General features: G+C 41.9%; 1 protein-coding gene across 1 annotated transcript; it reads right to left on the reverse strand.

Annotated features, from left to right (window-relative positions):
• Positions 1-307,464: 307,464 nt before the first annotated feature.
• On the reverse strand, positions 307,465-972,752 carry LOC136872119 (uncharacterized). Its single transcript, XM_068227340.1, has 17 exons — positions 972,628-972,752; positions 621,880-622,041; positions 555,599-555,782; positions 533,585-533,728; positions 502,842-502,957; positions 471,950-472,124; positions 445,305-445,433; positions 409,950-410,077; positions 389,696-389,882; positions 389,490-389,606; positions 383,580-383,704; positions 356,071-356,252; positions 353,116-353,280; positions 349,447-349,606; positions 331,458-331,589; positions 319,193-319,337; positions 307,465-307,642 (listed from the first exon to the last, which is right to left on the reverse strand). Exons 1-17 carry the CDS (start codon positions 972,728-972,730, stop codon positions 307,465-307,467), a joined length of 2,532 nt encoding a protein of 843 aa, XP_068083441.1. The 5' UTR covers positions 972,731-972,752.
• Between the last annotated feature and the right edge of the window lie 162,772 nt (positions 972,753-1,135,524).

Genomic DNA, 1,135,524 nt, shown 5'->3' on the forward strand with positions numbered 1-1,135,524 from the left:
GGCAATGAGCCCGTGCATCATCAAACCATCTCTTTGCTGGAAACCCTAGTTTCGGACAGCAACAATTACAACAATAACAAATTAAAATTAAACTTGTGATACCAACAACTATCCACACAATATATCTGTATACATTAATATGCTGATAGACCATTTGTCTTTGCAGTTCTTCTTCTTTTTGTCTCACCATATCTTCCACTTCTTGTGTCTTATGGGTAGCCCATTGTAAATCGTTAATGTGATTTAGCAAATTATTTAAGGACAACTTATTCATTTCGGGTATCTGTTCTAACTTGATTTCACTACCTATTTGTTCACAACAGTCATAATCAAGTGTGACTTCTGGTACAAAGTCTTTACTTTGTGTAGTGTTCACTTCACCTACACCTTGTATTTTACTATGTGGCCCATATACTGTGCAACCTGCACATAAAACAAGAATACCAGTGCCTGTTAACCTGATATCACTGGTGGTATCGTTACACATACATGTTACTTTAACTTCTTCTGGGGATACGTATATATATCTGTTAGCTCTGATAGGTATCCACATGAGCTGTTGAACGGGAAGTATTCTTTTATCACAATAATCTGGAATCTGACTAACTCCTAAGATAAGCTGGACTGCACAACTCTTTTGAGTGTACACTGTATTAATAGGGAATTTAACATGACATAGTTTCCAACTGGGTGTTACTACCTTACATTGATTTACCTGATCTTTATCTAACTGAACATAAGTTTGTTTCTCTTTGTCCATAAGGATATAGTCCTTGGTCTCTTGAAGATAAACAAAATGGTGTGGATTACTCTTCATATACGTGGGGAATGGAATCATGTGAAACACTGTATAAGTTACCCTATCTGTAAGGGGTGTCTTGATGACGTACACTAGATAATTTTTGTTGGCGAACACTTCCACTGTGTCAAAAATTGCTTTCACAGCCGCAGATCTTAAAATCACAGCAATAGAACCCGCTTTTGGGTGGTTAGGCCGTGTGCATTATGCAGAGTTTCGTCCAGACGTGCCATTTGGACTCCTCAGCTGGAATGGCACGCCCCTCCAGGACTCTGCTTAGCAGTAGCAGACCAAACTGCGTGGCCTCGCTGTGTTAGCAAATCAAGTTTGCTAACCTGCTAAAGGAGAAATCATTTCTCCGTTCAAAAAATGCTCCCCCATTGGAGATACAATGTCAAAAATTGCTTTCAATTTGCTTTCAAGCCTTTAGCAGGTTAGCAAACTTGATTTGCTAACACAGCGAGGCCACGCAGTTTGGTCTGCTAAGCAGAGTCCTGGAGGGGCGTGCCATTCCAGCTGAGGAGTCCAAATGGCACGTCTGGACGAAACTCTGCATAATGCACACGGCCTAACCACCCAAAGCGGGTTCTATTGCTGTGATTTTAACTTCCACTGTGGCTACTTTGTAAATCAAGTAGCCGTAAGCTGATTTTAAGTCAAATGGCAAAGACAATCCTTTAGGGAAATCTCCCTGAGCTTTCTTATAACCTTTAATAATATCATCTGGTGAAATTATTTGCACCTGAATGACTCCTACCTGAGCATTCATTATACCTGATAATACAACACTGTAATGCTCATACAGTTGTATGAGAAGGCCTTCAATCTCAATTAAATGCCTATTCACTGAGTTTTCTAATTCTACTTGCTTAAGTGCTTCTGTAATCTGAAGCGTGCTATTGACAAGATAAGATCTAATTTCTGCAATGTTTTGAGTTAATCTCTGCTCATTGGCTGTGACATCGTAAATGGTGCTGTTCATAGATTGCAATGTTGATTTTACTACTATCATCTGGTCTTTTGCAATTTTCATAATTGAAAGCTGTTCCTGCTCTAACTCACTAATTTTTGACTCATATTTATCGGCATCCTCTTGACTTAATGTTCCAAATAATGCCTTTGCGATGGAACCTACTGCATTAATTAGGCCTCGTTTTCGCCTAGTGTTATCCGTTTCCCCTATTGGTTTAGTAATCCTCGTAATTAATTCCTTCGATTCCTTAATTCTATCTAATTGTGCACTTAGCATTTTAACATCCTGTTGACATGTTAGGTTAGTACTTCTTTCTAAATGTGTACATATTAATTGAGTCCAGTGTATGTGTCTCTTGACATTTGAAAATACATCACTTAATTTATTCAGGTTTACATAGGTAACTAGTGTCCATTCCGTATGGTATAACTGTATCTCACCCTGATTGTCGAAGTATGCCCCTGGAGTACTCTCATATGGTGTCACCTTGACATCCAGTACTTCTCCGGCTATTCTGTAGCGGTGTGACGTCACGACTATCACTGCTACTACGATGGTCAACAATTCTAGCATTTGCGCCATATCTGCTGTCTACCTGCAAGGTAAAGACAGGATGTGTGTTACCATTCGCTTCCCAGTTCTCGTTTCTACAAGTACAATTTCAAACGATTCTTATGTACCTTAACCTTTTTCCCTTCTTGTTCATCTGTAGGGTGCAATTCACCCCTGAAACGTCTACTATCTCGTAAGGACCTTCGAATGGTGGGCTTAGCTTTCTGGATTTTCCTCTTCGCAATGCGTCATTGCGCAAGAGAACCCTATCACCTACCTGAAAGGTGACCTCATTTTGCTTTTTGTCGTAGTGTTCTTTCTCTAATTCCTTTCGCTCTATTAAGGTCTTTCTGGCGGCCTCGTGATTTCGCCTAAGCTGTGCCGTCAGTTCCTCCACCACGTTCTGGTGTTCATTGTAATTCATTTCAGGTGGCTTTTGCAGCACACCTGGGATATTTGCCTTCCTTCCAAAAATTAATTCGTAGGGTGTGAACCCTGTACTTGTGCTCTTTGTGGTATTATACACAAAGCTAGCTGTAGGCAAATACTTGTCCCAGTCATTCTGCTCCCCTGAGCAGACATAATGCCTTAGGTACTCCGTGAGCACCTTATGGGATCTTTCTATGCTACCGTTCGATTGTGGCCTGAAGGCCGTAGTGTGTGTTTTCCGAATGCGCAGCGTTTTACACAGCGTCTTAAACACATCACTCATGAAATTACTACCCTGGTCAGTGAGAATCTGCTCTGGTATCCCGTAGATACTTATTACGTTATTGATTAGCGTCCGTGCCACGGTTTCTGCCTCCTGATTAGGCATGGCACTCGCTATTATGTACTTTGACAGCTGATCTTGGCATGTCAGTATGTACCTGTTTCCTGCCTCTGTCAATGGAAGAGGTCCAACTACGTCTAGGGATATTTTCTCAAAGACTGTGTTCGGGGTATCCGTGATTCTCATGGGAGCCCTGACGTCTGGTCTGGTCCCTTTATTCTTTTGGCAGGAGGGACATGTGCGTACATAGCGCTCAATGTCCCCTTTCATGCCCTTCCACTGAATTCGTTCACGTACCCTGGCGTACGTGCGCGCTATTCCTTGGTGGCCTCCCACCAAAGAATCATGACATTCTTTCAAAATGGCTAGCTTTTCAGCTTCGCCTAATTCGTTCTCTTCCTCAGATAAACTACCTTCGGGCGAAATCTCCTCTGCGTTAGCGTCCTCAGAAACCTCGCTACCGTCCGCTTCAATTCCCTCTGCCGTAGCGTCCTCGCGTTTTGAAGACAGTACCTCCTCCCTATTCTCGTCTGAGGCCTGAGTTTCTACTGTTGTCTCTGGGTGAGACCTGTGCTGAGCCGAGTTAACCACTCGCGCTTGGCACTTGGGTTCAGTGGGATTCCTACTCAGGGCATCTGCATTGCAGTTCTGTTTGCCCTGCTTATATACGACGTCGAAGTCGTATTCCGCTAGCTTCAGCCTGAACTTTAGCAGGCGTGAAGACGGATCTTGCACGTTGAAGACCCACTTCAACGGCTTATGGTCTGTCACAACAGTGAATTTTCTACCAAACAAATATGGTCTGAAATACTTTACTGCCCACACTATTGCCAACAATTCTTTCTCAGTTACGCTGTAATTCATTTCTGCTTTGTTAAGCGTTCTACTTGCATAGGCAATTGGAAGGTCTTTCCCGATAGGTCCTTGTGACAATACTGCCCCAACCGCTTCGTTGCTCGCATCAGTGGTAACAACGAATGGTTTTTCAAAATCCGGATACTGCAATATAGGTTCCTCAATTAGCTTTTGCTTTAGTATCTGGAACGCTTGTTCCTGATCGTCTCCCCATACAAAGGGAACGTCCTTCTTCACTAACTGATACAGCGGTTTCGCGATTTTGCTGTAGTTAGGTATGAACTTCCTATAGTACCCACTCAGTCCGCAGAACTGCTTGATCTGGCGGCTAGTGGTCGGCCTCGGAAAGTCCTTAACGGCCTGTACCTTACGTGGGTCTGGTAAGACACCTTCGTCAGTAATTACATGTCCTAGGAACGCTACTTCGGTTCTTAGGAATTCACACTTATCTGGCTGGAGTTTCAGCGTGTTCTCTCTCAGCCTTTGAAATACGTCTCTTAGCTTCGCATTGTGCTCCTGGATTGAACTCCCGTACACAATGACGTCATCCAGGTAACACAGACATTTTATACCTGTTAACCCTGTGAGCACATTGTTCATCAGCCTCGTAAACGTGGCTGGCGCGGCCATCAAACCCATGGGCATTTTCCTAAATTCGTACTTGCGTCCTAGCGCAGAGAATGCTGTCTTTGGCCTGTCTTCAGGCTTCAACAACACCTGGTGATAGCCACTCGCGAGATCTAAGGTCGAAAAATATCTCGCCTTGCCAGGGGGGTCTAACAGTTCTGAAATTAATGGCAGGGGATAACTGGTTCCTATCGTTATCTCGTTTAATTTTCGAAAGTCGATCACGACCCTCCATTTTTGTTTCCCTGAAGCGTCTAATTTCTTCGGAATTAAAAGTAATGGCGCATTCCAGGCTGATGTGCTAGGTGTGATAATTTCATCACTCAGCATCTTATCTATCTGAGCTTGTATTTCCCCTTTCTGTGCTTCGGGAAGTCTATACGGTCGTACATTAACTGGAGGTTGATTTTGGGGTGTAGGGATCTCATGCTGTAGTACATCAGTGTGAGTTAGTTTGTCTCCCTCAAGATGGAAGATATCATTGTACTCAGCACAGATGGCGTATATCCCTTCCTTATCTACCTGCGTGAGGTGATCAACTCGCAAACAGTCTATCACCCGCTGTGATCGGGGCTTCTGAGTGGCCGGTTCTCCGTTTGCCACTCTACTGTTCTGCTCTACCTTTCGCACTTGTGCTAGGCAGGTCTTATCTACCTCCTGTATGTGCACTCGTGGACTGTGTAAAGTCACCGCCTTTTCAGTGGTATTCATCATGCTAACCACTGCTTCATGGTGCTCTGATTTGGTTAGGCACCCTGCGAGGTACACCCCTGGTATCACCTCTTGCTTCTCAATAATTCCTAAGGGTAGATTCCGATCTACTTCTATAACAACGACCTTCTGGGTCCTTGGTTCGAGACGGATCACCTTCGTCTCTCGTGCCCCCATAGGGTATTGTCGCCCTCTTATGGTGACATGACCTTCCCTATAGTCAATCACGCTATCTGTCAGGAGGTCTCGCGCAAATATACCATCCTGTGTTAATTGGAAGTCACTCCCTACCACATGAAATGTGTGACTTGTGTTTCCAATGGCAAAACGTACAGTACCCTGGGTGTAAATTATTCCCTTACTTACACCCGCTAATTCAATTGATTTGCTCCCATCAATCAGGCATTCCTTGGGTACCGATTGCCTCTTAACTAGGCTGACATCGGACCCAGTATCTATCAAAAATCTCAACGGTCTTCCTTGGTTTGCGACCTGGATCAGCACCGTGCCTTCTACGTCAGAATTCTTGGGACCTTCTGGTGTGCGGGCCTCCGTAACTGTCCCCTTGCTACGGGCCCGTTCTAGTTTGCCGCCTGAGCCACGGAGGTTTTCGTGGCGTGCGTACTGCCACCCTTCTTTTTGAACCAACAGTCTTGGGTTCGGTGTGACCATCTATCACAATGTTCGCATTGGGCTCGGTATCTTACGGCCTTGCCCCCTATACGATCACCTTGAGTTTGGCCTTTCATGGCCCTGTTGCCCGTGGACTTGCCTTGGGCTTTTCGACAATTTCTCTGAATGTGGCCCTGTTGGCCACACGAGTAGCACCTACGGCTATCCTTACGCATCACCGGAGTGTGTGCACCTTGAGTGCGTGAACCTTGTGTGTGTGCACCTTGAGTGTGTGCACCTTGTGTGCGTGCACCTTGTGTGCGTGCACCTTGTCGACAATTCACCTGTATGTGCCCTTTTTGGCCGCAACGATAACAAATTCTGTTTTCCCTTGTCATTGTGTTTGGTTGTGTACGTACTATGCGCACCGTGTCTCGTACCTCTGTTTCCTTATCCCTTTGTTTCTTTCTACAGTCACGTTCAATGTGTCCTGTTTTCCCACAATAGCGACATTTTAATTTACTGAATGTGCCCCCTATAGCTGTATTGGAACTAGCGGTCTGTGTGGTGTTAGCCCCTTGCGTTCCTGTGTTCTTACAGTTCCTTGCTATGTGGCCTTCCTTGCTACAATTGTAGCAGACCACCCTAACACTAGCATGTGTTGGCTTAGTATGCCACTGTGGTGCTGCACTGCGCTCCCTAGCATGTGTTGGCTTAGTATGCCACTTTGGTGCTGCACTGCGCTCCTGTTCTGGTCTGCGCTTGCTAAACCCTGAACTATGTTTGTGTTGTAGGCCTTCTCGTGCCTTCTTTGACATTATTACGGTTTCCTCCTGTTGAGCAAGTGCAACTGCCTTTTCGAAAGTAATGCCCTTTTCTGACTGAACCTTAGCTTGTATTCGAGGGTTGGCTAACCCTTGTATGAAACTAGCAACACATATTTTTCTCGTTATTTTCAACTGCGCGCCACGATCCTCCTCTAATTCATCCTCAAGTATTGCCTATCTAAAAGAAGCTGACAATGTTTCTATTTTGTGCGCCCAAAGTGCGACTGATTCTCGCGGGTCCTGCGCTGTTTGGAACATTTGACAAATGTACAAATCTAACGTGCCTTGCTGGCCATAATATTCTACCAATGCCCGCTTGGCTTTCTCCCAGTTATGTATATCACGTCTGTACAACAACTTATCTCGGGCTCTGCCCGTAACCTTAGTTAAAATGTACTTGAAAAACAACTCTTGGTCCTCATCCTTAATCATACGAACAGCAGCATCTACGTTAGCTATGAACTCATGCAGTCTATCTGGTTGACTGCCATCAAACTCTCGTCCAATGAGGCGATGTCCTTCTACTACTGTAACAAAAGGCCCACTCATACTTACTGATTCCACCTCGTCAAGCATCTCAGTGCCTTGGTCTGCTGGTACTGAACTGTTCTGTCGTGCCATTTGAAATAAATATTCAGCTTACCTTAATCTGCAATGCTGCTTCACTGCTGGGCTGGATGAGTAGTCGGCTGTATTGCTGCGTCTCCACCGGATGGCGTTGTCTGCTACTGGACTGCTACCCCTCTGCTGGGCTGGCTTAGTAGGCTGCGGTAGTGATGCTCCTCTTCTGCGATGCGCGGCACACGAACGAAACTACGCGGTAGCGCGGTTCGGACAATCTTCTGCGAAGTCGCGATTTTCTCACACGGAAATCTTCTGCGAAGTCGCGGTTCTCTTACGGACAATCTTCTACGAAGTCGCGATTCTCTCACGTTATTTCGGTGAGTTGACACTGTTCGAGGATCGAACTCGGGACCCTGCACTACCTGACACCAAATTTTTATACGTGCCTGTCGTGACCTACCTGTCCTGTGAGACGATCTCGTAGGTTGGTCACCAGGCCGTTGGATGTTGAAGTATTACCTGTCCTGCCGAGCGGATTGTAGGGAGGTAATTTGTAGGTATGACACGTCCCGCAACTCCCGAAATAAAAGATGAAATTATTTACCTGTCCTTTATTACTGAGGACAACTAAACTACTATGTACAGTATATTTACAAGTCTGAATGTAATGATCTGTAGAGAGAGCGAGCTTGTTCCACGCGCCTACTTTCCTACTACGCGTATCTCTGAATCTTGCCCCTGCGGCACTTGGGCTATGCCCTAACAGAATCTCGTTCTGACAAGTACGAACTACTGGCTGGAAGAAGGCCCCGCGCCATCTTGGCCAGGGGTTATATCTCCGCTCCTGAACTCAAAGTTCTATCCCTACCTCCTTGGGTCTTACGGGCATTGCTAAACTGATCATCCAGTCACTAGCGCCCTCAAGTGGCTATTCTCAATAGTTGTCACAGTAAGTGCTGCTACCTAGGCACTACTGTCTTCTGTCGTCTTCATCTTTCCTTGTTTTCCTAAAGCGCATCTGTAATGGCCTTGACTGGCCGTGTACTCAGTTTTGTCTCTTTGTCGGGCTTCGGCGGCCCGCTGCCATACTAGCTCTGTTTGTCGATACACAGTAAATACCTTGTTGTGATCAACAAGTCTCCGCTCTTAGTCAACAACTTTTGTAAGCGAGCGCGTTTCGCAAACTGCTCTCCAATACTTAGCTGAAGGCTTCCTTCTGCTTTCCAATTATTAAATCTAACTATAATTATTATACTTATTATACAGTACTACAAGTACTACAAGGTGTCTCATGTCGATGACTATCATTATTCTAACACTAATTAATCTCCTCTGACACCTTGAGCTCTAGACTCGGCTGCGAATCCCGGCTGCCTTCCACCTGGCAGTCCACCGGTTCGAGTCCGTGGGAGGTCGGTACACGACAGACAGTCCAAGTCGCCCCCCACGACAGGCAGAGACCACCCGTGAATGCAATCAACCCCTGCCATCCACAGGAGGTCCAACACACCACATCAAACCGCAATCCACGTCCGTGCCTAGGTCGCCCCTTTTAGTCGACTCATACGACAGGCAGGGGTTAGCGCGGGTATTTTATTTCCCTCAAGTCCGCCGGCAAGCAGTAGCACCCCCTATCCCCCACCTGGGACGCGCCACGTGGGAGTATCACTCTCCCCCTGCTACGCCAGCGTAGTAGGTTCGTGGCTTAATCATTCACCTGGTCATAGCAGGTACTGGCTGGGGTCCGATGTTGGACGATGCCTAATACGGGATGACTGAGGCAGTGAGCACTAGGACTCCCTTCCTCCAGTCACCCGCACCCCACTTCAGGTCTTATTTTGAACTGTAGGTTTCTCTTCAAAGCTGGGTAAAGTGAAGTCATTTGACTTAGATGAATTATAGAGCTTGCCATAAAACAAGTGCACTATTTTACCGTCTTATATAATTGGTTTAGATGCACTGTAGGAGTTTTCAGCAAGTGATTGAAAATATTTATTTGAACTATCAGACTGTTAAAGGAAGTGTGAATTAATGTTATGTTTAATAATCTTAGAAAAACTTTAGGTTCGCATCACAAGTGATGGACTTAATTTATATGCAATCTAGAAATTTGGTAAATCAACAAGTGGTTAAATTAAGTTCTATGTTGAAAGTATTATTTTGAATTTGAGTCTATATAAGAGATCCTAGATGAATTGTAGGGTGTTTGAAATCTCAGAAAATTGGTATTCATATTGGACATTATTAACATCAAGTGGATGTCTCAGAATATAACAGCGTATATATTTCATTTTTGCTTTCTGAAATGATGGATTGAAAATTTAGTTTTGATAAATCAACAGCAGGGTGATTTACTTGGGAATATCAATAAATATCGTCAAAAATTTTGGTTACCATCTATTATTCGCCCTGCGAAATTATCGTTCTCTGTACCTGCTCTAATAGTAACCGCATACAACCTGAGATCCTTCCCATGCTCTGGCCCATAATCATTTCCCGGTACAGTATGCATCTCGTCAGTTTTTCTTCTTGTTTTCATCTTGTGTCATTCACTTCAAATCCAAATTCGAATAGTAGTCTTCTTTTCACATCCAGTATTGCTTGTGCTTTCCTCTTATTTACTTCGGGTATGTTAGATTTCTCGAGAATAAATGTGCAAAGTTGACTATGATTCACCCCCTTTGGATGGAGGTGCAGAGGAAGAATACACCCACGCTATCCCCTGCCTATCGTAGGTTGGGATCGGGTGAATTCCATACCAGCCCAATTGCTCACTCAATCTGATGTGCCACCTCAACACTCGAGGCGTCAAGAAACATTTTTCTATGCTGCTAATTTGCGACAGATGCCACTTAACTCAAGATGCCTGCGTATTCCATGCTGGTAAACGTCCGCTGTACCCTGTTTATCCAGACGCAACGCATTCGGTTAGTATGAGCTTGGTTAGCTCTTTGAGATAGTTTGGTGCAAGGTAGTTAGAGTAAGAGGTAGGGATCACGCGCAGGTCTCCCCACCACGCTTGGCCGTCGATGACGTCAACATGAACCCTCAGCGCCTTGTCTTCTGCATGATGTAGGCTAATACACTACTGTAAGCTATTCTGTTTTAGCCACAAGAGAACTTCATTGATATCTTAACATCACCTAAGAAAATGCATTACACTTCACTATTACAGTAGAGTACTAATAGGAGATCAAATACAGTGAGAATCCAGCTGCGTTTCTGAAGTATTTCGATCTGTATAAAAGGTTTTAACAATGCTAAGACTGTGATCGCAGTGGAATGACCATTCCATATGTTCATGTTCTCGACACCTATGATAACAATACCAAGGGGCTCTAATTGTTACAGACTCGAACAATAAAGCTTGATGGCTGCAATAAATATGTCCGTTGTTACAAGCAATATTGGGAAACTATATACACTGTCAACAACACAAACAGCAAATGTTAGGAAACTGTCCACAACACAAACAGTACAGTAAATGTTCTCCTCCAAGTACCAGGAAATGACAAATTCCACGTTAACATTAGATAGGCCATATTAATGAGCCTGTATGTTAACATTCTTAGCACTGGTTTCATATACAACGTAATAAACTGCCTTTCATAAAAAACAGGTATGTTATACACAAAGAATAATGTTGATATTAAAAAAAATATATCAAACACACTTATCCATAGCATCAGTGGAATATCTTTGCTTTTCTTCTTTCTTTATCGGTGTTGCATTAACTGAAATCCGGTCTCTTCAATGTCTTACTTTTGTTTAAAGCGTCCATTCGAATAAAAGAACGGCTTCTCACGAAGCAACTTGCAAGTTCATAAATTTCGGGGAATTTCTTTTTCAGGATATCCGTAAGGTTTGTGATGATGTTAAAACCCTCTTTCAGTTCTTTCCCGTGGTAAAATTGAAACCACCGAGCTCGATAGCTGTAGTCGCTTAAGTGCGGCCAGTATCCAGTATTCGGGAGATTGGGTTCGAACCCCACTGTCGGCAGCCCTGAAGATGGTTTTCCGTGGTTTCCCATTTTCACACCACACAAATGCACGGGCTGAACCCTAATTAAGGCCGCGGACGCTTCCTTCCCATCCTAGCCCTTTCCTGTCCCATCGTCGCCGTAAGACTTATCTGTGTCGGTGCGACGTAAAGCAACTTGAAAAAAAAATTGGGACTCTTTTTTTGCAATTTAATTTCCACCCCTTGTATTTTGACCTGTTTTCTCTCCGTAATTACTTTCTATATCGAGGTTCTTCTTCTTTATCCTAAAAGCTATACAGCCAGTGAAGTCTTCAAGCAGCTCCTTGGTTTCACGACTGTCCTCGAGCTGTTTTACTAGATCTTCAAGGGTTTTAACGAACCCTTGCTCATCCTCCGATAAAAAATAGGATGTTGTGGGCTCAACGCTGGCCTTAGACTGGCACACGATATCCGAGTTCTGATCGAGTTCATCAGTACATATTTGGGCGTAATATTTCATAACCTTCCGGAGAACAGTTGGAATTTCTTATCGTCTCGGAAGTATTGAGGCTAGAAGCAATGATTTCATCTTTCGCGACACAGCTGTCGGAAGAGGATCATCATAAAGCCTTCCGAACCCTAGAAGCTGAGAAAGATAGCTTTCGATAATGTCTTGATTACTTCTGTCACCATTCATTTAGGTCAATGGCTTTAGGGAATACATGAAAATGTATGTTTCGTTCCTTCGCGTGCCTGCTATGATTTGTGCAGCCTGCAATGGCATGACAAAGCATACTGAAAAGTGTAAACTGTTACTGTTTTTTACGTTTTATCTCATAAAATAAACACACACGGTTTCTTATACACCACAGATATGTTTCTACCGGTGTATTGTTAGCACCTAGCTTCTGCGTGCACAGCGATTCTTATTCGAACTACCTCTACCTCATTCAGGCAGATTCAACGCGAGGGTCCTGCGTGACGTCACAACTCTGCTCTGCCACTGCGCAGCTCTCTCGTGATCCCTACCTTGAATTATACGTACCTTGGTTTGGTGTACCTTCAGTTCGTTGTCGTGTCGTACTAAGTACGGTACCTCCGAGGTCAATACAATAACCTGAAATCAAAAGTGAACATGGACCCATCCATACATCGGAAGCCTTTCGTGTCCGTTGTTAACCGGTATCGAGGTTCCGTAGGGATGGTTCGAGGCGGGAAAGGAATGTAGTCTCTGCGTTCGTTGTTGATAACAGCAAATTGATTTTCCTGTACCGAAAACCGAAGCGTGTGCAACGATTTATGCTATGCTTGAAGCTCTGTGGTACGCGCTGTCCAATGAGGATCGGTGCTTTCTGCTGAGCCATATTTGAACATTACGAGGCATACACAGGACCGTCAATGCAAGTTATATTCAACCAAAATACACCATTCTTGGATATCAGGTCCCTATGGTGTAGCTTAAGAGGAGCTATTGGCATAGGCCTCCTTGATATCCTCCGTCCTGCAGCCACATTCACACATTCACTCCAGTGGCACTCCGTAGATCCTGGAGGAACGAGGTGGTGGCACTACCTTTGGGCTACGATCCTCGCTGTGGGTTGTTTTACTTGGGCGTGCGCTCCGATGTCGATCAGCAACAATTTGTGTCTCCCTAAATGTTTTTCATACTCTGGAAGTACCCTTCTGACTCCAACACTAGCGGCGACATCGATTTGCTGCCATCCAACTAGTTACAATGTCACAATTCGAATGCTGGGGTTGTACCTTAATTAAGGCTAGAGTCGCTCCCTTCCCAATTCGAGTTCTTCCCCATAACATCGTCCCCGCAAGAACATGTATTTATAAACGAGAAAAGAAGCGCATGCGGTCAGAAGTAGAAATGCGAACTTTCACCAAGTTTACCTCAGCCCTACAAGTGTTGTCCGTACACCACCGCCTTCGAGCAGGCCTGGTTCAGGTCTTTGGAGCTCACAGCGTATGGGCGACCTGCGCGTCTGTGATGAATTCTAGTGAAGAAGGCGGCACACACACCCAGTCCCCGAGCCATGTGAATTAACCAATGAAGGTTAAAATCCCCGATCCGGCCGGGAGCCATGGAGCTGGACTGACCCTACAAGTGAGGATGTTAAACTGAACAACACGACAAATGCCACTTATTGGAGAAATATCGAACATGATCTGTGTTCACCGTCACTGCATGTCCTAGACACAGGCCTACAGTGCATACGATAGACATGTGATTATGATGATGACGACGTTTGTTGTTCAAAGAGGCCTAACAACTAGGTCATCGGCCCATCATGGTACGAGGTGCAACGAAATGCAACGATAATTAAAACTTAAGAATATATCCACTGACTAAAATATAAAACGAATGATGATGAAGAAATGACCGTGAATCCAAAACAGTCGGTGGATCCAGTTCATTTCTGAGATGATGATCGTTATAAAAAGGGGTTTAAAATCCAGGTAACCGGCCTCTCAGAACCATGGTGTTCCTCCCATAGTGTTCCTTGCATGGAGGTACTAATTGCAAGTAATGCAGACCAATTGTACGTCATACCACTCGCAGGAAACATGGTGGGTCTAATGAAGGGTGCTGGAATTCATGTCGTGTTCCTCACATATTGGAACAAATCACAGGCTACGTCCACTCTTGGTGCCGCTTACCTAGTGGTACTAATTATTGCCAATGCAAACCCACAGCGTATCACACGTTATGGTACCAGCCATAGGCAACAAAGACACATAATGGTACTAATCTCAGGCAACGCAGACACATCGCGTTCCTCACGCAGTGTTACTAATCACGGGAAACACACAAACACGTGATGTCCCTCACATAGTAGTACTAATTAGAGGCAACGTAGACCTGCGGTGTTCTTCATATAGTGGTACTGCTCATAGGTGTCCGAATCCATGACTAAATGGTTAGTGTGCTCGCCTTTGGTCACAGAGGAATTTTAACCATCATTGGTTAATTTCGCTGGCATGGAGGCTGAGTGTATGTGTCGCTTTCATCATTATTTCATCGTCATCCCGACAAGCAGGTCGCCTACGGACGTCAAATCGAAAGACCTGCACTTAGCGAGCCGAACTTGTCCTCGGACACTCCCTGCATCAAACGCGATACGCCATTTCGTTTTCACTACTCGTAGGTAACGCAGATGCATTCAGAATACAGAGCAACCAACACATTCCAGGGCAGCGTACGGCACCCTTTATCTCATGGATATTAGTCTGCGCAGCCGAGTGCTGCCCCCGCCCCCCTCGTCAAGGTGTGATACACACGTTGGTACTAACCACAGGCAACGCCCAGAACCGTGGTGTTCCTCACATAATGGTACTGATCACAAGTAGTGTCATGGTTCTAATTTCATCCCTTTTGGTCTTCTCTTAAGAGGGGTAGGGGATACCGCGGATGTATTCTTCGTCCGCGTCCCCCACCCAGAGGGGATTTGCAAAGATATGATGTACTGTGATATAAACAGTGTGAAATCGTATTATGTGGAACTTTTTCTTCAGCAATGTATTTACACACTGGACAGTAGGTAAGTGGTGTTGCTGATGCTGATTATTCTTTTAAGAGGAAGTACAACAGAATAACTATCCTGTAAAAGGCAGTGGGCAACTTTTAATGCATCACATAAATTGGAATATCATGGGCTTATGCCCTCTAAGATCGATACCTGAAGATCTTGGTAATCATTGTAATAAGGTGAATTTAAAAGGTGAAGGAAGGCACACTAAACGTATGTCCTACACGACGTGTGGACTATTGTTCACTTTTACGCTCGGGCTACTACTTTTTTTTTTTTTTTTTTTTTTTTACCTGAGAGTCGAATGAGTGCGCACTAACTGGATGTTTTCAACATGGTCAACCATCAATAGCGGTTGATTTAATTTAGCTCTACGTTCAGTGCACGTGACGCTAAACAGGTCGTGTCTGACATGTTGTGTTACTAACGGTGCGATAGGTGAAATTGCTCAACGAATGAGTCTATAACCAGTGGAAAGTCAGGAATAACTAAACATAATGTGCATATTAAAGCGTAAAATGTGATTCACTCCACCCCACATGTCAATTAATATTATACTGAATACAGCAATTAATCCGTTCTTTGTGAATAAATGATGAATTATTTTATTTAGCGTATGACTTACATAAAACACAAACAATGGAGAATAAACAAAGGAAAATGTTCACGATTGTCACTTTACAGCGGCCCTTATAAATTACAGTACAGGCTCTTGTCCCATTCAACTAAATCGGGTGTCGCATCAATAAAAGTTTGTCTCTCGCATGGTTAATACACTATAGGACAATCAAAGGCGATGTGGTAGACTGTCTGACTGTGATTCCCACAGTCGCAGACAGCTGATGGTTTCCAACCTCAACTACATGCCCAGGCAGCTCAGCGTCCATGATTAGTTCATATCCGGTTTAATCGGACCCGTAACTGATGGAGTAGCTGCAATCCCGGAGGCCTTTTATTATGCTGTTTGACTCTTTGCCATCGTGGACCAATCTTCATTCCATTTCTTGTAGCCTGGAGTTGTATATCGAGTGAGTCAATCCTGCTGATATTGGTGGGTTTCTTGAAGCTATTCGGTGGTGTAATATCGTATGACCTGAACTATCAGCATTGATTGCTAACTGAGGGTTGTACAAATGTTTAAATATATTCTCGAATGAAGCTGTTCTGTCTCTGTAGATGTGGATGAGCAGTATCACAAAGAGTTGATATGTGCGAGCCGTCAGTGAAGAGTTGGCGTGGAATGACATTAGTAGACAAATACGTTTGAGTGGTGTTCTTTTTAAGTAGGAAATATCACAATATGAAGATAAAGTTGGAATTCAAGAGGACAAATTGGGGCAAATATTCGTTTATAGGAAGGGGAGAAAGGGATTGGAATAACTTACCAAGGTAGATGTTCAGTTAATATTCAATTTCTTGAAATCATTTAAGAAAGGCTAGGAAAACAACAGGTAGGGAATCAGCCACCTGGGCGACTGCCCTAAAAGCAGATCAGTAGTGATTGATTGATTATCAGTGAACTGGGGTGGAATTAATATTCCGTGATATCACTCTCATGGTTTGGTTTAACTGGACGTCAGTCTTCTTAACATGGCCGCTGTTGAACCAAGCTGACGTGAGTCGTCCGGCGTTCATTCGCTGGAGCACCCCATGAAGTGGCCGTCAGTTTACACCGAATGTTGTTTCTTGCTATTAATTTAACTGGTCTGAAAAAGGGGTGTTGACGGTAGGTCAAGGATCTTCCAAGATATTTAGGGTGTTTATTGTGGTGAAGCTGTTCGCCATTAAAGACAACAGGTAGTTCCCTTGATACTCAGATGGAAGGAACTTACTTCAGATTACGTCAAATAAGGTCAGAGTCCCCATTTTTTAAACAGTCAGCGAATATGTCCTGAGCATTCATCAAGGTTTCTTCATTCACAATAAAGGATCCATTTTGTGTGAATCCATGAATGCACTAATCTTCCCTTCCAATTACGGATACGGTTTCTCCTTCCTCTGCACGAACCCTGTACCGTAGTTCAGTGCTCAAGTAATACAGTAGTACCTCGATATCTCCAATCACCTGTCGAGTTATCAATATTTTGAGATATAGAGAATGAGTATTATTGAATCATGTGTATCTACGGCCTTATACTGCATACATTTTTAGCAGTATTTAAAAATATACAAACAAACTCTACTCTACGGCATTACTTTATTAATAAGCCTTATTATAGTAACTTTTAGAAGACAGGGTACATTACACACACAGCAGTGAAACAAGAAACATAACTCCGTTAACATCTTTGCAAAACATCCGTTAGTATCTTCTGTTTGTTACTGTAAAACTTTTCTCTCTTGAAACTTCTCGTCAGTACCACGCTGCCGAGATTCGTAAATGGAGCTTGTCATCCGCGACTTCAGGGATTGCTTTCGTAATTTATTCACACCCGAGAAACAGAGACGCTTCACCGATTTTTCGATCATCAGAAGTTTTAGTTTTTCAGGTCCCGTCATCACTGTAACCCTTCCTTAACTTGTTAACTGTTCCTCACGAACCATAAATGCCGCATTGCACAGTTAATGTTCAACAAAATTCAAGTTACAGAGTATTTCTTGCTTCAAGGATGGAAATGTTCGCCTCCAGAAATCGAGAAATTCGTGTAACCGAGTTTCGAATAATAGAGAAATAAATGCACGTGAAGAATAGGACAAAGTTACTTCGAGATACTTCGACTAACAGAGGTTCGACTCTACATAGGCCCCAAATATGTCGTCAGAATTCGTAAATAATGAACGGCATAAGCGGAGATGTAGCGCCAACTTACGTTCCACCATTGATAAACAATCGGATATTTTCTAGTTTCTGTGGGTGTTGGTAACAGAGTATAAATTGCCGCAATGTCAGTTTTAGCGTATGTCAGCACTGTTCCACCCTCAGCACAGTAGCTTGTTACCACACTTCAACCGCTCTCCATACAGCAGCTGGATCTGCGGCTTACCCATGGCTTTTTACATGAACAGTTCACAATGAATATAAAGCCAAAATTAGAAAATGAAGGCGAATCCTTGTTAGAGACGAAATTAAACATTATATTTAGAACATTTGAGAGCATTTACCGGGTGTATTACATAGTTCGCTATGGTCCGTTTTTTGTTGTCGATTATCGATATCGATTAAAGTTTGAAAACCAGGGTGATATGATTTGCACAGTGGCTGAGTTGCGGGCTTTCCTCGCAGAAGTCCGAGGCTCAAATTGCTAGCGATACTGAGTCGAGATTTTCATGTAAAAAGTAACGTGTCTTCAGGATGGCATCCTGTGGGTGAGATAAGGTTAAGAATATTTTACATCATCAGTCATCAATGCTCTGTACTTAGGACGGTCGCCCAGGTGTCAGACTCCCTATCAATTGTTCACCTCATAATTATTTTTATTTATAATTGTTTACCTCGCTTTTTCTTAAATATTTTCAACGAACTTAGAAGTTTATCGAACATTTTGCTTATTCCAATCCCTTCCACCTCGTCTTTCCAACTTTGAAAAGCTCCACACCAACTTTCCATTGACAGCTCGAAACGTACCACGTAGTCGAGCATCTCATCTCCTTACTGCCCAGTCTTCACAGCCGAATGTTTGCAACATTTTAGTAACACTACTCCTTTGTCGGAAATCACCCAGAACAAATTAATTTTAATGGCGGTATGAGAAACCTAACTTCACCGCCTTTAATGTCATAAGTCTTCGAGGAAGGAAATCATAGATGAGCTTTTAAAATCACAGTAAATACAGTACATAATAAAACCATGATTGAATATATCTCAAAATCTGGTTATCATTTTTAAAGTTGGAATAAAAAATTTTACATGCGCACGGGCGGATTTTGCCGTGGGCAGGTATCGCAAATGCATTTTGGCAGCATTGAAAGAGGTTTCTGTGCATTAGTGAGAATAACCTACAAACGGTCATTGTTGATATAATAATAGTAATTATTAGCTGTTTGTCATTAGTTTCATTGTAAGAAATCCTAAAATGACTTTAAAAGAGACAGACATTATTAAGTAAATGTTTGTAGATGAATGATGAGTGATTTTATGTCGAATCACGCAGAAGCTGGTGATGATTTAAATTCAAATGAAGAAGAAACGGAGGACTATTATGAAGAAACAAATCACGCAAGTAATGCGCCAAATAAATGTGACGAACGCTAATAGAGTGTACCTTACAGAAGCTTGGTGACAATGTAAAATGGATATTCCAAACAAAGTCCGTGAACCTCAGGGCGTAACCACTGCTGGGAAAGTGACCTATATATGTAAATAATTCAAGAAATACTTTTGAAAAATTATTGACGAATCAACAGGTAAACCCTGCCTGCCGTAGAAGGTGTCTAAAAGGGTCATGTGGCCATCGAGCCATTCTGTTTTTTTTTTTTTTTTTTTTTTTGTATTTTTTTTTTTTTTTAGAGGGTTGGTCTTAAATCGAATCAAAATTTGATGTGCGTGCTGCTTGGGGTGGGGCATTACGCTCGAAATCCCAAACGGTATCCCCAAGCATATTATTATTATTATTATTATTATTATTATTATTAAAGCGTCTTTATTGTGGCGTAGTTAGGGCTCCCGGCCCTTTCTTACACTTAACAACTTCATATATATACAATATAATTTTTACATAAAATTTAAACATATGAAATCTTTACAACCTAAAGTATTATTAAAGCAACTAAAGTATCAATAACTAAACTAACTAAAGTGAGTAGACTATAACTAAAGTATAAACAAGAACACATTACAATCAACAACCATATTCACTCTTATTCATGCATCCCATGCTGGCAAAGGATTTTAAATTTTGTCTTAGATTTAGCTTCCCTGATGTCATTGGGGAGTTCATTCCACCAGCTCGTGGCGGTGATCGTGAACGATCTGTTGTAGGTTGCGGTTTGATGCACATGAATTTCTAGCGTACAGTCTGACCGGTTACTGAACAGGTATCTGGTGGATAGGTAAGGAGAAGTGTTTTCAGAAAGCACTTGATACACCAAAGTAGTAACCAAGTCTATAGTCTATAGTATGGGGATACGTGGGCATTTGGTTGTATGTCAAATGCATACCTGATGCATGCATTTTCGGCACGTTGCAGTCTCATGCCTTGCTCGTTATTGATATCAATAAAAACTGTATCACAGTATTCGAGAATTGGAAACAAAAGTGATTGAATGAGCTTTATTTTCAGGGACCAAGGAAATATACTTTTAAACCGCTTCAGGGGATGCAGGCTTTGATATATCTTTTGGCACACTTTCGTCACATGTTGCGACCAGTTCAATGTTTCACTTATAGCTACACCAAAATTCATAACTGTTTCACAATATGGAATAATGGTATTGTTTAGTGCTACAGGAGGAATTTCGTATCGTTTTAAGACGTGTAAGTTTTTCGAAGTACCAATGATTATTGCTTGCGTTTTAAGAGGATTAATTTTGAGCTTGTTACTCAATGCAAATTACTTATGAGACTTAAATCTGCGTTAACTTGTTGTACAGCACTTTGGATTTTATCAGTTCTTGAGTGGTAGTAGATCTGCAGATCATCAGCATAAAGATGATACTTGCAATGTGTAATCGATTTGGGAACATCGTGTAAGTAAATTGCAAACAGCAATGGTCCAAGTACAGACCCTTGGGGAACACCGAGGGGTTTGTTAAGACACTCAGATCTGCTATTATTTACATTACATTAGATTATATTACAGTATCAATATAAATTATATTGGCCTCACCATAGTCAAGAAGCCGTATAATTAAATTACGTGTCTGTAGGGCATGGGCAATCTTTTAAAGGGTACGCACGCTGCTTGCAGCTCTCAGCTGTAGTCAACAATTCAAAATAGCGCAACTGATAGTTAAGGCTGTTTGTATTTTGCATTATTTGATTATAGATGAGCCCTTAGACTACGAAGACGTACTTCCAAGAGCTACCCCGTCGAGGAGATAGAACGCAGCTCCAGCTGAAGCTTTTGAAGTGCGGAATAAATTCAGAGATTATTTTAGCGAGTGAGTCGCAGTTCTGTTGGCGAGTGTATCTTACAATAATTTGGTGTACTGAATGTGAAATAAAACGTGTACAATTACTCGCCCGGATTTTTCAGTGCATTTGTTGATTGAAGACTGAAGCTACAAACGTTTCATTTCGTAATTTAATAGTGTACTTTTGAATAATGTAAAATAAGGGGTTATGGGGTATCCACTGATCGCTATACGTGGATCGCTGATGGCAGCTCTCCGCTGCGGGGGAAACTACGCCTTGTTGAGCGCGCAGTCCGACATGTTGGTGTACTCATCATAGAGATCTCCTTATGGGGGAGCAATGATAATGTGATCAATTTTAAATCGCAATTAATGGCTCATTGGAATAATTAAAAATATAGGGGCATGTTCACACACAGCATAAGGACATTGGGAACACTGACACGTCACTCCGAGCTGAGTAAATCTCCGGGATAGCAATAAAAATGAGTGTATAATAACGGCCGACAAATATTAACTTAGGTGCAGAATACATGCAATTAGCGATCGGTAACACAATGCGAATGAAAGACAGTTTCTGGAAACATTGCTGTAAATTGTATACATGTATGCCACGAAATTATGCATTCTTAAGAATGCTCTGTGTTTCTTTTAATTCATACAAAAATAGCCCAATTCTTCCTCTTTCAGAAAATGTCTTTATTTTAGTCATTCCGGCTTGTTTAAAGATTGTAGAAGCCATGTAATATGAACCCGCAGGACATTTAAAAGCGCAGAACCACACCCAATTCTCCTGTAATGGCATAATGATAGTTTACTGTGTGTTTATCGCTGGATATGCAAGTATTTCACGGCGTATTTGCCGTAGAAATACACCTGGACATGCTGACAGTCACTTGTTTACTACGTAATCAATACAATTACGTGATGTTAGGAAATATTTTAATTTGAACTGGCGGATAGAACGTTGTACCTCTTCCAAATAGTACTCAATTTATATCTGCCACACATGTATACTTTGATATTTTAACTATATTATGTACCGTATTTGTATTGTTTACATTTGGGAATTCATATTTGTGTTAATCGTAGTAATACAAGCATGGCTCCCTTGTTTCTTTATATTTTACTAACATGCAGAAGTAACACGTGTAGAGATGGCAAACGAATATCGATATATCGAAAAATATCGATATTTTGAGATGAAAATATCGATACATCAACATCGATATTTTGATGTCCGATATATTGTCGATATCGATATTTTGTGGCCAATATATCGATATCTCTGTCTAATTTAATACTTTTGGCTACGATGTCATTCTTTTTCAGGCCCTTTCAATATTTGCCGATATTTGCATGCTACAGTTACGAAATTAGAATTTTTATTTCTCAATTAATTTCGGTCAATAGAGTGATAAAATCACAACTCATCCATCGTGCATGTTGTAAGTCAGTGAAGCCGCCAGCCGCAGCATGCTCAGGCATTGTTGTCGGTGAAGTACAGGAAAGTTGTGGAATATTGTTGGTGGTTAGTGCTCTTCGTACTTCACAGTGTTGCTTTAACTGATTCATACGGTTACTGTATATAGTTTTCAACAAGTAGTTTCATAAATGGCTCCAAATAAAAGTGATGTGTGGAGATATTTCACAAAAATCAATAAAACTGAAGTGAAGTGTATACGTGTGCCAAAATTTTGAAACGTTCCGGCAATACCACAAATATGAAGCCTCGTTTGAAGATACATACATTAAAACACCAAATGCTATATACGTCGCCTATTAAAGGAACTTTCTTTTTGCTACTTACTTTACGTTGCATCGACACAGATAGGTCTTATGGCGACGATGGGACAGGGAAGGGCTAGGAGTGGAAGGAAGCGGCCGTGGTCTTAATTAAGGTACAGCCCCAGCATTTGCCTGGTGTGAAAATGGGAAACCACGGAAAACCATCTTCAGGGCTGCCGACAGTGGGATTCGAACCAACTATCTCCCGAATACTGGATACTGGCCGCACTTAACCGACTGCAGCTATCGAGCTCGGTTTAAAGGAACTTCAACCATGAACTAAATGCCTAACTCAGTGGTAGGGAGCAGTAAATGGTTCTTTAAAATCTGGCGGGGCTGAAGCCCATCCTACAACATCCTTAGCAGCGTCTGCGTCTGTATCATCACCGGGAACTGCTACTGGGGGGTTCACTGCATCCACGACATCGGTAACCAACGCTGAGTTCGTCTACAGCTATCCAGCCATCTATCAGGCAATCGTTAGGGGACATTAAGAAGTTTTCAGATTATTTTACTGAACACTTTGGCCCTTTATTGTAGCTAGGCAACTTGGATTTAATTTTTAACCATTTACGAGATTACAGTGTTTTATAAATAATTAATGTATTTTAGAGCTATTAAGCAGAAAATAGGCCTATTTTTAAAGAGCCATTAGTTTTCTATCACCCGTTTATTTCATTGAAGAGTCTTCAGTCTTACAATAATGGATAATAGCACCAATATTTTAAAACCGATATATCGGCGATATATCGATATTTTGAAGGCCGATATATCAATGGCATCGATATTTTAATACCGATGTATCGAAAATCCTATATATCGATATTATGAAAAGTTTTGCCATCACTAAACACGTGGTTTCAATTCAGCGAGTGAAATATCTAAACTAGTGATTTTTCATTGATGTGTTTCATCTTAATTCCTTTTTAAATGTGTGATTTATAGCGTAGAGTTTACAGTGCGTCGTTTTAGTGTATAGAAATGTAGTAATTATAGTGTTATTATTTATTAGAAGGTTATTTCATTCCTACCCTATGGGTAGCTATACAAAGTAGCTCTTAGGCCGTGTACAATAAAAAGAAAATCGAATGTTTAGTGGTATGTATAGACATACGTAAGGGAAAAGTAGGGGGATAACAAATTAGGATACACAGTTATACAGATAGGTACAGAATAGGATAATAAAATTATGAATATACAACGAAGAGAACATGTTTGCATCGTAGCGTAGTGGAGCAAGAGTTCATAGAGTCCATTGGGCGTCAATGCACTGCCAACATAAGCACTGCACTAGTCAAGTTCACAACATACCGAGTAGGAAATGAATATAACGTGCACTGACAATTGTTACAAATAACAGACGAAATTGCAGAAATAAAGGAAAGACAACACTGAATATAACGAATATGGAAGAAAAGTCGGTTGAATAACGTTCAAGAACACCAATTGCTAGCTTAAGCAAGTCCACATAACGTAAATAAAGAACGTGCCGCAGGTAGAATGTCAATCGGCACGAATAAATACACTGAGAAAAACAAACAGAAATTAGAAGCACACGCATTACCTTATGGCACTGCAGAAAAACGAAACGGAAACACTGTCACATAATACAATTCGTCCTCACTTCGGACGAGTCCGTTTGCTTGTGCCAGAGTAGAAACAGAGAAAAGATTGTGATGATCAAAATAATAACGATAATAGTAACAAATAAAAGAATCAATAATAAAACAATAGACGGACACTGGTCGTGCTGCAGAAATATAGGCTGCACCACTGTGCGCAGGAGCATCATAGAATTGAAAAACACAGTTTTAGCTTGTAACAGGACAGTGCTGGAGAGCGAGTGGGGGGGGGGGGGGAAGCTATGTGATGGGGGGAGGAAAGAGATGAGAAGTCTGGAGTGTGCGACGGTCGTTAAGAATGGCATCAGCTAAAGGGGATAAGGACAGGGCTTCGGTGATGATAGGATTGTTATTACTGGTACCTTTGGTGAGATAGTGGAGGCGTAGAGAGTGAAGGTGACCAAGGATAGTGGGGAAAGAATAAAGTGTTTGAAAGTTAGCAGAGGGAGTGTCAAGGGGGAGGCGATGTGCGATTCGTAGAGCATGTCTGTCAAGTTTCAAGATCTGAATATACTGTCGAACATGAGCAGTCAACCAAGTCAGGGAGGCATAGGTGACGACAGGGCGGATAAAGGATGTGTATATATGGATAATATGGGAGGGTCGAAGACTCCAGGTATGCCCAGAGAGCGAACGAAGGGCACGGAAGCTAGAAAATGCCTTTTTATAGATATTATCAAGATGATGGTTCCATTGGAGGTTATTTTGAAAGGTAATGCCTAAATATTTTAATAGATTAAGTAGTATAACAAGCGGGTTCGGCGGCCACCGCCCCCGCAGGCTCCCAGAGGCCGCCTCCACCACCACCACAGCCAGAGGCCTCCCAGATGCCTCCTCCACCACCACCACAGCCAGAGGCCTCCCAGAGGTCTCCTCCACCACCCGCGGGAAATTTGAATTTGTAAACAAAGCCACGTGCTTTTTGACAGCTATCATCGACAACAACGCATCGCTAACCACAGTACTGCCAACCTGACGGGCCTAAACCTCAGTAGTACCAACTTAACCTCACAAGCGCGAGATTTGAATTTGTAAACAAATCCACGTGTTTTTTGACAGCCACGTGCTTTTTGACAGACAACAACGCATCGCCAACCTCAGTACTGCCATCTTGACGGGCCTAAACCTCAGTAGTACCAACTTAACCTCACAAGCGCGAGATTTGAATAGGTAAACAAATCCACGTGCTTTTTTGACAGCTGTCATCCGCCATCTTTAAACCACAGAGCACTGTGCTGCCCTCTTTATCGCAGTAGCTGCAAATTCGTCACCCGTCATCCTAAACCTTTGTGCTACAAACTTAACCTAACTAGCGCGAGGTAAACAAAGCCACGTGTTTTTAGACAGCTGTCATCCGCCATCTTTAATCTATAGAGCACAGTGCTGCCCTCTTTAGCTACTTACCTTTGAAATGTGGTGGCGGATAATTTGAAAAATGCTCTTTGACAGCAGCCATCTTTAATCTAGAGAGCACCGTGCTGTCCTCTTTAGCTAGATACCTTTGAAATGTGGTGGCAGGCAATTCCACATGACAGCAGCCATCTTTAATCAAGAGAGCACCGTGCTGCCCTCTATGTGGTGGCGGCAAATTCTACATGCTCTTGTTTGGAAACAAACTCACGCGCTTTTTTGACAGCCGTCATCTGCCATCTTTAATCAACAGAGCACAGTGCTGCCCTCTTTAGCTAGATACCTTTGAAATGTGGTGGCGGCAAATTCCACGTGCTCTTGTTTGGAAACAAAGCCATGTGCTTTTTTGACAGCTGTCATCCGCCATCTTTACTCAACAGAGCACCGTGCTGCTATCATGCGGGCAATCAACAGAGCACAGTGCAGCCCTCTTTAGCTAGATACCTTTGAAATGTGGTGGCGGCAAATTCCACGTGCTCTTGTTTGGAAACAAAGCCATGTGCTTTTCTGACAGCTGTCATCCGCCATCTTTAATCCACAGAACACCGTGCTGCCCTCTTTATTGCTACTACCTTAAGCACGTAGTAGCGGGCAATTTGAAAAGTTCTGTTAGCTATCATCCGCCATCTTTAATCAAGAGAGCACCGTGCTGCCATCTTTAGCTAGATACCTTTGAAATGTGGTGGCGGCAAATTGAAAAATTTCACGAGCTCTTGTTTGGAAACAAACTCACGTGCTTTTTTGACAGCTACCATCCGCCATCTTTAATCAACAGAGCATAGCGCTGCCCTCTGCAGTTGAAATGTGGTGGCGGCAAATTCCACGTGCTCTTGTTTGGAAACAAAGCCATGTGCTTTTTTGACAGCTGTCATCCGCCATCTTTAATCAACAGAGCACCGTGCTGCTATCATGCGGGCAATCAACAGCACAGCGCTGCCCTCTTTAGCTAGATACCTTTGAAATGTGGTGGCGGCAAATTCCACGTGCTCTTGTTTGGAAACAAAGCCATGTGCTTTTCTGACAGCTGTCATCCGCCATCTTTAATCCACAGAACACCGTGCTGCCCTCTTTATGGCTACTACCTTAAGCACGTAGTAGCGGGCAATTTGAAAAGTTCTGTTAGCTATCATACGCCATCTTTAATCAAGAGAGCACCGTGCTGCCATCTTTAGCTAGATACCTTTGAAATGTGGTGGCGGCAAATTGAAAAATTTCACGTGCTCTTGTTTGGAAACAAACTCACGTGCTTTTTTGACAGCTACCATCCGCCATCTTTAATCAACAGAGCATAGTGCTGCCTTCTGCAGTTGAAATGTGGTGGCGGCAAATTCCACGTGGTCTTGTTTGGAAACAAAGCCATGTGCTTTTTTGAGAGGTGTCATCTGCCATCTTTAATCAACAGAGCACCGTGCTGCTATCATGCGGGTAATTTCGTCAGCTGTCATACGCCATCTTTAATCTACAGAGAACAGTGCTGCACTCTATGTGGTGGTGGTAAATTCCACGTACTCTTCTTTGGAAACAAATTATATGTGCTCTTCAGCTGTCATCCACCATCTTTAATCAAGAGAGCACCATGCTGCCCTCTTTGTGGTGGCGGATAATTTGAAAAATTCTTTTATGACAAGCAGCCATCTTTAATCCAGAGAGAACAGTGCTGCCCTCTTTAGCTACTTACCTTTGAGGCGGTTAATTATATTTGACAAGCTGCCATCTTTAATGAAAAGAGCATCGTGCTGCTATCTTGCGGGTAATTTTTTACGTCACAGCTGTCATCCACCATCTTGCATTGCTAACCTTAGTGCTGCCCTCTTTAGCTACTTACCTTTGAAAAAAATCTATTTGACAAGCTGTCACCCGCCATCTTGCATCGCAAACCTCAGTGCTGCACTCTTTAGTTGAAATGTGGTGGCGGATAATTTGAAAACATCTTTATGACAAGCAGCCATCTTTAATCCAGAGAGAACAGTGCTGCCATCTTTAGCTACTGCCATCTTACATCGCTTACCTCGATGCTGCACTCTTTAGTTGAAATGTGGTGGCGGTAAATTCGAACAAGTTTAATCACGCATCGGGAAAGCTAGAGTAAGCACGTGCTGCTGTGATGACGTCATCATGCATGTTTAGACTTGTCCGTTTTCTTAAGAGTAAGTCGGTGTAAAGGAATGTGGTAGCGGTAAATTCGAACAAGTTTAAACATGCATCGGGAAAGCTAGTGTAAGCACGTGCTGCAGTGATGACGTCATTGTGCATGTTTAGACCTGATCGTTTTTCTTAAGAGTAAGTCGGAGTAAAGCAATGCAATAAGTACAACATTTTTGAATGCGATCAAATATTTATTTACAAATGTACTACAACAGTGTTCGTTTTTGCTGCTGACAAGGTTGGTGTGCTTCTTAACAACGTATGCTTCTGAAATGCCTCCTGCAACATTCAAATTAAACAAAACATTTAGAAATATATTATACTAAGTATGTTATGCTTTACAGAGAAGATCATATACTTCTTACCTTGTTGTTATTCCTTTTCGGAATCATCATCATCATGAGGTACTAGAGAAAGTTCATTCATACACTGTGTACAGTGTTGGATCCTCGGATTTGGTCCATCCCAATCATCATCACCATTTTCTCCTCGATGCTTGTAATGTCGTTCACAAGTTCTGCATAAAGCTACTTCGATCGACATCTTACTGTGTAGAGGAAGGATGTCCCAAAAATTATGTACGTAAGAGGCAGCGTACGTATATAAAAATCCTGGTGGTAAGTATTGAATAAGATTTTTCGGCATCGATGATCTATGTTTAAAGAACATCTTAATAGCCTCACTCACTCGTGTAAGATAAATAAGATGTTGCGTATCAGCATGCAAACAGCATGCACATTTACAGTTTTGTTCCATAGCGTACGATGTCGAAGCACACACTAATAAAAATGATAAAGATCTATTCTTATTTATAGTCTCGTAACAATATTCGTTAGCGGATGGTAAGTAACATCACTCATATGAATAATAAGACAATAGGCCGCTGTGTTAGCGGGAATGTTTTCAGATGTTTCAAATTCTAAACGAATATCAACTGGAGATTCTTTTATAGATTCTTCATGATAAAGGCAGTCTATAACTACAATCGGTGCTTTATTTTTAAATTCTTGAGGTGTAAATAGCGGACGATCTTCTTTCTGATAATACGATAATTGAAATTTACAAAACATGTCATAGAGCATCCCAAACTTATTTTTCTGAAAGTTAATGTCTATGTTTTCGTAGGGATACGTAATTCCGTTGAGATATAGTCTAACGTGTCTTAATTTACAGTGATCAAACAGTGAGCTATCTTTTTCGTGATTGAATTTACGATTAGTTTGAAATCCAAAAATAATGTACAAGGGCTTCTCAGTAAAACGTGATGTTTTAACAGCCCAGCTATGCTTGTTTGTAGGTGGTAACACAGGATATTCATGCAGCTCCCAACTTCTAAAACGTATAGGTAATGGTGTATCATTTTCTACAATCTTGAGCAATCGAAGTTTTTCACGATCAGATAAGGTTACACGTGGAATCCGCCACAGTATACGATGCAGTGTTATTTTCAATTCTACTGTTGTTTCTACCGCTTTAAGAGAATTGTAATCACTTCGAACACGGATTACAATAAGCTCTTGTTTTGCGTTGATTATAATACGTGTAAAGTCTTCTGCGAATCCAAAAATATGTTTCAGTGATAACATACCCGTAAAAGTTCCATCCTCATTAATCATCCAGTTGTTAGTAGCTTTTGGACACCATCCAGCCATCCGCAAAAGATTACTTTCTTCATCACAGAAAGAAGGGTAGAGTTTCATTGCACTTGTAATACCAATATTCTTCGTTCGATCTATTTCAACATTATTTACTTCATATAGCACTTCAGAAAAGAGAAAAGCTAGAGCATGGTTGTTTAGTTGTGAAGTGCTTGGTCCACTTCCATCAGAGTTTTCTAGTCGTCCTTCAATATAGAGGTAGCTTTCGTGTGGTAAGGTGTAAACATCTTGCTGATTAATAATAAAATGAATTTCATCATTGTTATTTAATCCAAACGTAAAAGGTTGATAGGAATGAAGCTCACTTCGTACTACACCTTCACGACTTTCTACTGTATTCGTAATGTCTAGCATTTCTTCCATTCTGTTGTAGTAGTGTATATCCTAAATCTTGGAGTATCTGTTTATGGGTACCTGTTAACTCGATGAGTCTCTGCACACATGTAGTATGTCTTCGGAATGTACACCGTGTTTTATAGATGGTTTTCATACTGGTTTAAGATGTAGTTTGTAAGCTACGTACGCGTGCTGATCTAAATGAATAAACTGATTATGTTTATTTACAAGTCTAAGAGTAATGTTGCTAATGTGTTTTACAGACACAGGATGATAAAGAACTACTGCTGGTTTCTCACAAATAGTATATCCACGTTCCTCTGTAACAATAAAGTCGTGCAGGACGTGCGAAGGTTGTAGATTACTATTCAAGTCTGTAATAATATTACAAGTAATGTTCACATTATAATCATCGAAGAGTTTTATAGGTTGATCAGACTCGTAACGTACGTTCGGTAGGAGCTCCCTCGATGAAAATCCAAGCAGTGGTCCAATCGAATCAGGTTGTGATTTGAAGTCAATCTTAAATGACGATTCAATAACACATTTATGTGTAATGTTGCTTATAGTGATTGAGAACTTGTAATTATGATTACTAAAACTATCTTCCCCAAACTGATCAATTAACGTACTTTCAATATAGTCGTGAATATCGTCTACTGTATAACTACCTGAGGGTAGTGTTAGCACATACTCATCGTAATAGAACTTGTTTAAACCATCACGCACATTATAAATTTTATTGTAGCTTTCAAACGATACTAGTCCAAGACTATGCGGCTGATAACCAAGTTCGATTGGTGGATTAAAATAGACGGTTGTTTCAGGTCCGTCTCCACGTACAGCAAACGTTCTTTCACTGTTCGTCATCACGTAGACACTAATGCACTTTCTCTACTGTCTGGGTTTGATATAAGAACATAAGACATAATCGTCCGCACATACGTGTATTAAAGTTTTGCACACGGTTTTTATTGTAAACAATGTCTGCACTGCTTCCGAAATAACGTATGAGCTCAAAAGGAGGAGGTATATCTCCATAGCTATCAAAATACCATACTTTAGATTTACGTTTTACATAAGCAACGTAATGAGTTCCAGGTCCACGACTGTCGTCCAAGTTAATTACGGCACTTTCACGTTCACGTGGGCGCGCTGGTAGTTGATCGCGCATATACACTCCTCGAAAATAATGAATTCCTAGTTGTTTAGCAAACGTAAAAACTTCATCATGCGTTAGATCTCGATATGGCAATGCATTCAGTAGACGTTTTTTGGAGAAATGTAGATACCAAGCCCTTTCTTGTATGGCGCTAGCTTCATGTTCACACCTTTGCCTCGTAACGCAATTGCCTCCATCGTCTTGTTATGACGTTCACTCTCTTTCTACTGTTGTTTCGCTTCTTCTACAGCTTTGACAGTTCTCGCTACAGCACTAGCACCACCTAGCAATGACCCTAAAGCTGCTAAGCCAGCAAACAGCGCAGGAAGAAATCCTCCTCGTTTTGGTACAGGAATAATTCGTGCACGTTTACTAAATATTGCTCTGCACTTTGGAGAAATTCTCGCTCTTGCTGCGCGTAACGCCTTAGTAATAGCTACACGAGGATTGTATTCCCCTCGAATAGCTTTTTGCGTAGCCTTTATAACATCTTTCCATCCAACAGTTTTTACTTTCTTCTTCTTCTTCATGTCGTTTGGATATCGTTGTTTCACCATGCTGGACACGACTTTACTAGTCAAGAGCAAATCATAAACTAACCGTTGCCTCTTGTTTCGTTTAATATATATATTACTATTACGTACTTTATGATTCAGTTATCATGAAGATTATAAAGCAGCAAGACACGCTACCTGTTACCGACATTGTACCACATCTCTTACCTAGTTCTAGTACAACTACAGGAAAACGTCATGGAACGTTGTTTCCTTTTACTGTTCGATGTATTATATCAGGCCCGTCGGGATGCGGGAAAACAAATCTTTTACTCACACTTATTACTTCTGTAAATGGTATACGCTTCGAGAATATTTACGTTTTCGCGAAGTCACTCTATCAGCCGCTATATACTATTCTACAAACTGTAATGCACGATCTAGTTAAAGATGGAATAAGATATTTTAAATTTAATTCGCATGAGCAAGTACCATCACCAGACGATGTGCTTCCTAATTCTCTTATGATCTTGGATGATGTCGCAACAGAACAGCAAAACGTTATTCGTGCATTCTTTAGTATGGGTCGGCATAAATATGTTGATTGCATCTATTTGTGCCAAACCTATTCTCGTGTGCCTAAGCAGTTGATACGCGACAACGCAAATGTTATTGTGCTTTTTCGGCAAGATGAGCGCAACATGCGACATGTGTATAACGATCATGTTAACACTGATATGACATTCGATGACTTTAAACGTATGTGTGCTAAATGTTGGTCATTACACCGTTACAGCTTTTTAGTTATTGATAAAGAAAGTGATGTACAGCATGGACGATATCGCATGGGTTTCGATCATTTTATATGCATTAACACAGAATTACAGTAACTACTTGATTAAAAACCATCATCATGTTAACATCTAGCAAGGAGATCACAAAACATATCATCCAAGCTCGAAACAATATTCGACGGAAATTTAAGGAGCTTAAACGTATTCAAGCAGACACGGATTTATTTTTAAAAACACAACTAAGTACACCACTCAAAGAAATTTTGAATTCTACTTCATTACCGCAGTCTACTTCAAGTTTTGCTTCTATGCAAACATCATATCATAAAGAGAAGCATGAAAGAGATAAGGAAGAGAAGAAGCAGGATGTAGATCAGGAAGAGGAAGATAAGGAAGAAGAAGAAGAAGAAGAAGAACTTAATGATACATCACCATCTAAGCGTGTTGAGTTTTTAACTACAGATGTTATTGCTGAAACACCTACTACATCGACGCAAAATCTACCATCTTTGTCTGAGGTTATGATTACACCAGAGTATCGCAATCAGTTTAGAACTTTTATTCAAAATACCTATGGATCTCTCTTTGCACCTTATATAGAAAAACTTTTTACAGGACAAACTGACACTACCTACGGTATTCGCTACGAAGATGACTGTTTCCGGATAGGAAATTCAAATGTTAAGATTAATAACAACAAACTCATTGTAAAAGGTGTTACCTATAAACCTACGAAAGGACTCTTAGAACTTCTTTTCTCACGAATACCTGACAAGGATATAATTTTACAAGATGATCTTAAAAATATAAAGCAATACTTTTTGCTACTGATGCAACACGACGTAATTACAAAAGAACAGAAGCTGTAAATGCGAATAAGAGTAACAAGTATCGTGAGTTTATTTCTAAGCTGTTTCCGACTGCACGTAGTCTAGATGTTATCTACAAGCCTTTGTTGCCGTATGTGGATGTAAGATACTGGAATGACCCAAACTTACTCGTTGAACGATTACAACTTTTAAAGGCATCGCAAGAGGCTGGTCACACTTGGTCACGGATCAGAAATTCTAGAAATAGAAAGAGAACTACGTTATGCCGGTATTATTTTGTAATGGCTCGTCAAGAGAAGATCTCACCTGTAAAGGTAAACATCGCACATGAGTTACATAAACCAGCACGTCGCACCTACTATCGCAGACGCGTTGTTACACGAGGAAAAGATGATCTCTGGCAAGCAGACTTAGTAGAAATGATTCCATATGCCTCTAGTAATAAGGGGTATAAGTATCTACTTACTGTTATCGATGTGTACTCGAAGTTTGCTTTTGCACAACCCGTGCGTTCTAAAACAGCAGCTCAAGTTAAAGAAGCATTTAAACATATTGTTGAAGAATCGAAACGCTGCCCAAGGCTTCTTCAAACTGATCAAGGTAAAGAGTTTTACAACAAGGATTTTTCTTCTTACCTCAAGTTACTTGGCATTCAACACTACTCTACGTTCAGCAATCTCAAGGCAAGTGTTGTAGAACGCTTTAATCGTACACTCAAAACAATGATGTGGCGAGAATTTACAGCGCAAGGTTCATATCGTTGGATTGATCTGCTACCTAGACTTTTATCTACCTACAACGATACACCTCATCGCACTATCGGAACAAAGCCACGTCTTGTTACAAAGAATACACCTCGTATAAATGCTATTCATCTTGTAATTAAAACAGCTGATCCACGTCGCCATCGCTTTAAAGAAGGTGATTTTGTTCGCATCAGCAAACACAAGTCTATCTTTGCAAAAGGATACAAACCTAACTGGAGCACTGAAATTTTTCAAATCAGAAGTGTTAAGCTTACTAATCCAGTTACGTATTTACTTCGCGATCTCAGAGGACAGCCTATTGAAGGAGGATTCTACGTCGAAGAACTGCAGAAAACAGAATATCCTGATCACTATTTAGTTGAACGTGTTATTCGACGTCGTGGCAATAAACTGTATGTTAAATGGCTTGGTTTTAATAACAGCTTTAATTCATGGATTAATAAAGAGGATGTACTTTAAATCTTATGTGTGTTTTCTTTTAATCCTCTGCGTTTCCTTTCTTCTAAGTCACTAGGACATGCTGTAGGATTAAACAACACCTGTAATATGTTTTGACAATTCATATTTATTTTAGAATATATATATATATATACATTTTTATCCTTTGTTTATTTTACAGTATTTGTCACTCAGTTTTCGTTTTATTGCACCAACAACGACAAGTGCTGCTATATTCTTCTGAGCAGCTAAAGCACTAGGTAATAGCACACACACACAGCACAACTTAACGAAGCAGATTTTAACAGCTACACGACATACTCTATGCAGGCAGCATGTAACTACGTGTCAGGCGAACGTGTTCTAGGACCGCAGCGGAGATGAAGCACGAAGAAAAGAAGATCAATCACTCTATTGATGAGTCCACGCCCAACATGCTTCCTCATCTTTCTCCCAGCACGTTTCTTCACATTTTCCTTGTTTACTCTCTCCACAGCCATGATAAGTGTTTATAAGCGAAGACAACTCGTTAGTTTTAGGTCCGTGATACAGTTTAATTAGTTGACATGTACGGCACTGTCTCACAGAAGGTCTTCTACCTAAACTCACGTGTTCATGATGTAAACTACACGTTTGAAGCTCTGACAAAACAGGAGTTTGAGTCCACTCACGAGGCACCTTATCCCAAATCTTCTTTACAGCATTCGCAGCCACATTAACCGAAAATGCCTTTGGTAATGCATTTAACTCTTCTTCAGTAAAAGTGTTTAGTTTCTTTTTGCATGCATAAAACTTTACGATCGCCTTTTCAACTGCGTTACACTTAGTATCTGTTAGAAATTACATGATGTCTTTAATCTACAAATGTTTCTTTTACACTAAGGTTATTTCGACATTGCAGTTTACATATGTTGTTCACTTCCCGGCATGCACTGCAACACAACCAATCAAAGAGCATGCATGCATGTTGTAAAGACTGTTTACTTGTTTCTCTACTATGCTCTTTCGGAAAAGTTTTAAATGATGGGCACCCCAATTCATGCATGTCGATAACTTCACACGATGATGGTAGAAAATCACGCAAAAATTCTTTCTTTTCACAACCCTTTAAAAGAACAAGATCTGCTCTTGACAAATGTGCATTCATCATTAAAGCTAGAAAACGATAAGGTATTCCTTTTTCTTCCCACTTCAAACCTAAATTGTTTTCAATCCACTGAGTCTGCTTTTAATCTTCATCTGTTTGCAAACAGTAAGGGAACGGTGGATTAAATACTAAACTAACAAGTTTTGGTGCCCACAACAGACTGCAATCTAACACAGCCACCTCTTTAAACACAAATTTGTTTCCGTTTACTTTAAAGTCTTGCACATCAACTATTAATGTTTTCGTCATGTTTGCACTCCACTCTCTATCACTGTTTCTCGAATACTAAAGCTTTTAGTCAACGAACGGGTTTAAACATGCATGATGACGTCATCACTGCAGCACGTGCTTACTCTAGCTTTCCCGATGCGTGATTAAACTTGTTCGAATTTACCGCCACCACATTTCAACTAAAGAGTGCAGCATCGATGTAAGCGATGTAAGATGGCAGTAGCTAAAGATGGCAGCACTGTTCTCTCTGGATTAAAGATGGCTGCTTGTCATAAAGATTTTTTCAAATTATCCGCCACCACATTTCAACTAAAGAGTGCAGCACTGAGGTTTGCGATGCAAGATGGCGGGTGACAGATTGTCAAATAGATTTTTTTTCAAAGGTAAGTAGCTAAAGATGGCAGCACTAAGGTTAGCAATGCAAGATGGTGGATAACAGCTGTGACGTAAAAAATTACCCGCAAGATAGCAGCACGATGCTCTTTTCATTAAAGATGGCAGCTTGTCAAATAGAATTTTTCAAATTAACCGCTTCAAAGGTAAGTAGCTAAAGAGGGCAGCACTGTCCTCTCTGGATTAAGGATGGCTGCTTGTCAAAAAATAATTGTTCAAATTATCCGCCACTACAAAGAGGGCAGCATGGTGCTCTCTTGATTAAAGAATGGTGGATGATAGCTGAAGAGCACATAGAATTTGTTTCCAAAGAAGAGTACGTGGAATTTACCACCACCACATAGAGTGCAGCACTGTTCTCTGTAGATTAAAGATGGCGTATGACAGCTGACGAAATTACCCGCATGATAGCAGCACGGTGCTCTGTTGATTAAAGATGGCAGATGACACCTGTCAAAAAAAGCACATGGCTTTGTTTCCAAACAAGAGCACGTGGAATTTGCCGCCACCACATTTCAACTGCAGAGGGCAGCACTATGCTCTGTTGATTAAAGATGGCGGATGGTAGCTGTCAAAAAAGCACGTGAGTTTGTTTCCAAACAAGAGCTCGTGAAATTTTTCAATTTGCCGCCACCACATTTCAAAGGTATCTAGCTAAAGATGGCAGCACGGTGCTCTCTTGATTAAAGATGGCGGATGATAGCTAACAGAACTTTTCAAATTGCCCGCTACTACGTGCTTAAGGTAGTAGCCATAAAGAGGGCAGCACGGTGTTCTGTGGATTAAAGATGGCGGATGACAGCTGACGAAATTGCCCGCATGATAGCAGCACGGTGCTCTGTTGATTAAAGATGGCGGATGACAGCTGTCAAAAAAGCACATGGCTTTGTTTCCAAACAAGAGCACGTGGAATTTGCCGCACCACATTTCAAAGGTATCTAGCTAAAGAGGGCAGCACTGTGCTCTGTTGATTAAAGATGGCGGATGACGGCTGTCAAAAAAGCGCGTGAGTTGGTTTCCAAACAAGAGCATGTAGAATTTGCCGCCACCACATAGAGGGCAGCACGGTGCTCTCTTGATTAAAGATGGCTGCTGTCATGTGGAATTGCCTGCCACCACATTTCAAAGGTATCTAGCTAAAGAGGGCAGCACGGTGCTCTCTAGATTAAAGATGGCTGCTGGCAAAAAGCATTTTTCAAATTATCCGCCACCACATTTCAAAGGTAAGTAGCTAAAGAGGGCAGCACTGTGCTCTATAGATTAAAGATGGCGGATGACAGCTGTCAAAAAACACGTGGCTTTGTTTACCTCGCGCTAGTTAGGTTAAGTTTGTAGCACTAAGGTTTAGGCCCGTCAAGATGGCAGCACTGCGGATGACAGGTGACGAATTTGCAGCTACTGCGATAAAGAGGGCAGCACAGTGCTCTGTGGTTTAAAGATGGCGGGTGACAGCTGTCAAAAAAGCACGTGGATTTGTTTACCTATTCAAATCTCGCGCTTGTGAGGTTAAGTTGGTACTACTGAGGTTTAGGCCCGTCAAGATGGCAGTACTGAGGTTGGCGATGCGTCGTTGTCGATTATAGCTGTCAAAAAGCACGTGGCTTTGTTTACAAATTCAAATTTCCCGCGGGTGGTGGAGGAGACCTCTGGGAGGCCTCTGGCTGTGGTGGTGGTGGTGGTGGAGGCATCTGGGAGGCCTCTGGCTGTGGTGGTGGTGGAGGTGGCCTCTGGGAGCCTGCGGTGGCGGTGGCCGCCGAACCCGCTTATTATACTACTAGATTAGTCTCCGCAAGGGGTGTATTGTACATAGTTAATAGAACTCTATGACGGGGGCGGCCAAGACGGGAATTTTTACGGAAAACTATAAACTGAGTTTTAACAGGATTAACGGACAAATGCCAGGATTGAAGCCAGGTTTCGAGGGTAGTGAGGTAGGCTTGGAGTTGAGTAGTTAATGTATTAGTCGTGGTGGAAAGGGCAAGAATAGCTGGATCATCTGCACATTGATACAGGCGGAGGGGAGGATCAGGATGGGGAATATCATGAGTGAAAAGGGTATACAGCAGAGGTGAAAGTGGAGAACCTTGTTGAACTCCGGAAGTCATAGGGAAAATATAAGAGGAGGTGCCATGAATTAAGATACGAGCTGTACGGGAGCGAAGATAGTGATAAATAAAACGAATAAGAGGAAGAGGAAGCGGTAAATGGCGCAATTTAAACAGTAAGCCGGAGTGCCACACAGTATCAAAAGCTCTATGGACATCAAGACACACCAGTGCAGCAGTTTTCTGGGGGCGTAGAAATGAATTTAGGGATGACGTAATATGAAATAAATGATCCTGGGTTGAGAAATTTGAGCGGAATCCGGCTTGGGAGATGGGGAGGACGTTGAGGGAAGTAAGATAACGAGATATGCGACGTGATACGAGAGCTTCTAGAATCTTAGATAAGACGGGTAAAAGATTAATAGGCCTATAGGAAGAAATATCGGAAGGAGGTTTGCCAGGCTTGAGGAAGAGAAGTACGTTAGCTCGACCCCAGTGAGAAAGATAAATACCAGTATAGAGCATAGTAGTATAGACTGAACTAAGGAGATCGAAGAGAATGGGTGGCGCTTCACGGATGTGACGGTATGTTATGGAATCAGATCCGGGGGCAGTATTTTTCCGATGTTTAAGGAAAGTGCGGATTTCATGAGGCGTAATAGGGGAATTGAGTGGGTGAGTATAATCAATATTAGGATAATGATGAAAGGAGGGTTGAAGTTCAGGACGACCTGGATGACTATAATGGTTAATTATGGGCTCATCAGGATGGTAGAGTGTAGGGGAGAAGGAGGGAGAGAAGACTTTGGAAAAATGGTCAGCAAACAAATCAGCTTTTTCCTTATCAGTAGTACGGGGGTGCGGAAGATGATGAATGGGGTAGGTGGGGTGGGATTTTGTGTGCTGTGTCAAACGTTTGAACGTCTGTCAAAAACGTCGAGAGTTCTGTTCATCGGAGAGTTCAGTACAAGCTGTAGTCCAGTGCTTTCGCTTAATAGCTTTGATATAGGAACGGGCATGTCGTAAGGTTCGGCGATGTTGAGTAAAAGTGGTAGGGTCACGAGTTCGAAGGTAGTGATGATACAGGTCATGTGCTAAATGCAGTAACTGTAGTCCTTTTTGAGGAATAGGGGGCTTGTTAGGATGATAGGAACGGCGAGTGATCAGCTGTAGTTAGTGCATGTTCTAGAAGCGTTATGAGAGAGAGAAGCTTCTGGGAGGAAGTAGGGGAGGGGGAGTTCTGAAGAAGGTCTGTAAAAGTTTGTCGATATGCTGTCCAGTTAGTCTGATTGTAGCGTCTAGTAGGAGGGGGCGGGGTGGGGGAGGACACCGGGAATGGTAATGAGGGCAGGTGTATGAACAGTACCGATTTCTAAACATTTAGCAATAATCGGAGATAGAGAAAAAGAAGGAGATAGGATAAGAACGTCTGGTGTGGTGTTGGATCGTGGTAGGGTAGGGAAAGGAATGCGATTATCCCAGATATTCGCGCAAAGAGTATTAAAGTTAGTAAGAGCCGTAAGGGTATATGAGGTGATATTAATATCACAGACTATAATATAATCGCGGAAATGATTATCAATATACCGAATAAAATCAGAAGGAGGAGGGTTGCCGGCAGTTAAATAAGTAGTAGCGACAACAAAAGTGCGAGTAGACGAAAAAATTTCAGTAATCAGATATTCATGGAGAGTAATAGAGGGAGGAAGAAGGTGACGTTTAGTAGTGAGATCCCGCCTGACACCACGAGCTTTACGTGGCCGGTCAGCGCGAGACAAAAAGTTAGGTCGTTGGCGCTGTGTCAGGAAGGTCTCGTTAAGCACAAAAATATCCGGGGTATAAATGGAAAGGGAAGAGGTGAACAGGGCACGGTTAGGCCGAAGTGATCTTATGTTATCATAATAAACCTTCAAAGAACTATCGAATGGGGACGGTATTTAGGGGAAAATCTGCAAAATGCATTTTATTCCCCGTATAACCAACATCGACATGCGTATTCAGAACTAACCGTGCCGCTAATTGGATCTGGGTTAGGATGTGGGGACGCAGGAAAGGAAGGGTGTTTTGGAGGACCATCGTCATAAAGCGGACGATGTTCTCCACACTAGGGGAGGGGAGGGAGCGGAAGAGGCGGGGATTGGTAGATCCTGGGAAATGACGGGTACAACAGACTCGGGGTGAGAAGGTTCAGGAGCGGGTTTAACTTTACATTTATAACTATAGGGAGGGTGAGGTTCGTTACAATTAATGCACTTCGGGTTCTGACGATTAGGGCAAGAAAATGTAGGATGACCCTGCGCACATGTGGCACATACCTGATCTTGTTTGCAGGGTTCACTTGGCAGGTGGTCGTACCGCTGACAGCGGTCACAGCGAATTCTCCTGGGGGGCGATGACCGGGATGGCTCGACGCGGTGGCGGCGGATGTAGATCATGGCACCATCGCGGGGCAGGCAGTCAAGGGTGTTAACATCCCGGGAGAGACTGCGTACCAGAGTAGTTGGTCCCTCGGCGTTCCTGATGCGGAGGACGCGATATATTTGGTGGTCGTCTTGTTGGAGCTGGGCCGCCACTTCATCCTCCGTGTAGTCCCGTTCGACCCCATAAGCAACGACTGATAAGACGGGGGCGGGACGAGAGGGAGCCTCAGGTCGACGGGCTGGTTGCTGCTGAGTAAGGTTACTCGTCCGGGCGTGTTTTTCCAGTTGGTGGGCTCCAATCGCCGAAGTGAAATGCGAGTAGAAGGGCTTAGATGTTTTCAGGTTGAAGCCTTCTCTTGTACGTTGAATCTCCAGATCGTATTGAGAGATGTTGGGGGTAAACCTGGAGATACGCTGGTGGGTATTGGCCAGATGTGGTTCAATATTAATCAGTTTGATGACGTAAAAAGTCGGTGGAAGCTGTGATGTGGGAGAAATGATACTGCGCTGTCGGATATTAAAAGGAAGAGCCGGATTTTTCGCAACCGTAGCATAGCTACGAATATTTGGAGGCATATATAGAAGAGGTGCGGGAGCTTGATACTGAGGTGGCGAAGGTGGTAATTGTTGGATGCCCGGAACCGAGGACGGCGTGCCCGCTCGTTCGGACTGGGAACTGGCTGGAGTATATGTAGAACCAGTGGAACTAGAAGCTAGACTGGTCTCATCACGGCGGTCAGGGCTAGAGTGGTGGTCATCGTCACTATCCAATGGTCGGGCTGATTTAATAGATTCGTCGTCCAATACGCGGGGTCCAGGATGTTCGTGATCCGTGTCCTGGAGCTCCGACATGACACCGGGCGCTGGACTTCCTGGAGACTTGACTTCAGTAGAACGAAGAGTATGTAGGAGTGGCTGAGGAGGATTTTAGCCTGGATCAGAAGAATGAAGAGCTGTACTGTGCTATTAGAGGAATATGCAAGTCCAGGGGTGAAACCCCACGAAACCACTCGGTCCACCTGTCCAATACACTTGTTTAAGCGTCGATAAGACGTCGTGCTGGATTACGGTGTACGGGCTCTCCAGACTTGACACGTACAACGTGATTTGAGAATACACTACCAGGTGCGACTGTTGTCGTATAGTGTTAACCACGTAAGGCCTAATAACGCCACCGTAACGCTTAACTGATATGTAAACACATCCACATATTACACATATATAGTTATAATTAACACTTTTCATACAAAAGGAAATATTCTAAGGGAATAGCATTTGTCACCATCTTGAATAGTTTAATTCAATTAATCATAAGGAGCACGCTTAAATCAGGATTTAAAAACACTCCGTAATGCTCTTCTCATGGAAGACCGCCTTGTTTTGCCCTACATCAGCTGATCGCTCAGTGCTTGAGGTTGGTGCCATGCTTGGCCAGTAGAAACATAGGGAGCGACCTCTCTATCTATTTGTATGCTCGAAGGAACTAAGCATAAACAAAGCAAGCGCGCTCCTCGTGGTCTACTGCACCGTGCGCTCGCTGCCATCTTCTTCGCAAGTTATCTTCTATTCGGCTTACTGCTGCCCAATACAGTAGATAGAATGCGCGACACTTCCGGATTTAGCTTTGTTAAAATGGGAGACAATTCGCAAGTGGTGCTCCTAGTGGCGTGACCTGAAAATTCACGCTAAATCATATATCAATGGAATTGTATATACGGAAATGGATAAATAAATTACGTCTAGAAAGAAAGTGTTGCTAAACTATTAACTTCAAAGTTGCTAAAGTAATTCTGGATACATGAATGAAGAATTATTTAACAGGTTATTATTTAAAGACTGAAATTAGGCATATAATCAAGATGTGAAATGGACTGCTGTGAAACGGCTTGATCATTCTTTTATGAATTACTTTTTTAGCTTTAGCATACCTGCCTGGACTTTCACGGCTAGATTTGTCTTTTTTTTTCTCATTTAAAGGCATTGTACATCACATTAGGACACTTGTCATTAAAAATACCGGCACATTCCTTACACACATGATTCAAAGAATTTACATTTAAGAGCTGGACAATTTTCCTTTTAACTTGAAGCTACTAACAGAAAGAAAATCTGTAAATTTACCCACAAAATCATTCAAAATTTCCCTATAAACAATACTTGCCATTACATTAGGGTAAAGCAAATTTGCATCATCATCACATTTCTTAAATCAAACATATTTTCTTCAGTGCTTGACAACGCATTACGGTATTCCATATGGGGTAACTTGGAACACAACCAGCCACACACATATGCATATGCATTTTCCTGAATGAAATAAAAACCCACAGATCACACCTACAACAACACATCGGTACTGAAGGTTAACTGCTGCACTAATACAATAAAATAAGATAATTATATTTGAAGCCAGTTGAATAAGGTTCGCGCAGGTTAGAAATTTAGGAAGTAGGCCTTCTATAAAAACATCTTTGTAACTGGAAGAATATATATGCAAACACAGTATTTACTTCCATTTTCTTGTCACGAGGGAAACGGAAGAAAGACCGCGAATCCTTTTGCACTTCATAGTTATTGCAGCCAAACGCAGCACATATCTTTCCATTCCTACTGATAGGAGATATAAAGGAATGACACACGCTACTATTTACTTATGTCAGCTTAATGCAAACGCATAAATAACCCCAAAAACATCACAAACAAATACACGTGCTCTTATGACAGAATCAGTGACTCTCAGGTCACTCCGCTAGACAGAGCTCCAGTCGCTGTCGCTCGATATCTCGCAGAGTGTGGCGTATTGTCTCTACTGTATTTGCTGCTACCCAAACTACCATCCATCCATGGATAGAGATCAGTGGGAGTATCTCATTTTGACTTTAGTTATGTCTCCTAAACAAAATATATTTACAGTTTGAAAAAATAACTGTCGAACTTTCCATGCGAGGTACTTCATATAAATCACCTGCTTGTAATGATAGAGGTCCCCTAAATAGCAAGAATAAAATAACAAAATGTAAGTAATCGTTCCGCATTCTTTTGCCACTTCTTTCCATAGTTTGATGATTATGATGATGATGCTTCTTGTTTAAAGTGGGCTAACATCTAGGTCATCGGCCCCTGATGGTACGAGATGAGACCAAAAGGATAAAAGTTATGATTAACCCACTGACTAGCATTAGAAAAATGATAATGTAGAGGAAAATTATTATGAATTTAAAATAAGTAGTCTAACTAATTCGCAACGCCTTATTTTCGTCTAAAATTAAAAAGAGCAAAACGTAATAAGATTGAACTGGGCACTGACATAGAAGTAAATAAATAGATAAACACATAGTCAATAGAATAAAACAGACTTTTTTACTATTTGTTTTACGTCGCACCGACACAGATAGGTCTTATGGCGACTATGGGAGAGGAAAGGCCTAGGAGTAGGAAGGAATCGGCCGTGGCCTTAATTAAGATACAGCCTGGTGTGAAAATGGGGAACTACGGAAAACCATTTTCAGGGCCGCAGACACTGTCTCCCCGATGCAAGCTCATAGCTGCGCGCTCCTAACCGCATAGCCAACTCGCCCGGTAGAATAAAATAATAGTTAACAATAAAACAATTAAAAACAAACAAATACTTCACTTTTAAACACGATAAAACAGGCTACTCTCCCTCATAAAACGGAGAACGAGATCTACTGGACGCTCGTCACTTCTTTTATCCCATATTAACCTCTTATGATGATTCGCATGCCGCAGGTTCCAAATCGCATTGCGTTCGAAGACAGGTTCAGATAGCAAGTGAGCAAGTAATCACTGAACGTGTGCATACAGTGCGAAGAGGGGAAAAGTGGGATAGCGGGTGAACTTGAAAGAACCAATCACAGTCCAAGTTACAGCATAGCCGGCGATGTGGCAGGCTCGAAAATCAAACGTGTTTGAGAACATAGATGTGGCGAGGATAGCAGCCAGCAGCGCAGCTATGAGCCGAGGTCCAGAGTAAAAGCACCGTTTGAGATCCATTGGTTTGTTTCATTATCGCCTAACATCGCGCAGTGAGGCTTAACGATGTGCCAGCAGTGAAGCTGCAGGATAAACGTACCCTAAGGCGCATGGAGCGCTTATCATATACCGTGTGGGCAATATATGCGTGTAATGGACGGTAAAGCGTACTCTGATGCCCTCTATCCGCGAAACTGTGTAACTAGTATTGTGTACAGCACGGCCGACTTGATGCGTCGCTCTTGCTAGCTCCAGCGCAGCGAGGGATCCAGTCGGCCGTGGTGTACCGACTCTTCTCCAGAGCACACAGCGATAGCCAGACATTACCGCTTCACGCGGGCTACTTCCGCTGTTAAGACTGAGGGAGAACGGACGCTGGAAGCCATGCATTCCCTCTCATCTTGCAAGATAAGCTTCTATTCAACGGCAATTGGTAGAACCTATGTTGAGTATCCCAGTTATTAATTAATATTAAATATTAATATTAATTAATATTTTATATAAGTATCTGTTTTTCAAAAACAACATTATAATATATAAGATAGCGTAGTGTAGATTTTATTTGGTGACGGTGGTTACGGGCGCATGGGTAAACATGGCAAGATGCTATCGTATATCTCTTCACGACTGTAAGTACCTTATTTTATTATTTGTTTGTGGGGTCATATTATTCTTTATTTATGCCATTGTGATTTTTGCTGTGGGAAGTATTGTAAGATTTGAATTATGTTCTACTCATATTGTTGTTGCCGTTTAAAAGATATGCACCGAGCTCGATGGCTGCAGTCGCTTAAGTGCAGCCAGTATCCAGCATTCGGGAGATAGTGGATTCGAACCCCTCTGTCGGCAGCCCTGAAGATGGTTTTCTGTGGTTTCCCACTTTCACATCAGGCAAATGCTGGGGCTGTACCTAAATTAAGGCCACGGCCGCTTCCTTCCCACTCCTATCTTTTCCCTGTCCCATCGTCATCATAAAACCTATCTGTTTCGGTGCGACGTAAAACCAATAGCAGAAAAGAGAGATATGCTATTGTTTGACCGGTAGCTTTGTAATGTGCTTTGGCTTGTCTAAATATTATTTTTCCTCTCTGATATATTTTATTCTCCTCGTTTTGAGTGTGTTTCATGGTATTGTTCCCTTAATGCGTGTGTTGTGGATATTTAATAATCATTGCAGGTAATTCTTGCCCGTGTTGGTGCTAATTTTCATTTTGTCATTCCGTTCTGGATTAATTGATCTTCATTTCATTGGTTTCAACTCCGTAATGACCGTGTATGCGCTTCGTAATCACCATTTATCACCTTAATTTTTTCTTCTTCTTAGTTATATACTAATTGTAATATTATTATTAATAATAAATAATTTTAGCAAAGTAAAGTTTGTCTCCCTAGTATATTAATACCTTTCATTTAATTAGAACTTCATATTAAATAACAGATTTATGTTCCTTTACGTATAGACGTAAATTCTGGGACGTACAAAATTGTAAGCTGGTTTTATTTCAAGTTGTAATTTAAAATGTAATATTCTCAAGAAATTGTTCATTTAACATATATTCTTTGGTGGGTTTTAGGCAATTCCCACGTGGGGGTTTTTTAACGTTCGGTGTCGTTATCTTTACTTCAGACTGTTTTATCTTATCTCTGCCTTGACCTATTACGTAACTGTGTCGTTGTTGTCTTATCTTGGGATTTCTTCTTGTTCTTGCGTGGCGTTGTTAATGTGATTATTGTTTTTGATATCGGTGTGAGATCGTGTTTGGGTATTCGTGTGTGTTGACGCCTTGGGTTACTGGATCTCCCTTGTTCTCTACTTACTGACTATGGGTTTTAAATTTGTTGATCTTCTTGTCCGTTGGATTTAATTTGGGATTTTAGTTTTAATTATTTGTGTCTGGTCTTTGTTTTTATAATATTGGGCTGGTTGTGTGTTAAATATTTTAGTACGTTAATTGGGTGTGATAATTTATGGAACTATGTTTCCGAACATATTTCTGGTGTGTGTTTCCTCCACAAGGGATTGTCCTAAGCCACTCACGGTTACTCAACTTACTATTCGTCCCTCATTTTATGTTTCCAAAAATCTGATTTAATGTTTTAAAAAAGTGTTTTGAATGGGTAAAGGTTTAAGTAAATTTAAGGAGCTCCTTACATAGTTTGATTAGTAAACAAAAGTATTTATTTTTAAAACTACTATATTTTATTTAAACGTCATTGATTTACTGGGTCATTTTACAAAGATTTTATTATATCGCTACAGATCTGTTTACTTATATTTAAAAATGGTTTTACAATGAATTTGAAAGATTTTCAAATTTCCATTTATTTGCCAGAATAGATTGATTTCAAAATTTTCATTTAACGTAATATTTTATCTTAATTATAACTTCATTTCTTTGAAAATTGGTGTTAATTTTTTATATCTGTCGCAGCATTTCCCGGGGATCTTAGACCTTTTTAATGGGTTGGGCTTGCAGCGCTGGTTATCGCTTCCACTTACTCTTGGTAAGTTATTCACCTGAAGTACTGTTCTGTATTTTTGTTTTGTCCTTCCATCATTATCGTGCACGTTACCCTATGGCGTGATCAGCGTAAGGTCATGTCATGTCATGTCGGGGTTGCGTTGCGCCGTAGAAGGCGTCTAAAAGGGTCATGTGGCCATCGAACCATTCGGGATTTTTTGTTTCTTTGAGGGTTGGTTGTGATGTTTGGGACATCAGTGCATGTTTTCAATTATTGAACTACATAATTAATTGATAAGATGTATATATTTTGTACCGGGCGGTACACCTCCGCGCCACTAATTCAAACTTTGCGCCAGTTGAAACTTCTCTACTGGAGGAAGCCTGAACTTTAACTACAGTGCTAATTCTCTGTAAATTTTGAAGTGTTCTGAACTGTGTCGTTTTCGATGTATTTTTGTTTTGCCTGTAGTAAGAAGTGTGAACATTCTCTTCTAGATGGCACTACTGAAGGACTACAATGGTGCACCCTAGTGCGAAGTGAAAGAACTGTTTTTTTTTTTTTTGGAGAAATTTTGTGTTCAAAAGTTTGTTCTTTGTTAAATTTCTTTCAGTCTTTGTTTAGGTTGGCTGTATAACCCTGCTCTTTCCCCTTGTTTTGAATTTACCAATCCCGAATTTCTCTAATTAATTTTCCACCAATAATGTGTTTCTTCTTCATCTGGTGTAGGGGTTTTCGTTGTTAGCCAATAAAATGATTGTGGGCGGGTGTTATCATTCCTGAAAGGTCTCGAATGTTCCGCGAGGGTATATAAACTGCTGATTTTCGGGTCTCTGCGCCATTTCAGTAACACCGATCGTTGTGTAAATTATGTAGCAGGGGGCGGGAAGAGCCTCTTTCTTCGGGCAGCAGTTCAACCACCAGGTAATGGCCGTCTTATAACTTATTTTCTTGCCAGCTCAGCAGTTTAACCCTCGGGGCGGGTTCGAAACCTTCTACCATGTAACTTTCCTCTAAAATGTAAAAGACTCTTGATTTAAATTCTGCCTCTGTAACTACAAATTGGGATAGAGTGTGCCTACCCCTCTCGAGCTCCCTTTCATATTGTTTTTGAGGTGACTACGTTTTCTCAACCATTTTTCTTCGTTTCGTAATGTAATAGTTTTCCTATCGTGTCACCTCTTTAGTATGGGATTAGCCCTTGCATAAGCGGCCTAAGGCCAAATTAGGTTTTAATTAAGTATATTCGGAGTGCCAGTTACGCCTCCACTCAAGTTTGTATTTTGGGGCCTTGTAATTTTCCTGTTTATTTACTAAATCGGCCTCAGTAGGTTGGGTAATTTTACCCCTGTGTTTATGTCCTTAGAGGACAGCTTGAAGGTGGAATTTGGTGTGGCCTTTGATAGGCTGGAACTTTGAGAGCGGGTTGCTCTTCCAAAAGAAATTGTTTCTGTGTGCCTCGAGGAGGCTTTTACTATGTCATTGGGAGCAAGTGCTCTTGAGCATGATTGGGGTCTTCTGCCCCTTGGTTGAATCTTGTATACGAGTAATGTTGGGCTAATTGCTCAAGAATTGTGTGTCTGGTTCTCGGAGCCCAAATCCTGTAACACTGTAATTGTACATTCTCGATTTGTTGCTAGGCTACTGAGTACCTGTTATATTTGTTATTTCTTGATCTTGAAAAGAAAATATAACCTTGTTAAATTTTAAATTAACTTTAATTTCGTAGATTGAGACCTATTCATCCCAGCACCTTCTTTCACCTCTAACTACCACGGATAACTCCGTAACATATTTAATCACTAATAGGTCAATTTTAAATTTATATATATAGGGCTTTATCATCCATTTCAATCATAATTTCATTTCTTTGTATCGCGGCTATAACGTATTCTAAACGAACAAATAATTGGGTAAAGTATTTCAACATCATTCATATTAATAACTTGCAGTAAATTTTCCAATAGCCGTTGTGAGGTGACCAAAGTCAGCAGGCTAATTTCAGCCCATTTCCAGAAAAAGAACGTCATCAAGGTTACGAGAGATCTTACCCTCCCCACCTTAAGAAGAGACAGTTGAAACATTATAAACGCCCACTTGTCGAACTTCGCTACCTGACGCGTTATTTCAGCGGGAAAGTTCAGCCTATGTGAATGAACGTAATGAAGCAACGTGATGGATTCACAGCAATATATAGGAGAAGGGATGAGACCTCGAATCTTACTGGACCATGTGATATGGCTGATGGAAGGAGACTTTTGAACCGATATACTTCGAAGACAAGAGCTGGGGAGAGCATTCTTATTCTTACTCGTAAGCGGATTGTCACTCGTATTAGGACATTCTTATTCTTACTCGTAAGCAGATTGTCACTCGTATTCGGGCATTCTCATTCTCACTCTTATACAGTGAGGCACTCTTGGAAGACACTCTTACTACGATTGTACGTCTGCACATCGGAGAAGATTTTAACTTATTTCACTTCGCATCTGTGTATATACTACTCAAAAGTTACTCTCATTGGGACTTGTTATCTCAGTGACGAGAGGTAGTCAACGGGAGACCGGTTTTGACTAGTATAGGGGAGGAGAGCTTTTATTATGAGTTTAGCTACGCTACTGTTCCGTAATACGGAAGAATACAAGTGTATTCTCTCCATGAACATAACCCATGGTGGTTTTGCACTTAAAATTAGGACTCATTACGACTTTATGTAAGGAGTAAAGTAGGAAGTGTTAAAGGCAGGAAAAGCATAAGTAGGACTGGAATCCAACAACAGATGAAGCAGCCGGTACGAGAGATCCACCCATCATCAGCTTCAAGATAACAGAGTCTACATATGGTGAGATTATGACTTAAGTTACTGCAAGTCTTTGCGCAACAGTTTATTTTCTTAGAGTTTATTTCATTCAATTTTTGTTTTGCTTCCGTAAGTTCAGATTTCGTTAATACGCCGTTACGTCACGTTTTTCATCCTAATAAATAGCTGTTTTAATTTGTATGTTCTGAAACTATTATTAATGATCCTTAAATTCCAAGTTAGTGTACTTAATGATTTGTGTCCCGTCACCCTACCCCTGGGAGTTTTTTGAGTCTCATTACGTATTATTATTATTATTATTATTATTATTATTATTATTATTATTATTAATTATCAACTTTCGTTTTCAATCCATAAGCTTGAAGGCTGGCGCCCATGGGATATTGTTTATGGAGAAAAAATGAGATATCATTTATTTATTTTAATATTAAAGTGACCCGCCACGTTATAATTTTGTCAAACATCTGTGGGCCGAGTGGGTACGTCACATGGTCTTAAATCGAATAAAATTTGAAGAGCGTGCTGCTTGGATGGGGTATTACGTGTGCGACTACGCTCAAAATCCCAGACGGTATCCCCAACACGTCGGGTGGGATTTCCATGTATTCAGCAGTAACATCCGCTTGAAAACGCAGATCCCGCACAGTCGAATACTAGAGGGACGTCATTAATTATTTTTAATTTTTAAATCTACATTTTTCACTCTGTAAACGCTACAGAGTACTCATGCTCATTGCTCCAGTCAGTATATATTAACATCGAAACCCAGGTAATACCTGCTACATCCAGGTAGGTTCAGCTACAGGAGCCCCTTATCGGAGTGGGACGAGCGCTTAGGAGCGAGCAGCTGTGAGCTTGCATTCGGCCACACTGTCGGCAGTCTTGAAGATGGTTTTCCGTGGTTTCCCATGTCCACAATAGGAAAATTCTTGGGCTGTACCTTAATTAAGGCCGCGGCCGCTTAATTTCCTCTCCTAGGCCTTTTCTATCCCATCATCGCCATACGACCTATCAGTGTCGGTGCGACATAAAGCAAATAGTGAAAATAAATGTCGGAGTTTGTGGCATTCGGGGAGAAAGCTTTCGGACATGACTTCGAAACGACCTAAACCTGTCCAGGATGGTCCGCCACTCAAATCTTTATATTTCGATTCCCGCAGGGGGTGGGGGGCGAGGGAGTCATTCACGTTGGGAAAAGCGCAGTGTGACGGTATGGGATCCAGCTTCCTCAGGTTTCTGGTAGCTACCAGAACCGACGGACAAGGTTTTAAGCTGGTGAAGTATTTATTAACATCGAAACCGAGGTAAAACCTGGGTATAGCCTTGGTTCGGCTACAGATCGGAGTGGGACCGGGCGAGTTGGACGTCCGGTTCATCTTATTCAGTAGAAACACTGAAGAGCAAAAGCCCCTGAATCTGGTTCGCGGAGTTATCTCCCAACGCGACCTCATTTCGAACGCTGACGATGAGTTGATGAAAGACATGAAGAACCTTAGAGTGACACACGTACGGCGCATTATGCGCGAAGTAAACGGCGAGGAGATTGCCACTGGTGCCTTTACAGCCTGTGAGCACGAAACGTCAAGGTCGTTTGCGATGTGAGGCCGGCCGTGCTGTATAAATGTCCAAATGTTGCTATCTCTTGTTCAAATCCGTCTCTGTGCGGTACAAGTAGAAGAGAAGCTCACGACGCGAAATAGTCCACACCTCCGAACAAGCGCACTAACTGCTCTGGTCTTCATTCCCCTCGAGATAGGAACTGTCTGGTATGTCTCAGTGAGAAGAAGATACAGAGTAGAATGACCATGTATGGCTACTCCTTATCGGAAGTGCCGTAATTTCAATTCTGTGAATTCACCTCCCAAGCCACTAGACCTCAGCGTGATAGTACGGAGTCTACCAGGTACGGCGTTTGCTTCAACAACACCTGTAAAGATCATTACGCCCATGTTGGCAGTTTTTCCTGCGAGAAGACAAAGTCGCCCCCAACTCCCAAGAGGTTGGCAAAAGCCTCCCCAAGCCGGCGAAGGCAGCATCGTCGATCGGGAATGGAAATCCATTCCCCAGCCCATGTAAACAAGGAAAAGAGGCGGAGAAAATAGTCGCACATACCAGGCGCTCCCGAACCCATCTGCAAATGGGGAACGATTCCCTCCATCCAGAGGGTCCATGTGAACGCCAGCAAATCCACCTGATGGAGAACCATTGCGTTCCCCTCGTAGGAGGAAGCCCCGCTCCCAAAGAGCATCTAAAAACTCCCGGCGTAAATCACTTCGTTCGGTGACGTATAGTAGCTCTCTCCATCCGAAAATGTTGTACTGTAGGTTAGAAAGCATCTTGCCGCTTACAACCTAAAATTTCTCGAGAAGTCCACACGTCACCGTTACAGTGGAACTGTAAGGGTTATGACAAGCATAAAACTAACCTGCACCTGCTAATCAGTCAGTTTGTGGCGAGTATAGAGTGTGTATTCAAGAAACTAATCACAGACTAGGTCATCATACGGTCCTGAGAAATTACAGACTATAGTCGACGGAACGGGATGATGCCAACCAAGCTTCCTGTGGCGTTAAAATTTTCACTCACTCTGATTTCTACGCCGAAGTGATTACATTCAGAACCCAGGTGTAGCGATCCGTGTAGCCTCGCCTGTCGAAATACGGCTTGCAGTGTTTATTCCCGCCAGACAAGCCGCTCAATATCGTTAGTGTAATTGATCTTATAGATCAGGCTCCCACTTCAATTTCTATTATGGGTAATTTTTATGCCCATCGCCAATTATGGGACTCTGAAATGCCTTTCTCCAGAGGAAGGGAGTTGGAAAAGTAAAGAGAAGAGCTGGATTTTTATATTTTGAATACAGGGGAACCAGGAAAATCCAACCTGGCATGGTACTTTCTCTGTGCAGCCGTGCGCTCGCTCCCCTGCTTCGTTGGATGTACAAGATGACCTCTGTGACAGTGTCAGTCTTCCCATTATCCTTACTTTACAGAAATCCATCGAGGTTCCCAGTCGATCGATACTTAAACGTGCTGATTGGCCAAAGTTCACGTATGCAGCTGTCTTTAACGATGGGAATAGCCGTAGCGTAGACGACGAAATATTATACAAGTTATACTGCTGATTGGGAGTCCATTCCGTCTTTGCCTGGACCTCCTCGACGAAAACTCGTTCCTTGGTGCAACGAAGAAATTGCAGTAGCTATAAAAGAACGCCGTCGCGCTCATAAACTCTATTCTAGGCAACCTAATGTGGTCAAATTAGTTACATTTAAAAACCTCCGCGCTATGGCACAAGTTCTGATTCACGTAAGTAAGAAAGAAAGCTTCGTGGGAGGGATATGTGCCACCCGTGACGTCACATACACCATCACGTAAAGTGTGGCTGTACAAGAACCATCTTCTGTAGCGGGAGTTTCCATTGCAGGTGGGATCATCACTGTTCCACCCCACAGTTGCAGATGTATCTGGCTCCGGGAATTACCATCGTGATTTCCTCTCTCTGAAGCGGGAGCAGAACGTCATGACCTTACTTTTGCCACTCAAGCATCAGAGGACTACAACGTGCCCTTTACGCAGTGGGAACTTCGCAGCGCCTTGGCGCTTTGCAAGGACACGTTTCCTGGACGAGACAACATCCATAACCATATGTTGAAACACCTTAGTGACGATAGTCTATTATATCTCCTTTCTGTTTTCAACCGAATCTGGATAGACGGTGAGTTTCCGTCTCAGTGGCATAAAAATTAATATTATATCGTAGGGATGCATAAACTGGCGAATATAACAATTACCTCTCGTGTGCACAATGTTGCAGATTATAGGTTCTTATGTGGCTGAAGGAACCAAAATTAAACCACAAGTTGAATAACATTGATATACTTGTGTCGTAGGTTTTATGTTCCAGTAAGTAATTTTAGGGTTTTCGGAGACGGTGAGGTGCCGGAATTTTCTCCCACTTTAGTTATCTCATTTTCCGGTAAATTTTACCGACACGGGGATAAGGTATTCGAGCACATTATAATATCACAGGGCATCGAACACGCAAATAACAGAATACACCCAGTCGTTTTTTAAATATTTATTTGTGCTGTGATTTTATGTCAATATCCTACTTTACAGGCAGCTTTAGGACCAGAAATCGGTAGCAGAATCTTGACTCGAATTGTATTCGATGTAATTATTTAAGTAATTGCTATGGGCGTCTGATTCTTCCGCGAATACGCTAGGATAAGTTTTCCAATTCATTTACTCTGACAACTTGAAAAAGTTCCAGTAAGATATAAACGAATGTTGTAGTCTTTGGAAAGCAAAACTTTTCGGAGTTGATTGAAGCGTGAAGAGAACCATGTAACCAAAAACTCAACATTATATCTGTCTTGTTAACTTCACACTTAGTAAGAACGTAATAAAATGGAACTAATTTGAGTAAGGTGACGCTTCCGCCTCGCCTCCAAAGTAAACTATGAACACTGCCATTTTATTCGAAAATGGGACGGGCTATCGGCTGTGAAAATTGTACGTGAATATTGAGGGCTCGTTAGAATTCTAACAATTCCGTCTTCAGCTGTCTTATGAGATACCCAGCATCACTGAAGAGGTGTCGTAGGGAAGTTGCGGGAGATTTAATTTCTCAATGGGTGATAGTATGTTCGAATACCACTGCCGGCTGGCCTCAAGTTCTTTTTCGGCGCTTTTCACCGAACTAGAAGATAGTTCCTCGTATCAATATGCTACATCCATCGAGATGCACACAACTCTGAAAATACGTACACACCACTGATTATCGCCAACATTGTCCAAGCGAAAAGTGCGATATGGACATACGCTATTGCGGTCCATACCAGAAGATATAGAGATCTCTAAATACTGTATATCACCAGATGGGCATGCTAGATAGTAATATTAATAATAAGAATAGTAATAATAATAATTGTACCGGAGGTACACATTCTCCGTGCATTTTAACTGAGCGCCTTTTAGAAAGCTATCTGTGATGTAAACTATAATGTCTGTACAGTCGACGTAAGTTCCCCGTCTGGTGGGAGGACAATTAATTTTCATAAGAAAAGTGTATTTTCTAAGTTGGTAAAACTGAAGTGTCTGTAGATTGTTTTTTGTGTGCTAAGTTTACTAGCACTTTTATCATTTCTTTCTTTCTGAAATTTTTAGCCAATCGGAAATTTTGGTATATATTTTGGTAACCAATCAAAATTGGGGGTGTCTACAGGCCAACGGCCTAGAGTGTTCTGGAACTTTCCCCTCCGCTATAAAAGCTGGGAGCTTTTGGGCCATGTTGTCTTCTTCATCACTCCAGTCTAGAGTACATACGTTAGTTGAGGCCGGGCAAGGCCCACCAGCTCAAGATAACTGCAGACATGCAGGAAGCTAACCCGAGGAAAAGATTTGTAAATTCACTCGTTATGAAAATTTCTAAAGTTTAACATCAACGTCTAAATGTAATTTGCAACCAACTGTTCAAAACCCGCTGGGAAAGATGTAAATTAGGGCATAAGGAGTGTGCACCCTTCAACTGTAGTTCAAATGGAGTGCAAGTGTTTTGCCTCCTGGCATTTTGTTTACGGCCGATATCTTAAACGTTTTCTTTTGACCACTAAGGCCGTTTAGAATGGTCACTAATTGCCTCTGTTTAAAGTGTCATTAATTATTATGGGTGAGTGTCGAGCAGAAATGACAGTGAACTCTGTTTTCAAGGTTTATCCAGTGTGTGGTGCCTTTGAGAGCCTAGATTGTAGTCTCCTACAGTGGAAACTGAGTGGAGTAAAGGTGCTCTTGGAAACTTCGAGTTACAAGGTCATTTTGTAAATTATTGTAACTAAAGTTTGACTTTGATTCAATGTTGTGATCAGAGCTGATGAGCTCAACATTCAACTGTTATTTGTTGTTGTTCAGAAAAAAAAAAAGGAAATGGAATAAAATTTAAAATTATAGTGTTTTAAATTATTCTCCCATCTTTTCTCTGTACACCCATTCAAGCCGGCAGCCACTGCAACCTAATAAAGCACAGTAGTATTAATATTAATAATAATAATAATAATAATAATAATAATAATAATAATAATAATAATAATAATAATAATAATAATAATAATAAACCGGAATGCTTATATGCAAGTGAATGCCTGCTACTAAACAATATATTAGATAAACTTGAGGCACTAGAAAGGAGAATCATGAGAAAAATCTTAGGCCCTGTGAAAACAGCAGAAGTTTGGAAATTAAGATCTAATGATGAAATATACAGGAACATAGAAAATATAACAGAAAACATAAGAAAAAGGATATTGCAGTTTTTCGGACATATTTACAGAATGGATGATTTCAGATAAATAAATAGGATTTTCAAGTATCTTTGGGACAAAAAGGGCAACAACTACCTGGATTCAAGAAGTAAAGAAAGATTTAGAAAGAAATACAAGACAAGAACAAACTATGGACAGATACATTTTTAGAAAGAGGGTAGTAAGTATGCTAGGATTCCACGGAAGATTGAACAAGAATCCTGGTGCGAAGTGGTCCGAGGACAGAAGGAAACAGCATAGAGAAAGATGAAAGAATATTGTAAGGAGCGGAAGAGAAAACAAAGTATGAAGAACTGAATTGAAATTGGCACGTGTCCTTAGGAGGCCTCATCGGAAATAATAATAATAATAATAATAATAATAATAATAATAATAATAATAATAATAATAATAATAATAATAATAATAATAATAATAATAATAATAATTGCGTGTTGTGGAAGATTATCCGTTAATGGGATAATAACTGAACAAGAAAGGATTACTGAACCAAGTATTGGAGGTTCAAAGAACGGTGTCAAGATCAACTGTCTAGCTTTTGCTGATGATTTAGCGGTCCTTTCTAGAAACAGCTTTTGAAACAACAACCTAAAAAGGCTGGAGTTAGGATCTCCTTTAAAATAAACCAAGAACTTGACTAATATCACCACAGTGACCAACAGCTAGAGAGAGGGTGTGGTACTACTGAAACAGTTAACAGCTTCAAATATGTCGGTGAGATTGTGCAGATGGGATTTAATGAAAGAGAAGCTAACAACAACAGGGGAGATAGGATGGCAGAACACACGACCTGTACAAGAAAAAGGCAATTTGAATGCAAGCTAAACTCAAACATTACGACACGGTGATTAAACCCGAAGGTCTCTATGGAAGTGAACGCCCCCGAGTTACTGGAAAGTCTGGTCTGAGGGAAGCTGAGAAGTTCGAGAGGAATTCCATGGAAAGATAATGGGCCTAAAGTCGTAGCTGGACAATAGAGATTGCGAGTACGGGAGGAACTTTACCAAAAAACCGAACGAATGGTGAAATCCATCAACAAGCGTTGACTCAAGTTCTATGGCCATATATTTAGAATGGAAGACAAGCGGTTGACCAACAAAATTTTTACCATACTCGATAGTAGACCTACCACATGCGATAAGTGGTTCAGATAGGACAGGAAGGATCTGAAAAAAAATTGGACTAAATAGTGAAGACATTGTTAACAGAACCACGTACCGACACCAGATCAATAACTTGAAGGGTTTTCGTGAAGAAGAACAGAAGAAAGGAGACAGGCTGCCAGAGAGAGATGCAACAATAGTGGGCTGCAAAGAAAGCTTCTAAAATGTGTAAATGTTGCTTATTGTGGTCTCTAATCTATAATCCAACCCTTGTCCCGTTTCTCTACGGTTACGGGTATGAGGTGAGATGAATCTGTCGTGGCGACTTTCTATGACCGGATGCCCTTCCTGACGTCAACCTCATCGGAGGAGTTAATGATATATGATAGTAGGAAGGGAGAGGGTGAAACCCGGTTCCGGCACATTCCTGTCGAATAGCACCAAGGGGTTTACTCAAGGCTTAATGTCCCCATCCGACGGACAAATCGCCATCAACAACTTCGTATGTCTCACTTCATATGAGCACTGCCTTAACGATCATGGTCAGCAGCTTCGCTAATACTAATAATAATAATAACATGATATGGACTACTGGGCTTATGCCGTGTCAAGGAAGCAAGGTGAACATGTGCCCAATGGTTATGCTCCCTCCTCCCTCTGACATTTATCATTCTCCAAATACTTTCTTTCCATTCTTCAGCTCTGTTCTATTCTACCCCGGTGTCTTCCCTTACATTTTATTTTATTAGTTTCCGTTTATTGCTGTATTTCTACTACATCCGTCCGTTGTCCTCTCTGTTACTTCTCACACAAACACTGTGTGATGAACATCTTAATTGGAGCTTAATGTTATCGTCAGCTCCCACTTGGAGCGCTGTGCCAGCATACAGCGAGCCATCTGGTGACAAACGAGCGTACCACTACAGCTCGAACCACGGCCTACTAGATACCTCGCTGCGCTCCTTATACCGGCCTTGACAATCGCTTGTGAAGCCCAGCATAAAGCTGTAATTGGAAAGTTTCACCGTAATGCCGCTGGAGCGCTGGCCTACTACCCACTGACAGGTAGTTGTATACCGCAAATTGCCGCATTTCCAGTTTTATTTTTTAGTTTTGCTGTCGTAAATGTTGGCAATGTGCTCGCAATGAGGTGCTTGTTGGCTTGATAATGAGATCTGATAGTTATGCGCTGGTGAGTTTATTTTTTATTGTGTAGTGTGGTGATTATATTTTTTAAATTGTGTTTACAAATCTTGGAATTTGAGACATTCTTGTGCACCTTTTCGTACTTCGAGGAGAAATTTTATGGAAACAAGAACAAAGTGATTTCTTGCTGTAACTTCGTCCTGAACAAGGATTTTAATTTATGTGCTAATTAGTTTTTTAATGTGTGTTGATTTGCTTTTCTTTAACTGTGTTAGGAAATATTCGAATATATATTGCTGTGTGCCTTTTTTGTATTCCGAACAGGAAAAAAGGCAAATGGACACTATCATTTCACGAATTCTCTGTAGACCAGGACAAAACTACGGAGTGGCTAAAAGCAGGTAACACTCTCGTCTTAGTTTTCCGTTTCTATGTCGGGTATTTACCTTCGTTCTTTCTTTTTTCTTACTCTGTTTACCCCTCCAGCGTTGGCTTTTCTCTCGGACTCAGTGAGGGATCCCATCTCTACCACCTCAAGGGTAGTATCCTGGAGCGTGAGACTGCGGGTCGGGAGATACAACTAGGAAGGATGACCAGTAGCTCGCCCAGGCGGCTGCAACTTCTATGCTGAACAGGGGCCTTGTGTTGGGGATGGGAAGATTGGAAGGCATAGCCAAGGAAGAGGGAAGGAAGCAGCCGTGGCCTTAAGTTAGTTACCATCCCGGTATTTGCTTGGAGGAGAAGTGGGAAACTATGGAAAACCACTTCGAGGATGTCTGAGGTGGGAATCGATACCACCCTCCACACAGTTGACCTCCCAAGGCTGAGTGGATCCCGTTCCAGCCTTCGTACCACTTTTGAAATTTCGTGGCAGGGCCAGGAATCGAACCCGGGCCTCCGCAAGTGGCCGCTAATCACGCTAATCAGGTATTTTTACCCATGAATTTTTTTCATAGAATAATCCTTTAGGCGGTGTCGTATTTGCATATGACAGCAACACAACACAATTTTGTTCAAGATAATCTGAACTTTAACATTTAAACATTGACAAGTAAGAATCACTACTGCTATGACGGTAAGGCCAACGTATGAAATGTTGTTACCTGAGCAATGGGGCCGATGACCTAGATGTTAGGCCCATTTAGACAACAAGCATCATCATCATCGAGCAGAGAACAGTTTACAATTTATTTACTCAAAATACAAACTCTCATTGAATTTTTATTTAAAATTCTTCTTCTTCTTCCGCTATTTGTTTTACGTCGCACCGACACAGATAGGTCTTATAACGCCGGTGGAATAGGAAAGGGCTAGCAGTGGGAAGGAATAGGCCGTGGCCTTAATTGAGGTACAGCCTGATGTGAAAATGGGAAACCACGGAAAACCATCTCCAGAACTGCCGACAGTGGGGTTCGAACCCACTATCTTCCGGATGCAAGCTCACAGCTCACAGCTGCACGCCGCGCGGCCAACTTGTTCCACCCTACTGCATTTCAAGTAAAATTCATTGTCTGAATTTAGCATGGCCAGCTTGTCCGATATTTAATATTCGAGTGAAAGGTATGAATGAAATGTAATCTGAAACTATATATATTGAAATTAACATTTAAAGATGTTTGAGTCAAAATATTTATGTTCTGCATACAACGAATATGGAAAAAGTAAGACTCTTATGTCTTGTCCAGCCCCCTTCCTGAGAGCAGCGCTTGAAGAATTTTAAAACTCTAATTGAACAATGACTATTAATCTCAATATTAATATCAGAAGACAAAAGCATTGTGGTAAGTTCTGCTATGAATCTAAATGCCAAGATATTAAAAATGATTACTATTATTCCTCACAATTAAGGAACGACTGTTGGACTACTCCATCCTCCGCAGTTTCATTTCACGACGTTGTTTTTGGCACATATCAATGAAAGTAGCCTTTAGGATTAATCATTTTAACAATATTAGTCAATGTAACATACTATTTTATTCCCTAAATTAAGATACATCGGCAATCAGAGTCAATATCAGAACGTCAGCTGGACTAAGTAATCTCCCCACAGTTTCATTTCACGACATCATTTTGGCAAATATCAACGAAAGTAACCTTTAAGATTAATCATTTTAACAGTATTAACCCATGTTACATTCTCCATAACTCTAAATTACGATAAATCAGCAACCAAAGTCAATAAATTATCCATAAAGAAGTATGCATTTCTACCGCAAATAGTTAGGCCGCCAGCGCCACGTGTCGAGCTGTGTAACTACTCCGATTACAGTGCGTGGGCCCGATTGTCAAGGCCGGTAAGGAGCTAGCTAGAGCGACGCATCAAGTCGGCCGTGGCTCGAACATTCTTAAATTCAAACCTTGATTATTGTAGAAGCCTTCCTCGTGAACAGCCAAGATTTTCTACTGAAGACGCGGAGCAACATAAAGAGTTTCCCTTGTTTTCTTTACACGACAAGTATGGGTCGTGACAGCATCAATAATAATAATAATAATAATAATAATAATAATAATAATAATAATAATAATAATATGGCATTTAATGAGATGTCACCAATCTGATACTCATGCCATGCTTAACGGTGCTCTATCAGAGGCCTCTAACTACATATCGCGGTGAAAAAGTGGGTACTACATTCGTGGTGGTGTTGCCTGCAATACCTGCGATGTCAGTGACGAGATTTTTGTGTCTTTCTTCTTTTCACACCCGTTAAGTGCCTTTTCCGAAACAAAAAGAAAATACCGGTACATGATTCTATATTTTTAAAGGACTTTCCAAATACCAAATACCATGTCTATAACATGTTAACTTTTTGCTATATACTGTAGATATACAAGTACTCACTTTAAAAATTCACCCGCTTTTCCAATTCTTTTCAGACCCTTGAGTGGATTTTTCGAAAACAAGAAGTAGGCCTACATGTTTCTTTATTTTTAATGGAAATTCCAAATACCAGTTTTCACGTCTGTAACATCTTTAGTTGTTCAGATATAAGTAACTTCATAAAAAGAATTCAACTTCTTCACGTCTTTTCAACCCCGTCCCCATTTAAGTAAACTTTTCGAAAACAAAAGTATGTGCTTCTTTATTTTAAAGGAGATTCAAAATACCAAATTTCACGTCTGTAATTTCTTCAGCTTTTTATATATAAGCTTTGGGACCATACGCCATATTACTATAACGTATGGGACCTTTTTTGGTCAAGAGTCAAATCCCACCTCACATGAAAAAACAAAAATGTATTTAATTCCAGACTGCTGGGTGAACAAATGCACTTCAGACCGTGCGAAGTTTGACCGCACAACCCTCCGTTCCTGTAGCTACAACATCCGGCTGCACGGAGACGTGCGTTCACGGCAAAAAGGATTTTTTTTTTTTTTTGCTAGTTGCTTTACGTCGCACCGACAGAGATAGGTCTTATGGCAACAATTGGATATGAAAGGCCTAGGAGTTGGAAGGAAGCGGCCGTGGCCTTAATTAAGGTACAGCCCCAGCATCTGCCTAGTGTGAAAATGGAAAACCACGGAAAACCATCTTCAGGGCTGCCGATAGTGGGATTCGAACCTACTATCTCCCGGATGAAAGCTCACAGCCGCGTGCCCCTGACCGCACGACCAACTCGCCCGGTGATGAAATTGTAATAGAAACTGATAGGCATGTCAGAAAGGCACGGGGAGAGAATAAGGATGCTATCAAGACTACGACAAATGAGAATAGCAGAAAACGTATAATTTTGAACATGTATTAGGCCTATATGAATGTATCTCCAAAATTCCATTCCTTTATATCCAGTAGTTTTGGCTCGGCGATGATGAGTCAGTCGGTCACTCAGTCAGGACAAGTTATTTTATATATAGATAATATGAACATATTAACAGAAATTAAAACACTGATTACTCTTAAACTATCACTGATTTATGAAAACTAAAAGCATATTTGAATTCAGCGTTAGTATGTTTACACGAATCACATATTTTTCTTCCAGAATTATATTTTTTGTAGAACAGATCAGTAAGGTGGCTGCAAACTTGGTCGTAGGTCTCGTGGCGATGGTAAAGGGCTTCAGAAACAGGCGCTACCGGGGAGCTGGTGCTTGATACTGCGGACACCTGACGGGCCACAGCGGACAATGACATAACTGCTGTTACCCAACATCAACATGTCAGCACCACCGAAACATCTTTGCAAAATTCTTCTGCAATCACTACGCCGCCCGCAGGGCAAACCCATAACCCCACGTAAGGTGGAAACCCACAAGGTATGAAGGTTGGTAGCGTGCTAGTTCTTGAAGGGAGTTAAGGCTAGTACGAGTGAGGTACCCAAAAAAGCAAGGGAAAAGCACAAACAACACATAGCAACAATAATAGAATGGGTAAAAAACAATACACTTACCTTGGGAAGCGCGAGCAATAACATCAAAGGCCGAAGTCGAAATTAAGAAAAATAAAAGTGACAGTGGTGAATCGATTCAAATAAATGAAAATAAACGGTCATTAGGTATCCAAAACTTTAATTCTTAAGTGAGGATTAGTTTAAGGTAGTTAAGAACAAATAAAAATGTTGACCAGTTTAAGATAGTCGAAAACAAAATAAAATGTTGACCTCCGTAAACAAAAATGTAAAAATAAGGACTTGAAAATCAGAGATAATTAAAACTTACAGTTGTGACCGGTCGCCTAGCTTAAAATGCATTAAATAAGGCCTTTATTCTTAATCTAAATTAATTACAAAGTTCATCCGGCGGTGTGAGTCTTCTTTAAGTTCCTTTAAAATTGTGTGTGATTTAACACCCATTTCCCAACAACGGGTCGACGCAAGGATGATAAATTAATTAGCAGACAAGAAAACAAATAGCCCAAAATAAAAACACAGAAGATTAATAGACGGCGAAAATGAAAAAGTTGAACCACAACACGGTCAGTACACACTGAAATCATATAATTATCCACCGTATCGAAGGCAAAAATCAAGCATGACGGGCCCAGTCAATCCCAAACTTCACAACAATGATATCAACAATCCGTTGCTAGGGTGACCGAACGAGAAACAACGCGTCCGCCAATACAAAATAGAAACGGAACCAGCACAAAATTAAATGGGCAATAATTCATAAAACAGGACAGAATTACACAAAAAACAAGAACATAAACACGACGAGAAATTTAAAAAAAGATATGAGTTAGGCGAGATTAAGGGAAAACCTTGCGGTGACCTCTTTGATTCACAAAGAAAATATTACATTCGGTGTGCGTTTTATGTCTAAAAATAACAATAAACATTTAAAATTAAACTTTGAAGAACCATCGACATATTGTGTTTTCCACACATCAAAATGAAGTTTAGTTGATCGAATCATATATACCAAACACAGATATTATTTTTATTATTATTATTATTATTATTATTATTATTATTATTATTATTATTATTATTATTATTCTTTCGAATGGGCCACCAGAGGACCACGTGCCAATTTCAATTCCTTCTCCTTTTTTCTTTCCTTTTCTTCCAGTACGCTTTCATCTGTTCACTATGTTTCTTCTTTCTGTCTTCAGACCACTTTGAACCAGTCTTTTTTACTTTCCTACCTTGGAATCCTTCTATTTTCAATACTTTTTCCCGAAAGCCTTCTCTATTATTTATTTCTTCTGTTGTTATATTGTTTTTTTCTAAATCCTTTCTTACTTCATTGACCCAGCTCGTCGTTGATTTCTTATCCCACAAATATCTGAAAATCTTACTGGTTAATCTACTATCTTGCATTCGACGTAAATGTCCAAAAAACATAGGTCTCCTTTTCCTCATCACATCTGATATATTTTCTATTTTTTGATATATTTCAGCATTACTTCGTAATTTCCAACCTTCTGCTGTGTTTTGTGGGCCTAATATTTTCCTCATGATTCGCCTTTCTAGTATTTCTAGCTTATCTAAGTTATAGTTTATTATTATTATTATTATTATTATTATTATTATTATTATTATTATTATTATTATTATTATTATTATTTTAAGCTTGATGTTTAAAGTTCAATTTTGAGACGCGCTGTTTTATAATTCCTTTTTTCTTCTTCTAAAAACACTTTATTCAGGTTTAATCCATTTGTAGAGAAAATCTCCAACAGAAGAAATGTAGCTGAATCACTTACAGTTTTGATCCATTACCAACGATATTACACAGGCCACAGGATGTTACCTTCCACACGATGGAAAACCAGATGAAAATGTCGATGTTTCACACAAGTTAAAAAAATTAAAAGGAGGACAACTTAATGGGCTCCAATGCCCGTAGAAAGTGAGTTTCCCGCAGGGTCTATCCCACTGTGGATCCATATTAAACGTCGGTCCTCCATCGTGGCTCAACTCGGAACCAATCGCGTCAACACGTTCCCTAGACAGCATACCAGTCGAGCGTTGATTGGCTGAGGAAAACGCGGTGCACAGCCACCGGAAATTCAAGCGCTAATCACTAGGTAGCAGAACCGTCCAGACTTGGTACTCCTCTACACATAAGTAGATACAAATGTGGGAAGATAGTCCACTTAAAATTGAATAAGGGCAGAGTTCATTGGCAAGAAGCCGAGAGATGCTAATTTCAAAGTTCACATGTTAGTCCAAAAGGTATAGGTAGGAGAATTGGCGAACAGAGTGTAACTACCGTCATACCACCAAGACTCGCTGCATAGACAACGCTTGGCGAGGGCTCGAGTAATGAACGCAGACGCCATGCGTTCTTTACTCAACACAACGAACATGGAAAGAAACATTACTGGATAGAGATCAGTCGTTCACTTGAATATAATTGAACAGCGAACAAGTGATCAACGCAAACAATATGATGATGATGATGATGATGATGCTTGTTGTTTAAAGGGGCCTAATATCGAGGTCATCGTCCCTTATGGTACGAAATGAAATGTCAACAAAAAGTTCAAAATAATCCACTGACCAAGATAACAAAAAAGTGTCATGAAGAATGAATTGATGGACATGAACCAAAAAACAAAACAAAAAACGAACAAAAACAGTGGATCCAACTCAAAAAAAGGTCATAAATAATAGTATTACTGACCAAGGGGCCACTTATAAAGCACAATCCTGAATCGAGGATGCTTGATGTCTAAAAGGGTCCAAAATCCAGGTCTAAGGTCCCTCAGAATGCTATATGTCGCGAGTAAAGTAGAACCATGGTATTTGTCATGTTGGGGTACTAATCAAAAATAGCGTGTTCCACACAAGATGGTACTACTCAAAAGTATTGTACTTCGTACAGGTAACGCAGACCTATGGTGTTTCTCACACAAGGGCACCACACATAGCCAACACAAACCGATGAATGAATATTGAATTTTCACGACCGCATTGTAATCGAAACAGACTTTCAACGTTTTAGGTCGTGTTACGTACATGTAGTACGTGTTGAAGAGATTTTAAGTACAGAACAAAAATGGCCAGCCAGACACCAGTGGGATCCGAACCCACAACCTCCCGATTTCGCGTCGGTTGCTCTACCAATTGAGCTATGGTGGCCTAGGCCATCTTTGTTCTGTTCGGGAGGTTGTGGGTTCGGATCCCACTGGTGTCCGGCTGGCCATTTTTGTTCTGTACTTAAAATCTCTTCAACACGTACTACTTGTACGTAACACGACCTAAAACGTTGAAAGTCTGTTTCGATTACAAACCGATGAGGTTCCTCACCTAGGTGTACTAGTCACGGGTGCCGGTATTCCCGTGGTGTTCCTCACATAGTGGGCACTAATCACCGGCAACGCAGACCCACAGAGTCGCTCATATAGTGGTACGACTCACAGGCTACGCCCAGACCCGCGGTGTTGCTCACATGGGTACGACGCACGGGTACTGGAAACGCACAGGAGAACCCATTCTTTGCTGCTACTAATCACAAACTTATTTCGTACCTAATTTAGTGGTACTGCTCGCAAGTACAGGCAACCCATGGTGTTCTCCACGTGATGGTACGAATCAAAAGTAGTTTCAGGGTTCTAAGACAATCATCCCTTGGTCGCCCCTTTTAGTCGCCTCTCACGGCAGACAGAGGATACCGTGGGTGCATTATTCGTCTGTGTCCCCCGCCCACAGGGGGTAGAGAGAGAGAAAAAAGAAGAAAGAAGCGATCCGTCACTTCGAAAAAAGGAAGTAACGGACGAAAAAAGGCAAGGGCCATGAAGGGCGTGAAAATGAAAACCTCCCTAGGCCTCAAATGCTCTAATACCGTCGGGGTCGGAAAAGAACAAGAGTTGACCAAGGGAGGTCGGATAGGATAGACGAAAGTGAAGAGCCTGGCACGAGTAAGTGGAAGGAATGCTAAGACTCAGCCAAGGGTCCCGTGGTCGCCAATCCACACTCCCAAGTTGAGAGCCCCTTGGGCCCCTTTTAGTCGCCTCTTATGACAGGCAGGGGATACCACGGGTGTATTCTACATGTGCGTTCCCTACCCGCAGGGGGTAGTGTGTTTGGTCCGCGAGAGATATTTTATTTCCCTCAAGTCCGCCGGAAAGCCGGTTAGGACCTCCCTATCCGCCACCTGGGACGCGCCACGTGGGAGTATCACCTCTCTCCCTGCTACGCCAGCGCAGTAGGTTCGTGGACGGAAACAATAACGCGAAGCAGCCTTCTAATGGACGTTGAAATACGGAAATCAACCCGGAATTCCTCAGCGAACTACAACCAGAGCAGGGGAATAATGAATATCTTCAAACAATGAATATACTGTGGATACAGCACTAAATCAAGGAATAACAGATAGTAATTAATCCACACAAACTTAAAACAACAAGAACACACCAGTGAAACACAGAAAAGTAATAGACATTCTGCCGACAGGATCTTTGAAATGCGGGGACAATGATCTAAATTCTAGGACCTGTATCCCTAAGCAGTTATCACATCACAAAACTAAGCAGACTATTCAAAATGTTAATCAATATTTACCACCATTTCTCGATACGGCAAACCCCCTCTGGGTGGGAGACGCAGGTGATTAATACACACACGGTATTCCTTGCCTTTCATAAGATGCGACTAAAAGGGACCCCAGGATATCTCAACAAGGGAGCGTGCGTTGGCGACCACGGGGTCCTTAGCTGAGTATGTCATTCCTTCCAATTACTTGTGCCAGGCTCCTCACTTTCATCTATCCTGTCCGATCTCCCTTGGTCAACCCTTGTTCTTTTCCGACCCCGACGGTATTAGTGCTTTCGAGATCTAGCTAGTCTTTCTTTTTTCACGCCCTTTGTGGCCCTTGTCTTTCTTTGTCTGGTACTTCATTTTTCGAAGTGTCGGATCCCTTCTTTCTACCTTTTCCTTTCTCTCTCCACCCGGTGGGTGGGGGACGCAGACAAAGAACACAGCCACGGTATCACCTGCTTGTCGTAAGAGGCGACTAAAAGGGGTGACCAACGAATGATTGAATTAGAACCATGACACTACTCGTGATTAGTACCATCTCGCGAGGAACAACATGGGTCGCCTTTACTTGCGAGTAGTACCACTATGTTACGTAATCAATACCTTTGTGATTAGTAGCAGCAGTGAGTGGTTCACTGTGTGTTTTGCAGTCGCCATGATTAGTACCACCATATGCCGAACATCACAGGCTTAGGTTATTGGTTCATTCTTCCCACTACGCCGTCCCCATTCACATCAGCATTCTAAGTGCTGATTCTCCATCTCCGACTTTCCTGTTGCGATAAGAAATAGCCATTCATAAGCAATATCCAGTAACGAAGAGTGATCCAGACATATGTGACACACCAAATGTGCAACACTTAAATCCAAATCAACTAGTAAGGCCACCTGCGGTATCCAACACGCTCGATTCATGACAGTATGTTACGAAACGGCAGAACAGCGCCCGTACAAAACAGAGTAGGGCAAGTGTCTTTATATATCCACTTCCAGTTCAAATTAGTTTCAGTTTTCCGAACAATCTGTAGTAACAATTCCACTAGATGTTGCTTCATTTGGAGAGAATACGAACTATTACGGCTTGAACTGTTCTGTTCCACCCCTTTTCACAAAGTTTTTAATATTCTCCGTTTGTAACTTGTTGCCTCACGCAAGTTCATATAATACTTCCTGCTTCATCGACAATGTTCTAAAATAACTGAAATTAATTACATAGAAGTGTACAAAGAATAAATTGTTGTGTATTTATCTCTTGCTTTTAGAAGCTCCATCCGTGGCAGCATGATAAACTTTTTCTGTAAGAATGATAAGGTAGGATTCACTGACAAAGTGTCCACTATCTTACACACAAGGAAATGTAATACAAGATTTTGTGGAATTTAGAGCAATGTGAAGCATAAGCCTAGAAGACAGATTACAGGTTGCACTTGTTACTTATTAGAAACGGAGGAATAATAGTGTGCAGATTAAAATATCCCTCCAAAGATTAAGTTAATACCATTAGACAGGAATGTAATGGAAAGTCACCATTAGAAAGGGCATCTTAACATTCCAGCAAAATAGACTAACACAAGTCCCCAAAATTCAAATATTAAATGCCATCGACCAGTACCGTGTTTTGATTCTGCGGCCTTTAACTAAAACGTGACGTCAGTACTAATATACAGGTAGAGTCGTCTATCGAAAGAAGATGTTAACTGAAATATATTTTTGGATTGTTTGAGTGGAATTTGAATTATAATTCTTTTAATTTTACTCCATCACAAAAAGGAAACAAGAAGTATTTCTGACCTTATAACCAGAGGTTTCTTCCTTTCCTTCCTCGACCTTCCCTAGTAATTTCAAGTCGGTACTAATGTGAATTAACCCCAGTTTTACGGATGGATGGCCTTCCTGACGCCACCTTCTGCGGAGAAATGAATTCAGTATTGTATACTACTGTAGTAGTGTAGTTCGTAGTATGATGTGTTGAATGTAAATGAGGATGCGTATCAAAATGATCACAAACATCCAGTCCCCGAACCAAAGGAGTTCATGTAGTTAAAATCCTCAGTCCTGCCGGGAAACGAACCCAGAGCACTCTGAACGGAAGGCCAGTGTGCTGACAATTCTGCCAAAGAGCCGGGCGTAAGAAATCAGAGGTTGAGGTTATAACATAATGGAGGATGAATAAAACACGGACATCTAAAGCCAAAGGAAAAACTCTCCAACAATATGTGTCGTATGTCTGACCGAGCGAGTTGGCCGTGCAGTTAGGGGCGCGCAGCTGTGAGCTTGCATCCGGGAGATAGTGAGTTCGAATCCCACTGTCGGCAGCCCTGAAGATGGTTTTCCGTGGTTTCCCATTTTCACAGCAGGCAAATGCTGGGGCAGTACCTTAAGGCCACGGCCGCTTCCTTCCAACTCCTAGCCGTTTTCTACCCCATCGTCGCCATAAGACCTATCTGTGACGGTGCGTCGTGAAGCCAATAGCAAGAAAAGTGGTAGGGGCCTAAGTCTGACAGAATAGATAATAATAATAATAATAATAATAATAATAGGTATAATATAATATGTTGTGCGATAAAAGGAACTACGAAGAGATGGAAGACTTTTCTTCCCCATCCTGCGAGATGACGAGCAGTCAGCAGACCTCGTCATCCGTTTTATGAGGAATAGTGGCCTTTAATCGTGATTAAGTGTGTGTGTTCTACTCGCCTTTCTTTAATTTTTAACTACGTTTTATTCTATTGATTCTGATTTAGTTTGTTTTTGTGTATTTTAATGTGTTATTTTAACTTTTAACTTGAATTATATAAATATCTCAGTTAATATAAAGAAATAAATAAACTGGATTAAAGCCACTATATATATTTAATAATAAAGCCAAGCTTTCAGCCAAATTGCATTGGCCTTCATCAGGGCATGTAAAGTTTTGCCTCCGACAGTGAGCAAAGAAATTCGCCGAAGGAACGTGGAAGTCATGCCCGTACTATCCACGGCCTACCCCACTAACTGGACTCCAGGATCGTAGCGCTGTGCTGTGGTGGTTTGGAGGGAAGTTACTTATTCACCACCCTCTGTCGACTAGTGTTGGCTACTGAATGCATGATTCGAAGCAGTGTATCGATTCATTCAAGTGTCCGAGTGAATCGATTCACAGGAACGGCGAGCTCACGGCACACGATTCAGCTTACTCCCAGCGGACAGTGCTGAGTGGCGCACTCACCGGACGTCGACGGGGAGCCGAGCTTCCGCTGGAGCGAGACAGTGAATCATGGCACATCGAAAGAATCGTGAACGAGCGCGGCTCAGTGAGACACATGATACACACGGCTCCTTATCTGCTCACTGGTCAGTTGGACACTGGCGGAGAGCCGAGCTTCCGCTGCAGCGAGACATACAGTGAGCTATGGTACAGTACACTGAAAGAATCGTATGCTATAATGGATTCTCGAGCTCAGCTCATTTGAAAATAATACTCATTTGCATTCACTGTCCTCTTCTTACAGGGAGGTTTAAATAATATATGGTGTTATTTGCAGTGTTAAAAAGGTAGTCAAAACATAATTCTGAAATAGCTAGTAAGTAGGTTGGCTATTAGGTCATACTATTTATTAGTTTAATGAATCTTAGTATTATAACTTAGTTGACATTTGACAATTAAACTCTTCTCTAGCCTGCCCTATGACTATGAGTCATGCTCATGACCATTGAAAAGTACCTGTTTTATACTAGGAAGAACGGCTCAGTATTCTCTCAGTTCATATGTCACATCGTTGCACAAGACTTCAATCATATGTGGACAGACGCAATAACAGTATGTTGAATCAGAAAACTAGCGGGCTACTATACATCTCGGGTAGCCTATACAAAATATGACGATTTAAAAAAATCCTCAGCTGATAGAAAAATACATATTTTCAAAAACGACTGAGCGAGTTGTCGTGCGGTTAGTATCGCGTAGCTATGCGCTTGTATTCGGGGGATGGTGGGTTCGAATCCCACCGTCGGCAGCCGTTAAGATGGTTTTACGTAGTTTCCCCATTTTCAAACCAAGAAATGTTGCGACTGTACCTTAATTCACACCATGGCTGCTACCTTCCTAATCCTAGACCTTTACCATCCTGCGTCTCGGAAACCTTCGATGTATTAGAGTGACTAGCATTCTTTTCTAAGAAAGGAGTTCATAGTATGAAGACCAGATGGCAGCTGCGAGCACTGAATGCTGTTGCTGCTGTCTTACCAGCACATACTACACAGATGCAGTAGGAGCGGTGACTAATGTGCCGTGAATCGGATCACAGTATCGATTCAGTAACGTGAACGGAATGAAATGAATCGATTCAGTAAAATGAATCGAATGTCCCATCACTACTGTCGACCACAGCACAGCGCTACGATCCTGGAGTCCAGTTAGTGGGGTAGGCCGTGGATAGTAATGGGCATGACTTCCACGTTCCTTCGGCGAATTTTCTTGCTCACTGTCGGAGGCAAAACTTCACATGCCCTGATGAAGGCCAATGCAATTTGGCTGAAAGCTTGGCTTTATTATTAAATATATATAATCCAGTTCATTTATTTCTTTATGTTAATACAATGAGCCACGAAAACCTACGTTCATTAAATATTTCAGTTCTCCAAGGCAATGCCTTATTCTACGGTAATCTATATTTTCTCGAATTTTGTCATAAAGTGTGGTATTACGAATTAAATCCACTGAGTATTTTAAATTCATAATCATTTGTCATCATTCATTTTAATTTCCAGACAGTGGATACATTTTAACATTTTAATTATAATTTCATTTCGTTCCAACTTGTACCATTAGGGGCCGATGACCTAGATGTTAGGCCCCTTTAAACAACAAACACCACCAGCATACTGCGTGTGGGCATCTTGAACTGATATCTGTTGCGTGTAAATTTCTACATCCTAATTTTCTCTACCAGATGACAAAATAATTGCAACTCTCTAGGGGCCAATTGCTGAGTTTTAATTAATTTTAACGAATAAAGACCGAATGCTTCACCAAAGATCTTTTACAGTACATTCCGACATCGTATGACTTGGAACAGCGAATGGACATTTCCCCCTCCCTTCAAAGGTCTAGCTATCTCCGCCGAGGTTTGAACCCACGATCTTGATATGCAAAGGCTCACACACTCTCTCTGTTCCCGAGAGGGAGCTCATAAGGTAAATGGAAGTGAGGTGCTCACAGACGTGCTAGCTCGACCGGGGATACTAGCAATCTACTTAGAAGGAGATTAAATCTCCACCAGGATACGTCAGATAGAATAACCTTAAGCTTTTAATGTTATATAATATTTCAATTCTTCAAACTCTTAGTATACACTGTAAATTAGTTACATAATTAACGGATTCAAAATATCTTCGTGATAGCGTGACTTCGTAAGTACTGTACATATATCCATTTAGAGCTCTCTTGCCTAGATGGCGTGACTGGCACGAAGAGTATTTTACTTCCACTTAATTTAAGTTTTCCCAAGACTTGCAGCGTGATTGATGGCCTTCCGTCGGATGATGTCCTCCATTAGTCTACTGTGGCCCTTGAGATCTTCTTAGTTATCGTCTCATCTCTATTATTTGTGTCAACTCAGAACTTGCACTTGAAAATTTGTGCACGCGAGCACAAAGTCCAAACCAGTTCTGAGGAATTATGCGAATTGTAAGTTGCGTAAATTATTATTATTATTATTATTATTATTATTATTATTATTATTATTAAACCAATGCATTTAATTACGAGATATTCCGGAGGCAACATCGATATCAAATATAAATCTTAATTACATAATATTCACTGACAACAAATATTACAGTAAGAAATTGTATGAAAACATTCATACCTCCATCTTCGTTATAGAATGTTATGGCTTCCAGCGTTCCAGTCTGCAAGCCTCTGTGAATTTACTAATCGCCACCGAAATCCTCTATTTGCAACTAGTTCTGTGCCCACATTTAGTTCTACATCTCCTATCTTTAAATCATTGGAAATTAAGTCTAACCATCGTCGTCTTGGTCTCACTCTAACCCTCTTACCCTCCATAACATAGTCCATTATTCTCCTAGGTAACGTATCCTCCTCCTTTCGCCTAACCTGACCCCACCACTGAAGTCGGTGTATGTGTAGAGCGTCATCCAGTTAATTCCTAACATAGCATTTATGTCCTCATTCCGAATATCCTCCTGCCATTGTTCTCACCTGATTTTACCGGCAATTTTTCTCGCTACTTTCATGTCTGTTACTTCTAGCTTATGAATAAGATATCCTGAGTACATCCAGCCTTCGCTCCCGTAAAGCAAAGTTGGTCTAAAACAGACCGATGTAAAGATAATTTCGTCCGAAAATTGACTTCCTTAATACAGAATACTGTAGATCGCAACTGCGAGCTCACTGAAATAGCTTTACAGTACCTCACAACCTAAGTTGACAGTAGACACATCTGTTGAAAAATGTCCAAATTTCTTGTACTAGTAGTTTCAAAATTTATGTTGCAGATGGCATTTTTTTATGTTGCAGATTATCCAAGGCGCTAGTTTTGAACGTACGGAGTGGGTATACGTCCGGTACAGACCTCCATCCACTGAAGTCTTTGACTTTGTGACACAGGTTTTAAATTTTACATTTTAGAAAAATTTGAAGCTGAAGTTTATAGTCAGAAAATTTCTTAATGAAAGTTCATTTGTAAGTAATTATGCCGAAAATAAATCTTGTCTTCCCGAAGCGGTAGAATTCCGGGAGGTACAGTGAAAGTTTGACGGCAAGAGTGGCCGCCACTGCCGATACCCGGATGGGGTCCCACTGACACCACAAATACCCTCAGATAAATCTCTCCCGCTACCCTGAGAGGGTAGCCATGGTGATAGCCCCCGTCATGAAGGAGACTGGGCCAGAGAGTGGTGGGCCCTTACCCTACGCCGGCATCACTCACCAGATGTTTTAACTCGGCCGCAGATGACAATTAGGACACTGAAACAATAATTTACTGGACGACAGTGATTATTTATATGGAGAGAGGGATTCTTAATACTTCAGTATTGTGGTGCAGACAAGGCGGATGGCATCGAGGATGAGTGTATGAATTGCAGGCTCGGCTTTGGAGTCGGGAAAAGTGTAATCGCAGCTGGGCAACGGCGGAAAGGCAATCTTTCTCTAGAGGAGAAGGCTTTTACGGGATGATACATCAACAAGGTAACACCATAGATGAATATACGCGGGGAAGAAGGCCTCCTCATACCACTTAGCAAAAATAATTAATTTCAAGATTCTAAGCTGTTAAGGAAAGAAATGAAACTACTTTCTCACTGTCATAACTTAGTGGCCTATACTGCAAAACAAGACATTTCATACTGGTTTTACTTGCGATGAATGCACCCTAAATATTATTTCAGTGGCTGGATTGCTCACCAATAGATTGACCGGTGGTAAGAAATCCAAGATAATACACGACCCATGAAATCTCGGGGCAAGCTTGCCTGCCGGCACAAATTCTTAACCATGACCTGATCTCCGACTTTTTAATTCGTGGGCCTCCGTCCACGATCATATCTCTCCTTAACCTTTTTCATGAGAGGCCTTAAGGGTACTTTTAGCTTTCTCCCACAGGTCCCTAATATTTGTCGGGATCTATTGTCTCTGGCAATATCTCATTCATGGACCAAGGATTAGAAAACGGCGTGTTGGGAACAAACCTAAACATGAGAGAGGCAGGAGTAAACTTGTGTGTCTCATGAACAGCCGAATTTAGGGCAAAAGATAACCAATTCAGAGAAGTATCCCACCTAGAATGATCTCCATGATGAAAAGCTTTCAAGGCAGATCGAAGATTACGTTTAACACCCTCAGCCAGAGATGGATGCGGATAATAAGCGGAGGTAGTGACATGGGACATGGACAAAACAGAACAGAATTTTCGGAATAAGGTAGATGTGAAAGCCTTTGCATTGTCGGAAACTATATATTGACAAGGACCAAAAGAAGCAAAGATAGTATTAGGGCAAGAAATGGTAGACTAAGCGGTAGCCAGCTTAGTCGAAAATAACCATGAAAATCTAGTGAAGCCATCTGCACATCCAAGGATGAATTTATTCCCGTTCCCCTTTCATTTAGAGAAGGGTCCAACGTAGCCTATATACAAAAACTCCGTAGGGCGAGAGGCTTGATGTGATGACAATAGCTCGAGCTTAGTAGACAAGGTGGGCTTGCTAAGCAAGCAAGATTTACAAGCTTTAACCATTTCTCTGATTTCGCCGTCCATACTCTTCCACAAGAACATTTCTCTGATTTTCTCTCTGGTTTTCGAAGATGCCTAAACGTCCCCATAATGAGGTCTCATGAAAGTACTTAAAGATCATGGGCACAAGAACAGCTGGAACCACTACCTTCATCTTCTGATCGTGCCTCGGTGGGCAGCACAGAACCCCATTCCTCAGCACATCAGGGACAACATGTTCCCCGGAAGAAATAGTTTCCATTATAGGAGCCAGCATTGGATCTTCCCGTTGATCTTTCTGGATGTCACGAAATAACATAGGGGCATCAGTCAAAATAGCACCAAATAGAAGGAAATAGAAATGGAAATAGAAGGAGAAGAACATTCCCCTTGTTCAATGGACTTGACGTCACCAGAAAACATACGGCTTTACTCATCTGCGACCACATTCTCAGATCCTCTAATGTGTCGCACGTCGAATTGAAAAGCCGAGATACAGATAGCCCAAAGGGCGATACGTCCTGTACGACGAGGCCTAGTTAAAACCCAACTTGCTTTCTAGAATCGTCGATATAACACATTCCAGATAAAGGCGGAACTTCTCCAAGGTAAACAGGATTGCATGTCCTTCTAATTCGTAGGTATAGTACTTGGTTTCTTGAGCCGATAAGGTCCTAGACGCATAGGCAATAGGCCGCCTTCCGAGTTCAGTTTCTTGAAGAAGGACATTCGCAACAGTAAATGAAGGGGCATCGTTTTTAACTATTAATTTATTGCATAAATATGGCATTGCTAATACTGGGGCGTTAGAGAGAGATAACTTGCTGCGATGTCCCCCATTCGAACTTGACAACTTTCCTACGAAGTAGGTTCAGGGGCGCCGCCCTATTAGCGAAGTTGGGAATCAATTTCCTGAAGAATTTCACCCTACCTATGAACCTGGAGATTTCTTTGACGCCCTTAGGTGACTTGAAGTCAAGTATAGCATTGATTTCTGGAATGGTCGATAGAAACACGATCGGGCGACACAATGTGCACTAAGAATGACACAGGAGGCTTAGCAACAACTACTTTGGATAACTTAATTGTCAACCCAGCCTTACGAAGGAGATTTAGAACTACTTTAAGATGATGTAAGTGTTCTTTAAGGGTCTCAGAAAACACCACGACATTGTCAAGATAATGATCAAGATATTCAAATTTGATGTCGGAGAAGACCCTATCCAGCAGTTTGGTTAGAACAGCCACTCCCGTGAGGCAATTGAAAGGCTCGCGGCTGTATTCATACAAACTCCAATCAGTGGCGAAAGCCGTAAGATGTTTGGATTCTTCCACCAAAGGAATCTGATTATACGCTTGGTTAAGATCTAAGATGTTAAAAAACTTAGCCTTACGAAACCATTGAGAACAAGAATGAAGATCAGGAAGGGGCACTGATTGTAATACAACCTTACGGTTTAAAGCTGTGTTCTCGATGACAGGCCTGAAACCACCTTGGGGTTTCGGTACAAGAAAAATGGGCGATGAATACGCTGACTTTGAAGGTCGAATAATACTTGATTGCTCACCAATAGATTGACCGGTGGTAAGTAATCTAAAATAATACACGATCCATGAAATCTGCAGGAAAGCTTGCCTGCCGGTATAAATTCTTAACTATGACCTGATCCCCGACTTTTACATTGGAGGTCCATCGTCCACGATCATATCTCTCCTTATCTTTTTTCATGAGAGGCTTTAAGGGTACTTTTAGCTTTCTTCCACAGGTCTCTAACATTGTCCGGATCTATTGTCTCTGGCAATATCTCATTGATGGACCAAACATTAGAAAATGGCGTGTTGGAAACAAACTTAAACATTAGAGAGGCAGGAGTAAACTTGTGTGTCTCATGAACAGCTGAATGTAGGGCAAAAGATAACCTATTCAGAGAATTATCCCACCTAGAACAATCTTCACGATGAGAAGTTTTCAAAGCAGATCAAAGATTACGGTTGACACGACCAGCCAGAGGTGGATACGGATAATAAGCTCAGGTAGTGACATGGGACATGGACAAAACAAAACAGAATTTTAGGAATTAGATGGGAAAGCCTTTGCATTGTCGGAAACTATAATCTTCGCTGTTTTCATATAATATCAGGGTTGTTCGAAGAACAAATACATTTAAAGCTGCCATGTGGGTGTTCTTCTGTGGCTACAACAGCGAAATTCCTTATTACTGTTAGACATCGAAGCATTTAATTCATAAAATATCACTGAAATTTACGAAATAGTCAAAGCTTAAACTGTATTCGTTTATAAGCTAGTCGCATCATTTACTTAACAAACATCTCAGTGATCATTTAATGAATTGTGAATGTTTATTTCATGGTGTTTAAAAATAAGATATACGAGATGTTCCCAGACACGGCATGGGAAGTAGTAGGTAAGGCTATTAAAGGCGCGGCTACACAGAGCGCTACGTACCCGATGGTCGCTATGCGAACAGAAAAATAACTTCCTTTGTTGACTATTTGAAAGACCACTCACAGTTCCGTAAGCTATGTTGGGGACACCCTCTGGGTGGGAGACTACACCCACGCTATCCCCTGAATGTCGTCAAAGGCGACTAAAAGGGGCGACCAAGGGATGATGAAATTAAAAACATAAGAATACTTGTGATCAGTACCATTACGGCTGAACACCATGGGTCGACGTTATTTGTGACTAGTACCACCATGCAAGGAAAACCATGGGTACGCGTTACATAGGAGCGGTGCCATTAAGCGAGAAACAGTACGGGTCTGGGCGTTGTGTATTCCTGTGTATTCCACCCGTCCGTTCCACTGTGTTCGTACTGGGTCTGTGTTACCTATGAGTAGTACTATTATGTGAGTAAAAACCATGGGTTTGTTTCTGTTGCCTGTGGGCGTTGTCATAACGTGTGATACACCGTGGGTCTTCATTACCTATGATTAGTACAATTATGTGAGCAACACCATGAGTATATGTTGCCTGTTCTACCATATGAGGAACAGCGTGGGTCTGCGTTGCTTGTGAATAGTACCACTATACGAGGAACACCATGCGTGTGTAGTACCTGCGAGGGGTGCCATACCTGTGATCAGTACCACTATACGAGGAACACCATGCGTGTGTAGTACCTGCGAGGGAGCCATACCTGTGATCAGTACCACTATACGAGGAACACCATGGTTCAGCTTTACGAGTGATTAGTGACCTGGACGTTGGACCCCTTTAGATAATTAATATCATTCCAGTAATGAAGGCATTGTGAACTGGATCCAATGATTGTTTTGTTTCAAGATCATTTTCTTCATCATCATCCGTTTTAGATTCTAGTCAGTGGATATACACTGAAGTTTTAATTTTCGTTTCATTTCGTTACACCTCGTATCATTAGGGGCATATGACCTAGCTGTTCGGTCCTTGAAACAATAAACATCATCATGATCGCTACGTTCGGAGTGTGTGACGCTCGGCTGTATTCGTAAAACGTCACGCTGGACTACATGGCCGCGAGGTGTCATAACGCGCCCATTCGTCGTCAGTCATTTTCCACTCTACTTAAAGCTCTCTCATTCAACGCAGTATTCACTTACTTTAAAATAACTCTTTAACTGATTCTTTAAATTTAACTACATCATTATGTAACTGCCATGCTGCACCCTTGCAGAGCTCCTTCGGTGTTGACTGGATTCCACTGTTGCCTCGGCTGCCCTAAAAAAATACTTACCGAAGGTGGTGAGATCCTCTTCTCAGGCGCGATCAGTCCCCGTCGTCGAATCAGGATGCATAGGGATAGTGCGTTTGGTAACTATTTACTACAATGATTTATGACTCAGACTGATTTAAATTTAAATATGTGTATAAAATTTTATTGATAAAATCAAAGGAAAGAAAAGTGTAGATAAATATTATAAAATGTAAAATAAGATTTTGTTAATGTTACATTATTACCTTATGAGACTGTACAACAAGAATTCTCATCATGACACACAGGACCACCTCGTTTATCCATAAAGAAAATATTTATAATTTATCAGTAAATTTTATATCAAATGATATTTCCCATATTTGTTCATCCAATTACATGATGCCTGTGTAACTGTACACATTTACCAGGATAATATTGTTTATATACCAGGTGGATCAATTGAATAACAATAATAATAATAAGAATATTTAGTGATAATAATAATAATAGTAATAATAATAATAATAATATTGATGTGAATAAATTTTTATGTAGCCAACTCAAGTTATTCATCGAAATACTACTTGCCATCAGTCAAAATAATTACAATAGATATTTTAGGATATTAAAAATAAATAAATATTGATATTAATTAATTAATAAAATTATTTTGATATCACTGAATTGCATTGTGAACTATTTAAAAGAATACAGGAATGTCTTCACAGTGCATCCTAAATGCATATATAAAGTTTGGAAAACCAACCTGAAAATGTAATGCAATAATAATAGTAATAATAATAATTGTACCGGGCGGTACACCTCCACACCGTTTATTTAAAAGTTGCGCCAGTTGAAACTCCTCTTCTGGAGGAAGTCTGAACTTTATCTACGGTCTTAATTTCCAAATTTCTCAGAAGATGTCACTACCTGGAAATTTTTGAGTTTGTGAACTGTGTCATTTTCGACGTACTTTTGTCTTGCTTGTATTAAGAAGTGTGAACTTTCTCTTCTAGAGGACACTACTGAAGATCAACAATAGTGCACCCTAGTGCGGAGTCAAAGAACTATTTTGTTGGAGAAAATTTAATTTCAGGAGTTTGTTCTTTGTTAAATTTCTTTCTGTCATTGTTTAAGTTGGCAATATTTACCCCTTTCTTCCCCTTGTTTTGAATGTATCCAATCACGAATTTTTTCAATTAATTTCTGACCAATCTGGTGTATCTTTCCCCAACTTGAATCTGTTGCGGGGTCCTACCCAATAAAATCTTTGTGGGAGGGTGTTTTCTTTCCCCTAACGCCTAGAACTTTCTGCGAGAGTATTTAAACTGCTGATTTTAGGGTCTCCGGGCCACTTCTGTTCCATCTTTCAGTGTATTAAGTACATAGCAGGAGGCGGGAAGCGCCTCTTTCCTCGGCAGCGGTCAACAATAAGGTAATGGCCGATTAATAAATTTTTTTCTTTGCCAGCTCAGCAGTTTAACTTTCGGGGCAGGTTCTAAGCGTTCCCCTATAATGTAACTTCTCTTTTCTTCTATTCTCTTGTAAAGCGACATACTGGGATAGAGAGTGTTAACCCTCTCGAGCTCCCACTCACATTGTTTGAGGTGAACTTATTTTTCGCAACCTATTCTTCAGTAATGTAAGTTAGTAGTTTCTTAAGTCACCTCTGTAGTATGGGATTAGCCCTTGCATCAGTGGCCTTAGAGCCAAAATAGGTCTTAAAGACAAAGTGTATTAGGAGTGCAAGTTCGCCTCCTCTCAAATTGTGATTTTAGAGGTCATGTATTAACTTTCTTGTCATTTAACAGACCTCAGTAGATTGGGTATTTTGCTCCTGTGTATATGTCCTTTTAGGACGGCTTAAAGGTGGAGTTCGGAGTGGCCTATGATAGGCTTGTATTTTAAGGGGAAGTTGCCCTTTTTGAAAATTGTGTTTCTGCCTCAAGGAGGCTTTTGGATGTAATTGGAAGCCGGTGTTTCTGGCATGTTTGGGGGTTTTCGGCCCCTTTGTTGTATGGTGTTCATTGTAAGGTTGGGCTCATGGCTCAAGAATTATGTTTCTGACTTTTTGAAGCCCCAAATGGGGTACCTATGTAAATGTAATTGTCAATCGTGTTTCGGCTACTAAGTACCTGTTCAATTTGTTGTTACCTAATTTTGAAAAGAAAATATAACCTTGTTAAATTTTAAAATTAATTTCACTTTAGTAGCTTGAGACCCCTTCACCACCCAGCACCTTCTTTCATGCATAACTACCACCAAAACACGGTAACAAGTGGTAGCAGAGCGTGGTTGAATGGGTCTCAATTTAGCCCCTTTTGACGGCTAAACTCTGTTTTGATCCGAACTCTAACCATTTTCTCAGTTGCTGGAAATTTTTTATTGAGGTTTTTCAAAATTTTTCTGTTATCATGCCCGGCCCTCGCGATGTTCTCCTCCTTAACTACTTGCGCAAAGAGGAGTTGATCTACGAATTAACTATTAGAAACGTGCAATCTGGAGGCACGGTTGCTATCGATACTAACAAGCTTAGAGACTCCCTTGATTTGCCCATTTCCATCCCCAATTTGGGAGAGAAAGAAATTGATGACTCTCTTTCCACGATCGTCGAGAACATTACTGGGCTAGCATCGGTCGTTAGTTTTTTTGATGAAAATGATCCTTCTCCTAATCAAATTAAGCGTGTGCAAGGCAGGCTATATCATTTTTCAAATAGAGTTAATGATCTGTTGTCTCTAAAGGTGAATGACGTTCAGAGGAAGGAAGCTAATACGCTCCTTGAAACTATTTCTGAATTGTCTAGTAAAGTCACTCAATTGTTAACTGGGGAAATTCCTCCCAAATCTGATCAACCCACCATAGTGAATGTAGGTAGCGAGGAAGAGTCTCCTAAGGGAGAAGTAAATAGGAAAACCCCCACTGCTCAAACTATCTCTGCCCCATTGGACAACGAGCCTGAACGCCGTGCATCGTTGAGTAACATCCGTTCTGAATTAACTTCTTTGCCCCTGAAACCTCTACCTACTATGTCACCCGGGTTTAGCAGCTTGCCTCATCCATTGGCAATGTTGCTAAGAGGTATCTCTAAGTTTTCTGTCAACACCACCAGTGAAGTTATTTCATTTTTAAGATTTTTAGTTGAATTTCAGGATCACGCCCTTGTGTTTTCTCTTTCCCCTTGTCAAATTTTACAAATAATCTATCCTTATGCTATTGGTGTTCTCTCAGATAAGATAGTAAGAGCTATTGCTGAACAGTCATCTATTGAAGATTTTCACGCACACTTGCTTGCAAATTTCATTCCTGCCCGCGCGAGGTCATCTCTGATTCAGAAATACTATTATCGGGTACAGCGCTTGGATGAAAACTTGGCTGATTTCATACAGGACATTAAGTTTTATACTAGGGTGTTTGCCCTTCATTTTCCTGAAGATCAGATTGTGCAGGCTATTGTAGAGGGAATTTCACCTCCCTATAGGTCATATTTGTGTTTCGCGGCGTGCCCGCAAACCTTCTCGGAACTTGAAGCGTTGGCCGTCTCGGCGGAAGGAGTTAGATACGCCGATTCTTTGCGTGTCGCGAAAGAACCCCCGCCTTCCTTTAGTAACACTCGGCCTCCACCTCGCCGACCAGTCAATCCCCGTAAATGTTATGCGTGCGGGGCGCCTGACCATCTGCGCAATAAGTGTCCTCTGATCAAGTCTAGTAGGGCAAATAATGAAGCTGGTTCATCACAAGGCTGTTTTAAATGTGGGGCTTTCTCACATATCGCCAAGAATTGTCCCAATTCGAATAGCACCCCCTCCTGCTCAACTTCTGGGGTAACTTCCAACAACAATCAAAAGTGACTAGTGGCTTCGGCTGAGTCAACTAATTCATCTTCCCGAGGCTCAGCCCCTGGTAAGCAGATCGAAAATTCTGGGAACGTTCAATCTGCTAATCTGTCCTTTGAATGCCCCAAAGAGTGTCTTAAGATTGCGGCGGATACCCCCGCACCTGTTCCTTTCCTTAAGATTGAGGTAAATAACGAACCTATAACAGCTCTATTAGATTCAGGCAGTGTTTGTTCCATTATTTCGGCTGAATGGTACTCGAAATTGAAGTCTGTTTGTAACCTACCTGTCTATGACTCTTCTCCTGTGAAATGTGTTTCTGCTAATACATCTCCATTAGAAATTCTAGGTTCCTTACTGGTCAAAATTCGTATTTTTAAATTTACATGGAAAATTAAATTGTTTGTGGCCAAGCAATTGTCTTGCCCCATTATATTGGGAGCTGACTTTATTTCTCACACTGGTCTTGTGCTCGATCTCCAGTCTAGGTCGTGCACACTCAAATTTGCTTCTAGTTGTAAAATTCCACTATTAAAGTGTAATTCTGTGTCATGTTCTTCTATTTCGCCTACCCAGGATGAGATGTTGTTAGACCTTAGACATCTACCTGAGGAGCAGGCTGATAGTATTCGCAAACTGTGTCAGTCGTTTCCCGAGGTATTCTCTGATACTCTTGGCGTTACTGACCTGATCGAATACAAAATTGAGGTCACGGATTCGATTCCTGTCCGTTTTCCACCGTATAGGCTATCTCCACCTAAAATGAAGGCTCTGAAAGAAATCATCGATCAGATGTTGAAGGATGGTATTATTAGGCCCTCTAAGTCAGCGTATTCTTCGCCTATTTTTCTAGTCCCGAAACCCCAAGGGGGCTTCAGTCCTGTAATTGACTACAGGGCTCTCAATCGGAAGGTGGTGTTACAATCTGTGCCCCTTCCCGACCTTCATTCTTGCTTTTCATGGTTTCGTAAGGCCAAGTTCTTTACTATCTTGGACTTGAATCAGGCCTATAATCAAATTCCCCTTGCTGAAGAGTCTAAACACCTTACAGCGTTTGCCACGGACTGGAATTTATACGAATACAACCGCGTGCCTTTCGGGCTCCCCACGGGGGCAGCTGTGCTCACTAGGCTACTAGATAGGGTCTTCTCCGACATCAAATTCGAGTACTTATATCACTACTTGGATGATGTCGTCGTGTTTTCGAAGACCTTCGAAGAGCATCTAGATCATCTGCGAGAAGTTCTGAATCGCCTTCGTAAGGCTGGGTTAACTGTCAAGTTGTCCAAGGTCGCTTTTGCTAAGCCCTCTATGTCATTCCTAGGGCATATTGTGTCACCTGATGGTGTAGCAGTCGATCATTCTAGAACACAGGCCATCCGTGATTTTAAACCTCCCAAGGACATTAAAGGTATCGCCAGGTTCATTGGTATGGTGAATTTCTTCAGAAAGTTCATTCCTAACTTTGCTAATAGAGCGGCGCCATTGAACCTTCTTCGTAGGAAAGGCATCAAATTCGAGTGGGGACCTTCTCAACAAGCCGCTTTTGAAGATCTGAAATTAGCTCTCTGTAATGCCCCTATCCTTGCTATGCCTGATTTCTCAAAGAAATTCATCGTCCAAACGGACGCGTCGTCGTCGGCGGTAGCGGCAGTCCTTCTTCAAGAGACTGAACTAGGGAGGCGACCCATCGCCTATGCATCTAGGACTCTATCGGCTCAAGAAGCCAAGTATTCCATCTATGAGCTCGAAGGGTTGGCAGTCTTATTTGCCTTAGAAAAGTTCCGTCTCTATCTGGAACATGTCAAATTCGACCTGGAGACAGATAATCAAGCATTAAGCTGGGTCTTAGGTAGGCCGCGTCGTACTGGTCGTATAGCCCGTTGGGCCATCCGTATTTCTGCCTTCCAATTCAATGTCAGGCATATCCGAGGTACCGAAAATGTTGTCGCTGATGGACTCAGCCGTATGTTTTCAGGCGACGTTGAGAACCATGAACAGGTCGACAGTCCATCACCTCCCGAGTCCATGCTATCTGAGGTTAATGCCATCCTAACAGATGTTCCCATGCTGTTTAGGGATATCGAGAAATACCAACGTGAAGATCCGACGCTGGCTCCGATAATGGAAACCCTTTCTTCTGGGGAACATGTTGTCCCTTATGTTCTGAGGAATGGAGTTCTATGTTGCCCTTCGAGGCATGATAAGATGATGAAAGTTGTTGTTCCAGCGGTTCTTGTACCTATGATCTTCAAGTATTATCATGAGACCCCATTAGGAGGGCATCTTGGTATCTTTAAAACTCGTGAAAAGATTCGTGATATGTTCATCTGGAAGGGTATGGACGGTGAAATCCGTGAATTAGTAAAGGCATGTAAATCCTGTTTGCTTAGTAAACCGACCATGTCCACTAAGGTAGGTCTTTTGTCTTCTCATCAAGCGTCGCGCCCCATGGAGCGCCTGTATATTGATTATGTGGGACCCTTCCCCCAGTCAAAGGGGAATGCCAACAAGTTCATCTTTGTATGTGTAGATGGTTTTACTAGATTTTCCTGGTTATTTCCGACTAAGCTGGCTACCGCTCAGTCCACCATTTCTTGTCTTAATACTATCTTTGCTTCTTTTGGTCCTTGTCAATACATAGTTTCCGATAATGCTAAGGCTTTTACATCTAATTTATTTCGTAAATTCTGTTTTGACTTATCCATCTCTCATGTAACTACTTCTGCTTATTACCCTCAACCATCTCTGGCTGAACGGGTTAACCGTAATCTCAGGTCCGCACTCATTGCCTATCATCATGAAGATCCTTCCAGGTGGGACACGTCCCTGCATTGGATAGCTTTTGCTTTGAATTCAGCGGTTCATGAATCTCACAAGTTCACTCCAGCTTCTTTAATGTTCAAGTTTGTTCCCAACTCGCCGCTCTCTAACCTCTGGTCTCTGAATAACATTCTACCCGAGATAATAGATCCGGACAACATTAAAGATCTTTGGAAGAAGGCTAAAGCCAATCTTAAAGTGTCTCATGAAAAGGTTAGGGAAAGGTATGATCGTGGACGGAGACCCACCCCTTTGAAGGTAGGTGACCAGGTTATGGTCAAAAATTTTGTTCCCGCGGGCAAGCTTGCCCCCAGATTTCATGGGCCTTGTATCATTCTCGATTTTCTTACGCCGGTTACCTTATTGTTAAGTAATCCAGCCACCGAGAGGATATTTAGGGTTCACCTGTCCCAGGTGAAACCGGTGTAATTTTGTGTTAACTTGCTTCATATTATTTTGAAAGGATATGAAGGTTATATTTTTTTTTGAGTTTCACTTTTATGGCATTCTGCCCCTTCTATAATATTTTGGTTTTAGATGTAAGCCTTTTGTAAAACCCGCCCCGATCCGTTAAACTGCCATCCTGTTCTTGCCACGGCCATTACCACGCTCCCGTCTCCTGCTCCACCTTACACTGTGGCTTAATAAGATTAAATGCCACGGATATCTACACGCCGCTGGCCCCTCAACCTCTCCATAATGCCTGTGCCTTCAAAAGACGATGGTCCAACACAATTCTGCCGCCTAGCCTTAATGTTTCAGTGCCCCCGCAGCCGCGCAGCGCCGTGCAGCAACTGGGGAGGGGGATGGGCCCCCTCCTCTCCAGCGAGGACGACATGTGCACGGCGAGCCGGAGCTCTCCTCCCGGCCAAGGCTGATGTGCGGCGCACGACCTGCTACTGGCCCGCAGCCTGTATATGTTCACCGCGGGCGCGGCGTGTTTCAACACTCTGCTCCCCTCATAGTGCGGGCGAGCGGTATCTCAGGGTACTTAAGGGGTCCGAGCGGCCTCCTTTTGGACGCAAGCTGCAACGGCCGGTCCGGCCATCCAACTTCATCAACATCAACTACATGGACAGTTACTATAAGAGATAACTACATTTGGGAATTCAACCGCAATATCTGATGGACATTGCAAATTTTTCCTTCACTTTTAAGTAGTAAAAGCTTATCTTCAGAAATTCAACTTCTATAAACCTAAAGACTTCACCTCCAACAACAAAATTTTGGAACCGAATTAAGAAATTTCTCAAATACTTCTGCAAGTTATCTTAATATCAACATCAAAACTTGGAACTTATTTTCAAACTAAAGTTTATGTTCTTCTGTGTTACCCCGTGGAGGAACTTTTGGGGGGGGGGAGGTCTGTACCGGGCGGTACACCTCCACACCGTTTATTTAAAAGTTGCGCCAGTTGAAACTCCTCTTCTGGAGGAAGTCTGAACTTTATCTACGGTCTTAATTTCCAAATTTCTCAGAAGATGTCACTACCTGGAAATTTTTGAGTTTGTGAACTGTGTCATTTTCGACGTACTTTTGTCTTGCTTGTATTAAGAAGTGTGAACTTTCTCTTCTAGAGGACACTACTGAAGATCAACAATAGTGCACCCTAGTGCGGAGTCAAAGAACTATTTTGTTGGAGAAAATTTAATTTCAGGAGTTTGTTCTTTGTTAAATTTCTTTCTGTCATTGTTTAAGTTGGCAATATTTACCCCTTTCTTCCCCTTGTTTTGAATGTATCCAATCACGAATTTTTTCAATTAATTTCTGACCAATCTGGTGTATCTTTCCCCAACTTGAATCTGTTGCGGGGTCCTACCCAATAAAATCTTTGTGGGAGGGTGTTTTCTTTCCCCTAACGCCTAGAACTTTCTGCGAGAGTATTTAAACTGCTGATTTTAGGGTCTCCGGGCCACTTCTGTTCCATCTTTCAGTGTATTAAGTACATAGCAGGAGGCGGGAAGCGCCTCTTTCCTCGGCAGCGGTCAACAATAAGGTAATGGCCGATTAATAAATTTTTTTCTTTGCCAGCTCAGCAGTTTAACTTTCGGGGCAGGTTCTAAGCGTTCCCCTATAATGTAACTTCTCTTTTCTTCTATTCTCTTGTAAAGCGACATACTGGGATAGAGAGTGTTAACCCTCTCGAGCTCCCACTCACATTGTTTGAGGTGAACTTATTTTTCGCAACCTATTCTTCAGTAATGTAAGTTAGTAGTTTCTTAAGTCACCTCTGTAGTATGGGATTAGCCCTTGCATCAGTGGCCTTAGAGCCAAAATAGGTCTTAAAGACAAAGTGTATTAGGAGTGCAAGTTCGCCTCCTCTCAAATTGTGATTTTAGAGGTCATGTATTAACTTTCTTGTCATTTAACAGACCTCAGTAGATTGGGTATTTTGCTCCTGTGTATATGTCCTTTGAGGACGGCTTAAAGGTGGAGTTCGGAGTGGCCTATGATAGGCTTGTATTTTAAGGGGAAGTTGCCCTTTTTGAAAATTGTGTTTCTGCCTCAAGGAGGCTTTTGGATGTAATTGGAAGCCGGTGTTTCTGGCATGTTTGGGGGTTTTCGGCCCCTTTGTTGTATGGTGTTCATTGTAAGGTTGGGCTCATGGCTCAAGAATTATGTTTCTGACTTTTGAAGCCCCAAATGGGGTACCTATGTAAATGTAATTGTCAATCGTGTTTCGGCTACTAAGTACCTGTTCAATTTGCTGTTACCTAATTTTGAAAAGAAAATATAACCTTGTTAAATTTTAAAATTAATTTCACTTTAGTAGCTTGAGACCCCTTCACCACCCAGCACCTTCTTTCATGCATAACTACCACCAAAACACGGTAACAAATACTATTACTAAATTGGATATCATTACTAAATCCTTAAGAATTACTATCCGCCTACCAAAATCCAATACTGTTGATAACCAAATCGTAGATAAATTGGATATACAAAAAAAATATAAATGTTAATATTTAATTAATTAATAAATCCACAATTGACTGACACAAGTGATTAATATTGTATTCGTCAGGACTCCCTAATAGCCTGTGAATTGCATTGGTAAAATGTTAAATAATAAGATCCAATAATAATAATCATAATAATAATAATAATAATAATAATAATAATAATAATAATAATAATAATAATAATAATAATAATAATATTTTAACCTGACCTGTAAGTACGGTACTATTGATCCACCGTCCTGATGAACTATAACGTGTTTGTGTCTATTATCTTAGAACATTCATTTACCATAAATAACACCTTGGGAATAGAATCTTTCTTAACAGTGCTTATTGAGTTTTCTTTATCTATAAAACCATATTTGCCAGGATAAATTATAATTTGATGAAATACCAGACTCACTGTGTAAAGGCGTAACCATAAAATTCTCATAATGGATTTTACCGTTATTAATCATAATAACATTTCTCTGATCAAAACTGTTACTGAGTTCCTATAATTTCAATATCCTCCTTCCAGGTGCAATAAACAATAATTTTTAACCTGAGAATTCAGTAACTTTTAACTCACATAATGGACCTTGGTTGTTGTTATATACGAATCTAAAGCTTTGCTTTCATATATATGCGAGTGACCCTTACTTAGATACTGTAAATCAACCTGGAGAAAACAAACTCTCCTACTTAAAATAAAACTCACTATAACTTATTCTAATATGTACACCAAGCGAGATAACGCAGCCAGAAATCCTAACCTAATGCCTAAATGTTTCACCAATATATACATAGATGAACCTTGTCAAATGCTCATGCCACATTTTTGGCCTATTTCAGCGTCCCAATATATTATAATTCGCTGAAACATAACCATGACCCAGTGCAAATGTTACTGTGGTTTCCTCCCAATAAAATACACAGACAATGCATAGACAATAAAAGAATGTACCTAAATGATGGCTAATACGAGGCAAAAAAATATGAATATATATATATATATATATAATGATAATAATAATAATAGTCATCTGTTAAAACCAACAAAGTAGTTGCTACTGGCAAGCATCCACACCAGCTCAGTTGGGTGACCCATGTTACCAACCTAACTTTATAATGTCACTCAAATGCGTACTATAACTTTTCTCTGAATAAAACGATGTTGTGTCACGGCTAAACCATTATACGTATCATTTGGTCCTTCTAACTCGTGCACCATCTTCGACTGGCCTATATTCTTTCTTACATTATTCATTTTACGACGTCATTATCATTTTTATTCTGCATAATTCTATCACCTCTCAGCCATCACGCTGAATACCAATATTTCCAGTCTTTATTGAGAATATGTTCACCATACTCTTTGTTCTACATACTTTTCTTCAGGTAAATAACATCATATATTACCATATACTCTTAACTACGGACCTTCAAACATCTCAAACAAAATACCGTCACTCAATATCGTTCTTACTTTGACAACACTTTGATTTTACCTGCCAAATATCCCTTTATTTAGCACTGTTCACCCAACTGTCTGACCACGTTACTTGCCATAGCAGCAAAAATATATGGATGTATCAGTGTTACTGTCGTCCAAACAGAATTCTCGACAGTAACTACTGAATATATATATGTTTATTATCGTTAATTGACTTCATCAATCATCCACCACGGTGCCTATGCTTGCGTCAAACAAAATAAAATTCTGCCTAAATGAAATACTGACAATGCTACTAATAATAATAATAATAGTGCAGGTATACTACGCAAACTGTTCATTATAATTGCCTCAAAAAATATAATTTGTTCGATACTGACAGATCAAGTTAGTACACACACGACTAATAATAATAATAATAATAATAATATTTACACTACTCATAAGCAGAATTATCCTAATTTTCTGGCTGTGTACTCGGGTTTTATAATTATACAATCGTCACTCGCATACCTACTTACATCAAGATACCATTATCAAAGGAAAGCTTTAGATTCTAATTTAAACATGAGGTTTTGTACTCACATTGATGGCATTTCGGGGTCACCAGGACTAAACGCAGCCATGTTGTCTTACAGATTCATGACAAACATGTTAATATCATCGATCATTCTTGCTGTATCCGGCATTGGCTTATATTACTAATTTCCACTCTTGCTTGACACTTTACACACGATTATTTCCTACTCATAATATTAAACACGACAACTTGTTTTAACACTTGACATTATACTATAATATATATATACAACACACGCAGTACTCAGCTATCTTGGAACTTAGGCCTGATTTCACGTACCATGCTCTAACACACAGCTGCTTCTAATGTAGCGAAGTCTTTCGTGAGCTCAGCCGCTCCCTTTGTATACACCACGCTGCTGGAGAAAGCGTCCACCCTCACTTGACCTAAATATCTTATAGAGAGTAAAAGTATTTTTCTCCGCTCAACGTTTCAAACAGAACTAACAGCTCATCTGTTGCAAGCAAATATTTTCCACTCTTACGGCTTACCAATATATTAAACTGTCTGCGTTGCTCTGTGGGCTACATATTGAAATTGCGTCACATAAGATGCAACTACTGCATAAGTCAAAGTTTCATTTTTACCCTGCGTGGATTGGACACTTGTAAATCTGTTAATTAGTTAATCCACTCACTAACGTGGTTTCAAACACTTTACCAACTCAATTCCTGTTCATAAAGCTTATTTCCATCTCCAATGCAGCAATAAATACACTCAATTCTGTACATTTATACTTGAATACGGAGCAAAGTTAAGACACGTCTGACCGCCACAAGACTCTGGATGATGACTGACTCGTGAGAAGCTACTGCTCGGGGATGTTGGTGCACTAATCGGCGTAGGAACACTAATTCTTGCCACCAAAAATCCCAGTTAAAGTAGTGCTGGGTAGCTCCAAAACAAAGTTACTAAAAACATGAAATGCCTTGTACACACAGATTGCATAAATTCTTGTTACTGCCATGATGCACCGTGACTCTTGAATTGTTCGTAATTACTCTTACAATGTAGTAGGCGTTAGTTGGACTATATCTTCTGCCGCGCTGGTGAACCACTCTCCACGCTGGCAAGGGGTTCCCACTGCTGTTGATATCAAACACCTGGGTACACAATATTCCAATCCATTTCCCACAAACCAGTAAGTTAGTCCAGAATTATTACAATAATTACTGACATCTCCTCTTGATATAATCTTCCTTAAATACTGACAGGGATTAATTACAAGCCACATATCATTTGGTCGCGCTAATTTTGAAATTATTTAAATGCAGCAATCTGATTGGAGCGCATACTCCGATGTTCATCTACATGGACGGGTCCATTTCAAAACAAGGGGATTCGGGTATCTAGGACCACGATTCTCCATCTCAGTCACTCCTGCCAGTACTTTTCCACTCCTATTACGCAGTTTCAAAAGATGATGCAATAACAGGTGTCCCAGAGACATTAATTTATTTTTAGCAGAGAAAGAAGCGTGGGTTCCTAGCAAGGCTTCTTTCTCACGCGCTGGCTACCAGCATTTTCTACTGCTGTCCTATGCTTTAACCCGCCGGACTATTACTATTTATTTATCAAATACAATTATTAAAATTTTGCCAATCAGACTCATCTGATGGGTGCAATGCATCCACTTCCTTTTACGCTTAGGCTCGGAGAGTAACAACAATAGCTTATTGTCGGAGTCATCACACACTATCAGCCAACATCTCGGCCAAAACTGAGCAGTCTCATACAAAACGTAGCTTTCTTTTTACCCAAGTGGAATAGCGTGCGTAGCGTTCCGTGTGCCCTCAGGTTTACCAATATTTACCGTACAAATTTGGGAAGTCTGTAACTAGTAAACGATCGGTTGTGTGGCATATAGGCCCTATAGGCCCTACTTTCGTGTTCTTTAGGGGTGTACTCTCGACTCCTACCGTGATTACTTCCCACAGGTTTGGGAACGCTCTCTACAGTCTTATATTAATATCCTAAAAGTTTAAACGAGGATAGGGGGCGATGGTGGTGATTATTGTTTTAAGAAGAAGTACAATTAGGCAACCGTCCTGTATTAACAAGTTAGGGGCCCTCGCTGAGGAGTAGAGTACAAGACAGGCTTACAACCACTGCTGATGTCTATCTTCTAACTTCCCGGTAACCCTAACACCTGCATACCTCCAAGCTTTGAGCGGCTATTTCTCCTCAAGAGCCCTAGTGCAGCTCTACCCGGGTTAGTCCCATAAGAGCCCCTGCGCTAGACTGATGTTAGGAAGGGCATCCGGTTAGGAGGATGAAACCCCCGTATTAGTCCAATACGCGAAAAGCCCTAGCACAGCTCTCCCCAAGTTAGTGCCATAAAAGCCCATGTATCATCACTAGCTCCTGTGCTATACTAAAGTTTTGAAGGGTAGCTGGTTAGTCTAATATAACCAATGTACAGCAGCTATCTTGCCTAGTAGCCCCTGCCTCCGTTTCCAAAAGTTAGGCGATAAAACTAATGGGCCATAAGTTACAAGTTGTAAGCCCCTGAGGTAGTTCTCTAGAGTTCAGTGCATGAGAATGCAGTATAGCAGCAACCTTGCATAGTAGCCTTTGCCTCATATCCCAGAAAGTGAGGCTGCTAAAGCTAATAGGTCGTAAGTTACAAGTTGTGAGCCCCTGTGGTAGCTCTGTAGAGTTAGGCTTATTCCAGACTCAGCTATAGACCCCTTTGTGCTAACAGATGCAGAGTTGTGTTCAAAGTCGAAGAATCGAAGCCTGCTCAGGTCAGATATTTCATTCATGTCAATTTGTTTTTTTTTTTTTGCTAGGGGCTTTACGTCGCACCGACACAGATAGGTCTTATGGCGACGATGGGATAGGAAAGGCCTACGACTTGGAAGGAAGCGGCCGTGGCCTTATTAAGGTACAGCCCCAGCATTTGCCTGGTGTGAAAATGGGAAACCACGGAAAACCATCTTCAAGGCTGCCGATAGTGGGATTCGAACCTACTATCTCCCGGATGCAAGCTCACAGCCGCGCGCCTCTACGCGCACGGCCAACTCGCCCGGTCATGCCAATTTGTAACCGCATGCAATCTCCCTCTTCAGACTGTTATACCGACAACTGTGTTCAAGGATATTGCTTACATAGCATGACCAGGTACAACATCAGCAGATTCCCGAAGCCTCGTGGCTATGAGTAGAAGATTGTTCTCGAGTCAGAAGGGTTCTAATCTACCACCCAGCTAAACCCTCGATTCCCTATGCAGAGAAAGTTAAACAACTAATATTAATACCAGACTCAGCTCGAAGTCCTCTAACCACTAAACCACGCTCGGAAGTTAAGAACCCCTGGTACCCCTTTAAGTCGTTTCTTGCAGCAGTATTACATCACCCTCCGACCTACGTTACTTCACTCCACCGAGAGCCGAAAGTTAGGAAGTGCATCCGGTTAGGAAGATAGAACCTCGAAATAGGCTAATCCGCAAACAGCCCTATCACGGTCCACGTCGGGTTAGTGCCATAAGAGCGCCTGTGCCGAGACTGAAGTTAGGAAGGGCATCTGGTTAGGAAGATAGAACCTCGAAATAGGCTAATACGCGAACAGCCCTATCACGGTCAACGTCGGGTTAGTGCCATAAGAGCGCCTGTGCCGAGACTTAAGTTAGGAAGGGCATCCGGTTAGGAAGATAGAACCTCGAAATAGGCTAATACGCGAACAGCCCTAGCACGGTCAACGTCGGGTTAGTGCCATAAGAGCGCCTGTGCCGAGACTGAAGTTAGGAAGGGCATCCGGTTAGGAAGACAGAACCTCGGAATAGGCTAATACGCGAACAGCCCTAGCACGATCCACGTCGGGTTAGTGCCACAAGAGCGCCTGTGCTGAGACTGAAGTTAGGAAGGGCATCCGGTTAGAAAGATAGAACCTCCAAATAGGCTAATACGCGAAAAACCGTAGCACAGCCGACGTAGGGTTAGTGCCATAAGAACCCATGTATACTGTGACCGTATGCTTCTTGTCAAGTGGTCGAATGAAGGGTAGTGTGTCAAGAGTCTGGTTCTTTGTCGGCATCGCACGTGCTTGTCCCTGAGCCAGGCGGCGAGCGGTATCAAACATGAAGGGGAGAGAGCTAGCTGGATCAGAAAATAAAAATAGAAATAAATGAGGAAGAGAGAATAAAATAGCTGGAATATGTTCGCGTGCAGTTGTATTTGATAAAAGTAAAGAAAATGTTATTAATAACATTGACGGTGTGATATGTGTACGTACGAATGTAATAAAAGTGAAATTAGACTGAACAGTGTTAATGGTATCCCGTGTGAACTACAATAATTATAAATTGAATTTATATTTAATTTGAATGGTGTATTACCAGAAGGTAATATGAATGTAATTAATGGTGCTGGCAAGAATTTAGTACTTGAAGTGACTCGTACTTCCTACGATGTGTGGAGTACTGCATTACTTACAGCGAGTCATACACGCGCTCATTCTCACTTCAGCTCACTTCGTTGCATTAATCTTCAGCTACGCTTGGTACATTGGTCTACGAGAACGTCAGTTGAGATCCAGTCATCACCAGGGATAGTGGACGCATTTTCAGCGTTAAGCCCATATACGACCACAATTAGTGTATTCAACCAACAGACGTCGAATGGAGACAGATAAATAATTAAAGTACGTGTTTTTCAGTAATAACTTGCAGGATAGTGTCTAGGACTTTTTCTAATTTATTCTGTACAAGTTTTAGCAAAATCATCGGGAAGTGTACAGACGAAGAGGACCTCGACAATATTCACAGCAAAAAAGATGAGAGTTCGTACCGGATTCTACACATATTTCATCATGAACTGCTAAATCAACGGACCGTCGCCTACAATGGAGAGATGCAAGGATTTCAACGCTAGAATGTTCGATTGAGGACGCCAGGAGCTCAACATGAAGCCTTCAGTATAAGTTAAGGCGACAACGTCTTATTTATATCTGTTCCACGTAACAATTTATTTATTTCCTATTCTGTTGGTGTCGTCTTGTAGTCTGTAGTTGATTTTTTTCTCACGTTATTTCATTAATTGTTCCCTAATGTTCGAGTTAGGACATATTCCAAACCACGTGTTACAGAGTTCTGAAATGACAGATCAGCGGAAGTTATCCATGTGTTATCGTAACCATCCTTTCTTATTTAACGAATTTTATTGCATTAGTGAGTTTATCTGTGTCGTAGGAATTTATTGAGATAATAATTTCCTAATATTTTCGATATTTTCGTGATATTTGCACTTACATTCGTACCTCGTGGTAATTGATTGATGATTGATGTTTAAAGTGACCTTATGTTGCGGTCATCGGCCCCTAATGGTACGAAATGAGACGAAATGAAATGACAACTTAAAATTCCAAAATCCTCTTCTGACCAGAATTCAAAACATGAAAATGAATGGATGGACGGATATGAATTTAAAACAATCAGTGGAAATTACCCACAGTGCCTCACATGCACAGAAGCTGGCACAAAACAATAGTATTACTGACCAAGGGACTGCTTCTATAGCACGATACTGAATCGATAATGCGTATTGTCAAAACGGGTCCAAACTCCAGGTCATCAGCCCTTCATAATGGTATTTATCCATAGGAAAGTAGAACCATGCTATGTGTAATGTTGCGGTACTAATGAAAAGTAGCGGAGGCTCGCGGTATTCCACACATTATGGTACTATTCACAGGTAGTGTAATGCTCACATGTAACCCAGACCTGTAGTGTCTCGCAGCGGCACCACTTACAGGCAACGCAAACCTATAAAGGCAACGCAAACCCATGGCGTTCCGCACATAAGTGGACTAACCACAGGGACTCGTACTATCCAATGGAATTCCTTACATAGTGGCAACTGATCATAGGTAAGGCAGAACCATGGTGTCTCTAATCCCATGGTGTCGCTCATATAGGGGTAAGAATCACAGGTACTGTAGGCCCCTCCTCCTGATTCCTGATCACAAACCTATTGCGTACCTAACATAGTGGTACTACGTGCAAGTAAATACAACCCATGGTCTTCCCTGCGTGATGGTACTAATTAGAAGTAGTTTCATGGTTCTAATTTGATCATCCCTTGGTCGCCCCTTTTAGTCGCCTCTTACGACAGGCAGAGGATACCGTGAGTTTATTCTTCATCTGCGTCCCCCACCCACAGAGGGTAGTGTGTTTGGTCCGCGACAGGTATTTTATTTCCCTCAAGTCCGCCGGCAAGCCGGTTAGGACCCCCCTATCCGCCACCTGGGACGCGCCACGTGGGAGTATCACCTCTCCCCTGCTACGCCAGCGTAGTAGGTTCGTGGCCTCGTGGTAACTGTAGTATGCCATCAGCAAGTTGATTCCGGAATGAGATCAAGGATTTCTTAGGAGTACGTGAGTTGACAAATGGGAGTGAAATGCGTCGTTGCAATCAATCTAGCAACAATAACATAAGGACTGAACCATGCTTCCTTAGCATGTTTCTTTAATTCAAATGATTTGTGTCACTAATGCAATGGTTTGATATGCAAATGAGTTCCGTCTACCTCTATTCAAATGACTTATCTACCTCCATGGCTGCACTAGAGAGCGCAGCACTGCTCATAATATGTGTACAAGAGATCGTTCCTTTTACGAGACAACTAGTTTAATCTTCTTAGAATCTTATCTTTGCTTTGTTTACATGAGACTGATTAACAATGCAGCCCATACGGACCGGAATTGCATTCCTGTGTTTCAAATGGATATTTGACATTCTTAAAAATAAGTTCTTACTGCTTTCTTTTGGTAAGATAAGTATGAATATTAAAGGTATGTTGGTCTTAGGTTTTAACTTTGATTTTACGAATGTTTGTAATACATTTTTCACGGTCATCGATAACTGATCGATGTGCTTCTTTCTGCTTCGCTGCGTGAAACGATCTGTGTGAGTGCGTATGCTCGCTATTATGATCATGATATCTTGGTCACTTTTGTCTCCGGCTGGTTACATATTTCATGCACTACGTTTATTACACTTCGCCATCAATGATTGTACGCCCTTCGAGTCGACTAGAAGCTTCCATTTGGGTCGTTCTAAGCGCGGACCTGATGGGTTTTTGGTAAGTGATTCTCTCTGATTTTCCGGTGTGAAATGTTTGTGCGGTGTTCACGCTACTACTTGATATATGTGAGACCTAACTGTGTGACAAGGTGAGTCATTTTATTGGAATTGGTGTTTGACTTTTAACTCGAGCGGCCGCTCGCATAATTACTTCCCGATACTGACATAGTGGGAATGTTAGAATGGGTGTTGGTGATGGGGCGAAGTGAAAAGGTGACCATTCGATTAGTTTTATTTTATTTTTATCTTTGTTCTGTACCTTATATTTGTTCGCGGTACAACATTATTTTTGGGCAGGTCTTTAACTTGGATTTTTCCTGCCCGTGTGGCGGCCATGTTTATCTTCTTATATTTTTATTACGCGCATGCCCGTGATCCCCTTTGTTTATTATTATTATCTCCGTGGTCGAGAGATCTTCCTCTCTGCTCCATGTTCATACCTTCTTTAATTTCTTGCCTGCCCTTTTTTTGGGTTCTCCCTGGACTGGTGGGCTTTGATTGAGTGTAACAGAGAGCTATTGTTGTGTGGATAGCGGTGCGAATAGAAATATGAGATGAATGAAGTTATTCTCGTAAAAAGATCGAGCTTAATTCTGCAGTGTCCATGATGTAACGAGATCATTAAAAAAACTGTGAGCTTGTTATAATACTTCTTGGGTGTTAGACAATGGAAATGTTGAGCTCACACCATGACTTTAAGTTGATCATTCGTGAAGGTACGTTATGTTATAATCCGTTATTTTGGTTTGATTACTGGTTTTCAGTTATTTTATGTTTCATATCTACTTATTCAATAAACCTTCATTTTAACTTTAAATGATGGTCATTCAGAGTAGTGATTGGTATATTTCCTTGTTCTTTAATAACGAGGGACATCTCCAGTTCGGGGTTGTTTTCAGCCTTTCCTGTTCGATGTCCACGCCTCGAATCTCCCGACTTGCGTGTTGTTCTGGGTCAATTACCAACGGTAAGGGGGGGGGGTACAGTACAGGATTCGGCAAGTTTGAGTTCTCTAGCCTCTCTCACTTCAACTCCAAGCACATAACCTACAAGAGGTGCCCCTGTTAAGCCGAGCAATCAAGTGGAAGGTTTGGGCACCCAAACCCAGCGGGAAACTGGTTTGGCGAGCCGATCAGTGCGGGAGGATCACCAATCCGTCATTGAAGCAGGCGTTGTGATTAAGCTTCACGCCATTTAAGTCAAATGATGAATGACATTAAGGCTAATAAATTCTCCGGAGGTAAAATATTCCCACAATCGGATCTCCGGGTAGGAGCAGCTTTGATGTCTCAGAAAGAAAGATCTATCACAAAGAAACCTCAGGTATTCAATGTCTGTACCTATAACTGTCGCTCATTGCTAGGTTATGGCAGACCTGAAGAGATTGAAGAAGAACTTGGGAAGATCAACTGGAGTGTTGTTGGTCTAAGTGAAATACGTCTCCTCTTAAAATCTGGAAATTTGTTTTATTTCTGTGGCGAGCCAGAAGGAAAACTGAATGGAGTTGGGTTTCTAGTTTCTAGTTATAAGTTATGTCTTGTGTGTTTCAGATGTATATGTTGTGTTAATAGAGGGAAATCTGTGATATTTTAGTTACATTTAATTTAAACATTTCGACAGCATTCCATCGTCGTTAAATTATTTTGATTTAATAATTTGTGAGGATTAATAATTTCGATTCCTTATATATGACCACGTAATGATAACGTAAGATTTTAGTTCTCACGAGGAGATAAGTGAGAATAACTTTGAGCAGATATACTCGACGTCTCGAGTTAATTTTTTACTTCATTGCAAAGCACTTTCAAGATACATTTAATGATAATGAATATCTAAAGAACGTAACTTCACTAACATTTTGATATGAGAAGAAATAGACTTTGTAAATTTTGAATATTTTATCATTCATACCCCCCTCCCAACCCCATGGCACTACAGCCCTTGAAGGGCCTTGGCCTACCAAGCGACCGCTGCTCAGCCCGAAGGCCTGCAGATTACGAGGTGTCGTGTGGTCAGCACAACGAACCCTCTCGGCCGTTATTCTTGGCTTTCTAGACCGGGACCGCCATCTCACCGTCAGATAGCTCCTCAATTCTAATCACGTAGGCTGAGTGGACCTCGAACCAGCCCTCAGGTCCAGGTAAAAATCCCTGACCAGGCCGGGAATCGAACCCGGGGCCTCCGGGTAAGAGGCAGGCACGCTACCCCTACACCACGGGGCCGGCTTATCATTCATACACTCCATTAAAATTTGATGTGTTTTTCAGATATTTCGAGGAATTTGATACATCGTCCTCATTTTTCAGGGTTCAAAAATTGAATATTATTAAATTATACGATTTACAAATGATGCATGTAATTACAGAATACAACTCTGTTAGAATTGCAGGGCAAATGAGTCACGTATACCATCCAATTTGTTTGAATTATTTTTATGCCACGTCAAGAATCATCAGTAATTTAACTTAAAGTAGCGATCAGTTCCCATAATCATAGGTAATCACGATGGCAAAAGTTTTTATTTTATTTTGAATAAACAATGTTATATTATTGATTGAATCTCGAATATTCTTATTTCCGAACCTAATGTTTAATCCTGCCATTTGTATTCATTCCGTCAGTAATTTCATGTCGAACTGAGCACCCCCGACGTGTCTCTTGTTCTCCGACTAGATTACGCGGGCGCAATACGCAAGAGCTCCCTGCAGCGGCCATCTTGCCTCGGGGGCCCTAGCACTAGAAAGTTGCACACGGCCGCCATCTTGTGCATCTAGACCATCTCCTTAAGTCATATGTATACCGCCTATCCTACCCTGAGTAAGCATTCGCCATAAGAGCCTACATTATGAAACTAATAGGTCATAAGTTACAAGTTGTGAGCCCCTGAGGCAGCCCTGTAATTATGGTCTACAGGAATAGAGTATAGCAGCCGTCTTGCATGGTAGCCCTTGCCTCAGTTAGCAAAAGTTAGGCTGGTAAAACAAATAGGTCGTAAGTTACAAGTTGTGAGCCCCTGAGGCAGCTCTGTAGAGTTAGGCCTATAAGAACAATGTATCACCATTAGCTCCTACTCCATCTCCTTGAAGTTAGTCTCGTGTAACCAATGCATAGCGTCCATCTTGGGTCGAGGGCCCTAGCACTAGGAAGTTGCACACGACCGCCATTTTGCGCATTAGTCCCTAGGCCATCTCCGTAAGTCCTATGTATACTGCCTGTCCTAACCCGGACCAGCTTTCTCCATAAGGGCCCGTGTATAGCCACCATCTTGCGCATTAGTCCCTGTGCCAGCTCCCAGGATTTAGTCCCATAAGAGCTCGTGTATAGCCGCCATCTTGCGCATTAATCCCTGTGCCAGCTCCCAGGATTTAGTCCCATAAGAGCTCGTGTATAGCCGCCATCTTGCGCATTAGTCCCTGTGCCAGCTCCCAGGATTTAGTCCCATAAGAGCACGTGTTTAGCCGCCACCTTGCGCATTAGTCCCTGTGCCAGCTCCCAGGATTTAGTCCCATAAGAGCTCGTGTATAGCCGCCATCTTGCGCATTAGTCCCCGTGCCAGCTCCCAGGATTTAGTCCCATAAGAGCACGTGTTTAGCGGCCACCTTGCGCATTAACCCCTGTGCCAGCTCCCAGGATTTAGTCCCATAAGAGCACGTGTTTAGCCGCCACCTTGCGCATTAGTCCCCGTGCCAGTTCCCAGAATTTAGTCCCATAAGAGCACGTGTTTAGCCGCCACCTTGCGCATTAGTCCCCGTGCCAGCTCCCAGGATTTAGTCCCATAAGAGCACGTGTTTAGCGGCCACCTTGCGCATTAGTCCCTGTGCCAGCTCCCAGGATTTAGTCCCATAAGAGCACGTGTTTAGCCGCCACCTTGCGCATTAGTCCCCGTGCCAGCTCCCAGGATTTAGTCCCATAAGAGCATGTGTTTAGCGGCCACCTTGCGCATTAATCCCTGTGCCAGCTCCCAGGATTTAGTCCCATAAGAGCTCGTGTATAGCCGCCATCTTGCGCATTAGTCCCTGTGCCAGCTCGCAGGATTTAGTCCCATAAGAGCTCGTGTATAGCCGCCATCTTGCGCATTAGTCCCTGTGCCAGCTCCCAGGATTTAGTCCCATAAGAGCTCGTGTTTAGCGGCCACCTTGCGCATTAATCCCTGTGCCAGCTCCCAGGATTTAGTCCCATAAGAGCTCGTGTATAGCCGCCATCTTGCGCATTAGTCCCTGTGCCAGCTCCCAGGATTTAGTCCCATAAGAGCTCGTGTTTAGCGGCCACCTTGCGCATTAATCCCTGTGCCAGCTCCCAGGATTTAGTCCCATAAGAGCTCGTGTATAGCCGCCATCTTGCGCATTAGTCCCTGTGCCAGCTCGCAGGATTTAGTCCCATAAGAGCTCGTGTATAGCCGCCATCTTGCGCATTAGTCCCTGTGCCAGCTCCCAGGATTTAGTCCCATAAGAGCTCGTGTTTAGCGGCCACCTTGCGCATTAATCCCTGTGCCAGCTCCCAGGATTTAGTCCCATAAGAGCTCATGTATAGTCGCCATCTTGCGCATTAGTCTCTCTGCCAGCTCCCAGGATTTAGTCCCATAAGAGCTCGTGTATAGCCGCCATCTTGCGCATTAGTCCCTCTGCCAGCTCCCAGGATTTTGTCCCATTAGAGCACGTGTTTAGCCGCCATCTTGCGCATTAGCCCCTGATCAGCTCTCTCTTTTTCCCTACTTATGCGGTGCAGTTACCTCCTTACAGTTCACAGTTCTGACTCACAGCCCATCGAGCGCCCAGTATGGTTCTGCGGAGGTGACATGATGTCCGTTCACTCAACACCTGTAGTCTTCCCGTGCGGCAGTTTACACGGGTGGTAACATTCTCCCTGCGATATTGAAGATCCACCCTCGACACTGATGACTTGGAAACCCGAATTTACGTCCAATCTCCCATGCGTCGTGCACCGATGGTCATCCCACATTCAAAGTCGGTTAACTTGCGACACTGGTGTCTGTGACAGACTCAGCTACGCCGCAGATAGTTGAATCGCTGAAGGGTCATACATGGCACATACTCTAACAGTACAACCCTTACCGTGACCCGTGGCCACTCAGCGTATAATGATCGTGTTTGACGTTTGTTCTGACAGTTTACGAAACACATAATCTCTTGTTGTTCGGCTCCATGGTTGAGTATTCAGTGTCTTAAGTTTCGGTCCTCGAGGCCGTGGTGTCGATTCACGGCGGGTCGAGGAAATTTCTTAAGTGGTTAAATCCTTTGGCTCGCAGACTAAGTGCTTGTGTTGTTCTCAACATTTCTGCAACTCGCATTACACACACAACACCATCCTCCATCACAGTAACAATCGAGTTTCCATAAATGGCAAATGCAGCTTGCCCTGGTCGTGGGGTCTGATCAGTACGGACAGATAGGCCTATAGCTAAGCACTTATTATTATTATTATTATTATTATTATTATTATTATTATTATTATTATTATTATTATTATTATTATTATTATTAAATCTACCCCTAAAGTTGGCCACCCGGTTTCAGTCACCTTTGTGTGTACTTGATTTCGGTAAATACTGGATTCCAACCTCAGTGTCGGTAGACTGAAAATGATTTTACGTAGTTCTGCATTTTCACACCAGGCAAATGCTCACTGGGACAGTACCTTGAACAATGCCACGGTCGATTACTTCCAACTCCTACCCCTGCCCTATCCCATATCAACCTGTCCCTGTCGGTGGGATGTGAAGAAAATACCGAAATGTATAAGACTACCTGTTACTCCCCCTATATGGAACAACTGAATGGGTCAAGATTGAGAAAGGTGTATGTCAAGGCTGCATATTGTCACCTTACTTATTCAACTTATATGCAGAGTATGTGATGAGGAATGCCAAATTAGATAAAACAGAAACTGGAGCTAAAATTGGTGGGATACATATAAATAACCTTAGATATGCTGATGACACAACCCTGTTGGCAGAAAGTGAAGAACAACTTAAGTATCTACTAATGAAGGTGAAAGAAGAAAGTGCAAAAGTTGGACTAAGGTTGAATGTCAAGAAAACAAAGATCATGGCAAGTAAACCTATCACCTCCTGGCATATAAATGGTGAAACAATGGAGGTTGTTCCTAGTTTCATCTACTTGGGCTCCAAAATAACTGCTGATGGCGATTGCAGCCATGAAATTAAGAGACGCTTGCTCCTTGGGAGGAAGGCAATGGCCAACCTTCATAACGTTTTCAAGAGTAGAGACGTAACTTTAAGAACGAAGATTCGTATAGTGAAGGCTATGGTCTTCCCAGTAGCAATGTACGGAAGCGAAACCTGGACAGTAAGAAAGGCTGAGCGCCGAAGAATAGATGCATTTGAACTATGGTGTTGGAGAAAACTCCTTAGAGTTCCGTGGACTGCGAAGAGATCTAATAAGTCCATATTACAGGAAATCAACCCAGGCTGTTCACTGGAAGGTCAAATACTCAGGCAAAAACTAAAGTACTTCGGTCATATTATGAGAAAACATGATTCACTTGAAATGACCTTAATGCTGGGGAAGACTGATGGTAACAGGAGAAGAAGGCGACAACGGATGAGGTGGATTGATGACATCAAGGAAGCCACGGCGCTCAATTTAGAAAGACTTCGAAAAATAGTATACGACAGGAAGAAATGGCGCACTTTGGTCTATGGGGTCACGGAGAGTCGAAAGCGACTAAACGACTAACAACAACAACTACTCACGGCTTGGCTCGCGAGGATTTGGCAAGTTGATAAAAATTAATTGTTCCTCGGTACTGCACTAAGATATTACCTGAAAACCCCTAAAGTATAAAAACTCGCCGAAAAATTGCATTTCATTTACCCCGAACCTCTTTGTAAAACACGTTTGTGGCATTGCCTTTTGGGGCTAAGATGACCAAGCTACTGGCAGAGCTAAATCTGGAACATGCGACATGGAACTCTACATGTGAGAAACAGTCCTCTTTTAAGTAGAAAAAAAAGGGGTTTCCAGCTGTAAAACAGGGTTAACTCCACATGTGCGACACAGTTCGCATCCGCGACCCTACAGGTGTGGGAAAAGCGGTAGAAAAAGAAGATAGTCATTTTAAACATTCACCCGCTTTTTTAATATTTTCCAAAAAAGTGTGTGTTCATTTATTTTTAAAGGAGATTCCAAATACCAGTTTTCATGTCTGTAACATGTTTGTTTTTTGTGATATATTGTAGATAATCTCGCTTCTGCAGAATCTTGGAGCTGATGTTGCAATGGTTACGGCAGTTCATTTATTTATCCGATTCCTTGAGCACGGGTAGTGTGGTGGCAATATCACTACAACGGTTGGTTTTAGGGCCTTAAAACAGGGTTTTCGGGCCCGTAAGGCTTACCGAGTTTTGTTTTTTGCGTCAAGGGGCTTAAATTGAGCTTTGTCTCGTCCTTGTGCCACAAATTTGTTATTTCGCCTATAATAGCTTATCATATTTGTATCTCCCCGTGCCCCCACCCCACCCTCGAATTCGTTTGAAAATAAAAGACAGCCCATGTCCATCAGTGAAAATGAATATTTGCATTAGTAAAATAATTTTTAGAATCGGGCCAGTAGTTCCTGAGAGTAGTCATTATATAGACACTTTACCTCTGTATATAATAGTATAGATTGAGATGTTGATGTTCGTTGTTAAAAGGGGCCTAAATAGCTAGGTCATTGGCCCCTAATGGTACAACGTGAACTAAATGCAAATTAAAAGTTCATAATGTATCCACTAACTAGAATGTGAAACGAAGGATGGCGAGAAAATTATCGTGAAACAAAAGTATTCAATCAGCGAATCCAATTAAAAATGCGTTAATTACTGGGATGGTGCTTATGGTGTTTCTCGCATGGTGGTACTATTCATAGGTATGTCAAACACAATGGCATGACTCACAGGTAACACAAGCGCAAGGTTTTTCTCACAAATGGGTACTACACAAAAGCAACGTAGACTCATAGAGTGGTACTGCTCCTAGGTAACGCAAGCGCATTCTGAACACAGTGGAATACACACGATGACACTTATCACAAACAACGCCCATACTCGTTCCTCAAATAATGGTAATCTTCCTATGTAACGTATACCCATAGTTTTCGTCGCAAGGTGGTACTAGTCGCAAGTAATGTCGACCCATGGTGTTGCGCACGTAATGGTTCTAATGTAATCAACCCTTGGTCGCCCCTTTTAGTCGCCTATTACCGCAGGCAGGGAATAGTAGGTGCATACTTCTTCTGCGTCGCCCAGCCACAGGGGAAAATATATATGTTCTCTCCCCTGCTAAAGTATATGTATGCAACAGTATTTGGAATGAGTAAACTAAATGCGATATTTATTCAAGGGAAAGGGTAATATTTTTACTATGATAAAGTTGAGAGCCTCCGTGGTTCAGAAGGCAGCGCGCCGGCCTGTTACCACTGAGTTCCGTGGTTCAAATCCCGGTCACTCCATGTGAGATTTTTGCTGGACAAAGCGGACGTGGGACAGGCTTTTCTCCGGTTACTCCGGTTTTCCCCGCCATATTTCATTCCAGCGACACTCTCCAATATAATTTCATTTCATCTGTCATTCATAAATCATTTCCCCAGAGGAGTGCAACAGGCTACGGCAGCCGCTAGATGGGGGCTTCATTCATTCCATTCCTGATCCGGTCGAATGACCGGAAACAGGCTGTGGATTTTCATTTTCAATTAATGTTAAGGACACTGAACGTGGGTAATAGAAACGATATAAAGGAGAACCATTTCCGAGGATGGAGTCATACCTCGTAAAGTAGCATTTATTGTTAAAGTTGTCCGTCTTATATGGTAAAAATGTGATCTAGATTTCCCTAAGAGACTGTCTTTAAAATACAACATTAAAGTCCTAGACGTATCAACTTTGTAAATTGTACTTTCAGGAGTGAATCCTTGTCTACGACGTTCAGCAAGGAACTTGGTTTATCTAGCGAGAGATTTACGGCTGGCTTGTAAAGTGATACACTTGAAGCAATGAAACTGGTTACCGCCCGTCCACAGCACTAAAATAAGCTATTATGTTGTAGAATAATTTTAATTAATCTTATAGGTGCACAAAGAATCCTTTAAGTATCCCGGTAATTACACCATTACTCATCTGATAAGAGAAGTTGCAGTTGAAGGTAAATGAGTACACAAAACAATGGGGGAGTAAAGGTGTATTATTTCTCCTAATACACGGAGTAGTCCATATGATGGCCACAAGCGCGGGTTTTCCTCAAGATTCAGCCCGAAAACTACAAACCTTGAGGAATTCCGCAACATGTGTGGTGGCGTCCTTGAGGCCACGCTGGGTGAGGAGAGATCCAAAAATTCCGAACAAAAGTCCCTTCTCTTTCGGTCTTGAGGCTTGACTTCTTTGTTTTGATAGTGGCTTTACGTCGCAGCGCACCGACACAGATAGGTCTTATGGCGACGATGTGATAGGAAAGGGCGAGGAGTGGAAAGGAATCGGCCGTGGCCTTAATTAAGGTACAGCCCCAGCATTTGCCTGATGTGAAAATGGGAAACCACGGAAACCATCTTCAGGGCTGCCGACAGTGGAATTCGAACGTACTATCTCCCGGATGCAATCGCCCAGCCGCGCGCCCCTAACCGCGCGGCCAACTAGCTCGGTGAGGCTTGACTTGTCCATACTCTTGCTGCGTGTATGAAGCCAAGCATTTGAATATTGCAATGAGCCATTGATGGTGGGGGGCAATGGCTGGCCTCATTTCATAACCGAGTATTCCTTAACGATAAAGGGGGGTGACCAACGAAAGAAGTACTCCATCCTCGAGTACTTGTCGAAATGATAATGATGATGTTCGTTGTTTAAAGGGGCCTAACGTCCAGGTCATCCGCCCCTAATGGGACGAAATGAGACGAAATGAGATGACAATTTGAAACTCCAATATCCTCCACTGACCAGAATGAAAAACGCGAGGATGAAGAGTGGTGTATGGATCCGATCCGCAATGCCCCACATTCCCAGAAACTAGCGTTAAACACTAGTCATCGGCACTGCATAATAGTACTTATGGCTATGAAAGTAGAATCATGCTATTTGCAATGTTGCGGTACTAATAAATAGTACCATAGACTCGCGGTATTCCATATTCCACACATTATGGTACTACTCACGGGTAATGTAATGTCCACATGTAATACAGACCTATGGTGTTCCTCACATTGCGGCGCCATTTACAGGCAACGCAAATCTATGGTGCTCCTCACATAAGTGTACTAACCACAGGGACTCGTACTTTCCCGTGGTGTTCCTCACATTGCGGGTACTAATCATAGGGAATGCAGATCCATGGTGTCGCTCATATAGCGGTACTAATCACAGGTATTGTAAAACCCAGCCGGAAGCACACACTGTCGCTACTAATCACAAACCTATTGGGTGCCTAACACAGTGTTACTACGCGCAAGTAAAAAAAACCCATGATGTTCCCTGCGTGATCGTACTAATTACAAGTACTAAGTCGACCATCCCTTGGTCGCCCCTTGTAGTCGCCTTTTACGGCAGGCAGGGCATCAGTACCGTGGGTGTATTCTTCGTCTGCGTCCTCCACCCACAGGGGGCTGTGTGTTTGGTCCGCGAGAGCTATTTTATTTCACTGAAGTCCGCCGGCAAGCCGGTTAGGACCCCCTATTCGCCATCTGGGACGCGCCACGTCCGAATATGACGTCTCCCCCCGCTATGCCAGCGCAGTAGGTTGAGGGACTTTTGGAAATCTTTCCGGAATACCTCCAGGTCAATAATTAGATTTTTATGGAATACACGCTTCTCCTCAAAAGCCACTCCTTGCACCATACACCTCTCCACGAACCTACTACGCTGGCATAGCAGGGGGAGACGTATTCGGACGTGGCGCGTTCCAGGTTGTGGTAGGGGCGTCTTAACCGGCTTGTCGGTGGACTTGAGCGAAATAAAATAGCTCTCGCGGACCAAGCAAACAACCCCCTGTGGGTGGGGGACGCAAACGAAAAATACAGCCACGGTATCCCCTGCCAGTCGTAGGAGGCGATTAAAAGGTGCGACCAAGGGATGATTTATTAGAACCTTCAGACTACCTGCAATTACCGTGGGTCGCCCTTACTTGCGAGTAGTATCACTATGTAGCAACAGAGGGTGAATCAGTATGAGTTTACAGCACTTGTGATTAGTACAATTTTAAAAAACGCCACAGGTCTGCGTATTATATTAACTGCGAGTAGTACCATAATGTGTGGAACACCGTTATGATTAGTACAGCAACACGACAAATACTTTCCTCGCGATAAGTACCATTATCAGGGGATTTTGGACACCTTTAAAAAATATCATACCAGTAAGGCATTGTGAATTGGACCCACTGATATTTTTTTGTTTCACGATCATCATTCGTTTTAGACCTAGTCGCTGGATATACATTTACGTTGACATTTTCATTTTGTTGAATCTGGTAGTCTAATATTAGGGACCGGTGACCTACCTGTTAGGCCAATTTAAGCAGCAAACATCATTATCTTCTCACACAAGTATATGATGCTTACATGAGAATATTCAGTATAACCGACTAACCGAACGAATGGAAAGCAACTAATTATTAAGAAAAATGATGACATTCTTACAAGAAATGCTGCACCTAGAAATATAAAAAGAAAATTCATAACACTAATATATACAGAGCAACAGAAGTTACGGATAATTTCTTGTTACTGCCAGCATTCACATCACTTCGGACTGGACTGTAGAATGAAGTCTAGACTTTGTATCCATTGCACTGTTTCAGGCGTTGCTGAATGAAGATGTTCAGGGAAGGCACGAAGCGCACATTCTAGCACGATGTGTTTTATTGTTTGCTGGACTTAACCGCAGGCACAGAAAGAGGATGTTGACCATCCTCGTCTGTATAGATTAGTGGCAGTTTCTCCCACTCCACATCTTAAACGGTCAAAACTATACCAAGTATGGTGAGGTACATTGAATCCTACAGTTTTAAGGCGGGGTTATTAATTTCCACTATGCCACGAGGTGATGATGATGTCTCCTGTAGGTGGGGGGAAACAGACGAATAATACACACAAGTTATCACCTGCCTGTCGTAAGAAGCGACTAAAAGGGGCCCCAGAGGCTCTCAACTTAGAAGTGTTGGTTGACCACGACGGGGCCCTCAGCTGAGTGATGAGATTGCTTGCACTTGCTTGCGCCATACTTCTCACTTTGATCTACCCTGTCCGACCTCGCTTTTTCAACTCTTGTTCTTTTCCTACTCCGACGGTATTAGAGCATTCGAGGCCTAGGGATTCTTCATTTGCACGCCCTTCGTGGCCCTTGCCTTTCCTTGTCGGTACTTCATTATTCAAAGTGTCGGATCCCTCCGTATTTTCTCTTTCTCACTCCCTGTGGTGGGGGGACACATGAAAAATACACCCTGCCTGCCGTAAGAGGCGACTAAAAGGGGCGACAAAGGATGATTGAATTAGAACCATGAGACTGCTTATGATTAGTACTATCACGCGATAAACACCATGGATGGCATTTACTTGCCAGTAGTACCACTATGTTAGGCAAACAATAGGTTTGTGATTAGTAGCAACAATGAGTGGATCACTGTGCGTTTACAGTACCCGAGATTAGTACCACTACATGCGCAACACCAAGGGCTTACATTGCCTCTGATTAGAAAGATTATGTGAGAAACACGACGGGTCTGAGGGTTGATGTGATTTGTACCACTATATGAGGAACACCATGGATTTGCTTTGCCTATGAATGGCGCCATTATGTGACAAAACACCACAGGATTGCGTTACCTGTGCTTATTATATTACCTGTGAGTAGTACTACAATGTGTTGAACACCGTAAGTCTCCGTCACTTATGATCAGACCGAGCTCGATAGCTGCAGTCGCTTAAGTGCGGCCAGTATCCAGTATTCGGGAGATAGTAGGTTCGAATCCCACTGTCAGCAACCCTGAAGATTGTTTTCCGTGGTTCCCATTTTCAAACCAGGCAAATGCTGGGGCTGTACCTTAATTAAGGCCATGGCCGCTCCCTTCCCAGTCCTAGCCCTTTCCTGTCCTATCGTCGCCATAAGACATACCTCTGTCGGTGCGACGTAAAGCCAATAGCAAAAAAAGAATCTTATGATTACTACCGCTACATCACAAATACCATGTTTCTTACTTTCCTAGCGATAAATACCTTTATGAGGGACTGTTCACCTGAATTTTGGTCCCCTTTAGACAACAAGCATCATCGATTCAGGAATGTGCTTTGGAAGCAGCCTCTTGGTCTGTATATCATCATCATCATCATCTGTATCTGTTTACCCTCCAGGGTCGGCTTTTCCCTCGGACACAGCGAGGGATCCCACCTCTACCGCCTCAAGGGCAGTGTCCTGGAGCTTCAGACTCTTGGTCGGGGATACAACTGGGGAGAATGACCAGTACCTCGCCCAGGCGGCCTCACCTGCTATGCTGAACAGGGGCCTTGTGGAGGGATGGGAAGATTGGAAGGGATAGGCAAGGAAGAGGGAAGGAAGCGGCCGTGGCCTTACGTTAGGTACCATCCCGGCATTCGCCTGGAGAAGTGGGAAACCACGGAAAACCACTTCCAGGATGGCTGAGGTGGGAATCGAACCCACCTCTACTCAGTTGACCTCCCGAGGCTGAGTGGACCCCGTTCCAGCCCTCATACCACTTTTCAAATTTCGTGGCAGAGCCGGGAATCGAACCCGGGCCTCCGGGGATGGCAGCTAATTACGCTAACCACTACACCACAGAGGCGGGCTGGTCTGTATATACTGCTGTTTTAAGAGAGTTTGCGGGTCGGATCCAATGATTGTCTTAAGTTCATAATCATTGTTCATCGTCGTATTTTTGAATTCTAGTCAGTGGATCGATTTTGGAATTATTTTTAACTTTGAATGTTGTGAGTTGGATCCACCGATTATTTTAAATTCTTATCCATCCATTCATTCTTCTTTCTCACCTTTCGAATTCAGTTTAATGGATGAATTTTGGATTTTTAAATTGTCATTACACTTCATCTTTCGTACCATTAGAGGCCAATGACCAAGACGTTAGTCCCCTTTAAAGAGCAAACTTTCCATCATCATCTTCATCATCATAATCACCGAGCTCGATAGCTGCAGTCGCTTATGTGCGGCCAGTATCCAGTAATCGGGAGATAGTGGGTTCGAATCCCACTGTCGGCAGTCCTGAAGATGGTTTTCCGTGGTTTCTCATTTTCACACCAGGCAAATGCTGGGGCTGTACCTTAATTAAGGCCACGGCCGCTTCCTTCCCATTCCTAGGTCTTTCCCATCCCTTCGTCGCCATAAGACATATCTGTGTCAGGGCGACGTAAAGCAAATTGCAATAAAATGCATCATCATAATCATCATAGTAAGTAACGCTCAGTCATGATCCACACATGGTAAATAATGGATAAGCCCTGAGAACCCACTGCAACTTGAACTAGACTTTAGCTTGCCCATCCATGTCTTGAGCTTATACGATGTGCGCTGGTCAAGTGAAGTAATACATTTCGCTTCTCTCTCGCACAAGTCCAGTTGAACGAGCACTGTGTGACCACATATTTCTCCTGTGCAACTCCTGCACATGTATTATGAAGGATTCTTGCTGCTTGCGAGTCCCAGCGCTACAATTCAGAACGCTTTGCTTCTTACAGTGAATTCTAGTGTAGAAGATGTTGAACATCTGCATAATGTACCAACTGAAATACCGCGTATTCTGCTGTTGAGATTCTACGGTGATCCAAATGCGCCTTTCTTGAAAGATAAAGTCTCATCTTTACTGTCCTTACTAATGAGATCATAAATTACCGGTGCAATTACCTTACTGCTGCATAGCTCTGTGTCGTTTTGATTTTCACAGTCTATTTGGTAAATTCTCACAAACTTCGACAATATTTTTTACAGTGTTATAGTCATGTGGAGCAGTCCAAAAGCCAAGATCAGTTGACACAAATCTAACGAATATGTACAATTTTAAAGATTCCTTCTAAGGAATTGTAGCTCTGATATGCAGTGTAAACACGTCTATTTTAGTCTTGAAGTTTCGATTATTCTACGCAGAAGAGCCGGTTAATTTAATCGTTCCAGCAAGGAGCGAACGAATGTGGGTCATCCGATACCCGTAATCACCAAAAGGAGGAGGATTATATTAATTTCGAACGGACTTAGTGAGTGATTTTGTATTCGTGATAGGTCTGATGATGTTAATAGTTTAAGGGGCCTAACAGCCAGATCATCGGCCCCTAATGGTACGATGTCCAATGAAATGAAAATTAAAACTGCGCAATTATCCATAGACTAGAACCGGTAACGAATGGTAACGAAAGGATCACCGTGAAACAGAAACAATCAGTGGATCAAATTCGCAATGTTGCTTATTATATGAAGAGGTCCAAAATCCAGGTAGCCGGCCCCTCACAATGGTACTAATCGCTCGTAAAACAGAGCCATGGCGTTCCTGCTATAGTGGTAGTGGTATGTCACACACAATGCCACCACTCACAGGTAACACAAACCGCACATAAGGGTACTAATCACAAGCAAAGCAGACCCTTGGTATTCCTCACATAGTCATTACGGGCGTGAATTAACAGGTCTAGTCGCTGTAACAAGAAGAGGAAGGACATTCGGAAGGAGAGGTGGTGGTGGTGATTGTTCTAAGAGGAAGTACAAGAAGGCAGCCATCGTCTATTAACACCAATCAGAAGGAAACCCGAGAGGACAGCGGCACAATAAGAGAGGCCTTACCTGTTCCTTTACGCGGCCAAGAACATCCTTCAAATATTCTCTCTATGGTGCAAGATATGCAGTAAAGACATAGCACAATGGTTTATTAGTTGTTACTGTGTTTTTGTGGATCACAGAGGTGAGAGAAGGTGCGGGCATGAATGGGTCATGAAAGGGCAATCAGAAGATTGATACAAAGCTATAAATTATGGTTATATTTCTTTCTAAGGTCTCTTTTTCTGTTTCAAAAATAAGTCTTTAAAATTCAGGTACAAAAGATCATAAGATTTGATAACAATTTCAGAAATTCGAACAACAATTAATTAAACAATTGATTAACAACGTTGAGCTTGACGCTGTCCATGAGCAATGAGGCTCATTTCAATGAACAGTCAAAGAGACGAACCTCCCAATTTTCTTTACGTTGTTTCAAGGGCACCTTTTGCTCCACACAATTATCTAGGAGTCTCGAACATTCCACCATTACAGCCTTCCATAGGCTTACCTTAAATTTACATATTCAACAAAATGTCCAGGCCTATCAAAGGCACTACCTACATTTCACTGTTCCAACTTAGACACTCAACAGTCTATCCTCTTAACATAAAAGAATGAAAATGAATTTCACGGGGTATCGAATACCCATTCTACCTGGCTTTTGTGGGAAACGAAACACAGATTAAAGTTATTGGCCCAAAAGTCAAAATGATGCGGAGACGGACACTTGCACTAAAAAGATTGGGCTTCAGTTGCGAAGTTACAGAAGCTAAGCCTATACTATTAAGGTGGCTATATGGAGCAAATTTAAGTTACAAAACTACAGGCAGAAAACGGTTACAAAGTCATAGTCACCTAAAATTCAAGTTGGTATCACACTCTCTATTCCCGAATTACGGCTGAGTTCCTTAGGCTATCTTTGAAATTTAGATTAGAAAATGAAATGTACATTATTGGAAGTAGGAAATTTAAGGTTAAGTTATTAAATATTGGAAACCTTCCCCACGAGCTAGCTTTCAGAAGCTATCACATAGTTATAAAATGGCTGCCATTACCTTAATCAGCTGGAAACTCGATGATGGGCGAGACGCTCCCGCCTCTACTATTAACACACACGCAGCAGACTGGAAGATCAGTAAGACAACCTGGTCGAAAAATGTGCCAGCATTTATAACCGAGAGGAGGGTTCTAGAGAGCTCTATGCTAAGGCCCGACACGCCTCCAAATTTTATTGGACAATTAAATATATGGAATATGAATATTATGGGTGGAAAAATACAGATACCGTACCAAATTTCCTATTGGTCAATTTTGAAGTTGGCGGAAAGAGATCGAAGTATTGACAAATTTAACACACCGTAAAACAAAGAACAATCAACTCAATATTCTTCTTCTTCTTCATGTGCCATGTCCTCGCAGAACGTTGGCGATCAGTAGCATGATCTGTTGTTTGTTCATAGCTGTTATGAACAGAGTAAGCTTTGTCACCCCAAACCACTGGCTCAAGTTGCCGAGCCATGATGTCCTACTTCTCCCCGGACCACGTTTTCCATTAATTTTCCCATGGAGTATTACTTGCAGAAGGTGGTATTTAGAGTTCCGCATCATATGACCAAAGTATTCTAGCTTCCTTCTCTTGATGGTAGTGAGAATTTCTTGTTCTTTGTTCATACGGTGCAAAACGTCTATATTGGTCATTTTAGCTGTCCAAGGTATCTTCAGTATCCTTCGGTACGTCCACATTTCAAATGCTTGCAATCTCTTGCACATGGTCTAAGTTAGTGTCCATGTCTCAACGCCGTATAACAGAATGCTGAAAACGTAGCACCGGAGTAGTCGTGTCCGTAGTGAAATGGAAAGGTCACGGCTTGTCAAAAGTTTTCTAAGTCTCTGAAAAGAAGTTCTGGCCTGCTCAATTCTGCATCGGATCTCGTGAGTAAGGTCCCAGTCATCATTAATGTGACATCCCAGGTATTTAATTGTTGCCACTCTCACGATCTGTTCCTTCGCTGTTGTGAGATTACCTCGAATTCCATCTTCTTTCCTACTTGTAACCATCCACTTGGTCTTCTTTACATTAAGCTTCAAGCCCATTGCGCTGCTGGCTTCAGTGACAGCATTAAGTAGTTCCTGTAGATCCTGGAGATTGGTTGCAAGTAGCACAGTGTCATCGGCGTACCTGATGTTATTTATGATGAAACCATTAACCACAATTCCTTGAGTTTTTCCGTAAAGAGATTCTCGAATAATCTTTTCTGAATAGATGTTAAAAAGCATGGGGGAAAGAATAGAGCCTTGGCGAACTTCTTTCATAATTGAGACTTCTTCCGAGACACGACCATCAACTCTTATGCCAGTACACTGGTTCCCTTAGAGATTACCAATAATACGAATGTCCCGTCCATCAAGACCTAATTATCGAAGAATGTTCATAAGTTCATCATGGCGGACTATATCGAAGGCCTTTTCGTAATCGATGAAACAAGCAAAAACATCGACATTGACATCTCGGCACCGTTGGACTAATACCTGCAGACTGAATAATGCCTCTCTAGTACCAAAACCATGTCTGAAGCCAAACTGCGAGGTTCCGATATTCTCCTCACATTTATGATAAATTCTCGCTTGCAAGACTTTTAGGAATACTTTCAGAACATGGCTCATCAAACTAATTGTTCTATATTCATTGCAGAATTTTGCATTAGCTCTCTTAGGCAATATTACGAAAGTCGATTTGAGCCAGTCTCGAGGAATGGTTCCACTGCGGTGAATACTGTTGAATAGGTCAACTAATAATGAAAGGGATTTTTCTTTATCAAGGAGTTTCAGTATCTCAGCATACATCTCATTAGGCCCTGGATCCTTCCCATTCTTCGCTGTTCTTATGGCATATTCTACTTCTGCACGTGTGATATCCACACCATCGTCTGCCCAAGCACCATGATCCATATTTCTGCTATCCAAGAAGAGATTTTGAACATATTCCATCCATTCCTTCAGTTTCTCTTCTTTGCTCGCTAAGATGTCACCATTCTTATTAAGGAGGACTCCACTACCCTTCCTGTTATATGCACCAGTTACTCGTTTCACTTTCTTATACATGTTGAAAAAATCATGTTTTGAATTAATTAATTCTACTTCGTTGCATTCCTCAGAGAGTTGTTGTTCTTTTGCATTCCTTATTCTTTGTCGTATTAAATTCTGCAAACTTTTGTACTTTACGGGATCTTTGTTTTTAAAAGACCTTCTCTGGTCCATCAGCTTCAGGATTTCTTCTGTCATCCACGGCTTGTTTTTCCTTCTTCCAGCATTCATTAATTTTTCTTGACTTACGTCGTTAATTGCGCATTTGATGTGATTCCAAGTGTCTTAAACATCATTTATATTAACGCTGTTTTGAACTTCCGCAAGTTTTACACGTAGGGCTGACTGAACGTCATCCTTCAGTGCTTGATCTTTAAGCTTCTGAATCTCAATCCGACTAAAATTCCCCTTTGAATGGCATTTCTTCAGCCTGAGATTCATGGAAACAAACAGTAGGCTATGGTCTGAGTTGATATCAGCACCTGGGTATGTTTTCACACATTTGATGGAATTTCTGAACCGCTTGTTAATATTGTGATGTAATCAGTCTGGTTCCTAATACTGTTGTCAGCATTAGAGATCCACGTATAGAGGCGACGTAAAGGTAGGTAGCTGGAAATAAGTGTTTGCTATAATAAGGCTCTCCTCCTGGCACATCTGGACCAGTCGATCACCTCGAGTATTGCTTGTTCCTGATCCGTAGTCAACGACTACATAAGCCCGTCGACCATGGCCGACTTTAGCATTGAAATCGCCCATCACAATGTTTATCTCAGATGGTTTGGTATATGACAGGGCTGCTTCGATTTTCGTGTAAAAATCTTCGACATCAACGTCTGACGCATCACATGTTGGAGCATATACTTGGATGATATTCATTAAAATTGGTCGTGCATAAAGCTGTAATAAACATACCCTATCTGATACTGGTATAAAATTTTTCACAGACTTACTGATATCTCGATGTACAATGAAACCCACACTATTAAGATGGCGAGGATCGTCATTACCTGAATAGCATACTTGATAACCACTGACCACACTCTTTCCTGAATGACGCCAACGCATTTCGCTAATGCCAAGAACGTCGATCTTGAGTCTCTCCATGTATCTGATGGCGTTATGAGTCTTTCCACTTTGAAACAAGCTGCGAACATTGCACGTTGCTATCCTTCTCATGACTGGCCCGGAGATTCTTAGCACCCCCTGCCCACTGAAGGTCTGCTGGGGACTGGGGGCCTTGGTTTCATGTTTTTCCAGTCATACTAAAGATTTTCCTGGGGATTAAATACGAGGTGGTTTCCCGTTGCCTTCCTCGCGCAGTTTTGAGACCGCTTACACCACTATGGTTACGCTCCCAAATGTGTGTCACATCACCGTATCAGCCGGTACCTCGGCTGACGCCAACGTGCACTTATGGCGAAGCTGCTGCCCTCCGTCATTATGGATTCCAGTGGCATTTCCTCCACTGAGGGCCATATCCCTCCCTTAAAATAAAATAAAATAAAATAAAAATACTGTAGGATTTTAATAGCTCCTCTTCACAATATAGGGGATAACACATGCTTTTTTGGTAGAGACATCTGTGAGGAAAAGTCCAAACTTCTTGCAAACGTTGTTGCAAACTTCGTATATTAGATGACATTCTTAAGGGCACTACATCTGAATGAACGGGGCAGGTGTACCTCGCGGTACATTAGCGAATAAAGGAAGCGGTGAACTCTGATGGTTCATCAATACTTTACTTCCTCATACACACATATGTAATATCTTCCCTATCTTATTTGATCTCTTCATCATCTCTGTTCCTAAATCCTAATTCTTGAGGCACTTAAGATATCGTTTTCCTTTTACATATATTTAATATTTGTATTCACCAATAAAATTAACCCCATTCGTAGAATACAGTAACTTAGATAGTCTATTAGAAAACACCCCTGTGGGTGGGGGATGCAGACGAAGGGTTATTCTCTGCCTGTCGTAAGAGGCAACTGAACGGTGTGACCAAGGAATGATGGATTTGGAACCATAAGATAATGTGTAATTCGTACCATTGCGCGAGGAACACCATGGGTCGACTTCTCTCGCGATTAGCACCACTATGTGAGGAACACCATCGGTCTGTGATTTGTATCATTCGTGGTGGAGCGTTATAGGTTTACGTTACCTATGATTAGTACCACTATCTGAGGAACACTATTGGTCTACATTTCCTGTGATTAGTAGAGATCCGAATTCATCATCATTATCTAAAGGCTTCGCCTTGTCGCTGCAACCATTGATCTCTTCTCTCTGCGATCCTTTTCATCCCTCCATAACCTTGGAATCCCATCATCTCAATTACCTCTTCAATGATCTTCTTCCGTGGTTTCCCTCTGCCTTTCTTTCCCATCACCATGCCTTCTAACAAGTTCTTTATGAAGTTATTATGCTGGAGAATGTGACCGAAAACTGACGCTTTTCTCCTTTTTATCGTTGTTATGAAATGTCTCTGGGTGTTTATTTCTCTAAGCACTGCTTCATTAGTTTTCTTCTCAACCAAGCTAGTTCTTGTCATCTTCCTCCATAGCCATATTTCCACTGCCTCCAGTCGTTTCACATCCTCCTTCAAGAGAGTCCATCCTCCAAATTAACGTTTTGATAAATAATTTCTTTTGTTCAGTATTTAAGGAGTTATTAGTTAAGAGCTGCTTCTTCTCCTCAAAGGTTTTCTTACAAAGGGAAATCCTTCTTTTTATTTCCACAGTGCATCTGTTGTCATCGGTAATAACTGATCCTAAGTAGCAGAACTTGTGCACCTGCTTTATTGAAATATTTCCAATTCTGAGCTGTGCCTCTGGCCTCATTTTAGATTTGCTCAACAAATTAACATCCATCCGATAATTCACGTTTTGGTTCATGGAGTAAACAGATATTGAGAATCGAGAAGATAATTCTGTCGACCGCACCAGCATCGATATAATGCACTGGAAGAAAACAGACGTCTTTAAATTACAGTCAAAAGGCATCAAAAAGGCAATTATAGTTCAAACAGGCACAGAACCCTGAAATAGGCATTTATAGGCACAATAAAACCAACGAAATCTAGCTACAAAGACCCTAAAATGGATTTATATATCAAAAGCCTACGTTTCTGAACACAGGAATAAAATAGGCAAATAGGAAAATTCCCATCTCTAGTGATTAGTATCACTATGTGAGGAACATCACGTGTCTGGACGTTGCGGGAGATTAGTACCAATATGTGCGGAACATAATATGTATAAATTTTCTGTGATTAGTAACACTGTGTGAGGAACATCATGAGTCTGCATCACCTATACGATGATAATGATGATGCTCGTTGTTTAAAGGGGCCTAACAGGAAGATCATCGATCCCTAAGGTACATGATGCAACGAAATGGTAATAAAAACTTCAGAATGTATCCACTGACTAGAATCTAAAATTAATGATGATGAAAGAACGATGGCACAAAAAAAAGCGAACAGTGGATCCAATTCACACTGTCTAAATTACAGGGATGATAGTTATTATCTAAAGCTATCAAAATCCAGGTCACTGGTCCCTTGTAATCACAAGTACAGCTGAACCATGGCATTCTTCCGATAGTGGTACTAAGCACAGGTAAGGTAGACTGCTGGTGCGTCTCGAATGGCAGTATTAATCATAGGTAATGTAGACCCATGCAATGTCAAACACTATGGCACCGCTCAGAGGTAACACGAATCCATGGTGTTTCGCACATAAGGGTAGTACTCAGATGCAACTCAGACCCATGGTGTTCCTCACATAGTGGGACTAATCACGGGCACCGGTATTCCCGTGGTGTTCCTCACTTAATTGAATTAACTACAGGCCACGTGTACTCGTAGTGTTGCTCACATAGTAGTACTAATCATGGGAAAAATATACCCATGGTGTATGGCACATTGTGGTAACGCCCACAGGTACGAAATCCCGTGGTGTTCATCACATACTGGAACTACTCTTAGGTAACGCAGGCCCATGGTTTTCTTCACATAGTGATTCTAATCACAAGCGCGAGCGAAACCCGTGGTGTTTCTAACACAGTGTTACTAATCACAGGCGACGTAGGCCCATGGAGTGTAGCCTACTCATAGGTAGCGCATACCCATTCTAAACACAGGGGGGAACCGACGTATTCCAGCACAGGGTTACGGCACATGAACATTCGTTCACCCGCGGTTGAATGCCCGCTCCCCCCTCCCACTGCCATCTCGGCTGACGCCCAGACCCGTGGTGTTCCGCACATGAGGGTACTAATCACAGGTAGATTCATGGTTCTAAAATCAATATCCCTTGGTCGCCCCTTTTAGTCGCCTCTTACGGCACAGGGGATGTGTGTTTGCTCCGCGAGGGCTATTTTATTTCACTTAAGTCCGCCGGCAGACCGGTTAGGACCTCCGTATCCGCCACCTGAGACGCGCTATATGGAAGCATCACCTCTCCCCTTGTTACGTCAGCGTAGCAGGTTCGTGGTATATGTGAGTACCACCGCGAGTCTATTTTACTGGTGATTAGTACCATTATTTAGGGACTGCGACCTTGCTTTTTGACCCCTTTAGACAACAAGCATCATCGCTATATAAGATTTTGCCTTGGAAGCAGTCCCTTTTTCCGTTTATACTATTGTTTTAACTTATTTTATGGGAAGGTGGGGCATTGCGGGTCCAATCCACTGATGGTTTAAGTTTATAATCATATTTCATCGTCGTCCGTTTTGAATTATAGTCATTGGATGTTTTTTGTAATCTTAATTTATACTATTGCGCTCCATGACGTACCATTAGGGCCAATGACCTAGATTTTACGCCCATTTAACAACAACCATCATTATCATCCTGCAGGACGTATTATGTCACGTACTTTCCTTCCATGCACTCTCAGGTGCTCTCATTCATCAACACCGGGGAGCGCACTGCTCCGATGTTCCGCTCTGAGTTGACACTAGCTTGCCCTAGCATAAATGTAATAGGACAATATGCAAATCTATTAATTTTGAATTGGGATACATAGTTTTTTAATATAGTTGACCGTTTACTCGTAGTATAACAGAATGTGGGTGAAATGGGATTTGAAGTACAGTTACTCTATCGCAAAGTCTACTTTTATTTCTCTTTGCTTCAATCTCATGTTGACACAAGTAGAGACGGAACAAGTTACATGTCAGTTTGCGGAGTGGAGGAGATGCTGGAGTCTTGAAATCTGAGCTAAATCACGCCATTGCTTCATATTGAAACGGGAATGCCCTGCGAGCATTCGCGTTCATGTATTTCTTGAGGAGAACTCGCTAACACCCGGCTGTATGGATTCAAAACCAGCGCCGAGCGCGCAGGCATTGTGGGGGACAGCATGCAAGCAAACGCTGCTACAGAGTGCCAGCCAAGGCCAAGTGACGTCACGCCGAAAGTTCTGTTCGATATTATGGCATTTCATCACGAATGGAAGGTTAAATCGTAATTTCGAGAACGTCACCTTGCAGGCCTAGTCAAGAAATGCTACTACCCAAAATTTTATTAAAATATGGCCCAGATATGAATTTTTTAAGATGCTCACATTTTCAGTCTCGCCATCCGACGTTGGGCAATAAAAGGAGGTCGCCAGCCTGGAGTGTGTCAGTGTGTCACTGAATGTGTCAGTGTGTGTGCGAGCGAGCGCATCGTCGTGAACCAGTCGCCTCGCCATGTGACACGGTTTGTTACTCTGTCCGGCTTAGGACCGGGGTTCGAAAGTACGTAATACTAGTGTTGAAAGCCTTCTCCGTGGACTTTAACTTTGCGAGTAAGCGAAAGTTTATTCAATGATTATATCGCTCTGTCGAGCCGTGTAACATCATTTCGTTTTGTGAATTGTGTAATTGAAGGGACTGTACATTTTGAAGCTGTGCTTTAAGGACTTAGGGCATAAAGATTGTGCTTTAGTTGTTGCCTCTACAAGAGACTGTGTTAGGCTATTTCGTATAATTGTGCCGTAGTGAAAGAACATTTCTTTTATGGACAGTGTCACTTTGTTTCGTAAAGGACAGTGCCTACTTTTCTTTCAAAGACTGTGTCAATCACTCCGTGAGAAAAACAGTGTCGACATTTTCTTTTCATAAAGCTGTGCCAACCTTCATTTTAAAAGACTGTGTCAATCCATTTGACAGAACTGTGCTAACATTTACTTCCATAAGACTGTGCCGATATTCCCTTTCAAGGACAGTGAGGATTCGTGGAACACGGTACCTTTATTTCTTTTCAAGGGACTATGTCAATTCCCCTCGCAAAGACTGTGTCTAAATTTGCGTGTAATGTTGTGCCTCAGTGAAAATTGTACCTCTGAGATATTACGTGATTTTTGTTAAGACTGAGTCGTAACAGAACTTGGTTCTCTTTCACAAGACTGTGTCATAAACTGTTTCCTTCTGTCTTCGCAGAAACTTTAATTTATTTCTACGAGTGTGTGTGCTAGAACATTACATGTGCTCATTACAAACAGTGCAGAGACTGTGTCCGAAGGACTTAATTTATTTTCTTTTGCACTGAGATTAAGTGAAGTGGTAAAGAAAGTTCCAAATTATTTTCATTGCTTATCACTTCAAGTTCGATAGTGGCTATTGCACGAACAATATTAATTATTCTCACAGAACTGTGACTTTGAATTCATCTTTCTTTTTCTCAAATAAGCCTCCAGTTCGGCCAGTAAACAGTGTTTCGCCTTAATTTGCTGTGCAGTGCGGTACAGAAGTGTCGTATCAGATTCCATTGACATTTTATGCGAAAGTTTTACATTTCTCTCCTCCCTTAGTGGGACTTAGTGGAATACAAGAATCAACAACTATTCCACGTTGCACCATCATCAGACGACCGCCCCAGGTTCGAGTCTCCTTCAACATCAAGGGCTGACAACAACCGTGGGTCGACACCGACAACGTGGGACGACTTCGCCGACGTGGGACGACGCCGGCGCCGACGACGGGAGATGACGCCGACGCCGCAGAACAACGCCTTCTCCACATCTTCAAGGACATTCAAACTATTCGTCTGTAAAAGGTGATATAATTTCTATGCATTTTCTTTGAATAAACTGCAAGTCCCACTTTAAATATGAACTCATTTCACTAACCTTCTCTCGTACTCTCTAAAGCATGAACCGTACACGCCTTGGCGTTATCCATGCTCTCCACAAAACTGAAGTACGGGCGTTCCTGTTTCAATATCTTACTCGAAATCTCCCGATAAAACTATCCTCGCCTGGAAGAGAAACGTACCCTACCTTGCTCTACAAGGACGGTATAAAGGAAGTCGAATAGAATGCTCTTTCCCGTTGATTTTCAGCAGAATACTGTGAGGGGTGTGCCATGTAACGTTGTAAGTTTACAGTCCTCCTTACACAAAGGAACTAAACACTCGAAGATGAAAACGTTAGTTAGGTTTTAAGTGATCCTCGGAATCCTGCAGATCAGCACTAGGTCGGTGCTGTATCCAAGCCGTCCCCATATGTTTATTGTCGAAAAATCAGGGGTCCGTTATGGCTGCTGGAGTGTGATGCAGTCATTCCATACACACATGTAACATGTGCGGGCGAAGTTCCTTAATGCTATATGATGTGATCAGCGTGTAGCGAGAACATTGTTGAACGTGACCGTCACGAGTGCCTCTGACCAGAGAATCTTCAGTTGCTTGGGAAATATAATCAGTGAAAAACGTTCATGTCTTGATACACAGAGGCCTCATAGTAATACATACAAACGGTAATTTGTTAATGTGTTCAATATTAGGATGGACTTTTCACGAGAGAATTCCAAACTTAAGAGAGCAAGTCGGAAAATTACGGTTCTAAAATATGTGCTTATGTTTATAATATGTTTTGTGGGGAAAAGCTTACCAAATTATTGAATATATTTTTAAAATTTCACCATAAAATCAATCCTTTCCATAAAACAATAAATTCATGGACATAGTTACATCAATTGTAACTATGTTTATTTAAATATTGATATACTGTATTTTGGTCAATGAGTCTGGTTTCATTAAGGAATCTATTTTTTCAGAGTATCCTTTGATAATCTATATATATATAAAATAAGAGTTTTGTCTGTACATTGCTCAGAAATTGAAAAGAATGGTATTTATGTATCGGTCATGTCCACAGTAACAAGGAAATGCATTTTTTACTTTTCAGTAATTTCTGTCTGTCTGTCTGTCTGTCTGCCTGCCTGTCTGTCTGTCTGTCTGTTTGTCTGTCTGTCTGTACACGCATCACTAAAAAACGGCTGAAGAGAATTTAATGAAAATCGGTAGGGCCTATACAAAGTCAGGGAATAAGTCGTTACAATCTAGGCTATAAATAAATTTATTCACGCTGATAGAAATGGTAGTTTAGGGGAAGGCCTGAAACTTAACTTTCAAATATTTATATTATTAGTGGTCCGATTTTAATGAAAATTGGTATGCGAAGTCGGAGAATAAGTCGCTACTATCTAGACTATAAATAATTTTATTCACGCTGAGTGAAATGGTAGATTAGGCGAAGGCCAAAAATTTAATTCTTAAATATTTGCATTATTAGTGGCCCTATTTCAATGAGAATTGACATGCATAGTCGGAGAATGATCCTCTACAATCTAAGCTATAAATCATTTTATTCACCCTGAGTGAAATGGTGGTTTCGGGGAAGGCCTGTAATTTAATTCTCAAATATTTATATTATTAATGGTCGTATCGATAAATACTACATAACCAAAGTTATACAGAATTAAATTTCCGACCATTTATGCCTTTTACATTTTTACCGTACTGGCTCTGATAACACAGATATTCATTAATTTGTAATTTTGTTGCTTAGTCCATATCAACGCCGAGCCATGAGAAAATGGGTTAAGAGAATTTAATGAAAATCAGTATATAGAACCGGGAATAAGAAACAAAAGTCTAAAGTATAAACAAATTTATTTACCGTGAATTGAATTATAGTTTAGGGGAAGGCGCCTAAAACGTAATTTTTAAACACCTATGTTATTGGTCCTATCGAAAAGTACTACATAACAAAAGTTATAGAGAATATATTTTAAGTTTTTTTTCCTATTTGTTTTACGTCGCACCGACACAGATAGGTCTTATGGTGACGATGGGACAGGAAAGGCCTAGGAGTGGGAAGGAAGCGGCCGTGGCTCCAGCATTTGCCCGGTGTGAAAATGGGAAACCACGGAAAACCATCTTCAGGGCTACCAACAGTAGGGTTCGAACCCACTTTCTCCCGGATGCAATCTCACAGCTGCGCGACCCTAACCGCACGGCCAACTCGCCCGGTTTATTCAGTTTTACCGTACCGACTATGTTACGAGTGGCATTTCAGAGTCGGAAGAAAACTAAATGTGAAGGCCTACAATATCGAAAGCGCATAACATTGATCAACAATAACATTACATTGACCATTGTTTGTTGTAATGTTCTTTGTCTCTTACGCTCCCTCTCAACTGCGATAGATGGTATTACTGTTGCGTACCGAGTATAACAGTCTGACTGAATACTGGCGGGAAATAGCTGGGGAGTTAAAAAACTTTCTTCTTTAGCATGCCATTCCTCTGGTTCATACTGATATTGCTGGTACGTAACACACTGGTTCATCGTAGTATTCCTGCTATTCGATCCCTACTCTGGCGCGCTGTTTTGAATGAGCAGTGTGCATACTTAGCAGCAGCAGCAGCAGCAGTAGTAGTAGTAGTAGTAGTATGGCCTGGTCTATGATAAAAATGTAGGCCTATTATAGCACCACTCAAAATTCAGCCCTGAGAAGAGCGCTTACTAAGAAAAGCTTCTTCCTCTTCACTTTTATTCTATTCTGCATTTATTTTATTCCAAATTCTCTTCTGGCTTGGAAGAAAAATTTGCCTCCAATTCAGATAGATTTTTCCGCCGCTAGTGTAGTGAATTTAGGTTTTCCGACTCATCGGGTACTCCTAGGAAACAGATTAGTAAATGGGCATAGTTTTTGCCCTGGGAGTCTCCACTAATCGACGCCCTCCCCGCCGAAAAAAGACAAAGTGTGTTCACGAATCACGGCTGTCTGCGGCTTTGATCATTCCAGCTCTGGAACTTTAGACTGTTAGACCGGCAGCGTACTACTGTTCGTTAAAAGTGAGAAAATGTGTGCTTTTTCATTTGATCGGTATTTCATATGAAAGCATTGCATTTAATCGCGGAATTCCTACTGACGTCATTGTAATGACCTTATTTCATTTCAGTTGGGAAAACCACTAAGACAGTCTTTCTGAGAATGTAAAAGTGCAGGTGGAGAGTGAGTGTCTACTACTGTATTATAATGAAAACTCCCCAACCTGATTGTGACTGATGATAGGCAAGCGGGCTTACAATTACAATGAAAATTCCCTAACTCAGTCTTCATATGAGAAAAGACGTTTGGTGACTTCCCCGGCGCGTTTCCAGGGTAACGTTAAGAGCCATGCAATTTAATACGTCCTTGCTCACAACACGTACACTATCTAACCCAGAAATCTGTATACAATGTAAAATTCCGTTGCGAACCACGGGTCATCAGCTAGTAGTAGTACTAATCACAGGCAACGTCCAGGCTCGTGGTGTTCCTCAAATCGCAGACCCATGATGTGCACAACCAGAAGCTGAAACACACCAGCGATTATAGCCTCTTTTTGCTTACTTGGGGTGTTCGAACCGATACTATACAGGGTACTGTGAACCCATAGTGATCCACCCACAGACCCATGGTATTCCTCACATAGCGGTATTGATCGCAAGAAAAGTTCTACGCATGATGCTACTAACCACAGGTGATCTCATAGTTCAAAATTCAGCATTCTTTGGTCGCCCCTTTTAGTCGCCTGTAACGAGAGGCAAGTGATACCGTGGGCGTATTCTTCGTCTGCATCCCTAACCCACAGGTTTTGTATGTTTGGTCCGCGAGAACTATTTTATTTCGCTCAAGCCCGCCGCCAAGCCGGGTAGACACCCACTATCCGCCACCTTTAACGCGTCACGTGGGAGTATCACCTCTCCCTCAGCTTCGACAGCGTAGTAGGTCCTTGGTATTTGTTAAAGCCTAAAACAATTTATGAAAGCCGTACATTTCTGAACGTGTAGAAACAATATTGATGTAACTTACAGAGATATCACAATTCTTTAGACGTTAATTGTACCGTAATGAAAATGGTTATTCACGACAGTTTATTGTTGTGGGCCAGTAACTTATTATTGAGATGGATGTAGGTTGAGTCCTCAGCCCGAAGGCTGTTCAGAACCTCAACAGATGCAATTTTTCAGTAGTAGCCTAAGTGTCAATGATTGGGCGTGCAATGAAAATGATGCGAAAAGTATTTTTGAGGTCAGTCTTTTTTTTCTATTTCTGCTGAAATCAGCACGAACTAACTAAACACTCACTGCCTTGCAATCATCATTCAGAGCCATTATAATGAGGTGTTCATAATCAGCTCAAGAGCAACGTGTTCAAACTAGTGATATCAATCATTTGTAGTGTATAGTTTTAGAAACGAACACTCACGAGTATTTTATTTCTCTGTGACAGAATGAGCTCACTGTAACACACACTCTGGATATTGCGAGGTATTTTTGAAATAACAATTCACATTCGTACTCACCTGTTAGCGTCGTGTTTTAAATGTTCGTAATATAGTAATTCTGAATTCCTGCAGTGTAACTAATTGATATTGCAGAATATCACATCATACAATAATATTTCCAAATTGGTAAAACATCACCCCTATAACGGTGAGTTATGAAATGTTCAACATTTTTCCACTTCGTATGAATTCAGTGCGTATTCTACATTTCCACGTTATTATGAAACACATCACTGCACATTAAATTACGTATATGATTGCACAATTCACTCCAATACATAACCTCCGTCAGGAAATATCCGTTATATCAACAAAAATTATTTTGTACCCTACCGGTAAAACGGTATTTTAGGAATTTTACCACTGAAATCTGTCAAAATCAAGTAAATATCACAGGAACAAAAAGAAACAAAACAGTAATCTATCTGAGCAATCTGGCTACGTGGCACGCATCGCTTAACTTCATTTAATACGAAGTGGGTTATAACACCAGAAAAAAGGGTTCTATGTAATTTTTCATTCCACATTACGTAAATGCCGGACTTGTACATTAACTGAAAGTTCTGTGCTAGGGTCAATATTATTATAAATATTACCCAAGTGGGTGGGGGACGCAGACGAAGAATGCACCCAGGCCTCCCGTGAGAGATGACTAAAAGGAACAACCTGGGCGCGGATATGAATTGTGATTGTGGGATCGTAAATTGTACCGAATGTCGATGGAACGGTTTGATCACTTCCCCAGGACATCTCAGCCTGCCGTGGAAGGTGATTAGGAGGGTCATGTGGCCAACGGTCCCCTCTATTCTTCTTTCTTTCTAATGAAGTTTGGTCTAAATTTCTTCCCCGAACCTACTGGGGAGGGGTAATACCCCCACATGGGCGTCTCAGGTGGCAGATAGGGAGTCGTAACCGGCTTGCCGGTGGACTAGAGCGAAATAAAATAGCTCTCGTGGACCAAACACACAACCGCCTGTGGGTGGGGGACCAGACGAAGAATATGCCCACCGTATCTCCTACCTGTCGTCATAGACCACTAAAAGGGGTCACAAGGGCTTTCAACTTGCGAGCATTACTGGGCGACCACAAGGCCCCTAGCTGAGTCCTGGCATTGCTACCACTTACTTGTGCCAGGTTCCTCACTTTCGTCTATCCTGTCCGACCTCCCTTGGTCAACACTTGTTCTTTTCCAACCGTGACGGTATTATAGCATGCTAGGGCTAGGGAGTCTTTCATTTTCACGCCCTTCGTGGCCCCTGCGTTTTGTTGCCCGGTACATCATATTTTGAAGTGTCGGATTCCTTTTCCTAACCCCTGTGGGTGGGGGACGCAGTTAAAACTACAGCCACGGTATCCCCTGGCTGTCGTAAGAGGCGAATAGGAGAGGGGACCAAGGGATGATACTTTTGGATCCATGAGACAATCTTTGATTAGAATCACTACTTGATGAACACCACAGGTCGACGTTACTTGCCATTAGTACTGCATGTGCTTGCTTGTGCTCCCTCTTAGAGCAATAATCACTACTACCTGAGGAAGTCGTACCGCTACAGCCACCAACTGGATTGTGATTAGTATCAAGAGGGAGTATTACTAATGACACGGTACCATTATATTAAGAACCCCATTGATCTCTGGTGCCTTAATGTGTAATACACCGTACGTCTACATTGCCTGTGATGAGTACCATTATGTGAGGAACACCGCGGATCTAGCCGGCGCCAATGACGAGGACCTCTTTGTGGGGAACCTCATGGGTCTGCGTTGCACGTGAGTGATGATGATGAAGATTTGATGAAGATTATCATCATCATGCTTCTTGTTCACAGGAGCCTAATTGTTAGGTCATCGGCACGTAATGGTATGACATTCAACAAAATAAAACGATAATTAAAACTTGTTATAGAAAGGGGTCCAAATTCCAGGTCACTGGTCGCTTATAATAATACTGGTCACTGGTAAAGCTGAACCATGGTGTTCGTACTAATCAAAGGTAATGCAGCCCCATGGTACATAATGGCACCACTCGCAGGCAACACAAACCCACGGTGTTTCTCACTAGCAAGCAACGCAGACCCATGTGGTTCCTCACATAGTGGCGCTAATCACGGGCCACGTATACTCTTGGTGTCGCTCACCTGGTGGTACTAGTGATAGACAATGAAAACCCACGATGTATCACACATTATTGTACGACCCACATGCGACACAGACCTATGGTGTTCTTCACATAAGGGTACTACTTCTAGATAACGTAGATCCATGGTGTTCCTCACATCATGGTACTATTCGTAAGTAACGTCGACCTATGGTTTTGTTCTCACGTAATGTGTAGTAGTCTCATGGTTCTAATTTCATCATCCCTTTCAGTCGCATCTTACGGCACGCAAGGGATACCGTGGATATATTATTCGTCTGCGCCCCCACCCGCAGTGGATTGTGTGTTTGGTCCGCGAGAGCTATTCTATTTCGCTCAATTCCGCCGGCAAGCCGGTTAAGACCCCATTATCCGCTACCTGGGACGCGCTGTTAGTAGGTTCTTGGAGTATGTGAGTAGTGTGACATACCTGTGATTAGTACTGCTGTAAGAGAAACCTCATCGTCCTGCTTTACCAGTGATTGGTACAATTATGAGGGGCCGGTGACCTGAATTCTCGACCCCTTTGAAGTCCAAGAATCATCCTAGAAAATAAGGCATTGTGAATCGGTCCATTGAATTCGATTCATGGTCAGTTTTCATCATCACTTGTTTTAGATTCTAGACAGTAAGTTATTGTATAATTTCGTTACACCCCGATCATTAGGCTCGATGAAGTCGCTGTTAGAAACCTTTAAACAACAAACATCTCCTTCATTGTCGATTTGCACTTCCGATCACTATCATTGTGCGTGCTTCCCGACCTGCAAGTTGGAATGCTTTATCCTTTTCAACTCATTATGTTGGTTGACGAAGAAATATTTTGTATGAAGACTCAAGTGCTGTTTAACTGTTAAAAGTATGTCATGATCCTCTACTCGTCAAATGTCCACAACTGCCCTCGCTCTGACGTTTAGGAAAATCTATGAAATATCCTAGGGAATATTCCCTGTATCCCTCCAAGCCGGCTCTATCGATGGCTATACCTTTAATATGTTTTCAGACGAACATGCGCATATCGGAACTTATCGGTGATATATATCGACGATATAAACACACCATTAATTTTACAAAGTACATGACACGTGGGAAAATGATTGGGTAAACAAAACATATCCGCTCAAGCACTTTCAGGCCTGCACACCCACAGACACCTACAGAGTTTTATTTTATTTCATGCTCTATGTTTGTAGAGAGGGCTCTTTAGTTAAGTAGCAACCGATAAAACTCGCCTGGCGTTGTAACGGGTTCAGTTCGGATTACTTTGACTACCAACATGCAGAACACTGAGGGAATTTTATTTTATTTTCCCATTGAGATTGGGATAATATATCACTGAAGAGGATCAGACTCAAACCGCGAAATAGGATCGTTACTGTACAGGCTGATGAAAATTGTGATAAGAGAAGCGGTCTTATTTCAGGTGTTATTTTAGAATAGAATCTAGAAACGGTGAAACATGACACTGACTACTTAATGTCCGGGTCCATGGCTAAATGGTTAGCCTGCTGGCCTTTGATCCAGACGGTCGCGGCTTCGATTCCCGGCCGGCTTGGTGATTTTAACCGTCATTGGTTAATTCCAGTGGCTCGGGGGCTGGGTGTTTTTGCTGCCCCCAACATCCCTGGAACCCACACATCACACACAACACTATCCTACACCACAATAACACACAGTTACCTACACATAGCAGATGCTGCCCACCCTCATCGGAGGGTGTGCCTTAGAAGGGCTGCACACGGATAGAAATATCCACATGAAATTATTAGTTTTATTATTACTACAAAATAACATATAATGTTGATTTGAAATATACTTTTTTGATGCTATTTGCTTTACGTCGCACCGACACAGATAGGTCTTATGGCGACGATGGGGCAAGAAAGGCCTAGGAATGGGAAGGAAACGGCCATGGCCTTAATTAAGGTACAGCCCCATCATTTGCTTGGTGTGAAAATGGGAAACCATGGAAATCCATCTTCAGGGCTGCCGACAGTGGGGTTCGAACCCACTATCTCCCGGATGCGAGCTTTGAAATATACTTGTATGAACCCAACTGGTTCATGTCATTAGCATATGAATACAATAAAATGGCAATGGTAATATTAAATGAAGTAGACTTCACATTTGAAGCAGGATGCATGTTGCAATCCGACCTGCTGAAGTATATTTTTAACGGTACACGTGTAACGGAACAGCGGATGTTGCGTCAGACAGCTGGCGATAGAACTTTCCACTATAAAGAGTGAGAAACGTAAGAACAGAGTGAGATAGAGATATTGAATTAGGTTGCCAGAACTTTTGGGTCAACAAATTACAAACAATGTAATAGACCTGTAAATTAAGTTGAAATCCAGATGAAGCGATTAACTAAAATAAATAAAACTCTCAGGTATTAATAAAAATGCAATTAAAATATCCTGGCAAACTTCTGCGATTTAGTATGCGAGACGGGATGTGATGTAATCTGACCGGGGGAGCCCTGAAACGTCTGATTACAGCTAAGCTTGCTGGATGACGCCAAGCGCGGAGGAGAACTGTTCGCTTCGGGATTGGATGGTTCGGACGTGTTTGAAATCGTCGCCGTCAAAACGTGTACTGAGCATTTCTGGAGATAAGAAGCGTAACTTTCGTTAAAAGCTTGGACTTATTCCGCTGGGATTTTCCCATAAGCGATTTTAATATGAAATCGACTTAGAGTGTAATATAACGGTGCCAATAAACTTGTTCATCAAGCGGTATCAGAGTTAGTGATGATATGGGAATAGATATAGGAAGCAGATTAGACTGTCATGTGTCGGGAGTGTTTCTTTGATTTTTGTGCTCAGTGAACCTCGGGATCGTGCGGATACAAATGTGCCGTCGATAATATTGTGTCGAGACATGAACTGCGCGAGGCGAAGGATGGAGAAGAGACCTAAAGACGGTAATATGTTCGTCATGATGGAGTGAACACCGACCCGATGGCTGCACCATAAAACGGACCGGACAACGATGAGCACATCTGATTTTATTTAAATTCATAACGCATAACTAGCTGACTGTGACATTTGTAAATAAAAATAACTTTCATGTAATGATTAAGATTTGTTTCATTGAAATATGTAGGAAGGGTCAGCTAGATTTATCTAGTTAATTTTGTGGTACTAATGCCTTGGGGGTATGCATTTATGTAGATAATCTTTGTGTGATAGTATTAAGTTTGATCTTCTGAGATAATATCAACGTGGGTGAAATAATCTTCTGGAATAATATATCAGCGTGTGAAATGTAATACTTATAAGATTAGGTGGCATTTGGTACAATTTGAAGTAGCTCGTGGGACATGTTAGTAGTAGAGCATGTGCATGGTTATTTTCGCTCCACGAGAAAACGTTCATCTATATTGTGCAACGGATTTGAACCAGTGGACCATCGGTGAAAATTACAGCTTTTATTTAGAGTTTTTGTTCATGGATAAGTGATTTGATTTTTGGTAGCTTAACGATATTTGCTATGAGTTAGTTCGAGTTTTCTATATCTCGTTATTAAGTTAATTTTGTGCCCTTACTTGAGAACGCTAGTGTGAGGGAGGGAACCAGTGATCATGTGAAATAAAATTGACGAAGTTAAGAACTGAATGCAAAAGATTGAGCATTTCGAGAGATTAACTGTGAATCCTGGTGAGGTTTAAACCAGTGGATATGATAACTGAAGGCAAGATATTGTGCACTCAGGTATGTAGATTGCGACGAATATTTTGTTACAAGCCCCGTAGAGGCTGGATTGTATGGTAGTTGGGAGAGACTGATGGCCAGTTTATGGTACACCACAGTTATCTGTGAGTTACCTGAACGCGCTTGTAGCTTTAACTGCGCTGTTAACTTTAATGAGTTTCTCGAAACCTAAAATCCAGCTTTATAAGCCCTGGCTATAAACAGTACAGGTATCGTCATGTTCTGTATCCCTCGTTCTCCAACGCAAATGTTTCTAGTGCATTTTTGGTAATATCTAGTTACTTTTACTAGCAGAAGTTTCCTATAATGAAAATTGATTGTCAAACATGTACACAGTGATCTCAGTCGCAATAAGAAGTCAGTGAATGACAGTAGCTATTTGGTGCGGCACAATACGGAAATGCCGGATAAATGTCAGTCCTTTCGAGAGGAATTTGTTAATAGACCTCATTCTTCAAAGAAAAGAAGTGATTGAGAATAAGAAGACTGATGAGCAACAATAGCTCAGAAAAAAAAAGTTCCTGGGAGGACTTATGTAAAGTCTTCAATGCATCCTGCCAGACAAGGGGACGGACTGCAAAACAGTTAAAGGAACTGTATTTTGTTATGAATAGGAAAGCAATAAAGCACAATAACGAGGGCAGGGTAAGTGCTGATATATCCTCTAACTGGTAACGTGAGGTCTCTGAGACTTCTGACAAATAGAGTTCAATGGGAAACATTCGTTCTTATACAAGTACTACTATTTTTATCGGATTCAGCATGTAATAATCTCTCATAATACGTACGTCGAGTCATAAGCCATGGCAACTATTTTTTCTCGCGAACAGGAGACAACACGGAAAATTTAAGATATGCATTTGGAAAAGTACGGTATATACTTGCGTATGATGCCTCCAGATGGTGTAAGTAAACAACAGTGCGGGTCTAAGCATGCCCCCAAGGAGGAGATGTGTCATTTACATACATACAAACATAAAACATTCATTTTTAAATATATAGATTTAATGAGTGAAAGTCAAATAAAATTGAAACGAGATTATTTATAAAAATCGCTGACTGGAATGTTGAATACAATGTAACATAAATGATTTATGGGTTTCAGTTGACCTGGTGAGATTTGAGTTGTAATTTTGATATATTTTTTTAACGTGTTATCATTTATTTCCATTATGCCAAAGTTTAGTTGAAGTAAATGTTGTTTTTGCAAGAAGGTTCTCATTCATAATCTTTTCATTATTATTTTCCTCTTTTGACCACTGCTGCCATAGATATCTGTAGATATCTGTCGGCCAACACGTGCAGCAAGGCCTCTCAAACGACGACAGATGTTGATAGCGTGCTCATGTCTGTCGTCGAGGCATGTTTGACGGGGAACACTTCACTGCACAGACTGCAAGTCAACTACGGTACACCAGAGTCCGTTTACTGGAGTTGATTCCTCCGCGACCAATTACGTGGGGAGACCTGTAGCAACAATCCAATGAGTCTGAAACTTTGATCGTTTACATACCTACATGGTATCGCTCCACATCTTGAAAATCAACACAAACGACCAATGCCTTCATGGTGTTGCAATTTCCATTTCCATAAGTGTATTTATACGAAGAAGTGTTGCTGTTTTGAAAATGTCGAGAACATTTATTATCAGACAAAGTTCTCATACTATGTAAAACGTAAAACTAAGCAATTTCCTGTTGTGCCGAAGGTAAACGGCCCCTCAATTTCGGTACTAAAATAGAACCATGGTATTTTTCATGTTGCGTTACTACTCAAAAGTAGCGTAGACTCACGGCGTTCCACACATTATGGTACTAATCACATATCTATTGTGTACCTAACCTAGTAGTGCTACTCGTAAGTAGAGGCGACTCACGGTGTTCCCCGTGTGATGGTCGTCCCTTTTAATCACTTCTTACGACAAGCAGCGGATACCGTGGGTGTACTTTTCGTCTCCGTCCCACACCTAAACGTGGTAGAGTTAGAGAGAGGGAGAAGTGAAAAAAGAAGTGATAAATCACTTTGAAAATTTAAGTACCACACAAAGAAAAGTGAGGGCCACGAAGGGCGTGAAAATGAAATGCTCTAATACCATCCGGGTCAGAAAAGAACAAGAGTTCACCAAGGGAGGTCGGAGAGAATAGATGAAAGGGAAAAGCATGGCACAGGTAACTGGAAGCAATGCCAGAACTCAGATAAGGGCCCCGTGGTCGCCAACCGACGCTCCCAAGTTGTGAACCACTGGGGCCCCTTTTAATCGCCTTTTACGACAAGCAGGGGATACTGTGTGTGTATTCTTCACGTGCGTTCCCCACCCACAGGGGGTTCTCCTCCTATACGCACACAAGTTTTTACGATTCTTGGAACAATAATTAAAAATAAAAGAGATCCTACGTCATTAATAAAGTTATACCTTTGACCTTAGTTTATGCGTCATTTTCATTTAGAGAAATCATCCGATATGTAACTTGATTATGTTTTGTCGTAACCGCTGCACAACATTTTTGAAATCAATCTGTCTCAGGAATTCATCACACTTTTGGAATAAGCAATCATCAATTCTGGCACAACAGTATTTTAAAGGAGCCAATTATAGGTTGTTTCTTTCATCTTGGTCAATCTATATACTGGAAAATTTAAAACCCAGCGTTACAAGAGGATTAAAATAATGTCAACGATCGTTAATTTATTTGAAAATCCTGGCGCACATGCTGTTAACTCTCGCTCTATTGCCGGTTTTGGGGACAAAGTACTTGATCAATTGATTCTAACCATGGAATACCGGGACTTCGAAATATTTTACATAACTGGCCATGCAGCAAGAGGAAGACGAAGGGCTGTTCCATCCAGAAATCCTGTGGAAAATTGGTAGGCCTACAATAGGAGGCCAGACTGAATGGTCTCATCGGACAAACAATGTGTTCCCTCTATGGGTGAGCTGGTAGTGTACCTATCGTAAGAGGCGATAGATGGAGTGCCCCGAGGTCTCTCAACTTGGGAGCGTGAATAGAGCCTGGCAACGGTCCCATGTACTTGTACCAGACGAAGAATAGACATGAGGTATCTCCCACCCGTCTAGCAGGGGAAAAACCGAGCGACCGAGACGCGGAATTGTGTTGTGTTATGTTTGGTACCATGAATTGAACATCCAGTAGATGGAAGAGCCTGAATATATTCACAGGTAATCCCTACCGTAGAAAGGGACTAAAAGGGACATGTGGCCATCGGTCTCCTCTTTATTTTCTATTCAGGGTTGTTTGTGCGTGTTGATTGGGGAATGTCAACTTAAGTGTGCGACTGCACTCGAAAGGCGAGACGGTATCGCATACCCGTTGGTTGGGAGTGCGATGCACTCAGGAGTAGAATCCACCTGACAACAAAAGTCCTCGCAAAGCCGAATGCCAGGAGTATGTATTACTATTTATTTATTTATTTATTTATTTATTTATTTATTTATTTATTTTACAATGTGTATTTATCATTCTGTATATACTATGCGGTACGTTCTACTATGGATATATATGAGGAAGGGAACCTTGGAGCCAATTGCCTCAGTCAGTTCAACATCGAAATCCGGGCAACACCTGTTGTGACTTTGTGGGTATTGCCTTGGCTGCTGAATTAGGATACATGGCACCCTGATCGTAGTGTGTGGCATTCCAAGAGGAAGATTTCGGGCATGGCTTCGAAACGACTGAAACCTCTCCAGGGTGATCTCCCATCCAAGTCTCCAACTTTCATTTCCCTAAGGGGTCAACCTTATGGGGAAAAGGGGGACGTGAAAATATTTGATCCAGCCTCCCAAGGGTCCTGGTTGCCACAAGAACCGATGGGTATCATTTCAAGCTGGTGAGTTCTATCTTTTTCAGTAGACACGTTGACAGTGTCTACAGTGTCTAGGGCAAACTTGAGGACCTCAAGAAAATCCGCAACGGTAGTTTACTTTTAAGGACGCGAACAGCAGTTCAAGCTGATCAGTTAAGTGCGACCACTTTGGCGAGATGTTCGCCAAAGTGGAAGAGCACAACTTCTTGTAAATGCTGGGGCTGTTCCTTAATTTGGCCATGGCCGCTTCCTTCCCATTGATAGGCCTTTCGTATCCCATCGTCGCCATAAGACCTATCTGAGTCGGTGCGACGTAACACAAATAGCAACTTCTTGTATCTGGTGCGCGGAGTCATCTTCCACCGCGACCTCATTTTGAACACTGACGATGAGTTTACGGAAGACATGGCACACGTCCGGCGCATTCGCGGATATTCACCGGGGAAGACGGTGCCACTGGTGTATTCATTGTCTCCTCAAAGTTGTCAGTGTTACCAGAAAGAGTCAAGGTATCAACCTATCGTTATGATGTGAGGCCGTACGTCCCGTCTCCAATGTAGTGCAATCAGTGCGAAAGATTCGGTCACATGGTACTCGTTGTTCGAATACGTCTCTGTGTGGTACATGTGGAAGAGGATCTCTCTGTGTGGTACATGTGGAAGAGAATCTCATTGCGCGGAATAGTGCACATCTCCAAACAAGGGTACTAACTACCCTGGGCATCATTCTCCTCGAGAGAAAAGCTGTCCATTCTACATCAATGCACAAAAAAAAGGAGAACTTGACCATGGATGGCCTTTCCTATCAGGAACTCTGCCGTAATATAAATTCTATGAGTGCACATGACGAGGCACTGTACTTCAGCATGAAAATAAAGGGCCTACGAAGTAAGTATATGTTTCAGCGAAATCTGAGGAGATCGCTGCAACCACGGGCTCTGAACAACGCCAGAAAGACCACAAATAAGCCTGTGCCTGCTAGAAATCCCAATCCGAAACAGCAGGGTGGAAAGGTATATTCGTCCAGTGGGGCTGAAAATCAGTCCTCTAGCCGGTCTAAACTAGGAATGAAGTCGGAGAAAGGGGACGTCCTCAACCCTTCTGCAAATGGGGAACTTGCCCTCCACACGTAAGGAGAATCTCTGCTCCCGGTAAGCGTTCGGTGACGAGCTATTCACTTCGATCATCTATCGGATGGTAACATTGGTGTAGCTTGAAAGGCACCTCCCGCTTATGACCCAAAACTCCTCGGAAAGTCCACACTATGCCACAGTTATACTGCTATTTTAACGGTTATGACAAGCACCTTACTGAGCTGCGCCAGCTATTCAGTCAGTTCGCGGCCAGTACAGTCTTTATTGAAGTAACTAATCAGAGAGCAGATAGTCAAAAGTTCCTGAGAAATGTTCGACTATAATCGACGAAACCGCATTATGCCATACGGGCTTCCGGTGCCGTTGGTATTTTAACTCGTTCTGACGTCTACAGCGAAGCGGCTTCATTAAGAACCCAGCTTGAAGCAGTGCGGTACGTGTCTTGTTGCCTACCGCACCTACAGCGTGCAGGTTTATTTTCCACCAGGCTGACCCCTTCATACCAATGATGTAATTGATCTTATAGAGCAGCTCCCACCTCCTTCCCTATTCGCCCGTCACCCATTATGGGGCTCTGTAATGCCTAGCCCCAGAGAAAGGAGTTGCCACAATTAATAAGATAGCTGGATTTATGCATTTTGAATACAGGAGAACAATCACATTTCAGATTAGCCCACGGCACCTTCTCTCGCAATGACATTATGCAGTAGTTCGATCATTCCCCTGCTTTAGTGGGATGTACAAGATGACATGTGTGACAGTGGCATTTTCCTCATTATTTTTACTTTGCTGAAACCAAAAATTCTTCGAGGCTCCTCCTAGATGGATTCATAAAAGTTCCGATCGGCCGAAGTACCGTCACTAACTCTCTATAACGAAGGAGAAAGCCGGAGCGTAGGCGATGATATAACTTATATCATACAAGTTATTCTTGCTGCTGTTGTTGAGTCCATTTAAATTTTTCTCGTGACTGCTCGACGAAAACTCGTTCCTTGGTACGAGGTCGCGTTCATAAAATCTGTCATAGGCAGACTACTGTGGGCAACTTGGTAAAATTACAAACAAACTTCTCCTCTAAGGAGTGAGATCATATTCGACAGAGTAGGGAAAACAAGTGATGTAGATGACGTCATATGCACCGTCAGGAGCAGTGTGGACTAAACACGAAATCATTTAGGGTTTACAAGGAACGACCTCCGTACAGGGAACTTCCATTACAGGCTGTACATTCACTGATTCTTCCACGGTTGCAAACCATGTAGCAAGATATTTCACAGAAGTGTTGGTTCCGCGAATTGCCTTCGTGATTTCCAGGCCACGAAGTGGAATGCAGAACATCATTATCTTAGTTTTGCCACTCAAGCTTCAGTGGTCTATAAAGTGCGCTTTACGCAGAGGGAAGTCCGCAGCGCCTTGATGTGGCTTCCGGACCAGACAATGTCCATAACCAGATGTTGAAACACCTCAGCGAGGATAGCCTCGTATATCGCCTTGAGGGTTTCAACCGAGTCTGTATTGACGGCGAGTTTTCGTCACAGTGGCAAGAGGGACTTGTGATTCCTCTTCTCAAGCCTGACAAAATTCATAAGTATGCAGGAAGTTATGGACATTTTTGTGTAGATAAGTGCGTGTTTAAACTGACATGGAGATGTCATTACTTTACTCCTCCTACCCCAACGTTTTCGTTGTGGCCTAAACGGCATGGAAAGTTTTGACATATTAAAACTCTATCTTCGTAGCATTATTTTCTATTCTGATTCTTACTTCTTCAAGTTTTATTTATAACTTGTACTTTGAGCATTGCGCTTTATACCCTTCATTGAAACTAAGGGAAGTATGGACCTTACATGTGCTGATATCTACTCAGAAACTTTGTACTATGATGCTCCGCCCACTAACCAATGCGAGCTCCCTTGCTCTGCAAGCTCTTTGTTGCTTAGAGAGAGTGGCCATTATTCTGTGGTGAATTGGAGAAGATGCAACGTGTGTGCGCTTGGTGTCTAGTGCTCGAGCACTTTCCAAGCTACGAGATGGAGAACGGCTGAATATTACATGTGAGAGGGCTCTCCTTCTAGCCCTCAACATTTGTTGGTATTTATTTCATCATGAGAACGTCCACAGACAGTATGTATTATTTATTTTAGTCAATTTGTCTGCATTTGAAATCTGAGTACAAAATGGCGAAGTGGCGTCGTTTCAAGCTTCTGTTCTACTTTTGATATTAGCGAACCAAGGGAAAAACTGTACGGATGGTGTGATGTGTCTAAAACCTTATTGCGTTTGAACTGGTCACTTTCGGCTAAATTTTAATGATCTCTTTTCAAAAAAACCTTTTGTATAAGATGTTATTGAAGTGCACGTTGGTTTAATCACGTGCTATAATTGTCATTGAAACCTTCTAATATTGTTCTGGAGGTTTGGTAAATTACGATCTAAATTGTTTAATAGGAAAAAGGAATATGATAGTGTACTAATTCTTACGTTGGTGTTAAGCTCACCACAATCAGGTCAGGTTTTGAACTACTTAGCTCTAACCAAGGGGCGGTTGGTTTATTTAATTTTTCTTTTCTTTGGGGGTCTTGTTTTATTCTTCCTTTACCTTCTTGGTCCTTTCGACTTAAATATATGTTTTTTTTCTTGTTTCGGGCTTCTGTTACCGTCGCTATCTTTGATTTTGCGTTGTTTTTGGCGTGTGTTGGTTGCTATGCCAACGGATGTTGTGTTGTGATTGTTTAAAAAATATTATCCGTGGGTGGATGATTTTGGTTCCCAGTTTCCCCTTCTGTGCTTGATATCTTGTGTTACGTTTCTATTTTATTCTTGGTTCCCTCCTTTCCCTTCTTCTTGAACCTCGGTTTTGAATTATCCTAATTTATTTTCTATTTTTAATTTATCCCTGCCTGTTGTGTTATGGTGATTTTCCTCACTGGTCTCCCTATAAGGCCGGCCCTTGGATAGAACTAAGTGGTTTATGTGGTTATTGTGTTTTTTTAAAAGGAGATTAATTATTTTAAACAGATACTATTTTCATTATCTCATTACTTCTATTATCATGGGGCCCCCAAAAACTTTAATTTAATATATGATTAGTTTATTTTACTTGGTGATAATTTGATTTAAACATATTTTACAACGTGGGCATTTTCTGATTACCATTTGCAATCTTTACATTTATCTAACAAATATTATTTTCCTTAACATGAAAAACACTGGTGTTCTTCTTCTAAGTAGTTAAACATTTGATTCCAGGTTCTTGATTTTCCACGGTTCGATGCGTCACCCTACTACTTCTTGTGGTAAGTTATGTACTGTTTCTTGTTAATGTTCTTGTGGGTGCCTGATTACTCTTCCTGCTCTTCCTTTTTTTTTTTCCTGACTCATTTATGTACTGGCTGTTACTTGTTTGTTTAATATTTTTGCTGCCCTTATCGTAGTGTACTGGGTTTGGCTACGTAACGGGACAAAACTATTCGGGGGATCGTGAATTGCCGAGTACCAACGTGGTTTACGAGCCGCGAGCTCGACCACTGGCTACTTGGTACCCCTGGAGAGTTCTATCCAGGACGCTTTCCTCCAAAAGCAGCATTTGATGACTGTTTTCTTCGATTTAGAACAGGCCTACGACACCATTATGGCCACATAGTATCCCATCAGTCCATCACCAGTGGAAATTCTGAGGTAAATTGCCAGATTTACCGCGAATTTCTTGCCGTCCGTCTATTCCGTGTTCGAGTAGGGAGGGCATATTCGCAGTACCACGATCAGGAAAATGGAATCCTACAGAGATCGGTCCTCAGTATCAATTTGTTCGCAATTTGCATAAACGGCATTTTCGCTGCTGCTGGCTCAGAAGTAATACAAGGCTGTACGTGGACACTTCTTCTGTGCATTATAGTTCACAAAGTATGGCAGTCGCAGAGCGTCAACTACAACAATCTGTTTGGTGGGTGGAACAGTGGACCCTAAAATGTGTCTTTTGGTTTTCAACCGCATTGACATCTGTTGTTTATTTTTTGCTGGAAGCGCATTCTTCACCTCATCCTGAGCTCTTCCTGCGGTTGAAACATACGGATTTCTTGGACTCCTTGTCCATAGTAAACTACGACGGGAGCCTCATGTAGGCAGTTCATATTTAAATACGTTAGAAAACTGGATATTTTGCGGCACTAACTGGGAGCTAACCGCAGGGTGCTCCTATTATATGGCACATATTTTATCTAGGTTAGACTACGGCAGTGCAACATGTGGACCAGCAAAACGAAACGTCCTTGTGAAACTGAATAGCATCCACCGCAGCGGAGTTAGGCCCATTCTAAGCCTGCTCATTGAGTCTGGTGTGCAGCCTTTACACCTGAGGTGCCAAGAAATGGTAAGCTCGTGTCGGTGTATTTGTGGCAGAAGCCACGTTCTCCCTGTGTATTCCACGACATAACCCGTCGACTCGACGCCGCTTATCCATGAGCAACGCAGCGGGCACGTATGCGGTACGATAGCAGTAAGGGATTGTTTCATTTACCTTCAATTCCTTGTCTGTTTAGACGACCAAGTAAGGTACCTCCGTCGTTAATACGACAATCGGAAATCATCCTTGATCTGCACACCGGCCCAAAGTGAACACGGTTCTCTCCGTATATATCGGAGGCCGATATCCAGATTCAACAGTTCTTTACACGGTTGTTTTGAGAGCAGAAGCGAAAGTAGGCTGTACATTCGTTGTTGATAATACGAGGTTCTTTTTTCCTCTACTGCAAACCTGCAATCTGTACAAAGCAGAGCTCCACGCTATCCTGTGCAGCTCTTCGGTACGCGTTGTCCAATGAGCGTTGGTACTTTCTGCTGTGTACCCACTCATTAAACTCGTTACAATCCACTAATGCATGATTCCTTCGGCACTATCTGGTGAAGCGGAGTATTGCTTATTAAAACCACCACCACCATTTACATCCAGGCCATGCTGGCCGTGTGTTGGCATGCAAAGACCAGTTTCTCGGCTCTTTATTGCTGTCTATGCAGTTGGGTAGAGCGGAAAACAATTTATCTGATAATGCTGCCAAGGAGGTTGTTGCATTGCCTCCGTTCTAGCCAGTGATATCCGTTCTCAGCTGAGACATTTCGGTACTGCTCCTATGTAACGTAGACCCATGGTTTTCCTCGCAAGGTGGTACAAATCGGCAGAACTTCGACTCGTGGTGTTCCTGGTGTAATCGTACTAATCACAAGTAGTCTCATCCTCACTTGACTACCGCTCTTAGTCACCTCTTACGACAGGCAGGGGATACCGAGGGTGTATTCTTCGTCTGCGTCCCCCGCCCAAAGAAGGCGGCTAGGATCGCGCAGCTGTGAGCATGCATTTGTGTCATGGTGGTCGAATCGCACCGTGGCTAGCCCAGAATGTGGTTTTACGTTGTTTCCCATATTCACAACAGGAAAATGCTACGGCTGTACCTTCATTAAAGCCAGAGCCGCTTCTTTTCCAGTCCTAACCCTTTCCTTAAAATCTTCGATGTGTTAGTGCGCGTTAAATCACCAGAACAAAATCGCTATAACTTCGATCGTGCTATTTGTGGATCCAACAAACAGCGCGCCTGGCGGCCATGATAGTTGTGACGTCAGGTATATACGGTCTGACGCCGTGGTTAGCTGGTTAGAGTCCTATTGGTCGAATAAATTCCATTATCAGAAAGTTGGACGGCAGGGTAGGAGAGGTGACGGTATACGATTACAAATCACCAGATTGCGAGCCAAAAGGAGTGGTGGCACATGACACTGTTGATGGTGATTCGTCCATCGGATGAGGACATTGTGCCTTAGTCTTAAGTAGCCTATGTGGCAGCACCGAGTTTCCTCTCTCCCTTCTTACTACCATATTTCATTGATGATGAACGTAATTGTTTTTAAAGGGGCCTAACATCTACGTCATCAGGCCGTAATGGTATGAAATGAAACGAAATGTAATGACAATTTAAAATTCCAAAATACACGAACTGACCAAAATTCACAACTAGATGATGAAGAATGAATGGATATGAATTTAAAATAATCAGCGGATCCAACTCACAATATTCAAAGTTAAAAATAATTCCAGAATCAATTCACTGACTAGAATTCTGAAAGACGAATATCAACAATAATCATGAACTTAAAATCGTCAGTTGATCCGACCCGCAACGCCACACCTACACAGAAACTAACTTAAAACAATGCTATGTACTGACCAAGGGGCTGCTTCACAATTCTTAATCGACGAGGCTTGTTGTCTAAAGGGGTTCAAAATCAAGGTCAACGGCTCCTCATAATGGTACTTATCGCTATTAAAATAGAACCATCTTATTTCTCATGTAGCGGTACTAGTAACATGGCTTCACGGTATTCCATACACAGGTAATGAACAATGCATATCTAACAGAGACCAATGGTGTTCCTCACATAATGGCGCCACTTATAGGCAATGCAAACCTATGGTGTTCCTTACATATTGGTACTAATCGCAAGAAATGTCGACTCATGGTGTTCCTCGCGTGATGGTACTTTGTACTAACCACAGGTAACATCATGGTTCAAAATTCAGCATCATTTGACCGCCCATTTTAATCACCTCTTACGACAGTCAGGGGATACCGTGGGTGTATTCTTTCGTCTACGTCCCCCACCCACAATCGGTTGTGTGTTTGATCCGCTATAGCTTTTAAATTTCGCTCAAGTCCGCCGGCGAACGGTGGTAGTATCACCTCTACCCCCCGCTATGCCAGCGTAGTAGGTTCGTGATACCATATGTCACATCAAAAACTCCTCTGATGAGGTTGACTACAGGCAGGGCATCCGATAGTAAAACTCCCACTTCATACCCGACCGCGTAGAGAAACGAGATAAAGGTTTGACATACATACATCGGGTAATGCAACCAGCCAGCGGGCTGAAGGCTTAACTAGTCGACATGGGTGGCATTCGATCCCTCACAGAAGATGTTAACGATAATAAACTTATATAATTCTTGGTTCTATAAAGGTATTTAGTGAAGGTATAAGACTACCACATTTATAAATTTTAACATACGAGACCTTTTCATATACTCGGGTACTAACGCAACGATCATGGAACAGCGCCAGAGCTAAACAAACAAACCAATAAATAAATAAATAAATAAATAAATAAATAAATAAATAAATAAATAAATAAATAAATAAATAAATATATAAATAAATAAATAAATAAATAAATAAATAAATAAATAAATAAATAAATAAATAAATAAATGTATAAATAAATAAATAAATAAATGTATAAATAAATACGATACATCCACTAGCGTATTTCTTCAGATGACAATTCCCACAGTAATACCTCGTCAGATTATAAAACCGTGTAAATATCAGATCAAATAACACAACTGCATGGCCTGTTCACAACATGTTCAAGCATGCCAACAGTATAAATGTGGGCTGTGGTATTATGTTATTGTGTCTGTAATACGGGAGTGTTTATGTTTAAATGCTATGGCACTGTTAGTACATGGAGGAAACGAAGTATGATATAGTAATGTTTAGGCGGTGAAATTCATATTTGCCACTCAAACAGGCATCCAACTATTATTAAAAAGTAGATAATTTAACAGGCCGAAACATGTGAGTTCAGCAATGCCTGACCTCAAGGGTCAGTTCTAGCTCCTGTATTGCACATTCACTTCTGAAATACAGTAATTGCATCAATTTATTAAGAGAGGATACATTGAACAATTTGTTAGCCAGGAATAATAATAATAATAATAATAATAATAATAATAATAATAATAATAATAATAATAATTTTAAGGGGTTTATTGTCTGTGCGAAATCTCAACAGTCTTAAAAGACACCAGGTCTTACCCCTGTGGGTGGGGGACGCAGATGATGAATACACCCACGATATCCCCTGCCTGGATAAGATTTCACTAAAAGGGGCGGCGAAAGGTAACGGAACGGGAGCAATGAGCTTAGCTTTGATTAGTACCATTACGCGAGGAACAACATTACCTGTGATTAGTACCACTATAGGAGGAACACCATGGTTTTGCTTTACCAGTGATTAGTGCTATTATGAGGGGCTGGTGAACTGGATTTTGGTCACCTTTGGACAAGCAACATCTCAGGAAATTCGGCATTGTCGATTGGATCCACCGATTATTTTGGATTTATGGTCATTTTTTCTTCATAATTCGTTTTATAATTTAGTCATACGATATATTATGAAGTTTTAGTTAGTGTTTCATTTTGTTGTACCCCGTAGCATTAGGGGCCGATGACCTACATATTTAGGCTCCTTTAAATAACAAACATCGTAATATCAAAGGTGTAGCAATCCAACTGATGAGTCCACTGCTACACTGGGGCGAAACGCTGGTAATTTCACGATCGATAAAGCATAAAGAATTTAAATGATTTTAAACATTATTTCACCAGGTCTTTGGAATTTCGTCCCGCTGGTGTTCTTTAATGGTCTTTAAATTCCATCCACGTCATTTTATAAGAAAATACGACATAGCGAATTAGATCCACTGATTATTTTAAATTCATAATCATTTTTCATTCACCACCTTTTTTAAAAATTCTAGTAAATTGATATATTTTTACACTTTAATTATCACTACATTTCTTCCACCTTGGACCATTAGGGGGCCGATGATATGCCACTTTATACTACGCGCATCGTCAGCATCATCATCGTCATAGTCAATTTTAATGCATTGTAATATATGTTAAAATCATTTTATAAGAAACGATAAGATCCGCTGATTATTTAAAATCTGTATAAATAAAGATGTAGGTGTACGATGTCTGGAATTTCGTAGCAGTTTCTCAGATATTGATCCGTTTAAGGTCCAGTCAAGACCGTATCAGTGGTTTTTAGCTTTTGTGTCGCTTTTCCTGTTTGTTTGTTTGTTTGTTTGTTTGTTTGTTTGTTCCAGCATAGCGGTGGAACGGCTCGGGGATCTCAACCGAACTTCCCATCCAGAAGCATATGATCACTGAATAGTCTGGAGTTTATAGGAAGACCAAATTCGTCTCGAGGCGCTACAGGGAAATCTCCATTATTGATTGCCTCATCAATTTTTCATTATCATCTGTTCGTTAATTATAACGACATTGTCATCCACGATCAACACACATGTGTGGATCTGCTTCAGATAGCGCACTCTCCTTTCATAAGGCGGTGAATAGCTACAATCAAAGCCTGTGAGTAGCACATCCGCCATCCCTGTCAGTCCGTTTTTCCGGTCTTCCTAGGCTTGCTCATCTCCTGCGCCATTTCCGTCTTCAGCTGTCTCTCCACCCTCCACTACTCCGCTCCACACGAACGCAACGTGACCGGCAGATGATCCTTGGCTACAGACTTTGCCTTAGAACACGCGATATATCGACCAGGATGATCTTCAAAAACAAATATCATTTTTATACATTTAATATTCCACCCCGAAAAAAAGACAGAAGAAAGGACAAAAAAATCAAGCCGAATTTTTATTATGAGGATCCTTCTAAGAGTACATTATGTCGGGGTTGTTTTCTACTCTTAGGGAACTGAAAGTGTAATTCTCGATCTAGTTAAGCACCAAATGTATGTCTACGAATGTACAAGGGCGAATCAAAAAGTAAGTAACACTTCCAAGCTATGCCTATTTATGAAACCACCTACACATAAACAACACTGCTTTGACAACCTACAATCGCCGGCTTATCTACAGCAAGATTACTTTTCAAGAAGCAAGAAAACTGACAAGTTTCGTATTGATTTGTGTATAACTGGTTATTTGAAAATCACTGATTTTTATATATCAACAACATATTCCCAAATAATGCTATTCTGTGGTATCAAATTTCTTTAATGACCTATGACAGAGATACGCTACTTTCGCTCTAACAATTTTTCAGTTGAAACTATTTTACACTAGCGTATGCAATATAAAAACAAGTTAATTGCAGAAGAAGATAAAATGCTATTTATTCGGGGCATCTACTTTGCACCATATGTTGTGAATCTGTGTGTATTTGGAAATGGCGGAAGTGTCAAGTGTTGAATGTGAGGAAAAGAACATTAAGGACAACACAAACCCCCAGTCCCCAGGCCAGGGATATTAACCATTACAATTTAAAACCCCTGAGCCGGCCGCGAATCGAACCCGGATCCGCCGAGTGACCGGAGGATGCGTTGCCCCCTACACCGCGGGGCCGGACGAATTCAGTGCAAGTGTATTATAAATCATTTTATAACCTCAAAGTATCATTTAACATTATCTGTTAAAAATGCAAATATAAGAGGTACCATGTCAACAATGCATCATGAAATTAACTACAATGCTGATCGCAAATGTATTGTTTTGTCTTATTATTTTCCAAGGGCAATAATTAAAACAGATATTATTATTGTTACTTGTAAGATATTATTATGCCAATGTAAACTGATTTATTCACCAGCATCACTTTTGCAGTCAGTAATAGCGCAGTTATTGCTCTGAAAAATGCTTGGCAAACTAGCATCCAAATGTTATCTTTAATCAAGCGGTGAAAGAGTTTATTTTGCCTTCTCTATTTTCCTAACACCTCAGTAGTCCTCGGTGTACCTTTTGGTTTCACATCAACTACACACATGATGCACATACGTTGGTTATGCACATATGAGAATATTTTTTTCTACTTTCTTCATCAAAGTTACTTTGTAGGGCAACTCGAGCAGTTTCAGAATGTTCCCATCACTTTTATAGGGCTTTCCACTTTGTCTGTTTATTTTTCTTTGTTCTTCTTCCACTCAGTTGGTTGAGCGATTTTATTTTTGTCATGAATTTCTGGATTAATTGTCTGTTCCTTAATCACACGTATATTTCCGTGAGTGCCAATTGTATCACAACTCCTGCCGGCCAATGCAATACCAGTACTGATTTTTCTTTTCATCTTAATAGTGTGGTTTCCATATGATAAATTTCATCATCTGTTGTAACACCATCAGAGGATGATGGCACAAAAAACTTCCTCTGAAGTTTCTGACATCGCATCATCACTTTGTCACCCGAATCAATGCTAATCCCTTCTTCAGCGGTGACTTCCCTTCTTTTACGGCATTCTTGTAACTGACCTGGTAATGTATTGTATTTTGTTGCACTTACTGTAGACCTAACCATAACACACAAATTTCGTAGCACATCTTCAGTAGGGTGATTTCTTTTACCGAAAACATTGTTGAGTTCAGCCAAAGTTTTCTCCTGCTCGGAATTGTTCTAATTCTGGAGGCAAGGAAATCGCTGAAGGCGGCTCTAGAAAACATATACCGACATTGTTTTTAGTATAGTCATAGCCTATTGAAATAGCAGACGTTTTATAATTTAGTAATAGCATTCATGAAGATCCAAGATTACTGATTTCACCTTCCTTCATCTCGATTATGCAATTATCTAGTTCCAGAGAACAGGTATTTTCTTACCTGGCAGATTCAATACAGCCATAATCCTCTGATCACGGCTTAAATACATCGCAATTATTTAAACTGGACACAGTAATGAGCGAACACACTAACAACAGAGAGAGACTTAATGCCGTTCCTAGCGCTCCAGTATCATAATTCTCTTGCCAAAGCGGTTTTTTCACGCGCGGTCATTAGAAGCGTGTTGACGGAAATATTGCAGAGTATAGTGAACCACGGTGCATTACCAATTACCACGATTCAGCAAGCTGTCAGCATCTTGTTGATAGTCTTACCTGTTTGCATCTCCGGTTAGATATTATTTATAATCGAGGTCTTCTCATGTGATGGCATGCCAGATGCGACCGTGCCGCAAGCGACCCGTGCCACTAGCGACCGCATAGTCTGTAACCGTGCCGGAAGCGACCGGCGTTGACAAGCAAATTGTCATTCAATAAGCTTTGTCATCACCCAAGATAAGGTAAGCTAAATCAGAACCAGGAAAAGTTAGAGAAAAAGCCACAAATTGAGAACAGTGCTTACGGGGTTGGGAATGAAATTGTCTTTGTTCTGTTGAACTACTAAACCGCAAACTGTGCACAACATTAATGCACACTGAATTAGTCATCGAGAAATACAACCTATACGGCTCTTTAAGGAGAACAATTCGAACGATTGCATGAAAGGCTCACAAATAATAATGAATGAGTACATTTTTATGAAAGTTTAAATAAAACATATATTACTTCACACACACACACACACACACACACAAACACACAATTCAAGAACTCGTTGAAATATGTCAGTGTAATGTATAATTTGGAATGCCATAAGCCGAGGTATTCCTTCCCCAAAGAAAGCATAGATGGGTCGTAAATAGGCATAACGCAAGAAATATTTCAAGGACAAAATCCTAAAATATTGGGGGAAATGTACAACCAGGTAATTTTCTGCTGAATACTAGAACAACACAAGTTCGGTTATATTTTAACAAGGATTATTTGTTTTACAGTTAACTGATCTGTAACATAATTATTATTTCGTCCAACGGCACTTGAACCGACTAACCATGGCATCAGAACTTTATTTTACAAAATACTAAGTTAGTAACAGATAAGCAATCTGCCACTTGGTGACAGCCCTAAATGCAGATCAATTGTATGTGATTGATGGGTCGCATGCGGCGCGATGCTTAACCAGTCGGTCGCTTCTGGCACGTAACCCCTCATGTCGTCCGCTTATCGCGGAGAAGTGTCGCAATGTTTGAAAGAATGCGAAATTGGAGTACGTTAGAAATTAGTGGAGATAGTATTTATATACTATTTCGGCTCCGTGGTGTAGGGGTAGAATATCTGCCTCTTACGTGGAGGCCACGGGTTCGATTCCCGACCAGGTTAGGGATTTTTACCTGGATACGAGGGCTGGTTCGAGGTCCATTCATTGTACATGATTATAAATGAGGAGCTATCTGACGGTGAGATAGAGGCCCCGGTCTAGAAAGCCAAGAATAACGGTCGAGAGGATTTCGTCGTACTGACCACATGACACCTCGTAATGTGCAGGCCTTTGGGCTGAGTAGAGGTCGCTTGGTAGGCCAATGCCCCTTAAGGGCATTAGCGCAATGGGGTTAGTTACGGTTAGTTACTATTTACTATGTAGAGGTTCAGGATAATATTATGTTGAAGGCAGAAATATTGCGTGAAGACCGAGGGACAGAGCTGCAGAGAAATGTTACTGATAATATCGCAATTATCTTTCTAATGAACTGGAAGTATGACAAAACAATTATGTTTCAAATCATGATTTATTTTCTGGGACTTCAAAATATGTTGTTTTTTTCAAGTACTTGTGGGATGAGAATTTTATGTGCTTGAACTCGTAGTGATTCAGACGAATATTCACAAAGAAGAACCGGCAATGTTGATACTACCTGGCAAAAAATACGCTGAAGGTATAAGGGCGGGCAATGGTATAGCATACTTCGGCAATATTTAGATTCAAAATTAGAGTGAGTACAAAATAATATATAACGACCCATCATTTAGAAACGAAACGAAAATAAAAAACAATTATGTCTTTCTTCATTTGACTACAGTGTTGTTTTCTTAAAGGGTGACATTTACAAAGCTACATCTGTTGTGATTTTTATGCCCCTGTCAGAGTAAACGCCAGTTCCGGCCGGGCAGCTATCCGCAAGTGGGGAATGGCAAAGGGTTGACACTACAGCATTATTGTAGTAAGGAAAAAGGTGGCAAGCATAATAACCATTTAGTGCGCGCCAATAATTCAGTTAGAACCAAAGTAACGTATCTGCACTTACGCTAATACTGCTCTACAATATCCCTGAGCAGCAAAGAGACGGCTTTTAGGCCTCAACAATATATTGCGCAAGTTAATTACGCTAGTACCTTCTTTCGAAAAATATTAAAATTACACTTTCGCTGTTTTGGCAGTAAATATGTTTCATTCTAAATAAGAAAACCCATTAAAAACGCCTTTTCGGCTATTTTTGTAGATACGCTATTTTGGTCCAGCCGGCGCAAATTAAGTTCACTTTCTCCATAGTCCCCAAGAGATGGTAAACATTCCTCGCAACCAACTTTTCGATTCCGGATGCGTAGAAATCCCCTCCAGCGCTGTGTAGCCACGTGGAGAGAGCTGCTTTCACCTCATCGTTTTGGGATCCTGTTGCTGGATTGTATGAATGATGTTGCCATTCGCTGCAGCAGTTCGGACGTTTGGCGGGCCGTGTGAAGTCTCCAGACTTAGCGCCATGCGATTATCCTGTGTTCGGTAAGCTGAGAAAGCTCGCACGCCAGGATGGTACTAATTATAGGCAACGCCTAATCTCGTGGTGCTCCTCACATTATGGTACTGCTCCTAGGTTATTTACACTCATGTTCTTTATCACATGGTGGTACTAATCGCACCAGTCTCATGGATCTAAATCAATCATCCCTTGGTCGCCCCTTTTAGTCACCTCTTACGACGGGCAGGTAATATTGGGGATTACTCTTCATCTGCGTCCCCGAACGAAAAGAGATGTCACCCCTTTTAGTCGCCTCTTGCGACAGGCAGGTGATACCGTGGGTGTATTCTTCGTCTGCGTCCCCAACCCTTAGGCGTTAAAATATTTGCTAACCAAAGTGAAAATAAGATCCAGACTTTAACTATACCACACGTAGTTTTTATTTTTGTAGCACCATACGTATTTGTTATGTGAAAATACGAGTATATTAATAAGGTAGGTTGTAGGTTAGTTGGGTTCCGTGAAGAGTTGATGGTCATCTGAAAATTTTGATTCCCGCAGGGACAGAAGTAATCATAGTGACTGAATTGAAATAAGCCTGTGTATCTATTTCCTTTTATACGGTAAATGGCTGTTATGTACGTGCAATAGGGGAGACCCTAACTTCCAATATGTGCAGGTTGTGTCACATTAATTACACTATGGTAAAAGTAAAAATATGGTTCTCGAGGGTACAAGTTCAAGAGCTACAAGTTGAAAATACGTACGTCAACATCTTCGACACTATTACTTTGTCAAATGGAAAAAATACGACCACACTGCAAATCAAAGTACCGTACCATACTACTCATTTGAGCAATATAATTTGAATAAGTCGTCGTATGTTTCATTGCCGGAGGAGACCTCGGGAAACAAGGAAGAGATGTCAAACCTCAGCAAGAGCACTGTTAAGGGAAGATAGTAGGGGATGTATGTCTAATATGAGGCTGCAAAGGAGTATTCACATGAACCCGGTGTGAATGTATCTCTCTTGCTGTCCTACAAGGCCAGTAAAGTATCCCTCTAATTGCTGTACAAAGTTAATTAAAAAATAAGGCATTCCCAGTGAGATCCAATGATTATTCTAAATTCATTTTCATCATGTTTTAAATTCTAGTCCGTGAATAATTTTTACATTTTTAATTATCGTTACGTTTCGTTTCATCTCGTACCATTAGGGGGAGTTAACCTAGATGTTAGGCTCCTCTAGCATCATAAGATCGTCGTCGTCTTCGGATCGGCAACGCACTCCTATTATTGAAGGATCCCCTGTGGGTGGATAACGCAGACGAAAAGTGCACCCGCGGTATCCCCAGCCCGTCGTAAGAGGCGACTAAAAGGGGTGACCAAGGGATGCTTGAAATAAAATAACAGTAGTAATATTCTGCTTTTGAAAGAGCCCCTCAGTCAGTATATACTATCGTTTTAAGTTAGTTTATGGGAAGGTGGTGCTTTGCGGGTCCAATCCGCTGATTGTTTTAAGATCATAAATAGTGTTCGTCGTCTCTTTTGTGTATTACAGTTAGTGGGTAGATTTTGAAATTTGTTTACGTCCAATATTGCGAGTTGGATCCGTTGATTATTGTAAATTCGTATTCGTCCATCCATTGTTCATCACGTTTTGAATTCTGGTCAGTTGATTAGCCTTGGACTTTTATATTATCCTTACATTTCGTCTCATTTTGTAACATCAGATGCCAATGACTTACACATGTCGTCGTTGTTGTTTGAGTCATCAGCCCATAGACTGGTTTGATGCAGCTCTCCATGCCACCCTATCCTGTGCTAACCTTTTCAATTCTGCGTAACTACTGCATCCTACATCTGCTCTAATCTGCCTGTCATATTCAAACCTTGGCCTACCCCTACCGTTCTTACCACCTACACTTCCTTCAAAAACCAACTGCACAAGTCCTGGGTGTCTTAAGATGTGTCCTATCATTCTATCTCTTCTTCTTGTCAAATTTAGCCAAATCGATCTCCTCTCACCAATTCGATTCAGTATCTCTTCATTCGTGATTCGATCTATCCATCTCACCTTCAGCATTCTTCTGTAACACCATATTTCAAAAGCTTCTATTCTCTTTCTTTCTGAGCTAGTTATAGTCCATGTTTCACTTCCATACAATGCCACGCTCCACACGAAAGTCTTCAAAAACAACTTTCTAATTCCTATACCAATGTTTGAAGTCAGCAAATTTCTTTTCTTAAGAAAGCTCTTCCTTGCTTGTGCTAGTCTGCATTTTATGTCCTCCTTACTTCTTCCAACGTTTGTTATTTTACTACCCAAGTAACAATATTCATCTAATTCCTTTAAGACTTCATTTCCTAATCTAATATTTCCTACATTACCTGCCTTCGTTCGACTGCACTCCATTACTTTTGTTTTGGACTTATTTATTCTCATTTTGTACTCTCCTTACCCAAGACTTCGTCCATACCATTCAGCAGCTTCTCGAGATCTTCTGCAGTCTCAGATAAAATAACAATATCATCAGCAAATCTCAAGGTTTTGATTTCCTCTCCTTTGGTTGTGATTCCCTTTCCAAATTCCTCTTTGATTTCCTTTACTGCCTCTCCTATGTAAACATTGAAGAGGAGGGGGGACAAACGGCAGCCTTGCCTCACTCCTTTATGGATTCCTGCTGCTTTTTCAAAGCCCTCGATTCTTATCACTGCAGACTGATTTTTATACAGATTGTAGATAATTCTTCGTTCTCGGTATCTGATCCCAATCACCTTCAGAATCGTAAATAGCTTGGTCCAATCAACATTATCGAATGACTTTTCTAGATATACGAATGCAATGTACGTGGGCGTGTCCTTCTTGATTCGATCCTCTAAGATCAGACGCAAAGTCAGGATTGCTTCACGTGTTCCTACATTTCTTCTGAATCCAAATTGATCTCCTCCCAACTCAGCTTCAACTTGTTTTTCCATTCTTCTGTAAATAATACGTGTTAAAATTTTGCAGGCATGAGATACTAAACTAATGGTGCGGTAGTTTTCACACCTGTCAGCACCGGCTTTCTTTGGAATAGGTATAACAACATTCTGCTGAAAATCGGATGGGACTTCTCTAGTCTCATACATCTTACACACTAAATGGAATAATCTGGCCATGCTGCATTCTCCTAAGGCAGTCAGTAATTCAGAAGGAATGCCATCAATTCCAGGTGCCTTGTTCCTATTTAGGTCTCTCACAGCTCTGTCAAACTCTGACCTCAAAATTGGGTCTCCCATTTCATCAGCATCAACAGCCTCTTCTTGTTCCAGAACCAAATTATCTACATCTTTACCTTGATACAACTGTTGGATATGTTCTTGCCATCTTTCTGCTTTGTCTCCTTTCCCTAGAAGTGGCTTTCCATCTGAGCTCTTAATATTCATACACCTAGATTTCCTTTCTCCAATGGTTTCTTGATTTTCCTGTATGCAGCATCTACCTTTCTTAGGACCATACAACCTTCGACATCCTTGCACTTCTCCTTCAGCCATTCTTCCTTAGCTACCTTGCACATTCTATCCACTTGATTCTTTAATCGCCTGTATTCTTTTCTGCCCTCTTCATTTCTAACATTCTTGTATTTTCGTCGTTCATCAATCAGGTCTAGTATCTCCTGAGTTATCCACTGATTCTTAGTTGATCTTTTCTTCCTTCCTAACATCTCTTCAGCAGCCCTACTGACTTCATTTTTCATGACTATCCACTCTTCCTCTATTGTGTTTCCTTCAGCCTTTTCATTTAGCCCTTGTGTCACATGTTCCTTGAAACAATCCCTCACACTCTTTTCTTTCAACTTGTCTAGATCCCATTTTTTTTTGCATTCTTTCCTTTCTTCAATTTTTTCAACTTCAGATGGCATTTCATGACCAACAAGTTGTGGTCAGAGTCCACGTCTGCTCCTGGGAAAGTTTTGCAATCCTACAACACCTGGTTTCTGAATCTCTGCCTAATCATAATGAAGTCTATTTGATACCTTCCAGTGTCTCCAGGTCTCATCCACGTACACAGCCGTCGTTTGTGGTGTTTGAACCAAGTATTGGCAAGGACTAAATTATGATCAGTGCAGAATTCAATCAGCCGAGCTCCTCTTTCGTTCCTTTGTACCTATCCGAATTCTCCTACTGTATTACCTTCTCCTCCTTGGCCTATCACTGCATTCCAGTCTCCCATCACAATTAAATTCTCATCACATTTTACATATTGTATTAAAACTTCTATCCCTTCATATATTCTTTCGATATCCTCGTCATCTGCTGAACTAGTAGGCATATAGACCTGCACTATTGTGGTGGGCACTGGTGTGGTGTCTATCTTGACAACAATAATTGTTTCACTATGCTGGTCTTAGTAGATTACCCGCTGCCCTATTTTCTTATTCATAATTAAACCAACTCTTGCATTTCCCTTCTTTGATTTCGTGTTGATAATTCGGTAGTCGCCTGATCAAAAATCCTGTTCTTCCTGCCAACGTACTTCACTTATACCAACTACATCTAGCTTTAGTCTATCCATCTCCCTTTTCAGATTTCCTAGCCTACCACAACGATTAAAACTTCTAACATTCCACGCTCCGACTCGCAGAATGTCAGTATCCATCTTGCTGATGATCGCCCCCTCTCGTATAGTCCCCACCCGGAGATCCGAATGGGGGACTAGTTTACCTCCGGAATATTTTACCCGGGAGGAAGCCATCATCAGTACATCATTCATACAGAGAGAGCTGCATGTCCTCGGGAGGTAGTTACGGCTGTAGTTTCCCGTTGTTTTCACCCGTGTAACGGTATCAACACAGCTAAGCCCTGTTGAGTATTATTACAAGGCCATATCAGTCAATCATCCAGACTGCCGCCCTTGCAACTTCCGAAAGGCTGCTACCCCCTTTCGATGAACCATTCGTTAGTCTGGTCTCTCAACAGATATCCATCCGATATGGTTGCACCTGCGGCTCGGCTATCTGCGTCATTGGGACACGCAAGCCTCCCCACCGCGGCAAGGTCACATGGTTCATAGAGGAGGGACCTACACGTTAGGCCCCTTTAAAGAACAAGCATCATCACCGTCTCATTTGAGTCAGCAAAGTAGTGTCCGCATGAACCCGGTGGGTTTGTGTCACTTCTGCTGCCCTACAAGTAAAGTATCTCTCTAACTCGAGTACTGCGTTTATTTCAATAATTAGTCTTGTCAATGAGATTCACTGATTATTGTAAATTCATATTCATTTCTCATCATCATTTTTTAATTCTAGTTGCTGAATAAATTTTACAAATTTAATTATCATTATATTTCTTTTCATCTCATGCCATTAGGGGGCGATGACCTAGATGTCAGGCTCCTTTAAACTATAAACTTCATCATCGTCTTCGGATCGGTTATGGTACAGCAAAGCACTCGTACTTACTGAAGGGAGAAACCTCCTCACGGAGTGCGTGGACCTGCACCGATCTGCACCGTAGTCCCATCCTGCGAGACGACGAGCAGTCAGCAGACATTGACATACAGGGATAGAGGACTGTTTTGTCGTATTTAAAAGTCATTCTTAAACACTTGCTTTATTGTTAACTGTTTTTTAATTTTGAATGTGCTTTTTAACTTTTTGTTTTGTATGACATGTATTTCTTATGCCGTTCTAATACACTGTGATCTACTTTAAAATCATTTTAAGGAAATAAATAATTTCGAATTAGATTGAATTAAATCACCTGCATTTTAACATTCATAATGATTTTCTCCACCATTTTTTTCATGTCGTACCATTAGAGGCCAATGACCTGAATATTAGGCTCCTTTAAACATATGTCATTATCATCCCCTAGTGGGTACTTTTCTCAGTCACCTCATACGACAGGCAGTATTCATCCTACCACTTTCAATCCTCAAGGGGAGAGATATATCTCTTTTATGTTATTTAAGATCTCTTGAGGGAAAAGGAAAGTAAGTTTAAGTAATTTCACCAATGCAGTAAACATGGCAACGTCTTCCTTTTCGTTCATGTGTATCCATGGCAACGGTGCTTGTCGCCAAGGTAGTGGCAGGGAACGTAACTTAATTAGGTGTCTTCTCCCTCGAGGGCAAAGGTTTAGAAACAACAAAGCATTGATAAAACATTCCTTCCAACTGACAATGTAATTCTCATTATTTGTCATCCAGTCCTCGCATCAAGTTCGCATGCAGATAATCTAATTAACTCGATGAGGCCAAGTGCCTTAGTAATATCCGTAAATAAAATTTTTATTTTTATTTCTCAATTCCTCTTAATTGGCAATTCACTCAGATATAGAGACAATGCACAATCAAAATCAGAATGCAACACGCCAGTCATTGTGTTATTATTGTAACTAGCGCTTTGCCCACGGCTTCGCTCGCGTCATCAGTGAGTTATATCCCATTATATTCTTTTATTTCCTATTTTGAATGGTTCCTTTTGGAACGCGGTAACGTTGTGAACTCTTAGATAATTTTGTGGAACAAAATATGCTCTTGGAAGATTGTACGTTGTAACTGAAACTGGGACACCTGTCTCTTTGAGTATTGAGTGGACGGAGCAGTAGTCGACTTTCGTCAGAAATGTAAGACGTGAACTGTGTTTTCCCGTCCCGGCTTTGGCCCCGGAAGTGAAATGTTTCACCTGTTATGTAACACTTGTAACATAAGGTGATCATTCCGAGTTTGCTGATAAATGAAATTTAAAATTCCCTGTGTTCTCGAAATATAAATACAGTATATTAATACTTTACATTACTTCTTGTGTAACAATTTCTTTGCCCGCTTTATGAATGGAATGAAATAATAATAATAAAATATTAAACATGTGAATGAGCTCAATTAAATCGTCTTAATCTTAAAAATGAACTTTTAATTACGAAGTCAAAATACAGAGTTCAAATACAAATATTTGCTATCGAAATCTATATATATATAAAATAGCTTGTCCTGACTGACTGACTGATTCATCATCGCCGAGCCAAAACTACTGGACATAAAGAAATGAAATTTTGGGGTTACATTCATATTAATATGTAAGTGCTCGCTAAGAGAGGATTTTTGGATATTCCGTGGCTAAGGGGGTGAAAAAGGGGGTTAATTTTTAAAATGAGAATATCTGTATCTCAAAAACTTAAAGGTTTAGAGTAATAAAAATTGGCATTTAGAATCTTCTTTAAAAATAAGGAAATACGTATTTTTTTGTTTTCAGAAAATCCTAATAGGAGGGGTGAAAACGGTGAAAAAGGGGTTGAATGCCTTTAATCAGGATACCGGTAATTATATCTCAGAAACTAAAGATATTACAGACCTGAAAATTGGTACACTTGATCTCTTTTGAAAATAAAGAAACACGTATTTTTTTGTTTCAGGAAAATCCAATTAATGGGAGGGGAAAAGGGGGGGTGAATTATTGAAATGAGTGTATCAATATCTCAAAACTTTTAAAGTTTACAGATGTAAAAATTAGTATTTAGAATTTGCATTATAAATAAAGAAACACGTATTTTTTTGTTTTCGGAAAATCCCAATAGGAGGGGTGAAAAGGGGTGAAAAATGGGTTGAATGCCTTTAATGACGATACTTATATCTCAGAAACTGAAAATATGACAGACCTGAAAATTGGTGTTTGGGATATTCTTTAAAAATAAAGAAACACGTATTCTTTTGTTTTTGGAAAATCCAATTAATGGGGGGTGTGAAAAGGGGGTGAATTTTGAAAATGAGTGTATCTATATCTCAAAACTTTTGAAGTTTATAGATGTAAAAATTAGTATTTAGAATCTCCTTTAAAAATAAAGAAACACGTCATTTTTTGTTTTCGGAAAATCCCAATAGGAAGGGTGGAAAAGGGTGAAAATGGGTTGAATGCCTTTAATGAGGTTACTTATATTTCAGAAAATGATATTACAGACCTAAAAATTGGTATTTGGGATCCACTTTAAAAATAAGGAAACAGGTATTTTTTCGTTTTTGGAAAATCCAAATAATGGGGGGGGGGTGAATTCTTAAAATGAGTGTGTCTACATCTTAAAACTTTAAAAGTTTACAGATGTATAAATTGGTATTTAGAATGTCCTTTAAAAATAAATAAACATGTATTTTTTTGTTTTCGGAAAATCCTAATAGGAGGGGTGAAAAGGGGTTGAATGCCTTTAATGAAGATACTTATATCTCAGAAACTGAAGATATTACAGTCCTGAAAAAAGGTATTTGGGATCTCCTTTAAATATAAAGAAACATGTACTTTTTGTTTTTGGAAAATCCAAATAGTGGAGGGTTGAAAGGGGGGTGAATTTTTAAAATGAGTGTATCTGTATCTCAAAACTTTCAAAGTTTACAGATGTAAAAATTAGTAGTTATAATCTACTTTCAAAATAAAGGAACACGTATTTCTTTGTTTTCCGAAAATCCAAATAGGAGGGGTGAAAAGGGGTGAAAAATAGTTTAATACCTTTAATAAGGATAATTTCACAGAAACTGAAGATGTTACAGACCTGAAAATCGGTATTTGGGATCTCCTTTATAAATAAAGAAACGTGTATTTTTTGTTTTTAGAAAATCCAAATAGTGGGAGGGGGGGGGGTGAAAGGAACGAGTATTTTAAAAATGAGTGTATCTATATCTCAAAACCTCAAAAGTTTGCACATGTAAAAATTGATATTTAGAATCTCCTTTAAAAATAAAAGAACACGTTTTTTTTTTCGGAAATCCCAATAGGAGGGGTGAAAAGTGTGAATAAGGGGTTGAATGTCTTTAATGAGGATACTTATATCTCAGAAACTGAAGATATTACAGGCCAGACAGTTAGTATATGGAATCTCCTTTAAAAATACAGAAACATTTATTTGTTTTGTTTTTGGAAAATCTAATTAATGGGGGTTAAACAGGAGTGACAAATTGGGGTGAATTTTTAGAAAGACTATATCTACAGTATATCTCAGAAATGTAAAATGTTGCAGACGTAAAAATTGTTATTTGGAATCTCCTGTTAAACTAAAGAATCAGGTATTCTCGGAAAATCCAATGAAGGTTGGGGGGGGGTGAAAAATTGAAATATTTATTGAATTAATTGTATGAGGATACTTACATCTAATAAAAACTAAAGTTGTTACAGACGTGAAAATTGGTATTTATATATTCCTTAAAAATAAAACGACGAGTTTGGGGGGGGCGGGGGGAAAATCATTTTTGGGGGCGAGTGTGAAAAGGAGTTGAATTCGTTTCATGAGGACACCTATATCAAAAACTGAAGATAATCGGTATTTAGAAGATCCTTTACTATTAAAGAAACAAGTATTTTTTGCCGGAAAATTCACTTAAGGGGGGCGGGGAGTGTGAAAGTAAGTGAAAAAAGTGAATTATTTTTATGGGAATACTTATATCTCAAAACTGAAGGTAACACACGTGAACATTGGTATTTGTAATCTCCTTTAAACATAAAGGAACACGTTTTCTTTTCTTTTTTTTTGGGTGGGGGGAGGTAAATCAACTTAAGCGCGGTGGGGTGAAAACGGAGGTGAGACCAATTGATTTTACTGTTCCTAATGTACTTATAAGGAGCCTCCGTGGCTCAGGCGGCAGCGCGCTGGCTTCTCACCGCTGGGTTTCGTGGTTCAAATCCCGGTCACTCCATGTGAGATTTGTGCTGGACAAAGCGGAGGCGGGACAGGTTTTTCTCCGGGTACTCCGGTTTTCCCCGTCATCATTCATTCCAGCAACACTCTCCAATATCATTTCATTTCATTTGTCATTCATTTAATCATTGCCCCAGTGGAGTGCGACAGGCTTCGGCAGGGCTTATTCATTCCATTCCTGACCCGGTTGAATGACTGGAAACAGGCTGTGGATTTTCAATGTACTTATTCTGATCATAAACCGATCATTTTTAATATCTCCTGGGTTCGTTTTCAAGAGCCATCTTTTCCTTTGGAGAACCTTCTTAGATTACAGTGGATTCTTCTGGCATATAAACAAAAATTTAAACACATTTGAAATAAACGATAGATATATGATTGACCGTGCAATTGTTCACCTCTGTAATAAGGTCAATAATGCACGGAAGTATGTCATTCGTATCGCCAGAAGTCCTGCGCACTTGCCTAGGGGCGACAATGGTGCTGGTCATACTGTCATCAATGACAACGGCAGCAGATGTAATTTACCGCCAAGTAGAGGTTCAGTACCGCCAAGGCATCCAAGACGACACCACGCCGGATCTCCTCAAGGATTTGATCCACATTAAAAATGCTTATAGGAAAAGATGGCAAAGATTTAGGGACCCAACTGACAGGGTGGAATACCTGGACCTATCCCGGGAAGTACGAAATCGATTGCTGGAGAAAAGATTGAAAAATGGGAGGAACGTTGCCGCAATCTCTCAGCAAACGAGTCAGATCGCAAATTTTGGCGGAATCTCTCAGAAAACGAGTCAGATCGCGAATATCGGTGGGTTATATATAAAACGATAAGCATTCAATTATAAATTTCAGTATAATACCGTAGCGAAGCACGAGTATCTTGCTAGTCTATATATATATAAAGTAGCTTGTCCTGACTGACTGATTCATCATCGCCGAGCTTAAACTACTGAACATAAAGAGATGAAATTTTGGGGATATATTCATATTATCACGTAGGTGCTCGCTAAGAGAGGATTTTTGGATATTCCTTCGCTAAGGGGGTGAAAACGGGGGTGAAATTTTAAAATGAGTTGCTCTATATCTCAAGACTTTAAAAGTTTACAGATGTAAAAATTGGTATTTAGAATCTTCTTTAAAAATAAGGAAACACGTATTTTTTTGTTTTCAGAAAATCCCAATAGGAGGGGTGAAAAAGGGTGAAAATGGGGAAAAATGGGTTGAATGCCTTTAATCAGGATACCGGTACCTATATCTCAGAAACTGAAGATATTACAGACCTGAAAATTGGTACTTTTGACCTCTTTTAAAAATAAAGAAACACGTATTTTTTTGTTTTTGGAAAATCCAATTAATGGGAGGGTGAAAAGGGGGTGAATTTTTAAAATGAGTGAATCTATATCTCCAAACCTTTAAAGTTTGGAGATGTAAAAATTGGTATTTAGAACCTTCATTAAAAATAAAGGAACACGTATTTTTTTGTTTTCGGAAAATCGCAATAGGAGGAGTGAAAAGGGGCTAAAAAGTGGTTGAATGCCTTTAATGAGGCTACTTATATATCAGAAACTGAAGATATTACAGACCTGAAAATTGGTGTTTGGGATCTCCGTTAAAAATAAAGAAACACGTATTTTTTTGTTTCTGGAAAATCCAATTTCGGGGGGGGTGAAAAGGGAGTAATATTTTAAAATGTGTGTATCTATCTCAAAATGTTTAAAGGTTATATATGTGAAAATTGGTATTTAGAATCTCCTTTAAAAATAAATAAACACACGTATTTTTTCGTTTTTGGAAAATCCAAATATTGGGGGGTAAAAAGGGGGAGGGTAAATTTTTTAAAATGAGTGTGTATACATCTTAAAACTTTAAAATTTACAGATGGAAAAATTGGTAGTTAGAATGTCCTCTAAAAATAAAGGAAAACGTATTTTTTGTTTCCTGTAAATCCCAATAGGAGGGGTGTAAAAGGGTGAAAAATGGGTTGAATGCCTTTAATGAGGATACATATATCTCAGAAACGAAAGATATTACAGAACTGAAAATTTGTATATGGGATCTCCTTTAAAAATAAAGAAACACGTATTTTTTAGTTTTGGAAAATCCAATTAATGGCGGTTAAACAGGAGTGACAAATTGGGTGAATTTTTGAAAGACTATATCTACAGAATATCTTGGAAACGTAAAATGTTACAGACGTAAAAAGTGGGTGTTTGTAATCTCCTGTAAATCTAAAGAAACATAGGTGATTTGTGTTTGGAAACTCCACTTAAGGGGAACTCAAAAGGGGTGAAATTTTAAAATGAGAATTTTTACAGTTTATCTCAAAAAACTTAACATGTTACAGAAGTGAAAAATGGTTTTTTTTATCTCTTATAAACATAAAGAAACGTGTATTTTTAGCTTTCGGAAATACCACTTGGGTGGAGGGGGGGGGGGGTAAAAGTGACTGAAAATGGTGTTGAATTCTTTTAATTAGGCTACTGATATCTCAAAAATGAAGATGTTACAGACGTGAAATTTGATATTTGCAATCTGCTTTAAAAATAAAGAAACACGTATTCTCGGAAAATCCAATGAAGGGGGGGGGGGGGTGAAAGAATTCAAAAAATTAATTGAATTAATTGAATGAGAATACATACATCTAATAAAAACTAAAGTTGTTACAGACGTGAAAATTCGTATTTGGATCTCCTTTAAAAACAAAGAAAAACGCGTTTTGGGGGGAAACCGTCTTGGAGGGCGGGAGTGTAAAGGAGTTGAATTCCTTTCATGAGGACACATAAATCAAAAACTGAAGAAGTTAGAGTCGTGAAAATTGGTATTTAGAAGATCCTTTACTATTAAAGAAACAAGTATTTTTTGCGGGAAAATTCAGGGGGGGTGGGGGGAGTAGTGTGAAATGAAGTGAAAAAAGTAAATTTTATTTATGGGGATACTTATATCTCAAAACTGAAGGTAATAGACGTGAACATTGGTGTTTGAAATCTTCTTTAAACATAAGAAACAAGCCTTCTTTTAATTTTTTTGGTGGGGGGGGGTTTGCCGGTAAATAAACTTAACGGCGGTGGGGTGTAGAAGGAGGTGAGACCAATTGATTTTACTGTTCTTAATGTACTTATAAGGATCCTCGGCAGCGCGCCGGTCTCTCACAGCTGGGTTCCGTGGATCAAATCCCGTTCACTCCATGTGACATTCGTGCTGGACAAAACGGAGGCGGGACAGGTTTTTCTCCGGATACTCCGGTTTTCCTGTCATCATCCATTCCAGCAACACATAATAATAAGAATAATAATAATAATAATAATAATAATGTTCCGGACCGTCGTCAAATGTGCGGACCGCGCTGGAAACGGCTCCTGGACGGGTAATGACTAAGAATGCAGTCCGGCCGCGGGTTCAGTGCCTTCTAGGCACCCAATATGACACCACGCCGGATCTCCTGAAGGATTTTATCCATATTAAAAATGATTATAGGAAAAGATGGCAAAGATTTACGGACCCAACTGACCGGGAGGAATACCTGAGCCTAGCCCGTGAAGTACGAAATCGATTGCTGGAAAAGAAGATTGAAAAATGGGAGGAAACATGCCGTAATCTAATAGAAAACGAGTCAGATCGGGAATTTTGGTGGGTTCTCGCAGAAAACGAGTCAGACCGCGAATTTCGGCGGATTATATATCTAAAACAATAAGCATTCAATTATAAATTTCAGTATAATACCGTAGCGAAGCACGGGTATCTTGCTAGTATATATATAAAGTAGCTTGTCCTGACTGACTGACTGATTCATCATCGCCGAGCCAAAACTACTGGACATAAAGAAATGAAAGTTTGGGGATATATTCATATTAAGATGTAGGTGCTCGCTAAGAGAGGATTTTTGGATATTCCGTCGCTAAGGGGGTGAAAAGGGGGGTGAAATTTTAAAATGAGTGTGTCTATATCTCAAAACTTTAAAAGTTTACAGATGTGAAAATTGGTATTTAGAATCTTCTTTAAAAATAAGGAAACACGTATTTTTTTGTTTTCAGACAATCCCAATAGGAGGGGTGAAAAAGGGTGAAAAATGGGTTGAATGCCTAATCAGGATACCGGTGCTTATATCTCAGAAACTGAAGATATTACAAACCTGAAAATTGGTACTTTTGATCTCTTTTAAAAATAAAGAAACACGTATTTTTTTGTTTTTGGAAAATCCAATTAATGGGAGGGTGAAAAGGGGGTGAATTTTAAAAATGAGTGAATCTATATCTCCAAACTTTTAAAGTTTGCAGATGTAAAAATTGGTATTTAGAATCTTCATTAAAAATAAAGAAACACGCATTTTTTTGTTTCCGGAAAATCGCAATAGGAATCGTGAAACGGGTGAAATAGGGGTTGAATGCCTTTAATGAGGCTACTTATATCTCAGAACCTGAAGATATTACAGACCTGAAAATTGGTGTTTGGGATCTCTTTTAAAAATAAAGAAACACGTATTTTTTTGTTTTTGGAAAATCCAATTAACGGGGGGGGGGTGAAAAGGGGGTGATTTTTTAAAATGAGTGTATCTATATCTCAAAACTTTTAAAGTGTAATTGATATAAAAATTGGTATTTAGAATCTCCTTTAAATATAAAGAAACACGTATTCTTTTGTTTTCGGAAAATCCCAATAGGAAGGGTGTAAAAGGGTGAATAATGGGTTGAATGCCTTTAATGAGGCTACTTATATTTCAGAAGCTGAAGATATTACAGACCTGAAAATTGGTATTTGGGATCTACTTTAAAAGTAAAGAAACACGTATTTTTTCGTTTTTGGAAAATTCAAATATTGGGGGGTGAAAAGGGGGGTGACTTTTTAAAAATGAGAGTGTCTACATCTTAAAACTTTAAAATTTACAGATGTAAAATTTGGTAGTTAGAAGCTCCTCTAAAAATAAAGGAACACGTATTTTTTTGTTTCCTGTAAATCCCAATAGGAGTGTAAAAGGGTGAAAAATGGGTTGAATGCCTTTAATGAGGATACTTATATTTCAGAACCTTAAGATAATACAGAACTGAAAATTTGTATATGTGACCTCCTTTAAAAATAAAGAAACACGTATTTTTTAGTTTTTGGAAAATCCAATTAATGGCGGTTAAACAGGAGTGACAAATTGGGGTGAATTTTTTGAAAGGCTATATCTACAGAATATCTTGGAAGCGTAAAATGTTACAGACGTAAAAAGTGGGTGTTTGGAATCTCCTGTAAATGTAAAGAAACATAGGTGATTTGTTTTTGGAAACTCCTCTTAAGGGGAACTCAAAAGAGGTGAAATTTTAAAATGAGAATTTTTACAGTATATCTAAAAAAACTTAACATGTTACAGAAGTGAAAGTGGTATTTTTTATCTCTATTATACATAACGAATCGTGTATTTTTAGTTTTCGGAAATACCACTTGGGTGGTGGGGATGGGTAAAAGTGACTGAAAATGGTGTTGAATTCTTTTAATTATTCTACTGATATCTCAAGAATGAAGATGTTACAGACGTGAAATTTGATATTTGCAATCTGCTTTAAAAGTAAAGAAAGACGTATTCTCGGAAAATCCAATGAAGGAGGGGGTGGGGGGGGTGAAAGAATTGAAAATTTAATTGACTTAATTGTATGAGAATGCATACATCTAATAAAAACTAAAGTTGTTACTGACGTGAAAATTCGTATTTAGATCTCCTTTAAAAACAAAGATAAACGCGTTTCGGTGGGGAAACCATCTTGGAGGGTGGGAGTGTAAAGGAATTGAATTTCTTTCATGGGGACACATAAATCAAAAACTGAAGAAGTTAGAGTCGTGATAATTGGTATTTAGAAGATCTTTTACTATTAAAGAAACAAGTATTTCTTGCGGGAAAATTCACTTGGGGGGGGGGGGGGAAGAGTAATGTGAAATGAAGTGAAAAAAATAAATTATTTTTATGGGGATACTTATATCTCAAAACTGAAGGCGATAGACGTGAACATTGGTGTTTGGAATCTCCTTTAAACATAAAGAAACAAGCCTTCTTTTAATTTTTTTTGGGGGGGGGGCGGGGGTGGCGGTAAATAAACTTAACGGCGGTAGGGTGTAGAAGGAGGTGAGACCAATTGATTTTACTGTTCTTAATGTACTTATAAGTATCCTCCGTTGCTCAGGCGGCAGCGCGCCGGCCTCTCACAGCTGGGTTCCGTGGTTCAAATCCCGGTCACTCCATGTGACATTCGTGCTGGAAAAAACGGAGGCGGGACAGGTTTTTCTCCGGATACTCCGGTTTTCCCTGTCATCAGCCATTCCAGCAACACATAATAGTAATAATAATAATAATAATAATAATAATAATAATAATAATAATAATAATAATAATAATAATAATAATAATAATGTTCCGGACCGTCGTCAAATGTGCGGACTCCGCTGGAAAAGGCTCCTGGACGGGTAATGACTAAGAATGCAGTCCGGCTGCGGGTTCAGTGCCGCCAAAGCACCCAATATGACACCACGCCGGATCTCCTGAAGGAATTTATACATATTAAAATGATTATAGGAAAAGATGGCAAAGATTTACGGACCCAACTGACCGGGAGGAATACCTGAGACTAGACCGGGAAGTACGAAATCGATTGCTGGAAAGGAAGATTGAAAAATGGGAGGAAACGTGCCGTAATCTAATAGAAAACGACTCAGATCGGGAATTTTGGTGGGTTCTCGCAGAAGACGAGTCAGATCGCGAATTTCGGCGGATTATATATCTAAAACAATAAGCATTCAATTATAAATTTCAGTATAATACCGTAGCGAAGCACGGGTATCTTGCTAGTAAATTATAATTTTAAAGATTTAAAGAAACGCATTATAAATAACTATACCTAAAATCTAACCATCAAATAACTTAAATATCTTTAGAAAACATGAACTTTAATATACTTAATTAAATGAATAAGTAACGTAAAAGTGTACGTGTCACATAAGAAGTAATAAAAGAAGAATTGTAAATATAATTATTCAGATTAGAACTTAATTATATACAATATTGGCAGTTCTTCCTTCTGGTGACAAAATGATTAAGCTACCTGGAGAACATACTATAGAACAGGCTACATAAAATTGTCCGTTCAAAAAACAGCCTTCGTGTAGGTCGTTTCCTGCAATTGTTAAACTCTGGCCTTGGGATTTATTAATTGTCATAGCAAAGCTTACTCTAATTAGAAATTGCAGTCTTTTAAACTCAAACGGAGAATCTGATGGTGTAAGTGGTATTCGTGGAATGAACATTGATTCTCCTTGAGCACACCCTGTAATAACACAGTAGCTTCTATCACTGCCTTCGCAATACATAGGCCGTACTTTAGAAAGCGCGCCAATCCCATCAGCTGATCACCTGAGGCGAGCTAAGCGAATGTTACAAATTGTACTTGTGAATGTAAATCATAAGGATTGGGAGCATTCTTTGGATAACTGCGACTGTTGAAAGACAGAACTTTATATTTAAGTGTACTGCATGTTTGTTCTTTAAATTTATCACATCAGGATTTACCTTGACAGCTGTTATTATGATAATGAGACCTCATAGTGTACGTTAGGTATGCTATCTTCTCGTGGGAGTAAGCTAAATTCAAGGGACGTAATACTTCTCGTGGAAATTATTCATTCAATTGTTGTCGTATAACCCGATTTTATGGAAATATAATGTGTTCCAAATGTAAATGCATTATGTGAAATTTCGCAGTTGGCACAATGCTAAGAACTTAAGCGTACCACGGTGAAAATAAAACTATACAAATAAATATACGTTAATAATTTCATTTCATTCGAATGAGGGTAGGTTACCTATGAAAAACGGAAAGGGCGTCTCCGAAGACTGTAAAAGCAGTTAGTAGGACGTAAAGCAAATAACATTATCATTATAAAAACGAAAATTCCAAGCGAAAATTTACCTGTTACGAAGAATAAAGGAGTACGTTTCATTAATTTTCCCGAGCTGATGATGAGTTCTGCTTTTGACTTTCTTGTTACACAGCTTTACAGCAGGGCGTTTTGTTGTTGATAAATAACAAGCATAAAAGTAGACAGTAACCAATCGAACCTACATAGGGTTAATTCTTGGGTTGGTAATGTTGAGTATGCGCTGCCTTTTCTTCCCAATATTAATACGATTAAAAACAGTTCCTTGGCAATTTCCGTGAATGTGGGAAGTAACTAACAGACCTTGCTGGTCAGTGAATTAATATTTTGTAAAATATGGGTTATTCTTTAACAAAAGTGATACAAATGTTTGTGTGGAAAAAGGATGTCAAGAAATTCTTCGAAGAATAGTGCCAGAAGTGTCAAGGAAAACAAACAAGAAAGCTACTGTATTTATGGCCATCTAGAGGTATGAAGGTAAAGCCTATTATTATTGTTACGGGGATACTGTGGTGGACAGAGGTGAAGGAAGATGCGGGCATGAATGGGTCTACATGAGGCATTCAGAAGATTAATTTAAAAATTTTAAATCACAGCTGTATTTTTTCTGCATGTGCTTTCTTCTTTTGCTCAGATGCTAAATTTTAACAAACAAGTCGCTCAGCGACAGAACAAGATTTCATGTACAGAACTAGCTAGTTAGCTTAGATACAAGGTTGGAGAACTCCGAGGAATCAACAAAAATGTCCATTAACAATATGAGCTTAAAACTTTGAATTTTACAAAAGTTACTTGAGCACTACTGCTCCGTCCACTCAATACTCAAACAGACAGGTGTCCCAATTTCATTTACAACGTACAGTCTTCCAAGAGATCTTTTGTTCCACAAAATTATCTAAGAGACCACAACGTTACCCCCTTCCAAAAGGCGCCATTCAATATTTACACAAACACCTCTACAAGCATAGAAAGAGCATCTATGCTCTATGAATTTATGTAGGAGACTGCGCTCCGAACCTTATACCCTTAACATAAATTATTGAATTTTACAGGAGTATCGAATATCCGTTCTACCGGGCCTTTGTGGAAAAAAAAAACAACACGGGCTAAGTTAGTGGACCAAAAATCGAAATGATGCGGAGGCGAACATTTGAAATCCTTAGAATTTGCCCCAAAAAGATTAAAACCCTGTTTGGGCTTCAGGCCCGATGTTATAGAGGCTAAGCCTATACTACTGAGGTGACAAGATGGAGAAAATTTAAGTTATGAAAGCTACAGAAAAAACAGTTACAAGGTCTTAGTAACCTCAAAGTCAAGCTTATAGGGAAAACGAGAGGGTGTCACACTCTATATTCCCAAATTTCGGCTAAGTTTCTTAGGCTAGTTTTCAGATTTACATTAGAAGATGAAATTTACATTATTGAAGATTGGAAATTTAAGGTTACATTATTCAAGACTGGAAACCTTCCACTCGCGCTAGCTTTCAGAGACTATAACATAGTTATTAAATGGTTGCCATTACCTTAATCAGCTGGAATACTCGATGATGCGCAAGACGCCCCCGCCTCCTCTACTAACACACACTCAGTAGACTAGACGATCAATAAGACAAAGTCGCTCGGAAAGGTGCCAGCTTTTATACCCGAGAGGAAGATTCTAGAGAGCTCTAGACTAAGGCCCGACACACCTCCAATTTGTATTGGATAATCAAAAAGGATACAAGTTGGTTCCTACTGGCTATAAAGTAAATATATAACATTTTCTATTGGTCAATACTTGAAGTTGGCGGACAGAGATAGAAGTGTGGCAAACTGTAAAACACCAAAAGCAAAGAATAATCAACACAGTTTAGGAAATCTCAAAATAAATAAAAAATACTTTAGAATTTTAATAGTTCCTCTTCATACTAGAGGGCATAACATCAGTTGTTTTTGGTAGGGACATCTGTAGAGAAAAGTCCAAACTTCTTGCGCTAGTTGTTGCGACCTTCATATATTAGATGGCATACTTCAAGCGTTTCGTTTGAATGAACGGGGCGGGTGTTCCTCGTGGTACAGGCCTCCCCACCCCCTAAAGTCTCTCCTCAAAGCTTGAAACTTTGCTTGTTAGGAAAAAAGTTGTATTTTACAGACTGAAATTTTCTTGAAAAGGATCATTTTTAAGAAATTACGTCGAAAACAAGTCTTGAAGTCTTCTTTCAGCCGTATCAGTACAATATATACAGTTCAGGTTTTGACGGCAAGAGCAGCCGCCGCACCCGAATTCCTGGTGGGGACGCCCAGAACCCCTAAGTACCCTCAGATACATCTCTCCCGCTACCTTGAGAGGGGTAGCCATAATGATGGTCGCCACAGACCAGATATAGAGATACTGCGCGTAGACGTGTAGGCGGTTCAGTTACCGCATCACAGCCCTCGCCGGAAAGGAGGTGTTCCAATACACCGTTATATAGGAGCAGTGTGGGCCCTTATCCCACGCCGGCATCCCTCGCCAGATGTTGAGACACAGCCATAGATGACAGAGAGGGCACTGAAAGAGTCAATTACTTGGCAAAAGAAATTGTTTTTATGGAGAGCGAGAGTTGTTTATTTTTCTAAGCTGCAGGTTCAGATGAGGCGGGCTGCATTGAGGATGAGTGTGTAAATTGCAGGCTTGGTTTTGCAGGCGGGGGATAAGGTAACGACAACCAGGTAACGGGATAAAATAAACCTTACTAGAGGGGAAGGTTGTACAGAATTAAGTACATGCACAAGATACGACCCTTGGATAGATATGGGCGGGGCAGAATGCCTTACAAACTAATTAAAAAAATTAAATTACTGAACTGAAACCGAAAAAGATATAACTTGTTTCCTACTGCCATGATTCAGTGACCTATACTGAAAAACAAAGGATTATACCGGTTTAATCTGCGAAAGTTGGACTATAAATATACTCTCAGTGGCTGGGTTGCTGACCAAAGGAGTGACAGGTGTTAGGAAGTCAAAAATAATTCAAGGCCCATGATATCTGGTGGCAAGCTTGCCTGCAGGTACGAAATTCTTAACCATAACCTGATTTCCAACCTTTAAATTAGTGGGCCTTCGTCCACGATTATATCTCCCTATAACCTTTCTATGAGAAGCCTTAAGGTTAGTTCTAGCCTTCTTCTATAGGTCTCTGATATTATCAGGATCTATTGTCTCTGGTAATATGTCATTGAGTGATCACAGATTAGAAAGCGGCGTGTTGGGAACAAACTTGAACATGAGAGAGGCAGGGGTGAACTTGTGGGACTCATGACCGGCTGAATTTAGAGCAAACGATAACCAATGCAGAGAAGTATCCCGCCTGGAATGATCTTCATGATGAAAAGCTATCAACGCAGATCGAATGTTACGACTGACCCGCTCAGCCAGAGATGATTGAGGGTAATACGCGGAAGTTGTTGCATGGGATTTGGATATATCGAAACGAAATTTTCGAAATAAATTGGATGTGAAAGCTTTTGCATTATCAGAAACAATATATTGACAGGGACTAAAAGAAGCAAAGATGGTATTAAGATAAGAAATTGTAGTCAGATCGGTAGCCAGCTTAGTCGGAAATAGCCATGAAAATCTAGTGAAGCCGTCTACACATAAATGAATAAATATATTCCCTTTCCCCTTTGATTGGAGGAAGGGTCCGACGTAGTCTATGTACAAACGCTCCATGGGGCGAGTTGCCTGATTCGAAGACAATAGCCCTAGCCTAGTAGACAAGGTGGCCTTACTACGCAAGCAAGATTTTCAAGGTTTAACCATTTCTCTGATTTCGCCGTCCATACACTTCCAAATAAACATCTCTCTGATTTTTCCCTTGTTTAGAAGAAGCCTAAATGCCCCCCTAATGGGGTCTCATGGTGTTATTTGAAGATCATGGGCACAAGAACAGCTGGAACTACAACTTTCATCTTCTGATCATGCCTCGAAGGGCAACACATAAGGGACAACATGTTCCCCAGAAGACAGAGTGTCCATTATCGGAGCCAGCACTGGATCTTCTCGTTGATATTTCTCAATGTCAAGAAATAGCATAGGGGCATCCGTCAAAATAGCATTAATACTAGAAGGAATGGGCGTGGAAAGAGAATGATCTTCCTGTTCACTGGTCTCGATCTCATTAGAAAACATGCGGCTTAGTCCATATGCGGCTTCATTTTCTGATCCTTTAATATGTCGTACATCAAATTGGAATGCTGAGATCCTGATAGCCCAACGGGCGATACGTCCATTACGACGAGGCTAGCTAATACCCAACTTAAGGCTTGGTTATCTGTCTCTAATTCAAATTTGACTTGTTCGAGATAAAGGCGGAACTTTTCCAGCGCAAACAAGACTGCCAAACCCTCTAATTCGTAGATGGAGTACTTGGCTTCTTGCGCCGATGAAGCCCTAGACGAATAGGCGATGGGTCGCCTTCCGAGTTCTGTTTCTTTCAGAAGGACGGCAGCAACAGCAGATGAAGAGGCATCTGTTTGGACTATGAATTTCTTAGAGAAATCGGGCATGGTTAATACCGGGGCGTTACAAACAGCTAATTTAAGGTCTTGAAAAGCGGCTTGCTGCGACGGCACCCATTCGAATGTGACGCCTTACCTACGCAGCAGGTTCAGGGGCGCCGCTCTATTAGCGAAGTTAGGAATAAATTTATTGAAGAAATTCACCATGCCTATGAATCTAGCAATTCCTTTGATGTCCTTAGGAGGCTCGAAATCGCGAATAGCCTGTGGTCTGGAATGATCTATAGACACACCATCGGGCGACACAATATGCCCTAAGAACGCCATAGAAGGCTTAGCAAAAGCTACCTTAGATAATTTGACAGTCAACCCAGCTTCACGAAGTCGATTGAGGACTTCCTTCAGGTGATCTAAGTGCTCTTCGAAGGTCTTCGAAAAAACAACGACATCATCAAGGGAATGATACAGATATTCAAAACTGATGTCAGAGAAGACCCTGTTCAACAGTCTAGTAAGGACAGCCGCGCCCATGGGGAGGACGAAAGGCAAGCGGTTATATTCATACAGATCCCAATCCGTGGCAAAAGCCGTTAGATGTTTGGATTCTTCTGCCAGAGGTATTTGATTGTATGCCTGGATAAGACCTAAGATGGTAAATAACTTAGCCTTACGAAACAATGAAAAACAAGAGTGAAGATCAGGAAGGGGCATGGATTGTAATATAACCACATGGTTCAAAGCCCTGTAATCAATCACATGCCTGAAACCACCTTGGCGTTTCGTAAAACAAAAATTGGCGATGAATACGCCGACTTGGAAGGTAGAATAATACCATCCTTCAACATCTGCTCAATGATTTCCTTAAGAGCCTTCCTTTTAGTTGGGGATAGCCTATAAGGAGGAAACTTAACGGGATTAGAATCTGTTAGTTCAATATTGTACTAAATAAGGTCAGTGACGCTAAGGGTATCTGAAGATACGTCAGGAAAAGACTGACGCTCTGATGAACTAACAATCTGTTTATCGGTTTCAAATCTATTTAATAAACATAATCTAACTTTCATTAAATTCCATTCATGTGAGACTGCCTAAACATAAATAACTCTCCACCATAATACTATACGGCAGGCAACTGCAGGACGGACTATATTAACGGTTAATTTCTTAAAATATTATTAATCATATAGAATATTCTCTCCCTTCAGATTTGAAAAATGCTGGAGTATTGCCGAAAAGCACTGGTTTAGCTTCGGAGTGTGCATTAAAGTAAGGCAATAGTGTTACGTGATATCGGGTTCAGCTACAGGACTTCCAGTTTTAGCAGTGAACTTCATAGACATGCCCTATATTTTCATAAATCTTATATTCTGGCCATGTTTCCAACGGCAGTCGCTTTAGTGAAGAGCCAGTGATCTCCCCGAATGTGTTTGACGTGGATCAGTTTCCTAATACCAGTAGACTAAGCCGAAGTTCGATACTGCAATCCTAATTGTTATAGCAGTACGCAACGTAGCCGGACACTATTCTCCAACAAACACAGATTATATTTGGTATATGAGTAATTCAGTCATGGAATATTTCTAAGAAATTATGGTATAAACTACACTAAGAGGAAAACTTCACTGCCTACGATTTCGGATTGATGTAGGTCATCGCACATCGGCCCCTAATAGTACGAGATGTGGCAAAATGTAATGACAATCTAAAATTCATTCACTGACCAGAATTCTAAACATGATGATGAAGGAAGAATGGATGAATATGAATTTAAAATAATCAGCACATTGAATTCACAATGCTAAAATTTGAAATAATTCCATAATCCATCCACTGACTGGAATTAAATAAAACGACGATGAGAACATAAAACAAAGGTTGGATTCGAACCGCAATGACCCACCTTCCCAGAAACTTCAAAAAATAGTACATACTGACCAAGGAGCTGCTTCCAAAGCACAATCCTGAATCGATGATGCTTGTAATCTAAAGAGGTCCCTCATAGAGGTACTAAGTACAGTAGAACCGTACTATTCCTCAGATATCGCACTGGCATGTTTTAAATATTCTCTTCGCCTCTTTCTCTTATCATCTTTCGCAATTTTTTCCAGCGTGACGACACCGTCCCTTGGAATTTCGCCCGATGCACTTAGTGTTTTCGAACTAGGGAGGTGCGTCCCTGTAAGTAAATGAATCTGGGGGTCCCATGCCTATGATCACTGTGTTCCCTGTCCCGTAAAATGCAAGGGTCTTCCTTAAATATGTTTTAATTTAAGACAGAGGAACTACTGCCAGTAGATTCATCCCTCCAATAGTTCTTCCTGTTTTAAGATGTGAGAACAGGGAAGGTTGTTGGAAGCACTAACCTATGTACCAATACAGACATATGGTAAGTTATCTTCGAATGTTTCTGTTCTTCTTGTGCTCCGATTTTAAGGGAATGCCAACATCATCATCTTCATCATCATCACCTATATGACTTCGTTGTAATTACGTTACGCTATACGTAAAGGAATATTTTACATTTCATTTTTATTGTGCTTCCTTTTATTCTTCCCTTTTTAATACTTTTGTTATTGTAATGTCTTGTTTAGATACCATTGCTTGAAGTATTTCGTTGTCATGGAACTCTGTTTTATTTTTGATGGTTTGTTTCTTGCAATGTATTTGTTTTAATTTCACTTCCTTATCGTACTACTGTACGTAGCATTGCCATTGGTGTATCTCTCCATTGTAACGTTTTGTAATAATAATAGTAATAACAATCCTTAATTTTGTTGTTAATGAATGATAATTGTAAATGTTTGTTTCGTTATTATTACAATGAAGGCTATCCTTTTGCTGGCCAACTTGCAGGTTATATTCCTTCCGAGAGTAAAGACGGTTATAGAGAGGAATGTATGAAGAGAAACATAGATGGGAAGGTAAGCGAGAAGCAGTGAGGCCCTAGTCACGTGGAATAATCCTGACCACGCGGATCAAGCAGAATGATATACTCTTGGTACTGTTGACCTGGTGTACTAATTATAGGCAATGCAAACCCACGGCGAATGACAAATTATGATACCATCCACAGGCAACATAGACCCATGGTGTTCCTGATATTGGTACTATTCTCAGGCAACACAGACCGACGGAGTTCCTCATATAGTAGAAAGAATCACGGGCAACAGCCAATCTTGAGGTTTTTCTCACATAATGATACTGATCAGAGGCAACGTAGACCCGTGGCGTTCCTCACACAGTGGTAGGAATCACAGGTAACAGCCAAACCCGTGGTTTTCCTCACATGGTGGTATTTATAATAGGCAACGTAGATCCGTTGTGTTTCTCACCTGGTGGTACTAATAGCAAGTAGTCTCATGTTCCAATTCCTTCATCCCTTGGTTGTCCCTTTTAGTCGCATGTTTCGATAGGCAGGAGTGTATTGTTCGTCTACGTCCCCAAGTCATTTAGAGATGCTTCCAAGGTTTGTCCAAATATTCCATTACAATTAGTGCACGACAGTAATAGTCACAAAGAAATTCACACACAGCTTGACCATATGCAATGTCGTATTTAACATTTTAAATACAATTCGTGATCATATTACATACTCTCAAGGCACATGAGCTTTATTTCCTTTTCAAGTCACACATGGTAACAAACTTCCTTTGAATAAGTATCCCAGTAAAATACAAGTCCTGTAAAAGAAACCACTTAAAAGGTAGGCCTATTCACTTTCCATCCACGAGCTCTTCATTAATTAACTCCTAATTACAACCTCCCTTTTAACTGTGGCACATGCTTGTTAGTGACTAATTTATTTAGTTGAAATGTAACTAATATCTCCCAGAAAAGAAATGATAATGGAATTCTCCTCATGAAATAACTCACCAATTAAAGATAGAATGCACGAAGGGATGCCAGTAACACAACATACGGATCTACTGCCATCCGAATGCTTCAGAGGTGTGAATTGAAAGGTACAATTACCTGAATTAAAAGTATGCCTGTGTGTTTTTATTGTTTACAGTCATGGCTTATCGTGTGGGCTGAAGTAGGCAAAGGGGGAAGCAGTTGTCGTCGAATGAAGCCACTAGTGCAATTACACTGCTAACACAAGGCTACTGCCCCTCGTGGGTGGGGGACGCATACAAAGAATACACCCACGGTATACCTTGCTTGTCGTAAGAGGCGACTAAAAGGGGCGACCAAGGGATGATAAATTTTGAACCATGTGATTAGTCCCATCACACGGAGTACTCCATGGGTCGACTTTTATTGCGATTGGTACCACTATATAAGGAATACCATGAGTCTCTAGATGGATGGCTATGAGTTTACAGCATCCATGTATAGTATCCGCCATTATGACGGAGGCTCGCCTCTGTCCAGGTTCGGTTGAAACACCCCAAGGAGATAAAAAGGTGCTATCCTCACTGGAGTGTTTCAGCATCAGGTTGTGGATATCATTAACACCACGAGTCTGGGCGTTGTCTGTTATTAGTACCACTATATGAGAAACAGCCCCGCATAATACGAGTCTCCGTGACTACTACACCTATGTGAGGAACACCATGGGTTTGCGTTGCCTCTGAGTGGCATCATTATGTGATAAACACCATAGGTCTGCGTTACCTGGGCGTAGATCATTACTTGTGAGTAGTACCACGATGTGTGGAACATTGTGAGGCTGCGTTACTCGTGATTTTTACCGCTAAATGAGAAACATGGTTCTAGCGATAAGTACCATTACGAGGGGCCGTTGACCTGGATTATGGGCCCCTTTAGACAAGAAGCATCATCGATTCAGGATTGTGCTTTGGAAGGAGCCCCTTGGTCAGTATATACCATTGTCTTAAGTTAGCTTCGGAACAGTTGGGGCATTGATCGTCGGATCCACTGATTGTTTTACTGATGATGATGCTTGTTGTTTTAAGGGGCCTAACATCGAGGTCATCGGCCCGAACTGTTCATATTCATTGTTCATCGTCGTCTTTTAGAATTCTACTCAGCTATTATTTTTAACTTTTAATATTTCGAGTTGGATCCGTTGATTATTGTTCATACATATTCTTCCATTCTTTCTTTATAATGAAGTTTTGAATTTTGGAATATTAGAATTTTAAATTGTCATTACATTTCGTACCATTATGTGCCGATGACCTAGATGTTAGGCCCTATCAAACAGCAAGCATCAACATCAGCAAGCAGACTAATTGCAGTGGTACGTTTCCAGAATGGTATGGGTTCAACAGGACTCTACTTGGTATCAGTGGAAGGGTTTCTAGAAGACTGGAAGTGTAGCCAGGCGCCCTGCCACTGGCCAAAGGAAGGTAACTCCGTTGCAAGATTGTTTCCGGCTTGTAAAACCTCGGCAGAACCTCCATCTTACAGAATGAGTATTACAGAGAGATCCACAGCCGCCTTCTGGAGTACGTGTTAGTGACAAAACAGTCAAAAATATTCTTCGAGAGTCTGATTTATGGTCCCGACGACCAGCTCAAGTACGTGAACTGAACGGATGACATCGTGGTAGGAGACTGCAGTTTGATGTCCTGTGCTGTTCTCAAGTGAATCCCGTTTCGCATAACGTTCTTCAGAAGTTAGGAGGAGAAGAAGTAAGGAGTGATTTTATCCGACAACAGTACGATCTACGTTAATTATGGAGGTGGATCTGTTATGCTTTTTGCAGTCATAAATCTTGAAACGATGTGATGTTTTGAACATCACTGCATGTACATAAAGTCTTGAAACTGTGTAATCAAATTGAAATGTAATTTGTGGTAGGTCATTTTTGATTATTAGTTTTTAGTCATTTATTTCGCATTGTCATCTCGTTCCTTTTTATTACGGTCAGTGAACGAAGACTGAACGAATTGTGTCCTGCATAAAGTATTTCATCATTACTCTTAATACAGCTTGCACTAATTTCCAGTAGCATGAGGTCAGTCGACAGGATACACGTGATGCTATTTTTATCTTATTACACCAAGAAGGATATCAGAAATACAGATTTACCCTATCCCTACCAATTTCGAGCGAAGCCGTTGGAATTGGTCAACGCTTATTTTTTTGAAGATTGCTCCTTGACGCTTACGAAGACCGAGAACTGTGAACCCTTGTGAATGATAGTTACAGAACCAGATGATGGATGTACGATGATAGAAAGAAGAAGGGGTGAAAATCGAATCTTATTGCACCATGTGTATTTTGGACTGGAGAGAGATGTGAGAGCCTATATACTTCAGCGACAAGAGCTCGAGAGCGTCATTACGATACAGGAACAAGATCTTTTTTGTCGTCTGGTCACTTAGTCATTCATTTCGTTCTCCGAGGGTTTGCCGCCATTCAATAAGCAGGGAATGTTCATCAGAACCTGGAAGCCAGGAGGAGATCACCACATGGTGTTCTTACAGAAAGGTTACTATAACACATCGTATTTGAGTACAGTACTATACGTAGTATTTCTCATTGAGAACTGGTTGTCTCATTGAAGACATATAAAGTCTTCGAGACTGTAGACCAGATGTTCAAGTGACGTGTCTCGGAGAGGAGGTATTTTGTTTAGTTATGCAACATTTCAGAAATACGGAAGAATACGAGTTTATTCTCTCCATGAACGCAATCCAAGGTGGTTTTGATATTGAAACTAGTGCTCATTACCATATTACGGAATGAGTAATATAGGTCAGGTAAGTCGTTGTCCAATTAGTGGGCAGTGCATGAATCAGAGGTAGGACTGGTACCTTGCTACAAGAGATGACAAAGGCAGTACGAGCGAAGCCAGAACTGCACCTATTACGTCGAAGGAGTCCAGATGCCAGAATCTACAAACGATAAGCTAATGGAATAAATGACTGCAAATCTCTGCGTTACAGTTCCAATTCATTTACATTTCCTTTCATTCAGTTTTTCTATTTCTTACTCGTGTTCAGTTCTCGTTGATAAGCCGTCACGTTCTTCACTCAAATAAAACGTCATATTGACTGCACTTTTCATAAGTTCGTATTAATTATCCTCAGTTCCCTGGCTAGTGTCTACTTGGTGGTTAGTGTCCCGTTCACCCCACACCTATCAATTATTTTCCGTAAGCCATTTGCTTGAAGGCTTGAGGCAAGATATGTTCTTTATGGAGCATGAGTTAAGTGAATAATAATTAATATTCAATTTAGGTTACCCTGTACGTCACAATGAAGGTGGTGATTATTGTTTTAAATGGAAGTAAAACTCGGCAACCATCCTCTATACAAACAATAATCAGAGAAAAAACGGAACGGATCCGACACTTCGAAAAATCAAGGCATCGGTGGAAGAAAGACAAGGGCCACGAAGGGGGTGAAAATTAAAGACTCCCTAAGCCGCCATCCCTAACACCTTCGGGTTGGAAAGAGCAAGAGTTCACCAAGGAAGGTCGGATGGATATATAATTGTGAGGAGCCTCCCACAAATAAGTGGAATCAAAGCCAGGACTCAGCTAAGGGCCGCGTGTTCGCCAATCCACGCTCAAAATTCAGAGACACTGGGGCCCCTTTTAGTCACCTCTTAGGACATGTATGGGATATCGTGTGTGTCATACTACCACCCCCAGCCACAGCGGTTAGACTGGTCTCGTGATCATTCTCAATTGATGTTTAACTGGTCAATGGTACGTTGACGAGTTATTAGTGTCACATGTGAGGCGAATTGCAGAAATAAAAATAAACATGCATGATATTGACAGAGAACAGGATGCCAACATTGTTGTGGAATTACTGCAAGCACACCAAGTAGTCATCCGGGAGTTCAGACTTGAATCCGATCGATGAAGTGTAGGACCAACTGGAGCTACGCATCCACCATTCCAAAACACGTCAACCCCTCGAAGACGCAGACGGCCTTGCGGACGTCCCCTTCGACTAAACGTATAGTGCTTAGTAAGAATATGATCGGGCGCTGCGAAGTTGTTACGCATGCGGTGGGCAGCAAACTCCTTATCAGACGCTTTGATTTCCAAGTAGGCATGTTGGAGTATGATTAGGGAATACTTTGTTTATGACACGTTGTGCAATAATGTCGTGTATTCAGTGTTCAAGAAACGCCTTTTATTTCAATTCTTAGTTGCTGTAAACAGAAAAATTTGTTTCCATAGAGTGACAGTTTTCATTTCAATATGGGTGTTATGGAGGTAGGAACATACAAAATTTCCCAAATGCATTTTTGTAGCTCTGTCCTATATTGGATATATTATTTGTGACAGTGAGCAGTATATCATTAAATATATATTTGGCTCCAGAAAGATCGACTTTCAAATAAGAATATATTTAATAAAATAAATCCGTCAGAAATGAGCTTATCAGAATCTCAGATCGCGTCCCATGTTCCGAGAATCCTGTTACGACACCTAAAATCGTGGATTTGAGAGTAGGTATATTAACTTGTTACTACGGAAATAGGATGATGATATTGATGATGTTTGTTGTTTAAAGGGGCCTAACAGCTAGGTCATCGGCCCCTAATGGTACGAGATGTAATGAAACGTTATGATAATTAACATTTTAAAGTACATCCACTGACTAGAATTTAAAATGAATAATGATGAAAAACGACCATGGGATTAAAACAACCAGCGGATCTAATTCGCAATGCCTTAGTTTCTAATCAAATTATTGATATACAGAGATATATATCATTCAAATTAAAAGTTAAAATAACAAATTAAAATGCGGAAACATGAACTAAAATAGAGTCAATGGGATAAAAGCGTACTTAAAAATGCATTAATAAAAATACATTATACTATACCACGATAAAAGGCCACTATCCCTCATAAAACGGATGATGAGGTCTGCTGACTCCTCGTTATCTCGGAAGATGAGGCAGATGGTACTCGGGAGTTGTAGACTACGGCGCAGATTGACCAGGTCCACGCACTCCGTAAGGATGTGCACCAAGGTTAGATGACCGCTGCAAGTACACACCGGGGTGTAATACGACATGATACCACTGCTTCACTCCCAGAAGCCCGAAGCGAAGTCTTCCATACCTTCGTAGTTCATTTAATCTCTCTCAGCTTATTTGGAAGAGTGTTAGCCTGTCACTGCATCTCTCAATGGGACATAACCAAATGTCTCTGCGGAGAGCGAATGTCACTGGCAGGAACCCTGTAAGGCAACGAGGGCAAGGTAACAGCCTCCTTGGAAGCCTTACCAGCCAACTCGTTTCCTCTATACCCATGTGGCAGGGGAGCCATATAAATGTAATACCGATGCCGGCATCGGAACATTTTGACGGGCCGGTGACCTTTATATAATAAGCATCATCCCAGTAATTAAGACATTGTGAATTGGATTCACTGATGGTTTTCGTTTCACGATCATTTTCTCATCACCATTCGTTTTAGATTCTAGTGGTAACCTACAACGATAACAAAACTTTTACTGTCACTGTCATGAAATTCAGTTATTGTGTAAAAAAATGTAGATTTTTTAAAAGCAAATGATGCCTATAGATTTATTTTCATATTCAATTTTCATGGAATAACCCTGTTCCATTGCCTATGATATGAAAGTTGATGGGATCTCAGCAGTGTTATTTCAAAATACATGTCTACCTAAAATCGTAAAATGCTTAAATGAGACTTGAATTTTCAAAAAAAGAAAAAACTGAATTAAAATAAACTGTAAGTTTGATAACATAAAATAATAAGAAAATTTAACTCATCATCTGGACGAGACTCTCTTATTTCCCTCATGATTTAGTCTTCAGGAAAGTGGTTGATACACACAACTGTGTGATGATTAAATATTAACTTCTCCTTAGGAATAGCCTTCTTCGATAACCTAGCTCTTTCTTCATCAGTAGGAAACACAAATACTGGAATGTACTCTCCTCGTTTATAATATGGCTTTGCAGCCAGGCACACAGCAACTCTTAGCATGGTGATTTCTCTCACTGACAACCTTAATTCAATTATATGCATATCGTAGTTGATAATACAACGCTGAATGCAATGACTCAATTCATTTTACACTGTGGATATAACATCACACAAATAAACTACAAAATTAAAACACTGCAGAGCGATACTCTTAACCTATAGCCAAACATGAATATACACTCACACAAAGCTTTTTCACTTACTGAGGACTTTTCACTTAATAATGCAGTCGATAACGACTCACTCTGAGTAAACATGCGGCCAATGTTAAACATTTCAATAAAACAGCGAAAAATTCGCATGTAACTCAACTAACTCACGTGTTAAACTTCCCCCCTAAGCATCAGCTGATTGCTTTCCCGCGTTTGCTACAGTACGGCCTGCACTTCACGAACGCAGTGGCACAGGAGAATGAAAAATCAGGGAAAACGATGTTGGCAATGATGATGATATAAAAATGATGAAAATTTGCAATGTATACTCGTGTCCGGCCCCGCGGTGTAGGGGGCAACGCGTCCGCCTGTCACCCGGTGGCCTCGGGTTCAATTCCCGGCCGGGTAAGGAGTTTTTAATTGTAATGATTAGTATCCCTGGCCTGGGGACTGGGTGTTTTGTGACGTCCTTAATCTTACTTTCCTCACACACAACATTCCACACTACCACCATTTCAATTACACGCAGGTTCATACAATATGGTGCCAGTAGGGGCATAAGATCCACATGGGTCGACGCCCCGAACAAATAGCAAAAAAAGATATATATATATATATATATATATATCGTGCTGAGGAATTGAGGGATAGCCTGATATCTAGCGGCATTACTTGATCTGCTGATCGTCTGTCAATTTAGTACTTGATAAAATCGCGTATGAAGAGGCCTTTCCTTATCTCGTAGACAACGTCCCGGTTCACAACAAAATACACTGCACCAGGGCGCTCTCTACATTACGTGCCACAACTAAAGCTCCCTGACCGAAGTATTCCGAAGTGCTCCGATTATTTTCTTACAGAGCTATGTGGCAAAACACGAAACTATTGCTTCCTCAAGACTCTTGTCAGATTATCTAGTTCGGCAAATGAAGCTTAACTAATTCATTATAAGCGTAATTTCCACACCAATTCCCCAGTGATGGAATCCTTTAAAATGTCATCATTGTATATCCAAATGGCAAAAACAGCTGATAAGGGCAGCCTTAAGAACTCAATTTGCTCTTCTCTTTTCTGTGAAAGTTGTCAAGAAAGAGGTGTGGCAAAAGTACTGTGGACACCACTGCCTCCCCTCGCTCTCATTTTAGCACGTTATGCAAGACGTCATTCAGGATCAAGCTGCTTTTGACACGTGGCTCAAAGCACAGGAATTCTACAGGTATGGCAACGAACTCCTTCCTCAATTTTAGCTGATGGTTATTGGCAATGGAGGCGCGTGCATCTGATAAGGTGAGGTTTGTGGAGTAAATCAAGATACTGTGCTTGCTTTATTTATTACCGTAGTATTGCCAACATATTATAACCTTCCAATGGCCTTCAGATTAGTTATAGATCCATTGAAGGTTATGTTTAAGAAGAGGTCAACGAAAGTTACACGGAAAAATACGTCCAGTTGTTATATGTACAACTGTATCTGTCAGCCGAGTTAACTCGCTCATTTGAATAAGAAATTGGATGGAAATAGAATAATGACGTAAATTTATAAGCTCAAAACCCCATGGTCATCGGATAATTATATTTAGAAATAGCATTTAATGTATAAGCGGAAACTCGTAAATAAATTTACTTGTCAGCGGTAGAAATAAGCAAGTCTAACATATGACATTGAGGTCCAGCAATAACATGCAGCGGAGGCCGTGGTTTGAACGATGCAAGTTCAGTGATCAAGAAGGCGTTGATGAGACAATTGATTGTATACGTCAAGAAGATATGAATGAATGGTGAAATGCTCCTTTGCATAACTTTCTAATTAGAAGAGTGACATTATCATAGAGTATATTCCTCAAATGTCACAAACATATGTCAAGGAAATTATAAACCAATGATCAATGACATAAATTAAGAAATGCGAACCAATATTATTGTCATAGTTATAATAGGATTTTGTTTTAAACAATGATATTATTGATTAAGATTGGAGGTCGAGAAAAGAACTGGTAGACACAGTCTAAGAAAGAGCTAGTTGAAATTGTGAGACTTGAAAGTAATTGAGAGAGAAATATATTGAAAGAAATAATGCTAATAATAAGAAGAAGTTCTGGGAAGAGAAAAGAAGAAAGCTGGCCAGAAAGCATTAATTTTCACGCGGTCCACAGTTGGCCAAATTCGGAAGCAAGAAGAAGAATAAGATCGGGTTACTCATTATAAGAAATAAGGCGAGTGTTTTTGGTTAATATCGGGATACTGTGTGATATAAATATCGCTGTACTAATTGAACTGTACTAGTTTCAGGTTCAAATGCGCACGATGGTTGAAGATTGTTTCTGTAATGTCATGATCAGATCCATTATGAGGGCTCGAGCGGGATTAGTGTCCTGACAGGCCTGGATCCATGGTGAAATGAAATAACAACTGAAATCCAACCGAGTAAGAGGATGGAGAATAACTTCAGAAATCGTCAACGATAAGTACCAAGATATTGTCTTTCTTCTATTCTATCACATAGAGTGCTTAGCAGTAGTGTAGATTTCCCTTTTATTTGTCATGAGGTGACGTAACCAAGACAAGTTGAGTAACGTAACGTGGCCATCGCGAACATTCTGTGATATAGGATATTGGGGTTAAGGTTCAATAAGGAGATATTGGTCCCGTGCAATATTCAACTTGTAAAGCACGAACTTCGTCGTCAATATTAGTGATTTCTTGATGATTATTCGTCAATATACAGTAAGTAATGTTTCCTTCATTATTGAAATGGTATACCAGCTACTGCGTAGATAATCTTTGTGAGGTAATGCGATTTAAATGTCGATTTTAAGGTCTTCTCATATGATAATTTTTGTACACGCGTTCGTTGTGCAGGTGCGAGTATTTCGTCAGATTAACATCAGGATGATTATAACATGTTTTTGATAATGAGATGGTTCTTCGGATAAAAATGCTTGTATATTTTTGGGATAGAAAACTATGAATAGGCATAGTGCGCATGTAAGGTGTTATGAATTGTAAATGATAGGATACGGCCACTGCCCTGCTGAAAGTTACAGACGACATGAGACGCGCTATGGACGAAAGGCAGGTGAAGTTACTTACACTTCTTGATTTTAGCAGTGCTTTTGACACAGTAAATACAGACGTACTGGTTGCTAAATTGAAATCGCTTCACCTTGGACAGACAGCTCTAGAATTCTTTCTCTCATATCTTACGGAACGAAAACAACGCGTAATTATTCAAAATAGGTCATCCGAATCTGTAATGAAATTTTCAGGAGTACCACAAGGCTCTGTACTTGGACCACTTCTCTTTGTTATCTATATTAACGATATATCGACACGGCTAAGGCACTGTAAATACCACTTGTATGCTGACGATCTACAGATCTATTATCATTCCAAAATTTCAGACATCAATCAAGCAATAGGTTATATGAACTCTGACTTAAATAATATCTGTGCATACGCTCATGAAAACTGTATTTTAATTAATCCATCAAAATCTAAAGCTATTATTGTTGGGCAGACGAAACAAATCATTGCGGCAAAAACAAAAACACTCCTCCACTAACTTTATCTGGTAAAATTATTCCGTACGAAAACTCGGTAAGAAATCTTGGTGTAATTATACACGAGAATCTTAACTGGGGAGAGCACATTACAAATATCTGTAGAAAAGTGTACGCGTCCCTTCACCCACTAAAATATCATCAAAATATGCAGCCACTAAACATGAGAATTAGACTTATAAATACTCTTATCCTCCCTATATTTTCCTACTGTGACGTAGTCTAATTGATGCCACGAGAGAACAACTAAACCGATTACAAAGTGCTATGAACTCGTGTATTAGATTTATCTTTTCCTTACGCTATGATGTTCATGTTACCCCTTATTATCGACAACTTTCCCTTCTAAAATTTGAACAATACAGAAACCTCCACGTGGCAGTATTAATCTTTCGAGTATTGAAAAAGAATATCCCATACTACTTATCTTCACAACTCAATTTCCTATCCTCTTTCCACCAGCATAACACACGCTCTGGCAGTACACTTGCTATCCCTCTCAGCAGGTCAGCAGCATTTAGCCGTTCCTTTGTTGCAAATGGAGCTAGAATATGGAATTCTCTCCCCCACAACATTAGAGCCATAAAATCCTTAAATTCCTTCAAGTTGTCTTGCCGTGAGCATCTCCTCGATGTGTGCCGCCAGGCTGAATGAATCTGATAGAGTGAATGTGTGTATGAATGTACGTTTACTGTGCTTATGGTATTTAGTGTCAATCAACTTTTAATTTGTAACGATAGTTTTAAGACATGACTAAGAATATTTTTAGAGTTTATGTTATTTTGTTTCATATTTTGTTTCTAGTTTGTAATGGTAGTTTTAAGATAAGATTATGAATATTGCTCTCAGATGTACAATGTTAATGAAGTGTGGTTAAGTGTAAGAGAGGACCATTTGCCACTACAAATAAAGGCAAATATAATAATAATAATATAATAAATATTTATATGATAAAATGAGGTTGCAGTAATATGTGGTTTGTTGAAAACAAGCATTACGGTAGTGTGATGTAGTTTCAACAAATTTTGAGGTTAAGAATGGTTGATTTAAAATGTTCATCATGCGAAAGTGAAATGGAACCAGAGATAGACAAGTAATAAGGTTTGATGTTGATGTTTTCACATAATTTCCCGAAGATTGTAAGCATTGAAAGGTGTATACGGTCATCAAAAGATTAATTTATGGCACAACAAGATGCGAATATAAATATTAATTTATGGCACAACAAGATGCGAATATTAAACACTTAAACGGACGGTTATTGATGGAGGATCTTCGACAGCAAATGACATTGATATGAATGCAGTGAAGAGTATTGTACTTAAGCGAGGTTGTTGTCATCTGAAGCAGTGCATATCTTGTATTCATTTGAGTAAATTCTTTATAGTGTGGATTTTTATAGGTAATAGTAGTTCTTCACGATTTTCAGAAAAATAATTCGACGAAGCCACATGCCGATGGATCATGTCCAGATCTTCTTTTTTATTAATGATGGTATCAGCTAGATATTGTATATTTTAGGTGCAGCAGTTATGTTTCCGGGAGGTGTTCCTGCTCTGATTGACTTTTATATGTCAGACCTAGTTGCAATGTCTTGAATAACATATGATTACTCATGCAAGAAATGGCAGCGTTGCACATAGGTTATTAGGAAACTCAAGTTGATAAATAGTTAGTTAATTCATGTGAAAAGCGATAATATTGATGGAATATAAAAAGAGAGAGTCTTGGGCCAGTAAGTAATAAACCTGAGTGAAGTAACTGAACATTTCTCATTTTCATTTATATGATTGGTGGACAATTAAAAGACGATAGAATAATTTAATGGATTGCGATATTAAGCCTTCAGCAAGTTCCATGTTGGATTTTATTTCAAGTCAACTTGAATTTAAAAATTAATTTATTACCAACGTGTGATTGATGATATTATAGCATGAACCAACAAAGCATTCAATATCGAATTCATTATTATATTTCCAATCATGTTGTGATGTGAATACTATTGTTATTTATTTCTACTTACTTTTAAACAATTAAACTCGAAAAATCCTTCCAAGAAACTAAATTCTCGATATTTTTCTGTATTAAATTAGAGATTACATTAACCTTACATACAGTAACCCCCTGTGGGTAGGGGCAGTAGAATAACACCCACGGCATCCCCTGCCGGTCGTGAGAGGCGACTAAAAGGGGCCTCAGGGGATCTGAACTTTGGAGCGTGGGTTGGCGACCACGGGGCCCTTAGCTGAGTCTTGGCATTGCTTCTACTTACTTGTGCCAGGCTCCTCACTTTATTCTATCCTATCCGACCTCCCTTGGCCAACTCTTGTTCTTTTCCGACCCCGACGCTATTAGGTTTGCGAGGGCTTGGGAGTCTTTCATTTTCACGCCCTTAGTGGCCCTTGTCTTACTTTGGTCGATATCTTCATTTTTCGAAGTGTCGGACCCCTTACATTTTTTCTCTCTGATTAGTGTTATATAGAGGATGGTTGCCTAGTTGTACTTGCTCATAAAACAATAATTACCACCACTTACATACAGTAATTAGTTGAGTGAAGTATTGCCTTAATAATAGGAGCCTAATATGAAGTATAATATGATATACAGAGTGTCCCACCTAACTCTGCGACCCCAAATATCTCCGAAATGAAACAAAATATGAAAATTCCAATTGGCCAGGAACGTACCCATGTCAGGGTCTCACACAATGAGAAGGCACGCACAATCCTCAAAGGCAAAGAAATAACAACTCCAACACCAAGTTGCGCTTTTTTAAATGGAACATGTATGTTTATTCTAGCAAAATGACAACTAGAGCTACAACTAGTGATAACACTCTTCGTTCCGCTTTTCTAAACACATTTGCTAGTGGCCTATAGCCCTCAGAAACTTCATTGTTGTGCCGTACATCTGGCATGGAAAATGCACCCACAAATAGCCAGTAGCGTCTAGTCCGATGAAACAGTGTCACTTTAACAGATGTTCGAAGTGCCTTCCGTTTGCATCAATGCACTTTTGGAATCTGGTAACAAGAGAGTGTTGCACGGATTGCAGTGTTTCTACAGATATTGCCACACACGCCACAGTAATACGATGCTGCATATCCTCTACTGTCGTTGGCGGTTCTTGATACACTCTATATTTCACTGTTCCCCAGAGAATGAAGTCTAATGGCGTCAAGTCTGGGGACCGAGGTGGCCATCGCACGGGACCTCCCCGTCCTATCCACCTATTTGAAAACATAGCAACCACAAAGTCTCTGGAAACTCGAGCAGAATGTGCGGGGCATCCATCATGCTGGAACCACATTGATAGACGCGTTTCCAATCCCACATCCTCCTTGAGGAGGGGTAGAGTGTGTTGAAGAAATGATGAATATTGCTGTCCGTTTAATGTTCCCTGATAAAAATAGAGACCTAAAATACGGTTACCAATGATACCGCACCAAACATTGACACTCCACTGTCGTTGATGAGCAACTTGGCGAATCCAGTGGGGATTTTGCTCGGACCAGTAGTGCATTTTCCGCAGATTCACATGACCATGATTTGTAAATGAAGCTTCGTCCGTAAACAACGTATTACGTAGGAATGCTGGATTACCTTGCAACAGCTAAAGTGCAAAACGACAGAAAACAATGCGGGATTCAAAGTCCGTCCCGTACAGTTCCTGGTACAGTGAGATATGGAACGGATGAAACCGATACCTTTGCAAAATTCTGTTCATTCCAGAACCTCGTGCAATCTGTCGGACACCCACCTGAGGATTGTGCGCTACAGCAGTCAGTCGTTTCCAGTGCCAGTCGTTGTCTTTGTACGTCGTCGCTTTGTGGGTGCCCAGCTTCCTGTTTCCTTGAGTTTCGTGCAGATGTTGGCAATGGTACGAGGCAAAGGACACCGTCGATCTAGGTAGCCTTCAGCGTACAATGCCACAGCTGCGGTTTCATTTCTGCGACATTCGCCGTAAATTAAAATTGTATCCATGTATTCTTCGTTACTGAAGGCCAGCATATCGACTAGATGACGGCAATTGTTACACGCCATATAAAAACACGGTTGAATGTGTCAATATGGAAAGCAATATCCGAAACGTAGGTGAATTACGGTACAGTATGACAGCAGACCAGATCAGGAGACACTAGTACACTGAAGCTAGAACGTGCCGAGCTGATATCGGTTTGTTTACAGCAGGCTACAGGCCAGTGCAAGCAACCCCTGCTCTGAGCACAGAAGTACATGCGTTGCATAACGTCAGAAACGGTGGCGCCATTGCCATCCTCTAACAGCCACGTATTTCAGAACCGTATCAGGTTTAGAAACGTGAAACCAAGTGTGTTATCACCAATTGCAGCTCTAGTTTTTCATTTTGCTAGAACAAGCATATATGTCCCATTTAAAAAACGCAACTTGGCTTTGGAAGTGCTACTTGTTCACCTTTATGGACTGTGCATACCTTCTCATTGTGTGAGCCCCTGACATGGGTACGTTCCTGGCCAATTGGAATTTTCATATTCTGTTTCATTTCGGAGATATTTTGGGGTCGCATAGTTGGGTGGGACACCCTGTATAACCGCTGCTCGTCGAATGTCCATGTCATGTGTAGAGACTCGTGTAATTCCGCTGACACCAGTCGAGGCGTACTCACTCCATCTTCGAACCCCTAAATGAAACGACCCACGGACGGTTATCCTATGCGAATAAAGATACGTTGATGTACAAAACGCTACGAAAATGTTTACCATACGAAAAGGCCAAGTACTTCGAAAGTAAGCACCCCGGGAAAGCCCGTTTGACGACTGTCTATGAAAATATTGCAAATGTCAATCAATACCGGTATCATGGTGAATGGACTCACCCCAACGGTAGAGATGGAACCTCCATCTTGTACCAAACTGAACTCAACAATACCTAATGTCGCAAAACCGTTCGAGCAAGAAGTGCTTTTCGAAACATGCCATTACAAAACTGTTGCCAGATCGCTGTGGAGATCTTACTGATGAACAGGAAAGTCGCCATGGACGATCAGGAAAAGGTCGAAAGACGAATCCTCCGGAAAATTCATCGGCGATGAATGTTCCCAGCGGAACCTTCCTTCTGAAAGCGAACTCTGAACTGTACCAACAGTTGAAAATGCCTAAGACTGGCACGCGACGTACTGGAAGTACGTGGCTAAATGAAGTAAAAGAAGGTCTTAACTTCCGCTGATGACTCAGACCGCCCCAGATTTTGTGAAACGGTAAATTCGTGGTCTCCCCTACCAAAGGTTGTTAAATCTCGCAATCCTCCTTCACAGGAAAGAAAGGGACAACTAAGAGCAGGGCTCGAGAGGTGTTGGGAACAAAAGCGAGCATCCATAAAACTAGTCTTAAGTGGATTTAAATCATTAATAATTATTATTATCGTCGTTTAGAAGATACTTGTCAAACTTGATTATTCACTAAAGGCCGTCTCACCAACCGCATATTAAGCCCGACCACCGCCCTCCCCACACTCACCCATACACAAAGTATTTTTCTACTGAAATAAGTTGCCCAATATATGCCTCCAGATGCATAACAAAGTGTGAATAGAGGCATTCAGTCGAGGAGTCCTTTAGGGATCCGCCGAGAGAGACAAGTGTCGATAATATTTCTCTCTTGACTTAGTGTCTACCAAGGGTGGCGACATGTGCATTTATCATTTCCGTTGGCTGACCTCTCCTTGGCAGCATCCACAGCACTCAACACTGCCGCCAACTGCTGTGTGAAAACATTCGAACTGCACGCTAGCAGCCTAACATAATGTTTTAGTACTGTCCATAAGGCACAACTTTTGTATTTAATTCATAAAACAAAGAAATGGATTTCCTTTGATGAAATTAGTACTGTCCGTTCTGTTTTTCTAACTTTACCACTTCAGTTTCTCTCTGTGAGAAACTCTTGCCAAACTGGGATATACAGTATTGCTATGACGTTGTCATTCTATTACTCATGCCAACAATTTAACAGTGGCTATGATATCAATAGCTATGTAAAACTAAAAACTAGCTTCCTTGTTTCATCTTGTTCCTTAGACGGCGTGATAGCTGAGGCAGCCACTGTTTGATTATTGAAATGAATTGTCACGAATGTGTAGAATGGATTCCACGTTAAACTAATGGTCGTGCATTACGAACTGCAAGCATCAGTTACCGAAAATACTTGCAACTATCTCATGAATCTCGATGATGATTTTGCTCGTTGTTTAAAGGGACCTAGCATCTAGGTCATCAGCCCCTGATGGTACGAAATGAGACAAAATGCAATGACAATTTAAAAGTCCAAAATTCATCAACTGACTAGAATATATAACGTAATGATAAAGAATGAAAGGAAAATATGAATTAAAAATAATCATCGGAGTCAACTGACAATGCTGAAACTTACAAATAATTCCTAAATTGATCCACTGACTAGAATTCAAAATGGTGATGACGAAAAATGTTTGTGAACCTAAGACAATCGGTGCCTACCTTCCCAGAAACTATATGGAATGTTTCGTATTACTGACCAAGGGACTGCTTACAAAGCACAATTCTGAATCGATGATTCCTGTTGTCCAAAGGGGTCCAAAATCCAGGTCAACGCCCCGCTAGTAAAGTACAACCACGGTACTATTCAAGAGTAACGTAGACACGTGGTGTTCCAAACGTTATGGTACTACTCCAAAGTATTTGTCATCGCACAGGTAACGCAAACCCATGAAGATCCTCATATAAGTGTACTAATCATAGGGACTCGTACTATCCCATGTTGTTCCTCACATAACGGGTACTAATCACGGACAACGCAGACCCACAGTGTTGTTCCTCACATAGCGGGTACTAATCCGGAGTACTGTAAATCCATAGCGAGCCAACCAATATTGCCACTAATCACAACCCATGGTTATTCACGCGCAATGGTAGTAGTTTCATGGTTCTGATACAATCATCCCTTGGTCGCCCCATTTAGTCGCCTCTTGCGACAGACAGGGATACCGTGGGTGTATTTTACACCTGCGTCCCCCACCCACACGGGGGAAGAAAGAGAGAAAAAGACGAAAAGGAAGGGATGCGTCACTTCGGAACTGATGTACCAGACAAAGAAAGACAAGGGCAACGAAGGGCGTGAAAATGATGATGATGATGATAATGATGATGCTTGTTATTTAAAGGGGCCTAACATCGGGGTCATCGGCCCTTAATGGTAAAAAATGAGACGAAATGCAATGACAATATAAAATTACGAAATTTATCCACTGACCAGAATCCAAAACGTAACGATGAGGCATGAATGGATGAATATGAATTCAAAACAGTCAGTGGATGAGACCCCCCCATGCCACACCTTCTCAGAAACAAGACTGCTTCCAAAGTACAATCCTGAATAGATGATGTTCGTTGTCTAAAGGGGTTCAATATCCACCTCACATAGGATGATGATGATTATGCTTGCCGTTTAAAGGGGCCTAACATCGAGGTCATCGGCCCCTAATGGTACGAAATGAAAGAACAAAAGGTTCAAATTCATCCACTGACCAAAATAAAATAAAAAATGTCATGAAGAATGAATGGATGGACATGAACCCAACAAAAAACAAGAAAAACAGTAGATCTGACTCAAAAGAGATCGGAAATAATAGTATTACTGACCAAGAGACCACTTATAAAGCACAATGATGCTTGAAGTCTAAAGGGGTGCAAAATCCACGTCTAAGGCCCCATAGAATGGTACATGTCGCGAGTAAAGTAGAACCATAGTATTTGTCATGTTGGGGTACTATTCAAAAGAAGCGAAGGCTCACGGTGTTCCACACAAGATGGTACTACTCACAAGTATTGCACTTCGTACAGGGAACGCAGACCTATGGTGTTTCTCACACAATGGCGCCACTCATAGCCAACGCAAACCGACAAGGTTCCTCACCTAGGTGTACTAACCACAGCGACTCGCACTATCCCGTGGTGTTCCTAACATTGTGGGTACTAATCACAGGCAACGCAGACCCACGGTGTCGCTCATATAGTGGTACAACTCACAGGCTACGCCCAGACCCGCGGTGTTGTTCACATGCGTACGACGCACGGTACTGGAAACCCCCAGGGCAGCCTCTTTACTGCTACTAATCACAAACCTATTTCGTACCTAATTTAGTGGTACTACTCGCAAGTACATGCAACCCATGGTGTTCCCCGCATGATGGTACGAATCAAAAGTAGTTTCATGATTCTAATTCAATCATTCCTCGGTCGCCCCCTTTTAGTCGCCTCTCACGACAGGCAGGGGATACCGTGGCTGTATTATTCGCCTGCGTCCCCCACTCACAGGGGGTAAATAGAGAGAAAAAGAGAAAGAAGGGATCCGTCACTTCGAAAAATGAAGTAACGGACGAAGAAAGGCAAGGGCCACGAAGGGCTTGAAAATGAAAGACTCGCTAGGCCTCCAATGCTCTAATACCGCCGGGGTCGGAAAAGAACAAGCGTTGACCAAGGGAGGTCGGATAGGATTGATCAAAGTGAGGAGCCTCGCACAAGTAAGTGGAAGCAATGCCAAGACTCAGCTAAGGGCTCAGTGGTCGCCAATCTACATTCCATGTTGAGAGGCCCTTGGGCCACTTTTAGTCGCCTCTTACGACAGGCAGGGGATACCACGGGTGTATTCTACATGTGCGTCCCCCACCCACAGGGGTAGTGTGTTTGGTCCGCAAGAGGTATTTTATTTCCCTGAAGTCCGCCGGCAAGCCGGTTAGGAACCCCCTATCCGCCACCTGGGATGCGCCACGTGGGAGTATCACCTCTCGCCCTGCTACGCCAGCGTAGTAGTTTCGTGGCCTCACACAGGTGTACTAATTACATGAACTCGTACTATCAGTAGAAATGACTGGCAACGTAAACCCGTGATGTTCCACATATAGTTGTACTAATGACAGGTACCGGAAACCCACAGTGAACCACGCTCTGCTGCTACTAATCACAAACCTGTTGTGTACCTAAGTAGTACCACGCGCAAGTAAGGGGACCCATGGCTTTCCCCGCGTGAAGGTACAAATCACAAGTATTACATGTATCACATATATCACATGTTTTATTTTAAGGGCTGGTATGTGAACGTTATTTTGGTAGATGGGGTTCCAATGGTCGTACAGCATACCTTGATACCTAAGCTAATCAGTGTATATCAAATTGAAGTTATACTCCAACCGTGGGCGTAGCCATGCATTAAACTGCCAGGTGACCACTCAAAACAGTGAATAGCGGTGCGTCATTGTGTCATTGTGAGGTACACAGTCTACTACGGTCATTTGAGCACGTTGTACGTAAACTAGCACATCCCATGAGACATTTTAATGAGGTTCACATCGCAAGGGCCGTCACTTTGATCCAGGAAGCATGGACTTCCCATCGTTTTGCTGTGGATCTCAATGTTTCTCTGTCAGTTATTCACCGCTTGTGGAATCGCTACACTGAGGCAGGCGAGTTCACAAGGAGCGTTGGACAAGGTCGTGGACACATGACGACCCCACAGGATGACCGACATCTGACAGTCTGTGCGTTGCGGCGTCGTTCAGCAACTGCCAGAGAACTGCAAAAGAGACCTCAGGAGCGTCACTAGAGTCACAGTGTCTGACCAGACAGTAAGGAACAGGTTGAGAGAAGTGTCCTTACGACCCAGGCGTCCTATTCGAGTGCCCCGTTTAACGCAGCAACATCGCGTAGCTCGCCTTCTGTTTGCCCGTACACACGTCAACTGGCAACTTCGCCAATGGAGACCTGTGTAGTTCACAGACGAGTCTAGATTTCCTCTGACACAGCGTGATGGACGTCAACGTGTATGGAGACGCCGTGGTGAGCGGTATATGCCAAATGTTGTCCAGGAAGGCGACCGATTCGGTCAAGGTTCTGTGATGGTGTGGGGTGGCATCAGTATTGATGGCCGTACGGATCTTGTCGTCATTCATAGTAATCTTACCGCTGCGGCGTACATCTAGGAGATACTGCTACCGCATGTGTTGATTGCTGTATACGGTGTTGGCCCTCAATTCATACTCATGCACGACAATGCCAGGGGCTCATGTAGCGCGCATTATCAGAGCTGGCTTGCGAGAACTGGACATTCAAGAAATGGAATGGCCAGCAGTGAGTCCCGACATTAATCTCATCGAGCATGTCTGGGATAGGCTTGACAGAATTCTTCGTGGGCGTCCTGTTCCACCACACATTCTCCACGACCTCGAACAGTCTCTCATTGAAGAATGGGACCTGATACCGCAACGTGACCTCCGTCGATTTATACGGAGCATGCCACGTAGGTGGCAAGCTGTGATAAATGCCCGTGGAGGGCATACACCATACTGAAGCTCTCCGACTGTGGTAATAGTCCACCTTGGAGGACTGTTATCACTTTGTTTTCGCCTCTGTTTTCCGTTTCTGTTCTGACAATGAGCACGAATCCATCGATGTCCTTCAGTTGGTAATATACCTAGGTGTGAGGTATTGTTTTGTGGAGCATGGTATACGTTCAAAAACTTGTTCCCCCTTTTTTTAACTGTGCAGTTTGATAATTATAATTCGATCATCCCTTGGTCGCCCTTTTTCGTCACCTCTTACGACACGCAGGTGTACCTTAAGTGTATTCTTCATCTGCGTCCACCACCGACAGTGGATCCCATGAATCTCACTCATTCTCTATAAGAACCTGAATTAGATTATGATGATGTTTGTTGTTTAAATGGGACAAACATCTAGATCATCGGATCCTAATGGAACGTGATGAAGCGCAATAATATTATCAGCATTGAAAATCCGCCCACTGAATAGAATTCAAAAAAAAAAAAAAGACGACGATGAAACACTGATTATGAATTCAAAACAATCAGTGGATTCGACTCGCATTAACAATACTTCCCACAAAACAGCTTAAAACAATGTTACAAACCGAGCAACAATTCTTGTTGTGCAAAGGGTCCAGCCCCTTATAATAGTACTAATCACCCGTAACGGAGACCGAAGTTGTTCCTCACATAGTGGAAGTAATCACAGGTAATCTCATACTTCCATTAAAAACATCCCTTTGTCGCCCCTTTTAGTCACCTATTACGATCGTATGGCCTCAGCTACAAACAGTTTGATTTTAACATCATCTAGGCTGCCTGCGTATCAATTTTGACATCTCTGCCGCTTTCAATTAATTTTCTCGAATGAATACCAAGTGTGTCACGAGTGATCTTTTAGATCGCGGCGTCGTACATTGGCATGCAGAATTGACTTTTACCATCCTTGAAAAAACTGAATTTCCTGCCCGGTTAAAACCCGCGTTCTTGTGATCCGGATGGCGCCACTCTAACGTTTATCCACAAAGGGAGCTTGAACAGCGATGCAAGTTAAAATCCTTCCAGCACACACTGCTAATTCCCCTATTCACACACCTTCATCTACATTCTGTTTTGTGAGATTAAAATTTCCTATTTAAATGCATGAAGAGTTTCATATTAAAGCGCTTCCTGGCAGTAACTTTCAAGTGCTGGCGAGGAAAGGTGCTGTAAAGAATTAAAATTGTGATTTAAAACACATTATTCGGTAGCGAGTAAACTAATATTGAAACTTCCTTGTTGAAGTAATTCAACGATGAGCCCTTACTTTATGACCCCCAAACTAATATGGTGTGGGGGTACGTCTATCCTACCACTCGCTGAGACACAGATTCACTGAGGAGGAGGGTGTCGCGTACCAGCGGGTCTTCCAACTAATGCATATTGCGGGGGTGATGGAGCAGCTTCAAGTCGAAACAGAAATGTTGAACTGAGTTCATATCCGGATAATTTAGGGTTCATGATGATGATGATGATGATGATGATGATGATGATGATGATTGTTGCTTAAAGGGGCCCAGCATCTACGTCATCAGCCACTAATGGTACGAAATTTAATGACAATTTAAAAGTCCAAAATCATCCACTGACCACAACTCAAAACATGATGAAGAAGAATGAATGTAGAACAATCAGCTGATCCAGCTCACAAAATTGAAAGTCAAAAATAATTCCAAAATTAATCCATTGATTAGGATTCAAAATCAGAGACGATGTACAATGACTATGAACATAAACAATCGGTGGATTCGACCCGCTATGACCCACCTTCCCAGAAACTACCATAAAACAATACCTACCAAGGCGCTGCTTCCAAAGCACAATCCTGAATCGAAGATGCTTGCTGTGTTAAAGGGGTTCAAAATCCAAATCAACAGCACCTCATGGTGGTACTTATCGCTAGGAATATAAGACAAAGTCACCTCCGTACAGGCCATGAAGGCCCTTGGAGGAGTGGAAGGTAAAGGCTTCCCATTGTTAACCGCGGCACGTGACGCGGTAAAGTGGTTATCTCTACGCCCGGCCACCATTGCCTCCAGGAATTAACCTGGTACTTATTTTTGGCGTAGGCTGAGTTAACCTCAGGGCCATATGCACCTCCGGAAGTGGAAATCTCGTTTCTTAAATTTTACGACTTCCTGGCGGGGATTCGAACCCACTTCCTTCCGGGCGAACCGAGCACGCCTTTACCGCTTCTTCCAGGCAGCCCCTAGGAATATAAGAACCATAGTAATTCTCATATAGCGGTACTTACGGTGTTCCAAATGTTGTGGTGCTATTCACAGGTAACGTAATACGCACAGGTAACGAAAACCTATGGTGTTTCTCACATAGATGTCCTAATCACAGGGACTAGTACTAATCCGTGGTGTTCCTCTCATAGTGTGTACTGATCACAGGCAACGCAGACCCCAGGTGTCGCTCATATAGTGGTACAATTCACAGGCAGCGCCCAGACCCGTGGTGTTTCTCAAAATGGAACCGATCACAGGCAACGTAATCCCGTGGTGTTCCGCATATAGTGGTACTAAGATGGGTACTGTAAAACGGACGAGCAGGATATACCGTGGGTGTATTCTTTGTCTGCGTTCCCCACCCACAGGGGTTTGTGTGTCTGGTCCGCGAGAGCTCTTTTATTTCGCTCAAGTCCGCCGGCAAGCCTCTTAGGACCCCCCTATCCACCACTTGGGAGTATCACCTCTCCCTCTGCTACGCCAGCGTAGTAGGCTCGTAGAGACCTGTGAATTGCAAATATTTTTTTGAATATTAGTGTCAACGTCAGGAACGGTTAAAAAAGATTCAGTCCTGTGAGAAATACCCACGGGATATGGGCTCAAAGGTGTAAGTATTTGCGATGTGTGTAATGTTTGTTTGTTTCTTACGTAAATATTGCTATTTGACAACACAAACTTGAACTAATAATGTTTCATTCCGGATTCGACAGTCCAAAGAGCCTATTGATCAATCCTGTTGATCATTCCTCATTTTGGGGATTCAGAATATGGTAACCCTAATTTCAAGTTCACTCGTGACTTTTCACTTCGTACTCACAAACGTCGCTTCGAATTCCTGCTCTCTAAAATGGCGTTTCTCGACGCCGCGTCATTCCCAGAATAGTCCAGTTCACAACTGGTTACACTTCGCTTTAATGAAGACCATGTTACACCTCGCTGATGCATACTGTCTTACATTTGTAGTGTCGTCCTTTACAAAGAACAGCGGGAGATTCTGGGGGAAGTATCTCGCAGTTTCTGCTACCAGATCATCCCTATTACTGACCACTCCTGGCATCTTCTACGTAGCTCCTCAATCGCGAGCCGCAACAGCTCACCGGGGCTCGCCGCAAGCCCTAACCACATCGCCGCCCCCTTTACTCTCGGCCTTCGTCGTCACAACATGGACAAATAACCTTTGTCTTATCGTTTACATGATATATTTTATTCCATTCTCAATTTCCTTTCTACATTCTGACGGAAGCTGATTTCCTAACATGAACAAAGAAATCTACATGCAAGTGAAGATGTTCAAAATGTGTGTGAGTGCAATTATTTATATGTAAAGTGATCATAATTTTGATATTCCCGTCGGGCTCTGAATAATAAAGAAAAATGTAGCTAAATTCCCCTCGTGAATATAAATACTGATTAATCGACGTCACATGTTCCCTTATTGTTCAAGAAACCACACGAACCTACTACGCAGGTGTATCAGGGGGAGAGGTGACACTCCCACGCCGCGTGTCCCAGGTCGCGGATAGGGGGTTCTAACCGGCTTGCCGGCGGAATAAAATAGTTCTTGCGGAGAAAACACACAAACCCCCGGTGGGTGGGGGACGCAGACGAAGAATACATCCATGGTATCCCCTGTCTGTCGTAAGACGCGACTAAAAGGGGCGACCAATGGATGATGGAATTAGAAGCATGAGACTTCTTGTAATTAGTACCACAACGCGAGTAACACCACTGGTCGCCTGTACTTGCGAGTAGTACCACTAAGTTAGGTACACAGTAGGTTTGTGATTAGTAGCAACGATATGCATAACACCACGGGCTTACGTTCCTTCTGATTAGTACCAATGGGAGAAACGCCATGGCCTGGGCGTTGCCTGCGATTAACACCCACTATGAGAGGAACACCACCCGATAGTACGAGTCCCTGTGATTAGGACACCTATGTGAGGTATGAGTGGCGCCGTAATGCGAGAAAGTTCATAGGTCTACCTTAACTGTGTGTATTACATTTGCTGTGAGTAGTACCGCAATGTGTGGAACACAGTAAGTCTACGTTGCTGATGATTAGTAGCGCTACATGTGAAATTCCATGGTTCTACTTTTCTAAGTACCATTATGAGGGGCCGTTGACGTGGATTTTGGACCCCTTTAGACAAGTATCATCGATTCAAGATTGTAGTTTGGAAGCAGCACATTGGTTAGTATATATCAATATTTTAAGCTATTTTCTGGGAAAGAGGCTGATTGCTGGTCGGGTCCACTGATTGTTATAAGTTCATAATCATTCTTCATCGTTTCCCTTTTTTAAATTCTATTCAGTGGATTAATTTTGGAAATATTTGTAACTTCAGTGTTGTGAGTTGGATCCGCTGATTATTTTAAATTCATATTCATCCATTCATTCTTCATCATCACGTTTTGAATTCGGGTTACAGGATGGGTATTGAACTTTTAAATTGTCATTACATTTCGTGTCATTTTGTACATTAGGAAGCGATGACCTTGATGTTAGACCCCTTTAAACAACAAGAAACATTATCATCATTATCAAATTCAGGAAATACTGTATTCACTAAGCTGGATGAGAATGAACCCGGAATTTGCCAGTGCAGGCTCGCTCCTCTAAATCGCATTTAATATACTTAAAAATAAAAATTAAGTTCAAGGATGATCAGTTCAAATTTAAATATAAGGTGGTAATTGTCGTGACACATCTAAGTGAGTTCCTTTTGGTATCCCTTTCATACATGGACTTATCTCAACCAGGGGCGTAGTCAAGGGGGTTAGAACCCCAGCCCATGGAATGTTTACAAAATAAAATAAAAAATAAACAGAAACTGACAGGAAACACGTGAAAGTCGACTAATGGCTGGGCTATTTTGAACATTCACAGAGACATCGTTATAAAACCAACAGATCTCTTAAATCTATATTATGAACCCTCAAAAGTTGGGTTTTAGACTCTAATGCAAACATACCATTCGCTGTTCTGTTCTTGTTCTGTATCGGTATATCAATCTGAATATCAACGTATTTTATTGTATCTGTGTCATAATGACACTCATTCATGAGCGCTCCACATACGCACAAGCAACTTCGGTAGGTTATATCATCATTTGGAAAACATACCCCCCTCCTACTACCCGATCACGGGTACGCTGCTGATCTCAGCCTTATCATTAGAGAAGAACTGTTTGATCATTCACAATGATTGCAACGTGAATATTAATTTTATTATCAGCTTATGTGAGCCTCGTCATATACTACCTTACAAATGGATAGTCCTAATCTAAAACGAACAAGAGGAGAATCATCCGAAGCATTCACAATCAGAAAATCACTCTAAGACAAGGTGATGTATTATCACCAGTTTTATTTAATTGTACTCTGGAATACTTGATGTGAGAATGGTATAAAGAGAATAAGAAAAATATTATAACTGAATACGCTCAAGTTGAAATCAGCCTAAATTACTTAGGATTTGCAGATGATTTGGCACTACAAGCTAATAAACTTAATGAAGCTCGGAATCAAATCACAAGTCTCCAAACTATTGCTGTAGAAATAAGAAAAACTAAAATAATGGCAATAGATCCCCTTTTAATAAGCAGTGTTCTGATATGTGGGAATGAAATAGAAATTGTAAAACAATGTAAATACCTTGGAGAAAGTGTAACATACAATTTATATGAACATTTTCTTGGACAGAGAGAACGAATAAATTATTCAGAGCCCAAAAAGTAACCAGAAATACATACAACAAGAAATGTTTGTAAATAAATACAAAATTGAAACATTACAAGACGGTAGTAAAAACTGAAGTAACTTATAGAAGTGAAACATTATTTAAACTAAGCCAAAAGAATAGCATATACAAAATTTTAAAAAATAGAAAGAAAATAGTAGGAAGAAAAATTAATAAGAAGTTCCAAAAAGAAAGAGAACGGCGTATCATCCCGAATGCATCAATATATCAGGAAATAGGACCTGTAATAGATTTCATAAGAAAGAAGAGAATAACATTCTTCGGTCATCTGCTCAGAATACCTCAAGACAGGTTAATACGGACAATTTTCGAGAAGCTTTGGAAATAAAAACAACAACTTGTCTGGATAAAAGAAATAAAAGAGACATGAAAGAATTGGGCATAAACTGGAAGATTTAGAGAATAAATCAATCAAAGTAAATACCTCGAAGAATAGCAAAATTAGATACCTACCAAAAAATTAATTAAAGATAAACAACTAAAAGGGTATTTTCAGAAGAAGAACGATAACGAAGGTCAGAGAGAAAGTAAAGAAAACATTAAACAGCATTGAAGACCGGACAGAAATTGACTACAGTGATCCAATTCGGCCGTAAAAACGCAATAATAATACCATATAAGTAAACAATGATAACAATTATTTTGGCTTTACGTGTCGCTATCTGCAATTGTCGCTTTTCGGAGACGCCGAGATGCAGGAATTTTTTCCTGCAGGAGTTCTAATAGGTGCCAGGAAAATTACCGACAGAAGTCTGACTTATATGAGCATCTTCAAACACCACCTACTGAGCTAGGATCGAGCGTGCCAAGTCGGGGTCGAAGGCCAGCGCTCAATCGCCTGATTCGTATGTACGGTAATGGTAATCGATCAGTTATGATTAGCGAACGAAGGCGTGAATGGACAGTTTGAAGGTATATATGAACAGTTTCGGGAAGTTAACACTATGAGCCCGGACGTTTCAAGATGGCGTCCCTACCCTGTGCCGGCGTAATTTACACTCTCAGAAAAATTATCACAGTTCTGTCAGTTTTCGCGTTATAAATTAACAAATTTATATACGTATTGTACAAAGAGTGGGCTATCCCACAAAATCAAATAATCCTTTCCGGCCCTTAGCGCCCGAACGCGCTCGACTGTTCATTTAGCCTTCCGGTCCTTAGCGCCCGAAAGCGCCCGGCTGCATTATCTGCATTCGTCTGTGATCTGTGCGATAGTTTTCTATTTTTCTCATCAGTGAAGTGTTTATAAGGCATTTATGAACACGCAGTGCAGTCTACAAGTCTTAGAAAATAAAGGAAGAGAGATCATCTGTCTTGACGTTGCCTAGGCAACGGTCTTGAACTTCCGCGAGCGCGGGTCAGCTGTTTCGTTCGTAAACATGGCGGGATTGAGTATCGCGTATATTGAAACTGAGCTGAATATGGACGAAGAAAGTGACACAGAATCCTTGAGTAGGGGTGCAGGTGAATTTTTAATGAGTGAATAATATATCAACGAATATAATTTTAGTAATAACAGTGATATGAATGAAAACGAATATCGATAAATCGGACCTGATGGCGATGCCACGGCAATTCAGGTAACACAAATATTACGATTCGTTACTCCGAATGATTAAAAGTATGATGTTGAACCTGCGCATAATTCGGAAAGAGTATTAGGCGAAAGAGATTGTTTTTTACGTATGTTAGGGAGGAGAAAAATTATTCAGTGACATAGCCTATTGCGCATATAACAATACAGCCTTCAAACAGTCGCATTCCGGTAAGATAAAAACAGAATGGGAAGACACTTGCCCAGATGAAATAAGGTCTTATATACATGGGCATCATTCCACTTCCAAAATCACGTGGTTATTGGTTTTGAGGGATTCAGACAACATGGGAATGTGACAAATGCAGACTGTCCCTGTGTCGAGTATCACGATGATGGGGGGGGGGGGGGGGTGAAAAACACATTATGACTCAATAAACAGAGAAATGGATGTGATGGTACATTTTCTAATGTTATTGAAAATTTGAATTCATTGTGATCAATAGTTTTTACTGTATTTAACTTTTTCTGAAACAATACGGTCTGTTTCAGTTTTTGCTAAATAATAGGTTGAAACCTGGGGATAAGCTGAGTGAAAATGCGGGCGGGAAAGGGATAAAAAATGCTTTCCTTCAGCATTGGAAAGAAACTTAGGCTACAATATTGGTCAATTCTGTTATCCTTGTTCACGCACTTGAATTTCTAACTCACTAGAAAAGTTCGATAGTTTTTAGTCACTGAATAACAGAATTACACATTGTTATTCCCAATACTTAGCTTTGGTATGGTAACACTCAAAACATTCTCCTATGCAAAGACCTACGTCACATTTACGACAATATATGGTTGTCATTTTCTTCACAGCACGACCGGTGTTATGTTTGGACATGTCGTAACAAACCTTGTACGTACGCTGCGCGTATCCTTCCTTCTCCCCCCCCCCCCCCTACTGCAGGTATTCTGTGTGGAAAATGATCTCTACCTACTAGCCTTCCCGAAGTTGATGCTCGTGATTCTTCAGTAATTTCAGCCCCAACACTACTCACCAAATCATCCACTAAACGTTCACAAAATTTTGAAAGGGGAAGTTTTTGTGAAGAAGCCTTACGGTACAATATATAGGCAATCACTATTGCAAGATCAAGCAGATGGAAGAATAATTTTTTCCACCACTTGATCGATTTCCTTGTGAATACATAATATGCCAACAATTGGTCGGACTTATCAACACCAATATTGGATTTGTTATAGTCTACTACTGCTGATGGTTTGGATTTCTCGTGGCTCCCTCTTGCTGCAGGTACTTCAATCATGTCATAATGTACAGTGCTCAGCATATAGGCCACTTTATTGCTAGAAGGTGTTCTTTATGCAATGACAATTTTTCACCCTTTTTCAGTTTTTCGCGAACTCTGATTTTGGCACTCCTTTCCGATTTGGCATCACGGTGCTTTAGTCTGACAGTCCCACAGATGATCATAATTATACAGTATAAATCGACTACTTGAGAGATGATTGCAGACTGTTGCCTCACTACACTTTCATTCTAAATCTTTGAAGTCATATTATAACCTATCATTAGAACACACGCACATAAATTTGAGCTTATCTAACCGGAGCGCGCGAGGAGTACGTATGTCAGCAATTACGTAAGATCTAACTGAGCGCACGTGGCTACGAAACATCGTCCCTAAGTTGCACCACCAATCACAATTGATCGACAACACCACCTCACGATAGTAAAGGAAATCGACAACATGTCAAAGCAAAAACTAATTCGATATCTTGAATAGCTTTCGTGTGGCTGAATTTCAAAGATCGTGGTATAGTAGTATTACTAACAGCGGCACTCAGGTGCACGCCGCGTAGTAGTAATATTACTACCGGTGGGCGCATAGTGTTAAGGGAGGTGTAAATGAACAATTTCAAGGTGTAAACTAACAATTGCGGAGTGTTAAGCAAGAAACGAAAGAGCACTTCGGACAGGTCATTACACAAAATAACGAACTGTGTCTAGAATTTACGGATCAGATGGACAATATTAAAGAACAACTGTCAACGGAAAAAACCATAGTTAGGAAAGGTTGTGACAGAAATGCTCAGACATTAGAGAAACAGATAGGGGAAGTACGAGTTTAAGCTACAACTCGCAGTGACAAGTTGGCAGAAAAATAGCCCAAGTTGCCATGACAGTAGCGCAAGTTGATACCAGGTTAACTGATAAAGTATTTCAGGTAGAAGCTAAAGTAGAGGACCAACAAAAAATCGTTGATACTGCCAGGGATAAGAAAATCCATATGGAGGAAGTCATTATTTTAACGGATGCCAAAGTCACGAAGTTACAAAAGGAAACGCAGGAATCTTTCGCACAGACTGCCAATGAATTTAGTGATCGGCTAATGCAGTCAAGGGGTAATGTTCATGGAGACGTTAATAATATGGAAGATCGGGTTAATGAATTAATAACAGAATATAGGAAGGAAAAACTGGAAGAACTATATGAGATTCAGGCGGATCTTATAGCTGAAGGAAACGAAGTGACAAGACAGGTGAATGAATTGGCACACACATGCCATATGTCTCAGGCGAAAGTGGACATCCATGAAGCTCTAATGAAGGAGATGAAGGAAGAAATGGGACAGTTAAAAAGGGATAAAGGAATATGTAGAAATCTTGAAATTACAGGAGACAAAATGTGAACTGTTGATGAGGTCAATGTTGAATAAACAAAATGTTATGCAGCATGCAGAGAGTCGTTCTAGCAGTGTACGAATGGGAAACGGAGTGGATCATACCCGTCTACCAGAAACCACAAATCAGCCATTTGGAGAATGTACTTCGAAACCAGAAGTCATGGGACCAATACTATATTTCGAATTTATGAGGTTATCGGAAGGAAAGCCAAGATAGTTCACAGGTGGGCCCTAGATAAAACCCAGAAGTTTTTTCAAACATATACATTCAAGACCACAGAATTCACCCGGATAGGCAACTGAGAACAGTGAAACGTTTCTTTGATGGGCAGCCATTAATTTTGTTTAAAGCATTTTAAAATGTTTTGATGATTATGAGGGGTTCATGCGAGCATTCTTACAGAAATACTGGGGACAAGAAGTTCAACAGAGCCTTCGTCGTGCGTTCTGTTTACGTAAATACAGAGCACAGTACCCACAAGGTACGCAGATTTCTTCAGTGGTCATTTGTTGAAACTGGACAGTCCGCCTCCGGAAGAATAGCTGATAGCGTCCACTAAAACACAACTGACAGCAGATGTTCAAAGGACACTTACAAATGCTAACGTCAAGACAGCTGTGGAATCAGGGGCATTGTAGAGGCAACTAGATAAGACATCGAACATATGCCATCAAATGCGTAGGAATATCGAGGTATTACATACAGTTGACTTAACGAAGGATGACCGTATGTCCGAACGGAAGGCTCAGGGAACTAATACCTATGATAATAGAGACCACAAGATTCAGAACAGAGAGTACGTTGGGGGACACCAAAGCAAGAATTGCAGACGACATTCATTCAGGAGAGGAAGATCGAATGATAGAGGTCGTGAACCTACCTATAATCCGAGCTATGGAGGAAATAGAAGACAAGGATATAGGTTCGGAAGATTCGGAAACATGAAACGAACTTCCCCGCAATATAATAGACAAGGTGATGGATGGGGCAGACCGAGAAGGTAGAAGACGATGGAACAGGCATCCAAGCACGGAGAAATGAATCGAGAATATACATTGAAGATTTAGCCACGAAAGGAGTATCGTCGGACCAATGGAATTATGCGATTCAGCAAGGGAGTAGAGAGAGGAATCACGGAGCTGAAAATTATGAATATCAGGCTCATAGACAGAGAGAGGAATCCGGGGGTTTAAATGTAAACGCTCCGAGGTTTCCGACAGAAGGAAATGGAGTTAAAGGAAGAGCTCAGATATAGGACGATTCTGAGAAGCATCAAGGAGAAGAAGATGTAGAAGATGAAATAGAAGATGGTGAAGAGGAAGTAGAAGATGTCGTTTTCAACTATGATGCTGTAGACGAGACATTCGTACCTGGACGAGACGATAAAGAAGTTTCAGATGGTGAATGTGAATGTGACAATTTAATACAGTTGAGAGATATGTTAAAGAAAGTATCCGTTAAGCTGGCAAGAGACAATGTAAAGTTGAGAGATGTAACGTGCTCCCGATATATGTGTTTTCTTACCTCGTGCATATTCATCGCTAGTGACATTGGACTGCTACGTTTACCACCCATCTGTTGCCTTGTCTGCCTCACGACTGCGTGTGTGTGTGCTTGCTTTCCTCTCCCCGCCACCCCCTGACGTCATCATTGTTCCCGCACATTCCACGCCTGGCTCTCCGGCCTATATAAACTTGCCGTTTCGCCTTGATCGGCGATCAGGTGTGTGCGTTATGCTATTGTAAGCAGTGGGAGTTTTATATCGTCCGCGGCTGGTCCGTGCTGACTTATTTATCCTGTGTGGAAACCTTCTACGTCTCGCTGGGTGAGCAGACTCATGTATTATTTTACATATCCAGGTGGATATTCTTTCTAGCTCCTCACAGACTTTGTTACAAATATCAAGCTTTTAAAATTTCGGTCCCTTTTGGACTTTACTTACCCTATGGAGCACTTCCTTCATTTCTGTGAACATAGACAACTGTGATTGGGGAGTTTTCCTTGGCGGACCAATAAGCGAGCTCGAACCTTACATCGTGTGTTGATATGAACTTAACCTTCAACGGGGTTTTGCAGCCTGATCCCTGCCTGTTCCCTTAATGCCCTTACCTGTGTTTTGTTTTTTCTTTATCCATTTTCCCTACCTCTCCTTCTACCGGTGTATGCCCTTGTTGCTTCCTATTCTTCTTCTTCTATGAGAAATTAATAATGCACTAAAAGATTAGTAATGATCTGCGAATATTCATAACTGTTCTTCTATTTAATGGTTTTAAAATTAATGTCAACTTGTTCTTCTAGTTAAATGAAATTCGTTTTCGGGGGATTAAATATTGCGAAATATCGATGTGGTGATTTCTTCGCATTGCTATCCCAATGTTTACTGAATGTATCATTCCTCTAGTAATATTTTTTTGAAGTGTATTCAGGGTACGTCCTTGCTACGATATTGATACCATTGTAACTATCTGAATCTTGTCATCTTATGAATATGTCGTATAAGGACGAGACAAAGCTCAATTTAATCCTCTTGACGCAAAGAACAAAACTCGGTAAGCCGAAAACCATGTTTTAAGGCCCTAAAACCAACCGTTACGGAGATATTGGCACCACACTACCCCTGCTCTAGGAATCGGAAAAAGAAATGAACTACCGTAACCATGGCAACGTCAGCTCCAGGATTCTAGAGCAGTGAGATTATGCATGTACGTTTGGGCATAGCTGCCAACCAAAATTGGTACAAATAAGACTTAATATCTGGAAAAAAAATATACTGTTGTGTAAGGCACTCATAGGACTCCTTTGGGCGGGAATGGAAAGGGGGTGAAGTACGAGTGTAAAAATCTTACTATATATAGAAATGGAAGTGTGTGTGTAAATGACACATCTCCAACTAAACCACTGGAGCAATTTCAACCAAACTTGGTACACGTATCACTTACTATCGGGAGACGAGCACTGTGGGGGTTAAGCCATCCCTAGCGCCCTTAAGGGAGAGGGTCAGGGGGGGGGTAGTTACAATAATAATCGAGAATAGTGTCGAATTCATAGTTTTCGGGGTCGCTGAGTTGAAAAGTAATACTCTAGAATTTTTTAAAGTCCAGCCCCCTTTTAGGTGGTAAGCAAAGGGTGGGGGGTGGGGGTGAGATATAGAAATAATTAAAAACAGTTTCGAATCCATAGATTTCAGGGTCTCTGAGACGAATAGTATTACTCCGGATTTTTTTGCAAATCCAAGTGGGGAGCGAAGGGGGTAAGATATAAAATTAATCGAAAAACTACATATAAAAATGTTATCTTCTTCTTCTTACTATATATAAAAATTGATGTATGTGTGTGCGTGGGTGTGTATATGACACATCTCCTCCTAAACCACTGGAGCAATTTCACCAAACGTGGTACACTTATCAATTAGTATCAGGAGACGAACCGCGTGAGGGTAAGACACCCCTAGCACCCTTATGGGCAGGGGGCGAGGGGGGGTGGTATAAAAATAATCTTATAAATAAAGTTGTTCGTTTCCGTTTGTTTGTTTGTTTGTTTGTTTGTTTGTTTGTTTGGCTTAAGCGCGGCCAGTATCCAGTATTCGGGAGATAGTAGGTTCGAACCCCACTGTCGGCAGCCCTGAAAATGGTTTTCCGTGGTTTCCCATTTTCACACCAGGCAAATGCTGGGGCTGTACCTTAATTAAGGCCACGGCCAATTCCTTCCAACTCCTATCCCTTCCCTTTCCCATCGTCGCCATAAGACCTATCTGTGTCGGTGCGACGTAAAGCAACTAGCAAAATAAAAAAATAAAAATGTTTGTTTGTTCCACCATCACGTCGAAAGGGCTGAATAGATCTCAACCAAACTTCATATTTAGAGTATACTCACCCCGGGGAAGGTTTCGATATGCATATCATTTTAAAATCTTTGAAAATACGGGGGTTTTATAGGAAAACCACAACGGTTTTCCTCCATTTTCTCTTATACTATTGATTTTCTGCAAACTCTGTGGACCGTATGAGAATGGTCTCTTCATTATAAACAACTTTCGTTATGTTCATAATTTACCTTACTCTTCAAATGACGGAGAAATTTACTATTTTCTGCCGATACCATGCTCGGCATTGAGTGACCGACAGAGCGATAACGTCTCTGACTGCTTGCCAGCAGGGAAGTAACGTATTGCCATTTTCCTCATCATTCCTTTAAATTCGTGGTTGTTCCTTGGGTAGAAAGCAAGAGAGTCGACAATCGGCCATTCTGCGGGATATTGGCGGAATATCATTGGAGGATATAACCGTCCTCGAATAGCTTAAGTAATAACACAAATATTCGTCTTCTTATCTGATTACCTAGGAATCCCTGCACCTAAATTTCTCTCCGATTACCGCTTTCTTATATCCATAACTCACACCGGCATAATTTATTGAGGAGCATTTGATTTTCCAATACATTCACTTGGTATGTATGTATTTGTCGTCATGCGGATGTCCTCAGTTATAATCCATTTTCTATTAATTTCAACTTACTAAACTGTATTATTTTCTTTCTTAATTACCACGTATGTATGCGAGTGCTAATCCCGAATGCTGTACACTCTTTCCTTTGAGGAAATATTCTAAGCTATGCAAATGTATAACTTTTGGCCCAGGAAAATTCCGAAATATGGATGCAATTTTAACGGCGGTGCAGACCTTCGTTTCGGGGTAATTGGTGGCTAATCAGTAAGTCGTATCACAAGTCACAAAGCAAATGGCTTTTCATTTTGGAGAGATCTACAACTTTTGTCCTATGACTTTTCGTCGTATTTCTATCCCTAATACATTAAATACAAGTTGATTTTGTACTTTTACACGTATATGTTATCATTTGGCACACTTATAGGACAGGTAGAATCATGACATTCGGCACGCACATTGACATGACCATTGGCAATGTTATAGCCAAATTTTATGATTCTAGCTGTCACACGAGAATCAAAAATATAAAGTAGCATCCAAAAACTGTACAAGATTTCACCCCATTCAATGACTCTAACTCAATCTAACCCATGAATATAGGAGATACGAGAAGATGTCATAGGACCAACCATGTAGAGCACTGAAAGGGGCGTCTGATGGTGAAGTCCGTTTATAGATACGTCGTACAGTTACAAAGCAGTAACTATCGAAATAAAGGTCTGCACTTCTAGAGTGTGTCTGTACATTGACAATTTTGGCGAAATTTTCGTAGGCTACAGTTATCCGTTTCAGGTGTAATAATGTCCATCTGCATATATTCAGTTTTGGTGTCTGTTTGTTTGTTTGTTTTGTCTGTTTGTCTATAACTTGGAAACTACTGGATATATTTCCACCAAATTTGATATTTAGAATCCACCTGTCCTTTGGTAGGTTTTCGGGCAAATATTGTTTCTAAATCCCTGAATTGACTGGGGGATTATATGAAACCGAAACCGTCATTTTGCATTCTTACAAAATATAGACAACCAAACTTAATGTAAATTTACCTGCCTTAATGGAAATTCATTTCTAAGCCTTTTTACTCATGTGCATCATTTCAATACGAGGATTAATAAGGGAAATATCATTAACGGACCGTTTTCCGGTACAAGTCCCACCGGACTTAACTCAAGAGCGGGTGCGTGTAAAGCGTATGTTTTACAACTTGAAAACTACTGAAGATATTTGAGTCAAACTTTACATTAACATCCACCTGTCAAACGCTAGATGTTAATCGTCAATAACATTTCATGTTCCCGGAATGGACTGGCGGTTTATAGGGAACCGAAGTGGTGATTTTACTCTTACACAATATATACAGTACAAGACCAACCTGCCTGGAAATCGACCAAACGTGATGGAATTCCATCTCTAAAACTTTTTTCATGTGCATTTTTTCGACAGGAGGATTAATAAGGGAGATATCATAAACGGTCCGTTTTTCCGGTTAAGTCCAGCGGATATAGCCCAAAAGGTGTGGTACGTGGAGCAGGTTCCTTATTTATCTATGTAAATAAAATCGTAACTACTGTGTGCCTGTACATTGACTATTTTGTCGAAATTTTCGTACAGCTACACGCTTAAGGGGTAATAATGATCATCTGCATATTTTTTTGGTTTAGTTTCTTGAAAGTCCTACTTTTTACACTTCTCACCGAAAACCCAGATTACGGCATAATCTGCCAGTCGAGGAAGAAAACTGAAATTTGGCAAAATTTTACGTTTTAGCCTATAACGGGCGGAAAACTTCCAAGAGCTTTAAATTTTTCCCTTTCTATCCCGAAGAATATCGAAATATGGAGGCAATTTTAATTATGGTGCAGACCTTCGGGAAGTATTATCACATAACGGATGGCACAATCCCCGTTCAATTTGGAGTGATCTGCAACCTTGGTCTTACGACTTTTTGTCGTATTTATATCCATTTTACGTTTGATTTTTCTCTATTTCTCGATGTTAAGTAAAGTTGTACTTTTCACATACATAATTCATACCTTCCATCACTTAGAGGAAAGATAGAATCATCATACTCTACACGAAAATTGGTCCACCCAGTAGCCATATGTGAGCCAAATGCTATGTATGTAGCTGTCACTTAATTATCCGAAAAGCAATGCAATGTGAGATAATCTGACACAAATTTTACCCTATTCGAAGTTTCTAACTCAATCTGACCCATGAGTAGATGAGATATCATAAGACTAGCAATTTAGGCCGCTAAATTCGGCGTCTTATGGTACAATCCTTTCTCGATATGATGTACCGTTTAGAAGCAGTTAATCTGTAAATGAAGGTCTGCAATATTGTAAACAAGCACATACTTTCGTATGTCGAACTATGTATATTCACTGATGTCGATTTCGTAGCGATCGAGAAAGGGTGTGTCTGCTATTGTAATCAGTACTCCGCACACCGACTATGACTGGCAGTAGGAATGGAGTCCTTCTCCAATTCCTGTGTAACTGGCATTAATGAGGCAGGCCTACCATTGTAATGAATAATTAACTTCTCGATTTGACTTTCAGAAGGCAAGGGAGCATGCAGCATACAGTCTTTGGCTGTAGGCAAGCGTTCTCGCAGTTATAAACAGATGTACCCATCTAAAATATGACTGGCATTAGGCATACTGGCCTGCTATTTTGATGGAAACTCATCAACTTGGTGTGACTGGCAGGAAGCTGGCTGGCAGTTGGAAAAGGGGCCTATCATTATAATGATAACTGCACAACTCAATTTTGACTGGTTGTAGGGAAGTTTCCTGCCATTATAATAAAAACTCCTCAATTTGTAATATGTCTGGAAATAGGAAAGGGGGCTGCCATTGTAACGGAAACTCCCCAAATCGATTGTGACCGCGCAGTAGGCAATGGGGCCTGCAATTATAATGTAAACTTCCCAACTCGATTGTGAATGGCAGTAGGCAAGTGAGCCTGTCGTTATCATCGCAAATCCGTAACAAGCACTTTACACTGGAAACAACGTATGGGGATCTCTCCATATTGTTTCTCGGATAACGCTAAGAGACATGCTATTTTAAAACAATCTTATTTAGTGCTTGCACAGTATTTACTTCAATATTCGTTTACAATGCAGAATACCGTAGCGAAGCACGGGTACATTTGCTAGTCTGTTTATAATTCTCACAAAGCACTTATACATACGCCTTATTTTCTTAACTTAATCTCCTAACATGTCTACTATTCCAGTACCTGACCTATACCAATGATTATGAGTTTTAATTTGCTGTGTATCGTCTTTATGAGCTTTCTTTCGATGTTGTTACAATATATGTCATGATTCTTAACACCTGATCCCTTGGGCTTATTATTTGTTTGGTATCCCCTTTACATTCCTATGCTCCTACTACGGAATACCTCTGGGGAATGACCTTGATTTGTGTTCTGCGCGACTAACTGCGCACTGCCTCGTGCACGTTTCTAGTTACTCTGCTTGGCCTGACACGTAAACATTGTGCTCTGTCATATGATTGAGGGAGATTCCCCTCTCCTTTTTTATTGTTTTTTTTCGAGAATACTTGTTTTAGAACTGATCTATGCTAAAGACATAAAATCGTAACATATGGTAGCAGACTACTTTCTGTTTTAGTGTCTTCATTTTCTATCTCCTTGATTGTCTTTGTATTCTTTATCATGGCCTGTTTTTCGGATAACTTCCCTTTAGGGGAAGATTCATCTTTATTATCTTCTCCGATACCCCATAATTTATCGTTACCTAATCCTCCTGTACGAGATTTAATTTCCTTTTCTTCTTCTCCTTCTCCTTCTATATACCATTCTTCAACTAACTATACACCTGATTTTTTTCTGACAATATAAAACCTTCCTTTCCACAATACCCTATGACTCCCCCTCCCCCTGCCAACTCTCATCCTCCTGTACCTTCTACTACTTCGGTTGACAGCTACCTAAATGTACAAATTATTAAACAGTCACTACTTCAAGTTCCACAACTACTAGCGACAGATCCTCGTAGCCTCATTATTTGGTTGTTTTCAGTTCGAAAATTTTTAAACATAAGGGTTGCTTCCTTTCCGCAATTAATCGGACTTCTTTCTACAAAGACTACGGTTTTTTTCTACCTTTTGGCTTGACAACATGTCTAATTTTTCTAACTGGTATGAATTAAGGCACGCTATACATAATTATTTCCTACCACTTGAAGTTCGGTATAAATTAAGTACTGAATTCATCAGACGTCACCAGTTACCGAATGAACCTGCCCATGATTATTTAGATTCCATTATTACGTCTTGAATATGTCCTATAATACTTCTGAATTGATCTCCATTATACAGTTTTATGCTGCTCCATCATTTCGTATGCTTTTCAATGTACTCGCTCCCCAAGTTTCTCTCTTTCAACTCTATAACTTAGCCCATCAACATACTATTAATTCCTTAGGTGACCGTTCATATTATGCATCCGTTCCTCCACCAACCATTTCTTCCACTCTGTCACATCCCTCTTTGCCTTCGGTTTTCGCCCCCACTGTTCGCCCTTCTGTAATTTGTTACCGTTGTAAATTACCTGGCCATATTGCTCGCCAATGTACTACTCAGCCTTCGGGAAACGCCTTCCACCCGCGTCCTTAGGCAGTAAACGTTTATTTGGGGAAAATCTGCCTCGCGTTACTCAGCCTACCTCTTTGACACCATCTTCCCAATTCACTACTGAGCAGAAGCGAAGTTTCATGACTGTGCTTACAGTTACCGGATAAAAGTGAAAGGAAATGAACATGTGAAAGAAGTCTCCGTTTGCTGTAAGTTCGTTATAGCAGTTCACGGAATAAGTAAAGGTAAATTGGAATATTTGCAAAAGTCGTTGAAGGAAACTGGACATTGACCAAAAGACAAGCTTGCTGGAGTAAACTATAGGATATTAAGCCTGAGTACCAGTAACATTATTCATAACCACATTAACTCTTTTAAAGCCATACAGAGTCACTACAGCAGAAAAGATAACCACAGTAGAGTGTACCTTTCCGAAGAACTAAACATTAAGAGAATGTTCAACATGTTCCTAGAGAAGTACCCAAGCGAGAAAGTGTCTTACCAAACATACAAGGATATATTCGGTAGAGATTTGAACATCAGTTTTGGATATCCCCGTAGCGATACTTGCAGCCAGTGTGATGAATTTACAGCAAAGCTGAAAGTTGCTGAACATGTAGGCAATGAAGCTGAAATTACAGTTCTTAACAGAGACAAGGAACTTTACCTGCATAAGGCTGAAATTTTTTACAGAAGAAAGACAAGCGAACGTAAGAAAGCCCGAACATCCACGGATTTTGAAGCCATTACCTTAGACTACGGGAAAAACCATGTCTCTACCTAACATTACAACTAATGACGTCTACTATCGTAGGCAGTTGTCAATGTATACATTGAACATTAACTTGTTGTCAAATGGTAATTCCTAATTTTATACTTATCCAGAGTATATCGCTAAAAAGGGCTCCGATGAAGTTTGTTCTTTTATGTTTGACTTTATTGTTCATTTTCTCCCGAGAAATGTACAAAACTTGCATATTTTTTGTGACGGTGCGGGTGGCCAGAACAAGAATTATACACTTGTTCGTTTAATACATTACGTGGTTAATGTAGTCAGAATTTTGAAAACAGTGGAGGTAACTTTTCCAGTGCGTGGGCACTCCTTCTTAGAATGCGACAAAGACATGGAACTTACCGACACAAGAACGCGAATGGAAGTTCCCAAGGACTGGGAAGGAAACATTACCTCTGCTCGTTGTAAACCTCAACCATTTACTGTAATCTCTGTGCAACAGCAACATGTGAAGCAATGGACAGAATTCTTCAAACATAAGTATGTAAGAGCTTGTCCGTTTCCAATGCAAAAAATGAAGGGAATTATGAGCACTGATGATCACCCACGACTTTAACTACAACGGGGAAACGAACAGTCACACCAGCAAAAAGCACATCTGCGGAAGGAAACTCACATTTTTTACATATTCGCCATGCATTTGAACTGCCTCTTCAATCTTACTTTGAATTGCTCCCAATCAGTGATGAAAAGTACAAAGATGTTCAATTCTTGTCCAAGTTTTGCTTGGTTGAAGCCAATAAGATGTTCTACCTTGACCTACCTCATGCTGCATCCAACAAGACTGCTGCTGGAAAGAGTGGAATATTCAGACGGAATCTTCCGAAGGAATAGTTTATGCAGTATTACATTGACTAACATTAAACGTGTGATGTCAGTGATCCTTCGTTATAATTGACTTTGGACATTCCTTGTTTTCAACCAACACATTTGTATGTTATGTTAGTTTTCTTAAACATTATCACCTTTATGTAATACACTCTAGTACTCTTCATGTATTACTACATTGCTTTTGGGAAAATATTGTAGTCTGCACTTAATCCACACAGATTAGAAACGGCAGACTTGTGAATCTTAAATTTATCATTTCTCAAACATGCATTCGTTGGACATTCCTTGTTTTCCTTTTCAATAAACATTTTTTAAAACCAGTCTAAGCATACATTTACATACATAAGCGAACAAATCGCTAAAATTTCATGTCTCTAACTTAAAGTTCCCCTGAATGGGCAAATTAAAACTTTATTAACAGGGAATAGGAAAATACACTCATATTTCTATCGATTTAACATTAAAGGGAGTCCTCTATGTACATGTGGAAAAGAGGATCAAACGGTTGATGATTTATTATTTAGGTGGGAAAATATGAAAGAAAAAGGCAATTATTAAAGAGTAACATGATAAATAAGCATGGAAAATGGACATTTGACAAAGTTAAATGATGTACTGTACGAAAACATGTGTTTTCTACTTAAATCGATTGATTAAGACGGTAGTAGATCGGAATATTAAATGTTAGTGTATGTAAATAATAGATTCAGACACTTTCTAGAGTACTGTAGCAGAATTTGTTAATTAACGCGAATATAATTAAGTATGCATGATAATTATGGAATTAACAGATCGCCATAGATTGATAATTATATTTGTGTAAGTTTAACTATGCAAACAATATTTTTAGTTTCATACAGAGCATGTAGTGTTACTTCTGATCAATTAAAAAGAGTCTGTAACTTCAAGCTGAACGTTTTGAGTGAATTAATTAGTCATTCAGGACATCTTTCTTTATAGGTTAGTAAAAGACTAACATTCGCGATTAATCCTTTTGTTAATTGATACGTGGAAATGGAAAATTTTCGTCGAAACAATGTTGAGTAATGTAGGATAATACAACAACATAAATATTTTCTTCATTTACATGCTCATTTTTTATAAAAAAATAAAGTATTCTACGAACGATGTTTTCATGTTAACTGTTTAGAAACACTTAAATAGCTGAATTTACTTTCATATCGATTGGCTGGGGTGTGAGGATCTAGATGTTTTCTAAAACTACACTTATCGCATTTCACCTGTCTATTAAGTGTCTATTCCACGACTCATCTTAATACTATGAACACCCAGAATAGAAAGAGATTTTACCTGTTGAAAGATTTGATATGACAAAATTGAGTTACCACTAATTCCCAAATCACTTAAAGTTGTCCCACTTGGAAGGCAAGTTGTCGACTACCTAGGTGCTCAGTGCTAATGAAGCCTCTTTAGTCTCTGATGTTACCGACACCCCGTGGCGGTCTGCAAGTACGAGATCAAAGGGGCCAGCCAAGTTACGTTAATTCATCAAGTTTATAGGTTCAGACTGTACCAGAAGTGACGTCGCTGGACGATTCAGGCAAAAGAACGCAAGTTTGAGCGGAGTTAGCAGTACTGAAACCCAGGGACTCTCATCTCCGCTGTGTGTTACTTTCCACAGAGAAGTACCACACCTCCAATAAACTCCTGTGTTGAATTAGGATTTAGGAAAATTTATGACTGAATTTTTGATGAGATTATGATGTTTGCTGTTTGAAGGGACGTAACAGCTAGGTAATACATCCCTAATTATATGAGGTGCAATGAAATGAAAATTAAAATTTCTACATACTGTATATCCACTGACTAGAGTGAAAATCGAATGATGATGAAAAATAATCGTGAAACCAAACCAAACAGTGGATCCAATCCACAATGCCTTAATTACTGGGATGATGCTTATTATCTAAAGGGGTAAAAATCGAGGTCACCGGGCCCTTATAATGATACAAATTACTGGTAAAACTGACAAATGTGTTCCTCCTCTAGTGTTACGAATCACAAGTAACGTAGACTCATGGTGTTTCTCGCATGGTGATATTAGTCACTGGTGATGCAAATCAATAGTATCATAAGTTATGAATTTCATTATGGCCCGTATTGACAATTGATCACTATCAAAGGCTAGGAAGGGTCCACCTATTCAATAATATTAGTTTGTATATTGGAGGCGATGACCTCGATGTTAGGCATCATCATCAACTAGTTTGTATATTGTCTATAAAACTGTCTATAAAACAATACAATCCACTCTTTTTATATTAAAAACATGTATAAAAATAACCATGTATATAAGAGACAACAATTTAAGAAAATATAGTAAATCATCCATACAAGTGATTCAGGAATTTATGTCCATTCTGAAAATGGTTCTAAATAACACCTACTTCAGTTTTAATATAATTTATCAACCGAATAATATGGCCATGGGATCGCCAGTTTCAGGGATATTGGCAGATTTTTTTAGATAATTTAGAATACACAAATATCTTAAACAAACACGTATTAAAAATTATCTGCTACTGGGCTCGCTATGTGGACAATATTCTGTCTATATTAAATCAAGACCTTGGAAATGCGGCCAATACCCTGTCCCGTTTAAACGCCCTAGACCCGCGTATTAATTTTTTACTGGAATCTGAATCCCAACAGAATCTAAATTATTTAGATTTGAGTATTACTAGACATCCCAACCGACTATCTTATCGTATCTTTCGAAAACCAACTCAGACAGTTAGTACAATCCAAAATGATTCTCTCCATCCCCAATCCTATAAAAGAGCAGCATACTATAGTATGGTAAATAGAGCATTCATCATCCCCCTATCTAAAAGAGACCTTCAAAATGAGCTAAATGTTATACGATCAATAGCTAAATCAAACGGTTATAATTCGCACAATATATCAATAAAATCATCAACACCACTGAAAGACGTCAAATTTCCACTTTAAACAGAGAATCAGTATGCAAAAAAACATATTCCTCCTTCACGTTCAATAATATAAACATATACCAAATTACTGATATTTTCAAGAATCATAACCGACAAATAGCTTTTGAAACAAATAATAGCAATTTAACCAGTTTCTTTAACACACGTACTGTCAATCAAACTAAGTTTTCTCTATCAGATCTCTACAAATTGCAATGTAATAGCTGTGAAAGTACGCATATTGGGCAAACAGGTCGTAATTTTTAAGTAAGATACATGGAACATGTCAATGCTTCAAGATACGATAGTTTCTCTGCCATGGCACAACACATGACAGACTAAAAACATAATGTTACATCAATTGACCAAGATATAAGTATTTTAAAAGTAGATAAGAAGTGCACCATGCTCAACATATTGGATAATTGTTACAATACTTTAACCGTAACCATAATATTAATGAAATTAATGAAAAATCTAATATTTCATTCGATATTCTCATTCCTACATACACAAAGTATAAACGGAAAAAGACACGTTAAAACCACCAATCAGTTCAAATATACCTACTCGCGCCCTACACATCCCTCCTCTAATCCCAGCCATCATAAGATATACTCCTACTCTCTCTCAAAAATCAGTCTGGTGTTGGTATCCGTACCAAATGCACGTAACTTCCGAACAACATAGGGGTGCGTCCCATATAGGTCTACATACTTATCTTGATCTTATCTTACGTTATATTCTCAGTTATTCACTTCAAATTATTTTCTTTTCAGACATTCACTTATAAATAAATTAAACAATAGATTACTACATTGATAATAAGGAAAAACCTATTCAAAGTACGAATGTTCCGCTTAAAGCTTCATAAGTCTTGACCGAACACTATTGAACAAACATAAATATCAATCAAGTTGCTCGTCTACACAGAAAAAGATACCAACTCCCAGATCAACTCAAAAACAATATCTGCTGTAGAAACGACAAAATAGTTCGCCATCAACCACAGAATTTTTGATGTGTTATTTAGTTTAAAGTGTAGATATGTTATTCAGACTTCATCAATGGTTATAATTATGACTATATAATTGTGGCATATCAGTGTTTATATCATTATTGGTTATATGTGTGCTTATATCTTCCAATTGGAGCGTGGCTGAAGATGATTCACAATATATGGGTTCGAAACTAGTCATAGTTTATAGACAATATTACAAACTAATAGTATTGAATAGGTGTACCCTTCCTACCCTTTGATAGTGATCAATAGTATGCCATATATAATGGCACCACACACAGGTAAGACAAACCTATGGTGTTTCACACCTAAGCGTACTACTCACAAGCAACTCAGACCCATGGTGCTCATTCGCACCATATCATTTTATGGTACGTTTGCCTGTTCTGATGTCTTCACATTGCTAGCGACCTCTTGTATCTATGAACTATTACTCTTTCCCATCATGTATTGTAACCACTATGTAATCTTTTCTTATTCCAGTAGATGGTATCTCATACGTTAGAATAGGTCAAAGCATTTTTTTCTGCTCCGTCTTGTTGGGTTATCTTTCTGGTTGGTGGTGTGTGGAGATGTTTGACTTGCGATGATGGAAGGATTGGATTTCCAAGTCGCCTTTGCGGCATATAAAATATATTTTAACTGATTCAAGATGTCTGTACATATCTCGGCCTTTCGAGAATGTTAATTGCTTATGTAATCAAGGTATTTATTTTTCTTTAATCTTCTATTGGTTTTATTATTGCTTCGTTCTGTGCTCACCATGGTTTGGTTAGAAAGGTTTCCCTCATTACATGTGTTTCTAATTTATTTGTGTGTTAACTTTACTTTTACACGCTTCTTCCGGTATTTTCATTTACCGATCCACTATGTTTATTTTGAGAAAGAAGGTGACACGGATTCATGTGTGTGTGTATGAGATTGTTTGCTGTGTGTGGCCGAGACATTTTACTCATGTCGCTTCATTAACATTCCGCTTGAGCTCATGTTGTATTATTTTATCGCCTGTTCTGTATAATTCATGTCCACTTCATGTACCTGGTATGAATTCACACTAACTACGTGATTTGCCTGCCTCTGTGTGTTTTGGTTTTGGAGACACTCCGTCTCTTTAAGATGGACCACTTTCTGGTTCATACTGTCTGAGCTCGAGAGCGGTTGTTTATTTTGTTATGTGCTGTGTGTTGACGTTCTTATACGTCCCTCTATTCGGCGACCTAACCTCTCAGTCCATGTGTGAGCGTGGGTGGTTCTGATGTTTGAGTCCTTGAAACATTTTATGTCTAATTTATTTATTGTTCGTTTCACATTGCCGTCATTGGCTTTCTTTACCTGTTTTCTACTTTAATTTGTTTTATTCTTTGCTGAGCGCCTTCTGTGTTATTTTAGTTGTTTTGTGTGAAACCATGGTAACCGCCCCTTTTCCCTTTTTCTCTCTGCTTGAATTTTATGAGCTCCGTGCACCCTTCCCTCTTCTCCCATTGTAAGCTCTTTTACTTAATGATATTGTATTCTCGGGGGACGTGATTTTTATTGTTGAGAGTGTTTATGTCTTATCTGGGGAATTGTAAGGGAGAATGTTATGATTGGGTGCTGTTACTCCCTAAACTTATGACTGTTTTAACCCGATGTGCTACAAAGAAATGTTTTGTACCCACCTGAATTCATATTCTTCAATTAATTAATATAAATGCCAAGTCCTTATTCCAAACTTTTCGTCACGTCTTTTATGAAGGTAAGCGTGTGTGAAGGTGCTGTAATCAATGAGTCTGACGTATTTGGTTATGGAGCACATATTATTAATATTAATTTGATTTTTGGCCCCCTTGTTTTACCTATGCAATCTTTTTTTTATTTCCTCTCCATAATAAATTTAATTTCTTGCCCTTAGTGGAAATAATCACGCGTGCCGATATTCCCGCTGTATTCCTTACTTAGTAGAACTAATCGTTGCTCACGTATATACTCATGGTGTTGCTTACATATTAGTACTAATTTTAGGCAATGTAGACTCACGTTATGGTGACAACTACAGGTAATACAAACCCATGGTGTTCGTCACATAATGGAACTACTCTCAGGTAACGTACACTCACAGTTTTCCTCACAGAGTGGTACTAAGCACTGGCGACAACCAAACTCATGGTGTTTGCCACATAGTTGTACTATTCATAAGTAGCGCAGCCTCATTCTGAACACAGGGGAACCACACATTCCAACGCGTCGTACGGCAGCCGAAAGCCCGCCCCGCCCCCTCTCACCTACACTCCGGTGGAATACACAAGATTGTGCTAACCACATACCCATGGTGTTCCTCATATAAAGGTACTCACTCCTAGGTAACGTACATCAATGGTGTTCTTCACGTAACGGTACTAATCCTAAGAAGTCTCATGTTTCTAAAATCATCATCCCCCGGTCGGCACTTTTAGTCGCCTCTTACGACACGCAGGGGATACTTGGGGTATATTCTTTGCCTGTGTCCCCTGCCCACAGAGGGTATGACAGAATTTCAGATTCTGAATAATTTTGCACGTACAGCCACGTAAGAGAAGTTGGGATAATTCAGGAAGTAATGATTAGTTTCCCTTGTTCCCTTGCCTAAGATGATACTGAAGGTGATGACTTTATTATTACAGTTGTTATGGGGATACCGTGGTGTACAGAGGTGAAAGAAGTTGAGGGCATGAATGGGTGGATGTACACAAATTAAAATATTGATTAAAATCTTTAAAATTTGGCAGTTTTTTCTTTCCTCTTTTCAGATGTTAACCTTTAACAAAAACATTTCGCTTAGCGAATAACAAAATCTCAGGTACAACAATGATCTCGAGAAGTAATATTGTGAATTCATAGAACAATTAAACAACATTAATAAACAATACGAAATTGGAAGTCCAACCTTGCAAATGTGACAAGAGCGACCATTGCTCCATTCAATAATAATTCTTACAAGAGCACCTTTGCTCCACAAAATTATCTAGGAGACTAATCTCCAAATGCTATGCTATTCCAGCGGCGTGGAAACTTTTATTATTTGTCACAGGTGTGGTTTAGCAGGAGACGGGAGCGTGGTAATGGCCATATTGACGGGACAGCAGAGCAACTCTGGAGAGGGTTTTACAAAATAGTACAAGGTAGACGGACAGACATAGTTCAGAAGGCCATAAAAATAAAATCAAAAAATATAACCTTTGGGGTTCATACTAGATGTTAAAGATCCAATGAGCAATTAATTTACACCGGTTTCACCTGAGACAGGTGAAAGCTAAATATTCTCTCGGTGGCTGGGTTGCTCACTAACAATGTCACCGGCGTAAGGAAATCGAGAATGACACACGGCCCATGAAATCTGGGGGCAAGCTTGCCCGCGGGAATAAAATTATTGACCATAACGTGGTCTCCTACTTTTAAGTTGGTGGGCCTCCGTCCACGATCATACCTTTCCCTAACCTTTTCATGAGAAATTTTCAGATTGGCCTTGGCCTTCTTCCAAAGATCTCTAATATTATCTGGATCTATTGCCTCTGGTAGAATATCACTAAGAGACCAAAGGTTAGCGAGCGGCATGTTGGGTACGAACTTGAACATCAAAGAAGCTGGAGAAAACGTATGAGATTCATGAACCGCCAAATTCAAAGCAAAAGCTAACCAATGCAGGGACGTGTCCCACCTAGAATGATCTTCATGATGATAGACAATAAGAGCCGACCTCAAATTACGATTGACCCGTTCAGCTAGAGATGGTTGAGGATAGTAAGCAGAAGTAGTCACATGAGAGATGGACAGATCAAAACAGAATTTACGAAAGAGATTGCATGTGAAAACTTTAGCGTTATCTGAAACAATATATTGACACGGACCAAAAGAAGCAAAAATAGAATTTAAACAAGAAATAGTGGACTGAGCGGTAGCCAGCTTAGTCGGAAATAACCAAGAAAATCTTGTGAAGCCATCTACACACACAAGGATGAACTTGTTGGCATTCCCCTTTGACTGGGGGAAGGGTCCTACGTAGTCGATGTAAAGACGTTCCATGGGGCGCGACGCTTGATGAGAAGACAAGAGCCTTTGCTTAGTGGACATGGTGGGTTTACTAAGCCAACAAGATTTACAAGCCTTTACCAATTCACGGATTTCTCCGTCCATACCCTTCCAGATGAACATTTCACGAATCTTTTCTCTAGTTTTGAAGATACCTAAATCCCCCCCCCCAATGGGGTCTCATGATAGTACCTGAAGATCATGGGCACGAGAACAGCAGCAACCACAACTTTCATCGTCTTATCATGCCTCGACGGGCAACATAAAACACCATTCCTCAGAACATAAGGGACGACGTGTTCCCCAGAAGAAAGGGTTTCCATTATCGGAGCCAGCGTCGGATCTTCACGTTGATATTTTTCAATATCCCTAAAGAGCATGCGAGCATCAGTTAGAATGGCATTAACCTCAGGTAGTATGGACTCGGGAGGTGAAGATCTATCAACCTGTTCAGGGGTCTCTACCTCATTAGAAAACATACGGCTTCGTCTGTCTGCCACAACATTTTCAGTACCTCTTTTATGCCTAACATCAAATTGGAAGGCAGAAATTCGGATGGCCCACCGGGCTATACGACCAGTACGACGCGGCCTACTTAAGACCCAACATAAGGCTTGGTTGTCTGTCTCCAAGTCGAACTTGACATGTTCCAGATAGAGACGGAACTTTTCTAGCGCAAACAAGACAGCCAAACCCTCAAGTTCATAGATGGAATACTTGAATTCTTGGGCCGATAATGTCCTAGGGGCATATGCAATGGGTCGCCTCCCTAGATCAGTTTCTTGAAGAAGGACTGCAGCTACCGCCGACGACGACGCGTCGGTTTGGACGATGAATTTCTTAGAGAAATCAGGCATGGCAAGAACAGGGGCATTATACAGAACTAATTTGAGATCTTCAAAAGCGACTTGTTGAGAATGTCCCCACTCAAATTTGACGCCTTTCCTACGAAGAAAGTTCAAGGGCGCCGCTCTATTGGCGAAATTTGGAATAAATTTCCTGAAGAAATTCACCATACCAATAAACCCTTTGATGTCCTTGGGAGGTTTGAAATCAGAATGATCTAGAATGATCTACAGCGACACCATCGGGCGACACAATATGCCCTAGAAATGACAGAGAAGGCTTAGCAAAAGCGACTTTGGACAACTTAACTGTTAACCCTGCCTTACGAAGACGATTACGGACCTCTTTCAGATGATCAAGGTGTTCTTCAAAGGTCTCAGAAAATACAACGACATCATCCAGGTAATGATACAAGTACTCAAATTTGATGTCGGAGAAGACCCTGTCCAGCAGTCTCGTAAGCACGGCTGCCCACGTGGGGAGCCCGAAAGGCACGCGGTTGTACTCATACAAATTCCAATCTGTGGCGAAAGCAGTCAGGTGTTTAGATTCCTCTACTAACGGTATCTGATTATAAGCCTGATTAAGATCTAAGATGGTGAAGAATATAGCCTTTCGAAACCATGGAAAACAAGAATGAAGGTCTGGAAGGGGCACGGATTGTAGCACCACCTTCCGATTGAGAGCCCTATAATCAATCACAGGCCTGAAGCCACCTTGGGGCTTCGGGACTAGAAAAATAGGCGAAGAATACGGCCGACTTAGAGGGCCGAATAATATCATCCTTCAACATCTGATCTATGATTTCCTTCAAAGCTTTCATTTTAGGTGGAGACACCCTATAAGGCGGAAACCGGACTGGGATCGAATCCGTAACCTCAATCTTGTATTCGATAAGGTCAGTAACACCAAGTGTATCAGAGAACACCTCTGGAAACGACTGACACAACTTACGAATACTATCAGCCTGATTCTCAGGTAGATGTCTAAGATCTAACAACATCTCATCCTGGGTAGGCGAAATAGATGAACATGACACAGAACTACATTTTAGCAAAGGGATTTTGGAATTACTATCAAATTTGAAAGTGCACGACTTGCTCTGAAGGTCGAGCACTAGACCGGTGTGAGACATGAAATCAGCTCCCAATATAATGGGGCAAGACAAGTGCTTGGCCACAAACAGTTTAAATTTCCAAGTAAATTTAGATATACGAATTTTGGCATACAGAAAACCTAAAATATCGAATGGGGATGAGTTTGCCGAAACATAACGAACCGAAGTCGAACAAAAATCAGGAAGTTTAAAAACAGTTTTCAATTTGGAATACCATTCAGCCGAAATAATGGAACAAACACTGCCTGAATCTAAAAGAGCAGTCACAGACTCATTATTCAATTCAATTTTGAGAAATGGTACAGGAGCGGAGGTGTCCGCCGCAATCCTAAGACATTCATTGGGACATTCAAATGGTAATGTAGAACAGTTCTGCATTTTTCCTGCATTTTTCCTGCATTTCCGTCGGATTTAATTTGTGTTGAGCCTTGAAAGGATGAATCTAACGACTCAGCCGGAGCCACTAGTCACTTTTGATTGTTGGTGGAAGTTGCACCCGAAGTTGAGCAGGAGGGAGTGCTGTTAGCATTAGGGCAGTTCTTGGTAATATGTGAAAACGCGCCGGATTTAAAACAGCCTTGGGATGACCCTGCTCCATTCCTTGTCCCACTAGATTTAATTAATGGACACTTGTTCCGAAGATGGTCAGGCGACCCACAAGCATAACATTTACGGGCAGTAAAAGTTCGGCGAGGTGGGGGCCGAAAATTACTAGAGGATGGAGTGGGTTCTTTCGCGATACGCAAGGTATCGGCGTATCTAACTCCTTCCGCTGAGACAGCCATAGCCTCTAACTCGGCAAATTTTTGCGGACGCGACGCAAAGCACAAGTATGACCTGTATGATGGAGAAATGCCTTCCACAATAGCCTGTACAATCTGATCTTCAGGGAAGTGAAGAGCAAACACCCTGGTATAGAATTTAATATCTTGGATGAAGTCTGCCAAGTTTTTATACAACCGTTGTACTCGGTAGTAGTACGTTTGAATGAGCGATGACCTAGCTCGAGCTGGGATAAAATTTGCCAACAGATGGGCATGGAAGTCTTCTATGGAGGATTGTTCAGCAATTGCCCTAACTATCTTGTCTGAGAGAACACCAACGGAATAGGGATAAATAATTTGCAGAATTTGACACGGCGAAAGAGAAAAAACAAGAGCATGATCCTGAAACTCAACAAAAAACCTTTAGAATGAAATAACATCACTGGTAGAGTTAACAGAAAACTTAGAAATCCCTTTGAGCAACATAGCTAAAGGGTGGGGCAAACTGCTAAAACCAGGTGACGTGGTAGGAAGGGACCTAAGTGGGGGAGAAGCAGCTTCAGAAAGTGCATTATTCAACACAAAGGGTGGAATGGATGTGCGACGAACGGAGTCAGTTTCTAATGGAACAGAAGTTTGTCGGGCTCTACAGATTTTGTAATTTCTTCCCCCGCGGGAGAATGCTCCTCGCTGACAACGTTTACCAGAGTGGGTTGGTCGGTTTTGGGGGGCTTCCCCAGTTAACAATCGGCTAACCTTACTGGACAAATCAGAAAGGTTTTCAAGAACAACACTAGCTTCCTTCCTTTGAATGTCATTCAACTTAAGAGAAAATAGATCAGTGACCCTATTGTAAAAATGAAACAATCTACCTTGCACCCGTTTAAGTTGATTAGGTGATGGATCATTTTCTTCAAAAAAACTAACTACAGTGCTAGCTCAGTAGTATTGTCAGTGATCGTGGAGAGAGCGTCGTCAATCTCTTTCTCTCCCAAAGTGGGGATGGAAATAGGCAAATCAAGTGACTCTCTAAGCTTGTTAGTATCAACTGCAACCGTGCCTCCAGATTGCACATTTCTAATTGTTAATTCATAGATCAGTTCCTCCTTGCGCAAATAGCCGAAATGGAGGACGCCGCGAGGGCCGGACATGTCGACAGAAAAAGTTTAGGAAAAAAAATTCCAGCAACTGAGAAAATTGTTAGAGTTCGAATCGGAAACAATGTTTAGCCATCAAAAGGGGCTAAATCGAGACCCATTCAACCACGCTCTGCTACCACTTGTTACGGAGATATCCGTGGTAGTTAGAGGTGAAAGAAGGTGCGAGCTGGAATAGGTCTCAACTTCAAAATTAAGGTTAATTTAAAACTTTAAAAAGGTTATATTTTCTTTTCAAAATCAACAAATAACAAAGTATAACAGGTACTGTCCCCTTCAAAAGTGGAAATAATTTATTAAGGGAGAATTATTTATTTCATCGGTGAGTTGAAACATTATTTCGATCGCCAGGAGGGTGAGATTTTACACTCCCGTGCTAGCATGAACAAGCCGCCTGCGAACTGGTTTTCCCAACCTACCAAGGGAACGAGGAAGCAGGGTGAAATTCCTGTTAGGTGTCCTTCAGACACATGTGTGTCTGCCACGTGATCAGGCGGACAGCGTGATTGTAATCGATCAATAATGGCAAGGTCGTGTGACGTGAAACTAGGGCAGCCAAAAAAATTACAACCTTCACAGGAATGCAACAGATCCACCAATCAGATATAATCAAGAGGCACACCTCCGTGTTAAGACAGTGAATTTATGGTAATTCCAAAGGAAACTTTATAGAGGGTTTTTACTTCTGAACACTTGATTTGAGCGTTACTCTGAATGCAGCTACGGTCGAGAATGGACGTCGTTTGCTTTACTGGGAGACTTTGCATTAAAGAAGGCACTGAGGACTGAATAAACTGCAATTCAGGCATTTTAAAAACTTCTCTACGATTTATTTATGACTGTCATAAGTTTAAGTGTCCATCTCCAAATTATTGAACATCGCGTGTGTATCGTGGACTATTCCTAAGACTTTTATTAGTTTCAGCTTTTCTACGAGAACTCAGAAGAAAGAAGGTCGTTGGTTCGAGCGCGCTTCAAGATGGCTATCCCTTTCCGAGATGAATCCTACTGTTTCCGGTGCACCTTCATCTCCTCCATGAGTCACTAATTATGTAAGGTGTCGGACATGGGCAAGACTTTGTTCGATGGAAGGTGATATGACCACGTACTAGGTCATCAGCCAGAATCCAGTTAACGCCAGCGACATGAGTATTCTTTAAAAATTCATCTTTCTATCTTTTTGTAAAATGTCTGTAAATCGTAGCCTTACCTGATTCATTTAGATTTTCTATTAGTTTAGCAGTAGTTTGACTTTACATTCTTCTTTCCTCGGTGGGAGGTAGTTTGTGCTCTGGAATGAATGTGTATTCGGTTCTATTAGTTAGAGATAAGAGTGAATGTCATCGAGAGAGACATCAACTGTCCTAAAAATTTAAGACGGCAGGAGAAATAAAAGTAAATGACCTCCACGTTAATCTTGAATGATTTTGAAATAGTTTGAAAATTAATTGAGACAGATTAGGACAGTGTTCTAGTGTTTTTCTGAGTGTCATATTTCATTCTAGGATTATACGACATTTCTGTGGACTTGAGTTCGTTTAGAGTCATCTGAATAATTTCGTATAGATGCGAGCTGATGAGAAGACTAGCGGGACGTGAGGTGGGACACGGGGGAGCAGCTTTCTCTCCCTGTCGTCTCGGCTATGGCTCTTCCTAAAAGTATCGTCAGCCAGCCAGCCAGCAGCCAGTCTCCCTTTGATGATACAAATGGCCAGTTGAACAGTTCGGTAGTGTTGATCTTGTCTGTGTGTTGTAAGTGTTGAAGAGCGATTTATATCTTGAGACTTACACAACTGTGTTATAAAATATTTTATGTTATTATAGTGCTACTTTGTATTACAATTATGGAACCCTGCCGGAAGAAAGGAAAGACTATCCACAGCGAAGCTAGGGAGGTTATCCGACATGTTATCCAAGAATGTGATGAAGAGGCACGAGAAGGGAAACTGTTTTGTGTGTCACCAAGAAAAGTCACACAGAGACACAAGGATTGATGAAGCTAATTTAGGCCTACAGACTATTGTTTTAATGTTATTTTATTTCATAGTGTTGTCTATGAAGAAAAGTGACATAGGGACACAAGGATTGATTAAGCTAATTTAGGCCTACAGACTATTGTTTTAAATGTTATTTCATTTTTATTCAGTTTTGTGTGTCACCACGAAAAGTTATATAGGGACACAAGGATTGATGGAGATAATTTAGGCCTACAGACTATTGTTTTAAATGTTATTATATTTCATAGTTTTGTGTGTCACCAAGAAAAGTGACATAGGGACACAAGGATTGATCAAGATAATTTAGGCCTACAGACTATTGTTTCAAATGTTATTTCCTAGTTTTGCCTATCAAGTGAAGTGACATAGAGACACAAGGATTGATGAAGATGATTTAGGCCTACAGACTATCGTTTCAAATCTTATTTTATTTCATAGTTTTGCCTATCAAGAAAAGTGACATAGGGACACAAGGATTGATTAAGCTAATTTAGGCCTATAGACTATTGTTTTAAATTTTATTTTATTTCATAGTTTTGCCTATCAAGAAAAGTGACATAGGGACACAAGGATTGATGAAGATAATTTAGGCCTACAGACTATTGATTTAAATGTTATTTTATTTCATAGTTTTGTGTGTCACCAAGAAAAGTGACATAGGGACACAAGGATTGATGAAGCTAATTTAGGCCTACAGACTATTGTTTTAATGTTATTTTATTTTATAGTGTTTTCTATGAAGAAAAGTGACATAGGGACACAAGGATTGATTAAGCTAATTTAGGCCTACAGACTATTGTTTTAAATGTTATTTCATTTTTATTCAGTTTTGTGTGTCACCACGAAAAGTTATATAGGGACACAAGGATTGATGGAGATAATTTAGGCCTACAGACTATTGTTTTAAATGTTATTATATTTCATAGTTTTGTGTGTCACCAAGAAAAGTGACATTGGGACACAAGGATTGATTAAGCTAATTTAGGCCTACAGACTATTGTTTCAAATGTTATTTCCTAGTTTTGCCTATCAAGTGAAGTGACATAGAGACACAAGGATTGATGAAGATGATTTAGGCCTACAGACTATCGTTTCAAATCTTATTTTATTTCATAGTTTTGCCTATCAAGGAAAGTGACATAGGGACACAAGGATTGATTAAGCTAATTTAGGCCTATAGACTATTGTTTTAAATTTTATTTTATTTCATAGTTTTGCCTATCAAGAAAAGTGACATAGGGACACAAGGATTGATGAAGATAATTTAGGCCTACAGACTATTGATTTAAATGTTATTTTGTTTCATAGTTTTGTGTGTCACCAAGAAAAGTGACATAGGGACACAAGGATTGATGAAGCTAATTTAGGCCTACAGACTATTGTTTTAATGTTATTTTATTTTATAGTGTTTTCTATGAAGAAAAGTGACATAGGGACACAAGGATTGATTAAGCTAATTTAGGCCTACAGACTATTGTTTTAAATGTTATTTCATTTTTATTCAGTTTTGTGTGTCACCACGAAAAGTTATATAGGGACACAAGGATTGATGGAGATAATTTAGGCCTACAGACTATTGTTTTAAATGTTATTATATTTCATAGTTTTGTGTGTCACCAAGAAAAGTGACATTGGGACACAAGGATTGATTAAGCTAATTTAGGCCTACAGACTATTGTTTCAAATGTTATTTCCTAGTTTTGCCTATCAAGTGAAGTGACATAGAGACACAAGGATTGATGAAGATGATTTAGGCCTACAGACTATCGTTTCAAATCTTATTTTATTTCATAGTTTTGCCTATCAAGAAAAGTGACATAGGGACACAAGGATTGATGAAGATAATTTAGGCCTATAGACTATTGTTTTAAATTTTATTTTATTTCATAGTTTTGCCTATCAAGAAAAGTGACATAGGGACACAAGGATTGATGAAGATAATTTAGGCCTACAGACTATTGATTTAAATGTTATTTTATTTCATAGTTTTGTGTGTCACCAAGAAAAGTGACATAGGGACACAAGGATTGATGAAAATAATTTAGGCCTACAGACTATCGTTTCAAATCTTATTTTATTTCATAGTTTTGCCTATCAAGAAAAGTGACATAGGGACACAAGGATTGATTAAGCTAATTTAGGCCTATAGACTATTGTTTTAAATTTTATTTTATTTCATAGTTCTGCCTATCAAGAAAAGTGACATAGGGACACAAGGATTGATCAAGATAATTTAGGCATACAGTCTATTGTTTTAAATGTTATTTTATTTCATAGTTTTGTGTGTCACCAAGAAAAGTGACATAGAGACACAAGGATTGACTAAGCTAATTTAGGCCTACAGTCTATTGTTTCAAATGTTATTTTATTTCATAGTTTTGCCTATAAAGAAAAGTGATATAGCAACTCAAGGATTGATTAAGCTAATTTAGGCCTACAGTCTATTGTTTTATTTTATTTCATAGTTTTGCCTATCATGAAAAGTGACATAGAGACACAAGGATTGATTAAGCTAATTTAAGCCTACAGTCTATTGTTTTAAATGTTATTTTATTTCATAGTTTTGCCTATCAAGAAAAGTGACATAGGGACACAAGGATTGATTAAGCTGATTTAGGCCTACAGTCTATTGTTTTAAATTTTATTTTATTTCATAGTTTTGCCTATCAAGAAAAGTGACATAGGGACACAAGGATTGATGAAGATAATTTAGGCCTATTTTGTGATTAAATAAAATTCTATAAAAGTGCGTTCGTCAGTAAACTAACTCGTCGAATACTGAGTAAATTCCCTCCTCTCTCACCCATTTCAGATGGTACAGCACTGGCTTTCTGAGCGTACAATATGTCTGTGGGTTCGACCTCTGCTAAGTGCAATGGTATCTGAAGGTGCTGAACTACGTCAGCGTCGTGTCGACAGCTTTATCGACACGTAAAATATCCCTTGCGGCACAGAATTCGTGACGCACAAGCGAGACCATTGTTATACGAATAGTAGAATAGAATAATCCCATCCCCTAGTTCCGGATCTCCTGGAACTGGGGACAGGGTAATCATTTATTGCTATTTTTTATATGAATGCTCTTCTTATATATATTACTACATTAAACATCATAATTACTTCTAATCACTATTTAGCCTACACCCAATCTCTAAATTGTAGTTTTTTAATTGTATTTCTTTTTGACCTAGACATTAACAGGACAACACGTATCTAACCGGTACTCCTATTATTAATTAGTGTAATTTGTTTTTAAGAGTACGAACATATTTCTCCTTAGCTTACAATAGACATTATATATTAACTGAATGGCTGAATGAGTGAATGACTGACTGCATGTCTGGATGAGTTGAATGATTGGATCGTAATCATAGAATTGTTATACGCGCAAATATTCAATCTGGGTCATTATTATTATTACTATTATTATTATTATTATTATTATTATTATTATTATTATTTTCTTCACGTAACGAACACGCCGGGACATGTGTTTGAGATAGAATGCATTCGTAACTCGGCACACTGACGAACGAAATTGACCTGCCTTTAGTTCACTTCATGAAACTTACTACATTTGAAATACAGGATATAAATATCGTCTTCTAGTAATGTAACCGTCATCGGACGTTGGTGATCATTTTGTAAAAATATGTAAAAAATATTATAATTAATGCAGTATATATACATATATATATATTAAAATAAAAAATAATAGCAGAAGCTCTTTCGATTTGCACCTTGAGGATGGACTCTGCCCGTGATAACATCTAATTCTGAAGATGGCATAAATTCCCAGTGTCAGTGGAAAATAACCTGGATTACTATTAGTTGGAAACTGCCTTGTCTTAATATTCCGCTGGTCAGATGTAGTCTATAAATAGACGAATAATTTTGCCCACCTGCGGTATACAAAAATACATCGAGTGCCTTGCAGGACACTGCGACTGCGAGGGCGAACGTTTTCAGAAACGCAAGTACATACACCAGCTTGGTGACGATAAGCCAGGGACGAGGGGAGAAGCGAGGGCTTACGCATTCCCGGCCACATTCCTAGCGAAACTCTTCTCTTGAGCTCCCATCTATACCATAGCTTCGCAAGTGTGATTAGGCACGGTCAATAAATAATAATAATAATGAATAAAAATAATTAAACCTAATTACGGGCTAAAATTTGAATAAGGTCATGGGTTTAATGTTGGTTGGTTCTTGGAAAGAATTAACGTGTGCTCACTTTATGTAAAATAGGCCTGGAACATGGCATCCTCCGGACGGAGTAATGATGAATTATACGTATATATTTTACTGTGCTATTAATTTGATTATGACTTGCAGATGGATATTATATTTTGTGTGATAATTTATGCATCCATTAGAGTCATTTTTGGAAGAAATGTGTCACTGGACATGATTTCTTCGAGCTTGAGCGCAGATTAATCGAGAGCCACGATATAGTAGGAGAATAAGAATAGATGCCGCAACTCATACACCACAAGCGCGTATTCTAATATTTTGACCTGTGCTGTAGGTATTTTACTTGCTTATTTTGGATGATTTTCGTTTAAAAGATTCCCTTGAATATCGTTGTGTAATTAATATCTGCATAAAAGTGATAACCTCAACTCTATCACGTCCTAGATCGACACCTGGAATGTACAGGATATTGTCATCTAGAGAATGATTTCCCTAATTTGGAATAAATCCAAAAATTAATAATAATGGGTTAGTGTCCGTGTAAATAATATTGTAATATTGTCGTGTACCTGTGTGTGAATGTGTGATGTGTGATTTGATTATATTCTGTGTTTTGTGATTTTTCTTGAATGGTTTTATGATGATGTTCTCCACTGCGCGCGTCAAATTTTGACCGATTTACGTTATTTTCGCGTATCCGTGATTTGATGAATTATGAATCTTTGGAAGATTTTATGGGATTTAAGGCAGGCGGTTAACACATTCACCAGAACTAACTACCTCAAAACTACCCACACTTCAGAAGATTATCCCATCAACTATCCGCTCAAATGCTTCTGTTTGAGGTTTTCTTTTCATGGAATTACTAAGCTTCATTTGCCCGTGAGATGCCATGCAGTGTTTTATTTTTATTTTGTATTAAGGCAGGGAACTTCTGATAGTAGCAACAAAAATGAAAATACTGTTACTCGGGCATTATTATTATTATTATTATTATTATTATTATTATTATTATTATTATTATTATTATTATTATTATTATTATTATTATTATTATTATTATTATTATTATTAGCGTATTCTCCCAATAATGGAAGACGTTAAGCAAACAACTCAATCAAGCTTTCTTTGGGTTCTTCTTGTTCTTCCAATAGGCTTTCATTCTCTCTGAGAAGGCTTGTTTACGTTCTTCCGACCATTTCGGTCTGCACTGTTTTTGCTTTGGTTGCTCTGATGTAACTTCCCACTTGTTGACTTTGTGTCTGAAGGTGTCTCTTTCTAAAATGTCTGTTGCACATATGTTTGCGTTTTTGAGGTCCTTTCGAAGTTCATCCAGCCAAGGTGTTGAATTCTTAAGTGAGCTAACATAATTTAATATTCTTTTTGACAGTCGATTTTCTGGTAATCTTGTGAGGTGTCCAAAGAATTTCATTCGTCTTTTCTTAATGTCAATTTCAATGTTTGAAACTTTTTCTGTTGTTTTGATAGATTGTAGCCTGTAACCATCTTGGGTATATCTTGCTCCTAGGATTTTCCTGATGATCTTCCTCTCTTGCTTTTTTATTTCTTCTAATTCTTGTTTACTGTTAAGTGACAATGTTTCACTTGCGTAAAGGACTGTTGGTTTTATGACTGTGTTGTAATGCCGAATTTTTGTCTGTCTTGACATGCATTTTTTGTTGTAGATGTCTTGAACTAACCCTAATGCCTTCTTGACTTTTTGGAGACGGTTTTGCTGTGAGATCTTCTCAAGGCCTGTCGGTTCGATGAATTCTCCGAGGTATTTAAAGTACGAGACCCGGTCGATTTTACCGTATTTTGTTCTCAGGCTCGTGATATCTGTCTTTGAACAGAAGAATTTAGTTTTCTCAAATGAAATCTGTAGTCCCACTTTTTCTGCAGATTCCTTAAGTATCTCAAGCTGCTTGATGGCAGTCTCCTCATCCTCTGTTAAAATCGCCAGATCATCCGCAAATGCAAGGTATGGTACGTAGAGGTTGTTTTTGGGAAAGCCCAATCGGATCGGTTTCCAAGATTCATGTTTCTTGAGTTCCTTCTCCCATTCTTCCATAACCTTGTCTAGGACGACGTTGAACAGAATTGGAGAGAGTCCATCACCTTGTCTCACACCTGTCTGAATGTCGAAGGGTTCTGAAATTTCTCCCATAAATTTCACTTTAGATTTTGTGCCCGTTAGTGTTTGTCTTATGAGTTCTAGGGTTTTGGGATCTAGTCCTCTCTCTTCTAGAATTTGGAATAGGGAGGGTCTGTCTATCGAATCATATGCCTTTTTGAAATCTACAAATGTGCATACTGTCGGCTTTTGTCTGAGGGCTCGTAGTTTAAGTATGGTTTTGAGGTTGAAAATTTGTTCTGGGCATGACCTGTTTGGTCTGAATCCTGCTTGATATTCTGATAATTTGGGTTCTAATTGTTGTTGTGTTCTATGCAAGAGACAGGCTGATAGTATTTTGTATGTGACTGATACAAGTGAGATTCCTCTGTAATTGTTTACGTCTAACTTGCTGCCTTTTTTATGTAGTGGATGGATTAGAGCAATCTTCCAGTCATCCGGGAGCTTTTCGGTTTGCCAAATGTTTTGGATTATTTGTGTAATTTCTCTGAGTGAATTTGGGCCTAAATTTTTCAGAAGTTCAGCTACAATTCCGTCTTCCCCTGATGCTTTGTTGTCTTTAAGTTTCTTGATATGTGAATAAATTTCTTCTTGAGTTGGTGGTGACGAATTTTCCGGTATGATTTCTGGCTGTACTTTCGGGAATCTCTTTTTGGGTTCTGGACAATTTAAAAGCTGTGAAAAATATGTAGCTAATTCTTGGCAGTTTTCCTTATTTGTCAGGGCTAGTTTACCATCGTGCTTCCGAAAGCAAAGGTTCTGTGGGGAATATCCTTTAATTTGGTTCGCAAAGGTCTTGTAGAAATCGTGTGTGTTGTAATTTTTGAAGTTGTCTTCAATTGACTTCAGTTGGACATTGACGTATTTCCGTTTATTTTGTCTTAAAATCTTGGATACATGCTTGCGAACTTCGAAGAATTTCTTCTGTGTTTCTTCTGATTTGTTACAATTGTAGTTTTGAAATGCCTTTTTCCTTTCTTCTAGTGCGGTCTCACATTCTTGATTCCACCAAGGATGTTTTGGTTTCTTGCGAAGAGGGATTAGGTCCTTCGCCGTTTCGATGATTTTAGTCTGGAAATTCTCCCAGCTATCTGCAGGTTGTTTTTCCCATTCTTCTGAAATTTTGGAGTCCTTGATTTTGTGCAGATCAAATTTTGGAATCACCGATGTTTTCCTGTTGAATTTCCCTTTGGGTGTGAATTTAATTTTGATTCTGCTTAAATAATGATCCGAATCGATGTTAGCACCTCTGCGCACTTGCACATCATGAATTTCCTTTTGGTAATCATATGATATTGCCACATGATCAATCTGAAATTCTCCTAAATGATGGATGGGTGATCGCCAAGTTTTTGCTTTTTGGGATTCTTCCGGAGTGATGTTGACATAATTTTGAGGTTATTTTGTTGGCATAACTCAATGAGGCGTGTGCCATTTTTATTGGTGAATCTGTGGGCTGGATAGTCTCCCACTGTCCTCCTGTATTTGTATTCCCTGCCAAGCTGTGCATTGAAATCACCGAGTAGAATTTTCACATCATTTTTAGGGATTTTGGCCATTTCTGTTTCAAGTTCTTCCCAGAATCTTTCTGTTTTTTCAGGCTCCTTTTTATTGTCTCCATTTGTTGGCGCATGCACATTAATAAAGGTGTATTTTTTGTTTGTATGCCTGATTCTTAAGGTCATAAGCCTATTGTTGATGGGTTTCACCTCTATTACTGAATCCAAAACTTTTTTGTCTACACAGAAGGCCATTCCTAACAATGCTGCTCCTTTACCAATTTTCTTGTTTGTTCCACTTTTGAAGATCCTATAATTATTGTAATCCATCGTTTCTGAATCGGTGAAGCGTGTTTCTTGCAGGGCCAGAATTTGGATTTTCTGCTTTGTAAGTTCTGTTGTGAGATTGTGCAGTTTTCCTGTTTGAATCAGTGTCTGAATGTTGAATGTGCCAATGAAAGTGTGAGTCTTTCGTGGAAGTTTATCAGAGCACTCCGATTTGCTCTCTCGTATTCGCCCAAGCTCCCCAGAATCCGAATGCTTGGTTGCCACTTTAGAGTGGGTGGATTGTCCACCTGGGGTAATTTTGTCTTTACTTGTACGAGTCATGTCTGCTTGTAAGCAATCTTCTAGCTTTCGCTAGTGGTGTAGAACCAGGGATTGTTAGTTCCTGGAGCATATTTACAGCCGCACCTCTGGTGATCAGACGCTGACCACTTGCCGCTTGCTACAAGTCAGACGCAAAGTGGATTTGATTCGGTTCTTCCGCCCTCTCTGCCATTGGGATATGTCCTCTTCTGCCGTCGAGGCCGTTGACCATTTCTCTGTTTACCTCAGTTGATCCGCGGGTGCTTATTTGGCTAAGCCTTATTCACACCTCTCCTGCATATCTACAGGAGCTTCCCCTATCAGCCATATGGGACGCGCCGTGTCGGGGTTGAGGGCCCCCTCCCCAGTGTCTTACGCAGGGTTATGCCTAGCTCCTACTCATTTCAGAACCAGACCCCCACGTAAGCTGACCGGGCACGGTTATTATTATTATTATTATTATTATTATTATTATTATTATTATTATTATTATTATTATTATTATTATTATTATTACATTATAACATGCCTGTGAAACACACTATCAATCAACGAATAAGAATCACACTGTCAAACAAAGAATGACACGTTTCGTTCCTAAAATAACACCAGTCACACTCAATATTGAGAAATATTTGTGTTTATTTCTGTCAAATATCAAGGAATTTGAAATCAGAAACTTGGCTTAATGAAGTCCTGCTTTTGCCACCACTCCAGCGTGCACTGCGAGTAGTTTGAAAAACTGTTGCTCTTACACTCGCTCGAATCCAACCGGCTGCCAACTCGCTGCACTACCCCTTCATGTGTTTTAGCCATACTGTTCCCTTGTACGTCTATGTCAGGTATTCAGCCCGAAGGCTGGTTGGATCCTGAACAGGTTCACCCTTAGCTGTCATAGATGGCCTAGGTGTCACTGAAGAGGCGTACTAGGGAAATGAGGAGTGAGGTAGTTTCCCGTTGCTTTCCTCACTGAGCCAGAAGTTGCCATTGCACATCAGTCTGCCAAGTCCACTGAAATGCGTGCACCAACTGACCCTATGAGCGACATTTTCACACTATTCATAGCAGGGACTGGCTGCATAAGGAATGGCATTACTAGCGTCACTCATACCTCAGCCACTTTCATATTGTCAAAGCCAAGAATAAGACTGAGACAGATCAATGAAAGTAACAAAATTGCTCTAGCCTATACCAGAAGACAAAGCGCACTGTAAACACTACATCTTGCCAGAAAAGGCATAGTGTTCCGTTAATATAATAAAATTTCAAATGTACTGTTTAGGGTTCTTTTAGTTTGATTCGACTGGACTAATCTCCACAGGCAGCGTGACAGTTTCAGTAAGTGGCGAAAGAATTGTCCGGCTCCATGATCTTCTGGCTTTGGTTCAAGGGGCTTCGAGTTCGATTCCTGGCTGGGTCGGGAATTTGAACCTTAATTGGTTATTTCTGTTGGCTCGAGGACTAGGAGTTGTGGGACGTTAAACAGCAAATAAAGAAAATCAAGGAAAGAAGGAGAAAAATAAAAAAAAAAATCAGTCATTTTAAAAAGAATTAAAAATTAAAAAGAGAACCTAGAATACGATACTCTCTGGTAGACAGTATTATACAAAAGTAAGCCACCCCTCTCTACTGCCGCCATATCTCTAGCTATGTTGTAAGATACCTGGCAGGTGTCTGGAGATGATTAGCCAATGACCACTCCATAGGCTAGCAAAACCATAGAAGAAATTTTAGAGTAGATATTTCTACAGGTGGGTAGCGACTACGGTTATCGCCTACAATAAACTTATAGAGACCCCCTGTGGCCCTGTGGGTTGGGGACGCAGACAAAGAATACCCCCACGGTATCCTCTGCCCGCCGTAAGAGGCGACTAAAAGGGTCGACCAACGGATGACGACTTTAGGACCATGAGACTACATGTGATTAACAATTACATGCGGAACACCATGCGACTAGTACCACCTTGCGAGGAAAACCATGGGTCTGCCGTACATAGCAGCAGTACCATTATGCGAGGAATATACGGGGTCTGGGCCTTTTTTAGTGATGTCATCGTGTGCATTCTGTTCGTCGGTTCAACTGAGTTCAAAATGGGCCTGCGTTACCTGCGAGTAGTACCACTTTATGAGAAGCACCATGGATCTACGTTGCATGTGATTAGTGTCACTATGTGAAAAAACCACCGGTTTGGCTGGCACCCGTGTTTCGTACCACTATGTGAGTAAAACCATGGGTCTGCGTTGCCTGAGGGTAGTACATTTATGTGATGTACACCACAGGTCTGCCTTGTCTGTGAGTGTAGCCATATGGGTCTATGTAGCCTATGATTAGTACCACCATGTGAGCGTCACCATGGGTCTGCATTACCTGTGATTAGTACTGCTAATCGAGAAACACCAATGAGCCGACGTTACCTGTAATTAGTACCACTATAGCATTAACACCATTGTTCTGCTTTACCAATGATTAATACCATTATGAGGGGCCGGAGACCTGCGCTTTAGATAACAAGCTTCATCCCAGTAATTAAGATATTTTGAACAGGATCCAGCGATTGCTTTTGTTTTACGATCATTTTTTCATCATCATTGGTTTTAGATTCTTGCCAGTGGATATATATTGAAGTTTTAATTTTCTTTTCGTTACACTTGGTACCATTAAGGGCCGATGTCCTAGCTGTTAATCCTCATTAAAGAACAAATATCATCATCACCAAACTTATAACGTGAGTAAATGTTCCATCATTTCACTCACATTTCAAAGCATGCATATAGTTACTCTATTGATGAACTGAAGTAAACTTCAAACAAAGCCCCCTCCCCCGCTTGTTCTACAGCACAGAAGGTTATACTTAAATAACCACAGGCCGCAGATTTTAATTTCTTCTACCACTTTTTCAATATAAATCTATGAATTCATGCTCGAAAATTCAAAGGTTTACTAATTAGGGCAGTTGAAAAGGTGTGTAGCGAGCTGCTGTTTTACTAGAAGGAAACGTTTTTCACATCGGCGCGTAGGAGCATCTTGTAGAACAAGAGGATATCTATGTGATGGCAGTGAAAGAGCTTAGCGTGGGACAGGAGGGCCGTCTAAAATATCATTGACAATAGCCTACAGCTTCACCTCCTCTTACATCAGCAGAAACCAGACTCTACTCTGATGGACTTGTAATGCAGTCTTTGTAATCAGAGGAAACAATAGGCGAGCATTAAGCCAGCTTTACCCGCATCACTTGATAACACGTCTTTGTTGCCACCGTCAGATACTAAACTGTCAACAGCGCTGTCTAGTCAGCTCTTAACAGAACGGAACACTCTTCTTGTTTCCTATCCTGAGCGTCATTGCTTGAGTCCTGATGACACGGAAGGTAACTACAGTAAATGTTCAGCCTGTAACACAAGTCTCATGATGGCGGGAAATATGATGATGATGGTTGTTCTTTAAACGGCCCTATAATCTGGGTCATAATGGTACGATATGAGACCAAATGTAATGTCACTTAAAATTCCAAGAATTATCCCCTGACAAATATTCAAAAATATGATAATAAAAATGAGAGAATGAATCTAATTCACAATATTGTAAGTTAACTAATTCTAAAAACCATCCACTGACGAACTCAAAAGACGAAGATGAACAGTGGACCGGACACACAATACCACAACATCCCATGAAATAACTGAACACGGAACTACTCCCAACGTAAAATCCTAAATCGACGATGCTTCGTGTCTACAGGGGTCAAAATTCCAGGTCACCGACCCCTTGTAATGGCACTAATCGTTGGTAAAGTTGAACCATGGTATTTCTCACATAGTGGGTAATTATCAAGGCAAAGCAGACTACGGTGTCGCTCATTATAATGGTACTATAACGCCGTCAGCGAGAAAAGCAGTCAAGCTGTAAACATTAGCGCGCGTTCATTGGTTGACGCTACCGCACAATGCCTACGTGGAGACATGTCATAGCATAATGAAGTACTACGTGCACAATGTCCAAAATAGTATTTCTCATGTCATTTCAGTCGGAATAATATGCACGAACCGATTTATGGTCATGAATATAAGCAACTAATTCAATCTGAAGAATGCCGGGCCCCATGCTCTCATGCTTGACTCGCCATGTATATATTTTTATATACGTACTTAACTTCCCGCAACCGTGACAAATTCTGGACCTTCAAAACATTCTCCACTCTACTTTGGCGTTCGACCGCAGCGCATGACCTTGAATGTGCCGCGCTGATCACCAGGAGCTGGCGGCTTTCTACTACAAATCTATTCGTCTGCGACTTCAAGTTATTTTTGATCTTCGTATATTAGTTGATAGTGTTGTGACTTTGTGCATGACAGAATGTGGTGTCGTGTCTTTGTGCCTATCAGAGTGTGAAACTGACCTCCAATATTCATAAACATTGCACATGTTTTTACGGCTGATGATGACCTGGACTAAGGTCAAAACCGGTCCCATTTAAATAGGAATGTGATTACTGCATTTCTTTCTTTTAAGTATTGAATAGGTTGAACCTCCTTTTCAATTATTTAATTTTTAACATCAATAATTTCAATACGGAACAATGAAATTTTTATCTTTAAATACAATGACATCATCCGTTTGCGAAAGCTCGACGGAAACTTTACCTCCATTCATCTCCAGAGAGTTGGTGAGGAGCGTGGTAAACGGACACGTTACGTGTAAGAGACTCTGGTGAATGTAACAGCTGTACTGTGGCGTGCCTTTTAACACGTGGTGACGGAAGTATTGGCCCCGTACTAGGTCTGCCGGTGAACAAGAGACACCCCAGGGGTGCTCAGTTCGACAGGACTACTGACTTAATAAATGCAAGTGGCAGGATTGACTTAAGGTTCGGAAAATAAGAATGTTTTAAATATAGAGAACAAATCACACTTTTATTTAAGTAAAATAAAATATTTGCCATCCTGGCATCTATGATGATGAAAATGATCGCTACGTTACGTTAATTTACTACTGATCTTGATGTGACAAACAAAAATACTAACAAATGGGATGGTACACGTAACTTAGTTTTCCCTACTATTCTAACAGAGTGTTGAATATAAGATTATATTCTTTCTGTTTGAAAATATTCATTTAGTAATTTAAAATTTAATATTTTTGAAAAATGAGTCCTTGAGTAGAATTCCTCGAACAATCTGGAAAATGCATTAAATTTTAATGAAGTGTATAATAGAAAATATTCAAGATTAGTAAGTTTACTACTTTGACAAAGTATTAGTGAAATTCTGTTCATCAAAACTTTATTAACATCTAAATGAAATTTTGAATTGCCTTTGTTTTCTGAAAGTTAATTCGAGACGTCGAGTATATCTGTTCACGTCTTCCCACTTATCTCCTCGTGAGAAATAACAACAAAACTTATTATCGCTTGGTCATTATATGAACAAAAGTAAACAACATGACTCCTCGGAAAAATCAATAAAGAGAAAAAATATATTTCCTCCACGTGGAAATCCTGTCCACACAACAAATTAACACCATCAAAGTGTCACACATCACCACAACACAAATGCACAGAAAATAAATGTCTTAGCACTAGAAAATCTACTAAATCTACGACTAGCTACACGAAAATGCCAAAGAAAGAAACATCTACAATATCTACACGTCACATTCGGGTATTAATCAATATCACCACTCTCCTATTAGCTCGTTTCAACATATCAAAAGGTAAAGTCTTCACGTGAGTACGACATATGACATCGAAAAGTGAGCTCGGCCGGTCCGAACTGTAACCTTATTAAGATATTCAATTGAGGATCTATTTTCCAGACCTAAGGTCCTCCGGTAAGATTGACACGTACCTTAAACTTAGAATTACTAACTTTCATGAGCATTATTAGGATATTATCCTGAATTATGGAGTACATCGATCAACATGGACATATCATCAGAAGACACTACTACATTAACTACACCTCGTATAACCTCGAAGATTCAGTATTTCCATTATACCGTGATCAACATCATGTATAAAAACATCAACACGTGAAATTTCAATATCACAAAGACTCATATCACACGTACCAATTCCACATAAATTACACGTACAGTACATCATAATAACGACAATAACTCATCGTAACCACTTATCACGCAATGTGTAGTCAGGAAAATTATAAGAACCTCTTTTCGTCCCAAAACAAGTCTTATTCTCATTAAATTTGTCTCGATGATTAAATAATCCATTTGTCATCATATACCACAACGCATGTACTCACAATAAATCCATACACTTAATTTGGAATTGATATCCTGATGACATTCTATCGTTACCACGAGGTACGAGTAAAAGTCCAATTTATCCTGAAAATGTTAAAAATATTGGGAAAATATCACCTCGATAAATTCATCTGACACAGATTAACTCACTATCATAATGAAATTCGTACTATGAGAAAGGATAGTTCTGATAACACGTGGATAACTTCAACTGATCCATCATCTTCGAACTGAACAACACGTGGTCATGAATAAAGCAAGTATGCAAATTAAACTACAAGTCCTATCTCACACTTACGAAATAACCAGTGAAACACCATGAAAAATAAATCAACTAGATATTATAGACCAAACGTAAAGAAAGATTAAGAGTAGAAATAAAGAGCTACATAGAACAGATATAGATAAGGCGTTGTCGACTTAACTTACTTTGTTGTCTTCATGTCGAAGTTCTGGGGTCCTCAATCACACATCCTAAGGCTGATGTCTTTGCATTTCCCCGCTGCCGACGCTGGTCGATGGGCTTAGAATCTCATGATGGAATGTGTGGAGTCTCTGGCGATGATAATGTAGAGGTCCTCTTCCACGTTTACACTCTCGGAAGGTTGCTGACACTTGTACCAAATGAATTAAGAGGAATCCTGAGCACACAGACAATTTATGATGAAAAGAAAACGCACGTTTAAGATTTATCTGCTATTTCGACGTCTGTTTGTTACACTAATTCAGGTCGTAGATTTGCACAATCCGAAGAAAGCGTCGAACACAGGAATGAGTCCAATATCCCTGGTGATAGTATCCCCGCTTACGTTCTGCGTTCAAATCCAGCTAGCGAAGTGAAAGAAGTAACTGCAGTGAGTAAACCATGAATATGTGAGAGCTTGTACTCTTATGACTTGCCTTAAATATCGTCGCGTAGCACTCGTTGTAGGAAGTGAAGTCAAACCAAGTACTGAACTCTTATGGGGTTTGATTAAATAATTTAACCTTAATTTCTGCCGAAATATCATTGAAATTAAGTAAAGTTTCAATTATTAATTTTTATAATTCACACGTGACATTATTAATACAGTCCAGTCAAATATCATTCATGTGTACCTTCTTAATTATGCATATCACGCCACCAAAGATATTATAAATATTTCCTTTATTATAAATCGATGTGGCTGCAGACGAACATATTCTGGCTATTTTCATCTCTCGCCCGCTTTTATTTTTGTTTTTCTATTTCCAGTCAGCCAGCTACCCTTCAATCAGAAACAGGTTATCATCTGGCCAAGGACACGCGCGCCACGCCGACAAAGCTAGCCCAGTAACACACTGATCCATATTCATTCAGCCGAGACCTGTATACGGTCACAGTATTGAGGTTCTGGGAATCGGACGATCTGTGTCATATGATTGTCGATCGTCTTGTCATTAATCCGAATGATACGATCAAGTTACAGAGAGAGAGAGAGAGAGAGAGAGAGAGAGAGAGAGAGAGAGAGGGATCCGAATATCAGATTATAATTAGGTAAACTATTTTTTTACCGGGCGAGTTGGCAGTGGGGTTAGGAGCGCGCAGCTGTGAGCTCGTATCCATGAGATAGTGGGTTCGAACCCGACTCTCGGCAGCCCTGAAGATGTTTTTACGTGGTTTCCCATTTTCTCACCAGGCAAATTCTGGGGCTGTACTTTAATTAAGGCCACGGCCGCTTCCTTCCCATTCATAGGCCTTTCCTGTCCCATCGCCGCCATAAGACCCATCTGTGTTGGTGCGACGTAAAGCAACTAGCAAAAAACTTTTTAAAACGGTCTTTCATATTGCCTTTTGAAAACTATATTCCCTTCTAGAATGTAATTTAAATCAAATATTAAATATCAAAAGTGTGAATTTTTCCTTATATGTGCTTCTGTGAAGGACAACACGGAAAATCTAAGACATGCATTTGGAAACGTACGCTATGTACTTGCGTATGATGCCACTAACAGTGTCGCTCTAAGCATGACCCCCAAATCCAGTGTATAAGTGAGAGCGTAACAAAATGGAAGTCAAGAAGCAGGAGCAACGATCGTATATTAAAATAGCAGTTCTTCGCGGCAGTGCGTGAGGGGCACACTGCCAATGCAGTTTATTACAAATCCTTTTTGTTGTACCAATTGCGCCGTGCAGTGCGAACCAAACGTCCAGCTCTTTTGCACAACACCATAATCCTACACGATAACGCTACAGCTCACACAACAGCCATCGTTCAGCGTCGCTTACAACGATGGGGACGGGAGGTTCTTACACACCCGCCTTATTTGCCTGAACTGAACCCATGTGACTAAGATCTAATTCCCAAAGTCAAGAAGCCATTACGTGGACAACGGTTTGCTAACAAAGAGGACATCGTAGCAGCATTTCGGTGAGAGGTGTCACACGTTAGCGATACACATGCAGTGAATGGTATTCAGCGCCTGCCCCACCGCTGGCAACGCACACTGGAAATCTTGCGTGATTATTTCGAAGGTCTGTAACCTGTGGACACCTGTCCTTTGTATGTAGTATTGTGTATTTGCTGTCCATACTCCAATAAAGCAATGTTTATCAATGACCTGTGTTCTGTCACTTTCCTACGGGAATCTCCTGCAGTCAGAATTTGTCTTCCGGCACTGTGCATAAGTACATGCCCTATATATCCAAATGCATATCTGATAATTTCCGCGTTGTCTCCTGTTCGCTATAAAAAAATAGTGGCCATGACTTGTGACTTGACCCTCGCATTACGTAATCAATATCTTGGGCATAACCTCAAATCCATCAACCCTCCGTAATTTATTTCAGTTTTGAGATGTTCAGATTCCCTATGGGAATCAACATCTATATCATCCAGAAGTGATGTAATTCGCTTGTAGTTTATTCCTCGCGGACAGTGAATATAATTTGCTTCGTATCCATATCATCATTGCATTTCATCTACACGTTGACATTAGTGACACCCAGCAACAGTCTGAGGCGAGGTAATGACGTGGCTCCCGCCATGTGCTCGGAGGTAGCCCGGCCATTCTACAATCAACGTGACGACCGCGGGTGGGTACATGAAGTTCTGTTTACATCAGTTTCGTTCCTCTCGCTGACGGCAGAATAATCACAGGCAACGCCCAGACGCGTGATGTTTCTCACATAAGTGTACCAATCACACACAACGCAACCAATGGTGTTACACAGTGATACTAATCAATCAAAATCAATATAATCAAATCAATCAATGCGATCTGCATTTAGGGCAGTCGCCCAGGTGGCAGATTCAGTATCTGTTGCTTCCTTGCCTTTTCTTAAATGATATCAAAGAAATTGGGAATTTATTGAACATCTCCCTTGGTAAGTTTTTCCAATCCCTAACTCCCGTCCCTATAAATGAATATTTGCCCTCATTTGTCCTCTTGAATTCCAACTTTATTTTCATACTGTAATCCTTCCTACTTTTAAAGACGCCACTCAAATTTAATCGTCTACTAATATCATTCCACGCAATCTCTCCGCTGACAGCTCGGAACATACCACTTAGTCGAGCAGCTCGTCTTCTTTGATGAAGATGATGCTTGATATTTAACCGGGCCTAATATCTAATTCATCAGCTCCTAATGGTTCTAAATCAGAAGAAATGAAATGACAAATTAAAAGCCAGAAACATCCACTGACCACAATTCAAAACGTGAGGACGAAGAATGGATGGATGGATGGATGGATGGATGGATGGATGGATGGATGGATGGATGGATGGATGGATGGATGGATGGATGGATGGATGGATGGATGGATATGAATTTAAAACGATCAGTGGAACCGACCCACAGTGCCTCATATGCACAGAAGCTGGCGTAGAACAATAGTATTAGTGACCAAGCGACTGCTGCTATAGCGGAATCGATGATACTTGTAGTCAAAAGGGATCCAAAATCCAAGTCAGCGGCCCCTCACAATGGTACTTATCGCTAGGAAAGTAGAACCATGGTATTTGTCATGCTGCGGTACTGATCAAGAGCAGCGTAGACTCGCGGTATTCCACACATTATGGTACTACTCAAAGGTAACGCAATTCGCACACCTATTACAGACCTACGCTGTTTCGCACATTGCGGCGCCATTTTCAGGCGACGCAAACCTATGGTGTTCATCACATAGTGGTTACTAATCATAGGCAAATCAGAACCATGGGTTACCTCATCCCATGGTGTCGCTCATATAGTGCTACTAATCACAGGTACTGTAAAAGCCGTCGCGCTCTCATTTTCTGCTAATCACAAACCTATTTGTTACCTAGTACTACGCGCAAGTAAAAGCCACCCATAGTGTTCCCCGCGTGGTGGTACTAGTCACAAGTAGTATCATGGTTCAAATTTGATCATCCCTATGTAGCCCCTTTTAGTAGCCTCTTACGACAGGCAGAGAATACCGTGGGTGAATTCTTCGTCTGCGTCCCCCACCCACAGAGGGATGTGTGTTTGGTCCGCGAGAGGCATTTTATTTATCTCAAGTCCGCCTGCAAGCCGGTTAGGACGCCCCCTATCCGCCACCTGGGACGCGCAACGTGGGAGTATCACTTCTCCCCCTGCTACGCCAGCGTAATAGGTTCGTGGTCTCGTCTTCTTTCTCCCAATTCCTTCGAGCCCAAACCTTGTAACATTTTTGTAACGCTACTCTTTTTTCGGAAATCACCCCGAACAAACCAAGATGCTTTTCTTTGGATTTTTCCACTTCTTGAATCAGGTAATCCTGGTGAGGGTCCCATACATTGGAACCATACTCTAGTTGGGGTCTTACCCTCTCCTTTACATCCTTACTACAACCCCTAAACACTCTCATAACCATGTGGAGAGATCTGTACCCTTTATTAAAAATCCCATTTATGTGATTACCCCAATGAGTACCTTTTCTTATATTAACACCTATATACGTACAATGATTCCCAAAAGGAACTTTAACGCAATCAACGCAGTAATTAAAACTGAGAGGACTTTTCCTATTTGTGAAACTCACAACCAATCCACAGAGACGCAAACCACGATGCTACTAATCACAAACCTCTGGTGTGACACAGATGGTGGCACTAATCGCAATCAAAGATGACGGATGGTGTTCCACGCGTGTTAGTAGTAATCACAACTTGTCTCATGGTTCTAATTCAATCATCCCATGGTCGCCCCTTTAGGCGCTTCTTCCGATAGGCAGGGGATATCGTGGGTTGTATTTATCGTGTGCTTTGGAAGAGATCCGATACTTCGAAAAGTGAAGTACCCGATATAGTAGGACAAGAGCCACGAAGGGCGCGAAAATGAGACTCCCTAGGCTTCGAATGCCCTCATACCGTCGGGGTTGGAAAAGAACAAGAGTTAACTAAGGGAGGTCAGATAGTATGGATGAAATTGACGAGCCTGGCTCAAGTTAAGTGAAAGCAGTGCCAGGGCTCAGCTAAGGGCCCCGTGGTCACCCACCCACAATCCCAAGTTGAGAGCTCCTGAGACCGCTCTTAGTCGCCTCTTACGACAGGCAAGGTGTGTTCTTCATCTGGGTCCCCCACCCACAAGGGGTGGTGTGCTCTATTTTATTACATTATAATTTATGTTTTAATCTGCTTATTGAAAAATGCATTGCTAATTAGATCCCTTAACTGTTTCAAATTCATAATCATATTCTTCATTACCATTATTTAAATCTGAATCAGTGAATACATTTTAAATATTAGGCTACCATTTCATTTAGCATCATATTTTGCCTTTAGAGGCTGATGACCTAGATGTTCAGCCTGTTTAAATAACAGTCACCATCATCAACAATGTGAAAATTGAAACACTATGCTCATATAAATTCCCTCAGTTCAAACTGCCATACATTTAAGCTATATAATTCAAGAATTGAGCCGTGCGCGAACGAACGTCTGTGTTACGTTCCCTATATATTTAGAAAAACGGCAATAAAGATGATTGTTGACCGCGGGACATGAAACACAATGTTACATAGACTTTTGTTCCAGTATTTTTCAAGTGAATTGTTCTTCACAATTTCGGAATATTATAGCCATGTGTTGAGATATGCTCAAACTACCTGCAAATACAGATCCAGAACACATCATAGATGTTTGTTCCGTGAATATCTCAAATGCCAGAAAATTGTAATATAGACGTTTGTTCGCGCATTTATCATTCGACAATTAGACTATATAGAATCGCCCGCATGTCACAATGCAGCCATCTCGTAAAGATCTCCGTAACTATTTCCGGTACATCAAAAGAGTTATGTAATGATTTCTGTTGACAGAAGTTGAGCGCCGTAAGTAACTAGAGCAAAGTAAAGTAAAGCTGAACTTTCAATATAATGTCGCAAGTAGACATACAGAATTCGAAACAGCAGAAATCAAACAAATCTCCGATATGTTTTAGAATTATTTCAGATGAATATTTTACGTTACTGAGCTTGTAAGTGCTGTGAGCGTGGTGGAAATGACCGTCCTCGCCTCTTCTCTGCCGCACATTTATTATACACTGCGGGATCAGGTCTCCATTCGTCTTCCTCCAGTTCTCTGGGTGACCGGTATTGGACAGCCAACCCTCCCTGCAGGTAGTGCGACACGCCGATATATCTTCGTTCCTCGATCCAGGGTGGATTTTCACTTCATCCCCACTTGTTCTGACAAAAATATTCCCGCTTTCGTGCCATTCCCTTTTCGACGTATTAGTCAGCATATGAATAATATAATTCCATTAAGTGCGCTGAGTTGCATTATCGATCCTTTCAATACGAAATAGGTTAACAAGGAATGCTTTCACGCAGTCCAACCAAAGGGGACCAGTTCAATCCATCATCAGTCACTAATGATCTGCATTTAGGGCAGTCGCCCAGGTGGCAGATTCCCTATGTGTTGTTTTCCTAGCATTTTCCTAACCCTCGAGGGGTCACGTGCCGAGTGTACCGTCAGAAGTCGCGTACGGTGCTTTCGTCGGGAAATCAATAAAACACCAGACGCTTAGTTAATAGGCTATTAATTTTTACAATAATATAAGATAATACTATTTAAACACAAACAAACATTTTTTAACATAATAATTATAATGAGATTTCCTTTTGCTGATGAAATTGAAAATAAAAATTCAAGTTCTGTTTATGGAAAATGCTTTTAAAATGATGTTTAACTTCATTTAACACACATCTAGACAATGCTCCTGCTCCCTCTACTCAACAATTAATGATAACAGTGTAGTTTCCGCATTATAAATAAGTCTACGTCATGAGAACGGAGACAGGTAACGTGAGGAGTCGCGTGCGAACGAAACGACCGGATAGCCAGCTTGTAACTCACTGAAAAAGTGGAGAGGGATAACAGTGGTCTGATAGAAGTGTGCGCGAGTCCATTGAGGGGAGTGAAGTATAATAAACAGTGTTCTCGGAAGGATTGATCAAAATAAACGGAAATGGTTGAAACGAACGGACGCGACCCCTCACGGGTGAAATGATTTCGAAGAAATTGGTAATTTATTGAACACCTTCCTGGGTAAGTTATCCCAATTCCTAACTCCCCTTCCTATAAACGAATATTTGCCTCGATTTTTCCATTTGAATTCCAACTTTTTCTTCATACTGTGATCTTTCCTACTTTTAAAGACACCACTAAAACTTCCGTTCATGAATAGCATGCCACAAATAAATGTCTTGGCCAGATCACTTCTTACGATAGGGGACGTAACTTTTTATAATTATTTATTCAAAATATAACAAGATCATCTGTAAATTAATGCCTTCTAAGAATACAAATTACCTCCTTTTACATATCAACCAAAATTGTCTATGTTTTCAGAACAGACCACACAGTGTCGCATAGGACTGAAATGTGAGTCACAATCATCACCGCCTGCTACGTACTGTTCAGCGAACAGCGTTAATGCTTGGATTCGTTATATTGGAGCAAGCAACAATGGGAGATCTTAGAGTTGAGCAAGTATAGAACACGATTATTTATTTTTTGCTAGGGACTTTACGTCGCACCGACAGAGATAGGTCTTATGGCGACGATGGGGTAGGAAAGGACAAGGAGTTGGAAGGAAGCGTCCGTGGCCTTAATTAAGGTACAGCCCCAGCATTTGCCTGGTGTAAAAATGGGAAACCACGGAAAACCATTTTCAGGGCTGCCGATAGTGGGATTCGAACCTACTATCTCCCGGATCCAAGCTCACAGCCGCGCGCCTCTACGCGCACGGCCAACTCGCCCGGTAGAACACGATTAAGAATGAATTATGTTGTGCTTGTGACGTTCTGGGATTTATAAATACTTAAAGTTTTTCAGAATTTACAATTGAGAATCACAGACCCAAGTGGCCGTATCAACATCAGTAAGCGTTATTCAACCTGACCAAGGGGTTGAAAACCAGTGAAAATATTTAAAATAATGTGATTAGGGGCACGCGGAGGATTGGGTGATTGTTATAAAAAAGGTGAGACAGCTCCCTCGAAAGAGAAGAAACAGGTAACATCAAAGCGCAAACAACATCACAATATAAATGTTAAAAATGACTTTTAAAGTAATTGTGTGTCTCTAAAACACAATTTAAAGACTTTACGATTCCAGACCATGAACTTTCCTACTAAAATGTGCATGTTTTTTTTTTGCCAATACCCCATGGTACTGAACGCCCTTGAAAGTGCTCTGGCCTGTCCAGCGACCGCTGCTTGGCCCGAAGGCCTGCACATTACGAGGGGCTATGTGGTCAGCACGACGCATCCTCTCGGCCGTTATTCTGGGCTTTCGAGACCGGGGTCGCTATCTCACCGTCAAATAGCTCCTAAATTCTAATTACGTACCGTATGTTGAGTGGAGCTCGAGCCAAGCCTCAAGTCGAGAGAAAAATCCCTGACCTGGCTGGGAATCGAACACGGAGCCTCCGGGCGACAGGCAGGCACGCTACCCCTACACCACGGGGCCGGCATTTTTTGGCAATAGTTCATCAAATGCTCTCATAAAAGGAATTAATGGCCCGACAGGAGACATTTAAGAAAAATAACTCTTCGAACCATTATAATAAATGGTAACATGGACGATTGCATGAGAGACTGGAACGTTATCAGAATAGGTAATTAATAATGCAAAATTAAATGTCTGGCCAGGTTCTCCTGCCATGGTAACGGAGTAGACCATGCAGCCAGCGACTCCATGTCAGGCGGCGGTTAATTAACCTGGCTCCCCTGGGGGTGTCGCCGGCTGCCTCCCAGGGAGGGTAATGGCCCTCAGTGGAGGAAATGCCACTGGAACCCATCTTGTTGGAGGGCTGCAGCTTCAACAGAACTGACTTGAGGGCAAAGAGGACTTCACGCGCCAAAAGGGCTCAAGATCAGCTGGAACAGCGATACGGATGTGATACTGTGATGCGGAAGGCAACGGAAAACCACCGCATTATGAATTATTCCTAGTACAATCAACATGGCTGAAAACACAAGAAACACGGCCCTCAGTCCCCGGCAGACCTTAGATTGTCAGAAAGCGCTTAGAATCTCCGGGTCAGCTATCAAGATTGCGACATGGAATGCACGAAGTATGTTTGAAATAGGAGAGATTGGTAATATCATCCACGAAATGAAGAGGATGCACTTAGCCATCCTGGGAATCAGTGAGATGCGTTGGCCAGGTTCAGAACAGTGTACTATAGGCAAATACACTGTATACTATGCTGGAAATCACGACACCAATCACCGTAAAGGGACGGCTGTTATTGGTCGCAAGCTGTAAACCGTGACGTGTGAAACTTTATACCATACTCAGACAGAATAGCCCTACTGCAGCTCCAGGCCAGTCTAGTCAATGTCAACATCATACAAGTATACGCACCCACAGCTGACAAAGACAATGTTGAGGTGGAGGAATTCTACAGTCAGGTCAAATGTGTGTTGGACATCACAAAAATCATGAGATGAACATCATTCTCGGAGACGTCAATGCGAAGATCGGAAAAGGCAGAGTTAGTAACACGGTCGGACCATTTGGTCTGGGCTTTAGGAACGAGAGGGGCAGTCGGCTAGTGCAGTTCAGCCAGGAAGAACATCTTGTCCTGCTTAATACTTGGTTCAATCTACCAGCCAGGCGACTATACACCTGGAAGTCACCTCAAGATACCGCAGCACACATCGTCCGAAACCAGATTGATTTCATTCTGGTGAACCAACGCTTCTGCAACAGTTTCAAATCGGTTAACACCTACCCTGGATCAGACCATAACCCTGTGGTGGCATGCATCCAACTGCGCTTCAAGACAGTTCGGAAGACCATGAGACCTGCGAGGATAGACATCAGCAAGATGAAGAACGAAGAGATTCGTAAGAGGATTCAGCATGACCTCTCTAAAGGTTTCGATAAAATGAATGTTGATACAGGTATATAAGTCTTGTGGACAGAAATGAAACAGTTTATAACAGGCACGGGGAAACAACATTTAACGCGTGATAAAAACATCAAGAACCAACCATGGATGACCGATGAGATACTGGAACTCATGGATGAGCGGCGGAAATGGAAAAACCGCGAGATAAATAAATACAACCAAGTGCACAAAGAAATTAAGAGGAAGATTTTGGCTGCAAAAGAACAGTGGATGACAGAAAGATGTCAAGAGGTAGAAATAGTGCAGCAAAGAATGACACTTTCAATCTACACACAAAAAAATAAAATAAAGGAGTGCCTTGGGTTATATCGTAATAGAGGGCATCATGTTCTGGTGGATAAGAACAACCGCATTGTGACTGACATCACTGACAAACTCAGGCTCTGGAAGTCATATATAGAAGAACTGTTCAGCGATGATAGACCTAACGAACGTGGTGTGAACGAGGCGAACACAGGCCCTGCCATTTTGAAGGACGAAGTGAGGCGTGTCATCTGCCAAACGACTAATGGGAAGGCCCCTTGATCTGATGAAGTACATGCAGAACTCCTCACACTCCTAGACGACAACGGTATCAGTATTCTGACAGAGCTATTCAACAAAATCTACTCAACTGGAATAATTCCAGAAGACTGGCTTAGGTCCACTTTTAACACTCTCCCCAAAAAAGCAAATGCCAGGCGATGCTAAGAGAACAGAACCATCAATTTGATGAGCCATATCCTAAAGATGTTCTTAAAGATCATTCATTGAAGAATCCGTGCCAAGTGTGAAGAAGTGATAACTGAAACACAGTCCGGATTCAGGAATGGTCTTGGGACTAGAGATGCACTTTTCTGTATTCAAGTACTTGTCCAGCGTTGCTTGAAATGAGCAAGGATGTCTATGCATGTTTCATAGACTACGAAAAGGCATTTGATAAAGTACAGCACGGGAAGTTGATGGAAATTCTGCAGAACATCGGACTTGACGACCGAGATATTCGTATTATTGCCAACTTGTACTGGGGTCAGAAAGCAGCAGTCAAGATTGAGGAAGAAAGACTGCGTATTATCGCCTCTACTCTTCAACATTTACTCCTACGAGCGCTCGCTTCGTCACATTGTACGTACTGCTTTAACCACCGCGTGCATGGACAGAATAGTGCTATATTTGTGTGGATATTTATTACCTAACTAGCAATTACCCGTGGCTTCGCTCGCGTGGATTTCGTAATTTGATCAAAGTAATCGTTCCTCGGCATTGTACTAAGACATTATCTGAAAATTACTAAAGAATAAAAACTCACCCAAAAATTAAGTTTCATTTACCCCAGAAATTCTTTGTAAACCATGTCTGTGGTATTACCTTTTGGGGCTAAGACGACCATGCGACAGAGAACTGTACAGGTGAGGAACAGTCTTCTCTCAAGTCGAAAAAATAAATATATGTTTCTTTATTTTGAAGGAGACTCCAAATACCTATTCCCACATCTGTAACATCTTCAGTTTTAGATATATACATAAGTATCCCCATAAAGAGAATTCAAGCCCTTGATCAGTCCTTACCCCACCCCTATCCCCATCTAATTGTATTTTCCGAAAACAAAAATACATGTTTTTAAGGCAGTTTCCAACTATTTTTCACTTCTTTTCACTCCCCGTTAAGTGCCTTCTCCGAAAACAAAAAGGTACATGTTCATGTATCTTTAAAGGACTTTCCAAACACCAAGTTTCTTGTTTCTAACATGTTAAGTTTTTGACATATAATGTAGATATACCGGTACTCATTTTAAAAATTCACCCGCTTTTCCATTTCTTTTCAGCCCCTTAACTGGATTTTTCGAAAACAAAAAATACGTGTTTCATTATTTTTTAAGGAGATTCCAAATATCAGTTTTCTCGTCTGTACGTCTGTAACCCCTTCAGTTTCTGAGATAAATGTATACTCATAAGAATAATTCAACATCTTCTTCTTCTTGACTTCTTTCCAACCTTCTCCCGCCTTAAGTGGACTTTCCGAGAAAAAAGTGTTTCTTTATTTTGAAACGAAATTCAAAATACCAACAGCTTCAGTTTCAAGGATAAAGTATTCTAATAAACATATTTCAACTCCTCATTTACTGAATTTCAACCCTACACCCGTTACGTCGATTTTCCGAAATAAACAATGCGTGTTTATTTTTAAAGGAGATTCCAAATACTAATTTTTCCAGTCTGTAGCATCTTCAGTTATGGGGTTATACGTATTCTCATAAAAGTACTTCCACCCATTTTCCACCCCCATTCTCCACCCGTTAAATTGATTCCCCCTCTCCAAATGTGCGTGTTTCTTTATTTTTAAAGGAGATTCCTAATACAAATTTTCATGTCTTTTACATCTTTAGCTTTTGAAATACATGTATCCTCATGCTAAGAATTCAAGAAATTTTTCAATTCATTCACCCCCCCCCCCAGTAAGTGGATTTTCCGAAGGCTAAAGAACACGTGTTTCTTTACTTTGAAAGAGATTCCAAATACCAAAATTCACGTCTGCAACATGTTAAGTTTTTGAGGTATACTGTAGATACGCTAATTTTAAAATGTCATCCCCCTTTTCAGTTCCCCTTACGTGGATTTTTAGAAAAATTTTTTATGTTTCTTTACTTTTACAGGAATTTCCAAATACCAGTTTTCAAATCTGTAATATGTTACGTGTCTGAGATAATTTTCATATACAATTTTTTCAAAAATTCACCCCGTTTGTCACTCCTGTTCACCCCCTATTCATCGGATTATCCAAAAATACAAAAATATGTGTTTCTTTATTTTCAAAGGAGATTCCAAATTTCAACTTTCATGTCTGTAACATCTTCAGTTTTTCAGATATAAGTTTCTTCATAAAAGTTGTTTAACCCCTTTTCCCACCTTTTTCTCCCCCTTAATGGGATTTTCCGGAAACAAAAAATACGTGTTTCTTTGTTTTTAAAGGGGATTCCAAACACTAACTTTTACGTCTGTAAACTTTCAAGTTTTTGAGATATAGATATTCTTATTTTAAAAATTCATCCCCTTTTTCGCCCCCTTGGCGACGGAATATCCAAAAATGCTTCCTTAGCGAGCACCTACATGTTAATATGAATTTTTCTCCAAAATTGCATTTCTTTATGTTCAGTAGTTTTGGCTCGGCGATGATGAATCAGTCAGTCAGTCAGTCAGTCAGTCAGTCAGTCAGTCAGTCAGTCAGTCAGTCAGTCAGTCAGTCAGTCAGTCAGTCAGGACAAGTTATCTATACTAATATTATGAAGAGGAAAAACTTGTTTGTTTGTAACGGATAGACTCAAAAACTATTGAACCAATTTTAAAAATTTCTTCACCTATAGACAGCTACATTGCCAGTGAGTAACATGGGCTGTATTTTATTTTCAAAACAATTCGAAAGGAGGGCGACGGGGGGAAGTATAAAAATATAAAAATAATAGGCTAATATAGGCGAAAACGAATTTGTCGTACAAGGACGAGACAAAGCTCATGCTAAGACCCTTGACGCAAAGAACAAAACTCAGTAAGCCCTACGGGCCAGAAAACGATATTTTAAGGCCTTAAGATCAACCGTTATGGAGATATTGGCCCCACACTACCCCTGCTCTAGGAATCGGATAAAGATAGGAATTGCCGTAACCATGGCAACGTCAGCTCCAGTATTCTTACAGCAGCGAGATTATCTACAATATACCACAAAAACATAACATCTAACAGACATGAAATTTGGTATTTGGAATCTCCTTTAAAATAAAAGAACACAAATTTTGGTTTTCATAAAATACACTTAAGATGTGAGGGGGGCGGGGCTGAAAAGAAGGGAGGTAGGAGTTGAATTCTTTATATGAGGATACATATATCCCAGAAACTGAAGAAGTTACTTACGTTAAAATTGGTAGGTCCTACTTGGAATCTCTCTTAAAAAATGAACACAGTTTTTTGGAAAATCCACTTAAGGGGGTGGAAAGAATAAAAAAGCGCGTGAATTTTTAAAATGAGTATCTTTTTCTTCCTCCAGCGATTTTCCCACACCTGTAGGGTCGCGGGTGCGAACTGTGTCGCACATGTGCATTTAACTCTGTTTAACGGCTGGATGCCCTCCCTGACGCCAACCCTATGTGTAGGATGTAATTACTATTGCGTATTCTGTTGTTGTTGGTAATGTGGTGTGTTGAGTGAATATGAAGAGGAGAGTGTTGGGACAAACACAAACAACCTGTCCTCGAGCCAGAAGAATTAATCACACATAAAATCCCCGACCCAGCCCGGAATCGAAACCTGAACCCTGTGAACCAAAAGCCTCAACGCTAAACACTCAGCCAATGAGTGGGGAAGTTTTAAAATGAGTATACCTACCGTATATGTCATAAAATTGCCATTTACAGGCGTGAAAATTGGTAGTTGTAATCTTCTTTAAAATAAAGAAACACCTACTTTTTTTCGGAAGAAAACTTAAGCCGGAGATCGAAAATAAGTTTAGGAGGAGTTGAATTCTCTTTATGAGGATACTTATATCTCAAAAACTAAGATGTTACAGACGTGGAAATTGGTATTTGGAATCTCCTTTAGAAATACAGAAAACCCTTTTTTTTTTCGACTTAAACGAGGACTGTTTCTCACATGTAGAATTCCATGGCGCATGTTCCAGATTTAGCTCTGCCAGTACCCGGGTCAACTTAGCCGCAAATGTCAAATGCCACAAACGTGGTTTGCTAAGAGGTTCTGGGGTAAGTTAAATACAATTTTTCGGCGAGTTTTTATACTTTAGGGATTTTCAGATAATGTATTAGGGCAAAATTCATTTTTATAAAATTACGAAATTCTCGCGAGCGAAGCCGTGGGAAACAGCTAGTTTTATATATATAGACTAGCAGTTAGCCGCGGCTTCTCTCGCGTGGATTTCCTAAAATAATAAATGCAATCGTTCCTTGGTACTGTACTAAGACATTAACTGAAAATCCCTAAAGTATTAACGTTCACCTACAAATTGCGATTCATTTACCCTGGGAACTCTTTGTAAACCACGTTTGTGTTATTGCGTTTTGGAGATAAGATGACCATGAAACATAGAACTGTACACATGAGAAACAGTCTTCTCTGAAATCGAAAAAAATGTTTATTTTTAAAGGAGATTCCAAATATCTATCTCCACGTGGTAACATTTTCAGTTTTTGAGATAGACTATAAGAACCCCCCAAAAAAGAATTCATCCCCTTTATCAGTCCTTGCCATTTTCCGAAAATACATGTTCCTTTAATTTTAAAGGCGATTCCTAATACTAATTTTCGCTTCTGTAACATCTTCAGTTTGTGAGATATAAGCATCCTCATTAAAAGTTATTTACTTCCTTTTTCACTTCATCCCCCCCCCCCCCCGTTAAGTGACTTTTCCGAAATCAAAAAGTAAGAGTTCCTGTATTTTTAAAGGAGATTCCAAATACCAATTTTCATGTCTGTAACATCTTCAAAATTTAACCCTTTTTTCAACGCCTTAATGGGATTTTGCGAAAACAAAAAAACAAAAAACACGTGTTTCCTTATTTTTAAAGGAGATTACAAAAACCAATTTTTACAACTGTTTTACGTCTCATTTAATATTTCAATCCCCCCGTTTTCAGCCCCTTAACAACAAAAAATACGTGTTTATTTTTAAATTAGATTCTTAATACCAAATTTTACACCTGTAAACGTTTAATGTTTTGAGATAGAGATTCACTAGTTTTAAACATTTCTAAAAATTCACTCAGTTTTTCACTCCTGTTTTACCCCCATCAATTGGATTTTCCAAAAACAAAAAAAATACGGGTTTCTCTATTTTTAAAGGAGATTCAAAATGCCAATTTTCAGGTCTGTAATATCATGAGTTTCTGATATATAAGTATCCTCATTAAAGGCATTCAACCCATGTTTCACCCTTTTTCACCCCTCCTATTGGAATTTTCTGAAAACAAAGAAACGTGTTCCTTCAGTTTTAATGGAGATTCTAAATACCTATTTTTACATCTGTAAACTTTTAATGTTTCGAGATATAGATATACTCATTTTAAAATTCCACCCCCCTTTTCCACTCTTTAGCGACTGAATATCCAAAAATCTTCCCCTAGCGAGCACCTACATTGTAATATAAATGTATCCTCAAAATTTCATTCCTTTATGTCCAGTAGTTTTGCCTCGGCGATGATGAATCAGTCAGTCAGTCAGGACAAGTTATTATATATATATATACACTGACTGACAGAGCAAATGCAACACCAAGGAGGAGTGGTTCGAAAGGGATGAAAGTTGGGGAAAAAAACAGAGACGGCACGGACGAATAATTGATGTTTATTTCAAACCGATATGCAGGTTATACAATGCGCACGGCATCGACTCAGTAGGATGTAGGACCACCGCGAGCGGCGATGCACGCAGAAACACGTCGAGGTACAGAGTCAATAAGAGTGCGGATGGTGTCCTGAGGGATGGTTCTCCATTCTCTGTCAACCATTTGCCACAGTTGGTCGTCCGTACGAGGCTGGGGCAGAGTTTGCAAACGGCGTCCAATGAGATCCCACACGTGTTCGATTGGTGAGAGATCCGGAGAGAACGCTGGCCACGGAAGCATCTGTACACCTCGTAGAGCCTGTTGGGAGATGCGAGCAGTGTGTGGGCGGGCATTATCCTGCTGAAACAGAGCATTGGGCAGCCCCTGAAGGTACGGGAGTGCCACCGGCCGCAGCACATGCTGCACGTAGCGGTGGGCATTTAACGTGCCTTGAATACGCACTAGAGGTGACGTGGAATCATACGCAATAGCGCCCCAAACCATGATGCCGTGTTGTCTAGCGGTAGGGCGCTCCACAGTTACTGCCGGATTTGACCTTTCTCCACGCCGACGCCACACTCGTCTGCGGTGACTATCACTGACAGAACAGAAGCGTGACTCATCGGAGAACACGACGTTCCGCCATTCCCTCATCCAAGTCGCTCTAGCCCGGCACCATGCCAGGCGTGCACGTCTATGCTGTGGAGTCAATGGTAGTCTTCTGAGCGGGCGCCGGGAGTGCAGGCCTCCTTTAACCAATCGACGGGAAATTGTTCTGGTCGATATTGGAACAGCCAGGGTGTCTTGCACATGCTGAAGAATGGCGGTTGACGTGGCGTGCGGGGCTGCCACCGCTTGGCGGCGGATGCGCCGATCCTCGCGTGCTGACGTCACTCGGGCTGCGCCTGGACCCCTCGCACGTGCCACATGTCCCTGCGCCAACCATCTTCGCCACAGGCGCTGCACCGTGGACACATCCCTATGGGTATCGGCTGCGATTTGACGAAGCGACCAACCTGCCCTTCTCAGCCCAATCACTATACCCCTCGTAAAGTCGTCTGTCTGCTGGAAATGCCTCCGTTGACAGGCGGCCTGGCATTCTTAGCTATACACGTGTCCTGTGGCACACGACAACACGTTCTAGAATGACTGTCGGCTGAGAAATCACGGTACGAAGTGGGCCATTCGCCAACGCCGTGTCCCATTTTTCGTTCGCTACGTGCGCAGCACAGCGGCGCATTTCACATCATGAGCATACCTCAGTGACGTCCGTCTACCCTGCAATTGGCATAAAGTTCTGACCACTCCTTCTTGGTGTTGCATTTCCTCTGTCAGTCAGTGTATATACATCGATGGTGGGTTGTTCTGCACCTAATTGTAGTAGGCCTAATGTCTCTACTGCTGGATACAGGTTGTTTACATTCCCTTCTGATCTGCATTATGCCTCTACTGCCTCTGCTACACCTACTTCAACTGCTGACTTAAACCTGCATCCAGCTTCAACTGACATTGCTACACCCCTTAATTCAGTGACATGGATCATTCGATATTCACTTCTGCCCCCAAAGTCCGGCAAATTGATTTCAACATCCAAACACCACAGTTACAATATTTGTCAAAACTAACTTCATATGACAGAAATAATTTGTTTAACATTGGTGGTAGAACAAATGCAGTATTGAAAACCAAGATCTGTGGTAGGCCTATATGCAGACAGGTTTTAAACTATGAGCTTTCTAACTGAAGCTCTGAAACATTCGTTTCTTAATGTGGGTGGTCTAAAGAAACCAAATTGTGAATTTATGAAATTAATTTGTAACTGTGAGGTCTTCTATAGGGACTATACGTATTATAATGCAGTATACGAGTTATGCAAAACGGTGAAAAAATCGTAATGGAGAAAATTTTGAATAATACGTAAATAATAATACGTAAATGTACCAGTCCATGTTCTCCAATTTAAAAGAAAAGTTTGTTAGATACTTGTTCAAAATTCGATCCTATGCTGTTGTGAACTTTAAGAAGAATGTACGGAAACGAGGTAAAATGCATGGGACTGCTTCGGAAAAGAAGAGAAAAATGTAAACAAGGAATGGAATATTATTGTTTTGTAAATACTGTAATAAAAGGAGGCAGTGAATTTGTAAAATATTAGGAGTACTTAAGTATAATATTTTTTAAAAATGTGCTGCCTGAGCATGCTAATCAATGTTGCAACCCTTTGAAGTTTAACAAGGTGAGTCGTGTTGAGAAATCATACTACTTCTCCTCAAACCACAGGAATCTCTGTAAAAAAAAGAAGAAAAAAAGTACTGTTAACTTTGCCAAGGTCAGCTAGTGGGTCAATCCCCTTACAAGTTACAGTTAACTGATTATCAGTGGAATATTTCAGGTTGGGAGAGAAGATTCAACTATAAACGTAGGTACTCCATTCCTATTTTCTTCTTGAATGCAATTTATAATAACATAACGTTTGTCTAATAAAAGTTCGGTTGAATAAACTAAAATCCTCTGTTCATTACAACTGCATAAGCTGATGAGATTCGTAACACTCACACAAAATTAAGTTTATTTTGCACATATAATATCCTTTTTTTTAAACTGGTAAATAAAAGGGAATACATTTTAGAAGAAATAAATAAACTTAAACAATCCCAGTTCCTTGGGTGTGTTCGTCTTCGTACATCACATTTCAGTGTTATTTTCTTTTTCGAAGAATATTTTTCTTAATATTTCCACAACATTGAAAATAGCGCTGAATGAATTTCACGCAAGTATGAAATACCGGTCCGCCTCTGTGGTGTATTGGTTAGCGTGATTAGCTGCCACCCCCGGAGGCCCGGGTTCGATTCTCGGCTCTGCCACGAAATTTTAAAAGTGGTATGAGGGCTGGAACGGGGTACACTCAGCCTCGGGAGGTCAGCTGAGTAGAGGTGGGTTCGATTCCCACCTCAGCCATCCTGGAAGTGGTTTTCCGTGGTTTCCCACTTCTCCTCCAGGCGAATGCCGGGATGGTACCTAACATAAGGCCACGGCCGCTTTCTTCCCTCTTCCTTTCCTATCCCTTCCAATCTCCCCGTCCCTCCACAAGGCCCCTGTTCAGCATAGCAGGTGAGCCCGCCTGGGCGAGGTACTGGTCATTCTCCCCAGTTGTGTCCCCGACCAAGAGTCTGAAGCTCCAGGACACTGCCCTTGAGGCGGTAGAGGTGGGATCCCTCGCTGTGTCCGAGGGAAAAGCCGACCCTGGAGGGTAAACAGATGATGATGATGATGATGATGATGATGATGATGATGATGATGAAATACCGACTGAGATCATATGGTATCAAAATCTTCTATCACAATGTATATATCTTCGACAAAGTCCGATTACCAGGTCTTATTTCACGATTTAAGAATGACAATAGCATATATCAATACCACGGTGTCCCTCATTTCATTTGACGATACCGCGGCGCACAGCTTACGAGCAACCTATTCTATTTAACAATAGTAGACTAAACTATTTTTTCTAATATTTTTCCAGTGATAGTACATGCCTAGTTGATTTATTTGTTAAAAGGCAAATTATCAACGATTTTGCTTTTAAAATCACTGTTGCGGCTTTTGTGTTGGTACTCGTCTGCCGCATTTCATTTTGTAACAGTTGGCAGTGTGCTGCTGCGTTATTGTTTTATAGACAGACACTGAACATGGCGACCGGCAGCAGTACACGTGTTTTGGTGTACCTCCGAATTTGTTGTACATAATGTGTAAATATGCAGTGTTTTATTCATATGTAATAAATGTTTGAATCACCTTGTGAGTGATGTGTTTGTGTCTGCTCGTTTGGGGCAGTCTGGTCCTCCATTTGATTTGTTTCAAAATTGTATTTGTGCGCCTATGGAACTGAACTTTGTTATGTGCGGCCGATATGTTGTTTCGTCGTTCGCAACAATCACCGTCTCGAGTAAAAATTACACAATAACGTACGAAATATACTATTATTCATATTGAGTAACCGTTTTAATAATACTGAGAATGACTATTTTTACAGTATGTTATTTAAGCATTATATTCTAGCATGGAGAACAGTAAAAACGAGGGATATACAAGGCTCGGGCGGCGAACTGCCTTACCAACGTAGTGCAGGAATGAAACATAATGGCGGGCGAACACACCTAGTCTTTAAAGAGCCCTAGTTCTAGCCACAGCACGCAGGCCGTTGTTGTACATATCACTTAACAGCTGAATCAGACTTCGTACTTCAGAGTTGAATCTGTGTGCTGTCACATAACTGTTCTCGTGTGCTGAAGGTTGGAAGTCCGGGAGATGGCATTTGACTGTGGAGGTGGGGGAACGAATCTTTCTCCAAACTTAAGAGTCTGACTTAAATATCGAGAATGAGGAGGAAGTATATACGGCACGGATAATATCATTGGAAAATCAAAGTGCCAGAACGAGTAAATATACCAACGCCACCGGAAGCCCGGATAGCATAACCACTTTCTGCCGAGTATAGTCTAAAATTTCTCAATACTGTATGATCACCTGGTCTGAGGTTTGTCTCTTCCCGTGAAATGACTGATTAGCTGGCACAGCTCAGCAATATGGCTGTCATAACGGTTACAGTCATAGTGTGGACCTTTTCGAAGAGTTGTAGGTTTTGAGAGGCTAGATGCTACTTAACTTCCACTCACATCCCCATCCGCAGATGGAGATACATCCTTGACGTGCATTATCTTGTCACCAGAGGGCGACGATGGGACAGGAAAGGCCTAGGAATGCGAAGGAATCGGCCGTGGCCTTAATTAAGGTACAGCCCCAACATTTGTCTGGTGTGAAAATGGGAAACCACGGAAAACCATTTTCAGGGCTGCCGACAGTGGGGTTCGAACCCACTGTCTCCCGGATGCGAGCTCATAGCTGCACGCTCCAAACCACACGACCAACTCGTCCGGTTCTACGGTAGGCAGAGTTATCTGTGGATGTCTTCAAACCTTCCCATCGCCAGGGTATATAATTCATGGTTGAAAATCCACAATCCAGTTCCGCGCTTGGGTCACCCCTTTTAGGCACCTCTTACGACAAACAGTCTGGATAGTCTGGATTTCGCATCCACAGTGGATGGTAATGTGCTGTGTTTTGTGTGTTCATGAAGAGCACTATGTCGAGACAAGCACTTGCCATCTAGCCTCCGAGTCCGAAGAATGAACTAGACGTGACTATAATCTTCGAACCGACCGGGAATTGAACTTGGGACCCTCGGTGCTTACTGTGTACCCACAGCGTGACAACTAGACACAAAGAAGAGCGTTTCGTGGTTTGAGACATCTTGGGTACTGCTTTCAGGACTTTACGTTACTTGCCTCATTTGAATCCAGATTAAAATTTAGTGTTGTACGGTTGGTCCTATCCTCATTTAATTGCTCCAGTCCTCTTTATCACGGCTCGTTATTATTGGACGGCGTCGTTCCTTCTTCTGTTATGCTACTAAAGATACCACGATAACGGACTCCACAACAGATCCACTCTCAATGTGCACGGAGGTAATAAAACAAGTACGCTAAGTTCACGGAATTGACAATGAACAACAAGTGTTCCTTAAGTGACAGTTTACTGCAAACGCAAATTAATTATTCATTTCCCTATGTTCCCTAATGCGTTCTGCTGGACTATCACAGCTCGCTAACAAACGTTCGCCATTTCCAGTATATTGGCAATAACCATTTAGGTCGTAGAAAGATAAGGCAATTATGCCATACGCTTTTATGACTTGTAATAGCAGTATTCTTGTTAGCTCCAGTGGAATTGCTCCCGTTCTTGGTGCAGGTAGTGAGCAAATATTTGTTGTACTTGCATCGTTAAATGCTCGTTTCGATTATTGATGTGAAGTTGCGCGTGCAGAAGTCCCAGATAGATTGTGCATTAGTTATGTAAAGATAGCGGTGGTGGCTATACTTCTAACAGTAAGTACAACTAGGTAACTGTCGCCGGTAAGATAACAACCACGGTATCCCCAGCCCGTCGTAAGAGGCGACTAAAACGGGCCCCAGGGGCTCCGAAGTTGTGAACCTGGGTTGGCAACCACGAAGTCCTTACCTGAGTCCTGGCATTGCTTCCACTTACTTGTGCCAGGCTCCTCACTTTCATCTATTCTATCTGACCTCCCTTGATCAACACTAGTTTCTTCTCCGACCCTGACGGTATTATATGTCGAGGCCTAGTTTCCACACACCTCGAGGCCCTTGTCTTGCTTTGGCTGATACCTTCATCGTACCCCTTCAATTTTTTCCACTCTGATTAGTGTTAATAGAGGGCGGTTGCCCTATTGTACTTCCTCTTAAAACAATAATCATCACTACTATCTTAACACTAATAAGAGGAGTTGGTGGTGATTATTGTTTTAAGTAGAAGTACAACTGGATAACTGTCCTCTTTTAACACTAATGTAAAGAGGAAATGTTGGATCCTTCGTAAACTGAATGTATCGATAATATAAAAGGAAAGGCCATGAAGGGCGCAAGTGAAGCTAAAATCGTCTGGGTCGGAGGGGAACAATGAGAGACAAGGAGGCTGGCACAAGTGATTTCAATGCGAGAACGAGCCATGGCTACTAACACACCCTCACAAGTTAATGTCCCCTGGACGTTCCTCTTTCACTTACAGCTTCGGCTGTGGATCGGGATCTTCTCTTCCTAAACACACCCCTTGGAAGCTCTCGCGGGTGTTGTCATTTAATAGAAATACAAGGTGTAAATCCTGTTGGTATGTCACACCATCTTAGCCTAAAGATCACTAATGACCATACATGAATTCGAACAGCCATCTAGAACGATGGGCCAAAATAGCAATACGAAATATCAAACATATCGAACAGTTCGGACAAAACGTATCATAAATCGCAAGAAATGAAAACTGACAACTTGAAGGAGACAATGAACGCACCGTGGACTTTGTGCGCAATGTGCCGGACGTGTATCACGCCACGGTTCTGCAAGTCTTCCATCGGTGCTTAAGATGAGACCACGGTGAAAGGTTACTCCACGACCCAGATTCAAGAATTTGTGCTCTTCCACGTTGACGGGGATTTCGGCAGAGTAATCCCACTTAAGCAACTGATCAGCCTGAACTGCAGTGGGTGTCTTCAATAAGAAACTACCGTTGCGCATTTTTCTTTAAGTCTTTAAGTTCCGTGAAGACATCGTCTATGTGTCTAATGAAAAATATATACTCCATTAGCTTAAAATATCTCCCTTCGGTTCTGGTTGACACCAGAAACCTAAGGAAACTTGATCCCATGCATTCACGCTGCGATTCTTCCCAGGAGGGGTTTCCCCGCCCCCTGGGGGGAATCGAAAGTTAGGGTAAACCTTCGCCTGCAATTACTGATAATTCAATGATCTGATTTTGCGATTACTCCAAGTAAGTTGGGACCTATCAATGTCGCATGATTCGCCGACAGGTAATTCCGGAGTGATTAAAACAAAAATGAAGCAAATTGGTCCCGTAGAACGGACGGACGGGTTTGCCAAAGCCATTTTTGTAAACTATTTTAATATTAAACCCTTTTGGAGGGAGCAATTAGCATGAGATCTGCCTCTAGGGTCGTTAACGGGTTCTTCGTCACTTGGGTGCTAATCATACTTTAAAGGAGTGTAGTTCAGGAAATTGTCGAATCTGCAATAATAGACATCATACTCTGTTGCAGGAGGAGCAGAGTACATCCTACAATGCTTCTACTACATCAGAAACCAACCAGACTCAGCAGCAAACCTAGTGTGCTGTGAAGAGCAACTATACTCATGTAGAAGTTCTATTGTCAACAGCTCTCGTAGTGGTCACAGACAAACGTGGGAATGCACATCAGTGCCGAGCTCAACTTGATAGTGCGTCTCAAATGTATTTCATGTCCAGGCGTTTGGCAGATCGCTTAGGGATTGAATTGAGTCGGCACTCAATGCCTATAAGTGATACTAAGGCAACTGAATCATCACATATTTGTCAAATCCAAGTTACATCCAGGGTCACAGACTACACTATCCCTGTTGTTTGTTCTGTAATTCCTCGCACAACAGGTCAGCTCCCTACAGTACATCTTGACACGTATGACTGGCAGCTACCACAGGACATTCCCTTGGAGGATCCTCAGTTTAGTACACCAGGTGAAGTTGATTTACTACTGGGGGCGTCTGTGTTTTTTGACATACTGCGTCGTGGTCAACTCACGAGAGAAAATCATCCCGAACTACAGGACATTGAATTTGGCTGGATCTTATCAGGTAAGATACCACCACACACTCTAAAGTCTACCAGCAAGAAAGTAATGTCTTGTCTTGTGTGCAGCAATGAACTGCACATACAGGACGAACGGGTTTGGCAACAAGAGGAAGTAAAGATGTCTCCCCCGCATTCTAAGGAAGAAAGTCAATGCGAAGAACACTTTGTGAACAACAGTACTAGAGATAGCACCGGAAGATATGTTGTAAGACTGCCTATTAAACCACACCATGAAGAACTTGGGGATTCATTTAAATGCGCCACTCGTTGTCTCAGTCAAATTGAACACCGGTTACATCGCCAACCAGACTTGCAGAAAAAAAATGTTGAGTTCATGACAGAATACGCTGATCTTCATCACATGGAACTTGTTAAAACGCAAACCAATAAGCCAACATATTACCTGCCGCATCATGCTGCAATTAAGCAGTCCAGCACTACCACTAAGGTCAGAGTCGTCTTCAGCGCCTCTGCTAAAACTACTAGTAACTACTCACTGAACGATATTTTGATGGTTGGACCTACGGTGCACGAAGACTTGTATTCTATCATCTTGAGATTTAGAACACGTAAGTATGCCTTCACTGTCGATGTTAAAAAATGTACAGGCAAATCCTAATTCATCCTGATGACCAAGATCTGCAACGCATTGTATGGCGTTCATCTCCGAATGAACCTATCCAGATTTATCGACTTTCCACTGTAACTTATGGTACCTCAGCAGCGCCTTTTTTAGCCACGAGATGTCTGGTACAATTTGCCAACGATGGTGCACTGCAATACCCAAGAGCGTCGGAGATATTACGAAAGACTTCTATGTTGATGATGTTCTGAGTGGAGCAGATACCATTGGAGATGCACTCAGTCTGCAACAAGAGCTGATCGAACTCCTCAGTAGCGCAGGATTTCCTGTTCGTAAATGGTGTGCTAACCATCCCACTCTTTTAGAGCACATACCTCTTGAGCACCAAGAATCACAACCGCCCTGGAGTCTGGATGACAAGGAAGAGGGTACCATTAAGGCTTTGGGACTACTGTGGCATCCTCTAAAGAACATCTTCCAGGTTGTAGCTACCATTCTCACCCAGGATAACACAACCTGGACAAAATGTAGTGTGTTATCCTGTATTTCGCCTATTTTCGATTCTTTCGGTCTCTTAGGTCCAGTAATAATAAAATGTTAAATTTTCTTGCAACACTTACGGCAAACGAAAGTGGACTGGGATCAGAGTTTGCCTCCTGAGCTATTAACTAATTGGGAACAGTTTCACGCACGTTTGCCATCACTCAACGACATTCGCATCCCTCGAAGAGTGACGGGAGACGGAGAAATTGAACGATATGAGTTACACGGATTCTCTGATGCTTGAGAAATGGCCTTTGGAGCATCTGTTTACCTACGGAGTGTAGATGTCAAGGATAATGTATCAGTAGTGCTGTTAAGCTCCAAATCCAGAGTAGCTCCACTGAAACAGATTTCGCTCCCTAAACTTGAACTATGTGGTGCATTACTCCTTGTAAAATTAATGGATAAGGTTAGAACTGTACTTAACATAAAAATTGAACAAAACTACTATTGGACAGAACCTACTGTAGTACTAGCTTGGCTTACAGGAGAGCCCGCATCGTGGAAAACGTTTGTTGGAATAGAATGTCTGAGATACAACTTTCATCTGTAGAACAATGGAACCACGTGACGTCACAGGACAATCCAGCTGACATCATTTCGAGGGGGATTGAACCACATCTTCTTGAAGACGACCTGTTATGGTGGGCGGGACCATCCTGGCTCTACCAGCCGCCGTCAGCCTGGCCTGTCAGCGACATGAAGAAAACTCCCGAACTCACTGCTGTACCAGAGCAGCGGAAACCTGCTGTTTGCTTACTTGTTTTCAGTTATTTCCTTGAAGACTTAGTCCAATGCTTTTCTTCTTGGTCATGGCTGGTGAGAGTCATGGCCTTCATACTGAGATACATAAACAACCTCAGGCTTGCTGCTTCAAGGAGACAGGTGGAAAGTCTGACTGTAGTAGAACTTCAAGAGGCATCGCACAGGATCATTCGTACTGCCCAAGAACGAGAATATGGTAAGGAGCTTCAAGATCTGCGACTTGGCAGACCGATCGCAAAGGAAAGCAAGTTGAAGTCTGTTCATCCCTTTGTAGATGCAAACCAGATGCTTAGGGTGGGCGGCAGATTGGAACAATCTCAAGCTCCGTACAGCCAGAAACATTCCATCATCCTACCACCTAATCATCATGTGACCAGGTTGTTAAAAATGTGCGAGCACGTGCGACTAACTGCATGCTGGACCCCAACTTTTGCTTGCAACCATTAGACAACGATATTGGATACCCAATGGCAAGTCTGTCCTTAGGCACATAACACACAAGTGTCTTCCTTGCTACAGGTTGAAGGCAAGTACATCAACTTTGAACTGCGGAGTTGAGTATGAGGGTCCACTTGACATTAAGCAAACGACACCTAAGAGCAAAACAAAGGTAAAATGTTATATTGCTCTATTCATCTGCATGGCTACCAAGGCAATACATCTTGAACTTGTCTCTGACCTGTCTACTGATGCGTTCCTAGCTGCTCTGCGTAGATTTACATTGCGTCGGATTATCTGCCAGAATATCTACAGCGAAAATGGAAGTACATTCGTGAGAGCAAGAAACGAGCTACGGGAGCTTCACACCCTCTTCCGATCTCAAGCACATCAGAGGAAAGTGGATACTTCGCATCTCAATGTGGAATACAGTGGCATTTTATTCCACCGCATGCCCCTCATTTTGATGGGCTGTGGTAGGCTGGCATAAAGACTACTAAGTCCCATTTGAAGAAGGTTACAGGAAATCTTGTACTGACTTTCGAATAAATGTCCACGTTCTTAGTGTAGATTGAAGCATGCCTGAATTCGAGGCCAATTACTAAATTATCTGATAGTCCTGATGACTATTCATTCCCGACTCCCGGCCACTTCCAAATTGGAGAACCTGTCACAAAAATCCCAGAGCCAGATTTACTTGCAGTTTCAGGTTCTCGTCTGTCCAGGTGGCAACAACTTCAGCTCTGCAGGCAATGCATCTGGAAGCGGTGGTCAAGGGACTATTTATGTCAGCTCCAGCAGCGGACTAACTGCTCAGCAGGAAGAGTCAAACTTCGACCCGGAACTCTGGTTCATCTCAAGGAAGGCAACTTGCCACCTCTCGTGTGGCAGACAGGGATCGTGGTAGATACGCACGCAGGTGCTGACGGCTTGGTGCGAATTATCACTATTCGCACTCCCAAGGGGACCTTCAAACGCCCAGTTGCAAAACTTTGTCTCTTCCCAGAAGAGGTTGATATTGTACATAGTGAAAAAGTGTAATTAGTGAAAATGTGTAATCATTCATGTGCTAAGTCTTTCGTTTTTACAGTGTATTATTGGCCAGCATCCGCCGCCCACGAAAATATGACCTTTTGTTACTGACCATCTACCATACACGGTCCCGCAATTTCCACATTTGCTAGTGCTAGTGGCTTTACGTCGCACCGACGCAGATAGGTCTTATGGCGACTATGGGAGAGGAAAGGCCGAGGAGTTGGAAGGAAGCGTCCGTGGCCTTAATTAAGGTACATTTCCAGCATTTGCCTGGTGTGAAAATGGGAAATCACGGAAAACCATCGCCGACAGTGGGATTCGAACCCAATATCTCCCGGATGCAAGCTCACAGCCGCGTGCCCCTGACCGCATGGCAACTCGCCCGGTTTTCCACATTTGAAACCTCTTTATCCCTATCTTCATCACGTAACCTGCGCCGCTCACGGTTTACATAATGTTTGTGACGCAGTCAGACCTGAATAGCAGACAGCAAGTTCCTTGATATTCGAAGACGCTTATTAAGCCCCCCAACAAAATACACTGTTACAGACCCATGTTTGCATGTTATAAATCTCATTCCGTATTGACGGTTATCAGTTTACAAAAAAAAATATTTTTATGATCCTCCTTTTCAATACAAAACAACCATCTATATTACATGTGACGATATCTATGCATGTTTCGGCCTAATCTGAAGGCCATCCTCAGTAGAGGTTCGATTATTGCATTGTACAAACATAATTAAATATATGTTAGTTGGAATTAAAATACAATGATCATGATCGACAAAGTAAAACATGCTGAGTTGAGAAACCTATCGTCTGTTAGCTCGTTTGATTGACATAAAACTTGCTGATTCATTTCAAAAGTGAGACACTCAGTCCCGTCATAAACGCGATTAATAAGTGTGCATCACCTGTAATGGTAAAAAGAGAATGAACGGATGAAACAAAAAAATCGCGTGAAGAGAAAATGCTCAATCAACTTACTTGTCGTCTCAAGTGATACGCCCTTGTCGGTCCCATGCCACATTGACAGTAAGCTCGAGTATTGCTTACAGCGTGTCTGTGCTGATGTGATGGGGTGGGAAAGACGGAGGGGTAGGGTAAGGTAGGGGAGTGGGATATTGAGGGAAAGCGGGTCTACTTCTAGAACGTCGGTAGTGAAACTCATTTTTATTAATAAATTGTTGACAGATGAGTGGGACAAAGGTTTCCAATACTACATTTTTCTCTTCGTTGATTTCATTTACGTTATGTGAGGAATAGTTGTATTGGTCAATATCGATATAACTATTCTCCAGTCTATAGAGAAAGGCACATTCCTTTACATAATATCGGTCTTTAAGTCCTGGGCAATGGTTGTGTATTGTTCCTTACAATGTTCGCTCATGGCTGAGTAGCGGTTGTACTTCAAGTCGTTAAGATGTCCGGTGTATCTTATATTAAAACAGCGGCCTGTTTGTCCTAAGTTCGTTGAAAAACAAGACTGTCACTTTAATTTATATACCCCAGAGTTCGTAAATTTCCTGTTGCCATTGACGGCATGGGAATTAAAGACCCTTTTAGCATTGGTGTGAGTGATCTTGAAAGCTATTTTTAACTTGAGAAAATTGATATATGTTATTATTGTTAATGGTAAATGTGGTGATCTTCTCTTTATGGGGAGGTTGTTTTTCAAGTGGTCTTGGGTTTACTCCTAATTTTTTTTAGAATTTTGCTCACGAAAGCTTCATTGAAACTATTAAGTTCAGCTATTGTATAAACGGTGTTGACCTCTTTCTTAAGATTCTTCCGCGATAAACGAAGAGTAAGTGCTCTGAAAATCATACTATTAAATTCTGCCTTCTTCTGCATATCCAGGTGTAGAGAAGTCTTGTGAATTATGTTAACTGTGTGAGTGAGCTTCCTGTAAATATCAAGGAAAGAGTTTTATTATGATTGCGAGTGACAGTTAGATCGAGGCAAGTAAGGGAATTGTTGTTTTCGGATTCTATTGAGAACTTTATATGAGGGTTAAAGCTATTAAGAAATTCAGGTACTGTATTGATATCTATATTATAGGAATCTAGGATAATAAAAGTGTCATCAACGTAGCGTGTCCAGTGTTTGATACCGTTAATTGTGCCTATGATACGAGTGTGTTCAAGAAAATCAACGTAAATGTCGGCGAGCATTCCCGAGGCCGGTGACCCCAATAGGAAGACACTTCTGTTGGTATACAGTATTATTAAAACTGAAGAAATTATTATTTAATATATAATTTGAAGATCTGAATAAACTCGTCTCTCTCACTTACTGTCAATTTACTGAATTTGGAAAGATTAACTTTTACTATTTTAATGGTTTATATTCGCGTATATGTTAACAATGTCAAAGGAGTGAAGGGTGTAATGTTTTGGTAAAGTAAGCTCTTTAATTCTATTACAAAGTTCTAGGGAATTTTCAACTGACTTAATAGCTTGTAAAAAATGTGTTTTGAGAAAATTGTGAATGCACTGAGATATTTAGTACGTCGGACTATTTCTGAAATTAATAACGGGACTTATAAGGGCTTAGGCCTTGCGAATCTTCGGTAACGCTTTCGCCATAGGTAACTTTGTATTCATGACAAACAATTTGGATTTCTCAAGGTCATTAAATAAAAATAAGAGGTTCCTATTTAAAGATATCAGTTCTCTTTGAATTCTGATTATGGGATATTTTTGACTACATAATATTATTGTTAGTATAAAGGAGTATGTTTTGTTTTACGTAGTCACTACAGTGGCGTCGTCTTTGTTAATATTAAATCATTATCTTAAATTCTCTTCTTAAGATTGCGTACATTCGTGACCTGTTCCTTATTGGGTTTACTAGTATGTTTCTGATTGAAAGGGGAAAGTAACTTCTGTTTTAGTTCATATCTAACCTCATCTTGAATGTCTGTATGCAACGTATTAACAGCTAATTCGGACTCAGCCAACGTAATGATTAAATAGTCGTGATTGGAGGAAATACCTCAGTTGTGTTTTGGTTCCTTTTTCAATATCAAGAGGTCATTAAGATCAAGGTCAACTCGACTAAGATTCACTACCGGTGGGTGAAAAACATTCGATTCTACGTCACTGGACAAATTTGAGGCACATCAGATGAAAATTCCCTAGAACGTTGTAATAGAATTAAAGAGCTTACTTTACCAAAACATTACACCCTTCACTCCTTTGACATTGTTAACATATACGCGAATATAAACCATTAAAATAGTAAAAGTTAATCTTTCCAAATTCAGTAAATTGACTGTAAGCGAGGGAGACGAGTTTATTCAGATCTTCAAATTTATATTAACTAATAATTTCTTCAGTTTTAATAATACTGTATACCAACAGAAGTGTCTTCCTATTGGGGTCACCGGCCTCGGGAATGCTCGCCGACATTTACGTTGATTTTCTTGAACACACTCGTATCATAGGCACAATTAACGGTATCAAACACTGGACACGCTACGTTGATGACACTTTTATTATCCTAGATTCCCATGATATAGATAGCAATACAGTACTTGAATTACTCAATAGCTTTGACCCTCATATAAAGTTCACGATAGAATCCAAAAACAACAATTCCCTTACTTGCCTCGATCTAACTGTCACTCGCAATCATAATAAAACTCTTTCCTTGATATTTACAGGAAACCACTCACATAGTTAACACAATTCACAAGACTTCTCTACACCTGGATATGCAAAAGAAGGCAGAATTTAATAGTATGATTTTCAGAGCACTTACTCTTCGTTTATCGCGGAAGAATCTTAAGAAAGAGGTCAACACCATTTATACAATAGCTGAACTTAATAGTTTCAATGAAGCTTTCGTGAGCAAAATTCTAAAAAAAATTAGGAGTAAACCCAAGACCACTTGAAAAACAACCTCCCCATAAAGAGATCACCACATTTACCATTAACAGTAATAACATATATCAATTTTCTCAAGTTAAAAATAGCTTTCAAGATCACTCACACCAATGCTAAAAAAGTTTTTAATTCCCATTCCGTCAATGGCAACAGGAAATTTACGAACTCTGGGGTATATAAATTAAAGTGACAGTCTTGTTTTTCAAAGAACTTAGGACAAACAGGCCGCTGTTTTAATATAAGATACACCGGAGATCTTAACGACTTGAAGTACAACCGCTACTCAGCCATGAGCGAACATTGTAAGGAACAATACACAACCATTGCCCAGGACTTAAAGACCGATATTATGTAAAGGAATGTGCCTTTCTCTATAGACTGGAGAATAGTTATATCGATATTGACCAATACAACTATTCCTCACACAACGTAAATGAAATCAACGACGAGAAAAATGTAGTATTGGAAACCTTTGTCCCACTCATCTGTCAACAATCTATATATATAAAATAACTTGTCCTGACTGACTGACTGACTGACTGACTGATTCATCATCGCCGAGCCAAAACTACTGGACATAAAGAAATGAAATTTTGGGGATACATTCATGTTAAGATATAGGTGCTCGCTAAGAGAGGATTTTTGGATATTCCGGCGCTAAGGGGGTGAAAAGGGGGGTGAAATTTTAAAATGAGTGTATCTATATCTCAAAACTTTAAAAGTTTACAGATGTAAAAATTGGTATTTAGAATCTTCATTAAAAATAAGGAAACACGTATTTTTTTGTTTTCAGAAAATCGCAATAGGAGGGGTGAAGGGGGTGAAAATGGGGAAAAATGGGTAGAATGCCTTTTTCAGGATACCCGTACTTATATCTCAGAAACTGAAGATATTACAGACCTGAAAATTGGTACTTTTGATCTCTTTTAAAAATAAAGAAACACGTATTTTTTTGTTTTTGGAAAATCCAATTAATGGAAGGGTGAAAAAGGGGTGAATTTTTTAAATGAGTGAATCTATATCTCCAAACTTTTAAAGTTTGCAGATGTGAAAATTGGTATTTAGAATCTTCATTAAAAATAAAGAAACACGTCTTTTTTGTTTCCGGAAAATCGCAATAGGGGGAGTGAAAAGGGGTGAAAAAGGGGTTGAATGCCTTTAATGAGGCTACTTATATCTCAGAAACTGAAGATATTACAGACCTGAAAATTGGTGCTTGGGATCTCCTTTAAAAATAAAGAAACACGTGTTTTTTGTTTCTGGAAAATCCAATTAAGGGGGGGTGAAAAGGGGGTAATATTTTAAAATGAGTGTATCTATATCTCAAAACTTTTAAAGGTTATAGATGTGAAAATTGGTATTTAGAATCTCCTTTAAAAATAAAGAAACGCGTGTATTTTGTTTTCGGAAAATCCTAAGAGGAAGGGTGGAAAAGGTTGAAAAAGGGGTTGAATGCCTTTAATGAGTCTACTTATATTTTAGAACCTGAAGATATTACAGACCTGAAAATTGGTGTTTGGGATCTCCTTTAAAAATAAAGAAACACGTATTTTTTGTTTTTGGAAAATCTAATTAATGGGGGTGAAAAGGGGGTGATTTTTTAACATGAAAGTAACTATATCTCAAAACTTTTAAAGTATATAGATGTTAAAATTGGTATTTAGAATCTCCTTTAAAAGTAAAGAAACACGTATTTTTTCGTTTTTGGAAAATGCAAATATTGGGGGGTGAAAAGGATGGGGGTGAATTTTTTTAAAATGAGTGTGTCTACATCTTAAAACTTTAAAATTTACAGATGTAAAAATTGGTAGTTATAATCTCCTCTAAAAATAAAGGAACAAGTATTTTTTTGTTTCCTCTAAATACCAATGGTAATGTAAAAGGGTGAAAAATTTGTTGAATGCCTTTAATGAGGATACATATATCTCAGAAACGAAAGATATTAGAGAACTGAAAATTTGTATATGGGATCTCCTTTAAAAATGAAGAAACATGTATATTTTAGTTTTTGGAAAATCCAATTAATGGCGGTTAAACAGGAGTGACAAATTGGGTGAATTTTTTGAAAGACTATATCTACAGAATATCTTGGAAACGTAAAATGTTACAGACATAAAAAGTGGGTGTTTGGAATCTCCTGTAAATGTAAAGAAACATTGGTGATTTGTTTTTGGAAACTCCACTTACGGGGAACTCAAAAGGGGTGAAATTTTAAAATGAGAATTTTGACAGTATATCTAAAAAACTTAACATGTTACAGAAGTGAAAAATGGTATCTTTATCTCTATTGAACATAAAGAAACGTGTATTTTTAGTTTTCGCAAATACCACTTTGGTGGTGGTGGTGGGGTAAAAGTGACTGAAACTGGTGTTGAATTCTTTTAATTAGGCTACTGATATCTCAAAAATGAAGATGTTACAGACGTGAAATTTGATATTTGCAATCTGCTTTAAAAGTAAAGAAACACGTATTCTCGGAAAATCCAATGAAGGTGTGGGGGGGGGGGGGGGTGTGAAAGAATTGAAAAATTGACTTAATTGTATGAGAATACATACATCTAATAAAAACTAAAGTTGTTACAGACGTGAAAATTCGTATTTGGATCTCCTTTAAAAACAAAAAGACGCGTTTTGGGGGGAACCCATCTTTGAGGGCGGGAGTGTAAAGGAGTTGAATTCCTTTCATGAGGACATATAAATCAAAAATTGAAGAAGTTAGAGTCGTGATAATTAGTATTTAGAAGACCCTTTACTATTAAAGAAACAAGTATTTTTTGCGGGAAAATTCACTTGGGGGGGGGGTAGTGTGAAATGAAGTGAAAAAAGTAAATTATTTTTATGGGGATACTTATATCTCAAAACTGAAGGTAATAGACGTGAACATTGGTGTTTGGAATCTCCCTTAAACATAAAGAAACAAGCCTTCTTTTAATATTTTTTGGGGTAGGGTGGCGGTAAATAAACTTAACGGCGGTGGGGGGTAGAAGGAGGTGAGACCAACTGATTTTACTGTTCTTAATGGTTTGATAAGGATCCTCCGTTGCTCAGGTGGCAGCGCGCTGGCCTCTCACAGCTGGGTTCCGTGGTTCAAATCCCGGTCACTCCATGTGACATTCGTGCTGGACAAAACGGAGGCGGGACAGGTTTTTCTTCGGATACTCCGGATTTCCCTGTCATGAGCCATTCCAACAACACATAATAATAATAATAATAATAATAATAATAATAATAATAATAATAATGTTCCGGACCGTCGTCAAATGTGCGGACCGCGCTGGAAACGGCTCCTGGACGGGTAATGACTAAGAATGCAGTCCGGCCGCGGATTCAGTGCCGCCAAGGCACCCAATATGACACCACGCCGGATCTCCTGAAGGATTTCATCCATATTTAAAAAGTTATAGGAAAAGATGGCAAAGATTTACGGACCCAACTGACCGGGAGGAATACCTGAGCCTAGCCCGGGAAGTACAAAATCGATTGCTGGAAAGGAAGATTGAAGAATGGGAGGAAACGTGCCGTAATCTAATAGAAAACCAGTCAGATCGGGAATTTTGGTGGATTCTCGCAGAAAACGAGTCAGATCGCGAATTTCGGCGGATTATATATCTAAGACAATAAGCATTCAATTATAAATTTCAGTATAATACCGTAGCGAAGCACGGGTATCTTGCTAGTTTATTAATAAAAACGAGTTTCACTACCGACGTTCTAGAAGTAGACCCGCCTTCCCTCAATATCCCACTCCCCTACCTTACCTTACCCCTCCGTCTTTCCCACCCCATCACATCAGCACAGAGACACTGTAAGCTATACTGGAGCTTAGTGTCAACGTGGCATGTGATGGACAAGGTCGTATCACTTGAGACGACATGTAATATAGATGGTTCTTTTTTTGTATTGAAAAGGAGGATCATATAAATACCTCTTATTTGTAAAGAGACCTATGTTTCTTATCATAAACAGGTATGCATTTTCTTTTCACGCGATTTTTTTGGTTCATCCATTCATTCTCTTTTTACCAATACATGTGGTGCACACTTATTAATCGCGTTAATGACGGGATAGAGTGTCTCACTTTTTAAATGGATCAGAAAGTTTTATGTCAATCAAACGAGCTAACAGACGAGAAGAGTTTTAACTCAACATGTTTTTACTTTGTCGATCATGATCATTGTATTTTAATTCCAATTAACCTATATTTAATTATGTTTCTATAATGCAATAATCGAACTTCTACTGAGGATGGCCTTCAGATTAGGCCGAAACACGTATAGAGATCGTCACATGTAATATAGATGGTTGTTTTGTATTGAAAAGGAGGATCATATAAATACATCTTATTTGTAAAGAGACCTATGTTTCTCATTATAAACAGGCATGAAACATGGATTTCATGTGTTGTTTTTTTAAGTGAGGATTTCTACGATATTTAAATAGATAGATAACGAAGATTCGGCAATAAATTGAGAAGACCAAATTTGGAAAATAAACTGAATGCTGTGCAGTTTTTTTTAATTTCTGCCAGGTGCCATCGCGAAGCATGAAGCTGAGGTACTGTCCAAGAAGACCCAGTGGAGTGTGATTGAGGAAGTGTTGGGTGGATTTCCTAAAGGCAAACTTAAGCAAAATATTTCAAAGAATCCAGACATTATAAAACGAATAGTGTGTACCAATTTAGAGTTCAGGGTAAAAACCAACTTTCACCGCTGGCTTAAGGGATGCTGAACGGTCATTTTTTGTTTATAAATATATATTCTCTATTCTTTAATGTTTGTTTTACAATTGGCTTTACGTCGCACCAAAACAGATTGGTTTTATGGGAACGGTGGGGTAGGAATGGCCTAGGAGTGGGAGGAAGCGGCCGTGGCCTTAATTAAGGTACAGCCCCAGCATTTGCCTGGTGTGAAAATGGGAAACTGATGAAAACCATCTTCAATACTGCCTACAGTGGGGTTCTAACTCACTATCCTCCGAATAAAAGCTCACAGCTGCGCGCCCCTAACCGCACGGCCAAATCTTTCGGTGACCCTGTGTTCAAAGACGTGGAATCTGACTTTTAAACATATTGAAATAGAGAGTGTGATTGAATAAAACACTTTCTTTTGTGCCGTGAAGTGATAAAATGTAAGAGTGTGTGTGCCCTTGTGTAACCATGAATGTGCTGAAATGAGTTTCCAAATAAAATATCAGTTGTGAGGGAGTAACCAGTCATTCTTCAAGGCATTTTTGTTTTAGCCCTATGATTTTCTCTTTCTTTCCTTTTTTGATTAAAAGTTTCCCCTTAAAATTCGGTCTATGTAATGCATTTGTGTTCAAACAACACTTATATGCCCAGAAAAGGAATTAATAGCGAAACATTTCACAGTTCATCTTGCCTAGTACAATTCATATTGTCTGCGCCAGTGGTTTTTGCAGTTTCTCTGTAACCTTTTATTGCTATTTGAAAACCCAAACTATTCCGGATAGATGATATATTACTCCCTGTGGGTGAGGGACACAGACGGAGAATACACCCACGGTAAGGCGACAAGCGATGATGATATTGGAACCATGACATCACTTATGATTAGTACCATTACGTGTGGAACACCATCGGTCGACATTACTTGCGACTAGTACCACCTCGCGAGAAAAACCACAAAGGAGCAGTACTACGGGTCTTGGCATTGCTTGTGGTATCATCGTGTACATTCTACCGGCCGGTTCCACTGTGTTCAGAATGGGTCTGTCTTACCTATGATTAATACTACACACTTTTGGTCTGCGTTGCTTGTGAGTTGTACCCTCGTTGCGAAACGTCATATGTTTATGTTACCTGTGAGTGGTGCCATGGGTCTACATTATGTGAGAAACGCGAGTATTCTACGATACCTTTAATTAATACCACGATAGGAGGAACACCATGGTTCTGTTTTACCGGTAATAAGTATCATTCCAATAATTAAGGCATTGTGAATTGGATCCACTGATGGTTTCGCGATAATTTTTCATCGTCATTCTTTATAGATTCTAGTCAGTGGATATGTTTTGAAGTTTTAATTTTCATTTCGTTCACCTCATACCATTAGTGGTCGATGCCTAGGTGTTAAGCCCCTTTAACAACGAACATAATAATCATCATCATCATCATCATCACCAGATGATGATGATATATTTTCATTACTTTGCATATTTGTGGAACATTCATTCAGTACAATAATCTTTCGTTTAAATTTATACCCGGATATTCATTTTTATTATCACTGGGAAAGTTCTTTTTGACCAGTATCTCATTACACCTTAAGTTTTATCAGCTCCATAAGCATGTACAGCAGTGTACGGATTTTTAATAAACACGATAATTTATGAACGAAGGGCAAATTATAACAACCTGATTTTTGAACGCAAGGGAGTGTGATAGGCTAGACGACTCACGACGTGATCGATAGGCAGGAGCGATCTCAGTTGAAGTTTCCAAAGTGTGTCGTTGTTCGGTAACTCCAAGCTGCTAGTCCTGTTACTCTTCACTGATCCACTTATAACTTAATGAATATTAAGCATGTTAATAGCTACCTCTGGTACCGTGGGTACTTCTCAGAGAGAGAGAGAGGTAAGCGTTAGAGACTGAAGTGCAAATTGGGAAACAAAACTTTTGGGGAAGGTGCTGTTAGCAAAATACTCTGTAACGCATTATTAAAATTCTTCAAATAATACTGGAACTTTGACAGCCAGACAACTTTTCAGATTCCACTATAAAAAACAAATTAAAAAGCAATCTTGTAGTTTCAGTGTCAGTTGATATCGCGAACATAACAGCGGGACCTCCAAATTTCACAGAATCTAAACCAATGGGGCTTTTTCTTTCAACCTCACGGGGGTTGGCCTAGATAAGACCTCTGGCCGCCTTCTTGAGATGGCAATCACGCAAATCACGCACGTGATTTACCAAATTCTTCTACATGAAAATGTATACTCTTTGACTTGAAAAATATTTGATATCTGTGCCATTCTTAACCAGCTTGGTACTGTTGGTAGTTACTTGCATGATTTGCTGTAGACCCGATACATTTTGTTACTCACACTCTCCCAGCCTTGGTTTTGGCAGCATGGAAGTGAGTGAGATACGGTCGACGACAGAGCAACCATATTAAGAAAATATAAAATTTAAATATGGTTTTTATGTAGACGAGACACAGAACACAGGACAAGGCACAAGCAAAAACAAATAAATATCACTTACCTGAAATTACCAACTCGCTATAAGAATGAGTTCATTACAGAACTCAGTGTAACGGGCGAGTAGAGGACAAGATGCGAAGTTAACTTAAATACGGAAAAAATATCGATATGAAAGAAATGAGTCTGCCGAAAATTATAACTCATGTTTAAATTTACTATTACTATTTTAATTAGAGGACAAGGGATAATGTGAAATACCAACAAGAGGACAGAGGCGTAAGCACTGGTCAGTAAAGTGGTATGTTAAGTTTGAACCCAAGTAAGACAGCGTTACTACTGTATGTGTAATTTAACAGGTTAAGGAAACAATGTTCGATATCTGGTAATGAAGTTGTACATGGCAAGGACCATAGGGGAAGTCTGAAACACATTTGAATTTACCCTCACCGAACAACTGAGTGCGTGATTTGGTTCACGCCGCTATCAGTTTTTTTCTTTTCTACTATATGCTTTACGTCGCACCGACACAGGCAGGTCTTATGGCGACGATAGGACACGCTAGGGCTAGAAGTGGAAAGGAAGCGGCCATCTTAAGGGCTGCCGCCAGTGGGGTTCGAACCCACTATCTCCCGAATACTGGATACTGGCCGTATTTAAGTGACTGCAGCTATCAGACTGCATTCGTGAGATACAGTCCAACCTCTCTTCTGCGGACACTGTCGGTTTCGTGGACAAATATCCGTAGCGAGAGGTGTCCGTTGAAATAGGTTATAAAAATTAACCGGACATATTAACGGCAAAGAACAACCACCTTAAATATAACCATACATCTTTATTTTGATTGTTCTAAATTATGTATAACTAAATAATTTTCTGGGAGATATTACAAGTGATTGTACACCCTTTACCTTCATCACAGCTTCAGGAAGCAATCATTCAGCTGGGTGAACAAATAGAGCAACACGTCCTAGCGTGACGTACACAGTCCTTATTAAATTAACCTCAGCTTTCAGGTTATTTGCGAATTCTCGAGCTTTTTATTGTAACACCCACTCACAATTTATTTGCTCGAACAATTCGAATAACGCAATGTTCACTTCTACGATAACTCACTCCTACTTTCTCTTCATTCCTCGTTTGCTATTTTCCATCCACTCAGAAAATAATTTTTCTTTACAATTGTGTTTTCCCTTGGGTTCATTTTTAAGGGAACTTGTGTCACTGAAAGTCTGTCCCACTATATTTTTCTTGTCTCGACATCTAAACGCGCTCATCCCTCTTCATGTTTACTGGGCGATTGAAATGCTATGGTATTTCTGCCTTCACATTCAGATATGAAAGTGTCTTCCTTGTCAGGTTTAACTCAGCTACCGGATCTCGACAATATGAGTTATGAATAGAATGATTCAAGATATGCTGGAAAATTCCTTGGTAACTCGTCAGTAAACAGTTACTGGTAGCATTCCCGGGCAACTACAATTCTCAAAATTTGCTAAAGACGGCCCTAACGAAAGGTTTGGGAGGAGCCCAGTACAGAACACTTACCTTTCTTTCTGTTTTCCTCGGACAAAAAGATAGAACAAAGCAATGATTTTAGAATAAGGTAAAGACTGGCGTTGCCCTGAGGAAAATAGTGTCCGCTTAAGATAAGTGGACAAGATTAATGGCGATATCCTCTGTCCGTAATTAGAAGTGCCCACTTAAATAAGGCTTATTTAACACGTGTCTTGTGTAAAATAACATCGATTCCTTAGAAAAATGTCGATATGTGGTGGTGTTTGCTGAATAAAGGTGCCCTGTAGTTGGTTCAACCTCATTGTCGACAGCCCTGAAGGTGGTGGTTTACCGTTTTCACACCAGCAAATTCTTGGGCTGTGCCACGGTCGCGTCCTTCCCACTCGTAGCACTACTCTATCCCATCGTCGTCATAAGACTTGTCTGTGTCGGTGCGACGTAAAACATATTGTAAAAACGAAACCACCCTCAAAGGCATCACATAACCCTAAAGATCACTTCATCAGATTTTACAGCGAACATGAAATGTAAACGCACCAATATAAGAAAAATAGAATGGGAAAGGAATTAGGAAGTCAGGAGGAAAAACGTTGGTTGACCGAACAAACATAATGGCGCCTAGACATAAGGAATCCCTACACGATCAGTGAAAACATAAGCAGCCAGAGACAAGCCACAATTATAACACATGATATATACACCCGAGGAAAGTCAGCTGATGATGGAAACAAAAGAAATAACATAAAATGTGATGAAGAGGAAGAAATCTTTGTAATTACTTGATTTACAGGACTCTAGCTTTATCTTAAGTAACCTTTAATATCTCCAAAGGCGATTAACTAAAAAGAGAGACTTGAATGAAACTTAGCAAGCAATCGATCTTTCAATCAGGGCATATTGCATTAAGCTACACATATATTAACCCAAAAACTAAGCAATTAAAGGATTATTGAAGTACCTCGTCCCACACCACACTCAGATAAAAATATTATAAAACGCGGAAATTATGTATAATACTCCACGATCAACATGGGAAAATTTGTACACGTTTCTCAGTTAGTTCCCCAAAATAAAATAATTAATATTACATCGCGTAAATGGATATTCCGCTACAAGGTAAAGTAGGAAATAAACAAAGAGAAAAGTTAGCATCACGAACGGCTGAAGTAATAGCGAGGTGAACGCCAGAATTAAACAACATAAATATGAAACTGTACAAGTATTTTAATTACACACGCGTACTAGTATCTAGAGAAGGGCATATAAATTATGATGGTATGCAAAATAGAGAAACTACAAGTTGATCAGGAGTAGAATGTAGTAAGATAATTAGGATAAATCGAGGATAACTCCACTGGATGCTTTACGTGTCTCCACGACGCCATATTACCTTCGTTCACCAAAACTAATTTAGGACTGTTTGAATATCAATAAATTTCCAATTTCAAGTATTTTAGAATACCACGATGCACGAAGTAAAGGTTTAATGAACACTCTGGGAGACATCGGCTAACGCACGCAATACACAAAGATGTGTACCACGGTAAGATGTATACATCAGTGAGACGTCTCCCTTCAGTAAGCAAGAGAGCTTTGCTACACTGTGGCCATCCTAAGACAACGTAATACCACTTGCTTCTCTCCGAGAAATCCAAAAGGACGTCTTCCAACTTTTGCACCAAGCTTATTTGGAAGAGGGGTGGCCTTCCATTCCAGCTCCCAGTGATACATAACAAAATGCTTCAGCTGAGAAGAAATATCACTTTCTGGAACCTTGTACGACAAAGCTTGCGGTAACGGTGTATGTCACGTGATAGACGATACATATCTTTATCATGAAGTTTTCCTAAAGTGTCGAATAAGAATTCGCACATTTTATATATTACCGAGCTGGGTAGAGTAAGCTGCTTACTATAGCATTTATGGTCGTGACGTCGTTTTTTTATAGATGCTACAATTTATTCGTTCCACAAAGAACGCATTTTCGTCGAGGAGTCCGAGGAAATGGTGGAATGGACTCCTCAGCAGCGCCAAGAAGTACTCGTCTACGCTCCGGGTATTTACGTCGATAAGGACAGCTATTGAAGACAAATTAGGCATGTCACCATCTTCAAGAGTCCATCCTGGTGGTGTCCCGATGATTAACTTCTTTGACCAAAAATGAATAATGGGAAATTGTTTACTGACACGAGGTCATCGTGTACATCCCACAGAAGCAGAAGAACGAACGCCCGACTACACGGACGAGCGTCATTGCAGGAGAAGGTGCCGTGCGCTACGCTGAAATGCGTTATGGTTTAATACCCTGTACTTAAAACGCACAAATTCAGCTCCCTTATTAACTGCTCCACCTCCCTTCTCGATGATGATGATGATGATGATGATGATGATGATGATGATGATGATGATGATGATGATGCTTGTTGTATAAAGGGGCCTAACATCGAAGGTCATCGGCCCCTAATGAAACGAGATGGGCGACATGATATGATATGATAATTAAAATTTTAAAATGTATCCACTGACTGGAGTTGAAAAATTAGTGGTAAAAATGGTTATGAGATTAAAACAATCAGTGGATCTAATTCGCAATGCTTTATTTCAAATGAAATACTTCCCTTCCTATGCGGCAGGGCATTTGAGAGACACATAATGAGTGATGGGCGTTAAAATCACTCAATAAGTGGAAGGACATGGCAGCTGACCAGGCAGATCAATTACATAATATTAAGAGGCTGGCCTGCTGGGAATTGAACATTATAAACCGTTGTAATGGCAGGCGAGGAAACAAATACCGCTACTGCGGTCAGCTGAGTTCTTAGAGGAATCGCTTCACAGTACGCATCAGAACGAAAAACATACCAACTCCACCGGAGGCCCGGTTAGCATAAAACCGTATCCATCGAGTACAATGTAAAATTCCTAATAACCCCCATAATGACCTGGTCTGAGGTCTGTTTATTGATTACAGACTACACTCGGCGACAACTGACTAATTAGCTGGCCCATCTCCGTAAGATGCCTGTCATAAAATTTACGATTCCCTTTTAACAGCGCCATAGCGTCGACGTTTGAAGAGTATTTAGGTTCTAAGTGGCGGGTCACTTTTTAACCTAAGCACCAACATCATTGATTAACACCCAAGTGCTTCTTCGACACTTTTCGGTAGTGGGATCTCTTCCTACGAGTGTAGTGCTTAGGATTTAAGGCAGTCGTACGTGCTGGCCTGAAATGAACCCTCCAAAATGTAGGGTAAGTTTCCGCATTTGTAAGAGGGCTGGCGGAGCGCCTGCTAAGGGCGTACCTTTTCGCCACCTTCATTTCTTGTTTAGACGGGCCACGATCCGCAGGTTTGTGTGCGGCTTCCCCTGCTGTGTCGGCCTTTGTTTCACAGCCGGCAGAGACTTCGTTGTGGTCCATTGCTGGCTGGTCCCTACCTTCGAGTTTGCGTGCAGCGATCTTCATAGTTGCTGGTGAAATAAACGACGTGCCTGGAAGACTCTGTGCTATCATGCTGAAGTCTAGTGTCTTGATTCCTCAGATCACCTCACTGAGGTAGACCGTATAGTTTCTCACTCGAGGGGAATGAAGACCAGAGCAGTTAGTGCATCTGTTTGAAGGAGTGTGTCGTTCCGCGCTATGAGCTGCTCTTTCGCATGCAGCTCTCACAGACTGATCCGAACAACGAGATACCGTATATCCGAACGTTTGATATTGATAGCACCCATGGGACGGCCTCACATCGCAGTGATAGGTTGTTACTTTGATTTCTTTTGGGAACACTGACAGCGTCAATGAGACAATGAAGGCACCGCTGGACACGTCTTCACCGTGACGTGTCTCACGCCACGGATCTCCATGACTTCCATCAGCTCATAGTCTATTTTCAAAATGAGGTCGCGGTGGAAGATGACTGAGCGAACCATATTGCAGGATTTGGGCTCTTCCACTTTGATGGGAATTTCACCAAAGTTGTTGTACTAAAGCAACTAATCAGCCTGAAATGCAGTACGCGTTTTCAATAACAATCCACCGTTGCGCATTTTTTAAAGATTTCTTGTTCGCCGTAGACATCTTTGATATGATTACTGAACAAGTCACCATTTTGAAATATTGTCGATCGGTTCTGGTAGCGGCAAGGAACCTAGGGAAGCCGGATCTATGCTTTCACGCTGCCCTTGTTGCCAGGAGATTGCACTTCTCAGGGAATCTAAGCATAAGCACTTGGGTGGTGGATCACGCTGGGCAAACTGTAGAGGTTTGGTTCCAGGCGTGCCCTGAAACATCCTGACCGCATGCCACCAATTCAGATCAGAGACCTCTGTTACCGAACCAAACAACTAGGGCAATCCCTCTTGGTCGTAGCGGGTATTGCCCTGGTTCCGTTGATGGACGATGCCTAATACGGGTAGCACTAGGATTCCCTTGCTCAAATCACCCGCAAGAACATCTGCCAATTAGTGTATACAGAGTAATAAGTATAGAATAAAAAACATAAAAACTAACGATCACTATTATGTTCTTCTAACATTCGGTTTTGGGGGGACTTACCTTGTCAGACGGATACTACTGCTCCAGTCTGACGGGCTGGGGGTATCGTCTGGGCTTTCCGGCGTAGTTGAACACGTGAAACGCCCTACCCCAAACAGCACGCACATCAAATTTTGATTCGGTCTACAACCAACATTCAGTACAAAAAAGGAAGACACAGAGGGGACCGTTTAATCGGCTTCTAAGACAGGCAGCGATTACCTGTGAGTGTATTCAGACCCTCGCATATACAGGGGTCCCATACAGACAGTCTACATCGTGCCTAGATCACCTTTTTCAGTTGCCCCTTGCATCGGGCAAGGGATACAGTGGATGTATTGTTCCTCTGCATCCCCTACCCACAGGGCGTAACAGGGTTGACTGAAGCACTGAGGATCCCTTCCTCAAATCAATCATAATAGCATATACCCCATATTGCAAACAGTATACGGTAATAATGATAAAGAAATTAATTGATAAAGTAATATGTTCTGGTATTCGGCTGTGAGGGGAACTGTGTTGTCAGGCGGATGTTACTGCCGTGCACATGGTGTTCCCAGCCGACGGGTTGTGGATGCCGTCAGGGTTTTCGGACGTAGTCGCACACGTTAGAGGTACTTGCACAAGCAGCAATCACACTCAAGTTTTGTTAAGTCTCTAACAAACCATTGGCCGCAGGATCCTTTTAGACTCCTTTTACGAAAATGCAAGAATTACCTGTGGAATTATTCTGGGCCTTCCATCCACAGATGTATAATTCATGGTTCCAAAGCTATAATCCATTTACGCGCTTAGGTTGCCCCTTTGAACCACCTCCTTTGACAGGTAGGGCTTACCGTGGGTGCATTCTTCGTCTTCCTCCCGAACCGAACAGGAGTCCTGGACCATATACTCCATCCGTGGTTCTCACTGGCGCCTCATACCATTCTTCCCTTCCTCCTGCTTGGCGCGGGCAGTAGAAGCTCTCGTCTTTTGGAGAACAGTTTCGATCGTGGCTCAGCTCCGAAAAACTATAAAAGTAAAACCTTTATTATTATTATTATTATTATTATTATTATTATTATTATTATTATTATTATTATTATTATTATTATTATTATTATTGGAGCAATTGTAATACGTCTCTTTGGCAACACCTTACACATCTGAGTATGGTGAATTCTTGCACTGACAAGTTGAACTTCCTGAACACTATGTAATTTTGAAGCCTTTTAACATATATCACTAATTTGGCTTCGGATGCCACGTAGGAAATTGGAACGAACTCTATCAAGCGGAGAATTATAACAGTTAGGGATTGGCAATCTCTGTGTTGTTACTTCTGTTCTTGAGTACTTTCATATTTTAAACAACAAATCACAGCCCAGCTCACCACTATAAATCAGATGGATTTTGGCCACTTAATATTTACCTTGATTGGCAAGGATCTCCCTCACTTAAGGCGATCCAAACTTACTTGCGTGTAGCGACGGGAAGATACCCCCCGGTTATGTGACAGTGCCGCGTATACTTTATTTTAATGTAGAGTTTTCTATCTTACCTTAGTTTTATAACATGTAGCTTTCTAGGTGCCCTTTGCTAAGAGCGGGGTGTCAGGTCATAGAGAAGCATGAGTGCGGACCCTCGTTTCCCTTTTTTAATTTTTTACCTCTTGTGACGAAGTGTTTTGAAAAATGTAATTTTCTCCTTCGCTTTCTCATTTATTAATTTCCCTTTGCTTAGTCACAATGTAGAATGGATTATTCACTGCGTCACTGAGCCTTCTGTCCCATTGGGTTTCATTGCGATCGTGTCATGGGATTGCTCGAGTGGATTCAGGATGCCCTTTTCTTATGTTTGACCACTTTTCCACTGAACTCTATTTTTTCATTTTCTTTAGGCCTTGTAGTTTGAGCTTCTGCTCCTGTTTCTTCTGCAATTTTCTTGATCAAAGTTTTGATTTGTTGCTTATGTTACTATTTGATTCAAAAAGTCGCTAAATGAATGGATTAGTCGGTGTGATAATTTTCATACAACTCTTTATTATAATCGCACAATCCTCGTTAACGACCGGCAGGCGTTTTAAAAGCAGCGAATGATAACGGAGCGTGGTTCTCCTCACCTTCATTTGTCTGATTGTCCAGTAGCAGTGATGCATGTCTACTCCACTGGCGTGCAGTGTTTGGTCGTAGATCGCGCTATGCAACAAACTTTGAGGTCACAAACACTTTTTTCGAAAATGTAGGCTTTCTTTATGTATTTCGACCTCCTGAATTCGATGATGATGATGATGATGTTGGTTGTTTAAAGGGGCGTAACATCGAGGTCATCGGCGCCTAATGGTACGAAATGAAATAACAATAAAAAGTTCAAAATCATCCACTGACCAAAATAAAAATATATGTCATGAAGAATGAATGGATGGACATGAACCCCCCAAAAAAACAAGAAACAAGCAAACAAAAAACAGTGGATTCGACTCAAAAAGATCATAAATAATAGTATTACTGACCAAGGGACCACTTATAAAGCACAACTCTGAATCGAGGATGCTTGATGTCTAAAGGGGTCCAAAATACAGGTCTAGGGCCCCTCAGAATGGTACATGTCGCGAGTAAAGTACAACCATGGTATTTGTCATGTTGGGGAACTAATCAAAAGTAGCGAAGACTCACGGCGTTCCACAGAAGATGGTGCTACTCACACGTATTGCACTTCGTACAGGTAACGCAGACCTATGGTGTTTCTCACTCAGTGGCGCCACTCATAGCCAACGCAAACCGATGAGGTTCCTCACCTACGTGTACTAACCACAGGGAGTCGTACTATCCCGTGGTGTTCCTCACATGTGTGTTAGGTCAACAGCCCAGAGGCTGGTTGAATCCTCAAATAGCACCACCAAAGGTTATGCAGTTATAACGAAACCCCAAAAACCAATGGCAGCACAAAATGAGGCGTACTAGGCAAGATGAGGAGTGAGGTAGTTTGCCATTGCTTTCCTCTAATAGTGGGTACTAATCACAGGCAACGCAGACACACGCTGTCGCTCATATAGTAGTACAAGTCACAGGCTACGCCCAGACCCGCGGTGTTGCTCACATGGGTACGACTCACGGGTACTGGAAAACCCATACTTATTAACCCCCCTGTTGCTACTAAACACAAACTTATTTCGTACCTAATATAGTGGTACATCTCGCAAGTAAAAGCGACTCATGGTGTTCCCCGCGTGATGGTAATAATCAAAAGTAGTTTCATGGTTCTAATTCAATCGTCCCTTGGTCGCCTCTCACGACAGGCAGGGGTTACCATGGGTCCTGAATTCGAAAATGATACTGAAAACATCGTATCACCCACAGTTTTTTCACAAATCGAATACATTTTGTAATTAATGGTAATAGAATGTAATGATATTATGAGCTTCATGTGGGGTTTTGCTGTTTATTATAATAGACATGAAAACACCATATGAAGCTTTCAACTGTTCAACACTTGCACCCCTAGTGGCACGTTGCTAATGACGCTTCCCGTTACTGTGTTGTGTTTGTGGAAGGAAGTACGTGTTAGTCTTAGTGTAGAATGTCTACCCGATATTGTGTAAACTCTCCTAATTCTTTTGTTATATATGTGGTGAACTTGTGGTGAAAGGACCGAAGAAACATCACTACTTTCGTGAAATAGGTCTACCATGCATATTTCGGAGTGGAACTCGGCGACATCTAAAAACCATGGGCTTCACAGGTCGTGTACATTGTGTGTGTAGAAAATTTACGAGGGTGGGTGGCAGGAAAGAAGAAGTCATTACGATTTGGCATCCCTATGGTCTGGCGAGAGCAACAGGATCCTACTGACGACTGCTACTTCTGCTCTTGTAAGGTAACTGGTTGCAACAAGAAAAACAAGAAGATTATTGAGTACCCGGACGACATTTGCTCAGCTATTCGTCCTATTCCACATGGCCCGGATTTACCTATACCACAGTCTCCGCCGACATTAGATACGAATAACAGTGATGACATGGATGCTGTGCAGGAGACGGATGATACTGACTTTGAAGTACGCACAGATGAGGCCCCTCTTCTGTTCACTCAGCCAGATCTAAATGATTTAGTCCCTGATCTGGGACTGTCAAAGGATAAAACGGAGCTCCTAGGGTCAAGACTGCGTGAAAGACATTTCTTAGCACCCGGAACGTCCGTTATATTTTATGGAAGAAGGGACTTGATATTCACGCAATATTTTTCTCAAAATGACGTGCTGTGTACTGCAGTGATGTAGAAGGTTTGATGGGTCAGTTCAACATTCTGTACGCACCTGGTTACTGGAGACTGTTCATTGATTCATCTACAAGAAGCCTGAAGGCAGTTCTGCTGCACAATGGTAACATGCATGCCTCAATACCTGTCGGCTGTTCTGTGCACCTGAAGGAAACATACGACTACATGAAGGTGCTTCTTACAACCATTCATTATGAGAATCACAATTGGATGGTGTGTGGCGATTTGAAAGTGTTGGGTATGCTGCTAGGACAACAGGCCTGATATACCAAGTTTCCTTGTTTCACCTGTGAATGGGACAGTCGTGCTTGTGACAAACATTGGGAGCAAAAGCAGTGGCCTCGAAGGTTGGAATTGGTTGCAGGGGATCAAAATATCAAGTGCGACCCTCTAGTCGAAAGAGACAGAATACTCTTGCCACCTCTGCACCTCAAACTTGGCATAATGAAGTAGTTTGTCAAAGTATTACCTAGGTGTGGCAACTGTTTAAAATATCTATGTAAAAGGTTCCCCAACCTGTCAGATGCTAAGCTGAAGGAGGGTGTGTTCAATGGTCCCGATATTCGGAAAGTAATGGTAGATGGAGATTTCCTTAATTCAATGAATGCCGTGGAGCAAGAAGCCTGGACTGCCTTTAAGAGTGTGGTTCAAAACTTCCTGGGAAACAATCGCAGCCCAGAGTATGTCGACATAGTGGAAGACATGCTGACGAAGTTCAAAATGCTGGGATGTTCAATGAGTTTGAAGTTACACTTTTTACATTCTCACCTTGACTGTTTTCCTCCAAACTTGGGTACTGTAAGTGAAACGTTCCATCAGGATATAAAGGACATGGATCGACGATACCAGGGAACTTGGGATGTTCGGATGATGGGCGACTACTGCTGGATGCTTCACCGTGAGCACACAGAAATGGCCCATAAGAGGAAAAGCATGGGCCACGCCATGACAACTAAGAAAGCACGGAATGAATTACGTTAGTGAATGTTTTTACCACATTCTCTGAGTCCATCTGTTCACTGTGTGCATATTTCACTGTGTTGTTGGTTTAATCTTGCATTCTAGTTCAGCATGATTCGTGTGCCATATATATATATGTACTACTTCAATATGTGATATCATTATTAAAAAAATATACGTTTTGTGCCAAAACTGTGGGTGATACGATATTTTCAGTGCCATTTTGGAATTCAGCAGGCAGAAGCACATAAAGTACACCTACTTTTGTGAAAAAAGTTTTTTCCCTGTTGCCGTAATCAACCTACCGAGCGATTTGGTCGTGTGGTTAGGGGCGCGCAGCTGTGAGTTCGCATCCGGGAGAAAGAGGGTTTGAATCCCACTGTCGGCAGCCCTGAAGATGGTTTTCCCTGGTTGTCCTTTTTCACACCAGGCAAATGCTGGGGATGGACCTTAACGCCACGGCCACTTCCTTCCCATTCCTATGCCTTTCCTGCCCCATCGTCGCCGTAAGACCTATCAGTGTCGGTGTGACGTAAAGCAAATAGGAAGAAAAGCGTAATCAACCACATGTATGGCTTTCTCGTGCGCCACTCAGTAGAATGAATGAAAGCATTGAATTGAATAACGCCAAATATATCTGTAATACAGGTTATGTGATCATAGACAACACCTCACGATTCATTTTTGTGCTGAAGGGGTGTGTAAGCTAGGATAAGAAGGCGTTATGGTAATCAGTTGGTATCACTATCCATCGATAATATTCCCAGTTCGTAACAGAGCTCACAAACGCCATGCGAAGCGTACAGATTTCCAGCAGTTTATCTCTTCCTTATTTCTAACTAGCTGATGTACCCGTGCTTCGCTACGGGATTCTCAGAAAGACTGACTTGGTGGTTTTCCTAACTGAAGTCAACATAGGTCATTACAAAAACTTCAGTAGGAATGTAGCGATTGAAAGCAATGTTTTCATATAAAATACTCGATCAAATGAAAAACCGCACAGTTTCTCACTTTCAACGAACAGTACTACGGTGCCGATCTAACAGTCCAAAGTTCCAGAGCTGGAATAACCAGGTCGCAGACTGCCGTGAACACTCCTCTGTCATTCCATTAAATATACACACTATCATTCCAATCAGTGCCTCAGAATAGGGAGTGAATAGCTCGAATGCTATGATGAACCAGTGTGTAACGTACTAGATATATCAGAAATGTATAAACCAGAGGAATGGCATGCAAAAGAAGAAAGTTATCTTACTCCCTAGCTACTTCCCGCCAATATACAGGAAGGCTGTTACAGTTGGTACGACCAGGCGAGTTGCCCGTGTGGTTAGGGGCGCGCAGCTGTGAGCTTGCATCCGGGAGATAGTGGATTCGAACCCCAATGCCGGCAACACTGAAGATGGTATTATGTGGTTTCCCATTTTCACACCAGTCCACCAGGCTGTACCTTAAGCCAAAGCCGCTTCCTTCACACCACTATTCATTTCCTATCCCATCGTCGCCATAAGACCTACCTGTGTCGGTGCGACGTCAAGATAATTAAAAAAACCTCGGTACGCTGCAGTAATCCTATCTATCAGGGATGAGAGGAAACAGAAGACAAAAAGCACATCACAACAAAAAATGGTCAATGTAATGTTAATGTTGATAAAGTTTATGAGCTTTCTATATTGCAGGCCTTCACATTAGTTTTCTTTCGACTCTGTGATATTAGGGTGTCTTGCAAAATTATTTATATCGTAGACTGTAGTTCCTTATTCTCAGAATTTACATACCGATTTTCACTAAATTCTGTTTACCCATTTTCTCGTGACTTGGCGCTGATATGGACTTAGTAACAAACATCCAAATTCATGAATATCTCTGATTACATGCGGTACGATAACAATGTATAAGACATAAGTGATCGGAAATTTAATAACTTCTTACATTACTACTACTAACTTACGACATAACTTAAGTTATGTTTAATATGTAGTATTTATCGATACGACCACTAATAACATAAATAACTTATTTGAAAATTACATTTCAGGCCTTCCCCTAAACTACCATTTCACTCAACGTGAATAAAATAATTTGTAGCCTAGATTGCAGTGGTTCATCACCCGACATTACATACCAATTTTCATTAAATTCCCTTCAGCCGTTTTCTATTGATGCGTGTACAGACAGACCGACAGACAGACAGAAATTACGGAAAGGTAAAAACGCATTTCCTTGTTACTGTGGACATGTCAGATACAGAAATATCATTCATTTCAAATTCTCAGAAATGCAGAGGCAAAACACTTATTTTATATGTAGATTACATTTCAGTCCTTCCCCTAAACTACCATTTCACTCAGTGCGAATAACATTACTGATAGCCTAGATTATAGGGACCTATTCCCCGACTTTGCATACCAATTTTCGTGAAGATACGACCACAAATAAAATAAATATTTAACAATTAAATTTTAGGCCTTCCCCTAAACTACCATTTCTCTCAGCGTGTATAGCCTATATTGTAGCGAATTATTTCCCATCTTTGTCTAGTGATTTTCATTAAGACACGACCACTAATAACATAAATATTTGAGAATAACATTTCAGGCCTTCCCCTAAACTATCATTTCACTCAGCGTGATTAAAGTAATTTATAGCCGGGATTGTAGCGGTCCATCACCCGACTTTACATTCCGATTTTCATTAAATTCTCTTCAGCCGTTTTCTCGTGATGCGTGTACATACAGACAGACAGACAGACAGACAGACAGACAGACAGACAGACATTACGGAAAAGTAAAAAATGCATTTTCTTGTTACTGTGGACATGACCGATATAGAAATACCATTCTTTTCAAATTCTGAGCAATGTACAGACAAAACTCTTATTTTATATATATAGATAACAATATAAGACGTCCGACTCGTTGGCTGAATGGTCAGCGTACTGGCCTTCGGTTCAGAGGGTCCCGGGTTCGATTCCCGGCAGGGTCGGGGATTTTAACCTTAATTGGTTAATTCCAATGGCCCGGGGGCTGGGTGTTTGTGCTGTCCCCAACATTCCTGCAACTCACACATCACACTTAACACTATCCTCCACCACAATCACACGCAGTTACCTACACATGACAGATGCCGCCCACCCTCACCGGAGGGTCTGCCTTACAAGGGCTGCACTCGGCTAGAAATAGCCACACGAAATTATTATTATTACAATATAAGACAGGACTTTTACCAGAGGAAATAGGGAAGATAAATTCAAATGAAGTTACAAAGAGTTTATTTACAAATAACGTCTTTGGCTTCTTTATTAAAACTATTAATATACAATGACAAGTGTAATCATACCTAGTGCTGAAGTCCTCTTACAGTGCAGTTCCATTCTAACTGGAGGGTTACCACAGGAGGGCTTCGGAAGGATAACATACTACAGTGAAACCTGCAATACCTTACAAGCCAAACCTAAATTGGTATGGTAACTCAAAATGATTAACTTCATAGCAGATTATAGAAAAGAATGTTCAAACGCAAGCGTTCCCAATTTCTTCCAAGTAATGCAAGACGAACTAACTTACACCCATATCCTTCGAAACAATTCATTTATTGATGACACATTTATGAATCAATTACCTTTTCCGTTATCTTGAAATGTTGATTTTTATAACAGCTGTTCTTACATCTTTTCCTGGAGATCGGAAGCAATCCTCCATAAGGAAAAAAATGTGTATCGTCTGGATGTAAACGTAAGTACTACTCAATTTATGTATCTTCGCAGATTAATTATATTTAAATCGCTTTTTAATTTTTAAACAACAATAAGTCTGTAATTTACTATTCGAATCTTCTGGTACGTTTCTTCCTGAGCAGTGGATGGAAACTTTACTGCTTCACTCTTTGATTTGCGTCTGAAATGTTAAAATATTGCCGCTGATTATTAAGGATAAGTGGAACTTCTACAGCAGCAGGACGTCGTTTGTTGGCAGGGTATGAAAACGTGAACCGGATATGTGAGGGTTGGTCATACTGATACATAATTGGAAATAATTGATTAAATATTTCGCGCCGTTATCATTTTACCAGCTGCTGAAGTTAGCCAATCGGATCGCTTGGCGGACTGCTAAATCTTCACACGTGGCTTACGACCGGATTGAGGGCGCCAATAGAAACTTGTTGAGAGGAGGGACCTGCCCATAGCAAGCACGCTACGGTGGCATTGGCTGAAATCCACAGTGTGTTTGTGCTTGATGGTGCAGATGTAGCAACACCACCTCGTTTCAATTCGCCCGCGAAGTGATATGATTGGCTAATTTGATAAAATGATACCGGCGCTAAATTACTTATCAGTATGACCACGGCATATACTCGCTTCACGTTTTTTCCTGTGTACTGAAGTCTCTAAATGAATTGTTTGAAGTTGTCTTCTTCGTCCCTTTTCTCTCGAAAGTTAACAGGAAATCTGCGTATCTGCGTTCCAACCACACTTGACCTAAATAGCAAATCACACTGTCCGTTCTAAACAATCAGAATGAATAAAATCTTCAATGGTATTCGAAATAATGCAGATTTACATAAAGACAAAGAGAATTTCAAATGACTCGCCATTGCTTATTCCATAACACAGGAATAATATTATAGAGTTTAACGTTGCAGTATAACACTGTAATTGTCAGTTGCATTAGTTATATCATTAGGTAACAGTTTTCAATTTCTGCATGAACTTTCCTGAGAAATATTTTAGATTGATGGACTCTTTTATTGCTTGCCCTGGGCTGCTCACTAAATCTGTGTCATTTTAAAAATCTTCTACATCACTTAATCACTTGAATTTCACTAGGTTAACGTCTCCCGATAGGCACACAACAGCATTCACTAGAGGATTCTCACAAGTTATCAACAACAAATGATTTGTGCTTGGCACTCGTAGTTACAGCATTCTTTCCTTGTCTTTAGGAGTGTCATGGAATATTTAGTAACAAGTCATAGGCACCATTCAGTACACTCCGGCTGAAACTTCATTCAAGTGTTTTCCTTACAGTAATCTGTCATAAATTTACGAGTGCTGTCTAATTGTTTGTCAGTTTAGATTACAAATTCCTGTAGTACAATATTTCGTGGATTTGACTATAGAGGATAACTTCTCTGAAAGAAAACTTATTTCATGGGCAAGAAATGAATTGGTGAACATTTTGGCTGGTTGCAACCAACATTCATCTTGGTTGCTGTGCTATTGGATTCCTCCTGGTTGTTCTACTGAAGTAACCACCCCTCTAAATTATAATTTGGACCTTTTATATCGTGTGTATACGACAGTGTTTAAATATATTGCCAGGGAGAACAAAAGTGACGAAGGTGACTAAAAATAAAAAGAGAAGAGAAATAAAACTTATTCCAAAGCCAAGCTAGTTGAAGGAGAAGAAGTGTAATAACACAAGGAAGCCATGTTTTATTATTATACAGGGTGTCTAAGAATAAGTTACAGAAAATTTAAGGGAATAATAATATAAGAGAGGGTCCGTCATCCGTTTTTCCTAAGCCTTTTGCTTAATCGCCAGGGACTGCGATGTAGTGCACTGAACTCGCAACGGAACGTTACCAGTGAAGAGTATTAACATCAAAATTCAAAATTACCAAGGGGAATGCATGGGTCCGCAAAAACAAAAAAATGATCAGAATCTCTTCTAGTGAACAGAGTACAGACATGAGAGTATGACTAATGAACACACGGTGTCAGCTGCGCAGCTGGCAAGCAGTACAGTAGCGAGCATTGCGTGACTGAACACATATTGGGGAGAGGAGTGGACAAGCGGGTGCAGCCCGCGAGCAGTACAGTAGCGAGCATTGCGTGACTGAACACGTATGGGGGAGGGGAGTGGACAAGCGGGTACAGCCCGCGAGCAGTACAGTAGTGTGCATTGCGTGACTGAACACATATGGGGGAGAGGAGTGGACAAGCGGGTGCAGCTCGCGAGCAGTACAGTAGCGAGCATTGCGTGACTGAACACATATGGGGGAGGGGAGTGGACAAGCGGGTACAGCCCGCGAGCAGTACAGTAGTGTGCATTGCGTGACTGAACACATATGGGGGAGAGGAGTGGACAAGCGGGTGCAGCTCGCGAGCAGTACAGTAGCGAGCATTGCGTGACTGAACACATATGGGGGAGGGGAGTGGACAAGCGGGTACAGCCCGCGAGCAGTACAGTAGTGTGCATTGCGTGACTGAACACATATGGGGGAGAGGAGTGGACAAGCGGGTGCAGCCCGCGAGCAGTACAGTAGTGAGCATTGCGTGACTGAACACATGTGGGGGAGGGGAGTGGACAAGCGGGTACAGCTCGCGAGCAGTACAGTAGTGAGCATTGCGTGACTGAACACATGTGGGGGAGGGGAGTGGACAAGCGGGTGCAGCTCGCGAGCAGTACAGTAGCGAGCATTGCGTGACTGAACACATGTGGGGGAGGGGAGTGGACAAGCGGGTGCAGCTCGCGGGCAGTACAGTAGTGTGCATTGCGTGACTGAACACATGTGGGGGAGGGGAGTGGACAAGCGGGGCATAGGGAAAGATAAATTGAAAGCATAATTTCTTGTAACCTTTTGCGTTTGTGCCCTGCGCTGCATGAAACACATTAGAAAATGAAATAAAAGGTATCAAATGTTCATCATATGTACGATACATAAACAATTAACAGAATTCAGTTACCACTAAACATATCTGCTCAATGGCCTAAGGACTCTAAAGTCGAGCAGGGAAGGCCCGGCCTGTTACTCAAAAATATAGATAATGTTAAGAAGAGATTTGGCATTAATAGCGGTGTACATTTCTGATTCACCTATCAAAAGACAATAACAATAATGTACGGATCTACTTCCGATTTATTTTTATTAGCCTGCATCGTAAACCCTACAGTATTCCGTTCTAAACAGACTGTCAATAAAATGTTTACTTTCATTGCATGAGTTATGTTACATGGGTATGTCATTTCAGTGATTACTGTGATAACCGACATGCTGTATAAAACCAGTGCACGTTGCTCATGCGAAACCGGCAGGAGTTTTACTATTAGTAATCCAGTTTTGTAACCCAGTCGGTTCAGGATACCTTAGCGCACGTTAATAGTAAAGAGAATATGGATGATCCTGGCATGATGATCAGATGTCGCTCAGGGATACGCCGCCAGTACTACCAAGGTAGCATGTGAGCGAGCGACACGTCAGTATACTACGATGGCGCACCGCCCGACGTTTTCAAGCAAGAGAGCTTGGCCGGCTACACGCTGCATAGGCTGACACAGAAGTTGCTCACGCCTGAACTTACATTTCTTTGTCGATTTTCCGGTGAGCTTTCACTAGGAGGAAATAAAAAAATTCGAAGTTGGATTTTTGTTTCAGAACACTATGTCCTCTAACAATTTCCGTAACTTTACTTCAGACACCCCGAATATCCTACACTGCTATTGAAATTATTCGCGTATATGAGCATATCTAGCATCACTTAAATGATTCATAATAAGTGTTGGGTAAGAAAATTTCTCCAGTGAAGGGCATTTTCCCGTCTGGAGATCGAGGTCTTAAGCGCTCATCTCCATAGATGAAGATGGAAGACCTAATTTGTTTTCCATTTTCACGCACTTTCCTTCATTTTACTTCCCCCGAGAAATTATAACACAGGAGGGTTGCCCAGTTGTACTTCCCTTTCAAAACTAATAGTCACCACCATCACCTCTTAAGGCGTCAGCGGTTTTGGTATATGCCTTCCTAGAGACGATTGTTTTAAGATATATTTTCCTCTAAAGTCATTTCCACGTGTCACACTCGCTTGTTGAATGTAAGGAGGATCTCTGATGTAACTTCCCAAATTTAAAATTGTAATTGGGCAACACTGGGAATTTGACTTGAAAACGCCTCCAGTTCCAAACTTGTACATCATAACTTAAACTGTACTCCAGTGTGCTCTTAACTATGTACACAGCCCTTTTGCACTTCAGATGTTTTCCAGTTGTGTTGGCGTAGCGCTAACGTTGAGTTCTACGTGCTCATCAGCGTGCTGCAAATCAGCAAGACGACCGCTCCCATCCACGGAAGCGCCGTGAGACTGCTCCCAGCTCGAGGAGCTAGAGTGGGGGACACCCTGGTGTTGGCTCGAACTATCTGCGAGTGCCACCGAATGACATACTCAGGAGCTGTTCGGGTCATGGCACGTAACCTGGAATAGGAAACATTGTGTTAATATTGAATACAAATTGTGTATAAAGGTATTATACACTGACTGACAGAGCAAATGCAACACCAAGAAGGAGTGGTCAGAACTTTATGCCAATTGCAGGGTAGACTGACGTCACTGAGGTATGCTCATGATGTGAAATGCGCCGCTGTGCTGCGCACGTAGCGAACGATAAATTGGACACGGCGTTGGCGAATGGCCCACTTCGTGCCGTGATTTCTCAGCCGACAGTCATTGTAGACCGTGTTGTCGTGTGCCACAGGACACGTGTATAGCTAAGAATGCCAGGCCGCCGTCAACGGAGGCATTTCCAGCAGACAGACGACTTTACGAGGGGTATGGTGATCGGGCTGAGAAGGGCAGGTTGGTCGCTTCGTCAAATCGCAGCCGATACCCATAGGGATGTGTCCACGGTGCAGCGCCTGTGGCGAAGATGGTTGGCGCAGGGACATGTGGCACGTGCGAGGGGTCCAGGCGCAGCCCGAGTGACGTCAGCACGCGAGGATCGGCGCATCCGCCGAAAAGCGGTGGAAGCCCCGCACGCCACGTCAACCGCCATTCTTCAGCATGTGCAAGACACCCTGGCTGTTCCAATATCGACCAGAACAATTTCCCGTCGATTGGCTGAAGGAGGCCTGCACTCCCGGCTTCCGCTCAGAAGACTACCATTGACTCCACAGCATAGACGTGCACGCCTGGCATGGTGCCGGGCTAGAGCGACTTGGATGAGGGAATGGCGGAACGTCGTGTTCTCCGATGAGTCACGCTTCTGTTCTGTCAGTGATAGTCACCGCAGACGAGTGTGGCGTCGGCGTGGAGAAAGGTCAAATCCGGCAGTAACTGTGGAGCGCCCTACCGCTAGACAACGCGGCATCATGGTTTGGGGCGCTATTGCGTATGATTCCACGCCACCTCTAGTGCGTATTCACGGCACGTTGAAAGCCCACCGCTACGTGCAGCATGTGCTGCGGCCGGTGGCACTCCCGTACCTTCAGGGGCTGCCCAATGCTCTGTTTCAGCAGGATAATGCCCGCCCACACACTGCTCGCATCTCCTAACAGGCTCTATGAGGTGTACAGATGCTTCCGTGGCCAGCGTACTCTCCGGATCTCTCACCAATCGAACACGTGTGGGATCTCATTGGACGCCGTTTGCAAACTCTGCCCCAGCCTCGTACGGACGACCAACTGTGGCAAATGGTTGACAGAGAATGGAGAACCATCCCTCAGGACACCATCCGCACTCTTATTGACTCTGTACCTCGACGTGTTTCTGCGTGCATCGCCGCTCGCGGTGGTCCTACATCCTACTGAGTCGATGCCGTGCGCATTGTGTAACCTGCATATCGGTTTGAAATAAACATCAATTATTCGTCCGTGCCGTCTCTGTTTTGTCCCCAACTTTCATCCCTTTCGAACCACTCCTTCTTGGTGTTGCATTTGCTCTGTCAGTCAGTGTATTTGGAAAGAATCGTATACACTGGTCAAAATATATTGGAGAAGCAACGTCTGAACCGAACGTAATTTGCAACACCCAATGGCTGAGTGTAGAAGGCATAGCAATATTAATTTGATGATGACGTTTGTTGTTTAAAGGGTCTAACAGATAGATAATAGGCCCCTAAAATCTGAGTTTGAAACTCACAATATACGGGAACTATCCATGGCCACGTACCGGAATCCTTTTATCGAAGGTCGTCTGACAAAATGACCAGCATTGAGGCACTCATCGCACCGAGCACCAGTTTGAAGATCCCCGTGTGGTAAAACACCGTGTCCTGCTGCGTGAAGAAGTCCCTAATTGCCCGCTGCTGACCATCGTTGGCGTCTTCGACGTAACCGAAGACGTTATAACAGCATGGGGCGAGGGTGGGAGTTCGAGTGCCTCCTACATGAGTTGGCGTACCTTCAGCGGGACGACCTGTGCATCGCGGAACTTGGTGCACCATCCACAACGGTTCTTTTCGACAGACATGCTGCCCTACACACAGTATTCATTCTCTGATGAATGTTCACCGCTGTTTGTCCTTTGGCAGCCAAGAACAGAATAACAGCACGTTGGTCCTGTTTGGACGTATTTGGTGATAAATCCGCCATAGTTCACGTGGTTGCATTTAACGCACGCGCCTCCAAACGACACCACTGCCACACTAATCCCTTTGTTTACATGTTCGTGTATATATATACCCGCATCAGAGTCGCGCTACGTTGCATGTCTACTGCAGCGACACCCTTAAAGAGGAACTTTTTGATCACGCCTTGTATTACTTGAGTCTAGAACTAGGGAAATCCAAAAGAAAGCAGCACGATTTGGTTTGAGATAAGCTGCAGGAATCAGCGGCATGTTCCGGGCTGTCAGGTGGAATGACAGTAGTAGACCAGTAATCTTGAGTGAAGTTTGTTAAAGTAAAAATATCAAAATCTCTCTATATAAAAGGCTATCTCCGACTGGCTGTGATCAACACCCAGCCAAAACTACGCGACATAGAGAAATAAAACTTTTGGGGGTACATTAATATTACAGTGTAGGTGCACTCCGTCGCTAAGGGGGTTAAAAATGAGTACATCTATATCTCAAACCCTTAACAGTTTACAGACGTAAAAATTGGCATTTCGAATCTACTTTAAAAGTAAAAAAACCTGTATAGCTTTGTTTTCGTAAAATTCAATTAAGGGGACAGGGGTTGAAAATGGCGAAAAAGTGGTTAAATACCTTTTATGAGGATACTTATATCTCAGAAACTGAAGATATTACAGACATGAGAATCGAAATTTTGAATATCCTTTAAAATAAATAAAGCCGTATTTTTTCGGACAATCCACTTAACGGGGACGGGGGTGAACAAGTGTGAAGGTTAGGTGAATTTTAAAAGTGAGTGTACCAAGAGTATATCCAAAAAATGTAACATATTGCAATCGTGAAAAATGGTATTTGGAATCTCCTTTATAAGTAAAGGAACACGTATATTTTTGTTTTCGGTAAAACCCCTTAAGGTGGAGGGGGCTAAAAGACTTGAAAAAGAGATAGAATTTTTTAGGATACTGCTATCTCAAATACAGACTGTCACAGGCGCGAAAATTGGTATTTGGAATCGTCTGTAAAGGTAAAGAAACACGCATAATTGTTTTTAGAAAAATACGCTGAAGGGGATGTGAAAAAGGGGGTGAATTTTTAAAATGAGCATTTCTTACAGCATATATAAAACATTTCACAGACGTGAAAACTGGTATTGTTATCCTCTTTAAAAAATTAAGAGACACGTATTTATTGCTGGAAAACCACTTAAAGGGGGTATAAAGGATTGAAAATCCGTTTGAATTATATTAATTAGGATATGATATCTCAAAAGAGTAGATCGACCAGGTCCATACGCTTCGTAAGGATGTGTACGACGGTAAGATGTTCGCCGCAGGTACACACGGGAGGGGGTTATCCTTTCAAAGGATGCGAGTGACTCAGGATACCGTGGCCGATCCGAAGACGACATAATACCAAAGCTTCCCTCCGCGAAGCCCGAAGGGAAGTCCTCCATACCTTCGTTGTTCCTTTTATCACTCTCAGCTTATTTGGAAGTGAAATGAACTGCCACTCCATCTCCCAATAGGACATAATCAGATGTCCCAGCTGAGTGCGAATATCACTTGCTGGAACCTCGAAAGGCAACGGGGGCAGTTACACTGCCCCCTTGCCAGCCTGATCTGCTAATTCATTTCCCTCTACACCCATGTGGCTTGGGAGCCACATAAACGTGATTCTGGTGCCCGCATTCGAACACCTTCCAGCAGGTCCTGAACCCGCTGCACCAGAAGGTGCCGAGGGAAACAAGTATTAATAGACTGGAGTGAACTCAAGGAGTCAGTACACAGAAGAAAGTGCCAGCGTTCAATGTACAGAGCGTACCGCAGAGCTTCACAGATTCCATAGAGCTGTGCTTTGTACACACTACAGGTTTCCGGTAGAGCAAATAGAAACCTATCATTGTACACAACGAACGCACAACCCACCGTCGTTTCTGTCAGTGAACCATCCGTGTAGATGACGACTGAACCTGGATATCGGCCAACAACGGACAGGAAGAGCCTCCCATAAATCGAAGGGTCGGTGTTTTCCTTCGGGCCAGTGTGTAGGTCCAGGATTATTTCAGGTCGCCGTACTACACACGGAGGTACCCCACTTGGTTGTCTGACAAGGCAAGGAACCGATGGTACGTGAAAGAAACGGTGACTGCTATCCAATCGTATTCCAACCGGCTGCGTAGCTCGAGGACAAGCAGCGTTCAGCAAACGGTTGCCATTGTTGAACACGCAAGGATTGCTTGGATGAAGTGGCATCTGTCGCAAATATGCAGTATAAGAAAGAAGCATTTGCTGGCGCCTCAGGTTTAAAGGCGGCACACCAAACTCAACGAATAGGCTAGCTATGGGGCTTGTACGAAAGGCTCGCGTCGCCAACCTAACTCCGCTGTGGTGGATCCTGTTAAGCTTCGCAAGACCGTTTGGTCTTGCTGAGCCATATGCGCACTGCCGTAGTCTAACCTGGATAAAGTGTGTGCCCTGTAAAATCGTAGGAGCATAGTGCTGCTAAGGAACTTCAAGCTCTTAGCTCCCGCACGTGTGGCTACCACAATAATTTACTGTCAAAAAGAGCTCAAGAAATCGATAGTGTCAACTACGGGAAGAGCGACATTTCCTAGAGAAAGTTCAGGATGGGGGTGAAGGGTACGTTGAAGACAAAAGTGGAGAACAAAGGTCTTTGCGGTAGAAAACCGAAAGCCATGTTCTATGATCCACTGCTCCACCCTCCTAATAGCTTGCTGTAATTGTCGCTCTGCGACTGCCATACAGCGCGAGCTATAGTGCAGAGCAAAATCGTCCCCATAAAGCGACAATATTGCTGCTGAACCAGCAGCAGCGACATACCGTTTATGGCAATCACGAACAGAGTGACACTAAAAGCCGATCCCTGTGCGACTCCATTTTCTTGAACGAGGTATTGCTAATATGTCCTCCCTATCAGGACACGAAATAGACGGAGGGACAAAAATTTCGCAAAAAATACCGGCAAGTCACCTCGGAATCTCCATTGATGCACTACTGAAAGGATACCATATCGCCATGTGGTGTTGTAGGCCTTCTGTAAGTCAAAGAAAACAGCTACCAAATGCTGCTTGCGGAGAAATGCATCCTGGATAGAGCTCTCCAGGCGTACCAAGTGGTCAGTGGTGGAACAAGTGGGTCGAAAACCGCACTGGTACTCGGACAACAGTCCATGTTTCTCCAGACACCACACAAGTCGGCGATATACCATCTCAAATAGCTTACACCAGCAGTTTGTAAGACAAATTGGTCTGTAACTTCCTGCATACTTAGAATCTTTGTCAGACTTGAAGACAGGAATGACGATGCCCTCTCGCCACTGAGACGGAAAATCACCCTCCATCCAGATTCGGTTGAACACATGAAGGAGGTATAGAAGACTGTCCTCACTAAGGTGTTTCAGCATCTGGTTATGGATGTTGTCTGGATCAGGAGACGTGTCCTTGCAAAGCGCTAATGCGCTGCGGAGTTCCCACTCCGCAAAGGGCACGTTATAGTCCTCTGAAGATTGAGTGGCAAAACTGAGGTGATGACGTTCTGCCTCCTGCTTCAAAGCAAGGAAATCACGATGGTACTTCCCGGAGCCAGACACATCCGCAAAATGGCTAGCTAGATGGTTAGTAATCGAGAGTGGATCAGTGACGATGTTGCCTGCAATGGAAATTCCCGGTACAGAAGATGACCCTTGGATACCCGAAATACGTCAAAGTTTAGTCCACACTTGAGATGATGGAGTTTTTGACGTCATAGGTAACACATATCCTCCCACGAAGCTTTCTTACTTAGGCGAATAAGGACTCGCGCCTTAGCGCGGAGTTGTTTAAATGTTACCAAGTAGGCCACAGTAGGCTGTCTACGGTAACGTTTATGAGCTCGACGGCGTTCTTTGATAGCTGCTGCTATTGCTCCGTTCCCCCAAGGAACGAGTTTTCTACAAGGAGGACCCGAGAAGGACGGACTAGACTCCTCAGCAGCAGCAAGATTAACTTGGGTGATGCAAGTAAATTCCTCGCCGACGGTCCGAATTATATCATCGTTAAAGACAGCTAGCGATGTGTGTACTTTGGCTAATCAGCATGTTTAAGAATTCATCGAGGGGGAGCCTCTACGATTTATGTTTCAAGAAAGTAAGGATGATGGGAAAATGGTCACTGTCACAGAGATCGTCGTGTGTATTCCATAGAAACAGCGGAACCAACGTTCGGCTGCATAGACTTACGTATATGGGAGAATATGTGCCGTAATGTATACTAAAGGGAGTTGGTTCCCCTGGGTTCAAAATACATAAAACCAGCTCTGTAAATAACCTTTCCAGCTCTCGTCCCATGGGGCAAGACGTCCCAGAGCCCCATATTGGGTGATGGGATTCTCTTTCCCGCGGATTGCGTAGTAAAGCGTACTGGAGTCGCACATTGTCTCCCGCGGGTTGCGTAGTAAAGCGTACTCGACTTTCAAACTGACTTCCTCTGCCATCTGTCTGATAAACATATAACTTTTTGGAACCAGTGAATTCCCTGCGCTTCCTAGATACCACTGGCATGCACGGAATCCTATAATAAAGTGCTCTTTTATACGTTTTCTTAGATAGAACAGACAGCTGACTGAATGTAAACACATTGCAGCAACATGGCTGCTCATAACGAGTTGAATGCGGAGGATATTTGTTACAAATTAGATCAATATGTTGACAAATGCAATGGTAGTGAGTTTGAAGTTGTAGGTATGATAATAAAAATGGTATGGGAAGCATTTGGGACAGGATATGAATCTGAGAGAAATCGAAATATGGCTCAGAACAGGAAATGTTCATTCAGGTGTCTCCGTTTAAAATATTAGGCCTACTTGTAAAAACATAATTATCAGTTTTAATTCTTCAGTTAATTCTGTTTCGGACTTTGAGCCTCTACTTAATTACATAATATCCTATTCCAACTAATGTCAATTTATCTTCCAATCCCATTCAGTCAAAAATTGTTTATAGTTTGTATGTCCGAGAGGAAGCACGATTTGCTATCTAAATATCTTCATCCGACTGATCCTGAAAATGAAATAAATTGGGAGATTCAGGGTGAATTCCTGCGTTCTCTGCATTATCAAGAAAATACAAGCCCCATAATGTCCAGTAATTTAGACTGACTTCAAGAACAAGCAATTTAACATTATGCACAATATTGGATGCTTCCTGATGTACCATTCTGAACTGGGGGGGGGGTTGCGTGTGATTAGGTTATCTCATTGTATCATTTTAGAATAATTATAGTGTATTTTACATTGTTACAAAATTTGAAACTGATATCTTAAGTGGTTTTTACAGAATAAATTATTTAGTGAAGGTACTCCACAACAATACCTGACAAGCAAATTATTACTCTAGGTTTTGCCCGACAGTGAGTCAAAGATATTCCGTGGGAAAGGGTTAAAATATCCCAACAAGATGAAGGGAGGTGGAAGCTGATCTATCAGATCAGTTACATCATTTATGTTAAGAGGCTGGCCTGGTGGAAAATAAACGTTGCACACTGTTGCTATGACAGGCAGAGGTACCCGCACCGCAATTGCTTCCAATGGGGTCCTTAGAGGAACCTCTTCACTGTAAGTATCAGAACGGACAAAAATGCCCACGCCACCAGACGCCTGGTGGGCATAATATCGTTCTGTCGAGTATAGTCTGAAATTTCTCAAGACCGTATGATGAGCAGGTCTGAAGTTTGTCTCCTGAATACAGACTATACTCGCTCCGTACTCAAAATGAGCTAACTTAGCTCAGAAAGATGCCTTTCATAACCGTTACAATTCCACTGTAACAGTGCCATAGTGTGGACTATAAAAGGACTGGTAGGTTGCGAGTGACAAGATGCTCGTAAGACTAAACACTATCAAGATCTACATCCGTCGATGTAGATGACAGCGCGACGTGCATCCCGTCATCGACAGAAGGCGGGGATGACGTCCAGATCTTCGACGCTTTCCGGGGACGGGAAATTTCCCTACGAGGAGAGCGCGCAGGTATTGGAGCAGGAGTAACTTCTGGCGCAGACTATTACCCTCCAGCTGGAGGGCATGATTTCTCCTTTGCAGGGGAAGTTCTAGAACGCCCGGCAAGGGCGCTCTTCTTCGAAGCCTTCTTTTCGGGTTTAGATGGGCTGGGAGTTGATTTCCCAGCCCTGGTCGACGATGCCTCCGCCGGCTCTTAGGGGGTTATATGCATCTCTCGCCTTGTTCAAGATCTCCCAGTAGTAACCAGCATTGATTGTGCATCGCAATGCAAAAAGTCAATGAGCAAAATGCTTCAGCAGTCGGAAAAACCGCTTGTAAGAACCTTGCCAGCTGACAGTCGAGTCTTGGCTTTCGCTGGGACTGCCTCCCCTTTCATCCGCCACTACGTTTGGCTTGTTAGGACTCGGGAATGTAGTGACGCGCCAGCGTTTCGTCGCAGGTGACGAACCAACTCAAAACTGCATCAACATCTTTCCCAAACCTTGCTGTAAGCCTCTGACAGACCACCAAACGTCTCAACTTCGATTTTCGGTCAAAAAGTGACGTGCCAATCTGGAACGCACCTTACGGAACTATACGTCGTTGGTGATGACCACTTAACAGCTTCTGACCTGTTTTGCAATTTCTGATACATTCGCCCGTCGATTGTCATTTCCGTCCGTAATGCTGGTCCGAGGACGGCGATTCCTTGAATTCTTTATGTCAGGCAAACACACGCGTCCTTGACAATGTTTGATCACCTCTCTCTGGAACATTTCCGTGGCTTGAACTCCTTCACGAGCAAGACATTGTATAATTTTGCGTTGCACAGTGGAAGGGTGCACCTGTTGCTCCGATATCGTGAGCGTCACTGATGAAGTGGTTGGAAGTTCGTAACGGCAGGTTCTCCCCACTCCTAACGGCCCTACTCAAGCGCACTAGGAGCGCGGGTCCGGTCCTACCAGCTGGTGATGCTCAGGAACAAAAATCCCGTTTATATTTCATTGACCTGCGTATATTCCAGTTGCTTCCACTAATCCTTATAGAGGTTCCTACTGCTTCTCCAAGCCTGCCAATTCTTCTCGGAATTTTTTATTTCCCGACTTTTCGTTTTAGTGGTGGCGACTATCGTGTTACGAGGATGTTCGTCTGGGGAACAGTTCCTATATCCAGACTCAACCGGGTAGGGGAGTTTTGAAGAAAATTGGGTGCCCCCTTGCCTTCCGCCACTCAAATCGGGAAGGGAATTATTCATTACAATGACAGGCCTTTCTTATTAATGCCCCACGAACCTACTACGCTGGCGTACAAGGGGAAGAGGTGATACACCCACGTGGCGCATACCAGGTGGCGGATAGCGGTGTCCTAACTGGCTTGCCGGCAGGATTGAGGGAAATAAAATACCTCTCGCGGACCAAACACACTACCAGGTGCGGTTGGGGGACGCACATGTAGAATACACCCGCTGTATCCCCTGCCTGTCGTAAGAGGCGACTGAAAGGGGCGACTTGGCGCGGACATGGATTACGGTTTGGTGTAATGTGTTAGACCTCCTGTGGATGGGAGCGGTTGAATACATTCACAGGTAATCCCTGCCTGTCGTAGAAGGGTTATGTGGCCATGGTCCCCTCTTTATTGTTTTATTGTGATTTTGAGGGTCAGTTGTAGACCATTTCAAATTTCTTATGTGCATGCTGCTCGGAGATGGGTCTCTTACGTGTGCGGATACGCCCAAAAGCCCGCAATGGACCACCCAGGAACCTTGCGGGTGAGAGCGCCATGTACCCGGGCAGTAGTATCCGCCTGACAATACAGCCGAATGCCAGAATCGTCAAATATCGGACCCCGGGCAGTACCTGCTATGAGCAGGTGGGTATTGCCTTGGTTGCTTGGTTCGGCTACAGAGACCCCTGATCGGAGTGGGTGGCATTCGGGGAGGATGGTTTTTGGCATGGCTTATAACGAATTTGTCCACCCCAAGGTGGTCCCCCCACCGAAGTCTTTAACCTTTGCTTCCCTGAGAGGTTCAACGCCCTGGGAATATGCGCAGCGTGAACGAATGGGGTCCAGCCTCCCTAGGTTTCTGGTTGTTACCAGAACCGATGGGCATTATTTTAAGCTGGTGAAATCGATCCTTTTTAGTAGACACATTGAAGGCGTCTACGGCGAACTTGAGGATCTTAAGAAAATGCGCAACGGTAGTTTACTTTTGAAGACGCGCACAGCACTGCAAGCCGATCAGTTGCTTAAGTGCGACCACTTTGGCGAAATCCCCGTCAAAGTGAAGGAGCACAAATCCTTGAATGTGGTTCGCGGAGTCATTATTCAGCGCGACCTTATTTTGAACGCTGACGACGAGTTGATGAAAGACATGAAGAACCGTGGCGTGACACACGTCCGGCGCATTACGCGCAAGGTCAACGGTGAAGACGTTCACTGGTGCCTTCATTGTATCTTTCAAGTTGTCAGTGTTACCAGATAAAATCAAGGTAACAACTTACCGTTGCGATGTGAGGCCGTACATCCTAACTCCAATGCCATGCAATCAACGCCAGAGAATCGCACATATGATATTTCGCTGTTCGAATCAGTCTGTATGTGGTACATGTGGACGAGTAGCTCACGGCGCGGAGGAGTGCACAACTCCGTACAAGTGCACTAACTGCTCTGGTATTCATCCCCCTCGGGATCGGAACTGTCCGACGTATCTGAGTGAGAAGAAGATCCAGAAGATCAAGACCCTGGATGGTCTTTGCTACCAGAAAGCGCGCCGTAAGTTTAATTCCACGAATACACCTGCCCGTACACTCCATTATAGCGTGATAGGTCCGAGTCTCCCAGGTTCGTCCTACACGACATCGTTACATGCGCCTAAGGCAACTGTTTCTCCACCGCGCAACGTCGCAAAAAGTAAAAGCTCGAAGGGGGAGGTCAACCCCATCTATTCAACCTATTCAACAAGTGATCCTCCAGCAAGACAATACCAGGCCATATACTGCAGCTCTATCGGTCTCAAAACTACAGGAAATACACTGGAATCAACTCGATCATCCTCCTTACAGCACGAACTTATCGCCATGAGATTTCCGTTTACTTGGACCGCTTAGAGAAGCTCTAGGAAGGCAACGATCTGAAGATGACGAGGGCGTGGAGGTATTCGTGCGCAGACGGCTCCCGACTCAACCAGTTTCATTCTACGATGCTGCTATAACAAGCCTTCCTTCTCGCTGGGAAAAATGTATTTCCAAAGCGCGAAACTAAGTGGAAATATAAATTGTAATTGTCTTCTGTTTTTCAATATATGATTTAAAAAATAAAATCCAGTTTATATTTCATTCGCCCTTAGAAATGACAAAAGATACTAAAAGAAAACAAACCTCGATTAAATCATCTATTATACAGCAAATCTTTCCTAGACACAGCAACACAAAAATGGAGCCAGTGCCATTACAACTCCTACCTGAGCAGCACGGTGTCCAGTTTCCACGGAAGCGAGACCTCTTTGATGCGATCTCTTGGACAGAAGGTGTGCAGCAGCTCGCCAAAACCGTCGCTGGAGTTCTCATCGTATCTGTAGACACTCACGTTCCAGGCTGTACATGGCCCTGTAATACTGACATCACTTAGAATTTTGCCTCGATGAGAAATACAATTTCTAAAATGGTAAAAGAGATGAACAGATGTATATATATTTCTATTTGTTCCACGTCACAGCGAGACGGATATGCCTTATGGCGACGATGGGATAGGAAAGAGCTATGAGTGGGAAAAAGCGACCGTGGCATTAAGGTACAGCTCCAACATTCGCCTGATCTGAAAATGGGAAACCACGGAATACCATCTTCAGGGCTGTCGACAGCGGGGTTGCAAACAACTACCTCCCGAATGGAAGCTCACATCTGAGCTCCTGTAACTTCATGGCCAACTCGCTCGCTAGATTTATAATAATAATAATAATAATAATAATAATAATAATAATAATAATAATAATAATAATAATAATAATAATAATAATAATAATAATAATAATAATCCCGTGGGGTTTTTTGCCTGTTCCCCTATCGGGCGCGTCCCAGGTGGCGGATCAGGGGGCTCGCCGGACTTGTCCGGAGGGCTTGAGGGAAATAAAATACCTCTCGCGGACCAAAAACAGGCACAGCCAGAAAACATCTTGAGGCAACCTCTGAGGCTCAATACCTTAGTTGTAACTATGAGAGAGACAAAGATCAATCTCCCCATTATCTTCAACTTACTAGCATGATGGCAACGTCAGTTGATGATACTACTACCCCAGCCCCTAGCATTCATACTAGGTTCTCTCGGTCATCGGATTCTGGGGGACCGAGAACATCATGCGGGAATGTATCGGAGCTTTCCAAATCTCTTCGCCCAAAGGAAAAAACATTTTATTGGCACTTTAAACATCAACACGCTTCGCAAAATTGGAAAGTTGAAGCACTTAACAGACACATTAGACCAACTCAACATCCAAATTCTGGCACTCCAAGAAACTAGGTACAGCGACGAAAATCATTTTGAATCAGGAAACTATAGAATTTATAAAGGTAAACCAGCTACCCTCCTCCGTAACAAAATATTACAATTTGGCGCTGGTTTTGCAGTGAGAAAAAATATCACAAATTCGGTATTATACTTTACATCTCCTTCTGAAAAAATTTCGCTAATGACAATCTAATCAGGAAACAAAGCTTATACACTAATCAATTCACATGCACCTACAAACAATCACAATCAAAAAGACCCACATAAGGTAGATGACTTCTAGGAATTACTAGAAGAAACTACAGCCAAAATTCCAAAACATCATGTCAAAATTCTGCTGGAGGACTTCAGTGCACAAATTGGCAAAGAGAAGAAATTTAGGACCACTGTAGGACTTTACCCTGCTCACAAAAGAACAAATAAAAATGGAGAACGTTTAATTGGCTTCTGCGATAATTTCGATCTAAAATCGATGTCAACCCATTTACTGGCACTACCACAAAAAAAATGACATGGAGATCCCCGAACATGCATTTAAGAGAATTTCAACTAGACCATGTGGCTATTTCCAAGAAAAACCAAAAAGAAATTATGAACTTTAAAGTCAAAACGGGAATTATTGACTCCGACCACCACCTATCTCTCGTTAAAGTAAAGTTTAAACCCAGCAGTAAGAAAACCAAAACAATCAGAAACCCAAGAATCGACCCTGAATTTCTGAGACAGAACTCAGACAATTTCCTTGCGAATATCTCCAACGATGCTCCTTCAAACTGGCTAGAACTCAAGGACACACCCTTGACAGCTTCACAAAACATCAGCAAACCCCCAAGGAAACGCAAACACAGGTGGTGGAATGACACCTGTGACAAGGCCATAGAAGTCAGAATTAGGTCCTGGTTAAACTGAAGTCCCCATAAAACAGATCAAAATCGTGATGAATTCTTCAAAACACAGAAACAAACCTCAAAAATCATCAGATATGAAAAACAAAAATATGATAAAAACAGACTGGCGGAAATCAAAGAAGATTTCAAGAAAAACAATACACGGAACTTCTACAGAACATTCAGAAAAGAATTATCCAATTACCAGGCACCTAGTCTCTGTTTCAAACGTACAGATGAGACTTTGGGAACAAGTAATAAGGGAAATTGTGAACTCCTAGCAAACCATTTCATGGACCTTTTAAACTGTGAATCTCCGAAAGAACAATTCACCTATGAAGAACCAACACCTAATCCTGATTCAGAACCCCCCACATTACAAGAATTCAAACAAATAATCAGAGATTTAAAACAAAGCACCAGGAGAAGATGGAATAATCGCTGAAATGTTGAAAATTGGTGGTGACAAACTGGCCCAGAGTATTCAAAAAATCTTACAGGACATCTGGTTTTCTGAAGAAATTCCGGAGGATTGGAAATGTGCATTGATTCACGCACTTCACAAGAAAGGAGACCAATCAGATATTAATAACTACAGAGGAATTTCTCTCCTCTCACTCGTATATAAAATCTTCTCTAAAGCTCTACTTAATAGATTAGAGAAACAAACAGACCACCTGATCGAAGATTATCAGGCTGGATTCCGAAAAGGGAGATCCTGCGCAGAACAAATCATAAACCTAAAAACCATACTACAGATTCGCGAAACCAAACAAACAGTAATCACCTTTGTTGACTTCAAAAAGGCGTATGATTCCATAGATCGGCAGACCCTGTTCAACATACTAGAGGAATTTTAAGTCGACAGGAAAACGAGGGAATTGATTAAACAAACTCTGACCAGCACAACATCAAAAGTTAAGTTCTTGGGAGAAATTTCTGAACCGTTCGAAATCAGAACTGGTGTCCGACAGGGAGATGGACTCTCCCCACTACAATTCAATTTAGTTTTGGAAAAAGTGATTCGTGAATGGAGAAAAGAAACTAAAGGTATAAACATTGGCAGACTTCTTAAAGACAAAAATTCACCTTGATTGCTTAGCTTTCGCAGATGACCTTGCGATCCTTTCGAACAACAGACAAAAAGCAATCCATTCCATAGAAAAATTGCATGAAATAGCCGCAAAAACCGGACTTCAAATTTCATTTGAAAAGACGCAGTTTATGGAAGGAACTAAATCAAGATTCGACAATCAACCATTAATCACCAAATGTGGAATCATTTCCCAAGTAGACAACTTCAAGTATCTAGGTGAAAGTATTCCGCCAGCAAGGTTAAATCAGGAAGCTAACAAAGAAAGAACTGCTAAACTGCAAAGGGCTTACAAAATCACATGGAACAGATACAACAAAAGATGTATATCAAAAAATGCAAAATTACGACACTACAATACAGTCATCAAACCAGAGGCAATTTATGCATCTGAAACACTGATCAATGGCGGCAGGTCACAAATGGAAAGCATTGAGAAACAGGAGAGGAAAATTCTCAGAAAAATCCTAGGACCAAAGTTCGAAAATGGAATTTTGATGAAAAAGAAACCACACGAAATTTTTCAATTCACAGAAAAAATCCCAGATACCATCAGACAGAGACGACTAAAATTCTACGGGAACCTAAACAGAATGGATAACAACAGGCTGACAAGAAAATTCTGAATCTAGCTCTAACCCTGAAAAACCGCAACAATTGGTTAGCAGAAGATCTACAAGAAATAGGTATTGAGGACGAATCCATTCAAGATAGAATGAAATTTAGAAGCTTAGTAAACAAACATAAATTTGCAGGGAAACCAACAAGAAAAAAATACAGGCTGGACAGAAACACGCAGAAAGGAACACAGTGAAAAAATGAAGAGATATTGGGAAGAAAAGAGAAGAAACATTGTGCAAAATAAGTTCAAACGCGCTCCACAGTTGGGCACAACGAATCAATAACAATAATAATAATAATAATAATAATAATAATAATAATAATAATAATAATAATAATAATAATAATAATAATAATAATAATAATAATAGCAGGCGAGTTTAGGGGTGCGCAGACGTGAGCTTGCACGCGGGAGTAATGAGTTGGAACCCCACTGTCGGCAGCTCTGAAGGTGGTTTTCCGTGGTTTCCCATGTTCACACCAGCAAATACTCGGGCTGTACGACGTCCTTCTCACTCCTAGGCCTTTTCCATCCCATCATCACCATAAAACCTATCTGTGTCGGTGTGACGTAAAACAAACTGTAAATAATAATAATAATAATAATAATAATAATAATAATAATAATAATAATAATAATGCTAATCAGTCCAAGGTTATGGGGAGATCGGTGATGATGATGTTATTGGTTTTACGTCCCACTAACTACTTTTACGGTTTTCGGAGACGTTGAGGTGCCGGAATTTTGTCCGCAGGAGTTCTTTTACGTGCCAGTAAATCTACCGACACGAGGCTGACGTATTTGAGCACCTTCACATACCACCGCACTGAACCAGGATCGAACCTGCCAAGTTGGGGTCAGATGGCCGGCGCCTCAACCGTCTGAGCCAGTCAACCCGGGTATGGGGAGATCAACCGTAGTTAATCTCAAAAGTTTAAAGTGCGAAAATTGAGTTTGTATGGAAAAAGGAATCACATTAAATCTATCAGGTTACAGAAAAAATCACAGACACAATCAGGAAACTACGATTACAATTTTATGGTCACTTGTATAGAATGGATAATAACAGACTCACAAAGAAAATTTTAAACTTAAGATTATCAATGAAAAATTACAATAATTGTCTAAATACAGAATTGAACACAGCGAGAAGATGAAGAGAAGTAAAAGCGCCAATAAATTCAAACGCTCTCCTTAGTTGGACATAATCACCGTACAGAGAAGGTTATACGTACATTACGCTAAACTGGTCACTGATCGTCACCTAGGCCAAGGGACCACTAATCAAACATTCCGAGTCGCTTGCATTAGTGTGGCCAGTGCCACTTTGCTCCTCCTCTAGTAAACAGTCACGTCGGCTCCCTCATTTTTATTATCATCATCATCATTATTATTAGTGTAGTTCAAATGGCCTAACATCTAGGACATACTGCCCCTGATTGTCGGCTACCCATTCAAGCAGTTACCTCACCCAGTCTAACTTCGGCTCAATTTCAGGGATCAAACAGATCTAGGAGTTTCAATGTGGTGATGACATTGAAAGTAATATTGTTAGTAATTATGACAGCATCGAGGTCGCAGGAGTAAGACGATCAGCTGTTCGTCCACAAGTAGGAACAGATGAGAATATCCGCCCAATGTATGAACATGCTTCTTACGAACTTACAATCCCTCCTCAAAAGTCCGACGTTGGATACAGACTGACTGAGGCAATGAGCACTCAGACTCCCTCAAATCTTCCACAATACCACTTACCACAAAGCCTATACAGAGTAATAAATACAGATTTAAGAATAATTAATAAATTGATAATAATATGTTCTTCTGGTATTCGGCTGTGCGTGGTCAGACGGATACTATTGCCGAGTACACGGCGCTCTCACCCGACTAGCAGCACTCACATCGAATTTTATATCGGTCTATAACTAACACCCAAAACAAAAATAGAAACAAAGAAGGGGCCCTTCTGCGACAGGCAGGGGTTACCAGACCCCGCCATCCACAGAGGGTACAACTCTTAGTACCCACATCCGTGTGTAGGTCGCCCCCTCTTAGTCGCATCTTACGACAGGCCACTGAAAGAGGAAGTCCCAGAGTCCCTAACTTGTGAACGTTAGTAGGACAGAGCCTCCTCACTAGTGACGGGATAATCGAACAATAAGTATTCGTTATTCGATTATTTCATTTGAATGAATGAAGCAGTAGAATAGTGAACATTGAAATGAAATGGCGTATGGCTTTTAGGCCGGGAGTGTCCAAGGACAAGTTCGGCTCGCCGGTTGCAGGTCCTGTAGGCAAGCTGTGCGTCGTGATGAAGATGAAATGATGGTCCTCCGTGCCAGCGAACTTAACTATTTAAGGTTAAATTTCCCGACCCTGCCGGAATCGAACGCGGGACCCCTTTGACCATAGGCCAGCACGCTAACCATTTAGCCATGGAGCCGGACATAGTGAATATTTTTTCCATCCCATTATTTTTTCGATTATTCATTCGGAACTCCATTCGAATGAATGAGGCATCGAATAGTGAATATTTTTTCCATTCGAATATTTTTTTAATTTTTTATTGTCCGTCCTAGACTCCATTAAAATCAATGAGGTATTCGAACAAGGAGTGATGTTACTGAGACAGTTAATTCACTCATGTATTTTCAAACACTTGGAGATACGTTTGGCAAAAGTCGTATTTCTGTTTATCATAAGAGTTTATATTGTACCATTCTATTTAATAGCGAGAATGGATATTTAACGCAGTAAAAATATTGCGCAATAGGACGCCGCTTGTGAGGGCGTGATGCTATACAGAGCGCTGGAATCGAGAAGGTAATTCCCCAGGCAGAGTATGGTTGTGTACGAGTGAGAAAGAGTATATGTGGAAGAGAGAAAGAGAGATAAGATTTTGTTATGGGAAGTCCCAGCGCCAACCTAACAGAATTTGAAGCGAGAGCAGACAGGGTCACCACACTACGGGAATCGAACCCTAATTTGTATAATTGGAGGTTTCTCAGGAAAATAAAAAGATAGAAATGATTGCCAGAATTTTACGAAGCCATACATACCTCAAGGTTTATTAATATATAATTAGATCAATAAACACGCCACAAGCAGAACCACCGTGGGAAGATCTGGGGTGGCCGCATTCCAGACTCAAGATGTTTCTCGGTGGATTCCCGGGCGTCCTTTGGTATGTTGCCTCCTATAAGAGCTGAGAGTTATGGAAAGGGGCATCCAGTCGACGATCATATTGCTGCCAGTACGCGTCGCGCGTCTGCCTAGATTGCGCCAGAAACCTTTTGTTCAGAACAAAGACAGTCAGTAGTTATTGCAGTGCGGTAACTTTGATCCAGTGGGTCGGTGATCCACAGAGTTACGGGTGGTAGATTCATAGCTGTGACAATGTTCAGATACCTATCAGTGAGGTCGCATGTGGCTAATTGTATAGGCAACAAAGGAACGCCGTACTTATAGACTCCGATGAATAGCGGTAGGGGCGAAGCTCCCGAGGTGCCGAGGAAGTGTGGACAATAGGCTAAGGAGGTCTGTATCCATCCTCGGATAGGCTTGTGAATCCGAATTATGCGGGCATGAAAACACAATAACTGAGTAGATAGTTTCCTAGGGCTGAAAATAGTTTATGGCATAGTGCACAAGTTAGTGAGTATTCGGTTATACAAGGATTGAGGACAAGGAGTTGTGATATTGCAAAGTGTTAGAGCTGTATGCTAACTCAACATAAAGGAAAGTCCAGAATGATGCGTTGTGTTTAAAGTGAACATTCCATTGTAGTAAGAGGTCGAGACGTATTCCGAGAGAAGTGAGGTGCAAGAACTTCAGAACGTGGCTTCGAAGACGCTACCTTGAACGAGGCATCCCTCAAGAAGAAGACAGCACCATGGACCAGCGGGACGGGGAGACCGGACTCCAAGAATCGACCCTGGACGAGACCTCTACCATGATGGGCTAAATCACTATAGCCTACCCGGAGGGGGAGAAGAGAAGGTCATCGTAACGAGATAAGTGGACCATGATTTTCTAGACATGTAACAGAATTAGGGAGTCACGCAGAGATAGTAGAGTTAAACTTGTAAATATTAATATAGGATTTGATTGTGGCCCATCAGGCTGCATATTAAGATTGTTTGATATATCTAAAGGGTAAGGGTAGATAGATTGGTTTTTTCCTCTTTATGTAAAGCAGACAATTAGGTAATCTTGATAACACGGCAAGATGTAATGTGCCATGCGGATATAAGTTGCTTGAGTGTGGTAGACGGGATATGTCTTTGTGTCGGTCGTTGGATACGTTTTTCTTTCTCTTGTGTGATTAGGGTACTTGGATAATCATCCTTTCATCTTATGGGGAAGGGCAGACATATCTGCGTGATGTTAGGTGCGCATGCTGATTGTATTTTGATCACGTGCTTGGCTCTATTTATGTAACTTAGATGAACGTGATCTGTAACGCAGGTGGAGACATTAATGTTATTTGACTCTGTGCGACTCTGCCAAACATGGGCTCGAACCTCTGACCCCAAGGTCACTGTGAACCCGTCGTATATATTGACGGTAATGATTTCATGGGATAGTATGGTAGAACACTTTATAAGATATATTGCGGCTCGTGTGGCCTGTTAATAAAGCCTGATACGTTGAGGGAGATTTATTTCCTCCACTCATTTTGTGGCCATTTGCTGCGCTATGCGAAGAAGCATAATAGCCCTTTGTAAAGGGAGCTGTGAGAGCGCAAGATGCAGGGTACGATGTCTGGCAGTAGTTTGTTTACATTTTTTTTTGTGGTATGGGCAAGGCTCTTGCCGAGACAGTAGAGGTTAACGTCCGGTCTGCTCACTGCGAGGGGGTTGGCACAGCCATCTTTGTATTGCCCGGGGGAAGGTCGTCTTTTCCTTTGGCAGAGAAGCTTTTTGGGGACACTGTTGCTTCATTCATTTGAACGTTTACCTCCCTTTCTTTCTTTTTTTTTTGCATTCTTATGGTTGCGTATTACACTTAATGTAATCTTGCACGATGCAATTGTAATGTTGAGTCCATCTGTTGACACAAAGTTCTGCTTGGTGGTCGTGGGTTCACGTCCAGGTAAATATGTAATATAGGGCGGTAGAGTAGGTTATCTGAGGTTACTTTTATACTTATTGCGCTGCTATTTTTGTGTATATAAATATCCCGATATGGGAGGAAACTTTCATAATAGCGCTAATTTCTGCGGATATCCTGAATTCTACCATCATGTCATTTTTATGCCGTAGGCATAGTGATGCTGTTTCCATGTGGGGGACACATCCGTTCTTTCTTGGTTCACAGATCGACAAACCTCAGCAGAACGTCATCATCCAGATTGTATTTGCTTTGTTTTCTTTTTAAATTGTAGATGTGAGCCTTTGGGGCATTTATTTGGGCACTCCGGGTGCAATCATTGTAAATAATTTGAGATGTGAATACAAACTTATGCTCAGATATTCTGGTCGCAGCGAAAGTGTTCCTTATTTCGTAGTTTAATGTTATTATATGAGTTCCCCATGATCCACTCGTCATAAGAACCCATTTGTCGACCATTTCTGCCGACTGCAGCTGAGCTGGTGCCCGTATGCAAGAACAGGTGAGCAGGTAGGTATGATCCTGCAGTGTTGATGTGCCCTGTAGGGTACAATATATTCGCTTGTTTCAATCGATTTTCCATCCGACACAAAGGAAATGACACATACGAATATTCTATGCGATACAACTGAATGATTGAAACAAATTCGATTGTTTTATTCGACTATTTAAATAATCGGATGGATGTTATTCGATTATCCAATCACTACTCCTCATTATCCGACCTTCCTTTGCCAACACTTGTTCTCCTGACATCCCGACGGTATAGCGCATGCGAGTCCTTCATCTTCACGCCCTTCTCGGCCCCTTCATTTCTGATGATGATGCTTGTTATTTAAAAGGACCTAACATCTAGGTCAACGCCCTCTAATGGTTCTAGATTAAACTAACTGCAATTATGATTAAAATTTTGGAAATGTAAGCACTGATTAGTATTAAAAATAAAAGACGGTGAAAAAACTAAAATAATCAGTGTTTCTAACTCGCAATACCTTATTTTCTTGTAAAATTACATATAACTAAAGTAAAGTAAGGCTTTGCCTTGAAGTGAAACCTTATTTATATCATTCAAATTGAAAGTAAAAAAACGCATTAACATACACGAACGCTAAATAAAACTGTTAATAGAATAAAACACAAACAATAAAATATGCCGGCCCCGTGGTGTAGGGGTAGCGTTCCTACCTCTTACCTGGAGGCCCCGGGTTCGACTCCGGGCCAGATCAATGATTTTTACGTGGACCCGAGGGCTGGTTGGAGGTCCACTCAACCTACGTGATTAGAATTGAGGAGCTATCTGGCGGTGAGATAGCGGCACCGGTATAGAAAGCCAAGAATAAAGGCCGAGAGGATTCGTCGTGCTGACCACACGACACCTCGTAATCTGCAGGCTTTCGGGCTGAGCAGCGGTCGCTTGGTAGGACAAGGTCCTTCAAGGGCTGTAGTGCCATGGGGTTTGGGTTTTATAAACAATAAAATAAAAATTTAGAACAAATATAAAGTACACTTAGATACACGATAGGAAAGGTCACTGTCCCTCATCAAATATATCACGAGGTCTGCTGACTGCTCGCAGGATGAAGGAGATGGTACTTGCAAGGTTTCGACAAAGGCACAGATCCGCCAAGTCCACGCACTCCGTAAGGAGGATGGGAGAAACTTCTCGCTTCAGTAAGTAGGAGTGCGTAGATATACCATGGACGATCCGGGGAGGACATAATACTACTTCATCTCTCCGAGAAACCCAAAGAGAATTCGTCCATACCTTCGCTCTTTTCATCATTCTCAGCTTAAATGGGAGGGGGATGGCCTGCCACTCCATCTCCAAATGGAACATAACCAAATGTCTTAGCTGAGAGCGAATTTCGCTGGCTGGAACCTTATAAGGCAACGGGGGCAGTGTAACTGCCTCCTTGGCAGCCTTATCTGCTAACTCGTTTTACTCTACGCTCATATGGCTTTGGAGCGACATAAACGTGATTCTGGTGCTGGCATCCAAACTCCACCCAGCAAGTCGTGGATCCGCTGCAGCAGAGGGTGCCGAGGAAAACAGGTATCAATAGACCATAGCGAGCTCAAGGAGTCGGTACATATAATAAAGTGCAGGCGTTCATTGAATAGCGCGTACCACAGAGTTTCTCTGCTGTGTACACACTACAGGCTTCCGGGAGAGGAATAAGGGACCTCTTATTAAGGACAACGCACACACATCCTACTTTCGGTTCTGTCCTTCAACCATTCAGCTACTGAATCTCGATACCGGCCAACAGAAATAGCGCCGATAAAGGCACGGGCCCGTGTTTTCTTTTGGGCCGGTTTGCAGATCCAGGATTATTACAGATCATTGCATTAACAACGGACGTATATTTCTTTGTAGTCTGACAAGACAAGGAACTGAAGGTAATCAAACAATCTGTGACTGCTATTCAAGCGTATTTCAACCGGCTGCGTTGCTCGAGGACAAGCAGCGTACAGCCGACGGTTTCTATAGTGGATAGCTGGAGTGAAGTGGCATCTGTCGCAAATTTGCAGCATAAGAAAGAAGCATTTGCTGGCTTCTCAGGTGTAAAGGCGGCACACCAGAATCAGCAAGCAAGCTTGTACGGAGTTCTCCCGTTGTCAACTTAACCCCGCTGTGGTGGATGATTTTCATTTTCAGAATAACAGTTTGCTATGCTTATCCATATGCTGCAATGCCGTAGTCTAACCCGGAAAAGAAATATGCCCTATAAAATCATAGGAGCGCAGTGCACTCTTTCCCCCAAGTAGTGTCGCTAAGAAACATCAAGTTAGTTTCTTAGTGCATTTCACTATTAACTGCCACACGTGTTGCTCCCGCAATAATTTTCTTTCGAAAAGGAGCCGAAGAAATCGGTGTGAACTACAGGAAGAGTGACATTCCCTAGATAAAGCTCAGGATGGGGGTGAAGAGTGCGCTTTCGGCTGAAGTGAACATCTAATGTTTTTGCAGTAGAAAACCGAAATACATGTTGTAAGGTTCACTGTTTCAGTCTCCTAACAGCTCACTCTAGTGGTCGTACTGCCATATTTTACGATCTATAATGCAGTGAAAAATCGTCTCTCTTCATTTCTTATGCCGATACTTTCGTTCATCGAAGTATCGGTGTAAAGATTGGATGGTTGCAAAGTTGTACTTCCCCTTTATACTGTAATCACCAATGTTACTCTCATATATTTGCGTCTTTTTCCTTTTACCAGTCGTTCCAGCTAGGAGACAGTTCAAACATTTTCATCATAAATTAAAATTATTCTCTTATTCCCACACAGATCAATTACACATGGATGTAAGAAGAATAACACATAAAATCCGTCTAGTAAGTAATAGGAGCTCAAGCCTCAATTATAGCGCCGTAAAATACGACGTCGAGGACAACAACAGACTCATTTAGTGCTGAATTAGCAGATTTTGTTTTTTAAATACTGCCTAAAGAGACTTGAACTATGCTGACTCAGTGTAACTGTGTTTTAGAATGAAGCGTATACTTACTGTTTTGACTTGTGGAGAGTTGAACATTCAATTGACGCTCTGTTTTCGAATCCAAGAGCCACGTGCAGTCCTGGTGATAGTGGTGATTAAGTTTTATACCTGATGTTGAGACATTTCGGGAGATGATTTCACCTGGAACATTCGTATATAAATTGCACTAATTAGTAGTACACTGAATGTGGAAAGTAATGTAAGATCTATATCTTTACGTTGCGAAGAAAATGAACAGATTTTGAGGTTCTGGGTTTAAAGTTGAAGAATTCAGGCCTGTTCCTTTTATGGTTAAAACAATGAGTAATTTGAAGCCATCCAGATATGTGACCAACATCTGCAGAAAAATTGAACACAAATAAAATACTTTTTTCCAACCCTTGTAAGTCTTCTACGAAGACCAGAAAGCGACCTTTTGAGGAGAGATACTGTACATATTTCGCTAGCTATAATTCAGTAAAATCTACACCGCAAATTATCAAGTGCAAAAGGTACGGTACGTAAACACATTCAAAAGACTCTTATTCATGTAATTACTAGCTATACTGTTCAGATTTTTTGAAATCATATTCATATTTTTTTTAATATTTAAAAATCAAATTTGCATATTACACCTAAATGCGGTTTGCTCAGACGATAGAGACACTGATATTCTGTGCCCAAGTTATCGGGATCGGTACCAGCTCAGTCAGGCGGTCTCTGAAATATGTCGCCCTTGTGTCCAGATTTCCCACAGTGTGAAAGAAGTCCTGAGGGATAATATTCTGGCACCTTGGCAGCCCTAATGAACGTTTAGATAGTGGGACGTAAAACGAATAACATTATTTATTCATATCATTTTTGCCCTAATGGACAGTGTCTGAACTCGAATATCTCATGATGACACAATTTTCACCTCTTTGCCTTCTTCCTCTTCTTTTCCCAAAAATCTCTTCATCATATGGCTGTGCTCCTGTTTCCTTTGTTCTGTCCACAATGTTCCTTACTTCCTCTTCTCATTTACTATAAATTTTGTGTTCCTAATTTTGATTCTGAATTATTTTCTATCTCCTATTGTTTGCCTGTTGATCCCCGCCTCCCTTAAGTCTTCCTCTATTTCATAATACTAATTTGTTTTCTTGCTTGAACTTTTTACTACATCAAAGATTTTCTTTGTAAGTCTGTTTTTGTCCATTGTCTGTATGTGCCCATAGAAAGTTAGTCTGCGTTTCCTGATCATGTCTGTGAGTCTGTCAGTGTGCTGGTACAGCTCTTCGGTAGGTCGTTTCATCCATATGCCATCTCTGTGTATTGGTCAAAATATATTTCTGAGAATTTTACGTTCTATTTTTCTGTCTCTATGATGCCTGATGCTCCAATTGTGGTCGTTTCTGATGCATACAATGCTTCCGGTATTACGACTGTGTTGTCGTGTCTAAGTTTGGCCTGTCTTGATATGCTTTTCTTCTTATAATGTGACCATGTGATTTTGTATGCTTTCTGGAGTTTTTCCGTTCGTTCTATGTTAGACGCCTTGTTTGATCCTCCTATTTGTATGCATTCTCCTTAATATTTAAAATTTTCGACCTCAATTCTAGGTAGTTAGCCCCCAATGGTACTAGGTGAAACCACATGGAATTATAATTAAAAATTAGCTATTGACGAGGATCTTAAAAGGTGATGATGAAAAATGTATAATGATTTTACAATAATCAGTACATATTCTTCCCATTAAAATTGAATTTAAATGTAATACAATTAAAGAAATCATTTTCTATAAAGTTAGCTCATGTATTTCATTCAAATTAAATTTAAAAACAATTAAATTTACATAAAGATAGGTAAATATAGAATCAATGAAATAAAAAACGTAGTTAGAAATAGGATTCAACACAAATAGAAACTTCACTATTAAACATGGTAAAACAGCCCTCATTAGCCGGATGATGAGGTCTACTGACTGCGCGTAATCTCGTCGGATCACGGAGATGGTACTTGGGAGTTTTAGACTAAGGCGCAGATCGGTCAGGTCCACGCACTCCGGAAGTATCTACCACGGTAAGATGACTGCCGCAAGTACACCCCGGGGAGAGTTTCTCTAGGACTGTGTTATTATTATATGGCCAATCCGCAGACGACGAACACCACTGAGGCTTTCTGAGAATTCTTCCATACCTTTCTAGTTCCTTTTATCGTTCTAAGCTTGTTTGGAAGAGGTGTAGCCTGTCACGGGGACATTAACCGATGTCTCAGCTGAGAACGAATATCACTGGCTGGAACCTTCCGAAGCAACAGCGGCAATGAGATCGCCCTCATGGCAAAAATAACAATATTGATTTTACGTGCTGTCCCCATTTCTACCATCAAGGTTATTTGCCCCAGACTAGTCAGCCACTCCCAGGCGTGCTCAGTTCGAAATATGAAAAATCATACCTTAAAAATATTTACAACCTGGATTTTGATGGGAAACATATAAAAAATATGTACGCGGCGAGGTCAACTAAAACCTATAAATAATACAAGGAGAAGCATGACGTCAGTTTAGAGGGGAAATATGTTTTTTAAATATAAACAAGAAAATACGAAAGAAATAGCAAAAATCAAAGTGATCAAATATACATGACTCAGATCATTCTCTCCGCTTCATAGAGTTCATCTTGAGAAGAAAAACAGTTTAACAAGCGTATGCCGACACACATACTAAACTTTACAAGGAAATAATTATTGAATTTCATTACTTTAGCACTTTGGCTCGCACCACGCTCCCGTTATTTAATTTCAGTAGGTTTAACTGTTGTTTGCAAGGGTTACGTCCTATTCCAGTAAACGTCAGGAAGCTTGTAAATGTAAATAACTGTAACAAGTTAGACGAGGCCACAGCTTGCCTTTTCATTTTATTCAGATTGTGTAGCTGAGCTGTTAACGTGATTTCTCTTTATAAATCAGTTCCTTGCTTTAGCCTCGTATAGTTTGATTTGTTTTCCTGTGACGCACGGTACGTCTCGGGGATTAAAGGTAAATATAAAAAGCATTTAAATGAAAGTCAGGAAGGACTAAATTAAATTGTTTTTGGGAGTTCGAAGTGTGCGAAACATGCCGTCACGTTCCTTGGATTTATTGCATGAAGTGTGAACGAGAATGTGTGAGAAGGTGGAATTTCGATCAACGACATTTGGTAGGGTAATATTCATGATTATTTGAATATAAAGATGAGTGTAAATTAGTGGTTGATTCACGAGTTTCTCGAACGCAGTTTCGTATTCCTAATTCCGAATATTAGAATCAGTTTCCTCCAATTAATTATTATTATTGTTATTATTATTATTATTAAGGCGACTTTCTTATGCTGTAAAGATAAAATATTTCACTAATTTTCAGATTTTCAGACATGTTCTATTGTCTGTGTGGTGATTTCTATTTCCCTAGTTATTGTGTTGTTAGAGAGTTGGCCATTTTAAAATTCAAGTTTAACTTTACAAGCGCGAGTGATTTGATTTGTGAACAGCGCAGTTTTGTTTTCTTTTCTTGAGAGCGAATGTTAGACGTCGTCTTTTATATTTGTATCAGTTTTGGCAACTCTAGGACATGTAATTATTTTATGTGATATTTGAGTAAGTGGACGCGTTCCTCATTTGAAAGGCCTGCATTTTCATGTTTGAGTAACTTACCTCGGGTAGACTTCTGAGCAGCGCATGTTAGGGGTTAGACCCCGGATGATTTTGATTTTTGCTGCATTGTTTTGGGAGACTGAATCTCCATTTTCAGTCATTCCGCCGTGTGGTTGACGAGGATGATATGTGTGTCTACCGAGGAGAGTTTACTTCTTTCGAATGGGCCTACTTTGGACCACGCTTGTTCAACTTTTGGGTTTTGATCTTTTCCCAGTATTGTCGCATCTTCTGCTGGTGTAATGCTTTTCTCTCTCCTGTCCGGGGTTACCATTCCTTCGGAGTTTTCCCTGAAATCCACGGATTTCCTTCAGCGTGCGTCTCACAGACTGTCTGTTTTGAAGATCTGTTATTCCTCGTTCTTTACTATCCTTCTCGGTTTCTGTCAACCAAGTGGTACGAACCTTCTTGTTTTGCCAGAAGGTGAACAGGTGGATGATCAGTCGTTTTGGAGGCAATCTTGCAACATGGAGAGTTTTATTTTAGCGGCCAATATTTGCGTGTTGATTTTATTGGTTTTTGTCCAACTCACGACGGTTGTTCCAGCAGACGAGATTTTTTATATCGCGACATTTAGTTTTAATTTTCTTTTATGATTTAACCACCCTTAGGAATATTTGTGTCATGTAATCTGTTTCAGAGACCAACATTGAATTTTGTGTTGAAAGTTAAAGCCTACTCTGTTCTTTTCATGAATTTGTGTCATGAAATTTATTTCGGGATTCCACGTTGATTTGTGTGTGCCGTTGTAAAGTCCGCCAATTGATTAGTTTTGTGTCATGTATTTTATTCGAAGAACCTACATTCAATAGGAAGTGATTGCTCAAAGTGTAAATTTATTTCCTTATATTTTCCATCGAGACTGTGAGTGAGAGTTGCGTAAATGCAGCATGCTTTTTCTTGGTGGGGCTTGGAAATTATGACAACATGTTTTTGTTCTATGATTGTGTATATGGGCCATTAGTGTGATTATATTGTGTGTGGTTTCGATCCACAGTGTTTTGTTGTGCTCATGAGGTTACTCATGACTGAGATGTATATATTAGTGGGATGTTTTACCACGCAGCGTGTTTTATGTTGTACAGTTAGATGAGTCATTGTCACCCCTACGCGCATTAAAACACAACTTTTCTTAAGGTTAGGGACCCCCACTACAATGTCAAGTGTGCAGGAGAAGAGAAATATACTCATCTACAGCTGAAAGAATTAACAATAACGAAGACAGGAGCATGGTGTGAGCACGCAATGTCCAAGGTCTTAAAGTAATAAAATTCAGAAATTTTCCTGTCATTGTTAAGTATGTGCGCCGGCATACGCTTGTTAATTTGTATTATACTTTGATTATCAAGATTAACTCTATTAGCTAAGAGAATAATCTGAGACATGTTATTTTGATCCATTTGCTATTTTTGCTATTTTCTTATTTTCTTGTTTATTTTTAATAAACATATTTTTCCTCAAAACTGACGTCATGATTCGCCTTGCTTTATTTATAGGTTTTAGTTGATCTTACCGTGTCCATTTTAGTTATATGTTTCCCGTCAAATCCATGCTGTTAGTATTTCTAAGGTATTATTTTTCGTAGTTCGATCTGAGCACCCCTGGGAGCGGCTGACTAGTCTGGGACAAGTTACCCTTATGGTAAAAACGGGGATAGTACCACTAGCTACTTTCACAGTTTTCGGAGACGCCGAGGTGCCGAAAATGTGTTCCGAAGGAGTTCTTAACGTAAATCAACCGACACGAATCTGACGTATTTGGGCATCAAGAAATACCACCGGACTGAGCCGGGATATAACCTGCCAAGTTGGGCTCAGAAGGCCGATGCTCTACTGTCTGAGTTATTTAGCCAGGCGCACTATTTCGGCAGCCTTATCACCTAACTTGTTTCCCGCTACATCTACATGGCTTGCGAGCAAAACACACGTAATTCTGGGACACTAATCCCCCAACACCAGGCCATTAGGTCGCGATAGAAGATAACTCCGCGAACCAGATTCAAGGTTTTGCGCTCTTCCACTTTAATTTCGCCGGAATGGTCACACTTGAGCAACACGTCAGCTTGCACGGCAGTGCATGCTTTAACAACAAACTACTGTTGCGCAATTTCTTAAGGGCTTCCAGCACACCATAGACTACTTCTATCTGTCTACTGAATAAAATAGACTTCAACAGCTTGAAGTTATTCACATCGGTTCTGTAAGCAAGCAGGAAGCTAAGGAATCTGGATCCCATATCCTTACGCTGCACTTGTTCCTAGGGAGTTGCTCCCCCTCCCCCTCCCCCCAGGTAATGGAAAGTTCATGACTTGTGTGTGTGGTGCTACACCCTAGAGAGCCTTCAGACGCTTCCAAGCCATGTCAAAAGCATCGTCACGGAATGCCACCCACTCTGATCAGTGGCCTCTGTAGCCGAACTAACTAATTAAGTTGAATGGTGCCTAATATGGGCTGACTGAGGCAAGGGATACCAGGGCTCCCTTCCCGATATCATCCATAATATCATGTACCCCATAGCGTATACAGTGTGCGATCAGAATGAGAAAACATATACAACTACGCTGATATATACTCAGGCATTCGTCTGTGCTGGACCTATCTTACCAGGATACAGCTGCTGAGTGCATGGCGCTTGCACCGTACGGGCTTTCGAGCATAGTCGCCCACGTATGAGGCATTTCCCCAAATACCACGCACATAAATATCGATCGGTCTACAACAAACCCTTGAGAGGTGATCGATGGCCACATGACCCTTTTGGTCGCCTTATACGACACGCAGGGATTACCGTGGGTGTATTGGTCACCACCCACACAGTGGTTATTTGTTTTTCGTATATTTGGTTTAGTGCACTTTTTATTTCGCTGTGTGTACACATAGTCGCTCAACATTACAATGGTGATGATGATGCTTGTTGTTTAAAGGGGTCTAACATCTAGGTCATCGGCCCCTAATGGTACGGAATGAAATGACAAATTAAAAGTTCAAAATCATCCATTGACCAAAGTAAAAATGTCATGAAGAATGAATGGATGGATATGAATTTAAAACAATCAGTGGATCCGACCCATAAACTATCATAAAAGAAGTATTACTGACGAAGGGACAACTTTTAAAGCACAATCCTGATGATGACGATGATGCTTGTTGTCTGAAGGTGTACAAAATCCAGGTCAACGGCCCCTCGTAATGGTACATGTCGTTAGTAAAGTAGAACCATGGTATTTCCAATGTTGGGGGTACTAATCAAAAGTAGCGTAAACTCACGGTGTTCCACACATGATGGTACAACTCACAAGTATTGCACGTCGCACAGGTAACGCAGACCGATGGTGTTCCTCACTTACGTGTACTAATCACGGGCGCAGGTATTCCCGCGGTGTTCCACACATAGTGGGTACTACTCACAGGCAACGCAGACCCACGGTGTTGCTCATATGGTGGTACTAATCACAGGCAACCCCCAGACCGGTGGTGCTTTCCACAATGGTACTAATCACGGGTACTGGAAACCCACCCTGAACCACTCTCTTCTGCTATTAATCACAAACCTCTGGTTTACCTAATATAGTGGTACTACTCGCAAGTAAAGGCGACCCATGGTGTTCCCCGCGTGCTGGTACTAATCAAAAGTAGTTTCATGGTTCTCATACAATCATCCCTTGGTCGCCCCTTTTAGTCGCCTTTCACGACAGGCAGGGGATACCGTGGGTGTATTCTTCGTCTGCATCCCCCACCCACAGGGGGTAGACAGAGAGAGAAAGAGAAAAAAGAAGGGATCCGTCACTTCGAAAAATGAAGTAACGGACGATGAAAGACAAGGGCCACGAAGGGCGTGGAAATGAAAGACTCCCTAGGCCTCGAATGATCTAATACCGTCTGGGTCAGAAAAGAACAAGAGTTGACCAAGGGAGGTCGGATAGGATAGACGAAAGTTAGGAGCCTGGCACAAGTAAGTGTAAGCAATGCCAGGACTCATCTAAGGGCCCCGTGGTCGGCAATCCACACTCCCAAGTTGAAAGCCCCTTGGGCCCCCTTTAGTCGCCTCTTACGGAAGGCAGATGATACCGTGAGTATATTCTTCATCTGCGTCCCCCACTCATAGGGGGTTACATTACAATGAAAACATAATATCGTTCGATCATCGGATTTAATGTTTTTCGGCCTTGATTTCAATTGTTTTCAAAACATAAATCATCTTCGATAGAAAAACGAACCCTCTAAGTATTCAAACTAAATATTACGGCTATATTATTTGTTTCATAGAAAGGTGTACCTGCGAGGGACTTAAGATATACAATACCATCCGCTAATATTTAGCCATTCACTGAAGCTGATATACAACAGCGGAAAAAGAAAGTCTGTTACGAAGGAAGGTGACGCTGAGTATGAATAGTGTGTATTTAAGTATGTCTAAGGCCAAGAGGTGACCGACTGATCTGCTTTCAGGTTGCTTGCAGAATATCAAAATACCCTATTATAATTTGTGCTTTTGTTCCGTGCCTGTTACTTTTACATAGCAGATTTCAAGATGTTTTTCTCTGTATAAACCCCTCGTAATGTTAGATTAACCTACAGCTGATGCGCTAATGAATTGTTCCCGCCAGTTCACGCAATGCACGTTCAACAGAGTTCATGTCCACAGAATGCACATACACGGTGTAATGCGTTTCAAGAAACTGATTGATCACTCTGTCTTGATGGGGACGATCGATATCTTCCACTAGTGTCCTACAGGATGGAGGATATTGTCTCTGCATACCAGGCCAGTCACGCACCCTGGATAGGAATTAAAGCCGTTCGTCGCCCAAACATAATTCCACTTTAGAATATGATGGCGCTCCACGATTAAGGGTTTGTTCCATCTCTCAACGGGTGTTCCTCGCCACACACAAGCTGCCCTATGGTGGCCCCTGTCATCGATCCTCCGTCGTGCATCCGATTTCCCATTCTCTGATCTGACACATTCACCCCAGTGCGATGATGATGATGATGATGATGTTTGTTGCTTAAAGGACATAACATCTATGTCATCGGCCCTTAATGGTACGAAATATAATGACACATTAAAAGTCCAAAGTGTAACCACTGACCAGAATTAAAAACGTGATGTTCATAAAAATGAACGGATGAATGTGAAGGTAAAATAATCAGCGGACCCAACTCCCAATATTAAACGTTTAAATTCAATCCAATGACTAGAATTCAAAAATACTACGATGAACAATGATAATGTTTTTAAAACAATCAGTGGGTCTAACCCGGAATGTCCCGCCTTGACAGATACTACTTTAAAATAATAGTATATACTGACCAAGGGGCTGCTTCCAAAGCATAATCCCGAATCGATTATGCTTATTGTCTAAAGGGGTCTAAATTCCAGGTCAACGGCCCCTCATAGTGGTACTTATCGCTAGTAAAGTAGAACCGTCGTATTTCTCTTGGAGCGGTACTAATCACAAGTAACGTGGACTCCCGATGTTTACACATTGAGGTACTACTCACAGGCCCAGAACGTCGCTCATATAGTGGTACTAACCACAGGCCACGCCCAGACTTGTGGTGTTCCTCGAAACGCAGACCCGTGATGTCCACCACCAGATGCTGAACACCCCAGCGATTATAGCCTCTTTTTCTTATCTGCTTGGTGTTTTCCAACTGAACCTGGAAAGAAGGGAGTCTCCGTCATAGTGGCGGATACTGTACAAGGGTACCGTGATCCACCAACAGACCCATAGTATTCCTCACATAGTGTTACTAATCGCAAGAAAAGTCGGCTCATGGTCTTCCTCGCGTGATGTTACTAATCACACGTAATCTCGTGATTCTAAATCCAACAACACTTGTCCACCCCTTTTAGTCGCCTTTTATGACAGGCAGGGATACGTGGGTGAATTGTTCGACTGCGTCTCCCACCCACACGGGGTTGTGTGTTTTGTCTGCGAGAGCTCGCAAGCTGGTTGGAACCCCCCTATCCGCCACCTGGGCCACACCACGTGAGAGTATCATCTCTCCCCCTGCTACGACAATGTAGTAGGTTCGTGGACGCCCCAGTGTTCAGGTGGGACGTGGTGGTAGAAGCAGCAACACATGCCTGCAAGTTATTTTGTGTGACGTGCAGCCCGCTGTCTATCGGCAAACCGTTTGCGTTTCCCTGAACTTGATCCACAGCTTCTAAACATCAGTGTGACTTTCTTTGAGACGAGTGGCGGTATCCTCACTTCACCGTCTATGTCGCTACACAAATTCTGTCAGTTGAAGAAATAACGGCAAAAGAATAATATAAATGCCGCGTGGCGTCTGGTGAGGCCTGGTGGAGGTCTTTTGATTTGACTCCCGTAGGCGACCTACGCGTCCTGATCAGGATGAAATGATGATGAAGACGACGCATACACCCAGTTTTCGCGCCAGTCCCGACCCTGCCGGGAGTCGAACTCGGGACCGCTGTGACCAAAGTCCAGCACGCTAAGCATTTAGCCATGGATACGGATAGAAATAACGGTCATAATTACCGAAGTCCTACATGTACTGTCTAAACACCACTGAACTTACAAGTGATGACGTGAAATGCCTGTTATCGGATATATATGGAAACTGATCTGGGTTTAGCGTCACTTTGGCGAACAGAGCACACTGTAAATGAATCAATTATTTCAGAAACCACATATGTGGCATTTTTGTCTTTTTTTAGAAAACAAAAAAAGGAGTTTATTCCACAACTAATTGTTTTGAAGATCTGAAAAACATGTGTTGTTTCTGCATAAAACAATTTTTTCAGAAACTGATGTACACCTTTTAAAATTTTATACACATGAATATGATAAATAGGCGCAACTATTTCACTCACGGGCCGAGCTGAGTGAAGCGCTGGCCTTGGCAGGTTCGACCCTGGCTCAGTCCGGTGGTATTTGAAGGTGCTCACATACGTCAGCCTCGTGTGGGTAGACTTAATGGCACGTAAAAGAACTCCTGCGAGACTAAATTCCGGCACCGCCGCGTCTCCGAAAATCGTAAAAAGTACTTAGTGGGACGTAAAACAAATAACATTATTATTATTATTATTATTATTATTATTATTATTATTATTATTATTATTATTATTATTATTATTATTATTATTATTATTATTATTATTATTTCACTCGCTACAGGTCTGCTACAGTGACGTGAAAATCAGAAAAGTTCCATAACACTATTCTAGTCTTCTTCGTCTTCTGGGGCATGCTTTTTTTACTAGGAAGAGAAGGACACTATCTGATTTAGAAAAGCTATAGGTATTTTGTCACAGTCCATTAATGAATGCAATGAACTGCAAGAAAATTCCTTGAATGCAGAGATCTTGAAAGGGACTCTATTTTCCTTGGGCACTCCTCGTCTACAACCGGATCCCGTGAGATCTCCGAAGTTAAGCAACATTGGGCGTGGTCAGGAGTTGGATGGGTTGCCACGCGTTGTTGGTGTGGGTAAGGGAATGGAGGAGCGGAAAGAAACTGGCCACCCTACCGCACGTAAACTCCGGCTCAGGAACACCTCTGCGGAGGTTCGGACCTGCCTTCGGGCAGAATAACCCTTACCTACCTCGTCTACACGACTCATCTGAGGTTGTAGACTGCCACCAGTCACTGAATGACAGAATATCGTTGGTCACTGCTTCAATAACGCTCGCTCGTTTAATTAGTTCACCATACAGTTCGAATAACTCGTTTGATGCTGCCAAAGTCGGTAATTTTCTACGTATTCCGATAAGAAGTTGCACACTTCATCAGGAGATTTATGAGCGTGTCCCTCATGGTATGCATCAAATGTTACTGTATTATTTTTTTCAAGTTTTGAATACAAGGTATGTTGACCACAGTTGGCGGAGGTAAAACACTTGTTGTACAGGGGTCAGTAGAAGAGGTTGATTTTGCTTATAATCGAACGCTAGGGCGGCAATATCATCCTCATCATTTTGAGATGCTGCTTTCAATGTAGTGCAGAACTTCTTTGCACGTCTACGACGAATAATTATTTCTGCAGTCACATTCCTTTTGGCATTGTACTTAGAGTAAGATCTAACATCTTTACTTTAAAAATTTCATATTTGCTACACACGTCTACTTGCGGTCAGGCAAATGTGTAATCTAAGTTTTCTAGGAAGTACTTTCTGTAGAAACTTTATTTAACTTATTTACATCTTCGGGGTGATCATTTAGGAACATCTCATGCATAATCTTCACATTGAGTCTAGCAGCTAAATAATACTTCGGTCTCCCACCATAGTGACACTATTTAACTTCAAATTTGGAAATGTGATTTTTATTCACTATCAAATCTCACCAGAAATAGCATTACCACTTCAGTTCGTTCCTCTGTTCCCAGCAACATGTATATTACAAAGTCTGCGAACACTATTTGCAGTAATGCCATGCAATTGTATAGAAGTCGTTTTAAATGCCTCTTGGATTTTCCCATCTATCTTCATATGGTAAGTAAGGAAGTGGCTCTTCATCTTATGTCCAAAATCCGGAATAGCTTTGGTAGATCTGCTTCACCTTCCTCTTCTGTTTCTCGAGGTTTTGGCATCTTATGCCTCCAATTACATTCCCTCTTCTCAATCAGGCACTGTAAATATGATTTTTGTACAATGTTACTTTCCATGGTATAAAAGTAAATATACAAATCACTCTTAGTTTCTCCTCTGACTCTGGAATAACATTTGCTGGCACATTTGCACCAACGACATGAAAGGTACAGACTGTTAAACATACTCGTTACAGCGCCCCTAGTTGAAGCACAGCGAACTAACGTTTGCCTGTAACTGGCATGGTGACTGCCACTTCTTGGCCTTGATAGTTAGCTCTGTTATCAGTTCAATGAGTTGATGAGATTATGTATTATTGCAAATTAAAAATGTATTTTAAAATAAACACGACATTTTCAAACACTCTTAATGTTGCGTTAATGTTATAATGAAATGAAGTGAATATGGCAGGTATTTGCTTGATTATAAGTAGAATTACTTATGTAGAAGGATGGATAATTCGGCATCATACACTAGGCCTAACAATAAAGCCATTCACTACATAAAGATATGTTATACGTACAGCAGTTCATTGAGGAATTCACACGCGTAGAGAAAGATTCCGCTGCCTTCTCATGTCATAACTTCAGGGTCAGTGCCTGGTATATTTTTTTAATTATGCTTCTTGGTCTGGTTTGATAGGTTTTATGCTTTTTTCTACTTATGGCCACCTTCTAAGAACTGCTGTACAACAAGCATCACACGCCGTTTAGTGGCCCCTTACGACAGGCAGAGGATGGCGTAGAGAAATTCTACGCCGCAACCAACGGACATATGCCAATCAATCAATCAATCAATCAATCAATCAATCAATCAATCAATCAATCAATCAATCAATCAATCAATCAATCAATCAATCAATCAATCAATCAATCAATCAATCAATCAATCAATCAATCAATACTGATCTGCATTTAGGACATCTGTCACATGGGCGACTGCCCTAAATGCAGATCACTAGTGATTGATTGATTGACATATGTCCGTTGGTTGCGGCGTAGAATTTCTTTACGCCATCCTCTGCCTGTCGTAAGGAGCCACTAAACGGCGTAATCCCAGATTCTAAACTTGAGACCACCGGACCCCTGGCTGCGTGTAGGATTCCTTCCACATACGGTATCCTACCAGTTTCACCACCTTAATATTTCTATCGGACCTCTCTTGGTCAACCCTCGCCTGACTTCATTCTACTAAATTCATAGCGTACATTTATTTATTTATTTATTTATTTATTTATTTATTTATTTATTTATTTATTTATTTAGTTAATTTAACCTTGCACGCCTTCTCAAAGAGCGCACTCCATCACACAACAAATTCTCCAGATCCTTGCTAGGCTATGTCAGATTCAGAGGAAATAAGCATATGTTTTGCCTTCAAGTGTCATGGCTGCCAGTGGTTCAAGTAGATTCAAAGATGGCCATCAGATTAGCAGTCTATATTTTTAATGTCGTTGATTTGCACACATATGAATCTTGAACCGTTCCAGGAATATCTTTGCATTTATATGACTTGTAGCAATACTTTTCACCCTTTCATTTCAAATTATGTTTCTCTGATATTTACATTCATTTACTACAACCTTTGGTTTTCTTTAAGTATAACTTCTAAATCAGAATCACTAAAGCAAGACATCATTAATTTTAACACTCCCTACAACTAAACCCAAGTAATTTTAATTAACTACTCAAGTTAATAATGAAACATGCTAATAATGCTTGCTGTTACCTTCAACAATGAATTATGAAGTGAGGATAGCAATTGTTGGTCACAGAGCAGGGTAGCCAATGATGACAAACAATTCCCATTTACTGCAGAAATAATATATGCGCTACACATGTGTTGTTGCTGCAGTAACCAGAAAATTCAAAACTAATAAAATTATGTTTAGAGATGGAACACATGCATGATTTGTATACCAAATGATGTATCCTGGTGCACTCTATATGGATACAAGTCTAACTGAAAACCTTCAGAAATGTCACATGTGTAGTTTCTGAAATAACCAATTCAAATATGCTTGAAGTATCGTCAAAAATACTGTGTGAAATCGTGAATCCATGACTTCTTTTGAACTTTGAACTGTCAGTCCCAATGTTTACGTACAGGCTGGTTCGAGAATTACATTCTAACTTCTAAAGCGATAGAGCGTGTGCATCACAAGATGCCCATTGACAGCAGTGCTCATTAAAACTTACACTACTTGAGGCTGCCTAAATGTGGTTTCGGAAAAGAAGTACAAAATAAGTTGGATGGATAAAAAATGGCACTGCTTTATAGAACGTAAAAACCGATCGATGTTTATTAAATACGATAAAGAAGTGGAAAACAAAGATCCTTGGACACGAAGTGAGACAGGACTCTCTTCTCCAACACATCATTGACCAAGGATGTCAAACGTCAGGAACTGGCACGCGGTTCATATAGCTACAGCGACCAGACATTGCTTTTAGTAGATGATGATGATGAAAATTCGTTTAATTTATACAGGTTTTTAATAAAATACTACTGACATGTTTCAAACAGGAATTTCTTCTGCTAAATTACTAGTGCGAACTATCGTGAGTGTGGATGAAACTGCTGAAACAAGTTAATATGGAGTCGGCGTGCCAAATATATATAGCTTCTATTTACAAAAATATAAAGGCCATTCAAAAAGAAACATGCCGTAGTTTATAAAATGCAAACCTCTGCGGTTATTTCAAAAGCATTGCTCAGCACTATTGAGTCACTTGTCCCACTACAACACAAGGCCGCGTTGTGAACCAGTTCCGAACGTATTGCTTGATGTCACCGTCCGAGGTAGGTACATCGTTTGCCTCTCACAAAGGAACATCGGCAATGGTCAAGTCGCCGATCGCGATGAAACTTGGAAAACACATTGAGGAACACGTAGAAATGATGTTGGCATCAATTTTGGGTGCCAACATTCATTAGGACGTTAACTACGGGGCCTAAAAGTTGCGACTTTTCAAATTCCGGGCGATCAGCGATGAATACCCGCTGGCCAATGCTAAGCTGGCACACTGCGTATCTGGAGACACGCCTCTGCACCTTCTCCCCTCCCCGCTCCAATTGGTTCACCATCGGCACGTTCCCCTTCTCCCCGCGCTTGCCGGCCGCTTAGCTGTTCAACGGGACCGACTGCTTCTTTTCGTACTGTAATTATTGGAATCCTTTAAATTACGTTCCGTTTCACACATAATGATAATAAATAACCTACATTAATATACCCATATTTTATTCAAATGTTATATTTTCATTCCTGCTAATTCCGGTGAGTTGTCACATTCGTGGGTACAACTCCGAGTTAAGTACCACCGGGCGAGGTCAAACGTGGAATGGGGTACCACGTCCTACCTACGCTTAAATTATTATTTACTTCTAAAACGCCTTAAAGCTGTTGATAGTGTCCTTTGGAGTGGACATACATATGGAATTAATTAAATTAAATCACCCACCATTAAATAAATCTCCCACCTTTAAACAGCGTTAAATACCTTTTTATGTACAGAAATTACGTGCCCGGGTAGAGGATCTCAATGAATGTAATGAGATTCAGTACCTCGGGATATCAAAACCTGGTTATAGGTCCAGATCTTCTTTTTATGACCCCTTCCCCCCACCCATTTTGTGTACGGTACCAGTTGTGTCATAACGAAACATCGCGGACGACAACAACAATTATAAACTCCGAGTTTGAAACTACTGGTATTTTCCGTATTGCGTACTCTGGTATAATGAATAGGACTATAGGTAGAATGCTTTTATTTGTGCTTGTACTGAACGATTTATTTATGTTTTGCAGTGACAGGCACAACACATTTCAATTGCAGCAATGGTTGTCGAACATAAATTAATTTAATGCATAGGCAACTTCGATATGAGTATGACATGGAATGTAGTAAAGTTTGACGTAATAAGAAAAGCCTTGAAACATAAAAAAGATGTGCATTTATATATGCAATAGATATACAGTAATCACAGGCAGATCTGTAGTCTTACTGTACCGGTACTTTTGCGTTATGGCTAACGAAGGTCTATGTATTCAACAAGTACCGATATTAAAGTATCACACTGCAGTATTCTGGGTATAATGGCAGTTACATACGCAAACAGTTAAATGCCTATTGCACGAACTGGTACAACAACAAACAATTACAAGGCAACACAATAAATGACTCCGTATATATTACATCGGGCAAACTCCCCGTCAATAACTGATAGTAAACAAAAACAATCTTTGGTCTATTCGAAACATTAAAAAATAGTGAAAAGGAAACCGAAACAAATCACAATTAACAACAGGCACCGTTTTTTTGCTAACTGCTTTACGTCGCACGGACACAGATAGTTCTTATGGCGACGATGGGATAGGAAAGGCCTAGGAGTTGGAAGGAAGCGGCCGTGGCCTTAATTAAGGTACAACCCCAGCATTTGCCTGGTGTAAAAATGGGAAACCACGGAAAACCATCTACAGGGCTGCGGACAGTGGAATTCGAACCCACTATCCCCCGGATGCAAGCTCACAGCCGCGCGCCTCTAACCGCAAGGCCAACTCGCCCGGTGCAAACGTTTCCATAAACATTTCAGAAGACGTAAACTGACTAATACAACGTGGAAATTACAAAGGAGAGATATGAGGTAGGCTGATAGAGTACGCAAAGTGTAGCAGCGGTTCTCTTCGACAGCTAAGCGGCCGGCAAGCGCGGGGTGAAGGGGAACGTGCGGCGGCGAACCAATTGGAGCGGAAGGGGAGGAGCTGCAGAGGCGTGTCTCCAGACACATAGTGTGCCAGCTTAGCATTGGCCAGCAGGTATTCACCGCTGATCGCGCGGAATTTGAAATGTCGCAACATTTAGGCCCCGTAGTTAACGCCCTAATGAATGTTGGCACCCAAAATTGATGCCGACATCGTTTTTACGTGTACCTCAATGTGTTTTCCAAGTTTCATCGCGATCGGCGACTTACCCATTGCCGATGTTCCCTTGTCAGAGCCTTCCTTAGCTCACATTGATTTTTTCAGGTGGCGATGTTCTTGCCTGCTTCCACTAGGGACTTTGTCGTTTTGACTGGGATTCGAAGTGATGACACCATGTCTCGTTTCCAGGGACCACTCGTGATAGGAACTCATTTCCTTCCTTGGCACAGCGCAGCAGATGTTCAAGAGAAAGTTTCATTCAACATGCTGTCTGTGCTGGTTGAAAACTGTGAGACACGCATTGGCCGCACTTTTAGCAACATTTCAGTGTCCTTTAATGATGGCGTGAACACTGCTGATGCTCATTCCAACCTCCACGACAATGGCTGCTAACGTAACTCGGCCATCTTACATAATGAGGGCCTCCACCTGCTGGACAATGGCATCGGCAATACGGTGTCGCGTTCCAGATCGTGGATCATCGGCCAACGACATGCGTCTTTCCCTAAATTGCTTGCGCCATACCTTGACTCAACGGACATGCAGTGTCCTCCGCACATTCAGCGCTGTTATAGGCACCGCAGGCAATTGCGTCACGATCCGTTCAGCAGTTTTCATTTTATAGCCTTTCTTTTTGAATTGCCCTTATATTTAAGGCCATTCCTGATAGGATCATCAGTTACCTCTCGAAGTGTGATTTTGTTTGTATTAGTCGGTAAGGATGCGGCAACCTCGCGTAGTCGCGGTGTTCTGTGAAGACGTTCTAAGGATACATACACTGATACACATACGTCTTTCTTCCTACATTCGATTGATCACTAACACACTTTACTGAAATGAGAAAAGTGAAAATAGATCATTATTTTACCTGATGGCTCCAGTATTCTCAGATATCCGCAAACAGCGTCGGTGATAAAGTTATATTGAGCAGAAAAGGCAAAACCTTTCATCGTCCAGCTGTAATGCGCCACGGTGTAAATAATCCGCAGCGGTGACCAGCTGCGTAAACTTACAGGAAGCCATTCTTGCTGAAATAAGAAATTTAACGATACATTCAAATATAATTAAGAGTCATAACATTTGGATATCTCAAATGATGTTATTCATCTGTATTAAAATATGAATACTTATTGGTATCTAAGGACTACACAATTCTTTGGTAATGCTGATGATGATTATAATAATTGTTTAAAGGCACGTAATGGCTAGATCATCGGCCCTTAATGGTACAAGGTGGAGCGAAATGAAAGGATAATTACAACTTCAAAATATATCGACTGTCTAATATCTAAAACGAATGATGATGAAAAAATGATTATGAATCCAATGACTGTGGATCCAGTTCACAATGCGTCATAGTATGAGATGATATTATCTACAAGGTCAAAACTGCAGGTCACCGGCACCTCATAATAGTACTAATCACAAATAATGTAGATGCATGATCCGTCACACATAATGGCACCAGTCACAGGTAACGCAGACCCATGGTGTTCCTCACGTTGGTCTACTAATCACGGGGTGTTCCACACGTATTGAACGTAATCACAGGCCCCGTATACTGATCCTGTTGCTCACATACTGGTACTAACCTTGGCCAATATAGTCCCACGGTGCATTACAAATTATGGTATGTAATACTGATCCATGGTTTTCCTTACATAAAGGCACCAATCACAGGCAATGCACACCCATGGTGCCCTTCATATAGTACCGGTACTACTACTCGTAGGTAACGCAGACCCCTTCTGAATACATGGGAATCAACACAATTCAGCAAGACGCACGGCGGCTCCTCCCGCACTGACGCCTGTTCGTGGTGCCGAGCGCCCGTTCCCCGGCCTCGGTGGAAAGTACACGGTGCTACCACTCACAGACAACGCCCAGACCCATTGCGTTCCTAACGTAATGGTACTAATCACAAGTAATATCATGCTTCCAATTCCATATTGCCTTGGTCACACCCTTCAGTTGCCTCTTACAACAGGCAGGGGATACCGTGGGTGTATTCTTCATCTGCGTCCCCCACTCACAGGGGTTCGATCCCTTTTCTTTACATTATGAAGTCCAGCGTTTAGTTTTTGTTTGACAGTCTATGATTTTATGAATTGGTTCGTGACTAAAAGTAGTGTATGATTGGTACTGACGTTAACCTCCAACACCAGGTATGAGGTACTTCTCTAGGATTTTCCTGAAAAGGATATCGAAGGAAAAACCGAGCGTGTACACGGAGAATCGGTTCCAGAAGTCTCTGTAACAGGAAATAACGCCAAGAAAATAGTGACTGAAGATTGGGGGTCGGGGAATGATGTGTGTGTGAATAGGCCTATATCCACGTTATCCCCTGTTTACCACAACAGGTGAATGAAAGAGAGGAAACTCTGCGACTTTAAACTTAGGAGCGTGGGACCCCAAGCTTCCAGTTGTGTTAGACTCCTCACATATACCTCTTTGCTATATGACCTCTCTTGGCCAATTCTTATTCTCTTCCGACCCTATTGTATTACATTTTCAAGGCCTATGAGAGATATTCACACCCTTCGAGTACTTTCCATTTCTTTTTTCGAAGCCCCATTTTTCTAAGACGGTACGTCGCTGGCCTTCTGACACCAACTTGGCAGGTTCGATCCTGGCTCAGTCCGGTGATATTTGAATGTGCTCAAATACGTCAGACTCGGGTCGGTAGATTTACTGGCACGTACGAAACTCATGCGGGAATAAATTCCGGCACATCAGAGTTTCGATAAACCGTCAAAAGTAGCTAATGTGTCTTAAAAAGAAAGAACATCATTATTTGTCCAAATGTTGAGTTGGAAGCAGGGTTATGAATTCATTTTAGTTTCTCTGACATCATTTCTTCTTCTTCTTCTTCTTCTTCTTCTTCTTCTTCTTCTTCTTCACCTGCGGGGTCACATGTGAGGATTTGACCACGTGTTACAGCCGGCGGTATGTTATCACTATTACGTGTTTCAGTGTTGTGTAATGGCTGATTACGAAGATGAGAGGGTTGGGGCAAACACTAACACCCAGTAATCTACATTTTTACTCATTCTGAAAGAAAACAAGGCATTGGGAACTAGATTCACTGATTAATTTCAATTCGTAATCACTTTTTCATCATCATTCGTTTTAAATCATAGTCAGTGGATGCATTCTAAATTTTTTAATCATTTAATTTAATTCCGCCTCGTAACATTAAGCCAATGACCTAGATATTAGACCCTTTAAACAACGAGCATCAGCATCACTCTACCAAGAAGAATTAACTATACGAAATTAAAACATCTGACCCGGCCTGAATTCGAACTCGAGACCCTCAGAATCAACGGCCTCAACGCTGATAATTAAGCGAAAACATCACTAAGTTGGTGAAATCAAAGAAATGTCAGGTGTCATCGTAAATGGGCGGGGGGGAAATGTGCAGTTTAATTTTGTCGTATTACTTGTAAAAGCAATTTCTTTCTTTTTACTGACTGAGTTCTTTCTGTATCGTAAGTTATGATCTTCATTTCCGTGTTGACGTTTAACCAATAATGTAGAGTTTGAGGGATGTTCCACCATTCATTCCACCATTCCCCCGCTCCACCATGGTGGAACATCCCTCAAACTCTACATTATGAGTTCTTTCTGTGTCATTAAGTGTGCTGCCATTTGTAATGGCCTGGTGTACGAAATCGCATCTCTTTCTAACATGACGAGGTGTAGCAACTTGATTCGTAATAGCCGTCTTTGGCGGAGATTGGCTCAGTGCAGCCTAATTCCAAGAGTTACCTCGCATCCAAAGACAACCATAAAATCGTTATCCTACATGGTATCGTTGGTTCGGCGTTCTTCCCAGCACAACGTCGTAAATTATCGTAATCGGATGTAGTTGCACATGCCACGTAAGTATTTTTTTTTTTTTTGCTTTACGTCGCACCGACACAGATAGGTATTATGGCGACGATGGGACAGGGAAGGTCTAGGAATGGGAAGGAAGCGGCCGTGGCCTTAATTAAGGTACAGCCCCAGCATTTGCCTGGTGTGAAAATGGGAAAGCACGGAAAACCATTTTCAGGGCTGCCAACAGTGGGGTTCGAACCTACTATCTCCCGAATACTGGATACTGGCCGCACTTAAGCGACTGCAGCTATCGAGCTCGGTACCCGGGTAAGTTCTCAAAATGACTTCTATTCGTGTAACTATTGCATACTTTAAGAGAAGGACGACTTCAATCGCAAAATTGGAAAATCAGGATTTCAGCGACAAAATAGGAGACTTGAGTTCTCCAATATTTTATAACATAGGTTCTTGTAGTGAGAAGAATTAACTAAAGATAACTGAACAGGAAAAATACTGAAGTATCGAATTCTGTTAGAGCATTTGAACGGAGGAGAACACCTTGCATTCGCTAACGTGTTAGCTTTCAGTATGTTCTAATATCCTATTGCATTGTGGTGTATGCGTATAGGAGGGTGAATGACATGTTGTACTGTCGTATACTACATATGTTGATGTTGATGACACACATGGTGACATTGGTGTAGGCAGCACATACCTGAAATCCTCCGCATAAGCAGGAAACAGTTTCTCCATGATCTGTCATGATCAGCAGATGATCCATCTGAGATAAAGGCAATAGCTTCGTGACACAGTGACAGCCGCCATCCCCACACATGGTGTGACAGTGAGGATCAGATGTTAGCCTGGCAAGAGAAGTCACCTGAAAATAGAAGACGTGTAGCTTTTTCAAACCGGTTTGGAGTAACAGGTATGATCATGAACTAGAATTGTAAAACACTACATCCTATGTATTATTTACCTAGCAATTAGTCTACAACCACGATTTTTATTGAAATATTCTCCTGTAAATAATGTAGTATAGAAGTCCCAAACCCTTAGAGCTCGGATTTTCGAGTGATCAGCCAAAGAAATAGAACATAAATGATTTGTTCAAACACGTAACTAGGACTTTCAAACATGATACCTTGTAGGTTTGAAAAGGACAAGGAGGATCAGATATCAATTATGAAATACGGAACGTTGACGCCAGTCAGTGAAGGCATGTCAGATAAAATTCATGACATTAGATTCGAGGCTTTGTACGTTTAGCCGCTCTGAATAGCTTTGACCCTCTGAGTTCAAGTTTTTTTTCTTTTTTTGCTAGTTGCTTTACTTCGCACCGACACAGATAGGTCTTATGGCGACGATGGGACAGGGAAGGGCTAGGAGTGGGAAGGAAGCGGCCATGGCCTTAATTAAGGTACAGCCCCAGCATTTACCTGGTGTGAAAATGGGAAACCACGGAGAACCATCTTCAGGGCTGCCGACAGTGGGGTTCGAACCTACTATCTCCCGAATACTAGATACTGGCCGCACTTAAACGACTGCAGCTATCGAGCTCGGTGAGTTCAAGTTTAAGATCCTGGCTCCATCCGGTGGTATTTCAAGGTACTTGGACACACCAGCCTCTTGCCGGTTGATTTTGTAGTATGTGGCACCTCAGTATCTCCAGAAACCGGTAAAAAGTACTTACAGAACGTAAAATCATTTACATTTTTATTACGTTGCCTAGTTCTAGGTATCCAAGCCACCTCCATGCAGGCTATAAGAACCAAAGAGGTCCACCACCTGTGAAGGTGTTTTCTTTATCTCCATCCAACTTGTTCCGCGGGAATTATTAATCCCTGACTTACATTGACAGAAACCACTTTAGATGTGGAAATTCCATTTCATATTTTCTGGAATTCCTAACGATAAATCTGTCTCGTTCTTCCTACTCTATATTGGGAAATACTCGTATATTATGACCTAGGATGTAAAATTAACATGTACTGCTATCAAATTATAATAATTAAAGAACCACCTTTCCAATACACAAAATCCTTATATTTAGGATGAAATCGTTTAATCACAAATTGGACATGTTTCACTCAACTTTGTGAGCATCATCAGCAACAGTTAACATAAATCATTCGTGGGTCAGGGCCCTGATCCGGTGTATATCACAAAATAATGTCTAATAGACATTGATAAAATATATAAATTTAACACTTTAAAATAATCAGTAAGATTATTTATGTCTATTAAAACAAAACATTTTATCATTAAAATTGTTTAAAATGTGAAACGGAATGCATGGCTTAAAAGTTAAAAATAGTATATGGTAATTAGATGTTCTTAAAAATCGTTGTTCAATATATCTACGCTCGATTGCATTAAACTGTTTATGATAAAATCAGTTTTTCATATCCAGAAGAGTTGTTGAGTACCGGGGTTCGAAATCCGACCTTCCCGTGGACTGCTGAGACCGTAGTAGTCCACATCACAGAGCGTGTCTGGGCGGAGGGTGCCGTCTACCTGCTCTGTAACACCAATGTAACGAGCAAATATGTTTCATATTATATTTTTCATATCATAACTGATTTTATCATAAACAGTTTAATGCAATCGAGCGTAGATATATTGAACAACGATTTTTAAGAACATCTAATTACCATATACTATTTTTAACTTTTAAGCCATGCATTCCGTTTCACATTTTAAACAATTTTAATGATATTTTTGTTTTGTTTTAATAGACATAAATAATCTTATTGATTATTTTAAAGTGTTAAATTTATATATTTTATCAATGTCTATTAGACATTCTTTTGTGATATACACCAGGATCAGGGCCCTGACCCACCAATGATTTATGTTAACTATTGCTGATGATGGTCACAAAGTTGAGTGAAACATGTCCAATTAGTGATTAAACGATTTCATCCTAAATATAAGGATTTTGTGTATTGGAAAGGTGGTTCTTTAATTATTATAATTTGATACTCTGAACTCCAATACGGTTGAAAAAATGAGATTTATAAATTGTAATGTACTGCTATGTTTTATTAGTGTATCAATATTTATGTCTACTGTAGATATAACTCTGGGAGACGCGCGGTCTAGGGATAACGAGTCTGCCTAGTACCGGAAGGCCTAGGCTTCGATTCCATGCCAAGTTCGAGGTCCACACGGCCTATGTCAGAACAACTAAGGAGCCATCCGAGGTGAGATAGCAACTCGGGATTACAAAACCAAGGATAACGCCTGAGGGTATTCGTTACGCTGACCATATGTCACCGGCGCACCTTCGTGTTTGTTCGTGTTTGGCCCAGAGCACCGTGGTTTTTTACATCGTTTTATATAGATATAATTTTAAAAATGCTAATCAATTTATTTTCCAAGTGTTTTATCTGTCATGACAATTAAGACCTTTCAATTTTTTCAAATTTGCTTCACGTCGCGCCGACACAGATAGGTCTTACGACGACAGTGCTACACCAAAGGCCCATGAGTGCCAAAGAAGTGATCGTGACCCTAATTAAGATACAGCCTGGTGTGAAAATGGGAAACAACGGAAAACCATCTTCAGGGCTGCCAACAGTGGGGTTCGAACCCACTATTACCCAAATGCTGCGCGGCTCAACTATAGGCTACAAATCGAACTACAAATCAGTTTACAGGTACTTACTGTGATGGTGACACTCTGGTTTGCCGCAGGAATGAATCTCTGCGAACAACGAAGAGCGCCTTCAATATTCCAGAAGAGTTGTTGAGTACCGGGGTTCGAAATCCGACCTTCCCGTGGACTGCTGAGACCGTAGTAGTCCACATCACAGAGCGTGTCTGGGCGGAGAGTGCCGTCTACCTGCTCTGTAACACCAATGTAACGAGCAAATGTCTTGCATATTACTGTTATTTATCGCAAATAATAATAATAATATGAACACTAATATTGACAAGCGAGTAATAATTTTATTTATCGATTTTACTTTCACTTCAATTATTTCACTGTTTAGATAATTCATAAATTAATGACATAAAGAACAAGATGAAGAATACGAATAAGAAGTAGAAGATAACTGCTTCTTCTAGACCGTGGTGGAGTAGCGGATGTGAATTGTGTCGCTCATATCACCTTCTACCTGTTTTACGGTAAGATGCCCTTCCTGGCATCTACCCCAAAGTGAATTTCTGCGCCGGTTTGTCATCTGTTGTGATAGAAATAAGTAGTATAAGTGCACAGTTCGGCGGCCGCCACCGCCGCATGCCCACCACAGAAGCCACCACCGCTACACGCTCTCGGGAGAAGTCTTTTCCTCACGTTGGCTAAGAGCACGACCCTAACCTACATTCGCTATCTTGGAGGGCCTTAACCTAACTTTTTATGCGTAAGAGAGCTAGCCTAACCTCATAGAGGGCCTAAACTCAGTTTCACGGCCGGCTGCCTTCCTGACGCCTAAGAGAGTGAGCTTAACCTTACATCTGCTATCTTGGAGGGGCTTAACCTAACTGTTGACGCACAAGACAGCAAGCCTAACCTCATGGAGGAATTTAACCTTATTTTCACATCCGGATGCCCTTCCCGACGTCAATTGCACAGGATGGCGTATATACATGACTCCTTATGAGACGCCTTAAGGGTGCTTGCGCAAGATGGTGGCTGCAAGATAGCTGCTATATATAGGCTCTTATGAGACTCCCTTGGGATGCTTGCGCAAGATGGCGGCTATACATGGCTCCTTATGAGACGCCTTAAGGGCGCTTGCGCAATATGGCGGCTGCTCTTATGAGACGGCTTAAGGGTGCTTGCACAAGATTGCTTGAGACACCCTAAGGATGCTTGCGCAAGATGGCGGATACAAGATGGCGACTATACACAGCTCCTCATGAGACGCATTAAGGGTGCTTGCACAAGATGGCTTGAGACACCCTAAGGATGCTTGCGCAATATGGCGGACACAAGATGGCGGCTATACACGGCTCCTTTCGAGACACCATAAAAGTGCTTGCGCAAGTTGACTGCTGCTCTTATCAAGAAAGCTAGCTTAGAGGCTAACGTACCGTGCTGGTTAGATTCATTAAATTTGGGGCTTAAATGCAAAGTGTAAAATATTTCGAAAATTGTGCGTCGTAGAGCAAAATGGACGAAATTTTACTGCCTATTGCGTGGGTTCGCAGTACCAGGAAAATGATAGTAAAAGAAAAAAGTAGTCTAATGATGAAATCAACGGTTCGGTTCCTACTTAGGCCCTTTGGCATTGACAGCTATCTAATTCTACAAGATGACGGCTATACACGGCTCCTTATGAGACACCTTAAGGGTGCTTGCACAAGATGGCTGCTGCTTATATGAGACGCCCTAGGGATGCTTGCGCAAGATGGCGGACACAAAATGGCGGCTATACATAGCTTCTTATGAGACTGCGTAAGGGTGCTTGCAGAAGATGACTGCTGCTCTGATGAGACGCCCTAGGGATGCTTGCGCAAGATGGCAGCGACAAGATGGCGGCTATACACAGCTCCTTAGGAGACGGCCTAGGGGTGCTCGCACAAGATGGCGGCGCTTCTTATTAAGAAAGCTAGCTTAGAGGCTAATGCGCAAGATGGCGGCTGATATTATGCATGCGGTAGAGGGCAATTTGAAATTCCACGTGCTCTTCAAAGCTACGTTCTTTTTGACAAGCTGTCATCTTTAATCAACAGAGCACCGTGCTGCTATCTTTATCGTAGTAGTGGGCAATTTCCACATGACAGCTGTCATCCGCCATCTTGCATCGCTAACCTTAGTGGTGCCCTCTTTAGCTACTTACCTTTGAAATGTGGTGGTGGACAATTTGAAAAATTCCACATGCTTTTTGACAGCAACCATCGTTAATCAACAGAGCATCGTTCTGCCATCCTTTTCGTAGTAGCGGGCAATTTAAAAAATTCTAAAAAGCTGTCATCCGCCATCTTTAATTAACAGAGCACCATGCTGCCATCTTTAGCTACATACCTATGATATATGGTGGCGGGTAATTTGAAAAAAATCCGTTCGCTATCATCAACTTTAATGCATACGTGAACCTAACCTCTCATCTACCATCTTGAAGGAGACTATCCTTAGTTTACGACAAGATGCTCTTCCCGACACTGATTAGCACTTAGAGGGTACTACACAAGATGGTGGCTGCTGTTATGACCTTCTCCTCTGTTAAGGTACAAGTTCAAACATGCATCGCGAAGGCTAGAGTAAGCACGTACTGCGGTGATGACGTTATCGTACATGTTTAGAATTGATCGTTTTTTCAAGACTAAGGAGGCAAAGGCATGCAATAAGTATGCATCATGAGAGCAAGAGTGTGCATATGCTGCAGCGATGATGTCATCATAGTTGTGCTCGTTTAGATTTGAAATAGGGTTTTCCATGACGTACATTTATCTTCTGCTAACAGGTTCTTCTTTAAATCTGCTAGACACTTGTTACTCGCAACTTCGATGATGCGAATAGCTTAGCGATTAAGAGTAAACTAACACAAAAGCGTATAACCAAGGTAACAACAGTGAGGTTTAACCCCGTCAGGAAGGCAGCAGTGAGGTTAGCGATGTTCTGTTCTTGGATATTAAGTTCCACGCTACGACATGCATAAGGTGGCAGCCTTGAGGTTTAGCGCCGTAAAGATGGCAGCAGTGAGGTTAGCGATGCTCTATTGTCCTTAAAAGTGAGGTTAGGATCCGTCAAGATGACAGCCGTCAAAAAGCACGTGGCTTTGTTTACCAACAAGAGCACGTGGTCGTGACGTTACGGTCACGTAATATGCTACGTCAGCTTGCGAAGTTCGACATCCACGCCTATGTAGTTAATACTCTGTTATGTTCACAAGATTTTTACAGATAGTTATTCTTTATGCTTGAAGTTTGTGCACATACGTTATGTTAAGATAGCAGCACACATACCCTATTTCTCTGTACATTTGCAAAGAGTGTGGAAAAGCATTTTCCAGAAGCTATCACAAGAGACGTCATGAGATATCATGTAGGACAATGTTTCAATGCATACATTGTAGAAGAGAGTTCAAGAACGCATACAACGCAAAACGTCATGAAGCCGCGTGTAATGTAGCTTCATCAGGAACAAAATACAAAGAGCTCAACCGCATTCAATCGAGCATTGATTTATTTTTAAAAAGTACACCTCTGCGAAAGATTTTTAATTCTCCCTTGTTGTCTAGGCCTGCTACAAGTTCTGTTACTAAGCACAAACTTCAAGATAAAGAGAGGCAAGATCATGATTATGATAATAAGGATAATGATGTTGATCAAAACAGTAGTAAAGGGAAAGTAGTAGAAGAAGAAGATCTCAATGTTTTATTGCCATTAGAGCTTGATGATTTTACTTCATTTCCTAAGCCTACTACACGTTCTGTCGCAGTGCAAACATTTCAAGAAGAGATGGAAGGTAAGGAAGAAGAAAATTTCAACGCTTCATTGCTATCGAAACAAGTTAAGTTTGTACCTAGAAACGCTATTGCTGAAGCACGTATTACATCGAAACAAGTCCCTACACATCAACTGTCTGCATATAGACTCAACGTTCACAACAAGCCTCTGTTACCCTATGTAGATATAAGCTACTGTAAAGACCCCAAAGTACTGGTAAAACGTTTACAACTGCTAAGAGCCTATCATGATGCTGGTTACACACAGTACAAAGCAGATATTTTTGAAATAGAGCATGAATTACGTAGTGTAGGTATTATTAAGTAATAGCTCCCTCTCTCGACAGTACAACAGCTTAAACACCTTCCTACAATTCCAGCGCTTACTCTCAGTTAAGTCATCCATCTGTAGTATATAGTCGATCGAGTAGCTATATTCGTAAATATTATTTTCCAACATTCTCCCTTCCTTAGGGTGTTAACTCCGCCTCTAGATGTAGAGCCGGTCTCAATCCCGGATAAAGAGAGGAGAAACACCCCAGCCCTTTAGCCCCTTAGCCATTTTTCCCGTTAGCCCTATAGCCTATTAGCCTATTAGCCCTTTAGTCCTACAAGGAATGTGCGGCAATCTGATCTTCTTAGAACAAAGGTATCCCTGACATGTTCTAAACACATTTTGTGTCGAGTGCAGTGTTCAATTCTAGTCTTGTTATTACTTATTTAGTGATCTGAACACATCAAACAATGTTCTAAACGCATGTTGAAATTAACGACATCGAGTACAGTGTTCGATTCTAGTTTTGTTATGTTTCATTAACTTCGTTTATAATCAGCACATCTAAACCAGCACAACTATGATGACATCATCGCTGCAGCACATGCACACTCTTGCTCTCATGATGCATACTTATTGCATTCCTTTGCCTCCTTACTCTTGAGAAAACGATCAATTCTAAACATGTACGATAACGTCATCACCGCAGCACGTGCTTACTCTAGCCTTCGCGATGCACGTTTGAACTTGTACCTTAACAGAGGAGAAGGTCATAACAGCAGCCACCAACTTGTGTAGTACCCTCTAAGTGCTAATCAGCGTCGGGAAGGGCATCTTGTCGTAAACTAAGGATAGTCTCCTTCAAGATGGTAGATGAGAGGTTAGGTTCACGTATGCATTAAAGTTGATGATAGCGAACGGATTTTTTTCAAATCGGCGCCACAACATTTCTAAGGTAGTAGCTAAAGATGGCAGCACGGTGCTGTGTTGATTAAAGATGGTTGCTGTCAAAAAGCATGTGGAATTTTTCAAATTGTCCACCACCACATTTCAAAGGTAAGTAGCTAAAGAGGGTAGCACTAAGGTTAGCGATGCAAAATGGCGGATGACAGCTGTCATGTGGAAATTGCCCACTACTACGATAAAGATAGCAGCACGGTGCTCTGTTGATTAAATATGACAGCTTGTCAGAAAGAACGTAGCTTTGAAGAGCACGTAGAATTTCAAATTGTCCTCTACCGCATGCATAACATCAGCCGCCATCTTGCGCAGTAGCCTCTAAGCTAGCTTTCTTCATAAGACCGGTCGCCATCTTGTGCGAGCACCCCTAGGCCGTCTCCTAAGGAGCTGTGCATAGCCGCCATCTTGTCGCTGCCATCTTGCGCAAGCATCCCTAGGGAGTCTCATAAAAGCAGCAGCCGTCTTGTGCAAGCACCCTTAAGGTATCTCATAAGCAGCCGTTTATAGCCGTCATCTTGTAGAAGATAGCTGTCAATGCCAAAGGGTGTAAGCAGGAACCGAACCGTTGATCTCATCATCAGACTACGTTTTTCTTTTACTATCATGTTCCTGATACTGCGAACCTACGCAATAGGCAGCAAAATGTCGTCCGTTTTGTTCTACGACGCACCGTTGTCGAGATATTTAACATTTTGCATTTAAGGCCGAAATTTAATGAATCTAACCAGCACGGTACGTTATCCTCTAAGCTAGCTTTCTTGATAAGAGCAGCAGTCAACTTGCGCAAGCACCCTTATGGTGTCTCAAAAGGAGCCGTGTATAGCCGCCATCTTGTGTCCGCCGTCTTGCGCAAGCATCCCTAGGATGTCTCAAGACATCTTGTGCAAGCACCCTTAAGCCGTCTCATAAGAGCAGCCGCCGTCTTGCGCAAGCATCCCAAGGGATTCTCATAAGAGCCTGTGTATAGCAGCCAACTTGCAGCCACCATCTTGCGCAGCACACATAAGGCGTCTCATAAGGAGTCATGTATATACGCCATCCTGTGCAATTGACGTCGGGAAGGGCATCCGGCTGTAAAACTGAGGTTAAGCTCCTCCATGAGGTTAGGCTTGCTGTCTTGTGCGTTAAAAGTTAGGTTAAGCCCCTCTAAGATAGCGGATGTGAGGTTAGGCGGTGTCTCATAAGGAGCCATGTATAGCCGCGATATTGTGCAGTTGGCGTCGGGAAGGGCATCCAGCCGTAAAACTGAGGTTAGGCCCTTCCATGAGGTTAGGCTTGCTGTTTTGTGCGTCAAAAGTTAGGTTAAGACCCTCCAAGATAGCAGATGTAAGGTTAAGCTCACTCTCTTAGGCGACTGGAAGGACATCCGGCTGTATAACTGAGGTTAGTCCCTTCCATGAGGTTAGGATAGCTCTCTTGCGTATAAAATGTTAGGTTAGGCCTCTCTAAGATGGCGGATGTGAGGTTAGAGTCGTGCTCTTAGCCAGCGTGAGGAGGAGGCCTCTCCCGAGAGCGTGTGGCGGTGGTGGCGGTGGAGGCATCTGCGTCGGGCATGCGGCGGTGGCGGCCGCCGAACTGTCCACTTATACTACTGAAGTACTTGAAGAGGCTTATGAATAATCCACAGCCTGTTTTCAGTCATTCGACCGGGTCAGGAATGGAATGATTGAAGCCACCATCTAGCGGCGAGGATATGAATTGTACCGGCTGAGGAAGCTTGTCGCACTCACCTGGGGCAATGATTAATGACTATCATATGAAATGAAATTATATTGGCGAGTGTTTCTGGAATGAAATATGACAGGGAAAACTGGAGTACCCGGAGAAAAACCTGTCCCACCTCCGCATTTTCTAGCACAAGTCTCACATGGAGTGACCGCGATTTGAAGCACTTTCATCTTGTTAGCTGTACGAAGCACATCTTTACAGACTCTAAAATTACTGCCGGCGTCTTGATTGGGCCTAACCGCACTGTTGCCATCTTAACGACGTAGAGGGCGCGGAATTTAAACAACAGTTAAGATAACAGCGGCTATCTTGTCAGCACATTACTCGGCCGCTTCCTTCCCTCTTCCTTGACTATCTCTTCTAATCTTCATACTAACCTGCATAAGATTTATAAGATAGGTTAAACGCTTTTGTATTAGTTTACTACATTTTTGTCTTACTCGTTAGTTTACTGTTAATCGTTAAGCTGTTCACATCGTAGAAGTAGAGAGTATCAAGTGTCTAGTAGATATAACTTGTATCTTTCAAAGGAGAATCTGTTATCAGAAGATGAAGTCCGTCATGGAAAAACCAATTTCTACCTATATACCTATGCAAAGAGCGTGGAAAAACAGTTTCCCGAGGCTATCACAAGAGACGTCATGAGATATCCTGTAGAACCCTTTTTCAATGCAAACATTGTAGAAGAGAGTTCAAGAACGCATACAACGCTCAATGTCACGAAGCTGCGTGTAATGTAGCTTCTTCGAGAAGAAAATACAAAGAGCTCAACCATAGTCAAGCAAACACTCATTTATTTTTTTATAAATACACCTCTGCGAGACTTTTTTTAATTCTCCCTTGTTGTCTAGGCCTACTACATGTTCTACTAAGCACACATCTATCTATCTATATATATATATATATATATATATATATATATAAAAGCAAGTCGGTCGGGAGCGATGTATATATAAATATTTAAGAATGAAAAAAAGACGTGAATTAATGAGGCACTTCCAGAAATCTCAGAAATTTGAAACTTGGTACGGGAGAAGCTGATGACCTCAGGATCCCTACAAACATCGAAAATTCTCAAAATTCCCTCAAGGGCGCTCGTTGGGGGGCCTCGAATTTTGGGCTCAGCATAAGAATGCAGTCGTATAATTTATCCAAAACGGGCTTAAACATTTTCGGGAATTTCGTCATTTTTATCCCCGTACCCCCAAATCAAGATGGCGCACAACCTGCCAGACGAGATAGAAAATTAAAATTTGGTGAAATTATAGCATTTCATACGAGCACCTATTTATATCGCTAAATGTGGCCTGAAAGTGCGTCTTATCGTACAATCCTTTTTTCGATTTGATGTACTGTTTAGCGGCAGTTATTCTGTAAATGAAGGTAAACATCCATATATTTCCGTATGACGACTATATTCTTTCATTGACGTCGATTTATAGCGATCTTGAAAGGGTTTGTCTGCCATTGTTATTAAATACTTTGCAAATCGATAGTGACTGTCAGAAGGAGGGCGTCTGCTATTGTATTCACTCCTCCCCACATCGAATTTGACAAGCAGTAAGAATGGGGTCGTCCTCCATCTCCTGTGCACTATTTTAATGCATAATTCGCTTCTCGGTTCGATTAGCAGAAGACAAGGGAGCGTGAATTTTTTCAAATCTATTTTACCCGATCCTGTTTGTCAGTACGTAAGGGTGTCTTCCATTATAAGCAAATTTACCCATCTAAAATGTGACTGACGTTAGCCATAGGGCCTGCTATTATAATGGAAACTCACCAACTCGGTGTGACTGGCAGTAAGCTGACTGGCATTAGAAAATGCGTCTGCCATTATAATGATAAGAACGCAACTCACTTTTGACTGGCAGTAAGGAAGGTCCTTGCAAATATAATAAAAGTTCCTCAACTGTAATCTATCTGAAAGTAGGAAATGGGATCTGCCATTGTAATGAAACCTCCCCAAATTGATTTTTTCCTCGCACTAGGCAATGGAGCCTGGCGTTAAATTAATATTACCAACTTCTTTGTGAATTGCAGTAGACAAGTGGGCTTGCCATTATCATTACAATTCCGCAAATCACACTTTCATTGGAAACAGCGTCTGTGGATTTCACAATGCTGTTTCGCGGATAAAGCCAAGACACACCCAATTTAAAAATCTATTCACTTCATGTGCAGTAATTTACTTCGATATCCGTATACGTTGTAGAGTACCGTAGCGAAGCACGGGTACATTTGCTAGTTTCGAGATAAAGAGAGGCAAGATGATGATGATGATGATGATGATGATGATAATCAGGATGCTGAAAATAATAGTAATAACAAAGGAAAAAGCGAAGAACAACAAGAAGAAGAAGAAGAAGATCTCAGTATTTCTTTGCCATTAGAGATTTATGATTTTATTTCATTTTTTAAGCGTACTACACGTTCTATCGCCGCGCAAACATCTTATGAAGAGATGCAAGATGAAGTAGAAGAAAATTTCAACGCTTCATTGCTACCGAAACAAGTTAAGATTGAACCTGGAAACGCTACTGCTGACGCACGTATTACATCAAAACAAGTCCCTACACATCAACTGTCTGCATATAGCCTTAAAGTTCACAACAAGCGCCCGTTACCCTATGTAGACCCCAACGTACTCGTAAAACGTTTGCAACTGCTAAGAGCCTATCGAGATGCAGGTTACACAGAGTATAAAGCAGATATTTTTGAAATAGAGCAAGAATTACGTAGTGTGGGTATTATTGAGTGATAGCTCTTCAAAGTGAAGCTCTCTTTCTCTCGACAGTACAACAGCCTAAACTCGTCCCTACATTCCCAGCCCTCACCTTCACCTAAGTCATCCTTCTGTTCTGTAGTTTATAGCGGATCGAGTAGCTATATTGGTACAGATTATTTTCCAACATTCTCCCTTCCATTGGCTGTTTTCTTCGCCTCTAGATATACAGCCGGTCTCAAGCCCGGATAAACAGAAGAGAGGCACCGTAAATACTACAAAAATGTAAGCCTTATTGGCCTTTAGCGCTTTTAAACATTAGCCCTTTAGCCCATTTGCCCGTTATCCATTTATCCCTTTAACCCATTGGCCTTTTGGATCTTTAGCCCATTAGCCCCTTAGCCCTTTAGCCCATTATCCATTTATCCCAACGAGGAGGGCGCGTGAGGAGGAGGAAGAGTCCTTTCGTCCTTTCGTCCTTTTGCCCTTCTGACAAGATGTGACCGCTGGGTTCCACTCCCTATCATGTGCGTGTAGCACGAATGTTTTTCACTCAATGCTTCATAAAACTTGTCAACTTCCACCTCATCTGCACCTTCACATGGTGAATACACTGAGGAAATTCTCGTCCTAATTCCTCCAACTGCTAAATCTACCCACATCATTCGCTCATTTACGTGCCTAACAGAAATTATATTGCGTACAGTGGTATTCCTGATAAACATCTCTACCCCATACTCTAACACCCGTCAAGTACACTTTATAATCCACTATGTCTTCCTCGTCATCTCCCCTTACCCGAATATCACCTACAACTAGCACATCCAGATGCATCCTCTTTGCTGACTCAGCCAGTTCCACATTCTTTCTTCCATAAGCCACATTACAAAGGTAATTATTTGAACGTAGATAATTAACTGATTTTATAGTAATATTATCTCCAAATGAAACAAAAAGATTGTTTTCGTTATTTATTTTAAAATAAATCCAGTGAGTGCCAACATGATCAGAAGAATCTAAGTTAACAATTCCTGATTCAAATCTTTTTGGTTTAGATGGTAATTCATCAACCACAAAAACATTTCTAAAATATGTTATCTTTAATTCATTAACTATTCTTCTAAATTAAAATTACTCAAAATTATCTTTTCAATTTCTTTTACAAGTTTGTCTTCTGACTCCACTAACTTTCGTTTCTATTTCCATATTATGCCTTCTTTGATCAGCTAGTTCAGCGTCATTTTTGTTTATTATGAACAGAAGTTGCAATTCCTGCTGCTCCACCAGCTAATGCTCCAAGAGTACCTAATGCAGCAATTAAAATTGGTAAAAATCCTCCTTCGTGTTTTATTAATCCAGAAGCTCCTTTTTTAGATAATCGTATATTTGTTTTACAATTAGAATAGCCAATTTACAATTAGAATAGCCAATGTTAATAACAAACTTCCACCTTTTAAAATATTTTGTTGATTTCTGGTTCTTTTGTGTATTAGTTAAGTATGTATCTAAAAATATTCTTTTTTAAACCTCCGTTTGAGAGTTTTATTTTAACAGCTTTTGGTTTTTCATCCCCTTTTGGACAAATATTATAATTAATACTAAATCTTTTCATTTATTAAAGGAAAATATTAATATATAAAGGCACCAAATTTTTTTATCTGTTTCAATACCCATTCCTAATTTTCATTTCCGAACATAATTCCAGTTACAGCTGTTGCTGCTAATCTTTCTTTAAAATCTGCATCTTTACTAAATATTTTTCCTTTAGCAGCTCCTTGCAATGTTTTATCAGTTTCATATCTATGTTCTAAATGTTTGTAATCTCAGTAAGCAATATCATGTTGTTTACAAACTTCATCTAATTGATTTATTCCTTTAGCTCTTCTAACTAATCTTTCATCACATTTAGTAAATGGAACGCAGTACGAATATCCTGGCAAATGCATTTCAGGCATAGGTAAGTTATTTAAAGCCGAATTAACTAATCATTTTCCATGTTTTCTGATTTCCGGAAAGTATGAGGAATGGTATTTAAAAATTTAATTAGGATTCTTTAGGATTATTAATAATAAAATAATTAAATTTACTCATCTTCATCTTTGTTATTCCACCTTTCTCTTTATGATACGACTCATTTCCGGCATTTTTTCACCGTGAAGTCTCTAACAATATTCATCCAAACATATCCAACTGGTGCTTCTGAATATCTTTTAACAAAACCAAATCCAGATTTATGAGGAGTGGATAGAAGTGCAGATCTTTGCATTCCATTTGTTTATCCTGAGCGCCATATATCACTTATCAAGTAATTATAATTTTTACCCACACTACTTTTAGGTTTGGCATTATTCGGATCATCATGTTGATGCATTGCGTTTGTAATTTTTAAAGTTGTTTCATATGCAGTTTTGTCTTCATTAGTCATCACCGTTTGGTACATCATATGATGTTAAAAGTAACATTAAGCCTTTTGTGGCTTTAAAATTATTACCTTTAATTATAATATCATCATTTGAAATTCAACTTTTGAACCGCCTATAAAATAATTATGGAAATCCTCATCATGTATTAACTCAAACTTAGGATCACTCATTAAAGTGTTTATTTTAAAATTATTGGTCCTAAGTGTGTAGTAGAATAATCAGTTATTTCTTTTTGAAGTTCTGATTCTGATTTTCTTCTGACTTTCCTTGTTGATTTTAAAGTTTCCTTTTTTCTTATTACTAACATCCGATCCATCTATAAGAACGAAATCGTCAGAACTAGAAGGAAAATCGTCTTCATACTCATTTCTATACGGAATTAATTGTTTTTCAACTTCCCTGTTTTCTTCTATAGCTTTAATAACATTTTCACCAATATTCTTCTTAAGGCGCCTTCTCCTAGTAGAGGTTGGGGGTCCACATAGCCAGCTCCGAACGTGATGTAGCAGCATGGAAAGCATCTTCTGAAGTGTAGTTGTTTACGTATGTCCTTCAATTCGAACTTTGTTGTCGTAAATCTTTTCCAAAACTGCCGGGCTTTCTAGTCATATCAGTTTTCAAAGCATTTCCCCCCCCACCCGGTGTTCCGAATGGGGGAATATTATGAAACTTATTTCTTAAAACATTAACAGCATCAATAACAGGCTGATCTTCATTTATTATATTTCTCATATCCTGTTATAGATTGCTTCTTCCATTTTCGACATTGTTCTTTTATTTATAAAAATTCTTCCTACATTGTTTCGCTTTCTTAGCAGCCTCAGCATCACAATGAGCAAACATTCTTTATTAACAAAAATTATGTTTAAGTTAGCGTTTTTATATGTGTAGAAATGTGGAATAATTTTACTTCTGTATCTGCCATCATTAGTTTTGCCATTCATATCAATAGTAATATGGCTACTGGGTGGGCCAATTTTCGTGAAGAGTTTGATGATTCTGTATTTGATATAAGTAATTGAAAGTATGAATTATGCATCTGAAAATTCCAAATTGACTTAACATCGATTAATAGAGAAAAATCAAACATGAAAGGGATACAGATACGGCAAAAGTCATAAGACCAAGGTTGTAGATCATTCCAAATTGAACGGAGATTGTGCAAGCCGTTGTGATAGGAATTTCCGAAGGTCTGCACCATCATTAAAATTGCCTGCATATTTCGATATTCTTCGCGGATAAAAAGTCAAAAATTTAATGATCTTGGATGTTTTCCGTTCGTTACACGCTAAAACGTATAATTTTGTCAAATTTCAATTATCTTCTTTTCCTTTTGGCAGATTATGCCGCAATCTGGATTTTGTGCGAGGCGGGTAAAAATTAGGACTTTCAGGAAACTAAACCAAAAATTATGGAGATGGTCATTATTACCCCTTAAAAGGAAATCTGTACGAAAATTTCGCCAAAATAGTCAGTGTAGAGGCACACAGTAGTTACGATTTGATTTATATAGATAAGGAATCTGCTCCATGTAAAACACCTTTTGGGCTATGTCCGCTAGACTTAACCTGCAAAACTGACCATTCATGATATCTCCCTTATTAATCCTGCTGACGAAAAAATGCACATGAAAAAAAGGTTTAGAGGTGGAATTCCATCACGTTTGGTCGATTTCCAGTAAGGTTGGTCTTGTTCTGTATATATTGTGGAAGAGTAAAATCACCATTTCGGTTCCCTATAAACCGACAGTCCATTCCGGAACATGAAATGTTATTTACGTTTAAAACCTACCTTTGGACAGGTGGATGCTAAATATAAATTTTGGTGCAAATGTCTTCAGTAGTTTTCGAGTTGTAAGGAATACGCTTTACACGCAACCGCTCGTGAGTGAAGTCTCCCTTATTAATCCTCGTATCGAAATGATGCATATGAGAAAAATTAATTTCTACCAAGGTAGGTAGATTTCCAGTAAGTTTAGTTGTGTATATTTTGTGGAAGTGCAAAATCACTGTTTCGGTTTCGTATAAACCCCCAGTCAGTTCAGGGCTTTAGAAACAATATTTGCCCTAAAACCTATCAAGGACAGGTGTATTCTAAATATGAGTCTTGGTGGAAATACATCTAGTAGTTTGTAGCACTCGCGTACATACGGCGTAATTAAGAAAAAAATAATACAGTTAAGAAAGTTGAAAGTAATAGAAAATGGATTATAACTGAGGACAGCCGGATAACGACAAATATGTAAAGGCCAAGTGAATGTATTGGAAAATCAAATGCCCCTCAATAAATTATGCTAGTGTGAGTTATGGATATAATAAAGCGGTAACAGAGGAGAAATTTAGGTCCAGTGATTCTTAGGTAAACAAATAATAAGAAGATGACTAATGGTGTTATTACTTAATCTATTCGAGGGCGGTTATAACATCCAACGATATTCCGCCAGTATCCCGCAGATAGGCCGATTGACGCTTCTCTTGCCTTCTACCCAAGGAACAACCACGCATTTAAAAGCATGATGAGGAAAATGGCAATACGTTACTTCCCTGCTGGCATGCAGTCAGAGACGTTGCCATGGTAACCTGTAAGTTCGTTGTCGGTCTGTCGGTCACTCAATGCAGAGCATGATACCAGCGGATAATTGTAAATTTCTCCGTCATGTCAAGAGTAAGGTAAATTATGAACATAACGAAAGTTGTTTATAATGAAGAGACGTTTCACGTACGTCAAACGAAGTTTACAGAAAATCAATAGTATAAGAGAAAATGGAGGAAATCCATTCTGGTTTTCCTATAAACACCCCGTCTATTCAAAGATTTTAAAATTTTATTCATATGGAAACCTTCCCCGGGATGAGTGGACTCTAAATATGAAGTTTGGTTGAGATCTATCCAGCCGTTTCGACGTGATGGTGGAAAAAACATTCTGGTTTTCCTACAAACCCCCGGTCTGTTCAAAGATTTTAAAATAATATGCATATCGAAACCTTCCCCGGGATGAGTGTACTCTAAATATGAAGTTTGGTTGATATCTATAAAGCCCTTTCGACGTGATAGTGGAAAAGCCATTCAGGTTTTCCTATAAACTCCCCGTCTAGTCAAGGATTTTAAAATGATATGCATATCGAAACGTTCCCCGGGATGAGTATACTCTAAATATGAAGTTTGGTTGAGATCTATCCAGCCGTTTCGACGTGATGGTGGAAAAACCATTCTGGTTTTTCTATAAGCCCCCCGAGTATTCAAAGATTTTAAAATGATATTCATATAGAAACCTTCCCCGGGATGAGTATACTGTAAATATGAAGTTTGGTTGAGATCTATCCAGCCGTTTCGACGTGATGGTGGAACAGACAAACAGACAAACAGACAAACAGACACGAAACGTAAAAACCACCGATTCGGTCTTGAGTTGACCTAAAACGGATAAATATCTGAAAAATTGGCAAAACAAAAGAAATTACAGACAGCGGACCCCCTACAATTTTATTTATATAGATAAATGTATAGAATTTTCGAATTAAGCGGCACATCATCTGATTTAGAAAAAGATGAAATGTTCCATTGCGAGATGAATTTAAAAAAGTTGGATTAATTCTATTCTATTCCACTTTCTTAACTTTAAATATTACAACAAAAATAATAATACACACTATGAAAAAGTACCAGGTACGATAAATGAAATGCTTACTTCACCAGGAAAATAAAATGTAGAAAACTTACAAAAACTATTCAAAGTAATGAACATTAGGTAAGTATTGATGATGATGATGATGATGATGATGATGATGATGATGATGCTTGTTGTTTAAAGGGGTCTAACATCGAGGTCATCGGCGCCTAATTGTACCAAATGAAATAACAAAAAGTTAAAATTCATCTACTGACCAAAATAAAATAAAAAATGTCATGAAGAATGAATGGATGGACATGAACCCAACAAAAAACAGAAACGAAGACAGTGGATCAGACTCAAAAAAGATCGTAAATAGTAGTATTACGGAACAAGAGACCACTTATAAAGCACAATGATGCTTGATGTCTATAGAGGTACAAAATCCACGTCTAAGGCCCCACAGAATGGTACATGTCGCGAGTAAAGTAGAACCATAGTATTTGTCATGTTGGGATACTAATCAAAAGAAGCGAAGGCTCACGGTGTTTCACACATGATGGTACTACTCACAAGTATTGCACTTCGCACAGGGAACGCAGACCTATGGTGTTTCTCACACAATGGCGCCACTCATAGCCAACGCAAACCAATGAGGTTCCTCACCTAGGTGTACTAACCACAGGGACTCGCACTATCCCGTGGTGTTTCTCACATAGTGGGTACTAATCACAGGCAACGCCCAGACCCGCGGTGTTGCTCACATGGGTCCGACGCACGGGTACTGGAAACCCACAGAAGAACCCACTCTTTGCTGCTACTAATCACAAACCTCCTTCGTACCTACTACTCGCAAGTAAAGGCGACCCATGGTATTCTCCGCGTGATGGTACTAATCAAAAGTAGTTTCATGGTTCTAATTCAATCATCCCTTGGTCGCCCCTTTTAGTTGCCTCTCGCGACTGGCAGGAGATACCATGGGTGTATTATTCGTCTGCGTTCCCCACCCACAGGGGAAAAAGAGAGAGAATAAAGAAGAAAGGCAAGGGCCACGAAGCGCGTGAAAATGAAAGACTCCCTAGGCCCCGAATGCTCTAATACCGTCGGGGTCGGAAAAGAACAAGAGTTGACCAAGGGAGGTAGCATAGGATAGGATAGACGAAAGTGAGGAGCCTGGCACAAGTAAGTGGAAGCAATTCCAAGACTCAGCTAAGGGCCCCGTGGTCGCCAATCCACCCTCCCAAGTTGAGAGACCATTTGGCCCCTGTTAGTCACCTTTTACGACAGGCAGGGGATACCGCGGGTGTATTCTACATGTGCGTCCCCCACCCGCAAAGGGTTTAGATAAGTATTGAACAAAATAAAATTCTAAACAGATTGGAAACAATTAGTGATGATAGAATATATTTTGATAAAGAAAAATGTATTCGTTCAGTTTTAGGTTTTTAATAACCATATTGTAGAACCAAAAACCCAACCACTTGCTCTCCACTTACCTAAAATAATTCCTTTCGAAATGATTAAATTCCATTTTAGCTCTGTTGATGGTATGTTTATAAATTATTCTGTGCATTTTCACCGTGAAGCAAATATTATTGTTTCTTTGGATCCTAATTTAATATTTGGTACACCAATATCTAATGCAGTATCCAGTATTTGGGAGATAGTAGGTTCGAACCCTACTGCCGGCAGCCCTGAAAATGGTTTTCTGTGGTTGCCCATTTTCACACCAGGCAAATGCTGGGTCTGTACCTTAATTAAGACCGCGGCCGCTTCCTTCCCACTCCTAGCCCTTCCTTGTCCCATCGTCGCCGTAAGACCTATCTGTGTTGGTGCGACGTAAAGCGACTATATATATATATATATATTATGAACCGAAATAACCAATACTTTGTTCAGTTTTCGACATAATTCAAAACTTAAAAGTAACTATAACCAATTAACAAGAAGAATTAATAGATCTTAATGGCGCAAGAATAACAGTGATTTTGGAAATTGAAATGATTTATCTTTCTTTTTATTTACAATAAATGGATACAGTAGGAAGTTGCCAGTGGTAGTCATTTCCTGTCATGAAAACACTAAAAATAATTTAAATTTGCCTAACGAGGTTGTAGAAATATATATTAAAGTTGGAGATAGTTGGATTTATAATAATGCCTATCTGTACCTTACTTTCGATGTAACTCATTCTGATGGGAGTGATTATTATATTTATGAAGGAAAATGAAATCTGAAACTAATTGGTAATTTTCCGACTCAATTATGGCAACCGTAACTATAAAAAAGCGAGGATATATTGATTATCCAAATATTTCTTCAGCAGTCCTTTATCGCCTAACTTCCACTGAAAATAATAATAATTATAATGTATAAAGTTTATTAATAATAGTAAACTGCAGAAAAAATCAAATGAGGTCTTATATCCCTTAAGATATTTAGGTGGATTTTTTAAAGATTATATAGAAGTAATGTGGGAAGGCGATTTAACTGTTACTTTTACTGTGGGGCAAAATGCCAAAGATGCTTTATATTGACGGTTCACTAAGCATGCCGGAGGAGCTGACGTCGCTGGAAGTCGGCCTGACAAAGGAAAAGTTACTGTAAATAAGATCAAAATAAAAATACCCATTGTTAAGTACGAACCAGCTTATGACCAAGAAAAAAGTCAAAATTCCGAAGTGAACCATAAATACCTATATCATTCTATGTCTACAGAATCAACAAATTTCCGGCGTTAGTGGAAAATGGAACTTCGAAATAGATATTACAAACGCCGTAATTTATTTCTGTTTCGTGTTTCAAACTAACAGAAAAGGTAATCAAGATCTAGATTCTTCTAAGTTTGACCATGTTCAACTTCAAATTATTTACGTGGAGAATGGAAGAAACGAGGTATTTCCAGAAGAAATGTGGAATATAAATCCTTCTAATAGTTATCTCAAAGTCTATAATGAATTTTTAGAATTTAAGCACGTAACTGCTTTAAAGTCGGTTCCTTCTATTAATCCTCGGGTGTTCATTAATTATTACCCGATTTATGTTATAAATATGATTAGGCGAATAAAAGTGATAACTGTTCAGAAAACTACTACGAAGCTCTGTGCGATATTTAATGCTAATATTCCTGATAACACACTTGGTTATATAATTATATGGTGTGAAAAATTTAACCTATGATATTAAATACAGTATCGTAATTGAAAATTTTTAAAATTAAATTTCTTGAGTTAATTACTGTTAGTTTTCATTTCTTAAATAATATCTTAGATATAATAATAATTTTTATTAATCTCTAATATAATGCGATTATTAATATAAAGTTCAATGAACTATGTTTCATTAAAATAGGCCCATGCCGCGGATATAGGGATGTACGTAAGTGATCATAAAAAATCTATTTTGAGGTGACAGTTTGCGATCAGCAAACTTCCTCGATTGTAATTACCTGATACGCGAGCGCAGCAGATAACGCAGATAACGCGGCTGTAAGGACAAAATTTGCAAAACTCCGATTCCGCTGAGAAATCCCCTAAGGTCTTTTCCGAATTCGGCGCCAATTTTCTAATTCACTTCCCTGTCCCATCGTCGCCATAAGACCTATCCGTGGTGTCGGTGCGACATAAAGCAAAAAAATAAAATAAAAAATTTCGACTTACTTCATCACCAATTTTCCGTAATGAAGGTGCCATATTTAGTCACGCACTGTACTAAATATGTATATAATAAATCAATATAACACAAAACACTGGTGGTGAGCCTAAGAATTACAAGTTAACCAGACATAACCAAGATAATATACTCAATACATAATAATAATAATAATAATAATAATAATAATAATAATAATAATAATAATAATAATAATAATAATAATACTCGTGTGGCCTCAGCTACAGTGTGTAGACATTTCAATATGACGCCATCTGGCTGTCAAATTGTCAATTTCGACGTTCCTTTTTACTCTAGTCCTACTAGATGGCAGAGAGAATAAACCGGATCACTCTTCGGCGTCTATGGCTGAGATTTAATGAATTGTGTCGGGTAAACACCAAATGTGTCACCAGAGATCATTTACATTTCGACATCGTACGACACGGACTGTCGAATGGACTTTTCTCACCCTCCAAAACTACGACTACCTCTGTCGGGTTTGAACCCGCTATCTCTGGATCCGAAGGCCGATACTCTACCACTCATCCACAGAAGCAGCTATGATGATGGTTGTTGTGTAACATCTAGGTCATCGGTCGCCAAACGGTACGAGGTGTAATGGTAATTCAAATGTATCCACTGATTAGAATAAAACAATATATCGGAAAGTTTGTTAAAAAATTGGCAAGTCCGTTTGACTGGATGGATTTGCTTCATTTCTGTTTTACTCTCTCCAGAATTACCTGCCGGTGAATCGCAAGACATCGATAGGCCTTCAGCCAACTTTAAGTAATCCTAAAATCAAATCACTAAATGACCACTTCAGTAACTGCAGGCGAAGGCTTAACCTATCCAGCAATACATTGCGTACCTAGCGGGTTGCGCACACTTAAGAAGCAATATACAGTAGTGGTGACGACTACAGGCAAACCTGGATTTCAACCAAACTTCGCGGGAGAGACATGAAAAACCTGTATTAGTGCTGAACCCATGCTTTGTGCGGTCGCTGAGGTGAATGGTGACACTCCGGATGCCACCTTCGCCATGGAGGATGGCAAGGAGTGAGAAAGGAGACTTCCAGAATTACTGAGATTATGAATGTATGTTCTGGCATAGCTCTGAACAAAACTTGGTACAGATATGACATTATCTGGAGCGAAATGCTGTGGGGGTAGGACACCCCTGCCACCCCTATGGTTGGGGCGGACTGTCAGGTAAAAATCATCAGAAACGACCAAAATTACCGTCGAATCCATATATTTCGGGGTCGCGCAGATGAAATGTAACACTCTGTGTGCCATTTAAATCCATATCCAGTCTACATAGACATGGGAAGAGGTGTCAAAAAGGTAAAGGAAACTACCCAAAAAGTTCGAGATTGGTGTTGAATCCACGGTTTTCGGGTTCGCTAGCCTGATAGGCTTCAGTCGCAATAAGAGTTGGAATCATGAACATCATATCTGTAGGGTGACGCGTAAATAGGTATATACAGTTATAACGTTATTTAAATATTTATTTGAAGGGATCAGCTACTTTCTAAGAATATATGATGTACAACGAAGACAAACCTGGAGGTGAAAATACTTTTAATAAAACACACAGCAATAACTCTAAAGCAACAAAATAGTTTGTAAGATATTGAACCCTTTTGGTCCATATTGAGGGATACCTACCTTTCTTACCCATCAGCAAAGTTCATGAGATCTGTCTCTTGGGTCGTGTCGGGTTCTTCGTCACTTGCTGAGGTAATGGTAGAGTTCAGTAATTCTAATCTATCTACTGGAATGAAAGGTCTATTTAAAAGATTCCTATTTATTCAGGAAATTTCTGAAGCATCATGGTATGTCAACAGTATCAGAGAAGTCAATTGTGTCCACTGGACACCACAATCACTTTTACATAAACGTCAGAACACTGGTGTGAGACTTTAACGTAACTGCCTGATGGGCATTCTTACTAGAAACCATTGTCTCAATTATTAATCATTTAAGAAAGGAAAGTCTGGAAATCCTTAAATTCGGCTTCCATGTGAGACCCCATGTACCATCATAGTGATTCGTTATGGTCCAGCTCTCGTCACACGAACTCTGGACTCTGGTTATAATTAAGGCCGTCCAATCGGTGTGTGCCACACAGTGGTTCTACGGCATGGACCCTTAATTGAATCGATGTGACCTGCGTCTATGTCATGGACCGACATCTACTCTTCTAAGTTACTTTAAAGTCATTGTGGATGATGACCGCAAGGAAATGATGCTACAATGGCATATGGCCCTAATCTAAGTCACTGAGGTTGATGACCCCCTGACCATCCAAGTTTCTAGGCTGAAGGCTAAACACAATTAAGTTACATCGGTTGATGACCAAAGTTCCACTTTACTATCCCCAGCATATTCACTGCTCAATCAATCAAAGTTCAATAATTACAACAATAGCAATGCTCACAAACTTTGTGGCAGTAAAATCCATTTCCTTCGGATATGTCCCCTTAATCGTTACTTTACATGTTAACATTCCCCAGAAAACAAACTAAAATTTCCAGAATGCATCTCCAAGTTATTCGCTTGATTAAAGTTATTTCAAATGCGGTTTCACTGAATTTAATAATTAAATAAATTTAAATGATTTAACGAAATATTAACAAACAACAAATTTTATCTCCGCGGACTCTGGTTTCTTCACAAATTTCTACGCAGCTGTGATGTGAGTTCAATATTGCGATGTTTATCTGGCTAGAAAAGAATTTTACATAATTCATGTCCAGCTATATATATATCCTGTGTCATGATATCACGCTTAAAAATCTAATCTAGTCCTAACCGTTATTAACACTTGGATATCCTAATAATCTACGTACAAACCAAACAACTCGCCATATAATTACGATGTCATATCTCGTCATTACCATTATGAATTTTGCACACCCCTCACAGACAAACCGATCATCACGACCATCGCTCTATATTTTGGACAACCCTGAAATTGGGTTACTCTGTTCCTTATACTCAAAGTTCGTGATTTCAAATGTTCATTACGTCCCCAATTACAGTATTTCACAATACTTAGATCATTACCGGCTATGAATTTCAACTAAATCCAGCATTTTAACGTTTCCCCTGGCCGAGAATTACAGTACAATCTCAACTCCACTCTTTTCCCGTTACATCCCCGCTCAGCCGAGGCCTCTCACCCCCAGTTCGCTTGGCAGTTACATGAAACACCTGTTTGTTCCAGTTGACTGGCTTCTCAAAATGCTCACCTTTAAACTCTGCCGACATAATTAAACAAATACGATATTCTAACCAACAAAATGCACAGATTATGCTTCAAGATGCCCACACTAATTATACGCGTCGCCAATTATTACCGCTATGGATTTCTATGAATTTCTTTCCATTCTCAACATTATAAAATATTCCTCGGGCTATCATGTCCCGGCTTCAAATGACAGGACTCTAACCTGATTCGCACATCTCATCTCAACTCATATAAAACATTCCTCGGGCTTCCGTGTCCCGGCTTCAATGACAGGTCCAACCTGATTCACAAAACTAACCTCTGTTTCCCAGCTCCACAATTATCATCGACAAAGAACTGGGATAAAATCCTCACTAGAAATCCCGACGTCTAATATCGCACAATGCATTAATCATGAATAACTTCGCATAAATGATATCGTATTTAATAACTTGATTTTTACGAGAAATGACTGAAACATTCTACTAGATCTTCTATTGTCAGTCAGACACAGTTTAAAATGGGCATTAAAAAAACGTTTCTCTCCGTGACCAAATTCATCACCCTGGGTTCTCACCCGACAGCGCGCTTCCGCTCAATTGAAAATGAGTGACCATGGATTATTATTATTAACGTCAAATTGCAGACAGAAGTATTTTACGTCGAATGAACATCTTAATTTGACATCACAAAATATAGGCAGTACACTCACACGGATGACGATCTACATTGGACGTGATATCACTTCGGAACCCTATTCAATAACTTTTTTACAACATTATACGGCACTCGCAAGACTTCAAACTTTTATCCAAGTGGAAAATAAAACAAATGACTCTTTTAGTCGTACTCTCACATTTACAAAACTTAGTGGGGTGACCACTGCGTCGTATATCCCCATTCAAATACAAGAAATCACGAGACAAGATATAAGAGGTAGTAAGATGGAAAGTCACCTACCTCATGTCACGCCAGTATTCGTCTTAGGGCTCACCTGCGACCCTGGCATTTTATTTAGCCATTTTTACATTCATGGCTTCACAATCCATTGTTAATTTTCTTCAGGTTTCCTGGAATAAAGCATAAAAAAAAGAAAATACCCTTCACTTGTTTGTTGAGTGCACACGATGGACTATAGTTATTTACGCACACGAATTACTTAATCACATTAGAATTTATTCAGTACTTTGACCGTCCTATCTGGTATAATTATTTCACTCAAGAAAACTATCTCCTCATGGAGTCAAGACTTAGCCACAATGGCTAAAATCTGCAGTTGAACTCAGTCTACTTTCGTTGGTTTGATTTCGCAGAGCAGCTCAACAATTCTTCGTCCGCTTTGTATCACAAATGCCGGAGGAGGAAGCTTCGTCATGGCGTCCCTTCATATTTATAGCAGTTACCCCCTCTCTTCGGATCTCTCCCTTTGCCGCCAAGAAAATTTCTATAAATTTTCTGACTTACCTAAACTGCAATTTCAAGAGTTTTGAAAGTGACTACATGCTTGCTACATTTCTGGCGGTAGTGTTCATGGACATTAAAAATTTTTACGGGTTCGATTTGTGAGATGATTGACCTCCTTTGATAGGCACTATATTTTTTTGACTTGGCGTGGTCACGCCATGTACACGCGCTTTGAAATAGTTCATAAAAATGACTTGAGATTCTTCCGCCGTCGACACGTGTGGTTGACGTCACGTACCCCAGAGCGTGGGACCGAAGGTAATCACCCCCTCGTCACGTGTCAAATCCATGCTATCAAGAATCCAACTTTTAGTTTAATTGTTACATTATGCATAATGTTCTTAGGGCACAAAGGTCATGGGTTCAATATAAATGAACATCACAAGAAAAATCTGCAAAATTTCACTGGACGCATAATTAAGAGGTTACAAAAATCCTAAAAGTAGACAATCAAAATGTACCCGGGTGGCGGTTGACGTAATTTCATTCCAAGACGAGTCATCTCACCTATTTATAAGGACTGGTGCTGAGCAGCACGCGGCATCTAGTATGAATTTAAAATAATCAGTTGATCAAATTCGCAATGCCTTATTTTCTGATGGAATGATATAAAAACACATTGAATTATGATAAGGCATTGCCTTTGAAGCAATATCATACATATACATAATTCCAATTAAAAGTTAGAATGATACACTAAAGTGTACAAAGACTAATTAAATCAGAGTTAAGAGAACAAAACGTAGTTAACAAAATAAGAATTAAAAACGACTGATGATGATGATGATGATGACGCTTGTTGTTCAAAGAGGCCTAACATCAAGGTCATCGGCCCCTAATGGTACAAAATGAAATAACAACAAAAAGTTCTAAATCATCCACTGATCAAAATAAAAAAATGTCATGAAGAATGAATGGATGGACATGAACCCAAGAAAAAAGAAACAAGAAACAAGCAAACAAAAAACAGTGGATTCGACTCGAAAAAGATCATAAATGACGGTAGTACTGACCAAGGGACCACTTATAAAGCACAACACTCAATCGAGGATGCTTGATGTCTAAAGGGGTCCAAAATCCAGGTCTAGGGAACCTCAGAATGGTACATGTCGCGAGTAAAGTTGAACCATGGTATTTGTCATGTTGGGGAACTAATCAAAAGTAGCAAAGACTCACGGTGTTCCACACAAGATGGTACTACCAACAAGTATTGTTCTTCGTACAGGTAACGCACACCTATAGAGTTTCTCACACAATGGCGCCACTCACAGCCAACGCAAACCGATGAGGTTCTTCAACTAGGTGTATAAACCACAGGGACAAGTACTATCCCGTGGTGTTACTCACATAGTGGGTACTAATCACAGGCAACGCAGACCCACGGTGTCGCTCGTATAGTGGTACAACTCACAGGCAAGGCCCAGACCCGCGGTGTTGGTCACATGGGTACGACTCACGGGTACTGGAAAACCCATACTGATTCACCCCCCTATTGCTACTAATCACAAACCTATTTCGTACATAATATAGTGGTACAACTCGCAAGTAAAGACGACTCATGGTGTTCCCTGCGTGATGGTAACAATCAAAAGTAGTTTCATGGTTCTAAGAAAATCATCCCTTGGTCGCCCCTTTTAGTCGCCTCTCACTACAGGCAGGGGATACCGTGGGTGTATTTTTCGTCTGCGTCCCCCACCCACAGGGGAGTAGCGAGAGAAAAAAGAAGAAGAAAGAAGGGATCCGTCACTTCGATAAATGAAGTAACGGACGAAGAAAGGCAAGGGTCACGAAGTGCGTGGAAGTGAAAGACTCCCTAGGCCTCGAATGCTATAATACCGTCGGGGTCGTAAAAGAACAAGTGTTGACCAAGGGAGGTCGGACAGGATAGACGAAAGTGAGGAGCCTGGCACAAGTAAGTGGAAGCAATGCCAAGACTCAGCTAAGGGCTCCGTGGTCGCCAATCCACACTCCCAAGTTGAAAACCCCTTGGGTCCCTTTTAGTCGCCTCTTGCGACAGGCAGGGCATACCACGGGTGTACTCTGCATGTGCGTCCCCCACCCGCAGGGTTTGTGTTTGGTCCGCGAGAGGTATTTTATATCCCTCAAGTCCGCCTGCAAACCGGTTAGGACCCCCCTATCCACCGCCTGGGATGCGCCTAGTGGGAGTATCACCTCTCCCCCTGCTAAGCCAGCTTAGTAGGTTCGTGGTAAAAACGACTGGAAGATACACTTACATGCACGATGGAACAGGCCACTATTCCTCATAAAAGTGATAACGAGGTCTGCTGACTGCTCGTCATCTCGCAGGATGACGGCGCAGGTCGACCAGGTCCGCGCACTCCGTAAGAATGTGTACTACGGTAAGGTGATCGCCGCGACGAGGAGGCTGGAGACTTCTCAGACGCAATACCCAGCACATCCGGGATTCAGTGCGATAGCTGCCTGTTGTATGTATCAACTCCAACGGAGAGCATTTCAAACATTTCTTGTGGTATGCTGGTAAGTTCTGTTCGTTGTGTGTTTCTATGATTAAAATATAGGCGGATCAACAAAGACGGAGAGAGATTTGTTTCTGTAGCATCCGTGATAATTTCCTATCTGTAACATAAATGTTTGAAAAGGGAGGGTTTTTATGTATAATGTCCTTAGGCGGCAGCACTCTCGTTTCGGTAGGTTGGTAGTAATGCTCTATTGAATAGACGCTACGTGCATTTCGCATTCGAGACAATGGAGTTTACCAGCATGCAGTTCCCCCCTCACGCTACTGTTACTACACGTCAGTGTTGGCTACACTGAGGAAGCGCATCGCAAAGAAACGAGCAGAGATTTCTCGGACTGGCTGGCGACTTTATCATGACAATGCACGGCCTCACGTCACAAATTAAGTCATGCAGTTTGTGGCACGATTCAACATTACCTGTGTACCGCATCCACCTGAGAGTCCTTTTGTTATTTTGTTATTCACATCACTAAAGGCAAAGTTTAGGGGCATTCGATTTGAGAACTCTGAAGCAGCGCTCAAGAAAAGTGAGGCGATTCTCCAGGACCTGACAAAGAATGGTCTGCAGCACGTGTTCGAGGACTTGCAGAGACGCTATAAAAAGTGCATTGAAGTGGGAGGGGACCACTTTGGAAAAGATCAAGCAAATATTGAAATGGAGTAAAAAATATCTATGAAAAAATCAGTCTCAGTCTTTGTTGATCAGCCCTGGTGTATTGTGCACAGTTGTAGAAAATTACTTCTAACATGGAAATAAAGCGTTTCTTAACTTACAGAATTGTCCTGCTCTACGTGTGAAGAATGTGCCTTGGAAGTTGGGCCGCACCTTACTGCCACACCCTCTATTTAAACGCGTGGAGGTGTTTTTCATACGACACGTTCCCGAATATCGCTTCCTTTTCAAAACGTTATGTAATCGTTCCTCCTCGTAAGAACGCAAAATGTGTCGTAAGAATACACATGCACCCTAAATTCAATACATAAATGTTTTGGTACACACAGATGATACAAACATTTCTTTACAATTTAGGAATACATTTACTTAACTATTTTACAATCCATAAGGACTGAGTTAGAGACTTATTCTCTCGACCTGTCTGTTGAGACCTTCTACCTAGAAATATTAATATTTCACTTTCTGTAGACCGTTGCACAAATATATTATTCCCTTATCTTATTTACTGAACAGATACTAAGAGAATACTGACCGTCGTGGAAGAGGAACGCCCCATCCATGAACTCCTTTTCATTTGATGAAAACGAATGTGACGGACGGCGCAGAACTAAGGTCATTAAGTTGTCCGACGAAACAAAGGTCTGTTGGTCCAAGAACCTGTAGACAAACAAAAATACGTGTGAATGACAATTGTAAGTCCATTGCATTACTTCACATCTCTGTAAGTACACTGAGTGGCCAAGAGACATGGGATGTTAACGAGTTGCTCCTCTAAACGCCGCGGCATCGACTCTGCAAGGGGTTGGGATCTGGGCCCTCGCATCTTGCAATCCTACCAGCAATTTTTCTTGTATCGTAGATGCGGGGTTCATGCAGATTACACCAGCATCGACAACATTCATAAATGCTCGACTGGTTTAAGATCGGGTGATCTGGAGGGCCAATCCATGGTCGTAGCTTTACTGAACTCCAATTTAAAGAACGTGCGTGCCACCACAGAGCGGTGACATGGTGCATTGCCATCTCCATCAAGGCCAGAAATGGATGAAGATGGTTTGAAAGAATGTGCACATTACGTGCACCTGTCAGCGCTCCTTCCAGCTGGGAGGCCTAATTGCGACCAGGAGGACCCTACTCAGACCAGATATGATCCTACTCCCGCCTGGACACAACGTAGTTGACACGCAGGATCCAGAGTTTCATGGGGCATACACCATACTCTCACGCGCCCATCAGCTCGATACAATATGAACCGGCATTCATCGGACCATACCACACGCCACCATTGTTCCATGTTCACGGGCCCATGCTCGTCGTAGAATTGTGTCGAGGTGCCAGCAAAGGGACACGAGTTGGTGAAGCCTATGTGGTGCAGCTGCCTCCGTACAGTCCTGGCTCCCAACATTCAATTGGGCGGTGAGCTGACTAAGAGTATGATTCTGCGAGGCGACGTGATATCCGTTCATTGAATACCTGTGGCTTTGGCGTGCGGTGGTTTATCCGGGTTGTAACATTATCTCTGCCGCATTGAAGGCCCACCCTCGACACTGTTCACCTCGGAAAACTGAATTCGCGTGTAAACTCCTAAATGCTATGACCCCCCATTCAAAGTTGATTAACTCGCGACGTGTTGCCATCTTCAGGGCACTGGTGTCTGTGACAGAATGCTCAGCTACGCCGCAGCTAGCCACAACGCTCTACGATCATACACGGCATATTTTCTAATTGGACACCCCTTCCCGTGATTTTTGGCCACTCGGTGTATATTGCGATCTGCATAAATTACTATGCGATTAATAGATCTAGAAGAAATTCGCTCTATTATTTGAAATACGTTTGTCGTCCTGCATTTCCTGCAACCATATTTTTTCCTTTCCTTTCCTGTGATTTTTTTTAAACCTTGAATATAGGATTGATTATAACAACATGGTGATGATTGTTGTTTAAAAGGGCCTAAAATCTACGTCACCGGCCCTTTCTTAGAACAGAATCAACTGCTACAGTATGGCATAGGGTCGTATATTAACTTGTTTTAATTTGGCTTAAGGAAGCAATTGGAAATGTGTGCAACATCAAAACACCCATCGTGTTAGGTTGATGGTTAATAATAATAATAATAATAATAATAATAATAATAATAATAATAATAATAATAATAATAATAATAATAATAATGTTTTTGTTTGAGTTTATGCAGCTCTCCATGCCACCCTATCCTGTGCTAACATTTTCATTTCTACGTAACTGTTGTATCCAACTTCTGCTCTGATCTGCTCTGCTTGTCATATTCATACCTTGGTGTACCGCTACTGTTCTTACCCTCTACACTTCCATCAGAAACCAACAGAACAAGTCCTGGCTGCCGTAACATGTGTCGTATCATTCTATCTCTTCTTCTGGTCAAATTTAGACAAAACGATCTCATCTGACCAATTCGTTTCAGTATCTGCTCATCGCGACTTGATCTATCCATCTAGCCTTCGGTATTCTTCTGTAAGACCACATTTCACAAGCTTCTATTCTCTTCCTCTATGAACTAGTTATCATCCATGTTTCACTTCCATGCGATGCCACACTCCAGTCGAAAGTCTTCAAAAATATATTTCTAAATTCTACCGTATATCAGTGTTCGAAGTGAGCAAATTTATTTTCTTAAGAAAGCTCTTCCTTGCTTGTGCTGGTCTGCATTTTATATCCTCTTTACTTCTGCCATCGTTAGTTATTTTACTACCCAAGTAACAATATCTTGATACCGAGCAAGTTGCCGTCCGGTTAGGGTCGCGCAGCTGTGAGCTTGCATTCGGGAGATAGTGGGTTCGACAGCACTGTCGGCAGCCCTGAAGATGTGTTAGTGCGACGTTAAACAATTAGCAAAACAAATTCATCTACTTCATTCAAGATTTGACTTCCTAATCTAATATTACCTGCATCGCCTGACTTCGACTGCACTCCATTACTTTTGTTTTGGACTTGCAAATCTCAGGGTTTTGACCTCCTCTCCTTCGATTGTGAATCCCTTTCCAAATTCTTCCTTGCTTTCCTATACTGAGGAGGAGGGACACATTCCAGCCTCGCCTCACTTTGTTCTGGGTTGCTGTTTCTCCTGCAAAGTCCTCGATATTCTTATCACTGCAGACTGATTTTGAGCCGGCTCCGCGGTGAAGGGGTACCATGACCGCCTCTTACCCGGACGCCCCGGGTTCGATTCCCGACCAGTTCAGGGATTTTTACCTGCATCTGAGTGCTGGTTCGAGGTCCACTCAGCCTACGTGATTACAATTGAGGAACTATCTGACGGTGACATGGGGGTCCCGGTCTACCAATCCAAGAATAACGGCCGATAGGATTCGTCGTGCTGACCACATGACACCTCGTAATCTGCAGGCCTTCGGAATGATCAGCGGTCGCTTGTTAGGCCATAGTCTTTCGGGACTCTTGCGTCATGGGGTTGGTTGTTTTGTTTCATAGACTGATTTTTATATTGATTTTGTTAAGCAAGATGGTTCAGTCTTGTCCGTATTCACTTACGTTCAATTTCTATGAAACACTTGTCAATACTTTACATGTTATTATAATTATCAACCGTAAATGTTTCGAGAGCTCAACTCCTCAGCGGTGCAAAAACATCCTTGGACTTTACACAATACAGTACTTTACAGTATTTTAACTTATAATGTTAAGCTAGTAGTAAGCTCAATCTAAAGTAGTCTAAGCCATAGTGTAAGCACTGGAAATAATTAAAACCGAGCTCGATAGCTGCAGTCGCTTAAGTGGGGGCGGGATTCCAGTATTCGGGAGACAGTAGGTTCGAACCCCACTGTCGGCAGCCCTGAAAATGGTTTTCCGTGGTTTCCATTTTCACACCAGGCAAATGCTGGGGCTGTACCTTAATTGAGGCCGTGGCCGCTACCATCCCACTCCTAGTATTTCCCTACCCCATCGTCGCTATAAGACCTATCTGTGTCGGTGTGACGTAAAGCAACTAGCAAAAAAAAAAAAAAAAAAAAAAAAAAAAAAGTTGTGTATGAAAATGTATATGATGCCGCTGGATTTAGAAAGTTAAACTAGTAGTAATTCTTGTAATATTTTCTTTCCATGGAATTGTTTGTTGTACTCTTGTTGTGTGTTTGTTTGTTTGTTGTTGTTGGGTACTTGTGTTAACTTTACCGTATTAATACACTACTGTAGGTAACCATTGCCACCGGGATGTTTCGCATTTGCGATGTATTCCTTAAGAATAATACATCAACCATGCTAGCCATTTTAACCGTCAAGTTCTTCAGTTTCAGCTGGTACCAAATTTGTCAGCATTAAAACAAAATTACACTTTTGTGAACCAAACAAACATGTCCTTGCTCCTTGTACGAGCTGCTCGCCGTCGTCGTCAAATTTGATACCTGATACTGACTCTGCTTGTATGCGATTGCACGTCTCAGACCCCCCTTCTCCCCTGATCCTGCTTGACGCTGACAGAGATCCAGAAGAACCTTAGAAAAGACCGTCGAGGAAGAAGAACTCCGCTAGGTAGGTGAGGTATTATTTGTGTGCCCAAGTGTCACACATTGTCCTCGTCACATATACTCGGCCCACACATAAAATTGGGCACAGCATATATATATATATATGCATAGCTTATTGTACGTGATATTGATATAGGTTTGTAGAGCCTGGAATTCTGTTCATCTTGTCAAAACCACATTTTCGTGTATTAATTGTTCTTAAATTTCAAAAGAGAACTGTTGGTTTATTTCTACGATGTATAAGCAAGGTCATTCTCTGACAACATCAGCCACCTAGCTTCACTTTAGTAGTTAATTATATAACACTACCGTTGATATTACATACAATTATTATTACCATCAGATTCAGGACATGATCCATCATCCACCCGACCCTGTCCAGTACAACCCAAACACCTCCTTTATCAGAATTTAGACAACTGATCTATAGCAGTAATATATAGACCTACTTCGTAGTTATCCTTGGCCGTTGTTTATGTATTCAAGTACGAAATAGTGAGGGTGATGTGAAATATCCCCAATACCGTAGACCAATCACCATCCGGATGAAATAATGAAAACAAGTCTGAGTTTAAAGCATGTGCTGTGCTAATATGGAGTGACAGTGAGTCTGAAAGCTGAATGACTAGAATGCTATATTCAAGCAGTGTGGTCTCCAGATAAGCAAGTCCAAAACGACAGTGTTGCCTGTTAGTCGCACTAACATCACTCTAGATGGATCCATGTTGGAACAAGTCTATCAGTTCCGTTATCTTGGCTGTGTAGTACCAACAGATGTCCGACCATCTGCAGAAATCACTAGTAGACTACAGAATGGAGCAAAGTGAGAAAACTTCTTTGGGATAAGCAAGTTCCATTAAGATCAAAATTACTACTCTGCAGGAGCTTTCTTGTACCAGTTAGCACAAAAAGTCTGAAAACCTGCATCCAATCCAACAGAAATATATCAGCCAACTACAAGAAGTGGAAATGATTCAGAAAACGAGCTGGTACAAAATAAGAAACGACGAGCTACGCCATCTTGTGCAAGAGAATAAAAATCCCTTAGTGAGGCTGAAATGTTTTGGTCATCTAAAATGTATTGGCCCACAAAGAACAGCTATAGTGTGGTCTGGGAAGGAAATCGAAGGCAAAAGATCAAGAAGTCGGTCAAGGAAGAGACGGATCCATCAAATTAGAAATGATCTGGATGGATGAAGTCTGGATTTGCAGCTGATTTTGGAAGAAGATACCTTCACGGAGAGAAGTAAATTGGGAGCGCTTATTCAACACACCCGGGAAACTGGAGATGGTTATGATGAAGAAAAGGACATCCGGAATGAGGTGTTTTAGCTTTAATTAATCCTTGTAAATAGTTCCTCTTCCAATGTTAACATAGTGACAGTATTAAATACTTAATGCGTGCGTCAAATTCCGTCGCTGATAAACGGTAACTTACTTTGGCCCTGTTTATTCAATCTCAGTTGGTAGGACACTAACGCACTGTTTGTTATCACAGAGTTAACATTATAGCACCATGTTAAGATTCCTGCGTTTATCCGAACATTTCTCGGGAACTGTTGGCTAACACGGTGTTAACTCTTACAAGAGTCACGTCAGTGAGAATGTAGAAGGCAGTGGCAGAACCATACAGTGTTTGGGTGCCCTCCGATGCACTTTGGTTTGAATACAGCTGCAAACCAAGGCGCTTAAAGACGATATTTATTAGAATCTTTCGTCTTGACTGTGAATTTTTTGTTCTTCCGAGAAGTGAATGCGTGGTTAAAATGTTTCTTCTTTGGGAAATTATTCAGAAGTTCTGCATCCAATGCACCTGCCATATTTTGAGCCAACAGGGAATTTAACTGATTGAACCTGGACATTCAAGTTCACTGGTGAATTATTTGAACATGCAGTTAAATATTGACTGAGGCTGACTGCACCTTCCACTGGGATCCTGTGCATGCTTGATTATGGGACTGCACAGCCGTCTCCTAGGCTTCACGTTATCCTCAGCTGGCCCATCGTAGACCTCTACCACTGACTGACATGAAGGTGCTCTGCAAAGAAGATAGACTCTTTCACTTTCTGTAAACATTTTGTGTTAATCTATTCATGAAAATTCTGCGTGAGAAAATGTAAAGCTCACCTAAGTCTGTAGTTGAAGAGAGACACGTGAACGACATCCGTCGGCCTTCCAATGAAGAGAATGCTACACGACGGACTCCAGGATGCTCCTCTCGTATCAAAGTGTCCTGAACGTGTTTCATTTCCAGAGAATACGACGTCGCACTCAGGTCTAGATGTAACCAGTCGTGGTGCACTGGTGCCATCCACTGAAACCAATGGAATTATTGAAATGATTAATAAATATTAATAATGATGAAGATTATGCAGATAATGACGATATTTGGCCTTTTTGGTGTTGAACCATTCTGTTCAAGGTCGAAGAACATTGATATACTGATAATTATGGCGATCATGCAAGACCAAAAAGAATGGACGTTATATGACATTTTATTGTGCAATCGTATCTAACATTGCGCGCTTTTCCAGAGAACGTAGCGTCAGAAGCGAGCTGAAGTTCGCAAGATGCTTATTAAAATTTATTATCCCAAGTGAACCTCTTGACTTACAGCGTGGGACGCGAACAACTCCGTAAAAATCCACAGGGAAGTTTATATTGGAGGGAAATGAGGTATATAGAGCATTGCAATGAGCATATTTTTCTGGAAATTTTGATATGCTACATGACACTAGTTGTAATCACAATGAAGGAATGAAAAATTACTCTGCGTACCATGGGAGAATTTTCTCTTCGCAGGCACGCTCGTGAGGGCCCACACACGACGAGCTCGGTAGCGTGCGTGCACGATCGTTAATATATTCGGCCGCCGAGTGCGCGAGCACCATTTACTGTGTGTATCGCTGTCAGGAAGGTCTCTGTTACGCAGCGACTCAGCGAAGGGAAGATCGCCTTTGTCTACGAGCATCGCACTTAGATTCTACCTTGTCCTCGGGACTTGTAAGTAACAACTATTTGTGATATAGGTAAGAACTTTGTAAAGTCGCATAGTATGATCAGATGCTAATATTCCTCTAAACTAATGTTACATGCTAGTGTAGGCTCGGAAAGGTGATGTTAATTCAATTCGGTCAGTATAAATATCAGTCAAGAACAAAGTAAATTTCTCCTCAGAATTGTAGGACTGTTTTAGAAAGAAAGTGCTAAGAATGAGTCCTGATAGTACGGGATTAAATAAGAGGCTAGAGGGGAGACCTAGGTATCGAAGTAAGAACACATTGTAGTATGGTTTTCCTTACAGTTTCTCTTACGTCTCGTGTGTACTGTACGCTGCTCATCCATCGCGATGAGGCAGTAATTTGGAGCAGAACAACAGAACATCCCTCACGGCATCGAGGTACGAACGTGGACCATCAACGACGTCCAGTCAGCACACCGACCACATCGAGGAGGCGGCGATCGAGTCAGCTGAACGAGTTGTAGTTGAATGTCACAGCAGACCAGAACGTCACCCGTCATCAAACTACGATTGCTGTCGCCTGCCTACAACGTTAACATGATGGCTTAAATTAGCAATGTCCACAGGAGAACTGTTCAGATGATATCTCTAGACACAGGTCAGATCATTCCATTTCTTAGCATGCAACAGGTAGCAAAATGATAGGTCCGCCAATATGTAAATAAGTAGGTGTCTGAGGGCATTGTAACTGTTCGACCCTAAGCTTCTCACTAGAGGAGACGAAAGTTAATACCTTGCGACACATGTATATCAAATAAACTATATGTGGCTTGCCCGCAAATTGCCACGCAAATAGAAACAATTAACTTTCCATGGTTTCCCATTTCTCTATGTGATGTATGGGCGCCAGAGTTACAGTTTTAAACAAAACTGTAAAGCAAAATTTATATTTACTAGCATAGAGACTTATACTCAAATCACAGGGGTAGGATTTTAAATAATTAACCATTAAGTATCGTTTGAGAAAGAAAATTAACGCAATATAAAATACAAATGAATTTATTATACAAAAAAATGAGATGAATCGGAAAAGTTCCTTAAAGCGTGGAGGGATTTAGAATTTACGTTACTCAAATTACTATTGCTTGCTTTATCTAATTGAAGCTCACCAATTGCAGTTTCCGTTGAAGTCATCTGGTTTCCATGGTTATTCGTTCTCTTCCTCTCGATGTAGAATTGACTCCATGGACATCCTTCCTTCTCTGATGTGGTACGGGCTATCTGGACTAGCACTCCCAAATTGCCTTGTCTTTAAATTAGAAATTGGCCCTATATTTGTAAAAACTGATCAGCGTTGATCGCATGAGGAGAAAATTCAGAGTTATGAATTTTTCCATGTTAGTAGAAATCTCAATCCAACTGAGCTATACTATTTATACGGCACAGACTTGTACCAAATTCCATGGTCATGAACTAAACATAGTTCTTCGTCCAGAAGATTTACTGAATATAACACAAGCCGTAAGCTAGTTTCGTCTCACGCAGATACGATAACATAACCGGAGCTAAGTACTGTATCGAAGCGACAACACACTGTACAAACATAACTATGTCTCGGAGGGACCACACACTGTCTCAAAATCAATAACGTCGTTCAAAGTAGATTTTCACAGTAGAAGTAGCGACGTGAGTGAGTATCCGAGACTCCGTAAGTCCGTGACTGCGTATTGTATCTCGAGAGTTGCTCCGCACTTGATAATATACCCGGGCTCTCCCCATTCTTGGTAACAGCTTAATCTCAGATCTCTATATAACGAAGCATCTGATTCGTAGATCGCATTATCATCTCCCTCTTCTTTCTTCTTGACAAGACCAGTAGGCGTGGCGATGATGTAGCCTTCCGCATGGCAAGCCTCGCGCGCGGGTCGCTGTTTACCACTTTATGCTCATGAGTTTAACGCAATGACTCATGTAATTTTCCCCCGCTATAAGAATAACCTTTTCTGTATACACAAGTATGAGATGAAATGACAACAATTATGTCTCAATATATTGACCATAATTACAATACATAATGAATTCCTATCCTACCTAATATAATAATTTAAATAATAAATGATGTTATAATTATATAATATGATTGCAAAAGCCTTATTTACAAATGCTTGACGTCGAATAAATATGATATTACGAATAATTGCCAATGGCGGATAAACTTGATATCGCGTGATATCGCGTAAAATGATAGTATATTAAATTAGTAGAGCTGGAGAAGCCTGGACGGTTACATACGCCCTCCTGTTATTTACAGATATAACATATATAAAAATAACACACTACACCAATACGGCTGATATATACAACATTACATCTTACAAACACTTAATAAAACATACATAACCAAATCTTGTATCTCACTGTAGAGTGTCTGTTTCAATGATACCACATAACATTAGTAATAATTCCCGTCGATTTTCTTCCGAAAGTTTGTCTGAGACACTCGTAATATTTACAACAACAGGTAAATAACACTATCTTTGCACTTCACCATCAAAGTGTTCTGCAGTTCCGGGTTATTATAATATATATACACCACACATACACGTCATCACACGTGGCTTACCTCTGTTAGATGGCCGCAAGCAATTTCTTGTTTTCATAGCAAAAAACATTACTACTTAGAAAATTATTGCATTAATTTCCTTCTGCAGTTTCAAAAAAAATCCCAAGTTACTCTTGGCTTCTACAATAGTGTCAGGTTTTAGGTTCACAACCTATATATGTATTCGCGTTTTCTAACTCAAGTACATTTAATGTTATCAAAACAACACCTGGGAGACATTACACTTAATTCGCCGAAATATATCGTCTCAGAGAACGAATATTATAAGTGCCCAACATGACACGATTACCATCTTTCAATCTGTATGCACAATGACCAACCCGACAATGAATCTGGAATGGACCCTGATACAACAAAAAGAATTTCTTCGTCACCTTCTCTTCACTGGACGAGAGCAAGGGAACACGTAACAGAACAGAATCTCCTACCTGAAATTCGTCTAACACCTGACGATTCTGCTGTATGCTACGCTTCTCAGACGCTTTAATCAAATTCTCTCTCGCTAATCTGACATATATCTGAGAGTCCCGCTGAAGTTCCTGAGTAATACCTAGTACTTTTGTCACCTCATTCCTTGGATTGCTGCCAAAATGAACCTCTAATGGAATGAATTTCGTACTATCATGCTGAACCATGTTAAACCATTTCTCAATCAACGCTAAAGAACCAACCCACGCAGTGTGCTTGTCATGAACTAAAGATCTAAACATCCTACCTAACTCCTTCATCGTGCGTTCACACATATTCCCTTGTGGGTTCCTAACTGAGGAAAAACATGTGTGATACCAAACTGTCATCACAGCCTTCCACTTCTTCGATGTAAATTGAGATCCGCTATCCGATAATAACCTCTTAGGCGTACCTAATTCCTGAACATACTTGTCACTAATAATCTTACTACAACTAAGACCTGACGCTTTTTTCATCGGATGCAATCTGACTAACTTGGAAAAAGCGTCAATCACCACAAAAACGTATTGAAAGCCATATTTACCACGAACTACGGGTCCAAATAAGTCAATACAAAAAAGATCACCGGTTTTCTCAGTAATGACCGCTTGTCTAGGTCCTTCGAGGTACCTTTTGGGAGCTTTACTTCGTTGGCATAAATCATAAGAGGAAATAGTTTTCCTAATTTCCCTTTTCATCTTATCCCACACAAAACTTCTCTGAATCTCATACAACACTTTACTTGCACCAAAATGTCCCAACTCCTTATGGATGAACCAAATTAATTCAGTTCTCAATGACTTAGGTACACATATACGCCAACGATAGTCACCACAATTCTTCGTTAAAAATTGATCAACCATCCTCTAAGTGTGCCGACCTTTCTTCACACTTTCCTGATCTCCGTTCTCAAGTTCTCTTATCACATCTTTACATTCAATATCCTGAGATTGTTCAAAACGCATATTTTTTAATCTATTAAAATCTTCCTTATTGTCTTTATGAAGACATGCACAGATTAAAATGCCTTCCTGAGTCTTAATGACACTACCTTCATTACACAAATCTCGGTCTCTGGATAGCAAATCGGCTAACACATTGTTCTTGCCTTTAATGTGTACCACTTTAAAATCGTACTCCTGTATTGCTAAAATCTATCTACTGACCCTGTTAGATGACAATTTGCAAGTAGAAATAAAAGATAGCGCATGATGGTCGGTCCAGATCTCAAATTTTGTACCCAACACGTACATCCTGAACTTACTTATAGAATATATAATCGCTAAGAACTCTAATTCAGTAATAGTATAGCGTTTCTCAGCAGCATTAAGCCCTCTCGACGCCAAAGAAATAATCCCGAAGTTGTTCTCACCATCCTCTTGACATAGAACTCCAGCAATGCCACAATGTGATGCATCAGTCATCATAACATACTTCTTATCTCCTCTAGGATATTTCAGAATCACAGCTTTCCTAAAACCATCTTTTAGCTCTTCAAATGCCTTCTCATGGTATTCTGCCCACTTCCACTTATTGCCAGCTTTCAGCAAATCTCTAAACGGCTCTAATAAGTAGGAAAATCTTAAAACAAACCTTCTAAAAAAATTACATACTCCAATGTATGATTTCAATTCTTTTATATTCCTGGGCCTTTTTTCATTCAATATTTTCTCTATTCTCGTGCTTTCTGGAGTCACACCTACTGCAGATACACGGTGTCCTAAAAATATGACTTCGGGCTGACAAAATATGCATTTCTCCAGTTTAAGAGTGAAACCTGCCTGTTCTAACTTGGTACAATCCTTGTCGAGATGTTCTATGTGCTCTTCAAGACTGTTAGACGAAATTACTAAATCATCAAGATAAATAGTGCATAGTGGTCGGCTTCGTTCCCCAGAACAATATTCAAAGCACGAATTAAAGCAGATGAACTAGTATGAGTACCATATGGGACACGACAAAATTGATACAGATTACTCTTGTGAGTGAAAGCTGTTAAAGGTCTATCTTCCTCCCTTAACGGAATCTGACAGAATGTACTACGTAAATCTACAGTAGAAAACCAAACTTTCCCTTGAAAATCCTGTATCAGCTCCTCTACAGTTAACGATTTCAAATGATCAGCAGCAATACGTCTATTCATCTCCCTCGCATCAATACATAAACGGACAGAACCGTCGTTCTTAGGCACAACTAATAAAGGATTGACACAATGATTACTCGAAACGTCAATAATACCATCCTCTAACATGGCTTATATTTGATTGTCTACTGCATTAGCATACTTATGTGGTATCGGATATCTCGGTCCAGCGAATATACTTTGATCCAGCACTGAAAATGAGTGTTCATACACATGTGTTTTACCAGGTTTCAATGAAAATACTTCCTGTGTTTTCTCAACACATATAACAATCGGTCCCTCTGACCTTCTTTCAACTTGCTACTATCTACCGCTTCTCTCAAAGCATCATCTTGGTTCTCCTCTAACCACACTTCACACAACTTAAAATCCGCTCTCTCTTCTTCATCTTTTGAAACCTCATTAACACACCACATGTTACAAACCTCCACTTTCGTCTGAACTTCGGCATCCCACGTGACTTTAACATCCTCATTATCCCACCTTAAATATACTATCGCCTCATTGTAATCTAACAGAGCTGAGTATAAAGTTAGCCAGTCAGATCCCAAGATAACATCAAATATAAGATTCGGAATAACAAGACATATCTTAATTTTCGACTTCCCGTTGATACAAATAGATATAGCAACTTGTTTACATATTTGCTTGGATCGTTTACCTACAACAGTGACGATATATGTGGATTTCACAGGCATTTCTTCAATCTCCATATTCTCCTTTTTTCTGTCCTCAGACCACTTAAAACTTACACATGATCTTTGACTGCCTGAATCCAATAAAGCCTGATACTGCGCCCTCCATATAACGATCGTAACAACGGGGTTATAACTTTTACTAGCAACTACGACTTGATCCACTTCCACCTCCCTTAATAACTCATCTCTGACATCGAGATCATAATGCATGTGCGTCATTACACAAATTCTCGCAACATGTACTGAAGACTGATAATCTGATCTCTCATTACCGTCTACTATCAGTTTAAATTACTTTGTCTTCTTGTATCCTGATTTCGGCTTGTGCCTTCCTCAACATTACGTTCCCTCTGAATATTCCTATTTTGCTGGAGTGACTGATTACCTATAGGATGTTGTCTCAGTTGAAACTGACCACGGTGATTGTGTTCTTGTCTTCAGGGTGGTGTCTGATAGTTTGTGTGCTCTCGTGTACTATTACTACTTCCTAACGCATCGAAACTTGCTAGCAAACTTTCCATTCCCTGAATAGACTCTATATGTTGCATACAGCTAGCTTCACGGACTTTGTTGGGAAAATGTCTGAGTAAATAACTTCACAATATCTCTCTCCGCTTGCATCCCATCTACGTTTTTACAAATCATAACGTGGGCCAAAAAGTATTCTGTCATAGAAACTCCTTCGTGTGGCCTAAATTTCCCAAAGACAATGCGTTATCTTTCCCTGCTTTGTATAGCTTCACTCCAAAATTTCTCCGTGAAATATTTCTGGAATTCCACCATACTTGTCATGCTGCTCTTATACACCGCAAACCATGATTTTGTTTCCCCAATAAAAGCTTTACCAATTATTTCTAACGCTTCTTCCCATTCAATGATTCCTTCTTCTAGTCGCTTTTCAAACCGTTTCTTAACAGTGTTTAAAAATCTAAAGGGTTTGCCTGCCTCCCATTAAATTTAGGTAGTTCTGCTTCATATATGAAATTTGTACCATGGCACTGACTTCCTATATTACCCTGTTTTCTCTGATTTCTTTACGTATTAGTGCCTCCGACCGATCAATACGTTCATTTATTCTTTTCTCTCTAGTTTCTACGTCACTCGCAAACGTTTCATTACATATTTTGGCATTAATATCTATCTTACCACACAGATCATTGTATTGTTGTTGTCCTTGTTCTCCAACTTTACTAACTTCTCCTACTTGTTCCTGAATTTTACAATTAATTCCTGTGATCTGCTGGTCTACTTCGCTCCTAACTATACAATATTCTTTCTCTATCAGTTCCAAGACTTCGCTTCTATGTTCAGTTAACTTTCTGTCTACCACTTTCTCATGTTGGCTACGTCTCATCTCCTGTTCCGCTAACGGATTCTCAAAAAGTTTCTGCTGCTCTAGTGCTTCATCTAATCTATGATCTAAAGCATCCATTCTAGCATTCACTTCTCTGCTAATTTCGGTTTTAGTCTGTTCTATTTCTCTGCTAATTTTGGTTTTCGTTCTCTCTACTTTCTTCCTGATTTCATTCGTTTCCTTCCTAATTTCATTCGTTTCTTTACAAATTTCGTTCGTTTCCTCTAATATCCCTTGCATCATCACAAACAGTTGTTGAATATTCTTATCACTATTCGTATTACTTTCTTTCTCGCCCTCCATCCTAGCTACCTCAGATTCTGTTCTAGTTTCCATGCTCCCAACACTCTACCATTTTATCTACTTCAATGCTTTCATCTACAACATTCCTAGAATTCAGCGTCTCGCCTCCATTTACTAAGTTCCCGCTACGTAATTTCATGTCCTTTTCACCTTGTGCAGCCATGATTCCCCCAAAATCACACATATAAATTATACGGACACTCACTTAACCCCCACAAACACAGACTCTATTTTACTGCTTTCTTTCCACGAATACTTAATGGTTTTCGAGCTCCACGTTGGTGCGACAAATATAACTGTTCGCTCTCCTCATCAAAACACTTGGGGAGATGAAAGTTATTACCTTGGGACACATGAATATCAAATAAACTATATGTGGCTTGCCCGCAAATTGCCACCCAGATAGAAAAAATTAACATTGCATGGTTTCATATTTCTCTATGTGATGTATGGGCGCCAGTGTTACAGTTTTAAACAAAACAAAACAAAACAAAACTGTAAAGCAAAATTTATATTTACTAGCATAGAGACTTATACATAAATCACCAAGGTAGGATTTTAAATAATTAACCATTAAGTATCGTTTGAGAAAGAAAATTAACGCTATATAAAATACAATTAATTTATTATACAAAATGAGATGAATCCGGAAAGTTCCTTAAAGCGTGGAGGGGTTTAGAATTTACGTTACTCAAATTACTATTGCTTGCTTTATCTAATTGAAGCTCACCAATTGCAGTTTCCGTTGAAGTCATCTGGTTTCCGTGGTTACTCGTTCTCTTCTTCTCGATGTAGAATTGACTCCATGGACATCCTTCCTTCTCTGATGTGGTACGGGCTATCTGGACTAGCACTCCCAAACTGCCTAGTCTTTAAATTAGACATTGGCCCTATACTTGTAAAAACTGATCAGCGTTGATCGTATGAGGAGAAAATTCAGTGATATGAATTTTTCCATGTTGGTAGAAATCTCAATCCAACTGAGTTATACTATTTATACGGTACAGACTTGTACCAAATTCCATGGTCTTGAACTAAACATAGTTCTTCGTCCAGAAGATTTACTGAATATAACACAAGCCGTAAGCTTGTTTCGTCTCACGCAGATTCGATAACACAACCGCAGCTAAGTATTGTATCGAAGCGACAATACACTGTACAAAAATAACTATGTCTCGGAGGGACCACACACTGTCTCAAAATCAATAACGTCGTTCAAAGTAGATGTTCACAGTAGAAGTAGCGATGTGAGCGAGTATCCGAGACTCCGTAAGTCCGTGACTCCGTATTGTATCTCGAGGGTTGCTCCGCACTTGATAATATACCCGGGCTCTCCCCACTCTTGGTAACAGCTTAATCTCAGATCTCTATATAACGAAGCATCTGATTCGTAGATCGCATTATCATCTTCCTCTTCTTTCTTCTTCACAAGACCAGTAGGCGTGGCGATGATGTAGCTTTCCGCATAGCAAGCCTCGCGCGCGGGTCGCTGTTTACCACTTTATGCTCATGAGTTTAACGCAATGACTCATGTAATTTTTCCCCGCTATAAGAATAACCTTTTCCGTATACACAAGTATGAGATGAAATGACAACAACTATGTCTCAATATATTGACCATATTTACAATACTTAATGAATTCCTATCCTACCTAATATAATAATTTAAATAATAAATGATGTTATAATTATATAATATGGTTGCAAAAGCCTTATTTACAAATGCTTGACGTTGAATAAATATGATATTACGAATAATTGCCGATGGCGGATAAACTTGATATCGCGTGATATCGCGTAAAATGATAGTATATTAAATTAGTAGGGCTGGAGAAGCCTGGACGGTTACAACATGTAAATAGTATTTATGCCCGGGACTCAAGCTTAGGTGGACAGTTAATGTCTGCATGTTGTTGTCCTCATTTTATTTCGTTAGTGTCATAATTGAATAGACATAATGTTTCAATCTAAGGAAGTTAAAATCATGTACTTTCATTTATCTAAGGCTTACGCTGTCTCAGATGAGTATAGCCAGGACAAGCTGTTTAGGGAATAGCTAAATGCATGAAGCATGGTAGACTGTAGTGTTTTATTTGTGAGACGGAGAAGGGCATAAGATCTTCTATATTTCTTTAATGCACTCGGACGAGCGTATTAAATTGAGCGGGTCATGAACTAAGAAGCCCATAAGAAATGAGAAATATGTTTGTTAGGCCCAGAGTATAGAGATAAGACCCATAAATACCCTGATGAATAAAGGCCTAAGTGGTAATTTGATAATTTGTGTGCCAGTAAGAGCGCCAAGCTGTATTTGAATGAATGTGCCAGTAGGAGCACCAATGTGAAGTTAATAAACGGGCCAGTTGTGTTTGAGTCATAACTGGAATAGAGTGTTGAATTTTGAACTCTAAGGAATAGATTGGCATGTAGTAATTACATGGGAATTACATAATAAGAGGGCCCGAGAAGGGTAGCTCAATGGGCAAGAACGGGGGTGAGACTCGTCACGTGGCTCTATTTACGAGTTGTCAACCGAGGGAGAGATTTATGGTGTAGAAAAATGGCCGCTCGGTTTATACAAAAGCCGAGACGTGTTGAAGGACAAAAAGTAGGTCGTTCTGACGTCACAACACGAAAGTCTGCAGTTGGGGAACAATACGGTTTCTGTCAAGGGGAAAGGAGAGCAGTGACCTTTTAATACAGCTGTTTGGAAGATAAAATTTTATACCCGATTACGTAGGTCATTTATAGGTGTATGTAACTATTCGTAATGTGTCTGCACGGTGTAAATGGTGTGTTTCTTATCATACTCTAAATCATGTTGTCGTAAGAGCTGGAATAGTCTGGTGTTCGATTCCCAGACGGTAGAGTGTGTATCGCATGCTTAGTTTAGGGCATAGATTCACTTTACGAATATGTTATGTTCTTTGTAAATATGATTTGGTTATTAGCAGACTTATGATTCAATTCATTTTCTTTTGACGGAGCCATTACGCTGGCTGTTGCAGTATCAGGTGTTTTCCGCGATGCTAGAAATCTCCTACACCGAGCCATGAAATCGCGGCGAGATGCCTCTTTATTTCAAGAATTACTTTTTTATATTACACCATTGTCCATTATGTAAATTTCACAGATTATTTTGGTTTATAACATAAATTTATATATTATTGTAATAAATTAGATCCTTTCAGAGAACGCTCAGCTCAGTTTTAGCCCATTTCTTTGGCTTGAGTTAGTTCACATCCTGCTCATTTTATTCCTCTTCATTTATTTCACTTGTCACGTTGACCTCTTCTGTTCCCGTGATCCCTTATTACTGCTGTTGCTGCCGGAGCTGATGAAGAGGATAGTCGTACAAGGTAAGCTATGTGCCAAAAGGATTCACTTGGTGGTGAGCGTATTGTTCACTATAATGTACTTGGTCAGATCTCAGCATTTGCTTGACGTTGACAAAGGCATTATAGGGCACAGTATCAATCTTATTTTTCAGTTGTACTTCTAAAGACGGAGATAATGATGATATTTGGCCTTATTGGTATCAATCTTATGTTTCAGTTCTACTTATAAAGACAACAGAATATCATCACACTTTTGAAGGAAGAATGCTTCTGTCTCTAGGGCTCCACTTTATAAAATGTCAACTTATTTCCAAAGTTAGGTATTAATAATATGAACTAAAAGTGCATCAATAAATTACAGATAATGAATAAATATGTGTTTAGGTGTTTAGTTCAGTATGCGTTACATACATTCTTTTTCAGAGGATGTTTGAAGAAGTTCTCCCCATAGCTCTTACTTATTTCTACCTGTTAAAGAATGTATAACCACAGACATATTCCTCTCTCAATTCGTAAAATGTATCCGACTAACTCAGTGTCTTACCAGCTGGCATTACACCGAGATGACACAGGTTCGATTCCCAGGGGAACCAGGGTAGAATATTTCGCCTATGTCACGAGGCATTTGGTAGCCTTAAACCAACGGACAAAACTCAGGATGAGCAACGGTGTCTCGAGCAGTCGCACAAGTAACTGATATTAAGTTGATGAAATGAAAAGCTTACTCATGCAAAATCATGGTCATGATGATTTTCTAAAGGAAGCATGAAACACATGACTATGGATCATTCCATGTTAAGAAAACAGTACTCCCCTTATGGACCTACAAGGAGTAAACGCACCCCCTTTTAGGCACCTATAACTCCATACACTCATGTTCATAAGAAACAGAACACCTTGAAAGACCAGAGATAGGAAGTTCATATCCACAGGACACGTACATTAACATTTTCTTCAGTAACGATTAGCATTTCAGTCACCTAAGTTCAGCATGTGACCTATTGCCTAGGAGGCACTGGGTCCTCCGTCGGCACTGTTAACTTGTTCCATGCGTGATGGCATCGACGCGTACAAGGCGCGAATGTTGCCCTGAGGTATAGCCATCCATGCTGCATTCACCTGGTTCCACAGTTCACCTTTGGTGGTTGGCATTGGGTCACAGCGCTGCACCCGTCGTTATCCTACACATTTTCGATTGATGACAAGTCCGGTGATCGGGCGGGCTAGGGAAATAGTCTGAGATCCTGTGACAACAAGAAGGCACGTGTTCGTGCAGCAACATTTGGTCGCGCATTGTCCTGCTGAAATATGGCCTATGGGGTGTCGTGCAGGAAACGTATTGCTACGGGTCGCAGGATGTCATTCACGTAGGTCAAACTGGTCGCAGTGGCCTGGACACGCAGCAACTGTCATTTGTGGCAATAATACCGCACACCATAAGGCCTTGAGTTGGCGGTGTGTGTCTTGTGCGAATGCAGTCAATGTGATACCTCTCCTCCTGTCAGCGGTGAACCAAAATGCGGCCATAATTTTCAAACAAACAGAACCAGGATTCACCCGAAAATACTATCTGCTGCCATTCCTGTCCCCAGTGACGTCGTTCCGTACACCATTGCAGTCTAGCATGTTCATGCACATTAGTCAAAGGTAGGCGTTGAAGTGGACGACGTGCCGGTAACCCAGACAGTAATAAACGGCGACGGACTGTCACTCCTGTTAGTGTACTACGTATGTGTTACTCTGTTCCACTGTTGCGCCAACGCCGGGGAGGACACAGATCTGTCCTGCAATACAATTCGGGTGAGGTGTCGGTCTTCTCGCGGATGGTCTGGGTAGTGCGACCAGACCCATCTCGCCGTGTTCAACGGCCTTCTGTGAACCATTCTGTACACACCCGTTGCACAGCTGACACACATCGTCCCACACGAGTAGCAATTTCCCGGAGGGATGCATCGCGTCCTCTTATGCCAATAATGCACCATCTTTCAAACTCACTCATTTGATGAGGAATCCTGCACGTCTGCTCAAGTCACACTGATCCATTACCTTCGGTTTATAGCAACAACGAGAGCCGGGGGCACATTTTTAGAGTCGGTGGATGTGCGCAGAGATATCGATGTGGACCTAGAACCTGAAGGCCGACATGTTTCAAATGCTAATCCTTTCTTCAGAACATACTAATGCACATTTCCTGTGAACATGAACTTCCTGCCTCTATTCATTCAAGGTGTTATGGTTTCTATGAACATGAGTGTAACTAACTAACATTCAACACTTTATAAAACATTTTCAGGGAGGAAGCGCAATGGCGTAAACAGCCTTCCTTCATTTTCCTTCTTAGTCGCTCTGGTACATATAACGCATAATCCGTTACTCCATGATTCACCGTCAGCTTATCACTGTTGAAGAGAAGTGTGTGTGCTGCAATGTTCTTGTACTCTACAGCACTTGTTACTGAAGCCTCGCCATAGTCAAAACTTCAAGTACTGTCTCCTTCATTCTACAAAGTAGCCAGTAGAGATTGTGAGGGACAGTGGCCTGTTTCTAAAAGTCAATATTCTATTTTTAAATTGTTATTTCATTATTAAATCAATGGGTGTGAAGCTGATTCCTGCCCCTGGTGCCCCTGCTAAGGTAGTTGGAATTTAATCTCCATTACCAAACCGAACGTCAGTATCCCAGAAGTACTAGATGGCAACTACTTTTCAACGGCCCTTTCCAAGGCAGAAATTAACTATATTATACCATAACGTAGAAGGTCTATCACCACCTAAAGAGGCGCTATTGAGTCAACACTGTCAAACTAATAACTGTGACGTGCTTTGTATTCAGGAAACGCACAGAAGTGACCATCAACGACGTCTCAAAATTGCTGATTTACGACTTGTGGCTGAAAGACTGTATAGTCAGTACGGAAGTGCAATATTTGTGCATCCTGAAATTCAACAAGGTATGGGAAATGGCGAAATTTCCTAGCGAATGGAGAAAAGGAGTATTGTGCCCTATATACAAGAATAAAGGGAGTCGAAGTGATGCAAACAATTATAGAGGAATAACACTCCTTGACTCGCTGTCGAAGGTATATACAGGAATTCTAGCCAATATGATTAGAAGTTGAGCGGAGAAGTATGGAAAGATATCGGAGTATATATGGGTTTAGAAAAGAGAGAAATACGGTGCATAATGTATGTATTTTGGTTACCTTAATTACGAAGTATGTCAAGATAGCAGGGAAGAGATTATATGTAGCAGCAATAGATTTAGAGAAAGCCTTCGATGCAGTGAATAGGGAGGCGTTATTTACTAGATTAAGGGAAATTTGGTTATCGAAGAAAATTAGGATGGCAATAAAAGGAATATATGAGGAAGTAATGGTGATGATTAAATTACAGGGGGTGAATTGAGTAAGTGTACTGAATCGAAGAGGTGTGTGAGACAAGGGTGTAAGCTGTCACCGATATTATTTTTATTGTTTATGAATAATATATTAAACAGACATGGAGGCGAGGGCTGGCAATATCCTTGGATACGGAAACGGGAGATACCGGGACTGCTGTTTGAGGACGATTTATTGATCTTGGCATTAACAGCAAGTGGATTAAAAAAGGGCTAGAAGAGGTTGTGGAATTCACTAGAAGATGGGCACTTAGAATAAATGTACAGAACACGCAGATAATGGTATGTAGGAAAAGGAAAGGCAAGAAAGAAAATAAATTTTGGATAGTAGAACAGGAAGAAATCAGACCAGAGAAAAAAAATTGAGTATTAAGGAGTAATAATTAGTAGTAACGGAACCTGGAAGGATCAGATCAGAAGAGCCAAACTTAAGGGGAGGGGAGCACTTGCAGTAGTGGGGGTATTAGAAAATAAATTCCCGGATATTAAGTACAAAATTCAGAAAATGGTTAAAGGAAAAATGTTATATGGGGTAGAAGTGTGGGGATTGGAGGTGAATAGAAATTGAATTAAACCGGGTGGTGGCAAAATTTAGTAAGATTATTATGGGGGTTCCAGACTGTACTGCTAATGTGGGGACTATATTAGTATGTACAGAATCGATAGATATTACTATAGCAAAGAGGGTGATGAAGTATTGATGAGATTGGAAGAAGGGAAGGGAGGAGATTTATTACAAAAGGTGTATAGGTTCCAGAAACGTATGGAGAACGAAGAGTACTGGGTGAATAAGTGCAAAAATAAATTACGAAAGCTAGGGTTAGGAGATCAAGAGTGTGAGAGATGGGGAGAGAGGGAAGAATGGGTATGGAGAAGGGTGAAAAAGAGAGTGGCTGATATAGAAAGACAGAGTTTAATAATGGAATGTAGAGAAAGAGAATCACTATCAGTATTAAACAAATAGGTGGAAACTACGAACCCGAGAACCGAATTTGACGGTAGGAGGGGTAAAAGAGGTTTATACTGGTGGGTTATGGGAGTTGCAAAAAATAGAGGATGGATAGGTCGAGAAAATAAGGATAGATGTATTTTATGTGGAGAGGGATGGTCGGACCTGCATATATTTACTAAATGTAGTGAGTTAGAGGAGATGAAAAAGAAAGTGTTGAATAAGAAAGAGAAAGAAAAAGTAGAAAATGGTTATAAGATGACGTCATGGCTGTGCAGAGAATGGGATAGAGGAACAAATATATCAAAATATTTTAATTGGGTTAGAGCTAGATTTTAAAGAAATTAAGGGAATAATAGGTAGAAGTGTGGGAGGAAACATGTAGGCGAAACTGTTAGATTATATATAATGTAAAAAATAAGAGGAGATCTGAATATACTGGAAAAGGTTGTATTAAAAAATTGTAGGTACTGAAAGAAGATTTTATTACGTTGTCGAATGTGTTATGTTTCAGTTAATGTAGTGAAAAAGAAGGGATTGTAGATATTAGTATTAAGAAGAGAGTTGAAATAGTTAGATAGGGACGAGGATGAGTTGAAAACAGTGTTAAATGATAGATAATCTAAACATAATAGAAGATGCCTGTAAATATGAGTAAAAGATTCTAATAAGTGATGAGTAAGTAATTGCTAGATAAGGTGAGGTAGGAAATCCTTGTGATAAAGAAATTAGATAGACGAAGGTAAGTTGGTAAGGTAAGTTGAGAGAGAACCTGTAAAGAGATGGTATAATAATTGAATTGGTAATGTAAGGAAATGTGCAATTAGTGAGTGGTTTTCTAGACTAAGAGACGTAAATAAGATAAAAGAACTGTGAGGAGTAAGGGAAATGTAGAACTGTTAGCAAGTACGGTGTTGTTAAAAATGTTTAAAAGATTAACTCTAGGACATAGTGGATGAAAGTGTGTAAAGTGTGAAAAGTGTGTAAAGTGTGAAAGTGTGTAAACGACAGTGGATAAGTTACAATAAGGTATATGAACAGGTATATAGAAGTGAGTAATGTAAGGAAATGTGGAATTAGTTAGTGGTAGTTTAGACTAAAAACGTAAATAAGATGATAAAATATTAAGTCATAGTGTTGAAATAAGCAGGCATTGTGTAAACAATAGTGGATAAGTTACTATGAGGTAAATGAACAGGTGTAAGTGAGGAAGGGAGATGGAAAGATTTGGAGAAGGGAGGGTGGGATAAATGGTGGAAGGAGGGGGTGTGACATACCTATCCCAAGGTGAAAAGAACAAGCATGTCCTCACATAGAGATACTGGAGAGTCAAAGATGGGAGCAGGCAAAGTGTATGTAAGACGACTCGGATTAGTGGGCGGGACAGTATATAAGAGCGTGACGGGTCGCGGACGGTCTGGTATCCGCCTCTGCGATTCGTCACGCAAAGAATGGGAGGGAAGCACATTGCCAACGAGGTTTAGGTGGGGATGACATCTGACCCACGGGTGTGGCTGATAGTGGTATCATGGGTGGAAGGGGCTCCCTCTTTACCAGGGGATACCGCGAACAGCCAGTTGTCTCTTTTTTCCTTTTCGTTAGTTAGTTGTAGTTAGTAGAATAATAGTTTTAGTGAAGGGTGGCGCAGCTCATGGTCTGGTGTTCCGCCTGTGCGGCGCCACCAAATTTGTTTGAGTAGGTATTTAAGTAGTTTTAAGAGATATATAGTTCTTATCATTTCTTACGTAGTTTTGTAGTTATTCCTTAAATAGTCAAAGGAAATACAACTCAAGCAGCAGATTCCTTCACCCGCTATGGGTGGGGATGCAGATGAACAATACACCCACGGTATCCCCTGCCTAATTTAAGAGGGGACTAGAAGGGGGACATTGGGATGATGAAACTAGAACCCTGAGACTACTTGCGATTAGTACCATTACGTGACGAACACCGCAGATCTACGTTACCCTCATGTGTGGAACACCAAGGATCTGGGCGTTTCCAGTGGTTAGTACCATCATGAGTACCGATGCGGTAGGAGGGCACTCGGCTACACGCACTAATATGCATACAAGAAAAGGTGACGTTCGCTGCACTGGAATGTGTCGGTTCCCCTGTGTTCAGAATTTGTCTGCGTTACCTATGAGCAGTACCACTACATGAAGAAAACCATGAGTTTTCCTGTTGCCCGTGATTAGTACCACTACAAGGAGGAACAGCATGGTCGTGTTTCACCAGTTATTAGTGGAATTATGAGGGGCCAGTGACATGATTTTGGACACCCTTATCAAAGAAGCATCATCTTAGAAAAGAAGGCATTGAGAATTGGATCCACTGATTGTTTTGGATTCATGATCTTTTTTTCATTATAATTCGTTTTATGTTTTATTTTAGTCAGTGGATTATTTTTGATGTTTTAATTATCATTTCATTTAGTTGCATTTTGTACCATCAGGGGCAGATGACCTAGCTGTTTGGCCCCTTTAAACAGGAAACATCATCATCATCCCAGATTCTCTCTAGATGTGTTCTAGAGCTCTCTTTATATTATTACCATAGATGATTTTCTAAAATAAATTAGCTTCTTTCATGTCTGTGTATAAATGTAGTTTAGTACTCGAAGTAAATTACCAGCATATAACATGCAACATATTTGACAAAATAACTACTAAATTTTCTTGCCAACCCTGTACGTGGCACGTCAATTATAGCCAGTGCTCTGAGCGCTATGAGACACACGCTGAGCTGGCTTATGTAAAGCTATATCCAGTGACATTTTCCTTACACTTGGTACAGTTATTTTACTAAATAAACGCACCGTAGGTTTAAATTTAAGCTACGTCTTAAACGTCATCCAAATGATATTAAGTTATGCATTGGTACTGAAATCCCTGGAAATATTGATTCACTCAAAGTTGATAACTGAAAAGTAATTGTCTGATCCTTACTATTGTAAAATATGTACTGTATTCCATGTAATGAAGTTCTAAATCATCACGTTATCATGCTTTGATAGTCTCGTGAGATTATATCACAGATTCATAATTAGGGCTCGAAAGTTGAGGTAAAATCGTTGTTTTCTTTCTCGACTGCCCGAAGATGAGGCTCAACGTATTATTCGATACGTTCATTCTGGTTCAATGTAGACCAGAAAATGGAAGGTTTTATTGATCCTTTTTTGCCTTTTTAGGTTTTTATTGTCTTCACCTTCCTCCAACTGCCCATTCTCAATTCGAATCATCATTAGTTCACCCGTCTCTTCGTAAAAATGGTTTCTGTAGTAAGAGAGGAAATTTAAATGAAAATATGAAAATAAGAAACTAATGCTTCTAGTGAATATCAAACTGTGTGCAACATAAGTGAAATACTGAAAGTAGAACATTTCGATGCGAGTATTTTTGAAGAGGAAGATCTCGCTTGTTTCAAGTATTAATCCTTAGCATCAAGTGCTGAGGAGAGAAGTTTCGCAACGTGCTGTCTGAAGACCGACGATGGTTTACAGCTAAGAACCTGGAGATGATCGTTGTGATCTAGTGCAAAACCAACTGAGGTAAGGTTTCCCGTTTGCAATTTCTGTTACCCAAGTGTGGTTAAGCCAAATACGATTCCTGTTATACTAAATTAAATTTATTATTTCAGGTTGTCCATTGCGGATTCACTGAATTCATTGTAGATGCAAAAATTATCATTCTAAATTCTGAAAGTAGCTTTTAAACAAGCATGGAATTCCTTTTTTAAATTATGTTAATGTAAACACAGAAGAAGTATTTCACCCATTTACTTTTATACTGTGTGTTAAATACCAACAGAATTTTGCATTTCATAACATAATATTCCTCCATTAATTATTTAATTTAAACAAAAATATTAATGAATTTGGATGTATTTTAGTCCTTTTTGTCGCTGTTTAGGCCCTTTTTAAGGATATGCTTATGTCTTTTTACAGGTCAATTTTAGACAATTTATACGTGTTCAACTTTCGAGCCCTGATCATAATCAATCATAACAAATCGTTCTACAATGTGCGAGAATTTAATTGTGAGTAAGAAAATCATAGTATTGTTGACTAATATAATTTTTACTTACATATTATGAATTAACCTAATGTTATCGCCACTATGAGGCACTTTCAAGAAGTTAAAGAAGTTAATCTTACTTGACTTACTCATTACACCAGGTTCTGTCATTCTCATCGGTAACCCCACCGAGGGCTCAGTGCTCCAAGACTTTTCAGTGAACTCCAGAGTGACTAGGAACCCATTGTAGTCATAGGGAGGCACCGGTGGACCAGAACTGAAAAGAAACATTCTTTTAGGTTAAGCTCTCTGATACAGTTTAGTTTTACAGGTTGTAATATGTGATATTCATAAACTGTATAAATATCTCGGAGAATGGATTAGTTGGAATGATGTGGAATGCAAAGCAAGGGAATCCAGTAAAAATAAACATGAACTGGCCTTCCACTAATACAAAACAACAATACGTCCTTTCACGGAGGTCCAAATTTAAACATCATTAAAACAGTGGTTAACGCAGCAAAGATGCTAAACATGAATTTCTAATAACAGATGCAGAAACTGAAGCTAAAAGAAATGTAAATTTTAAGAAAGAACACGGGGCCAAAATTGCACGAAAATACGATAATATACATGAAGAATGAAACACTCTAAAAGAAAATTGGAAATATCTGAGATACTACACGAAGAAGAGCGATAAAATTTAACTGTCATCTTTTCAGAATAAACTCTAACAGATTAACCAAAACATTTCCGTGAACGCAAAACAAAACCCAACTGGTTTAAGGAAACTGAAAAAACGTATTAGAATTAAAAAGGATAACGAATTAATTACTCGATCGAACAACTACAGTAACAACTAAAGACGAAACTATAAGTTTCCAATAAATATCTACATTAAAAGCCAAAGCTATTATCTCGAAAGACGAGAGGAGACGAAGATCAGATAGAATGAAGAAATACTGGGCAATAAGAAAAGAACAACACACAGAGAAATAATTGATTCAACGTAACCAAAAAAGAGGGTGAAACTAAAGAATAATAATAATAGATCTGCCCTTTTCGGTACGCAAGTGATAGTCCTGCGTTGCTTGAACATGGGACGTCCATGCGTTTTTCATATACTATGAAAAGGTATTCGACAATGTCCACCATGTGAAGATGAGGAAGATTCTATATGACGTCGGACTTGATACCCAAGACATGCGGATCATTACCACCTTCTACTGGGATCAGAAAGGGACAGTCAAGATTGAGTAAGACCTGTTACAATGACACCGCTTTGTCATATTTATTTCTTCTTCCCCTCCTCCAAACATTTCGGTTGTGGGCTAATCGCTGCTGAACTTTGTGTCAAATTATCTTCATTCCTTTTCTTTCCCACTTCTGTTTAATTAAATACACATGTACTCTGAGCATAGGAATCATTATCTTCATTGAACCTACGGGAAGTAAGGTCCTTGTATGTGCTGACCTCTACACGGAGTGTTCCTACTGCGATACTCCGCCCCCTAAACAATTAGAGCTCTCTGCTGGAAAAGCTCTTCCTCGTTCATCCTTGCTAAGTGTGAGAGCGGCCATTATAGTGTTGTAAGTAATAGGAGATGGACCTGTGTTCCGTGTGTCTCCTGTGCGAGAGGATTTTGGCGTGTATCATGGACTGCGGCTGAAGAAAATTGTGAGAGGGCTCCTTCTCTAGCCCTCAGTATGTTTTAATGTATTTTCCATCGTCGTAAGATCGTCACCAGACTGTAGGTTTTTAATTGTCCTTACGGCTTTATCATCAACTATGTGAGAAATAAAACGGCGCTATGGCGTCATTTCAATTCTGGATTTCCTTCCGTCCCTTCGTGAAATGGAACTTCTTTTAGTATAGATCTACCTTGAAAAATTACTGAGTTATGTGGCGTGTGGGACTCTAAGTTGCTTTTCGTTGTCATGATCTTGGCCTTTAGAAAACAGGCAATGTAACATTTCGTTTTGTTAAAAATATTTCACATATAGATCTGGGGTGAAGCTGAATGATCAAATTAATCATGTAGAAATTTTTTGAAGATCTTGTAATATTTAAATTTTCATCTCTATCAAATCACCCCAACTAGGTTGAATTTTGAACCATTTGAGTTCTAACCAAGAGAACGGAAGTTTTATTTAATTTTTCTCTGTCTTGTTTTTAATTTTCTTGATTCATTCTCGGTTCTTTTCATGTACAATTATGCTTTTCTCCTTCCTTGTTCGGGCTACAGTTTCCGTGGTAACCTTTGGTTATGCTTTGGTACATGGCGTTCGTGCGTAGCTATGACGACGGGTGATTATTGGTATTGTTGATTAAAACTTAAGTGAAGGAGTATGATGTTCTCTGCTTCCTCGGGGACTAGATATATTGTGTGACGATTCTATTTTATTGTATGATTTCCCCTTATTTTTATAAAATTTTGAGCTCGCATTGGAGTTATTTTATTTTTTTAAATCTGTTTTAATTGCTACCTGTGTGATGAGTCGTTGTGATAAATCTATCTGGACTGCCGGTACCCTTTATCTTGGTGAGAACTCCGTGGTTACGAAAGTAATTTTAAAGAATAATAATAAACAAATATTATTATTTTTCCCCCTTTTCCCTGGTATGTTGAGGTATAGCTTAACTTATGACTAGTACATTTTTCCTTTTCTTTAAGCGTTGGTCGACCACGATTTGTCATGTTAGACTTTTCCTTGATATGTTAACTTAACTTAATTTTGACTGTTTCTTTTTTAATTTTCCTGCGTTGACGCTCTCCCTGTTACTATTTCAATTTATTTCATTTATTAAATAAATCCTATTTATTTCCTTTTCAAAAAGATATGTTGTTCTTCTTTTAAATAGTTGGCAGTTTGATACCAGGTACCTTTATTATTTTCCACGAGTTTTGATGAGGCACTTTTCCATCAGTTAAGGTAAGCCTCTTTCTGGTTTGTATTGGTGATGTTTGAGGTTGTCTGATTACGCTTCCTGTTTTGCCTTTTGAACTAGCTCATTTGTGTACCAGATTGTTTGTTTTCATTTATTTTACTGCCGTTATCGTAGTGGTTGTGTGTTTGTCTACGTAACGGGACAGTAAAGTGGTAGACAGAGCTGTGTGGTTACTTGATTCGTGTACCATTTGCTCGTATCTAGCGGTAGGTTGATTGTATCCTCTCTTGATCTTTTGTTTACTGTCTGGTATCGGGTGCTAACTGATTGATGCTCCTGTAAACGAAGTGCAACTACCTTATCTCATCTTTGCATTGATCTTGTTTCATATCTCTTTCGTGAAGGCCCAACCGGTAATCCATCCTCATCATCTTCGCAAGTCTGAGTTGCTTTACGAACTCGGAGTTCGCGGATTAGAACCTGTGGGAACTGTTTCTGAGTTTGCCGCTTTCTACTCATCTTCAAGTGCCAATTAATTTATCTAGCATTGACGACTCGAGGATTGGTGAGTCCTTGAATCTAATTAATAATTCTTTAAGTGAAATTAAGATTATTAAGAAAGAGTTTATTGAACAGCCACCTACTAAGTCTCAAATCAATCGTCTCAAGGCTAGGGTGTACCAACTTTCTGGGCGCATCCAGGATCTCCTCGCCTTGAAACCTAACGCAGAATTTGTTAGTGAGTGTACTAGACTTTTGACTCTGGCTTCCAGTATGTCAGCTGATCTTGATTTGATTATTGCAAGTAGGGAAATGGAGAACCTGTCAGTTACTGATAGGACAACTGTCCGCAATACTAATGTAAATGATAGTGTAAATCAAATTTTGTCTCCTCCATCTCATCAAGGTGCATGTTGTGTAGCTACCCCTGTATTAGAAACTATTTAATGCCGATTAAATGGGTCATCTCATCATTCTTTGAAAGAGCTGTTTCATGGTGTGAAAAATTTCTCTGTTAACTTAGATTTTTGAGATTCCTTGTGGAAATGACGGAGTCTGCTAACGTATATTCTGACGATGATTTAGGCATGTTTCGAGCCTTGTTCTCTCACTCTGAGGGAGTTTTGAAAAAGGAGATTTCTGAAGCTATTTCTCAAAATCTCAATGTTAGTCAATTTCATGGGTTAGTTCTTGAAAAATGTATTCCTTCTTTAGCCCTTCAGAGCCTTATGCCACAAAATTGCTTTAGCCCTCAGTACCTGCATGCAAACTTACTAGCCTACATTCTATACTTGAAATACTTTTGTAAAGTATTCAGGATTTCGGTCCCTGAAAAAGAAATGGTGGCTCGGATCTTAAAAGCAATATCTCCTTCATACAGATCCTATCTTTCCCTTACGAAGTACCCCACTATTTTATTGAATTAGAGGTTGCGTGTTGTTTCGCAGAGGATGTGAAGCATGGAGACCAATCCAGATCTGTGCACCTTCCTCCTCCCTCTACCAATCCTAATTGTTCTCGTTATGCTAAAGCGCCCTGTAGTGTGAACTTAAAAGAATGTTATGTGTGTGGTTCTGCTGAGCACCTTAAGAATTGATGCCCATCCAAAGGTCGTAAACCTGATATTTGTTGTTATCTATGTGGTTCCAAGCAGCATGCTAAAAATGTCTGCCCTAATTCATTTCGAAGGTGTAGTAAATGACCAAAAACTAATTACAGGTCTTGTAAATTTCAAAATTCTGGGCATGTAGGTAATTTGGATGAAGTTATTTGCCCTCTTAACTGCAACAAAATATGTGGTAATGTTGTTTCTCAAGGTACCTTCACTAGTGTTGAAGTAAACAATGAACCATTAATTGCATTAATAGATTCTGGAAGTGATGTGAACTTGATCAATTCTGCATGGTATTCTAAACTGAAGAGTACTTGTACATTACCTGCATTACAACCTGTTGGGGTAAAATGTGTCACTGCTAATGGTATTAATATGGTAGCTCTTGGGGCTGCGGAGGTGAGATTGAGGATAGGAAATTTTACCTGCAAAATCTCGTGCCTTGTAGTAATATGATTTTAGCAACTGAGTTCTTGTCAAAGACTGGATAAGTTCTTGACTTCAGGACAAAATAATGTTCTTTAAATTTTCTCCCAACTGTAAATTTAATTGATTGATGCCCCTAGGGGAACTTTTAATATCTCTTGCGTATCTGGGTCTGTACTAGATGAAATTAATAGTATTGAGGACTTAAAACTTGATCATTTGCGTAAAGAAAAAGCTGAGGAAATCCGTGCCCTCTGTAGTGAATTTCCGGAAGTATTCACCAGTAAGTTCGGTGTGACAGATGTCCTTGAGTATGATATTGAACTAACAGATATCCAACCTGTCAGATCTCCTCCGTATCGAGTCTCTCCTCCGCGTATGCTTGAACTTAAAAAAGATTATGGAGAAAATCCTCGAAGAAGGTGTCATCCGACCTTCTACCTCACCATACGCCTCTCTAGTGTTCCTGGCACCCAAGCCCTCTGATGGCTTCCGTGCTGTTGTGGATTGTCATGCCTTGAATCGTAAGGTGGTCCTTCAGTCTATCCTGACTTACAATTTGTTTTGGGTGGTTTTCAGGGTCAACATTTTTTACTATATTGCACCTTAACCAGTCTTACGGCCAAATTCCTCTATCTAAGCGATCCATACCGCTTACAGCTTTCATTATGGATTGGAATCTGTATGAATTTATTCGGTTACCTTTTGGTTTGAGCTCTGGTGCGGGGGTTCTAACTCGTTTACTTGATTCTATCCTCTCAGATGTTAAATTTAAATCAGTTTTTAACTACCTTGACGACCTGGTGATTTTTTCGGAAAACTTTGAGGAACATGTGATCCATGTACGGCAAGTTCTTGAACACCTGATAAAAGCTGGTCTTACCGTTAAGCTATCTAAGGTACGAGTAGCCTTCGCCCAACCAAGTATGTCCTTTCTAGGACATGTTGTGTCTTCAAATGGAGTTTCCATTGATCAGTCTAGGACACAGGCCATTCGTGAGTTTCAGCCCCCTAAATATGTCAAAGGCATTGCCCGTTTTGTGCGAATGGTTAACTTTTTCCGGAAATGTATTCCTAATTTCGCTGAGGTAGCTGCTCCTCTCAATTATTTGAGGCGGAAAGATGTGAAGTTCTTCTGGGGTTCTTCCCAACAAGAAGCTTTCTAGAAACTGAAGCTCGCTCTGTCGAATGCCCCTCTTTTGGCCATGCCCGATTTTAGTAAACGTTTTTTTGTTCAGACAGATGCTTCCGAAAAGCCTATCGCTGGTGTACTATTGCAAGAGTACGAGGATGGACGCAAACCGGTTGCCTATGTATCGAGAATCCTAACTGACCTTGAGAACAAATACTCTATTTACAAGTTTGAATGCCTTGCTGTCCTGTTCGCCCTCGAAAAGTTTCGGCCCTTTGTTGAGCATCTGAATTTTGACCTTTAGACGGATAATCAGGCTCTCTCGTGGGTGTTGAACCGATCCAAAAGAACTGGAAGGATTACTCGATGGGCACTTCGGATTTCTGCCTTTAATTTTCAGGTTCAGCATATCACAGGATCGGAGAATGTCATCGCCGATAGTCTAAGCAGAATGTTTGATGGGGAACCTTGTCCTAATGTAAAATCTAATGTTGAAAATTTTGATGAAGTTAATGTTGTTGGAGTTAGTGCCATCCTCTCTGATCTGCCTTTACTTTACCATGAATTCGAAGATCGTCAGAAATCTGACCCTGAATTAAATGAGATCATCAACAAAATTAATGATGGGATTCTAGTAAAGCCTTACTTCATAGTCAAGGGTGCCCTGTGTTGAAAAGGTCGCGGAGACCATTGTTTCAAAATTGTTCTTCCTAAGGTACTAGTACCAATTATCTTCAAGTATTATCACTACTGTCCAATTGGGAGTCATTAGGGATGTTTAAAACTAGGCAGAAAATTAAGCAGTTTTTCATTTGGAAAAGGATGGACAATGATATTCGAAACATGGTTAAATCTTGCAAAATTTGTGCCATCAGTAAACCTAGTCTGAACAACCCTGTTGGTTTGTTATCATGTTCACAAGCCTCTCGCCCATGGAGCGAATATTCATCGACTACGTGGGACCAATGGTTCGATCCTTTCTGGGGAACACCCACATTTTTGTGCGTGTTGACGCGTTCTCGCGGTTTCCCTGGATTATTCCCACTAGGTCTACCACTTCTCGGACTACTGTTAATTGTCTAAATTCTATCTTTGCATCATTTGGACCTCCAATGTTTCTAGTTTCTGATAATGCCAGTGCGTTCACTAGTCATCTGTTTAAGAAATAACTATTTGAGTTGTGCATCTCGCATGTTACAACCACCCCATTTTATCCAAATCCATCTTATGCCGAGAGAGTGAATAGAAATTTGAAGTCTGCATTCATAGCCTATCATCACAATAATGTCCGACTCGTTGGGTGAACGGTCAGCGTACTGGCCTTCGGTTCAGAGGGTACCGGGTTCGATTTCCGGCCGGGTCGTGGATTTTAACCTTAACTGGTTAATTCCAATGTCACGGGGGCTGGGTGTATGTGTTCTTTTCATCACAATTTCATCCTCATCACGACGCGCAGGTCGCCTACGAGCCGAACCCGTCCTGTGATATCCCGGCACTAAAAGCCATATTACATTACATTTCATCACAATAATGTCTAAGTGGGACTCCTGTCTACATTGGTTAGCTCATGCATTCAACTCTGCTATCCATGTATTCATGGTAAAACGCCCGTGTCTCTTATGTTTTCTTATACTCCATATTCCCCAATGTCAAATGTGCTTGGTATTGATGATATTTTGCCCGATCTGTCTAAACCTTATGTTGTTCGAAGGGTCTGGAATGAAGCAAAGAAGAATCTGTCCGTCGCATATGAGAAAGCTAAGAAAAGGTATAATGTTGGTAAGAAACCAACAAGGTTGAAAGTTGGAGATACAGTCTTCATTAAATGTTACTCCATCAGTAAAACTGTTAAAAAATTTCTGCCAAACTAGCGCCTAGGTATCAAGGCCCTTGCACCGTATTGCAATTCCTGTCCTCGGTATCTATGTTAGTGAGTGATCCGGTTGCTAAAATAATTAGGCGAGTCCATCCGTTCCGGATTAAGCCTAGTTAATGTGCAGTACAATCCCCCACTTCCCTTCCTTAATGATACTGCTTGGTGAAGCACTTGGGTGTTGGTATCGACATGCGACTGAGAACTGCATTTCAGTGAGCTAATTTAATTTTATTCCCTTACTGTTTAATGTAATTGTACCTGGGGTTTTTTATTTTGTTAAATGTTTCTATGATTATTGAACCTCGGTTTCATGTGTTTCTATCGGTTCCTTGAACTGTTATGGTTTCTGGAGCGAGCATTATGGTTCTGTGGTGTGTGAAGTTTACCTTGCGGCTGTTACTTAGCTGTTTGTTACTACCGAATAATATATCTGACCTGTACACCTTATGTTCTCCTTTACTGAGTTTTGATATTTATTTCTCATGCCAAGTCTGGCTTGGTTGTGAGTTGGACTATGTACTGAGTATTGCGAGTCTGCCATCCGTCATTTACCTGCTGATGCTACGGTATTTCAAATATGTTATGACTAGCAAGATACCCGTGCTTCGCTACGGTATTATACTGAAATTTATAATTGAATGCTTATTGTTTTAGATATATAATCCGCCGAAATTCGCGGTCTGACTCGTTTTCTGCGAGAACCCACCAAAATTCCCGATCTGACTCGTTTTCTATTAGATTACGGCATGTTTCCTCCCATTTTTCAATCTTCTTTTCCAGCAATCGATTTCGTACTTCACGGGCTAGGCTCAGGTATTCCTCCCGGTCAGTTGGGTCCGTAAATCTTTGCCATCTTTTCCTATAATCATTTTTAATATGGATAAAATCCTTCAGGAGATCCGGCGTGGTGTCATATTGGGTGCCTAGAAGGCACTGAACCCGCGGCCGGACTGCATTCTTAGTCATTACCCGTCCAGGAGCCGTTTCCAGCGCGGTCCGCACATTTGACGACGGTCCGGAACATTATTATTATTATTATTATTATTATTCTTATTATTATGTGTTGCTGGAATGGATGATGACAGGAAAACCGGAGTATCCGGAGAAAAACCTGTCCCGCCTCCGTTTTGTCCAGCACGAATGTCACATGGAGTGAACGGGATTTGATCCACGGAACCCAGCTGTGAGAGACCGGCGCGCTGCCGAGGATCCTTATAAGTACATTAAGAACAGTAAAATCAATTGGTCTCACCTCCTTCTACACCCCACCGCCGTTAAGTTTATTTACCGGCAAACCCCCCCCCACCAAAAAAATTAAAAGAAGGCTTGTTTCTTATGTTTAAAGAAGATTTCAAACACCAATGTTCACGTCTATTACCTTCAGTTTTGAGATATAAGTATCCCCATAAATAAAATTTACTTTTTTCACTTCATTTCACACTACTCCCCCCACCCCCCCTGAATTTTCCCGCAAAAAATACTTGTTTCTTTAATAGTAAAGGATCTTCTAAATACCAATTTTCACGACTCTAACTTCTTCAGTTTTTGATTTATGTGTCCTCATGAAAGGAATTCAACTCCTTTACACTCCCGCCCTCCAAGACGGTTTCCCCCCAAAACGCGTTTTTCTTTGTTTTTAAAGGAGATCCAAATACGAATTTTCACGTCTGTAACAACTTTAGTTTTTATTAGATGTATGTATTCTCATTCAATTAATTCAATTAATTTTTTGAATTCTTTCACCCCCCCCCCCCCCCCTTCATTGGATTTTCCGAGAATACGTGTTTCTTTATTTTTAAAGCAGATTGCAAATATCAAATTTCACGTCTGTAACATCTTCATTTTTGAGATATCAGTAGCCTAATTAAAAGAATTCAACACCATTTTCAGTCACTTTTACCCCCCCCCCCCTCCACCCAAGTGGTATTTCCGAAAGCTAAAAATACACGTTTCTTTATGTTTATAAGAGATAAAAAAAACCATTTTTCACTTCTGTAACATGTTAAGTTTTTTGAGATAAACTGTAAAAATTCTCATTTTAAAATTTCACCCCTTTTGAGTTCCCCTTAAGTGGAGTTTCCAAACACAAATCACCTATGTTTCTTTAGATTTACAGGAGATTACAAACACCCACTTTTTACGTCTGTAACATTTTACGTTTCCAAGATATTCTGTAGATATAGTCTTTCAAAAATTCACCCAATTTGTCACTCCTGTTTAACCGCCATTAATTGGATTTTCCAAAACTAAAAAATACGTGTTTCTTTATTTTTAAAGGAGATCCCATATACAAATTTTCAGTTCTGTAATATCTTTCGTTTCTGAGATATATGTATCCTCATTAAAGGCATTCAACCCATTTTTCACCCTTTTACACCCCTCCTATTGGGATTTACAGGAAACAAAAAATACGTTTTCCTTTATTTTTAGAGGACATTCTAACTACCAATTTTTCCATCTGTAAATTTTAAAGTTTTAAGATGTATACACACTCATTTTAAAAAATTTACCCTCCCCCTTTTTACCCCCCAATATTTGGATTTTCCAAAAACGAAAAAATACGTGTGTTTATTTATTTTTAAAGGAGATTCTAAATACCAATTTTCACATATATAACCTTTAAACATTTTGAGATAGATACACACATTTTAAAATATTACTCCCTTTTCACCCCCCCCGAAATTGGATTTTCCAGAAACAAAAAAATACGTGTTTCTTTATTTTTAACGGAGATCCCAAACACCAATTTTCAGGTCTGTAATATCTTCAGTTTCTGATATATAAGTAGCCTCATTAAAGGCATTCAACCACTTTTTAGCCCCTTTTCACTCCTCCTATTGCGATTTTCCGAAAACAAAAAAATACGTGTTCCTTTATTTTTAATGAAGGTTCTAAATACCAATTTTTACATCTCCAAACTTTAAAGGTTTGGAGATATAGATTCACTCATTTTAAAAATTCACCCCCTTTTCACCCTCCCATTAATTGGATTTTCCAAAAACAAAAAAATACGTGTTTCTTTATTTTTAAAAGAGGTCAAAAGTACCAATTTTCAGGTCTGTAATATCTTCAGTTTCTGAGATATAGGTACCGGTATCCTGATTAAAGGCATTCAACCCATTTTTCCCCATTTTCACCCTTTTTCACCCCTCCTATTGGGATTTTCTGAAAACAAAAAAATACGTGTTTCCTTATTTTTAAAGAAGATTCTAAATACCAATTTTTACATCTGTAAACTTTTAAAGTCTTGAGATATAGAGCAACTCATTTTAAAATTTCACCCCCGTTTTCACCCCCTTAGCGAAGGAATATCCAAAAATCCTCTCTTAGCGAGCACCTACGTGATAATATGAATATATCCCCAAAATTTCATCTCTTTATGTTCAGTAGTTTAAGCTCGGCGATGATGAATCAGTCAGTCAGGACAAGCTACTTTATATATATATAGATTATGTGTAGTAGATATATATTTTGCCTCTTGTATGGGGTATCTATCTTCTTGTAGTCACCTGGACTATTGCTTGACTGATTTTAATTTCTTCAACTGAGTGATTGTTTCTAAAATTATTTTTTAAAAATGGTTTCCGAGTATTTGCCTAACAGGGTGGTTGATTTAAACATGGATTTTTATCAGTTCATATCTTTGGCCTGCTACTGGTTTTGTAAACTTAATCCTTATTTATCTCTTGAAAATTATTCTTGCTCTGTTTCTTAATTCACACCTTGTAGCGAAAATTTGTTTGACGTTGTGTTTAATATCTACTTCTGTATATTATTTTGGGCCTTTTATCGGTCTTCGATATTTTACTCTATTTCCATGTACCTTGCATATTTGGTTTAACGCTTTGAAATTCATCTCTACTAATGGTTGCTGATCAGTCGCTGCAGTTCTATGCTCTAGGTTAAACCTTTAGGGCGGTTGTTAGTTATTGGGGAGGTCTGTTAATTTGTGTTGGAGTTGGTAGCCTGTTTGCTTCGTGCAGGGACCCTGGGTCTTTACGGTTTTCCCTCCTCTGACTATTGGTTACCGGACCCCTTCATTTCTAATAGTCGTGTAGCCCTCTTCGTAATTATCCTGGCGACTGACGGTGGTACATCTATCCTGATGTCGAAACTGGTAATCCATTTCATTTTGAAATTTTAATTTGTTAAAAACTACTCTTCGGCTATTGGTTATATTAATGTTATCCTTTAAGATACTCATCGATCTTATGGTATTTCGTTTCACACACTTCTTTTATCACTATGTAGCTAAAATGTTTTCTTGAAATTTGCAATCTATTTGTGTATCATATCGTTCTGAGCGAGTTGTAGATTGTATGTGGGTGTGTTGCCAGTGATCATCTTCCATTTGTCGGTATTATGTTAAGTGGTGTAGTACAAGCACGGATTAATAGATTAATAACATGAGAAGTTTATCTTCTTTTGCTTTAGTGCTTGGTTTAGTAGTCCTAGGTTAGGTGATGGTGAGTTATTGTACCATGGATTTTTTAAGTTGATGAGTAGCTGTTGTTGTTTATAGACTTTTGGTGTGTTAACATTTCTTCTGTGGGGTTCCTATGAGTCTATATTCGTTGTGTTATAGCACTCTGGTGGGTGGTTAGGCACCTTTGTTGAACCATTGTGTCTTAGTGAAGATGGAAATTAATAATGTAGTATGTATCTGCAACTTGTGTAGTATGGTATGATCTTGGTGAGTGTAAATTGTGTTTACCTGCATAACCTGTTGCTCCGATGTCATCCTTGTTTCCATTAAAGATATTGTAAAGCTCTAATAAGTTAAACCTACCTCCTATGGTGTTATTCCTCTGTGGAATTTTCTAAAATTCGACGATATTGTTGTCTTATCTGCTTATCGTTCTGCGTTATGGTTGGATGTGCATGTGATTTTCTACCTATGTGCTATCGCTACTGGAGTCAGGCTACTAATTGATTTTGGGATCTCTTAGTTGAGTTGCCTCATTCTTCTACATGTTATGGAGGGAAATCTAGCCACCAGCATCATTACCTACTACGAATATTTTATTTTCCCGCTCTCATGTTTGATGGGAAGTGGTCCTGTTTAGCTTCTGTGCAACAGTGTGTATCTGCGGATGTCACTTATTTTTGAACCGCGCTGTGGCGAGGTCCTTATGGACAGTCGGTAGTGTATGATGTTGGGTTATTGCTCCATCACGTTCCCAGTACTCATCTAATTGAGGTATTTCATTACCTTTCTTGAATTAATTGGGTGTACTATTGTAGAAGGTATGTTTTAGTTTTGTCCTTACAGTGTCGGTTGGTAACCTGACTCCGGAATTAAGCATACTCCCGAAGCTTTATTCTATCTATTTCTATTTGGTACTTCCCTTCGTGTTAATGGTACTACCTTCCATCCTTGAGTTTTCCTTTGCTTTGCGTACCTCCGTGGAATGATTGTCGATGACAAACTGTGGCGCTCCCTACACCTGATAGTACTAGAGGTCTCCAACTCATTTTGCATAGGGTATCCTTAGCTTCTTAATGCTTGTCCTCTGGCCTGTAAATGATCTAATTGGAGTGTCTATATTTAAAAGTCTCTCTTCGCGGGGTTATACGAGGTCAGTTATCAGTGATTTCGAATCTGCCTTCCTTAAAGGTTTAATTAACAATTTTGGTTGAATTATGGTACGCTTTTAATAAAAGGAATCATTGGCTCACTGGTTTGTGGATCTCAGTCTATCAGCTTCTGAATTTGTTCATACTTACCTTGGCCATCTTGTTCCTGTTTATGTAAAACGTTTTGATTGGGGAATTGTATCTTAGTCTACTGTTTTGGGTTATTGTATTTACCTTGTGGTGAGGAAATTGCTCACTGTTGGAGCATAATAATTAGTAATCTTCCTTGTGGCTCCCTGTATTTTTGGGAAACCTTGTCGGACGTTACGTCCATACTTCTCATTCTTCTCTATCGTTTTAAAAATGGTGAACAGTTTATTAAATATATTGAAGTAAGTAATGTGACCTTGATATTTGTGTTCTACCTTTGGTGTATGGTGGGTTAACCTTACCTTTTTTTCCTGTGCTGAACTATTATGTATTGTAATCTAGTGAATTTCTGTGCTGTTGTTGTGTGCTGGGAAACGGATTATCGGGGCTAGAATAGTTAGCCTATTTTTTCCCAGCGTTATTTAGGTTGGTGGTATGCTCTAGACCTGAGTCTATTGACAATATCTCTAAATTATGTTTGAATTATGAGATTGATTATTTGAGTTTGGTTATTTTAAATATGCTTTCACCAATCTTGGGCTTCCTTCCCCCTTTTTATTCTTCCCCGGTTTTTGCCCTTGTGTTCTTGTATTGTCGGGCGTTTTGTTTGATTATCGAAAGGATGTAAGATGCTGCATTTCTTGAAACTAGAAACCCGAAAACTAGTACTTCTAAAGAAATTCTAATGTTAAAGCTTGATGTTGAATTTACAGACGAGATAAATGGCTAGGTGGAATTAATTGGAGGAAAGAACAACTGTGGATGCGTTGTGTATAATACTTCATGAATTCTAAGGTAGAAATAATCTTCGGGGAGTAAACATCACCGTGTATATTATTACAAACAAATACAAAGCAAAATTCGGAATCAGCTAAGTTTGAAGATGTGATTTAAATTAGACTATGTACTATGAACTTCTTCGAAACTAGAGTGTTTTGTGAAGCTCCATTTGCTATAAAGTACTGTGGTGTGTAATCCATGAATAGATGTTTAGTGGAAGCTGAAAATGTGGTGAAAATTGGCGAACTCTGTGTTTACTATAAATAATGTTGTTGGACATGATCTAAATATTGTACTAGATTTTATACTACCACCTTATATCGAACTACCTTACATGCTGGATACTTTGGTGGTTGGACTTAGTACTTGTGGTCGCTTTGATTTCTACAATGCTGGAAATTTAGTTTACTTCAGACCACTGTGCCGTGGATATGTATATGGATAAGCTGAGCTTCGGGGAGGGAGACTGACACCGAGGTGTCATATGTATTCGTCTTCCCCTCCTCCAAACGTTTTCGTTGTGGGCTAATCGCCGCTGAAGTTTGTGTCAAACTATCTTCATTCCTTTTCTTTCCCACTTCCGTTTAATTAAATACACATGTATTCTGAGCATCGCAATCATTATCTTCATTGAACCTACGGGAAGTAAAGGTCCTTGTATGTGCGGACCTCTACACGAAGTGTTCGTACTGCGATGCTCCACCCCCTAACCAATTAGAGCTCTCTGCTGGAAAAGCTCTTCCTCGTTCATCCTTGCTAAGTGTGAGAGCGGCCATTATAGTGTTGTGAGTAGTAGGAGATGGACCTGTGTTCCGTGTGTCTCATGTGCGAGAGGATTTCGGCGTGTATCATGGACTGCGGCTGAAGAAAATTGTGAGAGGGCTCCTTCTCTAGACCTCAATATGTTTTTAATGTATTTTCCATCGTCGTAAGAGCGTCACCAGACTGTGTGCTTTTTTAATTGTCGTTATGGTTTTATCATCAACTATGTGAGTATTAAAATGGCGATATGGCGGCATCTCATTCTGGATTTCCTTCCGTCACTTCGTGAAATGGAACTTCTTTTAGTATGGATCTACCTTGAAAAGTTTACTGGATTATGTGGCGTGTGGGACTCTAAGTTTATTTCCGTTGTAATGATCTCGTCCTTTAGAAAACTGAATTACTAACAGGCAATGTAACATTTCGTTTTGTTAGAAAATCTGGGGTGAAGCTGAATGATCAAATTAATCATGTAGAAATTTTTTGAAGATCTTGTAATATTTAAATTTTCATCTCTATTAAATCACCCCAACTAGGTTGAGTTTTGAACCATCTGAGTTCTAATCAAGAGGACGGAAGTTTTATTTAATTTTTCTCTGTCTTGTTTTTAATTTTCTTGATTCATTCTTGGTTCTTTCCATTTACAATTATGATTTTTTTCTTCCCTGTTCGGGCTACAGTTTCAGTGGTAACCTTTGGTTATGCCTTGGTACATGGCGTTCATGCGTTGCTATGACGACGGGTGATTATTGGTATTGTTGATTAAAAATTAAGTGAAGGAGGATGATGTTCTCTGCTTCCTCGGGGACTAGCTATCTTGTGTGACGATTCTATTTTATTGTATGATTTCTCCTTACTTTTATAAAATATTGAGTTCGCATTGGAGCTATTTTATTTTTAAAAATCTGTTTTAATTGCTACCTGTGTGATGAGTCGTTGTGATAAATCTATCTGTACTGCCGGTACCCTTCCTCTTGGTGAGAACTCCGTGCTTACGAAAGTAATTTTAAAGAATAATAATGAACAAATATTATTATTTTATTTCCCCTTTTCTCTGGTATGTTGAAGCCTAGAATAACTTATGACTAGCTCATTTTTCCTTTTCTTTAAGCGTTGGTCGACCACGACTTGTCATGTTAAACTTTTCCTTGGTATGGTAACTTAATTTTGACTGTTTCTTTTCTAATTTTCCTATGTTGACGCTCTCCCTGTTACTATTTAAATTTATTTTATTTATAAAATAAATCCAATTTATTTTCTTTTCAAAAAGAAATGTTGTTTTTCTTTTAAATAGTTGGCAGTTTGATACCAGGTACCTTTATTATTTTCCACGGGTTTTGATGAGACACTCTTCCATCAGTTCAGGTAAGTCTCTTTCTGGTTTGTTTTGGTGATGTTTGAGGGAGTCTGCTTACGCTTCCACCGAGCTCGATAGCTGCAGTCGCTTAAGTACGGCCAGTATCCAGTAATCGGGAGATAGTGGGTTCGAGCCCCAATGTCGGCAGCCCTGAAGATGGTTTTCCGTGGTTTCCCATTTTCGCACTACGCAAATGCCGGGGCTGTACCTTAATTAAGGCCACGGCCGCTTCCTTCCAATTTCTAATCCTTCCCTATCCCATCGTCGCCATAAGACCTGTCTGTGTCGATGCGACGTAAAGCAAATAACCTGATTACGCTTCCTGTTTTGCCTTTTGAACTAGCTCATTTGTGTACCAGCTTGTTTGTTTTCATTTATTTTACTGCCGTTATCGTAATGGTTGAGTGTTTGTCTACGTAATGGGACAGTAAAGAAATAGTTATACGTCTCGACGCTGACAAGACTGTGTACTACTCACAGGCTATCCTCGCAGAAGCGTACGTTACGCGGACAACACAGTGTTAGGTGATAACGAAGATGACATTCAAGCTTTAAAAACTGATGATGATGATGATGATGATGATGATGATGATGATGATGCTTGTTGTTTAAATGGGCCTAACATCGAGGTCATCGGCGCCTAATGGTACGAAATGTGATGTCAACAAAATAAAAAATGTCATGAAGAATGAATGAATGGACATGAACACACAAAAAAACAGTGGATCCGACTCAAAAGACATAAATAATAGTATTACTGACCAAGGGACCACTTATAAAGCACAATCTTGAAACGAGGATGCTTGATGTCTAAAGGGGCCGAAAATCCAGGTCAGAGGCCCTTCAATGGTACTTATCGCTAGTAACGAAGAACCATGGTATTTGTCATGTTCGAGTACTAATCAAACGTAGCGTAGACTCACGGTGTTCCACACATGATGGTACTACTCACAAGTATTGCACTTCGTACAGGTAACGCAGACCTATGGTGTTTCTCACACAATGGCGCCACTCATAGCCAACGCAAACCGATGAGTTTGCTCACCTAGGTGTATTAGTCACGGGTGCCTGTATTCCCGTGGTGTTCCTCACATAGTGGGTACTAATCACAGGCTACCCCCAGACCCGCGGTGTTGCTCACAAGGGTACGACTCACGGGTATTGGAAACCCACAGGGGAACCAACTTTCTGCTTTTACTAATCACAAACCTATTTCGTACGTAATATAGTGGTACTACTCGCAAGTATAGGCGACCCATGGTGTTCCCCGCGTGATGGTACTAATCAAAAGTAGTTTCATGGTTCTAAGACAATCATACCTTGGTCGCCCCTTTTAGTCGCCTCTCACGGCGTGCAGGGGATACCCTGGGTGTATTTTTCGTCTGCGTCCCCCACCCACAAGAGGGAGAGAGAGAGAAAGGAGAATAAGAAAGAAGGGATTCGTCACTTCGAAAACTGAAGTAACGGACGACGGAAGGCAAGGGCCACGAAGGGCGTGAAAATGAAAGACTTCCTAGGCCTCGAATGCTCTAATACCGTCGGGGTCGGAAAAGAACAAGAGTAAGTGGCACAAGTAAGTGGAAGCAATGCCAAGACTCAGCTAAGGACACCTGGTCGCCAATCCACACTCCCAAGTTGCGAGCCCCTTGGGCTCCTGTTAGTCGCCTCTTACGACAGGCAGGGGATACCGCGGGTGTATTCTTCATCTTTGTCCCCTGCCCGCAAGGGGTAGTGTTTTTGGTCCCCGAGAGGTATTTTATTTCCCTCAAGTCCGCCGGCAAGCCGGTTAGGACCCCCCTATCCGCCACCTGGGACGCGCCACTTGGGAGTATCACCACTCCCCCTGCTACGCCAGCGTAGCAGGTTCGTGGCATTATAGACTAAGAGAACGGGACTTGCAGCCGCAGTGGGTTGATGATAAACATCAAGAAAAACAGTTCTTGGTTACCAGTAGGCTTTTTGGCTAGTTTCTTCACACAGATAGTTCTTATGTCGACGTTGTGCTAGGAAAGGCCTAGGAGTTGGAAGGAAGCGGCCGTGGCCTTAATTGAGGTACAGCCCCAGCACTCACCCGGTGTGAAAATGGGAAACCACGGAGGTTCCCAGTAGGGAACGCGTTTCTGTGAAAACTCATATTTTTTCCTTAACATTATTATCATGTAGTCTTATATTTTCAACAGGTTTCCGTGTGATAATCAACATTAAACAGGTTTATTTGGCATATGAATGCATATCTAAGCCTTTTTAATTTTGTTGCATATGTTGGAAAAATCGCATTATAACGACAAAATTTCTTTAACTTCATTTTAATTTCCTTTTATAAAATTCAGAGTCTGTCTGTCTGTTAGGTCATCAGCCCAGAGGCTGGTTGGATCCTCAAATAGCACCATCAAGCGTTATGCGGTTATAAGGAAACCCCAAAAACCAATAGTAGCACCAATATGAGGGGTTCTAGGCAAGATGAGGAGTGAGGTAGTTTGCCATTGCTTTCCTCACTAGGTCAGAAAGTACTACTGCAGCACGACTGACCCTATGAGCAACACCTTTCATAACACTCAGATGCACTCGTCATGCTCTGAATGTCAGTACTCAGCACTACTCATACCCCAGCAGCTTCCATATTGTCACAGCCATGGATGTTGACTGGGACTTCAGTGGAAGGTACACTTTGCTCTGGTCTGTGCCAAGAGATGGATGCAAAAGTACTGTATCCATCAAGAAATGACAGCAGGCAGGAAAATTCAGAGTAAGCTCTAGAATTTGTTTTTCAGGGTAAACGGGAACAAACTTCTACTGGAGAACAATTGAAAAGTAGTGTACGGAATGTTCCCAGCTGCTAGCAGCTATTGCTTACTGGTTGAGTCAATTGCTGGGAACCGGGGTAGTATTTGCACGGAAGCTAAGGCAATTCTGCACTTATTTGACATTGTTCATATCTATCTCCTTCGCCTCTCCCTCTCCCTCTTCCTCTTTCAAAACACCGAATGACCTTGGTTATTGAAGGAGCTTTAGTCCTTCAGTTGCTTTCAGCATGCATAAAACGAAAGTCTCAATTAGTGATAAGTTGTGAAGTTTCTTTCGCGAGTTCCGTGAAAACGTAATTCAGTATGGATGGGGTGATATTATTCTGTAAATTGTGCGAGCATTCCAAATGATTAGTAGCATGTAGGGTGTGTAAAATGTTAAAAAAAATATACTGGAACAGTGTAGGGAGAGGTTTTTACCTGCTTAGAATAAGTGAAAGCCTTTCTGGAAACCTTCATCTGCAAGTTTCCTCCACCAGCTTTCACTCTACTCAAGTACGTTCCCGTTACATCATGTGATGTCGGAATAAGATTTTCTCGCTGCAAGACGATACTCAGCGACGCCACGAGAGCATTCCCATTCAACAATCTTAAGATGCACGTGATAATATGATGACGATAATGATGATGAAGCTTGTTTAATGGGGCCTAACATCTAGGTTATCGGCCCCTAATGATACGAAATGAGACGACATGTAATGACAATTTAAAGGTACAAAATTAATCCACTGAGCAGAATTCCAAACATGATGATGTATGAATATGAATTTAAAACAATCAGTGTATCCGACCCGCAATGCCTCACCAATCTAGAAACTATATGAATGACCAACGGACTGCTCGTTGTTCGCCTTTGATATGGATTTAACAAGAAAAGTCGAAATTCACGAATTTCTCAGTACGGTAAAAAATGTGTAATAAATGATTGGAAATGTAATTCTATATATATATAGACTAGTTGACTACCCGGCGTAGCCTGGTTGATTTAGGATTTTTTACCTTTAAGATTATGATACAGCAAATGACTGTTACGAATAATACTCTTATACATAGATTATTATTATTACTATTATTATTACTTTCATTATTATTATTACTATGTTTCTCTTTTTTAGTTTTACTCTATTGATTTCGCTTCTTTTTCTTTTTTTGGTGAACTGAGTGGTTTATTATTATTATTATTATTATTATTATTATTATTATTATTATTATTATTATTATTATTATTATTATTATTATTATTATTATTATGGTATTTATTTGTGGAGGCTGGTGTCTGGTATGAGTATTTAATTTTTGGAGCTGGAGAGAGATGAGTTTACTATCATTTTGTAAATTTCGGTTTGTTTGTATGGAGAGGAGGAAGAAATATGAGGTTGGAGAGGTGTTGGTATATGCGTGATTGGTATTTGTTATTCATTGCCGAAACTGTTGGGAGATGGAGAAGTAAATTTTATTATGGAGTGTTATGGCGGAATGAAATGAAAGGAAGCAATGTTAACGTGGATTGGTAAAAGCTGTGGTATGATGGATTGGAATGCAATGACGGAATATGGCTGGTTTGGAATGCAATCTGGTAATGTTGCTGTTGTAGCTTATTCTGGAGTAGGTCAGGGAACAATAGAGGTGATGAAAATGCTGAAGCAAGAAGGTTGCGTAAGTGTGAGTGATAAGGTTTGCGTGATGAGTGGGTACGTGTGAATGATAACAAGCAGAGAGTTGCAACACCAGCAATAGAATGTAAATATAGGTCCGGCTGAGGAGGTCTGGTCTATAACTGTAGCGTTAGGTCTTTTTGTTTTATTGTTCATTTTATTTTGTATATGGTGGAGAGGGGTGGCTTAGGTTGGACTACGTTTATTAATTTTATTAGTTATTGATGTTTTAAGTGTGAATTTAGAATTAGACAGGGGAGTAGCTGGACGTGGCATGAAGAGACGGAGGATGACTACCGTGGTGACCTAACTTTTGAGGTCACGTTTCCGGAGTATCTGACAGGCTTCATGGCACGGCCAAGGTGTACAGTAGCAGTATTTAGTATTTATTTATTTATTATTATTGTGAACATGTACTCGGGGCTGAACGCCTGTTTTGTTCATTAATAAGCACATACTTTTAAGATTAGTATCACCAGTTAGTTATGTTAAAGTGAATTTTTATAGAATTTCTTTCTGCGATATGGATTTTTACCACCTATTATGTAGTTTTATGTTATTAAATGCGTTTGATTTCAAGTTTTAAATGATTTTATTTTCGAGTAAAATTTTATCCTTATGCAAGCTTGAATTGATTTGGAAGTATTTGATCCTTTCAAAAAGATAATAAGTGACAACTTCATGTATTAATCAGTCACGGTATAGATATGATCTACACGATTTCAACTGTCATTGAGACTCTCACCAATCAGCCTTGAGACCCCAAACGCAGTGGATTCAACACTAATCTCGGTCATTTTATACTATTCACTACAAAACCCCTTTCAGTGTCCCGTCCCAAAGGAGGCTGAACGTCGACTTAAACGATATTCAGATAACAATGAATTCGACATTACTATCGGTTATTTTCTATTATCTTTAAATAATGTAAAATATCGTGCCCTCCCATTCCCCAACCCCAGCGGGGATTGGTGTTTCATCTCCATAGATTTTTTTTTTTCAAATGGGAAGTCATATATGTACCAAGTTTTGTTTAGAGCTATTTTGGAATATACCCACATACACCAATATATCACTTTTATTTTTACACTAGCTGTAGTACCCGGCGTTGCCGGGATAGTTTTCGAATCTTTACCTTTAAAATTTGTGTTACCAGTTAGTTATGTGTGAAGTGAATATAGAATTCGTTTTTGAAAGGTTGATTTTACGATCTATTATGCAGATTTAGAGTTATTTAGATGTGTTTTATTTCAAGTTTTAGATTATTTAATTTTCGTGTAAAACTTTGTGCTTGTGGGAGCTGGAATTGACTCGGAAGTATTTAATCTTTCAGAAAAATATGTATTTACCCGTCGCACTATAAATAATTATGATGTACACGATTTCAACTGTCATTTGGATTATCACCAACCAGCCTTGCAACACCCAAAGCAGTGGATTAAAGACTAATCTCGGTTATTTTAGACTATTTACTTTTAAGCCTCTCTCAGCCCCCGTCTCAATGGAGGCTAAACGTGGACTTAGACGGTACCCAGCGCTTCACAATTCGTCTGAGCGATACATAAGCAATGGTGTCGACATTAATATTTTCCATTATTTCTACATGTCGTCCCCTCCCATTCCCCACCCACAGCGCGGGTTGGGATGTTTCATCTCAATATTATTTTTCTCCACATGGTAAGTCATATAACTACCAAGTTTTGCTGAAAGCTGTTCTGGAACATACCCACATACATCCATAACCTCGATTATTTTTACATTTATTTTCACCCCTTCTCAACCTTCATACTGATTGCGGCTGAAGTATGATTTGACCATCGAGAGAGTCAGTTCAACTCAGCGACCTCGTAAAGAATATATTGGACATTAATATCAGTCATTTTCATTTACCCTTATATTTTACCACCTCCCCAAGGAATGCTAGTGGTGTTTTAGCCCAACAGTATTTTTGCAGATGGTAAGTCATTTGAGTACCAATTTTGTATGAGTGGTATGCTGGAATAAATACAAATACATCTGTAATTTCGGTCATTTGGGACTTTTTCTTTTCCACATTGTATACGTATTTGTACGTAATGAACTTCACACGTTGTAAGAGTTAAATGGCTCTTAGCGTTTCCCCAGGAACACCACGGGGTTGGCCCCAAACGTCATTTCTCATCTATAAATCCGTGTTGCGGAGATTTCACAATAATGGCAGGCCACCTTGCCTAATCCCTGTCACAATCGAACTGCAGAGTTCTCATTGAAAAGGCATACAGCTCTTCGTAATGCCTATCACCATCCAGTAGGGGAATTTTCATTGTAATGACAGGCCCTTGCCTACGTGCAGTCACAGCGGAGTTGGGGAGTTTTGATTAAAATGGCAGGCTCCCTTGCCTACTGCCAGTATCAATCAAGCTGGGGAGGTTTCATTATAATGTCAGACCCCCGTTCATAGTGCCAGTCACAGTCGAGTTGGGGAGTGTTGATTCTAATGACATGCTCCCCCTTCCTTACTGCCGGTCTCAATTAATTTGGAGAGTGTTCACTATAACGCCAGGCCCTTTGGCCCTCTACCAGTCAAAATCGGGTTGATAGTTTTCATTATAAAGTCAAATTCTTTTTCGTAGTGCCAGTCACAGTCGAATTGGGGAGTTGTTATTCAAATGGCAGGCCCGCTTGCTTACTGCAGGTCTAAATCGATTTGGGGAGTTTTCATTATAATGGCAGGCACCTTTGCCTACTACCGGTCATAATAGATGTTTTGATTATAATGTCAGATCCTCTTTCCCTGTGCCAGTCAGAGTCGAGTTTGAGAGTTCTGATCATAATAGGAGGGCCCCTTCCTTACTGCCATGACCATCAAGTTGGGGAGTTTTCATTGTAATGGCAGGTCCCGTTGCCTACTGCCACCCAATATCAAGTTGGGAGTTTTCTTTATAATGACAGGCCCCTTGCTTCGAGTTCGAGAGTTTTCAAATCTAATTGCATACATCCTGCCAGTCATCGTCGATTGAGGAGTTTTCATTTCAATGGCAGGATCACATCTAGTTGAGATGTTTTCGTTATAATGGCGGCCTGTATTGTCCACTACCAGTCAAAATCAAAATTGAGTTGGAGAGTATTCATTGTAATGACAGCCTCATTAACCTCGAGTCACTACGGTATGGTGTATTTTAATTATACTGGCAGGTCCACCTTTCTTACTGCCAGTCGCAATCGATCTGGGGAGTTCTCATTATAGTGGCAGCCCCCCTTGCCTGCTGCCAGTCACAATAGATTTGAGAAGTTTGCATCATAATGTCAGACCCTCTTTCGTAGTGCCAGTCACAGTCGAGTAGGGCAGTTTTAATCCTAACGGCAGACTCCTTGCTTACTGCTGGTCTCAGTCGATTTGGGGAGTTTTCATTATAATGGCAGGCCCCCTTGCCTACTGCCAGTCACATTCGAGCTGGTGGGTTTTCATTACAATGACAGATCCTCTTTCGTATTGCCAGGCACAGTCGAGTTGGGGAGTTTTGATTCTAAACGCAGGTCCCCTTGGTTACTGCCAGTCACAATAGTTTGGGGGAGTTTTCATTATAAAGGCAGGCCCCCTTGCCTACTGCCCGTCACAATCGTATTGCGGTTGTTTCCGTTATAAAAATGGTCCCCTTGGCTACTGACTATCACAGCCAATTTTGTGAGTTCTCTTTATATGTCAGATCCTCTTTCCTAGTGGCAGTCACGGTTGAGTTGGGGAGTTTTCATTATAATGGCAGGCGCCCTTATCTACTGCAAGTCACAATCGATTTGGGGAGTTTTCGTTATAACGGTAGTCCCCCTTGTCTACTGCCAGTCCAAATTTTGTTATTGAGTTTTCATTGCAATTGCAGACCCCTTGCTTACTACCACTCGCAATCTAGCCGGGGAGTTTTTATTATTATGGCAGGCCCCCTTGCCTACTGCCAGTCACAATCGAGCTGGAGAGTTTTCCTTATAATGGCAGACCCCCTTGCCTACTGCCAGTCAAAATCGATTTGCTTTCAAACTGCAATACAACTCAGTTCAAGTCTGCAATGGCTTAGACTATTCCAGTGCTTGCTTATAAACAAAATTTTTTGTCTTTCCTCTTGGAGCACGGATAAAGAGGTGCTTGGGTGAGCCAACTCTGGAACATGCTACATAAAGCTGACTGTGGGAAAAACAGGGGGATTCTAGGTTAACTCCACACCACTTGACCGATTGTCCTTGGGCCTTGTTAATTGTGATGGCGAAAGCAAGTCTAACAGGAAATTGTAAGCGCTTGAAACCGAATGGTAAGTCGGTTGGGATTAATGGTATCCGAGGAGTGAAAACGTCCTGACCCTTCTCTTTTCCTGTTAATATTGTAGCTTCTATGATGTTAGCTGCCAGTCTTCTCACACTGAGCCTGGTACAATTGCAAAGTTTTGGTGGATCTAAATTACGTAACAGCATAATGACGGAACCGATTTTAAGCTGGAGATGATGCGGTGGCATACCAGGAGGGTCTAGTGAGTTCAAGAATTCAATGGGAAAATTCACTGCATCACCATTGTCGACTGCTGTATCAATAGATCTATACTCAGTGATGGGGCCTGGTATCATATCTTTAATTCGGCTGTTCAAGTCGTGCACAGCTTCGTTTTTGGCTGCAAGAATGGCTCTCCCACATAACCACTCGTGATTCTTGTAATTTTCGACTATGCCTGGATATATATTGTTGATCAGTTCTTCAACCGTTTCTACCTGAGTGCAAAAGTCATCCGGAAAGATAATGTCACCGTTTGATTCAGATGGAAATGTGCCTTCACCGATTTGTTGAAGTGTATATGCAAAAGTATTGGCAGTCTCATCTCCAAAGAGCCGAACCCTCGTATTTGTTTTTAATGTGAATCTTTTAACAAACTTCCATAGTGGTGGCATTTTAAGGCAAGCATTAATCTCATCCGCCGGGGTCGATTTTGGTATAACTGGGAGAGTTTGTCGGAAGTCACCAGCAAGTATCAGCAGAGAGCCTCCTAGCAACTGATCATTCTTTCTTAGGTCCCGCAGTGTCCTGTCAAGGGCCTCCAAAGATTTCTTATGAGCCATTGTGCATTCATCCCACACGATAATTTTACACGTTTGTAGAACTTTTGCCTGCCCACTTGTTTTGCTAATATTGCAAATGGGAAATTCTACCTCATTTAATTTCAGAGGCAATTTTAGTGCCGAATGCGCGGTCCGTCCACCATCCATGAGAGTAGCCGCTATGCCAGAGGAAGCCATCGCAAGTGCTATATTATTTTTTGATCGAATTTCGGCTAGTATCAAATTGATTAGAAAAGTTTTTCCAGTTCCTCCTGGAGCGTCTAAAAAAACGAAACCCCCTTTCTCTTTGTGCACGCATTCCATGATGTGGTCATAAGCCTCATACTTTCACGGAATTTATCCCACAAAGTACTGGGATTGGATGGATTACAGCTAGTCAGTATAATTGCAAACAAATTTCGTATTTGATGAGGAGCTGATGTCAACGTTGCTTCGGACATTGTTTTGTCCCAGTGTTCATCATCCTCCAGCAAACCAAGTTTTTGATCGGCTTCCCTGAAGGTGTTACATACGTTACCATTTACAGTCTTAATCATTTCGTAAGAAGTTGGTCCTTTAATTGTATGAAGCAGCATTCTTAGGAAAAAGCATTCGGCATTATTTGGATGAACAGTGTAAACACGTCCTAAAGCCTCACTCGCTACAACATCACTGCCTAAAACAGTTACTCTTTTTCTTCTTTTAGAAAAAGCTTTCCTTCCTGAATCCCAGGAATAGTAGCGAGGAACTTCCGAATACAGCAATGTCCTTGCAAATGGATCATGTTGACATAACTGAAAGGAGGCTGTCAAGGTTGTCTTTGGCGGCTCAGCGGCAACTGCTTGTGCATTTTCCTTCGTGAAATAGACTCTTTGGCCGTTCTCTAAGTGCACGCTAAGATGAACGACGGTAGGATGCCTCTCATGAATGGGGAAACTTAGTACTCGCCAAACTGCCTCGTTACTGCTTATGTATCGTCCCAACTGATAATATGATACCTCATCATGCATATTTGCCTTCGTTAAACCAAAAGTATCCATATCACTGCCCTTGTTAATATATTTGCATACGTACTTTATGGATTTGAATGAATTGCAGTATTCGACATTTATATGAGCCTGGAACATTTTACAAAGGAGAGGGTTGTACGGAACAACCCATTTGTTGTCGATCTCGATTTCCTCACCTCGAATACTTAATTTTACTGTGTATCCACCATCTTCTGGACTCCTCCTCCTATACTTGGGGTACCCATCATCCCCAGTTTGAGTCTCCTTAATCAGTTGTATAGGGTATTTCTTGCTACATCTGCCGTCCTTCAGGCAAGGTGCATTCAGGTTAATGTTTCCACATGGTCCATGTATCATGTTTCTTTTCACTATATCCGTAAGAACTTCGTCCACATTTGGATTTGGTAACTCTGCAGATATAACATCATCTATTTTGTTGGGATGGATTTTTTCTTTCAATCAAATTAAGTTATGAGAATGTGGAAGACCCCTCTTCTGCCATTCAATAGAATACATCCAACATCCGGTTTCCCCAAATATGTGAGTCTTGGTCAACATATTCATTAACTTTGTTGTTTTTGTCGAAAAACTCTGGCTAATAAGTCATGACGATCAATAGACGTCTGCCCATGAGTTAGTTCTTCCTTTACTTCTGACCATGCTGGATTACATGTAAATGTAATGAATAGGTCAGGACGTCCGTATGATCTGACGTAGGTCATGGCATCTTGTGCGTACTCATGCATTTGCCTGGGACTCCCTGTGAAAGTGGCGGGCAATATCACCATTTTTCCAATATCGTCGACATTCCTCTCACTGGCAACGGCATCCCTTAAATGAATGTATTCTTCAGTTCGAAGTTTATTTTGATTAAGTCTGATATAAAGAAGGCGCTGCGCTTCAATTTTACCGTAAACGTCAACAATTAACTGATGAAACAGCCGCCGAGCCATTAAAATGTAATTAGTTGAGTTGTTTCGAATGATTATTCTGTATGCATAGAAGTTCATCATTGAAACTTTCTTGTTAACTGTCGACTCTGTATTGGGGTTATACTGCATGATGTTAAAATGATATCCGTCGGCACCCTGCCAAAATATAATGGGATACTGGAGAGCATCATAAGTGCGGTGCGTTTCTGAAATGCGTTGCAGCGGACCACCTCGTTTTTTAATAACTATGTCCCTTCTGTCACAGTCATTATCTGCTACGATGATTGCCACTTCATTTATTTGGGGTCTGTTGAAACGTCCCTCATGCTCGCCAGCTGGCCTTTTATCGGCACGGATAACTACTTTACACTCATCCGAAGGCTTGTTTTCCAAAGCTGTCTTAAATATTTTAATAAGCTGGTTATGTTCTTGAAACATTCGTTGAATATTCAACACAGTATCACGTCTCACTCCTGCTATATTGTCACATCGTTGATCCACTTCCAGTTCTTCGTCTCCGATGAAATAAACTTGTAAAAACTTTGCATGTTCTCTTTCAAGAGGGAGGAGAGAGCCCGCTTTATGGTATATTTGACCCTGAACTCTGAACGTGGTTTCGAAAGCACTTTGTTGAACAGCGCATGAGGTCCCAAAAGAAGTCATTTGAAAACATGAATTGTATCTTCTGACATTCTTGAGGAAATGTTTCGATTCTGAAGTAGTCCCTGACATGTAAGAGAGTAATGGCTCAGGTGGCGTTTCGAGTTCTGGTAGACGGACTTTCCCGTTACAACAGCACATGCCTGGAGGTTCGCCTTTATATTTCTTGGCAAAACAGTACTTACATATTTGGTCCATTCCTCCAATTAACACGCTGTTATGTTTGCTGTAGCCTTTCCAAGGATCGTAATGAAAACCTTCGAGAAATACGCTGGAATGCCAGTTAGCCACCCGCGAAGTGGTAGCTTGTGTCCGCATTTTTTGTAGACGATATTCACGTTGGAGTTGAGATTCAGCTGCCCGCGAGGTGGTTGGTTGTGTCTGCAATTCTTGAAGACGACGTTCACGTTGGTCTTCAGATTCAGTGGCTCGCGATGTGCTAGCTTGGTTCCGCTTAGCTTGAAGACGACGTTCACGTTGGTCTTCAGATTCCATGACTCGCGATTTTCTAGCTTGGTTCCGCTTAGCTTGAAGACGACGTTCACGTTGGTCTTCAGATTCAGTCGCACGTGATGTGCTAGCTTGGTTCCGCTTAGCTTGAAGACGACGTTCACGTTGGTCTTCAGATTCAGTCGCTCGCGATGTTCTGGCACGTTCCCCCTGAAGCCGCTTCTGTTCTTGATCATTAGTTTCATCAGCTCGCAAAAGCTTTAACTTCTTCGTATTCGGTTGAATTTGTCCTATTGTCTTAGATTTCCTTTTAGGCATTGTTAAATCAGAACGCTATTTATACACTTCTGAACGATAGTATTGTCCGAACGTTCAGTATGCACTATTATCTGAATTCACTCGCTGTGAGGAAAATGAGTTTTATACCTCCAACTTCGATCTTAACATGCAATTTTAACTGAATTTTAAACCTCGTAGTTCGATCTTGCTTGCTCCTCTGTACGTGAATGAGCTGCCATGTTTGTTTACGTACTTTGATTAATGCTTTGTTAGATGTACTACGACGAAAAACATAACAATAACGGACAAGGACAGGCAGATCTGGTACTGAAAGCATGTATAGAATTATTTTTTGGGTTAATCAACGATAGTTTCACGGCCGACACGATACGTCGCTCTAGCAAGCTGGAGCGCAGCGTAGATCTATTTGGCCGTGATATGTTACATAGTTCCAATGCAAGCGGTAGATGGCACAATCCTGATAAGTTTAACATAGTCACAATGCAACCGGTAGATGGCAGACGAACCTGCTCAACTACGTATTGTCACAAGAGCGACTGCAGAAATAATGAACAAAGACGTGAAAATTTGGTACTAAAAGAAGGCCCAGAGAGTATTTTTGACGAAGAAAGATAAGTTCATGGCCGACTCAATGCGCGCTGGAGCGTAGTGTAGATCTAACTGGCCGTGCTAACTTACATAGTTCCAATGAGAAAGGTAGATGGCAGATGCGTGATACGTTTGACATAGTTAAAAACCTAGCGGCAGATGGCAGACGAACCTGCGCAACTACAGTACGCATTTATACATGAGCAGCAACACTAATAACGAACAAAGACGGGAACATTTGGTACTAAAAGAAGGCTGAGGAAGAGTTCATTACGCCGAATCAACAATAAGTTAGACTTGGTTTTTCAACGAACTATTTAGTAGTAAAAGTATTATTATTATTATTATTATTATTATTATTATTATTATTATTATTATTATTATTATTATTATTATTATTATTATTATTATTATTATTATTATGTGTTTAACTTTCAGTCTCCGTTTTAAATCTGTATCGTCTGCAAAGTTTTGCATGTCTTCCCTCCTCCTAGACTTGCTGGAGTTGCCCTACCCGTACAGTATATTTTCTCTTGATTGTTAGTCGTAAGTAATGTGTACCAAGTTTCGTTGAGAGATATGCTAGGACATACAGACATCTCGGCCATTTTGCTCATTTTCTTTTACACACCTTCTTACCCCCGAAGCCGATGGTGGATTTACTTGGATACTAATATCAGTCGTTTCGAGTATTTTTACTTGTACCCCCCGCCCCGATAAGGTGCTATAGTGGTCGCTTTTACTTATATTTCACCCCCTGCCTTGGAGGTTCTAGGGATGTCTTGCCCCAACCGCATTTTTCTCAGATAGTAAGTAATATTTTTACCAAATTTAGCTGATATCTATAATGGAGAACTTACATATACATCCGTAAACTTTGTCATTTTGGTCATTTTAGTTTTCTAACACTTTCTCACCTCGTATGCCAAAGGGGGGGGGGCTGAACATGAACGTTCAAAAGTCCGGAGTGTCACTATTCATCGCAGCGACCTCGAAAACTATTGAATGGACACTATATTTGACCGAAATGTCACTATTCATCTCAGCAACCCCAAAAAGTATGACTTCGATCCCATTTTCGATTATTTTTATATCTCACCCCACCCCTTTCCCCAGCCCCAAAGGTGGCTGAACTTTGACTTCAATTTTTTAAAATCCGGATTGTCAATATCCATCTTAGCCACACTGAAAACTGTGGATTCGGCACTATTTTCGATTATTTTTATATTTCACTCTCCCCTCGCCCTCCAACTACCCCTCGCCCTCACCCTAAAGGGTGCTGAACTTGGACTTTTAAAAAATCCGAATTTTCACTATTCATCTCAGCGACGCCGAAGAGTACTCGATACTTTTTTTTCGATTATTTTATATATCACTCCCCCTTTGCCCTCACCAAAACGGGGGTTGAACATGGACTTAAAAAAAAAGGAGTGTCACTATTCATCTCAGCGACCCCGAAAAATTGGATTCGACACTATTTTCGATTATTTAATATCTCAATGTCCCCTTGCCCCCGCCCCAAATGGGGCTGAACTTGGACTTTAAAAATTCTGGAGTGTCACTATACATCTCAGCAATCCCGAAAAGTATGGATTTGACAGTATTTCCGATTATTTTTGTATCTGACCCCCGCCCCCCCACGCCCATAATTGTTCCTGGGGTGTCTTACTCCCACGTGGATTGTCTCTTGATACTAAAAATCCGAAGTGTACAATTCACCTCGGTGACCCCGAAAACTATGTATTCGACACAATTTTCGATCAGTTTTATATATCACTCTCCCCTCGCCCCCCACCCCAAAGGGGGAGGAACTTGTACTTATAAAATATCCGGAGTCTCACTATTCATCTCAGTGACTCCGACAATTAATAAAATATCCGGTGTCTCACTATTCATCTCAGTGACTCCGACAATTAATAAAATATCCGGTGTCTCACTATTCATCTCAGCGACCCCGACAACTATGGATTCGACACTATTTTCGAATTTTTTTTTATCACTCTCCCATCGCCCCTCTCCCCACGCTGAAGGTGGCTGAACTTGGACCTTTAAAAATTTCGGAGTGTCACTATTCATCTCAGCGACCCCGAAAAGTATGGTTTCGACACTACTTTCGATGATTTCTCTATCTCATCCCCCTCGCCCCCCGATCCGCCCCCTAAGGGTTCCTGGGGTGTCTTACCCCCACGTGGTTTGTCTCCTGATACTAAAAATCTGGAGTGTCGCTATTCACCTTGGCGACCGCGAAAACTATGTATTCGACACTATTTTCGATTAATTGTATATATATCACTCCCTTTCGCCCCCCACCCCCAAAGGGGGCTGAACATGGACTTTAAAAATATTGGAGTGTCACTATTCATCTCAGTGACCCCGAAAAGTATGTATTCGGCACTATTTTCATTAATTTTTATATATGACCCCTCGCCCCCCGCTCCTAAGGGTTCCTGGGGTATCTCACCCCACCGTGGTTTGTCTCCTGATACTAAATATCCGGAGTGCCGCTATTTACATTGGTGACCCAGAAAATTTCGACACTATTTTCGATTATTTGCATATACCACTCCCCCTCGACCCCCACCTCAAAGGGGGCTGAACTTGGACTTTAAACAAATTGGAGTGTCACTATTCATCTCAGTGACCCCGAAAAGTATGGATTCGACACTATTTTCATTTATTTTTATATATGACTCCCCTCACCCCCCGGCCCTATGGGTGTTTGGGGTGTCTTACCCCCACGCGGTTTGTCTCCTGATACTAAGTTATAAGTGTATCAAATTTGGTTGAATTTGCTCCAATGGTTTGGGAGGAGATGTGGTACAAACTCACCCACCCACCCACATACATACAATGACTTATATATATATAGATTCATTTTCACTCCTTCTCAACCTCCATACCAATTGCGGTGAAGTGTGACTTATCCATCCAGAGTGTCACAGTTCAACTCAGCGAACTCTTAAACATTAATATCAGTCATTTTCGTTTATTTGTATATTTCACCATCTCCAGGAGGAGTGCTACTGGTGTTTTACCCAATAGTATTTTTTTCAGATAGTAAGTCATATGTGTACCAATTTTGTTTGAGGGCTATGTTGGAAAAAACACATACACACCGACGTCCGGAGTATCAATATTTGCCTCACTGTTCCACAATATTTTCGATTATTTTTACATCTCAGCCCTTCCCACTCCACCCCTAGGCGTGCTGGATCTACCATGCCTCCTCGCAGTTTGTCTCATGATAGTAAGTCATAAGTGTACTATGTTTGGCTGAAATCTCTCTCGTAGTCCAGAAAATTATGGATTCAACACTAATATTGGTGGTTTTTAGTTATAATTATATTTCTCCCCCTTCCCTAGGGCTTCTAGTGGTGTCTTTCCCCGCCGTATCTTTTTTTTTTACAGATAGTAGATAATATTTGTACCAACTTTAATTGACACCTATACTGGAACATACATACATACAAACACCCAAAATATCGCTCATTTGCACATTTTATTTTCTTCACCTCTTCTTACAAGCCTGCCGATTGGGGCTAAAGTTGGATTTAAACGACATCCGGAGTGTCACTATTCATTTCAGCGATCTCGAAAAGTATGGATTCGACACTATTTTCGATTAATTTTATGTATCACTGCCCCCCCCCCCCAAAGGTTGCTGAACTCACGTCAATAGGGAACACTACGAAAACCTTATCTCTGAATGCTGAACATGAATGGACTTTTACAAAATACGGAGTGTCACTATACATCTCAGCGACCTCGAAAACTATAGATTTGTCACTATTTCCGATCAATTTTATATTTCATTCCCCCTCGCCCCCCACGCCAAAGGGCCTGAACATTGAATTTAACAAATTCCGGAGTGTCACTATTCATCTCAGCGACCCCGAAAACTATGGATTCGACTTCTATTTTCTATTATTATGTCTCACTCCCGCCACGCCCTCCCCCCTAAGGGTGCTGAATATGGGCATTAAAATATCCGGAGTGTCACTATTTTTCTCAGCGACACCGAAAACTATGGATTCGACATTATTTCCGATTATTTTTATATCTCATATATATATTCATCCTATATGCAGCAAATATTATCCTCATCATGACGCGCAGGTCGCCTACCGGAGCCGAACATGTCCTCGGCACTCCCGGCACTAAAAGCCATACGCCATTTCATTTAGCGGACTATCATGGTATAGCGTAAGCTGCTGTCGCCTAGCGACAACCTGCCCATCAAGTCGATCCAGTCTTGGTGCGGCTTTGCAGTTTAATAAAATTACATAAAATTACTCATAATAATAAAACTACCTTACCGATTTCGTTCAAACCACTTCATAATCCCTTTCAGATGTAATAAGAAGAAACTGTGAAAATTTCAGCGAAATCGGTCTAGTAGTTTTTGAGTTTATTAACGTCAAATATACCAACATCCAATTTTATATATATATATATATATATATATATATATATATATATATATATATATATATATATATATATATATATGTAGTATTTATCGATATGACCACTATTAACATGGATAATTGAGAATAACATTTTAGGCTTTCCCCCAAAACCATAATTTCAGTCAGCGTGAATAAATATATTTTTATAGCCTAGATTGCAGTGACTCATTCCCCGACTTTACATACTGATTTCATTACATTCTCTCAGCCATTCGCTTCGCGGTGTCCGCACATACAGACAGCCAGACATAAAGACAGACAGAGATAACAGAAAATTAAAAAGTGCATTTCCTTGTTGCTGTAGACACGACTGATACAGAAATGCCATACTTTATAAATTCGGAGCAATGTGCAGACAAAGCTCTTATTTTATATATATATATAGGATGTATCCGTGATGATGTTACACATTTGCAGCGATGATGGAGAATGGCAAGTGGATCAATTTGAGGTAAAGAACTGTTGTCCGGAAACGTTCCAATCACTGCCCGTTGTTAACAGACACCGGAGTGTTGGAATTTCGTGAACCAGCAGTAGTTCTCTAACGTACAGGAAAGCAACGACATGGGGTTGTCACATTTAAACACCCTTAAAAGTCACTGGCCTTAGTCAGGTTTGAACACGTTAACTTGGGATCAGTAAACCAACGCCGCGTCGTATCCACTACACCACTGAGGCCGGCAGTCAAACGTTAACTTGATTTCTTCTTGTGGAAAGCCTTGTGTACGAGAAACCTGTCGAGACCTGAAGAGGATTTCTTGGCAAGCATTTTCGCTGCCAGTGACGATCATCAAACGGCACCGGGAATATTCGAACTGGTTCGGCAGAACTTTGTCCGACGTTGCCGTGTGAAACTTGTGCGGATAAACGGACTTAAACGAGTAGAATTTTGCTTAAATTTCACCCGATCGTTTTATAGGAATATAGTTTCTTATTTCAAATTGATCCTCTTGATGGCCTCCATCAAGTTTGTAACATCATCTCGGATACACGTGTAGTTACAGGAGACGAAAGCTCACCTGAATTCCAAAAGGAGTTTGGGACCAGTGTATTGTAATTGTGCCCGTCTGTTGGAACACAGAGTGGTGAGCAGTGGGCTGGACGGTGTTGAGCCTTGGTATATGGCGATGTAGTCAGTGGCACAGTGGCTGTAAAACAAAGAGAAATAAGAAATAACACAAATATTCCTCTAAGAAAATACCATTTATACTTATGACAATAATAATGAATTACATCACTGAATTACTTTCAACTGATTTAGGAAATGCCGTCGTCAACGGAATTCATTCAACTCATAGCAAGAGTTGAAAGTAAATGACGTAATTCGTAGATTCGTAGAAGTTCAATGAGACGTTTTCCCATTCGAAGCAAACAAACCAACTGACAGGCAAAAGTTGGTATTGGCCAGTCATCACAGAATGACTTACAACGCGTAGGAACTGTAGTCTGCTTACTGTAGACGATCATGAAAACTAATTTCTTGAGCCTTAACGCTTAAAAATGTTGTTAAATGTTGCCTATGGGCGTTGCCGTAATGTGTGATACACCGTGGGTCTACATTGCCTATGATTAGTAGCAATATATTGGCAACACCATGAATATACATGATCTGTTATTAGTTCCACTATGTGAGGCTGCGTTACTTGTGAGCAGTACGCTTATGTGCGAAACAACGTGGGTTTGTGTTACCTGTGAGTGGTGCCATTATGTGCGAAACAACGTGGGTTTGTGTTACCAGTGAGTAGTGCCATTATGTGCGAAACAACGTGGGTTTGTGTTACCTGTGAGTAGTGCCATTGTGTGTGACATACCATGGGTCTACATTACCTGTGATCAGTAGTATTAGTACCACTATGCGAGAGAAACCATATAATAATAATTTCGTGTGGCTATTTCTAGCCGAGTGCTGCCCTTGTAAGGCAGACCCTCCGATGAGGGTGGGCGGCATCTGCCATGAGTAGGTAACTGCGTGTTGTTGTGGTGGAGAATAGTGTTATGTGTGGTGCGTGAGTTGCAGAGATGTTGCGGACAGCACAAACACCCAGCCCCCGAGCCACTGGAATTAACCAATGAAGGTTAAAATCCCCGACCCAGTCAGGAATCGAACCCGGGACCCTCTGAACCGAAGGCCAGTACGCTGACCGTTCAGCCAACGAGTCGGACAGAGAAACCATGAGTCTACGTCATCTGTGATTAGTACCGCTGTAGGAGGAACACCATTCTTCTGCTTTACTAGTAATTAGTACCATTATGAGAGGCCAGTGACCTGGATGTTGGACCCCTTTAGATAATGAGTAACTTACCAATAATGACGGCATTCTGAATTGGATACACTGATTGTTTCTTTTCAGGATCATTTTTCATCATCATTCGTTTTAGATTCTAGTCAGTGGATACATTTTTAAGTTTTAATTTTCGTTCCGTTCACCTCGTACCATCACGGGGTGATGACCTAGCTTTAAACCCCTTTAAACAACAAACCACATCATCATCATCATCATAATCAACACTATTACTGATGCCAACTATTTGTGGGGGGAGGGGTGTATTTACCATTACGTGCTTCTTTCGTGCTTCTCAGGACCTACAACTGTCCTGCAGTTTCTCTTCCCATAAATCCACAAGGAACAATAATGTGGGATCGAATCAGGCGAATGAGGTGGCCACGAAACAGAATCACCTCTTAATATTCACTTTTCCGGGAACGTTTGACTAAAGTGTTCTAGAGTAACATGAGGGTTAGTGCCGCATCATGTTGAGCCCACATGCGTGGACACACCTGCAAATAACTCAAAACCGCGTTGGCGTATAAGAAGATACTCAGGCGTTCCCTATCTCAGACTGATACGTGTTTCTGTAGTGACTGCTGGTGTAGGTTGTTGCATACACATGAAGGCAAGTGTTCGTCGTGAATCAACACAGGGCTCGCTAAAGTGAAGGTCTGCAAGCTGACCATTCAGCCAGTGTGCCCGACTACAAACTAAACGATTATCAAACACATAACACCAAAATAAAGGGTCCATATTATTATTATTATTATTATTATTATTATTATTATTATTATTATTATTTTGGCGTACAGGCTACAAAACCCATTATGTTCCTCATATAATCGTACTACTACACTCAGATAACGCACACCCATTCTGAACATAGTGGAACCGACTGGTGCAATATACACGGTGGCTATTATCATAACAATGCCAAGACCCGTAGTGTTTCTCGCAAAATCGTGCCGCTCCTATGTAAAGGTAGACCCACGGTTTTCTTCGCAATGTAGTACTAGTCGCGAGTGACGGCGAAAAGTTCGGTAGTTCCGCGCCCCATTGCCCGCTACTCTCCACTGGCACGGTGGCCAGTCGTCTTCTGCTAGCGTCCTGATGCAAGGTCTATAGTGTAAGAAACACTGCAATGGCATTATTGTAATTGGTAATTACTTCCAGCAGCGTATTTCATTCATACTGATACTGTAATTGGAAGTCGAAGTGTAGCGATATATTTACGTATGTTACTGCACTTCTGGTGTCTTTGAAATTTAAAACTTGGTACTGGAAAACCATATACTTCCCTGATCTTGAAGTGTGTTGGAGGAACACTATGAAAAGGATGAAAGATATTCAGGCACAGGAGGTGACTGCAGGAAAAGAGCGACCTTAACCATCTTTAATAGAATTAATTAAGAGTAGGTGATGATGATGATGATGCTTGTTGTTTAAAGGGGCATACCGTCTAGGTTTTTCCGTGTGGCTATTTCTAGTCGAGAGAAGCCCTTGTAAAGCAGACCCTCCTATGAGGGTGTGCGGTATCTGTCATGTGTTACGTGTTGTTGTGGTGGAGTATAGTGTTGTATGTGGTGTGTGACTTGTAGGGATGTTGCGGACAGCACAAACACCCAGCCCCGGGGCCATTAGAATTAACCAATGAAGGTTAAAATCACCCACCTGGCCGGGAATCGAACCCGAGACCCTCTGAACCGAAGGCCAGTACGCTGACCAATCAGCCAACGAGTTGCACAACATCTAGGTCATCGGCCATAATCCCTCATCCTCCATTGACCAGAATTCAAAACGTGAGGACGAAGATAATGAATGGATGGACATGCAATTGAAACAGTCAGTGGATCCGGCCCCCCAATGCCCCACATTCCCAGAAACTAGCGTTAAACAATATTATTACTGAGTATTGCTTCTATAGCAAAACCCTGAATCGATGATGCATGCAATCTAAAACAGGTCCAAAATCCAAGTCATCGGCCCCTCATAATGGCAATTATCTCTAGGAATATAGAACTATGCCCGCCTCTGTGGTGTAGTGGTTAGTGTGATTAGCTGCCACCCCCGGAGGCTAGGGTTCGATTCCCGGCTCTGCCACGAAATTTGAAAAGTGGTACGAGGGCTGGAACGAAATCCACTCAGCCTCGGGAGGTCAAATGAGTAGAGGTGGGTTCGATTTCCACCTCAGCCATCCTGGAAGTGGTTTTCCGTGGTTTCCCACTTCTCCTCCAGGCAAATGCCGTGATGGTACCTAACTTAAGGCCATGGCCACTTCCTTCCCTCTTCCTTGTCTATCCCTTCCAGTCTTCCCATAACCCCTCAAGACCCCTTTTCAGCATAGCAGGTGAGGCCGCCTGGGGGAGGTACTGGTCATCCTCCCCAGTTGTATCCCCCGATCCAAAGTCTGAGGTTCCAGGATACTGCCCTTGAGGCGGTAGGGGTGGGATCCCTCGCCGAGTCCGAGGGAAAACAAACCCTGGAGGATAAGCAGATTAACAAAGAAAGAAGAAAATAGAACCATGCTTTTTGTCATGTTGCGGAACTAATCAAACGTAGCGTAGACTCGCGGTATTCCACACATTATGGTACTACTCACAGTTAATGTAATGCGCACATGTAACCCAGGCCTATGGTGTTTCGTACACTGCGGTGCTATTTACAGGCAACGCAAACCTATGTTGTTCATCACATAAGTGGACTAACCACAGGGACTCGCACTAATCACAGGCATATCAGAACCATGATGTCGTTCACCCATGATGTCGCTCATATGGTGGTACGAATCACAAGTACTATAAAATGCATCCTGAGCACACACTGTCTCTGCTAATCACAAACCTATTGTGTATCTAACATAGTGGTACTACGCGCAAGTAAAAGCGTCCCATAGTGTTCCCTGCGTGGTGGTACTAATTACAAGTAGTATCGTGGTTCTAAGTTGATCATTCCTTGGTCGCCCCTTGTAGTCACCTCTTAAGACAGGCAGGGGATACCGTGGGTGTATTCTTCGTCTGCTTCCCCACCCACAGGGGGTTGTGTGTTTGGTCCGCGAGAGGTATTTTATTTCCCTCAAGTCCGCCGGCAAGCCGTTAGGACCCCACTATCCGCCACCTGGGTCACGTCACTTGGGAGCCCTGCTACGCCAGTGTAGTAGGTGTTATAAGGGTAAGAAGTGTGAATAGGATAGAGAGAAGAGGCCTAATTTGGTGAATGACCCGTATATATAAGGATAGGGGATGAACAAGAATGAAATACACTTCGATATGTAAATTGTGTGTAGAAACAAGAGAAGATTTTCTCTTGTTGAAATTGTGCAAGGAAACTCGAATGGAGAGATTGAAATACATGAGAGAGGAACAGGAACTAGCCAGGTAACGAACAGATGATCATAGAATGGGTGGTGAAAGAATGGAAAAACACCGGGAACATAAGAGTTTTAGATAACGATGTATAACATTTTAAAGGAAGTGGAATTTAATAGTAATGTAGTTTTTCTTTTTCGTAGTTTCTTGTTGCAAATAGGAAGTAAACATGGAGAGGTACGCAGATCAGCAGCACCCGCAATGTTGCTTAGCCGAGTGGGGAGGTGGGAGAGGGTGGGTGTTTGACTCAACGGAATAGACGATTGGTCTGGTGGAGAAACAGTGGGAGTGAGTGAAGAGGAGTGGGGGCCTGAGTAGCACATGTTGGTCACGTACGGAAGTACGATGGAATAAAAGCAGTTGGAGGTCATCCGCGACGGGGGGTAGGAGGAAACACCCACCCCGACACATGCCTAGATTAAGTAGACATTTTGGTTTATCTTTTATTGGTATTTTATTACATTTGCCTGCTGCCATTTCTTGATGGATACAGTACTTTTGTATCCATCTCTTGGCACAGGCCAGAGTAAAGTGTAGCTTCCACCGAAGTCCCAGTCTCATCCATGGCTGTGACAATATGGAAGCTGCTGGGGTATGGGTGGTGCTGAGTAATGGCATTCAGAGCACGACTAGTGCATCTGAGTGTTATGAAAGGTGTTCCTCATAGGGTCAGTCGTGCTGCAATAGCACTTTCTGACCCAGTGAGGAAAGCAATGGCAAACTACCTCACTCCTCGTCTTGCCTAGTACGCCTCATTTTGGTGCTGCCATTGGTTTTTGCGGTTTCCTGATAACCGCATAGCCTTTGGTGGTGCTTTTTGAGGATCCAACCAGCCTCTGGGCTGATGACCTAACAGACAGACACACTTTTATCCGTATTTTATGCAAATAGATCCATTAGTTTTTATCTGTACAGATCTGGAAAAAAAGTTTATGTATGTATATTTGTACTTCCCAGGTCTGGCTCCATGGCTAAATGGTTAGCGTGCTGGCCTTTGGTCACAGGGGTCCCGGGTTCGATTCCCGGCAGGGTCGGGAATTTTAACCACCATTGGTTAATTTCACTGGCACGGGGGCTGGGTGTACGTGCCGTCTTCATCATCATTTCATCCTCATCACGACGCGCAGGTCACCAACGGGTGTCAAATCAAAAGACCTGCACCTGGCGAGCCAAACATGTCCTCGGACACTACCGGCACTAAAGCCATACGCCATTTCATTTTTTTGGTACTTCCCAGATCTCAAGGAAAAGTGAAATACCTATGACTGCCTGTGAGGGCCGAGTTGATTTGTTCGAAATGAGGGTTCAGATTCAACACAGTAAAGCAAGATTTAGTGGTTTTAATTTTTTCGATTTCAAACAACATTTGGCAAATAAATGACCATTAGTTTTCGTAGGCTAAAACAGTTTCCTTAAAGGGGAAATAACCCCGAGAACGTGTTGCGAAAAATCAAGTAGATTCAGAATATAACATGGAATTCCCAATGAAGAGATCGCGTTGGTTGCCGGAAGGAAGGGGGCATGGTACAGTAGAACATCATTAATCTGGATTAGCTGAGAGTCGGAGGAATAAATGTGAGGATTAATTAAAATAATGGTGTAAGAGATCACCTGCAAGGGAACAGAACCTGAGTGTTAACACTTCAAGTAATGCATATGATAAATAATTCCAAAGGAACGAAATAATACGGATGCCTACTGTATGTATAACTTACTGGATATTTTCTGGCATTTTGACCTGGTTAAATTTATTAAAATTATGACGAAACCTGTTCCATTCCTTTTATCATTGAACTTTTTGCTTAAAGCTCATTGCAATTTCGTACGTGCAGTGAAGCGTACGGTTACCACTCGTGTAATATTAAAACGAGAACGAACTCGAGAAAGAGTCCTAGAAGTATTAAGTTCATAACATCTAGGAGAACTGTGCAGTTTGATGTAGCCTTTGTTAAAATGAAATCTCTCTATTTGGGGACAACCCAAATACATTTTCTTTGGAAGTAACACGTGACAGGGCTACAGGGCTTACCATGAGAAAAACATTCAACGCTCAGGTAACGTTTATAGTTTGGCCCTGTGCTTTATTAATGGTTACAATAAAACATAGTTTTTCTGGAAACTGGACCCTTTTAAACTAAAATGGTTGGTCGGTAGTTATCATTGGTATTCGAGGGATCGAAACAGTTCACAGGCTCCACACACAGTGCGGATCGTGCACTCAAGCAGATTTTTTAACGATTTGATTAGGAGTTTTGTTCCATTGCATAATTTTGCAGTGTTTAGGTTGCAGAGCAATAATATAGGGTAACCTACTTTGAAATCAGTTTGTGGTGAGTAGTTCCAGGAGAACTCAAGAAATTAAAAATTCGGTTGGATAATGTACCGCCTCTTCTATTTCCAGGACAGTATCAACTGAACGGTTAGAATGTTTAGCAATGAATTACTATTCTACCATAGATTACCAAATTACTAGAATTGCGTGTCCTAATCACAATATGATATTGTTGTGCATGCCTGGTGCGATCTGTGTTCTCTGTCAACATACGTTTCTCTACCTCTATATATGCCTTTCACAATGTACAGAAAATCTTTTCGTTTCAAAGAAGTTTCCCCATTTCTCTGCGAAAACTGGTTTGCCTTTTTAGTGTCCAAACGGTCTTCTCTCTCATCATAAATTTCATTACTGCGTAGTACACATTTACCGTGTTGGGTCCTATATTAGCACGTCGTCGAGGCATGAAGAAATCGCAAAGGAAACAAAACCAACGTGTTACGTACATTCAGTACGTGTTGGAGAGATGTTAAATACAGAACAAAACTGGGCAACTAGACACCAGTGGGTTGCGAACCCACTACCTCCCGATTTCGCGTCGGTTGCTCTACCACTTGAGCTGTGGTAGCCTACTGTCAGACTTTTTACTATGGACACTCGACTTTAGACTTTAATTACAAAGAAACTGATGTAAAGTGAGTCATACCAATATTTTCCTTGTTTAGTGCTGCATTAGGGTATATAACACACATTGTTTTTGAAGTGCATTATGTATTGTTTATTTGCTGTTTGTTATATTGTCTGCGTTTTTGGCTTCTTCTCCAGGAAACGCTCACTTAGGAATATATACAGGGAAATCTACTTATCTGATGGTAATGAAGTATTCATATCTTATAACCATATGCATTTTTAGTGTAATACTCCAGTTACAATTTTTTTCATCCACCCCAAAAGAGTTATAATTTTCCTAAAGCAACTATTTCTCATCCCAGGATAAACTTACAGCAGGAAACTTGGGCTGGTTTGGAAGCACTTACTCATGGTTATTAGAAACCATGACCACTGTAACCGTATAGTGTGGTACTGAATTTCTGAAGAGTAACAATTAAGGGAGGTTTTGTGCACGCCGGACCGTGCGATTAACAGCAGACGGGGTGGGAAAAGCGAGTGCAGTGTTGCCACACACTCGCCCCGGGCAGTTGTGAAACAGTATGCCCGTCACCTTGGTTTATCCGCAAGCTCTTTTCAGACGCCCTATGTGACCACGTCACTTGAAGATGCCTCCGAGACCGCCGTTACCAGAGGGTGAACTTGCAATGATTCCGAGTGCTATTTGTTTCTTTCGAAGTGAGGGGTAAAAACTAGGGGGCAGGAGGTTCCCTGTGTACCAGAAAGTGGCAGATTGTCTTGGATTATCGCTGTCATCCGTGAGGAGAGTAAGGGCCGCTACAAAGGAAAATGATGGAAACACGTCATCCAGATCAAGAAAGAAGCAGTGTGTGAGACCGGGACGTCCGGAAATCCAACTCGATGATTGTAATTTGGGCACAGTACGAAGAAATACACAACATTTTATATGAATACGGTATTCCCACAATATGAAAAGCTTCCGCCTGAAACTGTTAGAAAATTAGGCGGATTTTCTAGATTTGTCAATTTATACGCTATTGAAGGGGACACAGAATCGGATTTTTATTCAAATTTTCAAAAAAAGTATTAATAATATTTATTCCCTGAAGCCTCCCCTTTAAAACGGTATATTGAACATTGCTCTATCACAATTCTAACTATGTTAAATTTAGATATTTCTCAGAAGTGGCGAGGAATCATTTTGTTCGATATCTGGCGTGGATGGCTATCGTTCACAGTTTTATGTATGTTGACAATGCGTATGGCTTTTTGAATAACCTTCCACTAGCCATTGGCATTTTAACTACAAACTGAACAGTGATACAACTTACACGTGATGCATGTACACAGCAATATCTCTCTCACTACTACCAATATATCTCACACTGCATACAGTCACATTGGAAAGCGAAATATTTTAAAACGTACATACTACACTACCAACCACCACAAAAACACGCAATAGTGATTAGTTCACTCCATATAGGGTTAGCGTCAGGAAGGGCATCCGCTCATAAAACAAGGCCAAATCCACATGTGATAATTTTGACAACTACTTAGTTAAAAAAGCAAGACAGACCATTAGAGGTGCCTAAAGAAGACTGCAGGATGCTTTCAGATGTGGAGCAGGAAGGTTTTAACTTTAAACTCAATTTCCTGAAAATTTATTTTTTTGCATTCAGGGAACATTTTCTCAGCTTCTGCTCAACCAGAAACAAAGTAACTTTCAGGATATGTTCACTTAAATGTTTGACATACATGGAAACAATTTTATGTAGCTCTGTAGTTCCTTCAAAAATTTATTGAAAAACAGTGATGAAACATTTCTTACGTTAAAAATATTCCTGTTTAAAACATATTATCGCTTCAGTATACATAGAATAGCTGTTACAATTCAGAGTAAAGATTTTGGTTATGGTTCCCAAGAAAATGTTCCTATTAACATTGTGAAGATAGGCGATTCCATATCCCCTGAAAGTAGTTAAAAGCTTGGGATTCCGATTCAAGAAACTGAGCAGAAATCCACTGCCAATGGAATCTCTGAGAGATGCTGCATCCCGACATACCTACCTTAGTCGAATTAGAGATTTAAGAGCACAGGACTACATCGTAAACTTTACCGAGGAGAACTGGTGCGGACAGAACCATACGATGAAATATGGGTGGCAAGAAAACGTGGTTGATGCTTTAGAAAACCATTTTGACAAAAATAATCAGATGATGCTTGCTGATGATGCTTATTACTTAAAGCGGCCTAACATCGAGATCATCGGCCCCTAATGGTACGAAATCTAATGACAAATTAAAAATTCAAAATCATCCACTGACCAAAATAAAACATGTCATGAAGAATCAATGGGTGGAAATGAATTTAAAACAATCAGTGGATCCGACCAAAAAACTAACATAAAAATTGTATTATTAACCAAGGCACAACTTCTAATGCACAATCCTGAATAGAGGATGCATGTTGGCTATAGGGGTCCAAAATCCAGGTCAATGACCCCTCATAATGGTACTTATCGCTAGTAAAGTAGAACCATTGTATTTGTCATGTTGGGGCACTAATCAAAAGAAGCGAAGACTCACGGTGTTCCACACATGATGGTACTACTCACAAGTATTGTACGTCGTACAGGTAACGCAGACCTATGGTGTTTCTCACACATTTGCGCCACTCATAGCCAACGCGAACCGATGGGCTTCCTCACCCAGGTGTATTAATCATGGGCGCCGGTATTCCCGTGGTGTTCCTCACATAGTGAGTACTAATCACAGGCAACGCAGACCCACGGTGTCGCTCATATAGTGGTACTAATCACAGGCAACGCCCAGACCCGTGGTGTTGCTCACATGGGTACGACTCACGGGTACAGGAAACCCACAGTGCTGTTACTAAGCACAAACCTATTGTGTACATAATTCAGTGGTACTACTCGCAAGTAAAGGCGACCCATGGTGTTCCCCGCGTGATGGTACTAATCAAAAGTAGTTTCATGGTTCTAAGACTATCATCCCTTGATCGTCCCTTTTAGTCGCTTCTCACGATAGGCAGGGGATACCGTGGGTGTATTTTCCGTCTGCGTCCCCCACCCACAGGGGGTAGGGAGAGAGAAAATAAGAAGGAAGAAGGGATCCGTCACTTCGAAAAATAAAGGAACGGACGAAGAAAGGTAAGGGGCCACGAAGAGCGTGAAAGACTCCCTAGGCCTCTAATGTTCTAATACCGTCGGGGTCGGAAAAGAACAAGAGTTGACCAAGGGAGGTCGGACAATATAGACGAAAGTGAGGAGCCTGGTACAAGTAAGTGGAAGCAATGCCAGGACTCAGCTAAGGGCCCCGTGGTCGTCAATCCACACTCTCATGTTGAGAGCCCCTTGGTTTCCTTCTAGTCGCCTCTTACGACAGGCAGGGGATACCGCGGGTGTATTCTACATTTGCGTCCCCCACCCGCAGGTGGTAGTGTGTTTGGTCCGCTAGAGGTATTTTATTTCCCTCAAGCCCGCCGGCAAGCCGGTTACGACCCCCCTATCCGCCACTTGGGACGCGCCACGTGGGAGTATCACCTCTCCCCGTTCTACGTCAGTGCAGTAGGTTCGTTGAACTATAATCAGTACCGAGGGTACATACCGAAAATTTATGAATGGCGTGGGTGGTTCAAAACACCGTCTGGAGATGGGAAAAATATCATAATTTTACACATCGAAAGTCAAGAAAGATTTCTTGATGGTGCAGAACTTCGTTTTATTGGCAGCATTGTAGTGGTGATTACCATAATTAGGTGAACTCGACTCATTACGAGGAATCGTTCATGAAAGTCCTGAGTTATTGACTCAAAGGTCGGCTGTCGTTATGTATCAAGCTCCGTATCATAGGATAGTCGATCCTTCAACTAAAGACCTGAACATGTCATGGCTGAAACGTGAAATTATATCTTGGTTAACATCAAAAAATATTTCATTGTCACGTGGAGTTAACGATTATAACAAATTAACTAAATCAGAGGTGATTGTCCTTGTCACGCTTTATTTTCAAACACCGGTAAAGAAGCTGGAATACCTGACTAAACGACTTCAATCAGATGTACAGCTTGCTAGGTTACCAGTGGCCACTGCGAGCTTAAACCAGTCGAGATCATTTGGGCTTACGCACAAGGGAAAGTAGCAAAACAAATATGGCTAACACATTAGGAAATGGCAGAGGTACGGGTGCAATTAACGCTTTAAGCCGAGGAGCCTTTCGTACCGTAACCCCTGAACTCTGCGAACAACGTATCAAACACGCTAAGAAAATTGAAGTGTCTAAAAATGTCCCTTACTTCGAGCCAGTCATTATCAACATGAATGACAGCAGTGCCGATTCATCGGAACATATTGATTTTTCAGACGGAAAAAATTGCCAGAATTAAACGTTGTAAATATATGTAAATAATTATGCAAATATACGTTGTAACAAGTGTGCAGGTGATATTTCTAAATCCAATATCATTTGGGCTTATGCAAAAAGGAAAAATAAAAGGAAAAAAAAAACTGTCATTGAAGGTCCAAAGCTCTTATCAGGCAAGGTGATGGGAAGTGGAATTTATAAGATGAAATGAAATTAAAGCTTGAAAGTATACGAAAGGCTGTGTTCGTTGCGCGCGTAATTACTCCCGAACGCGGCAACACTGCGCCCTATTTCACCACCCGGCCTGCTGTTAATCGCACGGACCGGTGTACACAAAACCTCCTTTCAATATTACTCTTCATCAATTCAGTAACACAGTATATGGTTACAGTGGTTGTAGTTTCAGATAACCATGACTGAGCGCTTGAAAACAAGCCCTTGTATCCTGCTGTTCGTTTATCATGGGCTGATGAAGAGTTCCTTTAGAAAATGATTATAACTTCTTCTGCGAGGTTAAAAATTGTAACGTGGGTATTACACTACAAATGCATGTAGTTAAAACATACAAAAATTTCGCTATCATCAGAGTAGTAGTTTTCCCTGCATATATTCCTAAGTGAGCGCTTCATAGCGAAGAAGAAGAACTTAAAAAAACAATTTGTCATATACACCCTAATGCAGAATTAAGCAAGGTAAATATTGTTATCACTCACTTAGCAATAGAACTACCGGTTCGTTTGTAATTAAAGCCTAAATTTGAGTGTCCATAATAAAAAATCCGATACTAGGTCATTTTGTTCTGTTGCATGGTGGCATCGGGAAGAATGAACTCGCCCCACATGCAAAACGCACCCCTGTGCACGATGCAACATTGCATTGGGGTTTATATCTGCTTGAACGAGCGTCATTCGGCGGCGTCGAGTGCCTATGAGCATGAGCATCACGTCTCGTTGGTATAATCGATGTATCTCATATGCAAAGGTATACTAAAACGTATGTGGTGTCTGTGTAAATAAACCTGGTGTCCATGGGGGATATTTATGTACGGAAACGATGTGGAGCCGCCTAAAACCAAGTCTCCATAAATGGTGACCTCGAGTATGGAGAACACACTCATACCATAACCTATCTTTGACCACGTGCTTCACCGCAGATCACGACATGTTACCACACTCTATTTTAAAGACGCATTAGACCAGGCCTTTCCAACTCGAGCACTTAGTGCTGGGGCGCACCAGCGCTGCACTCAGCAGCACCGTTCCCCTCCTTCCCCACCTGCCCCGCGCAATGGTCGGTGCATGTGTGCGTAAGAGACAGTACATTCATTCTCATTCTCTCTCTCTCTCTCTCTCTCTCTCTCTCTGTGTGTGTGTGTGTGTGTGTGTGTGTGTGTCATTCTCAGTGGACTCTATTCGATAGAACAGACAGTGGAGCAGTTGGTTTCACCTTCGTTAAAATTGTCGTTTAATCCTTCATGGGTGGATTCATATTTTGTTCTCACTACCGAAGGGAAAGCTCACTGTTTAGTTTGTCATGTCATTTTAAGTCCGCCTCTGTGGTGTAGTGGTTAGCGTGATTAGCTGCCACCCCCGGAGGTCCGCGTTCGATTCCCGGCTCTGCCACGAAATTTGAAACGTGGTACGAGGGCTGGAACGGGGTCCACTCAGCCTCGGGAGGTCAACTAAGTAGAGGTGGGTTCGATTCCCACCTCAGCCATCCTGGAAGTGGTTTTCCGTGGTTTCCCACTTCTCCTCCAGGCAAATGCCGGGATGGTACCTAACTTAAGGCCACGGCCACTTCCTTCCCACTTCCTTGTCTATCGCTTCCAATCTTCCCCATCCCCCGCAAGGCCCCTGTTCAGCATAGCAGGTGAGGCCGCCTGGGCGAGGTACTGGTCATTCTCCCCAGTTGTATCCCCCGACCAAGAGTCTGAAGCTCCAGGACACTGCCCTTGAGGCGGTAGAGGTGGTATCCCTCGCTGAGTCCGAGGGAAAAACCGAACCTGGACGGTAAACAGATGATGATGATGATGATGATGATGATGATGATGTCATTTTAAGCGTAAAGTCTTCAACCATTGACGACACTACGACAATAAACATGTTTCCACCTATGATGACATTGTTGGCGCAGCAAGAACCGAACAAATTGCTAAGTTAAAATCGGAATTGCTAAGTTTTCGGAGATACGTAATACCTTACTTATTAAGAATTGTTTTACATGCAATTTAGGAGTTTTTCGTTTTTGATTTTGTATTATTAAGAACTGTTTAGAATTAGACTTTGATGTGCTGCTAAGAAAAAACACCGGGCGAGTTGGCGGCGCGGTTAGGGGCGCTCAGGTGTAAGCTTGCATCCGGGAGATGTTGGGTTCGAACCCGACTGTCGGCAGCGCTGAAGATGGTTTTCCGTGGTATCCCATTTCAAACCAAGAAAATGCTGGGGCTGTTCCTTAATTAAGGCCACGGCCGCTTCCTTCCCATTCATAGCCTTTTCCTATCCCATCATCACCATAAGACCTATTGCAAAAAAGAACCCACAAAGATAATTATTTTAATTATTTTATCTCCCTGTCCCACAGATATTTGAATCCAATACTTTAGAAGGTGCAGTTCGAGTACGTTATGGGCTATTGTTGCTCTGAAAATTGCAGAAAAAACAGATGTTTCAATTCTGAATTTAAATTAATGGGGAACTAGGACTTCTCTGTCTGATGCGGACTTAGAGGCTGTACTTACAATTTCTACTGCCAAATCGATTGTACCCATTATTGGTAAATTAGTTGCCGCAAAACGATGTCAGCAATCGACTTAAACGCTAAATGTGCATTAAGGCAAACGCAAAGTACATACAGAATAAATTGTGTGATTATGTGTTCACAGAACTGTCATAAATAATATTGTTTTCATAAGCTGCGCGCTGATTTGACGACCTGTGGTTCTGCCTCTGTCACTTCCCCTTCTTCCCCCACCACCTCAACAGTGCTATAGCACAGCACCGAGGCTGCTGACGGGGCCGGCCGGGGCCGTGGGAGCACCTCAGTTGGAATCGCTTGCATTAGACTGTTTACTTCATTGGAACTACCACGTCTTCCGAGTATGAAACCAATTCGACAAACGACAAAAACATTCACCAGAATCTTAACGGTCGTCGCTGATACTCATCGCTTCAGTCCGCACGCGGCAACTGCTACTCTTCGGGAACGCAACATTTCATCTAAAAACTTGTATGTATATAATCTACGTTATACTTGTTCCGGAATACTGCAAAATTATGCACAACATAAATTCGTTGTGAAGGTGTACGAACATTACAAACAAATCTATACAATGGACAGTACCTAGATTTCTGATGATGATGATGATGATGATGATGACGCTGTTGTTTAAAGGGGCCTAACATCTAGGTCATCGACCCCTAATGGTTCGAAATGTAAAGACAAATTAAAAGGTCAAAATCATCCACTGACTAAAATAAAAAATGTCATGAAGAATGAATGGAGGGATATGAATTTAAAACAATCAGTGGAACCGACCAAAAAACTAACATAAAAAATAGTATTATTAACCAAGGCACAACTTCGAATGCACAATCCTGAATCGAGGATGCTTGTTGGCTACAGGGGTTCAAAATCCAGGTCAACGACCCCTCATAATGGTACTTATCGCTAGTAAAGTAGAACCATGGTATTTGTCATGTTGGGGTACTAATCAAAAGTAGCGAAGACTCACGGTGTTCCACACATGATGATACTACTCACAAGTATTGTACTTCGTACAGGTAACGCAGACCTATGGTGTTTCTCACATAATGGCGCAACTCATAGCCAACGCAAACAGATGGTGTTCCTCACCTAGGTGTACTAATCACGGGTGCCGGTATTCCCGTGGTGTTCCTCGCATAGTGGGTACTAATCACAGGCAACGCTGACCCACGGTGCCGCTCATTTAGTGGCACTAATCACAGGCAACGCCCAGACCCGTGGTGTTGCTCACATGGGTACGACTCACGGGTACCGGAAACCCACAGTGACCCACTCTCTGTTGCTACTAATCACAAACCTATTTCGTACGTAATATAGTGATACTACCCGCAAGTACAGGCAACCCATGGTGTTCCCGCGAGCTGGTTGTAATCAAAAGTAGTTTCATGGTTCTAATTCAATCATCCCTTGGTCGCCCCTTTTAGTCGCCCCTCACGACAGGCAGCGGATACCGTGGGTGAATTCTTCGTTTGCCTGCCCCACCCACAGGGGGTAGACAGAGAGAAAAAGAAGAAAAAGAAAGAATCCGTCACTGCGAAAAAATTTAGTAACGGACAAACAATGGCAAGGGCTACGAAGGGCGTAAAAATGAAAGACTCCTTAAGCCTCGAATGCTCTAATACCGTCGGGGTCGGAAAGGAACAAGGGTTGACCAAAGGAGGTCGGACAGGATATACGAAAGTGAGGAGCCTGGCACAAGTAAGTGGAAGCAATGCCAGGACTCAGCTAAGGGCCCCGTGTTCGCCAACCCCCACTCCCAAGTTGAGAGCCCCTTGGGCCTCTTTTATTCGCCTCTTACGAAGGCAGGAGATACTGTGGGTGTATTCTTCATCTGCGTCCCCCACCCACAGGGGTTACCTAGTTTTCTAACCACAATTACAATCTTGGTGTTAAATTGAAGTATGTAATCCAGCAACCTTTTGTGCAATTTTCTTTCCTTTCTCTTTTTTCTAATTAAGGCCCAAGATATAGACTACTCCACAATATAGGCCTACCTTATTTTCTGTTCTAACAAGTAAAATTACTTAAGAATGGCCTACTTCTCATGCATCACAAATGATTGAATTGTCGTACTTATACAGGGTGAAGCGAAATTCGCGCACTCGACCGTCCCAATGCGACTCCTCACATACCAACAATTTAAAAAATGTCTCTCATAAAAGTTGGTCCTGCGAGTATATCAGGCAGAAAAAGGACGTTGAAGAGTGGCAATTTGGCAACACTGTAACCACATGTACGGTAAGTATCTCTTTCAGCAAATACTCTTCGTACTGTACAGTTGGTGCAGTGGATAGAGTTTTGGGTTAGCATGCAGGAGGTCGAGGGTTCGATCCTGGGTTGAAGCGAATTTTTTATTTGCTAATTTCCATCGGACATTACATACACCGTACCTTAGGTCACATGTATCCTACATTTACAACATTTTGTAACGCTGAACACAACAAATACTTTGCTGGGCCTACTGGTAACGTAAGACCCTAACGAAATGTAATGGACCTGAAAGAGGCCAGAATAATAGTTGGTACTAATTAGACAATTGGAGGAGGGTACAAAGAGATCAGGTTTCGCATCTAGTATATGAAGTGGTGCGAATGAATTCACGCCCACGACGTGGAAAGGGTGTCTTTCAAAGCTGACCAATGGAAACTATTGTTCGTCCATTTCAAGGATCGGAGTATCTACGTGCAAGTGGTGTCTAGAGGATCCGCTGCAATCGCTATTGACGATTAAGATGCCAGATACCATACCACCTTGACTACATTTACGTGAAAATTATACTCTTCAACCCAGGATCGACCCCTCGACCTCCTGCATGCTAACCCCAAACTCTATCCACTGCACTAAGTGCACAGCACGACTAGTACGTGCTGACAGAGGTAGTTACCCCACATGTGGTTACAGTGTTGCCAAATTGCCACTCTTCAACGTCCGTTTCCTGCCTGATATACTCGCAGGACCAACTTTTGTAAGATACTTTTTTTAATTGCTGGCATGTGAGGAGTCCAGCTGCGATCCCCGAGTGCGCGAATTTCGCTTCATTCTGTGTATATGTATATATAAATTGTAATCGTGCCTTTTAGTGGTTTCTAAGTTGTTACATTACAGGTATAACATACAATTGCATTATATGTACATTCCTGCAGACTTAAAATGAACATTGGAACCCATGGTTTATGCTTAACATCTTCATATATAACGAAAATCAAGGTATAATCTCTGCAAGATTATTATGTTAACTTATCATAGTTTATATGTGAATCTCTTATCATATGCTAGGCCTACCTGCGTAATATTTAGTTTCCAGCTAACCTATAAGATTGTTTCAAGCTATTTGTAAATTTGTGCTTGTGTTGCTCATCCTCATACATCTTCATTCACTTACAAACTTACAAATTTACAAACGTCGTACCTCTGATTACTCCTTTGTAATCTTGTCCGGTATTTTCAGAATTCTTTTTCTCCTTGCCCCTGTGTTGTGTATCCATCTTTATTATGGCGGAGGATCGATTAAAAGCTTTAGAGAAACAATATAAGAACTTACAGAACCAACTCCAACAACTTATTGCTTTGACGAAACTTTGCAAGAGCAGAACGAAGCATTACTAGCGCGGCTTCAGGAGCATGAGTCCGCTGGTACCGTTGTTACGTCTAGCACCGTTGGCCAAGTTGCCAAAATCTCTGCCAAGTTACCACCGTTTTGGCATGACAGACCAAATGTTTGGTTCGCCCAAGTTGAGACTCAATTCAGCCTCGCAGGCATTACGGCCGACCAGACTAAATTGGATAATGTAATTTCACATCTAGACACCAAGGTCATAGCGGAGGTAGAAGACATTGTCATTAACCTTCCTGCCACAGGACGTTAAGAAAAACTAAAATCTGATCTAGTCCGTTGCATTTCCGTATCCGAAGAGCAGCGAGTTCACCAACTTCTTGGTGACGAAGAACTCGGTGAAAGGAAACCATCGCAGTTTTTACGTCACTTAAGGTCATTAGCCGGTAGCTCACTTCATGACGAAATTATATTAAAACAACTATTCATGCGTCGACTTGCATGCTATATACGCGGCCCAGTTAATGCCTCTAGCTGATATAGCAGGACTCGCAGACAAGACCTTGGAACTTTCACCTACTGTCACACCACCATATAGTCACTTGGTCGTACATGCTACAGCTGCGCCGAACACTATAGCTGCCCAGGTGGAGGAATTGACACGTAAAGTTGATGCCCCGGCCCGTAAACAGCCCCGAGGCAGGAGTCACAGTAAGCGACCGTTCACTTACGCCACAGGGCCGGCCTTGTTGATTGATTGATTGATTGATTGATTGATTGATTGATTGATTGATTGATTGATTGATTGATTGATTGATTGATTGATTGATTGATTGATTGATTGATGTTCAAAGGGGCCTAACATCGAGGTTATCGGCCCCTAATGGCACGAAATGAGACGAAATGAAATGACAACTTAAAAGTCCAAAATCCTCCACTGACGCTAGAATTCAAAGCGTGAAGACGAAGAATGAAAGGATGGACGGATATGAATTTAAAACGATCAGTGGATCCGAACCCACAGTGCCTCACATGCACAGAAGCTGGCACAAAACACTAGTATTACTGACCAAGGGACTGCTTCTATAGCATGATGCTGAATCGATTATGCTTATAGTCGAAACGGGTCCAAAATCCAGGTCATCAGCCCCTCATACTGGTATTTATCGCTAGGAAAGTAGAACCATGCTATATGCAATGTTGCAGTACTAATCAAAATTAGCGGAGACTCGTGGTTTTCCACACATTATGGTACAATTCACAGGTAGCGTAATGCGCACATGTAACACAGACCTATGGTGTTTCGCACATTACGGCGCTATTTGCAGGCAACGCAAACCTATAAAGGCAACGCAAACCTATGGCGTTCCTCACATAAGTGGAGTAACCACAGGGACTTGTACTATCCCGTGGAATTCCTCACATAGAGGGAACTGAGCGTAGGTAAGGCAGAACCATGATGTGGCTAATCCCATGGCGTCGCTCATATAGGGGTACTGTAGGACCCACCTCCTGATCACAAACCTATTGTGTACCTAACATAGTGGTACTACGCGCAAGTAAATGCGACCCACGGTGTTCCCTGCGCCATGGTACTAATTACAAGTATTTTCATGGTTCTAATTGATCATCCCTTGGTCGCCCCTTTTGGTCGCCTCTTACGACAGGCAGTGGATACCGTGGGTGAATTCTTCGTCTGCCTCCCCACCCACAGGGGGTGTGTGTTTGGTCCGCGACAGGTATTTTATTTCGCACAAGTCCGCCGGCAAGCCGGTTAGGACCCCCCTATCCGCCACCTGGAACGCGCCACGTAGGAGTATCACCTCTCCCCCTGCTACGCCAGCGTAGTAGGTTCGTGGGGCCTTGTTAGTACCACAAAAAGTTCCAAGATAAAGCTGTAAAATGTACTAGTCCTTGTTCCTGACAGGCGGAACACTGAATGAACAGCCATTGAAGACGGCAACTGTCTGTTCTACATCGGGCCGCCGTCTGCTTATTTTAGATCAGAATACCAAAGCAAAATTTCTGATTGACACTGGATCTGACCTTTTCTGTTTCCCGCGTAACCTTCTGGGAAGCACTTGCAAACCTTGTGGGTATGGGCTGAGCGCTGCAAACGGTAGTACACTCAGGACTTATGGTAGCCTTCCCATGAACATTAACCTTCGTTTACGTCGTGACTTTCGCTGGCAATTTTTCATTGCTGATGTTAGCACAGCCATAATTGATTCTGATTTTCTGGCTTACTATAACTTACTCCCAGACTGCCGTAAATGATGCCTCCTCGACCGTACCACCGGCCTACACGTTAAGGCATCTGTAGCCTCTATCAAACAGGCCAGCGTAAAGACCGCTGCAGTATCCACCGACTCGCTGACTTTCACTCTATTACTCGCCCACCTGGGATCCAAAGTGATATTAAACACAATACTCTATATCACATTAGGACAACCGAAGGCTCAACGGCCTCTTGTCGACCTCATCGTCTAGGACCTCAAAAATTGCAGATAGCGAAGAAAGAATTCGAGGACATGGTAAGGTGCGGTACAGCGAGACCTTCTAATAGTCCCTGGTCCTCACCCTTGCACCTGTCCGCCTCCGTAGCGTAACGGTTAGTGTTATTAGCTGCCGTCCTCGCGGGCCCGGGTTCGATTCCCGGTACTGCCAGGAATTTAAGAATGGCAGGAGGGCTGGTATGTGGTTGGAATGGTACATGCAGCTCACCTCCAATGGGGGTGTGCCTGAAAAGAGCTGCACCACCTCGGGATGAGGACACGAGTTTACTTTAAGTCCGACTCGTTGGCTGAATGGTCAGCGCACTGGCCTTCGGTTCAGAGGGTCCCTGGTTCGATTCCCGGCCGGGTCGGGGATTTTAACCTTCATTGGTTAATTCCAGTGGCCCGGGGCCTGGGTGTTTGTGATGTCCCCAACATCCCTGCAACTCACACACCACACATAACACTATCCTCCACCACAATAACACGCAGTTACCTACAAATGGCAGATGCCGCCCACCCTCATCGGAGGGTCTGCCTTACAAGGGCTGCACTCGGCTAGAAATAGTCACACGAAATGATTATACCCTTGCACCTTGCACTCAAGCGGGACAACTCATGGCGTCCATGTGGCGATTACCGGGCATTAAACGCAAGGACATTACCTTACCGCTACCCGGTACGACACATAGGAGATTTTGGCCACGACAATGCTGGATCAACCATTTTCAGTACGTTTGACCTTATCAAGGCCTATCAACAGATCTCGATTCACCCCAGTGACATTTGCGAAACAACCATAACGTCACTTTTCGGGCTGTTTGCATTTCCCTGTATGTCATTTTGGTTACGAAATGCTGGACAAACTGTCCAGCATTTTATGGATGACTTCACTAGGGATTTAAACTTCTGTTTCCCGTATATTGACGATATTCTGGTGATTTCACGGGACGCTGAAGAGCATATGCACCATCTCCGCGTACTTTTCCAGAGATTATCTGATTACGGTGTAGTCATAAATCCATCCAAGTGCGTATTAGGTGCAAGTGAGGTGACCTTCTTGGGCTATCGGCTCTCAAAGGACGGTACAAATCCTCCACCAGAGAGAATCCAGTCTCTCCTGGAATATCCTCTACCGAAGACTGTCCAGGGCCTCCGTCGGTTCTTGGGCATGGTCAAAGTCTACAGACGTTTCCTACCACATGCGGCTGAATTACAGGCGCCGCTTATGAACGTCCGAGCCAATTCTAAGCTTAAGGGTTCTAAACATGTCCCCTGGACTCCAGAATATTTCAACGTGCTTTCCACGAATGCAAAGAAAGCCTAGCGCAAACCACTCAACTTGCTCATCCGTTGCCAGATGCGCCTCTAGGTCTCTTTACGATGCATCAAATACTCAAGTTGGAACAAGATTGCAACAGAAAGTTGGACACCATTGGCAGCCCCTAGCATTTTTCAGCAAGAAGCTTTCAGCGTGTCAGATAACATGGCCGGCCTATTACAGGGAACTGTTAGCTGTGTACGAGGCTGTCCAGCATTTCCGTTAAATACTGGAAGCACAACACTGCACCGTATATCCGGACCACAAGCCTCTGCTTTATGCATTTTCTCAACGCTCAGCTGTCCTTCATATACCAGTTCACAACTGATGTTCAGCATATAAAGGGAGCAGATAACGTTGTCGCCGATTCGATGTCTCGTGTTGAAGTCATCTCACTAGAAGATGACTGCGCTGCACTGGCTCGACCCCAAGCAGACGATGACGAACTCAAAGCCTTATTGCGTGGTGGTACGTCGTTGACATTAGAAAAAGTTACCCTGACGGGCACCACGACTAGCATTATATGCGACACATCAACTGGAAAACCCCGTCCGTTCCTGACACTTCCTTTTCGACGCAAGTTCTTTGACAAGCTTCATATCTTAAGCCACCCGGGTATTCGAGCCACATCTCGTCTAGTCTCACATATATATTCATAAAGACACTCGTGCCTGGACTCCCGCTTGTTTGTTGGTGTCAACGCAATACCCTGGAGCGTCTTCATAGAGAGTTAAAAGCTTCACTGATGTGTCACAGAGCAACGTGGATTAACGCCTTGGCATGCGTGCGGTTCTAAGGGAAGATCTGACAGCTTCCCTCGACGAACTAGTTTTTGGGGAGCCTCTACGCCTCCCTGGAGTAATGGTTTCTTGTTCGCCCAGTTCTTCTACTCCAGTCGACCCTTCTGATTTTGCAAATCATCTGAGAAAGGTAATGATCGAACTCAGACCTGTTCCTGCCTCCCGCCATAGTCAAAGTATTCGTCTTGAAAGACTTGGCAACTACCTCCCATGTGTTCCCGAGAGCCGACCATGTGAAGCCTCCTTTGCGACGCCCATACTCTGGTCCTTACCCTGTAGTAAGCCGTAATGAGAAAACATTGACACTAATGATAGGAAGCAACGAAGTAGTAGTGAGTATTGACCGTGTGAAACCTGCATACATAGAAACAAACCTTGCTATTCCTACCTGCACCAACACACCTGACACATCTGCTACCCCCATTTCATCGAGTCAACCTAGCACTTCTCTTACACCTGACTTACTTGATGCGTCATCACCACCCAGAAAGTACACAACACGATCAGTACGAAGAGTTCGCTTTGCCCGTCCATTCGATTTGTGAACTTTCCTTCTCCGTGGGTGTGTGATGTGGCGGTATCGGGAAGAATGAACTCGCCCCACTAACAGAACGCACCCTCGTGCACGATGCAACATTTCATCAGGGTGTATAGCTGCTTGAACGAGCGTCAGTCGGCGGCGTCGAGAGCGTATGAGCATGAGTATCACGTCTCTTTGTGTCTCGTAGGTATAATCAATGTATCTCATATACAAAGGTGGTGACTGTGTAAATAAACCTGTTATTCATTAGGGCTGATTTATTTATGGAAACGATGTGAATCTGCCTACAACCCAGACTCCATAACAGGATCTAAGCTACAGGTTTGTCACTACTGCCATCACACTGTAGAGTGCGTGCAAGTCGCCCGTTGTGCGTTCAGCGCAAGATACCAAACTCATATGATGCGATCTCGTCCTATACTCAGCGCCAGCGGGCAAATTCTAAACTATACGACCTGCTTGTTTGCCATAAACCGTGGATTCAGTCTTACAGGCAGCGCCTGGGGTCAATACAGGCAACGCCATGCAAAAGAAGCACATTGCCCGTCTCAAAGGTGGCTGACAGTAAGGGCAACTGAGGCAACGCTGTGAATAGAAAGTCGAGTGCACATCATCTTCGTGGCTTCTATGGTAGTGATGGCAAACGAACTGCGCGACCATATTAATTAATTAATAAATACATATTTCCAGACATGATATAGGCTTTTAGGTTTACGCCGTGTCAAGAAAATAAGGTGAAATTCTTTACGGTTCGCAGAGAACTTTGCTCTGCGTCTTTGGAATAAAACCTCGACTGTCCACGAGAAAGACTTCTCAAACAATGAGGTTTGAATTTAGACGTTATAATAGAAGTGGACATTTTTTTTGTTACTTGTTTAACGGCGCACTAACATATCGAAGGTTTTCGGTGACGGAAGCGTGGGAGATCGGGAAGGTAGCTGCCGTGGCCTTCATTAAGGTACAGCCCCAGCATTTGCCTGGTGTGAAAATGGGAAACCACGTAAAACCATCTTCAGGGCTGCCGACAGTGGGGTTCGAATCCACTATTTCCCGAATGCAAGCTCACAGCTGCGCGACCCTCTCCGCCCGGCCACTTGCTCGGTAGAAGTAGAAATGGTACGTTCATTTGTCACCAGATTGCTCCCTACGAAACGTAAAGATTTTCACCTTATTTGCTTGACACGGCACAAGCCGTCTATAAGTACGAGCAGCGAAAACATTAATGGCACAATATATTTTCGTTGAGTTTTCAAGAAATGCTAGATTTTTCCTGTACTATTGAGACGATTTGGAAGATTTTGGTAGAAACCGCACCTTTAACTCCCTCTGGTTTAAGTGCTTGAGTTTTATGAAACGTACACGTTAGCTTTTAATTATAAATATATAAAAATAACAACAACAACAACAACAATAATAATAATAATAATAATAACAATAATAATAATAATAATTGTACCGGTTGGTACACCTATACGCCGCACATTTGAATTTTCCGCCATAAAGTACTCCTCTACAGCTGAAACTCTGAACTTTAAAACAAAATTAATTCAACCGTTTATCAGAAGATGTCATTGTGTTAATTTCGAATTATTTTTGTTTACTAATTATCAAGAAGTGTGGACATTCTCTCACAGATGTCTCTACCAAAAACTATGATCATGTACCCTGGTGCGAAGTGAAGGAACTATTCTTGAAGATATTTTGTATTCATAAGTTTGTTCTTTATTAAATGTTGTTCTTTCATTTGTGGATTGGCAATATTAATCTTCCTTTCCGCCAGTTTTGAAATTAGCCAATCGTAAATTTCTGTCATTAATTTTCAGCCAATGGCGTCTTTCTTCCCCAATGTTGATGTGTAACTGTAAGCTACCCAATAAACGACTGTGGGTGTGTCTTGTTCTTTCATGAAAGGTCTCGAATCTTCTCCGAGAGTATAAAAACTGCGGATTATCCTGGCTCTCCGCCACTCGTACAACATCTAGCTTAGTGTATGGAAGTTTAGCAGGAGGCGGGAAGCGCCTCTCTCATCCGCCAGCAGCTCTTCTACAAGGTAATGGCCTTTTAACATCTTTATTTCTTGCTAGCTCAGCAGTTTAACCCTCGGGGAAGGTCCGAATCCTTTTCAATGTAACCTACCTTTCTAAAAATGTAACTTAGTGTCGGCTTATGTAAAAGTTTCTTATTACTCTACCTGTAATTCGGGGATAGAGAGTGTCTTACCCTCTCGAGCTCCCCTTCATTTTGAGTTTAGGTGACTACGTTTTCACAACCGATTTTCTGCTCTTAATGTATTAAAATTTTCTCATACGAGTCACCTCCCTAGTTTGGGAATAGCCCCTGTGTCAGCGGCCTAGTGCCCCTTAGGTTTTACAAGGTTTCATGTAGGAGCGCTAGCTACGCCTCCATTCATATTGGTAGCTTGGGCCATTTAATTAACCTATTATTTTAATTTTAAGGCCCTGTAGGCTGGGTACAAGATACCCCTGTTTAATTCTTGTAAGTTGCGCCTCGATGGCAAGTGATTGTAAAGCATTGTATTGGCTTTAACAGGCTTGAAAGATTGAGAGCGGGTCAGCTCTTTATGGTGTTTTGAAAGGTGCCTCTAGGAGGCTTGACAGTTACTAGGTGGAAGCAAGTGCTCCATGTAATGAGGGGTTTTCTGCCCTTTGGTAATTTGTGGTTGTGAGCTGAGGGCTCACGAATTATAAACTTGGGGCTCGAAGCCCAGAATTTGTAAAGATCCCTTAACTTGTGCTTTCGTTTGTAAAGTTATAATTGTACCTGATTTTTCATTGTTATTTCACCTAGTAAAAATTTGTTAATCTTGGTGTCTATTGAAAATATAACCTTTATTGAAATTTTAATTCATCTTTCGGACTTGTAGTTAGACCCATTCCAGCCCGCACCTTCTTTCACCTCTGCAATCCACGGATAACTCCGTAACAATAATAATAATAATAATTATTATTATTATTATTATTATAATGATACCTCTATGAAAGACATGATCGTTTATGATGATAATGATGCTTGTTGCTTAAATGGGCCTAATGGTACAAAATGTAATTACTATTTAAAAGTTCATCCACTGATGAGAATTCAAAACGTCACGATGAAGAATGTGTGGATTAATATGAATTTAAAATAAAATCAGCGGATCCAACTCATAATACAGTCGTGATCTTTGTTTCTGCAATCAGTAACATGCGATATATGCTGAGCCTAAATGTAATTGATATAAATATCTATTAATACAGGAACCACTTACTTGTGTGGCAAAAGCAAGGCAGTGAAGCTGATGTGCACCTGAGTCTGGATGGAGCTGGTGGTGATGTGGTATTTGCACAGACGGTTTGGAGGATACAGGCCGGGGTAGCCGGGACTTGCCATCACACAGGACCCAGAATCCCGACACAGGAAGTCCTGATACAGCCAGTCACATTCTGAACACACATTATTATTTGCTACAAGTTTATAATATCTAGAAAACAATGAGAGATACAAAAATATAATTTTTACAAGACAAATAATACATTTTTCTAATAAAATAGTAATAATGGAATGCTAAATTTCAGGGAAATTTTAACAGGTACCGTCGATAACTCTTACTAAAATCACAAAAACTTGGAATTAATGATTGTAACACGAAGTGAAATACAGCACACATAACTTGTGAGCTCCAAGACTCTCAAGAAGGATCATCCTAGACTCCAAGAAGATAGAAAGAGAAAAGAAAACAACGAAAGTAGCAAAATACTTCAAGAGAATTAAGAATGCAGTGCATTTTGAGTTCATAAAGTCAGAAGAACAATTTTCATATTTACTTCTCTGTTTCCTTTGGTAATGTATCAGTGCTTCAGAATCCATACATATTGAGTTGTATACTTTCATGGAGGTCTGGTTTTCTTGAGATGCACATATAACCATTGCTTTAGCAGCATTTAGGTATGACTGAGAAACAGGCGTGTGAAAATCGAATGAAAATCCGCAGCGGAAAAACTAACAAATTGTGTTTCAGTAATAAAAAAAAAAGGAATGAGGGATTACGAACATTTGGAGTGGGGGTGGGTGGGCGAGGAGGAGTGTTGCTGAATTGATAGTTGCAAGTACTTGGGTGTTGCTGTTAGAAAGACTTAAAATGATCAGAGCAAGTGGGAAATGTAGTTAAGAAATCCTGGAGATTGTTACATGTTATTATGCGGAATCTCAAGAAAGCTAATTCATGTGTCAAATGTAAAGCTTATAAATGTTTGGTAAGACCAATTCTCGAATTTGGATCTGCATGCTGGGATCCGTACGGTAAGGTAAAGTAAGGGTTATTATGCCCGAAGGCAGGTCCGAACCTCCGCAGAGGTGTTCCTGAGCCGGAGTTTACGTGCGGTAGGGTGGCCAGTTCCTTTCCGCTCCTCCATTCCCTTACCCCCCACCAACAGCGCATGGAAACCCATTCAGCTCCTGACCACGCCCAGTGTTGCTTAACTTCGGAGATCTCACGGGATCCGGTGTTTCAACACGGCTACGGCCGTTGGTGGGATCCGTACAGGGTAGGTTTAATAAATTCCCTAGAGAAAGTTCAAAGAACAGCGGTGCGTTTGGTAAACGGGAATAGGAGTAATAACATTAATTTTTGAAAGTCTTCAATCTAGAAGATCTAGAGCTCGCCGGTGAGGGCTGCCTGGAGTAGTATTAGGAATAGGATAGAACCTCCCTCAAACTTAGCGAGAAATGATCACAAGCAGCATACGGACGTGGGCAAGTTTTACCTCGTGAACAGGACCATTACCTGCAGCAATCATTGATAGGTACCTTTCTGGTATCAAGTCATTTAAGATGATGATTAAGCCTAGTGATAGTGTGAAGTGAAAAGTAAAATTTATAAATGACGGACATTGAATTTGTAACTTTCCGCTGGGTCAAACTAGTAGCATTTCTTTAATATATTATTTCGATGGAATTGCTTGTTGAACTCTTGTTGTTGTTGGTTAGTTATGTTTTAATTTAACTTATTATTACACGACTGTAAGTGATCATTAACACCGGGATACTTCTCAATTGCGATGTATTTCTTAATAATGATAATAATTTAATGTAAAAATATAAGCCCCTGGGAGACCCGAAAATTATTATGAAATGTTCGGTGGTGGATTTTTACACACAAAACATTCCACTTTTTACTCGCAAAATTTTCATCAGTCTGCGTAAGTTATATCATCAGTATCAAAATCAATACCTTGATCTTCGGAATTATCAAACATTTCTATCTTATCTGCTTCTATCACTCTTCTTCTTCCTGTTCTGCCAGATCAGCTACTTTTACATTTTCACTCTTACCCTGTATCATATGGATCACTTGCACAACATGCTCCTCATCGCGCAGGTTAAATATTGTATGTTTTGACGTGTTTATATTTCGCGGTAGAACACAGACCTAATTCAGGGCCTGAAAGGAAGATAAATTCCAGCAACGATCGATGTGGCATACTGAAAATATATACCAAGAAGAATGGACTAAAAAGCATGGCGTCAAGTATTTTGTTCTACACAAACTGCCAATAGGAGTAGAAAAACACCGACATGATTAAAATTAAAAATGAAAATTAAGCATTACGGAAAAACCAGCACAATAAGCCTGACATGATAAAGAAATCGCGCCTGTAAACGACTTCCATGCTCGACTCGTGAGGGAAGCCATAGAGATAGAGGTGCGGTCAAATAACTTAAACTGGGAAGAAGGCTTCAAGTTAGCAAATACACAGGACCTGTACTCCAGAAATAAACGCATAACAGCACAGCACAGCACAGCGTGACACACTCAAGAAACTGTCGACACAGGGCGGGGAATCAGTAACTTCCCTCCCAAACATCACAGCACACCGCGACGGTCCCTGAGTAGAGTTAGTGACATCCACGCTCCTTTGCTCGCTGTCGGAGGCACATGCCCTTAGCGGAAATCTCGGCTTTGTAATATATATATGGGCCTAAGTGGCTTTTATCCAGTTGGCATAATTATATCTGTATTTTTAATCTGGTAATAATTTATATTTGCTAGTGTTTCTCTGTCTCACCATCTCAGTTCTTTTGGCAACGATGTGATAGGGTAAGGCTGGGCCTGGTAAGGAAGCGCCCACGGCCTGCAGCACCAGCATTTTCCTGCTGTGCAAATGGGAAACCACGGAAAAACATTTTCCAGGTTGAGGACGGTGGGGATTGAACCATCTGTCTACCGAATGCAAGCTCACAGCTACGTGAGCCGAACCGCGCAGCCAACTCGCTCGGTGACGACGACAACACGTTATCTTCATACACATACATGAAAATAATGAAGACTTGCTTTGGGGTCTTCACTGCCTTCACTTGGCAGTCTTAAAGTTAACGGTGATTAACTCGATTCGTGCTCTTAAGATACTATTTGAGAATTAAATCTGAGGTAAAAGCAATGACTTATCATTAGCACAAAAATCCAAACCCCACGGCACTTTTCGCCCTTGAAACGGCCTTGGCCTGCCTAGTGACCCCTGCTCAGCCCGAAGGCCTGCAGATTACGAGGGGTCGTGTGGTCAGCACGACGCATCCTCTTCACCGTTATTCTGGGCTTTCGAGACCGGGGCTGCCATTTCACCGTGAGATAACTCCTCAATTCTAATCACGTAGGCTGAGTGGACCTCGAACCAGCCCTCAGGCCAAGAGAAATATCCCTGACCTGGCCGGGAATCGAACCCGGGGCCTCCGAGCGAGAGGAAGGCATGCTATCCCTACACCACGGGGCGGGCTATTATTAGCACAGCACATTCAATTAACAGCCAGATATGAATAACCCTAGATAGCTTCCACAAGGAGTAGGCCTATACAAAATTTTCAAAATACAATGAGAGAATGTGGAGATTTGTCAGTAGCTTATGGAATTGTTTTAATGTAGGTGGAGCCACCACAAGAGCTGGGATATTTATGACTTTCTTTAATTTTGCTCCTATCAGTGGCGCACTTAATATCATTTTAGTTTGTATTTAATTTAATTTAATTTTGCCATAATACCCTAACAGTTTTGCCGTTGTAAATATGTGAGCCGTTACTGACGTAATGCCATGGCCATTGGATCTCCGGAAAGGAGTGTGCATGGCCATTTATCAACATTTGTGGTTTATATCATTTTAGTTTAAATCTGCCTGTAGGTTGTACAATGTTATTTTTCTCATTTATCAGATCAAAAGGGTATTGTTTACTGTAGATCTCGAGAAAAATAATAAACAAATAATAATACGTATGATGTGCACACATAGATTATATAAATAAGTATACAATATATACACAATATATACAAGCAAAAGCCTATAGTTCCAAATCAAGTCCATTGATCCATTTTAAGGCCTCCTCAGTTGCGTTGTGTATGTCCTCCAAAGGACCTTGAAATGCTCTCCGTGGACACTCGGCAATTACGTGGTGGATGGTCTGTGAGGTAGCTTCACAATCACACCCAGAAGACTTCTGCCAGCCCCATTTATAGAGAGTATAGCCGCATCTTCCTTGATTGACTCTTATCCTGTTTAGAGTCCTCCATTGACGTCTGGGTAGATGGAATCCGGGAGGTTGAACATGAGGTAGAGTCACAAGATGTTGATTGGGAACAGAAGACTGCTGCCATTGGTGTAACCAGGCGTTCGTGATAGAGAACCCAGATTCTTCCAGTGTAAGTGCAGTGCGCCAGGGTGGAGATCTAGACTTAAGTCGAGGAGGGGCAGGTTGAGTAATATCCTGGTGAGCGGGGAGGTTGGAGTCCTGGCTGGTCTTCTTCCACAGTTTTAGAAGAGCTTCAGACCTTCTTAAGCAAGGCGGTGGAATATTACTGAGTGTAGGCAGCCAGGCCACGTCTGTAGAGCGAATACAACCAGTTATAATGCGCATTGCTTGACTTAGTTGATAATAATAATATTTATGACCTATAGCAAAAGATCTATATCTCTGAATGCAAAAATCAAACACTATTGCACTGTTATCCAGCCAGAGGCTCTATATGCAACGGAATGTCTCGCCATGAACAAAAAAGGCATGATGGAGAAATTGGAGGCCAAGGAAAGAAAGATTTTGAGAAAAATCTTAGGTCCAGTCAAAGACAACGGCAAGTTTAGGAGAGGGCACAACCAGGAGTTGTACTCGCATGTGGAGGAAATAACTGATGTGATGCGAAAAAGGAGGATTACTTTTTGTGGACACATGGCCCGAATGACGTCAACATGGTTAACCAACAGCATTTTCACTTTCCTCCAAGAGAAAAAGGCAAAGGGGGCATGGTTCAGTGAGGTACAGTAAGATCTGTAGGAGATTGGGATCTCATTTGAAGATATCCAGGAGCGTGTTCCACTTAAGAAAAAACTCCAAGAACATTAGAGTTTCCTACCAAAGCCGAAGATGAAAACTGGAAAGGCATGGACGAAAGAGCGAAAGGAGCAGCACCGAATACTGGACCAACATTAAAGCTCAAAGGAAACAGTTGAAATGACGTGGTCCTTAGTTGGCCGAAACGAAACAAGAATATTTATGACTTTGAATCTTCTATAGGTAATCCCAATTGTAAATCAATTGTAGATAAATCTGTTTCAGAGTAAAAGCGATCCACATTTGTTCCATAATTTTATTTGATTTTTTGCTCATTTGTGGCATACACACGGCCTTATTGCATTTTGAAATAAACTTCTGTGAGTCTGATTGCATATTTATGCATATTTGAGTATATCTTAGGAATTTGTTTTGTGTTTTCATAAGCAAAGGAACATATTTGATATTTATATTTCATTTCTTAGCACTGTAAGTTACTTTGCTTGGTTCATAACTGTACTAAAATTAAAATTACACTTTGGATCCAGGAAACTAAATTGAGCACAGATTACTTTCCTCCCGTTCTGTGATCCGACAATGAACTAGCCCAAACAGTTACCAGTTCTAAGAAACCCATTCACAAGTAACAGGTAAATGCATTCCTTGGTAGATGGACCATAAGCTTTTACCAGCTCATTATGTTTGATGATGATAATGGTTGTTGTTTAAAGGGGCCTAACAATTTGGTCATCGTCCTGAATGATATGAAATCAGACGAAATGTAATGACAATTTAAAAGTACACAATTAAGCCATTGACCACAATTAAAAACGTGATGAAATGAAATGAAATGGCGTATGGCTTTTAGTGCCGGGAGTGTCCAAGGACAAGTTCGGCTCGCCAGATGCAGGTCTTTTGATGTAACTCCCGTAGGCGACCTGCGCGTCGTGACGAGGATGAAATGATGATGAAGACGAATCACACACCCAGCCTCCGTGCGAGAGAAATTAACCAATTAAGGTTAAAATTCCCGACCCTGCCGGGAATCGAACCCGGGACCCCTGTTACCAAAGGCCAGCACGCTAACCATTTAGCCATGGAGCCAGACATCACAGGTGCTGTAAACCCACAATGAACCCACTCTCTGCTGCTACTAATCATAAACCTATTGTGTACCTAACATAGCGGTACTACTCGCAAGTAAAGGTCCTCGCGTGATGGTGCTAATTACAAGTAGTCGCATGGTTCTAATTCAATCATCCCTAGGTCGCCTTTGTGCTCTTCTTAGGTTTTCACTTTTCTTTTGAAGAACTCTGTGAAACGTTCATTTGTGCAAATATCCCATTAAATAAAGTGAACACTCCGAAGTTACGCGTGTTTCTAGAGAAGTATACTGGAAAGCCTAAACCAGGTTCTTCAATTACATGAGTAGATGCTACCAAAACAAGCCTGCGTGGCTCAGGCGGCCGCCGCCCTCTCCCCGGTGCGTTCCGGTGAGATTTGTGCTGGACAAAGCGGAGGCGCCCACCTTTCATTCTAGCAACACACTGCAATATCATTTCATTTCATCTGTCAGTCATTAATCATCGGCCCAGAGGAGTGGGACAGGCTGCGGTAGCCTGCACAATTCCTATCCTCGCCGCTAGATGAGGGCTTCAGTCATTCTCTTCCCGACCCGGTGGAATGACTGGATTTTATCGTGTTACATAAGAACAATGGAGGAAATTAGGCAAAAAGTGTCAGGGAGAATGTCTGGGTATGTGCGAATTTTTCAGGCCATTATGTAGCAAATGTTGTGGCTGACGTAGTAGAAGGTGGTGGTTCAGGAGGACAATTCGTAATCAATTGTGAATAGCCGGAGAAAGTAAAATTAACAAGTGTTTAATATACCACAGTGGCATTCAACATGACATTTTAGTGTTGTTGTTCATTGACAGTGCGGTAGAGGCTGCTAATTCTCCCCAAGCTCTTTACTCGGACATGGTGCATGTGATGTCACGGAGTCATTTTCCCGAATAGGATGCACGCTGAAGGCACCTTCTCGAGTTGCAACATTCAAGTCCGGGGCCGCTAAGTTCCACAGCCTCCTTTCCCCCGTTGTAACCAGATGTGTAATCTACTGTGAACTTTCAGGTAAACGTTTGTACGTAAGGTCAAATTTTGGATACCTACCTGCGTAAAGACATCTGGAGTTATTAGTGGAGCACAGCGACTTAGTGGAAAAATTGGCAAGTGATTTAGATATTATGAATAGGAATGTGGAAAAGTATATAGCGAGGAAGCATGGCTCATTTCGAAAAAAAGTATTTAAAAAAATAAATGCAGGTGTTCTGTCGGGTGAGAAATTTTCTCTTCGAGGACTACCAGAAGACTTGGAAGCAAATGACGTAGTTAACTATAAGTATGGTTCTCTTTTTATACAATTGGCTTTACGTCGCACCGACACCGACAGGTCTTATGGCAACGATGGAACAGGAAGGGGCTAGGAGTGGGAGGGAAGCGACCGTGGTTTTAATTACGGTACAGCCCTAGAATTTGGCTGGTGTGAAAATGGGAAACCACGGAAAAACACCTCCAGGGCTGCCGAAACTGAGTTTTGAACCTTCTATCTCGCGAATACTGGATACTGGCGCATGTAAGTGACTGCAGCTATCAAGCTCGTTAGCATGCTTCTCCAGTATCAGTACAAGACGTGCAAGGGAGCTTCTGAATGTACAAGCCTGTGTTGACAGATAATCTGTAGTCATTTTCCTTTCAAAATCTATAAATAGTGTTTATTATTCCCTGCGTATTCCACAATGGAAACCGTCGGCTGGACGCTGCTTATCCTCGAGCAACGTGGCCGGTTGGAATACACTGGGATAATAGTCACGGTTTGTGATGATGCTGATGATGCTTGCTGTTGAAAGGGGCCTAACATCGAGGTCATCGGCCCCTGATGGTACGAAATGAAATGACAACAAAATGTTCAAAATCATCCACTGACCAAAACAAAAAAATGTCATGAAGAATGAATGGATGGATATGAATCCAAAGAAAGAAATACAGTGGATCCAACTCAAAAAGGTCATAAATAATAGTATTACTGACCAAGGGACGACTTATAAAAAACAATCCTGAATCGAGGATGCTTGATGTCTAAAGGGCTCCAAAATCCAGGTCTAAGGCCCCTCAGAATGGTACATGTCCCGAGTAAAGTAGAAGCATGGCATTTGTCATGTTGGGGTACTAATCGAAGACTCACGGTGTTCCACAGAAGATGGTACTACTCACACGTATTGTACTTGGTACAGGTAACACAGACCTATGGTGTTTCGCACACAATGGCGCCACTCATAGCCAACGCAAACCGATGAGGCTCCTCACCTAGGTGTACTGGTCACGGGTGCCGGTATTCCCGTATTGTTCCTCACATAGTGGGTACTAATCACAGGCAACGCAGACACACGGTGTCGCTCATATAGTGGTACAACTCACAGGCAACGCCCAGACCCGCAGTGTTGCTCACATCTGTACGACGCAGGGGTACTGGAAACCCACAGGAGAACCTACCCTTTGCTGCTAATAATCATAAACCTATTTTGTACCTAATATAGTGGTACTACTCGCAAGTACAGGAAATCTATGGTGTTCCCCGCGTGATGGTACGAATCAAAAGTAGTTTCATGGTTCTAATTCAATCATCCCTTGGTCGCCCCTTTTAGTCGCCTCTCACGACAGGCAGGGGATACCGTGGGTGTATTATTCGTCTGCGTCCCCCACCCGCAGGGGGTAGTGTGTTTGGTCCGCGAGAGGTACTTTTATTTCCCTCAAGTCCGCCGGCAAGCCAGTTAGGACCCCCCTATCCGCCACCTGGGGACGCGCCACGTGGGAGTATCACCTCTCCCCCTGCTACGCCAGCGTAGCGTAGTCGTGAATCCACACTCCCAAGTTGAGAGCCCCTTGGGACCCTGTTAGTCGCCTCTTACGACAGGCAGGAGATACCACGGGTGTATTCTACATGAGTCACAGATTGTTTGATAAACATTCAGTTCTCTGTCTTGGCAGACGGATCTAACATAATACCTCCATGGATAATACAATAACATGTAATAATTCTACATCCACACATGGGCCCAAGGGAGAACACGTACCGTTTCATTTATCGGAGCATCTTCCTATCCGTTTTTGGCCGGTATCCAGGTTTAGTCGTTGTGTTCACGGATGGATCGAGGGCAGAAGCGACAGTAGACTGTGCGTTTATTGTCGACAATAACAGGTATCTTCTCCCTCTACCTAAAGACTGCAGTAATGCTAGCACGCTGTCCGATGAGCGCCGGCACTTTCTGTTGTGTACGGACTCCTTGAGCTCGCTACAGTCTATTGGTGTATATTTCCCTCGGCACTCTCTGATGTAGCGGAACCAGGACCTGCTGGCCGGGTCTTGGGATGCTGGCACCAAAATCACGTTCTTGTGGATCCCAAATAACACGTGCGTAGAGGGAAACCAGTTAGCAGATAAGGCAGCCAAGGAGGCTATTACTTTGCTCCCGAAGCCATACAAGGTTTCAGCCAGTAAAATTCGCTCTCAGCAGAGACATTTGGATATGTAGCATTGGGAGATGGAATGGTGGGATGATGATGCTTGTTGTTTAAAGGGGCCTAACATCTAGGTCATCGGTCCCTAATGGTACGAAATGAGACGAAATGCAATGACAACCTAAAGTACAAAATTCGTCCACTGACCATAATTCAGAACGTGATGATGTAGAATGAATGGACGAATATGGAATAAAAATTATCAGTGAATCCGACCCGAAATGCTTTACTTCCCAGAAACAATATTATTGGCCAAGGGACTGCTTCCAAAGCACAATCATGAATCGATTATGCCCTTTGTCTAAAGGGGTTCAATATCCAAGTAAATGGTCCTTCATAACAATAATTATCTCTAGTAAAGTAGAACTATGGTATTTCTCAAGTCGCGATATTAATGAAAGGTAACGTAAACTCACAGTATTCCACACATGAGGGTACTACTCGCAAGTATTGTACATCGTGCAGGTAACAGAGACCTACGGTGTATCTCACATAATGGCGCCACTCGTAGGCAACCCAAACCCATGGTGCACCTCGCATAGGTGTACTAACCACAAGGACTCGTACTATCCGATGGTGTTCGATGATGATGATGATGATGATGATGATGATGATGATGATGATGATAATGATGATGATGCTTGTTGTTTAAAGGTTCCTGACATCGAGGTCATCGGCCCCTAATCGTTCGAAATGAAATGACAACAAAAAGTTCAAAATCACACACTGACCAAAATAAAAAAAATGTCATGAAGAATGAATGGATGGTCATGAACCCCAAAAAAAACCAGTTGATCCAACTCAAAAATAACAGAAATAATAGTACTACTGACTGAGGGACAACTTATAAAGCACAATCCTGAATCGAGAATGCTTGGTGTCTAAATGGGTCCAAAATCCACGTCTAAGGCCCCTCAGAATGGTACATGTCCCGAGTAAAGTAGAACTATGGTATTTGTCATGTTGGGGTACTAATCAAAAGTAGCGAAGACTCACGGTGTTCCACACAAGACGGTACTACTCACAAGTATTGTACTTGGTACAGGTAACGCAGACCTATGGTGTTTCTCACAAAATGGCGCCATTTAGCCAACGCAAACCGATGAAGTTCCTCACCTAGGTGTACTAGTCACGGGTACCAGTATTCCCGTGGTGTTCCTCACATAGTGGGTACTAATCACAGGCAACGCAGACCCACGGTGTCGCTCATATAGAGGTACAACTCACAGACAACGCCCAGACCCGCGGTGTTGCTCACATGGGTACGACGCGCGGGTACTAGAAACCTACAGCAGAACCCACACTTTCTGCTACTAATCACCTAATATAGTGGTACTACTCGCAAGTACAGACAACCCATTGGTGTTACCCCCGTGATGGTACGAATCAAAAATAGTTTCATGGTTCTAATTCAATCATCCCTTGGTCGCCCCTTTTAGTCGCCTCTCGCGACAGGCAGGGGATACCATGGGTGTATTTTTCGTCTGCGTCCCCCACCCACAGGGTGTAGAGAGAGAGAGAGAGAGAGAGAGAGAGAGAGAGAGAGAGAGAAAAGAAGAAGAAGTGATCCTTCACTTCGAATAATGATGTAACGGACGATGAAAGGCAAGGGCCACGAAGGGTGTGAAAATGTAATACTCCATAGGCATCTAATGCTCTAATACTGTCGGGGTCAGAAAAGAACAAGAGTTGACCAAGGGAGGTCGGACAGGATAGACGAAAGTGAGGAGCCTGGCACAAGTAATGCCAAGACACAGCTAAGGGCCCCGTGTTCGCCAGTCCACACTCCCAGGTTGAGAGCCCCTGGGGGCCCCTGTAGTCGCCTCTTACGACTGGCAGGGGATACTGCGGGTGTATTCTACATGTGCGTCCCCCACCCGCAGGGGTTACTGTGTTTGGTCCGCGAGAGGTATTTTATATTCCTCAAGTCCGCCGGCAAGCCGGTTAGGATCCCCCCTCCCACATATCCGCCACCCGGGACGCGCCACGTGGGAGTATCACATCTCCCCCTGCTACGCCAGCGTAGTAGGTTTGTGGTGATATTCCCCATATAGTGGTACAAATCACAGGTACTGGAAACCCACGGTGAACCGTTCTCTGCTACTACTAATCACAAACCTATTGTGAACCTAACATAGTTGTACTACTCGCAAGTGAAGCGACCCATGCCTTTCCCCGCTTGATGGTACTCATCACAACTAGTTTCATGGTTCTATCGTCCATTGGTCGCCCCTTTTAGTCGCTTCTTACGACTGGCAGGGAATAACGTGGGTGTATTTTTCGTCTGCGTCCCCCACCCACAGGGGGAAACCTATCTGCCAAACAAGCTGAGAGCGATAAAAGGAACTACGAAGGTACCAAACACTTCTCTCTGAGCTTCTCGGAGAGGAACAGTTATATTACGTCGTCTTCAGATCGGTCATGGCAAAGCAACGCACTCCTACGTAATGAAGAGTGAAAGCCGTGGTACACATTCTTACGGAGCGTGTGGACGTGGTCGAGTCTGCAACACCCGAATGCCATTTCCCTCATCGTACGTGGTGACGAGCAGTTAGCAGACTTCGTCATCTGTTTCATGAGGAACAGTAAGCTGTTTTGTCGTGTTTAAAAGAATAATTAATATTGTTTTTTTTAACTACGCTTTTATTCAGTTGGCTCTATTTTAATTCTTTTTTTGTATTTTAACGTGTTGTTTTTCTTCTCACTTGAATGATATATACCCAAAAAGAGTGGTTTAAAGTGAATGAAAGTACAATGATGAATGACCATGTGCCTTCATTGAACTGATTACAATATGAGATGAAAGGGACAAGGGCGTTGGCAGTTACAGGTGGAATGTTGGCGCCAAGTCAGTAGAGTGTCGCACCCCCAAACCTGGACGCAATGCATGCATGGCCTTATGCGGTTCGGAATGGTGTCAAACAACATTCGGATCCTCTCCTGAGGCAGGTTCGTCCACAGTTGTTGCAGCTGTACCTCCAGAGCCTGCAGGTTGGGACTGGGACGGAGTCCCCTTCCGATGTCATCCCAAACGTGTTCAATGGGTGGAGGGGTCCCGGGATCTTGCTGGTCACGGGAGGACCTGAACATGCTGTACGCAATCCATAGACGCACGTGCTGTGTGGGGACGTGTGTTGTCTTGTTGGAACACTGTCCCAGGCTACAGGTAGGACGTGCGGACGGTGCCGTCAAATTCTGTCGAAGTACTATTAGGGGTGACCTGAACGCATATACACCATGATGCCGGGAATTACGCCTGTGTGTCTTTTCACAATATTAAAAGATTCTGTTATCTGCCCTCGACGCCTTCAAACACGCACACGATGGTCATCGGAGGCTATAGATATGATGTAACTTTGAATATGCTTTAGAAACCAATGTTACAGGGTAAAATACAGTTTTGAGGTATTTTATATATTGTATACGGATTGTTTTAGATTTATAGGCCATAATTAAATTTCTATCGTGCATTTTTTAGTATTTTACAGGGTATTGAAATCCTAGCCGTAGTGCTCATCACAGTCATTCCACGTGTATCGTGCGGACACTGGATCACAGGATCCTGTGTGCGAACCCGAAAGAGGTTGTCGGATTTTTGAAGGGGAGAATCAAGTTCATTCACCGCTCCATGGCTTGCGTGTAAACGATCGCCGGTAACACATTTGGTGTTTATCCAACAAAATTAAATAATAACTCAGCCATAGGTCGCGTCAGAAATTCGTGTTACTTTGGCAACTTTTTGTACTGCTTTACCTACACCCGTGAACTGTGTCGCTCATGTGGATGAGACCCTGATTTACAGGCGGATGTCTTCCGTGGTAATGATGTCATCAGCCCCAAATGGGGTGAGGTGCAACGAAATGAAACGATTATTATAACTTCAAAATGTATCCAATGAAAAAAATATAAAACGAATTATTTATTTATTTATTTATTTATTTGTCGTATGATGAATAATGACAACCTATAAACTATTTACACAACCAGTGAAAGATGAGTACAAAGTAAATACAAATTATCATATCTTTACTGAACCCTTGAACTTACCATTCCATCGTTGGTCGGCCACGGCTGCTACAGTAGAACAATCTAGAACTCTTAAATCATGGGTCGTTGCGGGAATAAATTCGGTCACGATCTTAACCAAACGATGGGGTTCAGAAGAGAGCCTAACTACTTGAAATGAGGAGCAAAAATGTGCTTACTAACTTTTATTAAATAGAAAATAGCACGATAACATTATTAATTTAATAGGCATTCTTGAAATTAAAAAATTATAAATTATTGATTTTTGAATATTTCAAACACAGTCACATTACATAACGTTGATTTGTTTCTTACAATATCGAAGAATTGCTTCGGAGAAGTTACTATATTAGTGGACAGCGAAACTGAAAAATTGAAAAAGGGAAGACCTGAAAACCGGGCACCTATTATTCCAAACGAGAACTGAGAGTTAATCCACACGATCCGTGGAAAATCTGACTTTCAACAAGTAGAACGCCTGATTTTCTCTCAATTAAGGTTATCCACCAGTCGAATACCCTTCACGGATACGGAACACCCGCCGAATGGACCCTTAATCGAACCAAACTGACTATCAGTTGCTTTGGATAGGTTGCGAAATATTATGTGAAAGCATGGTGTTCACTACGAATTAACAGCATCATTTACAATTGAAATAAAATTCCACCATGTATTTGTCATTCATGACACCCTTAAGTGATAAGGTAATCCCGATGCTAAATGTGCATCACCCAAAACAGCTGTTCGGAAGGAACCAACAACAACATGATCCGTGAGGATCTTACGTTATGTCGTTCTAAAGGAACAAAACTGCGAAATGCAGGAAACACTTACTAATCATGCATTTAGAAGAAATGCCAAACACTGAAGTTAATTAAAAAGTGGAAAGTCACTTGAAAAGTATTATTATCGAACCGATTTTCAGGTTAGAAATGGGTTTGTTATGCTTAATAAAATTACCAGTCCACGCTAAAATTTACTACAACTTTAAGGAATTCTTTCCCTTGAAAAACAATGCTACCCGTACAGATCTATCTATTTACTGTCTGTCCCAACACACTACTTGTAAAGTGATTACTTAATTAAATCTAACGATGAATAAAATGAAAATACAACAAGGGTTGAAAATAAAATAGTGTTACTGGCTGACGAATCGAAACCGCATTCGCAACTCAAGTCTCACACTAATACGCTGAGTGTCAATATGCACACTATCAAACGAAACGGACGTCAAAACGAGAAAACAATTAAGTCCGTAAAAATAAATTAACATCTCGAAGTCATTACAGCTCAACGCGCGCGGAGAATCACAGTAAAAATATTAAATCTCCATCAGGTAGAGGTCCAAGATTTGGGCAACCCTCATTCACTGATAGCGGTCCCGTTATCTCAAGGATACGCACAGACCCTCTTCATAATTTATATTTTACTGTAGATGCCACCTTCGTCCAGGCCACTTCAACAAAAAAACAAAAGAAACATCTAAACTGAGACTTGAGTGTGTACAGCTGCCATCCCAGACCTATTGTCGGGCTCACTTGAAATCTGTACATCCTAACGCTAATCACTATGTACATGATACCTTCCAAATTCTATCGTCGGGCGTGAACTAGGACGTCTCATCATCAGTGACACCAAGGATAACATGTGACGTCCTAAATCTATCGTCGGGCGTCAAAATGGGTCGTACCACGCATCCCTTAACATATCAGGCGAACTAGCAATTTCAAACAACTCCGACATTTAATACTAAATCTGGTCAGACAAATAACGCACGACGGAACCAACGTCTCTTACTATCAAATGAATGCAAGTCGAAAAATACAGTAAGTCTCTACCTCATTGCAATACGTGAACTCAAAATTATATATACGTGACGAACGATTCTCCACCTCGAACACAATCTCAGCCTGTGCATTGAAGTTTTAGGGAAGCAAATGAAAATTCCCAACACACGTCTACCATTTAGTGGATGTCTACAAAATAATAATCATCACTACCGCATTCGAAACTCACAAATCGCCTATCGTCACTTCCACCTATTTATATCAATGACATATCCAGTGAACAAATTCAATACAACACCAACCGTGTGTCCAAAGTGCTCTTTTATCCTTGAGGTCGCATCATTTTAATATTCATACAGGCTTTACGTAACAAAATCACTGGACGTTTACTACCAAGATTTTAACCTTTTACTAGAGTCGTTTTCACTTGGGATCTTTCTATAAATTTACGGTGCTTCACACAGTAGTCGTCTCAAATTCGGATTGATTGCGGAAAACACTACAGCCTGCCTCAACACAGCCTGTTTCCTAAATACTTCCTCTGCAAAAATATAGCTTGTCTCAAACTCCTTCTCCTCGCTTTATTCCAACGGTATCACTTAAAATCCAAGCTTCATTTCATCCAGCTCTCTCATCTCCACATACATATAAATTCGTCGCTCTCAATCCCTTTCTCTTATATTTCCAAGACCCTTTTTCATAATTCAATCCGCTGGTGAAAACAACCATTATTAAATACATCTCTTACTTTACTATTATTACGACTTTCAGACCTCGAGAATCCAAGAGCACACAGCGACTTTTCGTATCATTGATATACACGATGTCTCAAAATTTCCTTCCCATTAATGACTGTAACTCTATCAAATTTTACTGAAATTATCTAAATATGCCTACGATCCTTGTAAAAAATAAATATACTGGTTAAATGCAATTTTAACATAGGAAAATTTCCTTATCCCGCGGAAGACATTATTATTATTATTATTATTATTATTATTATTATTATTATTATTATTATTATTATTATTATTATCGACAAACATTTTTGAATTCAACTGATATTTGAAATTTAGATATTCGCCACGACTAATTTACACTTATAACTTTCCAAAATTCCACGCTTTGGACACTATCTCCTCGAACATTTAACACCAAAATTTAAACGTCGCATTTTACCGTTCTTGACGTGAAATTTACACACTGAAATTTTCACACGCTGACCCAAAATTACAACACCTTTCGCCTGATAATTACGAATATCAACCCGACAATCATCTTGAAAAATTTGTTGGGACAGAACAATTTAAACTAACTACAACATAATATAAATATAGACAGACCTGCACATGGTACCATTCCCAGCATTCTGGTCACGTCGTCACCAGCAGGCCTCGTGCTTAGCCGTACATTTTCACAGATAACATTTTCATTTCCAAAATCTCACTCATACAAACACTACCCTTCTCACACACGATATTAAAATTACCACATAAATCAGACACTTTCTCTGTAATTTGCACCACGACTTCCCTCGTTCTGCAGTCGACTACAACTGTCTGACTCGTTCCCAGAGTCTCTCTCCGTTACTCCAATAAAACAGGTGTTCAACAGATAAAGGGAGCAGAACTACTCTGAATAGCTTCCCCAAACCCTCTTCACTTTCAAGCGTACATGAGATGATATAAATAAAACCTGCTGTGTATATTTCAACCAGCCTACACTTTCCGAGTTCGTCGGCAAACGTTCAGAACCTTTCCAATCACTTTCTCTTCTTACCCGAGTATGTGGACCTTAGCCACGGACATGTATTTAATTATTTGTCGATCAATCTGGCGCGAATTTCCAATGACGACGGGCACTAGCTCCCGCGGCTTCAAGTTCCAGATCGACACTGAAAATTTACGGTGGGGGGTTTCTTTTATAATCTCAGGAGGGACGCTATCCCCACTATGAGGCTTGATTGTGTTATCTACTAATTTTGCGTCTAATAGGCCGATTTTGATGAGACTTGTCCCAGAACTCCGGACAGGCTTGCACTTATTTTAGATGTTAGTCTTATAATTTTACTACACTCACAACAGGGGAAATAAATTATTTCTGCCCGTGCGTTTCGCGCGTTTTCTTCATCCCCTGACCTTGGCACGTGTAGCTGGTTCACTGATCTGATGCTAACATGTACTTAGGCTTAACTGCATTTATGTTTTTCCCTGGGGGCTCTGTCTTCACGTAGGGTTTACGAATAATTTTACTTATTTATTTCTTTATTTACTGTGTTGCCAAAATCCCTCGTTGTATAGAATTCCATGAATTTAAAGAATTGTCGGGCACTCGAGTTCCACCGAGGTGTCCCGGTATTTCACGAGCTTGCCGTGAGATCCTTCCCACGCGACATCGGGGCTCTTAGGAGCGCAACATGGCTGCCCTCAAACATAAAAGTAGTTTCTTGATATCAAATAAATATTGAGAAAAAAATATTTTTCTCACCGTAGAATTATGGGTTCAATACAGTCAAAGAAAGCAATTTACAAAGTTTGAAAGTACAAGAAGGAAACACAATATATTTACATCGCTATCCACCTATCAACTCTGACAGTTCATATATACACACTGAGTGCGAGTGATGTACATGTCACTAAATGTGAATGTCCAAACCCGCCACACACTTCACTGCTTCGGGTGTTGCTGAGTTGAGGTCTTCCATGGTGCCAGTGAAAGCACGGAGTGGACATTTCTGCACTACATGTTTCATTGTTTGTCGAACCTCCTCACAATCACAGTATGGAGAAACTGACCAGCCCCAGGTGTGTAAAGTAGATGCTGTTCTACCTACTCCACATCTCATGCGGTTTAGTCTACTCCAGGCGCAACGTGGCAGATCAAAGCCTGCCAGCTTTGTGGATGAATTATTAATATCCACTATTGCCCGAGGTGGGGATAAATACCACTCTGTTAACCATTTAGAGGTGGGGTTGAATTCGCTAGATGTTATCTTCACGGCTGTCTTCCAAGCAGGCTGGCGAGAATTCAGGCGTATGCATTTCTGTCTGATATCCTCATGAACAGGTAGACGTTCATTCTTTATAAAACGAATGATGATGTAAAAATGACCATGATTACAAAACAATCAGTTGATCCAATTCACAATACCTTCTTTTCTGAGATGATGCTTCTTAACGAAGGGTCCAAAATCCAGGTTACCGGCCGCTCATAATTCTATTAATCACTGGTAAAATAGAACCATGGTGTTCATCCTATAGTAGCACTAATCAGAGGTAACGTGTTCAAGTAGCATGGCGGTACCAATCACAGGTAATGGAGACGCGTGGTATGTCACACACAATGGCACCATTCGCAGGCAAGACAGACCGAGGGTGTCCCTCACATTAGGCCACCACTAGCCAGCAACGTAGAGCCATAGTGTTCCTCACGGGGCGCCGTTTTTCCCGTGGTGTTCCTCACATAGTGGAACTACTCACAGGGCACATCTGCTCCTCGTGCCGCTCTCCTGGTGGCAGTAATCGTAGGTAATGCAAACCCACGGCGTATCACACATTATGGTACCACCCATAGATAACACAAACCCACGGCGTATCACACATTATGGTACCACCCATAGATAACACAAACCCACGGCGTATCACACATTATGGTACCACCCATAGATAACACAAGCCCACGGCGTATCACACATTATGGTACCAACCATAGATAACACAAACCCACGGGGTATCACACATTATGGTACCACCCACAGATAACACAAACCCACGGCGTATCACACATTATGGTACCACCCATAGATAACACAAGCCCACGGCGTATCACACATTATGGTACCATCCACAGACAACACAAACCCACGGGGTATCACACATTATGGTACCACCCACAGATAACACAAACCCACGGCGTATCACACATTATGGTACCACCCACAGATAACACAAACCCACGGCGTATCACACATTATGGTGCCATCCACAGACAACACAAACCCACGGGGTATCACACATTATGGTACCACCCACAGATAACACAAACCCACGGCGTATCACACATTATGGTACCACCCACAGATAACACAAACCCACGGCGTATCACACATTATGGTGCCATCCACAGATAACACAAGCCCACGGCGTATCACACATTATGGTACCATCCACAGACAACACAAACCCACGGGGTATCACACATTATGGTACCACCCACAGATAACACAAACCCACGGCGTATCACACATTATGGTACCACCCACAGATAACACAAACCCACGGCGTATCACACATTATGGTGCCATCCACAGACAACACAAACCCACGGGGTATCACACATTATGGTACCACCCACAGATAACACAAACCCACGGCGTATCACACATTATGGTGCCATCCACAGATAACACAAACCCACGGCGTATCACACATTATGGTACCACCCACAGACAACACAAACCCATGGTGTTCCTCACATAATGCTACCACGATGTCGTTCCTGACACCAAACCTATGTACAGGATTTTACACGTGTGGTTTGTAATGTGGTGTATTTTCGGAATATGAAGAGGAATGTTTTGGGATGTACACGAAGATCGTGTCTTGGTATCCGAGGAATTAACCGTATGCGATTAATTTCCCGACCCGGCTGGGAATCAAATCCCGTGACCCAGTGAACCCGAGACCTCAATGCTAACCGTTCAACCAAGGAGCTGACTATTACTCTGCCGTCTGGTAGAGTAAAATTGAACGTTGAAATTGACGAGGAAACATCCTAGAAGGCGACAAATAAATAGTCACCCTAGTGCGCACGCACAGATGGCGCAGGGAACGAGTACGGTGCTCAACCGCACGCGCACTGCCTCAGCGTGAGCACAAGCCAGGAGTGCGCGGTGAGACAGGATGTGAGAGAGTGGCCGTACGGTGGGTGAACTTTCTGCATTTGTTGATGTTTCGCAGTGGACTGTTCAACGTGTCTACACGTGGCCATGAAACATGACGTCAGATTTGTGGTCGGAAAAAGATCCTGACGGAGAGGAATCAAAATCACTTGCAAACCCGACACGAATTTCTGCAGTCAGTGAATGTTAGCGAGAGAACATTGCGTCTAGAGTGGGTCACCTCGCAAGTGGCACATAGAGCTGTGTGTCATCGAACATGGGAAGTAGTTCACTGGCGGAGAGTAATGTGCTCTGACCACTCACCTTGTTGCCAGTGTTTCAATGGCGCACGTCGTCGTGTCCAGCGAAGGCCAACTGAAGAATTTCATCCTGGATGTCACATTCAAGCCAGAGGAGGGTCTGTAACATTTTAAGTTTTTTTCGTATCATGGATTGGACCCGCTCACCGAGGTGACAACTATGTGAACTAGCATGTTTATTCAAACAGTATGGATGATTAGGTGTTGCCTTTCTGTCAACATACGCTTTGACACCCGGATTTTTCAAAATGACAACAGCAAAGCTGGACGCATATGTAACTGATTTTACAAACAGTCCCCCACTCTATTAGATCTCGATTGGCCTGAAAAGATACCTAACTTGAACCCCACTGAAAGTCTGTGGAACATGTTTGAACATCGGGTTAAACGCCGACTTCAGCATCCCCGCAATTTAGTGGAACTGCGTGATCAAATTCCGAGCGAGTGTCTTAACCTAGATGTGACGTACTTGCACAGACTTGTGGAGTCATTAGCTAACCGAATCCAGGCCGTTATCAAGTCCAGCGGCGGAGTTACACGGTATTTCTCCAGGGCAGACAAATTTCTGCACATGGTAGTTGAGGTATTATTATTCCTGTGTTATACTAATTATCAACCATCACCCTACACGACGCGTTCATTCGGAAGCAAAACACAGTCACAGATGGAAATACATTTCTCAAAGAATAAAGAACAAGTTTCCACGATATTGTACAGAAATAGAGACCACTGAGAGGTCTCCTGGAGCCTAGCATAGAACTCCAGCAGATAGCCCCTGTGGGTATAATTTTGTTTTCCTTCGTGACAGTGCATGTGAAAGCAATTATACGATGTGACTCAAAGACCGGGAAAGTTTGAGACATTTGTCAGACCCGAGATGTTGGTAGCACTGAATGAGGCATAAAAAGCTGTTCACCACTTAACACGGAACAGTGGAGGGGAGACGTGTTTCAAATCAGTAAAACAATCTCCACGTACATTGACGACACGAATCTACACTAACGGACATTCAAACTGGATACATCCCACATGCAGTTTATCTTTAGCACACGATGCCAAGGACTGAAAAGTTTGAAACTTTACTGCTTGGGAAGAAGACAGTTTCCGTACAGCGACTCCAGGAAACTTTGTTTACAAGCAAATATACATTAAGCAACATAAGAAACTTGATTCTACTAAAATTACACTAGTTTCTATTCTTATTTTACACATACTTTCAACACTAAATTGTTTTATCGTTTTCGTTCATTATAACGCGAATGAAACGGGATTTCTAGTAGATGCCCTTTCTTATTCACTTCAACATGAACAACTCACGTGGAGGAAGACGGAATCCCTCAGGTCTTCTTGCAGGGACTTTAACCAGGTTAGCATTATGTGAAAAGTTTTCATCCCATCTCTCTCTCTCCATTTGGAACTGAGACAACGTTTCGGAATATTGTAAATCAACGCATGGTCCAGTTTTTGTGTAATTCAGACTTTTTACCAGGGGGGCCTTTTTTATCTTCCTTTCAATGTTAGGAAGTACAATATGTATGACAGGACGAATAGCTACTGGATGGGAGTTCACCGGTGATAGTATTAATAATCTTATTGAGCTGCTAATTTGCCTTACCTCTGTCGGCGCTTCATTCTCTATACTGAGCAGAGTACACAAGAGCTAGAGGAGCATCATCTGCATCGCGGTTGCTCCCACTTGTGTGCTGAAGAAGGCGGACTATGAAGCTCAGTGCTGTTTGATCAAGAGCGAATCCTAGGTATTGCGTATTGGGAGAGCCTACACCACCACTAAAGAATATTTGCAGCTTTATCATTCAAGTGGAATATAGATACCTCAGCTTTATCTCAAATGGTGAGATCTCCATTTTTAAAATTAGTAGCTGAAGTAGATAGAGACACTTGAACAGCACATCTTGAGAATACTGAAGAACTTTTTTTCTCAAAAACTAATGCTAAGTAATGTGGATACTTGGCTTTTTGATGATGATGATGTCTGTTGATTAAATGGGCCTAACAGCTAGGTCATCGGCCCTTAATGTTACTATATGCAACGAAATGAAACGAAAATTACAACTTCAATATATATATATATTCACTCACTAGAATAAAAACGAAGGATGATGACAAAAACACCATGAATCAAAAAAAACCCCGTTGGATCCAATTCAAAATGTCTTATTTTCTGAGATAATGCTTGTTGTCTAAAGGGGTCCAAACTCCAGGTCACCGGCCCTTCACAATGCTCCTAATCACAAGCAACGTAGACTTATAATGTTTCTCATATTACGGTACTAATCACAGTTAATGCAGGCCCATGCTATGTCAAACATAATGGCACCACTCGCAGATAACACCTACCCGTGGTGTTCCTCACATAGTAGTACTAATCACACGTACTCCCATGGCTCTAATTCCATCTTCGCCTGGTCGCCCCATTTAGTCGCTTCTTACGACAAGCATGGGATTCAGTGGGTGTATTCTTCGTCTGCGTCCCCCACCCACGGCGATGGTGTCTGGCATATGACTGATGTGTGTTTTAAGCAGAAAAGGAGCAAATATTGATTCGCGCGGTATTGCATTAAGGAGCGGTCTCACCTGCTCGCCTTTACACTCAGGAAAATAGTCGAATAAAGAGCTTGTTGTTTGTAAGGGACCAGCATCTAAACCATCGACCCCTAATTGTACAAGTTGAAGCGAAATATAATAATAATCATTCTTCTTCTTTCTTAATGCATTTTCCGTCCAGGGTTGATATTTCTCTTGGACTCTGCGAGGGACCCCACCTCTATCGCCTAAATGGCAATGTCCTGGAGAGTGACACTTTGGGTTGGTGTTTACAACTGAGGAGGAGGACCAATACATCGCCCAGGCGGCTTCATCTGCTATGCTGAACAGGGACCTTGTGGAGGGATGGAAATTCGGAAAATGTAGACAAGGTAGAAGGAGGCCTTAAGTTAGGTACCATCCCGGCATTTGCCGGGAGGAGAAGTGGGAAACCATGGAAATATACTTCGAGGAAGGCTGAGGTGGGAATCGAACTCAGCTGTACTCAGTTGACCTCCCGCGACTGAGTGGACCCCATTCCAGCCCTCGTATCACTTTTCAAATTTGTGGCAGAGCCCGAAAACGAACCCTAGCCTCATATTTTAATATGTATTTATGAAGAAAATGATTATGAAGTTAGTATTATCAGTGGATCTAATTCGCAATGCGTTATTTTCATATGAGATGGTTTAAAATTAGATTAAAATGTATTGAAATGTAATAAGTAATTGCCTTTCAAATTAAACCATATATTTCATTCAAATTAAGAGTAAAATGTAAATTAACATACACATAGACTAAAAGAGAACTAATAGAATTAAAAGCGTTCAACAAAACAAACATAAAATACATTTTTATACACGATGAAGCAGAGCACTATCCCTCATAAGACGGATGAAGATATCTGCTGATTACTCGTCATCGCGCAGGATGAGGGAGATGTTAGACTACGGCGTAGATCGGCCAGGTCCACGCACTGCGGTAAGATGATAACCGCAAGTACACACCGGAGGGCCTTCGCCCTTCAGTAAGTGGTCGATGCGAAGACAACAAAATACCGGGTTCACTAATGGAAGAAGAAAACTGCGCCCCGAGCTGATAGGATCGCTAGAATTGTACGGGCTGAAACGGACGGTATGGTTGTGTTTGATGCTGATTTCTCTGAAGTCACGTACGTCGCCCCAAAAAGCTCATTAGAATTAGAATTCGCCCGCGAACTAATCTGATTGGCTAACTTGAGCAGCTGATAAAATGACAACGGTTTGAGTTATCGATTTATGTTTATCAGTGTGACCAACCTTCTAGCGCTCATATACCCGTCCCAACCACCTCCTGGCGGAGGTTGGTGGTCCACGTGATGTTGCAGCATGGAAAGCATCTTCTGAAGTGCAGTTGTGCCATCTTCGGATGTCCTTCAGCCATGAATTCCTCCTCCTGCCAACAGACCTCTTCCCCTGTATTTTACCTTCAATGATGAGTTGTAATAGCTGGTATTGCTCGTCTCTAATAACGTGCCCTAGATACTGGGTTTTTCTTTTTTTCACAGTAAGTAATAGTTATTTTTGTTTATTCATGCGATGAAGGACTTCGTCATTTGACATTTTCAGCACCCAAGGTATTTCAAAAGAGTCAATTCTTTTTTCTAGATTTTGGTCAAGGGTCCACCTTTCACATCCAAAGAGAAAAATGGAGAATACATAGCACCGAACCATTCGCATTCTTAATTGCAAACTTAGATCCGATTTTGTAAATAGCCGTTTCATGCTAAAAAATTTGCTCCTGGCTTGTTGTATTCTAGATTTTATCTCGTTCTTTGAATCACATTCCTCATCTAGCACAGTACCCAAGTATTTGAAGAAGGATACTTGTTCAATCTTACTGCCTTTTATTGACGGGGTTGTTTTGAACTTTTCTTTTAGAGAAGACTACAACTTTGTTCTTGGAAGCGTTGACAAACAGGCCAAACTCCTCACTGCGCTGGACTAATTTGTCTATCATGCATTGGAGGACAGGTGATTCATTTGCATGACAACAGTATCATATGCGTACCTGATATTATTAATTGCCTGTCCATTTATAACTATCCCGCTGTTTTCCTCCAGCAATACCTCCCTAAATATTACCTCAGAATAAATGCTGAATAAGAGAGGTGACAGCACACAACCCTGACGAACACCTTTTCTGATTGTAGTCGCTTCTGATGTTCTTTGGTAGATTTTGACATCTGCGGTTGGATTCCAGTACAGTGCGCTGATAATGCGTAAATCGCATTGGTCAATACCAGTCGATCTTAATGTCTCAACCATCTTTTCATGTTTCACACAGCCGAAGGCATTTTTGTAGTCAATGAATCAAATACATCGACATTCATGTCCCTGCACCTCTGTACTAGTACATTTAAGCAGAAGAGTGCTTCACGTGTGCCGACCCTATTTCGGAAACCAAACTGGGTCTGATCCATATGAGATTCACATTTCTTGTAAATCCGGGTGTGTATGATTCGCAGAAATATTTTGAGGACATGGGACATCAAACTAATCATACGGTAATATGATTACATGTGAGAAATACTTTCGTTTCAATTACTATACACTGAGTCTCCGAATACATGCTTGGCTCACCTGTAGGTCATTAATTAATACAATTATTTTTGACAACACAGTCAGAATACAAGAAGTGCATTATTTAGGTACTTCAGAACAAGCATTGATCTTTTCAGTTACATCGTTAATCTTCGTGTAATGAGCTAAGAATATGAAACTCATTCGAATACAGTCTATATCGTAGCTTGAGAACCGGTGTGATATAAAAACAAGATTCAAATTTTACACCAGAAGGGAAGAAATATATAAACACAGTGAACATAATTCGCAAGACCTAAGAATTCATTCATTAGTTGTTTTGCTCATTACTAAGCGTCGAGACCTGGGAACTGTATCATTATTTTCTGCGTTGCAGATTGTCAGCCTCCGGATCCCAATATAGCGGGTTAAAACCCAGCTGAGGAAATCAGACTTTTAAAAGACAGAAATGGTCCATTCGACACTCCATGTCGTACGATGTCGGCATATAAAAGATCTCCGGTGTCACATTTGGTGTTTATCCGACAAAATTCATTAAATTTCAGCAAGAGACTCCCAAGAGAGTTTGGGTTTACTCTGCTGCAATCTAGTAGGCCTAGAGTAAAATAGACCGTCGAAATTGACGAGCAGACAGCCAGATGGCGTTGAAGTAAAATGTCTGCACACGGTAGCTGAGGCCATAAGATTTTTATTATTATTGCAGCCTTGATGAGATGCCTTCATCCACAGCGGTTACTATGATCTGAAGAGGTAGGCCAGTGATCTTCTTTGCCCGATCTCTCCCATCTACTTGCTGTTCTTCCTCGTGGTATAGTGCCTTCAACTTTGCCTGGCAAAATGTTCTTTTCCGAGTTCTCTTCTCCTCTTCCGAAAATGTGCTCAAGGAACTGGAGGCAACATTCACTCGAAGGCGAAGATAGACGTTTCATGATGCTCAGTTCGTTCATAAAGGAAACACTGGTTCTTCTCCCCGAACACCACATCCAAAATGCATCAATTAGATTTGTATCTCTAGCATTCATGGTCCATTTTTAACATCCGTGTTGAAAGACTGAGAACACTGGTGATTCCACCAAGCGCATCTTCGTAGCTTTGATGATGATGATGTTTGTTTTTAAAAGGACCTAACATCGAGGTCATCGGCCCCTAGTGTTACGAAATGAAATGGCAACAAAAAGTTCAAAATCATCCACTGACCAAAATAAAAAAAGTCATGAATAATGAATGGATGGACATGAACCCAAAAAAACAAAAAGCAGTGGATCGGACTCAAAAAAGATCATAAATAATAGTATTACTGACCAAGGGACCACTTAGAAAGCATAATCCTGAATCGAGGATGCTTGATGTCTAAAGGGGTCCAAAATCCAGGTCTAAGGCCCTTCAGAATGGTATATCTCGCGAGTAAAGTAGAACCATGGTATTTGTCGTGTTGGGGTACTAATCAAAAGTAGCGAAGACTCACGGTGTTCCACACAAGATGGTACTACTCACAAGTATTGTGCTTCGTACAAGTAACGCAGACCTATGGTGTTTCTCACGCAATTGCGCCACTCATAGCCAACGCAAACTGATGAGGTTCCTCACCTAGGTGTACTAGTCACGGGTGCCGGTATTCCCGTGGTGTTCCTCACATAGTGGGTACAACTCACAGGCAACGCCCAGACCCGCGGTGTTGCTCACATGGGTACGACGCACGGTTACTGGAAACCCACAGGAGAACTTACTTTTTTGCCGCTACTAATCACAAACCTATTTCGTACCTAATATAGTGGTACTACTCGCAAGTACAGGCAATCCATGGTGTTCACCGCGTGATGGGACTAATCAAAAGAAATTTCATGTTTCTAATTCAATCATCCCTTGGTCGCCCCTTTTAGTCGCCTCTCACGACAGGCAGGGGATACCGTGGATGTATTATTCGTCTGCGTGCCCCACCCACAGGGGATGAAGAAAGAGAAAAAAGAAGAAGAAAGAAGGGGTCCGTCACTTCGAAAAATGAAGTAACGGACGAAGAAAGGCAAGGGCCACGAAGGGCGTGAAAATGTAAGACTCCCTAGACCCCGAATGCTCTAATACCGTCGGGGTCGGGAAAGAACAAGAGTTGACCAAGCGAGGTTGGACAGAATAGGCGAAAGTGAGGAGCCTAGCACAAGTAAGTTCTTCGTACCTTTGGGTACTGCCCGGTTCTGCCAAATTTTGAGTTTAACCATTGTAGCACGATTAATAATCTCGACCATAGTGGCCGGTATTTGATCCGTATTGACTTGATCACAACAAATATGTAGCTGGATGGTCCGGCTAGTCAATACTAAATATTATTATTTATATTTATTTACATAAGTCTAGTACATGTTTCGGGAATCTATGTACATTCCCTTCATCAGCTATGCAAATTAAAATTGAAATTCCTGTACATAAAAAGACCTAATAAATTGGGGCCCCCATTAAGCAATCCAAAACTATTGCCTATACAATTTAACATTTTTATTAGGTCTTTTTATGTACCGGAATTTTAATTTTAATTTGAATAGCTGATGAAGGGAATGTATATAGATTCCCGAAACATGTACTAGACTTATGTAAATAAATATAAATAATTAATATTTAGTATTGACTAGACGGACCATCCACCTACATATTTGTTTGTGGTAGTACGACCTAGAGCAATCCGTCTTTTGATCTCTGTTTCACAGCTTCCTGTGTCACTGATGACAGACCTAAGCTAAATAAATTCCTTTACTACCTCCAGGCCCTTTAGACATCCTGTAAGTTGGATTTGACCTTGGAGATCAACTACCATTAGTTTGGTTTTTCATGTTTATCTCCAGACCATAGTGAAGAATAATATTCTTCACTCTTGTAAACAGGTCAGTAAGCTACTCTTCCCTTCCAGCTATAAGAAAACCGTCATCTGCAAAGCGCATCTTGTTTATTTTTCTGCCGACAATCGCGATTACGCCATTCCAGCCATCGAGAGCTCTCTTGAAGACACACTTTGCATAAATGCTGTAGAGTTGAGGTGATAATTGTACAACATAAGGATATATCCCTTATAATGAAATAGCTCAACTAACATTTAACCGCTGTATTTTGTTGTGTTGTGTTAGCTAAACGGTGTTGTTCCTTAAGCGGTGGTGTTCTCAGGGGCAGGATTGGTTCGCTACGAAATGCTTCGCCGAGTACAACGTTCGCATTGTGTTCGCTGACCAGTCGAACTTGAAGCAAGCCTACACCAGACGAATCGGCGTGACCTGGGAAGCTTACGAGAGACTGAGCTACAGGTGCAGAGGCGCATGCATTTTACGTGTCGCCATATATGAGCTTCAGACTGTTAAGAGGCTTTCACCTTGAACTCTACAAACAGCCTCCGAGTCTATTGGAGAGCTCTATGCTAGGTATCAGCCCAAGAGAGCTGCTCAAAACGCGATCAGGGCTCGTTTCTCCGACGTGGTAGCAAAATGAAGTTGATGCGAGTAACTCTCATAGCGAGGAGACCTAAAAGTGGACCAAGAAATCGAGAAATCGAGAAAGAGTGTCGACATGCCACCAGCTGTCAGATGGAATAATGGCTTTCAACGCCATGCAGCAAGGAGTTTGATTCTTATTGCCAGCAGAGATTGATATGGAAGGGGAAGGACAAGGCCTGTGATCAGGAGTGGACTTCTAGAGCTGAAGACGAGAAATAATAATAATAATAATATTAATAATAATAATAATAAGAAGTTACATTTAAGTAATTGTTTAACGTTACGCAATCTAGTGGTTGTTATGGACAGTAACGAGCTACTGCGTATAATGTCCGTATTACTTACATTTAGCTTAATGCATACACTGAGGGGCCAAAAGTCACGGGAAGGGTGTCCCACTAGAAAATGCTCCGTGTATGCCCCTTGAACGTTACGGCTAGCTGCGGCGTATCTGAGCAGTCTGTCGCAGACACCAGTGTCGTGAAGATGGCAACGTGTCCCGAGTTAACCGATTTTGAACGTGGGATTGTAATCACTGCACGGCGCATGGGTCATAGCGCGAGTTCAGGTTTCCGAGGTCAACAGTGTTGAGGGTTGACCTTCAATCTCGCAGAGAGAATGTTACCACCCGAATAAACCGTCGCATGGGAAGACCACAGGTTTAAAGGAACGGACATCACGTCGCCTCCGCAGAACCATACAGGTCGCTCGACGTGCTAGTGTGAGTCAGACCACCGCCCAATTGAATGTTGGGAGTCAGGAATCCATTTCTACCAGGACTGTAAGGAGGCAACTGCAGCGCACAGGGGCTTCACCAGCCCAGGCCAACTCGTGTCCCTTTGCTGACACCTCGACACAGAGTTCAACGACGTGTATGGGCCCGCGAACATCGACAATGGACCATGGAACAGTAGCGACGTGTGGTATGGTCTGATGAATCTCGGTTCCAGATGTATCGAGCTGATGGGCGCGCGAGAGTGTGGTGTATGCCCGATGAAGCTATGGATTCTGAGTGTCAACAACGCTGGGTCCGGGCGGGAGGTGGCTTAGTTCTGGTCTGTGGGGGGGAGTTCTCATGTTCGCAAGAAGGCCCCGGCTGCAGGGAGCGTTGACAGGTGCAAGTTATGTGGACAATCTTTCAGACCATCTTCATACATTTCTGACCCTAGAGTACCCTGAAAGAGATGCCATGATTCAACAAGACAATGCTTCATATTACCGCTCTGTGGTGGAACGCAGGTGTTTGGAGGAGCACTCCAGTGAAGTTACGGCTATGGATTGGCCTTCCAGATCTCCCAGTCTTAATCCATTCGAGCATTTATGGGATGCTGTCGATACTGGTGTACGTTCCATGAAAGCCGCACCAACTACACAAGACCAGTTGGGGGTAGCAGTGCAAGATGCATAGGTTCAGATCCCTCCAGAACGATTGCAACACCGTGTACAGTCGATGCTTCGCCGTATTGATGCCATTTTGAGGGCTCGCGGAAGAGCAACTTGTTATTAACTTCACATTCAGTGTCTTCCCGTGACTTTTGGCCACTAAGTGTATATTAATCTATTACAGAACTAACTGAAAAATGTGATATATTATCAAGGGCTGCTATTTTGAAGCGTTCTCCTGTGACAAAACATTAGAATACCAAATAATAAAGTCTTCCTACCTGTGTGTTCTATCCTTCGTCCCCCTCGAGGTTGAAAGCCCGCACCTTGAATACTGTTGGATGGAGTGAAGCTGAAGAACGCGAGGAACTGTGACCGTAACGTGGGCTCTCCCACTCTGGAAAGAGAAAACGAATTCATCTTAAATGTAGGAAATAAAGTCATAAATACAAACAAAAATATCATTATCACTAGGCCGGGATTGAAGCTGTTAACTTCGTCTCAGACCGTCACACTGGTCTTGATGTTTAGGCAGGACAGTCCAAGAGACGAAGAACTTCTACTGTGGATCGATCATGATACTGATGCTTGTTTTCCAAGGTGTTCTAACATCTAGGTCATCGGCCCGTAATGTTACGAGGTGAAACGGAATTACATTTTTAAAGTATATCCAGTGACTAAACTTTAAAACGAATAATGATGACAAATTATACTACTGTGGATCAAATTTTGGATTCAAAACGTGAATTTGAATTTCATTCTCATGAAGATGATTACAAAATAAATGTATATCCTTAACAGCAACGTTCAATAGATATCTAACAATGTAATATACCAATGTAATATGACACCTAAAGAGTTCACGCAGTTGTTGGTGTGTGTGTGGCTGAGTTCGTGAAGGAGAGAAATGAAAAGTGCGAGGAATGCTGATGTTTTTCTTCACGCAACATCTTCTTTCAGCTACAGCGAGAGCTGAGACGGAAATTCATAAACTGCAAGAAAAGAAAGGAGCTTATTAAATCTCAGAGACTCATCAGGCACCACTACACGTGATTTCACGGAAATGAGGTCTAGACTGAAACATGATTGTCTAATAAATGTCGTCCGTAGCCAAGATATGGACTCATTTTTGCGAGCACGCTTCACTCTTTTCTTGTCTGATTAAAACCGATGGATAGACTAATATAAAGTCCAAAATATCAGATTTGTTATTTGATCCGAAAGAAGACGACAACTAAAGAGCGATACGAAATTGTTACACATTGTTCTCAAAACTGGGCCACATAAACAGTTTATTCTCCTGAGAATATTTGTAATATATTACTAGATAGTTTCTCCACGAAAAATGTTCGTACCTTAGCATGGGATGAGAATTGTTTATGAATACACTAGTACGTAAGCCTGTCTTTGACAATCGAAATTATCTGTAAAGTGATTGGAAATTCTGAATGGACTATTAATATATCTTACGTACACATGTTAGAGTATCCAGATTCTGTACGGCACCTGAATGGGATAGTAATAATAATAATAATTGTTACGGGGTTACCCGTGGACGCAGAGGTGAAAGAAGGTGCTCCGGTGAATGGGTCTAACTACAAAGTCAAGAATGGAATTTAAAACTTTAACCAAGATTATATTTTTTCATTTTTAGAATTTCAAACTTAACAATCTTTCACTGAGTGAACACAATAATATATCAGGTACAATGACAAACTAGAAACAAGGCAAGAAAAATCCCAATTTTAGTGATTTTTACACTTTTGGGCTACAAGCCCCTAGTTTTACAACTTTGAGCTCTTAGCTCAATTTTACCAAAGCACAAATTTAAATGCAAGGGCAGAAAATCCCCAATACATGGAGCACTAGCTCCAAAAATGACAATTTCAGGCCTCCCAGAGGCACTACTACAACACTTGAAAAAGAGCTAACCTGCTCTCAGTTCACAAGCCTACACAAGGCAATTTCAACAGTATTTTATACCTTTTGGCCTTCCATGGCCAAACTTACAACTGAAACAGTGGTATCTCGTACCCAACCTACTGGGCCTTCATGGAACACGAATAATGGTTAAGTAAATGGCCAGAAACACCAAATAGAATGGAGGCGTGAATTTGCACTTCTAAACAGGCATTCTTAAAACCTAAAAGGCACTGGGGAAATAGGGGCTATTCCCAAACTATGGACGTGACCCGTATTAGAAAGAAATTTAAAACATTAAGGAAGAGTCACCTCAAACCAAAATGAAGGGGAACTCGAGAGAGTGCATCACTCTCTATCCCCGAATTACGGTTACAGATATTATGAAGTTTTTACATAAGCCGCAGAAAATTACATTTTTAGAAAAGTAGGTTACATGGTAAACGTTTCAGGCTTTCCCGTTGGTTAAACTGCTGAGCTAGCAAGAAATAAAGATGTTAACCGGCCATTACCTTCCTGAAAACCTGCTGCCTGATGAAAGAGACACCTTCCACCTTCTGCTTCACATATACACACTTGGTTAGATGTTGATCAAATGGCCAAGAGTCGTGAAAATCTGCAGTTTATAAACCCTCGGGGAAAGTTCGAGACCTTTCATGAATAATCAAGACACACCCACAGAATTTTATTGAGGATACAAAGTTTACACTCAAAATCGAAGAAGAAATACATGATTGGTTAGAAATTAATTACAAAAATTTTTGATGGGTTAAATTCAAAACAGGCGGAAAGAAAGGATAAATATTGCCAACCCAAAAGTGAATGAACGAAATTTAGTAAAGGAAAAACTTATGAATACAAAATTATTCAAAAAAAGTTCCTTCACTTCGCACCAGTGTGCATGATCATAGTTTTTGGTAGTGACCTCTCTGAGATAATGTCCACATTTCTTGATGAACGGAAAACAAAAACAAGTTGAAATTCACGCAGTACTGGCAACTTCATAATCACAAAGTTACGGTAGTGACATCTTCAGAGGAAACGTTTAAGTAGGTCTAGTTCCAAGTTCAGTGTTTCTCCTGTAGAGGAATTTTAATTGGCGCAAGATTTAAACGTGCGGCGTAGAGGTGTACCCCCCGGTACAATAATAATAATAGCTTTACTTCCCACTAACTACTTTGACGGTTTTCAGAGACGACGAAGTGCCGGAATTTAGTTTCGCAGGAGTTACTTACATGCCAGTAAATCTACCGAAAAGAGGCTGACCTATTTGAGTACCTTCAAATACCACCGGGCTGAACCAGGATCGAACCTGCCAACTTGGGTTCAGAAGGCTTCAGCCACTCATCCCGGCACTGAGTGAAATCGAAACAGGTATTATAGTATTGCATTGATCGCCGTACTAAGTGCAGTTGTAGCTTGGAGTTGTACTTCGAAGTATCTGCATTGTTGAAAAAGCAACGTACAACTGTCCAGAACACTGGGTGCAGATACTCATCCCAGCTTCAAAGTTTGTCCTGGTGGCTTATTCATGGTGACAGAGAATACTAAATTTACCTCCATTTAAGAACAAATGGTATTCCGGCATTCACAGGTGCTAAATCTATTCTTGAAAAAAAAAAAAAAAAACACTTTCCTTCAGAAGCCGAACCCGTATGAACTTCTGCATGAACGATATTTTTGTCTAGCTTCCGTAGATTCAATTTGAAACTGAGGTTTCGTATTAGTCTCCTCTCCACCTACGTTTTGGGATAGTCGTTTACGGCATAGAAATCCGTGTCTATTCTTCTATAGCTTAAACTGTGTTTTCACAATTACTTGTGGTGTTTTATTCTGCGAGCGCGTGTAAGCTCTGATTGTTTCTGCCACCTAGCGGGAGAGTGGGAACTATCTGCTGCCTCCCGGCCTTGGTCTTGCTCCGGCCAGTCAGCGCTTTGTGTCGGTCATTTTGGAATAGACTCTGACTTCAGAGAGCAAGGGAAGTGGAGCCTTGCATTCGCTGTGGTCCCATCATGGAGAGAAGACATTCGTGTTTCTGCTTCCACGTTATGTATTGGAGTAGCGGCATGGACTACGGATAATTGAAATAAGGTGGAGGGTTGTGTCCTAAACCCTCAAAACTTCTACTTTTTTCATCCTATTGAAGAAGATTTGCGTTTTTCCTTCTATTTTTGGTGATCTTGATCTGGTAAGGTCTCGGGCATGTCTGAAACTTCTCTACTGCTGGAGCAACTAAAATGTAAGTCCACATCTTTAAAATTACCTCCGTACTTCTCACCCGGAGTGAACTACTTCAGTGATTTCTTCGAAGAGAGCCTGTTATTGGAGGTGTGCGGCGGAAAATTATGATAAAACCTTCTTTTAAAAATGTTCACCAAAAACTGTGATTTTTTACATCGGGTTGAAAATGTATTAGTTATCTTATTTATGTCCCTAGGGTGTTTAACCTTCATGATAAGCAATTTCATTTGTTTCTTGAGCAAAATTGTAAAGAAAAGTAAGAAATGGGGAATTTCAATTATTATTATTATCATCAACTTTTGGATGTTACTTCTGTTTCAAATATCTTAGTTTTAAAACTGGGTTAATGCATGGGAGATCCAGTAAGGATTATCAGAGAGGGATTCCTTTCGTATTAAGTTTTGTTTCTTGTTCCTTTGTTTATTTTGTTGATTTCCTTTTGGGGTTTACGTGTTTTGGGGGATGGTTTATGGCTTTCCGGCCTCCATTTTTCCTACAATTGTTGTCCTACCCGGGATTGGTCCTTACCATGTATGACAATGAGCGATTGTATCCTTGGTGATGATAATTGTTTTTTGTAAAGATGATGATGATTTTGATTTAAAATATGGAGGACTGTCCCTTGTGACATTGCTCTGTGGTTTGATGTAACTCGTGTTGGGTGTGTTTGATTTTATCTTTGGAGCTCATTTTCGGCCTTTCTTTTCGTCTCCCCTGCTTGTGATCTTGGAATTTTTCCTTTCCCTTTGGGTATTTTACTAAAAGTTTCAGATATCCTGTGCTGGACCTCCCAGTATGACTGGTCTCTCTGTTAAGAAAGAAAAAGGAGAGTTTCAAGAAAATAAGAAAATATCTCTCAAGGTGTAATTGGAAAGGTTGTAATTTTAAACCCCTACCTAAGACATTGGGTAATTTTAAAGGTATATTTTCTCCGTCTAGAAGTGATTGTGGTTGTTGCGAAAGTAACGTAAAGTTTCTGTTGGTACCTTTTCATTTATTTAATTCCTTTCTTATCAACCGACCGTTTTTGATTTGATTTCCTTTTTTGAAGGTGTTTAGTTTAACTTGATTTCCATTGGAATTTTACTGTGGTTTCAAACAAGTCAGTTTAATTAAATTTAACCTGTTGTTGTTTCATGATAATTTGATTCATATTCCATTTCAAACTAATTTAACTTGAATTCAGGTAACTTATTTTTTAAAGTTATATCTTCGAGGATGATCTGTAATTTATTTTACTTGTTAATTTCTCTTTGAAGTTATGAAATATTTTTTAAAGGAAAGATTTGTCTTGTTTCTGCTCTATAATTATTTGACACACTGACAGTTGGTAGCTTGATTCACTGGTTTGTTGTTGTTTTCTATTTTCTTTTCATTTTGTTCCCGGTGTGTAGTGTGTGTGACGCTTCTCTTGAACTGGACCTTTGGTCCTGAGTTGTGCATTTTCACTGCCGATCAGCTAGGTTGGTATGGGTTAGCTAACTGGTGGGACAAATTAGTTTCATTGCACAAACGAGCTTTATTAACCTCAAAAACATCGATTTTTGTTATTGTTGTTGTTTGCTGTTTTGAGGGGCTTAACAGCTAGGTCATCGGTCCTAAGGGTACGAAGTGATCGAAGCAATATTCAAACTTAAAAATGTATCCACTTACCGGAATGTAAATGGAATGAACAGAAAATGTTGGTGAAACAAAAACAATCAGTTGATCCAATTCACAATCCTTTCATTACTCATTAACGCCATCGCCCACACTATGGAGTCAGTGATAATGCACGTCATTTACTCATTTTTAAACTATTCCGGAACTTTTCGTTGATGATGTTAAAAAATGGAGAAAATGCTACTTCGGAAATTACTAGAGTCTCACTTGGATGAAAACAGGAACCAAGTGAATCCCTTAGAATTTTTTTTTGAGATCCTGTTTTCTTGAATCCCGATTTGACCTAGTTCTCCGGGGTACCGACTAACAACGGACAGGAAGAGCCTTCGATAAATGGAGGTGTTCAGTTTTGAGCCAGCCTGCAGATTCAGGATGATTAACAACGGAGTATAGCTTTGGTCTTCTATCAAGACAAGGACTGAAGGTGCATCGCTCCCACACGACGGGCTGAGGATACCGTAGTAGTAGGGCTAAGTGCGTCCTAGCCCCGAGCCAATCAGACGCCGCGGAGCGTGTCACGTGACTGCTGACTTCAGCAGCGCGGGAAATTTGAATTCTGCGGGAGGTCATTGCCCCTAGTGTTGTGCCTATGCCGATTCCAACTCCGCGGCCATTAATCCGTGGTCATTGAACCCTAGTACAGTAGTAGGGCTGGGCCGAATTGTGGATTTTGCATAAGAGAGCGAGCCTAACTTCACACCCGCAATCTTGAAGGGGGCTATCCTTAGTTTTAAGGCAAGATGCCCTTCCCCACGCTAATTGCACAAGATGATGACTATCCACAGCTTCTTATGAGACGGCCTAGGGACGCTTGAGCAAGATGGCGGCTATCTAATTACACAAGATGGCGACTATACACAGCTTCTTATGACATGGCATAGGGGCGATTCCGCAAGATGGCGGCTGCTCTTTTGAGACAGCCTAGGGGCGCTTGCGTAAGATGGCGGCTATACATTGGCTCTTATGGAGAACGATGTCGGCTATGCGCGATTGCGCAAGATAGCGGCTATACATAGGCTCTTATAGAGAAAGATGCCGGCCATGGGCAATTGCACAAGATGGTGGCTATACATGGGCGCTTATTGAGAAAGATGCCCACGATAGGCGATTGCACAAGATGGCGGCTATACATAGGCACCTATGGAGAAAGCTAGCTTAGTGAATACTGCGCAAGATGGCGGCTATACATAGGCTCTTATCGAGAAAGATGACAGCCATGGGCGCTTGCGCAAGATGGCGGTTATACATAAGCTCTTATGAGACAGCTTAAGGGCGCTAGCGCACGATGGCAGCTGTACACAGGCTCTTATGCGATTAACTCCTAGAACTTGGGTCAAGGTTACTGTGCAGGATGGCTGCTACACATATGCTCTTAGGAGACGGCTAAGGGCGCTTGCGCAAAATGGCGGCTATACATAGGCTCTTATCGAGAAAGATGACCGCCATGAGCGCTTGCGCGAAATAGCGGCCATACACGGGCCCTAATGAGACTAACTCCTAGAACCTGGGTCAGAGGTTACTGTGCAATATGGCGGCTATACATAAGCTCTTATGAGACGGCTTAACGGTGCTTGCGTGAGATAGCGGCTATACAAATGCCCTTATGGAGAAAGCTAGCCCAGGAACTACTGCAGAAGATGGCGGCTGTACATAGTCTCTTATAGCCTTTTCCCTCCTCTGAAAGGACACGGCCGCTCTCCTCGTCCTCCTCCTCCACATCCGTATAGCAAAAGGGCAAAGGCACCTCCTCCTAGCAAAAGGGCTAATGAGAAAAAAGGACACCTCTTCCTCATCTATAGGACAAAAGGGCTCCTCCCTATCCGTTTGACAAAAGGGCACCTCCTCCTAGGAACAGGTCAAAAGGACTTCTCTTTCGGTCAAAAAGGCTCCCCTTTATATGTATGACAAAAGAGCTTAAGGGCAAAAGGGCATAAGGGCTCCTCTTCCTCGAAAAAGGGTTCGTCTTCCTTGCAAAGGGCTCTTCGTGGTAAAAGGGCAAAAGAACTCCTACTTACCGTTATTGAGGTTAGCTCGATCCCTCCTCTCACAGAGAGATGCTTTCCTGAATTGAACGCTACATTACAAACAGACTAATTATGTTGCGTTGTCCTCGTCACATAAGTTTTTCGATTGAGGAGGAAGCGGTAGGAGGAGTCGGCGGTAAGGAGAAAGTAATACTTTTTTAGCATGCAAAAATGTAGTAGGATAAGCAAGTGCTGCGTAAGACAAGAGAAAACAGGTTCAATCTAGTTAAGAAATTCAGTTCCAAAAATATAAAATTAACATGCTATATGTCTTCATCCGACAAGACAAAACATGTTGACTATTAAACAGAAAAATTTTATCGCTACTGTGGTGTATGTTTCTATTCCTCAAGACAAGATACAATTAGCACACACTAGAACTGATTGTAGAACAAGACAAAACATGTTGGCTATTAGTGTTCAGAACAGAAAAACGTATAACGCAAAACATTATAAGATTAATCTCTCTGTTGATACTATTGCACTCCTATGCAACTAACGGGCACATATAAAATTGCAAATGTTGTATATCTCTATCAGACATACTTATTCTTAATCACTGCTGAGGATACTTTTGTCCTAAGGAGGTGGATTCTGCCGGATTCGAACACATGCAACAGAAAAAGTCTGTTTAGTTACCGAAACAGAATAAATAATTAAACTACTGTGCAGATAAAATAATGTTACTACTTAGCAGGGGATACTTTTGTCCTACATCATATTGTGTTAAGGAGAAAAATGATTGATCAAACCCTGTTTTAACACCAGAATGAAAAATCATAGCATTGAAAATTTGTTTACAAGGGAGAGGAATAGAAGTGTACTTCCTCTTAAATCAATGATCACTACTATTATGCAGATAAAATGAGCTGTAAGAGGGATCGGAAAGGTATATTGTTAACTTACCTTGATTCTAGGGACGACTACTTACGCGATACTCTTTATAAGTCGACAGGTGTTTTGAATTGATATAATCTCGAGAGATTTACTTCTACGTATCGAACTCTCAGTCTCATAAACTACGACGTAGTAGGGCAGAATGCTGACACTTACAACAGGTGTTTTTGTGTTTAGAACACTACTAGTCTGACTGACACATTTTATGAAAAATAGATTTAAACACTAGAGTTATTTTATGGTCTACTGTAATGTTTACAAGACTAGAAAAGGGAAAAAGGACGAAAGGACTCTTTCTCCTCCTTATCGCGACTTCTTCCTATCGAAAAGGGGCTAATAGGCTAGGGTGCCTCTCTTCTCTTTATCCGGGCTTGAGACCGGCTGTACATCTAGAGGCGGAGTTAACACCCTACGGAAGAGAGAATGTTGGAAAATAATCTATACCAATATAGCTACTCTATTGACTATACACTACAGAAGGATGACTTAAGTGAGGGTAAGCGCTGGGAATGTAGGAAGGTGTTTAGGCTGTTTTACTGCCGAGAGACAACTATTACTCAGCAATACCTACAGATCATATTTCTTGCTCTAATTCGAAAAAATCTGCTTTTTATTCTGTGTAACCACCAACTTTATAGGCTCTTAGCAGTTGCAAACGTTTTACGAGTACATTGGGGTCTTTACCGTATCTGACGTCTACATAGGGTAAAAGAGGCTTGTTGTGAGCCTTGAGCCTATATGCAGACAGTTGATGTGTAGGGACTTGTTTTGATGTAATACATGCTTCAGCTGTAGCGTTTCCAGTTACAAACTTGACTTGTTTCGATAGCAATGATGTTGATGATGCTTGTTGTTTTAGGGGCCTAATATCGACGGCCATCCGCCCCAAATGGAACGACGTGAACGACATGAGATATGAAGTTAAAATTTTAAAACTTATCCATTGACTAGAGTTAAAAAAAGTGGTGATGAAGAAAACTGAGTATGAGATTAAAATAATCAGTGGATCTATTTCGCAATGCCTTATTTTCTAATAAAATAAGAGAAAATATAGGAGACAAAGGAATAAGGCATTGCCTGGTAGTACAAATGTATATACATAATTTACGTTAGACGTTAAAATAACACATTAAAATACGCAACACAAACTAAAATGAAGTCAGTAGGATAAAAGCACAATTGACACAAATACACTAGCACAAAAGACATCATTACACACGATAAAACAGACCACTATCCCTCATAAAGCGGATGACGTCACGGAGGAAAAGGGAGATTGTACTCGGGAGGTTAAGACTACGGCGAAGATCGACCAGGTTCACACACTCCGTAAGGATGTGCACCACGGTAAGATGTGTCACCGCAACTGCACACCGGAGTGGGTCCTCCTTTCAATAGATGGGAGTGTGTCAGGATACCGTGGCCCATCCGAAGACGACATAATACCACAGCTTCCCTCCGCGAAACCCGAAGGGAAGTCCTCCATACGTTCGTTGTACCTTTTATCGCTCTCAGCTTATTTGCAAGAGGAGTGGCCCATCTTCCATTGGGACATAACCAGATGTCACATTTGAGAGCGAATATCACTTGCTGGAACCTTGAAAGGCAACGGGGGCAGTATAACTGCCTCCTTGGCAGCCCTATCTACTAATTCAATTCCCTCTACACGCATGTGGCTTGGGAGTCACATAAAAGTAATTCTGGTGCCGGCATCCGAATACCCGGCCAGCAGGTCCTGGATCCGCTGCACCAGAGGGTGTCGAGGGAAAAAGTATCAATAGACTGTAGCGATCTCAAGGAGTAAGTACACAGAAGAAAGTGTCGGCGTCCATTGGACTGTGCGTACCGCAGAGATTCACAGATAGCATAGAGCTCTGCTGTGTTCACACTACAGGTTGCCGGGAGAGCAAAAAGAAACCTCTCATTGTCGACAACGAACGCACAGGCCACCTTCGTTTCTGTCCTTGATCCATCCGTGTAGACGACGACTGAACCTGAATAGCGGCCAACAACGGACAGGAAGAGCCTCTGATAAATCGAAGGGACCTTGGTTCCTTTCGGGCCAGTGTGCAAATCCAGGATTATTTTAGGTCGTCGTACTACCCACGGAGGTATCCCACTCGGTTGTCTGACAAGGCAAGGAACCTATGGTACGTCAGACAATTCGTAACTGGTATCTAAGCGAATCCCAACCGGCCACGTCGCTCGAGGACAAGCAGCGTACAGCAAAAGGTTGCGATTGTTGAACACGCAAGGATAGCTTGGATGAAGTGGCATATGTTGAAAATTTGCAGCGTGCGTAAGTAGGAGTTGCTGGGGCCTAAGTTGTAAAGGCGGCACACCAGACTCAGCGAGCAGGCTGACAATGAGGCTTGTACGAAAAGCTCCCGTCGCCAGACTAACCCCGCCGTGGTGGATGCTGTTCAGCTTCGCAAGAACGCTTGGTCTTGCTGAGCCATATGCTGCACAGGCGTAGTCTAGCCGAGATAAAATATGTGCCCTATAGAATCGTAGGAGCACAGTGCGGCCAGCCCCCAAAAGTGCTCCTAAGAAACTTCATGATATTCAACTTCCTAGTGTATTGCACTTTTAACTGCCGCACATGTGGCTCCCACGATAATTTACTGTCAAAAAGGAGCCCATGAAATCGGTAAGTGTCAACTACAGGAATAGCTACATTTCGTTAATAAAGTTCAGGAGGAGGGTGAATGGAACGTTGCCGAGAAAAGTGGACAACACAGGTCTTTTTGGTGGAAAAACGAAAGCCATATTCGAAGGTCCACTGCTCCACTCTCCTAACAGCTTGCTGTAATTGTCGCTCTGCGACTGCCATATTACGCGAGGAATAGTGCAGCGCAAATTCGTCCACATAAAGCGACGGAATGACTGCTGTATCAGCAGCAGCAACAATACCGTTTATAGCAATCGCGAACAGCGTGACACTAAGGACCGATCCCTGTGGGACTCCATTTTCTTGAACGTGGTATTGCGAACATATCCTCCCTACTCGGACACGGAATAGACGGAGGGACAAAAAATTCGCAATGAATACCGCAAGTTACCTCGGAATCTCCATTGATGCAGGACTGAAAGGATATCATATCGCCATGCGGTGTCGTAGGCCTTCTCCAAGTCCAAGAAATCAGCTACAAAGTGTTGTTTGTGGAGAAACACATCTGGATAGAACTCTTCAGGCATATCAAATGGTCAGTGGTCGAGCGAGCGGCTCAAAAACCACATTGGTACTCGGAAATGATTCCTTGTTTCTCCAGACACCCCACAAGTCGTCGATTGACCATCCTCTCAAATAGCTCACACTGGCAGCTGTAAGTCAAATGGGTCTGTAACTTCCTGCATACTTAGCATCCTTGTCATTCTTGAGGACAGGAAAAACTATGCCCTCTCGCCACAGAGACGAAAAAATCACCATCTATCCAGATTCGGTTGAACACACGATGGCGATATAGTAGACTCTCATCACTAAGGTGTTTCAACATCTGGTTATGGATGTTGTCTTCTCCAGGAGACGTGTCCTTGCAAAGCGCTAAGGCGCAGGGGAGTTCCCACTCCGTAAAAGGCACGTTGCAGTCCTCTGTAACTTGAGTGGGAAAACTAAGATTATTACGTTCTGCCTCCCGCTTCAGAGCGAGGAAGTCACGATGGTAATTCCCGGAGCAGATACATCCGCAAAATGACTAGCTAGATGTTTAGCAATCGTGAGATTGTCAGTGACGATATTGCCTGCAATGGAGATTCCCGGTACAGGAGATGATCCTAGGATACCCGAAATACGTCGGAGTTTATTCCACACTTGAGATGATGGAGTATATGACGTCATAGACGTCACATATCTTTCCCACGAAGCCTTCTTACTTTGCCGAATAGAAGCTTGCGCCTACACGCGGAGTTTCTTAAATGTTACCAAGTTGGCCACAGTAGGCTGTCTACGGTAACGTTTATGAGCGCGACGGCGTTCCTTGATGTCTGCTGTTATTTCATCGTTCCAGCAAGGAACGGATTTTTCGGCGAGGAGTTCCCGAGAAGAATGGAATGGACTCCTCAGGAGCAGCAGCAAGAATAACTTGGGTGACGTAAGTTATTTTCTCGCCGACTGTCCGCCTGATATCGTCAATAAAGACAGCTAGTGATGTGTACTTTTGCCAATCAGCATGTTTAAGAATCTATCGAGGGGGAGCCTCGACGGATTCATGTTTCAACAAAGTAAGGATGATGGGAAAGTCGTCACTGTCACAGAGATCATCGCGTGTATTACACCGAAACAGCGGAACAAACGTTCGGCTGCATAGACTTACGTCTATGCGAGGATATGTGCCGTAACGTACACTAAAGTGAGTTGGTTCCCTGTGCTCAAAATGCATAAATCCAGCTCTGTGACTAATATTTCCGGCTCTCTTCCCCGGGGGCAAGGCATCTCAGAGCCCCATATGGGGTGATGGGTGTTAAAAGCGTCCAATAATAGGAAGGGAGGTGGAAGCTGACCTATAAGATTAGTGACATCATTTATGTTAAGAGCCTGGCCTCGTGGAAAATAAACATAATACACTGTTGCTATGACAGGCAGAGGTACCTGCACCGCAATTGCTTCGAGTGGGGTCCTTAGAGGAACCACTTTGCTATAAGTATCAGAACGGTACAAAATGCCCACGCCACCAGACGCCCGGTGGGCATAATATCGTCTGAAATATCTCAAGACCGTTTAATGTCAAGGTCGGAAGTTGGTCTCCTGAATGCAGATTATACGCGCTGCATTACTCACTAATGAGCTGACGTAACTCACCAGGATGCCTGTCATAACCGTTACAATTCCACTGTAACAGTGCCATAGTGTGGACTATAAAAGGAGTTTTAGTTTATGAGCGAAAAAATGCTCGTAAGCCTAAATACTATCAACATTTACATCCGTAGATTAGAGGACAGCGCGACATCCATCCCGTCTTCAACAGACGGCGGGGATGCTGACCAGAACTTCGACGTTTTTCGGGGGCGAGCAGATCCCCTACGAGGAGAGCGCGCAGGTTTGGCAGCAGGAGTACCTGCTGGCGCAGTCTCATACCCTCCAGATGGGGGACAATAATTCTCCTTCGCAGGGGAAATGCGATGCGCTCAGCAAGGGCGCTCTTCTTCGCCGCCTTCTTCTTTTCTGGTTTAGACGGGCTGGGAGATGGTTTCCCAGCCCTGGTCGACGATGCCGCCTCCGCCGGCTGGGGCACGGCTTTCGCCGACCTCTTAGGGAGGGGAGACCTAGCCTTCCCCTCTTGCTGAGCTGGCTGCGATCTGTCAGCCGGCCCAGACTTCTGGTTGATCGAAGGTGGGTTGGTTCCCCGTTTCGAGCTCTTACTCTTTGCGACATTGCTGGGAGCAGCAACAGTCGCCTTGATCGCAGCGATCAGCACAGGTGACGATGTTGTAAATGACGAACCTGGAAGACTCTGAGCTATCATGTTATAGTCGAGTACACGGGGAGGTGCATTCGTAGAATTAAACTTACTGCGCTCTTCATGTTAGGAAAGACCATCCATCTTCTTCTCACTCAGATACGTTGGACAGTTCCGATCCCGAGGAGAATGAAAACCGGAGCAATTAGTTCACTTGCACGGGGTTGTGCACTCCTCCGCGCCGTGAGCTACTCGTCCACATGTACAACATACAGACTGATTCGAACAGTGAGACACCATATGTCCGAATCGCTGACATTGATAGCATCGCATAGGAGGCGGGATGTACGGCCTCACATCGCAACGATAAGTTGTTACCTTGACTTTCTCTGGTAACACTGACAACTTGAAAGAGACTATGAAGACACCAGTGGTAACGTCTTCACCATTGATCTTGCGCGTCACGCCACGGTTCTTCATGTCTTCAATCAACTCGTTGTCGGTGTTCAAAATAAGTTCGCGGTGAAAGCTGACTCCGCGAACCAGATTCAAGGACTTATGCTCCTCCACTTTGACGGGGATTTCGCCAAAGTGGTCGCACTTAAGCAACTGATCAGCTTGCAGTGCTGTACGAGTCTTCATAAGCAAACTACCGTTGCGCATTTTCTTGAGGTCCTCAAGTCCGCCGTAGGGGCCTTCAATGTGTCTACTAAACAGGATCGACTTTACCAGCTTAAAATCATGCCCATCGGTTCTGATAGCGACCAGAAACCTAGGGAAACTGGATCCCATTCCTTCACGCTGCGCATGTTCCCAGGGATTTGAACCTCTCAGATAAGCAAAAGTTAAAGCCATGCCCGAAAACTTCCTCCCGGAATGCCACCCACTCCGATCAGGGGTCTCTGTAGCCGAACCAAGCAGCCAAGGCAAAAACTACCTGGTCATAAGAGTACTGCCCGGGGTCCGATGTTGGACGATGCCTAATAGGGATGACTGAGGCAATGCGCACTAGGATCCCCTTCCTCCAGTCACCCGCAATAGCATGTAACCCATAGCATGTATAGAGCACTAAATATGGAGAAAAAATAAGAAATAATTAATAATAATATGTCCTTCTGGCATTCGGCTGTGCGGGGACCTGTGTTGTCAGGCGGATACTACTGCCAAGGTACATAGCGCTCCCACCCGCAATATTCCTGGGTGGGCAATTGCGGGTTTTCGGGCGTAATCGCATACGCAATAGGCCTATCTCCGGGCAGCACGCACATCAAAATTTGGAAATGGTCTAACCCTCGGAGAAACATTAAAAAATAAAGAGGGGACCATGGCCACATGACCCTTTTAGTCGCCTTATACGACAGGCACGGATTACCTTTGAATTTATTCAGCCTCTTCCACCCACAGGACGTCCCACACATTATACCAATCCGCAATCCATGTCCGCGCCTAGGTCGCCCCCTTTTTTGTCGCCTCTTAGGACAAGCAGGGGATGCCGCGGGTGTACTCTACATGTGCGTCCCCCACCCGCAGGGGGTAGTGTGTTTGGTCCGCGAGAGTTATTTTATTTCCCTCAAGTCCGTCGGAAAGCCGGTTAGGACCTCCCTATCCGTCACCTGGGACGCGCCACGTGGGAGCATCACCTCTCCCCCTGCTACATGTCAGTATTAATGATGTTGACACTCGGGTCTTGATTCAAACACCTCGTTGAAAGGTTCATAAATTATTACTTGAGATTAAGACAACTAAACTGAATATCTGACCACATGTTGGATGTCAGCTGAATTAATACTTGGGAAAATCATGTACAATTTTTAATGTCTAGTTCACGACGTAAGTCCGCTGGCATTGGTATGGCAGGCTGAAGTGTTCCATTAAAACACCAATCTTTATCATCAAAGTTCCTAACTTACTGACTTCGTCTATTTATAATCGGAACGCAATATTGAGCGCAATATTCACAGTTCATACAAGTTCAGGACACATTAGCACGCTCGTAACAAATTAATCAAATTTAACGGCACCCGGATATGTCCTGTTCCGTCTACAAACAAGAATAACGTGTGCTTGAAGACTGTTCAGCAATGTCATTAAATGATCATTAAAGTTAAACTGTGCTTGGAAAGAGTCTGACACTGTGAAAAAATGACAATAAAGTAGAATTTTTAAGTTTAGATATGGCACTGAAAAATCCTATGTTCTCTCGGAACTTCACGAGAGGGAGACACAAATTCAGGTATGACATGGATACTCTACGTTTCCACAGTCTGTTACAAGTTTAAATACAAGTTCAAATGTGGCACTCATACATATTCTATGTTCCCGTACAAGTCCGAACGTAATACTCGGAAATACTCTAAGTTTCCACAGTTCGTCACGAAACACATGTTCAGTGTGGTACTTGGGAAATTGCAACACTCATGAGAAAAGTTCTATGTTCCCACAACTTGTCGCGAAACACAAGTTCAAATATGACACTCGGAAATATTCTATGTTCTCAAAATCTGTTTACGAAACACAAGTTCAAATGTAGAGTTACAACCCTCACGAGAAAAACTGTATGTTCCTTCAGTTTGTCACTAAAACACACTTGAAACGACACTTGAAGAAAATTATAAAGTTCCGCCTCCGCTGGAACCGAGCACTCGAGATGCGAAGTTACGTACGACCATAGGTTCGGTCTGCCGCACTTGCAGAGCTCCACCCGTCACCCGTATCGCAGAGACGGTAGAGTGTTACTCAATCTGTAGCCTGGATCGCCCCGCTTTTATACCTGGATGTGACGAAGCATCTCGAAACGTGGATATTATCCACCTCTATAACTCCCAAAGTACATGGTAGATTTTCTCGAGAATTTGATAGATGGCATCTGTTACGATGGTCTCTACGTTGGCAGTGTCAAAAGAACAACATCTTAAATCCAAGTAGACATTTACACATGGGTCGGAACATTGCCAAATGGTCAAGCCTGGCTGCGTGGAGTTAGTTCGAAGCGGCTACGGCATGGCTGTGCTCGTCAAGCGAGTTCGGCGGGCTGCCTATTTTCCACCTCGCGCGAAGTTTAACACACATACTTCGAACTTGTTTTCACGTAGCGGTGTTTCCGGTACGGGAAATGATCAGGGATCTGGGCATGAGAATCTACACGTAAGGAGGGTGGACGGTTCTTATGGAGTAGGTACAGAGAGGCATATGCAGAGCGAAATAATAGCCGAGCTTAAAATTCAATTTATTCATTACTATTAATTTCCCATGTAATGCTTCCTGTTATTCCTGCTTGAAATATTTGTATCGTAGATAAATTATTAAAGCAAAATATTTCATGATATGATTGTCTTTCATCCTAATGTTTGAAAACACTTCATCATAAATTAATGGAAATGAATATCTTTCGTTTAAAATAGGAAATGCAAAGTAGCAGAGTTATTTCCTACAGTCATTCTAAATAACTTTAACATAAATATGATTTTCACTTCAAAATAAATGTTTCTTCACTTCCAAAATTTATGAAGTTCTTTCCTACAGTCTTTTTAGGTATTGAAATTGGTCACTTTTTAAATAACGAAAAATCAGTCTGGTTTCCAGTGAGCATTATATTAACTGTCTGTATAACTGCCAACATAATCACTGACTTTATCATTCCACTTAAAATAGAGTTAGTCTGATTGAATTTTACGCACATGTTGTGAAAAATTGTTTTAAATGCACATCATATCATCTGCATTCACTGGAACTCAGGACCGGAATGTAGATAGTTGCTGGCAGCCGATGTCGTGAAGTCGTCCCCATGGTACCACGTCCCATATCCCTCGTAGACACGTCTCACGTCGACTCCAGATAGCAGCAGGTATATATTATGATTTTAAATAAATAGCCACTTGTCAGGATTTCACGCGTTACCGTGTGGTATAGCGAACACGCAAAAGTTCAACGGACTAGAATTGCTTGGTAGTGTCCTATTCAGAATAATTCGTATTTGCATATCATAAAATGGGCAGGGCATTTGTTCACAGATCTTAATACTGGCAGCAAAATTACAAAAGGTCATGTAATTGGAACGACTGTTCGTATGGAAAACACAGTTCTAACCTAATTACAAACGAAGAATAAGATGTATTCACTATAGAAAAGTGTTGATCCGTGAATGTTCCAATGCTTAGAATGTTATGGAACATAAAATGCGACATTGTCTTATTCACTCGCGATGAGTGTTTTAATCTTATTTAAAGTTAAATGAACTTTAAATGGAATATGTGTCTTCAAGAACTTTTATGTAGTTATTTCTTTTAATAAACTGAATATTTATGTAGCTCACTACAAAATTGAGTTAATGTGCATACGCTTCACGAATGTTCGAAGTTAAACTAACTCTGATGTGAGTACAAGCTCTAACCATTCCTTCCGATCGATTTGAAGTTCAAATTATTATTTCACCATATAAGTTAATGTCACACGTCCTCAAAGTACTCTTAGTATTACGAGAAGACTAAGTTCGTATTTGAATGGTTGAAAAGTTTCTAAGTCTGTTAATTATAATTACGGTAGAGTTCCCTCTTACGAACTTCATCGCGACGACTAATTTCGAGCCTCGGCGGAGACACGCACGTACGACAGCATGTTCTTCCTTCTGCTGTGAGTTGTGAACTGTCTTTACTTGGCCAACCCTTGTCCTTTTATACGATTCTGCCAGGTCTGACTCAACTTCCTCGTGGGAGAATTGATTTATTTTAAGGTGGAATTACTTGCAAATCCCTAGGCCAATTTATTTGAAATGTGAATATCGTGGCCTTCAAATGACTGGTTACAATATGACATATTTCGTTATTCGATATCTTATCTGGATCAAAATATATTCAAATATGTTTTAGTCGTTTCCAGGCTATCATGCGCTGTATACATGATCGGTGCGTCATAGCAGGTCAGCTCCCTTGCGTAGAGCTCGTGACGTAGTCACCTCGCTTGCTGCACGCGAGTCCTGGCCGTGACGTGACAATGCTTCGCACTGAGTTAAATTACGTTCCAGACCGCTGACGGTTCCTGGTACAATATACCAGGTGGCTCTCGAACGCCGTACTTTCTAATTATAAATACCCCGCATGCACAAATTATGAATGGGATATCTACCAACTGATTTTCACAGGGGAACCACTGCCAGCTGGCAGCTTACGTCAGAAAATGAAGAAGTAAGAAACGGAGTGTCTCTCGCAGCATGTAACTCAGCGCTGCCGGTCGAATGCACCCCTTGCATTAGTAAACATTGTTTTCGACCGCATAGTTCTAGGCTGGTGTATGGTACAGCCGCACTATATTTGCTGTCTGCATATCAGCAATGGGTAGTGTGATCAGCAGCGACGAATACACAGACATTATTTTAATCTTGACAATCTGGTCGGAATGCAACAGAAGCTCCAAACAGACGTATGCCTTCTACACACGTACTTCACCGAACAATATTAGTTTCTGTTTCATACAAGCAACTCTTCCATCGAGTGGAATATCTACACGTCTATAAATTAATAAGTTATTAGATTTCCTTTTCTGCATCTTTGGCGTGTCTATAAACAGTAGCGGCGATTAGGGGGTGGGGTGAGGATGGACAGTCGACCCCCCCCCTATTTTGTGGGGTAAACATTACATTTTCATTCTACTTTAGCCAGCTGGAACTAGGAATTATTTTAAAAAGCTGTTTGTACAAACCTTGTTATCTTATCTGCTAATTCCTTCGTTTATTTTCTTTAATTATTAACAATTATTGACGGAAATACGCACAAAATGCTGTTCGTCGCCGCTAACCAATTTGTATAGCACTACGGCAAGTAATGGAGACTTTGCGGGGGGTAGTAGGGGTATATATTTTTTCCGAGGTCGTGGCCACTGAGTTATAATTCACCCACTTGCCGCGCGCGTGCATCAGTCTGGCAGTCTCTTTAGTGTCTGTTAGTTTCTTAGTGAGTATTCAAATACTAAATGATTTTTAATTGCATAATCATGTCGTAATTCTATGTAATTATACCTGGCGAGGTGGCGGTGGGGTTACGGGTGCGCAGCTCTGAGTTTGCACTCGGGAGATAGCAGTTTCGAATCCCACTGTCAGCAGCCCTGAAGATGGTTTTCCGTGGTTTGCCATTTTCACACCAGGCAAGTGCTGGGGATGTACCTTATTTAAGGCCATGGTCGCTTCCTTTCTACGCGTAGCCCTTTCCTGTCTCATCGTCGCCGTAAATCCTATCTATGTCGGTGCGACGTACAGCCAATTGTAAAAAAAAGTACTCAGTTGTAATCGTATTTCAACAGGAACTAATACAACGTTCCTAAATTATTTCTTTGTGTTATGTTATTTATTAAGTAAATGACCCGTAGTATGTTTGTGAGACCTGGTGAAAATTTTATTATACAGCATTGAATCAAAATCTAAAAAAATCTATTATTACGAATAGGCCTAATCCACGGGGCAGATTAATTACATTTATATATAATAATAATAACAATAATAATAATAATAATAATAATAATAATAATAATAATAATAATAATAATAATAATAATAATAATGGCGTGTGGCATCCGGAGAGACCTGGTGTAGGTCTTTATCTAGTAGACGGCCTATTAGGCGACCTGCATGTCTGTGAAGATGAGGGCCCTAAGTAATATGATTTCTAATGCTGAATACGCCACACACACCCAGTCCCCGAGCCATTGGAATTAACCAATTAAGGTTAAAATCCCCGACCCGGCCGGGAATCGAACCCGGGACCCTTTGAACCGAAGGCCAGTACGCTGACCATTCAGCCAGCGAGTCGGACACATTTACATATCAAATAACATAATTCAAACGAAATAATTTAGTCCGGTGAAAGTAAAGTTGGTATTCTCTCGCGTTGAAATTACAATTACAATTAAATATATCTTTTTTTACAATTGACTTTACGTCGCACCGACACAGATAGAACTTATGGGAAGGAAGCGGCCGTGGCCTTCATTAAGATACAGCCTCAGCATTTGCCTGGTATGAAAATGGGATACCACGGAAAACCAAATTCAGTGCTGTCGACAATGGGACTCGAAACCACTATCTCCCGAGTGCAAGATCACAGCTGCGCGCCCGTAACCCCACGTGGGCCCAGATCGCCCTGCACAATTACATAGATGTACGGCATGATTATGATATTAATAATCATTTAGTATTTGAATACACACTAAGAAACTAACAGACAGTAAAGAGACTGCCAGAATGACGAATGCGCGCGGCAAGCGGGTGAATCATAACTCAGTGGCCACGACCTCGGCAAAAAAATATGTACCCCTACTACCCTCCCTCACAGCACATGCAAAGTCTCCACTACTTTCCGTAGCGCTATACAATAAAGGAAGGATTTAGCATATAAGACAACAAGGCTTGTACAAGTAGCTTTTTAAATATTATTCCTAGTTCCATCTGGCTAAAGTTGAATAAAATGTCATATTTACTCTACAAAGTGGGGGTGGGAGCGACTGTCCCACCTCGCCCCACCGCCTTACCGCCGCTAATGTTTGTAGACACGCCAAATATGCAGTAAATGTAATCTAACAACTTATTAATTCAGACACGTGTAGACATTCAACTCGATAAGAGAGTTGATTGTATTGGACAAAAACGAATACTGTTCGGCGAAATATGTGTGTAGAAGGCGTACGTCTGTTTGGAACTCCTGTTGCACTCCGACCAGGTTGTCCAGCTTAAAATAATGTCTACGTATTCACCGCTGCTGATCACACTAGCCATTGCCGATATGCAGACAGCAAATATAGTGCGGCTGTACCATACACCAGCATAGAACTATGCGGTCGAAAATGATGTTTACTAATGCAATGGGTGCATTCGACCGGCAGCGCTGAGTAACATGCTGCGAGCGACACTCTGTTTCTTAGCTCTTCATATTCTGACGTAACATGCCCGCTGGCAGTAGTTCACCTGTGAAAATCAGTTGGTAGACATCCCATTCATCATTTGTGCATGCGGGGCATTTATAGTAGAAAGTACGGCGTTCGTGAGCCACTTGGTATATTACATAAGAGTGTTCTAATTGGTAAGTTGTTACCTTGCTGCTTAAGTTATTGGGTATAAAAACGCTGTATTACAACTACAGAACCTATAATAAGCTGCAATTAATATGTCGGAATATAAGACTCCTAGCGGCTTTGTATGTACTCAGCTAGATAATACAAAGATGTTCCGCCTACGTTTTGACAGAATCCTTTTAAAATGTTACTGTATTAATAACGTGGATGCAGTCTGAAGCCAGCAACGCCTCCGTGTGTCTGGCTGGCACAGAATGAAATCAAAACACGATGACAGTGATAAATGGCAGCAGGTAGATCGAAACTAGTCCATTAAGAGGACGTACGAGCATTAACTGCCGAACACGTAATCTCGTTCCTTCAGCGGGCTGCTCGCGCCAAGTGATACCGTAATTACCTGTAATTACCTGTGCATCAAATCGCCCACGCCAGGAAGGGTTTTAAAAGTGCAACCCAATTCATATGGGACCATTTTCTAGAGACAATACATATAACCTACTCTCCGAAGAGTTTTTTTGTAAAGAACTAAAGAGTCCATAGCTTTGTTCGCCCAAATTTGTAGCCGAGAAATGAACAATTCAAATAACTCCCTTGCTGATCGAGAGTTCCCAATGGTTCTTTGGATAACCCCGTACTCGAAATTTGTAAGCACTTATCGGAATTTAAACATCACTCTGATAACCCTAGGTCCCTCGACATCATCGTGCACACTCACACCAATGATGATGATGAACATATGCAGATCATCGAGCCCGAATGAAATGAGATGATAATATAAAATTTACCCACTGAATACCATGAATATGTGTATCTTTTTCCTGTGCCTTACGTCCCACCGACACAGATAGGCTTATGGCGACGTTGGTATCGGTAAGGAAGCGACCGTGGGCTTACTTAAGGTATAACTCACCATTTGCCTGGTGTGAAAATGAGAAACCACGGAAAACCATCTTCAGGATAGCCGACGGTAAAACCCACTTTCTCACAGCTGGGTGACCCTAACTACACGGCCATTTGGCTCGGTATAATGATCATGGTTACTGTGCTACTGATTACGAGTCACTCGCCAAGTAAAATACACAGCAGTAAAGTGTGATTACTTGCCACTCGCGAGGTCCGAGATCGATTCCCGGCTCTGCCACGAATTTGAAAAGTGGAACGGGAGGTCAATTGATTAGAGAGGGTTCTATTCCCACCTCAGCCATCCTGGAAGTGATTTTCTGTGGTTCTCCACTTCTCCTCCAGGGAAATGCCAGAAAGGCCACGGCCGCTTCCCTCTCAATTCCTTGTCTATCCCTTCCGATCTTCCCATCCTCACCTGTTCAGCATAGCAGATCCACTGACCAGAATTGCAAACGACGATGGACAATGATTATGAACTTGAAAACAATCAGTGGATTCGACCCGCAATGCCTCACCATCTCATGTATGTACCGACTCGTTGGTTGAATGGTCAGCGTACTAGCCTACGGTTCAGAGGGTCCCGGGTTCGATTCCCGGCCGGGTCGGGGATTTTAACCTTCATTGGTTAATACCAAGGGCTTGGGGGCTGAGTGTTTGTGCTGTACTCAACATCCCTGCAACTCTCACAACACACACAAAACACTATCCTCAACCACCTCGCCCAGCCTGGTCAGAGGGTCTGCCTTACAAGGGCTGTATCGGGCTAGAAATAGCCACACGAAATTATTATAATAGTATATGCTGACCAAGGGGCTGCTGAATCGATCATGCTTGTCTAAAGGAGTCCAAATCCAAGTCAACGGTCCCTCTGAATGGTACTTACCGCTAGTAAAGTAGAACCATGGTGTTTCTCACATAGTGGTACTAATCATGGGTACTCTAAAATTCATACAGATTCACCCAATGTTGCTACTAATCACAAAGTAGCAAGTGGTACTACTTGCAAGTAAGGGCAACCCACGGCGATCCTCGCCTGATGGTACTATTTACAGTAGTCTCATGGTTCTAATTCAATCATAACTTGCACGGCTCATTTAGTCGCTTCTTACGACAGCCAGGGAGTACCGTGGGTGTATTCTTTGTCTGGGTCCCCCACCCACAGTTGGGATGTGTTAACATTACGAAATGACCAATTTGACTCTCGTAGTCTGTGGCTTACGAAATCGGATGATTACACGTACGCGAATGAAATTATCTCGTTCAATCACATTATTCAGTTACTAACAACTTTTCCTACTCTGCTCATTTTAAGCACTGGTTGTACTCTTCTATGTATTCAGTGGTTTCTCCTGTTTCACGCGTTTATTACATCACTCTACATTATAATATTTTTTTTTTTTTTGCTAATGGCTTTACGTCGCACCGACACAGATTGGTCTTATGGCGACGAAATTAGAATAGAATAGAATAGAATAGAACATCTCTTTATTGCCCACCCTAGTATACACCATCGGCCTACAGGCAATAAAGACAGCGAAACACACAGAAAAAATAAACAAACAATATCTACTATGCCTGTGTCTGTTAAGTCATCAGCCCAGAGGCTGGTTTGATCCTCAAATAGCACCACCAAAGGTTACGCGGTTATAAGGAAACCCCAAAAACCAATGGCAGCACCAAAATGAGGCGTACTAAGCAAGATGAGGAGTGAGGTACTATGTATCACTTAAAACTACTTAACTACATCAACTCTAATGTGCTAATTCTTATTCTACTACCTACAACTAACTAACAGGAAAGGAAAAAAGAGACAACTGGCTGTTCGCGGTATCCCCTGGTAAGGAGAGAGCCCCTTCCGCCCATGACACCACTATCAGCCACATACATGGGTCAGATGTGGCAATGTGCTTCCCTCCCATTCTTTGCGTGACGAATCACAGAAGCGGAAACCAGTCTATCATGCGACCCGTCACGCTCTTATCTACTGTCCCGCCTGCTAATCCGAGTCGTCTTACATATACATTGCCTGCTCCCATCTTTGTCTCTCCAGTATCTCCATGTGCGGACATGCTTATTCTTTTCACCTTGGGATGGGTCTGTCACACCCCATCCTTCAACCTCTTATACCCTCCTCCCATTTCCAAATCTTTCCATCTCTCTTTCTCACTTACACCTGTTCATCTACCTTATTGTAACTTATCCACTATAGTTTACACGCCGCTTGCTTATTTTCAACACTATGTCCCAGAGCTAATATTTTAAACACCTTTTAACAACACTGAACTTGTCAACAGTTCTACAGTTTTCTTATTCCTCACCGATCTTTCATCTTATTTACGTCTCATAGTCTTAAAACAACTAACTAATTGCACATTTCTTTACATTACCAATTTCAATACACCTGTGCATCTACCTTATTGTAACTTACCCACTGTAGTTTACACACTGCTTGCTTATTTTCATCCACTGTGCCCTAGAGTTAATCTTTTACACATTTTTAACAACACCAAACTTGCCAACAGTTCTACAGTTCCCTTACTCCTCACAGTTCTTTCATCTTATTTACGTCTCTAAGTCTAAAAAACCACTCACTAATTGCAAATTTCTTTACATTACCAATTCAATTATTATACCATCTTATTTACAGGTCCTCTACCTTCGTCTATCTAATTTCTTTATCACAAGGTTTTCCTTCCTCAATTTATCTAGCAATTACCTACTCATCACTTATTAGAATCGTTTACTCATATTTACAGTCTTCTTCTATTACGTTTAGATTATCTATCCTATAACACATTTATCAACTCATCCTCGTCCCTACAATCCCTTCTTTTTCTCAGTACATTAACTGAAACATAACACATACGACAACGTAATACAATCTTCCTTCAATATCTACAATTTTCTTTTTATAATACATTCTTTTCCAGTATATTCAGATCTCCTCTTATTATATTTACATTATATATAATCTAACAGTTTCGTCTACATGTTTCCTCCCATTCCTCTGAAACACCATTCTACCTATTATTCCCTTAATTTCTTTAAAAATCTAGCTCTAACCAAATTTAAATATTTTGATACATTTGTTACTCTTTCCCATTCTCTGCACAGACATGACGTCACCTTATAACCCTTTTCTACTTTTTTTGTCTCTTTCTTATTCAACACTTTCTTTATCATCTCCTCTAGCGCACTACATTGAGTAAATATATGCTGGTCCGACCATCCCCCCCACATAAAATACATCTATCCTTATTTTCTCAACCTATCCATCCCCTATTTTTTGGAACTCCCATAACCCACCAGTATAAACCTCTTTTACCCCTCCTACCCTCAAATTCGGTTCTCGGATTCGTAGTTTCCACCAATTTGTTTAATAGTGATATGGCGACGACATTATAATATTATTATTATTATGCTAGGGGCTTTACGTCGCACCGACACAGATAGGTCTTATGGCGACGATGGGATGGGAAAGGCCTAGGAGTTGGAAGGAAGCGGCCGTGGCCTTAATTAAGGTACAGCCCCAGCATTTGCCTGGTGTGAAAATGGGAAACCACGGAAAACCATCTTCAGGGCTGCCGATAGTGGGATTCGAACCTACTATCTCCCGGATGCAAGCTCACAGCCGCGCGCCTCTGCGCGCACGGCCAACTCGCCCGGTCATTATAATATTAAAACCTCTTCTATTGTATCAGAGTTTTATGCTAAGACTACCTTTTCTGCCCCTTTGTAAAAGTGAAGAACATTGAAAAAAAATCGATAAAAATGCGTTTTATAATGACATGGTGGTGTTGGAACCTGTTGGTTGCCGTTCAATTGTTGATCGAAGTTGAATATTTTCAGAAAGAAGAGAGTAGACGTGTATAGAAATTATCAACCAATAAAAATCGCTGAATGTGGTTACGTAACACCATAATCAGCAAGAAACTCTAGTACTGGCGCCTTTAAGTGGTACACCATTAAAAGTGAGATCTCAGAACTACGTGTATGATGCGAGAACAAGGTGTTTGTTGGCTCAGAATTCCACTCAGTTCCTAACTCATTGTTCGCCTCTCTCTGTCAGTGAAGAGATATTCTCGAGGTTAAAATATGTTTTCTCAGTTACTCATTAACGGGTTGTTATAAAACAAAGTGTAGGGGTATTCTGGATGTCTCTAACAATAGAGGAATGGGTTCGCTGGTCTGAGTGGCTTAGACGGTTGAGGCGCTGGCCTTCTGATCCTAACTTGGCAGGCTCGAACCTGGCTCACTCCGGTGTTATCTGAAGGTGTTCGAGTACGTCAGCCTCGTGCCGGTAGGTTTGATGATGATGATGTTTGTTTTTTAAAGGGGCCTAGGAGCTAGGTCATCGGCCCCTAATGGTACGTGATGGAACAACCGGACAAGATCATTCAAATTTCAAATTATATCCACCGACTACAATTTGAAATAAATTATGATGAAAGATGCTTATGAGATTAACCCTCTTGGAGCCAAGAGCCGATCTGGTCGGCCGCTCCCCATCAGCTGGAAGAGGCCAGAGCTCCCTCTCCACTCTACTACTGTAAAGTGCCAGGCCGTTTTCAGTGGAAATACATGTATTTTAAAATTCGCGTATATCTACCGGTGTATAGCGAATACCGACATGAAATTTTCTACATATCGACTACGTAGAATACGAAACTGGTTTCGAGTGATATAAAGAGTCAGAAACGTTTTATTATTGATTTATAGTTGTCGATAACGTTTATTTTTAGGAAGAAAAAAATATTTTCGCAATTTCTCTCTCAATATCTATTTTGAAAAGTAATTTACGATACAAAAGCATATACGTAATTATGTATAATGTATTTATAAATATAATTCTATAGAATAACTAATTTGAACGAGAAAAATAAAAACGTAAAAAATAAAAAATTCAAACATATGTCACTAGTAAAAACAAGACAATTTTACTCAGCGATAAAATTCGCGTGTATGTATCGATGTTTGGCAAATACTGACAACAAATTTTCTACGTGCGGACAACACAGCATAAAAATAATTCTGAATTGTTAAATAAGTGAAAAATAATAGTTGATATTACAGTTTTTCAGAAAAAAATATTTTCTCGTTTTCGTTTGTAGTATATATTAGAAAAATAATTTTACAATACAATAGAATTTACGAAATTAAGAAATGTATGGCACTAAAGCCGTGATTTGCTTTGACCTACTAAGCGACCGCTGCTCAGTTCGGTACCTGCAGTTTAAGAGGTGAATAATGGTCAGTGAGACGGGTCCTCTCAGTAATTATTCTTGGTTGTCCAGACCGGGGTCGCCCTCTCACCCTCAGATATCTTCTCAAGTGCAATCACTTAGGGTCACTTAGATTGAGTGAACCTCGAACCAACCCTCAGGACCAGGCGAAAATTCTTGACCTGGGGGGGGGGTAATCGAACCCATGACCTCCGGGTGAGAGGCAGACACGCTACACTTGGCCCGCGGAGACCGGCATTTAGGTAATGATAGAGGACTAAATGTGACTATAAGGTTTTGCAGAGTGTAAGTGAAAAGTAAATTCAATTATGATATGGGCGGTGAAACAGACGGCAGGGCATGTTTAGGTCCAAGAACTTCGTTGAAATAGACAGGAGGTTGAGGAATGTTATCGGGTTAATTGGGACAAATTTCCACAAAATGTTCTCCAGAGACATCATCATCATATTCGTTTACACTAGTTTCATCTACCACCATATTCATTTAGTGCCGTTAGAAGCAATGAAACGTCTCTTATTTAGCTGCGGTGATTCCGCTGACGTGTCCGGTATAATTTCGTCGCTACTCTCTAAACTAAATTCCCTATCGCTATCCGATAAATCATCCGCGCTACCTTCGCATTGTTCCAAATACTGCATTAATTTATTGTCATCAATACCTGCTGAAAAAATATCACGTGAAAAACATGCTATTTTCCAGTCACAAATCCACTCACTGCAAGGAGCAATCGCTTACTGACCGGTTAGCGGTATTTGTAAACACAGGAAACGACTCTTGTGAAAGGTATAATGCCCTCTTAGAACTGCCAAAGCAAGGCCAGGCACACAATAACGTGTAGCCCGTTTGCTACAAGTTGTAACAAAAGTATGCACGTCACTATAGGTTGCCTCAAAATTATGTATATCACAGAATTTTAAGCCGGCCGATGTAATCAGCTCTGGCAACTTCCGACTGGATTTTTAAAGGCCGACCAGATCGGCTCTGGCAATTTAAAGGGCGGCTGCTCGTACTACCGCCTGGCACCAAGAGAGTTAAAACAATCAGAGGATCTAAGTAGCAATGCCTTATATTTCAATAAAATTATAGGAAATATAGGTTACAATGGAATAAAGCATAGCCTTGAAGTACAGAGATATATATGATTCAAGTTAGAAGTTAAAATAACATATTAAAATACGCAAACACGAACTAAAATAGAGTCAATGAGATAAAAGCGTAGGTAACATAAATACACTAATACAATGGACATTACTACACACGATAAAAAAGACCACTGTCCCTCATATAACGGATGAAGAGGCATGTTGACTGCTATCGAAAAAGAGCCCAAGAAATCGGTAAGTGTCGACTACGAGAAGAGCGACATTCGCTAAATAACGCTGAAGGTGAGAATGAAGTGTACGCATCTGACAAATGTGCACAACAGAGGTCTTTGCGGTTGGAAACCGAACGCCATTCCCTAAGGTCCACTTTTGCACTCTCCTAATTGCTTACGGTACCATAAATGCAGGGCACTTTATGCAGTCTTGGCTGAATTTATCCAGTCCTTTGGAGTGCGACTTGACCTAAGGGAGGCAGGGGCGTGCTCTGCGCGAGGAAGATCCAGCGGCACAAGGTAATGGCAGAATTTACCTAGACTCCTGAGGGTAGTTTGAGGAGAAGGTTTTAACCTCTTTTCTTCTAATGTAATTTTGTGAACTGATGGTGTCAATGTAGAAATGTTGGCAAGTTTGAGGACTCTGGTTTTATTCCCTACTGTGAAATATGTAATGTAAGGGAACAGAGAGTCATGGCCCTCTGTTGTTTCCCTTTCAACCTTGCATGGGTGTGTAAGGTTTTTAAAACTTCAACATTTCGTAAATCTTGTCTCGGCCTAAAATATTCTCCTTTATTCACACTTCATAGTATAGGATTAGGCTCTAGGCCCACTCAGGGTTTTAACAATTTCTATAAGCAGTGCAGGTGTTTCGCTTCTTTGCATTTTGTCTATGACTGGTTGTGTGCAACCATTTTCTTTTTCCATTAAGGCCATGTAGTATGGGCAATTACGCCCCGTGTAAATTATGTAACTGTTTCTGCGTCTTGGTTCCCTTTAGGTTTGTAATTGTGGAGTAACTGATGAATACTCTAAAGTGAGGTCGTCCAATGTGTTTCCTAGCATACATTTCTGTGTCCTTTGACTACCTCTGCGAGGCTAGAATATGGAATTTCGGAGCTCAGATTCCTTAGTAGTGAACCGTCCTGGTGAAAATCGTGTTCTTGTAAAATATTGTACCGATCAAGAGCAATAATGCTCTTTTCTATGCAAATTAACTGCCTGGTAATTATCTCAAGATTTTGTTCTTGATTTTCGGACTTTTAAGTCCCTGATATTGTTTTCGCTGACGAGCTAATTCATAACCTGCTTAATTTGTTTCTTATTTATTCAGATTTTCTGTCTTTCGATTTTAACAAAAGGAAAGAAATTAAATTTCCAAATTTCTTGTATTAAGTTCTGTTCTAGTTAATTCCATGTGCAGCCATTGAACCCAGGCACTTGTTATCACTTTGTGAACCACGGAAATCCCGTATCAATTATTATTATGGATAAAATAACGAAAGGAATAGAACAGAGCTTAAAAGTATTTTACGAAAGGGTATGACATGAAATCTTTTCAGAGCAGTGTAATTCTGTGATACTCACTGAAAGAGCAAATTTGCAGAACCTCTGTCAGCAAAGAGCACTACAGGTGGGGCGTATCTCTCGTTACTACCGCATATCTGGGAGCCAGTGGGTCGTGGAGTGGGCTCCAGGCCGTCCACCAGCTGCAGGAAGCCACCTTCACAACTGAAACAAACACAAATGTGTAAATGACGCTAAATTTAAAACAAAATATAAAGTATCCTGCCAACGACATCTTATAAGCACTTCCAGTCTAAAATGAGTGTGAATAGGATGCATGAATTAGAGTTGCAAAGATTGCAAACATGCCATAGATTGTAGACATGGCAATTTATACCATAATTTCTGAATTGTTTTTATAGACATATCATTTAAACATTTTTATAATTCTACTCGTCCCGCGCTTCTCCGTAGCATTCATTATAAATAGGTCAGATAATTCGTCCTGAAATGGTTGTTGTAGTCATATTGTTTGGCCTGCCCTTTCCATCTAATACCGATACATAATAACTGATTCATTCCTTCCATACAATATTCACTGAGCTTCGAACATCGGTGCATATCAAACGCCTTGCCTGAGATAGTGGTTCGAGTAAGTAGACACTTATTCAAGAGTTTGTCGCTGCGCTTTATTAATGGCCATATAGAAAGCGTACGTCAACTGTTTTACCATGGCAGCATCTAACTTGTTATTATTAGGAACGATTGTTGATTATATTTAAAAACTGGCGACGATCCGAGAACCCCTCTCTGGCTTGACAGGCAGCAGTCAAACATGGCTGCACGCAATCGAATTACTAAGAATGAAAATCGCATATAACAGATTTAATGAAAGTGTTCGTCACTCAGCGACCGGCTAAGTACAGAATGTATTGCGGGCTAGGGTAAGCCTTCTCCTGCGATTATTGGAACGGTCATTTAGTGATTTCATTTTATTTCATCTTGAAATCTATCTATTTATATAAAATTGTATGTTGGTATATTTAACGTTAATAGACTCAAAAACTACTGGACCGATTTCGCTGAAATTTTCACAATTTGTCCTTATTACATCTGAAAGGGATTATGAGATGGTTTTAACGAAATCGGTAAGGCAGTTTTATTATTATGAGTAATTTTATGTAATTTTATTAAATTGCAAAGCCGCACCAAGATTGGATCGACTTGATGGACAGATTGTCGCTAGGCGACAGCAGCTTACGCTATACCATGATAGTCCGCTAAATGAAATAGCGTTTGGATTTAAGTGCCGGGAGTGCCCGAGGACATGTTCGGCTCGCCACGTGCAGGTCTTGTGATTTGACTCCCGTAGGCAACCTGCGCGTCGTGATGAGGATAATATTTGCTGTATATAGGAGGATGAAAACACGCCGCATTGACTTACAAAGTACCTTTCTTGATATGAGGCGCATTCTTATGCCTATTATTTTGAAATAGCAACCCTACATGCCGTGATAGAGATGTACTGTCATGTCATAGTACCAACATTGATAGGTCTGCCCATTTTGAAGAATGTAGCTGTGTATTAGACGTGTCAAATATTTAAGAAACTGTTAAAAATGAAGAATATCAACAAAGGAATAACAAGAGTTATCACCCCCCTCCTAACGAAGAGCAACTGGGGGTTCCCAACGAGCAAAGGCGAGTATATATAATCTATAGGTCTATAGGTGGGTATGTAGGTATGTATGTATTGCATCTCCTCCTATACCACTCGAGCGATTTCAACCAAACTTGGTACACTTATGACTTAGTATCAGGGAAAAAACCTCGTGTGGGGAAAGACACCACAAGCACCTTTAAAGGGGGGGCCTTGGAGACGAGTTAAAAAATAATAAAAAATAGTGTTGAATTCATAGTTTTCGTGTTCGCAGAGATAAATAGTGACACTCCGGATTTTAAAGTCCAATTTCAGTCCCCTTCGGGGAGGGAGCGAGAGGGAGTGAGAAGTAATAATAATAATAATAAGAAGAAGAAGAAGGACAGGAAATAGAGCCCAATTCATCAATTTCAGGGTGGCTGAAGATGAATAGTTATACTCCGTAATTTGTCGAAGTCCAAGTTCATCACCCTTTGGGGAGGTAGGGACGAGGGGGGAATGATATATAAAAATAATCGGAAATAGTGTCGAATCCATAGTTTAAGGGGTCTCTGAGATGGATAGTGACACTCGGGATTTTTTAAAGTCCATATTCAGCACCCTTAGCTGGAGGGGCAAGGGGGAGTGAGATATAAACATATTAATAATAGAAAATAGAAGTTGAATCCATAGTTTGTGGTCGCTGAGATGAATAGTGACACTCCGGAATTTTTGAAAGTCCAAGTGCATCACCCTTTGGGGTGGGGGCGTGGGGGTAATGAGATATAAAAATAATCGGTAATAGTGCCAAATCCACAATTTTCGGGGTCCCTGAAATGTATAGTGACGCTCCGAAATTTTTAAAGTCCAAGTTCACCACCCTTTGGGGTGAGGGACAAGGTGAGAGAGATATAAAAATAGTCGGAAAAGTATCGAATCCATAGTTATCGGGGTCGCTGAGATGAATAGTGACACTCCGGATTTTTTAAAGATCATATTCAGCACCCTTAGTGGGGGGGGGGGCGAGGCGGGAGTGAGATATAATAATTATAGTAATAGAAAATATAAGTCGAATCCATACTTTTCGGGATAGCTGAAATGAATAGTGACACTCCGGATGTCGTTTAAGTCCAAGTTGAGCCCCAGTAAGCAGGGTTGTGAGAAGGGGTGAAGAAAAGAAAATGTGCGAATGACGGAGATTTTGGGTGTTTGTATGCATGTTCCAGCATAGGTGTCAACTAAACTTGGTACATATATCATCTACTACCTGTGAAATATACTGCGGGGGCAAGACACCCCTAGAAGCCCTAGGGAAGGGGGCGAAATAATTATAACTAAAAACGACCGATATTGGTGTTGAATCCATAGTTTTGTGGACAACGGGAGAGATTTCAGCCAAATTTGGTATCCTTATGACTTACTATCGTGAGACAAACTGCGAGGAGGTGCGGGAGAGCTAGCACGCTAGGGGTGGAGTGGGAAGGGCTGAGATGTAAACATAATCGAAAATAGTGTGGAGTAGTGAGACGAATAATGATACTCCGGGCGTCGTTCTGTGTATGTTTCTTCCAACATAGCCCTCATACAAAATTGGTACACATACGACTTACTATCTGAAAAAAATACTATTGGGTAAAACACCAGTAGCACTCCTCGTGGAGGTGGTGAAATATAAAAATAAACTAAAATGACTGATATTAATGTTTACGAGTTCGCTGAGTTGAACTGTGACGGTCTGGATGGATAAGTCATAATTCACCGCAATTGGTATGGAGATTGAGAAGGGGTGAAAATGAATGTAAAAATAACCGTCAAAAATTTAAAAATAATAGAAAAAGCTCCCTGAATATCGTTTAAGTCGACGTTCAGCCTCAATTGGGACGTTACACTGAAAGGGGTTTCGTAGTGAATAGTATAAAGTGACCGAGATTAGTGTTGAATCCACGGGGTCTCAAGGCTGATTGGTGAGAGTCTCAATGACAGTTGAAATCGTGTAGATCATATCTATACCGTGACTGATAAATACATGAAGTTATCACTTACACTATTATCGTTTTGAAAGGATCAAATACTTCCCAATCAATTCGAACTTCCACAAGGATAAAATTTTACTCAAAAATGAAATCATTTAAAACTTGAAATCAAACACATTTAATAACATAAAACTATATAATAGATGGTAAAAATCCATATCCCAGAAAGGAATTCTATAAAAATTCACTTTAACATAACTAACTGGTGATACTAATCTTAAAAGTAAACATCCTCTACCAACCGGGCTACGCCGGGTAGTACAGCTGGTATATATATAAAATAAGAGTTTTGTCTGTACATTGCTCAGAATTTGAAAAGAATGGTATTTCTGTATCGGTCATGTCCACAGTAACAAGGAAATGCAATTTTTACTTTTCCGTAATTTCTGTCTGTCTGTCTGTCTGTCTGTCTGTCTGTCTGTCTGTCTGTCTGTCTGTCTGTCTGTCTGTCTGTCTGTCTGTCTGTCTGTACACGCATCACTAGAAAACGGCTGGAGAGAATTTAATAGAAATCGGTATGCAAAGTCGAGGAATAAGTCGCTACAATCTTGGCTATAAATAATTGTATTCACACTGAGTGAAATGGTAGTTTAGGGGAAGGCCAAAATTGTATTCTTAAATATTCAAGTTATTAGTGGTCCTATGTCATTGAAAATTTGTATGCAAAGTCGGAGAATGAGCCACTAAAATCTAGGCTATACATTTTATTCACACTGCTTGAAATGGTACTTTGGTGGAAGGCCTAAAATTTAATTCTCAAATATTTATATTATTATTAGTGGTCGTATCGATAAACACTACATAACGAAAGTCATATAGAATTAAATTTCCGACCATTGATGTCTTATCCAGTTTACCGTGCCGGCTATGATAACACAGATATTCATGAATTAGTATTTTTGTTGCTAAGACCATATCAACGCCGAGCTACGAGTAAATGGGTTAACAGAATTTAATGAAAATCGGTATATAGAGACGGCGAATAAGAAACTGTAGTCTAAGCTATAAACAATTTTATTCAAACTGGATTACATTGTAGTTTAGGAAGGGCGCCTAAAATTTAATTTTTAAATACCCATGTTATTGGTCCTATTGCAAATGTTACAGAGAATACAAATTCCGACCATGTATATTTTATTCAGTTTTACTACTGACTATGATACGAGTGGTATTTCAGAGTCGGAAGAAAACTAAATGTGAAGGCCTTCAATATCGAAAGCGCATAACATTGATGACCAATAACATTACATTGACCATTGTTAGTGGCGGTGTTCTTTATCTCTTATGCTGCCTCTCAACTCCAATAGATGGGATTACTACTGCGTACCGAGTATAATAGCCTGAGTGAATACTGGCGGAAAATAGCCGGTGAGTTAGAAAAATTTCTTCTTTAGCATGCCATGTTTCTGGTTCATATATTTTCTGATACAGCTGGTACGTAACACACCGGCTCACCATAGTATTCCAGCTGTTCGACCCCTACTCTGACGCGCTGCGTTGAATGAGCAGTGTTCCTACTTAAGGCAGAGGCTCACTTAGTAGTAGTAGTAGTAGTAGTATGGCCTGGTCTAGAATAACTATTTAGGCCTATTCCAAATTACAGCACCACAATTCACTAAATGACTCAAAATTCAACCCTGTAAAGAGCCGTTTCTTAAGCTTCTTCCTCCTCACTTTTAGCAGTGAAGAAGGCTTGGAGGAGAAATTTGCCTCCAAGTCAGATAGATTTTTCCGCCGCTAGTGTAGTGAATTGATATTTACCGACTCATCGTGTACTACTAGGAAATAGATTAGTAAAAGGGCATGATTTTTGCCCTAGGAGTCTCCACTATTCGACCTCCTCCCCATCGAAAAAAATACGAAAAGTGTTCACGGATCACGGCTGTCTGCGGCTTGGTCATCCCAGCTCTGAAACTTTGGACTGTAATATCGGTAGCTTAGACCTGTTCGTTAAAATTGAGAAAATGTGTGGTTTGTGATTGATCGAGTATTTCATATGAAGGCATTGCTTTTAATTGTGCCATTCCTACTGACGTCACTGTAATGTTTGTTCATTTCAGTTGGGAAAACCAGTAAGACAGTCTTTCTGAAGACTTATTGTGACTGATGGCATGCAAGCGTGTCTACCATTACAGTGAAAATTCCCTAACTCAGTCTTCAGATGAGAAAAGATGTTTGGTGACATCGCCATCGCGTTTCTAGGGTAACGTTAAGAGCTCAATCTTGCTCACAACGTGTACACTACCTGACCTAGAATTCTGTATACAATGTAGAATTCCGTAGCGAAGCACGGGTACATCAGCTCCATGTTCCTGTACTAATGAGATGATTTGGAAGGTTTTTGTTAAAACCGTTCCTTTTAACTGCCTCTGGTACAAGAGTATGAGTTTTTAGCGTTATATAGCCCACCTGGCGGCCATGATCGTTAAGGCGCTGAAGTCTAAACGGTCTGACACCGAGGTTAGCCGATTGGAGTCAGGTTGGTCGAAAAAATTTTCACCATCAGAATATTGGCCTGCAGCGTAGGGGAGGTGGTGGTATACAATTTCTAATCACTACATTGCGTTCCAAAAGCCTGGATTACATTCCAAACCTCTAGGCATATGACGCTGTTGGTGGTGATTCGTCCGTCGGATGGGGACGTTAAGCCTTGTTGATACTTGTTGTTGATGATGATGCTTGTTGTTTAGAAGGGCCTAGCATTGAGGTCATCGGCCCCTAATGGTACGAAATGGATTGACAAATTAAAAGTCCAATATTCTCCACTGACCAGAGTTCAAAACGTGAGGACGGAGAATGAATGGATGGACATGAATTTAAAACAATCAGTGGATGCGACCCGCAATGCCTTACATTCAGAGAAACTGACGTAAAACAATAGGATTACCGATCAAGCGACTGCTGCTATAGCACGATATGAATCGATGATGCTTGCAGTCTAAAGGGGTCAAAAATCCAAGTTATCGGCCCCTCATAACGGTACTTATCACTAGGAAAGTAGAGCCAAGGTATTTGTCATATTGTGGTACTAATCAAAAGTAGCACAGACTCGCGGTATTCCACACAATACTGTATGGTACTACTCACAGGTTATGAAATTCGACATACAATACAGACCTATGGTGTTTCTCACATTGCGGCGCCATTTACAGGTAACGCAAACCTATGGTGTTCACCACATAAGTGTACTAACGACAGGTGTTTCTCATATAGTGGGTACTAATCAAGGGCAAGGCAGAACCATGGTAGCTATCATTCCATGGTCCTGCTCATATGGTGGTACTAACCACAGGTACTGCAAAAGCCGGCCGCACGGTGCTCCTGTGTGCTACAATCACAAACCTATTTGGTACCTAATAAGGTAATACTACGCGCAAGTAAAAGCGACCCATGATGTTCTCCGCATGGTGGTACTAATCACAAGTAGTTTCATGGTTCCAAGACAATCATCCCTTGGTCGCCCCTTTTAGTCGCCTCTTACGACAGGCACGGGATACCGTGGGAGTATTCTTCGTCTGCGTACCCCACCTACAGGGGGTTGTGTGTTTGGTCCGCGAGAGATGTTATTTTATTTCCCTCAAGTCCGCCGGCAAGCCGGTTAGGACCCCTCTATCCGCCACGTGGGACGCGCCACGTGGGACGCGCCACGTGGGACGCGCCACGTGGGACGCGCCACGTGGGAGTATCACCTCTCCCCCTGCTACGCCAGCGTAGTAAGTTCGTAGCGTTAAGTCTTGAGCAGACCCCTTGGTGCTATTCGACAGGAGTAGGCTATGTGCCGGCACCGGGTTTCACCCTCTCCCCACTATCATATATCACGTCATTCATTTCCTCTCATTAACTCCTCTGATGGGGTTGACGTCAGGAAGGGCATCCGGTCATAAAAACCCGCCACGACAGATTCACCTCACCTCACACCCGAGCCCGTAGCGAAATGGGACAAGGGTTTCATTTTAAAATTGTAACTTGGTCGTACGTTGCAGATATTTATCGGTGGTTCTAAACTAATTTATACTGAGTGGCTGAGACGCACCCCAACTTGGCAGGTTCGATCCTGACTGTACGTTAATGAAAGCCACGGTCGTTTCCTTCTCACTCCTACCCCTTTCCTGTCCCATCGTCGCCATAAAATCTATCTGTTTCAGTGCAACGTAAATGAACTTGCGAAAAAATCTTGTATTTGTCATGCTTTCATTAAAAGTAGTTTGAGAAATGTCGAAATTCTGCATACATCTACCAAGTTAAAATTTATGATCATTATCCTATAATAGTAAACCTCAATATTGAAAATGACCCGGTCCCTAGTAATATACCAAATTTTAGACGTAACTCTTTTGAAACATATCACATTTACATCAAAGAGTATTTAAGTCAAACAAATTAGGGGGATACCTTAACTAATGACTTAGTTATTAAGCTTGATAAATTCGTGAGCACTGAAATCAAAGGAAGGCTAAAAGAACGGAACGTATTAAGGTTTGGTGAAGTCTGTTCACACAAGAGTCGGATTGTTTCAACAATATTTAAAACAGAGAAAGACACATTGGAAGTGAAAGAACAGTAAGGAAATATAGGAAAAGCTATGTGATCTAACCGTGTAAACGAAAACGGAGTACTACAGAAATTTGATCAGTCACAATGCAGATAATCTGAGTAAGGTATCGGTATAGTGAATGAAATAACACAAAGGTCAGTTTGAAAAGAAGACATCTAATAAATCAAGTATAAATAATCCCAAGTGCCACGGAATGTCTTGTGCTCTTCCACACTGATGTAGTGGTGCCACTTCAGCAAATGGTCAGCTTGGTGTGTAGTGTCGGTCTTGAGCAGTTAACTACCACTGGGCAATTTTTGAAGATCGTCAAGTTCGCCGTAGACACCTTCAATATGTTTACTGAATAGGATCGATTTTACCACCTTGAAGTCTTGTCCATCGATTGTGGTAGCAACCCGAACTTTCACGTTGCGCTCGTTTCCATGATGCTGCCGCCCCCCCCCCCCCCAGCCGACCTACTCACCGACGAAAGGAATCAAGTGATATTGACGACTTGGGTGTCGGACGAACCTGGACAGGCTTTTGACGTTTAGATGATGATGCTTGTTCTTTAAAGGGGCCTAACATTGAGGTCATCGGCCCCTATGGTATCAAATGAGACGAAATGCAATTTAAAAGTGCCAAATTCATCCACTGACCAGAATTCAAAACGTGATGATGAAGAATGAATTGATGAATATGAATTTGAAACAATCAGTGGATAAGACGCGCAATGCGTCACAATCCCAGAAACAATATCACTGACCAAGGGACTCCTTCCAAAGCACAATCCTGAATCGATGATGCTTGTCTAAAGGTGTTCAATATATTTTGTATGTCATCGGTCCCTCTAATGGCACTTATCCAAGGCCGCACTAGATAGACAGGCCACAAGGCTCGAACCGTGACGTCACGCGAGTGGCTGGCGTTCAGCATGGTAGTATACGGTCCGCTCTCACTGTCTCCATGATATTATTAATTTATTGAACCTTAACGATATAAATGAACACGCCTTCATTTGTGGTTTTATTTAGGCTTGTGCACTACACGAGTTTTATGCGGGGGAAAACTAGCGGAACAGTTTATGTACATTTATTTACGTAAAATTAAGCTGACATCTGTCATTTGTAACGGAACCCTTTTTTTATGCAAAAGATTAAAACCCGTAATACATATAAAAATAGTTTTAATGTTACTATGCCAATACATGATAGCAATTCACAACAATAGTCTGGAACCTTTCTTAGAAACTAGGCTTCAACTTAAAACTTATCTAACAATTCTTAAGGTTTCGGTTTATCAATTTTCCTTTTCTTTGCCGATTTATGGCTATCCTTACTTGAGGATTTCTTCTTCTTAGCCACAAGTTTGTCTGCGATAACTTTTCTATAGTTATTCAATAATATATTACAAAAGACGTATATACATTTTGTCAACGTAATCTTTAAAACTACTTCTACAATCACTGCATGTTTCAAACATGACGTTTTCATTTTCCAGAACTTTGTTGACAAGCAAAATCAGAATGTTTCTTTGAGAATTACCATGTAAAAACCTCGATTCAAATTTAACTTTTATAAGTACACTAAATAATTTAAACTGTGTCATCAAAATGTTAACAATAAAATCTTATCGATATTTCAAAGCTCCCCTGTCAATTATATTGAAATAAAAATTGTCCTCCGGCTTTAACACATCTGACGTTACATTATCATTATTTAACAATAAAACATCTTGCAATACATATACAATTTTTCGTATTTATTTTACAAATATATCCACCAATATAAACTAGACCTAACAAAATGTTTTCAGATACAATAACATCATTTAACTCAACTACCACAGTTTCAAAATGTGAAATGTCTGTTGGTTTGAAGCTTTTACAATCTGAGCTCTTGCAATCCACATACTTATTTAATGAAATATCACTAATAGGGATGGCTGCATGTTTAGCAGAGTATGCATTTATTGCCGTCAGGGCTTTCAATTTTCGTTCTGACTCAAGGATTTGCCTCACTGAAATATGGTAGCAGGTACCACTCATTTCCCTGTACTGCCCAAATCTTGCTTCCAATTCGTCAGTTTGAAATTTCCCTAACAATACATACTTGAATCCTAAACTTGTTTTCAAGAAATTTACTAACTCCAAAATAGTTTTTGTAGTGTGAACTAAGGCTGTTTGAGTTTCATTAGTAAGTTTTCCATGACGACTCTCTGTTTATTGTGTAATCTCCCCTTGAACAGACAGATTATCCCACCTAATTAACCATACTAAAAACTTGCGCAGAAATAAAAGATTGTTGTCATGAATTGAAAATATTGCGTTACAATGAGGGTCGTTCAATCTGTCGCCTTTGAAAGCATGCTTAACATTAACAATCTTCCACCACTGAAGAATTATTTCTAAGAATACAGCTGTGCTTTTAAAACCATCTCCATTTTTTATTTTATCAAAGTGTTTTAAAGCGGCGACATTTTTCTCATCGAGGAGCTTAGAACAAAGGTTTACATTTTGTCGCACTAAAGAAGTTGGGTACAACACTTTTTGGTTCAGGGCAGGAGCAAGCTTAACTACATCATTCTCTTCTCCTCTGTGGAGCTGTTTAAGGTGACCAACACTAGCAAAACATTTTTTGTCTGACTCAGGGTTGTCAAAGTCAGGAAACACGAAAGTTTGTAAGTTATCGGCTTGATTAAGCCAGTTATTTCTTAAGCTTTTAAATAAATGAACAGTATCGAACATTACAAAAATCTTTTGTGTTTCGTCAAATGGATTTTGAAAAGTGATTTGCAAATTGCTTTTGCACAGCTTTTCAAACATTAACACAGTTATTATCAGAAATTATGCATACTACCTTATAACCTATATCTGTTAATACTTTAAGGACTTGCAAAGTTAGTTCTTCTAGGAAATGTGACGTTAGGTTCTTACATGGAAACAAACCAACAACGTCTTTATATTTTTTAAGAATGGATGACAACATAAAGGTTTGTACAGTTGTAGCTAATGTTGCGTTATTTTCTCCACTTTTACTACTAAAAGCAACTCCCTCTACCTTTCCCCCTTTATAGTTAAGCTCAGGTTTTACATAGACTTCATCCAACAACAAGTTAAAAATCGTTCGTGTCCATTTAACAATTTTACTTTCTTTTTCAAGTTATTCCAATGTGCATCACCTATACCCGAATTTCCCGTGCCTAGTTTTGAGGTAAAAGACTACAAATACACAGGGTGAAGCATTATAAGGAACGTTGACTGTCTTATCTTCTTATACGCCCCAGGAAATGCGAAAAATATTGAAGCGAACCATGTTATTAGTATACAGGAGTAAGACACATTCTTTGCAAAGGCTAAATTTAACTTTTCCTTGCAAAATTCTAATTTATCAGTAATGATACAGTCATCAACTTCACTTTCAATTTCATCGATTATTTTGTTCACAGTTCCTATTTTGTCGTGGACAGTCACATTTGAGTCACAAGCAAGACTAAACAGGAAGTTTCAGATCCGTTCTAAATTTGACCATTTTAATATCTTGCCCCCGTTACCTAATGCACGTATATCAGGGTTTTCATTCATGAAAATACCATGTTTTATGGCTTTAAAATCAAGAGCCTCGTTTAATGTTAAAGAAGTACCAATTTTCGGAATATTTTCCTCAGTCATATATGTTTTGAAAATACATAGACTTTGGCCGTCGAAATTGACAAAAACTTTGTCAAAATCTAATTTGCATTTAGTAACGTCATCAAAGTCCTTGATCCTGTCATCTTCTTCCTCAGCTTTCTTTCTTTCTTCTTCCCGCTTTTCAATTTCTTCATGTCTTTCAATAGGAGTTTCCTCGGCCTTGAAAGATTTTTAGACAGATAGGCAGGCACATTTTCAAGCTTAGTATGAATAGCGTCGTTTGAGAGTTTTAAATGGTTACGTTTTACTGTTAAAATAGACCCATCAGGTCTTTTAACAGAATCCTCCCTAATTACGAAACGTTCGTCGAAGTGTTTTATGCACAAAACTGAGCTTGCTGAAGGGACAAATTCTGTTCGATGAATGGCTAAGATCCACTTTTGTTTCCGAACCAAGTCAGCAGGAAATTTAAACACTGAAATATTGGGCTCTTTTGAACTATAGTTCCTTCTACAACCAGGTACACAACACGACGTGGGCTTCATTCACAATGTTCACACAAGTTTAAGTCATTCAACACCACTGATAGCCTTACTGCTGCGAGGTTCATATCAGCCTAGAAGTCACTGGCGAAAAATGAAGCGGATGGCTATTCGTGTGACGTAGCGCCGGAAGTGGAGGGGGAGCCTTATGGCCTGTATATCTAGTTGGCCTTGACCTATCGCTGGCAAAGCAGAACCACAGTATCTCTCAAGTTGCGGTACTAATCAAACGTAGCGTAAACTGACGGTGTTCCAAACATTATGGTACTACTGACAAGTATTGTACGTCGTACAGGTAACGCAGACCTCTGGTGTTTCTCACATAATGTCGCCATTCGTAGGCAACGCAAACCCATAGTGTTCCCCACCTAGGTGTACTAATCACGGGCTCCGGTATTCCCGTGGTGTACCTCACACAGTGGGTAATAAACATAGGCAACGAAGACCCACGGTGTCGCTCATACCACAGGCAACGCCCAGACCCGTGGTGTACCGCATTTAGTGGTAGTAATCACAGGTACTGGAAACCCACAGTGAACACTGCTACGACTCACAAAACTATTGAGCACCTAACTCGCAAGTACAGGCGACCTATGGTGTTCCCCGCGTGATGGTACTAATCACAAGTCGTTTCATGGTTCTGATCCAACCATCCCTTGGACGCCCCTTTTAGTCTCCTCTTACGATAAGCAGAGGATACCGTGGGTGTATTCTTCGTCTGTGTCCCCCCACCCACAGGGGGTAGACAAAGAGAAAAAACAAGGAAAAGAAGGGATCCGTCACTTCGAAAAATGAAGTAACGGACGAAGAAAGGCAAGGGCCACGAAGGGCGTGAAAATTAAAGACTCCCTAGGCCTCGAATGCTCTAATACCGTCGGGGTCGGAAAATAACAAGAGTTGACCAAGGGAGGTCGGGCAGGATAGATGAAAGTGAGGAGCCTGGCAGAAGTAAGTGGAAGAAATGCTACGACTCAGCTAAGGGCCCCGTGGTCGCCAACCCACACTCCCAAGTAGAGAGTCCTTGGGGCCCGTTTTAGTCGCCTCTTACGACGGACAGGGGATACCGCGGGTGTGTTATACATGTGCGTCCCCTCACCCGCAGGGGGTGTGTGTTTGATCCGCGAGAAGTTTTTTTTTCCTTCAAGTCCGCCGGCAAACCGGTTAGGAAACCCCTATTCGCCACCCGGGACGCGCCACGTGGGAGTATCACTTTTTTTTTTTTTTGACGTTTACTTCCAGGCATGTCCGGAAACATCCTAACAGGGGCCTGTGTAGCCGAACCAAGCAGCCACTCACCTGTTCGTAAAAGGAATTATCCGTGGTCCGAATTTCGACATGCCCAATAGCGAGCACTAGGACTCACTTCCTCAAACTGCACGCAATAACATGTACCCCAAAGCGTACAGAGGGTGTGGTTGTCAGGCGGACTACATGGCGCTGCGGATATCTTCTGGGCTTACAGTCGTAGTCGCCCACGTAAGAGCACATGTATCAAATATTGAATCGGTCTTCAAAAACAAAAACTCATGAAAATAAGTGGAAAACAGGTGATCGATGGCCACAGGACCCTTTTAGTCACCTTCTACGACAGGCACGTATTACCTGTGGATGTATTCAGACTCTCCCATTCACAAGGTATACAATTATTGGTACCAAAGCCGCAATCAATTTTAGCGGCTAGGTCGCCCCTTTTACTCGCTTCTTACGACAGACAGGGGAAACCGTGGGTGTATTTTTCGTCCGGGTTCCCCACGCACAGGTGTTCCGTGTTTGATAGAACGGCTTGAAATCGTCCTGGATCTGCACACCGGTCCAAATGTAAACACTGATTCCTCCATTTATTGGAGGCTCTTCTTCCGGTTTCGAGGTTCAGTAGTTACACGGATGGGTCGAGGGCAGGAGAGAAAGTACACTGTGCGCTCATTGTCGATGATACGAGGTTTCTTTTCCTCTGCCGGAAATCTCTACGCTGTACACATCACAGCTCTATGCTATCTGCGCTTTCCAGTGAACGTTGGCATTTCCTGCTGTGTACTGACTCCTTGAGCTCGCTTGAGTCTATTCAAAAATGTAGTGTATATACTCAGATCATGTGCCTGCCCCCGATTTACGTCTAGCGTGCTTGCCTCTTTCTCGGAGGACCCAGGTTCGATTCTCAGCCAGGTCAGGGATTTTTACCTGGATCTGAGGGCTGGTTCGAGGTACACTCAGCCTGCGTGATTACAATTGTGAAGCTATCTGACTCTGAGATGGCGGCCCCGGTCTAGAAAGCCAAGAATAACGGCCGAGAGGATTCTTCGTGCCGACACATAGGCCTTCGGGCTGGGCAGCGGCCGCTTGGCAGTCCATGGCCCTTTGCGCCAGAGGGTTTGGTTTCGGTTTTTATATACTCAGATCATACTTTTTATAAGCATCTTAGAGAAGACTTCAGTGTGGGGAGGGTCACTGTACGGAAATAAATGGCTAATGCACAAATAAGTAGATTACGGGATGTGTATGTATGTTTAGTCCTCAGCCCGAAGGCTGGTTGGATCCTCAACAGTTCCACCATCAGCTGTCATAGATGGCCTAGGCATCACTGAAGAGGCGTACTAGGGAAATGAGGAGTGAGGTAGTTTCCCGTTGCTTTGCTCACCGAACCAGAAGTTGCTATTACACATCAGTCTGCCAAGCCCACTGAAATGCATGCACCAACTGACCCTATGAGCAATATTTTCACACCATTCATAGCAGGGACTGGCTACAGAAGGAATGGCATTACTAGCATTACTCATACCTCAGTCACTTTCATTTTGTCAAAGCTAAGAATAAAGCTGAGACAGATCAATGAAAGTAACAAAATTGCTCTAGCCCATACCAGAAGACATAGTGCACTGTAAACACTAGGTCCTGCCAGCAAAGGCACAGATTACGGGATATATTTGCATATTATAAAGGTGGGATTGTAGATTCGGTTAATACTTGACTTATTTGATCAAGGGAAAGTTTCAGGGGGAAAGGTGACAAGAAGTGATACAATTATAGGACACTTTTTGAGACACTAGGTATTGTTCAGTTGGAAGTTTAAATGGTAGTAATGGTCGTTAGACACCAAGACGTGAAATCTACGAATGGATTAGTGTCAATGGGAGACAGAATAGTTACTCAAAGGTATTTTTATGTAGGATATGGCAGCATGACAAGCTGCATAAAACTTACCTAGGGAATGATAGACCAAATACCGACAACTACAACTATCCACACTCTAGTGTGAAGGATGAAGGTCATTGCCTCCATCCAACCTTCTATCCTGCCTAATTATCGCGTACATTATCCCGGCTTGTACGAGGCTGCCCGAGGTTAGCGAGATCTCTGAAGTGATTGATAGATTGGACGACTAGCTGACTGACATGTATCGGGGATTAAGAACATTTTAACAGCTCTGCCCTGTCGTGATAATCTTGCCTTCAATCGCTCAAACGAAGGAGTATTTGTCGATACTCATTTAAAGTGGCTTATCGGGATCTAATCTCCTGTGATTGATGCTACACAGCCACGAGTTAGCTAACAAAGTTCCAAAGAAAGATTCCTAAGTAGAGCTAAGAAAAGCTTAGCATGTTTCATGCTTTCAGCAACTCCTAAATAGACGTCTAGGCGGCAGCACCAGTATTATTCTCATTTTTAAACAGTAAGTAGTCTTTTTATTTGTAAAGTTTGAACCACTGCTCTATATTTTATTTCAACCAAGAATTTAGCAAAATAAATTGTGACAGAACAACTTCAGTTGATATTTTTCCTATTTGTCACTGCTTCACGTTACAGCACGTCAACTTACGGAATACAGTATTTGCGGTGATGGGATGAAGGATTCGAACTTTATAGTGAGTCAGAGAATTAATTCTTATATATCTCTGTTAATACTATTCCAGCAAGGACAGTATCAGACTAGCAGACTGAATTAAAAATTAACCCATTTGTACGTTCCTTATTCTTAAACGATTAAAGGGAAATGTAAGAAAAATGGAAGTTTTTGAACAAAATTAGAAAAATGCCAAGCTGGGTGGCTCAAACGGTAGAGCAGTGGCCTTCTCCAAATTTGCAAATTCGATCCAGGATCAGCCCGTTGGTATTATAAGGCACTAAAATACGACAGCCTCGCGTCTTTATATTTACCGGCACATAAAAGATCTACTGTGAGACAAAATTCCTGCACCTCTGGGTCTTCGGAAACCATAAAAATAGTTAGTAGGACATTATACCAGTCACATTATTATTATTATTATTATTATTATTATTATTATTATTATTATTATTATTATTATTATTATTATTATTCTTATTATTATTATTATTATTATTATTATTATTATTATTATATGTTTATTCGTTATGCCCATTCAAATAGCACGTTTGAATTTTTTCGTTGCCCTGGTGGTTTTTGCCTTCTTATCTTCCAAAAATCTCGTCATGAATTCACTGTGTTGCATCTCGGGTTCTGTGGACCACTACCTGCCAGTTTTCATCTTAGGTTTCTCTGCGTATTTGTGCTTGACTGCCAGTGTACTAAAGGCTCCACCATCTTTTATGATGACCACGTTGTTGATTTCTTGGAGGTCCGCCTTAGTTTCTTCAAGCCACTTTATTTTGACTTTCAAGTTCATTACTTTTAATAATCTTTTGGCGAGTCTGTCGCTGTCCGTTATATAGATATTGTCATGGAATTTCAGACGTCTCTTGCGCACGGCGTCAGTGAACCTGTCAGTTAATGAGTAGAGGTCCGCTGTTCTCCTCTTGATCTACATACCAATTTGTTTCGTGGGACCATAAATTTTCAGGAGAATTTTCCTTTCTTGCTTTTCATTTTCTATAATTGTTGAGACACCTGAAGCGTATAAGGCATCCAGTAAAACAACTGCCTCGCTTGTTCTTGTAATTCCACGTTAGTCTGTACGCCTTATGGAGTTTAGTGGCTCTTTCTCTATTGTCTAGCCCCGATGGTAATAGGATTTCTCCAAGGTATTTGAAGGAGTGCACCTCCACTCTAGCGGAGTTTCCTTGCAACGTTGATGTAGATTGTCCACGTACCTGTTTTTATGGAACGATATCTGGAGACCTGCCTTTGTAATCTCTGCACGGCGTGTGTGGTTTCATCTCTGGTCTCAGCAATGATTGCTAGATCATCAGCAAAGTCTAAACATTTCATCTTGACTTTGCTTCCCAGATTTCCGATGCTCATACTTTTGATGTCCCTTTCCAGTTCTCTAATAACTTCGTCTAGTTCTAAGAATTAGAGGGATGCTGCCACCATGACGAACCCCCGTACATATATACAAAATCTCAGAAATTTATCCTAGGAATTTCGCTTTATTAGACGTATTGATGAAAGTTTGCCAGATCAGTTGTATGGTCTTTCCTGTCCATTATTATTATTATTATTATTATTATTATTATTATTATTATTATTATTATTATTATTATTAGTATTATTATTGACAGGCTTAAAAAGGCTCAGTGAAATAAAAAAAATACTTGGCTTCCACTGATACTGATTTATCAGACGACCGAAAATTTCGTAAAATGGTCTCCTCCATCTCCTCATAATCTCCATTATGATAGTGACACGACGAAAGCTGATAAGCCACGAACCTACTGCACTGGCGTAGCAGGGGGAGAGGTGATACTCTCAGGCCGCGCGTCCCAGGTGGCGGACAGGGGGGTCTTAACCGGCTTGCCGGCGGACTTGAACGATATAAAATAGCTCTCGCGGACCAAACACATAACCCCCTTTGGTGGTATTATTTGGTGATCCAAGCAACCTCTCGGCTGATGACTTGTTCATATAGTTCACTTCAATGCCCTACACTGGTGACCTCATCGAATAGAGCTAGACTACAATTTGCTTAACGTCGCACCGACACAGATAAGTATTACGGTGACGATGAGAGTCGGAAGGAAGCGGCCGTGGCCTTGATTATGGTACAGCCTCAGCATTTGCCTGATATCAAAATGGGAAACCACGTATAATCATCTTCAGGTTTGCCGACAGTGGAGTTCGAACAGAGAGCTAGAATACAGTAATATAACAAACCAGTATATCGGGTGATTTAAACTGAAGTAGCTCATGCACTGGTTGAAGTACGGGAGCTTTCGAATATAGTATGTACCGTATGCATGCAGATGCGTTCTGAGACTAAGGAAAGAATTGTTAGGAAAGTGGAGCAGTGGACCTCAGCACTGCAATAGACAGGTTTAAAGATCAGTAGCATGGAAACAGAACATATGCGTCTTCATATCGGAGAAGGAGATGCCCGAGGAAACCTGCAGCATAAAGGTAGTCAGCTACTTCGGATTACTGGGGTCAGACTTGGCTGGACCTCACTAGCAGAATAAAGGCAGACTGGAAGGAGTATTCCATGATAGAAGGGTACCTGGTAGTTTTAAAGGAGATGTGTACAGGAAAGTGGTGAGGCCAGCAGTGATGTAAGACATAGAAGACTTGCCTCTAAATAAGTGAAAAATGAAAAAGTGGGAGTGTCAGAAATTACGATGTTAAGGTTGATTCATGTGCGTCCTAAATGAACATATGAGAGGGACAGTGAACGTTGCAGAAACAGCGGGAAAAATTCAACAGCCTGAATTTCGATGGTTTAGCTGTGCCATGGGATACTAATGGTCAGCATTGAGGCCTTCAGATCAGAGGGTACAGGGTTCGATTCCCGGCCGGTTCGGGGATATTAATCGCATCTGGCTCGGTGACTGGGTATTTGTACCAACACTTCCCTCTTCACATTCAGAAAACACACTACACTACCAAGCACCATAGAAACAAGCAACAGAGATTACATCCCACCGGGCGAGTTGGCCGTGCGCCTAGAGGCGCGTGGCTGTGAGCTTGCATCCGGGAGATAGTAGGTTCGAATCCCACTATCGGCAGCCCTGAAGATGGTTTTCCGTGGTTTCCCATTTTCACACCAGTCAAATGCTGGGGCTGTACCTTAATAAAGGCCACGGTCGCTTCCTTCCAACTCCTAGGCGTTTCCTATCCCATCGTTGCCATAAGACCTATCTGTGTCGGTGCGACGTAAAGCCCCTAGCAAAAAAAAAAAAAAAAAAGAAAAAGATTACAACCCTTCATAGGGTTGGCGTCAGGTAGAGTATACTGCCATAAAACAGGACAAAATCTACTTGTGGTACACATTTCGCACCCACGACCCGACACGTGTGGTTAAAAGCGGGGGCAGCGGGCTATGAAGTTGGAGACTGAGGGTTAGTGAAAAAGAGGGAGACCAGAGGAAGACCCTATAAAGAGAAGGAAACCAGGAAGAAGGAGAGGAAGAATTCTTGGACTGAATGCTGCGTCAGAGAAAGTATGTGAATGACATAATGGACAAATTTATTATATTTCGGAACATTGTAGAACTGATAATAAAGAATATTATAGTAATGTGTGAACACAGCGGCAGGGTTCACTACGCCCGCACTGACAGTTCGAACACGACCATCACTTCGCTCAAAGTCACTTCTAGATTCTCTACGGATGCAGAACATTTTGGAAAAGGAAATAAAGTAAGTTGTCCATTACGTGGTTCTAGGATTTTTCTGACGCGGGGTTGAGCCCCAGACTGTACGTTCCCATTCATACATTGGGCCCTCGGTCGGCTACTTAAGATCCGGTGCAACCATTTAAACACACCCCATGAGAACTTCGATGATGATGATGATGATGATAATGATGATGATAATGATGATGAAAATTGTTGGTGAAACAAAACAATCATTGGATCCTATTCACAGTATCTTCATTACTCGGAAGAGCGGTCCACAATCCAGATCACCGACCCCTCAAAATGGGACTAATCACTGGTAAAGCAAGACCATGGTGTTCCTCCTATAGTGGTACTAATCACAGTAGACCTGTGGTATGTCACACACAGTGGCACTACTCAGAGGTAACACAAGCCTATGGTGTCCCTCACATAGGGGGACAAATCACAGGCGCCGGTATTCCCGCGGTGTTTCTCACTTTAGTGGAACTGATCACAGGCCACGTATACCCATGGTGTTGCTCACATAATGGAACTGATCACAGGCCACGTATACCCATGGTGTTTCTCACTTTAGTGGAACTGATCACAGGCCACGTATACCCATGGTGTTGCTCACATAATGGAACTGATCACAGGCCACGTATACCCATGGTGTTTCTCACTTTAGTGGAACTGATCACAGGCCACGTATACCCATGGTGTTGCTCACATAATGGAACTGATCACAGGCCACGTATACCCATGGTGTTGCTCACATACTGGAACTGATCACAGGCCACGTATACCCATGGTGTTGCTCACATACTGGAACTGATCACAGGCCACGTATACCCATGGTGTTGCTCACATACTGGAACTGATCACAGGCCACGTATACCCATGGTGTTGCTCACATACCGGAACTGATCACAGGCCACGTATACCCATGGTGTTGCTCACATACCGGAACTGATCACAGGCCACGTATACCCATGGTGTTGCTCACATACTGGAACTGATCACAGGCCACGTATACCCATGGTGTTGCTCACATACTGGAACTGATCACAGGCCACGTATACACATGGTGTTGCTCACATACTGGAACTGATCACAGGCCACGTATACCCATGGTGTTGCTCACATACTGGAACTGATCACAGGCCACGTATACCCATGGTGTTGCTCACATACCGGAACTGATCACAGGCCACGTATACCCATGGTGTTGCTCACATACTGGAACTGATCACAGGCCACGTATACCCATGGTGTTGCTCACATACTGGAACTGATCACAGGCCACGTATACCCATGGTGTTGCTCACATACTGGAACTGATCACAGGCCACGTATACCCATGGTGTTGCTCACATACTGGAACTGATCACAGGCCACGTATACCCATGGTGTTGCTCACATACTGGAGCTAATCATAGGCAACGTAGACCCATGGTGTTCATTAAGTGGTGCTACTCATAGGTAATGCGCACACGTTCTGAACACAGTGAAACCGACACGATAATCATTATCACAAACAACACCCAGACCCGTAGGGTTCCTCACATAATGGTACCGCTCCTATGTATACCCATGGTTTTCCTCGCAATGTGGTAGTAGTCGCAAGTAATACCAACCCATGGTGTTCCGCACGTCATGGTATTAATCACAACTATTATCATGGTTCTAATGTCATCATCCCGTGGTCACCAGTTTTAATCGCCCCTTTCGACAGGGAGGGTGTACAGTGAGTGTGTTCCTTGTCTGCGTCCCCCACCCACAGGGGTTGAGAACTTCGGAAGTCTACTCTTCTCTCATGATGCCCTACATATCAATGCTAAAGCGGAATCTAAATCCACAACACCAAATGAGTAATGGATACATCTGTGAATAAGAGCAGACATTATTGTGTTCCAGCAAAGGGAACTGATTACCTCAAAGTCTCTCGAAATGTGATGAAAGAACTAACAAAACTACACTTGTAGCCTTTTCATCCAGATAAATTTTTCCAATACTTGACCGAAAAAATCAGTCTACCATCTGGCATAAATAGCGTGCATGGAGCTGAAATTCAATTATACATCTATCTTAAGAAACGAGGCAATACATCATTATCGTAAGTCTTAGACTGGAAATTATTTATACATTTCTGAACTCTTATCTTTGCCGGATAATGTCTCCTACGAAAGAAGTGTTTTTCTCTTTACTCACCTAGTACCATTGAAACGCCCCACACTCACTAGCCGGTACACTTGAATTTCCACGCGTTGCCCTGTGTCGGGTTGTAGCAGGTACCAGCAGAATCCAGGACCCTCTATCGACGGCGATTTGATCTGGCCGAACGACTTTCCTGATCGTGCTGTCAGGTACCGCGAGTCGATCGTGATGTTACACACTGCAGACACACACACGAATATATTCTATTACAACATACTTACAGTACAATATAATATTTCTAGGTTATATCCAAGGAAAATATAACTCATGCTGAAAATATTGAGCAGATCGCGTGAAAAATTCGGTATAAAAATTAACAGAAAAGAGCTAAGGCAATGATATGATCATAAGTAGGAAGGAGGACGTAACAGCAAAGATAGTTCTCTCACGTGTGAAAAACAGAACAAGTACCTGCATTCAGATATTTAGGAAGCACATTCAGCAGCGGTGCAGCTTGCTTGATGATGTTTGTTGGTCAAAGGGGCCTAACAGCTAGGTCATCGGTACAAGGATCAAGGAAATGCGAATTGATAATTAAAAGTATGTCCACTGACTAGAATCTAAAACGAATGGCGACTAAAAATGATCGTGAAACAAAAGTCTTCCATACGTTCGTAGTTCCTTGAATAGTTCTCAGCTTATTTGAAAGATTAGAATGTTCACCCATTTCGTTTTCTAATCCTTTTACGACACAGTGCAGTAAACAAATGATATATAGCCTAGTGTTCCCCCTACATATTCCTGAACATAATATCCGAGTTTCAAGAAATTCTGCCAAGACTTTTCCCGTGATACTACAGATAGAGAGACAGACAAAATTGAATTGAGCACATTATCGACTTTTGATTATATAATCCTAGGTAAAAAGTGAAGTAATAGGCAAAGATTTTAAATGTAAAGGCAAAATTTTCATTTCTTTTAAAAAAATACTTGCTGAAAGCAAAGCAGGGATTTGAGTTTTAGAACGGTAGTATTCATCAATAGATGTTTGAGAGGCAGAGTGCACGGTGACACATTTCAATTCCACGTACAGTATATACAATTTATGCTAACTAATGTTTTAGAGGCGGTATAATGACATGTTATTTTCGAACACAGAAATGGCTTCAAACCAAACTAAAAGCACACAAACTCCACAGGCAAATTGTGTAGCTTGCTGTGTGGAAAGCCAGAATAAAGTATGTCACTATTTTAGACTAGAGAAAGAGAGAATGTTCACTAATTGGGCAACTTCCTCGCTGCAGCTGGTTACAGGATAAACAAAATGAGTGCATGCAAATACTGCATTAAACTCTTTTCAGAGTTCTCTAGTGTGCTACGTTTCGTCTGATTACAGTTCCCTCCGGGAGAACAGAGGAAGATCCTTCAATGGCTATACGTTTCACAACCAATCCAATAATCATTCCGATTACTACACTGACACGATGAATAATCACAATACATTCCATCGTTAATGTCGCCTCTAATAGCGACACCACAATCTTTCTGTGAAAGAAGAGAACTCGAATTGTTTTTAAAACTGACTCTTTTCAGTTAGTCGCTCGATACGTCCGTTACCTGTCCTCGACGGGGAGGGTTGTATCAAGTGCATATCAATGAAAAGTCATTTTGATGGTGATCGAGGTCATCAGCCCCAAATAGTACAAGGTGTAAAGAATTGAACTTTAAAAACTTCAAAATATATCCACTGACTAGAATCTAAATTGAATGATTATGAAAAAATGATCGTGAAACGAAAAAATCAATGGATCAAATTCACAATTCCTTAATTACTGGGATGATGCTTATTATTTAAAGAGGCCCAAATTCAGGTCACAGGCCCCCTTTTATTTCAAAATGACGGCAAGTGAGATGTTCGAATAAAGTTGCTCTTGCTACACCCTGCGTAAAGTAGCAGAAAGTGCTGATCCGTGTGATCCTTAAAAAGTAAATACAATGTGTCTGAAGGAAGTAGCTAAGAAGATATCGGCTTTCGAAGATTCCATGAAAGACTTTCAAGATCGCCTAGACTCAGCAGTCAGTGCCGCCAACCCACCGAACGTGCTCCAAGCGCTTGGCGGTGAGTTCCAGGCATTCAAGAAACAGGCCAACGAAGACATCTTCTAAGCTTAAAGAGGAGTTGAAGGCCCTGGAAAATGGGCTTCAGAAACAAGACGACTTTTTGGATGAGGCCGAACAGTACAGTCGCCGGAACTGCCGTCCGAGGAGGTTTACATCAAAATGCTAGAGACACTAAAATATAAACTCTCAATAGAACTTTCAATTCTGGATGTGGATCGCTGCCACAGGCTGGGCCGCCGTAATCGAACGTCTGCTGTGGTGGTCTCACATGGAAATCGACCGATGATTATCAAGTTCCTTCGATACCATGATCGTGATCGAGTGTGGCGCGCGAAGCGAGCTTTGAAGGGCATGCTAACTGAGTCTCTCACAAGTGTGAGAAAAAATATCCTTAATAAGGCAAGGTATTTGTGGGGAATGCAGAAATGCTGGACTCAAGATGGACGCATTTGTGTTTTACGGGAAGATGGAAGTAAAATTCAAGTATGCACGATGGCTCAATTAATAAACATTGCAGGGAGTATGTTGAACATATGAACTTAGTGAAAGAAATTATGTGTTTACTAATTAGTTTTTATTTGTGTGTGTTGTGTGTGTGTGTGTGTGCTTGGGAAAGTCAGTGGATCTACTCGCCAGGCTGCTCGGGTAAGCACATTTTACTTCTTGCTTAATTGTATGTCCGACTGCTTAGTTTCAAATGTTCGTTGACCAGTACAACGGTAATACCATTGCCTTGCATTCTTCTCCACAGCCCTCATCCACCGTTTCTCTTTTGTCCCCACCACCTTCAATAGGCCTTGTGTTGCAAGAGCAGCTCAGAAGCCACCCACGATTGTTGCCACCTAAATGGCCAGTCATTATTAGCCCATATGGAAGAGGCGCAGGCTATTTTTGAAGTGAACAATGTACATATTATTGGAATCAGTGAAGCTGGATGCGTACAGACATGCCGTCATCGGCAGCTAACCTTGACGGATACTCAATACTCATGACCGCACTGACAAAATAGGTGGTGGACTTCTACTTTATTACAGAAATGACCTGAAATGTAAGATAATTTCCACTTCTGACCCAAGACTTACACTGCGACCTGAATTTATGTTTGTAGAATTAGACTGCCATAAAAAGATATTAATAGGGATTGTATACAAGCCACCTAAAATAAGACAGACTGATAATTTTGAAGAGGCATTAGCAAATCGTATCTCGGCATATGATGACATTATAATCATAGGTGATTTTAACACTAACCTTTTAAAGCAGACCAGTGAAGCGAATAACCTACTGAATTTATTTCTCGCCACAAACATGACTATTTTACCCCTCAACGCTACTAATCACGTTCATTTCTCTGACCGCACAAGGTATACCTTAATTGATCTTCTTGTGACAAATCAACCTCAGGTGGTAATTAAGCACGGACGGATCCCTGCTCCTGGCATCTCTTCACATGACCTATTGTACATGTGTTACTCTACGCGAGTACCCAAGTACAAACCACGCTAAAATTACAACACGAGACTTACGACATATGGACCGGAATAAAAACTTGCCTTGGGACAGTATACGTAATTTTCAGTACATGAACTCTAAGGTAAACAAATTAAATTCAATGGTACTGGAAATATTTGACAAGCACGCACCAAAGAAGCAGGTAAGAATCACTCGCCATTCATCCGCGTGGCTAACGGCCGAGATAAGATCTGCTATGGCCAGTCGTGACAAACTGCACAGACAATACAAACTGACGCATGACACAGATGATTTTGAGTGGTACAGGATTCTGAGAAACAGAACCAAGGAACTAATTAGGAAATCTTTCAGGAACTGATGAACACTAACAGCCCGAGACAAAAATGGAGTAAATTACGTACGTTAGGTATAGGTAAGACAGTAGAACAACATGTACCAAGCATATCACTAGAGGCTTTAAATGACTATTTCGCACGGCCAAAAATAGCCTCTAACTCCTTCCCTAAAAGTTCACTACCCTTGTTTCAACAGCAGTCTGTGCATGAACAATTCTCATTTAGAAATATCTCTTCGAATGAAGTTAAAGGTGTGATATACGCTATAACATCTAATGCCACAGGTAATGATGACATTCCTATATCGCTGATTAAAGATATCTTGGGAGCTGTTCTGCCAATACTAACACATATATTTAAGTACAGCCTGACAAACGGAGTATTCCCAGCTGTTTGGAAAGATGGACTAATTAGACCCATCCCGAAGAGCTCCAAGTTATATTCTCCTTCAGATTATCGTCCAGTATCCTATCCCAGGTACTTGAACGCTTAGTTCACACACAAGTTACTGAATACCTTACCAAGCATTCCCTCCTGAATCCCTTCCAATCCGGCTTCAGGAAAGGACATAGCACCACGACAGCTTTACTACGAGTGACAGATGATATTAGACGTGCAATGGACCAACGGGATGTGACTATACTGACATTATTAGATCTCAGTAGTGCCTTCGACACAGTCAACCCTCAGTTACTACTGCACAAACTTCGAGAACTAAATTTGAATAGTGTGTCGCTTTGGTTCTTTCCTCTTACCTCGAAAATCGCCAGCAACGTGTGACAGTGGGAAATGTGACTTCAGGGTGGCAAATTAAGACCCTCGGTGACCCTCAGGGGTCGGTCCTGGGACCACTGTTATTTATCATCCACATTAATGATATATCAAAAGCTCTTAAATTCTGCAAATTGCAAGTGTACGCAGATGATGTACAAATTTACTGTCATTCAAAACCGAGTGATATTGATACTGCAATTGCTAAAATGAATACCGACCTAAAATATCTTAGTGACTATGCAAATAAAAACAGTTTACTAATAAACCCGAATAAAACTCAAGTTATTATTATCGGTAGCAGTAAAAACCTATATTCCCTCAAGCAACGGGACATCTCTCCAATAATTTTAAACAATAAAATCATACCCTACTCTACTTCAGTGACTAACTTAGGAATTATTATGACTGAGGCCCTAAATTGGACTCAGCAGGTGATAAGCACATGTAATAAAGTACATAAATGCTTATATCCTCTGAAGTGATTCTGTAATGCATTCTCGGTTCGACTTAAAGTGCAACTCACTCTCTTATACTACCTATAGTTGACTATTGTGACACTGTTGAGTGAAATTACCTGCGACAGTAACAAGAAACTGGACCGGAGCCTCAATAGCTGCGTAAGATATATATTTAATCTGCGATATGATGCTCATATATCACCATATTATAAGGAACTGTCGTGGCTTCGAGTGCACCAGCTCCGTGAATTTCACATGTTATCACTACTGCACAAAATACTTTCTACTAATACTCCCAACTATCTTTCTTCACCTTTTTCTTACCTCTCGTCATATCATGACCAGAATACGAGATCTGGCTCCTCTCTTACCATACCTGTAAACCGCACTGCTGCTTACAACCGTTCCTTTATAATCTCTGCGTCCAGGGCATGGAATTTGCTACCTGAGAACATTAGGGACAATCCCTCTCATCGCAAGTTTAAAGTGGCGTGCCGCGAGTATTTGCTGACTTGCTGGATAACTGTTGAGTGAATGAAAGAATGAACGGATTATTGCAGTGTATTTTACTTTGTGTATTTTAAAATTACGTATTCTTTTATTGTCTTTCTTAATATTATTACTCTTGATTTGCTATTAATATTATTTGTGTTATTTTTATTTGTAAGTACTGTATAAGTTATGTACATGTATACTCTTCTAGTGGTTAAGTGTAAGAGAGGGCCTTGAGCCCTGACTTCGCCACCAATAAAGGCACTATCTAACTATCTATCTATGCTTACAATGGTACTAATCACAGGTAATGTAGGCTCATGGTGTTTCTCGCATAGTGGTACTAATCACAGGTAATGTAGACACATGGTATGTCAAACACAATGGAATCATTCACAGGTAACAAAAACCCTTGGTGTTTCGCACATGATGGTAATATTCTCAGACAAAGCAGACCAGTGGTTTTCTTCTCATTGTGGTGCCAATCACGGGCACCAGAGCGGTACTAATCACAGACAACGGAGACCCATGATGTTTCTCATAATGTGCTACTACTCATACGTAACGCAGGGAAACCGTCCATTGGTCACTCCTTTAATTCGCCTCTTACGACAGGCAGGGGATACCGTTCATGTATTCTTCGTCTGCGTCCCCCACCCACAGGGGTTATTTCGGGATTGAACTGAGCAATTATCCTACAATATGCTTTACGTCGCACCGACACAGAGAGGTCTTATTGGCGACGATGGGACAAGAATCGTCTAGGAGTGGGAAGGAAGTGGTCGTGGCTTCATTAAGGTACAAGACCAGCATTTTCCTGGATTGAAAATGATAAAACAAGGAATACCATATGGGAGGATGTCGACAGTAGTGTTCGAATCCACCATCTCCCGAATGCAAGCTCACAGAACAGAGCATTCTGTTTGTTTAAGAAATGTAGCATTACCTATAATAAATAATACAGTTATGCCATATAGTTCTATGGTAATAAACCCGGAGCAAACATAAAGAAAGCATTACCCTGAGTACAAAAAGCAAATATAGTGGAAAGGTGGACAAGAATATGCACTCAGTAGTTTATTGCCCTAAACAAAATTATACTTTTGTAGATATTCGGAATTTTATTGTGTCATGTTTTCCCACATATATTTAGAAACTATGCACTGTCATAAATAATTTCCACACACATTACATGCAAGAAACAATAATCAAATCAAAAGGAAACGTTAATGCGCACTTTTGGACGACAGTACGCGCAGTGTGCGGCATAGAGTGATCACACACAAGTGAGCCAATGACACTACGTCGACATTCGCGCTTCGTCTCTGTGAGCTGCAGTTTCTTTTCACTGCAGCATAACGTTAGGTTCTCAAACGTTGGTGACTCTGTACTCCGTCGAACCTTACCTAACAAGTAATGAAAGGACTGTCCAATAACCCATAGCTGTCCACTCTGTGGATGCTTTATTTGCCGCTAGAGCCGCTGCAATCCAACCTCACATGAACACCTCGGTTGGCGGTATTTCTACACGTTGTATGCTTATGGGTGACACCGTATTGTTAAAATACATCAATTATATTACGCTGGTGTACTGTTGCGTACAGTTCTGTAAACAAGAAATAAACTTCCAGGAACTAATTTCCATGAATTCCCTTGCCAGGAGCCAACTAGGAAATTATGGATTAAAGCAATAATCAGACAAGGTGTGGTACAATAAATACGCAGACCATGTCGCAGCAAAAAATTGGTTGCTTATTATTATTATTATTTTTCTATTTGTTTTACGTCGCACCGACACAGATATGTCTTATGGCGACGATAGGATAGGAAAGGCCTAGGATTGGGAAGGAAGCGGCCGTGGCCTTAATTAAGGTACAGCCCCAGCATTTGCCTGGTGTGAAAATGGGAAACCACGGAAAACCATCTTCAGGGCTGCCGACAGTGGGGTTCGAACCCACAATCTCCCGATTACTGGACAGTGGCCGCACTTAAGCGACTGCAGCTATCGAGCTCGGTGCTTATTATTATTATTATTGCTCATGTTCTGATTATAATAATTTCCTTATTCAGTTGTGTAGGTGGTACCAAGGATAAGCTATGGAACCCTAGTGACTGCTTCGTCGTGTACAGTAATCACTTTATGGAATGTGACTTCAAACCTGAACTAAAACTAAAGCAGTTAAACCCTGATGCGATGCTCGGCGTCTTTAGTGGTGGTGAAAGTTCGGCGAGGTGAAGGCCGAAACTAAAGATGGAGAGGGCTCCTTAGCGACTCTTAAAGTATCGGCATACCTAACTCCTTCTACTGAGACAGCCATAGCCTCTAATTCAGCAAAAGTTTGAGAACGCGGCGCGAAACACAGATATGACCTGTAGGGTGGGGAAATGCCTTCCATAATGGTCTGCACGATTTGATCTTCTGGGAAATGAAGGGCAAATACCCTTGTGTAAAACCTAATATCCTGAATGAATTCGGCGAGATTTTCGTCCAGTCGCTGTACTCTGTAATAGTACCTTTGAATTAATGATGACATTGCTCGAGCCGGAATTAAATTCGCCAGAAGGTGTGCATGGAAGTCTTCTATAGAAGATTGCTCAGCTATGGCTCTGACTGTTTTGTCCGAGAGGACACCTATGGAGTAAGGGTAAATAATTTGAAGAATTTGAGAAGGAGAGAGAGTAAACACTAGAGCGTGATCTTGGAATTCAACTAAAAAACTAAAAAATGCAATTACATCATTAGTAGAATTAATAGAAAACTTAGAAATTCCCCTAAGCAACATAGCCAAAAGGTGAGGCAAACTACTAAACCCAGGTGATATAGTAGGTAAGGGCCTAGGGGGTGAAGAAGCTTCAGAGAGAGCATTATTTAAAAAAGAATGGTGGAATGGATGTTCGGCGATCAGTCTCGGTTTCCAATGGGGCAGACGGTTGTTGAGTAACTACCGATTTCCTGCTTTCTACATTCTTGGACGAGTCTTCCTCACCTACGATGTTTACAACAGTTGCTTGGTCGGTTTTGGGGGTAGCTGCCCCAGTCAGCAATTGAAGAACTTTATTTGACATTTCAGAAAGGCGTTCAACAAGGTTGCTAGCCTCCTTAGCATGGTCATCTTTTGGTTTAAGAGACAATAGGTCTCTTACTCTATTGTAAAAATGGTACAGCCTAGCCTGTACTCTTTTAATTTGATTAGGAGATGGATCAGTTCCTTCAAAAAACTACCTACGGATGCTAGCTCAGTGGTGTTCTCAGTGATAGTGGAGAGAGCCTCATCAATTTCCTTCTCTCCCAAGGTTGGGATACAAATTGGTAACTCTAATGATTCTTTAAGCTTGGCGGTATCAGCCGCAACCGTGCCTCCAGACCGAACATTCCCAACAAGCAATTCGTAAATGAATTCCTCCTTGCGCAAGTAGCCGGGATAGAGGACTTCGCGAGGGACGGACATGATGAAAAAAGTTTACAAATTCAGAAAATAGGAAAACAAATTCCAGCGACTGTAAAAATCCTTAGAGTTCGATCCGAATGCTATGTTTAGCCGTCAAAAGGGGCTTAATTGAGACCCATTCAACCACGCTCTGCTACCACATGTTACGGGGTTACCCGTGGAACGCAGAGGTGAAAGAAGGTGCCGGGGTGAATGAGTCTAACTACAATGTCAAGAAAAGAATTTAAAAAGTTAACTGAAGGTTATATTTTTGAAAAACAACAAATTTAATAACTTTTCATAACAATGAAACGTCAGATACGATGACAAATTTTAGACAAGACAAGAAAATCCAAAATTTAGCGGCCTTAAAAATCTGGTCTTCAAGCCCGTCGCTTTTACAATTCTTGACCTCCTGGCTCAAATTTACAAAAGAGCACAAATTTGTACAAAGGGCAGAAATCTCCTAATACATGGAGCACTTGTTTCCTCGATTTCAATATAGGCTCCAAGAGGCACTTTTACAACACTTGAAAAGAGCTAACGTGCTCTCAGTTTTCCCAAGCCTACACAAGGCAACATCACATGAAAATGTACTAATCACAGGCCTTACAAGGCACTATTTACAAATTTGAAACAGGGGTATCTTGTACCCACCCTATTGGGCCGTTGTAGAAAGAAACAGGTTAAGTAAATGTCCCGAAACACAAATTGAATGGAGGCGTGTACTTGCACTCCTAGATATGAATACTTCAAACCTAAAGGGCACCAGGCCGATGAAACAGAGGCTATTCCCAAACTACTGAGGTTGCACGCATGAAAATAACTTTAACACATTGCAGAAACGAAAGCGTGGCACCTCAAACCAAGATAAAGTGGAGCTCGAGAGGGTCTATCGCATCTCTATCCCCAATTTACAGTTAAAGATTTTATGAATTAATTACATAAACCGGCAGAGAATTACATTTTTAGAAAATAAGGTTACATAGTTAATGATTCGGACCTTTCCCTAGGGTTAAACTGCGGAGCTAGCAAGAAATAAAGATGTTATGGGGCCATTACCTGTTCGAAGGACTGCTGCCTCGTGAAAGAGGCCTCCCACCTCCTGCTTGGCACACACACACTTAATAAGCTGACGATGAATTGGCCAAGAGAAGAGAAAATCCGCAGTTTATAAACCCTCGGGGAAAGTTCGAGACCTTCATGAATAAACCAGCCATACCCTCTCACTTTATTGGTCATTTTGAAAGGTTATACTCCAAATCGAAGAAGAAGGTTGTGATAGGTTGAAAATTAATTACAGAAATTCGTGATTGGCTAAATTCAAAACTGGAGGAAAGAAAAGATAAATATTGCCAACCCAAAAGTAAAGGAACATCAATTAGTTAAAAAACGTAATTAATACAAAAATTCCTTAAATCAAAAGTTCATTCACTTCGCACCAGGGTGCATGGTCATAGTTTTTGTAGTGACATCTATGGAAGAATATCCAAACTTCTTGATGAAGGGCAAACAAAACAAGTAGAAGTACAGTCAGTTCAGAAAACGTCAAAATAACAAAATTTCATAAGATTTCTGAAGTGACATCTTCTGAGTAAAGGTTTAAGTAGGTCTAGTTTGAAGTTCACGGTTCCTCCAGCAGAGGAGTTCTTTTAGGCGCAAGATTTAAATGTGCGGCGTAGAGGTGTACCTCGCGGTACACCATATATTGAAAAAGTTAAGAATTGCATTACTAGACGTGAAGACGCACTTGGTTAAGGATGGTAAACCCATATCTGGTAGGTTCATCTGGAAGTTGTACGACTTACAAAAGGGCTTGCAAATAAAATTATTAAGAAGGCTGACACACAAACATGTCTACCCGCCAACATTTGAGAAGATGCACGTGGGCAGAGCCGTGGATATTTTCACTTCAGATGTCATTTCGGCGCTCGATTTCTTGAGGCAATACGGGCCTGGAACCGCTTCGGTCATGATAATGATGATGCTTGTTATTATAGGTAGGTCATCGGCACCTAATAGTACGAAATGAAATGAAATGTAATGATAATTTAAAAGTCCAAAATTCATCCACTGACTTGAATCCAAAAAGATGACAATGAATAATGTTTATGGACTTAAAACAATCAGTGGATCCGACCCGCAATGTCCCAACTTAGCAGAAGCTATGTCAAAACAATAGTATATACTGACCAAGGGGCAGCTAAAAAAGCACAATCCTGAATCGATGATGCTTGTTGTCCAAAATCCAGGTGAACGGTCCCTCATAATGGTACTTATCGCTAGGATGGTAGATCTCATGTAGCGCCACTAATGGTGACATTGACGTACTACTCACAGGCAATGAGGACCTATGGTGTTTCTCACATAGTTGCACCACTCATAGGCAACGCAAACCCATGGTGTTCTTCACATAGGTCTACTAATCACAGGCAACGCAGACCCACGGTGTCAGTCGTGTAGTGGTACTAATCACAGGCAACACCCAGACCCGTGGTTTTTCTCACATAATGGTACTAATCACAGGCAAGGTATGCCCTTGGTGTTCCGCATATAGTTATAGTAATCACGGGTACGGTAAACCCATAGTAAACCACCCACTATTGCTATTAACCACAAACCTATTGTGTACCTAATATAGTGGTACTATTCGGAAGTAAAGGCGATAAATGGTGTAGGCCTACATCCCCTGATGGTACTAATCACAAGTAGTCTCATGGTTCTAATTTAATCATCGTTTTGTCGCCCCTTTTAGTCGCCTCTTACGACGGGCAGGGGATACGCTGGGTGTACTTTTCATCTGCGTTCCCCATCCACGGGGGGTCAGAAAGAGAGAGAGAGAGAGAGAGAGAGAGAGAGAGGGAAAAAATGGAAGGGATCCGACACTTCGAAAAATGAAGGCAAGGGCGTGAAAATGAAAGACTCCCTAGGCCTCGAATGCTCCAATACCGTCGGGATCGGAAAAGAACAAGAGTTGACCAAGGGAGGTCGGACAGGACGGATGAAAGTGAGGAGCCTGGCACAAGTAAGTGGAAGCAATGTCTGGACTCTGCTAAGGGCCCCATGGTCGCCAACCCACGCTCCCAATTTGAGAGCTCTGCGGGCTGTTTTAGTCGCCTCTTGCGACAGGCAGGGTATACCGTAAGTTTATTCTTCATCTGCGTACCCCAATCACAGCGGATGTCCGACTCGTTGGCTGAACGGTCAGCGTACTGGCCTTCGGTTCAGACGGTCACGGGTTCGATTCCTGGCCGGGTCGGGGATATTAACCTTAATTGGTTAATTCCAATGACACGGGGGCTGGGTGTATGTGTTGTCTTCATCATCATTTCATCCTCATCACGACGCGCAGTTCGCCTACGGGCGTCAAATATAAAGACCTGCACCTGGCGAGCCGAACCCGTCCTGGGATATCCCGACAGTAAAAGCCATACGACATTTCACTCACAGCGCGTGGGTGGGAAGAATCCGCTTTCGAGCTATTACTGTGTATGTTTGATTAGAGGTGGCGGAAAACCGATAGACAGGCGGACGGACAGACAAACAGACAGAGATTAAGTGATAACATAATCCTTTTGAAACTTTTTGAAAGTTACGCTAGAAAGTAAATATACCGACACACTATTTGAATATCAGTTTTTCAACAAAGATCTGTCAGAGCCAGAGAAAACATAAAAGTTAGTCTTCAGAATGTATGGCTATCGAGATCATAATTACGAGACGCAGACGGAGTACTGTATGTTGTCAAAGTACAGCAAATGAATTCCTAATTTAGTGCTTTTGCAAAACGTTTTACTAATAACAAACCAAATACATTAACTTAGCACAGGTTTTTGCTCACCTTTTTACACAAAAGCTTTTATGTTGTCGCCATCTGCCGGTGTCATGTTAGACTTACTCGTGAAAATTCGAGACAAAGCCCCAACGAAATATCGCGAGTTTACCAGTATCAAGATCGTTGTGTCCCGTGGTTAGCCGCGGTGGGTGAGTTCATTCACCATCAGAATGTTGGCCGATAGGATAGGAAAGGTGGTGGTATAAATTTCCAATCACTAGATCACGTGCCAAAAGCTTGGACCTCTCCGCGTAGTTCATATGGAGTGAAGGCATACAACGCTGCAATGGTGATTAGTCCGTCGGAAGGAGACGTTGAGCCTTCAGCAGATCCACTGGTGTTATTCGACAGGAATAGGCTATGTGGCGGAACCAGGTTTCACTTTCTGCCTACCTCATAATCATTATCATCATACATCTCAACACACCGGTCGCCCTTGGCCGTGAAATAGAGAGACATGCACAAGGCGAAGCGAACCTGTCCTACACTAAGAGTCTTACGATAAATAAATGCGAAGATCTGTATTTACAGTATTTCTAATCATATAACAGTCTCGGCCACATATCGATGTTTATTCAGGAATGACCTCCTGTGCGTGGGGCATGCAGATGAAGAACACACTTACGGCATTCCCTGCCTGTTGTAAGAGGCGATCAAAACGGGCGATGAAGGGAGCCATGAACCAATCTGTCATTAGTACCATTACTCGATGAACACCATGAGTCGACTTTACTTGCGATTAGTGCTACTACATGTGCCTGGATGTGCTTCTTCTTAGAGCAATAATCATTACAACCTGAGGGACTGCTGCCTCCAACTGGGTCTGAGATTAGCATCATCGGGAGTAGTACAATTATATGAAGAACACCACGTATCTAGCCGGCACCCGTGATTAGTACCACTATGTGAAGAACACCAGGTATCTAGCCGGCACCCGTGATTAGTACGTTTATGTGAGGAACACCACGTATCTAGCCGGCACCCGTGATTAGTACGTCTATGTGAAGAACACCACGTAACTAGCCGGCACCCGTGAATAGTACCACTATGTGAGGAACACCACGTATCAAGCCGGCACCCGTGATTAGTACCACTATGTGAGGAACACCAGGTATCTAGCCGGCACCCGTGATTAGTACGTCTATATGAAGAACACCACGTATCTAGCCGGCACCCGTGAATAGTACCACTATGTGAGGAACACCACGTATCTAGCCGGCACCCGTGATTAGTACGTCTATGTGAAGAACACCACGTATCTAGCCGGCACCCGTGATTAGTACCACTATGTGAGGAACACCACGTATCTAGCCGGCACCCGTGATTAGTACGTCTATGTGAGGAACACCACGTATCTAGCTGGCACCCGTGATTAGTACGTCTATGTGAAGAACACCACATATCTAGCCGGCACCCGTGAATAGTACCACTATGTGAGGAACACCACGTATCTAGCCGGCACCCGTGATTAGTACCACTATGTGAGGAACACCAGGTATCTAGCCGGCACCCGTGATTAGTACGTCTATGTGAAGAACACCACGTATCTAGCCGGCACCCGTGAATAGTACCACTATGTGAGGAACACCACGTATCTAGCCGGCACCCGTGATTAGTACGTCTATGTGAAGAACACCACGTATCTAGCCGGCACCCGTGATTAGTACCACTATGTGAGGAACACCACGTATCTAGCCGGCACCCGTGATTAGTACCACTATGTGAGGAACACCAGATATCTAGCCGGCACCCGTGATTAGTACGTCTATGTGAAGAACACCACGTATCTAGCCGGCACCCGTGATCAGTACCACTATGTGAGGAACACCACGTATCTAGCCGGCACCAGTGATTAGTACGTCTATGTGAGGAACACCACGTATCTAGCCGGCATCCGTGATCAGTTCCACTATGTGAGGAACACCACGTATCTAGCCGGCACCCGTAATTAGTACCACTATGTGAGGAACACCACGTATCTAGCCGGCACCCGTGATTAGTACCACTATGTGAGGAACACCACGTATCTAGCCGGCACCCGTGATTAGTACGTCTATGTGAAGAACACCACGTATCTAGCCGGCACCCGTGATCAGTACCACTATGTGAGGAACACCACGTATCTAGCCGGCACCCGTGATTAGTACGTCTATGTGAGGAACACCACATATCTAGCCGGCATCCGTGATCAGTTCCACTATGTGAGGAACACCACGTATCTAGCCGGCACCCGTAATTAGTACCACTATGTGAGGAACACCACGTATCTAGCCGGCACCCGTGATTAGTACGTCTATGTGAAGAACACCACGTATCTAGCCGGCACCCGTGATCAGTACCACTATGTGAGGAACACCACGTATCTAGCCGGCACCCGTGATTAGTACGTCTATGTGAGGAACACCACGTATCTAGCCGGCACCCGTGATCAGTACCACTATGTGAGGAACACCACGTATCTAGCCGGCACCCGTGATCAGTACGTCTACGTGAAGAACACCACGTACATATCCGGCACCCGTGATTAGTACCACTATGTGAGGAACACCATCTATCTAGCCGCCACGCGTGATTAGTACCACTATGTGAGGAACACCACGTTTCTAGCCGGCACCCGTGATTAGTACCACTATGTGAGGAACACCACGTATCTAGCCGGCACCCGTGATTAGTACCACTATGTGAGGAACACCACGTATCTAGCCGGCACCCGTGATTAGTACGTCTATGTGAAGAACACCACGTATCTAGCCGGCACCCGTGATCAGTGCCACTATGTGAGGAACACCACTTATCTAGCCGGCACCCGTGATTAGTACGACTATGTGAAGAACACCACGTATCTAGCCGGCACCCGTGATTAGTACCACTACGTGAAGAACACCACGTATCTAGCCGGTACCCGTGATTAGTACTTCAATGTGAAGAACACTACGTATCTAGCCGGCATCCGTGATTAGTACCACTATGTGAGAAACAGCACGTATCTAGCCGGCACCCGTGATCAGTGCCACTATGTGAGGAACACCACGTATCTAGCCGGCACCCGTGATTAGTACCACTATGTGAGGAACACCGCGTATCTAGCCGGCACCGGTGATTAGTACCACTATGTGAGGAACACCACGTATCTAGCCGGCACCTGTGATTAGTACCACTATGTGAGGAACACCACGTATCAAGCCGGCACCCGTGATTAGCACGTCTAAGTGAAGAACACCACGTATCTAGCCGGCACCCGTGATTAGCACGTCTGTGTGAAGAATACCAGGTATCTAGCCGGCACCCGTGAGCAGTGCCACTATGTGAGGAACACCACGTATCTAGCCGGCACCTGTGATTAGTACCACTATGTGAAGAACACCACGTATCAAGCCGGCACCTGTGATTAGTACCACTATGTGAAGAACACCACGTATCTAGTCGGCACCCGTGATTAGCACGTCTGTGTGAAGAATACCAGGTATCTAGCCGGCACCCGTGAGCATTGCCACTATGTGAGGAACACCACGTATCTAGCCGGCACCTGTGATTAGTACCACTATGTGAAGAACACGACGTATCTAGCCGGCACCCGTGATTAGTACGTCTATGTGAAGAACACCACGTATCTAGCAGGCACCCGTGATTAGTACCACTATGTGAAGAACACCATGATTCTACTTACTTTTGATTAGTGGCCGGTGACTTGGATTTCGACCCCCTTTGGACAACAAGCATCATCTCAGAAAATAAGGAATTTGTTAATCGGATCCGCTGATTGTTTTGGCTTCATGGTACTTTTTGATCATTCGTTTTAGATTATAGTCAGTGGATACGTTCTGAAGTTTTAATTATTGTTTCATTTCATTGCACCTCTTATCGTTAGGGGCGGATGACCTAGATGTTAGACCTCTTTAAACAACAAACATCATCATGATATATACGAATGGTTTACTAACTTCAAGAACAAGTACGAAGGGTATTGAGTTCCTTATCTTGAACGTAGCTGCAGGAACCAGGTTCGGTCAAATACTCTGTCAATAGCTATACACGCTGTGTCGAATGTATATCAATCCCTGTGTGGGGAGCGCAGAAAATCACGTTTAATGTTCCCCGCAGTGCTGTGTGGGGTGTACCGCAGCTCCCAGCACAATATGTTGGCCAAATTATCTGTCACACGCACACACAATAATTTAAAGTAGTTCTCTGGCTGCGTGGTGGGGCTGGTTTGAAGTTCACGTTTTAATCTCAAGGTTGGCAGCTAGCATTCAATGAGCATTAAGGGAAGAGAAATGCCTACCTATGCTAATAAATGTAGTGTAATTGTAGCAATGAAAATTAACGTAGAGTTACATCCAGGCAGCCTACAATCATCACACTTGATGTGGGAGAAACTATAAGAGGCGATCGAAAAGTTTCTATTCGACAGCCGTACAGTCCTGAATCGGGTTGCCTGGCAGACAAAATCGCCGTAAGCATTGAGGGACTCATCCCACCGACGTACAGTGGGGAAGAAGGCCTCCTAAGTTGATATTAAATAGTTTAAGGGAACTGAAGAACAGAAATGGACTTAGTTAATAACAAAGGATAGTAGATGACATAAATAACGATAAATATAACAATATTTGTTTATTGGTCATTAAATTACAATGCGTTTAGCTTCTCGGATTACGTTATATGTGAAGGAATTCTATTTCTGCATTAAGATCTCACAACTTCATAATGATCTCTTGAAAGTTTGGCTGCTATAATCACGGAAATACCTTCCTCTTCAGTCAAAGTAGAGAACTTCTGTTGTCCTGAAACCCTAATAGCTTTTCGATATCGCCTTCCTCGGGAAGGAGATGCATTAGCAGCGATTTCCTTCACTAACTTTGATGCCTCTATGTAACCCATAGCTCGCAAACTCATCTGAGTGTCATTTGCTATTTCTTCTGATGAATACGTCTGCCGCAGTTATTGGGTCACAAGCTTCAGAAATAGGCATTCTTTCCTTTTCTATACTGCCTTTATATATAGTCAGTGCAGTGATGTCTGAAGCTATGTTTCATTTATATTAATAAATCAGTCGTACATTCTATGTGATTCGGACTATTTCTGCTTATACTGCGGCACGAATTGAGAAATAACATGATTGGGTTCATTCTCAGAGGATACGGGACAATTAGTTAGTACTCTAATGTGTTACTTAAAAAAACAGTTCTGTTTGTTAATATTTTGTACCCTGTTCCCCTCATCGGACTAAGTAAGTTCATTCTAGTTGTGTCCAACTTCTTTCTTTTTGAGATTCTGAAGAAACACAGAAGAACGGAAGAAATTAGAAGAGCATTTTTTGTCGAAAGGGGTAAAAACGATCAAAGGTTCCCATTATACAATTAAAGCAGAATGTATGCTCGATGCAATGCAAAAAATAGTTTACTTGGACGTATTTGGAAGGTATCTGAATCTTCATCAGTTCATCAACAGTTGACTCGTATATCTTTGTACGACTACAGGCACAACATTTTTGCAATATTGTGACAATATACTTCTATTCACCTTTTGATGTATAAAGCCACAATTCCTTCGTGAAAATACACTAGCGCGCACTCCGTGAGCTCACCAACTGACTAGATCTGACGTTGAAACACTTCTGTCCGAACACGCCAGGGGCCACTCTTCCTTGTACGCAGCCACGATCACGAAATATGAATCTCCCGAGTTTTTGTATCACGATTCACTGTCTCCTTCCCCAGTGTGCGTCGTACCAGGTTGAATATCCCCGAGCGGTTAAACACCGCGTGCTGCTCATCGTCTGCCGACAGGAAGCGTCCACCCTTCAATGCCTTTTTGAGGGGACCGAAGGCGTTATAATTTCATGGGAAGAGAGAGATCCCAACTATAGGGCGGGTGTTAGAATGTCTCCCACTTGAGTTGGCTCGATGAGGATGGCCTCGCAGTTCGATTGGAGTCTTCTGTCGAAACCTGACCCGCACGAAACTTGGTGAACCATTCCACTACGGTGGTTTTCGACAGACATACAGTCTTTATTATTCGATGGATTGCACCTGCGTTTGTCCCTCGGCAGCCAAGAACAGAATAACAGCACATTGGTCCTGTTTGGACGCATTTGGTAATAACGCCGCCATAGTTCACGTGGCCGCATTTAACGCACGCTCCTCGGCAGGACACGACTGCGACACTAATGTCTACATGTCCGTGCTTATATAGCCGCATGTCCATTACAGCAACGCCCTCAAGCGGAAATTTTTGATCACGCCGTCTAATACCTCCGATATACTTACAAGAATTGAAAATTTCAAGAATTTCCTGAGGGGCCGAGCGGGCAGCCGGACCTGAGAAACATAAATGGCGTAAGACGAGACAGCACACACGCAGGAAGCCCAGCGCACAGTGTGTCGATCAATGGGAAAAAATTAAAAAATCATAATTGTATCTTAAGTGTGCGTAGCATGGATTTAATTACCCGTACAATTCAATGCTAAGATGGAAAACCCACGTCGCGAAAAGATGACACTCCCACAGTCAACAGAGTGTGCGTTCCAAGCGACACTCATCCACCTGCCCTAGTCGTTTCCTCTCCACTTGCCGGTCATCTCGATGTTGATGACTTTGTTTGTTGTTAATAGGAACTAACAGGTAGGTCATCAACCCTTATGGTACGAGGTGAACGAAATGAAAACTAAAACTTCAATATGTATCAACTGAAAGACGAGTGATGAAAATCGTTTGTGAAACAAAAACAATCAGTGGATTCAATGCACAACGCCTTAATTGCTGGGATGATACTCATCACGTAGAAGGGTCCAAAATCCAGGTGCCGGCCCCTCATAATGGTACTAATCACTGGTAAAGTATAACCATGGTGTTGCTCACATTGTGGTAATAATCACTGGTAAAGTATCACCATGGTGTTGCTCACGTTGTGGTACTAATCACTGGTAAAGTATAACCATGGTGTTGCTCACATTGTGGTACTAATCACTGGTAAAGTAGAACCATGGTGTTGCTCACATTGTGGTACTAATCACTGGTAAAGTATAACCATGGTGTTGCTCACATTGTGGTACTAATCACTGGTAAAGTATAACCATGGTGTTGCTCACATTGTGGTACTTTTCACTGGTAAAGTATAACCATGGTGTTGCTCACATTGTGGTACTTTTCACTGGTAAAGTATAACCATGGTGTTGCTCACATTGTGGTACTTTTCACTGGTAAAGTATAACCATGGTGTTGCTCACATTGTGGTACTTTTCACTGGTAAAGTATAACCATGGTGTTGCTCACATTGTGGTACTTTTCACTGGTAAAGTATAACCATGGTGTTGCTCACATTGTGGTACTTTTCACTGGTAAAGTATAACCATGGTGTTGCTCACATTGTGGTACTAATCACTGGTAAAGTATAACCATGGTGTTGCTCACATTGTGGTACTAATCACTGGTAAAGTATAACCATGGTGTTGCTCACATTGTGGTACTAATCACTGGTAAAGTATAACCATGGTGTTGCTCACATTGTGGTACTAATCACTGGTAAAGTATAACCATGGTGTTGCTCACATTGTGGTACTTTTCACTGGTAAAGTATAACCATGGTGTTGCTCACATTGTGGTACTAATCACTGGTAAAGTATAACCATGGTGTTGCTCACATTGTGGTACTAATCACTGGTAAAGTATCACCATGGTGTTGCTCACATTGTGGTACTTTTCACTGGTAAAGTATAACCATGGTGTTGCTCACATTGTGGTACTTTTCACTGGTAAAGTATAACCATGGTGTTGCTCACATTGTGGTACTAATCACTGGTAAAGTATAACCATGGTGTTGCTCACATTGTGGTACTAATCACTGGTAAAGTATAACCATGGTGTTGCTCACATTGTGGTACCAATCACTGGTAAAGTATAACCATGGTGTTGCTCACATTGTGGTACTAATCACTGGTAAAGTATAACCATGGTGTTGCTCACATTGTGGTACTAATCACTGGTAAAGTATAACCATGGTGTTGCTCACATTGTGGTACTAATCACTGGTCAAGTATAACCATGGTGTTGCTCACATTGTGGTACTAATCACTGGTAAAGTATAACCATGGTGTTGCTCACATTGTGGTACTTTTCACTGGTAAAGTATAACCATGGTGTTGCTCACATTGTGGTACTTTTCACTGGTAAAGTATAACCATGGTGTTGCTCACATTGTGGTACTAATCACTGGTAAAGTATCACCATGGTGTTGCTCACATTGTGGTACTAATCACTGGTAAAGTATAACCATGGTGTTGCTCACATTGTGGTACTAATCACTGGTCAAGTATAACCATGGTGTTGCTCACATTGTGGTACTAATCACTGGTCAAGTATAACCATGGTGTTGCTCACATTGTGGTACTAGTCACTGGTAAAGCATCACCATGGTGTTGCTCACATTGTGGTACTAATCACTAGTAAAGTATAACCATGGTGTTGCTCACATTGTGGTACTAATCACTAGTAAATATAACCATGGTGTTGCTCACATTGTGGTACTAATCACTGGTAAAGTATAACCATGGTGTTGCTCACATTGTGGTACTAATCACTGGTAAAGTATAACCATGGTGTTGCTCACATTGTGGTACTTTTCACTGGTAAAGTATAACCATGGTGTTGCTCATATTGTGGTACTTTTCACTGGTAAAGTATAACCATGGTGTTGCTCACATTGTGGTACTTTTCACTGGTAAAGTATAACCATGGTGTTGCTCACATTATGGTACTAATCACTGGTAAAGTATCACCATGGTGTTGCTCACATTGTGGTACTTTTCACTGGTAAAGTATAACCATGGTGTTGCTCACATTGTGGTACTAATCACTGGTAAAATATAACCATGGTGTTGCTCACATTGTGGTACTAATCACTGGTAAAGTATCACCATGGTGTTGCTCACATTGTGGTACTTTTCACTGGTAAAGTATAACCATGGTGTTGCTCACATTGTGGTACTAATCACTGGTAAAGTATAACCATGGTGTTGCTCACATTGTGGTACTAATCACTAGTAAAGTATAACCATGGTGTTGCTCACATTGTGGTACTAATCACTGGTAAAGTATAACCATGGTGTTGCTCACATTGTGGTACTAATCACTGGTAAAGTATCACCATGGTGTTGCTCACATTGTGGTACTTTTCACTGGTAAAGTATAACCATGATGTTGCTCACATTGTGGTATTAATCACTGGTAAAGTATAACCATGGTGTTGCCCACATTGTGGTACTAATCACTGGTAAAGTATCACCATGGTGTTGCTCACATTGTGGTACTAATCACTGGTAAAGTATAACCATGGTGTTGCTCACATTGTGGTACTAATCACTGGTAAAGTATAACCATGGTGTTGCTCACATTGTGGTACTAATCACTGGTAAAGTATCACCATGGTGTTGCTCACATTGTGGTACTAATCACTAGTAAAGTATAACCATGGTGTTGCTCACATTGTGGTACTAATCACTAGTAAAGTATAACCATGGTGTTGCTCACATTGTGGTACTAATCACTGGTAAAGTATAACCATGGTGTTGCTCACATTGTAGTACTAATCGCTGGTAAAGTAGGACCATGGTGTTGCTCACATTGTGGTACTATTCACTGGTAAAGTGGAACCATGGTGTTGCTCACATTGTGGTACTAATCACTGGTAAAGTAGGACCATGGTGTTGCTCACATTGTTGTACTATTCACTGGTAAGGTAGGACCATGGTGTTGCTCACATTGTGGTACTATTCACTGGTAAAGTGGAACCATGGTGTTGCTCACATTGTGGTGCTAATTACTGGTAAAGTAGGACTATGGTGTTGCTCACATTGTGGTACTGTTCACTGATAAAGTAGAACCATGGTGTTGCTCACATTGTGGTACTATTCACTGGTAAAGTAGAACCATAGTGTTGCTCACATTGTGGTACTATTCACTGGTAAAGTAGAACCATGGTGTTGCTCACATTGTGGTACTATTCACTGGTAAAGTAGAACCATGGTGTTGCTCACATTGTGGTACTATTCACTAGTAAAGACGACCGATGGTGTTCTCCATGTGATGGTACTGATCATAAGTAGTTTCATGGTTCTACAGTTCATTCCAAGCAAGGAAAACAGTATTGCTCTTATGACAACAGAGTTGCCATATCGAACGGCTCTGCTCAACACCATCATGGGTAAATGGCGGCACACAAATATGTGAAACTCAGTACTTAAGTTCAAGATGGAAAGCGGAAGAAACAAAGCTGCATTTTATTTTTATCGACTAAAGGGGACTAGGTGTTTACAGGGGCTATTTTTGGTTCATACAGAATCAGAGGTAAACTACGGCACAAAGAAAACCTCAGCATTCAAGTGCAAGGCAAATTGGGGCAGAACATAGAAAAATAATATTTTTTATGGGATCAAGGGTTGAGGGATGCATTTAAAAGATTTCCCCAGGCAACGCGGGGGTACTACTGTGCTGTCGTATCGCTCACATAAACAATTGAAAAATTTGAATGCAGTCGTTAAAAAATTGTGGTAATTAAAAATGCGCTTAAGAAATAACAGATAACTAAAAAACAAAGCACAAACAAAACACAGCGAAAATTCTGTTATCAGTACAAGTTATGCCATGACATATCACTGCACTCCCAACGTCAAAATCGTTAGTAACAACTTCTGTGCCGTACGAACATAATAGAGCACACAATTACTACACAAACTCTCACTCAACACAACACAAGTACTCAATGATTTAAAGCCTCAAAACACACACGCAACAAATAAATACTGCAGATGACTTCACTGCAGAAGTGAGCTGCCGGCAGTTCACAGGGTGAGGGACTACACGAGGCTTGTACCAGAGCAACACAGAAAAAGGAAAATGAAGGAAGGCTGTTCCTGCCACTGCACTTCCTCCCTTCGGATATATTTATGAAAAAGAAAACGTCATGTAGGTATTTTAATAACTTAGGGGCAAAAGTGCCTCATCCTTTTTATCCCTCTTTAATAGTACATTACAAAGTATAGTATAATATCCCTCAATCGCGAGGAATTATGGGTGTCTCGGAGGGGGTGTTCACTCCTTGTAGCTCCATAAGAGCAATACTGTTTTCTTAACGTGGAATGATGATGATGATGATGATGATGATGATGCTTGTTGTTTAAAGGGGCCTAACATCGAGGTCATCGGCCCTAAAACATGGAATCCAATCATCCCTTCGTAGCCCCTTTTAGTCGCTTCTTACGACAGGCGGGGGATACCGTGGGTCTATTCTTTGTCTGTGCCCCACCCACAGGGGGTACAGTTTACGTAAATTTAGTGAATTACTGCACGTGACTTTGAGCAAACAATGGCAGATGTCTCACAGGATTTGGTCGGTGTTTCTAGCTAAATATGTAGAGTGGCTCGGTCGTCCGTGTTCGCTCCCGGACTGTGTAACAACATTGATAACTGCTCAGTGCCAGAGAAAAGTGAAGAGCGATGGAGCAGCTCTGTTCGCGGTAGGACCTTAAACAGTTCAAGGGCTGTTCGCTAAAAACTAACTTTCACTGATTAATTCCTGTGGCTCGACGTCTGTGTAGGTTTATTTATATGTCTGAACTTGTGCTCACCACTAACTGTCGACGTATAAGTAATGTATTACTTTAGTCATCATATTACGGTTCCAATGTCAGGTATGGAGTATTGACAACATTCGATTGATTCCAGTTAAAACAGGCAGTCGCATTGAGAGTTGGTTCAGTGCCAAACCTTTCACTATTAGCCTGCTTCATTGTGACCGCTGTCCGAACAGCAATAAACTACGGCACTGACGTTTCATCTGCACGACATGACATGAAACGCTATCCTATTCCTTTAATAATACAGAGCGGCTGAAACGGAAATCATTGTCAAGTAAACACTTTTATTACATGTGATTTTAAACTCGTGATACCAAACAATCTGATCTAGAGTTTTATGTTTAAACGGGCCTAACATCTAGGTCATCGGCCCCTAATGGTACGAAATGAGACGAAATGTAATGACAAATCCTCTACTGACCAGAATGCAAAATGGGAGGACGAGGAATGAATGGATCGATATGAATTTAAAACAATCAATGGATCTGACCCGCAATGCCTCACATTCACAGAAACTGACGTAAAAAGATAGTATTACTGACCAAGGGACTGCTTCTAGAGCACAACACTGAATCGATGATGCTTGTAGTCTAAAGGGGTCCAAAATCCAGGTCATCGGCCCCTCATAATGGCACTTATCGCTAGGAAGGTATAACCATTTGTCATGTTGCGGTACTAATCAAAAGTAGCGTAGACTCGCGGTATTCCACACAATTAATGAATTTCGAACACGTAACACAGACCTATGGTGTTTCGAACATTAGGGCTCTATTGACAGGCAATGCAATCCTATGGTGTTCATCACATAAGTGTACTAACCACAGGGCCTCGTACTATCCCGCGGTGTTCCTCAAATAATGGGTACTACTCATAGGAGAGCCAGAACCATGGTGATGCTCTTATAGTGGTCAAACGCACTCTGTTGCTACTAATCACAAACCTATTTTGTACCTAACATAGTGGTATTACGCGCAAGCAAAAACGACCTATGGTGTTCCCCGCGTGGTCGTACTAATTACAAGTAGTCTCATCCCTTCATGAAGATGATGCTTGTTGTCTAAAAGGGCGTAACATCGAAGGTCATCCGCCCCAAATGGAACGAAATGGACGAAATGATATAGGATAATTAAAATTTTAAGATATATCCACAGAGTAAAGATAACAAAAATTGTGGTGAAGAAAAATGAGTATAAGATTAAAACAATCAGTGGATCTAATTCACAATGCCTTATTTCCTAAGAGAAAATATAGAAGACAAAGGAATAAGGCATTGTTGCTAGTACACATATATATAATTCACGCTAGACGTTAAAATAACACATTAAAATACGCAACATAAAATAAAATGAAGTCAATAGGATAAGAGTGAAATAAACACATACACCCTAGGAAAAAGGACATCATTACACACGATAAAAATACCACTATCCCTCATAAAATTGATGACGAGGTCCGCTGACTGCCCGTCATCGCGCAGGATGAGGGAGATTGTACTCTGGATGTTAAACTAACGGCGCAGATCGACCAGGTCGACACACTGCGTGAGGATGTATACCACGGTAAGATGGATGATCGCCGCAAGTACACACCGGAGAAGTGTCTCATTTCCATAGATGAAAGTGCGTCAGGATACCGTGGCTTATCCGAAGACGACATAATACCACTGCTTCCCTCCGAGAAGCCCGAAGGGAAGTCCTCCATACCTTCGTAGTTGCTTTTATCACACTCAGCTTATTTGGAATTGGAATGGCCTGCCGCTCCCTCTCCCAATGGGACATAACCAGATGACTCAGCTGAGTGCGAATATCACTTGCTGGAAACTTGTAAGGCAACGGTGGCAGTGTAACTGCCTCCTTGGCAGCCGCATCTGCTAATTCATTTTCCCTCTACACCCATGGGGCTTAGGAACCACATAGACGTGATTATGGTGCCGGCATCCGAACACCAGGCCAGCAGGTCCTGGATCCGCTGCACCAGAGGGTGCCACGGAAACAGGTATCAACAGACTGTAGCGGGCTCAAGGATTCAGTACACAGAAGAAAGTGTCGGCGCTCATCAGACAGTGCGTACGCAGAGCTTCACAGCTAGCATAGAGCTCTGCTGTGTACTAACTACAGGTTTACGGGAGAGCAAAAAGAAACCTATCATTGTCGACAACGAACGCACAGCCAACCTTCGTATCTGTCCTTGAACCATCCGTGCAGGCGACGACTGAACATGGATATCGGCCAACAACGGACAGGAAGAACCTCCGGTAAATCGATGGGTCCGTGTTTTCCATCGGGTCAGTGTGTAGATCCAGGATTACTTCAGGTCGTCGTACTAACCACAGAGGTACCCCACTTGGTTGTCTGACAAGGCAAGGAACCGAAGGTATTAGAAACAATCAGTGAATGCTATCCAAGCGCATTCCAAACGACCTGGTTGCTCGAGGACGAACAGCGTACAGAAGACGGTGTCCATTCTTGAATACGCAAGGATAGCTTGGGTGAAGTGGCATCTGTCCCAAATTTGCAGCATACGACAAAAGGAGCTGCTGGCGCCACGGGTGTAAAGGTGGCACAGGCTAGCTATGGGGGTTGACCGAAAAGCTCCCGTCGCCATCCTAACCCCGCTGTGGTGGATGATGTTCAGCTTCGCAAGGACAGTTGGTCTTGCTGAGCTATATGCTGCACTGCCGTAGTCCAACCTGGATAATATATATTTGTCCTATAGGATCGTAGGAGCACAACGCGGTCAGCTCCCCAATTAGAGCTGCTAAAATACTTTAAGAGATTAAGCCTCTTGGTGCATTGCACTTTTAGCTGCCGCACGTATGGCTCCCACGATAATCTACTATCGAAAAGGAGCCAAAGAAATCGGTAAGTGTTAACTACGGGAAGAGAGACTTTTCCTAGATAAAGTTCAGGTGCGGGGTGAAGAGTACGTTGACGAAAATATGGACAACAGAGGTCCTTGCGGTGGAAAACCGAAAGCTTTCTAAGGTCCACTGCTCCACTCTCATAATATCTTGCTGTAATTTTCGCTCTGCGACTGCCATATTACGTGAGCTATAGTGCAGATCAAAATCGTCAATATATAGCGACGGTATTCCTGCTGAACCAGCAGCAGCGACAATACCGATTATGGCAATCGCGAACAGAGTGTCACTACCGACCCTGCGGGACTCCGTTTTCTTGAACGTGGTATTGCGAATATGTCCTCCCTACTCGTACACAGAATAGACGGAGGGACAAAAATTCGCAATAAATACCGGCAAATTACCTCGGAATCTCCATTGATGCAGGACTGAAAAGATGCCATATCGCCATGTGGTGTTGTAGGCCTTATCTAAGTAAAAGAAAAAGGCTACCAAATGCTGTTTGCGGAGAAACGCATCCTCGATAGAGCTCTCCAAGCGTATCAAGTGGTCAATGGTCGAGCGAGCGGCTCGAAAACCATACTGGTACTCGGACAAAAGCCCTTGTTTCTGCAGACACCATACATCCTCTCAAATAGCTTACACAGGCAGTTTGTAAGACAAATCGGTCTGTAACTTCCTGCATATTTAGGATCTTTGTCAGACTTGAGGACAGAAATGACTACGCCCTCTCGCCACTGAGACAGAAAATCACCCTCTATCCAGATTCGGTGAACAAACGAAGGAGACATAAAACTCTGTCCTCACTAAGGTATTTCAACATCTGGTTGTGGATATTGTCTGGTAAAGGGGACGTGTCCTTGCAAAAGCGCTAAGGCGCTGCGGAGTTCCCACTCCGTAAAGGGCACGTTGTAGTCCTCTGAAGCTTGGGTCGCAAAACTGATGTTATGACGTTCTGCCTCTCACTTCAGAGTGAGGAAATCACGATGGTAATTCCCGGTGACGGACACATGTGCGAAATGACTAGCCAGATGGTTAGCAATCGAGATTGGTTCAGTGACGATATTACCTGCAATGGAAATTCCCGGTACAGAAGATGAGCCATGGATACCCGAAATACGTCGAAGTTTAGTCCACACTTGAGATAATGGAGTTTGTGACGTCATAGACGACACATATCTCTTCTGCGAAGCTTTCTTACTTTGGCGAAAAAGAACACACGCCTTAGCACGGAGTTGTTTAAATGCTACCAAGTTGGCCACGGTAGGCCGTCTACGATAACGTTTATGAGCGCGACGGCGTTCTTTGATAGCTGCTCCCATTTCTTGGTTCCACCAAGGAACGATTTTTCGTCGAAGAGTCCCTGAGAAGGACGGAAGCGACTCCTCAGCAGCAGCAAGAATAACTTGGGTGATGTAAGTTATTTCATCGCCGACGGTCCGCCTCATATCGTCGTTAAAGGCAGCGAGTGATTTGTTCTTTTTCCAAACAACATGTTTAAGAACCCATCGAGGGGTAGCCTCGACGAATTTTTATTTCAACAATGAAGGGATAAGGGGAAAATGGTCACTGTCACAGAGACCATCGTGTGTATTCCACCGAGGCAGCTGAAGCAAAGTTAGGCTGCATGGACTTTTATCTACGAGAGAATATGTGCCGTAACGTACACTAAAGTGAGTTGGTTCTCCTGAGTTCAAAATACATAAATCCAGCTCTGTTACTAATCTTTCCAGTACTCGTCCCCGGGCGCAAGGTTTCTCAGAGCCCCATAAGTGGTGATGGGCATTAAAATATCCGAACAAGAGGAAGAGAGGTGGATGCTGACCTATAAGATCAGTGACATCATTTATGTTAAGAGGCTGGCCTGGTGGAAAATAAACGTTACACACTGTTGCTATGACAGGCAGCGGTACCCACACCGCAATTGCTTTTTCTGAGGTCATTAGAGGAACCTCTTCGCTATAAGTATCAGAACGAACAAAAATGCCCACGCCACTAGATGCCCGGTGGGCATACTATCATTTTGCAGATATAGATGACAGCTGGACGTCCATCACGTCATGGACAGACTGCGGGGATGGCGCCCAGAAATTCGGGAGCGAGAAGTTCCCCTACGAAGGTAGAGCGCAGGTTTAGGAGCAAGAATACCTGCTGGCGCAAACTTACACCCTCCAGATCGAGGGCATGATTCCTCTCTTGCAGGGGAAGTACGAAAGCTCTCGGTAAGAGCGTTCTTCTTCGCCACCTTCCTTTCTAGTTTAAACGGGCTGGGAGATGATTTCATCACCCTAGTTGACCATGCCGCCTCCGGCGGCTGGGGCACGTCTCTCGCCGACCTCTAAGTGGGGGAGACTAAGTCCTCCCCCTTTGCTGTGCCGGCTTAGAACTGCCATCCGGCACAGATTTCTGGTTGGTCGAAGGTGGGGTGGTCCCTCCCTTCGAGCTTTGACTCTTTGCGACGTTGCTCTTTGAAGCAACATTCGCCTTGGGCGCAGCGATGGTAACGAGTATCGATGTCGTGAAAGACGAACCTGGAAGACTCTCAGCTGTCATGCTGTAGTCGAGTGTACGGGCAGGTGTATTCGTGGAATTAAACTGGTAGGAAAGACCATCCAGGGTCTTGATCTCCTCGATCTTCTTCTCACTCAAATACGTCGGACAGTTCCGAACCCGAGGAGAATGAAAACAAGAGCAGTTAGTGCACTTGTACGGAGTTGTGCACTCCTCCGCGCCGTGAGCTACTCGTCCACATGTACCACATGCAGACGGATTCGAACAACGAGATATCATATGTGCGATTGTCTGGCGTCGATTGCATAGCATAGGGCTTAGGATGTACGGCCTCACATCGCCACGATAAGTTGTTACCTTGACTTTCTCTGGTAACACTGACAAGTTGAAAGAGACAATGAAGGCACCAGTGGGAGCGTCTTCACCGTTGACCTTGCGCGTAATGCGACGGGCGTGTGTCACGCCACGGTTCTTCATGTCGTCCATCAACTCGTCGTCAGTGTTCAAAACAAGGTCGCGGTGAAGGATGAATCCGCGAACCAAATTCAAGGATTTGTTCTCCTCCACTTTGACGGGGATTTCGCCAATGTGGTCGCGGTTAAGCAACTGATCAGCTTGCAGTGCTGTGCGAGTCTTCAAAAGCAAACTACCGTTGCGCATTTTCATGAGATCCTTAATTTCACGCTTTCAATGTGTCTACTAAAAGGATAGACTTTACCAGCTTAAAATCATGGCCATCGGTTCTGGTATCAACGAGAATCCTAGCGAAGCTGAATCCCATTCCCTCACGCTCCTCATTTTCCCAGGGAGTTGAACCTCCCAGGGAATCAAAAGTTAAAGACCGGTGGGGGACCACCTTGAGAGGGGCGACTTCGTTTCGAAACCATGCCCGAAATCATCCTTTCCGATTGCCACACACTCCGATCAGGGGTCTCTGCAGTCGAACCAAGCAGCCAAGGCAATACCCACCTGGTCATAGCAGGTAATGCCGGGGGTCCGATGTTGGACGATGGCTAATACGGGATGACTGGGGCGATAAGCACTAGGACTCCCTTCCTCCAGCCACCCGCAATAGCATGTACCCCACAGCGGAAAAATAGAGGAATAATAATAATATATCATTCTGGCATTCGGCTGTGCGGGAACCCGTGTTGTCAGGTTGATATTACTTCCAGAGTACATGGCGCTCCCTCCAGCCAGATTTCTGGGTGGGCAAATGCGGGATTTTTGGTGTAACGGCACACGTAAGAGACCCATCTTGGAGCACTACGGACATCAAATATTTTAAAATGGTCTACAACTAACCGAAGATAATAACAAAGATAACAAAGAGGGGACCATTGCCACATGACCCCTTCATTCGCCTCCTACGACAGGCAGGGTTTACCTTCCCATCCACAGGACGTCCAACACATGATATCCAAACGCAATCCATGTCCGAGCCTATGTCGCCCCTTTTTGTCGCTCTTACGACAGGCAGGGGATACCGCGTGTGTATTCTACATGTACGTCTCCCACCCGCAGGGGGTCCTCCAAAATTGTAAATGCCCACTGCAACAATCAAATTAAACAAAACTTTTATTTTATGAACTTAATTTTTCAAATATTATTATCGTATGCATGATATGCATCGGAAAGATGATGATACAGTTCTTACCTTAATGCCATCCATGTATTTATTCCTTTCCGATTCAATATCAGGTACTGTAAAGAAGGGAAACTTTCATCCATACACTATCGACAGTTTAAACTCCTCGGATTACATCCACCTGACCGGGAATCGAACTCGTAAATACTATCTTACTTAGTTGTGCAACCACAACGCTGTAGCAACTGTCGGGGGCTGTGTGCGCGTTACAGGCTAGCATTTGCATAATATTAATAATCGTCAGGCTGAGTGTGGGTTCGACCCTCCCCTACAATTCGAACCCGGACTGCTAGTAGTAATTGGCCGCCGCCTTAAGTTATGCACCATCCCGTCATTTGAATAGAGGAGAAGCGGGGTATCCACTTCGCAGATAGCTGAGGTGTAAATCGAACCTACTACTACTACTCAGATAAATCCTTGACCTGACAGGGAATCGAACTCCGGCCACAAACTATCCCCTTAGATGCAGGTAAAATATCTGTAACCTAGCTGGGAATCGACCCTCGAGACCTCTAGGTAAGAGCCTAGAACGCAACCCCCCAAAACACATGGCCGCTGCAACACCTGTTTCATTTTATATTTGTAATCCTTTTTCTACTTGTTACACAGGGAACATCGAGCTTCATCGATTGACATCTTCTGTGGAGTGGTAGAATTTCCCAAAAAGCATCTGCGAAAAGATCAGCATACGTAGAGAAAACTCCTAGTGGTAAACACTGAATCAGATGTTTTGGCGTCTGATATAAGCTTCTGTGTTTGTAGAACATGTTAATAGCCTCACTTCCTTGTGTGAGGTAAATAAGATTTAGCGTATTAGTTTCGCTGGTAGGCGAACAGGATGAACAATCACAGTTTTGTTTCTTATCATAACATTTGTCTTCTTTCCGTTCCATGGTGTATGCTGTACAAGCACACACTAATATTTATATAAAGGGCTACCCTTACTTATAGTCTTGTAATGTACGTTAGTAGATGGTAGCATCACACATATGAATAATAAGACAATGTGTTGATGTGTTAGCCTCAATATTTTTAGATGTTTCAAATTCTGAGCGAATATCGACAAGAGATTCCTTTATAGATTCATCATAATAAGAGAAGACTATAACGTCAATAAGTGATTTATTTTTAAATTCCTTAGGCGAAAATAGAGGACGATCTTTTTCTGATAATACGAATTAAGAATACCAGGCGAAATGCTGGGGCTGTACCTTTCAATCCCCTTTGTCGTCAGCCATAAAATAGATTTACGTGGTTTCCTATTTTCACACCAGGCAAATATTGGGACTCTAATTTAATTAAGACTATTAGGCAAATTACTGAGGCTGTACATTTTAAACCTCACGTCGACAGCCCTAAAGTTAGTTTCATTTTTTAGTTATATTTTTTCACACAAGCCAAATGCTGCGGCTGTACTTAATTAAGACTACTAGACAAAAATGCTGGGGCTGTACCTTTTAAAACTCATGTCGACAATCCTGATAATAGTTTTACGGGGTTTCCCATTTTCACACCAGACAAATACTGAGGTTGTACCTTAATTAAGACTACAGCCACTTCCTCCCTATTCCTACACATTTTTAATCCCATTATCGTCATATAAACTATCTGCGTCCATGCGACAAAAATCAAAATTGTAATAAGTAATAATCTGAATAAAATGATGAACATTACCGGGAATCGAACTCGTGAATGACTATCTTACTTAGTTGTGCAACCACAACGCTGTAATAATTGTCGGAGCTATGTGTGTTACGGCCTTGCAATTGCATAATATTAATAATCGTCAGGCTGAGTGTAGGTTCGACCCTCCCCTACATTCGAAGCCGGACTGCTAGTAGTAACAGGCCGTCGCCTTAAGTTAGGTACCATCCCAGAATTTGCCTGGAGGAAAAGCGGGGAATCCATTTCGCAGAGAGCTGAGATGTACTGTAAATCGAACTACCGCTACTCAGAAATTTCCCAGACCTGGCCAGAAATCGACCCTCAGAAGCCTCCAGGTAAGAGCTAAAAACTCAACATCCTACACCACACGGCCGGTGCGACATTTTTAAAAATCGTATCTGTTTTATCTTGATGATAATGATGCTTATTGTTTAAAGGGGTCTAACATCGAGGTCATCGGCTCCTAATGGTACGAAATGAAATAACAACAAAAGGTTCAAAATCATCCACTGACCAAATTTAAAAAATGTCATGAAGCATGAATAGATGGATATGAACCCAAAAAACGAAAAACCAGAAGCAAGCAAACAAAAATCAGTAGATTCGACCGAAAAAGATCATAAATAACAGTATTAGTGACCACGGGGCCACTTATAAAGCACAACCCTGAATCGAGGATGCTTCATGTCTCAAGGGGTCCAAAATCCAGGTCTAGGGCCCCTCAGAATGGTACATGTCGCCAGTAAAGTAGAACCATGGTATTTGTCATATTGGGGTACTAAACAAAAGTAGCGAAGACTCACGGTGTTCCACACAAGGTGGTACTACTCACAAGCAGTGTACTTCGTACTGGTAACGCAGACCTATGGTGTTTCTCACACAATGGCGCCACTCAGAGTCAACGCAAACCGATGAGGTTCCTCACCTAGGTGTATAAACCACAGGGACAAGTACTATCCCGTGGAGTTCCTCACATAGTGGGTTCTAATCACAGGCAATGCTTCCCCGTATCTTGTTGTGACAGCAGGGAGACACGAGCATTAGTAGGCAGACCCACACATTCATTTGATATGATATCGCACTGAAAACTACCTATAAAATGTTTAATCATGTTTTAATTCCCTTAATTTTTCATATGTAAGTATATTATAGTATTCTGAGGCTCAATTACTAAAACGTGATTAAAGTATGTGTACATGAGTGGAGAATTAAACACGTTAATGCTTCTATAAATACGTCGTGTGCGCGGTGTAACGTTTGACGACCACAGTGCACTTAGCTGAGTCCCAGCTAACCACATTATTCACTACACGTTGATGATGATGATGATGATGATGGTGATGCTTGTTGTTTAAAGGGACCTACCATCTAGGTCATCGACCGCTAATGGCACGAAATATAATGATAAATTAAAAATTCAAAATTATCCACTGACCAAACTAAAAAATGTCATGAAGAATGAATGGATGGATATGAATTTAAAACAATCAGTGAATCTGACCAGAAAACTACCATAAAATAGCATTACTGACCAAGGGACGACTTCTAACGCACAGTCCTAAATCGAGGATGCTTGTTGTCCAAAGGGGTCGAAAATCACGGCCAAGGGCCCCTCATACTGGTACTTATCGCTAGTAAGGTAGAACCATGATATTTGTCATGTTGGAGTACTAATCAAAAGTACCGAAGGCTCACGGTGTTCCACACAAGATGGTACTACTCACAAGTATTGTACGTCGCACAGGTAACACAGACCTATGGTGTTTCTCACATAATGGCGCCACTCATAGGATACGCAAACCGACGGTGTTCCTCACCTACTTGCTCTAATCACGGACGCTGGTATTCCCGTGGTGCTCCTTATATGGCGGGTGCTAATCACAGACAACGCAGACCTACGGTGTCTCTTATATAGTGGTACTAATCATAGGCAACGCCCAGACGCGTGGTGTTGCTCACAATGGTACTAATCACCGGTACTAGAAACCCACAGTGAACCCCTCTCTGTTGCTACTAATCACAAACCTCGGGTGTACCTAATATAGTGGTACCACTCGCAAGTAAATGCGACCCATGGTGTTCCCAGCGAGCTGGTACTAATCAAAAGCAGTTTCATGGTTCTAGTAAAATAATCCCTTGGTCGCCCCTTTTAGTCGCCTCTCATGACAGGCAGGGGATAACGTGGGTGTAATTTTCGTTTGCATCCCCCACTCACAGGAGGTAAACAAAGAGAAAAAAAAGGAACGAGAAGGGGTCCGTCACTTTGAAAAACGAACTAACGGACGAAGAAAGGCAAGGGCCACGAAGGGCGTGAAAATGAAAGACTCCCTAGGCCTCGAATGCTCTAATACCGTCGGGGTCAGTAAAGAACAAGAGTTGACCAAGGCAGGTCGGACAGCATAGACGAAAGTGAGGAGTCTGGCACAAGTAAGTGCCAGGTCTCAGCTAAGCGCCTCGTAATCGCCAATCCACACTCACAAGTTGAGAGACACTTGGGCCCCTTTTAGTCGCCTCTTACGACAGGCAGGGAATACAGTGGGTGTATCGTTCATCTGCGTCCCCCACCAACAGGGGTTATCTAGCACACAATAGTGACAGAAATAATAACCGCATTGTCTCAGCTACTTGGATGCACTGTGTGCTGACAGGGGCACTCATAGCCAACGCAAACCGATGAGGTACTAACCACAAGGACTCGTACTATCCCGTGGTGCTCCTCACATAGTGGGTTCTAATCACAGGCAACGTGCTGTGTTCGCTGGTTGACGACCATGGTGCACATAGCTGAGTTCCTGCCGGTGTGTTGGGGCATGAGAGCCGAGCGTGATCCCGCTGAGCTATATAGGAACATGAACTAGGCCCTCGCGGGCCTTATGTATTATTTTCACGGTATCACCTGGCTGTCTGTCAATCAGGTCTAAGATTTTTTATTTTATCTATTACATACATTCTTTAGGTATTTTCTATCAACGAAAGAGTACACAGACTTAACGTGATGATGATGCTTATTGTTTAAAGGAGCCTAACATCGAGGTCATTGGCCCCTAATGGTACGAAATGAAATGACAAACAAAATGTTCAAAAACAACCACTGACCAAAATAAAAAAGGTCATGAAGAATGAATGAATGGACAGGAACGCAAAAAAACGAAGAAACAAAAAACCGGTGGATCCGACTAACAAAGGCCATAAATAATAGTATAACTGACCAAGGGATCACTTATTAAGCACAGTGCTGAACAGAGGATGCTTGATGTCTAAAGCGGTCCAAAATCCAGGTCAAAGGCCCCTCAGAATGGTACTTACCGCTAGTAAAGTAGAACCATGGTATTGTCATGTCGGTGAGTTATTTAAAGGGGCCTAACGTCGAGATCATTGGCCCCCAATGGTACGAAATGAAACAACAACCAAAGTTCAGTATCATCCACTGACCAAAATTAAAAAAAAAAAAATCACGAAGAATGAATGGATGTACATGAACCCAGAAAAAACAAACAAGAAACAAGCAAACGAAAAACAGTGAATTCGACTAAAAAGAAGATCATAAATAATAGTATTACTGACCAAGGGACCACTTATTCCAGGTCCAGGGACCCTCAGAATGGTACATGTCGCGAGTAAAGTAGAACTATGGTATTTGTCATGTTGGGGTACTAATCAAAACTAGCGAAGGTTCACGGTGTTCCACACAAGATGGTACTGCTCAAAAGTATTGTACTTCGTACAGGTAACGCAGACCTCTGGTGTTTCACACACAATGGCGGCACTCATAGCCAACGCAAACCGATGAGGTACTAACCACAGGGACTCATACTATCTCGTGGTGCTCCTCACATACTGGGTACTAATCACAGATAACGTAGACCCACGGTGTCGCTCACATGGTACGACTCACGGGTACTGGAAAACTCATACTGATCCACCCCCGCCCCTGTTGCTACTAAACACAAACCTATTTCGTACCTAATATAGTGGTACAACTCGCAAGTAAAGGCGACTCATGGTGTTCCCCGCGTGATGGTAATAATCAAAAGTAGTTTCATGCTTCTAAGAAAATCATCCCTTGGTCGCCCCTTTTAGTCGCCTCTCACGACGGGCAGGGGATACTGTGTGTGTATTTGTCGTCTGCGTCCGCAACCCACAGGGGGTAGAAATAGAGAAAAAAGGAAGAAGAAAGAAGGGATCCGTCACTTCGAAATATTAAGTAACGGACGAAGAAAGGCAAGGGCCACGAAGGGCGTGAAAGTGAAAGACTCCCTATGCCTCGAATGCTCTATTACCGTCGGGTTGGAAAAGAACAAGAGTTGACCAAGGGAGGTCGGTCAGGATAGACGAAAGTGAGGATCCTGGAACAAGTAAGTGGAAGCAATTCCAAGGCTCAGCTCAGGGCCACGTGCTCGCCAATCCACACTTCCAAGTTGAGAGCCCCTTGGGCCCCTGTTAGTCGCCTCTTACGACAGGCAGGGGATACCGCGGGTGTACTCTACATGTGCATCTCCCACCCGCAGGGGGTAGTGTGTTTGGTCCGCGAGAGGTATTTTATTTCCCTCAAGTCCGCCGGCCAGCCGGTTAGGACCCCCCTATCCGTTACCTGGGACGTGCCACGTGGGAGTATCACCTCTCCGCCTGCTACGCCAGCGTAGTAGGTTCGTGGCAGACTTAACGTCTTAACGATTATGGCGGTGAGTATTTTTTCGGATCTGTACACAGTTTTAATCTCTAAGTGATGTGATCATTATAGTAGACAATTAGAAAAATGTTACAATAAAATCAGTTAGTGCTCTAATTATCAACAACTTAAAGGGTCTAGGGGGCTCTATACTTTGGTGCGTTGGTTGGCGATAATATTCCGTTTAATCAGTAATTTTTGTAACTATGTTCGGTGCATAGCCAGGTCAGATACTTTTTTCACGGTAGGGGCCTATCCACTGCCTGTCGTAAGTAGTGACTAAAAGGTTAAAATCATTTTATTTTTAAAGAAGCTATGTTAACAACAGATAATATACGAATTCATTTCCGGTCCCTCTTCCCTCCCTCCCTCCCTCCCTCTATCCACACAGCTGAAAACATGATTGAACCAGTTTTTTGCGATGGGAATCCCAGCGCCGTCCAAACCATTCAGCGTAACGGAGTAAGTACATACAATTGTGCGTGTCATGATTAAATTTCCAAAACCCGCTCTGCAGCGAGGGACGCTGTTCATGGTTATTTGTATGTCGGATGAGTCCGTAAAGCTTTCTGCCGACCTCACGATGCTATTTGAAAGGTGAAGGGGTATGTGTTACTACGCTCTCCCTCCCTACTATCATATGACATATAATTCATATCATGTATCTGTAAAACTAGGGCCAGACGACGATGAGGAATAGGAGGAGGGAGGACATCTTTAAGTCGGATAGAGACGTAAAGCCTTAAGCATACCTCATGATAACACAGCTGCACAACTAAGTACAGAAATGCGTTTTTCGAGGAGGAGGAGTGTTCATAGTTATTTGTCCGTTGGATGCAGACGTAAAGCCTCCGAGATGGTGTCCCGAAGGGAATCTAGCAAGATGACGTCAGGAAAGGCATCTAGCCGTAAACCAATGCGCTGTAAGGTTAGGCAAGTCGAATATGGCTTCGGGAAGGGCATCTTACAAGATGGAGTTCCATTATTTCCCATTTTCACAGAAGGCAAATAAGATGACGTTGGGAGGGGCATCTCGCAAGATGGCGTCGGGAAAGGTATCTAGTCGTAAAACTATGCGCTGTAAGGTTAGGCCGCTACAAGATGGCGTCAGGAAGGGCATCTTGCAGGATGGGTCGGGAAGGGAATCTAGCCGTAAAATATGCGTTGTCAAGTTAGGCCCCTCCAACGTAACGTTGGGAAGGGTATTTGGCTAGATGTCGTCGAAAGTGCATCTTACCACCCTGTGAGGTTAGGCACCTCCAAGGTGAGGTCATAATGGGCATCTGGCAAGATGTTGTCGGGAAGGGCATCTGGCCCTAAATCTAGGCACTGTGTAGTCAGGCCCTCCAAGATAGCGTCTGTGAGGTTATCCTTGCGCTCTTATTCAAATTCCGCGCCTTACACCCGTCAAACAACGGCACGTGGTCATGCTGGTAAACAAAAATCACGTGGAGTGAGGTTAGGCCCCTTCAAGGTTGCGTCCGTGAGGTTATGGTTGCTCCTTTATTCAAATTCCGTGCCCACCACTTGCTTATTTTGGTAAACAAGAGCACGTGGTAGTAGGGATCAATGACCTCATGGGAAAATTCTAATTCAGCACCCTTTGTTTTAGAATCCCCTTGCTACACTACTTCCCATATAGATCCCATTAAAATATTTACATCAATAACTAAAATCGTTCCTTGAAATTTATAAACTGTGACTTCTTACCAAAGGACACTCCACATCACCGTAGCCTTGTAGTCACGTCGAATTGCTGATCATTTGGTTTTTAATTATAAATCAGTAATACATTGCCCATTGCACTAACTATGAAAGGGAGGATGTTCTCAAGTATGTGTGAACACCGATTACTCTGAGATTCCGCTTTACCGCGATTCTTTTTTTAAATTTAAAACTGAATCCTCTACAATTAATGCTCCCGATAATATTTCATGAAAATTAGTTCAAGTGCTTTATTTTATTAAACCGTTAATATACTCAACATTTGCTCTCTCATGGGCCATAGCACGGTAGAGTTCTATAGCCAGCACGACGTTCGTTATTCGAGTTGCATTATTTACTCTGTCGGTCAATGAATAAGCAATATATCAAGCAATAATTCGCACGCATAAAGATTCTTTGAAAGTAGTAATGATTATTAAATATTAACTAGAAGACCTGTGCTGCTCAGATAACGCACCTGTCGAAGTCATATTGTTTTGCCTGCCCTTTTCAATGGTCTTAGGAACATTTAATAAGAAACGCGTCATGGTATGCCGTAGTTCGTAGTCACAATTGATACGTTTTTACGTCATCATCTCATCTGTTTCGTAAATATTTATCCATATATTCGCTTTTTTTATCCTGCATTTTTTAATGTAAAACTTAGTATTGTGCTGTAGAAAGTATTGGTATTTTTTATCGCAGTTCTTCTATATAGAATGGTTGTTTTGCGAGTTCATAGCTTAGTCTCAAAGGAGAGGTTTTTTTTTTACCAGGCCGAGGACTATTTTAAGATCCATGGTCTTCAATATTTGTAATGCAGCTAGGTTATCCTACAAGTGTTTCCAGGAAATATCCAAAGCGTATGTCATGATGGGGTCTGTTTGTACGTAGACAAATTTCTCTTAGCAGTATGTAAGTTATTAGGAACGCTCTGCCATCTGTAGAATATACTAGTAAGCTGGGAGAGGTAAGAGAGTGAAAGATATCTAGCAGGGATAAGAGAGAGTGTATACTCTCTAGCTTGACGGGTAGTAATCAAATATGGCTGCATGCAATAACATTACTTAGGATGAAAATCGTATATATTGGAATACTAATGAAAGTTCTAGTTGCTTCGAAACCTGCTGAGTAGAGAATGCACTGCGGGGTAGAATAAGCCTTCGCCTGCAATGATTGATGATCATTTAATGGTTTGATTTTCTGATTGATTACTCAACAATATCTGAACTGAAGAGACCCTTGAAGGTCTCACGATTCATCGTCAGGTAATTGTGGGGGGAATAAATCAAAAACAAAAAAGCAAATCCGTCCGGTAGAGCGCTTGTTGTTTTTGCCTAACATCTAAGTCATCGGCCCCTGATGTTACGAAATGAGACGAAATGCAATCACAAAATAAAAATCCAAAATCCTCCACTGACCAGAATTCAAAACGTAAGGACGAAAAATGAATGGATGGATATGAAGTTAAAACAATCAGTGGAGACGACCCGCAATGCCTCAGTCCCAGAAACTGACGGAAAACAAGAGTAATACTGACCAAGGGACTGCTTCTAGAGCTCAATACTGAATCGATGATGCTCGCAAGCCAAAAGGGGTCCAAAATATAGGTTATCGGCCTCTCATAATAGTACTTATCGCTTGAAGAGTAGAACCATGGCACTTGTCAAGTTGCGGTACTAATCACGATTGGCATAGACTCGCGGTATTCCACACATTATGGTACTACTCACAGGTAATGAAATTCACACATGTAATACAGACCTATGGTGTTTCACACATAGCAGCGCTATTTACAGGCATTGCAAACGTATGGTTTTCATCACATAAGTGTACTAACCATAGGGACTCGTACTACCCATGGTGTTCCTTATATAGTGGGTACTAATCATAGGCAAGCCAGAAGCCTGGTGTCACTCATACAGTGATACTAATCACAGGTACCGTAAAAGCCTGACCGCACGGTGCTCCTGATTGCTACTAATCAAAAACCTATTTGTTACCTAACATAGCGGTACTACGCGCAAGTAATAGCGACCCATGGTGTTCCCCGCGTTGTGCTACTAACCACAAGTAGTTTCATGGTTCTAATCCAATCATCCCTTGGTCGCCTCTTCTAGTCGCCTCTTACGACAGACTGGGGATACCGTGGGTGTATTCTTCGTCTGCGTTCCCCACCCACAGGGAGTTCTGTGTTTAGTCCGCGAGAGGTATGTTATTTCCCTCAAGTCCACCGGCAAGCCGGTTAGGATCCCCTATCCGCCACCTGGACGCGCCACATGGGAGTATCACCTCTCCCCCTGCTCCGCCAGCGTAGTAGGTTGGTGGTCAAGTAGAACGGATTTGCCAAAGCTGTTTTAAGTAGACTCTTTTAATACATAGGTGGTAACATTATTCTTTGTTTGAGCACATCGTAGTTGGTCGAGTGTTCTAGATAAGGAATTATATTCAGTATTACTTTCCTTTAAAATGACAAAGTTCAGCAACGTCACCAGAAAGAATACGATACTTTTATTAGAAAATACACATTATCACAATTTAGATTGAAACATGCAATTCAAAGAAGGAAGAAACTCTACAGAGTGCCTCTGGGTGGAATTTAATTAAAATTTCAAAATTTACCCACTGACTGCAAAGTAAACGAATGATGATGGAAAATGACCATAATTTCAAAAGGAACAGTGGATGCATTTCACAATGCCTTTTTCCTCATACGAAACTTGTTGTAGAAGGGCTCCAAAAACCCAGCTCACCTGACCCTCATAAACGTACTAATCACTGGTGAAGCAGAACCATGTTGTTCCTCCTATAGCGGTGCTAATCGCAAGTACGTAGACTCTTGTTGGTACTAACGATAGATAATGTAGACACATGGTACGTCACACACTCACAGGTAACACAAACCCTTGTTGTTTAAAGGGGCCTAACATCCAGGTCAACGCCCCCTAATGGTACGAAATGAGAGGAAATGGAATGAAAAATTGAAAGTCCAAAATTCTCCACTGACCAGAATTAAAACGGTGAGGACGAAGAACGAATGGATGGATATGAATTTAAAACAATCACTGGATCCGATCCGCAATGTCGCGTATTCACAGAAACGGACGTGAAATAATATTATTACTGACCAAGCGACTGCGTCTATAGCATAATACTGAATTGATGATGTTTTTAGTCCAAAGGAGTCCAAAATTCAAGTCATCGGACCCTCATAATGATATTAGAACCATCGTGTTTGTCATGGTGCGGTACTAATCAAAAGTAGCGTAGACACGCGGTAATCCACACGGTATGTACTACTCACAGGTAATGAAATTCGCACATGTAATACAGACCTATGGTGTTCATCACATAAATGTACTAACCACAGGGACTCCCACTATCCCGTGGTGTTCCTCATATAGTGGGTAATAATCATAGGCAAGTCAGACCATGGTGTCGCTCATATAGTGCTACTAAACACAGGTACTGTAAAAGCCGGAACTGTACGTTTTGGATACTAATCACAAACGTATTTGGTACCTAACATAGTGGTACTGCGCGCAAGTAAAAGCGACCCATGGTGTTTCCCGGGAGGTGGTACCAATCACAAGTAGTTCTAATACAATCGTCCCTTGGTCGCCCCTTTTAGGCTCCTCTTACGACAGGCATGGGATACCGTCGCTGTATTCTTCATCTGCGTCGCCCAATCACAGGGGGTTGTGTGTTTTGTCCGCGAAAGGTATTTTATTTCCCTCAAGTCCGCCGGCAAGCCGGTTAAGACTCCCTTATCCGCCACCTAGGACGCTCCACGTGGAAGTAACACCTACTACTCACAGCCAACGCAACCCCATGGTGTTCCTCACATAGTGGTACTAATCAGAGGCAACACAGACCCATGCTGTTCCTCATATAGTGGTCCTAATCACGGGCAATGTCCAATCCCGTGTGTTACTCACAAAAAGGTACTAATCGGAGGCAACGTACACCCATTGTGTTCTTCATATAGTGGTACTAATCACCACATTGTGGTACTAATCAGAGGCAACGTAGACCAATGGTATTCCTCACACAAGGGTACTACTCATACACTACGCAATACCATGGTGTTACACATAGTGATACGAATCGCAGGTAACGTCGAAGTACTGTATGGTGGTCCTCACATGGTGGTATTAGTCTCAAATAACGTAGACCCACGGTGTTCCTCACATGGTGGTATTAATCGAAAGTAACGTAGACCTATGCATTCCAAACATGGTGGTATTAATCGTAACTAATATCGACCTATGGTGCTCCTCACATGGTGGTATTAATCCCAGGTAACTTCGGACTATGGTGCTCCTCACGTGGTGGTATCAATCGCAAGTAATATCGACCTATGCGTTCCTCACATGGTGGTATTAATCGCAACTAATATCGACCTATGGTGCTCCTCACATGGTGGTATTAATCGCAGGTAACGTTGGACTATAGTTTTCCTCACGTGGTGGTATTAATCGCAAGTAATACCGACCCATGTTGTTCCTCACATGGCGGTATTAATCGCAAGTAATACCGACCCATGTTGTTCCTCACATGGCGGTATTAATCGCAAGTAATACCGACCCATGTTGTTCCTCACATTGTGGTATTAATCGCAAGTAATACCGACCCATGTTGTTCCTCACATTGTGGTATTAATCGCAAGTAATACCGACCCATGTTGTTCCTCACATTGTGGTATTAATCGCAAGTAATACCGACCCATGTTGTTCCTCACATGGCGGTATTAATCGCAAGTGACGCCGACCCATGTTGTTCCTCACATTGTGGTATTAATCGCAAGTAATACCGACCCATGTTGTTCCTCACATTGTGGTATTAATCGCAAGTAATACCGACCCATGTTGTTCCTCACATGGCGGTATTAATCGCAAGTGACGCCGACCCATGTTGTTCCTCACATGGCGGTATTAATCGCAAGTAATACCGACCCATGTTGTTCCTCACATTGTGGTATTAATCGCAAGTGACGCCGACCCATGTTGTTCCTCACATGGCGGTATTAATCGCAAGTAATACCGACCCATGTTGTTCCTCACATTGTGGTATTAATCGCAAGTAATACCGACCCATGTTGTTCCTCACATTGTGGTATTAATCGCAAGTGACGCCGACCCATGTTGTTCCTCACATTGTGGTATTAATCGCAAGTAATACCGACCCATGTTGTTCCTCACATGGCGGTATTAATCGCAAGTAATACCGACCCATGTTGTTCCTCACATTGTGGTATTAATCGCAAGTAATACCGACCCTGCTGTTCCTCACATGGCGGTATTAATCGCAAGTAATACCGACCCATGTTGTTCCTCACATGGCGGTATTAATCGCAAGTAATACCGACCCATGTTGTTCCTCACATTGTGGTATTAATCGCAAGTAATACCGACCCATGTTGTTCCTCACATTGTGGTATTAATCGCAAGTAATACCGACCCTGCTGTTCCTCACATGGCGGTATTAATCGCAAGTAATACCGACCCATGTTGTTCCTCACATGGCGGTATTAATCGCAAGTGACGCCGACCCATGTTGTTCCTCACATGGCGGTATTAATCGCAAGTAATACCGACCCATGTTGTTCCTCACATGGCGGTATTAACCGCAAGTAATACCGACCCATGTTGTTCCTCACATTGTGGTATTAATCGCAAGTGACGCCGACCCTGCTGTTCCTCACATGGCGGTATTAATCGCAAGTGACGCCGACCCATGTTGTTCCTCACATGGCGGTATTAATCGCAAGTAATACCGACCCATGTTGTTCCTCGCATTGTGGTATTAATCGCAAGTAATACCGACCCATGTTGTTCCTCACATGGCGGTATTAATCGCAAGTGACGCCGACCCATGTTGTTCCTCACATGGCGGTATTAATCGCAAGTAATACCGACCCATGTTGTTCCTCACATTGTGGTATTAATCGCAAGTGACGCCGACCCAAGTTGTTCCTCACATGGTGGTATTAATCGCAAGTGACGCCGACCCAAGTTGTTCCTCACATGGTGGTATTAATCGCAAGTAATACCGACCCATGTTGTTCCTCACATTGTGGTATTAATCGCAAGTAATACCGACCCATGTTGTTCCTCACATTGTGGTATTAATCGCAAGTAATACCGACCCTGCTGTTCCTCACATGGCGGTATTAATCGCAAGTAATACCGACCCATGTTGTTCCTCACATGGCGGTATTAATCGCAAGTGACGCCGACCCATGTTGTTCCTCACATGGCGGTATTAATCGCAAGTAATACCGACCCATGTTGTTCCTCACATGGCGGTATTAACCGCAAGTAATACCGACCCATGTTGTTCCTCACATTGTGGTATTAATCGCAAGTGACGCCGACCCTGCTGTTCCTCACATGGCGGTATTAATCGCAAGTGACGCCGACCCTGCTGTTCCTCACATGGCGGTATTAATCGCAAGTAATACCGACCCATGTTGTTCCTCACATGGCGGTATTAATCGCAAGTAATACCGACCCATGTTGTTCCTCACATTGTGGTATTAATCGCAAGTGACGCCGACCCAAGTTGTTCCTCACATGGTGGTATTAATCGCAAGTAATACCGACCCATGTTGTTCCTCGCATTGTGGTATTAATCGCAAGTAATACCGACCCATGTTGTTCCTCACATGGCGGTATTAATCGCAAGTGACGCCGACCCATGTTGTTCCTCACATGGCGGTATTAATCGCAAGTAATACCGACCCATGTTGTTCCTCACATTGTGGTATTAATCGCAAGTGACGCCGACCCAAGTTGTTCCTCACATGGTGGTATTAATCGCAAGTGACGCCGACCCAAGTTGTTCCTCACATGGTGGTATTAATCGCAAGTGACGCCGACCTATGCGTTCCTCATATAGTGGTATCGATGAATGATTGATGTTTGTTTGTTTAAAGGGGCCTATCATCGAAGTAATCGGCCCCTAATGGTACAAATAAGACGAAATGAAATGCCAACTTAAAATTCCAAAATCCTCCACTGACCAGAATTCAAAGCATGGGGACGAAGAATGATTGGATGGACGGATATGAATTTTAAACGATCAGTGGATACGACCCGCAGTGCCTCACATGCACAAACGCTGGCACAAAACAGTAGTATTACTGACCAAGGGACAGCTTCTATAGCACGATGCTGAATCGATTATACTAATAGTCAAAACGGGTCCAAAATCCAGGTCATCAGCCCCTCATAATGGTATTTATCGCTAGGAAAGTAGAACTATGCTATTTGTCATGTTGCGGCACTAATCAAAAGTAGCGTAGACTCGCGGTATTCCACATATTACGGTACTATTCACATGTAGTGTAATGCGCACATGTAACACAGACCTATGGTGTTTCGAAAATCTCGGCGCTATTTGCAGGCAACGCAAACCTATAAAGGCAACGCAAACCTATGGCGTTCCTCACATAGGTGGTCTAACCACAACAACTCGTACTATCCCGTGGAATTCCTCATATAGTCGGTAATAATCATAGGCAAGACAGAACGATGGTGTCGCTAATCCCATGGTGTCGCTCATATAGGGGTACGAATCACAGGTACTATAGGACCCTCCTCCTCATTCACACAATGTCACTACCAATCACAAACATATTGCGTACCTACATAGTGGTACTACGCGCAAGTATATGCAACTCATGGTGTTCTCTGCGTGATTGTACTAATTACAACTAGTCTCATGGTTCTAATTGGATCATCCCTTGGTCGCCCCTTTTAGTCGCCTCTTACGACAGGCAGGGGATACCGTGGGTGAATTCTTCGTCTGCTTCCCCACCCACAGGGGCGGTGTGTTTGGTCCGCGAGAGGTACCGGTATTTTATTTCCCCCAACTCTCCTGGCAAGCCGGTTAGGACCCCCTATCCGCCACCTGGGACGCGCCACGTGGGAGTATCACCTCTCGCCCTGCAATGGCAGCGTAGGAGGTTCGTGGCATAGTGGTATCAGTGGCAAGTAATGTCGGCCTATGGTGTTCCTCACGCGGTGGTATTAAACGCAAGTAATCTCATGGTTCTAATTCTGTCATCCTTTGTTCGCCCCTTATAGTTGCCTCGTACGACAGCAGGGAATAACTTGGGTGTATTCTTCTACTGCGTCCTCCACCCGCAGGTGGTTCGATCTAATAAACTTGGGGCTCAGATCTGCCTACGCCACTCAGCTTTTCTCACAAAAAAGGAGGATTCGGACACGAGGTACTGGACGGGATTGAAGTTTCATCAAGAGAAGCCATACGTAGCAGCATGACTGACTGCACATCGTACTTCGAAACTTTAGAACTGAAAATTTCACGCCCATCTGCTTTGGATGTCATAGAACACTCGGCTAGTGATGTGTTAATCTTGATTGTTTCCACACGATTACTTTTTCGGTTATTCATTTGAATTTCCGTTCGAATAATTGGGGCAATTGAATAGTGAATGCTTTCGGAATAATCGAATGAACAGTTATCTTAATGTTGTCATTAGCTCATCCACCTCATCACAGGGAAATTATAATTACCTGTCTCCATTCGTTTAAAGAAATTTTGTGGATAGAACGGTTTACGGAGACGCCGAGGTGCCGGACTTAAGTCACGCAGGAGTTCTTTTACGTGCGAGTAAATCTACCGACACGAGGTTGACTTCCTTGAGCTCCTTCAAATACCACCGGACTGATCCAGGATCGATCCTGCCACGTTAGGGTCAGAAGGCCAGCGCCTCAACCGTCTGAGCCACTCCGCACGGTATATTCGACTATTTAAATAATCGGATGGATGTTATTCGAAAATTAAAACTGTTCGTTTGTGCCATCACTCAAACAGTATTTTAAATTCATTCGTTGATTTGATCGATTGTTTAAATAACTGGATAGAGTTTATTTGACTATTGAAAACACTTGAGTCTCCAGACAATCACTGTATCCATAGTCTTGTAAATCCGAGAGGTTTGTTTTTCTTTTCATATTTAAGGATCGCATTGGGAATATATGCTTTACTTTTTTATGCCATACCGAGGTGTTTGATAATAATTATTCTAAAGCTCCTATCAACTCACGCTGCATTGTCTGGTAATATCATTGTTTGATCTCTATCTCTCTCTATATTTTTTAACGTAACATTTTGTCGTTGTGGTGATGGAAATGGGGGTGTAACTACATTGACTTATAGAAATACGATACGATAACCAGGTTTCGTCATTACTGCAGTAATATTAAACGAACCAACACATCCATCTCTCTTTAAAATTATCTGTCTGGATCAGGCACCTAGCAACTCACTGACATTGCAATGAACGGTCAGATAATATTTAGAAAACGCGCGTACTTCGTTTGGCAGCGTGATACGTTATCACGAAAAGCAGTCAGTTATGTGTGATGGCGTATTTAAATTGGGTACCGAGCGAGCTGGCTGTGAGGTTGCACTCAGGAGATGGTCGATTCCAACCTCACTTTCCGCAGACTCTTTGGTGCCCCATTTTCACTGTGCCTTAACTACGGCCACGGTCGCTTCGTTTCTTGGCCTACCCAATCGTCTTAAAACGTACATCATCATTATAGACTGTTATGTTTCTCAGCATTCAGTCTGCAAGCCTGTGTGTATTAGCTATATGCCTTCACAATCCTCTATTTGTACTTAGCTCTGTGCTCTAGTTCTGTACCTCCTATCTATAAATCTTTAGAAACTGAGCCCATGGTGTTGTTCTTTACCCACCACGATCGAATCCCCAGTTAATCTGTCCTCCTCTATTCGTCCCACGTGATCGCACCACCGAATCAGGTTTATGCGTACAGCTTAAGGGAAATGAACATCCAGTCATTCGAGGATAGGAATTGTGATGATGATGCTTGTTGTTTAAAGGGGCCTAACATCGAGGTCATCGGCCCCTAATGGTACGAAAGGGAATTACAACAAAAACTTCAAAATCATCCATCTACCAAAATAAAGAAAATGTCATGAATGAATGGATGGACATGAAACCAAAAACAAAAACAAAAAAACAGTGGATCCAACTCAAGAAAATATCATATATAGTAGTATCACTGACCAAGGGACCCCTTATAAAGAGAAATTTTGAATCGAGTGCGCTTGATGTCTAAACGGGTTCAAAATCCAGGTCTAAGGCCCCTCAAAATGGTACTTATCGCTAGTAAAGTAGAACCATGGTATTTGTCATGTTGGGGTGCTAATCAAAAGTAGCGAAGAATCACAGTGTTCCATACAAGATGGTACTACTCACAAGTATTGTACCTCGTACAGGTAACGCAGACTTATGGTGTTTCTCACACAATGGCGCCACTCATAGCCAACGCAAACCGATGAGTTTCCTCACCTAGGTCTACTAGTCACGGGTGCGGGTCCCACGGGCCCCGTGGTGTTCCTCACATAGGGGGTACAACTCACAGGCAACGCAGACCCACGGTGTCGCTCATATAGTGGTACAACTCACAGGCAACGCCCAGACCCACAGTGTTGCTCACATGGGTACGACGCACTGGTACTGGAAACCACCAGGGGAACCAACTCACTGCTGCTACTAATCACAAACCTATTGTGTACCAAATATAGTGGTACTACTCGTAAGTAAAGGCGACCCATGGTGTTCCCCGCGTGATGGTACTAATCAATAGTAGTTTCATGGTTCTAATACCAGCATCCCTTCGTCGCCCCTTTTAGTCGCCGCTCACGACAGGCAGGGTATACCGCGGGTGTATGCTACATGTGCGTCCCCCACCCGCAGGGGGTAGTGTGTTTGGTCCGCGAGAGGTATTTTATTTCCCTCAAGTCCGCCGGCAAGCCGGTTAGGACCCCCCTATCTGCCACCTGGGACGCGCCACGTGGGAGTATCACCTCTCCCCCTGCTACGCCAGCGTAGTAGGTTCGTGGAGGATAGGAAATGTGCCAGCTGCCGGAGCCTGTCGCACTCATCTGGATCAATGTTAAATGACTAAGATCTCCGTTTGGTCCAGCAGAAATCTCAAACGGACTGACCGGGATTTGAACCATGGAACCCAGCAGTGAGAGGCTGGTGCACTGCTCCCTGAGTCACGAAGGGTCGGACATCGAGTTAATTTTTAACTTAGCATCTATCTGCTGATTCTTGAGTACCGTGTGCTGTTGTTCCCATATGTTTGTACAAGTGATCATTCTTGCTACTTTTATGTACTATACAGGTTACGACCTATACATGCCGTATTTTTTTGACGAGTAATTGTCCTTCATCACCGCGCAAGACATTCAGAGCGAACTTAGTTTGTTTACGTTCGGAGGAGCGAGCAGGTGAGCCGGCGACAGCTGTGTGTGTGACGTAGCTGCAGGAACAAGATAGGCTACACACCTGACGGCACGTGTAGCCTGCCTGACCTGGTATGTTCTGGATATGATCGTCACCCCTTCACGAACATTCGATTGAAATTTTATTTTAAACTTCTATAATAATAATCGCAGCGACTTGGGCGATACTGAAACTGTTTCTTTATCCAATTCAGACAAAATTACGTATTATTTCTTCTGAACAGTGTGTAGATTATTTGTGTGCGACGGAGAGCAGTGTCTTTGATACACTCTCGAACAGTCACCTATTTTATTTTATGTCAAGTGCGCCTAACAACGAACTGTGCTTTTCATTTCAACCTTATTTCTTCGTCAAAGTGTTTAGTATTATTGCATGACTGACAGCAGTGTCTTTGATAAACTCTAGAGCAGTCATACATTTCTTTAAATGTCAAGTGCTACTTTATTTACTGGAAGATCACCACGAACTGTGCCAAGTGCGTGAACAATTTTCGGTTTCATTATTTCTATTCATGAACTGTGCTTATTTTCTTCCAATCTTTATGCTACCGGCATCTTCATCTTTAGTGAACTTGTAAATACTATCTACAAGATTAAGAGAGAATTCGACGGCATATCCCAACCATATTAAATGAAACAGTGCTGTTAGACCAAAGTGTCGGGGGACTGTGAAAATTCGGACACTCGTGTAAGTTATGTGACGAGTGATTACCCCGAAACATCGTCTGAGATCGTCGGAGAACATCGGAGGACGTCAGAGAACGTCGGAGATCGTCCAGAGCTTCGAAAGTTCGAGACTCAAAGCCATATCAAACCGACCTGGGTGTTCCGGCCTTATCTCAACGTAATATTGACTACTTGCAGAACGTGTTCCAGTCCTATTCAGCCTGGTGAACTAGGAGCACGGGTCATCAAAATGCGATGTTGAAGACAGTGACTATCAACAGTAAAGTAATGAGCACTTTGAAATGCATTTTCTGAATAAAAAACTATTATTCAATCTATTTAAAAATTTCTTGTAGATAGGACCCTGCCTCCTCTACCAAGCCGTAGCTACAAATCACCCAGTATTGCCCTGAGTTCTACTTCGTGCTAACTTTAAAATTAATTCATAAAGTCGGGCTATTTTACTGGTACAGAGAGGAGAATAAAATACGTGGCACCCTACACGTTGGGACACGATAGCTAGGTTAACAGTGCAGTGCTATCAAATTAATAGACAATCACAACACCCTGGATGTGGTGTTTCTTTTTGCAAAAGTGAAATTTATGCCCTGGACGTGGCAAGTTGTTTATGTTTTATGTGTTCTTGTTATATGGTTGATTTTCTATATGCTAATATATGCTGAACTAAGTGCTTTTGTACTTTTAAAGTCACTGATATTTCCATTTATGATTGAAAATTTCTAAGTGTCACGTTTTAAGATATTAAAATTGCCATAAATATGGAGAATATTGTAGCAGCAATTGAAGCCCTTCGGCTTAATATGAGTGAGGCTAACGCCAATTTAGTGACTAGGCTTACTGCAACATGCGCTAACTTAGAGCGACGTCTCGCTGAAGATAATAGCAATCTCTCTAGCATAGCTGAGGCTAATTTTCAAACTAACGCTAACCTTGCTAATGTAGACCAACGTTTAAACAATTTAGCAGAATCAAATACCAGCCTAGATAGGCGATTAGCTGAAGCAAATGCCGAAGCTAAAGCTACCCTTGCCAGCTGGATAAGCGATTGGCAGAATCTAGTGCTAAATTAGAGCAGCGTTTAAACAATTTGGCAGAATCTAATACCAAATGGGATAGGCGATTAGCTGATGCTGATGCCAGGTTAGATAAGCGCTTACATGTCACAGTTCAATCCCAATTTACTGAAATGTATGCGAACTTAGAATCGCGTTTTAACCAAGCTAGTGTGAGGACAGAAAAAAGATTCACAGAGTCCAATAAAAAATTCGATGACCGATTCACTGAAATCCATTCGCAACTAACTCGTAATATCGAAGAGATGAAAACTACTATTAAAGATCAAGTCATAGAAGTTGTTAAGGAAGTTTTGACGAAGGTTTTTCCTTCAGTCCAACAGCTTTCACATGACACTGAGGATTTCAAGGCTGAATTTCAGGAGTCACATGATCAGCTTTTACAAATGCAGGCTAAGATTGTTTCTGTCCAATATACTCTTAGGGACACGGTTAAGAATGACATTTGTAGAGTTGGAAACGAAGTTGCTTCATTAAAAGCTAAGCAGGGCGAGTTTGAAAAAAGGTTCACCCAGCAAGCCGATAATACGTCCACAAAAAATTAGTCGTATTTGCAAAGATGTTGATGAACTTAAAACTAAATTAAAGAATGATGTCAAGCAAGTCGAAGGAATAGTCCAACTCCAGTTGGGAGATGTCAAGGATAATCTCGATCAACTAGCCACTAAAGTTGTTAATCTTGAATCTCGAGATACGTCCAGACCCATTCATAGTTCAATAAAAGGAGTCGAAGAAACATCATACTAGATGACTATTGTTAAAGTCCAAGAGGAAAAACCTCTTAAATTATTCGGTACAAAAGTTACACGTCTAAGGAATTTCTGATTAATGTAGAGGAAAATTTTCAAGAGCAAAAAATTAGCGCATATAGAAAACTAAGAACAGTCGCCCGATTATTAGAAGGCAAGGCTCTTTCCTGGTATGCCGTCTTCAAATTTAATTTTAAGACATACTCTGACTTCAAGAAAGCTTTAATTGATCGTTTTTGGAACACAGAAACTCAGCGCCTTATCAAACTTCAACTGTATTCGAGAAGGTATAACATCTCCATCAACACCTATCGACATGCAGATTTTTTATTATCTCAGTTGAAGAAGATGCAGTATTTAGACCCTCCTTTGCCTGAGAAGGAACTCATCCAGATTATTACGTTACAGTATCCTTCTCACGGTCAAGAGATCTTAGTAGCGGCGAACATTCAGAACTTGGATCAATTAGATGCTGTATTACGACGTCTTGATACTGCTCATGCGCAGGGTACTTTGAAACTGAGCAAGAGTAAGATGAAGCCACCCATCCAGTTCAGGTTAACATATCTGAACCATTCCGACAAAGTCCTGAACGAGCGGACAGAAGGGATAAGAGAGATACTCAATCTTCACCTACGCTGTATAGAGGGTAAAAGAAACGCCTATACCGCGGCCAGGCGCCGTACCAAACTAAACCTACCTGGTTAAAACAAGAGGAAAAGAGAGAAGAGAGTATAGACTCAAACAATTCCGACTTACACAAACGGTGGAAGGAAACGCAGGACTACCTCTATCAGAAGAAACAAGAGGGTCATCAACCTGGAGCGACTTCTCTTGAATACCAAGAATACCATAAGAGAAACAACACCTTTGGTCAGAATCCAGAGTCCACAGGTGCTGTTGAAAAAGAAACTTATATTTTTCGGAAATGGGATTGCCTGAAAATGAGGAGATTGGGTCATTCCATGTGGACATAGTTAATTATTGGACATTGATGATGATAGCTTATTATTTGAAGACGAGTTGCCCATTCGTCAACATGTCCAACGAAGTTTACCGATAATCAATATTACCATCGGGGAACTTCAAATCTCGTCACTAGTGCACTCGGGAGCGCACGTTTCCCTGATATCTGACAAGTTGATAACATTAATCAAGGACAGATATAACATTCTCATTTTGCCGGTAGCGTCAGTTAAGATCAAGGGCATTACTCCTGACAGGAATATCAAATGTAAGTTTGCTATCAATGAAGAAGTGTGTGAGCATATTTTTTCTGATAGTCTCGCCTATGAAGTTTAACCTTACCTTGAGTTCAGACTTTATATCTAAATATAAGGCTACCATTTGTCAACACAATTCATCTACGTAGGATTGGATCTGCAGAGTTACAGCTGGTAGACGGTGAAGATCTTAGACTTCCAGGGATTGATTTACCGCGTGCACAAGTCGATGGTGTGATTGGCGATGCCACCCCAGTCGACCAGGTGCAGAAAGAAGAGGGTGATCCCGATGAAGAGGGACCCATCGATGAAATTTTGTATGACAAAGGGCCCGATTTTCTCACCTACATCTCCAGTGTAAGTGAAGCCACAGATTGCCACACTAATATAGCAGCGTCGGAAGAAGAGATTTATCAGACATATCTGGACGTCTTCGGTGAGAAGCCTGGAGAGATTAAGAATTTTAGACACCACTTCAACGTCAAGGATACTTCGCCCTATAAACGCAAGCCATACCTGGTGCCTGAGACGTATAACGATGAACCCGGACACTGATTCGTCAGATGGAGGCTGATGGAATTATCTCCAAGTGCGTTACGCCCTATATTAATCCGCTCACCATAGTAAGGAAACCCTATCATAACCTGCAATTATGCTTGGACGCCCGTGCCTAAAATGACCATCTGGTACTTGAGTACGACCACCCTCCTCCGCTTTAAGATCTCATTAAGCGATTTTATGGAAATATACTTCTCAGGCATGGATATGACATCATATTATTTTTATATTGTATCAGATGAGCACAAAGGACACTTGAGAAGATTTCTTCATTGGATAATGTGCCTCTGATCCCGAAAAATACTTTGAGTACGATGAAATCAAAGGAAAATCTTCATAGTATTTTCTTTTTCCCTGAGAGGGAGGAATATGTACCGATTACGACCTGTACATGCCGTATTTTTGACGAGTAATTGTACTTCGTCACCACGTAAGACATTCAGAGAGAACTTAGTTTGTTTACGTTCGGAGGAGCGAGCAGGTGAGCCGGCGACAGCTGTGTGTGTGACGTAGCTGCAGGAACAAGATAGGCTACACGCCTGACGGCACGTGTAGACTGCCTGACCTGGTATGTTCTGAATATGAACGTCACCCCTTCGCGAACATTCGATTGAAAATTTTTAAAAACTTCTATAATATTAATTGCAGCGACTTGGGCGATACGGCATTTTGAAGAGAATAACATAAAGGTCTCAACTTGTGAATCTCAAGAAAATCCATCGAGGGATTCGCCAGATAATTAACTTCGAAGAGGTCACGTTATCTGATGACGTAGCAGCCCCAAACTGAACATAAGCTGAGCTCGCTTGACCTGATCAGACAGTCATAGCTGGGTGTCCCACCCTGACTCTGTCGGCACTTCAACGAACACTGCAGCGTTGAGAGTCTAACTTCGAATGATTTAAAGTCTTCATATGGGACTCTGACAGACGAGTTGAAAGTATAAATTGTGCGCGCGTGAACTCTAATGTATAACAAAGTCTTTACAATGGACATTGAGTCTATCAATCAAGTTGAACTTATAATCCGTGCGCGTATTGGAACTCTGATTATGACAAGTCGTTTATTGGACTTTGGTGACAACAGTCAAGTCGAACTTATATTCTGTGCGCATGTAAAAACTTCTCGATATAACTTACTTTCGTTCTTGTGGAAATGAGTTTATTACCACGTTACCTGTGTGAAACTTAGCCTCTGAACAAACATTAATTACAATGTGACACTACTGCGATTTACTAGGAAGTGGGATATTTCTTTTCAAATCTCAGTCAGCAGAACTTAATCTCTAAACGCATGTGATTAATTTCAATGTGACACTAGTACGTTATACTATTAAATTTCAGTCAGCATAACTTCATTAATGAACAAGGGTGTTTATGAGAGTTTTCGAACTTTCACATAAACGTCAATGCAAGTGACTACCATAATCGTGTGCTGCGACACCAGTGTTTCACCCGGAACTCAAACTGTGTTCTTTACCCAATTCAGACAAAATTGCGTATTATTTCTTCTGAACAGTGTGTAGATTATTTGTGTGCGACGGAGAGCAGTGTCTTTGATACACTCTCGAACAGTCACCTATTTTATTTTATGTCAAGTGCGCCTAACAACGAACTGTGCTTTTCATTTCAACCTTATTTCTTCGTCAAAGTGTTTAGTATTATTGCATGACTGACAGCAGTGTCTTTGATAAACTCTAGAGCAGTCATACATTTCTTTAAATGTCAAGTGCTACTTTATTTACTGGAAGATCACCACGAACTGTGCCAAGTGCGTGAACAATTTTCGGTTTCATTATTTCTATTCATGAACTGTGCTTATTTTCTTCCAATCTTTATGCTACCGGCATCTTCATCTTTAGTGAACTTGTAAATACTATCTACAAGATTAAGAGAGAATTCGACGGCATATCCCAACCATATTAAATGAAACAGTGCTGTTAGACCAAAGTGTCGGGGGACTGTGAAAATTCGGACACTCGTGTAAGTTATGTGACGAGTGATTGCCCCGCAACATCGTCTGAGATCGTCGGAGAACATTGGAGGACGTCGGAGAACGTCGGAGATCGTCCAGAGCTTCGAAAGTTCGAGACTCAAAGCCATATCAAACCGACCTGGGTGTTCCGGCCTTATCTCAACGTAATATTGACTACTTGCAGAACGTGTTCCAGTCCTATTCAGCCTGGTGAACTAGGAGCACGGGTCATCAAAAGGCGATGTTGGAAGACAGCGACTATCAACAGTAAGGTGATGTGCACTTTAAAATGCATTTCCTGAATAATGAACTATTATTCAATCTATTTAAGACTTTTCTTGTACATAGCACCCTACCTCCTCTACCAAGCCGTAGCTAGAAATCACCCAGTATTGCCCTGAGATCTACTTCCTGCTCACTTTAAAATTAATTCATAAAGTCTGACTATTTTACTGGTACAGTACGTTACTTCCAACTTATGAGTAACTACCAAGTGTACCCAAGCTTCACTACGATATTCTAGTATACGGATTTCTGTGCAAATTACTGTACACGCAGTGAGTAAGATTACTATAAAATTGCATGTCCCTTAGCGCTATACGAGAAACAAATCAGGGAGGACGCCATACGTTTTTTGCGATGTAAGGTGCGCGTTGGGAAATGTTGATGAAAACAGAAGGCCGCGTTTCCTACCGCAGTTCACCATCGAGTTCGGGAGTTTCTAGTATAAGGGTAGGCCTACTTGCCTACTGCCATTCACAATGGAGGTGTGGAGTTCTCATTACATAGGCGGGCTCCTTTTCCTAATGCCGGTCAGGGTCGAGTTGGTGTGTTTTGGTTATAATCGAGAAGTGCAGTTCAATCTAAAGTTAGAAACGAAGGTGATGTATTGCAGAAAAGAAATGTCTCACCCTAAATTGTGATGATGAGTTGCGGATTCAAGAAACCGCTAAGAGTGTGAACCACGGAGCTATAATTCGGTGTAATTGGGTTTTTATTGGTGCACCCATTAATTTTTTATAGAAGTATACACTCGAGTTTTCGAACTTTCGATTCGGACAGGAGGCCAGGATCGAACCCGCCAACATGGGCTCAGACAACCGGCGCTCGAGCGTTTGACCCTAATTGATGCCCCTGGTTTCACCCGCTGCGAATTTAACCGAATCCAATGAATATGAAGTGAGCTTTTCGAGGTATTCCATTCGGAATTCTACTTAACTTTCTTAATAATAATGTTGTTCTTGATTTACGTTCCACTAACTACTTTTACGGTCTTCGGACTCACCGAGGTGCCGGAATTTAGTCCCTCCGGAGTTCTTTTACGTGGCAGTAAATACGAGATTGACCAACGGACAGAGCCAGGATCGAACCTTCCAGTTGGGGTCAGAAGGCCAGCGCCTCAGCCCAGTACTTCATATCTTTAGGAGAAACACAGGAATAGTCATATAGTCAGTGGATCGCATGCAACGACAAACGGGTACCGCAAAACGTTGATGACTGTGAAACATTACAACACCTATTGATGTTGTATCCGCAGTAATTGGCCAGAGGCAATGATTTCAATTTCACCAGACGTATACTCCGTTGATTCTTGCTTTAAGGGGCTAAACTTCTGGATCGTCGGCCTCTTAGACATTAGCATGAGATTACAAAAATACAAAATGCAAGAGGTCCAATCTTTCACAGAACTGTAGAGAAGAATCACTCCCTAGACGTGGCAAAATTTATAACATCGCGACTTGAAAGAAAAAAAAAATGTTTACCAAAAGCGGTTGAACAGGAAATATGGAAGTGAAAGAACAGATAACTGGAAGGAATATCAGACTCGGCTGAAGTTCGGCTCTAAAGTTGAGAGCCCCTGAGTGTTCCTTTATCTGGTGATGATGATGATGATTATTGTTTAATGGGTCATCGGTCCCCAATGCTACGAAATGTAATGACATTTTAAAAGTCCAAACCACATCCACTGACGAACATTCAAAACGTGATAATGAATGGCTGAATATGAATTTAGAATAATCAGAGGACACAACTCACATAATTGAAAGTTAAAATAATCCCAAAATTAATTCATTGACTAGAATTCAAAAAGGCGGCTATGCACAATGATTATGAGCTTAAAACACTCATTGGATCCGACCCGCAATTCGCCACCTTCCCATAAACAAACATAAAACAAGGTATATACTGACCAAGGGGCTGCTTCCAAACACAGTCCTGAATCAATGATACTTTTTGTCTAAAGGGGTCCGACATCTAGGTCAATGGCACCTCATAATGGTACTTATCGCTCGTAAAGTAGAACCTTTGTATTTCTTATGTAAAACAAAGCAAAACAAGGTCATGAAGGTCCTTGGAGGGGTGAAGGGTGAAGGCTTCCACTATCAATAACCTCGGCACTTGATGTGGTGGAGTGGTTAGCTCTACGCCCGGCCGCCTTTGCCCCAAGGAATTAACCTGGTACTCATTTTTGGTGTAGGCTGAGTGAACCTCAGGGAAATGTGCACCTCCGGAATTCTCGTTTCTTAAAGTTTACAACTTCTTGACGGGGATTCGAACCCACGTCCTTCCGGGCGAAACGAGCACGCCTTTACCACCTCAGCCAGGCAGCCCCTATTTATCATGTAGCGGTACTAATCACACATAACGTAGACTCATGGTGTTTCAGGCTTTGTAGTACTACTCACAGGGTAATACAATCGCATTCATAAAAAACAGAACACCTTGAAATACTAGACATAGGAAGTTTATATTCACAAGACATGTTCATTAGTATGTTCTGGAGAAACGATTAGCATTTCAGTCGCTAGGTTCAGCATGTGTCCTGTTGCCTAATAGGCTCTGGGTTATCCATGGGTACTGGTAACTTGCTCCATGCGTGATGGCATAGACGCGTACAAGGCGCGAATGGCGTCCTGGGGTATAGCCATCCATGCTTCATTCACCACACAGTTCACAGTTCCACAGTTCCACAGTTCATCTTTGGTGGTTGGCATTGGGTCACAGCGCCACACCCGTCTTTTCACCATATCCGACACATATCCGATTGGCGACAAGTCCGGTGATCAGGCGGGCCAGTGCAACAGTCTGACATACTGTGACTACAAGCAGGCACGTGCTTGTGCAGAAACATGTGGTCGCGCATTATCCTGCTGAAGTATGGCGTCTGGGGTGTCGTGCAGAAAGGGTATGGCTACGGGTCGCAGGATATCGTTCACGTAGGCCAGACTGTTCACAGTGCCCTGAATAAGCACCAACTGTGATTTGTGTTTGTAGCCAATAGCACCCCACATCATAAGGCCTTGATTAGGCGCTGTATGTCTTATGCGAATGCAGTTAATGTGATGGCTCTCCCCTTGTCTGCGGCGAACCAAAATGTGGCCCTAATTTTCAAACAAACACAACCTGGATTCGTTCGAAAACACTATCTGCTGCTATTCCTGTCCCCAGTGACGTCGTTCCGAACACAATTGCAGTCTAGCATGTTGATGCACATTAGTCGAAGATAGGCGGAAAATTGGACGACGCGCCCATTCTGGGTCCGTAATAAACGGCCACGGACTGTCACTCCTGATAGTGTACGATGTGTTACACTGTTCCACTGTTGCGCCAGATCCGAGGAGGACGCAGATCTGTCGCGCAATACCATTCGGATGAGGTGTTGGTCTTGTCGGGGGTGGAGGTGGGAGTGGGGATGGGGGTGTGATCTGGGTGGTGCGAACAGACGCATTCCGCCTTGTTGTACGACCTTCTGTGAACCATTCTGTACAAACACTGCTTTGTACTGCCGACACACTTCGTCCCACACGAGCAGCAATTTCCCGGATGGATGCATCACGTTCTCTCATGCCAATAATGCGCCCTCTTTCAAACTCGCTCATTTGACGGTACGGTTCTCGCATACACCTGCGAGGCATCCTGCACGTCTGCTCAAGTCACACTGATTCATTACCTTCGGTTTACAGCGACAACGAGAACCGCAGGCACGTTTTACCAGTCGGTGGGGGTGTGCCGAGGAATCGATGTGGACCGTGAACGTGAGGGAGGACATGATTCAAGTGCTAACCACTTCTTCACAACATACTAACGTACATATTCTGTGAATTTGAATTTTCTACCTTTAGTCTTTGAAGGTGTTCTGGTTTTTATGAACATGAGTGTAAAATTCAAGAGGTCCAATCCTTCGAAGAATGGTAGAGAAGAGCCACTCCCTAGACGTGGCAAACTTCATAACGACGCGACTGGATGGGAATAAAGACTGAAAAGTGAGGTTGGACAAGAAATATGGAAGTGAATTAACGGATAACTGTAAGGAATTTCAGACTCAGCCAAAGTTCACGGTCCGAAGTTGAGAGCCCCAGAGTGTTCCTTTATCTCGTGATGATGATGCTTGTTGTTTAATGGCTCATCGGTCCCCAATGTTACGAAATCTAATGATTATACAGTGACAAAAATTCAACACGTGATGATGAAGAATGAATGGATGCATATGAACTCACAATACTGAAAGATAAAATACGAGTAATTCCAAAATCAATCCACTGACTAGAATTCAAAAAGACGACGATGATCGATAACTACGAACTTAAAACAATCAGTGTATCCGACCCACAATGCCCCGCGTTCCCAGAAACTAACATAAAACAAGGTATATTCTGACCAAGGGGCTGCCCCCAAAGCACAATCCTGAATCGATGATGCTTCTTGTGTAAAGAGATCAAAAATAAAGGTCAACGCTCCTCATAATGGTATTTATCGCTAGTAAAGTAGAACTAGTCACAAATAACGTATACTCAAGGTGTTATCTACTGACAGATAATGTACGTCGCACACGTAACGCAGACCTACTGTGTTTCTCACATAATGGCGCCACTCATAGGCAACGCAATCGTATGGTGTTCCTCACATAGTGGGTGGTGAAAACTTCGGAAAGGATCATAAATGTTACGGGGATAAAGAGAGAACAGAAAAGCGAGTTATAAGGAATAACAGTTATAAAATTTACCGGTATTTAAACAGTATTAAGAATATAAAAATAAGTAGCCTCTGTGGCTCAGACGGCAGCGCGTCAGTCTCTCACCGTTGGGTTCCGTGGTTCAAATCCCGGTCACTCCGTGTGAGAATGTTGCTGGAAAAAGCGGTTGCAGGACAGGTTTTTCTCCGGGTACTCCGGTTTTCCCTGTCATCTTTCATTCCAGCATCACTCTCCACTATCATTCCTTTTCATGTGTCAGTCATTAATCATTGCCCCGGAGGAGTGCGATAGGCTTCGGCAGCCGGCACAATTTCTATCATCGCTGCAAGATGGGGGCTTCATTCATTCCATCCCTGTCCCGATCATTGACTTGAAAACAGGTTGTAGGTTTACATTGTCAAGAATATAGAAATGATTATTCAGATTACAATTGTTAAATGAAGTTAAGTTTAGCTTAACAGCCACGGGTACTGCACATGAAATGTTATATATCAACTAGAAATTTCTGAACAAACTGAAAGTAATAAATAAACTACATTGTAAGCTGACCAATGTAAAACCAATAATTTAAGCTGAAAACGTACTGATACAAAGAAAACATTACAGCTAACTGAAGATTACAAAAAATTAAATGACGAAAATTCACAAAAAGTATTTGACTAGATTACAAGCTCTTGAAGAGATGAGATTTATAGCATTCCTCCAGGGAGAAAAAGTTCAGCAAAACTTTTTAAAAACCAAATAACAGCACTTAGAGCCTTCAGCCACAAAATTTAGAAAATTTTAAAGTACAAATTACAAAGAATAGCCTATCAAAGGATAGGCAAGGTTACATCATCGGTGCCAATCAGCGTGAAAGTTGCCGATGACGTGGGCAATCGTGTCCAGGTGATACTAGCCAATGACAATTTAGGCAAGAAAGCACAGGAAATGGTTTTCATTAAAACTGTGACATGAACACACTCTTTCATACTGATGAGCTACGTGAATTACGAACAATTTTAAGGTAAGATTGACGTCAATAAATAACGAATTTGATCAAAAGCGAGAGGTACCGAGATTTTAAGAGTATAAATATAAATTTGTCTTCAAACTGCGAGTACGTTCAAGTGAAGCATGTACAAGTGGATATCAATCAGAGACAACGCAAACCCACAGCATAGCTTTTATAGTGGTTCTAATCACAGGCAACGCCCAGACAAGTGGTGTACCTCGAAACGCAGACCCATGATGTCCACAACCAGATACTGAAACAGGCTAGCGATTATGGCCTCTTTTTACCTGCTTGGGATGTTCCAACACAAACTGGACAGAGGGAGCCTCAGTCATAACGGCGGATAATATACCTACACGGGTACTGAAAACCCAAGGTGATCTACGTGCAAATCCATGGCATTCCTCACATAGTGATATTAATCGGAAGGAAAGTGGACTCACGGTGTTCCTCGCGTTATTACAGTCACAGATAATCTCATGGTTCAAAATTGGTCGCCCCTTTTAGTCGCCTCTTATGACAGGCAGGGGATACCGTGGGTGTATAGGAAGGAATTTAAGACCAATCTTAATTTCACGCTCCGAAGTTGAGAGCCCTGTGGGTTCCTATGTTTTCATTAATCTTCATCCCTTAGACCATTCTGCCGAAACCATTATCATCGAGGACACATTGTCACGCCGGTATTATGCACCTCCCATTTAAAGAGAGGTCTGGTGTTGGCTAGAACGACCGGTCTGGGTGAGAGCCAGAATATACTTACCTCTCTTACTCCAACGCAAATTGTGATGACAGTAATGGACTTTTCTTACCTCTCCGTTATCTGATCTCAGTCCAGAGTTATGGAGCCATTAGCAGACCGCAGTCTCCAGGCTGATAAAAGAGTCCAGGACGTGTTGTAGGCGTTGTGTCGGAATAATGAAGGCGACTTTCTCATATTTCACCTTGATACAGATATACACTTCCAGGATTTCCTATTCTTATTTCAATTACAATTTAGTTTATTACTCAGCAACTTACTTGAATGAATTATTACATTTCACTATTATCGTTATTCTTCTTGTATAATGGGTTCAAAATCCGGGTCAACAGCCCGAGATAATGCTGCTTATCGCTACGAAGGTGAGAACCAGGGTATTTTTCACGTAGTGCTACTAATCATGAGTAACGTGTCTGTTAGGTCATCAGCCCAGAGGCTGGTTGGATCCTCAAATAGCACCACCAAAGGCTATGCAGTTATAGGGAAACCGCAAAAACCAATGGCAGAGCCTAAATGAGGCATACTAGGCAAGATAAGGAGTGAGGTAGTTTGCCATTGCTTTCCTCACTGGACCAGAAGGTGTCACTGCAGCACGACTGATCCCATGAGCAACACCTTTCATAACACTCAGATGCACTAGTCGTGCTCTGAATGTCATTACTCAGCACCACCCATACCCCAGCAGCTTCCATATTGTCACAGCCATGGATGAGACTGGGACTTCGGTGGAAGCTACACTTTGCTCTGGCCTGTGCCAAGAGACGGATACAAAAATACTGCATCCATCAAGTAATGGCAACAGGCGGGATGAGTAACGTAGGCTTACGGTATTCCACACATTACGGTACTACTTATAGGTAATATAATACGCACAGGCAACGCAAACCTATGGTGTTTCTAACATTACAGCACCACTCATATCCAACTCAAACCCATGGTGTTCTTCATACAGGTGTACTAACCACAGGGACTCGTACTATGCGTGGTGTTCCTCACATAATGGTACTAATTACAAGCAAAGTAAGCCCGCGGTGTTCCGTATATAGTGGTACTAATCACAGGTATTGTAAAACCCCATACTGATTCACCCTCTGTTGCTACTAATTACAAACGAACTGTGTACCTAACATAGTGGTACCACACGCAAGTAAAGGTGACCCATGGTGTACCTTGCGTGATGGTACTAATTACAAGTAGTTTCATGGTTTTCATTCGATCAACCCTTGGTAGGCGATAACGTGGGTGTATTCTTCGACTGCGTCCCCCACCCACGGTGGGTTGTGTGTCTGGTACGCGAGAGCTATTTTATCTCGCTCAAGTCCGCCGGCAAGCCGGTTAGGTCTCCCCTATCCGCCATCAGGGACGCGCCACGCCTGCGTACTAGGTTCGTGGCCGTTATGTTTTCTGAATGTTGTAAGATATAACGAGTCCGTAGGTTACCTACTCAGGACAATGCTGACTCCACGCAGGTTCCTTAATATATGGTAATTTACAAGGATGATCGAAATGTAACGGTTCAGTTTTTTCTGTTACTTGGTGGAAATCTTCTAAACTGTATGATTATGGAGATTGTGATGATGGTTGTTGTTTATAGGGGCTAACATCCAGGTCATCGGCCTCTCTAAGTTCTCTCTTTGCTGACTAATCATATCTCTTCTGTCTTACTCCCACGTTTGTTAGTCATAAAATATCCTAAGTTTATTAATATTCCTCTGTTTCTATTTCCACTCTCGATATTATAGAATATATCCTGCGGTTAAAGGAGTCAATTAGGTTAACGTTGAACACCTGTAAACATTGATAATCGTCATCACCAAAACTATCCAAATATCACTACTTCAACGAAACTCGGTGTACTTGTATCAGAAGACCAAGGAGAAGCCGAAAGCTCCCATAATGTTAATTTATTATACTGTTTTGATCGTTCAGATCAAGAACATGGTTTAAGGCTTAATCTACTTACAACATTCTTGCAGCGTTCCTATTGAAAATACACTCAGTGTCCAAAAGTTATGGGAAGACACTGAATGTGATGTTAATAACAAGTAGTTTCCTGCCATCTTCATGCTCAGGGGCCATACACGGCAAATTTTCTAATGGGACACCCCTTCCAGTGAATTTTCGTCACTCAGTGTATATCCCTAAGACATGAGTTTTGGACATATTATGTTTATTAAGGTCGAAAGGGACATATGAAGATGCGGAGGTACCATGGATGTATACCATCCCAACACAAAAAATGGAATCTGATTCCCTTTCGACTTTTGGTGGTGATGACGGCAGTGGCTGTTGTTTTAAGTGGTATGAACTTCTAGAACATTTGTCGACATTCGGTGAAATAATAATAATTATTAAACAGCTCCATTAAACTTAAAATGTTAAAAACTGAGAGCAGTCATATTTGAATGATAAGCATGTGGTACACTCACTGTTGCCGCAGTGTTGTTCCAGTCCACACTGACTGCAGCGGTTGGGAGCACTCCGCCCACACGGACAGCCGCCGTCACGCACACAACAGGCGCAATCCTCACGTGAAGCGTCAAACGAACAACGACAACCTTGGGCGCCTTGAGTCCACAAGTCCACTTGACCTGAAACATAGAGCATTCTTTATGATCTAACAGGACCATGCATCGCCATTACCGAACCTTACGTACATTTCATCAGAACATACACGTTCTATATAAAGAAATTATTATTATTATTATTATTATTATTATTATTATTATTATTATTATTATTATTATTGAACGAATCAAATATTTATAAGAAATCATGTGTAGAAAATTACATTATGTTGAGGTTGTATCTTCATGGAACACATATTATATTACATGTTTAGTTCAGATTATCGGCCCTTGATTCCGATAACGTACTTGCCTCTTACTCGTGGCCCAGAGTTTGATTCTCGGTCAGTTCAGGAATATCAATTCCTGACTGACGGGGTTCACTCAGCTTCTGAGACCAACTGACTAGATGACCGATATGAGAGGCAGAAGACCTGGTCAGGAAAACCAGTCGATAATCTGAGAGTGTTGTCATGCTAGCCACACCATAGGCTACCTCGCTGGACCAGCCTGTGGGTGCGGGCGGTAGAATACATCCAGGGTATCCCCTGCCTGTCGTAAGAGGCGACTAAGTGGGGTCCCAAGGGCTCTGAACTTTGGAGCGTGTGCTGACGACCACGGGGCCCTTAGCTGAGTCCTGGCATTGCTTCCACTTACTTGTGACAGTCTCCTCACTTTCATGCATCCTATCTGACCTCCCTTGGTAACTCTTGTTCTTTTCCGACCCCGACGCTGTTAGGTTTCCGAGGACCAGGGAGTCTTTCATTTACACGCCTTTCGTGACCCTTGACTTTCTTTGGCCGATACCGGTACCTTCAGTTTTCGAAGTGTCGTATCCCTTCCATGTTTTTCTCTCTGATTAGTGTTATATAGAGGATGGTTGCCTAGTTGTACGTTCTCTTAAAACAATAATCACCACCACCACCAGCGCCTGGCTTGGCAACAATCGTCTTAACCACCCAAGAAGCATCACGGGATTCTGTCTATATTATTTTAGATTGTACTAAATTACATTCCAATGTTCTGTATTATTCTTAAGGCTTTACTAATTCGGGGTTGATCTTATGTTCCCCACTTTCCTGCATTACTGATATCGATGGTGCACAGACCAATTGGCTTAAACCTCCCGAATTTACAAATGAGGTTGTGTGTGAATCAAATAGTTAACAATTTAACGCATATTCTCGTAAATTGGCGTAAACGTCAACACCTTCCTTCAATGCAAAAAAAAAAAAAAAAGGAAGAAATTTGAAGGCGTAACCCCACATATGCCAAACCAGATTTTTTTATATAAATATTTTTTACTGTTATATTTTTCTTATTTTCCTAATTCTCTCTTTGTTTTTCTTCTATTTTATTTTTAAGGACGACACACACACACATAGAGTCCCCGGGCTATTGGAATTAACCAATGAAGATTAAAATCCCCGATCCGGCCTGGAATCGAACCCAGGACCCTCCGAACCGAAGGCCAGTACCCTGATCATTCAGCAAACGAGTCGATTCCTGCCCATATGGAAGGAAAATATTACTCTGATCGATAACGAATAACTTTCACATTCCACAAGCTATGAACATCAGCAAGCACTGAACAATAGAACAATACGCCACGCTGGTGGTGATGGTATCAGTTATCCATTATGGTGCTACAGCTAGCGTGCTGGCCTTAGATCACCGGGCCCGGGTTCGATTCCCGACAGGGTGGGGAATTTTGACCATAATTGGTTAATTTCGCTGGCACGGGGGCTGGGTGTATGTGTCATCTACATCTTCATTTCATCCTCATCACGGGAGTCAAATCCAAAGACCTGCATCTGGCGAGACGAACTTGTCCTTCGATTTTCCCGGCATTTCATTATGCTGCTACAGCTCTGATTGGCTTTGGCCTACCAAGCAACAGTTTCTCATCCACGAGGTGAGGCATGGTCATCTCGTGACCGAGGCAGCCACGATACCCCTAGTCCGCTAGGTGGGCCATTAGAATGAGCAGTGTCTCAGAAAACAAGAAACTAAGAGACAAGTGGTATTATGTGCCCTAATTTAATCGATGAGTACCAAAGGAAAAGGAATGATAAAAGGAGGATTCAATACGAAAATGTAACAAATGACGTAAATGCCGAACTCAACTAGGTACAAATTTTACAAAATATTTCACCAGTTTAGGACACAATCAGAGGGTTTTAAAGGAAAAGAGCAGTCCGAAAAGAACTAAACTTATCCTGAAATTGGCCCTATATGTATTAAACATATGAAGCACAACCGAAGCACTTACGGTATCTCTTGCCCTTCTGAAGACCTACCTCGTCAGTCCAATTGGTGCAAGTTTATGATAAGTATATTTGAATGCGTTTATTCGTTAGATTACATTCAATAAGCTCAGTGATTGATTTTATAGCATTAAAATGCAATCCCTCTATTTTCAATAAGCTAAGGAAATGGTTTCCTAGGATGAAACTAAAATACCTGGTTTTTCGTAGAGTGGCTATGGTGAAACACTGCACACAGAGAACACAAAGGACAGATACATATATTGGCTAACTATTCTTTGTTGAATTGGTTTACCGATATTGAGCTAGCTTGATCACTAACTGTTACATAATGCTGCGTCCTTATTTTTGTTTGCGATTAGGTATGGGACACTTGGAAATATACAGTAACTGTTTTTGTTTTACGGCCGATGGAGTGATATTATTGTGTGCTGCTTACCAACAATGTTAACTTTGTTTCTTTGATGAAAATTTAAGAAGAAGTAACAAAACTCAAGCAATATTAACGACACAACTTCCAGAATGTTTCACTTATCAATCAATTATTCCAATGGTCATATGGCGACGATGGAACAGGAAAGAGCTCTGAATGCGAAGGAAGCGGCCGTGGCCTTAAATAAAGGTACACCTCCAGCATTTGCCTGCTGTGAATATTGGAAAGAACTGATGTTGAGGGCTGCGCACAGTGGAGTTCCAATCCACCATCTTCCGAATGCAAGCTCCCATGTCACCGGCTCCTCATAATAATACTAATCACTGGTAAGGCAGCAAAATTGTGTTCCTCCTATAGCAATACTAATCACGGGCAACAGCCAAACGCGTGGTGATCCTAACATGGTGCTACTAATCAGAGGCAACGTAGACCTGTTGTGGTACTACTCATAGGTAAGGCGGTCCCATTCTGTATACAGGTGAACCCACACGTCGCAACCAACGTACGGCACCTTTTCTCGCGTGGATATTAGTCCGCGCAGCGTAGTGCCTCCCCCTCCTCCTCCCCCTCGCCACGGTGGGATACACACGATGGTACCAAACACAGGCAACGCCCAGACCCGTGGTGTTCCTCACATTAGGGCGTGTGCTACTCCTAGGTTACTTATATCCATGGTGTTCCTCACATTAGGGTGTGTACTACTCCTAGGTTACTTATATCCATGGTGTTCCTCACATTAGGGTGTGTACTACTCCTAGGTTACTTATATCCATGGTGTTCCTCACATTAGGGTGTGTACTACTCCTAGGTTACTTATATCCATGGTGTTCCTCACATTAGGGTACTACTCCTAGGTTACTTATATCTACGGTGTTCCTCACATTAGGGTACTACTCCTAGGTTACTTATATCCACGGTGTTCCTCACATTAGGGTACTACTCCTAGGTTACTTATATCCATGGTGTTCCTCACATTAGGGTACTACTCCTAGGTTACTTATATCCATGGTGTTCCTCACATTAGGGTACTACTCCTAGGTTACTTATATCCATGGTGTTCCTCACATTAGGGTACTACTCCTAGGTTACTTATATCCATGGTGTTCCTCACATTAGGGTACTACTCCTAGATTACTTAGATCAAGGTGTTCCTCACGTAATGGTCCTAATAACAAGTAGGTAGTCTCACAGTTCTAATTTCACCATGCCTTGGTCGACGCTTTAGTCGCCCCTTGCGACAGGCAGGAGATACCGTGGGTGTATTATTCGCCTGCGTCCCACACCTACAGGGGGTAAACGAATGATGATGAAAAATGATTATGAATTTAAAACAATCAGTGGATCCAATTCGCCATGCTTGATTTCTTCATAAACTGATAAAAAATATAGATTACGGTAGAATAAGGCATTGCCTTGAAAGGCAATCACATATATTATAACTTTCCAATGGATTCCGAATCGAAGATAAAGCAACAATTGAAGTTTATGATAATAAAGAAACTAGCGGAAATCATGTGAACTTATACGTCCGGTTGTTTTACGTCCAGACACATTAATAAATCGTGATAATTCGTTCAACTGAATAATAAATTTAATGGAAATCGGATGTATATAAAAACTCATAAGCTCAGAACCCCGTGGTATTCAAATAATTTGTGCCTAGGAGTGCAGTATTTGAGTACAAGAAAATACTGTTATATGAAAATCTTATATTTCGACGGAAGAATAAAATCTATAATTATAAAAGGAAATGTCTGTCTGTCTGTCTGTCTGTCTGTCTGTCTGTCTGTCTGTCTTTTTTGTTGCTAGTTGCTTTACGTCGCACCGACACAGATAGGTCTTATGGCGACGATGGGACAGGGAAGGTCTAGGAGTGGGAAAGAAGCGGCCGTGGCCTTAATTAAGGTACAGCTCCAGCATTTGTCTGGTGTGAAAATGGGAAACCACGGAAAACCATTTTCAGGGCTGCCGACAGTGGGGTTCGAACCTACTATCTCCCGGATACTGGATACTGGCCGCACTTAAGCGACTGCAGCTATCGAGCTCGATGTCTGTCTGTCTGTCTGTGTTCATATGTGCGATGCCCAGCCAAATTCACGACAAACAAAGATCTAAAATGCTTGTCATAGGTGGACACAGGTCTTCACCAGAGACTCATGGCTGTGACTAAGAGCAATTCTTGCAGCAAGACATGAAGCTGTCAACGTCATCAACAAGCAACACTCACAAGAATTATCTGGTTTTCTATAAATTGAAAAGTCTATCGACACGACATGTCATACAGATGAGGCTGTCAACACACCACAGAGATTTTGAACAATTTGGAGTCACCTGGAGTACCCTCGAAGGTCTTGGGGTGGACGATTGTGGCACCGATTATCCTTGACATGAATCCTTCCCTCTGCAATGACACGGCTCTGAAACTGATGACGAATATTATTGAAGCCATGCCGCGGGCTAAGTAGTATTCCTCGGACTGTAAGTCCATTGAGTTGGAAGCCATTTTCGGCCCGCGACACGAGGAGCCACCAGCCCGTAATATTCGGGAGTGTTTGTGTGTATGTGTGCGAAGCCCAGTCAAATCTATGACACACAGAGATCTGAAATTTTGACATAGGACAATCGCTAAAGTTGTTGGACTTCACCTTCATCTTGCCATTGTCAACTGTACGTGGATTGTTCAAGAGTTCGAAGGGCAAACACAATACAGTATACATCTTACCTTAAAATGGAAGGACATTAATATAGTTTATTCCGAAGCTCTAAGGAAACAATATATTTGTATTATATAACGTGGTCTTTTACATGGTTTTAATATTATTTGTACCACTCATCAACCCGTTATCTTAAGCATTGAAAGTAACAATATAATAAAAATAAAATCATGCAATTTACGTCAAAAAGATGTGAGTTAATAAATATAATGCTTTAATTTGCTTTTAAATAAAGAGTTTAGAAACATCTAACGGTTGAATTACTAAACGCGGGCAAAGCCACGGGCACATGATAGTAATTCTATAAGTGTGACGTTTAGTTCCAATAACGATATATACGACGGAGGCCATGGAATGGTTTGAATGATACATGTCAAGTTCGATGTCATCTGCGCTGGTTACCATTATGTCAAGACCGACTCCAATTCTCAGACCTTAATGGTACTCTCGATCGTTCAAAGATGGCGAAACGAGTAGCCGGAATTGTTGGAAATCTGGGTTTGTTTTGGTTTGCTGTTATCGTATGTAGTCTGTGTAATTTTCTATGAATGAATCAATCAATACTGATCTGCATTTAGGGCAGTCGCCCAGGTGGTAGATTCTCTATCTGTTTTTCCTAGCCTTTTCAAAGAAATTGGAAATTTATTGAATATCTCCCATGGTAACTTTTTCCAATCCCTAACTCCCCTTCCTATACATGAATATTTGCCCCAGCTTGTCCTCTTGAATTCCAACTTTATCTTCATACTGTGAACTTTCCTACTTTTATAAACGCCTCTCAAACTTATTCGTCTACTAATGTCATTCCAAGCCATCTCTCCGCTGACAGCTCGGAACATACCACTTAGACGAGCAGCTCTTCTTCTTTCTCCAAATTCTTCCCAGCCCAAACTTTGCAATATTTTCGTAACGCTCTTTTGTCAGGAATCACCCAGAACAAATCGAGCTGCTTTTCTTTGGATTTTTTCCAGTTCTTGAATCAGGTAATCCTGGTGAGGGTCCCATACACTGGAACCGTACACTAGTTGGGGTCTTACCAGAGACTTATATGGCCTCTCCTTTACATCCTTAGTACAACTCCTAAATCCCCTCATAACCATGTGCAGAGATCTGTACCCTTTATTTACAATCCCATTTACGTGATAACTCCAATGAACGTCTTTCCTTACATTAACACCTAGATAGTTACAATGATCCCCAAAAGGAACTTTCACCCCATCAACGCAGTAATTAAAACTGAGAGGCCTTTTTCTATTTGTGAAACTCACAACCTGACTTTTAACCCCGTTTATCAACATACCATTGCCTGGTGTCCATCTCACAACATCATCGAGGTCACGTTGCAGTTGGTCACAATCTGCTAACTTATTTATTACTCTATAGAGAATAACATCATCCGCAAAAAGCCTTACCTCTGATTCCACTCCTTTATTCATATCATTTATATATATAAGAAAACATAAAGGTCCAATAATACTGCCTTGAAGAATGCCCCTCTTAATTATTACAGGGTCATATAAAGCTTCGCCTACTCCAATTCTCTGTGATCTATTTTCTAGAAATATAGCAACCCATTCAGTCACCCTTTTGTCTAGTCCAATTGCACTGATTATTGCCAGTAGTCTTCCATGATCCACCCTATCAAATTCTTTAGACAGGTCAATCGCGATACAGTCCATTTGACCTCCTGAATTCAAGATATCTGCTATATCTTGCTGGAATTCTACAAGTTGAGCTTCAGTGGAATAACCTTTCCTAAAACCGAACTGCCTTCTACCGAACCAGTTATTAATTTCGCAAACATGTCTAATCCAATCAGAAAGAATGCCTTCCCAAAGCTTACATACAATGCATGTCAAACTTACTGGCCTGTAATTTTCAGTTTTATGTCTGTCACCCTTTCCTTTATACACAGGGGCTACTATAGCAACTCTCCATTCATCTGGTATAGCTCCTCCGACCAAACAATAATCAAATAAGTACTTCAGATACGGTACTATATCCCAACCCATTGTCTTTAGTATATCCCCAGAAATATTATCAATTCCAGCCGCTCTTCTAGTTTTCAAATTTTATATCTTATTGTAAATCGCATTGTTATCATATGTAAATTGTAATACTTCTTTAGCCTTAGTCTCCTCCTCTATCTGGACATTATCCTTGTAACCAACAATCTTTACATACTGCTGACTAAATACTTCTGCCTTATGAAGATCATCACATACACACTCCCCTTGTTCATTAATTATTCCTGGAATGTCCTTCTTGGAACCTGTTTCTGCCTTAAAATACCTATACCTAGCCTTCCATTTTTCACTACAGTTTTCATGACTGCCAATTATGCTTGCCATCATGTTATCCTTAGCTGCCTTCTTTGCTAGACTCAATTTTCTTGTAAGTTCCTTCAATGTCTCCTTACTTTCACAGCCATTTCTAACTCTATTTATTTCCAATCTGCACCTCCTTTTTAGTCCCTTTATTTATCTATTATAATTATGTGGGTATTTACCATTCCTTGCCACCCTTAAAGGTCCAAACATGTTTTCACATTTCTCAACAATTGCTTTAAACCCGTCCCGGAGTCTGTTTACATTTTTATTTACCGTTTTCCACCGATCATAATTGCTTTTTAGAAACTTCCTCATGCCTGCTTTTTCAGCCATATGGTACTGATTAATAGTCCTACTTTCAAGACCTTCCTTTCTATCACATTTATTTTTAACTACGACAAAAAAGCTTCATGATCACTAATACCATCTATTACTTCAGTTTCTCTATAGAACTCATTTGGTTTTATCAGCACCACATCCAGGATATTTTTCCCTCTGGTTGGTTCCATCTTTTTCTGAATCAGCTGACCTTCCCATATTAACGTATTTGCCACTTATTGGTCATGCTTCCTGTCGTTCGCATTTCCTTCCCAATTGATATCAGGTAAATTCAGATCTCCCGCTACAATCACATTCCTTTCCATGTCGTTTCCCACATAACTGATTATCTTATCAAATAATTCTGAATCCGTGTCAGCGCTACCCTTTCCCAGTCTGTACACTCCAAATATATCAAGTTGCCTATTATCTTTACAATTGAGCCTTACACTTAGAATTTCATGTTTCTCATCTTTAACTTTTTCGTAGCTTAGAAATTCTTTTTTCACTAGAATGAATACTCCCTCTCCTACCATTCCTATTCTATCTCCACGATACACACTCCAGTCCCGTGAGAACATTTCTGCATCCATTATATCATTTTTCAGCCATGATTCAACTCCTATTACAATATCTGGTAAATATATATCTATTAAATTACTTAATTCTAATCCTTTCTTTACAAAACTTCTACAGTTCAACACTAACATTTTTATGTCATCCCTACTTGATTTCTAGTTCCCTGTTCCCTTATCACCGCTCCCTAGGCCAGCCCGTTTCCCTGAATGTACCGCCCTATTACACTTCCAAACAAATTTCCTAACTTATACGTACCATTGCGGTTTAAGTGAAGGCCATCTGAGCGCAGATCCCTATCTGATACCCAGTCAGTATCCCACCTACACAGTATTCCACTAATAACAATCTCCGCTTTCTTAAACTTCACCCGTGCTGCATTTACCAGATCCCACACATCTCCAACTATGTTTGTACTTATATCAGCTTGCCTTACGTTGTTGGTACCGACGTGAAACACTACCACCTTCTCCTTCCCCTCCTCCCTCTCTTCTACTTTCCTCAATATCTGCCTCAACCTTATTCCTGGATAACACTCTACCCTGGTTCCGTTTCCTCCGCACACTGTCCCCGCGTGTCTAACGATGGAATCTCCCATGACCAGAGCCTCAACCCTACCAACGTCATTTGATCCCCTCCCCTCCTGGTCAGCCCTATCTTTCCTGATAGCTGCAGAAGCTATTTCCTCCTCCCTTTTCTCCTTCCCATGAAGTAAAGTTGACGATAAATGTTAGATTCTTTGTAGAATATAAGTGTGCGAGTGTATTTATATGATCTTACGTTCTGAAGGAACAAAACTGCGAAATGCAGGAAACACTTATTCATCACGCATTTAGAAGAAATGCCAAACACTGAAGTTAATTTAAAAGTGGTAAATCACTTGAAAAATATTATTATCAAACCGATTTTCAGGTTATAAATGGTTACGTTACGCTTAATAAAATTACAAGTCCACATGGTAAAATAAAACAAAATTACAGATTTCTTTCCTACTTAACAATGACTACCATCAGAGATCCATCTACTTATTGTTTGTCCCAACACACTACCTACAAAGTTATCAATTGATCAAACTCAACTATGTATAAAATGAAAGAGCGAAAATAAAATATATTACCGGCTGACGAATCCAATTCGCATTCGTAACTCAAGTCTCACACGCATACGCTAAGTGTCAACACGCATAATGCCAAAGCAAAAACGGACGTCAGAACAACAAAACAATTAGTTCCGTAAAATAAAATAAAATACCGAAGTTATTTGAACTCAAACACGCATGGCAAACTGCAGTAAATATTCAATCTCCGCTAGCGCAGTATCCAATATTGGACAACACTCATATGCCGATAGCGGTTCAATAATCTTACGTAAACACCTTCCAGCTGTTGAGGGCTGCACACAAGCTTGGACTCGTTATTACCGAGCTAACCCTCTTCACATTGCGTATGCTACTGCAGACATTACCATGGCTCAGGTCACTTCGCAAAAACATCTAATCTAAGACTTGAGTACGTACAGCTGACATCCCAGACCTATCGTCGGGCCTACTTAATGTCTACACACCCTAACACTAACCTCTATGTACACATACCTTCCTAATTCTATCGTTGAGCGTGAACTAGGACGTCCCATCATCAGTATACTCCTAGGATAACATGTGACGTCCTAAATCTATTGTCGAGCGGAAACTGGGTCGTACACGCTTCCCCTAGCATATCAGGCGAAATCGTAACTTCAAACAAACTCTGATATTTTTAGCTCTAAATCTGGTCGAAACTAATAACACACAACGAAACAGCTCTTGCCACAGAACGAACGCAAGTCCGAAAATGCAATAAGTCCGTATCTTGTTACTAAACGTGAAATTGAAAAATAAATATCGCGTGGCGAACAATCCACAACTCAAACACGATCTCAGCATGCGCAATGAAGTTTAGGAAAGAATAATGACTTCAAACACACGTCTAACATTAAGTGGATGTCGTCAAAAAACAATAATCATCACCACCAAAAAAATCCACACAGCAGTTTTAGGATGAAGCCCTCAAATCGCCTACCGTCATTTTTCCAAATATTCATATCGATGACTATCCAGTGAAACGAAATTCAATAAATTTACACAGCCAAACATATTACCTTAAAAACGTCCAATATCTCATCGCACAATGTTTCCGATTTAATGATAAATTACCGCCTTGTAATTTATGAACTTTACTGATTGGAAACTTGTCATTACAGTCAAATAACACCAACCGTGTATTCAAAATGCTATTCTATCCTCGAGGTCATATTATTCTAACTTTCATTATACTGACTACGTAACTAGGCACTTGATTTTTCCTACCAAGATTTGTAATCTTCACCAGAATCGGTTTTCACTTGGGATCATACTTGAAATTTACTGTGCTTCACACAATAATTCTCGAAGCAACCTTCTCCAGGTCCCAGCTTTCGGATTGTTAGCGGAATATATTACAGCCTGCCACATAAATCTCACATTTAATATACAGCCTGTCTCATAAATTCTTCCTCGGCATATATAGCCTGTCTCAAAAATTCATTCTCATCGCCTTCTCATGGCGGTATTACGTAAAATCCAGGCTCCCTTTGCCTTCAACATCTCTACAACTCTTATCTCCACACATATATAAATTCTTCGCTCTCAATCCTTTTATTATATTTCAAGATCCTCTCGTGACAAACAACTTTTATAAAAATATACCTTTTTTTATTTTACTGTTACTACAACTTTCGGTCCTCGAGAATACAACAACACACCGTGATTTTCCATATCATAGACATACACTATGTCACAAAATTTTTACTTCCCATGAATAAAACATAACCTTATCTGATTTCACTAGAATTTTCTAGACACCCACAAATCTTGTATAACATACTTATTAAATCCACTTTTTAACATAGGAAAATTTTATCCCGCGGTAGATATTATTATTATTATTATTTTGACAAAAAAATTCTGAATTCAAACGATATTCGAAATTAAGACATTCGCCACGACTACGTTATCATTGTCACCTTCTTAAATTTCCTCAATTCGGACAATATCTCGAAGAATATTAACACAATATTTAAACGTCGCATTTTATAGTTTCTTGATGCGAATTTTACAGCACTAAAGATTTTCACACGCTGACCAGAAATATAATACCTTTTCCTGATCATCACAAAATATCAACCCAACACACGCAATGAAATATGGTAGGGACAAACAATATCTAACTACAACATTGATACAAAATATTCACAGACTGGCGATCGTAGCCATCGTCCTGGATTCTGGCTGCATCTAGCCAGCAAACCTCGTTTATTTTAGCCTCCCATAGCTATCTGGGATTTCTTCTTATATTTACACAGATAACTTAAATTACACAACACTCTATAACACACTTTCAAAACGTTTACCAGGCGACGAGCATTCTTCTCAAATGATCACGTCCACTGCGTTCGCAAGAATGTCCCCTTCTCGCCCGACTACGACCAGATGTTCCAACAGATAAGAAACCAGACACACTAGCTAACTTCAAACTCCTCTTTAACAGATACACTGAATACCGAGAGAAATTCAATTATTTCTAAACCTTCCAAGTTTCCATTAGCGGCAGCTCTGAAAATTTCTATCATCTTCCGCTTTTAACAGTATATTTGAACCATAGCCACGAACATGTAATAAGTTATTTGGAGACCAAATTTTCACACTTTACTGCTGACGAGTGACGCGGGCTCCGCCGCTCCAGTAACCAAACAGAGATTGTCAAATATACGGAGGGAGATTTTTTAATACTCTATGGGATGATGCTACTCACACCATGGAGCTTGGTTGTGTAATATGCTAATTCCGCATCCAATAGACCGATTTCCCTGAAATTTGTTCCATAACTTCGGACAGACTTACGATTTATTTCGGTGTTAATTTCATAATTTTCCCATACTCGCAACAGGCGAAATAAATTATTTCTGCCCGGGCGTTTCACGGGTTTTCTTCATCCCTCGGCCTTGGCACGTGTCGCTAGACCGTGGGTCGGACGCGGATTCGTCTCTAGGCTTAACTGAATTTATATTTACCCTGGGTGTTCTGTCTTCACGTAGGGTTTATGAATAATTTAGATTCTTTATTTTTGGATTTACTGTGTTGCCAAAATCTCTCGTTACGAAGAATTCCTTGAATTTGAAAAATTGTTGAATATTCGAAGTCCACGGAAGTATCCCGGCGTTTCACGAGCTTGCGGTCGGCTCGACACGGGGAGCTCGTTCCCACGAGACAGCCAGACTCCTGAAATGTAAACATGGCCGCTCTCAAACAAGTAACTTTTATTTGAAATAAATATTGGGAAATAAAAAAATATTTTCTCATCGTAGAATTATGGGTTCAATACTAAACCTTCTCTCTTCTCATCATCCATCGATGTCACCTTTCCACCACAAGCAGAAAACCTGCAAACTTTCTGTATTATTTCTGCTAACAATACAATATCGATAATTCTAAATCCATTCTTTCATCCATCATTTTCTTCTTCTGGCAGAATGCCTGCTCTGACTTTCTGCTTTGAAGAACTTACAGATGAATCCAGGTTCACAGTTTCAGGTCGGTCCCTAACCTCATCACGTCCTCTGGACTTTTGTGCTGTTTATAAGTGATTGTTTATACTTCTTATACACTTTACTAATCCTAGGTATTGTGTAAATACATATAGGGATCACTAAAGCGCTGAATTACACAACAGGAACACTAAACCAATGATTTACACCAATTATAAAACTCACATACACACAAAAATATTGAATGAAGTCCTTTGTCATCCACAGCCTTCTATATCATGCTGGCTTGGTTTTAAAATTGCCTGGTCAAGAAGGAAATAATACTGGTTTTCTATAAATTGTTGCCAGAAGTTTAACTGACAGAATCTTGTAAGAAGACATCTTGTACCACCACAAAGGCTGAGTAGTTGGCGTGTCATACTGCAGTGCATGATTCTTTAATCTTTTTCATGTCATTTGTAGTTCGAATTTCAATGTAAAATTTTGTGATTATATTCTCCTTGATATATACCTTCAAGAAAACCAATAAACATAAATTGTGATTTTTCATGTTTTCTGCCTACGTCACCCCTTATGAATCCATCGAGGGGGAGCCACGAAGGATTTATGTTTCAAAAAATAAGTATGATGGGAAAATTGTCACTGTCACAGAGATCATCGTGTGTATTCCACCGAAACAGCGGAAGCAACGTTCGGCTGCATAGACTTACGTCTATGCGAGAATATGTGCCGTAATGTACACTAAAGTCAGTTGGTTCCCCTGTGTTCAAAATACATAAATCCAGCTCTGTTACTAATGTTTCCAGGTCTCTTCCCCGGAGGCAAGTCGTCTCAGAGCCCCATATGGGGTGATGGGCGTTAAAATCTTCCAATAAGAGGAAGGGAGTTGGAAGCTGATCTATTAGATCAGTAACATCATTTATGTTAAGAGGCTGGCCTGGTGGAAAATAAACATTACACACAGACTGACTCGAACAGCGAGATACCATGTGTCCGAATCGCTGGCATGATAGCATCGCATAGGAGGCGAGATGTACGCCCTCACATCGCAACGATAAGTTGTTACCTTGACGTTCTCTGGTAACACCGACAATTTGAAAGAGACAATGATGGCTCCAGTGGCAACGTCTTCACCGTTGACCTTGCGCGTAATGCGCCGGACGTGTGTCACTCCACGGTACTTCATGTCTTCTATCAACTCGTCGTCAGTGTTCAAAATAAGGTCGCGGTGAAAGATAACTCCGCGAACCAAATTCAAGCACTTATGCTTCTCCATTTTGACGGGGATTTCGCCAAAGTGGTCGCTATTAAGCAAGTGATCAGCTTGCAGCGCTGTACGAGTCTTCATAAGTAAACTACCGTTGCGCATTTTCTTGAGGTCCTCAAGTTCACCGTAGACGCCTTCAATGTGTCTACTGAAAAGGATCGACTTTACCAGCTTGAAATCATGCGCATCGGTTCTGGTAGCGACCAGAAACCTAGGGAAGCTAAATGCCACTCCTTCACGCTGCGCATATTCCCAGTGATGTGAACCTCTCAGGGAAGCAAAAGTTAGGTGGGGGACCACCTTGAAAGGGGCGACTTCGTTTGGAAACCATGGCGCTTCCACCCGCAATATTCCTGGGTGGGCAATTGCGGGCTTTTGGGCGTAATCGCACACGTAAAAGGCCCATCTTCGGGCAGCACGCACATCAAAATTTTGAAATTGTCTACATCTGACCCTCGGAAAAATAATAAAAAATTAAGGGTGGACCATGGCCACATTACCCTTTAAGTCGCCTTCTACGACAGGCAGGGATTACCTGTGAATGTATTCAACCCCTCCCATCCACACGAGTTCCAACACATTATACCAAAGCGCAATCCATGTCCGCGCCTAGGTCGCCCGTCTTAGTCGACTCATATGACAGGCAGGGTATACCGCGGGTGTATTCTACATGTGCGTCCTCCACCCGCAGTGGGTAGTGCGTTTGGTGCGTGAGAGGTATTTTGTTTCCCTCAAGTCCGCCAACAAGCCGGTTAGGTCCCCCCTATCCGCCACCTGGGACGCGCCACGTGGGAGTATCACCTCTCCCCCTGCTACGCCAGCGTAGTAGGTTCGTGGTAATGTGATATCATCGATTCACCAAGGGGCCGTTTTGTGATAGTACATATACCACACCCTTGCACTGTATTTAGAAGTGACAGATATTGTCAGTATTCGATTTATTAATATTACTATTTCATTCGTATTTTTATTCTTAATTTTGTAAGCTGGAAGGTATCCACATGTGACATGACTGTTTTGTACAAACTTATGGGAAAAAAGGGTTATTGTCAGCTTGGAAAATTTGTATGATTCATGTGTATAGCCCAGAGTCTGATCAGATAGCCTTGTTGATCATGTAGTTGGAAAGTTCCCATGACTCATGCGAAACACCCCAGATTCCGTTGATATTGTTATTGTCATGTGATTCAGGAGAGGTTCAGGGCGTGGTCTTCGCAAGAGGATCTACTCGTGATTGGCTGGCCAGGATCATTCTCATGTTCTTCACATACGGTAACGTAGATCCTAGATCCTAGGTAACGTAGATCTATGGTGTTCCACTAATGGTGGTACTAATCGCAGGTAACGTGGAAACATGTTGTCCCTCATATAATGGTTCTGATCACAAGTACAGTAGTCACCTCTTACGTCAAGCAGGGGATTCCGTGGGTGTATTCTTCGTCTGTGTCTCCCACCACGAGGGGTAATGTGGGTATCCACAGGGTTTCAATCTACATTATATGGGTGATGAATTAATTTTTATTATTATCAACACATAAGTCTGATAAAATATTAAGTACGTGGGATATCATACGAGGCCCTGTTTCTTACTTTCAGCACTTATTGATATAAAACATACTTATCTTTGCTGCCTTGGAAGATGAAACTATTTCTGCCAGGACCACAATCAGCCATATCCCCAAAAGTTGTGGCTGTTGGACCTTGTAACCTGGAGATTACTAGGCAAACGCCTAACCAACTACCTTCTAATGATCTGCAGTGAGAGCCTCAAATATGTTTCCATCACCACGAGGGGAGGGCATCGATGTATTTTAGTGGTATATATTTATCATATGGATTTTAGTGCCAGGAGTGTGCGAGAACATGGCATAATTTATTTATATGGATGTGATTCTTATATGATAGTAGGAGGATGTGGAAGTAGGAAAGAGTGAAGTTTATTAAAATACTATCAAAAATAAAATAACGTGATGAAATGCATTCGACATTATCAAAATCTTGTATCATGAGATCGGAATCTATCAATATCACTAGCTTTCGTTAAAACAAGCTTGCTAATGGGCTTTTCGTTTGCGTTGGTGTACTGACATTCTTTCTGTACCGAGGATAAAAGGCGATCTGTTTATTCAACATATCAGAAAAGGAATGTAGGCCTCTAGTGGACATTTACATGGGTTCAGGACTGATAATCGGAAGCAGGGATTGTTTTCAGTCAATCTCATTATAATGTGCTTCACTAAGATAATGACAGGAAAATGTATCTTCACAGCATATGTTCTCTCTCCTCTGAAATGTCTCGTTGTGTACAATAAAATACAGGTAATAATTTACATTAAGTTTGACTGAGTACTTTATAATGTTACCTTATTCCTTCCTTGTATCATTAGTGACATATTTACATGGTGATGATATGTAATTCGCGTGACAAACTGACGGCAGAAGGCTCAGATTTTATTGGTACTGTGTGTAGAGTAATATTGTAATCTATACCGGTATAAATAAAGTTGTAGTGGGTCCGCTATCTGTATTTTCATTTGATTTGCCAATTTTCCAGATTTCTATCCGCTTCAGGTCAACTCAAGACCGTATCAATGGCGTTTAGTTTTCGTGTCTGTTTGTCCGTTTGTTTCACCATCACGTGGAAATAGCTCGATAGATGTCGACCAAACTTCATATTTAGAGCATACTCAGCCAGGTGCGGGTTTAGTTATGCATATAATTTAAAAATATCTGAATAGACTGGGAGGTTTATAAGAAAACTAGATCAGGTTTTTTCAATTTTCTCTTATACTATTGATTTTCTGTAAAGTACGGAGACAGTATGTGAAACTTCTCTTCATTTTGAACAACACTTAATTTTGCTTACTCTCCAAATGACGGAGTTTCATACTCTGCAATGTGTGACCGAAAACGAACCTACAGTTTAGGGTCGCAACGTCTCAGCAGGGAAGTACCGTATTGCCATTTTCGTCATCATTCCTGCAAACTCATGGTTGTTCGTTGGGTAGAAGGCGAGAGAATTTTCAAGCTGCCATTCTACGGGATATTTGCGGAATACCGTGGGGGGGGGGGTACAATCTTCTTCGAATAGCACTAAGGGAGGCTGTTCATATTTCAACAATACTGCGGTCTGTAGGCCTTTATATCGCACATTAAAAAGTTGTCCTGGCATTAGCTATGATGATGATGATGATGATGATGCTTGTTGTTTAAAGGAGCCTAACATCGAGGTCATCGGCCCCTAATGGTACGAAATGAAATAACAAAGAATTCAAATTCATCCACTGACTAAAATAAAATAAAAAATGTCATGAAGAATGAATGGATGGACATGAACCCTACAAAAAAACAAAAACAAACAAACAAAGAAACAAAAACAGTGGATCAGACTCAAAAAGAAGGTAGTTAATTAGAGTATTACTGACCAAGGGACCATATATAAAGCACAGTGATGCTTGATGCCTGAAGGGGTGCTAAATTCACGTCTAAGGCCCCACAAAATGGTACATGTCGCGAGTAAAGTAGAACCATGGTATTTGTCATTTTGGGGTACTTATCAAAAGTAGCGAAGACTCACGGTGGTCCACACAAGATGGTACTACTCACAAGTATTGCACTTCGTACAGGGAACGCAGACCTATGGTGTTTCTCACACAATGGCGCCACTCATAGCCAACGCAAACCGGTAAGGTTCCTCACCTAGGTGTACTAGTCACGGGCGCCGGTATATCCGTGGTGTTCCTCACATAGTGGGTACTAATCACAGGCAACGCAGAGCCACGGTGCCGCTCATATAGCGGTACAACTCACAGACTACGCCAAGACCCGCGGTGTTGCTCACATGGCTACGACCCACGGGTACTGGAATCCACCAGGCCAGGCTTTTTACTGCAACTAATCACAAACCTATTTCGTACCAATTTAGTGATACTAATCGCAAGTACATGCAACCCATGGTGTTCCCCGCATGATGGTACGAATGAAGAGTAGTTTCATGGTTCTAATTCAATCATCCCTTGGTTGCCCCTTGTAGTCACTTCTTACGACAGGCAGGGGATACCGCGGGTGTATTCTACATGTGCGTCCCCCGCCCGCAGGGCGTAATGTGTTTTGATCCGCGAGAGGTATTTTATTTCCCTCAAGTCCGCCGGCAAGCCGGTTAGGACCCCCATCCACCACCTGGGACGCCCCTCCCTCTCCGGATGCCTGCCCACGGTAGCTGAGGCCATACCATTATTATTGTATCATTAATTATCACCAGCAAAACCATAAGAAGGTGCGGCCCCATAGGATCTGGACTACACGAGGATAGGAAACAACCCAGATGGCGAAACCATTTGATACCCGTAGGAAATCAGCTTAACAAGTTTATTTAACAAGATTGATGAACACCGAAAGGAGTGAGGAAGACACGTGCCCTATGCTAATTCACAGGGGACCAGCCCTGTTCACAATTTAACACCAGAGGACTAAAATGCAATAGATAATTCTAGCGATAATACGCCACTTCAAATTACTCAAGGGGGAGCGCAAAATACCCCTAACATACAATGGTTTCAAGTACCGTATAACTTTCATTAAAAGACGCCTCTAGGCGCCTAAGGCTTCTAAGGGAATTGAATACATTGCTCAACATCTATATTTACATCTACCAAGGGCACAATCTCCCAATAACTTCCTGTAAGCCGCAGTAAACAGACCCAAGGGTTCTCACATAACTTTACAAAATCTGATTCAAACATGTTAGCTTTCAAGCAGCTTGGCACTTATAATGCCGTAAAACAACATTTAGCGCCCATCCAGTGGCTTACAAGCGAAGGAAAGTCCTCCCATCATGCGTGAGTTTAATCAAGACTTACATGCTTACCTCCCATACCCCTAGCGGTCCTAGGTTCGAAGACAGGTCTGTGAAGTGCTCAGATGACAGAGCAAGGAAGGAATGCCTACTCCCAGCGAGTCCGCACGGCCTCGCCAAAAGTAGCGATGACGCAAGACCACGTGACGGAACCGCAGGGGCAAGGGAGGGGAAAGCAAAGGGAGACAAGTACAGGACAGGCCGCTTCCAGGGCGGAAATACTCCTTTACCCTGGGGCCATAATTTGGGAATACTTTATTACAATTTTCCCGAGAGCATAACTCAAAGGGGCAAAATAACACAGTAGTGCATAAAATGAGTGAAAACCATTAAAATACACATATCAAGTAGTTTAAGGGGAAGGGAAAATCAAATACATGGCTCAATTATTATTATTATTACTGTATTTATTTTCTACTTCCGTTCTCTCCTTTTATTTCTTGCCTCTGCCTTGCTTCCTTAGGCTTAAGTGCTAACACAATCTAAGAATCCCTGCGCCTACAGTTTTCCTCTGTTACCGTTTTCTTAAATCCGTAACTCATACCATTAAAATTTGGTGAGGGAGGGACATTTCATTTCTCCAATACATCCACTTGATATTGAATTAATGCCGAGTTTCTCAATTGTATTACTTTCATTCTTTATTTCTATGTATACGAGTGCTATCCCCGAAACTGGACTTTCTTATTTTTTGGGGAAAAGTTCCAAGATATTCAATTGTGTAATATTTTGGTCCCGAAAAATATCGAAATATGGAAACAATTTTAATGACGGTGCAGATCTTATTTTCGGGGTAATTGCGGCTAAACGGTAAGTCGTATCAAAAAACAGATAGCACAATCGTGGCTCAATTTGGAGAGATCTAAGGGATCTACAACTTTTGTCGTATCTAGATCTCTTATACGTTAGATAGAGCTGCATTTCTCGATTGTGCATGGTATTAGGAAAAGTGAACTGTCTTTACAAAGAAATCTCCCGATCTCGGTTGTGAATAGCAATAGGAAACGTGGCGTGTAGTTATCATCAAAACTTCCCAGCGTGCACCGTACGTCTGAAGCAACGTGGCGTTTCTCGGATAACGCTAGAAGACATGCAATTTATTGTAACTTTTCTCACTGCGTGTACACAAATTTACGTGGAATGTAGAATACCGAAGTGAACCATGGGTTCATTTGCCAGTTTATTAATACCAGATACCACAGAGAGTGTGCCGGGCCTCTTGGCTGAATAGTCAGCCTAATGGTCTTCGTTTCAGAGAGCCCCGGGTTCGACTGGGGATTTTAACTGCTTAATTCATCTGGATAGGGAACTTGGTGTTTGTGTCTGTCTTAATACTGCCCGAGTGCGAAGGGTGCAATAGATTTATCTTCATACAGGTACAATACACCACACTTCCTACCCCCACAGAAACACGCAAATGTGAAGACATCCGTCAACATAGAGTTGGCGTTTGGAAGGGTATCCGGCTGTGTATCGAAGTCAAAATCATCATAAAATATCGACCTCATAAATTGGGAAAACATTATATATGTTATTGGCTTTAAGTGCCACTAACTGATTTTACGGTTTTCGCAGACTCCGACATGCCGGAATTTAGTCTAGCAGGAGTTCGTTTACGTGCTATTAAATCTACCTACACAAGCCTGACGTATCTCAGCACCTTCACATACAACAGAACTGAGCCAGTATCGAACCTGTCAAGATGAGGTCAAAAGGCCAGCGCCTCAAGCGTCTGAGCCACTCAGCCCGGCTAGAGACATTATGTTTCCTCCTCATTTTCCTATATCTTCCCTTCCTTTCTTTTATTTACCTATGTATATACTCCACACCTTTGATGGACACATTTATCATAGATGCTGGCTTTCCGTGAGGACAGCTCAAGTTCCATTCATGGTCGGTCACATGTTTGAATTTTCACCTTAAAAACGCATGTCATTTAATCCCAAGGTTGTTCCAGTTATCCCTGAAAATATGAATAAATATATCATGTTCTCCATCACTAACTACTTTTAAACCACAGTCCAATTGTATTTGTTAGTTCTGAATATTGGAACTCGATTGATATAATGTGAAACTAACAAGAGATATTCCGATCTCTGTGAACATCACATGTATCCCTGCTTGTAGCGCTGTGCGGGGTCTATTGAAGCGCGCCGTCAGGAGGTTGCACGCCGTTACAACATAAGCGAACTCAATTACCACGAAGCCCCACAAGAACCAATTAACTAAATGAGGTCATATTACCGGTTGCTGATCCGAACACGATAGAAATTAAATCAGATCGCGTTACTGAAGGCAATGGGAATTCACAACGATATTCTTCTATTATTGTTGTATTTGGAATGATGACTCCTTATATTGATAACTGCATTGAGTTGGCGGATTACGTGAAAGTCTCGGGTTGTTATTGTACCGGGAGGTACACCTCAACTCCGTACATTTAAATAAAGCGCCTTGAAGAACGCTATATATATAAGAACATAAAAGATCTAGTACAAGAAGTTGGAAAGTTGATCAAAAGATGTCACTACTAAACGATGGAGTAACATGTTATTTTAAAGTTTCCTAAACTGACTGGATTTCTTTGTTTTCTTTTGTTATGTTATGTTATGTTATGTTATGTTATGTCATGTCATGTCATGTCATGTCATGTCATGTCATGTCATATTATGTTATGCTATGTTATGTTATGTTATGTTATGTTATGTTATGTTATGTTATGTTATGTTATGTTATGTTATGTTATGTTATGTTATGTTATGTTATGTTTTGTTTTGTTTTGTTTTGTTTTGTTTTGTTTTGTTTTGTTTTGTTTTGTTTTGTTTTGGTGTATCACAGGAAGTTTACACTTTTCACCATAATGCTTCTATTAAAGAACTGATATCATACACTCTGGTGCAAAAGTGGAGTAACTGGAGATTTAAAGAAGTTTTGTGTTTATAGATTTTCAGAACTGAATTGACTTTTTCTTATTTTTGGTACTTCAAGGTTTGCAACACTTCTTATTCACCCCACCAACATGGGACCCTAACCAACCATAACATTTCTGTATTTATTTTTCTTGTAATTTTTTTAAAAGTGAGAGGGTGTGTTCGGATTTAGCCCAGAACCTTTTCGAAGATTCCTCTCGGGTATGAAAGCTGACGCATTTTCAAGTGAACTTGTCTTATTGATCTCCGAATTACTGTGTGTGTGTTTGTGTGCGTTAAGAGAGGATACGAGGGTCCTCATTCTTCGGCAGGCAGAACATCAGCCCAGGTAATGGCCACCAGTAGTAGTTATCTCCGCAAGCTGAACTCGATGGGAAGTTTCCAATCTTAACTATGTAACCATCAATTCCTAAAATGTAAACTTTCCTGTTTCTCATGTCAAATTTCATGTAAGTCCTAAAGACTTAAACTGTAAATCGGGGATAGAGACTGTGTTACCCTCTCGAATTTCCCTTCAATTAATCTTGAGGTCACTACGAGTGTGTAACTGTTTTCTCCTGTAAATCATAAATTGGTGGTGATGATGATGCTTGTTGTTTTAAGTGGCCTAACATCGAAGGTCATCGGCCCTTATGGAACGAGATGGACGACATGATATACGATATTTAAGATTTTAAAATCTATCCACTGACAAGAGTTAAAAAAATGGTGATGAGAAAATGAGTATGAGATTAAAACAATCAGTGAATCTAATTCGCAATGCCTTAATTTCTAATAAAATAAGAGAAAATACAGGAGACAAAGGAATAAGGCATTGCCTGACAGTAAAAATATATATACATAATTTACGTTAGACGTTAAAATAACACATTAAAATACGGAACACAAACTAAAATCAAGTCAATAGGATGAAAGCGCAATTAACACAAATACACTAGGACAGAGGACATCACTATACACGATAAAACAGACCATTATCCCCCCAAAAGCGGATGACGAGGTCTGCTGACTGCTCGTCGTCTCGCAAGATCAGGGAGATCGTACTCGAGACGTTAAGACTACGACGAAGATCGACCAGGTCCATACACTCCGTAATGATGTGTACCACGGTAAGATGATCGCCGCAGGTACACACCGGACGGGGTTCTCCTTTCAAAAGATGCGAGTGCGTCAGGATACCGTGGCCGATCCGAAGACGACATAATACCACGGCTTCCCTCCGCGAAGCCCTAAGGGAAGTCCTCTATACCTTCGTTGTTCCTTTTATCGCTCTCTGCTTATTTGGAAGTGGAATGGCCTGCCACTCCATCTCCCAATGAGACATAACCAGATGTCTCAGCTGAGTGTGAATATCACTTGCTGGAACCTCAATAGGCAACGGGGGCAGTGTAACTGCCTCCTTGGCAGCCTTAACTGCTAATTCCTTTCCTTCTACACCCAGAAATCATAAATTAACTTGTCCATCTAGTCACCTCAGTGGTATGAGATTAGCCTCTGCATCGTCGGGCTGCAAGCCCAAGTAGGGCTTTACCTTGGTTTTCTAGGAGCGCAAGTATACGCCTCCACAAATTTTTGAGTTTGCGCTGGTAACTTAACCTGTTATTTTTAACGAAGGCCCAGTAGAATGGGTACTGAATACCCCTGTGTAAACTAAAATTCATATTGCACCCATAAGCGAATTTGCGTAATTAATGTATGAATTAAAAGTTGAATAATTCGCATATTGGAATACAACAGTAGGCTGTGAAGCTGGCAGTCACAAAGCAACATTCTGGCGCCAGTCAGACGGCGAGGAGATCCGCAAAACTTTTCTCATGGCACGAACAGCTTATAGACTGGCCTAAGTGCTACATCCAATAAGGTTTATGGTACCGGCAAGGAGTGGCAACTTTCTACTTGGTTCTCACGGGAAAATAACGCGTTGAGGCCTGACCTAGTTAGAAGTGCGAGAGAGAAAACGATAATACCCGTCAACCCTTGGCAGAAAATGGAAGCATCCAAGCTGCAGAGAGCGCGAACATCTCAGCCAATCACAAAATCTACTGAATTTATTTATCGCTACAAACATGACAATTTTACCCCTCAACGCTACTAATCATGTTCATTACTCTGACCGCACAAGTCATACCTTAATTGATCTTCTTGTGACAAATCAACCTCAAGAAGTAATTAAGCACGGACAGATCCCTGCTCCTGGCATCTCTTCACATGACCTACTGTACGTGTGTTATTCTACTCGAATACCTAAGTACAAACCACGCTACATTACAATACGGGACTTACGACATATGGACCGGAATAAACTACGCTACGATGCGTATAACTTGCCTTGGGATAGTATACGTAATTTTCAGAACATTAACTCTAAAGTAAACAAATTCAATTCACTGGTACTGGAAATATTTGACAAGCACGCACCAAAGAAACAGGTAAGAATCACCCACCATTCTTCCGCTTGGCTAACGGCCGAGATAAGATCTGCTATGGCCAGTCGTGACAAACTCTACAGACAATACAGACAGACGCATGACACAGATGATTTCCAACAATATAAGATTCTGAGAAACAGAACCAAACAGTTAATTAGGAATGCTAAATATAAATACTTTCAGGAACTGATTAACAATAACAGCCCGAGACAAAAATGGAATAAATTACGCACGTTAGGTATAGGTAAAGTCGTAGAGCAACATGTGCCAAGCATATCGCTAGATGTTTTAAATGATCATTTCGCACGGCCAAGAATAGCCTCTACCTCCTTCCCAGAAAATTCACTACCCTTGTTACAAGAGCAGCCTGTGTATGAGCAATTCTCTTTTAGAAATGTCAGCTCGAATGAAGTTAAACGTGTGATATACGCTATAACATCTAATGCCACAGGTAATGATGACATACCTATATCGCTTATTAAGGATATCTTAGGAGCTGTTCTGCCAACACTAACTCATATATTTAACTACTGCCTCACAAACGGAGTTTTCCCAGATGTTTGGAAAGATGCACTAATTAGACCCATCCCGAAGAGCTCCAAGTTGGATTCTCCTTCAGATTATCGTCCAGTATCCATTCTACCACCCTTATCCAAGGTGCTTGAACGTCTAGTTCATACACATGTTACTGAATACCATACCAAGCATTCCCTCTTGAATCCCTTTCAATCCGGCTTCAGGAAAGGACATAGCACTGCGACAGCTTTACTACGAGTAACAGATGATATCAGACGTGCAATGGACCAACGGGACGTGACTGTATTGACATTATTAGATCTCAGTAGTGCCTTCGACACTGTTAATCCTCAGTTACTACTGCAGAAACTTCGAGAGCTAAATTTCAACAGTGTATCACTTCGTTTCTTTTTATCTTATCTTGAAAATCGCCGGCAACGTGTAACAGTTGGAAATTTGAGTTCAGGATGGCAAAGGAAGACCCTCGGCGTCCCTCAGGGGTCGGTTCTCGGACCACTGCTATTTATCATCCAAATTAATGATATATCAAAAGCTCTTAAATTCTGCAAATTGCAAGTGTACGCGGATGATATACAGATTTACTATCATTCAAAACCGAGTGATATTGATACCGTAATTACTAAAATAAATTCTGACCTTCAACATCTTAGTGACTATTCAAATAAAAACAGTTTATTAATGAATCCAAATAAGACTCAAGTTATTATTATCGGTACCAGTAAAAACCTTTATTCCCTCAAGCAACAGAACATCCCCCCAATAATTTTAAACAATAAAATCATACCCTACTCTACTTCAGTGACCAACTTAGGAATTATCATGACTGAGACTCTAAACTGGACCCAACAGGTGATAAGCACATGCAATAAAGTACATAAAAGCTTATATCCCCTGAAACGGTTCGCTAATATATTCTCTGTTCGACTTAAAGTACAAATAATTCGCTCTCTTATACTACCTATATTTGACTACTGTGACACTGTGTTGACTGGAATAACCTGGGACAGTAACAAGAAACTGGACCGGAGCCTGAACAGCTGCATAAGATATATCTTTAATCTGCGATATGATGCTCATATATCACCTTATTATAAGGAGCTGCCGTGGCTTCGAGTGCACCAGCGCCGTGAACTTCACATGCTATCGCTTCTGCACAAAGTTCTTTCCACTAATACTCCCGACTATCTGTCTTCATCTTTTTCTTACCTCTCGTCCTATCATGAACACAATACAAGATCTGGTTCCTCTCTTGCCATACCTATAAACCGCACTGCTGTGTACAACCGCTCCTTCATCATCTCTGTGTCTAGGTCATGGAATTCGTTACCTGCGAACATTAGAGAAAATCCTTCTCATCGCAAATTTAAAGTGGCTTGCCGGGAGCATTTGCTGGGTAGATCCCGCTGACTTGCTGGATAATTGTTGAGTGAATGAAGGAATGAATGGGATGAATGAATGGATTATTGCAGTTACATAATTTAAGTGTACGTTATTTTGTGTATTTTAAAATTAAGGATTCTTTCATTATTATTATTATTATTATTATTATTATTATTATTATTATTATCATTATTATTATTATTATTATTATTATTGCTATTAGTATTATTTGTTTTATTTGTATTCGAAATTATAAGTTATGTATATGTATACTCATCTAGTGGTTAAGTGTAAGAGAGGGCCTTGAGCCCTAACTTCGCCACCAATAAAGGCATTATCTATCTATCTATCCAAGTGCTAGATTACTACGCCACATCCCTTCCACAGAACTATTTTCGAAGTGGGGGAGAACTGTTTACAAAACCAACGAGCAGCGTGGCGAATCTTCAGTCAGCGTCAGTTAGTTAATTCAGTGTGTGTGTGGCAGTTTTCAAACTCAGTTAGTTAGTTGGTGTTTAATCCAGACGTGTTGATGTTGAGTTCAGTCTTGTGTGAACGTCTCTTTGTGAATTCTGAGTCTGGTAGGAAAGCGATCAGAGACACTTGTTGGCATCCGAGTGAGCCATGTATTCACTTGTGAGAGTAGTATTTCAGGAGAAATGAACACTTTAACAAACTTTTATTTTTATTTGAATTTATGCAGAGATAACAGGCAATAGCTACACTTTTCAACACTTGCCTTAAAGGAACTTACACAACCAACCGAGAGGGACAATGGAACATGTCGCAACACGTAACTGCATAAAGTTTCTAATCCACGTGTAGTTTGGATATTTGTTGAAAGGCCATTTTATTCTTTTATTTTGGAGGACGATTAGCATAAAAATTTCTCCACACATCATTGGAAACAGTACTTTTAGCTTGTTTCATCACTTTCAATGAACAGTTATGGCAAGCGAGATGTTACGGGGAGAAACAAGTTAAAGCAGACAGGGAGGAGAATGACTTTGTTTCATTGATGGAAGGCCGCGATGTTTAGACCTTGAGTACACTGTTATGTTCCGAAGAGGTGAACAACCGGTAAGCCTTAAACAAACAAACTGAGAGGGGTGTGTGACCAGCAGGAGACGACAGGCAGGTAGCGGAGAGGAAACTTTCGACTTCACGTCAGGTGTTATGCAGTACTATTGTATAATCTTCATTGAAGTGCTAGAAAATGCGAGTGTTTATGTAAATGTAAACGTGTGTAACGCCTTTATAAAAATGTATCAAGTATGCGTGTGTGATAATTCGGAATACCACATCAGCTTCAAGATGGAATTCTAATTCATCATGACAGAGCCCGGAGGATGATCCAACCTGCCTCCATCACCAAGGTAATGAGCAAAAATAATGTATAAATAAATATGTAGGACTATGAACCAATCGATGATCAAATGTAGCTTAGATTGTTAGATAGGATTGTAAATAATTCACACAATTAATAATAATAATAATAATAATAATAAGTGTGAGCTAGGGTTATTCGCGCACTTTCTTGAAGTAAATGTGTTTGCATATTATTTATGGATCTTTTGTAATAAGTCACTTTGACAGATTAGAATGCTATATTATGAGATCTCAATGAGTGTAATGCAGATTTATAATAATAATAATAATCATCATCATGTTATTACAACGTTAGTTATGAGCGATATTTCTGTTGAAGTTATGATTTTGCAGATGCCGCCTTGTTGATTTTTAATGCTTACTTTTGCTACTAGCACATTCAGCTTGTTTCACGTCAGTAATCATCATTCAGATGACCGTTTCCGGTAGTTCTTATACCGTGTATTTTTGCGACGATTTGGTGGACAAGCGAATATTTATTTCTGTGTGTAATTGCGGTTACTCATTTTTCAATAGCCGTGTTTTTGAGAGGCAATCTCGTCATTTTAGTAAACAGTTAGTGACAGGAAGCTATTGATAAGTCAGCTCTGATATTTTGTTATATGTGAAGCAGAGAATGATCTAAAGATCGAGCTAAGTGAATATATCCCTGATGATCTGCGTTGATAATGGAAATATGACATTTGGACCATGTCATGAACAGTGTCGTAAGAAATAGAGATGTGTACGACAGATATTTCGGCCGCCGGATATGAGCGAGGCCGTATTATGAGTTACTACGACGAGAATAATGATGAGTAAATAGAATTGGGAGATGAATAATTTAACCAAGAGTGTTAAATATGTAACGACATGGATTATGATTGTAGGCAGAAGCCTGTATTTGTTTCAGATAATTTCCAGGGAAATTAGATGCTCGGTGAATATGCGAGTTATAGCACGAGGTAATATGTGAGCGGAGCGACGAATCAATGTGTATTTTGACAGTCATGTAGAATCATGGATGACAAGTAATATCAGTAATTTTTGTCCATAAAGGCTGAATAGTGTCATGGCCAGACATTTTTCGTCTGAGGTTAGAAGATTGCTGTCAAATTCACAATATTTTGCTACTTGTAGCGGGGTAAAATTTCCTTTAGACTCCGATATGTGCGCATTTTATTTTATTTATTTTTATTAATTTTCAGCAGGCACCGATGTTGGGATCTAGATTTGTTTATTATTATTCTTTCTTTGTGTATCTTTTATTACCGTTTAATTGTAGGATCTGATCATACGTGAATTATTTGTATTTGATTGATGTAAATAGATAGGTGTAGTTAGGCTATTTTTGATTTCAGTATTTTTTTGTTGGAGCAGTGTTTCTCCATTAACAAGTTTAATTGTGTAAATAAGATTTCATGTGTTAGGATAAGAGATCATCGATTGGGTCATAGTCAAAACCATAGTAGTGGTATGCTCATACCAGACATTCAGTAATTACCAAGCCTTAGAAATCCACTACGTTTTAATTAGGAAATGAAGCGATCTTTAATAAACCAGTTGTATCATCAGTGCCGCAAATGAATGAGGTAAATGAGATGGGATCTGCCTCCATCTAGTGGAGGTACCACAAATGATGAACCATAATGAAAATGCAGTCAGCGGCAAATTAAGTAAAATTTTAATGTAAAAGGATCGCTTTCATTTAAAATGTAAACATGAGGCACTTGGCCTAATCATTTGAATATTTTAAGGAGGTCCAGGCTATCACAGTCATGCAAGTGAAGTTTAAATAATTAAATGAGTGATTGTAACACTCAGGTTCATGTTTCAAGAATTTCTTGTTTCAACCACGAGTATTTTAAAATGTGGCAATGGTTATGCAGTAGAAGAAGTACAATGTCCATGGTTGTGTTCTTTATATTCTTTCTCTTATTTGTTACACATGGTTAGTGCAGTCCATGATTATTTAGCGTTGGGTGCTTCCCAACTGAATCACATGTGTTAAATATTTGATAAACACCTCTGAGTCAGTGTTGATTTGTTGACTTAACCAATTAATTAATTAACTACACTAGTTATTTTGATAGACACTTTTCTATGTATTACAATCCAATATTTCAGATGAGGTGGTATTTCTGACCAGAGCTTTGATTTATTCACGTCATCGTCTTAGAGACAGTGTCGACGTAATCTGGAATAATTAATTTGATCGACCTTCAGTCAAGTTATTAGGCAGATAATTGAATTAGTGTAAGGTAAATCTTCTATTTTTTTATTTCGATTCCATTTCACTTTGTTTATATTTTTCACCAGTTATTTTTCACATTTTGGCACTTTGCACTTTGTTCAATAAATCAGTTTGTTATTTAAATTTTAATTCAGTCTTTGGGTACCGTCATTTATAGTTTACCCCATCTTTTCATCTCCTCATTCCACGATCGACGTGTGGCCTATAACCCGTGGGATATTATCGGACGCACCACGACTGAGGAAGAAGAGTCTACATGCAGCGGTGAGTATCATTTAAATGTCATTATTTACAGGAGCAGCCGGCGCACAGAGGAAGGAAGAAGATCACCGCAGTTAGTGCCTTTGGAAGGGCACAATATGGTATTGTAAATTTCAGGTTGTGCCTAGAGAGACGCTCTTTTCTGTCTTGTAATAGTTAATATTTGCCTTGAGGAGGCCGTAAGAGTTCGGGAGCGCTGTCTCCTTGGTATAATTTATAGAGCATGTAAGCCCTTTTGTCGTTAGGTAATAGATATTTGTGAAATATTGAATGGTGCCTTTGGAAGGCCGTAAATTGTAACCGCTGAAGCAAAGTGTTCTTGAAAATTGTGTTTTGGGAGATATCTCTCCTCATCTATCTAACTATACGCAACATTTGTGATGTTGGGACCTTATGAATTAGAGGCTTGAAGCTCAAAATTGTTAGTTACCAATTCTTGGTTTCTCTGTTTTTGTGCCAACTACCGATGTACCTGAAAACTTGTTATTTTTTGAAATTTAAGATATTATTTTAAAATTTAAAATTCATCTTTGACTATCGCAGATAGACCCATTCCAACCCCCACCTTCTCTCACCTCTTTGATCCACTGCAACACGGTAAAATGGTAGCAGAGCGTGGTTGAATGGGTCTAGATATTGCACTTTTTGACGGCTAAACGTAGAATTTGCTCTGAACTCTAAAACTTTTCTCGGTTGCTGGAAATTCTCCAAATTATTAATGTTTTCTCTCAACATGTCTGATCCTCGCGAAGTCCTCGCTCCCGGGTACTTGCGCAAGGAGGAATTGATTTACGAGCTTTTAATTAGAAAGGCCCAATCTGGAGGCAGGTTTGTGGCAGATATTGCCAAACTTAAGGAGTCATTAGAACTTCCTATTTGCATCCCAGTATTTGTGGGGGAAAGAAATTGATGAGGCTCTATATACTATAACTGACAATATCACCGAACTAGCGTCTGTACTTAGGTTTTTGAAGTGAGTGATCCGTCTGCCAACCAACTTAAAAGAGTACAGCCTAGGGTACTTCATTTCTACAATAGGGATATGGACCTATTGTCTCTAAAATTAAATGATGATCATGCTAAGGAGGCTAGCAATTTGGTTGAACATCTGTATGATATGTCTTATAGAGTTAGCCAATTGTTGACCGGGGCCGCTACTCCTAAGGCCGACCAAGTTCCTTCGGTAAATCTACCTACGGAAGAGGATACTAGTAAATGTATTGAGTGCAGGAAATTCGTCGCCACTTAACAAATATCTGCCCCCATCGGAAACTGAGTCTGGCCATCCAAGACAAATTCCACCTTCCTTTTGACTAATGCTGTGTTTGAGTCTTCTCAACCTCCTATGCCGTCACTCGGTTTCAGTAGTTTGCCTCACCCGTTGGCTATGTTGCTAAATGGCATTTCCAAGTTTATCGTAAATTCGACTAACGAGGTCATCGCTTTCTTAAGATTTTTAGTGGAATTTCAAGACTATGTTTTAGTGTTTGCTCTCTCTCATTCCCAAATACTTAAAATTATGTATCGTTATTCTGCAGGCGTCCTTTCGGACAAAATTGTTAAAGCAATATCTGATCGATATTCCATAGAAGATTTCCACGCCCACCTCCTGGCAAACTTAATTCCGGCTAGAGCCATCTCGTCGTTAATCCAAAAGTTCTCTTTAAAAGTACAGCGGTTGGACGAAAAACTTGCAGACTTCATTCAAGATATTAAGTTTTACACCAGGGTATTCGGTCTTCATTTCTGCGAAGACCAAATAGTACAAACGATTGTCGAAGGTATATCTCCACCCTATAGGTCGTATCTACGTTTTCACCGCGACCTCAAACCTTCTATGAATTAGAGGCAATGGCTGTGTCAGCGAAGGAGTAAGGAACGCCGACACCTTACGAGTTGCTAAGGAGCCCCTCCGCCTTCTAACAGTTCTCGGTCACCACCTCACCGAACTTTCCCCACTCGCAAGTGTTATGCATGTGGGTCAACTGATCATCTGCGAAAAAATGCCCATTGATAAAATCTAGTGGGACTAAGAACTGAGCAGGTCCATCTCAAGGTTGCTTTAAATGCGGCTCATTTGCTCACCTTGCCAAGAATTGCACCAATTTTAAAGCACACACTCTTGCTCAAATTCTGGTGCTACCTCCGCTAACCCTGATATTAGGAAATGCCATCAACTGAGTTAGCATGTTCACTTTCCCGAGGCTCAAGCCCCGTTAAACCAAGTAAAAGTTCCGTTAAGGGCGAAATTTCTTCTAATTTATCATTTGAAGTCCCCATAGAATGCTTCAGAATTGCGGCAGAGACCTCTTCATTCGTGCCATTTTTGAAAATTGAAGTAAATTGCGAACCCGTCACGGCTCTATTAGACTCATGGAGTGTGAGCTCCATTATTTCTGAAGAATGGTATTCTAAATTGAAAACCTGTTGTAAATTTTCAAACTATTGTCCCTCTTCTGTTAAATGTGTTTCGGCTAACTCATCTCCATTAGAAATTTTAGGGTTCATTTAGGATAAAGTTCGTATTTCAAAATTTACCTGGAAAGTGAAGTTGTTTGTCGATAAACAATTGTCTTGCCCTGTAATATTGGGGGCTGATTTAATGTCCAATACGGGTCTTCTGCTCGACATTCAGAGCAAGTCCTGTACCTTCAAATTTGCTAGTAACTGTAATATCCCCCTTTTGAAATGTAATTCTGTATCGTGTTCATGTATTTCGCCTACACAGGGTGAGATGTTGTTAGATCTTAGGCATCTACTTGAGGAACAGGCTGAACGTATTATAAGGTTGTGTCAGTCCTTTCCTGATGTATTTCAGATACTATTGGCGTTGCTGACCTTATTGATTATAAGATTGAGTTAACTAATTCTATTCCAGTTAGGTTTCCGACTTCTAGGTTGTCCACACCTCAAATGAAGGCCCTTAAGGAAATCATCGATCAGATGTTAAAGGACCTTCTATGTATTCACCGCCCATGTTTCTTGTGCCGAAACCCCAAGGTGGCTTCAGGCCTGTGAGTGATTACAGTGGTTTGAACCGTAAGGTCGTCTTACAATCTTATTCTAATTCCGCGCCAAACAAGTGCACGTGCTCAAAAAGTCAGGTTAGGGCCTGTCAAGATGAAAGCAGTGAGGTTAGCCCCGTGCCAAAACACGAGCACGTAATCAAAAGTGACGTTAGGACCCGTCAAGATGAAACAAGACAACGTGCTCGTGACGTCATGGGGTCAATGACCTTGCCAGAGGTCAATGACCTCTGGTGCTGACTCAGCACAAAAATGCTGACGGTTGTTTGTTTCAGAACATACAATCTCCTACTACTATTAAGAAATATTTATTGAAAAAATGTCACGCTCTTTGATTTAGTCTCTTTAAATGAGCTTATTATCAGGTTTCATTTAAACACACAATTGTATCCTTAAAAACTGTTGTATTTTCGATTTAAATTATTTTAAATATTTCCATTATTCTTTAATATTTATCTATACCAGATATTTTCTATACTGTAATATTTTGCTTAAAATATATTAAAATACTTGTGACGAGACATAATGTAGGAGTGGCGCCCGAAGCAATTAACACCATAACTAACAAACATTCTTGCTTCCTCTATAGCATGCCTGCACTTCGCAACCACAGGGAGGTCGCAGAACAGAATTGCACTGCAAGAGTTTGTAAAGAGACCATATCTGGAAATTTAAACGCTGTTATTAAGTGCAGAGAAGCCATTCTCACAGTAGTGGTGTTTAGGCGAAGTGATATATCATCAAAAGTGCTCCCGTGAGGTGAGGCGATTGCTGTTTCGACGTAAGAGTTGCTGGTAATTAAAACTCACCTTCTTCTGGTGAGTAACTACGCTCCTTCTTTCTGCTAGCATGTCAAAAGTGTGTGTCTCCGGAAGGTAAGAGAATGACTTGTTTGTAATTATAGTTAATACACAATTACTTGAAACAAACCTATCTGTGGGTGTGGTACGATGACTGCTACATATAACCCCAAGGACTGATGGACAATTATTTCCAGACTTTTAACAACGATAAAGACGACGCGTGTTGTTTAAAGGGGGGTAACATATAGGTACGAAATTAGGCGAAATATGTAATGATAGTTTAAAATTCCAAAACTCATAGACTGACCACAATTCAAAACTTTATAATGAAGAATGAACAACCAGCCGATCCAACTCACAATATTGAAAGGTAAAAGTAATTGCAAAATCCAAAGCTTCGCAAGCACAATCTTGTTGTCTGAATGGGTCCAAAATCTAAGTCAGCGGCCCCTAATAATGGTACTTATGGCTAGTAAAGTAGAACCCTGGCGCTTCTCGTGTATCGCATCTAATCGAAAGTAACGTAGACTCACAGTGTCCCTACTACTCACAGAAAACACATATGTATGGTGTTTGTTACATAAAGATTCCAATTAAAAGCAAGTAAAACACATGACGATGATGATGATGATGATTGTTGCTTAAAGGACATAACAGATAGCTTAACGGCTTCTAACAGTACGAGGTGAACGAAATGAAAGTTTAAAATTCAATATATACCAACTGGCTAGAGTCTAAAATGAATGGCGATGAGAAAATGATCGTGAAACAAAATGAATCAGAGAATCCAATTCACAAAGCCTCAAATACTAGGATGATACTTATCTAAAAGGGTCCAATATCCTGGCAATGCGCACCGCATAATGCTACTAATCAATGGTAAAGCAGAACCGTGGAGTTCCTACTATAGTGGTACTAATCACAGATAATATAGACCCATGGTATGTTAAACACAATGGCACCACTCACACGCAACACAAACCTATGGTGTTTTGCACATAAGGGTACGACTCACTAGCAACGAAGAACCGCGGTGTTCCCCACATGGTGGGAATAATCACGGGCGCCAGCATTCCCGTGGTGTTTATCACTTAGTGGAAATAATCACAGGCCACGTATACTCATGGTCCTTCTCAGAAAGTGGTACTAATCATAGGCAATGTAGATCCACTATGGTAACGCCTACAGGCAACACAACCCCATGGTATTGCTAACATAATGGTATTACTCTCAGTCAACGCAGACCCGTGGTTTACATCCATCACAGTGGTACTTATCACGTGGTTTATCTCACAAAGTGATACCACTAACAGGTAAGGCGGACCCATTCTGACCGAGCTCGATAGCTGCAGTCGCTTAAGTGCGGCCAGCATCCAGTATTCGGGAGATAGTAGGTTCGAATCCCACTGTCGGCAGCCCTGAAAATGGTTTTCCGTGGTTTCCCATTTTCACACCAGGAAAATGCTGGGGCTGTACTTTAATTAAGGCCACGGCCGCTTCCTTCCTACTCCTAGCGCTTTCTTGTCCCATCGTCGCCGTAAGACCTATCTGTGTCGGTGCGACGTAAAACAACTAGCAAAAAAAAAAAAAGACCCATTCTGAACACAGTAGAACGGACCAGTGCAATGCACAAGTAACGCACAGACCCGTACTATTGCTCGTATAACGGTACTGCTCCTATGTAATGTAGACCGATGGTTTTCCTCGTAAGGGGGTACTAGTCCCAAGTAACGTCGACCCATGGTGTTCCGCATGGTTCTAATATCATCATCCCTTGGTCGCTCCTTTTAGTCGCCTCTTACGACATGCGGGGTATACAGTGTGTGTTTTCCTCGTCTGCGTCCCCCACTCACGGGGGGTGGCTAGACTGAGAGAGAAAAGAAGAAAAAGGAACGGATCCGTCAAATCGAAAAATGAAGTAACGGACGAAGAAAGGCAAGGGCCACGAAGGGCGTGAAAACGAAAGACTCCCCAGGCCTCGAATGCTCTAATACCGTCGTGGTCGGAAAAGAACAAGAGTTGACCAAGGGAAGCCGGACAGGGTAGATGAAAGTGAGAAGCCTAGCACAAGTATGTGGAAGCAATGTTAGCACTCAGCTAAGGGCCCCATGGTCGCCAAACCACGCTCCCAAGTTGAGAGCCCCTTTTAGTTGCCCCTTACGACAGGCTGCGAATACTGTGGGAGAAGACACAGAGAAACAGTAAGGAAAATCTTTGCTTGTGTATATTGAGAGGGATGAAACACAGTTCTCGGGAGCACCGACTGAAGTTTTGTGGCCACAATCCACGAATGAGCAATGAACTTCAAGATAAGTAGTGAACAACGCTCATTTTGCTGAATCGTGGACTGAAGAACATCACGCTCCACAGTAGTAACTGAAGTAATACATGTTGCTACTTCTCTTCCGTCGCAGCGAAACAGACCATGAGCTGGAGCAGAGCTACGACGACTGTGACCTTAGTGCCAGGCGCGAAGATAAGAAACCACAGAAAAACCTCTTCTGAACCCACCATCTCCCGAATACAAGCTCACAACTACGTGAGGCAAACCGCGTAGACAACTCGCTCAGTAATGATTGTAGAGATGAAGCTTGCTACATCGTTTTGGAATTCTAACTGAAATGTTAGTTATCATGTGGGTCACTGCGTTTGCCGGCTTAAGTCTCAGAGCGTCCAATCCCACTGTATCTCGCCAAACTAATCATTACTGTTCAGAACTTCTCGATAGAGTTGCTCCCTCTGGTGACATGACGGAGAGAGATTCAGAGCACACGTGACGTGTGTGTCAATGTTCTGTTTTATCTAAGGCAGCGCCGTAAATGACGCTCCCTGAGGACTGCCCCGGTCTCTCCTCGAGACAAAAGCCTTCCTACCGCTCTCCTTCATTGCTTTTGAGTTCTTAATGACAATTTATAAGAGGTTAGATTCTAACAACGCCTTCGTTGTCTCTCACCAAAACCCTTTCATTATAATACTGCTACTACTAAAAATAATCTCTTCACACAAAGGCGACCATATGTGTGATTTGATTACGATGATGATGATTGTTGTTTAAAGGGTCATCGGCCGCTACTCGCACAAGGTGCAACGAAATGAAAATGAAAATCCACTGACTGGAATCTAAAGCGAATTATAATAAAGAATGATCCTGAAAAACATAATCAGTAGATCATAATTACTGGGACTATGCTTATCATCTAGAGGGGTCCAAAATCCAGGTCACCGGCCTCTAACAATGGTACTAATCACTGGTAAAGCACAACCATGTTGTTCCCCTTATAGCGGTACTAATCAGAAATAACGCAGACTCATGGCGTTTCACGCATCATGGTACCAATCACAGGTAATATAGACTCAGGGTATGTCACACAATCCCGTGATGTTTCGCACAAGCAAGGTAGACCCATGGTGTTCCGCATATTGTGAGAGTAATCACAGGCGCAGGTATTCCCGTGGTGTTCCTCAGTTAATGGAACTAACCACAGGCCATGCATACTCATGGTGATGTTCACATATGGGTACTAGTCACAGGCACTCTAGATCCACGGTGTATCACACATTATGGCACCACCCACAGGGAACACAGACCCATGGTGTTCTTCATATAATAATTCAACTCCCACAGTAATCCTCTCCCGTTGTTACTGACAGTAGCGACTTGCCTTCCTCAGGTAGTAGTGATTATTGCTCTAATAGGAGCACAACCAGGCACATAGTAGTACTATTCACAAGTAAAGTCGACCATGGTGTTCCGCCCGTAATAGTACTAACCACAACTAGTCTCATCGTTCTACTGCTATCATCGCTTGATCGCCCATTTAGTCACCTATTGTTTATTTATTTATTTATTTAGCGTATGGCACATTACACAATACATATAAAATAAATTAGTTAAGTAAAGTAAAATAAAATAAAATGATACTTAGTGTTGTAACAATCCAAAAAGTAAAACCATCAACTGGGCACCTAAAATATTCAAATAAGTGCGGCCAGTAATCGGGAGATAGTGGGTTCGAGCCCCACTGTCGGCAGCCCTGAAGACGGTTTTCCGTGGTTTCCCATTTTCACACCAGGAAAATGCCGGGGCTGTACCTTAATTAAGGCCACGACCGCTTCCTTCCACTTTCTAGGCCTTTGCTATCCTATCGTCGCCATTAGACCTATCTGTGTCGGTGCGACGTAAACAAAATAGCAAAAGGAAAAAAGAATATTCAAAGTTTTATATCTAAATTGTCTAGCAACTGTATAGCCATTCTAGAGGCTTGAGCAAAGTCTTCCAGCGAACCCAAGTACACCCTATTATACGACATTCGGTAACAATATACCGATACTCGCTGTTTTTCCGCACCACAGTCACAGTTAGGTGAAGTCCTCACGTCCCAGATAGAGAGCAGCGGGCCACATCTCCCATGGCTGGTCCGTGCCCTGTTAAGGGCAACCCACGTTTTACGTGGCAGATCAAAACCTGCGGATGGATATTGGGTATTAAACAGAGACTGCCACATTGTTTCATTCCCGTCTCCATTCTACTGAAGCGTTAAACCCTCTGCTGATCAGCTCTTTCGCTTGAGTTTAGGCGAGAACGTGATTTGAAACGGCCAAATCTATGAAGCATGTCTTCATATACGTGAAGACCGACGTTCGCTGATATGTTTGTGAACTCACGGATCAGATTATTAAATCTCCTCGTTCTTGGAGGTTCTTTATGGCTCAGTACGGGTAACCAGAAAAGAGGAGTAGATTTTACTGTAGCGGTACCAATATAATGCGAATTGTCTGATTCAGAACTGTGTCGATCTGAATAACATGTGGACTGTTCAACAATGCAGAAGAACAGGACTCTGCCGCCGAGTAGACCGAAGAATGGACGCAGTGGCTCCCCATGTTGAACCTGCAAGTTTCTGGTAGGGATGGGCGAATGATACTCAAGTTCGAGCAGGCTCGATACGCTACGGAGGCTCGATAAGGTATTTTTTTTAATATTTGTTTTACGTCGCACCGACACGGATAGGTCTTACGGCGACGATAGGATAGGAAAGGCCTAGGATGTGAAAGGAAGTGGCCGTGGCCTTAATTAAGGTACAGCCCCGGCATTTGCCTGGTGTGAAAATGGGAAACCATGGAAAACCATCTTCAGGGCTGCCGACAGTGGGGCTCGAACCCACTATCTCCCTGTTACTGGATACTGCCCGCACTTAAGCGAGTACAGCTACGATACGGTATCGAACCTGTTCGAACTGTCAGGCGACCCCACACAGGACCAGTCGTCGTATTAGACTGCGCTAGGTACACTCAGTGGGGTGGTGAACACAACGTTCTCTGTGAAGGGAAAGAGCATTTTAATAGTCTTCCTGGTACTACGAACAACAGATTGGTAAAAGCGATCTGACTGGCTAACTTCAACAGCTGATAGAATGGCAACGGTGTCAGAACCCTGTAATGTGGTTCGCGGTGCTGCCGACCGGTCTTGAACTGTTGCTGTTCTGCGGGGATGTCGATCTGCTACAGAATGGGCGTCTTGGAATGTTTTCCACAACCTGGAGATAACACTTTGATTCACGTGAACAGTGCATTAAAGTATTATTTCGATGCGATCTCCTATAAACAGCGTATGGCAGGCATTTTAGTGCAGAGTGCATGGAAGCGAGGCGCACTCACTAAAGCTCTACTCTATTGGACTTGTTTATCAGTTGTGAATCGAATGCCCAAAGCTGTGAAGAAGACAGCATTGACTTGCTTTAAACAACGCACTTACTATTTCACGATAGATGAATGTTAAATATTTGATACGGAGAGTTTGTCTGATGAGATTATTATTATTATTATTATTATTATTATTATTATTATTATTATTATTATTATTATTATTATTATTATGTCCGACTCGTTGTCTGAATGGTCAGCGTACTGGCCTTCAGTTCAGAGGGTCCCGGGTTCGATTCCCGGCCGGGTCGGGGATTTTAACCTTCATTGGTTAATTCCAGTAGCCCGGGGGCTGGCTGTTTGTGCTGTCCCCAACATTCCTGCAACTCACAAACCACACATAACACTATCCTCCAGCACAATAACACGCAGTTACGTTCACATGGCAGATGCCGCCCATCCTCATCGGAGGGTCTGCCTAACAAGGGCTGCACCGGCTAAAAATAGCCACACGAAATTAAAAATTATTATTATTATTATTATTATTATTATTATTATTATTATTATTATTATTATTATTATTGTTACCGTTGTTTGTGGTAGTTATGCATGAAAGAAGGTGCTGGGTGGTGAATAGGTCTCAAGCTACAGAGTGAAATTACTATTAAAATTTAACAAGGTTATATTTTCTTTTCAAATTTAAGTAACAACAAATAGACAGGTACTTAGTAGCAGAAACACAATTTGAAATGTACAATTACACAGTTACCCCATTCGGGACTTCGAGAATCAGATACATAAGTCTTGAGCAACGAGCCCAACTTTACAAATACGCTATTGAACAAAGGGGCCGAAAACCCCCACACATGCCAGAAACGTTTGCTTCCAATTACATAGAAAAGCCTCCTAGAGGCAGAACACAATTTTCAAAGGAGTCACTTGCCCTAAAATAAAAGTCTGTCATAGGCCACTCCGAATTCCACGTTTAAGCTGGCCTCCAAAACTATATACACAGGGGTAAAATACCCAATCTACTGAGGTCTAGTAAATAAAAGAAGGTTAATTAAATGACCTCTAAAGTAACAATTTGCGAGGAGGTGAACATGCACTCCTAATACATTTTGTTTCTAAAACCTACGTTGGCTCTAGGGCGCTGATGCAAGGGCTAATCCCATACTACTGAGGTGACTCAAGAAAATACTAACTTACATTACATTACTGAAGAATAGGTTGCAAAAAAATAAGTTCACCTCAAAACAATATGAGTGGGAGCTCGAGAGGGTTAAGCACTCTCTATCCCAATATGTAGTTTGAAAGATAGAATAGATATCAGTTGTTTTTACATTTTAAAGGAAAGTTACATGGTGGAAGACCTAGAACCCGCCGCGAGAGTTAAACTGCCGACCTAGCAAGAAAAGATGTTATTAATTGGCCATTACCTTGTGTTGAACGGCTGGAGAAGAAAGAGGCGCTTCCCGCCTCCTGCTCGGTACTTAATACACTGAAAGATGGAACAGAAGTGGCCCGGAGACCCTAAAATCAGCAGTTTATATCCTCTCGCGGAAGATTCTAGGCGTTAGGGGAAATAAAACACCCTCCCTTAAGGTTTTTATTGGCTAGGGAAAAGAAACCCCTACATAGAGGAAGAAGAAACACATTGTTGGTGGAAAATTAATTAAAGAAATTCGGGATTGGCTAGATCCAAAATAAGGGGAAAAAGAGGGGTATACAGCCAACTTAAACCATGACAGAAAGAAATTTAACAAAGAACAAACTCTTGAAATAAAAATTTCTCCAACAAAATAGTTCTTTGATTTTGCACTAGGTTGCACTATTGTAATTCTTCAGTAGTGTCCTCTAGAAGAGAAAGTTCACACTTCTTACTTCAAGCGAAACAAAGACACATCAAAAATGACACAGTTCACAAACTCAAAAATTTCCAAGTGGTGACATCTTCTGAGAAACTAGAAAATTAATAGAATAGATGAAGTTCAGATTTCCACCAGAAGAGGAATTTCAACTGGCGCAACTTTTAAATAACCGGAGTAGAGGTGTACCGCCCGGTACAGACCTCCCCCCCCCAAAGTTCCTCCAAGGGGTAACACAGAAGAGCATAACCTTTTGTTTGAAAATAAGTTCCAAGTTTTGATGTTGATATTAGATAACTTGCGGAAGTATTTGAGAAATTTCTTAATTCGGTTCCACAATTTTGTTGTTGCAGGAGAAGTGAAGTCTTTATGTTTGTAGAAGTTAAATTTCTGAAGATAAACTTTTAATACTTAAAAGTGAAGGAAAGATTGGCAATGTCCACCAAATATTGCTGTTGAATTCCCAAGGATAGTTATGTTGATTGTAACAGTTCATGTAGTTAACGATGATTAAGTTGGGTGGCCAGACCGGCCGTTGCAGCTTGCGTCCAAACGGAGGCCGCTCGGACCCCTCAAGTACCCTGAGATACCGCTCGCCCGCACAATGAGGGGAGCAGAGGTGTTGAAACACGCCGCGCCCGCGGTGAACATATACAGGCTGCGGGCCAGTAGCAGGTCGTGCGCCGCACATCAGCCTTGGCCGGGAGGAGAGCTCCGGCTTCGCCGGGCACATGTCGTCTTCGCTGGAGAGGAGGGGGCCCATCCCCCTCCCCAGTTGCTGCACGGCGCTGAGCGGCTGCGGGGGCGCTGAAACATTAAAGCTAGGCGGCAGAATTGTGTTGGACAATCATCTTCGTTGAGGGTACAGGCTTGTGGAGAGGTTGAGGGGCTAGCGGCGTGCAAATATCCATGGCATAACTTAATATTATGAAGCCGCAGTGTGTATTGGAGCAGGAGACGGGAGCGTGGTAATGGCCGTGGCAAAGACAGGATGGCAGTTAAACAATCGAGGGAGGTTTACAAGAACAGCTTACATATAAAACAAAATATTATAGAAGGAGCAGAAAGCCTTAAGCGTGGAACTCAAAAAAAAAATATAACCATCGTATTCCTATAAAATTATATGAAGCAAGTTGACACAAAAATTACACCGGTTTCACCTGGGACAGGTGAACCCTAAATATCCTCTCGGTGGCTGGATTACTTAACAATAAGGTAACCGGCGTAAGAAAATCGAGAATGACACAAGGCCCATGAAATCTGGGGGCAAGCTTGCCCGCGGGAACAAAGTTCTTGACCATAACCTGGTCACCTACCTTCAAAGGGGTGGGTCTCCGTCCACGATCATACCTTTCCCTAACCTTTTCATGAGACACTTTAAGATTGGCTTTAGCCTTCTTCCAAAGATCTTTAATGTTGTCCGGATCTATTGTCTCGGGCAGAATGTCACTCAGAGACCAGAGGTTAGAGAGCGGCGAGTTGGGAACAAACTTGAACATTAAAGAAGCTGGAGTGAACTTGTGAGATTCATGAACCGCCGAATTCAAAGCAAAAGCTAATCAATGCAGGGACGTGTCCCACCTAGAATGATCTTCATGATGATAGGCAATAAGTGCGGACCTGAGATTACGGTTAACCCGTTCAGCCAGAGATGGTTGAGGGTAATAAGCGGAAGTAGTTACATGAGAGATGGACAAGTCAAAACAGAATTTACGAAATAAATTAGATGTAAAAGCCTTAGCATTATCAGATACAATGTATTGGCACGGACCAAAAGAAGCAAAAATAGAATTTAGGCAAGTAATGGTGGACTGAGCGGTAGCCAGCTTAGTCGGAAATAACCAGGAAAATCTAGTAAAACCATCTACACACACAAAGATGAACTTGTTGGCATTTCCCTTCGACTGGGGGAAGGGTCCTACATAATCAATATACAGGCGTTCCATGGGGCGCGCCGCTTGATGAGAAGACAAAAGGCCTACCTTAGTGGACGTGGTAGGTTTACTAAGCAAACAAGATTTACAAGCTTTTACAAGTTCACGGATTTCACCGTCCATACCTTTCCAGATGAACATTTCACGAATTTTTTCACGAGTTTTAAAGATACCAAGATGCCTTCCTAATGGGGACTCATGATAATACTTGAAGATCATAGGCACAAGAACCGCTGGAACGACAACTTTCATCATCTTGTCATGCCTCGAAGGGCAACATAAAACACCATTCCTCAGAACATAAGGGACAACATGTTCCCCAGAAGAAAGGGTTTCCATTATCGGAGCCAGCGTCGGATCTTCACGTTGGTACTTCTCAATATCCCTAAAAAGCATGGGAGCATCTGTTAAGATGGCATTAACATCAGATAGCATGGACTCGGGAGGTGATGAACTGTCTACCGGTTCATGGGTCTCGACGTCGTTATAAAACATACGGCTGAGTCCATCAGCAACAACATTTTCAGTACCTCTGATATGCCTGACATCGAATTGGAAGGCAGAAATACGGATGGCCCAACGGGCTATACGACCAGTACGACGCGGCCTACCTAAGACCCAGCTTAAGGCTTGATTATCTGTCTCCAAGTCGAATTTGACATGTTCCAGATAGAGACGGAACTTTTCTAAAGCAAATAGGACTGCCAACCCTTCGAGCTCATAGATGGAATACTTGGCTTCTTGAGCCGATAGAGTCCTAGATGCATAGGCGATGGGTCGCCTCCCTAGTTCAGTCTCTTGAAGAAGAACTGCAGCTACTGCTGACGACGATGCGTCGGTTTGGACGATGAATTTCTTCGAGAAATCAGGCATAGCAAGTACAGGGGCATTACAGAGAGCTAATTTCAGATCTTCAAAAGCGGCTTGTTGAGAAGGTCCCCACTCGAATTTGATGCCTTTCCTACGAAGAAGGTTTAAGGGCGCCGCTCTATTAGCGAAGTTAGGAATAAACTTCCTGAAGAAATTCACCATACCAATAAACCTGGCGATGCCTTTAATGTCCTTGGGAGGTTTAAAATCACGGATGGCCTGAGTTCTAGAATGATCGACCGCTACACCATCGGGTGACACAATATGCCCTAGGAATGACATAGAGGGCTTAGCAAAAGCGACCTTGGACAACTTGACAGTTAACCCAGCCTTACGAAGGCGATCGAGAACTTCTCGCAGATGATCTAGATGTTCTTCAAAAGTCTCGGAAAATACGACGACATCATCCAAGTAGTGATATAAGTACTCAAATTTGATGTCGGAAAAGACCCTATCTAGTAGCCTAGTGAGCACAGCTGCCCCCGTGGGGAGCCCGAAAGGCACGCGGTTGTATTCGTATAAGTTCCAGTCCGTGGCAAACGCTGTAAGATGTTTAGACTCTTCGGCAAGGGGAATTTGATTATAGGCCTGATTCAAGTCCAAAATGGTGAAGAACTTGGCCTTACGAAACCATGAAAAGCAAGAATGAAGGTCGGGAAGGGGCACAGATTGCAACACCACCTTCCGATTGAGAGCCCTGTAATCAATGACAGGCCTGAAGCCTCCTTGGGGTTTCGGGACTAGAAAAATAGGCGAAGAATACGCTGACTTAGAGGGCCTAATAATACCATCCTTCAACATCTGATCGATGATTTCTTTCAGAGCCTTCATTTTAGGTGGAGATAGCCTATACGGTGGAAAACGGACAGGAATCGAGTCCGTGACCTCAATTTTGTATTCAATAAGGTCAGTAACACCAAGAGTATCAGAGAACACCTCGGGAAACGACTGACACAGTTTGCGAATACTATCAGCCTGCTCCTCAGGTAGATGTCTGAGGTCTAACAACATCTCATCCTGGGTAGGCGAAATAGATGAACATGATACAGAATTACACTTTAATAGTGGGATTTTATAACTAGAAGCAAATTTGAATGTGCACGACCTAGACCGGAGATCGAGCACAAGACCAGTGTGAGAAATAAAGTCAGCTCCCAATATAATGGGGCAAGACAATTGCTTGGCCACAAACAATTTAACTTTCCATGTAAACTTAAAAACACGAATTTTGACCAGTAAGGAACCTAGAATTTCTAATGGAGATGAATTAGCCGAAACGTATTGAACAGGAGAAGAGACATAGTCAGGGAGTTTACAAACAGATTTCAATTTAGAATACCAATCAGCCGAAATAATGGAACAAACACTGCCTGAATCTAAGAGAGCTGTTATAGGCTCGTTATTTAACTCAATCTTAAGAAAAGGAACAGGTGCGGGGGTATCCGCCGCAATCCTAAGACACTCTTTAGGGCATTCAAAAGATGAATTTGAAGGCTGGTCGTTCTCTGCATTTACAACCTGTTTACTAGGGGCTGAGTCTCGGGAATATGGATTAGTCGGCTCAGCCGACGCCACTAGTCACTTTTTATTATTGGCATAGCTGGAATTTGCACCAGAAGTTGAGCAGGAGGGGGTGCTATTTGAGTTTGGGCAATTCTTGGCGATATGTGAGAAGGCCCCACACTTAAAACAGCCTTGTGATGACTCTGCTCCATTCCTTGTCCCACTTGACTTGATCAGAGGACACTTATTCCGCAGATGGTCAGGCGACCCACAAGCATAACATTTACGGGGATTGACTGGTCGGCGAGGTGGAAGCCGAGTGTTACTAAAGGAAGGCGGGGGTTCTTTCGCGACACGCAAAGAATCGGCGTATCTAACTCCTTCCGCTGAGACGGCCAATGCTTCAAGTTCAGAGAAGGTTTGCGGACACGCCGCGAAACACAAATATGACCTGTAGGGTGGTGAAATCCCTTCAACAATAGCTTGCACGATCTGATCCTCAGGGAAGTGGAGAGCAAACACCCTAGTATAAAACTTAATATCTTGGATGAAGTCTGCCAGGTTTTCATCCAAGCGCTGTACCCGATAATAGTATTTCTGAATAAGGGAGGACCTGGCCCTAGCCGGGATGAAGTTAGCTAGCAAATGGGCATGGAAATCCTCAATAGAAGATTGCTCGGCAATGGCTCTAACTATTTTGTCAGATAGAACACCAATAGCATAAGGATAGATAATTTGCAAAATTTGACATGGGGAAAGAGAAAACACAAGGGCATGATCCTGAAATTCAACTAAAAACCGTAAAAAAGAAATAACTTCACTGGTGGTGTTGACGGAAAACTTAGAGATACCTCTTAGCAACATTGCCAATGGATGAGGCAAGCTGCTAAACCCAGGTGACATAGTGGGTAAAGGTTTCAATGGCAAAGAAGTTAATTCAGAACGGATGTTACCCAATGACGCACGGCGTTCAGATTCGTTGTTCGATGGGGCAGAGATAGTTTGAGCAGCCACGGTTATCCTATTGACTTCTCCCTGAGGAGGCACTTCATCACTACCTACATTCACTGTGGCGGGTTGATCAGTTTTGGGAGGAGCTTCGCCGGTTAGCAATTGAGTGACCTTATTAGACAATTCAGAAATAGTTTCAAGGAGCGTATTAGCTTGCTTCCTCTGAACGTCATTCACCTTTAGAGACAATAGATCATTAACTCTATTTGCAAAGTGATACAGCCTGCCTTGCACACGCTTAATTTGATTAGGAGATGGATCGTTTTCATCAAAAAAGCTGACTACCGATGCTAGCCCAGTAATATTCTCGACGATCGTGGAAAGAGAGTCATCAATTTCTTTCTCTCCCAAATTGGGGATGGAAATGGGCAAATCAAGGGACTCTCTAAGTTTGTTTGTGTCGATTGCAACCGTGCCTCCAGATTGCACATTTCTGATAGTTAACTCGTATATCAACTCCTCTTTGCGCAAATAGTTAAGGAGGAGAACATCGCGAGGGCCGGGCATGATGACAGAACAATTTTGAAAAACTCAAAAAATTCCAGCAACTGAGAAAATTGTTAGAGTTCGAATCAAAGCAATGTTTAGCCGTCAAAAGGGGCTAAATTGAGACCCATTCAACCACGCTCTGCTACCACTTGTTACCGTTGTTTGTGGTAGTTATGCATGAAAGAAGGTGCTGGGTGGTGAATAGGTCTCAAGCTACAGAGTGAAATTACTATTAAAATTTAACAAGGTTATATTTTCTTTTCAAATTTAAGTAACAACAAATAGACAGGTACTTAGTAGCAGAAACACAATTTGAAATGTACAATTACACAGTTACCCCATTCGGGACTTCGAGAATCAGATACATAAGTCTTGAGCAACGAGCCCAACTTTACAAATACGCTATTGAACAAAGGGGCCGAAAACCCCCACACATGCCAGAAACGTTTGCTTCCAATTACATAGAAAAGCCTCCTAGAGGCAGAACACAATTTTCAAAGGAGTCACTTGCCCTAAAATAAAAGTCTGTCATAGGCCACTCCGAATTCCACGTTTAAGCTGGCCTCCAAAACTATATACACAGGGGTAAAATACCCAATCTACTGAGGTCTAGTAAATAAAAGAAGGTTAATTAAATGACCTCTAAAGTAACAATTTGCGAGGAGGTGAACATGCACTCCTAATACATTTTGTTTCTAAAACCTACGTTGGCTCTAGGGCGCTGATGCAAGGGCTAATCCCATACTACTGAGGTGACTCAAGAAAATACTAACTTACATTACATTACTGAAGAATAGGTTGCAAAAAAATAAGTTCACCTCAAAACAATATGAGTGGGAGCTCGAGAGGGTTAAGCACTCTCTATCCCAATATGTAGTTTGAAAGATAGAATAGATATCAGTTGTTTTTACATTTTAAAGGAAAGTTACATGGTGGAAGACCTAGAACCCGCCGCGAGAGTTAAACTGCCGACCTAGCAAGAAAAGATGTTATTAATTGGCCATTACCTTGTGTTGAACGGCTGGAGAAGAAAGAGGCGCTTCCCGCCTCCTGCTCGGTACTTAATACACTGAAAGATGGAACAGAAGTGGCCCGGAGACCCTAAAATCAGCAGTTTATATCCTCTCGCGGAAGATTCTAGGCGTTAGGGGAAATAAAACACCCTCCCTTAAGGTTTTTATTGGCTAGGGAAAAGAAACCCCTACATAGAGGAAGAAGAAACACATTGTTGGTGGAAAATTAATTAAAGAAATTCGGGATTGGCTAGATCCAAAATAAGGGGAAAAAGAGGGGTATACAGCCAACTTAAACCATGACAGAAAGAAATTTAACAAAGAACAAACTCTTGAAATAAAAATTTCTCCAACAAAATAGTTCTTTGATTTTGCACTAGGTTGCACTATTGTAATTCTTCAGTAGTGTCCTCTAGAAGAGAAAGTTCACACTTCTTACTTCAAGCGAAACAAAGACACATCAAAAATGACACAGTTCACAAACTCAAAAATTTCCAAGTGGTGACATCTTCTGAGAAACTAGAAAATTAATAGAATAGATGAAGTTCAGATTTCCACCAGAAGAGGAATTTCAACTGGCGCAACTTTTAAATAACCGGAGTAGAGGTGTACCGCCCGGTACAATTATTATTATTATTATTATTATTATGCTTGTTGTTGAAACGAGACTAACAGCCATGTCATCGGTCCCTAATGGTACGAAATGCAATGACAATTTAAAAGTCCAAAATTCATCCACTGACCAGAATTCAAAACGTGACGATGAATAATAAATAGTTGCATATCAGTTTAAAATAATAAAACTTCAAAATAATTTCAAAATCGATCCACTGTCTAGAATTCAAAAAGACAACAATGATTATGAACCACAGTGCCTCACCTTCCCATAAACTAACTTAAAACAGTAATATATACTGACCAACGGGCTGTTCCCAAAGCGCAATCCTGAATCGATGATGCTTTTAGTCTAAGGTGGCCCAAAATCCAGGTCAACGACCCCTCATAATGGTACTTATCGCTAGGAAAGTAGAGCCATGGTATATCTCATGTACCGGTGCTAAACACAAGAATCGTAGACTCACGGTGTTCCACACATTATGGTAATACTCACAAGTATTGTACGCCACACAGGTAACGCAGACCAATGGTGTTTTTCACATTGATGAATTAATCACGGCGCCGTTCCTCACGTAGTGCGTACTAATGTCAGGCAATGTAAACCCGTGATTTTCCGCATTTAGTGGTACCAATCGCAGGTACTATAAACCCACTCTCTGCTGCTGCTGCTACTAGTCACAACATTTCGCCAAGTTGTTTCCAAGGGGTCCCTCGCCTGTCAAACGGGAGTGGAAGTCCGTTACTCCCATACGTCCGAGGCTTGCTTAAAATGTTCTGAGCTCGGTAAATACATGAAGCAGGATGATAGCCTACTTACACGTAGTCCGAGTTAGGATCTCTCCTCTAACCGGTGAATTGTTTAGTTCTAGCCGCCTGCACACAAGGAAGGCGATGACTCAGAATAAGTCTCAGATGCTCACTCCCATTCCGTAGTAACTGGTATCCCGACTCTCAGTACCACTTACTGGGCCATTCAGCCGTTGCCCACGGTTCACAAACTAGGACATGACTACTGTCCGTATTATTTTCAAGAACATAAGCTATGCCGTATTGATTTCCTTCCGTCTTCCAAAATCTGGCAATCACTGCCACATTTGATGTCGTGAACTTTAGATTCGGAGATAATCATTCTACCACTGAAAAAATGAAATGTCGTATGGCTTTTAGTGCCGGGATATCCCAGGACGGGTTCGGCTCGCCAGGTGCAGGTCCTTCTATTTGACACCCGTAGGCGACCTGCTTGTCGTGATGAGGATAAAATGATGATGAAGACAACACATACACCCAGCCCCCGTGCCGCTGGAATTAACCAATTAAGGTTAAAATCCCCGACCCGGCCGGGAATCGAACCCAGGACACTCTGAACAGAAAGCCAGTACGCTGACCGTACAGCCAACGAGTATTCTACCACTGATCACTCATGATTCATTAAAACAAGTATGGCTTCTTGCCTGAATGTTCATTGAAGTAACCTTCGGTTCAGAACGTCGTGAATTCTATTCCCGGTTACGTATGCGAATTCAATAAAATATTTAATTCCCTCGTCTCAGGGACTGCGTAATTATACCATCTCTAATATCTTTGCATCTTATACACAGTTCACAGAACTGCCATAATAATAATAATAATAATAATAATAATAATTGTACCGGGCGGTACACCTCCACACCGTTTATTTAAAAGTTGCGCCAGTTGAAACTCCTCTTCTGGAGGAAGTCTGAACTTTATCTACGGTCTTAATTTCCAAATTTCTCAGAAGATGTCACTACCTGGAAAATTTTGAGTTTGTGAACTGTGTCATTTTCGACGTACTTTTGTCTTGCTTGTATTAAGAAGTGTGAACTTTCTCTTCTAGAGGACACTACTGAAGATCAACAATAGTGCACCCTAGTGCGGAGTCAAAGAACTATTTTGTTGGAGAAAATTTAATTTCAGGAGTTTGTTCTTTGTTAAATTTCTTTCTGTCATTGTTTAAGTTGGCTATATTTACCCCTTTCTTCCCCTTGTTTTGAATGTATCCAATCACGAAATTTTTCAATTAATTTCTGACCAATCTGGTGTATCTTTCCCCAACTTGAATCTGTTGCGGGGTCCTACCCAATAAAATCTTTGTGGGAGGGTGTTTTCTTTCCCCTAACGCCTAGAACTTTCTGCGAGAGTATTTAAACTGCTGATTTTAGGGTCTCCGGGCACTTCTGTTCCATCTTTCAGTGTATTAAGTACATAGCAGGAGGCGGGAAGCGCCTCTTTCCTCGGCAGCGGTCAACAATAAGGTAATGGCCGATTAATAAATTTTTTTCTTTGCCAGCTCAGCAGTTTAACTTTCGGGGCAGGTTCTAAGCGTTCCCCTATGTAACCTTTTCCTAAAATGTAACTTCTCTTTTCTTCTATTCTCTTGTAAAGCGACATACTGGGATAGAGAGTGTTAACCCTCTCGAGCTCCCACTCACATTGTTTGAGGTGAACTTATTTTTCGCAACCTATTCTTCAGTAATGTAAGTTAGTAGTTTCTTAAGTCACCTCTGTAGTATGGGATTAGCCCTTTAATCAGTGGCCTTAGAGCCAAAATAGGTCTTAAAGACAAAGTGTATTAGGAGTGCAAGTTCGCCTCCTCTCAAATTGTGATTTTAGAGGTCATGTATTAACTTTCTTGTCATTTAACAGACCTCAGTAGATTGGGTATTTTGCCCCTGTGTATATGTCCTTTGAGGACGGCTTAAAGGTGGAGTTCGGAGTGGCCTATGATAGGCTTGTATTTTAAGGGGAAGTTGCCCTTTTTTGAAAATTGTGTTTCTGCCTCAAGGAGGCTTTTGGATGTAATTGGAAGCCGGTGTTTCTGGCATGTTTGGGGGTTTTCGGCCCCTTTGTTGTATGGTGTTCATTGTAAGGTTGGGCTCATGGCTCAAGAATTATGTTTCTGACTTTTTGAAGCCCCAAATGGGGTACCTATGTAAATGTATTTGTCAATCGTGTTTCGGCTACTAAGTACCTGTTCTATTTGTTGTTACCTAATTTTCAAAAGAAAATATAACCTTGTTAAATTTTAAAATTAATTTCACTTTAGTAGCTTGAGACCCCTTCACCACCCAGCACCTTCTTTCATGCATAACTACCACCAAAACACGGTAACAAGTGGTAGCAGAGCGTGGTTGAATGGGTCTCAATTTAGCCCCTTTTGACGGCTAAACTCTGTTTTGATCCGAACTCTAACCATTTTCTCGGTTGCTGGAAATTTTTTATTGAGGTTTGTCAAAATTTTTCTGTTATCATGCCTGGCCCTCGCGATGTTCTCCTCCTTAATTACTTGCGCAAAGAGGAGTTGATCTACGAATTAACTATTAGAAACGTGCAATCTGGAGGCACGGTTGCTATCGACACTAACAAGCTTAGAGACTCCCTTGATTTGCCCATTTCCATCCCCAATTTGGGAGAGAAAGAAATTGATGACTCTCTTTCCACGATCGTCGAGAACATTACTGGGCTAGCATCGGTCGTTAGTTTTTTTGATGAAAATGATCCGTCCCCTAATCAAATTAAGCGTGTGCAAGGCAGGCTATATCATTTTTCAAATAGAGTTAATGATCTGTTGTCTCTAAAGGTGAACGACGTTCAGAGGAAGGAAGCTAATACGCTCCTTGAAACTATTTCTGAATTGTCTAGTAAAGTCACTCGATTGTTAACTGGGGAAATTCCTCCCAAATCTGATCAACCCACCATAGTGAATGTAGGTAGCGAGGAAGAGTCTCCTAACGGAGAAGTAAATAGGAAAACCCCCACTGCTCAAACTATCTCTGCCCCATTGGACAACGAGCCTGAACGCCGTGCATCGTTGAGTAACATCCGTTCTGAATTAACTTCTTTGCCCCTGAAACCTCTACCTACTATGTCACCCGGGTTTAGCAGCTTGCCTCATCCATTGGCAATGTTGCTAAGAGGTATCTCTAAGTTTTCTGTCAACACCACCAGTGAAGTTATTTCATTTTTAAGATTTTTAGTTGAATTTCAGGATCACGCCCTTGTGTTTTCTCTTTCCCCTTGTCAAATTTTACAAATAATCTATCCTTATGCTATTGGTGTTCTCTCAGATAAAATAGTAAGAGCTATTGCTGAACAGTCATCTATTGAAGATTTTCACGCACACTTGCTTGCAAATTTCATTCCTGCCCGCGCGAGGTCATCTCTGATTCAGAAATACTATTATCGGGTACAGCGCTTGGATGAAAACTTGGCTGATTTCATACAGGACATTAAGTTTTATACTAGGGTGTTTGCCCTTCATTTTCCTGAAGATCAGATTGTGCAGGCTATTGTAGAGGGAATTTCACCTCCCTATAGGTCATATTTGTGTTTCGCGGCGTGCCCGCAAACCTTCTCGGAACTTGAAGCGTTGGCCGTCTCGGCGGAAGGAGTTAGATACGCCGATTCTTTGCGTGTCGCGAAAGAACCCCCGCTTTCCTTTAGTAACACTCGGCCTCCACCTCGCCGACCAGTCAATCCCCGTAAATGTTATGCGTGCGGGGCGCCTGACCATCTGCGCAATAAGTGTCCTCTGATCAAGTCTAGTAGGGCAAATAATGGAGCTGGTTCATCACAGGGCTGTTTTAAATGTGGAGCTTTCTCACATATCGCCAAGAATTGTCCCAATTCGAATAGCACCCCCTCCTGCTCAACTTCTGGGGTAACTTCCAACAACAATCAAAAGTGACTAGTGGCTTCGGCTGAGTCAACTAATTCATCTTCCCGAGGCTCAGCCCCTGGTAAGCAGATCGAAAATTCTGGGAACGTTCAATCTGCAAATCTGTCCTTTGAATGCCCCAAAGAGTGTCTTAAGATTGCGGCGGATACCCCCGCACCTGTTCCTTTCCTTAAGATTGAGGTAAATAACGAACCTATAACAGCTCTATTAGATTCAGGCAGTGTTTGTTCCATTATTTCGGCTGAATGGTACTCGAAATTGAAGTCTGTTTGTAACCTACCTGCCTATGACTCTTCTCCTGTGAAACGTGTTTCTGCTAATACATCTCCATTAGAAATTCTAGGTTCCTTACTGGTCAAAATTCGTATTTTTAAATTTACATGGAAAATTAAATTGTTTGTGGCCAAGCAATTGTCTTGCCCCATTATATTGGGAGCTGACTTTATTTCTCACACTGGTCTTGTGCTCGATCTCCAGTCTAGGTCGTGCACATTCAAATTTGCTTCTAGTTGTAAAATTCCACTATTAAAGTGTAATTCTGTGTCATGTTCTTCTATTTCGCCTACCCAGGATGAGATGTTGTTAGACCTTAGACATCTACCTGAGGACCAGGCTGATAGTATTCGCAAACTGTGTCAGTCGTTTCCCGAGGTATTCTCTGATACTCTTGGCGTTACTGACCTGATCGAATACAAAATTGAGGTCACGGATTCGATTCCTGTCCGTTTTCCACCGTATAGGCTATCTCCACCTAAAATGAAGGCTCTGAAAGAAATCATCGATCAGATGTTGAAGGATGGTATTATTAGGCCCTCTAAGTCACCGTATTCTTCGCCTATTTTTCTAGTCCCGAAACCCCAAGGAGGCTTCAGGCCTGTCATTGATTACAGGGCTCTCAATCGGAAGGTGGTGTTGCAATCTGTGCCCCTTCCCGACCTTCATTCTTGCTTTTCATGGTTTCGTAAGGCCAAGTTCTTCACCATTTTGGACTTGAATCATGCCTATAATCAAATTCCCCTTGCCGAAGAGTCTAAACATCTTACAGCGTTTGCCACGGACTGGAACTTATACGAATACAACCGCGTGCCTTTCGGGCTCCCCACGGGGGCAGCTGTGCTCACTAGGCTACTAGATAGGGTCTTTTCCGACATCAAATTTGAGTACTTATATCACTACTTGGATGATGTCGTCGTATTTTCCGAGACTTTTGAAGAACATCTAGATCATCTGCGAGAAGTTCTCGATCGCCTTCGTAAGGCTGGGTTAACTGTCAAGTTGTCCAAGGTCGCTTTTGCTAAGCCCTCTATGTCATTCCTAGGGCATATTGTGTCACCTGATGGTGTAGCAGTCGATCATTCTAGAACACAGGCCATCCGTGATTTTAAACCTCCCAAGGACATTAAAGGTATCGCCAGGTTCATTGGTATGGTGAATTTCTTCAGAAAGTTCATTCCTAACTTTGCTAATAGAGCGGCGCCATTGAAACTTCTTCGTAGGAAAGGCATCAAATTCGAGTGGGGACCTTCTCAACAAACCGCTTTTGAAGATCTGAAATTAGCTCTCTGTAATGCCCCTATCCTTGCTATGCCTGATTTCTCAAAGAAATTCATCGTCCAAACGGACGCGTCGTCGTCGGCGGTAGCGGCAGTCCTTCTTCAAGAGACTGAACTAGGGAGGCGACCCATCGCCTATGCATCTAGGACTCTATCGGCTCAAGAAGCCAAGTATTCCATCTATGAGCTCGAAGGGTTGGCAGTCTTATTTGCCTTAGAAAAGTTCCGTCTCTATCTGGAACATGTCAAATTCGACCTGGAGACAGATAATCAAGCATTAAGCTGGGTCTTAGGTAGGCCGCGTCGTACTGGTCGTATAGCCCGTTGGGCCATCCGTATTTCTGCCTTCCAATTCAATGTCAGGCATATCCGAGGTACCGAAAATGTTGTCGCTGATGGACTCAGCCGTATGTTTTCAGGCGACGTTGAGAACCATGAACAGGTCGACAGTCCATCACCTTCCGAGTCCATGCTATCTGAGGTTAATGCCATCCTAACAGATGTTCCCATGCTGTTTAGGGATATCGAGAAATACCAACGTGAAGATCCGACGCTGGCTCCGATAATGGAAACCCTTTCTTCTGGGGAACATGTTGTCCCTTATGTTCTGAGGAATGGAGTTCTATGTTGCCCTTCGAGGCATGATAAGATGATGAAAGTTGTTGTTCCAGCGGTTCTTGTACCTATGATCTTCAAGTATTATCATGAGACCCCATTAGGAGGGCATCTTGGTATCTTTAAAACTCGTGAAAAGATTCGTGATATGTTCATCTGGAAAGGTATGGACGGTGAAATCCGTGAATTAGTAAAGGCATGTAAATCCTGTTTGCTTAGTAAACCGACCATGTCCACTAAGGTAGGTCTTTTGTCTTCTCATCAAGCGTCGCGCCCCATGGAGCGCCTGTATATTGATTATGTGGGACCCTTCCCCCAGTCAAAGGGGAATGCCAACAAGTTCATCTTTGTATGTGTAGATGGTTTTACTAGATTTTCCTGGTTATTTCCGACTAAGCTGGCTACCGCTCAGTCCACCATTTCTTGTCTTAATACTATCTTTGCTTCTTTTGGTCCTTGTCAATACATAGTTTCCGATAATGCTAAGGCTTTTACATCTAATTTATTTCGTAAATTCTGTTTTGACTTATCCATCTCTCATGTAACTACTTCTGCTTATTACCCTCAACCATCTCTGGCTGAACGGGTTAACCGTAATCTCAGGTCCGCACTCATTGCCTATCATCATGAAGATCCTTCCAGGTGGGACACGTCCCTGCATTGGATAGCTTTTGCTTTGAATTCGGCGGTTCATGAATCTCACAAGTTCACTCCAGCTTCTTTAATGTTCAAGTTTGTTCCCAACTCGCCGCTCTCTAACCTCTGGTCTCTGAATGACATTCTACCCGAGATAATAGATCCGGACAACATTAAAGATCTTTGGAAGAAGGCTAAAGCCAATCTTAAAGTGTCTCATGAAAAGGTTAGGGAAAGGTATGATCGTGGACGGAGACCAACCCCTTTGAAGGTAGGTGACCAGGTTATGGTCAAAAATTTTGTTCCCGCGGGCAAGCTTGCCCCCAGATTTCATGGGCCTTGTATCATTCTCGATTTTCTTACGCCGGTTACCTTATTGTTAAGTAATCCAGCCACCGAGAGGATATTTAGGGTTCACCTGTCCCAGGTGAAACCGGTGTAATTTTGTGTTAACTTGCTTCATATTATTCTGAAAGGATATGAAGGTTATATTTTTTTTTGAGTTTCACTTTTATGGCATTCTGCCCCTTCTATAATATTGTGGTTTTAGATGTAAGCCTTTTGTAAAACCCGCCCCGATCCGTTAAACTGCCATCCTGTTCTTGCCACGGCCATTACCACGCTCCCGTCTCCTGCTCCACCTTACACTGTGGCTTCATAAGATTAAATGCCACGGATATCTACACGTCGCTGGCCCCTCAACCTCTCCATAATGCCTGTGCCTTCAAAAAGACGATGGTCCAACACAATTCTGCCACCTAGCCTTAATGTTTCAGTGCCCCCGCAGCCGCGCAGCGCCGTGCAGCAACTGGGGAGGGGGATGGGCCCCCTCCTCTCCAGCGAGGACGACATGTGCACGGCGAGCCGGAGCTCTCCTCCCGGCCAAGGCTGATGTGCGGCGCACGACCTGATACTGGCCCGCAGCCTGTATATGTTCACCGCGGGCGCGGCGTGTTTCAACACTCTGCTCCCCTCATAGTGCGGGCGAGCGGTATCTCAGGGTACTTAAGGGGTCCGAGCGGCCTCCTTTTGGATGCAAGCTGCAACGGCCGGTCCGGCCATCCAACTTCATCAACATCAACTACATGGACAGTTACTATAAGAGATAACTACATTTGGGAATTCAACAGCAATATCTGATGGACATTGCAAATTTTTCCTTCACTTTTAAGTAGTAAAAGCTTATCTTCAGAAATTCAACTTCTATAAACCTAAAGACTTCACTTCACCTCCAACAACAAAATTTTGGAACCGAATTAAGAAATTTCTCAAATACTTCTGCAAGTTATCTTAATATCAACATCAAAACTTGGAACTTATTTTCAAACAAAAGTTTATGTTCTTCTGTGTTACCCCGTGGAGGAACTTTTGGGGGGGGAGGTCTGTACCGGGCGGTACACCTCCACACCGTTTATTTAAAAGTTGCGCCAGTTGAAACTCCTCTTCTGGAGGAAGTCTGAACTTTATCTACGGTCTTAATTTCCAAATTTCTCAGAAGATGTCACTACCTGGAAAATTTTGAGTTTGTGAACTGTGTCATTTTCGACGTACTTTTGTCTTGCTTGTATTAAGAAGTGTGAACTTTCTCTTCTAGAGGACACTACTGAAGATCAACAATAGTGCACCCTAGTGCGGAGTCAAAGAACTATTTTGTTGGAGAAAATTTAATTTCAGGAGTTTGTTCTTTGTTAAATTTCTTTCTGTCATTGTTTAAGTTGGCTATATTTACCCCTTTCTTCCCCTTGTTTTGAATGTATCCAATCACGAAATTTTTCAATTAATTTCTGACCAATCTGGTGTATCTTTCCCCAACTTGAATCTGTTGCGGGGTCCTACCCAATAAAATCTTTGTGGGAGGGTGTTTTCTTTCCCCTAACGCCTAGAACTTTCTGCGAGAGTATTTAAACTGCTGATTTTAGGGTCTCCGGGCACTTCTGTTCCATCTTTCAGTGTATTAAGTACATAGCAGGAGGCGGGAAGCGCCTCTTTCCTCGGCAGCGGTCAACAATAAGGTAATGGCCGATTAATAAATTTTTTCTTTGCCAGCTCAGCAGTTTAACTTTCGGGGCAGGTTCTAAGCGTTCCCCTATGTAACCTTTTCCTAAAATGTAACTTCTCTTTTCTTCTATTCTCTTGTAAAGCGACATACTGGGATAGAGAGTGTTAACCCTCTCGAGCTCCCACTCACATTGTTTGAGGTGAACTTATTTTTCGCAACCTATTCTTCAGTAATGTAAGTTAGTAGTTTCTTAAGTCACCTCTGTAGTATGGGATTAGCCCTTGCATCAGTGGCCTTAGAGCCAAAATAGGTCTTAAAGACAAAGTGTATTAGGAGTGCAAGTTCGCCTCCTCTCAAATTGTGATTTTAGAGGTCATGTATTAACTTTCTTGTCATTTAACAGACCTCAGTAGATTGGGTATTTTGCCCCTGTGTATATGTCCTTTGAGGACGGCTTAAAGGTGGAGTTCGGAGTGGCCTATGATAGGCTTGTATTTTAAGGGGAAGTTGCCCTTTTTTGAAAATTGTGTTTCTGCCTCAAGGAGGCTTTTGGATGTAATTGGAAGCCGGTGTTTCTGGCATGTTTGGGGGTTTTCGGCCCCTTTGTTGTATGGTGTTCATTGTAAGGTTGGGCTCATGGCTCAAGAATTATGTTTCTGACTTTTTGAAGCCCCAAATGGGGTACCTATGTAAATGTATTTGTCAATCGTGTTTCGGCTACTAAGTACCTGTTCTATTTGTTGTTACCTAATTTTCAAAAGAAAATATAACCTTGTTAAATTTTAAAATTAATTTCACTTTAGTAGCTTGAGACCCCTTCACCACCCAGCACCTTCTTTCATGCATAACTACCACCAAAACACGGTAACAATAATAATAATAATAATAATAATAATAATAATAATAATAATAATAATAATATTAATAATAATAATAATAAGTGCCTCCGTGGCTCAGACGGCAGCGCGTCGGCCTCTCACCGCTGGATACCGTGGTTCAAATCCCGGTCACTCCATGTGAGATTTGTGCTGGACAAAGCGGAGGCGGGACAGGTTTTTCTCCGGGTACTCAGGTTTTTCCTGTCATCTTTCATTCCAGCAACACTCTCCATTATCATTTCATAGCATTTATCACTCATTAATAAATCACCTTGGAAATGGCAACCTCGTTTTAATAACAGCCTATATATGACTGGAAAACAGGTTGTAGGTTTTTATTTTCAATAATAATAATAATAATAATAATAATAATAATAATAATAATAATAATAATAATAATAATAATAATAATAATAAAAAATTGTACCAGGTGGTACACCCGCCCCGTTCATTCAAATGAAGCGCCTTGAAGAATGCCATCTTCGATATAAAACTTGTTATAACTAGCGCAAGAAATTTGGACTTTCCTTCACAGATGTCTCTACCAAAGAAACGCATGTTATGTCCTCTAGCCTGAAGAGGAACTGTTAAAATCCTAAAGCAATTTTTATTTTAAGGTTTCCTAAACTGTCTAAATTATCCCTTTTTTGTATGTATTATAGTTAGCAACACTTCTATCCCTGTCCATCAACTTCAAATATTGACCAATATAAATTTTTGTATTTTTATTCTTTAGCCAATAAGATCCGTCTTGTACGCTTTTGATTATCCAATAAAATTTGGAGGTGTGTCGGGCCTTAGCCCAGAGCTCTCTAGAACCTTCCTCTCGGGTATAAAACCTGGCACCTTTTCGAGCCACCTTGTCTTATTGATCATCCAGTTTACTGAGTGGATGGTAATAGAGGAGGTGGGGACCTCTCGCCCTTCATCGAATATTCCAACTGATTAAGGTAATGGCAGCCATTTAATAACTATGTGATAGCTTCTGAACTAGCTAAAGGGAAAGGTTTCCAATCTTTAATAATGTGACATTAAATTTCAAATTTTCAATAATGTAAATTTCATCTTCTAATGAAAATCTCACAACTAGCCCAGAAACTTAGCCGAAATTCGGGAATAGAGAGTGTGACACCCTCTCGAGTTCCCTATCAACTTGAATTTTGAGGTGACTAGCCTATGTTTTTGTAACCGTTTTCGGTCTGTAGCTTTTGTAACTTAAATTTTCTCCATCTAGTCACCTCAGTAGTATAGGCTTAGCCTCAGTAACTTCGGCCCTGAGGCCCAAATAGGGTTTTAATCTTTTTTGTGCAAATTTCTAGGAGTGCAAGTGTCTGCCTCAGCATCATTTTGCTTTTTGTGCCAGTAACTTTCATCTGTGATTTTTTCCCCCACAAAGGCCCGGTAGAATGGGTATTCGATCCTCCTGTAAAAGTCAATAATTTATTTTAAGAGGTTAAACTTTCGAGTGTTTAATACAGTGAATACTGTTTGAAACGTAAAATTTAGGTTGTGCCTTGGGAGGCCTGGAAAGTGTAAATTTTAGTGAGCAAACACTCTCTGGTTTTAAATATAAAAGTTGAAGAGTGCCTTGAGAAGGCAGTGAAGGTGTAAGGTTTAGAGTGTAGTCTCCTAGATAAATCCAAAGAGCATAAAAGCTTTTTCGATTCTTGTAGAGGTGTTAATGTAAATATTGAATGGTACCGTTTGGAAGGCGGTAACGTTGTGGTCTCCTAGGTAATTTTGTGGAGCAAAAGGGAGCTCCTGGAAGATTGTACGTTGTAAATGAATTTGGGAGACATGTCTCCTTGACTATTGAGTGGATGGAGCAAGTAACATTTGTAAAACTGGGAGCTTTAAGTTCACATTGCAAATTTGTAATTTTGTTGATTTTTCTGATTTCTCCTACCTTGTACCTAAGCTAACGAGCTGGTTCTGTACCTGAAATCTTTTTCTGCCGCTGAGCGACGTGTTTTCTTAAAATTTGGCATTTGAAAAAGAAAGATAACTTATAAAATAATATAACCATGACCGGCGCCACGGTGTAGGGGGCAACGCGTCCGCCTGTCACCCGGCGACCCCGGTTTCGATTCCCGGCCTGGTCAGGGCTTTTTTAACCATAAATGGTTAATATCTCTGGCCTGGGGACTGGGTGTTTGTGTCGTCCTTAACGTTCCTCTCCTCACATTCAACAATCTACACTTCCGCAATTCCAATTACACGCAGGTTCATGTATGGTGCAAGGGTGGCATGCCGCATGTGACCCGTGCCACTAGCGACCGCATAATCATTAACCGTGCCGGATGCGACCGGTGTTGACAAGCAAATTGTCATTTGATAAGTTGTGTCATCACCCAAGGTAAGGTAAGCTAATCGAAGTGCAATGCCATTTCAGTAAGTCCTAAAAGCAGCTATTGCCCCTACTTTACATAACGCTTCTGGGGGAAACACTTTTTACAACACGAAATATGGTGATGCGTTTACGTTTTTTCCCACCGGGCGAGTTGGCCATGTGGTTAAAGGCGCGCGGCTCTGAGCTTGCATCCGGGAGGTAGTGGGTTCGAATCCCACTGTCGGCAGCCCTGAAGATGGTTTTCCGTAGTTTCCCATTTTCACACTAGGCAAATGCTGGAGCTGTACTTTAATTAAGGTCAGGGCTGCTTCCTTCCTATTCCTAGCCCTTTCCTACCCCATCGTCGCCTTAACACCTGGCTGTGTTGGTGCGACGTAATGCCACTAGCAAGAAAAAGGATCCTAATTCTCTGAAATTATTTACGACTTTGGCCTACTTACTTATCGTGTCCTATTAGTACCAGGAGAGTCCGAGGACGTATTCGGCTTTCCTGGTGCAGGACTTTCTACCTGACACCCATGTTCGGCCTGCGCGTCTGGATGTGGGATTATAATAATGAAGTAGGGAGAGATGAAACCCGATGTCGGCACGTAGCCTACTCCTCTCGAATAATACCAAGGGGTCTGCTCGATGCTTTACTTCACCATCCGACGGACGAATCACCATCAACAGCATCATATCCCCTCACTCCATTTGAACACTGCGAAGATGTTTTGATTTAAATCCAGGCTTTTGGCATGCAATCTAGTGATTAGAAACTGTCTACCACCAACTTTCATACCCTGCCGGCCAACATTCTGATGGTGAATTTTATTTCATCCAGGCTAAGCGGCTCAGACGGTTGAGATGCTAGTCTTTCGACTCCAACTTGGCAGGTTCGATCCTGGCTCAGTCCGGTGGTATTCAGATTTGTGTCGGTGGATTTACTGGCACATAAAATAAGTCCTGAGGTACTAAATTCCGGCACCTCCGCGTCTCCTTAAACCATAAATGTAATTACTGGGACGTAAAGCCAGCAACATTGTTATATTTTTCTTTCGACCAACTGTAATATTTAATACTAATGCTGTGGGGTAATAAGCTTATTTTTGACAACATACCATATAGGTTCGGGGAAAAAGTGATTGGCGTTCGGTTTCCCCATTAAATTTGAGGTTATATGATTGGACTCTAAAAAATGAAACGCTAAATTAATTTGATAGAACAAAATATATTCTTGAACTAATTTCAATAAAAATAGCAAGAACTGTTGCAATAAAACAGATGAGAATATGAAATTATGACATTGCAACTGAAAGAAACTAGGCATGAATTTGAATTCTTCTTGACCGGACATTTAACAATTATACACGAAATTTATCCCTCACTGGTTCACTTGACTGTGCCTTCAACACTTTGAGTGTAATTACGACGTATTCCTTTGATCTGGTGTTTACTGTAGATGTGTCAAGCCTAATTTGGTGATGTGCCCATATGACTATTTCTCCTCTATCCTAGCGACCTCTTGGTAAGTCTGTCCTATATGACATCATGGGAAGCCTATCCTTCGAACACAACTAACTGACCAGCTGAGGTCTCTCCTTCCTGTTGACTCAATGACTGACTGAGTCCTCTCCAACTCGTTCACTTAATGACTCTTCACTTATCCATTTGACTTCTTCACTGTTAAACTTCGTTTAACTAAAGATTAATGACCGACTGAGGCCTCTCCATCACGTTCACTCAATGACCAACTGTGGCCTCTCCTTCTAATTGAATAATGACTGACGCTACAATATACAGCCGCCTTATATAGACTTTGGCTGACACGCAATCTCCAGAAATAACTATGATCTACTCCCACCTCGCGACAAATGTTACACCCTATGGTGAAACCGCCCGCGGCACCCTGGGTATCTCCCAGAAAGTCAGCTCACCGCTAAATGCTCACGATGACATAGCAATGACTCTGCAGATACTCCAGCAGTATTTCGCAATATTACAATGTCAGAAGTTATTGCACACACTACATCCACATCTGATATACAGCAACTCTTACTGTACATGTTTTTAGTGTTAATCTACACACACATATATAGGTAACAATTTGACTACAATCACGCAAGCGACAAGCATTGCATAATTGACTTGAACAATTATAATGGTTACAATAATAGTAAAAATATCACAGATGAAATAATAATAATATTAATAATAATAATAATGATAATATTAATAATAATAATACAAATACAGATAACATCTTGTAACGGGATTTGAACCGTTACACAACGGCACTCGAACCTGCTAACCGCGGTGTCAGACCTTCATTTTAGAAAAGACCAACTTAGCTATTTATAAGCAATCTGCCACTTGGTGACAGCCCTTAATGCAGATTAATTGTAAGTGATTGATGGGTCGTATGCGGCACGATGCTTTACCACTCGCTCGCTAGTGGCACGATAATGGCCTGGTCGCATCTTGCACGTAACCGGTAAGAATAGGGGCAAAATATCTCTATAGGTCGACGCTCGAAACAAATAACATTTAAATATATAACCATAATTTCATGGTTTTAAAACAATCTTCTGATTGCCCTTTCGTGACCCATTGATACCCGCGCCTTCTTTCACCTCTGTGCCCCACAAAAACTAGTTAATAATAATACTAATAATAATAATAATAATAATAATAATAATAATAATAATAATAATAATAATAATAATAATAATTGTACCCGGAGTTAAACCTCAACGCCGCGCATTCAAAATAAGAGCCTTTATGAACTCCACTATCGGTCAAAATGTGAAATTGATACCACGTGAAGTTGGAACTTTAATCAGAAGTTGTCACCACTGAAAAATTAAGTTATTTTGTTATTGTGAAATTTTCTAAACTAACTGAATTTCTCCTTGTTTTGTTTGCTATACATCAAGAAGTTTGAACATCTTTCCACAGATGACACTACCAAAAACTCTGATCATGCACTCTGGTGCAAGGTGAAAGAACGTATAACTTACAGTAGTTTTGTATTTCTAGGTTGTCCATAACTGAATTTATGTTCATATACTTTTGGGTTGGCAACACTTCTTTTTCTTTCCGCCAGTTTTGAATCTGGCCAATGAAAAATATCTATAATTAATTTTCAACCTATCACAGGCTTCTTGTTCGATTTTCAGTGTAACGTTTGAACTTAACCAATAAAATTGAGAGGGTGTGTGGCCGGTTTAGTCTTAAATTCTCTCGAACCTTCCCCGAGGGTATATGAACTGCGGCTTTACAAGTTTCCTTGTCAATTGATCATCATCTTTCTGTGTGTGTTTTAAGACAGGAGGCGGGGCCGCCTCTTTCTTCGGTCAGCAGAACATCTATAAGGTACTGGCCATGTAAAATCCATCTTTCTTCCTACCTCCGCAGCTTTATTCGAGGGGAAGGTCCGAATCTTCATCTATGTAACAAACTTTTCTAAAATATAAATCTTCTTTTGGCTAATGTAAAATTTTCACGAAGTTTTAACTGTAAATCTGGGATAGAGAGTGAGTTACCCTCTCGAGCTCCCCTTCATCTTGGTTTGAGGTGTCTACGTTTTCGCAACCTTTCGTTTCTGTCATGTATTAAAGTTATTTCCATTCGAGCCACCTCAGTAGTTTGGGGACTAGCCCCAGTTTCATCGGCCGAGAGCCCTGTAGGTTTTTAAATTTTTCATAATCTTGGAGCGCTAGGTACGCCTCAATTATGTTTGTATTCGGGCCGTTTATTTAACCTGTTCTTTTTTTTGCGAAGGCCCTGTAGGTTGGATACTAGATACTCCGGTGTAAAAACCAATCCAATTTGTAAATTGTGGCTTGAGAGGCCAGAGAATGAAAATTTTGATGTAATGTTGCCTTGAGAAACTGAGAGCCTGTTAGCTCGTCTTCAAAGTTATGTAAGAGTAACGAGTGCCTCTGTAAGGCTAGATATGGTATATTGGGAGCAAGTGCTCTTGAATTAGGGGATTTCTGCCCTTGAGTAAATGATTCCTTGTTTGAATTAAAGTTGTAAGCTGGATCCGGTATCCCTGGAATTGTAACACTAGGGGCTTGAAGCTCCAAATCTGTAAACATCCCTAATCTTGGTTTTTCCTAGTCTTGTTTCAATATTGCAAATTGTACCTGTTATATTGTTATTTGTTGATTTTGAAATTCTAAAGAAATATAACCTTTGTTAAAGTTTTAAAATTAATTTTGGTATTGTAGATTGACCCATTCACCCCGGCACATCCTTTAACCTCTTTCTGCTCCACGGTTATCCCATTAATAATAATAATAATAATAATAATAATAATAATAATAATAATAATAATAATAATAATTTACATCACACTAACTACTTTTGACGGTTTTCGAAGACGCCGAGCTGCCTGAAATTTGTCCCACAGAAGTTACTTCACTTTCCGGTTCGCGTATTTAAACACCTTCAAATACAGGATCGAACCTAGCAACTTCAGGTGGGAAGGTCTGAGCCACTCAGCACTATCCTTCACAACAATATGACCCTGCCTTAGAAGAACCGAACCATGCTAGTAACAGCCGTATAAAATGATTATTATTTAACACTGAAAATAGCTCAATATATCCAGAAAATTCAAATAAATGAACAGAACGGGAAAATATATGTTAAAGTTTAAAAATAATAATGCTGCGGGATGCAGACCTCAGTTCATATCAAAAATGATTGACGAATTGTACCCGAAGACCTAATTAATTGGTTCATATCAGCAGAGGGAAATTGGAATCTCTTTCATTTATGTGTATTGTTTCATCAAATTTATATGAGCTCATTTTTTTAAATAGTTTTCATTACCGCTGACATGCGGGATGCGTACAATATTTTGTATCGTATAATTTAAAATCACTGTACGGGCTACATTTGTTATGAGGTTAGGATGGGTTAAACTGAAATAATGCTATGCTGTGTTATTAGTGGGAATGACAGAGGTTTTAAGGGACAAACCTCTTCCATAATTGAAAACTCGTTACCAGTGTTCACAGATAATAATAATAATAATAATAATAATAATAATAATAATAATAATAATAATAATAATAATAATAATAATAATAATAATAATAATAATAATAATAATAATTGTTCCGAGGTATCTGTGGAACAGCAGAGGTGAAAGAAGGTGCGGGCTGGAATAGGACTCAACTACCAAATTAAAGTTAATTTAAAACTTTAACAAAGGTTATATTTTCTTTTCAAAATCAACAAATGACAACAAATAACAAAAGTGTAACAGGTACCAAGTAGCAAATCAACAAATTAAGAAATTATAGATTACAGTCGTTACAAGTTTTGGGGCTTCGAGCCCCGTTTTACATTCCTTGAGCCCTCAGCTCACAACCAAAGGGCAGAAAATCCCTTCATACCAAGGAGCAATTGCCCCTAATTAGAATGTCAAGCCTCCTAGAGGCACGCAGAGATCAAATTTGGAAAGAGCAGTCCCGCTCTCAAATTTACAAGCCTATCAAAGGCCACAACAAACTTCACTCCTAACTGCCCTCAAGGCACACATACAGTGAAACAGGGGTATCTTGTACCCAACCTACAGGGCCTTCATATGAAGAAAACAAAACTTTGGGTTAATTACATGGCCCAAAAAAACCAAATTGACTGGAGGCGTAGCTTGCACTCCTACATGAAACTTCTTAAAACCTAGGTGGCACTCGACCAGTTATACAGGGGCTAATCCCATACTAGGGAGGTGACTCGTAGAAGAATAATTTATTACATTAAGAAGAGAAGAAAATCGGTTATGAAAACGTAGTCACCTCAAAACAACATGAGTGGGAGCTCGAGAGGGTTAAGCACTCTCTATCCCAAATTGCGGTTAATTTACATGAATATAGTAAGGTTTACATTGAAAAGGATTCGAACCTTCCCCCGCGGGTTAAAACTGCTGAGCTAGCAAGAAATAAAGTTCTTAAACGGCCATTACCTTGTTGATGAACTGCTGCCCGAAGAAAGAGGCGCTTCCCGCCGCCTGCTACATAATCACGCACTAAGCAAGTTGTCGATGAAGTGGCGACGAGCCATGAACCTCCGCAGTTTTACATGCTCGGGGAAAGTTCGAGACCTTTCGTGAATAAAACAGTCCCGCCCACTACCTTTTATTGGTCGGCTAAAGATTACATGTCAAAACTGAAGAAGAAATCTAGGATTGGTGGAAAATTAATTTAGAAAATTTAGGATTGGCTGAATTTAAAACTGGCGGAAACAGAGATCAATATTGCCAACCCAAAAATGAAAGAAAGAAATTTAACAAAGAACAAACTTATGGATACAAAATTTCTTCAAAAACAGTTCGTTCACTTCGCACCAGGGTGCACAGTTATAGTTTTTATGTAGTGCCATCTAGAATAGAATGTCCACACTTCTTGCTACAGAGCAAACAAACACAAATCGAAATAGACACAGTTCAGAACAGTTCAAAATTTACAGTAGTGACATCTTCCAAGAAACCTTTGATTTAATACAGATTTTAAAGTTCAGAGTTTCTCCTGTAGGGGATACTTTTTAGGCTCACAATTTAAATTTTCGGGGTCGGGGTGTACCAACCGGTACAATAATAATAATAATAATAATAATAATAATAATAATAATAATAATAATAATAATAATGGCAGTTTAACGGTGCGGGGAGGGTTTACAAAAATACTTACATATGAAACTAAATTTTATAGAAGGGGCAGAAAGCCTTAAAAGTGAAACTCAAAAAAAAGAAAATATAACCTTGTTAAATTTTAAATTAATTTTACTTTCATAGCTTGAGACCTGTTCACCACCCCGCACCTTCTTTCACACATAACTACCACAAAAAAAACGGTAACAAGTGGTAGCAGAGCGTGGTTGAATGGGTCTCAATTTAGCCCCTTTTGACGGCTAAACATTGTTTTGATCCGAACTCTAACCATTTTCTCTGTTGCTGGAATTTTTTGAGTTTTTCAAAATTGTTCTGTCATCATGCCCGGCTCTCGCGATGTTCTCCATCTTAACTATTTGCGCAAGGAGGAGTTAATCTATGAATTGACTATTAGAAATGTGCAATCTGGAGGCACGGTTGCAGTGGACACAAATAAGCTTAGAGAGTCCCTTGATTTGCCCATTTCCATCCCCACCTTGGGAGAGAAAGAAGTTGACGACTCTCTTTCCACGATCGTCGAGAATATTACTGGGCTAGCTTCTGTAGTTAGTTTTTTTGATGAAAATGATCCTTCTCCTAATCAAATTAAGCGTGTGCAAGCCAGGCTACATCACTTTTCAAATAGAGTTAACGATCTGTTGTCTCTGAAGTTGAATGACATTCAGAGGAAGGAAGCTAGTACGCTGCTTGAAAATATTTCTGAATTGTCTAGCAAGGTCACTCAATTGTTAACGGGGGAGGTTCCTCCCAAAAGCGATCTACCCACCACAGTGAATGTAGGTAGTGAGGAAGAGCCTCCTAAGGGAGAAGCAAATAGGAAAACCATTGCTGCTCAAACAACCTCTGCCCCATTGGACGAGTCTGAACGCCGTAACTCATTAAATAACGTACGTTCTGAATTAACTTCCTTGCCACTGAAACCTTTACCTACTATGTCACCCGGGTTCAGCAGCTTGCCTCATCCATTGGCAATGATGCTCAGAGGTATATCGAAGTTTTCCGTTAATACCACCAGTGAAGTAATTTCATTTTTAAGATTTCTAGTTGAATTTCAGGATCATGCCCTTGTGTTTTCTCTTTCTCCATGTCAAATTTTGCAAATTATCTATCCTTATGCTATTGGTATTCTCTCTGACAAAATAGTAAGAGCCATAGCTGAACAGTCATCTATTGAAGATTTTCATGCACACTTGCTTGCAAATTTTATTCCCGCCCGCGCGAGGTCATCTCTGATTCAGAAGTACTATTACCGTGTACAACGCTTGGATGAAAACTTGGCTGATTTCATACAGGACATTAAGTTTTATACTAGGGTATTTGCTCTTCACTTCCCTGAGGATCAGATTGTACAAGCCATTGTGGAAGGTATCTCACCATTCTATAGGTCATATTTGTGTTTCGCGGCGTGCCCGCAAACTTTCTCTGAACTTGAAGCATTGGCCGTCTCAGCGGAAGGAGTTAGATACGCCGATTCTTTGCGTGTCGCGAAAGAACCCCCTCCTTCTTTTAGTAATCCTCGGCCTCCACCTCGCCGACCAGTCAATTCCCGTAAATGTTATGCTTGCGGGTCGCCTGACCATCTTCGCAATAAGTGTCCACTGATCAAGTCGAGTGGGACAAGGAATGGGGCTGGTTCATCACAAGGCTGTTTTAAATGTGGGGCTTCCTCACATATCGCCAAGAATTGCCCAAACTCAAATAGCACCCCCTCCTGCTCAACTTCTGGTGCAAATTCCACCAATGCCAATAATAAAATGTGACTAGCGGCTTCGGCTGAGTCGACTAATTCTGCTTCCCAAGGCTCAGCCCCTGACAAAAAGGTCGTGAATTCAGGGAACGATCAGTCTTCAAATTCATCTTTTGAATGCCCTAAAGAATGTCTTAGGATTGCGGCGGATACCCCCGCACCTGTTCCTTTTCTTAAGATTGAGTTAAATAACGAGCCTATAACAGCTCTATTAGATTCAGGCAGTGTTTGTTCAATTATTGCGGACCAATGGTATTCAAAATTTAAGTCTGTTTGTAAATTACCTGACTATGATTCATCTCCTGTTCAATATGTTTCGGCTAATTCATCCCCATTAGAAATTATAGGTTCTGTAAATGCCAAAATTCGTATTTTTAAATTTACATGGAAAATCAAACTGTTTGTGGCTAAGCACTTGTCTTGCCCCACCATACTGGGAGCGGACTTCATTTCTCACACTGGTCTTGTGCTCGATCTCCAGAGTAAGTCGTGCACATTCAAGTTTGCGTCCAATTGTAAAATTCCCTTGTTAAAGTGTAATTTTGTATCATGTTCATCTATTTCGCCTACCCAGGATGAGATGTTGTTAGACCTTAGACATCTACCTGAGGAGCAGGCTGATAGTATTCGTAAATTATGTCAGTCATTTCCAGAGGTGTTCTCTGATACTCTTGGTGTTACTGACCTTATTGAATACAAAATTGAGGTCACGGATTCGATTCCTGTCCGTTTTCCACCATATAGGTTATATCCACCTAAAATGAAGGCATTGAAAGAAATCATTGATCAGATGTTGAAGGATGGTATTATTAGGCCCTCTAAGTCGGCGTATTCGTCACCTATTTTTCTAGTCCCGAAACCCCAAGGAGGCTTCAGGCCTGTCATTGATTATAGGGCTCTCAATCGGAAGGTGGTGTTACAATCTGTGCCCCTTCCCGACCTTCATTCTTGTTTTTCATGGTTCCGTAGGGCCAAGTTCTTTACTATCTTGGACTTGAATCAGGCCTATAATCAAATTCCCCTAGCCGAAGAGTCTAAACATCTACAGCGTTTGCCACGGACTGGAATTTATACGAATACAACCGCGTCCCTTTCGGGCTCCCCACGGGAGCAGCTGTACTCACTAGGCTGCTAGATAGGGTCTTCTCCGACATCAAATTTGAGTACTTGTATCACTACTTGGATGATGTCGTATTTTCAGAGACTTTTGAAGAACATCTAGATCATCTGCGAGAAGTTCTCGACCGCCTTCGTAAGGCTGGACTAACTGTCAAGTTGTCCAAGGTGGCCTTTGCTAAGCCCTCTATATCATTCCTAGTGCATATTGTGTCACCTGATGGTGTAGCAGTCGATCATTCTAGAACACAGGCCATCCGTGATTTTAAACCTCCCAAGGACATTAAACGTATCGCCAGGTTCATTGGTATGGTGAATTTCTTCAGGAAGTTTATTCCTAACTTCGCTAATAGAGCGGCGCCCTTAAACCTTCTTCGTAGGAAAGGCATCAAGTTCGAGTGGGGACCTTCTCAACAAGCCGCTTTTGAAGATCTTAAATTAGCTCTCTGTAATGCCCCTGTACTTGCTATGCCTGATTTCTCGAAGAAATTCATCGTCCAAACCGACGCGTCGTCGTCAGCAGTAGCGGCAGTCCTTCTTCAAGAGACTGAATTAGGGAGGCGACCCATCGCCTATGCATCTAGGACTCTATCGGCTCAAGAAGCCAAGTATTCCATCTATGAGCTCGAAGGTTTGGCAGTCTTATTCGCCTTAGAAAAGTTCCGTCTCTATCTGGAACACGTCAAATACGACCTGGAGACAGATAATCAAGCCTTAAGCTGGGTCTTAGGTAGGCCGCGTCGTACTGGTCGTATAGCCCGTTGGGCCATCCGTATTTCTGCCTTCCAATTCGATGTCAGGCATATCAGAGGTACCGAAAATGTTGTTGCTGATGGACTCAGCCGTATGTTTTCTAACGACGTCGAGACCCATGAACCGGTCGGCAGTTCATCACCTTCCGAGTCCATACTATCTGATGTTAATGCCATCTTAACAGATGCTCCCATGCTCTTTAGGGATATCGAAAAATACCAACGTGAAGATCCGACGCTGGCTCCAATAATGGAAACCCTTTCTTCTGGGGAACATGTCGTCCCTTATGTTCTGAGGAATGGAGTTCTACGTTGCCCTTCGAGGCATGATAAGATGATGAAAGTTGTCGTTCCAGCTGTTCTTGTACCTATGATCTTCAAGTATTATCATGAGACCCCATTAGGAGGGCATCTTGGTATCTTTAAAACTCGTGAGAAGATTCGTGAAATGTTCATCTGGAAAGGTATGGACGGTGAAATCCGTGAAATAGTGAAGGCTTGCAAACCCTGTTTGCTTAGTAAACCAACCATGTCCACCAAGGTAGGCCTTTTGTCTTCTCATCAAGCGTCGCGCCCCATGGAACGCCTGTATATTGATTATGTAGGACCCTTCCCCCAGTCTAAGGGAAATGCTAACAAGTTTATCTTTGTATGCGTAGATGGCTTTACTAGATTTTCCTGGTTATTTCCGACTAAGCTGGCTACCGCTCAGTCTACCATTACTTGCTTAAATTCTATTTTTGCCTCTTTTGGTCCGTGCCAATATGTTGTGTCTGATAATGGTAAGGCGTTCACATCTAATCTTTTTCGTAAATTCTGTTTCGATTTGTCCATCTCTCATGTAACTACGTCTGCTTATTACCCTCAACCATCTCTGGCTGAACGGGTTAACCGTAATCTCAGGTCCGCGCTTATTGCCTATCATCATGAAGATCATTCCAGGTGCGATACGTCCCTGCATTGGTTAGCGTTTGCTTTGAATTCGGCGGTTCATGAATCACATAAATTTACTCCAGCCTCTTTGATGTTCAAGTTTGTTCCCAACACGCCGCTCTCTAACCTCTGGTCTCTGAGTGACGTTCTACCCGAGACAATAGATCCGGACAACATTAAAGATCTTTGGAAGAAGGCTAAAGCCAATCTTAAAGTGTCTCATGAAAAGGTTAGGAAAAGGTACGATCGTGGACGGAGACCCACCCCTTTGAAGGTAGGTGACCAAGTTATGGTCAAGAACTTTGTTCCCGCGGGCAAGCTTGCCCCCAGATTTCATGGGCCTTGTATCATTCTCGATTTTCTTACGCCGGTTACATTGTTATTAAGTAATCCAGCCACCGAGAGGATATTTAGGGTTCACCTGTCACAGGTGAAACCAGTGTAAATTTTGTGTCAACTTGCTTCATATAATTTGAAAGGAATATGAAGGTTATATATATTTTTTTTGAGTTTCACTTTTAAGGCTTTCTGCCCCTTCTATAAAATTTAGTTTCATATGTAAGTATTTTTGTAAACCCTCCCCGCACCGTTAAACTGCCATTCTGTCCTTACCACGGCCATTACCACGCTCCCGTCTCCTGCTATACACACTGTGGCTTGCTTATATTAAACGCCATGGATATCTGCACGCCGCTGGCCCCTCAACCTCTCCACCAAGCCTGTGCCCTCAAAAAAATGATGATGGTCGAACAATTCTGCCGCCTAGTTTTAATGTTTCAGTGCCCCCGCAGCCGCGTGGCGCCGTGCCGCGACTGGGCTAGAGGAAGGGCCCCCTCGACCCCAGCGAGGACGACATGTACACGGCGAGCCGAAGCTCTCCTCCCGGCCAAGGCTGATGTGCGGCGCACGACCTGCTACTTGCCCGCAGCCTGTATATGTTCACCGCGGGCGCGGCGTGCTTCAACACCACTGCTCCCCTCATAGTGCGGGCGAGCGGTATCTCAGGGTACTTGAGGGGTCCGAGCGGCCTCCTTTGGACGCAAGCTGCAACGGCCGGTCTGGCCATCCAACTTAATCAACATCAACTACATGGACAGTTACTATAAGCAATGACTACACTTGGGAATTCAACAACAAAATCTGGTGGACTTAGAAAATTTTTCCTAGACTTTAAAACTAAAGTTTTCCTTCTCAATTCAACCTTCTACAAACATTAAAACAGTACTTCCGCTGTTACTACAAAATTTTTTGAAACTGAATCAAACCAAATTAAGAAAATCTTATAAAGGCTTCTGCAATCAATCTTCATATCCACATCATAACTTGGACTTTGTCTCAAACAGATTTCATGTGTCACCCCTGGAGGAACGTTTGGTGGGGGGAGGTCTGTACCGGGCGGTACACCTCCACGCCGCTAATTTAAAATGTGCGCCAGTTGAAACTCCTCTGCCGGAGGAAGTCTGAACTTTATTGACGGTATTAATTTTCAAGTTTCTCAGAAGATGTCACTACCTGGAAATTTTAGAGTTTTTGAACTGTGTCATTTTCGACATATTTTTGTTTTGCTTGTAGAAAGAAGTGTGAACTTTCTCTTCTAGAGGACACTACTGAAGATCAACAATAGTGCACCCTAGTGCGGAGTGAAAGAACTATTTTTTTGGAGAAATTTTTATTTCAAAAATTTGTTTCTTGTTAAATTTCTTTCTGTTATTGTTTAAGTTGGCTGTATACCCCTCTCTTTCCCCTTGTTTTGTATTTAGCCAATCCCGAATTTCTTTTATTAATTTCTGACCAATCCGAGGTATCTTCCCCCAACTTGAATATGTTGCTGTATCCTACCCAATAAAGAGTTTGTGGGAGGGTGTTTTCATTCCCCTAACGCCTCGAACCTTCCGCGAGAGGATATAAACTGCTGATTTTAGGGTCTCCGGGCCACTTCTGTTCCATCTTTCAGTGCGTAAAGTACATAGCAGGGGGCGGGAAGCGCCTCTTTCTTCGGCAGCGGTCAACAACAAGGTAATGGCCAATTAATAACTTCTTTCTTTGCTAGCTCAGCAGTTTAACTCTCGGGGCGGGTCCGAAGTTTTTCCATTATGTAACCTTCCTTAAAAATGTAAAGAAACTTGTATCTATTCTATCTTTTAAACTACGTATTGGGATAGAGAGTGCGTAACCCTCTCGAGCTCCCACTCATATTGTTTTGAGGTGAACTTATTTTCTCAACCTATTCTTCCTTAACATTATGTAAATTTGTTTCTTTTCTAAAGTCACCTCCGTAGTATGGGATTAGCCCTTGCATCAGTGGCCTAGAGCCAAATTAGGTTTTGAAACAAATACATTAGGAGTGTAGATCGCCTCCTCTCAAATTGTTATTTTAGAGGTCATGTAATTACCCCTTTTTTTATCTAATAGACCTCAGTAGGTTGGGTATTTTACCCCTGTGTCTATGTCCAGAGAGGACAACTTGTAGGTGGAGTTTGGTGTGGCCTTTGAGAGGCTTAAAGTTGAGAGCGAGTGGCTCTTTTTCAAAAATTGAGTGTTGGATGCCTCGGGGAGGCTTTTCGGTGTAATTTGGAGCAAGTGCTCCTGAGCTTGAATGGGGTTTTCTGCCCCTCTGTTAATACTTATTTTGAAGTAAGGTTGGGCTGATTGCCCAAGCATTGTGAAGTCAGGGCTCGAAGCCCAAATTCTGTAAATATTGTAACTACCCTTTTGACTTGCTACTCTGTACCTGCCATGTTTGTTATTTCTTTATTTTGAAAAGAAAATATAACCTTGTTAAATTTTAAATTAATTTTACTTTCATAGCTTGAGACCTGTTCACCACCACGCACCTTCTTTCACGCATAACTACCACAAAAACACGGTAACAATAATAATAATAGTAATAATAATCTGTTCTCAGAATGAACAATGACAGACTCACCAAAAGCATTCTCAACTTTGCTCTCCCAATGAAAGGCAGAGAAATAGAAAAGGTACTTAAGGAAATGTTCAAGATCGGCTCCGTTTCAAAACAGCAGTTAGCAAGCGTCAGTTAGTTTGCTGAGAAAATTAATCCCGGGACGAATAAATCATGGAATGAAGAACGAAGGTAAATGTTCCGTGCCCAGATGGAAAGATTTTGGGAGAAGAAAAAATCTATCTCGTTCCACAGATGGGCAGAACGCTGTAGATCTATTAGTAGCAGGTTTCGTAGTGGGATGATACACTGTTAGATTACTTCGATATCTTTCTTTCTCCCTAAAGCGGGAGCGCCTATAGATGTCACGTTGCCGGGCGAGTGGTGAATTTCGTTCACCATTCATTTTTCTTAGTCTTAGCAACTGGTTAACAAGTACTAACTCTTACACGACTGATATTGTTACTCCTGATGTGCTTTATAATCCTTAGAGATAATAATTACAACACAAATTACAAGTGGCCGTACATACATATAATAATAAAAGTAAAAATGTTCATGGGTTGACGATTGAAAATAAAATTGAAACAGATGAATACTTAACTCATGAGAACTTACAATGAAACACTTCTAACAATCTTCATTAATCATTATCATTATTCTCACAGCTCACACATCTAATGCATCTTTTAGAGTGTGCTTTACACACAAAATTATGACACTGATTACACTTCATTGTGGTGACTTGTTTTCGCTTCCACTCACAGTGAATGCATCGCTCTCCCTTCGATTGACATTTGTTTTTTCCGATGTTTCTTCCTGAATAATTTACCACTTCATCTTCACCATCAGAAGAATCACAAACTTCAGCTTCCTCAGATCCATCCTTCTCATCAGATAATTCCTGTAACAACGTTTGTATGTCTTCATCCTTCACAAACTTCGCCCAACAATAAAAATAGGTAGTTACTTTTGTTTCCTCTATAGTCCACAAAAAGAATGAAACTCCAAGAACGTTTAAGGTACAATTTTACTTACATTTCCAGGCGCGTGGTGAAAAAAGTTCAGCAAATGACGGCACGTACGAGTCAAGATCGAATAGCGTGACACGTACAACTTCCTGAACAGATACCGCTTCACTGAGAGTATCGATGAGACTTCGCCGGAAGGTACTAGCAGAGTGACGGCTGTAACTCTTAGGAACTAAAAACTACAGATAAAATACGCAGATTGGTGAACGAAATTCACCAGCGCGCCCGGTTTAGGGTTATTTTGGTCTTACAAGAAATTTTAGCGATATGTCTCAGAAACATGCTGTACTGTTCTTTAGGGAACCGTTTGCAGGATATATATGCAGGGCAATTATCTCATTATTTCAATACTAGAATATTAGTATTAATACTCTTTCCTTTGCATTTTTACTCATCCGGTTACGTATTATTAAAACCACTCTTTTGCCTTAATATTGCTGACAGGTTGGATTCCTGCCCATTAACAGATCCTTTAAGACACCAGAAACAGTCAGAAAAGTTAGGTGTAAAGTTAGTGTTTGCCATTAAGTGAAAACGCCCAACTCGATTATGAATGGCAGTAGGCAAGGAGGCCTGCCATTATAATGAAATCTCCCTAACACAATCTTCACATGAACAACTAATGGCGACCTCTGCTTCACCTAAAACATGGAAGCGCCTGTGTGTGAGACTAACTCCAGATCAGGTTCGATATTTGTCCGATAGCAGGTATTATCAGTCTTTTCTATCACCTTCACATCATCACTTGTGAGATCAGGGGTGTATAAATGACTACCCATCTATGCCACTGACAGCATTCGAATTGTGACATAATCGCAAACAGGTTAGCCACGAGGGGATTCCGCCACTCGCATAGGAGCGAGTCTGACTAATGTCGATAGTTTAGGGAGATAATATCAAATACAGTAGAGATAATACACGACACTCTAGCGGATAGACCTGAACGGTACTGATTCTGTCATAAGAGCACGTGCATTTTTGTGTGAAGTTTTTGGTGTTATTTATGCGCTTTTAGTGAGTTGACATAATTAAATAGTAGCGTGTGTCATTCCTTGATATCTCCTCTCAACATGAGGGGAAAGGTATGTGCTGTGTTTCGCTGCAGTAATTACGAAGTAGAGAAAAATGCGCGCTCGTTCTTCAGGTTCCCTCGTGACAAGAACATGTAAGTAATATTGTGTTTGCATATATATTCTTCCAGTGACAGTGATTTTTATAGTACTTCATAATCTTCTGACCTGCTCGACCCATGTTTTAACGGGCTTAAAATATAATACGCATATTTTATTGTATAGTGCAGCAGTTAACCTTCAATACCGATGTGTTGTTGTAGGTGTGATCTGTGGGTTTTGAAATGTCACAGAAGCGATTTGGATAAAGTGTATAAGAAAGAAGGGACGTTACGCTTGTATAAGAATTATAAGATCTGTTCAGATCATTTCCAGGCCAGCGACTTTAAAAATCGTCGACTATACAGCCAAGGGTATGTTACATTTTTACTCTAATTGTACGTAAATATTCCTCAAAGCATCACTATCGGCAACATTTTCAAACTTTTCTTTCTTTTATCCCTCTTCTCAGATTAAAGCCGGGATTTTATAGATTTTCTTTCTGTTAGTAGGCTTCATGTTAAGAGGAAAATTGTCCAGCTATTAAATGTTAATTCATTGCATCATATGTGTAAGGAATGTGCCGATATTTTTATTGACAAATGTCTTAATGTGATGATACATCGTTTTTAAATGAGGATAAAAGACAAATCCAACCGTAAGATTTCAGGCAGGAATGCTAAAGCTAAAAAAGTAATGCATAAATGAAAGATCAAGCCATTTCGCAGCAGTCCATTTCACACCTTGTTTATGTGTCTAATTTCAGTCTTTGAATAATAACCTTTTAAATAATTCTTCATTCATTTATCCAGAATTGCTTTAGCAACTTCGAAGTTAATATCTCAATACCACTTTCTTTCTAGACGTAATGTATGTATCCATTTCCGTATATACATTTCCATTGATATTTGAATTTAGCGCGATTTGTTCAGGTCAAGTCACTAGGAGCGCCACCATCGAATTGTCTCCCATTTTAGCAAGGCGAAATCCGTAAGTGTCGTGTATTGTCTCTACTGTATTTGATAATATCGGTTGTTGATCGACAACGGACGGGACTCCCACGGAAAACTCGCAGGAAGCGGTCTTTAATGCTTTCAGCACATTGCTATTGCCACCTCATGTCGAGAGGCCACCGGACTGAATGTGTCATATCGACTGCATGGCGGGGCGAACTGGTATAAAGGTGAGGACCGCACTTGCCTGAATTCAAATAAAAGTGAAGTTGTTGTCATCATCATCATCAATTCAAGTTACGTTACTGTGTGTTTTTCACGTAGCTGGTCAACCCGCGAGGTGGGTAGCCACACTTAGCAAAGTATCGCCACTGCTCTCCATTAAATACTAACACAGTTATGTGCCGTGTTGGCTGTTCGTCCTCGTCGTCAAACAAAATACTGGATCATCTTATAATAAGTGACAGGTCATATTTGTGCTCCTACACAAACTAAAACACAACCAAGAGAAATGTTTGAGTATTTCAGAATGTCCGTTAAATCAATTGAAATGCTTTTCTGTTTGTTGACAAATGCTATGAGCAAAAGAATCACAACACAGCGTCCATAATTTAACCACGCATCTCTCTCTTCATAGCTTTCTGTTTGATGATGCTGATGCTTGTGGTTAAAAGGGGCCTAACGTCTAAGGTCATCGGCACCTAATGGAATGAGATAGACGGCATGATATATGATAATTAAAATTTTAAAGTATATCCAATGACTAGACTTAAAAAGAATGGTGATGAGGAAAAATGATTATGAGATTAAAACAATCAGTGGATCTAATTCGCAATGGTTTATTGTCTAATAAAATAGTAGAAAATACAGGTAACAAAGGAATAACACATTGCCTGAAAGTCCGCAGATATATATTGAACCCATGACCTTTGTGCCCTAAGAACATTATGCATAAATCGACAATCATTTGAAAGTTGGATTCTTCATAGCATGGATTTGACACGTGACGAGGAGGTGATTACCTTCGGTCCCACGCTCTGGGATACGTGACGTCAGCCACACGTGTCGACGGCGAAAGAATCTCAAGTCATTTTTGTGAACTATTTCAAAGCGCGTGTACATGGCGTGACCCAAGCCAAGTCAAAAAATATAGTGCATATCAAAGGGGGTCAATCATCTCACAAATCGAACCCGTATAAATTTTAAATGTCCATGAACACTACCGCCAGAAATGTAGCAAGCATGTAGTCACGTTCTAAACTCTTGGAATTACAGTTTAGTTAAGTCAGAAAATTTATAGAAATTTTCTTGGCGCCAAAGGGAGATATCCGAAGAGAGGGGGTAACTGCTATAAATATGAAGGGACGCCATGACGAAGTCTCCTTCTCCGGCATTTGTGATACAAAGCGAACGAAAAATTGTTGAGCTGCTCTGCGAAATCCAACCAACGAAAGTAGACTGAGTTCAACTGCAGATTTTAGCCATTGTGGCTAGGTCTTGTCTCAATGAGGAGATAGTTTTCTTGAGTGAAATAATTGTACCAGATAGGACGGTCAAAGTACTGAATAAATTCTAATGTGATTAAGTAATTCGTGTGCGGAAATAATTATTGTCCATCGTGTGCGCTCAGCAAACAAGTGAAGGGTATTTTCTTTTTTTAATGCTTTATTCCAGGAAACCTGAAGAAATATAAAAAATTGTTTGTAAAGCCATGAATGTAAAAATGGCTAAATAAAATGCCAGGGTCGCAGGTGAGCCCTATGACGAACAATGGTGTGACTACATGAGGTAGGTGACTTTCCATCTTACTACCTCTTATATCTTGTCTCATAATCTCTAAAAGTGTATTTGAATGGGGATATACGACGCAGTGGTCACCCCTACTAAGTTTTGTAAATGTGAGAATACGACTAAAAGAGTAATTTGTTTCATTTTCCACTTGGATAAATTTTTGAAGTCTTGCGAGTGCCGTATAATGTTGTAAAAAGTTTTTGAATAGGGTTTCGAAGTGATATCACGTCCAATGTAGATCGTCATCCGTGTGAGTGTACTGCCTATATTTTGTGATGTCAAATTAAGATGTTCATTCGACGTAAAATTTTCCTGTCTGCAATTTGACGTTAATAATAATCCATGGTTACTCATTTTCAAACGAGTGGAAGCGCGCTGTCGGGTGAGAATCTAGGGTGATGAATTTGGTCACGGAGAGAAGCGTTTTTCTAGGCCCATTTTAAACTGTGTCTCACTGACAATAAAGATCAAGTAGAATGTTTCAGTCATTTCTCGTAAAAATCAAGTTATTAAATACGATATCCTTTATGCGAAGTTATTCATGATTAATGCATTGTGCGATATTAGACGTCGAGATTTCTAGTGAGGATTTTATTCCAGTTCTTTGTCGATGATAAGTGTGGAGCTGGGAAACAGAGGTTAGTTTTGATGATATGAGATTTTTGAATCAGGTTGGACCTGTCATTGAAGCCGGGACACGGAAGCCCGAGGAATGTTTTATATGAGTTGAGATGAGATGTGCGAATCAGGTTAGAGTCCTGTCATTGAAGCCGGGACGTGATAGCCCGAGGAATATTTGTTGGGAATGGAAAGAAATTCATAGAAATCCATAGCGGTATTAATTGGCGACGCGTATAATTAGTGTGGCCATCTTGAAGCATAATCTGTGCATTTTGTTGGTTAGAATATCGTATTTGTTTAATTATGTCGGCAGAGTTTAAAGAGAGCATTTTGAGAAGCCAGTCAACTGGAATAAACCAGGTGTTTCACGTTACTGCCAAGCGAACTTGGGGACGAGAGGCCTCAGCTGTGATAACGGGACAGGCGTGGAATTGAGATTGTACTGTATTCTCGGCCGGGGAAAACGTTAAAATGCTGGATTTAGTTGATATTCATAGCCGGTAATGATATGAGTATTGTGAAATACTGTAAAATGTGTTTAATTGGGGACGGATTGAACATTTGAAATCACGAACTTTGAGTATTAGGAACAGAGTAACCAAATTCAGGGTTGTCCAAAATATGGAGCGATGGTCGTGATGATTGGTTTGTCTGTGAGGGGTGTGCAAAATTCATAAATGGTATGACGAGATATGACATCGTAATTATATGGCGAGTTGTTTGGTTTGTACGTAGTTTCATAGGATATCCAAGTGTTAATAACGGTTAGGACTAGATTAGATTTTAAAGTGTGAAATCATGAGACAAGATATATAACTGGACATGAATTATGTAACAATTCTTTCCCAGCCAGATAAATATCACTAGATTGAATTCACATCACAGCTGCGTAGAAATTTGTGAAGAAACCAGAGTCCGCGGAGATAAAATTTACGGTTCTTTAACATTTCGTTAAATCATTGAAATTTATTTAATTATTAAATTCAGTGAAACCGCATTTTGAAATAACTTTAATCAAGCGAATAACTTGGAGATGCATTCTGGAAATTTTAGTTTGTTTTCTGGGGAATATTAAAAAATAAAGTAACGATTAAGGGGACATACCCGAATGAAATGGATTTTACTGCCACAAAGTTTGTGAGCATTGCTATTGTTGTAATTATTGAACTTTGATTGATTGAGCAGTGAATGTGCTGGGATAGTAAAGTGGAAACTTTGGTCATCAACCGATGTAACTTAATTGTGTTTAGTCTTCAGCCTAGAAACTTGGATGGTCAAGGGGTCATCAACCTCAGTGATTTAGATTAGGGCCGTATGCCACTGTAGCCTCATTTCCTTGCGGTCATCATCCACAATGACTTTAAAGTAACTTAGAAGATTAGATGTCGGTCCATGACATAGACGCAGGTCACATCGATTCAATTAAGGGTCCATGCCGTAGAAGCACTGTGTGGCACACACCAATTGGACTGCCTTAATTATACCCAGAGTCCAGAGTTCGTGTTACGAGGGCTGGACCATAACGAATCACTATGATGGTACATGTGGTCTCACATGGAAGCCGAATTTAAGGCAGACTTTCCTTTCTCAAATGATTAATAATTGAGACAATGGTTTCTAGTAAGAATGCCCATCAGGCAGTTACGTTAAAGTCTCACACCAGTGTTCTGACCATTATGTTAAATGATTGTGGTGTCCAGTGGACACAGTTGACTTCTATGATACCGTTGACATATCAGATTGCTTCAGAATTGTCCTGAATAAATAGGAATCTTTTAAATAGACCTTTCATTCCAGTAGATAGATTAGAATTACTGAACCCTACCTTTACCTCAGCAAGTGACGAAGAACCCGATACGACCCAAGAGACAGATCTCATGAACTTTGCTGATAGGTGAGAAAGGTAGGTATCCCTCAATATGGACCAAAGGGTTCAATATATATACATATAAAATTCACGTTTTACGTTAAATAACACATTAAAGTACGTAACACAAACTAAAATGAAACCAATGGGATATAAGCGCAGTTTTCAGAAATACACTAGGACAAAAGACATCATTACGCACGATAAAATATACCACTATCCCTCATAAGACTGATGACGAGGTCTGCTGACTGCTCGTCATCTCGCAGAATGAGGGATATTGTGATGATGATGATAATAATGATGATGATGATGATGATGGTGAAGCTTGTTGTTTAAAGGGGCGTAACATCCAGGCCATCGGCCCCTAATTGTACGAAATGAAATGACAGATTAAAAGTTCAAAATCATCCACTGACCAAAATAAAAAATGTCATGAAGAATGAATGGATGGATATGAATTTAAAACAATCAGTGGATCCCACCCAAATACTATCATTAAAAAACAGTATTACGGACCAAGGGATCACTTCAAAAGCACAATCCTAAATCGAGGATGCTTGTTGTCTAAAGGGGTCCAAAATCCAGGCCAACGATCCGTCATAATGGTACTTGTCGCTAGTAAGGTAGAACCATGCTGTTTGTCAGGTTGGGATGCTAATCAAAAGTAGCGTAGACGCCTACTACGTCAGGCAGGGGATACCGTGGGTGTATTCTAAATCTGCGTCCCCTATCCACAGGGGGTAAGGGAGATTGTACTCGGCAGGTTAAGCCTACGGCGCAGATCGACCAGGTCCACACACTCCGTAAGGATGTGTACAACGGTAAGATGATCGCCGCAGGTACACCCCCGGAGGGAGTTCTCCTTTCAATATGTCGGAGTGCGTCAGGATACCGTGGCCGATCCGAAGACGACATAATACCACAGCTTCCCTCCGAGAAACCCGCAGGGAAGTCCGGCAACACGCGTTGTTCCTTTCATCCCTCTCAGCTTATCTGGAATTGGAATGGCCTGCCACTCCATCTCCCAATAGGACATAACTAAATGTCTCAGCTGAGGGCGAATATCACTTGCTGGAACCTTATGAGGCAACGATACAGTCCGCCATGATGAACTTATGAACATTCTTCGGGAATTAGGACTTGATGGACGGGACATTCGTATTATTGGTAATCTCTACTGGAACCAGTGTGCTGGCATAAGAGTTGATGGTCGTGTCTCGGAAGAAGTCTCAATTATGAAAGGAGTTCGCCAAGGCTGTATTCTTTCCCCCATGCTTTTCAACATCTATTCAGAAAATATTTTTCGAGATGCTCTTTACGGAAAGACTCAAGGAATTGTGGTTAATGGTTTCATCATAAATGACATCAGGTACGCCGATGACACTGTGCTACTTGCAACCAATCTCCAGGATCTACAGGAACTACTTAATGCTGTCACTGAAGCCAGCAGCGCAATGGGCTTGAAGCTTAATGTAAAGAAGACCAAGTGGATGGTTATAAGCAGGAAAGAAGATCGCATTCGAGGTAATCTCACAACAGCGAAGGAACAGATCGCGAGAATAACAACATTTAAGTACCTGGGATGTCATATCAATGATGACTGGGACCTTACGAGATCCGATGCAGAATTGAGCAGGCCAGAACTTCTTTTCAGAGACTTTTGACAAGCCGGGACCTTTCCATTTCACTACGGACACGACTACTCCGGTGCTACGTTTTCAGCATTCTGTTATACGGCGTTGAGGCATGGACACTAACTGAGACCATGTGCAAGAGATTGCAAGCATTTGAAATGTGGACGTACCGAAGGATGCTGAAGATACCTTGGACAGCTAAAATGACCAATATAGACGTTTTGCACCGTATGAACGAAGAACCAGAAATTCTCACTACCATCAATAGAAGGAAACTAGAATAATTTGGTCATATGATGCGGAACTCTAAATACCACCTTCTGCAAGTATTACTCCAAGGGAAAGTTAATGGAAAACGTGGTCCGGGGAGAAGTAGGACATATGGCTCGGCAACTTGAGCCAGTGGTTTGGGGTGACAAAGCTTACTCTGTTCAGAACAGCTATGAACAAACAACTGATCATGCTACTGATCGCCAAAGTTCTGCGAGGACATGGCACATGAAGAAGAAGAAGAAGAAGAAGAAGAAGAAGACGAAGAAGAAGAAGAAGAAGAAGAAGAAGAAGAAGAAAGTGTAACTGCCTCCTTGGCAGCCTTATCTGCAAATTCATTTCCCTCTACGCGCATGTGGCTTGGGAGCCACATAAACGTAATTCTGGTGCCGGCATACGAACACCCGGCCAGCAGGTCCTGGACCCGCTTTACCAGAGGGTGTCGAGGGAAACAGGTATCAGTACACTGTAGCGAGCTCAAGGAGTCAGTACACAGAAGAAAGTGTCGGCGCTCATTGTACAGTGCGTAACGCAGAGCTTCACAGATAGCATACAGCTCTGCTGTTTATACACTACGGGTTTCTGAGTGAGCAAAAACAAACCTATCATTGTCCACAATGAATGCACAGACCACCTTCCTTTCTGTCATTGAACCATCCGTGTAAACGACGATTGCACCTGGATACTGGCCAACAACGGACAGGAAGAGCCTCCGATAAATCGAAGGCCTGTGTTTTCCTTCGGACCAGTGTGTAGGTCCAGGATTATTTCAGGTCATCGTAATACCCACGGAGGTACCCCACTTGGCTGTCTGACAAGGCAAGGAACCGAAGGTACGTGGAACAATCTGTGACTGATATGATGGTGAAGATGATGTTGATGTTGCTTGTTGTTTAAAGGGGCCTAACATCGAGGTCATCGCTCCTAATGGTACGAAATATAATGACAAATTCAAAATTCAAAATCGTCCACTGACAAAAATATACTTTACATGTAACCAATCCCATGATTAGACCGGTATTGAATTTGCTATAATATGCTTACAATATTGTGATTTTTATATCCCACCTTTTTAATACAATTAATTACAGAAATTAGGGATTGGCTAGATTCAAAACTGGTGGAAAGAAAAAGGAAATATTGCCACCCAAAAACAAATGAACATCAATCTGTTACACAAACCTAGAAATACAAAACTTCTTTAAATTATAAATTATTTCACTTCGCACAAGGGTGCATGATCATACATTTTTGTAGTGTCATCTATGGAAGAAAGTCCAAACTTCTTGATGAATGGCAAACAAAACCAGGAGAAATTCAGTCAGTTGAGGAAACTTTACAATAACGAAATTACACCATATTTCAGTGGTGACATCTATTGAGTAAACTTCTAAGTTGGTGTAGTTTCAGTTTCACTGTTTTACCAATAGAGGAGTTCATTGAGACGCTGAATTTTCAACCCATCACAGGCTTCTTGTTTCACTCTGAGTGTTACTTTTGAAATCTACCAATAAAATTGAGAGGGTGTGGCTAGTCATGAATGATCTCGAATCTTCCCTGACGGTTTATAAACTGCCGCTTTTCACGTTTCTTGGCTAATTGACCGTCATCTTACTGAGCGTGTGTGTCAAAGCAGGAGGTGGGTGGCCTCTTTCATCATTCAACAAAACATCTACAAGGTAAAGGCCACATAACTTCTTTCTTTCTTGCTACCTCTGCAGTTTAACCCGAGAGAAAGGTCCGACTCTTTTGTTATGTAACAAACTTTTCTGAAATGTAAATCATCTTCGACTAATGTAAAAATTTCGTAAAGATTTAACTTTAAATCTGGGATAGAGAGTGACGTACCCTCTCGAGCTGAATTTGAATGCGCGGCTTTGGGGTGTAGCTGCCGGTACAATCATCATCATCATCACTCTCTGCTACTACCAACAACAAACCTCTGGTGTACCTCGTGTAGTGGTACTACCCGCAAGTAAAGATGACCCTTGGTGTTCCCCGCGAGATGGTACTAATCAAAAGTTGTTTCATGGTGTTAACACAATCATCCCTTGGTCGCCCCTTTTAGTCGCCTCCCACGACAGGCAGAGGATACCGTGGGTGAATTCTTCGTCTGCGTCCCTCACCCACAGGGGGTTGTGTGTTTGGTCCGCGAGAGGTGTTTTATTTCCCTCAAGTCTGCCGGCAAGCCGCGTAGGACCCCCTATCCGTCACCTGGGACGCGCCACGTGGGAGTATCACCTCTCCCCCCGGCTACGCCAGCGTAGTAGGTTTGTGGAATATCTTTTGTAAATCCACTGTCTGTCGAGACGGTTATATAAAGAATGAGAGAGGCTGGTGGGCCTGATAAGATGTAAGACCGCGTACGTCTTCCAGGTATGTAGAGTACCTCTTTTTAAGTGCATTTTATTTATTTCGTGATATCACCATTTCATTTGTGCAGCTGTGACGCATTTTGTCACCCTTTTATTTCGTAAAAATGTCAGAGGAATACGACAAAAGGGCATTTTTTAACGTTTCTTGGATATTCGGGAAAGTCGCGAAACTCGCGTGTGAAATGTTGTACAGTAGCAGATTTGATAATTGTAAAACGAATGGAAAGTCTAGAGCAAAGTATCATTTCCGTACGTTTATTTCCTATATTTTTGTTCGCTAAAGTTAAGGCATAAATTTGTCATGAAATTTTGTTCAGTGTAAAGATGAAATTCCTGTAAGTGTAATTCGTGGTTTACCATTTAGTGCGAGTGGGCGATAATGATGGAATGTCAGCTATTGCGGAAGGCAAACCGTCATGTGTTCGGCACTGTAGATTTTGTCAAGGGAAGATACGAGGCGAGACCAGGGTGTGATTTGTGGAAGGGAAATGTTATTCCAAAGATCTGTTAAAATCTGTGTAGAATTGATTAGAGGAAAATAACGGTAACATTTTTGTAAGTCAAGTCGTGAGTTTCGGTTTTGGAAATATTGTGTTGACAAACACAGATGTTCGAGGAAAGATGGTTAGTTTGTCACAGTGTGTGTTAAGTAACAACATAGTGGATAACGTAAGAGAGGTATTCCATGTTATTGTCGTGTAGAGAATTTGTGGTAGCAAGTGGTATAAGTCTTGCAAAAGTTGGGAAGGAATGTGGGTCAGTTTGTTGAAATCCTGTAGTGTTGAAGAGACTTTGTGCCGGGATTTACAGTGTAGGGAACCCGAGGATTTATTTTGTGTAATTAATGATATGGGAATAGGATCATTCCATAGTTAGCATTCCACTTGAAACTGTACGACCGTGATCGATAAGAATATTTCAAGTGACGTTTTCAATTAAATCTCTTCTCAAAATCTGTGTTGTCAAGAATTGTATTTCGTACGAATTGTCAGCGAGGTGAGGTTTGCATTTGATACAAGTCAAGTTAACGAGTATGGATTTTTTAAGAGATAGCGAGAAGGGGTCTTGTCCAGGTATTAAGGCAACTGTTGGGCAGTGAAGCCAGTTCATTGTTAGAAAGGGATTGTAACTGAGATTTTGTCATTTGTAGTACATGTGTGGAATTTATTTCATTATTTTAGAAGAGAGTCGTTTATTACAGACTTGAGATTCATTATCGAGGCGACGGAAATGACACGATGGTATATTATGTTGTAAATAACCATTTTCATGGATCTCAAAATTTGAGAAGCTGCAGTGATGTTGTTTCGTGTTGTTGAGGGTTGTTTAAAGAATTGCGATGATTTTATTTGAATGTCATGATAGCTGTCAATCCATACAGTTCCGTGAAGGTTGTGGTGTTGTTGGTTTCGAAGGCACAAATGCAGGTTCAAGTGATATGAGGTCTTGCTTGTTGAGTACATGGGGTGCAGTAGACCATCCACCCTAGAGTTGGGCGAGGTGCATTACGACACTTGAGTTTCATCGGCTTGAAATCATATCGAAGGGAGTACCGGAATTTTTCCAAGGGATAACCGTAGGCGTTATAAGCGATTTGACATGGGTTTATATTTTGCGTTTTGTGCAAATTTATGCAGATTACAGAATATAAGATTACGATTATCCAAGTTAGTTTCTTAATAATTATGAGTGTTATAATGTAAACTTTTTGAGTGACGTCATGAAATAAATAAATAGTACCAGTGGTTATGACAATGTATTTCGATTTCCAGCTGCGGCGAAGAAAACTTTGACCATAAATAATAGCAGATGAATATTTTCGTCAAAGGAATGTTTCTGACAAACATGTCCAAGTAATAACGAAATTTTAATTGAAGCAGTTTGAAGAAACCATTTCGTCCTGGATAGAGAGATTACTTCATCTATTAATTTATTAACGTTAGTGGAACTGTATTTTTAGAATTAACTTAAAACCAAGTGACCAACTTGAAAATGTATTCAGGAAATCTTAGTTTTATTTGCTGGGAAATTACAACTTACTAATGTATTGATTATGGGAACATGTCCGATTTTAAGGGAATTTACTGCCACAAGCATTGTGAGCGTTTGTTGTTGTTGTTATTTGATTTTGATTTGTTGAGTATCAGATGTGTTGGGGATTTATTAACGTGGAAACCTTGGTCATCAAGTACTGTAACTTAATTGTGTTCAGGCTTCGGCTTAGAAGTTAGAATTGTCATGGGGTCATCAACCTCAGTGACGTAGATTAGGGCCATCTGCCAGTAGAGCATAATTTTTTTGCGATCATGATCCACAATGACTTTAACGTAAATCATAGAGTTAGATGTCGGTCCATGACACAGTCGCAGGTCACATGGATTCAATTAAGGGTCCATGCCGTACAACTACTGTGTGGCACACACCCATTGGACTGCCTTTACTGTACCAAGAATCCAGAGCTCGTGTTACGGGGGTTAGATTAACACAGGTCATTATGGTGGTACATTCAGTCTTACATGGAAACCGATCTCAGGGATCTGAAGAATTTCTTTATTTCATTTTTTAATTAAGGCGGTGGTTTCTAGTAAGGATGGCCCTCAGGTAATTGAGTGAAGGTCTCCAAAGCCAGCGTCTCTCATTATTGTTATTTTTTAACTGAGTTCATCGATTAGAGGTTGTGTAATGTCACAACCTTCTTCTACTTCATCACCAATGACAATGGACTCGACTCCTCTCGTTGTAGACATTAGTTTAAAGTTACTGAAACCCGCCTCTTACCTAAGCAAGTGAAGAAGAACCCGTCAACGTCCCATGAGATATATCTCATGCCAATTTGTTGATACGTAAGGAAGGTAGGTACAGTACGCGAACCTTTGCTTGAGCCCTGAACTCTGTAGTGCTGATGTACGTAATTCACGCAGAAAAATATAATATACTCATCCTTTTAAGAAGGACATGTTAACAACATATCGGTACGACATCTTGAGCGCGCTACAATCTATAAATACACGTTTCCCTCGGCACCCTCTGGTTCAGCGGATCCAGGACCTGTTGACCGGATGTTTGGATGCCGGAACCAGAATTACGAGTATGTGTCTCCCAGGCCGCATGGGTGTAGAGGGAAACGAGTAAGCTGACAAGGCTGCCAAGGGGGCTGCTACATTGCCTTCGTTGCCCTACAGAGTTCCAGTCAGTGATACTTGTTCCTGCATCAGTATACAAGTCAAATATGTTCCAATAAATAAAGCGTCACTTATTCAGAAGAGACATCCGGTTATGTCCCATTGTGAAATGGGGTGGGACATACCGCTCTGTACGGTAAGCTGAGGGCGATAAAAGGAACAACAAAGATTCGGGCATCTCGGAGAGAAGCAGTGGTATTATGTCGTCTTCGGATCGGTCACGGTATAGCAACGCACTCCTACTTACTGAAGGGTGAACGCCCTCCGGTGTGTATTTGCGGCGATCATCTTAACCTCACGGAGTGCGTGGACCTGGCCGATCTGTGCCGTAGTCTAAAAATTCCGAAGTAGTATAATAAGCAGGTTCGGCGGCCACCACCACCGCAGGCTCCCAGAGGCCACCTCCACCACCACCACAGCCAGAGGCCTCCCAGATGCCTCCTCCACCACCACCACCACCACAGCCAGAGGCCTCCTAGAGGCCTCCTCCACCACCGCCACAGCCAGAGGCCTCCCAGATGCCTCCTCCACCACCACCAAAGCCAGAGGCCTCCTAGAGGCCTCCTCCACCACCACCACAGCCAGAGGCCTCCCAGAGGTCTCCTCCACCACCCGCGGGAAATTTGAATTTGTAAACAAAGCCACGTGCTTTTTGACAGCTATCATCGACAACAACGCATCGCTAACCTCAGTACTGCCATCTTGACGGGCCTAAACCTCAGTAGTACCAACTTAACCTAACTAGCGCGAGATTTGAATTGGTAAACAAATCCACGTGTTTTTTGACAGCTACGGGCTTTTTGACAGACAACAACGTATCGCAAACCTCAGTACTGCCATCTTGACGGGCCTAAACCTCAGTAGTACCAACTCATCCTAACTAGCGCGTGGTAAACAAATCCACGTGCTTTTTTGACAGCTGTCATCCGCCATCTTTAAACTACAGAGCACCGTGCTGCCCTCTTTATCGCAGTAGCTGCAAATTCATCACCTGTCATCGGCAGTGCTGCCATCTTGGCGGGCCTAAACTTTAGTGCTACCAACTTAACCTCACTAGCGTGAGATAAACAAATCCACGTGCTTTTTTGACAGCTGTCATCCGCCATCTTTAAACCACAGAGCACCGTGCTGCCCTCTTTATCGCAGTAGCTGCAAATTCGTCACCTGTCAACCGCAGTGCTGCCATCTTAACGGGCCTAAACCTTAGTGCTACCACCTTAACCTCACTAGCGCGAGATTAGAATCGGTAAACAAATCCACGTGCTTTTTGACAGCTGCCATCCGCCATCTTTAATCTATAGAGCACAGTGGTGCTCTCTTTAGCTACTTACGTTTGAAATGTGGTGACGGATAATTTGAAAAATGCTTTTTGATAGCAGCCATCTTTAATCCAGAGAGCACCGTCGGCAATTTGAAAAATTCTGCATGCTCTTGTTTGGAAACAAACTCACTCGCTTTTTTGACAGCCGTCATCCGCCATCTTTAATCAACAGAGCACAGTGCTGCCCTCTTTAGCTAGATACCTTTGAAATGTGTTGGCGGCAAATTCCACGTGCTCTTGTTTGGAAACAAAGCTATGTGCTTTTTTGACAGCTGACATCCGCCATCTTTAATCTATAGAGCACAGTGCTGCCCTCTTTAGCTACTTACCTTTGAAATGTGGTACGTCACAGCTGTCATACGCAGTGCTGCCATCTTAACGGGCCTAAACCTTAGTGCTACCAACTTAACCTTACTAGCGCGAGATTTGAATCGGTAAACAAATCCACGTGCTTTTTGGACAGCTGTCATCCGCCATCTTTAATCCATAGAGCACAGGGCTGCCCTCTTTAGCTACTTACCTTTGAAATGTGGTGGCGGATAATTTGAAAAAATGCTTTTTGACAACAGCCATCTTTGATCACCGTGCTGCCCTCTTTGTGGTGGTGGCAAATTCCACGTGCTTTACAAACTCACGTGCTTTTTTCTGACAGCTGTCATCCGCCATCTTGCATCACAAACCTCAGTGCTGCGCTCTTTAGCTAGTTACCTTTGAAATGTGGTGGCGGCAATTTGAAAAATTCTATGTGCCTTGTTACGTTTCTTCTGTGATTTGCAAGTCTAAACATGCTTAATGACGTCATCACTGCAGAAATAGATAGCTGCCAATGCCAAAGGGCCTAAGTAGGAATCGAACCGTCGATCTCATCATTAGACTATGTTTTTTTTCTTGTTCTTGATACTGCAAACCTAGGTATCAGGTAGAAAAAATTTTCCGTTTTCGAGAAATTTAACATTTTGCATTTAAGCCCCAAATGTAATGAATCGAACCTGCACGGTACGTTATACTCTCTACCATAGCTAGACCTGATCATGTTACGAAGACTTGCTTCATTACAAGCTGAAACAGAGCGAATGGCAAAGGGTCTAAGTAGGAACCGAACCGTTGATCTCATCAATAGACTATGTTTTACTTGTTCCCCATACTGCGAACCGAGGTATTGGGTAGAAACCTTTTGTCCGTTTTGCTCTACGATGCACCGTTTTCGAGATATTTAACATTATGCATTTAAGCCCCAAATTTAATGAATCGAACTAGCACGACACGTTAGCCTCTAAGCTAGCTTTATTCATAAGAGCAGCAGCCATTTTGCGCAAGCACCCTTAACGCGTCTCATAAGGAGTCGTGTATAGCCGCCATCTTGCGTCCGCCATCTTGCGCAAGCATCCTTAGGGCATCTCTAGCCATCTTGTGCAAGGACCCTCAAGCCGCCTCATAAGAGCAACCGCCATCTTGAGCAAGCATCTCTAGGGCGTCTCATAAGGAGCCTTGTATAACCGCCATCTTGCGCAAGCATCCCAAGGGCATCTCATAAGAACCTATGTATAGCGGCCATCTTGCATAAGCACCTTTAAGGAGTCATGTATAGCCACCATCTTGTGCAATTAGCGTCGAGAGATGGCTGATGTAGAATTTTTCTTTTTAAATTATCCGCCACCATATTTCAAAGGTATGTACCTAAAGAGTGTAGCACTGAGCTCTATAGATTAAAGATGGCGGATGACAGCTGACAAAAAGCGCGTGAGTTTGTTTACTAAACAAGAGCACGTGGAATTTTTCAATTTGCCGCCACCACATTTCAAAGGTATCTAGCTAAAGATGGCAGCACGGTGCTCTCTTGATTAAAGATGGCGGATGACAGCTAACAGAACTTTTCAAATTGCCCGCTACTACAGAGAGCAGCACGGTGCTCTGTAGATTAAAGATGGCGGATGACAGCTGACAAAATTGCCCGCATAATAGCAGCACAGTGCTCTATTGATTAAAGATGGTGGATGACAGCTGTCAAAAAAAGCACGTGGCTTTGTTTACTAAACAAGAGCACATAGAATTTTTCAAATTGCCGCCACCACATTTCAAAGGTATCTAGCTAAAGATGGCAGCACGGTGCTCTCTTGATTAAAGATGGCGGATGACAGCTAACAGAACTTTTCAAATTGCCCGCTACTACATAGAGGGCAGCACGGTGCTCTGTACATTAAAGATGGCGGATGACAGCTGACGAAATTGCCCGCATGATAGCAGCACAGTGCTCTATTGATTAAAGATGGTGGATGACAGCTGTCAAAAAAGCACGTGGCTTTGTTTACTAAACAAGAGCACATAGAATTTTTCAAATTGCCGCCACCACATTTCAAAGGTAACTAGCTAAAGAGCGCAGCACTGAGGTTTGTGATGCAAGATGGCGGATGACAGCTGTCAGAAAAAAGCACGTGAGTTTGTAAAGCACGTGGAATTTGCCACCACCACAAAGAGGGCAGCACGGTGCCCTCTTGATTAAAGATGGCTGCTGTCACGTGGAATTCAATGGTATCTAGCTGAAGAGGGCAGCACGGTGCTCAAAGATGGCTGCTGTCAAAAAGCATTTTTTCAAATTATCCGCCACCACATTTCAAAGGTAAGTAGCTAAAGAGGGCAGCACTGTGCTCTATGGATTAAAGATGGCGGATGACAGCTGTCAAAAAAGCACGTGGATTTGTTTACCGATTCAAATCTCGCGCTAGTAAGGTTAAGTTGGTAGCACTAAGGTTTAGGCCCGTTAAGATGGCAGCACTGCGGATGACAGCTGTGACGAACCACATTTCAAAGGTAAGTAGCTAAAGAGGGCAGCACTGTGCTCTATAGATTAAAGATGGCGGATGTCAGCTGTCAAAAAAGCACATAGCTTTGTTTCCAAACAAGAGCACGTGGAATTTGCCGCCATCACATTTCAAAGGTATCTAGCTAAAGAGGGCAGCACTGTGCTCTGTTGATTAAAGATGGCGGATGACGGCTGTAAAAAAGCGCGTGAGTTTGTTTCCAAACAAGAGCATGTAGAATTTTTCAAATTGCCGCCATCACATAGAGGGCAGCACGGTGCCCTCTTGATTAAAGATGGCTGCTGTCATGTGGAATTGCCTGCCACCACAGGTATCTAGCTAAAGAGGGCAGCACGGTGCTCCCTGTATTAAGGATGGCTGCTATCAAAAAGCATTTTTCAAATTATCCGCCACCACATTTCAAACGTAAGTAGCTAAAGAGAGCACCACTGTGCTCTATAGATTAAAGATGGCGGATGACAGCTGTCAAGAAAGCACGTGGATTTGTTTACCGATTCTAATCTCGCGCTAGTGAGGTTAAGTTGGTAGCACTAAGGTTTAGGCCCGTTAAGATGGCAGCACTGCGGATGACAGGTGACGAATTTGCAGCTACTGCGATAAAGAGGGCAGCACGGTGCTCTGTGGTTTAAAGATGGCGGATGACAGCTGTCAAAAAAGCACGTGGATTTGTTTATCTCACGCTAGTGAGGTTAAGTTGGTAGCACTAAGGTTTAGGCCCGCCAAGATGGCAGCACTGCCGATGGCAGGTGATGAATTTGCAGCTACTGCGATAAAGAGGGCAGCACGGTGCTCTGTAGTTTAAAGATGGCGGATTACAGCTGTCAAAAAAGCACGTGGATTTGTTTACCACGCGCTAGTTAGGATGAGTTGGTACTACTGAGGTTTAGGCCCGTCCAGATGGCAGTACTGAGGTTTGCGATACGTTGTTGTCTGTCAAAAAGCACGTGGCTGTCAAAAAACACGTGGATTTGTTTACCAATTCAAATCTCGCGCTAGTTAGGTTAAGTTGGTACTACTGAGGTTTAGGCCCGTCAAGATGGCAGTACTGAGGTTAGCGATGCGTTGTTGTCGATGATAGCTGTCAAAAAGCACGTGGCTTTGTTTACAAATTCGAATTTCCTGCGGGTGGTGGAGGAGACCTCTGGGAGGCCTCTGGCTGTGGTGGTGGTGGAGGAGGCCTCTAGGAGGCCTCTGGCTGTGGTGGTGGTGGAGGAGGCATCTGGGAGGCCTCTGGCTGTGGTGGTGGTGGAGGTGGCCTCTGGGAGCCTGCGGTGGCGGTAGCCGCCGAAGCCGCTTATTATACTACTTTCCGACTACCATCTCCCTCATCCTACGAGACAACGAACAGTCAGCAGACCTCGCCGTCTATTTTCGTGTGTAATAATATATTTTGTACTTTTTATTTCATTGAAAACAACCTACCTGTTATTCCATTGACTCTGTTTTAGTTTGTGTTTGTGTATTTTAATGTGTTACAGTCATAATCATTGATTTTAAGTTCTAGTCTGTGGATACGATTTAAAATATTCAGTATTGTTCCGTTTCGCTCCATCTCTTACCGTTAGGGGCCGATGGCCTAGATGTTTTTTTTTTTTGCTAGTTGCTTTTACGTCGCACCGACACAGATAGGTCTTATGGCGACGATGGGATGGGAAAGGCCTAGGAGTTGGAAGGAAGCGGCCGTGGCCTTAATTAAGGTACAGCCCCAGCATTTGCCTGGTATGAAAATGGGAAACCACGGAAAACCATCTTCAGGGCTGCCGACAGTGGGGCTCGAACCCACGATCTCCCGGATGCAAGCTCACATCCGCGCGCCTCTACGCCCACGGCCAACTCGCCCGGTGGCCTAGATGTTAGGCGCATTATAACAACAAGCACCACCATCATAATAATCACCATCATATATATTTATATATATGTATATTTTTAATACGCTCAAATGTATACTTATGACGCAAATGATTTAAAATACCCTTGTGTCTCGTATAGAAACAGCAACAGAACGCACTGTGCAAGTTGTCGACATTGAAGCTCCTGCACATTGCTTCTACTTTCTGATTAGATTCTACTTAAATGTACAATTAAAACTGCAAACGTATTTTCACAAAATATCTTAATGACAACACACGCTAGGGTTGGAGAAATGGACACGTGTGTTACTGACCTGGAAAACTAACCACATTTCACCGGACTGATGGGATCAGGTGACATTTAACACCAGTACGATTAATTGGAAGTGAAACAATACAGCGCAAGTATTCGTTATAGTTGTACGCAGAGAGTCATGCATTTTAAAACCAACTTTCATTACACGGAATTTAAGCGTCCAACTACGTGCATGTTCCGAATAACATCTGAATAGGGCAATATATTTTCTCGAGACTAGCTTCATAACAGACCTTCTGCGTAAATTGCCAGACATTTCCACTTGCGAACGTTAACAATGGTCACTAATACCGAAACAAAGCCACACAATGTTACATCATGAACTGCTTAAGAGTAAACTCTCTGACAGCGTTAAATAAGATAAGCGACTGTTTAGGCCGCGATACAATGATGTCTATATACCAGCACGGAACATTAATTACGATAGTTAATTCTTATCAGCTAATCCTTCACAATACCGTTTCCTTGATAGTTGTTTGATAATGATGATGATAATGATGATGCTTGTTGTTCAAAGGGGCCTACCATCTTGGACATCGGTCCCTAATGGTAAGAAATCACATGAAATGTGTCCGACTCGCTGGCTGAACGGCCAGCGTACTGGCCTTCGGTTCAGAGGGTCCCGGGTTCGATTCCCGGCCGGGACGGGGATTTTAACCTTAATTGGTTAATTCCAATGGCACGGGGGCTGGGTGTATGTGTTGTCTTCAATCACCATTTCATCCTCATCTCGACGCGCAGGTCGCCTACGGGTGTCAAATAGAAAGAGATGCACCTGGCGAGCCGAACCCGTCCTGGGATATCCCGGCACTAAAAGCCATACGACATTTCACACGAAATGTAATGACATGTGAAAAGACCAAAACTCATCCACTGACCAAAATTCAAAATTCAAGACGTGATGCCACGAACCTACTACGCTGGCGTAACAGGGGGAGAGGTGATACTCCCACGTGGCGCGTCCCAGGTGGCGGATATGGGGGTCCTAAGCGGCTTGTAGGCGGACTGGAGGGAAATAAAATACCTCTCGAGGACCAAACACACAACCCCTTGTGGGTGGGGTAGGCAGACGAAGAATTCACCCACGGTATCCCCTGCCTGTCGTAAGAGGCGACTAAAAGGGGCGACTAAGTGATCATCAAATTAGAACCATGAAACTACTTGTGATTAGTACCACTAGGCGGGGAACACCATGAGTTGCTTTTACTTGCGCGTAGTACAACTATGTTGGGTACCAAATAGGTTCCATTTTCACACCAGGCAAATGCTGGGGCTGTACCTTAATTAAGGCCACGGCCGCTTCCTTCCAACTCCTAGGCCTTTCCTATCCCATCGTCGCCATAAGACCTATCTGTGTCGGTGCGACGTAAAGCCCCTAGCAAAAAAAAAAAAAATAGGTTTGTGATTAGTAGCACTTTATGAACGACACCATGGGATGAGGGAATCCATGGTTCAGGCTTGCCTATGATTAGTACCCACTATATGAAGAACACCACGGGATAGTACGAGTCCCTGTGATTAGTACACTTAGAGCCGGTATTATAATGGAGGTTTAAACTGCTGGTTCAGTTTACACTTTGGTTTATCTCTTAGTCGCGTATTATAAAACTTAATCTTAAGTTTAACTAGAGATTAATTTTACTGCCACTTATCTACCGCTCAAACTGAAATTTAAGAATACATAACCTTACAACATGGCAGAACGAATGGTGTTTGAAGAAATACTAAGCGATGATGAAGAAGTGGTTCAAATTATTGAATGACCACGGGCACCACGAGTTTTTCGAGCAAGGGCACGTCACTTTCACATATATAGTATGAAGCAGAGTTTTAAAATAGTTTTAGGCTTACAGAAAAGACTCTCATAACACTATTACAGCAAACTGGTGCTAGAATAAAACATGCAACGAAAAGGTAAGAATGTAAAAATTAATTTTTGAACTGTTTGAATGTCAAAAGTGTAGATTTTAGGAAATGAAGTAACTTTTCTTCTATTTCAGAAATCATGCTGCAGAACCCCTCAGTCAACTCCTAATAGCATTGCGGTTTTATGCCTTCGGTAGTTTCGGGAGATTTCGCAGGAATGCATAAGGCCACTGTTATAGCTTCTTTTGCTCCACAGCAAATAAAATTACCAACAGAGGAAAATGACATGTCAGTAAGTAACAATCAGTTCTACAAAATTGCTGAGTTTCCCAGGGTTTTTGGTGCCATTGACTGTACCCACACCAGAATACAGTCCCCTGGAGGAGATTCTGCAGAGCAATACAGAAACAGGGAGGGTTTTTTTTCATTAAACGTGCAGGTGTAGTTGACGCAAATCTGAATATCAAGAAAATTGTAGCTGCCACTATAAGAATTTAATTCCTCAGCAAGTTTCTCCCAGGCCAATTTTTTTTCTTTCCTTGTCGTAGCGTCCTTTTTGCACTCAATAATGCCACTGTATTTCTGTAGTAATGACACAAGCAATTCTGTTTCCTTACAAGTAAAATTAGGCCAACGTTTATTGTTTTTATCCGCCATTTTCCCTACAAGAAGTAAACAAAGCATTACCGATAATCATATTTTTTTTGGAAGTCACTGCAAAACATTATTGATAGTCATTTTTTCTCTCAAGTTAACTGCTATCAAGATCGTATACTTCCTTCTTCACCTCAGTTTAACTTAGACCGGATATTATAAGACTCAACATCGGTTTAAACTCTGGTTACAGTTTAACTCAATCTTCAGTTTAAACTTTCATTATAATACCGGCCCTTAGGTGATGAACACCATCGGTTTGCGTTGCTTGAAAATGGCGCCGCAATGTGCTACACAGCGTAGGTATGTAATACATGTGCGAATTTCATTACCTGCGTGGAATACCGCGAGTCTAGTCTACTCTTGATTCGGCCGAGTTCGTATACGTAAACTACATTAAAATCATGTTCAGATATTCTCAGAAAGGTTTTAAACCCAAACCGAACTTCTACTTTTAGATCATTCAAAATTTAATCCACATTGTGCCTTCCAATCAGATATCGTCGTAGCAACATTCTCCTTTCCTTCTCATGAAAGGCCGATGACCTAGTTGTTAGGCACTTTAAAGAACAACAATCATCATTATCATCATCATCCTCATGATCCGGTAAGAAGCAACAGTGACAATAACAAAGGCCAAATCTTTATCTGAGTCCATTGTCCTTGTTTGAAAATGCAAGGCGCCACATTAACACAAACTAATAGTTATTATGAAGAACTGGCTGTTTATAAACAACGGAAGTCAAGTTTAACGTGTTTATAAGTGTGAAACAGTATTCAACAGTTAACATGTTGGTGCCACACCCAGAAGACATTCTACTTCACGCAAAGGTTATTTCCAAGAACACGAACCCACATTTTCACTAGTATGGACCTGGAGACCTACGGATTATTTTATGGCGTAGACTTGTCACAACATATTCAGCAGTACCCCGGGAGGACTTATATAATTTGTCGGATGTAAAATACATAAATATAAAAACAAAGTCAATGCATTAAAAAAGGTAATCAACAATAACAAAAACATAAAAAGTAAGAACTTAACTTTTAAACACAATAAAACCGACCACTATCCCTCATGAAAGGGATGCGAGGTCTGCTGACTGCTTGTCATGAGGGAGATGGTACTCGGAGGTTCTAGACTACGGCGCAGATCGACCAGGTCTACGCACACCGCAACGATATGTACGATGACCGCCACAAGTACACACCCCTCAATGAGTAGGAGTGCATTACTACACCGTGGCCTTCCACTCGTGTTCCCAAGGTAACATAGCGAAATGTCTCAGCTGAGAACAAATCTCTTTCTTTCTTTCTTTCTTTATTTCTTTCTTAATCTGTTTATTGTCCAGGGTTGGCTTTTCCCTCGGACTTAGCGAGGGATCCCACCTCTACCGCCTGAAGGGCAGTGTCCTGGAGCTTCAGACATCGGATCGGGGGATACAACTGGGGAGAATGATCAGTACCTCGCCCAGGCGGCCTCACCTGCTATACTGAACAGGGGCCTTGGTGGGGGATGGGAAGATTGGAAGGGATAGACAAGGAAGAGGGAAGGAAGCGGCCGTGGCCTTAAGTTAGGTACCGTCCCGGCATTTGCTTGGAGGAGAAGTGGGAAACCACGGAAAACCACTTCCAGGATGGCTGAGGTGGGAATCGAACCCACCTCTACTCAGTTGACCTCCCGAGGCTGAGTGGACCCCGTTCCAGCCCTCGTACCACGTTTCAAATTTCGTGGCAGAGCCGGGAATCGAACCCGGACCTCCGGGGGTGGCAGCTAATCACACTAACCACTACACCGCAGAGGCGGACTGAGAACAAATCTCACTGGCTGAAAACCTTGCAAGTGATCGAGGGCAATGTGCCCATTTCAGCTAACTCGTTTCCCGCTACACCTACAGTATGGGACTTAGATGCCACAAAAACGTTATTCTGGTGTCAAATGCTACCAATCTCTACATATTCTTCGTTCAATAGTAATAATTTCCCGCCTCCCTTATTTTCTATGCAATTCATTGAAAATATCATTACACTCCCGTATGTCAACCTCATACACCAAGACCAATGAAAAAATGAAGTTGTCCACATAGAACAAGTGTATCTGGTCAAATTATGATGGCAAATATAGTGATTTCACACTATTTTATTATGGTATTCACTGACACGTGCCCTTAATAATTTGAACAGTAAATCAAACCAGTCCACTGGTTCTAGAAACTTAACAAAGCTTCTTCAAGGTATTTCAGTACTTACGACGAATAGCTGTGTATTATGCAGTTCTCGGATTATGTCATCGTTTGCTTACATGTTCTTGTGGCTTTCCGCTTCAAATTTCTTTGGTTACCTCTTGTATTATTCAGCCCTTAATGGTATTCAATCCTATAGTCCTGGAGGATTACATTTTTCTATCATTCGCGACACATTCCTTTTTTATCCCACCCTGATACTTCTGCGGCTGGTCGGCTCACTTAAACTGAATTATTACTATTTTTCTGTTTAAATAAAGGACCAAAGGTTCGATTAGACTAAATTACTCCCACAAGATATGAAATTATCCAAATTCACAAGTTCCGGGCAATATCTTAGAAGTAATTACGACGAATTAACGAGTACCGCAATTACCTAGGATTTTGTGGGTACGAATCATTTCAGGAAAATGGATTAGTTTAATATAACCGTCCTAACCCTAGGATGAATAGTCAGTTCAGAGGGTCCGTAGTTCGATTCCTACGCGGGCCTGGATTTTAACCTTAGTCGGTTAATTCATCTGGCATGGGGGCTGTGTGTTTCCGATGTCATATTAGGTAGGGCTCCATTCTCATAGACATGCAGGTCGCCTGTGGGTCGTCTACTAGAGAAAGACCTGGAGCAGGACCCTGAGGAGTCCATAAGCTATTATTATTGTGTGACAACCTTTGATGAGATATCTTCTGAGACATGATGCACCTTAACGTTTTAAATTAAGATTTTATACAACGGAGAGGTAGTTACGCAGGAAGACTTTATTGTTCGATGGTGCGATTAAAATGTTAAAAGTCCTCGGACGAAGTGCGAATAGAACCCGTGTTCCCCTGGTCACACGAAGTACAATTCACTATGCGCTGAACGCCAAAGGAAAGTACCGTCAGTCCTCTGAACTGGTCACTAACGGATTTTCTTGAGGAAATGCAGTATTATTTGGTTTCACTTCCTAGAACTCGACATGCTGACGATAACGGGTCTCGAAGTGTTTGCGATATTCAGAGAGATTCTGAAAGGAAAATCTTCCACTGTATCAGATTTTTCTCTCTCTGGAGCAATGAGTATCTTCCAGATACGTCCTAATAGCCTCGTGTGAAGTACAAATGCATTCTGACGACCACCAGACGTGCTGTGGTCTCGAGCTGCTCTCACTTGGTGGTCATCAACAATTCTCTGTAGCTCCATCTACGTTTCAGCCTCGAAGAAATTATGTCAATTATTACTCAAATAGCGATCTTCAATGTTGACGTCCATTACTTACTGATAATGAAAGATTATGACAGACTTTGTAAAAGCAAAGTCATAGCCTGGTCATGCCTTACCACTCTGCACGCATTGGCTGTGATTAACACTGCGGGGTCCGGCCCCATGCTGGCCTTTAGTCACAGGGGTCCCAGGTTCGATTCCCGGCAGCGTCGGGAATTTTAACCACCATTGGTTAATTTCTCTGGCACGGGAGATGGGTGTAGGTGTCGCCTTCATCATCATTTCATTTTCACCCCTTCGCGCAGATCGCCTACGGGTGTCAAAATCGAAAGACCTGCACCTGGCGAGCCGTACTTGTCCTCGGACACTCCCGGCACTAAAAGCCACACGCCATTTCATTCAACACTGCGGGTGCATCAGTGAGATATTAGCGATGATGTCATTTGGCTATCACCGTCGCTCTGTCCTTGTACCCTTCATAGGGTATGGTGACATAATGGAAGTATTCAAAGTATTCCCGTGCCGACCTGAATCTGAAGGTAGCGAACCTCGTTTCTGTAGATTTCACGACTGAAAAATAAATAAATAAATAAATAAATAAATAAATAAATAAATAAATAAATAAATAAATAATAGTGGGGATTTACCGGTTACCTCCATCGGGCGCGTCCCATTGGAATTGGGGAAGCTCGCTGGCTCTGCCGCCAGCAGAGTCAGAGGGTAGTAGGGAAATAAAATACCACCGTGAAAAAAAAACTGGTCCCTTGCCAGGGTTACGGCAAATGACCAGAAGCCAGAAAATATCTTGAAGCAACCTCTAGGGCTAACAACCCTAGTTGTAAAAGGATGGGTACCCGTCCAAAGCAAAGTCAAGTCAAAAAGCATGATGGCACAACATTTCAAGAAACATACCCCAGGGGGTAAATCTTTGGATAAATCCCTCGTCGTGAATGCTACGGCGCACGAGTCTCGTTCGGATTCTGGGGGAGACTCGACATCATGCAAGAGACGAGTCGGAGCGTCTCGGTGTACCCCGAAGAGTCAAAAACTCAGGCCAAAATCTAAAACCTTTCTAGCAACTTTCAACATAAATTCACTTACACAAACTGGAAAGCTGAAAACCCTCACCAAAGCTCTTCACGAAAATCAGATATCCATAATGGCCCTACAGGAAACAAGGTACCCAGATGAAGAGATTTTTGAATCCGAAGGCTACCGACTTTTCAAGAGCAAAACGCAAAGAGGAATCCTCAATGGAGCTGTGATGCTTGGAACCGCGTTTGCTGTTAGAACCAAGATCCTTAAATCGGTTGCAAATTTCGAACCTGTGAATGACAGATTGTCTATACTCACAATTAAATGCGCGAACAAAACCTATGCCCTAGTTAACGCACATGCTCCTACAAACGATAAGAACAAGTCTGATCCAGACGAAGTTGATAAGTTCTGGGACCTACTGGATGAAAAATTAAACAAAATCCCCAAACACCATGTCAAGCTTCTTTTGGGTGACTTCAATGCCCAACCGGGTCGTGAACAGAAGTACAAGAAAGTTATAGGAAATTACCCTGCTCACAAAAGAACCAATCCCAACGGCAAAAGACTGGTGTCCATTTGCGAAAATCACAACCTGCAGGTCATGTCGACACACTTTCGCCATCTACCCAGAAAGCAAATGACTTGGCGTTCTCCCGTCCAAGCTCTCGGAGAGTTCCAAATTGATCATGTTGCAATCTCCAGGAGAAACAGCCCTGATATTATGAATGTCAAAGTAAAAAAAGGCATCAATGTGGCCTCAGATCATTATATGTCTCTTATCAAATTCAAACCAATTCCCGCAAACACAAGGAAGTCAACCAAACAGATCACACGCTTCGACAATGATAAACTTCAGCAAAGGGTCGAGGAGTTCCAGAAGAAGGCTAGACCAAATGACTGTGACTTTAACAACGCCAAAAGTCTCCTTGTTGAGGCCGCCAAAGACGTTGCAGAAATCAAGAGAAGCAAAAAGTGGAATAGTACCTGCGAATCAGTCCTCCAAGAAAGACTCAGTGTGTGGAAACAGTACTACTCTACGAAATCAGAAAATGATTGGGAAACCTACAAAACCCAACGTGCCCAAGGAGCTAGGGTGTTCAGAACTGAGAAACGTAAATACGAAAAACCTCTCATTGAAAAGATAGAACAAAACTTTAGGAAGAATGAAACTCACTGGCTATAAACCACCATCTCTATGCTTTGAGCGAAAGGACGGCACACTGGCGATGTCAAATGAAGAAAATTGCAGCATTCTGGCAGATTACTTCAAGAATTTACTTAATTGCTCTAAACCGCAAAGCGCCATTGAGACCAAGGAACCCTTACTCAGGTACCCAGATTCCAGACCACCCGACAGAGATGAAATAAAGCGCCACATTGCCCGTCTCAAAAATAACAAAGCGCCGGGGGAAGACTCAGTAGTAGCAGAACTATGGAAATATGCCCCAGAGGAATCACTTGATATCTTGCAAAAGCAAATAGAAGAAATTTGGAACAAGGAGACCCTACCCGAAGACTGAAAAATAGTTTTGATCCATCCATTACACAAAAAAGGCAGCATGAAGAACATCAACAACTACAGAGGAATATCTTTGCTACCCGTGACTGACAAAATTCTATCACTTGCCATTCTGGAGCGTTTGGAAGCACAAGTCGAACATCAAATAGGTGAATACCAAGGAGGGTTCAGAAAAGGTCGCTCAACAGCTGAACAGATCCAAAATCTCAAAACGATCATCACATATTGTACACTAAGGTCCAAGCAGTATGTGTCTGTCTTTGTGGACTTTAAGAAAGCGTACAACTCCATTGACCGGGAAGTCCTGCTAAACATATTAAATGAATTTGGAGTTGATTTGAAACTGCTGGCATTAATTAGAGCCACCCTGACCGATACAAAATCCAAGGTGAAGTTCCACGGATGTCTCTCGCATTCCTTTGACATCAAAACAGGAGTCCGACAAGGTGATGGGCTATCCCCGATACTCTTCAACTGTGTTCTTCAAAAGATCATCAGAACCTGGCGGGTGAGATTACAGGAAACCAACTACAGTCCATTGAGAATAGGAACCAAATCCAAGGGGATCGCAACAGACTACTTAGCATTTGCCGATGATATTGCTGTTCTCTCAAACGACATAGAAACCGCTAGAGCTCAAGTTGAAATTTTAAAGGAAATTGCCGAACAAACTGGTTTGCAGATATCGTTTGAGAAAACAGAAGTAATGACTAACATCAAAGAGGCTCCACCAAAACTCCATACAAAATACGGCGACATCACCCGAGTAGACAAATTCAAATACCTGGGTGAGATCATCATGAAAAATAGACTGGACAAAGAAGCAGTTCAGGAGCGAGTACGCAAACTGGAAATAGCCTACCAAACATCCCGCACAATCTACAACAAAAAATGCCTTTCCCAAAACACCAAGATACGTCACTATGAATCAGTTCTGAAGCCAGTAGTTCTATATGCAGCCGAAACCGTGTCTCTAAATGCCAACAAAGGACTCCTTGAAGAACTGGAGAAAAGAGAACGCAAAATTGTGAGAGGAATCTTTGGATCAAAGTACAGAAATCGAATTCATCAAAAGAGATCCAACAAGGAAGTCTACAGCAAAATAGAGAAAATTACCGACACAATCAGAGAAAGACGAGCACGATTTTACGGTCATCTGAAAAGAATGGACGGAAGAAAGTTAACTAAAGAAATATTTCACTTTTTTGATTCAAACCCCAAGACCACAATTCCCTGGTTTAGAAATACCAAAGAAGACCTGCAAATGCTACATATCTCAGCTGAAGACGCCCTTAACAGAGATCTCTTCCGCAAGAAAATATTGACGAACGGGCTAAACCCAGACGAGCAACCGAAGAGAAGCACGGTGCCCCTTGGACAGAGGAGCGTAAGCAGGCCCACTCACAAAGAATGAGGGAATTTTGGGCTCTAAAGGAGGCGAAGTTCAGTGTCAAATGCAACAAGACTTAACGTGGTCCTTGATGGCCCCAGCGAATTATATATAATAATAATAATAATAATAATAATAATAATAATAATAATAATAATAATAATAATAATAATGACCACAGGAAGACAAATCTGTGGAAATAAGAGAAACGGGTGACATCTCAGGTGCTGAAGACATGTTTAAAGAGGCAATGGCGGAGTTCATGGGTCTCAAAGTGAACTATAGACCAAAACTACACAAAATTCGAGGAACACCAATGAGCAAAACCCTTGTAAGTACTGTAAATTATATCCTACAGCAGTATATAGAGAGATCCAGTAGCATAGAGGAAACAAATGCCCTCGTTTATTGCGCAGCAGTAATTGTAGTTAGGCTGAACACCCAAAATCTAATACCCCTCTCCAGAAGCTCTCGTAAGAATGCAGATTCAGAATACATTCCACCATGGCAACGTCGATTACAAAGTGATATCCAAGAGCTAAGAAAAACCATTGGACAACTTTCCGCGTACCTCTGTAACAGAACTAAAACTAAAACTAACAAACTTGAGGAATGTGTTCAGAAAAATCAACATCCACACAAATGAATCCGAGCACAGAGAAAAGGTCAAAGAATACATTGACACCCAGAAACAAAAGTTGTGTGCAAAAGCAGCAAGACTCAGGAGGTACAAAGAGTCTCGAAGAATGAGGGCCAGTTCTACAGAACGCTCAAGCAAAACCGGCAAACAACGGCAGAAGAACCTCCAAGTATGCAGGACATGGAAGACTTTTGGAAACGTATTTGTTGTACCAACACAGTCCACAATACAAACAAGGATTAAGGAAGAGCAAAACAACAATGGTTATGCAGAAATGAGTTTTGATACCATAGAAGGAAGCCATGTGAGCAACGCTGCCAGGAGAACTCAAAATTGGAAAGCACCAGGTAAGGACAAAATACAAAATTTTGGGTATAAATATTTCACTTGTGTCCACAAGAAAATAGCCCAACAATTCACTTGGCTCATGCATCATCCTCAAGAGTGTCCTGAATTTCTTACATCAGGAATTACATACCTCCTACGTAAGGAAAGTGGAAATGCTAAAGATCTATCAGCTTACAGGCCAATCACTTGTCTACAAACAATCTACAAACTTTTTACATCTATACTCACAGAAGAAATGTATAAACGTATCAGCAACCATAACATTCTGACTGAGAAGCAGAAAGGATGCAAAAAGTCATCACTAGGGTGCAAAGAACAGATAATCATAGAGTCCGTTGTAACACAATAGGCAATACACTCACAAAGGAACCTGTACACAGCGTATATAGATTATCAGAAAGCATTTGACTCAGTTCCCCACTCATGGTTAAAAGAAGTACTTCATGTGCACAAGATCAATCCTGTCATAATTCGTTTTCTTGAGGTAACTATGAGCAGTTGGAGGACAGTGCTCTGCACTAAGATAAAAAATAAATGTATCACGTCCGACACAATTAAAAATGAACGTGGTACATTTCAAGGAGATTCGTTAAGTCCTCTGTGGTTTTGCTTTGCAATGAATCCCCTATCCAATCTTCTACTGGTTTTCGATTTGATATTAAATATAAGAATAGGAAACACAGAATATCTCATTTGTTTTATATGGATGATCTGAAAGTGTATGCCCAGAACGAGACACAAATGAACGCCCTGCTGAATATAATAGACTCTTCCTCACCTGATGTGGGAATGACGTTGGGAGTAAAGAAATGTAAGCTGCTAACAATTGAACGTGGTCGGTACACAAACTCCCAACCATATGAGCTCCATACCGGATCTTTAATTGAGGGAATGACACAAACAGAGGCAAACAAGTACCTTGGATTTGCTCAGAATGTAACCCTGGAGCACAAGAAAATCGAACAGGTACTAATTGACAAACATACATCGAGGTTGCATCAGATTTTGCGCAGCTACCTATATGCCAAGAACAAAATTAAAGCAATAAACACGTACGCTATTCCAACACTTGTTTATTCATTCGGAATTCTGAAATGGCCTTCTATATAAACAGACAGCATACAAAGGAAACCGAGAACTTTGCTCACCACCTATAGATTACATCATCCAAATTCGCGCATGGAAAGGGTCACTATTCCACGAAAATTGGGAGGCCGAGGAGTTCTGGATCTTCAAGTCATGCTCCTGAATCAGATAAAGAACCTAAGGAGATAGATGATGATGATGATGATGCTGATGCTTGTTGTTTAAAGGGGCCTAACATCGAGGTCATCGGCCCCTAATGGTACGAAATGAAATGACAACAAAAAGTTCAAATTCATCCACTGACCAAAATGAAATAAAAATGTCATGAAGAATGAATGGATGGACATGAACACAATAACAAAAACAAACAAACAAAAAACAGTGGATCAGGCTCAAAAAAGATCGTAAATAATAGTATTACTGACCAAGGGACCACTTAAAAAGCACAATGATGCTTGATGTCTAAAGGGGTGCAAAATCCACGTGTAAGGCCCCAGAGAATGGTTCATGTCACTAGTAAAGTAGAACCATGGCATTTGCCATGTTGGAGTACTAATCAAAAGTAGCGAAGACTCACGGTGTTCCACACAAGATGGTACTACTCACAAGTATTGCACTTCGTACAGGGAACGCAGACCTATGGTGTTTCTCACACAATGAGCCACTCATAGCCAACGCAAACCGATGAGGTTTTTTTTTTCTTTTTGCTAGTTGCTTTACGTCCCACCGACACAGACAGGTTTCATGGCGACGATGGAACAGGGAAGGGCTAGGAGTGGGAAGGAAGCGTTAATTAAGAAACAGCCCAAGCATTTGCCTGGTGTGAAAATGGGAAACCACGGATACCATTTTCATGGCTGCCGACAGTGGGGTTCGAACCCACTATCTCCCAAACACTGGATACTGGCCGGACTTAAGCCACTGTTGCTAACGAGCTGGGTGATGAGTTTTCTGACCTAGGTGTACTAACCGCAGGGACTCGTACTACCCCGTGGTGTTCCTCACATAGCGGTTACTAATCACAGGCAACGCAGACCTACAGTGTTGTTCACATGGGTACGACGCACGGTTACTGGAAACCCACAGACCAGCCTCTTTACTGCTACTAATCACAAACCTATTTCGTACCTAATTTAGTGGTACTACTCGCAAGCACAGGCAACTCATGGTGTTCCCCGCGTGATGGTACGAATCAACAGTAGTTTCATGGTTCTAATTCAATCATCCCTTAGTCGCCCCTTTTAGTCGCCTCTCACGACATGCAGGGGATACCGTGGGTGTTTTGTTCGTCTGCGTCCCCCAACCACAAGAGGTAAAGAGAGACTAAAAAGTAGAAAGAAGGGATCCGTCACTTCGAAAAATGAAGTAACGGACGAAGAAAGGCAAGGGCCACGAAGGGCGTGAAAATGAAAGACTATCTAGGCCTCGCATGCTCTAATACCGTCGGGGTCGGAAAAGAACAAGAGTTGACCAAGGGAGGTCGGATAGGACAGACGAAAGTGAGGAGCCTAGCACAAGTAAATTGAAGCATTGCCAAGACTCAGGTAAGGGCCCCGTAATCGCCAATCCACACTCCCAAGCTGAGAGCTCCTTGGGCCCCTTTTAGTGGCCTCTTACGACAGGCAGGGGATACCGTGGGTGTATTCTATATGTGCGTCTCCCACCCGCAGTGGGTAGTGTGTTTGGTCCACGAGAGGTATTTTATTTCCCTCAAGTCCGCCGGCAAGCCGGTTAGGACCCCCCTATCCACCACCTGGGACGCGACACGTGGGAGTATCACCTTTCCCCCTGCTACGCCAGCGTAGTAGGTTCGTGGCCTAAGGAGATACTTCCATAAAAAGCAGGAAAATAGCCTTCTCCATAAAGCTGTAGTACTTGCTGACAAGTACACTGTTCTGCATCCATGCAATGCCTTTGGCCCTCATACAAATCACCAAGTATCCCTGCAGGGGAAAGAAAGTACCTGGCGAGAGAAAACCCTCCACGGAAAATACTACAGCAATCTAAACCAAGAGAGCATAGACAAGGATGCGTCGTGCATATGCTTACAAAGTGGGCCCTTATTTGGGGAGACGGAGGGATTTGCAGTTGCTATACAAGCCCAACTAATAGCTACAAACAATTACAAAAAGTACATCATCAAAGCGACAGCGTACTCTCCAACAAATGCAGACGATGCTCAGTTCATCTCGAGACCATCAACCATATCACTGCAGGCTGCCCAGTACCTGCCCCCGTAGAATACACGAGACGACACAATCATGTCTCGGGAATCATACACCAGGCACTTGCTCAGGAAAACCAATTAATTCAGGAGCGTATCCCTTATTGCAAGTACCATCCAACACCACTCGTGGAGAACGAGTCGATTAAGCTTTATTGGGACACTGCTGTAGTGACAGAAAAAACAGTCAACCATAAGAGACCAGACATGATACTGGTAAACAAGAAAACTGGGACGACTTTCATTATTGACATCGCTATCCCCAATGACACCAATATTGACAGGAAGTACCATGAAAAAGTCTACAAGTACAAAGAACTTGCAGAAGAGATCAAGAAGATCTGGAAGATGAAACTGGTACGGATAGTCCCTGTGATTCTGTCAGTCAACGGCCTCATTCCACACACATTTCACAAGAGTCTGCAAGAACTGGGTCTTCCACCGAACATCTACAAGATTATGCAACATTCTGTCTTCCTGTCAACATGCAACATTGTGCGATCGTTCCTCTCGCAAGAATGAAGATCCCGTGGTCTACACTTTTGTATATACCCGTACATCAATATTTGTATTGTAATGTGTAAATACTTTAATTATTGTAAGACAGTTGGTGCATCCCGTGCCCCGTTTCTACCCATATTTCCTGTGAAGAAATGTATGAATAATAATAATAATAATAATAATAATAATAATAATAATAATAATAATAATAAACCAAAATCTAAACCCCATGGCACTACAGCCCTTCAAGGGTCGTGGTCTACCAAACGACCACTGCTCAACCCGAAGGCCTGCAGATTACGAGCTGTTGTGTGGTCAGCACAACGAATCCTCTCGGCCGTTATTCTTGGCTTTCTAGCCCGGGGCCGCTATCTTACCGTCAGATAGCTCCTCAATTCTAATAATGTAGGCTGAGTGGACCTCGAAACAGCCCTAAGGTCCAGGTAATAATCCCTGACCTGGCCGGGAATCGAACCGGGGCCTCCGAGTAAGAGGCTGGAACGCTACCCCTACATCACGGGGCCGGTAATAATAATAATAATAATAATAATAATAATAATAATAATAATAATAATTGTTATCGTCATGTTCTCCACTCATGACTCAGCTGTGAATCCCAGCCTTCGCAACAAGTGTCCTCATCTTGTAGGTGTTCGTCATTCGATTCTTCCTCCTGGCTCTAAACTTGGTAGCGTGGGTTGGCGACCACGGTGCACTTATCTGAGTCCTGGCATTGCTTCCATTCACTTGTGCCAGGCTCCTCACTTTCATCTACCATGTACAACCTCCCTTTGGCAACTCTTGTTCTTTTCCAACTCCGACTGTATTCGAGCCTAGGAAGTCTTCATTTTCACCCTCTTCGTAGCCTTTGCCTTTCCTTGCCCCGGTACTTCATTCTTCGAAGTGCGGATCCCTTCCTCTGTTCCTCCCTCTTTAACCCCCCATGGGTGAGGGACACAGATGAAAAAACACCCACGGTATTCATAAGAAGCAAATAAATGGGGCAAGCAAGAAATGACTGAATTAGAACCATGATACTGCTTGTGATTAGTACCAACAGGGGAGGAACACCATGGCTCACCTTTACTTGCGAGTAGTACCATTATGTGAGGTAAACAACAGTTTTGTGATTAGTAGCAACGTAGGTGGATCACTGTGGGTTTACAGTACCCGTGATTAGTACCCACTGTGTGAGGAACACCGCAGGATAGTACGAGTCCCTGTGATTAGTACACCTATGTGAGGAACACCATGTGTTTGCGTCGCCTATGAGTGGCGCCATTATGTTAGAAACACCACATGTCCGCTTTACCTGTGCCTAGTTAATTACATGTGAGTATTACCACAATATGTGGAACGCCGTGAATCTACGTTACTTGTAATGAGGGGTCGATGACCTAGATGTTAGACCCCTTTATACAAGTATAATGATCATCATCATATGGTACGTATTCAATGTCAAAACTTGAGGTCATGACCCCGAAGCCGTCCCATTAGATATTCATAGATTATTTTGGTGCTAAAGGACCACAATTAGCATCTCAGTGACGTTCAAAATATATGCCGTCTATTATTTTCCTCCTTAAAATCTCACATGCATTGGTCGTAACACAAACCGTGGTTACACTGTATGTAGACTGTACCAATAAGTTGTCATTGCCCATTCTTTACAATTCTATATGAAGTCACGAGATTTGAACCCGTGATGCAGCATTAGAAGTCTATTTAACTCACGAAGAAATGCAACGGAAAAATCGGAAAGAAGGAGCAAGTCTCAGCCCATTACATTCCACAGAATCGTATATTCCCGGTAAGTAGATTTCCTTTTCTACACTTGTAACTTAAAGAAAAGTTTACGTAATTCCATTGTGGTGAATGTTACTCCAAGGATGTCAGCGGTACCACTACGTGAGATACACAATAGACCGATCTGTGTTAATAATGTAGGAGCTTCCTGCAGTACCGTTTGTGTGTGCACTGCTGTATCAACAGGCTGTCCTCCCCCAGGTAATACGACTGATATGTTGAAGGTAGTCGCGACAAAGCTCTGCATTTACTCAAATGTAAAACTGTGTGATATTATTGCCTAATTAAACGTTGCATTCCTTCCACATCTTTATTCAGATGAATACCGCAAGAAACTGAGGTAGTTTATCCTCGCTCTTTGCTGCCTTTGCTGGCAGGATGTAGTGTCTACACTGCACTATGTCTTCTGATGTGGGCTAGAATAAATTTCCTACTTTTCTTGCCCTAATCTTTGGCTTTGACAATATGAAGGTGACCGAGCTTACGACTGCCGTAATTTTATATTCTGTTAACTTCATTTTCCGCATTGACGATTCCAGTGAATCAATACAATAATTTTTTATATTGCAGTGCCGGTTTAGACCCTATGTGTGGGTCATCGTCAGCTGCTGAAGAACCTTAGTCTTATTATAAACAGTGTACGACGCACTCCCGGCAAGCACACAAATGACAGGCCAAGACAGCAAAAATGTATAATCTGACACAGTCCAACAGATCGCTGTTATGAACAGGGGAACATTCCCACTTTATTTAATGGGACATCAAACACAAACAACTTAACCCTGAGCAAACCATAAGAAGATTTTAAATTAATTGTTCAAAACACGTTACTCGCACCTGTCTCATTGTACAACTCATCAAGGCATACGATAATTTTTGCCAAAATTCCTACTGACGCAGATTTTACAAAACACAGTACCTTTCAACTTAGTATTAAGCGTTTTTAAATTGAAAATAAGAGTGTCAATATTGTAACACTGCAAACAAATTCCTCAGTATGTGAATAACTATCACGATCAGTGACATTACAACGAATTGGTGAACAATTTATACTTTGAAACTACTCTTCAAAGTACATTTTAATACCACAGTGCTTCATTGTAATATAGCATTAGTCGTTTATAATTAGTATAAGTAGTGTTTTAATATTGTATGTTATTTTCAATAAGACTAACGTTCTCCAGCAGCTGAAGATGACCCACACATAGGGTCGAAACCAGTAGTGCAATATAAAAATGATGATGATGATGATGCTTGTTGTTTTAAGGGGCCTAACATCTAGGTCATTGGCCCCTGATGGTACGAAATGAGACGAAATGCAATGACAAAATAAAAATCCAAAATCCTCCACTGACCAGAATACAAAGCGTGAGAACGAAAAATGAACGGATGGATATGAAGTTAAAACAATCAGTGGAGGCGACCCGCAATACCTCAGTCTCAGAAACTGACGGAGAACAAGAGTAATACTGACCAAGGTACTGCTTCTTTAGCTCAATACTGAATCGATGATGCTTGCAAGCTAAAGGGGTCCAAAATATAGATTATCGGCCTCTCATAACGGTACTTATCGCTTGAAGAGTAGAACCATGGTATTTGACATGGTGCGGTACTAATCAAAAGTATCGTAGACTCGCGGTATTCCACACATTATGGTATTACTCACAGGTAAAGAAATTCGCACAGGTAATAGAGACCTATGGTGTTTCACACATAGCGGCGCCACTTACAGGCAACCCAAACCTATGGTTTTCATCACGTAGGTGTACTAACCACAGGGACTCGTACTATCCCGTGGTGTTCCTTATACAGTGGGTACTAATCATAGGCAAGCCAGAACCCTGGTGTCGCTCATATAGTGCTACTAATCTTGCCTTCGCGATGCAGGTTCGAAAGAGCTATACCTTGACATAGGAGGAAGCGGAGGAGGCCTATGTATAGCCGCTATTGTTTAAAGATGGCCGCTGACAGCTGTTTAAAAAAAGCCCGTAGAAATTTTCAAATTACCCACCACCACATTTCAAAGGTATAAGGTTTAGCAGTACGATGCTCTGTTGATTAAAGATGGGAGCTGTCAAAAAAGCACGTGGAATTTCACAAGCAAGAGCATGTGAAACTTCAAATTGCCCTCCACCGCATGCATAACAGCAGCCGCCATCTTGCGCAGTAGCCTCTAAGCTAGCTTTCTTCATAAGAGACCGAGCTCGATAGCTGCAGTCGCTTAAGTGCGGCCAGAATCCAGTAATTGGGAGATAGTGGGTTCGAGCCGCACTGTCGGCAGCCCTGAAGATGGTTTTCCGTGGTTTCCCATTTTCGCACCAGGCAAATGCCGTAGCTGTACCTTAATTAAGGCCACGGCCGCTTCCTTCCAATTCCAAGGTCTTTCCTATCCCATCGTCGCAATAAGACCTAGCTGTGTCGGTGCGACTTAAAGCAAATAGAAAAAAAAAAGAAACATCTTCATAAGAGCCGCCATCTTGTGCGAGCACCCCTAGGCCGTCTCATAAGGAGCTGTCTGTAGCCGCCATCCTGTCGCTGCCATCTTGCGCAAGCACCCCTGGGGCGTCTCATAAGAGCTTATGTATAGCAGCCATCTTGTACAAGCGCTCTTAAGCCGTCTCATAAGGAGCTATGAATAGCCGCCATTTTGTGTCCGCCATCTTGCGCATCCCTAGGGTGTCTCATAAGAGCAGAAGCCATCTTGTGCAAGCACTCTTAAGCCGTCTCATAAGAAGTTAGGTATAGCCGCCATCTTGTAGAATTAGATAGCTGCCAATGCCAAAGGGCCTAAGTAGGAACCGAACCGTCGATCTCATCATACTCTACTTTTTTCTTATGCTATCGACGTACAGGATTCCAACGTTGTACATGCCTTCTCTAAATTCGTATGGTTGTTCCCAGTTCGTAAAAATAACTCGAACAGCGCCGTCCACTTTCTATCTCGGCATATTTTTGGAGTTTATGGGCCCCCGAAGGTGATAGTTACTGGCGGATGCTTTACGTTCCTCTCAAATAGGGAACATGCATGATCCGGGGTTTTAATTAAAAATATGATAATCTGATACAAAATTGCATGCAGAATTCAAAAATGTGATCAGAATGTACAAATAATAACTCCAAACATGATAAAAATCTACGAAACTGTCACGTCACGCAAGTACGCGATCTCATTGGCCTGACGTCATCGTACAGGTTGACTGAATTAGCAGACGAAATAACACGTAGTGTGCTGTGAGAAGCAGGATACACTTCGCGCATTTCTACTTTACGTTAGTGTCTAGTATGGTTAAATTCGAGGTCTATACATTGGATAATAATCTGAGTGGTATATTTTAGACTTAAAATGAATCCTGCGCAGACAGTGAGGCAGAAAACTTATAAATGGTGTAGAGTTCCGATGTGCAATAGCACATCGCATACCATCCCAAACAAATTGTTTATAAACGTTCCAAAGACGCTAAAACTAGGGAGAAATGGATTTTGGCGAGCTGGAGAAATGCTGGTGATATATCGGAAAAGTCTACAGTTTATTTTTTTGAAGATTTTAACGTAAGATGAATTTGTTTGAATTTTCAAATCACTTTTCCATGTCAGCTGTTCTAGTGGTAAAACTTTAAATTTTAATGTATGATGCTTTATTTAAATGCTTCAATTACATCTTGGAATATGAAAGTAATAAACGGTGCATTAAATAATGCTGATTATTAAAGTATTCTCCAAACCTAACCTATGTTTTGGGTGATCCATGTCAAGATAATAAATCAAAGGGGTTATGAACCATTTTGACAGCTCTAATTCTACCAATATATCTTGGCATGGGACAGTTATGTATGTCTTTATTGAAGAGCTTAATTGGTAAAGAAATTTAAGGCTATATCTAAATACCCTATAATGTAACAAAGAATAGGCGTGTACGTCATGAAACGAAACGACGTGAATTTAACAAAAGTATAACTCTACACAAAATCAATGCTTGTCTGTTGGAGTCTTATAAGTTAACAATGCTCAATTATGATAATTATCATAATATTAATGAAATAAATAACATAATTGCATACAGGTGAAAATAGTGATGTAGGTGTTTAAAATATAATCCAACTTAGCCTAAGTTTTAGGTTATACAAGCCAAGTCAATAAACCGAAGGGTAAAAATACCGCGCGAGTTGGCCGTGCGGTTAGGAGCGCGAAGCTGTGAGCTCGCATCCGGGAGATAGTGGGTTTTGAATCCCACTGCCGGCAGCCCTGAAGATGGTTTTCCGTGGTTTCCCATTTTCACACCAGGCAAATGCTGAGGCTGTACCTAAGGCCACGGCCGCTTTGTTCCCATTCCTAGGCCTTTCCTGTCCCATCGTCGTCATAAGACCTATATGTGACGGTGTGACGTAAAGCAAACAACAACAAAATAAAAAAAATTAAAGTCACAGCACCCAAAGACATTCCTGTATTGAGCGACTAAAATGTCACCAGGACACTTTTCTTTCCTGATATGCTCAGCTTGTTAAAAGCCAAATGTAATTAATGTTACTGGCTTCACGCCCCGCTAACTACTTCTACGATTTTCGGAGACGCCGATGTGCAGGAATTTAGTCCTGCAGGAGTTATTTTACGTGCCAGTAAATCTACCGACACGAGGCTGACGTATTTGAGCACCTTCAACTACCACCGGACTGAACCAGGATCGAACCTGCCAAGTTGGTGTCAGAAGGCCAGCACCTCAACAGTCTGAACCACTCAGCCCGACTTGTGAAAACTAGATGAAGTCATATTTACCTTTATCATGTTTAACTTTTTCCCTCCACAAAGATATTTAATTATCTTTCATGGGCCCCGGAAGTGGGTAGGCCAGTTGTCCCAACCATAAATATATATATTTTTTGGGAATGATAGATTACAGCCCTATAGTACTATGATCTTTCTTTCTTTCTTTCCTTCTTTCTTTCTTTCTTAATCAGCTTATCCTTCAGGGTTGGTTTTCTCTCGGACTCAGCGAGGGATTTCACCTCTACCACTTCCAGGGCAGTGTCCTGGAACGTGAGACTTTGAGTATGGTGATGAAACTGGTGAGGAGGGCCATTACCTCTCCCAGGAGGCCTCACCTGTTATGCTCAACAGGGGCCTTTGGAGGATGGGAGGATCGGAAGGGATAGACAAGGAAGAGGGAAGGAAACGGCCGTGGCCTTAGGTGCCTGGAGGAGAAGTAGGAAAATACGAAAAACCACTTCGAGGATGGCTGAGGTGGGATTCGAAACCCTTCTACTCAGTTGACCTCCCGAGGCTGAGTAGACCCCGTTCCAGCCCTCGTACTATTTGTTTTCAACTTTCATGGCAGAGCCGGGAATCGAAACCGGGCCTCCGGGAGTGGCACACATTAACCACTACACCACAGAAGCGGACTAGTACTATAATGCTACCTATATGTTTATGTTAGTGCTGAAATCCGATTTCTTACTTTACTAATGCTGAAAGCCCGAAAATGTAATGTTATTCTTTAATAGGGGAATCAGTCTAGAAGGAAATGTTGAAAGTGATGTGATATCTATCCAGATTCGTTGTCATCCTTATACTATGGGTTACAGTACATTGCACATATATAAAAGACGCCACTTACAAACTTGCTTTTTATCCGCGAATTTCTGCGGCCACAAAAGTCACTATTTTTCAAGAATGATGACATCTACACATGATAGATTGTCTGATTGTGCTGTTTTGAACCTTTCTTCTGTCATTTTGAAGTTATTCGCGATCATGAATAATAAACAATCGGCTTTTAGCAACGGCTGATGCACAACGGCTGGTAGAGCTCCATGCGGTACTGGATCGTGACGTCACAGCGCGCCGCTTACGTCAGAGGCCGTTTCACTCGCCTTGCGGAAAGGCACTATTAAATATTTTTTTAATGGTAGAAAACAAGGCAACATACCACAATGTAATACGTTTACATACTATTTCATTGGTGTACTTTTCAAAAAAAATATTTTTGAAAATGATGCATGTTCCCAATTAAGATCCATGATGCTACACTATTATCATGATTCTTGGCTGGGTGCTCGTCTAGGTTAATATAAAACCTTGCACCGTATCTCCCGTGTTAGAGTATGTGAAAAGTTGCGACGTTTGTCAACGTTGCCATTCTTGGATTTAGTGAGAGGATCGAAATAATCAATAAACAACTTTTCACCTGGGCATGACGCAACGTCAGCGGAATGGAGTCCAGTTTTTGAGGATTGCGCTGGTTTACATCGTTGCTGTCATGTTCCTGATACCGCGAACCTACGTATTAGGCGAAAACGTTTTGTGCGCTTTGCTCTACGACGCACCGTTTTCGAGATACTTAACATTTTGCATTTAAGCCCCAAATTTAATAAATCGAACCCGCACGGTATGTTATACTCTCTACCATACCAAGACCTGTTCAAGTTACGAACACTTGCTTCAAGATAAGCTAAAACAGACCAAATGCCAAAGGGCCTAAGTAGGAACCGAACCGTTGATCTCATGATTAGACTACTTTTTCTTATGCTATCATATTCCTGATATTGCGAACCTGGATAATGGCCAGAAAAAATTTGTCCGTTTTGCTCTATGATGCACCGTTTTCGAGATATTGAACATTTTGCATTTAAGCCCCAAATTTAATGAATCGATCCAGCACGGCACGGTAACCTCTAAGCTATCTTACTGGATAAGAGCAGCAGCCATCTTGCGCAAGCATCCTTAAGGTGTCTCATTAGGAGCCATGTATATTCGGCATCTAGTGTCTGCCATCTTAAGTAAGCATCATCAGGGCGTCTCATACGAGCAGCAGCCATCTTGTGCAAGCACCCTTAAACCGTCTCATAAGAGCAGCCACCATCTTGCGCAAGCACCCTTAAGGTGTCTCATAAGGACCCATGTATAGCCGCCATCTTGCGCAAGCATCCCAAGGGTGTCTCATAAGAGCCAATGTATAGCAGCCATCTTGCGACCGCCATCTTGCGCAAGCACAATTAAGGTGTCTCATAAGGAGCCATATATAGCCGCCATCTTGTGTAATTGGCGTCGGGAAGGGCATCCGGCCGTAAAACTGAGGTTAGCCCCAACCATGATTTTAGGCTTGCTGTCTTGTGCGTTAAAAGTTAGCTTAAGCCCCTCTAAGATAGCGGATGTGAGGTTGGGCGGCGTCTCATAAGGAGCCATGTATAGCCGCCATCTTGTGCAATTGGCGTCGTGAACGGCATCCGGCCGTAAAACTGAGATTGGCCTTTCCATGCGGTTAGGTTTGCTGTCTTGTGCGTCAAAAGTTAGGTTAAGCCCCTCCAGGATAGCGAATGTGAGGTTAGGTTCGCGCTCATGGGCGTCAGGAAGGGCATATGGCTGTAAAACTGAGGTTAGGCCCTTCCATGAGGTTAGGCTAGCTCTCTTACGCATAAAAAGTTAGGTTAAGCCTCTATAAGGAAGCGGATGTGAGGTTAGGGTCGCGCTCTCTGCCAGCGTGGGGAGGAGGCCTCTCCCGGGGGCCTGCGGTGGCGGTGGCGGTGGAGGCCTCTCCCGAGAACCGGAGGAGGAGGAGGAGGAGGAGGAGCAGGAGGATGCCTCTCCCGAGAGCCGTAGGTGGCGGTGGCGCCCGAACCCTCCACTTATACTACTCCGATGAAATGTCAAAAAAAAAGCAACTCAGACCCACGGCATTCCCATTATAAGGGTACTACCCACAACCGACGCATGCCAATGAGGTAAACCACATAAGGGTACTACTCACAATGAACGTAGACCCATGGTATTTTTTTGCAAGTTGCTTTACGTCGCACCGACACAGATAGGTCTTATGGCGACGATCGGACCGGAGAGGGCTAGGAGTGGGAAGGAAGCGGCCGTGGCCTTAATAAATGTACAGCCCCAGCATTTGTCTGGTGTGAAAGCGGGAAACCGCGGAAAACCACCCTCAGGGCTGCCACAGTGGCGCTCGAGCCTACAATCACATGAATACTGGATGCTGGCTGCACTTAAGCGACTGCAGCTATCGAGCTCAGTACCCATAGTGTTCCTCATATAGTGGTAGAAATAAGAGGTCACGTATTCTCATGGTGTTGCTCGTAATGTGAGAATAATAATAGGCAATATAGACCGAGGTTATGTCACACATTATGGCACCACCCATAGGCAGCACAGATCCGTGGTGTTCATATTATGGAACTACCCCCATTGTAATCCTCTCCATATGATAATACACACAGACCAAGCTGGAGGCAGTAGCTGTACCAGTTCCTCATGTAGTAGTGATTATTGCTCTAAGAGGAGCACAACCAGACACATGTAGTAGTACTAATCACAGTAGCTGTACCAGTTCCTCATGTAGTAGTGATTATTGCTCTAAGAGGAGCACAACCAGACACATGTAGCAGTACTAATCACAGACAGCAGTAGCAGTACCAGTTCCTCAGCTAGTAGTGATTATTGCTCTAAGAGCACAACCAGACACATGTAGTAGTACTAATCACAGACAGCAGTAGCGGTACTAGTTCCTCATGTAGTAGTGATTATTGCTCTAAGAGGAGCACAACCAGGCACATGTAGTAGTACTAATCACAGTAGCAGTACTAGTTCCTCATGTAGTAGTGATTATTGCTCTAAGAGGAGCACAAACAGGCACATGTAGTAGTACTAATCACAGTAGCAGTACCAGTTCCTCAGCTAGTAGTGATTATTGCTCTAAGAGGAGCACAACCAGACACATGTAGTAGTACTAATCACAGACAGCAGTACTAGTTCCTCAGCTAGTAGTGATTATTGTACTAAGAGGAGCACAACCAGACACATGTAGCAGTACTAATCACAGACAGCAGTAGCAGTACCAGTTCCTCAGGTAGTAGTGATTATTGCTCTAAGAGGAGCACAACCAGACACATGTAGCAGTACTAATCACAGACAGCAGTAGCTGTACCAGTTCCTCATGTAGTAGTGATTATTGCTCTAAGAGGAGCACAACCAGACACATGTAGTAGTACTAATCACAGACAGCAGTAGCAGTACTAGTTCCTCAGCTAGTAGTGATTATTGCTCTAAGAGGAGCACAACCAGGCACATGTAGTAGTACTAATAACAGTAGCAGTACCAGTTCCTCAGCTAGTAGTGATTATTGCTCTAAGAGGAGCACAACCAGACACATGTAGTAGTACTAATCACAGACAGCAGTACTAGTTCCTCAGCTAGTAGTGATTATTGTACTAAGAGGAGCACAACCAGACACATGTAGCAGTACTAATCACAGACAGCAGTAGCAGTACCAGTTCCTCAGGTAGTAGTGATTATTGCTCTAAGAGGAGCACAACCAGACACATGTAGCAGTACTAATCACAGACAGCAGTAGCAGTACTAGTTCCTCATGTAGTAGTGATTATTGCTCTAAGAGGAGCACAACCAGGCACATGTAGTAGTACTAATCACAGTAGCAGTACGAGTTCCTCAGGTAGTAGTGATTATTGCTCTAAGAGGAGCACAACCAGACACATGTAGTAGTACTAATCACAGTAGCTGTACCAGTTCCTCATGTAGTAGTGATTATTGCTCTAAGAGGAGCACAACCAGGCACATGTAGTAGTACTAATCACAGACAGCAGTAGCAGTACTAGTTCCTCAGGTAGTAGTGATTATTGCTCTAAGAGGAGCACAACCAGACACATGTAGCAGTACTAATCACAGACAGCAGTAGCGGTACGAGTAGTGATTATTGCTCTAAGAGGAGCACAACCAGACACATGTAGCAGTACTAATCACAGACAGCAGTAGCGGTACCAGTTCCTCAGCTAGTAGTGATTATTGCTCTAAGAGGAGCACAACCAGACACATGTAGCAGTACTAATCACAGACAGCGGTACCAGTTCCTCAGCTAGTAGTGATTATTGCTCTAAGAGGAGCACAACCAGGCACATGTAGTAGTACTAATCACAGACAGCAGTAGCGGTACCAGTTCCTCAGCTAGTAGTGATTATTGCTCTAAGAGGAGCACAACCAGACATATGTAGCAGTACTAATCACAGACAACAGTAGCGGTACCAGTTCCTCAGCTAGTAGTGATTATTGCTCTAAGAGGAGCACAACCAGGCACATGTAGTAGTACTAATCACAGACAGCAGTAGCGGTACTAGTTCCTCAGCTAGTAGTGATTATTGCTCTAAGAGGAGCACAACCAGGCACATGTAGCAGTACTAATCACAGTAGCGGTACGAGTTCCTCAGGTAGTAGTGATTATTGCTCTAAGAGGAGCACAACCAGACACATGTAGTAGTACTAATCACAGACAGCAGTAGCAGTACTAGTTCCTCAGCTAGTAGTGATTATTGCTCTAAGAGGAGCACAACCAGACACATGTAGTAGTACTAATCACAGACAGCAGTAGCGGTACCAGTTCCTCAGCTAGTAGTGATTATTGCTCTAAGAGGAGCACAACCAGGCACATGTAGCAGTACTAATCACAGACAGCAGTAGCGGTACGAGTTCCTCAGGTAGTAGTGATTATTGCTCTAAGAGGAGCACAACCAGGCACATGTAGCAGTACTAATCACAGACAGCGGTACCAGTTCCTCAGCTAGTAGTGATTATTGCTCTAAGAGGAGCACAACCAGACACATGTAGTAGTACTAATCACAGACAGCAGTAGCAGTACCAGTTCCTCAGCTAGTAGTGATTATTGCTCTAAGAGGAGCACAACCAGACACATGTAGCAGTACTAATCACAGACAGCGGTACCAGTTCCTCAGCTAGTAGTGATTATTGCTCTAAGAGGAGCACAACCAGGCACATGTAGTAGTACTAATCACAGACAGCAGTAGCAGTACTAGTTCCTCAGCTAGTAGTGATTATTGCTCTAAGAGGAGCACAACCAGACACATGTAGTAGTACTAATCACAGACAGCAGTAGCGGTACCAGTTCCTCAGCTAGTAGTGATTATTGCTCTAAGAGGAGCACAACCAGGCACATGTAGCAGTACTAATCACAGACAGCAGTAGCGGTACGAGTTCCTCAGGTAGTAGTGATTATTGCTCTAAGAGGAGCACAACCAGGCACATGTAGCAGTACTAATCACAGACAGCGGTACCAGTTCCTCAGCTAGTAGTGATTATTGCTCTAAGAGGAGCACAACCAGACACATGTAGTAGTACTAATCACAGACAGCAGTAGCAGTAGCAGTTCCTCAGCTAGTAGTGATTATTGCTCTAAGAGGAGCACAACCAGACACATGTAGTAGTACTAATCACAGACAGCAGTAGCAGTACCAGTTCCTCAGCTAGTAGTGATTATTGCTCTAAGAGGAGCACAACCAGGCACATGTAGTAGTACTAATCACAGACAGCAGTAGCAGTACTAGTTCCTCAGCTAGTAGTGATTATTGCTCTAAGAGGAGCACAACCAGACACATGTAGTAGTACTAATCACAGACAGCAGTAGCAGTACTAGTTCCTCAGCTAGTAGTGATTATTGCTCTAAGAGGAGCACAACCAGACACATGTAGTAGTACTAATCACAGACAGCAGTAGCAGTACTAGTAGTGATTATTGCTCTAAGAGGAGCACAACCAGGCACATGTAGTAGTACTAATCACAGACAGCAGTAGCAGTACCAGTTCCTCAGCTAGTAGTGATTATTGCTCTAAGAGGAGCACAACCAGACACATGTAGTAGTACTAATCACAGACATCGGTACCAGTTCCTCAGCTAGTAGTGATTATTGCTCTAAGAGGAGCACAACCAGGCACATGTAGTAGTACTAATCACAGACAGCAGTAGCAGTACTAGTTCCTCAGCTAGTAGTGATTATTGCTCTAAGAGGAGCACAACCAGACACATGTAGTAGTACTAATCACAGTAGCAGTACCAGTTCCTCAGCTAGTAGTGATTATTGCTCTAAGAGGAGCACAACCAGACACATGTAGCAGTACTAATCACAGACAGCAGTAGCAGTACCAGTTCCTCAGCTAGTAGTGATTATTGCTCTAAGAGGAGCACAACCAGACACATGTAGTAGTACTAATCAGAGACAGCAGTAGCGGTACTAGTTCCTCAGCTAGTAGTGATTATTGCTCTAAGAGGAGCACAACCAGGCACATGTAGTAGTACTAATCACAGACAGCAGTAGCGGTACTAGTTCCTCAGCTAGTAGTGATTATTGCTCTAAGAGGAGCACAACCAGACACATGTAGTAGTACTAATCAGAGACAGCAGTAGCGGTACTAGTTCCTCAGCTAGTAGTGATTATTGCTCTAAGAGGAGCACAACCAGGCACATGTAGTAGTACTAATCACAGACAGCAGTAGCGGTACTAGTTCCTCAGCTAGTAGTGATTATTGCTCTAAGAGGAGCACAACCAGACACATGTAGCAGTACTAATCACAGACAGCAGTAGCAGTACGAGCTCCTCAGCTAGTAGTGATTATTGCTCTAAGAGGAGCACAACCAGGCACATGTAGTAGTACTAATCACAGACAGCAGTAGCGGTACTAGTTCCTCAGCTAGTAGTGATTATTGCTCTAAGAGGAGCACAACCAGGCACATGTAGTAGTACTAATCACAGTAGCAGTAGCAGTTCCTCAGCTAGTAGTGATTATTGCTCTAAGAGGAGCACAACCAGGCACATGTAGTAGTACTAATCACAGCGGTACTAGTTCCTCAGCTAGTAGTGATTATTGCTCTAAGAGGAGCACAACCAGGCACATGTAGTAGTACTAATCACAGACAGCAGTAGCGGTACCAGTTCCTCAGCTAGTAGTGATTATTGCTCTAAGAGGAGCACAACCAGACATATGTAGCAGTACTAATCACAGACAGCAGTAGCGGTACGAGTAGTGATTATTGCTCTAAGAGGAGCACAACCAGGCACATGTAGTAGTACTAATCACAGACAGCAGTAGCAGTACTAGTTCCTCAGCTAGTAGTGATTATTGCTCTAAGAGGAGCACAACCAGGCACATGTAGTAGTACTAATCACAGACAGCAGTAGCAGTACTAGTTCCTCAGCTAGTAGTGATTATTGCTCTAAGAGGAGCACAACCAGGCACATGTAGTAGTACTAATCACAGACAGCAGTAGCAGTACCAGTTCCTCAGCTAGTAGTGATTATTGCTCTAAGAGGAGCACAACCAGACATATGTAGCAGTACTAATCACAGACAACAGTAGCGGTACCAGTTCCTCAGCTAGTAGTGATTATTGCTCTAAGAGGAGCACAACCAGGCACATGTAGTAGTACTAATCACAGACAGCAGTAGCAGTACTAGTTCCTCAGCTAGTAGTGATTATTGCTCTAAGAGGAGCACAACCAGGCACATGTAGTAGTACTAATCACAGACAGCGGTACCAGTTCCTCAGCTAGTAGTGATTATTGCTCTAAGAGGAGCACAACCAGGCACATGTAGTAGTACTAATCACAGTAGCAGTACTAGTTCCTCAGCTAGTAGTGATTATTGCTCTAAGAGGAACACAACCAGACACATGTAGTAGTACTAATCACAGACAGCAGTACGAGATCCTCAGGTAGTAGTGATTATTGCTCTAAGAGGAGCACAACCAGACACATGTAGTAGTACTAATCACGGACAGCAGTAGCAGTACTAGTTCCTCAGCTAGTAGTGATTATTGCTCTAAGAGGAGCACAACCAGGCACATGTAGTAGTACTAATCACAGACAGCAGTAGCAGTACTAGTTCCTCAGCTAGTAGTGATTATTGCTCTAAGAGGAGCACAACCAGGCACATGTAGTAGTACTAATCACAGACAGCAGTACTAGTTCCTCAGCTAGTAGTGATTATTGCACTAAGAGGAGCACAACCAGACACATGTAGTAGTACTAATCACAGACAGCAGTACTAGTTCCTCAGCTAGTAGTGATTATTGCTCTAAGAGGAGCACAACCAGACACATGTAGCAGTACTAATCACAGACAGCAGTAGCAGTACGAGTTCCTCAGGTAGTAGTGATTATTGCTCTAAGAGGAGCACAACCAGACACATGTAGTAGTACTAATCACAGACAGCAGTACTAGTTCCTCAGCTAGTAGTGATTATTGCTCTAAGAGGAACACAACCAGACACATGTAGTAGTACTAATCACAGACAGCAGTACTAGTTCCTCAGCTAGTAGTGATTATTGCTCTAAGAGGAGCACAACCAGACACATGTAGTAGTACTAATCACAGACAGCAGTAGCAGTACTAGTTCCTCAGCTAGTAGTGATTATTGCTCTAAGAGGAGCACAACCAGACACATGTATTAGTACTAATCACAGACAGCAGTAGCAGTACCAGTTCCTCAGCTAGTAGTGATTATTGCTCTAAGAGGAGCACAACCAGACACATGTAGTAGTACTAATCACAGACAGCAGTACTAGTTCCTCAGCTAGTAGTGATTATTGCTCTAAGAGGAGCACAACCAGACACATGTAGTAGTACTAATCACAGACAGCAGTAGCGGTACTAGTTCCTCAGCTAGTAGTGATTATTGCTCTAAGAGGAACACAACCAGACACATGTAGTAGTACTAATCACAGACAGCAGTACGAGGTCCTCAGCTAGTAGTGATTATTGCTCTAAGAGGAGCACAACCAGGCACATGTAGCAGTACTAATCACAGACAGCAGTAGCGGTACGAGTAGTGATTATTGCTCTAAGAGGAGCACAACCAGACACATGTAGTAGTACTAATCACAGACAGCAGTAGCAGTACTAGTTCCTCAGCTAGTAGTGATTATTGCTCTAAGAGGAGCACAACCAGACACATGTAGTAGTACTAATCACAGACAGCAGTACTAGTTCCTCAGCTAGTAGTGATTATTGCTCTAAGAGGAGCACAACCAGACACATGTAGTAGTACTAATCACAGACAGCAGTAGCGGTACTAGTTCCTCAGCTAGTAGTGATTATTGCTCTAAGAGGAACACAACCAGACACATGTAGTAGTACTAATCACAGACAGCAGTACGAGGTCCTCAGGTAGTAGTGATTATTGCTCTAAGAGGAGCACAACCAGACACATGTAGCAGTACTAATCACAGACAGCAGTAGCAGTACCAGTTCCTCAGCTAGTAGTGATTATTGCTCTAAGAGGAGCACAACCAGACACATATAGTAGTACTAATCACAGACAGCAGTAGCAGTTCCTCAGCTAGTAGTGATTATTGCTCTAAGAGGAGCACAACCAGGCACATGTAGTAGTACTAATCACAGACAGCAGTACTAGTTCCTCAGCTAGTAGTGATTATTGCTCTAAGAGGAGCACAACCAGACACATGTAGTAGTACTAATCACAGACAGCAGTAGCAGTACCAGTTCCTCAGCTAGTAGTGATTATTGCTCTAAGAGGAGCACAACCAGACACATATAGTAGTACTAATCACAGACAGCAGTAGCAGTTCCTCAGCTAGTAGTGATTATTGCTCTAAGAGGAGCACAACCAGGCACATGTAGTAGTACTAATCACAGACAGCAGTACTAGTTCCTCAGCTAGTAGTGATTATTGCTCTAAGAGGAACACAACCAGACACATGTAGTAGTACTAATCACAGACAGCAGTACGAGGTCCTCAGGTAGTAGTGATTATTGCTCTAAGAGGAGCACAACCAGACACATGTAGCAGTACTAATCACAGACAGCAGTAGCAGTAGCAGTTCCTCAGCTAGTAGTGATTATTGCTCTAAGAGGAGCACAACCAGGCACATGTAGTAGTACTAATCACAGACAGCAGTACTAGTTCCTCAGCTAGTAGTGATTATTGCTCTAAGAGGAGCACAACCAGACACATGTAGTAGTACTAATCACAGACAGCAGTAGCAGTACGAGTTCCTCAGGTAGTAGTGATTATTGCTCTAAGAGGAGCACAACCAGACACATGTAGTAGTACTAATCACAGACAGCAGTAGCAGTACTAGTTCCTCAGCTAGTAGTGATTATTGCTCTAAGAGGAGCACAACCAGACACATGTAGTAGTACTAATCACAGACAGCAGTAGCAGTACCAGTTCCTCAGCTAGTAGTGATTATTGCTCTAAGAGGAGCACAACCAGACACATGTAGTAGTACTAATCACAGACAGCAGTAGCAGTACTAGTTCCTCAGCTAGTAGTGATTATTGCTCTAAGAGGAGCACAACCAGACACATGTAGTAGTACTAATCACAGACAGCAGTAGCAGTACCAGTTCCTCAGCTAGTAGTGATTATTGCTCTAAGAGGAGCACAACCAGACACATGTAGTAGTACTAATCACAGACAGCAGTACTAGTTCCTCAGCTAGTAGTGATTATTGCTCTAAGAGGAGCACAACCAGACACATGTAGTAGTACTAATCACAGACAGCAGTAGCGGTACTAGTTCCTCAGCTAGTAGTGATTATTGCTCTAAGAGGAACACAACCAGACACATGTAGTAGTACTAATCACAGACAGCAGTAGCAGTAGCAGTTCCTCAGCTAGTAGTGATTATTGCTCTAAGAGGAGCACAACCAGGCACATGTAGCAGTACTAATCACAGACAGCAGTAGCGGTACGAGTAGTGATTATTGCTCTAAGAGGAGCACAACCAGACACATGTAGTAGTACTAATCACAGACAGCAGTAGCAGTACTAGTTCCTCAGCTAGTAGTGATTATTGCTCTAAGAGGAGCACAACCAGACACATGTAGTAGTACTAATCACAGACAGCAGTACTAGTTCCTCAGCTAGTAGTGATTATTGCTCTAAGAGGAGCACAACCAGACACATGTAGTAGTACTAATCACAGACAGCAGTAGCGGTACTAGTTCCTCAGCTAGTAGTGATTATTGCTCTAAGAGGAACACAACCAGACACATGTAGTAGTACTAATCACAGACAGCAGTACGAGGTCCTCAGGTAGTAGTGATTATTGCTCTAAGAGGAGCACAACCAGACACATGTAGCAGTACTAATCACAGACAGCAGTAGCAGTACCAGTTCCTCAGCTAGTAGTGATTATTGCTCTAAGAGGAGCACAACCAGACACATATAGTAGTACTAATCACAGACAGCAGTAGCAGTTCCTCAGCTAGTAGTGATTATTGCTCTAAGAGGAGCACAACCAGGCACATGTAGTAGTACTAATCACAGACAGCAGTACTAGTTCCTCAGCTAGTAGTGATTATTGCTCTAAGAGGAGCACAACCAGACACATGTAGTAGTACTAATCACAGACAGCAGTAGCAGTACCAGTTCCTCAGCTAGTAGTGATTATTGCTCTAAGAGGAGCACAACCAGACACATATAGTAGTACTAATCACAGACAGCAGTAGCAGTTCCTCAGCTAGTAGTGATTATTGCTCTAAGAGGAGCACAACCAGGCACATGTAGTAGTACTAATCACAGACAGCAGTACTAGTTCCTCAGCTAGTAGTGATTATTGCTCTAAGAGGAACACAACCAGACACATGTAGTAGTACTAATCACAGACAGCAGTACGAGGTCCTCAGGTAGTAGTGATTATTGCTCTAAGAGGAGCACAACCAGACACATGTAGCAGTACTAATCACAGACAGCAGTAGCAGTAGCAGTTCCTCAGCTAGTAGTGATTATTGCTCTAAGAGGAGCACAACCAGGCACATGTAGTAGTACTAATCACAGACAGCAGTACTAGTTCCTCAGCTAGTAGTGATTATTGCTCTAAGAGGAGCACAACCAGACACATGTAGTAGTACTAATCACAGACAGCAGTAGCAGTACCAGTTCCTCAGCTAGTAGTGATTATTGCTCTAAGAGGAGCACAACCAGGCACATGTAGCAGTACTAATCACAGACAGCAGTAGCGGTACGAGTAGTGATTATTGCTCTAAGAGGAGCACAACCAGACACATGTAGTAGTACTAATCACAGACAGCAGTAGCAGTACCAGTTCCTCAGCTAGTAGTGATTATTGCTCTAAGAGGAGCACAACCAGACACATGTAGTAGTACTAATCACAGACAGCAGTAGCAGTACCAGTTCCTCAGCTAGTAGTGATTATTGCTCTAAGAGGAGCACAACCAGACACATGTAGTAGTACTAATCACAGACAGCAGTAGCAGTACTAGTTCCTCAGCTAGTAGTGATTATTGCTCTAAGAGGAGCACAACCAGGCACATGTAGTAGTACTAATCACAGACCCAGCTGGACGCAGTAGGAGTACGTGTTCCTCAGGTAGTAGTGATTATTCTCTACGAGAAAAGCAACGGTAAGCTACCTCTCTCCTTATTTCCCTGCTATGCCTCTTCAGTGATGCCTAGGCCATCTATGGCAGCTGGTGGCATAGCTATGGAGGATCAAACCAGCCTTCGGGCTGAATACCCAACATACATAGGAGGGAGCACAACCAGGCACATATAGTAGTAATCGTAAATAAAGTCGGCCCATTGTGTTCATCGCGTAATGGTTACTAACCACGAATTGTCTCATGGATTCAAAAGTATCAGCCCTTTGTCGTCCCTTACACGGAACACCGTGAGTGTATACTTAATGTGCATGTGTATCCTCGTTATGGTCACGACTGCTTCCTTCCTATCTGTCCGTCGCCGAGAACCATCGACGTTAAAAAAACAGGACCTCCCTTCTTATAATAGTGTTCTGTTATTCGCCTGACGTCGCATTAAATACATTTATGGAATTCGTAGACGACGAGGTGCTGGAAATTTGTTGCTCAAGCGTTCCTTCATGTGCCAGTAAATATACGGACAAGCGGCTAGCGTATTTGAGCGGCATCAAGAATCGACGGTCTGAACTATGATTGAACCTGCCAACTAGACCTCAGAAGGCCAATGCTATTCCGTCTTTATCTTCTCAGCCCATTATTATTATTATTATTATTATTATTATTATTATTATTATTATTATTATTATTATTATTATTATTATCTTCATCTTGGAGCACAGATATTTTACTTCATTGCTATCCATAAAATAAATAAGCTATGGAACAGACACTTGTCTCTGGTACTGGCGAAATTACTTGAATAACTTTGAGTAAAGGGTTCACTAAGCAATGGTGTGAAATACAGCATTTGCCCTGTGTTTAGGTTGTTGATGATATAATATGATACTGCTTGGTGCATGAAGAGGTAGACAGTTCCTGTTTACGGGCAATTCATTATAACAACAACAAACGTAGTGTGCCACAATTACCAGCTTAATTAGCACTCTGACGGATCAAATTCTACAAGCACACAGCTAGTCCATTAGGACGACAGCCCACACTCGCTAGACCCTGTACATCCTCTTTGCCCACATTGGACCACTCTCATTAAAACAAACTAGTCGCAGGACTCCCAAGGTAAATTCATAACCATTACATGTCGATTTGCGTTTCCTTTAACAATAATATTAAAGATGATGATGATTTTCTTGTTTAAGTGGCCTATCAGCCCGGTCATTAGCCCCTAATGGTACAAGGTGCAACAAAATTAAAATTTCAAAATGTGTATATCCACTGACTAGAATAGGAAACGAAAGATGGTGAATAAATTACCGTTAAACAAAAACAATCAGGGATCCAATTCACAATAGATTAATTACTAGGATTATATTGTCTAAAGGGGTCCAAAATCCAAATCACCGGCCCCTCATAATGGTACTTATCACTGGTAAAGCAGTCATAGTGTTCTTCATATAGTGGTACTAATCGCAGGTAACGTAGACTTGGGGTATTTGTCGCATGTTGTACTAATCACAGGTAATGTAGACCAATGGAAGTCACACACAATAGCACCACTGACAGGTAGCACAAACCCAAACGGTGTTTCGCACATAACGGTACTGCTTACAACAACCCAGAATCATGGTTTTCCTCATGTAGCGGAACTAATCACAGGCGACGTATACTCATGGTGTTGCTCACATATTGCTACTAATCATAGGAAATGTAGACTCACGGTGTACCACACATTACGGTAACGCCCACAGTCAACACAAACCCATGGTGTTCCTCACTGAATGGTACTACTCTCAATCAACGCAGAGCAGTAAAGTTCTTCAGATAGTGGTACTGTTCATATGTACGGCGGACCCATGGTTTTCCTCGCAAGGTGGTACCAGTCACATGTAAAGTCGACTCATGGTGTTCCATACGTAATGGTACTAATTACAGGCAGTGTCATGGTTCTAATGTCATCACCACTTGGTCGCCTCTTTTAGTCGCCTGTTACGACAGGGTGGCGATAACGTGTTTGTATTCTTCACCCACAGGCGTTATATAATATTAAAGAAACAATGTGGCGGGAGCAACTGGGACGGCTGTGGTGAAGTCATCGAAATCTCTTCATTGTATTTTGAAAAACTCAGCTATTGTTATAAAAAAATTAATAATATTGTATGAAATATCTAATTATTTGAACGTTTGAGAATTGAACTTGTTGACTTGAAAAATCGATCAGTTTAAATTTTTTAATTGTTTTATCGTTTTGGACTAGTGAAGAAAAAAATTATTCATAATTGGAACTCTAAAGAACATTTATATGGAAAGTGTTTTGATTATACAAAATTATTATTAACATTTGAAATCATGCATCTAGCTATTGAGGCAGCGTAGTAGTACTAATCACAGGCAACAGTAGCAGTACCAGTTCCTCAGCTAGTAGTGATTATTGCTGTGAGTGGAGCACAACCAGACACATACAGTAGTACTAATCACAGACAACAGTAGCGGTAACAGTTCCTTAGCTAGTGCCGTTTTTAGTAGGATTTTTCAAGTTGTTATGCCTAAAGGACTTACTTGTAGATCATCAAGAATGAAGAGACCTCATTGGTCAGAGTGACGAGAAATTTAATTGGTGAATGTCAGGAATAAATCTGATTGCCTGATTGGTTACCTGGCGGACGCGCTCTCCGTCCCTCTGTATTAAGTTTTTGAATCTCACATTTTCTTTTCTGTATTAATATCTTTCATGTCCCTTTCTTTAATCTCATTTGGTCATAAGGCATTAGCCCTTCACAAATCATAAATGTTCCGTCTGTTTTCGTTTCTTAAATGTGTTTTGAAGTTACCATCAATCTTAACACGCATCTGCAAATTTTTCTTCATTTGTTAATTAATTTGTATATTTCATTATCTTTGGTTTATTCTGATTTTTTTCAGCCCTTATTATTTTGGTTTTGTTAGTTATTAAAATGTCGAGCTTGAAGGTAATTACCGTCTAGGATTCTTACCCCACAACATAAACGTAATCAACCCACTGTTACGAATGTCCATGCTGCTTCCCATGTCCTTTCTTAGCTGTCATGTTTGTCAAACCGTTTGTTTAGGCGTTAAGCTGTGACTATTCTAAAAGGTTTTATTGATGTTCGTTTCATAAAGTTTGTTATTATTATTATTATTATTATTATTATTATTATTATTATTATTATTGTGTGTTCTTATTTTATTTTTATTTTATTTAACCTGTAATGAGGTAAAAAAATAATTAATCTAGTAACTGAACCATTATCGCTTGTAGTCCCAGAAATATAAATCTACACTACTCAAAATAGAAATTGCAACACCATACCAATGAGCACATCAGATTTCAATGAAGAGATACAAATCATCATACAAATCGCGAAAGAAAACAACCACCCTCCGATCACAGTGGATAAAGTATTAAATAAACATAAGAATAACCCCCGGCAAACCACAACAGATGATCAGGAGAAATACGTGTTTCTCAACGACGTTAAGAAGAACACATACGAAGTATGTAATATTTTGAAAAACGAAGATTGGAGGTAGACATCAATACAGATCTAAAAATTGTACTCATTCATACTAAAAGTTAATCTATGAGTATAAAGGAATCAATCGAAGTTTACATCGCAAAAAGTCTAACGTTAACAAACCAGATGACCATGAAAACATTAAAAAATCATCCCTTCATCTATCTACTAACATCTGGAAAACACTACTCTTTAAATTCGCTTTTATAATAATAATGGGATAGTCTTAAAATCACAAAATATGTATTCAAATAATCCACCTATTCAATACCTGTAATTTTCTTATGGTTAGGATTTAATCCTTATTATAACCACCTAATTCGGACATGTTTCGCCCTCTTGCTGGGCATCATCAGCCAACATTGCACTTCATAGTCAATAATCAGGATTCTGATTATGTTCTATAATCTACTTAGTTTCTATATTGTACATGCTTAAAAAGTCTATTATACAAGTTCTTGTTTTTATTCATGAAAAATAGCACTAGATTTAAAACATCTAAGAATAACAGCTCAGTTATTATAATGACACAAGTGTTTATGATATCATTTAATTAAATATTAAAATTTTTGACAACCTTGTTAGGTTCTTCTTGGTATGATTGTCTAATGTCTAAAAATCTATTCTAGCTTGAATTTTATTAGGTGAAAACTACTGGAAACAGTTGCATTTCCATTAACTTCTAAATAGAAAATACGGTTAAAAACTTCGTGACCTAGTTTATGGTTATAAATCTCAGAAGATAATGAAGTGCAACTGTTTCCAGTAATTTTCACATATTAAAATCCAAGCTAGAATGAAATATTTAGACATTAGACAATCATACCAAGAAGAACCTAACAAGATTGTTAACATATTGTAATTTTTAATTAAATGATCCCATAATCAGTCGTGCCATTATGTAGCTAAGCTTTTTATTCTTAGATATATTACAATCTATTGTTATTCTTCAGTCAAAACGAGAACCATAATATAGACTTCTTAAGCCTGTACAATGTAGAATCTAAGTAGATTTTAGAACATAATCAGGATCCTAATTATTGTCTATGAGGTACGATGTTGGCTGATTATGCCCAGTAACAGGGCGAAACATTTCTCAATTAGATGGTTGTAATGAGGATTAACTCCTAACTACAAAAATATTGCATGTAATGAGTAGTTGGATTATTTGAATAAATATTCGTTATTTTAAGATTTATATGAAATTCAGTACGAATAAATAATGAGATTGATCACTTGTAATACTAAAGCCAACCAGGCTGATCAATAAACAAATAAATATCTCAACTTCAGAGTCAAAATCAATAAAATATCTAAGGATATATGTTTCATAAAAGAGTGTCTAAAACTAAAATTAGTCCCAAAATTCTTTAAACCGGTCCAATGAAAAAGCATCTCAACTCAGAATTTTATTGATACTCGGAGTTAATGAAATCTGATTAAAAAACGAGATTAAGATGTTATACAAAAATAAGTCATACTTAAACTTACAGCTGTAGGGAACACGTTTAACTGTCTCCCATTACTTATCCCCCATTGAATGGAGTTCTTTCCTAATGAGCGCTAATAATAAGTTAATTGACATACAAAGTAGGAAACGAACAACGTCAGAGAGTAAACTTGCTCGCCTTAAAGAAACCAGATCGAAATTATCCGAACAGAATACTGTCCCCTTTAAATTTGGCGATCTTGAGAATATCTCCAACAAGTTAATATTAACAGTTTTATTGTCTGCCGGGAGCTGTAATTTGTCATTTGGGAAGTAGTCAGTGAGCTCCGAACCAGTTTTTCTTCATTCAGAGGGGCGATGTATTGATCCAGCTTCGACAAGGGCAAGGTAAATCACGTGACGAGCCCATGTGCTATCCTGCCACGCGCGAACGACTGACAGCCAGCTTCTCGAACAGTCAGAGCCAATTACAAGAGACCCAATAGCCAATTATCGTCTTCGTAGAGTACACGCCTCCCAAGCCAAGGATATAAAAAGCCATGTTCCGAGTAAATCACTCTCTATGCTACTCTATGCTGTGCTGTTCTTCTCTACGACGTTACTCGACGCTGATCTACGTGACCACGTTGAAGGGAACCTTGCAGTCTGAACAGACGTCCGTTCTGCCAAATTTAGTGGAAATTGCTAACTAACTCTTATGGAGTAAAACTCAACTTAAAAACCAAGTTAAGTGTGATTATCCAGGAGAATATTCAGTATTCTGCGTGTGTTAGTGCCTATCTTAACATTTACCGTCTCAGTTACAGCTTACACGTCTGGAACGCGACAGAAGTCATCCCGAAGATCGCAGTGCATCAAGATGGATAATTCTTCAATATTCTACACCTCAACTTCATCGTGGGACGTCTACTGCTGTGTCTCCATGGATTTCTAAAATGTGAGGCGTATCTGGTCAGGGGAAAGCGACTGACCGGGGAAATGCTGGAATGATTGACTACTACCTGGGATCGAACCTCATCTAAAACTTTAGTACCATTTAAAAAATTTTACTTCTTTTTCATCTTTTGAAAAACTAGAGGTCTTTCTTCTTTAAATCGTAGATCTATTAGTTTTGTTGTACTTAGAAACATTTCATTTTTCCATTTATTGAGGTGTCATGGTAGTCGAGTTTCATGTGTGTGACTGAAATTTGGAACCTATTAGATTAGATGTGTAGTCTGTCTTTGAATGACTTCCCATGTATATGAGTTAGGTATCTAAAACTCACTAACCACGCGATAAACCTTCTTTCTTCGCCTATAATATTGAAATTAATCGGACTTGAATTTACGTGTACAACTTATGAGATAGGGTCGAACCTAGTGTCTTTTTAAGATCACTTGTATTCCTTAGGATCGAGTCATCTAATTTTACGATATTTCAGGAGGATTGATAGATTTAATAATCACTTGAGTAATAATAAAATTAACTACAGATCGGGTAAAAGGATGAATTAAATGCTCGTGAGCTATAACTTATCTTAGATTCCTTATATGTGTGATTTAATGTGCTATGTTCATGAAGTGTCTGGAATATGACAAATCCTACGGGATGTTAATTGTGTAATTGAGTAATTGGAGAATTTATTTGTGATGATTGACTTGTTCTTGTGTCATTGGGAGCACAAGGGAACTTATTGTAAGTGGAGCACGTGTTGCGTGTGTATTTCACGGATACGGAATAATAATAATGTGATTGAGGCTCACGGACGCGATAGTTGCGACTTGTGACCCACTTGATGGTAGTGATTATGGATTTTATTGGGATCTTCAATTATATCTCCAAATTTTAGATGAATCTCCATCATTGTGAGAATAATATTTCAACCCAAGTGATATCCCTAATTTCAATCACTAGTCACTATTGATGAAAGAGTAATTTCCGTACACGAATTTATCTTCTACTGAAAGTTGACGTGACCATGTTTAAAATTAGAGAATAAACTTATAAGGACAGGATTCGATGTAAATAATGTATATAAAAATACGTGTTTCCCAGTATGAATGTGATGTGTGTGTGTGTGTGTGTACATATGAGTATTTTCCATGTATCTTGATTGTTCCATTTGATTTAATCTGGTCGTGTACTTGTGCGGACGCAGATTACGTTCATCGTTGTGTGCCACCTTAAGAAGTTATTTTTGCGCCCTTGAGAGAAAATTTAATAAGTTTAAGTCGAGGAAGACTAGAAAAGGATTTTATTTTGTTGATTAGTGTGATTTAAAAGGAAAGATCATCTCGTTATTTTCGCGAAGGCAAACGATTTGTAAAGTAAATTATTATTTAATTAGCTCACACGTGGATAACAAAAATTTCCAACACATTTATGTTTAAATTTCGAGACATTTTAAATTTGTTTGAAATGTGAATGCCATGCAAGTGTCAGAATTCAATGTTCACAAACGGCATAATTATCTTCTATTCTAGTGATAACGAGTCACAGTAATTAATTGAAGAATAATTATTTAAAATGTAAATGATAATTGCCCTGTGGATAATGCAGTGAGATAAATTAGTTAGAAACACGATCGTGTGATGGTAATGAACATGTTACTCAAACAAGGATAGAGATTAATAATAATAATAATAATAATAATAATTAATTATGAGATTTTGAAATTAATTTTGATTTCTATTACAACTTATATTGGTGTAATTGACAAATGTTATATACCTTAAATGTTGAAATTTATTAGAATTCAGCTTAAACCACGTGTTGAGACTACTGTTAATTCATGAAACCTTTAACTATTTTTATTGTAGAACCATCAGCGAGACAGCTGTCTAATTATTTAGTAAAACCCTTCGTTAAAGTATTTGAATTTTTTCAGCCAAATATTTTAATTTTAAAAGGCGGTAGAGGCCTAATTTTTCTTTGATTTTCATTCCAGAACAATAAGGCTGGAGGTCGAGAGATACGTGTGATTCTCAAATACTGCGGAAGAAAAAAAATATTATGAAAGTTCATTGTACAACAAAAAACCATCAAGGATATTTTTTTGCGATATGCTTATTTCAATAAATGTCAGAGTGTTGTTTTAGAATTTATTATCTTTGCCTGGTCATCAACCCCTTTTTCCCTTAAATGCCTCTAGAAAACGATACCCATGAACGAACGGTCCATCTCGGGATCTCTCGCTCACTGGCTGGGCTTAGCTAGGCAATAATGGGGGCAGAAACGATAAAACATTCTACACATAAAAACAATACTTCAACCACGATTTTAGAAAAATAATTGAATCTTATCAGTGAAGGTTTAAAATCTAATTGGCCCAGTTCACGTAAAGGAAACGCCGTCATTGCGACAATAGCAGAGTTTGAGTCTAACAAAGCGAAAATCCCTCCAGGGCAACAGAATGACACGATATAAGAAAGAAACTGCCCACCTTAACTAATGAAATTGAAACAAATTCTGATCCCACCCATCTAAAGTTAACCCAGGAATTGAAAAACAAGATAAACGATAATAATATAGTAGTTACTAAAGCGGATAAACGAGGGAGGTCATATTTAAAAAACGATTTTTTTTCTCAGATATGTCATATTCAATAGTAAATAAAGACCCCATAGTTAAAAATCAACGGAACTTAAAAAGGTTACTTAAGAACTCAACATTTCTACTAAGGGAACAAAAGTATAAAAAATGAATTAGTATGAATCAAAATATACCCACAGCAAGAGCGCTGACCGAAATTCATAAAAAGTACCAATTCGACCAATTATCAATAGTAAAAGGAGCCCAACGTACAAAATATCGAGATTCATACACAGGTTTCTTAAAAAGCATTCAATAACAAATCCCGAATTATAAACTCAATAGACATTTGTGAAGGATTAAAAAAATTCATACTACAACCCAGTCACATGATGTGTTCTTTTAAAATCACAAACATGTGCTCCAATGTTTCAACTAACGAAACTATCAACATTATCAACGGAAATATTTCTAGACAGAGTAACCTCAGTAAAAATGGAGGATTTTATTAAGTTGTTAAGTTTAGTGTTAATAATGATTATTTTACCTCAAATGGTAAAATTTACCATCAAAAAGGCCTAGCAATGTGTGATCCCATACCAGGAATTCTAGCGTATATATGCTTGGACAGTTTAGAACACTATAAAATATTGACGAAAATAAAAGGGCTCAGCCTATGGCTCCGATATGTAGATGACGCATTTGCAATAGTAATTGATAAAGAACTCAACAATAGTGAGAAAATACTTGACGTAAATAATCTTGATTATAAGGTAAAATTCAAAAATAAGATTAAGCTCTATTAACTGTCTAGATATTATCGCTACACGAATCAATAATAATTTTGAATTCCAAATATATAAAAAACCAACCCATGCCCCGACAACAATCAAAAACAGCTCTCTACATCCAAATTCTCACAAACAGCCAGCCTTCTAGAGCCTTGTGTACACAGCGTTTAAAATTCCCCTCACGCCTAAAAACCTAAATATACAACTTACTTATATAAAGAATTTAACTCAATTCAACTGTTACAAAATAGATATGATCAACCGAATAACCAATAAAGTCAAACCCAAACTTTCGACAAATCTCATGCCGGATAAACCCAACAAGTCCAAATTTGCTACCTTCAAATATAATAATCCAGCCATCTATCAAATTTCAAAACATCTAGAAAAACAAGACGTCGAAATATATTTTTCGACCATAAAACGGTCAACTTAACTAACAAGTTTTTTGGTCTCTGGAATTTAAAGGAATCACATGTTCACAATGTAACGCTTCATATATCAGACGAACAGGCCGCAGTCTTTATACCAGATACTTACAGCACTTCAACGCGATTAAGCACTATAAATTTTCCGCGATGAGTTCTCACATAAAGGAAACCAGACTGCAATTTACAACAATAGAGCATGAATTAAAAATCATTAAAAAGTAAATAAATGTAAATTAATGAATGAATTTCAAAATATCTACTTCTACCTAGACCAATATTTTAATTAATACCAGAACCTTAACGATATAATGGAAGTTATAATTCCCTTCACGAACAAATTCCCAAATTATTACAAATGTTAAATTTGAAAGGAAATAGCTTTAATATTTTAAACCAATGTCCTCGAACAAATAAAACTCCCTTCCAATCCTCCTCTAATAACTCCCCTCCGCGTACAGCACGCAACCACAATACTCCGCTTATCCCTCCTTCTCGACACACTCCCGTCACAAATTTCACACAGTTACAATATGAGAAGTACGATGATGATGATGATGATGATCATGCTTGTTGTTTAAAGGGGCCTAACATCGCTGTCATCGGCCCCTAATGGTACGAAATGAAATGACAAACGAAAAGGTCAAAATCATGCACTGACCAAGATAAAAAATATCAGGAAGAATGAATGGATAGACATGAACCCCAAAAAAAAAAAAAACGGTGGATCCGACTAAAAAACCATAAAAAATAGTATTATTGACCAAGGGACCACTTATAAAGCACAATCCTGAATCGAGGATGCTTGATGTCTAAAGGGGTCCAAAATCCAGGTCTAAGGCCCCTCAGAATGGTACTTATCGCTAGTAAAGTAGAACCATGGTATTTGTCATGTTGGGGTACTAATCAAAAGTAGCGAAGACTCACGGTGTTCCACACATTATGATACTACTCACAAGTATTGTACGTCGTAAAGGTAACGCAGACCTATGGTGTATCTCACACAATGGCGCCACGCATAGTCAACGCAAACCGATGAAGTTCCTCACCTAGGTGAACTAGTCACGGGTGCCTGTATTCCCGTAGTGTTCCTCACATAATGGGTACTAATCACAGGCAACGCAGACCCACGATGTCGCTCATATACTGGTACAACTCACAGGCAACGCTCAGACCCGCGGTGTTGCTCGCATGGGTACGACTCACGGGTACTGGAAACCCACACGAGAATCAACTCATTGCTGATAATAATCACAAACCTGTTTCGTACGTAATATAGTGGTACTACTCGCAAGTACAGGCAACCCATAGTGTTCCCCCCGTGATGGTACGAATCAAAAGTAGTTTCATGGTTCTAATTGAATCATCCCTTGGTCGCCCCTTTTAGTCGCCTCTCACGACAGGCAGGGGATACCGTGGGTGTATTATTCGTCTGCGTCCCTCACCTACAGGGATAAAGAGAGAGATAAAAGAAGAAAGAAGGGATCCGTCACTTCGAAAAATGAAGTAACGGGCGACGAAAGGCAAGGCGCACGACGGGCGTGAAAATGAAAGACTCCCTAGGCCTCGAATGCTCTAATACCGTCAGGGTCAGAAAAGAACAAGATTTGACCAAGGGAGATCGGACAGGATAGACGAAAGTGAGGAGCCTGGCACAAGACTCAGCTAAGGGCCCCGTGGTCGCCAACCCACGCTCCCAAGTTGAGAACCCCTTGGGCCCCTTTTAGTGGCCTCTTAAGACAGGCAGGGGATACCGCGGGTGTATTCTACATGTGTGTCCCCCACCCGTAGGGGGTAGTGCGTTTGGTCCCGAGAGGTATTTTATTCCCCTCAATGCACGGCAAGCCGGTTAGGACTCCCCTATCCGCCACCTGGGACGCGCCACGTGGGAGTATCACCTCTCCCCCTGCTACGCAAGCGTAGTAGGTTTTTGGACGAGAAGTACGAGCGCAGCGGCTGTCAGTCGTCAGCACAACTAGTCAACCATACAAGAGTCGAGGGGTAAGTAAAAAGCACTTAATGAGGCCTCTTCGATAATAAGAATAATGCAATTCAGGAAATAACTTACACGCTTCATTTCATTGCAAATATTTTCGACATGTTATCTGCAATCCAGAAGGAACACCTACATATTATCTAATATTAAAGCTGAACGTCCCTTTTAGACCAACAACACAACAAGTACAAACAATTCTCTCTGACATTTCCATCAACTTAACCGACAACAGGACCGAAGAATAAAGCCGGATACGACAATTAATTTATTAAATAATAATACTAATGATAATGTCAGCACATCGTCTTCTAAACAAACCATAATCAGAGACACGTTAAAGAACGATCACTAATGCTGGATAATTATACGGAAACTACCAACGATGGAAGAAATGGCAGTCGATTGTTAGTCTGGCTGAATCTTTCGTTTATTTTGATGACACCAATAAGCCCAGAGCAATTTCTAATCGTCCAAACGGCCCAAATGTGCACTCGAACTTCGTCAAAGGAAACATAGGAATATTTTGCTAGGGGGTTGATGGTAGTGGCAGGATGTTGTGACCGTGGTAAACGCAGAATCCTCAGAGAGCCATCAAATTTGATGATCAACGCCACCTACTTACAGAGGAATGTCATGGACCCCTATTTCGACCAAGACATCCCTCGGCTGTACGGTGAGGATGCTTCAAATGTCTGGATACTGCCGCATGATTAGTCACCTACTACGAGAGACAAGAATCAGAGACGTGTCACACCATTTGGTGAAATCCCTGGATGCTTCGCCGATGTATTTCGGTGCCTCTGTATCCGGTAAAGAGGGTTTTCTTCTAGACGCCTCGCCACTATTGAGGGTCTTTGGAAAGTCCACAAGGAGGTATGGGACAATATTCGCCTTCCTGTACTCCCCACAGCGGAAATTGAGACGTGGAGCAAGAGTCCATGTTGTGGCTATCACATCTAGCACAACAGGGTATGTAGAAAAGGAATCCCCAAGACAAAAGGTACATCAAAATCGTCCAACCTTAAGTGGGGCAACCCTTCGTATCTTTGATAGGGTTCGCTCCCATAACGTCTCGTTTGTTAGCATTTCAAATATGGACCAAGGGTGAGTAGGGCGAAGTTCTCATCGAAGAATACGCATATCCATGACATACAGGATGATTTCATATTTCACGGAGGCTGGCTAGTATTTAGTTCTATGAAGAGCAACTAGACATAGAACATTATTGCAGATATTCGCCTTCACGCAGGACTCCAGTGACTTCCCTCCGTTTCAGTCAGGTTACACGTACAGAGGTGTCAGGAAGTGGAAAGATGACTAAACCAAGGTACATGAAACGATCAACGTTGCTTAAATTGTGGTCGTTTACATTGATGCATCACTGGTATGGATTCCGAACACCATGCACTCAAGTTTTCTGATTGTTTAACCTGAGTCCTTATTTGGGCACTCGTTTCTCAAGGCTCTGCTCAGGAAAGCAGTGGCAGCGTTTTTCTTCCGTCTCCGTGGCTCTACAGGGGGCGAGAGGTCGGTGCCTCGAAGACACGAGTCCGGCATTGCTGGAGTGTTGTAAGGAAGCTGTGTCCAGTGACGGAATACTATCAGCACAACTTGAGACCACAGTATTGAGGAACCCGTACAAACGTCTTTTCTAGGTCTATGGAGGCAAATGTGATGTCATCCTTTCCATTCCAATTTGTTATGAACTGGAGGTCCAGGCCTGGGGCACTACGCATTCCTCCGCAATTCGATTGAACAAAGATGTCAGGAGTTCCGCACAGCAGTGACCAAGCATCTCCCAGATTTTGGTTAGAATATCGTCTGTTGCCTTTCCACTCTACCTTCTGTTGACTTTCTGCTAAACATGGATGTAGCCAGCACTGTTAATCGGTGTGTGGGAAATCTCTTCTGTACTGAAATTCCTGATGTACTTACTCCATCGATTCAAGATGTCAACAGACTCTCAGGACGATGAATTTTCTCTTTGACTATGAATAATTTGGCCGATGTATACAGCGGAGCAGTTGCGATATTTGACAAGTCGGAATACATCCTTCACTCCCTGTGGTGTGTTCAGCTGTAGTTCTGAGACTTGGCTATTGCAAGAGTACATTTTGCTACAGACGTCGGTATTACCGTGTTCAAGGTATTTGTTGAGGTGTGAAGCCTTCCAGGTCTTGTAGACCAATTATTTCCTCTTCATCGTGGCCTGCACAGTTTAGTCCACATTTCCTGGGAGGGTCATCAGAGTAGAGAACTGGTTCTTAAAGAATGTCCCGAATAAGAGAAAAACCAGTCATTTTTGCGTCCTTGCGACACCTGTGATCATCAGCATGTTTTGTTTCTACGTAGCCTTCCACCACTGAGGCAGTAACTGTGTTCAACTAGGGCTCCTGTCGCGTGGAATTCACGTCACGGCGCTCGAACACCTTAACTTTGAGACGCTCCCGACAAGCCTTAGAACGATCCGCGTTACTGTTCTGTTTAGAATTTTTGTAAGACACTTGGAATGTCTTTTCGATCATTCTGAAGACATGTAGTGTCCGTACATTGAGTAATTTCGAAAAGTGACAGAGCATTATTTCGCACCTCAATTTTCTCAAATGTTCTCTATTTGATGATGATGAAGATGATGATGACGATGATGGTGGTGGGGATGATAATGATTATATTTACTGTTTAAGGGGTCCTAACAGCTAATGGTACGAGGTGCAACGAAGTGAAACAATAACTAAAACTTCAGAATGTATCCACAGACTAAAACATAAAACAAATGATGGAAAAATGACAATGAATTCAAAACTATGAGTGGATCCAATTCACAATGCCTTAGTATCTGTAATGATGCTTGTTATGAAAAGGGGTCCAAATTCCAGGAAGGCGGCCCCTGATAATAGTAGTTATCAGTGGTAAAGCTGAACCATGGTGTTCCTACTATAGTTTACTAATCACAGGCATTGCAGATCCATGGTGTGTCACATATAGCGGCACCACTGGCAGCCAACACAGACCTATGGTGTTTCTCACATAGCGAGAATATTTACGGGCGCCGGTACTGATGATGGTGATGATGATGCTTGTTGTTCAAAGGGACCTAACATCTAGGTCATCGGCCCCTAATGGTACGAAATACAACGACAATTTAGGAGTCAAAAATTCATCCATTGACCAGAATTCAAAACATGATGATGAAGAAGGAATCGATGAATATGCATTTGAAATAATCAGCGAATCCAACTCACAATACTGAAAGTTTAAAAAATCCAAAATCTATCCACTTACGACGAAGCGTCCGTGTTCCCGTGGCGTTCGTCACATAAGGGTAGTCTACGTAACGTAGATCCAAGGTGTGCCACACGTAAAGGTACTATTCACAAGTAGACTCATTGTTCTAATTTTATCATCCCTTCGTCGCCCCTTTTAGTCATCTCTTACGGCACGCAGCGTATTCTACGCCAAAATCATTTCCTAACAAGAGAATAAAATCCACATCCTTCGAATGAACGTAACACGAATTTACTATCTCGGCTGTGCACCTTCGAATAATAATAATAATAATAAGAATAATAACAGGTGGTGTTGATAACATTGGTTGTTTAAAGGGGCTAATTAAAACTTTATAATATATCCACTGACTAAAATGTAACACGAATTAAGACGAAAATATGACCATGAATCTTAAACAATCAGTAGATCCAATTCATAATGCCTTGGTTTCTGACATGATACTTGTTATAAAAAGAAGTACACTATCCAGGTCACCGGCCCCTCATAATGGTACTCATCACTGGTAAAGCAGAGCCATGGTGTTCCTCCTATAGTGAAACTAATCACAAGCAACGTAGACCCATGGTGTTCCTCACATGGTGGTGCTAATGCAAACCAGTGCTATGTCACACATTATGGCACCACTCGCAGCCAACACGGACTCATTGTGTTCCTTACACAGTACCACTCATTACGGACGCCCGTATTCCCTGGCGTTTCTCACATAGTGGTAATAATCATAGGCAATGCAAACCCTCGGCGTATCACACATTACGGTACCACCTACATGCAACACGGGCCCACGGTATTCTTCACGTAATGGTACCTCTCTCAGACAACACAAACCCACGGCGCTCTTTACATAGTGGTACTAATCAGAGACAACGTAGACCAGTACTGTTCTTATAGTGGTACTACTCATAGGTAATGCAGACCCATAATGAACACAGGGGAACCGACACATCCCAGCGCAGAGCACGGCATCTTTTCTCGGATGGACAGCCGAGTGCCCGCCCCTTCGCCTCGGTGGGATACACACGATGGTACTAGACACTGGCAACACCCAGACCCATGCTGTTCCTCACGTAAGGGTACTACGCCCAGGTAACGTACATCCATGGTGTTCTACATTCAATGGTAGTAATGCCAAGTAGTCTCACGCTTCTAATTTCATCATCCCTTGGTTACCATTTTTAGTCGCTTCTTACGACAGACAGCGGGTATCGTGGGTGTATTCTTCGTCTGCGTCCCCACCCTATTATTATCAGCATCATAAAGGGCTCCTTAATCACTAATGATATCCGTATCTCACATTTAACAACTTTAAATACAACTGCCCGCGCGCGTCTTCATCCCGCAGTTCGGGTACCAAAATGGGCTTCCTAACAAAGTGACATCATGGACGGATGACCTCGTGTGGGCGAGTGCCACAAACGAAGAACATCTATGCCTAGCCTAAATAAAGTGAAAACTTTAGTTGTAGAAAATCTACACGACGAGGACATGGATATGATCACAGATGTTACCAAAACTATAGTAAGTAACCAGATTCAGGATTTAGAAATGGAATGGGTGGCTGAAAAGGACGCTGTAATAGAAATAGCAAGGGAATGCCTAAGCACAACTGTGTAAATATGGGAAAAGGCGATAATTACAGTGGAATGATCAGGTAAGAGCAGTTTGTAAAAAGAAGGCGTTTCAGAAATTGCCCAAAAGAAGGACTGAGGCAGACAGAAAGAGAGCGAAAGAGATAATTGTTGAATCCAATAAAAAGATGTGGGTATATTTAGATAATATTCTGGAAATGCTAGGTCAAGCGGCAAGTAAACCTTTTTTGGCACTTGTAAGGAATCATAGAAAGGTAGGGAAAAAATGAAATGAATAGAGTTTTGAGTAGATCAGGCGAACTCAATGGAAGGAATACTTTAAAAAACTGCTCAACGTAAAAAGAAAGATGATGTTCGATCCCATAATGGTAAGAGGTGAAAGGAAATATAATAATAGCCTAATTAAAATGGTAAAACGTATCCCCTGATGAGGATTTAAAATAAATGATGAAAAATGAAATGAATTTAAAATTTCAAATAATCAGTAGATATAATTCGAAATGCCCTATTCCGTTACAAAATGAATTAAATAGATTGCAATAGGATAAGGCATTGCATGCGAAGTGATATGATACACAGCATTCAAATTAAAGTTAAAATACACAAAGAAGCTGATGATGATGCTTGTTGTTTAAAGGGGCCTAACATCGAGGTCATCGGCCCCTAATGGTACGAAATGAAATGACAAACAAAAAGTTCAAAATCATCCACTGACCAAAATAAATAAAAAATGTCATGAAGGATGAATGGATGGACATGAACCCAAACAAATCAGTTTTTCCGACTCAAAAAATATCATAAATAAGAGTATTACTGACCAAGGGACCACTTATAATGCACAATCCTGAATACAGATGCTTGATGTCTAAAGGGGTCCAATATCCAGGTCAAAGGCCCCTCAGAAAGGTACATGTCGCGAGTAAAGTAGAACCATGGTATTTGTCATGTTTGGGTACTAATCGAAAGTAGGGGTAGAGAGGGAGAAAAAGGAGAAGAAAGAAGGGAACCGTCGCTTCGAAAAAATGAAATAACGGACGAAGAAAGGCAAGGGCCACAAAAGGCGTGAAAGTGAAAGACTCCCTAGGCCTCGAATGTTCTAATACCGTCGGGGTCGGAAAAGAACAAGAGTTGACCAAGGGAGGTCGGACAGGATAGACGAAAGTGAGGAGCCTGGCACAAGTTTGAAGCAATGCCAAGACTCAGCTAGGGGCCCCGTGGTCGCCAATCCACACTCCCAAGTTGAGAGCCTCTTTGACCCCTTTTAGTCGCCTCTTACGACAGGCAGGGGTGTATTCTACACGTGCGTCCCACACCCCCAGGGGGTAGTGTGTTTGGTCCGCGAGAGGTATTTTATTTCCCTCAAGTCCGCCGGCAAGCTGGTTAGGACCCCACTATCCGCCACCTGGGACGCACCACGTGGGAGTATCACCTCTGCCCCTACTGCGACAGCGTATTAGGTTCGTGGAATACACAAAGACTAACAAAAACAGAGTAATGGAATAATATATACACTTCTATACCCAGTAAAACAGGCCACTACCAATCTTAAAACGGTTAACGAGGTCTGCTGAATTCTCGTCAGCCCGATGATGATGATGATGATGATGATGATGATGATGATGATGATGATGCTTGTTGCTTTAAGGGGCCTAACATCGAAGGTCATCGGCCCCTAATGGAACGAAATGAATGACATGAGACATGAAGTTAAAATTTAAAAAGTATCCACTGACTAGAGTTAAAAAAAATGGTGATGAAGAAAAATGAGGGTGAGATTAAAACATTCAGTGGATCTAATACGCAATGCCTTATGTTCTATTAAAATAAGAGAAAATACAGGAAAACGAAGAAATAAGGCATTGCCCAGTAGTACAGATATTAACACATAATTTACGTTAGACGTTAAAATAACACATTAAAATGCGCATCACAAACTAAAATGAAGTCAATGAGATAAAAGCGCAACTGACATAAACAACACTAGGACAAAGGACATCATCACACACGATAAAACAGACCGCTATCCCTCATAAAGCGGATGACGAGGTCTGCTGACTGCTCGTCATCGCGCAAGATAAGGGAGATTGTACTCGAAAGGTTAAGACTACGGCGCAGATCGACCAGGTCCACACACTCCGTAAGGATGTGTACCACGGTAAGATTGTCGCCGCAGGTACACACCGGAGGGGGTTCTCCTTTCAGTAGATGGGAGTGCGTCAAGATACCGTGGCCGATCCGAAGGCGACATAATACCACGGCTTCCCTCCGCGAAGCCCGAAGGGAAGTCCTCCATACCTTCGTCGTTCCTTTTATCGGTCTCAGCTTATTGAGAAGTGGAATGGCCTGTCACTCCATCTCCCAATGAGACATAACCAGATGTCTCAGCTGAGAGCGAATATCACTTGCTGGAACCTTGAAAGGCAACGGGGGCAGTGTAACTGCCTCCTTGGCAGCCTGATCTGCTAACTCGTTTCCCTCTATGCCCATGTGGCTGGGGAGCCACACAAACGTGATTCTGGTGCCGGCATCCGAACACCCGGCCAGCAGGTCCTGGATCCGCTGCACCAGAGGGTGCCGAGGGAAACAAGTATCAATAGACTGGAGCGAGCTCAAGGAGTCAGTACACACGAGAAAATGTCGGCGTTCATTGTACAGTGCGTACCGCAGAGCCCCACAGATAGCATAAAGCTCTGCTGTGTACACACTACAGGTTTCCGGGAGAGCAAAAAGAAACCGATCATTTCCGACAACGAACGCACAGCCCACCTTCGTATCTGTCCTTGAACCATCCGTGTAAACGACGACTGAACCTGGATAGCGGCCAACAACGGACAGGTAGAGCCTCCGATAAATCGAAGGGTCCGTGTCTCCTTTCGGGCCAGTGTGCAAATCCATGATGATTTCAGGTCGTCGTACAACCCACGGAGGTACCCCACTTGGTTGTCTGACAAGGCAAGGAATCGAAGGTACGTCAAACAATTCATAACTGCTATCCAAGCGTATCCCAACCGGCCGCGTCGCACGAGGATAAGCAGCGTACAACAAACGGTTGCCATTGTTGAACACGCAGGGATAGCTCGGATGAAGTGGCATCTGTCGCAAATTTGCAGCATATGTAAGTAGCAGTTGCTGGCGCCTCAGGTGTAAAGGCGGCACACCAGACTCAGCGAGCAGGCTAGCGATGGGGCTTGTACGAAAAGCTCCCGTCGCCAACTTAACCCCGCTGTGGATACTGTTCAGCTTCGCAAGAACGCTTGGTCTTGCGGAGCCATATGCTGCACTGCCGTAGTCTAACCGGGATAAAATATGTGCCCGATAGAATCGCAGGAGCACTACACGGTCAGCTCCCCAATTAGTGCTGCTAAGAAACTTCAAGAGGTTAAGCCTCTTGGTGCATTGCACTTTTAGCTCCCGCACGTGTGGCTCCCACGATAATTTACTGTCAAAAAGGAGCCCAAGAAATCGGTAGGTGTCAACAACTGGAAGATCGACATTTCCTAAATAAAGCTCAGGATGTGGGTGAAGAGTACGTTGACGACAAAAGTGGACAACGGAGGTCTTTGCGGCAGAAAACCGAAAGCCATGTTCTAAGGTCCACTTCTCCACCCTCCTAATAGCTTGCTGTAATTGTCGCTCTGCGACTGCCATACTGCACGACCTATAGTGCAGAGCAAAATCGTCCACATATAGCGACGGTATTACTGCTGGGCCAGCAGCAGCGACAATACCGTTTATGGCAATCGCGAACAGAGTGACACTAAGGACCGATCCCTGTGGGACTCCATTTTCTTGAACGTGATATTGCGAATATGTCCTCCCTACTCGGACACGGAATAGACGGAGGAACCAAAAATTCGCAATAAATACCGGCAAGTTACCTCGGAATCTCCATTGATGCAGGACTGAAAGGATACCATATCGCCATGTGGTGTCGTAGGCCTTCTCCAAGTCAAAGAAAACAGCTACCAAGTGCTGTTTACGGAGAAACGTATCCTGGATAGAGCTCTCCAGGCGGACCAAGTGGTCAGTAGTGGATCGAGCGGCTCGGAAACCACACTGGTATTCGGACAAGAGGCCTCGTTTCTCCAGACACCACACGAGTCGGCGATTTACCATCCTCTCAAATAGTTTACACAGGCAGTTGGTGAGACAAATCGGACTGTAACTTCCTGCATACTTAGGATCTTTGTCAGGCTTGAGGACAGGAATGACTATGCCCTCTCGCCACTGAGACGGAAAATCACCCTCCATCCAGATACGGTTGAACACACGAAGGAGATAGAGTAGACTATCATCACTAAGGTGTTTCAACATCTGGTTATGGATGTTGTCCGGTCCAGGAGACGTGTCCTTGCAAAGCGCTAGGGCGCTGCGGAGTTCCCACTCCGTAAAGGGCACGTTGTAGTCCTCTGAAGCTTGAGAGGCAAAACTAAGGTGATGACGTTCTGCATCCCGCTTCACAGCGAGGAAATCAGGACGGTAATTCCCGGAGCCAGATACATCCGCGAAATGACTAGCTGGATGGTCAGCAATCAGGAGGGGTTCAGTGACAATATTGTCTGCAATGGAGATTCCCGGTACAGAAGATGATCCTTGGATACCCGAAATACGTCGAAGCTTAGCCCACACTTGAGATGATGGAGTATGTGACGTCATAGACGACACATATCTCTCCCATGAAGCCTTCTTACTTTGACGAATAAGAACTCGCGCCTTAGCGCGGAGTTTCTTGAATGTTACCAAGTTGGCCGCAGTAGACTGTCTACGGTAACGTTTGTGAGCGCGACGGCGTTCTTTGATAGCTGCTGCTATTTCTTCGTTCCACCAAGGAACGAGCTGTCGGCGAGGAGTCCCCGAGTAGAACGGAATGGACTCCTCAGCAGCAGCAAGAATAACTCGGGTGATGTAAGTTATTTCCTCGCCGACGGTCCGCCTGATATCATCGTTAAAGGCAGCTAACGATGGGTACTTTGGCCAATCAGCATTGAACCGTGTAAACTGTGATCCCCCTCCCAGACTATCTTTCTCCAGTGTTTTTACAGTGTATGTGCTTGCAAGCTGTACTATGTATTGTGTAATTTGATGTATTTACATGTATTTTATTTCCTATCCTTGCCCCTCTTATGGAATAAATGTATTTTTGCCCGTTCCGCATGTCTTCAGGGAAATGTAGAAGTATTCTCGCCCTGAAGAGTCCTCCCTCCCTTCCGAGCTCTCTCTATCTCTCTTGCTTCGCGCCCCTCTGCAACTCCCTTCTCTTCTAGAGGGGAGTTTCGGTCCACGTGACCGCTGCTCGGCTCGCGGTCGTTCTCCTCGGCCGGCCGGGCGATTCGGCTGTTGGCACTCTGAGCAGTCTGTTATCTTCTGGGCTTGCCTTCTAGCCCCTCGAACCCGGCACGCTAGCGCGGAGGTAAGAGAGAAAGAGGGATCTTGCTATTGTACTGTCCCCTTAAGATGTCGAAATTTAAGGTGCCTGAGGTAAATACGAGATTTGTCACTGTGTAATGGTAGGAACTTTGTGCTTTGGATTTAATCCCCATTTTTAAGTTGATGTGTTTGATTCAATTTAAAGAAAGTACTTTCATGGCCGAAACATTCCATAGTGGGGTTAAGTAGGTGTTGCTTTTCTACGTTATTATAATCCGCTACGGATTCTCTATGTGCCTTCGGGCGTTGCGTTGGTTAAGAATTCGGAAGGCCATGCTTAATTTATTCTCAACCTTATTGTAATATTAGAAGGTCTTTCATATTATGTTCGGAAAGTTGCAAAGCGAAACCCTTCACGTATGCATGTGAACTTGTACCTGGTAGAGAGGGCTGGCTCCCTCATTAGTGTTTTGTAATAATTCTGAATGTATATACGGGTATTATCCTCTTAATTGTAAATTGTTGTTACTTGATGTTTTTAAAGCAGTTAAAGTTTCCGAACTTGTAATTAAAGAAGCTTGGCGAGATATCGTTGTTAATTGGTGTTGGTATCTTTCGCTTAATGCGACCTTCATCCAGCCCCTTCGGGCCGCCGCTTTTCCTAGCCCGTACCTGCCGTACCAGCTGGTAGCTGAGCGTGGGTTGTATGGGGCTGGTGTCGTATTAGTAAATGTACTTGATCGCTTGGGAGGGGGTCTCTCGGTGTCCCTCCGCCACGTTGCGCCCCATTTTGTCCCTTAAGTTATCAAAATGTCTACTCGAGATGTAGCTTATCCGGGCTCACTCCGAAAGGAAGAATTACTGTATGAGTTGACCATTCGGAATCTTGAATCTCGAGGTACGGTCAAGAACGATGAAGCATTATTACGAACCAACTTAGATAAGCCAGTCGTTGTACCCTGTTATACCGATGGCGAGGTGGGCAGTGCCGCGTCCTTGATTGATACTAATTTAACTGATATTGCTTCAATTATGGAATTTTTGGAAAGCGACGTAGTGTCTAGTCATCAGTTGAGGAGAGTTCAAGGTCGCCTCACGCATTATGTTCAGCGTATTAGGGACCTTTTGTCATTGGAGTTAAAGGATGAATTGAGGACCCAAATCAACGACTTGGAAGGTAGAGCGCTTAGCTCGTTGGAGAATACTGACTTATGGTTGACGAAATTGGCAGGCAAAACCAAACCTGTTTTGGTCTCCGTGGTAGGTGGAGATGATTCGGATAAACCTATAGGGAATAGAGAGGTTGGAGAACAGCAAGAACAGCAACCTTTGCAATCTATCCCACCGTCAAATGTGTCTATATTCTCCAATATTCCTCATCCATTAACGCTAATGTTGAAGGGGGCCCCATACTACTCTGTCAATTCGGCGAGCGACACTGTAGCCTTCCTTCGTTTCTTGGTCGAATTCCTGGACCATGCCCTGGTTTTTGGAATTTCTCATAGTCATATATTGCAGATTATCTATCCCTCCGCGAGTGGTGAGTTGTCGTATAGGGTTGTTAAGGCCATTAAGGAACAGGAAACTATTCAGCAATTCCACGCGCACTTATTGACGCATTTTATTCCAGCTAGGGCGTTAAATTCGTTTGTGCAGAAATTTTACTTCAGAGTCCAGCGTAATGATGAGTCGTTGGCTGATTTCATTTTGGATATTAAACATTACGCCAGGGTCTTCGCGCTCCATTTTTCAGAAGAGCAAATCGTCTCGACTATTGTTGAGGGCATAAACCCCTTGTATCGTTCTTGTTTGTGTTTCGCGGCCCATCCCCGCAATTTTTCGGAGTTGGAGGCAATGGTCGTCGCCGCGGAAGGAGTTCGTCATGCGGACACCTTGCGTACGGGAAGTAGTCCTTCATCGCCCTATGTATCCGGCGCTCCCGCTTCCAGAAAGCCTGCAGACCTGAGAAGGTGTTATGAGTGTGGATCACGCGATCATTTACGGAACCGTTGTCCCACTAGGACTCCTGGTCGTCGCCCGGTGGGCACGTCGGCTAATGCCAGTGTTCCTAATAGGAGTAGCAATTTGGCTTGTTTTAAGTGTGGGCGTCCGGGGCATTTTGCGAAGAACTGTGCTGGAACTTCAGCGTCAAGCTGACTAGGTAAGGGGGCTTCCGTCCCTCACGGTCCCCCAGTTGATGACAGCCCTCGTTGTGCTTCTGTTCAGCCTTTATGTGATACGTTTCCGCCCGAGTGTTTACGGATTTCTGCGGATTTGAAAGGCAGTGCTCCCTTCATTAAGGTTGAAATGGGGAACGAGCCTGTATCGGCCTTGCTGGACTCGGGGAGTGTAGTTTCATTGGTCAGCGAGAAATGGTATATCGCACATAAAGCTATATGTAAGTTTTCGGACTTGCTTCCTGTCTCTGTTTCGTGTGTATCAGCCAATTCTTCTATGGTCGAAATTATAGGTAGCTTCACTAGTAAAATTAGAGTGTCTAACTTTTCTTGGAAGTTCTCCTTTTATGTAGCCAAGGATTTGTCATGTCCCGTAATCCTTGGGACAAATTTCTTTTCTTACTCCGGATTGGTTCTGGACCTACAAAAGGGGGTTTGTTGGTTCAGATTTTCTCAATCGGTAAAGATTCCCCTTGGTTCATTTAATTCTGTGTCTTTTCGGTCGGTTACGCCCCCTCAAGAGGAGATGGTATGTGATCTTAGCCATCTCCCTGAGGATCAGGCGCGGAGTGTGAGGGAGTTGTGCGACACTTTTTCGGACGTATTTTCTGAGGAATTGGGCGTGACCAATCTTTTGGAGTATAAAATCGAACTCTCTGATTCAACTCCAGTAAGGATTCCACCTTACCGTTTGTCCCCGCCTAAGATGAAGGCGCTCAAGGAGACCATCGATAAGATGCTTGACCAGGGGATTATTCAACCATCTACGTCCGCTTATTCCTCGCCCATCTTCCTAGTCCCTAAACCTCAGGGCGGGTTCAGGCCTGTCCTGGATTATAGGGTCCTCAATAAGAAAATTGTGTTGCAGTCCGTGCCGCTCCCCGATTTACACTCCTGTTTCTCCTGGTTTAGGAAGGCTCGATATTTTACTATCTTGGATTTAAATCAAGCCTACTACCAGATCCCCTTGGCTCCTGAGTCGCGGCATGTGACGGCATTTGCCACAGACTGGAATTTATATGAATTTTTGCGCGTCCCTTTTGGCATATCGACGGGCGCCGCCGTTCTTACTAGGCTTCTGGATAAGCTGTTTTCGGACATTAAATTTAATTACCTATATCACTATCTGGATGACCTTGTGGTCTATTCTGAAACTTTCGAGGAGCACCTGTTGCACCTTAAGGAAGTGTTGATGCGCCTTCGGGAGGCGGGCCTTACCGTCAAGCTTTCTAAGGTCTCCTTTGCGAGGCCCCAGATGTCTTTTCTTGGGCATGTGGTTTCGCCTGACGGTGTTTCCGTGGACCTCTCTCGTACCCAGTCCATTCGTGAATTTCCCCCCCCTAAGGATGTGAAAGGCGTAGCACGGTTTGTCGGCATGATAAATTTTTTTCGCAAGTTCATTCCGGACTTCGCTAAGCGCGCCAGCCCGCTTAACTCCTTGCGTCGGAAAGGGGTTAAATTTGATTGGGGACCCTCTCAGCAGGCCGCCTTTGAAGATCTTAAGTTGGCCATCTCCAACGCGCCTATTCTTGCCATGCCCGATTTTTCTAAACCGTTTATAGTCCAAACCGATGCTTCTGCATCCGCTGTCGCCGCGGTGTTGTTGCAGGAGTCAGAATTTGGCAGACGTCCGATTGCCTATGCATCCAGGACCTTGTCCGCCCAGGAATCTAAATACTCGGTGTACGAGCTTGAAGGTTTAGCCGTGTTGTTTGCCCTCGAGAAGTTCCGGATGTATTTAGAGCACGTTAAGTTCCAACTTGAAACGGACAACCAGGCGTTGAGCTGGGTTCTGGGTCGTCCTCGTAGAACTGGCCGTTTGGCCCGGTGGGCGATCAGGATCTCTGCCTTTCAGTTCGAAGTGCGCCAAATCCGGGGGTCGGATAATATTTTGGCTGATTCTTTAAGCCGTATGTACTCTCCCGAGGGGGTTCAAGATGATCAACCCTTTGCTGTTGAGTCCCTTGCCCTGCCGATTTCTGCGGCGTTTCTGTCAGATACCCCCATATTGTATCATGACATTGGAAAAATTCAAAGAGAAGACCCTTACTTGGGACCCATCATCCAAGATTTAGAGCTAGGTAAACCGGTTGCTCCCTACGAGTTACGGAACGGAGTTCTGTGTTGTACGGCTCGCCATGATAAAAGGATGAAGGTGGTGGTACCTGCCGTTCTCGTGCCCATGATTTTTAAATATTTTCATGAGTCTCCCCTTGCGGGCCATCTCGGGGTCTTTAAAACAAGAGAGAAAATCCGTGAGAATTTCATTTGGAAGGGATTGGATGGTGAAGTGCGCGAATTGGTTAGAGCTTGCAAGCTTTGTAAAATTAGCAAGCCACCGCTGAATACTAAGGTCGGGTTTCTATCTTCTTCTCAAGCTACTCGCCCTATGCAGCGTATGTTTATTGACTACGTTGGGCCCCTCCCCAAATCGAAAGGGGATGGTAATAGGTTCATTCTTGTTTGTGTTGATGCTTTCACTCGCTTTACCTGGATGTTTCCTACCAAGCTTGCTACTGCTGACACCACGGTAAGGTGTTTGAAAAACATTTTTTCTTCGTTTGGGCCATGTCAAGTTTTAGTTGCCGATAATGCGAGGGCTTTTACGTCCAATTGCTTTAAAAAATTCTGTTTCGGCCTTTCTATCTCTCACGTTACGACCTCTGCTTACTATCCTCAGCCGTCGTACGCGGAGATGGTAAACCGTAATTTGCGCTCTGCGCTTATCGCCTTCCATCATGAAGATATTTGGAGGTGGGATACGACTGTTCCTTGGTTAACCTATGCTTTCAATACTGCTGTTCATGAGGCGCATAAGTCCTCCCCGTTTTCTCTCATGTTTGGTTTCATACCTAACTCACCCTTGTCAAATTTGTGGAATATAAATGATCTGTTGCCGGAGAATATCGATCCTCCTAATGTTAGGGCTACGTGGAAACGTGCTATGGCTAACCTTAAGGTCTTTAATTTAAGGAAGCAGCAACGTTACAATCAGGGGCGAAAACCTGTCAGCCTGGCCGTCGGTGATAAGGTTTTTGTGAAGAATTTTGTACCTTCGAGTAAGCTCTCCCCCCGCTTTTGGGGGCCTTGTACTGTCATTAAATTTTTGACTCCTGTCACATTGCTCCTGAGGGACCCCGTGGCGGAGAGGGTGTTTAGAGTCCACCTCTCTCAAGTCAAGCCTGCCTAAATTGTCGGTGCCATTTGCACCAAGTTCGCCTCGCTTCGAATCACTTGTGGAGGGTTTCCTTAGTTAAGGATGATATCTTGTTGTATTTTAAAATGTTTACCATTGTTAAACGGTATCTTTTGATTAATTGTTCTTGTATTTCCTTTTACCTCACGCCCCTTCCGGCCTTTCTCTCCCTCCCTTCTTGATTTCCCGCCTTACCTCCGCGCTGCTGCCGGGTCCTTAGGCGGCCTGGCGTTGTCGACCTACCCCCGGTCCTTCCTTGAAAGGTGCAAAGAGACAGACTTCTGTTGGCTCTGTTGTTTTTCCAGTCATTTGGTGCATCGTGTTGCCGAGCTCTCTGAGAGGGCCCCTCGGTGGAGCTGTTGGTACGTCTTGCCCTGGCTGTGACCTGTTTTTCGGCTCCTCATGGACCATGTTACGCCTTCGGAGCCCCTATCTTCGTGCCTATCTGTTCTTATGGCGCACAACTCTTTCTGGTTGCTCACCTGCTGCGACCTAGCTATGTGAAGGACCGAGTGGGAAATTCGTCGCTGTAACTTATTCGCCAAGTTCCTGTGCCGCTTATGAACTTTTGGTGTGGCTCAAATTCCTTCTTCCGAGTCCACTTGTTATTCTACAAAAGTCTGCTCCTAGTAACAGGAAATTTTTAAGGCACAGAACCTCTTTATGTGCATTTCTATTCAAATTTGAATTTGAAGTTTTGAAGTGATTTTGGGAATGTGTTCTCCTTGAACTGGGAGTATTTTCCAACTGCATGGAACTCTTTTTAGAAGAACTGCATTTATATTATATTTTTAAGGACTACTCTCATCTTCTCCGGCGTCGGCTTTTAGGCGGGGAGGATCTGAACCGTGTAAACTGTGATCCCCCTCCCAGACTATCTTTCTCCAGTGTTTTTACAGTGTATGTGCTTGCAAGCTGTACTATGTATTGTGTAATTTGATGTATTTACATGTATTTTATTTCCTATCCTTGCCCCTCTTATGGAATAAATGTATTTTTGCCCGTTCCGCATGTCTTCAGGGAAATGTAGAAGTATTCTCGCCCTGAAGAGTCCTCCCTCCCTTCCGAGCTCTCTCTATCTCTCTTGCTTCGCGCCCCTCTGCAACTCCCTTCTCTTCTAGAGGGGAGTTTCGGTCCACGTGACCGCTGCTCGGCTCGCGGTCGTTCTCCTCGGCCGGCCGGGCGATTCGGCTGTTGGCACTCTGAGCAGTCTGTTATCTTCTGGGCTTGCCTTCTAGCCCCTCGAACCCGGCACGCTAGCGCGGAGGTAAGAGAGAAAGAGGGATCTTGCTATTGTACTGTCCCCTTAAGATGTCGAAATTTAAGGTGCCTGAGGTAAATACGAGATTTGTCACTGTGTAATGGTAGGAACTTTGTGCTTTGGATTTAATCCCCATTTTTAAGTTGATGTGTTTGATTCAATCTAAAGAAAGTACTTTCATGGCCGAAACATTCCATAGTGGGGTTAAGTAGGTGTTGCTTTTCTACGTTATTGTAATCCGCTACGGATTCTCTATGTGCCTTCGGGCGTTGCGTTGGTTAAGAATTCGGAAGGCCATGCTTAATTTATTCTCAACCTTATTGTAATATTAGAAGGTCTTTCATATTATGTTCGGAAAGTTGCAAAGCGAAACCCTTCACGTATGCATGTGAACTTGTACCTGGTAGAGAGGGCTGGCTCCCTCATTAGTGTTTTGTAATAATTCTGAATGTATATACGGGTATTATCCTCTTAATTGTAAATTGTTGTTACTTGATGTTTTTAAAGCAGTTAAAGTTTCCGAACTTGTAATTAAAGAAGCTTGGCGAGATATCGTTGTTAATTGGTGTTGGTATCTTTCGCTTAATGCGACCTTCATCCAGCCCCTTCGGGCCGCCGCTTTTCCTAGCCCGTACCTGCCGTACCAAGCATGTTTCAAAATCCATCGAGGGGGAGCCTCGACGGATTTTTGGTTCATCAAAGTAAGAATGATGGGAAAATGGTCACTGTCACAGAGATCATCGTGTGTATGCCACCGAAACAGTGGAACCAACGTTCGGCTGCATAGACTTACGTCTATGCGAGAATATGTGCCGTAACGCACACTAAAGTGAGTTGGTTCCCCCGTGTTCAAAATACATAAATCCAGCTCTGTTACTAATGTTTCCAGCTCTCTCCCCCTGGGGCAAGGCGTCTCAGAGCCCCATATGGGGTGATGGGCGTTAAAATCTCCCAATAAGAGGAAGGGAGGTGGAAGCTGATCTATAAGATCAGTGACATCAGTTATGTTAAGAGCATGAACTAGTGGAAAATAAACATTACACACTGTTGTTATGACAGGCAGCGGAACGCGAACAGCTACAGCCTCGATGGGAGTTCTTCATGGAACCTCTTTGCTGTAGGTATCAGAACGTACAAAAATTGCAACACCACCGGACGCCCGGTGAGCATAGTACCGTTCTGTCGAGTATAGTCTGAAATTTCTCAAGACCGTATGATGACCAGGTCTGATGTTGGTCTCCTGAATACAGACTATACTCGCTGCGTACTCACTAATGAGCTGACGTAACTCAGCAAGATGCATGTCATAACCGTTACAATTCCACTGTAACAGTGCCATAGTGTGGACTAGAAAAGGAGTGTTAGGTTATGAGCGAAAAAATGCTCGTAAGCCTAAACACTATCTAGTTCTACATCCGTAGATGTAGAGGACAGCGCGACATCCATCCCGTCATCAAAAGATGGCAGGGGTGCCGCCCAGAACTTCGACGCTTTTCGGGCGCGAGGGGGTCCCCTACGAGGAGAGCGCGCAGGTTTGGGAGCAGGAGTGCCCCTGGCGCAGACTCATACCCCCCAGATGGGGGGCATGACTTCTCCTTCGCAGGGGAAGTCCGAGAGCACTCAGGACGGGCGCTCTTCTTCCCCTTTTTCTTTTCTGGTTTAGACGGGCTGGGAGATGGTTTCCCAGCCCATGATGATGATGATGATGATGATCATCATGGTTTGTTTTTCAAAAGGGGACTGACAGCTAGATCATCCGCCCCTAATGGTACAAGGTGCAACGAAGTGAAAATTAACACCCCGAAATATGTCAACTGGCTAGAATCTAAGACGAATTGTGATGAGAAAGTGATCGTGAAACAAAAACAATCAGTGGATGTTCCAATTCCTAGGTTCCTCCTATATTGGTATTAATCACAGGTAACGTACGACGCGCAGGTCGCCTACGGGAGTCAAATAGAAAGACCTGCACCTGGCGAGCCGAACCCGTCCTGGGATATCCCGGCACTAAAAGCCATACGACATTTATTTACAGGTAACGTAGACTCACGGTGTGCCGCGCATGGTGGTATTAATCATAGGTAATGTAGACCCATAATATATCGAATACAATGGCACCACTCACACGTAACAAAAACACATGTGTGATCTTCACTTAGTGAAACTAATCCTAGGCGCAAGCCATACCCGCGTTGTTTCTCACACAATAGCACTAATCACAGTACGTATACACACGGCGTTTGTCATTAATTGGTACTACTCACAGGCAGTGCAGACCGATTCTGACCGCAAGGGAACCGACACATTCTAGCACAGCGTATGGCACATGGACATTAGTCCACGCAGCTGAATGCCCCCACCCCCGCGCCTCCATGAAATACACTCCATTGTACTAAGCACAGACCCGTGGTGTTCCTCGCATAAGTGTACTACTCCTAGGTAACGTAAATCCATGGTTTTCCTCACATGGTGGAACTAATCACAAGTACTGTCATGGTTCTAAAATGATGATGATCCTTGTTATTTACAGGGGCCTAACGTCTAAGTCATCGGCCCTAATGGTACGAAATGAGACGAAATGCAATAAAAATTTTAAAGTAAAACATTCATCCACTGACCAGAATTCAAAACATGATGGTGAAGAATGAAGTAATGAATATGAATCAGTGGATCCGACGCGCAATGCCTAACCTGACCAGAAACAATAGGGACTGTTTCCAAAGCACAAGCCTGAATCGATCATGCTTTATGTCTAAAGGAGTTCAATATCCATGTCAACGGTCCCTCATAATGGCACTGATCGCTAGTAAAGGAGAACCATGGTATTTCTCAGGGTGAGGTACTAATCAAAGGTAGCGTTGTTCCAAACATTATGGTACTATCCACAAGTATTGTACATCGTACAGGTAACGCAGATCTCTGGTGTTTCTCACATAATGGCGAATCTCACAGGCAAGGCAAACCCATAGCGTTCCTCACCTAGGTGTATTAATCACGGGCGCCGGAATTCCCGTGGTGTTCCGCATATAGTGTGTATTAATTATAGGCAACGAAGACCCACGGTGTCGCTCATAGTGTGTTACTAACCACAGGTAACGCTGAGACCCGTGGTGTTCCGCATTTAGTGGTACTAATCACAGGTACTGGAAACCCACAGTGAACCCCGCTCTACTGCTACGAATCAAAAACTATTGAGTACCTAACAGAGTGGTACTACTCTCAAGTAAAGGCGAACCATGGTGTTCCACGCATGATGGTACTAATCACAAGTAGTTTCATAGTTCTGATGCAATCATCCCTGGGTCGCCCCTTTTAGTATCCTCTTACGACAGGCAGGGGATACCGTGGATGAATTCGTCTGCGTCCCCCACCCACAGGGGGTATCACTGGCTGGAACCTTGTATGGATTCGAAGGCAATATGACTGCCTCTCTGGCGGCCTAATCAGCTAACTCATGTGGCTTGGTATTCACAAGAACATGTACTGTACGAGGCAGGGATGGTAATATTTCACTGTACCTCTTCCATTTGTTGCAACGGGAAGTTTAATGTAACGGAAGGTATGACGTAGAAAATAAGTTTGAAAAGTAAAATTTTAACATTACCATTCGTGGTAAAATAAAGTTGTGGAGCGCATTGGTTTGGAAATTCCATGTTATTATGTAGCATTTATGGATAGGGTCAGCATTAAGCGATGTATATGAAAAATTTATTTTGAAATATTCCCCTACCGAGCTCGATAGCTGCAGTCGCTGAAGTGCGGCCAGTATCCAGTAATCGGGAGATAGTGGGTTCGAACTCCACTGTCGGCAGCCCTGAAGGTGGTTTTCCGTGGTTTCCCGTTTTCACACCAGGCAAATGCTTTGGCTGTACCTTAATTAAGGGCACGGCCACTTCCTTCCCATTCCTAGGCCTTTCCTATCACATTGTCGCCATAAGACCTTACTGTGTCGGTGCGACGTAAAGCAAATAGCAAAAAATAATAAAAAAAATCCCCTAAAATAGTGTTTCACCCAGTGAAAATAGAATTACTAATAACCGAGATTGTATTGCCTTTTCGCTTAACTTAAAAGTAGTACAATAAGCGGGTTCTGGCGCCACCGCCACCTCAGGCTCCCAGAGGCCACCTCCACCGCCACCACAGCCAGAAGCCTCCCAGATGCCACCTCCACCACCACCACAGCCAGAGGCCTCCCAGATGCCTCCTCCACCACCACCACAGCCAGAGGCCTCCCAGAGGTCTCCTCCACCACCCGCGGGAAATTTGAATTTGTAAACAAAGCCACGTGCTTTTTGACAGCTGTCATCGACAACAACGAAACGCTAACCTCAGTACTGCCATCTTGACGGGCCTAAACCTCAGTAGTGCCAACTTAACCTAACTAGCGCGAGATAAACAAAGCCACGTGCTTTTTGACAGCCACGTGCTTTTTGACAGACAACAACGCATCGCTAACCTCAGTACTGCCATCTTGCCGGGCCTAAACCTCAGTAGTACCAACTTAACCTAACTAGCGCGAGATAAACACAAACACGTGCTTTTTTGACAGCTGTCATCCGCCATCTTTAAACTACAGAGCACCGTGCTGCCCTCTTTATCGCAGTAGCTGCAAATTCGTCACCTGTCATCGGCAGTGCTGCCATCTTGGCGGGCCTAAACCTTAGTGCTACCAACTTAACCTCACTAGCTCGAGATAAACAAATCCACGTGCAGCTGTCATCCGCCATCTTTAATCCATAGAGCACAGTGCTGCCCTCTTTAGCTACTTACCTTTGAAATGTGGTACGTCACAGCTGTCATCCGCCATCTTGCATCCGAAACCTCAGTGCTGCACTCTTTAGCTAGATACCTTTGAAATGTAGTGGTGGCGATTTGAAAAATTATTTATGCTCTTGTTTGGAAACAAAGCCACGTGCAGCTGTCATACGCCATCTTTAATCCAGAGAGCACAGTGCTGCCCTCTTTAGCTACTTACCTTTGAAATGTGGTACGTCACAGCTGTCATCCGCCATCTTGCATCGCAAACCTCAGTGCTGCACTCTTTAGCTAGATACCTTTGAAATGTAGTGGCGGTAATTTGAGAAATTCTTTATGCTCTTGTTTGGAAACAAAACCACATGCTTTTTTGACAGCTGTCATCCGCCATCTTTAATCCAGAGAGCACCGTGCTGCCCTCTTTAGCTACTTACCTTTGAAATGTGGTACGTCACAGCTGTCATCCGCCATCTTGCATCGGAAACCTCAGTGCTGCACTCTTTAGCTAGATACCTTTGAAATGTAGTGGCGGCAATTTGAAAAATTCTTTATGCTCCTGTTTGGAAACAAACCTATGCGCTTTTGTGTCAGCTATCATCCGCCATCTTTAATCCAGAGAGCACCGGGCTGCCCTCTATGTGGTGGTGGTAAATTCTACACGCTCTTGTTTGGAAACAAACCCATGTGCTTTTCTGACAGCTGTCAACCGCCAGAGAGCACCGTGCTGCCCTCTTTATGCCGGTAGCAAATTCTACGTGCTTTACAAACTCACATGCTTTTTGACAGCTGTCATCCGCCATCTTTAATCAAGAGAGCACCGTGCTGCCATCTTTAGCTAGATACCTTTGAAATGTGGTTGCGGCAAATTCCACGTGCTCTTGTTTGGAAACAAAGCCACGTGCTTTTTTGACAGCTATCATCCGCCATCTTTAATCAATAGAGCACTGTGCTGCTATCATGCGGGTAATTTCGTCAGCTGTCATCCACCATCTTTAATCTACAGAGCGCCGTGCTGCTCTCTGTAGTAGCGGGCAATTTGAAAAGTTCTGTTACTTGTCATCCGTCATCTTTAATCAACAAAGCATCGTACTGCTATCTTTAGCTATATACATTTAACATGTGATGGCGGATAATTTGAAAAACTTCCGTTAGCTATCATCCACCATCTTTATTCAACAGAGCATCGTGCTGCTATCTCTAGCTACATACATTTAACATGTGGTAACGGCAATTTGAAATTCTATCTAGATGCCATCTTTAAACAACAGAGCACCGTGCTGCTATCCCTTTGAATTGTGCTGACGGATAATTTGAAATTCCGTTAGCTATCATCATTAAACATTAGTGCATTCGCTAACCTAACCTCTCATCTACTATCTTGAAGGAGACTATACGACACCTCCTCTACCTCCTGCTCTTCCTCCTCCTCCTCCTCCTCCTCCCCTACCACCTCCGCCTCCTCCTCCTCCTCCTCCTCCTCCTCTGTCAAGGCATAACTTTATCGAACACGCATTGCGAAGGCAAGAGTGTGCAGCGATATGGATGTTTAGACTTGCGGATTACGAAAGAAACATAACAAGACTTGAATCGAACACTGCACTCGATGTCGTTAACTTCAACATGTGATTAAAACATTGTCTGGTGTGTTCAGAACACTACATAAGAGATCAAGACTAGAATTGAACGCTGTACTTAATACAACATATTAGGGGATACCTTTGTTCTAAGAAGATCAGATTGAAACATAACAAGACTAGAATTGAACACTGCACTCGATGTCGTTAACCTTAACATGTGATCAGAACATTGATTGATGTGTTCAGATCACTAAACAAGTAGAACTGAACACTGTACAACATGTTAGGGGATAAATTTGTTCTAAGAAAATTAGATTGAAACATAACAAGACTAGAATCGTACACTACACTCGATGTCGTTAACCTTAACATGTGATCAGAACATTGTTCGATGTGTTCAGATCACTAAAGAAGTAGAACCGAACACTGTACTGAACCCTTGGACTTACCATTCCATCGTTGGTTGGCCACGGCTGCTACAGTAGAAGAATCTAGAACTCTTAAATCATGGGTCGTTGCGGGAATAAATTCGGTCACGATCTTAACCAAACGACGGGGTTCAGAAGAGAGCCTAACTACTTGAAATGAGGAGCAAAAATGTGGTTACTAACTTTTATTAAATTGAAATAGCACGATAACATCATTAATTTAAGATGCATTCTTGAAAAATAAAAAAATATGAATTATTGATTTTTGAATGTTTCAAACACAGTCACATTACATAACGTCAATTTGTTTCTTACAATATCGAAGAGTTGCTTCGGAGAAGTTAATATGTTAGTGGACAGCGAAACTGAAAAACTGAAAAAGGGAAGACCTGAAAACCGGGCACCTATTATTCCAAACGAGAACTGAGAGTTAATCCACACGATCCGTGGAAAATCTGACTTTCAACAAGTAGAACGCGTGATTTTCTCTCAATTAAGGTTATCCACCAGTCAAATACCCTTCACGGATACGGAACACCCGCCGAATGGACCCTTAATCGAACCAAACTGACTATCAGTTGCTTTGGATAGGTTGCGAAATATTATGGGAAAGCATGGTGTTCACTACGAATTAACAGCATCATTTCAATTGAAATAAAATCCCACCATGTATTTGTCATTCATGACACCCTTAAGTGACAAGGTAATCCCAATGCTAAATGTGCATCACCCAAACAGCTGTTCGGAAGGAACCAACAACAACATGATCCGTGAGGATCTTACGTTATGTCGTTCTAAAGGAACAAAACTGCGAAAATGCAGGAAACACTTATTAATCATGCATTTAGAAGAAATGCCAAACACTGAAGTTAATTAAAAAGTGGAAAGTCACTTGAAAAGTATTATTATCGAACCGATTTTCAGGTTAGAAAGGGGTTTGTTATGCTTAATAAAATTACCAGTCCACGCTAAAATTTACTACAACTTTAAGGATTTCTTTCCCTTGAAAAACAATGCTACCCGTACAGATCTATCTATTTACTGTCTGTCCCAACACACTACTTATAAAATGATTACTTAATTACTTCAACTATGAATAAAAATGAAAGTACGACAAGATTGAAAATAAAATATTGTCACTGGCTGACGAATCGAAACCGCATTCGCAACTCAAGTCTCACATTAATACACTGAGTGTCAATATGCACACTATCAAACGAAACGGACGTCAAAACGATAAAACAATTAAGTCCGTAAAAATAAATTAACATCTCGAAGTCCTTAAAGCTTAACACGCACGGAGAATCACAGTAAAAATATTAAATCTCCATCAGGTCGAGGTCCAATATTTGGACAACCCTCACTCGTCGATAGCGGTCCCGTTACCTCAATGGAGAGCTACGCATTGACCCTCTTCATAATCATATCATACTGTAGATGCTACCTTCGTCCAGGCCACTTCAACAAAAGAACAAAATAAACATCTAATCTGAGACTTGAGTGTGTACAGCTGCCATCCCAGACCTATCGTCGGGCTCACTTGAAATCTGTACATCCTAACACTAATCACTATGTACATGATGCCTTCCAAATTCTATCGTCGGGCGTGAACTAGGACGTCTCATCATCAGTGACACCAAGGATAACATGTGACGTCCTAAATCTATCGTCGGGCGTCAAAGTGGGTCGTACCACGCATCCCTTAACATATCAGCAATTTCAAACAACTCCGACATTTAATACAAAATCTGGTCAGACAAACAACGCATGACGGAACCAACGTCTCTTACTATCAAATGAATGCAAGTCGAAAATTACAGTAAGTCTCTACCTCATTACAATACATGAACTCAAAAATAAATATACGTGACGAACGATTTTCCACCTCGAACACAATCTCACCCTGTGCATTGAAGTTTTAGGGAAGCAAATGAAATTCCCAACACACGTCTACCATTTAGTGGATGCCTTCAAAATAATAATCATCACTACCGCATTCGAAATTCTCAAATCGCCTATCATCAATTCCAACTATTTATATCAATGACCTATCCAGTGAACAAACTCAATACAACACCAACCGTGTGTCCAAAGTGCTCTTTTATCCTTGAGGTCGAATCATTTTAATATTCATACAGGCTTTACGTAACAAAATCACTGGACGTTTACTACCAAGATTTTAACCTTTTACTAAGAGTCGTTTTCACTTGGGATCTTTCTATAAATTTACGGTGCTTCACACAGTAGTCGTCTCAAATTTGGATTGATTGCGGAAAACAATACAGCCTGCCTCAACACAGCCTGCTTCCTAAATACTTCCTCTTCAAAAATATAGCCTGTCTCAAACTCATTCTCCTCGCTTTATTCCAGCGGTATCACTTAAAATCCAAGCTTCGTTTCATCCATCTCCACATACATATAAATTCGTCGCTCTCAATCCCTTTTCTCTTATATTTCCAAGACCCTTTTTCATAATTCAATCCCCTGGTGAAAACAACCATTATTAAACACATCTCTTACTTTACTATTATTACGACTTTCAGACCTCGAGAATCCAAGAGCACACAGCGACTTTTCGTATCATTGATATACACTATGCCTCAAAACTTCCTTCCCATTAATAACGGTAACTCTATCAAATTTCACCGCAATTATCTAAATATGCCTGCGATCCTTGTAAACAAATAAATATACTGGTTAAATGCAATTTTAACATAGAAAAATTTCTTTATCCCGCGGTAGACATTATTATCATTATTATTATTATTATTATTATTATTATTATTATTATTATCGACAAAAACATTTCTGAATTCAACAGATATTTGAAATTAAGATATTCGCCACGACTAATTTACACTTATAACTTTCCAAAAATCCACGTTTTGGACACTATCTCATCGAACATTTAACACCCAAATTTAATCGTCGCATTTTACCGTTCTTGACATGAAATTTACACACTGAAAATTTCACACGCTGACCAAAAATTACAACACCTTTCGCCTGATAATTACGAATATCAACCCGACAATCATCTTGAAAATTTTGTTGGGACAGAACAATTTAAACTAACTACAACATAATATAAATATAGACAGACCTGCACATGGCACCATTCCCAGCATTCTGGTCACATCGTCACCAGCATACCTCGTGCTTAGCCGCACATTTTCGCAGATAACATTTTCGTTTCCAAAATCTCACTCTTACAAACACTACCCTTCTCACACATGATATTAAAATTACCACATAAATCAGGCACTTTCTCTGTAATTTGCACCACGACTTCCCTCGTTCTACAGTCGGCTATGACTGTCTGACTCGTTCCCAGAGTTGTCTCTATCCGTTACTCCAATAAACAGGTGTTCAACAGATAAAGGGAGCAGAACTACTCTGAATAGCTTCCCCAACCCTCTTCACTTTCAAGCGTACATGAGATGATATAAATAAAACCTGCTGTGTATATTTCAACCACCCTACACTTTCCTAGTTCGTCGGCTAACGTTCAGAACTTTTCCAATCACTTTCTCTTCTTACCCGAGTATGTGGCCCTTAGCCACGGACATGTATTTAATTATTTGTCGATCAATCTGGCGCGAATTTCCAATGACGACGGGCACAAGCTCCCGCGGCTTCAAGTTCCAGATCGACACTGAAAAATCTACGGTGGGGGGTTTCTTTTATAATCTCAGGAGGGACGCTATCCCCACTATGAGGCTTGATTGTGTAATCTGCTAATTTTGCGTCTAATAGACCGATTTTGATGAGACTTGTCCCAGAACTCCGGACAGACTTGCACTTATTTTAGATGTTAATCTTATAATTTTACCACACTCACAACAGGGGAAATAAATTATTTCTGCCCGTGCGTTTCACGCGTTTTCTTCATCCCCTGACCTTGGCACGTGTAGCTGGTTCGCTGATCTGATACTGACATGTACTTAGGCTTAACTGCATTTAAGTTTTTCCCTGGGGGCTCTGTCTTCACGTAGGGTGTACGAATAACTTAACTTATTTATTTCTTTATTTACTGTATTGCCAAAATCCCTCGTTGTATAGAATTCCATGAATTTAAAGAATTGTCGGGCACTCGAGTTCCACCGAGGTGTCCCGGTATTTCACGAGCTTGCCGTGAGATCCTTCCCACGCGACATCGGGGCTCTTAGGAGCGCAACATGGCTGCCCTCAAACATAAAAGTAGTTTCTTAATACCAAATAAATATTGAGAAAAAAACTAATTTTCTCTCCGTAGAATTATGGGTGCAGTACAACATGTCAGGGGATACCTTTGTTCTAAGAAAATTAGATTGAAACATAACAAGACTAGAACCGAACACTGTACTCGATACAACATGTTAGGGGATATCTTTGTTCTAAGAAGATCAGATTGAAACATAACAAGACTAGAATTGAACACTGCACTCGTTGTCGTTAACCTTAACATGTGATCAGAACATTGATTGATGTGTTCAGATCACTAAACAAGCAGAACCGAACACTGTACAACATGTTAGGGGATAGCTTTGTTCTAAGAAAATTAGATTGAAACATAACAAGACTAGAATCGAACACTGCACTCAATGTCGTTAACCTTAACATGTGATCCGATACAACATGTTAGGGGATACCTTTGTTCTAAGAAAATTAGATTGAAACATAGCAAGACTAGAATCGAACACTGTTCTCGATACAGCATGTGATTAGAACATTGTTTGATGTGTTCAGAGCAAAAGTACAACTTCAATGATTTACCTAGTGTAAAAATCAAAAACACACACTGTGCACATATCGCATAGCTATCTCGCCTATCACTTGTCTAGTATGAAAATCAAAAACAAACTGTGCACATATCGCATAGCTAACTCGGCAACACTTCAAATGATTTGCTTAGTACGAAAATAAAAAATCTATACCGCGTAGCTAACTCGTTCATCGCACTGCTAAGACGCTTAGAAAATCAAGAAAGCACACTGCGTAGCCAACTCGCTCGGGTCACTCGCTTAGTAATTGCAACACGACTAGAACACTGATACACGTTACTCTTTTTTTCTCGAAACACACACACACACACACACGAATAACAATGTTGCGAGATACTACATACTTACATGTTTTTTTAAAAAAATAGGGGGGATGAAAGATCATAAATTATATGTACACATGTTGTCTCCTCCAAGTTGTAAGACGAAATAGACGCAGTACTGCGAGTTTCCGCTATAGCTGGCGAACGGAAGTAGCATGATATCTCAGCAAAAAAATACGCGTGAGCTTGCATACACGCAAGTAAGACAGAATGATGGATACCGCGATTCAAATCCTGGCAACTTATGCCGTCAGGAAGGGTATCCGGCGAGCATCTAGCTGTAAATCCCCGATTCTCATGTTAGAAAGGGCAACTTGTTGTAAAACATTCTTAATCCCAGTTCCTTGACGTCAGGAAGGGCAACCGGTCGAAAACAATAGTGTACTGTATGATGTAAGAGGCTAGATACTGCCAGTTTTGCGTCAGGAAGGGCAACTAGTCTTAAACAAATCCTTCTGATCTAAAATCTTAGTTTTGCGTCAGGAAGGGCATCCGGCTGTAAAACAATAGTTCATGATACAGCGATTTAAAAATTAGTTCCTGCACTAAGAAGAGCATCTAGCTGTAAATCCCCGATTCTCGTGTTAGAAAGGGCAAGTAGTTGTAAAACAGATTCTTAATACGAGTTCTTTGACGTCAGGAAGGGCAACCGGTCGAAAACAATAGTGTATGATGTAAGAGGCTAGATACTGCCAGTTTTGCGTCAGGAAGGGCAACTAGTCTTAAAACAAATTCTTGCGATTTTAAATCTTAGTTTTGCGTCAGGAAGGGCATCCGGCTGTAAAACAATAGTTCGTGATACAGCGATTTAAAATCTAAGAAGTGCATCTAGCTGTAAAACCCCGATTCTCGTGTTAAAAAGAGCATCTAGTTGTAAAACAGATTCTTAATCCCAGTTCTTTGACGTCAGGAAGGGCAACCGGTCGATAACAATAGTGTATGATGTAAGAGGCTTGATACTGCCAGTTTTGCGTCAGGAAGGGCATCCGTCTGTAAAACAATACTTCGTGATACAGCGATTTAAAATCTTAGTTCCTGCACTAAGAAGAGCATCTAGCTGTAAATCCCCGATTCTCGTTGTAGAAAGGGTAACTAGTTGTAAAACAGATTCTTAATCCTAGTTCCTTGACGTCAGGAAGGGCAACCGGTCGAAAACAATAGTGTATGATGTAAGAGGCTAGATACTGCCAGTTTTGCGTCAGGAAGGGCAACTAGTCTTAAAACAAATTCTTGCGATTTAAAATCTTAGTTTTGCGTCAGGAAGGGCATCCGGCTGTAAAACAATAGTTCATGATACAGCGATTTAAAATATTAGTTCCTGCACTAAGAAGACCATCTACCTGTAAATCCCCGATTCTCGTGTTAGAAAGGGCAACTAGTTGTAAAATAGATTCTTCATCCCAGTTCTATGACGTCAGGAAGGGCAACCGGTCGAAACGATAGTGTATGATGTAAGAGGCTAGATACTGCCAGTTTTGCGTCAGGAAGGGCAAGTAGTCTTAAAACAAATTCTCGCGATTTAAAATCTTAATTTTGCGTCAGGAAGGGCATCCGGCTGTAAAACAATAGTTCGTGATACAGCGATTTAAAATCTAAGAAGTGCATCTAGCTGTAAAACCCCGATTCTCATGTTAGAAAGGGCAACTTGTTGTAAAACATTCTTAATCACAGTTCTTTGACGTCAGGAAGGGCAACCGGTGGAAAACAATAGTGTATGATGTAAGAGGCTAGATACTGCCAGTTTTGCGTCAGGAAGGGCAACTAGTCTTAAAACAAATCCTTCTGATCTAAAATCTTAGTTCTGCGTCAGGAAGGGCATCCGGCTGTAAAACAATAGTTCATGATACAGCGATTTAAAAAATTAGTTCCTGCACTAAGAAGAGCATCTAGCTGTAAATCCCCGATTCTCGTGTTAGAAAGGGCAAGTAGTTGTAAAACAGATTCTTAATCCGAGTTCTTTGACGTCAGGAAGGGAAACCGGTCGAAAACAATAGTGTATGATGTAAGAGGCTAGATACTGTCAGTTTTGCGTCAGGAAGGGCAACTAGTCTTAAAACAAATTCTTGCGATTTATAATCTTAGTTTTGCGTCAGGAAGGGCATCCGGCTGTAAAACAATAGTTCGCGATACAGCGATTTAAAATCTAAGAAGTGCATCTAGCTGTAAAACCCCGATTCTCGTGTTAAAAAGAGCATCTAGTTGTAAAACTGATTCTTAATCCTATTTCCTTGACGTCAGGGAGGGCATCCGTTCGAAAACAATAGTGCATGATGTAAGAGGCTAGATACTGCCAGTTTTGCGTCAGGAAGGGCAACTAGTCTTAAAACAAATTCTTGCGATTTAAAATCTTAGTTTTGCGTCAGGATGGGCATCCGGCTGTAAAACAATAGTTCGTGATACAGCGATTTAAAATCTTACTTCCTGCACTAAGAAGAGCATCTAGCTGTAAATCCCCGATTCTCGTGATAGAAAGGGTAACTAGTTGTAAAATAGATTCTTCATCCCAGTTCTTTGACGTCAGGAAGGGCAACCGGTGGAAACAATAGTGCATGATGTAAAAGGCTAGATACTGCCAGTTTTGCGTCAGGAAGGGCAACTAGTCTTAAAACAAATTCTCGGGATTTAAAATCTTAGTTTTCCGTCAGGAAGGGCATCCGGCTGTAAAACAATAGTTCGTGATACAGCGATTTAAAATCTAAGAAGTGCATCTAGCTGTAAAACCCCGATTCTCGTGTTAAAAAGAGCATCTACTTGTAAAACAGATACATAATCCCAGTTCTTTGACGTCAGGAAGTGCAACCGATCGAAAACAATAGTGTATGATGTAAGAGGTTAAATACAGCCAGTTTTCTGTCGGGAAGGGCAACTAATCTTAAAACAAATTCTTGCGATTTAAAATCTTAGTTTTGCGAAAGAAGGGCATCCGGCTGTAAAACAATAGTTCGTGATACAGCGATTTAAAATATTAGTTCCTGCACTAAGAAGAGCATCTAGCTGTAAATCCCCGATTCTCGTTTTAGAAAGGGTAACTAGTTGTAAAACAGATTCTTATTCCTAGTTCTTTGACATCAGGAAGGGCAACCGTTCGAAAACAATAGTGTATGATGTAAGAGGCTAGATACTGCCAGTTTTGCGTCAGGAAGGGCAACTAGTCTTAAAACAAATTCTTGCGATGTAAAATCTTAGTTTTGCGTCAGGAAGGGCATCCGGCTGTAAAACAATAGTTCATGATACAGCGATTTAAAATCTTAGTTCCTGCACTAAGAAGAGCATCTAGCTGTAAATCCCCGATTCTCGTGTTAGAAAGGGTAACTAGTTGTGAAATAGATTCTTCATCCCAGTTCTTTGACGTCAGGAAGGGCAACAGGTGGAAACAATAGTGTATGATGTAAGAGGCTAGATACTGCCAGTTTTGCGTCAGGAATGGCAACTAGTCTTAAAACAAATTCTCGCGATTTAAAATCTTAGTTTTGCGTCGGGAAGGGCATCCGGCTGTAAAACAATAGTTCGTGATACAGCGATTTAAAATCTAAGAAGTGCATCTAGCTGTAAAACCCCGATTCTCGTGTTAAAAAGAACATCTAGTTGTAAAACAGATACTTAATCCCAGTTCTTTGACGTCAGGAAGGGCAACCGATCGAAAACAATAGTGTATGATGTAAGAGGTTACATACAGCCAGTTTTGTGTCGGGAAGGGCAACTAGTCTTAAAACAAATTCTTGCGATGTAAAATCTTAGTTTTGCGTCAGGAAGGGCATCCGGTTGTAAAACAATAGTTCGTGATAGAGCGATTTAAAATCTTTGTTCCTGCACTAAGAAGAGCATCTAGCTGTAAATACCCGATTCTCGTGTTAGAAAGGGTAACTAGTTGTAAAATAGATTCTTCATCCCAGTTCTTTGACGTCAGGAAGGGCAACCGGTCGAAAACAACAGTGTATGATGTAAGAGGTTAGATACTGCCAGTTTTGCGTCAGGAAGGGAAACTAGTCTTCAAACAAATTCTTGCGATTTAAAATCTTAGTTTTGCGTCAGGAAGGGCACCCGGCTGTAAAACAATACTTCGTGATACAGCGAATTAAAATATTAGTTCCTGCACTAAGAAGAGCATCTAGCTGTAAATCCCCGATTCTCGTTGTAGAAAGGGTAACTAGTTGTAAAACAGATTCTCAATCCCAGTTCTTTGACGTCAGGAAGGGCAACCGGTCGAAAACAATAGTGTATGATGTAAGAGGCTAGATACTGCTATTTAAAATCATAGAAGGGCATTCAGTTGTAAAACAGATTCTTGTGATTTAAAATCTCACGTCAGGAATTGCAACCGACCGTAAAACTATAGTGTATGATGTAAGAGGCTAGATACTGCTATTTAAAATCCTAGAAGAGCATCCTGTTGTAAAACAGATTCTTGTGATTTAAAATCTCGCGTGAGGAAGGGCAACCGGCTGTAAAACAATAGTTCGTGATACAGCGATTTAAAATCTTAGTTCCTGCACTAGGAAGAGCATCTAGTTGTAAATCCCCGATTCTCGTGTTAAAAAGAGCATCTAGTTGTAAAACAGATTCCTAATCCCTGTTCTTTGACGTCAGGAAGGGCACCCGGTCGAAAACAATAGTGTATGATGTAAGAGGTTAGATACTGTCAGTTTTGCGTCAGGAAGGGCAACTAGTCTTAAAACAAATTCTTGCGATTTAAAATCTTAGTTTTGCGTCAGGAAGGGCATCCGGCTGTAAAACAATACTTCGTGATACAGCGATTTAAAATCTTGGTTCCTGCACTAAGAAGAGAATCTAGCTGTTATTCCCCGATTCTCGTTGTAGAAAGGGTAACTAGTTGTAAAACAGATTCTTAATCCTAGTTCTTTGACGTCAGGAAGGGCAACCGGTCGAAAACAGATACTGCCAGTTTTGCGTCAGGAAGGGCAACTAGTCTTAAAACAAATTCTTGCGATTTAAAATCTTAGTTTTGCGTCAGGAAGGGCATCCGGCTGTAAAACAATAGTTCATGATACAGCGATTTAAAATCTTAGTTCCTGCACTAAGAAGAGCATCTAGCTGTAAATCCCCGATTCTCGTGTTAGAAAGGGTGACTAGTTGTAAAACAGATTCTTAATCCCAGTTCTTTGACGTCAGGAAGGGCAACCGGTCGAAAACAATAGTGTATGATGTAAGAGGCTAGATACTGCCAGTTTTGCGTCAGGAAGGGCAACTAGTCTTAAAACAAATTCTTGCGATTTAAAATCTTAGTTTTTCGTCAGGAAGGGCATCCGGTTGTAAAACAATAGTTCGTGATACAGCGATTAAAAATCTAAGAAGTGCATCTAGCTGTAAAACCCCGATTCTCGTGTTAAAAAGAGCATCTAGTTGTAAAACAGATTCTTAATCCCAGTTCTTTGACGTCAGGAAGGGCAACCGATCGAAAACTATAGTGTGTGATGTAAGAGGTTACATACAGCCAGTTTTGCGTCGGGAAGGGCAACTAGTCTTAAAACAAATTCTTGCGATTTAAAATCTTAGTTTTGCGTCAGGAAGGGCATCCGGCTGTAAAACAATAGTTCATGATTCAGCGATTTAAAATCTTAGGTCCTGCACTAAGTAGAGCATCTAGCTGTAAATCCCCGATTCTCGTGTTAGAAAGGGTAACTAGTTGTAAAACAGATTCTTAATCCTAGTTCTTTGACGTCAGGAAGGGCAACCGGTCGAAAACAATAGTGTATGATGTAAGAGGCTAGATACTGCCAGTTTTGCGTCAGGAAGATCAACTAGTCTTAAAACAAATTCTTGCGACTTAAAATCTTAGTTTTGCGTCAGGAAGGGCATCCGGCTGTAAAACAATAGTTCATGATACAGCGATTTAAAATCTTAGTTCCTGCACTAAGAAGAGCATCTAGCTGTAAATCCCCGATTCTCGTGTTAGAAAGGGTAACTAATTGTAAAATAGATTCTTCATCCCAGTTCTTTGACGTCAGGAAGGGCAACCGGTGGAAACAATAGTGTATGATGTAAGAGGCTAGATACTGCCAGTTTTGCGTCAGGAAGGGCAACTTGCCTTAAAACAAATTCTCGCGATTTAAAATCTTACTTTTGCGTCAGGAAGGGCATCCGGCTGTAAAACAATAGTTCGTGATACGGCGATTTAAAATCTAAGAAGTGCATCTAGCTGTAAAACCCCGATTCTCGTGTTAAAAAGAACATCTAGTTGTAAAACAGATACTTAATCCCAGTTCTTTGACGTCAGGAAGGGCAACCGATCGAAAACAATAGTGTATGATGTAAGAGGTTACATACAGCCAGTTTTGCGTCGGGAAGGGCAACTAGTCTTAAAACAAATTCTTGCGATGTAAAATCTTAGTTTTGCGTCAGGAAGGGCATCCGGTTGTAAAACAATAGTTCGTGATAGAGCGATTTAAAATCTTTGTTCCTGCACTAAGAATAGCATCTAGCTGTAAATACCCGATTCTCGTGTTAGAAAGGGTAACTAGTTGAAAAATAGATTCTTCATCCCAGTTCTTTGACGTCAGGAAGGGCAACTAGTCTTGAGACAAATTCTTGCGATTAAAAATCTTAGTTTTGCGTCAGGAAGGGCACCCGGCTGTAAAACAATACTTCGTGATACAGCGATTTATAATCTAAGAAGAGCATCTAGCTGTAAATCCCCGATTCTCGTGTTAAAAAGAGCATCAAGTTGTAAAACAGATTCTTAATCCTAGTTCTTTGACGTCAGGAAGGGCAACCGGTCGAAAATAGTAGTGTATGATGCAAGAGGCTAGATACTGCCAGTTTTGCGTCAAGAAGGGCAACTAGTCTTAAAACAAATTCTTGCGACTTAAAATCTTAGTTTTGCGTCAGGAAGGGCATCCGGCTGTAAAACAATAGTTCATGATACAGCGATTTAAAATCTTAGTTCCTGCACTAAGAAGAGCATCTAGCTGTAAATCCCCGATTCTCGTGTTAGAAAGGGTAACTAATTGTAAAATAGATTCTTCATCCCAGTTCTTTGACGTCAGGAAGGGCAACCGGTCGAAAACAATAGTGTAAGATGTAAGAGGCTAGATACTGCTATTTAAAATCATAGAAGGGCATTCAGTTGTAAAACAGATTCTTGTGATTTAAAATCTCACGTCAGGAATTGCAACCGACCGTAAAACTATAGTGTATGATGTAAGAGGCTAGATACTGCTATTTAAAATCCTAGAAGAGCATCCTGTTGTAAAACAGATTCTTGTGATTTAAAATCTCGCGTCAGGAAGGGCAACCGGCTCTAAAACAATAGTTCGTGATACAGCGATTTAAAATCTTATTTCCTGCACTAGGAAGAGCATCTAGTTGTAAATCCCCGATTCTCGTGTTAGAAAGGGCAACTAGTTGTAAAACAGATTCTTAACCCAGTTCTTTGACGTCAGGACGGGCAACCGGTCGAAAACAATAGTGTATGATGTAAGAGGCTAGATACTGCCAGTTTTGCGTCAGGAAGGGCAACTAGTCTTCAAACAAATTCTTGCGATTTAAAATCTTAGTTTTGCGTCAGGAAGGGCATCCGGCTGTAAAACAATAGTTCATGATACAGCGATTTAAAATCTAAGAAGTGCATCTAGCTGTAAAACCCCGATTCTCGTGTTAAAAAGAGCATCTAGTTGTAAAGCAGATTCCTAATCCCTGTTCTTTGACGTCAGGTAGGGCAACCGGTCGAAAACAATAGTGTATGATGTAAGAGGTTAGATACTGAATGTTTTGCGTCAGGAAGGGCAACTAGTCTTAAAACAAATTCTTGCGATTTAAAATCTTAGTTTTGCGTCAGGAAGGGCATCCGGCTCTAAAACAATACTTCGTGATACAGCGATTTAAAATCTTGGTTCCTGCACTAAGAAGAGAATCTAGCTGTTATTCCCCGATTCTCGTTGTAGAAAGGGTAACTAGTTGTAAAACAGATTCTTAATCCTAGTTCTTTGACGTCAGGAAGGGCAACCGGTCGAAAACAATAGTGTATGATGTAAGAGGCTAGATACTGCCAGTTTTGCGTCAGGAAGGGCAACTAGTCTTAAAACAAATTCTTGCGATTTAAAATCTTAGTTTTGCGTCAGGAAGGGCATCCGGTTGTAAAACAATAGTTCGTGATACAGCGATTTAAAATCTAAGAAGTGCATCTAGCTGTAAAACCCCGATTCTCGTGTTAAAAAGAGCATCTAGTTGTAAAACAGATTCTTAATCCCAGTTCTTTGACGTCAGGAAGGGCAACCGATCGAAAACAATAGTGTGTGATGTAAGAGGTTACATACAGCCAGTTTTGCGTCGGGAAGGGCAACTAGTCTTAAAACAAATTCTTGCGATTTAAAATCTTAATTTTGCGTCAGGAAGGGCATCCGGCTGTAAAACAATAGTTCATGATACAGCGATTTAACATCTTAGGTCCTGCACTAAGTAGAGCATCTAGCTGTAAATCCCCGATTCTCGTGTTAGAAAGGGTAACTAGTTGTAAAACAGATTCTCAATCCCAGTTCTTTGACGTCAGGAAGAGCAACAGGTCGAAAACAATAGTGTAAGATGTAAGAGGCTTGATACTGCTATTTAAAATCCTAGAAGGGCATTCAGTTGTAAAACAGATTCTTGTGATTTAAAATCTCACGTCAGGAATTGCAACCGACCGTAAAACTATAGTGTATGATGTAAGAGGCTAGATACTGCTATTTAAAATCCTAGAAGAGCATCCTGTTGTAAAACAGATTCTTGTGATTTATAATCTCGCGTCAGGAAGGGCAACCGGCTGTAAAACAATAGTTCGTGATACAGGGATTTAAAATCTTAGTTCCTGCACTAGGAAGAGCATCTAGTTGTAAATCCCCGATTCTCGTGTTAGAAAGGGCAACTAGTTGTAAAACAGATTCTTAATCCCAGTTCTTTGACGTCAGGAAGGGCAACCGGTCGAAAACAATAGTGTATGATGTAAGAGGCTAGATACTGCCAGTTTTGCGTCAGGAATGGCAACTAGTCTTAAAACAAATTCTTGCGATTTAAAATCTTAGTTTTGCGTCAGGAAGGGCATCCGGCTGTAAAACAATAGTTCGTGATACAGCGATTTAAAATCTTAGTTCCTGCACTAAGAAGAACATCTAGCTGTAAAACCCCGATTCTCGTGTTAGAAAGAGCAACTAGTTGTAAAACAGATTCTTAATCCCAGTTCTTTGACGTTAGGAAGGGCAACCGGTCGAAAACAATAGTGTATGATATAAGAGGCTAGATACTGCTAGTTTTGTGTCAGGTAGGGCAACCAGTCGTAAAACAGATTCTTGTGATTTAAATTCTCGCGTCAGGAAGGGCAACCGGCCATACTGTAAAACTACAGTGTATGATGTAAGAGGCTAGATACTGCTTTTTAAAATCCTAGAAGGACATCCAGTTGTAAAACAGATTCTTGTGATTTAAAATCTCGCGTCAGGAAGGGCAATCGGCTGTAAAACAGATTCTTGTGATTTAAACTCTTGCTTCAGGAGGTGGCACTCGGCTGTAAAACATATTTTAAATCCCAAGAGAATCGAACCCGAGACAGCCGGGTGTGAGGCAAGCACACTAAACCAAACTGTAGGCTATAGGTTACTTTTTTTGTTCCACAGTCTTTGAAGTTGTATCGGCGCAGTCATTCAGAGCGAGTGCGGAATGCATGTGTTGACTGAAATTGTACACGCATCTTCCGGCTGCACTAACCTTGAACGGGGACACTGCGTGCTGATAAGCCACTTGTAACTCACGGAACGTCCTCTTAGCTGTGTGTAGCATTTAGCTTGTGTAAGTTCCTAACATAAAATATTATGATTGTACGGAGAGGTTAAAACACAGTACCAGCATATAGCCTACCCCTATCGAAAGAGGTTGCACGGCGCCGGCATATAGACTACTCCTGTTGAAGGAGTCTACACAAGGTTTAACGCCCCCATCAACAGCCCCTACTTAATGCTGGCTTTTTGCATGCCCTCGAAACTACCTAAGAATGTAATATACAACAGTAGGGAGAGGGTAAAACCCAGTGCCGGCACATAGCCTACTCCTACTGAAGAAGCCTGCACAAGGCTTAACGCCTCCATCCGACAGATGAATCACCCTCAATATCTTGTACTCACAATCAGTCTCGGGGAAGCCTGCACAAGGTTTAACGCCCCCATCAACAACCCTTACTTTTGCTGGCTTTTTGCACGCCCTCGAAACTACCTAAGAATGTAATATACAATAGTAGGGAGAGGGTAAAACCCGGTGCCGGTACATAGCCTACTCCTACCGAAAAAGCCTGCACAAGGCTTAACGCCTCCATCCGACAGATGAATCGCCATCAACATCTTATACTCATAATCATTTTCGAAGGAGTCTGCACAAGGTTTAACGCCCCTATCAACAGCCCTTACTTAATGCTGGCTTTTTGCACGCCCTCAGCCTGCACACAGCTTATCGCCTCCATCCGACAGATGGATCACTATCAAGATCTTGTACTCACAATCATTTTCGAAGGAGTCTGCACAAGGTTTAACGTCCCCATCAACAGCCCTTACTTAATGCTGGCTCTTTGCACGCCCTCGAAACTACCTGAGAATGTAATATGCAACAGCAGGATCACCCCCATCCGACAAATGAATCACCCTCAACACTCTTGTACCCGCAATCATTCTCGCTACTTCGGGAGATAGCAAGTTCGAACTCCTACTGTCGGAAGCCGTAAAAAATAGCAAATGCTAGGCGAGGGACCTGCGCGATCGTCATAACATGATCTAGCCGGATGCCCTTCCTGACGGCATATGTTGCCAGGATTTGAATCGCGGTATCCATCATTGTGTCTGACTTGCGTGTATGCAAGCTCACGCGGATATTTTTGCTGAGATATCATGCTACTTCCGTTCGCCAGGTATAGCGGAAACTCGCAGTACTACGTCTATTTCGTCTTACAACTTGGAGGAGACAACATGTGTACATATAATTTATGATCTTTCATCCCCCCTATTTTTTTTTAAAAAACATGTAAGTATGTAGTATCTCGCAACATTCTTATCCGTGTGTGTGTGTGTGTGTGTGTGTGTGTGTGTGTGTGTGTGTGTGTGTGTGTTTCGAGAAAAAAGTAACGTGTATCAGTGTTCTAGTCGTGTTGCAATTACTAAGCGAGTGACCCGAGCGAGTTGGCTACGCAGTGTGCTTTCTTGATTTTCTAAGCGTCTTAGCAGTGCGATGAACGAGTTAGCTACGCGGTATAGATTTTTTATTTTCGTACTAAGCAAATCATTTGAAGTGTTGCCGAGTTAGCTATGCGATATGTGCACAGCGTGTTTTTGATTTTCATGCTAGACAAGTGATAGGCGAGATAGCTATGCGATATGTGCACAGTGTGTGTTTTTGATTTTTACACTAGGTAAATCATTGAGGTTGTACTTTTGCTCTGAACACATCAGACAATGTTCTAATCACATGCTGTATCGAGTACAGTGTTCGATTCTAGTCTTGCTATGTTTCAATCTAATTTTCTTAGAACAAAGGTATCCCCTAACATGTTGTATCGGATCACATGTTAAGGTTAACGACATCGAGTGCAGTGTTCGATTCTAGTCTTGTTATGTTTCAATCTAATTTTCTTAGAACAAAGTTATCCCCTAACATGTTGTACAGTGTTCGGTTCTGCTTGTTTAGTGATCTGAACACATCAATCAATGTTCTGATCACATGTTAAGGTTAACGACAACGAGTGCAGTGTTCAATTCTAGTCTTGCTATGTTTTAATCTGATCTTCTTAGAACAAAGATATCCCCTAACATGTTGTATCGAGTACAGTGTTCGGTTCTAGTCTTGTTATGTTTCAATCTAATTTTCTTAGAACAAAGGTATCCCCTGACATGTTGTACAGTGTTCGGTTCTACTTGTTTAGTGATCTGAACACATCGATCAATGTTCTGATCACATGTTAAGGTTAACGACATCGAGTGTAGTGTTCGATTCTAGTCTTGTTATGTTTCAATCTAATTTTCTTAGAACAAATGTATCCCCTAACATGTTGTACAGTGTTCAGTTCTACTTGTTTAGAGATCTGAACACATCAATCAATGTTCTGATCTCATGTTAAGGTTAACGACATCGAGTGCAGTGTTCAATTCTAGTCTTGTTATGTTTCTTTCGTAATCCGCAAGTCTAAACATGCATATCGCTGCACACTCTTGCCTTCGCGATGCGTGTTCGATAAAGTTATGCCTTGACAGAGGAGGAGGAGGAGGCGGAGGTGGTAGGGGAGGAGGAGGAGGAGGAAGAGCAGGAGGTAGAGGAGGTGTCGTATAGTCTCCTTCAAGATAGTAGATGAGAGGTTAGGTTAGCGAATGCACTAATGTTTAATGATGATAGCTAACGGAATTTCAAATTATCCGTCACCACAATTCAAAGGGATAGCAGCACGGTGCTCTGTTGATTAAAGATGGCATCCAGATAGAATTTCAAATTGCCGTCACCACATGTTAAATGTATGTAGCTAGAGATAGCAGCACGATGCTCTGTTGAATAAAGATGGTGGATGATAGCTAACGGAAGTTTTTTCAAATTATCCGCCATCACATGTTAAATGTATGTAGCTAAAGATAGCAGTACGATGCTTTGTTGATTAAAGATGACGGATGACAAGTAACAGAACTTTCCAAATTGCCCGCTACTACAGAGAGCAGCACGGCGCTCTGTAGATTAAAGATGGTGGATGACAGCTGACGAAATTACCCGCATGATAGCAGCACAGTGCTCTATTGATTAAAGATGGCGGATGATAGCTGTCAAGAAAGCACGTGGCTTTTTTTCCAAACAAGAGCACGTGGAATTTGCCGCCACCACATTTCAAAGGTATCCAGCTAAAGATGGCAGCACTGTGCTCTCTGGATTAAAGATGGCGGATGACAGCTGCACGTGGCTTTGTTTCCAAACAAGAGCATAAATAATTTTCCAAATCGCCACCACTACATTTCAAAGGTATCTAGCTAAAGAGTGCAGCACTGAGGTTTCGGATGCAAGATGGCGGATGACAGCTGTGACGTACCACATTTCAAAGGTAAGTAGCTAAAGAGGGCAGCACTGTGCTCTATGGATTAAAGATGGCGGATGACAGCTGCATGTGGATTTGTTTATCTCGAGCTAGTGAGGTTAAGTTGGTAGCACTAAGGTTTAGGCCCGCCAAGATGGCAGCACTGCCGATGACAGGTGACGAATTTGCAGCTACTGCGATAAAGAGGGCAGCACGGTGCTCTGTAGTTTAAAGATGGCGGATGACAGCTGTCAAAAAACACGTGGCTTTGTTTATCTCACGCTAGTTAGGTTAAGTTGGTACTACTGAAGTTTAGGCCCGTCAAGATGGCAGTACTGAGGTTAGCGATGCGTTGTTGTCTGTCAAAAAGCACGTGGCTGTCAAAAAACACGTGGCTTTGTTTATCTCGCGCTAGTTAGGTTAAGTTGGCACTACTGAGGTTTAGGCCCGTCAAGATGGCAGTACTGAGGTTAGCGATGCGTTGTTGTCGATGACAGCTGTCAAAAAGCACGTGGCTTTGTTTACAAATTCAATTTTCCCGCGGGTGGTGGAGGAGACCTCTGGGAGGCCTCTGGCTGTGGTGGTGGTGGAGGAGGCATCTGGGAGGCCTCTGGCTGTGGTGGTGGTGGAGGAGGCATCTGGGAGGCCTCTGGCTGTGGTTGCGGTGGATGTGGCCTCTGGGAACCTGCGGTGGCGGTGGCGCCAGAACCCGCTTATTCAATTGTGTCTTCTCGCGATAACCATACAGACAATCAGATAGACATAACGGTAATTTACTGTGTAATGGTATTTTCTCCATATTCTGGACATGCGCGTTGCCGAAACTGCAATTCTTATACACTCTGTACAAAGATGTTCTTATTCATGAAATATTTACGTTCGATCATGTTTTGGCATCTAACTGACGTTAAAATAGTGTCGATTCCATTCCGAATACCTTCCAACAATCCCCTACTGTGACTTTCCATAACCAAATGGAAATAATCCTGCCATTCTTTTGCAATGAATTTATCGTTGATTATACAGCCCATTCTCTCTTTATAATAATCACAACCATTAATGGGATCATCTTTATCTTCTTTACTAGTGGCAATAATGGTTTTATGACATAATTTATTGTATACATATTATTGTGACGAGAAATTTCTCATTTCATTAAGGTAAATGAAGGTAGAACATTACTCCAAAGGATTTGGTCGTAATATAAAACGCTAGCATTGCCATTAATTCAATGATAAAGTGACAACTAAACAAATAGAGAATGTACACAGCCTGAAATATTCGAGTCCGTAACGGAGTTTAACGATGACAGAATGCTAAACACTCTCTTCATCATGCGCAATATAAACTTGGCTTCAGTCTTGAATTACGAAGCTAAATTAAATTTTTCAACAAATTAATCAACAAAATCACAATAGTGATGATGATGATCCTTGTAGTTTAAAGGGGCCTAACATCGAGGTCATCGGCCCCTAATGGTACGAAATGAAATTACAAATTAAAAGTTCAAAATCATCCACTGGCCAAAATAAAAAACGTCATGAAGAGTGAATCAGTGGATCCGACCCAAAAACTATCATAAAAATAGTATTACTGACCAAGGGACCACTTCCAAGGCACAATCCTGAATCGAGGAGGCTTGTTGTCTAAAGGGGTCCAAAATCCAGGTGAACGGCCCCTCATAATAGTACTTGTCGCTAGTAAAGTAGAACCATGGTATTTATATTGTTGAGGTACTAATTAAAAGTAGCGTAGACTCACGGTGTTCCACGTATGATGGTACTAGTCACAAGTATTGTACATCGCACAGGTAAAGCAGACCTATAGTGTTTCTCACCTACGTGTACTAATCACGGACGCCGGTATTCCCATGGTGTTCCTCATATGTTGGGTACTAATCACAGGCAACGCAGACCCACGGTGTTGCTCATATAGTGGGTACAACTCACAGGCAACGTCCCGACCCGTGGTGATTATCACAATGATACTAATCACGGGTACTGGAAACCCACAGAAAACCACCCTCTGCTGCTACTAATCATAAACCTATTGAGCACCTAACAGAGTGGTACTACTCGCAAGTAAATGCGACTCTTGGTGTTCCCCGCGAGATGGTACTAATCAAAAGTAGTTTCATGGTTCTAATTCAATCATCCCTTGGTCGCCCGGTTTAGTCGCCTCTCAAGACAGGCAGGGGATACCGTGGGAGTATTCTTCGTCTGCATCCTCCACCCACAGGGGGTCGACAGAGAGAAGGAAAGAAGAAAGAAGGGATCCGTCACTTCGAAAGATGAAGTAACGGACGAAGAAAGGGAAGGGCCACGAAGGGTGCTGATGATGATATGATGCTTGTTGTTTAAAGGGGCCTAACATCGAGGTCATCGGCCCCTAATGGTACGAAATGAAAGAACAAAAATGTCAAATTCATCCACTGACCAAAAAAAAATAATAATGTCGTCATGAAGAATGAATGGATGGACATGAACCCAAAAGAAAAAAAGGAAACAAACAACCAAAATACAATGGATCAGACTCAATGATCATACATAATGGATTACTGACCAAGGGACCACTCATAAAGCACGATGATGCTTGATGTCGAAAGGGGTGCAAAATCCATGTCTAAGGCCCCTCAGAATGGTACATGTCACGAGTAAAGTAGAACCATGATATTTGTCATGTTGGGGTACTAATCAAAAGTAGCGAAGACTCACGGTGTTCCACAAAAGATGGTACTACTCACAAGTATTGTACTTCGTACAGGTAACGCAGACCTATGGTGTTTCTCACACAATGGCGCCACTCATAGCCAATGAGTTTCCTCACCTAGGTGTACTAGGCACGGATGCCGGTCCCACGGGCCCCGTGGTGTTTCTCAAAGAGTGGATACTAATCAAAGGCAACGCAGACCCACGGTGTCGCTCATATAGTGGTACAACTCACAGGCTACGCCCAGACTCGCGGTGGTGCTCACATGGGTACGACGCACGGGTACTGGAAACCCCCAGGCCACGCTCATGACTACTACTAAACACAAACCCATTTCGTACCGAACATAGTGGTACAACTCGCAGGTACAGGCAACCCATGGTGTTCGCCGCGTGATGGTACGAAACAAAAGTAGTTTCATGGTTCTAATTCAATCATTCCTTGGTCGCCCCTTTTAGTCGCCTCTCACGACAGGCAGGGGATACCGTGGGTGTATTATTCGTCAGCCTCCCCCACCCACAGGGGGTGTGTGTTTGGTCCGCGAGAGGTATTTTATTTCCCTCAAGTCCGCCGGCAAGCCGGTTAGGACCCCCCTATCCGCCACCTGGGACGCGCCACGTGGGAGTATCACCTCTCCCCCTGCTACGCCTGCGTAGCAGGTTCGGGCCACGAAGGGCGTGAAAATGAAAGACTCCCTAGGCCTCGAATGCTCTAATACCGTCGGTGTCGGAAAAGAACAAGATTTGACCAAGGAAGGTCGGACAGAATAGATTAATGTGAGGAGCCTGGCACTAGTAAGTGGAAACAATGCCAGGACTCTGCTAAGGGCCCCGTGGTCACCACCCCACGCTCACAACTTGAGAGCTCCTCGGGCCCCTTTTAGTTGCCTCTTACGACAGGCAGGGGATACCGTGGGTGTATTCTTCATCTGCGTCCCCCACCCACAGGGGGTTGCAATAGTGAAATATGGTGCAGCGTAAGGTAGGACTTCCTTAGATCTGAAGACCAGGTGGAGCAGGCTATAGAACATTGACTTCAAGCACGACCCACTGTGACCTCTATAGCCTAGGATTCAGATGGCTGGTGTTTTGATTCAAACACTATTTTTGCTTAATACATATTACATGGTTTAAATTTCATGATATTCTACTTTGTCTTTCGGTGACTTTTTTAACCTTCGAGAACAGGCGTGAAGAAGTACACCGCGTCCTTTCCACTCATATTTCGAAAACACAGTTTTTAAACAGTTCTACCGTAAACCTAATACCGTCTGGGTCATAATGGAAGAAGTGTTGACCATGGAAGTTCAGACAGGAAAGATTGGTACATGAAACTGGAAGTAATACCAAACCAATCACGGCGAGTATTGGTCGACAACAAACGTTACCCACCCATGGGGATATTCATACGATACAAGGCGGCTTAGGAAACAAAAGAAGAGCGAAAATCCAAATAGTTTCTCGATCAAAGCTTCACGTTTTGGCAATGGCTGGAAAGCGGGTTCAATATAGACGACGAAAGTGACACAGAATCTTTAAACCATGAGTACTTGCGCGTGGTAAATGTGACCCCATGTGAGAACTTTCGTTTGCAACATTGCTCAAGTGAGCTCTAGCCGACTTTCGCTACAGGTAGCTTTCCATGTCAGTCTCCATGCCAATGACACGCATTGTTGATTCGCTTACGATGCATTTGTCGAAAGTGTTACGGCATTTATTGTCTTGGGGCCAAATTTACCCCATGAGTGTTTGTGCTACCCACATTCTCGACTTATCCTTTGTATCTTGTCTTGTATCTTTTCTGAAATGTGTTCAGATATGTAGTAGTACTTCGAAAAAATTGTCTAGAAGTGTAGGCTGTAATATGGTGTAAAAACCACATCAAATTCGAAGGAAAATTACCTATTCGAACACGTTCTTCATGACGACGACGAAGATGACTCAGACGGTGGTAGTTGCGAAATTGAGGACCACTTCGACATTCACGAAAAATATAGTGGAATTTAACCAGGGAACGAAATTGTGAGGGGATTTTTTCTCACCGAAGATTCCACCTGAAAGGTTCCTCCACACTAAAATTGCCCGTAGGGGTGGGGGTGGGGGTGGGGGTGATTCCTTCATTATAAAATAATGAGAAAAATGTAAAACACACATATTACTGAAATTAATGATTTTACTGCGCATATTTTCATAAAACCCTAATAATAATGTTATTTTCTTTACGTCCCGCAAAGTAGGCCTACTATTGACGGTTTTCGGAGACGCTAAGATGACGGAATTTACTCCCGCAGGAGTTCTTTTTACGTGCCAGTAAATCAACCCACACGAGGCTGGCGTATTTGAGCACCTTCAAATACCACCGGACTGAGCCAGGATCAAACTGGCAGATTGTGCTCAGGCGGTCAGCGCCTTAACCTTCTGAACCACTCAGCCCGGCTCATAAAAACATAATACAGAACTGATAGAATGACTGTAGAACTCGAGCGGTGGCAACTCCGCACCTACAGCCTATCGTTCATGTTTCACCTTGGCAAGTCCATTTGAAACCTGGGCAAAATTATAACTGTTTGAAGCCTTCCTCCCTTGTCTTGTTTTCGCTCTAGAAGTTCGAGTTTACACAATTCCTGTACTTTTTGGAGAGTGTGTGTTTCCAATATGACAACATTAAATTAAGGAGTGTACAAACGGAATAACTTTACAATGTTTATATCAACGGAATTCAGACGAAAATATCTCGGGAAGGGGATAATTTATTTACTGGGGAATTATTTACTCCCACTCCCGCCGAGTAGTGCCTGATGATTGATGATTGATGCTTGTTGTTTAAAGGGTCATAACATCTAGGTCGTCGGCCCCTAATGGTACGAAATGTAATGACAAATTAAAAGTTCAAAATCATCCACTGACTAAAAGAAAAAGCGAAAAATGAATGGAGGATATGAATTTAAAACAATCAGTGGTTCCGACCCAACAACTATTATAAAATAGTATTACTGACCAAGGGACCACTTCTAATGCACAATCCTGAATCGAGGGGGCTTGTTGGCTAAAGGGGTCCAAAATCCAGGTCAATGGCCCCTCTTAATAGTACTTATCCCTAGTAAAGTAGAACCATGGTATTTGTCATGTTGGGGTACTATTCAAAAGTAGCGAAGACTCACGGTGTTCCACACAAGATGGTACTACTCACAAGTATTGTACGTCGCACAGGTAACGCAGACCTATGGTGTTTCTCACCCGCGTGTACTAATCACTGACGCCGGTATTCCCGTGGTGTTCATATAGTGGGTACTAATCACAGACACGCGGTGTTTCTCACAATGATACTAATCTCGGGTACTGGAAACCCACAGTGAACCACTCTCTGCTGCTACTAATCACAAACCTATTTCGTATCTAATATAGTGGTACTACTCGCAAGTAAATGCGACTCTTGGTGTTCCCCGCGAGATGGTACTAATCAAGAGTAGTTTCATGGTTCTAATACAACCATACCTTGGTCGCCCGTTTTAGTCGCCTTTCACCACAGGCAGGGGATACCATGGGTGTATTACTCGTCTGCGTCCCCCACCCACAGGGGGTAAAGAGCGAGAAAAAAGAAGAAATCCGTCACTTCGGAAAATGAAGTAACTGTCGAAGAAAGGCAAGGGCCACGAAGGGAGTGAAAATGTAAGACACCCTAGGCCTCGAATGCTCTAATATCGTCGGGGTCGGAAAAGATCAAGAGTTGACAAACGGAGGTCGGACAGGATAGACGAAAGTGAGAAGCCTGGCAGAAGTAAGTAGAAGCAATGCCAGAACTCAGCTAAGGGCCCCGTGGTCGCCTACCCACACTCCCAACTTGAGAGGTCCTTGGGACCCTTTTAGTCGCCTCTTACGACAGGCAGGGGATACCGTAGGTGTATTCTTCATCTGCGTCCCCCACCCACAGGGGGTCCGGGTAGTAACTGAAATAATCACTAGTAGTAAAACCCCATGATCCTTCTCGCCCCTCCATTTCTTTCTGATTTTTTACCCTTTCATATTTTCACAAATACACTAATATGAAAGAAATCCTGCAAACCAAGGAAACAGTGAACAGCAGCTGGCCATTGGTACGAGTTCTGTTTTTGTCGTATACATTTTATTAAACGCTTCTTGTCCGCTATTCTCGCGGCCGTTAACAGCAGCACAACATTAAAGCGGTTATTAAATCCTGCCGGAGTTAATGGTCTACTCCGTGATTCGCTGTGTGTTTATTACAGACTCGCCAACTGGTCACCGCCCGAGACAAGTAAACTGAAAACTGAATTAAAATAGCTCATATATGTGTTTCTACTAAAATCTCTTCAATATCACAGTGGAGGCCAATACGTGGTTCTACCTGCATGTCCTGTCATCTTTAGATACGACCTGAATCAGAGCAGAGTTTGGTGGTGGTGGTCATAGCTATCAGAGGAAGTAAAAACCCAGAGAATGAGGATATCACGAAGGGCGTGAAAACGACCTTCGCCTCACAAATATAATACCGTCGTGTTTGGATAAGATTATGATTTACCCCCTGTGAGTGGGGGACGCGGATAAAAATACACCCACGGTATTCCCTGTCTGTTGTAGGAGGAGACTAAAGCGGGCGAGCCTAATTGTGATTAGTACCGTCGGAACACCATGGGTTGCCTTTACTTGCGAACAGTAACACTATGTTAGGTAAACAATAGGTGTGTGATTAGTAGCAGCTGAGAGTGGGTTCACTGTGGGTTTTACAGTGCCCCACACCAAGGGTTTGCGTTACCTACGAACTGCGCCATTATGAAATAAACACCATAGGTCTGCGTTACCTGCGCAACGTACAATACTTGTGAGTAGTGCCGGTACCACAATGTGTGGAGCACCGTGAATCTACTTTACTTATGATTAGTACCGCTACATGTGACGTGCCATGGCTCTATTTTACAAGCGATAAGTACCATTATGAGGAGCCATTGACGTGGATTTTGGACCCCCTTACACAACAAGCATCATCGATTCAGGATTGTGCTTTGGAAGCAGCCCCTTGGTCAGTAAATAATATTGTTTTAATATAGTTCCTGGGAAGGTGGGTCATTGCGGGTCGGACCCACTAATTGTTTTAAGTTCATAACCATTGTTTATCGTCGTCTTTTTGAATTCTAGTCAGTAGATTCATTTTGGAATTATTTTCAACTTTCAATAATGTGAGTTGCTTGCGCTGATTATTTTAAATTCATATCCATCCATTCATTCTTCATCATCAAGTTCTGAATTCCGGTCAGTGGCTGCATTTTGTAATTTTAAATTGTCATATTTCGTCTCATTTCGCAACAATGGGGGCCGATGGTGTAGATGATAGGCCCCGTTAAACAACGATCATCATCATCATCATCATCATCATCATCAGTTGATTTATAATAGGTAGAAACAATGCCAGACTCAGCAATCCAAACCTGAAAGTCATGAGCCTTACGTCAGTGGCAGGGAGGGCGGATTGCAGATGTCGCCGTTGCTGTTATATTGTGGAGTTCCCATCTGGCGGATCCCTGCCCGATTCTTAAATGACGTGAATTAAGTACGAGTAATTTGGGATTTCGACTTGAGATAACAGTTGAACTCTACATTGGATGAAAACTAAGAAAAACATAATCAGTAATGTTCTTCTTTAAGGCATCATAAAAAACCAAGTGAACGCGTGAATTGCATATGAAATACTTACACATACTATTTACTTCCTTCATTTCATAACAATTAAAAGTACTCAAACTACAGGAGAAAACACAACCACACCAAGTACATCGAACCATGTATCCTGTTGATCTAAGTTCTTTATATATTGTAAACTGTACAGTAGTCGTGGTGTGGTGGAGCAAGAGATCTATGGAAGAACGTTCTCCCCCGAGTGAGTGCTGTTAATGGCCGGTAAATGCTTGGTGTGGTCAGACGATGGATGAGGCTGGCTATTAATGTACTACACGCAGAGTAAACACTTTAACAGGAGTGTTCTCCTAATAGCAAGCGTCTATGAACAATTATATATAGCATAAACAAGTTTTAGTTGATCGGAATAGTCTGTGGGGAATCTACCATTAAATAAATACAATTATTAGTTAATCACCAAATACTAGTAGTTGGGATCGTTAAGTGTAAAATGGCACATATCAATTTAGCCACGGACTACAAGTAAATTTCACTAAACCCCTCTGAATAATCTTCTAAAAAGTAATGTCTGGTGCATAGAGAAAGTTTCTAAAATTTTCGTAGTTCTTAATAAGGCAAATAAGCAAGCTGGAAGTATTTCTGGACCACTGCAATAAGATCTCCAATTTTACCTGGAATATGATCCACAGGGGTGACATTCTTATTTCAAACATCCCGTACGCACTGTTCTGGATTAAAACCATGGAATCCGGTGACATTCCTTCCACTCACTAGAAGATCAACGTCGCGTTAACATGATGATGATGAGGTTGGTTGTTTAAAGGAGCCTAACAGCTAGGTAATCGGCCCCTAATGGTACGACGAGGTGCACGAAAAGAAAATTAAAACTTCCAAACGAATCCGATGACTAGATTCTAAAAAGAATTATGATGAACATAAACAATGAGTGGATCCAATTCACAACGCCTTCATTACTGGGATAATAATAATAATAATCGTATGGCCTCAGCTACCGTGTGCAGACATTTCAATTTGACGCCATCTGGCTGTCTGCTCGTCAATTTCGACGTTCCGTTTTACTCTAGGCCCCCACTAGGTGGCAGACCGAGTAAACCGAAATTCTCTTGGGCGTCTATGGCTGAGATTCAATTAATTTTGTCGGGTAAACACCAAATGTGTCACCAGAGATCTTTTACATGCCGACATCGTACGACATGGAGTGTCGAATGGACTTTTTTCCGTCCTTCAAAAATCCGACTACCTCTGCCGGGTTTGAACCCGCTATCTTGGGATCCGGAGGCCGACACTCTACCGCTGATCCACAGAGGCAGCTAGAAGTAAACTCGTGTCCTCATCCCGAGGTGGTGCAGCTCTTTTCAGGCACACCCCCATTGGAGGTGAGCTGCATGTACCATTTCAACCACATACCAGCCCTCCTGCCATTCTTAAATTTATGGCAGTACCGGGAATCGAACCCGGGCCCCCGAGGACGGCAGCTAATAACACTAACCGTTACGCTACGGGGGCGGACATTACTGGGATGATACATTTTATCTAAAGGGGTCCAAAATCCAGGTCACCGGCCCCTCATAATGGCACTAATCACTGGTAAAGCAGAACAATGGTGTTCCTCCTATAGTGGTACTAATCACAAGAAACGTAGACTCATGGTGTTCCTCACTTGGTGGAACTAATCACAGGCCACGTATACTCATGGTGTTTCTCATGAAGTGGTACTACTCATAGGTAACGGAGACCCGTTATGCACACGATAACACTTACCCGTAGTGCTTCTGGCATAATGGTACTCCTCCCATGTAACGTCGATCCGTGGTTTTCGTCGCAAGTAACGTCGGCCCATGGTGTTCCGCATGTAATGGTACATTGTTCTAGTGTCATTATCCCTTGGTCGCCCCTTTCAGTCGCCTGTTATGACAAGCAGGGGATACCGTGGGTGTAAACTTCGTCTGCGTTCCCCAAGCACAGTGGGCAGAGAGATAAAGAGATAAAAAGAATGGATCCGACACTGCGAAAAATGAAGCACCGGACAAAGAAAGACAGGAGCCACGAAGGGCATGAAAATGAAAGAATCCACTGGCCTCGAATGTTTTAACACCGTTGCGGTCGGAAAAGAACGCGAGTTGACCGAAAGAGGTCGGACAGAATAGATGAAAGTGAGGAGCTTGACACAAGTAAGTAGAAGCAACGGCAGGACTCAGCTAAGGGCCCCTTGGTCGCCAACTCACGCTCCCAAGTTGAAGGCCCCTGCGGCCGCCTTTAGTCGCGTCTTCGTCTGCGTTCCCCACGCTCAGGGGTGACAGCGGATGGGAAATGGCTTAGGACTGATAAGGTCGTGGCAGTAATTACTGTACAGTCCCGCCATTTCTGTGGCTATAAAATTGAGGAAGGGCGAAATATCATCTTCCAATGACCATCTTGTGACTACATGTATTCACATACACTACTCATACTGCTTTTTCATTTCCTTTATTTTGAATTGAAAGTGATATAATTATATGTTATAAGTAACAGACATGAAAGTAATTAGAATGATCTCTGGAACAATGACAGGAGGGTTCTCGAAGTGAGAAGATAAGGGCTTAATGCGATTGATGAAGTATAGGCCCACGGTATCCCTTGCTTGTCGTAAGAGGCGACGGTTGCGGTGGAGCCATGTGAAGCTAATCGAGGAGTATAATGTACTCGGTCATGTATGGTAACAGAAGTAGAGGTAGATCAAGACTACCATGGTTAGACTGAGTTTCTAAGTTAAGGGGTATGGAACTAAACAAGGCCTAAGGAATATTATGGGGTCAATTCAGAAAATAGTACGACCAGGAATGAAGTAAAATTAATCTCGTCCAAGGAGCTTGGGACGCATATACCACAGAATGTTGTAGTACTGTAAACAAGAATTGACAAAGGAGGTCAGGAGAATGTTTGTAATAATTCAGAGATTTAATGATACATCTCACGCTTCCTTCAGTACTTGGCGTAGTTTTATTGATCTTAGGAAAACTAAGTTGAAAAGTAGTTTACAGTAATTAAACGTCAACAACTTTCTCTCTGATCCGTTTTAACGTTGACAAATATAATCATCCAGCGCTCGAGCAAAAATAATATATCATACGTTGTTAAATTCCTCGGCCCGGACGGTTATCGACTACAAGGACCTCTAAACCGAACGCCAGCATGTCGAGCATTCAATCAAGGAGCCGAACCCTCCATAAGAAACTCTACAATACGAATATGAAGTAAAACCTTGCCTTCCGGCACTAGCCTACTAGAACAAGCATGGTTTACTCCCATCACCGTACTTTGGCAGAAATGTCAAAGGCAGTTTGTCACATGTCACATGGTAAAACCGGGTATAATATTACACCTGGTATTCGTGACTATGAAGGCACAAATTCCAAGAGTAATTTACCACCATACTATGAGTGTCGCAAGTTATAAAGCATTGTGATGAGGGGTGGTGTTGACCTCGCTGAGAGTTCGGCAATCCTGGACCTTGTCTTCTAGTGTCGTTTTCAGCCTTCCCTTCGAACTCAGCTCTCATTTATTATTAGGTCCACACGTGTAAACATGGTTATCTTAGTTTTATACACTGAAACGAAGTGGTCCAAGACAGAAAAACCTGTACAAGGGACCTGCCCACTGACCGCTATCACAATGTACTCGCTTGTGTTCGCTTGTGTCTCATCACTGGTAATAATGTTATTGGTTTACGCCCCACTAAATACTTTTACGGTTCATGGGGAGCTAAGGTGCCGGATTTTTGTCGCGCGTGAGTTACTTTACTTGCTAATAAATCTAGCGACACGGAGCTGACGTATTTCAGGACCTTCAAATACCACCAGACTGAGCCAGGATCGAGCCTGCCAAGTTGTGCACTCAGCCCGGATCACTGAAGTACCTTCTCAACTAACATACTTCTATGAATATTGCAGGAGTTCCTTCAGAGTAAGAGAAAATAAAGGTATATCGGCTACATTAGTATCAAAGTCAGGATTTCAACCCAGGAAGAGAAAATGAGATTCCGGATATTGATGACAGATTGTTCAAATAGATATGACGATGCTCAGACGTGTGGTAAATACTTTTTGTTTTATTGCCATTATTTGTTTGTTTCTTCGTGTTCGCCAGGAACCTGGTAGTCATGTCGAACTCCAGTTGAAGTTCACGTAAAGCTGATGACAGTTACTAAAAGATGCCTTCGCTGTTTGTAGATTGCAAGAACATCAGCACCATAGTCCTTAAACAATGAGAGCTGAGGAATCTCAACAAGGCGGACAAGGTTTGAATTCAAGAGACCTCTCAGTATTCACATAGGATGTACATTGTACGTTTTATTTTATCTCAGACTAATACAAAAACGAAACTCCAAACTTGCATTATATTCGCTCATCCTTTAATTCAAATACTCGAATAACAAAGACTGCTAGAGAATTGTAGGGAGAGTTTTACTTGATAGCCCCAACGAGAGCCTTTTACTTAGAGAATCTCACGTCATTAATAGTCAGTCTTAATTAACACACAAAGAAGATTGAGAAATGCTTCAATTTATTTTACACCAATGATCAAAGAGACGGGGTTGATTTCCACCGCAGTTACAAACAGTATTTAAATATGGGGGATCCATGTCAGTTGATAACTAACACATTAAATGATCATGATGATGATAATGATGATTGATGCTTGTTGTTTAAAGGGGCCTAACATATGGGTCACGGCCCCTAAAGGGACGAAATGTAATGTCAGTTTAAAAAACCAATACTCATCCACTAAGCAGAATTCAAAACGTAATGATCATGAATGAATTAATGAATTAATTCCAAAATCAATGCACTGACTACAATTCACAATGACGACGATGAACTATGATTATGAACTTAAAACAATCCGTGGATCCGACCTTCTCAGAAGCTACATTAAAACAATAGTATTACTGACCAAGGGACGGCTTCCAAAGCACAATCTTGTATGGATAATGCTTGTCTAAATGCGTCAATATTTATGTTAACGATCCCGCATACTGGCACTTATCGCTAGTAAAGGAGAACCATGGTATTTCTCAAGCTGCGATACTAATCAAAGGTAGCGTAAACTCACGGTGTTCCAAACATTATGGTACTACTCACAAGTATTGTACGTCGTACAGGTAACGCAGACCTATGGTGTTACACAATGGTGTCACTCATAGCCAACGCAAATCGATGAGGTTCCTCACCTATGTGTACTAATCACGGGTGCCGCTATTCCCGTGGTGTTTCTCACATCTTCTTCTTCTTCTTCGTTTGCCTCATGACTGAGGCATCGTGACTATCATAATATTCAGCCCTCTAGCCGATGAACCATACTCCTCCATTCTTCCCTATCTAACGCTTTCAATGTGTTTACTCTGAGAGAACACTGTAGGCGGCCGTTCACCATGTCAATCCATCGCGTTGGTATTCGTCCTCGTTGTCTGGTTCCCTGGACTTCGCCCTCAACAATCAGCTTTTGAAGACTACCATCTCGGCGCATTATATGTCCAAAGTAGCGTACGATCCGCTGAGAGACCTTACACGATAGACGAACTTTTATCTGAAATTGGTTCAGGATTGATGTGTTCGTGCGATGAGCTGTCCAAGGAATCCTTAACATTTTTCTCCAGCACCATATTTCAAAGCTTTCTATCCGTTCCCGATCACGTTTGAGGATGGTCCACGTCTCCGCGCCATACAAGAAGACTGAGAAGACTAGAGATTCAACGAGCTTCTTTTTTGTCTTAATGGTGATGTTGTTATCTTTCCAGATCTTCCGCAGACGGATCATTGCTACATTTGCTATTTCAATTCTTCGCTTTATTTCATCTTTGGAGCCACCAGAATTGGATAGTAAGGAGCCTAGGTATACATACTGATGTACAACTTCACACCCTCCAATCTGATATGTGGACTATTGTTGTTCTTACTATCAACAATCATGACTTTGGTTTTCTGTCGATTTAGGCGTAATCCAATTTCTAGGCTTGCTTCCTCTACTCTCTTGATCACCTCTGTCAACTCCTCTTCAGATGATGCTATCAAGGTGGTGTCATCAGCAAATCTCAAGTTGTTGATCTTGCATCCCCCAATGGAAAACCCTTTGTCCCAGCCACCTAATGCAGTTCTCATTGCATATTCACCATCGATATTGAAAAGTAACGGTGACAGGATACATCCCTGGCGAACTCCAGCCCTTGTACGAAACTCCTAAGATTGTTTGTTTTGAATCTTCACAGTGGCTGTGTTTTCCTTATACAAGGACTTGAGGAGATCAATCAAATGAAGTGGCAAACCCATGTCATCCAAAATTTTCCAAAGATGGTTCCATTTGACAGTATCGAAGGCCTTTTGGTAGTCAATAAAGCACAGGTATACCGGAACATTGAATTATCAAGCCTTTTCTATGATTTGTCTTAGGCTTAAGATCTGTTCTCGAGTGCCTTTTCCTTTCATGAATCCAGTCTGGACTTCAGGAATTTGATACTCTAGGAAAGCCCGGAGTCTCTTGTGCAGGATATGAAGCATAACTTTACTGGCATGTGAAATGAAAGCAATTAAGCGATAATTTCCACATTTTTTCCTCGATCCTTTCTTGCGGATTGGGACAAAGATTGATTGTACCCATTCCTCGGGCCATCTTCTAGAATTCCATATTGCTTGGCAGATTTTCAACAGCATTTCAATTCCAGCATCATCTGTAGCTTTCAAGACTTCAGCACTTATTCCATCAGGTCCACACGCTTTTCCAGTTCTCAGCATTGTCAAAGCCATTTCTACTTCATCTCGGAGGATGTTAGGTTCAGGATCTGACTGTTTGTCTATCTTCACTTGGTTTTGTGCATTGCATTGTTCACTGTACAGATCCTGGCAGTACAATTTCCATGTTTCCAGAACATTCTCTATATCCACAACATCATCACTCTGTGAATTCTGCATATTCCAGGAATATGGCTTGAATTCTCGAGTGATTATTTTAATTTTGTCAAAAATATCCTTGCTGGGGTTTTGATTTGCATGGTCTTCAATCTCAAAACAAATGTTACTAAGGACATTATTCTTATCTCTTCTACAAGAAGACTGAATCCTTCTATCAAGATCAAACATTTGCTCTCTTTTTTCTTTAGTGTTAATACCAGATTTTTTAAGGCAACTTCTTTCTTCTACAACCTCAAGGGTCAAGTCAGAGATCCACTGTTGCCTTCTGGTATTTGGTACTCGAGATTCATTCAAAGAGGACTCTATCCAGTTTTTAGTTACATTCCACAGCCCTTCCGCAGTTGTTACTGGATCCTGTAATATGGAGGCTCTTCGCGCCAATGATTCCTTCAATATTAACTACCTGTGGTATCCTGTGTGATCTTTTTACTGGTGTTTGAAGTTTTATTCTTATTTCTGTTCTAAGAAGCTGATGATCACTGCCACATACTGCATCTGGACAGGTTTTGGTGTCCATTACAGAAGACCTCCATCTTGAACTGATCATGATGTAGTCAATCTGATTTTTATATTGACCATCAGACGAAGTCCATGTGTACATGTGCCGTATGTGATGCTTGAAGACTGTTTTAGTTATAGTGAACCTGTTTTGAATTGCAAACTCAAGAAGCCTGCTCCCCCGTTGATTTCTTTCTCCAATTCCGTATCTTCCTATCGATGCTCTGACATGCTCATCATGTTGTGTTGAACCAATTTTGGCATTGAAGTCTCCCATAACAATAGTTATTTCTCTGCTTGGAAAAGCTGAAACAGTAGCATCAAGATCTTGATAGAAGCGGTCGATTATTTCATCAGACGCATCCGCTGTTGGGGCATAAACCTGAATGATGTTGACTGAAAGTGGCTTGCATTTGAGACTTAGTGTTCTTATGCGATCATTAATAGGTTTATATTCTTTCACTAGGCCATTCAATTTGTCACTGATCACAATTGCGACCCAGTTACTGCTTTTTTCTTCATGTCCTCACATAGTGGGTACTAATCACAGGCAACTCCCAGCTCACAGTACTGGAGGACTGGAAACCCACAGTCCACAGACACACGCAGACTGCTGCTACTAATCACAAACCTATTGTGTACCTAACGTAGTGGTACTACTCGCAAGTAAAGGCGACCCATGGTGTTCCCCGCGTGATGGTACTAATCAAAAGTAGTTTCATGATTCTACGACAGGCAGAGGATACCGTGCGTGTATTATTCGTCTGCACCCCCCACCAACAGAGGGTAGAGAGAGAGAAAGAAAGAAGGGAGCCGTCACTTCGAAGGTGGAAGTAACGGACGAAGAGAGACAAGGGCCACGAAAGGCTTTAAAATGAAAGACTCCCTAGGCCTCGAATGTTCTAATACTGTCGGGGTCGGAAAAGAACAAGAGTTGGCCAAGGGGGGTCGGACAGGATAGACGAAAGTAAAGAGCCTGGCACAAGGAAGTGGAAGCAATGCCAAGACTCTGCTAAGAGCCCCGTGGTCGCCAACTCACACTCCCAGGTTGATAGTCCCTTGGGCCCTTTTAGTCGCCTCGTACGACAGGCAGGGGATACCGTGGGTGTATTCTACATGTGCGTCCCCCACCCGCAGGAGGTAGTGTGTTTGGTCCGCGAGAGGTATTGTATTTCCCTCATGTCCGCCGGCAAGCCGGTTAGGACCCCCCCCCCCCTATTCGCCACCTGGGACGCGCCACGTGGGTGTATCACCACTCCCCCTGCTACGCCAGAGTAGTAGGTTCGTGGTGACGATGATTAGTAGTCTCATGGTTCTAATTCAGTCTTCCCTTGGTCGCCCCTTCTAGTCGCTTCTTACGACAGACAAGAGGGTATTCTTCGTCTGCGTCCTCCACCCAGAGGTGGGTAGTCTCCTCTGCTTATGTGGACGTTCTTGAATAATACACTTTTTCACCCTCACACTACTGTATGTCCACCATGTCCAACTTACAACGGCACTCTCTCCTAACAACTTCCTTCATCGTTCTGGCATTAGCCGTTTAAGTCAAATAGTTTCTTTACCAGCCTTTTCTCAATGATTTCTGTTCAGTACTTGCTGTTTATTAAGCCCAGTTTTATGGCCAGATGCCTTTCCTGACAGCATCCCTTTGTGGAGGGACATAATCGTCACTGCTTAATTTTTGGTGTTGATTTGTTCAGAGATGTAGAATAATGTGCCATCTGAGTGTTAGTTTTATAAAAGTCTTTACTTACTCCTGTCTACATTACTATAGGTATGCCTTGCTACGTTGTTTACTTCTGCAGTTCGTTTCTCGACACATCGAAACAGACAGGAGTGAGCTAGATTTGGAAATAATGCAACTACGGACTCAACACGGTTATCCCTAAACCATTCGTGGCTGACAGTATATTACAGTGGGAGAAATGCTAATTAGTCCTTTTCCTGACTTACCCTTCTCAGGTTGCTCTCCTTTGTAAGTCATTCCTGGCTTAATTACGTCTACATCCCATACTGCTGTTAGTATGAGTGTGGTCTTCACAATGAGCCGTTTTGTTTTACAGCGATCCGAGAAACCGCACACGACCACGTATTGTAGCAGGAAACAGCACAATGCAGAGTGACCATTCTATAGCGCATATATCAGGCAGACTGGATATGCTGATTGTTGTCCGACTCGTTGGCTGAATGTTCAGCGTACTGGGCTTCCGTTCAGAGGGTCCCGGGTTCGATTCCAGGCCTGATCGGGGATTTTAACCTTAATTGACTCGGGGGTAGGTGTGTGTGGCGTTTTCAACATTAGAAATCATCCTAGGTAAGGCCCTCATCTTCACAGACATGCAGGTCGCCTAATAGGCCGTCTGCTAGAAAAAGGCCTGCATCTGGCCTCTCCGGAGGCCATACGCCATTATTATTATGTTGATTGATAACTTGCAATAATGTCATTCCATACGCACAAACACAACAACAGATGAACGAATTTAACTTTAAATTTAAATTTAAATTTCAAATCAGAATTATAAAAGACAGCTCTTTCAGTTCGCTTTAAATCAATTATTATTATTATTATTATTATTATTATTATTATTACAGCTGCTATACAAAGAGAGCCTGAACACCGAGTGAGTACATGGAAATTATAATTACAGGTTATTATCTAAAACTCGTGGTACTTGGCGATCAACTTGTCGACCTACAACATGTTTTTCCACTCATTGACGGGGTCAGGGATGTAATGAATGAACCATATATAGGCTATTAGTACGATGGGGTCGCCACTCTCAAAGTGATTTAGTAATGACTGATAGATGCTCTGTCTGTCTGTTAGGTCATCAGCCCAGAGGCTGGTTGGATCCTCAAATAGCACCACCAAAGGTTATGCGGTTATAAGGAAACCCCAAAAACCAATGGTAGCACCAAAATGAGGCGTACTAGGCAAGATGAGGAGTGAGGTAGTTTTGCCATTGCTTTCCTCACTGGGTCAGAAAGTACTATTGCAGCACGACTGACCCTATGAGCAGCACCTTTCATAACACTCAGATGCACTAGTCGTGCTCTGAATGTCATTACTCAGCACTACCAATACCCCAGCAACTTCCATATTGCCACAGCCATGGATGTTGACTGGGACTTCGGTGGAAGCTACACTTTACTCTGGCCTGTGCCAAGAGATGGATGCAAAAGTACTGCATCCATCAAGAAATGACAGCAGGCAGTGATAGATGCTATGAAATGATAACTGAGAGTTGTGCTGGAATGAAAGATAACAGGGAAAACTGGAGTACCCGGAGAAAAACCTGTCCCGCCTCCGCTTTGTCCAAATCTCACGTGGAGTGACCGGGATTTGAAGCACGGTATCCAGTGGTGAGAGGCCAACGCGCTGTCGTCTATGTCGTGGAGGTTCAGTGGGGGATTATACTTGGGTAATATTACCTCGCGGCTAGGATTTAATGTAGCAAGCTATGGATGAAGAATCAACGAGAAATGTCACCAAGCACTCAGCAGTCTGCAAGGGGAGGCGATACAGATCTCTTGACATCACGTGATCCACCGAGGCACTCAGAACACCTCTTCAAGGTGAAGGGTTGAACTTGAGGCAAGGAAGAGAATTGTATTGCAGGGAGGGAAAGAATGGAACGTTGTTTAGGATCTGTACTCAGCCGTAACAGAGCTGACAACACAGAAGCCCTGAAGGGGAATACGGTACCTGGCTACTCGGACACAATAAGACAATTTGACGTTAATTAACTCTATCTAAGTTGATGCTAAAAATAGTGGGATACTGAAGGGTGAGAGAATTTCTTATCGGCGAAGTCTCCAATTGAACACAGCTGGTTATAGCAAACTATTCTCAAAAAAATAAGTTTTAACGTCTTAATAGTTGACGCACATTATATCTAACACTATAACAGAGTCTACGACTGTGGCCGGTTAACGTTATAATAATAATAATAATAATAATAATAATAATAATAATAATAATAATAATAATAATAATAATAATAATAATAATAATAATTGTACCGGGAGGTACACCTCAACCCCGGATATTTAAATGAAGCGCCTTGAAGAACGCTACCTATCATATAAAAATTGAAACATCTAGTACAAGAAGTTGGGACGTTGATCAAAAGATGTCACTGATAAATGATGGCGTAACATGTTATTTTAAAGTTTCCTAAAGTGACCGGATTTCTTTGTTCAGTTTTGGTGTATCACAGGAAGTTCGGAATTTCGCCTTATCTTAACACACGCACTCAGAAATTCGGTGATCAAAGGTAGCCAGAAAAGCCGCGGTTTATATACGCAAGGGGACGGGTCTAGAGGGTTCTGGACCATAGATGCCACTATTAAAGAACTGATGCCGTGCACTTTGGTGCAAAGTGGAATAACTAGAGATTTAAAGAAGTTTTGTGATTATAGGTTTTTTTCAACTGAACTGACTTTAATTATTTTTGATACATCAAGGTTTGCAACACTTCCTTCTCATCCTGCCAGCTTTGCTTTCTGACCAATCACAAATTTTGCTCATTTACTGTACTAAACACGGGCGTCGGTATTCCCGTGGTGTTCCTCATATAGTGGGTACTAATCATGGGCAACGGAGACCCATGGTGTCGCTCATATATTGGTACTAATCACGAGTACTGTAAAACCCAAACTGGTTCACTCTCTGTTGCTACTAATAAGAAACCTATTGTGTACCTAATATAGTGGCACTACTCGCAAGTAAAGGCGACCCATGGTGTTCCCCGCCTGATGGTACTAATCACAAGTGTTTCACGGTTCTAATACAATCATCCCGGGGTCGATCCTTTTAGTCGCCTATTACGACTGGCAAGTCAGACCGTGGGTGTACTCTTCGTCAGCGTCCCCCAACCACAGAGGTAAAGAGAGAAAAAAGAAGGAGAAGAAAAAAATAAGGGGACCATCACTTCCAAAATGAAGTAACGGACGAAGAAAGGCAAGGGCTACGAAGAGCGTGAAAATGAAAGACTTCCTAGGCCTCGAATGCGCTAATACCGTCGGGTTCGGAAAAGAACAAGAGTCGACCAATGGAGGTCGGACAGGATAAATGAACGTGAGGAGCCTGGCACAAGTAAGTGGAAGAAATGCCAGGACTCAGCTAAGGGCCCCGTGGTTGCCAACCAACACTCCCAAGTAGAGAGCCCCTGGGGGCCTTTTTAATCGCCCCTTACGACAGGCAGGGGTACCGCGGGTGTATTCTACATGTGCGTCCCCCACCCGCAGTGTGTTTGGTCCGCGAGAGGTATTTGATTTCCTTCAAGTCCGCCGGCAAGCCGGTTAGGACCCTCCTATCCGTCACCTGGGACGCGCCACGTGGGAGTATCACCTCTCCCCCTGCTATGCCAGCATAGTTGGTTCGTGGTTTATGAAATTTTACATTAGCCGAAAGAAGGTTTTTAAATTTTGGAAAACAGACGGTTACATAATTAGAAATCTGAACCTTCCCCTCGTGTACGTCTGCGGAGGTAGCTACAGAAAAATAAGCCTGTCGGACATTACGTTGGCTGTTGGACTGCCTGGCGAAGAATGAAGCGCCTCGCCTCCTATCTTAACACACGCACTCAGAATTTCGGTGATCAATAGACAAGGTAGCCTTTTTTCTTTTTTTTGGGGGGGGGGGGGGTCGAGATAGGTGGAGAGTCCCAGGGCGAAAATGTGCCCTTTTACTCATCTGTTTCCGAGAGATACCCGATGAGTCGGAAAATCTCTGTTCTATTACACTGGTGGGGGACAAAACTATCTGTCAGGAAGGCTGGCTGCCTTCTGTCAGAGCTGAAACCTCCTCTTCGCTAATTAATTTGGAAAATATATATATATATATTGTTTTGCGCATTTATTAACGGTAGGGAGGCCAAGCTTCCTAACAAACGGCCCCTTTCAGGGTTTAATTTTGATTTCAATTAGTGATGGTGTGGTGCAATTTGGAAAAGGCTGAAAGATTAGTTAAACAAGGTCATAAGTAAGCCAAGGGCCACGATGTTTAAAACAAGGTAGCCAGAAAAGCCGCGGTTTATATACGCGAGGGGACGGGTCTAGAGGGTTCTGGACCAATCCGGACACACTCTCTCAATTTTATTGTCTTAATCAAGAGTTATACCAAAAGAACAAACAAGAAGCCTGTGATAGGCTAAAAAAATTACAGAAAATTCCTATTGGCCAGATTCAAAAGTGGCGGAACGAAAAACAAGTGTTGCAAACTTTGAAATATAAAGACAATGAAAGATAATTTACTTGAGGCAACCCATACACACAAAATTTCTTTCAATAACAAATTATTTTTCCTTGCACCAGAGTGCATGACCTCAGTTTTTGTAATGACATCTATGGAGAAATGTCCAAACTTCTCATTCTTTAAATGACGCTCGTAATCCTTCGGAAGGAAATGAGCTGAGCATATACGTGCATTGTTCACGTTGACTTCACCGGCACGCTTGCACCGCGATAACCATTCTCTCTGTGTCATTGCATCTTTAGGGAAACGATGATACATTATACCACTCGTCTTACGGCCATAATTGTTGCAATTTGCAACTGCACAATTACTGTTGTTTTTACTCATGGATGACAGCTTCTCTCACAACGCTTCCTTTTTACTGGTTTCTCATGCACACACTCACTAGTTACCTCGTTTTTCACTCACTCCTAAGTCTGCCGGAGCCTGAGTTATCCGCCACATGACGTCACATCGCGCAAAGCAGTGTGGGTAAATTCTCCGCTGAACGGGCGGGAGTTGCCTACCTTATAACAGTGTACGTACCTTAAGCGAATACAATACACGACCGGAGTTCCTGCTCTTGGAAATAATCGTAGCCCATCAGAAATGTGCTCTCTGTGTGGTGTACAAGCCACCTGCAATTGAACATTTGGAGGACGTAGAGAACGCATTGCTACGCGTACTCCCGCAACATGAACATGTCATTGTCATGAGTGATTTTAACACAGACACCGGAAACAACAATGCCGAATGTCGGCAGCTTATAAACATGACTACCTCTTGCGATATGAGTATTCTGTAAACACACTGCAACGTCACACACGACAATCGACTTAATAATTGTCAAGAATACAGACAAAGGGCGGACAGACATCTGTACCAGGAATTTCAACTCATGACCTAATATACATGTCCTACTCCTTACAGACCTGAAAGAAAAAACCAAGGACTATTACATTAAGAGATATCTCAAAAATTGACTACAGTATGCACGACAAAACTGCAACAGGCCGTACTTCAAAGCCATACCACTTGGAAGCGCTGCAAGGGGAAGAGTAGCGTCGTGATTGGCTGGCTTGGCCTCCTGGCCTAAGCTCGTAATATTCTCTTTGCACGTAATCACAGTCATAAATTGGAAAATGGCGATGGCGAATGAGTTCTATACGGCTTAATATTATAGAAGAAGTTGCCACGAAGAAGGAGTCTGTTAATTTTTTCGGATACGATTAATGTTCTAGTATTGCTATATGTTTGAGTTGTGTAGTTTTGTAATTTAATTATAAGCTACATGTAGTCAGAACATAAACGATGTGAGATGATATTTCCTGCTGAAAGATGCTGAGCACTGCGAAGGTTAGTTATGGAAATGTAGGCTACTTTTAAATAGTGTATTAAATCATACTTTTTCATTCCTTCCTTTTCACTGTTTTCAGTTTTGAAACTTTGTTCTCAAATAGGATGTTCTTTATTTCAGAGAGGTAACACCTTGAGGTTAAAGTACTCCTGCAAGTTTTCAGCATGTGCAAGTGGCTATTATGTCAACATCTCAACAACACGAAAAAGCATTTTTATAAATAAGGATTCTCTGAAGCAGTGGAAGCATGTATGTAGTGTGAGTGATGGTGTAAATTGAGGGGCTGACATGGGAAAGCACTTAAGTCCAAAACTGCAGTTTTACAGGAGAAGCAAAAAACTGTTTCAAGTGTCTTGTTTGAATGATTTATTCAAAAAACTCCTTCAGAGCCCTTGTTTTAATTATTTATTAATTATAACAATAATACCAAAAGCATTGTTAGGTTTGAGAACACACCAAAACCATTGTACAGTTCAAAACCATGAAAAAAAGACAACAGATTGCATAAACAGTTTGATTTATCCGCAAATGTTGCGGTAAAACTCCTTGTACTCTTCATCTAAGTAATCCATATTCGAAAGTAAGTCCCTCTTCTAGGCCTCATTGATTGCTGGAGTACTCTGGATTGGTGGAAGATCTCGAAGATTAGCAACATCATTAAGGGATGAAATTTCAACTTCGGAAATTATTTCTTGAAAACCCTGCTGAAAAATATGTAACTCATTTGACATTCAGGATGCTTTATTTGATCATCCCTATAGATCCTGTGGACATTAAGGTCTGGGCTCAAGTAAAGTTGAGACGATTGATGCCACGAATAATGGTTCTCTTCCGCTAGAAAATACTGTACATGGGCTTTGATGACATCCCTATCTTCAACAGTTTATTTGAATTTACGGACATTTGAGCGTAGCTTTTGCCCTCTTATGTCGTTCCAGTCTAACTACCCTTCTTTTTTCTTACTTATTAGATGAGCCAGGTGATTGTCTGATATCTCGAAGACACCACATAATACATTCCTGCAAACTTTAACGTTGCCTGCGGAGGTTGGTAATCTATAAGCCACAGTTACCTGACGATCGCGAGTAGTTGATGAGTCACCCTCTTGTTCAGTTGTTGAAACCCTCTTTCTACTTCTCTGAGTAGGGATTAAACTCATCAGTCCTATGATAAAGTTAGAGCGCGCTGAGTATTCCTCTTTCAAGAAATCGTTATGCATTGTCTTAGCTCCTTGAAGCAGGTCCTCATTCGTTGTATACTTGTTGTCAGGCCTTTCGCCTTTTGCAATTAGGCTGAAGAGACCTGAAAACACTGCTATAGCCTATCACACCAGTTGAAACTTTAAAACACCTAAACATAACCTTCCAAACTCATCGAGTACTTACCTTTTGCAACGGACGAGGCTGATCCCGACGGAAGTCAAGGTTACGATTTGGTTGCATTTTAAGTTACCTATGATGTTGAGAGTTGGGTTACCAGTTGCTATGGAAGAGGAATGGGCATCTCAGACATATTTTATGTAGAGGCCCTCCTTGTGCTCAGGCGGCTTGGACTATAGAATCCACCGGTGGTCCCATAACCCGTTAGAGGGAAGCATTTTCATTCACTGCGACTATATGTAAGTAAGGTTAGGTTAGCACCCTTCTTTGCAGAATTTTACCTAGGATAACGCAAGTGAAGTCCATTTGCAGACGGTTAAGGGTGGAAAAACTCTACAATGAGGAAATTAGAAAGAAATATATGGATAATATTAGTGAAAATTTCCAGGAATTAGACAGCCAGCAGATTAAGGATAAAGAAAGAGGATGGGAAGACTAATGAATGACGCTGGTGCTGGTTGTTATTGTTTTAAGAGGAAGTACAACTAGGCAACCATTCTCTATCAACACTAATCAGAGAGAAAAAAAATAAATGGATCAAAACTCAGTCACTACTGATCTGCATTAAGGGCAGTCACCCAAGTGGCAGATTCCCTATCTGTTGTTTTCCTAGCCTTTTCTTAAATGATTGCAAAGAAATTGATATTTTCTCCATTGGTCGATTGGGCTTGCTATGCCATATGTTGGCCTAGGTAATTTACTTTAAGACTTGTGTGGCTGTAAGCATTATATGTGTACAGCCTATTGTATACTGCTTGTCCTTCATTGATTATATATATTATCTGTATATACTGTATGGGTTCATGGTGTGGGTTTCTGTAGTCACATCCTAGTTCGTTAACCATGGGCAAAGGTTGAGTGGCCTAGCAAGTGGTCCTGAGAGTACTGGGATCTGACACTTCGAAAAATGAGGGAACGTGTCAAAGAAAGAAAAGGGCCACAAAGGGAAAATGAAATACTCCCCAGATCTCCAAATGTAATACCGTCAGAGTTGGAAAAGAACAAGAGTTGACCGAGGGAGGTTGGATAGGATAGACTGTGAGGAGCCTGGCACAAGCAAGTGGAAGCAATGCTAGGTCGCAGCTAAGGGCCTCGTGGTCGCCAACCCATGCCTCCAATTCCAGAGCCCCTTTTAGTGGCCTCTTATGATAGACAGGGGATATTGAGGGTGTTGTTCTATCACCCCCACCCACTGGAGGAACTAATGGATGAAGATGATTCCTAAGAGAATAATGGACTTGGTTATGGAGGGTAAGACCAAGGCAATGATTAGACCTGTGGGGGGCGGGGTAGAATAACACCCACAGTATCTCCTTCCTGTCATAAGAGGCGACCAAAAGCGGCCCTAGTGGCTCCAAACTTAGGAGCGTGGGTTGCTGACCACGGAGCCCTTAGCTGAGTACTGGCATTGCGTACAATTAGTTGTCAGGCTCCTCATTTTCATCTATTTTATCAGACCTCCCTTGGCCAGCTTTTGTTCTTTTCGACCCTGACGGTACTAGGTCGTGAATCCTAGGGAGTCTTTCATTTTGATGGCCCTTGTCTTCCTTTGGCCGATATCTTCATTTTTCGGAGTGTCGGATCCCTTCCATTTTTTCTCTCTGAGTAGTGTTATATGGAGGATGGTTGATTAGTTGTACTTTTTCTCAAATCAATAATCACCACCACTTAAAGGTCAGAGGTGTAGAACTAAACGAAACCACAGAGCTAGCTGCGAAAAGAGGGCTTTGAAGAGACAGTTAATTCACAGAGGATTGTAGGCTGAACGGTGAAGGGCATAACCATCTATAATGAAGATATATGTATTATATTGATGCTTGTACTTTTCTGAAACCATGGTACTGTAGTCTACATGAACTGATGAAGTCCTAGGCAATTTTAAGACTTGTGTGGTGGTGAAATTGTAATGAAACTACCACCTCGGCGACAACTCTAAACCCAGATCGCTGATGCTTGATTGATTGATCGTCTTCTTTCTTGTACCTATCTTTTACTGAAGGAAAGATCAGTTTCATCTGCTTCTCCTGTTGTCATTTATAATGTTTGTAGTGTTTACAATGTATCAAGTTACAGTTCAATAAATTTAAAATGTTTTTATTGGTTGATAAGGTTATGTTAGTATTTCTCCCACAGAATAAAAAGCACTCAAAGCTCCTCATTCCAAACTGAACACTCTGTACCGGGAGGTACACCTCAACGCCGCGCATTCAAAATAAGCGCCTTAATGAACTCCTCTATCGAACAAAGTGGAAACTAATACAACAGGAACTTAGAACTTTAATCAGAAGATGTCACCACTAAAATATTGAAGTAGTTTCGTTATCGTACAGTTTCCTAAAGTGGGTGAATTTCTCCTTGATTTGTTTGCCATTCATCAAGAAGTTTGGACATTCTTCCACAGATGGCACTGCCAACAAACTATGATCATTCACCCTGGTGCGAAGTGAAAGAACTTATAATTTAAAGAAGTGTTGTATTTCTAGGTTTTTGTAACTGATTAACGTTCATTTATTCTTGGGTTGGCAATATTAACCTTTTCTTTCCGCCAGTTTTTAATCTAGCCAATCCCAAATTTCTGCAATTAATTTTCAACCTATCACCAACCCAGCTCCAAAGTTCAGAGCCCCTGGGGCCAACTACCGTCAAGTTTCTCTTTCCATTCTGAAGGTTAAGATGGTTTATTGCTGTGTGCCTAACTGCACATCTGACACAGCGAAGAAATATACACAAATATATATATATATATTATTTTTATATTTCATCTTTTTCCTAAAGATCCGAGTTTACGGAAGAAATGGAGGCTTTGCTATTTCTCGACAGGTTAGCAGAAAGGGATCTCTTTGGACTCCTAATGATAGCTCCAGGATATGTAGCTTGCTCTTTGTCGAATCAGATTACAGTGTAAATACTGTGAAGGAAATCCAGCTCCCCGACAAAGTGCCAACGCAAATTCGTTTTCTTTTTAAAAATGTATTAATATTTACAACGCGGGCGTTAGGATATCTCGGAAAATGTAACCTTGTCCGAAAGCTGAAATTCCTTGCCGCTCCAAAATTTAAAGAGACGTTTCAGTGCCGCGACTGTGATCAAGCACACATCACAAACGTTATACTTACAAAAATTTTCAGGCCTGTTCTTGATAATAATGCAAAGAAAGTGACTAATGGCTGTGATTTATTAAACAAATTCAAGAGCAAGCCTCTGAGCAGAAAAGTGTTAAAATTATAGAAATAGTGGAAAATCGGGTGAATACTTCTATTTAGGCCTATTACCCTATTCTTTATTCTTGTGTGATAAACAAGTGCCAAATGAAATAAATCTATGAAGTGTAGTGTATTCTAAGTTGTTTTATATATTTATATCTGATTCACACCGGGCATAATGATGATAAAAATGTATTACTTCGCGTTATTGTATGAATCTTCAATATAAGGATATAGACGGAACATGAGAACAACAGAACATAAACGCGATCCAAGCGGCCATTGCCTGAACTACTTTGTTCGCCCAGAAATGTGTCGGTTTGTCCAGGCCTTCTACTATAGCGTAGGCAACGCTCTAACATGGACTGTGCACTTCTGTTATATGTTGGTGTTCTGTGACAGTATGTTTACTGAAGACGCACTAGCTGTTCCCCAATGGAATCATATACTGACACTTGACGACAATGACATTAAACATATTTAACGATATCTGAGAGCGTTCTATGATCGACACGCCCCAACGAAAACAGTACGGGTAACACGAGCCCCAGCACCGTGGCTAAACTTAGAGCTAAAGGAGTTAATGGCAAGACGAGATGCCGCACACATAAAGTTTAAGCGATAACCAACACAAGACAATTTTGACGCATTTAAACGACTACGAAATAAAACATCGCAGACAGTACGCAACGCTAGAATTAGATATGCACACACCCTGTTAAAACAACATACTAGACCTGCTATGGCTTGGAAAGAACTAAGACACAGGGGAATAGGTAAACAAAGATACGATCATCCTATTGACATATCCCTGGACTCCCTCAATACAAATGTTACCACTCCCGGACATACCATTGACAGAGAAACGAAACATACAACACGATACAGCAATTACAACTCCCTTCCTCCTAGAAGAGAAAAATTGTACATTTCACATGTGACACCCTCGCAAGTTAAACAACCCATATTTATAATAAAATCGAAGTTATATACTCTATACTCTATTAAATCTGCCAACGGCCGTAGCCGTGTTGAAACACCGGATACCGTGAGATCTCCGAAGTTAAGCAACATTGGGCGTGGTCAGGAGTTGGATGGGTTGCTACGCGCTGTTGGTGGGGGTAAGGGAATGGAGGAGCGGAAAGGAACTGGCCACCCTACCGCACGTAAACTCCGGCTCAGGAACACCTCTGCAGAGGTTTTGACCTGCCTTCGGGCAGAATAACCCTTACCTAACCTATTAAATCTAAAGCAGTAGGAGTAGATGACATCCCCATGCATTTCATCTTATATATAAAGTTCTGGGGGTCCGCTGTCTGTAATTTAGTTTGTTTTGCCAATTTTTCAGATATTAATCCGTTTTAGGTCAACTCAAGACCGAATCGGTGGTTTTTACTTTTCGTGTCTGTTTGTTTCTTTGTCTGTTCCACCATCACGGCAAAACGGCTAGATAGATTTCAACCAAACTTCATATTTGGAGTATACTCATCCCGAGGAAAGTTTCTATATGCATTTCATTTTAAAATCTTTGATTAGAGGGGGGTTTATAGGATAACCAGAACGGTTTTCCTCCATTTTCTCTTACACTATTGATTTCCTGTAAACTCTGTGGACCGTATGTGAAACGTCTCTTCATTACAAACAACTTTCGTTATGTTCATAATTTACCTTACTATTCAAATGACGGGGAAATTTACTATTTTCTGCGGGTATCATGGTCTGCGTGTGTGACCGACAGACCGACAACGAACCTACAGGTTACCATGGCAACGTCTCTGACTGCTTGCCAGCAGGGAAGTAACGTATTGCCATTTTCCTCATCATACCTTTAAATTCATGGTTGTTCCTTGGTTAGAAGGCAAGAGAGGGCTTCAATCGGCCATTCTGCGGGATATTGGCGGAATATCGTTGGAGTTTATAACCGTCCTCGAATAGCTTAAGTAATAACACCATTAGTCATCTTATCTGTTGACCTAAGAATGCCTGCGCCTAAATTTATTGCGGGGCATTTGATTTTACAATACATTCACTTGGTATTTACATATTTGTCGTCATTCGGCTGTCCTCAGTTTTAATCCATTTTCTATCAATTTCAACTTTCTTTACTGAATTATTTTCTTCCTTAATTACACCGTATGTATGCGAGTGCTACTCCCGAAAGCTTGTCACTTTTTCCTTTGAGGAAATATTCTAAGCTAGGCAAATGTATAACTTTCGTCCCCGGAAAATATCGAAATATGGATGCTATTTTAACGACGGTGCACACCTTCGTTTCGGAATAATTGGTGGCTAATCTGTAAGTCTTATCACAAATCAGAAAGCACAATCGCTTTTCATTTTGGAGAGATCTACAACTTTGGTCCTATGACATTTTATCGTATTTCTATTCCTTATACGTTAAATAGAGCTGTATTTCTCGATTTCAAGTTAATTTTGTACTTTCACACGTATATGTTAATATTAATTTGGAACACTTATAGGAAAGATAGAATCATGACATTCGGCACGCACATTGGCATGACCAGTGGCAATGTGATAGCCAAATTTTATGATTCTATCTGTCACATGAGTATCACAAATATAAAGTAGTATGCGAAAACTGTACAGAATTTCACACCCAATGATTCTAACTCAATCTAACCCATAAATAAAGGAGATGCGAGAAGATGTCATGGGACCAGCAATGTAGAACACTGAAAGAGGTGTCTGATGGTGAGGTCCGTTTGCAGATATGTCGCAGAGTTTCAAAGCAGTAACTCTCGAAATAAAGGTCTGCACTTCTAGAGTGTGTCTGTACATTGACTATTTTGGCGACATTTCTGTACAGTTATCCGTTTCAGGTGTAATAATGACCATCTGCATATTTTTAGATTTGGTGTCTGTTTTTCTGTTTGTCTATTTGTCTATAACATGGAAACTACTGGATATATTTCCACCGAAATTCATATTTAGAACCTGTCCTTGGGTAGGTTTCAGGGAAAATATTGTTTCTAAATCCATGAAATGATTGGGGGGTTTATACGAAACCGAAACCGTGATTTTGCACTCCCACAAAATATACACAACCAAACTTAGTAGAAATCTACCTGCCTTAATGGAAATTAATTCTTAAACATTTTTTCTCATGTGCATCATTTCGGTAAGAGGATTTATAAGGGAGATATCATTAACCGGACTTAACTTAAGAACGGGCGCGTGTAGAGGGTATTTCTTACAACTTGAAAACTATTGAAGATATTTGAACCAAATTTTAAATTTAGCATCCACCTTTCCAAAGGTAGATTTTAAAGGTCAATAACATTTCCTGTTCCTGGAATGGACTAGCGGTTTATAGGGAACCGAAATGGTGAATTTATTCTTCCATAATATATACGGAACATGACCAACCTGACTGGAAATCGACCAAATTTGTTGGAAATCCACTTCTAAAACTTTTTTCATGTGTATTTTTTCGACAGAAAGATTAATAAGGGAGATGACCTGAATGATCGGTTTTGCAGGGTAAGTCCAGCAGACATAGACCAAAAGGTGTACGTGGAGCAGATTCATTATCTATCTATATAAGTAAAAATCCTTGTCCGACTCGTTGGCTGAATGGTCAGCGTATTGGCCTTCGATTCAGAGGATCCCGGGTTCGATTCCCTGCCGGGTCGGGGATTTTAACCTTCATTGCTTAATTCCATTGGCTCGGGGCTGGGTGTTTGTTCTCTCCCCAACATTCCTGCAACTCACACACCACACATAACACTATCCTCCACCACAATAACATGCAGTTACCTACACATAGCAGATGCCGCCCACCCTCATCGGAGGGGCTGCCTTACAAGGGCTGCACCCGGCTAGAAATAGCCACACGAAATTATTATTATATAGTAAAATCCTAACGACTGTGTGCCTGTACATTGACTATTTTGGCGAAATGTTCGCACAGCTATGCGCTTAAGGGGTAATAATAACAACCATCTGCATAATTTTTTGGTTTAGTTTCCTGAAAGTCCTAATTTTAACCCTCCTCGCTCAAAATCCACTTTGCGGCATAATCTGCCAGACGAACAAGAAAACAGAAATTTGGCAAAATTATACGTTTTAGCCTGTAACGCTCAGAACATTTCCAAGAGCTTTAAATTTTTCACTTTTTCCCCCGAAGAATATCGAAATATGGAGGCAATTGTAATGATGGTGCAGATCTTCGCGAAGTCCTATCACATAAGGGAAGGCAAAGTCTCCGTTCAATTTGGAGTGATCTACAACCTTGGTCTTATGACTTTTTGTTGTATCTGTAACCCTTTTACGTTTGATTTTTGTCTATTTCTCGATGTTAAGTAAATTTGGACTTTTCACATGCATAATTCATACTTTCAATCACTTATAAGAAAGATAGAATCATCAAACCCTACACGAAAATTGGCCCACCCAGTAGCCATATGTGAGCCAAATGCTATGTATGTAGCTGTCACATAATTATCTGAAAAGTAATGCAATGTGAGATAATCTTACAATAATTTTACCCTATTCAACTTTTCTAACTCAATCTGACCCATGAATAGATCTGATATCATACAACCAGCCATTTAGGCCGCTAAATCTGACGTCTTATGGTATAATCATTTGTCGATAGGACGTACCGTTTTGCAGCAGTCAATCTGTAAATTAAGGTCTGCAATATTTTAAGCATGCATATACTTTCGTATGTCGATCTATATATATTCACTGATGTCGTCTTGTAGCGATCGAGAAAAGGTGTGTCTGCTTTGACCTGTGTAACTGGCATTAGTAAGGTAGGCCTACCATTGTAGTGAATAATTCACTTCTCGATTTGACTTGCAGACGACAAGGGAGCATGCATTGTTGTTTAAAAGTGCCCTACCCGATTGTGTTTGGCTGTAGGCAAGGGTACCCGCCCTTGTAAAAATGTATCCATCCAAAATGTGACTGGTATTAGGCATAGTGGCCTGCTATTTTGATGGAAACTCACCAACTTGGTGTGACTGGTAGTAAGCTGGTTGGCTGTAGGAAAAGGGGTCTGTCATTATAATTATAACTGCACAACTCAATTTCGACTGGTAGTAGGGAAGTTGCCAAACATTCTAATGAAAACTGTAATCTGTCTGGAAGTAGGAAAGGGGGCCTGCCATTGTAACGAAAACTCCCAAATCGATTGTGACCGCGCAGTAGGCTATGGGGCCTGCAATTATAATGAAAACTTTCCAACTCGATTGTGAATGGCAGTAGGCAAGTGAGCCTGCCGTTATCATCACAAATCCGTAACAAGCACTTTACATTGGAAACACCGTATTGGGAACCTCCCTATGCTATTTCTCGGATAACGCAAAGAGACATGCCATTTTAAAACAATCGTATTTACTGTATGCGCAGTATTTACTTCGATATTCGAATACAATGTAGAATACCGTAGCGAAGCACGGGTACATTTGCTAGTACATAATATAATAGGCGCTATCCTCCCGATTATCACACATATATTCAATTACTGTCTTAGAAATGGAACTTTCCCTGCACTCTGGAAACAAGCTAATGTCATCCCAGTGTCCAAGATAAATTATCCTAAACTGACCTCTGACTATCGCCCAGTTTCTATTCTTCCAGCGCTTTGTAAGGCGTTGGAAAGACTGGTGTACGAGCAAGTATTGAAATAATTAAATAACTATTCTCTCCTTGACCCATTACAATCGGGCTTTAAGAAAGGGTACAGCACTGCCACGGCTCTCCTTAAAGTGACAGAAGACATCAGACTAGCTATGGAAGGACGACAAGTTAAAGTACTAACGCTACTGGATTTCAGTGGTGCATTTGATACAATAGACTTACAGCTACTAATTAAGAAAGTATAATCTTACTTGTTTGACCCTTTAGTACTGACGTCTTTTACGTCATATTTGAAAGATCGGAGTCAGCGTGTGATAACTCGCGAAATAAATTCAGAATGGCGTACAAGGAAAGTTGGCACGCCACAAGGTAGTATTTTAGGACCGTTGCTTTTTACATTGTATATCAATGACACTTCATCTTCTCTAAAAACGTGTAATTATCACCTATATGCTTATGATCTCCAAATTTATTACCATTGCAGTTTAACCGAATTACCAACGCAGTAAAATGCATAAATGATGACATAAAAAAACTCAGTTAATATGGTCTCGCAGACAGACTTCTCATAAATCCATCAAAATCGCAAGCTATCATTATCGGTTCCCAGAAGCTCCTACACAAGATCAACGATTCGATCATTCCTCCTCTACAAATAAATAATAGTACAATCCCGTACAGTAAAACAGTGACAAATCTTGGGCTGACTATGACTGAAACTATAAATTGGGCAGAACATATCAAAAACGTAAGTCAGAAGGTGTTTGCTACTCTACACCCACTGAAATTAAATTAAGATACAGTATTATACCACTAAATATGCGGCAGAGATTAACACAGACCCTAATTCTTCCTATCCTTGACTACTGTGATGTAATTTTGGTAGACGCTACTAAAGAACAAACTAGGAAACTGCAGCGTATTATGAATTGTTGCCTTAGATTCATTTTTAACCTAAGGCATGCTGTGCATATTACTCCTTACTATCAAGCACTGCACTGGTTAAAACCTGATAAGAGACGTGAATATCATATACTTGTCTTAATACATAAACACCTGCATAGTAACTCTCCCCAGTATATTCCATCTAAACTTCACTTCCTCTCTTCCTTCCATAACCGTAACACTCGCTCGGGCTCCACTCTAGCTATTCCTCTTCACCACTCTTCTGTGTATAATAATTTTTTATTGTAACCGGTCCCAGGCTTTGGAATTTCCTGCCAGTAAGTGTCAGGTGTATTGACTCTTTCCTCAAATTTAAAATATCTTGCCTAGGCTTCCTGTTGAGAGTTACCGATTGAAGTGTGTATTGGTGTGTATTGTGTGCGTGTGATTGGTAATTGTAAAATTAAAAATTGTTTCTGTTAACTTTATATAATGTAAACGTAAGGGTAGTTGATAAGTGTGTACATTGTAAGTGTGTGTGCAAGTGTCTGTGTGAGAGAGAAAAAAGGACTGAATTAACGAGCTAATAAGCTGATAAACTGCATATTGTGTGGGTGTGTAACTTAAGCTTAATTAGGAAGTAGTATAAGTACTATAATTAGTATAATTAGAAATAGGCAGCCTTAATATTATTTGTTGTATTGTGGTTAAGCGTAAGAGAGGGCGGTGTGCCTTAACTTCGCCACATGAAAGAAGCCATAATAAATAAATAAATAAATAAATAAATAAATAAATAAATAAATAAATAAATAAATAAATAAATAAATAAATAAATAAATAAATAAATAACATAGAAATAGAACTTATTAAGACAATAATTGACATATAATTTTACTATAACTCATATATTTAACCATTCACTAATGACTGGCGCGTTTTCCTCTTTATGGAAAGCTGCCGTTGTCCTCACCACCTAATGCAACCGACTATAGACCTGTGATCATATTATCGGTCCTTTCAAAAGCCCTAGAATTCATTGTACATCAACAAGTCTCCAACTGCTTGCAAACAAACACACGATATTCTTGACGAACACCAGTCTGGTTTTCGACGTACCAACAGCACTAGTATTGCACTAACGTTTACAGACGACATTCGCAATGCGATGGACAGAAGACAAGTTACCATCCTAGCTCTTCTTGACTTGTCTAAAGCTTTTGACTCAGGTGATATACACATACTACTTTCCAAACTATTTATGAATTCATACCTCCGCGGTTGTCTGCAGTGTGTAAGAAATAACAATAATGAATATTCATCCTGGCGATCGGTAGAGGTTTGTGTTCCACATGGGTCTGTCCTAGGACCGCTTCTATTTTCTGTCTGTATCAATGATATTACGTCGTCGGTGAACAGCTGCAGACACCACATGTACACTGACGATATACAATAAACTTGCACTGTAAACCGGGAAGTCTAACCGATGAATTTAAACATTTCAATAGAGACAAGAAATCTGCAACTTGACTGCCATGCATAGACTTAGGTTAAATAGCGAAAACTCTCAGGCTATATTAATTTTACATCCTCGGCTTTGTTGAAAAACCATAAGCAACTTCACTTTATCAAAACTCTACCTACAAAATTCACCCATTAATTTCATTGAATCTGTCAAAGATCTCGGTGTTATCATAGACAAACATCAGCAGGTTACCAGCATCTCCAGGAAAGTATTTGGGACACTTAACTCACTTAGAAGATTCCGGAGCATATTTTCTCGAGTATTAAAAGACCGCCTCATTCGTACTCTGGTATTACCTCATTTCGACTACTGTGACGTCGTGTGCAACGACCTGACTGCTACTCTTGACGACAAACTACAACGCGCGCAAAACGCCTGTGTTAGCTATATATGTGATCTTCTTACGATGCACTCGGTTGGCTAAAACTTAAACAGCGCCGTAATCTTCATGCTTTATGCTCTTCTCATGCTCACCTTTCTACTATACAGTCAATTTCACCACCTCTCATCCAATTACAGTTTTGGAACACGGTCAAAATCTCCTATCTATTCCACCTCACCGCACCACACGATACACTCACTTGTTATTTCTTCGGCACGACAAATGGAATACACCGGCAACTTGACACCGCTATCTACTAAGTAATACGTAGATGAAGTCCTAAATTGTTATTCGTATGTTATGGAAATATTGCAGATTTAGCGTTCCAGAAATCATACAGTTTATATAATCTCACTGTTATTATCAAGGTTAATATAAATTAGGTAATCATGTCATAATTGTGTAAATAATTGTTTTCATCATCATCATCATTTTCCTATTTTTTCCTATTTTTTAAATGTTTGCTCTGTATCATAATATTGTATTGTTTAGTAGTTGCAAGGTGTTTTAATTGTAAGTCTATTTATTTTAATTCTGCACATGTAGATACTATATTTTCTGGTTGGACGGAAGAGAGGGCCTAATGGCCTTAATCTTGCTAGACAAAATAAATCCATTGTATTGTATCTAAAAGGGTTGGTCCAAAATCCAGGTCACCAGCCCCTCATAATGGTACTGATGATGATGATGCTGGTTGTTTAAATGGGCGTAACAGCTAGGTCATCAGCTCCTAATGGTACGGAATGTAACGAAAGGCATGACAATTTGTTTTTTTTAATATATCCACTGACTATAATTTAAAAGAAATGATGATAAAGGATTATGTGATTAAAATAATCAGTGGATCTAATTCACAATGTCTTATTTTCTGATCAAGTTATACAAAATATTGATTACGATGGATTAAGGCATTGCCTTGAAGTACAGACAAATATATCATTCAAGATAATGTTAAATAACACATTAAAATAAGCAAACACAAACTAAAATAGAGTCAAGGGATTAAGGGAACTAATTTCTGGTAAAGCAGAACCATGATGTTCCACCTATAGTGATAGTAATCACAGGTAACATAGGCTCATGGTGTTTCTCGCATGGTGGTACTAAAAGTAATGATGATGATGCTTGTTTAAAGGGTCCTAACATGTAGGTCATCGGCCTCTAGTGGTACGAAATGTGACGAAATGCAATGACTATTTAAAAGTCCAAAATGAACCACTGACCAGAATTCAAAGCGTGAAGATTAAGAATGAATGGATGAATATGAATAGAAATTAATCAGGGGATCGACCGCAATGCCTTCCCAGACCTTCCCAGAAACTACACTACTGACCAAGGAACTGCTTCCAAAGCACAATCCTAAATCGGTGATGTTTGTTATCTAAAGGGGTTCAAAATCCAGGTCATCGGCCCCTCATAATGGTCCTTATTGGTACCACGTTGCGGTGCTAATCAAATGTAGCGTGGACTGACGGTGTTGCAAACATGACGGTACTACTCGCAAGTATTGTACGTCTTACAGACCTGTGGTATTTCTCACATAATGGCGCCACTCGTAGGTAACGCAAATCCATGGTGCACCTTACATAGGTGTACTAATCACAGGGACTCGTACTATCCCGTGGTGTTCCTCACATAGTGGATACAAATCGCAGGCAACGCCCAGACCAGTGGTCTTTCTCACTGAATGGGACTAGTCACGATGTTCCGCATTTAGTAGTACTAATCTCAAGTACTGGAAACCCACAGTGAACCGCTCACTGCTGCAAGAAATCACAAACCTATTGTGTACTTAAGAAAGTGGTACTACTCGCAACTAAAGGCGACCCATGGTGTTCCCTGCGTGATGGTACTAATCACAAGCAGTTTCATGGTTGTAAATCATTCACCCCTCGGTCGCCCCTTTTTGTCACCTCTTACGACAGGCAGGGGATACGGTGTGTGTATTATTCATCTGCGACCCCCACCCACAGGGAGTGGTGGTACTAATGACAGGTAATGTAGACCCATGGTATATCACACACCATGGCACCACTCACAGGTAACACAAACCTACGGTGTTTCGCACATAGTGTGACTAATCGCGGGTGCCAGTATTCCCGTGGTGTTTGCCACTTAGTCGAACTAATCACAGACCCTGTATAGTCATGGTGTTGCTCACATAGTGGTATTAATCATAGGTAATGTAGACCCACGGTGTATCACACATTATGGTAAATCCCACAGGCCACAAGAACCCAAGGGGTTCCTCAAATAATAGTACTGCTCACACGCAATGTGACCCATGGTTTTACTCACATAGTGGTACTAATCACAGGCAACGTAGACACATCGTGTTATTCATATATTAGTACTACGGAGTTTACTGGCAATGATTGGTGTGGAACAATACAGAGCGACCGTTGGAGGATGGCAGGGAAGAAAAAAGAAAGAAGAAGTGAAACCAGGAAGGCCTAATAAGGAAATGGAAACGAAAGGAAAATTAATGTTAGCAGCGGCGGTGATAATAATATTGCTATGGATTGGGGGGTCGAGCTGAACCCAGGTGCGGCTTCCAGCGGAAATATGAGCCGGGAAGACATGGAAGCAATTAGAAGAATTGTAAAAGAGGTGGTCGCAGAAGTCTGCCCCTTTGAGCAACTCAAAAATATGATTCAAGAGCAAACGAGGGAATTTGAAAAAATGAAGGGATGGTTCCGAGAAAGGACAGAAGACACAACATCGCAAGTGAGAAAAAATACTGAAGAATTTGCAGCATTAAGGGAGAGAATAGGTCGCTTAGAAGAGGAGACGCTGAAACTGAAACCAGAAGTGGAAGCCAACACTCTAAATCGAAGGAAGAAATGCCTGTTTTTATATGGTGTGCCTGAAGAGAAGAGTGAGAACAAAGTGCTTACAATTTATAAAGTAGTGGGCCTAATTAAGGGGAAAATGAAAGTTAATTTTAGTCAAGTAGATATAGACGATGTGCAGAGAGTGGGAAAAATTAGAGGCAACAGGCCTATCAAAGTACAACTGTTTTCTACTTTGATGGCGGATATTGTGGTTGGAAATGCGGGTAATATGCAGAGGGGAAGAATATGGATCAAGAGGGACGTAGGAGCTGAAGCGATCAGGAATGAAAAAATTCTGAAAAATATATGATACGTGCTAGACTACAAGGGTTGAGAGCAATTATCAGAGGACAAGATCTAGTGGTGTCAAGCAGCAACTGGAGCAGAACCTGGTCTGTGAATAGATTAATAGACCTAGAAATGAAGATAAAACAAGATGAAGGAAAAGAGAGAAGTGTAGTGAATAGTGGTGATGATAGTCAAGTGAAAAATAGTGATATAGGAGATAACAAGGACAATAGGAAGCGGAACGAAGGTGGGCAGAGAGTGGAGCTTAGTGAAAGCGTAAGCGCTGATAGTGAAAAAGAAAGAGTGGCAGGCAAATGGGTGAGATTAGGAAGGCTTAGGGATGCAGCTACGGGCACAGCAAGTGAAGAAGATAGTCAGAGAAGAGAATGCAATGAAGTTATGAAGGTGCAGAGCGAAAAGGATAATGCAGAGGTACCCAGGAAGAGGATAGAAGAGTGTTTGAGTAGAGGAAGCAGGGGCGGCTTTAGAAGGGACAGGAGCTTAAGTGAATTATGGGGAATAAAACGAAAGGATGAGGGTATCGTAACAAGAAGTAAAATCGCTAATAATGTTAGTAAGTAGTTGTAGTAAATATGTTGCGGAGGGGAGAGTGCAGTGGGTATGATGGCAAGTGATTAAATATTGGACTGTCTGTAAGTAATTTAAGTGTTGAGAGGGATGAGAACTGAAAAGTGATGAGTAAGAGATGGAGTTGATGGTAGGTAGTATACGGTGATGCTGGTAGTTTTTGGCAGGTAGTGAAGTGTGTCTATTGCTGATGTTGTAATTGATATGTGTGTTGGTATGATAGATATAGTAATTGGTATGTAGTGTGTAAGTGAAAGATTGTGGAGTTGAATGGAGTTTTTGTATGGTATATGTAATGGCAGACTTTAAGTGTTGAGAGGGATGAGAATGGAATATTGGTGTGTGTGGAGGTTGGAGGAAGGTGTCTGTAAGTGGCGAAGTATAAATTTGGAGTTGGTGGCATGAGATTGGAAAGTTTGATGGTGATTTAGATTATTTGTGTGGTTGTTAAGCAAATTTAATGGTTTGGTTGGCAAAGACTGACGACATTCTTTTGACGAGGAGATAGTTAAAGTGTTCGTGGGGGCTGGATGAGCAGAGTAACGAGATCAGGAGTTATGACAATAGCTGTGATAGAATGTGCCGCGTCGGCGAGGCCGGTTAGGTGGAAGGTGTAGTTCATTTTATAGCTTGCATATGTGGTATTCTAATTTTATTTTTAATTATGTGTTTGCCTTTTTCCAGGGCTAACGGCTCTCTGGAAGCGAGTTCACCGTGGGCCATTTGATTATATGCCTTTTAACTATACTTTATTTAAATAGCATATTCTGGAAGACAATAGAAATATTCAGGGGGGAGGGGGAAGTTGGACGTGGCATGAAGAGACCGAGGATGGCTGCTGTGGTGACCCTCACTTTGGGGGTCACGTTTCCGGAGTATACGACGGACTTCATGGCAAGTCCAAGGAGTATTTGTCCGATTGCCTTTTATTTTATTTTAGTCTCATTTTATTTCATTTTGCTGGTTTCTTATTTTATGTCGTTTACTAGATTCTAATGTACTATCCTGTAACAGGCTTAGGCTATTCCAAATTTGAACCATATATTGGGTGGAAACCTGTGAGGTTCAATAAACTACTACTACTACTACTAAAATATATTAGTACTAATCATAGGTAAGGCAGGCCCATTCTGAACACAGTGGAACCGACCGGTGGAATGCACATGATGACAATTATCGCAAGAAACGCCCATAATGGTACTGTTCCTATGTAACGTAGACCCGTGGTTCTCCTCGCAAGGTGTACTAGTCGCAAGTAACGTCGACACATGGTGTTCCGCTCGTAGTGGTAATAATCACAAGTAATCTCATGGTTCTAATGTCACTATCATTCAGTCACCCCTCCTAGTAGCCTGTTACGACAGGGTGGGTTTTCTGTGGGTGTATTATTCGTCTGCGTCCCCCACTACAGGCGGTCGATGGGGTGTACTGAGGCGAATACGCTTGTGTGAAGTTTTTAAAAGTAGGGACGATCATAGTATGGAGATAAACTTGCAATTTGAGAGAAACAGTTGGGGCAAGTATTAGTTCATAGGACGGGGCATTAGGGATTGGAAACATTTACTAAGTGAGAAGTTCAATAGGTCAATCTCCTTTGAAATTATTTAGAAAAAGCTATTTAACATATACAATTGGTAGGGATTCTGCCACCTGAGTGACAGTTCAGTTGTATTCCTACCCTTGCTGCTGTAAACTGAGGAGACCACTGTGCGGGTAAGAACACTGGTGAGACTTAAGTTAGCCGAGGGCAAGGCAGACCTCGACCTCTCAATTGCGCTTCTCTTACTCGTCTGAAGGGCGATTGTTCTCCCGCTGAAGTGCTCTTCCTTCCCCCTGCTTGAGATGACAGGTTGCCAAGTGTGAGGGGAGATTCACGGCCTTTACACTTTCCTATATCGAGTTCAAACCAAGACAATCTTCACTTCAAGAAGCCTGTAATTACAAGGTCTGCACGTCTTATTTCGAATTTTTGATTGCTTATATTTAGTGAACGTGGTATTTCCCTCTTCTTTATTGCTCTTATCAACTGGCAGAACTCAGTCGCCTTTTCGATGAGAATAGCTAGGCTTAACATACGTCCGCATTTCCACGTTTAATTTAGCGTCCGCGTACATTTTTGCGATTTCCGCTAATGTCGGCACTTTTTATTTTTGGGAAGTAAGATCTTTTGATTTTTCTTTCCATCTCATGTCGTCAACACGTTATGTTATTTCTCTTATATCGATTACTAAATACACAGTTTGTTTTTCGCTTTGTGTCATTCTAGCAAAACCAAACATATCGTATTACATTGCTTACAGTCGATATATCCACCTATTTAGCTGGCTTAGAGATAGCTGCTATATTTGTCCTTCCTTCCACAGTTTATGTTTGCGCGATACACGTGCAGACTAGGGCGAAATAGTGTTTTCATCCAGCCGCATCTTCATTAAATTACATATCAGATGGTGATGATGATGTTGTTTATTCTTCAAAAGGGCCTAACAGCTGGGTCACGGCCCCTAATGCCACGAGGAGCTACGAAATGTCAAAATGTATCCACTGACTACAATATAAAACGAATGATAATGAAAAACTGATTGTGAAACAAAAACCCTTAAGATAATTACTACGATTACGCTTATTATCTGAAGGCCTCGAAAATCCTGTTATCACGGTGTTCCTATTATAGTGGTACAGGTAACGTAGACACATGCTGTTTCCCTCATGGTGGTACCAATCATAGGCACTGTAGGTCCACGGTGCATTAAACATTATGGCACCACAGATTACTCCTCTCTCGAAGATTCTAATCACAGACCCAGCTGCAGGTCGTAGCGGTTCCTAAACTGGCGCACAACCAGGCACTTGTAGTAGTACTATTCGCAAGATCATGATGTTGATGCAAGGAGCCTAACATCTAAGGTCATCGGCCCCTAATGGTACGAGATGGACGACATGATTTGATAATTCAAATTTTAAAATGTATCCATTGACAAATTGATAAAATAAGAGTTTTGTCCCTACATAACTCAAAATTTGAAAAGAATGGTATTTTTGTATCTGTCATGTCCATAGTAACAAGGAAATGCACTTTTTACTTTTCCGTAATGTCTGTCTGTCTGTCTGTCTGTCTGTCTGTCTGTCTGTCTGTCTGTCTGTCTGTCTGTCTGTCTGTCTGTCTGCCTATGTATGTATGTACACGCATCAAGAGAAAACGGCTGAAGGGAATTTGATGAAAATCGGTATGTAAAGTCGGGAGATGAGCCACTACCATCTAGGCCATAAATAATCGTATTCACTCTGAGAGAAATGGTAGCATAGACAAGGACTAAAATTTAATTCTAAATATTTATGTTATTAGTGGTCCTATGTTAATGAAAATCGGTATGCAAAGTCGGAGAATAACTCGATACATTCTAGGCAATAAATAATAATATTCACGCTGAGAACAATAGTAGTTTAGGGGAAAGCCAAAAACTTAATTCTCAAATATTTGTGTAATTAGAGGCCCTATCGACAAATACTGCATAACTAGACATATAGTACTAAATTTCCGATAATTTATGTATTACATAGATTTTTACCGTACGGGAACTATAACAGAGGTATTCATGAATGTGCATTTTTGTTGCTAAGTCCATATCAGCGCTGAATCAAGAGAAAATGGGAAACAGAATTGAATGAAAATCGGTATTTAAAGTCGGGGATTAAAAACTACAGTCTACGCTATAAATAATTTTGTCAGACGCCCTGATATGACAGAGTCGAAAAAAACTAAATGTGAAGGCCTACAATAAAGAAAGCTCGTAACATTGATCAACAATACCATTACATTGACCATTGTTTGCTGTGATGATGATGATGATGATGATGATGATGATGATGATGATGATGATTGTTGTTTAAAGTGGCCTAACATTGAGGTCATCGGCCCCTAATGGTACGAAATGAAATGACAAAGAAAAAGTTCAAAATCATCCACTGACCAAAATAAAAAGTGTCATGAAGAATGAATGGATGACATGAACCCAAAAAAAGAAGCAAAGAAACAGTGGATCCGACTCAAAAGAAAGATTATAAATAAGAGTATTACTGACCAAGGGACAACTCATAAAGCACAATCTTGAATCGAGAATGCTTGATGTTTAAAGGGTTCCAAAATCCAGGTCAAAGCACCCTCAGAATAGTACTTATCGCTAGTAAAGTAGAACCATGGTATGTGTCATGTTGGGGTACTAATCAAAGGGAGCGAAGATTCACGGTGTTCGACACATGATAGTACTACTCACAAGTATTGTACGTCGTACAGGTAACGCTGATCTATGGTGTTTCTCACACATAGGCGCCACTCATAGCCAAAGCAAACCGATGGGGTTCCTCACCTAGGTGCACTAATCACGGGCGCCGATATTCCCGTGGTGTTCCTCACATAGTGGATACTATTCACAGGCAACGTAGACCCACGGTGTCGCTCATATACTGGTACTAATCACAGGCAACGCCCAAACCCGTGGTGTTGCTCACAATATGGGTACGACTCACGGGTACTGAAACCCATAGTCCACACCTACTGTTGCTACTAAGCAAAAACCTATTTCGTACCTAATATAGTGGTACTACTTGCAAGTAAAGGCGACCCATGGTGTTCCCCGCGTGATGGTAATAATCAAAAATAGTTTCATGGTTCTAATTCAACCATCCCTTGGTCGCCCCGTTTAGTCGCCCCTCACGACAGGCAGGGGATGCCGTGGGTGTATTTTCCTTCTGCGTCCCCCACCCACAGGGGGTAGAGAGAGAGAAAAATAAAAAAGGGATCCTTCACGTCGAAAAATGAAGTTTCGGACGAAGAAAGGCAGGAGCCACGAAGGGCGTGAAAATGAATGACTCCCTAGGCCTCGAATGCTCCAATACCTTCGGGGTCGGAAAAGAACAAAAGTTGACCAAGGGAGGTCGAACAGGATAGACGAAAGTGAGGAGCCTGGCACAAGTGGAAGCAATGCCAGGACTCAGCTAAGGGCCCCGTGGTCGCCAATCCACACTCCCAAGTTGAGAGCCCCTTGGGCTCCTTTTAGTCCCCTCTTACGACGGACAGGGGATACCGCGGGTGTCTTCTACTTGAGCGTCTCCCACCCGCAGGTGGTTTGTTTTTCTGTGATGTGCCTCGTATCTCTCTTACCACTCATCTCCGATAGATGGGATTACTGCTGTATATCGAATACATCTTTAAATTTGCTTTACGTCGCACCGACACAGATAGGTCTTATGGCGACGGTTGGATAGGAAAGGCCTAGGAATGGTAAGGAAGCGACCCTGGCCTTAATTACACTACAACCCCAGCATTTGTCTGGTGTGAAAATGGGAGACCACAGAAAACCATCTTCAGGGCTATCGACAGTGGGGTTCGAAACCACTATCTCCCGGACGCAAGCTCACAGCTGCAAGCCCCTAACCGCACGGCCAACTTGCACAGTCGTACCGAGTATAAGAGCCTGCCTGAATATTGGCGGGAAGTAGCTGGGGAGTTAAACAACTTTCTTCTTTAGCAAGCCGTTCCTGTGGTTCATAAATTTTCTGTACTACGGGTACGAAACAAACTGGCTCATCACAGCATTCGAGCTATTCAATCCCTACTCTGAGGCACCAATTTGAATGAGCAGTGTGCATATTGAGCGGAATAATGGCAAAGTGTTCACGGCTGTCTGCGGCCTGGTCACTGTTAGATCGGCAACGTAGTACGGTTCGTAAAAAGTGAGAAAATGTGTGGTTTTTCGTTTATTAGAGTCTTGTATATAATAACATTCCTGTATTACTACTGTCGTTTTTGTAATGGCCTAAGATGACTTCAGTTAGTAAAACCACAAATACAGCCATTCCGAGAATCCCATAGCGAAGCAAGGGTACATCAGCTAGTTTTAAGATAAATGGAGATGAAAAATGATTATGAGATTGAAACAATAAGTGGATCCAATTCGCAATGCCTTATTTTCTAATAAAATTAGAGAAAATAAAGGTGATAATGGAATAAGACATTTCCTAGAAGTACACATACAATATATATAAACCCAAACCCCATGGCACTACAGCCCTTGAAGTGCATTGGCCTACCAAGCGACCGCTGCTCAGCCCTTAGGCCTGTAGATTACAAGGTGTCGTGCGGCCAGTACGAAGAATTCTTTCGGCCGTTATTCTTGGTCTTCTAGACCAGGGCCGCTATCTCACCGTCAGATAGCTCCTCAATTCGAATTACGTAGGCTGAGTGGACCTCGAACCAGCCCTCAGGTTCAAGTAAAAATACCTGACCTGTCAGGGAATCGAACCCGGGGCCTCCAGGTAATAGGCAGGCAGGCAAGCCCTACACCACAGGGCCGGCTATACATACGTACATCTATACATATATATATACACCAGCAAATGTACCCGTGCTTCGCTGCGGTATTCTACATTGTATACGGATATCGAAGGAAATACTGTGCGTGCAGTAAATTATATATTTTTTTTTAAATTGCATGTCTCTTAGCCTTATTCGTGAAATAGCATGGGGAGGTCCCCATACGTTGTTTCCAATGTAAAGTGTGGGCTGCGAAGTTGTGATAAAAACGGCAGGCTCACTTGCCTACTGCCATTCACAATCGAGTTGGCAAGTTTATATTATAATTGCAGGCCCCATTGCCTACTGCGCGGTCGCAATCGATTTGGGGAGTTTTAGTTAAAATGGCAGGTCCCTTTCCTACTTTCAGACAGATTACAGTTGAGGAGAGTTTTTATTATAATAGCAGGCTACTTCCCTACTACCCGTCAAAATTGAGTTGTGCAGTTATCATTATAATGACAGGACCTTTTCCTGCTGCCAGCCAGCTTACCGCCAGTCTGTTCTTTTTTTTGCTAGGGGCTTTACGTCGCACCGACACAGATACGTCTTATGGCGACGACCAGTCTGTTCTAGTCTTGTTATGTTTCAATCACTTCTTTTGTAATCTGATCTTCTTAGAACAAAGGTATCCCCTGGCATGTTCTAAACACATGTTATGCCGATTGCAGTGTTCGATTATTGTCTTGATTACTTATTTAGTGATCTGAACACACCAATCAATGTTCTAATCACATGTTAAGTTAACGACATCGAGTACAGTGATCGATTCTAGTCTTGTTATATTTCAATCACTTCTTTTGTAATCTGATCTTCTTAGAATGTTCTAAACACATGTTGTATCGAGTTCGATTGTAGTCTTGATAACTTATTTAGTGATCTGAACACATCAAACAATGTTCTGAACGTATGTTGAAGTTAACGACATGTTGTATCGAGTGCAGTGTACCCCCAAGTATAAAGATGCACAATGATGTTATCGCTGCACACTTGGTGATGCATGCTCGATAAAGCTACGCTTTGACAGAGGAGGAGGAGAAGGTAGAGGATGTAGATGAGGTGGAGGAGGCTATAACAGCCGCCGCCATCTTGTGTAGTAGCCTCTAAGCGCTAATTAGCGTCGGGAAGGGTATCTTGTCGTAAACTAAGAATAGTCTCCTTCAAGATGGTATATGGGAGGTTAGGTTCGCGTATGCACTGAAGTTTTACTGTTTAATGATGATAGCTAACGGAATTTTTCAAATTACCCGCCACCACATTTCAAAGGTTGATTGAAGATGGTCGCAGCTGCATGTGGAATGTTTTAATTGCTCGCTACTACGATAAAGATAGCAGCACGACGTTCTGTTAATTAAAGATGCGGATGACAGCTGACGGAATTTTTCAGATTGCCCGCAGTGCCGTAAAGATAGCAGCACGGTGCTCTGTTGATTAAAGATGGTTAATGACAGCTGTTGAAAAAGCATATGGAATTTTTCAAATTACCCTCCACCACGATGAGGTTTAGTGTCGTAAAGATAGCAGCATGGTGCTCTGTTGATTAAATATGGCGGATGACAGCTGTCAAAAAAGCACGTGGAAATTGCCCGCCACCACATTTCAAATGTCTGTACCTAAAGATTGCAGCATGATGCTCTGTTGATTAAAGATGGCCGCTGTCAAAAAGCACGTGGAAATTACCAGACCATATTTCAAAGGTAGTAGCTAAAGATAGCAGCACTAAGGTTAGCGATGGAAGATGCCGGATGACAGCTGTCAAAAAACACGTGGATTTTTAATCACCCACCACACCACGATTAGGTTTAGTACCAAAAATAGGGCAGCACTAATGTTAGCGATGCAAGGTGGCGGATGGCAGCTATCAAAAAACTCGTAGATTTTTCAAATTGCCCGCCACAACATTTCAAAGGTATATACCTAAAGATAGCAGCACGGTGCTCTGTTGATTAAAGATGGCCGCCGTCAGCTGTCAAAAAGCACGTGGAAATTAACACCACCACATTTCAAAAGTAGTGCCGTAAAGAGAGCAGCACTAAGGTTAGCGATGCAAGATGGCGGATGATAGCTGTCAAAAAAGCACGTGGAATTTTTCAAATTACCCGCCATCACGTGCCTATTAGTTTTAATGCCGTTAAGATGGCAGCACTGAGTTTAGCGATGCGTTGTTGTTGTTGAGGTTTTGTGGCGTTAAGATGGCAGCACTGAAGTTATCAGTGCAAGATTGCGGATGACAGCTGCCAAGAAAGCACGGGGCTGTCAAAAAAGGACATGGCTTTTTTTTTTTACAAATTCAAATCTCGCAATAAGATTCAAATTTCCCGCCCGTGAGTTTTAGTGCCATAAAGATGCCAGCACTGAGGTTTAGCCCCGTCAAGAAGGCAGCAATGAGGTTAGCGATGCGTTGTTGTGAAAAAGCACGTGGCATCGTTTACAAATTCAAATCTCGCGCCAAAATTCAAATCTCCCGCCAAAATTCAAATTTCCCGTGGGAGGAGGAGGCCTCTGAGGAGGGTCTGAGGAGATGGAGGCGGCCGAACCATCCACTTATACTACTCGCAAATAACAAAAATACTCTACGACAAAAGACATAATTACACACGATGAAAAAGACCACTATCCCTCATAAAACAGATGACGAGGTCTGTGACTGCTCGTCAACTCGCAAAATGGGGGAGATGATACTCGAGAATTTTAGCCTACGGCGCAGATCGACCAGGTCCACGCACTCCGTAGGGATGTGTACCACGGTAAGGTGATCGCCATAAGTACTCACCGGAGGGGTTTCCCTTTCCAGTAAATAGGAGTACTTTAGTATACATTGCCGATACGAAGACGATATAATACCACTGATTCCCTCCGAGAACCCCGAAAGGAAGTCTTCCATACCTTTATTGTACCCTTCAGCACTCTGGGCTTGTTAGGAAGTGTAGTAGCCTGCCACTCCATCTCAAAATGAGACATAACCAAATATCTCAGCTAAGAGTGAAAATCACATGCTGCAACCTTGTAAGGCAACGGGGGCAGTGTAACTGCCTCCTTGGCTGCCTTATCTGCTAACACATTTCGATCAAAACCTTGTTGTTTGGGAGCCACATAAACGTAATTCTGGTGCCGGCATTCAAACACCCGGCCAGCAGGTCTGGACCTACTGCACCACAGTGTGCCGAGGGATAAAGGTATCAGTCAACTGTAGCGAGCTTAGGTAGTCGGTACACAAAAGAATGTGTTGGCGCTCATCGGACAATGCGTACCGCAGAGCTTCACAGAAAGCATACAACTCTGCTGTGTACACACTACAGGCTTCCGGGAGAGCAAAGAGAAACCTATCATTGTCAACAATGAACGCACAGCCTACCTTCGTTTCTGTCCTCGAACCATCCGTATAATGGACGGCTGATCCCGGATGCCAGCTACAAACGGATAGAAAGAGCCTCCGATAAATCGAAGGGTCCATGTTCCCTTCGGGCCAGTGTGAAGATTCAGGAATAGTTCAGGACGTGGTATTATCCATGGAGGTACCCCACTTGGTTGTCTGACAAGGCAGGGAACCGAATATACATCAAACAATCTGTGACTGCTCTCTAAGCGGATTCCAACCGGACGCGTTGCTCGAGGATAAGAAGCGTACAGCCGACGGTTTCTATTGTGGAGTACGCAAGGATAGCTTGGGTGATGTGGCATCTGTAGCAAATTTGCAGCACACGACAGAAGCATTTGCTGGCTCCTACTAGATACAGCGAGGAAGCAAGCAATGGGAGTTGTACGCAAAGCTCACGTTGCCAAATTCACCCCGCCGAGCTGGATGCTGCTCAGTTTCGCAAGGACGCTTGGTTTTGCTGACTCATATGCTGCACGGCCGAAGTCTGATGATGATGATGCTTGTTTTTTAAAGGGGCCTAACATCGAGGTCATCGGCCCCTAATGGTAAGAAATGGAATAACAAATTAAAAGTCCAAAATTCTCTACTGACCAGAGTTCAAAACGTGAGGACGAAGAATGATTGGATGGAGATGAATTTAAAACAATCAGTGGATGCGACGTGCAATGCCTTACATTCAGAGAAACTGGCGTAAAACAATAGGATTACTGACCAAGGGGCTGCTGCTATAGCATAACACTGAACCGATGATGCTTGCAGACTAAAGGGGGTCCAAAATCCAAGTTATCGGGCCTTCATAACGGTACTTATCGCTAGGAAAGTAGAACCATGGTACTTGTCATGTTGCGGAACTAATCAAAAGTAGCAGAGACTCGCGGTATTCCACACATTATGGTACTACTCACAGGTTACGGAATTCGACATATTATACAGGTCTATGGTTATTCTCACATTGCGGCACCATTTACAGGCAACGCAACCCTATGGTGTTCATCACATAAGAGTACTAACCACAGGACCTGCACTATCCCGTGGTGTTCCTCATAAAGTGGGTACTAATCATAGGCAAGGCAGAACCATGGTAGCTATCATCCCATGGTCCTGCTCATATGTTGGTACTAATCACAGGTACTGCAAAAGTCGACCGAACGGTGCTCCTGTGTGCTACTAATCACAAACCTCTTTGGTACCTAATATAATGGTACTACGCGCAATTAAAAGCGACCCAACATATTCCACCGTGGTTGTACTAATCACAAGTAGTTTCATGGTTCGAAGACAATCATCCCTCGGTCGCCCCTCTTAGTCGCCTCTTTCGACAGGCAGGGGATACCGTGGGTGTATTCTTCGTCAGCCTCCCCCACCCACAGGTTGTCGTGTGTGTGTGGTCCGCGAGAGGTATTTTATTTCCCTCAAGTCCGCCGGCAAGCCGGTTAGGACATCCTATCCGCCACCAGGGACGCGCCACGTGGGAGTATCACCTCTCCCCCTGCTACGCCAGCGTAGTAGGTTCGTGACGGCCGAAGTCTAATCTGGATAAAATACGTGCCCTATAAAATCGTAGGAGCTCCTTGCGTTCAGCCACCAAGTAGTGCTGCTAATGAACTTCAGGATATTCAGCTTCTTGGTGCATTGCACTCTTAACTGCCACGATAATTTCTCGGTAAGTGTCGACTACGGGAAGATTGTCGTTTCATACATAAAGGTCAGGATGCGAATTAAGGGAGCGCTGCCGGCAAAAGTTGAAAACCGAAAGCCATGTTCTAAAGTCAAGTGCTCCACTCTCTTTTAGTTTGTTGTAATTGTCGCTCTGCGACAGCCATACTGTGTGAGTTATAATGACGAACAAAAACATCCACATATAGCGACGGTATTACTGTTGAACCAGCAGCAGCGACAATACCGCCTATGACATTCGCGAAAACAATAACAATAAGACCCGATCCCTGTGGGACTCCATTTCTTTAACGTGGTATTACGAATTTGCTCTCCCAACTTGGACATGGAATAGACGGAGGGACAAGAAATTCCCAATAAATACCAGCAGGTTATCCCGGGATCTCCATTAATGCAGGCCTGAAAGGATACCATATCGCTATGTGAAGTCATTGGCCTTTCCTAAGTAGAAGAAAACAGCCACCAAATGCTTTTTGTGGAGAAATGCATCCTTGATAAAAACACTCCAGTCGTACCAAGTGGTCGAGCGAGCGGCTCGAAAATCCCATTGGTACTAGGACAAGAGTTCTTGTTTCTCCAGCCACCAACCAAGTCGGCGACTTATCATCGTCTCTACTAGCTTACTTCAACAGTTAATAAGATATATAAGATACTTAGGTTTGTTGTCTGGCTCGAGGACAGGAATGACTATGCCCTCTCGCCATTAAGATGGAAACTCAACCTCTGATTGATGACGAGGATTGATGTTTGTTGTTCAAAGGGGCCTAACATCGACGTCATCGGCCCCTAATGGTACGAAATGAGACAAAATAAAATGACAACTTAAAATTCCAAAATACTCCATTGACCGGAATTCAAAGCATGAGGACGAAGAATGAATGGATTGATATGAATTTAAAACGATCAGTGAATCCGACCCACAGTGACTCACATGTACAGAAGCCGGCACAAAACAATAGTATTACTGACCAAGGGACTGCTTCTGTCCTACAATGCTGAATCGATTGTGCGTATAGTCGATACGGTCATCAGCCCCTCATAATGGTATTTATTGCTAGGAAAGTAGAACCATGCTATGTGTAATTTTGCGGTACTAATCAAAAGCAGCGGAGACTCGCGGTATTCCACATATTATGGTGCTATTCACAGGTAGTGTAATGCGCACATGTAACACAGACCTGTAGTGTTTCGCACATTGCGGCGCTATTTGCAGGCAACGCAAACCTATAAAGGCAACGCTAACCTATGGCGTTCCTCACGTATGTGGACTAACCACAGGGACCCGTACTATCCCGTGGAATTCCTCACATAGTGGGAACTGAGCATAGGTAAGGCAGCACCATGGTGTCGCTAATCCCATGGTGTCGCTCATATAGGGGTCCGAAACACAGGTACTGCAGGACCCCCATCCTGATTCACACACTGTCGCTACTAATCACAAACCTATGGCGTACCTAACATAGTGGTACTACGCGCAAGTAAATGCAACCCATGGTGTTCCCTGCGTGTACAATTACTTTCATGGTTCTAAGTTGATCATACCTTGGTCGCCCCTTTTAGTCGCCTCGTACGACAGGTAGGGGATACGGTGGGTGTATTCTTCGTCTGCGTCCCACACCCACAGGGGGATGTGTGTTTGGTCCGCGAGAGGTATTTTATCTCCCTCAAGTCCGCCGGCAAGCCGGTTGGGACCCCCCTATCCGCCACCTGGGACGCGCCACGTGGGAGTATCACCTCTCCCTCTGCTACGCCACCGTAGTAGGTTCGTGGAAACTCAACCTCTATACCGATTCGGTTAAGCACACGAAGGAGATATAACTATCGTCACTAAGGTGTTTCAACATCTTGTTATGGACATTGCAAAGCGCCAAGGCGCTGCGTAGTTCCCACTCCATCGTAAAGGGCGTGTTATAGTCCTCTGATGCTTGAGTGGCAAAAGTAATGTGACGATGTATTGCCTCCCTCTTCAGAGCGACGAAATCACGATGGAAATTCCCGGAACCAGACACATCCGCGAAATGGCGGGATACACGGTTAATAAATAAATAATAATAATAATCGTATGGCCTCAGCTACCGTTTGCAGACATTTCGAATTGACGCCATCTGGCTGTCTGCTCGTCAATTTCGACGTTCCGGTTTACTCTGTCTGCCATCTAGCGGACCTAGAGTAAACCGGATCTCTCTTGGGCGTCTATGGCTGAGATTTAATTAATTTTGTCGGGTAAATACCAAATGTATCACCAGAGATCTTTTACATGCCGACATCGTACGACATGGAGTGTCGAATGGACTTTTTTCCCCCCTTCAAAAATCCGACTACCTCTGCCGGGTTTGAACCCGCTATCTTGGGATCCGGAGGCCGACACTCTACCACGGATCCACAGAGGCAGCGGGATACACGGTTAGGTACTGAGAGTGGTTCAGTGACGATACTGCCTGCAATGGAAATTCCCGGTACAGAAGATGAACATTGGATACGCGAAATGCATCAAAGTTTAGTCCACACTTGCGATGATGGAGCATGTGACGTGGTAGACGACACATATATTACTCCCATGAAGCTTTCATACATTGGCGAATAAGAAGTCGCGCCTTAGCGCGGAGCTGTTTAAATTTTACACCGAGATGGTCAGAGTAGTCTGCTTACGATTGCGTTTATGAGCGCGAAGACGTTCTTTGATATCTGGTGCAATTTCTTCGTTCCAGAAAAAATGAATTTTCGGCGAGGAGTCCCTGAGAATGACGGAATGGACACCTCACAGGCAGCAAGAATATCTTGTGTTATGTACCGCAAGTTACTTCGCCGTCTACGTTCTGTCCAGTCACGACGTTAAAGAAAGCTAGTTATGTGAACTTTGGCCAATCAGCATGTTTCAGAATCCAACGACGATGGGCCTCGACAGATTTTTGTTTCCAAAAAGTAAGAATAATGGTAAAATATTTATTGTCAGAGACATCATCGTGTGTATTCCACCAAAATACCTGAACCAACGTTCGGCTGTATAGACTTACATCTATGCGAGGGTATGCGCAGTAAAGTACCCGAAAAGGAGTTGGTCCTTCTGTCTTCAAAATACATAAATCCAGATCTGTAACTAATGTTTCCAACTCCCTTCCCTGGGGCAAGGCGCTTCATTGCCCATATGCGGTGATGGGCATTAAAATGTCCCGAAAAAGGGGAAGGGAGGTGGAAGCTGATCCCTAAGATCAGTGATATGATTGATGTTAAGAGGCTGGCCTGGTGGAAAATAAACATCACACAATGTTGCTATGACAGGCAGCGGTACTCGCACTGCAGTGTGGTTCTTAGAGGAAACTCTTCGCTGTATGATCAGAAAGAACACAAGTATCCACGCCACTAGACGCCCGGTGAGCATAACATCGTTCTGTCGCGTGTAGCATGAAATTTCTCAAGACCGTATGAGGACATGGTCTGAAGTTTGTGTCCCGAATACAGACAATACCCGCCGCATACTCTCTAATGTGCTGACGAAGCTCAGCAAGATGCCTGTCATAACCGTTACAATTCCACTGTAACAGTTCCATAGTGTAGACTATCGAAAGAGTGTTATGTTATGATCGACGAGATGCTCTTAAACCTAAACACTAGCAACATCAACATCTACATACGAAGATGTAGATGACAGCTCGACGTCCATCCTGTCATCGACAGACGGCGGGGTTGACGCCTAGAGCTTGGACGCTTACCGGGGGAGGGAAGTCCCCCTACGAGGAGAGCGCGCAGGTATTAGAGCAGGCGTGCCTGCTGATGCAGACTCATACCCTTCGGATGGAGGTAACGGCGCTTCTCTTCTCCGCCTTCTTTTCGAGTTTATGACGATGATGCTGCTTGTTGTTTTAAGCGGGCTCAAATCGAAGGTCATCGGCCCTTAATGGAACGAGATGAACGACATGAGATATGAAGTTAAAATGTTAAAACGTATTCACCGACTACGGTTTAGAAATGGTGATGAAGAAAAATGAGTATGAGATTAAAACAATCAGTGGATCTAATTCGCAATGCCTTATTTTCTAATAAAATAAGAGAAAATATAGGAGTAAAATGAATAAGGCATTGACTGGTAGTACAAACGTATAAACATAATATATGTTAGATGTTAAAATATTAAAATACGCAGCACAAACTAAAACGAAGTCAATGGATAAAAGCGCATTTAAACAAATACACTAGCACAAAAGACAACATTACACGCGATGAAACAGACCACTATCCCTCATAAAGCGGATGACGAGTTCTGCTGACTGCTCGTCATCACGCAGGATAAGGGAGATGGTACTTGGGAGGTTAAGACTACGGCGAAGATCGACCAGGTGCACACACTGCGTAAGGATGTGTACCACGGTAAGATGATCGCCGCAAGTACACATGAGTCAGGATACCGTGGCCGATCCGAAGACGACATAATACCAGAGCTTCCCTCCGCGAAGCCCGAAGGGAAGTCCTCCATACCTTTGTTGTACCTTTTATCGCTCTCAGCGTATTTGCAAGAGGAGTGGCCCTCTACTCCATCTCCCAATGGGACATAACCAGATAACTCAGCTGAGAGCGAATATCACTTGCTGGAACCTTGAAAGGCAACGGGGGCAGTGTAAATGCCTCCTTGGCAGCCTTATTTGCTAATTCATTTCCCTCTACAGCCATGCGGCTAGGGAGCCACATAAAAGTGATTCTGGTGCCGGCATCCGAACACCCGACCAGCAGGTCCTGGACCCGTTGCACCACAGGGTGCCGAGGGAAACAAGTTTCAGTAGACTGTAGCGAGCTCAAGAAGTCAGTACACAGAAGAGAGTGTCGGCGTCTATTGCACAGTGCGTACCGCAGAGATTCACAGATAGCATAGAGCTCTGCTGTGTACACACTACGGGTTTCCGGGAGAGCAAAAAGAAACCGATCATTGTCGACAACGAACGCACAGCCCACCTTCGTTTCTGTCCTTGAACCATCCATGTAGACGACGATTGAACCTGAATAGCGGCCAACAACGGACAGGAAGAGCCTCTGATAAGTCGAAGGGTCCGTGTTTCCTTTCGGGCCAGTGTGCAAATCCACGATTATTTCAGTTCGTCGTTATACCCACGGAGGTAACCCACATGATTGTCTGACGAGGCAGGGAATCGAAGGTACGTCAAACAATTCGTAACTGCTATCCAAGCGTATCCCAACCGATCGCGTCGCTCGAGGACAACCAGCGTACAGCAAACGGTTGCCATTGTTGAACACGCAAGATACCTTGGATGAAGTGGCATCTGTCGCAAATTTGCAGCGTACGTAAGTAGGAGTTGCTGGCGCCTCAGGTGTAAAGGCGGCACACCAGACTCAGCGAGCAGGCTGGCGACGGGGCTTGTACGAAAACTCCCGTCGCAAACCTAACCCCGCTGTGGTGGATGCTGTTCAGCTTCGCAAGAACGCTTGGTCTTGCTGAGCCATATGCTGCACTGCCGTAGTCTAGCCGAGATAAAATATGTGCCCTATAGAATCGTAGGAGTACGGTGCGGTCAGCCCCAGAAGAAGAGCTGCTGAGAATTCAGCCTCTTAGTGCATTGCACTTTTAACTGTCACACATGTGGCTCCCACGATAATTTACTATCGAAAAGGTGTCCAAGAAATGGGTAAGTGTCAACTACAGGAATAGCTACATTTACTAAATTAAGTTCAGGAGGAGGGTGAAGAGAACTTTGGCGACAAAAGTGGACAACAGAGATCTTTGCGGTGGAAAACCGAAAGCGATGTTCTAAGGTCTACTGCTCCACTCTCCTAATAGCTTGCCGTAATTGTCCCTCTGCGACTGCTGTATTGCGCGAACTATCAACATATAGCGACGGTATTACCAGCAGCAGTGGCAATACAGTTTATGGCAATCGCGAAAACGTGACACTAAGGCCCGCTCCCTGTGGAACTCCTTTTTCTTGAACGTGGTATTGCGAATATGTCCTCCATACTCGGACACGGAATACACGGATAGACAGAAATGAATACCGGGAAGTTATCTCGAAATCTCCATTGATGCAGGACTGAAAGGATGCCATATCGCCATTTAGTGTCGTAGGCCTTCTCTAAGTCAAAGAAAACAGCTACCAAGTGCTGTTTGTGATGAAACGCATCCTGGATAGAGCTCGCCAGGTGTACAAAGTGATCAATGGTCGAGCGAGCGGCTCGAAATCCACATTGGTACTCAGACAAGGGTCGTTATTTCTCCAGACACCACACAAGTCGGCGATGGAACATCCTCTCATAAAGCTTACACAGGCAGTCTGTAACTTCGTGCATACTTAGGATCTTTGCCAGGCTTGACGGCAGGAATGACTATGCCCTCTCGCCACTGAGACGGAAAATCACCCTCTATCCAGATTTGGTTGAACACGCGAAGGAGATATAGTAGACTATCATGACTAAGGTGCTTCAACGTCTGGTTATGGATGCTGTGTGCTCCAGGAGACGAGTCCTCGCAAAGCGCCAAGGTGCTTCGGAGTTTCCACTCCGTACAGGGCACGTTGTAGTCCTCTGAAACTATAGTGGCAAAAGTAATGTTATTACGTTCTGCCTCCCGCCTCACAGCGAGGTTATCATGATAATTCCCGGAGCCAGACACATCCGCGAAATGGATGGCTAGATAGTTAGCAATGGAGAGTGTGTCACTGACGATATTGCCTGCAATTGAGATTCCCGGTACAGAAGGTGTTCCTTGGGTACCCGAAATACGTCGAAGCTTAGTCAACACTTGAGATGATGGAGTATGTGACGTCATAGACGACACATATCTCTCCCACGAAGCCTACTTACTTTGTCGCATAAGAACTCGCGCCTGAGAGCGGAGTTTCTTAAATGTTACAATTTGGCCACAGTAGGCTGTCTACGGTAATGTTTATGAGCGCGACGGCGTTGTTTGATGGCTGCTGCTATTTCATCATTCCGCCAAGGAACGAGTACTTGGCAAGAAGTCCCCGAGAAGAACGGAATGTACTCCTCAGCAGCAGCAAGAATAACTTGCGTGACGTAAGTTATTTCCTCGCCGACGGTCCACCTGATATCGTCATTAAAGACAGCTAATGATGTGTACTTTAGGCGAACAGCATATTTAAGAATCCATCGAGAGGGAGCCTGGACGGATTTACGTTTCATCAAAGTAAGGATGATGTGGAAATAGTCACTGTCACAGAGATCATCGTGTGTATTCCAGCGAAAGTGCGGAACTAACGTTCGGCTGCATAGACTTACGTCTATGCTAGAATATGTGCCGCAACGTACACTAAAGTGAGTTGGTTCGCTTGTGTTCAAAATACATAAATCCAGCTCTGTTATTAGTATTTACAGCTCTCTCCCCCGGGGCCAAGGCGTCTCAGAGCCCTATATGGAGTGATGGGCTTTAAAATCTCCCAACAAGAGGAAGGGAGGTGGAAGCTGATCTACATGATCAGTGACATCATTTATGTTAAGAGGCTGGCCTGGTGGAAAATAAACATTACACACTGTTGCTATGATAGGCAGAGGTACCATCACCGCAATTGCTTCCAGTTGGGTCATTAGAGGAATCTCTTCGCTATAAGTATCAGAACGGACAAGAATGCCCACGCCACCAGACGCCAAGTGGGCACCATATGGTTCTGTCAAGTATATTCAAAAATTTCCCAAGACCGTATGATGACCAGATCTGAAGTTGGTCTCCTGAATACAGACTATACTCGCTCCGTACTCACTGTAACAGTAACAGTGCCATAGTGGGGACTATAATAGGAGTGTTAGGTTATGAGCGACAAATTGATCGCAAGCCTAAACACTATCAACATCTACATCCGTAGATGTAGAGGACAGCGCGACATCCATCCCGTCATCAACAGACGGCGGGGATGCCGCGCAGAACTTTGACGCTTTTCGGGGGCGAGCAGGTCCCCTACGAGCAGAGCGCGCAGGTTTGTGTGCAGGAGTACCTCCTGGCGCTTTCTAATACCCCCCAGATAGGGGGCATGACTTCTCCTTCGAAGGGGAAATGCGAGAGCGCTCAGCAAGGGCTCTATACTTCGTCGCCTTCTTCTTTTCTGGTTTAGACGTACTGGGAGATATTTTGCCAGCCCTGGTCGGTGATGCCGCCTCCGCCGGCCGGGGCACGGCTTTCTCCGACCTTTTATGGAGGGAACATTTAGGCTTACCCTCTTGCTGTGCCGGCTGGGAACTGCCAGCCGGTACTGACTTCTGGTAGGTCGAAGGTGGGGTGGTCCCCCCATCGAGCTTTTACTCTTTCCGACGTTGCAGAAACAGTCGCCTTTGGCGCAGCGATCAGCAAAGGTGACGATGTTAAAAATGACGAACCTGGAAGACTCTGAGCTATCATGCTGTAGTTGAGTGTACGAGCAGGTATATTCGTAGAATTAAACTTACGGCGCGCTTCCTGGTAGGAAAGACCATCCAGGGTCTTGATCTCCTGGATCTTCTTCTCACTCAGATATGTCGGAGAGTTCCGATCGCGAGGAGAATGAAGACCAGAGCAGTTGGTGCACCTGTACGGAGTTTTTTCACCCCTCCGCGCCGTGAGATACTCCTCCACATGTACCACGCACAGACTGATTCGAACAACAAGATACCATATGTCTGAATCTCTGGTATTGACAGCATCATATAGGAGGCAACGATAAGTTGTTACCTTGACTTTCTCTGGTAACACTGACAACTTGAAAGAGACAATGAAGTCACCAGTGGCAACGACTTCACCGTTGACCTTGCGCGTAATGCGCCGGACGTGTGTCACGCCACGGTCCTTGATGTCTTCCATCAACTCGTCGTCAGTGTTCAAAATAAGGTCACAGTGAAAGGTGACTCCGCGAACCATTTTCAAGGATTTGTGCTCCTCCACATTGATGGGGTTTCGCCCAAGTGGTCGCTCTTAAGCAACTGATCGGCTTGCAGGGCTATACGCGCCTTCAAAGGCGACTTACCGTTGCGCATTTTCTGAGATCCTCAAGTTCGCCGAAGACTCCTTCAGTGTGTGTACTAAAAAGGGTCGATTATACCAGATTAAAATCTTTCCCATCGGTTCTGGTAGCAGCCAGAAACCTAGGGAAGCTGGATCCCATTCCTTCACGCTGCGCATGTCCCAGGGAGTTGAAATCTCAGGGAAAGAAAGTTAAAGACTTCGCTGAGGGGGGGGGGGGGGTCTCCTTTGGCAAGTCGGTGACGTTTCGAAGCCATGCCCGAAATCATCCTCCCCGAATGCCACCCACGGTCTCTCTAGCCGAACCAAGCTGCCAAGGCAATGCCCACCAGCTCATAGCCGGTACTGCCCGGGGTCCGATGTTGGATGTTTTGCCTAATACGGGAGGACTGAGGCAATGAGTACTCGGGCTCCCTTCCTCCAGTCACCCGCAATAGCTTGTACCCCACAGCGTCTACAGAGCACTAAATATAGAGAAAAATAAAAAGTAATTAATAATAATATGTCCTTCTGGCATTCGGCTGTGCGGCGTTCTGTATTGTCAGGCGGATACTACTGTCCGGGTACATGACGCTCCCACCCACATGATCATTTGGTGGTCAAATGTGGGCTTTTGTGTGCAACCGCACACGTAAGAGGCCCATCTCCGGGCAGCACGCAATCATAACTTTTTAATAGGTCTACAACTGACCCTCAAAAACAGTAAAAAAGTAAGGAGGAGACCATGGCAATAATGCCCTTTTAGTCACCTTCTACGACAGTAGGCATTACCTGTGGATATGTTCAGCCCCTCCTAATCACAGTAGGTCCAACACATGGTATAAATCCATGTCCGTGCCTAGGTCGCCCATTTTAGTCGCCTCTTACGACAGGCAGGGGATACCGCACGTGTATTCTACACGTGCGTCCCCCACCCGCTGGCGGTATTTCCCAAATGAGGAATATAAAGTGTCGCACTTAGTTGATGATGATGATGATGATGTTTGTTGTTTAGAGGGGCCTAACATCTAGGTCATCGACCCCTATGGTACGAAATGAGATGAAATGCGATTACAATGTAAAAAAGGTAAAAAATTCATCCACTGACCAGAATTCAAAACGTGATAATGAGGAATGAACTGATGAATATGAATTTAAAACAACCAGTGGACCGGATAATGGCACTTATCGCTAGTAAAGGACAACCATGGTATTTCTCAAGTTGCCGTTCTAATCAAAGGTAGCGTAAACTCACGGTGTTCGAAACATGATGATGATGATGATGATGATTGTTATTTAAAGGGGCCTAACATCGAGGTCATCAGGCGATAATGGTACGAAATGAAATGAAACAAAAAGTTCAAAATCATCCACTGACCAAAATAAATAAATGTCATGAAGAATGAATGGATGGACATGAAACAAAACAAGAAAAAAGAAAAAAACAAGCAAACAAAAAAAACAGTGGATCTAACTCAAAAAAGGTCATAAATAGTAGTATTACTCACTAAGGGACCTATTATAAAGGGACAATCCTGAATCGAGGATGCTAGATGTCAAAATGGGTAAAAATTCACGTCTAAGTTCCCTCAGAATGGTACATGTCGCGAGTAAAGTAGAACCATGATATTTGTCATCGGGTACTAATCAAAAGTAGCAAAGAATCACGGTGTTCCACACAAGATGGTAATACTCACTGTACTTCGTACAGGTAACGCAGACCTATGTTGTTTCTCACACAATGGCGCCACTCATAGCCAACGCAAACCGATGAGGTTCCTCACCTAGGTGTACTAATCTCGGGTGCCGGTATTCCCGTGGTGTTCCTCACATAGTGGGTACTAATCACAGGCAACGCAGACCCACGGTGTCACTCATATAGTGGTACGACTCAGAGGCAACGCCCAGACCCGCGGTGTTGCTCACATGGGTACGACGTACGGGTACTGGAAACACACAGGAGAACCCACTCTTTGCTGCTACTAATCACAAACCTATTTCGTACCTAATATAGTGGTACTACTCGCAAGTACAGGCAACCCATGGTGTTCCCCGCGTGATGGTACGAATCATAAGTAGTTTCACGGTTTTAATTCAATCATCCCTTGGTCGCCCTTTTTAGTCGATTCTCACGACAGGCAGGGGATACCGTGTGTATTTCGTCTGCGGCCCCCACCCACAGGGGGTAGAGAGAGAGAGAAAAGAAGAAGAAAGAAGGGATCCGTCACCTTGAAAAATGAAGTAACGGACGAAGAAAGGCCAGAGCCACGAAGGGCGTGAAAATGAAAGACTCCCTAGGCCTCGAATGATCTAACACCGTCGGGCTCGGAAAAGAACAAGAGTTGACCAAGGGAGGTCGGACAGGATAGACGAAAGTGAGGAGCCTGGCACAAGTAAGTGGAAGCAATGCCAAGACTCAGCTAAGGGCCCCGTGGTAGCCAACCCACACTCCCAAGTTGAGAGTCCCTTGGGTGCCTTTTAGTCGCCTCTTACGACAGGCAGGGGATACCGGGGCTTTATACTACATGTATTCGCACTTAGTTACGTATCGGTAACTGCGCATGTGAGGTCCCAGGGTGTCACTTCCAAAGTACTCGGGAAGCTTTGATCGCAATGGGAGATTAGGAAGGTACACAGAGAGAATTGTTTATTAGACCTCTGATGCAAGTGAAGGGCGAAAAATCCAGAGCTGAACGGTCCCAGGGACCTCACGTTATTAGTTAAGGGTCTTGTCTTTATAATTTAGACACAGGAATTTCTATCCTTACCGGTTGAGTTAGTCATGTAGTTAGGTGCGCACATTAGTGATTTTGCATCCGGGAGATAGTGGGTTCGAATCCCACGGAAGATGGATTTCGTGATTTCCCATTTTCACACCAGGCTATATCTTAATTAGGGTGGCGGCCGCTTCCTTCCCTATGCCATAGTTGCCATAAGACCTATCTGTGTCGGTGCGACTTACAGTAAAATATTGTTCAAAATGTTCCATCCCTTTTTTATATCTACCTTCTATATAAATAAAATCGTAACGACCTTGTTTCTGTACATTGATTATTTTGGCGAGATTTCCGTACAGTTTTCCGTTTCAGGTGTAATAATGACCATCTGCATAATTTTTAGCTTTGTTGTCCGTTTGTCTGTTTGTTTGTCTGTTTGTCTGTCTGTCCTTCTATGACTTGAAAACTACTGAATATATTTCCACCAAACTTCATATTTAGAATCCACCTGTCCTTGGGTAGGTTTTAGTGCAAATATTGTTTCTATATCCCTGAACTGAGTGGGGATTTTTACGAAACCGAAACCGTGATTTTGCACTCCATCAAAGTATACACAACCGAACTTAATGGAAATCTACCTGCCTTAATGAAAATTAATTTCTAAACCTTTTTTTCTCATGTGCATCATTTCGATAACAGGATTTAACAAGGGAGATATCATTAACGGACCGTTTTTCGATACAAATCCCAGCGGACTTAACGCAAGAGCGGGTGCGTGTAAAGCATATTTCTTACAACTTGAAAACTACTGAAGATATTTGAACCAAACTTTATATATAGCATCCATCTGTCCAAGGGTAGGTTTCCTTGGTGTCTGTTAGTTAGTTAGTTAGTTAGTTAGTCAGTTAGTCAGTTAGTTTGTTTGTCTGTTTGTCTTTCTATAACTTGAAAACTACTGGATATATTTCCACCAAACTTCATATTTAGAATCCACCCGTCCTTGGATAGGTTTTAGGGAAAATATTGTTTCTAAATCCCATAACTAATGGGGGGTTTATACGAAACCGAAACCGTGATTTTTCACCCCCCTCAAAATATGCACATCCGAAATTAATCGAAATCTACAATCCTCAATGGAAATCCATTTCTAAAACTTTTGTTCTCATGTGAATTTTTCGACAGAAGGATAAATATGTGAGATATCACAAACGGTTGGTTTTGCAGGTTAAGTCCAGCGGACGTAGCCATAAGGTGTTGTACGTGGAGCAGATTCCTTATCTATCTATATAAATAAAATCATAACGACTGTGTGCCTGTACATTGACTATTTTGGAGAAATTTTCGTACAGATACCCGTTTGAGGGGTAATAATGATCATCTGCATATTTTTTGGTTTAATTTCCTGAAAGTCATATTTTTTACCCCCTCACCCAAAATACAGATTGCAGCATAAACTGCCAGACAAGCAAGAATATTGAAATTTGGCAAAATTATACGTTTCAGCCTATAACGAACGATAAACTTCCCAGATCTTTAAATTTTTCATTTTTTATCCCCGAAGAATATCGAAATATGGAAGCAATGTTAATGATGGTGCAGACATTCGTTTCGAGGTATTTCGTGCGATGAACGGGAAATCCTATCACATAACGGATTGCACAATCTTCGTTGAATTAGGAGTGATCTTCAACCTTGGTCTTATGACTTTTTGTCGTATCTGTATCGCTTATACGTTAGATTCGTCTCTATTTCTCGATTTTAAGTAAATTTGGACTCTTTACCTATATAATTCATAATTTCAATCACTTACAGGAAAGATAGTATGATCAAACTTTACACGAACATTGGCCCACCCAGTACCCATACGTGAGCCAAATGTTATGACACATAATTATCCGAAAATAATGCAATGTAAGATAATCTTACACAAATTTCAACCTATTCAACGTTTCTGACTCAATCTGACACATAAATAAATGAGATGCGAGAAAATATCTTAGGACCAGCCATTTAGATCGCTAAATACTGCGCCTTACGGTACAACCCTTTGTCAATATGACGTTAATCTGTAAATGAAGGTCTGCAATATTGTAAACATGCATATACTTTCGTATATCCATCTATAACTATTCTTTGATGTCGATTTGTAGTGATCGAGAAAGGGTGTGTCTGCTATTGTAATCAGTACTCCCTCGGCAGCCCTGAAAATGGTTTTCCGTGGTTTCCCATTTTCACACTAGGCAAATGCTGGGGCTGTACCTTAATTTAGGCCACGGCCGCTTCCTTCCCACTCCTAGGCCTTTCCTGTCCCATCGTCTCCATAAGACCTATCTGTGTCGGTGCGACGTAAAGCAAGTACCAAAACAAAATCAGTACTCCTTACACCGACTTTGACTGCTGGCAGTAGGAATGGGGTCCTTCTCCAACTCCTGTGTAACTGGCATTAGTAAGGAAGGCCTACCATTGTAATGAATAATTCAGTTCTCGATTTGTCTTGCAGAAGGCAAGGGAGAATGCAGTTTTGTTCGAAAGTCCCCTACCCTTTTGTGTTTGGCTCTACGCCAGGGTGCCCGCCATAATAAACAAATGTTCCAATCTAAAATTTGACTAGTATTAGGCATAGTGGCCTGCTATTTTCATGGAAACTCACTAATTCTGTGTGACTGGCAGTAAGCTGGCTGGCAGCAGTATAAAGGGCCTGCCATTATAATGATAACTGCACAACTCAATTTTGATTGGTGGTAGGGAAGTTGCCTGCTATTATAATAAAAACTCTTCAATTGTAATCTGTCTGAAAGTAGGAAATGGGCCTACCGTTATAACTAAAACTCCCCAAATCGATTGTGACCGCGCAGTAAGCAATGGAGCCTGCAATTATAATGTAAACTTGCCAACTCGATTGTGAATGGCAGTAGGCAAGTGAGCCTGCCGTTATCATCACAACTCCGCAATCCTCACTTTACATTGGAAACAACGTATGGGGACCTCCCCATGCTATTTCTCGGATAAGGCTAAGAGACATGCAATTTTAAAACAATCTCATTTACTGCACGCACAGTCTTTACGTCTATATCCATATACAATGTAGAATACCGTAGCGAAGCACAGGTACATTTGCTAGTGACAACTAAAGCTCGTATTGTTTTACAACAACTGAGCAAGTCGGGCCAGTTAGCTCTGTAGTATTCCACTATCAGCAAACCCATGGTTTCCCATTTTCACTGGATGGAGCTGGATGGAGCTTTACTTACAGCCACGGCCGCTTCTCAGTTCTTCTCCTCTTCCATAAAACCTGCCTGGTTCGGTGGGATGTAAAACTCTTTGGCACAGGAGACGTTGTTACGTACAGAGCATGGAAAATGAACATTTTGCCATCATAAATCGAGAAGAGATATCATTTGCTGCATAAATTTCGCTTGTCAGAATGATGAGTATGACTTCATTTATATAACAAAGTTCAATAATGCAGACTTTAATGAGCTGAGACTTCACCAAGCACAGGCGTTTCAACAGTATATTGAAAAAGCATTGGAACGGAATTGCCTATTTAACGAGTTACGTATGAAGAAGTGAACGTGGTTCGCTTTGTCGAGTTATATCGCACTTCATGTCTGTATTAAAAATATCGATCATTGTTACCCAGCTCGGTGCGTGAATCGTAACTCAGTGCCGGATAATCTTATTACTGACACGCTTTCCTTCAAAACGCATGTCATTCATTCTCCATTCTTCTTTTCTGTTGAAGAATAGAACTCACAAAATTATAATGTTCACTAAGCTAAAGATATAATATAATTACAGATTATATTTAAAATTCTGTGTTTGATTGTGTGCAGTACTGTTTGTTTTATAGAGACTTGCTCCAAAAAGACTGGTTAGTGGTAGAGAGTCGGTTTTCGGACCCCTAAGACTTGACGGTTCCTAACCCTGCAGTGGAATGACTCACACCATCGGTTAAGTATAGCTGACGGCGATGTAGTTCACTGGGTTTTTAAGCCCAACTTGGCAAGTTCCATCCTCTCTCAGCTCGATAGTATTTGAAGAAGTCGAAATTCTCCAGCCTTAGATTGGTAGACCTAATGGCATGCAAAATGAACTCCTGCGAAACTAATATCCGGCACAGCAAAGGTAGTTAATACGACGTGAATTGGGTGATTATTATAATTGACAACAGTTGAACTGGGATTCAGTGTAAACCCACACTTTTCAGTGCGACTGTAGCGAAATCTACCTAAGAGAGATCAAACTTTACCATATCCTAGGATTTCAAAGTATGTTCAAAAAATGTCCTCATTATTGATTCGTAGAGGCACCTAGTGGAATGTACTAGATAAGGAAACTTCATGTTTTAGGGTTTGGTAATCTGTGCCCCCTTTTGTTGTTTTCTATTTATTTTGGAGTCGTCACCACTGTTCTAAAGTTTGATGATCATTATGGTGATGATGATGCTTGTGGTTTAAAGGGCCTAACATCGGCCCTCTAATGGTACGAAATAAGAGGAAATGTAATGACAATTTATTTAAAAGTCCAATTTTCATCCGCTGACCGGAATTCAAAACATGATGATGAAGAACGAATATGAAATGAAAATAATCAGCGGATCCAACTCACAATATTGAAGGTTAAAAATAATTCCAAAATCAGTCCACTGCCAAGAATTCATAAAGACGACGATGAACAATGATTATGAATTTAAAACAATCAGTGGATCCGATCCCCAGAAACTACTTTTAAACAGTAGTGTATACTGACCAAGGGACTGCTTCCAAAGCATAATCCTGAATCGATGATGCTTGTCGCCGAAAGGAGTCCAAAATGCGGGTCAACGGCCCCTCATAATGGTGTTGGTTTTTTTTTTTTTGTACAAATGGGTTAACATCGCACCGACGCAGATAGGTCATATGGCGACGATGGGGGAGGAATGTGGTAGAAGTGGAAAGGAAGCGGCCGTGGCCCTATTTAAGGCACAGCCCAGTATTTGCCTGGTGTGAAAATGCGAAACCACGGAAGACCATCTTCAGGGCTGCCGACAGTTGGACTCGGCCCCACTATCTCCCGGATGCAAATAATGGTACTAATCGCCAGCAAAGTACAGTAGTACAATTGTATTTCTCATGTAGTAGTACTAATCACAAGTAACGTACGTCGCACAGGCAACGCAAACCCATGGTGTTCCTAACTAAGGTATACTTATCTCGGGGAGTCGTACTATGCCGTGGTGTTCCTCCCATAGTGGATACTAATCACAGGCAACCTAGATCCACGGCGTCGCTCACATAGTGGTAGTAATCACAGGCACCGCCCGGACCCGTGGTGTTTCTCATATAATTGTACTAATCCCGTGGTGTTCCGCATATCGTGGTGCTGTGAATCCACACTGGTCCACCCACTGTGGACACTCGTCGTTGCTCGGTAGGTATGAAATGGCGTATAGCTTTTAATGCCGGGTGAGTCTGAGGACAGGCTCGGCTGGGAAGATGCAGATCTTTTGATTTGTCTCCCGTAGGCGACCTGCACTTCGTGATGAGAATGAAATGATGATGAAGGCGACAGCGGAATTAAATAATTATGGTTAAAATTCCTGAACCTGGCGGGAATCGAAACAGGAACTCCTGTGACCAAATGCCAGCACGTTAACCAATAAGCCAGGGAGCCGGACGTTTGTTGAGGGAGTCGTTAACGTGTCATAATGCAGAATTCCACTGGACGTTACTGTCATATTGGGAGTGTGATTTGGCAAGTTACATTGGAAAATTGCTGCGGACTGTAGTCCATACTTCCGTACTGTCGCTGTAATAATAGACAAGGGATATGGAAATTGGAAAAATGATTGATGGCATAAGCTTTGTAAGATTTAGTACCGTGGGGATGAAAGATATGTGAAGGCTCAGAGAGGTCGAGAGGGAAACGTGACGTACATATGAATGCTCTAAAAAGTCATATGCGTTCACAGGATAGTTCTATTGCGTTACGTCAGCTTCGTCTAAGTATCCAAAGTATAAATAAAACATTATTAAATTTCAAATAGGTAGCAGAAATCCTACTTATTTCAGCCCTAGGATTAGGCAAGAAATAAAAAATATCAGACCCTCTACGTATTTGGCACAGTTGACGATAAATGCTTCCATTATCGGTACGATCTGTACTATAAGGTATAGAGTGATCAGCTCTATGCTCGGACACCTTTGTCCCTGGTACTCCGGTTTGGTCCAGATTGAGTGAACTCCAGCACCACGTTCCAAGGGCGCCCATATGCCAGTTTGTAGAGGGCGGGGGGGGGGGGGGAGCGGGATCTAGATCTGGGGTATGTAGTATTTTTAACATTTTGGAAGATGAATGGCGACTTGTATTCCGCGGTAAAATAACACACACGGTATCCCCTGCCTGTTGGTTGGGGGGGGGGTACTACCACTTCTACGTAATACTAACTTTCTTAAAAGAAAAAGCCTGAATGCATTAGATGTTTTCCTTCCCCTGCGAGCAAGGGAAGGGGCGCTGGCCTCCCTTCCCCACCCCCGGGTATGGGCGCCCTTGCCATGTTCCAACCTGAAGGGGAAAAATCTCGTTACCTAGTTGTTGGATAGAGATCAAAATCCACTTCCATCTGGGAGAATCGAGGAAGGCTTCACTGCCTTGTTGAGGCTGCCTTCTTCGGGCTACGAACATCAAGAAATAAATATACTGTTAAATAAGGCACAATATTAATCATTATTATAAAAGATAATTCGGTTACTTAGACGAAGCCCGTTCATTATTTAAACCACGGTAGACACAGCCATGCGTCTTAGGTGAAAGCCTGTGCCCACCTATGACAAACATTTCAGATCATTGTTTGCCGTAATTTGGCTGGGTATCGCATACATGCACACAGACAGACAGACAGACAGACAGACAGACAGACAGACAGACAGACAGACAGACAGACAGACAGACAGACAGACAGACAGACAGACAGACAGACAGACAGACAGACAGACAGACATAGTGGACCGAAGGAAAGTGGTTTCCTATTCCACGGACTTGAAATGGCATCTTGAGTGATATATTTATTATTCCTTGTTTATTCTTATCGTCTATCTTGTGTCCTATATATTTCCTCTAAATGCATACATGTCCAACCCTTGTGCCCTTTCTCTACGCGGTTTGGGTATGAAGTGAGATAAATCTTCGTACCTTGTTTTCAAGACCCCATATCTTTCATGACGTCAACCTAATCAGATGAAATGAATGACATGATATATGATAGTAAGAATGAAGAGGATGAAACCCAGCGCCGGCACATAGCCCACTCCTCTCGGAATAGCTCAAGATTTTACGTCCACATCCGACAGGGTCATATGCCCTCACACCATATAACGGCTTCCTACGCCATGGACGTAAAATGGCTTCTTGAATTGTGTTTTCTACCTACTTTATGTACGTTGCCTAGCGACAGTGACAGCACGTTGGATTGTCATATCCAAAGTTTTCCGATGGTTATTCGTTCATAACTCAGCAACGAAGGCGAAAATGAAAACTCCGGCTTCGAAGTGCAGACGGACTCCCTTCCATCTAGCTATGTTCAAAATTTCAGATCTCTGCGCGCTGTAGATTTTGCTTGGCATCGCGCACAGGCACACCGACAGACAGACAAACAATTCCTTTTATTATTATTATAGATTTAGATGCTGACTAAGTTGTTTGGAGCCCATGTCCTGACACCAAACTGGGATCTGTGAGAATCCTGAAATACGACCAATATATTCCATTGTAACAGCCCATAAACCCGTCCTATCTGCTACAGCTGCTACTTGATAGATATAGTAACGCAAGCAAAATCTTCCTTGTAAAGATTCGTGTCGTTGAGGAAGAGCTCAGCCAAGTAGCAGTTACTTTCCTCCACCAATCTCTCTTTTCTTTCTGGGACACAGACTTACCGTATAGCGTGCGGAGTGGAAAGGGTGCATAAATAAGACAAGGAAGGAGGATGGCAAGGAAGAGACGAATTTTGTACAAGCGGTATTCTCGGAACCGGCTGAAATATACCCTCTCGAAATAAATAAGCAATTTTCACCGTAACTAGAGATATTTACGTCCTATTTATTGGCCAAATTGCTTATGAGTCCTGAAGCGGGAATGACGCGAACAACACAATGCCCTTAGCCTCGAGATATGACAAATGTACTACTTTAAAAACAAAATATTAGAAAGAGGTATCACACGGATTGAAGAGGGTATATTTTTAAAGTGATGATGATGACGATGATGGAGATATCTGTTGCTTAAAGGGGCCTAACAGCTAGGCCATCGGCATCTAATTCAACGAAGTGCGAAGAAATTAAAAGTTTCAAAAACCTACCCACTGACTAGAATCTAGAACGAATGATGATGAAAAAGTAACGTGAAACAAAAACAGTGAGTGGATCCAATTCACAATTCCTTAATTACTGGGATGATGCTTATTATTTAATAGAGTCCAAAATCAAGGTCACCGGCCCTACAGGTAACGCAGAACCATGGTGTTCCACACTTAGTGGAACTAATCACAGGCCGCGTATACTCATGATGTTACTCACATAGTGCTACTAATCATAGGCGATGTAGACCCACGGTGTATCACATATCATGGCAACGCCCAAAGGCAGCAAAAACCCATGGAATTTCCACATAGTGGTAGTACTGTCAGACAACGTAAACCCGTGATGTTCCTCACACAGTGCTACTAATTACGGGTGAGGGCGAGTTGGCCGTGCGTGTAGAGGCTCGCGGCTGTGAGCTTGCATCCGGGAGATCGTAGGTTCGAATCCCACTATCGGCAGCCCTGAAAATGGTTTTCCGTAGTTTCCCGTTTTCACACCAGGCAAATGCTGGGGCTGTACCTTAATTAAGGCCACGGCCGCTTCCTTCCAACTCCTAGGCCTTTCCTATCCCATCGTCGCCATAAGACCTATCTGTGTCGGCGCGACGTAAAGCCCCTATCAAAAAAAAAATCACGGGTGACAGCCGAACCCGTGATGTTCCTCACATAGTGGTACTAATTACGGGTGACAGCCGAACCCGTGATGTTCCTCACAAAGTGGTACTACTCATAAGTAACGTAGGCCAATTCAGAACACAGTGGCACCGATGAGTGGAATGCACACGATGACCATTATCACAAGCAACGCCCGGATCAGTAGTTTTTCTCGCACAAAGGTAGTGCTCCCATGATTTTCCTCGTACCGTGGTATTAGTCGCAGGTTACACCGACCAATGGTGTTCCGAACGTACAAGTAGTAATCACAAGTATTATCATAGTTCTAGTGTCATACCCCTTGATGATGATGATGCTTGTTGTTTAAAGGAGCCTAACATCGAAGGTCATCGGCCCCTAATGGTACGAGATTGACGACATGAGATAATAAATCAAAAAGAGTTGAAAGATTAAAATGCATCCACTGACTAGAGTTCAATGAAATGAAATGTCGTAAGGCTTTTAGTGTCGGGATATCCCAGGACGGGTTCGGCTCGCCAGGTGCAGGTCTTTCTATTTGACTCCCGTAGGCGACCTGCGCGTCATGATGAGGATGAAATGATGATGAAGACAACACATACACCCAGCCCCCGTGTCGTTGGAATTAACCAATTAAGGTTAAAATCCCCGACTCGGCTGGGAATCGAACCCGGAACCCTCTCAAACGAAGGCCAGTACGCCGACCGTTCAGCCAACGAGTCGGACACTAGAGTTCAAAAGAAATGGTGATGAAAAAATGATTATGAGATTTAAACAATCAGTGGATCTAATTCGCAATGCTTTATTTCTAATAAAATCTGTGACTGCTATCCAAGCGTACTCCAACCGGCCGCGTGGCTCGACGATAAGCAGCGTAGGCTATATCAAACGGTTGCCATTGTTGAATACGCAAGGATAGCTTGGATGAAGTGGCATCTGTCGCAAATTTGCAGCATACAAAAGCAGGAGCTGCTGGCGCCTCAGGTGTAAAGGCGGCACACCAGACTCAGCGAGCAGGCTAGCTATGGGGCTGGTACGAAAAGCTCCCGGCGCCAATCTAACCCCGTTGTGGCGGATGCTGTTCAGCTTCGCAAGCACGCTTGGTTTTGGTGAGCCATATGCTGCACTGCCGTAGTCTAACCTGGATAAAATATGTGCCCTGTAGAATCGTAGGAGCACCGCGCGGTCAGCTCCCCAAGTTGTGCTGCTAAGAAACTTCATGATATCCAGCTTCTTAGTGTATTGCACTTTTAACTGCCGCACGGGTGGCTCCCACGATATTTTGCTATCGAAAAGGAGCTCAAGAAATCGGTAAGTGTCAACAACAGGAAGAACGACAGTTCCTTAGTATAGCTCAGGTTGTGGAGCCGAGAAAAGGGGCAACAGAGGATTTTGCGGTGGAAAACAGAAAGCCACTGTTCCACTCTGCTAATAGTTTGCTGTAACTGTCGCTCTGCGACTGCCATACCGCACGAGCTATAATGCAGAGCAAAATCGTCTACATATAGCGACGGTATTACTGCTGAACCAGCAGCAGCAACAATACCGTTTATGGCAATCGCAAACAGAGTGACACTAAGGACCGATACCTGTGGAACTCCACTTTCCTCAAGTGGTATTGCGAATATGTCCTCCCTACTAGGACACGGAATAGACGGAGGGACAAAATATTCACAATGAATACCGGCAACTGACCTCGGAATCTCCACTGATGCAGGACTGAAAGGAATCCATATCGCCATGTGGTGTCATAGGCATTTTCTAAGTCAAAGAAAACAGCTACCAAATGCTGTATGCGTAGAAATACATCCTGGATAGAGCTCTCCAGGCGTACCAAATGGTCTGTGGTCGAGCGAGCGGCTCGAAAACCACCCTGGTACACGAACAAGAGTCCTCGTTTCTCAAGACATCACACAAGTCGGCGATTTACCACCCTTTCAAACAGCTTACACAGGCAGTTTGTAAGACAAATTGATGATGGTGATGATGATGCTTGTTGTTTAGATGGGCCTAACGTCAAGGTCATCGGCCCCTATGGTACGAAATGAGACGAAACGCAATTACAATTTAGAGTACAAAATTCATCCACTGGCCAGAAATCAAAACGTGATGATGAGGAATGAATTGATGAATATGAATTTATAACAATCAGTGGATAAGACGCGCTTTGCCTCAAATTCCCATAAACAATATTACTGACCAAAGGACTGCTTAGAAAGCCCAATCCTGATTCGATGATACTTGTCTAAATGGGTCAATATCTATATAAACGATCCTGCATAATGGCACTTATCGCTAGTCAAGGAGAACAATGGTATTTCTCAAATTGCGGCATTAATCAAAGGTAGCGTAAAATCACGGTGTTCCAAACACTATGCTACTACTCACAAGTAATGTACGTCGTACAGGCAACGCAGGCCTACAATGTTTCTCACACAATGGCGCCACTCCTAGCCAACGCAAACCGATGAGGTTCCTCACCTAGGTGTACTAGTCACGGGCGCCGGTATTCCCGTGGTGTTCCTCACATAGTGGGTACTAATCACAGGCAACGCCCAGACCCGCGGTGTTGCTCACATAGGTACGACGTACGGATACTGGAAACCCACAGGGGAACCACTCTCTGCTGTTACTAATCACAAACCTATTTCGTACCTAATATAGTGGTACTACTCGCAAGTAAAGACGACCCATGGTGTTCCCCGCGTGATGGTACTAATTAAAGGTAGTTTCATGGTTCTAAAACAATCATCCCTTGGTCACCCCTTTTAGTCACCTCTCACGACAGGCAGGGGATACCGTGGGTTTATTTTTCGTGTGCGTCCCCCAACCACAGGGGGTAGAGAGAGAGCGAAAAAAGAAGAAGAAAGAAGTGATCCGTCACTTCGAAAAATGGTGTAACGGACGAAGAAATGCAAGGGCCACAGAGGGCGTGAAAATGAAAGACTCTCTAGGCCTCGAATGATCTAGTACCGTCGGGGTCGGAAAAGAACAAGAGTTGACCAAGAGAGGCCGGACAGGAAAGACGAAATTGAGGAGCCTGGCACAAGTAAGTGGAAGCAAAACCAAGACTCAGCTAAGGGCCCCGTAATCCACACTCCCAAGTTGAAAACGCCCTGGGCCCTTTTAGTCGTCTCTTACGACAGGCAGGGTATACCGTGTGTGTACTCTTCATCTGCGTCCTCCATCCACAAGGGGTAGTGTGTTTGGTCAAAGAGAGTAATTTAATTTCCCTCAAGTCCGCCGGCAAGCCGGTTAGGAACCCCCTATCCTACACTTGGGGCACACCACGTGGGTGTATCACCTCTCCCCCTGCTACGCCAGTGTAGTAGGTTCATGGAGGGCAAGTTGGTCTGTAACTTCCTGCATACTTAGGATCTTAGTCAGGCTTGATGACAGGAATGACTATGCACTCTCGCCACTGAGACGGAAACTCACCTTCTATCCAAATTCGGTTGAACACACGAAGGAGATATAATAGACTATCCTCACTAATGTGTTTCTACATCTGGTTATGGATGTTGTCCTCTGAAGCTTGTGTGGCAAAACTAAGTTCATGACATTCTGCCTCCCGCTTCAGAGCGATGAAATCACGATGGTAATTTCTGAAGCCAATACATCCGCGAAATAACTAGCTAGATGGTTAGCAATCGAGAGTGGTTCAACGACGACACGGCCTGCAATGGAAATTCCCGGTACAGAAGATAATCCTTGGATACGCGAAATACGTCGAAAATTGCTTGTGCTTGCTTGTTGTTTTAAGGGGCCTAACATCGAAGGTCATCGGCCCAAGTCTAAGTTTAGTCCACACTTGAGATTATGGAGTATGTGACGTCATAGACGACACATCTCTCTCCCACGAAGCTTTCATACGTTGGCGAATAAGAACTCGCCCCTTAGTGCGGAGTTTCTGAAATATTACCATGTACGCCACAGTAGGCTCTCTACGGTACGTTTATGAGTGCGACGGCGTTCTTTGATAGCTGCTGCTATTCCTTCGTTCCACCAAGGAAGGAGTTTTCAGCGAGGAGTCACCGAGAAGGGCGGAATGGACTCCTCAGCAGCAGCAAGATTAACTTGGGTGATGTAAGTTATTTCCTCGCCGAAGGTCCGCCTGATATCGTCGTTAAAGGCAGCTAGTGATGTGCACTTTTTCCAATCAGCATGTTTAAGAATCCATCGAGGGGGAGCCTTAACGGATTGTTATTTCAACAAAGTAAGGATGATGAGAAAATTTTCAATCTCACAGAGATCGTCGTGTGTATTCCACCGAAACAGCGGAACCAACGTTCGGCTGCATAGACTTACGTCTTTGAGAGAATATGTGCCGTAACGTACACTGAAGTGAGTTGGCTCCCTTGTGTTCAAAAAACATAAATCCAGCTCTGTTACTAACACAATGCTGTCCACTCACGTATCAATACGTGTTTCCAAGCATGGTGCTCTGCAGCCGATCACGTATAAATACGTGTTTGTGCAAGTCTGTCTTCTGATGCCATCTAACGGTTATTGAGGAACTATTTGGAGATTATCGTTGATGTGCCTAAATGCTAGAAAATCTACGCTTATTTTAGTACTGGTTTTTCCCGTTTTAGTGCGTCAGTTGCATTTGTTTTTGCCTTCGAATATCTTCCGTGTATCCATCAATGCCAGTAAACAAAAATGGCAGCCCCGGTAAACAAAAACAGTGGACTGACTCCTGGTAATATTATACATTAATCATACGCTGATAATTTGTCATATGTTTCCCGTGATTGTGAGGAGAGTGAAGATGAATTGTCTAATGACAATTCTAGTGCTAGTGTCATGCATTCATGTGGAAGTGATGCGTTGAATGACACGTTTATTGCACCATGTGAGCAATGACCTGATGCTTCAGATAGCAAAGATGGTCTAGATGGAAGTACTGTTGATAATATTCTCCCTATTTCTGGCAGTGAGTGGCCTAACAGGATATTATACTGTTTTTGGAGTCTTTCTCGTGGACGCCTGGCGTTAAAATTTCGCCGAGTGAACCTGAAAATATAGGTTGTGATGTCAAGTTGTTCATTTGTAATGATTTGTTGGCGTATATGGTGGAGGAATCAAACAGATATCAATACCAGAATGAACTGAAATATAAAATCTCACCAAAAACTTTAAAGTGGACAGATATAAGTGTGAATGAACCTAAAATTATTAAATTATGATACCCTGCAATAACTCCATGTCTCTGCCAAAACCTTCCGGCCACAGGGGCCAGTTATACGTGGACTTATTTTATGATTGGACGCTTGCTGTGATTCGGGACCTCATTCCTACTCGTTCGATGTCCAGAAAATTCCCTCCATGGAAGAAGAGTGATACTAAAAGTGCTGAACTACAAAAATCGGTAGCCTGGAGACAATGGAAGAATGCGCCTTCCGAGAGTAATTATAAAATATTCTCGGACCTTCGCAAACACCACAAGTACTTATTACGGCGGGATTACTCTGACTATATTAACGGAGCCTGCATTGAAATAAGACACAACAGTAAAAGGTTCTGGTCACTTATAAATAACAGAAGAGACAATAAACGAATACCGGAAGTAGTAACCTGGGACCAGTCTGTAGCCAGTGGAGCAGATAGATCTGAATTATTCAATGAATATTTTACATCTAATTTTGTTAAACCTGTGCAATATGATGAGTTTCCTAAATTCAAACCTGTTACTTCCCATAGCCTCAGTAATATTTCTACCACTGATTCTGAAGTGTACTCCCTACTTTCGTCTTTGTCAGAAAATAAACCCACTGGTCCTGATGGTCTCAGTCCTATCTTCCTTAGGAATACAGCAGTAAGTCTTTCATACCCTATTAGTGTGATATTCAATCGGTGCTTCTCAGTCGGCTACTTTCCGAGCTCCTGGAAACTTGCGTATATCACACCAGTTCTTAAAGGTGGACAGAGGTCGGATATTGCAAATTATCGCCCGGTCTCTATATTACCTGCTTTATCAATCATTTGTGAAAGGATCATCCATCAGCATTTGCTTGCGTTTACAAATCCCTATATATCCCCTCAGCAGCATGGTTTCCTTCCTGGAAGCTCCTGCGTAACTAACTTGGCTATCCTCCTCCATCATGCCACGTCTGCCATCCACGCGGGCTCTCAACTTGATGTATGCTATATCGACATCGCGAAGGCCTTTGATACCGTGGATCACACCCTTCTTGTGCACAAACTTTCTGAACGGTTTAACGTGCATGGGAGACTCCTAGCTCTAATTAATAGCTTTCTGAGCGAAAGACTACAGCGCGTTGTTCTTGATGGATGCAGTTCTTCTCTCACCACCACCCTCTCTGGTGTCCCGCAGGGTAGTGTCCTTGGTCCACTTCTTTTTGCCCTGTTTATTGATGACCTTATCGATACTGTTTCCCACCATTCATGTGAAATACTGCTCTTTGCTGATGATTGTAAAATCTTCAAGCAGATCGATTGTCCTACAGATACAATCCAATTGCAAAATGCACTTGATTCACTATCAGGTTGGTGTACTACATGGCGTCTTAAACCTCATCCCTCCAAGTGTTCCACCATTTCGTTCACACTTCGTAAATCCCCCGTTCTACAAGAATATCACCTACTGAACCAACCGATTGCTCTTGTTGACAATCAAAAAGACTTAGGAGTGCATTTTGACAGTAAATTGTTGTTTGTCTCGCACATAAACAGGGTTACCTCACGTGCTATGTCACTCCTTGGTTTACTCTACAGGTTTTCTGACATCACAGATGTAAATGCCCTCAGAGCATTCTACGTCTCCTGTATCTTACCTATTGTTGAATACGCCTCTCCAGTCTGGTCCATTTCTGCTTCTTCAAACCTCAGCCACCTTGACCGTGTACAATCTTTTTTCTGTGCTATCGTCAGAGCCAGGGTCCCTGCATGTCGCAATCTAAGCACTATCCAAGTGCTTGGGAAACTGAACCTCAAGACTCTTTCTGCTCGGAGGAAAGTAGCCGACCTAAAGCTGCTATACAAAGCAGTTAATGGTCTGTTTAGGTCTCCAGATTTAGCTTCCTTATTTCCCCTCCACGTCCCGTCTCGTAATACCAGAATGAAGACCCTATTCCATACTCCTTACTCCCAGCTTTCTCTCACCCAAAGGTCCCTTTCGGTACGTATTCCAGCAATGTTTAACACATTATCTATCAACAACAACCTAGATCTCTTCGTAACGTTTCCTTCCTTCTGTCATGATATTTATCATATAACTTAATTTTCCTTCTTGTTCTTTCCCGTTCTGCTCCTGTATTTACTGTAAATGTACTTTTCTTTGTTAATAACGTTGTTTATGTAAATATGTATTATATATGATTGTACAGTTTTTATTGTGTATATTCGTGTCCTTTGTAAGTATTTATATATCTTTCATTTTAGATTCATATCTATTGTACATAGCTCAGATCGTTGTAATTCGGCGTTATGCTGTTGCTGATCCTGAATAAATAAATAAATAAATAGATGGGCCGGACAGCAATGTGCTAATACTTCCAGCTCTCGTCCCCTGGGGCAAGGCGTCTCTGGGCCACATATGAGGTGATGTTCGTTAAAATCGCCCAATAAGAGGAAGGGAGGTGGAAGCTAATCTATAAGATCAGTGACATCATTAATGTTAAGAGGCTGGTCTGGTGGAAAATAAACGTTACACACTTCATTTTCTTCGACTTAGTCCTGGGGTGGGTTTCTTTCTACGAGGGGAGCGCGCAGGTTTTCCAGGAGGATAACCCGCTGGCGCAGAATCAGACCCTCCGGGTGGAGGGCGTTGGGCCCCATTTCTAAGAGACGTGGAAGAACGCCTGGTAAGGGCGCTCTTCTTCCCCTCTCTCCCACGTCGATTTTTGTTTAGACGGGCTGGGAGGTGATTTCCCAGCCCTGGTCGACGATGCCGCCTCCGCGGGCTTAGGCGCAATTTTCGCCGACCTTGGGAGGCAAGGAGACATTGTCTTCTTCCCCTGCTGTGCTGGCGTAGGTTTCTTAGCCGGCCCAGGCTTATTGGTGGAAGAAGGCCAGGATAGACCCTCCTTCGAGCTCGTTCTCTTTGGGGCGTTGCTCATTGGAGCAAGTGGCCCCTTGGACGCAGCGATCTTCTGGAGAGGTTTTCCGCTTGAAAATATGGAACCTGGGAGAGAATGTGCTATCATGCTGAAGTCTAGTGTCTTGGCCGGTGTATTCAGAGAATTAAACTTACGGCGTGCTTCCTGGTAGGAAATAATCCAGGGTCTTGATCTCCTGGATCTTCTTCTCACTCTAATAGGTCGGACAGTTCCGATCTCGAGGAGAATGAAGACCAGAGCAGTTAGTGCACTTGTACGGAGTTGTGCACTCCTCCGCGCCGTGAGCTACTCTTCCACATCTACCACACACAGACTGATTCGAACAACGAGATACCGTGTGTCCGAATCTCTGGCATTGATAGCATCGCATAGGAGGCGGGATGTACGGCCTCACATCGTAAGTATAGGTTGTTACTTTGACTTTCTCTGGCAACACTGACAATTTGAAGGAGATTATGGACGCACCCGTGGCAACGTCTTCACCGTTGACTTTGCGTGTGATACATGGATGTGGGTCACGCCACAGTGCTTCATGTCTTCCATCAATTCATCGTCAGTGTTCAGGACGAGATCACGGTGGAAAATAACTCCACGAACCAGATTCAAGAGTTTATGCTCTTCCAATTTGACGGCGATGTCGCCAAAGTGGTCGCACTTAAGCAACCGATCTGCTTGGAGCGCAGTACTCGTCTTTAGAAGAAAACCACCATTGCGCATTTTCTTCAGGTCCTCAAGTTCACCATATATACCTTCAATGTGTCGACTGAAAAGAATGGATTTAACCAGCTTGAAGTCGTGCTCATCGGTTCTGGTAGCAACCAGGAATCTAGGGAATATGGAACCCATACTAATACGCGCGCTTGTTCCGAAGGGGTTGCCCCCCTTAGGGAATCAAAAGTTATAAACTTTGGTTGCGAACTACCCGAGGCGGCAGGCGAAAGTGGTTTCGACACCATGCCCGCAAAAGAAAATAGGATTTTTATTGAAAATTGAAAAGGCAAAATCAGACATAGGAATTGTGCAATCAGAGATGGGGCAAAGAGGCAGCCAAGCAAGCACTTGGAGTAAGAAAGGGAAGAAAAAACGAAACGGATGGGCACCAAAACAGATGTTCAAGAAAGTGCAAGAAGGAAGTCGAAAGCAGTAAAAACACAAGAAGGCAACAAAAATACAGAAGTCTAAAGAAGAATTCTGAGAAACAGATAGGGTCCTGAAGAATGGTTTAAGATGTAATGTGAGCAGATACAGAATCTAGAAAGACAAGGGAATTGTGAACTGATGTACCAAGAAGCAAAGAGAAAGGTGTTTAAGGGAGACGATTGTAAAAGAAAAGTAGAAAATGGAAGAAGTTATCCAAAATGAGAACTGAAACAATGGAAAAGATACCTAGTATGGTATTAGGAACGGACCAATGGAAGAGGAAGCACATAAGGCTACTGTATACTTGAGGGAGAAGGGGAGCGAGACATAACATAAATGAAATGGGTAAAAGGATATGAAGTTGATGATTTTATAGAGGAAACTTTAAAAGCTTTAGAAAATGATCATGATGCTGTTTGTTTAATGGGGCCCAACATGTAGGTCATCGGCCCCTAATGGTACGAAATGAGACGAAATATAATTACAAATTAAAAATCGAAAATCCTCCACTGACCAGAATTCAAATCGTGAGGACGAAGAATGAATGGATGGGTATCAATGTAAAACAGTCATCGGACCCTCATAATGGTACTTATCGCTAGGAAAGTAGAACAATGGTATTTGTCATGTTGCAGGAGCAGCGTAGACTCGCGGTATTCCACACATTATGGTACTACTAACAGGTAATGAAATTCGCACATGTATTAGAGACCTACTGTGTTTCGGACATTGCGGCGCCATTGACAGGCAACGCAAACCTATGGTGTTCATCACCTAAGTGTACTAACCACAGGGACTCGTACTATTCCGTGGTGTTCTTCACATAGTGGACAATAATCACAGGTAACGCAGACCACGGTGGGTACTAATCATAGGTACTCTGTCCGACTCGTTGGCTGAATGGTCAGCGCACTGGCCTTCGGTTCAGAGGGTCCCGGGTTCGATTCCCGCCCGGGTCGAAGTTTTTAACCTTGATTGGTTAATTCCAATGGCCTGGGGGCTGGGTGTTGTGCTGTCCCCAGCATCCCTGCAACTCACACACCACACATAACACTATCCTCCACCACAATGACACGCAGTTACCTACACATGGCAGATGCCGCCCACCCTCATAGGAGGGTCTGCCTTTCATGGGCTGCACTCGGCTAGAAATAGCCACACGAAATTAAAAAGTAGGTACTTAAATGCCCACAGCGCAATCTGTTGCTACTAATCACAAACCTATTTTTGTACCAAACATGGTGGTACTACACGCAAGTAAGTGCGACCCTTGGTGGTACTAATATAAGTAGTCTCATGGTTCTAATTCGACCATCTCTTGATCGCCTCTTTTAGTCGCCTCTTACGACAGGAAAAGGATACCGTGGGTGAATTCTTATCTGCATCATTCATATAGTGTAGTAATAACAGACATGTTCCAGACTCGTGGTTTATCTCGAATCGCAGATCTACGATATCCACAACCAGATGCTGGAACACCCCCAACGAGGATAGCCTCCTCCTACCTTTTCGGGGTGTTCCAACAACACCTGGACAGAGGGGTGCCTGCGTCATGGTGGCAGATACTGTACACGGGTGCTGTAAACCCACAGTGATCCACCTACAGGCCCATGGTTTTCTTCACATACTGGTACCAATCGCAATAAAACTCGACTCATGGTGTGTCCTGCGTGATGGTACTAATCACAGCTAAAATCATGTTTCAAAATTCATCACTCATTTGTCGCCCCTTTTAGTCACCTCTTATGAAGGGCAGGGGGTAACGTGGGTGTATTCTTCGTCTGCGTCGTCCACTCACAGGGCTTTTCTCAGTGTTCATTGGTTCCATACGTTCACGGGCATTTATCCTTCAAGTTTTAAATTTTGACGGATTGTTCACGGTGCCACCGAGTTGTTCTCCGTTACAGATCGCACACTAAGTGTTCAGCTATTCTGAGGAATGGAAAAAGCCTCGGCCACACAAATTACAGTATTGACTTTCGTGTTTAATATCCGACTCCAGTTCAATTTGGAAGGAGTTCCGCGTGAGGCCAGTTCGTGTACAAATAAGATAATAAAATTGCAACTAAACAATTATCATCCTTTAATGAAGAGTGCAAATAGATCTGATCTTCCTCTGCAAACTTTAGTGCTGACGTCACTTGTTCTACTCGCCTTTACTTTATCTAGCTCGCTCTGTTTATCGAGATATATAAATATCAAGTTTTCTACACGGAGCAAGTGTATTTTAAAATCAAACAGTTACAACTTCTCTCAGAAGATATACATCTGAAATAGGTTACCGTGTTCAACAGGTCTGTTCTTGCAATGATGATGATGATGATGATGATGATTTTCTTTGAAGGGGTCTAACAGGTAGGTCATCGGCCCCAAATGCCCCAAATGGTACAAGTTGCAACAAAATGAAAGTTAAAACTTCAAAATGAATCCTCTGATTATAATCTAAAAATAATGATGATGAAAAATGATCGTGTAACAAAAACAATCAGTGGATCCAATTCACAATGCCATAATTACTGGTATCCAGCCCCTCACAATGGTACTAATCACTGGTAAACCAAAACCATGGTGTTCCTCCCACAGTGGTACTAATCATAGACAATGCAGAACCACGGTGTATGGCACACTATGGTAAAGTCCACAGGCTATAAAATCCCATGGTGTTCCTCACATAATAATAATATTGCATGTAACGCAGACCCTTGGCTTTCCTTACATAGTGATACTAATCACAGGCAACGTAGACCCATGGTGTTTCTCATAAACTGGTACTACTCAGAGGTAGTGCACATCTATTGCGGACACAGAGGAAGCGCAGAGTTCGGCACAGCCGAATGTCCGCCTCGCCCTTGCCAAGGTGGAGTACACACAATGCTACTAACCACAGACCCGTGATATTGTTCATATCGCATGTAACGTCCACCCGTATTGTTCCTCACATGATAGTACTAATCGCATGTAACGTCCACCCGTATTGTTCCTCACATGATAGCACTAATCGCATGTAACGTCCACCCGTATTGTTCCTCACATGATAGCACTAATCGCATGTAACGTCCACCCGTATTGTTCCTCACATGATAGCATTAATCGCATGTAACGTCCACCCCTATTGTTCCTCACATGATAGTACTAATCGCATGTAACGTCCACCTCTAGTGTTCCTCACTTGATAGTACTAATCGCATGTAACGTCCACCCGTATTGTTCCTCACATGATAGTGCTAATCGCATGTAACGTCCACCTCTAGTGTTCCTCACTTGATAGTACTAATCGCATGTAACGTCCACCCCTAGTGTTCCTCACATGATAGTACTAATCGCATGTAACGTCCACCCCTAGTGTTCATCACATGATAGTACTAATCGCATGTAACGTCCAGCCCTAGTGTTCCTCACTTGATAGTGTGACTTGCCCCTTTTAGAGAACAATAATTGAACGAGAAATGCAACTATGCAAGCTAAGGGCGCCAATCTTTAAGTTGATGACTTAAAACAAAAATTTATAATAAAGCTTGGACGGACTCTCATCACAGGAGAATTAGAAATCAAAAGGCTAATTAAGGCAGATTGATTAAAGTGAACTAGGAAAATACTATTTATTATATTGAATATAAATGACGACGGTTTGACGAGAACTGAATTTAAAATAGGAACTGAATTTAACAAAAAATTGAATGACTCCACTTCGCGAAAACTTGCAATATTTTTAACTCGCTTGCTCACCATGTAGTCTTGTTCTGCTGGTCCTTGGAAAGATTCCATCCTTGTAGCTGGAACATCACCGGTCGTCTTTGAGATATCTTCATCTGCATGTAAGTACCATTCCTGCCTTGCAAATTGCATCAACCACTAATTGGATGATGGCTTTGAAACTATCACTCCCTGTTATGCTCTATCCCATATATTGGAGATGAGCCCTAAATCATAGTTTGAAAAACCTCCTTGGGTTATGTGGAGAGGATACTCAATTAACAATCCTTCCAACTTTACTGAAAATGTGCACTGAAGTTTCATTTCTATCTAGTTTAATGCTACCTATTGTCTTAGAGTGGTATAAACTGGTCTAATACAGAGCTGTTCGTACTTCATGATGAGAGTGGCTATACACCCATCATTCAGAAATTCCTAAGTACCACGTCGTGGTAACGAAGTAATGAATGTAGAAGTGATAAACTATCACACTAGTCCACTATGGTACAACAATCATAAGACAAGTTATCAGACCTAAAGCGAAATACAAGATAGAAGAATGATGCCAAGAGCTCCAACACGACCTTTTATAACCTCTTCTGGCTCTAATTACAGGTCGCAACACGTGGTCCAATCAGTTGACACGTCTCTCCCCACTCCAGATATTAAAGTTGATGGGTCCCAACCATGATATCAACTGTTCTTCTATTAGCCCTTTCACTCAGTATCCATGGCAACATGACGCTCCTTTGAAAATATAGGCGGTGATCAGTTTGAATTATTCTGGCCGAAATACAGTAGCTGTGGTTACAACGCTTGAACACGTGCTCGCTTACTCCAGAATTTGATGTCTAAATTTGTCCTTCCTTCCTCCTCGGTGATGTGGCAAGATAGAGGAAAATCTACTGCAAGTAAAATTTAAACGAATGTCGCAAGAATCTAACTTAATATTAGGATATTCAGCCCTCGTTTACAAGTCGTAGTTACAAAGTAATGAAATGATAGTGAGCAAATGATCAAACATGAATTATAATAAAATTACATACGAAGATAAATATCATGACGTTAAATTCCTGAATTAATTACACATAATAAAATTAACATAATTAAACTGTTACGTCTGGAACGTTACAGTAGCACTAATCGCATGTAACGTAAACCCCTATTGTTCCTCACATGATAGTACTAATCCCATGTAATGTCCACCCCTATTGTTAATCACATGATAGTACTAATCGCATGTAATGTCCACCCCTATGGTTCCTCATATGATAGCACTAATCTCATGTAATGTCCACTCCTAGAGTTCCTCACATGATAGCACTAATCTCATGTAATGTCCACCCATATTGTTCCTCACATGATAGCACTAATCTCATGTAATGTCCACCCCTATTGTTCCTCACATGATAGCACTAATCTCATGTAATGTCCACCCCTATTGTTCCTCACATGATAGTACTAATCGCATGTAATGTCCACCCCTATAGTTCCTCATATAATAGCACTAATCTCATGTAATGTCCACCCCTATTGTTCCTCACATGATAGCACTAATCTCATGTAATGTCCACCCATAGTGTTCCTCACATGATAGCACTAATCGCATGTAATGACCACCCTTATTGTTCCCCACTTGATAGTATTAATCTCATGTATTGTTCCTCACATGATAGCACTAATCTCATGTAATGTCCACCCCTATTGTTCCTCACATGATAGCACTAATCGCATGTAATGTCCAGCCCTATTGTTCCTCACATGATAGAACTAATCGCATGTAATGTCCACCCGTATTGTTCCTCACGTGATAGTACTAATCTCATGTAATGTCCACCCCTATAGCTCCTCACATGATAGCACTAATCCCATGTAATGTCCACCCATATTGTTCCTCACATGATAGCACTAATCTCATGTAATGTCCACCGATATTGTTCCTCACATGATAGCACTAACCTCATGTAATGTCCACCCCTATTGTTCCTCACGTGTTAGCACTAATGTCATGTAATGTCCACCCCTATTGTTCCTCACTTGATAGTACTAATCTCATGTAATGTCCACCCCTATTGTTCCTCACATGATAGCACTAATCGCATGTAATGTCCACCCCTAGTGTTCCTCACATTATAGCACTAATCGCATGTACAGTGGACGTCCACCTCTATTGTTCCTCACGTGATAGTACTAATCTCATGTAATGTCCACCCCTATTGCTCCTCACATGATAGCACTAATCGCATGTAATGACCACCCCTATTGTTCCTCACATGATAGTACTTATCGCATGTAATGTCCATCCCTATTGTTCCTCACTTGATAGCACTAATCTCATGTAATTGCCACCCCTATTGTTCGTCACATGATAGCAGTAATCTCATGTAATTACCACCCCTATTGTTGCTCACATGATAGTACTAATCTCATGTAATGTCCACCCCTATTGTTCCTCACGAGTAGTAATAATCTCATTTAAAGTCCACCCCCATTGTTCCTCACATGATAGCACTAATCGCATGCAATGTCCACCCCTAGTGTTCCTCACATGATAGCACTAACCGCATGTACAGTGGACGTCCACCTCTATTGCTCCTCACGTGATAGTACTAATCTCATGTAATGTCCACCCCTATTGCTCCTCACATGATAGCACTAATCGCATGTAATGACCACCCCTATTGTTCCTCACATGATAGTACTTATCGCATGTAATGTCCACCCCTATTGTTCCTCACATGATAGTACTTATCGCATGTAATGTCCACCCCTATTTTTCCTCACTTGATAGTACTAATCTCATGTAATCTCCACCCATATTGTTCCTCATATGATAGCACTAATCTCATGTAATGTCCACCCCTATTGTCCCTCACATGATAGCACTAATCTCATGTAATGTCCACCCCTATTGCTCCTCACATGATAGCACTAATCTCATGTAATGTCCACCCCTATTGTTCCTCACATGATAGCACTAATCTCATGTAATGTCCACCCCTATTGTTCCTCACATGATAGTACTAATCTCATGTAATGTCCACCCCTATTGTTCCTCACATGATAGCACTAACCGCATGTACAGTGGACGTCCACCCCTATTGTTCCTCACGTGATGGTACTAATCTCATGTAATGTCCACTCCTATTGCTCCTCACATGATAGCACTAATCTCATGTAATGTCCACCCCTATTGTTCCTCACATGATAGCACTAATCTCATGTAATGTCCACCCCTATTGTTCCTCAAATGATAGCACTAATCTCATGTAATGTCCACCCCTATTGTTCCTCACTTGATAGCACTAATCGCATGTAATGACAACCCCTATTGTTCCTCACTAGATAGTACTAATCTCATGTAATGTCCACCCCTATTGTACCTCACATGATAGCACTAATCTCATGTAATGTCCACCCCTAGTGTTCCTCACATGATAGCACTAATCTCATGTAATGTCTACCCCTATTGTTCCTCACTTAATAGCACTAATCGCAAGTACTGACCACCCCCATTGTTCCTCACTTTATAGTAGTAATCTCATGTAATGTTCACCCCTAGTGTTCCTCACATGATAGCGCTAATCTCATGTAATGTCCACCCCTATTGTTCCTCACTTAATAGCACTAATCGCAAGTACTGACCACACCCATTGTTCCTCACTTTATAGTACTAATCTCATGTAATGTCCACCCCTATTGTTCCTCACATGATAGCACTAATCACATGTACAGTGGACGTCCACCCCTAGCGTTCCTCACATGATAGTACTTATCGCATGTAATGTCCACCCCTATTGTTCCTCACATGATAGTACTTATCGCATGTAATGTCCACCCCTATTTTTCCTCACTTGATAGTACTAATCTCATGTAATGTCCACCCATATTTTTCCTTATATGATAGCACTAATCTCATGTAATGTCCACCCCTATTGTCCCTCACATGATAGCACTAATCTCATGTAATGTCCACCCCTATTGCTCCTCACATGATAGCACTAATCTCATGTAATGTCCACCCCTATTGTTCCTCACATGATAGCACTAATCTCATGTAATGTCCACCCCTATTGTTCCTCACATGATAGTACTAATCTCATGTAATGTCCACCCCTATTGTTCCTCACATGATAGCACTAACCGCATGTACAGTGGACGTCCACCCCTATTGTTCCTCACGTGATGGTACTAATCTCATGTAATGTCCACTCCTATTGCTCCTCACATGATAGCACTAATCTCATGTAATGTCCACCCCTATTGTTCCTCACATGATAGCACTAATCTCATGTAATGTCCACCCCTATTGTTCCTCAAATGATAGCACTAATCTCATGTAATGTCCACCCCTATTGTTCCTCACTTAATAGCACTAATCGCAGGTACTGACCACACCCATTGTTCCTCACTTTATAGTACTAATCTCATGTAATGTCCACCCCTATTGTTCCTCACATGATAGCACTAATCACATGTACAGTGGACGTCCACCCCTAGCGTTCCTCACATGATAGTACTAATCTCATGTAATGTCCACCCCTATTGGTCCTCACTTGATAGCACTAATCTCATGTAATGTCCACCCCTAGCGTTCCTCACATGATAGCACTAATCTCATGCAATGTCCACCCCTATTATCCCTCACTTGATAGCACTAATCGCAAGTACTGACCACCCCCATTGTTCCTCACTTTATAGTACTAATCTCATGTAATGTCCACCCCCAGTGTTCCTCACATGATAGCACTAATCTCATGTAATGTCCACCCCTATTGTTCCTCACATGATAGTACTAATCTCATGTATTGTTCCTCACATGATAGGACTAATCTCATGTAATGTCCACCCCTATTGTTACTCACATGATAGTACTAATCTCATGTCTTGTTCCTCACATGATAACACTAATCTCATGTAATGTCCACCCCTATTGGTCCTCACATGATAGTACTAATCTCATGTATTGTTCCTCACATGATAGCACTTATCTCATGTAATGTCCACCCCTATTGTTCCTCACATGATAGCACTAATCGCATGTAATGTCCACCCCTAGTGTTCCTCACATGATAGCACTAATCTCATGTAATGTCCACCATTATTGTTCCTCACTTGATAGTAGTAACCTCATGTATTGTCCATCCCTATTGTTCCTCACATGATAGCACTAACCTCATTTAATGTCCACCATTAGTGTTCCTCACATGATAGCACTAATCTCATGTAATGTCCACCCATATTGTTCCTCACTTAATAGTACTAATCTCATGTAATGTCCACCCCTATTGTTGCTCACATGATAGTACTAATTTCATGTAATGACCACCCCTATTGTTCCTCACATGTTTGCAATAATCTCATGTAATGTCCACCCCTATTGTTCCTCACTTGATAGTACTAATCTCATGTAATGTCCACCCCTATTGTTGCTCACATGATAGTACTAATTTAATGTAATGACCACCCCTATTGTTCCTCACATGATAGCAATAATCTCATGTAATGTCCACCCCTATTGTTCCTCACTTGATAGTACTAATCTCATGTAATGTCCACCCGTATTGTTCCTCACATCATAGTACTAATCCCATGTAATGTTCCTCACATGATAGCACTAATCTCATGTAATGTCCACCCCTATCATTGCTAACATGATAGCACTAATCTCATGTAATGTCCACCCCTAGTGTTCCTCACATGATAGCACTAATCTCATGTAATGTCCACCATTATTGTTCCTCACTTGATAGTAGTAACCTCATGTAATGACCACCCCTATTGTTCCTCACATGATGGCACTAATCTCATGTAATGTCCACCATTATTGTTCCTCACTTGATAGTACTAATCTCATGTAATGTCCATCCCTATTGTTCCTCACATGATAGCACTAACCTCATTTAATGTCCACCATTAGTGTTCCTCACATGATAGCACTAATCTCATGTAATGTCCACCCCTATTGTTCCTCACATGATGGCACTAATCTCATGTAATGTACACCCCTATTGCTCCTCACATGATAGCAGTAATCTCATGTAATGCCCACCCCTATTGTTCCTCACATGATACCACTAATCTCATGTAATGTCCACCCCTATTGTTCCTCACCTGATAGCACTAATCTCATGTAATGACCACCCCTATTGTTCCTCACATGATAGCACTAATCTCATGTAATGTCCACCCCTATTGTTCCTCACTTGATAGTACTAATCTCAGGTAATGTCCACCCTTATTGTTCCTCACATGATAGTACCAATCTCATGTAATGACCACCCCTATTGTTCCTCACATGATACCACTAATCTCATGTAATGTCCACCCCTATTGTTCCTCACCTGATAGCACTAATCTCATGTAATGACCACCCCTATTGTTCCTCACATGATAGCACTAATCTCATGAAATGTCCACCCCTATTGTTCCTCACATGATAGTACTAATCTCATGTATTGTTCCTCACATGATAGCACTCTTCTCATGTAATGTCCACCCCTATATTTCCTCACATGATACCACTAATCTCATGTAATGTCCACCCCTATTTTTCCTCACATGATAGCACTAATCTCATGTAATGTCCACCCCTATTTTTCCTCACATGATACCACTAAACTCATGTAATGTCCACCCCTATTTTTCCTCACATGATAGCACTAATCTCATGTAATACCCACCCCTATTTTTGCTCACATGATAGTACTACTCTCATGTAATGTCCACCCCTATCGTTGCTCACATGATAGTACTAATCTCATGTATTGTTCCTCACATGATAGCACTAATCTCATGTAATGTCCACCCCTAGCGTTCCTCACATGATCGCAATAATCTCATGTACTGTCCACCCCTGTTTTTCCTCACTTAATAACACTAATCGCAAGTACTGACCACCCCCATTGTTCCTCACTTTGTAGTACTAATCTCATGTAATGTCCACCCCTATTGTTCCTCACATGATAGCACTAATCACATGTACAGTGGACGTCGACCCCTAGTGTTTCTCACATGATAGCACTAATCTCATGTAATGTCCACCCATATTGTTCCTCACATGATAGCACTAATATCATGTAATGTCCACCCCTATTGTTCCTCACTTGATAGAACTAACCGCATGTAATGACCACCCCTATTGTTAGTCACTTGATAGTACTAATCTCATGTAATGTCCACCCCTATCGTTCCTCACATGATAGCACTAATCTCATGTAATGTCCACCCCTAATGTACCTCACTTGATAGCACTGATCGCTTGTAATGTCCACCCCTAGTGTTCCTCACATGATAGCACTAATCTCATGCAATATCCACCCCTATTGTTACTCACTTGATAGCACTAATCGCATGTAATGACCACCCCTATTGTTGCTCACATGATAGTACTAATCTCATGTAATGACCACCCCTATTGTTGCTCACATGATAACACTAATCTCATGTAATGTCCACCCCTATTGTTCCTCACTTGATAGTACTAATCTCATGTAATGTCCACCCCTATTTTTGCTCACATGATAGTACTAATCTCATGTAATGTCCACCCCTATTGTTCCTCACTTGATAGTACTAATCTCATGTAATGTCCACCCCTATTGCTGCTCACACGATAGTGCTAATCTCATTAATGACCACCCCTATTGTTCCTCACATGATAGCACTAATCTCATGTAATGTCCACCCCTATTGTTGCTCACATGATAGTACTAATCTCATGTAATGTCCTCCCCTATTGTTCCTCACTTGATAGCACTAAACTCATGTAATGACCACCCCTATTTTTGCTCACACGATAGTACTAATCTCATGTAATGACCACCCCTATTGTTCCTCACATGATAGCACTAATCTCATGTAATGTCCACCCCTATTGTTCCTCACTTGATAGTACTAATCTCATGTAATGTCCACCCCTATTGTTGCTCACATGATAGTACTAATCTCATGTGATGTCCACCCCTATTTTTGCTCACATGATAGTACTAATCTCATGTAATGTCCACCCTTTTTGTTCCTCACGTGATAGTACTAATCTCATGTATTGTTCCTCACATGATAGCACTAATCTCATGTAATGTCCACCCCTATTGTTCCTCACATGATAGCACTTATCTCATGTAATGACCACCCCTATTGTTCCTCACTTGATAGCACTAATCTCATGTAATGTCCACCCCTATTGTTCCTCACATGATAGCACAAATCTCATGTAATATCCACCCCTATTGGTCCTCACATGATAGCACTAATCTCATTTAATGTCCACCCCTATTGTTCCTCACACGATAGCTCTAATCTCATGTAATGTCCACCCATATTGTTCCTCACATGTTAGCACTAAACTCATGTAATGTCCACCCCTAGTGTTCCTCACATGATAGCACTAATCTCATGTAATGTCCACCCCTATTGTTCCTCACTTGATAGTACTACTCTCATGTAATGTCCACCCCTAACGTTGCTAACATGATAGTACTAATCTCATGTAATGTCCACCCTTATTTTTCCTCACATGATAGCACTAATCGCATGTAATGTCCACCCCTAGTGTTCCTCACATGATAGCACTAATCTCATGTAATGTCCACCCCTATTGTTCCTCACTTGATAGCACTAATCTCATGTAATGTCCACCCCTATTGTTCCTCACATGATAGTACTAATCTCATGTAATGTCCACCCTTATTGTTCCTCACATGATAGCACTAATCGCATGTAATGTCCACCTCTAGTGTTCCTCACATGATAGCACTAATCTCATGTAATGTCCACCCCTATTGTTCCTCACTTTATAGTACTAATCTCATGGAATGCCCACCCCTATTGTTCCTCACATGTTAGCACTAAACTCATGTAATGTCCACCCCTAGTGTTCCTCACATGATAGCACTAATCTCATGTAATGTACACCCCTAGTGTTCCTCACCTGATAGCACTAATCGCATGTAATGTCAACCCCCAGTGTTCCTCACATGATAGCACTAATCTCATGTAATGTCCACCCCTGGTGTTCCTCACATGATAGTACTAATCTCATGTAATGTCCACCATTATTCTTCCTCACATGATAGCACTAATCTCATGTAATGACCACCCCTATTGTTCCTCACATGATAGCACTAATCTCATGTAATGTCCACCCCTATTGTTCCGCACTTGATAGCATTAATCGCATGTAATATCCACCCCTATTTTTCCTCACATGATAGCACTAATCTCATGTAATGTCCACCCTATTGTTCCTCACATGATAGCACTAATCGCATGTAATGTCCACCGATAGTGTTCCTCACATGATAGCACTAATCTCATGTAACGTCCATCTCTATTGTTCCTCACATGATAGCACTAATCGCATGTAATGTCCACCCCTAGTGTTCCTCACATGATAGCACTAATCTCATGATATGTCCACCCCTATTGTTCCTCACATGATAGCCCAAATCTCATGTAATGTCCACCCCTAGTGCTCCTCGCATGATAGCACAAATCTCATGTAATGTCCACCCCTAGTGTTCCTCACATGGTAGCACTAATCTCATGTAATGTACACCCCTAGTGCTCCTCACATGATGGCACAAATCTCATGTAATGACCACCCCTATTGTTCCTCACTTGATAGTACTAATCTCATGTAATGTCCACCCCTATTGCTCCTCACATGATAGCACTAATCTCATGTAATGTCCACCCCTAGTGTTCCTCACATGGTAGCATAAATCTCATGTAATGTCCACCCCTATTTTGCCGCACATGATAGCACTAATCTCATGTAATGTTCACCCCTATTGTTCCTCACATGATAGCACTAATCGCATGTAATGTCCACCCCTAGTGTTCCTCACATGATAGCACTAATCTCATGTAATGTCCACCCCTAGTGTTCCTCATATGATAGCACAAATCTCATGTAATGACCACCGCTATTGTTCCTCACTTGATAGTACTAATCTCATGTAATGTCCACCCCTATTGCTCCTCACATGATAGCACGAATCTCATGTAATGTCCACCCCTATTGCTCCTCACATGATAGCACTAATCGCATGTAATGACCACCCCTATTGTTCCTCACATGATAGTACTTATCGCATGTAATGACCACCCCTAGTGTTCCTCACATGATAGCACTAATCGCATGTAATGACCACCCCTATTGTTCCTCACATGATGGTACTAATCGCATGTAATGTCCATCTCTATTGTTCCTCACTTGATAGCACTAATCTCATGTAATGGCCACCCCTATTGTTCGTCACATGATAGCAGTAATCTCATGTAATTACCACCCCTATTGTTGCTCACATAATAGTACTAATCTCATGTAATGTCCACCCCCATTGTTCCTCACGAGTAGTACTAATCTCATGTAATGTCCACCCCTACTTTTTGCTCACATGATAGTACTAATCTCATGTAATGACCACCACTATTGTTGCTCACATGATAGTACTAATCTCATGTAATGTCCACCCCTATTTTTCCTCACATGGTAGCACTAATCGCATGTAACGTCCACCCCTATTGTTCCTCACATGATAGTACTAATCTCATGTAATGTCCACCCCTATTGTTCCTCACATGATCGTACTAATCTCATGTAATGACCAGCCCTATTGTTCCTCACATGATAGTACTAATCTCATGTAATGACCACCCCTAAGTTACTCACATGATAGTACTAACCTCACGTAATGTCCACCCCTATTGTTCCTCACATAATAGCACTAATCTCATGTAATGTCCACCCCTGTTGTTCCTCACTTGATAGTACTAATCTCATGTAATGTCCACCCTTATTGTTCCTCACTTGATAGTACTAATCTCATGTAATGTCCACCCCTATTGTTCCTCACATGATAGGACTAATCTCATGTAATGTCTACCCCTATTGTTCCTCACATGATAGCACTAATCTCATGTAATGACCACCCCTATTGTTCCTCACTTGATAGCACTAATCTCATGTAATGTCCACCCCTATTGTTCCTCACATGATAGCACTAATCTCATGTAAATACCACCCCTATTGTTCCTCTCTTGATAGCACTAATCTCATGTAATGACCACCCATATTGTTCCTCACATCATGGTACTAATCTCATGTAATGACCACCCCTATTGTTCCTCACTTGATAGTACTAATCTCATGTAATGTCCACCCCTATTGTTCCTCACTTGATAGCACTAATCGCATGTAATGTCCACCCCTATTGTTGCTCACTTGATAGTACTAATCTCATGTAATGTCCACCCCTATTGTTCCTCACTTGATAGCACTAATCGCATGTAATGACCACCCCTATTGTTCCTCACATGATGGCACTAATTGCATGTAATTACCATCCCTATTGTTCCTCACATGATGGCACTAATCTCATGTAATGTCCACCCCTATTTTTCCTCACATGATAGCACTAATCTCATGTAATGTCCACCCCTATTGTTCCTCACATGATAGCACTAATCTCATGTAATGACCACCCCTATTCTTCCTCACATGATGGCACTAATCTCATGTAATGACCACCCCTATTGTTCCTCACATGATAGCACTAATGGCATGTAATGACCACCCCTATTGTTCCTCACATGATAGTACTAATCTCATGTAATGTCCACCCCTATTGTTCCTCACTTGATAGCACTAATCGCATGTAATGTCCACCCCTATTGTTCCTCACATGATAGCACTAATCTCATGTAATGTCCACCCCTATTGTTCCTCATTTGATAGCACTAATCGCATGTAATGACCACCCCTATTGTTCCTCACATGATAGCACTAATGGCATGTAAAGGCCACCCCTATTGTTCCTCACATGATGGCACTAATCTCATATAATGTCCACCCCTATTGTTCCTCACATGATAGCACTAATGGCATGTAATTATAACCCCTATTTTTCCTCACATGATAGTACTAATCTCATGTAATGTCCACCCCTATTGTTCCTCACATGATAGTACTAATCGCATGTAAAGTCAACGTCGACCGCTGGTGTTCTTCACATGATAGTACTGATCCCAAGTACTATCATGGATCTAAAATCATCATCCTCTGCCACCCCTTTTAGTCACCTTTAAGAAAGGCAGGTGATACCGTGGGTACATTCTTCGTCTGAGTCCCCTACCTACAGGGGTAGTTGATGTCATTGTAAGTCTCTCAGGTAATGTATGTGATTATGGCGCACGTTCGAATGTAACCATTATCTTAAGAGGAAGTACAACTCGGCAAACTTCCACTCGTAACACCGATCAGGAGAAAAACGGAAGTGATCCAACCCTCCGATGAATGGGCAAGAGAGAGGGAACGACTTGAAGGGGATTGGAATTAGACATACAACGCTCTGAGCGTCTGAAGAAGAAATGAGTTACCGAAGGAAGGATGGATAGTGATGATAAACACAGGAACCAGCCTTACGAATTCAATCACTAGGATGATCATGATGTTAGGAAGATCCACTTCAACTTACAACTTGTTGATGATGATGATGATGATGATGATGATGATGATGCTTGTTGTTTAAATGGGCCTAACATCGAGGTCATCAGCCCCTAATGGTACGAAATGAAATGACAACAAAAAGTTCAAAATCATCCACTGGCCAAAATAAAAAATGTCATGAAAAGTGAATTGATGGACATTAACCCAAAAAAACTAAAAACAATAAACAAGCAAACTAAAACCGTGGATTCGACTCAAAATAGATCATAAATAATAATATTACTGACCAAGGGACCATTTATAAAGCACAACCCTGAATCGAGGATGCTGGATGTCTAAAGGGGTCAAAAATCCAGGCCTCGGGCCCCTAGGAATGGTACATGTCGGGAATAAAGTGGAACCATGGTATTTGTCATGTTGGGGTACTAATCCAAAGTAGCGAAGACTCACGGTGTTCCACACAAGATGGTAATACTCACAAGTATTGTACTTCGTACCGGTAACGCAGACCTATGGTTTTTCTCACACAATGGCGCCATTCATCACCAACGCAAACCGATGAGGTTCCTCACCTAGGTGTACTAACCACAGGGACTCATACTATCCCGTGGTGTTCCTCACATAGTGGACACCAATCACAGGTAACCCAGACCCACGGTGTCGCTCACATGGGTACGACTCACGGGTACTGGAAAACTCATACTGATCCACCCCCCTGTTGCTACTAAACACAAACCTATTTCGTACGTAATATAGTGGTACAAGTCGGAAGTAAAGGCGACTCGTGGTGTTCGCCGCCTGATGGTAATAATCAAAAGTAGTTTCATGGTTCTAAGAAAATCATCCCTTGGTCGCCCCTTTTAGTCGCCTCTCACGACAGGCAGGGGATAGCGTGGGTGCATTATTCGTCTGCGTCCCCCACCCACAGGGGGTAAAGAGATAGAAAAAGGAAAGAAGAAGGCATCCGTCACTTCGAAAAATGAAGTAATGGACGAAGAATAGTAAGGGCCACGAAGGGCGTGAAAGTGAAAGACTACCTAAGCCTCAAATGCTATAATACCGTCGGGGTCGGAAAAGAACAAGAGTTGACCAAGGGAGGTCGGACAGGATAGACGAAAGTGAGGAGCCTGGCACAAGTAAGTGGAAGCAATGCCAAGACTCAGGTAAGGGGTGTACTCTACATGTGCGTCCCCGACCCACAGGGGGTAGTGTGTTTGGTCCGCGAGAGGTTTTTTTATTTCCCTCAAGTCCGCCGGCAAGCCGGTTAGGACACCCTAACCGCCACCTGGGATGCGCCACGTGCGAGTATCACCTCTCCCCCTGCTATGCCAGCGTAGTAGGTTCGTGGCAACTTACAACTTTGCATTCTTTCGATCAAAATATATTTACCTACGCCCCATGTCCCTTTAGTCACCCCGTATGGCAGAAACCTAAGTATTTAATTTCAAAAAGTACGAGACGCCCCGGTGCTGTAGGAGAACGCGAGAGCACCAGTGGTATTGGAGTGGGGAGATTGAAGCTCAATACTTGTATGCCTCGCATACCAGGACAAGCTCCAAGCCTGTCTGAAGCTCGTGTCTCAACGAACATATTTTACACTATCACTTAGGAATTCATAATGTCTTGACCAAGATGTTTTACTTTAGCGGTGTATAACTTCAAATATATGTGGTTTACAATAATAATTCTGGCTACCTTGACGGATTTTTTAAATTTAGAAACGTATTCATTCGAATTTAAAGGAATGTTCTAAGATGGATTAAACATAGTTTATAGAAGACAAAATCAACACTAAATGTTCATATTCTGGATGTTACTCAAGTATAGTTGCTCGAAGGAATATGCGCGTAGTGTTGTGTACTTTGCTCAGGAACGACTAACCCCTGCAGGTAAACTGATAGTCGTCGTAGGTATCGACAGGGCTTCTATCAACATGGCAAGTGAATAACGTGCGGTGTTCTTCCGAGTGACTATACATTGTCACTGAATAACTCACCCCTATTGCTCCAATAAATTGATGGTGCTCCTAAACTACCAGTGTTAAAAATAATTCTGATATAATGAAAATAAAATAGAGGGAATTTGGGCTGGCCTACTGACTAGGAAAACCCCGATTTGGACCTCGACGATCATTGTCTAAATTATGCTCCAACACTGTTGCAAAGTACAACATGCAACAACGGGAAGTTCGTTCACAATACAAACCAATGTTGAAGTAAACATACGGCCACATAGTGTCGATACACAGATAAGTCTCCATTTGCACTAATTCAAAAATGTCAGTTAAATGAATAATATGCACTGGATTCACATCACAAACAAACATAGAAAATAAACTGTTCAACTGTTGCCTCAGATTCATTGATGATGTGCATTATAACTGCTTACTATCAAGAACTTCACTGGCTAAAACACATGAACTCCTACATAGCAACCCACCTCAGTGCATTTCCTCTAAATTTCACTTTCTCCCCTCATTTCATAACTGTAATACTTGAATTTCGTCTTCAACAGTCATCTGCGTATAACAATTGTTTTACTGTGAACGGTTCCACACTTTGGAATCCCTTACCAGTCGTAGTCAGGGACAGTGACTCATTAACTAAAGTCAAGAGGTCTTGCCGAGATTACATTCTAAAATCTACCGACTGGCGAGTGTGCCTTTCTCTGGTATACGTAGACCTAGTAGATAGCTGTGTAATATGTGTGTGCGCGCATGTGTTGAGCAACACTAATTCATTTTGTTTAATGTACAGTATGATATTTTCTATTTTAATAAATGTAAGCGAGAGTGACAGCGTGTGTAAAATAGTACATCACTATCTATAAAGTAACTGTGAATACATCTTACACTTCCCATATTTTATGCGGTATTCGAATTCTTTTCTTTTCCGTCGAGACCTCACAACATCTCCCAACGGATTTCTGCTGACGTACTTCTGCGGAGGTATATCCGGTTGAACTAAGTCCATTGAAACCGAGCTCCAATGAAATGTAAAAGCATTTTGTGGTCTAAAATATGTTTCTCTTGAGACAGTATCTTGAAAAAGTAATCGCCAGATCCTAATTCAGTCAATAAATCTGCCATTATAGTGCCAAAAAATGGATATGATGTCTACTACCCAGACATGTAAATGCTCAGAACACTAATATACTGAATATTGCATTATCGTCAGTTGGTAATGCGAACACGTCAAAACAGGCACCGGAACTTGCTTCAGTGTAATTCCGTTACACGACAATGTTATTATGTACATCATCATCATCATCATCATCATCTGTTTACCCTCCAGGTTCGGTTTTTCCCTCTGACTTAGCGAGGGATCCCACCTCTACCGCCTCAAGGGCAGTGTCCTGGAGCTTCAGACTCTTGGTCGGGGGATACAACTGGGGAGTATGACCAGTACCTCCCCCAGGCGGCCTCACCTGCTATGCTGAACAGGGGCCTTGTGGAGGGATGGGAAGACTGGAAGGGGTAGGCAAGGAAGAGGGAAGGAAGCGGCCGTGGCCTTAAGTTAGGTACCATCCCGGCATTCGCCTGGAGGAGAAGTGGGAAACCAAGGAAAACCACTTCCAGGATGGCTGAGGTGGGAATCGAACCCACCTCTACTCAGTTGACCTCTAGAGACTGAGTGGACCCAGTTCCAGCCCTCGTACCACTTTTCAAATTTTCGTGGCAGAGCCGGGAATCGAACCCGGGCCTCCGGGGGTGGGAGCTAATCACGCTAACCACTACACCACAGAAGCGGACGTTATTATGTACAACAAAATAATTATCTCACCTCGTTGAATGAGGAGCATTTTATCGAGAAAGAACCAAGCATACGAAATTCCATTTTAGCCGAATCATATCCTTACCGTAGAAACACCTACAACGAAGCATCCAAGATCAATATTTGTTAAGATGTTACTCCTCACACTTGTATGTCCAAAACGTAAGGGGTCGGGAATGATATGAATCTTCCCAGCCAGTTTTTATGACCGGATGCCCTTTCTGACGTAAACCTCATCAGAGGAGTTAAGGAGATCAAATGAATAACGTGATATATGACTGTAGGAAGGGAGAGGGTGAAACCCTATGCCGGGACATAGACTACTCCTGTCTAATAGCACCATACGGTCTGCTCAAGGCTTTACGTCGCTATCCGACGGACAAAGCGACAACTAGAGCGCCTTATAACTTCACTCGATATAACCACTGCGAAAAAGGTTTGGAATTTAAGCCAGGCTTTTAGCACGCAATATACTGATTATAAATTGTGTATTACCACATCTCCACTCTGTCGGTCAACATTCTAATGGTAAAATAATTCCACCAACGGAACTTGAACCCGCTAAGTAACGTGTCAGACCATATCCACTTAACAGTTCAAGGACCACGGCCCCCGCCGACCAGTACTTCTCGTCGAAATAATCTGTTTTGATATCCGAGAATGGAAAAAAAAATCAATGCTCTGAAAGATAATATTTTGCACCAAATAGTTCAAGTCATCATTGTATTTTCTAGTAACCCATATCTGGAAACAGTTAAGTCTCGTTCTCGTTTTCTCACTACACCTATAAGAGAAACAGAAGACAGGAAGTACAAAGTTCATCAAGCCTGTGTATCTACGTCATCATGACGATCGGACAAAAACTTCGCTCACAGAAACGTATTTTTCTTTTAAAAGAATTACAAAGGTCGTGCTCGTAACAGTTTCATTATATTTTTCTTGTAAAGAAGACATAACAATCTATAACTGCTGCCACTTTCGGCTGTTGGAACCTTTTGGTTTCCTAAATATCGCTGTGAATGACAGACATAATTAGGAATTTCATATCTATATGCACATATTCAAGAAATTATTATAAATGTGGTTAAGTGTAAGAGAGAGCCATGCGCTATAACTTCAATACATGAAATAAGAGAAATAAACTAATAAATATCTAAATTGAGAATGAAAACAAATTGCACCTCTGAATCATTTTCAATGCTTAGAGATATCAAATTAGATTTGAATTAATTGAAAGGTTATATCCAAGTGGCAAAAGATCCACAAGGGTCTACGCCCCGAACAAATAGCATTAGAAAAAGGTTATATCCTAATTTCAATTCTATCTACGACGACAGCCATTACTCCTCCCCTCTTTAGCGCCATCGCACTAGATAAAATACTTTTTTCGTGTGACTGGTCTCTCTAAGAAAGGGGTTAGTGAACACACAAGCAGATTACTTTTATGAGAAAATACACCGTTCAAATGAGAATTTTCATTATACGAGGGTGAGTCAATAAATAAGTCGCAAAACTGAATTGAGGCAAAAATAATCAAGGTAACTTTCTGATATTTATTTCACGTTTCCACATATTCACCCTGAACTTTCAGGCACTTATCCCATCTCCTTGAAAGTCAGCAGCAAAGAAGTCCTTTGGTTGCTGTCGCAGGCAACGTGTAACCTCACAGATTACGGCATCATCTGTATTAAAATGACGGTCACCCAAATGACTTTTTAGGGACCCAAACTGATGAAAATCATTGAGGGCTAAGTCAGGACTGTACGGTGGATGTTCCAAGCCCTCGCCATCTCTGATGCTTTTCCTTCCATGGTTAAGCTTCTGGATTCGATTGAACACAGCTTTCCGTGAGAAACAGTTTTCACCATTTCGCGATGCACTACTTCTGTGGACAGTCCTTTGGCCCAAAAAACCGCACAACTGCACGCAGGTCTTCTCGTGTACTGCCCTGCAACACATTTGCCATCGTGCACTAACAGCCTCTGACTGACTGAGTGCCTGCGAGATGTCGTACGACAAACATACATATGCTGACATCTGCTGGCAAAACTTGGGCGCGTAATTTCAAATGGTATAAGGCACAGAGCCAACGGCCGTAGCCGTGTTGAAACACCGGATCCCGTGAGATCTCCGAAGTTAAGCAACATTGGGCGTGGTCAGGAGTTGGATGGAGGAATGGAGGAGCGGAAAGGCACTGGCCACCCTACCGCACGTAAACGTCGGCTCAGGAACACCTCTGCGGAGGTTCGGACCTGCCTTCGAGCAGAACAACCCTTACCTTACCTAAGGCACACACATGTTGTTTGCGAATTATTTATTGCCTCACCCTCGTAATTGATTGTGAAGATGATGACCATGATACTGATGATGCCGATATTCTCTTCATTGTTCTGATTGTAGTTATATAAACCGACCAGCTGATGTACCCGTGCTTCCGTACGAAATTTAATACTGTATACAGAATTCTCGGTGAAGTAGTGTACACGTTGAATAGTATAGCTGTTCACGTCACCGCAAAAATGCGCCGGGGAAGTCACCATACGTCTTTTCTCATGTGAATGGGGGTTAGGGAATTTTCAGTATAAATGGCAGGCACTCTTGCCTACATCAGTCACAATCAAGTTGGGGAGTTTTGTTTATGATGGGAGGCCCACTTGCCTACTGCCAGTTACATACGAATGGGGCAGTTTTCATGATTCTGGCAGTCACTCACTCCTCGCCTACATTTTTACATGCTCAGAAAGGCTGCATTTGTGGTTTTCCCAACTGAAGTCAACATAGGTCATTGCAATGACCTAAATAGGAATTTCGCGATTAAAAGCATTGCTGTCATATGAAATACTCTGTCAAGTGAAAAATCACACATATTCTCACTTTTGACGAACAGTCCAAAGTTCTAGAGCTGGAATGACCAGGTCGAAGATAGCCGTGAGAACTTCTCTGCCATTATTCCGTTAAGTGTGCACACTGCTCATTCCAATCAGTTCCTCAGAGTAGGGATTGACAGCTGTAATACTATGATGAACCCAGTGTGTTACGTACGATTAGTATAAGAAAATTTATGAACTAGAGGAATGGCATGCTAAAGAAGAGAGTTATCTAACTCCCCAGTTACTTCCCGCCAATATTCAGGCAGGCTGTTTTACTAGGTACGCAGCAGTAATGCCATCTATCGGAGATGAGTGGCAGCAGAAGACACAAAGCACATCACAACAAGTAATGGTCAATGCAATGTTACTGTTGATCAATTTTAGGAGCGTTCTATACTGTAAAACTACACATTAAGTATTCTTCCGTCTTTGTGATATTGGGGCAGCTAATGTAAAGGGAGTCGTATCTCCCTATTGTTCTATTTTCAAGCGATCGTTCCTTTAAGATATATAATCATCTCCAAAATTATTGTCCTTGTCGATATGGAACGACACCTTACGTAAATCATCACAAAATACATCGCCGGTTAACACTACTTCCATGCTAGCAAAGCTCCTCGTTGATGTACCACATACAGACGGATTCGAACAACGAGATACCATATGTCCGAATCTCCGGCATTGAGAGCATCGCAACTACAAGTTGTTACCTAAACTTTCTCTGGTAACAGTGACAACTTGAAAGAGACAATGAAGGCACCTTTGGCAACGCCTTCACCGTTGACCTTGCGCGTAATGCGCCGGACGTGTGTCACGCCACGGTCCTTGATGTCTTCCATCAACTCGTCGTCAGTGTTTAAAATAATGTCGCGGTGAAAGATGATGATGATGATGATGATGATGATGCTTATTGTTTAAAGGAGCCTAACCTCGAGGTCATCGACCCCTAATGGTACGAAATGAAATGATAAATTAAAAGTTCAAAATCATCCACCGACCAAAATTTTAAAAAATAATGAATGAATGGATGGACAATCAGTGGATCCGACTCAAAAAACTATCATAAATAATAGTATTACTGACCAAGGGACCACTTCTAAAGCACAATCCTGAATCGAGGATGCTTGATGTCTAAACGGGTCCAAAATCCAGGTCAAATGCCGCTCAGAATGGTAATTATCGCTAGTAAAGTCGAACCATGGTATGTATCATGTTGGTGTACTAATCAAAAGAAGCGAAGACTCACGGTGTTCCACACAAGATGGTACTGCTCACAAGTATTGTACGTCGTACAGATAACGCTGACTTATGCTTTCTTCTCACACAATGGCACTACTCATAGCCAACGCAAACCGATGATGTTCCTCACCTAGGTGTACTAATCACGGGCGCCGGTATTCCCGTGGTGCTCCTCACACAGTGGATACTAATCACAGGCAACGCAGACCCACGATGTCGCTCATATAATGGTACTAATCACAGGCAACGCCCAGACCCGTGGTGTTGCTCACATGGGTGATGATGATGATGATGATGATGATGCTTGTTGTTTAAAGGGTCTAACATTCAGGTCATCGGCCCCTAATGGTACGAAATAAAATGGCAACAAAAAGTTCAAAATCATTCACTGACCATAATAAGAAAATGTCATGAAGAATGAATGGATGGACATGAATCCAAAAACAAAAACAAACAAACAAAAAACCAGTGGATCCGACTCAAAAAATCTATATAAATAAAGTTGTAGGGGATCCGCTGTCTGTAATTCCGTTTGTTTTTGCCAATTTTTCATATATTCATCCGTTTTAGGTCAACTGAAGACCGAATCGGTGGTTTTTATTTTTCGTGTCTGTTTGTCTGATTGTCTGTTTGTTCCCCCATCGCAGCGAAACTGCTGGATAGATCTCAACCAAACTTCATATTTATATTATACTCATCCCGTGGAAGGTTCCGATATGTATATCATATTAAAATCTTTGAATGGACGGGGCGTTTATAGGAAAACCAGAACGGTTTTCCTTTATTTTCTCTTATACTATTGCATTTCTGTCTACTCCATGGACCGTATGTCATACGCATCTTCATTATAAACAACTTCCGTTATGTTCATAATTTACCTTACTCTTCAAATGACGGAGAAATTTACTATTTTCAGCGGGTATCATTCTCAGCATTGAGTGACCGACAGACCGACAACGAACCTACAGGTTACCATGGCAACGTCTCTGACTTCATGTCAGCAGGGAAGTAACGTATTGCCGTTTTCCTCATCATGCCTTTAAATTCGTGGTTGCTCCTTGGGTAGAAGGCAAGAGAGGCGTCAATCGGCCATTCTGCGGGATATTGGCGGAATATCGTTTGAGGTTATAACCGTCCTCGAATAGCTCAATTAGTAACGCAATTACTCATCTTCTTATCTGTTTACCTAAGAATCCCTGCGCCTAAATTTCTCCTCTGTTACCGCTTTCTTATATCCATAACGCACACCAGCCTAATACATTGAGGGGCATTAGATTTTCCAATGCATTCACTTGGTATTTACATATTTGTCGTCATCCGGCTATCCTCAGTTATAATCCATTGTCTATTAATGTCCGCTTTCTTAGATGTATTATTTCGCTTCCTTAATTACTCCGTATGTATGCGACTGCTAATCCCGAAAGCTGGACACTCTTTTCTTTGAAGAAATATTCTAAGCTATGCAAATGTATAACTTTTGGTCCCGGAAAATATCGAAATATGGATGCAATTTTAATGACGGTGCAGACTTTCGTTTCGGGATAATTGGTGGCTAATCGGTAAGTCGTATCACAAATCAGAAAGCACAATCGCATTTCATTTAGGAGAGATCTACAACTTTTGGCCTATGACTTTTTGTCGTATTTCTATCCCTTATACGTTACATAGAGCTGTATTTTAAGTTAATTTTGTACTTTTACACGTATATGTTATCATTTGGCACACTTATAGGAAAGATAGAAACATGAAATTCGGCTCGCACATTAACATGACCAGTGGCCATGTGATAGCCAAATTTTATGATTCTATCTGTCACATGAGTATCAAAAATATAAAGTAGTAAGTGAAAACTGAAAAAATTTCACCCCATTCAATGAATCTAACTCAATCAAACCATAAATGTAGGAGATACGGGAAGACGTCATGGGGCCAGCCATAAAAAACACTGAACGAGGCGTCTCTTGGTGAAGTCCGTTTGTAGATTTGTCGTACAGTTTCAAAGCAGTAACTCTCGAAATAAAGGTCTGCACTGCTAGACGTATCCAGGCTTATCTATATAAATAAATTTGTAGGGGGTCCGCTGTCTGTAATTACGTTCATTTTGCCCATTTTCCATATATTTATCCGTTTTAGGTCAACTCAAGACCGAATCGGTGGTTTTTATTTTTCATGTCTGTTTGTCTGATTGTCTGTTTGTTCCACCATCACGGTGAAACGGCTGGATAGATCTCAACCAAAAGTTCATATTTAGATTATACTCATCCCGAGGAAGTTTTCGATATGCACATCATATTAAAATCTTAGAATAGATGGGGGTTTTATAGGAAAACCAGACCGGTTTTCCTCCATTTTCTCTTATACTATTGATTTCCTTTAAACTTCGTGGACCGTATGTGAAACGCATATTCATTATAAACAACTTTCGTTAAGTTCATAATTTACCTTACTCTTCAAATGACGGAGAAATTCACTATTTTCGACGGGTATCATGCTCTGCATTGAGTGACCGACAGATCGAAAACGAGCCTACAGGTTACTGGCAACGTCTCTGACACATGCCACCAGGGAAGTAAAGTATGACTCCAGGGTCACATGAGTATCAAAAAAAAATGTGAAAACTGTTCCAAATTTCAACCCATTCAATGAATAACTAAATCTAACCCAGAAATATAGGAGATACGGGAAAATGTCACAGCACCAACCATGTAGAACACTGAACGAGTCATCTAATGGTGAAGTCCGTTTGTAGGTGCAATTTAATATAGTCTTACTCACTGCATTTACAGTAATTTACGGAGAAATCCGTATACAATTTAGAACACCGTAGCGAAGCACGGGTACAATTGTTAGTCATAAATAATAGTATTACTGACCAAGGGACAACTTATAAAGCATAATCCAGAATCGAGAATGCTTGATGTCTAAAGGGGTCCAAAATCCAGGTCTAAGGCCCCTCAGAATGGTACATGTCGCGAGTAAAGTAGAACTATGGTATTTGTCATGTTGGGGTACTAATCAAAAGTAGCGAAGACTCACGGTGTTCCACACAAGATGGTACTATTCACAAGTATTGTACTTCATACAGGTAACGCAAACCTATGGTGTTTCTCACACAATGGCGCCACTCATAGCCAACGCAAACTGATGAGTTTGCTCACCTAGGTGTACTAGTCACGGGTGCCGGTATTCCCGTGGTGTTCCTCACATAATGAGTACTAATCACAGGCAACACTCATATAGTGGAATAATTCACAGGCAACGCCCAGACGCGCGGTGTTGCTCACATGAGTACAACTCACAGGTACTGGAAACCCACAGGAGAACCAACGTTCTGCTTATACTAACCACAAACCTATTTCGTACCTAATATAGTGGTACTCGCAAGTAAAGGCGACTCACGGTGTTCCCCGCGTAATGGTACTAATCAAAAGTAGTTTCATGGTTCTAGGACAATCATCCCTTGGTCGCCCCTTTTAGTCGCCTCTCAAGACAGGCAGGGGGTAGCGTGGGTGTATTTTTCGTCTGCGTCCCCCACCCACAAGAGGTAGAGAGAGAAAAAGACGAAGAAAGAAGGGATCCGTCACTTCGAAAAATGAAGTAACGGACGAAGAAAGGCAAGGGCCACGAAGGGCGTGAAAGTGAAAGACTGCCTACGCCTCGAATGCTCTAATACTGTCGGGGTCGGAAAAGAACAAGAGTTGACCAAGGGAGGTCGGACAAGATAGACGAAAGTGAGGAGCCTGGCACAAGCATGTGGAAGCAATGCCAAGACTCAGATAAGTGCCCCGTGGTCGCCAATTCACACTCCAAAGTTGAGAGAACAGGCAGGTGATACCGCGTGTGTATTCTACATGTGCGTCCCCCACCCGCGGGGGGTACATCCGAGAGAAATGCGGAACACGTGTTCAGTTATATTTCATGTATTTTAGGAACAATAATAATTACCGGTGCTCAATGACAACGTGTTCGGCGACATTAATTGTAATCCATGTGATGTGTGTGATTATTAATATTCTACCAAATTTTCTGAATAAAATCTGGAAATTTCGGGTACATCGTCATTGCAATGTTCATTAAATTTCCAATTCAATCACAAGCCACATAACTTGTTAAGCATATTTGACTTAAGGAAGTTTCGCCTGTTTAATCCATTCTATCATATTTTATTATAATAATCATGTAATAAAAATAAAAATCCTAGGATCCGTTTGTGAATCTTGTAAATAATATCCGTGTATCGTATGTGTTTGTGTGGTGTGTGTGTGAAGTAGTATTGGCGATTTTGAAGTGTTATTTATTTTATGTTGTGTTTTTATGATGATGATGATGATATTTGTTTTTTGAAGGAGCCTAACATCGAGGTCATCTGCCCCTAATGAGACGAAATGAGATGACAAATTAAAATCCAATATCCTCCACTGACCAGAATTCAAAGCGTGAAGACAAAGAATGAATGCATGGATTGATATGAATTTAAAACCAACAGTGGGTCCGATCCACAATGCCTCACATGCACAGAAGTTGGCACAAAACAATGGTAGTGCGGACCAAGGGACTGCTTCTATAGCACAATGGTGAATCGATTAGAATATGCTCGTTCTCAAAACGGGTCCAAAATCCAGGTCATTGGCCCTCATAATGATATGTACCTCTAGAAATTTAGAACCATGGTATTTCCCATGTTGCGGTACTGATCAAGAGTTGCGTAGACTCGCTGTATTCTACACATTATGGTACGACTCACAGCTAATGAAATTCGCACATGTATTACAGACCTAATGTGCTTCGCACATTGCGGCGCCCTTGACAGGCAACGCAAACCTATGGTGTTCTTCACCTAAGTGTACTAACCACAGGGAATCGTACTAACCAGTGGTGTTCCTTATATAGGGGGTACTAATCATAGGCAAGTTAGAACCATGGTGTCGCTTATATAGTGCTACTAATCACAGGTACTGCAAAAGCCGTCGTGCCCACGTTTGCTACTAATCACAAACCTATTTGGTACCCAACAAGGTGGTACTTCGCGCAAGTAAATGCGACCCATGATGTTCCCCGCGTGGTAGTACTAATCGCAAATAGTTTCATGGTTCTAATTTGATCACCCCTTGGTCGCCTCTTTTAGTCGCCTCTTACGACGGGCAGAGAATACTGTGGGTGTATTCTTCGTCTGCGTCCCCCACCCACAGGGGGTAGATAAAGGCAAAAAAAGAAAAAGTAGTGATCCGTCACTTTGAAAAATGAAGTAACGGACGAAGAAATGCAAGGGCCACGAAGGGCGTGAAAATGAAAGACTCGCTAGGCCTCCAATACTCTAATACCGTCGGGGTCGGAAAGGAACGAGAGTTGACCAAGGGAGGTCGGACAGGATAGACGAAGGTGAGGAGCCTGGTACAACTAAGTGGAAGCAATACCAGGACTCAGCTAAGGGCCCCATGGTAGCCAACCCACACTCCCATGTTGACAGCTCTTGTGCCCCTTTTAGTCGCATGTTACGACAGGCAGGGAATACCGTGGATATATTCTTCATCTGCGCCCCCCACCCACAGGGGGTAATGTTGTGTTCATCACTGTGGGTCAGGTTATCCCAGTGCCGTCGGTGTTCGGCTCATTTCCTGGATGGGTATTTAATATTTCTTGCAAAGCTAAGGATAGATTCAATGTTATAATGACGCGATTTTGAAAGTGAAGATGACCGTGTTTGTAACGTTAATTAATGTACTACATGAGCAATCTCAATTCGGTTATTTAATAAATTTTCAAGAGAAGTAGTATTGTTCTAAAGATCAAATTAATGTTAAAGATAACCCACAACGGGATTAAGGTTAATTAAATTAATTGGTAATTTTGAAGAGGATTAATTATTAAAATAATTAAATAAATAATACCAGCATGTTAGTAAACATATTAACCGCAAGTGAGAAAGTGAGACTTATGTGGATTTTGTAGATGAAAATTTAACCTACAACATGTTTCCCAGTGTTTGACCGGGTCAGGGATGTAATGAATCATATATAGGCTATTAGTACGATGGGGTCGCCACTCGCAAAGTGATTTATTAATGACTGATAGATGCTGTGAAATGATAATGGAGAGTGTGTATGCAATGAAGGATGGCAGTGAAAACCGGAGAAAAATCCTCTCCCTGCTCCGCTTTGTCCAGCACAAATATCACATGGAGTGACCGGGATTTGAACCACGGTATCCAGCGGTGACAGGGTGACGCGCTGCCGTCTGAGCCACGGAGGATACGGATTTTGTAGATATTGTACAGTAATAATTCTAAAAAGGAAACCGTGGTTGTCCGCCACTTAATGGAAATTCAGCATTTCAGTTTTTTTAAAGTAAGACAAATGGCATTAAGTCTTCAATTACAATTGAGACCAAGAATGATTTGGGACGAGGTTCATTCTCTCTCTTTCGCCCTAATTTTAAATTTTGAAGCCAATGGAGGCTAATTTTTATTTTATTTTATTCTTTCAGAATAATCCAATGTCGACGAGATTCTTGTAAATCTAGTCAACGATATTGGTCTCGTGAGGGCCACTATAAACAGAAGCAAGAGATGTTTCTTATTATTTTTGCATATCACAATAAATACCAAACCTATGTTTAAAATTTAAACACAGACTATGCTACCTGAATTTTGGATACGTTTTGTAACCTTTAAGCATGAAATTTGACACTCTAGGCAAAGTTTTAAACAGATTAATTCGAGGAAATCACGTTCAAATATTGGATATTTTTATAACAATGAACTCTTGAATAGATTAGACTTCATAAAATTTCCAAACTTATTTTGGGATGTGGAGTCTCTGTTTTACTCGCGAGCTCCGTCCCTTGGCCCAATATTTACCATCCACAAGGTATCACGGCGCAGGAGTTGCACGACGTCAGCAATAAAGACGAGGCCCTCTTCACTTCCCACTGATATTTAATGTGGGTATTAGATTTCCCTCTACGTGTCGTTCATTCTCAGGGGCTTCTGCATCTCGATCAACTCCATCAGATGGTGTGAGCTACCTAGAATACAATATGAGTCCAAAGTTGACAAACTACACGTCTAGAAAAAAACTTCAACGTAATTTCTTGCATAATATGGCAGAAATCCCTATAGACATACAGATAAATTTACAGCCTAAGGAAAGAATATAATCTGGCACTAGGTATTTACTCGTTGTAGAATCATAGTGTTAGACAATTCACATAATATTGTATGCTGATAAACAAAGAGTAGAGGAATTACAGATGATGAGTGTTGTTTAAAGAGGCCTAACAACTAGGTCATCGGCCCGTAATTTTACGAGGTGCAACGAAACGATAATTAAAACTTCAAAATGTATCCACCGAAATGTATATAAAAGGAATTATGATGAAAAAATGACGATGAATCCAAAACTATCAGTGGATGCAATTCACAATGCTTTATTTTCCTAAATAATGCTTATTAAAAAGGGGTCAAAAATCCAGGTCACCCGCCCCTCATAATAGTACTAATCACTGGTAAAGAACCATGGTGTTCCTCCCACAATGGTGCAAATCACGGGCAACGCAGACTCATGGTATGTCATACATAATGGCACCACTCCCAGGCAACACAGACCCATGCTGTTCCTCACATAACGGGACTAATCACGGGAGCTGGTATTCCCGTGGCGTTGCTCACATTGTGCAACAAATCACAGGCACGTATACTCTTGGTGCCGCTCACCTGGTGGTACTAATCATAGTCAATGCAAACCCACGGCCTATCACACATTATGGTACCACCTACAGACAACGCAGACCCATGGTGTTCCTCACATAATGGTAATTCTCTCTGGTAAGGCAGACCCATGGTATTCCTCACATAATGGTAATTCTCTCTGGTAAGGCCGACCCATGGTGTTCCTCACATAACGGGACTAATCACGGGAGCTGGTATCCCCGTGGCCTTGCTCACATTGTGCAACAAATCACAGGCCACGTATACTCTTAGTGCCACTCACCTGGTGGTACTAATCATAGTCAATGCAAACCCACGGCCTATCACACATTATGGTACCACCTACAGGCAACGCCGACCCATGGTGTTCTTCACATAATGGTAATTCTCTCTGGTAAGGCCGACCCATGGTGTTCCTCACATAACGGGACTAATCACGGGAGCTGGTATCCCCGTGGCCTTGCTCACATTGTGCAACAAATCACAGGCCACGTATACTCATGGTGCCACTCACCTGGTGGTACTAATCATAGTCAATGCAAACCCACGGCCTATCACACATTATGGTACCACCTACAGGCAACGCCGACCCATGGTGTTCCTCACATAATGCTAATACTCTCAGGTAAGGCATACCCATGGTGTTCCTCACAAAGTGGTATTAATCACGGGTAAGAACCAAAGCCGTGGTGTTTATCTCATAGTGGTAGTAATCAGAGGCAATACAAACCCACGGCCTATCACATATTACGGTACCACCTACAGGCAACGCAGACCCATGGTGTTCCTCACATAATGGTAATACTCTCAGGTAAGGCATACCCATGGTGTTCCTCACAAAGTGGTATTAATCACGGGTAAGAACCAAAGCCGTGGTGTTTATCTCATAGTGGTAGTAATCAGAGGCAACGTAGACCCGTGGTGTTCTTCATATAGTAATAGTACTCACAGGTAACGCAGACCCATTCGGAACGCCGGGGGACCGACACATTTCAGCGCAGCGCTCTAGTTAGTCCGCGCAGCTGAGTCCCCGTCCCTAAGCCTGGGTGGGATACACACGATGGTATAACCACAGGCAACGCCCAGACCTGTGGTGTTCCTCACATAAGGGCACTACTCCTAGGTAACTTAGATCCGTGGGGTTCCTCACATAGTGGTATTAATCGCAAGTAACGTATTCCCATGGTGTTCCACACGTAATGGTATTTGTACCGGGAGGTATACCTCTACGCCACACATTTAAATCTTGTGCCAATAAAAAATCCTCTACAGGAGAAGCACTGAACTTGAAACTAGACCTACTTAAACTTTTACTCAGCAGATGTCACCACCTTAATTTAGTGATTGTGAAGTTTCCAGTACTGTATGAAATTCTACGTATTTTGTTTACCATTTATCAAGAAGTTTGGACTTTCTGCAACAGATTTCACTACAAAAACTATGATCATGCACCCTGGTACGAAGTGAAGGAACTTTATTTGAAGAAATTTTGTATTCATAAGTTTGTTCTTTACTAAATTGTGTTCATTCACTTTTGGGTGGGCAATATTGATCTTTTCTTTCCACCAGTTTTGAATTCAGCCAATCCCTAATTTCTGTAATTAATTTTCGGCCTATCACAGGCTTCTTCTTCGATTTGGTGTGTAACCTTACGCTAGCCAATAAAAGTAAGAGAGTGTGGCTTGATTATTCATGACAGGTCTCGAACTTTCCCCGAGGGTTTATAAACTGCGGATTTTCACGGCTGTTGGCCACTTGATCAACATCTAACTAAGTGTGTGTATGTGAAGCAGGAGGCGTGAGGTGCCTCTTTCATCAGGCAGCAGTCCTTTAGCAAGGTAATGGCCGTTTAAAATCTTTATTTCTTGCTAGCATGTAACCTACTTTTCTAAAAATGTAATTTTCTGCTGGCTTATGTAAAAACACCATAAAATCTGTAACCGTAATTCAGGGATAAAGAGTGATATACCCTCTCGAGCTCCCCTTCATCTTAGTTTGAGGTACCGCATTTCTTTCTGCAATATATTAATTTCCCTCCGCGCTACCTCAGTAGATTGGGATTAGCCCCTGTGTCGTTGGCCAAGTGCCCTTTTGTGGAGCTGACTCCATTCCATTTTGCTCGGGCCGTTTATTGAACCCGTTCTTTTTCACTAAGGCCCAGTAGATTGGGTACTAGGTACCTCTGTGTAATAAGATGGCTATTTGAAAATAGTGCCTTGTCAGGCCAGTGATTATTGGATTTTTGCATTGTCTTGAGTAGGCTGGGAACTCTGAGAGCACGTCAGCTCTTTTCGAGTATTATAAGAATACCTCTGGGAGGCTTGATATTGAGAACTGGGAGCAAGTGCTCCATGTATTAGGTGATTTCTGCCCTTTGTGCACAATTGTAATCTTTTATAAAGTTGAGCTAGGAGCTCAAAATTGCGCACTAGGAGCTTGTAGCCCAAGAATGTTTAAATTCTGATGTGTGGGGTCCTCCCAAGTCTTGGTTCTAAATTGCTGTATCCTTGTTATTTCACTAAGTTGTTCAAATTTTGTTGTTTCAAGAAAATATAACCTTTGTTAACATTTTAAATTAACTTTGACTTTGTAGTTAGACCCATTCATCCTGGCACCTTCTTTCACCTCTGCGTTCCACAGATAACCCCGGAACAGTATTAATAACAAGTAGTCTCATGGTTCTAATTTCATCATCATTTGGTCGCCTCTTTTAGTCGCCTTTTACGACAGGCAGGGAATACCGTGGGTGCGTTCTTCGTCTGCATCTCCCACCCACAGGGAACACGTTGTGATAAGTTAGGTCATTAGAAATCAGGAGAAGTTGACAGTGTTTCACGTTGAAATTCAACTTCTTATTCATTAGCTCCAGTGCTTTAAAATGTGATGACTGATGAGTACGTAATACGTTTTCAGGACTGCATGCTATAGTTGAATACTGTAGGTTCTTATCCTGAACGTAAATACCAAATAGAGATACATTTTCTCAACCCGCTTGTCCGTGATCTCGTAGCAAACAAGCAAAGAGTCAAAAATTGAACTCATCTCACTTGACATTTGAATGCTTAATACACGATGAAAACAAAGCACAAGACAAAACGTTTACAGACGGGGGGTGGGGGGTAGGTGGTGCGCTGATTGTTCTGATGCTTGTTGCTTAAAGGGGCCTAACATCTAGGTCATCGGCCCCTAATGGTACGAAATGAGACGAAATTGTATGACAATTTAGAAATCTATAATCCTCCACTGATCAGAATTCGAAAACGTGAGGACGAAGAATGAATGGATGGATATGAAGTTAAAACAATCAGCGGAACCGCCCCACCTTCCCAGAAACTTAGCGTTAAACGATAGTATTACTGACCAAGCACAACACTGAATCGATGATGCTTGTAGTCGAAACGGGTCCAAAATCCAGGTCATCGGCCCTCATAATGGTACTTATCGCTAGGAAAATAGAACCATGCTATGTGTCATGTTGCGGTACTAATCAAAAGTAGCGTAGACTCGCGGTATTCCACACAGTATGGTACTATGCACTTGGCACATGTAACACGGACCTATGGCGTTCCTCACATAAACACAGGGACCCGCATTATCCCGAGGTGTTCCTCACAGAGTGGGTACTAAGCATAGGCAAGGCAGAACCATGGTGTCGCTGATCCCGAGGTGTTCCTCACAGAGTGGGTACTAAGCATAGGCAAGGCAGAACCATGGTGTCGCTGATCCCGAGGTGTTCCTCACAGAGTGGGTACTAAGCATAGGCAAGGCAGAACCATGGTGTCGCTGATCCCGAGGTGTTCCTCACAGAGTGGGTACTAAGCATAGGCAAGGCAGAACCATGGTGTCGCTGATCCCGAGGTGTTCCTCACAGAGTGGGTACTAAGCATAGGCAAGACAGAACCATGGTGTCGCTGATCCCGAGGTGTTCCTCACAGAGTGGGTACTAAGCATAGGCAAGGCAGAACCATGGTGTCGCTGATCCCGAGGTGTTCCTCACAGAGTGGGTACTAAGCATAGGCAAGGCAGAACCATGGTGTCGCTGATCCCGAGGTGTTCCTCACAGACTGGGTACTAAGCATAGGCAAGGCAGAACCATGGTGTCGCTGATCCCATGCTGTTGCTCATCTAGGGGTACGAATCACAGGTACTGTAAAAGTCGCCAACGCACTCTATTGCTACCAATCACAAACCTAATGTGTACCTAACATAGTGGTACTACGCGCAAGTATAAACGACCTATGGTGTTCCCCGCATGGTTGTACTAATTACAACTAGTATCATGGTTCTAATTTCTTAAAGAGGCCTAACATCGAGGTTATCGGCCCCTAATGGTAAGAAACGAAATGACAAATTAAAAGTTCAAAATTATCCACTGACCAAAATAAAAAAATGTCATGAAAAATGATGGATGGATATGAATTTAAAACAATCAGTTGATCCTATCCAAAAACTAACATAAAAATAGTATTACTGACCAAGGGACCACTTCCAAAGCACAATCATGAATAGAGGATGCTTGTTGTCTAAAGGGGTCCAATATACAGGTCAACGGCCCCTCACAATGGTAGAACCATGGCATTTGTCATGTTGCGGTACTAATCAAAAGTAGCGTAGACTCACGGTGTTCCACACAAGATGGTACTACTCACAAGTAGTGCACGTCGTGGAGGTAACGCAGACCTATGGTGTATCTCACACAATGGCGCCACTCATAGGCAACGCAAACCGATGCTGTTCCTCACCTAGGTGTACTAGTCACGGCCGCCGGTATTCCCGTGGTGTTCCTCACATAGTGGGTACTAATCACAGGCAACGCAGACCCACGGTGTAACTCACATACTTGTACTAAACACAGGCAACTCCCAGACCCGTGGTGTTGCTCACAAGGGTACGACTCACGGGTACTGGAAACCCACAGTGAACCACTCTCTGCTACTACTAATCACAAACCTATTTCGTACTTAATATAATGCTACTGATCATAAGTAAAGGTGACCCATGGTGTTCCCCGCATGAGGGTACTAATCACAAGTAGTTTCATGGTTCTAATTGCTTAAAGGGGCCTAACATCGAGGTTATCGGCCCCTAATGGTAAGAAATGAAATGACAAAAAAAGTTCAAAATCATCCACTGACCAAGATAAAAAAAATGTCATGAAGAATGAATGGATGGACATGAACCCAAAAGAAAACAAAACAAGAAACAAACAAAAAAATAGATCAAACTTAAAAAGGGTCATAAATAATAGTATTACTGACCAAGGAACCACTTATAAAGCACAATCCTGAATCGAGGATGCTTGATGTCTAAAGGCGTCCAAAATCCAGGTCTAAGGCTCCTCAGAATGGTACATGTCGCGAGTAAAGTAGAACCATGGTATTTGTCATGTTGGGGTACTATCAAAAGTAGCGAAGACTCACGGTGTTCCACACAAGATGGTACTACTCAGAAGTATTGTACTTCGTAGAGGTAACGCAGACCTATGGTGTTTCTCGCACAATGGCGCCGCCCATAGTCAAGGCAAACTGATGAGGTTTCTCACCTAGGTGTACTAGTCACGGGTACCGGTATTCCCGTGGTATTCCTCAAGTAGTGGGTACTAATCACAGGCAACGCAGACGCACGGTGTCGCTCATAGAGTGGTACAACTGACAGGCAACGCCCAGACCCGCGGTTTTGCTCACATGGGTACGACGCAAGGGTACTGGAAACCCACAGGAGAACCAACTGTTTGCTTTTATTAATCACAAACCTATTTCGTACCTATTATATTGGTACTACTCGCAAGTACAGGCAACCCATGGTGTTCCCCGCGTGATGGTACGAATCAAAAGTCATTTCATGGTTCTAATTCAATCATCCATTCGTCGCCCCTTTTAGTCGCCCCTCACGACAGGCAGGGGATACCGTGGGTGTATTTTTCGTCTGCGTACCCCACCCACAGGGGGTAAAGAAAGAGAAAAAAGAGAAAGAATGGATCCGTCACTTCGAAAAATGAAGTGATGGACGAAGAAAGGCAAGGGCACGAAGCGCGTGAAAATGAAAGACTCCCTAGGCCTCGAATGCTCTAATACCATCGGGGTCAGAAAAGAAGTAGAGTTGACCAAGGGACAGGATAGATGAATGTGAGGAGCCAGGCGCAAGTAAGTGTAAGGAAAGCCAGGAGTCAGCTCCCCGTGGTCGCCACACCACGCTCCCAAGTTGAGAGCCCCTTGGCCCCTTTTAGTCGCCTCTTACGACAGGCAGGGGATACCGTGGGTATACTCAATCTGCGTTCGCCATCCACGGGCGATTAAGGACCGCATGTAATATATAGATTTCTCTCTTCTGTCAGATAGTGTTGATGTTAGGGACATTTCGTATCCATAATGAAACATATTATGATCGCTGTTGCAAACATGTCCTGGGTCCACACTCCACAAACCTCCTGCGCCCTCCAACTCGCCTATGGCCTTATGTGTGACGAATGTAGTAACAGGGCCATATTCACTCTTTTGTCGATAAAAGTAATCGCCGCTTTGAAAATGGCCAGGCCAAACGTATTATTGTTACGTCTGTTGGAGAAGTTCTAAACTACTGTCTTAAGTTCTCTATATTTTAAAGAAACTGTAAATTACAAGATAATCTCTCTGTATACACCACTGATAGCTGAAGGTGAAGTGTTGGCGTTCTGTGTTCTGGTTTAATAATTATTGTCCAAGTACTGTAGGTGCGGTCAGCTTGAGGATTTGTGAAAAATAAATATGATTTTTACTTCCGCACGACAGCAGTTTAAAATCGATTAATTATCAATCCGTCAGCAATGACTACGGGGCTGTCAGTGAATAGCGAAAAGCGAGATATGACCGAGCCCTTCCTTCGTTAAGGATCTCTCCGAAGGGTGCTTCCCCATCTTCCCTAGTGGCGATTCACAATTATGTCAGATAAAATGACTGATAGACCAGCAGTTGAGAATTAGCAGTATCAACAGGAATATTGCATAATTTCAGAATATAATATGTTACCGAGATAGAATTTAACAGACAACTATGTAATTCCTTGATCATTGATGATGATTGATGCATAAAAGGGCCTAACATCGAGGTCAACGACCCCTAATGGTATGAAATGAAATAACAACAAAAAGTTCAAAATCATCCACAGATCAAAATAAAAAAAGGCATGAAGAATGAATGGATGGAAATGAACCGAAAAACAAAAAACAAGAAAAAAACAAACAAAAAACAAAGCATTCGACTCAAAAAAAAGATCATAAATAATAGTATTACGGACCAAGCGACCTCTTATAAAGCACAACCCTGAATCGAGGATGCTTGATGTCTAATGGGGTCCAAAAACCAGGTCTAGGGCCCCTCAGAATGGTACATGTCGCGAGTAAAGTAGAACCATGGTATTTGTCATGACTCACGGTGTTCCACACATGATGGTACTACTCACAAGTATTGTACTTCGTACAGATAACGCAGACCAATAGTGTCTCTCATGATGATGATGATGATGATGATGCTTGTAGTTTAAAAGGGCCTAACATCGAGGTCATCGGCCCCTAATGGTACGAAATGAAATGGCAACAAAAATTCAAAACAATACCCTGACCAAAATAAGAAAATGTCATGAAGAATGAATAGATGGACATGAACTCCGCCTCCAAAAAAGGAAACAATAAGCAAACAAACAAAGAACAGTGGATACGACGCAAAAAAGGATCATAAATAATAGTATTACTGACCAAGGGACCACTTATAAAGCATAATCCTGAATCGAGGATGCTTGATGTCTAAAGGGGTCCAAAAACCAGGTCTAGGGCCCCTCAGAATGGTACATGTCGCGAGTAAAGTAGAACCATGGTATTTGTCATGACTCACGGTGTTCCACACATGATGGTACTACTCACAAGTATTGTACTTCGTACAGGTAACGCAGACCTATGGTGTATCTCACACAATGGCACTACTCATAGCTAACGCAAACCGATGTTGTTCCTCACCTAGGTGTACTAGTCACGGGTGCCGGTGTACCCGTGGTGTTCCTCACATAGTGGGTACTAATCACAGGCAACGCAGACCCGCGGTGTTGCTCACATGGGTACGACGCACGGGTACTGGAAATCCACTGACCAGCCGCTTTACTGCTACTAATCACAAACCTATTTTGTACCTAATGTAGTGGCACTACTCGCAAGTACAGGAAACCCTTGGTGTACCCCGCGTGATGGTACGAATTAAAGTAGTTTCATGGTTCTAATTCAATCATCCCTTGGTCGCTCCTTTTAGTCGCCTCTCACGACAGGCAGAGGATAGCGTGGGTGTATTTTTCGTCTGCGTCCCCCACCCACAAGGGGTAGAGAGAGAAAAAAGACGAAGAAAGAAGGGATCCGTCACTTCGAAAAATGAAGTAACGGGCAAAGAAAGGCAAGGGCCACGACGGGCGTGAAAATGAAAGACTCCCTAGGCCTCGAATGCTCTAATACCGTCGGGGTCGGAAAAGAATAAGAGTTGACCAAGGGAGGTCAGACAGGATAGACGAAAGTGAGGAGCCTGGCACAAGCATGTGGAAGCAATGCCAAGACTCAGATTAGTTCCCCGTTGTCGCAAATCCACACTCCCAAGTTGAGAGCCCCTTGGGCCCCTTTTAGTCGCCTCTTACGACAGGCAGGGGATACCGTGGGTGTACTCTACATGTGCGTCCCCCACCCGCAGGGGGTAGTGTGTTTGGTCCGCCAGAGGTATTTTATTTCCCTCAATTCCGCCGGAAAGCCGGTTATGACCCCCCTATCCGCCACCTCGGACGCGCCACTTGGGACCATCACCTCTCCCCATGCTACGCCAGCGTAGTAGGTTCGTGGATGTAACTCCTTCTGCCCAAAGTTCTCTTATTTCGTTTGGTGTCATTTTCATGGCCGTCTCTCTGGTTTAGTGGTTAGTGTTATTAGCTGCCACCACCGGAGGCCCTGGTTCAATTCCCGGCTCTTCCACGAAATTTGAAAAGTGGTACGGGGACTAGAACGGGGTCAACTCAGCCTCGAGAGGTCAAATGAACACGGGTGGGTTCGATTCCCACTTCAGCCATCCTGGAAGTGGTTTTCTGTGGTTTCCCCACTCCTTGTTCAGGCAAATGCTGCGATGGTACCTAACTTAAGGCCATGGCCGCTTCCTTTCCTATTCCTTGTCTATGCCTTCCTATCTTCCCATCCCCGCACAACGTCCCTGTTCAGCATAGCATGTGAGGCCGCCTGGGCGAGGTACTGGCCATCCTCCCCAGTTGTATCCCCGATCCAATGACTAACGCTCCAGGACACTGCCCTTTGGATGGTAGAGGTGGAATCCCTTGCCAAGTCCGAGCAAAAAAAACAATCCTGGAGAGTAAACAGATTAAGCAGAAGAAGGAGAAGAAGAAGAAGAAGAAGAAGGAGTCACTTTTCCATACTACAAGGAATCTATAAAGGATGTATTTTTCCGTTGAATGTTATATTTCCTCAAGCATTTCCTGATGATGCATGTCCTGGAATTGTATTCCAGTCACAGGTATTTCACCTTATGATTGATAAAGATCCAGGAGAGTAAAATTTTGCTTTCAAGAATGGCGTAAAAATATTAAGCATATTAGCAAATTTTTGCACTATGTGTGACGGACCTTACGAATCAAGGACTCCTGTAAACGCGGAAGCATTGGAAATCTACATAAATACGGGAGCTCGGCCGCCATCTATATTACGAAGATGCAGGGACGCTCGCCTAAGTTGGGCTAAGCTAAGCTCACACTAGGGGCCTAACCTCTCACACCCTGACACTCTGACACTCTTACCCTGACGCTGACCACGCGTATCTAACCCAACATAACTTAACGCTAGCTAAGAGTGCAGGCTTAACCTCAGGCTAACCTAACCGGCTGCTCTTCTCGGCATAAGTCTGAGCGATCTTATATCTTTAGAGCTGAGTCTAAACTTACACTCGGTAAGGGCTTCCTAACAACAGACTGCCCTTCTGTACACCCGGATTAGGCTGAAGCTAAGGCTGTGCTTATGGTCACGCTGACCGTGTGTTAACCTAACTGGCTGTTCTCAGCTTCTTGTTGTTGGCACTTTGTAATATGGCAGTTATCATCCCACTACTGCACTGCATCCCAGCCGGAAGCACACACTGTCACTACTAATCACAAAACTATCCTAACATAGTGGTACTACGCGCAAGTCAAAGCGACTCATAGTGTTCCCCGCGTGGCGGTACTAATTACAAGTAGTCTCATGGGTCTAATTCGATCATCCCTTGGTCGCCCCTTACGACAGGAAGGGGATACCGTAGGTGCATTCTTCGTCTGCGTCCCCCACTCACACGGAGTACCTGCATGTGCTGAGGATCGCTTGGGTGACCTAAAACCTTGCCTAAGAACGGAACTTATACTTCGGCTAAGGTTGCGAGCATAACCTCATCGCTCGGCTACGTGTGCTTTGAAGACTTTACACCTCGGCTTTGAGTAGAAATGCTATAAGTACGGGGGCTTTTTAGCTGCTCATTAGCCCTTACTTATTAACAGGATTAACTAAAGCATACAAGCATCAACCTTGAGTTAATCTTATACGGCAATGCATAGGTTAACTGAGTCTATGAAGTGTAGTTTGCAGTACCTCAGCGCCATTCCCCGCCTCAGCCTCAAGCCTTGTCTTCATCCTCCTCAGAATCTGCCTCAGTCTTAACATCCTCCTCCTCTTCCTCCCCCCAAACTTCAGCTATAACCTCAGCCTTTGTCTCCACCTCCTCAGCCTTAACCTCCTCCTCCCCAAACTTCAGCTATAGCCTCGGCCTTAGACTCCTCATTGTCCTCAGCCACTTCCTCTTCCCCTTCAGCCTCCTCCTCCGCAGCCTTGGCCTCTTCCTCCTCCTCAGTGTTAGTCTCCCACTCTTCAGCCTTAGGCTGCGCCTCCTCCTCATCCTCCTACTCCTCCTCAGCTGTAGCTTGTGCTTCCTCGTCCTCAACCTATTCCTTTTCCTCCTCACCATCCTCCTCGTCGTCGTCCACAACCTCCTCCTCAGCATTCTCCTCCTACTACTCCTCCTCAGCTGTAGCTTGAGCCTCCTCGTCCTCAACCTACTCCTTTTCCTCCTCACCATCCTCCTCATCGTCGTCCACAACCTCCTCCTCAGCATCCTCCTCCCCCTCCTCCTCCTCAGCCTTAGCTTGAGCCGCCCACTCTGCAGCATTAGCCTCCTCCTCCGCCTTAGCTTTAGCGTGAGGCTCCTCCTCCTCCTCCTCAGCCTTAGCCTCGTAATCCTCCTCGTCCTCAACCTCCTCTTCAGCCTCTTCCTCCTTCTCCTCAGTCTTAGTTTGAACCTCCTCTTCTTCCTCCTCAGCCTTAGCATAAGCTTGATACTTATTCTAATCCTCCCTTTACTACTCCTCCTTTTAAGCCTTAGCCCTAGCGAGCCTATCTTCTTCCTCCTGCCACTCTTCCTCCTCTTCAGTCTTACCCTCGCCCCTCGCCACAGCATCAGCTTTCTCCTCTTCAGCTTTGTTATTCTGAACATGTCTACGCGATCTGCTCATCTTCTTCTTCAACCTTAGCCTCAGCCTCCTCATTAGTTACAGACTACGTTCCTCCTCCTCCTCCTCAAACTAGCCTCCCCCTAAGCCTCCTTCTCAGCTCTGATCTGTCTCAGTAAAGTTTGTGTGCCATCTTAACCTCTAGTTTATTCTCAGCATGTAAGGATCTGGTAACGTTACACTGATCCTAAAAATATAGAGACAAAAGCACGCAATCTTTGAAAAGTTGGGCTAGTAATCCTCAGTAGATCCACTACAATCCCTGCGATTGTAGTGATTAAACAAATAAATATTTCATTAATTTTAAAAACGTTCAACTTATTACGCCTCTTTCTTCTAGTCATCACTGTAAGACACTTCTAGCACTACGCTTTATTCACTTCCATGGCTTAAGTAAGTTACATCGTCCTAACTTTGCACGGGATAGTCTAGAGAGGTAGCGAACACGTCCACATGGTCTACCTCACTAAAGTTTTGAGTGCAAGTAGCTTAGCAAATTCTACTCAAAGTATGCTATTCCAACATTTACTACCTTTATATGCTCAAAACACGAGCTCGTCTCATTCGAACTCAGCTAATATTGAGCCTGGGTTCACAGCCTCAAGAAGCAGCCAGTTTGTTTATGCCTAAACTCAGCTCTAAAACCCTACGTTTACTCATACTTATGCCAAAACAATGAGTGGATCCAATTCACAATGCCCTAATTACTGGGATGATACGTATTATCCAAAGGAGTCCAAAATCCAGGTCAGTGGCCCTTCATGATGGTACTGATCACAGGCAACGTAGACCCATGGTACTTCACAGACATGCGTACCACTCGCTGATAACACACACCCATGGTGTCGCCCACATAGCGACACTAATCATAGGCAATGTAAACCCACGGTATGAGTAACTCCTACAGGCAACAAAACCCCATGGTGTTCCTCATGTATTGAGGTAACGCAGATCTATTCTGAACGCAGTGGGACCAACACATTCGAGCGCGGCGTTCGGCACTTACTCTCGCTAGATACCGTAATTGTCAAGGCAACGAGCGCCCTGCTCCGGTGGAATACACACAATGACACTTGTCACAAGCAACGCCCAGACCCATAGTGCTCCTGGCAAAATTGTACTAATTGCAAGTAACGAAGACCCATGGAGTTCCGCACGTAATGGTACTAACCACAAGTAGTCTCATGGTTCTAATGCCATCGTCCCTTGATGGCTCCTTTTAGATGCCTCTTATGACAAGCAGGGGATACCGTGGATGTATTTTTCATCTGCGTACCTCACCCACAGGGGTCAGAGAGAGAAGGAAAGACAAGGGCACGAAGGGCGTGAAAATGAAAGTCTCCCTAGGCCTCGAATCCTCTAATAACGTTGGGGTCTGAAAAGAACAAGAACAAGAACAAGGGAGGTCGGACAGGTTAGATGAATGTGAAGAGTCTGTCACATGTAAGTGGAAGCAATGTCAGGACTCAGCTACGTGTCCCGTGGTCGCCAACCCACACTCCCAAATTGAGAGCTCCTGGGGCCCCATTTAGTCGCCTCTTATGACAGGCAAGTGATACGGTGCGTGTATTCCCATCTGCCTCCCTGCCTGTACCATAATTTACCAAGGCGAAAAATAGATAAGAAACATGGAACATGTGCTACCTACTTAAGTGCCTGTAACAGATAAAGAGTCTGCGTACCTCAGGGAAGTCTAATTAATCACTCGTCTCCCTTCGTAAATTTAGCATAAAACTGATATTTTACCTGAGAATTTTAGAAACCAAATTATTCCGCATTAAGAATTGCTGAGATTGTATAGTACGTACATTAAACCGCAAACATTGAGCGTCACAGATGACGTCCTTTCAGAAGCTTTGAAATAAGATGAACATATTGTGCAGATTGTAGGATTGTCATCTCTTCGGTCACCTTTGCACCACTCGCAATCTCTTATAATATAAGCCGATAAGATGATGATGATGATGATGATGATGACGACGCTTGCTGTTTTAAAGGGGCCTTCCCATGAGTGAAGAGGTTTTATGAGACGTTCTCTGTATCGCTGGTCACAATACAGAGAAACTTCCTGGTGTAAACAGGCGAAGATGGATAAGACGTGGAGAGGAAATAGCGATGGTATCATTTTTTGTCTGTCTTTCTTTCATGCCTCAAGCGAACGAGCAAGCGGATGGTAGAGTTTGAACGAACGGAAACGCCGAGAACGATCAATAGCGGTGAGGAGTGGAGTGGAACAGAAACAATGAAATATCTCAGACCAAAAAGTATTTGTCACAACAAAGCCTGTAACGAACAATACCTGTCAGTACATAAATTTACAAAATAACGTCTCGTCAGATGTTATAAAGTTCCAACTAATAATCTGTTATATACTGTGTACACGCCCGAGCGCAAAATGTCACCAACTCTTGTACGGAAGAATCAGTTTCATTTCCTTGTTCCTCATCCCGTAATGAAACCGGTAGATTTGTTTGAGCGAGAGAGTTGGCTTCTCGGTGCAGGCCGTGGGTCGCTGATGGGTTCGATCCATACCATTAACAGCTCCGAAGACTTTTTTCTGTAATTTCCCCATCTTCACACCACGCGAATGCTGGGATTAAGGAAAATCAATAAAAGAATGCAAGTCAATCTGATAATTAATTATGCCTCGAAGTAGACAGTTCGAGAAGGAATTGACTTGAATAAAATTTAACGGCCAGAAAGTGGCAGCCAAAGAGTATTAAATATTATCTGTGTCGGAGCGGCGTAAGGTGGAGCAAACCAGCTCAGGAGAATGCTGACTGTGACAAGAACTCTGTTCCACGTTGAATGAAGTTAGACAACAAGTAACGAACGTGAAAATATCACACAGGACCTGTACAGTACAGGGAAAGAAAATATGCACGACTTGTGTATGAGTCTTCTGCCCGATCGGGAATCACACAAATGTTACCAACTCCTCACTTCCACCACAATAAACAATATCTTACAGGATTTTAAATAAACTGTGTGGCGTATATTTTCAGAGACATTTCGTGCCCCTTCGGTCTGAAATCCTACATAAGTACTGCTAGGTCAGCGGCCTCAAATAGTGCGACATATAACGAAACGATATGATAATTTAAATTATGAAATATGACCAATGAGTAGAATTTAAAATGAATGATGATGAAAAAAACATTATGAGATTTAAAAAATCAATGGATCCAATTCGCAATACCTTTTCGTTTCTGCCCGCGAACCATCGGTGAAAACGACGACTGGACCTGGATACCGGCCAACAGCGGGCAGGAAGAGCCTCCGCTAAATAGAAGGGTCCGTGTTCTCCTTCGGGTCAGTGTGGTGATCGAGCAATATATCAGGTCGTCTTATTACCAACGGAGGTAGCCTACCTGTATGTCTGACAAGGCAGTGAACAGAAGGTACGGCAAACAAACTGCGACTGCTATCCAAGCGCATTCCAACCGGCCGCGTTGATCGACGATAAGCAGCATACAGACGACGTTTTCCATTGTGGAGTACGCAAGGATAGCTTGGTGGTGATTATTGTTTTAAGAGGAAGTACAACTGGGCAACCATCCTCTATATAACACTAATCAGAGAGAAAAAAGGAAAGGGTTCGGACACTTCGAAAAATGAAGGTATCGGACGAAGAAAGGCAAGGGCCACGAAAGGAGTGAAAATGAAGTAGGCCTACTCCCTAGGCCTCCATACGTAATACCGTCGGGGTCGGAAAAGAACAAGAGTTGACCAAGAGAGGCAGGATAGAATAGATGAAAGTGAGGAGCCTGGCACAAGTAAGTGGAAGCAATGCCAGGACTCAGCTAAGGGCCCCGTGGTCGCCAATCCACACTCCAAAGTTCAGAAAACCTGGAGCCCTTTTAGTGGCCTCTTACGACAGGCAGGGCATACCGTGGGTGTTATTCTACCGCCCCAACCCGCAGGGGGAAAGAATAGGTTGGGTAAAGTGGCACGTGTCGTAAATTTGCAGCGTACGACAGAAACATTTTCTGGCGCCTCAGGTGTGAAGGCGGCACACCAGATTCAGCGAGCAGGCTAGCAATGGGGACTTGTATGAAAAGCCCCCGTTGCCAATGTAACTCCGCTGTGGAGGATAATATTCACTTTCGCAAGGACGCTTTGCCTTGTTAATCCATATGCCGCATTGCCATATTCTATCCTGGATATGATATGTGCCCTGTACAATCGTAGGATCACAGTGCGGCCAGCCCCCAAGTAGTACTGCTAAGAAAATTCAAAATATTCAACTTCTTAGTGCATTGCTCTTTTAACCGCCGCACATGTGGCTCCCACGACAATTTGCTAACGGAAAGAAGCCTAAGGATGGGTACGTGTCAACTACGGGAAGAGCGCCTTTTCCCAAATAAAGCTCAGGATTCGAGTGAAAAGTGCGCTTTCGGCAAAAGTGCATAACAGAGGTCTTTGCAGTTGAAAACCGAAAGCCATGTTCTAAAGTCCACTGTTCCACTCTCCTAATAACTAACTCGCTGTAATTGCCTTTCTGCGACTGCCATATTACGCGAGCTATAAAGCAGAGCGGTATTACTGCTGAACCCGCGGCAGGGACAATACCCTTCATGGCAATCATGAACAGAATGACTCTAAGAACCGACTTCACTCGGACACGGAATAGACGGGGGGACAAAAATATCGCAATAAATACCGGCAAGTTACCTCGAAATCTCCATTGATGTAGGACTGAAAGGATACCACATCGCCATTTGGTGTCAAAGGCCGTTTGTAAGTCGAAGAAAACAGCCACCAAACGCTGTTTGCGGAGAAATGCATTCTGGATAGAACTCTTCAGGCGTACCAAGTGGTCAGTGTTCGAGTGGCTCAAAAACCCCACTGGTACTCCGACAAGAGTCCTTGTTTCCCCAGACACCACACATGTCGGCGATTTACCATCCTCTAAAATACCTTACACAAGCATTTTTTAAGACAAATTGGTCTGTAACTTCCTGCATACATAGGATTTTTATCAGGCTTAAGGACAGCAATGACTATGACCTCTCGCCAGTGAGACGAAAACTCACCCTCTATCCAGATTCGATTGATCACACGAAGGAGATATAATAGACTATCATCATTAAGGTGTTTCAGCATCTGGTTATGGACATTGTCTGGTCCAGGAGACGCTGCGGACTTCCCACTCCGTATAGGGCACGTTATAGTCCTCTGAAACTTGAGTGGCTAGACTAAGGTGATGACGTTCCGCCTCCCGCTTCAGGACGAGGAAATCACTATAGTAATTCCCGAAGCCAGACACATCCTCAAAATGACTGGATACATGGATGACAGTCGAGAGTGGTTCAGTGACGATATTGCCTCCAATGGAAAAGCCAGGTACAGAAGATTACCCTTTTACACCGGAAATACGCCGAAGTTTAGTCCACACTTGAGATGACGGAGTATGTGACATCACAGATGACACATACCTCTCCCACGAAGCTTTCTTACTTTGGCGAATAAGAACTCGCAACTTAGCGCGGATTTTAAATTACCAAGTTGGCTACAGTAGGCTCTCTACGATACAGTGTATGAGCGCGACGGCGTTCTTTAATAGCTGCTGCTATTTCTTCGTTCCGCCAAGGAACGAGTTGTCGGCAAGGAGTCCTTGAAAACGATGGAATGGACTCCTTAGCATCAGCAAGAATAGCTTGTGTTATGTACTGTAAGTTAATTCGCCGTCTACGTTCCGCCTAGTCACGTCGTTAAAGGCAGTTAGTGATGTGAACGTTCGCCAATCAGCATGTTTAGGAATCCATCGAGGAGGAGCCTCGACTGATTTTTGTTTCAACACAGCAAGAATAATAGGAAAATTATCACTGTCACAGAGATCACCGTGTGTATTCCATCGAAACAGAGGAATCAACGTTCGGCGGCATAACCTTACATCTATGCGATAGCATATGCTGTGAAGTACACCGCAATGAGTTGGTTCACCTGTGTTCAAAATACATAAATCTGGCTCTGTTAATAATGTTTCCAACTCTTTTCCCCAGGGGCAAGGCGTTTCAGAGCCCCATATGGGATGATGGGCATTAAAATCACCCAATAAGAGGAAGGGAGGTGGAAGCTGATCTATAAGGTCAGTGACATGATTAATGTTAAGAGGCTGGCCTAGTGGAAAATAAACATTACACTCTGTTGCTATGACAGGCAAAGGTACCCGCACTGCAACTGCTTCCAGTGTGGTTCTTAGAGGAACCTCTTCGCCATAGGTATAAGAACAGACAAAAATGCTCACGCTACCGGACGCTCAGTGAGCATCATATCGTTCTGTCGAGTCATCATCATCTTCATTTCCCGTTTCCACCACTCTTCTCCTTTTTTAAGTATATCTTCTCGTTTTCCTCCCCTATTCTTTACGCACTCTCACACTGAATCCGTCCACCTCTTTCAGGGTCTTCCTCGTGGTCTCTTTCCTGTTAACTTCTCTGAAAAATCCCCTTTTGGCACGCTCTATTCTCCCACTGTCATCATATGCCCCTGCCACTTTAGCTTTGTTGTTTCTACCCTGTCTTGAAGTTTTATGATTCCTGTCATTTTCCTTATCTCTTCATTTCTAATTCTATCCTTTCTGGTCTTGCCCTCGATACATCTTATGAATTTCATCTCCGCTGCCTGTATTCTACCCTACTCTCGTTTTGTTGTTGTCCACGGACCAGCTGCACAGGTTAGTATGGGTTCATAATAGGTTGAATATAATACTGCTTTACATTTCTTCGGGGCATCTTGGTTCCAAAATATACCCCTTACACTCTGGTAGAAGCTGTTTTCTTGTTTTATTCTTTTCCCTCGCATCCGGGAGATAGTGGGTTCCAACCATACTGTCGGCAGCCCTGAAGATATTTCTTCCGTGCTTTCCGCTTCCCATACCAGGCAAATGCTGGGGCTATACCTTAATTAAGGATTCGTCCACTTCCTTCCAATTCCTAGGCCTTTCTTGTCCCATCGTCGCCATAAGACCTATCTGTGTCGGTGCGACGTAAAGCAACTAGCAAAAACAAATTATTTTCCCAATTTCCTCGGTTACCGTTCCATCTTCTGTGATCACACTTCCCAAGTAGTTGGAACTTTTAAACACTTCCAGAATTTTACCATTCAGTTTTATCTTTCCTCTTCCTTCCTTCCTTTCTTCCTTCCCCATGTCTTCACTATTGCTTTGCTTTTCTATGTGCTTACTTTCATCTCAATTTTTTTATCTCTTGATTCCATACATCTATACGTATTTTGCCCTTCCGTTTCATTCTCAACCCATAGCACTATCATCTGCAAATAACATGGCTTTTGTTGTCTGTCATCCCAATCTCTGTTTAATGTTCTTATGAATGTCTTATGGAGTTCTTTCTTCTAAACCACGTATTTTTCAACAATTAATCCATTCCTTCTTCAAAAATCTACCACCAAATCTCCTTCTCCATCTTGGTTTCCATAACTAAAGCCGCCAGTTATCACTTCTTTTCCCTGTCTGCCTGCACATTATTAACACCCCTTTGTATTCAATACAACTTTCCAGTTCTTCTAGAAACTCTTCTAAACATTCATCTGCATTACCCGATTAGGGTGCATAAACTTGTATAAAATCCTTGATTCCTCTCTCAAGTCCAAGTCTAGTATAGTCGAGTATAGCCTGAAATTCCTCAAGACCGTATGATGACCCGGTCTGAGGTTTGTCTCCTGAATACAGATTATACTCGCGCATACTCATTAATGAGCTGGCGCAGGTCAGCAAATGCCTGTCATAACCGTTACAATTCCACTGTAACAGTGCCATAGTGTGGACTAAAAGAGGGAGTGTTAGGTTATGAGCGACAAGATGCTCTTAAACCTAAACACTATCAACTTCTACACCCATAGATGTAGGCGATAGCTTGACGTCCATCCCGTCATCGACAGACGGTGGGAGTGACTCCCTGAACATCGACACTTTCGGGGGGTGGGAAGTCCCCCTGCGAGGGGAGCTCGCAGATTTTGGAGCAGGCGTACCTGCTAGCACAGACTCATAGCCCTTAGATCAGTATTACAATCTTTGGGGAAATCCGCTGTTTTATACTTGGTAATAAAACATGCGAGTTATCAGCGGTTTGGTAATAAGTACATTTGGATGATAGCCTTTGCATTTCTTTAATAACCGATACCATGACTATCTAAAGGTTTAGAACTCTCCCTCTATCCCCTTATATTAGAATAGTAACATTCACAATGACTGAATGACCATTATGATGATATTCTCTGGATTAATACTGAACTGCTACCGGCGACATTTAACACAGCTTATGTCTGAGGAGAACGTCGGGCTGAGTGGCTCAGGCGGTTGAGGCGCTGGCCTTCTGAATCCAACATGGCAGGTTCGACTCTGGCTCAGTCGGTGGTGTTGGAAGGTGCTCAAGAATCGTTAGCCTCGTGTAGATAGATTTACTGCCACTTAAAATAACTCTTGCGGGACAAAATTCTGGCGCCTCCGCTTCTCCTTTCTCTTTTACTTTGCGTTGCGCCGACACAAATCTTATGGCGACGATGGTATAGGAAAGGCGTAGGGGTAGGACGAAGCGTCCGTGGCGTTAATTATAAGGTAGAGCCTGGTGTGAAAATGGGGAATCACGGTAAACCGTATTCAGGGCTTCTGTCACGTCCGAACTGGCAGAGAGGGAAGTTGGATTAACTGGATCAGGAATAAGTTGGGAAGAAGCAGTGATCTGTCTGTTAGCTGCTAGTCAGCATTGGCCAGAACAAGAAAGGCAAATTATATGATTCCCGAGATTTGTATTATAACCCACTTCTCCTCTCAACCGTATTCCATGAGAGCTCAACCTGATGACACGTCGGACAGCCGGGAGTCAAACTAGGGCCCAGCCCGTGGGGACTGTAGTCCGCAGACACAGATAGATATGAATGAAATCTGGGTTCTATAGTCATAGCTTACTAGATACGCCGATAATCTGTTAAGAGGTAGATAAATAAGCATACCAAGGCGGACTTCCAAGAAGTGCCCAGTACTAATTTGCACCATCTGTGGAATGGATTAATCACACGATTACATGAGACTTGTGCAGATGTCACGGGGCACGGTAGGCTGGGCGCTACAGGTGCGGTGCTATGCTCATTGAGTACGATAGTGATCCCTTTCTGCACAGCTGCGCCCTCAACATGCTGAGTTAGTTAACGGGCTGAGCATCACCCCAACTAAACCACAAATAACTTTATCATGTTTCTCAGAAAGTTATTACATGTTCAGCAAAACAGTAATCATTCGTACACTACCTGACATGTATTGACAGGTTCGATCTGAGTAGAGGAAGAGTTGCGCCGTCCCTGTTCAAATTCATAATTTACTGTCCTTGTGTGATGAACGCACACTCTGTCTTACAATGTTAAATCGCACTGACTTATTGATCACAGATATGAGTGAAAGGTGAATTAACATTTCGGCAGTTGGAGAAAGCTTCTTTTAGGAAGGTCGAAGCATAAATTAATTTTAAGATTTAAATGGCTTATCATTCCAAAATTAAGTTGTATGAAATTGCAGTAGGTGACATTAGACCTGGGAGTGTTACGTGTTTGGTTAAAATAGTCTGGTTGATATAGGGTTTCTTTGTTGTTGTTGTTGTTGTTGTTGTTGTTTTGCTAGTTGATTTACGTCGCACCGACATAGATATGTCTTATGGCGACGATGGGACAGGAAAGGTTTAGGAATGGGAGGGAAGCAGCCGTGGCCTTAATTAAGGTATAGCCCCAGCATTTGCCTGGTGATAAAATGGGAAACCACGGAAACCAGCTTCAGGGCTGTCGACAGTGAGGTTCGAACCCACTATCTCCCGAATGCGAGCTCACAGCTGTGCGTTCCTAACCGCACGGCCAACTCGCCCGGTCTTGATGTTCTTGGTTTCATGCAGCATAGTGACGATTATTGTTTTCGTTGGACATGAGCGTGATGTTCTAACGGGGAAAGGCTCTTACGGTCGTGGGCTGATTATCTGTAAAAGCTCACCCTTGCGTCTTCCACCAGGATGATTGGAAGTGGAACGGGAGCTTAAGAGGACCGTAAACAGTGGATGAGTGGCAGAGCATCGATAGCGTGCGTTCGATAACGAGGCGGTCATTAGTCCCAGATACTTAAGTTTTGTTTTCATGTCCATGTCTTAGTGAGGCGGTAGTTACAGATTATCAACGCGGCTGCTAATGTAAATAACGAATGTATGGGATTTCCCATCCATATTTTATCACTGAATGTATAGAACGATAAACAATGTAGTAGCACATGCAATTTGTTTTTATCTGTGGCAGATGTGTGACTGTAAACCACAGTAACGAACTTTGATGATCATCACGATCATGATGTTTGTTTCTTCAAGGGGCCTAACAACGAGGCCACCGGCCCCTAGTGCTACGAAATTACGATGATGTTGATTATTATTATTATTATCCTGAAGTTTGTTTTAAAGGGGCCTAACAGTTAGGACATCGGCACCTAAAGTTACGATGTGAACGAAATGAAAATAAAAACATTAATATGTATCGCCTGACAATAAACTCAAACGAGTGATAATGAATAAGATGATCGTGAAACAAATACAATCAGTGCATCCAATTCACAATGCCTTAATTACTGGGATGATACTCACCTATGGGGTTCATGATCCAGATCAGCCGTCCCTCATAATGGTACTAATCACATGTAACGGAGACTCATCAGGTTTTCTTGATGATGATGACGCTTGTTGTTTTAAGGGACCTAACATCGAGGTTATCGGTCCCTGATGGTACGAAATGAGACGATATGCAATGATAAAATAAAATTACAAAATCCTCCACTGACAAGAATTCAAAGCGTAAGGATGGATATGAAGTTAAAAGAATCAGTGGAGCCGACCCGCAATGCCTTGGTCTCAGAAACTAACGGAAAATAATAATAATACTGACCAAGGGGCTGCTTCTATAGCTATACTAAGTCGATGATGCTTGCAAGCTAAAGGGGTCGGAAATATAGATCATCGCACTCTCATAATGGTACTTATCGCTTGGAAAGTAGAACCATAGTATTTGACATGGTGCGGTACTAATCAAAAGTATCGTAGACTCGCGGTATTCCACACATTATGGTACTACTCACAGGCAATGAAATTCGCACAGGTAATACAGACCTATGGTGTTTCACTCATAGCGGCGCCATTTACAGGCAACGCAAACCTATGGTTTTCATCACATACGTGTACTAACCACAGGGACTCGTACTATCCCGTGGTGTTCGTTATATAGTGGGTACTAATCATAGGCAAGCCAGAACCCTGGTGTCGCTCATATAATGCTACTAATCACAGGTACCGTAAAAGCCTGACCGCACGGTGCTCCTGATTGCTAGTAATCACGAACCTATTTGGTACCTAACATAGTGGTACTACGCGCAAGTTATAACGAACCATGGTGTTCCCCGCGTGGTGGTACTAATCACAAGTAGTTTCATGGTTCGAATCCAATCATCCCTTGGTCGCCCCTTTTAGTCGCCTCTCACGACAGGCAGGGGATACCGTGGGTGTATTATTCGTCTGCCTCTCCCACCCACAGGGGGTGTGTGTTTGGTCCGCGAGAGGTATTTTATTTCCCTCAAGTCCACCGGCAAGCCGGTTAGGACCCCCCTATCCGCCACCTGCGACGCGCCACGTGGGAGTATCACCTCTCCCCCTGCTACGCCTGCGTAGCAGGTTCGCGGCATCATGTTTTCCGCATGTTGTTACTAATCACAGGTAACGTAGATCCACAGTATGTTACACAAATTGGCGCCACTCACAGGTAACACAAACCTATGGTGTTTCGCACGTAAGGGTACTACTCAAAAGCAACGCAGACCCACGGTGTCGCTCATATAGTACTGTAAACCTACTGTGAGCCACTCTCTCCTGCTACTAATCACAAATCTGTTGTGCACCTAACATAGCGTGACCTATTAGAAAGAATCCCTTCTTGTATGGATTAACGTTACTGGTATTTTGGACCAAGATATATCGTGACCGTTCATCACGTCACCAAGAGTGTACTACGGTATCCTGCAGATAAAATATGCCGTTTTCCACGGTAAACTACGTTAATTAGCGCCCTAGTTACCCTCGCGGGATACGAGTCGCGTGCTGCCAGTCCTATGGGCTACACTCCAATTACGCGTACTCATGGTAAACGAGTCATACTTTGCTTGCAAGTGGAAAACGCTCTCAGTGAGGCGAATACCCACGATAAGATGAGAGGGCTAAGAAGGTTACGAACATTGCATTCAAACCTGGAAAATATTATTTCTTCGCTCTTTTTCCCGCGAAAACACCACTACCAATACACTGTCTTCAACTGTTTTAAGGGAACGAAAATGACGTATTTCGCATAATACAGGACAGATTTCCATGACTGAAAGTTCATTAGAAACAGCTAATTTTATGGTAATTTTTGACACCAAGAATTGCTTTAGATGAATATAATGGGATCATGTACGCAGTAAACGGACACCCTAACAGGTGCAAACCATCTGCAGAAAGTTGTCAGCGAGAGCGAAGCCAAAAGATCCCTAGCCGCAAGCCCCTCCCTCACTGAGCTACCAAAGGACTCTGTAAGGAACCATGAAATTTGTTTGACTCTTGATATAGCTACCGAGAAACCTTCCGCTATTATTAACCAAGAAGGCTGTGATAGTTTTGAATGAACGAGCAATAGTCCTTGTATTAAATTGATGCTGCATTTCTAGTTAAAATAAAAATTAAAAGTTAAATGTATTTTGGTTATTAAAGCTAACTCGTTGAAGACCTACAAGTGGTAACCCGTGACGTGATACGAAAATATGTGATAACCTTATACTGCCTGTTATCTGCACCAAAGTGGTAGTGAAAATTGTGACGATGCCAAACAATCTATTGAAAAAGTGACTGTAAAATTACCTCTTTTCTGGGTTGAAAAAACAGAAATATGGTTTTCGCAAGTAGAAGCGCAATTTAACCTTAATGGAATCACAAATGAAAACACAAAATTTAACTCTCTTACGGCTCAATTCGATCTTAAGATTGTTGACATCATCTGGGACTTGGTATCATCAACCGAGAAGAATAAATACGATCGCTAAGGAACGACTTTTGACAATTTACCGTGAAAGTGAAGAAAGACAAATCAAAAAGTTAGTTAGTGAGGTTGAACTTGGTGACTCGGTGGTACTGAAATTTCGGATAAACTTTTGAAAACATTGTGGCTTGACAAATTACCTCAGGAAATCCTCAGTGTATTGGTGATTGCTCACGGTGATATTAATAAACTTGCAGATATAGGTGATAAGATATGGGAAATTAAGTCCCTTGGTAGTGTTGATGAAGTTAGGTCAGTAACCACGACCTCTAACCCCACTTCTGCTTTCTCTGTCCATGAAATCGTGGAGAAAATGTCTGAGTTAGGCCGGCGATGTAAGCGTCGTGATATTTCTCGTCCCAGGTCACGAAGCAGCAGGTCCAGATATAGACCTGAAGGAAAATACTGTTACTACCATTTCAGGTTTGGTTCCAAGTGCAAGCCTGAAAAATGTGTATCACCATGTCAGTGGAATGATCAGGGAAACACGAGGCAGCAGCCACTGTAGCAGTGGCGTGCACTCGTTCATTGAAAGGCCGCTCACATAACTACAGTCTGTTCGTCAAGGATCGTCATTCAGGACAACGTTTTCTGGTCGATAATGGAGCTGATGTTTTCGTTATACCAGCAATCAAATTGACAGGAAGTAAACCATCATATTTCAAGCTTTTTTCAGCCAATTTGACTCAGATAAAAAGTTTTGGTTAGATATTAACGAATATTGATTGAGGAGTAAAGAGAAAGCTCGAATGCCCTTTATACTTGCTCAAACATCCAAGCTGATTTTATTCACCAGTTAGGTTTATTAGTTGATTTAAAAACAAACAATTGATTGATATAAACACGAATTTGACTGTTTCAGCTGACCTAGCATCTATATCGTAGGCTGATTCAGTTAGTACATTGAAAGCTAACTGCCAATTTTCTGAGCTCCTAATGAAATTTGCTGATATAACAAAACCTGCCATTACACCTGGACAAATCAAGAACGACGTTGCGACATCTAGTGACCCACCAGTATTCTGTAAACCTCGCATACTGGATCCTCAGAAGCTTAGCCTGGCAAAACAAGAATTCCAATGTATGTTCAATAATAACATTATCCGACCATCGAAGTCTCAATGGGCTCGTCCCCTGCACCTTGTTTCCAAGAAGAACGGACAATGGAGAGTGTGTGGTGATTATCGTCGACTTAATCGCACCATTCCAGATCGCTATCCCTTTCCAAGGATCGATGATGTTAGCCAGATCTTAAATAACAAATGCATAATTTCCAAGCTAGATCTCCTACAGGTGTGCTATCAAATACCCGTAGCTGAGGAAGACAAAGAAAAGACTGCTGTTATTTCAACATTTGGACTTTATGAATTCAGTTTCATGCCATGAAAAGGTTAGCACAGGATAGGATGGCATGCAGGGCTGCATCAAACCAGTCTATGAACTGATGACTCGAACAACAACAGCCATTCGGGTTACGGAATGCCCCGAGTACCTTCCAAGATTCTCCAACGAAGTGGTACGAAGACAGGACTTCTGCTTCGCCAATCTCGACGACATTTTTGTTGCATCTAAATCCGCAGAAGAGCATGCTGAACACCTTAGCTTAATTTTTGAGAGACTTAACGTCAGCAAGTCCATATTTGGAGGAAAAGAGATAGTATTTCTTGGTTACCTAATCAGCGGAGAGGGAACACAACCAGATCCCGAAAGAGTAACTGCTATAAAGAACCATAAGCGACCTGAGACTCTCAGAGAACTTCGTGCATTCCTTGGTCAATGTCTATCGCCGACACATAAAGAAGGCTACTGAAAGTCAAGGCCTTCTGAATGACTACCTCAGAAACTCTAAGAAGAACGACAATCATCAAATAGAGTGGGCTGAAGAGACAAATGCAAAATTCGAAAATTTTAAAGACGATCTATGCAATGCGGCTCTCTTAACATGCCCCAGCACTGACTGTGAACTCGCACTGTTTGTGGATGCTTCCGATTTTGCGGCTGGTGCTGCCACCCAACAATGAAAATAATGGGAAGAATGGTAACGCATTGGATTTTATTCTAAGAAGTTTTCTGGTGCCCAAAGAAAATATTCGGCATATGGCCGTGAACTGCTCAGTATTTATCTAGCAGTCAAGTACTTCAAGTACCTTCTAGCTCTCAATCTACCCAGATCATAAGCCCCTGATTATTGCCTTCAAACAAAACAATGAGATAGCTTCTCCAAGACAACTTCGACATCTCCAGTACATTTCGCAATTCACAACTGACTTGCGCCATGTATTGGGAAAAGAAAATATAGTTGCAGATGATATTTCCAGATAGAACTGCTTTCCATCGACTATGTTGATATCGCTAAAGCACAAATGAAGGATGACGAGCTTAACTTCTCGCACCGCGCGAGTTGGCCGTGCGCGTAGAGGCGCGCAGCTGTGAGCTTGCATCCGGGAGATCGTGGGTTCGAGCCCCACTGTCGGCAGCCCAGAAGATGGTTTTTCGTGGTTTCCCATTTTCACACCAGGCAAATGCTCGGGCTGTACCTTAATTAAGGCCACGGCCGCTTCCTTCCAACTCCTAGGCCTTTCCCATCCCATCGTCGCCATAAGACCTATCTGTGTCGGTGCGACGTAAAGCAACTAGCAAAAAAAGTAACTTCCTGCGTTCAACTCCTCAAACTTCGGTGCAGTTTAAACGACAGTCTACCCAAGCTGAAAACATACTATAGTGTGATGTATCTAGAGGCAATATCCGTCCACATGTTCTGGAAAAGTTCCGTTCAGCTGTGTTTCAACATTATCATCATATGTCTCATCCAGGCATCAAAGCAACTGTGAAAATGATATCTTCCAGATTCGTGTGGAAAAAACATGAAGAAAGACGTAGCATTGTGGACAAGGTGTTGCCTTCCTGTCAGAAAAGCAAGATATCGAGGCACATAAAATCTCACTCAGAATTTCCAATAGTTGATCAAAGATCCAGTGTAGTGCACATAGACCTTGTAGGACCACTACCAACCTCCGATGGCTTCAGTTACTGCCTAACATCTGGGGATAGATTCTCAAACTGGGTCGAAGCTATTCCTCTCCAAAACATTACAGCGGGAGACAGTGGCACAAGATTTCTTCATCAACTGGATAACCGGGTTTGGATCACCTAATCAAATAATTACAGATCAGGGAGGACAGTTTCAGTCAGAACTCTTCTGTTTACTAGCCAGAGTATGTGGATGCAAACTGTCAAGAACCACCAGTTACCATCCGCAGAGCAATGTCAAAATCGAGAGATTTCACCGCACCCTTAAAACAGCAATAAGAACGCACTCAACTGACAAATGGCCCGAAGTATTACCAACAATTCTCTTAGGACTCCAATGTAGAGTCCGAGAAGACCCCAACTCCTCCGTAGCTGAAATAGTGTATGGCACACATCTCAGAATCCCTGGTGATTTCTTCATTGAACCATATTCTAAACCACGCATGGACCTGCCAACTGTTCTTAACCAACTTCGCCACAGAATGAACAATTTAAAATAGGTCAAATAGCTTCAAAAGAATAAGACAACGGTATTTATCCACAAGGATCTCCACGAAACCCCTTGTGTCTTTGTTCGAGTTGATGGAGTTAAATCATCCCTCGAAAGGCCGTATGATGGTCCATATTCGGTTATTAACCGGACTGAGAAGTATTTCACTTTGAGCATCAAGAGAAAAGAGGTGAATATTTCATCGACCGACTTAAACCTGCATACCTCTTGGATGATCACCCAAGACTTCGTCCAGATCATCAAGATCACCATTCTGGTATTAATGATTCTGACAGACCCGATCGAACTTCACAGCAACAGCAGCCATGGAGAGAAACTCGGACTCGCAGTGGAAGGACGCTTCATTTTCCAGCTAGATTCGTGGACGTTGTACACTCAGGGGGGAGTGGTGTAGGGAACCTTATAATATTCTTTTTTATTCTTGGTATAGTTTCCGAGAAAAATTGCGCTGTTATTAACCAAGAAGGCTGTGATGGTTTTGAATGAACGAGCGATAGTGCTGGTATTACATTGATGTTGCATTTCAGGTTAAAATAAAAATTAAATGTATTTTGGTTATTACGTTACATGTAGGTTAACTCGATGAAGACCTACAACTCTTTCAAGATTGTAGCAAAATGCGCGAATCGACCAGTGGAAACTCGGATATTAGGCACCTTTAAACAACAAGCATCACCATCATTATCACCATACGGATTGTGTAGGTCCTGGAGTACTGGACGGTAAAATCCTTCCTCTGCATTAACAACGACGGAGAAGTGCGCCGTTCCTGACCGCTAAAATACCTGCTGCAGGTATTTTCACTTACGTATCGAACTACTTCTTTCCACGTTGACTGCTACATATAATGTGAACGCTGGGAACTGTAAACTTTAGAAAAGTTACGGAGGACAACCTTTGTCTTTTCACCTGCTCGCTGAAACAGCTATACCTGCCTCGCAAAACTTTAAAGCCCATAATTTATGACGGGCTGGTGTTGCACAGTTAATTGAATGACGTGGACGGATCGTTTTATCTTTTGCTGTGTGCGCTGTAGCCACCTATCAGAGTGATATATGGACCTAGAGGCAACGGTGCTGCCTGCATCTATCATTCACAGAAGCAGAAGACAGGGAAGCATTACGTTCAATGTTGCAAACGGTCGTGCATTTATAAAGAGAGGAAACAAAGGTAACTGAATATCCCTTGACCATCTCGGTTGGCTGTTTGTTATAGTATGTTTGCGAGTTCTAACAACACCTCCTAGATATATAAGGCCTCACAACCGCTCTGGGAATATACTGTGACGTCAGCATAGGGCGGAAAACTTGAACCTTTTCAGTAATAACACAGCAATGAGTTTGGCCATGTAACGCTGAAATTAGAAGAGTTTTAATTCGTTTAATGGTGCCAATTGCTAATACCGTTGTACGTAATGGTACAGATGTGTTGGGTACTCAAATGTAAGGAGAATTCCGACAGTGATAACGAAGTGCGTACATTAAGTTTACGAAAGACGAGGTTATGCGGCAGATATGTTTACGTGCAATTCCAAGACAACACTAGAGATTTGCTAATAACTCAATGGTGAATAACTATTATTATTACATTCTCACACAATCATAATGAGTATAGGCCTATGACGTATTTAACTACACGCAACAGCTGGTGATATATAGGTATATTTACTCTTCAATGTTGTAAACGGTCGTGCATTTATAAAGAGAGGAAACAAAGGTAACTGAATATCCCTTGACCATCTCTCTTGGGTGCTTATTATAGTACGTTTGCGAGTTCTAACAACACCTCCTAGATATATAAGGGCTCACAACTGTTCTGGGAATGTACTGTGACGTCAGCATAGGGTTATGTTAGCTCACAATCATGGGATACATTATTTCAACGGTATTCTCATTTTTATTATTATTATACGCATTAAAACATACCACCTACAAGAGCTGCTGGCGTAAGCCGAATCACTCTGTAAATGCACGAATTTCGCTCACGGCGATACATTATTTTACAGGTATGCTACAGACATTTCAAAGTCGGTGATTGTTTATGGGAAGTAACTGGTACTGATCCTCAGGGAAAACTTTTAACTACTCCTCTTCAAAGACCATGACTGTCAGAGACTGCAGTGGCTTATATGTTTCCCAACTGTCCATCATATTTATATTCACATTCTGGCAGGTGAGGAGAAGAACCAGGCAAAAATGTAGAATAGAAAGAGGAGCAATAAACAGAGCTACTGAAGACAGTACATATCTCATACACAGAATTTCAATCCACAACCTTACACAGCTGAAAAGTACAATAAACATGTTGTTACCTGATGGTTGTTGTACTGTGATGAAGGGAACGTAAGTAATTTTTCTGTACGTCGATACATCAAGGCAACATGGACTGTATTCTAAACGGGTTTTATTAAGGTATAAAATATTTCTAATGTATATGTGGACAAAATTACTAATACAAATGCGGTATATTCTTTAGTTACAAAGTATCATAGCTGCATTACAACGAATGAGTGTAACAATGTGTAGAAAGATTCAAGAAATAAGTTATTTCTGGTCCTAGTTGGTGAATTGAACACCGAGGATGATGTCTCCACAGTTAACAGCCGCAGTTAAAACATTTCTTAGTTCATAAAGAAGTATGTGTATGATTTTCTTGTTATTTGTTGAACCTTCTGTCTGATATCTCCTCATGTTTACAAGTTTATGGGTGACCCCGTGGTGAAGGCCTTTTACCTGGAGGCCTCGGGTTCGATTCGCGGCCAAGCCAGGAAGTTTTACCTAGACCTGAGGGCTGGTTCGAGGTCCACTCAGCCTGCATGATTACATTTTTCGAGCTATCTGACGGTGAGATAGCGGCCCAGGTCTAGAAAGCCAAGAATAACGGCTGAGAGGATTCGTCCTGCCGAACACAAGACACCTCGTAATCTGCAGGCCTTCGGACTGAGCAGGGCCAATGCCAAGCCCTCCAGGTCTCTTGCGCCGTGCGATTTTTACAAATTTACGAGACATAGTAGCAATTTAATGCTGTCACATGTCAATACTTTTAAAAGAGTAGCCTCCAGTCTGAGTGGTAGTCCAGTATTAGGACAGAAACTTACATACTTTCTGGAATACGTAAAACATAAAGTTCAAGGTTTCGAACAGATGACAAATCGGTAACATCGATGGTCATTAAACCATACATGCACTGCAAGGGAGCAGTGATGTTAGGCCTATGCTAATACTATACGTGCTAGTTTTCTTTTAAGATCACGTAATGCCTATTAAAGTTGAAATATGTTTGTAACATCCTGTTGTGCTGTGAGCAATTCGGCCTAAGTAAGTTAACATTGCAAAATGCTGTCATGTTTTACAACTGTTCGCTTATTGTCTTTAATGGCAGTCACTGAAATACGGTAATAACGACAGTATAATTCAGTATCCTTTAAATTTGAAACGCTATTTGTTAGTAAATGAATTATTCCATTGGCAAAACGTATTAAAATTGTGTCTGTGTTTAACCATGTTCCGCGTTTCTCTGCATTGCCATCGCCTCCTTAGCGTGACGTCACCACTCTGTTGTTAGGCCTTATAATCTAGGAGGTGTTGGTTCTAACCCGACTGTCTCTCCGAAATGTACTTACACTAGAGTTATGCTCTCCCAGTATAATGACATACACTGTACCTCTCACATCCCACAGGTTTACGTTCATTTCAATATACATTCAACCCATTTTCGCACCAGGCAAATGCTGGGGCTGTACCTTAATTAGGGCTACGGCCGCTTCCTTCCAACTCCTAGCCCTTTCGTGTCCTATCGTCGCCATAAGACCTATCTGTGTCGGTGCGACGTAAAGCCACTAGCAAACACATCAATAGAATTTGAGGGCAGCCAGTAAAATGTCTCCTCGTGAGACATTGAAATCATTGGTGATGATGATGATGATGATGCTTGTTGTTTAAAAGGGTTTGACATCTAGGTCATCGGCACCTAATGGTACAAGGTGAAGCGGAATGACAAAATTACAATTTTTAAACGCATTCACCGACTAGAATCTACAACAAACGATGATGAAAAATGATTATGAGTTTAAAGTAATCCGTGTATCTAATTCACAATGTCTTATTTTCTGATAATAATAATAATAATAATAATAATAATAATAATAATAATAATAATAATAATAATAATAATAATAATTGTACCGGGAGGTACACCCCAACACCGCGCATTCAAATTCAGCGCCTAAAGAACTCCTCTATTGCAAAACAGTGGAACTGAAAATGTAGCTACTTGGAACTTTACTTAGAAGACGTGTCCACTAAAATCTGATGTAATTTTGTTATTGTGAATTTTCCTGAACTGTGTGAATTTCTATTTGTTTTGTTTTCCATTCATCAAGAAGTTCGGACATTCTCTCATAGATGACATTACCAAAAAACTATGATCATGCACTCTGGTGGGTGGTATAATAACTTATAATTCAAAGAAGTTTTGTATTCATAAGTTTTTTCTGATTGATGCTCATTTATTTTTGGGTTGGCAATATTTCCCTTTTATTTCCGCCTGTTTTGAATCTAGCCAATCCCTAATTTCTGTAATTAATTTTCTTCTTCTTTTCGATTTTGAGGGTAACTTTTAAAGTGGCCAATAAAAGTGAGAGGGTGTGGCTAGTTTAATCTTAAATGGTCTTGAACTTTCCCCGAGGGTTTATAAACTGCGGATTTTCACGTCTCTGGGCCAATTGATCGTCATCTTATCGAGTGTGTGCGCCAGAACTTCCGCTGCTAGAACTTCTACAAGGTAATGGCCACATAACATCTTTATCTTGCTAGCTCCGCAGTTTAACCCGAGGGAAAGGTCCGAATCATTAACTATGTAACCTACTTTTTTTAAAATATAAGTCTCTGCCGGCTAGTGTAAAAACTTCATAAAATCTTTAACTGTAAATCGGGGATAGAGAGTGAAGTACCCTCTCGCGCTCCCCTTCATTTTGGCCTGAGGTGCCTTTTTTTGTAATCTTTCGTTTCTGCAATGTATTAAAGTTATTTCCATCCGAGCAACCTCAGTAGTTTGGGAATAGCCCCTGCTACGTCGGCCAAGCGCCCTATAGGTTTTAAAGGTTTTTTTGGAGCTCAATCTTCGACTCCAGTCTAATTGTACTCGGGCCGCTTATTTGTTGATGATGATGATGGTGCTTGTTGTTTAAAGGGGCCTAACATCGAGGACATCGGCCCCTAATGGTACGAAATGAAATGGCAACAAAAATTTCAAAATCATCCACCGTTCAAAATAAGAAAATGTCATGAAGGATGAATGGATGGACATGAACCCAGAAATAAACAAAAAACCAATACAATAACAAACAAAAAACAGTGGATCCGACGCAAAAAAAAGATCATAAACAATAGTATTACTGACCAAGGGAACACTTATAAAGCATAATCCTGAATCGAGGATGCTTGATGTCTAAAGGGGCGCAAAATCCAAGCCTAAGGCCCCACAGAATAGTACATGTCGCGAGTAAAGTAGAACCATGCTATTTGTCAAGTTGGGGTACTAATCAAAAGTAGCGAAGACTCACAGTGTTCCACACAAGATGGTACTACTCACAAGTATTGTACTTCGTACAGGTAACGCAGACTTATGGTGTTTCTCACACAATGGCACCACTCAGAGCCAACGCAAACCGATGAGTTTCCTCACCTAGGTGTACTAGTTACGGGTGCCGATCCCATGGGCCCCGTGGTGTTCCTCACATAGTGGGTACTAATCACAGGCAACGTAGACCCACGGTGTCGCTCATATAGTGGTACAACTCACAGGCAACGCCCAGACCCGTGGTGTTTCTCACAATGGTACTAATCACGGGTACTGGAAACCCACAGGGGAACCACTCTCTGCTGCTACCAATCACAAACCTATTGTGTACCAAATATAGTGGTACTACTCGTAAGTAAAGGCGACCCATGGTGTTCCCCGCGTGATGGTACTAATCAATAGTAGTTTCATGTTTCTAATACCAGCATCCCTTGGTCGCCACGTTTAGTCGCCTCTTACAACAGGCAGGGGATACCGCGGGTGTATTCTACATGTGCGTCCCCCACCCGCAAGGAGTAGTGTGTTTGGTCCGCGAGAAGTATTTTATTTCCCTCAAGTCCGCCGGCAAGCCGGTTAGGACCCCTCTATCCGCCACCTGGGACGAGCCACGTGGGAGTATCACCTCTTCCCCTGCTACGCCTGCGTAGCAGGTTCGTGGGGCCGTTTATTTAACCTGTTCTTTTTTTCACTAAGGCCAAGGTTGGGTACTAGATGTCTCTGTGTAATGAGATTTCTATTCGTAAATAGTTCCTTGTAAGGCCAGAGATTATTATATTTTCATGCAATGTTGCCTTGAGTAGGCTTGGAAACTGAGAGCCTGTTAGCTCTTTTTCAAAGTAAGATTACTGTATGCCTCTTGAAGGCTAGATGTTGTAATTTTTGGAGCAAGTGCTCTTTGAATTAGGGGATTTCTGCCCTTGTATAAATTTGTGCTCTTTTGTAAATTTGAGCTAGGAGCTCAGGAAAAGTAAAGTGAGGGCTTGAAGCCCACGATCTGTTAAAACCACTAATCTTGTCTTTCTTAGACTTGTTTAATGATTGCTACTTGTAGCTGTAAAAATTGTTAAGTTTGAAATTTTTGAAAATATAACTTTCAGTTTAAGTTTTAAACTCAAATCTTGACATTGTAGTTAGACCCATTCAAACTGGCAACTTCTTTCACCTCTGTGATCCACAAAAGTCGCCGGATTAATAATAATAATAATAATAATAATAATAATAATAATAATAATAATAATAATAATAATAATAATAATAATAATTTCGTGTGACTATTTCTAGCCGAGTGCAGCCCTTGTAAGGCAGACCCTCCGGTGAGGGTGGGCGGCATCTGCCATGTGTAGGTAGCTGCGTGTTATTGTGGTGGAGGATAGTGTTGTGCGTGGTGTGTGAGTTGCAGGGGTGTTGGGAACAGCACAAACACCCAGTCCCCGGGCCATTGGAACTAACCAATGAAGGTTAAAATCCCCGACCCGGCCGGGAAATAATAATAATAATAATAATAATAATAATAATAATAATAATAATAATAATAATAATAATAATAATAATAATAATAATAATAATAATAATAATAATAATAATAATAATAAATATTACGGGGATACCCGTGGAGCAGAAAGAGGTTAAAGAAGGTGCCGGGGTGAATGGATCTATCTACAATATCAAAATTAATTTAAAACTTGAAGTGAAGGTTATCTTTCTACAAAAACAACAACTTAAATTTTCACTTAGTGAACATAACAACATGTCAGGTACAAACGCAATCTTGAAACCAGACTATAAAAATCCAAGATTAGTGAATTCTACCGATTCTGGGCTTCAAGCTCCTAGTTTTACAATTTCACAGATACCGGATCAGGTTTACAACTTTAATTCAAAACAAGGATTAATTTATTCAAAGGCAGAAATCCCTTAATTTAAGAATACTTGCTCCCAAAATGCAATACCTGGCCTTCCAGAGGCACTCGTTACTCTTACAAAACTTTGAAAAAAAGCTAACCGGCTCTCAGTTTCTTACGGCCCACTCAAGGCAACATTATATCAAAATTTGCAATCTCTGGCCTCTCAAGCCACAATTTACAAATTGAATTGGTTTTTACACAGAGGTATCTAGTACCTAACCTACAGGGCCTTTGCGAAAAAGAACAGGTTAAATAAACGGCCCGAACACAACCAGAATGGAGGCGTACACTGCACTCACATATAATGAAAAATCAAAACCTACAGGGCTCTCGGCCGATGAAACAGGGGCTAATCCCAAGCTACTCGAGGTGCGGCAGGGAAATAACTGTAATACATTACAGGAAAACAAGGTTGCTAAATCGCAGACACCTCAAACCAAGATGAAGGGGAGCTCGAGAGGGTAACTCACTCTCTATCCCTGATTTACAATTAAAGATTTTATGAAGTTTTTATATTAGCCGAAATAATTTTACATTTTAGAAAAGTATTGTTACATAATTAAAGATTCGGACCTTCCCCTCAGATTAATTAGCGGATACAGCAAGAAAGATAGAATTTATGTGGCCATTACCTTGTAGATGTTCTGCTTGCCGAAGAAAGAGGCGCCCCACCTCCTGCCTTAACACCACACTTATAAATACGGCGATCAATTGACAAGGAAACATGAAAATCCGCAGTTTATATACCCTCAGGGAAGGTTCGAGAGGATTCTGGGCTAATCCGTACACACCCTCTCAATTTTATTGGTTAAGTTCAAAAGTTACACTCAAAATCGAACAAGAAGCCTGCGATAGGTTGAAAATTTAATTACAGAAATTTTTGATTGGCTAGATTCAAAACTGACGGAAAGAAAAAGAAGTGTTGCCAAACCAAAAATAAATGAATATAGATTCTGGTATGGAAAAGCTAGGAATATGACACCTCTCTAAGGAATAAGTATTTCCACCTTGCACCAGAGTGCATGCTCAGAGTTTTTTGGTAGTGACATTTGTGGAAAAATGTCCGAACTTCTTCATATATAGGAAACAAAACAGAAGAAATTCAATCAGTTTAGAAAACTTCACAATAACACAATTCGTCAATATTTTAGTAGGGACATCTTCATGTGGTATCAATTTCACCTTTTGACCGATAGAGGAGTTCATTAAGGCGCTTATTTTGAATGCGCGGCGTTGAGGTGTACCTTATTATTATTATTATTATTATTATTATTATTATTATTATTATTATTATTATTATTATTATTATTATTATTATTGTTACCGCTTTTTTGTGGTAGTTAGAGGTGAAAGAAGGTGCGGGGGGTGAACAGGTCTTAGGCTACGAAATTAAAGTGAATTTAAAATTTAACAAGGTTATATTTTCTTAGCAAAAAACAAGAAATAACAATAATGGCAGGTACAGAGTAGCAAAACCCCTAAACGAGAATGTACAATTACAGGATTTGGGCTCCGAGAGCCAGACACACAATTGTGAGCAACTAGCCCAACTTTACGATATACAGAATTCAACAAAGGGGCAGAAGACCCCAATCAAGCCCAGGAGCACTTGCTCCAAATTACACAGTAAAGCCTTCCTCGAGGCATACAACACTCAATTTTCGAAAAAGAGCCACTCGCTCTCAACTTTAAGCCTATCAAAGGCCACACCAAACTCCACCTTCAAGTTGTCCTCTAAGGACATATACACAGGGGTAACATACCCAACCTACTGAGGTCTATTAAGTGAGAAAAAGGTTAAGTACATGACCTCTAAAAATAACAATTTGAGAGGAGGCGATCTGCACTCCTAATACATTTTGTTTAAAACCTAATCTGGCTCTAGGCCGCTAATGCAAGGGCTAATCCCATACTACGGAGGTGACTTTAGAAAAGAATAATTTACATTACATTAAGGAAGAATCGGTTGTGAGAAATAAGTTCACCTCAAAACAAAATGAGTGGGAGCTCGAGAGGGTTAAGCACTCTCTATCCCAAAATGTAGCTTTAAAAGAGAATAGATGCTAAGAGTCTTTACATTTTAGGGAAAGTTACATGGTAGAAACGCTTCGGACCCGCCCCGAGAGTTAAACTGCTGAGCTAGCAAGAAAAGAAGTTATTAAAAGGCCATTACCTTGGCGTTGAACTGCTCCCCGAAGAAAGAGGCGCTTCCCGCCCCCTGCTATGCACTTTACACACTGAAAGATGGTACTGAAGTGGCGCAGGGACCCTAAAATCAGCAGTTTATATACTCTCGCGGAAAGTTCGAGGCGTTTCAGGAAGGAAAACACCCGCCCACAATCATTTTATTCGTGGATAAAGAAAACCCCTACACAATATGAAGAAGAAACACGTTATTGGTGGAAAATTAATTAAAGAAATTCGGGATTGGCTAAATTCAAAACAAGGGGAAAGAAAGGGTTAATATTGCCAACTTAAACAATGACTAAAAGAAATTTAACAAGAAACAAACTTTTGAAATAAAAATTTCTCCAAAAAACAGTTCTTTCACATCGCACTAGGGTGCACCATTGTAGTTTTTCAGTTGTGTCCTCTAGAAGAGAAAGTTCACACTTCTTACTACAGGTAAAACAAAAATACATCAAAAATGGCCCAGTTCAAAAACTCCAAAATTTCCAAGTAGTGACATCTTCTGAGAAACTTGAAAATTAATACCGTAGATAAAGTTCAGACTTCCTCCAGCAGAGGAGTTTCAACTGGCGCAAATTTTAAATAAGCGGCGTGGAGGTGTACCGCCCGGTACAATTATTATTATTATTTAAGAGCCTCCTTGGCAGCCTTTCTGCTAACTCGTTTCTCCCTACACCCATGAGGCTTGGGAGCCACAAGAGCGTGATTCTGGTGCCGGCATCCGAACACCCGGCCAGCAGGTCCTAGTAGTAGTAGTAGTAGCAGTAGTAGTAGTTGTGGTAGTATTAGTAGTGGAGTGAGTAGCTCAGATGGCAGACCACTGAACTCTAGTTTGCGGGTTTGATCCCGGCTCAGTCAGGTAAAATTTGAAGTTGTTGAAATACGCCAACCTATATCGAAAGATATACTGACACGTAAATGAATTCCTCCGGGACAGAAATCTCATACTTCGGTGCCTCCGAAAATCTTGAAGGTAGTTTGTGGAAGGTAAAACCAATCAAAATTAATTTATTCTGTATTAAAAGGAGTAGCAGTAAAGAACGCGTCCCTCCTCTCGCTCGCTTCGTGCCTGCCACATATTGTCGACTGACGGAGTCACGGTAAGAACTGAGGTCGGCGCGGCTCATTAACGCGTCACGCTGTGTTTACTCCCGACGCCGCATGTTCGCTGTTAGCCAGGACCAAGTGGTACGCTGGGCGCAAAGCATCTAACCCTCCACCAATTTAACACACCCCGTTATACGGAACATATTGATTGCCTTAAGTAATACAGGGTATCGTTCTATGATTACGATGCTTGTAGTATATGATGATGATGATGATGCTTGTTGTTTAAAGGGGCCTAACATCGAGGTCATCGGCCCCTAATGGTATGAAATGAAATGACAAACAAAAAGGTAAAAATCATCCACTGACCAAAATTTAAAAAAATGTCATGAAGAATGAATGGATGGACACGAACCCCAAAAAACAAACAAAAACAGTGGATCCGACCTAAAAAAAGACCATAAATAATAGTATTATTGACCCAGGGACCACTATTAAAGCAAAATCCTGAATCGAGGATGCTTGTTGTCTAAAAGGTCCAAAATCCAGGTCAAGGGCCCCTCAGAATGGTACTAATCGCTAGTAAAGTAGAACCACGGTATTTGTCATGTTGGGGTACTAATCAAAAGTAGCGAAGACTCACGGTGTTCCACACAAGATGGTACTACTCACAAGTACTGTACGTCGTACAGGTAACGCAGGACCTATGGTGTTTCTCACATAATGGCGCTACTCATAGCCAACGCAAACCGATGAGGTTCCTCACCTAGGTGCACTAACCACAGGGACTTGTACTATCCCGTGGTGTTCCTCACATAGTGGGTACTAATCACAAGCGACGCAGACCCACGGTGTCGCTCACATGGGTACGACTCACGGGTACTGGAAAAGCCAAACTGATTCACCCCCCTGTTGCTACTAAACACAAACCTATTTCGTGCGTAATATAGTGGTACAACTCGCAAGTAAAGGCGACTCATGGTGTTCCCCGCGTGATGCTAATAATCAAAAGTAGTTTCATGGTTCTAAGAAAATCATAGCTTGGTCCCCACTTTTAGTCGCCTCTCACGACAGGCAGGGGATACCGTCAGTGTATTTTTCGTCTGCGCCCCCCACCCACAGGGGGTAGAGAAAGAGAGAAAAGAGAGGAAGGAAGAAGGGATCCTTCACTGCGAAAAATGAAATAACGGACGATGAAAGGCAAGGGCGACGAAGGGCGTGGAAATGAAAGACTCCCTAGGCCTCGAATGCTCTAATACCGTCGGGGTCAGTAAAGAACAAGAGTTGACCAAGGGAGGTCGGACAGGATAGACGAAAGTGAGGACCCTGGCACAAGTAAGTGGAAGCAATGCCAAGTCACAGCTAAGGGCCTCGTGGTCGCCAATCCACACTCCCAAGTTGAGAGCCCCTTGGGCCCCTTGTAGTCGCCTCTTAGGACAGGCAGGGGATACCGCGGGTGTATTCTACATGTGCGTCCCCCACCCGCAGGGGGTAGTGTGTTTGGTCCGCGAGAGGTATTTTATTTCCCTCAAGTCCGCCGGCCAGCCGGTTAGGACCCCCCTATCCGCCACCTGGGGCGCGCCACCTCTCCCTCTGCTACGCCAGGTTCATGGTCTTCTAGTTTAAAGGGGCGTAACATCTAGGTCATCGGCTCCTAATGGTACGAAAGGACACGAAATGTAATGACAATTTAAATGCTGAAAATACATCCACTGACCAGAATTAAACACATGACGATGAATAATGACTGGATGAATATAAAGTTAAAATAGTCAGTGGATCCAACAAGCAACATTCAAAGTTAAATATTAATATTGTTCCGAAGATTTCGTGGAACACAGAGGTGTAAGAACGTGCTGGTGTGAATGGGTGGACAGGAAAAAGATCAGAATGTACGTTAAAACACTAAATTTGGAAATTTTAATTTTTCACATTACTAATTTGGTGGTTAGAAAATATGAACTAACAACTGCAAATAAGTTAAACATCAGTTCGCCAGCTCCCACAATGACAGTAACTGAAACATCAACCAAATTAATCGCACTTTATTGCCCATTTTACAATTATAATCATGACAGCGATTCTTTAGATTTTAGCGACGACTATCTTAGTGTCAGTAAAATTTCAACGTGCTCTAAGGCATGACTTCTCGCGGCAAACCAGTGCTTGATGAAAGTTATATTTTCGATATTTTATGTAATCCCTCATATCTAGAGAAAACAAAACTTTACAAGCATGTATTTCTTATATATTCACGCGCGAGAACATGCGGTGGATAGTAAAACGCATTTCAATTGTGATTGTAATGCAGATGTTTCAAATTCATCTTCGGTTGTCAATAATATTTCCATTTGCATACCTTCAATATCATCTTCACTCTTGCTTATCTTCGTTAACATCAACTTCCGAGCCACTATTGTCACAAAAATATTAAAAGAAAAAATTCATAAGAGCTTTGTACATTGCTCAGAATTTGAAAATATTTGTATTTCTGTATCGGTCATGTCCATCTTAACAAGGAAATGCACTTTTTACTTTTCCGTAATTTATGTCTGTCTGTCTGTCTGTCTGTCTGTCTGTCTGTCTGTCTGTCTGTCTGTCTGTCTGTACACGCATCACGAGAAAACAGCTGAAGAGAATTTAATGAAAATCAGTATGTTAAGTCGGGTGATGAGCCGCTACAATCTAGGTCATAAATCATTTTACTCACGCTGAGTGAAATGGTGGAAAAGGGGAAGGCCTAACATTTAATTCTCGCATATTTATATTATTAGTGGTCCTATCGATAAATACTACGTAACTTAAGTTATATAGAATTAAATTTCCGATCATTTATGTCATACATTATTACCATACCGGCTTTGATAACACAGATATTCATGAATTTTTATTTTTGTTGCCAAGTCCATATCAACGCCAAGTCACGAGGAAAATGGGTTAGCAGAATTTAATGAAAGTCGGTATACAGGGTCGGGGAATAAGAAACTACAGTCTAAGTTATAAACAATTTTATTCACCCTGGATGAAATTGTAGTTTAGGGGAAGGCAACTAAAATTGAATTTTTAAATACCTATGTTATTGGTTCTCTCAAAAAGTACTACATAACAACAGTTATAGAGATTAGGCCTACAATTTCCGACCATTTATGTTTTATTCGGTTTTGCCGTACCGACTATGGTAAGAGTGGTATTTCAGAGTCGGAAGAAAACTAAATGTGAAGGCCAACAATATTAAAAGGGCATAAATTTGATCGTCTGACTACAAAACTGAGATATTGATTAAAATTGCTTTAAAGGTTATATTTTTGAAAATAGCAAAACTTAACAATTTTCACATAAAACTTCAGACTTTAACAAATAGCAACAAGTCAGATCAGGTTCAAGACCAGAAAAGCCAAGATTTAGAGACAATTTAACGATGTGGGCCACAAGCCCTAATTTTTACAATTTCTGAGCTCTCAGCTCACAAACACCTATTACCAAAGGGCAGAAATCCCCTAATTACATGGAGCACTTGCTCCCACCCAACAATGTCAAGCCTCCTCGAGGCACATTTACCACAAATAAAAGAGCTGACCCGCTCTCGATATTCGGAGCCTACCAAACGCCACAACGGACTTTACCATTAACAGCCCTCAAGGCCACTTACAAAGAAACAGGGGTATCTTTTACCCAATCTACTGGGCCTTAGCGGAAAAAGGAAAGGTTAATTTAATGGCACAAAATACAAAATGAATGGAGGCGAGAACTTGCACTCCTAAACACACATTATAAATCCTAAAGGCACTAGGCCGATGAAACAGGGGATATTCCCAAGCTATGGAGGTGACTCGTATACAGAATGAATTTAACACATTAAGGAAGAGTAGAAAAACGGTTACGAAAACCTAGTCACCTCAAGTCTAATATGAAGGGGAGCTCGAGAGGGTAAAGCACTCTCTATCCCCGATTTGCAGTTAAAGATAGATGAAGTTTTTACAGAATTCTACATGTTTAAGAGATAGGTTACATAGTAAAGATCTAGGACCTTCCCCGCGGGTTAAACTGCTGAGCTAGCAAGAAGTAAAGATGTTAAGCGGCCATTACCTTATTGAAGAGCTGCTGCCGGATGAAAGAGGCGTTTCCCGCCTCCTGCTACACGTCCATACACTAGGCTAAATGTTGTTCGAGTGGCCGAGAGACAAGAAAATCAGCAGTTTTTATACCATCGAGGAAAGTTCGAGATATTCATGAATAAAACAGCCACACCCACTCAATTTTATTGGTCAGAGTAGACCGTACACTTAAAATCGGAGAAGAAGGACATGATTGGTCAAAAATTAATTACAGAAATAATTGATTGGCTCAATTCAAAACTGGGGGAAAGAAGGGATAAATATTGCCAACCCACAAATGAAAGAACGAAATTTAGTAATAAGAAAACTTATGAATACAAAATTTCTTCGAAAACGTTCCTTCACTTCGCACCAGGGTGCATAAACATAGTTTTTTTTAATTGGGACATCCATAAGAGAATGTCCACACTTCTTGATCTATGGAAACAAAACAAGTTGAAATCCACACAATATTGACAACTTCGTAATCACAAAATTTACGGTAGTGACATCTTCTGATAAACTTGTGAGTTGATCCAGTTTTTAAAGTTCAGGGTTTCTCTTGTAGAGGATTTATTGGCGCAAGATTTAAAATTGCGGCATAAGGGTGTACCGCCCGGTACAATGATGATGCTTGTTCAAAATCATCCACTGACCAAAATAAAAAAAATGTCATGAAGAATGAATAGACGGACATAAACCCCCCCCAAAAAAGAAACGAGCCAACAAAAAACAGTGGATTCGACTCACAAAAATGATCATAAATAATAGTATTACTGACCAAGGAACCACTTACAAAGCACAACCCTGAATCGAGGATGCTTGATGTCTAAAGAGGTCCAAAATTAAGGTCTAGGGCCTCTCAGAATGGTACATGTCGCGAGTATAGTAGAACCATGGTATTTGTCATGTTGGGGTACTAATCAAAAGTAGCGAAGACTCACGGTGTTCCACACAAGATAGTACCACTCACAAGTATTGTACTTCGTACAGGTAACGCAGACCTATGGTGTTTCTCACACAATGGCCCCACTCATCATCATCATCATCATAGGTTGTTCTGCCAACTTAAACCGATGAGGTTCCTCACCTAGGTGTACTAGTCACGGGTGCCGGTATTCCCGCGGTGTTCCTCACATAGTGGGTACTAATCACAGGCAACGCAGACCCGCAGTGTTGCTCACATGGGTACGACGCACGGGTACTGGAAACCCACAGGAGAACTCACTCTTCTGGTACTAATCACAAACCTATTTCGTACCTAATTGAGTGCTACTAAACGCAAGTACAGCCAACCCATGGTGTTCCCTGCGTGATGGTACGAATCAAAAGTAGTTTCCTGGTTCTAATTCAATCATCCCTTGGTCGCCCCTTTTAGTCGCCTCGCACGACAGGCAGGGATACCGTGGGTGTATTTTTCTTCTGTGTCCCCCACCCACAGGGGGTAAAGAGAGAGAGAAAATGAGAAGAAACAAGGGATCCGTCACTTCGAAAAATGAAGTAACGGACGAAGAAAGGCAAGGGCCACGAAGGGCGTGAAAATGAAAGACTCCCTAGGCCTCGAATGCTCTAATACCATCGGGGTCGAAAAAGAACCAGAGTTGACCAAGGGAGGGCGGGCAGGATAGACGAAAGTGAGGAGCCTGGCACAAGTAAGTGGAAGCAATGCCAAGACTCAGCTAAGCGCCCCGTGGTCGCCAATCCACACTCCCAAGTTGACAGCCCCTTGGGCCCCTGTAGGACGCCTCTTACGACAGCATGAGCGTACCCCACCCGCAGGGGGTGGTAACTAACGCAGCAGGACCGTCTCATTGGTGTACCGTGAGCTTTTAGCCTATCAGCCTCGTTTTGGGCTTTGAGTGCTAACCTGGACGGTGTAGAGCATTGACTTGTTGTTTGTGGGCCGGTGTCTTTCTTCGTTCTTGACTGGACAGAATATGCCCTTCGCCCTTGTGGGCGGGTTTAGATGAAGTGCAGCAAAGATCGGGTTTAGCGGCCACACACCGCACTGCAAGGACTGTTTCCTTTAGAATCCAAGTGGTGACCACGCCCAATGTTGCTTAACTGTCGTGGAATTCTTGAGTGATGTAGTTGATGTCATGACGCTTTATCTTAAATAGTGCTGTGGTCAGAACGAGGTAGGTTGATTAAAGGACGGGGTTGGCGTTGGCAGCGCTGTACTGGGGTTAAGGGTGGGTGAGGTGTGCTGTAAGGACCGACTTGGGGTGAGGAGTTAAACTGACTTGGCGAGTATGACTTGGAGGGGTATTTAGTGCAAGATTAACTGATTTCTTGGCATGGCAGGGGAGAAGGGCGGATTTAGGGCCGAGAGTAGTGTGATGAGGAGATTTAGCAGGGTGAAGTTGTCTTGGCTGGTCAGTGTGTTGAGGAGTTGGACGGTGTAAGTGGGTGTTTAACAGTTGAGAGCGTCTGCAATGTGCTCTAATTGTCTTTTTAAGGAATGGACAACCAGGAAAAAGTCGGCGTGACTGCCTTGGCAGTTCGACATCTCGCCTGGCCCCTTGGTACCATACAAGCAGTGTGACGGTGGGGACCACCGCATGTTGCAGCGGGTAGCATCGGAGCAGGAGGCTGCAGAATGGTTCAACTTAAGACAATTAAAGCACTGTGTTATGAATGCTGGTCGATGAAGAGGGCGGAGACGCCTAGCTGTGTTGGGGGTGTGAGGTGTTGGTGCAAGCTTGAGGCTGGCAGAAGGTTTGTTACGCCTGCTGCCAGTCTGAGTGTATTTGGTTAGTATATCCTTGTTCGGTTGCGAGATTGAAGTGGTCTCACTCCCGGGCTTGGAAGGTTTTTGGGTGGAGAGTGGGGGGAGGGGAGTCTGAGTGTGGTGGAAGAGAGATATCGGATTGGGTGGTTAGGTGGTTATCACATGCTTGGGATTGAGTGAATCTTGAAATCCTAGAGGGAAGGCGGGGGGGGGGGGTGGTTGGAGTTTTAGTGTATCTATCTTTGTGTTTTCTGGCTGGAGATGTCTGAGTTTCAGGATGGCTGATTATTGGGGTGGCCTGTGTTTCCACGTGTGAGGTGGTAGGTGAGAATTGAGTGCCTGCGTCGTCAGTTCTGATATCATCTGCGCATATTTTATAGAACAGGTTATGGAGTTCTAGTTGGTCTCCGATAATGGCATAGCCAGTAGTATCGCTAGCGAAGATGATGACATAACCGTTGTCTATTTCTTGGAGCAGTTGGATGTGCTGTTGGAATGTGGAAGTGGCTGTTGATATGAGTTTACGGTGTTCATGTAATGCAGTCAGCTGTTCAAGGGCACGACGATGCCGCCTCCGCCGTTTGGGGCACGGCTTTCGCCGACCTCTTAGGGAGGTGAGACTTAACCTTTACCAGCCGGCACAGACTTCTGGTTGTTTGAAGGTGAGGTGGTCCCCCCTTCGAGATTTTTCTCTTTTCGACGTTGCTAGGAGCAGCAACAGTCGCCTTGGGCGCAGCGATCAGGACAGGTGACGATGTTGTAAATGACGAACCTGGAAGACTCTCAGCTATCAAGCTATAGTCGAGTGTACGGACAGGTGTATTCGTAGAATTAAAATTACGGCGGCCTTCCTGGTAGGAAAGACCATCCAGGGTCTTGATCTCCTGGATCCTCTTCTCACTCAGATACGCTGGACAGTTCCGATCCCGAGGAGAATGAAAACATGAGCAGTTATTGCACTTGTAGGGGGTTGTGCACTCCTCCGCGCCGTGAGCTACTCGTCCATATGTACCACATACAGACTGATTAGAACAGCGAGATACCATATGTCCGAATCGCTGGCATTGATAGCATCACATAGGAGGCAGGATGTACGGCCTCACATCGCAACGATAAGTTGTTACCTTGATTTTCTCTGGTAACACTGACAACTTGAAAGAGACAATGAAGGCACCAGTGACAACGGCTTCACTGTTTTTTTTTGCTAGGGGCTTTACGTCGCACCGACACAGATAGGTCTTATGGCGACGATGGGATAGGAAAGGTTTAGGAGTTGGAAGGAAGCGGCCGTGGCCTTAATTAAGGTACAGCCCCAGCATTTGCCTGGTGTGAAAATGGGAAACCACGGAAAACCATTTTCAGGGCTGCCGATAGTGGGATTCGAACCTACTATCTCCCGGATGCAAGCTCACAGCCGCGCGCCTCTACGCGCACGGCCAACTCGCCCGGTGGCTTCACTGTTGACCTTGCACGTAATGCGCCGGACGTGTGTCACGCCATGGTTCTTCATGTCTTCCATCAACTCGTCGTCAGTGTTCAAAATAAGGTCGCGGTGAAAGATGATTCCGCGAACCAGATTCAAGGACTTATGCTCCTCCACATCTACGGGGATTTCGCCTAAGTGGTCTCACCTAAGTAACTGATCAGCTTGCAGTGCTGTACGAGTCTTCATAAGCAAGTTACCGTTGCGCATTTTCTTGAGGTCCTCAAGTACGCCGTAGACGCCTTCAATGTGTCTACTAAGCATAATCGACTTTACCAGCTTAAAATCATGCCCATTGGTTCTGGTAGCGACCAGAAACCTAGGGAAGCTGTATCCCATTCCTTCACGCTGCGCATGTTCCCAGGGAGTTGAGCCTCTCAGGGAAGCAAAAGTTAAAGACTTAGGTGGGGGATCACCTTGAGAGAGCCGATTTCGTTTGGAAGCCATGCGCGAAAACTTCCTCCCCGAATGCCACCTACCCCGATCAGGGTGTCTCTGTAGTTGAACCAAGCAGCCAAGGCAATACCCACCTGGTCATAGCAGGTACTGCCCGGGGTCCGTTGTTGGACGATGACTAATACGGGATGACTGAGGCAATGAGCACTAGGACTCCCTTCCTCCAGTCACCCGCAATAGCATGTACCCCATAGCGTGTACAGAGGACTAAATATAGAGAAAAATAAAACAAAAATTAGTTAATAATAATACGTCCTTCTGGCATTCCGCTGTGCGGGAACCTGTGTTGTCAGGCGGATACTACTGCCAAGGTACATGGCGCTCCCAACTGCAAGAGTTCTGGGTGGTTAATTGCGTACTTTTGGGCATAATCGCACACGTAAGAGGCCCATCTCCGGGCAGCACGCATATCAAAATTTGGAAATGGTCTACATCTGACCCTCGGAAAAATAATGAAAAATGAAGAGGGGACCATAGCCACATGACCCTTTAAGTCGCCTTCTACGACAGGCAGGGATTACCTGTGAATGTATTCAACCCCTCCCATCCACAGGAGGTCCGACACATTATACCAAACCGCAATACATGACCGCGCCTAGGTCACCCCTTTTAGTCGACTCATACGACAGGCAGGGGATACCGCGGGTGTATTCTACATGTTTCTCCAGCACCTGCTGGGGGTAGTGTGTAGAAGTATTTTATTTCCCTCAAGTCCGCCGGCAAGCCGGTTAGGAACCCCCCCCCCCCTATTCGCCACCTGGGACGCGCCACGTGGGAGTATCACCTCTCTCCCTGCTACGCCAGCGTAGTAGGTTCGTGGCCAAGTCAAGTAAACAACGCCCTCGTATTACTGCTCCTCAATCTCCTAACCAACCAAGCATACCCAACTCAGGGCCCCCTCGGTGGATCGAGTAGCTGAGGACCCTGAAAACTCCCAACCAAGATCTCACCAAGAACTACCAAGAATTCTTCCAAGTCCTCACTTCCTAAACTAAACACCTCTAAAAGCACTTCAACCGTTAAGATGAAGCACTGGTCTCGGAACGAGGCTCGGTGCAACGCAAATGCCGATAAATAATGCTGTTATTTTTCAAAAATCAACATCTGCACGCTTTCGTTAAACAGTAAGCGCATTAGTTTGCTAAAATGTTAGCTGATGATGATGATGATGCTTTTTGTTTAAAGGGGCCTAACATCGAGGTCATCGGCCCCTATTGGTACGAAATGAAATGACAACAAAAGGTTCAAAATCATCCACTGACCAAAATAAAAAAAATCGTCGTGAAGAAGGAATGTATGGACATGAACCAAAAACAAAAACAAAAAACACAAACGAGCAAACGAAAAAAAATGGATCCAACTAAAAAAGATCATAGATAATTCATTACTGACCAAGGGCCCACTCATGAAGCACAATCCTGAATCGAGGATGCTTGAAGTTTAAAGGGGTCAAAAATGCAGTTCTAAGGCCCCTCAGAATGGTACATGTCGCGAGTAAAGTAGAACCATTGTATTTCTCAAGCTGCGGTACTAATCAAAGGTAGCGTAAACTCACGGTGTTCCAAACATTAAGGTACTACTCACAAGTATTGTACATCGTAAAGGTAACGCAGACCTATGGCGTTTCTCACACAATGGCGCCACTCGCAGCCAACGCAAACCGTTGAGGTTCCTCACCTAGGTGTACTAGTAACGGATGCCGGTATTCCCATGGTGTTCCCCACATAGTGGGTACTAATCACTGGCAACGCAGACCCACGGTGTCGCTCATACAGTGGTACAACTCACAGGCTACGCCCAGACCCGTGGTGTTGCTCACACGGGTACGACTCACGGGTACTGGAAACCCACACTGAACCCCGCTTGAGTGCAATGAATCACAAAACTATTCAGTACCTAACAGAGTGGTACTACTCGCAAGTAAAGGCGACCCATGGTATTCCCCGTGTGATGGTACGAATCAAAAATAGTTTCATGGTTCTAATTCAATCATTCCTTGGTCGCCCCTTTTAGTCACCTTCTACGACAGGCAGGGATTATCTGTGAATGCATTCAACTCCTCCCATCCACAGGAGGTCCGACGCATTATACCAAACCGCAATCCATATCCGCGCCTCGGTCGCCCTTTTTAGTCGACTCATACGACAGGCAGGGAATACCGCGGACTTATTCTACAGGTTTGTCTCGGGATAGTGTGTTTGGTCCGCGAGAGGTATTTTATTTCCCTCACGTCCGCCGGCAAGCCGGTTATATCCCCCTATCCTCCACCTGGGACGCGCCAATTGGGAGTATCACCTCTCCCCCTGCTACGCCTGCGTAGGAGTTTCGTGGTAAAATGTTAGCCTATGCTCAGAGATCAGATAAAGCCCCAAACCCAAAAAAGGTAAAATTCGGGCGTGGTCAGCACTAGGATAGGTGACCATTCCAATAATACCACATATCTGAAACACTAAATTTTTGCCAGCCACTCACTTAACGAATAATCCTGCGAGTCCTATCTAACTTCACTTTAATAATTCTCTTTCACTAATAACTTATTTACTAAACCACCGTTAAGCAACATTGGGCTTGGTCACTCGCTGGATGGGTGACCAACGTCAGCATCTCTTACCTTTTCATTACCTATTAAACATTAAGCACTAATAACTGCATATCAACCATTAAAACAATCTTTTAATTATCCCTGGAGTGGTCGGGATGGGCCTACGAGACCCGATCGGACATACTTATTGGTGTTCCTGTTGTTGGAATGCACCGAACGCTTCCGCCTCCCTGGTAGCTTCTTGGCTCCCGACCTTCAACCGAACACAGTAGCCTTCACTCAGTAGCCTTGGAAACTTTGAGCGTACAGGCTGTTCAGGGTCTAGCAGACCCGGTGCGACTGTTAACGTTAGTCTTTGTTGTCAAACTTTGCATTGTTAGTTTAGTACACTTTTTCTTCTGTGTAACAATGGATGAAGCTAATTCTGGGTATAACTACCCTGTGCAAGCACCTGCCACAGAAATTCCCAGGAAAAGAGAGAGATGTCATTTCTGCATAACAAATAGAGACAGGAAGACATCCTTCATCTGCCCCAATTGCCAAAATTTTTATTTGTGGAGAACATGGACAACTACGCTGCAGAATGTGCATAGAAATTGATTAAAGTGATGTTTCCCTGTACTTGTATGTGTTTCTAAAACTAATTTGATGTTTATTTTATGAATTATGACACTCAGTTCACACATACCTAAAAATCCATATTTTTGTACCAATAGTTCAAGTGTGAAATTCTCTAAAAATATGTTTTATTAAGACTGTGTAGAAAATGGATGAAAGTGTTGCTTTGTGCATGTATATGCAGGAAAAAGTGAAAAAAGCATTTAAATTACATTTTACTCTTACCATGTTAACAGAAAACAATCAGTTTATCCGTGTAATTAAAAAAAATCACTTTTCGGTTAAGAAATAGGATAGTTAAATATTGTAATCATGTAAACTGCATTAAAATAAACTAAACGCTGTCCTATAATACCGTAATTGGAAATAAAGTATAAACATCTAATGTAAAACACTGAGAAAAAATGGGTCTGAGAGACCCGGTGCGACCATTAATATTGACAAAACCCATGCGACCACTCCAGGGTTAAACATTTTCCACTAAATAATGATTTTCACATAACAGCTGGGTGAGGAGTATTAAATTGCACCGGTACCAGCAAATCTAACCTATAATTTGATGATGGCAGACCGCTGAACGACAGCTCCCAGAGTATATGCAAGAGTTCGGACCGCGCTGAGAACGTGGTTGGATCTTCGCCAGTATGCTGGCTGGGCTGCGGCAAGCGGGGGCTCGCAGCGGAGGCAGAGCGAATGGAGAGTGCTGATGTTTGGCGGGCGACGATGGCGAGCTGGCGGACAGGCAGGGTACAGCTCGGTAGCTTGCATCTCCGTAGTGCTCATTTCAGGCGCTTGGCTCCCAATGGTGAAATGGTGACTAACGCTCTCGCACAGTACAGCCCGTATTTAAAACAAAGCTGATGTGCAACGTCATGGGGCCGCTATTAGCGCTCCGCTAATGCGAATTGCCGGAAATTTTAACCATATTTCAGATGTATAAACACGCCTGCCAACGTTCGTTAATCTACCACAACCCTTTCTTGGTGTTTGTATATTTATTTTCTGCCAGTGTATAAACAAATTTAAAATCCCAAGTGATGTGACATGAAACAATAACATTTTTCAAAACTGGATGCACACACAAGCTCAAAGAGAAAAGATTCATGCAAATATCTCCTATAAGTAGGGAAATATAATTTTTTAAATCTTAAAAAAGCCCAGTCCAGAACGTTTCTTAGGGATAATCCGGCCGAGACTGGAATGGGTTAAATTCAGTGACAACCCAAATGTCTATAGCATAGCCTGCACGGTGGTTTGTATGCTGACCGAATACAACTAAGGAAGTACACAACGGGGAAGTATAATAGTATTTGTTCTCTAAATGAACTTTAATAGTAAGGTATATTACGTACTGCTGCTGTCCACGAAGATGGGGGTCCAAGCGACTTGAGACCAACTGGGCACTGCGAGCTGCAGGAAGAAGAGAAGAGCGAACAGTCCCCAGAATGCTCCCATCACTGTATAGGAGAGCGTACACCACCACACGACACTTCACACTTCACTATAAACACACGACACTTCACAAACTGCAAACACTCTCCAATGAAGTTCACCACCGTTTAATCTGCAACAAAGAAAAAAGCGTTCACGTTTCTAGACAGCCTGAACATTTCATTCTCAGATATAGTACAAGTTTTATGACTGAAATATATATTATTCACAATTGAGGAGTGGACAAATATAATGTTATAAGCTACAAGAGTGAAATTTAGAGAAAAAGTGCTTCCTTTTTCAGGAAAAGAAAAAAGAAGAAAACATCACAGACACATTTTAACATACTTAGATGTTTGCATTGTTACATAACGGAATTTTCCTTTTTATTACATTATGCCATAGACAGACCTTTGCTGAATTGGTGATGATGATGATGATGATGAAGCTTGTTGTTTAAAGGGGCTTTACATCGAGGTCATGGCCCCCTAATGGTACGAAATGAAATAACAAAAAATTCAAATTCATCCTAAGACCAAAATAAAATAAAAAAAAAGTCATGAAGAATGAATGGATGTACCTGAACCCTACAGAAAAATCAACCAACCAACCAACCAACCAACCAACCAACGAACCAACCAACCAACCAACCAACCAACCAACCAAACAAACAAACAAACAAACAAACAAACAAACAAACAAACAAACAAACAAACAAACAAACAAACAAACAAACAAACAAACAAACAAAAAGAGTGGATCAGACTAAAAAAGAACGTAGTTAATTACAGTATTACTGACCAAGGGACCATTTATAAAAACACAATGATGCTTGATGTCTGAAGGGGTGCTAAATTCACGTCTAAGGCCCCACAGAATGGTACATATCGCGAGTAAAGTAGAACCATTTTATTTGTCATTTTGGGGCACTGATCATAAGTAGCGAAGACTCACGGTGTTCCACACAAGATGGTACTACTCACAAGTGCTGCAATTCGTACAGGGAACGCAGACCTATGGTGTTTCTCACACAATGGCGCCACTCATAGCCAACGCAAACCGGTAAGGGTCCTCACCTAGGTGTACTAGTCACGGGCGCCAGTATTCCCGTGGTGTTCCTCACATAGTGGGTACCAATCACTGGCAACGCTGACCCACGGTGCCGCTCATATAGCGGTACAACTCACAGGCTACACCCACACCCGTGGTGTTGCCCACGTGGGTACAACGCACGGGTACTGGAATCCACCAGGCCAGGCTTTTTACTGCAACTATTCACAAACTTATTTCGTACCAATTTAGTGATACTACTCGCAAGTACATGCAACCCATGGTGTTCCCCGCATGATGGTACGAATCAAGAGTAGTTTCATGGTTCTAATTCAATCATCCCTTGGTCGCCCCTTGTAGTCGCCTCTTGCGACAAGCAGGGGATACCCCGGGTGTATTCTACATGTGCGTCCCCCACCCGCAGGGGGTAGTGTGTTTGGTCCGCGAGAGGTATTTTATTTCCCTCAAGTCCGCCGGCAAGCCGGTTAGGACCCCCCTATCCGCCACCTGGGACGCGCCACGTGGGAGTATCGCCTCTCCCCCTGCTACACCTGCGTAGCAGGTTCGTGGTTGCTGAATTGAGACTAGATAATAAGACCCTAAATCTCGTAAAGGCTACTTGGGCAAACACCAAATCAAAGGTAAATTTAAGATTGGATCTATCGAACAGCTTTGATATCAAAACAGGTGTTAGGCAAGGGGATAGTTTATCCTCTATTCTCCTCGAATGCATGCTAGAGAAAGTCGTTCGTGAATGGATGAAAACTCTACCACTCAACCCCGGTTTGAGAATCGGTTTCAAGAAGGTGAAGTTAATCATCAATTGCCCAGCATTCGGAGATGACTTCACTTCAATTATGGAGGAAGTTAAACACCAACTCTCCTTCCTCAGTCAAATAGCAGATAAATTGGTGTTGAGGATTGCCATTAACGAAACGTTCGTCACCGTCATCAATAATGCACCGAACTCAGTCCCACATGGGGACATGGGGATACAGTAACAAAGAATACTAACCCCTACAAATATGTCGGAGAATGGACAACCTCGAACGTTAGTGAATATCTAGCCAGGTGTACCAAACTGGATATAGATTTCCATGTCTGTAAGAAGGTTTAAAAGTCCAAATCCTTATCCCTTCGCCTCAGACTTCGACAATATGAAACCTCCGGTTCTGTATGACTCAGAATGCTTGAACATAATCAAAAAGGGTCAACTCAGGAATCTGGAACTGCGAGAACGAAAGATCCTGAGAAAAATCATGGGCCACATGAAAGAGGGAGTGGATAACAACGAGCTTTATCAACATTTACAGAGCATAACATCAGCCATGAGAAGGAGAAATCTACCTTCTATGGTCATACAGTCAGATTGGACAAGAGACTGACCTTAAGAATCTTCAACACGTCTTCTAGAGGGAAGGGGACAAATGATAATTGGGCGAAACTGCTCCGAAAAGACTTAGAAATTTTAAAAATTGATCCCAAAGGTATATTACACAGTAATAAATTTAGAACGCTGATCAGAACATCCGGTCATTGACAGCTGCAGAGGGAGTGAAGTAGACTCAGGAGAGGAAAGCTCACCAGGGGCCTCAAAGAAACACGAAGAAGAATTTGCAAAAAGGAGGACGGGCTATGTTTCAAGCAATATTCTTATATAACACGTCGAAAATAAGTGTATAAGTGTCACTGGAAGGCATTTGTGGTTTCTTGTGATTTCAAGCGCAATACCTCTGGCTTTTTCAGCTTTTCAGTGATGTATAATTCAAAACGGTATTCTGACTGAAAATCAGTACTACTCCTCCAATTATTACCATGAAGCAAATAACACGTGTTGCGTGTATCAAATCGTGGTTGACGAAAAGAAAAATGAAAAAATCGTCACAAAAATATTTGTAGGAAATTTGACTGTGTTGATCATTTTCATTAAAAGCTCTGGCCATCCTGCATGTGTTTCAATTAGAGCTCGAATACTGATTTGTTTGGCCCTATAGTAATGCCTTTCTTGTGTTGGGAATAAATTAACATGGAGAACAATTCTCTGGGTGTAATTTTTTTATTTCCCGTTTGTTGCCCCTCTCATTATATCATAAAACCCAGAGGATGGTGGCCTAGTTGTACTTCCTCTTAAAACAATAATCAACACCACCACCATCATTAACCTCACCTTACTTAAAGTGTTAAATACGGGTTTCAACTCTCTTTTAGTTACAGGTGATGATGCTGATGCTTGTTGTTTAGAGGGGCCTAACATCTAGGTCATCGGCCCCTATGGTACAAACTGAGACGAAATGCGATGACAATTTAAAAGTACAAAATTCATCCACTGACCAGAATTCAAAACGTGATGATGAGGAATGAATTGATGAATATGAATTTAAAACAATCAGTGAATAAGACGCGCAATGCATTACATTCCCATAAACAATATTACTGACCAAGGGACTGTTTCCATAGCCCAATCCTGAATCGATGGTGCTTGTCTATGACAACGATCCCGCATAATGGCACTTATCACTAGTAAAGGAGAACCATGGTATTTCTCAAGTTGCGATACTAATCAAAGGTAGCGTAAACTCACGGTGTTCCAAATATTATGGTACTTCTCACAAGTATTGTACCTCGTACAGGTAACGCAGACCCATGGTGTTTCTCACACAATGATGCCACTCATAGCCAACGCAAACCAATGAGGTTCCTCACCTATGTGTACTAATCACGGGCGCGGGTATTCCCGTGGTGTTCCTCACGCAGTGGGTACTAATCACAGGCAACGCAGACCGACGAAGGCCCACATATAGTGGTACAACTCACAGGCAACGCCCAGACCCGTGGTGTTGCTCACATGTGTACGACTCACGGGTACTGGAAACCCATAGTTCACACACACACACTCCTGTTACTAATCACAAACCTATTGTATACCTAATTTAGTGGTACAACTCGCGAGTAAAGGCCACCCATGGTGTTCGCCGCGTGATGGTACTAATAAAAAGTAGCTTCATGGTTCTAAGACAATTATCCCTTGGTCGCCCCTTTTAGTCGCCTCTCACGACCGGCAGGGGTACCGTGGGTATATTGTTCGTCTGCGTCCCCCACCCACAGGGGCTAGAGAGAGAGGAAAAAGAAGAAGAAAGAAGGGATCCGTCACCTCGAAAAATGAAGTAACTGACGAAGAAAGGCAAGGGCCACGAAGGGCATGAAAATGAAAGACTCCTTAGGCCTATAGTGCTCTAATACCGTTGACGTAAGAGGTCGGACAGGATAGATGAAAGTGAGGAGCCTGGCAAAAGTAAGTGGAAGCGATGATGATGCTTGGTGTTTAAAGGGGCCTAACATCTTGGTCATCGGCCCCTATGGTACGAAATGAAATAACAAAATTTTCAAAATCATCCACTGACCAAAATGTTTACAAAAATGTTATGAAGAACTAATGGATGTACATAAACCCAACAAAGAACAAAACAAAAACAAAAAAAAACACATAAAACAATAAACAGTGGATCAGACTCAAAAAAGATCTGTCTGAAGGGGTGCAAAATCCAAGTCTAAGGCCCCACAGAATGGTGCAGGTCACGAGTAAAGTAGAACCATGGTATTTGTCATGTTGGGGTACTAATCAAAAATAGCGAACACTCACGGTGTTCCACACTAGATGGTACTACTCACAAGTATTGTACTTCGTACAGGTAACGCAGACCTATGGTGTTTCTCACACAATGGCGCCACTCATAGCCAGCGCAAACCGATGAGTTTCCTCACCTAGGTGTACTAGATGATGATGATGCTTGTTGTTTTAAGGGGCCTAACATGGAAGGTCGTCGGCCCCTAATGGAAGGAGCTGAGCGACATGAGATATGAAGTTAAGATTTTTAAACGCATCCACTGACTACGGTAAAAAAAATGGTGATGAAGAAAAATGAGTATGAGATTAAAACAATCAGTGGATCTAATTCGCAATGCCTTATTTTCTAATAAAATGAGCATATATATATAGGAGACAAAGGAATAAGGCATCGCCTGCTAGTACAAATGTATATACATAGTTTACATTAGATTTTAAAATAACACATTAATTTGCGCAACACAAACTAAAATGAAGTCAATAGGATAAAAACGTAATTGACACAAATACACTAGCACAAAGGACAAAGTTACACACAATAAAACAGATCATTATTAATCATAAAGAGGATGACGAGGTCTGCTGACTGCTCGTCATCACGAAGGATAAGGGATATTGTACTCGGGAGGTTCACACTACGGCGAAGATCGACCAGGTCCACACACTCCGTAAGGACGTGTACCACGGTAAGATGATCGCCGCAAGTACACACCGGAGGGGGTTCTCCTTTCAGTAGATGGGAGTGAGTCAGGATACCGTAGCCGATCCGAAGACGACATAATACTACAGTACAGCTTATCTCCGCGAAGCCCGAAGGGAAGTCATCCATACCTTCGTTGTACCTTTTATCGCTCTCAGGTTATTTGCAAGAGGAGTGGTCTGCCACTCCATCTCCCAATGGAACAAAACCAGATGTCTCAGCTGAGAGCGTACATCACATGCTGGAACCTTGAAAAAGACGGGGGCAGTGTAAGTGCCTCCTTGACAGCCTGATCTGCTAATTAATTTCACTCTACACCCATGTGGCTTGGGAGCCACATAAAAGTGATTCTGGTGCCGGCATCCGAACACCCGGCTAGCAGGTCCTGGACTCGCTGCACCACAGGGTGTCGAGGGAAACATGTATCGATAGACTGTAGCGAGCTCAAGGAGTCAGTAAACAGAAGAAAGTATAGGCGTCCATTGGACAGTGCGTACCGCAGAGCTTCACAGATAGCATAGAGCTATGCCTTGTACACACTACAGGTTTCCGGGAGAGCAAAAAGAAACCTCTCATTGTCGACAACGAACGCACAGCCCACCTTCGTTTCTGCCCTTTAAACATCCGTGTAGACGACGACTGAACCTCGATAGCGGCCAACAACGGAAAGGAAGAGCCTCCGATAAATCGAAGGGTCCATGTATTCTTTCGGGCCAGTGTGCAAATCCAGGATTATTTCAGGTCGTCGTACTACCCACGGAGGTATCCCACTTGCTTTTCTGACAAGGCAAGGAGCCGAAGGTACGTCAAACAATTCGTCCCTGCTATCCAAGCGTATCCCAAGCAGCGTACTGCAAACGGTTGCCATTGTAGTACACGCAAGGATAGCTTGGATGAAGTGGCATCTGTCGCAAATTAGCAGCATACGTAAGTAGGAGTTGCTGACGGCTCAGGTTTAAAGGCGGTACCCCAGACTAAGCGAGCAGGCTGGCAATGGGGCTTGTACGAAAAGCTACCGTCGCCAACCTAACCCCGCAGTGATGGATGCTGTTCAGCTTCGCAAGAACGCTTGGTCTTGCTGAGCCGTATGCTGCACTGCCGTAGACTAGCCGAGATAAAATATGTGCCCTATAGAATCGTAAGATCACCGAGAGGTCAGCCCCCAAGAAGTGCTGCTAAGAAACTTCATGATATTCAGCTTCTTAGTGCATTGCACTTTCAAGTTTCGCACATGTGGCTCCCGCGATAATTTGTTATCGAAAAGGAGCCCAAGAAATCTGTAAGTGTCAACTACAGGAATAGCTACATTTCCTAAATAAAGTTCAGGAGGAGGGTGAAGAGGACTTTGGCGACAAAAGTGGACAACCAGGTCTTTGTGGTGGAAAAACGAAAGCCATGTTCGAAGGTCCACTGCTCCACTCTCCTAATAGCTTGCTGTAATTGTCGCTGCCATATTACGCGAGCTATAGTGTAGCGCAAAGTCGTGCACATATAGCGACGGTGTGACAGCTGTACTAGCAGCAGCAACAATATCGCTTATGGAAATCGCGAACAGCGTGACACAAAGGACCGATTCTGTGGGGCTCCCTTTTCTTGAACGTGGTATTGTCCTCCCTACTCGGACACGGAATAGACGGAGGGACAAAATATTCGCAATAAATACCGGCAAGTTTCTTTGGAATCTCCATTGATGCAGGACTGAAAGGATACCATATCGCCAAGTGGTGTCGTAGGGCTTCTCCAAGTCAAAGAAAACAGCTACCAAATGCTGTTTGTGGAGAAACGCATCCCGGATGGAGCTCTGCAGGCGTACCAAGTGGTCAGTGGTCGAGCGAGCGGCTCGAAAACCACATTGGTACTCGGACAAGAGTTCTTGTTTCTCCAGACACCACACATGTCGGCGATTGACCATCCTCTCAAATAGCTTACACAGGCCGTTTGTCAGTCAATTCGGTCTGTAACTTCCTGCATACTTAGAATCTTTGTCAGGCTTGAGGACAGGAATGACTATGCCCTCTCGCCACTGAGACGGAAAATCACTCTCTATTCAGACTCGGTTGAACACACGAAGGAGATATATTAGACTAGCATCACTAAAGTGTTTCAACACCTGGTTATGGATGTTGTCCGGTCCAGGAGACGTGATCTTGTAAAGATCAAAGGCGCAGCGGAGTTCCCACTCCGTAAAGGGCACGTTGAACTCCTCTGAAACTTGAGTGGCAAAACTAAGGTTATTACGTTCTGCCTCCCGCTTCAGAGCGAGGAAATCACGATGGTAATTCCCGGAGACAGATACATCCGCGAAATTACTAGTTACATGGTTAGCATTCGAGAGTGTGTCACTGACGATATTGCCTGCTATGGAGATTCCCGGTACAGAAGATGATCCGTGGATACCCGTAATACGTCGAAGCTTAGTCCACACTTGAGATGATGGAGTATGTGACGCCATAGACGACACATATCTCTCCCACGAAGCCTTCTTACTTTGTCGAATAAGAACTCACGCCTGATCGAGGAGTTTCTTAAATTTTACAAAGTTGGCCACAATAGGCTGTCTACGGTAACGTTTATGAGCGCGACGGCGTTCTTTGATGGCTGCTGCTATTTCATCGGTCCACAAATGGAACGAGTTTACGGCGAGGAGTCCCCGAGAAGAACGGAATAGACTCCTCAGCAGCAGTAAGAATAACTTGGGTGATGTAAGTTATTTCCTCCCCGACGGTCCGCCTGATATCGTCGTTAAGGACAGCCAGTGATGTGTACTTTGGCCAATCAGCATGTTTAAAAATCCATCGAGGAGGGGCCTCGAGGGAATTTTGGTTCATCAAAGTAAGAATGATGGGGAAATTGTCATTGTTACAAAGATCGTCGTGTGTGTTCCACCGAAACAGCGGAAAAAACGTTCGGCTGCATAGACTTACGTCTTTGGGAGAATACTTTCCGTAACGTACACTGAGGTGTGTTCTTTCCCCTGTGTTCAAAATACATAAATCCAGCTCTGTTACTAATGTTTCCAGCTCTCTTCCCCGGGGGCAAGGCGTCTCAGAGTCCCAGATGTGGTGATGGGCGTTAAAGTAGCCCAACAAGAGGAAGGGAGATGGAAGCTGATCTAGAAGGTCAGTAACATTATTGATGTTAAGAGCCTGGTCTGGTGGAAAATAAACATTACGCACTATTGTTATGACAGGCAGCGGAACGCGAACAGCTACGGCCTCCAGCGGGTCCTTATTGGGACCTCCTCGCTGTATTTATCAGAACGGACAAAAATGCCAACGCCACCGGAAGCCCGGTAAGCATAATGGCGTTCTGTCGAGTATAGTCGAAAATTTCTCACTACCGTATGATGACCTGGTCGGAAATTTGTTTGCTGAATACAGGCTATACTCGCCGAATACTCCCTAATGAGCTAGCCCAGCTCATAACCGTTACAATTCCATTGTCACTGTGCCATATTGTAACTGTGACTACTGAGGTTTAGGATAGGAGCAGCGTCATGCTACCTAACTGAACCTACACTCACCTCCCCATCCGAAGATGGAGACTCATGCTCCATGTGCATCTCCCCGTCACTAGACGAGGTGATGCATGCCTTCAATTCCTTCGCCGTAGTCCGGGAGCGGGGTTTCTGCCTACGAGGGGAGCGCGCATGTTTCCCGGAAGGAAGACCTGCTGGCGCAGAATCATGCCCTCCAGATGGAGGGCATGAGGCCCCATTTGTAGTAGATGTGGAAGAACGCCTGGTGAGGGCGCTCCTCTTCCCCGCCGTCGATTCTTGTTTAGACGGGCTGGGAGAGGATTTCCCAGCCCTGGTCGACGATGCCGCCTCCGCCGGCTTAGGCAGGGCTTTCGCCAACCTCGTAGGGGAAGGAGCCCCCTCTGTGCCGGCGTGGGTTTCTTAGCCGGCAGCGTAGAGGCGCGCGGCTGTGAGCTTGCATCCGGGAGATTGTGGGTTCGAATCCCACTGTCGGCAGCCCTGAAGATGGTTTTCCGTGGTTTCCCATTTTCACACCAGGCAAATGCTGGGGCTGTACCTTAATTAAGGCCACGGCCGCTTCCCTCCATTCCTAGGCCTTTCCTATCCCATCGTCGCCATAAGACCTATCTGAGTCGGTGCGACGTAAAGCCCGTAGCAAAAAAAAAATCTTACCCGGCGCAGGCTTATTGGTGATCGAAGGCCGGGATGAATCCGCCTAAGAGCTTGTTCTCTTTGACGCGTTGCTCACAGGAGCAACTGCCGCCTTGGGCGCAGCGATCTTCTGGTAAGGTGTTCCAGTTGAAAATGAGGAACCTGGCAGGGATTGTGCTATCAAGCTGAAGTCTAGTGTCCTGGCCGGTGCATTCAGAGAATTAAACTTACGGCGCGCTTCCTGGTAGGAAAGACCATCCAGGGTCTTGATCTCCTGGATCTTCTTCTCGCTCGGATAGGTCGTTCATTTCCGATCCCGAGGAGAATGAAGACCGGAGCAGTTAGTTCACTTGTACGGAGGTGTGCACTCCTCCGCGCCGTGAGCTACTTTCCCCCATGTACCACACACTGACTGATTCGAACAACGAGATACCACGTGTCCGAATCTCTGGCATTGATAGCATCGCATAGGAGGCGGGATGTACGGTCTCACATCTCAAATATAGGTCGTTACCTTGACTTTCTCTGGCAACACTGACAATTTGAAGGAGACTATGAACGCACCCATGGCTACGTCTTCACCTTTGACTTTGCGTATGATACGCGGACGTGGCTCACGCCACGGTGCTTCATGTCTTCCATCAATTCATCGTCAGTGTTCAGGACGAGATCACGGTGGAAAATAACTCCACGAACCAGATTCTAGGTTTTGTTCCCTTTCAGTTTGATGGGGATGTAGCTAAAGTGGTCGCACTTAAGCAATTGATCGGCTTGGAGCGCAGTGCTCGTCATCAGAAGCAAACCACCACTGCGCATTTTCTTAAGGTCCTCGAGTTCACCACATACACCTTCGATGTACCGACTGAAAAGGATCGATTTCACGAGCTTGAAATCCTGCCCATCGGTTCTGGTAGCAACCAGGAACCTAGTGAATCTGGAACCCAGACTAATTCGCGGCGCTTGTTCCCAAGGGGTTGCCTTCCCTTAGGGAATCAAATGTTGAAGACTTGGGTAGCGAACTACCCGAGGTGGCAGTCGGAAGTTGTTTCGACGCCATTATCGAAATCATCCTCCCCGAATGCTACCCACTCGGATCAGGGGTCTCTGTAGTCGAACCAAGCAGCCAAGGCAATACCCACCTGGTCATAGCAGGTACTGCCCGTGGTCCGATGTTGGACGATGTTTAATACGGTATGACTGAGGCAGTGAGCACTAGGACTCCCTTTCTCCAGTCACCCGCAAGAGCATGTACCCCATAGCGTGTATAGAGCACTAAGTATAGGAAAAACGAAATAAAAATTGCACCGGTTGGTACACCTATACGCCGCACATTTGAATTTTCCGCCTTAAAGTACTTCTCTACCGGAGAAACGCGGAACTTTAACAAGTGAATTAATCCAACAGTTCCTCAGAAGATGCCACTGTGTGTATTTCGATTTGTTTTTGTTTTTTTCGGTTGATCAAGAAGTGTGGACCTTCTCTGACAGATGTCTCTACTAAAAAACTATGAACATGCACCCTGGTGCGAAGGGAAGGAACTTTTTGAAGAAATTTTGTATTCGAATGTTTGTCTTTACTAAGTTTTGTTCTTTCATTTTTTGGGTTGGCAATATTAATCTTTCTTTCCGCCAGTTTTGAACTCAGCCAATCCCGAATTTCTTTAATTAATTTTTGACCAATAGTGTCTTTCTTCTTCGATGTTAATATATAACTTTTAGCTACCCTATAAAGTCGAGTGGGTGTGTCTTAATTATTCATGAAAGGTCTCGAAGCTTCCACGAGTGTTTAAAAACTGCTGATTTTCACGGCTCTTGGCCACTCGAACAACATCTAGCTCAGTGTGTGGACATGTAGCAGGGGGCGGGAAGCGCCTCTTTCTTCGGGCAGCCGTTCTTCAACAAGGTAATGGCCGTTTAACATCTTTATTTCTTGCTAGCTCAGCAGTTTAACCCTCGGGGCAGGTCCGAAACCTTTAATATGTAAACAATCCATTGAAACATGTAAAATCTTTCCGGTCTTTGTAAAATTTTCATATAACTTTAAATGTAAATCGGGGATAGAGAGTGCTTTACCCTCTCGAGCTCCCCTTCATTTCGACTTGAGGTGACTATGTTTTCGCAACTGATTTTCTAATCTTTCCTAATGTGTTAAAATTTTCTTATAAAAGTCACCTATATAGTGTGGGAATAGCCCCTGTGTATCGGCCTAGCACCACTTAGGTTTTAAAATGTGTATTAATGAATGCTAATTCACGCCTCCGTTCCTTTTGCGTTTTGGGCCGTTTTTATTAACCTAGTATTTGTCCACTAAGGCCCGGTAGAATGGGTACAAGATACCCCTGTTTCTTTGTAAGTGTGCCTTGAGGGCAGTTTGTAGTAAACTCCGTTTATGGCCTTTTGATAGGCTTGAAAAATTGAGAGCGGTCAGCTCTTTCTGGTATTTTGAAAGGTGTCTCTAGGAAACTTGACATTACGAGGTGGGAGCAAATGCTCCGTGTAATTAGGGGTTTTCTGCCCTTTGGTAATTTGTGGTTGTGAGCTGAGGGCTCAGGAATTGTAACTTGGGGCACGAAGCCCAGAATTTGTAAAGACCTCTTAACTTGTGCTTTATTTGTAAAACTTCTATCGTACCTGAATTTTCATTGTTATTTCACCTAGTGAAAAGTTGTTAAATTTCTGTTGTCTGTTGAAAATATAACCTTTATTTAAAATTTTAAATTCTTCTTTCGGACTTGTAGTTAGACCCATTCCAGCCCGCACCTTCTTTCACCTCTGCTGATCCACCAAAATACCGTAACAAAAATAATTAATAAGAATGTGTCCTTCTGGCATTCGGCTGTGCGGTGACCTGAGTTGTCAGGCGGATACTACTGCCCGGGTACATGACACTCCCTTCCGCCGCTTTCCGGGTGGTTGCTGGCACGGGCTTTCGAGCGTAGTCGCACATGTAAGAGCTCCATCGCCGAGCAGGACGCACAGCAAAAATTTTGAAAGGTCGACATCTAACCCTCAAAAACTATAAAAAGTAAAGAGTTGACTATGGCCACATGACCCTTTAAGTCGCCTTCTACGACAGGCAGGGATTACCTATGAATGTATTCAACCCCTCCCATCCACAGAAGGTCCAACAAATTTTACCAAACCGCAATACATGTCCGCGCTTTGGTCGCCCCTTTTTTTCTCCTCATACGGCAGGCAGGGGATACCGCGGGTGTATTCTACATGTGTGTCCCGCACCCGCAGGGGGTAGTGTGTTTGGTCCGCGAGAGGTATTTTATTTCCCTCAAGTCCGCTGGCAAGCCGGTTAGGACCCCCATATCCGCCACCTGGGACGCGCCATGTGGGAGTATCACCTCTCCCCCTACTACGCCAGCGTAGTAGGTTCGTGGTTTAGTTACAGGAAACACATCTATAAACGTCTTCTTACATACTCGGACGACATTTTCTGAGCCGTCAGGAACGATGATGATTATGATGATGATGATGAATGATGTTTGCTATTTAAAGGAGCCTAACATCTAGGTCATCGGCCCCCAAACGTGCAAAATGTAATGACAATTTAAAAGTTCAAAACCATCCACTGGCCAGAATAACAATTGTGATGAAGAATGAAGGGATGAGTATGAATTGAAAACAATCAGTAGATCCGACTCAGAAACTATCATAAACAATAGTATTACTGACCAAGGGACAGCTTCTAAAGCTTAATCCTGAACCGAAAAGGGATGCTTGTTGTCCAAAGGGATCCAAAATCCAGGTGAACGGCCACTCATAGTGGTAGTAATGTAGAACTATGGTATTTCTCATGTTTCGTTACTCACGTTCTTTCACACATTATGGTACTACTCACAAGTATTGTACATCGCGCAGGTAACGCAGACCTATTGTGTTTCTAACATAATGGCGCTACTCATAGGAAACGTAAACGAAAAGTCTTCTCCCGTGATAGTACTAATCACAAGTAGTTTCATGGTTCTAATAAAATCATACCTTTGTCACCCTTTCAGTCGCCTCTTACGACAGGCTAGGGATACCGTGGGTGTATTCTTCATCTGCGTCCCCCAGCGACATGGGGTGAGCCATCAGGAATATGACGATGATGATGATGATGATGACGTTTGTTGTTTAAAGGGGCCTAACAGCTACGTCATCGGCCTCCAAATGGTACGAGATGAACGAAACGAAAATCAAAACTTCAAAATGTATCCACTGACTAGAATCTGAAACGAATGAACATGAAAAACTTGATCGTAAAACCAAAAACAAACAGTGGCTGCAATTCACAACGTCTTATTTACTTGGATGATACTCATTATCTCAAAAGGTCCAAAATCTAAGTTACCGACCCGTCATAATGGTACTAGTTACCGGTAAAGTAGAACCATGGTGTTCCTCCTATAGTGGTACTGATCACAAGTAATGTAGACCCGTGGTATGTCAGGATTATGAACTTAAAACAATCAGTTGCACATGTTTATAAGCCAATCAGGTCGTTAGAAGGTAGAAACCGCCATTAACACCACCGCGAAAATTGAGGCACCGTCTAAACCATTTGTGAGGCTCAAACATCAACATACCTTACTAAATGTGGAGAAGCTCAATTAAATTAACGACAATACTATACGTAAACTCTTGTCGTTGACAGACCAAGGAGTTTATGAGTATTATGAGTATGCCTCTGAGGTCTATTCTCACTTCGTAAGGGGCACCGCGCAATGTACGCAATACTCTTTGTTACTAATATCTCAAAATTCCCCAAGTAATTAGGCCTTTGCTCGCACTAGTTTATTTTGAGGCTAGATATCAACATGAGAAGATTCCCGTCAAGATGTCTCAACACGTACAGGTTACATAGAACTGAACATGCAATTCTTATGCCACAGGCCAACTAGGTTGTGTCAGATGATGATGATGGTGCTTGTTGTTTAAAGGGGCCTAACATCTAGGTCATCGTCCCCTCATAATGGTACTTGTAATGGTAATGGTAATGGATTTGTCATTTTGCGCTACTAATAAAATTATGGTACTAGTCACAGGTAATGAAATTCACGCATGTAATACAGACTTACGGTATTTCGCACATAGCGGCGCCATTTACAGGCAACGCAAACCTAGAGTGTTCATCACATACGTGTACTAACCACAGGGGCTCGTACTATCCCGTGGTGTTCCGCATATAGTGGGTACAAATCACAAACGTACTTTGTACCTAACATACTGGTACTACGAGCAAGTAAGAGCGACCTATGGTGTTCCCGGCGTGGTGGTACTAGTCACAAGTAGCCCCATGGTTCTAATGGTCGCCCCGTTTTGTCTCCTCTTGCGACAGGCAGGGGATACTGTGGGTGTATTCTTTCTTCGTCTCCATCCCCCACTCACATAGGGTAGCACCTCGCAAAAACTAATAAAGTTTTTACGTGCGATGTCACGGATGGCTGATAAACAAAAGGGCCTGCCTCGACTGTCCATTTACGGGTTTCGAATTACAGTGTAGAAGGTAATTAATTTTGTCAAATAAATCCTGGACCATGTTACCTTTGATCAAGCACGCTCGTTTATTGAACACCGACGCGTAAAGTGTGATGGAAACAAAACTTCCCAAGTTTAAATCGCTTTTACTGAGCGAGAATTCGTTCATTACCTGCTAGTTAAGGCCTGTGGCGCATTAACATTGTTTGTACAGATTTTGAGCATATCATAGTGCAAGTGACTACAGTAAAAGGCATTTTACATGATGATGTTAGAGTTATCAGTCCATAGACTGGTTTGATGCAGCCCTCTGTACCACCCTACTCTGTGTTATTCATTTCCACATAACTGTTGCATCCTACATCTCCTCTAATCTGCTTGTCATATTCGTACCTTGGTCTACCTGTACCGTTCTCACCCACTAAATATCCCTCAAAAGCGAACTGAACAAGTCCCGGGTGTCTTAAAATGTGTTATATCATTCTCTCTCTTCTTTTCCAAACGAAAGTCCTCGAAAACATATTTCTAATTCCCACATCAATGTTTGAAGTCAGCAAATTTCTTTCTTAAGACAGACATTCCTTGCTTGTCCTCGTCTGCATTTTATGTCCTTACTTCTGCCATCGTTGGTTATTTGACTACCCAAGTTAAAATATTCATCTACTTCGTTTAAGAACCGATCTCGATAGCTGCAATCGCCTAAGTGCGGCCAGTATACAGTATTCCGGAGATAGTGGGTTCGAACCCCACTGTCGCCAGCGCTGAAGATGCTTTTCCCTGGTTTCCCATTTTCACATCAGGCAAATGCTGCGGCTGTACCTTAATTAAGGCCACGACCACTTCCTTCCCACTCCTAGCCCTTTGTTGTCCCATCGTCACCATAAGACCTCTGTGCGTCGGTGTGACGTAAAGCAGCATGCCAATCTTCGTTTAAGACTTAATTTCCTAATCTAGAGCTGACAATAATGTTAGTGGAAGATAAACGAAATCGTTCCATATCTACCCTTGAAGAGCAGGACATGTCCAAAAGTAGTTAGAAAGCCTGGCGACTCTTAAAGAGGCTTAATAAAGCCCCTGTACACGTCAATTCCATTGCTCATCAACTTTTGCTCAGTGGAAAAATAGGGGGTTATATGAATAGCGTTAAAATAGAACGCCAAATAGACAAAGAGTCTAGCGACCTCACTAATAATATCACCCTAGAGGAACTAGAGAAAGCCATAAAGAAATTCAAAAATGGCAAGGCTACAGGTCTGGATGATGTGAGAGTGGAACAAATAAAATATTTTGGTTCCAGAGCAAGGAAGTAGGTTGTTAATTTTCTAAACAATTGCCTGCAGAGTAAACAGATAACTTAGGTGAAATCCATTAGATCATAAGATCTACAGGCAAATATCTTTACTTTGTCACCTATATACGATATTTGAGAGGATACTACTTGAGCGCCTCACATCTAAAGTAGATCAACATCTTATTCCAGAACAGGCGAGCTTTAGATCCGGAAGGAACTGCACTTCACAGGTGCTCAATTTAACTCAGCACATAAAGGATGGGTTTGAAAGGCGTAAAATCACAGCAGTGGTATTCGTGGACCTTACAGCAGCGTACAACAGAGTGCATCATAGAACTTTGATCACCAAGCTCTATAACTTCACCAGAGACCATGGTTTCATGAAGATTGTTGAAACTCTCCTGCAGAATCGCCGGTTCTTTGTTGAGTTTTCAAGGAAAGTACAGTAGGTGGAGGGATCAACGGAATGGACTTCCCCACGGCAGTGCCCTCTCTCTTTAACATCTACACGAATGATCAGCCATGGCCTTCCTATACAAGTAGCTTCATTTATGCCGATGACCTGGCTTTAGCGGTCCAGTGCGACGACTTTCAAACCACTGAAATGCAACTCTCAAATGCACTTAAGGAACTTTCAGTGTACTATCAGAAGAACCAGCTACTGCAAAACCCGACTAAGACACAGGTGTGTGCATTTCATCTTCGAAATCGAGAAGGTACTAGACAGCTGTGCGTGAAGTGGGTGGGTGAGCAACTGAGGCATTGTTTTACACCAAGGTACCTAGGTGTCATCTTAGACCGGACCTTAATATACAAGAAAAACTGTGTTAACTATGGACAGAAAGTAACAGCTCGAAATAACATCCTCCGTAAATTTGGGTCAAGCAAATGGGCAGCCCATACGAAGCGGGTGGAGGCAGCCCTTAATGAAACATGTAGAATAGTAACTGGGTGTCTGAAACCTACTCCCACTGACAAACTCTACTGCTTGGCTGGTATTTCTCCTCCAGACATTCGGCGAGAAGTGTTTGCAAGGCAAGAGAGGTCGAAGGTGGATCTCAAAAGCAACTACCCGTTATTTAGACATCGACCTCCACCCAGAAGACTGAAGTCCAGGAAAAGTGTTCTCAATGTCTCCAAGGCTGTGGATAAACCAACAATAACAGCACGTTGTGTTATGTTGCGAACAAAAATGGTGCATCTTTCTCGTCAGCATTTGGAATGGACAGCCTGGAAGGCACTGTATCGTTTGAAGAGTGGAATAGGTACATGGGGTTATTTGAAAGAACAGTCAGACTTTTACGATTGTGGGGGAGCAACAAACCACCCAACACCTGTATGACTAGCAGTTCTGTTCTGTTCGTTATACAATTTAAGCCACTGAAGAGGGAATTTCTGTTGCCCATTTCTGGGCGGACATTGTGCGAAGCATGTTTTTGACATAAAATGTACTTTGATTTGTTTGTATATAATACCTTATTTATATATTAAGTTTTTCAACACTCTGATACGAAAGTAAACCTGCATCACCTAACTTCCTTCGACTGCACTTCATTACTTTTGTTTTAGCCTTAAATTCTTCATCTTGTACTGCTTATCTAAGCCTTTGTCCATACCATATATCAATTTCTCCTGATCATTTGCAGTCTGATATAAAATAGCAATATCATCGGCAAATCTCAGGGTTTTGATTTCCTCTGATCGGATTTCCTTTCTAAAATCATTTTTTTATTTACTTTGCTACCTTGTCTATCTAAACATAGAAAGGAGGGGTGACAAATTGCAGCCTCATCTCACTTCTTTCTGGATTGCTGCGTCTTTTTCAGATCCCTCGATACTTATCACTGCAGACTGATATTTTATGATGATGCTTGTTGTTTCAAGGGGCCTAACATACAAAGTAGTCGGCCCCAGACTGATTATTATACAGATTGTAGATAATTCTTCGTTCTTTGTATACGATTCCGATCATCTTTATAATCACAAATAGTTTCGTTCAGTCAACGCTATCGAACGCCATGTGCGAGGGCCTGTCTTTCATAATTCGATCCTCTAAGATCAGACGTAAAATCAGGATTGATTCGCGAAAAACTTTCCATATTTACATATTCTTGTTAATATTTAGTGATGAAGATGATGCTTGTAGTTTAATGGTGTCTAATATCGAGGTCATCGGTCCCTAATGGTACGAAATGATGATGATGCTTGTTGTTTTAAGGAGCCTAACATCGAAGGTCATCGGCCCCTAACGGAACGAGATGGACGACATGAGATATGACAGTTAAAAGTTTAAAACGTATCCACTGAATAGAGTTAAAAAAAATGGTGATGAAGAAAAATGGGTATGAGATTAAAACAATAAGTTGATCTAATTCGCAATGCCTTATTTTTTAATAAAGTAAGAGAAAATATAGGAGACAAAGGAATAAGGCATTGCCTGATATTACAAAGGTAAATACCGTACATAATTTATGTCAGACGTTAAAATAACACATTAAAATGCGCAACACAAACTAAAATGAAGTCAATAGGATTAAAGCGCAATTGACACAAATACACTATCACAAAAGACATCATTACACACGATAAAACAGACCACTATCCCTCATAAAGCGGATGACGAGGTCTGCTGACTGCTCGTCATCACGCAGGATAAGGGAGATTGTACTCGGGAGGTTAAGACTACGGCGAAGATCGACCAGGTCTACAAACTCCGTAAGGATGTGTACCACGGTAAGATGATCGCCGCAAATACACACCGGAGGGGGTTCTCCTTTCAATAGACAGGAGTGAGTCAAGATACCGTGGCCGATCCGAAGGCGACATAATACCACGGCTTCCCTCCGCGAAGCTCGAAGAGAAGTCCTCCATACGTTCGTTGTTCCTTTTATCGCTCTCAGGTTATTTGGAAGACGAGTGGCCTGCAACTACATCTTCCAATGGGACATAACCAGATGTCTCAACTGAGAGAGAATATCACTTGCTGAAAAATTGAAAGGCAACGGGGGCAGTGTAACTGCCTCCTTGGAAGCCTTATCTGCTAATTCATTTCCATCTACACCGATGTGGCTTGGCAGCCACATAAAATTGATTCTGGTGCCGGCATCCGAACACCCGGCCAGCAGGTCCTGGACCCGCTGAACCAGAGGGTGTCGAGGGAAACAAGTATCAATAGACTGTAGCGAGCTCAAGGAGTCAGTAATTACACAGGAGAAAGTGTCGGCGTCCATTGGACAGTGGGTACCGCAGAGCTTCACTGATAGCATAGAGCTCTGCTGTGTACACACTACAGGTTTCCGGGAGAGCAAAAAGAAACCTACCATTGTCGACAACGAACGCACAGCCTACCTTCACTTCTGTCCTTGAACCATTCGTGTAGCCGACGAGTGAACCTGGATAGCACCCAACAACGGACAGGAAGAGCCTCCGATAAATCGAAGGGTCCATGTTTCCTTTCGGGCCAGTGTGTAAATCCAAGATTATTTCAGTTCATCGTACTACCCACGAAGGTACCCCACTTGGTTGTCTGACAAGGCAAGGAACCGAAGGTACGTCCAACAATTTGTAGCTGCTATCCAAGCGTATCCAAAGCAGCGTACTGCAAACGGTTGTCATTGTTGAACACGCAAGTATAGCTTGGATGACGTGGCATCTGTCGCAAATTTACAGCATACAAAAGTAGGAGTTGCTGGCGCCTCAGGTGTAAAGGCGGCACACCAGACTCAGCGAGCAGGCTGGCAATGGGGCTTGTACGAAAAGCTCCCGTCGCCAACCTAACCCCTCCATGGTTTATGCTGTTTAGCTTCGCAAGAACGCTTGGTCTTGCTGAGCCATATGCGGCACAGCCGTAGTCTAGCCGAGAAAAAATATGTGCCCTATAGAATCGTAGGAGCACCGTGCTGTTAGCCCCCCAAGAAGTGCTGCTAACAAACTTCATGATATTCAGCTTCTTGGTGCATTGCACTTCTAACTGCCGCACATGTGGCTCCCACGATAATTTGTTATCGAAAAGGAGCCCAAGAAATCGGTAAAATCAACTACAGGAATAGCTATATTTCCTAAATAAAGTTCACGAGGAGGGTGAAGAGAACTTTGGCAACAAAAGTGGACAACACAGGTCTTTGTGATGGAAAAACGAATGCCATGTTCGAAGGTCCACTGCACCACTTTCCTAATAACTTGCTGTAATTGTCGCTCTGCGACTGCCATATTACGCGAGCTATAGTGTAGCGCATATTCGTCCACATATAGCGACGGTAGGACTGCTGTACCAGCAGCAGCAACAATACCGTGTATGGCACTCGCGAACAGCGTGACAACTAAGGACCGATCCCTGTGGGACACCATTTTCATGAACGTGGTATTGCGAATATATCCTCCCTACTCGAATACGGAATAGATGGAGGGACAAAAATTCGCAATGAATACCGGCAAGTTACCTCAGAATCTCCATTGATACAGGACTGAAAGGATACCATAGCGCCATGTTGTGTCGTAGGCCTTCTCCAAGTCGAAGAAAACAGCTACCAAATGCTGTTTGTGGAGAAACGCATTCTGAATAGAGCTCCCCGGGCATACCGAGTGGTCAGTGGTCGAGCGAGCGGCTCGAAAACCACATTGGTACTCGGAGAAGAGTCCTTGTTTCTCCAGACACCACACAAGTCGGCGATTGACTATCCTCTCAAATAGCTTACACAGGCAGTTTGTAAGACAAATCGGTCTGTAACTTCCTGCATACTTAGGATCTCTGTCAGGCTTGAGGACAGGAATGACTATGCCCTCTCGCTACAGAGATGGAAAATCACCCTATATCCAGACTCGGTTGAACACATGAAGGAGATATATTAGACTATAATTACGAAGGTGTTTCAACACCTGGTTATGGATGTTGTCTGGTCCAGGAGACGTGTCCTTGCAAAGCGCAAAGGTCATGCTGAGTTCCCACTCCGTAAAGGGCACGTTGTAGTCCTCTGAAACGTGAGTGGCAAAACTAAGGTGATGACGTTCTGCCTCCCACTTCAGAGCGAGGAAATCACGATGGTACTTCCCGGAGCCAGATACGTTCGCGAAATGACTAGCTAGATAGTTAGCAATCGAGAGTGTGTCACTGACGATATTGCCTGCAATGGAGATTACCAGTACAGAAGATGATCCTTGGATACCTGAAATACGTCGTAGCTTAGTCCGCACTTGAGATGATGGAGTATGTGACATCATAGACGACACATATCTCTCCCACGAAACCTTCTTACTTTGACGAATAAGAACTCGCGCCTGAGCGCGGAGTTTCTTAAATTTTACCAAGTTGGCCACAGTAGGCTGTCTGCGGTAACGTTTATGAGCGCGACGGCGTTCTTTGATGGCTGCTGTTATTTCATCGTTCCACCAAGGAACGAGTTTAACGGCAAGGAGTCCCCGAGAAGAACGGAATGGACTCCTCAACAGCAGCAAGAGTAACTTGGGTGATGTAAGCTATTTCCTCGCCGACGATCCGACTGATTTCGTCATTAAAGACAGCTGGTGATGTGTACTTTGGCCAATCAGCGTGTTTAAGAATCCACCGAGGGGGAAGACACAAGAATGAATGGATGGACATGACCCCCCCCCCAAAAAAAAAAAGAAACAAAAAAAGAAACAATGGATCCGACTCACAAAAGACCAAAAATAATAGTATTACTGACCAAGGGAACACTTATAAAGCATAATCCTGAATCGAGGATGCTTGATGTCTAAAGGGGTCCAAAATCCAGGTGAAAGGTCCCTCAGAATGATACTTATCGCTAGTGAAGTTGAACCATGGTATTGTCATATTGGGGTACTAAACAAAAGTAGCGAAGACTCGCGGTGTTGCACACATGATTGTACTACTCACAAGTATTGGACGTCGTACAGGTAACGCAGACCTATGGTGTTCTTCACACAATGGCGTCACTCATAGTCAACGATAACCGTTGAGTTTCCTCACCTAGGTGAACTAACCACATGGACTCGTATTATCCCGTGGTGTTCCTCACATAGTGGGTACTAATCACAGGCAACGCAGACCCACGGTGTCGCTCATTTAGTGGTACAACTCACAGGCAACGCAGACCCACGGTGTTGCTCACATGGGTACGACTCACGGGTACTGGAAACCCACAGGGGAAGCAACTCTCAGCTGCTACTAATCACAAAGCCTATTTCGTATCTAATATAGTGGTACTACTCGCAAGTAAAGGCGACCCATGGTGTTCCCCGCGTGAGGGTACTAATCAAAATTAGTTTCATGGTTCTAATTCAATCATCCCTTGGTCTCCCCTTTTAGTCGCCTCTCACGACAGGCAGGAGATATCGTGGGTGTATTTTTCGTCTGCGCCCCCCACCCACAGGGGGTAGAGAGAAAAAAGACAAAGTAAGAAGGGATCCTTCACTTCGAAAAATGAAGTAATGGTCGAAGAAAGGCAAGGGCGACGAAGGGCGTGAAAATGAAAGACTCCCAAGGCCTCGAATGCTCTAATACCTTCGGGGTTGGAAAAGAACAAGACTTGACCAAGTGAGGTCGGACAGAATAGACGAAAGTGAGGAGCCTGGTACAAGTAAGTGGAAGCATTGCCAAGACTCTGCTAAGGGCCCCGTGGTCGCCATTCCACACTCCCAATGAGAGCCCCTTGAGCCCCTTTCAGTCGCCTCATACGACAGGCAGGGGATGCCGCGTGTGTATTCTACATGTGCGTCCCCCACCCGCAGGGGTAGTGTGTTTGGTCCGCGAGAGGTATTTTTTTCCCCTCAAATCCGCCGGCAAGCCGGTTAAGACCCCCGTATCCGCCGCCTGGGACGCGCCATGTGGGAGTATTACCTCTCCCCCTGCTCGCCGGCGTAGTAGGTTCGTGGAAGAAGAAGGTTATGTAACACCCCATCTACTTTCCGCCAATATTCAGACGGTACGACCGGACGAATTGGCTGTGTGGCTAGGGGTGCGCAGCTGTCAGCGTGCATCCGGGAGGTAGTGGATTCGAACCCCACTGTCGGCAGCCCTGAAGATGTTATTCCGTGTTTTCCCATTTTCACACCAGGCAAATGCTGGGGCTGTACCTTAATTTAGGCCATGGTCACTTCCTTCATACTCCTGGACCTTTCATATCCCATCGTCGCCATAATACCTATCTGTGTCGGTGCGACGCAAAGCAGATTCAAAAGAAGGAAAAACATACTCGGTGCGTTGCAGTAATCCCATCTATCGGTGATGAGTGGCAACAGAAGATACAAAGCACATCACAACAAACTATGGTCAATGTAATGTTATTGTTGATCAATTTTTTTAGCTTTCTATATTGTAGGCCTTCACATTTAGTTTTCTTTCGACTCTCTGATATTACGTTCCGGTTCCATGGCTAAATGATTAGCGTGCTGTCCTTTGGTCACAGGAAGTACCGGGAGGTACACCCCAAAGCCGCGCATTCAAATTCAGCACCCAAATGAACTCCTCTATGGTAAAACATTGAAACTGAAACTACACCAACTTAGAACTTTACTCAGAAGATGTCACCACAGAAATATGATGTAATTTTGTTATTATGCAGTTGCATAACCTGAGTGAATTTCTCCTTGTTTTGTTTGCCATTCATCAAGAACTTTGGACATCATTTCCGCAGATGACACTACAAAAACTATGATCATGCACACTGGTGCGAAAGAAGTCTTGTATTTCTAGGTTTTTGGTAACTAATGGATGCTCATTTATTTTTGGGTTGGCAATTCTTCCTTTTATTTCCGACAGTTTTGAATGTAGCCAATCCCTAATTCATGTAATTAATTTCTAACCAATCCTGTATTTCTTATTGACCTTGTGTTTAACCAATAAAATCAAGATTCATCTTGAATGATCTCGAACCTTCCCTGAGGGTTTATAAACTGCGGCTTTTCTCGTCTCTTGGCAAATTGATCGTCATCTTACTAAGTGTGTGTGTCAAAGCAGGAGGCGGTCAACAGTACATCTACAAGGTAAGGCCATCTTTCTTTCTTGCTAACTCTAACTCCGCAGTTTAACCCGAGGGAAAGGTCCGAATCGTTAACTATGTAACCTACTTTTCTAAAAATGTAACTTTCTGCCGGCTAATGTAAAAACTTCATAAAATCTTTAACTGTAAATCGGGGATAGAGAGTGAATTACCCTCTCGAGCTCCCCTTCATCTTGGTTTGAGGTGACTACGTTTTTCTCTAATTGTTTTTCCTACTGTAATTGGTTAATGTAATTTCTATACTAGTCACCTCGGTAGTCTGGGAATAGCCCCTGTTTCATCGGCCTAGAGCCCCTTAGGTTTTTGTGTTCATATCTAGGAGTGCAAGTATACGCCTCCATTCATTTTGTGTTGGGGCCATTAATTTAACCTGTTATTCCATGAAGGCCGAGTAGGTTGGGTATTTAATACCCCTGTAAAAGTAAGTTCAACTTTGTAAAGGGTGGATTGAGAGACCAGAGAGTGATGTAATGTTGCCTCGAGTAGGCAGTAAGAAACAGAGCCTGTTAGCTCTTTTTCAAATTTTGTGATTTTAACGAGTGCCTCTGGAAGGCTAGATATTGTACTTTGGGAGCAAGTGCTCCATAAATTAGGGGATTTCTGCCCCTGAATAAATTTGTGCTCTTTGTAAAATTGAGCTTGTAGCTCAGGAAATGTAAAGCTAGGGGCTTAAAACCCAAAGTGTTAAGGTTCTGAATCTTGGATTTTTCCCAATCTGGCTTAATGAATGCTATTTGTACCTGTAATATTGGGATGAAAAAATGTTAATTTTAAAGTTCTGAAAATATAACCTTCAATTTAAGTTTTAAATTATATTCTTGACATTGTAGTTAGACCCATTTACCCCGTAACCTTCTTCTATCTCTGCGTTCCACGGGAAAGCCCGGGTTCGATTCCGGCAGGGTCGGTATTTTAGCTATAATTGGTTAATTTCGCTGGCACAGGGACTGGGTGTATGTAACGTCTTCATCATCATTTCATCCTCATCACGACGTGCAGGTTGCCTACGGGTGTCAAATCGAAAGCGAGCCGAACTTGTCCTTGGACACTCCCGGCATTAAAATTTATACGCCATTTCATTTTCCTGATATTAGGACGCCTTATACAATTATTTATAGCGTAGACTGTAGTTATTCTCCGACTTTACACACCGATTTTCATTAATTTCTGTTTACCCATGTTCTCGTGACTCGGCGTTGATATGGATTTAGAATCAAATTCATGTTCATGAATAACTTTATGATCATAGCCGGTACGGCAACAATGTTTAAGACACAAGTGATCGGAAATTTAGTACTATATAACTTTATTTATATGGTATTTATCGATACGACCACTAATAACATAAATATTTGAGAATTACATTTCAAGCCTTCCCCCAAACTGCAATTTAAATCAGCGTGAATTAAATTATTTATCGCCTAGATTATAGCTACTGATAACATAGTTATTTGATGATGATGATAGGGCTTGTTGTTTAGAGGGGCCTAACATCTAGGTCGTCGGGCCATAATGGTACAAAATGAGACGAAATGCAGTGACAATTTAAAAGTACAAAATTCATCCACTGACCAGAATTAAAAACGTGATGATGAAGAATGAATGAATGAGTCTGAATTTAAAACAATCAGTGGATCCGACCCGCAATACGTCACTTGACCAGAAACAATATTATGGACAAAGGGACTGTTGCTAAAGCACAATCCGGAATCGATGATGCTTGTTGTCTAAAGGAGTGCAATGTCCATGTCAACGGTCCCTTGCAATAATAGCACAGTCATATCGCCAGTAGAGGAGAACCATGCTATTTCTCAGGTTGCGGTACTAAACAAAGGTAGCGTAAACTCACGGTGTTCCAAACATTATGGTACTACTCACAAGTATTGTACGTCGTACAGGTAACGCAGACTTCTGGTGTTTCTAACATAATGTCGCCACTCATAGGCAACGCAAACCCATAGTGTTCCCCACCTAGGGGTACTGATCACGGGCGCCGGTATTCCCGTGGTGTTCCGCATTTAGTGGTACTAATCACAAGTAGTTTCATGGTTCTGAGTCAATCATCCCTTGATCGCCCCTTTTAGTCTCCTCTTACGACAGGCAGGGGCTACCGTGGGTGTATTTTTCGTCTGTGTCCCCCGCCCACAGGTGGTATAAATATTTGTGAATTAAATTTTACGCCTTCCCCAAACTACCATTTCGCTCGGCATGAATACAATTATTTATGCCGTAGATTGTAGCGACGTATTCTCCGACTTCACATACCGATTTTCATTCAACTCACTTTAGCCGTTCCCTCATGTTGCGTGTACAGACAGACAGACAGACAGACAGACAGACAGACAGACAGACAGACAGACAGACAGACAGACAGACAGACAGACAGACAGACAGACAGACAGACAGACAGACAGACAGACAGACAGACAGACAGACAGACAGACAGACAGACAGACAGACAGACAGACAGACAGACAGACAGACAGACAGACAGACAGACAGACAGACAGACAGACATTGCGGAAAATAAAAAAGTGCATTTCCTTGTTACTGTGGACACGACTGATGCAGAAATACCATCCTTTTTAAATTCAAAGCAATGCACAGAGTTTATTGATAAGTAGAATAGGTTGTTCGTAAGCTACGCGCCGGCGTACCATCAAGTGAAATGAGGGACAGGCTACTTTCATTCATAAATCGTGGATTTTGACGTGCTAATCGGTCAGACCATGTGATCTCGGCCTGTATTTCACACTTGCGTGAAAGTGATTCAGCGCTATTTTCAATGTTGTCGATATAATAAGAAAATATTCTTGGACCCAAAACAACGCTGAAATGTGATGTACGAACACGAATACACCCAAGTAACTGGGATTCTTCAAACTTCTTTCTTTCTTATAAAATGTAGTCCCTTTTCTCATTTACCGGTATTTAAAAATACATTATATTTGCAAAAATAAACTTAATTGTTGGTGAGTGTTAGGAATCTCATCAGCTTATGCAGTTGTATTGAACAGGGAATTTTAGTTCATTCAAGCGAACATTCATGAAACAAATGTTATACATTAAGGAAGAAATTAGGAATAGATTAACTACTTCTATAGCTGAATCTCACAGTCTTGCCTAAGCCACGGACGAGTGAGGTCGCGTTGAGCGGAGGGTCCCGGGAGTGGGAGGTGTGGGTGAAAGTGCCGAGAGCTGGAAGGCTGTGGAGAAGTGTGCCGACAATGATTAGTATAGAGCAGTACAGGGCGACGGTAGGAAGATGGCAGGGAAGAATGAAGAAAGAAGAAATGATATTAGGAAGGTGTTATATGGATTTGGAGAGAAAAGGTGAATTACTGCTATCAGCGGCGGTGATTATAATTTTGCTATGTATTGGGGGGGTCGAATTGAACCCAGGCCCGACCCCTAGTAGGAATGAAGAAAGGGAGAATATGGACGCATTCAAAAGAGCCGTAAAAGAGGTGGTGGAAGAAGTTGGCCCTTTTGAGCAAATTAAAAATATGATTAAGGAACAAACCAGGAAATTTGAAAAAATGGAGGTATGGTTAAGAGAAAAAACGGAAGACATAACAGCACAAGTGAGACATAACACCGGAGAAGTGGCAGCATTAAGGGGAAAAATAGGACGAATAGAAAAGGAGAACTTGAAGCTGAAAATAGAAGTGGAAGCCAATACTTTATCTCGAAGAAAGAAGTGCTTATTTATCTATGGTGTGCCGGAAGAGTTGAGAGAAGACAAAGTACTGACAACTTACAAAGTTGTGGACTTAATACAGGGGAAGTTGAAACATAATTTTAGTGAAGTAGATATAGATGATGTGCAGAGGGTGGGAAAAATTAGGGGCAAAAGGCCTATCAAACTAGAACTGTTTTCTACGTTGATGGCTGATGCTGTGGTAAGAAGTGCGAGTAATATGCAGAGAGAGAAAATATGGATCAAGAGAGACGTTGGATGGGAGACGATTAGGAACGAGAAAATACTTAGAAAACACAAGATGCGTGCAATTAATCAAGGTTTGAGAGCGACTATTAAAGGGCAAGAGCTAGTGGTAGCAGGCAGAAATTGGAAGAAAATCTGGACTGTAAATGGACTGATTGACTTAGACAGGAGGATAAAAGAAGACGAAGAAAAAGTGAGTAGTGCAACGAAAGGTAGGGAAATGAGGAGTGATATCAGTATTAGTATGGACTTAGAGATGAAGTCAAAGCGGGCTGAAGAAGAAGGGAGCAGTGCAGCGAGCAGTGGAGAGGATAGACAAAATACAAGAAGTAACAGTGTAAGTGTAATTACAGGAAGTAGTACGGAAAAGTGTCAAGAGAGACAGAGCGAGGTGCTAAGTGGAAGTATGAACAAAGGTAAGGAAAGAGCAGTGGACGGACAAGGCAGGAGAGAGGCTGAAGAACAAAGGGGTAGTGAAGTGGACGGTGAGAGTGAGCAGCAAGAAACTGGGAGAGTAGAGTGTAGTGTTGCAGTGAGCAAGAAAGGACACAGGAAGGTGGACAAGAAAGGGCACGAGGAGACAGATCGACAGGAAGGTAAAAAAATTATGAGTAAAGTCAGAAGTAGGAGCTTAAAAGACATATGGGGAAAAGTACGTAAAGGGATGGAAGATACAGAGGACATGGAACGGTATATGGAGATAAGGGATGAGAGGTCGATAACTACTAGAAGTAAGAATAGATTTTAAGTGTGGAAAGGGATAAGACTGGAGAAGTGGTGTTTTTGTTTGAATAATTGTCTTGAGGTGTTTTATTAGGTGGAGTTGAAGTTGTAATTGATTATCATTTTGTATTGTATTGGTGACTGGTATAAATGCGGAGTGATGGCAGACGAGTGTGTGTTAGGGCTGGAAGCTTAGTATTTATGATTAGGTGATGTATGGTTTGCTATTATGTGTATTGAGATGGTTTATTTACGGATGATTGCGTGGGAGTTGGGAGGTGGTTTTATTGTATTGGTGTTTGGCATGACTATTTAATTTTTGGAGCTGGAGAGAGGTGAGTTTATTATCATTTTGTAAATTTAGGTTTGTTTGTAATATAGCGAGTAAGTAAGTTATTAAATGTTGTGAGGACGAGTGTGTGTTAGGGCTGAAATGTGGTGTTGGAAGTAGAGGTGGTAAATGTTGAAATGTGGTGTTGGAAAGGTATGGAGAAGTGGTGGAGTACTCATGAGTAAGTTGTATTGAATGTGATGATGGTATACGAGTGGGTGGTATTTGTAGATGTTGAAATGTGGTGTTGGAAAAGTATGAAGTTGCAGTAATGTAATTTGGCTATTTGTAAATTTTGGTTTGGTGGAAGATGGAGTTTTCGGTAGGTAATTATGATGGGTAATAGGAGGAGTATGAGTGTATGGTAAATTGAATAAGTTATGATATGTGATATGTCTGTTAAATAGATTGTGTGAGTGTAATTGTCGGAGAAGTAGAAGTGGTATATATAGAAATGAGGTGTTGGAAATGTGGTTATGAGGTGATGTATGGTTTGGTATTGAGATGGTTTATTTACGGCTGAATTCGTAGGAGTTGGGAGGTGGTATTGTGTCTGGTATGAGTATTGAATTTTTAGAGTTGGAGATAGATGATTTATTATCATTTTGTAAATTTTGGTTTGTTTGTGCAGAAGGGACGAAGAAATATGTTGTTGGAGAGGTGTTGGTATATGATTGCCGAAATTTCAATGTTATTATGGAGTGTTATGACGGAATGAAATGAAATGAAGCAATATTACCGAGGTTTTGTGAAAGTTGTGGTATGGTGGATTGGAATGTAATGACGGAATATTGTTGTTATTTTGGCTGGTTTGGTATGTATTTGTGTAATGTTGCTGTGGTAGTTTATTTTGGAGTAGGTCAGGGAACAATAAAGCTGATGAAAATGCTGAAGGTAAACATAGGCATGGTTGGCCTGAGCACAAAGCAGAGTAGGTCAAACAGAAAAACAATGGCGGTGTGGGAATGTGCTGAGTAAGAAAGGACAGTTGGTGGAAGGTGTAGTCTTGCCCCGGGATCACATATGAGATATACTGCAAGTAAGGCAAACGGTTCGAGGGAATCTACCGTTGGCCAGTTGATTATTAATATTATTATTCCTTTATTATTATTGTTTTATTATATTATTATTATTATTATTATTATTATTATATTATTTGTTTATTTATTCAGCTATTTATTTAGTTGTAGGGTGGCTTAGGTAAGACTCTATTGTGAACATGTATTGGGGCTAAACGCCTGTGTTGTTCATCAATAAATATGTAATGTAATCTATAGCTGAATCTTCTCTCCCAACCTGATTGCACTGATAATCAGTTACCAGTGACTTGTAAGGAGAGTGACCAACGAGTTGTGGAGAATATTGAAAATTGTTGATGTTACCGTGTTTTAGCGGTAGGTAGAGGTGAAAGAAGGTGCGGGTGTGAATGGATCTCAAGCTACGAAATTATAGTGCCTGTAAAGTAAATTTAAAATTTAATACGGTTATATTTTCTTTTCAAAATAAATAAGTAACAAGCATGGCAGGTACAGAATAGCGAGTCAAAATAAGGTAGTTACAATATTTACAGAATTTGGGCTTCGCGCCCCGAGTTCACAGTGCTTGGGCAATCAGCCCCGTTTTACCCCAAACACAAGTTTTAACAGAGGGGCAGAAAACCCCATTCATACCTAGGAGCCCTTGCTCCAAATTACACTGAAAAGCCTCCTCGAGGCATAAAACATACAAATTTTCAAAAGAGCCACTCGCTCTCAAATTTAAGCCTCTCCCAGGCCACACCAAACTCCACCTTCAAGCTGTCCTCAACGGACATAAACACAGGGGTAAAATACCCAATCTACTGAGGTCTATTAAACGAAAAGAATGTTAATTAAATGACCTCTAAAATAACAATTTGAGAGGAGGCGAACTTGCACTCCTAATACACTAGATTAAGACCTACTTGGCGCTAGGCCGTTAATACAAGGGCTAATCCCATACTAAAGAGGTGACTTAAGAAGAGAACAATTTGTTTTACATTAACGAAGAATAGGTTGAGAAAAATAAGTTCACCTCAAAACAATATGAGTGGGAGCTCGAGAGGGTTAGCACTCTCTATCCCAGAATGTAGCTTTCCAAGAGAATAGATGAAAAGAGTAGTTACATTTACATTTTAGGAAAAGGTTACATGGTGGAACGCTTCGCACCCGCCCCGAGAGTTAAACTGCTGAGCTAGCAAAGAAAGAATATATTAATCGGCCATTACCTTATAGTTGACCGCTGCCGGAGAAAGAGGCGCTTCCCGCCTCCTGCTATGTACTTAATACACTGAAAGATGGAACAGAAGTGGCCCGGAGACCCAAAAATCAGCAGTTTATATCCTCTCGCGGAAGGTTCTAGGTGTTAGGGGAAAGAAAACACCCTCCCACAAACTTTTTATTGGCTAGGGTATAGAAACATATTCAAGTTGGGGGAAGATACCAATGATTGGTCAGAAATTAATAACAGAAATTCGGGATTGGTCAAATGCAAAACAAGGGGAAAGAGAGGGGTATACAGCCAACTTAAACAATAACAGAAAGAAATTTAACAAAGAACAAACTTTTGAAATAAAATTTTCTCCAAAGAACAGTTATTTTTTCTTCCCACTAGGGTGCACTATTGTAGTTTTTCAGTGGTGTCCTCTAGAAGAGAAAGTTCACACTTCTTACTTCAAGCAAAACAAAAGTACGTCGAAAATGACACAGTTCACAAACTCAAAAATTTCCAGGTGGTGACATCTTCTGAGAAACTAGAAAATTAATAGGGTAAATAAAGTTCAGACTTCCTCCAGCAGAGGAGTTTCCACAGGCGCACATTTTAAATTAGCGGAGTGGAGGTGTACCGCCCGGTACAGTTGACATTGGCAAAGTTAACAGTACATTTTTTACAGAGATTCCTCTGGCGTGAGAAGTAGTATGATTTCTCAACACAACTCACCTTATTAAACTTCAAAGAGTTGCAATATTGGTTAACTTGCTCAGGTAGCACATTAAAAACTATATGATATTAGTGTAATATTTTACATATTTACTGTCTTCTTTCATTACATTATTTACAAAACTTTTTTTTTGCTATTTGCTTTATATCGCACCGACACAGATAGGTTTTATGGCGACGACGGGACAGGAAAGGCCTAGGAATGGGAAGGAAGCGGCCGTGGCCTAAATTAAGGTACAGCCCCAGTATTTGCCTGGTGTGAAAATGGGAAACCACGGAAAACCGTCTTCAGGGTTGCCGACAGTGGGGCTCGAACCCACTATCTCCCGATTAATGGATGCTGGGCGCTATCAAGCTCGTTTCACAAAACAATAGCAATCCATTTTTTCTCTTCTTTTCTGAAGCAGTCCCATACATTTTACCTCGTTTCCGTACTTTCTTGTTAAAGTCCACAACAGCATATGATCAAATTTTTGAGGAAGTTTCTTAACAATTTTTTCTTTTAAATTACAGCACACTGGAGAACATCTACTGGTATATTTATCATTAAAATTGTTCTCCATTACAAGATTTGTACCATTTCACATTATATAATGCTTATAGTCCCTATAGAAATTCACAGTTACAAATTATTTATTTATTTATTTATTTATTTATTTATTTATTTATTTATTTATTTATTTATTAATACATCCATAACAGGGTATATCCCCAATTACAATGCATGGTACAAAATATATTCAATATATAAATGGTACCTATATGTACAAAATAATATATAAAATTAAAAAACCAAGATTGCCATGACTAAATTAAGAATAATTTAAACACATTTTCAATAAAACGTACAAACATATAAAGTATTAAAGTTAAGGAAGATGAAACAAATAAGCAGAGAAAAAAGAAAAATATTCATAAGAACAGCAAATACACGAACACATATACATTTGAAAAATAATAGTGGCATTACATACATCATATTTCAGTGCTGAATTTTCTCCAATAAATTATTCATTATAATGTAAATATTGTTTTAACATTTTGTAAAATAAAAGAAGTGATAAAGAAAAATCTATTTGTCTGTTGTCTGAAGATATTTTGTTATATACTTCACACATTTTTACAACAGGTGAATTGTTATGATGTGAGGTTCTTGAGAAGGGGCAGTAAAATGTTTGTCTCAAACGAAGAGTTACCCTCTTGGTATTGAAGTTGATTCTTTTAAGAAACTCTTGGTTATCTAATATTCCATTAACTGTCTTGTAAAGAAATATCTGTTGAGCTAATATTCTACGTGTACTGAGCTGCATTAAACCAAATTCATTTAATAGAGTTCTATAAGAAACTTTTTGCTGATATGATTATCGGTTATACTTTTTAAAATATAAATATCGCATAAATTTGTTTTGTATTTTTTCTATTTCGTTAATTGTACACATGTACTGAGGAGCCCACACTACACATGCATATTCAAGTTTACTTCTAACAAGATAACTGAATAAGATTTTTAAAGTATATTCATCGCTAAGTTCCCGAGTATTTGTAATAATAAACCCTAATTGTCTAAATCCATCATTTGTAATTTTGTGAATATGACTGTTGAATGACAGTTTTGAATCAAGCATAACACCCAGATCATTTACTAAATTACACCTCTGCAAGATCTCACCATTTATACTGTAGTTATTCACAGTCATATTCTCATTACGAGAAAATGTGATCACAAATTCATAACTTCACAATTTGGTTTCTTCAGACCACCCAAATTTTAAAAAATACGGATGTTTCAAAGCTTGAGTCAGATAGCTTATAGTTTAAAACCTGTCTGCATGTAGAACTACCACAGCTCTTGATTTTCAATAATGCATTTGTTGTACTACCACCAATATTAAACAAATTATTTCTGTCATATGAAGTTAGTTTCGACAAATATTGTAACTGTGGTGTTTGGATATTGAACTCCTGTTGCCGAATTTTGGGGACAGAACTGAATATTGAATGATCAGTCTGACTGAATTAGGGGTGTAGTAATGTCAGTGAGAGCTGGATGCAGGTTTAAGTCAGCAGTTGAATTAGAAGGTGTAGCAGAGGCAGTGGAGAAATAATGCAGATCAGAAGGGAATCTAAACAACCTGTATACCGGAGTAGAGACATTACTACAATTAAGTGCAGAACAACCCACCACTATGTAATAAATATCCACACAAATACAGCACTATTCTGTCCATGCACGCGGTGATTAAAGCAATACGTTCAATGTGAGGAAGGAAGCGGTCGTAGGAGAAACTAGAGTTTGATCACATGGCCCACTGCACATGTATGAACCAAAATGGCGGCCAAGCATACCATCTCATAGGACCTTACCCACAGGAGGTACGTCATACATCACCAGTGATTGTGAACAGTCTCTAAATCTTTATTTCCACTGTAACATGTACACCCTTAAATGTCAAATTTACCAGTTAAAAGGACAAATAAATCACGCGTTACTTTAAGATGACATTGTTCTAGAATGAAGTTTATTTTGATATATACTGCAGTGGGAGCCAGCTTCACCGAGACTAATAACAAGTGCAGTGAAGCCAGGACTATACTCTTTGGCCCCACCTTAATCCCTTAGAAAAATAAAGGAAGTGTCTTCGTATAAGTACTCAGTGTCAGGCTCTATGGCTGATTGTTCTGTTCAGACGGACCTGCGTTCGCTTCACGGTCAGACACCTTGCTCGGATAGAGGCATTTCATCTTCGTGATCATACATCTAGCCTTGGTCAAGGTCATCCCATTCTTCCCAGGTGACTTTCCGCAAGTACGTGGTGTGCTAGGACGTACAGAAACATAACCTTTCCTAAACATGCTCGATGGGGTTCATGTCCGGCAAAGAGGCAGGCCTCAACCAGTCGCGGATACCAGCACGATAAAAGAAGGTGTTAACGTGAATTGCACAACGGGTACGCGCGCTATCGTCTATTAAGATGGAATTCCACCATTGGTTGAGTAACTTATACAGTATTACATAATAATAAACAATTACATGCTAATTGATATATATATATAATACTTTGTATTTTTACGATGATGATGATGATGATGTCTGTTGTTTAAAGGGTTTTAACATCTAGCTCATGAGTCCCTCATAATGGTACTAATCACTGGTAAAGCAGTACCATGGTGTTCCTCCTATAGTGGTACTTATCAAAGGTAAAGTAGACTCATGGTGTTTCTCGCATGGTGGGACTAATCACAGGTAATGTAGACCCATGGTATGTCACATAAAATGGCACAATTAACGGGTAACACATACCTATGATGTTTTGCACATAATGGTACTACTGTCAGATAAAGGAGATCCGTGGTGTTCCTCACATAGTGGGACTAATCACGGCCGCCGGTATTCCCGTGGTGTTCCTCACTTTGTTGGAACTAATCACAGACCACCTATACTCTTGGTGTTGCTCACATCACAGGCAACGCAGACCAAGGGTGCTTCTCATGAAATGGCACGACACATAGGTAACGATACCCATTCTGAACACCGTGGAACCTACCGGTGGAATGTACACGATGGTACGTATCACATGCAACTCCCAGACCTGTAATGTTCCTCGATTAAAGATATGTTCCTATCTAACATAGACCAATGGTTTTCCTCGCATGATGGTACTAGTCGCAGTAACGTCGTACAAATAACAAAGTCAAAGATACCCGTCTCCCTTAATCTCGAAGACCATAGATTAGGGAGAGGGTACTATTTATTGTAACCGTTTCATAATTTGTGATACATGCAGTATACAAAATTAGAAGGAATAACTTGAAATAAGTATTGAGATTTGTGTTAATAACTGGTACATTCGATGAATATTAATATAAAACAGATGATTAGAGATCGAACAGAGAAAGAATAATGTAAACTGAATGTTGGAGTTAGGTTGATAGATGGCAGTTTGAAAAGTATTCGGCAATACGGCAGACTAATAGAACTACTGCAACAAGGTAGTTCCATACTATACCTTAAGTCTATGTACCTAATGGCTCTAGACTTCAACAGAGTTATATTATCTAGGATACCGTAGGTACAATTCAGTTCCTCGCTGACATGTATCACATCCTTTCCTTCCCTCTGTTTCCTGCTCCACATTCCCCTAATAATGTTAAATAATTTTGCGATTCTATCCGGGTGCATCCATTCTCTGTTCAATAACTTTACATTTGTATACAACTGATTTTCATTCTCAATTTTCTTTACATCCTCCTCATATATAAATTTCTCTCGTAGTTGCTTTGTCATTGAACAATCTTTTATCAGGTGTGCCCATCCCATTTCTTCAAAACATAGTAAACATTTATTTTCATCTCTGTTTTATCTGTAGGCTTTATTTTTATGTATCCCCATTAACCACCACATTATACCCCTCATTCCCTTTTTTGTCATACTCTCTACATTTATCCTCATTCTCCCACTTACATTACGCAATTCTTCTAATGACTTCTTACTTCTACATTGTGCGTCAATACATTGATTTTCAATATCCTCAGTTCTTAGAACTTTTTTTACATATTCTCATCTTCTCTATACAGTCTCTTTTCCAGTAATATCCCATTCCTATTGTTTCCAAAATGTTCCGTACCCCATCCACCCAGTATCCTTGGTTCTGATGTTTCATTTGGTGTTGATATATTATCTGTAATACTTCGCCCCCTTCTCGCAGCTTCATTCTCAGCCAATACTTTATTATCCTTTTGATAATATCCACTTGTAGACTTATATCTTTGCACATCATTCTCACTCCACAGTCAGCTGTACAACTGGGTTTACCCATAATTATTTTACCAAATCTACTCGTAATTGTATCAAGTGAATCAACCCTCTCTTCAACTCCCCAAATTTCCGCTCCGTACAACACTCTACTGCATTAAAAACATTTTATTCACTCTGTAGTCTGTGTTGGGCATCTGCTTGGCTGACAGTGCACTCATACCTTTTAGTTTCGATATTTTTACTTGCTCTGTCCATTTCCCATTTCCACTTAATATCAAACCCAAGTATTCCACTTTCTTGACAACTTCTAACCTCGTCTCGCCCATCCACCATTTTTCATCACAAGTAGCTTCATGGTTCTAATTCAATCATCACTTGGTCACCCCTTTCAGTCCCCTCTTCTTCATTCGCTACCCGCCGTGTTTAGACAGAGAGAAAAGAATAAAGAAGGATACGACACTTCGAAACATGAAGTACCAGGCAAATGAAGACAAGGGCTACGAAGGGCGTGAAAATGAACGACTCTCTAGGACTCGAATGCCGCAATACCGTCGTGGTCGGGAAAGAAGAAGAGTTGACCAAGGGAGGTCGCACAGGATAGATGAAAGTGAGGAGCCTGATACAAGTAAGTGGAAGCAATGCCAGGACTTCGCTGGAGTCCCTTTTACTCGCCTCTTACGACAGGTAGGATACGCACAGGGGGTTAAAATGTCTATGCTTATTTATCAATTACTGTCAACCATAATTCGAAGTGAGAAACAAAGCCGTGAAATACACATCCCACCTTTCAACCAGTTGGTATGGATCATCATTCAGGAAAACCTATGGCGTATGCAGTTAATTAGGATCTTGGTTAGCAAGATGGCTGATGCCCCCACGAATTACCTGCGACATGGTCAAAGAGATGATATCCACTATCGTATCCCTTAGCTTTCATAACCAGCAATCTCAGCCTTTGCAAAGGCTAAGAACTAAATTCTATAATAATTCATCCTCCAAAGCTCAAATGACACCCCCTCCTCTTTCCTAGCTCTGGCTTCCTTTCACTCTCATGTTTATTTAGGTATTTTGTTTTCCGTACTTGGAAAGCTACTTTCATAAAAGTTGGCTGTTAGTTGCGAACTTAGAAAGTTCGTTGACGAAGTTACGCGAGCAAGTGAAAAGGAGAGAGAGTTGTAAAACCTTGTGTTTCAGTGTGTTACTGTGACAGCCAAGACAGAAATGTGATTCAAATACGGGATTTCGGGTATAGTGTGGCTAACCATACCATTGCCGCTTTGACTAAGAGTCATGATGATGTTGATTCTTGTTGTTTAAAGCGGCCTAACATCGATGTCATCTCACATAACGGTACGAAATTGGACGAAATGTTATAACAATTTTAACGTCCAAAATTCATCCACTGATCAGAATTCAAATCATGATGATGATGACGATGATGCTTATTGTTTAAAGGGGCCTAAAACTGAGGTCATCGGCCCCTAATGGTACGAAATGAAATGACAACAAAAAGTTCCAATTCATCCACTGACCGAAATAAAATAAAAAATGTCATGAAGAATGAATAGATGGACATGAACCCAACAAAAAAAAATCAGTGGATCAGACTCAAAAAGAGATCGTAAATAATAGTATTCTGACCAAGGGACCACTCATAAAGCGCAATGATGCTTGATGTCTAAAGGGGTGCAAAATCCAGGGCTAAGGCCCCACAGAATGGTACATGTCGCGAGTAAAGTAGAACCATGGTTTTTTGTCAATTTGGGGTACTCATCAAAAGTAGAAAAGACTCACGGGGTTCCATACAAGATGGTACTACACACAAGTATTGCACTTCGTACAGGTAACGCAGACCTATGGTGTTTCTCACACAATGGCGCCACTCATAGCCAACGCAAACCAATAAGGTTCCTTACCTAGGTGTACTAACCACAGGGACTCGTACTAACCCGTGGAGTTCCTCGCATAGTGGGTACTAATCAAAGGCAACGCAGACCCACGGTGCCGCTTATATAGCGGTACGACTCTCAGGCTACGCCCAGACCCGCGGTGTTGCTCACCTGGGTACACCGCATGGGTACTGGAAACCCACAGACCAGCCTCTTTACTGCTACTAATACAAATTTATTTTGTACCTAATATAGTGGTACTACTCGCAAGTACAGGCAACTCATGGTGTTCCCCGCGTGATGTTACGAACCAAAGTAGCTTCATAGTTCTAATTCAATCATCCCTTGGTCGCCCCATTTAGTCGCCTCTCACGACAGGAAGGGGATACCGCGGGTGTATTCTACATGTGCGTTCTCCACCCACAGGGGTTAAAGAGAGAGAGAGAAAAGAAGAAAGGAGGGATCCGTCACTTTGAAGATGAAGTAACGGACGAAGAATAGCAAGGGCCACGAAGGGCGTGAAAATGAGACTCCCTAGTCCTCGAATGCTCTAATACCGTCGGGGTCGGAAAAGAACAAGAGTTGACCAAGGGAGGTCGGACAGAATAGACGAAAGTGAGGAGTCTGGCACAAGTAAGTGGAAGCAATGTCATGACTCAGCTAAGGGCCCTGTGGGCCCCAATCCACACTCCCCTTGGGCCCCTTTTAGTCGCCTCTTACGACAGGAAGGTGATACCGCGGGTGTATTCTACATGTGCGTTCCCCAACCGCAGGGGTTAAATCACGATGAAGAAGAATGAATGGATGAATATGAATTTGAAATAATTAGCGGATCCATCTCACAATACTGAAGTTAAAAGTAATTGTAAAAGCGATCCACTGACTAGAATAATTAAAAAAGATGACGATGAATGATTATGAACTTTAAACCATCAGTGGATCCGACCAGCAATGCCCAATCTTCCCAGAATCTCTCTTAAAACAATATTACATACTGACCAAGGGGCTGCTTCCAAAGCACAATCCTCAACCGAAGATGCTCGTGGTCTAAAAGGGTCCAAAATCAAGGTCAACGTCCATTCATAATGGCACTTATCACCAGTAAGGTAGAACCATGGTATTTCTCATTTTGCGGTACTAATGACAAGTAACGTTGACTCACGGTGTTCCTCACATTGTGGTAATACTCACAGGTAACGTAGACCTGTGGTGAAATGAAATGGCATGTGGCTTTTAGTGCCGGTAGTGTCCGAAGACATGTTCGGCTCGCCAGGTGCAGGTCTTTCGAGTTGACTCCCGTAGGCGACCTGCGCGTCGTGATGGGGATGAAGTGATGATGGATACAACACATACACCCAGCCCCCGTGCCATTGGAATTAACCAATTAAGGTTAAAATCCCCGACCCGGCCGGGAATCGAACCCGGGACCCTCTGAACCGAAGGCCATTACGCTGACCGTTCAGCCAACGAGTCGGACAGACCTGTGGTGTTTCGCACCTATTGGCGCCACTCATTGGCAACGCAAACCCATGGTGTTCCTCACATAGTGGGTACTAATCACAGGCTATGCAGACGCACGGTATCACTCATATCGTGGTAGTAATCACAGGCAACCCCCAGACCCATGGTGTTCGTTATATAGGTGTACTAATCATAGGTACTTTAAAACCGTAGTGAACCATACACCGTTGCTAGTAATACTATTCTATTGTGGTACTAACCCCAAGTAATGGTGACCCATGTAGTTTCTCTCGTAATGGTACTAATCACAAGTAGTCTCCTGGTTCTAATTCAATCATTCCTTGGTCACCCCCTTTAGTCGCCTATTACGTCTGGCAGGGGACAACGTTGGTGTATTTTTCATCTGCGTCCCCGACCCACGGCGGCTCAGAGAGAGAGAAAAAGGAAGGGATCCGACAATTCGAAAAATGATGTACCGGACAAAGAAAGGCCAGGGGAGTGAAAATGAAAGACTCCCTAGGCCTCGAATGCGCTAATACTCTCGGTGTCGGAAAAGAATAATAGTTGACGAAGGAAGATGAAGGGAGGGTGCCTTGCACAAGTAAGTGGAAGAAATGTCTGGACTGGGCTAATATAGCTCCGAGGTCCGCAACCCACCGTCCCAAGTCACTCAAGAGGTAGTCAGTCTCCCCAGGCAGGTAAACTGTTGTTGTTGATTTTAATCATTGCTGCAGAGAAGTACGTCGCTAGATGGAGCTTGATTATTTCCTGGTCGAAAGACCGAAAATTGGCAGTGGATTTTCATTGAGATGCATAGTTTTCACGTGAATCATTCGCGGTCTATTCTATGAAGTTCTTTTATCCGGGTTGAAAATTCTGCTTGTTTTATGTAGGCCTACCTTATGAACTGGTCGCCGACATTTCAAGGCGAGTGAATTATTCGTGCGCGATCTGAAGCATGTGGAGCAAATGACTGACAGATGAAATGATATCGGAGAGTGTTGCTGGAATGAAAGGTGACATGGAAAACCGGAGTACCCGGAAAAAATTTGTGTCTATTTCGCTTTTTCCAGCACAAATCTCACATGGAGCGACCGGGATTTGAACCTTTGAACCCAGTGTTTAGAACCCGGCGCACTACCGCATGAGGCATGGAGGCTCTGAAAGCTTCAAATCCAAGATGATGATGATTGCTGTTTAGAGGGGCCTAACAGCTAGGGGCATATCCCTAATTCTACTAGGTACAACGAAATGAAACGATAATTAAAACTTCAAAATGCATCCACTGACTAAAATATAAAACGAATGTTGATGAAAAAATGATCATGAATCGAAAACCATCAGTGAATACATTTCACAATGCCCTATTTCTGAGATGATACTTGTTGTAAGAAGTGGTCCAAACTCCAGGTCACCGGAACCTTATAAAACTAATCGCTGGTAACGCAGAACCATTGTGTTCCCCCGATAGTGGTACTAATCGCACATAACGTAGACCATTGGTGTTCTTGCATGGGTAATGCAGAACGATGGTATGCCACACACAATGGCACCACTGGCAGGGAGCAGAGAACAATCGCACAACTCGCCAAGCAACGCAGTCCGATTGTGTTCGTCACACAGTGGTACTAATCACGGGCAACAGCCAAACCCGTGGTTTTCGTCACATAGTGGTACTAATCAGAGGCAACGTAGACCCGTGGTGTTCTTCAGATGGTGCTACTACTCATAGGTAACGTAGACCCATTCTGAACACAAGGGGGCTGACACATTTCATCACAGTGTACCTCACCTTTTCTCGTACGGACATTAGTCGGCACAGCTGAGTGCCCGCTCACACGCGTCGGTGGGATACACACGATGGTACTAACCACAGGTGACGCCTAGACCCGTGATGTTTCTTACATAAGGATACCACTCCTAGGTAACGTAGATCCATGGTGTTCCTAACGTGATGGTACTAATGACAAGTAGTCTCAGGTTTTAATTTCATCATCCCCCCGCCCCCTCTTAGTCACCTCTTTCGAAGGGCAGGGGATTCCGTGGGTATATTCGTCCGCGTCCCCCACCCACACGGGCTTGGTTCAATAAGAGACAGTCAGTTGAATTTAAACGTTTCGGTATTCTTAAAGCAGTTGTGTGTTCAGAGCAACATCTTCGAGGAACATACTGTTCGACTCATTTCACAAAGTGTGCGTGTAAAAGAATATTATGCCTTTACTCTTCTCCTTTATTACTGATATGATTTCAAGTCCTTCCTTAAGGAAATATGTTTTTAGTTTTACCTTTTATCTTCGCTGTGGTTCGTACCTATGTCGTCTCACATACCACAGTAGAGCTCCATGACGAGGTGCAGGCCGCCAGGGACATTTCAGTGATTACCAGTGTAATAGACAAGCTGGAAACTAATATCGTGAATGTCACTCCCAAGGGCACAACATCATGCCGGCGGTTGCTCTGACAAGTTCACATGTCGAATGCTACTGCTGACCTTAGCTGTAGCTCACCCGGTCAATGCTCGTGATGACGCTAGCACATGTAATTAGAGGGCCTTCAGCTTATACTGGTGGGGATTACTGCCACTCACACGTTCTTAATTCCTTTAACGCGTATTATAAATTGTTGTTGGCTTACGTGACTGTTGATACCGTATCATGGCCACGGGACCTCAAGTTTACCGTGGAATCCGAACCACAAGACTTGATAATCATTTAAAATATTTGACATGCATTGGCCGGGAATCAAACTGCAGTCGTCTTAGTCACGATACCACTTCGGTTTAACGTACCTGCGTTTTTAGTTTTATGCATCTCAACCAATATTAACTTTTTTCTCAAGGCCGATATTGCTCTGCATGCTTCCTGTGTCTCAGCAATTTAAATGAATCATGGAAATACCATCTAGGAAAAATTGATTGATTGATTGATTGTTTGATTGACTGACTGACTGATTGATTGATTGATTGATTGATTGATTGATTGATTGATTGATTGATTGATTGATTGATTGATTGATTGATTGATTGATTGATTGATTGATTGATTGATTGATTGATTGATTGATTTTTGTTGTTTGAAAGGGTCTAACATCAAGGTCATCGGCCACTAATGGTACGAAATGAGTCGAAATGAAATGACAACTTACAATTCCAAGAACCTCCACTGACCAGAATTCAAAGTATGAGGACGAAGAATGAATGGATGGACGGATATGAACTTAAAACGATCAGTGGGTCCGACCCACAGTGCCCCACATGCACACAAGATGGCACAAAACAAAAGTATTACTGACCAAGGGACTGCTTCTATAGCACGATGCTGAATCGATTATGCGTATAGTCGAAACGGGTCCCATATCCAGGTCATCAGCCCCTCATAATGGTATTTATCGCTAGGAAAGAAGAACCATGCTATGTGTAATGTTGAGGTATTAATCAAAAGTAGCGTAGACTCGCGGTATTCCACACATTATGGTTCTATTCACAGGTAGTGTAATGCGCACAAGTAACACAGACCTATGGTGTTTCGCACATTGCGGCGCTATTTGCAGGCAACGCAAACCTATAAAGGCATCGCAAACCTATGGCGGTCCTCACATAAGTGGACTAACCACAGGGTCTAGTACAATCCCGTGGAATTTCTCACATAGTGGGAACTGAGCATAGGTAAGGCAGAACCATGGTGTCGCTAATCCCATGGTGTCGCTCATATAGGGGTACGAATCACAGAATCACAGGTACTGTGGAACCCACATCCTGATTCACACACGGTCGCTACCAATCACAAACCTATTGGTACCTAACATAGTGGTACTACGCGTAAGTAAATACAACCCATGGTGTTCTCTACGTGATCGTACTAATTACAAGTAATTTCATGGTGCTAATTGGATCATCCCTTGGCCGCGCCTTTAAGTCGCCTATTACGACAGGCAGGGGATACCGTGTGTGAATTCTTCGTCTGCCTCCCCCACCTACAGGGGGCTGTGTGTTTGGTCCACGAGAGGTATTTTACTTCGTCAAGTCCGCCGGCAAGCCGGTTGGGACCCATCTATCCGCCACTTGGGACGCGCCACCCCTGCTACGCCAGCGTAGAAGGTTCGTGGGATTTCAGTATAAACACGACAATATTTGTAAAAGAATTCATGGCTAGCATTAGAAGGGGCCTTCGGATTTGAAAACTGAATAGTGTTACATTATTATTATTATTATTATTATTATTATTATTATTATTATTATTATTATTATTATTATTATTATTATTATTATTATTATTATTATTATTATTATTATTATTATTATTGTACGGGGAGGTGCACCTCAATGCCGCGCATTTAAAACTAGCGCCTAAATGAACTTCTCTGTTGGTGAAACAGTAAAACTGATTCTACACCAACTTCGAACATTAATCAGAAGATGTCACCACCTAAATATTATGTAATTTTGTTATTATGTAGATGCCTAACCTGAGTGAATTTCTCCTTGTTTTGTTTGCCATTCATCAAGAAGTTTGGACATTTTTCCACAGATGACACTACAAAAAACTATGATCATGCACCCTAGTGCGAAGTGAAAGAACTTATGATTTGAAGAAGTTTGGTCTTCATAAGTTTATTTTACTGATTGATGTTCATTTATTTTTGGGTTGGCAGTATTTTCTTTTCCTTTCCGCCAGTTTTGAATCTAGCCAATCCCTAATTTCTGTAATTAATTTTCTACCAATCACTAGCTTCTTGTTCGTGCCTGAAGTGTAACTTTGAATTGGACCAATAAAAGTGAGAGGGTGTGGCTGATTTATTCCTGAACGATCTCGAACCTTCCCTGAGGGATTATAACCAGCGGCTTTTCACGTCTCTTGCCCAACTGATCGTCATTTTACTAAGTGTGTGTGTCTAAGCAGGAGGCGGGCGGCCTCTTCCATCGGTCAGCAGTACATCTGCAAGGTAATGGCCACATACCATCTTTCTTTCTTGCTAACTCCGCAGTTTAACCCGAGGGAAAGGTCCGAATCATTAGCTATGTAACCCAGCTTCTCTAAAATGTAACTTCTTCCGGCTAATGTAAAAGCTTCATAAAATCTTTAACTGTAAATCGGGTATAGAGAGTAAATTCACATTTCGAGCTCCCCTTCATCTTGCTTTGAGGTGACTACGTTTTCTAACTGTTTTCCGACTTTAATTGGTTAATGTAATTTCTATACCATTCACCTCAGTAGTTTGGGAATAGCCCCTGTTTCTTCGGCCTAGAGCCTCTTAGGTTTTTTGGAGTTCATATCTAGGAGTGCAAGTTACGCCTCAATTCATTTTGTGTTTCGGGCCAATTACTTAACCTGTTCTTTTCCGCAAAGTCCCTATAGGTTGGGTACGAGATACCCCTGTTTCAGATTGTAAGTTGTGCCTTGAAAGGCCAGAGATTGTGAGTTGATGTTGCTTTGAGTAGGCTTGAGAAACTGAGAGCCGGTTAGCTCTTTTACAAAATGTTGTAACTGGAAAGTGTGCCTCGGGGGAGGCTAGATATTGTGATTTAGGGAGCAAATGCTCTGGAATTAGGGGGTTTATGCCCCTCATTGAATGATACCTCTTCCTTTTGTAAAATTGTAAAACTAGGGGCTTAAAGCCCAAATAGTTAAGGTTCTGAATCTTGGATTTTTCCCTATCTTGTTTAATGATTGCTACTTTTACCTGTAATATTGTCATAAAAATTGGAAAGTTTGAAGTTCTGAAAATTAACCTACAGTTCAAGTTTTAAATACATTTTTTGTAGTTAGACCCATTCACCCCGGCACCTCCTTTCACCTCTGCGTTGCACAGATACCCCGGAACAAGTGGTAGCAGAGCGTGATTGAATGAGTCTCAATTAAAGCGCTTTTTGACGGCTGAACGCAGCATCTGTTTCGAACTCTAAGAATTTTCTCATTCGCTGGATTTTTTTTTCTAAATGGTTAAATTTTCTTTCATCATGTCTGGCCCTCGCGAAGTCCTCCATCCCGGCTACTTGCGCAAGGAGGAATTAATTTATGAATTACTTATTAGGAATATTCAATCTGGAGGCATGGTTGCGGCAGATACAACCAAACTTAAAGAATCTTTAGAATAACCCAACTTTAGGGGAAAAAGAAATTGAAGAGGTTATATCCACTATCACGGACAACACGACCGAGCTAACTTCTGTAGTAAGTTTTTGAAGTGATTGATCCTTCTCCTAACCAACGTAATAGAGTACAAGCTAGATTGTTCCATTTTTATAATAGGGTTAGGGCCCTATTGTCTCCCAAGTTAAAAGAAGACCATGCTAAAGAGGCTAGTAACCTGGTTGAACAACTTTTTGAAATGTCAAATAAAGTTCTTCAGTTGTTGCCTGGGGCAGCTACTCCCAAAACCGACCATGCACTTGCGATAAACATGGTGAGTGAGGAAGATTCTTCCAAGAATGTAGAAAGCAGAAAATCTGTAGATACGCAAAAAACATCTGCCCCATTGGAAACCGAGTCTGATCATCGCACAACAATTCCACCTTTCTTTTTAAATAATACTGTGTCGGAGACTTCTCAACCTTCTAGGCCGTTACCTACTATGTCACCTGGGTTCAGTAGTTTGCCTCATCCTTTGGCTATGTTGCTTAGGGGAATTTCTTTCTATAAATTCTACTAACGAGGTCATTTCATTTTTATGGTTTTTAGTTGAATTCCAAGATCATGCTCTTGTGTTTTCCCTCTCTCATTCCCAAATTCTTCAAATCATTCACCCTTACTCCTTAGGTGCCCTCTAGGACAACATTGTTAAAGCAATAGCCGAGCAATCTTCCATAGAAGAATTCCACGCCCATCTGCTGGCTAACTACATTCCGGCTCGAGCAATGTCATCATTAATTCAAAAGTACTATTTCAGAGTACAGCGACTGGATGAAAATATCGCAGACTTCATTCAGCACATTAAGTTCTACACCAGGATATCCGCTCTCACTTTCCTGAAGATCAAATAGTGCAGACCATTGTTGAAGCCATTTCCCCGCCCTATAGGTCACATCTGTGTTTCGCGTCGCGCCCTCAAACCTTTGCAGAATTAGAGCCTATGGCGGTCTCAGCCAAAGGAGTGCGGTGTGCCGACTCCTTACGGGTCGCCAAAGAGCCCCCTCCGTCTTTTCTTTCGGCCACAACCTCGCCAAACTTCCACCACCCGTAAATGCTATGCTTGTGGAACGACAGATCATCTGCGTAACAAGTGTCCAGTAATAAAATCGAGTGGGACAAAGAATGGGGCAGGATCATCACAAGGATGTTTTAAATGTGGCTCGTTTATTCATATCGCCAAAAATTGCCCTAACGTCAATAGCAACCCCTCCTGCTCAACGTCTGGTGCAACCTCCGCGAACCCTAATAATCGAAAATGACTAGTGCCTTCGGCTGAGTCGGCGTGTCCACCTTTTCCAGGCTTAGCCCGTGTTAAACCCTACGGAAGCTCGGGCAAGCATAACGGTTCTTCTAATCCTTCATTTGAATGCCCGAAAGAATGCCTTAGGATTGTGGTGGAGACCCGCGCACTTGTGCCTTTTCTCAAAATCGAATTGAATAGTGAACCGATCACTGCTCTATTATTTCGGCTGACTGGTATTCTAAATTAAAGTCTGTTTGTAAATTTTCTGATTATTGTTCGTCTTCCGTTCAATGCGTTTCGGCTAATTCTTCTCCATTCGAAATTTTTGGTTTCATATTCACCAAAATTCGGATTTCTAAATTTACTTGGAAAATAAAATTGTTTGTGGCCAAACACCTGCCTTGCCCCGTTATATTGGGAGCGGATTTCATGTCTCATACCGGTCTAGTGCTCGATATTCAGAGCAAGTCGTGCACTTTCAATTTGGCCAAAAATTGTAAAATTCCTTTGCTTAAGTGTAATTCTGTGTCATGTTCATCTATTTCGCCTTCCCAGGATGAGATGTTGTTAGACCTCAGAAATCTACCTGAGGAGCAGACTGAGAGTCTTCGTAAATTGTGTCAGTCGTTTCCGGATGTATTTTCCGATCCTCTTGGTGTTACTAACCTCATTGATACAAGATTGAGGTTACTGATTCGATCCCGGTTAGATTTCCACCTTATAGGCCATCTCCTCCTAAAAAGAAGGCCCTCAAGGATATCATCGATCAGATGTTAAAGGACGGGATTATTCGACCCTCCAAGTCGGCTTATTCATCGCCCACTTTCCTGGTGCCAAAACCTCAAGGTAGCTTCAGGCCTGTGATTGATTATAGGGTTTTAAATCGGAAGGTGGGTGTTACAATCTTTGCCTCTTCCCGACCTTCACTCTTGTTTTTCATGGTTTCGGAAAGCTAAGATCTTCACCATCTTGGACCTTAACCAGGCGTAAAACCAGATCCCTCTAGCTGAAGAATCGAAACATCTAACAGCTTTTGTCACGAATTGGAACTTGTTTGAGTACAACCGCGTGCCTTTCGTGCTCCCCACGGGGGCAGCTGTGCTCACGAGACTGCTAGAGATGGTCTTCTCCGACATCAAATTTGAATACTTGTATCATTATCTTGATGATGTCGTCGTATTTTCTGAGACCTTTGAAGAACACCTTGTTCATCTAGAAGAGGTCCTCAATCTTTCTAAGGGCGGATTGACTGTGAAGTTATCTAAGGTAGCTTTTGCTAAACCTTCTATGTCATTCCTAGGGCATATTGTGTCGCCCGATGGTTTTTCTATTCATAATTATAGAACACAGGCCATCCGTGATTTCAAACCTCATAAGGACATCAAATGTATTGCCAGGTTTATCGGTGTGTTGAATTTCTTCCGGAAATTTATTCCTAACTTCGCTAACAGAGCGGCGCCCTTAAACTTACTTCGTACGAAAGCGTCAAATTTGAGCGAGGGCCGTCACAACAACCCGCTTTTGAAGGCCTGAAATTAGCTCTTTGCAACGCCCCTGTCCTTGGTATGCCTGATTTCTCGAAGAAATTAATTATTCAAACCGACGCCTCATCATCGGCCTAGCTGCTGTCCTTCTTCAGGAAACTGATTTCGGAAGACGACCCATAGCCTATGCGTCTAGGACACTATCGGCTTAAGAAGCCAAATATTCCATCTATGAACTTGAGAGTTTGGCAGTCTTATTTGCACTAGAGAATTTACGACTCTATCTGGAACATGTTAAGTTCGACCTGCAAACTGATAATCAAGCCTTAAGTTGGGTCTTAGCTAGGCCACGTGGTACGGGTCGTATAGCCCGTTGGGCCATCAGGATTAATGATGCTTGTTGTTTAAATGGGTCTAACATCGAAGGCCATCGGCCCCTAATGGTATGAAATCAAATAACAAAAATGTTCAAAATCATCCACTGACCAAAATAAAATAAAAAATGTCATCAAGAATGAATGGATGGATATGAACCCAACATTAAAACAAAAAAACAAATAAACAAAAAACAGTGGATCAGACTCAAAAAAGACCGTAAATAATTGTATTACACACCAAGGGACCACTTACAAATCACAACGATGCCTGATGTCTAAAGGGGTGCAAAATCCATGTCTAAGGCCCCACAGAATGGTACATGTCGCGAGTAAAGTAGAACCATAGTATTTGTCATGTTGGGGTACTGATCAAAAGTAGCGAAGACTCACGGTGTTCCACACAAGATGGTACTACTCACAGGTATTTTACTTCGTACAGGGAACGCATACCTATGGAGTTTCTCACACAATGGCGCCACTCACAGCCAACGCGAACCGATGAGGCTCCTCACACAGGTGTACTAATCACGGGCGTCGGTATTCCCGTGGTGTTCCTCATATAGTGGGCACCAATCAAAGGCAACGCAGACCGACGGTGTCGCTCATATAGCGGTACGACTCACAGGCTACGCCCAGACCCGCGGTGTTGCTCACATGGTTACGACGCACGAGTACTGGAAACCCCCAGGCCAGCCTCTTCACTGCTACTGATCACAAACCTATTTCGTACCTAATTTAGTGGTACTACTCGCAAGTACAGTCAACTCACGGTGTTCCCTGCTTGAAGGTACGAATCAAAAGTAGTTTCATGGTTCTAATTCAATCATCCCTTGGTCGCCCCTTTTAGTCGCCTCTCACGACAGGCAGGGGTTACCGCGGGTGTATTCTGCATGTGCGTCCCCCACCCTCAGGCTGTAGTGTGTTTGGTCCGCGAGAGGTATTTTATTTCCCTCAAGTCCGCCGGCAAACCGGTTAGGACCCTCCTATCCGCCACGTGGAAGTATCCCCTCTCCCCCTGCTACGCGAGCGTAGTAGGTTCGTGGCCATCAGAATTTCTGCCTTCCAATTAGATGTTAGGCATATCAAAGGATCTGAAAACGTTGTTGCGGATGGACTAAGCCGCATGTTTTCTCGTGATGGGGAGACCACTGAACAGGATGGTAGTTCTTCCCTTCCCACGCCTATACCTTCGGGCATTTATGCCATTCTAATTGATTCGCCCATTTTGTTCAGGGATATTGAAAAATATCAACGTGAAGATCCTGTGCTGGCCCCTATTACTGAAACCCTTTCTTCTGGGGAACATGTCCCTTATGTGTTTGGGAACGGGGTTTGTGTCGCCAGTCCAGGCATGATCAGAAGATGAAAGTAGTGGTTCCAGCCGTGCTTGTAACTATGATCTTCAAGTACTATCATGAGACCCCATTAGGAGGGCATTTAGGCATCATCAAAACTCGAGAAAAGATCCGAGCGATGTTTATTTGGAAAGATATAGACGGTGAAATTCTTGAACTGGTAAGAGCTTGTAAATATTGCTTGCTTAGTAAGCCCACCTTGTCCACTAAGCTATGTCTATTATCTTCTCATCAAGCGTCGCGCCCCATGGAACGCCTCTATATGGACTACGTCGGACCCTTACCCCAATCAAAAGGGAACGCCAACAAGTTCATTCTAGTGTGTGCAGATGGTTTCACAAGATTTTCCGGACTATTTCCAACCGCTGGCAACCGCTTAATCCACCATTTCTTGTTTAAATACCATATTTGCTTCTTTTGGTCCTTGCCAATATATAGTTTCTGATAATGCTAAGGCATTCGCATCCAATCTCTTCCATAAATTCTGTTTTGATTTGACTATATCACATATAACTACTTCAGCGTATTATCCTCAACCATCTCTGGCGGAGCGGGTCAAGCGTAATCTTAGATCGGCTCTCACTGCATTTCATCATGAAGATCATTCCAGATGGGGTACGTCGCTGCATTGGTTGCCCTTTGCTTTGAATTTGGAAGTTCATGAGTCCCATAAGTTCACTCCAGCTTCTCTGATGTTTAAATTTGTGCCTAACTGTCCGCTCTCTAACCTTTGTGTCTCTTAATGATATCTTCTCAGAGACAATAGATCCCGATAATATTAGAGATCTATGGAAGAAGGCTAAGGCCACTCTTGAGATGTCCCATGAAAAAGTTAGGGAAAGATATCATCGTAGACGGAGGCCCACCAATTTAAAAGTCGGAGACCAAGTCATTGTTAGAAACTTTGTTCCCGCGGGAAAGCTTACCCCCAGATTTTATGGGCCGTGCATTATATTGGATTGTTTTGACACGTATTACCTTATTAGTAAACAATCCAGCCACAGAGAGGATCTTTAGAATCCACCTCTCTCAGTTAAAACCGGTGTAATTGATTTGCTATTTTCGTTAGCCGCTAAATTTTAGCAGGAGTTTGAAGGTTATATTTTTAAAAATTGTTATTCGAGACCTTCTGCCCCGATTACGTTATTATATTTTGTATATGATCTGTATGTACGATCTTCCCCTCTGGTTTTCCTGCTGTCAATTCCTTAGTGGCCATTACCAAGCCCCCGTCTCCTGCATCACAGCACTATTGGCACTAAAGAACCTTCCACGCCCCCCGCCCCTCTGAATCACCAATAAAGATCGTACTCTCGAGTCTGCAACAACACTTCTCTGTCGCCTAGATCTTACTGTTTCAGTGCCCCCTCAGCCGTTCGCCGCCGTACTGCAACAGAAGTGAGGTACGGGCCCACTCCACTCCCGTGAAGGCTCCTTATGAACGGCGCACCGGAGTCCATCGCCCGGCTAAGGCTGAAGTGCGGTGACTCCAGCGCCAAGTCATCTGGGGACTGTACATATACTTCTAATCTGCGGCGGCCTTCTCCACCACTCCCCTCTCATAGTAGCATTACAATAACAAGGACACTTTAAAGCTGGAGTTAAACAAGTTTCTACCTATCTACTTCAACAAAAGACTTAGAAATTTACTTCCACTGGAAATAATTTTTGTCAAAATTCTTCTTTGTCACCCCGAGGAAGGACATTTGGGGGAAGGAGGGGGGGAGAGAGGTCTGTACCAGGAGGTACACCTCAATGCCGCGCATTTAAAACTAGCGCCTAAATGAACTCCTCTATTGGTGAAACAGTGAAACTGTTTCTAAACCTACTTCGAACTTTAATCAGAAGATGTCACCACCTAAATATTATGTAATTTTGTTATTATATAGTTGCGTAACCTGAGTGAATTGCTCCTTGCTTTGTTTGCCATTCTTCTTTGTCACCCCAAGGAAGGACATTTTGGGGGAAGGAGGGGGGGAGAGGTCTGTACCAGGAGGTACACCTCAATGCCGCGCATTTAAAACTAGCGGCTAAATGAACTCCTCTATTGGTGAAACAGTGAAACTGTTCCTAAACCTACTTCGAACTTTAATCAGAAGATGTCACCACCTAAATATTATGTAATTTTGTTATTATATAGTTGCGTAACCTGAGTGAATTGCTCCTTGCTTTGTTTGCCATTCATCAAAAAGTTTGGTCATTTTTCCACAGACGACACTACAAAAGACTATGATCATGCACCGTGGTGCGAAATGAAAGAACTTATGATTTGAAGAAGTTTGGTATTCATAAGTGTTTTACTGCATGATGTTCATTTATTTTTGGGTTGGCAATATTTTCTTTTGCTTTCCTCTAGTTTTGAATCTAGCCGTTCCCTAATTTCAGTAATTAATTTTCTACTGAACCATTCTGTTCATGGTCGAAGAATATTGGTTTTATAATAATTATGGGAATTACATGAGACCACAAAGCAATCGCCTTGGGTGGCATTTTATTGTGTCCGAGTATCTAAGAGTGCGCGCTTTTCGTGAGAAAGTAGCATCAGACGCGAGCTGAAGCTTCTAGATGGTCATTAAATTTCATTACCCCAGCGAACCTCTTCACTGAAGCCTGTGAAGCACGCAACTCCGAGAGATATCGCGTGATTTTTTTTTTACATTGGAGGGAAAGGAATTAATTTAATATGTTCGAGTACAAGAGGACTACAGAGGATCGGATACCAGAACTGCACTCAGGACATTTTTATGCAAATTTTGATATACGGCATGCCAATACTTATAATCATGATAAATGTACGAGTACTTAATATACATCACGCGGGAGAAATTTTCCATACCGCGGGTGCGCGCTTGAAGCCCACCCACGCACCGCTTGGTAGCGTGGACGCGAGACTGCTAATATATACGCCTGACGAGCGCACTCGAATCATTTCACTGTGTGCATCGCTGTCTGCCACGCCGCTGCTCAGCGAAGAGAAGGCCGCCTTTATCTACAAGCAACGCAGTCAGAGTTCATCTTATATTTGGGAAGAGTAAGTAACAACCACATATAATAGAGATCAGGACTTTATAGAGCAAGTGTTGACCTGTTTCATTATGTGAATATTCAGCTGCTAATAAGGCCGTTCGTGCATAGTCACATCGCAGGATCTGAGGTTCATATTGTCCTAAACGAATGACATACTAGTGTAGGCTCAGAAGATTGAAATTAATGTAATTCGGTCAGTAGAGAGAGTAATCAAGAGTCAAGTGCAGTGCAGTTGAGAATTGTGTATCTGTACGGCTAGGCTAACGCTCAGAATTGGACCTGATATTGCGAGATTAAAGGAAAAGGTTAGAGGGAAGATATAGGCATCGAACGGAGGACACATTTTTAATGTAATTTTCCTTACAGTTTCTCCTACATCACGAGTGGACGGGACAGGGCTCATACATCGCTGTGAAGCGGTAATGAGACAAGCGGTCGAAGAGTCTTCACGTGATCGAGCGACGTCGCTAAGGGTCTTGGTTGAACTAAAAAACCCGGAGTGTCACTATTCATCTCAGCGACCCCGAAAAGTATGGATTCGACACTAATTTCGTTAATTTGTATATCTGACCCCTTGCCCCCCCCCCCGCCCCTAAGGTTTCCTGGGCTGTCTTATCCCCACGTGGTTTGTCTCCTGATACTAAAAATCTGGAGGGTACAATTCACCTCGACGACCCCGAAAACTTTGTATTCGACACTATTTTAGTTTAATTTTATATATCAGTCTCCCTCGACCACACCCAAATGGGAGCAGAAATTTGAATTTTAAAACATCCGGAGTGTCACTATTCACCTCAGCGACCCCAAAAAATATGGATTCGACACTATTTTCTATTATGTTTTTACCTGAACCCGCTAACCCCCCCCCCACCCCTAAGGGGGCTAGTGGTGGCTTACCCCCACAGTGCTCGTCTCCAGATAGCAAATAATAAGTTTCCAAATTTGATTGAAATTGCTCCAGTGGTTTAGGAGGAGGTGTGTCATTTACACACATGCATCCATCATCAGTCCCCCCCTCGCCCCCCACCCAAATGGGAGCAGAAATTTGACTTTTAAAAAATCGGGAGTGCCATTATTCACCTCAGCGACCCCTAAAACTATGGATTCGACACTATTTTCTATTACGTTTTTACCTGAACCCCCTAACCCCTCACCCCTAAGGGGCTAGTGGTGGCTTACCCGCACAGTGCTCGTCTTCAGATAGCAAATAATATGTGTTCAATCTTTGATTGAAATTGCCCCAGTGGTTTAGGAGGAGATGTGTCATTTACACACATGCATCCATCATCAGTCCCCCCTCGCCCCCCACCCAAATGGGAGCAGAAATTTGACTTTTAAAAAATCGGGAGTGTCACTATTCACCTCGGCAACCCGAAAACTACGGATTCGACACTATTTTCGATTATTTTTTTACCTGACACCCCTAACCCCCCACTCCTAAGGGGGCTAGAGGTGGCTTACCTCCACAGTGCTCGTCTCCGGATAGCAAATAATAAGTGTTCAAAATTTTATTGACATTGCGTCAGTGGTTTAGGAGGAGATGTGTCATTTACATACATGCATACATACATACATACATACATACATACATACATACATACATACATACATTTTTATATATAGTAAGATTATTATTATTATTATTATTATTATTATTATTATTATTATTATTATTATTATTATTATTATTATTATTATCGTCATTGCTGTTCATTGTAAAAGTATACAACAATGTAATACCAAATGTACTTAAAACGTTCCTTATCAGGAAAGAGGGAGCCCAGTTTCAATTATTCTTGCGGGGCCCCGCTACTGATTGTAGTATTTCCTTGCGAACCACATTGAGTGCAGTTGTAGCTCGGAGTTGTATTTTGACGTCTATGGATCTGCGTACTCTTGAGGAATCTACAAACAACTGTCCAAAACGAATCACTATCAATAGGGCCATTGAATTTAATTCAGGCTTTTGGCAAGCATTCTAGCGATCAGAAATTCGATAACACGAACTCCCCTTCCCTTCTGACCGACATTCTGATGGTAAAAATATTCTCAGCGGAATGGATCCGAACTACCTAAACACGGTGTCAGATGGCTACCGCGTGAGCTTCTCTAGCTGATGTTTATAAATACCACTAGGGAAAAAATGATTCGTTCTTTCACTGAAAGGTAGTATTCTTCACTGAACAGTTCTCGAAACCCATAACTGGTAGGTAACAGTTTAATTCTCAAATATATCTGTAGAAGGCAAAAGAAGCCAGGATGTGCGCAGTTCAACTTCATGCCGATAGATTTTCCTGAGTACTACGTCATGGTGGCCAATGTGGACAGGGGCTTCGCTGAGAGAAACGAATTTTTCTATTTAAAAAGTACATAAGTCGTGAAAGGTTCATTGTATATTTCTTGTAAATAAGACAATAATCTATAACTGGTGCAAATTCGACCGTTGGAACATTGTCGGTTTTTTTTTTTTCAATATCACTGTGATGGCAGACAGATTCATATACATCCATACTCATAATAAAACGAACACATTGAAAGACTAGAGATAGGAAGTTCATATTCACAGGACATATCCATTAGTATGTTCTGCAGATATGATTAGCATTTCAGTCACATAGGTTCAGCATGTGTCCTGTTGCCTAGCAGGCAATGGATCCCCCATGGGCACTGAAAACTTGTTCCATGCGTGATGGTATCGACGCGTATAAAGAGCGAATTGCGTCCTGGGGCCTAGCCATTCATGCGGCATTCATCTGGTTCCACAGTTCATGTTTGGTGGTTGGCATTGGGTTACAGCGTCGCGCCCGTCTTTTTACCATACCCCACACATTTTCCGATTAACACCAAGTCCGGTGATCGGGCGGGCCAGGGCAACTGTCTGACTTCCTGTGACAACAAGAAGGCACGTGTTCGCGCACATACAAGTGGTTGCGCATTGTCCTGCTGAAATATGGCGTTTGGGGTGTGGTGCAGAAAGAATATGGCTACGGGTCCCAGGATGTCATTCACGTAGGTCAGACTAGTCGCAGTGCCCAGGACACGCACCAACTGTGATTTGTGGTTGTACTCTATAGCACCCTACACCAGAAGTCCTCAAAGTGGCGCTGTATGTCTTGTGCGAATGCAGTCAATATGTTGCCTCTCCTCCTTTCTGCGGCGAACCTAAATGCTGCCATCATTTTCAAACAAACAGTATCTGGATTTGCCCGAAAACACTATCTGATTGATGATTGATGTTTGTTGTTTAAAGGGGCCTAATATCGAGGTCATCGGCCCCTAATGGTACGAAATGAGACGAAATGAAATGTTAACTTAAAATTCCAAAATCCTCCACTGCCCAGAATTCAAAGCATGAGGTCGAAGAATGAATGGACGGAGATGAATTTAAAACGATGAGTGGATCCGACCCACAGTGCCTCACATGCACACATGCACAATCGTAATACTGACCAAGGGACTGCTTCTAAAGTACGATGCTGAATCGATTATGCGTATAGTCGAAACGGGTCCAAAATACAGACCATCAGCCCCTCATAATGGTATTTATCGCTAGGAAAGTAGAACCATGCTATGTGTAATTTTGCGATACTAATCAAAAGTAGCGGAGACTTGCGGTATTCCACACATTATGGTACTATTCACAGGTAGAGTGATGCGCACATGTAACACAGACCTATGGTGTTTCGCACATTGCGGCGCTATTTGCAGGCAACACAAACCTATGGCGTTCCTCACATAAGTGGACTAACCACAGGGACCCGTACTATCCCGTGGAATTCCTCACATAGTGGGAACTGAGCATGGGTAAGTCAGAACCATTATGTCGCTAATCCCATGGTGCCGCTCATATAGGGGTGCGAATCACAGGTACTGTAGGACCCACATCCTGATTCACGCACTCTCGCTACTAATCACAAACCTACTGCATACCAGACATAGTGGTACTACGCGCAAGTAAATGCAACGCACGGTGTTCCCTGCGTGATGGTACTAATTACAAGTAGTTTCATGGTTCTAATTGGATCATCCCTTGGTCGTCCCTTTTAGTCGCCTCTTACGACAGGCAGGGGATACCATGGTGAATTCTTCGCATCCTTCCCCACCCACAGGAGGGGGGTGTTTGGTCCACGAGAGGTATTTTATTTCCCTTAAGTCCGCCGGCAAGCCGGTTAGGACGCCCCTATCCGCCACCTGGGACGCGCCACGTGGGAGTATCACCCCTCCCCCTGCAGGTTCGTGGAAATACTATCTGCTGCCATTCTTGTCCCCAGTGACGTCGTTCCATACACCATGTCAGTATAGCATGTTTATGCGCATTAGTCAAAAGTAGGCGGAGAAGTGGACGTAATAAACGACCACGGACTTTCACTTCTCATAGTGTACGATGTGTTACACTGTTCTACTGTTGCACCAGGGCCTAGGAGAACGCAGATCTGTCCTGCAATGCTACTCGGATGCGGTGTCGATCTTGTCGGGTTGTGGTCTGGGTGGTGTGACCAGACCCATCTCCTCGTGTTTCACGGCCTTCTGTGAACCATTCTTTACACACCCGTTGCACTGCTGACACACTTCGTCCCACATGAGCAGCAATGGCTGTATCACGTTCTCTCATGCCAACAATGCGTCCTCTTTCAAACTCGCTCATTTGACCATACGGTTCTCGCATACGTCTGCGAGGTATCCTTCACGTCCGCTCAAGTTACACTGATCCATTACCTTCGGTTTATAACGGCAACGAGAGCCGCAGTCTCATTTTATCAATCGGTGGTGGTGCGCCGAGATATCGCTGTGGACCTTGAACCTGAGGGCCGACATGGTTCAAATGCTAATCAGAACTTACTAAGGAACAAGTCCTCTGAATATGAACTTCCTATCTCTAGCATTTCAAGGTGTTCTAGTTTCTATGTACATTAGTGTATTTATATTAGTTTAGTTATATTTAAGTTAGGCTAGGTAATATTAAGTAATAATTATTTGTAATTTCACGTTGTATTACAAGAATGCTGCTGTCATTGAGATGAAAATCCTATATGAAGCAATTAATTAAGTTAAATTACTTTAAAACATCTATCCACCAATTTCCCGTTCAAACGTATTGGCCGTTATACAAACATGCGATTTATTGCTTCCTAAAAGAACACATGTTCCCGCGATAATATAGGTTTAATAGGGCTTTCTTTCTTACAGTTTGTTTTACGTCGCTCAGACGCTGATAGGTCTTAAGGCGACGATGTGATAGAAAAGGGCTTGGAGTGGGAAGGAAGATGATGATGATAATGATGATGATGATCATGCTTGTAGTTTAAAGGGGCCTAACATCTATGTCATCGGCCCCTAATGGTACGAAATGTAATTACCAATTAAAAGTTCAAAATCATCCACTGACTAAAATAAAAAATGTCATGAAGTATGAATGGATGGATATGAATATAAAACTATCAGTGGATCCGACCCAAAAACTATCATAAAAATAGTATTACTGACCAAGGAACCACTTCTAAAACATAATCCTGAATCGAGGATGCTTGTTGTCCAACGTGGTCCAAAAACTAGGTTAACTGCCCCTCATAATGGTACTTATCGCTAGTAAAGTAGGGCCATGGTATTTACCATGTTGGGGACTAGCGAATACTCACGGTGTTCCACACATGATGGTACTACCTGATGGTACTACTACCTGATGGTATTGTACATCGCACAGGTAACGCAGACCTATGGTGTTCCTCACCTACGTGTATTAATCACGGACGCCGGTATTCCCGTGGTGCTCCTCATATGGTGAATACTAATCACAGGCATCGCAGACCTACGGTGTTGCTCATACAGTAGTACTATTCACCCGCAACGCCCAGACCCGTGGTGTTTATCACAGTGATACTAATCACGGGTAATGGAAAACCACAGTGAACCCCTCTCTGCTGCTACTAATCACAAACCTACTTCGTACCTAATCTAGTGGTACTACTCGCAAGAAAAGACGACCCATGGCGTTCCCCACGAGATGGTACTACACAAAAGTAGTTTCATGGTTCTAATGAAATCATCCCTTAGTCGCCCCTTTAGTCGCCTCTTAAGACACGCAGGGTATACCGTGGGTGTATTTTTCGTCTGCATCCCCCACCCACAGAGTTTAGACAGAGAGAAAAATGAAAACGAAGGGATCCATCACATCGAAAAATGAAGTAACGGAGGAAGAAAGGCAAGGGCCACGAATGGCGTGAAAATGAAAGACTCCCTAGACCTCGAATGCTCTAATACAGTCGGGGTCGGAAAAGAACAAGAGTTGACCAACGGAGGTCGGACAGAATAGTCGAAAGTGAGGAGTCTGGCACAAGTAAGTGGAAGCAATGCCAGGACTCAGCTAAGAGCCCCCTGGTCACCAACACACACTCCCAAGTTGAGAGCCCCCTGGGCCCCTTACGACAGGAAGGGGATACGGCAGGTGTAATTTACATGTGTGTCCCCCACCCGCAGGGGGTGGGAAGGAAGCGGCTATGGCCTTAAATAAGGTACCGCCCCAGCATTTGTCTGGTGTGAAATGGGAAACCACTTAGGACCATCTTTACAGCTGCCGACAGTGGGGTTCCAACCCAATACCGCCCGAACGCAAGCTCATAGCTACGTGACCCGAACCACGTGACAACTTGCCACGTGATCCGTAATTATTTATGAGATTAAAATAACGCTGTAAAGCATGACTGAACACACTAGAACGGGTGTTAATGGGCCGCAGTTTAGCGAGTATCATGGATGTGTCTTTGTTCATGATGATGATGATGATGTTTCTCTTTTAAAAGGGCGAAAAATTACGGTCATCGGCGCCTCATATTTGTACTACTCAGTGCTAAAGAAGAACCATGGCGTTCGTCCTATAGTGGTTCTAATCACAGCTAACATGGCTCATGGTATTCCTCACATACCGGTGCTAATCATACGCAATGTAAACTCATGCTGTAATACTAATTTTGGTAACGTCCACAGGCAACACAAAACCGTGGTATTCCCCACATAGTGGTCATAAACACGTGTAGTAGTACCAATCCCAGCGGAATTATACCCATGGTGTTTTTCATGAAGTGGTACTACTCATAGGTAATGCAGACCCAATATGAACACACTGTAACCGACCGGTCGAATGTACACGATGATACTTCTTACAAGCTACGCCCAGACCCGTAGTGTACCTCACATAATGATACTTTTCCTATATATATATCGTTTTCCTCGCCAGGGTGGTACTAGTCGCAAGTAATGTCGACCCATGATGTTCCGCACGTAATGGTTCAAATCACAAGTAATCTCATGGTTCTAAAGTCATCACCCTTTGGCTGCCCCTTTTAGAAGCCTCTTACGACAGGCAGGGGATACCGTGGTTATATTGTCCGTTTGCGTCCACCACCCACAGGAGGTGTGTGTTTTATCCGCAAGAGTTATTTTATTTCACTCAAGTCCGCTCGTAAGGCGGTTTAGCACCCCCTATCCGCCACCTGGGAGAATCACATCTTCTCCTGCTACGCCAGCGTATTAGGTTCATGGTTTACCCACCTCGGCTGAATAGTTAATGTAAAGATTGAACCGTTTTAAATCCCCTCTAAGCACTAGAATAAGTAGAGTAGTTTCCATTGTGGCAATGATTAGCGGAAGTTTTAACAGCAAGCAATCTCGGCAAATTCAACTGAAAAATATTTTTTCTCTCTCAGATATTATACATTTCAGTCATTTTTTTCGAATTTATTTACTAATTTTATGTCTACAATAGCTTTTAACGGTTTTCCGCCCATATCTGACTGAGGCTTCTTGTATTTTAACTGCACTATATATCGGAGCTATATATCGAGGTGAACCTTTGTGCCTGAAAATGAAAATACTCTCCCGGCAAAGGAGATGGCTGTTACAGAATTAAATATTGAATAGCGGTGAAAGCACGCTCTTGTTCTATTGGGAAACTTCAAGTTATAGAGGGTGCAATTTAAAGCAGCTCACACCTAATACATGAGGAACAATGTCAGAATGCCACAACAAAAGCCTCGAAACAGATTTCCTCTTCTGAGTGTAAAAAAACGGATTATGTACAAAATTTACAGCACTATAGCTTGCAGAACTGGGACAATTCATAGTGCTGAATAATGAATCGTGATATCTCATACTTAACATACCGTACATTGAACGATAATCTCCCAATCTCTGTGATGCAATCGGTTATTAGGCAGTACCACATGATTGATGATGATGCTTGTTGTTTAAAGGGGCCTAACATTGAGGTCATCGGCCCCTAATGGTACGAAATGAAATGACAAACAAAAAGGTCAAAACCATCCACTGACCAAAATAAAAGAAATGTCATGAAGAATGAATGGATGGACATTAACCCGCAATAAAAACTGGGATCCGACTCAAAAAGGCCATAAATAATAGTATTACTGACCAAGGGACCACTTATAAAGCACAATTCTGAATCGAGGATGCTTGATGTCTGAAGGGGTCCAAAATCCGGGACAAAGCCCCTCAGAATGGTACATGTTGCGAGTAAAGTAGAACCATGGTATTGTCATGTTGGGGAACTAATCAAAAGTAGCGAAGGCTCACGGTGTTCCACACATGATGGTACTACTCACAAGTATTGTACGTCGTACAGGTAACGCAGACCTATGGTGTTTCTCACACAATGGCACAACTCATACCCAACGCAAACCGATGATATTCCCGTGGTGTTCCTCACATAGTGAGCACTAATCACAGGCAACGCACACCCACAGTGGCGCTCATGTAGTGGTACAACTCACAGGCAACGTCCAGACCCGCGGTGTTGCTCACATGGGTACGACTCACGGGTACTGGAAACCTACAAGAGAACAACTCACTGCTGCTACTAATCACAAACCTGTTTCGTACCTAATATAGTAGTACTACTCGCAAGTACAGGTAAGCCATATTGTTCCCCGCGTGATGATACGAATCAAAATTAGTTTCATGGTTCTAATTCAATCATCCCTTGGTCGCACCTTTTAGTCGCCTCTCACGACAGGCAGGGAATACTGTGGGTGTATTTTTCGTCTGCGTCCCCCACCCACAGGCGGTAGAGAGAGAGAGAGAGAGAAAAAGAATAGGCAAGAAAAATGGAGTAACGGACGAAGAAAGGCAAGGGCCACGAAGGGCGTGAAAATGAAAGACTCCCTAGGCCTCGAATGCTCTAATACCGTCGGGGTCGGAGAAGAACAAGAGTGGAGCAAGGGAGGTCGGACAGGATACACGAAAGTCAGGAGCCTGGTGCAAGTAAGTGGAAGCAATGCCAAGACTCAGCTAAGGTCCCCGTGGTCGCCAATCCACACTCCCAAGTTGAGAGTCCCTTGGCCCCCTTTTAGTCACCTCTTACGACAGGCAGGGGATACCGCGCGTGTATTCTACATGTGCGTCCCCCACCCGCAAGGGGTAGTGTGTTTGGTCCGCGAGAGGTATTTTATTTCCTTCAAGTCCGCCGGCCAGCGGGTTAGGACCCCGTATCCGCCGCCTGAGATGTGCCACGTGGGAGTATCACCTCTCCCCCTGCTACGCCAGCGTAGTAGGTTCGTGGCCACATGATTGATATGAGGGGTTCAGGAAAATGTTAATGAAGAATTATGATCAATGGGACGTCATAAATAAAAATTTGAACGTCCTATGGGATGACTTTAAAGGAATTATTGAAGTGTATGAAAGCAGGTATATACATTTAAAAGTGGCAAAGTGTCTTTTAACAGGGAAATACATGAAGAAAGAGTTGCAGATTACAAATATTTAAGAATGGTTGCGGGAGTGAGAAGAGACTGAAAGAGCTTATTTGGAAACTGAATTTAGCAAAAAGGTCAACTAAGATAACATGACGGCAAACCGTGAGGAAGAGCATGGGTGTGCGTTACCTGTGATTAGTACCATTACGAGAACCTATGAGCGTCCAGTGTCTTCGATTTGGGACTCCTTTCGACAATAAGCATCATCTCAGAAAATATGGTATTGTGAATGGAACCACAGATTATTTTGGATTCATGGTCATATTGCAACATTACTTGTTTTAGATTCTAGTCAGTGGAACATTTTGAAGTTTTAATTATCGTTTCATTTCGCCATAGGTCGCCTTTACATGTGGGTAGAACAACTATGTTACGTAGAAAATAGGTTCGTGATTAGTAGCAACAAAGTGTGAATCAGTATGGATTTTATAGTACCCGAGATTAGTACCACTATATGCGGAACACCACGGGTCTGGCGTTGCCTGCGATTAGTACCACTGTATGAGAAACGCCGTGGGTCTGCGTTGCCTATGATTAGTACCCACTATATCAAGAATATCACGGGATAGTTCCTGTCCCTTGTGATTAGTACACCTATGTGAGGAACACCATGCGATTGCGTTGCCTATGAGCGGCACTGTAATGTGTGGAACACCGTAAGTCTACGTTACTCATGATTAGTACCGCTACATGAGAAACACCATAGTTCTTACTTTGCTAGGGATAAGTACCATTGTGAGGGGCCGATGAGCTGGATTTTGGACCGATTTAGATAACAAGTATCATCGATTCAGGATTGTGCTTTCGAAGCAGTCCTTTGGTCAGTAAATAATATTGTTTTAAGAAAGTTTCTCTAAAGGTGGGGCATTGCGGGTCGAATACACTGATAATCGTTGTTCTTCGGCTTGTTTTTGAATTATTGTCAGTGGATGGATTTTGAAATTATTTCTAACTTTCAGTATTGGATCCGCTGATTATTTTTAATTCATATTCATCCATTCATTCTTCATCATCACGTTTTGAATTCTGGTCAGTGGAAGAGTTTTCACCTTTTAAATTGTCATTACGTCCCGTATCATTAGCGGCCCCCGTTAAACAACATGCATCACCATTAATTCACTTGTAACAAGTGTAAGACGAATGCTGGGGCTTCGGTCTCTCCCTCCCACTCCCAGTCGTCAAAAACCTCAGTACAACGGTAAAATCCACTAGAGAAATATCCGATAGAATTAAGAAGGAGATACATTTTTGACCAGTAAAGGTTGAGCGGCCATTACCGACGGAAAATGGAGTTTCCACCCGAGGTTACGAATGTTCTCTAACCATCGGGAACGGCTCCTTGGCTTTCTCTACCCTTCCGTAAGAGGGAGCCCGTGTTCGAAACCTGACAGAGCTGTCGGACTTCGTTTGTGGATTGTTAATTCCAGTGGCTTTGGGGATCGGGTGATAATGTTCTACAGTTCTCTGCATCTCACACACAACATACAACAAGTCCTTTCGCTATAATAACATGCTCAAAACAACGCGCCCATATTCCACGAAAAGTCTGCATAGGAAGTTTTATACTTCGGCTAAGATAGCCATATGAAATTTAAAAAAAACGTAGTACAGGTAAAGGAAGAGAACAAATTGTGCACTAAATAATGGCAGTATACGTCACGGTACTCTCTCCTTGTCATCTACGTCGCACAGATTTCGTTTCCTTGGAGGTTGAGAAATCTTATATGTCACGGAGTAGAATGGAAGTTCACATGCATTCTGAACTCAAACAAAATCTGTCAATTAATAACCTGACATAGTGACATACACTCAAATTGTGTCGCACGTTGTGGATGCAGTCCTCGTTTGTGGTAGGTGGCACCCAGAGGCAAATGTCCATTTTCATCACATATTACGGTTAATGCTTTCTCCTGCAGCTAAACACCAGCTTCATTAGGTAGGATCACCCCTTGGAGAAATAAGCTACGAACTTCGGATCACATACTCAGATCTGCACACGAATGTTAAGCGCAAGGCCTACAATGGTACTAATAAATACAAACGACACTTCAGCTTCTGTGTTGGTGAGTGGACCTCCACGGCGAATACGAATATGAAGTCTTAACAAGAGAATATAATTTAATTGTTGTATAGGATTTTTGACTTGGACATTAAAGTAAACAATCCCGTTTGCAACAGCTACTGCCATTTCATATATCATCTTTTATCTCGTAGTGTTTTTTGTCAAGTTCTTCCAATGAAAAGTGTTAAATAATATTAATTCACAGTTCAAGAGACAACAAGTTGAAAGTACATGTCCCATTGACCCGTTTGGGCCGTATGGACACTGGTAATGATGCTGACGGTGAATATTGATTGATTGATTGATTGATTGATTGATTGATTGATTGATTGATTGATTGATTGATTGATTGATTGATTGATTGATTGATTGATTGATTGATTGATTGATTGATTGATTGATTGATTGATTGATTGATTGATTGATTTTTGTTGTTTAAAGGGGCCTAACATCGAGGTCATCGGCCCCTAATGGTACGAAATGAGACGAAATGAGATGACAAATTAAAAGTCCAAAATCCTCCACTGACCAGAATTCAAAGCGTGAGGACGAAGAATGAATGGATGGATTGATATGAAGTTAAAACGATCAGTGGATCCGACCCACAGTGTCTCACATGCACAGAAGCTGGCACAAAACAATAGTAGTTCGGACCAAGGGACTGCTTCTATAGCACAATGCTGAATCGATTAGAATATGCTCTTTCTCGAAACGGGTCCAAAATCCAGGCCATCGGCCCTGATAATGGTAATTATCACTAGAAAATTAGAACCATGGTATTTCCATGTCGCGGTACTAATCAAGAGTAGCGTAGACTCACACGGTATTCCATACATTATGGTACGACTCACAGGTAATGAAATTCGCACATGTATTACAGACCTAATGTGTTTCGCACATTGTGGCACCCCTGACAGGCAACGCAAACCTATGGTGTTCATCACCTAAGTGTACTAACCACGGGGACTCGTACTATCCCGTGGTGTGCCTCACAGAATGGGTACTAATCATAGGCAAGCCAGAACCATGGATTCCGTCAACCCATGGTGTCGCTCATATAGTGCTACTAATCACGAACCTATTTGGTACCCAACATAGTGGTACTACGCGCAAGTAAAGGCGACCCATGGTGTTCCCAGCGCGGTGGTGCTAATCACAAATAGTTTAATGGTTCTAATTTCATCATCCCTTGGTCGCCCCTTTTAGTCGCCTCTTACGACAGGCAGAGGATACCGTGGGTGCATTCTTCGTCTGCGTCCCCCACCCACAGGGGTTAGTGTGTTTGGTCCGCGAGAGTTATTTTATTTCCCTCAAGTCCGCCGGCAAGCCGGTTATGACCCCCCTATCCGCCACCTGGGATGCGCCACGTGGGGGTATCACCTCTCCCCCTGCTACGCCAGCGTAGTAGGTTCGTGGATGGCGAATATTATTGTTGTTGTTTAAAAGGGCCTAACAGCTAGGTCAACGGCCCCTAAAGGTATGAAGTCAAACGAAATGAAACGATAATTAAAACTTTAAATTGTATCCACTAACTAAAATATCAAACGAGTTATGATGAAAAATACCATGAATCCGAAAAAATCGGTGGATCCAATTCACAACGTCTTTTTAAATGAGATGATACTTCTTAAAAAAGGGGTCATAAATTCCGAGTCACCGGCCCCTCATAATAGTACTAATCACAGGTAATGCAGACCAATGGTAGCCTATGTCCCAAATAATGGCAACCACTCGCAGGCAACGCAGACCCATGGTGTTTCTCACATAGTGGTACTAATTAGAGACAACGTAGACCCGTGGTGTTCTTGATATACAGTAGAGGTACTACTCAAAGGTAAGGCAGACCCATTCTGAACACAGGGCAACAGACATTCCAGCGCAGTGTACGGCGCAGCCAAGTGCCCGCCCCCGGCCTCGGTGGGATACAAACGATGGTAATAAACCACAGGCAACACCTCACATGGTGGTACAAATCGCAAGTAACGTTGACCGATGATCTTCCTAACGCAATGGTACTAGTCACAATTAGTCTCATGGTTCTAATTTCGTCATCCTTAAGTCGCCCCTTTCAGTCACCCCTTACAACAAACAGGGGTAACGTGGGTGTGTCTTTAGTCGGCGTCCCCACGCACAGGGTATCTTACGGCAGTGAGGGGATGCATTATACCACCCTCAGCTACAGGGGAAAGACAAGATGTTCCGGCATAAGGATAAAGGAAGAAGGTACGACAAACTTGATGTTTCCTTCCTAGTCCCGTAGGTTGTGATATCCAAGCTAAAGTCATTTGGTAGAACATACGTGGTGACAGCAATTCTCTAGATATTTTTAATACACTTGCTTGCTTGGATTTGTGTTAAATTGAAAGTACCATCACAATGCTTCCACGTTCCAATAACCTACCTCTTGGCTGCTAATACAACTTTCTGGACGAAAGGTACGCCTGTTCCAGCAAAAGGAAACTGCCTTCAAAAGATTGCTCTTTCTTCAGAATCTAATATAATTTAACATCTTTAGTTATACGGAGTTCCAATACAGAAAAAAATGCGGAAGTTTTCTCATTTCTGGACTTAGAAGGAGAAAAGGTCTGTGGCTCACGTAGCAGTAGTTGATGGCAGACCAACTTAATCGAACAACATTTGTTACTAAGCCATTGTGTTATAGGAAACCGATATCGGTAATGCTGCGGCCACAACGTTATTGAACTGGGAACGGTGTCAGTATTTACGTGCCCAAAATTGCAACTTGCGACACCTTTTCTCAGGATATCTTCCAACATGGACTATCAAATAAACAAATTTTAATTAAGTGCATCGTAAGATATAATGGACATATTAATCATATTGCCTTCAAGATGACAGCTACCCGTGCTTATAACCTGCAAATGTACAAGTGTCTTCAAATCACCCTGACGATCGCCTCAATCGATTTGTTAGCCTTAGTGGCATGATCACTCAATTCTATCTAACGTAGCGGTAGATCGAAGGAGTTTTAAAAAGAAAATTCACATTCAAATGGTTCGGATTCCACGATAAACCTGACGTCTCATGGCGATGATGATGAGGCTTGTTGTTTAAAGGGACCTAACATCAAGGTCATCGGCCCCTAATGGTACGAAATGTGACGAAATATGACAACTTGAAATTGTAAAATTAATCCACTGACCAGAATTCAAAACTTGATGAAGAATTGAAAAACATGAATTCAAAATAATCAGCTGATCCAACTCACAACATTGAAAGTTCCAAATAATTCCGAAAATCAAAGTACTGACTAGATTTCAAAATGACGAAGATGAAAAATGATTATGTGAAATTTAAAACAATCAGTGGATCCGACCCGCACTGCCTCACCTTCCCAGAAATTAACTTAAAGCAACGGGAAATATACTAAACAAGGAGCTGCCTCCAAAACACAGTCCTCAATCGATGATGCTTGTTGTCTAAAGGAGTCCAATATTCAGGTCAACGGCCCCTCATAATGGTACTTATCACTATTGAAGTAGAACCATAATATTTCTCATGTAGCGGTACTAATCAAACTCACAGTGCTCCTCGCATTGTGGCACTACTCACAGGTGATGTAATACGCACACCTGTGGTGCTTCTCACATTACGGCGCCAATCATAAGCAACGCAAACTCGTGATATTCCTCACATAGTGGGTACTAATCACAGGCAACATAAGCCCGTGGTGTTCCGCATATAGTGGTACTAAACATGATGATCATAATCCTTGTTTTTATCCTATCACTACCAGTGTTGCAACGTGTACTTCAAGGACACCTCACCAGTTTTTATTTAGAGTTGCCATTGTTGCCATAAAGCTAAAAGTACGTATTTTCATAAAATTACTACAGATGTCACTTGTAGCACTAATCTAGGTGGCAGTGTGTGTGTGAAGTGACTCAGTTGGCTGAGATCTAGAACTGCTAGTGTTACAAAATTACGTTTCAGAACAATAAATGGTGAGTTAACTTTTTATATTTGTGTATTTGTCAACATAAGGTACTGCTGTAAGATTATATACCGTGATAAATTGGAATATGTATCATAGCTAGTGAATATATCTGATTAGAAAATGGTGTTGCTCTGAAGCTACGTTGGGGTTAAGTACTATACGCGCACTTTTTCCTGAACCCGGAGCTCCCTAGTGCTGAATCGGTAGACCTCGGTTATCTTCGACATCCATATCGGCAACCTTTGAAACACAAACTATGAATCGCTTATTCATCGCTGTGCGACATCAGGCGTACACTTTGCAAACTAGTACTGTTGTTGTTTACACAGCAAAGCCAAACTATATAATTCATGCTAGTAACAAGATTCGCATTGAGAAATGTTATATAATGTTAAATAATGTATGTGTGACACAATTGTTGACGTAAGATAATAAATGTATAGAAAAGTCATATCGATCGATCATATTATCGATTCAATTCAGATTTCATTTCCATCCATTTGGTAGTATAACCGGAACTGGCAGCACTCCCTCCTTGCTCCACATCCCGTAAAAATCAGGCTCAAGAAAAAGTGCGCGTATAGTATATACAAATCATTCTAACCTAACTTTTACCAACCGGACTGTAATTCCATTTTATACTTGTTTTATGCCAATAGCCAAAATGAAACCGACACAAATTAGGAACGAAAAGGACATTCTTGATATTATTGCACAGTTATGAGATGGAATTAATTCTGAAATAGATGAATTGTCACATTTTGAGGACTCAGAAGGTGAAACAGCCGGATTTCGTCAAGCAAATGTAGAGAATGAACGTGAACGTGCAAGTACAGTTAGCTTATTTATGCAGTACAGGATAATTTTTAAATATGCATATTATTACTCCATACTAATGTTGATGATTATTTGTTACATAGGGAATACCAGTACAAGAAGAAGGAAATGAATGTGCTGATATTCAACTACCATCAGTACATCTTCATCAGAGGCCATTCCTGGAAGTGAAAAGAAGAAATACACCTTCAGGAAAGTAGATTTTACTTATGTTGATACGAGCTGGAAATTTACAATACCACCCCCTCCAGAAGACGAAAATACACCTTGTGAGTATTTCACTATGTCTTAGACTAAAGAATGTTTGTTATGCTACATGAGCAGTCTACTCTGTATGCTCACCAGAAGGATGTCATTGTGTTGAATTCTTCTCCTGCTGAGATGGAACAGTTTATAGGTTCTTTGCTGCTAATGGGGATAGTGTCAATTCCCTCGTAAAAATATATTGGGTTGCAGAAACACTGTTTTCTCCAGTGGCTGATGTCATGAGGAGAAACAGATTTCAACAGTTGCGACGTTATCTGCATCTAGTGAACAATGATGATTGGAAACATGCTGGGCACCCTGATTATAGAAAGTTGTTGAAAGTACGGCCATTGTTGAATTCACTGCGCTCAACAATGCACAAGACACCAGCAGAAGAGCGCCACGCTGTTTATGAACAAATAATTCCTTTCAAATGGAGGAGCTCTCTGAAGCAATATATAAAGAACAAACGAGACGAGTGGGGATCTAAGGTCTTCGTGAGAGCTGGGCAATCCAGCATTATGTATGATATGTACTCTTGGAAAGAGGCTGTGGGGGTTGGGATTTTCAGGTGACATAGTTGTGGCTCTCACAAATGAGCTTCCTGAACACAAGATCTTCAAAGTTTACTTTAATAACTGGTTCTCTTCTTTTTAACTTGCATAGCACTAAATGAAAGGGAAATATCCTGTGTGGGCACAATACATAATGATAGGATGGGCAAGTGTCCCCTTCATTTTACGACCGGAGTGTGGAAAAAGACAGTAGAGTGGCACTAATAAGATGGTATGACAGAAAATCAGTGAATTGCATATCAACTTATGCTGCAATTGATCCAGTATGGAAATGTAAGAGTCGTAATGCATCACAAAATGTAACCATGGAAATAGATTGTCCCAGTGTTACAAAAGAGTTTAACTCCTTCAGGGGAGGTGTAGATTTGGCTGGTATGCTTCAGGAACTGTACAGAATTAATATCATTATGATAATGCTTGTTGTTTTAGGGGGCCTAACATCGAAGGTCATCGGCCCCTAATGGAACGAGATGGACGACATGATCTATGATAGTTAAAATTTTAAAATGTATCCACTGACTAGAATTAAGAAAATGGTGATGAAAAAAATGAGTATGAGATTAAAACAATCAGGAATCGATATGAGATCAGTGAAGTGGTACACTAGAATTATATACTGGTGTGTTAGTGTTACCGTTGTGAATGGACGGTTGTACCGTAGATATCAGGCTCAACGACATAAAAAATGTCAATATTCGCTGGTAAAATTCCAGGCAAACATTGCAAGTGCGCTTACTAGATCAGGGCAAGGGAAAGGTACAAAACGTCACTCCAGTGAAGCACTCAAACAACACACTAAAAGGCGAACATTTGCAGTCCGCCCAAATGATGAGTCGGTACGACGTGTAAGAACACTGCCCGGGATACTCTGCTAAAGGTAGATGCAGAAATCGCCAAAGGTGAATTCACTCAAGTAATATGTGCAAAATATAAGGTGAACGTGTGCCTAACTGAAGCAAAAAAATTGCTTCACTCTGTTCCATATGAAGTAGGCCTTACTTGTGTAATGTATTTGTTCTAGATTGATAGTGCTTGTAAAGGAAAGTTGATAAAGAAATGTGACGTTTCTCCCATCATCCGGTGTTCAAAACATGTTATTATGACATTTTAATGTTTCTGTACTGTGTAATGTCTTGAAGATGATGATGATGATGATGATGATGATGACGATGATGCTTGTTGTTTGAAGGGGCCTAACATCTAGGTCATCGGCCCCTAATGGTGAGAAATGGGATAAAATAAAATGGCAAATTAAAAGTCCAAAATCCTCCACTGACCATAATTCAAAACGTGAGGACGATGGATGGATGGATGGATGGATGGATGGATGGATGGATGGATGGATGGATGGAGGGATGGATGGATGTAGTATAATTGGATGGTTCGGCGGCGTCCTCCCGCGGGATATTTGAATTCTGGCGGGAAATTTGAATTTTTGGCGGGAAATTTGAATTTTGGCGCGATATTTGAATTTGTAAACAAAGCCACGTGCATTTTGACAGCTGTCATCGACAACAACGCATCGCTAACCTCACTGCTGCCATCTTGACGGGCCTAATCCTCAGTAGTGCCAACTTAACCTAACTAGCGCGAGGTAAACAAAGCCACGTGTTTTTTGACAGCCACGTGCTTTTTGACAGACAACAACGCATCGCTAACCTCAGTACCGCCATCTTGACGGGCCTAAACCTCAGTAGTACCAACTTAACCTAACTAGCGCGAGGTAAACAAAGCCACGTGTTTTTTGACAGCCACGTGCTTTTTGACAGACAACAACGCATCGCTAACCTCAGTACTGCCATCTTGACGGGCCTAAACCTTAGTGGTACCAACTTAACCTAACTAGCGCATGGTAAACAAAGCCACGTGCTTTTTGACAGCCACGTGCTTTATTGACAGCTGTCATCCGCCATCTTTAAACTACAGAGCACTGTGCTTCCCTCTTTATCGTAGTAGATGTAAAATTCGTCACCTGTCATCGGCAGTGCTGCCATCTTGGCGGGCCTAAACATTAGTGCTACCAACTTAACCTCACTAGATCGAGATAAACAAATACACGTGCAGCTGTCATCCGCCATCTTTAATCTATAGAGCACAGTGCTGCCCTCTTTAGCTACTTACCTTTGAAATGTGGTGGCGGATAATTTAAAAAATGCTTTTAGACAGCAGCCATCTTGCATTGCAAACCTCAGTGCTGCCCTCTTTAGCTAGATACCTGTGGTGGTAGACAATTCTACGTGACAGCAGCCATCTTTGAGCACAGTGCTGCCCCTCTTTGTGGCGGCGGGAAATTCCACGTGCTCTTGTTTGGAAACCAATTCACGTGCTATTTTCTGACAGCTGTCATCCGCCATCTTGCATCACAAACCTCAGTGCTACACTCTTTAGCTAGATACCTTTGAAATGTGGTGGCGGCAAATTCTACATGCTCTTGTTTGGAAATAAAACCCATGTGCTTTTCTGACAGCTATCATCCGCCATCTTTAATCAAGAGAGGACCGTGCTGCCCTCTTTAGCTACTTACCTTTGAAATGTGGTGGCGGCAAATTCCACGTCCTCTTGTTTGGAAACAAACCCATGTGCTTTTCTGACAGCTATCATCCGCCATCTTTAATCCAGAGAGAACAGTGCTGCACTCTTTAGTTGAAATGTGGTGGCGGCAAATTCCACGTGCTCTTGTTTGGAAACAAACCTATGTGCTTTTTTGACAGCTATCATCCGCCATCTTTAATCCAGAGAGCACCGTGCTGCCCTCTTTAGCTACTTACCTTTGAAATGTGGTGGCGGCAAATTCTACGTGCTCTTGTTTGGAAACAAATTCTACTCGCTCTTCAGCTGTTACCCACCATCTTTAATCCAGAGAGAACAGTGCTGCACTCTCTAGATGAAATGTTGTGGCGGCAAATTCCACGTGCTCTTGGTTGGAAACAAACCCATGTGCTTTTCTGACAGCTGTCATCCGCCATCTTTAATCCAGAGAGAACAGTGCCGCACACTTTAGTTGAAATATGGTGGCGGCAAATTCCACGTGCTCTTGTTTGGAAACAAACCTATGCGCTTTTCTGACAGCTGTCATCCGCCATCTTTAATCCAGAGAGAACAGTGCCGCACTCTTTAGTTGAAATGTGGAGGCGGCAAATTCCACGTGCTCTTGTTTGGAAACAAATTCTACTCGCTCTTCAGCTGTCATCCACCATCTTTAATCAAGAGAGCACCGTGCTGCCCTCTTTGTGGTGGCGGATAATTTGAAAAATTATTTTCGACAAGCAGCCATCTTTAATCCAGAGAGAACAGTGCTGCCCTCTTTAGCTACTTACCTTTGAGGCGGTTAATTTGAAAAATTCTTTTCGACAAGCAGCCATCTTTAATCCAGAGAGAACAGTGCTGCCCTCTTTAGCTACTTACCTTTGAGGAGGTTAATTTGAAAAATTATATTTAACAAGCTGCCATCTTTAATGAAAAGAGCATCGTGGTGCTATCTTGCGGGTAAATTTTACGTCACAGCTGTCATCCACCATCTTGCATTGCTAACCTTAGTGCTGCCCCCTTTAGCTACTTACCTTTGAAAAAAACCATCTATTTGACAAGCTGTCACCCGCCATCTTGCATCGCAAACCTCAGTGCTGCACTCTATGTGGTGGCGGATAATTTGAAAAAATCATTTTGACAAGCAGCCATCTTTAATCAACAGAGCACCGTGCTGCCATCTTTAGCTACCGCCATCTTACATCGCTTACCTCGCTGCTGCACTCTTTAGTTGAAATGTGGTGGCGGTAAATTCGAACAAGTTTAATCACGCATCGGAAAGCTAGAGTAAGCACGTGCTGCAGTGATGACGTCATCATGCATGTTTAGACGTGTCCGTTTTCTTAAGAGTAAGTCGGTGTAAAGGAATGTGGTAGCGGTAAATTCGAACAAGTTTCAACATGCATCGGGGAAGCTAGAGTAAGCACGTGCTGTTGTGATGACGTCATTGTGCATGTTTAGATCTGATCGTTTTTCTTAAGAGTAAGTCGGTGTAAAGCAATGCAATAAGTACAACATTTTTGGAATGCGATCAAATATTTATTTACAAATGTACTACAACAGTGTTCGTTTTTGCTGCTGACAAGGTTGGTGTGCTTCTTAACAACGTATGCTTCTGAAATGCCTCCTGTAACATTCAAATTAAGCAAAGCATTTAGAAATATATTATACTAAGTATGTTATGCTTTACAGAGAAGATCATATACTTCTTACCTTGCTGTTATTCCTTTTCGGAATCATCATCATCATCATGAGGTACTAGAGAAAGTTCATTCATACACTGTGTACAGTGTTCAATCCTCGGATTTGGTCCATCCCAATCATCATCACCATTTTCTCCTCGATGCTTGTAATGTCGTTCACAAGTTCTGCATAAAGCTACTTCGATCGACATCTTACTGTGTAGAGGAAGGATGTCCCAGAAATTATGTACGTAAGAGGCAGCGTACGTATATAAAAATCCTGGTGGTAAGTATTGAATAAGATGTTTCGGCATCGACGATCTATGTTTATAGAACATCTTAATAGCCTCACTCACTCGTGAAAGATAAATAAGATGTTGCGTATGAGCATGCAAACAGCATGCACATTTACAGTTTTGTTCCATAGCGTACGATGTCGAAGCACACACTAATGAAAATGATAAAGATCTATTCTTATTTATAGTCTCGTAACAATATTCGTTAGCGGATGGTAAGTAACATCACTCATATGAATAATAAGACAATAGGCTGCTGTGTTAGCAGGAATGTTTTCAGATGTTTCAAATTCTAAACGAATATCAACTGGAGATTCTTTTATAGATTCTTCATGATAAGAGCAGTCTATAACTACAATCGGTGCTTTATTTTTAAATTCTTGAGGTGTAAATAGCGGACGATCTTCTTTCTGATAATACGATGATTGAAATTTACAAAACATGTCATAGAGCATCCCAAAATTATTTTTCTCAAAGTTAATGTCGATGTTTTCGTAGGGATACGTAATTCCGTTGAGATATAGTCTAACGTGTCTTAATTTGCAGTGATCAAACAGTGAGCTATCTTTTTCGTGATTGAATTTACGATTAGTTTGAAATCCAAAAATAATGTACAAGGGCTTCTCAGTAAAACGTGATGTTTTAGCAGCCCAGCTATGCTTGTTTGTAGGTGGTAACACAGGATATTCATGCAGCTCCCAACTTCTAAAACGTATAGGTAATGGTGTATCATTTTCTACAATCTTGAGCAATCGAAGTTTTTCACGATCAGATAAGGTTACATGTGGAATCCGCCACAGTATACGATGCAGTGTTATTTTCGATTCTACAGGTGTTTCTACTGCTTTAAGAGAATTGTAATCACTTCGATCACGGATTAGAATAAGCTCTTGTTTTGCGTTGATTATAATACGTGTAAAGTCTTCTGCGAATCCAAAAATATGTTTCAGTGATAACATACCCATAAAAGTTCCATCCTCATTAATCATCCAGTTGTTAGTAGCTTTTGGACACCATCCAGCCATCCGCAAAAGATTACTTTCTTCATCACAGAAAGAAGGGTAGAGTTTCATCGCACTTGTAATACCAACATTCTTCGTTCGATCTATTTCAACTTTATTTACTTCATATCGCGCTTCAGAAAAGAGAAAAGCTAGAGCATGGTTGTTTAGTTGTGAAGTGCTTGGTCCACTTCCATCAGACTTTTCTAATCGTCCTTCAATATAGAGGTAGCTTTCATGTGGTAAGGTGTACACATCTTGTTGATTAATAATAAAATGAATTTCATCATTGTTATTTAATCCAAACGTAAAAGGTTGATAGGAATGAAGCTCACTTCGTACTACACCTTCACGACTTTCTACTGTATTCGTAATGTCTAGCATTTCTTCCATTCTGTTGTAGTAGTGTATATCCTAAATCTTGGAGTATCTGCTTATGGGTATCTGTTAACTCGATGAGTCTCTGCACACATGTAGTATGTCTTCGGAATGTACACCGTGTTTTATAGATGGTTTTCATACTGGTTTAAGATGTAGTTTGTAAGCTACGTACGCGTGCTGATCTAAATGAATAAGCTGATTATGTTTATTTACAAGTCTAAGAGTAATGTTGCTAATGTGTTTTACAGACACAGGATGATAAAGAACTACTGCTGGTTTCTCACAAATAGTATATCCACGTTTCTCTGTAACAATAAAGTCGTGCAGGACGTGCGAAGGTTGTAGATTACTATTCAAGTCTGTAATAATATTACAAGTAATGTTCACATTACAATCATCGAAGAGTTTTATAGGTTGATCAGACTCGTAACGTACGTTCGGTAGGAGCTCCCTCGATGAAAATCCAAGCAGTGGTCCAATCGAATCAGGTTGTGATTTGAAGTCAATCTTAAATGATGATTCAATAACACATTTATGTGTAATGTTGCTTATAGTGATTGAGAACTTGTAATTATGATTACTAAAACTATCTTCCCCAAACTGATCAATTAACGTACTTTCAATATAGTCGTGAATATCGTCTACTGTATAACTACCTGAGGGTAGTGTTAGCACATACTCATCGTAATAGAACTTGTTTACACCATCACGCACATTATAGATTTTATTGTAGCTTTCAAACGATACTAGTCCAAGACTATGCGGCTGATAACCAAGTTCGATTGGTGGATTAAAATAGACGGTTGTTTCAGGTCCTTCTCCACGTACAGCAAACGTTCTTTCACTGTTCGTCATCACGTAGACACTAATGCACTTTCTCTACTGTCTGGGTTTGATATAAGAACATAAGACATAATCGTCCGCACATGCGTGTATTAAAGTTTTGCACACGGTTTTTATTGTAAACAATGTCTGCACTGCTTCCGAAATAACGTATGAGCTCAAAAGGAGGAGGTAAGTCTCCATAGCTATCAAAATACCATACTTTAGATTTACGTTTTACATAAGAAACGTAATGAGTTCCAGGTCCACGACTGTCGTCCAAGTTAATTACGGCACTTTCACGTTCACGTGGGCGTGCTGGTAGTTGATCGCGCATATACACTCCTCGAAAATAATGAATTCCTAGTTGTTTAGCAAACGTAAAAACTTCATCATGCGTTAGAGCTCGATATGGCAGTGCATTCAGTAGACTTTTTTGGAGAAATGTAGATACCAAGCGCTTTCTTGTATGGCGCTAGCTTCATGTTCATACCTTTGCCTCGTAACGCAATTGCCTCCATCGTCTTGTTATGACGTTCACTCTCTTTCAACTGTTGTTTCGCTTCTTCTACAGCTTTGACAGTTCTCGCTACAGCACTAGCACCACCTAGCAATGACCCTAAAGCTGCTAAGCCAGCAAACAGCGCAGGAAGAAATCCTCCTCGTTTTGGTACAGGAATAATTCGTGCACGTTTACTAAATATTGCTCTGCACTTTGGAGAAATTCTCGCTCTTGCTGCGCGTAACGCTTTAGTAATAGCTACACGAGGATTGTATTCCCCTCGAATAGCTTTTTGCACAGCCTTTGTAACATCTTTCCATCCAACAGTTTTTACTTTCTTCTTCTTCTTCGTGTCGTTTGGATATCGTTGTTTCACCATGCTGGACACGACTTTACTAGTCAAGAGCAAATCATAAACTAACCGTTACCTCTTGTTTCGTTTAATATATATATTACTATTACGTACTTTATGATTCAGTTATCATGAAGATTATAAAGCAGCAAGACACGCTACCTGTTACCGACATTGTACCACATCTCTTACCTAGTTCTAGTACAACTACAAGAAAACGTCATGGAACGTTGTTTCCTTTCACTGTTCGATGTATTATATCAGGTCCGTCGGGATGTGGTAAAACAAATCTTTTACTCACACTTATTACTTCTGTAAATGGTGTACGCTTCGAGAATATTTACGTTTTCGCAAAGTCACTCTTTCAGCCGCTATATACTATTCTACAAACTGTAATGCACGATCTAGTTAAAGATGGAATAAGATATTTTAAATTTAATTCACATGAGCAAGTACCATCACCAGACGATGTGCTTCCTAATTCTCTTATGATCTTTGATGGTGTCGCAACAGAACAGCAAAACGTTATTCGTGCATTCTTTAGTATGGGTCGGCATAAATATGTTGATTGCATCTATTTGTGCCAAACCTATTCTCGTGTGCCTAAGCAGTTGATACGCGACAACGCAAATGTTATTGTGCTTTTTCGGCAAGATGAGCGCAACATGCGACATGTGTATAACGATCATGTTAACACTGATATGACATTCGATGACTTTAAACGTATGTGTGCTAAATGTTGGTCATTACACCGTTACAGCTTTTTAGTTATTGATAAAGAAAGTGATGTACAGCATGGACGATATCGCATGGGTTTCGATCATTTTATATGCATTAACATAGAATTACAGTAACTACTTGATTAAAAACCATCATCATGTTAACATCTAGCAAGGAGATCACAAAACATATCATCCAAGCTCGAAACAATATTCGACGGAAATTTAAGGAGCTTAAACGTATTCAAGCAGACACGGATTTATTTTTTAAAACACAACTAAGTACACCATTCAAAGAAATTTTTAATTCTACTTCATTACCGCAGTCTACTTCAAGTTTTGCTTCTATGCAAACATCATATCATAAAGAGAAGCATGAAGAAGAAAAGCATGAAGAAGATACGGAAGAGAAGAAGCAGGATGTAGATCAAGAAGAGGAAGAGGAAGATAAAGAAGAAGAAGAAGAAAAACTTAATGATACATCACCATCTAAGCGTGTTGAGTTTTTAACTACAGATGTTATTGCTGAAACACCTACTACATCGACGCAAAATCTACCATCTTTGTCTGAGGTTATGATTACCCCAGAGTATCGCAATCAGTTTAGAACTTTTATTCAAAATACCTATGGATCTCTCTTTGCACCTTATATAGAAAAACTTTTTACAGGACAAACTGACACTACCTACGGTATTCGCTACGAAGATGACTGTTTCCGGATAGGAAATTCAAATGTTAAGATTGATAACAACAAACTCATTGTAAAAGGTGTTACCTATAAACCTACGAAAGGACTCTTAGAACTTCTTTTCTCACGAATACCTGACAAGGATATAATTTTACAAGATTATCTTAAAAAATATAAAGCAATAATTTTTGCTACTGATGCAACACGACGTAATTACAAGAGAACAGAAGCTGTAAATGCGAATAAGAGTTACAAGTATCGTGAGTTTATTTCTAAGCTGTTTCCGACTGCACGTAGTCTTGATGTTATCTACAAGCCTTTGTTGCCGTATGTGGAAGTAAGATACTGGAATGACCCAAACTTACTCGTTGAACGATTACAACTTTTAAGAGCATCGCAAGAGGCTGGTCACACTGGTCATGGATCAGAAATTCTAGAAATAGAAAGAGAACTACGTTATGCCGGTATTATTTTGTAATGGCTCGTCAAGAGAAGATCTCACCTGTAAAGGTAAACATCGCACATGAGTTACATAAACTAGCACGTCGCACCTACTCTCGCAGACGCGTTATTACACGAGGAAAAGATGATCTCTGGCAAGCAGACTTAGTAGAAATGATTCCATATGCCTCTAGTAATAAGGGGTATAAGTATCTACTTACTGTTATCGATGTGTACTCGAAGTTTGCTTTTGCACAACCCGTGCGTTCTAAAACAGCAGCTCAAGTTAAAGAAGCATTTAAACATATTGTTGAAGAATCGAAACGCTGCCCAAGGCTTCTTCAAACTGATCAAGGTAAAGAGTTTTACAACAAGGATTTTTCTCCTTACCTCAAGTTACTTGGCATTCAACACTATTCTACGTTCAGCAATCTCAAGGCAAGTGTTGTACAACGCTTTAATCGTACACTCAAAACAATGATGTGGCGAGAATTTACAGCGCAAGGTTCATATCGTTGGATTGATCTGCTACCTAGACTTTTATCTACCTACAACGATACACCTCATCGTACTATCGGAACAAAGCCACGTCTTGTTACAAAGAATACACCTCGTATAAATGCTATTCATCTTGTAATTAAAACAGCTGATCCACGTCGCCATCGCTTTAAAGAAGGTGATTTTGTTCGCATCAGCAAACACAAGTCTATCTTTGCAAAAGGATACACACCTAACTGGAGCACTGAAATTTTTCAAATCAGAAGTGTTAAGCTTACTAATCCAGTTACGTATTTACTTCGCGATCTCAGAGGACAGCCTATTGAAGGAGGATTCTACATCGAAAAACTGCAGAAAACAAAATATCCTGATCACTATTTAGTTGAACGTGTTATTCGACGTCGTGGCAATAAACTGTATGTTAAATGGCTTGGTTTTAATAACAGCTTTAATTCATGGATTAATAAAGAGGATGTACTTTAAATCTTATGTGTGTTTTCTTTTAATCCTCTACGTGTCCTTTCTTCTAAGTCACTAGGACATGCTGTAGGATTAAACAACACCTGTAATATGTTTTGACAATTCATATTTATTTTAGAATATATATATATATATATATACATTTTTATCCTGTGTTTATTTTACGGTCTTTGACACTCAGTTTTCTTTTTATTACACCAACAACGACAAGTGCTGCTATATTCTTCTGAGCAGCTAAAGCACTAGGTGATAACACATACACACACAGCATAACTTTACGAAGCAGATTTTAACAGCTACACGACATACTCTATGCAGGCAGCATGTAACTACGTATCAGGCGAACGTGTTCTAGGGCCGCAGGGGAGATGAAGCACGAAGAAAAGAAGATCAATCACTCTATTGATGAGTCCACGCCCAACATGATTCCTCATCTTTCTCCCAGCACGTTTCTTCACCCTTTCCTTGTTTACTCTCTCCACAGTCATGATAAGTGTTTATAAGCGAAGACAACTCGTTAGTTTTAGGTCCGTGATACAGTTTAATTAGTTGACATGTACGGCACTGTCTCACAGAAGGTCGTCTACCTAAACTCACGTGTTCATGATGTAAACTACACGTTTGAAGCTCTGACAAAACAGGATCTTGAGTCCACTCACGAGGCACCTTATCCCAAATCTTCTTTACAGCATTCGCAGCTACATTAACCAAAAATGCCTTTGGTAATGCATTTAACTCTTCTTCAGTAAAAGTGTTTAGTTTCTTTTTGAATGCATAAAACTTTACGATCGCCTTTTCAACTGCGTTACACTTAGTATCTGTTAGAAATGACATGATGTCTTTACTCTAGAAATGTTTCTTTTACACTAAGGTTATTTCGACACTGCAGTTTACATATGTTGTTCACTTCCCGGCATGCACAGCGACACAACCAATCAAAGAGCATGCATACATGTTGTAAAGACTGTTTACTTGTTTCTCTACTATGCTCTTTCGGAAAAGTTTTAAATGATAAGCTCCCCAATTCATGCATGTCGATAACTTCACACGATGATGGTAGAAAATCACGCATGCACAATAACGTCATCACTGCAGCACGTGCTTACTCTAGCTTTCCCGATGCGTTATTAAACTTGTTCGAATTTACCGCCACCACATTTCAACTAAAGAGTACAGCAGCGAGGTAAGCGATGTAAGATGGCGGTAGCTAAAGTTGGCAGCACGGTGCTCTGTTCATTAAAGATGGCTGCTTGTCAAAAATAATTTTTCAAATTATCCGCCACCACATAGAGTGCAGCACTGAGGTTTGCGATGCAAGATGGCGGGTGACAGCTTGTCAAATAGATGGTTTTCTTCAAAGGTAAGTAGCTAAAGGGGGCAGCACTAAGGTTAGCAATGCAAGATGGTGGATGACAGCTGTGACGTAAAATTTACCCGCAAGATAGCACCACGATGCTCCTTTCATTAAAGATGGCAGCTTGTTAAATAGAATTTTTCAGATTAACCGCCTCAAAGGTAAGTAGCTAAAGAGGGCAGCACTGTTCTCTCTGGATTAAAGATGGCTGCTTGTCGAAAAGAATTTTTCAAATTAACCGCCTCAAAGGTAAGTAGCTAAAGAGGGCAGCACTGTTCTCTCTGGATTAAAGATGGCTGCTTGTCGAAAAGAATTTTTCAAATTATCCGCCACCACAAAGAGGGCAGCACGGTGCTCTCTTGATTAGAGATGGTGGATGACAGCTGAAGAGCGAGTAGAATTTGTTTCCAAACAAGAGCACGTGGAATTTGCCGCCTCCACATTTCAACTAAAGAGTGCGGCTCTGTTCTCTCTGGATTAAAGATGGCGGATGACAGCTGTCAGAAAAGCGTATAGGTTTGTTTCCAAACAAGAGCACGTGGAATTTGCCGCCACCACATTTCAACTAAAGAGTGCGGCACTTTTCTCTCTGGATTAAAGATGGCGGATGACAGCTGTCAGAAAAGCACATGGGTTTTTTTCCAAACAAGAGCACGTGGAATTTGCCGCCACCACATTTCAACTAAAGAGTGCAGCGCTGTTCTCTCTGGATTAAAGATGGTGGGTGACAGCTGAAGAGCGAGTAGAATTTGTTTCCAAACAAGAGCACGTAGAATTTGCCGCCACCACATTTCAAAGGTAAGTAGCTAAAGAGGGCAGCACGGTGCTCTCTGGATTAAAGATGGCGGATGATAGCTGTCAAAAAAGCGCATAGGTTTGTTTCCAAACAAGAGCACGTGGAATTTGCCGCCACCACATTTCAACTAAAGAGTGCAGCACTGTTCTCTCTGGATTAAAGATGGCGGATGATAGCTGTCAAAAAAGCACATGGGTTTGTTTCCAAACAAGAGGACGTGGAATTTGCCGCCACCACATTTCAAAGGTAAGTAGCTAAAGAGGGCAGCACGGTTCTCTCTGGATCAAAGATGGCGGATGATAGCTGTCAGAAAAGCACATGGGTTTGTTTCCAAACAAGAGCATGTAGAATTTGCCGCCACCACATTTCAAAGGTATCTAGCTAAAGAGTGTAGCACTGAGGTTTGTGATGCAAGATGGCGGATGACAGCTGTCAGAAAATAGCACGTGAATTGGTTTCCAAACAAGAGCGCGTGGAATTTCCCGCCGCCACAAAGAGGGGCAGCACTGTGCTCAAAGATGGCTGCTGTCACGTAAAATTGTCTACCACCACAGGTATCTAGCTAAAGAGGGCAGCACTGAGGTTTGCGATGCAAGATGGCTGCTGTCAAAAAGCAATTTTCAAATTATCCGCCACCACATTTCAAAGGTAAGTAGCTAAAGAGGGCAGCACTGTGCTCTATAGATTAAAGATGGCGGATGACAGCTGCACGTGTATTTGTTTATCTCCTAGCTAGTGAGGTTAAGTTGGTAGCACTAAGGTTTAGGCCCGCCAAGATGGCAGCACTGCCGATGACAGGTGACGAATTTTACATCTACTACGATAAAGAGGGCAGCACAGTGCTCTGTAGTTTAAAGATGGCGGATGACAGCTGTCAAAAAAGCACGAGCTGTCCAAAAGCACGTGGCTTTGTTTACCACACGCTAGTTAGGTTAAGTTGGTACCACTAAGGTTTAAGCCCGTTAAGATGGCAGTACTGAGGTTAGCGATGCGTTGTTGTCTGTCAAAAAGCACGTGGCTGTCAAAAAACACGTGGCTTTGTTTACCTCGCGCTAGTTAGGTTAAATTGGCACTACTGAGGTTTAGGCCCGTCAAGATGGCAGCAGTGAGGTTAGCGATGCGTTGTTGTCGATGACAGCTGTCAAAAAGCACGTGGCTTTGTTTACAAATTCAAATCTCGCGCCAAAATTCAAATTTCCCGCCAAAAATCAAATTTCCCGCCAGAATTCAAATTTCCCGCGGGAGGAGGCCGCCGAACCATCCAATTATACTACTGATGGATGGATGGATGGATGGATGGATGGATGGATGGATGGATGGATGGATGGATGGATGGATGGATGGATGGATGTGAATTATAACAATCAGTGGAACCGACCTTCAGTGCCTCACATGCACAGAAGCTGGCGTAGAACAATAATAGTACTGACCAAGGGACTGTTTCCATAGCGCAATACTCAATCGATGGTACTTGTAGTCAGAAGGGGTCCAAAATCCAAGTCAGCGGCCCCTCACAACGGTACCTATCGCTAGGAAAGTAGAACCATGGTATTTGTCATGTTGCGGTACTAATCAAGAGTAGCGTAGACTCGCGGTATCGCACACATTATGGTACTACTCACAGGTAAGGAAATTCGCACATGTATTACAGACTTACGCTGTTTCGCACATTGCTGAACCATTTATAGGCAACGCAAACCTATGGTGTTCATCACATAAGGGGACTAACCACAGGGACTCGTACTATGCCGTGGTATTCCTTACATAGTTCCCTCATCCCATAGGTAAGGTAAGGGTTATTCTGCCCGAAGGCAGGTCCGAACCTCCGGAGAGATGTTCCTGAGCCGGAGTTTACGTACGGTAGGGTGGAGAGTTCCTTTCCGCTCCTCCATTCCCTTACCGCCCACCAACAGCGCGTGGCAACCCATCCAACTCCTGACCACGCTCAATATTGCTTAACTTCGGAGATCTCACGGGATCCGGTGTTTCAACACGGTTACGGCCGTTGGCAAGGTATGAGTTATTCTGCCCGAAGGCAGGTCCGAACCTCCGCAGAGGTGTTCCTGAGCCGGAGTTTACGTGCGGTAGGGTGGCCAGTTCCTTTCCGATCCTCCTTTCCCTTACTCCCCCAACAACAGCGCGTGGCAACCCATCCAACTTCTGACCACGACCAATGTTGCTTAACTTCGGAGACTTGACGGGATGCGGTGTTTCAACACGGCTACGGCCGTTGGCCCTCATCCCATGGTGTCGCTCATATATTGCTAGTAATCACAGGTACTGTAAAAACCGTCGTGTCCATGTTTGCTACTATTCACAAACCTACTTTGGTACCCAACATAGTGGTATTACGCGGAAGTGAAGCGACCCATGACATTCCCCGCGTGATGGTACTAATCACAAGTAGTTTCATGGTTCTAATACAAACATCTCTTGGTCGCCCCTTTTAGTCGCCACTCACGAAAGGCAGGGGATACCGTGGGTGTATTCTTCGGCTGCATCCCCCCACTCACAGGGGGTAGACAGACAGAAAAAACAAGAAGAAGGGATCCGTCACTTCAGAAAAATGAAATAACGGACGAAGAAAGATAAGGGCCACGAAGGGCGTGTAAATGAAAGACTCCCTAGGCCTCGAATGCTCTAATACCGTCGGGGTCGGAAAAGAACAAGAGTTGACCAAGGGAGGTCGGACAGCATAGACGAAAGTGAGGAGCCTGGCACAAGTAAATGGAAGCAATACCAAGACTCAGCTAAGGGCCCCATAGCCGCCACCCAACGCTCCCAATTTTTTTTTTTGCTAGTTGTTTTAAGTCGCACCGACACAGATAGGTCTTACGGCGACGATGGGACAGGGAAGGGCTAGGAGTGGGAAGGAAGCGGCCGTGGCCTTAATTAAGGTACAGCCCCAGCATTTGCCTGGTGTGAAAATGGGAAACCACGGAAAACCATTTTCAGGGCTGCCGACAGTGGGATTCGAACCTACTATCTCCCGAATACTGGATACTGGCCGCACTTAAGCGACTGCAGCTATCGAGCTCGGTACGCTCCCAATTTGAGAGCCCCTTGGGCCCCTATTAGTCGCCTCTTATGTCAGGCAGGGGATACCGTGGGTGTATTCCTCATCTGCGTTCCCCTCCAGAGGGAGTAAAGGACAGGGTTGGGATTCAAATCTGGGCTACATTAGGAAGACGCTATCATCTGAAGTCTGTCAATGAACTAGCATAGAGACATTTTATATGTCAGGTTTCTGGCACTTTTATAGTTGCACTGACCGTTTGTGTGACGAGTTCATTAATAATGCTGGCATGATTCTCTGAAGTGTTAATTTGACTGTGACAATTTCGTTAGCGCTATTTTAAATGCTAGAGGCACTTAATCTGAATACTCGCAAAACAGAACTACGACACCCTAAAGTGCAAACTCTTAACGATAAAACATTACAGTGGATTGTTATTCACACCCGAGAGGAGAGCTCGACTTAAATTTTTCTACTCTCCTCTCAAAGGAATACGTTATCACAATGAATAAAGCCTCTCTAGCCAGTAGCAGACACTCTCTGCACTTAAACTGATAAATCAGATGACCACAGCGACGCCACTGTTCTCTGGCGCGCCTCCAGACGTCTCTCCATATCCTCCGACCTGGGAATGCGGACTTCATTTGCACCGCAGGGACAGATGCTTAATACCCGAAACTCTACATTCCAGTAGCGTAGACTTACCCATTGAATACCCTTGTGCTTAGGTATTATTGTTCGACCATAATACCCACCAATCGGAAACTAATGTTAACAGAAAGGTTTGCTTGAATCTCATCTCAAAGCTTGAGGTTCACATGAATATTCAACCACGGGACCTCCACTTTTACATGGAAACTGTTCAACAGAGTGGTAAATTTTCGTTTCAAAATAGAACATTTATTGGCTAGAAATCGAATTGTGGCCGCGTTGAGCGAAGTAACGAGTAGTAATATAACTCAGCTAGAAATGTTACTTCAGCAATGTACTTTTCAGGAAAATATAACAGGACTACTGATGATAATGAGTTTTGTTGTTTAGAGCGACCTAACATCTAGGCCATCGGCCCCTAATGGTACGAAATGACATGACAATGCAATGACAATTTAAAAGTACAAAACTCATCCACTGAACAGAATTCAAAACGTGATGATGAAGAATGAAGGAATGAATATGAATTTAAAACAATCAGTGGGTGCGACCCGAAATATGCCTCACCTGGCCAGAAACAAATTTGCTGGCCAAGGGACTCTATCTAAAGCACAATCCTGATGCTTGTTGTCTAAAGAAGTTCAATATCCATGTCAACGGTCCCTCATAACGGCACTGATCGCTAGTAAAGAAGAACCATGGTCTTTCTAAGGTTGCGGTACTAATCAAAGGTAGCGTAAACTCATGGTGTTCCAAACATAATGGTACTACTCAGAAGTATTGTACGTCGTACAGGTAACGCAGACCTCTGGTGTTTTTCACATAATGGTGAATCTCATAGGCAAAGCAAGCCCATAGTGTTCCTCACCTAGGTGTAATAATTACGGGCGCCAGTATTCCCGTGGTGTTCCCAATATAGTGGGTACTAATCACAGACAACGAAGGCGCACGGTGTCGCTCATATAGTGGTACTAACCACAGGCCCAGGACCGTGGTGTTTCGCACTTAATGGTTCTAATCACGGACAACGTAAAACCGTGGTGTTTCGCATTTAGTGGTACTAATCACAGGTACTGGAAACCCACAGTGAACCCCGCTCCACTGCTACGAATCACAAAACTATTGAGTACCTATCAGAGTGGTACTATTCGTAAGGAAAGGCGACCCATGGTGTTCCTCACACGTAGTCTCATGTTTCTAATTCCATCATCCTTTGGTTGTCCCTTTTAGTCGCCTCTGACGACAGGCAGGGGTACCGTGGATGAATTTTTCATCTGTGTCCCCCACCCACAGGAGCTCAGAGAGAATGGAAAGACCCAACTTCTCGAAAAATGAAGTACAGGACAAAGAAGGTGATGATGATGTTGAAGATGATGATGATGATCTTTGTTGTTTAAATGGGCCTAACATCGAGGTCATCGGCCCCTAATGGTACGAAATGAGACGAAATTAAATGACAACTTAAAATTCCAAAATCCTCCACTGATCAGAATTCAAAACATGAGGACGAAGAATGAATGGATGGACGGATATGAATTCAAAACGATCAGTGGATCCGACCCACAGTGCCTCAGATGCACAGAAGCTGGCACAAAACAGTAGTATTACTGACCAAGGGACTGCTTCTATAGCATAGACAAAGAATGGAATGAAAATGAAAGACTTCCTAGGTCTCGAATGCCCTAATACCGTCGGGGTCGGTAAAGAAAGAGAGTCGACCAAGGGAGGTTGGACAGGATAGATTAAAGTGAGGAGCCTAGCACAAGTAAGTGGAAGCAATGCCATGAATCAGCTAAGGGTCCCGTGGTCGTCAACCCACGCTCCCAAATTGTGAGCCCCTCGGGTCTCTTTTCGTTGCCTCTTACGGCGACCAGGGGATACAGTCTGTGCATTGTTCCTCTGCGTCACCCACCCACAGCGTGTAAACCGGAACTACAACTGTACCAGGAAGGGTATCCCGACAGGCGACACCAGGCTGCTACGACATTCCGCCCTGTTGAAAGACGCCTAAGGACAACAGGCAGCTGAAATTGAAGAGGCCGTTTTAGAGACAGCACATCAAAATGCACACATTAGTGCAAGGCCGATACACAGCAGCAGTCCGTCTGGCGAGTACTGCATGAACATAAATTTCACTCATACCATCTAGAGCTACACCAAAAGCCCCATTGGAGAGTGGCTGTTAGGTAGGCTGGTTCGTTTCGCACGAATCGCGCTTCCACAATAATGGGAACGTCAAATGCCACAATATGCACTATTAGAGTCCGGACAATCCACGCTGGGTGCGACAGACAAGTACGATGGCGAGTGAATGTTTGGTGTGGAATCTTGGCCATTGGACCGGCCCACGCTCCCTGCACTTTCTGCGTCAGGAACTCGCAGTGCTACTGGACGATGTGGTCGCAGCAGGATGGAGTTCCACCATATTACCCGTTCGTAATCGTCTGAACGAGGAACGGCCAGGGAAATGGATAGGGCGAGGAGGCCCTGTTTCTTGGACCGCCAGGTCACCGCATTTAACGCCGTTAGACTTCTTGCGGGGGCATTTGAAGAATGTCGTTTACAGTCAAGTGCCGGGAAACCCCGACCAGCTCCGGCAACTCATCACGGACGCCTGCCGAGCAATTACACCTGGAATGCTTCAGTGCGCAAGACGATCTACTGGACACCGGGCCCGAATTTGTATAAACCAAAATGGTCATCACATCGAGCATTGCTGCGATAAAACATTGTCAGGGCAGCTGTGTTCCTATTATTTCCGGTCTGTATCTGGCCGGCCTGCTAACAAATCGGACCTTCTTAGGGCCACAAACACATTCATTCATGCCCAACTGAAATGAAAGCGGGAACTGAAATTGCCTGTGGTACGTACGCAACTCAAAAAAGGTCGTAAATAATAGTATTACTGACCAACGGACCACTTATGAAGCACAATCCTCAATCAAGGATGCTTGATGTCTAAAGGGGTTCAAAATCAAAGTCTAACGCCCCTCAGAATGGTACATGTCGAGAGTAAAGTAGAACCATGGCATTTGTCATATTGGGGTATTAATCAAAAGTAGCGAAGACTGATGATGATGCTTGTTGTTTTAAGGGCCTAACATCGAGATCATCGGCCCCTAATGGAACGAGATGGACGACATGATACATGATATTCAAAATTTTAAAATGTATCCACTGACAAGAGTTAAAAAAATGGTGATGAGAAAATGAGTATGAGATTGATGATGATGATGATGATGATGATGATGATGATGATGCTTGTAGTTTCAAGGTGCCTAACATCGAGGTCATCGGCGCCTAATGGTACGAATGAAATGACAAACAAAAAGGTCACAACCATCCACTGACCAAAATAAAAAAAAATGTCATGAAGAATGAATGGATGGACATGAACCCGAAAAAAAACTGGGATCCGACTCAAAACGACCATGAATAATAGTATTACTGACCAAGGGACCACTAATAAAGCACAATCCTGAATCGAGGATGCTTGATGTCTAAAGGGGTCCAAAATCCAGGACAAAGACCCCACAGAATGGTACATGTCGCAAGTAAAGTAGAACCATGGTATTGGTCATGTTGGGGTACTAATCAAAAGTAGCGAAGACTCACGGTGTTCCACACATTATGATACTACTCACAAGTATTGTACTTCGTACAGGTAACGCAGACCTATGGTGTTTCTCACACAATGGCACCACTCATACCCAACGCAAACCGATGATATTCCTCACCTAGGTGTACTAGTCACGGGTGGTTTTCCTCACATAGTGGGCACTAATCACAGGCAACGCACACCCACGGTGTCGCTCATGTAGTGGTACAACTCACAGGCAACGCCCAGACCCGCGGCATTGTTCACATGGGTACGACGCACGGTTACTGGAAACCCACAGACCAGGCTCTTTGCCGCTACTAACCACAAACCTATTTCGTACCTAATATAATGGTACTACACGCAAGTACAGGCAACCCATGCTGTTCCCCGCGTGATGGTACGAGTCAAAATTAGTTTCATGGTTCTAATTCAATCATCCCTTGGTCGCCCCTTTTAGTCGCCTCTCACGACAGTCAGTTTGTACCGTGGGTGTTTTTCGTCTGCGTCCCCGACCCACAGGGTGTAAAGAGAGAGAGGGAAAAGAAGAAGGAAGAAGGGATCCGTCACTTCAAAAAATGAAGCTGTGCCAATGGGAACACGTTTTTAAGCCCCGCTCCACCACCTTTTTGGCCTGGCTAAACTGCCATCAAAATTAGGATCACTTTAGAATTTTATTCCAACTCGGTTTTTATTTTATTTTCTGTGCGACTTATGTCGCTAACTGTAATTGGATCTTCTCCGTCCCCGAGTTATATTCCGTCGTTATCTTTTAGTCTGGTGTTGAGCCAGGTGTGGGGCGAGTTTCTTCGGAGGTTCGCTGACTTCCCTCCCAGCCGTGCTTCGCGTTGCTTGTTGACGGAGTCTGTGTCGATTGTCGCTGGCCATTAATGTTCGGTCGCTTTACGAAGATCCAACGAAGGCGTGCTTCGTGTCCTCTCTGGGGCTGGACTTTAGCCCAAACCATGGATGAGGGTTAAATTACCATTGAAAAGTGTGTCATCTCACCCTTAGATCTTCTGATCTTCTGTAATCGTCCTCGTGATTTGGATTTTATTTGCATCCTTCTGATAACAAACGTCGTGATTATTGTATCCGGGAGCTAACGCGTCCCCACCAGTCTGCTGGAAAATGTAAGTTCCTTACCGTTCACTTTGGAAGTGACCTTCAACATCTGGACTGTTTACTTCGGAAATCATTTTATTACGGATTTTGATGCAAGCTATTTCTCTCAAGTTTCTACTTCAGCATTTTTCGGCATTTTCTTGAGTCTGTTTTACTTATCACCATTCTCGGGTTTCATTTGTTATGTTGTGTTTGTTTCATACTACGTGTACTGTACTTTAGAAAATTATTTTTACCTTGTTAAATATCAAATTATATTTATTATTATTATTAATATTATTATTATTATCATTATTATTATTATCATTAACTTGGTAAGAAGTTAAATGTATCATATGTACCTTTTCGAAGGATTAAGCCTGTGTTGGTTTTAGGCCTATGTGTATTTTCACTAAGAATTCCGAAGTTACGTTTCAGTTTTTCCTTTCTCATGGTTAAATTTTCTTTCTTAATTTTGGTTCTGAGGCTTGTGCCTTTTGGTAATGACCTGGGTTTGTATTATGTAGATTGGTCGTTTGTGGCGTTCCTAGTTTGTTTACGTTGGCATGACTATACCATTGTACTGGTGATTATTATTCTGCGGTTGTTTCCTGTGTTTTCTTGGGATTGATTTTTGCCTTTGTGATTACGCCCCTTGCTACCGTGGAATTTCGGTTATTTTGGCTCAACCCTTTATGTTATTTATTTATTCTTCCTCCTTTCTCGGGGTTGGTAATTCTGTCCTTGCGACAGTTTTGATTTCATTTTACGTTGACTTATGTATTATGCGTCGGACTATCTTGGGGAAACTCACCGGATTACACCGTAGAAATTTTAAAAAGGTTGAAAATTGTTCATTTTAACCAAAGTATGCTAGCCTGTTATACTTCTACGATCGTCATGTTATCAGAAACGTAGTATTGGTTTATTTTATTTTGACATGCATAGAAGGCCATGAACAACGATCTTACTTGATATCATACGTGGTGTTTAATAATGCTGATCACGAAAATTATGACTTCCGTAATGCCATTTAATCAAAATTAGGGTGCAAGAATATGTTCTACGTAAGTAGTAGTGTTGTCTGTCTTGTGCGATCTTCCTGTTAAGAGATTCTTCATTTAATTGTGAAGTTAAATAGTGCCAAGCTCAACAGCCATCTTTATTTTATTGCTTGGCATTGATTACATATTGTTCTTCTCGAGGCAGACTAACTTAAACGTTACCAAATCTTGGAAGTTATAACGCACTACCATCTGGCGGAATTCGCATTAGTTACATCTGACATCATCATATGGAGTGGGTATATCTACCCGTTTGTATATTCTACGTACCTCGTATACATTATATTTACAATGTTTTCTTTTCAATATTAGCACGTCCAATCTATCTTATATTCTCAAAATTATCATTGATCCAGCGCTAAGAATACTTACAGCTCCGATATCTACCTTAATAACTCTATGAAAAACAAAATAATATTCATCTCTTGCCACGTTCAAATAAATATAATGAATTAAAATGCCCAACGTTGATTCACAGTCTGGTGACGAAATTCCATGTCCTATCTGTAATAAATGTTGTAAGTCTACGTTAGGAGTAAATATTCACATAGGAAAAGCTCACCCTGAGAAAAGGAGAAATAAACTCTCAACACAATATGCTAATACCGGTAACATGAATGTTGAGGAAAGCTTACTGTTGACAGAAGACACCCCAGTGGTCGCTGATCATGAAAACGAAAATATTAATCCTATGAAAAATTGGGAGGATAGGATTTCAAACATTATGCAAAACGGTGATGCTAATCAGCTGGAATCTTTTACTTCTGAGGTTATGCAGTTCTTTGCTGATCAGGTAAATGAATTACCTGGCCCTCAACATCCTGCTGTTAGATTTTACAAAAGTATAAAATTACAAAATAATCGTAAATATGAACATAAAACCTCTAGTAACCCACAGCGGAGGTCTAAAAGGCAACGAGAGAAAAACAGAGAGCGTTATGCCTACGAGGTAGCCCAATATCATTTCTATAATCAGAGGCGGAAAATTGCTCGCAAAATTTTGAACAAAACTAATAAGGCCCATTCTTGTAAAATCCCAATAACTACGATTTCGGATCATTTTGAAAAGACTTTTGGTACCGAAAATAACAATTCTCCTCTTTTTATTATGGAAAAAAGCAATGACTTACCTGCTGATATTAATATTTCAGTAGATGATGTCCATAAAGCATTATACAACATTAAAGTTGACACCTCACCAGGCCCAGATCATATTACAGTTCGTGTATTAAGGCACCTCAAGGCTACAAAATTTCTGACGTTACTCATCAACACGATGCTTCATTTTTCCTACGTACCTACAAAACTCAAAATGGCCAGAACAATTTTAATACATAAGGGTGGAGACATAAATGATATTAAAGAATGGAGACCTATAACCATATATTCGGTGATTAGGAGAATAACTGAACGAGTACTAGATATGAGACTGCGTTCATATGTCACACTAAGTCCTCACCAGCGTGGCTTCGTGCCATTACCTGGAACTCATGTCAACGCTTCCCTCGTGAATGGTTGCCTCCAAGATGCGAAACGCAACAAAAAGGATTGTTGCATCATTTTTTTAGATGTCACAAAAGCATTTGACTCTATCGGACATGAACATATCAAACGATCTCTTCGACAATCTGAAATTCCTCCTAACTTATGTAGATTAATTGAAGCATTTCTTACAAAGAACACAATTCAAGTAGAAGCTGATAATAAGAAATCAAAACCCATCGAAATTAAGTGTGGCGTAGCTCAAGGGTCCCCTATCTCACCACTGCTGTATAATTTAGCAATCAATACTGTAATACAAAATCTCACCGACCATGACATATGCCAACGTTATGGCTATACTTTATCTGATGATCTACCGCCGTTATCCTCATTTGCTTTCGCAGATGACCTAGTCATACTCAGCAAAACTGAAAATGATGCTACTACCGTGTTAAATTTAGCTGAAAGCAGCTTTGCAGAAATTGGTTTACATATCCATCCTCATAAAAGCAAGTCTATAATCCTGAAGAAAGGAAAATTAACTGAAGGAAACGTCACTACACTTGAGGGATCAACAATCCCATCGATAAAAACACACAATGAACGAATCAAGTATTTAGGAATTGACTTCAACAGTGAAATTTCTCTTGACAAACATAAACTAATAAGCACAATAACTTCTGACCTAAATAATCTGGTAAAAACAAAGCTTCTAAAACCAGAGCAAAAGATCAAGATTATTAACGAGTTTGTTTGGCCGGGTTTGATCTATCCTCTACAATGTGCCCCTCTGACACAACTATCAAACACTTTTCTTAAAGATCTGGACAAAATTATAAGAAGTTCCGTAAAAGAAATAATGATGCTGCCAGATGATACTCCAAATTCGATGCTGTATAGTGCAAGGAAGGTCAGAGGGATGGGATTAAATTGCGCAGAATGGGAAGCCAATATACAGCATTACAATATATGTAATCGCTTACTCCATGTTCAGGACGTACATCTACCATACGTAAGGAAGTTACCTGAAGAACAAGATATGGCACTCCACAGACTTGACATAAAAAAAGAAAGTCTTCCTTCAAAGACTGACGGAAGAAAACTACGTGAAATTATGAGAAATCGATCCTTTCAGTCGTGGTGCCAGCTACCACATAAAGGAAAAGGAGTAGTGTTATATTCAGACTGCCCGAAAGCAAACTCCTTGATGACTCATAAATCACCTCTGTCCTCTTCTGAATACATAAACGCAGTGAAGATGACATGCAACCTCACCGCAGTCAGGTCGGTTCCCGGTAGGTCATTCAACACAACCCGTTGCCGCCAAAATGGCTGCAACGAGACAGAAACCCTTGGACATGTGTTGGGATTCTGCCGGAGTACTGAGCTAATGCGCAACCATCGCCACCATCGTGTAAGAACGTCGATTGCTCGAGGCTTGAGACAGCGTGGATGGGAGGTGCACGAGGAGGTTCACTGCATCTCTACTGATGACTCTAATCGGAGGGCGGACATCGTAGCCATCAACAGAGAGGACATGAAAGCGATGGTCTTAGATCCCACCATTCGCTTTGAAAGAGACCTTAATCAGGCTCGGGATGTGGACCTAGAAAAGCAAGCTATTTATGTTCCGTGCTTGCCTTACCTTTCATCTAAGTATAAAATACCTATTGATCGGTGGATTGTCACAGGCCTGCTTTTCGGAGCGAGAGGCACCCTCCCTAGTCAGACATCGAACTTCCTACAAAATTTGAAAGTTCCATTCTGCGAGTTAGAAAAAATAGTAATAGAGATACTGAGGGACTCGCTGCAAATCATTCATTTCCACCTATACCTGAGAACGTGAGTTACATTCCTCCCCCACTAACCGTGGAAAAAAGAAGATAACAGCATTAACTGATGATGATGATGCTTGTTGTTTTAAGGGGCCTAACAGCGAAGGTCATCGGCCCCTAATGGTACGAAATGAAAGAACAAAAATTACAAAGGCATCCACTGACCAAAATAAAAATAAAAAATGTCGTGAAGAATGAATGGATGGACAGGAACCCAACAAAACACAAAACAAACAAAAACAAAAACCAGTGGATCGGATTCAATAGAGAACGAAAATAACGGTATTACCGACCAAGGTACCACTTATAAAGCACAATGATGCTTGGTGTCTAAAGGGGGTGCAAAATCCACGTCTAAGGCCCCACAGAATGGTACATGTCGCGAGTAAAATAGAACCACGGTATGTGTCATGTTGGGGTATTAATCAGAAGTAGGGAAGACTCACGGTGTTCCACGAAATATGGTACTACTCACAAGTATTGTACTTCGTACAGGTAACGCAGACCTATGGTGTTTCGCACACAATGGCGTCACTTACAGCCAACGCAAACCGATGAGTTTCCGCACCTAGGGTACTAGTCACGGGTGCCGGTCCCAAGGGCCCCGTGGTGTTCCGCACATAGTGAGTACTAATCACAGGCAACGCAGACCCACGGTGTCGCTCATATAGTGGTACAACTCACAGGCTACGCCCAGACCCGCGGTGTTGCCCACATGGGTACAACGCACGGGTACTGGAATCCACCAGGCCAGGCTTTTTACTGCAACGAATCACAAACATATTTCGCACCATATTAGTGATACTACTCGCAAGTACATGCAACCCATGGTGTTCCCCGCATGATTGTACGAATCAAAAGTAGTTGCATGGTTCTAATTCATTCATCCCTTGGTCGCCCCTTTTAGTCGCCTCGCACGACAGGCAGGGGATACCGTGGGTGTATTATTCGTCAGCCTCCCCTACCCACAGGGGGGGTGTGTTTGGTCCGCGAGAGGTATTTTATTTCCCTCAAGTCCGCCGGCAAGCCGGTTAGGACCCCCCTATCCGCCACCTGGGACGCGCCACGTGGGAGTATCACCTCTCCCCCTGCTACGCCAGCGTAGTAGGTTCGTGGAACAGCATTAACGTTTAAATGTTCATCTTTGGATATTTTTAAACCATTGAAATTGAAAATGTATTCCGGATCCAAATGGTCACCCTCATTGGAGGACGGATGATTTATTTCTTTAATAAATCTCTCTCTCTAAAGATGGTTAAATCATTTAAAGTCTATTTTTGTTACGAGGACGATGTTATAGATTTACCATTTAATTTTTAGAATTAAAATTTTCTCTTTTTTCTTAAAGTAAAGGTGTTCTTTCTTTCACTCATTTTATGTGTTCTGATGTCCAGTACAGTGGTTCGTTTTATATATCCACAGTTTGTCGTGACACCTCTCCACTAGTTAAGGTAAGTTCTTGTTTATTTGTTGTTTGATGTGGAGTGAATTGTGTCTGTTTGTGCTTCCACTTGTTACTGATGAACTGGGGCAGTAGTGTAACTGCTAGTTCGTATTTTGGACTGCCGTTACGGTAGTAGTTGTGGTGTTTGACTACGTAACGGGTCAATGTAACGGACGAAGAAAGGCAAGGGCCACGAAGGACGTGAAAATGACAGACTCCCTAATGCTCTAATACCGTCGGGATGGGAAAAGAACAAGACTTGACCAAGGGAGGTCAGACAGTATAGACGTAAATGCGGAGCCTGGCACAAGTAAGTGCAAGCAATGCCAAGACTCAGTTAAGGGGCCCGTGGTCGCCAATCTACACTCCCAAATTGAGAGCCCCTTGGGTCCCTTGTAGTGGCCTCTTACGACAGGCAGGGGATACCCCGGGTGTATTCTACATGTGCGTCCCCCACCCGCAGGGTGTAGTGTGTTTGGTCCGCGAAAGGTATTTTATTTCCCTCAAGTACGCCAGCAAGCCGGTTAGGACCCGGCTATCCGCTACCTGGGACGCGCAACGTGGGAGTATCACCTCTCCCACTGCTACGTAGGCGTAGTAGGTTCGTGGAGTATGAGATTAAAGCAGCAGTGCATCTAATTCGCAATGCCTTCCCAATAAAATAAGATAAAATGCAGGGAAAAAAGGGATAAGTTTTTGCCTGGTAGTGCAGATATATATACATAATTTACAATAGACGTTAAAGTAACACATTAAAATACGCAACACAAACTAAAATGAAGTCAATGGGATAAAAGCGCAATTGACACAAAGACACGAGCACAAAGGACATCATTAGACACGTTAAAACAGACCACTATCCCTCATAAAGCGGATGACGAGGTCTGCTGACTGCTCGTCATCTGGTAAGATAAGGGAGATGCTACCCGGGAGGTTAAGACTACGGCGAAGATCGACCAGGACCATACACTCCCTAAGGATGTGTACCACGTTAAGATGGTCGCCGTAAGTACACACGGGAGGGGGTTCTCCTTTCAAAAGATGCGAGTGAGTCACGATACCATGGTCGATCCGAAGACGACATAATACCACGGCTTCCCTCCGCGAAGCTCGAAGGAAAGTCCTCCATACCTTAGTAGTTCCTTTTATCGCTCTCAGCTTATTGGGAAGAGGAATGACCTGCCACTCAATCTTCCAATGGGACATCACGAGATGTCTCAGATGAGAGCGAATATCACTTGCTGGAACCTTGAAAGGCACCGGGGGCAGTGTAACTGCCTCCTTGGCAGCCTGATCTGCTAACTCGTTTCCCTCTAAACCCATGTGGCTTGGGAGCCACAGAAACGTGATTCTGGTGCCGGCACCCGAACACCCGGCCAGCAGGTCCTGGATCCGCTGCACCAGAGGGTACTAGCGAAGACTCACGGTGTATCACACAAGATGGTACAACTCACAAATATTGTACTTCGTACGGGGAACGCAGACCTATGGTGTTTCTCACACAATGGCGCCACTCATAGCCAACGCAAACCGATGAGGTTCCTCAATTAGGTTTACTAGTCACAGGTGCCGGTATTCCGGTGGTGTTCCTCACATAGTGGGTACTAATCACACGCAGCGCAGGTCCACGGTGTCGCTCATATAGTGGTACAACTCACAGGCAACTCCCAGACCCGCTGTGTTGCTCACATGGTTACGACGCACGGGTACTGGAAACCAACAGGAGAACCCACTCCTTGGTGCTATTAATCACAAACCTATGTCGTACCTAATATAGCGGTACTACTCGCAAGTACTGGCAACCCATGGCCTTCCCCGCATGACTTTACGAATCAAAAGTAGTTTCATGGTTGTAATTCAATCATCCCTTTGTCGCCCCTTTTAGTCGCCTCTCGCGACAGGCAGGGGATACCGTGGGTGTATTATTCGTCTGTGTCCCCCGCCCACAGGGGGTAAAATTAGAGAAAAAGAAGAAGGGATCCGTCACTTCGAAAAATGAAGTAACGGACGAAGAAAGGCAAGGGCCACGAAGGGCGTGAAAATGAAAGACTCCTAAGGCCTCGAATGCTCTAATACCGTCGGGGTCGGGAGAGAACAAGTGTTGACCGAGGGAGGTCGGACAGGATAGACGAAAGTGAGGAGCCTGGCACAAGTAAGTGGACTCAGCTAAGGCCCCGTCGTCGCCAATCCACACTCCAAATTTGAGAGCCCCTTTTAGTCGCCTCTTACGACAGGCAGGGGATACCGCGAGTGTATTCTACATGTGCGTCCCCCACCCACAGGGGATAAAATAATTTTTATCTCCGGAGTGTCGCCTTAATTATAAATATCCTCATTGATCATATACTTGGGTAGGGGAACCTCCATTATTCTTCTTGTTTCATGCAGGCCGACAACTGTTGCTAGTAACTGCGCATCCTTCTTCTTTCCTCTCCTTTGTACCTGTCCTCTTCCTTGGAGGTTTGACCTGGAACCTCTTGTTGAAGTTTCCTCCTGAAAGTCTCTTTCTGTTCCTGCAGATATTTGTTTACTTCCATCAACAATGGTGACTTGATCTTTCTCTTTTGCTAGTTAACGAGATGATAATTTCGTGTGGCTATTTCTAGTCGAGTGCAGCCCTTGTAAGGCAGACCCTCCGATGAGCGTGGGCGGCACCTGTAATGAGTAGGTTACTGCGTGTTGTTGTGCTGGAGGATAGTGTTATGTGTGGTGTGTGAGTTACAGGCATGTTGGGGTCAGTACAAACACTTATCCCCCGCGCCGTTGGAATTAACCAATGAAGTTTAAATCGCCGACCCAGCAGGGAATCGAACCCGCGACCCTCTAAACCGAAGGCCAGTACCTTAACCATTCAGCCAACGAGTCAGACATCTGGCATGATTCATCCTGTAGACGTGTCCATAAAATGCTAGGCGTGCCTTCCCCACAATTATTGATAATTGAGGCGTTCAGAAGCCAAGCCGACTAACTCCATCAAATACAAATGTTCAGGATAAACAGATGAAGTCAGTAGAAAACTCAATTTATTTTCTAACATTTTTACAATACACTCATTTATATTCTTACAATTAAGGTTATGTATTCAGCACTTTATGAATATATAACATCATTTCAAGCCACTTTCAATGGAGTTAGTCACATTGACAACTGAAAGTTTTGACACAGTATTCTGAGTGGTATGTATACAAGTCATTTTATTAAACAAAGATGCACAAACGAAACCCTTTTACATGAACAATGCACTAGTATTATTGTAAGTCATTAGGTAGTACTTAAAATACACATAAAAAGTGTCTAAAATACAAACACGTTATTCGTTGCTTCTATTCTGCACACGTGATGCGGTCGTCATCACTGACAGGTTCATCTCTTGCAGTCTTCAAGTTTTTATAGTAGTGGTATAAACTTCAAGAGGTCCATTACATCCTTCTTTTTTGCCATGGAGATTGGTCTGGATGTGCTATAAAGAAGATCTTGTGGAAAATTAGCTAGGCTTTCTAAAGGACGTCCGTTTCAAGTTTTCTTCTGGATATTAATTTTTCGTAAATGTATTTCTGTGCAGAAAGTAGTTTTAAATTTGATAGTGAATGGTTCTGTCTTCTCAATCCTGATCCATCTCATTGTCAGCCAGTTAACTAGTTCATCTTCGACACATTGTTTCATGGTTTTCTTCTGTGAGGATATACTTGTTTGTTTTCCTGCAGCCAAGAATGATATCATACCAATACCTAGGAGAATAGATGTGGCTACAAGTGCTCTTTTTTCAATAAAAGAAAAAGCTGTGGAGTTAATCACTTTGGCCACTGAAACCACTGGTAAAATGTTCTGTTGTCAATGCAGATAGCGCATTCTGGTGGCGAAACATTTAACTATGGAGTTGGTTGTTTTGGCCATTGACAAATAATCAGTGATGCTACCCAACCATGTTATTACTTGCACTTGTCAAAATTTTGGAGTTAGTCGGCTTGGCTCCTGAACGTTAGATTGTTGATGTTTATGTTTCGTGATTTCAATTGGTAACCAGGCAAATTGACTAAAGAAGAGAATATGGTGGCGATATTTGCTTTTTGGTTTTTAGTGTATAGCCTTTCGTGTGTAGTTCTACAATCATGACGTTAATATAAAAGATCGTTCAAACAGGATTACTAAGAAGCTAGGTTTGGAAAGTACTTTCTGTCGCCAACTCAAGGCTTGCGTAATATCTTTATGCGTTTCTTTTCCTTTACAAGGAAAGATATTCGTCGAATGGAAGCAGAAAATTATTAGCGTTAATAGAATTCTCTCATAAAAAGAGTGTTTATTATGGAGATTATATCAGGTGGCCGTGTCTTGCCCCTATGATCCATGTCCTTATAGCAACATAACGTCATTTAAACAGAAAATCCTATTCTATGGTTTAATGTGTGTTGGCAGGTTGATATACTGTCCGCACACTTTATCTTGATGCATTTGTGTACGGGGTGAGGAGTAAGGAGGGAGCTGTCCCGGTATCGATAGTGCTGCCTGGAGCTGCCAACTGAATGAAAATGAAATCTGAATTGAATCGAGAAGATGATCGATCGATATGAAATTTCTAAACCGTTATCATCTTAAGCCAACAACTATGTCACATACACATTATATAACATTATAAAACATATCTCTCGATGCGAATCTTGTTCCTAGCATGAATTCTATACTTTGACTTTGATGTGTAAACAACAACAGTACCAGTACGTAAAGTTTACGCCAGATGTCGCACAACGATGCTTAAGCGATTCATAGTTTGTGTTTCAGAGGTTGCCGGTATGAATCTCGAAGATCGCCGAGGTCGACCGATTCAGCACTAGGATGTAAATGCACCAAGATAAAGTGTGCGGATAGTAGTAGTTACACTAATGCTGATAAAAAGCCAAAAGCCACATAGGAGAGAATAATGTAACATCTCTATATAATAATGCACTCGGCACAAAAAAGGATATATTATTCCCGTGTTTCCAATTCTTCTTGACAGAAGCGTGTGTTGTTGATGTGTTGTTTAACGTCAAAGGTTTGCAACAGCCACAGCGAAACATTATCATCAGCTGACGTTGAATAACATTCAGTTAGACGAGATAATTGATGATGCTTGTTGTTTAAAGGGGCCTAACATCGAGGTCACCGGCCCTTAATGGTGCGAAATGAAATAACAAAAAGTTCAAATTCATCCACTGACCAAAATAAAATAAAGAAATGTTATGAAGTATGAACCCAACAAAGAACGGGAAAAACAGTGGTTCAGGCTCAAAAAAGATCGTAAATAATAGTATTACTGACCAACGGACCACTTATAAAGCACAATGATGCTTCATGTCTAAAGGGGTGCAAAATCCAGGTCTAAGGCCCCACAGAATGGTACATGTCACTAGTAAAGTAGAACCATGGTATTTGTCATGTTGGGGTACAAATCAATAGTAGCGAAGACTCACGGTGTAACACACAAGATGGTACTACTCACAAGTATTGCAATTCGTACAGCAAACGCAGACCTAGGCCTATGGTGTTTCTCACACAATGGCGCCACTCAGAGTCAACGCAAACCGACAAGGTTCCTCACCTAGGTGTACTAACCACAGGGACTCGCACGAGCCCGTGGTGTTCCTCGCATAGTGGGCACTAATCACAGGCAACGCTGACCCACGGTGCCGCTCATATAGTGGTACAACTCACAGGCAACGCCCAGACCCGCGATGTTGCTCACATGGGTACGACGCACGGGTACTGGAAACCCACAGACCAGCCTCTTTACTGCTACTAACCACAAACCTATTTCGTACCTAATTTAATGGTCCTACTCGCAAGTACCGGCAACCAAAGGTGTTTCCCGCGTGATGGTAGGAATCAAAAGTAGTTTCATGGTTCTAATTCAATCATCCCTTGGTCGCCCGTTTTCGTCGCCTCTCACGACAGGCAGGGGATACCGGCGGTGTATTACTCGTCTGCGTCCCCCACCCACAGGGGGTAAAGAGAGAGAAAAAAGAAGAAGGAAGGGATCCGTCATTTCGAAAAATGAAGTAACGGACGAAGAAAGGCAAGGGCCACGGAGGGCGTGAAAATGAAAGACTCCCTAGGCCTCGAATGCTGTAATACCGTCGGGGTCGGAAAAGAACAAGTGTTGACCAAGGGAGGTCGGACAGGATAGACGAAAGTGAGGAGCCTGGCACAAGTAAGTGGAAGCAATGCCAAGATTCAGCTCAGGGCCCGTGGTCGCCAATTTACACTGCCAAGTTGAGAGCCCCTTGGGCTGCTTTTAGTCGCGTCTTACGACAGGCAGGGGATACCACGGGTGTATTCTACATGTGCGTCTCCCACCCACAAGGGGTAGTGTGTTTGGTCCGCGAGAGGTATTTTATTTCCCTCAATTCCGCCGGCAAGCCGGTTAGGACCCCCCTATCCGCCACCTGGACGCGCCACGTGGGAGTATCACCTCTCCCCCTGCTACGCCAGCGCAGTAGGTTCGTGGAGACGAGATAGTTACTAGTACTGCGGTTTGATCATATATTCTTGTAGAATTTAAGTGTATTAAAGTGAGTGAGAAACACACCAAGAAACACACGTTAAGTGCACCTGTCAGAGAAATATCCTGGTACTGTGACATCTCTTGTGAATGTGTGTGGTTAAAGCTGCGTTAAATGACAAGTATTAGCTATTCAAAAAACATCCCCTGTCTTCCTACAAGTAACGACTCAGAGTCAACTCTGAAACGGTACGAGGAGCCAGCGCAAATATTCGTGAAGACAAATATGATGATGATGATTGTTGTTGTTTAATGGGGCCTAATACAGTATCTAGGTAATCGGCATCTAATGCTATGAAATGGACGACATGGGATGATAATTAAAATATTAAAATTATTCCATTGACTAGAGTTTAACAGAAATGGCGATGAAAAATGATTATTCAATTAAAGCAGTCAGTACACTTAATTTGCAATGCCTTATGTATTTTCTAACAAAAGTATAGAAAATAGAGGGGAAATGGGACAATGCATTGCCTGGAAATACATATATATACACTGCCTGCTGTCATTTCTTGATGGATACAGTACTTTTGCATCCATCTCTTGGCACAGGCCAGAGCAAAATGTAGCTTCCACTGAAGTCCCCGTCTCATCCATGGCTGTGACAATATGGAAGCTGCTAGGGTATGGGTGGTACTGATTGACATTCAGAGCACAACCAGTGTGTCTGAGTGTCATGAAAGGTGTTGATCATAGGGTTAGTTGTGCTACAATAGCACTGTCTGGCCCAGTGAGGAAAGCAATGGCAAACTACCTCACTCCTCATCTTGCCTAGTACGCCTCATTTTGGTACTGCCATTGGTTTTTGTGGTTTCCCTGTAACTGCACAGCCTTTGGTGATGCTATTTGAGGATCCAACCAGCCTCTGGGCTGATGACCTGACAGACATATATATATATATATATAAAATTCATGTCAGAAGTTAAAATAATACATAAAAATACGCCAACACAACCTACTGATTGATTGATTGATTGATTGATTGATTGATTGATTGATTGATTGATTGATTGATTGATTGATTGATTGATTGATTGATTGATTGATTGATTGATTGATTGATTGATTGAAAGCTTTTTGTTGTTTAAAGGGGCCTAACATGGAGGTCATGGGCTCCTAATGGTACGAAATGAGACGAAATGAAATGACAAATCAAAAGTCCAAATTCCTCCACTGACCAGAATTCAAAGCGTGAGTAGGATGGATGGATGGATGGATGGATCGATGGATGGATGGATGGACGGACGGACGGACGGACGGATGGATGGACGGATGGACGGATGGACGGATGGGTGGATATTTAAAATGATCAGAGGAACCGAACCACAGTGCCTCACGTGCACAGATGTTGGCGTAGGAGAAGAGTATTACTGACAAAGGGACTGCTTCGATAACACGATACTGAATCGATGATACTTATATTCTGATGATGAAGGTGATGTTTGCAGTTTTAAGCGGCCTAACATCGAAGGTCATCGGCCCCTAATGGAACGAGATGGACGACACGATATAAGATAGTCAAAATTTTAAAACGTATCCACTGACTAAAAATATGGTGTTGAAAAATGAGACCGAGATTAAAACAATCAGTGGATCTAATTCGCAATGCCTTATTTTCTAATAAAATGAGAGAAAATACAGGAGACAAGTGAATAAGGCATTACCTGCTAATACAGATACATACATATAATTTATGTTGGACGTTAAAATAACACATTAAAATACGCAACACAAACTAAAATGAAGTCAATAGGATAAAAGCGCAATGGACATAAATATACTAGCACAATGGACATCATTACAGCCGACAAAACAGACCACTATCCCTCATAAAGCGGATGACGAGGTCTGCTGACTGCTCGCCATCTCGCAGATGGTACGCGAGAGTTTTAGACAACGGCGCAGATCGACCAGGTCCACGCACTCCGTAAGGATGTGTACCGCGTTAAGATAACCGCCGCAAGTACACACCGGAGGCGGTTCCCCTTTCAGTAGATGGGAGTGCGTCAATATACAGTGGCCGATCCGAAGGCGCCATAATACCAATGCTTCCCTCCGAGAAGCCCGAAAGAAGTCCTCCATACGTTCGTTGTTCCTTTTATCGCTCTCAGCTTATTCAGAAATGGAATAGCCTGCCACTCCATCTCCAAATAGGACATAACCAGATGTCTCAGCTGAGTGCGAATACAACTTGCTGGAATCTTGAAAGGCAACGGGGACAGTGTAACTGCCACCTTGGCAGCCTTATCTGCTAATTCTTTCCCCACTACACCCATGTGGGTCGGGATCCACATAAACGTGATTCCGGTGCCGGAATCAGAACACACGGCCAGCAGGGCCTGGACCCGCTGCACCAGAGGGTGTCGAGGAAAATAAGTATGAATAGACTGTAGCGAGCTCAAGGAGTCAGTACACAAGAAATAGTGTCGGCGTTAATGTGACAGTGAGTATCGCAGTGCTTCACAGGTAGAGTAGAGCTCAGCAGTGTGCACACTACAGGTTTCCGGCAGAGCAAAAAGAATCTTATCATTGTCGACAACGAACGCACAACCCACCTTCGTTTCCGTCCTTGAACCATCCGTGTAGACGACGACTGAACCTGGATAGCGGCCAACAACGGACAGGAAGAGCCTCCAATAAATCGAAGGTCCGTGTTTATTTTCGGACCAGTGTGTAGGTCCAGGATTATTTCAGGTCGTCGTACTACCCACGGAGGTACCCCACTTGGTTGTCTGACAAGGCAGGGAACCGAAGGTACGTGAAAAAATCTGTAGCTACTATCCAAGCGTATTCCAACCGGCTGCGTCGCTCGAGGACAAGCAGCGTAGAGCAAACGGTTGTCATTGTTGAACACGCAACGACAGCTTGGTTGAAGTGGCATCTGTCGCAATTTAGCACCATACAAAAGCAGGAGCTGCTGGCGCCTAAGGTGTAAAGGCGGCACACCAGACTTAGCGAGCAGGCTAGCTATGGGGCTTGTACGGAAGGCTCCCGTCGCCAAACTAACCCCACTGTGGTGGATGCTATTCAGCTTCGCAAGCACGCTTGGTCTTGCTGAGCCATGTGCTGCACTGCCGTAGTCTAATCTGGGAAAATGTGTGCCCTATAGTATCGTAGGAGCACCGCGGAATCTGCTCCCCAATTAGTGCTGCTAAGAAACTTCAAGAGATTATGATTCTTGGTTCATTGCACTTTTAGCTGCCGCACGTGTGGCTCCCACGATAATTTACTATCAAAAAGGAGTTCGAGAAATCGGTAAGTGTCACCTACGTGAATAGCGACATTTCCTAGATAAAGTTCAGTATGTGGCTGAAGAGTACGTTGACGACAGAAGTGGACAACAGATGTCCTTGCGCTAGAAAACCGAAAGCCATGTGTTAAGGTCCACTGTTGCACTCTCCCAGTAGCTTGCTGTAATTGTCGCTCTGTGACTGCCATACAACGCGAGCTATTGTGCAGAGCGAAATCGTCCACATATGGCGACGGTATTACTGCTGAACCAGCCGCAGCGACAATACCGTTTATGACAATCGCAAACAGAGTGACACTATGAACCGATCCCTGTGGGACTCCATTCTCTTGAACGTGGTATTCGGACGCGGAATAGACGGAGGGACAAAATATTCGCAATAAATACCGGCAATTTACCTCGGAATCTCCATTGATGCAGGACTGAAACTATACCATATCGCCATGTGGTGTCGTAGGCCTTCTCCAAGTCAAAGAAAACAGCCACCAAATGCTGTTTGCGGAGAAACGCATCCTGGATAGAGTTCTCCAGGCGTACTAAGTGGTCATTGGTACCACACTGGTACTCGGACAAGAGTCCTTGTTTCTCCAGACACCATATAAGTCGGCGATTTACCATCCTTTCAAATAGCTTACACAGGCAGCTTGTAAGACAAATAGGTCTGTAACTTCCTGCATACATAGGATCTTTGTCAGGCTTGAGGACAGGAATGACGATGCCCTCTCGCCACTGAGACGGAAAATCACCCTCCATCCAGATTCGGTTGAACACATGAAGGAGATATAGTAGACTATTATCAGTAAGGTGTTTCAACATCTGGTTATGGATGTTGTCCGGTCCAGGAGACGTGTCCTTGCAAAGCGCAGAGGCGCTGTGGATTTCCCACTCCGTAAAGGGCACGTAATACTCCTCTGAAACATGAGTGGCAAAACTCAGATGATGACGTTCTGCCTCCCACTTCAGAGCGATGAAATCACGATAGTAATTCCCGGAACCAGACACATCCGCGTAATGGCTAGCTGGATGGTTAGCAATCTAGAGTGGTTCAGTGACGATGTTGCCTGCGATACTTGTAGTCTATAGGGGTCCAAAATCCAAGTCAACGGCCCCTCACAATGGTACTTATCGCTAGGAAAGTAGAACCATGGTATTTGTCATGTTGCGGTATTCATCAAGAATAGCGTAATCTCGCGATATTCCACACGTTATCGTACTGACGATGATGCTTGTTGTTTGATGATGATGATGATGATGCTTGTTGTTTAAAGGGGCCTAATATCTATTTCATCGGCCCCTAATGGGACGAAATGTAATGACAAATTAAAAATTCAAAATCTTCAACTGACTAAAAAATGACATGAGGAATGAATGGAGGGATATATGAATTGAAAATACTCAGTGGATCCGACCAAAAACTAACATATAAATAGTATTTCTGACCAAGAGACTACTTCGAATGCACAATCCTGAACCGAGGAGAGTTGTTGGTTAAAGGGGTCCAAAATCAAGGTCAACGGCACCTGATGGTACGAAATGCAATGACAAAACAAAAGTTTTAAATCGTCCACTGACCAAATTTAAAAAAAGATGACATGAAGAATGAATGGATGGAGATGAATCCGAAAACAATCAGTGGATCCTATCCAGAAATATACTAGAAAGAAACAACTTTACCGACCAAGGGATCATTCTAAAGTACAATCCTGATGATGATGATGACGACGCTTGTTTTCAAAAGGGGTCCAAAATCCAGGTCAACGGCCCCTCATAATGGTACATGTCGCTAGTAAAGTTGAACCATGGTATTTGTCATGGAGGTGCACTATTCAAAGGTAGCGAAGACTCACGGCGCTCCACACAGAATGTTACTACTCACAAGTATTGTACGTCGTAAAGGTAACGCAGACCTATGGTGTTTCTCACACAATGGCGCCCCTCATAGTCAACGCAAGCTGATGAGGATACTCACCTAGGTGTACTAATCACGGGCGCCGGCATTGCAGTGGTGTTCCTCACATAGTGGGTACTAATCACAGGCGACGCACATCCAAGGTGTCGCTCATATAGTGGCACAACTCACAGGCAACGCCAAGACCCATGGTGTTGCTCACATGGGTACGACTCACGGGTACTGGAAAACCAGACTGAACCCCGCTTGAATGCTACAAATCACAAAACTATTCAGTACCTAACAGAATGGTAGGCCTACTACTCGCAAGTAAAAGCTACCCATGGTGTTCCGCGCGTGATGGTACAAATCAAAAGTAGTTTCATGGTCCCAAGATAATCATCCATTGGTCACCCCTTTTAGTCGTCTCTTACGACATGCGGGGGATACCGTGAGTGTATTCTTCGTCGGCGTCCCCCACCCACAGGGGGTTGTGTGTTTGGTCCGCGAGAGGTATTTTATTTCCCTCAAGTCCGCCGGCAAGCCGGTTAGGAACCCCCCTCCCAACTATCCACCACCTGGGACGCGCCACGTGGGAGTATCACCTCTTCCCCTGCTTCGCCAGCGTTGAAGGGTCGTGGACGGGCATAACGAAGATAGAAGAGAAGAAGAAGAAGTAATATTATTGGCTTTACGTCCCAGTAACTACTTCTACGATTTTTGGGGGCGGCGTGGTGCCAGAATTGGGTCTCTCAGGAGTTCATTTACGTGTCATTAAATCTACCGACACGAGGCTGACGAATTTGAGCACCTTCAAATATCACTGGACTGAGTCAGGATCGATGATGATGATGGTGCTTGTTGTTTACAGGGGCCCAACATCGCGGTCATCGGCCCCTTATGGTGCGAAATGAAATAAAAACAAAGTTTAAAATCATCCACTGACCAAAATAAAAAAAATGTCATGAGGAATAAATGGTTGGATACGGACAAAGAAAAACAAGAAACAAGCAAAACAAAAAACAGTGGGTTCGACTCAAAAAACATCATAAATAATAGTATTATTGACCAAGGGACCACTTATAAAGCACAACCCTGAATCGAGGATGCTTGATGTCTAAAGGGGTCCAAAATCAAGGTCTTGGGCCCCTCAGAATGGTACATGTCGCGAGTAAAGTAGAACCATGGTATTTTTCATGTTGGGGTGCTAATCAAAAATAGCCAAAAATCACCGTGTTGCACACAAGATGGTACTACTCACAAATATTGTACTTCGTACAGGTAACGCAGACCTATGGTGTTTCTCACAAAATGGCACCACTCATAGGCAGCGCAAACCGACGAGGTTGCTCACCTGGGTGTACTAGTAACGGGTGCCGGTATTCCCGTGGTGTTCCTCACATAGTGGGTACTAATCACAGGCAACGCAGACCCACGGTGTCGCTCATAGAGTGGTACAACTCACAGGCAACGGCCACACCCTCGGTGTTGCTCACATGGGTACGACTCACGGGTCCTGGAAAACCCATACTGATTCACTCTCTTCTGCTACTAACCACAAACCTATTTCGTACGTAATATAGTGGAACAACTCGCAAGTAAAGGCGACTCATGGTGTTCCCCGCGTGATCGTAGTAATCAAAATTAGTTTCATGGTTCTTAGAAAATCATCCCTTGGTCGCCCCTTTTAGTCGCCTCTCACGACAGGCAGGGGATACCGTGGGTGTATTTTTCGTCTGCGTCCCCCACCCACGGGGGGGGGGGGGTAGAGAAAAAGAAAAAGGAAGAAGAAAGAAGGGATCCGAAACTTCGAAATATGCATATAACGGACGAAGAAAGGCAAGGGCCACGAAGGGCGTGAAAATGAATAACTCCCTAGGCCTCGAATGCTCTAATACCGCCGGGGTCCGAAAAGAACAAGAGTTGACCAAGGGAGGTCGGACAGGATAGACGAAAGTGATGAACCTGGAACAAGTAAGTTGAAGCAATGCCAAGGCTCAGCTAAGGGCCCCGTGGGCCCCAATCCACATTCCCATGTTGAGAGCCCCTTGGGCCCCTTTTAGTCGCCCCTTACGACAGGCAGGGGATACCGCGGGTGTATTCTACATGTGCGTGCTCCACCCGCAGTGGGTAGTGTGTTTGGTCCGCGAGAGGTGTTTTATTTCCCTCAAGTCCGCCGGCAAGCCGGTTAGGCCCCCCTATCCGCCACCTGGGACGCGCCACATGGGATTATCACCTCTCCTACTGCTACGCCAGCGTAGTAGGTTCATGGAGAACCAGGACTGAACCTGGAAAGTTGGGGTCTGAAGGCCAGCACCTCAGCCGTCCGAGCCACTCAGCTCGGCATGAAATGGTAATAGTATTAATTCATGATGATGATGCTTGTTGTTTTAAGGGGCCTATCATCTAGGTCATCGGCCCCTGATAGCATTAATAACGAATTAATTTACATTCTCGGACAAGGCCTACATTATAACATGTTTATATTTAAGATAATACATAATTATATTTATATGTAAGAACGCTATAACTAATACGGCCAAACAGGTCCAGTAATAAGTTAAAGGACGAGCGTAGTATCGCGCAATAATAGTAAACATTTACGCATTCCTGTGAAAATGCTCCTTCATTTCTCCGTACCAAACTGACACTACGCACTTGCCATAGAATCGGATGTTCTGCTACATAATTATGTTTGTTCGCAAAAATGCTATCTGCAATATCGCCAGATAATTAAAGTACTAAAGGATGGGCCTAGTTTCACACAATAATAGCGACAAGTTATAAATTCCTGTACAAATGCTCCTTCATTTCTTCCGTACCAAGTTTAAAATACGCGCTTGTAATTCAATCGGAGGTTTTCGGGAGGCACCGATTGAAAGCGCCCGGAGCCTCCGCCCCGTTAACACCACTAGTCTTCGGAGCTCCGGAGGACGACCGAAAACAATTGCTCCACTTCCACCGTTCCCAACTGTACGCTAATTTCTTCTTCTTCTTGGTGGTTTTGGGCTCTTAATATTTCGCCCAGTCCAGAATACGTAACTTTATTAATAACACGTGTAAGACATCAAAACATCAAACTATTGAACCCTGGGTAACACATCTAATGCACTACGGTATAGGACTGATGATGATGATGATGATGATGATGATGATGATGGTGACGATGATGTTTGTTGCTTAGAGGGTCCTAACATCTAGATCATCGGCCCCTAATGATACGAAACGAGACGAAATGCAATGACAATTTAAAAGTACAAAATTCATCCACTGACCAGAATTCAAAACGTGATGATGAAGAATGAAGGAATTAATATGAATTTAAAACAATCAGTGGATCCGACACGCAATGCCTCACCTAACCAGAAACAACATTACGGACCAAGGGACTGTTTCCAAAGCAAAATCCTGAGTCGATTGTGCTTGTTGTCTAAAGGAGTTCAATATCCATGTCAACGGTCCCTCATAATGGCACTCATCGCTAGTAAAGAAGAACCATGGAGTTTCTCAGGTTGCGGTACTAATCAAAGATAGCGTAAACTCACGGTGTTCCGAACATTATGGTAATACTCACAACTATTGTACGTTGTGCAGGTAACGCAGACCTCTGGTGTTTCTCACATAATGGCGAATCTCATAGGCAACGCAAACTCATAGTGTTCCTCATCTAGGTGCATTAATACGGGCGCCGGTATTCCCGTGGTGTTCCGCATATAGTGGGCACTAATCATAGGCAACGAAAACCCACGGTGTCGCTCATATTGTGTTACTAACCGCAGGCAACGCCCAGACCCGTGGTGTTTCTCACTTGATAGTACTAATCACGGACAAAGTAAGACCGTTGTGTTCCGCTTTTAGTAGTATTAATCACAGGTACTGGAAATCAACATTGAACCCCGCTCTACTGCTACGAATCATAAAACTATTGAGTACCTAACAGAGTGGTACTACTCCCAAGTAAAGGCGACCCGTGGTGTTCCCCGCATGACGGTACTAATCCCAATTAGTTTTATGGTTCTGATGCAATCAACTCTTGGTCGCCCCTTTTAGTCTCCTTTTACGACAGACAGGGGATACCTTGGGCGTATTCTTCGTCTGCGTTCCCCCACCCATAGTCGGTAGACATAGAGAATAAAGAAGAAAAAAGTACGGATTCGTCACTTCGAAAAATGAAGTAACGGACGAAGAAAGGCAAGGGGCACGAAGGCGTGAAAATGACAGTCCCTAGGCTTCGAATGCTCTAATACCGTCGGGGTAGGAAAAGAGCAAATGTGGACCAACGGAGGTCGGACAGGATAGAGAAAAGTGAGGAGCCTGGCACAAGTAAGTGGAAGCAATGCCAGGACTCAGCTAAGTGCCCCGTTGTCGACAACCCACGCTCCCAAGTTCAGAGCCCCTGAGGCCCCTTTTAGTCGCCTCTTGCGGCAGGCAGGGGATTCCGTGTGTATATTCTTCATTTGCGTCCCCCACCAAAAGGAGGTAAGATATAAGACTGCAGTTCACTCAACGCGTAGAGCCAATAACACCAATGGAAGCCGGAGTATGATAGAGAAATCCATCATAAGAATAGCACATTGTATTATAATGCAGTGTTTGCATCGTCAAGAAACGTATTTAACACATTGATCGTAGCAGCAGTAGGATTGTATGACAGACAAGAAACACTGGTTGTTTAGGACATAAAAGACTGCGAAGAAGCGTCTGACTTAAAAGCGCAGTTAAAGGACATTGAAAAGTGATTCGCATCTCCGTCACTATTATCATACGAGCAGTTACGCGCTCGAGTCAGATCAAAACGAAATTTATATTGTGGCATAAGAGCATGATTAAACCTTAAGCGGATGATATTTGTGATGTGTCGTCGGGAGTATGACCCTCCATATACCAAGGTTTCTGTGGAATGTTCGATTGTAATTGATAATAAAAGTTACCTTCTCTTGAGCAGTATGTTACCAATCCACTTGCCAGGCATTATGAGCGATACCTTTGATCCTGGGAATAAAATCTGGCGGGGGAACTGCAATATTAAAAGTTGGAGTGGAAAGCTGCCAAGGCAATACCCACCTGGTCATAGCCGGTACTGCGCGGGGTGCGATGACGGACGATGGCTAATACGGGCTGACTGAGGCAATGAGCACTAGGACTCCCTTTCTCCAGTCACCCGCAATAGCATGTACCCCATAGCGTCCACAGAGCACTGAATATAGAGAAAAAAAATTAATAATAATATGTCCCTCTGGCGTTCGGCTGTGCAAGGACCTGCGTTGACAGGCGGATACTACCACAATGGTACACGACGCTCCCACCCGCAAGATCCCTGGGTGTTCACAAGCGGTATTTTGGTTGTAATCGCACACGTAAGAGGCCCATCTCCGAGCAGCACGCACATCAGAAATTTCGAATCGGTCTACAATAACCCTCAAAAAACAATACAAAATAAAGAGGGGACCATGGCCACAAGACCCTCATAGTCGCCTTCTACGACAGGCAGGGATTACCTGTGAATGTATTCAACCCCTCACATCCACATGAGGTCCAACTCATGATATCAAATCGCATCCATATCTGCGCCTAGGTCGCCCCTTTTAGTCACCTCTTACGACAGGCAGAGGATACCGCGGGTGTATTCTACATGTGCGCCCCCCAACCGCAGGGGGTGGTATTCCTGTGGTGTCCCTCACTAAGTGAAACAAATCACAGGCAACGTATACTCATGGTGTTGCTCACATAGTGCTACTAATCATAGGCAATGTAGACCCACGGTGTATGACACATTATGGTAATAGCCTGTTACGAGCTCAACTTCGCTTACCTTATGCATACTTCTCCGCTCCGATTTAGTGCACATTATATTGCGCTGCTTCACGAACTTTCAGCTTACAAGTCTGTCTCACCACTGCTTTGACTGTTGCCCCTCCACGCGCAATCACCGTGACGTCACCCGGTTCCAGTGTTTTCTCGAGCTCGCTTCGCTTCCGTATATATACTCGCCGCTTTCTCTTGTCCAGCGGTCAGGTGTGATTGATATGTTGTAATCGGCGGTGGGAGCTTGAGCAGTATACATGGCTGGACCGTGTGCATTTCAATTTTACTTCATTCTTCTTTACGTACTGGGTGAGCAGACTTTTATTATTATTATTATTATTATTATTATTATTATTATTATTATTATTATTATTATTATCATCCATTCAATTTTGCCCTCTCTTTCTCCATATGGGCTTGGCTAATGCTTGGATTTCGAACTCTAGTCCCTTCAGGACTCTACGAAATTACGCTGTGCCAAACTATTGGCTTTAGACTTGTGGTGGAAATGTGAAGGAAGAGGTGTACTGGACTAGCGATATTATGGTGACCTTCAACTTCTAAAGTGTTGTGCATGAACTTTGCCTTCCCTCGTTTTGATGTGGGACTTGACAGCCTGATCATTTCCCTTTTCCTGCTGTTTGTTTCTTGGTTTTATTTTCCTGTTCCTTTTTGTCTCCCATTCGTATTTTCTCATAACTTGCTAATGAAATTTTTTAACATTGTGCTCTGCCAATTCACACTGCGTCTGCTGTTTACATTTCGAAAGTTCTAGTATCTTCCTGTCTTAAACAAGTGTGTGTTAGATTTTGGGGGAAATGATGTCATTTTATTGCGTACCATTTTAGGTACTGGAAACTTCCCTTTAACTTGTATATTTTTTACTTATTCCTTTTCAAAATTTCTTCCTGTTTTTTGCGCGGCATTCATGTGAACGTTGTCATATTGGAACTTGAATGTAATGAGAACATTAATTTATTCCTATAGCCCTTGTCTCGTACCTGAGTATACCAAAGATTTATTGTGATTTGTGTGGTTACCCCTTTTAGTGCCTGTATGAACTAAAATAAGACCTGTCAATAACTTGTGTGATTCCCTTTTTCTATGGTGTAGCAAATGGTCCAATTTTACTCTCTGTTGTGAAAACATTTGTTATCTCTTTGAAGTTGTTTCAATATATAATTTTATTTTTTCTAAACCCGTACTTTGGGAGTTCTCATTTCTGTGTTCCCTTTCGTTTTGCTTAGTATGTACCTACCGCGGAAATTCCCCTTGGGAAAAGGCCCATAATCGTAATCGGCACATACTTGGGATGTGATCTGCACTGATTGTGGTTATTCGAAGCATGACATTTGAATGTGCCGTTACTCCATTCTACACGTTTCCCTGCGCTCTGCTTTGCTAAGTTCTCTGTGCGGCATACCAGCACATATTACTGGGAGTCTTTCGCTTCCTTCATATCGAACTTTCGTTGATATTTGCCTAGCGATTGCTGCAAGTACTTGAAAATACATACTCATATTTAATTATACCAATGTACCGCAACAAGCCACAGGTACTACAAACCCATGGTATTCGTCACATAATGGAACTACTCTCAGGTAACGCACATCCATGGTTTTCGCACGGGCGGCAGCCAAACCCGTGTTTTTCTCATACAGTACTACTAATCACAGGCAGCGTATACTCATGGTGTTGCTCACATAGTGCTACTAATCATAGGCAATGTTGACCCACGGTGTATGACACATTGTGGTAATAGCCACAGGTACTACAAACCCATGGTATTCGTCACATAATGGAACTACTCTCAGGTAACGCACATCCATGGTTTTCGCACGGGCGGCAGCCAAACCCGTGTTTTTCTCATACAGTAGTACTAATCACAGGCAACGTACATCCATGGTGTATCTCGTAAAGTGGTACCACTCGTAGGTAGCGGAGATCTATTCTGAAACCAGGGGAACGGACACATTCCAGCACAGCGTTACGGCACATAGGCGTTGGCTCGCGCGGCCGAATGCCCGCTTCCCCGCTTCGGTGGTAGACACTACCAACCACAGAAACGTGGTGTCCCTCACATATAGACACTACTCATTGGTAACGTAGAACCATGGTGTTCGTGACATGGTGGTACTAACTGCAAGTAACGTCGACCCATGGTGTTCCTCACGTAATGGTACTAAGCACAAGTTCTTTCATGGTTCTAATATCATCATCAGTTGGTCACCCCTTTTAGTCTCCTCTTACGACAGGCAGGGGACAGCGCGGGTGTATTCTTTGTCTGCGTTCCCCACACACAGGGGGTAATGCCGGTCTTGCTAGAGCCGCTAGTGTAATGCTAAATGCCATTATTGTATCAGCGGATCAGTGATAGAGTGTCGCCTCCGGGCTCTGACACAGGGGGTTCAAACCCGGCTCAGGTACTGTATTTTTGAAGGGTGGAAAAGATTTCATATGATACACCACCTCGTACAATGTCTGCATGTAAAGGATGGTGAAACATTTGGCATTCATCGGATAGCATAAATTGAAATTCAGGTATAGATCGCACCAGGGATGTCCGGTTTACTCAGCCGAGTGAAACGGAACGTCGAAATTGAGGAGAAAGTAGCCTAGATAACGTCAAATTTAAATGCACACCGTAACTAAAGCTATATTATTATTATTATTATTATTATTATTATTATTATTATTATTATTATTATTATTATTATTATTATTATTATTATTATTATTATTATTATTGTTGTACCGGGCGGTACACCTCCACGCCGCTAATTTAAAAATGTGCGCCAGTTGAAACTCCTCTGTTGGAGGAAGTCTGAACTTTATCTACGCTGTTAATTCTTTACCTTCTCAGAAGATGTCACCACGTGGAAAATTTTGAGTTTTTGAACTGTGTCATTTTTGATGTGTTTTTGTTTCGCTTGAAGTAAGAAGTGTAAACTTTCTCTCCTAGAGGACACTACTGAAGATCAACAATAGTGCAACCTAGTGCGGAGTCAAAGAACTATTTTGTTGGAGAAAATTTAATTTCAAGAGTTTGTTCTTTGTTAAATTTCTTTCAGTCATTGTTTAAGTTGGCAATATTCACCCCTTCTTTCCCCTTGTGTTGAACCTAACCAATCCCGAATTTCTTAAATTAATTTCTATCCAATCAGATGTATCTTCCCCCAACTTGAATATGTTGCTGTGTCCTACCCAATAAAGTGTTTGTGGGAGGGTGTTTTCATTCCCCTAACGCCTAGAAACTTCCGCGAGAGTATTTAAACTGCTGATTTTTGGGTCTCTCGGCCACTTCTGTTCCATCTTTCAGTGTATTAAGTACATAGCAGGAGGCGGGAAGCGCCTCTTTCTCCGGCAGCGGTCAACAATAAGGTAATGGCCGATTAATAACTTCTTTCTTTGCTAGCTCAGCAGTTTAACTTTCGGGGCGGGTTCTAAGCGTTCAACCATGTAATCTTTTCCTAAAATGTAACTACTCTTTTCATATATTCTCTTTTAAAGCTTCATACTGGGATAGAGAGTGCTAACCCTCTCGAGCTCCCACTCACATTGTCTTGAGGTGTACTTATTTTCTTAACCTATTCTTCGATAATGTAAATCAAATTGCTATTAAGTCACCTCTGTAGTATGGGATTAGCCCTTGTATTAACGGCCTAGCGCCAAGTATGTCTTAATCTAGTGTATTAGGAGTGCAAGTTCGCCTCCTCTCAAATTGTTATTTTAGAGGTCATTTAATTAACATTCTTTTCGTTTAATAGACCTCAGTAGATTGGGTATTTTACCCCTGTTTATGTCCGTTGAGGACAGCTTGAAGGTGAAGTTTGGTGTGGCCTGGGAGAGGCTTAAATTTGAGAGCGAGTGGCTCTTTTGAAAATTGTATGTTGTATGCCTCGAGGAGGCTTTTCAGTGTAATTTGGAGCAAGGACTCCTAGGTATGAATGGGGTTTTCTGCCCCTCTGTTAAAACTTGTGTTTGGGGTAAAACTGAGCTGATTGCCCAAGCATTGTGAACTCGGGGCGCGAAGCCCAAATTCTGTAAATATTGTAACTACCTTATTTGACTTCCTATTGTGTACCTGCCATGTTGTTACCTAATTTTGAAAAGATAATATAACCTTGTTAAATTTTAAAATTAATTTCACTTTAGTAGCTTGAGACCTATTCACCACCCAGCACCTTCTTTCATGCATAACTACCACAAAACACGGTAACAAGTGGTAGCAGAGCGTGGTTGAATGGGTCTCAATTTAGCCCCTTTTGACGGCTAAATATTGTTTGTTCCGAACTCTAACTATTTTCCCAGTTGCTGGAATTTTTTGAGTTTTTCAAAATTGCTCTGTCACAATGCCCGGCCCTCGCGATGTTCTCCTTCTTAACTATTTGCGCAAGGAGGAGTTGATCTATGAATTAACTATCAGAAATGTGCAATCTGGAGGCACGGTTGCAATAGACACTAACAAGCTTAGAGAGTCCCTTGATTTGCCCATTTCCATCCCCAATTTGGGAGAGAAAGAAATTGACGATTCTCTTTCCACGATCACGGAGAATGTTACTGGGCTAGCTTCTGTAGTTAGTTTTTTTGATGAAAATGATCCGTCTCCGAATCAAATTAAGCGTGTGCAAGGTAGGCTATATCATTTTTCGAATAGGGTTAACGATCTGTTGTCTCTAAAACTGAATGATGTTCAGAGGAAGGAAGCTAGTACGCTCCTGGAAAATATTTCCGAATTATCTAGTAAGGTCACTCAATTGTTAACTGGGGAAGTTCCTCCCAAATCTGATCAACCCACCATAGTAAATGCAGGTAGTGAGGAAGCGCCTCCCAAGGGAGAAGTTAATAGAATAACCGTTGCTGCTCAAACTATCCCTGCCCCATTGGACAATGAATCTGAACGTCGTGCATCATTGAGTAACATCCGTTCTGAATTAACTTCATTACCATTGAAACCTTTACCTACTATGTCACCCGGGTTTAGCAGCTTGCCTCATCCATTGGCAATGTTGCTCAGAGGTATCTCTAAGTTTTCCGTTAATACCACCAGTGATGTAATTTCATTTTTAAGATTTCTAGTGGAATTTCAGGATCATGCCCTTGTTTTTTCTCTTTCTCCATGTCAAATCTTGCAAATTGTCTATCCGTATGCTATTGGTATTCTCTCTGATAAAATCGTAAGAGCCATTTCCGAGCAATCATCTATTGAGGATTTCCATGCCCACTTGCTAGCTAACTTCATCCCTGCTAGGGCCAGGTCCTCCCTTATTCAGAAGTACTATTATCGTGTACAGCGCTTGGATGAAAACTTGGCTGATTTCATACAGGACATTAAGTTTTATACTAGGGTGTTTGCCCTTCATTTTCCTGAAGATCAGATTGTACAGGCTATCGTAGAGGGAATTTCACCTCCCTATAGGTCATATTTGTGTTTCGCGGCGTGTCCGCAAACCTTCTCTGAACTTGAAGCATTGGCCGTCTCAGCGGAAGGAGTTAGATACGCCGATTCTTTGCGTGTCGCGAAAGAACCCCCGCCTTCCTTTAGTAACACTCGGCCTCCACCTCGCCGACCAGTCAATCCCCGTAAATGTTATGCTTGCGGGTCGCCTGACCATCTGCGCAACAAGTGTCCTCTCATCAAGTCTAGTAGGGCAAATAATGGAGCGGGTTCATCACAAGGCTGTTTTAAATGTGGGGCTTTCTCACATATCGCAAAGAATTGTCCCAATTCGAATAGCACCCCCTCCTGCTCAACTTCTGGTGTAACTTCCAACAACAATCAAAAGTGACTAGTGGCTGCGGCTGAGTCAACTAATTCTGCTTCCCAAGGCTCAGCCCCTGGCAAAAAGGTCGAGAATTCAGGGAACGATAAGTCTTTGAATACATCTTTTGAATGCCCCAAAGAGTGTCTTAGGATTGCGGCGGATACCCCCGCACCTGTTCCTTTTCTTAAGATTGAGTTAAATAACGAGCCTATAACAGCTCTCTTAGATTCAGGCAGTGTTTGTTCGATTATTTCGGCTGAATGGTATTCTAAATTGAAAGCTGTTTGTAAACTACCTGACTACGTCTCATCTCCTATTCAATATGTTTCGGCTAATTCATCTCCATTAGAAATTCTAGGTTCCGTACTGGTCAAAATTCGTATTTTTAAATTTACATGGAAAATTAAATTGTTTGTGGCTAAGCACTTGTCTTGCCCCATCATACTGGGAGCGGACTTTATTTCTCACACTGGTCTTGTGCTCGATCTTCAGAGTAAGTCGTGCACATTCAAATTTGCGTCCAATTGTAAAATTCCCTTGTTTAAGTGTAATTCTGTGTCATGTTCATCTATTTCGCCTACCCAGGATGAGATGTTGTTAGACCTTAGACATCTACCTGAGGAGCAGGCTGATAGTATTCGTAAATTATGTCAGTCATTTCCAGAGGTGTTCTCTGATACTCTTGGTGTTACTGACCTTATTGAATACAAAATTGAGGTCACGGATTCGATTCCTGTCCGTTTTCCACCTTATAGGCTATCTCCACCTAAAATGAAGGCTCTGAAAGAAATTATCGACCAGATGTTGAAGGATGGTATTATTAGGTCCTCTAAGTCGGCGTATTCATCGCCTATTTTTCTAGTCCCGAAACCCCAAGGAGGCTTCAGGCCTGTCATTGATTACAGGGCTCTCAATCGGAAGGTGGTGTTGCAATCTGTGCCCCTTCCTGACCTTCATTCTTGTTTTTCATGGTTTCGTAAGGCCAAGTTCTTCACTATCTTGGACTTGAATCAGGCCTATAATCAAATTCCCCTTGCCGAAGAGTCTAAACACCTTACAGCGTTTGCCACGGACTGGAATTTATACGAATACAACCGCGTGCCTTTCGGGCTCCCCACGGGGGCAGCTGTGCTCACTAGGCTACTAGATAGGGTTCTCTCCGACATCAAATTCGAGTACTTATATCACTACTTAGATGATGTCGTCGTATTTTCAGAGACTTTTGAAGAACATCTAGATCATCTGCGAGAAGTTCTCGATCGCCTTCGTAAGGCTGGGTTAACTGTTAAGTTGTCCAAGGTTGCCTTTGCTAAGCCCTCTATGTCTTTCCTAGGGCATATTGTGTCACCCGATGGTGTAGCAGTCGATCATTCTAGAACACAGGCCATCCGTGATTTTAAACCTCCCAAGGACATTAAAGGTATCGCCAGGTTCATTGGTATGGTGAATTTCTTCAGGAAGTTCATTCCTAACTTTGCTAATAGAGCGGCGCCCTTAAACCTTCTTCGTAGGAAAGGCATCAAATTCGAGTGGGGACCTTCTCAACAAGCCGCTTTTGAAGACCTTAAATTAGCACTTTGTAATGCCCCTGTACTTGCTATGCCTGATTTCTCGAAGAAATTCATCGTCCAAACCGACGCGTCGTCGTTAGCGGTAGCTGCAGTCCTTCTTCAAGAGACTGAACTAGGGAGGCGCCCCATCGCCTATGCATCTAGGACTTTGTCGGCTCAAGAAGCCAAGTATTCCATCTATGAGCTCGAAGGTTTGGCAGTCTTATTCGCCTTAGAGAAGTTCCGTCTCTATCTGGAACATGTTAAATTCGACCTGGAGACAGATAATCAAGCCTTAAGCTGGGTCTTAGGTAGGCCGCGTCGTACGGGTCGTATAGCCCGTTGGGCCATCCGTATTTCTGCCTTCCAATTTGACGTCAGGCATATCAGAGGTACCGAAAATGTTGTCGCTGATGGACTCAGCCGTATGTTTTCAGACGACGTTGAGAACCATGAACAGGTCGACAGTTCATCACCTCCCGAGTCCATGCTATCTGAGGTTAATGCCATCCTAACAGATGCTCCCATGCTTTTTAGGGATATCGAGAAATACCAACGTGAAGATCCGACGCTGGCTCCGATAATGGAAGCCCTTTCTTCTGGGGAACATGCTGTCCCTTATGTTCTGAGGAATGGTGTTCTATGTTGCCCTTCGAGGCATGATAAGTTGATGAAAGTTGTTGTTCCAGCGGTTCTTGTACCTATGATCTTCAAGTATTATCATGAGACCCCATTAGGAGGGCATCTTGGTATCTTTAAAACTCGTGAAAAGATTCGTGAAATGTTCATCTGGAAAGGTATGGACGGTGAAATCCGTGAACTAGTAAAGGCTTGTAAATCCTCTTTGATTAGTAAACCAACCATGTCCACCAAGGTAGGCCTCTTGTCTTCGCATCAAGCATCGCGCCCCATGGAACGCCTGTATATTGATTATGTAGGACCCTTCCCCCAGTCGAAGGGAAATGCCAACAAATTCATCTTTGTATGTGTAGATGGTTTTACCAGATTTTCTTGGTTATTTCCGACTAAGCTGGCTACCGCTCAGTCTACCATTACTTGCTTAAATTCTATTTTTGCTTCTTTTGGTCCGTGCCAATATATTGTATCTGATAATGCTAAGGCTTTTACATCTAATTTATTTCGTAAATTCTGTTTTGACTTGTCCATCTCTCATGTAACTACTTCGGCTTATTACCCTCAACCATCTCTGGCTGAACGGGTTAACCGTAATCTCAGGTCCGCACTTATTGCCTATCATCATGAAGATCATTCCAGGTGGGACACGTCCCTGCATTGGATAGCTTTTGCTTTGAATTCGGCGGTTCATGAATCTCACAAGTTTACTCCAGCTTCTTTGATGTTCAAGTTTGTTCCCAACTCGCCGCTCTCTAACCTCTGGTCTCTGAATGACATTCTACCCGAGACAATAGATCCGGATAACATTAAAGATCTTTGGAAGAAGGCTAAAGCCAATCTTAAAGTGTCTCATGAAAAGGTTAGGGAAAGGTATGATCGTGGACGGAGACCCACCCCTTTAAAGGTAGGTGACCAAGTAATGGTCAAAAATCTTGTTCCTGCGGGCAAGCTTGCCCCCAGATTTCATGGGCCTTGTATAATTCTCGATTTTCTTACGCCAGTTACGTTGTTAGTAAGCAATCCAGCCACCGAGAGGATATTTAGGGTTCACCTGTCACAGGTGAAACCAGTGTAAATTTTGTGTCAACTTGCTTCATATAATTTGAAAGGAATATGAAGGTTATATTTTTTTTTTTTTTGAGTTCAACTTTTAAGGCTTTCTGCCCCTTCTATAATATTTTGGTCTTATATGTAAGCCTCGTGTAAAACCTTCCCCGATCCGTTAAACTGCCATTCTGTCCTTGCCTCGGCCATTACCACGCTCCCGTCTCCTGCTTCAATACACACTGTGGCTTGATTTGAGTAAATGCCATGGATATCCGCACGCCGCTGGCCCCTCAACCTCTCCACAAGCCTGTACCCTCAAAGAAGATGATGGTCCAACACAATTCTGCCGCCAAGCTTTAATGTTTCAGTGCCCCCGCAGCCGCGCGGCGCTGTGCAGCAACTGGAGCAGAGGACGGGCCCCCTCGGCCCCAGCGAGAACGACGTGTGCACGGCGAGCCGGAGCTCTCCTCCCGGCCAAGGCTGATGTGCGGCGCACGACTTGCTACTTGCCCGCAGCCTGTATATGTTCACCGCGGGCGCGGCGTGCTTCAACACCTCTGCTCCCCTCATAGTGCGGGCGAGCGGTATCTCAGGGTACTTGAGGGGTCCGAGCGGCCTCCTTTGGACGCAAGCCGCAACGGCCGGTCTGGCCATCCCACTTCATCACCATCTACTACATGAACAGTTACTATAAGTAATGACTACACTTGGGAATTCAACTGCAATATTTGGTGGACTTTGAAAATTTTTTTTTTCCTTCACTTTCAAGTATTAAAAGTTTATCCTCAGAATTCAACTACTACAAACAGAAAGACTTTACTTCACTTGCAACAACGAAATTTTGAAACTGAAACAAACTAAATTTAGAAAATCTCATAAATGCTTCTGCAATCTATCTTCATATTCACATCATAACTTGGAACTTGTTTCAAACTGACTTCATGTGTCATCCCTGGAGGAACTTTTGGGGGGGGAGGTCTGTACCGGGCGGTACACCTCCACGCCGCTAATTTAAAAATGTGCGCCAGTTGAAACTCCTCTGTTGGAGGAAGTCTGAACTTTATCTACGCTGTTAATTCTTTACCTTCTCAGAAGATGTCACCACGTGGAAAATTTTGAGTTTTTGAACTGTGTCATTTTTGATGTGTTTTTGTTTCGCTTGAAGTAAGAAGTGTAAACTTTCTCTCCTAGAGGACACTACTGAAGATCAACAATAGTGCAACCTAGTGCGGAGTCAAAGAACTATTTTGTTGGAGAAAATTTAATTTCAAGAGTTTGTTCTTTGTTAAATTTCTTTCAGTCATTGTTTAAGTTGGCAATATTCACCCCTTCTTTCCCCTTGTGTTGAACCTAACCAATCCCGAATTTCTTAAATTAATTTCTATCCAATCAGATGTATCTTCCCCCAACTTGAATATGTTGCTGTGTCCTACCCAATAAAGTGTTTGTGGGAGGGTGTTTTCATTCCCCTAACGCCTAGAAACTTCCGCGAGAGTATTTAAACTGCTGATTTTTGGGTCTCTCGGCCACTTCTGTTCCATCTTTCAGTGTATTAAGTACATAGCAGGAGGCGGGAAGCGCCTCTTTCTCCGGCAGCGGTCAACAATAAGGTAATGGCCGATTAATAACTTCTTTCTTTGCTAGCTCAGCAGTTTAACTTTCGGGGCGGGTTCTAAGCGTTCAACCATGTAATCTTTTCCTAAAATGTAACTACTCTTTTCATATATTCTCTTTTAAAGCTTCATACTGGGATAGAGAGTGCTAACCCTCTCGAGCTCCCACTCACATTGTCTTGAGGTGTACTTATTTTCTTAACCTATTCTTCGATAATGTAAATCAAATTGCTATTAAGTCACCTCTGTAATATGGGATTAGCCCTTGTATTAACGGCCTAGCGCCAAGTATGTCTTAATCTAGTGTATTAGGAGTGCAAGTTCGCCTCCTCTCAAATTGTTATTTTAGAGGTCATTTAATTAACATTCTTTTCGTTTAATAGACCTCAGTAGATTGGGTATTTTACCCCTGTTTATGTCCGTTGAGGACAGCTTGAAGGTGAAGTTTGGTGTGGCCTGGGAGAGGCTTAAATTTGAGAGCGAGTGGCTCTTTTGTAAATTGTATGTTGTATGCCTCGAGGAGGCTTTTCAGTGTAATTTGGAGCAAGGACTCCTAGGTATGGATGGGGTTTTCTGCCCCTCTGTTAAAACTTGTGTTTGGGGTAAAACTGAGCTGATTGCCCAAGCATTGTGAACTCGGGGCGCGAAGCCCAAATTCTGTAAATATTGTAACTACCTTATTTGACTTCCTATTGTGTACCTGCCATGTTGTTACCTAATTTTGAAAAGAAAATATAACCTTGTTAAATTTTAAAATTAATTTCACTTTAGTAGCTTGAGACCTATTCACCACCCAGCACCTTCTTTCATGCATAACTACCACAAAACACGGTAACAATTATTATTATTATTATTACGGGGTTACCCGTGGAACGCAGAGGTGAAAGAAGGTGCCGGGGTGAATGGGTCTAACTACAATGTCAAGGAAAGAATTTTAAAACCTTAACTGAAGGTTGCTGTCATTTCTTGATGGATGCAGTACTTTTGCATCCATCTCTTGGCACAGGCCAGAGTAAAGTGTAGCTTTCACCGAAGTCCCAGTCAACATCCATGGCTGTGACAATATGGAAGTTGCTGGGGTATGGGTAGTGTTGAGTAATGACATTCGGAGCATGACTAGTGCATCTGAGTGTTATGAAAGGTGCAGCTCATAGGGTCAGTCGTGCTGCAATAGTACTTTCTGACCCAGTGAGGAAAGCAATGGCAAACTACCTCACTCCTCATCTTGCCTAGTACGCCTCATTTTGGTGCTGCCATTGGATTTTGGGGTTTCCTTATAACCGCATAACCTTTGGTGGTGCTATTTGAGGATCCAGCCAGCCTCTGGGCTGATGACCTAACAGAGACACAGAACTGAAGGTTATATTTTGAAAAACAACTAAATTAACAACTTTAGAGATATAACAATGAAATAGCAATTTAGAAACAAGACTCAGAAAAATCCAAGGTTTCAAAACTTTAACACACTTGGGCTACAAGCCCCTAGTTTTACATTTGTTTGAGCTTCCAGCTCAAACTGTACAGAGGAGCATAAAATTGACAAAAGGGCAGAAATTCCCTAATACCTGGAGCGCTTGCTCCCAACACACAATATCAAGCCTCCCGGAGGTACTTTTACAACACTAGAAAAAAGCAGACGTGCTCTCAGGTTTCCAAGCCTACTCAAGGCAACGTTACATGAGAATCTACTAATCACAGGCCTTACAAGGCACCATTTACAAATTTGAAACAGAGGTATCTTGTACCCAACCTATTGGGCCGTTGTGGAAAGAAACAGGTTAAGAAAATGGCCCGAAACACAAATTGAATGGAGGCGAGTACTTTCACTCCTAAATATGCATTCTTAAAACCTAAGGGGCGCTAGGCTGATGAAACAAGGGCTATTCCCAAACTATGGAGGTGACTTGTATAAATTACGACCTTACGGGAAGGAAGAAAACCAGTTACAAAACGTAGTGACCTCAAACCAATATGAAGGGGAGCTCGAGAGGGTACATCACTCTCTATCCCAGATTTACAGTTAAGGATCTTATGAAGTTTATACATTAGCAGGCAGAAATTACATTTTCAGAAAAGTGGGTTACATAGTTAAAATTTTGGACCTCTCCCACGGGTTAAACTGCAGAGTTAGCAAGAAATAAAGATGTTAATTGGCCATTACCTTGCAGAAGAACTGCTGCCTGATGAAAGAGGCGCCCCCACCTCCTGTTTGACACACACACTAAGTTGGATGACGATCAAATGGCCAAGAGATGTAAAAATCCACAGTTGATAAACTCTCGGGGAAAGTTCGAGACATTTCGTGAATAATCAAGACACACCCACAGGGTTTTATTGGTTAACATCAAAAGTGACACTCAGAATCGAGGAAGAAGCCTGTGATAGGCGGAAAATTCATTACAGAAATTCATGATTGGCTAAATTCAAAAACTAGTCGAAAGAAAAGATCAATATTGCCAACCCAAAAATGAATGAACATAATTTAGTAAAAAAAATAAGTTATGAATACAAAACTTCTTCAAATCAAAGTTATTCCACTTCGCACCAGGGTGCATGATCATAGTTTATTAGCAGTGACATCTGGTGAAAAAGTCCCAAATTCTTGATGAATGGTAAACAAAACACGTAGAATTTCATTCGGTACATGAAACTTCAAATAACAAAATTTCATTAGATTTCTGTAGTGACATTTTCTGAGTAACGGTTTAGGTAGGTGTAGTTTCAAGTTCACGATTTCTCCAGAAGAGGAGTTCTTTGAGGCGCAAGATTTAAATGAGCGGCGTAGAGGTGTACCTCCCGGTACAATTATTATTATTATTATTATTATTATTATTATTATTATTATTATTATTATTATTATGGCATGGATCGTTTAAGCCTGTATGAATTTGTCGTCGTAAAGGATAAAGGGTGGTGGTGATGATGATGATGATGATGATGATGATGATGCTGATGCTTGTTTAAAGGGGCCTAATATCTAGCTCATAAGCCTCTAAAGGTACCAAAGAAGACGAAATATAGTGTCAATTTAAAAGTTCAAAATCATCCACTGGCAAGAATTAAAAAACATGATGGTGAAGAATGAATGGATGGATATGAATTTAAAACAGTCAGTGGACCCGATCCGCAATGACTCACTTTGCCAGAAACAAAAGTATTACTGACCAAGGGATTGCTTCTAAAGCACAATCCTGAATGGAGGATACTTGTTGACTAAAGGGGTTCAGGTCAACGGCCGCTCATAATGTTACTTATCGCTAATAAAGTAGAAGCATGGTACTTGTGATGTTGCGGTACTAATCAAAAGTAGGGTGTTCCACACATTATGGTACTACTCACAATTTGGTACTACGCACATGCAACGCAGAACTGCGGTATTTCTCACATACTGGCGCCACTCATAGGCAAAGGAAACCCATGGTGTTCCTCACCTAGGTGTGCTAATCACCGGGGCCGGTATTCCCGTGGTGTTCCTCACATGGTGGTACTAATCATAGGTACCACACATTATGGTAAAAACCACATGCGACAGAGACCGATGGTGTTGCTCACATAATGTTACTTCTTGTTTTGAGACAGGTGTCAACTGGTCATCCTCCACGTTTCTCTGTCCTGAGCATCTTGTTTCACTTGTTTATACCCTTTCCCTTGTTTGACACCTGTTCTTATTCCAAACCTTTTTCTTGCTCTTCCTTTTCTTCCATGACGTTTCCCCTCTACTGCCCCCTGTTGAAGACAACTTCTAGGTAGTATGTGACCCAACCAGGATATTTTCCTCTGCCTTATCATTTTCATCAGATGTCTCTTCTCTTGTAATTTTCTTAGCACTTGATCATTTCTCCCTTTACCCGTCCACTTCACTTTTTCTATTTTTCTCCACAACCACACTTCCTAACTTTCCAAATACTTTGTTTGTTTGTTTGTTTGTTTGTTTGTTTGTTTCTTTCTTTCTTAATGTCCATGTTTTAGCTCCATGTGACACTATACTTCACACAAAACACTTCTCAAACCTCTTCCTTATATCTCACGGGTCCAAATCCATGATCCCTTGGTCGCCCTGTCACGCACCTCTTACGGGAGGCTGGGGATCCCATGGGTGTATTCTTCGTCTGCGTCTTGCACCCACAGGGGTTATAGAATGTTAATGAGTATGTCAATAAATTGTCATCTATTACATGTTAATCTCTAAGCCGAAATTTGCATCGTTTCCAGACACCCATGTTCGACCGGTCTCGTTACACTGGTTCTATTGCCACACAGTACATAGTCCTGCTGTCATTCTTGTTAACTCCTAAAGAGTGACGTTTCGTGCAAAGCATGGGCAATGTAAAACAGACCAATTAGAACATGCATTTCAAATGGATGGGATGTCCTAGCGGAGGCCTGGTGTAAGATTCTTCTGAATCACTTGTGACTGAATTGAATAGCTAGGAGCAGCGTGCGTAGTTTCCGCTCTGAATTGCGCAAGGTGTATTGCATCCCATCAATATTCTGCTCGAGCTTCGCACGACATATTGCCAGTGTGATCACAGACCGGGCGGTGTTTGAGTAGAATCGATGCTTTCGGAAGACTGAAGAAATGTATTTTTGAAGACGTAGTCTGTCGGTGAACAACAAGGACGAAGGAAATACGAATATTGGTAAGAAATTCCCAGCTATAAAATTTTACTACTAAACACAATTTTTCATAGTACCTCGCCATCTTTGCTCTTCCGAGTGGCGTTTCATTCAAAGTTACCTGGGCGTGATGTTATTGGATCCACTTTACATGCGGAGTACAGGGCAGATTATCGATATATACAGACTTGCTCCCCTAGCACGAAATGATCCGCCCTACAGGAGAAAGTTGAGTCCTTTTAATTTGTATCGTCGCTAGCCGATATGGGCAGTCACACACACACAGAGGAGAGGGAGACTAACGAGTGCAACAGCTATAGGCGTCGATACTACTCTCTTACTCCTGCCCAGGAGGGAAACGTCTGAAGCCGTACCGGAGACACCAGCTGTAGGGAAATGAATCTAGTAAAATAGAGAACGGCTGGAGAAACGAATGAACTACAAACAATATTGAAGCGGAAATGACAAACGGGAATTTGAATGTGAAGAGCTGTTATATAGACTAGACAGACGTCTAAGGAATACAATTTTCTTGATTTAAAAAGAAGTGTATCGACACGTTTGTCAGCAGTCAGCCTTCTCTCCGGCGTCAGAAATGAAGTGAAATATGAAACCTTCTGATGTGAAAAACTAATATTCCAGAAATTAAGATCTTATCAATTGTCAGCTTGCAATGTAGGCTACATTTTCACAGTTTATTAACTGTGCGTGATAACTTACTTCGAGGTGATAGCACTGTAGCATTTTATACGTCTCACCACCAACTATCGCAAGAGTTCGTAATGTAATTTCTTGGTCTTACATGTTTATTGGTTATTAGTAGGTGGGAAGAGACAGAGCTGGCATAGGGTTAGTGTGCAAGATGGCGCCTATACATAGGCTCTTATGGAGAAAGCTGGCTCAGGGAAGACATAGGACTTAAGGAGACGGCCTAGGGAGTAATGCGCGGCTGCGTGTAACTTCCTAGTGCTAGGGCCCCCGAGGTAAGATGGCCACTATACATTGGTTATATGATACTTACTTAAGGAGATGGACCAGAAGCTAATGGTGATACATTGTTGTTATAGGCCTAACTCTACAGAGCGGGCTCAGGAGCTCACAACTTATAACATATTACGTATTAGTTTTATCAGCCTGACTTTCGAGACAGAGGCAAGGGATTCTCTTCAAGATAGCTGCTATACTCTATTCGTTTAAAATTAGAGAGCTGAGTAACCAAGCAACCTGTGCTGTTGTGTCTTCATTGGCGAATATGGGTTCTTTATCTGAGTGCTCGTCAACTCTTGTGGGGAGCACTTCGCCCCGAGGTGTGGTTGAGCAGAGTAAATGCCACTCCTAAGGATTTGAACATGGAACTGACATAAACTCAAAACTAAAAAGCTTAAGTGCAATTCAAATATCCTCCCCCTGATTGAAATGTGTGCACGATGAAGGTGTACTGACTACAGTAAATGTACATCTCAGCAGAAAAAGAATGACTTTGCGAGCTAAGCTGTATTTTACGATATGGTGTATATAGTAAAGGAATGCCGACAACGTGTTATAACGCCTGAGTTGAGAAAACTCTGGGTCTACAGGTCAAAGATTGTTAACAGTGACGTTAGTACAGCTCTCGCTGATGTCACTCCGCACAGATCCTCATTTTATGACGAGGGGTGGGGGGGTAGAATTGCGCCAACGGTATACTGCTATAGCTCATTCCACGTTAAGAAAACAGTATTGCTCTTATGGACCTACAAGGAGTGAACACACCCCCTCTGAGACACCCAAAATTCCTCGTGATTAAGGGATATATTACTGTACTTTGCAATATATTATGAAAGATATATAAAAATGATGAGGCATTTTTGCACGTAACTTATTAATATAACTACATAACATTTTCTTTTTATAAATACATTTATAGGGTGGAAGCAGAATGGTGGGAACAGCCACCGCTTCGTAGCCTTCCGTCATTTCCTTCTGTGCTGCTCTGGTGCAAGCCTCATGTAGTCCCTCACTCTGTGAACCGCCGGCAGCTCACTTCTGTAGTGAAGTCATTTACAGTATTTATTTGTTGCGTGTGTGTGTTTTTAGGCTTTAAATCAGTGCGTAATTGTCTTGCGTTGAGTGAGAGTTATGCGATAAGCCTACGTGTATGATTTCTTTATTTAACATGAATACTCTGACTTTTGTGGAGTCATCTACAGTATTTATTTGTTGCGTCGATTTTTCTAGCTTTCATTGCGTGGAGAAATTTATTAAATGCAATTTAGTGCACCCTCACCCCTAGAGCCCAAACAAATTTTCTCCCCTATTTGCCTTACACTTCAATGCTGAGATATAGTATGTGCCGTAGTTTACCTCTGATTCTGTGCAAACAAAAAATAGCACCTGTAAACTCCCCGTCCCTTTTAGTTCATAAAAAATAATGTGTAGCTTAGTTTCTTTCGCTTTTTGTCTTGAACTTACATACTGAATTTCACAAGTTTATGTGCCGCCGTTTTCCAGTGATGGTGTTGAGCAGAGCCGTGCGACATGGCAACCCTGTTGTCATAAAAGCAATACTGTTTTCTTAACATGGAATAATCTATAGTCGTAAGGGTGACTAAATGGGCGGGCTAACCCCGGGAGAGCTGTGCTACGCCATAGAGGCAAATAACACTAGCCTGCAAAAAACTTTTTTGTGCAGTAAAAACGAAAATAGGTGAGTTTTATGAATTTCTGAATGCAGAATTCGAGAAAAAATATTAGTTTTGGTGTATCACGTCTGGTTTAGTGGCAATTTTACAAAATGTTATTATGTTCTTACCTAAAATTGTTGATACTTAGTATTGATTAAATTTGATGTATTAATGTAACTTTCAGCTTGCAAAACGTAATCATATTTTGCATGCATTAAATACACATAAATGCTGCTTTGTAAGTAAGTAGATGGTTTGTATTATATTTTTAATGTATACTGAAATTCGTTAAACTAAAGCATAAAGCGCCTTTTTAGTTTCGGCTGTAGAGTTTCTTTTAAATTAATATAACCGTGCCTTGAATAAAAATTACATGGTTAAACATACATAGTTTTTTACTTACATTATGTGCAGGTTTGATTCACATCTCCATCTTTTCCCGTTTTCCGTGGAATTTCCGGGTTTTTGAAGTTCTTGAATGATCTCTAGAAGGGTAGTGTCGTGCAATCGACCAGCAGTAATCGGCCATCATATTCACATCCCAACGTCCCTGATAGCGTCGTTCTGCATCTTTGAGGTCCTGGTGAAACCTTTCACCTTGTTCTTCACTGACAGCTCCTAAATTTGGAGGGAAATAATCCAGATGCGAAGCTAAGAAATGAAGCTTAAGGTTCATAATACAACTGAGTTCCTAAAACATTACCAACATTTTCCTTACAATTTCTTTGTATTGAGGGTCCTTAATGTTGCCAAGGAATTTGGTCACTACATCTTTGAATGCGTTCCATGCCTCTTTCTCGATTTTGGTCATCGTGTCCGTGAAATTTTTTTCTTTCATCAGTTTACGAATCTCCGGTTCATCAAATACGCTTTCTTTGATTTTTGCATCTGATAATGAGGGAACTTTAGTGGATAAATATTGGAAGCATAGGCTACTTTTATCTAATGCCTTGACATACTCTTTCATCAATCCTAATTTGATGTGCAAGGGTGGAAGTAGAATATTTTCACGGTCAATAAGACTTACATTCAAGACATTTTTGGATCCTGGTTGTAGTTGTTTCCTTTCTGGCCAATTCACTGTATCCCAATGTTTATCCCATGCCTTGCTATCCCATTCGAATAGGAAACAGGGAAATTTTGTATAGCCTTTTTGTTGTTCCACCAATAATCCAATGATCTTCAAATCACAGCAAAATTGCCACCTATGCTCGTGATATTTAATTTTTTCAAATACTAACTTTAAGGTCTCGTATGTTTCACACATTTTTATGGAGTGTGCAAGTGGTACGGATGCCAGAACATTTGTATTATGAAGCAAAACAGCCTTTAAACTTATTTTGGAAGAGTCAATAAAAACCCGCCAGTTACTAGGACCATGCTCTTTCTCTCCCAGTTGACGTAGAAGATTTGAAACATCCGTACAAAATACAAGTTCGTCTTCGTGAGTATAATACTTTCGGACTGTTATCTTTGCAAGGAAACTGCTTTATCACTCCATCATAAACATTGCATAAGGGCTGGGGCTTTTAACACGTCTGTTCATTCAAGTGGTCTAAGATAAAAGACAAACGCTCAACTGCCTTATATTCAATCCCACATACCTCGCGGTCTATTGCGTATCTGGGGGAGTTTGTTATGAATTTACCAGAAAACCCCCAACTAAAAAATGAAAATTTAGACAGCAATAAACCTATAATAAAATGCAAACAAAAACAAATCAAATCACATAATTGTATAATTAAAAAAGTTGCGCGAGAACATCTCTCAACATTACATCTTACGAATTCATGCAGATACTAAAACACTGAATTGCGTCAAAACAAGACGTGATAGGAAAAATATAGCACCATTTTCGGAATCAGGGCAGCGATTTCTGTAAGAATTACATATTTTCTATTTTACCGCAAAATCATGTTGGCTAGTGTAATCATACACAGACCCTTATAGGGGCATTCCCTAATTCCTCTGCCAATAATTGTATAGGCTTATTGACTCTAATTTTTCCTCTTCAATTCCAACCTTATATTATGACCTTTCTTACTTTAAAAGCTCCGTACAAGCTTATTCGTCTACTACTGCTATTTTTTTTCACTGACAGCTTGGAAAATCCTACATAGTAGAGCAGCTCGTCTTCTTTCTCTTAAGTCTTCCTACCTCCGAAATATTCAACGTTTTCGTACCATTACTAATTTGTCGAGGCTAATGCGCGGATGTCATCTTCCTAACCAGATGCCCTTCCTAAATTGAGTCTAACGCAGGTGGCTCTTTCGTATACATAGACTCTTTAGAGCAGCTCCCTCAGGGTTAGTCCCGTGAGATCTTGAGGAAGGATAGTCACCCACAGCTGAAAGCATAATCAGAACGATGATGATGATGATGATGATGATGATGATGATGATTGTTGTTTAAAGGGGCCTAACATCGAAGGTCATCGGTCCCTAATGGAACGAGATAAACGACATGAGAGATGAAGTTAAAATTTTAAAAGAACATATCCACTGACTAGAGTTTTTAAAAAAAGGTGATGGAGAAAAATGAGGGTGAGATTAAAACAATCAGTGGATCTAATACGCAATGCTTTATTTTCTAATAAAATAAGAGAATATATAGGAAAACTAAGGAATAAGGCATTGCCTGGTAGTACAGATATATATATATATATACATAATTTACGTGAGACATTAAAATAACACATTAAAATACGCAACACAAACTAAAATGAAGTCAATGGGATAAACGCGCAAGTGACACAAAACACACTAGGACAAAGGACAGCATCACACACGATAAAACAGTCCACTATTCCTCATAAAGCGGACGACGAGGTCTGCTGACTGCTCGTCATCTCGCAAGATAAGGGAGATGGTACTCGGAAGGTTAAGACTACGGCGCAGATCGACCAGGTCCACACACTCCGTAAGGATGTGCACCACGGTAAGATGGTCGCGGAATGTACACACCGGAGGGGGTTCTCTTTTCAAAAGATGCGAGTGAGTCAAGATACCGTGGAAGATCCGAAGACGACAAAATACCACGGCTTCCCTCCGCGAAGCCCGAAGGGAAGTCCTCCATACCTTCGTTGTTCCTTTTATCGCTCTCAGCTTATTGGGAAGTGGACTGGCCTGCCACTCCATCTCCCAAGGGACATAACCAGATGTCTCAGCTGTGAGCGAATATCACTTGCTGGAACCTTGAAAGGCAACGGGGGCAGTGTAACTGCCTCCTTGGCAGCCTGATCTACTAACTCGTTTCCCTCTATGCCCATGTGGCTTGGGAGCCACAGAAACGTAATTCTGGTGCCAGCATCCCAACACCCGGCCAGCAGGTCCTGGATTCGCTGCACCAGAGGGTGCCGAGGTAAATAGGTATCTATAGACTGGAGCGAACTCAAGGTGTCAGTACACAGAAGATAGTGTCGGTGCTCATTGTACAGTGCGTACCGCAGAGCCTCACAGATAGAATTGAGCTCTGCTGTGTACACACTACAGGTTGCCGGAAGAGCAAAAAGCAACCTATCATTGTCAACAACGAACGCACAGCCCACCTTCGTATCTGTCCTTGAACCATCCGTGTAGAAGACGACTGAACCTGGATAGCGGCCAACAACGGACCGGAGGAGCCTCCGATAAATCGAAGGGTCCGTGTTTTCCTTTGGGCCAGTGTACAGATCTAGGATTATTTAAGGTCGTCGTGCGACCCACGGAGCTACCCCACTTGGTTGTCTGACAAGGCAAGGAACCGAAGGTACATCAAACAATTTGTAACTGCTACCCAAGCGTATCCCAACCGGCCGCGTCGCTCGAGGACGAGCAGCGTACAGCAAACGGTTGCCATTGTTGAACACGCAAGGATAGCTTGGATGAAGTGGCATCTATCACAAATTTGCAGCATACGAAAAAAGCATTTGCTGGCGCCTCAGGTGTAAAGGCGGCACACCAGACTCAGCGAGTAGGCTGGCAATGGGGCTTGTACGTAAAGCTCCCGTCGCCAACCTAACCCCGCCGTGATGGATGCTGTTTAGCTTCAGAAGAATGCTTGGTCTTGCTGAGCCATATGCTGCACTGCCGTAGTCTAGCCGAGATAAAATATGTGCCCTATAGAAACGTAGGATTACCGTGCGGTCTGCCCCCCATGAAGTGCTGCTAAGAAACTTCATGATGTTAAGCTTCTTAGTGCATTGCACTCTTAACTGCTGCACTTGTGGCTCCGACGATAATTTACTATCAAAAAGGAGCGCAAGAAATCGGTGTCAACAACTAAAGAACATTTCCTAAGTAAAGCTCAGGATGTGGGTGAAGAGTACGTTGACGACAGAAATGGACAACAGAGGTCTTTGCGGCAGAAAACCGAAAGCCTTGTTCTAAGGTCCACTGCTCCACCCTCCTAATAGCTTGCTGTAATTGTCGCTCTTCGTTTGCCATACTGCACGACCTATAGTGGGGAGCAAAATCGTCCACATATAGGGACGGTATTACTGCTGGACCAGCAGCAGCGACAATACCGTTTATGGCAATTGCGAACAGAGTGACACTAAGGACCGATCCCTGTAGGACTCCATTTCCTTGAACGTGGTATTGCGAATATGTCCTCCCTACTCGGACACGGAATAGACGGAGGGACAAAAAATTCGCAATAAATACCGGCAAGTTACCTCGGAATCTCCATTGATACAGGACAGAAAGAATGCCATATCGCCATGTGGTGTCGTAGGCCTTCACCAGGTCAAAGAAAACAGCTACCAAGTGCTGTTTGCGGAGAAACGCATCCTGAATAGAGCTCTCCAGGCGTACCAAGTGGTCAGTGGTGGATCGAGCGGCTGGAAAACCACATTGGTACACGGACAAGAGTTCTTGTTTCTCCAGATACCATACGAGTCGGCGATTTAAAATCCTCTCAAATAGCTTACACAGGCAGTTTGTAAGACAAATCGGTCTGTAACTTCCTGCATACTTAGGATCCTTGTCAGGCTTGAGGACAGAAATGACTATGCCCTCTCGCCACTGAGACGGAAAATCACACTCCAACCATTTCGGTTTAACACACGAAGGAGATATAGAAGACTATTATCAGTAAGGTGTTTCAACATCTGGTTATGGATGTTGTCCGGTCCAGGAGACGTGTCCTTGCAAAGCGCTAAGGCAGTGCGGAGTTCCCACTCCCGAAAGGGCACGTTGTAGTCCTCTGAAGCCTGGGTGGCAAAACTAAGGTGATGACGTTGTGCCTCCCGCTTCAGAGGTATGAAATCAGGATGGTAATTCCCGGAGCCAGATACATCCGCGAAATGACTCGCTAGATGGTTAGCAATCGCGAGAGGGTAAGTGGCGACCCTGCCTGCAATGGAAATTCCCGGTACAGGAGATGATCCTTGGATACCCGAAATCCGTCGAAGCTTAGTCCACACTTGAGATGATGGAGTATGTGACGACATAGACGACGCATATCTCTCTCATTAAGCCTTTTTACTTTTTCGAATAAGAACTTGCTCCTTAGCGCGGAGATTGTTAAATGTTGCCAAGTTGGCCGCATTAGGCTGTCTACGGTAACGTTTGTGAGCGCGACGGCGTTCTTTGATGGCTGCTGCTATTTCATCGCTCCACCAGGGAACGAGTTTTCGGCGAGGAGTCACCGAGAAGAGTAGAATGGACTCCTCAGCAGCCGCAAGAATAACTTGGGTGACGTAAGTTGTCTCCTCGCCGACGGACCGCCTGATATCGTCAGTAAAGACAGCTAGTGATGTGTACTTTGGCCAATCAGCATGTTTAAAATTCTATCGAGGAGGAGACTGGACGGATTTTTGTTTCATCAAAGTGAGGATGATGGGAAAATGGTCAATGACACAAAGATCGCCGAAACAGCGGAACCAACGTTCGGCTGAAGAGACTTACGTCTATGCGAGAATATGTGCCGTAACGTCCACTGAAGTGTGTTGGTTCCCCTGTGTTCAAAAAAAAATCCAGCTCTGTTACTAATGTTTCCAGCTCTCTTCCCCGGGGGCAAGGCGTCTCAGAGCCCCGGATGGGGTGATGGGCGTAAAAATCTCCCATCAAGAGGAAGGAATGTGCAAGCTGATCTAGAAGATCAGTGACATCATTGATGTTAAGAGGATGGCCTGGTGGAAAATAAACATTACACACTGTTGTTATAACAGACAGCGGAACGCGAACAGTTACAGCCTCCAGCGGGGTTCTTATTGGAACCTCCTCGCTATAGGTACCAGAACGGACAAAAATGCCAACTCCACCGGAAGCACGGTGAGCATAATCTCGTTCTGTCGAGTATAGTCGAAAATTTTTCAATACCGTATGATGACCGGGTCGGAAATTTGTTTCCTGAATACAGACTATACTCGCCGAATACTCGCTAATGAGCTGGCGCAGCTCAGCAAGATGCCTATCATAACCGTTACAATTCCATTGTATCAGTGCCATATTGTATGTGTGGAGTTCTGAGTTTTACGTTAGGATCAGCGTAATGCTACCAAACATAACCTACACTCACATCCCCATCCGAAGATGGAGATTCATGTTCCATGTGCATATCCCCATCACTAGACGAGGTGATGCATGCATTTAATTTCTTCGACGTAGTCCGGGGGCGGGGTTTCTTCCTACGAGGGGAGCGCGTAAGTCTTCCAGAAGGAAGACCCGCAGGCGGAGGATCAGGCCCTCCAGCTGGAGGGCCGACTCGTGGGGTAGGATACCTACGCCGGCACAGACGCTAGCGTAGCGGGGGAGAGGTATCATTATATTTAAAGTCTTCTTATTGCATTCCCTTTGCCTCCTTGCTAACGGCCGTAGCCGTGTAGAAACACCGGATCTCGTGAGATCTCCAAAGTTAAGCAACATTTGGCGTGTCAAGATGTGGATGGGTTGCCACGTGCTGTTGGTAGGGGTAAGGGAATGGAGGAACGGAAAGGGACTAGCTCCCCTACCGTACGTAAACTCCGGCTCAGGCACACCTCTGCGGAGGTTCGAACCTGCCATCGGGCTGAATACATCCTTACCTTACATTGCCTCCTTGAGGTCAGCATTGCCCTAGTATGTCGTAGAATGCGACTAAAATGGTCATGTGTCCATGGTCCCCTCTTTTTTTTAATTGTTTTTCCGAGGTACAGATCTTCTTATTGCTGGATCTCTTTCTTGTTCTTCCTCCTCTTGACAGGGCACTAAATCGGTTGATGCAATAAGTACTTCAGCTAAGGCTAATGGAAATTTCATTAGATCAAGAATGTCTTTCTTCGCACCTTTTCACCTAGAGGGGTTATGAACGTTGTAAGCGTTCTTGAACTTTCTTCTACAATGTTTGCATTGAAAAATTTTCCTACAAGATATCTTATGACGTCACTTGTGATAGCCTCAGGGGAAATGTTTTTCCACACTCTTTGCAAATATTGCTAGAAATGGGTTGTTCCATGATGGACTTCATCTTCTGCTAACAGATTCTTCCTTAAAAGAAACAAACTAAATATACTAGACACCTGCTACTCTATACTTATGTAATGTAATACAAACCTGTGTAGAGTATAAAAGTAGCCTAGAGTAGCTTACGAGAGGACTCACCACGGTGTAAACAGCTTGATGATTATCAGTAAACTAACACAAAAAGCGTATAACCTATCTTATATATATTATACAGGGTAGGTGTGGAGATCAGAAGGGATAGTCAAGGAAAAGGGAAGGAAGCGGCCGAGGCTTCGTTCATATGAGCAATTTGTTGATATATATATATCTGATGAAATCAAGGGTCATGAAGGGCGTGAAAATGAAAGACTCCCTAGAATTCGCAACCTAGTACCGTCAGGGTCGAAAAGAACAAGAGTTGACCAAGGGAGGCCGGATAGAATAGATGAAAGTGAGGAGCCTGGGTAAGTGGACGCAATGTCAGTATTCAGCTAAGGACCCCGTGGTCGCCAACCCACGATCCCAAGTTTAGAGCCCCCTAATACCGCTTTTAGCCGCTTCTTATGACGGACAAGTAATATCGTGGGTGGATCTGACGTTTAAATCCCTGAAAAACTCGGTGTAATCATCATTTCCTTCATGACCAAGTCCATTATTCTGCTAGAAATCATCCTCATCCATTAGTTCTTCCTGTGGTGTTGGGCACCCACGATATCGCTTACCGTATTAGAACAGCCTGGATGGAGATTACTTCTGAACTGCTGCGTAATGCGCAGCGATCTTCGCCCAGACTGGAAGCATGTATTGTGACTAAGGAAGTAGTAAGTGGCCGGTCAAGCAGAGCAGGCAGCACGCTCAGACAGAAATGACTATTTGCAGCAAAAGCGAGATTTTAATCGCATTTAATTATATTTTTGTCAATAGACATCCTTCCTTTCATGTAAGTTTAACTTAAGAGATCGAAAAAAGCTCCGTTGGAATCGCTGTATGGAGTACATTTGTGAGCCTCCACATGTTCTGATGAAAATATGAAATGCCGTATGGCTTTTAGTGTCGGGAGGGTCCGACGACAAGTTCGGCTCGCCACATGCATGTTTTCCGATTTGACTCCCGTAGGTGTCCTGCGCGTCTTGATGAGGATGAAATGATGCTGAAAACGACACATGCACCCAGTCCCTGTGCCAGGGAAATTAACCAATTATGGTGAAATTTCGCAACCCTGTCTGGAATCGAACCCGGGACTCCTGTGACCAAAGGCCAGCACGCTAACCATTTAGCCATGGAGTTTGATAAATATTTATTTATTTATTTGACTTTTTGAAAGTACACAGGCAGTAAGCCCAATACAGTACCTTCTTAACACAACAGTCAACAGTACTTATAATGCATACATGTAAGTAAAGATAAATACATAATAATAATGCTGAGGATAATAAAGACAAGGAAGAAGAATGTATGGAAAACACATACACAGAGACAATGACAATCCAGAGTACAACAATGATTATTTCTACACTATAAAAATACAAGAATTGCAACAAAGATATAAATAAAGTAGTAAGTGACTATATTAATAAATAAGTTAAAGAGCACCTTTTATATAGCCCCTTCAAACCTGAATTATTTTGTGCAATGGAAAAAAATATTTTAATACTATTTTTTGTTTATTATACTCAATTATGTAACATGATTTACCCAATTTCTCTGGGTGTAATTTCTAAATTGCCGAATTTTGATGTGCATAATTGTGCACAATTCTACCCAAACGTTGCATATTCAAGGTTAATTGCTCCTGTTTGATCAATAATACAAATTCATCTATTAGTTGTAAAATGTTTATTTATATGTTACAATAGCTTATATACAACACATTAGAAACAATAACATACTAGAAATATATTATGTTTAAAAAAAGAATACAATCCTGTTAAACGCCACAGCAGTCTTTCGAAACTAACAAGTCACTTTACTGTGTCACTGTAATTCTGCCAGGACGATGGAAATCAACGAAACAATTTCTGTCCTTCTTAATACATAAGTGAACCATACATTTGTCGCAATAGAAATGTGTTTTCTGATTGCAAAGTTTGTTTTTACACCGTTTGCCTTCCTTGTTTCCATCTAAATGTGGCATGTGGTCAACAAGGTCTTGACGAACTTCTGGAATAGGACGCTGTTCCTCTTTACTGCGCTTGGGATTGCTTTTAGGTTGACTTTCTGCACAACTTGGTCTTCCACGTTTCTTTGATTGGGGTTTCTGCAATACGCATTCTAAAATGCAGAAGATCAAGAACGTTTTTCACTGGAACTCCAACTGCAGCACAGTCGCGCTTATATTCCAACCAACTGCAAACAGTAGCAAAGTCAATAATGTGGAAAATAAGTCTCAAAGTCCACTTCCTTGCGCGAATATAAATACGATACAGAGCAATCAGCTGATCCAATAGATCGACACCTCCCATTGCATGATTATATAGTCTCACAATCTCTGGTCGTGAAACTTTTACGTAGGTTTTCAGTACTCTGTCCCACCTTTCAACTAGGTCTAACTCACCAGACCCAACAAAATTGGAAGCAAGTGCTACTGACCGATTGTCCATCCATTTAACCACTACTACATCACCATCAGCACTAACAACTTGATCAAAACTGCCTTGCCCCTTCTTCTTCAAGTCTTTATCACATAGGAGAGGAGGGTTAGCAAACCTGTTGAGCCTTGCAGTACCTCCAGCACATATCTCTCTGCTTTTTAATAGCTAAAGGAGATTGTATGATGAGAAGAAATTGTCGTAAAATAGTTTGTGACCTTCTCCGTCTATTCGTTTTGCTAGGTGTAGAACAACAGAAGTTCCCAATCCAAATTTCTTGAGGGTATCCTGATCAAGCTCAGTTGTTGAGCCCTGATACACCAGGAAGTCATAGGCCTGACCTGATTTCCCACACAATACAAAAATCTTTACTCCCCAAGGAGTGGGTTTTCCTTTAACGTACTGCTTAAATGACATATTTCCTCTAAAGGGTACTATTTGTTCGTCTACACAAAGGTTTTCTTCCAAACTTAACTGAAGACATCGTTCTCTAACAGAATTGTACAAAGATCTGACTTTGAACATTTTATCTTGACATGATTCAGGTCTGTCAAGATTGTTGACAATGTGTAGGTTTGTACGTAGTTTGAAAAACCTGTCTCTAGACATAGAATCTAAGAACAAATTCATTCCAACGAACTGATCCCAAAACAATCTAACCCTTGGAAGCTTCAAAGTACCAGTTGCAATGTGGAGGCCAATTAGAGTCTGAATTTCGAGCATATCTGTAGGGTTAAAATTCAATATATTATTCTGTAGGGCATAAATTTTTGTAAAATTTGCCATTTGTTCAAAAATACTATCAGGAAGATACAACTTGAAATAATTGATAGGATTCATGTGCACTATGTCAGTTTCAGATTCAGACTTGTGCCAAGGATTGTGAAGTCTGTCAAATGAACGCCTTCTCCATTTTATATTTTGCTATTCAGTCGTCTCTAAATTAGCATTACTTGCACTATCCACATTGTCACTAGCAAAATCCCTATCCCAGTTACTTGCTGCACCATTTTCTTGCACTGTATCTTCAGGCAGCACTCTATCAACTCCTTCGCGAATAAAAAAATTATTGGACTGTACATGAGGTTCCACATTATCATCTTCATCACTCAGATCAAAATCCGATAGGTTTCCAGATTCTAGGAGCTGTAATATTTTGTCCACATCATCTGCTCTGAACACCTCTGCAAAAAAAAAAAAAAAAAAAAATACACCTCTGTAAAAACAGTTCTGTTGACACACTTACAGAATTCACACTGATTTCAAAGGCAGTGTCAGCTGAATAAAGGTAGTTAATATCTCTAAAATAAATAAGGGATTAATTAAGAATTAAAAGATAGCAAAATGATAGGAAATATGATGATTCCACCACGCAATAATATACAAGAAGTCGAATCAGGCTAGTAACACACCATTACTACAAGTAAACAATTTACCTAAACAATGCAACCTTTCAGCCTGGGTGGTCATTATAATGCACATCATTTTCAAGATGAGAAACTGGAGTATCACCTGGCTCAAATTAAGTATATTATGACGTACAACTATCTTAATAACTCTCTTCTGTAACATTCATTACAGATATTTCAAAATTGCAGTTGGATTATATTATATAAAAGCAAAAATATGTGAGCTTACCTTGGTCAGTAGAGTAGCAGTCAGCCATGCTTTCTTTAATGTGGCTTAGTTCTCTGTTTTCCACACAGGAAGCACCACTGCTGTTGTTATGATTCTCAGCTCATGTCCAGAATAATGTGAACAAAAATTCTGAACGTTTGTAAGAATAACATGCTTCAATTTAAGAAGCTTTAAAACTGATGTGCATAATTATGCACCGTAGGTCTGAAAGGGGAAAAGGAGCCTGAATTTATAAATTAGAAACACAGGCCTTTAAATGTATATTAATGACAGTGTGTGATTCTGAAAATAAATCTATTCCTGCAGCAAATGTGTTATAAAATCGTAGCATTTTAATAAATGGCGAGTTCAAGTGATGAGATGTTCTAGATCTTGGAACTTTAAATACTGTGTTCATGCGAGCTCCAGCTCGTGGAACATGAAAGGAGATAAAATTGAGCAGTCCTATGGAATTAAATTTATTTCTTACCATTTTGTTTAACGTTTTTAGAGAAATAATGATTCTTCTGTTGCGCAACGACGTGAGGTTAAAGTTACTTCTTAAATACCGTGTTGATGTATCAAAAGGGCAAAATGTCTTATTTGTTTTATAATACAGATACCGCTTTTGAACAACTTCAATAGTATGTATTTGTTCGTTAGAACACGGGTCCCAAATTACAGATGCATATTCTAATTTACTCCTAACAAGGCTAGTAAATAACTGAATAACAATCGATGATTGAGCAAATAATTTAGAACTCCTTATTATAAAACCGAGCATACGGTTGGCATCGTTCGTTATTTTTGTAATATGGGCTTTGAGTGTTAATTTTCCATCAAATATTACTCCTAAGTCTCTTATTGCCGAAACTGTTTCTAGTTTGGTATCTTTTATATAGTACGACGCAATCGTACCTTTCTTTTTCCTGGTAAAAGTTACTGATTTACATTTCTTTACATTAAGAGACATATGATTCATATCGCACCATTCTACAACACGATCAATGTCCTGCTGTAGCTCATCCTCATCCTTCTTGTGATGTATGACTTTAAATAGTTTTACATCGTCAGCAAACAGCAAACAACTGGCATGACGAAGATTATTCGGCAAGTCGTTAATCAAAATTAAAAATAGAAGGGGACCCAAATTAGATCCTTGGGGAACACCGGAGTAGCTAATGAAGTTGTCTGAGATTTCGCCTTTAAAAGACACAAACTGACGTCGATCTTTCAGGTAAGTACAAAACATTCGAAGTAGTGGTTTCGAGAACCCAAACTGGTGCATTTTTTGGACAAGAATTTCATGATCTACCTTGTCGAATGCTTTTTCGAAGTCTGTATAGACAACATCCGTTCTTCCGTTGTTATCCAATACATCATACAGTGTCTGAGTAAATCCTACAAGATTTGTAATAACAGATCTATTAGGCAAAAATCCATGCTGAAATTCGGAAATACCTGCCTTAATGTGATTATAGATCTTAACATATAGTATATGTTCGTATACTTTTGCAAAGGCGTCAATAATGGAAACAGGGCGGTAGTTAGATATATTTTCATGAACGCCTGCCTTCGGAACTGGTGTAATTTTTGATATTTTTCACCTTTCAGGGAAGCAAGACTTTTTTAATGAAAGGATGAAAATGAAGGTTAGCTGTGGAATCAGTATTTCAACACAACCTTTAATTATATAAGGTGGGATGTTATCTGGACCGCTTGACTTTTTAGGTTTTAGTTTTCCATTAATGACTCGTTTTACCTCCTCTTCTGATATAGAAGTAATATTGAGCGCATCCATAGTTGGTAATACAGGAATCTCATCCAAGTCCATGTTATCGATATTATAATTAAAGTCCGGGATGGTATACACCGATGAGAAATATTGCGCAAAACCTTGCGCAATATTTCCAGTTTCATACGTGTTGTCATTATAGAAATAGGCATTATCACCTATTCGCGTTTCTCTTTTACTACTAGTAAACGTCCAGAAATTATTAATATTGTGTTAAATTCCATTTTCTAAGTTGTGAATATATATTTTATATGCAATGTTTATTTTAGATTTTAGTTCACTTCTAAGCTGCCTAAATCGATCGTCATAATATTTTGAAAACTTTCTCTTCCTGGCACATTTCTTTTTTCGCTTTAGAGATTTTGGATAATATCATGTGTAAACCTTACGGGATAGTTGGATTTTTGAATGAGATTCCTCTTGGGAATGCATCCATCAAAACATTTGTAGAGTGAGGTGTAAAAGAAATCTACTGCAAGGTCAACGTTCTCAAACGAATACAACGGGTTCCAGTCAAAGTCACGCACTTCACAGTAAAGTTTCATAAATTCTGAATTTTTGAAGTCATAATATTCACGGCATATGTTCTTAAAAATGGGAAGTTTCCTGGTTGGTAACGATAATAAAGAGAGTGCGGGATGATGCAAATCTTCTGGAACCAGTACGAATTCTTCATGTTTTATATTAATTGGTATGTTGGCCAAAACCAAGTCTAGTGTTCTAGAGTTAAAATTGAGAACATTGTTTTATGATTTCAATCCTAAATACGACATGAAATTTGCTAGACTACGACTGGCCGTTGATCCTTCAGTAAAATTATAATTTACATCATTAATTTCAGCTAAATTAAAATCACCCATAATGATGCAATCGGACATTATAAGGTGATCAATGTTTTTGATGATGATGATGATGATGATGCTTGTTGTTTGAAGCGGCCTTACGTCTAGGTAATCGGCACGTAATGGTACGAAATATAATGGCAATTTAACATTCTAGAACTCATCCACTGACCAGAATTCAAAACTGATGATAAAGAATGAATTGATGCAATTGAATGTAAAATAATCAGCGGATCCAACTCACAATATCAAAAGTTAACAATAATTCAAAAACAATGCACAGACTACAATTTAAAAAGGTAACGATGAACGGCAATTACGAAGTTAAAACAATCAGTGAATCCGAATGACTTAAAAAAATTGTATATACTGACCAAGGGACTGCTTCCAAATCACAATCCTGAATCTATGATGCCTATTCCCTGAGAGGGTCTAAAATCCAGGTCAACGGCCCCTCATAATGGTACTTATAGCTAGGAAAGTTGAATTACGGTATTTCTTCTGTAGCGGTATTAATCACACGTAACGCAGACCTATAGTATTTGTCACATGATGGGGCCATTGATAGGCAACGCAAACCCGTCGTTTTCTTCATATAGTGGGTACTAATCACAAGCAAAGCAGACCCACGGCGAAGTTCATACAGTGGTACGAATCACAGCCAACGTCCAGACACGTGGTGTTCCTCGAAACGCAGACCCATGATGTCCACAGCCAGATGCCGAAACACCCCAGTGTTCTGCTTGGGGTGTTCGAAACGAAGCTGGACAGAGAGTGGCCTCCGTCATAGTGGCGGATATAGACACGGGTACTGTAAACCCACAGACCCATGGTAATCCTCACACAGTGTTCTAATCGCAAGAAAAGTCTCCTCATGATGTTTCTCGCGTGATGGTACTCATTACAGGCAATCTCATGGTTGAAATGTCAGCATCATTTGGTCGTGCCATTTAGTCGCCTTTTACGACAGGCAGGGGATTCTTCTCTCCCCCTGCAGAAGGTTATGTGTTTGGTCCGTGAGAGCTATTTTATTTCACTCAAGTCAGCCGGCAAGCCGGTTAGGACCCCTCTAACCACCAACTGGGACGCTCCACGTGGGAATATCACCTCTCCCCTGCTACGGCAGCGTAGAACGTTCGTCGACGCAATTTTCTTTCAAATAATATACTTTCAGGACTCTATTTGTAATAAAACTTAGGTAGTCATACAACAGTTCCTTCTGAGGTTGTTTGACTCAGATATCATTTCCCTTTTATAGCGAGAGATAAGTAGAATAATTCATCCTCGTTCAAATACATTAGCTAGAGCACTTACAGTAGACTCCCAGATCGTTCCGTACTATCACGTGGCAACTGCGGCGAGCACATTTCAGTGAGAAACAGCGTTCCTTCACACGAGGCCCCAGTATCTTTGTTAGCGGTAATGGTATGTCCCAGACAGCTCTTTGTAAATCAAACAATGACTCGACCCTCATTAGTCTAATTCACTCGCTACTGTACGTTGCTTACTTCATCTAACCTCGATTCATTGTTCTCCTCACAGCATTGTCGAATATAAATTGACGTTATATATTTGCTCCCTGACGATTAGACCTTGTTAGCTGCTGTGAAGCATCGTAAGACCGCAATAAGCTCCTCGGGCCACGGAGGTTACATGGGTTACCAATTTTTTCTCTCGGTCGCCAAGCAATTATTCCAGAACCTTCACAGAGAGTGCGGCACTGGCTACGCTGATTTTCAGAAATATATCTCTTCACACTTGGTCAGAAAGAAATGGAGTCCACTAGTTATAAGTGGAACAACCTTCGCAGTGAAAGTAAGTACACTTTTCAGTAATAATAATAATAATAATAATAATAATAATAATAATAATAATAATAATAATAATAATAATAATAATAATAATAATAATAATAATAATAATAATAATAATTTTTACGGGGATACCCGTGGAGTAGAAAGAGGTTAAAGAAGGTGCGGGCTGGAATGGGTCTAACTACAAAATCAAAAATAATTTAAAACTTAAACTGGAGGTTATATTTTCAGAATTTCAAACTAACCAATTTTTCTTCATAAAAAAGAAACATCAGGTACAGTGATAATCATAAACAAGTCTAGGAAAAGACAAGATTAGTGGTCTTAAAAAATCCTGGGCTTCAAGCCCTCGCTTTACATTTCCTGAGCTCCTAGCTGAAATTTACGAAAGATCACAAATTTATACAAGGGCAGAAATCCCCTAATTCAAAGAGCACTTGCTCCCATAATTATATCTAGCCTTCAAGAGGCATTCGCAAATCTTACAAAACTTTGAAAAAATAGCGAACAGGCTCTCAGTTTTCCCAGCCTACTCGAGGCAACCTCATCTTACAATTACAGACCTCTCAAGGCACTATTTACAAATGGAACTTATTTTTACTGGGGTATAAAATACCCAACTTACTGGGCCTTCGTGGGATAAGAACAACAGGTTAAATTATTGGCCCGAACACAAAATGAATGGAGGCGAATACTTGCACTCCTAGATATGAATACTCCAAAACTAAAGGGCACTAGGTTGATGAAACAGGGGCTACTCCCAAACTACTGAGGTGACCCGTATAAGAATGCATTAATACATTACGGAAAGGAAGAAAAACAGTTACAAAACGTGGTCACCTCAAACCAAGATGAAGGGGAGCTCGAGAGGGTACATCACTCTCTATCCCCGATTTACAGTTAAAATGTATGAAGTTTTTACATTTGCCGGCAGAAAGTTACATTTTTAGAAAAGAAGGTTACATTGTTAACGATTAGGACCTTTCCCTCGGGTTAAACTGCGGAGGTAGCTACAACAAGAAAGATGGAATTATGTGGCCCTATCTGGTAGCAGTTCTAGCTGCCGACGAAAAGGCGGGCCCGCCTTCTGCTTTGACACACACACTCGGTAAGATGACGATCAATTGGACAACAAACATGAAAATTCGCAGTTCATAAACCCTCAGGGAAGGTTCGAGACCATTCAAGATTAAACTAGCCACACCCTCTCAAGTTTATTGGTTAATTTCAAAGTTAGACTCAGAATCGAAGAAGAAGCCGGTGATGGGTAGAAAATTAATTACAGAAATTAGGGATTGGCTGGATAATAATAATAATAATAATAATAATAATAATAATAATAATAATAATAATAATAATAATAATAATAATAATAATAATTGTACCGGGCGGTACACCCCTACAAACCTCGGAACAATAATAATAATAGTAATTGTTCCGGGGTATCCGTGGAAAGCAGAGGTGAAAGATGATGTGGGGGTGAATGGGTCTAACTACGATGTCAAGAATAGATTTAAAACTTTAACAAAGGTTATATTTCTTTTATAACTTCAAACTTAACAATTTTTATAACAATATTACAGGTACAAATAACAGTCATTAAACGAGACTGGGAAAATTCCACGATTCAGAAGCTTAACACTTTGGGCTTTGAGCCCCTAGTTTTACAATTTTACGAGAGGAAGAGGTATTATTTAATGAGGGGCAGAAGTCCCCTAATTCAAGAGCAATTGCTCCCTAAATCACAATATCTAGCCTCCTAGAAGCACACTTTACAGTAACAAAACTTGCGAAAGAGCTAAGAGGCTCTTCGTTCCTTTCAGCCTCCTCGAGGCAACCTAAAAAATCTTACACTCTCTGGCCTTCTATGGCCCAACTTTCAATTTGAAACAGAGGTATCTCGTACCCAACCTATAGGGCCTTCGCGGAAAAGAACAGGTTAAGTAAACCGCCCGAAACACAAACTGATTGGAGGCGAAATGCGCTCCGAGATAATGAACACTTAAAAAAAAACTAAAGGGCTCTAGGTCGATGAAAGAGGGTAATTCTCTCTCTATCCCCGATTTACAGTTAAAGATTTTATGAAGTTTTTACATTAGCCGGAAGAAGTCACATTTTAGAAAAGCTACGTTACATAGCTAATGATTCGGACCTTTCCCTCGGGTTAAACAGCGGAGTTAGCAAGAAAAAGAATATTTGTGTGGCCATTACCTTGTAGATGTACTAGCCACCGACGAAAGAGGCCGTCCGCCTCCTGCTAAGCGCACACACTCTCAGATAGATGTTGAACAATTGGCCAAGAAACGAGAAAAGCCGCAGTTTATAAACCCTCAGTGTTCTACAAAGAAGAGTAATATTCCTAGAAGATCACAAATACGTAATTCACGAATAAGTTTGTAGGAATGATGATGGTGATGATAATGATGATGATGATGATGATTGTTTAAAGGGGCCTAAAGGAATAGGTCATCGGCCCCTAACGGTGGTGATGATGATGATGATGATGATGATGATGATGATGTTTGTTGTTTTAAGGGGCCTAACATGGAAGGTCATCGGCCCCTAATGGAACGAGATGAACGACATGATATATGATATTTAAAATTTTAAAATGTGTCCACTGAGAAGAGTTGAAAAACATGGTGATGAGAAAATGAGTATGAGATTAAAACAATCAGGGGATCCAATTCGTAATGCTTAATTTTCTAATAACATAAGAGGAAATACACGAGGAAATGGAATAAGGCATTGCCTTGTAGTACAGACATATATGCATAATTTACATTAGACGTTAAAATAACACATTAAAATACGCAAAACAAACTAAAATGAAGTCAATTGGATAAAAGCGCAATTGACACACATACACTAGGACAAAGTACATCATTAGACACGATAAAACACACCACTATACCTCATAAAGCGGATGACGAGGTCTGCTAACTGCTTGTCTTCTCGCAAGATAAGGGAGATGGCACCCGAGAGGTCAAGACTACGGCGAAAATCGACCAGGTCCATACATTCCATAAGAATGTGTACCACGATCAGATGGTCGCCGCAGGTACACAACGAAGGGGGTTCCCCTTTCAAAAAATGCGAGTGTGTCAGGATACCGTGGCCGAACCGAAGACGACATAATACAACGGCTTCCCTCCGCGAAGCCCGAAGGGAACTCCTCCATACCTTCGTTGTTCCTTTCATCGCTCTCAGCTTATTGGGAAGTGGAATGGCCTGCCACTCCATCTCCCAATGGAACATAACCAATTGTCTCAGCTGAGTGCGAATATCGCTTGCTGGAACCTTGAAGGGCAACGGGGGCAGTGTAACTGCCTCCCTGGCAGCCAGATCTGCTAATTCATTTCTCTCTACCCCCATGTGGTTTGGGAGCCGCTTAAAAGTGATTCTGGTGCCGGGATCCGAACACCCGGCCAGCAAGTCATGGACCCGCTGCACCAGAGGGTGCCTAGGGAAACAAGTATCAATAGACTGGAGCGAACTCAAGGAGTCAGTACAGAGAAGAAAGTGTCAGCGCTCATTGTACAGTGCGTACCGCAGAGCTTCACAAAGAGCATAGAGCTGTGCTGTGTACACACAACTGGATTCCGGGAGAGCAAATAGAAACATATCATGGTCGACAACGAACGCACAGCCCACCTTCGTTTTTATCCTTGCACCATGCGTCTAGATGACGACTGAACCTGGATATCGGCCAACAACGGACAGGAAGAGCGTCCGATAAATCGAAGGGTCCGTGATATCCTTCGGGCCAGTGTGCAGGTCCAGGATTATTTCAGGTCGCCGTACTACCCACGGAGGTACCCCACTTGGTTGTCTGACAAGGAACGGAAGGTATGTGAAACAATCTGTACCTGCTATCCAAGCGTATTCCAAGCGGCCGCGTTGCTTGAGGAGAAGCAGCGTACAGCAAACGGCTGCCATTGTTGAACACGCATGGATAGCGTGGTTGAAGTGGCATTAGTCGCAAATTTGCAGCGTACGAAAGTAGGATATGCTGGCGTCTCACGTGTAAAGGTGGCACTCCAGACTCAGCGAGCAGGCTGGCAATTGGGCTTGTACGAAAAGCTCCCGTGCCAACCTAACTCCTCTATGGTGGATGCTGTTCGGCTTCGCAAGAACGCTTGGTCTTTCTGAACCATATGCTGCACTGCCGTAGTCTAACCTGGATAAAACGTGTGCCCTACATAATCGTAGGGGCACTGCGCGGTCAGCTCCGCAAGTAGTGCTGCTAAGAAATTTCAAGAGATTACGCCTCTTGGTGTATTGCACTTTTAGCTCCCGTACGTGTGGCTCCCACGATAATTTACTGTCAAAAAGTGTCAACCACGGGAAGAGCGACATTTCCTAGAGAAAGTTCAGGATGGGAGTGAAGAGTACGTTGACGACAAAAGTGGACAACAGAAGTCATTGCGGTGGAAAACCTGAAGTCAAGTTCTAAGGTCCACTGATGCACCCTCCTAAAAGCTTGCTGTAATTGTCGCTCTGCGAATGCCATACTGCACGAGCTATAGTGCAGAGCAAAATCGTCCACATATAGCGATGGTATTACTGCTGGATCAGCAGCAGCCACGATACCGTTTATGGCAATCGCGAAGAGAGTGGCACTAAGGACCGATCCCTGTGGGACTCCATTTTCTTGAACGTGGTATTGCGCATATGTCCTACCTACCCGGACACGGAATAGACGGAGGGACAATAAATTCGCAATACATACCGGCAAGTTACTTCGGAATCTCCATTGATGCAGGGTTGAAATGATACCATATCGCCGTGTGGGGTCGTAGGCCTTCTCTAAGTCAAAGAAAACAGCTACCAAAAGCTGTTTGCAGAGAAACGCATGCTGGATAGAGCTCTCCAGGCGTACCAATTGGTCAGTGGTGGATCGAGTAGCTCGAAAACCACACTGGTACTCGGACAAGAGTCCTTGTCTCTCCAGACACCACGTAAGTCGGCGATTTGCCATCCTCTCAAAAAGCTTCCATAGGCATCTTGTAAGACAAATCGGTCCGTAACTTCATTGAACACACGAAGGAGATATATTGGACTATTTATTGGACTATTAGACTATAATCACTAAGGTGTTTCAACAGCTGGTTATGGATGTTGTCCGGACCAGGAGACGTGTCCTTACAAAGCGCTAAGGCGCTGCGGAGTTCCCATTCTGTAAAGGGCACGTTATAGTCCTATGAAGCCTGAGTGGAAAAAATGAGGTGATGACGTTCTGCCTCCCGCGTCAGAGCGAGGAAATCAGGATGGTAATTCCCAGAGTTAGACACATCCGCGAAATGGCTGACTAGATGGTTAGCAATCTAGAGTGGTTCAGTGACGATATTGCTTTCAGTTGAATTTCCCGGTACCGAGGATGATCCATGGATACCCAAAATGCGTCGAAGTTAAGTCCACACTTGAGATGACGGAGTATGTGACGTCATAGACGACACATATCTCTCCCACGAATCTTTCTTACTTTGGCGAATAAGGACTCGCGCTTTAGCGCGGAGTTCTATAAATGTTATCAGGTTCGCCACAGTAGGTTTTCTACGGTAGCGTTTATGAGCTCGACGGCGTTCTTTGATAGCTGCTGATATTGCTTGGTTCCACCAAGGAACGAATTTTTGACGAGGAGACCCCGAGAAGAACGGAATTGAATCCTCAGCAGCAGCAATAATAACTTGGGAGACGTAAGTGATTTCCTCGTCGACGATCCGCCTGATATCCCCATTAAAGACAGCTAGTGATGTGTACTTTGGCCAATCAGCATCTTTAAGAATCCATCGAGGAGGAGCCTCGACGGATTTATGCTTCAACAAAGTAAGGATCATGGGGAAATGGTCACTGTCACAGAGATCATCGTGTGTATTCCACCGAAACAGCGGAACCAACGTTCGGCTTTATAGAATTACGTCTATGTGAGAATATGTGCCGTAACCTACTTTAATGTGAGTTGGTTCCCCTGCGTTCAAAATACCAGTACGTAAATCCAGCTCTGTTACTAATCTTTCCAGCTCTCGTCCCCTGGGCAATGCGTCTCAGAGCCCCATATGAGGTGATGGGCGTTAAAATCGCCCACCTAGATGAAAGGAGGTGGTGATAATGCTGATGATGTTGCTTGTTGTTTAAAGGGGCCTAACATCGAAGTCATCGGCCCCTATTGGAACTAAATGGAATGACAAATTAAAAGTCCAAAATGGATGAATGGATGGATGGATATGAAGTTAAAACAATCAGTGGATGCGAACCGCAATGCCTTACATTCACAGAAACTTACGTAAAACAATGGGATTACTGACGAAGGGCCTGCTGCTATAGCATAACACTGAATCGGTGATGCTTGCAGTCTAAAGGGGGCCCAAAATCCAAGTTATCGGACCCTCACTACGTTACTTATCGCTAGGATGGTAGAAACATGGTATTTACATTGTTGCGGTTCTAATCAAAAGTAGCAGAGACTCGTGGTATTACACACATTATGGTACTATTCACAGGTTACGAAATTCGGCATATAATACAGACTTATGTTATTTCTCACATTGCCGCGCCATTTACAGGCAACGCAAACCTATGGTGTTCATCACATAAGAGTACTAACCGCAGGGACCTGCACTATCCCGTGGTGTTCCTCATATAGCTGGTACTAATCATTGGCAAGGCAGAACCATTGTAGCTATCATCCCATAGTCCTGCCCATATGGTGGTACTAATCACAGGTACTGCAAAAGCCGACCACACGGTGCTCCTGTGTGCTACTAAACACAAACCTATTTCATACCTAATACAGTGGTATTACGCGCAAATAAAAGCGACCCGTAGTGTTCCCAGAGTGGTGGTCCTAGTCACAAGTAGTTTCACGGTTCTAAGAAAATCATCCCTTGGTCGCTCCTTTTAGTCGCCTCTTACGACAGACAGAGGATACCGCGGGTGATTTCTTCGCCTGCGTCCCCCACCCATAGGGGTTTGTGTGTTTGTTCCGCGAGAGGTATTTTATTTCCATCAAGTCCGCTGGCAAGCCGGTTGGGACACCCTATCCGCCACCTGGGACGCGCCATTTGGGAGCATCACCTCTCCTCCTGCTACGACAGCGTATCAGCTTCGTGGAAAAGGAGGTGAAGCTAATCTATAAGATCAGTGATATTTATGTTGAGAGGCTGGCCTGGTGGAAGATAAACGTTACACATTCTTGCTATGACAGGCAGGGGTACCCGCATCGCAATTGCCTCCAGAGGGATCCTTACAGGAACCTCTTCGCTATCAGAACGGACAAAAATGCCCAAGCCACCAGACGCCCGGTGGGCATAATCTCGTTCTGTCGAGTATAGTCTGAAATTTCTCAAGACCGTATGATTACCGCGTCTGAAGTTTTTCTCCTGAATACAGACTATACTCGATACGTACTCACTATTGTGCTGACGTAACTCATTAAGATGCCTGTCATAACCGTTTCAATTCCACAGTAACAGTGCTATAGTGTGGACTATAAATGGAGTGTTAGATTATGAGCGACAAAGTGTTCGCAGGCCTAAACACTATCAACATTTACATCCGTAGATGTAGAGGACAGCGCGACTTCCATCTCGTCATCAACAGACGGCGGGGATGCCACCCAGGACTTCGACGCTTTCCGGGACAGTTCCCCTACGAGGAGAGCACGCAGGTTTTGGAGAAGGAGTACCTCCCGGCGAAGGCTCATACCCCCCAGATGAGGGGCATGACTTCTCCTTCGCAGGGAAGTGCGAGAGCGCTCAGCAAGGGCGCTCTTCTTCGCCGCCTTCTTTTCTGGTTTAGACGGGCTGGGAGGTGGTTTCCCAGCCCTGGTCGAAGTTGACGCCTCCGCCGGCCGGGGCACGGCTTTCGCCGACTCATAGTGGGGGGGAAGACATAGCCAGCCGGCAAAGACTTCTGGTTGGTCGAAGGTGCTTCGAACTTTTACTCATTGCGACATTGCGGTGAGGAGCAACAGTCGCCTTGGACGCAGCGATCAACACATGTGACGATGTTGCAAATTACGAACCTGGAAGACTCTGAGCTATCATGCTATAGTCGAGTGTACGGGTCTTCATCTCCTGGATCTTCTTCTCACTCACATATGTTGGACAGTTCCGATCCCGAGGAGAATGAAAACCGGAGCAGTTAGTGCACTTTTACGGAGTTCTACACTCCTCCGCGCCGTGAGCTACTCTTCCACCTGTACTACACATGGACTGATTCGAACAACGAGATACCATATGTCCGAATCGCCTCTACGACAGACAGACGATACCGTGTGTTTGTGTGTTTGTTCCGCGATAGCAGTATTATTTCCCCCAAGTCCTCCGGCAAGCCGGTTCGGACCCCGCTATCCGCCACCTGGGACGCGCCATTTGGGAGCATCACCTCTCCCCCTGCTGCGCCAGCGTAGTAGGTTCATGGGCTTCCCAGATACTATCTAGAACAATACTATTACTGACCACGGGACTGCATCCTAAAAGCAATCCTGAACCGGTAACGCTTCTTGTCTAAAGGGGTAAAAATCCAGGGTACTTATCGCTAGTAAAGTATTTCGCATGTTACGGTACTAACCAAAAGTAGCATAGGCTCACGGTGTTCCACAGATTACGGTACAAGTATTGTTCGTAACACAGACCTATGGTGTTTCTCACATAATGGCCCCTCTCATAGACAATGCAAACCGGTCGTTTTCCTCACCTAGGTGGACTAATCATGGGCGCCGGTATTCCTGTGGTGTTCTTCACGTAGTGGGTACTAAACATAGACAACGCAGACCCACGGTATCGCTCATATGGTGGTACTAATCACAGGCAACGTAGACCGACGGTGTCGCTCAAATGGTGGTACAAGTCACAGGCAACGCATACCCACGGTGTCGCTCACATGGTGGTAATAATCACAAATACTCTAAAGCCACACATCGCAAAACCAAAGGGATCCGTTACTTCGAAAAATAAAGTATCGGACGGAAAAGGCAAGGGCTACGAAGAGCGTGAAAATGAAAGACTCCCTAGGCCTCTAATGCTGTAATACCATCGGGGTCGGAAAGAACAAGAGTTCATCAACGAAGGTCGAACAGGAGATATGAACGTGAGGAGCCTCTCACAATTAAGTGGAAGCAATGGCATTCCTCAGCTAAGGGTCCCATGGTGATGATGATGATGCTTGTTGTCTAAAGGGGCCTAACATCTAGGTCATCGGCCCAAAATGGTAAGAAATGAAATTACAAATTAAAAGTTCAAAATCATCCATTGACTAAAATTAAAAAAATGTCATGAAGAATGAATGGAGGGATATGAATTTAAAGCAATCACTTGTTCCGACCAAAAAACTAACATAAAAATAGTATTACGGCCCAAGGGACCATTTCTAATGCTCAATCCTGAATCGAGGAGCCTTTTTAGCTAAAGGGGTCCAAAATATAGATCAACGGCTCCTCATAATAGTACTTATCATTAGTAAAGTAGAACCATGATATTTTTCATGTAGGGGTGCTAATCAAAAGTAGCGTAGACTCACGGTGTGCCACACATGAAGGTACAACTTACAAGTATTGTACTTCGCACAGGTAACGCAGACTTATGGTGATTCTCACATAATGGCGCCACTCAGAAGCAACGCAACCGACTGTGTTCCTCACCTACGTGTACTAATCACGGACGCCGGCATTTCCTCATATAGTGGGTACTAATCACAGGCAACGCAGACCCACGGAAAAGTTCATATAGTGGTACTAATCACAGGCAACGCAGACCCACGAGTGGTACTAATCACAGGCAACACCCAGACCCGTGGTGTTTCTCACGATGATACTAATCACGGGTAATGGAAACCCACAGTGAACCACTCTCTGGTACTACTAACCACAAACCTCTGGTGTACCTAATATAGTGGTACTACCCGCAAGTAAAGGTGACCCTTCGTTTTCCCCGCCAGATGGTACTTATGAAAATTATTTTCATGGTTCTAATACAATCATCCCTTATTCGCCTCTTTTAGTCGCCTCACACGACAGGCAGGGGATACCGTGGGTGTATTTTTCGTTTGCATCCCCCACCCACAGGGGGTAGAGAGTGAGAAAGAGACGAAATATGAAGTAGTAGACGAATAAAAGCGAGGGCCACGGAGGGCGTCAAAATGAAAGACTCCCTAGGCCTTGTATGCTCTAATACCGTCGGGTTGGAAAAGAACAAGAGTTGACCAAGGGACGTCGTACAGGATAGACGAAAGTGAGGAGCCTGGCACAAGTAAGTAGAAGCAATCCCAGGTCTCAACTGAGGGCCCCAAGTTGAGAGCCACATGGGCCCCTTTTAGTCGCCTCTTACGACAAGCAGGGGATTCCGTTGGTGTATTCTGCGTCCCGCACCCACAGGGTGTTAACTCAAGGTAAGAAAGCACTAGTTGTACATCCGAAAGTCTGTGACACCGACATCAGACTCACTGGACGAGTTGGCCTTGCGGTTAGGGGCGCGCGGCTGTGAGCTTGTATCCGGGAGATAGTGGGTTAGAATCCCACTGTCGGCAGCCCTGAATATGAAACTTACAGGTTCGAAGCCCGAGGACATGTTAACCCGACAGGCTTCAGCCGGGAGGCAAACAATATCATTGAGGACAAAATTTCGGCAATACAGGCGGAGACATTGCTGCAGACTATGCATCACTATAACCAGAGATACCCCAGGCATAGAAGACAACAAATCAATAAGTTCGGGAAGAAGACGGAAGAGAGGACGACATGTGATATGAGTCAGAGGTCAACCACTGAACCGGAGCCCAGAAAATGTTTCGATCCAGGACGTCAGCCAAGGCGAAGGAGTCGACAACGAACGATAAATCAAGGGTAGATGGATGTGACTAGAAGCAGAGGATGAACGAGAGGAAGCAGATGACGAGCCGGAAGAAGATGATGTCGAAGAAGAGGATGAAGAAGAAGACGGAAGGGAAGAAGAAGTCCAAGTAATCCATACACCAATTGAAGCAAGGCCATGTCCAGAGTGTGGAGAGATAGACAGCGATGTGCAGGAACTTGTCATTACGATCCATCAAATTGAAAGACAGAACGATGAGTTAAGGTTCAGGAACCAGATGATGAGAGATGAAATCAATAGCCGCCGCAGAACAGAGGATCCGATGTCAAATCATGATTGTGATGATATGGACACATCATAAAAAAAATCTCATGATGCTCACTAGATTTTTTTATACCTGGGCAAGAGGAAGATGAACCCGAGTGACTTAGGCCCATAGTCAGTCATGATTTGATTGATAAAATAATATATGGTACATTTATTGAAATACAGAAGTGTAGTTGAAAATATTTCATCTGTGTAATGTCGAAATATGAGCGAGGAAGGACGACAGACTGGAGCCTGACGGATTAGCTCGACACAACAACATTTAGCTACTTCACAGCAGGGGATCTCATTAGTTGGCGAACAGGAAAATACAAGTCCACAAATAAGTCTTGGTCACAAAGAGAAGGGGGCAGGTGACACAAAGGAAGCTCGCAACATGAGTAATGCGCTGTGATATTTTTGGCAGGACGGAGATTCCCGTGACGTCATGGAAAGCTACAGCGGTTGCGAGGACATTCGCTAGCCTAGGTTCGGGCAGGTGGAGATTTAAATCACGTGACCATTTGCCGGCCAATCGCAAAAATTTGATGGAAGACCCAGGGATACCATCTTAAGGAATTATGGATGAGATATTCTCGTAACTTCAAAAGTAATCAGTAATAAATTATTGTGAGTACACGGATCGATGTAATGAATTTATTAGATGTCACGCATGGAAAAATAATCAATAATTATTGGCAAATTAAATAAATTGAAGGCTGAATTTCTTGGAAACCAGACAGCTTGAATGTCATTGGCTGGACGAAGACCACGTTGTAAGGGACGCTTCCAAAGGCGCGAAATGTGAGGAGCTAAATTCACCCGTATCTCCTAAATCTGTGATCGCCAGGAGTTCATATTTAATCCAGCAAATATGCTAGCGGAGTGGATTAATCTGATGTAAATTTTAACGTCCAATTCGGAGTGCAAGGGCCGATATTAAAAATCCACCCCCTCCCTCAGGGGTATGACGTCAATGAATCCGCGAGGGAAAGCTTCATCCATATATACGGGACAAGGGATCCTCGCCAACACACTTGAAATGAATCTCTGGAGTTGAACCGTCGGTCGCAGCTAACTTAGAATTCTACGGGCGTACAGTAACTCAACATTTAATGGCGCGAGCATCCGCCAGTGTTTAGAAAAGGTGGTCGCGCTCAAGCAACATGAACTGGAAATAGTTAACGTAGGACAGTGTTTGTCAGTTATAAATATCAGTGAAGTAAATTAATTGCACTGTAAGAGAGTAATATAAATTGCACCGCAATAAGTACGTAAATAACAGACTGTGTGACGAACAGTACTTTAAGGGAATAATAGCCTGTACTTTGCAATATCGAACCGCTATCATGAACACTTCAAGAAGGCCGTATGAAACGGGCGTATCGCGTCGGACGACATAAATCGCGACGGGCGTAAAATTTGACACCTCGTCGTACGTGTCCAGGTCCATTGTGCGGTAATTGGACGAAGATTAAAATAGTGTAAAATATTAAATTTTTGGGTCTAGGATATTAATTTGTTGTATAAAAGTTAAAGTGTTCAGTGTTAACGTTGTCAATGGTGAAGTTTTGTGATAATTAAGGTATTAGTGTAAAATGGTAATGTGCCAGGAAATCTTTTGTGGAACTACGCCATCAAGAATGGAGGAGTAAAATGCAGAGAGGGGCCGAAAGGAGCCTCTCATCTGCAAAGCTGTAATGGAATACCGAGAAACTAAGATGATTATATAATGTAAATAATATTTGGGAAATGTTATCGTGATGGGGAAAATGGGAATAATTTGATTAGACTTGGTTACCTTCTGTAACAAGATGAGTCGCTTAACGACCCCATCCTAAATTTGTAGCACGGACAGTAGTAAATAATAACAATGTAAATAATCGGGTCTTTTTATGTATTCAGTTTGTTGTAGATGTAAATTTTGTAGATATAGGGTAGTACGTTAAGTCATGCATGCATTCATATTTTCTTTGTAGTCAAGAATAATTTTCTTTACATTTGATTTTGGTTATTATAGTTAAATAGACCCGATATGTGTTTTCTGTTTGTCATTTTAACGAGCGATGTAATGACATTGAAGGAAAGTCCAGCTTCGTCATACCAGTTGTGTTTTGTTGTTGATTAGTATGTTCACAGTTTCAAAGTGAAGTTG

This window comes from Anabrus simplex, chromosome 4 (genome assembly GCF_040414725.1).
Source record: "Anabrus simplex isolate iqAnaSimp1 chromosome 4, ASM4041472v1, whole genome shotgun sequence".
Taxonomy (NCBI): Eukaryota; Metazoa; Arthropoda; class Insecta; order Orthoptera; family Tettigoniidae; genus Anabrus; species Anabrus simplex.

Bases quoted from the DNA above. Each gene is read 5' to 3' on its own strand.
- LOC136872119 (XM_068227340.1), bottom strand. From the start codon at position 972,730: ATGGGAGCATTCTGGGGACTGTTCGCTCTTCTCTTCTTCCTGCAGCTC. The intron at 555,783-621,879 runs GTGAGTGTACCA...GTGTGTCTGCAG, and splicing joins GGAACAACACTGCGGCAACA to TGTGTAACATCACGATCGAC. The intron at 533,729-555,598 runs GTGAGTAAAGAG...TGTTTGTTTCAG, and splicing joins GGGCGTTTCAATGGTACTAG to TTGTGAAGGTGGCTTCCTGC.